Below are 1,153,433 nucleotides of genomic sequence, written 5' to 3'. Positions count from 1 at the left end.
CTAGCCGAGATGAACTGGAAATGGGGGGATGTGCACGCCATTTCATCTGTGGAGCGAAGTTCATGCTCACAGGTCCTACAGAAATTTGAGTCACTATTTCAACCTGGTGTCGGGACTTTCAAAGGTACCAAAGTAGTGATACGCATCACCCCAGACGCCAGATCAGTGCACCATAAAGCCAGAGCTGTGCCGTATGTGATGCGGGAGAAAATTGAGAGTGAGTTGGACAGATTGCTAAGAGAAAGCATAATTTCGCCCGTTGAATTCAGCGACTGGGCACGCCCCATCGTCCCTGTCCTAAAAACGGATGGCTCGGTCAGGATCTGTGGCGACTACAAGGCAACTATCAACCAAGTGTCACTACAAGACCAATACCTGCTTCCGAGAGTGGAGGATCTTTTTGCCACACTGGCAGGCGGCAAGCTGTTCACCAAGTTGGACCTCACTTCAGCCTACATGATCCAGGAACTGGCTGAAGAATCCAAGCTACTGACCACCATCACCACGCACAAGGGGCTGTTTGTCTACAACAAGTGTCCATTTGGCATTCGATCAGCGGCCGCTATCTTTCAAAGAAACTTGGAAAGCCTGCTCAAATCCATCCCTGGAACAATTGTATTTCAGGACGACACTCTTATCATAGGTCGGGACACCGAGGAACACCTCCACAACCTGGAGGAGGTGCTCCGCCGACTGGACCGGGTAGGTTTGCGACTAAAGAAGTCCAAGTGTGTGTTTTTGGCCCCAGAGGTCGAGTTTTTGGGCAGGAGGGTTGCCACAGATGGGATCCGGCCTACGGAATCCAGAACGGAGGCGATTCATCGTGCGTCCAGGCCTGGCAACACATCGGAGTTGTGTTCATTTCTGGGACTCTTGAACTATTTCGGGAACTTTCTGCCGAACTTAAGCACATTGTTGGGGCTGCTATACGTGCTCCTGCGTAAGAGTTGCGATTGGTTTTGGGGGGACTGTCAGGAACGGGCTTTCAATTGGGTGCGGAACCTGCTTTGTTCTAATAAGCTGTTGACTCTGTACAACCCCTGTAAGAAATTGGTTTTGATATGGGATGCATCATCCTATGGGGTTGGGTGCGTGTTGCAGCAGAGTAATGATGAGGGCTAAATCCAACCTGTGGCTTATGCCTCCAGGTCGCTCTCCCAAGCAGAACGGGAATATGGGATTGAAAATGAAGCACTCACATGTGTCTACGGGGTGAAAAAGATGCGGCAGTACCTTTTTGGCAGAAGGTTCGAGTTAGAGACGGACCACAAGCCGTTAACATCCCTGTTGTCAGACAGCAAAGCTGTCAATGCCAATGCATCAGCTCGCATACAGCGATGGGTTCTCACGCTGGCTGCGCATGACTACACCATACGGCACCGGCCAGGCATCGAAAATTGCGCTGACGCGCTCAGTAGGCTTCCACTGGCCACCACTGAGGGGGCAGCGGAGCAAAGCGCTGAGATGGTCATGGCCGTTGAAGCCTTTGACAGTGCTGGCTCCCCCATCACAGCCCGCCAGATCAAAATCTAGATCAACAGAGATCCCCTCCTATCCTTGATTAAGAAATGTGTCCTGACTGGGGATTGGGTGCCCGCACACGGAACATGCCTCGAGGAGGTCAGACTGTTTTACAGACGGATGGATGAGCTCTCTATCCAAGTCGACTGCCTACTATGGGGCAGCCAGGTAGTCATGCCCCAGAAGTGAAGGGAAGCATTCATAAGGGAACTCCACAGCGAGCACCCAGGCACCGTGCAAATGAAGGCCATTGCCCTGTCACATGTATGGTGGCCGGGAATTGACTCAGACCTGGAACACTGTGTTCGCAGGTGCACAACGTGTGCCCGGCTGGACAATGCCCCCAGGGAGGCCCCACTCATCCCGTAGACTACGCGGGCCTGTTCATGGGAAAAATGTTCCTCATTGTTGTTGATGTGTACTCGAAATGGATCGAGTGCATCATATTGAATTCGTGCACGACATCCACCACAGTGGAGAGTCTGTGTGCGGTCTTTGCGACCCACGGCTTGCCGGACGTACTGGTTCGTGACAACGACCCGCGCTTCACTAGCTATGGATTTCAGGAGTTCATGTCGGGTAATGGCATTCACCATGTCAGGACGGCACCGTTCAAGCCGGCTTCCAATGACCAGGCAGAACGTGCGGTCCAAATCATAAAACAGGGCATGCTCCGGATTCAAGGACCCTCCCTTCAATGCCGCCTATCGCGCCTCCTGCTGGCCTATAGGTCCAGACCGCATTCACTCACGGGAGTCCCGCCCACGGAGCTACTCATGAAACGTACATTTAAACTCGGCTGTCCCTCATTCATCCTGTCCTGTCAGACATTATTGAGGGCATGCGCCAGTTCCAAAATGAGTGCCATGCCCGTAACTCAAAGGGGAGATGAATAGAAATCGATGACCCTGTATTTGTTCTTAATCACGCTTTGGGGCCCAAGTGGCTTGAGGGTGCTGTAATTGGCAAAGAGGGGAATAGGGTCATAGTGGTCAGACTTAACAATGGACAGATATGCCGCAAGCATCTGGACCAAGTAAAAAAAAGTTTCAGCATGGACACTGAGGAACCTGAGGAAGATCATGAGATGTTGCTCACACCACTGCCAGTGAACGAACAACAAGAACATTCAGCAGCATGCACAGTCCCTGCGGCCATCCCGGACAAGCCGGAATCACCACAGGTGACAGAGACGCATGCCAAGGCTCAACAACCAGAGCCCCAACTGCGGCGCTCCACGAGAGAGCGTCGACCACCTGAAAGACTTAATCTTTGACCCGATAAGATGTTGGGGGGCAGGTTATGTCATGTATGTAACCTTCATGTAACTGTAACCTTCATAACAACACTGCATACTGTATACACCTAAGAAATGCACACCTTGACCACAGGGGGTGAACTTGTGGGAGACACTTCTCGCCTGGTCATCCAGGTATATAAAGGGAAGTCCCACACAGGGTCATGACTGCTTGGTCCTGTGAATAAAGGTTCAGGGTCACAGAGTGACCTTGTCTGCAGAATGTGCCTCGTGTGAATTTATAGTAGTGTGTAAGGACATTACAAAAACTATATGCAGTACTCCAGGTGCGGCCTCACCAATACCATGTACAGTTGTAGCAGGACTTCTCTGCTTTTATACTCTATCCCTCTTGCAATAAAGGCCAACATTCCATTTGCTTCCTGATTACTTGCTGTACCTGCATACTAACTTTTTGTGTTTCATGCACAAGGACCCCCAGGTCCCTCTGTACTGCAGCACTTTGCAATTTTTCTACATTTAAATTATAATTTGCTTTTCTATTATTTCTGCAAAAGTGGATAACCTTATTTAGTATCTCCTAATACCAAGACAATCCTTGACAATCTTTTGTGCCTTAAAATTACATTGTCTAAATATGAGGGCACGTAGACTTAATATTTTTATTTGAAAAGCCTTTGTCCACTGTTTCAATGTGGATGGTAACCCAATTATTTTATGTGGATTGATGCCCTCTTAAAATAGTTTACAAATGAATCTCAAAGATGTTAAGCTTCCTGTACCAATATGCTCAAACTGAAATTTCAAAGCTCTAATAAATATACAATTTTTGACTTATAATTCTCCTGTGAAGTGCCTTGGGACATCTTACTACGTTAAAGGCGCTATATGCTGTTGTTGTTGTATATAGTTTTGTATCTATTACTGCTTAATTTTAAATTCAACATTCAATTTCCTCTCAAAAAATAGACTTTTGATGTTCAGTTTAGATATCAATATATTATTAAGGAGAGAGTAAAATGGAGGGCTGGGTAGCAGACGGGAAGTGAGGGGAAAGGGACGAGGGATTGAGGGGGGAGATGGGAGAGGGGAAAGGAGAATCATAGAATCATAGAAAATTATGGCACGGAAGGACATTTAGCCCATCGTGTTCTTGCCAACCTAATCCCACTTTCCAGCTCTTGCTCCATAGCCTTGTAGGCCACGACACTTCAAGTGCACAACCAGAGATGAGGAAAAGGGAGGGGGGGGGAGAGAGAGAGATAATGGGAGAGAGAGAGATAATAGGAGAGGGAGAGAATGAGAGAGAGCGAATGGGAGAGAGAAAGAGAATGGGAGAGAGAATGGGAGAGAGCGAGATAATGGGAGAGAGAGATAATGGGAGAGAGCGAGAGAATGGGAGAGAGAATGAGAGAGAGAGAGAATAGGAGAGAGAGAATGGGAGAGAGAGAGAGAATGGGAAAGAGAATGGGAGACAGATAATGGGAGAGAGAGAATGGGAGAGAGAGAGAGAGAGAGTGAGAATGGCAGAGAGAGAAAGGGCAAGAATAGGAGAGAGAGAGATAATGGGAGAGAGAGAGAATGGGAGAGAGAGAAGGGAGAGAGAGAGAATGGGAGAGAGAGAGAATGTGAGAGAGAGAAAAAAAGAGTATAAGAGAGAGTGGGAGAGAGAGAGAGAGAGAGAGAGAGAGAGAGTGAGAATGGGAGAGTGGAGAGAGTGGGAAAGAGAGAGTGGGAGAATGTGAGAATGGGGAGAGTGGGAGATTGTAGGAGAGAATGAGGTAATGCAAGAATGGGAGCGAGAGAGTGGGAGAATGTGAAAATGGGGGAGAGTGGGGAGAGTGGGAGAGAGAGAGAGAATGCAAGAATGGAAGCGAGAGAGTGGGAGAATGTGAGAATGGGGGAGAGTGGGGAGAGTGGGAGAGAGAGAGAGAATGCAAGAATGGGAGCAAGAGAGTGGGAGAATGTGAAAATGGGGGAGAGTGGGGAGAGTGGGAGAGAGAGAGAATGCAAGAATGGAAGCGAGAGAGTGGGAGAATGTGAGAATGGGGGAGAGTGGGGAGAGTGGGAAAGAGAGAGAGAATGCAAGAATGGGAGCAAGAGAGTGGGAGAATGTGAAAATGGGGGAGAGTGGGGGAGAGTGGGAGATAGAGAGAGTGTGAAAATGGGGGAGTGGCGGAGAGTGGGAGAGAGAGAGTGGGAGAATGTGAGAATGGGGGAGAGTGGGGGAGAGTGGGAGAGAGAGAGAGTGTGAAAATGGGGGAGTGGGGGAGAGTGGGAGAGAGAGAGGGAATGCAAGAATGGAAGCGAGAGAGTGGGAGAATGTGAGAATGGGAGAGAGTGGGGGAGAGTGAGAGAGAGAGTGCGAGAATGTGAGAACCTGGCAGTGGGGGACAGTGAGAGAGAGAGAGAGAGTGCGAGAATTTTAGAATGGGTGAGTGGAGAGAATGGGAGAGTGAGAGAGAGTGCGAGAATGTGAGAATGGGGGAGAGTGGGGGAGAGTGAGAGAGAGAGTGCGAGAATGTGAGAACCTGGCAGTGGGGGACAGTGAGAGAGAGAGAGAGAGAGAGTACGAGAATTTTAGAAAGGGTGAGTGGAGAGAATGGGAGAGTGAGAGAGAGTGGGAGAATGTGAGAGTGGGTGAGTGGAGAGAATGGGAGAGTGAGAGAGAGTGGGAGAATGTGAGAGTGGGTGAGTGGAGAGAATGGGAGAGTGAGAGAGAGTGGGAGAATGTGAGAGTGGGGGAGAGTGGGGAGAGTGAGAGAGAGAGAGAGAATGCAACAATGGAAGTGAGAGAGTGAGAGAATGTGAGAGTGGGTGAGTGGAGAGAATGGGAGAGTGAGAGAGAGTGCGAGAATGTGAGAGTGGGGGATTGCGGCAGAGTGAGAGAGAGAGACATGCATACTTCCAGGAGCCAGCCACAAAACACCAAGGGCTGGATTTTCGGTTGTCTATATCCTCAGTTACTGGCTAGAGGGGGCGTTAATGCTTAGCGACCAGGTGCCTTGATGGAAAATTTATTAGAGGCTCACCAGTGGCACAAACCGTTAGCACCTGGCTGCTGGTGATCACTCCGATCATGACGTATTCCTGGTGAAATGCTCACACTTGTGCCCTGGTCGCTCAATTCAGTGCGTGCTCCACATTGAGCACCCGCCAATAACAACGTCTGGAAAAACAGTCGGTACAGGCTTGCAGAGTTGTTAACTGGTGGCTACTTTAAGGAATGAGGGAGCGCTTCTCTCGGAGATCACAGTCAGTGCAATGTATACACACAGCATGGTGTGTGAGCCTCTGAGTTTGCAGTGGCAGACAGATCTAACAGCACAGGTTAAAAACAAGGGATTTTGAAAATTTTAATGGGTGCATTACTATGCCGTACCTTTAAAAAAGGAGGTAGACAGAAAGCAGGAAACTATAGACCAGTTAGCCTAACATCTGTCGTTGGGAAAATGCTGGAGTCCATTATTAAGGAGGCAGTAACAGGACATTTGAAAAAGCGTAATTCAATCAAGCAGAGTCAACATGGTTTTATGAAAGGGAAATCATGTTTGAAAAATTTGCTGGAGTTCTTTGAGGAATTTTATACTCTATCCCCCTTGCAATAAAGACCAACATTCCATTTGCTTCCTGGTTACTTGCTGTACCTGCATACTAACTTTTTGTGTTTCATGCATAAGGACCCCCAGGTCTCTCTGTACTGCAGCACTTTGCAATTTTTCTACATTTAAATTATAATTTGCTTTTCTATTATTTCTGCCAAAATGGATAACCTTATTTAGTATCTCCTAATACCAAGACAATCCTTGACAATCTTTTGTGCCTTAAAATTACATTGTCTAAATATGAGGGCACGTAGACTTAACATTTTTATTTGAAAAGCCTTTGTCCACTGTTTCAATGTGGATGGTAACCCAATTATTTTATGTGGATTGATGCCCTCTTAAAATAGTTTACAAATGAATCTCAAAGATGTTAAGCTTCCTGTACCAATATGCTCAAACTGAAATTTCAAAGCTCTAATAAATATATAATTTTTGACTTATAATTCTCCTGTGAAGTGCCTTGGGACATCTTACTACATTAAAGGCGCTATATGCTGTTGTTGTTGTATATAGTTTTGTATCTATTACTGCTTAATTTTAAATTCAACATTCAATTTCCTCTTAAAAAATAGACTTTTGATGTTCAGTTTAGATATCAATATATTATTAAGGAGAGAGTAAAGTGGAGGGCTGGGTAGCAGACGGGAAGTGAGGGGAAAGGGACGAGGGATTGAGGGGGGAGATGGGAGAGGGGAAAGGAGAATCATAGAATCATAGAAAATTATGGCACGGAAGGACATTTAGCCCATCGTGTTCTTGCCAACCTAATCCCACTTTTCAGCTCTTGCTCCATAGCCTTGTAGGCCACGACACTTCAAGTGCACAACCAGAGATGAGGAAGAGGGAGGGGGGGGGGTGAGAGAGAGATAATGGGAGAGAGAGAGATAATGGGAGAGAGAGAGAATGAGAGAGAGAGAGAGAATGGGAGAGAGAAAGAGAATGGGAGAGAGAATGGGAGAGAGCGAGATAATGGGAGAGAGAGATAATGGGAGAGAGAGAGAATAGGAGAGAGAGAATGGGAGAGAGAGAGAGAGAGAGTGAGAATGGGAGAGAGAGAAAGGGCAAGAATGGGAGAGAGAGAGATAATGGGAGAGAGAGAGAGAGAGAATGGGAAAGAGAGAAGAGAGAGAGAGAGAGAATGGGAGAGAGAAAAAAAAAAGAATAGAAGAGAGAGTGGGAGAGAGAGAGAGAGAATGTGAGAATGGGAGAGTGGAGAGAGTGAGAAAGAGAGAGTGGGAGAATGTGAGAATGCGGAGAGTGGGGGAGAGTAGGGGAGAGAGAGGGAATGCAAGAATGGGAGCAAGAGAGTGGGAGAATGTGAAAATGGGGGAGAGTGGGGAGAGTGGGAGAGAGAGAGAGTTTGAAAATGGGGGAGTGGGGGAGAGTGGGAGAGAGAGAGTGCGAGAATGTGAGAATGGGGGAGAGTGGGGAGAGTGAGAGAGAGAGAGAGAATGCAACAATGGAAGTGAGAGAGTGGGAGAATGTGAGAATGGTGGAGAGTGGGGGAGAGTGAGAGAGAGAGTGCGACAATGTGAGAACGGGGCAGTGGGGGACAGTGAGAGAGAGAGAGAGAGAGAGAGAGTACGAGAATTTTAGAATGGGTGAGTGGAGAGAATGGGAGAGTGAGAGAGAGTGCGAGAATGTGAGAGTGGGGGAGAGTGGGGGAGAGTGAGAGAGAGAGTGCGAGAATGTGAGAGTGGGGGAGAGTGGGGGAGAGTGAGAGAGAGAGTGCGAGAATGTGAGAGTGGGGGAGAGTGGGGGAGAGTGAGAGAGGGAGTGCAAGAATGTGAGAACCTGGCAGTGGGGGACAGTGAGAGAGAGAGAGAGAGAGAGAGTACGAGAATTTTAGAAAGGGTGAGTGGAGAGAATGGGAGAGTGAGAGAGAGTGGGAGAATGTGAGAGTGGGTGAGTGTGGAGAGTGAGAGAGAGAGAGAGAATGCAACAATGGAAGTGAGAGAGTGGGAGAATGTGAGAGTGGGGGATTGCGGCAGAGTGAGAGAGAGAGACATGCATACTTCCAGGAGCCAGCCACAAAACACCAAGGGCTGGATTTTCGGTTGTCTATATCCTCAGTTACTGGCTAGAGGGGGCGTTAATGCTTAGCGGCCAGGTGCCTTGATGGAAAATTTATTAGAGGCTCACCAGTGGCACAAACCGTTAGCACCTGGCTGCTGGTGATCACTCCGATCATGACGTATTCCTGGTGAAATGCTCACACTTGTGCCCTGGTCGCTCAATTCAGTGCGTGCTCCACATTGAGCACCCGCCAATAACAACGTCTGGAAAAACAGTCGGTACAGGCTTGCAGAGTTGTAAACTGGTGGCTACTTTAAGGAATGAGGGAGCGCTTCTCTCGGAGATCACAGTCAGTGCAATGTATACACACAGCATGGTGTGTGAGCCTCTGAGTTTGTAGTGGCAGACAGATCTAACAGCACAGATTAAAAACAAGGGATTTTGAAAATTTTAATGGGTGCATTACTATGCCGTGCCTTTAAAAAAGGAGGTAGACAGAAAGCAGGAAACTATAGACCAGTTAGCCTAACATCTGTCGTTGGGAAAATGCTGGAGTCCATTATTAAGGAGGCAATAGCAGGACATTTGAAAAAGCGTAATTCAATCAAGCAGAGTCAACATGGTTTTAAAATCATTGCAATGCACAATGTGGTGATGGTCATGAAATGTGATGTCTGCAATGATTTTGAGAGCGGTGGTGCTTTTGTCATGCATATGTTGTGTGTTGCACTGGACTCACCTTGTCACCCTAGTACCCCCTTCTCCTCTAATAAACTCATTTGTGTCTTGCAGCTCAGCCAGCAGCGTGGCCCTAAACCAGGCCACGGAGGCCAGAAGGTGGGGGCGCAGGGCAGGAGTTGACGGACGATACTACTACATCTGGTGCTGAGGAGCTCCGATTGTCGCCCCTCAATCCGCTGGGTCTGTTCTCAACGGATGAGAGCGCGGACTTCGAAGAACCTGCATCTCCACGCTCCAGAAGCCATTCCACCCCAAGGCCATCGAGTGGTCCTCCGGTCATTCCCGCCTCCACTCTGAAGATGTCGGCCCTAAGCACCTCTCCACAGGGCACCCCATTTGTCCCCAGGACGGCGCCGACCCTGTGGAGGCCTCGTGGACGCAGCAGGTCTGTTCCACGAGCATGACATGACAGCGGAGAGATGGTACAGTTGTCCAGGAGGACTGTAGACATTGGTGACCAGCTCATCAAGGCATTGTGGGGCATATCCAGACACCTGGCCACCATGACCGAGTACATTCCACTCATGGTGGCGTCCCTGGATGCGATAGCAAGTAACACTGCTGCCACAGGCCTCCCAGTGGTCCCCGAGCGTGGCACTCCACTCCTAGGTTCCGCCCCACCACTGCGAATGACAGATGAGAGCTTCTGCATCAGAGAATGTTGCCCCCTTGGCACACCCTGCTCCCATACCCATGCAACCACCGCATCTGCCTTCATCCCCCCAATGAGGCACTGCCTGAGGAGCTCCTTGGCCAGCCGCCGTGGAGTGAGGAGAGGAAGGGGTAGAGGTCGGGAGAAGAAGGAGAGGGGGGAAGGAAAGTGAGATGCATGTGCGCAGGTGATGGCTGTGTGATATCTCCATCTGGGTATATGCAATTTGTTGCAATGTATGGGGGCTGTATTCTGTGTTGCTGGACATGTTGAACATATGATTTATGTCAATGGTGAAAAAAGTTGGGTGTGGGCAGGGTTGGGTGTTATTGGCTGTGATACTTATGATTCCAGACCAATGTTGCTATTAAACATTTGTTATTGAACATAACCTTGTTGCGCATTGTCTTAGATAGCTGGACCATTACACACTGGTGATTCCTTATCATGAGAGCTTTAAATACAACTTAACATCAATCAACGTAAACTTTAACTGGCACCAAGGTGATGGGCACCATTGATGTCTGAGCTGCACACACACAGCAGTGTGTCAGCATTGTCACTCACCTCAGTGCTCTTTCAGGCAAATCTTTCCGATATCAGCTCCTCAACAGAGTGGGATTTAACAAGTGCCAGCCACACTGCTGGCGTTCGTCCCAGTTAGTTCGTGTGCGGTTTTTTGAGCGGGCGATATTCTGGGTGATATGTGTGCGAGGTGGTGAAATTGATGGTAGGCAATATCCATGGCCACTAGTTTGGGTATGTCATGTATATATGCTTGGGTTTACTAGCCACCAGGTGGCGTCACTGTTGGAGGTCATTGGGCTATGCGCACATGTGTGCGGCCCAGGTATAAAAGGCCAGCCGTCTTATAATGTAAACACTTTAAGCCCGAATAAAGTAGAGTTAGGTTTGTACCTGTTCGGAGTTTACAGTATCCAGTCTATTGAGTTATTGCATACACAACATTTGGCGACGAGGTAACAAGAACCTTCACATGCAAAAATGAGCACAATTGGAATTTTAGAGCGATTTGTGGAGGGAGAAGATTGGGCAGACTTTGTAGCCCACTTGAACCAGTATTTCGTGGCCAACAAAATGGAGAAAGATGAAGACGCAGTTCGGCGTCGGGCAGTCCTCCTCACGGTTTGCGGTCTGAAAATCTATGTACTCATAAAGAATCTCCTCTCGCCCTTAAGTCCAACGGACAAGGACTATGAAACATTATGTGCTCTGGTACGTGACCATCTCAAATTAGATGAAGGCATCATCATCTCAAGATATCGATTCTATACGCACGTTCATTCTGAGGGCCAGGAGGTATCGGAATTCGTTGCCGACCCAAGACGTCTAGCTGGACCGTGTAAGTTCGAAACTGTGTTGGCAGACATTGCTGCGGGACTTCTTTGTAATCGGCATCAACCACGAGGTGATCCTGCGTAAGCTATTGGCGGCGGAGACGCTGGATTTGAACAAGGCCATCAAGATTGCCCAATCATGCATGATGACAGACAAAAGATTAAAGCAGATATCATTGAAAAATCCGAACTCAGCAAGTACTGTAAACAAGATAGTATCGTCATTTGGCAGAGCTGCATATGGCAGGGCCTACCCGACTGCGTACGCGAAACCTGTGGCTGCTCAAAGTCTGCCAACGTGAATGAATCCGATATCACCGTGTTGGCATTGTGGGGGAAATCATCGGCATCATCAGTGTCAGTTTAAACAGTACATTTGTAAAGGCTGTTCGAGAGTGGGGCATCTCCAGCGCATGTGTCTGCAACTGAGCAAACGTGCTGTGACACACCATGTGGAGGATGATGACCAGTCTAGCATGGATCCGGATATGCAATATGAGATACCAGAGGAGGAAATGTATGGACTGTATTCGTTCCTAACAAAGAGCCAACCGATAATGATTAACGTAAAATTTACTGGTGTGCCGCTATCGATGGAATTGGACACGGGTGCAAGTCAATCAATAATGAGCCCGAGGACATTCGACAGGCTGTGGGATACTAAGGCTGTGAGGCCTAAGCTTGAGTCCAGTCAATGCCAAGTTGCATACGTACACTAAAGAACTCATAATGGTGATTGGCAGTGCAGTAATCAAGGTGTCATATGATGGTGTGGTTCATGACTTACCATTATGGATTGTTCCAGGCAATGGTCCAATGCTGTTCGGGAGGAACTGGTTAGAAAAGATCAAATGGAACTGGAACGAGATCAAAGCATTGTCGTCGGAGGAGGATACTCCATGTGCTCAAGTGCTGAGCAAGTTCCCCTTGCTGTTTGAACCAGGCATCGGCAATTTCACGGGAGCCAAGGTGCCGATCCACGTGAACTCGGATGCAAGTCCCGTCCATCATAAAACTCAGGCTTGGTTCCATACATGATGAGGGAGAAGGTCAAAATCAAACTGGACAGACTCCAGCGTGAAGGGATCATATCACTGGTCGAATTTAACGAATGGGCCAGTCCCGTGTTGAAAAGTGATGGCAGTTTCAGGATTTGTGGAAACTACAGGGTTGCGATCAACCAAGTTTTGAAACAGGATCAATACCCGTTAGCAAAGGCTGATGACCTGTTTGCAACGCTAGCCGGGGGAAGTCATTCAAAAAACTGGATCTGACGTCGGCCTACATGACACAGGAGCTGGTCGACATGTCGCAGAAACTTACATGCATCAACACTCATAAAGGACTGTTTATCTACAACAGGTGCCCTTTTGGAATTCGCTCGGCTGCAGCCATATTTCAGAGGAACATGGAGCGTCTACTGAAGTCCGTCCCCAGAACCGTCATGTTCCAAGATGACATACTGGTCACAGGTTGTGACTCTGACGAACATCTGAACAACCTGGAAGAGGTTCTACATCGTCTGGACAAAGTGGGACTCAGACTGAAACGCTTGAAGTGTGTCTTCATGACACCGGAAGTAGAATTCCTGGGGAGGAAAATTGCTGCTGACGGTAACAGGCCTATGGATTCGAAAACCAAGGCCATCAAAAATGCACCCAAGCCTCAGAATGTGATGGAACTGCGTTCGTTCCTTGGTCTACTCAACTACTTCGGTAATTTCTTACCTAGATTGAGCACCTTATTAGCGCCACTGCACATGCTGCTAAAAAAAGGCGACAACTGGGTTTGGGGTGCGTCTCAATTTAGAGCTTTTGAAAAAGCTACTAATCTGCTTTGCTCTAACAAGCTGCTGGTACATTATGATCCGTGTAAGCGTCTAGTATTGGCCTGTGATGCTTCGTCATGTGCAGTTGGTTGCGTGCTCCAACAAGCTAATGAGTCGGGCAAATTACAACCTGTTGCTTATGCATTAAAAATTTGTCAAAGGGAGAAAGAGCCTACAGCATGGTAGAGAAAGAAGCACTAGCCTGTGTGTATGGGGTTAAAAAGATGCATCAGTACCTGTTTGGTCTTCGGTTCGAACTGGAAACAGATCACAAGGCACTCATTTCATTGTTTTCGGAAAACAAAGGTATCAATACCAATGCATCTTCCCGCATCCAGAGGTGGGTGCTGACATTATCTACCTATGATTATATCATTCACCATAAACCTGGCACTGAGAATTGTGCTGATGCATTGAGCCGTCTGCCGTTGCCCACACTGGAGGTGGAAACGCCACAACCGGCAGACCTACTGTTAGTCATGGATGCTTTTGAAAGTGAAGGAACCCCTGTCACGGCCCAATAAGTTAAGACCTGGATCAGCCAGGACCCGATATTCTCGGTTGTGAAACGTTGTATCCTTAGTGGTGATTGGTCTGCCATACCCAAGCAAATGTGTGATGAGACTAAATCTTACATCTGTCGCAAAGACGAACTATCTGTTCAATCAGATTGTATACTGTGGGTTAATCGTGTTGTTACGCCTAAGAAACGCAGAGAGAAATTTGTACGTGAGCTACATAGCACTCATCCCGGTATTGTCATGATGAAAGCCATTGCCAGATCTCATGTATGGTGGCCTAGAATTGACTCTGATCTGGAATCGTGTGTGCATCAGTGTAACACTTGCATGCAGCTAAGTAAAGCACCAGCGGAATCGCCGCTGAGTCTGTGGTCGCGGCCATCTAAACCACATTCCATGATCCACATCGACTTTGCAGGTCCCTTCCTGGGAAAGATGTTTTTAGTTGTGGTGGATGCATATTCCAAATGCATAGAGTGTATAATCATGTCATCCAGCAAATCCACAGCTACCATTGAGAGCCTTTGTGTTATGTTTGCTATGCATGGTCTGTCTGACATCGTTATAAACGACAACGGATTTTGCTTCACCAGTATGGAGTTTCAAGAGTTCATGAAATTCAATGGTATCAAACATATGAGGCCAGCGCCATTCAACCCTGTAGAGCATGCGGTCCAAACCATCAAGCAGAGTATGAAACGTGTAACTCAAGGTTCATTGCAAACTCGCTTTTCACGCATATTGCTTAGTTACAGGCCAAGACCCCATATGCTCACCGGGGTCTCCCCTGCTGAACTATTGATGAAGAGAGGTCTCAAGACCAGGCTCTCTCTTGTCCACCCTGACTTGAATAACCATGTCGAATACAGACATCAAAGTCAGCAAGGGTATCATGATTGCGCTACTGTGTCACGCAACATTTCTATCAATGATCCTGTGTATGTACTGAATTATGGTCAAGGTCCCAAATGGATCGCCGGTACTGTTACGGCCAAGGAGGGTAACAGAATGTTTATCGTTAAGCTCAAGAATGGGCAGACATGCAGGAAACATATTGATCAGATAAAGCTGTGGCACACGGATGAACCGGAACAGTCTGAGGAAGACACAATCAGTGACCAACCAACCTACCCTCAGTCATCAGAGGACTCCTCTGTCATCAATGAATCTGGACTTTCAACCACTGACATGGTCAATGAATCTGGACTTTCAATCCCTGACATGGTCATTGCCACTCCCATCAGATCGACTACCCAGCCCCCAGTCATAACAGACTCAGAACGCTCGCCCAAGGCTGGAGTTGAACCGAGGCATTGAACTTGGGAGCGGAAAGCCCCGGACCGTCTCAATTTGTAAAAAGACCGTTACTAACATCTTAAAGTGGGAGATTGTCATGTATATACGCTTGGGTTTACTCGCTACCAGGTGGCACCACTGTCGGAGGTCATTGGGCTATGAGCACATGTGTATGGCCCAGGTATAAAACGGCAGCCATCTTGTAATGTAATCACTTTGGGCCCTAATAAAGTAGAGCCAGGTTTTTACCTGTCGGAGTTTACAATATTCAGTCTATTGAGTTGTTGCATGCACAACAGGGTAAATATGCTCTTCACAACAAAAAACAGTCGACCGGCGTTAATATTGAATCTCGGCGTTAATTCCGTGCAGAAAGTAACACCGGGCGATATTATGGGCGTTGAAAGCGCCCATTCTGCTGATTCTGCCCCAAAAAAGTGAGCGGGCGGTAATATTTTTTCTTGCCGTTAAGCGCATTGGGAAAATAACACTCGCCGATAAGTCACCTAAAAAAGCCCGTCAGTTTCCAGTTTGTGTCAAAATGGGTGATATATGGGCGTTATACATCATTTCAGCGGTAAAATGGGTGTTAAGTGGGCGTTAAGCATGCAAAAAAAGTGGAGGTTCTAGCCCATAGACAGGCTAAGTAAATGGGCAAAAATTTGGCAGATGGAGTACAATGTGGAAAAATGTGAGGTTATCCACTTTGGCAGTAAAAATAGAAAAGCAAATTATAATTTAAATGGAGAAAAATTGCAAAGTGCTGCAGTACAGAGGAACCTGGGGGTCCTTGTGCATGAAACACAAAAAATTAGTATGCAGGTACAGCAATTAATCAGGAAGGCAAATGGAATATTGGCCTTTATTGCTAGGGGGATAAGAGTATAAAAGCAGAGAAGTCCTGCTACAACTGTACAGGGTATTGGTGAGGCCACATCTCGAGTGCTGTGTACAGTTTTGGTCTCTGTATTTAAGGAAGGATATATTTGCTTTGGAGGCTGTTCAGAGAAGGTTCACTAGGTTGATTCCAGAGATGAGGGGGTTGACTTATGAAGATAGGTTGAGTACGTTGGGCCGATACTGTCATGTATTCAACCAGCATTGTAATCCATGTATAATCTGACCTAAATTGTACACTGTGAGAACAATGACCACTAAGTGGGAGACACTCCTAACCTGGACCTTCAGGTATAAAAGGGAAAGCTCCACCCACCTTCATCACTTGAGTGCTAAGGAATAAAGGACAGGTCACAGACTGACCTTCTCTCAAGCATGGGCCTCGTGTGCATTTATACTGTATAGTAAGGACGTATCAATGGCGACGAGAAACTGGGATTTAAACCACGCGAGCATGGCCACTAGCAGAACAGACGAGAGGTACTGTGTTAAGGATTGGTTGGGACAGAGATTCAACATTGTTAAAGCAGCACACAGTTCTCCAGGCAGACAAGGGCAGTCGGGCATGCCCCAACATGTAGTCGAACCCAGAGGGGGAGTTCGACAGAGACAATGACAAGTTGAACGGCGATTCATGCTATCGCAAGGGACAATGCGGCCAGTAATGGGGCCATCAACACCTGTTAATGGCGCACTCAAGGACAGTCACAGGGGCAGTCAGGGACGATCGACTGGCAAGGGACCTTTTGTTTCCAACAGCAGCTCATGTTGGAGGCGTGGAGGCACACACTCAGCCGGAGTTTGCAAAGATGAGCAAAATACCTGCAGAAATTGCACAAATGAACGCTGGGGGAAATCGCTGGAAGCTGAAGTTCAGCGAGTTCATGTGGAGCACGTATACAGCTCATACACCAGGACGCCACCTATAATGATGAAAGTGCTCCTCAATGGCATCCCAGTATCAATGGAGCTAGATACGGGGGCCAGCCAGTCCCTGTTGGGTATCAAACAGTTCGAAAAGTTGTGGGCGTCCAAGGCCAGGAGGCCAAAATTATTGCCGATTGACGCACAGCTATGGACTTACACAAAGCAGATCATTCCGGTGCTAGGCAGGGCCACTGTAGTCGTGACCCACAAAGATTCGGAGAACAGGTTGCCACTCTGGATTGTCCCGGGGGATGGTCCTGCACTGCTGGGGAGGAGTTGGCTTGCTGTCATGAACTGGAACTGGGGCGATGTCAATGCAATTTCTTCTGTGGAGCGAGTATCATGCTCACAGATCCCGGACAAATTTGACTCATTATTTCAACCCGGCATCGGCACTTTCATGGGGGCCAAGGTAGTGATTCACATAAACCCGGATGCCAGGCCAGTACACCACAAGGCCAGAGTGATGCCGTACATGATGCGGGAAAAAATAGAAGGCGAATTGGACCGCCTGCTGAGGGAATGCATCATCTCGCCAGTCGAATTCAGTGACTGGGCGAGCCTGATCGTGCCGGTGCTCAAGGCGGATGGGTCGGTCAGGATATGTGGTAATTACAAGGCCACCATCAATCGGGTGTCACTCCAAGACCAGTACCCGCTACCGAGAGCGGAGGACCTCTTTGCGACGCTATCCGGTGGCAAACTTTTTTCAAAATTGGACTTGACCTCAGCTTACATGACCCAGGAGCTGGCGAGTGAGTCGAAGAAGCTGACCTCCATCACGACACACAAGGGGTTGTTTGAGTACAACAGATGTCCGTTCGGGATTTGCTCGGCCGCCTCAATCTTCCAACGAAATATGGAAAGCCTCCTCAAGTCGATTCCAGGGATGGTGGTTTTTCAGGACGACATCCTCATCACGGGTTACGATACTGAAGAACACCTCCACAACCTGGAGGAGGTGCTACGCAGACTGGACCGGGTAGGGCTGCGACTGAAAAAGGCGAAGTGCATCTTCCTAGCTCCAGAGGTAGAATTCCTGGGGATGAGGGTAGCAGCAGACGGGATCAGCCCTACTGCGTCCAAGACGGAAGCGATCCAGAGAGCACCCAGACCCCGTAACACGATGGAGCTGCGTTCATTCCTGGGGCTCCTGAACTAGTTTGGTAACTTTCTTTCCAAATTAAGCACGCTGCTAGAGCCGCTACACGTGCTCCTACGCAAAGGTCGCGAATGGGTCTGGGGGGTCAGCCAGGAAAGGGCTTTTGATAGAGCATGCAATTTGTTATGTTCCAACACTCTGTTAACACTATACGACCCATGTAAGAAACTTGTGTTAACGTGCAATGCGTCGTCCTATGGTGTCAGGTGTGTGTTGCAGCATGTCAATGTCAAGGGTCAGTTACAGCCAGTAGCTTATGCCTCCAGGAGTCTGTCCCAGGCAGAAAGGGGTTACGGGATGGTAGAAAAGGAGGCGCTCGTATGTGTATATGCGGTAAAGAAAATGCACCAGTACCTGTTTGGCAGGAAATTTGAGCTGGAGACAGATCACAAACCCTAACGTCCCTTTTGGCTGACAACAAGGCCATAAATGCAAACGCATCGGCCCGCATACAGAGGTGGGCACTCACGTTAGCTGCCTATGACTATATAATTCGGCTCAGACCGGGCACTGAAAACTGCGCCAATGCACTCAGCAGGCTCCCATTAGCCACCACTGAGGGGGCTACCGAGCATGCTGCTGAGATGGTCATGGCTGTTGAAGCTTTCGGAAGCGAAGACTCACCCGTGACAACCCTTCAGATTAAAGTCTGAACAAATAGAGACCCTCTATTGTCTCTAGTCAAGAAATGTGTCCTGAATGGGGACTGGGCAGCCACATACAGGGCATGCCCTGAGGAATTTAAACCATTTCAAAGGCGCAGGGATGAACTCTCGATTCAGGCCGATTGCCTACTGTGGGGAAACTGCGTAGTCATGCCCCAGCTGGGCAGAGAGGTGTTCATCAGAGAACTCCACAATGAGCACCCGGGCATTGTCATGATGAAGGCAATTGCCAGGTCACACGTTTGGTGGCCAGGGATAGACGCAGATCTGGAACTTTGTGTTCGCAGGTGCAACACGTGTGCCCAGCTGGGCATAGCGCCCAGGGAAGCCCCCCTTAGCCCCTGGCCATGGCCCGCCAAGCCTTGGTCACGCATCCATGTGGACTACGCAGGTCCTTTCATGGGAAAAATGTTTTTGGTTGTAGTAGACGCCTACTCCAAATGGATCGAGTGTGACATTTTAAATTCAAGCACATCCTCTGCCACGGTAGAAAGTCTACGGGCAATGTTCGCCGCCCATGGTCTACCGGATGTCTTGGTCAGCGACAATGGCCCGTGCTTCACAAGCACTGAATTCCAAGACTTCATGGCAGGCAATGGAATTAACCATGTTAGAACGGCACCATTCAAGCCGGCCTCAAATGGCCAGGCAGAACGAGCAGTGCAGATAATCAAACAGGGAATGCTCAGAATCCAAGGGGGTTCCCTACAAAGGCGCTTATCACGCCTCCTGTTGGCCTATAGATCCCGACCACACTCGCTCACAGGGATTCCACCCGCAGAGCTGCTAATTAAAAGGACGCTCAAAACCCAGCTATCCCTTATACACCCCACCATGAAAGAAATTGTCAAGAGCAGGCGCCAGCCACAATATGACTACCATGACAGGAATGCGAGGGCGCGATGTATTGATGTAAATGATCCTGTTTTTGTCCTCAACTACGCTGCAGGGCCCAAATGGCTCGCAGGCACTGTGATTGCCAAAGAGGGAAATAGGATTCTGGTAGTTAAACTTACCAATGGACAAATCTGCCGCAAACACGTGGATCAAACAAAAAGGAGGTTCAGCAACCCCATAGAAGAAACAGAGGAAGAACACGATGTAGAGTTCACTCCACCACTGGTGACCGCACACCGGAACCAAAGGGAGGAGAGCCCAATCACTGTGGGCAGTCTGGATAGGCCTGAGGCACCGCAAACAGCAGACACTCAGGCCAGTGCCCAACAACCAGAGCCCCAACTCAGGCGCTCTACAAGAGAGACTCAACCTGTGATCCCAATAAGACTTTGAGGGGGAGGTGATGTCATGTATTCAACCAGCATTGTAACCCATGTATAATCTGACCTAAGTTGTACACTGTGAGAACAATGACCACTAAGTGGGAGACACTCCTAACCTGGACCTTCAGGTATAAAAGGGAGAGCTCCACCCACCTTCATCACTTGAGTGCTAAGGAATAAAGGACAGGTCACAGACTGACCTTCTCTCAAGCATGGGCCTCGTGTGCATTTATACTGTATAGTAAGGACATATGATGTATGCATTGGAGTTCAGAAGAATGAGAGGTGATCTTATCGAAACATATAAGATAATGAGGGGGCTCGACAAGGTGGATGCAGATATGATATTTCCACTCATAGGGGAATCTAAAACTAGGGGACATAGGGCTAGAACCTCCACTTTTTTTGCATGCTTAATGCCCATTTTACGCTGAAATGACGTATAACGCCCAGATATCACCCATTTTGGCACAAAATGGAAACTGACGGGCATTTTTCGGAAACCTATCGGCGAGCGTTATTTTCCCCATGTGCTTAATGCCGAGAAAAAATATTACCGCCCGCATATTTTTGGGAGGCGGAATCAGCAGAATGGGTGAATTCAATGCAAATATCGCTCAACGTTTCTTTCCGCACGGAATTAATGCCGAGATTCAATATTAATGCCCGTGACTGTTTTTTGTTGTAAAGAGCATATTTACCCAAACCAGCGGCCTTGGAGATCGCCCATCGTAAATTTTACCATCTCGCACACATATCGCCCACAATATCGCTCGCTCAAAAAAACACCCACAAAAAATGGAACTAACCGGAACAAATCACAACGTTATGGACGCCATGTTGTAGATCACATGTCCCATCCCTTAAAAGGCTGCTGTGCTTCAACCTCGGCAGAGTTCGGATGTACTCTGCCGGTCATTGGAGTTGATGTGAACATCTCCAAAAACATCTTGACCATACTGTGACCGATTGGAATTGAAGAGCTGTGTTCGTCGGGACATTCCTTGCTTGTGTGTAATTGGTGGAAAACAGAGAGCTACTGCAATGGGAGCTGTCCGTTCTCACCTTCTCTTGGTGACCAAATTCCTACAGCAGACTTGAGATCGTCGAAGGAGCGCTGCACCGCATTATGTGCCCAATGTACGAAGTGACAGACAGATGAGGAAGACCAGACGTTACACCCCCCGCAAGTACAAGGAGAAGCGTTCTTACTTCGACTTGCCCGACACCACCTGCCTTTGGAGACTGCGCTTCCACAAAGAGGTTGTCACTGAGGTATGCCAGCTGATAAGGCAGATCTGCAGCCTTCCAGAACCATCAGAACTGCATTGTCCGTCAAGGTCAAAGTCACCACGATACTGTCGTTCTACGCCTCGGGTTCTTTTCAGGCCTCAGCTGCCGACATTTGCGGACTTTCTCAGCATGTCACGCATTGCTGCATTGGACAGGTCACTGAAGCCCTGTACACATGTAGGAGGGACTTGATCAGCTTTCCTATGATCAGGGAGGCACAGAGTGAGAGGGCTCTAGGATTCTCCAGAATTGAAAACTTCCCCAAGGTGCAGGGAGCAATAGACTGTACGCACATCACGATGCGGGCACCTTTTCAGGATGCTGAGGTTTTCAGGAACCGCAAGGGAATCCACTCCCTGAATGTCCAACTTGTTGTCGACCACCAGCAAATTATACTGGCAGTGAATGCTCAATTTCCGGGCAGCATCCACGATGCGCACATCGTGTGTGAGAGCACTGTATCTGACTTGTTTAACAATGAGCCACAAGGTCAATGCTGGATGCTTGGGGACAAAGAATATGGCCTCGCCACCTGGCTGATCACCCCCCCCCTGCGTGACACCCACACCGAGGCCAAGAGCCGATACAACGAGAGCCACAGAGCAACTCACAATATCGCGGAGAAAACCATTGGAGTGCTGAAGCATCGCTTCAGATGTCTGAACCACTCAGGAGGTGAGCTCAATACCACCCTGATCAGGTAGCTCAATTCGTGGTGGTGTGCTCCATGCTACACAATTTGGCTATCAGGAGCGTACAAGAATTGCCTGATGAGTCTGACAGTCCACCTCACCAGAGAGAGGAAGAGGAGGACGAGGAGGTGGATGCTGACATTGGGCCAGACAATCAGGCTGACTCTGAAGCCATGCCCCCATACCCCTGTAGATTGCATGAAAGGGCCCATGGTGGCATGATAGCTGCAGGAGCTCATCAGTGATCGCTTTGCCTGAAAGAGCGTTGGTGTTATTTACAAGGCTGACACATTGCTGAGTGTGCCCATCAATGGTGGGCATCACCTTGGTGACAGTTAAAGTTTAAGTTGATTGAAGTTAAGTGTGATTATACCCTTTGATGTTAATGAATCACCAGCGTGTAATGGTGCAACTATATGAGCCAATGTGCTGCAAAGTTTTGTTAAATAAAAAACATTTAAGCCGAACATTAGTCTGAAATCATAAGTATTTCTGTACAAACCAACCCTTCCCCCACCCCCCCTCACCCCCCGCTTCTCCTCCCCACCTCTACCCCTTCCCCTTTCCCTCCTGACTCCAAGCCGCCTGGCCGAGGAGGTCCTCAGGCAATGCTTCATTGGGCGGGGGGGCGGGAGGGTGATGGCCTTAGCGCTGCTTGGGCAGATATGGGAGAGGATGGTCCCGAGGTGGGAACATGCTCCAAACCAGAAGCAAAATATTGCTGCTGGCTCTCATGTGTGGTTGGCAATGGGGGTGCATCACCTTGGGGTGCAGTGCCGCGCTCCGGGACCACTGGGAGCCCTCTGCCACCAGTGTTCCTGGCTAGCAGCTCCAGGGCCTCCTCCATCCCTTCCATGTTATATATTATTTGTTGGACAAAAACTCGGTGCCAACTATGTTCTTGGTGCTTAGTAGGCTTTTTGCTGCTGGTGAATCTCTGTCTTTCCTCCCACAACAGCCAAACAAGCATACACCATAGCCACAGACGCTTTCAGTGCCTCTGAGCTCCCTCTCTCTCTGTCTCCTCTTCTGCGCATGTCATGATGACCCTTGACCTCCTGAATCATGGGAATCGAGCATTGCCATGCCGTTGCTAAGGACAGCCACACTTTACGGCAGAAGGTCAGAAAAATGTAATGCTATCGCCCATTTGATATCGCTCGCGGCAATGCCCATTTTCAAAAATGTAAACTAGGAGTTTTGAGAATGGGCGAGAAGCCGGCGATCTGAAAACCACTTTTTAACGCCCACGGCGGAAATAACGCCCATTTTTGAGCGATAAACTCAAAAGTGGAGGTTCTAGTCCCAAGTCTCAGAATAAGGGGCTGCCCATTTAAAACTGAGATGAGGAGGAATTTCTTCTCTCAGAGGGTTGTAAATCTATGGAATTCTCTGTCCCAGAGAACTGTGGAGGCTGAGTCATTGAATATATTTAAGGCAGAGATAGACAGATTTTTGAGAGATAAGGGAATAAAGGGTTATGGGGAGCGGGCAGTGAAGTGGAGCAATGATCAGATCAGCCATGATCTTATTAAATGGCGGAGCAGGCTCGAGGGGCCTAATGGCCTACTCCTGCTCCTATTGCTGATGTTCTCATGTTCTTTAAGGCTTGGTTTTTCCCGGGATCTGGTACAGAGTTTCGCGCATGCACAATGAGCCGACCAAACTTTCATTATCGCCCCCCCGCCCCCACCCCCCCCCCCCCTCCCACCGCCTCCCCCCAGCTCTGGTGTGCAATGGCTCATTTAGTGCCCATGTCAGCTCTTCAACCGATTCTGATGAATTTCTGGGCGGGAGGTGCAAACTTTTTCAAGGCGCTAAAAGTACCGCTCCGCCTGGATTAACAGAAGCACGACCACATTTTTCCCCCCAAATGTCTCAGAAAATGACATACCAGTGCTCCAGACCTGGGACATCCCAGTTCCCCAGTGCTGTCAGGCCAGGCCCTACCTTTCCTCATTGTTGACAGATACCAAAAATCCACCAGTGAGCGAAACTCCAAATTCTATTCTATAATTCTATGGGAGCCCAGCTTTTCTCTCCCAATACTGCAAAACGCCAGCAGCCTCACTGCAGCATGGTCAAACCCCCAGACACCCACCCGAGTTCTGCCAAAGCCCAGGGCTCTCTCCAGTACCATCAAAGCACAATACCATTGCCAGTATCACTAAATACCAGATATATATCTCCAATTAATGCATCTTACACATCATCCTGCAGCAGTCTTGGCATTAAAGCAAATAATGATAAATAATTAAATATATAGGGAAAGGAAATTATGTAACATAAAGGCTAGTCATTTACAATTTTCACAGAATAAATACAAAATCATGAAATTCAATCCCCAAAGTACCAATAAAAATCCCAGTGTGCAATTTAGCAGAAACTAGTAGAATAGCCCCTATATATCCTCCAACTTACTCTGAGCAACACCGTGGAATATTGACTTGTTTTAGAAATCTTCATAAAAAACTTATGATTCACATGGAAAAACTAGAAATATTTCCCAGGCAGCAAGATTGAGATTTGTGCTTTACCCCTGATCTCTATTTTCTAGAGGTAAGACCTGGTGGGAAATGCTTCCAAACCGAGAGTGTTACTGTCAAATATGAATAAATGGCTAGCTGCTGGACCTCCTTACATCCATCAACTGCAGATGGTTGTAACTGCGAGTCATTGCTTCAGTGCAGCCTACTGTTTCTAACATAATGTGAGGGCTTTCAGAGTTGACCACAACAACTTGCATTTATATAGCCCCTTTAATGTAGGAAAATGTCTTAAGGAGCTTCACAGAGATGTAATTAAAAAGAAAGAACGCTGAGCCATAGAAGGAAATATTAGAAAGGGCGACCAAAAGCTTGGTCAAAGAGTTAGGTTTTAAGGAAGATATGAAAGGAGGGCATGAGGTGGAACGTAGAAGGGGCCTTGGGAGGGAAATGCAGAATATGGGGCCCAAGCAGCTGAAGGCACAGCCTCCAATGGGGGGAGAACAGAGTGAGGGATGCACAAGATGCCTGAATCAGAGGAACGTAGATTTCAAAGGGCGGGTTATGGGGCTCGAGGGTGTTACAAGGATAGGGTGAGGCAAGCCATGAAAGGATTTAAGCACAAGGATGAGAATTTTACATTTGAGGTGTCGGGGGACTGGGAGCTCAGCGAGTGCAGGCGTGATGGGTGAACGGGACCTGGTATGGGATAGGACACAAGCAGCAGAGTCTTGGATGAGCTTACAAAGGGTGAAAGATGGGAGGCTAGCTAGGAGATCATTAGAATAGTCAAGTCTGGAGATGATGGCAGGCGATGCTATGGAAGTGCAGGCTTTATGGTGGAGAGGATATGGGGTCAGAAACTCAGTTCAGGGTTGAATGCTGAGGTGGGGAAAAGTCTGGTTCAGCCTGAGTCATGGAGGGGACAGGCAGGGAGTTTTTCACTCTTATCAATGCATAGCTGGAGTGAATTGCAGCTAATTCTAGAGTGGATGTTGAAAAACAGTGTGACAACACAGAGGCAGTGGAGGGGTCAACAGAGGTGGTGGAGAGGTAGTGCTGAGTGTCATCAGCCTAAGTGTGGAAGCTGTCCACATGTTTGCTGATAACGTCACCAATGGACAGCAAATAGAGGAGAAAGAGGAGAGGGCCAAAGACAGATCCGTGGGCAACACCAAACGTAATGGGGGCAGGAAGAGGCACCATTCCTGGAGTTGCTCTGAGTATGATTGGATAGATAAGAGTGGATCCAAGTAAGGGCAGTCCCACTGAGATGAACAATGAAGGAGAAGTGTAGGATGACAATAGTGTGGTTAATCATGTCAAAGGCTGCAGAGAGGTTGAAGAGAATAAGGAGGGATAATGCACCACATTCACAGTCACAGTGGATGTCATTTGTGACTTTGGTTAGGGCTGTTTCAGTGCTGCAACGACTCTGTAAATGAGAGGATAGCTAATATTGTCAGATGTAATCTTCATAATCCATTTGAAGATGGAATAAAAAATTCACCTATGTCCTGAAATAGCTGCTAGCTTATGTATTGGTATAATTAGTGACAAATTAACTGGCATAAAAGTGGCTACACTTCAACAGTAGACGTAAAGCGCTTTGGGACGTCCTGAGGTCATGAAAGGTCCTATATAAATGCAAGACTTTTTTCTTTCCAATACTTAATCTCAAATTAGATTTAGAGATTAAAATTTAAAAGCTATCAAGTTAACATTAGAGAAAGCCACCAAGAAAAACCAAATATTTCTGCGCAGAAAGGATAAGGAAGCTGGAGGGTGTTAATGCCTAGTTCTTGTCGCACATCTCCTGAAAGTTAGTTGTAGGTGCCCCTGGGAGCATTGCAGGGCATGGAGAGGAGTAAAGACAGGAGAGTGGAATTGTTCAAATCGACACCACATTGGTTTCATGCAACGATAACTATGAGGTCATCAATTCAACATTATATAATCAGTTTCACATATGTTGCACACACAATATAAAATCTTGATTTAAAATGATTTCTAATATATCTCCCACCCTCCGCAGATTAATATCGAGTAAATCTTGGCTTTAATCTAAATAAAACTTTGTCTCTGAATCATTGATTTGCAATAGCTTATTATCTACCTATAATAAATAATTTCTTGAGAACATTTCCAATTTTAAAGAACAGAAAATCAATAAGATTTGGCATTAAATTAAATGTTCAAAATACAAAAAATAATGAAATATCAGTGGCCACTTCACATCTTATGCATATGTATCCGGGTAGTCATTCTGTACTTTGACCTTAAAATGATGATTTTATTCTATAAGAACTATATTTGATGCTAGATCTAACACACTGAGAACACTTAAGCATGTTTTGACCAGTAGATTTTGAATAAAACATTGCCTGCACTTGTGTGGTTCTCTTCTTTTAAAGTACACGTGCCTGAATTATAAAACATCTTCAATTATACAAGGCCACTTTCAAAGAAAAAGACTTTCAGAATTTTTCTTTCCTGCAAACAGGTCTTTGATTGCTCTTGCTACTTTGTAAACCTTTTTTCCAGAACAGTAGGAGATTCCTGATCCAGTAGAGCTTTGCAGATTTTTCCAGAGGGCTATGACAAATTGGTTCCAAAATTTAACCTCACACGAAGTGATCAAAAACAGAATCAGCTTTTTTGACATGAACCAGATTTTTCAACTTTTCTCCTCTCAGCTTTCAGCAGAATGGCTACCAGGATATGCATGAGATGCAATGCAGCCACTGATATTTCATTATTTCTTACATTTTAATGTCAACTCTTACTGACTTCCTGTTCTTTAAGATTGGAAATGGTCTCAAGAAATTATTTTGTATCCTATGAAAGTTCCTGTCTGCAGGTTTTTGAGGGGAAGGAAGGATTCTGTAGTCTCTCCTTGATGCTGTTGTGACATGTACATGATGCTGTTGTGACACGTGCACCACCTCATAACAAGCAAAAATCTTCAATGAGGCTACATAGGAACAGGTGTAGGCCACTCAGCAACTCGAGCCTGTTCCACCATTCTATTAGACATGACTGATCTGTATCTTAACTCCATCTAGCCACCTTGGTTCTGTAACCCATAAATACCTTTTTGCCAAACAAAAATCTATCAAACTCAGTTTTGAAATTTTCAATTAACCTCGCCTCAACTGATCTTTTTGTGGAGAGAGTTCCAGATTTCCACTACCCTTTGTGTGAAGAAGTACTTCCCGACAGCACCCCTGAACAGCCTAGTTTTAGGCAGCCCCCTCCAATCTCCTCATCCCCCAATCCCCCCACCCCCCACCCCGCACCCACCCCCCAGTTCTGGATTCCCCTACCAGGTTAGATATAGTGTAAAATGCATCTCCTGTACATGGCTTTCTGGTCGTTTTAGAAAATGGACACTTCACTGAATATTAGTAAAACTCTTTGTACCAACACAGGTGCTTGCTGTACACTAAATACATAGAAACATAGAAACATAGAAAATAGGTGCAGGAGTAGACCATTCGGCCCTTCGAGCCTGCACCGCCATTCAACAAGATCATGGTTGATCACCCACCCCAGCACCTCCCACCCACGTCCCCTCCACACCCCCCGCCGACCCCCCCCAGCCACAAGGACCACATCCAACTCCCTCCCGAACACATCCAATGAACTGGCATCAACAACCCCCCAATGGCAGAGAACACCACAGGCCAACAACACCGAGTGAAGAAGTCTCTCCCAATCCCAGCCCCAAACAGCCCACCCCCCATCCCAAGAGCGTGCCCCTCCCCGGCACCGGACCCACCCAACACCGGGAACACTGCCCCCACACCCAACCCGTCCCGTCCCGTCAGAATCCTTCCCAAATGCCGAACACCCCCGGATGTCGAGCCCCCAGCCCCGGCCACCCCGGAGCCACGCCCCCGCGATGCCAACCACACCACGTCCACCGACCACCATCTGCACAGTCAACCCATCCACCCCACTCTGAACACTCCCCGCACCGAGGCACAGAGTCCCCAGGCCCGCCCCTCCAACACACTTCGCCCCCCCAGACCTCCGCTGCAATGTGGCCCCTCCTGTCCCCCACCCTGGGTTTCTCCGCCCCCCACCTCCACCACTCTCTCCTCCATTCCCCGCCCCCGTCTCCCCTCAACTTCCCCCTGCCTCCCCCGCACAGGCTCCCATCTTGGGGGCAGTAACTTTCTGGGGCAGGGAATTTTAGCCCCCAGCGTGGAAGTTCTGCTCCCGCCGCAGAATTGGCCTTACCACCCCTCAATGGAAGCGGAGTGCAATTTCCCACACTCCACTTCCTTTGGGGGCAGTTACCGGGGCACGACTAGATGCTCCTGTGACAGTTGGAACTGGTGCTCTCCACTCTCCCGTCCTGTGACAGTTGGAACTGGTGCTCTCCACTCTCCCGTCCTGCGACAGTTTGAACTGGTGCGCTCCACACATGGGCTGTGATTAGTCTCAGATCTGAGAAAAACATGTAATTTGATTAGATTTTTTAAAATCAGATATGCGAGAATTGTGTTAATTGCCTTGAGTTGTTTTGTGAGGGGATGAAAACTATTAGGCCTTTGTTTTATCGGCCTGAAAGATTGACTAAGGAAATGAGCGCATTCTGCCCATTTGTCAGCTGCAAAAGTAGGTTCTGCTGTTCCCTTTCTGAAGTTTTCAAAAAGAAATTGCACCGACTGCACATTGTTACTGTAACAAAGGCTGATCCCAACAGATGGCCAGCCATCTGGGTGGATGATTCTGGTGCTACCTGCAGCTTATTGAATGAATGCCATTTTTTAATTCAAAGACAGTTTTTAGCAAGAAGATATTATGCGCCAAATTACACTTAGAGGAATCTAGGAATTCCTCAGATTAAATTTACCCCCCCCCCCCCCCTCAGTTTTAGTAGTTGGGTGGGTCATCAAGATTCTTTATTTATTGATGCATGGTATAATCAAATAATATCATAAAAGACAGAATATAACTCAATAAAGCCCTGATAATGCAACCTATCTTATCGCAGAGTCCTATAGAGGATAAACATGATGGGTGGGAATTTCATGGAAACTTACGCCATTGGAGTGGAGTACCTACATCGTAGGGCCATTTTCCAGCACAAAGGCCCAAATGATAGCATAAATGAGTTATGCCAGTTTTTACACTCTGCCGCAATTTGCTGGGTCTTTTGCTTCGTTCTGGCAAAACCCACGTCCAAAATACTCATGAACATAGCTCCACCCCCATCACTGATCCCTCTAAGCTGTGTGTGTGTGCGGGCACGCTGCAATCTTGAAGGTACCACTGAGGCCGCTCACAAACCACGTGTGCACAGCCGTGCAGAAAAGTTTACGGTATTGTTATTGTGCATTGGAAAAACTGGGCATGCACAACAACAACATTTTAGAGGGAACATTGCCCCCCCCCCCCCATTCAATACAGTGGCGATTGTATATTTCCTGTATTTATGCTAGTTTTATCAGCGCATACAATCACTCATCCATGGCTCTTAGTCTGACGTGATTTATAGCTCTCACTTGATTCTCAGACCGGAAGGACTGTTAAGGTTTTGCAACCCCTTATCTGCAGCCTAGAATTCATCTTGCAGATTTCTTTCCTGGTCCTCTGTTACTGAGATCTTCAGTTCAGCTATCCAGAGTCCTATGAGTGTCTAAAGACAAAGTTTTCAGGACACCTACCCCTCTCAATTAATTCAGAAGGCCAAAGGAATTGCATCGGTCCTGCCACTGGGCATTCCCCTATTCTGCATTATTATGGACAAGAAGGAGCAGCAGAGGCAGAAGGTGAGACACCATGGCAAAGGATCACATCAAACCCTCTACTTCCCCTAGCCTAGAAAGCGTACAGGGAACAACTGTCATACCAGGAGATGTCGGAAGAGCTGTGTGTGTGCAAGACTACACTTCACTGGAGAAGTCATTGGCTACCTTTGTGCAATGCTGCAGGAAGAACCAAAGCCGTGGTCTGCTTCCCACAGGGCGTTATTAGTCGAAATGAAGCTAACCACAGTCCTCAATTTCTATGGCTCTGGTTCCATCCACAGGAGATCAAGCAAGGAAGCGGATGCATTCTGTGGGTGCTAAAACCATGGCTTATGATACGGTTCTGCGTCACCAACAGTGCAGCACAGGAAAGCTAGAGCCGTGCACACGTGGATGGGGAGGGGTCCAGGGGGTGCTGAAAGCTCACTTCAGTGCAGAACATTGACTGGCAGGCGAGGTTGCAGGAGTCAGGGTGCCAGCTTGCTTGGGGATTCTGCTTCTCGATTGCCGGTTTTGGAGGGAACTTTGCGGATATATAAGTGCGTCCTTGAGCCGGAATATTTCCCTTGGAGCCTGCTGGGGACTGAGTGACTGACTTGTGGCCCACTGTCTCGGTGAGCAACAGGAATTGAAACACATTTGCAATTTTACAACAGGAACATTGGCCTGCATACCGGCGTAAATTACGGCAGAAATTCTCGATCACACTATTCCAAGAGGTCTCCAGCATATGTATAATTTTAAAATGAAAACTTTAGAGCAGGTTATTAACACTTCAAATAGAACAGTTACTAATACAAGATCCTGCTCAATGGGTAGTTCCTTTGTTCAGCATCTCAGTACCTTGAATGAGGAAGAAAGGAACTAATTTATTTTCTAATATGAAGAATAAACACCCATTATAATCAATCTTGTGATGGGCCTATTGACTCATACTGGTTTTAATAGTGCAGTATACGATTACCTGACAAGAACATATCTTAAAAGAAAATCATGGTCTAATATTTTATGCATTATCAATTTATGATGGGATAAAATTGATTAATACAGATCACAATAATGGCAGTTTGCATCAAATGTGTAATGAGTTCTCCCATTGTATGATTATCTGCTCTATATCTCTGATAATACTGATGTCTGCTTTTCCCGGAATGATCTGCAGTATGTGAAGATGGATAGCATATGTGCAGTAAAGATCGTTGTGTGCCTGCAAGGGAGGCAATGGCTTATCTGGCTAAACAGATGTACCCTGTAACCCTTCAGTTCTTGACATATTCAAAGGCCCGGAATTGGCAGTTGTAAGTGTGGCGATACAGTGAGCGTTCGCCATCATTATAACTGTGAAACTGATAGCAACTTCTGGATTGCACACATGCGCAGTTAAACATGGAAATCCAGAGACCCCTGCTCCTCCACACAGCCAGAAATCAATGAAATCATTGAACTGACGGGAACTTAAGCTTTTATGCTGGAATATTGCTCTTAAAAAAAAAAGTTAAGCCTTGTTGAATGAGATGTAACTGGATTTTTTAATGGTGTATTAGTCATAATTACTGAACAACCATTCTGGCCCATAAAAACAAATTTTATATTTGTGGGATGTAAAATGTTTCCATTATGATAACAACTCCATGTTTTGTTAATCATTTTTTGTTAAAGTTTGTTAATGATTTTCAGCTTCTACCATAATCCCATGTGTATGTCCCAATGTTTATTTCGCTTGCTGTAAAATTATTAAAATGTTAAGGTTAAAATTTGCTTTTTACTTCCTGGTTTGCCGTATGTGAGAATTTTTCTATGTGGTTGGCTACTTAGTCAACGTGATGACATCACTGTTGCTGGACGCTGGAGATCCCCTCGACTTGGTGTCCAATTCAAATTAATGTTGGAAGAGGTGAAATTGACGCTACAGAGATCTTTGTGGGCAGCTTTCTTCCAGGTCAGCAGCGAATGCCATCACTTCACCGCTGACCACAAAATCTAGGCCATTGTATTGTTTCAAGGTTAAAGTGTCATCAATTTTAGGTATTTTGAATGTCTTATAATCCGAGTAGGATTGCTCAATTCGGAAATTAATTTCAAATTGTCAATCTTAGAATCAGTTTAAGAAAGAGTTGAGCACTTTTATTTAATCCATGTCTGCAGTGCTTCTGGTTTGTTACACTATTCTTAGTAACAATTTCAGGGACCTTCCAAGAATGGTATGAATATACATATATCATTTATTCATTTATATAAATTAATTATATGAATTAACTTATTTATAGATCAGATTATGGAAGCACCATCTGGAGAATCAATTTATATAATACATTCACTATCAGCTATCCAAAGGGCTATCTTCAGTTGCGACACAAGTGTATTTATACAAGTTCTTTGCTTCCTACTTTTTAAATGCCTCTGGAAATATATGAGAAATTATACCACTATCCTGTGCGCCCAGCAGGTTGTTGCACTAACAGGGAGTGAATATTGATTCTCCACTTCAAAGGCAACTCCATACTGTGAGTATGGAATCATGGATTCTTCCTATAATATGCTGGCCTTTCAACTTGAATCTTTGATATGTGAAAGGCTTCTTTCTTGACATAAAAATAGGAAAGAAACTACCAGCATATATTTTGCAGATGTCTAATCTGCTCAAATTTCAATAGGTACATAAACTACTGCAGGGCGTGGTATGTGAGGTCAAGTTCACCTCTGAACTTCTGAGCAGTTCAAATCGCTCCCACTCCCTGGGTTCTAGACTTTGGATTTATTTGGGGGATGTGACAAAGTGCAAGAGACAACTGGTTCAGTGCAAAGAACTTCGATTTTATTAAGGACAAGAAAATACAATGTCAAACTTGTAATCATTCAAATAAAGAACAATATATCACACATTCAAAGGGGTTACAGAAATAATATACCTCCCACCTCCCAATGCCTTACTCTGACTAGGTTAAACTCCAGGGCAAACAGGGACTATGCTCACCAGTCCTTTATTGTCAGTTGGCAGTGGTTGGCGATTTCGGGGTTCGCTGGACTCTGTAGGTTCTGCTTGCCGTACCCTGAACATCGTAGAGGACTTCTCATTGCGTAGTCTTCAGTTGGGTGGTGTCCGCTGATGCAGTAGGGCGCGTATTGGACTTATGGGGTAAGTACCCACTTTCTTTCGTTAGAAATAGGTTTCAAAAGTCTCTTTAGTTAATGCTTCACCTGTTGGTAGTCAGGACTAGATTGTAGAGTGGAAACTTTCGAATCTTCGGTTTCTTCTTTGAAGAGCTTTGTTTCGGAGTTGGTCGACCGCGGTGTTTTCGATGGTACCACGTTGGCTGTGGTCGGTTGCTGCCGCGATGGCAAGGTCCGGAGTTACTGGGGCTGCTTTCTCTGCCGTGGTGATGTTCTTCCTTCTTCTTCGATAGCAGGGCAGCGTGGCCCCGGGAGTGTCGTCAAGGCTGGAGGGGCTTGTTAAAACTGATGTGGTGGTCTCTCTCCTTTCTCCCTCTGATGCATTGCCATACATTCATTAAAACAGGGCCCCAGTTATACCTTGGGAGCTGCTCTAATCTTTGTGCCAAATCAGCCCTGATCCTTTGTTTAATTTTTGGCGGGCTTGATATCACTTTGTCATATTTTGGCGGGCCCATTAATGTTAATCTGTATCGGATGTGTCGATCTTTTAAATTTGTTTCTTGATGGGGAAAAATTAGCTTTGGTATTTGCAATGTCTACCTAGGCCTAGGTTTTCCATGTGGGCTGGATGTGCCATTGTCATTATGTATATGCTGGATTGGTTTCTTGCTCACGGTGATGGCTGGCTATCTCTGGATTGATTGTTGCTATGTTAATGTCTCCTGGGGAGAAGGGTTTTTGAGTTTACATAATTCCCCAGACAATTTGTTTTAGCTTCAATACCCCAGATAGTTTCAATACTCAAAACTGGTTTCTTTTGAAGGATAGTTATCCTTTAGTTCTTAGCCCTTCCCACACGGACATAATCTGCCTTGTAAAATCCCAAATTTGATTAAAACTCGTAGTTTCTTCCATGTGCACTTCAGGATCTCAAAGTTCCAAATTAAATTTCCTTTCCAATGAGTCCAAACACTGTGGGGGCGGGGGGGGGGGGGGCGCGAGGGGGCAGAGGGGTGGTTTCCCACAAATTTTGCAACCCTACACTACAATCTTTTATTTGATAGCTGGGTCAGAAACCAGATCGCAGTGAACACGGAAATCTATCTCTTCATAATATTATGTACCCAGAAGACAATACGATGGCCAAAGCAAAATATAGGTTAGGTAGAAGAATGAGTCCATTGGGATGGTAAATTACTAGTTTTCATCGCCCTTTGCACTTCTTCATAATCTCAAGAGATAAGGACATCAACTCCAGTGACAATGGAACGAGGTTGCAGAGCATGTGAACGCCAGTAGCTTACCATCCAGGTCAGGGCTGCAATTATGGAAAAATTCAATGACCTCACTAGCATCGTCAAGGTAACAATATGGCTCCCTTACTCTCTGCTCACACCTCCACAGCAACAGCCTTACTCCTCATAATACACCCCTCCCCTTCACTCTCCGACAATCACTGTCCCATACTTCACCTCTGACACACAGTATACTAGCTATTCCACAATGACAGGCACATTCTCTAAACACCTCACATGGCCCACTGACACATTCCTTTCTTTCTTGCGCAAGAAGGTGGCTTTCAACCTGTGCTAGGGAGTCACCAGCAGAGGAAGAATAGCCCATCAGCGCACCCTCCCACCTTGAATATTACATGCTGGCCAACATGGGCAGGGGGATAGTCATGGTCATGACTGGCTACACTAGGCAATGCTACCAAGGTCCATTATTGTCCATCCTTAGCTACCTAGAGAAAGCACTGCTGAGCCTTCTCTTAGGACCAACATGATCCTTTAGCTGATGGGTGCTCCCATGGTGGTATTATGACACACTGATGATGAAGCAAGAAAGACTTACATTTATATAGTGCCTTTCATGACCACCAGACGTCTCAAAGCACTTTACAGTTAATGAAGTACTTCTGGAGTCACTGTTGTAATATGAGAAACGCGGTAGCCAATTTGCGCGAAGCAAACTCCCATCGACAGCAATGTGATAATGACCAGATAAACTGTTCTTGTTATGTTAATTGAGGGATAAATAGTGGCCAGGACACCAGGGATAACTCCCCTGCTCTTCTTCGAAATAGTGCCATGGAATCTTTTATGTCCACCTGGGAGAACAGACGGGGCCTCGGTTTAACATCACATCTGAAAGAAGGCATCTCCAATAGTGCAGCACTCCCTCAGCAGTGCACTGGAGTGTCAGTCTAGATTATATGCTCAAGTCCCTGGAGTGGGACTTGAACCTACAACCTTCTGACTCAGAGGTGAGTGTGCTAGCCACTGAGCCAAAGCCGACACAAATGGAATAATATATGTCCAAGGAAGGATGCTGTGTGACTTGGAGGAAAACTTGGAGGTGATGGTGTTTCCCAAATCCTTCTGGGTGGTCGAAGTCACAGGGCTCAGAGATGTTAGTGAAGTAATCTTTGTGAGTTGCTGTAGATAAATTGGGCTGAATTTTTGACTTTGCTGATTTCGGGGCAGTAATGGCGGCGAGAAAGTTTGCACCTCAGTCATCAAAATTGGGCAGCTGGGCCCTGAGTGTGGGGCGGAGTGCCAAGGTGTTGTATACCTCTCTGAGGGTGCTGGGCAAGCTGAGCATGGGAAAATCCTAAGCTAAAGAGCCGGCCGGGGAGCACTCTAAGAGAGGCCTGGAGAGAAAAAAAAACTTGAAAAGAACCCCACCAAAAATACTCCCAATTCATAGCCCACCATAACATAAAGCGCAAAAAAGAAGAAAAAACAAACACACTTACCTTAGATGGAAATTACTTACCTCACTGCAGCCGGTATAGGTCGGAATGCCTGTTTTTTCAAGCGGCCCCAGCAGGGCGAGCTGCGGGGCATATGGGTCGGGCGGGAGTCCAAAAGCGAGCCAGCTTAACTCCTCTGGGCAGTACTGCTCTGCGGCCCCGCAAAACCAGACCCAAAACCCTGCGGGGAGCTGGAAGCTGACTGCCCGCCCAAAAGAGCTCACCTCTGGGGTGAAAACAGAGGCAGACATCACCGGAAAATCCAGCCCTATCTCCTGCAGCCTCAGTATGCTAGTGGTGATGGTGGTGGTGGGGATGGATATTGAATCCAGCGGTAGGGGTACTGATCAAGTGAATGGTTTTAACCATGTCGGCTCCAGGGTGTTATGATCCCCATTTTATTGGATACGTGCTACTGGATTAGTACTCATGTCACAGATAATATCAGCCACATCAGGCATTTTCAGAATGTGGTAATATTTTTAACCTTATTTTAAACTAAAAGACAGACGATAAACAAACACAAGAAACATGAACAAAATTCCATTTTTGTCAGATATATAAAACGGAAAAGAGTGACTAAAGTAAATGTTGGTCCCTTAGAAGATGAGAAGGGGGATTTAATAATGGGAAATGTGGAAATGGCTGAGACTTTAAACAATTATTTTGCTTCGGTCTTCACAGTGGAAGACACAAAAACCATGCCAAAAATTGCTGGTCACGGGAATGTGGGAAGGGAGGACCTGAGACAATCACTATCACTAGGGGGGTAGTGCTGGACAGGCTAATGGGACTCAAGGTAGATAAGTCCCCTGGTCCTGATTAAATGCATCCCAGAGTATTAAAAGAGATGGCGGAAGTTATAGCAGATGCATTCGTTATAATCTACCAAAATTCTTTGGACTCTGGGGAGGTACCAGCGGATTGGAAAGCAGCTAATGTAATGCCTCTGTTTAAAAAAGGGGGCAGACAAAAGGCAGGTAACTATAGGCTGGTTAGTTTAACATCTGTAGTGGGGAAAATGCTTGAAACTATCATTAAGGAAGAAATAGCGGGACATCTAGATAGGAATAGTGCAATCAAGCAGACGCAGCATGGATTCATGAAGGGGAAATCATGTTTAACTAATTTACTGGAATTCTTTGAGGATATAACGAGCATGGTGGATAGAGGTGTACCGATGGATGTGGTGTATTTAGATTTCCAAAAGGCATTCGATAAGGTGCCACACAAAAGGTTACTGCAGAAGATAAAGGTACATGGAGTCAGAGGAAATGTATTAGCATGGATAGAGAATTGGCTGGCTAACAGAAAGCAGAGAGTCGGGATAAATGGGTCCTTTTCGGGTTGGAAATCGGTGGTTAGTAGTGTGCCACAGGGATCGGTGCTGGGACCACAACTGTTTACAATATACATAGATGATCTGGAAGAGGGGACAGAGTGTAGTGTAACAAAATTTGCAGATGACACAAAGATTAGTGGGAAAGCGGGTTGTGTAGAGGACACAGAGAGGCTGCAAAGAGATTTAGATAGGTTAAGCGAATGGGCTAAGGTTTGGCAGATGGAATACAATGTCGGAAAGTGTGAGGTCATCCACCTTGGGAAAAAAAACAGTAAAAGGGAATATTATTTGAATGGGGAGAAATTACAACATGCTGAGGTGCAGAGGGACCTGGGGGTCCTTGTGCATGAATCCCAAAAAGTTAGTTTGCAGGTGCAGCAGTTAATCAGGAAGGCGAATGGAATGTTGGCCTTCATTGCGAGAGGGATGGAGTACAAAAGCAGGGAGGTCCTGCTGCAACTGTATAGGGTATTGGTAAGGCCGCACCTGGAGTACTGCGTGCAGTTTTGGTCACCTTACCTAAGGAAGGATATACTGGCTTTGGAGGGGGTACAGAGACGATTCATTAGGTTGATTCCGGAGATGAGGGGGTTACCTTATGATGATAGATTGAGTAGACTGGGTCTTTACTCGTTGGAGTTCAGAAGGATGAGGGGTAATCTTATAGAAACATTTAAAATAATGAAAGGGATAGACAAGATAGAGGCAGAGAGGTTGTTTCCACTGGTCGGGGAGACTAGAACTAGGGGGCACAGCCTCAAAATACGGGGGAGCCAATTTAAAACCAAGTTGAGAAGAAATTTCTTCTCCCAGAGGGTTGCTAATCTGTGGAATTCTCTGCCCAGGGAAGCAGTTGAGGCTAGCTCATTGAATGTATTCAAGTCACAGATAGATAGATTTTTAACCAATAAGGGAATTAAGGGTTACGGAGAGCGGGCAGGTAAGTGGAGCTGAGTCCACGGCCAGATCAGCCATGATATTATTGAATGGCAGAGCAAGCTCGAGGGGCTAGATGGCCTACTCCTGTTCCTAATTCTTATGTTCTTATGTTCTTATGTCACAGTGGTAATTGATATTTAGGATTAATTTCATGATCACCAGCAGCCGACAGTAGCCTGCCCAAGCAGCCATCCTTCATCTGTGAGCACATACAGTCAGTGTCAGAAGGCCATTTGATCATAGTGCACCATCACTGCCAAGCCCAACCTCGTCCACATCTGCTGGTTTATTTGGCTCAACGTATCCTCGGTGTGAATATCAAATTTTATTTGCTTGCTGCAAATATCATTGACTGTTACTTAAGATGGTTCAGGCCTTGCAGAACCCCTCAAGCCCTGGACCAACTTACGTATCAGCCAAATACATACACTTCCAAGTAGAATTACTGGATAGTGATCAGAAGAGGAATTTTTGGCCGATTTCCCTCTTGCCATCTCTATTCGCGGCCTCACCACTGGTTGACTGAGATCAGCTCAGCATAGAACAGGGATTGGCACTGGGACCTTCCTGATCTGTGTGGTTTAGTGCCACATAACAGTGATTTTGTCCACTAAACCATTGATAATTTTTTTTAAAATCTATTAATAATAAGAGGTTGAAAATTCATTTTTGCCACCCTTCTTTCTCATCATCATCACAGGCAGTCCCTCGAAATCAAAGAAGACTTGCTTCCACTCCAAAAAGAAGTTCTCAGGTAACTGAACAGTCCAATTCAGGAATTACAGTCTCTGTCGCAGGTGGGACAGACAGTCATTGGAGGAAATGGTGGATGGGGAGTCTGGTTTGCCGTACACTCCTTCCGTTGCCTGCACTTGTTTTCTGCATGCTCTCGGCGACGAGAATCGAGGTGCTCAGCGCCCTCCTGGATACTCTTCCTCCACTTAGGGCGGTCTTTGGCCAGGGACTCCCAGGTGTCAGTGAGGATATTGCACTTTATCAAAGAGGCTTTGATGGTATCCTTGAAATGTTTCCTCTGCCCACCTGGGGCTCGCTTGCCGTGTAGGAGTTCCGATTGGAGCGCTTGCTTTGGGAGTCTTGTGTCTGGTATGCGGACAATGTGGCCCGGCCAACGGAGCTGGTCGAGTGTGGTCAGTGCTTCGATGCTGGGGATGTTGGCCTGATCGAGAACACTGATGGTGGTGCGTCTGAGCTCCCAGGGGATTTGCAGGATCTTGCGGAGGCATCGTTGGTGGTATTTCTCCAGCGACTTGAGGTGTCTACTGTATATGGTCCATGTCTCTGAGCCATACAGGAGGGCCACACTCAACAAGCTCCCCACTGGAGTGGAATTAAACTATAGAACCAGTGGGAACCTGTTCAACCTTCATTGCCTCCAGGACAGATCCGAGACTGTCCCATCCTCTGTCGTCGAACTACAGTACGTGGACGATGCTTGCATCTGCGCACATTCAGAGGCTGAACTTCAAGTCATCGTCAACATCTTCACCGATGATGGGCCTTACACTAAACATCCTTAAGACCCCCCAGTCGTCAAGATCTACGGCGCGGCCCTGGACAATGTGGACCACTTTCCATACCTCGGGAGGCGATTATCAGCAAGGGCAGACATCAACAACGAGGTTCAACACCGCCACCAGTACACCATTGCAGCATTCAGCTGCCTGAGGGAGATCAGACCATCAAATCTGGCACCAAGCTTATTACCTACAGGACTGTAGTGATACCTTCTTTCTAAACCTCTGAAGGACAACTGTCACAGAATCCATTCAACAACACAGCTATTGTAAAACTTGTTCATTTTTAGGTTGTTAAAGAGTAACATTAGCATCAAAAGTAAAATTGCTTTGTGCCCCAGGATTGACAGGAGAAGTTTCAGCAATGCCAAGAAAAGTCCATTAGCTTTCCCCGTTACTGTATTAACTTAGTTATTGTAGCAATAGTCATTAAGTTAATGATGAAACAAACGTCAGACAAAACCTAAAATAATTAACAGATATGCAGTCTTAAAGATTGCTATCAGTGTTCTGCAAGGCTTGGAGTGACTAAAGTAAGAGCCTTTCTGGTTCATTACACTCACACTCAGGATCAATCACACAAAATAAACTAAAAGGTGAATACATTTGTTGATCAGCTTCAGTAAAATAAATTAACAAAACTCACAACAGAGATGCTCATAAACAGTCAAACATTCTATTAATATGCAGATATCAGTACAAAGAACGGAGTCCAATAGAGTATTTTTGAATAAAATGGCCATCAAATGTTGGAACTTTCTTTATCATTCAGATTAAAATTACAATCATAACCTTTATAATGTAATAAAATATTGGAATATATATTTTATAGTGCTTTTCAGTGAATATTACAAAATACAGTTCTAAAATGCAGTTTCTGAGACATTATAAATTCTGATACTTCTTCTCTCAACTTTATTTACTTCTATTACAGTAATCTATAGATTGGTTCAAAAACCAATTTAATTACACAAAAATAAAAGGCCTGATTAATTTTGTCATGTATTGATGCTTGGGGTCACTAGACACCAGGGGGCGCCACTGTCGGAGGTCATCGGGCTGTACGCGCGTGTGCGCGGGCCCTGGTATATAAATGCTGGTACCATGTCTTGTAGTCTCTTTGGGCATGATTAAAGTGGACCAGGTTTACACCTGAGTGAGTTTACAGTAACAAGTCTTTTGAGTCATTATATACTTAACATTTGGCGACGAGGTAACTTAAGAAACTTCGCATGCACAATGGACACTATTGGAATTCTGGAGAGATTCGTGGATGGCAAGGATTGGGTGGATTTTATTGATTGCCTGGATCATTATTTTGTGGCCAACAACATGACGGGAGACGATGACGCAGTTAGGCACCAGGTGGTTTTCCTCATTATTTGTGGTTCAAGAATATATGGCCTCATGAAGAATCTGCTCTTGTCTGCACGTCCAACGGACAAAGAATACAAGGATTTGTGTGCTTTGGTATGTGACCACTTCAAGCCAAACGAGGGGATCATCATATCACGCTATCGCTTCTACATACATGTTCATGCTGAGGGCCAGGATGTGTCGGGATTAGTTACTGACCTGCGACGTCTTGCTGAACCGTGTAAGTTCGGGACCGTGTCGGAAGACATGCTGCGAGATTTCTTCGTGATAGCATCAACCATGATGTGATTCTCCGGAAATTATTGGCTGCAGAGACGCTGGATTTGAGCAAGGCCATCGCAACTGCCCAGGCATGCATGACGACTGATGATAAATTGAGGCAGATATCATCGAAAAGTCGGAGCTCCACGGCAAGTATTGTAAACAAGATTGTGTCATCATCTGGCAGAGCTGCTTATGGCAGGGCCCACTCGACTGCTTACCTGAAACTTGTAGCTGCTCAAAGTTCGCCAACTAGTACGAATCTTATTTCACCCTATTGGCGTTGTGGGGGCAATCATCGGCCTCATCAGTGTCGGTTTAGGCTGTACATCTGTAACTGCTGTTCCAAAGTGGGGCATCTTCAGAGAATGTACCACAACTGAGAAAAAGCACTGCCGCTCATCACATTAGTGATGATGACCAGTCTAGTGCTGGCCCAGATGCACAACCCAAGGAGGAAGTGTATGGGCTGTATTCGTTATTGGGAAAAAGCCAGCCAATAATGGTTAATGTGAAACTGAATGGCGTGCCGGTATCGATGGAGCTGGACAGGATGCGAGTCAGTCGATAATGAGCCAAAGGACATTCGACAAGTTGTGGGACACTGAGGCGGTAAAGCCTAAACTGAGTCCAGTCAATGCCAAGTTGCCTATTTACACTAAGGAACTCATACCGGTGATTGGCAGTGGAGTCGTCAAGGTGTCATATGATGGCGTGGTTTATGTTGTTTTGATATGGATCGTCCCAGACAATGGTCCAACGCTGTTCGGCAGGAATTGGCTCGAGAAAATCAAGTGGAATTGGAACGATATCAAAGTGTTGTCATTGGTGGATGACACTTCGAGAGCTCAAGTGTTGAAGAAGTTTCATTTTTTGTTTGAACCGGGCATTGGAAATTTTACGAGAGCTCAGGTGCAGATTACTCTGGATTCTGATGCAAGGCCTGTCTAGCATAAAGCTCGGTCTGTTCCCTATATGATGAGGGTGAAGGTTGAAATTGAACTTGACAGACTCCAACGTGAAAGGGTCATATCACAGGTCGAGTTTAACGAGTGGGCCAGTCCAATTGTTCCTGTGTTGAAGAGTGATGGCACTGCCAGGATTTGTGGAGACTACAAGGTTATGATTAACCAATTTTCGAAACAGAATCAGTATCCGTTACCGAGAGCTGATGACCTGTTCGCCATGCTAGCTAGTGGAAAGTCATTCACTAAACTGGATCTGACGTCGGCCTATATGACCCAGGAGCTTGTCGACACTTCGAAGAAACTTACCTGCATCAACACCTATAAAGGACTGTTCGTCTACAACAGGTGTCCTTTTGGAATTCGTTTGACTGCAGCCATATTTCAGAGGAATATGAAAAGTCTACTAAAGTCCGTCCCCAGAACTGTCGTGTTTCAAGATGACATTCTGGTCACAGGTTGCGACACTGCTGAACATCTGAACAACCTTGAGGAAGTTCTACATCGACTGAGCAAAGTGAGACTCAGACTTTTAAAAAATGAGGGAGAGAGAAAACAGGGAATTATAGACCGGTCAGCCTGACATCACTAGTGGGTAAAATGATGGAATCAATTATTAAGGATGTCATATCAACGCATTTGGAAAGAGGTGACATGATAGGTCCAAGTCAGCATGGATTTGTGAAAGGGAAATCATGCTTGACAAATCTTCTGGAATTTTTTGAGGATGTTTCCAGTAGAGTGGACAAGGGGAAACCAGTTGATGTGATATATTTGGACTTTCAGAAGGCTTTCGACAAAGTCCCACACAAGAGATTAATGTGCAAAGTTAAAGCACATGGGATTGGGGGTCGTGTGCTGACGTGGATTGGGAACTGGTTGGCAGACAGGAAGCAAAGAGTAGGAGTAAATGGGTACTTTTCAGAATGGCAGGCAGTGACTAGTGGGGTACCGCAAGGTTCTGTGCTGGGGCCCCAGCTGTTTACATTGTACATTAATGATTTAGACGAGGGGATTAAATGTAGTATCTCCAAATTTGCGGATGACACTAAGTTGGGTGGCAGTGTGAGCTGCGAGGAGGATGCTATGAGGCTGCAGAGTAACTTGGATAGGTTAGGTGAGTGGGCAAATGCATGGCAGATGAAGTATAATGTGGATAAGTGTGAGGTTATCCACTTTGATGGTAAAAACAGAGAGACAGACTATTATCTGAATGGTGACAGATTAGGAAAAGGGGAGGTGCAACGAGACCTGGGTGTCATGGTACATCAGTCATTGAAGGTTGGCATGCAGGTACAACAGGTGGTTAAGAAAGCAAATGGCATGTTGGCCTTCATAGCGAGGGTATTTGAGTACAGGGGCAGGGAGGTGTTACTACAGTTGTACAGGGCCTTGGTGAGGCCACACTTGGAGTATTGTGTACAGTTTTGGTCTCCTAACTTGAGGAAGGACATTCTTGCTATTGAGGGAGTGCAGCAAAGGTTCACCAGATTGATTCCCGGGATGGCGAGACTGACATATCAAGAAAGACTGGATCAACTGGGCTTGTATTCACTGGAGTTCAGAAGAATGAGAGGGGATCTCATAGAAACGTTTAGAATTCTGATGGGTTTAGACAGGTTAGATGCAGGAAGAATGTTCCCAATGTTGGGGAAGTCCAGAACCAGGGGTCACAGTCTAAGGATAAGGGGTAAGCCATTTAGGACCGAGATGAGGAGAAACCTCTTCACCCAGAGAGTGGTGAACCTGTGGAATTCTCTACCACAGAAAGTTGTTGAGGCCAATTCACTAAATATATTCAAAAAGGAGTTAGATGAAGTCCTTACTACTAGGGGGATCAAGGGGTATGGCGAGAAAGCAGGAATGGGGTACTGAAGTTGCATGTTCAGCCATGAACTCATTGAATGGTGGTGCAGGCTCGAAGGGCCGAATGGCCTACTCCTGCACCTATTTTCTGTGTTTCTATGTTTCTATGAAACGTTCAAGGTGTGTTTTCAGGGCACCTGAAGTTGAATTCCTGTGGAGTAAGATTGCTGCTGATGGCATCAGGCCTACGGATTCGAAAACCAAGGCCATCCCAAGATCATGCACCCAGGCCTCAGAATGTGAAGGAGCTACGTTCATTCCTTGGGCTACTCAATTACTTCGGTAATTTTTTACCCGATTGAGCACTTTACTAGAGCTATTGCACATGCTGCTCAGAAAAGGAGACAACTGGGTCTGGAGTGTATCTCAAGATAGAGCGTTTGAGAAAGCTAAGAATCTGCTCTGTTCAAACAAGCTGCTGGTTCACTATGATCCGTGTAAGCATTTTGTATTGGCCTGTGATGCTTCATCATAAGGGGTTGGCTGCATACTCGAACAAGCAAATAAGTCGGGTGAACTACAACCTGTTGCGTATGCTTCGAGAAGTTTGTCAAAAACGGAAAGAGTTTACAACATGGTAGAAAAAGAAGCTTTGGCCTGTGTGTAAGGGGTAAAAAAGTGCATCAGTAACTGTTTGGTCTTCGCTTTGAACTTGAAACGGATCACAAGCCACTCATTTCATTGTTTTCGGAAAACAAAGGTATTAATACCAATGCATCGTCCCGCATTCAGAGGTGGGCGTTGACGCTGTCTGCCTATGATTATGTTATTCATCACAGATCGGGCACTGAGAATTGTGCCAATGCACTGAGTCATCTGCCTGTGCCCACACTAGATATGGAGACGCCTCAACCTGCAGATCTACTGTTATTAATGGAGGCTTTTGAGAGTGAAGGCATCCCTGTCACTGCTCAACAAGTTAGGATCGGGACCAGCCATGACCCTATTTTATCGGTTATAAAACTTTGTGTCCTCAGTAGTGATTGGTCTGCAATTCCCATGGAGATGTGTGATGAGACCAAACCTTACAACCGTCGCAAAGATAAACTGTTCATTCAGTCAGATTGTCGACTGTAGGGCAATCGTGTTGTCATGCCCAAGAAAGGCAGAGAAAAATTTATATGTGAACTACATAGCACTCATCCTGGCATTGTCATGATGAAAGCCATTGCCAGGGCTCATGTTTGGTAGCCTGGAATTGACTCTGATCTGGAATCATGTGTGCATCAGTACAATACTTGCATGCAGCTAAGTAAAATACCAGCGGAATCTCCGCTGAGTCTTTGGTCGTGGCCATCTAAACCATGGTCGAGGATACACGTCGATTTTGCGGGCCCTTTCCTGGGAAAGATGTTTTTTGTTGTGGTGGATGCATATTCAAAGTGGATAGAGTGTATTATTATGTCATCCAGTACGTCCACAGCTACCATTGAGAGCTTTGGTGTCATGTTTGCTACTCACGGTTTGCCTGACATTGTTGTGAGCGACAACAGATCTTGCTTCACAAGTCGAGAGTTTCAAGAGTTCATGAAACTCAGTGGTATAAACATGTGAGGTCAGCCCCATTCAAACCTGCTTCTAATGGTCAAGCAGAGCATGCTGTTCAAATGATCAAGCAGAGCATGAAACGTGTAACTCAGGGTTCACTGTCAACTCGTTTGACATGCATTTTGTTTAGTTACAGGACAAGACCTCACACGCTTACTGGGGTCTTCCCTGCTGAACTACTGATGAAGAGAAGTCTCAAGACCAAGCTCTCTCTTGTTCATCTCGATTTAAATGATCGTGTTGAAAACAGACGTCAAAGTCAGCAATTATATCATGATCGTGCTGCTGTGTCACGTGATATTTCTGTCAAAGATCCAGTTTATGTATTGAACTATGGTCAAGGTCCAAAGTGGATCGCCGATACTGTCACAGCCAAGGAGGGTAACAGAGTGTTTATTGTTGTGCTCATGAATGGGCAAACATGCAGGATGAACTGGAACCACTTGAGGAAAATGCCGTCAGTGACCAACCAACCAATGGTCATTCATCAGAGAGCTTTGCTGTCATTACCAAACCTGGACTTTCAGTCTCTGACATGGTCATTACCATTCCCATCAGATCGGCTACTCAGCATCCAGTCATAACGGGTTCAGAACGCTCGCCCAGAACTGGAGTTGAACTGAGACAATCAACTCGTGAGCGAAAAGCCCCAGAACATCTTAATTTGTAAAGGGACTGATACTAAGAGCTTGAAGGGGGATGTTGTTATGTATTGATATTAGGGGTCACTAGTCACCAGGGGGTGCCACTGTTGGAGGTCATTGGGCTGTACGCACATGTCTGCGGGCCCTGGTATATAAGTGCTGGTACCATGTCTTGTAGTCACTTTGGGCGCGAATAAATTGGACCAGGTTTACACCTGAGTAAGTTTATAGTAACAGGTCTTTTGAGTCATTATATACTTAACAAATTTGGAATTTGGAAAATTCATGAGTCAAACTAAGTAAAAGCATGTGAATGCAAACTGAGCTTTAACTCTACACGAACAAAATCTATACGAGAGTTTAATGGATGGAAAGGAGTTTATAAAAGTCAGAATATGCCAAGACAATTTATGAATGCAATGTCCACTAAGCTGATGCAGCATCTGCTCTGCAGCTACAGGTCTCATGTTGCAGCTTCAGTACTGGCTCCAGCCATGTGCTACCTCATTTACACTGGCTGGCTGCAACACCAATTCTTCTCCTGAGGAGAGAACTCCACGTGTGGTTATAAATATGTACTGAGCTCCTCTTCCAGCAGTTAAATTTCAAATGATTAAACAATGTCTGTGTGTGCAACAGCATTAAATAAAATTGACAACCTGGGCACTATTCAAACCTGGTTTGACAGCACACTGGCTGGCTGCAGGCGGGAATCAGAGGCCTCACATGCAAATCAAGCCCTGCCATAAAGTCTCGGAGGCCCTCCGCCCCCAACTCACCTCCCTGGAGAAAATTTCAGCCATAGTTTAACTTCAGAGTCAGAGCAAAGCCCAACTACAGATTTACATTTAGGAACCCAAAATCTACAGCCCATCCAGCACTGCTCCCACTGTTTCCATGGTAGGGGTGTGCTAAGAGTGCTGTAAATTATGCTGGGATTTGGTTTTACCAGGCCCAGAGCTTTCCCCGGGTATTTCCTGAATGGCCATTAGTGCAAGAAGGGGTGGTGGTGGATGTGGGAGTTGCCACGTCTCCAGTCCTTAGAGAAATTCGTTGTAGTGAGACCAGGCACACCAACCAGCCAAAGGGTGAAAATGGGCCCTTCTTGGTGATCCAGATTGGCATTGTGGCCTAGAGCCCTGAAGCAAAAATAGATTTTTTTTTAAATATTTGAATGCAGTCCACTTCCCAAAAGGGACACTTTTAAGTTGTTTCAGGAGTAATCCCCCTGGAATCAACAAGTTGTGCCAGACTTTCTAGTTTCTCTAAAATGGTGGGCGCTCTATATACACCCCAATAGTGTGGGCACCCATCATTTACTTGGTAATGAAAGGTCCTTCCCATGATCCTGCCCACTTTGGTAGGGTCAATGGTGGAGGCTCTGGGCGGACACATCCCGGCACTTACATTGGGATGTACCCCCACAGATCTCAGTTCCTACAACTTTAATGTCAGTGTGATGTGGAAACTGCTTTAAAAGTTGTAGTAAAAACGTACCTTTTGTAACAAAAATTCTTAAGTGCCCATTTCCAAATCTCATTATATTCCAGTATGGTCTAAAAAGTGAAATTAAGCTATAATCTTAAACCTGACTGCCCAAACCACTGAAATGAAAATGTTAACATCATCTAAAAGCTGTAACTTGCAATACAACACCTATCTTTTTTCCTTCTGTGCTATAAGATTCTAAGGTCGGAATTTTCCCCTTAAAAAAAACAGGAGGGTTTGGAGCGCGGGGGAGCAATTATAGTGTTCAAAATGGGATTCCCAACTTGATCCCGCCTCCAACTCACCCAGTTCCAGTTTTATTGGAGGCGGGATGGGGGGCAGGAGACTAACCCACTCCCAGGGGGCATTACTTCAAGTTAAATATTGTAATGAGGCTAGAAACCTCATTTTTCCTCTTCATTTTGTGTTTAACTCAATTCGTGAAACTCAGCAGTTAAACAGAGGCGGGGACTGCTGTATCCAGGAGGTAAGTGGCTTAATACCTACCTCCTAGATCCATGGCCCCGACCACACCAACCTCCTGTGATCGGAGACCCTCCCATGAGACCTCCAATCACCTTCTTAGACCTCGCCCGCTCCCCCCAACGATAATGAGGAGGCCGACCACAATTCTCCTGTGGTCGGCCCCGATCCTCTCCCTCCCTGTCAATCCCCAGCGCAGCCCCCAACCTCGATCTCTGGCCAACGCCCCACCACACCCAGATCCCTAGACGATGCACCGCCTTGCCCACCCCCTCCGATCTCCAACCCCTGCCAATGCTCTCTCTCCCCTTCCTATCCCTGACCCCTGCTAATGCTCTCTCCCCCGTCCCTATCCCCGATCCCTGTCGATGCTCTCTCCCCCATCCTTAACCCCGACCCCGGCCAACGCTCTCTCTCCCCTCCCGATCCCCAACCCGTCGATGCTCTCTTCCCCCTCCCTATCCCTGACCCCTGCCAATGCTCTCTCTCCCCTCCTGTTATGTCCTTACACACTACTATAAATTCACACGAGGCACATTCTGCAGACAAGGTCACTCTGTGACCTGAACCTTTATTCACAGGACCAAGAAATGATGACACGACATGGGACCTCCCTTTACATACCTGGATCACCAGATGAGGAGTGTCTCCCACAAGTTCACCCTCTGTGGTCAAGGTGTGCATTTCTTAGGTGTATACAGTATGCAGTGTTGTTACATAAAGGTTACAGTTACATGAAGGTTACATACATGACATAACCTCCCCCCACCCCCCCCAAAGTCTTATGGGGTCAAAGATTAAGTCTTTCAGGTGGTCGACGCTCCCTCGTGGAGCGCCGCAGTTGGGGCTCTGGTTGTTGAGCCTTGCTATCCGTCCCTGTCACCTGTGGTGATTCCAGCTTGTCCGGACTGGCCGCAGGGACTGTGCATGCTGCTGAATGTTCTTGTTGCTCGTTCACTGGCAGTGGTGTGGGCAACATCTCATGATCTTCCTCAGGTTCTTCAGTGTTCTTGCTGAAACTTTTTTTTACTTGGTCCAGATGCTTGCGGCATATCTGTCCATTGTTAAGTCTGACCACTATAACCCTATTCCCCTCTTTGCCAATTACAGTACCCTCAAGCCACTTGGGCCCCAAAGCGTGATTAAGAACAAATACAGGGTCATCGCTTTCTATACATCTCCCCTTTGAGTTACGGTCATGGCACTCATTTTGGGACTGACGCTTCCCTCAACAATGTCTGACAGGACTGGATGAATGAGGGACAGCGGAGTTTTAAGTGTAAGTTTCATGAGTAGTTCCGCGGGCCGGGCTCCCGTGAGCAAATGCGGTCGGGACCTATAGGCCAGCAGGAGGCACGGTAGGCGGCATTGAAGGGAGGGTCCTTGAATCCGGAGCATGCCTTGTTTTATGATTTGGACCATACGTTCCACCTGGCCATTGGAAGCCGGCTTGAACGGTGCTGTCCTGACATGTTTGATGCCATTACCCGACTTGAACTCCCGAAATTCATAGCTAGTGAAACACGGGCCGTTGTCGCTAACCAGGATGTCCGGCAAGCCGTGGATTGCATAGACCGCATGCAGACTCTCCACAGTGGTGGATGTCGTGCACGAATTCAATATGATGCACTCGATCCATTTCAAGTATGCATCAACAACAATGAGGAACATTTTTCCCATGAATGAGCCCACGTGGTCTATGTGAGTACGTGACCATGGCCTGGTGGGCCAGGGCAACGGGCTGAGTGGGGCCTCCCTGGGGGCATTGCCCAGCTGGGCCCACATCGTGCACCTGCGAACACAGTGTTCCAGGTCTGAGTCAATTCCCAGCCACCATACATGTGACTGGGCAATGGCCTTCATTAGCACGATGCCTGGGTGCTCGCTGTGGAGTTCCCAGATGAATGCTTCCCTGCCCCTCTGGGGCATGACTAACTGGCTGCCCCATAGTAGGCAGTCGGCTTGGATGGAGAGCTCATTCATTCGTCTGTGAAACTGTCATGTATCTCACATTACTGTATATAACTGTATCTTACCATGCTATACATGACTGTAACTGGATATGGCCTGTAACAATAAGAATACTTTACCACCAGGGGTGCACTTGCAGGAGGCACTCCATACCTGTCCCACTGAGGTATATAAAGGGAGGTCTCAGGCAAGTGCAGCACTGGAGAGCTGGAATTAAAAGTGCAGGTCCTGATTGACCTTGACTTCAGCATGTGTCTTGTGTAAGTCAGTACATTAGAGTCAGGACTTAACAGTGGCGACGAGTTACAGGATCACAGAATCCACAGAATGGTTACCAACAGCTCAGATGAGAAATACAATGCTGGAGACAATTGGGATGACTTTATAGAAAGGCTCCAGCAAAGCTTTGTGACCAAAGACTGGCTGGGCGACAATAAGGCAGACAAGAGAAGAGCCCATTTCTTGACCAGCTGTGGCTCGAAAACATACGCTTTAATGAAAGACCTGCTGGCACCCGAGAAATCAGCAAGTATGTCGTTTGAGGAGTTGAGCACACTGGTGAGAGACCACTTGAAGCCAGCGAGCAGCCTACACATGGCCAGACACAGGTTCTACAACTACAGACGCTGTGTGGGCCAAAGCATACCCGACTTTGTGGCGGAACTTCGGTGGCTGGCTAGTTCATGTGAGTTCCCCGATGAACTAAGGAGAGAAGTACTGAGAGACTTTTTTATTGAAGGAATATGCCATGCAGGCATATTCTGAAAGCTTATAGAGACTAAGAACTTGACTCGAGAGGCAGCAGCACTGGTCGCACAGACGTTCTTGGCAGGCGAAGATGAAACGAGGCTGATCTATATTTCGGGTACGACAACCAACGAGGCATCGGAACAAGGGGTTCACATTGTGAAACAAAATGCTACCCCCAAACACAGACAAAGGCAGGAGAGCAGGTCCTCAACAGCAGACAGTGGCGCCAGAAGCCATCAAAATCAAGGGCCACATGAACGGCCGATCATACCTCATCAACCCACAATGCGAGCAATCAACAACAGATTGAGAAAAGCTCAAGGGAGATCAGCCAGGCGCAGCTCATCCTTCGGAAACAATGGAAATGGTCTGTGTTGGAGATGTGGGGGAAGGCACTCAACCAGGGTGTGTCGATTTCAGCATGCCGTTTGCAGAAACTGCAACTACACAGGGCATCTGGCTCGCATGTGCAGAAAAACAGCAGCTCGGCTGGTATACGAATCGGAAGGGTCGGAAAGCGGACCAGAAGATGGTTGGAACAGTGCACGGGACGCCGAGGTACAGTGGGTTAACATGATCAATGTCCACTGTTCTTACACCAAGACGCCTCCAATTATGATGAGGGTTCTACTCAACGGGATACCCGTCAACATGGAACTGGACATGGGGGCCAGTCAATTCCTCATGAGCGTTCAACAATTTGAACAGCTGTGGCCGCACAAAAGCAATAGACCAAAACTCACAAAGATCGACACCAAACTAAGGACCTATACTAAAGAAATCGTCCCAGTCCTTGGCAGCGCCATGCTCTCAGTCACACACAAAGGGATGGTGCACCGACTTTCCCTGTGGATTGTCCCCGGGGATCTCCCAGCCCTGTTGGGGAGAAGCTGGCTAGCAGAACTTAATTGGAAATGGGATGATGTTCACGCCTTGTCGTCAAAGGAACGGACCTCCTGCTCAACAGTTCGAAGCCGTTTTGAACATCTCTTTCAGCCAGGTGTGTCGCACCTTCAAAGGGGCTAAAGTTAGAATCTACATCACACAGATTGCCAGACCGGTCCATCACAAGGCTAAAGCTGTGCCTTATGTGATGAGGGAAAAGATTGAAAGCGAACTGGACCGGCTTCTGCAGGAAGGCATAATTTCTCCCATGGAATTCAGCGACTGGGCAAGCCCCATCGTCCCCGTCATGAAGCCTGATGGATCCGTGCGAATCTGTGGGGATTACAAGTCTACCATAAACAGAGTCTCCCTACAGGACCAATACCTGCTGCCCAGAGCGGAGGATCTATTTGCCACGTTGGCTGGAGGAAAACTTTCCTCGAAACTTGACCTTACATCTGCGTATATGACGCAAGAACTGACCGAAGAATCTAAGCTGCTCACCACCATCAACACACATCGAGGCCTTTTTGTGTACAGTCGATGCCCATTCGGCATCAGGTCGGCAGCTGCTATATTCCAGCGCAACATCGAAAGTCTGCTCAAGTCCATCCCGGGGACGGTTGTGTTTCAAGATGACATACTCATCATGGGCAGGGACACCGATTCTCATCTCTGCAATCTTGAAGAAGTACTAAGTCGATTGGATCGGGTAGGCCTAAGAGTTAAGAAATCCAAATGTCTATTTCTCGCGCCTGAGGTTGAATTTTTGGGCAGAAGGATTGCCGCTGATGGAATCCGCCTAACCGAATCCAAAACCAAAGCGATTCGCCTGGCACCCAGGCCCCGGAATGTCTCGGAACTGCACGCCTTTCTCGGGCTACTCAATTACTTTGGGAACTTTATGCAGAACTTGAGCACGCTGCTGGAGCCTCTCCATGTGCTACTCAGAAAGGGGTGCGATTGATTTTGGGGGGATGCCCAAGAACGCGCCTTCAATAAGGCACGTAACCTTCTATGTTCCAACAGTGTTTTAGCCTTTTTTGACCCAGGTAAGAAGTTAGTCCTTACGTGTGATGCGTCAGCGTACGGGGTCGGGTGCATTTTACAGCACGTTAATGATGCGGGTAAATTGCAGCCCGTTGCTTATGCCTCCAGGTCACATTCGCGGGCGGAGCGCGGGTACGGTATGGTTGAGAAAGAGGCACTCGCGTGCGTGTACGGTGTCAAAAAGATGCACCAATACCTTTTCGGGGCCAAGTTTGCGTTAGAAACCAACCACAAACCCCTCACGGCCCTACTATCCGAATGCAAAGCAATCAACACCAACGTCTCGGTGTGCATTCAGCAGTGGGCACTCATGCTGGGGCTTACGACTAAACGATAAGGCACAGACCAGGCACAGACAACTGTGCCGACGCGCTTAGCAGGCTACCCCTGATGACCACAGAAGGGTCCGATGAACAGGACTGTGAGATGGTCATGGCAATCAATGCCTTTGAATCCACAGGTTCACCCATGATGACTCGCCAAATCAGAGCCTGGACGACCAGCGACCCCACGTTATCTCGAGTTAAAAGATGCATTTTAACCGGTGACTGGGCAGAGGCTCGCGATGTCTGCCCCGAGGAGGTCAAACCCTTCCATAGGCGCATGTATAAACTCTCACTACAGGCAAACTGCCTGATGTGGGGCAGCCGAGTAGTTATGCCTTTACGAGGCAGGGAGGCGTTTGTCTGGGAGCTCCATCGCGAGCACCCGGGGATCGTCCTTATGAAGGCCATCGCCAGATCTCGTCTGGTGGCCTAGCATTGACACGGACTTGGAGCTCTGCGTCTGGCGGTGCACCATTTGTGCCCAACTCAGTAATGCCCCCAGGGAAGCCCCCCTAAGCCCCTGACCCTGGCCCACCAAACTGTGGTCGCGGGTGCATGTAGACTATGCGGGCCCATTCATGGGCAAAATGTTCCTCATAGTCGTTGATGCATTTTCAAAGTGGAACGAGTGCACCATTTTAAACTCGAGCACCACCTTCACCATTGTGGAGAGTCTTAGAACCATGTTTGCAATGCACAGCATTGCTGACATATTGGTCAGTGATAATGGACCATGCTTCACCAGCGCAGAATTTCACGATTTTATAGTTGACCACGGTATAAATCACATTAAGACGGCACCTTTCAAGCCGGCCTCCAATGTCCAGGCGGAGCGAGCAGTGCAGATCATTAAACAAGGCATGCTCAGAATCCAAGGTCCCATGCAGCAGAGCCGCCTGTCATGACTGCTGCTGGCATACAGATTTCATCCGCATTCGTTGATTAGGGTTTCCCCAGCGCAACTATTGATGAAACAAACTTTAAAGACCAGGCTCTCGTAAATCCTCCCAGACATGCATGAAATTGTTGAGGCTAAGCGTCAAAAGCTAACTGAGTACCATGACCGAAATTCGAGGGGGAGGTGGAATGAGATAGGGGACAAAGTGTTTGTGCTAAACTATGGCCGGAGTCCCAAATGGCTTGCAGGGACAATAACAGACTAAGAGGGAAACATGCGATTGGTTGCACAAATGGACAATGGCCAAACCTGCCGGAGGCATGTAGACCAAGTAAAAAGTAGAATCACTGATAACACTGAAGAACCAGAGGCAGACTACAATGTGGAACTCACACCACACCTGGTGGACTGACAGGTGGAACAACCTGAGGAAAGGGCAGTCTCAACAGACAGCCCAGGTGAGATACCAGCAATCACAACGAACGAAACAGACAGCCCAGGTGAGATACCAGCAATCACATCGAACGAAAAACAGGCACCAAGGCAAACAACTGAACCACAACTAAGATGCTCCACGCGAGAGCGCAGACCACCTGAGAGACTGAATCTAAAAAGGCAATAAGACCTTGGGGGAGGGTGATGTCATGTATCTCACATTACTGTATATAACTGTATCTTACCATGCTATACATGACTGTAACTGGCAATGACCTGTAACAATAAGCATACCTTACCACCAGGGGTGCACTTGCAGGAGACATTCCATACCTGTCCCTCTGAGGTATATAAAAGGAGGTCTTTTTCCAACAGTTATTTTCCAACATTCCACAGACTCTGGATCAGTTCCTATGGAGTGGAGGGTAGCCAATGTAACCCCACGTTTTATAAAAGGAGGGAGAGAGAAAACAGGGAATTATAGACCGGTCAGCCTGACATCACTAGTGGGTAAAATGATGGAATCAATTATTAAGGATGTCATATCAGTGCATTTGGAAAGAGGTGACATGATAGGTCCAAGTCAGCATGGATTTGTGAAAGGGAAATCATGCTTGACAAATCTTCTGGAATTTTTTGAGGATGTTTCCAGTAGAGTGGACAAGGCAGAACCAGTTGATGTGATGTATTTGGACTTTCAGAAGGCTTTCGACAGGGTCCCACACAAGAGATTAATGTGCAAAGTTAAAGCACATGGGATTGGGGGTCGTGTGCTGACGTGGATTGAGAACTGGTTGGCAGAAAGGAAGCAAAGAGTAGGAGTAAATGGGTACTTTTCAGAATGGTAGGCAGTGACTAGTGGGGTACCGCAAGGTTCTGTGCTGGGGCCCCAGCTGTTTACATTGTACATTAATGATTTAGACGAGGGGATTAAATGTAGTATCTCCAAATTTGCAGATGACACTAAGTTGGGTGGCAGTGTGAGCTGCGAGGAGGATGCTATGAGGCTGCAGAGTGACTTGGATAGGTTAGGTGAGTGGGCAAATGCATGGCAGATGAAGTATAATGTGGATAAATGCGAGGTTATCCACTTTAGTGGTAAAAACAGAGAGACAGACTATTATCTGAATGGTGACAGATTAGGAAAAGGGGAGGTGCAACGAGACCTGGGTGTCATGGTACATCAATCATTGAAGGTTGGCATGCAGGTACAGCAGGCGGTTAAGAAAGCAAATGGCATGTTGGCCTTCATAGCGCGGGGATTTGAGTACAGGGGCAGGGAGGTGTTACTACAGTTGTAAAGGGCCTTGGTGAGGCCACACCTGGAGTATTGTGTACAGTTTTGGTCTCCTAACTTGAGGAAGGACATTCTTGCTATTGTGGGAGTGCAGCGAAGGTTCACCAGACTGATTCCCGGGATGGCAGGACTGACATATCAAGAAAGACTGGATCAACTGGGCTTGTATTCACTGGAGTTCAGAAGAATGAGAGGGGATCTCATAGAAACGTTTAAAATTCTGATGGGTTTAGACAGGTTAGATGCAGGAAGAATGTTCCCAATGTTGGGCAAGTCCAGGACCAGGGGTCACATTCTAAGGATAAGAAGTAAGCCATTTTGGACCGAGATGACCAAGATGAGGAGAAGCTGACGCAGCATGGATTCATGAAGGGGAAATCATGTTTAACTAATTTACTGGAATTCTTTGAGGATATAACGAGCATGGTGGATAGAGGTGTACCGATGGATGTGGTGTATTTAGATTTCCAAAAGGCATTCGATAAGGTGCCACACAAAAGGTTACTGCAGAAGATAGAACTACGCGGAGTCAGAGGAAATGTATTAGCATGGATCGAGAATTGGCTGGCGAACAGAAAGCAAAGAGTCCTGATAAGTGGGTCCTTTTTGGGTTGGAAATCAGTGGTTAGTGGTGTGCCACAGGGATCGGTGCTGGGACCACAACTGTTTACAATATACATAGATGACCTGGAAGAGGGGACAGAGTGTAGTGTAACAAAATTTGCAGATGACACAAAGATTAGTGGGAAAGCGGGTTGTGTAGAGGACATAGAGAGGCTGCAAAGAGATTTGGATAGGTTAAGCGAATGGGCTAAGGTTTGGCAGATGGATTACAATGTCGGAAAGTGTGAGGTCATCCACCTTGGGAAAAAAAACAGTAAAAGGGAATATTATTTGAATGGGGAGAAATTACAACATGCTGAGGTACAGAAGGACCTGGGGGTCATTGTGCATGAATCCCAAAAGGTTAGTTTGCAGGTGCAGCAGGTAATCAGGAAGGCGAATGGAATGTTGGCCTTCATTGCGAGAGGGATGGAGTACAAAAGCATGGAGGTCCTGCTGCAACTGTATAGGGTATTGGTAAGGCCGCACCTGGAGTACTGCATGCAGTTTTGGTCACCTTACTTAAGGAAGGATATACTGGCTTTGGAGGGGGTACAGAGACGATTCGCTAGGCTGATTCCAGAGATGAGAGGGTTACCTTATGATGATAGATTGTGTAGACTGGGTCTTTACTCGTTGGAGTTCAGAAGGATGAGGGGTGATCTTATAGAAACATTTAAAATAATGAAAGGGATAGACAAGATAGAGGCGGAGAGGTTGTTTCCACTGGAACTAGGAGGCACAGCCTCAAAATACGGGGGAGCCAATTTAAAACCGAATTGAGAAGAAATTTCTTCTCCCAGAGGGTTGCGAATCTGTGGAATTCTCTGCCCAAGGAAGCAGTTGAAGCTAGCTCATTGAATGTATTCAAGTCACAGATAGATAGATTTTTAACCAATAAGGGAATTAAGGGTTACGGGGAGCGGGCGGGTAAGTGGATCTGAGTCCACGGCCAGATCAGCCATGATATTATTGAATGGCGGAGCAGGCTCGAGGGGCTAGATGGCCTACTCCCGTTCCTAATTCTTATGTTCTTATGTTCTTATGTTCTTATGTAAACTTCTTCACCCAGAGAGTGGTGAACCTGTGGAATTCTCTACCACAGAAAGTTGTTGAGGCCAATTCACTAAATATATTCAAAAAGGAGTTAGATGTAGTCCTTACTACTAGAGGGATCAAGGGGTATGGCGAGAAAGCAAGAATGGGGCACTGAAGTTGCATGTTCAGCCATGAACTCATTGAATGGCGGTGCAGACTCGAAGGGCCGAATGGCCTACTCCTGCACCTATTTTCTATGTTTCTATGTTTCAGGCAAGTGCAGTACTGGAGAGCTGGAATTAAATATGCAGGTCCTGAGTGACCTTGACTTCAGCATGTGTCTCGTGTAAGTCAGTACATTAGAGTCAGGACTTAACAGAAATGGTCTGACCTCCTCGAGGCATGCTCCGTGTGCGGGCGCCCAATCCCCAGTCAGGACACATTTCTTAATCAAGGATAGGAGGGGATCTCTGTTGGTCCAGATTTTGATCTGGCGGGCTGTGATGGGGGAGCCTGCGCTGCCAAAGGCATCGACAGCCATGACCATCTCAGCGCTTTGCTCCACTGCCCCCTCAGTGGTGGCCAGTGGAAGCCTGCTGAGCGCGTCAGCGCAATTTTCGGTGCCTTGCCAGTGTCGTATGGTGTAGTCATACGCAGCCAGCGTGAGAGCCCATAGCTGAATGTGAGCTGACGCATTGGCATTGACAGCTTTGCTGTCTGACAACAGGGATGTTAACGGCTCGTGGTCCGTTTCTAATTCGAATCTTCTGCCAGAAAGGTACCATTGCATCTTTTTCACCCCGTAGACACATGCGAGTGCTTCCTTTTCAACCATCCCATATCCCTGTTCTGCTTGGGAGAGCGACCTGGAGGTATAAGCCATAGGTTGGAGCTGGCCCTCATCATTACTCTGCTGCAACATGCACCCAACGCCATAGGATGATGCATCACATGTCAAAACCGATTTCTTACAGGGGTTTACAGGGTCAACAGCTTATTAGAACAAAGCAAGTTCCGCGCCCGATTGAAAGCCCGTTCTTGACAGTCCACCCAAAACCAATCGCAACCCTTACGCAAGAGCACATGTAGCAGCTCCAACAATGTGCTTAAGTTCGGCAGACAGTTCCCGAAATAGTTTAAGAGTCCCAGAAATGAAAGCAACTCCGATGTGTTGCCGGGCCTCGGCGCACGACGAATCGCCTCCGTTTTGGATTCGGTAGGCCGGATCCCATCTGTGGCAACCCTCCTGCCCAAAAACTCGACCTCTGGGGCCAAAAACACATACTTGGACTTCTTTAGTCGCAGGCGTACCCAGTCCAGTCGGCGTAGCACCTCCTCCAGGTTGTGGAGATGTTCCTCGGTGTCTCGACCCGTGATAAGGATGTCGTCCTGAAATACGATTGTTCCAGGGATGAATTTGAGCAGGCTTTCCATGTTCCTTTGAAAGATAGCGGCCGCTGATCGAATGCCAAACGGACAGCTGTTGTAGACAAACAGCCCCTTGTGCGTGGTGATGGTGGTCAGTAGCTTGGATTCTTCGGCCAGTTCCTGGGTCATGTAGGCTGAAGTGAGGTCCAATTTGGTGAACAGCTTGCTGCCTGCCAGCGTGGCAAAAAGATCCTCCACTCTCAGAACCGGGTATTGGTCTTGTAGTGACACTTGGTTGATAGTGGCCTTGTAGTCACCACAGATCCTGACCGAGCCATCCGTTTTTAGGATAGGGACGATGGGGCGTGCCCAGTCGCTGAATTCAACGGGCGAAATTATGCTTTCTCTTAGCAATCTGTCCAACTCACTCTCAATTTTCTCCCGCATCACATACGGCACAGCTCTGGCTTTATGGTGCACTGATCTGGCGTCTGGGGTGATGCATATCACTACTTTGGTACCTTTGAAAGTCCCGACACCAGGTTGAAATAGTAACTCGAATTTCTGTAGGACCTGTGAGCATGAACTTCGCTCCACAGATGAAATGCCGTGCACATCCCCCCATTTCCAGTTCATCTCGGCTAGCCAGCTCCTCCCCAAAAGCGCGGGACCATTTCCCAGGACAATCCAGAGTGGCAGCCGGTTCTCTGACCCATTATGTGTGACCACCAACATTGCACTGCCTAGCACTGGGATGATCTCTTTGGTGTACGTCCGTAATTGCGTGTCAATGCGTTCTAGTTTGGGTCTGCTAGCTCTGAGTGGCCATAGTTTCTCGAATTGTTGGACACTCATAAGTGACTGGCTGGCCCCGTATCCAGCTCCATGCGTACCGGGATGCCGTTTAATAGGACTTTCATCATCATCGGTGGCATTTTGGTGTATGAGCTGTGGATGTTTGCCACATGAACCCGCTGAACTTCAGCGTCTATTGCTTTGTCCCAAGCATCAATCTGCCTTGCAGACCCCTCTTCTGGTTCATCTGCCTCGTAAATTAGCCTCGCTGCGGGCTTCCTGCACATTCTGGCTAAATGTCCACTGAAGTTACAATTTCTGCACATAAATTGTTGAAACCTACAGGTTTTTGCAGCATGTCTGTCCCCGCACCTCCAGCATGAGCTGAGATTGTTGTGAACAAAAGGGCTGTTACCAGGCATTCCTCTCTGATTGTCTCTTTGATTACTCTTGAGCACTCTGTTAGTGGGTATCAATGGCCCCATCCCGGGACGCATTGTCCACCGTGATGGCGTAAATGTCCGTTCAACCTGCCATTATCTCTGTTGAGGACCCACTCTAGAGTCTGTTGCTGCCTGGGTGGTGTCGAATTGCCCTTGCCTGCCTGCGGGGTTCTGAGTCGCGTTGACAATGTTAACTCCCTGATCCATCGCCACATTGGAAGTAGAGTTGTGCGAGTATATTGTCTTGGTTTACTCCTCCCCCGCCACGAAGGTCTGAGCCATCAAGTCCTTGGTCTCAATTAGCTTTCTGAAAATCCCGGCATGACCAATGCCCTCAATAAAGAAATCCCTTAACATCTCCCCCCTGCAGGCGTCTGTGAGCTTACAGAGGCTGGCCAAGCGCCGAAGGTCCGCAACGAAGTCCGGTATGCTCTGTCCTTCCCGACGTCGGTGTGTATAGAATCGGTGTCAGGCCATGTGTATACTGCTTGCCAGTTTGAGGTGCTCACCGATCAGTTTGCTGAACTCTTCAAAGGTTTTGTCCGCCGGCTTCTCGGGTGCGAGCAGGTCTTTCATCAGCGCGTACGTCTTAGGTCCACAGCTGGTCAGTAGATGCGCCCTTCGCTTGTCAGCCGCTGCATCTCCCAACCAATCCTTCGTGACAAAGCTCTGCTGGAGCCTCTCAATGAAATCGTCCCAGTCCTCACCAACACAGTACCGTTCCTCTGTGCTACCGGTAGCCATTCTCGTGAGTCGTTAATTCCCGTTTCTCATCACCAAATGTAATGTCCTTACACACTACTATAAATTCACACGAGGCACATTCTGCAGACAAGGTTACTCTGTGACCTGAACCTTTATTCACAGGACCAAGAAGTGATAACCCTGCGTGAGACCTCCCTTTATATACCTGGATGACCAGATGAGGAGTGTCTCCCACAAGTTCACCTCCTGTGGTCAAGGAGTGCATTTCTTAGGTGTATACAGTATGCAGTGTTGTTACATGAAGGTTACAGTTACATGAAGGTTACATACATGACACCTCCCAATCCCTGACCCCTGCCAACGCTCTTTCTCCCCTCTCAATTCCCGACCTCTGCCGATCCTCCTCCCACGATCCCTCCCCTGGATTAGTGCCTCACTTCTGAGGCATAGCCGCCCGCAGCCAGCCAGCCTCTCAAGCTGGCTGGCTGCGGACAGGAATCCGAGGCCTCACCTTCAAATCAGGCCCTACCGTTAAAGTCAGCAGGGCCTGCAGGAAATTTCCCGCTCGCCTCGCAGATCCCCCGCCCCCAACCCGCCGACCTGGAGAAAATTCCGGCCTATGATTCTAAAGCAGGGGAGTGGGACTAATCCGATAGCTCTTTCAAAGAGCCAGCAAAGGCAGAATGCGCTGATTGGCCTTCTTCTGTGTTGTAACATTCTATCCCATCTTGTGACTCAAGTAGCCCTTCATGTATTCTAGATTGTTCCAGGCCATTACTGTCCATTTGGTCATTTTAAGATACTTACAGTGTGCTCATTTTTTAGCGTGTTTTTCTCTGGTCAGAGCAGGTCCTGACTACTTGCTCCTTTTTTACCTGTTACCAAACATCACTGGAGTACTGCTTTTACCATAGTTAGGTCAAACCTAACTAAGCTAATGGAATTCTTTGACCAATTATTGGAGTGCTGGATAGTAGAGGGTTGATGCACATCACACACATGTTGATTCAGAACCGATTTGATAAGTCACTACACAAGAGATTGTGAGCTACAACTGAGTTGTCATTGCTACCAAAATGGCAGAGCATATAAGATGGGCTAAATGAATACCCATGCCTGTTCCAATGACTGAGTAAAACAGATGCTGTATATTAATACACATGGAGGGGAGGAGAAAGGTTTCTCAACTTTTAAAAGTGCAACATTTCTCAACCCTTGATAAGTGCTACATAAATTGGCAACTTACAAAAACATTAACGTTATGTTAATTTCCTTAAAACAGAGCCCCTCCCACTAATAACTTAAGCGACAAGGAGAAAGTTGTGAACATACATGTCTAACATTGACAACATTATTAATTATCGAAAATTATGTTAAATTGAACATTCCCCCAATTGCAACAATTTCAGAATCTATATTTTGGTCAGTCACACACTATTCACGTGATTTCCCAACAAATCATGCACTCTGGAAGCAATATTCTTTCATTACTATCAGTGAGGCATCTCCTGGAAACTGAAACAGTGTAAGAGACAAGGTTTAGACAGGAAAGCAATCTGTTTGAAGGTGTAGCACTTAAGCTATTGATCTTTAGATGTTGATATAATGCAGTTTAATGCAGTACACTCAGCATTGGCAAAATCAATGAGCTGCTGCAGCACTTTTAGAAGGTCTTTATGTTGTATATAAACTTCTCTCAAGGACACTGAGCTACACTTGTCACTTAGTGCTCTCCTATCATAAGGTTACAAGACACCTAGTGGTCTTCAATCTGAGAAGAAAAAAGCCATTTTTGTTCTGATGACATTCAACCACTATTGACTACAAGCATGCTACATGTCAGCGGGAACAGTAGAATATTTTTCTAGCGCTATGCTGCTTATCATAACATTTTGCTTTATGATGATAGATTCAGAACTAGCAGCTCAAAACTGGGCTTCCATGAGGCACTGTGGGCCATCAGCAGCAGCAGAGTTGTATTCCACCACAATCTGTAAACTCATGGCCCGGTATATCCCTCACTCTACCATTACTATCAAGCCAGTAACCCTGGTTCAATGAGGAGTGTAGGAGACCATGCCAGGAGCAGCACCAAGCATACCTGGGGAAGCTACAACACAGCACAATATGCATGCTAAACAGAGAAAGCAGCATTATATAGACAGAGCTAAGCAATCCCACAACCAATGGATCAGATCAAAGCTCTGCAGTCCTGTCACATCCAGTCATGAATGGTGGTGGACAATTAAACAACGGGGGTGGGGGGGGGAGGGGGAGGATCCATGAACATCCCCATCCACGTTGATGGCGGAGGCCAGCACATAAGTGCACAAGACAAGACTGAAGCGTTTGCAACCATCTTCAGTCAGAAGTGCCAAGTGAATGATCCATCTCAGCCTCCTCCTGAGGTCCCCACCATCACGGAAGCCAGTCTTCAGCCAATTTGATTCGCTTCATGTGATATCAAGAGACTGCTGAGTGTACTAGATACAGCAAAGGCTATGGGCTCCAACAATATCCTGTCTTTAGTGCTGAAGACTTGCACTCTAGGACTAGCCATGACTCTAGCCAAGCTGTTCAGAACAGCTACAACACTGACATCTACCCGACAAAGAGGAACATTGCCCAGTATGTCCTGCCCACAAAAAGCAGGACAAATCCAATCTAGTCAATTACGGCCCCATCAATCTACTTTCAATCATCAGCAAAGTGATGAAAGGTGTTGTTGGCAGTGCTTTCAAGCGGCACTTACTCACCAATAACCTGCTCACTGATGCTCAGTTTGGGTTCCGCCAGGACCTCTCGGCTCAGACCTCATTACAGCCTTGGTGAAAACATGGGCAAAAGAGCTGAATTCCGGAGGTGAGGTGAGAGTGACAGCCCTTGATATCAAGGCAGCATTTGACCGAGTGTGGCATCAACGAGCCCGAGTAAAATGAAGTCAACGGGGATCAGGGGGAAAACTCTCCACTGACTGGAGTCATACCTAACACACAAAAAGATGGTTGTGGTTGTTGGAGGCCAATCATCTCAGCCCAATGACATTGTTACAGCAGTTTCTCAGGGCAGTATCCCAAGCCCAGCCATCTTCATCTGCTTCATCATAAGGTCAAAAGTGGGCATGTTTGCAGAAGATTGCACAGTGTTCAGTTCCATTCACAACTCCTCAGATAATGAAGCAATCCATGATCACATACAGCAAGACCTGGACAACATTCAAGCTTGGGCTGATAAGTGGCAAGTAATATTCGCGCCATATAAATGGCAGGCAATGACCATCTCCAACAAGCTAGAATCTAAAAATCTCCCCTTGACATTCAACGGCATTACCACTGTTGAATCCCCACCATCAAAATCCTGGGGTCACCATTGAGCAGAAACCTAACTGGACCAGCCATATAAATACCGTGGCAACAAGAACAGGTCAGAGGCTGGGTATTCTGCGGCGAATGTCTCACCTCCTGACTCCTCAAAGCCTTTCCATCTGCAAAGCACAAATCAGGAGTGTGATGGAATATTCTCCACGTGCCTGGATAAGTGCAGCTCCAACAATACTCAAGAAGGTCAGCACCATCCAGGACAAAGCAGCCTGCTTTATTGGCACCCCATACACCACCTTCAACATTCACTTCCTCCACCATTGGCACACCATGGTTAGAGTGTGTACCATCTACAAGATGCATTGCAGGAACTCACTAAGGCTTCTTCGACAGCACCTCCAAGATTGCGACCGGTACCACCTAGAAGGAAAAGGGTTGCACGCACATGGGAACATCACCACCTCCACATTCCCTTCCTAGTCATACACCATCCTGACATGGAAATATATGGCCGTTCCTTCATCGTCGTCGGTCAAAATCCTGGAACTCCCTCCATAACAGCACTGTGGGAGTATGTTCACCACACGGGCTGCAGCGGTTCAAGAAAGGCAGCTCGCCACCTGAAGCAGGAATTAAAGAGTTAAACATGTTTTAGATTAGGAAGGCAAAAACACAATTTGCTGATGTGGCGAAATTAGCAGGTGCAACTATAGGACAATGGTGCAATTCCTGTTATTCAGTGCTCATGTCATAGGCCTAGGAAGTGGCTTCCTGTTGTTATTCAGAACTAAGAAATAGATTCCTGTTCGTGGCAGGAGGCAGGATACAGGATACATTTGTTCATACCCAAGGAGAATGTGAAACAATTAGCAAAGTTAAAATTGAACAATCTGTAACAAAGCGAAAAAAATTGTCACGCGGTAGAAAGACTGACCAATGATAAGGTAAATGATGACTTTACAAAGAATTCTGTGTAAAAGAAGCAGCTCCCAAAGTGTTAGATGAGAACGGTGTGAAGGCATCCAGTTAAGGAATTGGTGTAGGCCGTGTCTTCCTTGATCAAGCAATTAAATAATTATTTTCTGCACAACAGGCCTGTGTTGAGTGTCTTTGTCATACTCCACATCAAGTGGCGTAGTCGGCAGGACGCACCCAGGCGAAAGACAAATGGACGTTTGCAGACCATCACGAGTGAGTATATATTTTAAATACCACTCATAAATCCGATGTAATCTGCCGCGAAACATGTCAGTTGCCTGGGGGTGTCCGAACTTACGTGAAAGGTCTGTAATGGTGTAAAAGACTTGAGGGTAGTTAAGAGGTCACAATAGTAATTATCAAAGTAGGATCAGCTTCGTAGGTTTGTAATTGCAGACCTTAGGTTCAAGGAAATCAGGTTAAAGGGGACAACGAACCGATAGAGGGGTAGACATACCAAACCTAGATGGCGTGCAAAGATATGCTAGATTAGGGGCTGGAAGGTTCACTGAGTAGGTATTTTGCTGACCACCATAGAAAATTAATAGTTACTATGCTAAGTGACGGATGGGATCCCAAAGAAGACCCCGCAAAACAAAAATTATGGTGGGAGAAAGGCAAATAAACAGATGGCCAAAACAGGTTTGATGGTGGTTAATCAATGTTTGTAATATAAGGCCATGGCCAGGTCTCAATTAGAGGAATTGTGCAAATTAAGAGTGGGAGATAGAGTGGGTAGATCTAAGAAAAATATAACATTGACACAGAAGCTTCAGCCTTTGTGCCAAGGAAGAGAAAGATAAGCTTTGTTGAATGAAAGTCTTCTTGACTGTAGAATATTTGAGGTGGGAGTTAATGAATTTTTCATTTGCCTAAAAGCCAGTCTTTTAAAAGAGAAATGGTGTATCTGTATGTTTGTTTTAGCTCCACCCAGCTTTTTTGGACAGAGAACTGAAAGTTTTTAACCTTTGTAGTGTTGTCCTAGATGTAGGACGTTTAAGAAAATGTGAAAAAGTTGAATTGGGTACCTAGAATTGAATGACACTTTAATTTAGAAACACAGATGTGGATTTATTTTGATGATAAGTTACGGAGCTAGGAAATGCACAAAGGATAGGTTTGTTTAACAAAAGATAAAACTTCAATTAAAAATATGTGGCTCATTTTAAATCAATTAGAATTGTAAATAAAGTATTGTCTTTTCAAATTAGTTATTGCAGGCCGAGACACCCAATTACTTGTGTAAAAAAACGCGTAATCATTGATTACATTAGGCTGAAAGATAATAAATTTAGTCTATGAGTGAGATAAAGAAAGGAGAAGGGAGAGTGTAAAGTTTTTTTTAAAAAGCCCGCGCGGGTTTCTTGAGGCTACAGGCTGGGGAAGCTCCACCCTCGTTTCCTTTCTGTAGGATCGTATTATAAATGACGTGTAAGCTTCTAGTTTAGTAAAAGAAATTTAAATAAAAAGATTTGCAGTACAGTATTTGAATTGGGATTTTGAGATATTCTTCTTGATAAACATTTTGGTTGTATTGGAAAATCTTGGGTGTGGAAACCTTTGTAAAAGAAATAATACTAAACAATTTAGGAAAGAAAATACTAAAAGTTTGGAAACAATCTAAAAATGCCATTTTCTCTGATGAGAGACAGAAATGCATGGGGACAGAATGAGATCCATAGCTTACTATTCAGCCCAACAATCACCAGTAGCCACAGGCTTGTCCAGATGTGTGGCTGCAGTAGACTACGCCACGTGGGTAGTCAAGGTCAGCGAACCTGTAATGATGACAGGCGAAATTGTCCTACACACCAAACACACTCTGGTAGAAATGTTGAATATTGGAAAGTTCCGGGCCGTCTCCGATGTCCGCCGAGCGAAGTGGGAAGTCATTTTACTACCCCACGATGAATGAGTAAAGATAGTCAGAGATACCGGGGAAAACCTGGCAGAAGGAATCCTCACTAGGGGGGAGCCCCATGATTGTAACACATTAGAATGGGAAGATTCCCCAGGGAATGTAAGTGAGGTAGCTCTTGAAAACCCAGACCTCACATTGTATGTGGACGGATCCCGGCGGTATGTCGACGGCCACCCACGTACGGGATGGGTGGTATTAAACCATCATCTCGAGGTAATGATGCAGGGAGCGCTGGACGGAGGCCTTTCGGCCCAAGTAGCAGAATTAACCGCACTAGCAGAAGCCTTATTACCGGCAGAAGGAAAGACAGTGAATATATACACAGATAGCAGGTATGCCTTTGGGTAGTACATGACTACATGGTAACATGGGGAAGGAGAGGGTTTGTTACCTCTGGCGGCGAGGCCATTAAACAGGATGAACATATAAAATTACTATTAGAAGTAGCCAGCAAACCAGCTAAAGCAGCAGTGATAAAGGTAAAGGCCCATCAATGAGTAGTGGATGAAACACAGCGTGGAAGTGAGGCTGCGGACAATGCCACTCGAGAAGCGGCCACATCCGCAGACATAAAGATCGAGTCAGTCTGTAGCATTACCACAGAGGAGGACATAAACATAGTTAAACTGCACGCAGATACGAACGAGGAAGAACAAGCAGAATGGGAGAGGAGGAGAGGATCACCTGGTATAGACTCCGTGTGGAGAAAGGACAGAAAGGTGTTGGTCCCTTCCTACATTCGGCAAATGATCATGGAGTTACACCACGGCATTAACCATGCCGGGCGTAATGCCATGATATCCAATATCTCACGGGATTGGTGGCGGCCGGGAATGGGGCGCGACGTTGCTAAACATTGTCAGCACTGTGTTACGTGCGCCCAACATAATCCAGGAAAAGCGATAAAAATAAGGATGGCGCACCAACCCTGCCCACGGGGTCCATGGGAAAACATACAGATTTATTTTACTGGGCCCCAAATAAACTCCAGGGGAAGGAAGTACTGCTTGGTGATTATTGATCAGTTTACAAGGTGGGTGGAAGCATTCGCCACCCGCAATTGCACCGCAACCACAATAGCCCGTATATTAACGGAAGAGGTAATTCCTAGATGGGGGATTCCCATTCAGATAAATTCAGACCAAGGGACTCATTTCACAGGAAAGGTAATGAAGTTAAATACTGAACATTTAGCAGAAATTCCAGAGTTCGGGAATGGTACAAAGAATGAATAGAACCCTCAAAACCTCCCTGAGTAAAGCAATCCAGGGAACCGGACAGGCATGGCTGGAACTTTTGGTCACCATATTGACGAGACTGCGTGCTACACCAAACTGCACAACAGGACTCACCCCTTATGAACTAATGACTGGACGAGCAATGAAACTCTCTGAGGGAATAGTTACAGCAGGAGTAGAATTAGGACCTTTACGCGATAGAATTAAGAACTATGTGATGGAACTGAGTAGGCAGTTGAAAGGTATGTGACAGGAAGTGCGAGATAAGCTGTAAGAGGAAGATGAGGATAAAGGAACAAAACCCCTGGTGGTAGTACCCGAGGTGGGGGCAACGGTAATAGTTGGGGTATTACCAGAACAATCTGGGTTCGCCCCTCGACAGAGCAGACCCTATGAGGTACTGCTTAGCGGAGACATGTGTGCATGCGTAAATATGAAAGGTGGGGGCCGATGGAAACATTGGGCCCAGCTGAAAGAATATAAGGAGTGGAGGGATGCATTGATAGATGGACTTTTCGGGGGACTAGGAATAATATTTGCAATACTAGGGGTACTTGCCATAATAAAATGGACCTAGGAAAGGTCACATGCCTGGAGAAATGGTGCAAACAATGCAGTAGAAGTAAAAATGGTAAGAATCTAACTAAAAGCCTGGAATATCCAGGATGTGTTTTATCAACAGAATGCATATAAATGTGATCACCACCACCCTTATAATTCTACAAGGACAAGGAAGAAACTAATAGCCCATCACCCACCCCAGAGGGAAGTACAAACTGTGACAATCATACAGGAGGGGGAACGATGTTCCTGTGTATGAGGAGAACTCCAAGGTGCCCTAATATAACAAAGGGGGCCAAAGGAGGGTTAGTAATAAAATACACGAAGAAAAAAATACACTTTGGAATATGCCAGAAGATAATCACGATATTTCTAAATCTGACTGATCTAACGATCTCCAGTTCCTGCAGGTCAAAAACAGTAAGCATGTCTAAATATCTGACACTGTCGGCCTTAGATGGACCCGTCTAAGACCCTAAGGTTTATCACATTAAAAGGGACGGTTAGACGAAAAAGGAGGACATTTGAAATGATGGGGGTGGGATATGCGACGGGCGTAGCCACAGTAAACACTATAGATCTCCAGATGGTAGAAGAGCTGGTTGACACACTCACCCAAATCCTAAGAGGGTTACTGGAAAGGGGAAATGATAATAAGAAAATGCAGGCCCAATTGGGTGATGGGTCCGAACGAGAATTGTTACAAGTGGCCCATACACTAAGGGATCATGCCAAGACAATTAACTTAATAAACGCGAACCAAAAGTACAATAGCGAAAGCGGACGAAACGCCTCGCTATGCGCAGGGTATGGAGCATGGATGATAAGTACAGTAGAACATAACTTAGAACAGCTACAAAATGGGGAGGTACCAGATTGGATAACCAATGATGTATTCAGGGAATGGACCTTGAGAAAAAGGGAAACAGACGCCTGTGAAATCAGGCGAAACAGCCATGCATGGGTTCCTAAAACTAAATGTGTAACTGGTCATCAGAATATAATCGGATTTGTACTGTCAATACCACAGTATGGTGTGATCAAGGGAAACCTCCTGTATAAAGTTGACAATATAGGAGAAATAAGAAACCAAACACGGGTCAGATACCACAAACTGAACCAATATGTTATTAAAAAGGGAGATGATACCAAGGGTGGGTGCATTAAAGATTATTATAACAATAGCCAGGTTGTTTTGTGCCGAGAACATCCCAAATTTGATCAAGATGTCTGTGGATACAGCTGCACAGAAGGATGCGTTCTGAGCATAACCCCGCTGATGCTGGATTTCAAGACAACAGCAGCACCATGAAGTAACAGGCAATGGTGTGTCAGCACCACAGCCACGAACATGACTGTGGGAGGAGTAACGCACTGCCCCATCACTAACACCGACTTTTTCTTTACGACCAGAGAAGAGGTTAACATTCAGGGACATATTATATACCCAAAATTAAAAGAAGAAACTATCAGTGGACTGGCGGTGGACACTATAAAGGCAGGATACGAGGGCTTCGAAGAGCCTCATGAAAAACCCAATCCCAAACTAAGTGAGGAACAGACAGCGTTGGAGAAGAGTGTCCGTGAGCAATGACAAAAATACATCATCCTGATGAAAGAGATTGCTGAGCTGCAAAAGGACACAAAGAAAGTGCTGGCCAATCAAACCTGGTATACACGACTATGGGATTTTGGACTTAATGTTCATGTACACCCTTGGATAAGAATTATATCACATGTATTAGTGATAGTGCAGATGTTGGTTATACTTATGTTACTGTTTGAATGGTGCTTAGATGTAGGAGGAGAAGGATGAAAGCGCTGGTAAAAGCCACTCAGAAATACAAAACGAAGCCTTTGCTGAAAGTAAGTAACAGGGGAGACGAACCAAACCAACACAAATACCTGATACGAGTTGTGAGTGTCCCAATCCTATCGCCTAATCAACGAAATCGGGGCAGGAGACACACAAGTCTAGTAAGGTAAAAGAATTGGTCACGGTGGGTTAATAGAATAACCATGTGACCACAGTGGGGATTGAAGCAGGAATTAAAGAGTTTAGATTAGGAAGGCAAAAACACAATTTGCTGATGTGGCGAAATTAGCAGGTGCAACTGTAGGACAATGGCGCAGTTCCTGTTATTCAGAGCTAATGTCATAGGCCTAGGAAGTGGCTTCCTGTTGTTATTCAGAACTAAGAAATAGATTCCTGTTGTTATTCAGAACTAAGAAATAGATTCCTGTTAGTGGCAGGATGCAGGATACAGGATACATATGTTCATACCCAAGGAGGATGTGAAACAATTAGCAAAGTTAAAATTGAACAATCTGTAACAAAGCGAAAAAAATTGTCACGCAGTAGAAAGACTGACCAATGATAATGTAAATGATGACTTTGTAAAGAATTCTATATAAAAGAAGCAGCTCCTGAAGTGTTAGACGAGAACGGTGTGAAGGCATCCAGTTAAAGAACTCGTGTCTCCCTTGATCAAGCAATTAAACAATTCTTTTCTCTACAACAGGCCTGTGTGTTGAGTGTCTTTGTCATACTCCACATCACCACCACCTTCTCAAGGGCAATTAGAGATGGGCAATAAATGCTGGCCTTGCCAGAGATGGTCACATCCTGTGAATGAATAAAAATAAATTGACTGAGTGTCATAATCTAAAATTTATGAAATGAAGAACAGGTTGGATAGCTAAGGGTGGGTTTTGCTCAACCTTGTTGCTTTTTAACCTTGATACCAGGATTGGTTTAAGGATTCTATAATGCAGAGATCATGTCATATTCCCTGTTTTGTTCAGCCTGATGTGAAACTGACTGGGTACTTCATGGAGTTCACTGGTTTTCAAATTAGGGTCATTAGTCCCTAGGGATAATTGCAAGGTCACCCATTTTGGGTCAGCATAGCTCCCAAGAGGCTACTCCTGTTCCGACAATAGCGTTAAGAATTCCAGGATATTGACCGAGTGATCATGATGGAACGGCGATAGATGCCCAAGCCGAGATTATATCTGGCTTGGAAGATAATGGAGGTGATGGTGACCCTACACCATTGTTGCTCTTATCCTTCTCAGTGGTAGAGGCCACAGGGCAAGGAGGTGCTGCTGAAGTAAACTGGGTGAGCTGCTGCAGTATGTCCTGTAGATAGTACATACTATAGCTATAAAACATCGCTGCAGGAGATGAGGGGGTGGATATTGAGTCCAGTGCCAGGGGTACCAATCAAGTGAATTACTCTATCCTGAGTGGTGTTGAGCTCCTTGAACAACAACAACTTATATTTATATAGCGCCTTGGGACGATTTGCTACGTTAAATGCGCTATATAGTTGTTAGATGCTGTTGTGGCTGCACCCATCCAAACAAATGATGAGAATTCCATCACACTCTTAAATTGAGCCTTACAATATGGTGACGAGCCTTTGCGGGGGCCAAGAGATGATTCACTTGTCACTGAACTTCCAGCCTCTGCCCTGCAATGTTTCCAATAAGGTGCGAGGGCACTCAGCCATGCATCAATTGGGAGGCTCCGCTCAGGCTGCCCACAAGCTGCTGCTGCTGGAACATACCACATAGTAAATTTAAAGGGTATGCACACAAAAGAAAATGAGAGTGAACATTGCTGCCCTGCCCCGCTTTTGCAACTACAACATTGGTATGACTGATCCAGTTAAGTTTCTAGTCAGTCGTGAGCCCCAAGTTGTTGATTGTCGGGCACCTGGTAAAGGTAGCACCGTTAAACGTCAGAGGGAGCTTTCTCTTGCTGGAGATGGTCATAACCTGACAGTTTCGTGGTACGAACATTACCTCCCACTTGACAGCTCAGGCCTGGATGTTGTCCGAGACCTGATGTATGTATAATCAGTATTCTGTGGCACTGCCCTGGCTGTATACATTAGAATCCTAAATCTAGAAAACAGCATCAAATACTGCGTTAATTATACTTTAAGATGCAGTGGCTCCTTGGGTAACTAAAATGTCTGGGAAAACCCAATGGCTACTACTGTATATATATATGAAGGTAGAAAATGGAGATCATGGCCAAGTGATGGAGCGGAGTAACAATTTGACCCCCTGTTTGTTTGCTGGCAATCTGAACATGATGCAGAATGAGGTGATAGTGAGGAGCATGACCTTGCTCACCACTCTATGGTACCAACCCGCAGGACAGTGTTATGTCTGTGATGTACCTATGAATGATTCCACAAGGCAATGTGTTGTACTCAAACTGTAGTGACCTTGGTCCTTTATTCATAACTCCAGAGTGAGGCACAAGCATGGTGTGCAGCCCTTTATATGGGCCCTGCACACCTATGCAGGTGACCCACAGGTCTCCCACCACAGTGCCCTCTGGGGGACAGCCTCTGCCACAGGGGCAGGAAACCCCAGTCTCCATGAGTTGCAACCTCTAGTGGTACCAACATAGAATATACACAGTGTAAACCTTATTGATAGTACATCAGGTAACATAGAAACATAGAAAATAGGTGCAGGAGTAGGACATTCGGCCCTTCGAGCCTGCACCGCCATTCAATGAGTTCATGGCTGAACATGCAACTTCAGTACCCCATTCCTGCTTTCTCGCTATACCCCTTGATCCCCCTAGTAGTAAGGACTACATCTAACTCCTTTTTGAATATATTTAGTGAATTGGCCTCAACAACTTTCTGTGGTAGAGAATTCCACAGGTTCACCACTCTCTGGGTGAAGAAGTTTCTCCTCATCTCAGTACTAAATGGCTTACCCCTTAATATTTGACTGTGACCCCTGGTTCTGGACTTCCCTAACATTGGGATCATTCTTCCTGCATCTAACCTGTCTAAACCCATCAGAATTTTAAACGTTTCTATGAGATCCCCTCTCATTCTTTTGAACTCCAGTGAATACGAGCCCAGTTCATCCAATCTTTCTTGATATGTCAGTCCCGCCATCCCGGAAATCAGTCTGGTGAACCTTCGCTGCACTCCCTCAATAGCAAGAATGTCCTTCCTCAAGTTAGGAGACCAAAACTGTACACAATACTCCAGGTGTGGCCTCACCAAGGCCCTGTACAACTGTAGTAACACCTCCCTGCCCCTGTACTCAAATCCCCTCGCTGTGAAGGCCAACATGCCATTTGCTTTCTTAACCGCCTGCTGTACCTGCATGCCAACCTTCAATGACCGATGTACCATGACACCCAGGTCTTGTTGCACCTCCCCTTTTCCTAATCTGTCACCATTCAGATAATAGTCTGTCTCTCTGTTTTTACCACCAAAGTGGATAACCTCACATTTATCCACATTATACTTCATCTGCCATGCATTTGCCCACTCACCTAACCTATCCAAGTCACTCTGCAGCCTCATAGCCTCCTCCTCGCAGCTCACACTGCCACCCAACTTAGTGTCATCCGCAAATTTGGAGATACTACATTTAATCCCCTCGTCTAAATCATTAATGTACAATGTAAACAGCTGGGGCCCCAGCACAGAACCTTGCGGTACCCCACTAGTCACTGCCTACCATTCTGAAAAGTAGCCATTTACTCCTACTCTTTGCTTCCTGTCTGCCAACCAGTTCTCAATCCACGTCAGCACACTACCCTCAATCCCATGTGCTTTAACTTTGCACATTAATCTCTTGTGTGGGATCTTGTCGAAAGCCTTCTGAAAGTCCAAATACATCACATCATCTGGTTCTCCCTTGTCCACTCTACTGGAAACATCCTCAAAAAATTCCAGAGGATTTGTCAAGCATGATTTCCCTTTCACAAATCCATGCTGACTTGAACCTATCATGTCACCTCTTTCCAAATGCGTTGATATGTCATCCTTAATAATTGATTCCATCATTTTACCCACTAGTGATGTCAGGCTGACCGGTCTATAATTCCCTGTTTTCTCTCTCCCTCCTTTTTTAAAACATGGGGTTACATTGGCTACCCTCCACTCCATAGGAACTGATCCAGAGTCTATGGAATGTTGGAAAATGACTGTCAATGCATCCACTATTTCCAAGACCACCTCCTTAAGTACTCTGGGATGCAGTCCATCAGGCCCTGGGAATTATCGGCCTTCAATCCCATCAATTTCCCCAACACAATTTCCCGACTATTAAGGATTTCCCTCAGTTCCTCCTTCTTACTAGACTCTCTGACCCCTTTTATATCCGGAAGGTTGTTTGTGTCCTCCTTAGTGAATACCGAACCAAAGTACTTGTTCAATTGGTCTGCCATTTCTTTGTTCCCCGTTATGATTTCCCCTGATTCTGACTGCAGGGGACCTACGTTTATCTTTACTAACCTTTTTCTCTTTACATATCTATAGAAACTTTTGCAGTCTGTCTTAATGTTCCCTGCAAGCTTCCTCTCGTACTCTATTTTCCCTGCCCTAATCAACCCTTTGTCCTCCTCTGCTGAGTTCTAAATTTCTCCCAGTCCCCGGGTTCACTGCTATTTCTGGCCAATTTGTATGCCACTTCCTTGGCTTTAATACTATCCCTGATTTCCCTTGATAGCCACGGTTGAGCCACCTTCCCTTTTTTATTTTTACGCCAGACAGGGTTGTACAATTGTTGTAGTTCATCCATGCGGTCTCTAAATGTCTGCCATTGCCCATCCACAGTCAACCCCTTAAGTATCATTCGCCAATCCATCCTAGCCAATTCACGCCTCATACCTTCAAAGTTAGCCTTCTTTAAGTTCTGGACCATGGTCTCTGAATTAACTGTTTCATTCTCCATCCCAATGCAGAATTCCACCATATTATGGTCACTCTTCCCCAAGGGGCCTCGCACAACGAGATTGCTAATTAATCCTCTCTCATTACACAACACCCAGTCTAAGATGGCCTCCCCCCTAGTTGGTTTCACGACATATTGGTCTAGAAAACCATCCTTTATGCACTCCAGGAAATCCTCCTCCACCGTATTGCTTCCAATTTGGTTAGCCCAATCTATATGCATATTAAAGTCACCCATGATAACTGCTGCACCTTTATTGCATGCACCCCTAATTTCCTGTTTGATGCTCTCCGCAACATCACTACTACTGTTTGGAGGTCTGTACACAACTCCCACTAACGTTTTTTGCCCTTTGGTGTTCTGCAGCTCTACCCATATAGATTCCACATCATCCAAGCTCATGTCCTTCCTAACTATTGCATTAATCTCCTCTTTAACCAGCAATGCTACCCCATCTCCTTTTCCTTTTATTCTATCCTTCCTGAATGTTGAATACCCATGGATGTTGAGTTCCCAGCCCTGATCATCCTGGAGCCACGTCTCTGTAATCCCAATCACATCATATCTGTTAACATCTATTTGCACAGTTAATTCATCCACCTTATTACGGATACTCCTTGCATTAAGACACAAAGCCTTCAGGCTTGTTTTTTTAACACCCTTTGTCCTTTTAGAATTATGATGTAGTGTGGCCCTTTTTGTTTCTTGCCTTTGTTTACTCGGCCTTCCACTATTTCTTTTTACCTTTCTACCATCTGTTTCTGACTCCATATTACTTGGCCCTATCTCACTGCATAGGTTCCCATCCCCCTGCCACATTAGTTTAAACACTCCCGAACTGCATTAGCAAATGTTACCCCTAGGATATCAGTTCCAGTCCTGCCCAAGTGCACACCGTCCTTTTTGTACAGGTCCCACTTCCCCCAGAACTGGTTCCAATGTCCCAGGAATTTGAATCCCTCCCTCTTGCACCACTGCTCAAGCCACGTATTTATTCTAACTACCCTGATCCCTCTACTCTGATTAGCACATGGCACTGGTAGCAATTCAGAGATTACTACCTTTGAGGTCCTACTTTTTCATTTAACTCATAGCTCCCTAAATTCAGCTTGTAGAACCTCTTCCCGCTTCTTACCTATATCGTTGGTACCTACATGTACCACGACAACTGCTGTTCACCCTCCCTCTCCAGAATGCTCTGCAGCCGCTCCGAGACATCCTTGACCCTTGCACCAGGGAGGCAACATACCATCCTGGAGTCTCGGTTGCGGCCGCAGAAACTCCTATCTATTCCCCTTACAATAGAGTCCCCTATCACTATAGCTCTCCCACTCTTTTTCCCGTCCTTCTGTGCAGCAGAGCCACCCACGGTGCCATGAACCTGGCTGCTGGTGCCTTCCCCTGGTAAGTCATCTCCCCCAAAAGTATCCAAAACGGTATATCTGTTTTGGAGGGAGATGATCGCAGGGGACTCCTGCACTACCTTCCTGCTCTTGCCTTGTCTCTTGGTCACCCATTCACTATCTGTCCTAACCTTTACCTGCGGTGTGGCCAACTCACTAAATGTGCTATCCACAACATTCTCAGCATCGCGCATGCTCCAGAGTGAGTCCATCTGCAGCTCCAGTGCCGTCATGCGGTCTGTCAGGAGCTGCAGCTGGACATACTTCCCGCACACATAGTAGTCAGGGATACTGGAAGTGGCCCTGACTTCCCACATAGCATAGGAGGAGCATGACACGGGTCCGAGCTCTCCTGCCATGACTTAACCGTTAAATTAATTTACTTACTAAAATGTACTTAAACACCAAACAGCTACTTAGTAGTTTGCTTCCAATTAAACCAATCTAAAAGTCAGTCTAGAAGAGAGTTTTACTTGCTAGTCGAACAGCCAACCACTTACCAGCTTGGCTGTGACGTCACCTCTCGATTTTGCACCCCCCTATCTTTGTCTGCAACTGGTTGGGCTGGTCTCTGGGCCTCCATCTCCTACTCTCACACTCTTTATCAGCTGCTCTAGTGTCAGCACTGGTAGGAAAAACAAGACAAAACAGCACCTGCCACCCCCACTTACCAAACTCACAAATGCCACTTTATGCTGCTGCACTCTGTGCTCTACATGAGCTGCCTCTTTTTAACTGTATCTAGGTCAGATGACTCACTACTGGTCAGTCGTTTACAGAACTGATTTTAACTAGCTGCTAATTGCCTCCTATTGGAGAGTTGCCTTGTTTTTCTCTTCATAAACCTGAAAGATTCCCAACTATTTAATTTTTCCCCTTTAAATTAAACTGCTACTTACTTACAAGCTTCTGGCATTTGCCACTAACAATTTACTTCAGCCTCCAAAGGGTTTAAAGAGAATAACCCTTAAAACTCACCCATTTACCAAACTCACAAATGCCACTCTATGCTGCTGCACTCCGTGCTCTGCACGAGCTTCCTCTTTTTAAACTCTTAATATAATTAACTGCAAACTGTCAGGTCATTTTAGCACCAGTTCCAAACCCAACTGGAAAATTAGAAGGGACGCCATGGAAATTTAGGACAATGGATCTCAGTCCATTTTGCAGAAGAGTTACCCTGTGAGTGTGTACATGCACCTGTAGATGCATGTTTAAAAAACAGTTAAGGCGGCTTCGCAAAAGAAAGCCTGATTTTAAAATTCTCATCATTGTTTTCAAATTCCTCCATGGCCTCGCCCCTCCTTATCTCTGTAACCTCCTCCAGCCCTACAACCCCCGAGATCTCTGCGCTCCTCCAGTTCTGGCCTCTTGCACATCTCCGATTTTCAGCGTTCCACCATTGGCAGCCATGCCTTCAGTTGTCTAGGTCCCAAGCTCTGGAATTCCCTCCCTAAACCTCCCTGCCTCTCTACCTCTTTATCCTCCTTTAAGATGCTCCTTAATGTCTATCTCTTTGACCAAGGGCCCAAAATTTCACAAGGACTTTTTTTGGTGCAGTTATAGAGGTATGAATGATTTTTTAGTGCCCCGACTGCACCAAAAAAAAGTTCCAAGTTTCGCCGGCATAACCTTTCATTTTGAAGCAGTGCAGATGCCTTTAAGCTCTGTGGGTGGAGCTTAAGGTCGGCGCCAAAAAACTGAGGTTGCCAAGGTAAACGAGGGACACTCTGAAGGGCTGAGGCACAAATAAAGCATTTCCCCTTTGTAAACAAGATCACTAAGTGACAATTGGGACAACAGACTGAAATCTCAATATCTGTAACAATATGAAATTCCTTTATTCATTTTTAGCATTTATAGATTTTTTTTCACCTCCACAGTGGCCAGTGCCGCTGCAATCCTGGGCCCCCCACTGCCCCGCCACCCTCCAACCACCACCCCGATTCTATCCTGGGCCGAAAGGATCCCACACTGACCCGCACTGCAGGGGGTGGTGTGTGGGGTCAGGTTCACCTCCGACCTTCTGAGTGGTTCGAATCGCTCCCACTCCCTGGGTTCTAGACTTTGGATTTATTTGGGGGATGTAACAAAGTGCAAGAGACAACTGGTTTTTGTGCAAAGAACTTCGATTTTATTACAGACAAGGAAAGTATAATGTCAAGCTTGAAATGACTAGAATAAAGAACACTTCATCACACATTCAAAAGGGGTTGCAGAAATAATACACCTCCCACCTCCCAATGCCTAACTCTGACTAGGTTAAATTCAAGGGCAAACAAGCTTTATGCTCACCAATCCTTTATTAGCCGTTGGCGGTAGTTCACGATTTCGGGGTTCGCTGGACTCTGTAGGTTCTGCTTACCATACCCCGAACGTCGTAGAGGACTTCTGACTGCATAGTCTTTCGTTGGCTGATATCCGCTGATGCGGTAGGGTGCATATTGAACTTATGGGGTGAGTACCCACTTTCTTCCGTCAGAAATGGGTTTTAAAGTCTCTTTAGGTAATGTTTCACCTGTTGATAGCTAGGATTGTAGAGTGGAAACTTTCGAACCTTTGGTTTCTTCTTGAGGAGTTTTGGTTTTGGAATTGGTCGATCGCGGTGCTTTCGATGTTACCACGTTGGCTGTGGTCAGTTGTTGCCGCGATGGTGATGTCCGAAGTTATTGGGGCAGCTTTCTGCCGTGATGATGTTCTTCCTTCTTCTTTTCGGTAGCAGGGCAGTGTGGGCCCAGAGTGTCGTCGAAGTTGGAGATGTTGGTGCTCAGATGAGCTGCATAAACTGTTGCAGTGGTCTTTCTCCCTCCTTCCCCTCTTCAAATAGATGAATGCCTGCTCGCTCTCTTGCTTCCTTATCCGTTAAAAAACAGGCCCAGTTATACTTTTGGAGCCGTTCTAATCTACACATCAAATCAGCTCTAATTCTTTGCTTTAATTTTGGCGGGCTCGATACCTCTTTGTCATATTTTGGTGGGCCCATTAAGGGTAACCTGGCTCGGATGTGCTGATCGTTTTGAATTTGTTTCTCGATCGGGAAAAATTAGCTTTGGTATTTGCAATGTTTGCCGAGGCCTGGGTTTCCATGCAGGCTGGATGGGTCATTATCATTATGTATCCGCAGGATGGATTTCCTGCTCAGAGTGATGGCTGGCTATTTCTGGGTTGATTGTTGCTGTGTTAATGTCTCCCGGGGAGAAGGGTTTTCGAGTTTACACAATTCCCCAGACGATTTGTTTAGCTTCAATACCCCAGGCAACTTCAATACCCAAACTGGTTTCTTTTGAAGGATAGTTATTCTTTAGTTTTCAGCCCTTTCCACATGGACCCAATCTGCCTTGTAAAATCCCAAATTCGATTAAAACTCGTAGTTTCTACCAGGTGCACTTTAGGATCCCAAACTTTCTGGTTGACAGTTCCAAATTAAATTTCCTTTCGAATGAGTCCAAACACTGGGTGGGGGGGGAGGTTCCCAACAAATTCTACAATCCTACAGTCCCCCTCTACAAGCTCGAGTGTCATGCTAGGTGAGCAAAATTCCTGACTCACGAGAGTCAACCTTCGCCTGTATTTACCTAACTAAACTTAAACGTGCATACCCCCTTTGGAATGCAATGCAGAGAAATACAGTCATTCCAATTATGTTACAGCATAGAGGGGTCTGACGCCCCTCCATTACTCCGATTTACTGAAAATAAAGGTACATAGTCAAACACATTTTTAAGTAACATTCTTACAACATTCGACCTCTGCGTTTTTACAGCAGGTGAAAATTAAAACAAATCAATCGTGGTAATATGGTGCTACCCCTCCCTGTGCGATTCCCAAGTTTGGCCAGGGAGCGTACAGCACCGTTTGGTACCTGACCTGACGGCCTCTGTGTTTCACTCGACAAGTAAGACACCATAAGTAAAGAATAAGCGTGAGTTGACAGATAACCAAAACGTGGGAAGCTATTCTGATCCCGGCAGGAACTTCTATATTCCTGAAAATGTCCCACCAAGGTGGAATTGTGATCTCTAGAATTTTTCTCCCTATCTCAATTGTTTTCTGTTCTAGAGTATAGAAATGTTTTTGTGAGATTACGACAGCTTCTAGTACAGCGATAAGATGTTCGGGTAGAGGGGGAATTGCATAGCCAAAATGTGCAACATAATCCTGCAGGTTGGTGATGTTTTCTCTCACAGTGAGGTGGACAGTGGAGGGTTCAGAAATGGGGACAATCCGTTCCTGGGCCACTTGAACTTCTGCCTTGGGTTTAAAACAAAAACTGCTGTCACTGACCAGACACCAGAAGTGTTGCCCATGCTGGTAGTGGGGTGCACTGGTGGTGACGCAGTATGTCCCACCCCCTATGTATGTTACCTGTGGGGGAACATGGTCTTGTGTCATTACCTCCATGGTACAGTTGATAGGCTGTGCACCAGCAGCTTTAAACCCACACTGTGGTTTAGAATAGGCATTCAAGTGCTGGGGACACAGTATTATGTGTGCACCCCAGCTCCGGCACCCGGAGAGGTCAGTACCCGTCATAGCGTGCTTCCACTTTATGACATACAGTGGGACCGCTGTGAAACAAACGTGTGCACCTCCTTGAATGACTCCAATGTTCTCCACCCTGTATACCGGCGCGGGTCGGGCTGTCCCACCCATGACCGGCATCCTTAGTACTATCCCCATGATGGTGTGGTTAGAACGCCTGCAATCTACTAGGACAGGGTAGGCTTCAAAAGCTAGATGGAGCTGACACGGGCTTAGTGAATTACGATATGGGTGGAGGGCTGCGAAGTGCTTGTTGCTGATCCAGGAGGGGAATAACCCTTGTTTTAAATCCTCCAGGTTGTTGCGGCCCTCGCCCAACAACCATGCCCCATACAGCACACACACCTCGTTCTGTGCAGCCTGGTCTGAAGCATTCCTATCCTCCCGTATGAATACATTCACTGTCTGTGCATGTTTTTCCAGCTCAGCCACGATTTCTTTTAAATGGACTGTCATAGCCTGGTCCTCATGTAGCTCTGAGCCTACTACTGTGTTTTCCTCTTTTAGGATCTTTCTCAGTTGATTCTTTAGACCATTTATCTGCGTTTGCAGTTCTATATCATCTAGGCTATTTATCACAGAGGATCCTGTATTATATGCAGTAAAAATGTCGTTCAAGGTTCCCCTTCTAGGTCTCCCCATGCCCATGGTGTCCCTAGCGTATAGGGTTTGTCTACATTGCCAAAGTCTAACTCGTAAATTTTCTTGAACATTTCTCTGAGTAGGGCCTGGTATAGCTGTTCTGTTTCCTTCGGGCACCATGCAGGTAAGTGCACTTCAGTAAGGTTTAAAATAGCTGAAGCTACTGCACAGTGTACCTCCTGGTATAATACCTTTTCGGTCGGTACCAATACTAATCCGTTCCCTGGTCGCTTGGTGGTGGTAGGACACCTCTCTATAATTGTTTGCATTGGCGGAGTCATGGGCAGGGGTTTCTTAATGCGTGCTATAAGTTCGGTGGCGTTAATTGGGAGTGGGGAGTGTGGGACCACACACCCGTGTAGGCTGGAATCCCACCCCATCCCTTCCCCGTCATCTTGCCATTGCCTGGCAAAGGCGAGTGATATGCCTGCAGGGTAGATCTCCTCTGACCCCCACATGCAGATGTAAATTCCATGTTCAGACTCCCACCATTTGTTCCAACACACCTTCACTCCTCCCCGTGTCCATGTGATGGTACGGTACGTGTCATTACCGCGTCTTTCCCAGTCAGATTCCTGGTCCCCCGTGTCCTTGCTCAGCTTCTGAGCCACCACCATCTATCCAGGGGAATTTGCCCTTTACAAGTCAAACATACGCATTTTGCGTCCGTAACACTGACCCGCGCAGCAACGACCCGTATCTGGGGCATGGAACGGAAGCTTCCCATAGGTAAACCCCTCCTGGCTAGAGTAGCGAGTGGAATTAGACCCCAGCCACCCTGGCCATCTCCCTTCGTGGGCATAAACGGCGAGCTCTCCCAAACCCGGTGTGCCACCCCCTGCAGTCACGATCGGTGCTTTCTCTCCCGAGCACCCATAGATGAGGGATTCTTCCATGTCTCCTCGGCCGCCGCTGCTCATCCTTATCAAGGTGAGCAGGAACATGATCCTTTTCATGTTGTTCTCCTTCCTGTAGGGGCACATAAAACAGATTGTCCAGCTCTGAGAAAAGCTCTCTGGCTTGACACAAGGTGATCGAGTTCCAATTTGGGCTCATTTCTTCTCGGAAAACACAATAAAGTCTTTAATCAACTGGCTGTCTTTTTCAGTTCCCGTAGGAACTGATGTCAGTATTCAACTTTTGTCTCATCTTACTCTTATCGTTCTTGTAGTGCCTCTTTTACTGACTACAAGGTGGTGTCTTTTCCTTTCCCCAAGAAACTATTACCGGTTCCTCCTTTAATAGCTGTACTGGTGGATTCTTCATACTCTCGGATGCTACCCGGGCTGTGCCTCTTCTAATAGTTGCACAAGTGGACTCTTTTCCTACCCCCACTTGGGCTCTTGCACGTCTTCCCCCAAATACTACCAGGCCTATGTCATTAATTGGGCACCGGCTGTCATCCAGAGCTCTTCCATTACATATTTATACCATTGCTTTTAACCTATTTTACTTGTTTCATTACTTCCATACGCGTGGTTTCTTTCGGTCGTGGTGACACTAACAAAAAAACCTTAATCCTATGCTACACTCGATTCTTATCATCCTAATTATGTACATCTGCCACCCGTCTCCAGGTGGCCAGGTTAACTCCTATTCTTCTCCATTCTTCTCTGGCGTCTGGGTTTCCAGCGGGGCCAGTAGTAGGTCGGCCTGTACCGCAGGATCCGGAGTGTCCTGACCGGAGGTGGGTCTGAGTCCCACACTATTGGGGTAATGTCCCCTCCAGTGCTACAGCACACTGTCCCTTTGGGGGTGGTGGCAAGGTTCATTTCGTTACCCAAGGGTTCGACACAGTCGAGGGCTGTGGGTTGGGGACTTCCAATTGATGGCTGGTCCACCACTATCTTTTCCGGGGGTCCCTCGTCGCCCAAGGCTACTGGCTGGGTGTCCCTGTTTGCAGGCTGGTCCCTGATCTTAGGCACCCCTTTGTGGCTGGTCCCTCTCCCGGGGCTGAACCACTTAAGTTGGGGTGCTGGTGACCACGGTGTCTTAAGCAGTGACGTGCGGAGAGTCCTTCTCAGGTTTCTGACTACTGGGGGTGCATCCGAATCCCAAATGATTGGGGGAATAGCTCCTCCAGTAACACAGTCCACCGCCCCTTTAAGTACAGTCTATGGGTCTGCTACATCCCCTGTGGGATTTCCACAGTCAGGGGCTGCTGGCTGAGGGTCCCTGCCTTTAGCACGGTTCACTTTTCCTGGCTGTCACTCACGCTTGGCTGCTATTCCGGGTTGAAAAGTTTGCACTGGTTTATGTGGAACCACTTTGTACGGCGGGGCATCTTTACAGCATAGACCATGGGGCTTGCCTTGTCGACATTGTGGTATGGCCCCATGTACAGTGCTTCAAAAACCCCTACTCGAGTGTAATTCCTTACCATGACCTGGTCCCCTACCTCCCATTCGTGCTGGTTGCTGGGTTCCAGCAGCATTTGGTTGCTCCGATGCTGTTTTCCCATGTTGTTAGTAGCCTGCCAGTGAATCTGGTTAAGGTGTTCAAACAGATTCCTGACAAAGCTGTCCCGGTTCGCTTCCTTGAGCTGACCTTCCGTGAGTACTGGGGCTAGTACATAGGTGGGGGTGCGCATGGCTCTGCCGGTCATCAGCTCATACGGAGAGTACCCCGTGCTCTTTAACTGGCTGGCCCGGATCCCCATAAGGACCAGTAATAGGACTTCTACCCACTTCTTGGGTGAGTCCCCAGTCTCCTTACGTAATCTTTCTTTAATAGTGCGGTTTAAACGCTCCACAGGCCCGGATGACTGGGTTGTGGGCGACATGCCATTTCCCCTCGATGCCAAGCACCTTAAGGGTCTCCTGCATCACCTGCCAGGTGAAGTGACTCCCTTGGTCGGACTCCACGTACTGGAGTAGTCCCCATCGGGAGAACACCTCCCTGACCAGGATCCTAGCTGTCCCTAATGCAGTGGCTGTTCGGCATGGAAAGGCTTCCTTCCATTTGGTGAACACATCCACCAGCACTAGGCAGTACTTGTAGCCTCCCTGGGCAGTGGGTAGGGGCCTAATGTAATCAACCTGGATCAATTGCCAGGGTCCCTCTACCCTCCTGATATGTTCCAAAGACACCTTCCTTTTCTGGAGGTCAGGGTTGTTGGCAGCACACACCAGACAGCTGGCACAGAACTCGTGGACATCTTCCCTGAGTCCCGGTCACCACCCTGCCTGTTCCACCCATTGCCAAGTGGTCTCAGATCCAGGGTGTCCTGCTCCTGGACCTTCATGGGCCAGCTAGAGGAATTCTCTCCGGTGTTGTTGTGGTACCACCCATTGCTCCCCACTGAACAGCATGCCTTCTCTAATGACAATCGCTGTGGTGCCGTACGGGCCGTCTACATTTTCCCGTTTAGCTAGCATGTTCAGGACAATTTTGAGGACGGGGTCTTGGGTCTGAACCATTTTCAGATCCGGGAGCAATGTTACCCCTGCCGTCCCTGCCGTCCTAATCCTGCCTCTGACTGCTGCGATGGGGCCTGGGTTGTACGGATCCCAGAGCTTGCCCGTGCAAGCACCTTGCTTGACCAACATGTCAGCCTGCTGGTTTCCCTCACTACGGGGTTCAGTGCCTTTACTTTGTGTATATAGACATTCCCTTCCTTCCCCATGGCTGTCATGATCTTTTCCAGTGATTGCCAGGGGTCTCCCGTCAGCAGATGTGTATCCGCGATGGGAACAGATAGCCAGGTATTCCGTACACGAATTGCACGTGAACATACTGTCCGAGCAAATCTTGTATGGGGTCTGGAATTCTTCGGGGTGTGTGACCACGTGCACCATCGCTGACAGTTCAGCATGCTAGATGCTCATAGTACTGGGGAGTTTAATTGTGAGGACAATGCATGTCTCTGGATCATACAGTCCGCAGCCTGTGAGTCGTTCACCCGCAGAAAACGTACTTGAACCGTCTACTTAGATTTCCCAACCTGTGGGGTGTAACCTGACCCGAAAGCCTATGTTAACTTCCCATACCCCTTCTACAGAACACCGGTGGGCTGTCCCTGGCTAGATCATGTTGGCTGCGAGCCTTGGCTCGCAGAGACCCTTTACCCTTAGGTCCATCTGAGAGAGGAGTAGGGTCCAACGAGCAATACGGGCACTGCTCACTGTCCCGTCCTTGATTCTCCCATCCAGGAGCATTTGGGTGGGTAAGGAGTGTGATAGGGGACCCCCCTGTGAAGATCAGTGATCTTTTCACAGCCCAGTGAGTAGCTAGGAGGTGCCTCTCACAGTTAGAGTATCCCTTTTCCACATCCGTGAGTATCCTGGAGGAGTAGACCACTGGCCTCAGCCGGCAATGCCGCTCCTGGGGCAGTACTGCGCTCAGACTGTCCCCGCTAGCTGCTACCTCCAGGAAGAACTCTTTTCCCCCATCAATAGCCCCTAGAGCTGGTGCAGTCTGCAGATTTTTCTTGAGTTGGATAAATACTGCCTCACAACCTTCGTTCCAATCCCACTCCACTCCCTTGTGTAGGAGTCGGTGCAGAGGGGCTGCTGTGGCTGCATAATCCTCAATGAAATCTCTGCAGTACCCGGTTAACCATAGAAATGATCTTACTCCTGTTACTGTGTTGGGGGCTGGTAGCTTCTGCACTGCTTCCCTTCTGGCTTTGTCAATGGCCCTTTCCCCAGCGCGCACAGCCAGTCCCAGGTACTTTACTTCCTTCTGGCCAATCTGTGCCTTCTTGGGATTCACTTTAAACCCCTCTTCCTTCAGTAGCTCCAGCAGCTCAGCCAGCAGTGGGCTATGCTCCTCCTCCTCATCGGTGAATAGGAGCAGGTCTTCCACATACCGTACAAACTGCTGGAGTCTACTGAAGCTCTTTAAACAGTTGGCCATACATTGATGGAAAATACTGGGGCTGTTGTGGAAGCCCTGAGGGAGACAGTTCCAAATGTATTGCTGGCCTTTAAAGGTAAAAGCAAACTTGTACTGGTCTTCTCTTCGTACAGGGATGGACCAAAACCCATTGGAAATATCCAGCACCGTGAAGGTGGTCGCCGAGGCTGGAATACTTCCAATGAGGTTGGCAACGGCGGCAACCCTGGGTGCACAGGCGGGGATGTTACAGTTGAGTACTCAATAGTCCACTGTGGCTCTCCAGGAGTTGTCCGGTTTCTTAACTGGCCACAAGGGAGAGTTCACATGGGTAACACAATACCCTCTGTTTAACCAAGGAACCCAAGGCTGTTTCCATGTCCCCCTCCGCCTCCCTGGGGAAGTTATACTGTTTCTGCGGTCGGATCATGGGGTCCCCATCTATGTTAACCTTGACCCTGTTTATTCTCCCACAGTCGTGTTTGTGAGTGGCAAAAGCTGCAAGGTGTGCCCTCACATACTCTTGGTACTCCATCGGAATGTTACTGACCAGTGATTCAAGGGCGTAACCCTCCTTTGGCTTCATGGTACACACCGTTCCTTTTCCCCGTTTTTCTGGGATAACCACCACCTCACTCTCTAGTCCCGTACATACTGCCCCCCCAAAGATAGTGATTTCTTAAATTCACTTGGATCCCGTGGCCTAGAATGAAGTCAGCCCCCAGGATCCCCTTCCCTTCCTGTTCCCACTTCATCAGGACACAAGTCCACTTGGTGTGGAGTGTTCCCAAACGAATAGAGAGCGGAACGGAGAATGAGCCAACCTGCTCGGCGCCTGTGAAACCCACCAAGCTGTAGGGGACCCTGCTGGACAGAGGTGAAGCGGCGGGGTTAGCTGCATAGACAAGGGTGCTTGATGCACCAGTATCCAGCAGATAAGTCCCTTTCACCTTTTCCACTTCCATCTGAACGGTCGGTCTCCCCCACGATTTGTACTCGAGGGCACACAGGTGAACAGGCTGTGCCTGTCCTAGTCACTGTTTTGGATGGGATGGGGCAGATGGGATTTCAGTACCGGTGGTGGTGGCTACCCTCCCAGGGCCATCTAGCATTGTTCGGAGCGCAGTCATGAATGTGTCAAACGTGTGGGGAGCGACTGGTTTCTCGGTCTCAGTCCTTTTGGCAGGGGCTGGAGAATTCTTCCCTGCGTTACTCTTCCATGGATTCCTACAATCCTTTCTCCAGTGCCCACTCTTTCCACACCCAAAACAGGTACGTTTTGTATCGGAGGGGTTACCCCCCTCCTGGCACCATTCCCTCTTATCCTGACTAGGTCTGATCTCATGGACCCTTCCCTTGGGTGGGTCCTCTTCCGTCCCCCTGCCATTCCGGTAGGCTAGGGTCAGTTGCCTGACCACTCCCTGCTCGGTGGCTTGGGGATTTCTCAGGTCAAACCAGGCCTCAGCCTTTGTTCTGATCCGTGGTGAACTGTTTGCCACCAGGCTTCGGAGCCAGCGGCTCTCTTGTCCCGGGTTAGGTGATCCCGATCGAGGTCCCCACCACAGGCACTCTGGTACACAGGCCACAGTCTGTCTGCAAAAGCCTACGGGGTTTCCCCTGTGAGCTGCACTGTCTTCTCCACTCTGGAGAAGGGACTCCCGTCATTACAGCCCATGGCTTCTAGAATGCCTTCTTGGATGGCGGCACAGGTGCTCTGTCCCCTTCAGCTCTCGGCAGAGAGGGACTGGTACAGCTTGCCACCAGTGAGAGGAGGAGCATTTTTGCTATCTCGGCATCATCGCTCCCGTTGATATCCCCTGCCTGTTCTACTTCCATAAAGTGGACCGAGGGGTCTCCCTTTGGAGTGAGCTTTCCCAGGTGACTTATCATAGCCCTAAGCTGTTGGGTAGTGTGGGGAACCACAAATTGACTTTCCAGGGGCCACTGACCCCCAGCGCCGTTGGGCGGGCCAAACTTCTGTTGCCGGACCGGGCACATTGGCCCCGGCTCTGGCTCTTCCTACTCTGGCTCGCCCACCTCTCCCTGCTGCCAAACCAAGCTGAACCTTGGCGCCACAGATGGTGGTGGTCCGTTATCTCTACCTGCCCCGCAACCTGTCCACCCCTCCTGCCACCGAATTGGTAGTCACCGGCGCCACAGGTGGTGGTTGAACAGTTTCCTCCTTCTCTTCCAGGTTTACCCGGGCCGTACCCGGATTTATTAGGCATACCATGCCTTTGACCTTGGACAGAGCAAAGGTTAAACTCTTGATTTGTTGCTGGCAGGGACCGTGGTCTCTTGACTCATACCCATTAGTGCTGGTTACTTTATAAGCTGCCTGTACGTCTCTTAAATTCTCCTTCAGCTCTTTTACTTGAAGGGTAAGGCGAGTGTTTTCCTCCCGCAGTATTGTTTCATTATTCTTAGCCTCGGTAATCTGACACTGAAAATAGTCCTGGCTGTTTTTGAACCTCTCCATTAGCTGCGCCTTTCCATGCTTCAGCTTACGGAGTTCTCCCCATAACCTTTCTCCTGCCATAGCCCTTTCATGTGATGTTTCTGCACATTCCCACAGTTCTTACTGCAGTGACTTGATGTTCTTGTCTAAGAGTTGGATCTGTCACTGTAGACAGGCCAACCAAATTGCCTTTACTACCGATTCTTTATAGTCCTTGCTTGCTCTCCACTGAGCCGCAGCATCTCCCGGACGCTTAGCGTGCAACATACCAAGCACCCATTCTTCAGTGACATTCACTTCCTTGCACACATAGGAGGAAATCCTCTCTTCATCTTAGTTCTCTCCTCCAACACAGCACTCTCTGCATCACATCCCTTGGTCACCATTCTGTAGGGGGTGGTGTGTGGGGTCAGGTTCACCTCTGACCTTCTGAGTGGTTCGAATCACTCCCACTCCCTGGGTTCTAGACTTTGGATTTATTTGGGGGATGTGACAAAGTGCAAGAGACAACTGGTTTTGGTGCAAAGAACTTCGATTTTATTACAGACAAGGAAAGTACAATGTCAAGCTTGAAATGACTAGAATAAAGAATACCTCATCACACATTCAAAAGGGGTTACAGAAATTATACACCTCCCATTTCCCAATGCCTAACTCTGACTAGGTTAAACTCCAGGGCAATCAAGATTTATGCTCACCAATACTTTATTAGCCATTGGCAGTAGTTCGCGATTTCAGGGTTCGCTGGACTCTGTAGGTTCTGCTTGTCGTACCCTGAACATCGTAGAGGACTTCTGACTGCATAGTCTTTAGTTGGGTGGTGTCCGCTGATGCGGTAGGGTGCGTATTGGACTTATGGGGTGAGTACCCACTTTCTTCCATCAGAAATAGGTTTTAAAGTCTCTTTAGGTAATGTTTCACCTGTTGATAGCTAGGACTAGATTGTAGAGTGGAAACTTTAGAAGTTTCGGTTTCTTCTTGAGGAGTTTTGGTTTTGGAATTGGTCGATCGCGGTGCTTTCGATGTTACCACGTTGGCTGTGGTCAGTTGTTGCCGCGATGGCGATTTCCTAAGTTATTGGGGCTGCTTTCTGCCGTGGTGATGTTCTTCCTTCTTCTTTCTGGTAGCAGGGCAGTGTGGGCCCAGAGTGTCGTCGAGGTTGGAGATGTTGGTGCTCAGATGAGCTGCATAAACTGTTGCGGTGGTCTTTCTCCGTCCTTCCCCTCTGCAAATAGATGAATGCCTGCTCGCTCTCTCGCTTCCTTATCCGTTAAAAACCGGGCCCCAGTTATATTTTTGGAGCCATTCTAATCTACACACCAAATCAGCCCTGATTCTTTGTTTTAATTTTGGCGGGCTCGATATCTCTTTGTCATATTTTGGCGGGCCCATTAAGGGTAACCTGTCTCGGATGTGCTGATTGTTTTTGAATTTGTTTCTTGATTGGGAAAAATTAGCTTTGGTATTTGCAATGTCTGCCGAGGCCTGGGTTTCCATGCAGGCTGGATGGGCCGTTATCATTATGTATGCGCTGGATGGGTTTCCTGCTCAGAGTGATGGCTGGCTATTTCTGGGTTGATTGTTGCTATGTTAATGTCTCCCGGGGAGAAGGGTTTTCGAGTTTACACAATTCCCCAGATGATTTGTTTAGCTTCAATACCCCAGGCAACTTCAATACCCAAACTGGTTTCTTTTGAAGGATAATTATCCTTTAGTTTTCAGCCCTTTCCACATGGACCCAATCTGCCTTGTAAAATCCCAAATTCGATTAAAACTCGTAGTTTCTACCAGGTGCACTTTAGGATCCCAAACTTTCTGGTTGACAGTTCCAAATTAAGTTCCCTTTCCAATGAGTCCAAACACTGGGGGGGTTTTCCCACGAATTTTGCAATCCTACAGCACCTATCCCGGGCCGAAAGGAACCCGTGCCGGCCCGCAACTATCCCGTGCCAAAAGGACCCCGCACCGGCCCGCACCTAACCTGGGCGGATAGGACCCCGCAGCAGCCCGCACCGAACCTGGGCCGATAGGACCGCCCCCCCCGCCCATGTCATCAGCTCCGCTAAAACAATGGCGTCTTCTCTCCACCGATTTTCTCTTCTCTGTGCCGATTTGCTTAAGTGTAAGCACGGTTTTTCAGAAGGGTGCAGTGCACCATTTTAGAAAAAAAAATCATACGTGGCCAAACTCGCTTAAATGGCCAGAAATGGCACACCCGGCTGGTTACTTTAGCATTATTGTTGTCAAACTAAGTTAATCTAGGGGTTAAGTCATGGCAGGAGAGCTCGGACACTTGTTATGCTCCTCCTGTACTATGTAGGAAGTCAGGGACGCTTCCAGATTCCCTGACGACTACATATGCAGGAAATGTATCCGGCTGCAGCTCCTGACAGATCGCATTGCGGCATTGGAGCTGCGGGTGGATTCACTCTGGAGCATGCGCGATGCTGAAGATTTCGTGACTAGCACGTTTAGTGAGTTGGTCTTACTGCAGGTAAAGGTTACACAGCCAGATAGGGGATGGGTGACCAACAGGAACAGCAGTGGAAGGAAGGTAGTGCAGGGGTCCCCTGCAGTCATCCCCCTGCAAAACAGATACACCACTTTGGGTACTGTTGAGGGGGATGACTAATCAGGGGTGGGCAGCAGCAACCAAGTCCATGGCTCCATGGAGAGTGACACAATTAATTCAGAGACTAGGGTCCTGAACTTAAGGAAAGGTAACTTTGATGGTATGAGACATGAATTGGATAGAGTAGACTGGCAAATGGGTTGATGGTGGATAGGCAATGGCAAACATTTAAAGATCACATGGATAATTGTACATCCCTGTCTGGAGTAAAAATAAAATGGGGAAGGTGGCTCAACCGTGGCTAACAAGGGAAATTAAGGATAGTGTTAAATCCAAGGAAGAGGCATATAAATTGGCCAGAAAAAGCAGCAAACCTGAGGATTGAGAGAATTCTGTTACACAGCAGAGGAGGACACAGGGTTTAATTAGGAGGGGGAAAATAGAGTATGAGAGGAAGCTTGCTGAGAACATAAAAACTGACTGCAAAAGCTTCTATAGATATGTGAAGGGAAAAAGATTAGTGAAGACAAACGTAGGTCCCTTGCAGTCAGATTCAGGTGAATCTATAATGGGGAACAAAGAAATGGTGGACCAGTTAAACAAATACTTTGGTTCTGTTTTCACGAAAGAAGATACAAATAATCTTACGGAAATACTAGGGGACCGAGGGGAAGAAGGAGGAACAAAGGACATCCTTATAAAGCGAGAAATAGTGTTAGGGAAATTGATGGGATTGAAGCCCATAAATCCTGGGGGTCTGATAGTCTGCATCCCAGAGTACTTAAGGAAGTGGCCATAGAAATAGTGGATGCATTGGTGATCATTTTCCAACAGTCTATCGACTCTGGATCAGTTCCTATGAACTGGAGGGTAGCTAATGTAACACCACTGTTCAAAAAAGGAGGGAAGAGAGAAAACGGGTAATTATAGATCGGTTAGCCTGACATCAGTAGTGGGGAAAATGTTGGAATTAATTATTAAAGATGAAATAGCAGCGCATTTGGAAAGCAGTGACAGGATCAGTCCAAGTCAGCATGGATTTATGAAAGGGAAATCATGCTTGACAAATTTTCTGGAATTTTTTGAGGATGTAACTAGTAGAATGGACAAGGGAGAACCAGTGGATGTGGTGTATTTGGACTTTCAAAAGGATTTTGGCAAGGTTCCACACAAGAGATTGGTGTGCAAAATCAAAGCGCATGGTATTGGGGGTAATGTACTGATGTGGATAGAGAACTGGTTGGCAGACAGGAAGCAGAGAGTCAGGATAAACGGGTCCTTTTCAGAATGGCAGGCAGTGACTAGTGGGGTGCCGCAGGGCTCAGTGCTGGGACCCCAGCTATTTACAATATACATTAATGATTTAGATGAAGGAATTGAGTGTAATATCTCCAAGTTTGCAGATGACACTAAACTGGGTGGCAGTGTGAGCTGTGAGGAGGACACTAAAAGGCTGCAGGGTAATTCGGACAGGTTAGGTGATTGGGCAAATGCATGGCAGATGCAGTATAATGTGGATAAATGTGAGGTTATCCACTTTGGGGGCAAAAGCACGAAGACAGAATATTATCTGAATGGCGGCAGATTAGGAAAAGGGGAGGTGCAATGCGACCTGGGTGTCATGGTTCATCAGTCATTGAAAGTTGGCATGCAGGTACAGCAGGCGGTGAATAAGGCAAATGGTATGTTGGCCTTCATAGCTAGGGGATTTGAGTATAGGAGCAGGGAGGTCTTACTGCAGTTGTTCAGGGCCTTGGTGAGGCCTCACCTGGAATATTATGATGGTGTGTCTCAAGATAGAGCTTTTGAGAAAGCTACTAATCTGCTTTGCTCTAACAAGCTGCTGGTACATTATGATCCGTGTAAGCGTCTAGTATTGACTTGTGATGCTTTGTCATATGGAGTTGGTTGCATGCTCCAACAAGCTAATGAGGGGGGTAAACTACAACCTGTTGCGTATGCTTTCAAAAGTTTGTCAAAGGCGGAAAGAGCCTACAGCATGGTAGAGAAAGAAGCACCAGCGTATGTGTATGGAGTTAAAAAGATGCATCAGTACCTTTTGGTCCGGTTTGAACTGGAAACAGATCACAAGCCACTCATTTCATTGTTTTCGGAAAACAAAGGTATCAATACCAATGCATCGTCCCGCATCCAGAGGTGGGTGCTGACATTAACTGCCTATTATTATATCATTCGCCATAGACCTGGCACCGAGAATTGTGCCGATGCACTGAGCCGTCTGCCGTTGCCCACACTGGAGGTGGAGACGCCACAACCTGCAGATCTACTGTTAGTGATGGATGCTTTTGAAAGTGAAGGAACTCCTGTCACGGCTCAACAAGTTGAGACCTGGACCAACCAGGACCCGATATTATCGGTTGTGAAACGTTGTGCCCTTAGTGGTAATTGGTCTGCCATACCCAACCAAATGGGTGATGAAACTAAACCTTACAACCGTTACAAAGACAAACTATCTATTCAGTCAGATTATTTTCTGTAGGGTAATTGTGTTGTTGTGCCTAAGAAAGGCAGAGAGAAATTTGTACGTGAGCTACATAGCACTCATCCCGGTATTGTCATGATGAAAGCCATTGCCAGGGCTCATGTTTGGTGGCCTGGAATTGACTCTGATCTGGAATCATGTGTGCATCAGTGCAACACTTGCATGCAGCTAAGTAAAGCACCAGCGGATCGCCGCTGAGTCTGTGGTCATGGCCATCTAAACCATGCTCCAGGATCCACATCGACTTTGCAGGTCCCTTCCTGGGAAAGATGTTTTTAGTTGTGGTGGATGCATATTCCAAGTGGATAAAGTGTATAATCATATCATCCAGTGCATCCACAGCACCATTGAGAGCCTTTGTGTCATGTTTGCCACTCATGGTCTGCCCGACATCGTTGTTAGTGACAATGGGCCTTGCTTCACTAGTCTGGAGTTTCAAGAGTTCATGAAACTCAATGGTATCAAACATGTGAGGTCAGCACCATTCAAACCCACATCTAATGATCAAGCAGAGCGTACTGTCCAAACCATCAAGCAGAGTACGAAACATGTAACTCAAGGTTCACTACACACTCGCTTGTCATGCATATTGCTTAGTTACAGGACAAGACCACACACGCTTACCGGGGTCCCCCCTGCTGAACTATTGATGAAGAGAGATCTCAAGACCAAGCTCTCTCTTGTCCACCCTGACTTGAACGATCACGTTGAATACAGACGTCAAAGTCAGCAGTGGTATCATGATCGCACTGCTGTGTCATGTAATATTTCTGTTAACGATCCTGTGTATGTACTAAATTATGGTTAAGATCCCAAGTGGATCGCCGGTACTGTTACGGCCAAGGAGGGTAACAGAGTGTTTATCGTCAAGCTCAAGAATGGGCAAACATGCAGGAAACATGTTGATCAGATAAAGCTGCGGCACACGGATGAACCAGAACAGTCTGAGGAAGACACCATCAGTGACCAACCAACCTACCCTCAGTCATCAGAGGACTCCGCTGTCATCAATGAATCTGGACTTTCAATCCCTGACATGGTCATTGTCACTCCCATCAGATCGGCTACCCAGCCCCCAGTCATAACAGTCTCCGAACGCTCGACCAAGGCTGGAATTGAACTGAGATGATCAACTTGGGAGCGGAAAGCCCCGGACCGTCTCAATTTGTAAAGACTGTTATTAATATCTTAAAGGGGGCTATTGTCATGTATGTAGGCTTGGGGTTACTAGCCACCAGGTGGCGCCACTGTCGGAGGTCATTGGGCTGTACGCTTGTGCGTGCAGTGCAGGTATAAAAGATAAGCCATCATGTAATGTAATCACTTTGGGCCCTAATAAAGCAGAGCCAGGTTTGTAGCTGTGTTAGTTTACAGTATTCAGTCTATTGAGTTATTACATACATAACAGGAAGTGTGGACTTATCTTGGTTATTTACATTACTGTCGGGGAGTAGTGGCAGAGCACCACAAATGCATACTGTATAAAGTACAACGTATTGCATTCCTGTACTGCTAGTAAATCTGCTGATTAAAGAACTGATGGAATAGTCAGCTCTTTTTTTAAATTAGAAACAGCACTAGCCTCCTGTGCCACATTTTTCTAAAAGATTAATTAAAGGTAGCCTTTTAACTAAATCTGAACTCACTCTCCGTGAATACTGCTGAAGGTATCACTTTCTCAGGAAACAACATTACTTCTTGTTTCACAAGACTTTCAAAATCAGCTTTTAAATTATGATTTAATCTAAAAAGAACTGACTGCAAAATGTTACTTGACAGAAAATCTGTATAAAATTAAGTGTAATGCAATAGTTTGGTCCCACTTGGAAAGACCTATGCGCAGGTCTCCGATTCTTATAAATCTCTGGGGATAAGAAATTGGCCCTTAATTTTGAAACAGTCTCACTCTCTCTCTCTCTATATATATATATATATATATATTTATTTATACAGGTACAACGTCTAAAATCCGGCAACCTCGGGACCGAGATCCTGCCGGTTTTGAGATTTTTCCGGATTTCTCACCTCGCTGTTGCCGCTCCTCGCCGCCTGCCGATCCTCCGATCCTCGCCACCCGCTAATTCCCGCCGCTCCGCCACTCCTCAGTGGCCGCCAATTCCTGCCGATTCTCGCCGCCCGCGCCCCCCCCCCCACCCCACCCCACCCCCCCCACCCCACACCGTGCTGCGTTTTTTACCGGTTTCGACTGGTTTCCTCGTCCCTCGCCACCCGATGTCGCCATCTTGGCCGCCTCAAAAATGTCCATTTTTCAGACAATTCCGGTTTTCCGACAGCCGGATTCGAGACGTTGTACCTGTATAAATATATCCACTTGCCTGCAAAGCTGACTGTTCTGGCAGAAGATTAAAATAAATGTTTATTACAGGCCCATCTCCTGGAAGGCTGCTGATTGCCCTCTTCTGAATATCCCAACTCGGGAATCTGCCCTGGAATGCTGTTTTGGTCCCACTGCAGGTATTGCATGACTGGATCTTGCCGGTGTTCAGCGTCATCATCATAGGCAGTCCCTCGGAATCAAGGAAGACTTGCTCCACTCTAAAAATGAGTCCTTAGGTGGCTGAACAGTCCAATACGAGGACCACATTCCCTGTCACGGGTGGGACAGTTAGTCGTTGAGGGAAGGGGTGGGTGGGATTGGTTTGCCGCACGCACTTTCCGCTGCCTGCGCTTCATTTGTGCATGCTCTCGGCGATGAGACCCGAGGTGCTCAGCACCCTCCCAGATGCACTTCATCCACTTCAGGCGGTCTTTGGTCAGGGACTCCCAGGTGTCGGTGGGGATGTTGCACTTTATCAGGGAGGCTTTGAGGGTGTCCTTGTAGCATTTCCTCTGCCCACCTTTGGCTCTTTTGCCGTGAAGGAGTTCCAAGCAGAGTGCTTGCTTTGGAAGTCTTGTGTCTGGCATGCGAACAATGTGGCCTGCCCAGCGGAGCTGATCATGTGTGGTCAGTGCTCCAATGCTCGGGATGTTGGCCTGGTTGAGGACACTAATATTGGTGCGTCTGTCCTCCCAGGGGATTTGCAGGATCTTGCAGAGGCATCGTTGGTGGTATTTCTCCAGTATTGGAGCACTGGTGGCGGGACTGGCAAAAATTCCATTGGATGATGCCATGCCGTTGGTCCTGCCTTCGTTTACTATGCCAAACTGCAAGGGAGTGGCACAACTATAACTTGCCTTTGCCCCCACAGGAAATCACAGCATCAAATGCTTCAATATGAGTTCCACCTTATTTTCCCTCGCCCACCCTAATCAGCTGTCCAATCCCCATCACTGAAAAAAATCCAAGGCCCTTATTGGGTTTTAGAATCCAGATCCTGGTTTAAATGTTGAATTTAACTGCAGCTTACTATTAGCTAAAAAAAGATTGATAGCTGAGTGAATAATAGCATCTAAAACAAAAAGCAGTCCTACTTATTGCTTTTCAAGATGGACTGTGAATCACTGGAAGGCTTTCCCTCACTGCAGTCAATGCCTCATCTGATCTGTTTGATTTCTATTGGGTTTTGGCAGCTCATTCTACTATTGTTATCTCATCTGGTGGTGATCTGTACAACTGGATTTTGGTCCATGTGGAAACCCAGACAACTATATACACAGCACACTTCTAATCCGCCTTGGGGAAGGAAATCAGCTGTTGAAGTGTAAGCTCATGTTGTAACAGGTGATTAGCCACCGAAGGAATCTGGATGGGAGATTGCTGCAGTTGCTTCACTCCAGAAGCAGACCCTCTGATGGACATTGTACGTGGCAGCACCTCCCAAACCCACGACCTCTACCACCTAGGGCAGCAGGTGCTTGGGAACACCACCACCCGCAAGTTCCCTTCCAAGTCACACACCATCCTGACATGGAAATATATCGCTGTGCCTTCATCGTCATTCAGTCAAAATCCTGGAACTCCGTTGTAACAGCACTGTGGGAGTACCTTCACCTTCTTCTTAAGCGTTCCTCGTATCGAGAGGATGACTTGCTTCCACACCAAAAAGGGATGAGTTCACAGGTGTTTCAATGAAGGACCTAATATTCCAGATCCCGAACTACATGTTGAAGGGTGGAAGATGCCTGAGCGTGGATTTTTTGAACATGTGATGGCCGTTGCACACCAGCCACCACACGGGCTTGACAGAGCTAGGTCTTGGTCCAGTGGCAACGATTAACCAAGACAACTGGAGACCAGCTCTGCTGCATGGACCTAGTGCACACACATATATGTACCTTCACCACAAGAAAGTGGCAGCTGTTCAAGAAAGCGGCTCACCACCACCATCTCAATTTTTTGGGATGGGCAATAAATGCTGACATTACCAGTGATGCCCACATCCCAGGAATAAATTTTTTAAAAGCTGCTGGTCTCACAATAGTTTTTGTCAGATGACGAATTCCCACATGAAACACCATGTTTGCTTCCAGAGTAAAACAAAGGCGTTTATGTAGGAGCTGTAGCCAGGACCAGTAGAGTTAATATTTTTTCTTTCAGGTTGTTGTCAAAGCTTTTTAACCAGTCGATTTATATTTCAAATTGAGGACTTACATAGGCCAATGATATTTCATTCTACACCACCTCCACTATCAGGCATTAAATGGTTTCAGACTTTCTTACAATTGTGTCCTCTACAATGCTATACTTTTCTTTGTGCATTATCAAGTACCTGTTTGATCTTCTGCTTTACTTTTTCTGTTCCAGCAAGCTGCCTACTTGCCTATCCTATCCCCTGCCCTGGCTCCTGCACACGAGTGCTGGGTGCACCTCCACATGCAGACTACTCTAGCCTACCCTCTGAACTACCTGGGGTGTCAGCAAGTGTAAGGTCGAGTGAGGCTTTCTGTTCTGCAGTGCTGCTCTCTTTTGTTGCTGCTCCTGAAGGGCTGCATGGAGCTTTTGGGACCTAAAATTGAAGAAAAGTACAACGGTTCAATGGCATGATAAATAGAGACAAATAAGTGGCTTCTGAAAGCAGCAGCAATTTTCATGCATGCTGTATAAGGATGAGATTTAAGTGAGAAGGGAACAAAGGGATGGGATAAAACCCTGTGGCATTGCTCCTCAAGCCTTTCCAGATGCCACGGTCCTGACGTACCCTCTGCCCATGATGTTCATCGTTTGTTCTTCCAGTGGAGACAGCACATGGATGCACGGTGGCCCTTCTCCTGTTTCCTGCCATTGTGTGAGAGATTGGCCTGCAATAAAAATGTGCCAGTCTTAGAGTAGTTATATGGTTTGAGGATGTGTATGTCAGGGTAAAATATTGTTGCTGGTGTGTGAAACATGTCAGAGGTTTGAGAAGGTTAAGCAAGTACTAATGAGAAGAGCAGCAGGTACAGAATGCTGCAGTAGGAGCAGAAGGAATTGGAGTGAAGTGTGTTGTAGTGATTGAAGGGGAGTGCTGAAAATCGGGGGAGTGAAAGGTTGCTGGGGCAACAGGTAGTGCAAGGCTAAGCAGAGATTAATGAAAGATATGGGGCTGGATTTTCGGCACATTTACGCCTTGGTTAGCGCCCCAGTGGGGCATTAAATGCTGTTTTTGGGCATAATGCCGGGCATCCAGGATTTAGTGCCCAGCCGGTAGATTCGGCTACTCGTTAGCATCGGCGCAAAATCTTACCGCCCCGCCGTCCATTTTTAGTGTAATGATGACGTCAATCATTGTGCAATGCTGCTATCGGCCTTAATGCTTCATTTAACGCCTGCCCTGGGAAACGCCTGAAGAAAATAGGCAGTCCCAGGGTGCAGCAGGCACTATTGGCAGTTTATTTAAATGGAGGCTGAAGGATCTTATATTGTCAATGACTGCTACGGTTGCGCGCAGCACGCTGCGTCAGGCTTCAAGTTGCAAACGGCACTTTTATGTGCCATGACAGTTTGCTTACAAGGTCAGTGGGAGATTTCAATGGGGGCAATACTAGTTCACCAGTGTACCATGCTGGTTGCTATTGGCAGGCGGCTTCAAGCTGGAAGAAGGGTTCTAGGCCATGTTGGATCACGAATTCGAAGAGGTCGCAGACATATGGGGTGAAGGTCTTACCCTCCAAGAGTTTACAAGGAACATCGCTCATACCTCCACATCTGAGGCGCAGTGCGTTAGAAGGCTGTGCTTCCAAAAAGAAGTACTGACAGAGATATGCTAGCTCTTGCAAGCAAACCTGCAGTCCACCAGCGTCAAGCGGACTGCGCTGCCCATCGAGGTGACGGTGACTGTGGTGCTGGCCTTCTATGCCTCTGGCTCCTTCCAGGCGGCAGCAGGGGACATTTCTCAACATGCTGCATGTAGCTGCATTCGCCAGGTTACAAGGGCACTGTATGCCTGCAGAATGGATTTCATAAAGTTCCCAATGAGCAGGGACAGCTAGAATGAGAGGGCTTTAGGGTTTGTAAGAAATGTAGACTTCCCGAAGGTTTAAGGAGTCACTGACTGCACACATGTTGCCTTGCGAGCACCATCACACAACTTGGAGGCATTCAGAAACCGAAAGGCATAACATTCCCTAAACGTACAGCTGATCTGCAGGACTTCCTCATAGTGAATGCCTGCTATCCAGGGAACGCACATGATGCTTTCATCTTGCGTGACAGCACTGTCTCATGAATGTTTCAGCAACAAAGACAAGGGCAGGGCTGGTTGATCGGGGACAAAGCTTATGGCTTGGCCACCTGGCTCATGGACCCCTTCCGGAACCCCGCCACAAAAGCCGAGCAGCGCTACAATGACAGACATGCAGCCACCCACAACATCATCGAACAGACAATTGGCATGCTCAAGCAGAGCTTCCGATGCCTGAACTGCTCTGGAGGCAGCCTTCAATATTCCCCTCAACACGTCTCCGAGTTCATTGTGGTGTGCTGCATGCTATACAACTTGGCCATCGTGAGGGGCCAGGCATTGCCAGTGGGGATTACAGGCCCACCTCAGGAGGAGGAGGACAAGGAAGGTGAACCTGGCGAGGAACCTATTGCAGAGCCACCACATCCACAGGGCAGGCAGCGTGGAGATGCAACCGCAGCAAGAGCCTTACGTCACCAGCTCATCATTGACCAGTTTGCTTGAATGGGGAAGGTGGGGATGCAGCTTTGACTGCGACTATGTGCCACCATAAAGGCTCATCTACACTGAATTCTGCAATGAAACACAAGACACCAATGGCAAAGGTCAAAGAAACATTGTTATTAAGATTAATAATAAACAATGCCCCCCCAACAACCCCAAATGATACAATGATGAAACAAAACCTAACTAAACACAAAACTGTTTCCTGCAGCAAGTCAATCCAAAATAAGTCATTTGTTCACATACAACTATTTACACTTTTATTCATTCAACAGAAATGCATCAGAACAACCTTGTGCCGCCCCTTAATGGCTGTTAGCCACACTTTACCCCCACCTTCTCTTCAACCCTCTCCTCGCCTGCTTCCCCTGCTATAAGTCCTCAGTACCTACAGCAAGGCTTCTAGAGGACTGCTGTACTAGGGGATCAGACAGCACAGATGGCATCTGAGGAAGCCCTGGACCAGCTCTTGGCCTGGAAGTCCCGGCCGCGTACTGCTGTGCCTCATCATCGGCGGGAGCAGTCACCGGTGGCTGGGATGTGAACCGTGTATGGTGCATGGTTGGCGGGTCAGTGGTGGGAGCCGGATTGCTGTCATCCAGAGGAAGGACAGCTCCTTCCATTTCCTGGGAGCCACTGACACTCCAATGGGGCTGAGCCTCAGCATCCAGAGCATGATGTGTCTCCACAACTTGCTGATCTGCTTCGGCACTGTTGGACAGTAGAGAACGTAGAGAGGATGGCAGCAGTCATGGACCACATCACAGCTGCAGCGAGGCTTGTGCCTGCGATGCACCCGAGGCTGCGACATTATCAAGGGCACGCACCACACGCTCTGGAACGCCACTGTTGCTGTTGTAGGCCACCAACCTCTGTGTGTGGGCAATGATGGACTTGCTGGAGTCCTGAGGCGCACTGACAATCTGTGATGCTGCCTCCGCAACAGTTGTAGAAAGCTTGACAATGCTCTCTGGGATCTGTCCCAATGCATCCATAAGCTCACGGTGCATTCGTGTGTTTTCCCTGGACATTTCCACCAAGTTCAGTTGCATGTCTGCCTGTTGTTGAGCACGAGACCGACTTTGCCAACTCACCCTCCGGAGAGCTGGCCTGCGAGATGCCCCTCTCGCACTGCGCTGCTATAGGCGACTGGGGCTAGGAGCCTCCGAAGACTCAAACCCCACAAAATTATTTTCATCGCCAGATATGGTCTCATGAGTCTGGGACACTGGTGGGCTCTGCAGCACAGTCATCTGTGTTGTTTCTGCAGCCTCGTCATCACCACCATGGCCAGAGTTGAGGCATCGCGGGAAGGCTGGCGTGATTGTGGTTGTTCTGCAAGCACAAAAACCATACGTGTGGTTAGCAGCAGGGGAGGAGGGGGCAGGGTGATAGGAGGAAAAGTGACATTTGAAGGCCCGCTGCCACTTCATTATATGTCTCAAGGCAGTCTCTTCAGTCGCCTTATCCATTTACATACCCTCACTTCCCGAAGGGGGCTCGGCATCGCCCCTGGCAACTGCCCAAGCTGGTACTCCAATGAGTGCGGAAACCTGTTCCTTGACATCAGTCAGCTGTAATAGTTGAGGCGGACCCCCGCCTGTGCGCAGCTGCTCACTCCTGTTGTGAGAGTGCTTCAACTGCAAAGAGAACAATAGGAAGGTTTCAGAATGGGTTTATTTCCTGTCGTGCCGCATATGCCTACCATACTATAATAGGTGAGATGGTGTGGATGTTCTAATGACTTCTATTCAATCCGTGTGGATGTTGGATGAGCTTTGTGAGTGATTGTTAGGAGGTGAGAAGGAAGTATCATAGGGGCTGCAGGTGATCTTTCATCATCATCATAGGTGGTCCCTCATATCGAGGATGACTTGCTTCCACACCAAAAAGTGATAAGGGGAGCAGGTGATCTTTATGAAACCTATAACAACAGTGGGAGTGTATTGCAAGGAAGGATCTAAATGATTGAGATTATGTACATCAATCATTCAGGGGCAATGGGTAGAGAAGTCATCCTTCATCTTTCTTATGCATTGTGAAAGTAACCCCACAGACAGCACGAGTTTTGAGAGGGACCACATGCAGGAAAGAATTCACATAGTGTCTGAGATTCATGTTAGAAGGATAGGAGGCATACATAAATGTGAATGGTACTCACTCTGACGGATCTGGTAAGGTCATTGAACGTTTTTCTACATTGTATCTCAATTCTTGGCACAGTGTCTGCAGCAGAGACCTCCTGTGCAATCTCCCTCCACAGCCTTTTGAATATTGGTGGCAGCAGTCTGGCTCCCCCAGCAAGATGGAGTGAGGAGCACCTCCTCTCCACTTCGTGGAGGAAGGTCTCACTCATCTCATTCGAGAAGCACCTGGCTCGCTGCCTTCCCTTGTGCTCCTCCATCTCTGCAGAAGTGGCTGAAGTCGAGCATTTTAGATAAGCTGCTGCGCCCTGAATTAGCGTTTGCGCCCGGGATTTTTTTTACTGCGCATGCGCCAAATGGCCGCCTCTTTCTTTTGGCTCAGTGTGCACATGGTCCGCTGTGCAACGCCTGAGTTAACGCCAACGCTCCTCCAACTTACATTTTTGCCAAAACTTATAATCGAAGGCGCTAACTATTTTCAAACCCACAATCTTCAGTTACATTTGCCTGCAGCCAAAGTGCACCTCCCCTTTAAGAGATGCACGCTGCCTTTAAATAGTGTCAACAACACGTGATATTGATGGCCCCCCATTAGGTGAGTTGCCAATGAACAGAACACCTACGCCTGGAAAACTGCCTTTTTTATTTGAATGAATCAGGGAGACCGATTTGGTGCCTTAGTTGCATCAATGTGATTAGACACACACTCCCTCCGAGTGTTGTGCCCATTCTGTGCCTGAAAATGGACTTAAACCACTTTCTAGCCCTAATTAACAAATGTCAAATTAAAAATAGTACAGCTCAGTGTCAAAATTTATTATCTATGCACTTGTATTCATAAAAAACATGGATACTTTTAGTGGAGGATCTTTTCAGTTGCACTCTTTTTTAAAAAATCCGCACTGAAACCTCCTCGTGCAACCCACACATACAGATCCAGAGTTAAAACCCAGGAAGTACTGACATGTAGAACAATGCTGCTGTCATTGACTTACCTCAACAGCACTGCTCTGGAATAATCTTTCATCGTAATTTTGTATTTCATTCCGTCTCTCAGTCATTCTTTCCTTTGCCAACTTCACCACGTGAGGATAAGTAAAATAGAGATAAGAGAAACAAAGAAAGGTGTACAGTCGATAGCAGCAATAGGAGTCAAACAGGGGGTTTAAAGCTGTTTACAAAGTAGGTTGGGCAATAAAGGACCGAGCTGTCATACCAGAGATGAGTTCTGATGAAGGGTAACATTTGAAATCTTTCTTGTCCAGCTACTAAATAGCCAGCTTTTCCTTGAGGGACATGTTGGGCAGACATAATATCTTCATTTTAAAGTAGACAGACAGTAGCTACCCACTTATCCCTATAACTTGCTGTGATTTATTTATGCAACTGTGGTACTTATTTATCCATCTACCTGCAGTGCGCCAGATAAAGTAATATTAATTTTCCAGGAAACAATCAAGAAACACTATGAGCTAGATTTTCTATTATTTTTGCAAGCATAACACCCACTTAACGTCCATTTTACCACTGAAACGAGGTATAATGCCCAGATATCGCCCATTTAGCCACAAAATGGAAATGGATGCCCATTTTTCGGATACTTATCGGCGAGCGTTACTTTCGCCATGTACGTAACACCGGGGAAAAATAATACCGCCCGCCCACTTTTTTTGGGCGGAATCATCAGAATGGGTGAAACCAACGCCCATAATATCACCCAGCGTTACTTTCTGCACGTAATTAACAGTGAGATTCAATAATACCGACGGCCCACTTTTTTTTGTCGTAAAGATCACATTTGTCGAAACTAACGCCCAGGAGATCGCCCAGCGTCACTTTCACCACCTCGCACACATCTCGCCCACAATATCGCTCGCCCAAAACACTCTGAAAAAGGGGAACTGTTCTGAACTAATCGCAGCTGTGTGGGCGCCATTTTTCAAATCGCAGGTCGCTTCATTGACAAGGCTGCTTCAACTTCGAGGGAGTTTGGATTAACTCCAGAGTTCTTCTCAGGTGAAGTGACCATCTCAACACACATCATTTCAAACTCTGGACGATTAGGTTTTACTGTAGATGTCTTTTAGTGTGGAAATTATTGCTTCTGATCAATCGCTCTAATACTTTCATTGGAATGGGGCAAGCCATTTCTCAGCCTGCATCGATTAATACGCAGATGCTGCAGAGTGCAAATGGCACAACGTCTAATGCTCATCATTATGTGCCCAATCTAAGACGTGCCAGACTGAGGAAGAAGTTCAGACCATACACACCCCGCACTTACAGGGAGAAGAGGTCTTACCTCGACGTGTCCGAGCGCACCCGCCTTCGGAGACTGCGCTTCCACAAGGTGGTGATCACTGAAATTTGCGAACTCATCAGGCCAGATATGCAGCCTGCCATCAGGACATCACTGTCGGTTGAGATCAAGGTCACCGCAGCACTGTCTTTCTACACGTCCAGTTCCTTTCGGGCCTCCGCGGTCGAGGTTTCCCCTCTGTCTCATCATGCCACACATCGCTGCATTACACGGGTCACGGAGGCCCTGTACGCGCGTAGGATGGACTTTATCAGCTTCCCCGTGACCACGGAGGCTCAGACTGACAGGGCTGGAGTATTCTACCGCATTGCTAAGTTCCCCAGAGTGCAGGGAGCAATACAGTGCACTCACATCGCCATGTGGCCACCTTCTCAGGACCCAGAGCTTTTTCATAACAGAAAAGGATTTCACTCCCTGAAGATCCAACTAGTTGTCGACCATAACCAGATATTAATGGCAGTGAATGGCAAATGTCCGGGCAGCTCCGATGAGGCTCACACCCTGCGTGAGAGCGCTGTCTCTGACAAGTTTAAGAGTCAGCTACAAGGACAATGCTGGATGCTTGGTGACAACTGATATGGCCTCGCCACCTGGCTGATGACCCCGCTTCGTGACACCCACACCGAGGCCAAGAAGTGATACAACCAGAGCCACAGAGACACACGCAATGTGGTCCAGAAAATAATAACTGTGTTGAAGCAGCATTTTAGATGCCTGGAACACTCAGGGGAGGAGCTACAATACAACTCTGAGCAAGTAGCTAAATTCGTGGTGGTGTTCTCCATGTACCACAACCTGGCTAGCAGGAGGGGCCAAGAATTGCCAGAAGGGACTGATGCTCCACCTCAGGAGAGAGAGGAAGAGGAGGACGAGGAGCTGGATGCTGAGCTAGCGCCAGACAATCAGGCTGACTATGTAACCATGCCCATGCACCCCTTTAGATCGCAGTAATGGGCCCGTGGTGGCTACATAGCTGCAAGACTCTTACGTCAGGAGCTCATAAATGAGCGATTTGCCTGAAAGAACGGTGCTGTGATTGATAACGCTGCCACACTGCTGTGTGTGTGTGTGTGTGCAGCTCAGACATCAATGGTGGGCATCACCTTGGTGCCAGATAAGTTTAAGTTGATTCAAGTTAAGTTTTATTGAAACTCTTTCATGTTAAGGAATCACCAGTGTGTAACGGACCAGCTATCTGAGACAATGCGGCAACAAGATTATGTTGAATAAGAAACATTTTATACGACCATTGGTCTGAAATCAGAAGTATCACGGGCAGAAACAACCGACCCCTACCCCACTTTTTCGACCATTGACATCAATCACATGGTCAACATGTCCAGCAACACAGAATACAGATGCAAAGCAGGAGGGTGGCCCCCTCCCCCCATACATTACAACAATTGCACACACCGATCTGGAGATAAAACACGGCCATCACATGCAGACATGCACTTCACTTTCCTTCCCCTCTCCCCTTCTTCTCCCCACCTCTGCCCCTTCCCCTCCTCGCTCCATGCCGCCTGGCCAAAGAGCTCCTCAGGTGGTGCCTCATTGGGGGGGATGAAAGCAGAGGCGGTGGTTGCACGGGTACGGGAGTGGGGGGTGCCGAGGGGGGGCAACATTCTCGGATCCAGAAGCAGGATCTTGGTCCTGCCTCTCATCTGGCATTGGCACTGGTGGTGCGGAACCTAGGGATGGAGTGCCGCGCTCTGGGACCATTGGGAGGTCTGTGCCAGCAATGTTCCTGGCTATCGCCTCCAGGGCCTCCGCCATCCGCGGAACGTACTTAGTCATGGTGGCCAGCTGTCGGGATATGCCCCCCAATGCATCGAGGATCTGGGCACCAATGTCTACAGTCCTCCTGGACAACTGTACCATCTCTCCGCTCTCATGTGGCACTCGTAGACCAGACCTGCTGTGTCCATGAAACCCCCGCGGGGTCGGCGCCGTCCTGGGGACAAATGGGGTGCCCTGTGGTGAGGTGCTTGGGGCCAGTACCTCCAGAGTGGAGGTGGGAATGACCGGAGAAGCACTAGATGGCCTTGGGGTGGAATGCCTTCTAGAGCCTGGCGATGCAGGTTCCTCGAAGTCTGTGCTCTCATCCATAGAGAACAGACCTAGCGGATTGACGGGCGAGAATCGGAGCTCCTCGGCACCAGATATAGTAGGATCGTCCGACGAGTCCGGCCCCGTGCCCCCACCTTCTGGCCTCTGTGGTCTTGCCTGGGGCTGCACTGCTGGCTAAACTGCAAAACACAAATGAGGTTATTAGAGGAGAAGGGAGTGCTAGGGTCACAAAGTGAGTCTAGCGCTCCACACAGCATATGGACGACAAAAGCACCACCACTATAAAAATCATCACAGACATCACATTTCATGACCATCAACACATTGTGCATTGCAATGATTTTGATTAGGCCAGCATTGTTTATAGGGCAATTTTAGAAATCATCTATCATATATTATTGTTCGGATATGAGTGGGTGTGGCATCTATTGACTTTACATCCCTTAATGATGTATACTTTACTCACGTGGCATCACTTCAGGGTCTGCAGCTGCCTGCGCGTCCATCCGGAGGTGCTTTCCCATGAATGCGAGCACCCGATCCTCCATGTCAGTGATGTCACTGGTGATTGGTGACCCCCCAACCATTTGCCTCTGCACGGACCTCATCATCGATAGCTTCTTCTGTAAAAGGTAACAGGACGACATGGCATAAGATCATTGTGTGATATCATTGCTAGGTACTGTCACAGAGACTGATACAACACATAACCGACAGATGTAATCATGATTATTATGATAATTATCATTCTTTACCTAAAGACGTACACCGTGACCGCAGGCTTTGCGTACAACATTCCTGGTAAAAGTGAAAGACCTCACATCTGATGATAGTCACTCATGATTCTTACAAATCAAATTATATAAATACATAAGTACATATAAATAAATGTAATACTTACTCTTGCGGATCTGACAAGGTCGTTCCATTCTTTGTGGCATTGGTTGCCCTCACACTCCTCGTTGGTCGCCGACGAGACCACCTCTGCTATCTTGGCCCGTATCTTCTGGTAGGCCTTTGGGATGGGCTTCCCACACCCTCACTGGGTCAAATCACCCCAACGTAACTCGACCTCCTGCAGGAGCGAGGCATTTGCCTCGTCCGAGAAACTCCTGGCTCTTTTGCGCTCTCCAATGTGCTCCTCTCCCACCTCACTGCTCTCTCCAGCATCAGTCTCCACAGCGTGCAGTGTCACCTCCTCCTCTCCCTCCATTATAGGCACCAAATTCGGGCAAATATCTGGCTGATAACAGCTATTTTTTTTCCCAATTTGCTCGAAAGCTCTAAACTCTCCCTCCTTTCTCACAAAAGTATTTGTAATAAGGTGGATGAATTAATGCACAGGCAGCAATTAATGAATATGATATAATTGGCATCATGGAGACATGGCTCCAGGGTGACCAAGGCTGGGAACTCAACATCCAGGGGTATTCAACATTCAGGAAGGATAGACAGAAAAGAAAAGGAGATGGGGTAGTGTTGCTGGTTAAAGAGGAAATTAATGCAATAGTAAGGAAGGACATTAGCTTGGATGATGTGGAATCTGTATGGGTGGAGCTGCGGAATACCAAAGGGCAGAAACCGTGAGTGGGAGTTGTTTACAGACCACCAAACAGTAGTAGTGAGGTAGGGGACAGCATCAAACAAGCAATTAGGGATGCGTGCAATAAAGGTACAGCAGGTATCATGGGCGACTTTAATCTACATATAGATTGGGGTAACCAAACTGGTAGCAATACGATGGAGGAGGATTTCCTGGAATGTATTAGGGATGGTTTTCTGGACTAATATGTCGAGGAACCAACTAGAGGGCTGGCCATCCTAGACTGGGTGATGTGTAATGAGAAAGAACTAATTAGCAATCTTGTTGTGCGAGGCCCCTTGGGGAAGCGTGACCATACTATGGTAGAATTCCTTATTAAGATGGAGAGTGACACAGTTAATTCAGAGACTAGGGTCCTGAACTTAAGGAAAGGTAACTTCGATGATATGAGACGTGAATTGGCAAGAATAGACTGGCAAATGATACTTAGAGGGTTGATGGTGGATAGGCAATGGCAAACATTTAAAGATCACATGGATGAACTTCAACAATTGTACATCCCTGTCTGGAGTAAAAATAAAACGGGGAAGGTGGCTCAACCGTGGCTAACAAGAGAAATTAAGGATAATGTTAAATCCAAGGAAGAAGCATATAAATCGGCCAGAAAAAGCAGCAAACCTGAGGACTGGGAGAAATTTAGAATTCAGCAGAGGAGGACAAAGGGTTTAATTAGGAGGGGGAAAATAAAATATGAGAGGAAGCTTGCCGGGAACATAAAAACTGACTGCAAAAGCTTCTATAGGTACGTGAAGAGAAAAAGATTATTGAAGACAAACATAGGTCCCTTGCAGTCAGATTCAGGTGAATTTATAATGGGGAACAAAGAAATGGCAGACCAGTTGAACAAATACTTTGGTTCTGTCTTCACGAAGGAAGACACAAATATCATTCCGGAAGTACTAGGGGACCTTTGGTCTAGTTAGAAGGAGGAACTGAAGGATATCCTTATTAGGTAGGAAATTGTGTTAGGGAAATTGATGGGATTGAAGGCTGATAAATCCCCAGGGCCTGATAGTCTGCACCCCAGAGTACATAAGGAAGTGGCCCTAGAAATAGTGGATGCATTGGTGATCATTTTCCAACGATCTATCGACTCTGGATCAGTTCCTATGAACTGGAGGGTAGCTAATGTAACACCACTGTTTAAAAAAGGAGGGAAGAGAGAAAACGGGTAATTATAGACTGGTTAGCCTGACATCAGTAGTGGGGAAAATGTTGGAATCAATTATTAAAGATGAAATAACAGCGCATTTGGAAAGCAGTGACAGGATCGGTCCAAGTCAACATGGATTTATGAAAGGGAAATCATGCTTGACAAATCTTCTGGAATTCTTTGAGAATGTAACTAGTAGAGTGGACAAGGGAGAACCAGTGGATGTGGTGTATTTGGACTTTCAAAAGACTTTTGACAAGGTTCAGCACAAGAGATTGGTGTGCAAAATAAAAGCGCATGGTATTGGGGGTAATGTACTGACGTGGATAGAGAACTGGTTGGCAGACAGGAAACAGAGAGTCAGGATAAACGGGTCCTTTTCAGAATGGCAAGCAGTGACTAGTGAAGTGCTGCAGGGCTCAGTGCTGGGACCCCAGCTCTGTACAATATACATTAACGATTTAGATGAAGGTATTGAGTGCAATATCTCCAAGTTTGCAGGTGACACTACACTGGGTGGCGGTGTGAGCTGTGAAGAGGACGCCGGGTGACTTGGACAGGTTAGGTGAGTGGGCAAATGCATGGCAGATGCAGTACATTGTGGATAAAGGTGAGGTTATCCACTTTGGTGGCAAAAACACGAAGGCAGAATATTATCTGAATGGCGGCAGATTAGGAAAAGGGGAGGTGCAACGAGACCTGGGTGTCATGGTACATCAGTCATTGAAAGTTGGCATGCAGATACAGCAGGCAGTGAAGAAGGCAAATGGTATGTTTGGTATGTTGGCCTTCATAGCTAGGGGTTTTGGGTATAGGAGCAGGGAGGTCTTACTGCAGTTGTACAGGGCCTTGGTGAGGCCTCACCTGGAATATTGCATTCAGTTTTGGTCTCCTAATCTGAGGAAGGACGTTCTTGCTATTGAGGGAGTGCAGCGAAGTTTCACTAGACTGATTCCCGGGATGGCTGGACTGACATATGAGGAGAGACTGGATCGACTGGGCCTTTATTCACTGGAGTTTAGAAGGATGAGAGAGGATCTCATAGAAACATATAAAATTCTGACGGGACTGGACAGGTTAGATGCAGGAAGAATGTTCCCGATGTTGGGGGAATTCAGAACTAGGGGACACAGTCTAAGGATAAGGGGTAAGCCATTTATTACTGACATAAGGAGAAACTTCTTCACTCAGAGAGTTGTTAACCTGTGGAATTCCCTACCGCAGAGAGTTGTTGATGCCAGTTCGTTAGATATATTCAAGAGGGTGTTAGATGTGGCCTTTACGGCTAAAGGGATCAAGGGGTATGGAGAGAAAGCAGGAAAGGGGTACTGAGGTGAATGATCAGCCATGATCTTATTGAATGGTGGTGCAGGCTCGAAGGGCCAAATGGCCTACTTCTGCACCTATTTGATATGTTTCTATGTTTCTATGTTTCAAAGCAGCCACACCACACCCACAGACACCTTCACTCCCTCAGCTCCCTCTCTCTCTGACTCCTCTTATGCACGTCTTGATGACCCTTGACCTCCTGAATTGTTGGAATCGAGCATTGCCATCCCGTTGCTCAGGACGGCGACACTTTACGGCAGAAGATTAGAGCGATTTAACGCTACCGCCCATTTCATATCACTCGCGGTAACGCCCAATTTCAAAAATGGAGACTAGGGGCTTTGAGAATGGGCGACAAGCCAGCGAACTAAGAACCCATTTTTACCGCCCACGCCAGAAATAATGCCCCTTCTCATCTATGGGAAGATCTGTAAACTTCTTTCCAGATTCTTTCACTGGAGATGTACACGTTCCCCCAATTTTAGAATCCTCCTCCTCGCACAATATTGAAAACTCTGACTCATCATCTATAATGGTATGTGTGTGTCCATGTGTGATATAGATAAAGACCTTGGGGTGGAAATTTGGTCACACCTCATTTGGGGCGGTAACCCAGGCGAAGTAGTAATTTTATCGCCTTGAACAGATTTGCGCCCTCTGCCCAGAAATTTGTCAGAATCAGGCGATGAGCTGACAGGGGCACTAAATCAGTCATTACACACCAGAGCTGTGTGTTACACACCAGAGGGGAGGCCATATCAAAAGTTTGGTCGGTAAATATTGCAAACCCATTGTGCATGGGCGAAACTCCGAGTCAGACCCTGGGAACAGCCGAGTCTTAAAGGCACGACAACTGAATTTCACGCATGTGCAGTTGAAGATCCACAGGGTCTTCAGAGTGTGAAAATGGAGGAGCAAGGAGCATGCTAGCTTTCTACCCTCTTTTTAATCACCGCCCTTTATCTGTGAAGGAATGCCATCTTAAGCTCTACATGGCTGTCTGAGATCTCCCAAATAAATAGAGTTAAGTTGAACTAAGAGTGTTCAAGAGACATGGTGTCAGAAGCGGACACTTCCGATCTTTCGTCAAACGCAGCTACGATCAAAATATTGGAACTGTAAGACTTTTTCGAGCCGATTGAAATCGATATTATGCAGTGCAGTGCAGAGCGTGCTTCCTACACATCGCGCGTGGATCGTGAAGGCGATAAATAGTCATAAGCTTGTAAAATAATCTAGAGGCCTTAGTAAAGTAAACTTAGTGGCATAAGCTATTGTAGAGCCTCGATTGAAAAAGTATTTCTACCAATACATGGCCACCATATTTTACTATTAGACTTGTTCTAATCCTCTGGGTATTTGAACTGTATACATGTATGTGACAAACTCAAAGTCCTAAACTGTAGCGAGCTATCATGACCACCACAGTGCCAACTCCCGCATACATTCCTTTCCCACCTCCATTGCAGGTGACTGGCGATTTTAAAGTCAACTGGAAAAATTCAAACAGCTGTGGGACAGCTTAGAAATTTTCATGAATATTGTGGAAAAAACAGATAGAGTTAGGGTTGCAGCGATGCGCTAGATATTCACAATAATCTTCTCTACAAATCAGAGGAAGACAAGCAGGAAACTGAGATTATTTTGAAGCTCTGGGAAGAGCACTGTAAAGATAATACCAACATCATCTATGAACGGTACCAGTTTAACAACTGTGTACAAGGGGACAAGCAGATTGACAGATCTTGTAAAAGTGTGAGAGCGAGCAGCGTCATGTGATTTCAGCAATTTGAGGGATGATTTCATCAGAGATCGCATAGTCTGCGGAATATCTGATAACACCCTGTGTAAGAGGCTGTTGCAAGAATCAAGTCTAACACTCGATAAATGTGTGATGCTCTGTAAAGCTACAGAGGCCACAGTTGTACAAATGAAATCCATGAAGCTCACTAAAACAGACTCTGAAGATATCAAAGCTGTCAGACAAAAAACCCCGACCCACAAAAAAAGAATTCATAGACCCTCTCTCTCAATACAGCTCCCGATACCTCCTAGCTAGAGGACGCTATACATTATCTCACTACACACCCCAGCTTTCTACCCTCTTCTCAATCACCGCCCTTGATGCCTTGTTGGAGGTGATGGAGAGTCGCTGGAATGCACTCCAGCCTCGAGGGGGACAAATACCAGTGCCTCGGGATTGCAGAAAACTCTTGAGGGAGTTTGCTGAGCACGTTACAGCCCAGAGCACGGTGCCAACAACAGCGACCTACTGTTGCAATACTTTCAATGGCCTTACTATGGTCGTGGGTGAGTACCATTTCCATTCACTTTGCAATGCTCTCATGTGAGCCTCAGTGTCGCACACAATGTAAAGATTTTCCACTGCCTACCCCTTTCTCTATGTGTATCAGGTCATGCTCCTCATTGCTGAAGCCATTGACCTCTCCATCACCTTACCAGACATGCCCTGCCCATCCAAGCATTTCTCATCTTCTAGCCAGAAGAGCGCCAGTCTGCTCATCAACCTACGTCTTCAGACGACGGGGAAGATGAGGAGGAGGTGGAGAGCAGTGTGCTGGGACAGGGCGAGACATCCATATTTGGATCGAGTGGGGAAAGCACTTTGGTCAAAGAGGCCGTCTTCCCGGGGTTGGCTAAAGCTGAGGTTCCTGGCCCCAGTGGCCTGCAGCAACACCGAGCGCGAGGGGAAGCTCGGGGGCCAGCTCTCCAGTGGGTAAGTCGGCCCACGAGTGGTGCTCACAGACAGACAGATGAGCACCTGGACTGGGAGGCTATGTCCAGGGAGTCAATGCAGATGCACCACAAGCTCATCGGTGAATTGGCGAGGATCCCACCAAGCGTCGATGCACTTGCGTAGAGTGTGGTGGAGGCCGCCTCAACCTTGGCATTTGCGGGTTGGGAGCCCGTCGAGCCTATCCTTGGTTGATTGCAATGCATGCTCAATGCCACAATTGACCATGGGGTCCCAGACATGATGGCATGGGCTATTGCTGACATGACTGTAGCCATTGAACGGCAGGCCGAGACCATGTAATAGCTGCACTCTGCCATATCGTCAGTGAGTGCTAACATCAATGTACCACCATCGAAAGGCCACGTTAGTGAATTGAAGAGGATTTACTGTTATTGAAAGGCTGCATCAGAGGGAGCAGCATGCGGCGGTGCGGTCCCGGCCTGCAAGACTATCAGCAGGCCGGGGCCATCAGAGGGAGCAGCGTGCGGCGGCATACCACTGCAGGAGGGCGACGGCTGCAAAGTCAGGTCGCTGATTGAAGTGCGGGCAGGCACAGCAGGAGGGACGAAGGAGCGGCAAGAGTTTGTAGAAGGAAGTGACCGGGCCCAGGAGAGGCGTGAATCTGGGCCCCAGAAGAGGCGAGGGCCCAGGGGCAGCATGGGCCAGCCCACACTGCTATATATGTGCGCACTCGGTCTGTGCAGCAGTGCTGGTCTCCAGTTGTCTTCGGTAATCCTTGCCACTGGACCAAGACCTAGCTTTGTCAAGCCCGTGTGGTGGCTGGTGTGCAACGGCCACCACACCTTAAAAAAATCTAAGCACAGGCATCTTCCACCCTCCAAGATGTAGTTCGGGATCTGGAATATTAGGTCCTTCATTGAAACACCTGTGAACTCATCTCTTTTTGGCGTGGAAGCAAGTCATTCTCGCTTCGAGGGACTGCCTATGACGACAATGCATTGTCTGCTCTGATGCAGGGTCAAATTGATGCCACACAAGCACTGACTGCTGCCATCATGTCTTGGGTTCAGCAGTCCAGCGGGAAAGTAAAGATGCCAAAGTAGGCCAGCAATCTGCACTCCACCAGATTGCTCCAGATGCTGAGGCTCTGCACCGGGTGAGTGGCAGGTTGTAGGTCCAGATGGAATGTGATGTCCTCTCTCAGGAGGACATCATTCGATCTCCCGACACTGCCATTTCGCCTTTGCACCAGCCACGGTCTGCACCCCAGCCATCTCACACTGCTGCTACCCATTCTTAGGCGGGACTGTCAGCAGCCAGGCCATCCAGGCCCAGAACTGGTCCTGGGCGTCATGCTAGGCCATCTGTCGTGTCTCCCTCAGACACACAGCAGGCCTCAAGTGACCTTGCTGCAGGCACTGAGGACCCATTGAGGAAGAGCAGTAGGCGAGGGAGAGCGATGAGGCATAGGGACGGGAAATGTCTACGCAAGACCCACTGATCAAAGATGTGGCCAACAAAGGTGTCAACCTATGTTGAGAAGGTCTAAATCTTATTCATCTGTTGTATTTGAAGGGACGAGTGCCTCATTTAGTTTTGTTTGAGGGGGTTGGGGTTTTTGGGTTGCTTGAGGGATGTGTTTGCAATAAAATTTAACGTTGAACGTTTCCTTCAGCCTCTGGTGTATGACTGTTAACTTGTAATGGAGAGGTGGCATTATTGTGCTTCAATACACGTTCATTATTAGCTGCATTCCTCAGCACACTCACAGCGTTCCACTATGAACTGACGCCGAATAGCCATGGCATCATCAACATTGGCACGTGACCTCCTCCGTGGCTACTGGTGGTCGTCGCCACCTTGTGGTATCAGCAGGCTCCTGTTCCTCCTCCTTCTCCTCCTCCTCCCCCTCGTACTCTTGAGATGGCCCTGCGATCCCCACTGGCAAGGCCTGGGCCCTCATGATGGCCAAGTTATGCAGCATGCAGCATACCACAATGAATAGTGAGACCTGTTGAGGGGAGTACTGAAGGCTGCCTGCAGAACAGTCCAGGCATCGGAATCGCTGCTTCAGCAGCCCTATTGTCTGCTCTATAACGCTGCAGGTGGTGGCATGGCTCTCATTGTAGCGTTCCTCCAGCTCTGTGGCGGGGTTGCGTAGGGTGCTCATTACACAGGTGTCCAGGCCGTTTCCCTTGACCCAGAGCAGCCAGCCTCAACCTTGCCATGGTGGCTGAAACAGTTAAGGCACAGTGCTCTCCCGCAGGATAAAGGCATCATGTGCGCTTCCAGAATAGCGAGCATTGACTGCGAGGATGCGCTGCGTGTGTCGCATACCAGTTGCACATTTAGGGAGTGTTATCCCTTTCTGTTTCTGAATACCTTTGCATCTGGAATGGTGCTCGTAAGGCCACGTGTGTGCAGTCAATTACTCCTTGCACCCTCGGGAATCCTGCTATCCTGGCAAACCCACATGCCCGCTCATCCTGTTTCTCCCTGCTCATTGGGAAGGTAATGAAGTCCATTTGACATGTGTAGAGAGCCTGTGTGATGTCGCGGATGCAGCAATGTGCAGCGAATTGTGAGATGCAGCATATATCCTCTGATGCAGCCTGGAAGGAGCTGGAGGCATAGAAGGTGAGTGCCACCGTGACCTTCACTGTGGCAGGCAGCGCAGTCCTGGTGCCGATGTGACGCTGCAGGTCTTCCTGCAGGAGATGGTATATCTCTGTAACGATCTCCTTTCAGAAGCGCAGCCTTCTGACACACTGCTCCTCGGACAGGTCCAGGTATGAGCGTTGTCACCGGTGCAGCCATGGGGGGTAATGCCTCCAGCCTCGATGTCTAGGGGCTCTCCTCCTTCGGCCTCGACATGGCCAACAGCCCTTCTCTCTTCATGACGTCTTGCTAGAGCATGTAGAATGTGACACTGGTGAACAAGTAATGTCCCCATTAAAGTTTTAGGAATAAGTTTCTCTCAAGCTCAACGGTTAGGTCTGTCTGCCGCTGCAAACTCAGAGGCTCACGCACCGTGCTGTGTGTAAACGTTGCACTGACTGTGATCTCCGAGGGAAGCGCTTCCTCATCCCTTAAAGTAGCCACCAGTTAATGACTCTGCAAGCCTGTACCAACTGTTTTTCCAGAGTTTATTCTTGGCAGCCGTTAAATGATGCAGCCACACCTAATTTTCTAACCAGGGTGCAAGAGTGCACGCTGCATCAGGAATACGTCATGATCAGAGTGATCTTCAGCAGCTGGGTACTATTGGTTTGCGCCCCCGGTGAGCCTCGAATGAATTTTTGGTCGGGGCGCTAAACGCTGCACTCCTGGTCAGTAACTTCTTCTGCTCCCATTAACGCCCCCTCTGGCCACTAACTGAGGAGTTAGGCAACCAAAAATCCAGCCCTTAGAATTTCCTCCAAACTTTCACCGAATCAATGGCATAATGCCAATTTTCTGCACGAAAGATTGAGGAAATTGACGCATTAGTGATTTACACTATGCCTAAGTTTCCTCAGCCTTTTACACCAATTCAACAAAACCTCTGACTAAACCCTCTGCTGCTCATTAACATAGCGCTTCACCCCACTTATGCAAAAGACCAGATAACACAAGTTCCCTGCATGTATGCCAGTTCTGAAGGGGCTGTAAATTTAAACCCAAATTTTTAGGTGCAGTAGGACCGAAAGTCATATTTCTGGTTTATTATGTTGATTTTTTTTAAGCTATTTTTAAAATTTCTCCTCACTGAGATCTGCACTGTGGTTTATTTTTCTTTGAATATATTTTATGGCATCATAAGAACCTAAGAAATAGGAGCAGGAGTAGGCCACACAGCCCCTCGAGCCTGCTCCACCATTCAATAAGATCATGGCTGATCTTCTACCTCAGCTCCACTTTCCTGGCCGAACCCCATATCCTTTGATTTCCTTAATGTCCAAAAATCTATTGATCTCCGTTTTGAATATACTCAGTATCAGAATGAATCAGATTAAAAGTGATAAAGCCTCCACGATTACACTTTCTTGAATATGTTGTGCCTGATGTGCATAAAGGTTGGTTTTAAGGCTTTAAACTTTAAAGAGGGGCTTAAAGAAGGAATATGGCGCGCTTATCTCAGATCCCATTTGCTTACGCCTTTTTTTTACATTCCAGAATATGCTAATGAGATGTTCAGACAATTATGAGATAAGTACCGGTCAGCAAAATCGGAGTAGAAACCAGCGTAAATTTTGGCGTAACTTGCCGCTTATGACTTTTTGGGAAATTCCAGATCGTATCCTGTGATTGAAAATAAAAGCTTAAAGCACTGGGAGGGGAAGTCTGAAGCAATTGAACATCAAGTGTATTCATAATTCAATATTGTATAGAATATTTGAACAAAAACATACTATTTGCATAATGAAGGTAGTGATGCGAGTCTAATAGGTTGAAATTTTCACTTTATCACCTTCACGGAGCTCAGGAATAAATTTTTATTAAGACATTTCCTTTTGTGGAACTTATCTCTTGTGGTTCTTTTCCCTCAGAAGAATCCATCAAGGTGCAAATTAGACATTATTTCTTGAAACAAGTAGAGTCAATAGGCCAAATAGACTTTTATATTTTTAAAATATGAATATATATGTGCACAAGCCAGTTCAAGTGTTAAAATAAAATTCTTGTAATCCTTTCCTACCATTTTGCAGGAGCTGCTCAATGAATGGAAAAGGTTGCAGTAATGATGTTTATATTGAAACATTAGTAAATAATTTTAATTTGCTTTAGTTTATTGGCTTGGATTTGGCCTACATTAACCTGTCAGCCTATTACTGTTCACTGCCAGTCAACATCATAAAATGTGCCCTGACAAACAAAACTTGCCATTGCTCTTTCAAGGGATGATTCTGCCACTCAGAGCTGTCAGCCCAAATGCAAATAGAAAGGAAGCATTTTGACTGTTTGGTGATTTATTGCATATATCAAACATAATAAAAGGAAAGGACCAGCATTTTATGTACAGGGTTTCATCAAGCGCTGTCAAATGCTAGGTCCTGACTTAATCCTTATTTAAAAACGTCCACATTTTCCATTCAACAGAAATGTGTGTTTTGTCAGGAAAGCATAAACCTGTTTGCCCATCAACTCTCTGAGGCTTGCTGCCATTGTAGTGCTGGAATACATGTGAGAAAAATTACCTTTGCTCAAGGTAATTATTTCTGAAAGAAAAAAAAGAGAGCTCCTTAAAGCACAGAAGGTGCAAACAATTTCCATTATATTAAAACGGTTAAATAGGTCAAAATATTTTTCAATAAAGTGAATAAGGCTCAGAGTGCGTAACAAATTTTAAATGTAACAATTGAATAAAACCTCAGCAAACCACAGTTATAGTTTTCACAATATTGAATTGACATTTAGTATTTAAATAATAACCTTAGACCCAAAGAGGGTAATTTTAACCTAACCACCAGCTGGGAAACAAATGGGATCAGATCTGCTGCTCAGTTTACACCCCCATCCGATTTTACTTTCCATTGAAGTCTAGGCCAGGAAAAGGCTCATGAATATTTAACTGAATCAATCCACTATTTTCTGCAGAGCTCTAGCTTAATCTTCTCAATGTAACATGGAATTGCAATAGCCTGTAATTTTTCTTTTGCTTTGATGTGGGTGCGAACAATTATGCTCAAAGCTCAAAATCCTACAGGCTACAAAATATGTGCTCTTTAAGAAAATGACAAATATGCATAATCAATTCATAACATTGGATAAGGATCATTATAGCCAGATTTGATCCATTTCCATCATAAATTTCTTATTTTTTTGTATCGGTGGATTGGTAAAAAGTAATTTTATCCCAACCTTTGACCTCCTTCCTCCCAGTTCATCATGCTGAAAATCATGTCCCAAGTTGTGGGTACGTTATGGTAATGCGAGGCATATGATGACATTACCATCCCGACATACGCACATCTCGGAATCTGATTTTCAGCTCCAAATTCTATCAATGGAGAACTTGGAGATCTGTCTTGATGTGAGATCCCCCTTAACAATGTCCACTGGTTTATAAAAAAACATTTTAGAATTGAAAAATTGAAAAGCTATTATAGGTTGAACCACCCTTCTCCAGAACCCTCGGGACACGGCCGGTTCTGGATAAGGGATTTTTCTGGACGAGGGGTAGTCACATTAAATTGGATGGTACAGGTCATCATCATACCACTTTGGTGGTAAAAACAGAGAGACAGACTATTATCTGAATGGTGACAGATTAGGAAAAGGGAAGGTGCAACGAGACCTGGGTGTCATGGTACATCAGTCATTGAAGGTTAGCATGCAGGTACAGCAGGCGGTTAAGAAAGCAAATGGCATGTTGGCCTTCATAGCGAGGGGATTTGAATACAGGGGCAGGGAGGTGTTGCTACAGTTGTACAGGGCCTTGGTGAGGCCACACCTGGAGTATTGTGTACAGTTTTGGTCTCCTAACTTGAGGAAGGACATTCTTGCTATTGAGGGAGTGCAGCGAAGATTCACCAGACTGATTCCCGGGATGGCGGGACTGACCTATCAAGAAAGACTGGATCAACTGGGCTTGTATTCACTGGAGTTCAGAAGAATGAGAGGGGACCTCATAGAAACGTTTAAAATTCTGACGGGTTTAGACAGGTTAGATGCAGGAAGAATGTTCCCAATGTTGGGGAAGTCCAGAACCAGGGGTCACAGTCTGAGGATAAGGGGTAAGCCATTTAGGACCGAGATGAGGAGAAACTTCTTCACCCAGAGAGTGGTGAACCTGTGGAATTCTCTACCACAGAAAGTAGTTGAAGCCAATTCACTAAATATATTCAAAAGGGAGTTAGATGAAGTCCTTACTACTCGGGGGATCAAGGGTTATGGCGAGAAAGCAGGAAGTGGGTACTGAAGTTTCATGTTCAGCCATGAACTCATTGAATGGCGGTGCAGGCTAGAAGGGCTGAATGGCCTGCTCCTGCACCTATTTTCTATGTTTCTATGTTTCTATAGGCAGTCCCTCGAAATCAAGGAAGACTTGCTTCCACTCTAAAAGTGAGTTCTTAGGTGACAGAACAGTCCAATATGGGAATTACAATCTCTGTCACAGGTGATACTGAGCAAGGGGATATCAGGGCTGGCTGGCTTGGGGCTGGAAGTGTGGCAGAGAGATCATGGGGGGTGGATCTCGGGGTCAGGCCAGCGATTGCGGAAGTAGACAGCGAGGAAGGACTTCAATTTTTTCACGTCGGAGCTTTGCGCATGTGCCAGCCAGTGGCCAGGAATGGTTCTGGACGAGGGGTGGTTCCAGATAAGGGAGTTCTGGGTAAGGGAGGTTCAACCTGTACTTTGTCTTGTCCTGAATCTGCTGTGCTACCAAGTCCTAACTATGCTTTACCTCAGACTTGTGTTCTTGTTATGGTTTCCCTGTGTTATGTGTCACTTCTAGAACTATTTTGGATTACTGCAACACAACCTTTAACTCCATTTAGATAAGTACATAGTTCTATTGCACCTTGTCAATGATATATAAAAGGCATAAATGACACCATCTGTCGTACAGTATCTCATGTAAGCAGTTCCACCTAAAATTATAAGGAGCCAAGCTTCTACCTCACTTTAAGAGGAGCTTCAATAAATGCAATTATTTTTTTCTGAGGATTTAAATCACGGTACTCTGACTGACAATCCTCAGAGATTCCTTACTTGGTGACAGATTCGTTTGCAATTGCATTGTTGCTTCTGATGTACGACAGTGAAGGAGTTTGAAGTGTGGAGTTACATTGCAAAAATAATTTTGTAGTGCTTTCTGACTACCAGGAACATTAAAACCTATAAAAGTGACCTGTGAACTGTGTAAATAATTGTGGGTCATCATTTAACGTAACCATTTTTTTTCAGTCCCTTGTATGTTTTCTTGGCATGGATTTTGCAATTGTAATAACAGTGAAACTGTCAGCACTCGCCGTCGTTACTCTGTAAAACTGACAGCAACTTCTGGCATTCACACATGCGCAGTTAAATGCTCAAATCCAGAAGTTGCTGTCAGTGATAACCTGTTCCTCCACAGGGTGCGTTGTTGTAGTCCTCGCAGATGCAATCAAAACAGAATCAGTTATTTGACGCAAACTTCAACTTTTTGTGCTCTATTCACGCAGTAAAACCATTGAAAAAGTTAAGCCTTGTTTAATGAGGTGTAACTGATTTTTAATGGCGTACTAAGTCATAGTTACTGCTGAACAACCTGACCCTGAGAAACTAATTTTATATGTGGAGTCTCATTTCCTAAATTACATGATAAAAATTCCATGATTTTTTAAATAATAAAAATTATTTGTTATTGTTTATGATATTTCAGCTTCTACCTTAATCCTATGTGCATGTTCCAATCTTTATTTCAGTTTCTGTAAAAGTATTAAAAACTGAATGATAAAACTAACTTTTTACTTCCTGGTTTGCTGTCTGTGAGAATTCTTCAAAGTGATTAGCTGCTTAGCCTGCTTGATGACATCACTGCTGCTGGATGCTGGAGATCCCCTTTGGTGAAGCCAGAATGAAATTAACATCGAGAAAGGTGCAATCCACAGAGATTGCTAGATCTTTGTGGGCACCTTCCTTTGAGGTCAGTGGCGAGCACCGTCACTTTGCTGGTGACCGCAAAATCTGGGCCCTCGAGCTCCAGCCGATATTCCAAATCAAAATAGATTTTACCCATGTTCTTTGAATTTACCTGGGTTCCAATCTTTTCTGTGAGTTTCTCCTTATTATTGATACTTAAAAATTGAACCTAAAAAAGCTCAGGTTTTAAAATGGGCAATAAAAACCACTGCTGATCATGAGAATGACTATTATGCTTTGGTTAAATTTTCTTGTCCCTGGTATGCATAGACTAAGGCCAATTGTAATACTTCCTGCTGCTGATCCAACTGAGATCAATTAACTCAGCACAGACCCAGTATCAACCATGGCACCTCCTAGGTCTGAATGGTTTAGCAAGACACAAGGCTGTGGATTTCCTCAGTGCAGAAGATTTATTTTCTAGCAAAGCTTACTTCACCCATGAGAGAGCTGCTGCAGAAGATTAGTGGGTTAGGTAGTAGATTAAGACAGTGACCGACACAACATATTTTACCTCCCGAGACTACTGTTCAATTCTGTTCTGCAGACAGATAGTGAAGACAATGTAAATAATGATTCTTCCTTCGAGCACAAGAAAATCATTCCAGCTTTCAAGATGTCTATAATAGCTGGAAGAATTAAGTTTTGAAAAAGTATGTTGAAGAGTAGAAGAAATGAGTCATCCTATTTTCTTTTAACCTGGAAGCACGACACACAAGTGCTCTGAAACACTCTGCCACAAAGCGATAGAGCAATTATTCACACGGCATGCTCCTGATTTCAGGCATACCAGTGCAAGCTATTTAATTCCCTCAGGGGAGGAGGGCAGATCAGCAACAGCAGAGTAATTCTGGGCCACTCTCACAAACCTGCTGGCAACTGACTCGAGCAGTTGTAACAGAAGCCTGGAAGCAAGTATCTTTATCTGTCTAATCAAGATCAGCATATAGATATGATGAAGAAGGTCACTTAGCACATCCTAGCTCATCTGTCCAGAAATAACCAACCATTGCTCCGCCCCCCCCCCACCCCACACAAATCACAGGATCCAACTGTTTCTTCTAGGGTTTTAGCCTCCAGTCCCATATGCTAAAGTCCATTCCATGAATTGATCATTCGTCATGTGAAGAACCTAATGACATCAGTCTAATTTTGCCTTTCACCATTTTAACTGTCCCTCCTTGTACCTCATAAAAAAAACCTAACCAAACAAGAATGTTGTTTCCTCTTTGCCTCCATGTTTTATTCAATAGAATTCTGTCAATAATATCCATGAACTGTTGAGCAAACATTACAGGACTACCAAATTCATGATCTCCATTTCTTAAAATGACTTAGCTTAATTGACCAGACTCCACAATTATTTCCCGCCCCTCAATCAGCTTACGGCCCCGATTTTAAAGGGTGGGGGGGGGGGGTGGCGGCAGGAATAGTGCGTGTGAGCCCCAAAGTGGGCTATGCACCCGATCTTAACAGCCTGGCCACATTTGCATGTATTGTCCCAGATTCCCAGCCTAAGCCCGGCCAGCCCCGGGAACAAAAATTCAACAGCAGGAGGCCACAGCTGGAGACCCATGGGAATCGTACCTGGTAGACATTTGAGGATGGGAGGGGAGGGCGAGGGGCACTGGAGGCGAATTGGTGGGAGGCTTTCTGTGATCTGGGATAGGGTGGGGCAGAGCTCGGGGCAAGGGAGGCCCAAGGCTTCCTCATGAGGTTCGGCAGAGCACTGCTGCTCCTACTGGACTAAACTAAAATTAAATTTAAATCTTACCAGTATGGTCCTCTTCTAGCTCCCAATCTCCCTCCCGAAAGGTTTGCCAAATCTGTAATTGCTCTCCCGCGCAGGTCTCCAACTAAAATTCCAGATCAGGTCCCGATGACATCATTGGTGTTAGATCTCTTAATTTCCAATGAAATACGAACTCCGGTTGTAGTTTTAATATAATTTTATTCTGGCAGCAGCAACAAGCTTCTGGCTTTAAGCCAGGCCTTTGTCCTTCTGAGACCACATGGCCAAAATGGCTGTACTTATACCTGACTCAATTTACAGAAAAGAACGCGCATTCTTTGACCTTATTGGCTCAATTGATAGTCTGTTAACCTTTAATTGGCTCACTACCAAAGGTCCTAAAATGTCAAGTTGATTGATGACTTAATGCAATGTGGTCTGTGTTTTCTCAAAATTGCAGCCAGGCTGCAGAGCTTGAGTTCTCTATCAATCCCCCTTTGATTCTTTCACAAACTGAATCATAAAACATCAGGTATCACTGGTTAAACATTCTGCAAAATAATTTCATACATGTTAATAGAGTTTCCTTCTAAAATTTGTTGATGTGTTTCGCCACATGTCCGGACTAGTAGCTTCCACATAAATTTACACCAACCCAAATTCCATCATGGCCACAATGGGAGTCTGGTTTTCGTAAGTTAATTAACCTTATTCCAATTTAATCCAAATCAATATCTTAATTCAACCAACAAACAACCTTCCCTTAAGCATAAACAAACAATATAAAAGTAAAATAATTACAACAAATAGAATTAAACCTTCCACCAATGAAGTTCCTATTGAACCTAGCCATTCAGTGACTCCGCTCTACAAAGTAAATGATGGGAGTTGCTTAAGTTTTTCTACCTCCTTTTGGATATGCTCCGCTAACTGGGTAATTTCTTCGGAGCTATCTGGTATATATGTGCAACACTCAGTTCCGAGTAGGGCGCAAGTACCTCCCTTTTCAGCCAGGATATAGTGAAGGGCCAGTCTATTCTGTAGAGCTACTGTGCGGATTGCTACCATTTCTGCATTGATTTTAACTAGGGCCTCTGAGGTATCATTGGCTACCCGTTCCACAACGGATGCCATGTTAAGGATTCCCTTGCCAGTCTGGCAGTCCCATACCTGGAGATCAGAATGGCAAAGAACCTCTTTGTTTCTGTGATAGCTCTCTTAGAATGGTTTAAATGTTCTCACAGTGACTCTATATGATATATATATGGCACAATGTAGGCTAAATAGCAGGATCCCGTCTAATTCTGGGGCAGCCAAAGGAAGGCCTTGTGGCCACACACCCAATAGGTGCCATTATAGGCAATGAAGGTTAGCTGTTTCTCTGTCAGCAACACTCCGGGGCCTGTCCAGGTTTTTCCATCTGTTTTATTCAGAATCCCCATTACATTAAGAATTCCCACATCTGCCCAGTTTGGACGGTTCCGTGGCTTGATTATATTATAATTCCGGGAGCAGTTGCTATACCCCATATTTTGGCCTCCTTTGATGTTTCTAATCAGACAGGCCGATTCCCCCGGTCTTCCTATTCCCGTTGTATTAGTGATAACAAAAAATGGGGGCCGTTTGGAATTATTGTAGCACGGTTGGTATCCCCCTTCAAAGATAGTCAGATTGTAACCTGCTGACTTCCATTTACATGCCCAGTTTTCCGTATCCTGAAACGCATTGCCTGTTTTGTTTTGATTAATTATCCACTCAACCATTTCCGAGATATTCAAGGGAATTGGCCTCAAGGGAATCCCTCCCTTTGAGTGAATAGGAATATGCGCACACACCCAACAACTAGAAATGTTACCTTGTTTGGCATAAATGTATGACATATATAAAAAGGTATTTACATATAATTCCCTTGGTACTTTACTATTTCCCTTTGGTGCAGAGGGTTGGCTAGTAAGAAGTAGGCCTATGCCTAGAATACCTACAATCAGTAATACAGTAAATTTATACATTTTGGCAAAAAGTAATTGTCCTTATTAGATGTCAGCTTCAGTTACGGGTGCCCGTTTAACATGTGAGGCGTGGATCCAGGCTTTCTTTCCTTGGACTTTAACAGCTGCCTGGGTGGTCAATAGCACTTGATAAGGTCCCTCCCACTTGGCACCCAAAGGTTCTTTATGCAACTTTTTCACATACACCCAGACTCCCGGGATGATGTTGTGTTCTCCTTCGGGTGGATTACCCCAAGCTGCCGATACTTGTCGGGAAACAGAACTAATAGCATTGGTTAGGTTCTGACAGTATGATAACCAAAGTGTCACTCATTAAGTGAACATCAGCTTTCCGTAAATCGATAGTTCCTGGCAGCGACATGGGTCTTCCTGTTATAATTTCAAATGGGCTTAGACCTGTAGTTTTGTTTGGGGTTGCCCTAATACTACATAGCACTATTGGTAGTACCTGGGGCCATGGTGTTCCTTCTTGGTGATATTTGGCAAGCTGTTGTTTCAGAGTTCGATTTATTCGCTCTACTTGTCCTGATGACAGTGGATGATAAGGACACTGTAAATCCCACATAATGTTCAGTAACCTACAGACTTCTTGGCAGACAGCACCTGTGAAGTGTGTTCCCTGATCTGAGTCAATGCTACTCGGGACACAAGACCTTTGCAGTGTGATTGGCTGTGGCTTTTTTAGTTGGGACAGCTTCTACCCATCTAGAGAATCTGTCGACCATGACAAGAATGTTAGTGTATCCTTGGCATGAAGGAAGAGATATATAATCAACCTGCAGATGCTGGAATGGTCCGACAGGGGCAGGGGGCCTCAGTTGGGGCATTACCGTGATGGTTCCAGAATTATTTTTCTGGCAGACCACACAGCGGTCTGCTACCAGCTGGGCATGTTTTTTAAATCCCCGACCCCACCAGCTTTTCTGGAACCGTGCTCTCATCTGTTGTGAGGCCAAGTGTCCCCACGAGTGGATCTGTTGGGCTAAAAAAGGCATAAACGCTTGTGGCGCAACTGGCTTGTCCGTAACTCTTTGTCTCCAGACACCATCTTCGCATAGCTTAATTCCTGCCTCAATCCATGTCTATTTTTCCTCTCGGGAGCACTCGCCTTGCGTTGTTTGAAGGTCTTGTGTCAGAGTCCTGAGTGCTTTCAATCTGCACATCTGTGTTGGTTCTTCTGGGAGAATGCCCTGTGAGGCGGCATCTTTAGCTACCTGGTCGGCTAGGGCATTTCTCTGTGCTTCCGTGGTATTTTCCTTAGTATGGGCCTTACACTTCGGGATGGACACTTCCTGAGGTAATTGTATGGCCTCTAGTAAGTCTCGAACTTCTTTTCCATTTCGGATAGGTGTACCAGCAGCAGTGAGGAATCCTCTTTTCCGCCATAACAGACCAAAGTCGTGAGCGACTCCAAAAGCATAACACGAATCTGTGTAGACATTAGCTGTCTGTCCTTCTGCAATTCAACATGCATCTGACAGGGCCCATAACTCGGCCTGTTGTGCTGACGTTCCTGAGGGTAAACATCCTTTTGCCACTACCTCATATAAGTTTGTAACTGCCCATCCTGCTTTTCTGGTACCATTGTCAACAAAGGAGGAACCATCTGTAAACAGGATGAGGTCTGGGTTGTGCAGAGGCTCCTCTGCTGCTAAGGCTGCTTCTTCTGTTTCTTTTAAAATCTCCACGCAGTCATGCTCTTCACATTCTCCCCCCTCTTGCTCCCTCGATTCTGACATCGGGAGCATAGTTGCGGGATTAACCGGGCTGGCCCGGACGATATGGAGTTTAGGAGCTTCCGAAACTGCTGTCCAGCGGGTCCATCTAGCTGCCGTCACCTGAGACATTCTATTCATAGACAGCAAAGCGTGTACGGTGTGGGGACACTTGACAATCAGCTTTTGGTCGAGGACTAGATCCACAGTGGTAATTACCACTCGACATGTAGCTTCCATGGCCCTTAGGCAACTTCCCCATCCGAAGGCTACCGCATCCAGTTTTGCCAAATAATAGCCAATAGGTCTTTGCCGATCCCCATGTTCTTGTGTCAGTATAGCTGTCATATATCCTTCTTTCTCATGGACAAACAGGGTATATGGCTTACCACTGTCGGGGATTCCAAGAGCAGGTGCCGAACACAAAGCCTTTTTCAAACTAAGGAAGGCCTCTTACTGTTCCTTAGTGAGGGTGATGGCTTCTTTAGAGGCACATTTCCCTTTTAAGATATCATTCAGTGGCTGAGCAAGCTGTGTGAAGGAGTCAATCCAATTTCTGTTAAAGTTACACAATCCCAAAAAAGACCTTAGTTCCTGAATAGTGGTGGGTTTTTTAGCAGCCCGAATGGCTGCAGTTCTATCCTGGGTAAATTCTCTCTTTCCTTGTGAAATCTTTTGTCCCAGGTATACAACCTCTTCTTGGGATATTTGTGCTTTGTCAATGCTGGCTTTATGTCCTTTCAGCCAAAGGTGGTCCAGCAAAGCTCGTAAATCTTGTTCATGTTGTTCTTTCGTGTTTGAAGCTAGCGGGATATCGTCTACATATTGGATGACTGTGGATGACAGGGGAGGTAATTCTCGCAAATGGCTTTGTAAAACCATGTGGAATACCGTAGGGCTGTTGTGGAAACCCTGCGGTAACCAGGTCCAAGTATACTGTTGTCCTTGGACTGTGAAAGTAAACCACTGTCGAACCTCCGGTGCCAGAGGCACCGACCAAAATCAGTTGGCCATATCTATAACCGAGAAATATTAATGTTCCGGTTTGAAGGCATTAAAAATGGTGGAGGGATCTGCGACCAAAGGAGCTTTTTGATCAATACACTGGTTAGCTTTCCTATAATCAACAGTCAAACGCCAAGTCTCATTAGATTTCTGTACCGGCCACACGGGGCTATTGGAGGAGCTATGCATTTTAATAAGTACCCCTTGTTTCTCCAATTGCTGAATAACCGGTAAGATTCCCGTGATGGCAGTTGGACTGATGGGATACTGTTTAATGCATGGAGCCTTGGTCCCGGTAAATGACGCAGTCTCCATCAGGAGTAGGCCACAATCGTTCTTATCTTTAGCCCATATCGGGTGTTCCTTCAATTCTTCTTTCTTCAAAGTTCTAATTGACCATGTGACCCGACCATCCTCGAAATGCAACGATGAATCTACTTGGATTAGAACGTCCATTCCCAAAAGGGGTTGATCTACTGAGCCTATCCAGACCGGCGTGGTTAGTTCATGTGGACCCAGCCCTATAAGTACCGGTGTTGTCCTTTTAATTTCCATTTTATGGCCCCCAACTCCATAGGCTGTACGTGTCCTCCCATCCAATGGCAAAAAGTCTCCATATTGTAGGGGTAAGCATGTTAATTCCGCCCCTGTGTCTAAAAGACAGTCCACATCCTTATCGCCCACCCTCACAGTTATATATAGCCCATCTCCCCTTTGTTGTATTAGTGCAAGGAGGGGGGCCAGGGTGGGCTCTAATCGTTTTTTGCTATCCCAAGTAACTCCTTCTGTTGTTGTATTGTCAGTCGCTTAAATGCTTCTATGAGGTCATTATCTTGTGACAAGCCTGGCTTGTTGGCTGAATTGTATCCCTGGCTGCGTCCTCTTCCCCGGCCGTGACCTTGCTGTTTTGCCCTACACGTCTTGGCCCAGTGACCTTCTTTCCCACAATAATGACATTTTCCGGGTAATTTTCTTAATAACTGTTTATCGGAATCCTGGGATTTCCATCCCACAGACTGCAGGGCACGGACTTTAGCTCCCATATCCCGATCTAATTGGTTACATCGATCCACCAATGCTGCAAAGGTAGTTCCTCTACCTTCCCAGTCCGGTAACACTACCTTAAGCATTTTGGACAGTTCTGGCTTTAGACCTGCCATGAAAGCTGCTTTCAGGGATCCAAACACTTGTTCATCCACTTCCTCATCCGTATTATTCATACCCGAATGGTCTAGCCACGTGCATCTAAACCGCTCGTCATACTCCAGGACCTCCTCTGTTCCTTTCTGTTGACAGGCTGCAATTTTTCCCCAGTCTGTCTTAGCTGGACTGAAGGCTTGCAGCCAGTGTTTAATCGCCTCCCATCCTGCGTCTAATTCTTACTCATCCTGTCCCAAAGCTTCTTCTGCCTTGTCGTGCAATTTTCTTCCTTGTGTTTTTGGCACCATTATGGTCAAAATTTGCACTCCATCCCAGGGATGAAGTTGATATATATTTCTTAAGCGGTCCAATTGGTCCCACGTTTTCACTCCCCCTTTCTTTGGATTGGGCAATTCCTTGGACCATTTATCAATTTTCTCTGAGTCTGCCGGATCATGAAATAAGTATTCTGCATACATCCTTTTCCTCGTTTTTTTTGGTTCCGCCCTCATCCGCAGTCTCTTCTGATTTGACTACAACTCGTCTTTTTTTAAACGGGGCAAAGCGCATCCCTAATTCTTCATCCTCCGACCCTGTATCGTCAGAGGATTCAGAATCCGCATCTATTCCTCGGTCGTGTCCTCGGGTTTGCGCTTTTAATTTATCCAAACATGGGTACCCTGGGAATTGACCGATACATTTTCCTTTTCCTATTACTGTCTCTTGACCTAATGATTTTTTCCATTCTTTAATTTCACCTTTAAGATCTTTAACTGCCGCTTCCGACTTTTCAAGTGCAAGTCTTTTCTGTCGCAGCTGTGCACAAACAGTTTGCAATTGGTCCTTTGTACTGGTCAGGTCTCTATCATGTTCGGAACGCGTTATAATTTCATTCCACTGTCGGATCTGTCCCATAATGGTTAGGGACCATCGTATTTGCTCTTTATTTTTCATATGGGTCGTTTATCCCCAGACCCTTTTAATCTTGTCCAAGGACCATTGTCCTTTGGAGGTTTCGTACTTTTGTTCGATCTTAATACAGGTTTTAGATAAGTCAAATTGTTGGTCTATGTATTCTTTCAACTGTTCGAGGATTTCATCTATCGAAACCTCAGGTGGTGCCTGCCCACCTTTAACAGTTGTAGGCAATTCTTTGCTCTTATCTCCTGCTGCCATAATACTTATTTCTTTACTGGGGTCTCGAGTCGTAGGCTTTCCAGCCGATCAGTGGGTCAGTGATTAATTAACTAACACACCGCCAAAGTTAGACATCTATGGGCCCTCGAGGAGGGTTCGCAAACTGGAGGCTTTCGGAATCGCGTAGAAGGAGAGGCAAATTTAGACTTTTGACCGAGGACTTTTATAAAGAGGAGTCCTTACCTCAGTATGTAGGTCCGATGTCCAAAATTCAGTTTCTTTCCTCAGCGATCCTGTTCGTGATGCCAAAATTGTTAGATCTCTTAATTTCCAATGAAATACGAACTCCGGTTGTAGTTTTAATGTAATTTTATTCTGGCAGTAGCAACAAGCTTCTGGCTTTAAGCCAGGCCTTTGTCCTTCTGAGACCACATGGCCAAAATGGCAGTACTTATACCTGACTCAATTTATAGAAAAGAACGCGCCGCCTTTGACCTTATTGGCTCAATTGATAGTCTGTTAACCTTTAATTGGTTCGCTACCAAAGGTCCTAGAATGTCAAGTTGATTGATGACTTAATGCAATGTGATCTATGTTTTCTCAAAACTGCAGCCAGGCTGCAGAGCTTGAGTTCTCTATCAATCAGATTCGATCTGCATATTTAAAGAAGGACCCAACTTCCTTCCTGTGGGGTGTCATGCTCACCTGCTCAAAGGTGCAGGTTTAGATCTGGACACGGTTGGAAGGCAGGGGGTTAAGGAATATAGGAACAGGAGTAGACCATTCAGCCCCAAGAGCCTGTTCTGCCATTCAATTAGATCATGGCTTCCCTGTATCTTAACTCCATTTATGTAATCAATGCCACAATGCTGTTTTTACTGGAACTCAGGATGAGGCCTGCCTGGTGGCAAACCTGCCAGAGAAACCTGATGGGAGGTAACAGATTGACCAGAAGAGGCCACTGAAAGATTTTTGGAAGGATTCTTTGCGGGCCGGGAAAGGCAGGCGTGCTGTTCCGGGGCCCCGCAAGTAATCCTTAGGCCTCCTTTTCTAACCCTCCCCCAACCAGCCTCGTTTCTAAAAAAATCCCCTCTCCAGCTTATCTTATTGTGGGGACATTCCCCGAGTCCCTACTGGTGTCAGGCTCCTGCCCCAATTCCAGCTACCACCCCACCCCACCTCTGCTGGCCTTGACCTCATTCCCGCCTACTTTGTGTGGGAGACAGATGTCCAACATTAAAATAAGGTCTGGCGGTTAAAATTGGCCAGGCCTCGCGTCAGGTGTGCAATCTACCTTAGGCACCCCCTGAACAGATCCCGGCCGCATTAAAATGAACCCTCGTGTGTTAGTAACAAATACAAAATAATGCAGAAATTTAATGAGATGGGCATAATTCTGATGATCTCGGACTCCCAGTATTTCCTCATGGGCCCCAGTTTTGGTATAGATAATACTCCTGCTATTAATTACAGCAATGTTTTATGATGGTATGTTTTGGCTGATATTTGCCAGTTATTTCATTTCTCTAGTTTTTGCTTATGTAGTTTTGTTCCCATAATGGTAAACCCACATTTGCCACAGGTCCTTATAAAAGTCAAAATTAAACATTTGTGTTGCTAGGCCATTTGGTGCTATAGATAAAACATTGGATCATCACCCAAGCCTACTTCACAATAACATTCAACACAGTCAGTTCTACTCAAACCTCAGTCCACTAAGTCAGGAACCATATAAGCATGCAGCCATAACTGATCATTAGAAGCCTACTTTGAGGAACATAAGGATGCTGGTAGTCCAATTTAGTTGATCATTTCAGTAGTCTGAGATTCTTGATAAGCTATTGACTGGTATATGTTTGCGATCTAACTGTAACAATTATCAGATTGTACAGTGGAAACATAGATTAAAAAGTGACCTGGTGCACACGAAGAATAGATTTGTACTATATTTGGTTCCCAGAATTTCCATACATTAGAGGTTAATTGAATTGAAGACCAGGTTGCCACATTTACAACAACAACAGCAACTTGCATTTATATAGCACCTTTAATCTAGTAAAACGTACCAAGTTGCTTCACAGGAGCTTTATAAAACACAATTTGACACCAAGCCACCTAAGGAGATATTCGGACAAATGACTAAAAGCTTGGTCAAAGAGGTAGGTTTTAAGGAGCATCTCAAAGGAGGAAAGAAAGGTAGAGAGGCGGAGAGGTTCAGGGAGGGAATTCCAGAGTTTAGGGCCTCAGCAGCTGAAGGCATGGCTGCCAGTTGTGGAGCGATGAAAACCGGAAATGTGCAAGAGGCCAGAATTGGAGGAGTGCAAATATTTAAGGATTGCATAAGAAATAGGAGCAGGAATAGGCAATACGGCCCCTCGAGCCTGCCCCGCCAATTAATATGATCATGGCTGATCTGATCATGGACTCAGGTCCACTTCCCTGCCTATTCCCCATAAAAGCGGGATCACCACAGAGAAATTCAGCATTGTGGTACTGTTCAGATAATGAGCCAGCTGCTCCCTGGCCTTCATAAAGGCCAGAGTTTGCAGCTGGGTCCTGAGGAGGGAAAGAGTTGAGTTGTATGATGGCTGGTGCTGGTGGACCGAGGAGGGCAAGCAGATTTACTGACGTAGAGCTAGAGACCCTCATGCAGGCTGTCGAGGGCAGGAGGAGACTGATTTATCTGGATGTGGGGAGACCCACTCGTGAGATGTTAACCAATACATGGCGGGAGATTGCAGGGGATGGTATCAGGGAGCTCCATTCTTAACCGGACTCTGACACAGTGCAGAAAACGTTTGAATGATATCATCCGTCTTATGGAAGTGAGTACCTGTTCCACCAACTGCTGACCTTCATCTGCGAGCGTCTCATTCAACAATCTCTTATTTCCCATTCTCACTGTTTAGTCACTGAAGCAGCATTTCATTGTTGACAACTTTCTCTATATATATATATAATATATATATGTATGTGTGTGTTCTCGCAAGGAGGCTCCCTTTCATCTCACAGTTACAGCTGCATATCAGGGACAGACACTTGTGCACTCATTTCTAATGCATCATCACAGTGGTACTCACCAACCATTCTTTGTTTTGCAGGCCAAACTGGCTCACAATAGAATGGAGCAAAGGAGGACTGGTGGTGGCGAGTCCGAGCTCCAAATCCTCACACACTTGGAGGAGAGGGTTGAGGCGGACATGGTGCCTTCCCTGTGGGCCAGGGTACTGTTGACGCCGATGTGGGCAAGTGAAGGCCCTCCTTTATCGCGCTCTCTCCTTGAATGCGCTAACGCCTACTGTGCCTTTCCTTCTGGAAATCTGCTATTTGCAGGCTGCATGTGTCAATCCCCCACCTCCCCCTCATGGCAGCCCTTCTCCCATTTATGCTTGCAGATGACAGACCGAGTGGCAGCACACCCAGCACAGTGGAGAGTGAGGGAAGACCTTGCACACCAGCTGGAGGCCTGGATGAGATCCTTCACAACATCACACCAGACATGTCAGATCAGAGCAGTGACGACATTGAGGGGTCAAGCTCTGGTGACAGTGTGGAGCGCACACCATCGTTTGGGGATGTGACCGATGAGGAAGAGGAAGAGGAGGACACTGATGGCACCAATACGCCATTGTTTCCACCCACATGCGTTAGCTCAGATACTAGGAGTGCGCAGTTTGATATAGTTGACATAGTACAGGGGTCTGCACTGGGTGTTGCACCGGGGCCTAGCGGGCTACAGCATGGTGATGGGGCTAGGCAACCTCAGGTGCTATGTCTCTGGGGGATATGTCCGCACCGGAGTTCTGCCGAAGAGGACTCAGACAATGCCATCGATGTTGAGGCTTACAAAAGAAAGGTGGAGGCCATGCATTTGCAGGAATTAGGGGCACTGACAAGGTGCCTGAGAGGCCGTCGGAAGTGCTCATGGGTGTGGACGAATCCGCCTCCCACATAGTCGATAGCTCTGCGCACGTCATGGAGCCCATCATTGTCAGTATGCAGGCGATGGTGGACTCCCAGAGAGACCGTGCGGATCCAGCTGTGATGCCGCAACCTGTAGGTGATGTGGCAGCTGCTATTTCAGCATAGGTGCGAAGGAACAAGGATCTGGATTGGAGAGGATGGCCGCGGCCCTGGAAGTACAGGATGCTCTTATGCACTCTTGCAACAGGCCACGGAGCGTCTTACTGCTGCCATGGAGCGTCAAACTGCTGCCGTCTCTGGCGGATTTGATACTCTGGCTGCTCTCATGCAGTCTCAGCTCGATGCCACCCGATACCTCAGTGTTGCGTTCGCGACTGGGTCCAACACGGGCCACAGAGGACCTTCCAGTGTCGCGCCACTGACCTGACCTCCCTCAGCTTGGTGGTGGTGGTGGTAATGTGCCATCCCCGGTGAGTGACTCAGGCTCCTTGGACCAGGATCCTGATGATGTGCTCTCTCAGGATCACAGCATTCCTGGCCCCAGACCTCCCACTCTGCCAGTGCCTCCACGCATGAGCACCCAAGATGGTGCTGCTCAGTCTGCACCCGGCACTTCCAGGCTCAAAGTGGTCGAGGGTGTCCGAGAAAGACATCTGTAGCTCTGACACAAGAACCACAGCAGCCTTCCCAGACCCATGATGCAGCCACATGGGAGATACTTAGGCATAGTAGTAGGATAGGCACGCATAAGAGGTGTTATAAAGAGATGCACAACTGTGAGAAATGATGTTTTTGTGTTAGTTTCTTGTACTGTTTTTTGTTCTGTTGTCTTTTTGCACTGACTTGCGTCATGTCATAAATTTTTATTTTCTGCACATGTACCTGGGCAGGTGTTTCATTTGGGAGTGGGCAATTTTGTGTGAAGGCACTCATTGGGATGGCCATGGAATAAAGGAGCTTAAGGGTCATGTGGGGATGAGATTATGTGAATCGAGCAGCAATCAGACATATCTGCACCTCCCTTACAGAGTTGCGATGACGACAACACCTCCTGGCTGGGTGGTGACGGAGATCCTCCTCCTCCTCCTGCAGCTCCTCCTTCTCAGGTAGTACTGCTGGCTCGACCACCAGCTGCTGGCCCCTGATGAGGGCCAGGTTGTGGAGCATGCAGCAGACCACAATGAATATGGAGATCCATTCAGGAGAGTACTGCAAGGTGCCAGCAGACCGGTCCAGCAATGGATCCTCTGCGAGAGGATCCCAATGCAGTGCTTGATGATGCACCTGGTGCTAGTATGAGCGTCGTTGTATGCAAGCTCGGCCGCTGTCCTGGGGTTCCGCACTGGAGTCAGCAGCCAAGTGGACAGGGGATAGCCCTTGTTGCCAAGCAGCCAGCCGCAAGGGACTTGAAAGAAGGGACTGTGTGTAATGTAGCTAAGTTTGCTGACGATACAAAGATGGGAGGAAAAGCAATGTGTGAGGAGGACACAAAAAATCTGCAAAAGGACATAGACAGGCTAAGTGAGTGGGCAAAAATTTGGCAGATGGAGTATAATGTTGGAAAGTGTGAGGTCATGCACTTTGGCAGAAAAAAAAACTAAGAGCAAGTTATTATTTAAATGGAGAAAGATTGCAAAGTGCTACAGTACCAAGGGGTACTTGTGCATGAAACACAAAAGGATAGTATGCAGGTACAGCAAGTGATCAGGAAGGCCAATGGAATCTTGGTCTTTATTGCAAAGGGGATGGAGTGTAAAAGCAGGGAAGTCTTGCTACAGTTGTACAGGGTATTGGTGAGGCCACACCTGGAATACTGCGTGCAGTTTTGGTTTCCATATTCACGAAAGTATATACTTGCTTTCGAGGCAGTTCAGAGAAGGTTCACAAGGTTGATTCCGAGGATGAGTGGGTTGACTTATGAGGAAAGGTTGAGTAGGTTGGGCCTGTACTCATTGGAATTCAGAAGAATGAGAGGTGGTCTTATCGAAACGTATAAGATTATGAGTGGGCTTGACAAGGTGGATGCAGAGAGGAAGTTTCCACTGATGGGGGAACTAGAGGGCTTGATCTTAGAATCAGGGGCCGCTCATTTAAAACTGAGATGAGGAGAAATTTCTTCTCTGAGGGTCGTAAATCTGTGGAATACACTGCCTCAGAGAGCTGTGGAAGCTGGGACATTGAATAAATTTAAGACAGAAATGGACAGTTTCTTAAACCAGGTGGCTCAACCGTGGCTAACAAGGGAAATTAAGGATAGTGTTCAATCCAAGGAAGAGGCATATAAATTGGCCAGAAAAAGCAGCAAACCTGAGAACTGGGAGAATTTTGTAATATAGCAGAGGATGACAAAGGGTTTAATTAGGAGGGGGAAAATAGAGTTTGAGAGGAAGCTTGCTGGGAACATAAAAACTGATTGCAAAAGCTTTTATAGATACGTGAAGAGAAAAAGATTAGTGAAAACAAACGTAGGTCCTTTGAAGTCAGATTCAGGTGAATTTATAATGGGGAACAAAGAAATGGCGGACCAGTTAAACAAATACTTTAGTTCTGTTTTCACGAAGGAAGACACAAATAACCTTCCGGAAATACTAGGGTCTAGTGAGAAGGATGAATTGAAGGATATCCTGATAAAGTGGGAAATTGTGTTAAGGAAATTGATGGGATTGAAGGTCGATAAATCCCCCAGGGCCTGATAGTCTGCATCCCAGAGTATTAAGGAAGTGGCCCTAGAAATAGTGGATGCATTAGTGATCATTTTCCAACAGTCTATCAACTCTGGATCAGTTCCTAGGGACTGGAGGGTAGCTAATGTAACACCACTGTTTAAAAAAGGAGGGAGAGAAAAAAACGGGTAATTATAGACCGGTTAGCCTGTCATCAGTAGTGGGGAAAATGTTGGAATCAATTATTAAAGATGAAATAGCAGCGCATTTGGAAAGCAGTGACAGGATCGGTCCAGCATGGATTTATGAAAGGGAAATCATGCTTGATAAATCTTCTGGAATTTTTTGAGGATGTAACTAATCGAGTGGACAAGGGAGAACCAGTGGATGTGGTGTATTTGGACATTCAAAAGGCTTTTGACAAGGTCCCACACAAAAGATTGTTGTGCAAAATCAAAGCACATGGTATTGGGGGTAATGTACTGACGTGGATAGAGAACTGGTTGGCAGACAGGAAGCAGAGAGTCGGGATAAACGGGTCCTTTTCAGAATGGCAGGCAGTGACTAGTAGAGTCATTTCTCATTACACATCACCCAGTCTAGGATGGCCAGCCCTCTAGTTGGTTCCTCGAAATATTGGTCTAGAAAACCATCCCTAATACACTCCAGGAAATCCTCCTCCATCGTATTGCTACCAGTTTGGTTAGCCCAATCAATATGTAGATTAAAATCACCCATGATAACTGCTGTACCTTTATTGCATGCACCACTAATTTCTTGTTTGATGCTGTCTTGGATCCCTTTGCCATTGGACCAAGACATTGCTTTGTCATGTTCATGTGGTAGCTGGTGTGCAACGGCCACCCTACATTAAAATATTTCACGTAGAGGCATCTTCTAACCTTTAAAATGAGTTCGGGACCTGGCATCAGTCACATTAGAACTCATTTTAGTGTGGAAGCAAGTCATCCTCGACTCCAGTGGACTGCCTAAAAAGAAGAAAGGTTAGACAACACTTGAAGTACTGTACACAGTTCTGGTCTCCATACTATAAATAGGATATAGAGGCAGTGGAGAAGGTTCAAAAAAGGTTTACATGGATGATACCAGAACAGAGAGGTTATACCTATCAGGAAAGATTGAATGGGCTGGGGCTGTTTTCTCTAGAAAAGAGAAGGCTGAGGAGTCATCTGATAGAGGTCTTTAAGATTATGAAAGATTTTGATCGGGTAGATGTTGAGAAGATGTTTCCACTTGTGGGGAAGACCAAAACTAGGAACCATAAATATAAGACAGTCACTAATAAATCCAATAGTAAATTCAGGAGAAACTTCTTTACACAGAGAGTGGTTATAATGTGGAACTCATTACCACAAGGAGCAGTTGAGGTGAATAGCATAGACACATTTAAGGGAAAGCTTGATAAACATATGAGGGAGAAAGGATTAGAAGGATATTTTGATATGATGAGATGAAGTCGGGCAGGAGGTGTATCACGTGGAGCATAAACACCGGCATAGACTGGTTGGGCCAAATGTCCTGTTTCTGTGCTGTACATTCTATGTATTTCTATCTAAGAAGTCAGCCCTTGATTCCCAAGCTTGCATTAGATCTGTAGAGTTCTGCTCTTAAAGGGAAGGATTCTAATACAGTCAGGAATTTTGTAACATAAGGACTACACTCACATGGAGGCACTAAGTACCATGTTGGAGGACCCGAGAGAGAGATCACACGTATTATGTTCCGAACACAGATGAGGCTGCACACAGGGAGGTTAAAGTAACAATGACCTCAGTCTTTAATAAGACACTCCAGAGTGAGGAACAGGCCTGAGGGGCCGGCTTATATACAGTGCTCCCAAGGGATGCTGGGATCCCTTGGGACTTCAGGGGATGAGCTCCCTGGTGACGGAACAGGGGAGTGCATGCTTTACAGATACACAACAACAGGGGTAATGGTGAAGTCACATGACATTTTCCATGTCAATAGCCAAAAAAGATTCAACACAATGCCACACAGCTAAAGCAAGTGGTGGCATCATGCATATTTGCATTGTTCCCCTCGAACAGACAAGGAGATACACCAATCGGTGCCTCTCAGGTGAATGCTTTGACCACTGGTCTTCAGGGCTTGGCATACAATTTGGAGAGAAGGATGAAAAGTGGCTTCACGGAACTTCGGGATGACATCACTCAGGGTCTGCAGGACCTGTGATAAGAACAGATCTAACCGTGGACACTCAGATTCAGCACTCAGCCACCCAGCACGGCTAACTTCCATCCTCTGCTAGCCTTATTTTATATTTCCACTTAACCCTATTAGTCTCTCTTGCACCTCCCCATGTTTTCTTTAATATTGTCAGCCCTAATGTTATCATATGCATCCCTTTTAAATTTCAGTTTAGTTTTAATCTCTCGTTCTCACTGCTGATCCATCAACCTGTTTATTATCTTTTTTCCCATTGTAATTTGGGACATATGAGTCCCTCCATATGGTTGTGGAGGGTGAGAGAGCATGCAGGGAGGGTCCTCGTCCCTTTAGATGGGCAGAAGAGACTTCTCCAGCAGACCATAGGAGCCTGCTTGGAGATTGCAGAGGAGGTCAACAGCAGGGATATTGTAAGGAGGACCTGGTGAAGTGCCAGAAATGCTTCAATTATCTCATCAGATCAGGAAAGGTGAGTGCAAAGCCACACTCAACTTCATCCTAATGCAATCGTACCAACCGACAACACACAAGGAGGCCATTTGGCATTGGCATGACACTCCCCCATAGTCACCCTCTACAGATGTTACCCATCCATTCCTTACACTCATTCCATCACTCTCACTCAGCCTTCTCTTCTTCCCTCCTTGCACAAGAAGAGAGTCTACAATAAAAGGGTGAGGGAGAGAACCGGAAGTGGCCCTCCATCATTAGCCATCTTAACTGCAGGAGGTCACCCTGGAAGTTTCAGGATGGAGCAGCTGGAAGTGGGAGACAGGGTGAGGGGGACATCTCAGCAACCTGATGACAGAATTACATCTCATACAGCCACATGACATGCAGGAATCACTCATATGGGGACTGATGTCAGCAGTCGGTGAATATTTATCATGTGCATGATAGTATCGTTACCCATTCTGGATAAGACATTTCTAAATCATCTCTTTACTCTCCCACAGGTCCAGGAGGAAGAGGAAGATAACTCCTCAGAGGAGCCTCCAGCCTCTTCGCCGGAGGGTGCAGGACGCTCTCAGCTCTGCTCAGCTGCATGCAGACACTGAGCCTCAGAGGCCACCCAGAAAGTGGGCATTCCTGGAGGTGCAAGGAGAAGTGCAGGGGGCTCTGACAGGTTTTGCGACCACAATGTCTGCAAATGGGCAGAGAATGGAGGAGTCCATCTCCAACATGAGCACCACTGTGTCTCAGGCAATGGTGACTGTAGGTGACATGGAAAGGATGGCCACCTGCAAGGAGCAGCTAATTCGCCACTCACATGAGCATATGGAATCTATGGAGAACAGATGGCTATCATAGACCTCTTTTCTAGGAGGGATGTAAGCATAGTCCTGGGTCCTCATGGCCCCACTGCTGTGCAGCAAGGTGCTCTCCAGTTCCTATTTCCCATCCTATTTCTTAACTTTACCCATATGAATTTTGTCTTAATGCAACTGTCCAGGACAGCCTTATGTTCTGGTTGTGATAAAAATCCTTCATTAACACTGCCAGCACCACACCCGCCTATTCCACCCCTTCCCTCTCCCCACCTCACCATTTTCTCTTCTCATGTCTCCTCAAAATGTTATAACCCAACAGCACTTTTATATTATAATGTGAGTCATTGGGGCCAAGTTTCGGCCTGAGTTGCTCCTGTTGTTTTGGAGCAACTGGTTTAGAATGTAGTATCTTAGAAATTTGAATTCTCGGCATTTAGTTTGCTCCAGTTCTAGTCAGTTGAACAGTTTCACTTTGGAACAGAATTTTTTTTCAAATGGGGGTGTGTCCGGCCACTTACGCCTGTTTTCAAAGTTTAGGCAGTGAAAACTTACTCCAAACTAACTTAGAATGGAGTAAGTGAAGATTTTTGTATATTCGAAAAAACCTTGTCTACACTTTAGAAAATCAGGCGTAGGTTACAAATCAGGCGTAGGGAATGGGGGGGGGGGGGGTTTAAAGGGAAGTTTACAAACATTAAACACTTCAGTTTTACAAATAAAGAGCCATCATCAATAATAAATGATAAATACATCAATAAATCAACCAAAAAATCAATCCAAAAAAATTAATAAAAAATAAAAAAAATGTAAAAAATCAATAAATAAAACATTTTCTACTTACCGACTGCAGCACCGGGAGTCCTCCAACAGCGTGCTGGGATGGCTCCCCCAGTGTGTCTCTGTCAGTGTCTCTATCTCTCTGTCTGTCTGTGTGTGTGTCTCTCACTCTCTGTCTGTCAGTGACTGTGTTTCTGACAGCGAGGGGAGGGGGAGAAGGGAGGTGGGAGGGGGAGAGGGAGAAGGGGGGTGGGAGGGGGAGAAGGGGGGTGGGAGGGGGAGTGGTAGAGGATGGGGAGAAGGGGGGGAGGAGGGGGAGAAGGGGGGGTGGAGAGGGAGAAGGGGGGGAGAAGGGGGGAGGAGGGGGGGTGGGGGGGAGGAGGGGGAGAAGGGGGGAGGAGGGTGGAGCAGGGGGTTGGGGGAGAGAAGGGGGAGGGGGGGAGGAGGAGGGGGGTGGGAGGAGGAGATGAGGGGTGAGAGGAGGAGAGGAGAGGAGAAGGGGGAGGGGGGAGGGGGGAGAAGGGGAGAGGGGGAGGAGAGGGGGAGGAGAACATAAGAACATAAGAACATAAGAATTAGGAACAGGAGTGGGCCATCTAGCCCCTCGGGCCTGCTCCGCCATTCAACAAGATCATGGCTGATCTGGCCGTGGACTCAGCTCCACTTACCCGCCCGCTCCCCATAACCCGTAATTCCCTTATTGGTTAAAAATCTATCTATCTGTGTCTTGAATACATTCAATGAGCTAGCCTCAACTATGTCTTTGGGCAGAGAATTCCACAGATTCACAACCCTCTGGGAGAAGAAATTCCTTCTCAACTCAGTTTTAAATTGGCTCCCCCATAATTTGAGGCTGTGCCCCCTAGTTCTAGTCTCCCCGACCAGTGGAAACAACCTCTCTGCCTCTATCTTGTCTATCCCTTTCATTATTTTAAATGTTTCTATCAGATCACCCCTCATCCTTCTGAACTCCAACGAGTAAAGACCCAGTCTACTCAATCTATCATCATAAGGTAACCCCTTCATCTCCAGAATCAGCCTAGTGAATCGTCTCTGTACCCCCTCCAAAGCCAGTATATCCTTCCTTAAGTAAGGCGACCAAAACTGCACGCAGTACTCCAGGTGCTGCCTCACCAATACCCTATACAGTTGCAGAAGGACCACCCTGCTTTTGTACTCCATCCCTCTCGCAATGAAGGCCAACATTCCATTCGCCTTCATGATTACCTGCTGCACCTGCAAACTAACTTTTTGGGATTCATGCACAAGGACCCCCAGGTCCCTCTGCACCGCAGCATGTTGTAATTTCTCCCCATTCAAATAGTATTCCCTTTTTTTGTTTTTTTTCCCAAGGTGGATGACCTCACACTTTTCGACATTGTATTCCATCTGCCAAACCTTAGCCCATTCGCTTAACCTATCTAAATCTCTTTGCAGCCTCTCTGTGTCCTCTACACAACCTGCTTTCCCACTAATCTTTGTGTCATCTGTAAATTTTGTTACACTACACTCTGTCCCCTCTTCCAGGTCATCTATGTATATTGTAAACAGTTGTGGTCCCAGCACCAATCCCTGTGGCACACCACTAACCACCGATTTCCAACCCGAAAAGGACCCATTTATCCCGACTCTCTGCTTTCTGTTAGCCAGCCAATTCTCTATCCATGCTAATACATTTCCACTGACCCCGCGTACCTTTATCTTCTGCATTAACCTTTTGTGTGGCACCTTATCGAATGCCTTTTGGAAATCTAAATACACCACATCCATTGGTACACCTCTATCCACCATGCTCGTTATATCCTCAAAGAATTCCAGTAAATTAGTTAAACATGATTTCCCCTTCATGAATCCATGCTGCGTCTGCTTGATTGCACTATTCCTATCTAGATGTCCCGTTATTTCTTCCTTAATGATAGTTTCAAGCATTTTCCCCACTAACCGGCCTATAGTTACCTGCCTTTTGTCTGCCCCCTTTTTTAAACAGAGGCGTTACATTAGCTGCTTTCCAATCCGCTGGTACCTCCCCAGAGTCCAGAGAATTTTGGTAGATTATAACGAATAAGGGGGAGAGAGGGGGATGAGGTAGGGGGAGAGAGGGGGAGAAGGGAGAGAGGATTGAGGGAGGGAAGGAGAGAGGAGGGAGGGAAGGAGAGAGGAGGGAGGGAGGGAAGGAGAGAGGAGGGAGGGAGAGGAGGGAAGGAGGGAGGGAGGGAAGGAGAGAGGAGGGAGGGAGGGAAGGAGAGAGGAGGGAGGGAGGGAAGGAGAGAGGAGAGAGGGTGAGGGAGGGAAGGAGAGAGGAGGGAAGGAGAGGGGAGGGAGGGAGGGAGGGAGAGGGGAGGGAGGGAGAGAGGAGGGAGGGAGAGAGGGAGGGGGAGTGGGAGGGAGGGGGAGAAGGAGGCTGGACGGCCGGGCCCAAGACTTCGGGCTAGATTTACAGGTAGGTGGCGTCGGGTCTTGGGGGGGGGGGGGGGTCGCGGAGGTCCGGGGCTGGGGGGGCGGGGGGGGAAGTGTTGCGGAGGTCCGGGGGGGGGGTTCGGAGGTCGGGGGGAGGGGAGAGTCGCGGAGGTCCGGGGCGGAAGAGTCGCGGTGGTCGGGGGAGGGGTGGGGGGGGGAAGAGAGAGTCACGGAGGTCCGGGGGGGGAGTGCGGAGGTCCGGGGGGGGCGTGGAGGTCCGGGCGGGGGGGGGCGCAGAGGTCGGGTCGGGGGGGGGTGGGGCGCAGAGGTCGAGTCGCCGGGGTTGGGGGGGGGAGAGAGCGGGGATCGGGTCCGGTCCGGTCGGGTGGGAGGAGCCTTATCCACGCAGCCCCAGTGAGGCCATTCGGCCAGGGCTAGGGGCTGCGTGCTTCGGGCCCCTCCCACAGTTTTGGACGCCTGGAGCTGCTGCACATGCTGTTGCGCGCATGTGCAGAGGTCCCAGCACTGTTTTCAGCGCAGGGACCTGGCTCCGCCCCCTACAGCTCGTGCTACGCCGCGCCCAGCTCCAGAGGGCCTGCAGGGAGCCGGAGAATAGGTACGTTTTTTTTCGGCGCACTTTGTGGCGTGAAAAGCGGGCGTCCAGGTCCGGGCTGCGCCATTTTAGGCGCGGCCCGAAACTTGGGCCCATTGTTTCAAGTTAAAATGTAACCTTGTATGAAAGTGAATCCCTTCACAGATCAGGTTGCCCACAAATTACATTTTAATTCAGCTTTGGAATGGATGCATTATGTAGGTCTAATTGAATTGCATTTTAATATTATAGAACATTTACTTTTGTTTTAAAAACCACAAGAGATATATTGATTGTCTACACACTGAAAAAAAATCAGCTCGTTTGTATGCAAATTCAGAAAAACAATATCACAAAAAAACAAACCTTTTACAGTTTCACCCACCTAGTTTGAATATTTTCACATTAATTTCAGCAATATAAATAGCACAAATAATTTTTAAGCTCAGTCTTACTCCTTGGCAGAAGAACACAGGCAAATCAATAACGAAGCGAGAAATGTAGCAGGAAACTAATCACATAACTTTTCCATTTCTATCAGGTTAGTCTTTAGCATTATATGAGGACATTTATTAATGTAATACAAACCCTGGGTGACAGATTTTACAGTGTAATGGGCAACATTTTGTGTCGCAAACGCCACATTTTTCAACACCTCATAAGTTTTTATCGCAATGGGATGGTTCTATGTTTAGCCTTACTGCGGGCCACAGTGTGCTGTAGCTTATGTTGTTAAGCTTGGAATGTATAAAATAAATTCTGGTTTTACAGAAAGAGAATTGTTTTTCATTTCAGACTTACAGCCCCCACTGAATCTATCTGTAGCCCCGAGGTTCTACTGCAACATCTGAATACAGACCAGGTACTACACATGTTATCAAGTCTCACCAGATGAGAATATTTCCAAATTCTAAATGTAACTAATGATGGAGGTACATTATTTGGGAGTGGCCTTTTAGATATTATGGTCCTTTCAAATCAGAATCTAAATTTGATCTTGACACAAATCAAACACTGACTGGAAAACTGCAAAACAGGCTTTTTATTCCATAAGTGAATTATCAATCAGAACTGAGCAGTTTGAAAGGAAAAATATACATAACTTGTAGTTTTACTGCATTATTTCAAGTACTTTGAACAAAATGGAGCACTTTCCAACATTTATTGCATCAGACAATATCCATGATGTAGCCAGAGTTGGACCCAGCATATCAGTTTCATATCTGCAGGAAGGTTAGGGTCTGTTTTCTGACTATGGATCTGAGTTACTTTCAAAAGATCTGAAGGGAGACTTCACTCGTACTCAGGACCAGAGGTTCTCCAATCGTGCTGACAAGAGTAACCGTCATCAGTAGGGAGCTGAAGGTTATTGGACTGCAGCTGTGTAGGTTTTTTTAGGCTGAAGGTGCCTGACTTAATTGCAAAATGTTATCAGCTTTTAGGCTTATTTTTGAACTGTGGCTAATTGTACATCCAGTAAATTTTCAGATTTGAGCAAAATCATTAGTTTTCATGGTTAAGATTGTAATTGAGATTATTAAATTGTAATAAAACCTATTTAGCAATACTATTACTGGATAGTTAAAGCTAAATCACTTATATCTAAATGTTTTTAAAAGGGTCGTTTTTGATGTGGTGATCCTTAATGGTAATTAGAGACCACTAGATAGCCAATTAGCCAAATTAGCCAAATGTAGTTGCTACATTTCATTCAACTACAGACTAATGAGTAGTGAAACTTTTATAGCATGTCTACTCGATCGGAAAACTAACCTTTTTCAAATTCAGCTGAGTGTGTGCAGAAATCTAGTTTATATACAAACATAGGCTATTTATCAAGACAGGATTTATGTCCGACTGAAAATTCACTATCTACCTGCGAGAAAAAATAAACAACATCTCCAATAATCTGCACTCTAACAAGAAAAAATCTGGGGGAATGGATCATTCAGTAAATGTTAAATAACTTGGCTAAAATGAAAAGAAATATGGGATACTGCAAATGATTAAAGGCATATTTCTTAATGCCATCAGCTAATACGTTAGAGTTTCTGCTCAAAGCTTGGCTTGATTAAAAATATTACGTCCTACAAATCTTCTTTTATTGCCGTGTTCTGTATCTAAGGCTCTGTTCGACTAGGAAAAAACTATCTGCTTCCTACAGAGATATGAGGCAGTTTTCCTCACACCGGGACATGCTGAATCAGTTGCTACACATTTTATCACATAGCAGCTAAACATTTTGTTTTACTAATAAAGAGATCATCTGTTGTCTTGCATGCACATTATAATTAAGGTTACTTAATATATAAAACTGCAGGAGGCTAACAGCTTTGAACCTATTGAAAAATTACTTGTATTTCTATTAGCATTATCTTGAGTATATGAAGTCGTCTGCTCTGTGCCTGTGTCTAATTTGATTCTTCCAAATTCTTTATTTGAGTGGATTCAGTAAATTGAAAACCAGGGTGGCGAGCAGGGCAGATGCGGGTCATATGTTCATCATGATCATATAGGCCTGTACTCGTGTGCAGTCCAGCCATCTTCCCCAGCAAACATTTAACTCTGCTCACAGTAAAATTCAATCTGGAAATATGCTGAACAATTCTTTTCAAATAGAACGGGAAACTTCCTATCAGACCAGAGTGAATATCAAACTAAATTTAGTCACGCTTAGTACAGGCCTACTATGAGCGAAGCTTTTTTTCTTTGGAAATTATATTGCAATTGCAGCTGGAACATCCCACCATTCAGTTGGAACACTTGTATTGCTGCTCGGACAACATATATTTTTGAAGCTGCACAGAGCACTACAAAATGTGGGTCAGGCAAGTTAACAAAAATGAAGGTGGCACTTCAATACAGCAGCCTTTTGCAAATTGTATTTACTGGTTCGAAGCGGGAAAACAAAAAAAGCAAGATTACAGAACAGAGAAAGTGAAATCACCACCGACTGACAGGAAATCTCTGCCACCATGCGCACTGACCATGAACAAAATTCATTAGCTAGTTATTTGACTCGGTAAGTCCCACCCCCTTCCATGCTTGCAATATCTTTCAAAAGTCCAAGCCTCTTACATTGTATTTTTTTAAACTGTTGGACAGAAATGTTTTGACATTTTGTATTCTTCTCTTACCTGCCTCTACAATTTTCTCAACTGCACCAAATACTAATCACTTTATTTAAGTCAATAGAAGAGAAATAGCTCTGAAATATTGGGTCCAAGTTTCCGATACCCGGTAGAACAGCGCACCTCAGAGAGGCCCGCCTATTTTCTAGAACTCAAAAAGCGGCTAAAACTTGCCTCGCGATTTTCCGATATCTGTTGGCCCGTTTCCAGCTCAGCGCGGCGCAGCAGGAGCTGCTGGGGGCGGAGCAATCACTGTTCTGAGCAAGCACTGCCGGCATGGGGCAGGGTTAGGGTCCAGCATTATTTTGAGTGCCGGCAGCGTTGCGCATGTGCGTTGGAGCGTGCGCGCTTACGCAATGGCACACAAACATTGGCAATTGGCCATCTTTAAAGGGACATGCAGAAAATTGATTTTTCGGTGTGTAGAGCTGTGCAAAGCCTTCTGATTGATTATTTTGTGCCTGAAGGAATGCTGTTAGCAGTACTGTGGAAGAAATCAGCTGTTGGAATCAGTGAATGCTGTTTGTTGATGCTAAACTTCCAGAAGGAATGTTGCATAGATGCATGCAAAATAAGGACTATGTGTTTTGAAAAATCACTGTGTCAATTCAATACAGCAATGGAACAACGCCCATCAAGAATGAAGAATTTTTTGCATGAGGAAGTGGGGACACTAGTTAATGTGATTGAGCAGAGATGGCAGGAGCTGGATACCAGCAACAGAGGTCACACAATAGTGCCACCCAAAAAAATGAAGAAACGCTGGAACCTAGTTGCAGAAGATTACTGCGCTGTAGTGCATACCAGGAGATCTGGAAGCCAGTGTAAAAAGAAATGGCACGACCTTGGTCAAGTAGTTAGTGTAAGTAATATTTTCATTTTTCAATGGAATCTCAATTGTAAATGTGACCATCTGTATATGTCCCACCCTGCAGAAAGACTCAATCTGTAAAAAGTTATATTTTAATCTTTACAGAAGAAATTGGCTCACAACAAAAGGGAAAGAACTCGAACAGGAGGAGGCATGCCAAATCTGCATCCACTGACACCCTTGGAACAGAGGGTCGCTGCTTTGATGAGTCGTACTTGAAGAAAAGCAATCAGTACAGCACAAGCTGGGCCCACACGCAAGGGAGAGGGTAAGTCCTGAAAATGCATCGTGGCCCTTTAAATCAACCTGCTGCCTGGCCTGCTATGTGTGAGACTACTCATGCCACCCATCCTGCCCCCTCCTGTGCAGCTAACCAGTTGACTGTTCTGTTATATTTTGCAGAAGATGATGCCAATCCTGAAGATCCTGAAGATACAGAAGAAGAACCAGAAGATGTGGACGATCCAGACCAAGGGTGGGTGCAGGGGTTGACTGAAATGTCTTCAGGGGAGACTTTTGAACTTAATATGTATCAGTCCACATTAACGGACATCAGTTTTTCAAACACTTGCAGAGGTTCTGGTCCGACATTCGATGGTTTCACAGATTCCGAGGTTGCGGGGCCCAGTGGTGCTGGTGATGGTTGTGGTGTAATGCAACATTTTACACCCAGGGCCCCACCGTCCCAGAGTGCGCCTCCCACTGGAGAGATGCCGCCTGCAACACCCAGGGCCCCACCGTCCCAGAGTGTGCCTCCCACTGGAGAGATGCCGCCTGCAACACCCAGGGCCCCACCGTCCCAGAGTGCGCCTCCCATTGGAGGGGTGCTGCCTGCAACACCCAGGGCCCCACCGTCCCAGAGTGCGCCTCCCACTGGAGAGATGCCGCCTGCAACACCCAGGGCCCCACCGTCCCAGCCTGCGCCTCCCATTGGAGTGGTGCCGCGAGGCAGACCCAGGCAGAGGAGAAGGAGATTCGAAACACGCTCTCCTGAGATGCAGCGTGCAACAGATGTGGCTCAGGTTGTGGCATTGGGCGTGGAGAGCAATGACCTTACCCGATCACTCGTGGGCAGTGTCAGTGCGGTGGGTGAAGAGGTAACGATACTGACGGGAGAAATAGCAATAATGACTTGGGAAACGAGGGAGGGAATGTCAGAGGGAGTGCAAGTGACGGCACAGGCCGTCAGGGAGGGGATGCAAGTGATGGCACAGGTGAGGTAGCTGCTGCAATAAGGGCACACATCCTGGCCAATCAAATTACACCCCCATGAAGAAGTGAACATTCACTGAGATGTGGATGAGAGATGGTTGCAGCCTTTCTTTGCTGCTTTTGTTCTTGTTCTTGATGTAACTGTAGTAACTTTTTTCAAATTGAAATTGTTTTGTAAGTTTTGTAACTTTATAAGTTTATAAGTGATCTTAAAGTTTTTAAGTGATCTTAAAGAGTCATATTAAAGTAAAGTTTAATACAACAAATATTTTATTACACTAACGTGCAGTACATTGTAAATATGTTTTAGTGAAAAGTTCACATTAAAACTGAATCATGTTCCATTAACACAACACAACATAGGAACAACTCCAAAAAATAAACATGTCCATGTGCAACAGTTGTCGCAGAGCCCTCAGGCATCAGTAATTGAAGCGTTCACGGATGAGCTGCTGGCGCAGGGCTCGAGCAATCATTAAAGGAGCACGATGGACCGCCCTCCTCCGACCTCGTGCGCCGGCATCAAGTACTTGCATGCTTTCCTGATTGTCGTCATCATCCTCATCCTGCTCTTCTAAATTACTATCATCAGGCACTCTCCCCTCATCTGGGTCTTCTGGTTCCACTACCAGCTCCTGCTGCCTCATGATGGCTAAGTTATGCAGCATGCAGCACACAACAGTGAACTGACCGACAATCTCAGAGGAGTATTGCAAGTGGCCTCCGGAATGGTCCAGGCATCGGAAACGCTGTTTCAAGACACCAATGTTCCTCTCTATGATGCTGCGCGTCACAATGTGCGACATGTTGTATTGATGGTCAGCTTCCGTCCATGTTACGCATGGGGGCATCATGAGCCAGGTGGCGAGTTCGTACCCTTTGTCTCCCAGTAGCCAGCTCTGCCCTTCTGGCTGCTCCTCAAAAATCTCAGATATAATGCTGTCGCGTAGGATGAATGCATCATGGGTGCTGCCAGGGTATTTTGCATCGACTGACATGATGCGCTGCTTGTCGTCACACACGAGCTGCACATTGATGGAGTGGAAACCTTTTCTATTCCTGAACTGCTCAGCATCCTCCACAAGTGCTTGCAAGGCGATGTGGGTACAATCAATGCAGCCATGTACCTTTGGGAAGCCAGCAATCTTTGAGAACTCCAAAGCCCTTTCATGCATTGCTTAGCCAGTCATTGGGAACTTGATGAAGTCATTCCTCCGCGCATACAGTGCAGCAGACATGTATTGCACGTTGAGAGATGGCGCACACATCTCCAGTTGTAGCTTGAAATAATCCCGAGGCATAGAAGGAAAGTGCAGCTGTAACCTTCACTTCAACAGAAAAGGCAGTCGATGTTTTGCTTCTGGGCTGTAAATCTGCTCTTAGCATATCACAGATCTCAATAACAACTTCTCTGCAGAAACGCAGCCTTTTGACACAATCAGCCTCACTCATGTCCAGGTACGAACGCCTGACTCGATATTGCTGAGGTGAGTAAGGCCTCCTGCCCATCAGCCTACAGGCTATGAGGTTCCTGTTGCGGCGAGCTCTAACCAATTCTCTCCTACGTAGCAAATTGATGGAGAACCATTGCATAATCCACAGTGTTGATAATGCAGCACCCGTACTTGAAGTAAAACTTAAACTTTCAAAGGTGCGTGCTGGTTGACTGTCTGGCTCTCCCTCCCGGTGTTTTCCAGGCCGCCCCTATCCCCTGGCTGAAAAATCGCAGCTCGATGCCTGCTGCCGCTGCTTCAATGGAGGTGGGAAAATGTATTATTTTATTTATTGATTTATTTATCATTTATTATTGATGATGGCTCTATTGGTAAAAGTGAAGTGTTTAATGCTTTGTAAAATCCTCGAACTTCCCTTCCCTCCCCATCTCTCGCTACCTGCGCTTAATTTCTAAAGTGCAGGCAAGGTTTTTCTGAGCGTACAAAAATCGACACTTACTCTGTTCTAAGTTGGTTTGGAATAACTTCTCACTGCCTAAACTTGCAAAACAGGCGTAAGTGGCTGGTAATGCCCCCTTTTGAAAAAGAAAACTGAACTAAAATTAAACTAAACTAGCTCCCTAGAACTGGAACAAACTAAATGCCGAGAATTGTGATTTCTAAGATACTCCAAACTAAACTAGTTGTTCCAAAAAAATAGGAGCAACTCCACCCGAAACTTGGGCCCATTGATTCTATCTCAACTGCCGATAAGTGTAAATAGTCTGGAAGTTGGAAATTTACCAGTGCATTCACTAACGCTCAAATTCTTACCCCATCATTTTTTTCATAAATATTCAATCATAATACAGCCCTGTGTATAATATTCCCAGCCAAACTTTCAAACTGTTATTCAACCATGTGACCTTGCAAGAGCAGCAGAGAAACCTTCAAGAGTTGATGTACTGAAGTGTATTTCAGTGGAGCCGGCAGGGACTGAAGCAAACGTGCAACTTTGGGGAGGTTAAAAAAACTGAAAAGCATTCTGCCAAACAAAAGGCTGAGCACAGAAGTCAGTAACTTTTTGGAAAGAGTTCCTGGCACTTGTTGTCTGCCCAGGAAGGGCATGTCCATTGTGTCTACTAGAGACCAACCACCTTGGGACGTAAGTGAAGTCTTTTGGTGAATCATGGCAGCTCCATGATGGCAGGTCTGGTAATGGGAGACTGGAAGAGCATCAAACCTCTATGACATACATGATAATCCGATATTTAAGCCAGGGATCTCGGCAGTCCGCCAGGCCACTGTTGATCACTGACCAGCCAGATTGACTTAATTAATTGAACTTGAAAGGATAGAGTTGTCACTGGGGGCTGGGTGGGATTCTTCCCACTTTGCTCTAAATAACCCCACAAGCCAATGCCCAAACAGGTACAGTCATTCTGGCTGGATAAGCAGCAGGAAACTAACTTGTGCTCGATATTATTAAGCTGTATTTTTTGAGTTGATTAACCTCCAGCATAACCTTGTACACAAGAGCCTTGACTCCGACAACTGGTGATTAACAAAATAAAAAATACCTTTTCTGGAGTTGAAACGATTTTTATTTTAGTATCCACATAAAAAGCCTTCTTCCTGCACACATGTTTTTCAACTATTTTGGGGAGAAAAACAGGTGGGTGTTTTACGTGAACATTTATAGCGATGTAAATTAACAGAACACAAGTAAGTGTGGGACACTGATTCCAACTTTACTACACAAGTGTTGAGACACTTTGGATGTTATACACCAGGACTCAAATTCTTATTCTGGTGTTTGAATGCATTTTCCTAAAAACCTGCACAAAGCACTTGAGGCAAGACTGCTGTTAGGATTATTGGAAACCTCGAAGAACTGTACATTTACAATTCTCTATAAATCTAACACAAAAGCAAAATACTGCGGCTGCTGGAATCTGAAATAAAAACAAAGAATGCTGGAAATCTCAGCGGGTCAAGCAGCATCTGTGGAGAGAAAAACAGAGTTAACATTTCGGGTCTGTGACCCTTCGTCAGAACTGGGGAATGTTTGAAAAGAACACATTCTTATGCATTGAAAGGGGGAGGGGAAGAAAGAACAAAAAGAGAAGGTCTGTGATAGTCGTCGACCCAAAAGTTAACTCTGTTTTTCCCTCCACAGAAGCTGCCTGACCCATTGAGATTTCCATCATATTCTATAAATCTAATGTTTGTCCTTCAGTAGAAGGCACTGAGGCAAATGAAATTTAGCAGCCTGCAATGTTATATTGCCCAATTTTGCACCTTTGTTATGATTATAATTATTTCAGTCTTAACTTTCAGGCCTGGCTCCATTTTCAGTCACACTTATCTGTACAAATTGCATTGGCCCAGAGGTCCCCAGATACAATATCCCTAAATGGACCCTGGGACAACGATGAACCATTTTGGTCTTTAATGTATCATGGTCTGGACCTTTTTGTTTTGTCACAGTACAAGTTAAAAACTCGATGCAGTCACAGATAATGGCCAGCTTGTTTTTAAACTTGCCAGACGTCCGAGGAGCTAAATTATTCAATTCAAACACAAGTATCTTCTTAAAGGTCAAGGTATTGTTCTAGTTCTCCTTTGAAGTATGATTTCTTATTAATTTCCCCAGACTCTTCTCTTAGCTCCAACGTGTCTTGTATATTATTGCGTTTACATTGAGTCTACAACCCAGAAACAGGCCATTCGACCCAACTGGTTATGCCGCTGTTTATGCTCCACCACCACTTCACCTGATCCTATCAGCAGACCCTTTTATTCCTTTCTTCCTAATAAGAACAGAAGAAATAGTTGGAATAGGCCACTCTACCCTTTGAGCCTGCTCTACCATTCAATAAGATCATGGCTAATTTTCTATCTCAACTCCATCTTCCCGTGCTATCCCCATATCCCTTGATTCACTTTGAGCTGGAATTTCGGTTCCGCTCATTTTGGGGCAGTAATGGCGGTGTGGCGGTAAAGTTTGCACCCAGGAACAGTTTGCGTCTCAGTCAGCAAAATTCATCAGCTGGGCCCGGAGTGTGGGGCAGGGCGCTCTGGGAGGCGTTACATACATCTTTTAGGATGCAAGGCCGGCTGAGCAAGTGAAAATCCTGTACTAAACAGCCGGCCTCGGAGCGCTCCGAGAGGAGCCTGGGGAGAAAAAAAAAACTTGAAAAAAAATACAACGAAAACATTCCCAATAAATAACTCACGCCACCACAACATAAACCGCAGAAAAAATAAAATAAAAAACAATCACACTTACCTGAGGTCGACATTACTGAGGCCGCTAAAGCTCGGCCCACAAGCTTTCACAGGCGGTCCCAGCATGGCACTCTGCGGATCAGGCGGCAGCCAAAAATCGAACTGATGTCGCAACCAGGGGGGTTGCACACTGGCTCGCCTCTTCCGGGTGGTAATGCTCCGCACCCTGACAAAACGAGCACCAAATGTTCCAGCGGGGCACTGGAAGCTGGCTGCCCACCCGGAAGTGTTTACCACTGCCATTGCTGCCCCTCTGAGGCACCAACAGGGGCAGCACAAGACTGAAAATCCAGCCTTTAGTACCCAAAAATCTATCGATCTCTATCTTGAATATATTTACGACTGAGCATCCACAGCTCTCTGGGGTAGAGAATTCCAAAGATTCACAACCCTTTGAGTGAAGAAACTTCTTCTCTCAGTCCTAAATGACAAACCCCTTATTCTGAGCTTATCTAGCTTCTCCTTAAATGCATCTATGTTTTTTGCCTCAATTACTTCTTGTGGTAAAGCATTCCACATTATTACCTCTCTTTGGATAAAGAAGTTTCTCCTGAATTACCGATTGGATTTATCAGTGACTGTCTTATATTTATGGTTCCTAGTTTTGGTCTCGCCCCCAAGTGGCAACATTTTCTCCACATCTAACCTATCAAACAATTTCATTATCTTAAAGACCTCCATCACTTCTCAGACTTCTCTTTTCTGGAGAAATGAGCCCCAGCCGGTTTAATCTTTCCTGATCATCATCATCATAGGAAGTCCCTCAAAATTGAGGAAAACTTGCTTCCACTCAAAGTGAGTTCTCAGATAACTGTACAGTCCAATACGGGAATTACAGTCTCTGTCATAGGTGGGACAGTCAGTCATTGAAGGAAAGGGTGGGTGGGGAATCTGGTTTGCCACACACTCCTTCCGTTGTCTGCGTTTGTTTTCTGCATGCTCTCGTCAACGAGACTCGAGGTGCTCAGCGCCCTCCCGTATGCTCTTCCTCCACTTAGGGCGGTCTTGGCCAGGGTTTCCCAGGCACCGGTGGGGTTGTTGCACTTTATCAAGGAGGCTTTGAGGGTGTCCTTGAAATATTTCCTCTGCCCAACTGGGACTCATTTGTCATGCAGGAGTTCCGAGTAGAGCGCTTGCTTAGGGAGAACATAAGAACATAAGAACATAAGAATTAGGAACAGGAGTAGGCCATCTAGCCCCTCGAGCCTGCTCCGCCATTCCACAAGATCATGGCTGATCTGGCCGTGGACTCAGCTCCACTTACCCACTCGCTCCCCATAACCCTTAATTCCCTTATTAGTTAAAAATCTATCTATCTGTGACTTGAATACATTCAATGAGCTAGCCTCAACTGCTTCCTTGGGCAGAGAATTCCACAGATTCACAACCCTCTGGGAGAAGAAATTCCTTCTCAACTCGGTTTTAAATTGGCTCCCCCGTATTTTGAGGCTGTGTCCCCTAGTTCTAGTCTCCCCGACCAATGGAAACAACCACTCTGCCTCTATCTTGTCTATCCCTTTCATTATTTTAAATGTTTCTATAAGATCACCCCTCATCCTTCTGAACTCCAACGAGTAAAGACCCAGTCTACTCAATCTATCATCATAAGGTAACCCCCTCATCTCCGGAATCAGCCTAGTGAATCGTCTCTGTACTCCCTCCAAAGCTAGTATATCCTTCCTTAAGTAAGGCGACCAAAACTGCACGCAGTACTCCAGGTGCGGCCTCACCAATACCCTATACAGTTGCAGAAGGACCTCCCTGCTTTTGTACTCCATCCCTCTCGCAATGAAGGCCAACATTCCATTTGCCTTCCTGATTACCTGCTGCACCTGCAAACTAACTTTTTGGGATTCATGCACAAGGACCCCCAGGTCCCTCTGCACCGCAGCATGTTGTAATTTCTCCCCATACAAATAGTATTCCCTTTTTTTGTTTTTTTTCCCGAGGTGGATGACCTCACACTTTCCGACATTGTATTCCATCTGCCAAACCTTAGCCCATTCGCTTAACCTATCTAAATCTCTTTGCAGCCTCTCTGTGTCCTCTACACAACTCGCTTTCCCACTAATCTTTGTGTCATCTGCAAATTTTGTTACACTACACTCTGTCCCCTCTTCCAGGTCATCTATGTATATTGTAAATAGTTGTGGTCCCAGCACCAATCCCTGTGGCACACCACTAACCACCGATTTCCAACCCGAAAAGGACCCATTTATCCCAACTCTCTGCTTTCTGTTAGCCAGCCAATTCTCTATCCATGCTAATACATTTCCACTGACCCCGCGTACCTTTATCTTCTGCGCTAACCTTTTGTGTGGCACCTTATCGAATGCCTTTTGGAAATCTAAATACACCACATCCATTGGTACACCTCTATCCACCATGCTCGTTATATCCTCAAAGAATTCCAGTAAATTAGTTAAACATGATTTCCCCTTCATGAATCCATGCTGCGTCAGCTTGATTGCACTATTCCTATCTAGATGTCCCGCTATTTCTTCCTTAATGATAGTTTCAAGCATTTTCCCCACTACAGATGTTAAACTAACCGGCCTATAGTTACCTGCCTTTTGTCTGCCCCCTTTTTTAAACAGAGGCGTTACATTAGCTGCTTTCCAATCCGCTGGTACCTCCCCAGAGTCCAGAGAATTTTGGTAGATTATAACAAATGCATCTGCTATAACTTCCGCCATCTCTTTTAATACCCTGGGATGCATTTCATCAGGACCAGGGGACTTGTCTACCTTGAGTCCCATTAGCCTGTCCAGCACTACCCCCCTAGTGATAGTGATTGTCTCCAGGTCCTCCCTTCCCACATTCCTGTGACCAGCAATTTCTGGCATGGTTTCTGTGTCTTCCACTGTGAAGACCGAAGCAAAATAATTGTTTAAGGTCTCAGCCATTTCCACCTTTCCCATTATTAAATCCCCCTTCTCATCTTCTAAAGGACCAACATTTACTTTAGTCACTCTTTTCCATTTTATATATCTGTAAAAGCTTTTACTATCCGTTTTTATGTTTTGCGCAAGTTTACCTTCGTAATCTATCTTTCCTTTCTTTATTGCTTTCTTAGTCATTCTTTGCTGTCGTTTAAAATGTTCCCAATCTTCTATTTTCCCACTAACCTTGGCCACCTTATACGCATTGGTTTTTAATTTGATACTCTCCTTAATTTCCCTGGTTATCCACGGCTGGTTATCCCTTCTCTTACCGCCCTTCTTTTTCATTGGAATATATTTTTGTTGAGCACTATGAAAGAGCTCCTTAAAAGTCCTCCACTGTTCCTCAATTGTGCCTGGGGTCTGGTGTCGGGCATGTGGACGATGTGGCCTGCCCAACGGAGCTGGTCGAGTATGGTCATTGCTTCGATGCTGGGGATATTGGCCTGATCGAGAATACCAACATTGGTGCATTAAACCTCCCAGTAGATTTACAGGATCTTGCGTAGGCAGCGCTGGTGGTATTTCTCCAGCGTTTTGAGGTGTCTACTGAGCCATATAGGAGGGCGGGTATCACTACTGCCCTATAGATGATAAGCTTGGTGCCAGATTTGAGGTCCTGATCTTCAAACACTCTCTTCCTCAGGCGACCGAAGACTGCGTTGGCACACTGGAGGCGGTGTTGGACCTCGTCGTCGATGTCTGCCCTTGCTGATAGTAGACTCCCGAGTTATAGAAAATAATCCACGTTGTCCAAGGCCGCGCCGTGGATTTTGCTGACTGGGGGACAATGCGGTCTGTCAGGGTCAGATTGGTGGAGGAACTTTGTCTTGCGGATGTTTAGCGCAAGGCCCATGTTTTTGTACGTCTCGATGAAGATGTTAATGATGGCTTGGAGTTCAGTCTCTAAATGTGCGTCGTCCACGTACTGTATTTCGATGACAGAGGATGGGACGACCTTGGATCTAGCCTGGAGGTGACGAAGGTTGAACAGGTTCCCTTTGTTCTATAGTTTAGTTCCACTCCAGCGGGGAGCTTGTTGAGAATGAGATGGAGCATTGCAGCAAGGAAGATCGAGAAGAGCATTGGCGCGATGACGCAGCCCTGCTTAACCCCGGTCCGGACATGGATTGGGTCTGTGGTGGATATGTTGGTCAGGATCACGGCTTGATTGTCATCGTGGAGCAGGCGGAGGATGGTAACAAACTTTTGGAGACAGCCGAAACGGAGGAGGACGCTCCATAGTCCCTCACAGTTGACATTGTCAAAGGCCTTTGTGAGGTCAAAGAAGGCCATGCACAAGGGTTGGTGCTGTTCCCCGACTTCTCAGCCTGGTATCATCCTTGTGAATCATTTTTGCACCTTCTCCAATGCCTCTGTATATCTTTTATAATTATAAATACCAGAACTGTGCACAGTACTTCAAGTGCAGTCTAACAGCAACTTGTATTTATATAGCACCTTTAACGTAGTAAAATGACACAAAGTGCTTCATAGGAGTATTATAAAACAAAATTTGACACTGAGCCACATAAGGAGATATTAGGTCAGATGGCCAAAAGTGTTATGTCTTGAATAAAGAGTCAAACTAGATACTGCAAGCTCAAAGTAAGTGTGACCCCGTTGTCCTTTATTACAGATCTCAGAGTGCCTCTCCAGCCTGTGAGGCCTCCTTATACACAGATGCTCCCAAGGGATTCTGGGATCCCTTGGGACTCCAGGGGATAAGCCCTGTGATGGTTATACATGGTAATTACAGGTTTACATACATAACAAAAAGCTTGGCAAAAGAGGAAGGTTTTAAGGACTGTCTTAAAGGAGGAAAGAGGTAGAGAGGCAGAGAGGTTGAGGGAGGGAATGCCTGGTTCTACACAAGTTTAACCTGACTTCCCTGCTTTTCAATACTAACCATCTAAAGATGAACCCTTGGTTTACTTTTTATTATGGCCTTATTAATCTGAGTCACTACTCTTAGTGATTTGTGTATCTGTATCTGTAGATCCCTTTGCTCCTCTATAGTGTCAGCTATGGCTCAGTTGGTAGCACCCTTGTCTCTGGAGACTTAAGCACAAAAACCTAGGCTGACACTCCAGTGCAGTACTAAGGAAGCACTGTACCGTCGGAAGTGCCATCTTTCGGATGAGAAGTTAAACGGAGGCCCCGTCTGCTTTCTCAGGTGGATGTAAAAGATCCCATGGCACTATTTTGAAGAAGAGCAGGGGAGCTATCACTGGTGTCCCAGCAAATATTTATCCCTCAATCACTAAAAAACATATTACCTTGTCATTATCACATTGCTGTTTGTGGGAGTTTGCTGTACATAAAATTAGCTGCCGCGTTTCCTACATTACAATAGTGACTACGCTTCAAATATTGCTTCATTGGTTGTATATCTCTTTGGGACATCCGGTGGTTGTGAAAGGTGCTATATAAATACTTCTTTTTTTTTACCTCATTTAGACTCTTATTATCCAAGAAGCATATAGCCTCCTTATTCGTCCTACCAAAATGTACCACCTCACACTTGTCTATATTGAAACTCATTTATTTTAGCCTTAGCTTTGGCAACAATATCAAATCTAACAACACAATGATCACTATATCTCAGATGCTCAGCAATCTCTATGCTACTAACTAGCTAGAGGTGGATTGCTGAACACCAAACCCCAACACAGCTTCTGCTCTAAGCCTCATATTTTGTGTAAGGAACCAATCTTTGACTGCCTCAGTGAACTTGTTTGTTGTTTCACCCTGCCCTTCTGGTTGCCCTTATAGATCCATCTGAGGAAGTTCAATTAAAGGTAAGGAATGGCATTTTACCACTGTTTTAATATGCTTTCATAAAATAAATTCCACTGAGAAGAACTATAGCATCCATTATGCTTTACAATGGTATTGACACTGTGGGCTGGCAAAAATATCCAGTAAACAAACATTGTGTAGTACCCATCACATCTGAAAATGCAATAGTTTTGAAATTTCAGTTAATATTATTGCAGTTGTTCCATCATACAAATTTGAAAGGGAGTTCTGAATTGTATGATAAAAGTTAAGTGTAATTCAGCTTTAAGTTAAATACTGTACCGTGACGTGTTACATCAAGGTTAGTCATTGTAATAACACTGGAACATTATAAGTATGTGTATTTCTCAGTCTCGGAACTACTGCCATTTTATCTAGTGGATTTGGGGTCAATTGAAATACATTTAATTCATTGAAATGAAATGAAACCACTGACATGTGACTGGGTTGTTCAATTCTATCTATTTTATGCTTATACATCACATACTTCTCATCAATTTATCAATGATGCAGTATAAGGCCTCCTTAATTAGTCACAGCATCAGTTGTCATATTTTCAGTCAGTTTCAGTATTTTTTATTCCAAATTTGTATTACACTGGGAAGAGATATTTTGTCTTTGGGGTAAAATTGGTCTTGGCAGGTAGCAGAAAACAGGCGATAGTAAATCGGCAGCCCTTATTACATTCTGCCCGATTTTCTTTTCCATTGATGTCCAGGTAAGGCTGTATAATAGGCTACCCATTCATTATTGCCCATTTTCCACTAATACCCAAGACCAATTGCACCTCTATTTCCTGGGGCCAAATTTGGCCAGGAGTTCCTCCGTTTTTTTTGGACCAACTTGATTTTTCTGGAGTATCTTAAAAATCCCCATTCTGCACATTTAATTTGCGCCAGTGTAAGTGAGTTAGTTAGGAGTTTTTTTTGTTTTGTTTTTTTTCCAAAAGGGGGCGTTATCAACCACCTACGCCTGTTTTGGCCATTTAAGCCAATTTGGACAGTTAATAGTTGCTCCAAACTAACTTAGGCCAGCGTATGTGGCCATTTGTGGCCCATACAGAAAACCCTTGCAGAGAATTAAGAAATCAGCACAGGTAAGTACATTCTAAAGCACCAAGCACTAAACAAGGCACAAAAATAAGCATTCAATAACAAATAAAAAATACAAGGAAGCTGGGAGGACCTGCCCTGTAGAGCATGCAGCGTATTTTGGCCAGCAGGAAATTGCGTACAAAAACCTATCGAAAGTCTATGGGCACGTGCAAGTCTAACAGCAAAATCCGTCCCACTGCCTTATTTTAACTCCAATTCCAATATAAGCTAATTAATTATGTAAGTAGTTGAAGATATGTATAAAGTAAAAAAGTAAAAAAACAATTGACAAATTTCACTGCGGTCTTTTATCGTGGTGTCATGACACCCTTAAATCAAATTGAATTGTTCATTAGGAGTTGCTGCCAGATAAAGTGCAATGTCTCACACCTGTCTACAGATACGATATACCAATTTACTCTCATAAAAGGTAGCTCCTGTGCCCTGAACCCAGCCCTCTTTCCCCCCACTGCATGCCCACCCCCTCCTATTACTCTCTTTGAGGGAATCAAATCACCCAACCCCTCATCAGGATAGCCATGTTCAATCTTGCAAGGGAAATGGGGAAAAGATCAACCTTTCAGGAAGATATTCTACCTCCCTATCCCTGTAACTTCGTCCAGTCCTACAAGCCTACGAGATCTCTGCGCTCCTCCAATTCTGGCCTCTTGCACAACCTTGAATTTCATCATTCCATCATTGCCTTCAGCTGTCCAGGCCTACAGCTCTGGAATTCCCTCCATAAACCTCTGTCTCTCTCGCTCTCTCCCCTCCTTTAAGATGCTCCTTAAAACTTACCTACCATCGACCTGAAACGTTAACTCTGTTTCTCTCTCCACAGATGCTGCCTGAGCATTTCCAGCATTTTTTGTTTTTATTCCTTAAAACCTACCTCTCTGCCCAAAATTTTGGTTACCTGTCCTAATATTTGCTTGTGTAACTCAGTGTCAAATTTTGTTTCCCTATTGCCCGGTGAAGCAGCTTGGGATGTATTACTATGTTAAAGCCTTTATAGAAATGCAAGTTGCTGTTGTTGTCAGAGTAACTTTTAGCTTCTGCCCATTGAATTCCAGCCCCCCTTGAAATAAAGGCCAACATTCAAACAGCCTTTTTAATTAAGACACGACTGCTTCCCAAGAACCGGAAGCTGTGTAGAAGAGCTTCCGGCCCATTACAGGAGCGGGCTGGTTAAAAAAAAATGTAATTTAAAAATAATTTTTCTTCACCTTTGTTTCCTGGACTGGTGATATCGCAGCACTACGGGCTTCCTCTCATGGAAAATCTCTTGCAAATCCTCATCCACGCACTACTGAGAAATTCCCCATCTTGAGATGGTGTTATAGTTCCAGAGTTAAAGCACTGGGTTCCCAATGAATCTTGATTAATTTTAAAATTGGTTTGCCTTCCCAAATGCCAGGTTTAGCCGGTCGGGAGGTCGTTGCGGAATTTGAGTGGGGAGAGGGACAGTACCAGTTTTTTTTCTATGAAAGGGATGATGTGGGCTGTGGGGAAAATTGCCACGGAGGGAACGGGCGCCAGGAAGAAATGCCGGGGAGGGAGCAGGCTCTGGGGAGAAATGACGGGGAGGGAGTGGGCTCTTTGTAAAAAAAAACAGAGCATCATGCTCCCGGTTCCAGATTAATGAGCAGTATGCTTCTGTGCAGCTACCGGTCATTGGCAGCAGTCACTCTGTCTTAATTATCTTTTAGCAATTTCTGTACTTGGACCCCTAAGTCTCTCTGATCCTTCAGAGTTCTAACTTTTCACCATTTAGAAAATATTCGGATCTATCTTTCATAGGTCCGAGTGGATGACCTCACATTTCTCTACATTGAACTCCATCTGCCAGTTTGTCCACTTATTTAGTCTATCAATGTCCCTTTGCAACGGTCTGCTCCCACCTAGCTTGGTGTTGTCAGTTATCTTGGATAAATGGCTCCATTCCTTCATCTAAGTCCTTAGATATAGTGAAAAGCTGAGGCCCCAGTACAGAACCCTGGGGGGGCACTACTAGTCAGATTCTACGAATTAAAGTACATACCTATTATCCCTACTCGCTATCTCCTACCTCCTAACCAATTCCCTACCCATATCAATAGATTGCCTCCAATTCCATGTGCCCTCATTTTTGTTAGTAATCTCTTAGAGAATCCATAGAAATTTACAGCATGGATAGAGGTCATTTTGGCCCATCGTGGAAACTTGTTGAATGCCTTCTGGAAGTCCATGTACATAACATTTTTAGACACTCCCTTATCAACCACATTAGTTACCTCCTCCTCAAAAAATTCAACTAGGTTGGTTAGACGTGACTTACCCTTTACAAATCCATGCTGGCTCTCTCTGATCAGTTCATGTTTGTCCAAGTGTCAGTCTCTCTGTTTCTATTTGCCACTGCATTGCAGGAAAGAATTGGTATGTGGCAACATACTATTGAAAACAATGCACTGTGATAAAACACAAAAATAATTACAAAAGCACTTATAAATTTGATAAGCCTTGCTTTTAAATCAAACTTTGAAATCAAAATATAGTTGGACATCTCTGTTGTTAGTACCATCAAAAGCATTCAGTTTGTTTGAATATTCTGATTAAAGGTATGCCATAGTTCGACTATAAAAGGTCAGCAGCGTTAAATCAGATTTTTTCCGAACTAATTGATTATTTATGCAAATAGATCAAAATGAATTGACATTCTTTTCTGTCCAACATGAAAACTGGGCAAATAATTATTCACAAATGTTAATTAATCATTAAAAAATTAGGCAGCATCAATAGATTAAGCAGCTGTTGTGATTAAACGTCAAGAGTGGAAGTTTTCTTAAACTGAAATCAGTCATTGACAGGACTTAATTTCACTAATTAACTGATATTTATGGCAACCATCACTAGGTTTGACACCAAAAATTATGAACCTGTTAATGAATATTTCTAAAGTTCTTTTCTTCTTAGGCAGTCCCTCGGAGTCGAGGATGACTTGCTTCCACACTAATATATACGAGTTCTTAGGTGCCTGATGAGTCCAATACGGGACCTACAGTCGCTGTCACAGGTAGGGCAGATGTTGGTTGAAGGGACGGGTGGGTGGGGTGCTTGGGTTGTTGTGCGCTCCTTCTGCTTGGCGTGTGCGTGCTTCCGGCAAAGAGACTCGAGGTGTTCGGCGCCTTGCCAGATGCTTCTCCACTTTGGCAGTCTTGAGCCAGGGATTCCCAGGTGTCGGTGGCACTTCAAGGAGGCTTTAAAAGGTGTCCTTGAAGCATTTCCTCTGCCCACCTGGGACTCGCTTGTAGTGTTAGAGCTCTGAGTAGATTGCTTGTTTTGGGAGTCTAGTATCAGGCGTGCAGGCGATGTGGCCTGTCCATCGGAGCTGATCGAGTGTGGTCAAAGTTACTGCTTTGTTCTTAGAAAGTTAAAATACCACGACTGTAGGCTCCATTTGAACTTCAACAGATATATTATTCCAATCCCAGAACCACACGGTATACATGACATGATCCCGAATCTGCACCAGAACAATAGAGAGCCATTAAGCCCAGACTGTCTGGAAGCGAAAACCCATCACTGGACTCAAACACAGAAAGCCTCGAAAACAAGGAACTTTATTGGGTAAAAGCAGAAGACATACCCACAGAAAACCTTGAAACAAAGGCCAAAGGAAGACACACCCACAGGAAGCCTCAATAGCTATAACTAATAAAGGCAAACAGACTTGGATATAAAAGGTGGCCGTGTGGCCATCTCTCTCTTGCCTCGCTGCTTCGCCCCTATAGGAATCCAACCCTCTGTATTGTGATGGAGAGAAGAAACCAGAAGAGACACCTTTTCATCGGAAGAAACAGCGAGTAAGCCAGTGAAATCGGTGAGCATTTCTACATACACATCTTTTAAGATCACAGCCACGGTGTGAGGGGGTATCGTGCGTTCTCCCAACCAAATTCTTTGGGGTTTACAGGGGAGGTGTTTTAGACATTGGGGTACTTTGCGTTAGGGGCCTGTTAGACAGGCCACACTGTGTATTGTACTGTATTTGTTTGTTTCACACACACTAGGGTGTGTGTGGTTTTACTGGGTGCAGGTGTGTGTTTAGCTTTAATAAAGCATTGCCGGTTGAGACCAAGGTATTTGTCCGTGACTCATTCATCTGTTCAGTACAGTAATCACTCCCAGGTCTAGAACTAGTGTAACGTGGGGATGCGTCGAAAACACATAAGGGAAACCACTTACAGTATCACTCTTGGTTACTATAAAATGGAGCTCTGCTGATAGCTTCAATAATAATAGACATTCTTTTCAAGGATAATTCATTCCAGTTAGTATGGTTAAGTTAAAAAATATATTATTTGATATTTCCATTGGGTTATAATTCAAAAAACATTTACGACTAGACTTTCCCCAAAGCCCCTCACTGCCCGATTGCTGCCCAGAAACACCGCTAACGTTCTGCAACTAACGCTGGTGAAAATTTCCATAATAAAAGGTCAAAAATATCGCCCGGTGAGAAAATGGATCTTGCACCAAGATTCTCGGCGGTTAAAGGCAAAACGGCGATTCTTACCGGAATGGATGGTAAGTACTTAAAATTTAGTCCGAGGATGCGGTTTGGCCTAGGGAGGGAGGAAAACTCAAAAAACATTTTTTCACTTAAACAAAAAATAAAAAGTTATAAAACATTCTCAAGACACTTAACGTAATTGCTGTTTTAGAATTTGAAAAATAATAATAAAAAACCTTGAACTTACCTTTCTTTGCAGGGTACTCACCTACCACCCTGTTTCTGGCAGCTTCTCGTGGCCGGTTTCCTCGGCAGTGTGTATGGGTCCCCACTGAGGCAAAACTTTAGATCCTGGCGGTTTTCACGGTGGTGCACACAGATGCATGTGGGCAGTTTGCTCCCCGGCGGTCTTTTCAAAATGTGGGCGGAACGCTTTAAAAAATAAAGAGGAAATTGTTGCCGGGCGGTTTCTCATCAAAAAACAGCTGTACCGGCGAGAAAACCATCGAAAATGAAGGCGAAAGTCTAGCCGGTAGAAAGAGCAAATACTTCACCTAGGGCTGTGACAATTATGACTGGACAAATTAAGTTAATTATTAACAGTTTGAAACTATGGTTACAAATGTTTTAAACGTAGCGGCAAGGTTTAATACAAAACTTTAAACATATCAGAGGAGCTGCACTTTAGTCCCGTCTGAATCACAGCCAAGTAAAGGAGTGCAGAATGACATTGCTCGAATCTGTACAAGGGCCATGTAGCTGTAATTTCTGACAGTAGCACTGTTGTTCATTTGGCTGTGAATGACAACTAATTATAACAGATTGATTTTTATCTTTGTGACATGTAGACATTCCCTATACAATTACAGTATAGACAACTCTGGAGCCTGTGTTACCACTATTGTAACTGCTTTGTACATGTGAAGCTAGACATTGTCGTACACATTTTGTTGCAATACTTCTATGAGACATTTAGCCATTGCTACCATCAGCCAGGTAACCACCAGCGTCTTTATACATTACGATGCCTTCATGCTGGTGAGTCTGTGCTTATTTGATAGCTTTTCTTTTTTTTAAATACAAAAATCGAAACTGGCAGCATCTAATTTTAGTTATAAGAATGAAGAATACAGATCGACAGTTGTACTTGTCCAGAACTGATGTTAGAAGTCACTGTTGAACATAATAGGTAAACTTTGAAATACAGAAAAAAATTAAGCTATAAATGTATTTGTTTCTTCAAAATGGAGGAGATAAGAACATAAGAAATAGGAACAGGAGTAGGCCATACGGCCCCTCAAGCCTGCTCCGCCATTCAATAAGATCATGGCTGATCTGATCATGGACTCAGCTCCACTTCCCCGCCCGCTCCCCATAACCCCTTATCATTTAAGAAACTGTCTATTTCTGTCTTAAATTTATTCAATGTCCCAGCTTCCACAGCTCTGAGGCAGCGAATTCCACAGATTTACAACCCTCAGAGAAGAAATTTCTCCTCATCTCAGTTTTAAATGGGCGGCCCCTTATTCTAAGATCTAGTCTCTCGCATCAGTGGAAACATCCTCTCTGCATCCACCTTGTCAAGCCCCCTCATAATCTTACACATTTCGATAAGATCATTCTTCTGAATTCTCATAAGTCAACCCCCCTCATCTCCGGAATCAACCTTATGAACCTTCTCTGAACTGCCTCCAAAGCAAGTATATCCTTTTGTAAATATGGAAACCAAAAACTGCACACAGTATTCCAGGTGTGGTTTCACCAAAACCCTGTATAGCTGTAGCAAAACTTCCCTGCTTTTATACTCCATCCCCTTTGCAATAAAGGCCAAGATTCCTGATCACTAGCTGTACCTGCATACTATCCTTTTGTGTTTCATGCACAAGTATCCCCAGGTCCCGCTGTACTGCAACATTTTGCAATCTTTCTCCATTTAAATAATAACTTGCTCTTTGATTTTTTTTCTGCCAAAGTGCATGACCTCACACTTTCCAACATTATACTCCATCTGCCAAATTTTTGCCCACTCACTTAGCCTGTCTATGTCCTTTTGAAAATGTTTTATGTCCTCCTCACACATTGCTTTTCCTCCCATCTTTGTATCGTCAGCAAATTTGGCTACATTACATTCAGTCCCTTCTTCCAAGTCATTAATATAGATTGTGTTATGTCTTCAGATGTTCTAATAATGATTCCATGATTCAATGTGTTGTGCTTGAATTGTAGTGACCTTAGTCCATTTTATGGGCCCAAGTTTCCACACGCGCCTAGAACGGCGCAGTCCCGACCTGGGCGCCCGTTTTTCGCGCCACAAAGTGCACCTAAAAAATTCCTCGGTATTCTCCACCTCCCTGCAGGTCCTCTGGCTCTCGGCGCAGCCAGCACGAGCTGTGGGGGGGCGGAGCCAGTCCCTGCGCTGAAAACAGTGCCGGGACCTCTGCACATGCGCGCTACAGTGGGCACGCAAGTGCAGTAGCTCCAGGCGCCGAACTGTGTGGGAGGGGCCCGAAGCACGCAGCCCCGAGCCCTGGCCGAATGGCCTCACTGGGGCTGCGTGAATAAGGCTCCCCCCCCGACCAGACCCGACACCCGCCCCCCCCTCTCTGCCTCTGGACCAGACCCGACACCCGCTCCCCCCCCCCCGCCTCCAGACCAGACCCGACACCCGCTACCCCCCTCGCCACCCGACTGACCCGACCCGCGCTCCTGATCCCGCTCCCCGCCTCCCCGATTGGACCCGAACCGCGCTCCTGTTCCCGCTCCCCGCCCCCCCCCGACTGGACCAGACCCGACCAGCCCTGCGCTCCTGTTCCCGCTCCCCGCCTCCCCGACTGGACCCGACCCGACCCGCGCTCCCGCCCCCCGACCCGACCCGACCCCCCCCCCACTGGACTTGACCCGACCCGACTCCCGCTCCCGGACTGGATCCGACCTGACCTCCACCCCTCTCTCCCCCCCTCTCTCTCTTCCCCCCCCTCTCTCTCCCTCCCTCCCTCTCTCTCTCCCTCCCTCCCTCTCTCTCTCTCTCTCTCTCTCTTCCTCCCTCTCTCTCTCTCTCTTCCTCCCTCTCTCTCTCTCTCACCCTCCCTCTCTCTCTCTCTCCCTTCCCCCCCCGACCCGAACCGAACCGAACCGAAGCTCGCCGACCCGACCCGACCCGACCCAACGCAACGCCACCTACCTGTAAATCTGGTGCTGGGGACGGGCCCTGCCCGAAGTCTCAGGCCGGCCCGTTCAGCCTTCGGTCCCGAAAGGCCTGCCTGAAGCACTTTCACACAGGTAGGAAGATGGTTTATTTAATCTTTTCTTTGCTCATAAATGTTTATTCAGGTTGGATTTATTTGTATAATATTTGTATAAGTATAAATAAGAATTTATTATAGAATTTAATGACTTCCCTCCCCCCCCCACCTCGTTCTGGATGCCTAATTTGTAACCTGCGCCTGATTTTTTTATGTGTAGAACAGGTTTTTTCAGTTCTACAAAAATCTTCACTTGCTCCATTCTACTTTAGTTTGGAGTACGTTTTCACTGTGGAAACTTTCAAATCAGGCGTCAGTGGCCGGACACGCCCCCTTTTGAAGAAAAAATTCTGTTCCAAAGTAGAACTGTTCTACCTCACTAGAACTGCAGAAAAAAAATGTGGAGAATTGCGATTTCTAAGATAGTCCGTTCTCCACCAGTTGCTCCTAAAAATCAGGCGCAAATCATGTGGAAACTTGGGCCCTATGAAACTCCAGAGTGAGGATCACACATGGTGGCCTGCCTTTTATACTAGGCCTGGCACACCTGTCCAGGTAACCTACAAGTCTCCCACTGCAGTGCCCTCTGGTGGCACACCTTGTAATCGTACAAGCAGTAACCATGTAGGATACATGACAGATTGTAAATAGTTGGGGTCCCAACATTGATCCCTGCAGCACCCCACTAGTTACTGGTTGCCAACCTGAGAATTAACCATTTATCCCTACTCTCTGTTTTCTGTTGTTAGCCAATCCACTATCCATGCTAATATATTATCCCCTATATTATCCCCTATATTATTCACTAGAACTGTAGGCATGCAACACTTGAAATGATCAATCCATGTTTAATCTACCAGCTGTAAAGCATTTTAGAATATGATAAATCATTATGTTAATGCAAGTTGATTCCTTTATTTAAATTTACAAAAATTGGTACTATGACTACTTATTGATCATTTCAATTAGAAATTAACTTGAGCACAAAGAGATAATTTATGTTGATTTTGAATTTGATTTTTAACTTTGTGACTTTGTACCTGAAATTGAGAACTATCTGTGCAGAGGCATATTAGCTCAGTAGAATGATCCGCCGGCACAGGTTTAGAGCTGGCACGTGAGATTCAGTACAATAGTCACCATACAAAATGGTAAATATGGCAACTGATATAATACTAATGCCACTGAAAGAGAGAGGGTTGAAGAGTTGATTGAGATGCCTCCTATTTGTGCACACTTTGAGATGCATTAGAAATTCTTTATTGTGCTGAATATAAAGATGATAGCTAGTATCCTGTGGGAACAAGAAGCTACTACACTCACCATAAGCTTAAGGCCAACAAAGAAAAGGCAACTAATGGAGCTACTAAAATATGCACACTAACTTCCAATAAGACTTCATCCAAATTAACAGTGTGATTGATAATTGATAGTGGCAGCAAGCTCTCTGGCTAACTTTCTACAGCTCAACAGTGGCAAGACCATCTGTTTGGAAAGTTTTGTGTACAGTTTGCAAATCCGATGCTTTATCAATTACAAATGTAACTGCTTGAAAAAAAATTCAATGTATCACCTATCTGAATTTGTAATTATTTGTGGTAGGTTGGAATACACAGTTCCTGTCACAAGGAAGCAATGGTACTATCAGAGCAGAAAATAAAATCCTTCATAGCAATAAAAGACTTCAGATGAGCCCTTTAAATTAACTTGCCTAGTTAAGGTGGTTGTCCACTCTTTCTTAAATGGAATTAGTGATTTATTGTCCATGGCCATCTTGAAATAATCATTTTAAAATCTGCATAGAACATACTTTGCTTCAGTAACCAGCTCTGTATCGGGTAATTGTGTTAGATCTATCTTACGCCTATTTTAAAACCAGCAGTATTCACACAACTTGTGAATTATCATTCTGTTACATGCCAAAGGCAGTGATGTATAGAGATGAATGGGTAGGTTCTGATGCCACCAAACTGTGAGACCAAAGCTTGATAAGTTTATCTGTCATTTCAAACACCAAATTGCATTATAGACTTTAACTCCCTTGAAGCTATTATCTAACTTGTATAATAAATTTGTACGAAAATTGAACTGACATAGCTGCCTTGCATTCTCGTACTGTATGGCCCACAAGCTTTTGTGATGAAAGTAAATCTATGATGCATCACATGTGATCCATTAAAGATAGTTATATTGTTCAATTTATCTGTTCGTTAAATATGCAAGGGAATCGGCTAAAAATGATAGAATCCGAATAATACAGCACAGGTCATTCACCCCATCGAGTCTGCGCTGGTTCTTTCGAAGAGCAATCCAGTTAGTCCCAATCCCCCCTTTTTCACCATATCCCTGCAATTTTTTCTCCTTCAAGTATTTAGCAAATTCCCTTTTGAAGGTTATTATTGAATCTGTATCCACCACCCTATCAGGCGGTGTATTCCAAATATGGAATAATGTTTCTCCTGCTACCACCTCTGGTTCTTTTGCCAATCACCTTAAATCTGTGCCGCCTGGTTATCGACCATTCAGCCATTGGAAACAGTTTCTCTTCATTTACCCTTCATAATTTTAATCACCACCATCTGCAAGTGCCCCTCCAAGTCACACACCATCCTGATTTGGAAGTATATCGCCGTTCCTTCATTGTCCCTGGGTCAAAATCCTGGAACTCCCTGCCTAATAGCACTGTGGGAGTACCTTAACCACATGGACTACAGGCGTTCAAGAAGGTGGCTCACCACCACCTTCTCAAGGGCAATTAGGGATGGGCAATAAATGCTGGCCTTGCCAGCGACACCCACATCCCATGAATGAATGAAAAACCCCACCTCTATCAAATCTCCTCTTAGCCTTCTCTACTCTAAAGAGAATAACCCTAGCTTCTCCAGTCTATTCACATAACTGTATTCCCACATCCCTAGAACCATTCTCGTAAATCTCTTCTGTAACCTCTCCAAAGCCTTCATGTCCTTCCTAAAAAGTGTGATGTCCAGAATTGGAGGCAATACTCCAGCTGGTGCTAAGCTTGTGTTTTATATAGGTTTAGCATAACTTCCTCGCTTTCCTATAAAGCCCAGGATCCCATATGCTTGATTAACTGCTTTTTTAACCTGTCCTGCCACCTTCAAAGATTTGTGCACACGCACCCCAGGTCTCTTGCTTCTTCAATCCCTTTGGAATTGTACCATTTATCATGTATTGTATTTCCTCATTCTTTCCACCAAAATTTATCACCTCCCAATTTCCTGCGTTGAATTTCGTCTGCCATGTCTCCGCCCGCCCATTCCACCACCCTGTCTATGTCCTCTTGAAGTTTATTACTTTCTTCCTCACTGATTACTACATTCCAAATTTCATGTCATCTTGAAATTTCAAAATTGTGCCCTGTACCCACCAAGTCCAAGTCATTATTGTAAATCAAAAACAGCAGTGGTCCTAGTACTGAACCGTGGGGAACACGGGTGCCTCCCTCCAGTCTGAGAAGCAGCCATTCACCACAACTTTTTGTTTTCTATTCTTTATCCAATTTAGTATCCATGCTGCTGCCACCCCTTTTATCTCATGGACTTCAATTTTGATAACAAATGTAATGGGGCTGAATTTGCAGCTCCTACAGGTGCATACGAGGCCCCGCAAGCTCTGGGTTTAGGCATGCGCTGCAACCGGGAACTTGTAATCTGTCAAGAATCCTCCTGACAGATCATACGGATCTGAAAGAAAAGGTCATTCGGTGGCAGAGAGTTGGGCTATTTGCCCAACGAATGCCTTTCAACTTCTTACATAAGGCCTGCTTTTACCAGCATAAGAGTTTAAAAAAAATAGAAATATAAAATGTTATTACTCATTAAAAACCCTTTCCAATAAGGTAGGTTTATTTTTAGCCCTGTTAAAACATATATATATATATATAAAAAAATGTAATTACATTTTTGTTGAAAATATTTAATTAAATAGCATTTTAATTAATTTTAAATATGTAATGTTTTTTTATTTCATGTGTTTTAATATTTAATAGTTTATGGGAGTTCCATATAAACGGAACCACCATCATTATGAATGGGGATCCTCTTCCTTTATTGGTTGGGCCAGCCCTCGTGATCCCAGGGGCGCTTGCGAACCGCATGCTCCCCTGGAATACGTGGGCCTGTGCCCACGGGTATCCAGAGGGGTCCAGGAGTGTGAATCTATGAACCTCCCGGACCATGGTAAATTTGTAGATTTTTTGCAGATCGGAGGCATCTGTCCATGGGAAGCCTCCGATCACAATTTCTACCCCAATATGTGGTTATTTATCAAATGCCTTTTGAAAGTCTATATAAACAACATCAACTACACTGTCCTCATCCACCCTCTCTGTTCATCAAAAAAATCTCAATCAAGTTAGTCAAACATAATGTGCCCTTAACAAATCCGTGCCAGTTCTCCTTTATTACTCCATGCTTGTCAAAGTGGCTGATAACTTCCTGCTGGATCATTGGCCGGGATTTTTACCCGAGAGGCGAGTCAGGTGCCTGATGCCGTGTGGTGGGTCAGCCTCATGCAGCACTCGGCAGTCCGCTATCCACTTTGTCCTTAACTCAGATCAATTGAGTAGGCCTGCGGGTTTCCCAGCCAATTAAATGGAGCGGGTCTGCTGATCTCATTGATGATTCGCCTTGAGCTCAGATCTTAAAGGGTCCTTCCACACATCACACTTGAAGATTGTTGGAGGAGAATCACAGCTCTTTAGGAGAGGTGTGGTTGTTGAGAACTAAAGATTTTCGATCTGAGGCTTGACTGAAGCATGAGGTCCTAAGAGCAGAAGGCAGTGCCCAGATTCTCCGACACCTCCTTGGAAGTCCTGCTCCAGGAAGTTTGAGTGTGCAGGGACATCCTTTTACCTGGGGATGAGTGCAATAGACCTTCCAGTGAGATCAAGAGGGCATGGTTGGAGATGGCAGAGGAGGTCAGCAGCAGGGGCATAGTCAGGTGGTCCATTGCTGCAAAAGATTTAACGATCTCATGAGGTCAGGAAAGGTGTGAGCAATGCCACATTCAACTACATCGTGATGTGCATGTCACCCCAACCCCATCACTCTGCCTTCCCAAGCCTAGTCCTGCACGCCAATCCTCACACCAATCTACCTTGCAATCCCTCTCTGTCTATGCACCTACTCACATCCCCATCTGACTAACCACCACTGACACGCACCCTCATCTTAATGTAATCATAGGAAATAACGCCACAGAAGGAGACCATTTGGCAATGCAAGGCTACTCCCTCTACAGATATAGGCCATCCATTCATTCCATCACTCTCATTCAAAGTTCTCTTCTTTCCTTCTTTGCAGGAGAAAAGAACCCAGAACATCTGGGAGAGGCAGCGAACCGGAGGTGGCCCTCTAACTTACACCAACTTGACTAGCAGAGGAGAAGATGCTGCAAATCAATAGAGTTGCAGAACTGCTGGTGGTGGAAGACGGGGAGAGAGGGACCTCCCAGCAGATCGGTAACAGAATTAAGTATCTTACAGTCACATGGGTAACCAAGGCTGGAAACTCAACATCCAGGGATATTCAACATTCAGGAAGGATAGACAGAAAGGAAAAGGAGCCGGGGTGGCATTGCTGGTTAAAGAGGAAATTAATGCAATAGGAAGGAAGGACATTAGCTTGGATGATGTGGAATCGGTATGGGTGGAGCTACGGAATACCAAAGGGCAGAAAATGTTAGTGGGAGTTGTGTACAGATCACCATACAGTTGTAGTGAGGTTGGGGATGGCATCAAACAAGAAATTAGGGATGCGTGCAATAAAGGTACAGCAGTTATCATGGGCGACTTTAATCGACATATTGATTGGGCTAACCAAGCTGGTAGCAATGCAGTGGAGGAGGACCTCCTGGAGTGTATTAGGGATGGTTTTCTTGACCAATATGTCGAGGAACCAACAAGAGAGCTGGCCATCCTCGACTGGGTGATGTGTAATGAGAAAGGACTAATTAGCAATCTTGTTGTGCGAGGCCCCTTGGGGAAGAGTGACCATAATATGGTCGAATTCTTTATTAAGATGGAGAGCGACACAGTTAATTCAGAAACTAGGGTCCTGAACTTAAGGAAAGGTAACTTCGATGGTATGAGGTATGAATTGGCTAGAATTGACTGGCAAATGATACTTAGAGGGTTGACGGTGGATAGGCAATGGCAAACATTTAAAGATCACATGGATGAACTTCAACAATTGTACATCCCTGTCTGGTGTAAAAATAAAACGGGGAAGGTGGCTCAACTGTGGCTAACAAGGGAAATTAAGGATAGTGTTAAATCCAAGGAAGAGGCATATAAATTGGCCAGAAAAAGCAGTAAACCTGAGGACTGGGAGAAATTTAGAATTTATTCAGCAGGCTTTAATTAAGAGGGGGAAAATAGAGTACGAGAGGAACCTTGCCGGGAACATAAAAACTGACTGCAAAAGCTTTTATAGATATATGAAGAGAAAAAGATTAGTGAAGACAAACACAGGTCCCTTGCAGTCGGAGTCTGGTGAATTTATAATGGGGAACAAAGAAATGGCAGACCAATTGAACTAATACTTTGGTTCTGTCTTCACGAAGGAAGACACAAATAACCTTTCGGAAATACTAGGGGACCGAGGGTCTAGTGAGAAGGAGGAACTGAAGGATATCCTTATTAGGCGGGAAATTGTGTTGGGGATATTGATTGGATTGAAGGCCTATGAATCCCCAAGACCTGATAGTCTGCATCCCAGAGTACTTAAGGAAGTGGCCCTAGAAATAGTGGATGCATTGGTGATCATTTTCCAACAGTCTATCGACTCTGGATCAGTTCCTATGGACTGGAGGGTAGCTAATGCAATACCACTTTTTAAAAAGGGAGGGAGAGAGAAAATGGGTAATTATAGACCAGTTAGCCTGACATCAGTAGTGGTGAAAATGTTGGAATCAATTATTAAAGATGAAATAGCAGCGCATTTGGAAAGCAGTGACAGGATCGGTCCAAGTCAGCATAGATTTATGAAGGGAAATTATGTTTGAAAATCTTCTGGAATTTTTTGAGGATGTAACTAGGAGAGTGTACAAGGGAGAACCAGTGGATGTGGTATATTTGGACTTTCAAAATGCTTTTGACAAGGTCCCACATAAGAGATTGGTGTGCAAAATCAAAGCACATGGTATTGGGGGTAATGTATTGACATGGATAGAGAACTAGTTGGCAGACAGGAAGCAGAGAGTCGGGATAAACGGGTCCTTTTCAGAATGGCAGACAGTGACTGGTTGAGTGCCGCAGGGCTCAGTGCTGGGACCCCAGCTATTTACAATATACATTAATGATTTAGATGAAGGAATTGAGTGTAATATCTCCAAGTTTGCAGATGACACTAAACTGGGCGGCAGTGTGAGCTGTGAGGAGGACGCTAAGATGCTGCAGGGTGACTTGGACAGGTTAGGTGAGTGGGCAAGTGCATGGCAGATGCAGTATAATGTGGATAGATGTGAGGTTATCCACTTTGGGGACAAAAACACGAAGGCAGAATATTATCTGAATGGCGGCAGATTAGGAAAAGGGGAGGTGCAAAGAGACCTGGGTGTCACGGTTCATCAGTCATTGAAAGTTGGCATGCAGGTACAGCAGGCGGTGAAGAAGGCAAATGATATGTTGGCCTTCATAGCTAGGGGATTTGAGTATAGGAGCAGGGAGGTCTTACTGCAGTTGTACAGGGCCTTGGTGAGGCCTCACCTGGAATATTGTGTTCAGTTTTGGTTTCCTAATCTGAGGAAGCTATTGAAGGAGTACAGCGAAGGTTCACCAGACTGATTCCCGGGATGGCTGGACTGACATATGAGGAGAGACTGGAAGAATGTTCCCGATATTGCAGAAGTCCAGAACCAGGGGAGACAGTCTTACGATAAGGGGTAGGCCATTTAGGACTGAGATGAAGAGAAACTTCTTCATTCAGAGTTGTTAACCTGTGGAATTTCCTGCCGCAGAGAGTTGTTGATGCCAGTTCATTGGATATATTCAAGAGGGAGTTAGATATGGCCCTTATGGCTAGGGGGATCAAGGGGTATGGAGAGAAAGCAGGAAAGGGGTACTGAGGGAATGATCAGCCATTATCTATGGAATGGTGGTGCAGGCTTGAAGGGCCAAATGGCCTACTCCTGCACCTATTTTCTATGTTTCTATGTTTCTAACACTCACTCATGGAGACTTGATTTCAGCAGCCAATGAAATGTCATCGTGTACATAATGTTAATGTTACACATTCTTATCACAAGATTTCTAATTCATGTATTTACTCTCCTACAGGTCCATCGAGTAACCCCTCCACCCCACCTGTCCAGCAGGAGGAGGAAGATGACTTCTCAGAGGAAGCTCCATTCTCTGAGGATGCCCCGTCACCAGACCCATGCGCAACCAGCACCAATGCAGATACGTGCACGTTGGTGGGTCTAGTGAGACATAGAATATTGCTGTCGCCTGGTTTCTCAGATCACAAGTGAGCAAGAGCAGATGGGGGAGACAGTGTAGGGGGTGGTGTGTGGGGTCAGGTTCACCTCTGACCTTCTGAGCGGTTCGAATCGCTCCCACTCCCTGGGTTCTAGACTCTGGAATTATTAGGGGGATGTGACAAAGTGCAAGAGACAACTGGTTTGGTGCAAAAGAACTTCGATTTTATTAAAGGCAAGAAAATACAATGTCAAACTTATAATCACTCAAGTAAAGAACAGTACATCACACATTCAAAGGGGTTACAGTAAATAATACACCTCCCACCTCCCAATGCCTAACACTGACTAGGTTACACTCCAGGGCAAACAGGGACTATGCTCACCAATCCTTTACTGGTAGTTGCCGGTGGTTCACAATTTCAGGGTTCGCTGGATTCTGTAAGTTCTGCTTGCCGTACCCCGAACGTCGTAGAAGGCTTCTTACTGCGCAATCTTCACTTGGGTGGTGTCCGCTGATGCGGTAGGGCGCGTTTTGGACTTATGGGGTAAGTACCCACTTTCTTTCGTTAGAAATAGGTTTCAAAGTCTTTTTAGATAATGTTTTCACCTCTTGGTAGTCAGGCTTAGGTTGTAGAGTAGAAACTTTCGATTCTTCAGTTACTTCCTTGTGAAGTTTTGTTTTAAACTTGTTCGATCACGGTGCTTCTGGTGGTACCACGTTGGCTGTGGTTGGTTGCTGCTGTGATGGTGATGGTCTGCCTTCCTTTTCGATTTCAGACGTTGAGGCTGGAGAAGCTATTTAAAACTGCTGTGGTGGTCTTTCTCCCTTCTTGATGCTCTATGATGCTATGCTGCTGTGTGCATACCTTCTGCTAAGCGTCCCTAGCAGTGTCACCTGAGGCAGTAGCATGCATAAGGCATACCCTTTGTTAAAGCAGGGCCCAGTTATACCTTTGGAGCTGTTCTAATCTTCATGCCAAATCAGCCCTGATTCTTTGTTTAATTTTGGCGGGCTTGATATTTCTTTGTCATATTTTGGCGGGCTCATTAAATGTTAACCGGTCTCAGATGTGTTGATCTTCTAAATCTGTTTCTTGATGGAAATATTAGCTTTGGTATTTGCAATGTCTGTCTGTGCTTGGGTATTTCATGCGGGCCGGATGTGCCATTGTTATTATGTATGCGCTGGAATGGTTTTCCAGATCGGGATGATGGTTAGCTATCTCTGGGTCAATTGTTGCTATGTTAATGTCTCCTGGGTAGAAGGGTATTCGAGTATCCACAATTCTCCAGACAACTCGCTTTAGTTTCAATACCCCAGACAGCTTCAATACTCAAAACTGGCTTCTTTGCAGGATAGTTATTCTTTAATTCTTTAGCCCTGCCCACACAGACCCAATCTGCCTAGTAAAATCCCAAAATTCGATTAAGGTTCGTAGTTTCTTCCATGTGCACTTTAGGATTTCAAACTTTCAGGTAGATGGCACCTTATCGAATGCATTTTGGAAATCTAAATACACCACATCCATCGGTACACCTCTATCCACCATGCTCATTATATCCTCAAAGAATTCCAGTAAATTAGTTAAACATGATTTCCCCTTCATGAATCCATGCTGCATCTGCTGGATTGCACTATTCCTATCTAGATGTCCCGCTATTTCTTCCTTAATGATAGTTTCAAGCATTTTCCCCACTACAGATGTTAAACTAACCAGCCTATAGTTACCTGCCTTTTGTCTGCCCCCTTTTTTAAACAGAGACGTTACATTAGCTGCTTTCCAATCCGCTGGTACCTCCCCAGAGTCCAGAGAATTTTGGTAGATTATAACAAATGCATCTGCTATAACTTCTGCCATCTCTTAATACCCTGGGATGCATTTCATCAGGACCAGGGGACTTGTCTACCTTGAGTCCCATTAGCCTGTCCAGCACTACCCCGCTAGTGATAGTGATTGTCTCAAGGTCCTCCCTTCCCACATTCCTGTGTGACCAGCAATTTTTTGCATGGTTTTTGTGTCTTCCACTGTGAAGACCAAAGCAAAATTATTGTTTAAGGTCCCAGCCATTTCCATATTTCCCATTATTAAATCCCGCTTCTCATCTTCTAAGGGACCAACATTTACTTTAGTCACTCTTTTCCATTTTATGTATCTGTAAAAGCTTTTACTATCTGTTATGTTTTGCGCAAGTTTACCTTCATAATCTATTTTTCCTTTCTTTATTGCTTTCTTAGTCATTCTTTGCTGTTGTTTAAAATGTTCCCAATCTTCTATTTTCCCACTAACCTTGGCCACCTTATACACATTGGTTTTTAATTTGATACTCTCCTTTATTTCCTTGGTTATCCATGGCGGGTTATCCCTTCTCTTACCGCCCTTCTTTTTCACTGGAATATATTTTTGTTGAGCACTATGAAAGAGCTCCTTAAAAGTCCTCCACTGTTCCTCAATTGTGCCACCGTTTAGTCTGTGTTTCCAGTCTACTTCAGCCAACTCTGCCCTCATCCCACTGTAGTCCCCTTTGTTTAAGCATAGTACGCTCATTTGAGACACTACTTCCTCACCCTCAATCTGTATTACAAATTCAACCATACTGTGATCACTCATTCCGAGGGGATCTTTTACTCAGAGATCGTTTATTATTCCTGTCTCATTACACAGGACCAGATCTAAGATAGCTTGCTCTCTTGTAGGTTCTGTAACATACTGTTCTAAGAAACAATCCCATATGCATTCTATGAATTCCTCCTCCAGGCTACCCCATGCGATTTGATTTGACCAATTGATATGTAGGTTAAAATCGCCCATGATTACTGCCGTTCCTTTTTCACATGCCTCCATTATTCCCTTGATTATTGCTCGCCCCACCGTGAAGTTATTATTTGGGGGCCTATAAACTACACCCACCAGTGACTTTTTCCCCTTATTATCTCTAATCTCCACCCACAATGATTCAACATTTTGTTCATTAGAGTCAATATCGTCTCTCACAACTGCCCTGATATCATCCTTTATTAACAGAGCTACCCCACCTCCTTTCCCTTCTTGTCTATCTTTCCGAATCTTCAGATACCCCTGTATGTTTAATTCCCAGTCTTGGCCACCCTGCAACCATGTTTCTGTAATGGCCACCAAATGGCGATTCGCTTTAAAACTATCTTGGGAATGTTTTGTAACTTTTTGTTTTTAAGTGAAAAAATATTTAAGTTTTCCCCCCTCCCTAGGCCCAACTGCAGCCTCGGACTAAATTTTAAAACTTACCGTCCATTCAGGTAAGAACTGCCCGGTTTCCCTAGTTTCAGGTTTAAATGCCCAGAAACCGTCGAAAATCTTGGTGCAAGAACCATTTTCTCACTGGGCCATATTACTTACCTCATTAATGGAATGTTTCACCGGCATTAATTGTTGAAACTCAGCATTTTTTTTCTGGGCAGCAATCGAACAGTGAGGGCTTTGGGGGGGGAAAGTCTAGACCTAAAACTCTGCACTAAATGGTGTCAGCAAGAACCTTTCCCTTAGGTAAGGAAGCAGGAGAAATGTGTGAGTATTTATATGCTCTTTCTAGCTGTCACTTAATGAAGTAGCACAATGGCCTAGAAATTGGATATAGCCAAGCAATGGACAGTGTTAAGACTAAATGAAGTTAAGCTGCACCAGCTGAAAATCGTCTAGGTAGCACATAGAATTCGTGCTCACACTTCATTAGCATGATTGTAGTCATGATTTGAGTAGTAAAACAGATTGGCTTAACACTCAGCAGGTGGACCAATATCTAATTCATGCTTGCCACTGGCTTCTTCCACACTTAAAGGGGAGATGCACTACTGAAGCAGTATTTCATTGTTATGGTGGTTGGGTATTTAGCTGCCCCAGCAACAAACTGACATGGCTAAGGATAAGCAAGAGATATTTCAAAATCATCATGGCAGATCCTAGTCTGAGGGAGAGAGCCTTGAGATCTCGGATGAAGCTCTACAGGCATTGGTATTCACAGTGGAGAGAAGGTGGGAAGTCCTTTAACCTCAAACTGGCAGGAGGTCCTTGCCACACACATCCATGTGGTGTGCGATTGTAGACACAGCCAGCATTGTTGTGCGCAGAACCCATGCCCAGTGCAGGAAGAAGGTTAATGACCTCACACGGGTGGTCAAGTTGAATAAAGGCTTCAGAAAATACCACATACCACCATCTGTCCCACAAGCTTCACTTATTGCACCACACTCCCAGCACTCACAAAGCAACAGCCTCTACCTATCACCACTCATTCCTTACAATCATAGCCTCACTTCACCTTCACAACCTTACCACTACTGCAACACTCACACCCACATCTCACACCTTGCACACACTAACAGGTATGGAAGGAGCATCACCCGACATCATACTAACTCACACCACAGGCCAAGGTCACACGTAATCATCACAAGCAGGAGCAGACAGGCGAGAGCCCAGTGGACATTCAGCAACAAAGCCGTTTCGAGGAGCGAGTGCTACAAGATCACTGGGTGCCACGTCGTCAATGCTGTGACAAGCGGTGAGGTTGAACCCTTTGGGGACAACAACAGCATAGTCATTCCTAATCTTTCTTCTCACATCCCACTGCCCCCTCAGCCCACAATCTTTTCTCACTTTCAAGCTACTCGTGCTTTGTGCATGTATTTCTGGGTTTCCCCCCTGTTCCTCCCACTCCACCTTGTCGCTGCCTGTTAGCCGGCCAGCCCAGACTGATGCCACCCATGCTGAGGTGGTGCAGTGCACAGCCAGGTATTCTGGGTCCAGAGCTGCTCGGAGTCATCCTGCCAGGCCATCTGAAGTCTCCCGCATGGAAACAAAGCAGCCTTCCACCAGCCATGCCACAGCCACTGGGGAAGCACTAGGTTAGGTAAGCCCATACGAAAGAAAAACACTAAAGGATTGCACAAGGGTGATAAGTTAATAGTATTATTGTAAATACTTGTGATGTGATTATAAATAAATTTGACAATTTTTGTTTTGAATCTTTTGTGGTGGCCCTTGTTTCAGCTTTGTGCCCAGAAGAACACCGTGATATTTCATGAGGTCGGGATGGTATGAAGGGGATGTGGTGTGTAACGGGAATCTGGGGTTTCCTTCATCGGAATCGGTGTTTAATGAGCCGTTCATGGACAGCCCGTCTGGGTGGACAATTGACTGCCGCTCTCCCTCCCTCCTCATCATCTTGCTCCTCGTCCTCCTCCTCCTCTTCATCCTCCTCTGGAGGTGGTGGCACAGTCCCTGCTGGCAAGGCCTCATGATGGCCAATTTGTGCAGCAGACCACCACGAAATGGGACACCCACATCGCCGAGAATTGGAGGGCTCCTCCCGAGTGGTTAGGAGAGTGAAACCAGTGCTTCAGTAGCCCGATGGTCTGCTCAATGATGTTCCTGGTGGAGGCATGGCTCTCATTAAATGAGTGCTGGGCAGGAGTGGTGGGGTTGCGGAGGGGAGTCATGAGCCAGGTGGAGAGCGGATAGCACCTGTTTCTGAGCAGCCACCCTCAAGTATGCTGTGATGACTGAAGTATTGCTGGCACGCTGGATTGGCACAGGATGAATGCGTCATGGTTGCTGCCAGGATAGAGAGCATTGACATTGAGGATTTGCTGTCTGTGGCCACACACCAACTGCACATTAAGTGAGTGGTAGCCTTTGCGGTTACAGAAGATCTCAGGATTGTTATGTGGCGCCCATTAAGCCACGTGTGTACAGTCGATGGCACCCTACACTACGGGGAAGCCCGCTATCCTGGTAAAGCCACATGTGCGCATGTCCTGCTTCCCTCTGCTGAGAGAGAAGCCAACATAATCCCTTCCCCTGGCGTAGAGCGCCTCAGTGTCCTCTTGGAAAAAACTGAGATGTTAGCTATGTCTTCTGCTGTAGACTGGAAGGATCCGCTGGCAAAGAAATTGAGGGTCATGGTGACCTTGACTGCCACTGGGAGAGCCGTGGTGATCCTACTCTGAGGCCAGAGGTCTGGTTGCAGGAGGTGGCAAATTTGTGGCCACCTCGTTGGTGAAGCGGGGCCAATTATGACACTGCTCCTTTGTAAGAAATTGTAGATTGGAAGAAATAACTTGAGACCAAAAAGCCTCTTCAGGCTGGTGTTAGAATTGAAGGAATCACTCCTTGGTACAATAGCTAAAGCGACTTGAGCAGCGTGAACATAAATAACTGATAACAGTCAGCTCCAAACATCTGAAGATCAAAAATGGCATGTCTGACTCCAACCTTAGGAGGATGTGAAGAGGAGGGTTTCACCCAAGAGTTGAGACAAAGAACCCGACATATCATAGGTTAAATAGACCTGCCAATATCCTACTCTAGGCCCACCCCTAAAAAGAGAATAAAAGAAAGACCCAGATGATGAAGAGAAGAACTGTTCGTGGCACTAACCATCTGTCCGATCGGGACTGATAACAGCTCCTTGTCATGGTCGTATGTCTACTATGTCTATATTGATTGTGTGTTGTGCTTGACTATATTTGAACTATCGCTCCCTTAATAAATGCTTTATAATTTCTAAGACCCTTTGGGTATCTGTGTGTGACCTGTGATCCTAAATCTTACACCTTGTTTAATTAGGAGTAGGAGAAATGCTGTCGGAAGTCCTTAGATGGGTAAGGCCTCCCGTTGAGAACCCTCGGGGCTCTCCTCCTCCTCCCTCTGCGCACATGTTCCCGTCTTCCTCGCTGCTTCCTCTCGCTCAGATCCTGGAGGGCAAGGTCGACTGCCAGTACAGCCCCATGACACTGAGCAAGTGGTCTGAGTAGAAGCCTTTAAAAAATAATGAGGGTGTTCTCCACTTGCAACAACATTCCCTGTTCCCAAAGAACCTTGAAATAAGTAAAGAAAGCTGTTGTTGCAGAAAGTAGCACAGAGCCACTCAAACTGCAGAACCATGTTAGGTGCAATTGATTGCTGATGATTCTTTTAAATATCTGCTGTAGCCTCCTTCCTGCTGTTGGATGCCTGCCCTTCCTGTCGTTGACAAACGCTACAGATCGGGTGTCAAGTGAGCGTTGCACACTCGCTGACATCATAATCTCATTCATTTAAATTCCTCCATCATTCGCGTTTACTGACTCTTGCAGAGTGCCGGCTACCATTTTATCAGCATTTCATGGCATTAATAGGTGGTTCAAACCACTCTAATTCTTATCCCATTGAGGTTTGCAGCTATACTTGAAGCCTGGCACCATCCATTCAATTGATATCTGGTACAACTACAGAAAGGCAGAATAAATAGACAGAAGACCTGTGATGAATTAAAAATTAATATATGGAACAAAGAAAGTGGACTTCATTATATACACATTCAGACGTCCCTGATTATATTTACTTTACCAAACTACACAACCTGTCAATAGCTTTATGGTCAGTTATATTGCTTCTACCAATCTGACACCAGAAATATCAAGAGTGGGTAGCAATAAGATCCACTGTATGGCTGAGGCAAAGCAATGCTCTTTAGATACATGCACAGCATTCTACTCACTGGTCTTCCACTATGGGGAAATTAGCTATTGGGAGAGAATGTTTGGCCCCAAGTTTCGCCATGATTTGCTCCTGATTTTTAGGAGCAACTGGTGTAGAACGGAGTATCTTAGAAATCGGAATTCTCGCCATTTAGTTTGCTCCAGTTCTAGTCAGTTAGAACAGTTTCACTTTGGAACAGAATTTTTTTTTCAAAAGGGGGCGTGTCTGGCCACTTACGCCTGTTTTCAAAGTTTCGTGAGTGAAAACTTACTCCAAACTAACTTAGAATGGAGTAAGTGAAGATTTTTGTACGCTCGAAGAAACCTTGTCTACACTTTAGAAAATCAGGCGTAGGTTACAAATCAGGCGTAGGTAATGGTGGGGTGGGGGGGTTTAAAGGGAAGTTTACAAACATTAAACACTTCAGTTTTACAAATAAAGAGCCATCATCAATAATGTAGCGCGCATGTGCAGAGGTCCCGGCACTGTTTTCAGTGCAGGGACCTGGCTCCGCCCCCAATAGCTCGTGCTGCGCTGCGCCGAGCCGCAAACGACGTGCAGGGAGCTGGAGAATCTGGAAGTTTTTTTTAGGCGCATTTTGTGGCGCGAAAAACGGGCATCCAGGTCGGGGCTGCGCCGTTCTAGGCGCGGCTCGAAACTTGGGCCCTTTGAGTGTAATTAGTTGGTCTCTCATTGATTGCAATTCAACTAGTACAAAACCAAAGTGGTGTGTTTATGGGTAGTTCACATTGTTTCAGTATAATATCAAAGACAGTATAAATCCAGGGCAATGTCAAATCTGGTTTACCAGATTCTCAGGGGTTCACGGAAGACTACAGAATTCTGGAATATTAGCTTCTCTTAAACTCACGTAACCTCAGTTCAGATGTTTAGAGAGCAGAGATTCTCTCCTCCCCTTATTTTTTTGAAACATTTACATTTCAATTGTTGATGAGAACTCTACCGGTATCAAGGCATATGCACAGCTCCCTTTCTCAAAACCATTGAAGTTCCAGTCAGGCAGGAGCCAGACAATGTAAATGTGCTTCTGCTGCCTGGATGCTGGACTGCAGCTCTTGGTCCGAGGCTGCTGGCTGCCATGTAAACGCTCTCTTAGACTTGCTTCTCTAACCAGCTTCAAAGACACTGTTACATTAATGGAATAATTATATTTTTTTAAATTCTGGAGATTTATTTAATTAGCTTAATTTTTACAAAGAATATATTGCAAATGCCATTAGATGTAATGTTAATGCTGTCAGGCGGGAGAATGGATGCTACTTTCTAACTAAAATGCGAGCCTAAGAAACTGTTGTGCCCGGCTTCTGTTCACAAAAATGACTCTCAAATTATATTTTTGAGTATCATAAAAGTACAATTTGAGAAAATTCAGGTCTGCCAGTATGTGAAAAGAAAGGCGCAAGTCATTAGCTAAAATGCAAACTTGTCTTTTCTCTTGCCAGATGTTGATTGAGTTGCTGTGTTTCCAGCATTTTCTTGGGAAAAAATATAGATTTGTCTGGGAATCTTATAAAATGAAGTTCTGCACTTGAAGCATAGAACTGTGTCCCCTGAAATTAATGCTTACATCTAGTTTTCAAGCAAGTACCTTGTATTAATATTGATGCCTGGATTGATTGGGCCCAAGTTTTGGGACGGGCCTAAAATGGCACAGCCTGGACCTGGACGCCAGTTTTTCGCGCCAGAAAGTGCGCCTAAAAAAAAATTCCCTATTCTCCGGCTCCCTGCAGGTCTTCTGCAGCCGGGCGCAGCGCAGCACGAGCTGTTGGGGGCGGAGCCAGGTCCCTGCGCCGAAAACAGTGCCAGGACCTCTGCACGTGCGCTACAGTGTGCATGTGCAGTAGCTCCAGACGCCCAAAACTGTGTGGGAGGGGCCCGAAGCATGCAGCCACTAGCCCTGACCGAATGGCCTCACTGGGGCTGCGTGAATAAGGCTCCTCCCACGCCCAGCTCCTGCTTCCTCCCAACCCGACTCGACTCCCGCTCCCCCCCACCCCCGGCGACTCTCTCTCCCCCACCACCCCCGGACCTCCGCGATTCTCCCCCCCACCACCCCCCCCCCGCCCCCCGGACCTCCGCAACTCTCTCTTTTTTATTTTTTATTAATTTTTTTTGATTGATTTATTGGTTGATTTATTGATGTATTTATCATTTATTATTGATGATGGCTCTTTATTTGTAAACTGAAGTGTTTAATGTTTGTAAACTTCCCTTTAAACACCCCCCCCCCACATTCCCTACGCCTAATTTGTATCCTATGCCTGATTTTCTAAAGTGTAGACAAGGTTTTTTCGAACGTACAAAAATCTTTACTTACTCCATTCTAAGTTAGTATGGAGTAAGTTTTCACTGCTGAAACTTTGAAAACAGGCGTAAGTGGCCGGACACGCCAACTTTTGAAAAAAAAATTCTGTTCCAAAGTGAAACTGTTCTAACTGACTAGAATTGGAGCAAACTAAATGCCGAGAATTTGAATTTCTAAGATACTCCGTTCTACACCAGTTGCTCCAAAAAATCAGGAGCAACTGAGGCCAAAACTTGGGCCCTTTATGCTGTTAAGTTGTTTATCTCAGATTTCTAACCCTGTGCTTTTATCAGCACTGTTCATTTCCAAGTTGAAATACTACAGGTGCAAGGAACGTATGCCGCTCATTACACTTGCTCATTCCAGTTCATAGAACAATCTGTATTCTAAAAGCGTGAGCTATACTCAGATCCCACAGGAATTCTAAAATAGGAGCAGTCTGTTACGGAACAAACCACAGGCAGAGTAATTATTATTGAAATGTTGAAGGATTGTATTCAGGAGGTGTGCAACAGAAGAAGCAGATCTGCACTGCACAGTTAAAATAAACAGAATAATTTTATTGTATAACTACTAGGTCAAATCCAAAGTGATTTCAATCTCAAGACTCCCAGCCATTCCAAGTGCCAATCCCCCTCCCTCCCCCACAGCTGATTACACTAAGTTTGACAAGGACACAGGTACAGATTTTCTAACACTAACATAGGACTGGAGGCTTTGCTGGCAGACGTTCACCAGTATTTAGACACATAAATATTCTGAATAAGGAAACTATTAACTATAGCCTGAAAGTATAAATCCAATAACTAAACGGGCAGTTTTATAACACCGGTTAATAAGAGATTACTAATATTCATCCCCAGTTACAGTGAACAATGATACATTAATAGGATCATTATTGAAAGACATACATTTATATAGCGCCTTTCATGACCACCGGACGTCTCAAAGCACTTTACAGCCAATGAAGTACTTCTGGAGTGCAGTCACTGTTGTAATGTGGGAAACGGGGCAGCCAATTTGCGCACAGCAAGCTCCTACAAACAGCAATGTGATAATGGCCAGATAATCTGTTTTTGTTATGTTGCTTGAGGGATAAATATTGGCCAGGACACTGGGGAGAACTCCCCTGCTCTTCTTCAAAATAGTGTCATGGGATCTTTTACATCCACCGGTTTAACATCTCATCCAAAAGCCGGCATCTCCAACAATGCAGCATTCCCTCAGTACTGCACTGAAGTGTCAGCCTAGATTATGTGCCCACAACCTTCTGACTTAGAGGCGAGTGTGTTACCAACTGAGCCACAGCTGACTGACATATTTTAAAGAATTCTGGAGATATATTTCCAGCTCATTTTTTTTACCAGTATTATGCTGTACAGACCATTAGATATAATGTTAATGTTTACCTGTGAAACTTACAGGCTTGTTAACTGAGTTAGCCTTAACAAGGAGTAATGTATTTTTTAAGAACAGAACCTATTCCCACAGACAAGTGGTTTGGGGTGCAAATCACAAGTGCCATGATCAGAGAGGAGTGAGGTTTCCTCCAGCTTAACCAGGTTACTTCTATTCATATTATTTTACTTTCAAATCATTATTTATTCAATGGGTAATGATATTTTCAATGCTTCAAATAGGATTTATTTAATATGAATTATGACATACTTGTCTGTACATGCACCAAATTTAGAGTAGTTTCATCACTTTGATCAGCACATTGAAAGATAGATTAACAGAATAAAATGTTTGGTAGAGGAGGCTGTGGGATAAACAAAAATAATCAAGCTGATCTCATCAGGTAAACATAATGCATGAGTCTAGAGAATAAGTGGGTTAAATAACTGCTGCTATAACATGTTAAATTATTTAAGATGTTTCAGACTGCTTGTGTGTGAAGAAAGAAAGTTTACTTCAACAGCACGACCTTCCCCTGCCTTCTACCACTGAGAAGTACACGAGCAGCAATGTCTTGGGAACACGATCACCTCCAAGCTCCCCTTCAATTCATATACCGTCATGACTTGGGCATATATAAATGTTCCTTCATTGTCATTGCGTCAATATCCTGCAATTCCCTACCTGACACCATTGTGGGAGCACCATCGCCACAAGAACTATAATAGTTCAAGGAGAAGGCTCATCGCCACGCTCTCGGTAACTTGAGATGGACAATAAATATAGCCTTGCCAGCATTTCCCACTTTCTGAGCACAAAAATAAATTGCATTTGTATCCTTAGGATGTCCCAAAGCACTTTACAGCCAATCAATTACATGGAGTCCAGCCATTGTTACTGTCTGCAAATGTAGCAGCTGATCTGAATGCAGCGAGGTCCAACAAACAGCAATGGGGCAAATCTCAAGTTAATCTGTTTTTGATGGTAATTGGTGAGAAATAAACATTCATGCTTCCTTCAGATAGTGCCATAACATCTTTTATGACCATCTGAACAGGCAGATGGGGCAACATTGAAAATCAGTATTTCTGACAATACAGAACATTGCAGTGTTTCACTGACATCCTAGATTATATGTTTAAATTCTGAAGTAGGCTTTACATTGCATATTAACAATATACAAGAATTCAAATTATTTTAAATCAATACATTTTGGTGACTGATAATCTTATAATGTCATCGCTATTGCTTCAATGACTCAGGTTACATCACTGGGGGAGATGCCTATGTGAATAATATGTAATATCACACTATTGACATCACAATGTCATTTTCCTTTTCCTGCTAAGAAGTAATCTTTTTTTCATTTTTGAATTTGTGTTTTTTAGACTCCTGACTAGCCCTGGGGCTTGGATATTATGACCTTAGGGTTGGGAGCAAAGCGCTAAAGTTAGTGGACCCTGTAATGTGAAGTCACCTTCATAACTCACATACAGCCAACAGTGCTTGTGATTGTAGTGTTTTATTGCATTCCTGCAAAGAAAACCGTGCATTGGTCCCAGTGACAAAGTGCTTTAAATTACCTCAGACACCTCTATTAGGACACTTCAGGTACAAGTGCAAAAGCTTTAAAAAAAATGTATGGTTTAAGGACCTGAATATTTCAAAATAGTAGGGATGTTTTTAAATTTACTTTTTGAAAAAAGGGAAGTAAGGCATTACAAAATGGATTTCTAATGGCTGAATTAACAGGTATTTATAAAAAGCAACACATGGATATATCCAAATAAATTCTGTTCCACTCCAGAGTCTTCTTTCTCCTCCATTGCTATGATGTCGGAATAAGTTACAATGGGGAGGAGCCATAATTGGAGGCCTGATACAGTTTAACTGGCAACTCTGAAGTAATTAGACTGAAGGTTTTAGTTCTTGTTTAGCTTCGCTCCCTTTCTCTAGCTGTTAACAGGTGCCAGTATAATGTGAGGTAAAAGGTAGATTTTCAAAGCAGAAGATGTAGAGCATTACCCCATTGAGTGTTTTGTAGGTTTAAGTATTCTGTCTACCAGTGAGTTACAATGTCATTGTGTGCACAACAAAAGTAATTAATTGAAGTTGTCTTGCTGAGCTGTAAGCAGAGTGGAGCTTGTGGCAACTTCATGTGTACTGTTGAGATTAGTTCCAGATTGTACAAATTCTGGCTGTACTGATTGATAAACCCAGAGAATATCTTAATTACATAAAGATCTTCTATGGAGCATATTTGTGTCAATGGCATTCTGCCACTGAGTTGTATTGGCAGGAGAATGTTAGCCTTACCATACATTAACACTTCTATCTTTTATAGGTCTCAGTGTTTGTGGGTCTGGCAGCTATACAAGTCTGGACAGCAAAGGCTGGGAAAAGTAATATGACTACTGCTGGGAATTAAAGTAGAAACAAACTGGCATCATCACTGTGCAACACCAGGCTTGTAACCTACAAAGATAACTAATAATATTCTAAGCGGTGTGGGCTGCTAGCCACAACAGATTTATTCAAAGTAAAGAATTCGTAGCAGAGCTAATTCAAAAGCAAAAGTCACATGGAGAAAGTGAACCTTAGATTCCTTAGAAACAGTGACTCCATGATGGCATTAGTGGGAAGTCAATTAAGACGTGTAGAAAGAAATAAAAGACAGAATTCGGATTTATCTGATGCCTTTTATATCTACAGGACATTGCAAAGCACTGCAGACATTGGATTATTTTTTGAAGTGTAGCCACTTGTTATGTAGGCAAACATTGTTATGTAGGCAAACATAAACAACTTGCACACAAAAAGGTCCCACAAACAGCAAATGAATGAAAGATTGGATATTGTGTTTGATTGTGTTGACTGAAGAAGGAATATTGATCAGGACACCAGGAGAACCCCCTACTCTTCTTTGAATAGTACCATAACAACTGGGGAACATAAGAACTAGGAGCAGGAGTAGGCCATTTGGCCCCTCGAGCCTGCTCCGCCATTTAATAAGATCATGGCTGATCTGATCTTGGGCTCAGTTCCACTTCCCTGCCCGCTCCCCATAACCCTTTACTCCCTTATCACTCAAAAATCTGTTTATCTTCGCCTTAAATATATTCAATGACCCAGCCTCCACAGCTCTCTGGGCCAGAGAATTCTACAGATTCACGACTCTCTGAGAGAAGAAATTCCTTCTCATCTCAGTTCTAAATGGGCGACCTCTTATTCTTAAACTATGCCCCCTAGTTCTGGATTCCCCCACGAGTGGAAACATCCTCTCTGCATCTACCTTGTCGAGCCCCCTCAGTATCTTATATGTTTCAATAAGATCACGTAAACACCAATGAGTATAAGCCCAACCTGCTCAACCTTTCTTCATAAGTCAACCCCCTCATCTCCGGAATCAACCTAGTGAACCTTCTCTGAACTGCCTCCAATGAAAGTGTATCCTTCCTTAAATAAGGAGACCAAAACATTACGCAGTACTCTAGGTGTGGCCTCATCAATACCCTGTACAGTTGTAGCAGTTCTACCCTGCTTTTATACTCTATCCCCCTTGCAATAAAGGCCAACATTCCATTTGCCTTCCTGATTACTTGCTGTACCTGCATACTAACTTCTTGTGTTTCATGCACAAGGACCCCAGGTGCCTCTGTACTGCAGCATGTTGTAGTTTCTCTCCATTTAAATAATAATTTGCTTTTTTATTTTTCCTGCCAAAATGGATAACCTCACACTTTCCCACATTATACTCCATCTGCCCACTCAGCTAGCCTGTCTATATCCCTTTGCAGATTTTTTCTCACAAGTTCCTCACAATTTGCTTTCCCACCCATCTTTGTATCATCAGCAAACTTGGCTACAGTACACTCGGTCCCTTCATCCAAGTCATTAATAATAATCATAACAATAACTTTTATTTATATATCGTCTTTAACATAGTAAAACGTCCCAAGGCGTGTCACAACAGTGTTACAGACAAACAGATAAATTTGACACCGAGCCACAGAAGAAATTAAGGCAGTTGATCAAAAGCTTGTTTAAAGAGGTAGATTTTAACAAGCGTCTTAAAGAAGGAAAGAGACATAGGGCCCATATTTGCCCCCAGGGTTAGAACGGCGCATCTCCATGTGGTGCACCAACTTTTTAGAACAGAAACGGCGCCTATTATTTACCTTGGTATTCTCCCCTCCGTCTGGTCAATCCAGGCCCTTGGTGCAGCGCAGCAGAACGTGCGGAGGGTGGAGCCAGGTCCCGGCCTGAAAACAGTGCCGGGACCTCTGCACATGCAGGCTAGAGTGTGCGTACATGTGCAGTAGCTCCAGGCCCCCGAGGCTGTGTGGGAGGGGCCCGATGCACGCCCCCCCTACCCTGGCCGAATGGGCTGCCAGAGCGAAAATCAGACTCGGGCCTCCTTCCCGCTTAGTTCCCGCTCACCCCTCTTCCCTCCCTCTCTCCCGTTTAGCTCCCGCTCCCCCGCCCTCCTCTCACCCCCCTCCACGTCGGCGGTGATGGGACCCGCCCACCCGCCCGCCTGGTATCTTGCTAGGGGCGGGCCCTGCCCGAAGTCTTCGGCGCAGCCCGTTCAGCCTCCCTCTCCCCCCTCTCCTCTTCCCCCTCTCCTCTTCCCCTCTTCTCCCTCCCCCCTCCTCTCCCCGCTTCTCTCCCTCCCTCCCTCCCCCTCCTCTCACCTCCCTCCCTCGTCTCCCACCTTCCATCCCTTCCCCTCCTTTGCCCCCCTCCCTCCCCTCCCTCTCCTCTCCCCCCTCTCCCCCTCCTCTCCTCCTCCTCCCACCACTTCTCTCTCTCCCTTCCTCCCCCTCTCTCCCTCCATGCCCGTCTCTCCCTTCCTCCCCCCTCCTCTTCCTCCCTCTCCCTCCCCACTCTTCTCCCGCTCCCTCCTCTCCCTCCCTCCTCCTCCTCTCCCTCCCCCTCCTCTCCCACCTCCTCCTCTCTCCCTCCTCCTCCCACGCCCTCCCTCCCCCTCCTCTGCCCCCTCATCTCTCCCCCCTCCCTCCCCTCTCTCCCTCCTCTTCTCCCTCTCTCCCTCCCCCCTCTTTTCACCCCCTCCTCCTTTCTCTCCCATCCCCCTACTCGCCCCGCTCCCTCCCCCCTCCCACTCCCTCCATCCCCCTCGCTGTCAGAAACACAGAGAGACACTGACAGAGAGAGAGAGACACTGACAGAGAGAGAGAGAGACACCGACAGACAGAGAGAGAGAGAGAGATACTGACAGAGAGAGAGAGAGAGAGAGAGAGAGAGAGAAAGAGACACTGACACAGAGAGAGAGACAGAGAGAGAGGGACACTGGGGGGGGGGGGGGGGCGGGGGCGGGGGGCTGTCCCAGCATGCTTTTGGAGGGTTCCCGGTACTGCAGTCGGTGAGTAGAAACTTAATTTTTTATTTATTGATTGATTTTTTATTATTTTTTTTTTTGGTGATTTTATTGGTTGATTTATTGATTTATTTATCATTTATTATTGATGATGGCTCTTTATTTGTAAAAGTGATGTATTTAATGTTTGTAAACCCCCCTTCCCCCCCCATCTCTCGTTCTCTACGCCTGATTTATAAGTGTTGGCAAGGTTTTTCTAAGCGTACAAAAATCAACACTTACTCCATTCTAAGTTAGGTTGGAGTAAGTTTTTGCTGCCTAAACTTGCAAAACAGGCGTAAGTGGCTGGACGTGCCCCCTTTTGAAAATAAAATCTGTTCTGCAATGAAACTATTCTAACTTACTAGAACTGGAGCAAACTAAATGCCGAGAATTGCAATTTCTAAGATGCTCCATTCTAAACTAGTTGCTCCAAAAAATAGGAGCAACTTAGGCCAAAACTTGAGCCCATTGAGAGGCGTAGAGGTTTAGGGAGGGAGTTCCAGAGCTTAGGGCCCAGGCAGCTGAAGGCACATCCACTGATGGTTGAGCAGTTATAATGAGCGTTGTTCAAGAGGCCAGAATTTGAGGAGCGCAGACATCGTGTGGCATTGTGAGGCTGAAAAAGATTACAGAGGTAGGGAGGGGTTAGTCCATGGAGTGATTTGTAAACAAGGATGAGAATTTTGAAATTGAGGCGTTGTTTAACTAGGAGTCAATGTAGGTCAGAAAGCACAGGGGTGATGGGTGATCTTGACTTGGTGCGGGTTAGTACATGAGTTGCTAGTTTTGGATGACTTCAAGATTATGTAGTGTGGAATGTGGAAGGCTGGTCAAGTATGAGTTGGAGTAGTCACGTCTAGAGGTAACAAAGGCATGAATGAGGGTTTCAGCAGCAGAAGAGCTGAGGCAAGGGTGGAGATGGGCAATGTTATGGATGTGGAAATAGGCGGTTTTAGTTATGCCGTGGATATTTGGCTGGAAACTAATTTCAGGGTCAAATATGACACCTAGGTTGCAAACAGTCTTGTTCACCCTCAGATTGATGCTAGGGAGAGGGATGGAGTCAGTGGTTAGGGAATGCAGTTTGTGGCGAGGCCCAAAGATAATGGCTTTGGTCTTCCCAATATTTAATTGGAGAACATTTCTGCTCAGCCAGTACTGGATACCAAGCAGGAGTTGACAGAAGTGGTGGAGAGGTAGAACATAAGAATTTTTAACTTTGGCACATTTACAAAATAAATATTTGAAACTTTTAAAAACAATACCCCAAAGCCATTTAATACAATCATGGCTGATCCGATCATGGACTCAGGTCAACTTCACTGCCTGCTCCCAATAACCTCTTATCCCCTTATCGTTTAAGAAACAGTCTATTTCTGTCTTAAATTTATTTAATGTCCCACCTTCCACAGCTCTTTGAGGCAGCGAATTCCACAGATCCACCACCCTCTGAGAGAAGAAATTTCTCCTCATCTCTGTTTTAAATGAGCGGCCCCTTATTCTAAGATTATGCCCTCTAGTTCTAGTCTCCCCAATCAGCGGAAACATCCTCTCTGCATCCACCGTGTCAAGCCCCCTCATAATCTTATACGTTTCGATAAGATCACGTCTCATTCTTCTGAATTCCAATGAGTAGAGGCCCAACCTACTCAACCTTTCCTCATAAGTCAACCCTCTCATCTCCGGAATCAACCTCGTGAACCTTCTCTGTACTGCCTCCAAAGCAAATATATCCTTTCGTAAATATGGAAACCAAAACTGCACGCAGTATTCCAGGTGTGGCCTCGCCAATACCCTGTACAACTGTAGCAAGACTTCCCTGCTTTTATACTCCATCCCCTTTGCAATAAAGGCCAAGATTCCATTGGCCTTCCTGATCACTTGCTGTACCTGCATACTATCCTTTTGTGTTTCATGCACAAGTACCCCCAGGTCCTGCTGTACTGCAGTACTTTGCAATCTTTCTCCATTTAAATAATAACTTGCTCTTTAACTTTTTCTGCCAAAGTGCATGATCTCACACTTTCCAACATTATGCCAAATTTTTGCCCAGTCACTTAGTCTGTCTATGTCCTTTTGCAGATTTTGTGTGTCCTCCTCACACATTGCTTTTCCTCCCATCTTTGTATCATCGGCAAACTTGGTTACGTTACACACAGTCCCTTCCTCCAAGTCATTAATATAGATTGTAAATAGTTGGGGTCCCAGCACTGATCCCTGCGGCACCCCACTGGTTACTGATTGCCAACCCGAGAATGAACCATTTATCCCTACTCTCTGTTTTCTGTTCATTAGCCAATCCTCCATCTATGCTAATATATTACCCCCAACCCCGTGATCTTTTATCTTGTGCAGTAACCTTTTATGTGGCACCTTGTCAAATGCCTTCTGGAAGTCCAAATACACCACATCCACTGGTTCCCCTTAATCCACCCTGTTCGTTACATCCTCAACGAATTCTAGCAAATTTGTCAAACATGACTTCCCCTTCATAAATCCATGCTGACTCTGCCTGGCCGAATTTTGCTTTACCAAATGTCCTGCTACTGCTTCTTTAATAATGGACTCCAACATTTTCCCAATCATAGATATTAGGCTAATTGGTCTATAATTTCCTGCTTTTTGTCTGCCTCCTTTTTAAATAGGGGCGTTACATTTGCAGTTTTCCAATCTGCTGGGATCTCCCCAGAATCCAGGGAATGTTGGTAACTTACAACCAATGCATCCACTATCCCTCCCGCTACATCTCTTAAGACCCTAGGATGCAAGCCATCGGGTCCAGGGGATTTATCTGCCTTTAGTCCCATTATCTTACTGAGTGCCACCTCCTTAGTGATTGTGATTGTGTTAATTTCCTCCCCCCCTATAGCCCCTTGACTATCCACTGCTGGAATATTATTAGTGTCCTCTGGGTGTCGTCTGCGTACATGTGGAAACTGACTCCATGTTTTCGGATGATATCGCCAAGGGGCAGCATATAGATGAGAAATAAGAGGGTACCAAGGACAGATCCTTGGGAGACACCAGAGGTACCGATGCGGGCGCAGGAAGAGAAGCAATTGCTGTTGATTTTCTGGCTGCGATTAGATAGATAAGAACGGAACCAGGCGAGATTTAGATTGTATATTAATATAGATTGCAAATAGCTGAGGCCCCAACACCGATGCCTGTGGCATCCCACTAGTTACCATTTGCCAACCAGAAAATTACCCATTTATCCCCACTCTCTGTTTTCTGTTAGTTAGCCAATCCGCTATCCATGCTAATATATTACCTCCAACCCCATGAGATCTTATCTTGTGCAGTAACCTTTTATGTGGCACCTTATCGAATGCCTTCTGGAAATCCAAATACACCACATCCACTGGTTCCCCCTTATCCACCCTGCTCGTTACATCCTCAAAGAACTCCAGCAAATTTGTCAAACATGATTTCCCTTTCATAAAACCATGCTGACTCTGTTTGACTGTATTATGCTTTTCCAAATGTTCAGCTACTGTTTCCTTAATAATGGATTTCAATATTTTCCCAATGATAGATGTTAGATTAACTGGTCAATAGTTTCCTGCTTTCTGTCTTCCTCCTTTTTTAAATAGGGACGTTACACTTGTGATTTTCCAATCCGCTGGGACCGCTCCAGAATCCAGGGAATTTTGGTAGATTACAACCAAGGCATTCACAATCTCTGCAGTCACTTCTTTTAAGACCCCTAGGATGCAGGCCATCAGGTCCAGGACACTTGTCCATCTTTAGTCCCATTATTTTACCGAGTACTTTTTCTTTAGAAACATAGAAATTTACAGTGCAGAAGGAGGCCATTCCGGCCCATCGTGTCTGCGATGGCCGACAAAGAGCCACACTGCCCTTGGTCAGCAGCCCTAAAGGTTACATATAAACCTATGAACAATGACGGAAAGGCAAAGAGCACCCAACCCAACCAATCCGCATCACCACAACTGCGAGACCCCTTATACTAAAACATTCTACACTCCACCCCAACCGGAGCCATGTGATCTCCTGGGAGAGGCAAAAACCAGATAAAAACCCAGGCCAATTTCGGGAGAAAGAAATGAGGGAAAATTCCTCTCTGACCCATCCAGGCGATCGAAACTAATCCAGGAGATCACCCTGGCCATATTCTATTCCCTGCAGTAGTTACCATTATATCTGCTCCGTCCAACAAAAGGTCATCCAGTCTAATCCCAATTACCAGCTCTAGGTCCATAACCCTGCAGGTTACTGCACTTTAAGTGCCCATCTAACCATCTCTCAAAAGTGGTGGGGGTTTCTGCATCCACCACTCTTCCAGGCAGCGAGTTCCAGATCCCCACAACCCTCTGCGTAAAGAAGCCCCCCCTCAATTCCCCTCTAAACCTTCCACCAACCACGTTAAAACTATGCCCCCTCATAATAGACCCCTCCACCAATGGAAATAGACCCTTACTATCCACTATGTCCAGGCCCCTCAATATTTTGTACACCTCAATGAGGTCTCCTCTCAACTTCCTCTGTTCCAATGAGAACAAACCCAGCCTATCCAATCTGTCCTCATAACTAAGATTCTCCATTCCAGGCAGCAATACCTAGTAAATCTCCTCTGCGCCCTCTCTAGTGCAATCACGTCCTTCCTATAATACGGCGACCAGAACTGCACGCAATACTCCAGCTGTGGCCTAATCAAAGTATTATACAATTTAAGCATAACCTCCCTGCTCTTACATTTTATGCCTCGGCCAATAAAGGCAAGCTGACTCCAAATGTTCAGCTACTGCTTCCTTAATAATGGATTCCAATATTTTCCCAATGACAGGTGTTAGGTTAACTGGTCAATAGTTTCCTGCTTTCTATCTTCCTCCTTTTTAGTGATTGTTTTAAGTTCCTTCCTCCCAATAGACCCTTGATTATCTATTATTGGGATGTTTTTTGTGTCTTCCACCGTGAAGACCGATACAAAATATTTGTTCAAATTTTCCGCCATTTCCCTGTTCCCCATTATTAATTCCCCAGTATCATGCTCGAAGGGACCAATGATTACTTGAGCTACTCTCTTCCTTTTTATATAACTGTACTCTTACGATCTGTTTTTATATTTCTTGCTAGTTTACTCTCATACTCTATCTTCCCTCTATAATTGTTTTAGTCATCCTTTTCTGATTTTCAAATATTTCCCAATCATCTGGCCTCCCACTAATCTTGGCAACTTTGTATGCTTTTTTAAAAAATTTGATACCATCCTTTACCTCCTTAGTTAACCACAGATGGTTCTCCCTTCTCTTAAAGTCTTTCCTTCTCACTGGAATATATTTTTGTTGAGACTTATGAAATATCTCCTTAAATGTCTGCCACTGTTTATCAACCATTTTACACTCTAATCTATTTTCCCAGTCCACTTTAGCCAACTCTGCCTTCATACCTTTTTAATTGCCTTTATTTAAGATCAGGACTCTGGTTTGAGATCTAACTTTGTCACCATCCAACTAACTTTGAAATTTAACCATGCTATGGTTACTCTTTCCTAGAGGATCCTTTACTGTGAGATCATTTATTAATCCATGAGATATTATACCATGAGATCTTTTACATGGACCTGAAAAATGAGAAAGGGCTCCGCTTAATGCGTCAACTAAAAGACGACACCTCTGACAATACAACATTCCTCAGTACTGCACTGAATTGTCAGTCTAGATTAAATCCTCAAAATCTTGGAGTATGACTCAACCCATATTCTGACTCCAAGGTGAGCAGAGTTTTTGCTTGGCTTTCTATATAATGTAACCTGAGCAGACAGATGAGCTTTCATTTAATGTCATCTCTAAGATGGCACCTCCTCAGTACTGCACAACTCAAAAGTGAGTTTAGATTAAATCCTGAAATCATGGAATGGGTTTAAATCCAATAATTTCTGATACAAATGTGAGATTGATACCAACTGAGCCAAGTTGATACTTTGAGTTGTAAAATGAAAGAAACCAGACAAAGGCCAGGGACAGTGCTCTTATGAAACAGTACAAATATACTAAAGTTTTAAACAAGTCTATTCCATATATTGGCCTGGAGTTTCTGCTAGGCACAATCGGTAAAATGCACCCAGAATGCTCTGAACATTGTGCCGGTTTTGCCGAGTTGGAGTTACAGCCAAGTTTCCATACAAACTCATTAACGTAAGCCCGAACGTAAAATCTCCCATGAATCAGCGCAATCAAGTAGCATTATTGATCATAATTGATCATTGACTGGAACATGGCCAATGGGGCCTCAAGATGACTGAATTTAAACTATTTTAAACTGATAATTTGTTGAAGTAATTGCTGCAGATGAAAAAACAGGTCAATCACTGGTTTCAATTGACTGCTGGTCACAGTTCTTATGTACCAAGGGCAGATCAATGGACTGAATTTGAACTAATTGAAACTGAATTTAAAGTAATTGTAGCATCAGTATGGGCCAAGGGTGCCATCAGCCAGTCCAGGCAGCGGGCGGTCGAGGGGGTCGTTCAACCTGACTGCCTGCCTCTCTTCCGCACGTACATCCGCGCCAGGGTATCCTTGGAGATGGAGCACGCGGTGTCCACCGGTACGCTCGCAGCCTTCCGCGAGAGGTGGGCGCCGGAAGGACTGGAGTGCATCGTTACCCCCGGCAACCAAATTTTAATTTGATTTTATATGTTTTAAAGTTTAATTTGTTTTAATTGCCGGGTTTTAGTGTCCCTCTCCCCTGTTATAGGGGGCACTTGTAAAATTTATCATTTTGAAGCCCAAAAAAAAACATTAAAAAAACAAAACAAAAAAAACAAAACAAATAAAACAAAAAAAGGGCATTTCAAAAGTGTCTGGAGTGTCCCCAGATTGGGGGGGCACTTGATCTAACTGTCTATTTTGTCCCCCCCCCCCAAAAAGAGTTGTAGCATCAGTATGAGAAACAGACCTGGGTGAGGCTTCAATTGACTTTGGTCACTGCAGCTGATGGTTTAATGTGACCATGGGTGGCTGTGTACCCGATATCCTGGCCGCAATGGTATGAACACCCCCGAATGGCCATCATTGATGGAAACTCTCCTTTCCAACCTGGGAGCCTGACCAGTTTTGTGGCAAAGGGACATTTGAAAGTGTGAAAAGATCGTGGAAACTCCAGCATAAAGTCTGCAATCTTTTGCTCTATTTCATTTCATTCCGATCAGATTCCACTGAAATCACATGGAAAATCCAGGCCAATATGTTCAAGATATGTCAATTTTATTCTTCTGAGGATATTTAGTCGCCAATGAGGAACAAAACCCTCAATTTCCTATGTTCCATTAAGAACTCGAGGGAATGGACAACTATATGCTTTTCTCTAATCCCCTTTTTGATCCAAAGCCAAGAGGTACCTGACTGTCACCCAATAATGAGAGTGCCATTCTTTTTGCCTTCCTTAAAGCAGGGAAACAATGGGCCGAAAATTGCGGCCTTGCTGGGTGTGTATGCACCCAGCGAGGCCTCGCAAAAGTCGGTTCTAATTTCTTTAGACAGATTCTATGCATCCCCGCAAGAAGGACATCTGCGTGGCAGAGATTAAACTATTTGCACAACACTTGCCCAGCGAATAACCTTCAAACTTTTATGCCTGGTAAAAGCAGGCGTATTGCTTATTTTTACCAGTGTAATGCTTCTAAAACATAGAAAAATTACATTTAATCATTCATTCTTACATTAAAAACCCTGTCCATTAAGTTATAGAAACATAGAAACATAGAAAATAGGTGCAGGAGTAGGCCATTCGGCCCTTCTAGCCTGCACCGCCATTCAATGAGTTCATGGCTGAACATTCAACTTCAGTACCCCATTCCTGCTTTCTCGCCATAACCCTTGATCCCCCTAGTAGTAAGGACCTCATCTAACTCCTTTTTGAATATATTTAGTGAATTGGCCTCAACAACTTTCTGTGGTAGAGAATTCCACAGGTTCACCACTCTCTGGGTGAAGAAGTTCCTCCGCATCTCGGTCCTAAATGGCTTACCCCTTATCCTTAGACTGTGACCTCTGGTTCTGAACTTCCCCAACATTGGGAACATTCTTCCTGCATCTAACCTGTCTAACCCCGTCAGAATTTTAAATGTTTCTATGAGGTCCCCTCTCATTCTTCTGAACTCCAGTGAATACAAGCCCAGTTGATCCAGTCTTTCTTGATAGGTCAGTCCCGCCATCCCGGGAATCAGTCTGGTGAACCTTCGCTGCACTCCCTCAATAGCAAGAATATCCTTCCTCAGGTTAGGAGACCAAAACTGTACACAATACTCCAGGTGTGGCCTCACCAATGCCCTGTACAACTGTAGCAACACCTCCCTGCCCCTGTACTCAAATCCCCTTGCTATGAAGGCCAACATGCCATTTGCTTTCTTAACCGCCTGCTGCACCTGCATGCCAACCTTCAATGACTGATGTACCATGACACCCAGGTCTCTTTGCACCTCCCCTTTTCCTAATCTGTCACCATTCAGATAATAGTCTGTCTCTCTGTTTTTACCACCAAAGTGGATAACCTCGCATTTATCCACATTATACTTCATCTGCCATGCATTTGCCCACTCACCTAACCTATCCAAGTCGCTCTGCAGCCTCACAGCATCCTCCTCGCAGCTCACACTGCCACCCAACTTAGTGTCATCCGCAAAGTTGGAGATACTACATTTAATCCCCTCATCTAAATCATTAATGTACAGTGTAAACAGCTGGGGCCCCAGCACAGAATCTTGCGGTACCCCACTAGTCACTGCCTGCCATTCTGAAAAGTACCCATTTACTCCTACTCTTTGCTTCCTGTCTGACAACCAGTTCTCAATCCATGTCAGTACACTACCCCCAATCCCATGTGCTCTAACTTTGCACATCAATCTCTTGTGTGGGACCTTGTCGAACGCCTTCTGAAAGTCCAAATATACCACATCAACTGGTTCTCCCTTGTCCACTCTACTGGAAACATCCTCAAAAAATTCCAGAAGATTTGTCAAGCATGATTTCCCTTTCACAAATCCATGCTGACTTGGACCTATCATGTCACCTCTTTCCAAATGCACTGCTATGACATCCTTAATAATTGATTCCATCATTTTACCCACTACCGATGTCAGGCTGACCGGTCTATAATTCCCTGTTTTCTCTCTCCCTCCTTTTTTAAAAAGTGGGGTTACATTGGCTACCCTCCACTCTATAGGAACTGATCCAGAGTCAATGGAATGTTGGAAAATGACTGTCAACGCATCCACTATTTCCAAGGCCACCTCCTTAAGTACTCTGGGATGCAGTCCATCAGGCCCTGGGGATTTATCGGCCTTCAATTCCATCAATTTCCCCAACACAATTTCCTGACTAATAAGGATTTCCCTCAGTTCCTCCTCCTTACTAGACCCCCCGACCCCTTTTATAACCGGAAGGTTGTTCGTGTCCTCCTTCGTGAATACCGAAACAAAGTACTTGTTCAATTGGTCCGCCATTTCTTTGTTCCCCGTTATGACTTCCCCTGATTCTGACTGCAGGGGACCTACGTTTGTCTTTACTAACCTTTTTCTCTTTACATATCTATAGAAACTTTTGCAATCCGTCTTAATGTTCCCTGCAAGCTTCTTCTCATACTCCATTTTCCCTGCCCTAATCAAACCCTTTGTCCTCCTCTGCTGAGTTCTAAATTTCTCCCAGTCCCCAGGTTCGCTGCTATTTCTGGCCAATTTGTATGCCACTTCCTTGGCTTTAATACTATCCCTGATTTCCCTTGATAGCCACGGTTGAGCCACCTTCCCTTTTTTATTTTTATGCCAGACAGGAATGTACAATTGTTGTAGTTCATCCATGCGGTCTCTAAATGTCTGCCATTGCCCATCCACAGTCAACCCCTTAAGTATCATTCGCCAATCCATCCCAGCCAATTCACGCCTCATACCTTCAAAGTTAGCCTTCTTTAAGTTCTGGACCATGGTCTCTGAATTAACTGTTTCATTCTCCATCCCAATGCAGAATTCCACCATATTATGGTCACTCTTCCCCAAGGGGCCTCGCACAACGAGATTGCTAATTAATCCTCTCTCATTACATAACACCCAGTCTAAGATGGCCTCCCCCCTAGTTGGTTCCTCGACATATTGGTCTAAAAAAACATCCCTTATGCACTCCACAGGAAATCCTCCTCCACCGTATTGCTTCCAGTTTGGTTAGCCCAATCTATGTGCATATTAAAGTCACCCATTATAACTGCTGCACCTTTATTGCACGCACCCCTAATTTCATGTTTGATGCCCTCCCCAACATCACTACTACTGTTTGGAGGTCTGTACACAACTCCCACTAACGTTTTTTGCCCTTTGGTGTTCTGCAGCTCTACCCATATAGATTCCACATCATCCAAGCTAATGTCCTTCCTAACTATTGCCTTAATCTCCTCCTTAACCAGCAATGCTACCCCACCTCCTTTTCCTTTTATTCTATCCTTCCTGAATGTTGAATACCCCTGGATGTTGAGTTCCCAGCCCTGATCATCCTGGAGCCACGTCTCCGTAATCGCAATCACATCATATTTAACCCTATTAAAACACATTAAAAAAAATTCCAACAAGTATTTTTTTCTCTAAAACACTTAATTACATTTAATTTTAAATATGTGAGTTTCAAAAAAAATTATTGTGCTGTGTTTCTTGTTTTAGGAGGGTATGCTCATTGATAGTAATGGGAGACCGTACAAACAGAGCCCCCATTATTACCACGAGAATACTCAATAGTGATTGGTGGTCCAGGCCCACTTGATTTCAGCATATGCATCCATACGTGGAAAACATCTTCCCATGAGCTGTGCAGCGAATGAAGGCCTCCCACCAGAATCCTACGTTCCTCCGGGACCAACAGGTATTTTCATAATCTTTTTTCAGATCAGAGGCGTTCGTACAAAGGAAACTTCCGACCGCAATTTTCATTCCATTATTTCTTAAAATTGGCACCTACCCATATAAAACCGAGATTGGAAACTGACTAACAGGAGCAGCGAAAACCAAATCTGCATCCTCCCACTTTACAACTCTGCACTAACACTCCCATTCACACAAAATTATACATTTACCATGTCATGTGAGCACTTTACAATGACATTTCTTAGTGATACTTAGCCTGGCTGACTTGGAGTATGTATTTTATGGACAATTAAATGTGGCAATAACTTTGAATCTGTGGAGTAAGTGGCAATTTTATGACTTTACACGGGCCACTTCTTTCAGCTGACATATGCATGCTGTCTAAGTGGTTCCGATATAGGCTAAAGTTGTCTGGTGCATGTAAACATACTAACAGTTACAAGCCGATGGGTCAAACTAGGCTCAATATCCATGTAGGATATAAAAACAGATAGAAGCAAAGAAAATGCTATTTCACACAAGCTGTGAAAACTGCCCATATGCTTCCAACAGTGACAGCATTTTAAAGAGCCTTCAGTACATGTCACTCACTCTTATTTTTCAAAGCAGTACCAGTATCACATATTTTTTAAATGACTCCTATTGTTAATAAGGTACTATCGTGGCAAAGAAATTTATGATAGAATATTAAAAAACAGTTTCATTAATTTTCAGAAGGATATCTCCATTCCTTTTAGTCTGTAAAACATGAATGTGCAATGCCCTGGAGCTGTTTCAGTTGCTCAGCTATCAATAGTACTAAACACACAGTCGATAGGAAGAACGTGTCCTAAATTGGTTATGTTCTGTTCTCCCCGGTGTTATCCCCGTGTACTGGTCAATATTTATCCCTCAATCAACGTAACAAATACAGATTATCGAGTCATTATCATATTGCTGTTTGTGGGAGCTTGCTGTGCACAAATTGGCTGCCACGTTTCCCACATTACAACAGTGACGACACTCCAAATGTACTTAATTCACTGTAAAGCGCTTTGAAACATCTGGTGGTTGTGCAGGGCGCTAATTAAAATGCAAATCTTTCTTTTCTTTTTCTCCCCACCAAAAAGTAAACAATTACTTCTCATTTACACAAGCTGACAGATCAGCTGGATTTGAGGCAAGAATGTTTTGCTTCCTAATGCATTTATAATGGTTAGAATCTATTAGCAATTGGCATCAGTATGTTCCTTAAACTTGAAAACATGTTATTACATACGTCAGAAGGCCGGTTAATGCACCATCAAAGCATCTGTGATGTCAAACTGCACAGCAAGCCAGGCTTAATTTCCTTTGAGATGAGCATAACCACATAACCTAGGAGCCTAATGACACAAAATAAAAGAATAACCAGGAGGACAATTACTTAATGAAATATATGATCTAGTTTCCTTCAGTATTATTCCTTTACTGTTGCATGGGCAAATAACCCTCAGCATGCATGCCCTGCAGCTAAACCATAAAGTTCCAGAGGAAGGATAAAAAAGCCTCATTACTTATGAGGGAACCAACCTGAGGCTAAGGGGAGTCTCAATACCTCCAAAATATAGGGGGGTGGGGGCGGGCAGGAAATCACGACCATCTATGTAATGTTAGCTTTTACACAGGGTGCACTGTTTGACCTGAAAATGGTACACATATTGGATGGGAACTATATATTTGATATAATTTGTCTGGTAAATGTAACTGTCTATTCAAATGTTGTATCTATGTGAGATACGAGACAAATGAGTATCAGCTACTCTATTGCCAGCACAGTATGCCGTGCTGTCATACATCTGCTCCTCTGTTACTGTGACCAAACAGCTTACTCAGTTTACACTATAGCTGTGCAGGAGTGGGAAATAACACAAAGTATCAGATGGGAATGAGTTAATAGCTTTTAACCATTGCAATATAGTATCTATTGCTTGAATGAGATTCTTCTCCTACTGGTAGATAAACATATTTTTGTCCAAACAAAAGAAAATTTAAAGTTATTTTCATAGCCTACATATATAAATTCTTCGAGTCAATTAAAATTGGCTGTGTTCACACGCAGGCACTAATTCCCAGTGTTGTCTTCCATTCTAATAATATAACATTAATTTCAATGGGGTTATTTGCAAGGATATGATGAAATATGCCATAAATAAAAAATATCATCATTTTAACAAGATTACACAGAATACTAAGGTAAATTGGGGAAAAAAACTTTTCACCAGTTAATGAATCAGTAACTGGAGGATATAAATTTAAGATTAGCGCTTGACGAACAGAGAGGGTAGGATAACTTTTTTATGCAAGAGGTTGTTAGGGCAGTGAATGTCTCACCACAGGTAGTGGTGGAAGCAGAAGTTTTCAAAAGCAAAGGAGATAAATATTTGAAAAAGATCAAATTAAAAGAATATAGGATAGATCTTTCAGAGAGAAGGCACAGTTGCTGAAAGGCTTCTTCCTGTGCTGAAAAATCTATGACTCTGAGTGCCTTGGCTGCCAGGTCAGAGAATTAAAAAGGATTTTATTTTGTACATTTTGACAATGTTTCACTAGTGTGAGGAAAATTTCTCGGTTGCTCAGCTGTGCCCATTGCTGTTTTTGAAAACAATACAACGTGTTGGCAACATAACTCCCATACTGAGCATCTCAGTACTGCAGCAAATCATTTATGTCTTCACTGATGATTTTGAAAAAGCACAAGTATTAGAAATGTGCACCTGGGTGGATTTTGGGTCCGTTGCCGCTTCTGTTTTTGTCCCGGAGGGGCGGTAATGGCAGCGGAAAGCATTTCATGGCGGACGGCCAGCTTCCAGCGCTCCGCCGGGACATTCGGTGCCGAGTTTGCGGGGGCATCGAGCAGTACCGTCCGGGAGAAGTGAGCCAATGTGCAATGCCCCTGGTTGCGAAACCGGCTCAAAATTTGAAAGTCGCCCGATCCATAGCGCCCTGAAGCGCGCCCTAGTGGGACCGCCTGTGGTAGCTGGCAATTCCAGCTGTAGTGGCTGCAGTGAGGCAAGGAATGTCTATCTACCCAAGGTAAATGTGATTGTTTTTTTATTTATGCGATTCATGTGAATGTGGCATCAGTAAAATATTGGGAATGCTTTTTGTGGGGTTTTTTCAGATTTTTTTTTCACGGAAGCCTCTGGGTGCTCTGGGGCCGGCTGTTTACCTCAGGATTTTCATTTGCTCAGCCGGCCTAGCGCCCTAAAAGAGATGTGGAACGCCTTCCTAAGCGCTCCGCTCCACACTCAGGGCCCAGCTGGTGAATGTTGTGGCTGGAGACGCAAACCCTTTCCCGGCACAAAATATACCGCTCCGCCTGGATTAACGCCGCAACAGAGGCGCAACCAAATTTCCGCCCCAATATGTTTTTGATGGACCACCTTTCTTTAATAAAACCTATGTTTTTGTCCGAGAAGACAAGTGTCTCTTTAGTGAGGCCTGAATAGCTGTCAAACTAATGGGGTCATACTACAGATTTTCCTAACCATATACCTCATAGGAAATTATATTTTTCCACATGAAAATGAAATAAAAATCATATTATAAAATGTGTAAGAAAACTATTCTAATTGTTAACATAAATTTACACTTAAAATTATTTTAGATTGCACACCACTAGACGCCATTAATCTAGTCGCAGTAGTCCATCTGAGAATGATAACTGTTCCAAATACCGTATATACTCGCGTATCATGCGACTTTTGAAGACCTAAATTGTAACCTAAATTTGGGGGGTCGCATGATACACGAGATACAAAATTTGCGGGTGTGAAGTGCTGGCCAAGATTAGGCTGTTAGGCTGTTAAGCAGACCGTATCCACGCTGAATCTCGGCAGGTATCTCCTGGGCTGGATTGCAGCCTCTATTGTCGCTTGTACTGTATCGGGGGGGATGAGAGTCGCGGAGGGGGGGAGAGAGAGTCGCGGAGGTCGGGGGGGGGGGGAGAGAGAGTCGCGGAGGTCGGGGGGGGGTGGGGGAGGAAAGAGACCGGACCGGATCCGACCTGACCCCCGATCTCCCTACCCCGGCGACCCGACCTCCGCTCCCCCAACTCCCCCCCCACCCGGCAACCCGACCTCCGCTTCCCCCCGGTGACCCAACCCGACCTCCTCTTCAACCCCCCCCCACCCCCCCCGGCGACCCGACCTCCGCCACCCACAACTCCCTCTGAAGTTTGCTGCATTATTAGAGGCTCCATCTATCTCAGCCCATGCTTCTTTTACCCGCAAACACAGTAGAGGCTGTGGCTGAACGACGCTAGTCAAGCCAGCTGGAACGATTGCTGTATCGGTGTTCGATTCGCGAACAGCTTTCACAGCAGAATCCACTCGATGTTTCATGTTAAGGTCTGTACTCGATCTCAAAAAAGTGACTCGCATGATACATGCGATATATGGTAAAATCATGTTTCGGGGACGAAAATTTAGGGGTCGCATGATACGCGAGATCGCAGGATACGCGAGTATATACGGTACATGAAATAACAGATGGACTTAGAATTTATTAATGAGTTCTTTCAGGCCTGTCTAATAAAAACATCAAAATGGTAGCACCCTGAATAATACAATAAAAGGTTGTTATGAATAGAAAATGCAAAGTACTGTAACCTACTGAATTAAACATCAACCTAATAGAAAGAAGCTCACAGGAAAATAATAAATAACTAGTACCTGATGAAAGCCTCTACAATCAGGGGATTGCAACTGCTGGTGTGCACGCATTGTGACAATAATGATCATATACCTCATACATTACAGGAGAAAATTCCTTTTCAAATAAGGAGCTTTGTTGGAAGTCTATAAACCACACAGGAGTCTGAGAACTCTCAAGTTAATACATTTTCTATTCAGTCAAATAGTAGGTGTACATCACTTGTTACATTGTGAAATTTATCTTATTTGAGTTAGGTTGATGGAAGCAGAAGGGGCCCTTGACTTGTAAAACTATACATGTACTCAAGAAATGCATCAACACTATGCAATTTGTGAAGCTTCAAAGAAGTTGCGATGAGCATGGTAACAATTAAAGATCCAGTATGTAAACGCTGGAGTAGAAGAGAAAAAGCTGATTAAAGAATGGGACATAGCCAAGTGCTTTTATCAGTGCAAGATTCCATATTCAAGCTTAAACGCTCACCCCAACCTGCACATAGGCCAACGACAAGCATGAACATGACAGGCAGTTTAAGAATTTATGCCGTACTACTTTTCATCTGCTAAACCAATTCTGTAAATTCCATTTATTAATGTCACTCTCGAAGTCAAATGGATCACTCCTTATAATAATTCACCTATAAACTCAACCTTAATAAATAGTATTCTCGAATTAGAAATTTCTATTAAAATGAGATCCGTAAACTGGGAGCAAATGGATGCTATTTAGTGTTGCATGTAAGAATTAAGTGCAGGGACAATTTATATTCAGTTTGGAAATAAAGAATTAAAGCAGAATATAAATGTTACTAAATGACAATTTCAAAACAAATTTAAAAGCACAAATATGGTTAGTATTACATTGCATTTACAGCACAGAAACGGGCTATTCAGCCTAACAGGTCCATGCCAGAGTTTATACTCCACACGAGCTCCTCCCATCTTCCTTCATCTACCTCCATTAACATATCTATTTCTTTCTCCATCATGTGCTTATCTAACTTCCCCTTAAATCTTCTTCTTAGGCAGTCCCTCGGAGTCGAGGATGACTTGCTTCCACACTAAGAATGACTCCTCAGGTGACTGAAGAGTCCATTGCGGGACCTACAGTCTCTGTCACAGGTGGGGGAACGGGTGGAGGAATGGGTGGATGGGGTGTCTGGGTTGCTGCGCGCTCCTTCCACTGTTGACGCTTGGCTTCAGCTTGCTCCTGGCGAAGAGACTCGAGGTGTTCAGCGCCTTCCCGGATGCTTTCTTGAACGGTCTTGGGCCAGAGATTTCCAGGTGGCTTCGAAGGTGTCCTTGAAGTGTTTCCTCTGCCCACCTGGGGCTCGCTTACCGTGTCGGAGCTCTGAGTAGAGCGCTTGTTTTGAGAGTCTCGCGTCAGGCATACCGACGGTGTGACCCGTCCAGCGGAGCTCATCGAGCGTGGTCAATGCTTCGATTCTGGCCTGAGCGAGAACACTGACGTTGGTGCACCTATCCTTCCAATGGATTTGCAGGATCTTGTACAGGCAACGTTGGTGGTAATTCTCCATTGTTTTGAGGTGCCTGCTATACATAGTCCATGTCCCTGAGCCATATAGGAGGGCGGATATCACTACTGCTCTGTAGACCATGAGCTTGGTGCTGGGTTTGAGGTCCTGGTCTTCAAACACTCTCTTCCTGAGGCGACCGAAGGCTGCACTGGCACACTGAAGGCAGTGTTGGACCTTGTCGTCGATGTCTGCCTTTGTTGATAATAGGCTCCCGAGATATGGAAAATGGTCCACGTTGTCCAAGGCCTCGTGGTGAATTTTGATAACCTGGGGGCAGTGCTGTATGGCAGGAACAGATGGGTAGAGGACTTTTATCTTACGAATGTTTGGTGTAAGGCCCATGCTCTCATACGCCTCGATGAGGGTGTTGATGATGGCTTGGAGTTCAGCCTGTGAGTGTGCACAGATGCAAGCATTGTCTGCGGACTGTAATTCGATGATGGAGGATGGGACGACCTTGGATCTGGCCTGAACAGATTCCCGTTTGTCCTGTAATTTGGCTCCACTCCAGTGGGGTGAGATGGAGCATTACAGCAAGGAAGATCGAGAAGAGCGTTGGTGCAATGACACAGCCTTGCTTGACCCTGGTCCGAATGTGGAATGGGTCTGTGGTGGATCCGTTGGTCGGGATCACAGCTTGCATGTCATCGTGGAGCAGGCGGAGGATGGTGACAAACTTTTGAGGGCAGCCGAATCCGAGGAGGACGCTCCATAATCCCTCATGGTTGACAGTGTCGAAGGCCTTTGTGAGGTCAAAGAAGGCCATGTACAAGGGTTGCTGCTGTTCCCTGCATTTATCTTGTATCTGTCACGCGGTGAAGATCATGTCCGTTATGCATCTATACTAACACAAAGGCAAAATACTGCGGATGCTGGAATCTGGAATAAAAACAGAAAATGCTGGAAATTTCAGCAGGTCAGCAAGCATTTGTGGAGAGAAAGCAGAATTAACGTTTCGGGTTGATGACCCTTCATCAGAACTGGAGAGTGTTCGGAAAGAACAGAGTCTTAAGGGGCGCTGAAAGGGGGAGGGGCAGAAAGAACAAAAGGGAAGGTCTGTGATAGGATGGAAGACAGGAGAGATTAGGAAGACAAAAGGGATGATGGGCCAAATTGAAATGGTAATACTAGGAGTTAGAAAAACATTTGGTCGAGATAGGGTATGAATGGCAGGATAATGATCAATTGCCATAAGAGACAAGGAGAAAAACAGAAAGAAACAGGATGCGGTGGTGGAAGGGAGCCAAAGATTGGCAGAGGTTACACTCTGAAATTGTTGAACTCGATGTTGAGTCCAGAAGGCTGTAAAGCGCCTAAACGGAAAGATGAGGTGCTCTTCCTCGAGCTTGCGTTGAGCTTCATTGGAACAGTGTAGGAAACAGAGGTCAGAGTGGGAATGGAGTGGAGAATTAAAGTGATAGGCGACCGGAAGCTCAGGGTTACTCTTGCAGACTGAACGGAGGTGCTCCGCAAAGTGGTCACGCAATCTACGCTTGGTCTCCCCAATGTAGAGGAGACCACATCGTGAGCAGCGAATACAGTATGCTAAATTGAAAGAAGTACAAATAAATCACTGTTTCACCTGGAACAAGTATTTGGGGTCCTGGACAGTGGGAAGGGATGAGGTAAAAGGGCAGGTGTTGCATCTCTTGCGCTTGCACGGAAAGGTGCTGTGGGAAGGGAAGGTGTTGCTGGGGGTGACTGTGGAATGGACCAGGGTGTTGCGGAGGGAGTGGTCCCTTTGGAATGCTGAGAGAAGGGGAGGAGAAGATGTGATTGGTGGTGGGATCACACTGGAGGTGGCGAAAATGGTGGAGGATGATCCGTTGAATGTGGAGGCTGGTGGGGTGAAAGGTGAAGACAAGGGGAACCCTGTCATGGTTCTGAGGGAGGGAAAGGGATGAGAGCAGAGGTGCAGGAAATAGAACGGACACAGTCGAGGGTCATATTAACTACGGTGAAGGAAAAAGGAAGACATATCAGAGGCACTCGTGTGAAAGGTGGCATTGTCAGAGCACATGCGACGGAGACAGAGAAACTGGGAGAATGGAATGGAGTCCTTACAGGATGCGAATTGGGAGGAAGTGTAGTCCAGGTAGCTGTGGGAGTCAATGGACTTATAGTGGATACTGGTCGAAAGCCTAGCCCCAGAGATGGAGACGGTGAAGTCAAGGAAGGGAAGAGTCGGAGATCGACCATGTGATGGCTTTCTAGACCAATATGTCGAGGAACCAACTAGAGAGCTGGCCATCCTAGACAGGATGTTGTGTAATGAGAGAGGACTAATTAGCAATCTTGTTGTGCGAGACCCCCTGGGGAAGAGTGACCATAATATGGTAGAATTCTTTATTAAGATGGAGAGTGACAATGTTAATTCAGAGACTAGGGTCCTGAACTTAAGGAAAGGTAACTTTGATGGTATGAGACGTGAATTGGTTAGGATAGATGGGCAAATTATACTTAAAGGGTTGACAGTAGATAGGCAATGGCAGACATTTATAGATTACATGGATGAACTTCAACAATTGTACATCCCTGTCTGGAGTAAAAATAAAATGGGGAAGGTAGCTCAACTGTGGCTAACAAAGGAAATTAGTGTTAAATCCAAGGAAAAGGCATATAAATTGGCCAGAAAAAGCAGCAAACCTGAGGACTGGGAGAAATGTAGAATTCAGTAGAGGAGGACAAAGGGTCTAATTAGGAGGGGGAAAATAGAGTATGAGAGGAAGCTTGCAGGGAACATAAAAACTGACTGCAAAACCTTCTATAGATATGTGAAGGGAAAAAGATTAGTGAAGACCAATGTCGATCCCTTGCAGTCAGAATCAGGTGAATTTATAATGAGGAACAAAGAAATGGCAGACCAACTGAACAAATACTTTGGATCTGTCTTCACTAAGGAAGAGACAAAAATCCTTCCAGAAATACTAGGGGTTCAAGGGTCTAGCAAAAAGGAGGAACTGAAGGAAATCCTTATTAGTCAGGAAATTGTGTTAGGGAAATTGATGGTTTTGAGGGCCGATAAATCCCCAGGGCCTGATAGGCTGCATCCCAGAGTACATAAGGAAGTGGCCCTAGAAATAGTGGATGCATTGGTGATCATTTTCCAATATTCTATTGACTCTGGATCAGTTCCTATGGACTGGAGGGTAGCTAATGTACCACCACTTTTTAAAAAAGGAGGGAGAGAGAAAACAGGGAATTATAGGTCGGTTAGCCTGACATCGGTGGTGGGGAAAATGTTGGAATCAATTATTAAAGATGAAATAGCAGTGCATTTGGAAAGCAGTGTCAGGATCAGTCCAAGTCAGCATGGATTTATGAAAGGGAAATCATGCTTGACAAACCTTATAGATTTTTTGAGGATGTAACTAGTAGAGTGGACAAGGGAGAACCAGTGGATGTGGTGTATCTGGACTCTCAAAAGGCTTTTGACAAGGTCCCACACAAGAGATTAGTGTGCAACATTAAAGCGCATGGTATTGGGCATAATGTATTGACGTGGATAGAGAACTGGTTGGTAGACAGGAAGCCGAGAGTCAGAATAAACGGGTCCTTTTCAGAATGGCAGGCAGTGACCAGTGGGGTGCCGCAGGGCTCAGTGCTGAGACCCCAGCTATTTGCAATATACATCAATGATTTAGATGAAGGTATTGAATGTAATATCTCCAAGTTTGTAGATGACACTAAGCTGGGTGGTGGTGTGAGCTGTGAGGAGGACGCTAAGAGGCTGCAAGGTGACTTGGACAGGTTAGGTGAATGGGCAAATGCATGGCAGATGCTGTATAATGTGGATAAATGTGAGGTTATCCACTTTTGTGGCAAAAACAGAAAGACAGAATATTATCTGAATGATGATAGATTAGGAACGAGACCTGGGTGTCATGGTACATCAGTCCTTAAAGGTTGGCATGCAGGTACAGCAGGCGGTGAAGAAGGCAAATGGCTTGTTGGCCTTCATAGCTAGAGGATTTGAGTTAAGGAGCAAGGAGGTCTTACTGCAGTTGTACAGAGCCTTGGTGAGGCCACACCTGGAATATTGTGTTCAGTTTTGGTCTCCTAATCTGAGGAAGGACTTTCTTGCTATTGAGGGAGTACAGCGAAGGTTCACCAGACTGATTCTTGGAATGGCAGGACTGACATATGAGGAGAGACTGGATCCACTGGGCTTGTATTCACTGGAGTTTAGAAGAATGAGAGGGGATCTCATAGAAACATATAAAATTCTGATGGGATTGGACAGGTTAGAGGCAGGAAGAATGTTCCCATTGCTGGGGAGTTCCAGAACCAGGGGTCACAGTCTAAGAATAAGGAGTAAGCCAGTTAGGACTGAAATGAGGAGAAACTTCTTCACTCAGAGAGTGGTTAACCTGTGGAATTCCCTACCGCAGAGAGTTGTCGAGGCCAGTTCATTAGATATATTCAAAAGGGAGTTAGATATGGCCCTTACGGCCAAAGGGTTCAAGGGGTATGGAGTGAAAGCAGGAAAGGGATACTGAGGTTGAATGATCAGCCATGATCTTATTGAATGGGGTGCAGGCTTGAAGGGCGAATGGCCTGCTCCTGCACCTAATTTCTATGTTTCTATGTTTCTAAAGTGAGGGAAGGGTGGAAATTATATGCAAAGTGAATGAAATTTTCAAGTTCAGGGCGAGAGCAGGAATTGGCAACGATACAGTCATCAATGTATTGGAAAAAGAGGTGAGGGAGGGGACCTGAGTAGGACTGGAATAAAGAATGTTCCACTTATCCCACGAAAAGGCAGGCATAGCTAGGACCCATGCTGGTTCCCATAGCAACACCTTTAATTTGGAGGAAGTGATTGGAGTTAAAGGAGTCAATGTGAGAACAAGTTCAGCCAGGTGGAGGAGGGGGGTGGTGGATGGGGACTGGTTGGGCCTCTGCTCGAGGAAGAAGCGGAGCGCCCTCAGGCCATCCTAGTGGGGGATGGAGGTGCCGAGGGATTTGACGTCCATGGTGAAAAGGAGATGGTTGGGGCCGGGAAACTGGAAACTGTTAAAGTGACGGAGGGAGTCGGGGGAGTCGTGGATGTAGGTGGGAAGAGAGTGGACAAGGGGAGAAAAAATAGAGTCGAGATAGGAAGAAATAAGTTCTGTGGAGCAAGAACAGGCTAAAACGATGGGTCTACTGGGGCAGTCCTGTTGTGGATCTTGGGAAGGAGGTAGAAGCGGGCTGTGCGGGGTTGGGGAACTATGAGGTTGGTGGCTGTGGAGGGAAGATCTCCAGAGGAGGTAAGGTCAGTGACAGTCTGGGAAATTATGGCTTGATATTCAGTACTGGGGTCATGGTCCAGGGGCAGATAGGAGGAGGTGTCAGAGAGTTGGCGATCAGCCTCTGCAAGGTAGAAGTCGATTCGCCAAACAACAGCGCCACCCTTGTCAGCAGGTTTGATGACAAAGTTGGGGTTGGATCTGAGGAACGGAGTGCTGCAAGTTCAGAGGGAGGTAGGTTGGAATGAGTGAGGGGAGCAGAGAAATTGAGATGGCCAATGTCCCGTCGGTAGTTTGAAATAAAGAGGTCTAGAGAGGGTAAGTTTTCTATATCCCACCATTCATACCCTATCTTGACTAATGTTTTTCTAACTCCTTCCATTACCATTTCAATTTGGCCCATTATCCCTTTGTCTCTCTAATCTCTCCTGTCTTCCACCCTATCACAGACCTTCCCTTGTGTTCTTTCTTCCTCTCCCCCGAAATATTAATTCTGCTTTCTCTCCACAAATGCTGCCTGACCGCTGAAATTTCCATCATTTTCTGTTTTTATTATGCATCGATACTAATTGCTTCAATTTCTACTTGTGGTAGCAATTCCACATTCTAACTATTCTCTAGGTAATGAAGTTTCTCCTGAATTTCCTACTGGATTTATTAGCAACTATCTTATAGTTATGGCCTCAGTTCTGGTTTCCCCACAAGTGGAAACATCTACGTCTACCCTATCAAACCCTTTCATAATCTGATAGACCTCGATCAGATCACTCTTCAGTCTTCTCTTTTTGAGAGAAAAGAGCCCCAGCCTGTTCAATTTTTTCTGGTAGGTATAACCTCTCAGTTCAGTATCATTTTAGTAAAACATTTTTGCACCTTCTCCGGTACCTCCATATCCTTTTTTATAATATGGAGACCAGAACTGTTCACAGTACTACTCCAAGTGTGGTCTGACCAAGGTTCTATACAAGTTTAACGTAACTTCTCTGCTCTTCAATTCGATCCCACTAAAAATTAACCCCAGTGTTTTGTTTAGTATTTTTATGGCCTTTTTAACCTTTAGTGATTGGTGTATCTGTACCCCCAGATTTCTGCTCCTCTACCTCTGTTAGACATGTATTTTCCAAGGAGTATGTGGCCTCGTTATTCTTCCTACCAAAATGTACCACCTCACACTTGTCTATATTTAATTCATTTGCCAATTACACTTCCGTTCTGCAAATTTATTAATGTCTTCTTGTATTTTGTCGCAGTCTTCCTCTACTCCACAATTTGGTGTCATCCGCATATTTTGAAATTGCATTTCCGATTCCTGAGTCCCAAAGATTTATGTAAATCGTGAATAACAGTGGTCTCAGCACCGATCCTTGTGGACCACCGACTCCCACCCTTTGCCAATTTGAGTAATGACCTTTAACTCCTACACTCAATTTTCTGATAATAGTAGTCATGCGTCTACTATTATCGAAGGCCATTGGTAAATCCAAATATATAACATCAACTACATTATCCTTATCTACCCTTTCTGTCGCTTCTTCATGAATTCAATAATGTTGGTCAAGCATGACCTTCCCTTTTGAAATGTGTACTGACTGCTTTTTATTATATTTTCAGTTTCTAGATCTTTGAGCAAGTATTCCATTATCTTTCCCATACCAATGTTAAGCTAATTGGTCTATAGATCCCTGGACTTGTTCTATCTCCCTTTTTAAATATAGGAATCAAATTAGCTGTCCACCAGTCCTCTGTCACTATTTTCTTTTCCAATGAATTTTATATACATGTAATACTGTCTCTGCTATCGCTTCCCTAACTTTTTAAAAAATATGCGTGGAATATATTAGATATATTAATTTCACCAAAATGTTGCTGGGAAAGTTAATTATATTGGTAAATTGTTACCTTATTATTCCTGTCCTTGCTGTCCTACATTGGTTCCTGGTCCCCCAATGCCTCAATTTAAAATTCTCTTGCTCATCTTTAAAACCCTTTATGGCCTCATCCCTCCCTATCTCTGTATCATGCTCCAGCTCTACAACCCCTCCCCCTTTGTTCTTCTGACTTTGGCCCTTTGTGCATCCCCCTCCTTTCCTCCCATTATTGGCAGCCATGTCTTCAGTCATCTGGGCTCATCATTCTGGAATTCCCTCCCTTTATAAACCCTTCTGCCTATCTTCCTCCCACTCTTTTAAGAGCCTTCTCAAAACCCATCTCCCCATCTAATACTCCTCCTTTGGCTTGGCGTACATTTTTGTCTAATTACATTTCTACAAAGCGTCTTGGGTCGCTTTTTCTACACATTATTAAAAGCATGTTGTTGTGATAAATATATTTAACTGCTGTTCCCTTTAATAATATAAACAAATAATGGTTTAAATTGTTTTGGATTATGCCTAGCAGCAGAAATTGTAGTGATAAATATAATTAATGAATTTATTCTGTTTAAATTGTGAGATAAATGCAATTCTATTTGCAAATTATGAAAATGTACATTTAAGCATGAAGTGTTTTATGTCGATAACAATCAAATGCATTGCATTGTATATTATTTCGTGCTTGATTCAGATTATGTCCTTCAAACTCCACAATAGGACTCCAAATAGGACTCTCGTCCCTGGGTAGTTAATTAATTTGATTAATCTTTTACTTCCTGATACAATTGCAGACCTGGTTGGTAATCCTACCATTTTATTTCCTCATACTCAAGTTATCTAAATACTACACCCATTGTGGAATACAAGTGCTATGAAATTCTCAATTCAATTTTTTCTCATCAATCAAAGTGACTACATCCTTCTGTTGGGTAGTGTTGGAAATCTGTTATCCCCTATGTAAACTGGATAATGAATTAAGGGTACGAGTACTCCATGGACTAGAGTGAAAACTGCAGATTAGTTCCTGATGAAAGCCCATGTGTTATACCAGCACTACATCTCATGAGCAGTGATCCAATAACTTTTGCCTATTGCCACAGTGCAGTGATGACTGATGCACTCATCATGTTTCTGAATATTCAAAAATGTCACCAGTTGATCATCTTTATTTTCAACTCACTTATAGCACAAATGATGTAAAATTTGTAAAACCAGTTGTCATCCACACCATAACTATTAAAATGAATCACTATTTTAATTAGAATTCTTAGCAAAAAGCTCTTCACCATAACTCACAATGGTTGTGAGAAGAGTTTTGAAAGAATTATCTCACATACAAGTTGGTCAAACTACATTACTTCTATAATTCTGGAAAACAAAATATTGAAAATTCCTTACTTGAAAACATTAGCTAATAGTTAAAGAGCAGCAACACTCATGTTAATATGAAAATGAAATTATATTTTTCTTCCACTCAAAGAATCAGTTTTTTAATAAGCAATCAGATTTTACATTAAAGTATAGTTAACCTAACTGAACCAGCCACATAAATACTGTGGCAACAAGAGCAGGTCAGAGGCTGGATATTCTGTGGCGAGTGTCTCACCTCCTGGCTCCCCAAAGCCTTTCCGCCATCTATAAAGGCACAAGTCAGGAGTGTATGGAAAACTCTCCACTTGCCTCGATGAGTGCAGCTCCAAAAACACTCAAGAAGCTCAACACCATCCAGGACAAAGCAGCCCGTTTGATTGGCACCCCATCCACCACCGTAAACATTCACTCCCTCCATTATCGACGTACTGTGGCTGCAGTGTGTACCATCTACAAGATGCACTGCAGTAACTCACCAAGGCTTCTTCGGCAGCACCTTCCAAACCCACAACCTCTACTACCTAGAGGGACAAGGGCAGCAGGTACATGGGAACACCACCCCCTCCACGTTCCCCTCCAAGTAACACACCATCCTGACTTGAAAGTTGTAATATATGCAGGCACCTTTACTAATGACTCCATGAGGCAGGGTATGGTGCTTAAACTCTGCAGACTTGCAGTCCTTTATTACAGCTCCTGAGTGCCAATAACAAGCTGTGTGTTCCTTTTTATACTGGGTTACCTGCCATGTGCAGGCAACCCTCTAGTGTACCGGTAAGGTGAGTACAGTACAAGGGTACATTCAATGTTGCATACAGTGTTACAGACATCACATAGTAAACAGGCATGCATACACAACAATACTCCCCCCTGAGCATTTTTCATATCCTAGTTGTCATGGCCAGGAGAGGTGATCAGTGGTGGGCTATGGGAGGTTGTGGTGAGGGTTGTGTGGTTGCCAGGTGTGACCTCTGTGCTTGAGGCTGGCCTCGTACGTTCCCCCTCCCTCACACACAGACCAAGTGGGTGTCACTGTTGTGGGATCCCTCGGGGAGGTAGCCACGGCAGCAGTGGGTGGTGTGTATACACTGTGATGTGGGTAGTTGTGGGGTGGTGGGCAGGGCCACAAGACTGGGTGGGCTCCTTGTCCACCAATGGGGATGAAGGTCAGGTCATCCCGGGGTTTGCCAGGGAAGCTGGAGGGTATTGGCCTCATGCTTCTGGTGTTGGCCCTGGTGGCCAGGGGCTGTAGGGCTGGTCTGGTGCCGGTTGTCATTGGTGGTGGCTGGGCTGCCCATTAACCACTGTCCCTGTAGTGGGTCTGCTCCCACTACCTGTGTGTGTGTCCTGCAAGGGGCATCACATTCGTTCTAAAGGTCCAGGCTACATGGTCAGGTAGCCTGCTGGACCTGGGGGTCTCCCACAGGGGGATTTCATTGGCATTAGCATGGTCCCTGTCGGACCCAATGTCCTTTGGCTGTGTCCTACCAGTATACATGACAACTTGGCTCTGATCACACACAGTCTCGCACTTACATCACTTTTGAGTGTCCTGGTTTCAACAGTCATGGTTACATTAGGCATTTCACAATCTCTATCATTATTGTTAAGCTTGTTCTTAACCTTATTGACACCTGCATTCATCTCATTAGTCACATTAGTTAAACCAGCATCACAATTCATGGTTACATTGCATACATTTTCATACTTGCACCCTTTAATTGCATCTTTAGCTTTAAAGTCCTTGTACTCAAATAGTTGGAACTTCCCCTTTAAATATCCTTTAAGGGAACTTTCAAATCCGATTCGCTGCTCAATGTCACATGATGCTCTTCCATGTTGACTCGCATTTTGAATGCAGGTCTGCTGCTCACCAAGCAGCAGCCATTTTGTGGTGCTCCTTTCTTCCACGTTCTTGTGGTGCTGCAGTCATTCTGTGGTCTTGCTGCAGGCAGGCTGTGGTGGTCTTTTCTTCCACAGCACCATGTCGCTTGATGTGGACCCGGTTCATCCAATTCCTGCCCAGCAGCTTGGGACTGTTGCCAGCTACAATCCACAGGGGGAGTTTGTGCAACACGCTGCCCTGGGAGACCTGGATGTCTACATGGCCAACGATTTGGATTTTACCTTTGGTGTAGGTGAGCAGCTTTGCCTGGACAGGAAACAGTTTTGGTCGAGTGGCAGGATTCCTCCAAATTTTTTCAAAGGTCTTTTGGCTCATCACAGACTAGCTCGCCCCTGTGTCGATCTCCATGGAGACTGGGACCCCGTCGATGTCCACTTCCATCATCCACGGAGAACTTCCGGTGGAGCAGGTAAAGATTCCATACCCCTCTCCCAGGGTTAGAGCAGCTACATCTTCATCTGTGTTGGAGCCCCGGTGATTAGCCAACTCATCAGAGACACCGTGAGTACAGCCTTTTCTGCACATTATCTGAAGGTGCCCTTTTTCTTTGCAGCCTTTGCATGCATAGTCTTTGTAGCGGCACTGGTGGGCCCTGTGGTTTCCTCCACAGTGCCAGCACGGGGCCATCCGGTTTGCCCCATGTGGCGGACTCAGGGTTGCGGGACTCGGGGCAGCATTTCTGCTTTTAGAAGTGTTCATGCGGTGCACTGCGCTCGCCGGTTTAGAGTCCTGGGTCAGTATTCACCTGGAGTCGCTGGCCGAAACCATGTAGGCCTGGCTCACTTGAATTGCTTTCTGCAGGGTGACCGTAGTGTCAACCGAGAGCAATTTGTGTAGGAGGCCTTCGTGGCCGATTCCGATGACAAATATGTCCCTTAGTGCTTCATTAAGGTGGTCGCCAAACTCACACGGTGCAGCTAGTCTTCTTAAGTGTGCAGCATACTTGGCAATTTCTTGGCCCTCAGGTCGCCAGTAAGTGTAGAACCGGTGCCTGGCTGTGAGGATGCTTTCTTTCGGTTTTAGTTGTTCCTGTATGATTGTTACAAGTTGCTCATAGCTCTTGGTGGTTGTCTTCTCCAGGGCTAGTAAGTCCCTGACGAGATCGTAGATGGTGGGCCCACAACTGCTGAGCAGCATAGCACTGCGTTTGTTCGGTAGTGTGACCGGTGTGTCGCCATCCAGGTCATTGGCTATGAAGAAGTGTTCCAATCTTTCCACAAAAGCGTCCCAATCCTCCCCCTCCATAAATTGCTGAAAGTTGCTGAGGTTAGACATGTTGAGCGTGTAGTTTGTGATCCCGTATTCCCATCGCCAGTTGTGGTATATGCAGGCACCTTTAGTAATGACTCCATGAGGCAGGGTATGGTGCTTAAACTCTGCAGACTTGCAGTCCTTTATTACAACTCCTGAGTGCCAACAACAAACTGTGTGTTCCTTTTTATACTGGGTTACCTGCCGTGTGCAGGCAACCCCTGGGTCTCCAGCAACAGCACCCTCTAGTATGCCGGTAAGTACAAGGGTACATTCAATGTTGCATACAGTGTTACAGACATCACACAGTAAACAGGCATGCATACACAACAGAAGTATATCGCCGTTCCTTCAAAATCCTGGAACTTCCTCCCTAACAGCACTGTGGGAGTACCTTCACCATACAAATTGCAGCGGTTCAAGGCGGTGACTCACCACCATCTTCTCGAGGGCAATTATGGATGGGAAATAAATGCTGACCTTACCAGCGACTATCCCATGAACAAATAAAGAAAAGAATACAGTCTTAATATCTCTTAGTCAGAACATCCGACATTATTCTCAAAAACCCACTAGCAGTATTTCATTTTGGTTTTGTGCGGTACACTTTTATTTTTTCTTTCTCTACATTTTCCTTCCCTAACTATTCACAAAATAATGAAGCTTATTTTTTTTTTTAAAGAGGGTGGGAGAACAGGGCTGGGGGATTATGACTTTTTTGTGATGTTGAAAGCCCTCGAGATATGTATTTGTGTGGCGGGTTAGAGTTGTAACATACAATGGCAATGAGTCTTGGAATGACTGGCCTGTGCCCAAAATTCCCAATAATAGTTTTTGATATTATTATTCCACAAATGGCAAAATGGCAAGTGGAAGTCTGGCACTTTCCCACAAGGAGTATGGAAAGGAGAGAAAGCTAGCACCAGCTGATGTCTGGTCATGGAGCAGCATTGGCAGACACCTGGGGCAGGACACTCAGACAAGTGAAACCTTGAAAGAGGAAATGGGAGAAGATTGTAATCATTTAAAAAAATATAAATTAAAAAGTGGCAGCTGGTAACGAAAGTGATTTATCACTACCAGAATCAAGATCAACACAGGAGTAGCAATGAAACATAGAAACATAGAAAATAGGTGCAGGAGTAGGCCATTCGGCCCTTCAAGCCTGCACTGCCATTCAATGAGTTCATGGCTGAACATGCAACTTCAGTACCCCATTCCTGCTTTCTCGCCATACCCCTTGATCCCCCGAGTAGTAAGGACTACATCTAACTCCTTTTTCAATATATTTAGTGAATTGGCCTCAACAACTTTCTGTGGTAGAGAATTCCACAGGTTCACCACTCTCTGGGTGAAGAAGTTTCTCCTCATCTCGGTCCTAAATGGCTTACCCCTTATCCTTAGACTGTGACCCCTGGTTCTGGACTTCCCCAACATTGGGAACATTCTTCCTGCATCTAACCTGTCTAAACCCGTCAGAATTTTAAACGTTTCTATGAGATCCCCTCTCATTCTTTTGAACTCCAGTGAATATAAGCCCAGTTGATCCAGTCTTCCTTGATATGTCGGCCCCGCCATCCCGGGAATCAGTCTGGTGAACCTTTGCTGTACTCCCCCAATAACAAGAATGTCCTTCCTCAAGTTAGGAGACCAAAACTGTACACAATACTCCAGGTGTGGCCTCACCAAGGCCCTGTACAACTGTAGTAACACCTCCCTGCCCCTGTACTCAAATGCCCTTGCTATGAAGGCCAACATGCCATTTGCTTTCTTAACCCCCTGCTGTACCTGCATGCCAACCTTCAATGACTGATGTACCATGACACCCAGATCTCGTTGTACCTCCCCTTTTCCTAATCTGTCACCATTCAGATAATAGTCTGTCTTTCTGATTTTACCACCAAAGTGGATACCTCACATTTATCCACATTATACTTCATCTGTCATGCATTTGCCCACTCACCTAACCTATCCAAGTCACTCTGCAGCCTCATAGCATCCTCCTCGCAGCTCACACTGCCACCCAACTTAGTGTCATCCGCAAATTTGGAGATACTACATTTAATCCCCTTGTCTAAATCATTAATGTACAATGTAAACAGCTGGGGCCCCAGCACAGAACCTTGCGGTACCCCACTAGTCACTGCCTGCCATTCTGAAAAGTACCTATTTACTCCTACTCTTTGCTTCCTGTCTGCCAACCAGTTCTCAATCCACATCAGCACATTATCCCCAATCCCATGTGCTTTAGCTTTGCACATTAATCTCTTATATAGGCAGAGAGCCAAAAATTTATTGCAAGCAAGAATAGAAGTAGGGTCATCGAAAAAAACGTGGTCTACGAAAGGCACTCAAAGCAGAATCTACAGTATGTACTAATGTATACATGCAAACATGTTGGGGTGATACTTCCTGTGTATTTGTGCCCAGACTCATAGTCGGAATGTAAAGCAACACCCTGCATAATAGATCGAGCAAAATTGGGCACAAGAATGTCATGCACTTAATTATGCTAGGCCTGAATTTCCCCAATCTGTCTATGAATCCTTGCACCCGACACAACTCGGCTCATTAGAATGGTTCTACCTTCAGGCGAAAAAGCTGCACATGCGAATTTCCTGCATTTATGCTGGTGCAAAAAGGGTGTAAAATTAAGCCCATAATTTTAGGCACAGCAGGAAGGAATTGTCTGGTGTTTTCTTTTGTGATTTTTAAGCAATTTTCTTTTATCATCACTGAGATTGGATTGTATTTTCTGATTCTTTCAATGCAATTTTAGGGCATCAGTATAAGTCACATTAAACATTGAAAAGCTTCCATGAAATTCCATACTGTGCCTAATGTGCATAAATGATGGTTAGATGGCTTGAAACTTTAATTTCCATACCCAAAGAAGGATTATATGGTGTGAGTTCCACTCTTTTCCTTAGGTACCAATTGTTTACGTGGATTTCCGCTTGTTTAAGCCTATTTTTACATTTTTCTGTATGTTAAAGAAATTAGCTGGAAACTAGGCACACAAATAGGCGCAATTTCAAGTGTAACTTCCCAGTTTCCCAGAGGAAATGCCACCTGTTCTGATATGTTAGACTGTTTATAACAGAATTGTCCTGGGATGTGAAACCCTCACATTGTATAATTATCTAAATTAGCAAAAAAAAATAATTATTTGTGACAAAGTTCACTACATGAAATGTTATCAAGAAAATGGAACCTCAATGACTCACTTCCCATCCCAATCTTTGATATATTACTTAGAAACTATATTTAAATACTAAGCTGACAATACATGCAAAATTCACATTTCTGCAGAACTGATTATTTTAAGTAGATAAAATAATTCAACTCATTGCTGTTACAAAAGTTGTTCTCTGTACTAATAATACTTATACTTACTCTGCCTTTAGAATCACTATCACTTATAAGGCTGCAGCTGCCCAAAGCCACTGACTCGTGTGTTCTGCATCTACTTGCAATAAACAGATGTGAACCAATGAATCTGCAGAATACTAAACTGAAATGGCTATATACTGAACAAGTCACAGGCAGTGAAAATAACCATTAAAAGACAATGTGACACTTTGCTACTTTCTTGAGCAATTGAGAAAATGATTCAAAATAGATCCACGAACTCAGATCACTTTACAACATAATTTATAATAATTACTCTCTTTCAAATAAATACTCTAGAATTATTTCTGAACAACCAACAAGCAACTGATCAGAGCAGTTCATTAGTGAACCACTTGAGAGTCACTTCCTTTGGTATCTCAGAGTACCGTCATCAGGTTCAATTTTTTCATTGCCTTCTCTCTGGATGTTTCCTGCACTCAGCAGCACTTTTAAATATGCCAGCATGATTAGATTCTTTCTTTAGCACATAAGTGCTAATGACTGCCAAGCTGTAACCACATCTTCCAGTTCTGAAAATCGCACCTCTTGCACTTCTGAACAGGCTACAGGAAAAAGTTTGTTGTCCAATAGGTGAACCACCTCTTACCTCCAACCTCTTTCTCCACTGTCAGAAATCATTGCTTTTCTCTATAAAATAGATACTAATGTGGTCGGGGCTCAGGTGAAATTTACTCCCTAGTTTCTTCTAAGCTCTCTTTAAAACATGCTTCATGCTGTTCCTGCTCCTTATGTTGCCAGTATGTTGAAGTTAAGAGTGATTGCACCATCACACATGATATTTACAGATGAGGAAGGCAATTCAGGCCATCTTAATTCATCCATCCAGAACAACCCTACATTATTTCTTAAATAATTCCAGGATTCTTGCATGCACCACTCTGACTGGAAGTCCACTCCAAGAGCCTGCTGATATCAGGCCGACATTAATTTATCCAAGTTTGAACCTTTTTTCTTATGCGCTCCTGGGATGTGGGCGTTGCTGGCAAGGCCAGCATTTATTGCCCAACCCTAACTGTCCTTGAGAAGGTGGTGGTGAGCAACGTTCTTGAACCGCTGCAGTCCTTGTGGTGAAGGTACTCCCACAGTGTTGTTAGGTCAGGAGTTCCAGGATTTTGTCCTAGATGGTGTGTAACTTGGAGGGGAACTTGCAGGTGATGGTGTTCCCGTGCACCTGCTGCCCTCGTCCTTGTAGGTAGTAGAGGTCGCGAGTTTTGGAGGCGCTGTCGAAGAAGGTTTGACGTGTTGCTGCAGTTCATTTTGTAGATGGTACACACTGCAGCCACGGTGTGCCAGTGGTGGAGGGAGTGAATGTTTAAGGTGGTGGATGGGGCGCCGATCAAGTGGGCTGCTTTGTCCTGGATGGTGCCAAGCTTCTGCAGTTTGTTGGAGCTGCACTCATCCAGGCAAGTGGAGAGTATTCCATCACACTCCTGACTTGTGCCTTGTAGATGGTGGAAAGGCTTTGGGGAGTCAGGAGGTGAGACTCTCACCGCAGAATACCCAGCCTCTGACTGTCTCTTGTAGCCACAGTATTTATGTGGCGGGTCCATTAATTTTCTAGTCAATGGTGACACCCAGGATTTTGATGGTGGGGAATTCGGCGATGGTAATACCGTTGAATGTCAAGGGGCGGTGGTTGGACTCTCGCTTGTTGGAGATAGTCATTGCCTGGCGCTTGTGTGGCGTGAATGTTACTTGCCACTTATCAGCCCAAGCCTGATATTGTCCAGGTCTTCCTGCATGCGGGCATGGACTGCTTCATTATCTGGAGAGTTGTGAATGGAACTGAACACTGTGCAATCAGCAGCAAACATCACCATTCTGACCTGATGATGGAGGGAAGGTCATTGATGAAGCAGCTGAAGATGGCTGCCCTGAGGAACTCCTGCAGCGATATCCTAGGGCGGAGATAATTGACCTCTAACAACCATAACCATCTTCCTTTGTGCTAGGTATGATTCCAGCCAGTGAAGAGTTTCCCCTCTGATTCCCATTGACTTCAGTTTTACTGGGGCTCCTTGATACCACACTCGGTCAAAAGTTGCCTTGATGTCAAGGGCAGTCACTCTCAGCTCACCTCTGGAATTCAGCTCTTTTGTCCATGTTTGGACCAAGGCTGTAATGACATCTGAAGCCAAATGGTCCTAGCAGAACCCAACCTCAGGATTGATGAGCAGGTTAATGGTGAGTAAGTGTCACTTGATAGCACTGTTGATGACACCTTCCATCACTTTGTTGATAATTAAGAGTAGTCTGATGGCCAGATTGCATTTGTCCTGCTTTTTGTGGACAGAACATAACCGGGCAGTTTTTCTTATTATCACGTGGATGCTAGTGTTGTAGCTGTACTGGAAAAGCTTGGGTAGAGGCACGGCTAGTTCTGGAGCACAAGTCTTCAGCACAACAGCCGGTATGTTGCTGGGGCCCACGGCCTTTACTTTATCCAGTGCGCTCACCCGTTTCTTGATAACACGGGGAGTGAATTGAATTGGCTGAAGACTGGCTTCTGTGATGGTGGGGACCTCAGGAGGAGGCCAATATGGATCATCCATTCGGCATTTCCGGCTGAAAATGATTGCAGATGCTTTAGCCTTGTTTTTTACACTCGCGTGCTGGGCTCCGCCAACATTGAGGATAGGGATATTCATGGAGTCTCCTCCTCCCATTAGTTGTTTAATTGCCCACCATCATTCCTGACTGGATGTAGCAATTGATTGTGGGATTGCTTATTCCTGTCTAGAGCATGCTGATTACACAGCTTAGCATGCATGTCGTCCTGCGTTGCAGCTTCCCCAGGTTGGCATCTCATTTTTAGGTACACCTGATGCTGCTCTTGGCATACTTCACCTTCCAACACCGCCTTCAGTGTGCCAGTACAGCCTTTGGTCGCCTGAGGAAAAGTGTGTTTGAAGACCAGGACCTCAAACCCGGCACCAAGCTCACGGTCTACAGAGCAGTAGTGATACCCGCCCTCCTATACGGCTCAGAGACATGGACTATGTACAGTGGGCACCTCAAAACACTGGAGAAGTACCACCAATGTTGCATCCGCAAGATCCTGCAAATCCATTGGCAGGATAGGCGCACCAACGTCAGTGTTCCCGCTCAGGCCAAAATCCCCAGCATCGAAGCACTGACCATGCTCGATCAGCTTCATTGGATGGGCCACATCGTCCACATGCCTAACATGAGACTCTGAAAAACAAGTGCTCTACCCGGAGCAGGTAGAACGGGTGGACAGAGGAAATGCTTCAAGGACACCCTCAAAGCCTCCTTGAAAAATTGCAACATCCCCATTGACACTTGGGAATCCTTGGCCCAAGAACGCTCAAAGTGGAGGAAAAGTATCCGGGAAGGCGTTGAACACCTCGAGTCTCTTCACCGGGAGCAAGCTGAAGCCAAGCGTAGAGAGCGGAAGGTGTGCACGGCAAACCAGGCACCCCACCCACCAGTTCCTTCAACTACCATCTGCCCCACTTGTGACAGAGACTGCAGGTCCCGCATTGGGCTCATGTTTAATATGGAAGCAAGTTATCCTCGACTCCAAGGAACTGCCTAAGAAAAAGAGAAGACGACTCTTCTGCACTCCTCATTGAATCAGCATTGGCCCCCTGGCTTGACACCTCAAATCGCTGGAGAAATAGCACCAACGATGTCTCCGCAATATCCTGCAAATCCCCTGGGAGGATAAACGCGCACCAACGTCAGTGTTCTCGATCAGGCCTACATCCCAAGCATCGAAGCACTGACCACACTCAACAAGGACACCCTCAAAGCCTCCTTGATCAAGTGCAACATCCCCACCAACACCTGGGAATCCCTGGCCAAAGACTGCCATAAGTGGAGGAAGTGCATCCGGGAGGACATCTCGATTCTCGTCACCGAGAGCATGCAGAAATCAAGCACGGGCAGCGGTAGAAGCGTGCGGCAAACCAAACTCCCCACCCACCCATTCCTTCAACAATTGTCTGTCCCACCTGTGACAGAGATTGTAATTCCCGTCTTTGACTATACAGTCACCGATTTTGAGCGACTGTTTATGATGATGAATGGTAGAGTGAGTGATTTGCCGGGCCATGAGGTTACAGATTGTGGTGGAATACAATTCTGCTGCTGATGGCCCACAGCGTCTCATGAATGTCCAGTTTTAAGCTGCTAGATCTGTTCTGAATCTACCCCATTTAACATGGTGGTAGTGCCACACAACACGATGGAGGGTGTCCTCAGTGAGAAGATAGGACTTCAGCTCCACATGATTGTGTGGTGATCACTGCAACCAATGCTGTTATGGACAGATGCGTGTGCAACTAGTAGATTGGTGAGGACGAGCTCAAGTCGGTTTTTGCCTCGTGTTGGGTCTTTCACCACTTGGCCGCGGTCCAGTCTGGCAGCTATGCCTTCAGGATTCAGCCATCTCAGTCAGTAGTGGTGCTACTGAGCCATTCTTGGCGATGGATATTGAGGTCCCTACCCAGAGTACATTGTGTGTCCTTGCTACCCTCCATGCTTCTTCCAAACGGTGTTCAACATGGAGGACTACTGATTCATCAGCTGAGGGAGGGCAGTATGTGGTAATCAGCAGGAGGTTTCTTTGCCCATGTTTTTCCTGAAGCCGTGAGACTTCATGGAGTCCGGAGTCAATGTTGAGTGTTATGTATGTAAACTTTACTAGTGTGTAAGACTTGCCACCAGGGGGTGCACCCCGGGCAAGCAGGTATAAAAGACAGTCAACCATGCTGCTTCCTCACTCTGGAGTTACATTAGAGACCAAAATCACAACAGTTTGAGCTTACGATACACAGTCTTGTGGAGATATTGTGAACATAACAATTGGCAATGAGTAACAGATCTCGAACTTTCACGTGGTTATGGCTGCCATTGGTATTCTTGAGAGATTTGTTGAGGGTGATGATTGGGAAGCCTACGTTGAGCGTATTGACCAGTACTTTGTGGCCAACTAGTTGGATACGGAAGAGACCTCGTTCAAGCGCAGGGCGATTCTCCTCGCCGTTTGTGGGTCCACAATATATGGCCTCATCAAAAATCTGCTAGCACCAACGAAACCAATGGAGAAGACAAATGCAGAGTTGTGCACGCTGCTTTGGGAACACCTCAAGCTGAAGGAGAGCATCTTAATGGCCAGGTATTGCTTTTACACACACCATCGCTCCGAGGGCCAGAACGTGGTGAGCTATGTTGCTGACCTAAGACGCCTTGCGGGACCGTGCGTATTTGCTGGATTTTTGGGGGAAATGTTGCGGGACTTTTTCGTGCTTGGAATCGGCCATGAGGTCGCAAACTGCTCTCTGCCAAATCCCTAGATCTGAGCAAGGTCATCAGGATAGCCCAGGCTTTCAAGTCCACGAACGATAACACCAAACAGATATCTTTGCAGCATCGAAGCTCACAGACAAATACTGTGCATAAAATAACGCCGTCAGCAGGCAGAACTGTACATGGCAGGGCCTACACGCCTGCAGAGGCCAGACCTAGGATGACTCAGTCCGCCGTGGGGCGTGAATGCAAATCCATTAACACCATGTTGGCGCTGTGGGGGTAATCATCGGGCTCATCAGTGTCGATTCAAGCACTACGTGTGCAAAGGCTGCGGAACAATGGGGCACCTCCAGTGAATGTGCAAACGTGCTGCAACTCACCACGTGGCAGAGTCGGCAGAAGATGACCGATCCGGCGTGGATCACGCTGAACGAGTAAGAGAGGCAACTCAACCCGAGGCTGAAGAGGAAGTGTATGGGGTACACATCTTCACCACCAAAAGCTCAATAATGTTGAAAGTCATTCAATTATGAGCCAGGAGGCTTTGAGAAACTGTGAGGTAACAAGGCACAAAGGCCAAAACTAAGCCCGATTCACACCAAGCTGTGCACTTACACCAAAGAGCTCATACCAGTCATTGGCAGTGCGGCAGTGAAGGTATCATACGATGGAACTGTGCATGATTTATCACTATGGATTGTACCAGGTGATGGCCCAATGCTGTTCGGCAGAAGCTGGCTAGCAAAGATCCGATGGAACTGGGACGACATCAAAGCACTATCTTCGGTGGATGATGCCTCATGCGCCCAAGTGCTAAACAAATTCCCATCGGTATTTGAGCCAGGCATCGGCAACTTCACAGGCACCAAAGTGCAGATCCATCTAGTCCCTGATGCACAACCCGTTCATCACAAGGCCCGAGCGGTTCGAGAGAAAGTCGAGATTGAGCTGGACAGACTTCAACAAGAGGGGATCATATAGCCAGTCGAGTTCAATGAGTGGGTCAGTCCAATTGTTCTGGTGTTGAAAAGCGATGGGACGGTCAGAATCTGTGGGGACGACAAGGTAACAATCAACCGAGTCTCGTTACAGGACCAGTACCCACTACCCAAAGCGGATGACCTGTTTGCAATGCTAGCAGGGGGGGAAGTCGTTCACCAAGCTGGATCTAACCTCTGCTTACATGACACAGGAGCTGGCTGAACCTTCGAAAAAATTGACGTACATCAACTCACACAAAGGACTGTTCATATATCACAGATGCCCTTTTGGGATTCGCTCGGCTGCGGCCATCTTCCAGATGAACTTGGAGAGTCTGCTGAAATCGGTTCCGCGCATCGTGGTGTTTCAAGACAACATCTTGATCACTGGCCTCAACACCACCGAACACTTGCACAACCTAGAAGAGGTTCTAAAGCAACTGGACAGAGTGGGACTCAGGCTGAAACGCTCCAAGTGTGTTTTCCTGGTGACAGAGGTCAAATTTCTGGGGAGAAAGATTGCGGCGGATGGCATCAGACCTACGGACTCCAAGACAGAGGCCATCAAGAATGCACCCAGACCACAGAATATGACGGAGCTGCGTTCGTTCCTGGGACTCCTCAACTATTTTGGTAACTTTCTACTGGGGTTGAGCACTTTGCTGGAACCTTTGCATTTATTGCTACGCAAGGGTGACGACTGGATTTGGGGTAAATCTCAAGAGACAGTCTTTAATAAGGCAAGAAACCTGTTATGTTCTAACAAGTTACTTGTATTGTATGACCCATGTGAACGTTTAGTATTAGCTTGTGATGCATCTTCGTACGGGGTCGGTTGTGTGTTACAGCAAGCCAATGTGTCAGGCGAACTGCAACCGGTTGCATATGCATCCAGAAGTTTATCTAAGGCTGAAAGAGCCTACAGCATGGTTGAGAATGAAGCATTAGCATGCGTATACTGGGTTAAGAAAATGCACCAATACCTATTTGGACTCCGGTTCAAGCTTGAATACGACCACAAATCGCTCATTTTGCTGTTTTCAGAAAGCAAAGGTATTAGCACCAATGCTTCGTCCCGCATCCAAAGATGGGCATATGACTATGTAATCCGCCACAGACCAGGCACTCAGAACTGTGCTGATGCCCTCAGTCGGCTACCATTGCCCAGCACCGGGGTGGAAATGGCGCAACCCGCAGACTTGCTTCTTGTAGTGGATGCTTTTGAGAGCAAGGGGTCACCCGTCAACTCGTCAGATCAGGACCTGGACTAGCCAGGACCCTGTGCTATCACTAGTAAAAAGCTGCAACCTTAATGGGAGCTGGTTGATGATTCCCGGGGAAATGCAAAACGAAATTAAGCCGTTTTACCGAAGCAAGGATTAAATGTCCATCCATTTGGATTGTCTCCAATGGGGGAATCGCGTAGTTTTGCCAAAAAAAGGCAGGGAAATGTTTATAAGCAACCTACACAGTACCCACCCAGGCATAGTCATGATGAAGGCTATCGCCAGATCGCACGTTTGGTGGCCCGGCATTGACTCGGATTTGGAGTCATGCATACACCAATGTAACACTTGCTCACAGTTGAGCAAAGCACCAAGGGAGGCACCACTGAGTCTGTGGTCATGGCCCTTCAAACAGTTGTCCAGGGTCCACACAGATTTCGCTGGCCCCTTTCTGGGAAAGATGTTCCTAGTAGCAGTGGACGCTTACTCTAAATGGATTGAACGTATAATAATGTCGTCGTGTACGTCCACTGCCACCATTGAAAGCCACCGGGCCGTGTTCGTCACCCATGGTTTGCCCGATATCCTTGTTAGTGACAATGGACCATGTTTCACCAGCTCGGAATTCAACGAGTTCATGACCCGCAATGGCATCAAGCATGTCAGGTCTGCCCCATTTAAGCCCGCATCCAATGGGCAAGCGGAACGGGCAGTCCAAACTATCAAGCAGAGCTTGAAATGTGTGATGGACGGTTCCCTGCAGTCCTGGTTATCTCGGATTCTACTCAGCTACCGGACGCGACCCCACTCGCTTACTGGTGTTCCCCCTGCTGAATTGTTAATGAAGAGAGCACTCAAAACCAGGCTTTCCTTAGTCCACCCGGATTTCAATGATCATGTAAAAACCCAGCATCACCGGCATAACGTGTACCACGATTGCAGGGCTGTAACACATGACATTGAGGTTAATGACCCTGTGTTTATTCTTAATTATGGTCATGGTCCCAAATGGGTTGCTGGCACTGTTTTAGCCAAGGAGGGGAATAGAGTGTTTGTTGTCAAACTTTTGAATGGACAAACATGCAGAAAGCATTTGAATCAGACCAAACTGCGATTCACTGACAAGCAAGAACAGTTTGAAGAGGACATTACCATCATTGATCCACCAACACACACCCAACCAGCAATCAACTTCGCGGTCAACCACGAGGACGAACCCACCATGCCCAACAGTCCGATCAGACCAGCCGTGTTGCAGTGCAGCAATGATCTAACCAACTCGCCCATGCCAGGACTTCAACTCAGGCGATCAACCCGGGAACGTAGAGCCCTGGATCGCCTCAACTTGTAAATAACTTGTATCTAAGACTTTGAGGGGGTGGGAGGGGGGAGTGATGTTATGTATGTAAACTTTACTAGTGTGTAAGACTTGCCACCAGGGGCACACCTGTGGGAGACTCGAGGGTCACCTGCACACCTCGGGCAAGCAGGTATAAAAAGCAGTCTACCATGCTGCTTCCTCACTCTGGAGTTACATTGCCTTGTCCTCTTCTGCTGCTGCTTCTTCTCTTTGCAAGCGGATGTTGGAAGTCTGAAATAAAAGCAGAAAATGCTGGAAATACTCAGCAGGTCAGGCATCATCTAGACCTGAGACATGAACTGTTTCTCTCTCCATGGATGCTGCCTTCTCAGAGGCCTTCCTTTACTATCCAAAGCCTTCCAAGCATCCAGCACCCTTCCCTGCACACTTTAAAAACTTTTAACATCTATTGCACCAAGCCACTCCTTCAATAAAATATTTTAAAAAGTCCAGAAACTTAAATCCAAACTTACCTGAAAGACATGTGTGTCTCTTTAAGAAGCGCTGACAGCGTCTCTGTAGGTCTGCTGCAGCCATGGAAACAGTTTCTCTTTATTTACTCTATCTAACTCCTTCATGATTTTAAGCACCTCTATCAAAGCGCGTAATGCACACTTCCTGTAAGGGCCACACTTACTTCCTGTAATCCTTTCCTCGCCACACTTTGTCGATAGCACCCTGTTACAAAACCTTGTATTCTCCGACCCACTGTGAGCAGCATCACTGGCAATCTGCTAGTGTACAGTCAAACCTTTGAGCTGTATTGAAAATGTCGCAGTTTGTATAGGATTACTTACAGGCTGTTGTTTTCCTTATTGGACCCCTTAACATTGTGGGCCACCCCGACCTGCGAGAGAACATCCCCACAGGTCAAAACGAGCTGGAGTGGCATGCCACTACCACTTCCAGCGCGAGCTGGTCCAGGTGTGCGATGGCTTCGAGGTGGACGACTGGGTGATGTCATCAGGACCCAGGTTGCTGTTTGGAGCATGGGCAGGAACATAAGCGGGGCGCTGGTACAGCAGAGAAACGGGAAGGTCGTGCCGGAGGTGCAGCGAGTGATCGAGGCGGAGGAGCATTGAGGGATCGTGGCTGAGATTTGGTGGGTGATTGTGGCGGAGTTCGGTGAATGTTTGGTGCGGAGGTGCGGTGGGAGATCGTGGCGGAGGTGCGGTGAGTGTTTTTGTGGTGGAGGAGCGGTGAGGGATTGTGGCGGAGGTGCACCATCTGCAGTCACCCCCACTGAAAATCAGCAACCTTCCACCAGCCATGCTGCAGCCACTGGGCTAGCACAGCATGACATCAGTAGGATAGGCAAAGGCTCACAAGACAGTCATTAACGGAATGCACAAGGCTGATTAGTTGATTTCTTGATGTCATGTTGGATAGATGTATAAATTTGGATTGGACAGTTTGCTTTGTGCTGGTTTTTATTTCAGCATTGTGGCCAAGAGGACGCTGTGATGGTCAATAACAGAGGGAAAGAAATGTGTGAGACGGCTGCCATTTTTCTTTCCCGAAATGGGCCTTAACAGTAAGACTGCATAATTTATAAAAAGAAAGACTTGCATTTCTATATTGCCTTTCACAACCAGGGGACATTCCAAAGTGCTTTACAGCCAATTAAGAACATTTGGAGTGTAGTCACTGTTGTAATGTGGGAAATGCGGCAGCCAATTCACGTACAGCAAGCTCCCACAAACAGCAATGTGATAATGACCAGATAATCGGTTTTGTTATGTTGATTGAGGGATAAATATTGGCCAGGACACCGGGGATAACTACCCTGCTCTTCTTCTTCAAAATAGTGTCATTGGATCTTTTACGTCCGCCTGAGAGAGCAGACGGGGCAGGGCCTAAGGCTTAACGTCTCATCCATAAGCCTAAGTCTCTCCAGCAATGTTCCCTTTAAGCTGCGCAGCTGAGCACAGCACTCCAGGGGTTGTGTGTGGCCGGCTCGCCTGCTTTTCAATGGAAAAACCGCGCATACGCAGTATTTTGAATGGGCTGCACAGCCCGTTAATGTGGCCGCTTGGGCCCCCCCGCCCTCAAAGATTACAGGGAACATTGCTCTCCAGTCGTTCATGATAACTCAGAACTTTTACACTGGGGATCCACCCTTGTGGCTCTTCCCTGCACTTGAATGCCTCGTTTTTTATTTGGCAACCAGAACTGGACACAGGTGCTCAAGGTTCCGTCTGATCAGAGTATATTGGCCCAGAAATCTCGGCCTCCCTGGGTCCGGACGGAGTGTGTACGGACCCGGGAAGGCATCGCAAAAGTCGGTTTTCAGCGTACAATGCGCACGCGCTGAAAATCGGCTTTTCCGATCTGTCAAGCTCCAGCTTGACAGATCCTCTGCATCTCGGCAGCCAGGACATTTGCATGGGCAAGATTGCAGTATTTATCCATATCTTGCCCAGCGGATGTCCTGCAAACTCTTGCGCCTGATAAAAGCAGGCGCATAGCCTAAAACACAAAAACATAAAAATAAAATTTAAAAAACATATTTTGTTAAAAACCCTGCCCACTATGGTAAGTTTATTTTAAACCATAATTTAAAAAACTTAGAAAAAAATTGCATTTTTTTTTCTAAGACATTTATTAACTTTAATTTCAATAGTGTGAGGTGTGCTTTTTATTTTTAATTATGGTGTTAGTGCGTTTTTTTTTCTCACTAATAGCAATGAGAACTGGTAGATATGGAGTTCTGATTGCTATTAATGAGAAAGCTGTGGAATACTGTACCTGATTGGCTGAGCAGTCACACATCAGAACCTGGAGGACGGGAAGAGAAGGCCTCCCCACCGGAATCTCACGCTCCTCCGGGACCACCAGCTACTTTCGTAAAAATTGTCCGGTCAGAGGCGTTCATCCGAACGAAGCCTCTGTCCGGAATTTCAGGGCCATAATAGATGGTTTATTACTTGTCTGACTTGTGGTTAAACATTTTGTTGGCTTTGTTGATTGCTTCTCTGCATTGGCTGCATTTGATGAACAAGTCCTAGGTTTTTTTCATCTCCTACGATAATTCTTTCTCTGGATCTCAGAACACTGGAATACCTAGCTTTCCTTTAGACTTTGTTTCCTTATATAATCTGTAGGTTTTTAATACCTATTCTTAGTGTCACTTAATAACTATTTTATGATTTATTAATAACTTACATTTTATTATTCTCATCCTTCGGTGCGAGCTGCACTATGATCTACCATCATTTCTGAAAAAAAGTAAATAAATTCTAGCATGAGTTCAGTTCTTGCAGAACTTGTGCTAACCAACACAGACTGATTTGTAAATATAGCCTGAACATGTCCTATCAGTGCTTCTATCAATATGTCAAAGATATGACAGCATCTGCAGAGAGAGAAACAAAGTTAACCTTTCAGATTGAACTGAAACGTTAACTCTGTTTCTCTCTTCACGGATGCTGCCTGACCTGCTGATATTCCAGCATTTTGTTTTTATTTCAGATTCCAGCATCTGCAGTATTTTGCTTTTGCCGAAGATATGAGATTTGTGAAGTTGAATTAAAGACGTTTCAATATATGGGGAAAGAAAGGGCAGTTTTTCAACATTAATTCTTGGGATGTGGGCATCGCTACTAAGGCCAGCATTTATTGCCCATCCCTAGTTGCCCTTGAGAAGGTGGTGGTGAGCCACCTTTTTGAACCGCTACTGTCTGTCTGATGAAGGTACACCTACAGTGCTGTTAGGTAGGGACTTTCAGGTGATATATGTCCAAGTCTGGATGGTGTGTGACTTGAAGGGGAACTTTGAAGTGATGATGTTCCTATGTGCCTGCTACCCTTGACCCACAGTCCCACAGCATCTCAAATTTAAAATGGCCATCCTTGTGTTTAAATCCATCCATGGCATCATTCCTCCCTATTTTTATATCCTCTTTCATCGCCTCGCTCCTGCATCCCCTCCTCCATTTACCTCAACTATTGGTGGCCATGCTTTCAGCTGCCTTGGTCCTATATTCTGGAATTCCTTCTTTAAACACCTCTGCCTCTCCAGCTTTCTCTCCTCCTTTAAGATCTTTGTTAAAACCCACTTTTTGTTTAAGCTTTTGACTACTCCTAATGGCCCGAATTTTACAAGGCCTATGATGGTGTACACACAACCTACGGCATCCTAAGTGTCCTGCAAGTTCCGGGTTTCCACATACGATGCACATGCGCGAAAACCCAGAACTTGCAATTTGTCAAGTTCCTACTTGACAGATCGTACGCACCTGTTGGAAATGTACATTTGCCTGGTAAAAGCAGGCATCAGTGCTTCTTTTACCAGCATAAGGTTTTAAATAAATGTTAAAATGATTTTTTTTGAATCATGTAAACATTTCCTTGCATTTAAAATGAGTTTAGGTCATTTTTGCTCTGTTTAAAAATGTTTACTGTTATATATGTAAACTTGTATATATTTTGTACAGCTACCAGAGGGCTCATCCCCTGGAGTCCCAAGGGATCCCATAATCCCTTGGGAGCACAGGTACTTAAGGCGGCCTCACAGGCTGGAGAGACACTCTGGAGACCTGCAATAAAAGACTACGGTCACACTTTACTTTGATCTCACAGTATCCAGTCAGACTCTTTCTTCATACATAACAACTGGCGACGAGATACAGATAATGAACGATGCAGAGAACAGTGGGCATCCTGGAGAAATTCTCAGAGGAAGATGATTGGGAAACCTTTGTGGACTAACTCGACCAATATTTCGTGGCCTGGAAGGAGAAGTGAATGCTGCCAAATGAAGGGCAATTCTCCTCACGGTCTGCGGGGCACCAATGTATGGCCTCATGAAAAATCTGCTTGCTCCAGCGAAACCCACAGAGAGATCGTACGATGATTTGTGCACACTGGTCCGGGTGCACTTGAACCTGAAGGAAAGCGTTCTGATGGCGAGGTACCGGTTCTACACCTACAAAAGGTCTGAAGGCCAGGAAGTGGCGAGTTATGTCGCTGAGCTAAGACGCTTTGCAGGACATTGCGAATTTGAAGGATATTTGGAGCACATGCTCAGAGACTTTTTCATTCTTGGCATTGGCCATGAAATGATACTTCGCAAACTTTTGACTGTAGAGACCCCAACCTTGAGTAAGGCCATAGCGATAGCCCAGGTGTTCATTGCCACCAGTGACAATACTAAGCAGATGCATTCTTTATAATCTACAAAAATTCTCTGGACTCTGGGGAAGTACCAGCGGATTGGAAAGCAGCTAATGTAACGACTCTGTTTAAAAAAGGGGGCAGACAAAAGGCAGGTAACTATAGGCCGGTTAGTTTAACAACTGTAGTGGGGAAAATGCTTGAAGCTATCATTAAGGAAGAAATAGCGGGACATCTAGATAGGAATAGTGCAATCAAGCAGACGCAACATGGATTCATGAAGGGGAAATCATGTTTAACTAATTTACTGGAATTCTTTGAGGATATAATGAGCATGGTGGATAGGGGTGTACCGATGGATGTGGTGTATTTAGATTTCCAAAAGGCATTCGATAAGGTGCCACACAAAAGGTTACTGCAGAAGATAAAGGTATGCGGAGTCAGTGGAAATGTATTAGCATGGATCGAGAATTGGCTGGCTAACAGAAAGCAGAGAGTGGGTATAAATGGGTCCTTTTCGGGTTGGAAATCGGTGGTTAGTGAAGTGCCGCAGGGATCAGTGCTGGGACCACAACTGTTTACAATATACATAGATGACCTGGAAGAGGGGACAGAGTGTAGTGTAACAAAATTTGCAGATGACACAAAGATTAGTGGGAAAGCGGGTTGTGTAGAGGACACAGAGAGGCTGCAAAGAGATTTGGATAGGTTGAGCGAATGGGCTATGGTTTGGCAGATGGAATACAATGTCGGAAAATGTGAGGTCATCCACCTTGGAAAAAAAAAAACAGTAAAAGGGAATATTATTTGAATGGGGAGAAATTACAACATGCTGCGGTGCAGAGGGACCTGGAGGTCATTGTGCATGAAACACAAAAAGTTAGTTTGCAGGTGCAGCAGGTAATCAGGAAGGCGAATGGAATGTTGGCCTTCATTGCAAGAGGGATGGAGTACAAAAGCAGGAAGGTCCTGCTGCAACTGTACAGGTGAGGCCACACCTGGAGTACTGCATGCAGTTTTGGTCACCTTACTTAAGGAAGGATATACTAGCTTTGGAGGGGGTACAGAGATGATTCACTAGGCTGATTCTGGAGATGAGGGGGTTACCTTATGATGATAGATTGAGTAGACTGGGTCTTTACTCGTTGGAGTTCAGAAGGATGAGGGGTGATCTTATAGAAACATTTAAAATAATGAAAGGGATAGACAAGATAGAGGCAGAGAGGTTGTTTCCACTGGTCGGGGAGACTAGAACTAGGGGGCACAGCCTCAAGATACGGGGGAGCCAATTTAAAACCGAGTTGAGAAGGAATTTCTTCTCCCAGAGGGTTGTGAATCTGTGGAATTCTCTGCCCAAGGAAGCAGTTGAGGCTAGCTCATTGAATGTATTCAAATCACAGATAGATAGATTTTTAACCAATAAGAGAATTAAGGGTTATGGGGAGCGGGCGGGTAAGTGGAGCTGAGTCCACGGCCAGATCAGCCATGATCTTGTTGAGTGGCGGAGCAGGCTCGAGGGGCTAGATGGCCTACTCCTGTTCCTAATTCTTATGTTCTTATGTAAATCTCTCAGCACACGAGTGTTGTTACAAGTACTGTGAACAAAGTGATGTTGTTTTCAAATTGCAATGTACAGGAAAGACCCCACATGCCTGCAGTTGCACGTCCGCAGATGTCCCAGAGTCCACCATCAAGGATGATGAATGCAAGGCCATTAACACCTTGTTGGCGCTGCAGGGGTGATCATCGTTTCCATTCATGCCATTTCAAAGGATACGTTTGCAAGGGCTGTGGAACAATGGGACACCTCCAACATATGTGCAGGCGAGCTGCAAATCCTGTTAATCCTGCAAACCACCATGTTGCAGAGGAGGACAGATCCACGGAGGATCACTATGAACCAGAGCCTCAGACCGAGGAGGCAGAGGTATATGGGGTGCACACATTCACCACAAAATGTCCCCCGATAATGCTGAAGGTTGAACTAAATGGACTCCCGGTGTCAATGGAGCTGGACATGGGCGCGAGCCAGTCCATTATGAGCAAAAAGACTTTCGATAAATTGTGGTACAGCAAGGCCTCAAGGCCAGGCTTGACTCCAATTCACATAAAACTGAGAACTTACACAAAGGAACTGATTCCCGTAATCAGCAGTGCTATTGTAAAAGTCTACGATGGAGCAGTGCACAAGCTACCACTCTGGGTGATACCAGGCGATGGTCCCACGCTGCTCGGCAGGAGCTGGCTGGGAAAGATACGCTGGAACTGAGACGACGTCCGAGCGCTCTCATCCGTTGATGATACTTCATGTGACTAGGTCTTAAATAAGTTCCTTTCACTGTTCGAACCAGGCATCGGGAAGTTCCAAGGAGCAAAAGTCAGATCCACCTAATTCCGGGGGCACAACCCATCCATCACAAGGCGAGAGCAGTACCGTACATGATGAGAGAAAGAGTAGAGGTCGAGCTAGACAGCACCATCAGAATCTGTGTACAAAGTAACTATTAATCATTTCTCCCTGCAGGAACAATACCCACTACCAAAGCCCGACGACCTTTTTGCTACGCTGGCGGGAGGAAAGACGTTCACAAAGCTGGATCTGACTTCAGCCTACATGACGCAGGAGCTGGAGGAATCATCGAAGGCCCTCACCTGCATCAACACGCACAAAAGTCTCTTCATTTATAACAGATGCCCGTTTGGAATTCGATCAGCGGTGGCGATATTCCAGAGAAACATGCAAAGCTTACTGAAGTCGGTCCCGCGCACGGTGGTCTTCCAGGACAACATTTTGGTTACAGGTCGGGACACAAATGAGCATCTGCAGAACCTGGAGGAGGTTCTTAGTCGACTCAACTGTGTGGGGCTCAGGTTAAAATGCTCGAAGTGCATTTTCCTGACGCCTGAATTGGAGTTCCTGGGGAGAAGAATCACGGCGGACGGCATCAGGCCCATCAATTCGAAGATGGAGGCAATCGAGAACGCATCAAGGCCACAGAACGTGACGGAGCTGCGGTCATTTTTAGGACTCCTGAACTATTTTGGTGACTTCTTACTGGGTCTCAGCACACTGTTAGAACCGTTGCACACCTTACTGCGTAAAGGAGACAAATGGGTTTGGGGCAAAAGCCAAGAAAATGCCTTTGTAAAAGCTAGAAAATTGTTATGCTCAAACAAATTGCTTGTGTTGTATGATTCATGTAAGCGTTTGGTACTAGCATGTGATGCGTCGTCATATGGCGTTGGGTGTATTGCAACAAGCTAATGATTTTCAGAAATTGCAACCATTGCTTATGCATCCAGAAGTCTGTCCAAGGCTGAGAGCGCCTACAGCATGATTGAAAAAGAAGCATTAGCGTGCATCTATGGGGTGAAGAAAATGCATCAATATCTGTTTGGGCTAAAATTTGAATTGGAAACTGACCATAAGCCACTGATATCCCTGTTTTCTGAAAGTAAGGGAATAAATACTAATGCATCGGCCCACATCCAGAGATGGGCGCTCACGTTGTCCACATACAACTATGCCATCCACCACAGGCCAGGCACAGATGCTCTCAGTAGGCTGCCATTGCCCACCACAGGGGTGGAAATGGCGCAGCCCGCAGATATAGTCATGGGTATGGAAGCATTTGAGAGTGAGCAATCACCCATCACAGCCCGACAGATTAGAACCTGGATGAACCAGGACCCCTTACTGTCCCTAGTTTAAAAACTGTGTGCTTCACGGGAGCTGGTCCAGTGTCCCTGTGGAAATGCAGGAAAAGATAAAGATAAAGCCATTCCAGCGGCGCAAAGATGAAATGTCTATACAGGCAGATTGCCTTCTGTGGGGAAATCGGGTAGTGGTTCCCAAGAAGGGCAGAGATGCCTTCATCAGTGACCTCCACAGTACCCACCCAGGCATCGTAATGATGAAAGCGATAGCCAGATCCCACGTGTGGTGGCCCGGTATCGATGTGGACTTACGAGTCCTGCATGCACAGATATAACACATGCTCAGTTATGTAATACACCCAGGGAGGCGCCGCTAAGTTTATGGTCTTGGCCCGCCAAACTGTGGTCTAGGGTCCATGTCGCCTATGCAGGCCCGTTCTTGGGTAAAATGTTCCTTGTGGTTGTAGATGCGTACTCTAAATGGATTGAATGTGAGATAATGTCGGCAAGCACGTCCGCTGCCACCACTGAAAGTCTGCGGGCTATGTTTGCCACGCACGGACTACCCGATGTTCTTGTGAGCAACAACGGGCCATGTTTTACCAGTTCTGAGTTCAAAGAATTCATGACGCGCAAGGGGATCAAACATATCACATCTGCCCCGTTCAAACCAGCATCCAATGGTCAGGCAGAAAGAGCAGTGCAAACTATCAAGCAGGGCTTGAAGAGGGTAACTGAAGGCTCACTGCAGACTCGCCTATCCCGAGTCCTACTTAGTTACCGCACGAGACCCCACTCGCTCACTGGGATTCCACCTGCTGAACTGCTCATGAAAAGGGCACTCAAGACAAGCCTCTTGTTAGTTCACTCTGATCTACATGAACAGGTAGAGAGCAGGCGGCTTCAACAAAGTACATGTCATGATAGCGCAAATGTGTCACGCGAAATTGAAATCAATGATCCTGTATTTGTATTGAATTATGGACAAGGTCCCAAGTGGCTTCCTGGCACTGTTGTGGCCAAAGAGGGGAGCAGGATGTTTCGGGTCAAACTTTCAAATGGACTCATTCACCGGAAACACTTGGACCAAATCAAACTTCAATTCATGGACTATCCTGAACAAGCCACTTTGGACCCCAGCTTCTTTGACCCCCCCAACATACACACCAATTGCATCTGACACCATGGTTGGCCACGAAACAGAACCTATCATCCGCAGCAGCCCAGCAGGACTCCCCACACCAGGCAGCCCAACAAGGCCAGCTGCACAGCAGCCCAGCAAGGGCCCAACAGACGGTTCACCAATACCAGCATCTGCACCGAGATGATCAACCAAGGAAAGAAAGGCTCCAGATCGTCTCACCTTGTAAATAGTTACACGGTTGACTGGGGGGGGGGGGGGTTTGTTATATATGTAAACTTGTAAAAGTTTGTACAGCCACCAGTGGGCTCATCCCCTGGAGTCCCAAGGGATCCCATAATCCCTTGGGAGCACAGGTACTTAAGGAGGCCTCACAGGCTGGAGAGGCACTCTGGAGACCTGTAATAAAAGACTAAGGTCACACTTTACTTTGAGCTCACAGTATCCAGACTCTTTCTTCATACATAACATTTGCATTTATTTTTCAAAAGATCAAATTTTTATTTTAAATGCTTAATTACAGTATTTTAATTAATTTTGAACCTGTGAGCATTTATTTTTATTTCTGTATTGTGAAAATATATTTTTTAGGTGATTTCTATTATGCTTCCGGGAATCCGTATTTAACTGGAATCCCCATAAGCATAATGGGAATTCACCTTTGTCATTGTGATCCGCTCAAGATCCAGAGTAATTAAGTAGGGGCGGAATTTTCTTGCGTTTTGGAGGGGTTCTCCACGGCAAGCCTCCGACCACAATTCCCACTCCAATATCTCCTTCTTTGGCTCAGCGTTCATTTTCTCCTTATGCTTTAAGCACCATGGGAAAATTTTCTATATTAAAGGGGCTATATAGATGCAAGTTATTAATATTGTTGTTGTGAGCTTGCTCAAAATCACATCCTTCAGTTTCTCCACACTTCTGGAGCAAAAGGACAAATTTAACATCTTGCTGTTTGTCATTGTCCCAAAGGAGTTCTGGGTTGCTGAAAACAGGTTTCCAACTCCTCATAAGTTGAAGGGGATTTTGAGCTGTACAACCACTCAAAAAAAAAACATTGAAATTAACTGTCAGTGTGCAGCTCACCTTGCAAGACTTGATTAATTAGTGTCCGAGTTATTTGCCTTACTGCACCTTGGGAGAGAAAGGAATCCAATATCAATTTCTCTCTCTCCCTCAGGTTAAGGTGAAGCATATTACATGTCCCCTGAGAACGATCCGAGTTGTTTTTCCACAACAGAATCAAAAATACACTATATCTGTGTGAACACTATGAATCAATAACTTTCTCTCCTTGGAGAAATCCTATGAACCTTTGATCTTGAATCAAGGATGTGCTGAATCTCCATCTTTTAAAAAATGGGCCTTCAGAGACAATTGCAGAAATAAAATTGCTCCACCAGCATGATCTGAAACAACTATCTCATCTACTTAAGTATCTAAAATGATTTATGCTATATTTCTTGAGATTAAAAAGTAATTGCTGTGGGAATAGGGCCTAATTATTCGGACTATTTCAAGCCAATATCGAGATTATTATTAACTTGAGCTGTATGAATAATCCTACCCAAGATCATACTTCAAATTGGATTCACCGAAGAGTGTTTATGATGGGAGCATAAATGTATAAAAAAGCACTGAACCATAATGTAAATTTACATCAAATATTTTCTATTAATCTGTCTTTCGAATGAGATATCAGCCCTCGCATGTGGATGTAAAAGATTCCATGGCTCATTTCAAAGAGCAAGATGTCCTGCCCATCATTTATCCCTCAACCAACATCACTAAAACAGATGATCTGGTTATTTACCTCATTGCTGTTCGTGATACCTTGAGCAAGCTCATATTGCCTGCCATGTTTCCTATAATACAACAGTCACTACACTTCAAAAATACTTAATTGGTTGTGAAGCACTTTGGGATGTCCAGAGATCACGGGAAGTGCTATATAAATGTAAGTTCTTTCTATTCTTTCTTTCTTGCATGGCATATCATATTTCAGCTCAAAATATAATTTTATGTTTACAAAAATGTATTACATAAAAGTATTTTGGAACTTAAAAGAAAATGACAGATGGAACTTGGACTGAGCCTAGTATCTCTGAAGGAAAATAATTTCTATTTTTAGCTGGACAAAGAAACTTAAATGGTATTCTACTATATCTTTCAGTTCTGTAAACCCAGATAATTGTGTGTCAAATTACAAAGTACCAAATCACATCTGTGTCAGGTAGAGGTTTGTAAACCACTGGAAGGGTTGTCCCTTGCCCACCTGTTGATCAATTTTGCTGGAGATTGTTGGTGTAATACTCAGTCGAATGCTACCTTGATGCAGTTACTCTCACCTCGCCTCTGTAATTCAGCTCTTGTCCCTCTTACATTAAGGGTGTGATGTGACATGATCTGGAGCTAAGTGTTTCTGGTGGAACCCAAACTGAGTTATTGGTGAGCAGATTATTGGTGAGTGGATGTCCCTTGATGGTATTTTTGATGATTGGAAGGAGGCTGATAGGGTAGTAATTTACACAGTTCAATTTTTCCTGCTTTTTATGGCGAGGATGTACCTTGGCAATGAAACTGGTCATGTCCTGGGGAACATTTTTAAGAATTCAATGGAAATTAGAATAGTACCAAAGGTTTAGAGCAGGCCAAATATTATGCCAATTTGTAAAAAAAAAGGGGCATAAAGATAATCCTGGATTAGAATAGGCACAAGCTTGATATATGTAGCCAGTAAACATTAGAGGGCATCCAGAAAAAGGAAAGAATGATGTTGAGAAGTGAGGATTATTGATAGGGAGTCAGCATGGTTTTATGGGGAGGTTCTGTCCTACAAATCTATTGGACTTCTTCAAGGAGATAATGAACCTAATGGTAAAGGAAATGCAGTATATGTTGTATAGTTAGACTTTAGCAAAAAACTTTCAAGACAATGTCCTACAGGAGATTGCTTCACAAGGTCACGAGAATGTGGGAACCTATTGGAGTGGATTAATTTGGTTCAATCAGGGGCAGTAAAGAGTTATTTCACATACAGCTGCATCGGAATGGAAGTGGTTATAAGCAGATTGCCTCAGGGGTCAATACCAGGGCCATTCTTATTTACATTGTCCACACATACATAAATTAAAGATGACCACAGTAATGAAGCCATCCCAAATGGCAGACAATGAAAAGTGGCCAAGATGGAGCTGCAAAGAACAAGTGGACCAAATAAAGAGAGATGTGGATCGATTAGAGATTGAGTTGACAAATGGCAGCTGTTTAATATGAACAAATGTAAGTTGATGAGACTGGACAAGGTAGAATAAAGTGGAAATATATGATCAACAGTAATAGACAACACATGAAATGGATCTGGTGGATAGCTTGTTAAAACCATCAGTGCAGTGTACAACAACATTAAAAGTGACCAACATAATCATGGAGAGCTCAGCCAGAAGGATTGGACATTGGTCCCAAGGGTAATGGTAAGCTGGGATAGAGCACCAGCGTGAATAACATGCACAATTCTAGTCTCATTCATACCTTTATCACCTCCAGACTTGACTATTCCAATGCTCTCCTGGGCGACCACTCATCCTGCACCCTCCATAAACTGCTGTTCATCCAAGACTCTGCTGCCCATATGCTATCCTGCACCACCTGGGCAGAGGAAATGCTTCAAAGACACCCTCAAAGCCTCCTTGAAAAAGTGCAACATCCCCACCAACACCTGGGAATCTCTGGCCCAAGACTGCTCAAAATGGAGAAACATCTGGGAAGGGGCCAAACACCTCGAGTCTCTTCGCCGGGAGCACGCTGAAGCTAAGCGCAAACAATGGAAGGAGCGCATGACAATCCAGGCACCCCACCCACCCGTTCTTCCAATCGTCGTCTGTCCCACCTGTGACAGAGACTGGAGGTCTCGCATTGGACTCATCAGTCACCTGAGAACTCATATTAGTGTGGAAGCAAGTCATCCTCGACTCCGAGGGACTGCATAAGATGATCTCCCACTCACCCATCACATCACTTCTGACTTTGCTGACCTACATTGGCTGCCAGTCCCCCAACATCTCCAATTCTCATCCATGTTTAAATCGCCTTGTTGCCTTGCCCAACCCTATCTGTAATTTTCTCCAGCCGGAAACCCCCAGACCTCTCCATTCCTTGGACTCTGGCCTCTTGTGCATTCATTCTTCCCTTCGGAGCCGGGCCTTCAGCCAAATTGCCTCCCTAAACTCCTCCGCCTCTCCACCTCTGTTTCCTTCTTTAAGACCCTCCTTAAATCCCACCTCTTTCACTAAGCTTTGAGAATACGCCATCATACCGACCACAAGTTCTGCAAGTTGTTGGTGTTAAAAAGCAGGCCTGGAGATGTGTGAAGAACAAGCACTGACAAAATGCTCATGACACGTACTGCTGCTAACTGACAAAATCATATTGTACGTGGCAGGCAATTAGCTAGGGTTGGGACAAAGGCATTTAATCCAACCTTCAAATAATCTTTGGCAAGCATTCCACAATCATTCACCTGTTTTGGTGATTTCCTTTCCTTGGCAGTTTTGACACACACAATTAAACACTGACCCAAACATTACAAGATGTGGGCAGAAAGCAGCGGACAGCAACATTTAATGACATCACCATGAAAGATCAATAAACTTCAGGAAATGTCTTTGAAGCCAGTATCTTTGAATGACATATCAAGTACTTTAGCACCAGCAGCTTTCAGTTCATTTCAGATTTTCTCAGAGCATCCGCTGATGCGATAAATGTATTCCTAATGGAAATTCCAGTTAGGACTTTGGAACATAGAAAGCTTGAGATATTAAAAAAAATAGGCTGGGCAGTCCATCCAGCCTGATATATTCACAGACCCTTTCACGAATTGTACCACAGCTATTTGATTTTTCTGGAGGATGTAAATAATCCTTGATTCATAAAGATAATAATTAAGCTAAACTACTGAATATCTAGCCATTGCCACATCCCTAACATTGGCTCGGTGCCCTCATCAGGCAACAGCACCTCTCCCACACCACCAGCAAAGGACCATTTTACCCTCAGAGTATTTTGTCATCTCAAGCTACATTTATCCCTATAACTTTCAACTCCATTTGAATCAGTTATTTGTCCAGCTCTTTTTGAAAGGAGTTAATTGGCAGGGAGTCTTAGACAAATCTCCAGGCCTGATGATTTCCAGCCCAGGGTAGTAAAAGAAATAGGGAAAGAGATTGCAAATGTGTAATAATTCTCCAAAACTCTCTAGATTAAGAAATTTTGGTTTTGGATTGGAAAATTACAAATGTCACTCCATTATTTAAGAAGGGAGGAAGGGAGAAACCAGAAAACTACAGACCTGTCAGTTTAATGTCAGTTGTGGGGAAGGTACTGAAATCTATAATCAGGGATAGAGTGACTGAGCACTTGAACAAGTATTACCTGATCAAAAAAAGTCAGCATGGATCTGTGAAGGGTAGGTCAGCTAATCTAGTTGAATTTTTTTGAGGACTGGCATAGTGGACAGGGGTCTATGGATGTTGTTTATATGGACTTTTAGAAGGCATTTATAAGGTTCCAGACAAGAGATAACCTTGCAAAGTAGGTTGGGAGGTAGGAGACAAAGAGTACGATCAACAGAACTGAACAAGTGGTGTGCCCCAGGGATCTGTACCGGGGCCTCAGCTTTTTACCATATATATTAATGATTTGGATGAAGGAATAGAGTTGTATATTGAAGGCTGCAGATGACACTACATTAGGAGCTATAGTGAGCTATGTAGATGGGAGCAGGAAGATACAAAGGGACACAGACAGGCTAAGTGAATGAGCAAAACTATGGCAAGTGGATTTTAATGTGGGGAAGTATGAGGCCATCCACTTTGGTTCTACGAATGACAAATCAGAATATTTTCATAATGACAAGAGACTAGGAGCTGTGGACGAGCAAATGCATCTATGAATCCATGTATATAAATCACTAAAAGCTTGTGCACAGATACAGAAAGCAATCATAAAGGCTAATGGAATGTTGACCTTTATCTTAAGGGAGTTGGAATTCAAAATCCCATCTTAAGTACTACGTTCAGTTTTGGGCACCCACTTCAGGAAGGATATACCAAAGCAAAATACTGCGGATGTTGGAAATCTGAAATAAAACTGGAAAATGCCAGAAATATTCAGCAGGTCAGACAGCATTGGGGAACGAGAAACAGAGTTAACATTTCAGGTTGATGATCTTTCGTCAGAACTCGGAAGGATATATTGGCCTTGGAGGGACAGTGCAGATTCACCAGAATAATACCGGGGCTTAAAGGGCAGGTTGCATTAATGTGGCTCGTGTTCCCCTGAGTTTATAATCTGTAGGGTTAATCTAATCGAGGTGATTAAAATGATAATTACATTCTATAGGGTATATGTAGAGAAATTAATTCCTCTGGTAGAGAAATCCTGAATAAGGGGGCATAATCTTAAGAGCTAGACCAGTTAGGATTTTTCACACAAAGGGTAGTGGAAATCTGGAACTCTCTCCCCCAAAAGGCTGTGGTTCATATCATAGAATCATAGAAATTTATGGCACAGAAGGGGGCTATTCGGCCTAATCCCACTTTCCAGCTCTTGGTCCATAGCTTGTAGGTTACAGCACTTCAAGTGCATATCCAAATACTTTTAAAAATGTGGTGAGGGTTTCTGCCTCTACCATCCTTTCAGGCAGTGTGTTCCAGATCCCCATCACCCTCTGAGTGAAAAAAGTTCTCAATTCCTCTCTAATCCTTTTATCAATTACTTTAAATCTATCCTCCCTGGTTATTGATCTCTCGGCTGAGAGAGATAGGTCCGTCATATCCACTCTATCTAGGCCCCTCACAATGTTATACACCTCAATTAAGTCTCCCCTCAGCCTCCTCTGCTCCAAAGAAAATAACTCCAGCCTATCCCATCCTTCCTCATAGCTAACATTCTCCAGTCCAGACAAAATCCTTGTAAATCTCCTCTATATCCTCTCTAGTGCAATCACATCTTCCTTGTAATGTGATGACCAGAACTGTAAGCAGTACTCTAGCTGTGGCCTAACTAATGTTTTATACAGTTCAAGGATAACCTCCCTGCTCTTATATTGATATGGCAATTGACATTTTTAAGACTGATAGTGATAGATTGTGTGTTAAGTAAAGTATCAAGGGCTATGGAGGGAAGGTAGGTAAATGGGGTTGAGATGATCAAATAAAATGGTGGGACAGACTTGAGGGGCTGAATGACCGACTCCTGTTTGTAGAATACATTGTGATATGTTCCTACTGTATTTGAGCTTCACTAAGAACACTGTAGTTTGTTTCTGTTTTAAATAATCACATACTAAAGATTAATACAATTTTGATTAATATGATCAACTCTGGGCTAAAATATGTTTTTATCAGTTGGAAGATTTCAGAGCCAATACTGAAATGAAATTATACAAAAATAGATCATGCTGTACATTTGAGTTGATGAATTTATAATGCTTACCTGTACACAGTCACAGATATTTTTCATCAAATTGCTATTTGCACGGTTAAGGTACCTAAAGCAGAATGTTGCACAGCAATGAAACACCATTTTGTTTTCATATTTTTATTTACTGTTTCATACAGTCTTCAAAAACTGTAATTCGTTTCAATAGTTCTTTTTAACTAAAGCCAAACAACTCTTGCATATCCTGTGAAGCTCACTTTTTATGTTGGTCATTACGTCAATGTATGTGTGCTTAAAAATAAGATTAGGAGACTTACACATTGCTGATGAACTCGTAGCTCAGCGGTAGACCACTGAATAGATAAAAGGAGTGCCTATTATTTCAAAGGTACTATTGTCAAAGTATTGAAAATATCAATGGCACAACTGCAGAACTGCCTACCTCAGACTGACGGTAATAAAGATATGGGTGCATGCACCCATTGGCCCATGCAAGTTCTGGGTTTAGGTATGCGAAGTGCATGCGTCTAAATCCAGAACTTGAGATCTCTCAAGAATTGTCTTGACAGATTGCATGGATCCGGAGGAAAAGGGCCTCCACGGGTGGGAGAGTTGGGCTACTTTCCCAACTTCTGTCCAGTGAATGCCCTTGAAATTCTTATGCCTGGTTAAAAAAAATAGAAAAATAAATTATCACTCATTTGTTAATTTTTTAATCTCATAATACTCCTGTGAAGCGCCTTGGGACGTTTCACTACATTAAAGGCGCTATATAAATACAAGTTGTTGTTGCTATTGTTGTTATTTATATATTAAAAACCCTGTCCATTAAGGTAAGTTTATTTTTAGCCCTGTTTAAAAAAAAAAGTTCAAAAAAATAAACTTTTGGATAAAATATTTAATTAAATTGCATTTTAATTAATTGTAAATATGTAATGTGATTTTAAAATTTTATTTAATGTGTTTGTGTGTTTTGGGGAGTATTCCCATTCATCATCATCATCATCATCATCATCATCATCATCATAGGCAGTCCCTCGGAATCGAGGAAGACTTGCTTCCACTCCAAAATTGAGTTCTCTGGTGGCTGAACAGTCCAATATGAGAGCCACAGACCCTGTCACAGATGGGACAGACATTCGTCGAGGGAAGGGGTCGGTGGGGCTGGTTTGCCGCGCGCTCCTTCCACTGTCTGCGCTTGACCTCTTCACACTCTTTGCGTTGAGACTCGAAGAACTCAACGCTCTCCCGGATGCACTTTCTCCACCTCGGGCGGTCTTCGGCCAGGGTCTCCCAGGTGTCAGTGGTGATGTCGCACTTTACCAGGGAGGGTGTCCTTGTAACGCTTCCGCTGTCCACCGTTGGCTCGTTTACCATGAAGGAGCTCCGCACAAAGCATTTACTTAGGGAGTCTCGTATCTGGCATGCATACTATGTGGCCTGCCCAGCGAAGCTGATCGAGTGTAGTCAGTGCTTCAATATTGGGGATGTTAACCTGGACGAGGACATTGATGTTGGTGTGCCTGTCCTCCCAGGATTTGCAGGATCTTGTGGAGATATCGTTGGTGATATATCGTTGGTGATATATCTCCAGCGACTTGAGGTGCCTTCTATACATCGTCCATGCCTCAGATCTATAGAGGAGGGCGGGTATTACTACAGTCCTGCAGACCATGAGCTTGGTGGTAGATTTGAGGGCCAGGTCTTCAAACACTCTTTTCCTCAGATGGCCGAAGGCTGCACTGGCACACTGGAGGCGATGTTGAATCTCTGCATCAATGCCTGCCTTTGTTGATAAGAGGCTCCCGAGATATGGGAAATGGTCCACGTTGTCAAGGGCCGCGCCGTGAATCTTGATGATTGGAGGGCAATGTTGTGCGGCGGGGACAGGCTGGTGGAGGACCTTTGTCTTACGGATGTTAAGCATGAGGCGTTCATATGTCGCAGTGAATACATTGACTATATCCTGAAGGTCAGCCTCAGAATGTGCACAGACGCATGCATCATCCATGTACTGCAGCTCATTGACAGATGTTGGGGTGATCTTGGACCTGGCCTGGAGGCGACGTTGGTTAAACAGCTTCCCACTGGTTCTGTAGTTTAATTCCACTCCAGTGGGGAACTTGTTGATTGTGAGGTGGAGCATGGCAGCAAGGAAGATTGAGAAGAGGGTTGGAGCGATGACGCAGCCCTGTTTGACCCCGATCCAGACGTGAATTGGGCCTGTAATGGATCCGTTGGCCAGGATCACGGCCTGCATGTTGTCGTGAAGCAGGCAAAGGATGTTGACAAACTTTTGGGGGCATCCGAAATGGAGGAGGACGCTCCATAGACCCTCACGGTTGACAGTGTAAAAGGCCTTTGTAAGATTAAAGAAGGCCATATATAAGGGCTGGCGCTGCTCCCTACATTTTTCCTGCAGCTGTCGCACTACAAAGATCATGTCCGTTGTTCCCCGTAGGGGTCGAAATCCGAACTGTGATTCAGGGAGGAACTCCTCGGCCGCAGGGAGAAGACGGTTGAGGAGAACTCTACCGACAACCTTCCCAGTGGCTGATAGCAGGGCGATTCCCCTGTAGTTGCTGCAGTCGGACTTGTCGCCTTTTTAAAAAAATGGTCACAATCACTACATCTTTGAGATCTCCCAATGCTGACAGCTCCGAAGAAAATGGGAATACCCTCATTTTGATTGGTTGGGCTGGCCCATGTGATCCCAGGGACGCGTATGAAATACCTACGCTCCTGGGATACATGGGCCTCTACGCAGGCCTATGCGTAGAGGCCCAGGACCACAAGTCTCTGAATGTCCGAGTCCACCAGGTACTTTTGTTCGCAGAAAGCCTCTGACCACAAATTCTGGACCAATATTATTCTGTATCAGCTTCACGGTACAGAGCGCTTTAGGGTCAGTCAGGGTGGCAATGTCTTTAACAGCTCTAGACAAAGTAAAAGCAAACTTCATGTTTTATTCAAGATCAATACTTTGTACAGACACACTCTTATTTGTTCTCATCTTCCAATGCTGCTACTTCTCACTTTAACAATTCTATTCAATAGAATATATACTTTGCATATTAGGGACTTATTAATCTGTACTTGTAACATTTATATTGCTAATAATTTTTTAACTTTTGAAAGGACCTTAGTTATTTTTAACTCTAGTTTATGCTCCCACATTAATTCAATACTGCTGCTTGAGTTGGGTGGCCATGCTATAAACTTGTCCATGATTGGCCTACAGGAGGTGCACTTCTCCAGCGAGGAGCGAATTGGTGCTGCTGCTGCATGTCCTTCTCATCTTCAATGAGCAGCTCAGCCCAAAAAGTAGCAAAAAAGATGTTCGAATAAGTTGAGTAGGGAAATTCAACATATGTACCGTCAAACCACTTGAAGGACTTTTAAAGTTTCTAGAAAGAATGCAATGTCAAGTACAACGTATATATAATTAAAATAACAGGTTTTAAAGTTTGAATACATACTTTATATCAAATAAATAGCCTACATTGGTGTGTCCCAGACCAATTATTTTAAATATAATTACCAGCATTGTCCTTGTCTTTCTTATAAAAAAAAGATTTGGCGCAACTTCCATGTATATGCCATTTTTTGTTCGAAACATGACAGCACAAAAGAACATTTATACTACCATCATAACTCCTATGGTTCAGTTGCTACCTAATGAGAAAATAACATTTAAGGAATTCTCCGGGATAAGGCTTTGTTAACGGTTTGCCACAGAGTTTACTTCTTAAATCCAATTCCTATTAAAAAAAATTAAAACGCATTTAAAACAGTTACTTAGCTAAAAAAGCACCTTCTTGATTGGAGCCTACAGCTCACATGTTAGCATGAAGCACATGGGGTACTACCATAGCCAGGTTTGATTGTGTTATCATCCAACATGCACACTTCCAGCAGGGATTGCTGGACAACAGTCTGACAAAGGAATCCTGATTGCTATTTTCCTTTCCCGAATGATGTTGAGATCAATTCTGCACAGCTGTTGCCAGCTGAGATCACAGGGATCAAGCCTGGAATCTTTCCAGTCTGTATGAAGTACTGCCATGGCAAGTGATGGATTTATATATTGACCCACTAGGAAGGGGTGGTGGGGGTTGCACTGAGTTTTGAATGAAAATAGAAATACATATTAATAAATTGCATTCACACCACCTACAATACAGATATTGCTAACTCAACAAGCCTTCAACTTATATAAATATTGACTCTGGCCAAGGTCCAGACTAAATACAATCAAGACTTGGGAGCCTGCAAGTCCTCTTACATGCTATTGACATTCAGAAGCTGCTAGATTAGGGAAGTGTTGTTGTTTGAAGAATTATGCTTCTGTGAATCGCCTGTGGCGCACTTAATCGTTGTGATTATTTTGAAGTAAAAATTAAAAGGGCTCATTCTGATTTATTTGTCTTTTTGAGTCAAGTATATCAAATACTGCCCTTTAGGGCCATTAAATTCTACGCTGGTGAGAAACAGAAATATATGCATTTTCCTTGAAGTGAAGTAGTTGTCTAAAATATTAGAACAAAAAGTATTGCAGTGGAGTCTAGTTATTATCTGCTCTGACGTGACAAAACCTCTTACCGCCCTTCTTTTTCACTGGAATATATTTTTGTTGAGCACTATGAAAGAGCTCCTTAAAAGTCCTCCACTGTTCCTCAATTGTGCCACTGATTTTTAACATTTATACCTTTAGTGGATTTTCTGCCCAAATATAGAGTGTCAGTGTTGGAGAATGGATGATTTATTCCCTTTTGTTACCCAATGTCAATATTAAGTACTACCAAGTCATGTTTAGAATGCATAGAATGCATACTGAATTGTTTCTTTGAACAGTATGTTACAGAACCTACAAGGGAGCAAGCTATCTTAGATCTGGTCCTGTGTAATGAGACAGGAATAATAAACGATCTCCTAGTAAAAGATCCTCTCGGAATGAGTGAACACAGTATGGTTGAATTTGTAATACAGATTGAGGGTGAGGAAGTAGTGTCTCAAACGAGCGTACTATACTTAAACAAAGGGGACTACAGTGGGATGAGGGCAGAGTTAGCTGAAATAGACTGGGAACACAGACTAAACGGTGGCACAATTGAGGAACAGTGGAGGACTTTTAAGGAGCTCTTTCATAGTGCTCAACAAAAATATATTCCAGTAAAAAAGAAGGGCGGTAAGAGAAGGGATAACCAGCTGTGGATAACCAAGGAAATAAAGGAGAGTATCAAATTAAAAACCAATGCGTATAAGGTGGCCAAGGTTATTGGGAAACTAGAAGATTGGGAAAATTTTAAACGACAGCAAAGAATGACTAAGAAAGCAATAAAGAAAGGAAAGATAGATTACGAAAGTAAACTTGCGCAAAACATAAAAACAGATAGTAAAAGCTTTTACCGATATATAAAACGGAAGAGAGTGACTAAAGTAAATGTTAGTCCCTTAGAAGATGAGAAGGGGGATTTAATAATGGAAAATGTGGAAATGGCTGAGACCTTAAACAATTATTTTGCATCGGTCTTCACAGTGGAAGACATAGAAACCATGCCAAAAATTGCTGGTCACAGGAATGTGGGAAGGGATGACCTTGAGATAATCACTGTCACTATCACTAGGGAGGTAGTGCTGGACAGGCTAATGGGACTCAAGATAGACAAGTCTCCTGGTCCTGATGAAATGCATCCCAGGGTATTAAAAGAGATGGCGGAAGTTATAGCAGATGCATTCGTTATAATCTACCAAAATTCTCTGGACTCTGGGGAGGTACCAGTGGATTGGAAAGCAGCTAATGTAACGCCTCTGTTTAAAAAAGGGGGCAGACAAAAGGCAGGTAACTATAGGCCGGTTAGTTTAACAACTGTAATGGGGAAAATGCTTGAAGCTATCATTAAGGAAGAAATAGTGGGACATCTAGATAGGAAATAGTGCAATCAAGCAGACGCAACATTGATTCATGAAGGGGAAATCATGTTTAACTAATTTACTGGAATTCTTTGAGGATATAACGAGCATGGTGGATAGAGGTGTACCGATGAATGTGGTGTATTTAGATTTCCAAAAGGCATTCGATAAGGTGCCACACAAAAGGTTACTGCAGAAGATAAAGGTACGTGGAGTCAGAGGAAATGTATTAGCATGGATCGAGAATTGGCTGGCTAACAGAAAGCAGAGAGTGGGGATAAATGGGTTCTTTTCGGGTTGGAAGTCGGTGGTTAGTGGTGTGCCACAGGGATTGGTGCCGGGACCACAACTGTTTACAATATACATAGATGACCTGGAAGAGGGGACAGAGTGTAGTGTAACAAAACTTGCAGATGACAGAAAGATTAGTGGGAAAGCTGGTTGTGTAGAGGACACAGAGAGGCTGCAAAGAGATTTAGATAGGTTAAGCGAATGGGCTAAGGTTTGGCAGATGGAATACAATGTCGGAAAATGTGAGGTCATCCACCTTGGAAAAAAAACAGTAAAAGGGAATATTATTTGAATTGGGAGAAATTTCAACATGCTGCGGTGGAGAGGGACCTGGGGGTCCTTGTGCATGAATCCCAAAAAGTTAGTTTGCAGGTAATCAGGAAGGCGAATGGAATGTTGGCCTTCATTGCGAGAGGGATGGAGTACAAAAGCAGGGAGGTCCTGCTGCAACTGTACAGGGTATTGGTGAGGCCGCACCTGGAGTACTGTGTGCAGTTTTGGTCACCTTACTTAAGGAAGGATATACTAGCCTTGGAGGGGGTACAGAGACGATTCACGAGGCTGATTCCGGAGATGAGGGGGTTACCTCATGATGATAGATTGAGTAGACTGGGTCTTTACTCGTTGGAGTTCAGAAGGATGAGGGGGTGATCTTATAGAAACATTTAAAATAATGAAAGGGATAGACAAGATAGAGGCAGAGAGATTGTTTCCACTGGTCGGGGAGACTAGAACTAGGGGGCACAGCCTCAAAATACGGGGGAGCCAATTTAAAACCGAGTTGAGAAGGAATTTCTTCTCCCAGAGGGTTGTGAATCTGTGGAATTCTCTGCCCAAGGAAGTAGTTGAGGCTAGCTGATTGAATGTATTCAAATCACAGATAGATAGATTTTTAACCAATAAGGGAATTAAGGGTTATGGAGAGAGGGCGGGTAAGTGGAGCTGAGTCCACGGCCAGATTAGCCATGATCTTTTTGAATGGTGGAGCAGGCTCGAGGGGCTAGATGGCCTACTCCTATTCCTCATTCTTATGTTCTTGGCATGTTTCATAGAAGGTAAAACTCCTTCAATTCTGTTCCAACAACATTAATCTCAAAAGACAGTGTTCATGCATCTACTTCCCACACTTGCCTATCTTGTCTCTTTATAAGATGTCAACATTTGTGCAAATTTAATGTGAACAACAGGCAGCTGTGAACTGTGAACCTACAGCCATGAAGTACTGGATTGAAACTGTAAAAAAATGGATCTTTACAGGCAGCAGAGAGAGGAGATATTCATTCTATGAATTATAGGTTGGATTTAGACCTAGGCCACAGAAATGGAAGGACCTTGTATTTACAACTGGCTTCAACCAAATCCATCCAAAAAAACCCAGGCCCTGAAATTCCTGGGACTGGAGAGGAACAACATTTTATTGTATTCCCAGGATGGGGGGTAGGCAGAATTTGGATCTGATCCTGATGTGGCTGGGATTGATACACATATAGACTGGACCTTCCATTCAGGGAGGGCCATGGGCATATCTTAAATCCACTTCCTTTACATCAGGGGGTTGTGTCATGGGAACTCTTGCCAATTGAGACTTGGGGTGAATGCCTTCGAGGTCTTCTGAAGGACCCAAACCTGGAGAGTATCGATTACTTTTTCTAGTCACAGTGGTTCCAGTGGGAGCAGATGAGTTAAAAAATATATATTTTGGCTTATTTGGGTCTCTGGAGGACCGTGTTCTTTCAAGGTGGGGGGCGGGGGGTGGACTCAGGCCGCCCCAGCTATGCAAATGACCCTGCCCCCAGGTCTCTGGGTTTGGGTGAGGAAGGGTGGGAATGGTAATCTTCTGCTGGTGAAGTGTGCCTCAGGAATTTCCAGGCCCTAATCTATTAGTTCCAGACTTACATCATCTCAATAACATCAAATGTCTATTAATGGTTTATTTGGAAAAATGGAATTGGTGTCTTTGGGAGGTCACTGGAATTAACTCTTTCATTGACACTTCCTCCTAAATTCTGCCTCAATAAACAGTGAAATCATGGGAAAAAAAATGCAACAAAAACAGGGGAAACAATGGCAAGCATTAGATAAACCTGGTCTCTGTGTGATAGTAAGCTTTACACTATAGAAGAGAAGTAGTCCATGGCTTTGGCAAATCCCAGTGTCTGAAATGTACAATGTTACGGAACATTACAATGCATTTTTCCTATGAGATCAGCTGCTGGGTGAACGCAGCTTCGTGCTGGATTCTTTTTTTCTTCAGAAACTTGCTAAATTGATGATTCATCCACAGGCTCATCATCGTTCTCAGACATCAAAGGCCTTCGCTTCTCAGGGAGGTCTGTTTGTAACTTCATCCAACGATTGGGGGGCCAGATAATGTGTGAAGCACGGGCATGAACCAGTCCAAGGGAAACCTGGAAAACATGCAACATAACCTTTGAATAGTAATGTTATCACACATTTTGTTTTCCTCTTTGCTCTTTTAGATCTCTCTGCACCAGCTGCAAGGCTGCACAGGTGACCTGCTCCCCAGCCTGTGCTGCTGCTGTAACTGGCTGCTAGGAGGTGTGACAAGGCAGCATCAGAGAATGTGCCCTTACATTTTCCCTTTCCTTTCCTCTATCCTGGCCTCTGTTTCTCTTTGTTGGCATGTTCGAGATGGGAAGCTCGCCTAGTGCGAAAACATTGAAACATCTGCCGTTTTAGCTCTCTAATGACAGTAAGTTCCAGTGTAAAATCATATCAAAAGTCTGTGGGCAATTGCAAGTGTAATGAATGGCTGGTGCCGTTCATTCACAGCTGAGAGCAAAATCCAGCCCATTGTGTTACATTTAGATTAAATTCTAATGCTCAGCGTTTAATAGAAATTTTAATGCAATACTCAGTTTGAAAATTTCTTCAATTACACATTAATCATATTTATATATTCAAAATAATTAATTTCCAATAAATAGCCAATTTCAGATTAGCTACTCTACTTATAGCTGCCAAGTAACCAGTGTATAAAATGGCAATAGTATGATCCCCAACCATCTGCCTTAAGATAATCAGTACCTCAACCTCCGACAGAGCACATTGGTAACCTGAACAAAAATGAAACCATTTTTTAAAGCTTTGGGCTAAAAGTTCAGGAGCTTTACACCACCCGTACCGTGAAACAGTAGCGAAAAGAGGGCAGCCGCCGCTCATTCGGTAGCTGGTGGCGGGTCCCGCAGCATCCGCCATTTTCAGAGGCCCGGCAGCGCTGCCGGTAAGAGCGTGACCCTGAAAATTTGAATCAGGGAGAGGTCATGCCAGTTGGCGTGCAACGCCGTCTTAATGTCACCTCGTCGAATTTGGATCTTAGTGCTAAGCCCTAAGCTCACCATGAAAACACAGCATTCAGCAGACTCACAGAGGCACTGTCAGCACCTCTTAAAGGGACACACACATCTTTCAGGTAAGTTTGCATTTAAGCTTTTGGACTGAATTGTTAAAATTTTATTGAAGTAGTGGCTTGCTGCAATACATGTTAAAAGTTTTGTAAGTGTATAGGGAGTGCTGCTGGATGCTTGCAAGGCTTCAGATGGTAAAGGAAGGCCTCTGAGAAGACAGAAAATGCTGCAATAGTCCGCAGGTCAGGACACCCCTTTCTGTCTGGGATATCTGGGATGGAATCATCCGTCTGCAGTACCAGTGACCTTACTTTCTGTCACAGCATCCTCTTGGCCACAATGCTGAAATAAACGCCACCACAAAACAAACTTTTCGATCCAACTTTATACATTAATCTATCCAATATGACGTCAAGAAATCAACTCATCACTCTTATGCAATCCCTTACTGACTATCTTGTGTGTGTCTTTGCCTATCCTACTGATGTCATGCAGTGCTACCCCAGTGGTTGCAGCATGGCTGGTGGAAGGCTGCTGACCTTGAGGAGCTGGTGGCTGGGATTGTGAAATCGGGTGACTGTGTTTCTTCTTCACTCTCCTCTCCCTCTTCTTGGTCAACTACTGGCTGGGCAGGCAGTGTGTGAAATGAGGAAGTCACGAGGGTGGAGTTGTGGTGAGGGAAGGACGTGAAAACAAAAGGTGCATGCAAGAAGGAGGATACATATGAGGAGACCGTATTATTTCTGCCCCGCAGCTGGCCAAGAACTCAGCCATGCCCCTGACAAGAATGGCCTGCTCCGTCTCCTCCAAGGGGGCGAGATGAGGCTAGGAATAGGAGGTGTGCCTCGAGATTGGTACAGATTGATTGGGGTGGCCGGGGGGGGGCGGTGGAAGTTATGCATTGAGAAGTGTGCAAGGCGAGTGATTCAGTTGGTAGGAGACAGCTTTTGAAGATGCATTCACTGATCTTGACCAGTGGTCTGAGGTCATGAAGCTTCTTTGAGCACTGGAACCAGGTGGTGGTGGGGGGAGTGCCACTGCTGGCAGTGATGGCCTCGGTGATGTGGTCTCATATCATTCTTTCTGGAGGGTCTCCTGCCCCTGTGTGAAGAGGACCTCTCTTGCTGTATTGATCCCTTGCACATAGCTGGATTGCTGCGTGTGAGACCCTGGGTGCCCCTTCCCTGGTTCGCTGAGCCATTTGTATTAGTGCCGAAGCACATTTCCCATTTGTTAAGGTGCGGAGAGAATTCCGCTTTGAGAGCTGAAGACTCCTATTTTGGATTTCTTTTTAATGTTTTTTTTATTAAAAGACAGTAATAGCTAAAAGCTTCATTTTTATTTTTATCAGTTCAAAAGGCCCTTTTAATGCATGGCCCTTTTAATGTCCCACATGCTTAGCAAACTCATTGCCTCGCTTCTAGAGGCTTTTGGAAGATGGAACACTGCTTCTGGACGGCAACTTCGCTACCGATTCCTGCATTATCGGCACCAGGAGGGCATTACATGGTGAGTTAGCCTTGGGCTAAAAATCTTTAGTCCCCAGTGCAAATTTTTCTCTTGTACCGCCGCGACCATTTTCAACGGCCATTAACGCGAGGCCGCAGTGACACTGGCAACTTTCGTGGCAGCCACAAATTTCTCGACCCAAATTTATAGCAGCACCATTGCTATAACATCATTTTTTGTGTGGTTCTTAAATCAGCCTTATAAATGAAGTTTTATTGAGCATCATAAATGAAAATTGTTAATTGGGGACCACATTTGAGGTCTTTCCAAGTCTTGTGGCTTGGTATTCACAAAGAAGTAGATGAAAATCAATTCTGAGGTGAGGTGATTATACACATCTCACCTTCTACATTCACCCATTAAGTATTACAAGACTACCTACTAACCTTTATATATATCACCAGCAACAGTGGATGCACACAGACCCTAGAGAACGAGGGATGAAAGAGTCCCATATGTTTTTCCCCGACTGAATAGTGACTGAAATTGGTTCCAAATATAGGATGTCAGTATTAAGGAGTGGAACATTGTTCTACTTTAATACTTGGTGTCAGTATCAAATCTTCTCAATTTTGGAATGCCCTTCAAATTTATTTCAACCTAAAGCTACTATATTACTGGATGTTTTCATTTTCTTTCAACTTTCATCCTTAGAGAGTCTTGAATTCTTTGCCAAATTAAAGGATGTTTTGTAATATGGATTTAGAAGCTGGATTAAGGCTGCCCGTAGCCATTTCACTTAAGACCTTTACTGACACCTAAAAGAGGACATTTTGTATTCGATAAATCTGGCAGGACACAAACCTAGAAGCAAAGAAGCATTAGGTGAGTGAGGGAGGAGGGTAGTGGAATTTCACTATTTTATGTTTGAGATTACCTTTTCACTAAAATTAGCAAAGACAGGAATGCTAGTCCATGGTATTGAAGCACTTAATCTAAAGTGTTATTAAAACTTATTTTTGAAAATCCACAAAATTTGGTGCTGTGATCAGCTATCAACTACCATAACTTGAGTGATATGAACTTAAGAAATAGGAGTAGGTGTAGGCCATACGGCCTCTTGAGCCTGCTCCACCATTCATGAAGATTATGGATGATCATCGACCTCAACTCCACTTTCCCGCCCGATCTCCATATCCCTTGATTCTCCAAGAGTCCAAAAATCTATCTATTTCAGCCTTGAATATACTCAAAACTCAGCATCCACAGTCCTCTGGGGCAGAGAATTCCAAAGATTCACAACCCTCTGAGTGAAGAAATTCCTCCTCATCTCAGTCTTAAGTGGCATACACCTTATCCTGAGACTATGCCCCCGAGTTCTAGAAACTCCAGCCAGGTGAAACAACCCTGCATCTACCCTGTCAATCCCCTTCAGAATCTTGTATGTTTCAATTATATTACCTTTCATCTAAACTCCAGAGTACAGGCCCATTTTACACAATCTCTCATCATAGGACAGTCCTCTAATCCCAGGAATCAATCTTTGTTGTACAGCCTCCAAGGCAAGTATATCCTTTTTTAGATAAGGAGACAGTACTCCAGGTGTGGTCTCACCAAAGCCCTGTACAATTGTAGCAAGACTTCCTTACTCTTATACTCCAACCCCCTTGCAACAAAGGCCAACATGCCATTTTGCCTTCCTTATTGCTTGCCGTACCTGCATGCCAGCTTTCTGTGTTTCTTGCACGAGGACATCTAAATCTCTCTAAACGCCAACATTTAAAAGTTTCTCACCATTTAAAAAAGATTCTGTTTTTCTATTCTTCCTACCAAAGTGAATAACCTCACATTTCCCTACATTATACTCCATCCCTTTGCAGATTCTTTGTGTTCTCCTCACAGCTTACTGTCCCACCTAATTTTGTATCACCAGCAAACCTGGATTTATTACACTCAGTCCCTTCAGCTAGGTCATTAATACAGATTGTAAATAGCTGAGCCCCAGCACTGATCTTTGCCACATCCCACTAGAACAACTTGCCAACCTGAAAAAGACCCGTTTATCCCTACTCTTTTCTGACCGTGACCCAATCCTCTATCCATGCTTCTATATTACCCCCAACCCCATGAGCCCTTATCTTGTGTTATAGCCTTTTATGTGGTACCTTATTGAATGCCTTTTGAAAATTCAAATGTACTATACTCACTGGTATCCCTTTATCTACCCTGCTAGTTACATCCTCAAAAACCTCTAATAAATTTGTCAAACATGATTTTCCTTTCATAAACCCATGTTGACTCTGCCTAATCATGTTATGATTTTCAAAGTGCTCTGATACCACTTCCTTAACAATGGATTCCAGCTTTTCCCCGATGACTGATGTCAGGCTAACTGGCCTGTAGTTCTCTATTTTATCTCTCCCTCCTTTTGTGAATAGCGGTGTTACATTTGCTACCTTCCAATCCGCTGGGACCATTCTAGAATCTAGGGAATTTTGGAAGATCAAAACCAATGCGTCCACTATCTCTGCAGCCACCTCATTTAGAACCCTCAGATGTAGGCCGTCAGATTCCGGGGATTTGTCAGCTTTTAGTCCCATTAGTTTCTCTAGTACTTTTTCTCTACTTATATTAATTATGTTAAGTTTCTCACCCTCATTAGACCCTTGGTTCCCCACCATTTTTGGTATAATTTTTGTGTCTTCTACTGTGAATACAGATGCAAAATATTTGTTTCACCTTTCTGCCACTTCCATATTCCCTTTATAATTTCACCTGTCTCAGCCTCTAAGGGAACAACATTTACTTTGGCTACTCTCTTCCTTTTTACATACTGTAGAAGCTCTTATAATCCGTTTTTATATTTCTGGATAGTTTTCTCTCATATTCTATTTTTTCTCTTTTTATCAATTTTTTGGTCATCCTTTGCTGGTTTCTGAAACTCTCCCAATTCTCAGGCTTACTACTATTCTTCAACATTATAAGCTTCTTCTTTCAATCTAATACAATCCTTAACTTCTTTAGTTAGCCACAGATGGATCACGTTTCCTGTGGAGTTTTTGTTTCTCAATGGAATGTTTTTTGTTGAGAATTATGAAATATTTCTTTAGATGCTAGCCACGGCTTATCTACTGCCATACCTTTTAATCTATTTTTCCAATCTACCTTAGCCAACTTGCCTCTCAAACTTAAATAGGTATAAGACTCGAGTTTTGGACTTAGGCAAGTCACTCTCAAACATAATGTGAAATTCTATCATATTATGATCACTCTGCCCAAGAGTTGTAAGAATATGAGACTTGTAAGAATAAAAGTATTTATTAATGATTAAAATTGATTTTGTGTATGTATAAATGTTAAAAATGTAGATTATACAGAAAGGCCTGTTTGTATTGAAACAAAATGAAAGCCCACAGGTTGCCAGCATGGGCTGAGTTTTGAAAAAAACAAAATGGAAGCCCACGGAGCTGCCGCATGGCTTTTGTGTATTGGAAAGCCATTTAAATTAATCAAGAGATGGCTGAGCCAGGCCAGACAGCCACATGTGTGAGGAGAGCCAATAAGGAACTGTCCTGGAACCAAGGTCCAATCCTGAGGCTTTCTGAGGGACAATGGTTTTGTGAGGTATAAAGAACTCAGCCAAAGATCTTTGTCTGTCTCTGTTGGACACGCGGCACAAGACCTCCTGTTGAAGACCAGCCAAAACAGCAAGCCGTGTGTTCAAATCAGCCAGCCAAAGGGAAGTAACGTATATCGCTTGTTATTATAACCTCATTGTATCTGTTGTAACTAAGTAACTGACGACTGCTGATGTGCATGTGTGTGTGTTTTTAATAAACTGTTCCAATTGTTTTAAAAGGAATCGTCTCACTGTCGAACTTAAATGCAGAGATTTAGAAATCTTACAGATTGCTAATTAACACTGTCTGATTACACAATACAAGATATAAAATAGCCTGTTCCCTTGTTGGTTCCATGATATGAAAAATGATACTGCACAGAGAAAATGTGCTCTCTGAACTGCATTTATCTGACATGCACCTCTGAATCTTAAATCATCTGAACTTGAGCTAATCGAAAGTATTCACAAATAAGTTCAAAATGACAATATTTGAATCAGCAGATTTAATTTATTGTTTGACTATTCTGTTAATCCAGTTCAGTAATCTCGTTCTAGTGCAGCATATTTAGTTAAAATTATAATTATTGTATAACTGTGATTGTTTCAACATTTTCATTTTTACTTTAGTGATTATTTTATAACATATAATTTCTATGTAAGTAGCAAATTATTACTCATTATGCCTGCAGTTAACACGTTACAATTCTTCAGCAAGGTCATAAGAATGGAGAGTCCTGGCTCAGCAGTGCCTGATACCAAGCAGAGACATTAAAACGCCACCTCCACAGAGGTTATATTTAAAAAAGCAGGTTTGTGTGTTAGGCTGCAGTTATACTGCAGGTACCCATCTCAGATCTGGGAAGTGTGATGCACAGCCACCAGACTGTATTTATAATGCTAGCTGAGCATCCATCCAGTAAAATCAGCCTCAATAAACTTGCAAATGTTTGGACAAGAGTGTGTAAGTGGGCTCACAACACTAAAATAAATCCATACACAGTGTTTAAAAGTTCCCAAGTTATATTACAGTGGTTTGATCTCAATTAGATGTGAGAAAGTTCCTGTGCAGGCGTTTCACACTGCTTGGCTATAGAGTGCTTGCTCATCACACTGGGATCTTGTATCGAAATTATGCTGCCATTTTCACCTCAAAACGCATCCAAAATAGCTTTATATTGACACAGAAATGCCGCTGTAACTGCAGATTTCACCTCATCTTATGATTCAGATGTCGGTTGTAAAATGAAGTTTCGTTCTTGAATTTTATTATCATCTAAGATATCTTGATGAGGTTATTGCCTGGTAATAATGCCTGGGTATCCATTATTCCCTGCAGAATTTGATGAAATACTGATTGATATAAAACAACAAAAACAAAACAGATTATGTTTCGTACTTCCTTCCTCCCATTCAGTAGACTGTTGAAATCTAATTAGAATGTTTATCCCACTAAAAACAACTGAATGCCATATCAATACCATCGTTTTTTTGGAGAGTTTTAGAACAGCAAATTCTCTACTGCAATTTGCCCATGTTTTGTTGATAGGCTTTAGATTCAAATGGAACTGAAATACTGGCAATGGGAAAGTAATAGAACTCTGGCTAATCATTATTGTTTCATTAGATGTTCGGCTTGAGATACAGTATTACCGTGATAGTGTGTGTGCTGGAGCTAAAATACTTAATGCAATGCCATGGTACACATCAAAAATAGAATGTTTACATCACAAAATTGCATCTGCAGACCCCGAAAGAATAGCATTTGAAGAATTTAGCTAATCCACTCTGAACATTCTTTTACAAAGTAAACTACAGAACATAAACACGACTGTATTTAAATTCAGCCTCAAGGACATTTCTAATTAGTAATGTTCCCAATTACACTTTTAATCTGATGTCATTTTAGAGTAATGACAATTCAGATTACCTTTTGTAGTGTAAACATATTAATGCAAAGGAGATTAGGTTTGCATTACTCCAACATGCAGCATGACATTGAAGTGACTTTCAAACATATCCTTTCAGCAAAATTTATAAAGGAAACTATGAATAACATGAATTAGCTTTTGCTATCTTGGTCAAACTTCTGGAAAATGGATAAGATTATATTGTATTCAAAATAAAAATAGCAGTTCACAGTTTATCCACAGAATACTGAAAAATAAGATACTCTTTATGGTTCCTTGTGTATTAATAATTCTAAGGCATATTTATTCAACTTTAAAATGGAAAGAATATCAATTCCACAGATGTTATGTGATTGAAAGAACATTTTTCAAATGTTACCAAGGAAATTCAATAATTCTGAATTTAACCTTTTTTCTCCAAATATGATGTAACTACAGCTTGGACAAAAGTTAGGTTTATAAATTATTTTTTCTGTAATCTGTGTGCACCTTGAAAAATTGTTTTAGACTAAACCCTTGAGTATTGTCACAAGTAGGCTTAAGCTCTGATTTTAACCCTGCTCGCTGGGCAGGAATGGTGTGAACGAGTTGCAAAATGGTGGCCGGATGCAAGCCGTGCATTCCCGCCCCCGCCATGTTAACTGCCAGAATTCCTGCAGCATAGAGGCTGCTCATGACAGACAGGCCTGTTAATTAAAATGTGAAAGTCATAGTTTAATGACATCACCAGTGCTGTGACGCAATTTTAACCTGAAATTGCGCGAGGCCCAAATCGTATCAAACGCGCCAGTGAAACCTAGTGGCAGGGAGTGAGAGCGGCCAGAAGAGGCCATGGTAAGTGTCACTCAAAAAAATGTTTGGGAGTATTTCTTGTGAGATAACACGAGCATGTGTACTCCCCTGGGCTCTGCAAGGAATCATTAAGCCTCCCCAGCCTCGCCTGCTTTCTCTCTCCTATCACCGGCAGATCTTTTGATAAACCCCCACTCACATTATGTCCAGGATCGTTCCATTGGGACCCAGGGGGGTTCCCCTTCAGCCAGATTTCTCCACTCCCACCCGCTGGCTCCTACATCACTCACTCCTAGCTTTGGGCAGGAGACAGTGCAGACAAATTTAAATGAGCTGCGGAAGTTCAAATGGTCTGGTCCTCACACCAAGAATCAAGGGGAGGGACAGGACACCTGCCCCCCCAAGTTAAAAGCAGGACTTTACTGTTTCCTAGACATGCTCAGACCTCTTGCAACCTACTTGCAATATTATAACAACAATGTTTAACTCTCTCCACATAGTCTGGATGCATCCACATCCAACAAACCAAGAATTGGAATCAGAAAAATTTCAACAGCACGGTTAGGAAAATAACATTGTGGGTATTACACTTGTTTTTTCATTTTTCTAATAAGTGGGGGGGGGGCAGGGGGAGGATTCAAGTGAGCGGAAATTAAAAAAGTCAACGGATAAGGTGAAGGCAAGCGAGCAGGGTGGCACTGGGGGAAATGAAACGAGAGTATGCCAGGAAGAGACAGAATGTATAAACATAATCAGAAAGTGGGGTCAAAGCAGGAAAAAATGGTTAAAAAAAACAAATTTAAAAGCTCTTTATTTGAATGCATGTAGCATTAGTAACAAAATAGATGAATTAACGGCACAAATAGATACAAATGGGTATGATCTGATAGCCATTACAGAGACGTGGTTGCAAGGTGACCAGGACTGGGAATTAAATATTCAGGGGCATTTGACAATTCAGAAGGACAGACTGAAAGGAAAAGGAGGTGAGGTAGCACTGCTAATAAAGAATGAGATTAGTGCTTTAGTGAGAAACGATATTGGCTCTGAAGATCAAAATGTTGAATCAGTGTGGGTGGAAATAATAAGGAAAAAAAGTCGCTGATGGATGTAGTCGATAGGCCCCCTAACATTTGCTACACTGTTGGACGGAGTATAAATCAAGAAATAATGGAGGCTTGTAATAAAGGAATGGCAATAATCATGGGTGATTTTAACCTTCATATTGATTGGACAAAGAAAGCTGGCCAGGGTAGCCTTAAGGAAGAGTTCATAGAGTGTATCTGGGATAGTTTCCTTGAACAGTACACTGCGAATCAACAAGGGAGTAAGCTATCCTAGATCTAGTACTGTGTAATGAGACAGGATTAATAAATGATCTCATAGTAAAGGATCCTCTAGGAATGAGTGACCATAACATGGTTGAATTTCAAATTCAGTTGGAGGGTGAGAAAGTTGGATCTCAAAGCAGTGTCCTAAGCTTAAATAAAGGGGACTACCAAGGTATGAGGGCAGAGTTGGCTAAAGTGGACTGTGAAAATAGATTAAAGTATGGGACGGTTGATGAACAGTGGCAGACATTTAAGGAGATATTTTATAACTCGCAATAAAACTATATCCCAATGAAAAGGAAAGACTGTAGGAGAAGGGATAATCATACATGGCTAACTAAGGAAATAAGGGATGGTATCAAATTGAAAACAAGGACATACAATGTGGCCAAGACCAGTGGGAGGCCAGAGGAATTGGGAAACTTTTAAAAGCCAGCAAAGAACGACTAAAAAAATGATAAAGGGAAGGAAGATAGATTATGAAAGTAAACTAGCATGAAATATAAAAATAGATAGCAAGAGCTTCTACAGGTACATAAAAAGGAAAAGAGTGACTAAAGTAAATGTTGGTCCCCTAGAGGTTGAGACTGGGGAATTAATAAAGGAGAACAGGGAAATGGCAGAGATGTTGAACAAATATTTTGAATCGGTCTTCATGGTAGTCGACACTAAAAACATCCCAATAGTGGATAATCAAGGGGCTATAGGGAGGGAGGAACTTAATACAATCACTATCACTAATGAAGTAGTACTCGGTAAAATAATGGGATTAAAGGCGCATAAGTCCCCTGGACCTGTTGGCTTACATCCTTGGGTCTTAAAAGAAGTGGCTGCAGAGATAGTGGATGCATTGGTTGTAATCTACCAAAATTCCCTGGATTCTGGGGCGGGCCCAGCAGATTAGAAAACTGCAAATGTAACGCCCCTATTTAAAAAAGGAGATAGACAAAAAGCAGGAATCTATAGACCAGTTAGCCTCACATCTGTCGTTGGGAAAATGTTGGAGTCCATTATTAAGGAAGCAGTAGTGGGACATTTGGAAAAACATAATTCAATCAAGCAAAGTCAGCATGGTTTTATGAAAAGGAAATCACGTTTGACAAATTTGCTGGAGTTCTTTGAGGATGTAATGAGCAGGGTGGATAAGGGGAAACCAGTGGATGTGGTGTATTTGGATTTCCTGAAGGCATTCGATAAGGTGCCACATAAAAGGTTACTGTACAAGATAAAAGCTCATGGGGTTGGGGGTAATATATCAGCATGGATAGAGGATTGGTTAACTAACAGAAGAGAGAGAGTAGGGATAAATGGGTCATTTTCCGGTTGGCAAACAGTAACTAGTGAGGTGCCACAGGGATCGGTGCTGGGGCCTCAACTATTTACAATCTATATTAATGACTTGGATGAAGGGACCGAGTGTAATGTAGCCAAGTTTGCTGATGATACAAAGATGGATGGGAAAACAAATTGTGAGGACACAAAAAATCTGCACAGGTTAAGTGAGTGGACAAAAATTTGGCAGATGGAGTATAATGTGGGAAAATGTGAGGTTATCCACTTTGACAGAAAAAAATAGAAAAGCAAATTATAATTTAAATGGAGAAAAATTGCAAAATACTGCAGTACAGAAAGACCTGGGGTCCTTGTGCACAAAACACAAAAAGTTAGTATGCAGGTACAGCAAGTAATCAGGAAAACAAATAGAATGTTGGCCTTTATTGCAAAGGGGGATAGAGTATAAAAGCAGAGAAGTCCTGCTACAGCTGTACAGGATATTGGTGAGACCACACCTAGAGCACTGCATACAGTTTTGGTCTCCATATTTAAGGAAGGATATACTTGCACTGGAGGCTGTTCAGAGAAGGTTCACTCGGTTGGAGATGAGGGGGTTGACTTATAAAGATAGGTTGAGTAAGTTGGGCCGATACACATTGGAGTTCAGAAAAATGAGAGGTGATCTTATCGAAACCTAGAAGATAATGAGGGGGCTCAATAAGGTGGATACAGAGAGCATATTTCTACTCATAGGGGAAACTAAAACTAGGGGACATAGTCTCAGAATAAGGGGCGGTCCATTTAAAACTGAGATGAGGAGGAATTTATTCTCTCAGAGGATTGTAAGTCTATGGAATTCTCTGCACCAAAGAGCGGTGGAGACTGCGTCATTGAATATATTTAAGGCGGAGATAGACAGATTCTTGAGCGATAAGGGAATAAAGGATTATGGGAAGCGGGCAGGGAAGTGGAGCTGAGTCCATGATCAGATCAGCCATGATCTTATTGAATGGTGGAGCAGGCTCGAGGGGTCAGGTGGCCGACTCCTGCTCCTATTCCTTATGTTCTGATGTAAACATTTCCAGGTGCTATCTTAAGGTGGTTGCATTGAACAGAATTAATAAGAAGTGGTAATGTTGCTGGGATATTCATCTATTAAATACATAATAGCCCATTCCTGGGGAAATAGGGGATATATCGGTTTACCTCCCAAAATCTATCCAACTGACACGCTATACTAAAGACAGTGTTTTAAATATATTAAGTTAACTTTGTGTGATTTGGTTACCTTTTTAAATAGTCCTTCCCCTGTAACTGGAAATACAAAAACAACCTGCATTCATATAATGCCTTTACCATCACTGAATCAACATCCTGGGGGTCATCATTGACCAGAAACTTAACTGGACCATCCACATAAGTACTGTGGCTACAAAAGCAGGTCAAAGGCTTTGTATTCTGCAGCTCGTGACTCATCTCCTGAATCCCCAAAGCCTTTCTGCCATCTAAAAGGTATAAGTCAAGAGTGTGATAGAATGCTCCTCACTTGCCTGGACGAGTGCAGCTCCAACAACACTCAGTAGCTCGACACCATCCAAAACAAAGCTGCCTGCTTGATTGGCACCCCATCCACTCTTAAATATTCACTCCCTCCACCACCGGCTCACCGTGTCTGCAGTGTGTACCATCTGCAAGATGCATTGCAGCAACTTCTTCAGCAATTCCCAAACGCACGGCCTCTACCACTGAGAAGGACAAGGGCAGCAGGGCGCATGGCAACACCACCAATTCCGAGTTCCCCTCCAAGTTATACACCATCCTGACTTGGAAATATATCGCCGTTCCTTCATCGCCGCTGGGTCAAGATCCTGGAACTCCCTCCCTAACAGCACTGTGGAAGTACCTTCACCACATGGACTGCAGCGGATCAAGAAGCAGCTCACCACCACCACCTTCTCATGGGCAATTAGGGATCAGCAATAAATGTTAGCCTTGCCAGCAACACCCACATTATATGAATGAAGAAATTTTAAAAAAGAGGCAGAGAAATTTAATAAGAGATTTCCAAAGCTGAGGGCTGAGATGGCTGAAGGCATGGCCTCCAATAGGAGGACAAAGGGAATGGTGGATGCATAAGATGCCAAAGTTGGAGGAACACAGAGTTCTTGGAAGGGTGTAAGGCTGGAAGAAGTTACAGAGATAGGGAGGGGCGAGGCCACGAAGAGATTTGAACATGAGGATGAGATTTTTAAACTTGAGATGTTGGGGAACAAAGAGTCAATGTTGATCAGTGAGCACAGGAGTGATGTCATGGATGAACAGAACTTGGTGCGGATTAAAAAACATGAAGCAGATTTGGAGAAGCTGAAGATATAGAGGGTGGAGGATAGGAGCCTGACAGGAGAGCATTAGAATAGTCAAGTCTGGAGATGACAAATGCATGAAGGTTTTGGCAGCAGGATAAGCTGACGCAGTAGTGGAGACGACCGATGTTACGGAGGTAGAAGTAAGTGGTCTTTGTGACGGAGAGGATTATAAGGTTGGAAGTTCAACTCGGAGTCAAATACGATGCCGAGGTTCTGAACAGTCGGTTTCAACCTGAGACAGCAACCGGGAAGGGGGGTGGAATTGGAGGTGAGAGTGCGTAGTTTGAGTTGCGGGCCAAAGACGATGGCTTTGGTAGTCCCAATGTTTAACTACAGAAAATTATAGATCATCAAGATGTTGGACAAGTAGGCTGACAACACAAGGGCAATGGAGGGGTCAAGAAGTAGAGCTGGGTGAAATCAGTGTACATGTGGAAACTGACCTCATACATTCCAATGACTTTGTTGAGGGGCAGCATGTGGATGAGGAATAGGAGGAAGCCAAGAATAAACCCTTGGAGGACTCCAGAGGTAATGGTGCAGGAGTGGGAATAGAAGCCACTGCTGGCGAAGCTCTGGCTACCATTGGATAAGTTAGAGGGGAACCATACGATGGTACTACCACTCAGCTGAACAATGAATGGTGTGGTCGATTGTGTCAAAGGCTGCAGAGAGGTTGAGAAGCATGAGGAGAGATAACGAATCATGGTCACAGTCACAGAAAATGACATTTGTGACTTTGGGGCTGTCTTAGTGCTGTGGTACAGGCTGAAATCTGATTGGAAAGATGCAAATGTGGAGTTGTGGGAAAGATGGGTATCAATTTGGGAGGTTAAAAGAAAGTTCAAGGACCTAGGAGGAGAAAGAGAGGTTGGAAATGGGGTAATAATTTGTAATGACAAGGGGTTCAAAGGTGCTTTTTTGATGAGTGGGGTGATTATGGCAGTTTTGAAAGGGAGGGGGACAGTAACTGAGGACAGGGAACCATTTACAATGTTAGCTAGTAAGGGGGGCGGGGGGGGAATTGAAGGGAAGTTGGATTGTCCAGCAGTTTAGCGAGAATATGGAGTTAAGTGAGCACAAGCTGAGTCTCACGGACAAGATGAGCTCAGAGAGGGCATGAGGGGAGATACAATAGAAACTGGAGAAATATGTAGTTTCAGGGCTAGGACAGGGGACAAGTTTAACTTGTGGGCAAGGAGAAAGGTGAGGGGGGGATGCAGTAGAGGCAGCTGAATGAATGGTCTCAATCTCGGTCTCAAGCAAATATGCCCATAAGCTCCTCAGACGTTGGTGGAGTTGAGGGTGGAGGGGACAGGAAGAAGGGTTCAAGGAAATGGTTGGTAGTGGAGGAAAGAAGCCGGAGATTATCTTTGCATTCTAGGAAATCTGTAAATGCTTGTGTAACATAGGCACATTTCTGTAACAACCCTGCATTTATATTTCATTTTGTTGCTGTAATGTCATGCACTTTTTCATTGCTCATTATATTAATGTTTAATTGAAATATAATTTATGAAAAATTAGCCTGGTGCCACGTTAATTTAGTTTCAATTCCATCTGCATAATTTAGCTCTAGAAATTTGATAATGCAAAATTGCAAAATAGATTTCAACATGCACGATCAGTGAAATAGCATAAAATAATGCAGTGGAGTAATAGTCTCCAGAAAATTTAATTTTTAAACATGTTCTATATTCAAACATTAATTTTTATATGGTTAATTGGTTGAAACCTAACATCTTATGTTAGGTTTCAACCAATTTTATTTCTAAAATTATATTGTGCTGATGAACAGAAGAAATATGCAGATTATAATTAAACAGAGATAACGATTACAGCAAAATGACTCAAATTCAGATGCTGTTTTATATTTACACTTTTCCCCTTTTTCTTCATATTTGTTTACACTATGTACATTAAAAAAACTCCTCTGTTTTCTACTAATTTCATCCCATCCCCTTCTCCTAAAGCTGATAGCTACTTGCGACGGTACAGTTGAACAAACGCTCGACACCTTCTGGTAATTCGCCTAAGTCACCATTCTTCATGTGTGACAGCAAGCGATCGAATGGAGGTGGCAGTGGAAGGAGACATCAAATACAAGGCAAATTCTGTCCTCACTCAGAATTCACATGCATGCATTTTCCAGCAGGGTTCTTGGATAGCAAGCAGGACTGAGAGCCTTGAGATATTTTCCTGTCCTTAGCCCAAGGGCATTGAGCCCAATCATATTCTACTTAATCACTGTGCAACCTGAGATCAGCAAATAGGAACATTTACCTGCCTTTGCTCCATATCCCTTGATGGCCTTACCTAACAAAACTCTATCGATTTCAGTCTTGAAAATTTCAACCGACTCAGCTACCACAGCTTTTTGGTTCCAGATTGTCACTACCCTTTGTGTGAAAAATTGCTTCCTAATTAGCCTAAATGGCCTAGTTTTCATTTTAAGATTATGCCCTCTTGTTCTGGATAACCCCACCAGAAGGTAATTATGTTTGGCATTGAATTAATCACCATTATCATATTTGGCACTTTGGTCTGCACTGGGGTTTTATCATAGCTTCTGAGACGGCATTGTTCAAATCTCATTAATACAGAAGTTTGCTTCTTTCTCCCTTTTTTTTTTGCCTTATTTACCTTCTCCAGGCAATCCAAACAGCATAATGGCACACAGATCCTGTGGTCCAATTAATTGCAGGTGAGCAACCCTTTAAACACTGCTTCAGTGGCTTCGAAAGACCAGTCCCACTAGTTTTTACTGACAGGTTGGGCGCTGGGCAAGATTTCTGTGATTTTGCATTAAAACAGCATCAGAGTCCTAACTGCATCACAGGACTCTAATTTGCATGTGTTCACAAGGCCTCTACCTTCCACTGGTGGGCATCTTGGCCAACTAAAAATAGTGTGCAGTTAAAATGATGGCCGCAATTTTAACCACTTGCCCTGCCTGGTGTGCAGGGTTAAAATGGCCTCTTAGAACTACCAAAAAACCCCAGAAAATACTTGCAATACAAAGCAGGGGAGTTAGCTTGTAAAAGGGAAAGGCAGCCTAATGTTTGACTGTGAGCCCTCTTCAGAAGATGTGGTAACGCTGGAACGATTAAACTTTCTTTCACCTTTAGACATTTATATCAGTATTTATCTGAGGTTTTGGTTAACAGTAGTTCTAAAAAGCCTGGGCTAAAGTACTACTCATGGTTCTCAGACTGGTCCAAATGGTATGTGAAAATGCATAAGCTTGAAAATAATGTATTTTTTCTATTTTATAATGTGAGGGAACCTTCTGCAAAATTTCTCACTAATTTCCAAGGTAGTAACACAAATCTCCACAGTATCTACTGATTTCTATGATTTAGCTCAGTTGCATGTTTACCACTTTTGTCATGTTAGCACAAGCTCATGAAATAAAACAATGGCCCAGAATTTACGATAAAAATAACAGTGAGACTAACAGCACTCATCGTTATTTATGCGCAAATTGAACAGCAATTTCAGGCAATTGCAGGTAAGTGCAAAAATCCAGAAGTTGTTGCCTGAGATGCGCCGTTCCTCCATAAGGTGCGTGTAAACATCATCTCGCCGGCCAGCTCCTCGTTCAAATGTACTGACGCCGTCAAGTTCCTGCACTGACATCGTAGACACTCGTAAACTCGCCACAGAAAGATAGAGCTTGTCTTTTAACAGTGTGGCAAGTCTTAAATCTTCAAATACTCTTTTCCTCAGGTGGCCGAAGGCTGCACTGGCGCACTGGAGGCAGTGTTGGATCTCATCATCAATGCCTGCTCTTGTTGATAGCAGGCTCCCGAGATATGGGAAGTGGTCCACGTTGTCCAGGGCCACGCCGTGGATCTTAATGTTTGGGGGGCAGTGCTATGCAGCGAGGACAGGCTGGTGTAGGACCTTTGTCTGACTAATGTTTAGTGTAAGGCCCATGCTTTCATACGCCTCGGTAAATACGTCAACTATGTCCTGGAGTTCAGCCTCTGTGTGTGCACAGACGCAGGCATCGTCCACGTACTGTAGCTCGACGACAGAGGTTGGCGTGGTCTTGGACCTGGCCTGGAGACAGCGAAGGTTGAATAGCTTCCCACTGGTTCTGTAGTTTAGCTCCACTCCAGCGGGGAGCTTATCAACTGTGAGGTGAAGCATGGCAGCGAGGAAGATTAAGAGGGTTGGGGCGATGACGCAGCCCTGCTTGACCCCGGTCCAGACATGAATTGAGTCTGTGATGGATCCGTTGGTAAGGATCACAGCTTACATGTCACCTCAAAACTGTCACCCAACTCATGGTCTACAGGGCCGTAGTAATACCCGCCCTCCTGTATGGCTCAGAGATGTGGACCATGTACAGTAGGCACCTCAAGTCGCTGGAGAAATACCATCAGTGATGTCTCCGCAAGATACTGCAAATCCCCTGGGAGGACAGACGCACAAACATTAGCGCCCTCGTCCAGGCCAACATCCCCAGCATTAAAGCACTGACCACACTTGATCAGCTCCACTGGGCAGGCCACATAGTTCGCATGCCAGACACGAGACTCCCAAAACAAGCGCTCTAATCGGAACTCGTCCACGGCAAACGAGCCAAAGGCAGGCAGAGGAAACGTTACAAGGACACCCTCAAAGCCTCCCTGATAAAGTGCGATATCCCCACTGACACCTGGGAGTCCCCGGCCATAGACCGTCCTGAGTGGAGGAAGTGCATCTGGGAGGGCGCTGAGCTCCTCGAGTATCGTCGTCGAGAGCATGCAGAAATCAAGCGCAGGCAGCGGAAGGAGCGTGCGGCAAACCAGGCTCCCTGCCCACCCTTTCCCTCAACGACTATCTGTCCCACCTGTGACAGAGACTGTAGTTCTCGTATTGGACTGTACAGCCACCTAAGAACTCATGCTAAGAGTGGAAGCAAGTCTTCCTCGATCCCGAGGGACTGCCTATGATGATGATGATGATGATGAAGTCTTAATTACTGCCAAACAATCTCTGGCACTAAAAATTAACTTTTACTAGTGCAGAGTCTAATTCCTTCAGATTTTAATTGTTGTTGGAGATTTTTTTTTAAATATATACTTTTTACTTTTTCTTTGTCTCTTTTATCTCTCTCCGTTAATCCAATCTTTCGTTCCCTCTCTTTATTTTGTTTTCTATACCTGATTTGACATTGAATTCACATTTTCCAACTTAAACATCCTGGTTCAGACTCTGCACTGTTCATTAACATAGAAACATAGAAAATAGGAGCAGTAGTAGGCCATTTGGCCCCTCGAGTCCGCACCGTCATTCAATATGATCATGGCTGATCCTCTATCTCAACACCATATTCCCGCTTTCTCCCCATAACCCTTGATGCCTTTTGTTTCTAGAAATCTATCTATCTCCCTCTTAAATATATTCAGTGACTTGGCCTCCACAAGCTTCTGTGATAGAGAATTCCACAGGTTTACCACCCTCTGAGTGAAAAAATTTCTCCTCATCTAGGTCCTAAATTTCCTACCCCATATCCTGAGGCTGTGACCCCTTGTTCTCGACTTCTCAGCCAGGGGAAACAGCCTCCCCGCATCCAGTCTATCCAACCCAGTCAGAATTTTATATGTTTCAATGAGATCCCCTCTCATTCTTCTAAATTCTAGTGAATACAGGCCTAGTCGACCCAATCTCTCCTCATACGACAGTCCTGCCATCCCAGGAATCAGTCTGGTGAACCTTCACTGCACTCCCTGTATGGCAAGTATATCCTTTCTTAGGTAAGGAGACCAAAACTGCACACAATATTCCAGGTGCGGTCTCACCAAGGCCCTGTATAACTGTAGCAAGATATCCTTGCTCCTGTACTCAAATCCTCTTGCAATGAAGACCAACGTACCATTTTTGCCTTCCTAACTGCTCGAGGGGCCATATGGCCTTCTCCTGCTCCTATTTCTTATGTTCTTATGTTCTTATCCATGTAGGTGAAAACCAGCTCTTTTTGGGTTCTTTGTCTTGTCCTTCTTTTACTACCAGTTTTATCCCCTTGCTTTGCCCTCAAAGTGATGTTGACTCCTTTCTCAGGTACAGATGATTTGTCAGTTATGAGCCTAAACTGCGAGTATCAGCGGGCTATTTAACTGTGTAGAGCATCACAGCCAAATCTGATTCCACCCATCACCCGATATGCACTTCTCAGGATTGGTCGTAACACAGTGATCAGGGCCAGGAGGTCATGGTGATCTTTGCTCTCCTTAGCACAGGTATAATGACTTTTTTTGTCACATCACCTGAGATCAGCTAAATCAACACAGGCCAGGGATTAAATCTGGTCTGTATGGCTCCGCTGACTCACTGATTTAAACCATTGAGCCATTGGGGCAACCACTGTTGTTCGGTTTAATTAGTAATACTGAGAGATGTGTATGAACATTATTAGTGAGTCCTTTTAGAACTACAAGGTCAGTAGTTGAACAAGAGTTGAGTGCAACTTATCTTCCAGCTGTAAAACTGACACTTGTTTTGCACTGAAGTGCCAGCAAAGGCCGAGCAGCTCTGGGAACTGCTGCTGGTAAACCCATAACCTTTATTTGTATGTGTGTGTGAAGAGATGTCACTCTCATTTAGTTAAAGTCAAAAAAATGGTTTTAATCAAATCATTTTCTGGAGTCCAAAAAGCACTACTGATATGTTTATACAAAGTATTATTATGGGCCCAAGTTTCCACATGATTTGCGCCTGATTTTTAGGAGCAACTGGTGGAGAACGGACTATCTTAGAAATCGCAATTCTCCACATTTTTTTTTCTGCAGTTCTAGTCAGGTAGAACAGTTCTACTTTGGAACAGAATTTTTTCTTCAAAAGGGGGCGTGTCCAGCCACTGACGCCTGATTTGAAAGTTTCCACAGTGAAAACGTACTCCAAACTAAAGTAGAATGGAGCAAGTGAAGATTTTTGTAGAACTGAAAAAACCTGTTCTACACATTAAAAAATCAGGCGCAGGTTACAAATTAGGCGTCCAGAACGAGGTGAGGGGGGGGGGAAGGGAAGTCATTAAATTCTATAATAAATCCTTATTTATACTTATACAAATAAATCCAACCTGAATAAACATTTATAAGCAAAGAAAATATTAAATAAACCATCTTCCTACCTGTGTGAAAGTGCTTCAGGCAGGCCTTTCGGGACCGAAGGCTGAACGGGCCGGCCCGAGACTTCGGGCAGGGCCCGTCCCCAGCACCAGATTTACAGGTAGGTGGCGTTGGGTTGAGTCGGGTCGGGGAGGGGAGGTTCGGTTCGGGTCAGGGGGGGAGAGAGGGGGAGAGAGAAGGGGGGGAGAGAGAGGGGGGAGAGAGAGGGGGGAGAGAGAAGGGGGGGAGAGAGAAGGGGGGGGAGAGAGAGGGGGGGAGAGAGAGGGAGGGAGGGAGGGAGGGGGGCGGAGGGAGAGAGGGAGGGGGGGTCGGAGAGAGAGAGAGGGGGGGGGGCGGAGAGAGAGAGAGGGAGGCGGGGGCGGAGAGAGAGAGAGGGAGGGGGGGGCGGAGAGAGAGAGAGAGAGGGAGGGAGGGGAGGTCAGGTCAGGTCGGATCCAGTCCGGGAGCGGGAGTCGGGTCGGGTCCAGTTGGGGAGCGGGAACAGGAGCACGGGTCGGGTCGGGTCCAGTCGGGGAGTCGGGGAGCGGGAACAGGAGCACGGGTCGGGTCGGGTCCAGTCGGGGAGTCAGGGAGCGGGAACAGGAGCGCGGGTCAGTCGGGGGGGGGGAGGGGCACGGGTGTCGGGTCTGGTCCGGAGGCAGGGGGGGGGCGGGGAGCGGGTGTCGGGTCTGGTCCGGAGGCAGGGGGGGGCGGGGAGCGGGTGTCGGGTCTGGTCGGGGTGGGGGGGGGGAGGGGGGGAGCATGAGCTGGCCGTGGGAGGAGCCTTATTCACGCAGCCCCAGTGAGGTTATTCAGCCAGGGCTAGGGGTTGCGTGCTTCGGGCCCCTCCCACACAATTCGGCGCCTGGAGCTACTGCACTTGCGTGCCGACTGTAGCGTGCATGTGCAGAGGTCCCGGCACTGTTTTCAGCGCAGGGACCTGGCTCCGCCCCCCCACAGCTCGTGCTGCTGCGCCGAGGGCCAGAGGACCTGCAAGTCGGTGGAGAATACCGAGGATTTTTTAGGCGCACTTTGTGGCGCGAAAAACGGGCGTCCAGGTCGGGACTGCGCCGTTCTAGGCGCGTGTGGAAACTTGGGCCCAAAGTGTCTACAGCACAGAAACAGGCTATTCGCTGTATTTATGCTCCACATGAGCCTCCTCCCACCCTTCTTCATCTCATCCGATCAACATATCCTTCTATTCCTCTCTCCCCCATGTGCTTATCTAGCTTCCCCTTAAATGAATCTCTGTTATTCACCATATGGTAGGCAGGTAGGTAGCGTGTTCCACAGTCTAACAACTCCGGGTAAAGAAGTTTCTCCTGAATTCCCTATTGGATAAACATTTACAAACTAAATTTGAGCAATGCTTATTTCCAAATTCTGTTCTTTGGGGGAAGGGAAGTGGGTATTTGTGGGCACCCATATTAATCGCACTGGGCCTCTACTATTATGCAAAACTTTAAAAAAAGGAGGATCAGGTGAGCAGTGAGTAACCACTGCACATTGCTAATAAATGGAAACGCCACCACTTTCAAAAATGTTCTGATTTCGTTTTTTTTCTTTTTTTTGAACAAGCTGTTGAAGAAGCAAAAGAAATCATACACATCACTTTCACATAAGCTGCCATGCGTAAAGTAGGTTGCAAGATTTTCCGTACGCTTTAGTAATTCTGAATGTTCAAATGTCATGGAACTAATAGGGAAAAATAAAAACTGCATAATTTGTCAATGGATTATCTATTTTTAATTCCTTTCCCTCAAGTCAGTAAATGTTCTTGCCTTTGATCATATTTTTCTTATGACTATGGTGAGCATCAGTGTGGTGATGAATCTTTCTGGGTAATTTATGATACTATGAGAAATCATAAATCATGCATGTTCAATGTGAACAAATTATCAGTTGTAGGTCATTACCACTTATTTCAATCCTATTACTATAGGTACAAATTGTATAGTATGTTCGTTTTACTAGTTTCCAAAAGTACTAAAAATATTGTTTTTGGGGAGGGCCAGGTGCTAGAGTGGGGTATCATTCGATCCACAAAAAGCAGGATAAATCCAACCTAGCCAATTAATGCTCCATCAGCCTACTTTGAATCATCTGCAAAGTGATGAAAGTGACGCAACAGTGCTACCAAGCGGCACTTACTCACTAATAACCTGCTCACCGATGCCCAGTTTGGGTTCCACCAGGACCACTCGGCTCCAGACCTCATTACGGCCTTGGTCCAAAAATGGACACAAGAGCTGAATTCCAGAGGTGAGGTCAGAGTGACTGCCTTTGACATCAAGACAGCAATTGACCGAGTGCGGCACCAAGGAATCCTCGTAAAATTCAAGTCAAGGGGAATCGGGGAAAACCTTTTCACTGGCCGGAGTCACACCTGGCACAAAAGAAGATGGTTATAGGTATTGGAGGCCAATCATCTCAGTCACAGGATATCACTGCAGGAGTCCCTCAGGGCAGCATTCTAGGCTCAACTATTTTTAGATGCTTCATCAATAACCTACATTCTATCATAAGTTCAGAAGTGGGGCCATTCAATGGTGATTTCACAGTGGTTATCTCCATTTGCAAATCCCCAGATAATGAAGTAGTTCATGCCCACATGCAGCAAGACCTGGACAAAATCCAGGCTTAAGCTGATAAGCGGTAAGTAACATTCACACTACCCAAGTGCCGGACAATGAACATCTCCAACAGGAAAAAGCCCAACCACATCTCTGAGCTTTGGTATCATTATCATCGCTGTCCCCCCCCTAATCACCACCCATTGGTATTCAATGGCGATACCATCACTAAATCCTCACTCTCAACCAAAACAAAACTGGATCAGACACATAAATGCCGTGGCCACTACAGGAGATCAGAGGATAGGCATTCTGCAATGAGTGGCTCACCTCCTGACTCTCCAAAGCCTTTCCACCACCAACAAGGCACTTCAGAATGTAATGGAATAGTCTTTACTTGCCTGGATGGGTGCAGCTGCTCGACACCATCCAGGACAAAGCAGTCCACTGCATCAGCACTCCTCTCACCAGCTTAAACATCTACTTCCTCAACCACAGGTGCTCCGTGGCTGTTCTATGTACTATGTACAGGATATACTGTGGCATGTCAGCAAGACTTCTTCAGCAGCACCTCCCAAACCCATGACCTCCATGAGACAAGGGCAGCAGATGCATAGGAACACCATCACCTCCAATTCCCCTCCAAGTCATACTCCATCTTGCTTGGACATATATTGCCGTTCCTTGTCGACGCTGGGTTAAAATCCTGTTACTCCCTTCACCACATGGACTTAAGCAGTTCAAGAAGAAAACCCAGCACCACCTTCTCAATTAGGCAATTAGGGATGGGCAATAAATTCTAGTCTTGCAAGCAACACTCATAGCCCGAGTATGAATAAACTGCCTTTTTACCATCGGATCCTAGCTTGAACAGAGCCCTGCTGACTCTGCCAGCTGCAAGGGCAATTTTGACTCAGTGCTTAGTGAGATTGGCCCACCCACAAAAGTGGTAATCTCACTTAAAATCCATAAGATCAGTAGGTGTGGGAAATGGAAAGATTCACATTGTTGGTGTAGGGTCAGAGGTTTGGGCTGGGTGTACTGTTGGTGCAACATATAGAAGCTTTCCTCTGCAATGGACCATACCATACATGACAGAGGAGTATTTAATGCTGGCACTTGGAGCCTAAAGTGACAAAAGGTGTCCTATTTCCTACATCTACACGCATACAAAAATTCACCTAAATTATGAATTAAAAAACATTTTCTGCACACACAGACGTGACTTGAAAAATTATGAAGTGATTGAAAATGCTGACGCACTTGAAGGCATCAAAAACGAGGGTAACAGGGGAGCAGGAAATCAGTGACCACGACAGCTCAGGGCCCCAGCCACGTCAGAAATCTAAAAGGTCTTTCAGTTTTTAAAAGGAGAGTCAATACAGTCTATTTAAATGTCATTCAAAAAGGCCAGTCATATCTATGACCTCTATTTTACCAAGGTCTAATACCTAGACTCTATTGCTGTGTGTACCGTGCAGAGATAAATGGTAGAAACATCCACTGAATCATAACATTATTCAGTAGCCTTTTTGCTAGTGTCAAATGAAGCATTTTAAGAACATAAGAAATAGGAGCAAGAGTAGGCCATCCGCTCCTTTGAGCCTGATCTGCCACTCAATAAGATTGTGTCTGATCTTTTACCTCAACTCGACCTTCCCGCACTATCCCCATATCCCTTAGTATCCTACTTCTTTCTGTTGTCGCCCCTGGAAAAAAAACCTCTCTCCCGACTCTCTTACAACTTATCAACTCCACACTGTCCAGTCTTTGGCCTTCCATTCACCATGACATTTCTGCAGCCACCGATTTGTTCAACCACTCCCTCACCATCACCTTTGATGCCCTAGTCCCTATTAAAACCTTCACTCTCTCACCCTGGCTGTTCCCCCTGGTACGGTCGTTATCTCCGCTCCCTGAAGTCCAAGGGACACAGACTTGAATGGATATGCCGGACAACTAGTTTAGCCATTCACCGCCAGATCTAGCTGGACCACATAAAGCACTATCGGGTCCTATTCTGTCTCTGGCTGAACCAGGCTGTTTGCAACCTAGGTGTCAGATTTGACCCTGAAATAAGCTTCTGGCCACATATCCGTGGCATAACTAAAACCGCCTATTTCCACCGACATAACATTGTCTGTCTCCGCCCCTGCCTCAGCTCATCTGCTGCTGAAACGCTCATCCATGCCTTTGTTACCTCCAGACTTGACTACTCCAATGCACTCCTGGCTGGTCTCCCACATTCTAACCTATTTTAACTTGAGGTCATCCAAAATTCGGCAGCCCGTGTCCTAACTCGCAGCAAGTCCCGCTCACCCATCACCCCTGTGCTCGCTGACCTACACCAGCTCCTGGTTAAGCAATGCTACGATTTCAAAATTCTCATCCTTGTTTACAAATCCCTCCACAGCCTCGCCCCTCCCTATCTCAGTATCTCAGCCTCACAACCCCCGGAGATGTCTGCGCTCCTCAAATTGCGCCCTCTTGAGCATCCCTGATTATAACTGCTCAACCATTGGTGGCTGTGCCTTCAGCTGTCTAGACCCCAAGTTCTGGAACTCCCTCCATAAACCTCTCTATCTCTCTTTCCTTCTTTAAGACGCTCCTTAAAACCTACGTCTTTGACCAAGCTTTTGGTCATCTGCCATAATTTCTTCTTATGTGGCTCGTTTTCAAATGTATTTGTTTTATCTTAAAACATTCCTGTGAAGCGCCTTGGAGAGTTTTACTATATTGAAGGCGCTATATAAATACAAGTTGTTGTTGTCTCCAAAAATCTAGCGATCTCTGTCTTAAATATACTCAATGACTGAGCATCCAAAGCTTTCTGGGCCAGAGAATTCCAAAGATTCACGATCCTTTAAGTGAACAAATTTCTTCTCATCTCAATCCTAAATGGCCGACCCCTTATTCTGAGACTGTGACCCCTAGACTCGCCAGCCAAGGGAAACATCCTCCCAGCATTCAGCCTGTCAAGTCTTTTAATAATGTTATATGTTTCAATGAGATCACCTCTCATTCTTATAACCTCCAGGGAATATAGGCCGTGTATATTCAATCTCTGCTTCCAGGAATCAGTCTGGTGAACCTTGATTGCACTCCCTCTAAGACAAGTATATCCTTCACTGCATTTATAGGCTCTGTCTAAAGTGTTTCTTGAACAATCCTAAAGTATTCGAGCAGTCTTGTTTCAATTCTATGAACCAGAGGAGTTTACATATTGATTTGTTTTCCGATGTCGTCATTCAGTTATTTTTTTTTGGTATTCGTTCATGGGATGGGGCACTGTAATGTATGCACCTGTGCGTATGCTCACAGGTTTGTAGTGGTGAGTGGCTTAGCCAGTCACGTAATGTTCACAAGACTCAATAAAACCCCAGTCAGTTGGGTCTAGGTCATCCACGATGATGTATGCAGTTTGAGCCTAGTGGATGAACTGGTAATGTGTAGTGTGATTGTTAAACCTTTGTTAATAAACCAACAAGTTCTTAATAGCAATGTGTTGCTATGAATTCTTAAGCAAAGAACCCATGAAGCAAATACATTATAGGCATCACTGGCATGGCCAGCATTTATTGCCTATCCCTAATTGCCCTTGAGAAGATGGTGGTGAGCCGCTTTCTTGAACTGTTGCAGTCCGTATGGTGAAGATACTCCAATAGTGCTGTTAGGGAGGGAGTTCCAGGATTTTGACCCAGTGACTATGAAGGAATGGTGCTATCTTTCCAATTCAGGATGGTGTGTGACTTGGAGGGGAACGTGCAGCTGGTGGTGTTCCCATGCGCCTGCTGCCCTTCTCCTACAAGGTGGTAGAGGTCGCGGGTTTGGGAGGTGCTGCTGAAGAAGCCTTGGTGAGCTGCTGCAGTGCATCTTGTAGATCGTACACACTGCAGCCACGGTATACCAATGATGGAGGGGGTGAATGTTGAAGATGGTGGATGGGATGCCAATCAAACAGGCTGCTTTGTCCTGGATGGTGTCAAGCTTCTTGTGTGTTGTTGGAGCTGCACTCATCCAGGGAAGTGGAGAGTATTCCACCACACTCCTGACTTGTGCCTTGGAGCTGGTGGAAAGGCTTTGGGATGTCAGGTGAGACACTCGCCACATAATACATAAGAACATAAGAAATAGGAACAGGAGTAGGCCATACGGCCCCTCGAGCCTGCTCCACCATTCAATAAGATCATAGAAACATAGAAACATAGAAAATAGGTGCAGGAGTAGGCCATTCGGCCCTTCTAGCCTGCACCGCCATTCAATGAGTTCATGGCTGAACATTCAACTTCAGTACCCCATTCCTGCTTTCTCGCCATACCCCTTGATCCCCCTAGCAGTAAGGACCTCATCTAACTCCTTTTTGAATATATTTAGTGAATTGGCCTCAACAACTTTCTGTGGTAGAGAATTCCACAGGTTCACCACTCTCTGGGTGAAGAAGTTCCTCCGCATCTCGGTCCTAAATGGCTTACCCCTTATCCTTAGACTGTGACCCCTGGTTCTGGACTTCCCCAACATTGGGAACATTCTTCCTGCATCTAACCTGTCTAACCCCGTCAGAATTTTATATGTTTCTATGAGGTCCCCTCTCATTCTTCTGAACTCCAGTGAATACAAGCCCAGTTGATCCAGTCTTTCTTGATAGGTCAGTCCCGCCATCCCGGGAATCAGTCTGGTGAACCTTCGCTGCACTCCCTCAATAGCAAGAATGTCCTTCCTCAGGTTAGGAGACCAAAACTGTACACAATACTCCAGGTGTGGCCTCACCAATGCCCTGTACAACTGTAGCAACACCTCCCTGCCCCTGTACTCAAATCCCCTTGCTATGAAGGCCAACATGCCATTTGCTTTCTTAACCGCCTGCTGCACCTGCATGCCAACCTTCAATGACTGATGTACCATGACACCAAGGTCTCTTTGCACCTCCCCTTTTCCTAATCTGTCACCATTCAGATAATAGTCTGTCTCTCTGTTTTTACCACCAAAGTGGATAACCTCACATTTATCCACATTATACTTCATCTGCCATGCATTTGCCCACTCACCTAACCTATCCAAGTCGCTCTGCAGCCTCACAGCATCCTCCTCGCAGCTCACACTGCCACCCAACTTAGTGTCATCCGCAAATTTGGAGATACTACATTTAATCCCCTCATCTAAATCATTAATGTACAGTGTAAACAGCTGGGGCCCCAGCACAGAACCTTGCGGTACCCCACTAGTCACTGCCTGCCATTCTGAAAAGTACCCATTTACTCCTACTCTTTGCTTCCTGTCTGACAACCAGTTCTCAATCCATGTCAGTACACTACCCCCAATCCCATGTGCTCTAACTTTGCACATCAATCTCTTGTGTGGGACCTTGTCGAACGCCTTCTGAAAGTCCAAATATACCACATCAACTGGTTCTCCCTTATCCACTCTACTGGAAACATCCTCAAAAAATTCCAGAAGATTTGTCAAGCATGATTTCCCTTTCACAAATCCATGCTGACTTGGACCTATCATGTCACCTCTTTCCAAATGCACTGCTATGACATCCTTAATAATTGATTCCATCATTTTACCCACTACCGATGTCAGGCTGACCGGTCTATAATTCCCTGTTTTCTCTCTCCCTCCTTTTTTAAAAAGTGGGGTTACATTGGCTACCCTCCACTCCATAGGAACTGATCCAGAGTCAATGGAATGTTGGAAAATGACTGTCAACGCATCCACTATTTCCAAGGCCACCTCCTTAAGTACTCTGGGATGCAGTCCATCAGGCCCTGGGGATTTATCGGCCTTCAATCCCATCAATTTCCCCAACACAATTTCCCGGCTAATAAGGATTTCCCTCAGTTCCTCCTCCTTACTAGACCCCCCGACCCCTTTTATAACCGGAAGGTTGTTCGTGTCCTCCTTCGTGAATACCGAACCAAAGTACTTGTTCAATTGGTCCGCCATTTCTTTGTTCCCCGTTATGACTTCCCCTGATTCTGACTGCAGGGGACCTACATTTGTCTTTACTAACCTTTTTCTCTTTACATATCTATAGAAACTTTTGCAATCCGTCTTAATGTTCCCTGCAAGCTTCTTCTCATACTCCATTTTCCCTGCCCTAATCAAACCCTTTGTCCTCCTCTGCTGAGTTCTAAATTTTTCCCAGTCCCCAGGTTCGCTGCTATTTCTGGCCAATTTGTATGCCACTTCCTTGGCTTTAATACTATCCCTGATTTCCCTTGATAGCCACGGTTGAGCCACCTTCCCTTTTTTATTTCTATGCCAGACAGGAATGTACAATTGTTGTAGTTCATCCATGCGGTCTCTAAATGTCTGCCATTGCCCATCCACAGTCAACCCCTTAAGTATCATTCGCCAATCCATCTCAGCCAATTCACGCCTCATACCTTCAAAGTTAGCCTTCTTTAAGTTCTGGACCATGGTCTCTGAATTAACTGTTTCATTCTCCATCCTAATGCAGAATTCCACCATATTATGGTCACTCTTCCCCAAGGGGCCTCGCACAACGAGATTGCTAATTAATCCTTTCTCATTACATAACACCCAGTCTAAGATGGCCTCCCCCCTAGTTGGTTCCTCGACATATTGGTCTAAAAAACCATCCCTTATGCACTCCAGAAAATCCTCCTCCACTGTATTGCTTCCAGTTTGGTTAGCCCAATCTATGTGCATATTAAAGTCACCCATTATAACTGCTGCACCTTTATTGCACGCACCCCTAATTTCCTGTTTGATGCCCTCCCCAACATCACTACTACTGTTTGGAGGTCTGTACACAACTCCCACTAACGTTTTTTGCCCTTTGGTGTTCTGCAGCTCTACCCATATAGATTCCACATCATCCAAGCTAATGTCCTTCCTAACTATTGCCTTAATCTCCTCCTTAACCAGCAATGCTACCCCACCTCCTTTTCCTTTTATTCTATCCTTCCTGAATGTTGAATACCCCTGGATGTTGAGTTCCCAGCCCTGCTCATCCTGGAGCCACGTCTCCGTAATCCCAATCACATCATATTTGTTAACATCTATTTGCACAGTTAATTCATCCAGCTTATTGCGGATACTCCTTGCATTAAGACACAAAGCCTTTAGGCTTGTTTTTTTAACACCCTCTGTCCTTTTAGAATTTTGCTGTACAATGGCCCTTTTTGTTCTTTGCCTTGGGTTTCTCTGCCCTCCACTTTTCCTCATCTCCTTTCTGTCTTTTGTTTTTGCCTCCTTTTTGTTTCCCTCTATCTCCCTGCATTGGTTCCCATCCCCCTGCCATATTAGTTTAACTCCTCCCCAACAGCACTAGCAAACACTCCCCCGAGGACATTGGTTCCGATTCTGCCCAGGTGCAGACCGTCCGGATTGTACTGGTCCCACCTCCCCCAGAACCGGTTCCAATGCCCCAGGAATTTGAATCCCTCCCTGCTGCACCATTGCTCAAGCCACGTATTCATCTGAGCTATCCTGCGATTCCTACTCTGACTAGCACGTGGCACTGGTAGCAATCCCGAGATTACTACTTTTGAGGTCCTACTTTTTAATTTAGCTCCTAGCTCCTTAAATTCATTTCGTAGGAACTCATCCCTTTTTTTACCTATGTCATTGGTACCAACAAGAGAAGGTCAGAGTTTGGAGGAAAAGCAATGTGTGAGGAGGACACAAAAAATCTGCAAAAGGACATAGACAGGCTAAGTGAGTGGGCAAAAATTTGGCAGATGCAGTATAATGTTGGAAAGTGTGAGGTCATGCACTTTGGCAGAAAAAAATCAAAGAGCAACTTATTATTTAAATGGAGAAAGATTGCAAAGTGCCGCAATACAGCAGGACCTGGGGATACTTCTGCATGAAACACAAAAGGATAGTATGCAGGTATCATAAGTGATCAGGAAGGCCAATAGTATCTTGGCCTTTATTGCAAAGGGGATGGAGTATAAAAGCATGGCTGATCTGATCATGGACTCAGCTCCACTTCCCCGCCCACTCCCCATAACCCCTTATCGTTTAAGAATCTATCTATTTCTGTCTTAAATTTATTCAATGTCCCAGCTTACACAGCTCTCCGAGGCTGCGAATTCCATAAATTTACAACCCTTTGAGAGAAGAAATTTCTCCTCAGCTCAGTTTTAAATAGGCGGCCCCTTATTCTAAGATCATGCCCTCTAGTTCTAGTCTCTCGCATCAGTGGAAACATCCTTGCTGCATCCACCTTGTCAAGCTCCCTCATAATCTTATACGTTTCGATAAGATCATCTCTCATTCTTCTGAATTCCAATGAGTAGAGGCCCAACCTACTCAATCTTTCCTCATAAGTCAACCCTCTCTTTCCCGGAATCAATCTAGTGAACCTTCTCTGAATTGCCTCCAAAGCAAGTATATCCTTTCGTAGATATGGAAACCAAAACTGCACGCAGTATTCCAAGTGTGACCTCACCAATACCTTATATAGCTGTAGCAAGACTTCCCTGCTTTTATACTCCATCCCCTTTGCAATAAAGGCCAAGATACTATTGGCCTTCCTGATCACTTATGATACCTGCATACTATCCTTTTGTGTTTCATGCAGAAGTATCCCCAGGTCCTGCTGTATTGCGGCACTTTGCAATCTTTCTCCATTTAAATAATAAGTTGCTCTTTGATTTTTTTCTGCCAAAGTGCATGACCTCACACTTTCCAACATTATACTGCATCTGCCAAATTTTTGCCCACTCACTTAGCCTGTCTATGTCCTTTTGCAGATTTTTTGTGTCCTCCTCACACATTGCTTTTCCTCCAAACTCTGACCTTCTCTTGTTGCCACAGTATTTATGTAGCTGGTCTAGTTAAGTTTCTGGTCAATGGCAACCCCCAGGATGTTGATGGTGGGGGATTCGGCGATGGTTATGCCATTGAATGTCAAGGGGCGATGGTTGGACTCTTGCTTGTTGGAGATAGTCATTGCCTGGCACTTGTGTGGCGTGAATATTACTTGCCATTTATCAGCCCAAGCCTGAATGTCATCCAGATCTTGTTGCATGTGGGCATGGACTGCTCCATTATCTGAGGAGTTGCAAATGGCACTGAACACTGTGCAATCATCAGCGAACATCCCTACTTCTGACCTTATGATGGAGGGAAGTTCATTGATGAAACAGCTGAAGATGGTTGGGGCAAGAACACTGCCCTGAGGAACTCCTGCAGTGATGTCCTGTGGTTGTGATGATTGACCTCCAATCACCACAACCATCTTCCTTTGTGCTAGGTATGACTCCAGCCAGTGGAGAGTTTTCCCTCTGATTCCCATTGACTTCAGTTTTACTGGGGCTCCTTGATGCCACAATCGGTCAAATGCTGCCTTGATGTCAAGGGCAGTCACTCTCAGCTCACCTCTGGAATTCAGCTCTTTTGTCCATATTTGTACCAAGCCTGTAATGAGGTCTGGAGCTGAGTGGTCCTGGCGGAAGCCAAACTGGGCATCGGAGGCCAGTTATTGGTGAGTGTCCACTTGATAGCATTGTCAACGACACCTTCCATCACTTTGCTGATGATTGAGAGTAGATTGATGGGGCAGCAATAGGCCAGATTGGATTAGTCCTGCTCTTTGTGGACAGGACACACCTGGGCAGTTTTACACATTGACGGATAGATGCCAGTGTTGTAGTTGTAATGGAACAACTTGGCTAAAGGCGCAGCTAGTTCTAGAGCGCAAGCCTTCAGCACGACAGCTGGGATGTTGTCAGGGCCCATAGACTTAGCTGTATCCAGTGCGCTCAGCCATTTCTTGATGTCATGTGGAGTGAATCGAATTGCCTGAACACTGGCTTCTGTGATGGTAGGGGCCACTGAAGAAGGCCGATATGGATCATCCACTTTGGGCTGAAGATGGTTGCAAATATTTCAACCTTGTCTTTTGCTCTTACGTGCTGGGCTCTGCCATCATTGAGGATAGGGCTAGTCATGGAGCCTCATTCTCCCATTAGTTGTTTAATGGTCCACCACCATTCACGACGAGATGTGGCAGGACTGCAGAACTTTGGGCCCTGAACTTGGTGGAAGCTGAGATCCTGATGGTACTCTGGGCGGAAGTTTCGTGAAAAAGTCCTGGAAAGCCCGGCAGCAAAAAAGCGACATTCGCGCTGATTATGGGTGGCAGCGGATGGGAGTTCCCAATCTCGGCGGAAAATGCAATCCTCAGCAAAGTACCGCCGAGGACTGAGTCAGGCCCAGGGAAATGGAAACAGATAAAATTTTAAATTTCCAGAAAATAAGAAAAAAAACACTGGAAAACCACTTGAATCGCTGGAAAAAAATAAAGAAAAGAAGTTTACTAATCTTTTTTTTGCAGGTCTTCATACTTACCGTTGAGGTTAGACCTGCCTCCACACGGCGGTCCTTTCCCTTGCTGCAGCAGACTCCCACCCGGACCAAACTGGCAGCTCGGCGGGCAGGAGGACACTTACGCGCATTGCACGCCAGCGGACATCAGCGGGCGGACCCCAGCAGTCTTTCCTCCCTGCTGGCGGATGGCCTCCACCAAACTCACTAGGAGGAGAGACGGCCAGAAAACTCAGCGCCAGTGGGTGGCAAGTCCACCAAGTTCGGCCCCTTTGAACTGATCCGTTAAATGTGGGATCGCTTAGCCCTGTCTATGGCATGCTGATTCAGCTTTTTAACATGCATGTAGTCCTGAGTTGCAGCTTCCCCAGTTTGGCACTTCATTTTTAGGTACACCTGGTGCTGCTTCTGGCATGCTCTTCTACACTCCTCATTGAACCAGGGTTGGTCCCCTGGCTTGATGGTAATGGTAGAGTGAGAGATATGCCGGGCCATGAGGATACAGATTGTGGTAGAATACAATTCTGCTGCTGCTAATGGCCCACAGCGCCTCATGGATGCCCAGTTTTGAGCTGCGAGATCTGTTCTGAATCTATCCCATTTAGCACAGTGATAGTGCCAAACAACACGATAGATGGTGTCCTCAGTATGAAGACGGGGCTTCATCTCCACAATGACTATGCGGTGGTCACTGCTACCAATGCTGTCGTGGACAAGTGCATCTGCGACAGGTAGATTGGTGAGGACGAGGTCAAGTAGGTTTTTCTTTCGTGTTGGTTCTCTCAGCAACAGGCCCATTCTGGTAGCTATGTCCTTCAGGACTTGGCCAGCTCGGTCAGTAGTGGTGCTACCAAGCCATTGAAGTCCCCCAGAGTACATTCTGTGCCCTTGCTACTCTCAGTGCTTCTTCCAAGTAGTGTTCAACATGGAGGAGTACTGATTGATCAGTTAAAGGAGGGTGGTAGGTGGTAATCAGCAGGAGGTTTCCTTGCGCACTCTTGACCTGAAGCCACGAGACTTCATGGGGCCCGGAATCAATGTTGAGGACTCCCAGGATCACTCTCTCCCAACTGTGTACCACCCGGTGGGTCTGTCCTGCTGTTGGGACAGGGCATACCCAGGGATGGTGATGAAGAAGCCTGGGGCATTGGCTAAAAGGTTTGATTTTGTGAATATGACTATGTCAGGCTGTTGCTTAACTAGTCTGTGGGACAGCTCTCCCAATTTTAGCACAAGTCCCCAGATGTTGGTGAGGAGGACGTTGCAGGGTCGACAGGGCTGCGTGTGCCATTGTCGTGTTCATAACCATTGCCGAGGTCAATGACTGGTGGTCCATCTGGTTTTATTATTTTTGTTTCTCATAGTGGTTTTGTTACAACTGAGTGGCTTGCTAGGCCATTTCAGAGGGCAGTCAAGAGTCAACCAAATTGCTGTGGGTCTGGAGTCACATGTAAGCCAAACCAGGTGAGGGACGGCAGATTTCCTTCCCTAAAGGACATTAGTGAACGAGATTGTTTTTTTATGACAATCCGATAGTTTTATGCTCACCATAAGTGAAACGAGCTTTTTATTCCAGATTTATTTAATTAACTGAATTTAAATTCCCTAGCTGGCATTTGAACACATGTCTCTTGATCAGAAGTCCAGGCCTCTGGATTACTAGTCCAGTAACATTACCATTATGCTACTATTCCCAACAGTTGGCTTAGCCAGTAACTTCTACAAATTTAACATTTGAAACTGAGATTCTTTATTCAATTCTGCTTTTGATGTCCCTGTCTCACTGTTGTAATGAGACATGGATAAAGCATTATATCTATGCTAGATCAAACTAAACTATATTTTCCCCCACTAGAACCATCAATCGATTGAGATCACAATCGCGCACGCACACACACACTCTGTTTTGTTAAAACATAAATCTTATTTGTAGAAAGCTTTTGAAATTTGTCATCTTTGTTCTTCAAAATTATTTGAAGAAAATCTACAGGACAGAAAGTATCAGGAGGTGAAGATGATGCTCCACAGCAGAGTTGACTGAATGGTACGGAATAGTAAAATTACATTTGTTCAGAGGCTTATTTTAGACATTAGAAATTTCAGTTCATGAGAAAAAAGTGGCACATGACAATAATTTGCAGAATGCATTTTGAGCAATTTGCAGAAACCTAGTAGCTAACTTGTGCAGTCCGTGATGAGTTTACATGGGAAAAATATTAAACATGTGGATATGAGAATTTACAATGGGAAAAAGTTTACACTAAAATTATAACATAAGGAAGTTAAGTTGTGCAGATAGTAAGTGCCCACAGATACAAGATTTTTTAATATATTATAGATGAAAATAAAAGGAGGCTCCAGGATGTCCATACATCATCACACAGTCCAGTTCATTTCATTGAGAATCTAGCACTAATTATATCATGTTAATTTGTGAATTGAAACTACAGACACGTTTAATAATCTCAACAAGCAGTGCATTCTACATCAACAAGACAAAACTGGTTCATTATCACATGTGCCTCTGTTTCAGGCCCTAAGAGAGCCCAGCGACAGGTGGGGGTTTATCTAGATTACCGATATGGCAATTTAATTATTTTAAACAAACAATTTTGTACAAGTAGCCACTGATAAAGAAAAAAATACTTGGATTTCTATAGCGGCTTTCATGACCACCGGACGTCTCAAAGCACTTTACAGCCAATTAAGTACTTTTGGAGTGTAGGCACTGTTGTAATGTTGTAATGGGACAAGAGTGAATGTCATCTAAAAAAAACCTTAGAACTGAATTCAGATGAAGGATGAAACTGAAAAATGAACATGTATTTTCCTCTTTCAGATGCTTATCGAAATTACGATGCAGTTCAAACACTTTTGCAGTGAAATTGGCCTTCGGTCTTACACCCTGATTGGCCTGATTTTCATTTCCACTGAAGTCAACTGGGCAATGTGCATGCAGTCAATGGCACCCTGCACCATGGGGAAGCCTGCAATGCTTGCAAACCCTCGTGCTCGCTCCACCTGCTTCTCTCTGGCAAGACGGAATGAGATGAAGCTGTCTCTCTTTGCATTGAGAGCCTTCGTGACCTCCCTTATGCAGCAGTGCACTGCAAACTGCGAGATGTTGCTAATATCTCCAGCAGCAGCTTGGAGGGAGCCAGACACATAAAAGTTCATCGCCACGGTCACCTAGACAGACACTGGCAATGCGGTCCTTGCCTTGCTCTGAGGTTGGAGTTGTGGCTGCAGCTGTGGGCAGATTTCAGTGATGACTTCCTTAGTGAAGCATAGACATTCAAACATTGGTCGTCACTGGGATTCAGTTACAAGAATTGCTCCCTAAACACCTCCTGCAGATATTGCCTCCTGCTGAGAGCCCTTCTCCCCCTCTCTCTTCTAGCAACTTGTCCTGCTCTGCATGGCCTCTGCTCATTCTCTCAGTTATGCTCAATGCTAAGAGGAAGGCCTACTACTCCACCCATGTGTGGAACCAACTGGTTTGTGCAGAAGCCTTGAAGTCAGTAGAAAAGTACTTCAGCACCTGTCAGACCACACCCTGTAACCTTCTGAAACTTCAAACAACAGTAGAAAGCACCCAAAATGTGTAGAATTGCAGCAACAGCAGCTCAAGGGCGACTGCTGCATCAGAGTGACGCAGATGCGTTGGGTGTCCTGTGCACCGATTTCAGTTTATTAAAATATTAGAAGGCTCATTAGCTAATATTTGTAAATTACCCTCATGAGGACAGAGCTGGGTCCACTCATTCATTCCAACGAATTGGGAACAATTAACTATCAATGGTCCCATCTAATGCATCGGACACAGAGGGCAGGGGTGAGGTTCTGCTGAGCAGCAATGACCCTCCGGCACTGCTGGTTTTTGAATTCTAGATAAGATATCAGTCCTGCACCCCTTTAAGTAAAGTTTTGTGCCTGTGCCTGCATTGTAATGGGTTAATGACCAACAAAAATATCTGGTTACAGGAAATGGCAGCTCTTTCCCTTGCTGATTTGGTGGCTCTTAAAAGATCCATTGTTGTACTTGCTGCTGAGGCTGGGTGTGGGTGCTCTGTCTGTGGATGAGGTGGGCCAGCTGGATGTCTCTGGCCATGATTTTGACTTGCTTGGCGATAACAGGTAGGATTTTCAAAAAATAAATTGTGATGCCTTCTCAGATGCAGTAATATCGTTTTTATAAAAGGCTCTGACCTGTTATGAGAGTAAATTAAGCCTGTAAGCCAAAAAATACCAACTCATGATTTTGTACCAAATCTCCTGAGTTGTTAAGAATTTGTCTCATGATTTATGAGCCCATGGGTTGGCATTACTGACATTCTAATGCTTGCAACTCAGAGTTGAGAGATGAGTGTAACACTGCCTCGCTTCAGAATCAGCTTGGATCCTGATTCTAGATTTACGATACAGCTTTTGCATTGGTTCAAAGCAATACCACTTCACCTGAAGCTACTGTTGCAATATAAATGTATCCTCAGTGCCCTAACCCAAGAATGTCCACAACAAATGCATTTCCCCCAAAGTTGAGAGCAGCTAAAATCAAAAGCAGAGATTTAATATGATCCTGTTCTACAATCTTCTAAAATAAAGATGCTTTAACACAATAAAGAGTGACTTTAAATAGAGTATTGAAACTCCTTCTTAAAGAAAACAAGCCAATTTCAGTAAACAGCTGCATAGCATAAAAGCAGTAGAAAAAAGTTCTTTGCCTCATTCTTTAGATTGCATCTAAAACCTTGACATGTAAATCAATCACTTCCATTGCCGACATACTCCAATTTTTGCCTCAGCAGGGCAGAGATGACTCGTCAGGAGAGGCAAGTGAGGTACTGCCACGCTTGGAATTTTGTGTACGGGCGAGCAGGGAGTTGGTGTTGCTGTCAGCAGTAGCCTGAGCCCACGGTGAGCAGGATAGAGCTGGGCTGTTAGTCCGTGCTCAAAATCCTGATGGTGGGATTCCACAAGCAGGACTACCAGGTCAGTGGTGAGTTGGCTCGGAGCCAGAGAGAGGTCTGTGCTGTGAGATTAGAGGGAGGGATTGAGGTTTATGATGTGCATATCGGGAAGAACGATTAAGAAAAGGAGCTGTCTTTGCCAAAGTGATTGCTGGCTTTCACTCCTGCCATCTGCTCACTGGTTTCCCTCTTGCTGTATTCTTTGACCTTGCTTTCAACTTATAATGAAAGATATCTTTAGACCAGAAAGTATAATGCATTACACATGTGGGAAGGTCCCATTGTCATGGTAACACACTGGCTTGGTTAGGCATGTATAGCTGTGCCTCACTTGTCACAAAGGTCACCAGCCACTACTGCCACAGGGGAACGATGGTGAAGCGCACTTTCCTTTTACCTCGGGGATCTGGTTTGAATCCAATTCAGACCGATGGAAAGAAAATATCCCCTCTCCACCAAGAAAGTGCCTTTATATAGTGCCTTTCATGACCTCAGGTCATCCCAAAGCATATTACAGCCAATGAAGTATTTTTGAAGTGTAGTCACTGAAACGCGGCAGCCAATTTGTGCACAGCAAGCTCTCACAAACAGCAATTTGATAATGACCAGATCATCTGTTTTTCGCTGTTGGTTGAGAGATAAATAGTGGCCAGGACACCAGGAGAACTTTGAATAGTGCCTTGGGATCTTTTACATCCACCTGAGAGGGTAGACATTGGTTTAATGTCTCATCTGAAAGACAGTACCTCTGACAGTGCAGCACTACCTCAGTACTGCACGGGAGTGTCAGCCTAGATTATGCGCTCAAGTCTCTGGAGTGTAACTTGAATCCACAACTTTCTGACTCAGAGGTCAGAGTGCTACCTACTGAGCCACAGCTGACACAATGTCAAAGTGAAATGAGCTTGGGTAGTTTCAACTCAGGTCTTAGAGTACATCATCCACAGCATAAAACTACTGACAGTTCAGCAAAATGGTGACTAAACCACCAGCAGTACTGCAAGATCACAATGCAGACTAATGGAAGAAAAGGAAAAATCAGACTGGACCAAGTAATGGTCACGGTATGTTATTAGAGTATTTAAATGGCAGCTTCAACTGGCATTTAACTCACACTGTGGTTTACCGACAAGTGCTTAATGTGGACCCTGTGCAAAAATTGAAAATGATTTTCCTTACTCAGATTGAAATCTTTGACCTTAATCAGCATTAAAATCACCCCAAAACATTAAAATTACATCAGTCCATTTCTTCATTGCCACCAGTAGTAGTTATATAATCAATCATTTGAATGAGTGCTCTGATATAACAAACACTTTGCACAGCCCACTAAACACACATTATTAGCTGTAATACTGACAATAAACAGCTTCTTGTTTTATTTTTTCCTGGTTATTTGAGTACAGTTTCCTTTTGAAATAACTGAAATTTTACTGTGGCATTCTGCTTACTTTAATCCTTGAATTACGCCACCTAACACAAGGACTGCCTGGTTCATTCTGTAACCTTGAATTGCAAATCAAACTGAAAAAAAGTGCTGGCAAAGGGATAGTTAACATAAGAGCAGTAACATTTGCTGCTCAAAGAAGGGACTGTGAACATGGCCAATGTAAATCCTCACAGCAATTTCAAAATGAGGTTTACATTTATACATAATTGTGCACTGAAAGACAACGTCTGGTCAACCATTGCACACAATGAAGCCTTGGGTGAAAATTACCACACTGCATTAGCAAATTACCCAATCTGACACATTAAGGTAATTTAAAACATCAGTAATATCTGTAGGGGGTAAATTGTCCTTGAAACAAGTATGGAGAAACATAGAATGTATCATCCATCTCCTGGGTCTGACAGCATTAATTTGCGTGACAATCATCCTTGAGCCTCTGAGTTTAATACATCCCTGAGTGCATTCTAATTAGGCTGCCGATCCAAGATGGCATAAATAAAAATACAAAGATATCACAAATATCTCAGTTTATACCTGTGAATTATGTTGCATAAGTAGTAACAAAAAATGTTGTTAATGGCTTGTATTTTTGTGCGAAGATAAATGTCAGTCAGTGTGTAGAGTTAAAAATCTACCACATTAGAAATTCAGAATTGGAAACAATGAATTTACTGCGTATTGAACTGGTAATCCTTTCTATCTTAAAGACATAGGGGTGAAAATGTATCGGTACCCACTATCGGGCTTGAAGGCAGTGATTCGGCCCCATCCTGTGCCCAAACCAGGTGGCCTCAAGGTAGGACCGAAATGAGATCTCAGGCCTCAACTCAATAATCTGTCTGTCGTGCCACTAGAGGCAGCTCGCTCGACTGGTGATTCGAATTTCGGGGCCGTCTGGATTGCTCCTTCTGGCTTCACATGAAAGTCAATACTTACCGTGCCGGTGGCAGCTGGGGTTAAGGTCGCATTTCACGCCAGGTGAAGCTGAGCAAAACAGGCTCGGCATCGCTGCTTGGGACTCCCATTTTCTGAGGGGGCCTAACACAGACGTTAAGCTTTTCCTTTACATATACAAGGGGCCTAATATCTGTCTTTGGGTTGGATGCCTGTCAGGTGTCCCGGGGACACAAGATGTTGGTCCCCGAAGTTGGTCAGCGTTGCACCCATTTTATTGCTGTAAAACAGGCACAATAAGGTTCAATTTCTAGATATTCTTTCCAGATTTTTATAATTATTCTTCTGATTCATTCCAAGTAAATTAACATATCAGCACATATTATTTGCTATTTAAATTGTTAGTATATAATTGCCAGCAAATACATCTACTTTCCAATGGTATCCATATGCCCAACATTGATTGTCGACTAAACGATTCAGGGATGCTATACCATATTACATTGATACAGCCCACTGAACAGATGGAGAGTCCTTATCAGAAACCTGAAACATTGTCTTGGGATTGCTTACTCAAACACCTGCAAGCATAGATTATTTAAGCGTGTCTTTGTAAGTGCACATTTAGCTACGTATTGCAATTCAAGAGACCTTGCATCAATGCCTTTGCATGCAATGGGCAACATTTAGTCAGTTTTCCCGACATGGATTCCTGCACTGGCAGAAGTAGGCTGAAATTGGGTTCACAGCTTGCAGGAGAAATTGGTCCCCGTCATGCCCATTTTTTGGACAAAGATTTTGAGTTGAATGGACCAATTTTCAGACGCAATCTTATAAGAACATAAGAAAATAAGAGCAGGAGTCGGCCATTTGACCCCTCAAGCCTGCTCCACCATTTAATAAGATCATGGCTGATCTGATCATGGACTCAGCTCCATTTCCCTGCCCCCTCCCCATAACCCTTTCGTCCCCTATCACTCAAAAATCTATCTATCTCCGCCTTAAATATATTCAATGACCCGGCCTCCACAGCTCTCTGGAGCAGAGAATTCCACAGATTTACAACCCTCTGAGAGAAGAAATTCCTCCTCATCTCAGTTTTAAATGGGTAGCCCCTTATTCTGAGACTATGCCCTTTGGTTTTAGTTTCCCCTATGAGTGGAAATATCCTCTCTGCATCCACCTTGTCGAGCCCCCTCATTATCTTATAAGTTTCGATAAGATTACCTCTCATTCTTCTGAACTCCAATTGAATATAGGCCCAACTTACTCAACGTATCTTCATAAATCAACCGTACCGATCTCTCATAGAAGTGTGCTGGCTACTAATTTAGAAGCTGGTAACTTCCAGGTATCCGGGGCACTCGCCTAAAACGGGCGCAATGCCCTTTTAATATGTTAACCTGGGGACAATGGCCAGTTTTAGCACCTCGGTGCCAAATACGGCATAGACTGGGTAAAGCTTGCACTATGCAGTTTTTCCAGGTTACAGCAACCTAACCAGGGGTCCTTACAGAGTTTGCCAGAGACACCAACAGAAAGATGAGTAAACCTTTTCTTTACGAATGTTAATGTGGAGTCAAAGAGGAGTTGGAATGCTCCTCCTGACTCCACAGCAGAACTGCGGGACCCCGCCGGCCTGGTCTGTACCCCCTTCCATTGCCTACCCCTGCACAAACAACCTGCAGGTTGGCTCTGCGTGGAGCTGGATGATTTTTCCAGGACGCTGATTGGCGAGTTGCATTGGCACACCCAGCTTGCTGGTTTTATGTAGTTGATGCCCAAGGCCCAACTTGGAGTGAACTTTAGTCCGATGTCTTCGGGCACATGTTCCAAGTGTGCTGCCCACTTTGCGCCGTTTTCTGCCGCAAAAAAAAGTCCCTCAGCCCTTGTATCCAGAAAAACAAAGCATCAAACTGTAACACCAAGTGTAAATTGAATCTGAAACACTGTCAAGTTAGTCAATGCATATTTGTGCTGATGCAGAAATTGAACTGGACTGAAGCATGTTCAAAGAAATGCTGCCATGTACAATATGAGCCAAAGTGTGGAGATACTGCAGCAGATTATAAAATGCCTTTGCCAAGCAGTAATCATAAAACCATGTTGACTCTACTTGACTATTATTGTTTTCTAAATGTCCTGCTACTACTTCCTTAATAATGGACTCCAGCATTTTCCCAATAACAAATGTTAGGCTAACTGGTCTATAGTTTCCTGCTTTCTGTCTCCCTCCTTTCTTAAATAGGGGCGTTACATTTGCGGTTTTCCAATCCGCTGGGATTGCCCTTGGGAAGGTGGTGTTGAGCCACCTTCTTGACAACTGACTGGCTTGCTCGGCCATTTCAGAGGGGCAGTTAAGAGTCAACCATATTGCTGTGGATCTGGAGTCACATAGGCCAGACTGGGTAAGGATGACAGATTTCCTTCCCTAAAGCACATTAGAATGGACGGTTAGTATTGAAATTGTGGGAAAAATCAAGTCAATCTACATAGTCACAAGAAAAAGTGGCTTTGAACCTGCATGCTGGTCCTGAACAAATAAGTCACTATGATTCCCTGCTTTTATGTTGATTCTATTATTGCTTCTCTGCTGTAGAGTGATTAATGAGCTGGATTGTCCAGTTTTGGTCTGAGCATGGGTCTCATATATATATATATATATATATTTTTTTTTAGCCGGTGTGCTGTACATGGTGCTGGAAGAACTTGAAGTGGGGAAGGGAAAATTGTTGACTTACTATCAAAAATGAAACCCCAAATTATTTTCTTTCCACGGAGAGCCCATACTGCTGTCCCAGATAATATCAGTGGCAGTGTTCTGACGGGATCCCTCCAGCACCATCGGAACTCTGACCTAATTTCCTGGGCTGGGGGATCATTTGGTTTGCTGGGCAGGCTGCGAGCAGGATCACTGCCATCAAGGGGCATCTCACCCCGCAGAAGAGGGAAATTCTGCCAGTGCTGCAGTGCGACCAGAAGAGCTGGGAGCACCCATAAAGGGGCAGAAGCACCCCAAATAACAAAAAATATATGCCGCTAAAGGACTTGGAGAAGACTGTGGTTTTTTGCAGGTAAATTCTAGGGGTGAAATAGAGTGAAAGAAAGCTGCCAAAAGGCCCTCTCCCTCCTTGAGCCATTACCACTGCTTTCAAGTGTCCTATATCCACCTTCCCAATGGCAGCCTTGAGAAGCAGCAGTAACACAGGGGCCCAGGTCCCACCCATACAGTTTGTATGCAGCAGGCAGGGAAGCAGCAGTCTCAGCAGGAGCAGAGGAAAGGAAATGCAGGTCAAACGTTGAGGTGGCAGTAGCCCTCACTGCCCCAATATCGCTTCATTTCCCGCTGCTGTCTCACCGAATTTTAAGTGGGACCATGGAGGAGAATGCAAGCTTGGAAATGAAACATAGAATCTTCCTGTTCTAGATAATTTAAGTACCACTGGGCAGGTGGAAGGGGTATCAGTGGGAGAGCACTTGGGTGCCAGTGACCATAATTCAGTCAGATTCAAGGTAGTCATGGATAAGGAAAAGAATAGACCAGGAATAAAAGTTCCAAATTGGGGAAAAGCTAACTTTGCTAAGTTGAGAAGTGATTTGGCCACAGTGGACTGGAAACAGCTACTTGAAGGTAAATCAGTGTCGGAACAGTGGGAGACATTCAAGGAGGAGATCCGGAGGGCTCAGGCCAAACATGTGCCCTTAAAGAAAAAGGGTGGGAATAACAATTCTAGAGCCCTCTGGATGTCTAGGGACTTACAGGGAGGATAAAGAAAAAAAGGGAAGCTTATGTCATATACCAACAGCTAAATACTATAGAATCTCTGGAGGAATATAGGAAGTTCAGAGATGAAATTAAAAAGAATATTAGGTATGCTAAGACAGAGCATGAAAAATTTTTGGCAAGTAAACTCAAAGATGTTCTATAAATATATTAAGAGCAAGAGGATAACTAAATAAAGGGTAGGATCTATTAGAGACCACCAAACAGTAGTAATGAGGATGAGGACAGCATCAAACAAGAAATTAGGGATGCGTGCAATAAAGGTACGGCAGTTATCATGGGCGACTTTAATCTACATATTGACTGGGCTAACCAAACTAGGTGGAGGAGAATTTTCTGGAGTGTATTAGGGATGGTTTTCTAGCCCAATATGTCGAGGAACCAACCAGAGCGCTTGGCCATCCTAGACTGGGTGATGTGTAATGAGAAAGGACTAATTAACAATCTTGTTGTGCGAGGCCTCTTGGGGAAGAGTGACCATAATATGGTAGTATTTTTTATTAAGATGGAGAGTGACACAGTTAATTCAGAGACTAGGATCCTGAACTTGGGGAAAGGTAACTTCGATGGTATGAGACGTGAATTGGCTAGAATAGACTGGCGAGTGACACTTAAAGGGTTGACAGTGGATAGGCAATGGCAAACATTTAAAGATCACATGGATGAACTTCAACAATTGTACATCCCTGTCTGAAGTAAAAATAAAACGGGGAAGGTGGCTCAACCGTGGCTAACAAGGGAAATTAAGGATAGTGTTAAATTCAAGGAAGAGGCATAAAATTGGCCAGAAAAAGCAGCAAACCTGAGGACTGGGAGAATTTTGTAATACAGCAGAGGGAGGACAAAGGGTATAATTAGGAGGGGGAAAATAGAGTATGAGAGGAAGCTTGCTGGGAACATAAATAGTGACTGCAAAAGCTTCAATAGATATGTGAAGAGAAAAAGATTTGTGAAAACAAACGTAGGTACCTTGCAGTCAGATTCAGGTGAATTTATAATGTGGAACAAAGAAATAGCGGACCAGTTAAACAAATACTTTGGTTCTGTTTTCACGAAGGAAGACACAAATAACCTTCCAGAAATACTAGGGGACCGAGGGTCGAGTGAGAAGGAGGAACTGAAGGATATCCTTATAAAGCGAGAAATTGTGTTAGGGTAATTGATGGGATTGAAGGCCGATAAATCCCCGTCTGCATCCCAGAGTACTTAAGGAAGTGGCCATAGAAATAGTGGATGCATTGGTGATCATTTTCCAACAGTCTATTGACTCTGGATCAGTTCCTATGGACTGGAGGGTAGCTAATGTAATACCACTGTTTGAAAAAGAAGGGAGAAAGAAAACGGGTAATTATAGAATGGTTAGCCTGACATCAGTAGTGGGGAAAATGTTGGAATCAATTATTAAAGATGAAATAGCAGCGCATTTGGAAAGCAGTGATAGGATCGGTCCAAGTCAGCATGAAAGGGAAATCATGCTTGACAAATCTTCTGGAATTTTTAGAGGATGTAACTAGTAGAATGGACAAGGGAGAACCAGTGGATGTGGTGTATTTGGATGTTCAAAAGGCTTTTGACAAGGTCCCACACAAGAGATTGGTGTGCAAAATCAAAGCACATGGTATTGGGGGTAATGTACTGACGTGGATAGAGAACTGGTTGGCAGACAGGAAGCAGAGAGTCGGGATAAACGGGTCCTTTTCAGAATGGCAGGCAGTGACTAGTGGAGTGCCGCAGAGCTCAGTGCTGGGACCCCAGCTATTTACAATATACATTAATGATTTAGATGAAGGAATTGAGTGTAATAGCTCCAAGTTTGCAGATGACACTAAACTGGGTGGCGGTGTGAGCTGTGAGGAGGACGCTAAAAGGCTGCAGGGTGACTTGGACAGGTTAGGCGAGTGGGCAAATGCATGGCAGATGCAGTATTATGTGGATAAATGTGAGATTATCCACTTTGAGGGCAAAAACACAAAGTTGGAATATTATCTGAATGGTGGCAGATTTGGAAAGGGGAAGGTGCAACGAGACCTGGGTGTCATGGTTCATCAGTCATTGAAAGTTGGCATGCAGGTACAGCAGGCGGTGAAGAAGGCAAATGGTATGATGGCCTTCATAGCTAGGGGATTTGAGTATAGGAGCAGGGAGGTCTTACTGCAGTTGTACAGGGCCTTGGTGAGGTCTCATCTGGAATATTGTGTTCAGTTTTGGTCTCGTAATCTGAGGAAGGATGTTCTTGCTATTGAGGGAGTGCAGCGAAGGTTCACCAGACTGATTCCCGGGATGGCGGGACTGACATATGAGGAGAGACTAGATCAACTGGGCCTTTATACACTGGAGTTTAGAAAGATGAGAGGGGATCTCATAGAAACTTACAAGATTCTGACGGGATTGGACAAGTTAGATGTGGGAAGAATGTTCTCGATGATGGGGAAGTCCAGAACCAGGGGACACAATCTTAGGATAAGGGGTAGGCCATTTAGGACTGAGATGAGGAGAAACTTCTTCACTCAGAGAGTTGTTAACCTGTGGAATTCCCTACCGCAGGGAGTTGTTGATGCCAGTTCATTGGATATATTCAAGGGGGAGTTAGATATGGCCCTTACCGCTAAAGGGATCAAGGGGTATGGAGAGAAAGCAGGAAAGGGGTAATGACGGAATGCTCAGCCATGATCTTATTGAATGGTGGTGCAGGCTCAAAGGGCTGAATGGCCTACTCCTGCACCTATTTTCTATGTTTCTATGAGGGGAATCTATGTTTGGAGGCGGAAGATGTGGGTATGCTTCTTAATCAATACTTTGCTTCTGTTTTCACAAAGGAAAGGGGCAATGTAGATATAGCTATCGAGGAGGTGTGTGAAATTCTGGACGAAATAGACATAGTGAGAGAGGTGGTATTGGGGGGTTTGGTAGCTTTGAAAGTGGATAAGTCCCCAGGCCCGGATGAAATGCATCCAGGCTGTTGAGCGAAGCAAAAGAGGAAATAGCAGAAGCTTTGACCATCATTTTCCAGTCCTCTTTGGATTCAGGCATGCTGCCGGAGGACTGGAGGGCTGCTAATGTGGTACCCTTGTTTATGTTGCAAAACAGATTATCTGGTCATTATCACATTGCTGTTTGTGGGAGCTTGCTGTACACAAATTGGCTGCCGTGTTTCCCACATTATGACAGTGACTACATTCCAAAAGTACTTCATTGGCTGTAAAGATATCCAGTGGAAGTGAAAGGCAATATATAAATGCAAGTCTTTCTTTAGACTAGGCTTGTTGTAGGACCCCTTTCTGATATAGGACTTCTCCAATGCCTGACTTGCCCAGCAACTTGTGGAGCTAACAGGCAGGAAGGAACCTTCAGCAGTACTATTTAAAGCGCTAAGTGTGGGCAGGTACAGCAGGGTGGCGAGGTCGGGGTGAAGGAGTGGCGAGAAAATGTAGAGGAATGTGATTGGGACCCAGGAGAGGCGTGAGTTCCGGGCCAGAAGTGGTGAGGGCCCAGGGGCAGCACAGGCCAGCCCACACTGTGATATGTGTGCGCACTAGGTCCGTGCAGCTGAGCAGGTCTCCAGTTGTCTTGGGTAATCCTTGCTACTGGACCAAGACCTAGCTCTGTCAAGCCCGTGTGGTGGCTGGTGTGTAATGGCCACCATACGTTAAAAAAATCCACGCACAGGCATCTTCCATCCTTCAAGATGTAGTTCGGGATCTGGAATATTAGGTCCTTCATTGAAGCACCTGTGAACTCATCCCTTTTTGGCGTGGAAGCAAGTCATCCTCGTTTCAAGTAACTGCCTATGATGATGATGATGATGATGAAAAATACACCTCTTCATTAAGTTCGATATCCATTAAAACTGGAATGCAAAATTGACATCTTGATGTATTCCACCACAAATGATGCAATGCACAAAGTTGGCTTCCAGCAAGAACACCATAGAAACAGGATTAGGCCATTTAGCCCCTCAAGCCTGCTCTACCATTCAATTAAATCATGGCTGATCTGTACCTCAACTCCATTTACCGACCTTAGCTCCACATCCCTTGATACCCTTACTTAACAAAAACACCAGCTGCAATAGGCTGGATCTAACTGGATGTGATTTGATTGAACCTCTATCTCTGCTCTAGAATGGAAAGATAAAAGTATCCATGAAGCAAATATTGCCCAACAATTTAAAAGATCAGTCGGACATGTGTTTAGGTTGAATAGCAGTCAGAAAAATACTCAGAATAGACTTTCATGGATTTTTTAATATTAATAGTGATGCACCTTTCTTGTGGCCACACCACAGAATGTATTCTCATCACCTAAGGACCTGAAAACTGAGCAAGGCAACTGCAAAGAGTTCAACAGCATTCACCATCATGTCTTAGAATCTAAGCTTGGAAGGTCGATGATGCATGGCAAAAAGTGGCCCAGGCTGTACTGCTGCTGTGAGAATGCAGTTTTAAATAAGAGATATTCCTTTCTACAGTCACCAATTTAGATGGCACAGATGACAGACTTAGAAGTAATTGAAGATCACAGCTGTCAGTATGGTTAGAAGCCTCTTCTGAGTACTGCAGTTCCCATTTAATTAGTTTAAGTTACCAGCAGAAGCAGGAGGCCCAAATGAAAGAATTTGTTTACACTATTATGCAATTAAATTGTTAATTATCATTATGGCTTTCTGTGCATTCTAAAACTCAAAGCATAAAAATGCCAAAAATTGAACAGATGCGCCATATTTTCTCATAAACAAGGGAATAATAAATCAAGTCTCGATGGTACTGAAATTCATTGTCTTTGCTAATTTTAGCAAAAAGTAGACATGAGCAAAAAGTGATATTTCATCACTTGCTTCTTCCATCTACTTTTTGTTAAAATTGGCAATAATAGGAATTTCAGCTCCTGTAATACCACCTATCATTCAAAGGGAAACCAGCAGTTAATGTACTTCATGTTTCAGCTGCTCTTTCCAAAGATTGTGCTCTCAAGTTTCTGACTAAAAATAAGCTACACTGAAACTTGAATATGCCCTGTGCAACACAAAATCTGCAGCTATTATTTGAGAAAACTGAAAAATAATATATGGGATTCTGAAATGAAAAAGTATGATTTCAGTGACTATAGGGGCCAAACTTGGTCAAGGCCTCTGCCCGCCCAAGTGTCGCCGAGGTAAAGGATGGTACTTTTGGTGGGGTTTTCATCGCCGAGGTCCCTCGAAGGTCGGCAGGTGGCAAATCAACGACGTACACCACCAATCTGGGCGGGCGGGAGGTCTCATTCTCGGCGGCAGAGGCACTTGCCGCCCAAGTGCTGCCGAGGATGGAGTCGGGCCCACGGAGGGTTGAAGAGGTAAAAATAAAAATCATCACCAACAAAAAAAAATATCTGAGGACCTTCAGGGGATCCCATCCAGGTAAGTACCTGTAAAGAAATAATTTAAAAACATTCCATTTACCTTTTTTTTTACAGGATCTTGACACTCACCATTCAGGACAGAGTAGCTTCCATGCACCAATCTGGCATCTCGGCGGGCGGGAGTGTACTTACGTGCATCGGCCGTCCACTGACATCGGCGGGCACTTCCTGATGGCTCTCCCCTCCAGGCCACTTCGAAAGTGGCACTGGGCGGTTCGAGCAGCGGAATGTCGGCGGTAAGTTCATCAATTTCAGCTCCTATAACATATCTAAAATAGGGAGCTGAGGCCAGCTGGAGCTTTCCTGAAGTTTACATGCTGTAAACAACAGTCATATCATAAAGAGTGCTGCTGGTAAATAGCAATACTTAACTCTCCACAGGCTCAGCTATTGTTTTGTAGATGTTCAATTTCCGGGAAGCTATTCAATTTGTTTCTGAAATGATTTTTAAAAAGAAAATGTTGCTAACTGCACTCCTTCAGTTTCACACGCACTGATATTCAGTCCATGACAGGGAAAATACTTTTAACCCTTCACATGGTGAATATCCTTTGATGTTTGTAAAATGTAGTCAATTCTAGACTTTAAAAAAGAAAAATCAACAATGGTCAAGAAATGACTGAAAAGTTGCAGATTTGATTTACTTAATGGGCTGCCATCACCCCAATCCCCAGCAACACAGCACACCTATTTCACAAGGGTGTCCTTTAGAAATTATGTCCCGAATGAGCTCCTACTCATTTTTGAAATGGACATTTCTGATGGCCCCTGCCCTAGGAAAAATTAAATCAGTGCAAAGTGGGCAGAATTATAGCTTAAAAGAACTCCCATCCAATTTCTGTTTCCAGTTGCTCAATTTATGCTGGTAGAATGGGTGGAAGTTGAAATTCCAGGGTTCTGAATATACATTTATTTAAATATTTCCTTTTTATATTTAAATACCAGCCTTTGTAATTAGTTGCGTTCTGTTTACCTACAGTATATTGGTATCACTTCTAGTTAAGTAGACCTTGTCCTGCCCCTGGCGACTTGGACAAGTGCCCTTCATGGTTGACCACCCAACTCGCAAATGTCATTGGTTTTAATAACTAAAGAACCGATAGGGCTGGAAATTGCCCTTTGCCGCAATAGGGGGCAGTAATCTTCTGGGGCCGGGACTTCCTGCGCCCGGCCCGGAGGTCCCGCCTCCGACACAGTATTGAACCGTGCGCCTCTCAAATGAAGCAGAGCACTGCCTCTGGTGCTCTGCTTCCTTGAAGGGGCGCTCCCGGGGCGGCAGTGTGGCACGAGCTTTGCTCATGTGTGCCAGTATATTCCGATATCAGTTAAGACTTTGCCCTTGAACTCATGCAGACTGATGTATGAAACCCCTGACAAATTCCAGACACTGAGAAGGGGAGGGCCGCTAGGCACTCTGCAGCCCCTTTGGTGGCAGCCACTGGCCGGCAACGGAGGCGATCAACCGGGCCAGCGTGGGGCGGAGTGCCGGGCTGCACGATGGCGGCCCGGTCGACGTGAGGACCGCCATTGTCAGGCCGACGCAAGAGTCAGCCAACAAATAAAAATGGCGGCCCGGGGCGCTAAAGGCCTCCCTTTTAAGGCACGTCCCGACCTCAGATGTCTGCCAGCTTTGCGACCCGCGAAGCTGCCGTTGACATCCGCCCGCGCCAGCCTCGCTGCCCCAGGGGCAATTTTCCCCGCGGTGCGCAAAGGGGTCGGGACAGGGCCGGCGAGCACGGCGATTATGTCATCGTAGTTGAGCGCTGGCCTGGGATACTAATCATCATGCACGGCGCTGCCGAGATGGTGCCTCCCAAACCGCCGGGGCAATTCCCTCGGAGATGCCTCCCCTGGGCGAAAACGCCATTGTACCCAGTTAGCGCCCCGTTAGGAGAATGGGAGGAAGATGATATGAAAACCAGAAAGAATCCCCGGTATGAGGCAGGGAAAGCTGAACTAGGATGAGGATGGATTTACAAAGTTGAATTTTGATCTTCACAACCTAGCAGAATGAATGAATGTTTACTAATGAACCACGGGAAGCTCATGTAAAACAAATCAATGTTTTTTTGCTTGTCAATGTCAATAATACATCTTAGAAACATGGAACTCTGAATACCCATGGCAAATTGTCTAATGAGAATTGGCAGTTCCCACATCTCTCCAAGGTAGTATTTTGAAATCAGGGCCTTCAGGCATGTGATGCTGATTAGCCAGACCAGAGATTCTGTTCATTACATGACAAGCTTTGCTCATGTGTGCCAGTATATTCCGATATCAGCTAAGACTTTGCCCTTGAACTCATGCAGACTGATGTATGAAACCCCTGACAAATTCCAGACACTGAGAACAGGATAAAAGCTGGTGACTGGCCTCTACAAATGTCAGACATAACAATGCCAGTGTGCACATTATTTGTGTGCAAGATATTGAATTCGACATTTGCATGTCACTGGTGTTAGAAATTAGGGATACTTAAAAATATATGGTTATGTGGATGAAGCCAAGTTCATGGCACCGTTGGTGGCTCTGCTGCACAGGAGGGCAGGAAAAATAGTGGGAGAGCTATAGTGATAGGGGATTCGATAGATAGGCGTTTCTGCGGCCGCAACCAAGACTCCAGAATGGTATGTTGCCTCCCTGGTGCAAGGGTCAAAGATGTCTCGGAGCGGGTGCAGGACATTCTGAAAAGGGAGGGTGAACAGCCAGTTGTCGTGGTGCATATAGGTACCAACGATATAGGTAAAAACGGGATGAGGTCCTACGAGACGAATTTAGGGAGCTAGGAGCTAAATTAAAAAGTAGGACCTCAAAGGTCTTAGGATTGCTACCAGTGCCACGTGCTAGTCAGAGTAGGAATCGCAGGATAGCTCAGATGAATATGTGGCTTGAGGGAGGGATTCAAATTCCTGGGACATTGGAACCGGTTCTGGGGGAGGTGGGACCAGTGCAAACCAGACGGTCTGCACCTGGGCAGGACCGGAACCAATGTCTAAGAGGGAGTGTTTGCAAGTGCTCTTGAGGACGGGTTAAACTAACATGGCAGGGGGATGGGAACCTATGCAGGGAGACAGAGGGAAATAAAATGGAGGCAGAAGCAAAAGATAGAAAGAAGAAAAGTAAAAGTGGAGGGCAGAGAAACCCAAGGCAAAAAACAAAAAAGGCCACATTACAGAAAAATTCTAAAGGGGCAAAGTGTGTTAAAAAGACAAGCATGAAGGCTCTGTGCCTCAATGCGAGGAGTATTCAGAATAAGGTGGACGAATTAACTACGCAGACAGCAGTTAACGGATATGATGTAATTGGCATCACGGAGACATGGCTCCAGGGTGACCAAGGCTGGGAACTCAACATCCAAGGGTATTCAACATTTAGGAAGGATAGGCAGAGAGGAAAAGGAGGCAGGGTGGCATTGCTGGTTAAAGAGGAAATTAATGCAATAGTAAGGAGGGGCATTAACCTGGATGATGTGGAATCGGTATGGGTGGAGCTGCGGAATTCCAAAGGGCAGAAAACGTTAATGGGTGTTGTGTACAGACCACCAAACAGTAGTAGTGAGGTTGGGGACAGCATCAAACAAGAAATAAGGGATGTGTGCAATAAAGATACAGCAGTTATCATGGGTGACTTTAATCTACATATTGATTGGGCTAACTGTCAGCAATGCAGTGAAGGAGGATTTCCTGGAGTTTATTAGGGATGGTTTCTAGACTAATATGTCGAGGAACAAACTAGAGAGCTGGCCATCCTAGACTGGATGATGTGTAATGAGAAGGGACTAATTAGCAATCTTGTTGTGCGAGGCCCCTTGGGGAAGAGTGACCATAATATGGTAGAATTCTTTATTAAGAAGGAGAGTGACACAGTTAATTCGGAAACTAGGGTCCTGAACTTAAGGAAAGGTAACTTCAACGATATGAGGTGTGAATTGGCTAGAATAGACTGCAAAGGATACTTAAAGGATTGACGGTGGATAAGCAATGGCAAACATTTAAAGATCACATGGATGAACTTCAACAATTGTACATCCCTGTCTGGAGTAAAAATAAAACGGGGAAAGTGGCTCAACCATGGCTAGCAAGGGAAATTAAGGATAGTGTTAAAGCCAAGGAAGAGACATATAAATTGGCTAGAAAAAGCAACAAACCGGAGGACTGGGAGAAATTTAGAATTCAACAGAGGAGGACTAAGGGTTTAATTAAGAGGGGGAAAATAAAGTACGAGAGGAAGCTTGCAGGCAACATAAGAACTGACTGCAAAAAAAGCTTCTATAAATATGTGAAGATAAAAAGATTAGTGAAGACAAACGTAGGTCCTTTGCAGTCGGATTCAGGTGAATTTATAATGGGGAACAATGAAGTGGCAGACCAATTGCACAAATACTTTGGTTCTGTCTTCACGAAGGAAGACACAAATAACCTTCCGAATGTACTAGGGGACAGTGGGTATAGTGAGGAGGAGGAATTGAAGGATATCCTTATTAGGCAGGAAATTGTGTTTGGGAAATTGATGTGATTGAAGGCCGATAAATCCCCGGGGCCTGATAGTCTGCATCCCAGAGTACTTAAGGAACTGGCCCCAGAAATAGTGGATGCATTGGTGATCATTTTCCAACAGTCTATCGACTCTGGATCAGTTCCTATGGACTGGAGGGTAGCTAATGTAACACCACTGCTTAAAAAAGGAAGGAGAGAAAACGGGTAAGAAAAGACCGGTTAGCCTGACATCAGTAGTGGGGAAAATGTTGGAATCAATCATTAAAGATGAAATAGCAGCGCATTTGGAAAGCAGTGACAGGATCAGACCAAGTCAGCATGGATTTATGAAAGGGAAATCATGCTTGACGAATCTTCTGTAATTTTTTGAGGATGTAACTAGCAGAGTGGACAAGGGAGAAGCAGTGGATATGGTGCATTTGGACTTTTAAAAGGCTTTTGACAAGGGCCCGCACAAGAGATTGCTGTGAAAAATCAAAGCGCATGGTATTGGGGGTAATGTACTGACATGGATGGAGAACTGGTTGGCAGACAGGAAGCAGAAAGTCAGGATAAACGAGTCCTTTTCAGAATGGCAGGCAGTGACTAGTGGAGTGCCGCAGGGCTGTGCTGGGACCTCAGCTCTTTACAATATACATTAACAATTTAGATGAAGGAATTGAGTGTAATATCTCCAAGTTTGCGGATGACACTAAACTGGGTGGCGGTGTGAGCTGTGAGGAGGATGCTATGAGGCTGCAAGGTGACTTGGACAGATTAGGTGAGTGGGCAAATGCATGGCAGATTCAGTATAATGTGGATAAATGTGAGGTTATCCATTTTGGGGGCAAAAACATGAAGGCAGAATATTATCTGAATGGTGGCAGATTAGGAAAAGGGGAGGTGCAACGAGGCCTGGGTGTCATGGTTCATCAGTCATTGAAAGTGGGCATGCAGGTTCAGCAGGAGGTGAAGAAGGCAAATGGTATGTTGGCCTTCATAGCTGGGGAATTTGAGTATAGGAGCAGGGAGGTCTTACTGCAGTTGTACAGGGCCTTAGTGAGGCCTCATCTGGAGTATTGTGTTCAGTTTTGGTCTCCTAATCTGAGGAAGGACATTCTTGCGATTGAGGGAGTGCAGCGAAGGTTCACCAGACTGATTTCCAGGGATGGCCGGACTGTCATATGAGGAGAGACTGGATCAACTGGGCCTTTATTCACTGGAGTTTAGAAGGATGAGAGGGGATCTCATAGAAATGTATAAGATTCTGACGGGACTGGACAGGTTAGATGCGGGAAGAATGTTCCCGATGTTGGGGAAGTCCAGAACCAGGGGACATAGGCTTAGGATAAGGGGTAGGCCATTTAGGACTGAGATGAGGAGAAACTTCTTCACTCAGAGAGTTGTTAACCTATGGAATTCTCTGCCGCAGAGAGTTGTTGATGCCAGTTCATTGGATATATTCAAGAGGGAGTTAGATATGGCCCTTACGGCTAAGGGGTTCAAGGGGTATAGAGAGAAAGCAGGAAAGGGCTACTGAGGGAATGATCAGCCATGATCTTATTGAATGGTGGTGCATGCTCAAAGGGCCAAATGGCCTATTCCTGCACCTATGTTCTATGTTTCTATGAATATGTTTCTCTGTTTCTGTGCCATATATCCTATGTAAGAAGGAGAACGAATCAGAAGAGTTGTTTGCATATGCCAGCCGTCTGTCCGATTGGGTTCGGTACCAGCTACTTGTCACAGTCGTATGTTTTTGTTGTATAACTAGTATTATGTCTTGAATAAAGAGTCAGACTAGATACTGCAAGCTCAAAGTAAGTGTGACCGTAGTCCTTTATTACAGATCTCAGAGTGCCTCTCCAGCCTGTAAGGCCTCCTTATATATAGGTGCTCCCAAGGGATTGTGGGATCCCTTGGGACTCCAGGGGATAAGCCCTCTGGTAGTTAGACATGGTAATTACAGGTTTACATACATAACAACACTCCCCCTCAAAGTCAAGAGTGTAACTATTTACAATGTGAGTCGATCTGGGGCCTTCCTTTCCCTGGTTGATCATCTAGGTGCAAATGCTGGTGCTGGTGAGTCATTTGTTGGGCCTTCGCTGGGCTGCTGCGCAGCTGGCCTTGCTGGACTGCTGGGGGTGATGGGTTCTGCTTCGTGGTCAACCGCTGGGTCAGTTGCCACTTGTGTGTGTATTGGAGGGTCGGAAAAGGTAGAGTCTATTGTGGATTGTTCTGGATAGTCCGTAAATGTGAGTTTGGTTTGGTCCAAGTGTATTCTGTAGGTGAGTCCATTTGCGAGTTTGACCACAAACACTCTACTCCCCTCTTTGGCCAAAACAGTGCCAGCAATCCACTTGGGACCTTGTCCATAGTTCAACACAAATACAGGATTCATTTACTTCAATTTCTCGTGACACATTTGCGCGATCATGATATGTATTCTGTTGAAGCCGCCTGCTTTCTACCTGTTCATGTAGATCAGGGTGGACTGATGAGAGACTTGTCTTAAGTGCCCTTTTCAGGAGCAGTTCAGCTGGAGGGACCCCGATGAGCGAGCGGGGTCCTGTGCGGTAACTAAGCAGGACTCTGGATAAGCGAGTCTGCAATGAGCCTTCAGTTACCCTTTTTGATTGTTTGAACTGCTCGTTCTGCCTGACCGTTGGACGCTGGCTTAAACGGGGCAGACGTGATATGTTTGACCCGATTGCGGGTTATGAATTCCTTGAATTCGGCACTGGTAAAGCATGGCCCATTGTCACTTACAAGGACATCAGGCAGGCCATGCGTGGCAAACATGGCCCGTAGGCTTTCAATGGTGGCAGCGGACGTGCTTGCCGACATTCAATCCACTTGGAGTACGCATCTACAACCACTAAAAACATTTTTCCCAAGAATGGGCCTGCATGGTCGACGTGAACCCTAGACCACGGTTTGAAGGGCCAAGACCATAAACTTAGTGGCGCCTCCCTGGGTGCATTGCTTAACTGGGAACATGTATTACATTTGTGCCTGCAGGACTCTAAGTCTGCATCGATACCGGGCCACCACACGCGGGATCTGGCTATAGCTTTCATCATTACAATGCCTGGGTGGGTACTGTGGAGATCACTAATGAAAGTGTCCCTGCCCTTTTTTGGCACAACTACCCGATTACCCCATAGGAGGCAGTCTGCCTGTATAGACATTTCATCTTTGCGCCGCCGGTACAGCTTCATTTCTTCCTGCATCTCTAACGGGACACTAGACCAACTCCCATGGAGCACACAGTTTTGTTATTAAGGACTGTAAGGGGTCCTGGCTTGTCCAGGTTCTAATCTGTCGGGCGGTAACAGGTGATTGCTCACTCTCAAATGCTTCCATTACCATAACTGAATCTGCAGGCTGTGCCATCTCTACCCCGGTGGTGGGCAATGGCAGCCTACTGAGAGCATCGGCACAGTTTTCTCTGCCTGGCCTGTGACGGATAGCATAGTTGTATGCAGACAACGTGAGCGCCCATCTCTGGATGTGGGCCGATGCATTCGTATTTACCCCCTTATTTTCAGAAAACAGGGATATAAGCAGCTTATGATCGGTTTCCAATTCAAATTTGAGCCCGAACAGATATTGATGCATTTTCTTTACCCTGTAAACACACGCTAACGCTTCTTTTTCGATCATACTGTAGAGGCCCTCTCGGCCTTAGACAGACTTCTGGATGCATAAGCAACTAGTTGCAATTTCCCAAATTCATTAGCTTGTTGCATCACATGCTAGTACCAAACGTTTACATGGACCGTACAACACAAGCAATTGGTTTGAACATAACAGCTTCCTAGCTTTCTCAAAGGCATTTTTTTGGTTTTTAACCCATACCCATTCATCTCCTTTACACAGTAAAGAGTACAGGGATTCTAACAATGTGCTAAGACCCGGTAAGAAGTTACCAAAGTAGTTCAGGAGTCCTAGAAACGACCGCAGCTCCGTCACGTACTGTGGTCTTGCTGCGTTTTTGATTGCCTCCGTCTTCGAATCAGTGGGCCTGATGCTGTCCGCCGCAATTCTGCTCCCCATGAACTCCATTTCAGGTGCCAGGAAAACGCACTTCGAGCGTTTTAGCCTGAGCCCCATACAATTAAGCCGACTAAGAACTTCCTCCAGGTTCTGCAGGTGCTCGACGGTGTTCCGACCTGTAACCAAGATGTCGTCCTGAAAGACAACGGCGCGGGGACCGACTTCAGCAAGCTTTCCATGTTCCTCTGGAATATCGCCGCGGCTGATCGAATCCCAAACGGGCATCTGTTGTAAATGAAAAGACCTTTGTGCGTGTTGGTGTAGGTGAGACCTTTCGAAGATTCCTCCAGCTCCTGCGTCATGTAGGCCGAGGTCAAGTCCAGCTTCGTGAACATCTTCCCTCCCGCCAGCGTCGCAAATAGGTCGTCTGCCTTTGGTAGCGGGTATTGATCCTGCAGTGAGAAATGATTGATAGTTACTTTGTAATTACAACAGATTCTTATGGTGCCGTCTCCCTTGAGGACTGGAACAATCGGACAAGCCCACTCATCAAATTCGATCGGCGAAATGATGCTCTCTCATTGCAGCCTGTCCAGCTCGATCTCCACACCCTCTCTCATCATGTAAGGTACCGCGCTTGCCTTGTGATGGATGGGTCACATCCCCGGAATCAAATGAATCTGCACTTTTGCTCCTTGGAACTTCCTGATGCCTGGTTCGAACAGCGCAGGGAACTTGCTTAGGACCTGGGCACATAAGGTGTCGCCAACGGACGAAAACGCTCAGATATCGTCCCAGTTCCAGCGTCTCTTTCCCAGCCAACTCCTGCCGAACAGCGTGGGGCCATTGCCCGGTACCACCTAGAGTGGTAAATCGTGCACCACTCCATTGTAGGAGACCATTACGGTAGCACTACCAATTACAGGAATCAGTTCCTTTGTGTACGTTCTAAATTTGGTATGAATGGGAGTCAGGACTGGCCCTTGAAGCCTTGTTGCACCACAATTGATCAAAAGTCTTTTTACTCATTATGGACTGGCTTGTGCCCGTGTCCAGCTCCATGGACACCGGGAGTCCATTGAATTCAACTTTCAGCATTATTGGGGGACACTTTGTGGTAAACGTGTGCACCCCATATACCTCTGCCTCCTCAGTCTGAGGCTCTGGTTCGTCATGATCCACTGTGGATCTGTCCTCCTCTGTAACATAGTGGTTTGCAGGATTAGCAGGGTTTGCAGCTCGCCTGCACATACGTTGGAGGTGTCCCATTGTTCCACGACCCTTGCAAACGTATCCTTTGAAGCGGCATGAATGGAATCGATGATCACCCTCGCAGCGCCAACAAGGTGTTAATTGCCTTGTATTCATCACCCTTGATGGCGGACTCTGAGTCATCTGCGGAAGTGCAGCTACAGGCGTGTAAGTCCTGCCAGGTGCATTTCAATTCGAAAACAATGTTACTTTGTTCACAGTATTTGCAGCAGCACTATTGTGCTGGGAAATTTGTTTGGCATCGTCACTGGTGGAGATAAACGCCTGGGCTATCGCTATGGCTTTACTCAAGGTTGGGGTCTCTACAGTCAAAAGTTTGCGAAATATTACTTCATGGCCAATGTCAAGTACAAAGAAGTCCCTGAGCATAAGCTCCAAGTGCTCTTCAAATTTGCAATATCCTGCAAAGCGCCTTAGCTCAGCAACATAGCTCGCCACTTCCTGGCCTTCAGACATCTTGTACGTGCAGAACCGATACCTCGCCATCAGAACGTTTTCCTTCGGGTTTAAATGCTCCCAGACCAGTGTGCACAACTCATTGTACGACTTGTCTGTAGATTTTGCTGGAGCGAGCAGATTTTTCATGAGGCCATACGTTGGTGCCCCGCAAACGGTGAGGAAGATCGGCCTTTGTTTAGCAGCGTTCCCTTCTCCTTCCAGCTCGTTGGCCACGAAGTATTGATCAAGTCGCTCCACGAAAGTTTCCCAATCATCTCCCTCCGAAAATTTCTCCAGGATGCCCACAGTTCTCTGCATTTTTGCATTGGGTTCGTAATCTGTATCTCATCGGCAGTTGTTATGTCTTGAATAAAGAGTCAGACTAGAGACTGCAAGCTCAAAGTAAGTGTGACCGTAGTCCTTTATTACAGATCTCAGAGCGCCTCTGCAGCTTGTGAGGCCTCCTGATATACAGGGGCTCCCAAGGGATTGTGGGATCCCTTGGGACTCCAGCGGATAAGCCCTCTGGTGGTTAGACATGGTAATTACAGGTTTACATACATAACAACTAGTGTGTTATATTCCATCTTAAACTCCAATTAAATACAATATACCCATCTTATTGGTTTGCACTTGAACTTGATTATTTGAAAGACTAGATCTAAGCAAATCTCAACACTGGTCAAGTGTTGCTTGCAGTGCTGCAGGCAAGAAGTCCAAATTAAACATAATCCATGAAACAAAAAAGATGCTATACATCAGCATGCAAAATTCCCTTACTTTGCATTTTCTCTCAAAATATAGTCAATAAAAGTTCTTAAACCCCTAAAGCACTTATTACAAACCAGAGCCTGGATTTTCTTGTACTATTTCACTCCAAATTCAGCAGGATAACCATGGAAATAGTGGAAAGATCAGACAGAAGGCTTACTGCCACCTCCCCACCCGATCTATATCTTTCTCCCACCACCCCAGCAGAGAAGGTTACTGGCCACCCCTTCACCATCCCATTGCAGGTAAATGACAGCAGGTAAGTGGGGTCGAGCAACCTAGCCATTTCCCCTGACTGAAGATCACTGGTCCTTGTGATAACATGAGGTGGGTAGCAGTGGACTAGGGGGCAACAGTGGAAGGCCTGCTGGAGTCCCCTTTGAAGAGACAGGGGCCCATTCACTGAATCAAGGTCTCAGTTTGTGACCCAAACAAAAATTTAACACTGATAGTCGATGCTTTTCTGCCCCCTCGTCCTCCTCGTCAGGTGCTGCAACACCATTGGTATTTTACTCCCTTGGCAATGATGGACTTGGCTCTTAGCTGTGGGAATTCTGTTGGACCCCTTCCTTGGCAACAAAACATTTCCATTCCAGAACAATGGGTCAGGGTCACGGTTGCAGTGGGTGGAAGTCCAGCCCTAACCTGCCTGAGGTGGCTTGAGGAATATCCAAGCTTATGTGTTGGACATCTGGTACAAGTAGAGATAGCAGCTTGTAAATGACTTTTACTGAGCGCTCTGGGAAAATATGAGTTATTTGACAGAATCCAGTGTTTCTTCTTCTCTTCAATATGCCAGCATCAGAATCTAGCTGCTATATGAGTTTCCTTTTGCCTGGAAACATCATGTATTATTGTGTTATCTGCAGGTCAATTAATTGCTTTTATATTGCCTTGCAAGTAGCATGATAATGATAGTTGGAGTTATTTTCCTCAAAGGAGACTGGGATTTGTAAAGATCATAAAATCTACTCTATAAATCATAGCAATATACAATTTTCACTTAGCTCCCATTCTGTGGTTTCTATATTAAAAAATCCAGATTTAAAACACCAGTACTCTTTATATTATGAACTCTATTCTACTGTTTGCTGCACTGTGTCTTTGAAAAAGATGTTCAAGGTTCGAGTGCAGACTTCTTTTTGCTGTGTCGGTTCTTCTTCCAGTCATTCTTCCTACTGCTGTGACTCCTGCATTCTGATCTTTATCACCAGATTGCATGTGATTTTGAAAGGAGCTGAAGAGACATATTATAGCCAGCAAGGTTTTACAGGGCTGTTACTTCATAAGCATATTTCCATGACCTGTAATTTTGCAGGAATGTTACGAGTAAACAAAAGAAGCTCAGCAAGCAATTAGTGAACCTCCTTTGTGCGTGCATTAACAGTATTGCTGCCTGTCTGTCCCTCTCCGCGACACCCCCCACCCTCCCCGCTCTAGATTTCACTTACAACCATCAGTAATTTTCCAATTAGATTCTCTCAAGCAAGTGCAAATAAAACCAATGTCAACCACACGCACGCAGACAAAAATAAAGTGACAAAGCTACCAATCTCAGAAATGCACGTGTAATGCAGAAATCAAAGTTGAATGCACTATAAACTGCCAGCATACCTCAGCTGTGGCTGAGTTGGTAGCACCCTCACCTCTGAGTTAGAAGGTTGTGGGTTCAAGTCCCACTCCAGAGACTTGAGCACAAAAGTCTAGGCTGACACTCCAGTGTAGTGCTGAGGGAGTGCTGGACTGTCGGAGGTGCCATCTTTCAGATAAGATATTAAACCGAGGCCCTGTCTGCTCTCAGGTGGATGTAAAAGATCCCATAGCACTATTTTGAAGAAGAGCAGGGGAGTTATCCCCAGTGTTCTGGTCAATATTGATCCCTCAATCAACATCACTAAAACAGATGATCTGGTCATTATCACATTACTGTTTGTGGGAGCTTGCTGTGCGCAAATTGGATGCCACGTTTCCCACATTACAACAGTGACTACACTTCAAAATTACTTCGATGGTTGCAAAGCACTTTGGGTCATCCCAAGGTTGTGAAAGGCGCCATATAAATCCAAATCTTTCTTTCTATCTATCTCATTAAGTTTTAAAAAAGAACTGCATTCTAATCAATGGCAGGAAATTTGCTGGCCCATAGCGCCATAGTTATGGTGAAATAATGGCAAACGCCATGACTATCGGCGCTAAAGTTACAGCATTGCTGAGACTTTAACGCCACTCTGCCGGAACCATGACTGAAACCGGGAAAATATCATTACCCAAACTCCGATCCCACATTGAAAACATTGATAGTCAATTTGCTGCATTAAGCCCAGTTTTACTGCTGCTTGTGGGAACATTATTTCAGAAAGCACTGGAAAATCGGGCTCAACAAATCTGCTTCTATTGGGTTATGACGTACTGATGGTTGTGGTTCAAATATCCAGGTAATAAATCAGATGTAAAAATCATTTATAACATAGATTCTCATATCATAAAAAGTTTGGATAACGGAACAACACTGCTCTTCAAATGATAAATTTGATTTATAGACAACTGATAAAACTGTTTAAACATACATTTTCCATTTTATTGGTAGGGCCTGTGCATGGCATTGGTCTGAGATCACATTCACATGCCCCACTTCCAGTTCAACCCTGGTGTCTCTTCCGCTGACACTGAATCCTGGGTGACAGGCACCTGTGTTCAACTTTTCTGCATGTCTAATGGGGGCAAAGGCTGGGGGGTTTGTGCTGCCAGAACCAGCCAATGGAATGCAGCAGGGTGGTGGGGATACAGCTATACACATCCCGAGCTGCCTTTCCACCTTCTCCTGCCCCAGATCCTCTGATAAATTGGTTGGAGAAAATGGAAAGCCAAGCCTTTTCAGTATGAAAATTACTGTACACACCTGGTACACAATTAGTTCGATGAAATTTCTGATTGCAAGCCTATAATGCCCCTATTTAAAACAAAGTTATGGGCTGTAATTTTTGGCCTGTACGGGCACGTATGAGATGCGCAAAAACCCGGAACTTAGATCTGTCAAGAATTTTCTTGACAGATCCAATGCATCCCCAGGAAAAGGGCATTGATGGGCGGAGAGTTGGGCTATTTGGGCTATTTTTCTTACGTCTGGTAAAGGCAGGCATAAGATTAAGAGATTTAAAAAACATAAAAATAAAATGTTATAAATCATTTATACATTAAAAACCCTGTGCAATAAGGCTGGTTTATTTTTGACCTGTTAAAACATGTAAATTTATTTTTCAGTAATTACATTTTTGTTTAAAATATTTAATTTTAAATAATTAATTCATACCACTGTCATTAATTTTAATGATGTAACTTATTTGAAGTGTAGGTGTATTTTTTGGGCTGTTCCCATTCATGTTTATGGGGTTTCCGTACATATGGAATCCCCATAAGCATGAATGCGGATTCCCTTCTTTCATTCATTGGCTTGGCCCACGTGATCCCAAGGGCGCTTGCAAACCGCATGCACCCGAGATCGGCCCAGGACCTCCCGGGCCACCAGGTACACAGGCATTTTATTTGCGGATTGGAGGCATTTTCCCGCGGGAAGCCTCCAACTGCAAATTCAGGGTCGATATGCTGTCGGTCTGCCAGATATTTAACAAGGATTTTGTCTGTTCGAAGGCAGCTGTCCAAAGAGTATATTTAATATAATCTCATTTCATACAGGTAGAAAATAGGCTTTTTATGTATTATAGTATATATATTTCCCAAAGCTACTCTATATTCTCTGTTCAAATATAACATAATATTAATCTAGTAATTAACAACTTATACATATAAATTAGGTTAAATTAGACCAATTCATTAATAAACCACCTCAACGACAGAATAGTTATATACTCCCAAGTTTTATAAAGAGGAGACAGGCTTTTTTTGTACTTCAGCTGTGTAGGATAAGGTTTATTTTTTATGAATAATTTGCAAAAATGAATTAAATACGATAGAATTAACTGTTAAATCAAAATACTCTACTCTCCCAATTTGTTTTGTTGAGTTATACTTGATAGTCTAAGGGTTCAAATTTGGCCCACCCGGTTTTCCGGCGCACTCACGTGAGATGCACTGACTTCCTACGATCCAAACGGCGCCAAAAAGATGTCCCCGGATTGCGGCCCCTCTGCTGACTCTCCCTGGGCTAGGCGTGGTGTGGTGAGTCCACTGGGGGGGGGGGGGGGGGCGGAGCTAGGGCCCTGCACCTAGAAGAGTGGCGGCAGCTGTCCGCATGAGCAGTAGAACATTCTCGCATGCGCAGTAGCTCTTCCCATGATTGTGATGATGCGTACCTGCAGCGTGGGACCCAACGCGACCCGCCCCTATCCTGGGCCGAGTGGCCTGCCGCACAGGCCGGCCGCTGCCTTCCCGCGCTGAGGGCTACAAGAAACAGGTTGGTGTGGGGAGACTTTTGATCGGGGGGGGGGGAAGAGTTTTGATCGGGGTGGGGGGGGGCGGGAAGGAGTGTTTTGATCCGGGGGGGAGGAGAGAGGAGAGCTTTGATGGTGGGGGGGGGGGGGGAGGAGAAGAGAGTTTTGACAGGGGGCGGGGGGAAGAGAGGAGAGTTTTGATTGGGGGGGAAGGGGGGGGCAGTGTGATAACTGTGTAGCCAGTAATTGTAATGAGCTTACTCAAGACTTTCCTTAACCCTGTTGATGAAAATACTTTCCTACGAACAGGAGGTACTTCTATTTTTTATTTGGATATTTTGAAAAAATTATGTAAATATGTTTTGTCTCTACTTCTTTTATTTTTGTAGTTTAAGCTTCCATGAATGCTTCTGTTGTAAAGTAAATTAACTTTGCAAAGTTTGTCAGTCCTGTATAGCTGTTTGATCCTGTTCACATTCTTTAGTCAAGTCATTAGTACCTACCTGCACTGATTTCTTAACTCTCCACAAGGGTTTTCTGTGCGACCACAAGTGGCCACATACGCTGGCCTAAGTTAGTTTGGAGCAACTATTAGCTGTCCAAACTGGCTTAAATGGCCAAAACAGCTGTAGGTGGCTGGTAACGCCCCTTTTGAAAAAAAATCCTAACTAACTCACTTACACTGGCGTAAATTAAATGTGCAGAATGGAGATTTTTATGATACTCCAGAAAAATCAAGTTGCTCCAAAAAAAACGGAGCAACTCCTGGGCAAATTTGGGCCCTATGTTTCAACCTAATGTTTATATGCAAATTGGCAGCAAAAGTATAAATCATTAACCTATTTTTCCCAATAGCAAAATGATTATGATTAATTTTAAAACAATGGTGCAAGCAGCCAGATCTTTGCCTTTTCCAATATACTTTGCTCTGATGCACAGAGAAAGTAAAAATTATACATTTCAATAATTTTATCCTGGACGAATTCCAATTCCACTTTCAGCAGCAGCTAGCACTAGATTTATTGTGATCCAGAACAAAACAAGCATTCCATTCAATAGCACTATATGGTATATTGTAATGTGCTTTGCTTATATAAACCATTTTGCTCACAGCACTGCTGCATCTACTGCAGTGCACAGACCTGGGAAGGAATGAGTGCACATATCGCAAATAGAAGGATCATCTGCCTTCTCTGGACAAACTGAGATGGGGATCGTAGATCTTGTTATGTTGGGGAAATGGTGCTTGGACACCACTGCTGTGTCAGTGTCAACATGATCATCGTACTAAACAAAAATAAAGATGCTGAAAACACACAGCAAGTCAGTCAGCACTTGTAAAGAGAAAAGATAGATTCTATGGGCTCAAATTTGGCCCTCCGGTTTTTTCGGCGCACTTACCTGAGATGCGGCGACTTTCTGCTCTCAAAATGGCGCCGAAAATATATCGCCGAATTCTCCCCGCTCTGTGGATTGTCCTAGTGCTTGGCGTGGTGTGGCAATCACAGTGGGGGGGGGGGGGGTGGAGCTAGGGCTGTGCGGCTGAAAGAGTGCTGGCAGGGGAGCGCATGCGCATTGGAGCGTTCGTGCATGCGCCGGGAGTCTCACCCACCGCACCTATCCCCGGCTGAATGGCCTTTTGCACCATGGCCACATACGCTGGCCTAAGTTAGTTTGGTGCAACTATCAGCTGTACAAACTGGCCTAAATGGCCAAAACAGGCGTAGATGGCTGGTAACGCCCCCTTTTGAACAAAACTAAACTAAACTAAAAAATATCCTCACGAACTCACTTACACTGGCGCAAATTAAATGTGCAGAATGGGGATTTTTAAGATACTCCAGAAAAATCAAGTTGCTCCAAAAAAAAAACGGAGCAACTCCTGGGCAAATTTGGGCCCATGGTTTGGGTATAATCCTTCATGAGAATGAAGAATTCTACCAGAAGGATTAACCTGTTCTTTCCTCTTTTACAGATGCTAACGTGCAGTGGAATTCCAGCATTTTCTGTTTTTGTTTCAGATTTCCAGCCTACACAGATTTCCTTTCCCCTTTTTCTCGGTCATAGTGCTATTTACGGCACCAATGGTCAAGCAATGGCAAAATTGGAATGGAACGTTATTACCGATGTACGTTTCCTTCTCTTTGCCACCTCCCCAATATCTACGCACTGAAACCACACATCTCCGCCAAGGTTTGAGGTGAGGCAGCAGGATATAATTTTGGTTATTTCTGCAGTACTGCCAGAATTTCTTATGTTGATCACTGTTGTGCCAAATTTGTTTAGCAACACTTCAATAGAATGTTATCCACATCTCACTGTTGTATGTTCTGCACCATATGAAATTGATGCCGATTGTAACATCGCACCTTGTCTCAGCACCAGCAGGATTTAAATGTTATTTTCTTAACTAGGAAACATGTGTTATTGGGTGTAACTATCACTGCTGAGAGATCTATTAAATAGCAAAAACACATTGAGGCATGTTGCGAGTTTCAAGCCAATTAAGCAACGTGTGCAGTTCAGGCAGATTTTAGAGTCTTCACACATTTCTATTGCTCAAAGCAATACTTAACAACATACATCATATAAGTAGGTTGATTTTCTTTTAGTGCCACCCACATCACTACATCCATCAGACTGTAAATTCTGTCTAAAATGTTTTACCTCAGATTAGTTCCACTGTTGGCTGTGTACACATGTACATTAAGCTAACCAGCTGCCACAAAAGTAAATGTACCAATATTATGTTCAGACACTACCTTTATCTATGTACGTAGTCTGCTTGTTCTTTTTAATTTTTTTCTGACTTTTCTATTGTCTTTTTTTCTCTCTCTCTTTATGCACTCTCTTGATTTCCCCCTCCATTCCTCTTTCTGTCCCAATATTTCATCTGATTTAAATTCACCCCATTTCCTTCTCCGTCTTGCACTCCGTTTCTTTCTCTATCCTTTTCTTTCATTGCTCAAGGAGATAGACCATTGGGCATGACAGTCACGAGGTCCCAGATGCAACTTTGACATCACTGTGCTATTTGATCAATGTTCCAGCAAATTGTGGCGCAAATATAGTGTAATGTCAATGGTGAGCATAAAATCCCAATTAACCTCCTTCATCGCCAGACCTGCCATTGCAGCAATTTCTGGCCCATCCATCAAAACTGGTTCTAGTGAAGGATCTACACCTGAAACATTAAAATATATAGGGCTGAAATTGCCCCTTTCTATCAGAGCCGTAACCGCCTTAAAGAGATGGCAATGGGTCGGTAAGGATTCACTGCTCGGTTGGCGTGGAGCGGCCACCATTTTGAAAATTGCCCTCCTTTATTTTTGGAACAGTGTACGGGACCACCCCGGTCATCTTCCCGCCCCGTAGGATGCGTGCCGACCCCTTACCGACCGGCGGTGATCCTCTTTCCACCCCACGGGAAATTGCCCGGCAGGAGCGGATCGGCCATCGCTCGGTGCCCTCGACAGTTTTCCCCGGCGGGAAGCTGCCTGTGGCTGGGCGGCGCGTCCGCCCTTAAAGTGGAAGGCGCACTGCCAGTTTGGCCCGACAATGGTGGCCATGGGTTCGGCTGGGCCGCCAACAGGTAGCCCAGCACCCCCTCTTGGGTACCGGATCGCTGGCAAGGCCGAAACCTTCCCTGGTGGCCCAGTGTTTGCCACTAAAGTGGCTGCAAAGTTTGCAGCGGCCTTCCCCTTTAACTGACCCACCCGCATTTCCGCCCTGCTGATGACACCACATCTGTAAAAAAAAATAAAGAGCTGAATTTCGCCGGATTCTCCACCCCATGCATTTGCGTTTTAAAAAAATGGTAAGTGCGTTCCATTTGGGGCGAAGGGCAATTTCGGCCTCCTATTCACTCCACAGATGCTGACTGAGCTGCTGAGCATTTCTATACTTTTCTGCTTTTGCTTCAGATTTCCAGCATCTGCAGTCTTTTGCTTTTGGTTTGGCGTCATTCCTTGGTTCCCCATTTGGAAACAGGAATATTCACCTAGCGGAACCAAGCAAAGCATGCGAGCTTAAAGACTGAAAGACAAAACCTTATACTGAGTTGCAGTTTTCAATTCTGACGGCTTCTTCAGAAAATACTTGCAAGATTGGTGCCTTCTGTGAGGGATGAGAACAACTCAGCTTACATGTCCCTGAATGACTACGAGACAGCAAGCCAGTAGCGTGATTACAAATCACTTTCACCCAAGGACAGTGTGGGATCAGTGTGAGATTGATCAGAGCAATGTCATCATGATGCCCAAGGACATCATAAGAAGGATGTACGATACACATGTGGCTGAGGACAACATGTCCATTAATTCCAGATGTCAATTCGGTGCCAAACTTCTCATGCCTCAGCATCTGGAGTGACAGTATGTGAATGGCATTTGCGATTGATATGACTTTCTTGACCCCTAATATCAAGTGGCGTAGTCCCTTTACATTTACATGCCACCTTCATCTTATCTGCCTGCCCCCTCCCCTGCTGCTAACTACACATCTGTTGTTTTGTGCTTACAGATGACTAGCTAGAAGTGCATCAGCCTTCCCATGAGCCATCGGGCCATGGGGGAGATGATGAGGGAGGGGAGGACAGTCTACGTCAGACCCTATCAGTTCCACCGTGTGGGGACACAACATTGGGGGAGGACGGTGACTTTGAGGGGTTTGAGGACACTGAGGCTCCTGGTCACAGTAGCCTACAGCACGCCCAGTGGAAGGGGAAGCTCAGAGGCCAGCTCCCCGTAGGGTGAGTCAACACAGTACTCCTGCTCAGAGATAGGCAGACGTGGACCTGGAATTAGTGGCTATATCCAGGGAGAACACGGAAATGCATCGTGAGCTCATGGGTGCATTGGATAGGGTCCCACAGAGCATAAACGTACTTGCCGTGGGTGTGGCAGCGGCCGTCTCATGCATTGTCCGTGTATCTGAAGACTCCATCAAGCCCATCCTTGCCCTCTCACAGAGGCAGATGGGTTCCAGCAGCGACAGTGGAGTTCCAGAGTGCGTGGCACATGCCATGGGTAATGTTGCAGCAGCTACGATCCAGCTTGGTGATGTCATGCAGTCTCTGACTGTTGCCATCCTCTCTGTGTTCCCCACTGTCCAACAGGCAAGTGACGGTGCTGAAGCAGGCCAGCAAGTTGTGGTCAAACATCGTGCTCCGGATGCTGAGGCCCAGTCCCGTGTGAGTGACAGTGGTCCCCAGGAAATGGAAGGTGCTATCCTTCCTCAAGATGACAGCATTCTGGCTCCCACCACTGACTCTCCGATCATGCACCTAACGCGGTCCACTCCCGATCCAGCAGAGACTGCTACCGCCGATGGTGAGGTGCAGCAGTCTGCAGCAGCCAGGCTTTCCAGGCCCAGACCTGGTCTAGGGCGTCGTCCTAGGCCATGTGCATTTTCTGGCCCACCAACACAGCAGCCCTCAAGCAGCCTTGTTGTAGGCAATGAGGCGTCGTTGAGGAGGAGCAGTAGGCCTGGGAAGTAGGTAAAGGGTAGGGGTGGCAAAGCTCAAGGCAAGTCCAAATAGTGTGCAGGACTAGGTTGTGGAGATTCTCTGACTTTTTATTTCATCTGTAAATAGTTACGTTGATTGTTGGTCTGTGCCTTGCAACAGAACGTTGTATAATGTATGGTTTTCTTTCGGTGGGGGGAACGTTTGTTACTTTGTTGCAGTAAAATGTCACTTTGATCTTTTGCCATTGGTGTCGTGTGCATCATTCCAACATTCACCGGAGATATGCCTTTATGGGGGCACATAGCGTAGCCAGTATTAGCTCCATCCCTCAGCTTCCTCCATTCAGGAGAAGCAGTCCATTATAAGCTGGTGACATGCGGCTCTTGGTCCGGCAGTATCTCCATGCTGCCTCCACCGTGGATGGTGTGGCTGTCCAATGGGAGCCTCGCCAGGCTCCTCTTCGTCCTCCCCCTCCTGAGCTGAGCCTGCAATCCCCACTGGCAATGCCTGGCCTCTCATGATGGCCAAGCTGTGCAGCATGCAGCACACCATAAAAATTCGGATACCCGTTGAGGGGAGTATTGAAGGCTGCCTCCAGAACAGTCCAAGCAGCGTCTGCCTGTAGAAGATGGCATATTTCTGTCAACATTTCCTTTTGGAAGCTCAGCCTTCTCACACACTGCTCCTCAGAGAGCTGGAGGTAGGAGCGCTGGTGTCTGTAAACCTGTGGGGGAGTAAGCCCTCCTCCCCAGATGTCTTCGGCCTCTCCTCAGCCGTGAGCCCTTCTATCCTGACGCCGCCTAGCAATAGCATGGAGGATGATATGCTGGTGAATTAGTAATGCCCCCATTAAATTCTTTCATTGAAGTTGTAAGGACACTTAATGGCAGATAAAAGTACCACATTCAAGTCAGAGCTTCAAGCAGCGTGCTGTGTGTAAAACGTTGCAGTCAATGTGACCTGCGATGTAGGAACCTCTTCCCTCAAATACCGCTTACTGGAACGTGGGACCGCCTGGTTTTTCAGGCGTCTCTTGGGGCGGGAGTATAATGCGGCGTTACAGCCTAATTTTGCAGCCGGGGCACTAGCGGAGCGTTGCACGATAATTGACGTCATGATCTCATTGAAACTAGAGGGCGGACGCTAAGTTTCTGCGCCGCCACAAACCCGGAGTCAAATTTGCCGACCGGGTGGTAAAAGCTGGCCACCCACCGTTACGCCTTAAAACACCTTTTACCGCCCCTCTGGGGTGCTACCAGAGGTACAAGGCAGTCGAATATCCAGCCCTGAGTATTTTAAAAATAAATCATTGTTTATTTTGTATTAATGTTTATCTTCAATTAGAATAGTTATAACTAATGACTTTAATATTTGGAAAAAGGCCAATGCAAATGCATTATTCAAATATGCACCCTTAGTATAACTGCAACTAATGAAGTGGCTGACACATGCCCTTTCTTAATTGTTCAGCCAGTGGTCAGATAAGTATCATCACTACTTTAATCACACTGCAGTCAAAGCATGTTTTATTAGGATGTAATTAGCATAACTGGATTATCTTTGGACACTCATTGCCATCAACCTGTGAGCAGCTGATATTAAGCCCATAAAAGATTGAAGTCAATGAAATGATGTGGATATGTTAATGGAAATCTCTCAGAAAGTCTCACCCCACTGTACTTCTAACCTCCTCCAGCCCGTCACAGCTGAAGCCTTGGTCTGCGGACCCTGGCTTCCTAGGCATCTCTCTTCCACTGCTCCACCATCAGTAGCATAGCCTTGAGTCATTTTGATCCTAATCTCTGGATCTCTCTTCCCTAACTCTCTATCTTGCCACCTCCAATTAACCTGATGGCTTGCATCCTGGGGTCTTAAGAGAAGTAGTGGCAGGGATAGTGGATGCATTGGTGGTAATTCCCTGGATTCTGGAGAGGTCGCAGCAGATTGGAAAACTGCAAATGTAACGCCCCTATTTAAAAAAGGAGGCAGACAAAAAGCAGGAAACTATAGACCAGTTAGCCTAACATCTGTGGTTGGGAAGATGTTGGAGTCCATTATTAAAGAAGCAGTAGTAGGACATTTGGAAAAGCAAAATTCGGTCAAGCAGAGTCAGCATGGATTTATGAAAGGGAAGTCATGTTTGACAAATTTGCTAGAATTCTTTGAGGATGTAACGAACAGGGTGGATAAAGGGGAACCAGTGGATGTGGTGTATTTGGAATTCCAGAAGGCATTTGACAAGGTGCCACATAAAAAGTTACTGCACAAGATAAAAGTCCATGGGGTTGGGGGTAATATATTAGCATGGACAGAGTATTGGCTAACGAACAGAAAACAAAGAGTAGGGATAAATGGTTCATTCTCTGGTTGGCAATCAGTAACTAGTGGGGTGCCGCAGGGATCAATGCTGGGACCCCAACTATTTATAATCTATATTAACGATTTGGAGGAAGGGACTGAGTGTAACATAGCCAAGTTTGCCGACGATACAAAGATGGAAGGAAAAGCAATGTGTGAGGAGGACACACAAAATCTGCAAAAGGACATAGACAGGCTAAGTGAGTGGGCAAAAATTTGGCAGATGGAGTATAATGTTGGAAAGTGTGAGATCATGCGCTTTAGCAGAAAAAAATCGAAGAGCAAATTATTATTTAAATGGAGAAAGATTGCAAAGTGCTGCAGTACAGCGGGACCTGGGGGTACTTGTGCACGAAACACAAAAGGTTACAGCAAGTGATCAGGAAGGCCAATGGAATCTTGGCCTTTATTGCAAATGGGATGGAGTATAAAAGCAGGGAAGTCTTGCGACAGTTGTACAGAGTATTGGTGAGGCCACACCTGGAATACTGCGTGCAGTTTTGGTTTCCATATTTACAAAAGGATATACTTGCTTTGGAGGCAGTTCAGAGAAGGTTCACTAGGTTGATTCCAGAGATGAGAGGGTTGACTTATGAGGAAAATTTGAGTAGGTTGGGCCTCTACTTATTGGAATTCAGAAGAATGAGAGGTGATGTTATCGAAACGTATAAGATTATGAGGGGGCTTGACAAGGTGGATGCAGAGAGGATGTTTCCACTGATGGGGGAGACTAGAACTAGAGGGCATGATCTTAGAATAAGGGGCCACCCATTTAAAACTGAGATGAGGAGAAATTTCTTCTCTGAGGGTTGTGGATCTGTGGAATTCGCTGCCTCAGAGAGCTGTGGAAGCTGGGACATTGAATAAATTTAAGACAGAAATAGACAGTTTCTTAAACAATAAGGGAATAAGGGGTTATGGGGAGCGGGCGGGGAAGTGGACCTGAGTCCATGATCAGATCAGCCATGATCGTATTAAATGCCGGAGCAGGCTCGAGGGGCTGTATGGCCTTCTCCTGCTCCTATTTCTTATGTTCTTATGTTCACATCCTCCTCAAAACCTATCTGCTAGACCATGCTTTCAGTTGTTCCCCAAACCCGATTAGTGCTTGGCATCAGCTTTTCCTTTGTGAAGTACCTATGTTAAGGCCGCTATATAAATGCAAGTTGTTGTTTCTTGTAAAATGCTTAGTCAGGAGAAATTGCTGATGAGCAGAGAAACTTGTCCCAATCAAACAAACAATTCCACCAACTCTTCTCAAGTGGGTTCAAAGTAACATAACTGCATTGAAAGAAAAGCAAAATACTGCAGGTGCTGGAAATCTGAAATAAAAACAGAAAATGTTGGAAATACTCAGCAGGCCAAGCAGCAGCTGAGGAGAGAGAAACAGAGTTAACGTGTCAGGTCGAATTCGTACAAAGGTCCCCTCCCTCCCCTTTTTTTTCAGTATATTGATGACTATCAGCGGAGCTTCCTGCTCTCGCCCTGAACTGGAAAATGTCATTAACTTTGCTTCCAATTTCAACCCCTCCCTCCCCTTCAGATGTTCCATCTCCAAGTCTTGGCTTCCCTTCCTCAACTCCTCTATTTCCATTTCTGGGGATAGGCGGTCAACCAATATCTACTAGAAGCCTACTGACTCTATCAGCTACCTTGATTACATCTCCTGTAAGGACTCTATCCCATTCTCCGTTGCATCTGTTATGACAATACCACCTTTCACACCACTGCTTCCAATACGTCTTCCTTTTTCCCCAACCAATGATTCCCCTCCACCACTGTTGACCATATCTGTTCCCTTTTCCCACACTTCTGCTGTTACTCGTTCCCCTTCCTCCCATAACAATGATCGAGTTCCCCTTGTCCTCACCTTCCACCACCAGCCTCCACACTGAACAAATTATCTGCCATTTCTGCCACCTCCAGCGTGATGCCACCACTAACACATCTACCCCTTCCTTCCCAGCATCCCAAAGGAACGTTGATAAGGTAGTTAAAAAGGCATATGGGTTACTTGGCTTTATAAATAAAGAAATAGAATATTAAAGGAAAGAGGTCACAATAGAGCTTGAAAATCACTGGTTAGGCCTCAGCTAGGGAATTCTGGGCACCACATTTCAGGAAAGGTGTAAAGGCCTTTGAAAGGGGGCAGAGGAGGTTTATCAGGATGTTACCAGGGATGAGGGATTTCAGTTATGAGGAGAGATTGTAAAAGTTGGGACGGTTCTCCTGGAACAGAGAAGGCTAAGAGATGACCTAATAGAAGTTTTCAAGATGATGAGAGGTTTTGATAGGGTAGATAGAACAAAAAACTATTCCCTCTGGCAAGTGGATCAATAACCAGAGATCATAGATTCAAAATCACTGGCAAAAGATCTAGAGGGGCGATGAGGAGAATTTTTTTCACGTAGAGAGTTGGCAGGATCTGGAACACTCGAGCTAAAAAGGTGGAGGAAGCTGATTCCATAAATAATTGCAAAAAGGAGTTGGACAGGTACATCAGGATGAGGAACTTACAGGGCTTCCGACAAAAAGTGGCAAAGTCAGACTAAGTACAACTGCTCTTTCTAACAGCCAACAGAGACATGACAGGCCAAATGGCCTTCTTCTGTGCTGTAACTTTCCATGATTCGATCCCAATTGTACCCAATGTGAAGCACTCACCACTACAAACTTAACCACGCACCTATCTAAATTCCCTGGAGTTTTTTTAATGAAAAATATAAAGCAAGTTCAGATTTTTGCCAATTACCGTTGTATTTTTATCCCCTGTGCATCTGTTAACATCCCATGTGTCCTTAATAAAGGGTCTCTGCGGTGAGATTCAAAGCTATTGTCTTTTGAAAGTACTGAAGTAAACTCACAAAACGTTATTGTCCATTTTAAAATACTCTTCTTTCTCCTTGAAGGTTATACTGTGCCATATACCATTCCCAACTGTGTGGGCTGGTGACTGACCTGTTCCTAGCCTTTTGGAACCAGCTGCTATACTTGCCCTCTATTCTTTCCCTCCCTGCCTGTAGGGGAAGTATTCTGACACAACTTCACTCTCACAACCTGCGGTCTGGCTTATTAAGACTGAGAATGTGCCTTGTTGGCAAATTAAAGTTAAAAATCTGTTCCCTTTCATTCTGTGACATAATACTTTCAGCAAGAAAAAGTGCAGCTTTACAACTACACTGCAGCAGTTGTGACTTTAGACACATTTTGTAAGTTGGTGTAATTCAACTGTCAAAGCCTGCCTTTGCATCGAATATCTGCTGAGCTATATAGGTATATGGCCTGAGCGCAATTTATACTGCAATATGACTTAAATTCGTAAAAGAGAATTTACTTTTACAAGCACTTTTTTGAAATTAGAAAATCAATTTAATGTTGAGAAGAATTGACTGTACAAGGAAGCTGGTAACAGACAAAAGGGGTGTAATTCGATAGCGCATCATTCAGAAAGGACAGGTAGCACATTAATTTAGTGCTGCCTATTAATTAACACTATGGGCCCAAGTTACAGCCTCAGTTGCTCCTGATTTTTTGGAGCAACTGGTGTAGAACGGAGTGTCTTAGAAATTCAAATTCTCGGCATTTAGTTTGCTCCAGTTCTAGTCAGTTAGAACAGTTTCACTTTGGAACAGAATTTTTTTTTCAAAAGGGGGCGTGTCCGGCCACTTACGCCTGTTTTCAAAGTTTCGGCAGTGAAAACTTACTCCAAACTAACTTAGAATGGAGTAAGTGAAGATTTTTGTACGCTAGAAAAAACCTTGTCTACATTTTAGGAAATCAGGCGTAGGTTACAAATCAGGCGTAGGGAATGGCGGGGGGGTTTAAAGGGAAGTTTACAAACATTAAACACTTCAGTTTTACAAATAAAGAGCCATCATCAATAATAAATGATAAAAACATAAATAAATCAACCAATGAATCAATCAAAAAAATTAATAAGAAATAATTTTTTTCAAAATCAAATAAAACATTTTCTACTTACCGACTGCAGCACCGGGAGCCCTCCAACAGCATGCTGGGATGCCCCCCACCCCCGCCGCCCCCAGTGTGTCTCGGTCAGTGTCTCTATCTCTGTCTGTGTGTCTCTCACTCTCTGTCTGTCAGTGTCTGTGTTTCTGACAGCGAGGGGAGGGGGAGGAGGGGGGTAGAGGGAGAGAGGGGGGGAACGGGGAGGGATGGGAAGGAGGAGAGGGAAGGGGGAGAAGGGGGAGGGAAGGGAGGGAAGGGGGAGAAGGGGGAGAGAAGGGGGGGAGAGGAGAAGGGGAAGGGGGAGAGGAGAAGGGGAAAGGGGGGGAGAGGAGAAGGGGAAAGAGAGGGGAAGGGGAAGGAGAAGGGGGGAAAGGAGAGGGGCGGGGAAGGAGAAGGGGGGAAAAGAGAAGGGGGGGAAAAGAGAAGGGGGGGAAGGAGAAGGGGGGGAAAGGAGAAGGGGGGGAAAGGAGAAGGGGGGAAAGGAGAAGGTGGGGGAGGCTGAATGGGCCGGGCCCAAGACTTCGGGCAGGACCCATCCCCAGCACCAGATTTACAGGTAGGTGGCGTTGGGTCGGGACGGGTCCGGGGTCGGGAGCGCGGGTCGGGTCGGGGGGGCGGAGGGAGGTCGATTCGGTTCGGGTCGGAGGGAGGGAGGGAGAGGGAGGTCAGGTCGGGTGGGCGGGAGGGAGGAGCGTGGGTCGGGTCCAGTCCGGGGGCGGGGGGGGAAGCGGGAGTCGGGTCGGGTCGGGAGGAAGCAGGAGCTGGGCGTGGGAGGCAGCCTTATGCACGCAGCCCCAGTGAGGCCATTCGGCCAGGCTAGGGGCTGCATGCTTCGTGCCCCTCCCACACATTTATGGGCGCCTGGAGCTACTGCACATGCGCGCCCATTGTAGCGCGCATGTGCAGAGGTCCCGGCACTGTTTTCAGCGCAGGGACCTAGCTCCGCCCCCAACTGCTCGTGCTGCGCCGCGCCTGACTCAAGTAGACCAGCAGGGAGCCGGAGAATCTGTAATTTTATTTAGGCGCATTTTGTGGCGCGAAAAACGGGCGTCCAGGTCGGGGCTGCGCCGTTCTAGGCGCGGCCCGAAACTTGGGCCCAATAAGAGCACACACCTAGCGTGGAATATGCTGCTGACAGGCTGTGTGCTCACAGGGGGCCGAATTTCACGTCACTGGAGCAAGGCTAGCGACACTTAAAGCTAGCCTGCGCTTCTTCAAGGCAGACTGCAGCTCTTAAAGCTGAACTGCCTTCTATTGTGTTCTTAACACAGATGAGGCTGCACACAGGGAGGTTAAAGTGACACTGACCTCAGTCTTTAATGAGAGACTCCAGAGTGAAGAACAGTGCTCCCAAGGGATGCTGGGATCCCTTGGAACTTCAGGGGATGAGCTCCCTGGTGGCAGAACATGGGAGTGCATGCTTTACAGATACACAACATCACTCCCCCCCCAAAATCAAAGTGAAAACTATTTGCAAGGTGAGGCGGTCGGGAGCCTTGCTTTCCCTGGTAGACCGCCTCGGTACAAATGTCTGTTCTGCTGCGTTGGCTGTGCCCTCGCTGGGCTGGCGTGTTGTTGGCCCTGCAGGGCTGCTAGGTGAGCCTGGCCTTGCTGGGCTGTTGGGCGTGATGGGTTCGATTTCCTGGTCCGGCGTGGTGTCGTTGATCCTTTGGGTGTGTGTTGTGGGCTCGAAAAAGGTGGTGTCTGCTGTGGGTTGTTCAGGGCAGTCTGTGAACCACAGCCTCATTTGGTCCAGGTGCTTTCTGCAAATGTGTCCATTGTCTCGTTTGACTACAAACACTCTATTCCCTTCTTTAGCTATCACCGTGCCCGCGATCCACTTGGGACCATGTCCATAATTTAGCACATACACAGGGTCATTCAGATTAATTTCCCGTGACACAGTGGCGCGACCATCGTTTACATTTTGTTGCTGCCGCCTGCTCTCTACCTGATCATGCAGGTTGGGTTGAACCAACGAGAGTCTGGTTTTAAGTGTCCTTTTCATGAGTAGCTCAGCCGGGGGCACCCCTGTGAGCGAGTGGGGTCTCGTGCGGTAGCTGAGCAGTACTCGGGACAAGCGGGTTTGGAGTGAGCCTTCTGTGACTCGTTTAAGGATCTGTTTGATGGTTTGTACTGCCCGCTCTGCCTGCCCATTGGAGGCTGGTTTAAACGGGGCCGAGGTGACATATTTGATCCCATTGCGGGTCATGAATTCTTTAAATTCGGCACTGGTGAAACATGGCCCGTTGTCACTGACCAGTATGTCAGGCAGGCCGTGGGTGGCAAACATGGCCCTCAGGCTTTCAATGGTGGCGGTGGCGGTGCTTCCTGACATTATTTCACATTCAATCCATTTTGAAAAAGCATCCACCACCACCAGGAACATTTTACCGAGAAACCGGCCCACATTGTCGACATAGATCCTCGACCATGGACTGGAGGGCCAGGACCACAAACTTAGTGGTGCCTCTCTGGGCACGTTGCTCAACTGAGCACACACGCTGCATTGCCATATACAGGACTCCAAGTCAGAGCCCACAACACACACCCAAAGGATCAACGACACCACGCCGGACCAGGAAATCGAACCCATCACGCCCAACAGCCCAGCAAGGCCAGGCTCACCTAGCAGCCCTGCAGGGCCAACAACACGCCAGCCCAGCGAGGGCACAGCCAACACACCAGAACAGACATTTGTACCTAGGCGCGGTCCACCAGGGAAAGAAAGGCTCCCGACCGTCTCACCGAGCCACCACACGTGGGATCTGGCTATCGCTTTCATCATTACTATACCCGGGTGTGTGCTGTGGAGATCTGAGATGAATGTCTCCCTGCCCTTTTTTGGTAGCACTACGCAGTTACCCCACAACAGGCAGTCTGCCTGAATGAACAGCTCGTCCTTTCGCCGCGGGAACGGCTTGATTGGCTCTTGCATTTCAACGGGGATGCTGCCCATGCAGTACACAGTTTTTTACTCGGGACAGCAGAGGATCTTGGCTGGTCCAAGTCCTAAACTGCCGGGCCGTGACAGGTGACTTATCATTTTCAAATGCTTCCATGACCATCAACAAGTCTGCGGGCTGCGCCACCATCAACAAGTTTGCAGGCTGGGCCATTTCCACCCCCGTGGTGGGCAATGGTAGCCGACTGAGAGCATCCGCACAGTTCTCGGTGCCTGGCCTGTGGCGGATGGTATAGTTATACACTGATAGCGCGAGTGCCCACCTTTGTATGCGGGCTGAGGCATTAGTATTTATCCCCTTGTTTTCAGCGAACAGGGATGTGAGGGGCTTGTGATCGGTTTCCAGCTCAAATTTGAGGCCAAACAGGTACTGATGCATTTTCTTTACCCCGAACACACACGCTAATGCCTCTTTATCAATCATGCTGTAGGCCCTCTCGGCCTTCGACAAGCTCCTGGAAGCATAGGCGACAGGTTGCAACTTCCCCGCAACGTTAGCTTGTTGTAATACACACCCGACTCCGTACGACGACGCGTCACATGCTCGCACAAGTCTTTTACACGGGTTATACAATACAAGCAGCTTGTTGGTGCATAAAATGTTTCTGGCTTTCTCAAAAGCAATTACTTGTTTTTTTCCCCATACCCAGTTCTCACCTTTGCGCAATAACACATGTAGGGGCTCTAAAAGGGTGCTTAACCCCGGTAGGAAGTTACCAAAATAGTTGAGGAGTCCCAGGAACGACCGCAGCTCCATGACATTCTGTGGCCTGGGCGCATTCCTGATAGCCTCTGTCTTGGTGTCTGTGGGCTTAATGCCGTCCACCGCGATTTTCTCTCCAAAAACTCCACTTCTTTTGCCATGAAGACGCATTTCAACCTCTTCAGCCACAGCCCTACGCGATCCAGTCGCTGGAGGACCTCCTCCAGGTTTTGTAGTTGCTCGGCGGTGTCCTGACCCGTGACCAATATGTCGTCCTGAAAGACCACCGTGTGTGGGACCGACTTGAGTAGGCTCTCCATGTTTCTCTGGAAGATCGCTGCAGCCGACCGAATTCCAAACGGGCATCTGTGTAGATGAACAGTCCCTCGTGTGTGTTGATGCAGGTGAGGCCCTTCGAAGACTCCTCCAGCTCCTGCGTCATGTCGGCCGAAGTCAGGTCGAGCTTGGTGAACGTCGTGCCTCCTCCAGCGTCGCAAATAGGTCGTCTGCCTTAGGTAGCGGGAATTGGTCCTGTAGCGAGAAACGATTAATAGTTACTTTATAATCGCCGCAAATCCTGACCGTGCCATCACTTTTGAGTATTGGAACAATCGGGCTGGCCCACTCGCTGAATTCCACTGGGGAGATGATGCCCGTGCGTTGCAGCCTGTCCAGCTCGATTTCCACTCTCTCCCTCATCATGTGAGGTACCGCTCGCGCCTTGTGGTGAATGGGTCGTGCGTCTGGGACCAAGTGGATCCGCACCTTCGCCCCGGAAAAGTTTCCAATGTCTGGCTCAAAAAGGGAAGGAAATTTGTTAAGAACCTGTGTACATGAGGCCTCATCGACATGTGATGGCACTCGGATGTCATTCCAGTTCCAGTGGATGTTGCCCAGCCAGTTCCTTCCAAGCAGTGTGGGGCCATCGCCCGGGACAATCCAGAGTGGCAGTTCATGCACCGTGTCCTCGTAGGTGACCTTGACCATGGCACTGCCCAGGAAAGTGATAAGCTCTTTGGTGTATGCTCTCAGTTTCGTGTGGATGGGGCTCAGGGCTGGTCTGAATGCCTTGTTGCACCACAGTCTCTCAAACATCTTTTTACTCATGATGGATTGGCTAGCGCCAGTGTCCAGTTCCATGGATACGGGTAAGCCATTCAATTTTACGTTTAGCATTATAGGTAGACTTTGACAAAAATGTGTGCACCCCGTGTACTTCAGCATCTGCCTCCTCTCTCTGAGGCTCGAAATTGCTTTGATCCACCATGGACCGATCTTCCTCTGCCATGTGGTGGTTAGCAGGTTTTGCAGAGCTTACAGCTCGTTGGAGCTGCCCAATTGTTCCACAGCTCTTACAAACATTTGAAGTGGCATGAATAGGCTGAATGGAAGTCTCCATAACGCCAACAAGGTGTGAATTGCCTTGCATTCATCCATTGTTGGGGACTCTGAGTCATCTGGGTCACCTGAGGCCTGCTGGCAGTTGCAGACTCGTGGGTTCTGCCCTGTACATTTCTGCTCGCAAACACAGTTCCAGTTAATTTATGAACATTGCTCGCACTTGTGTGCTGAGAGATTTGTTTGGTGTTATCACTTGTGGACATAAACGTCTGTGCTATTGCAATGGCCTTACTGAGGGTCGGTGTCTCTACAGTCAAAAGTTTTCGTAGGATGGTCTCGTGACCAATGCCCAGTGCAAAAAAGTCTCTGAGCATTTGCTCCAGGTAGCCATCAAACTCACATTGTCGTGCAAGTTGCCTTAGCTCGGCAACGTAGCTCGCCACTTCCTGACCTTCAGATCGCTGGCACGTGTCGAACCGATACCTCGCCATCAGCACGCTCTCCCTCGGGTTAAGATGCTCCCGAACCAGTGTACACAGCTCCTCACACGTCTTATCTGTGGGTTTCACCGGAGCCTGAAGATTCTTCATGAGGCTGTAGGTCGGTGCCCCGCAGACTGTGAGGAGGACCGCTCTGCTTTTTGCAGCGCTTCCTTCTCCATCCAGCTCGTTGGCTACAAAGTACTGGTGTAGCCGTTCGACATAGGCTTCCCAGTCCTCACCCTCCGAGAACTTCTCCAGGATGCCCACAGTTTGCTGCATCTTTGCATTGGATTCGTATTCTCGTCGCCAGTTATTGTGTTCCTAACACAGATGAGGCTGCACACAGGGAGGTTAAAGTAATAGTGACCTCAGTCTTTAATAAGACACTCTAGAGTGAGGAACAGGCCTTAGGGGCCGGCTTATATACAGTGCTCCCAAGGGATGCTGGGATCCCTTGGGACTTCAGGGGATGAGCTCCCTGGTGGCGGAACATGGGAGTGTATGCTTTACAGATACACAATACCTTCTGTACATAAAAAGTGCTAAAAGTAGCCCTCTAGAAAGAAGGAGGGAGGACCCGATGGCCAAATCCATCACTGCCGGCAGAGTTATCCCCAGAACCTGGCTCCAGTGCCCAAGGAAGTTTCATGACCTCAGACGAGTTGTCAAGCTCAGTGAATGCATCTTCAAAAGCCATCGCCTACCACCTGCACCACTAGGCTCTCACACTATTCAATGCACAACCGCCCTCTCCCCATCGCTCACTAACTAGCAATCTCTAACAAACCTCAAGCACACCGCAGATTCCTTGCTTCACCTCACCCCCTTGGAGGAGACGGTGCTAATCATTCTTAGCAGGGGCATGGCTGAGCCCTTGGCCAATGGCAGGGCTGAAAGAATACATGATGCTGGTATCCTCATATGTTATTCTCCTTCTCACATCCCACTTCCCCCTCAACCCACATTCTCTTCTGATTTATTAGTTACACATGGTGAAAGCATGCAGCTCTTGCTTTACCCCCTCCCCTCACCACAACCCTACTCTTTAGACCTCCTCATTTCACACCCCCTCAAGAAATGCAACCTGCCCAGCCAGTGGTTGACCAAGAAGAGGGAGAAAAGAGTGAAGAAGAAGCAGAAACAACATCACTCAATTTCACACTCCCAGCCACCAACTCCTCCAGGTCATCCTGCAAGGCAATCTGCAGTATCCCCCAATGAAAGTCAGCAGCCTTCCACCAGCCAGATTGCAGCCACTGGGGTAGCACTGGGGGACATCTCTAGGATAGACAAAGGCACACGCAAGACAGTCACTAAGGGAATGCACAAGGGTGATTAGTTGATTTTATGATGTACTATTGGATGCATATATGGATAAAGTTGGGTTGGAAGGAGTGCTTTGTGGTGGCTTTTATTTCAGCATTGTAGCCAAGAGGACGCTGTGATGGTCAGTAACAGAGGGAAGGTAAGGTAGGGTGTGGGACAAATGTTGAAAGGGGAATTGGAGTTGGGTTCACTGATATCACTGGCGGATTCGATCCTGGATATCCCAACCAGAAAGGGGCTGTCTCGGTTGCCTCCTTCCTTCCCCTTTTTCCTCTTCTGCTTCCTCCTCACTCCTGCTGCCTCTGCTCCATCTCCATATGATGCTGCAGCCCAAGGGGGACTGCAACTAAAGCCCCCAGGACTGGGAGAAAGTAGTCTTCCTTTAACTCTAAGACCTTCCTTTAACAGCCAAAGCCTTGCAAACATCCAGCAGCACTCCCTGCACATTTTAACAACTTTTTAAATGTATTGCACTAAGCCACTACTCCAATAAAATGTACAAATGCCAGTCCAAAAGCAAAAATCTAAACTTGCCTGAAAGTTGAGTGTGTCCCTTTAAGAATTGCTGGCAGTGTCTCTGTTGTACTGCATCATGCGTGTTCTTATGTACATGGTTTGGAGAGGGCGGTATTAAGAGCAGCAGCAGAATCAACAATGGTCTCGAGAGGGCGACAAAACCAAAGTCTGCGACAAAATTAGACGCCATCAGAATGCAGGTAGATGATTGGTGACATATCTTGGAGCGGCGTGGAGCAGAGGTCGGGACCGGCGAGGTCCGGAGAGGAGAGGACAGACGAGGCATGGAGGAGCGGAGAGGTCGGAGCCCAGAGGTGGAGCAGCCTGGACAAGACCAAGGGAAGGCGCAGCACAGGCCAATAGCAAGGCTGTGAGGTCGTGAGGCTCACATTGCGTGAGAGGTCCTGTGGGAAGGAGGACAGTAGGAGTACGTTTGAGTTTGTGTGTATGTATTGGCACATGCGACGGACCCTGGTCTCCAGTCGTTTTGGATCCCCTTGCCATTGGACCAAGACCTTGCACTGTCAAGCCCGTGTGGTGGCTGGTATGCAACGGCCACCCCACGTTAAAAGAATTCATGCACAGGCATCGTCCTCGGTTTAAAATCAGTTTATCAATCACCTGAGTACTCATTTTTAGTGTGAAAGCAAGTCATCCTCGACCCCGAGGGACTGCCTATGATGATTAAGAGCAGCGATGTTGAAAATCACAGATCGTGCATCAATTCAGGCACTGCACGCTGACTGACGTCACGATCTACAACATTTACATATGGGCGGTGAGTGACATCAATGGCAGCACTGATGACCTGCCCAAAATGGTGACCACCACGTTCCTCACGGAAGTGAGTAGAAGCAAGGTAGCCGCCATTTTGTCTGCACAACCGGCCTTAATGGCCGGTGCTAAAAGTTCCAATTTCATGTCCAGAATCTGTTATTCAGGTTACAATGCTAACTTTTTAACGTGGCTGTTTATAAAATTAGGGCAGCAGAAAAGGGCTATTACATTTGTAGTCTAAAATAATTAGATATCAAAGAAATCAGAAAATTATAAGGCATTTTTACTTCATTTTTAAATGACAAAATCACATACTTGGAAAGCCATAGGCTGAACTGGTACAGCAGTTTGTTTCCTGGTCATGCTTTAAAATATCTTCTTTTCATATTTTGTGCTTATTTAAGAGATATGAATTTAAACTCTTACACATATAAAGAAAATCTTTTGGCAATGCTAGATCACATGCCAGAATGAGATCAACATGACATCAACTGTATATAGAATGTGTCAAGTCAATAAATTGAAAACAACCTCAATTTGATGTATGTCACTTCAAGTTACTCAACCAGCTTAGACCTCTACCTCACCTGCTATTCTATCCCCTCACCACCTGCCCATGACCCCTACAACCCCTACATCACCCTAATCTTTGCAATGTCTGTTGCCAAAGCATCAGTATCTATTTACTGGATCAATTCCTCAATCATTTGAAAGAAATGTCATCTTTTATTTAGATCATAATTCTTTTAATTAAACTAAAGTAACATTGTCAAAGAATCTCTTGGTCCTGTATCCGTCATTTTATGCTTTTTTTTTACATAGAATGCTTGCCAAGTACTTCACAGAAAAAGAAATGTTTCTCAAAATACTGTCTTACACAAGATTTTATTAACTTGGGAATTTACATCGTAACACTTGACCACTGAACCTCTTAGCAGTATCCATTATCAGTCATAACCAATAATATGAACACTTGGTAACACAAGTCAACAGACTACCCCAAATATAACATACAAATATATGCATTGCAATTGAAAGTTGTACTGCTCAACTACAGACCACTGACCCTAGATTTTCCTGAGATTGTCAGTAGATGAGGCAAGGGGGCGGGGGTGGGGTGGCTGTGGCACTTTCGGAGGTGCTGTCTTTTGGATGCAATGTTAAACCGAAGCCCTGTCTGCCCTATCAGGTAGACGTGAAAGATACCATGGCACTGTTTAAAGTAGTGCCGGGGAGTTCCCCCAATTTAATTGCAAATATTTATCCCTAAATATCCCTAGTGTTGGGACCACTACTTTTTTAAATTTACATCAGTGACTCGGACTCAGAAACTCAATGCAAGTTGGTCAAATTTGCAGATGATACCAAAGTAAGAAGAATCAGAGGTAGCAGCTCAGGAATTACAGAATGAGTTGGACAAGATATACAAGTAGGGAAAAGAACAGATGATGAAAAGTGACACAAATAAATGTGAAGAATTGCACAAAGTAAGGGAAAATGGGGAACACACAGTGCATGGAGTTGAAAAAGCTAAGGATGAAACTGAAAAAGATCCAAGAGTCTGAGCTGACTTGTCACTCAACACACTCAACCAATGTCGAGCAGCAATGTATGAAGCCAAAAGAATATTGATCTACATATCCAAAACAGTCGAATACAAGCCAGTCAAAGTCATGATCAAACTGCACAGTGATCTGCTCAGCCCACATTGAGTACTGCATCAAGTTCTCATCAAAGACACAAAGGGAGACAGTCAATTCCCAGAGTCAGTGCAGAAAAGAAGAAACATGATGATCCCTAGTTTTAGAGGTCGAACTTTGAGGAAAAACTGGAGAAACTTGAGCCTAGAAATTTGATAAAGTCCTATTGGAGGGCAAGGCTTGTTCGTGCCTGTAAAAAGATCACAGGCAGCACCGGAACCCATTATCATCAGTTGAATGCCCAGCAAGGACTGTGAGGTGGGGCCAAGATTGGGAGGGAGGTCATGGCCATGACTGGGTGGGAGGGGGCAAAGAGATCCAGGCCAGGATCGGGAGGGAGGTCATGGCCAGGATGGAGGCGGTGAGTTTGTGGCCAGGGTTGATGGGCCAGGGGGGATGGGGATGGGGGTCAGGGCTCAGGGCCCAGGGCCAGCATCGTAGAGAACTGGAGGTCAGAGCCAGGATCAGAGGGAGATCGTAGAGGTCCTGGAGGTCAGAGTTGGGAGTGAGGATAATGGTAAGTACTTAGCTTTTTCCCCATTCGGCGCTGTTTAACATTTATTTTCCTGAGAGTAAAACATCGGCGGCGCTGACTGATCAGACGCAGGCCAAATTTGCATTAGGGAGCAGAAGCAGGCATTATTCCCCTTACTTGAATATATTAATCATCTAATGCCTGCTTCAGACGAAGCTAAACAGCAGCTCCTTTATTGGCCTCACCAATATGGCTTGCACCAGAAGCAAGGTGGACACCATTCTTTCCACAAAACTGACCTTAACAGCCACACTAGACTCCCGAATTTCTAGGCCTTGGTTATTTAAAGCTTTGAAAGCTGATCTTATAGAGGTATACAAGATTGTAAATGGTAAGGGAAAGGTAAAACTGGATAATTACTTTAAACTGTGAGAGGAGGAAAAGATTTTATTAGTTCAAACTAATAAAAGATAGGACTGCTATCACAAAGTTTCACTTCACACTAAGAATGATCAACATACGGACTAGACGCCTGGATAGAGGATTGAAAGCAAAAAGCCTGGAATAATTTCAGAAGCAATTGGATGCTGCAATGGTATGCTTTAGGGTCATTGTGGATGGATGAACTAAGATGGGCCAAATGGCCTCCTGCATCCGTAATGATTTTATAACTGCCATATGACTGAGTCCCAGAATAGCAACTCTGTATTCACACAGCTGCAGCAGTTTTTCATGATAGTAAGCATCATAGAATAAAGATACCTTGTCATTTCAATCTTTTAAAGAAAAAATGAAAATATGGAGTAATATTTTCAAAATGGACTATTCCCTATAGCTGTGTGGTGTGAAAAAAACCTACTTCATGTTGTTAGATTATCGGTTACTTTTTGTCTCCTGTTGAGAACTGGCAATTGAGATTTCCCCTGTCAGTAGGAAGTTAGCTATGGACATGTCATTAAATAGCTCCATAGGAAATAATCCCACCAATTTTCTTCCCCTGGTTCAGGTTGCACTGTGCCAGGAAGGTTCAGCACTGAGTGGGTACTGCTGTGTAGTTGCCATCCACTGAGCAGCTCGCTGCAGGGAGGGAGGACCTAAAACAGAACGAAAAACAACAAAATGTCTAAAGTATGAGGTAATGCAATTTTTTTTTAGTAACGGTTTCATATTATAGAGGGAAATAATTTATACAGAAGGCTTTACCTCCACAATGTATCTCATTTAAATAAACTAAAAAAAATAGTCAATGTGTAGTACTATAAAGAAAAGGCACAGCAGGGCTTGGGGGTCTATCCAAAAATAGACCACCAGGGACTCAGATCTGCATAACTCACTTGCCTTTTCTGTTCGAGAGTTCAAGTGCCAACATCACTCAATGGTTTGTTCTTCAGTAAATCGCTGAGCCTCATCTATTTAATCCTTCCTTTCTGAATGAATGAGGACATTTTTTTTTATTGAGGGTGAGGAAACACATACATTCGTACAAATCATTTACAAGGATGCAACTGTGATGGAAACTTTGGGGAGGGGGGGAGGAATAAGAACATAAGAAATAGGAGCAGGGGTAGGCCATTCGGCCCCTCAAATCTGCTCCGCCATTCAATGAGATCATGGCTGATCTTCTACCTCAACTCCACTTTCCTGCACTATCCCCATATCCTTTGATTCCCTTAATATCCAAAAATCTATCAATCTCTGTCTTGAATATACTGAACCACTGAGCCTCCACAGACCTCTGGGGTAGAGAATTACAAAGATTCACCACCCTCTGAGTGAAGAGGTTTCTCCTCATCTCAGTCCTAAATGGCCAACTCCTTACTCTGAGACTGTGACCCCTGGTTCTAGACTCCTCAGCCAGAGGAAACATCCTCCTTGCATCTACCATGTAAAATTTTGTATGTTTCAATTAGATCACCTCTCATCCTTCTAAATTCTAGAGAATATCGGCCTAGTCTACGCAATCTCACCTCATAGGTCAATCCCCCCATCCCAGGAATCAGTCTGGTGAACCTTCGTTGCTCTCCCTCAATGGCAAGTATATCCTTCCTTAGGTAAGGAGACCAAAACTGTACTCAATACTCAAGGTGTGGTTTCACCAGGGCCCTATATAATTGCAGTAAGACATATTTAATCTTATACTCAAATCCTTTTGTAATAAAGGCCAACATACCATTTGCTTTCTTAATTGCTTGCTGTACCTGCATGTTAACTTTCAGTGATTTGTGTACAAGGACACCCAGGTCCCTCTGAACATCAACATTTCCCAATCTTTCACCATTTAAAAAATACTCTGCTTTTCTATTTTTCCTATCAAAGTGGATAACTTCACATTTCTCCACATTATATTCCATTTGCCATGTTCTTGCCCACTCACTTAGCCTGTCTATATCCCTTGAAGTTTCTTTGCATCCTACCTAGCTTTGTATCATCAGAAAACTTGAATATATTACATTTGGTCCCCTTATCCAAATCATTGATATAGATTCTGAATAGCTGAGGCCTAGGCACTGTTCCTTGCAATACCCCACTAGTTACAACCTGGCAACCTGAAAATGACCCGATTATTTCTACTCTCTGTTTTCTGTTCTTTAACCAATCCTCAATCCATGCTAGTATATTACCCCCAATCCCATGAGCCCTAATTTTGTTCAATAACCTCCTGTGTGGCACCTTATCGAATGCCTTCTGAAAATCCAAATAAACCACATCCACTGGTCCCCCTTATCTAGTCTGCTAATTACAACCTCAAAAAACTCTAACAGATTTGTCAAACATGATTTTCCTTTCATAAATCCATGTTGACTCTGCCCAATCATATTATTTGTTCCAAGTGCCCTGTTACCACATCCTTAATAATAGATTCTAGTATTTTCCCTACTACTGATGTCAGGCTAACTGGTCCATCATTCCCCGTTTTCTCTCTCCCTCCTTTCTTAACTAGCGGGGTTACATTAGCTACCTTTCAATCTGCGGGAACCATTCTAGAACCTATGGAATTTTGGAAGCTGACAACCAATGCATCCACTATCTCCAAAGTCACCTCTTTCAAAACCCTAGGATGTAGGCCATCAGGTCCAAGGGATTTATTGGATTTCAGTCCCATTAATTTCTCCTGTACGATGTTTTTACTAATACTAATTTCTTTCAGTTACTCAGTTAGAATAACCTTACTAATATACACAAGAACATAATAAGAACATAAGAATTAGGAGCAGGAGTAGGCCATATGGCTCTTCGAGCCTGCTCCGCCAGTCAATAAGATCATGGCTGAACTTCGACCTCAAATTTACTTTCCCACCCGAACCTCATATCTCTCGATTCCCCTTGAGTCGAAAAAGCGATCTATCTCAGCCTTGAATATACTCAACGACTTTGCACCCACAGCCTTTTGGGGTAGAGAATTCCAAAGATTCACAACCCTCTAAGTGAAGAAATTTCTCCTCATCTCAGTCTTAAATGGAACAAGAGAGATGATCTTCATGGCAGAGAATGGGGATTAGATGTTGGTGAAATATCTAATTTGTTGTTTCATGGAAGGGGGAAATAAAGCTTGCTGTAAAGGTTAGGAATTTCCTTGGGTGGTAGCGTAAAACAGGTTGCTGATTTCCTGCGGCTCATTCTGCACTCCCGCCCAAGATGCTTTGTACCCAAAGTTTCACGGAGAATGTAGGCTGTAATGCAGCAGATAATGTGTTATGCTTAAGGTTTTTATGAAAGTGAACTGTAGAGGCTTTGTGACCTTGACTATAGACAGCTCTCAGAGTTAAACGTTATTCATTCAATCATAAAGGTAGGAGCCACGAGAACCAGTGTGTTAAGGGAATTAGAAGGTCTAAGACATTCAGGGCATTGGTATCTTAAACAAAAGCAAAGTTGAATATATCTAAAAAGGGTATATTTTGGGTGATTTGAAGTGATCTTCAAGGTCAATAAAGGTCACTCATCAAAGTAAAGTCAAGGTTTATATTAACTGTGCTTCCACTTTAAATGTTATTTGTCATGCCAATAATCAGAACTACCAGGCCTCTCATGTTCAGACATCAGTTCACATCAAGTCCAAACACGTACATATTTGTTGTGCAGGCAAGATATCCAGAAATCTATTCTTTAGCAAACACTTGCCATCTCAGAAGGGGTCCCATAAAAGCAAGCTCCCTGTAGGGACAATTGCAACCCATTATATTTTCCATCAAGATTGATTTTCAGTGGTAAGTATGTTTTTGGCTATTGCAGCATTTTAATGTTTCCATTTTTGGTTTGCTCTGCTTTCAGTATTTTCCTCTTTTGCCTAAGCTTATAAATGATTAGAAAAGAATAAAAAATGCTGTGCAAATCTTTTTGAAACAAAACCTGAAAAAAATGTATTAGAGTGTCAAAGAGTTCAATTATATCATCATATTCAAAATATTAACACCCAAACAGCATTCAAATTCAGAATATTGAATTTAGTATAAACTTGTACTTACAATGTTTCTCCTCACTGTTCAAGTACATTCTACTTTATTGTATTTGGACAGGACTCACGAATAAGTGAATTATGCATTTAAACTAATTGGTACTTAGTTAAATGAAGAAGGAGATGCACATTAGCATTCTGTTATACTGATGCTGGACTTTCTAATGGAGGTAGTTAGATCTATATGCCATAAAATATGAAATATCAATAAAAACTTAAAATGTTATTTAATTTACTTTCATTTACTCTTAATTATCTTTTAACCTTTTCTTAATTTCATTTGGGAGGTCTAAATGCCTTGACCATCATCTTCCCACATCCATTATCCAGCTGACTGCAGACAGGGATCAGGTTGGGCTAAACAGACTCCATTCCATCCCCTTTTTGCCTTTTCCCTGATACTAGGAGCTTTTCTAAGATATTGATAATTGACAGAATACACCTTCTTGATTCCCAATTTGTTAACAGATATCCCGATGTACTTTTGACGTAGCCCTTTCTGGCTTTATTTTTCTTTCCATTAAGAAGTCTAACATCAGCATTGCCGAATGCTATTGTACATCCCCTTCCTAATTTAGTTAATACCCATTAGCTTTCTTTATTTCTCATTCTATTTCTCTTTCTTTTCCCTTCAACTTTTAAGTTATCTGAACAAAACTGATTTGTTTCTAAAAAATAGGCCGTACGGGATGAAAAAGTTAAATTTTTTTTAAGAACTTGTAATACAAATATAAATTAAGCCAATGTACCATGACATAGAATTACATATTCAGATGATTCATTTGCAATCTGGGGGGATTGTGCATTATCTCTCCTTCTGTACATCCAAGTAAAACAGAAATATAATATCATTGGTACCATAAAGGGAAATGTGTACCTTTCCTGAGAATACCTACTACACAATCGTTCAGCTTTTCAGCTACCTTAGTGTCAGCTGTGGCTCAGTAGGTAGCACTTTCGCCTCTGAGTCAGAAGATTGTGAGATCAATTCTCACTCCAGAGACTTGAGCACAAAAATCTAGGCTGACGCACTCCAGTACAGTACTGCACTATCAGAGGTGCCATCTTTCAGACAAGACATTAAACTCTCTCAGGTGGGCGTGAAAGATCCCATGGCACCATTTTGAAGAAGAGCAGGGGAATTATCCCCAGTACCCTGGCCAATATTTATCCCTCAATCAATATAACAAAAATAGGTTATCTGGTCATTATCCCATTGCTGTTCATGGGAGCTTGCTGCGCGCATATTGACTGTCACGTTAAAAGTACTTCATTGGGACATTCTGTGGTCCGGAAAGATGCTATATAAATGCAAGTCTTTCTTTTTTGTTTCATAGCTTGAGATCAAGATGGCCAAATTTCCTGATTTAACTGATTTACTCTGGCTTTATGCCAAAACTTTGCTATGTGCGAATTTCATCGATCATGTGCACTGTTCCTGTGGTACGTCCACTGAAACCATATTTGCTTATTATTATAGCACCGACTCCATACAAAAGACTCAGGGAATGCATGTTTCCTGCATTTACGTCCATTCTGAACGGGCATAAATTTACATCTATAATTTTAGGATAGCAAAATGCAAAATCACTATTTATGGTGTTTTATAGCAATTTTATTTTATTTCTTCTTACTGAGACCTGCAATGTATTTTCTACATCTTTGAATGCGTTTTTTTAAAGGCATCAGAATCTGTTATATTAAAAAGAGAAAAGCTTCCATAATTGAATTTACATGCTGTGTTGACACCACGCACAACGAAGACGGACAAATCACCATTCCCCGGATACTAAACAAGCCTGTTTTATAAGGGGGCAGGAGGATTTGGCCTTTGTCAATTCGATTTAAGCAACCGGGACTCCTGAAACCGCGTGACTGGCCAGCACGTTGAGGCAGGGAGTACCGGGCCGTGCACAAAATCTAATAAAGGTCGAATGGTCGGTTAAAAGGGGACTAGGACTAGTCCCTTTACCGAAAGGGGGAGTTGTTGTAGGAGGTAGGCACCTTTAGAACATACCAGAATACTAGGCATTAGGCACCTGCTAGATATATCTAAACGCATATAAGTTTAAAGTGGACACACACATAAAATGGCTGCCCAGGCATGATGGGAAATCAGGTAGTCAAGCTGTGAACTGTTAAACATTCAATGACCAAGCAATAACCCTGTGAGGCCCACTGTAGGAATGCCTGGGATGCGGGAAGACAGAGATAAGAAGGAAACCATCTCCTGTGAACAAGGTCATAAACCAATTAATTCCCCAGGAAGAAAGATAAGAGGGAAACCATCTCCTGTAAACAAGGTTATAAACCAATTATTTCTCCCAGATGAAAGAACTAGGGAGAGAACCTATAAAGTCATCGATCAGCCCAAGCTGACAATAACCGAACATATGGTTCCCGGGATAATAGGGGAATTCTATTGGGTTAAAAGAACCTATATGTAATCTATAATCGTTGTGATTGGCTTGTGTCCAGCCGTGATGGGCTGTGTAGCTGTAGTAAACTGTTTTGTAACTGTTGTGAAACATATAAAAGGTGCATGTAACCCTTTGTTCTGTGGAGAGAAACCTGGATACGGTCCTGAGTTTTTCCTCCCCGCTGAGCGTAATAAAAGCTGCATCAGCATTGGAACCGACTCTGAGTGTTGAGTGATTCTTCTAAGAAAACACTAACGCTAACAAATAGCAACATAAGAAATAGGAGCAGGAGTAGGCCAGAGATCCCCTCAAGCCTGCTCTCTTTCATTCAATAAGATCATGGCTAAACTTCTACATCAAACTACACTTTCTGGTCTGATCCCTATATCCCTCGATTCCTTTAGTGCCCAAAAATCTATCAAGAATTTCAAATATTCACAACCCTCTGAGTGAAGAAATTTCTCCTCATCTCAGTCCTAAATGGCGGACCCCTTATCCTGAGACTATGATCGCTCGTTCTAGACTCTCCAGCCAGGGGAAACAACCTCTCAGTATCTACCTTGTCAAGCCCTCTAAGAATTTTCTATTTTTCAAAGAGATCACCTCTCATTCTTCTAGAATCCAAAGAATATTTGTAATCAATCTCTCCTCACAGGGCAGCCCTCTCGTCCTAGAATTCAATCTAAGGCAAGTTTATCCTTCCTTAGGTATGGGGACCAAAACTGTACACAGTATTCCAGGTGTGGTCTCACCAAAGCCCTATATAGTTGCAGTAAGACTTCCTTACCCTTGTACTCTAATGCCTTTGCAATAAAGGTTAACATACCATTTGCCTTCCTAAGTGTTTGCTGTACCTTGCTGTGCTTAATGTGCATAAATGATGGTTTGATGCCTTCAAAAGTTAATTTTCATAACATAAACAAGACAAAAAGGGACTTAAAGAATGAGGATGGTGTATGTTCCACTCTTTGCTCGGGTCCCAATTGTTTGTATTGAATTGCACTTATTTTATGCTGATTTTTACGGCGATTGCTAACGCGATTCTCAGATAATTTGTGCCTGTGTTTACGTTGGCAAGATTGATGTAGAAACTGGCGTAAATATCAGTGTAATTTCTGCGTAAATGCAGTCCAGGAAATTCCATACCTATATATTTATTTATATTAATAATCACTCTTACAAATGACTTTCTTGCAAAGTTATCTCCTAGATCTCACTTGACCAAACCTGGATGCCTGTGTCTAGTGAAACCTTCTCAATATCCTGATCAAGGTAGCCACCCTACAATTACTATAGCTCCGTGAATTTTTTTTCTAAACTACCAACATAATCAAATTAAAATGTTTTAAAGTAGCAGTTCAGTGTGTTGCACCAGGAGTTAGTGCAAGTGAATCCACATATAGAATCATACAGCACAAAAGGAACTCATTGTGCCTGTGCCAGCTCTTTGAAAGAGCTAACCAATTAGTCCCACTGCCTTACTCTTTCCCCATAGCCCTGTACATATTTCCTATTCAAGTACATATCCAATTCTCTTATGAAAGTTACTATTGATTCTGCTTCCCCCACCCTGTCAGGCAGTGAATTATTACTAACAGCTGCATCGTAACAGTGCTTTATCATATTGAAATGTCTCAAAGTGCTTCATACTATGAACTAGTTTTCAAGTGCTTTGACTAATGTTATATACCAGCAATGTCTCATGAACAACAATGCCCAATCGGTTTGAGGGAGGAATGTTGGTCATGACACTAGATACACTCCCTACTGTCCCCCGGTCATCAAAATCCACAATGTTGCCTTGGACAACGTGGACCACTTTTCATACCTTGGGAGCCTACTATCAGCAAGGGCAGACATCGACGACGAGGTCCAACACCACCTCCAGTGCGCCAGTGCAGCCTTCGGTCGCCTGAGGAAGAGAGTGTTCGAAGTCCTCAAATCTGGCATCAAGCTTATGGTCTACAGGGCTATAGTGATACCCGTCCTCCTGTATGGCTCAGAGACGTGGACCAAATACAGCAGACACCTCAAATCGCTGGAGAAATACCACTAACGTTGTCTCCACAAGATCCAGCAAATCCCTGGGAGGATAGGTACACCAACATCAGTGTTCCCAATCAGACCAACATCCCCAGCATCGAAGCACTGACCACACTCGACCAGCTCCGTTGGGCGGGCCACAATGTCCACATGCCCGACACAAGACTCCCAAAGCAAGTGCTCTACTCAGAACTCCTGCACGGCAAGCGAGCCCCAGGTGGGCAGAGGACACCCTCAAAGCCTCCTTGATAAAATGCAACAACCGCACCGACACCTGGAAATCCCTGGCCAAAGACCGCCCTAAGTGGAGGAAGAGCATCCGGGACGGCGTTGAGCACCTCAAGTCTCGTCGCCGAGTGCATGCAGAAAACAAGCGCAGGCAGCGAAGGAGGCAAACCAGACTCCCCACCCATCCTTTCCTTCAACGACTGTCTGTTCCACCTGTGACAGAGACTGTAATTCCCGTATTGGACTGTACAGTCATCTGAGAACTCACTTTTAGAGTGGAAGCAATCTTCCTCGATTTTTGAGGGACTGCCTATGATGATGTTCTTTGAATAATGCCCTAGAATCTCTAACGTCCAGGTAAACTATCAAAACACACATACCTGGTTTAACATTTCGTCCAAAGGACGATACCTGAGATAGTACAGCACTCCCTCAGTACTGTATAGGCTGTCAGCCTATGTATTGAGATCAGAGACTGGAATGGAACTTAATCCACAACCTTCTGATCCCAGAGTTAAGAGTCCTATCAGTTCAGCCAGTTTGGCACACAAATCATAACCTCGCCATTGGGAATTAAGTTCAGACATTCTGTTGTCTGCCTATGAAAATATAATTTATGGTGCTTAAACAGCACATTCTCAAAGGTATTTTTAATACTAAAGCGTGTAAAGATCATCTCTATAAATGTATGTTACCATAACGGTGATTTTGGATGGTTGAATTTTTAATATTTCACATTTGGTCAGGATCATCTTTCTTCAAAAAAATATAAACTGATATAGCTAAATTCAATTTAATATTTTTTAAATGGACTAGGAAGATTTAGTTATGGTTTAAAATGATAATTTGTGGTGAGTTACATAAAAGAATGGTGCATATTTTCAGTTCTGATCAGTAGTGTTCACCTTTCAGTCTACCCATTACAGAGCAGCATCCTCTGTGGAACCCGGCAGCAGTGCGCTGCTTTGTTAGTTTTCTGCAGCACCATGAATCATGTGCTCACGGGGTTACTGGCAAACTCATTTTACATGAGCCATCTGTCTATTCCCAAGAAACAAAGTCCTTTGGTGCTTCTCTCAGCAAATGGAAAGAAATCCACACCTCTATCCTCCCAGAAAATAGACTGTCACTCAATCAATCCTTCTGGGACTTTTTTCCCTGAATGTGTAAACTGCAGAAAAAAATAGTTGAACAGAGGGAAAAGAATCAACATATCTGTAGGATATTTTGCTTCAGACTCCTGTTCTCATAAGAGCAATCTTGAGGCAGTCATACTGAGCTCACAAGTCCTCCAACAGAACAAAAGAGCTGCCTTCTTGCAAATCAATGCATGAAGTTCCCATTTGTTGCAAGCTTCATATAATCCTGTGAAATGTTTTCCACCTAATCCCTGCCTGTAATTTATTTTGATAAGGTTCAGCTTTGAATTTTGTTTCAGGACCTTATTGAGCTGTGGTTTCAAGTTCTTTCAAGAGACTCTCCAAATGCTTTATCATTAACTCAGCAATTGCTTCTACTCACACAAACATTGCCCACTGCTCTCAGCCATCACTCTCTATTCTAGCTGCAATGCTACTAGCGAATTGCAGACCCTTTAATAAACATCTATTTTTTAAATCCTTTACTATACAAAAGAATTATTGAGATTCCACAAAATATATGCATTCCCAGTTTAGAATAATTTGGAAAATGCTGCTGAAACATCTGATGGTGACGGTGAGAGTGCCACGGCCAGAGATTTTGTAACCTGGCTGCCAGTTGATATCTGCTTATTACTTGTATGTAAGGTTCGCGGATATCTCACGATCTCATATCATACAGGTAAACATTGACCATGCTAAGCTATTTTAATTCATTATAAAATGCTATATGTTCTTAAATACGTGAAGCAATGCATAAAAACACTGAATTCATATCAAGATATACATAATTATGTGCAACACCACCCATAGCATCAATAATAGAAGCTTGATTTGCAACAGCTTAATGTGACAAACAGGGCAATCTGCAATTGAAAAATGAACAGCGAGTGAGATAGATATGATAAGTAGGCCTGATGATACAGGATGATACTTGCAATGCTATTTCTTTGGAAGTATCTTGGTTTCATATGAGTTTCTGATAAAGATCATCAACAAAGATTATTAAATTCAAGATTCTGTCCAGAAATATCAATACAGTTTTGGTTTGTTAATAGTCATAAATGGAAAATGTAGTGCATTGTATTACCAAAGATTGTTATTGCAAAATATTTATACTGTTTGCTTTAGAATTGAATCATAGAATGATACAGAACAACAATAACTTGTATTTACATAACGCCTTCAACGTAGTAAAACGTCCCAAGGCGCTTCACGGGAGTATTATAAGACAAAAAGTTTGACACATAAGGAGAAATTAAGACAGACGATCAAAAGTTTGGTCAAAGAGGTGCTTTTTAAGGAGCGTCTTAAAGGAGGAAAGAGTGGTAGAAAGGTGAAGAGGTTTAGGGAGAAAATTCCAAAGCTTAGGGCCCAGGCAACAAAAGGCACGGCCACCAATGGTTGAGCGATTATAATCAGGGATGCTCAAGGGGGCAGAATGAGGAGCGCAGACATCTCGGGGGGTTGTGGGGCTGAAGGAGATTACAGAGACAGGGAGGGATGAGGCCATGGAGGGATTTGAAAACAAGGATGACAATTTTGAAATTGAGGTGTTGTTTAACCGGGAGCCAATGAAAATCAGCGAGCACAGGTGTGATGGGAGAACGGGACTTGGTGCGAGTTAGGACACAGGCAGCCGAGTTTTGGATCACCTCTAGTTTACGTTAGGTAGAACGTAGGTGGTTAGCCAAATGTACTTTGGAATAGTCAAGTCTGGAGGTAACAAAGGCATGGACAAGGGTTTCAACAACAGATGAGCTGAGGCAGGGGCAGAGACGAGCGATGTTATGGAGGTGGAAATAGGCAGCCTTTATGCCATGGATATGTAATCGGAAGCTCATTTCCGGGTCAAATATGACACCAAGGTTGCGAACAGTGTGATTCAGTCTCAGACAGACGTTAGGGAGAGGGATGGAGTCAGTGGCGGGGACCAAAAACAATGGCTTCAGTCTTCCCAATATTCAATTGGAGAAAATTTCTGCTCATTCAGAACTGCATGTTGGACAAGCGGTCTGACAATTTAGAGGCCATTCAGCTCATCGTGCCTGTGCCGGTTCTTTGAAAGAGCTATCCAATTAGTTCCATTCCCCTGCCATATCCTCATATCCCAACCAAGTTTTCCCCTTTAAATATTTATCCAATTCCCTTTTGAAAGTTATTATTGAATCTCCTAGTATTTATACATCACCTGTAATGCAAAAAATGGGCATAACAAACTGTTCTGGTTGATTTCCATCACAGCTAAATTAGCAACCTTGGCCGTACTTTACATGTTAGGTGACTATTTAGCCACTTGAGTGGTACAAAATTATTATTATTAGGGGCAAATCTGATTGACCATATTTCTGGTGCTGAGGATAACTGAATTCCACTGAAGGAACTCAGCCAGCGGAGAGTGGATGTCAACAGCATTTCAAGTGGTCACTGTTAAAATTTGAAAAAATTAACACCCTGCCCGCTGCCCTCAGCATTTTAAACGGGAAAACATCTCAAATTTTAACTTTAGCATTACGTAAACTATCTGTACTTGATTTGCACTGTGAAATTATGTTACAACAGCTATATAAGATATAAGGTATTAGAAATAAAATCCAGAGCTTCCTACAGGTTTTTGAAATATATGGAGCCAATAGGGATGACATGATCAGCAATCCAATAAAAATCAGTTTGTGTATTTGCTAGCATTCTGAACAGGGAAATGTAACATTTTAAATGCAATGTATATTAAGCCAATAAACTAATATTTTCTAATAATAGCCCGAAAATTGCAGCCTCTCCAGGTGCGTACGATGTGCGCATGCACGCGAAGAGGCCTCGCAAATGCCGGTTCTCGGTGCGTGATGTGCATGCGCCGACAACCGGCTTTTGCAATCTGTCAAAATGTCTTTCGACAGATCGCATGCATCCTCGGGAGAAGGACACTTGCGGGCGGAGATTTGGGCTATTTGCCCATCTCTCGCCCAGCAAATGTCCTTCAAACTCTTATGCCTGGTAAAAGCAGGCGTATAGCCTACCTTTACCAGCGTAAGAGTTTTAAAACATAGAAACATTAAATGTTATTATTTATTTTTGCATTAAAAACCCTGTCTATAAAGATAAGTTTATTTTCAACACTATTAAAACATTTTTTTTTAAATTTCAAAAAAATAAATTTTTCTCGAAAACATTTAATTTAATGTAATTGCTATAAATTTTTTTTAAAGTGAAGTGTTTTTTTAAATTTATGTTGGTGTTTTATTTGATTTTAGGGGTATTTTCATTGATAGTAATGGGAGCATGGTGCTCCCATTGCTATGAATGAGAATACTACATTGTGTTTAGTGGTCCAGGCCCATGTGATCCCAGGTTACGTATATGCTCCTGGAAGAAATGGGCCCGTAAGCTGGACTGCGCAATGAGGCCCCGGAGCGGAATTCTGTGTTTCTCCGGGACCACCAGATATTATCGTTAATAAAAAATTTGGCTGGAGGCATCCGTCCGCAGGAAGCCTCCGACCGCAGTTTTCGGGCCAATATTGATTTGCTTATGAGAGGTATTTTAAAAAGTGGCAAGATGCACATTGGTTCTGCAAAAAAGTATTGTGCTGATGGGCTGCTCAGATTTTGAGACACTTAGTTAATAGGGCTTTACCATCTTATATAAAATTTATATTTCACTGAGCCAATTCGAGTGTATCCAATATAACAGCGGTTATACTGAATCTAGCATCATTTTCAAACAAACGTTTTGAAATTGCTTCAGAGATGTGTTAACATCACATATCACATTTATGTTTCAAGGGACAATAAACCCTCTGACATCCTGGATTAAACAGTGATAACTCCATAATGGCAAATTTCAGGGAAAGTGAGTTAGAAACACTCATCATATTTCATATTTAGAAGTAGTTTACAGCTGATTATAATATTCTTCTTCTAATTCTTAAAAATACATTGTCCTAAATGATATATAAGCAAACCGATTAATAAAGAAGCTGCATCACATCAGTGAACGTGTCCAAAAGTATAATTATTGTGGAAATGATGTCAATTCTGTGAGCAGTGCTACGTTGGATGCCCTTGATTTGGCTCTGCAGGTAGTTTTTATATTGCTAGATTATTTTAAACAGTATAAATACAGCTCCTTTCAAGCCAAGTGATGCAGCATCACCACATACGGGCCTGTGGGAAACACTTCATCTGGAAACTCATTTTATGGAATCATTTTGTTTACCTAATGACACAAGACAAGATTACCTGTGGAATCCAACATGGAGAAAGGAAGGGTTTAAGAGTCTCTGAAGAGGTAACTCAAAAATGAAAGTGTCATTAAAATGAAAACTGTTTATTAGGCTGCTGCTGCTGGGAATTCTGTCAGCTGCTCCTGCCAATAGGAATCAGGGACTCTGGCAAATACTGCAAACAAACTCGCTTTCAAGATAGATGGGCAGATATACATGTTCTATATTTGCTGTTCTTTCTGCATATGCAAGCTCACTGCTCCTCTCTACCAATTTGCAACTGTAGGACTAGGGCTGTGGATTTTCCAGCTCTGCCTTTTCATTTTCCTTTCTTCTTGTAACTCCCCGGTGCTTTCATGGCCATTCAATCCCAGGCTATGCTCCTTGCTTTTATTTGTGTATTAGTACAACCCCTGTGCAGTTGTTGATGGAGAGTTCAGGCACCTGAAGTGCAATTGCTGACGTTTGCCGCAGTGCCCTTACAGTCTACACACAATAGCGTTTCGTCCAACACTGTAATGCAGCAAAATTACTGAAGCAATCTATCATGACTGGCTCAAGGCCAAAAACAAATTATGCACCTTTCTGATACTGAACGATACACACCGACACATGCTTTTGTATTACTTAAGATACAAGTAAACTTTGTTACAATTTTCCCCAAATCTCTTGCTGCCAATTATTTACATAATAACTTTTTAAACTCTATCTCACAAAGTAATTTGCAATATTTTCCCTTCATTCTCAAAATGTTCATCCTTTTTCTATTATTTAGCTGATTATAAAGATTCCCGCTCCCGCACCCCCTCCCCCACCCTGGCCACCTCGCCAATCACTTTTCACAGTGGACTTGCCCCCATGCCCTGCCAATCACTCAATCACTTTTCAGAGTAGACTAGATCTTGCTGAAGCTCTCATTGATTTAACACTGACCAGCGAGGTTTTGACCCACTGTCTCCAATGTGTAGCACCTAAGCAGATGTCTATCCACAACGGTTTGGCTGACTGATGACTCCAGATGCAGCTTCTGAGGTCAGAATAAACTGTATAAAAATGATGGAAAAAATTTATTATTTTTTGGGATGTTTTTCCCTCCACTACTCCTCACAATTGGTTCTGCCTGATTCATAACTTCTGCCATGTATATCTCTCTCACACATAATTTCTTCAAAGCAGCTGGAATTCTGTAGCCTTCAGATTCAAGGGGGAAACTCCAACTCAAACAGGAACTTAACTCAGTAAATCATTAATTTAATGGCTACTTTTAGTTTTCTTTTCTTAATTCTGCAATTTGTGTATTTATTATGCTATATGTGTTATTTTATTTCCTTTTATTATTATTTATTATTTTATTATGTTATGTTATTTTTCATTGAAAACACTGATCTAAGCAAGAAACAAAATAGTGTCTGAAAATAAATCATTTAAGCAACTTGATTGATTGGTTTTGTGAACTTGCTGTTTCTTGACTGGCAGCCTTAAAACACAATTGAGTTTTCTGCTGGCTATAATTTCATTTGTCACTGTTCTGCCTACTTATATATTTTGTCCAACTCATTTTATAGTTCCCAAGCTGCTTCCTCTGATTCCATTGTCCCTTAGTTTCCAAATCTGCCTGACTGGAGTTTCTGAATCCAAGTTGCTAATGTAAATTAGGAACAGAAGAGATCCCAGCACCAATTCCTGGGAAACCCACTTAGCATTTCCCTCCTAACACAACAAAGCACACGCCAGCTCATTTCTTATCCACTCCCAAAGATGAATCCCCACTATTTTCAGCTTAACTAGTAGCCTTTCATGTAGAGTGTTGTCAAATGATTTTTGAAAGTCGAGGAATATCGCTTCGTACGGCTTTCTACAGTCCAGTTGGGATAACAAGGTTAGTCATGTAGGATCTTCTGCTTCTCAAAGCATGTCCACTGTCTATTAGGCTATTATTCAGGCAATCTTCAAGTTTACTCCTGATAATTCATTCCATTATATTTTCCTGTATTGAAAAAATTAGTGGGCTGTAGCCATTTGCGTCTGCTTTGTCACCCCCTATTTATGCCCAATCTATTAGTACATCCCTGTGTTAATTAGCGCCCTCATAATGACAATCAATGGCTCATTGCTCTACCATAAATACCATTTAGCCCAAAAGATTTATTTGTTTTTTAGCCATTCTTCCTCTTCATTGAGATAAGTATTTACAGCTTGAAATAATATTTATTAAATAACACATAACAAAAATTATAATTAAAGTTATCCATAAAATTGGTTAAGCAGCAGTTGAAATGGTTGCAATAGGCCTGCCCTTCATTATGGAGCCTGGGGTTTGAATTGGAAATTCACTTGGGCCTGTGAGCTGGAGTTTCCAACTGCTATGGACAAATTTTGCACTTGTTTCACAAAATCTTTGTCAAGATGCAACACCGTAGTATACTTAATAACACTGATGCCTGTGTGATTAGCAGGCAGTTCTGGGTTGGATTCTCGTAGACAGGAAGTTGTTATTCATTTTATGGATCTGTGTGGGGACAGGGTGTGTGGGGACAGGTTACTGTGTGGGGACAGGTTACTAGTGGAGAGGTGCATCATCAAGCACAGAGAGGCAATCAGTGCCCGCTGGAAGGAACACTTCGAGGATCTCCTTAACCGAGACTCTGTCTTCGACATGAGTGTCCTCAACTCCATCCCGTAGCATGCCACCCGTCACCATCTCAGCACAAACCCAGCCCGGCAAGAGGTTGAATAGGCCATCAACTGAAGAACAAGACATCAGGAGCAGATGGAATCCCCGCCGAAGCACTAAAACATGGCGGAGAAGCACTACTGGTGCAGATTCATGACCTCGTCTCTCTTATCTGGAAGGAGATCATCATGCCAGGAGATCTCAGAGATGCTGTAATCGTGACCACCTTCAAGAAAGGTGAAAAGTCCGATTGCGGTAACTACAGAGGAGTTTCCCTGCTGTCAACCACTAGGAAAGTCATCACAAGAATCCCCTCAATCACCTTCTCCCTGTGGCTGAAGAGCTACTCCCAAAGTTGCAATGTGGATCCCGCTCACTAAGGGGCATAATGGACATGATCTCCACTGCGTAGCAGATACCAGAGAAAGGCAGGGAACAGCACCAACCCCTGCACATGGCCTTCTTTGACCTCACAAAAGACTTCAACACTGTCAACCGTGAGGGATTATGGAGCGTCCTCCTCAGATTCGGCTGCCCTCAAAAATTTGTCACCATTCTCCGCCTGCTCCACGATGACATGCAAGCCGTGATCCTGACCAATGGATCCACCACAGACCCATTCCACGTTCAGACCGGGGTCAAGCAAGGCTGCATCATCGCACCAACACTCTTCTCGATCTTCCTTGCGGTAATGCTCCATCTCACCCTCAGCAAGCTCCCCGCTGGAGTGGAGCTAAATTACAGGACAAACAGGAATCTCCGCTGCCTCCAGGCCAGATCCAAGGTCGTCCCATCCTCCATCATCAAATTACAGTATGCAGATGACGCTTGTGTCTGCGCACACTCGGAGGTCGAAATCCAAGCCATCATCAACACCTTCACCGAGGCGTCCGAGAGCATGGGACTTATACTAAACATCTGTAAGACAAAGGTCCTCTACCAACCTGTCCCTGCCACACAGCACTGCCCCCCCCCCCACCCCCGCCCCCCGCCGGTCATCAAAATCCATGATGAGGCAACGAGGACCATTTTCCATACCTTGGGAGCCTACTGTCAACAAGGGCAGACATCGAAGACGAGATCCAACATTGCCTTCAGTGTGCCAGTGCAGCCTTCGGTCGCCTGAAGAAGAGTGTTTGAAGACCAGGACCTCAAACCCAGAACCAAGCTCATGGTCTACAGAGCAGTAGTGATACCTGCCCTCCTGTATGGCTCAGAGAAATGGACTATTTTAAGCAGGCACCTAAAAACACTGGAGAAGTACCACCAACGCAGCCTCCGCAAGATCCTGCAAAACAATTGGCAGGATAGGCGCACCAACGTCAGTATTCTCGCCCAGGCCAACATCCCCAGCATCAAAGCATTGACCATGCTCGATCAGCTCCTCTGGACAGGCCACATCGTCCGCATGCCTGACACGAGACTCCCAAAACAACAAGCGCTCTACTCGGAGCTCTGACACGGCAAGCAAGCCCCAAGTGGGCAGAGGAAATGCTTCAAGGACACCCTCAAAGTCTCCTTAAAAAAGTGCAACATCCACATCAACACCACAGACCCATTGGGAATCCTGGGCCCAAGATCACCCAAAGTGGAGGAAAAGCATCCAGGAAGGCACTGATCACCTCGAGTCTCTTCTCCAAGAGCAAGTTGAAGCCAAGCGTTGACAGTGGAAGGAGCGCACGGCAACCCAGGCACCCCAACCTCCCATTCCTCCTGTGACAGAGACTGTAGGTCACGCATCGGACACTTCAGTCACCCGAGGACTCATTTTTAGTGTGGAAGCAAGTCATCCCTGACTCCGAGCGACTGCCTAAGAAGAAGAGAAGGAGTCTGGCAGGGATTAGTTTTTGGGCTGTTGCTTTACAATATTCAAAATGACCAATTGGGTATCTTATTATGATGACACCCAATGAAAGTTACATTATCTGCTCTACAGGATTAGGAAATGGGCAGCAGAGTTTTGGATGTGCTGAAGTTTAAAGGAGGGTGAAGAATAGGAGGCGGGCCCGAACAGCATTGGAATAGTCAGATCTGAAGGTAACAAAGGTATGGATGAGGGTTCCAGTGGCACATGGGCTGAGGCAGAAGAGGAAACGGGTGATGTTACAGAGATAGAAGTGCTGTTCATTGTGATGGAGAAAATATGTGGTTGGAAGCTCCGCCAGGGTCAAATGAGACATCGAGGGTGCGAACAGTGGGCTGGGAAGAGGGATGGAATTGATGGCGAAAGTACGGAGATTATGGTGAGGCCAGAGATGATGGCTTCAGCCTGCCCAATGTTTAACTATGGAAATTGTGGTTCATCCAGGACTGGATATTAGATAAGGACAAAAGCAAAATACTGCAGACGCAGGAATCTGAAATAAAAACAGAAAATGCTGGAAATCTCAGCGGGTCAGGCAGCATCTGTGCAGAGAGAAACAGAGTTAAAGTTTCAGGTCGATGACCCTTCGTCATATATTAGATAAGGAATCTGACAACAGAGTCAATGGAGGGGTCAAGAAAGATGGTGGAGAGGAAGAGCTGAGCGCCATAAGCATATATGTGGAACTTGATACTACATCTTCAGATGATGTCGCTGAGGGGCAGCATGGAGATGAGGAAGAGGAAGGGGTCAAGAATAAATCTTTGAGGGAGTCCAGAGGTAACGATGTGGGAACAGAAATAAGCGCCATTGCTGGCTACAACTAGATAGGTAAGGATGGAACCACACGACAGCAGACCCACTGAGCTGGACGATGAAGGAGAGGCATTGGACAACGAAGATGAGGATAAAGGTTACAGGGGGGGCAAGGTGGATGAGTCTGAGAGAGCAGCATTGTCACTGTCATAGAGGATGTTATTTGTAAGTTGAATTCGGGCCATTTCAGTGCTGGAGCAGGGGAGGAAACCAGATCAAAGCGCTTCAAACACGGGAAAGCTGAATCCAGGAAGTGACGATAAAGTTCAAGGACTTTGGAGAGTAAAGGGTGATTGTAGATGTGGTGGTGGGTTGCAAGGACAGAGGGGTCAAAGAATAGTCAATAAGTTAAAAAAAAGATTACCATTAATTAAAATGTTTATCGTGAGTCCTGAAAACCTGACTGGATTATTCATTATGAAAGCAGATAATTTCCTAACACAGGAACTTTTACTGAATGTGATGCAATGCACAACTATAACAGTACATTGTGCCACTGCACTGCCAATACACATCTAAAAACATTTTTGCTAACACTACAGCTTCTAGACTGTGTTTCGTAGTCCAACTTTCAGTAAAAGTGCTTAATGTTAGCAAATTAGGTAATTTCCCAATCAATACTCCAGTCAGCGTTTGGGGACTTGGGATAAAAGATTTTAATTAGTGATAACGTTTGCTTTTTAACTTAATGGCCCTGAAATACGGAATACGTATGGACCTGGTGACGACTCACAAAATAAATTTTTTGGCGCGCAATGCGCATGCGCCGAAAACCAGCCTTTCCGATCTGTTAAGATATCTCTTGACAGATCGTCAGCATATCCGGGAGAAGGACATTAGTGCCCATCTCTTGCCCAGCGAATGTCCTTCAAACTTTTACACCTGGTGAAAGCAGCCACATAGCCTACTTTTACCAGCGTAAGAGTTTTAAAACATATAATAATAAAATTTAAATACACATTTTTATAGTTAAAAACCCTGTCCACTAAGGTAAATTTATTTTAAACCCTATTAAAACACATTAAAAAAAAAAAAATTTTTCTAAAACATTTAATTAACGTTAATTTCAATTAATTTTAAATATTTGTAGTGCTTTTTTTTTTTAAATGTTGTGTTTGGGTGTTTTAGGGGGTTATTTTCATTGATAGTAATGGGAACTCATAAAATTGGAGTTCCTATTACTATCAATGAGAATACTTCACAGTGATTGGTGGTCCAGGCCCATGTGACTCCAGCTTCTCTGTCCGTATCTAGAAGACGTGGAAGCGCTGCGAAGCGTGTGGAAAGAAGGTCTCCAACCAGAATCCAAGGCACCTCCGGGACCACTAGGTACATTCGTAGAGAAATTTCGGGTCGGAGGCGTTCGTCCGAAGGAAGCCTCTGACCAGAATTTCAGGGCCATTGACCTGCTTTAGTTCTGTACAACCATTAGAAATTCACAATAAACTGTGGCTTTCAGAAATATTCAATTGCTATTGATCGACAAAAGAGTCAGGTATGGGGTTTTGAAAATTACCTGAGAAAGGTCCCAGGAAAGTGAAAGTGCAACATGATGTTATTATGTTCATAAAAATCTTATTTTGTTTGGATCACTCATATTAGTGCAGCAAAAAATATATGAGAAATCCACTGTTGCACCTGTATAGAGTAACATGGACTAAGATACTCCACAAAGTCAGTTTTCTTGAGCATTCAGTTTCAAAGAACCCTAATGTGGACATTCATAAAGCCACTCCATCCCCATTTGAGTTGCATTACTTGGATCAAACAGATGCACCACTACTACAAGGCCTAATATCTTCCTACTAATAAGAAGCTCGACACCATCCAGGACAGGGCAGTCTGCTTGATTGGCACCCATCCACCACCTTAAACATTCACTCCCTCCACCACCGGCGCACCGTGGCTGTAGTATGTACCACCTCCAAGATACACTGCAGCAACTCGCCAAGGCTTCTTCGGCAGCACCTCCCAAACATACAACCTCTACCAGCTAGAAGGACAAGGGCAGCAGGTGGATGGGAACACCACCACCTCCACAATCCCCTTCCAAGTCACACACCATCCTGACTTGGAAATGTATCGCCATTCCTTCATCGTCGCTCGGTCAAAATCCCAGAACTCCCTCCCTAACAGCACTATGGGAGTACATTCAACACACCGGCTGCAGCGGTTCAAAATGGCGGCTCACAACCACCTTATCAAGGGCAATTAGGGATGGGCAATAAATGCTGGCCTTGCCAGTGACACCCACATTCCATGAACAAATTTTTTTAAAGCGCAGAATTGTGCACAATACTCCAGCTGAAACCTAACTAGTGATTTGTAAAGGGTTAGCATGACTTCCTTATTTTTTTATTCAATACTCCTATTTTCAAAGCCCAGTATCCCATATGCTTTCTTGACTGCCTTATCAACTTGCCCTGCCACCGTCAATGATTTGTGAATATGCACCCCTAGGTCCCTCTGCTCTTGTACACCCCTCAAAATACAGGCTGAGCATCCGAAATCTGGAATTCCGAAATTCGGAATGTTCCGGAATCCAGACATTGGGCTGATCTGTGGCGGGGTCATCCGCAATCCGGAAAATGTTCCGAAATCCAGATCTGTAGTGCAGAGGGACCTGGGGTGCATATTTGAAACCAATTACCGCTGAGAGTTGGGCCGAGAGAGGGGGAAAAACACCAACCAAAAAATTCAAAAAACAAAAAATAAAAATTCACAAAACATTCACAAAACCCTTATCTCCTAAATCGCTGAAAAAGAATTAAAAAAATAAAAATCTTAACTTATCTTTTTTGTAGGTCTTCAACGCAGGTTTTTCCTGGTCGCCGCCGACCCCTGACCTGGAACCGCTGACCCCCCACCCCGCTCCGCCGCCGGACTCACTCACCCCGCTCCGCCGCCGGACTCACTCACCCCGCTCCGCCGCTGGACTCACTCACCCCGCTCCGCCGCCACCCGCACCCCCCCACTTTACCTCGGCCCAGGCATTTACGAATTCGGGATGTCAGAAAGACGTTCTATAATCCGGAAGTACACAAAATCCGGAACGGCCTCGGTCCTGAGGTTTCCGATTTCGGACGCTCCAGCCGTAGTACCATTTAGATTATACTGCCTCTTAATGCAGTTCCTCCAAAAGTGCATCACTTCACACTTATCTGCATTAAATTGCATCTGCCATGTGTCTGCCCATATCACCTGTCTCTGTCCACCTGATAAAATGCTGAAACTCAGGATTGAATCAGGGACCTTTCAATCTTCAGTCAGTGCTCTCCCAACTGCCCCAAAGAATTTAACTATTGAATGGCTGTCCTATAGTGTAGGAAGGAAGCCCGCTCCAGTTTGAGGGCCGGACCTTGTTACCATGACACGGTGACCGCCAAATGGCACCCCACTGCTCTGGCTGCAGCAATATCGGGAAGCCCAGAGGCTAACCTGGTCATTACTCCTTTATTTATAGTTGTGTATAATTTGTTTTTACATTGTTATATTACTTTCAAATTCATTTTGTTGATATTATTCATTTACAGTGACCATTGTAATAATTTAGCAAAAGGTGACAGTGAATGAAAACACTTGAAACATTTAAAAATGAATCATCCCAATGAAGAAAATAATTTAAAGGGGTTCTACTGTAATAATTAAGTAAAAATGGTACCAATCACTTCAAGCTGCAAGCTTCCTTCAGGAAAGAAATTCCAAGGAGCATAAAGTTTTGGTTTGATCCATCGTATATAATGGATATGATGCTATTTCTTGTGTTGTCACTGAATATAAAGAAAGATTGAAACAAATGTTCAAAACTTTGTAACCAGCTTGACTGCTTCCCCTCCCTTCAGAAGTTTAGAGGATGACAGAAACTTCTTCCTCAACCCAGGTGTCTGGTTATTCTGGCCCCAACTACACGGTCTCCAGATCACACTGCAGACCGCCCTCCACATTCCAGATGCTACTATGGTTTCTGAATATATTTCTTTGATGTGAGTAACTTCAAATAGAAAATAAATGGGGTTAATTACAGCCGAATATAAATGCACATTGTTCAAGCCTGGAAAATTATTGGGAAGAGCTTTAACACCTCAACAACATATCTAAACTTGGACACCATAGAACAGGAAGTATCTGTGTGAAAAATCATAAGCATAAGTGCAAATCATTCACAGAATAGCAAAATATGAAAAAACTATAACAGCTCTGATCATCCCCTCGTGAATAATTTGGCGAGAGCTAAATTTGCTTCTTTTATGAAAATCATCACAAGTGACAAATAACACTGCGTGCCAAAATTTCCCACTTTATTGTACATCTGTCTTTCATATTTGAGAAAACTAGCTCGAAATGCCTACGAAGGAAGCAGTGCCATCTGTACATTTAATTTAGCAAAACTGTTAAAATTTCACATAGTCTTGTGGGGCCTCTGTGTGAAGACTTCTCACAGATGAGAATGCAGTGAGATAAGCTGTTCAAATTTCTTGTGAAAAATAGGAATCTCTCAGTAAAAATAAATCATTCTAACAGAGAGTAGAGTTGAAACATTTTTTTTAACAGAATCGATAATTTGCAATATAAATTGCTCCCACGGATAATTGTAGATTATTGCTGGACATGAAAGTGACATTTTATTTAAATTGAGCAACGTAGGTGGAGGATCAAGGCTCTTAATGCAGGATATCCTTCAGGTCAAACAAACAGGAGAGAAGACGAGGCAAATCAGGAAAGCAATGATTGAGCGATACAAAATTTGCATTTTAAAAGCATGTAAATTGTAAGATGAGGGCAAGATTGGTGCATGCAAAGAGTTCCACGGTTGTGAGGTTTTAGAAATGAATAAATTGGAGTAGGAGACTTCCACTCTAACTTTGGCGAGGCAGGAAGGGGTAAAACTATCATCAGAGTGGCTGCCTGCTGTACATCCTGCCCAATCTTCCTTTCCATTAATTTCAAGGAGAATTGGACATGGTGTCGAATGACCAGTGATCCGATAGCGCCAGCTTTCCATGCCTGCCAAAGATGAGAGTTACCATGCTTCCCTGCGTTCTCAGTCTGGGAAAAGTACAACAGTTATCGGATTATAAGCAAAACAGTTATTAATGTACAGCTTTTTCTTACCAAGGCTCTTATTTTCCACTTGCTGGATTTTTGGCACTCACACATGTTAACGAATGATTTTTTTTGTGTACGTTTGTGCCAGGAAAAAAAAAAATCGGGACTTTTGCCAAATAAATATTTGAATTTGGTGCAATGCTCTCCGAAGTTAGTCTGGCGGGGTGGAGCTTCAAGTCTGCGCTAAAAACTCTCTGGGCACGCGTGAAAAGCTGAAGTTGCCAGGACAACCAGAGACGTTGAAGCAAGCTGAAGCCTGCTTCCCCGAAAGGACTGCTACCCCACCGCTGCCGAAAGGGCAACAAAGGACCTCCTCCCCAGCTGGACCCGTGGCCACCGCTCCCCCCGGATGGACCCGCTGCCACTTGTACCCCCCCCACCCCGGCTGGACCCGCTGCCACCACTCCTCCTGGCTGGTCCCGCTGCCACCACTCCTCCTGGCTGGACCCGCTGCCACCACTCCTCCTGGCTGGACCCGCTGCCACCATTCCTCCTGGCTGGACCCGCTGCCACCACTCTTCCTGGCTGGATCCGCTGCCACCACTCCTCCTGGCTGGTCCAATGCCACCACTCCTCCTGGCTGGACCCGCTGCCACCACTCCTTCTGGCTGGACCCGCTGCCACCACTCCTCCTGGCTGGACCCGCTGCCACCACTCCTCCTGGCTGGACCCGCTGCCGCCACTCCTCCTGGCTGGTCCAATGCCACCACTCCTCCTGGCTGGACCCGCTGCCGCCACTCCTCCTGGCTGGTCCAATGCCACCACTCCTCCTGGCTGGACCCGCTGCCACCACTCCTCCTGGCTGGACCCGCTGCCGCCACTCCTCCTGGCTGGTCCAATGCCACCACTCCTCCTGGCTGGACCCGCTGCCACCACTCCTCCTGGCTGGACCCGCTGCCACCACTCCTCCTGGCTGGACCCGCTGCCACCACTCCTCCTGGCTGGTCCAATGCCACCACTCCTCCTGGCTGGTCCAATGCCACCACTCCTCCTGGCTGGACCCGCTGCCACCACTCCTCCTGGCTGGACCCGCTGCCACCACTCCTCCTGGCTGGACCCGCTGCCACCACTCCTCCTGGCTGGACCCGCTGCCACCACTCCTCCTGGCTGGACCCGCTGCCACCACTCCTCCTGGCTGGACCCGCTGCCACCACTCCTCCTGGCTGGTCCCGCTGCCGCCACTCCTCCTGGCTGGACCCGCTGCCGCCACTCCTCCTGGCTGGTCCAATGCCACCACTCCTCCTGGCTGGACCCGCTGCAATCCCGGGCGAAATGGCCCTCCCGCTCCAGATCTTCAACTCGCGGAGGGGGGGGGCCATTCGGCTCGGGATTGCAGTGGGAGGAGCAGTCCTTTCGACCCGGAAATCTTCTTCCCTTGTTCCAGAGTTTCCTGTGAAAAAAAATATTTTATTTTGTGTTCTTATTGCCTCGCTCCTGTCCTCTTGTGTGCCGTGCCGATTCCTTAACTTAACAGATGTGGGATTTTTGTGGTGCTTATGGCCAGTGTGCGCCGCGCTGAAAAAAATCGCGGATGGCCAAAATTGGTTAAAGGGCCAAAAACGGCACAGAAATCAGTTTTCAACCAGACCTGCGCCAAAAAATCTTGCATACAAAAAACTGACAGTCGCCGCTGGCGTACACACTTTGAGCAAAATTGCAAAATCATAATTGCTCAAAAAAAATCAGCAGATGCCAAAAAGAATGGTGCCCAATGGTGGCGAAAATAGAGCCCAAAGTATTTATGCACAGAAACCGGCCATTTGACCCAACAGGTCCATGCCGGTGTTTATGCTCCACACGAGTCTCCTCCCACACCTAGTTAGCTAATCCCATCAACATTTCCTTCCATTCCTTGTTCCTTCATGTGCACATCTAGCTTCCCCTTGAATGCATCTATCCTATTCACCTCAACTACTCCTCATGGTTCCACAATCTAACCACCCTCTAGGTAAAGAAGTTCCTCCTGAAATCGCTACTGGATTTATTAGTAATGGCCTTATATTTATGGCCCCTAGTTCTGTTCTCCCCACAAGTGGAAACATCTTCTCCACTTATACCCTATCAAACCCTTTCATAATCTTAGACCTCCATCAGGTCACCTCTCGCCTTCTCTTTTCTCTGGAAAAGATCAAGGGCCTGTTCAATCTTCTCAGCTCTGGTATCATTCTAATAAGTATTATTTGCACCTTCTCCAGTGCCACTATATCCTCTTCAAGCTTGTTCAAGGAAACAGTATTACTTAGCCAACATGCCAGCTGACTATCTAATACCGTACTTCTGCAAACAATCTCACAATTAAAAAGTCCCTCCAACATTTGTCTGTGACAGTTGATTTTTTGGGAGAGAATTAGACCTTGTTGCAGAATGAGGGACAAAGGCCAGCTCGAAAATTGCAGTGCCATTTTAAGTGTATGTGGCCATGGCAGTCCCTCGGAATCGAGGAAGATTTGCTTCCACTCTTTACGAGTTCTTAGGTGGCTGTACAGTCCAATACGAGAACCACAGTCTCTGTCACAGGTGGGATAGATAGTTGTTAAGGGAAGGGGTGGGTGGGACAGGTTTGCCGCATGCTCTTTCCGTTGCCTGCGTTTGATTTCTGCATGCTCTCGGCGATGAGACTTGAGGTGCTCAGCGCCCTCCCGGATGCATTTCCTCCACTTAGGGCGTTCTTGGGCCAGGGACTCCCAGGTGTCAGTGGGGATGTTGCATTTTTGAGGGTGTCCTTGCAACGTTTCCGCTGCCCATCTTTGGCTCGTTTGCCGTGAAGGAGTTCTGAGTAGAGCGCTTGCTTTGGGAGTCTCGTGTCTGGCATGTGAACTATGTGGCCTGCCCAGCGGAGCTGACCAAGTGTGGTCAGTGCTTCAATGCTGGGGATGTTGGCCTGATCGAGGACGCTAATGTTGGTGCGTCTGTCCTCCCAGGGGATTTGTAGGATCTTGCGGAGATATCATTGGTGGTATTTCTCCAGCGACTTGAGGTGTCTACTGTACATGGTCCATGTTTCTGAGCCATACAGAAAGGCGGGTATTATTACAGCCCTGAAGACCATGAGCTTGGTGGCAGTTTTGAGGGCCTGGTCTTCAAACATTCTTTTCCTCAGGCGGCCAAAGGCTGCACTGGCACACTGGAGGCAGTGTTGGATCTCATCGTCAATGCCTGCACTTGTTGATAGGAGGCTCCTGAGATAAGGGAAGTGGTCCACGGTGTTCAGGGCTGCACTGTGGATCTTGATGACTGGGGGGCAGTGCTGTGCAGCGAGGACAGGCTGGTGGAGGACCTTTGTCTTACTGATGTTTAGCGTAAGGCCCATGCTTTCGTATGCCTCGGTAAATACGTCAACTATGTCCTGGAGTTCAGCCTCTGTATGTGCGCAGTCACAGGCGTCATCCGCGTACTGTAGCTCGATGACAGAGAGGTTGTGGTGGTCTTGGATCTGGCCTGGAGATGGCGAAGGTTGAACAGGTTCCCACTGGTTCTGTAGTTTAGTTCCACTCCAGCGGGGAGCTTGTCTTGTCGACTGTGAGGTGGAGTATGGCAGCAAGGAAGATTGAGAAGAGGGTTGGGGCGATGACGCAGCCCTGCTTGACCCAGTCCAGACATGGATTGGGTCTTTGATGGATCCGTTGATAAGGATCACAGCCTGCATGTCATCGTGGAGCAGGCGAAGGATGGTGATGTACTTTTGGGGGCATCCGAAACGCAGGAGGACGTTCCATAGACCCTTGCGGTTGACAGTGTCAAAGGCCTTTGGAAGGTCGAAGAAGGCCATGTATAAGGGCTGGCGCTGTTCCCTGCATTTTTCCTGCAGCTGTCGCGCTGCAAAAATCATGTCCGTTGTGCCCCGTAGGGGACGAAATCCGCACTGTGACTCCAGGAGGAGCTCCTCGGCCACAGGGAGAAGTCGGTTGAGGACGACCCTAGCGACGACTTTCCCAGTGGCTGATAGCAGGGAGATTCCTCTGTAGTTGCCGCAGTCGGGCTTGTTCCCGTTTTTAAAGATGGTCACGATCACTGCATCCCTGAGATCTCCTGGCATGTTGTCCTCCCTCCAGATGAGAGAGGTGAGATCATGTATTTGCGCCAACAATGCCTCTCCTCCATACTTCAGTGCCTCAGCAGGGATTCCATCCGCTCCCGTAGCCTTGTTGTTTTTAAGCTGTCTTATGGCAGTATCAAGGACAGCGAGGCAGTCAGGGTCCGCTGGAAGGAGCACTTCGAAGGTCTCCTCAATCGAGACTCTGCCTTTGACTTGAGTGTTCTCGACTCCATCCCGCAGCATGCTACCCGCCACTACCTCAGTAAGACCCCAACACTGCACGAGGTTGAGAGAGGCGGGAGTCGGCGAGAGGCAGCGGCCTATAAAGGCTCAGCAGTCGGGCAGTCCGGGGAGAGAGGCGGGAGTCGGTGAGAGGCAGCGGCCTATAAAGGCTCAGCAGTCGGGCAGTCCGGGGAGCGGCGAGAGAGGCGGGAGTCGGTGAGAGGCAGCGGCCTATAAAGGCTCAGCAGTCGGGCAGTCCGGGGAGCGGCGAGAGAGGCGGGAGTCGGTGAGAGGCAGCGGCCTATAAAGGCTCAGCAGTCGGGCAGTCCGGGGAGAGAGGAGGGAGTCGGTGAGAGGCAGCGGCCTATAAAGGCTCAGCAGTCGGGCAGTCCGGGGAGCGGCGAGAGAGGCAGGAGTCGGCGAGAGGCAGCGGCCTACAAAGGCTCAGCAGTCGGGCAGTCCGGGGAGAGAGGCGGGAGTCGGTGAGAGGCAGCGGCCTATAAAGGCTCAGCAGTCGGGCAGTCCGGGGAGAGAGGCGGAGCTTGTACAGCTCCAGCTGGGAGAGAAAGCAAAAAGAAGTAGAAAGAAATCAAAAGGCGACGTCACAGCCAAGGGGGTAAGTGATTGGCGAGTAGTTTTTCTTTTTCTTTTTTATATCAGTCAGTAACTTTTAACATTTTTGTTGCCAATTTAAGGGTATTTAAGGGTTAAGTCATGGCAGGAGAGCTCGGTCACGTGATATGCTCCTCCTGTACCATGTGGGAACTCAGGGACGACACCAGTGTCCCTGACGACTACATCTGCGGGAAGTGTATCCGCCTCCAGCTCCTGACGGACCGCATTGCGGAGTTGGAGCTGAGGGTGGATTCACTCTGAAGCATCCACGATGCTGAGAATGACGTGAGTAGCACGTGTAGCGAGTTGGTCTTATCGCAGTTTGAAGGGTCCACAGCCAGATAGGGAATGGAAGACCAGCAGGAAGAGCAGTGCAAGGAAGGTAGTGCAGGGGTCCCCTGCGGTCATCCCCCTGCAAAACAGATACACCGTTTAGATTACTGTTGAGGGGGATGACTCATCAGGGGAGGGCAGCAGCAGCCAAGTTCATGGCACCGTGACTGGCTCTGTTGCACAGGAGGGCAGGAAAAAGAGTGGGAGAGCGATAGTGATAGGGTATTCAATTGTGAGGGGAATAGATAGGCGTTTCTGCGGCCGCAACCGAGACTCCAGGATGGTATGTTGCCTCCCTGGTGCAAGGGTCAAAGATGTCTCGGAGCGGGTGCAGGACATTCTAAAAAGGGAGGGAGAACAGCCAGTTGTCGTGGTGCACATTGGTACCAACGACATAGATAAAAAAAGGGATGAGGTCCGACAAAACAAATTTAAGGAGCTAGGAGCTAAATTAAAAAGTAGGACCTCAAAAGTAGTAATCTCGGGATTGCTACCAGTGCCACGTGCTAGTCAGAGTAGGAATCGCAGGATAGCGCAGATGAATACGTGGCTTGAGCAGTGGTGCAGCAGGGAGGGATTCAAATTCCTGGGGCATTGGAACCGGTTCTGGGGGAGGTGGGACCAGTACAAACCAGACGGTCTGCACCTGGGCAGGACCGGAACCAATGTCCTAGGGGGAGTGTTTGCTAGTGCTGTTGGGGAGGAGTTAAACTAATATGGCAGGGGGATGGGAACCAATGCAGGGAGACAGAGGGAAACAAAAAGGAGACAAAAGCAAAAGACAGAAAGGAGATGAGGAAAAGTGGAGGGCAGAGAAACCCAAGGCAAAGAACAAAAAGGGCCATCGTACAGCAAAATTCTGAAAGGACGAAGGGTGTTTAAAAAAACAAGCCTGAAGGCTTTGTGTCTTAATGCAAGGAGTATCTGTAATAAGGTGGATGAATTAACTGTGCAAATAGATGTTAACAAATATGATGTGATCGGGATTACGGAGACGTGGCTCCAGGATGATCAGGGCTGGGAACTCAACATCCAGGGGTATTCAACATTCAGAAAGGATAGAATAAAAGGAAAAGGAGGTGGGGTAGCATTGCTGGTAAAAGAGGAGATTAATGCAATAGTTAGGAAGGACATTAGCTTGGATGATGTGGAATCTATATGGGTAGAGCTACAGAACACCAAAGGGCAAAAAACAGGAAATTAGGGGTGCATGCAATAAAGGTGCAGCAGTTATAATGGGTGACTTTAATATGCACATAGATTGGGCTAGCCAAACTGGAAGCAATACGGTCGAGGAGGATTTCCTGGAGTGCATAAGGGATGGTTTTCTCGACCAATATGTCGAGGAACCAACTAGGGGGGAGGCCATCTTAGACTGGGTGTTGTGTAATGAGAGAGGATTAATTAGCAATCTCGTTGTGCGAGGCCCCTTGGGGAAGAGTGACCATAATATGGTGGAATTCTGCATTGGGATGGAGAATGAAACAGTTAATTCAGAGACCATGGTCCAGAACTTAAAGAAGGGTAACTTTGAAGGTATGAGGCGTGAATTGGCTAGGATTGATTGGCGAATGATACTTAAGGGGTTGACTGTGGATGGGCAATGGCAGACATTTAGAGACCGCATGGATGAACTACAACAATTGTACATCCCTGTCTGGCGTAAAAATAAAAAAGGGAAGGTGGCTCAACTGTGGCTATCAAGGGGAATCAGGGATAGTATTAAAGCCAAGGAAGTGGCATACAAATTGGCCAGAAATAGCAGCGAACCCAGGGACTGGGAGAAATTTAGAACTCAGCAGAGGAGGACAAAGGGTTTGATTAGGGCAGGGAAAATGGAGTATGAGAAGAAGCTTGCAGGGAACATTAAGACGGATTGCAAAAGTTTCTATAGATATGTAAAGAGAAAAAGGTTAGTAAAGACAAACGTAGGTCCCCTGCAGTCAGAATCAGGGGAAGTCATAACGGGGAACAAAGAAATGGCAGACCAATTGAACAAGTACTTTGGTTCGGTATTCACTGAGGAGGACGCAAACAACCTTCCGGATATAAAAGGGGTCAGAGGGTCTAGTAAGGAGGAGGAACTGAGGGGAATCCTTATTAGTCGGAAAATGGTGTTGGGGAAATTGATGGGATTGAAGGCCGATAAATCCCCAGGGCCTGATGGACTGCATCCCAGAGTACTTAAGGAGGTGGCCTTGGAAATAGTGGATGATTTGACAGTCATTTTCCAACATTCCATTGATTCTGGATCAGTTCCTATCGAGTGGAGGGTTGCCAATGTAACCCCACTTTTTAAAAAAGGAGGGAGAGAGAAAACAGGGAATTATAGACCAGTCAGCCTGACCTCAGTAGTGGGTAAAATGATGGAATCAATTATTAAGGATGTCATAGCAGCGCATTTGGAAAGAGGTGACATGATAGGTCCAAGTCAGCATGGATTTGTGAAAGGGAAATCATGCTTGACAAATCTTCTGGAATTTTTTGAGGATGTTTCCAGTAGAGTGGACAAGGGAGAACCAGTTGATGTGGTATATTTGGACTTTCAGAAGGCTTTCGACAAGGTCCCACACAAGAGATTAATGTGCAAAGTTAAAGCACATGGGATTGGGGGTAGTGTGCTGACATGGATTGAGAACTGGTTGTCAGACAGGAAGCAAAGAGTAGGAGTAAATGGGTACTTTTCAGAATGGCAGGCAGTGACTAGTGGAGTACCGCAGGGTTCTGTGCTGGGGCCCCAGCTGTTTACACTGTACATTAATGATTTAGATGAGGGGATTAAATGTAGTATCTCCAAATTTGCGGATGACACTAAGTTGGGTGGCAGTGTGAGTTGCGAGGAGGATGCTATGAGGCTGCAGAGTGACTTGGATAGGTTAGGTGAGTGGGCAAATGCATGACAGATGAAGTATAATGTGGATAAATGTGAGGTTATCCACTTTGGTGGTAAAAACAGAGAGACAGACTATTATCTGAATGGTGACAGATTAGGAAAAGGAGAGGTGCAACGAGACCTGGGTGTCATGGTACATCAGTCATTGAAGGTTGGCATGCAGGTACAGCAGGCGGTTAAGAAAGCAAATGGCATGTTGGCCTTCATAGCGAGGGGATTTGAGTACAGGGGCAGGGAGGTGTTGCTAGAGTTGTACAGGGCCTTGGTGAGGCCACACCTGGAGTATTGTGTACAGTTTTGGTCTCCTAACTTGAGGAAGGACATTCTTGCTATTGAGGGAGTGCAGCGAAGGTTCACCAGACTGATTCCCGGGATGGTGGGACTGACCTATCAAGAAAGACTGGATCAACTGGGCTTGTATTCACTGGAGTTCAGAAGAATGAGAGGCGACCTCATAGAAACGTTTAAAATTCTGACGGGTTTCGACAGGTTGGATGCAGGAAGAATGTTCCCAATGTTGGGGAAGTCCAGAACCAAGGGTCACAGTCTAAGGATAAGGGATAAGCCATTTAGGACCGAGATGAGGAGAAACTTCTTCACCCAGAGAGTGGTGAACCTGTGGAATTCTCTACCACAGAAAGTAGTTGAGGCCAATTCACTAAATATATTCAAAAGGGAGTTAGATGAAGTCTTTACTACTCGGGGGATCAAGGGGTATGGCGAGAAAGCAGGAATGGGGTACTGAAGTTGCATGTTCAGCCATGAACTCATTGAATGGCGGTGCAGGCTAGAAGGGCCGAATGGCCTACTCCTGCACCTAGTTTCTATGTTTCTATGTATAAAAAGCCTGGGTAGTAAACAGCAGCTGACACGATCTTCCCAACTCCAGCTTGACCCTGTTTTCCTATGCAGCACGTAAGGCAATAAAAGATGGCACAAGTTCTCAATTACATGAGAACATAAGTATATTGTTAAATGTCATTCCGCTCAAACTTATTTGTTTCATATTCATTTCAACACAATGATACTTGGATTGTCGATGCATATTACACACACAATTTTACAAGATACAAAAAGTGACCTTCGTCAGCTAAAGGTGCCTGTTAAAATGCAAATAAAATTGGCCTTGGAATAAAATGCCCTGATTTCAGCTGTCGTTAATTTTTTCATTTTTAGCAAATTTATGTTGAAGAGAACAAATTGAAGACAGGGATAAATATGACTAACAAGGCAAATTTGCTATGAAGTCACAAGAGGGACTTGGTTAAAACTGTTAAATATCAAATCTTTATATATGATCAATCTATAGACAAAGTAGGCTGAGCGCACAATGGCTAATATCACAAATTAGTTTACAATGTTGCTTATTTAGATTCTGAAATCTAAATTTGCAATTGTTCTTGCAGTAATAGCTGCTATGGCCCCTGTGTACATGGAGAGAATTTTGAACTAGGTATCAATTTTTAAATGTTATAAAAGTCGGATTCCGACTTCTCACGAAGTAGATAGAGCTCAATGTACAGATAACACTTAGGGCTCAATTTTCCCCAGTTATCTGCGCCATTTTTTTGGCGTGCGCTACTTTTTTTGGCCAGCTTAATTCAGTTAGCTACGATTTTTTTAGGTTAGTATTTTTTTGCGTCATAAGGGGTGTAACCTGCCACCCGCGCCAATTCTGGCCATTTAAGCAAGTTTGGCCAGCTCCGATTTACTCCAATCTTTCTTAGAACAGCCGTATGTGACCACTCTGGGAAAATCTTTTGGGCAGTTAACAAAATCGGCGCAGGTAAGAGAATCAGCACAGCAGCTGCAGAGAGTGGGGGAGAGGGAGCGAGGGGGGGGAAGAAGAGGTGAGGGGAAAGAGAGGGGGGAGAGAGGAGGTGGGGGGGGGTGGGGGAGGCCTTACGGCCAGGGTTAGGAGTGGTAACCGGCACCGGCAGGGGAGGGAAGCCTTTCGGCCAGAGTTAGGAGCGGCACCAGACACCGGGAGGAGGGTGGCCCTTCTGCCAGGGCTAGCAGCGGCAACCGGCACTGGTACCAGGAGGCCTTTTGGCCAGGGTTAGGAGCGGTATTGAGGGGGGGGGGGGGCAGGGGGGTACAGACTTTTGGCATAAACACTTTAATAATTTAATGATGGAATGCTGCTGCACTGTGCAAGGTGCTTATGCAGGTTGCTGTGAGCTGGCCAGAATGTGTTGTATGTTTCACTTTCCAGCCACAGCCCGCAGTGTGTCCTTTGTTACCCTGGCAACCCGATCTTTTTGGCGCAGATCTTAGGCTCCACCACAAAAACTAAAGGACAGGCTCGGCAGCGCCAAAATCAACAATTCAAACGGGGAAAGTTGGATTTTTTTTTGCCGTAGTTGGGCCCCCAAAAAACGGGCGTAACTCTTCAAATACGCCAAAAAACGGCTTTGGGAAAAATTGAGCCCATAGTATTTACTGTGCAGGTAACATTTAGGATTCACTGTGCAGGTAACATTTTGCACTTACTGTACAGCTTGCTAGAGGATCATCCCTTCACTGGGTCTAAATCCAAGCATTTCAGACAAGAATTGACACACTACTGACAATATCGTACAATACAATAAAAGTGCCACTGTTTCATTGACATGATAGCTTGAACAGCACAACATGCAAGAGAGCTGCTATAATGTATGCAGAATGCATTTCTAACTGGTGGCACGTTACGTGAACTTTTGCCCTGCTGGAAATAACAAGAAAAAAAACTAATAGCTTTCTGCTGGACACGGTAGGGTCCTGATGGATTAATTTCACAAGTCTGAAGTCATTACGGGATTCATAGAACTGAAATCATTAAACATCACATAACATATTTGAAAATAATACCGGAAAACAAATTTCAAATTTATGATATTCTGATATCTGGTTTATCATCTAGTTAGTGTCAATTCCTTTTAGAGAGTTGCTTTCAATTTTACCATAATCTCAACGGAGTACTCAAACCATCTTCGGTAATAGATGTGTAACAATAATAGAAAGAGGCTGGAGGGGATGTGGTTTTCTGGGAAATGTATTTCATCATGTGGCACACAGCCACCCAAGGAATAAATTTGTTAACTTGACAGTTCAAGAATGCACACATCATTTCAAAGGCGACCTCATACAAATCTTCGTTAGGAAACATCAATATCACTAAAAAGAGTGGACTTTGCCTCCCTACTTTCTTCAGCACATATTCATACGATGTTATTTGCCATTGAAATCATGTATGTATTAAAATAATGCTCTGTGGGGACACATGCTTTATAGGTGTTTATCTGCAGTCTGCAGCCATCCAGTTAATTTAAGGCCATGCAGAAAACCATCATTTCCTTAGACTGATAGGTGCAGCTGCTGGAAACAAAAAGACTGGAAGCTTGGTTACAAGTCAGATATGCGGCATGTTTACAAATCAAATAATGACAGGTAAACACACATCAAAACCAAAAGCTGCTGCTAATCTTTGAATAAAGATGTATTTATTGTGATGTTTTTCAGGGTTAGATTCTGGGAGGTAGGTGTCTGTACTGCTGAATCCAGCTCCCTTGTACCTCCAACAGAATCATAAACAGTTATATGTTCCGTGCTATCCAATGCTGCCAACTCCCAATGCATGGGTCTCTTGCAGAACCTTGTAAAAAAAAGTCTCCTTGACCATTGGCCTGAGTAAATTCAGCAAGTTTACTGTGGTGTTGCCAGATCTGCATGAGACCAGCATGCTGGGATCCAGCACCAACTCAAACCGAAGGATCGCCAATAAGCGAAGCCTTGCCAGTAATCCCACCGCAAAGAACAAATTAAAAAAAGACCCAGTATTCATGGGTTCTTGATTTTGCCACTAGGATAAGGGAGCTGGATGTTGCAGCATCAGTGACAGTGTAAATTTCTGTGTAGTAAACCTAGTATATGTTTCCATAAATCTATTTTCGCTGTCCACATGAAGAATTAAGTTTATTTTATTGTTGCTGTGATGTTTAATGATTTAGTTCTGCAGGTTGACGGAGTAAAAATCCAAAGTCTGCAGTGCAAGAGGAGTTTAATTCACTACAAAGACAGCATGTTCTACACAGGTATGGGCATAGGTACCTCACCCACGAAGAGCATTTCCTTTGGTCAGGTGGCTTCACACCAAGTTAAATTTGGGCCTATGTCAGCTTTTTATTTTCATTAATGCAGATAGGTCTTTTATACTATAAATCAACATATCCACTGCATGTAAGCAAATTGACTTTGCCATGCAGTATAAGAAAAACAAGTTTACAGTGCATTAATAATATAGTACACATTTAATTTTGTCTACATAATGGACTCTGCACTTTAAAATTAATTCATTGATGAAGCACTTTAAGATTTTTCGACATACTATGCAAATGTAATTCTCATCCAACAAGTAGCTCGTTAAGCTTTGGCAATGAAAAGAATTCCCAGATTCAATCCATTCCTGATCTGTGCTGGGCTGGCTATAGATTGGTCCAGCGCCTTTGCAGGAAGCATGTAGGGTGTGGACCTCAGATGCTGCCTGGATTAGACTCGGCTGTGAAGTCCTGCAGTCAAACAGGCTGCCAATACTCTCTGTCAAGGGTTAAATATGAATAATGCCACTTGAGTGAGGTATCAAAGAGCAACCAGTGCTCAGGACACTGTGCCCCAGTTAGGAGTCAATGGGGTAGAAATTGCCACCCCCCCTGCCCGAAACAGAGTGCTCCCACCCCCTTTCAATGTTTTTTTTACTACAACTGCAGTCAAATCGCCTCTTGCACGACATTTGGCATCTATGTATTTTTTTGTTTTGATCCGGAAGCCAGTCATAAAGGGGAGAGCCTCTGCGCTTTTAAAACTTCAGCCCATTGGGTTTTGGCCGGGCCAGTGGCCTGGCACCCAAGAGGGGGTGCCGGGGTGCCAGGCTGCCTGCTGGTGGCCCAGCCGAACCCGGGGGCATATTTGTCGGACGGCCAAAAAAAACATGGCGGCAGTGGCAGTGCATCCTCCCCTTTAAGGGAAGCCGCACCGCCATTTTAGAAGGCCACAGCCTCACTGGAACACCGGGGAAAAGCTTGTTTTAGCACCGCTGGGCGGGCTGAAGATTTCTCGAGGGGAATGTCACCATCGGGGGGTTTAGATCATCAGCAGCGGAACGGTAAGGGGGGGGTGGGGAAACGGGGCACCGCCGGGAAAACTCGGGAAGGCAATTGGGCTAGCAGCAACCATTCCACCAAAGGTCGGTGGCCACTCCACTCCGCAGTGTGGCCGCCAATTTGCAGTGCTCACGGTCCTTAAGGAAAGGGGCCATTTCTGCCCCAATGCCTTCAAGAGGGAAAGGACAGAAAATTGGCAAGAAAAAAAAGTACATGTGGAAAATGATATTCAATACCATTGAGATGTTCATTCTTTTACTCTAAATACCAAATAAAATATCAGAGGCAATGAAAACTTTAATTAATGATTTTTGCAGCATCTGTTATGATTCTTTTCATATATAATTAAAACTGACTTTATGAGGCATCTCAAATTATAGGGATCTACCTAACTTGGTTTACTGCTCTTCTTTCCTCAAAACACAAACACAAATTATGTTAAATTACATCAAAGATATTATCCATCATCATTAGGAGATGTATAAAGCACATTTCTCAAACATTCGCATTTTATTCTCAGCATGAAGCACAGAAAACTCAAAGCTATTACAATTGTTGTACTGTGACAGAACAGTACAGTCCCTGATAAGTGACTATTTGTTTGGTTGTTGCTGGTTTTGCTTCGTAGGACAGCTCGGCCATCAACCATTATACTCACAGATTAGTGTTTGCACTCGGGGTTAGCCTGAAAGGAAGTGCGTCAGAAAACAAATTCATTGCACAATAGCAGCTGAAAGAGACTAGCAAATTCCAGCTGAATTCACTGTGACCTTGATAACATGTTTTCATATCATAGTTACTCATAGCAGTATTTAACCGTGCCATGGTAACCTTTAGTGAACAAGATCTAACAATATGGTGACATTCCAAACCAGAACCTCTTCATCTACTGACACTTAATTTAACTTTTCACTGAGAATCAATTGCACCTTTTTATATTGTGGAGGAATACAGATACCAATAATTAACTGAGCAATTAAATTGAAACGGAAAAATAACCAAAGGATCCAAGGAGACCTATCAGAAAAAGGAAGGATTACTGTCCTGTGTGCATTACAATGTACATGCCTCCAATCTATTTGAATGAGGAGACAGTTGGCAGATCTTAACTGGATCTGCAGATGGGTTTTAATTGTTTCCCTTTATTGACGGGTCTTTAGAGAGACTAGTATGAAGTCCTGGTAAAAAACAGTAACAACCTGAGATTCATGCAGTGTCTAAGTAAAGCAAGTACTGGAGCTGTTTGCCATTTTAACTGTACGGAGTTCTTTATCTTTGTAATTTTATTCACTGAGGCTGATCGTAGTGCATTCAAAATGATTCTTTACCTGGGTGAAGTAACTGACACAGTTTATGAATGCTGCACATCCCAATCTACACAAGTCAGGTTCCAATTTATTTGAATGGGCAAAGAATCTGTGGGCCTTTAGTGACTTTAGGGCATGCTGATGGGACAGTGTATTTCTGCCTCATTAGATAAGCCTTTGGAAGTATGTCAATGATTTGTTTATGGAGCAACATTGGAACATATGGGTACAAAGGCTGTTGAATGTTGTACTGTTGCACTGAGTCTAAACAATTTTAGCAGCCATAAATAGTGTTCATACACAGATGGATAAATTTAATTACACTTTAGTCAAGGCAAGAATATGCTTGTGTTGATGGTTAGAGCACCAATGATACCTTCAAGTGCTGGAGTGCAAGTTTGCGACACACTAGTGAGTTGCTAATATTGGCCATGATGCTGTGTTGTGGAGCTGATTCAGGCTTGTTGGAGGGAGAGTGGGCTGATAAGGCATCACCAGACAGTTCTAAATGTAAAGGCAAGATAAGGGAATTCCTAGTTATGTCAAAAGACAGTCCAGCTGGGATGCAAATTACACGTTGTATCCTTTTTGTTACTGTGCATCTATTCTGTGGCATGTCCAAGGGGTGGGGTCTGACTGAATCTGGCACCCAAGTAAAACCCAATCTATTTAATTTGAACAGGTGGTGCCTACTACAGGATACTTATCCCTTCTGAAGTACAATGGCATATGAAGAAAATTACATTTACAATAAATGTGTTAAATACACTATTTTTGAAGAAATTATTCCAAAAATCTTTAAAATTTGTTGATCTAAGGAGGAAAAGTCTGGACTTTGTGTGCTACATAAGTTATTTTTTCTGCAGGATCTCTTTGGCACATAACATTATACTGAAAGGCCAGGAAAGTTGGAGTTGAATGGCTAAAAATAGACCTTTGATACATTGAGGCACAGTGATCCAGCTCTTCAAAAATATTCTACCCATAACTTGACTTTTTGTTTTAAGATGCTGCTTTACATAATAAAATGTATTATGTTTGTACTGTACCTATGAATGACTCCACGAGGCAATGTGTTGTACTCAAACTGTAGTGACCTTGGTCCTTTATTCCTAACTGCAGAGTGAGGCAGCCGCATGGTGGCTCCCCTTTTATACAGCCCCTGCCATCAGGGCAGGACAGGAAACCCCGGTCTCCACCAGTTGCACTCTCTAGTGGTGCCAGCATGTATATACAGTGTAAACCTTATTGATATTACATCAGGTAAACAAGTCTCCATCTTATGCAACTATACAGTGACTACACAGAGAATATATCGATAGTCTGCATATATAACAAAATGCTCAATAATAAACCATGTAACATATTGTCAGACAATATACTCCCTTCCTTATGTACAGAATAATGGGTGATCAAGAGTGAATAACAAAAATGTGCTAGATGCCATTCTGAAACTGAATTTTGGCTCGCAGATGCACGTTCAATCCCGAAACCAATAGAATATTTTGTACGCACTCCATCCATAAACAATTCATTGTTTTGTTTCATGTATACAAAGTACTTCCCCCCCAAATTCTGTTGGTATAAAATAGCTGCTGATGCATCTGGGCACAGTGAACAAGTCAAAGTTAATGAAGTGGAATGGGTGTACAATGTCACAGTTGCACAAAAGCACATTTACAGAGCAATAATTTCCACATTTTGACAGTTGAACACAATGACACTTAGCAGAGAATACAGGGAGTACCATGTATAACCCAACATTATTTGCTTATGAGAAAAAAATACAGCAGACTATTAATTTAAAAGCAAATACTTAACCAAATTAATATTTATTGGATAGCCCTTTCAATGTGTACTGGAGTAATTTATTATTTACTATATAGTACTGCACAACAGCACATTGAAATCTCATATTCGACAGCTCAGCTGCATTTTTGTGTTGTTTTAAACATTGAAACAAGCTTCACAACTGAACAGAATGTTGTTATATATAGAACTGAGAAGTGATAAAGCTGTATTTCAAACAGTACTGTCCAGCAGGTGCTTCACCTCAAATTTGACATCCTTAGAAAATTCAGTCTCAACACAAAACGAGAGCAATTCTAATATCAACAAAAAAATCAACATAGTGGTGTGGAGTTTCCACTTTGTGTGCAAATTTCGTCCAAAATTGCACCCATTTTGAGTGATTTCCCCACCCGAGTTTCTGCTCAAATTCATTCGCATGTCGCCGAATGCAAAATCTGCCATTTTTTTTTAAAATGTTGCTTTATTCCTTGATGTATTTAAGTGGTAACTTGGTAAAGTTTGATTAACACAGCTGAAAATGGGTTTATCACAAAATATAAGCATTTTTAATCACCTGTGAGTAACCCAATTTAAAATGACTGAAAATTACTTTAAAAAAAAATACAAAACAAATTTCTAGTTAGATTAGGGTACAGTAGTTAGTTCCTTAGTAATTGTTTTAAAAATAATTCATTCAAAAGCCAGTTTCAATTGGAATTAGTCAAAATGGTGCTGGTGTTTTCCATGTTCATGACATAAGGGAAGCTCTCAGTGAGGTTTGAGAAGTTTCACATCTAGATTAGCCAGTGGTTTATTCAAAAATATGGAATTGTAGAGGCTAAACTACTTTCATACAAATTTCACCTCTGCTTATTGCAAGTTAATGTTGCATACAAGCACGAGTGTATGTTTCTCATCATCATCGTCATAGGCAGTCCCTCGGAATCGAGGAAGACTTGCTTCCACTCTCAAAATTAATCCTTAAGTGGCTGAACAGTCCAATACGAGAGCCACAGTCCATGTCACAGGTGGAACAGATAGTTGCTGAGGGTAAGGGAGGGTGGGACAGGTTTGCCGCACGCTCTTTCCGCTGCCTGCGTTTGATTTCTGCATACTCTCGGCGATGAGACTCGAGGTGCTCAGCGCCCTCCCGGATGCACTTCCACCATGGTATATGGTATGTTTCTACCATGTGCAGAACAATCATATAACTTGTAGAAGACAAATACTTTGGTTGAATCAACTAACTGATCAATTCCACTTCTATTATTTTGGCAAGTTAATGCTGTAGACAAGCATGCATGTAACAAGCCTGCCATGTATCTAAGCAGCTAATCTTGCTTTTAAACTAATTTATTAAGAGATAGAACCGCATAACAGTTTGGGTTACAAGCTCAAAATCCAGCTCTTCAGATGATTCTTCACCCTGCCATCTCTAAAAGTGAATGGCTAGTCACCCTATCATATTTCCCTTCCCTTGAGCTGAAGAAACAAACTTATCCCAACTGGGCGTAAGGGTAGACGGCATTGTATCGGATGGCCAACAACGAAGTTATTCTGCCCCTATAGGAGTTTGCTTTATTAATTATTGTGCCTATAACAAATTGATTTTCTCACAATTCTGTCACTAGAAGGTTTTACTTTAGACTTTAATGCTTCTGCTGTTCTTACCGATGGAACAACACAATCGCACAGAAAAAGTATTCAATGATGAGAATAATATCTCAGGGAGAGGGTGCTCAACTAGGAGGCAACAACTGAAACAGGAGGATCTTCAGTCTCAGCTCCACTGACTGGTGACAGCAGCTCAGTTGTAGGCTGCAAATCCTGATCCAACTCACCCTCCTTTGAACTTCGAAATAACTGTTTTATCGTTATTTGATCACTAAGTTCCAGGTCTGGGAGTACTCCAACTAAAGGTTGCTGATCCAATGGATCCTCTTCATTTTTTGTCAGCTTGCTTGATCACTTTTTTGCTTATCCATTTTGATTTCTTTTCCACTGTATCAATGGTAGATCATCTAGTCATTACAATGTATCCACCCAAGACTGCACTGTGATCTAATAAGACCACGAAGAATTCCTCTTAGTTCGGAATTCTTTCTGCAATTTGTACTGACCTATCATCCTGCTCATTAGCTAATGAGGTAATAGTATGCACAAGTCATAGAATGCCCAAGTTCAACAACCATAAAACGTCTCATTATTGGCTACAATTTCTTCAGAATATTCCAAGTGTACATATTTTTAAAGTATTCAATAATAAAGTAGCATGTTATACCTGACAATAAGCAAATTCAAGAAATTTGGAATAATAGAGCTCACACAAGCCAGCTGCAATCTTGTGCAACAGTCATTATGCTAAGTGTATTATCGAAGATTATATCCTAAAAGTCATCCATTACTAAAAATATATAGTATTTTGTATAGTATTATATATAGCATCTCCATTCCTCGAGCATACCTTGACTATACCAAAGACAACCTTCCTCATTATGCTTGACACCATTTTGCAGTTTTCTTTCTGCCATTGTTGTCTCTCTTATAGATGCAATTCTTTTCCCATAAAACTGGCTTGCTGACTGCAACTACTTCAAATAGGCTCATATCCCATTATCAGTTCTACTATCTCGAGTAAGATTTCTGAATAGTGTAAGTCATCCTCACAGCCAGTCCCTCGAAACGAGAATGACTTGCATCCACGCCAAAAAAAAAGGATGAGTTCACAGGTGTTTCAAAAGAAGAACCCGAACTACATCCTCAAGGGTGGAAGATGCCTGTACGTGGATTTTTTTAACGTGTGGTGGCTGTTGCACACCAGCCACCACACGGGCTTGACAGAGCTCGGTCTTGGTCCAGTGGCAAGGATTACCCAAGAAAACTGGAGACCTGCTCTGCTGCACGGACCCAGTGCGCCCACATATCATAGTGTGGGCTGGCCCGTGCTGCCCCTGGGCCCCTGGCCCCAGACTCATGCCTCCCCTGGCCCCGATCACATCCCTCCACGGTCTCTCACAGCTCCTTCGCCCGATCTCATCGCTCCTGCTGCATCTGCCCACGCGCCAATCACCGACCTGGACCTTGCTGACGTCACTCTTCGCTGCCATTGCCCTCCTGCACCAGCTCACGCTGTACCTTGTAGTGGCATGCCTCCACGCTGCTCCCAGGCCGCCGCTCGCCGCTCTTTTTATGGCCCGACCTGCCGCTGATGGTCTCTTACAGGTCGAGGCCTCCACGCTGCTCCCAGTATCGGCTATGCCTCTCACAAGCCTACACGCGTCGAACACATTCTTTCTTGATTTGAGTGTATCTTCTTTCCATTTCCATCAAAACGCAACAGTGCACCTCCCAAGCCGCAAGTGTGTGCCTCTGCACTCATAAGTAAGCTAGCTTATATCACATTATCCTTCGCAATTGGCTATTCCAATTCAAGATTCCAAATATTTCCCAAATAGACTTCGGGCTAGAATTTCAAAATAATCCACCAACGCCAGATTGTCGCCCAAAATACCGCTAAGATGTTAAAATTACCGCTGGCAAAAGATTCCACATAAAAAGGAAAAAATTCTGCTCGGCGAAAAAAAATGGACCTTACACCCCGATTCTCAGTGGAAAATGCAATCTTGGGCCAATTGGCCCATCTTAAACAAAATGGGCGGTAATTACTAAAAGTTAGTCTGAGGCTGCGGGTTGGGCCTAGGAGGGGCGAAAACACAAAAAATATTTTTTCCAAAAGACATAAAATAAAAAAATCAGAAAACATTCTCAGGACCCTTTTCAACTTAATCACTGTAAGAGAATTTTAAAATAATAATTAAAAACCCATTAACTTACCTTTTTTTTGCAGGGTTACTTACCTACTGTCCAGCTCCCACTGCTTCTCGTGGGCGTTTTTTTTCTACTTACCTACGGGTCACCGCTGAGTCAAAACTTGGGTGAAAGCGGTCGTTGGACGGTGTACGCTGGCGGTCTGCTCCCCAGCGGTATTTCAAAACCGTCAGCGGAACTCTTAATGGAAATTTTCGCCGACCCAGTTTTCGCCCAAAGCGACCAATACCGCCGGGAAACTGAGCGGAGATGCAGTGCAAATTCTAGCCCTTAAACTTTACCGGGCTCTGGTTTAATACACTTCTACTGATGAGTCATCCAAAATACCATGTTACCGAGCTGGTATTAACTGTTCAATTTCAATCCTGACTCCAATACAATGGTCAATACTGTCTCCAGACATGTATTGGTGAATGCAACTGATTTTCCAACACAAGATCATCATAATTACATCTTCCAATTCTTTCAGAAATCAGTTATTTTGCAGTTAAGATATTTCTGGCATGGACATAATTCCAAATGGCACTCGACGGAGGCACAACCTACCAAATGAACTAATACAAACTATAAGCAAGAGTATGGAAAGAGTAACATCTGCAAAAATCCCATTGGTGAAGAACATCAAACAAAACTTGATATCTGAGAGAGGTCTCAAAAATCTACCAATCAAATGAAAAGACTGAAACAATAACATTTTGTAGCACTTTTCAAAATTCTTTCAGCTATGAATCACAACTCAGCAAATATGAAGACTTAAGAAAATCCACCAATTTAAAATACAATGTCCAGAATCAAAAAAATAGACTCAAAATCTTGTATAAATTTTTCAACCATCATTTTCCTTCTCATAAACTGAAACCTACAAATTTGAAATAAGTTGTCTAACAATGATAAAATTACAAAGTTACATTTTTTAATTTGTTCGAAGTCCATAGTTTGCAGTCTAGTGGGGGGCGGGGGGGGGGGGGCGGGGGAGGGGGAATTGCAGCCAAAAATATTTGGAGTAATTTGATTAGATCCCCTTCTCCTTGCTAACAAATTTGCATATGAGCAAGTCAAAATTTAGACATTTGCAGATCAGCTGAAAAAAATTGCTTCAGCTAAAATAAATTTGCATCAATGGCAAGAAATCTGCATATAATAAATGTGCATATAGTTAGTTGATACAAAGTGTGACTAGCAAAATGCAACAGAAGAAAGTGTGATGCCTGCAGTGTGAAAGACAGAAAGTGCTCACAGACGTATGTTTTTTACAATATTATACATAGATACAATTTTATCTTTAACATTCTGCAACCTACCTGGCAAGGAAATACTAATGACCCTGCTTCCTTTCATAAAACACAAGTTACAGTGTCTGAAACCAACTCTCAAGAGTATTTTTATGAACACAAAAGCTAATGATAATTTAACTACATGTTGGGACTACCTGTGACACACAATTAATTACTGAATTGATGCATCGTTGAAAGGCCTCAGTGTTTTGTTATTCGATGTGCTTTGCACTCCAGGAGGCATTTATGTCCTAGCTATTAATTTTAAAGTTAATTTCTGATATTTTGTACCATAGTGATAGGTTTCTCCCCATTACAGCTTGTATGGTTTCTTCATGCTGGAGTCACCATAACCACTTTTATCAACCAAAACAGATCAAGACCAAAATAGTTCTCATCTGAAAATTAAGTGTGAATAAGCTGCTCTATTTTCAATCAATTCAGCAAAGCCACCACTAAAAACCTTTACAAATTTGAAAACTGCATTGACAAGCCTAATTAACAAATATATGTTCTATACTTAGACTTGTAAATTGGATCCAAATTAAATACAATCACACTAGCAAATAGTTACTGAATATAGTAAGTGTATCATATACGACTAAAAGTAATGCTGTAGGGTCATATTTTATTTGCTACTTCACACTTATTGACATTCATTCATATAATTTTTGCAAGCACACAGCAGACAGAGAGTTCAGATGGAGCATGATTGACTGTGTACAGCAGCTTTGTTCAGCTAGCAGCTGTGAATTAATAGTATCCTTGAACAGACAGGCTCTAAAATGCTGGTAAATGGGACAGTGACAGTGGATGAGTGGCTTATTACATACTGGAGACATGAAGCGCACGAGAACAATAACAGGAGCTGAACCGTGAACTTTGGAAAGTAGGCACATAACCTTCTGGGTTACTTTATTTGGAAAAGATAAGCTGGAACCTGCCATATAGAGCGTTTCATCGTAACTAGTAACACAGGCTTAAGAATTTATAGTTAATAATTAAAATTATAAATTAAGAGTTTGGGAACTGAAAGATTATTAATAAAGATTCAGGATCGACAGAACATAAATTGGAAACCAACCTCAGCATGCCTGTGGTCAAGTGTCTTGGATCTTGATTAGGATGTAAACTGAGAAAGGAGATTAGGATATAGAACATAGGAACAGGAATAGACCATCCATCCCATCGAACCTGTTCCGGCATTCAATGAGATCATGGCTGATCTGTATCCATCCACCTTGGCTCCATATCCCTAATACGCTGGGCGAGCAAAAATCTAGCCATCTCAGATTTAAAATGATTAATTAGCATGTATTGCTTTTTACGGGAGAGAGTTCTACACTTCTATCACCCTTTGCGTGAAGAAGTGTTTCCTGAATGGCCTGGCTCTGATTTAAAGGTTATGTCCCGATGTCCTAGACTCCCCAAACAGCGGAAAAAGTTTTATCTCTATCCCTCTGTGTCAGCTGTGGCTCAGCGGGTAGCACCCTTGCCTCTGAGTCAGAAGATTGTGGGTTCAAGTCCCACTCCAGAGATTTGAGCACAAAAAATCTAGGCTCACAGTGCAGTGCTGAGGGAGGTGCCGTCTTTTGGATGAGACATTAAACCGAGGCAATGTCTGCTCTCGTAAGTAGACGTAAAAGATCCCATGCAACTATTTCGAAGAAGAGCAGGGGAGTTATCCCCAGTGTCCTGGCCAATAGTTAAACTCTGCGTTAGGATTCTTCAATCTGCTTGAAGAGGCATGCTTTTGCTTGGCCTGTTCACACAGGTCCCAGATCCGCTGTAGAGGGCACGTGCTGAAATGGCTCTCTAATTACCGTAAGTTGCGGCGCAAAATCCCACGAAAAGTCTGTGGGCAGCTTTTTGCCTCTGAGTCAGAAGGTTGTGGGTTCAAGTCCCACTCCAGGGAGTACTGCACTGTCAGAGGTGCCATCTTTCGGATGAGATATTAAACCGAGGCCCCGTCTTCCCTCTCAAGTGGACATAAAAGATCCCATGGCACTATTTCGAAGAAGAGCAGGGGAGTTATCCCTGGTATCCTGGCCAATATTTATCTCTCAATCAATGTAACAGAAAAAACAGATTATCTGGTGATTACCATATTGCTATTGTGGGAGTTTGCTTGTGCGCAAATTGGCTGCCGCGTTTCCTACATTTCAATAGTGACTACATTCCAAAAGTACTTCATTGGCTGTAAAACACTTTGAGACGTCTGGTGGTCATGAAAGGCACTATTTAAATCCAAGTCTTTCTTTCTTTCTATCAATTTCTTTCAAATTCCTAAAAAAACACAATCAAATCACCCCTTAACTTTTTATATTTCAAGGAACACAAGCCTAGTTTATGTAATCTCTCTTCATAATCTAACCCTTGGAGCCCTGGTAACTTCTGGTGAATCTACACTGCATTTCTTCTAAGGCCGTTATAACCTTTCTAAGGTGCACTGTCCAAAACCGTACACAGTACTCCAGATGTGGTCTAACCAGGGCTTTGTATAGCTGTAACAAAACTTCCTCCTTTTATATTCTAGCTCTCCAGTAATGAAGGTTAACATGCTACAGTTATTAGCCTTTTTGATTTTTGTTGTTCCTGTTTACCACATTTTAGTGTACATGGAACCCTAAATCTCTTTGGACCTCCACTATTTTAGCTTTTCACCATTCAAATAATATTCAGATCTATCTTTTTTTGTTCCAAAATGATCTCCCAGCCACTTGCGTTGAAATTCATCTGCCACAGTTTTGTCCACTCACTTAATCTATCAATGTCTCTTTGTAACTTTAGTGAGTTCCAATCCTTGACTCTTTATTAATTTCCTTGGAATGTCAGGTATATTATTCTCTTCCTCTGCATCTATACTATTTACCATGTCACCAATCTATACGACATCAGCAAACCTGAACATATGGCAATCTATTGCGTTATTTAAGTCATTAATAAATATAGTGAACAGTTGAGGCCCTAGCACAGATCCTTGTGGGATAACACAGGTCACTTCCTTCCAATTCGAGCACCTAGCTATTATCCCTACTCTCTGTCTTCTACTGCTTAACCAATCTCATTACCAGGTCAATAATTTGCTTTCAATTCCATGAGTTTTAATTTTAGCTAAGCGTCTCTTATGTGGAACCTTATCAAATACCTTGTGGAAGTCCATTTAAATTACCTCTATAGACGTTCTCATGTCTACTACTTCAGTTACTTCTTTAAAAAATTCAATTAGGTTTGTTAGGTATGACCTACCCTTCTCTAAATGCTCAGTCACTTTGTTCTTACTTATAGATTCCAATAACTTTCCCACAACAGATGTTAGACTAACAGGTCTAAAATTTATTGGTTTCTCTCTCTCTCTCTCTCTCACCTTTCTTAAATAATGGCGTTATATTTGGAATTTTCCAATCCAAAGGGACAATTCCTGACTCAAGGGAACTTTGGAAGATTATGGCTAAAGCATCTGCAATTACTTCACCTACTTCCTTTAAAACCCTGGGGTGGCAACCATCTGGTCCTGGGGATTTGTCGGTCTTTAGTGCCAGTATTTTTTATAAAAATGTTTTCTTGATTATGTTAACTTTAGTGAGTTCCAGTTCTTCGGTCATTATTAATTTCCCTGGAATGTCTGGTATGTTATCCTCTTCCTCTACTGTGAAGACTGACACAAAGTAATTATTCAACAAGTCTGCCATTTCCTTATATCCATTTGCAATATTACCTATATCTATTTTTAAAGGGCTCACATTACCCTTGACTGCCCTTAATCTTCTAATATAATTGTAAAAATGTTTTATGTTAATCTCGATATCGTATTTCCTTTTTAAAGCTCTTTCTGTCTTTTCTTGCTGTTCTTTATATCTCTCCCTGTCACCTAGATCTACAGTACTCTTTGACTTTTGTATGCTCTTTCCCTTAGTTTTATGTTATCTCTCATCTCTTTTGTCGACCACGGCTGTTTTATTTGTGAAGTAGAGCTCTTCCCCTTTAGTGGTATATACTGTTCCTGTATTAAGCTAAATTATTTTTGAACACCTTCCACAGGTCATCTATAGTTTTATCCAATAACAGTTTTGATCAGTTTGCTGTCATCAGTCTCTGTCTCATCCTGTTAATGTTAGCCTTCCCAAAATCTAGAATCTTAATAACCATTTTAAGTTTCTCTTTTCCAAAGTGGTTTTATAAACATAAATAGTTATTGGGTAGTCAAAAAAAAGGGTGGGTCTGATTAGGGACCAAAAAAGAAATCTGCTTGGAAGTAGAGGGCATTGCTAAGGTACAAATGAGGAGGTAGTAGAGAAATTGGATAGGATAAAATAGATAAAGAGCAAGTACTTAAAAGTTTGGCAGTGCTCAAAGTAGCAAATTTACATGGTCTGCATGGGATGCTGAGGGAAGTAAGGATGGAAATTGCGGAAGCTCTGGCCACAATCTTCCAATCCACTTTAGATATGGGAGTGGTGCCAGAGGACTGGAGGTTTGCAAATGTTACACCCCTGTTCAAATAAGGGGAGAGAGATAAACCGGCAATTATAGGCCAATCAGCCTAACGTTTCTGTTAGGGAAACTTTTAGAGACATTAATCTGGGACAAAATTCATTAGCACTTGAAAAAAATGGGTTAATAAATGAAAGCCAGCACTGATTTGTTAAAGGCAAATCGTGTTTGACTAACTTGATTGAATTTTTTGATGAAGTAAAGGTTGATGAGGGTAGGGCAGTTGATGTATATATGGACTTTCAAAGGGCGTTTGACAAAGTACCACATAAAAGACGTTAGCAAAACTGATGCCATGGGAATGGCTAGCACTCTTGCCTCTGAGTCAGAAGGTTGTGGGTTCAAGTCTCATTCCAGGGACTTGAGCACAAAAAAAAAATCTAGGCTGCCATTCCGGATGAGACATTAAATTGAGGCCCCGTCTGCTCTCTCAAGTGGACGTAAAAAAATCCCATGACACTATTTCAAAGAGCAGGGGAGCTATACCCAGTGTCCTGGCCAATATTTATCCCTCAATCAACATAACAAAAAAAACGATTATCTGGTCATAATCAAATTGCTGTTTGTGTGAACTTGCTTGTGCGCAAATTGGCTGCTGCGTTTCATAGAAACATAGAAAATAGGAGCAGTAGTAGGCCATTCGGCTCTTTGCGTCTGCACCACCATTCAATATGATCATGGCTGATCCTCTATCTCAACACCTTTTTCCCCATACCCCTGATGTCTTTTGTTTCTAGAAATCTATCTTCCTCTTAAATATATTCAGACTCGGCCTCCACAGCCTTCTGAGATACAGAATTCCACAGGTTCACCACCCTCTGAGTGAAGACATTTCTCCTCATCTCGGTCCTAAATTTCCTACCCCATATCCTGAGACTGTGACCCCTTGTTCTCGACTTCCCAGCCAGGGGAAACATCCTCCCCGCATCCAGTCTATCCCAACCCAGTCCTATATTACAACAGTGACTACACTCCAAAAGTACTTAATTGGCTGTAAAGCGCTTTGAGACGTCCAGTGGTCGTGAAAGGCACTATATATATATTATTTTAAATCCCAAATCCAATACTGTGACTGCATGGGACCACTGATTTTTTTGATATATGTTAATGACCTGGAATTAGGTAGACAGGGCATAATTACAATGTTTGCAGATGACAGGAAATTCAGAAATGTAGTAAATAGCAAGGAGGACAGTAACAGACTTCTGGAGGACTTTGACAGACTGGGGAAATGGACAGACACTTAGCAGATACATTTAACGCAGTGAAGTGTGAAGTGATGCATTTTGGCAGGAAGAGACAATATAAATTAAATATAAACTAGGAACAGAGAGACCTGGGGGTGTACACACACAAGTCCTTGAACGTAGCAGAACAAGTTATGAAGGCTATTAAAAAGGCACACAAGATCCTTGGCTTTATAAATAGAGGCACAGGGTACTAAGGCAAGGAAGTCATGCTAAATCTTTATAAATCACTGATTAGGCCTCAGCTGCAATATTGTGTACAAGTCTGGGCACCACACTTTAGTCACAATGTCAAGGCCTTAGAGAGGGTGCAGAAAAAGATTTACTAGACTGGCACCAAGGATAAAGACTTCAGTTACGTGGAGACACTCGAGAAACTGGGGTTGTTCTCTTTAGAGCAGAGAAGCTTAAGGGGATAGAGGTATTCAAAATTTTGAAGGGTTTTGTTAGAGTAAATGAGGAGAACCTGTTTGTAGTGGCAGAAGGGTCGATAACCAGAGCACACAGATTTAAGATAATTGCCAAAAGAACGAGAGGTGAGACAAGGAGAATAATTTTTTACACAGCAAATTGTTATGATAATGGGCTCAATTTTCCTCAATGATGTGCGCCGTTTTTTTGGAGAAGGCTGCTTTTTTTGGCCTAAGAAATCACAGTTTCCCAATCAATTTGCACCAGTGTAACTCAGTTAGTTACGATTTTTTTAGGTACGTTTTTTTCAGCCAAAGGGGGCGTAACATAGAAAATAGGTGCAGGTGTAGGCCATTCGGCCCTTCGAGCCGGCACCGCCATTCAACAAGATCATGGCTGATCACCCACCCCAGCACCTCCCCCCCCCAATTCCCCACCACACCCCCCCCGACCCCCCCCCAGCCGCAAGGACCACATCCAACTCTCTCCCGAACACATCCAATGAACTGGCATCAACAACTCTCCGTGGCAGGGAACCCCACAGGCCAACAACTCTCCGAGTGAAGAAGTCTCCCCCAATCCCAGCCCCAAACAGCCCACCCCCCATCCCAAGAGCGTGCCCCCCCCCCCCCGGCTCCGGACCCACCCAACACCAGGAACATTGCCCCCGCACCCAACCCACCCCGTCCCGTCAGAATCCTTCCCAAATGCCGAATACCCCCGGATGTCGAGCCCCCAGCCCCCCTGGAGCCACGTCCCCGCGCTGCCAACCACACCACATCCACCAACCACCATCTGCACAGTCAACCCGTCCACCCCACTCTGAACACTCCCCGCACCGAGGCACAGAGCCCCCAGGCCCGCCCCTCCAACACACTTCGCCCCCCCCCCAGACCTTCGCTGCAATGTGGCCCCTCCTGTCCCCCACCCTGGGTTTCTCCGCCCCCCATCTCCACCACTCTCCCCTCCAACAAACCTGCCACCCGCACCAATTCTGGCCAGTTAGGGAAGTTTGGCCAGCTGACAGTTACTCCAGTTCTTCTTAGGCCAGCGTATGTGGCCGCTGCAGAAAAACCTTCTGGAGAGTTAAAGAAATCAGCGCAGGAAATCGGCGCAGATATGTGCAGAAGATGCCCGGACAGCAGCAGCAGCAGGAAAGGTAAGAGAGAGGGGGAGAGGGGGCAAGAGAGAGATAGGGGGGAGGGGGCAGGGGAGAGACAGGAGGGAGAGAGAGGGAGGGAGAGAGAAAGAGGGAGGGAAGAGAGAGGGGGGAGGGGGAAAGAGAGAGGGGGGAGGGGGGAGAGAGAGGGGGGAGGGGGGGAGAGAGAGGGGGGGGGAGAGAGAGATGGGGGGAGGGGGGAGAGAGAGATGGGGGAGAGAGATGGGGGGAGGGGGGAGAGAGATGGGGGAGAGAGAGAGATGGGGAGAGAGAGAGATGGGGGGAGAGAGATGGGGGAGAGAGAGAGATGGGGAGAGAGAGAGATGGGGGGAGAGAGGGGATGGGAGGAGAGAGAGTGGGTGGGGAGAGAGGAGGGGGGGTTGGGTTGGGGGAAGCCTTTCGGGTGTAGTTAGGTGCGGGGACCGGGAGGGAGGATGCCATTCGGCCTGGGATAGGATCGGGGGAGTGGACCGGGAGGCCACTCAGCCTGGGATAGCGGCGGAAGAGTTGGATCGGCACCGGCACGGGGCTCAGGGCTAGTGGGGGAGCGGAACCGGCAAAGCACTCAGGGATGGGTGGGGGGGGAGAGTGGGACCTGCAAGGCACTTGGGGCTGGGGGGGGGGGGGGGAGGGAGCGGGTCCGGCAAAGCACTCGGGGATGGGGTGTAAGAATAAAAGTGTTCAGTAATAAAATTGATTCTCTGAATGTATAAATGTTGAAAGTGTAGACTATACAAAAAGACAGTTTTGAAAGATTCAAAATGGAAGCTCACAGGCCTCCAGCATGGTGTTTATATATTGTGTTAATTGGAAAGCCATTAAACCTAATCAAGGGATGGCTGGGGCAGTCCAGCAGTCACATGAGTGAGGGGAGCCAATAAGGAACTGCCCTCGAACCAAGGTCCAATCCTGAGGCTTTCGGAGGAACAATGGACTTAAGGGATTTAAAAACTCAAGCCACAGTTTTGCTCGGCCCTTGTTTTTCTTAAGCACACAGCAAAGCAGACCTTCCTCTACCGACCAAGAAGCAGGTCGTGTGCTGTACCAGAGAGAAGTAAAGTATAGCGTTTTTATTATAACCTCACTGTATCTCTGTTGTAACTAGGCAGATCTGTAGGCTAACTGACGATTGTTGATAAATGTGCATGTGTGTGTTTTTAATAAACTGTTCCAAATTGTTTTAAAAGAATTGTCTCGCTGTCAATTTAATGCCAGAGATTTAGAAATCTTCCGGGGGGGGAGGGGGGGCGCGGGAGAGCGGGACCGGCAAAGCACTCGGGGATGGGGGAGCTGGACCAGTACTGGCAAGGGGCTCGGGGTGGGCTAGGGAACCAGACCGGCAAGCCCTACAGCCAGGGCTAGGGGCAGGGGAGCTGGACCACCAAGGCACTCGCGGCTAGGGTCGGGCGAGGGAAGCAGACCGGGAGGCCCTTTGACCTGGAATAGGGTCAGGGATCAGCACCAGTATCGGGAGGTAAGTTGCTGGAATATATTTTAACGTGTTTTTAAGTTGATGCAATGTATTTTAATGTGTTTTTAAGTTGATGCAAAGTATTTTAATGTGTTGCGAGCTGGCTGTATGTTTCACTTTCCAGCTGCAGCTCTCATCGTGTCCCTAGTTACCGTGGCAACCCGATCTTTTTGGCGCAGATCAAGGCTCCAGCCCCAAAACTAAAGGACAGGTTAGGCTGTGCCAAAATGAAGAAATCCAACAGGGAAACTTAGAACATTTTTTTTTGGCATACTTGGGCCCCAACAAAAACGGGCGGAACTCTTCAAGTACGCCAAAAAAAAGCTTTGGGGAAAATTGAGCCCATAGAATGTATTGCCTGAAAGGGTGGTGGAAGCAGATTCAATAATAACTTTCAGAATTGGATAATTACTTGAAAAGGAAAAATCTGATGGGCTATGGGGAAAGAGGAGAGTGGGACTAATTGGATAGCTCTTTCAAAGAGCTGGCACAGGCACGATGGGCCGAATGGCCTCCTTCTGTTCTCTGTGATTCTAGGATTCTAACATTGAATTCAATCATATTATGAGCTCTGTTAGATAAAGATTCCTTTACTGTTAGATTATTAACTAAGTCTGGCTCATGACTAAATCTGGTATGGCCTGCCCTCTTGTTGGTTCTAGAATGTATTTCTCCAGAAAACTCTTGAACGCACTCAAGAAATTCACGACCTTTCTGACTTGACCTCTTTCCAATCTGTATGAAAATTAAAGTCGTCCATTAAAACAACTTTGCATTTGCTATAAGCCTCTCTAATCTTTGAATTAATACATTCTGCCACTTTATTGCTGCTATCAGGAAGCCTGGAGACAACTCCAATTACAGTTTTAACTCCTCTCTTATTGCTCAATTCCAAACATAAAGTCTCCACTGATCGCTCTTTCTTACCTATAATCCTCTCTTACTAGTGTTGTAATGATATCTTTAATCAAGAATGCTACCCCTCCTCCTCTTCCAATTTCCCAATTCTTTCTAAAGACCTTATAACCTGTAATATTTAACTATTCTTTTATTAATTCCAGGATGTGGGTGTTGCTGGCAAGGCCTGCATTTATTGCCCATCCCTAATTGAGAAGGTACTCCCATGGTGCTGTTGGGGAGGGATTTCCAGGATTTTGACCCAGCGACGATGAAGGAACGGCAATATATTTCCAAGTCAGATAGTGTGTAACTTGGGGGGGAACTTGCAGGTGGTAGTGTTCCATACGCCTGCTGCCCTTTTCCTTCTAGGTGGTAGAGGTCGCGGGTTTGGGAGGTGCTGCCAAAGAAGTCTTGAAGATTTGCTGTAGATGGTACACACTGCAACCACAGCGCACTGGTGGTGGAGGGTGTGTATGTTTAAGGTGGTGGATGGAACGTCAATCAAGTGGGCTGCTTTATCCTGGATGGTGTCAAGCTTCTGGAGTGTTGTTGGACCTGCACCCATCCAGGCAAGTGGAGAGCATTTCATCACACACCTGACTTGTGCCTTGTAGATGGTGGAAAGGGAGTCAGGAGGTGAGACACTCGCCGCAGAATACCCAGCCTCTGACCTGCTGTTGTTGCCACAGTATCTATATCACTGGTTCAATTAAATTTTGGAATGAATGGTGACCCCCCCAGGATGTTGATTGTGAGGGATTCGATGATGATAATGCCACTGAATGTCAAGGGCTAGTGGTTAGCTTCTCGTTTGTTGGAGATAGTCATTGCCTGGCACTTGTGTGGCGCGAATGTTGCTTGCTACTTATCAGCCCGAGCCTTAGTGTCGTTCAGGTTTTGCTGCATGCAGGCATGGATGGCTTCATTATCTGGGAAGTTGTGAATGGCACTGAACACTGTGCAATCATCAGCGAACATTCCCACTTCTGACCTTATGATGGAGGGAGGGTCATTGATGAAGCAGCTGAAGATGGTTGGGCTGAGGACACTGTCCTGAGGAACACCTGCAGTGATGTCCTGGGGCTAAGATGATTGACCTCCAAAAACCACACGTCTTTTTCTTTTGTGCTAGGTATGACTCCAGCCAGTAGAGAGTTTCCCCCCAGATTCCCATTGACTTCAGTTTTACTAGGGCTCCTTGATGCCACACTCAGTCAAATGCTCCCTTGATGTCAAAGTCAGTCACTCTCACCTCACCTCTGAAATTCATCTCTTTTGTCCATGATTGGACCAGGACTGAATTGAGGTCTGGAGCCGAGTGGTTCTGGCTTATCGAGCTTCTGCTAAAATGCATCTATGCTATTTGCCTCAACAATCCTTGTGGTAGCACATTCCACATTCTTACCACTGTTCAGATAAAGAAGTTTCTCCTGAATTCCCTATTGGATTTATTAGTGACTATCTTATATTTATGGTTTCTAGTTTTGGTCTCCACCATAAGTCAAAATATTTTCAGTACAGTACCAGTTGCTATTCAGTAACAAAAACAATGATGCTCCATTAGAGGTAAAGGAAGAAAGGGTTAAGGTCCTACTTTAATCTAAATTAAATAGATTCTAGTTTAGATTACAACCTGCAGTACAATATGAATCAAACTGTTTAATGCCAATTGGATATCTGATTTTTACATCCCAATAATCAATAATCTATAGAATTTTTACATTTCTTTAACTTATCCTGTCATCTTGACATTTTTTAACCTCTCCTGCCATTTTGACATGGATAGACAGAACCACAAACTTATATCTCTTCCTATTCTCAAGGTTAATTTACACACTTTTTCCAGTGAGATCTGTACAACTCTATTTGTGTTCTACTCTTTTTCTCAACTCTCTGGCACTACCAAAACATCTCGATTGCCTGAAACGTCTTAATGTTCACTTTATACTGGATACAATTATCTTACAGTTAGTACAAAATCAAAGAGGAGATTTGTTCACGTTTGTTAGAATTTCATGCACCACCATCATGGCATCCTCATTCTTTTATTATGCTGCAAGTTTTATACTGATACATCAAAATTGCATTATATTATCACAAACATTGCAGCTTAACCTGAGCATCTTTGCTGCCACAGACACAGTCAGAATTGCAGTTTAATCTAACTAAACTGAATACTAAAACTCCAAGCTAGTCTTTAGGTAAACTGTGCATTTTACTCCTTCTCACAGAATCTGCCCAGGCAGAAGGGGTTTCCTTAGACATTCATTGATCATTCAAAAAGAAAACATGAGTATACAGTGACATCCACTCCATAAATTAACCAGATCTCATTAGATTCAACTCCAAACCTCAGCTGACTTGTCTTGCTTCCTGCTGGAGGTATTCCACTCTGTTAGAATTTGCCACGATATGCAAACACCTTACCCTTTGAGCTTCACTCAGTACAACAATCATCTGGATTTTGAAGTACTTCTCCTTGCGCTACTACAAATTTTTTCACAGTAATAATTATAATAGTTTGTTCATTATTAATCTAAGGCTAAAAATTAAATTACCTACAGTCTAAAGATGACAACTTTCAATCAACTCGGAAGTGAGCATTTGAAAAAATTATTTTTCTTTCATTTCACATAGGTTTTTTAAATCTTTCTCTTTCATTCTATTTTGAAATGTATTTGAATCCTATTTCATTTTTCATAAGAACATAGGAAATGCTGGATGAAAAAAGACCAAGATCCATCAAGTTTGCCTTCTACTATTCTGGTAGTCACATGATACAATGATAATGGAGTTATTGACGGATCAAAGCAATCAATCTCTATCAATTAGTCTGCAAAAGATTCAGAGATGAGCGGGAAAAATTCCCAGTGATAGAAATCTTTTAGAACCACAGGTCCAAAGTCACTTGTTCCTCCCAAGCATGTTACACTTACAAAAATGTCATGTCACAAATGATTCATTACTCTATCCCTAAATGTTAGTTTCTGCAAGAAATCTATCTAATTCCCCTTCAAGGACAGGCTGTGTCCTCTGGTTCTACAATGCTGGACAAGGTGAGAAACGTTCTCTTTTTCAGTGAAAACATGCCCAATTTACATAATCACTCCTCATAATATAATTCCTCCATTGTCTGAATCATTCTGGTTGCTCTTTACTGTATCCTTTCAATAACTGCAATATACTTTTTGTGGTAACTAGAATTGTACATAGTATTCCAAGTTAAATTGCACTGGTGATTTATAAAGTGCAAGATTACCTCACTATTTTGGCTCAATACCCAATACAACAACTTTTTAAATAATTTCTGGAATCCTCACTATTCTTTGTTCAGTACAATCTCTTTCGTTCCTATAAAAATGTCAGTTGTATATCGCAAATCTTTATTCCCCATTGTTTTCTACTTGCAATTTTTCATCAGCTTCAAATGGCAACCCCAAAGATGTTGCTAGTGAGGGACTCGGCAAGGGGAGTGTCGTTGAAGGTCAGGGTTAGGGGGTGATGGTCAGGGGGTTTTCTCTTTCTCTTTGCATGGGAAATTGAGAAAAATATCATACTGGTGCAAAACCTGACCACCTGGTCCCAGTATCAACATCAAGTAGAAGTGTGATTTTATTCTACGCCGTGGGACGTTTTACTGCATTAAAAGCACTTTAAAATTCCAAGTTGCAATTGTTGTTGACATTGGGGGATAGAATCTGTCAAATGTCCCATTCCCCAGCACCAATCTTGCTCATGTGTACAAAAGTTCAGCAGAAATAAGGAAACGAATTTCAAAGTAATAGCGATAAAAACTACTGGGAGTTCTCTTTAGCCTGGAACATCTGTCTGGCTGCAGGTGTCTAACTGTCTTGCTGTGAGTATAAAAGGATATGTCTGGGATCATGGAGAATCAAAAGTCCTTTAACAAGCATTTACTGCTAGAATTTTTTAGGCGTGTGCATATGAATTCAGAAGAACTATTATTACTATAATTATGTAGTTATCAGAGACAATAAGACCCACTAATAAAGCAATAAAGTTTGATTCATGAAGGCCTCTCTGGTCCTGGCAACTCTGTAATCAAGGGCCCAAGTTTCGAGCCGCGCCTAGAACGGTGCAGTCCCGACCTGGATGCCCGTTTTTCGCGCCACAAAGTGCGCCTAAAAAAAACTTCCAGATTCTCCAGCTCCCTGCAGGTCGTTTGCAGCTCGGCGCAGCACAGCACGAGCAGTAGGGGGCGGAGCCAGGTCCCTGCGCTGAAAACAGTGCCGGGACCTCTGCACATGCGCGCTACAGTGGGCACGCATGTGCAGTAGCTCCAGGCGCCCAAAACTGTGTGGGAGGGGCCGAAGCACGCAGCCCTTAGCCCTGGCCGAATGGCCTCACTGGGGCTGCTCCCACGCCCAACTCCTGCTTCCTCCCGACCCGACTTGACTCCCACTTCCCGCCCTCAGACTGGACCCGACCCGACTCCCGCTTCCCCGCCCCTGGACCGGACCCGACCCCACTCCCACTTCCCCCCCCCCAGGACTGGACCCGACACCGACCCAACTCCCACTTCCCCCCCCCCCCCCTCCCGCCCCGACCCGAACCCCCGGACTGGACTGGACTGGACCCGACCCCCCCGGACTGGACCCGACTCCCGCTCCCCCCCCGACCCGACCCCCTGGACTGGACCCGACCCAACTCCCGCTCCGCCCCCCCCCCCCCGACCGGACCCGACACTGACACCGACCCGACCCCCGCTTCCCCCCACCCCCGCTTCCGGACTGGACCCGACCTGACCTCCCTCCCCCCGACCTGACCTCCCTCTCCCTCCCTCCCCCCGACCCGAACCGACCTCCCTCCCACCACCCCCCGACCCGCGCTCCCCCCAACCCGACCCGTGATCCCGACCTGACCCAACGCCACCTACCTGTAAATCTGTTGCTGGGGACGGGCCCTGCCCGAAGTCTCGGGCCCAGCCCGTTCAGCCTCCCTCCCCCTTCTCCTTTCCCCCCCCCATCTCCTTTCCCCCCCTTTTCCTTTCCCACCTCCCTTTTCCTCCCCCCACCCTTCTCCCCCCCCTTCTCCCCCATCCCTCCCTCTGCTGCCCCCCTCTCTCCCTCTACCCCCCTCCTCCTCCTCCCCCTCCCCTCGCTGTCAGAAACACAGACATTGACAGACAGAGAACGAGAGACACACACAGACAGACAGAGAGATAGAGACACTGACAGAGACACACTGGGGTCGGGGGGCATCCCAGCACGCTGTTGGAGGGCTCCCGATGCTGCAGTCGGTAAGTAGAAAATGTTTTATTTATTGATTTTTTTTGATTGATTTATTGGTTGATTTATTGATGTTTTTATCATTTATTATTGATGATGGCTCTTTATTTGTAAAACTGAAGTGATTAATGTTTGTAAACTTCCCTTTAAACCGCCCCCCCCCCCCATTCCCTACGCCTGATTTGTAACCTACGCCTGATTTTCTGAAGTGTAGACAAGGTTTTTTTGAGCGTACAAAAATCTTCACTTACTCCATTCTAAGTTAGTTTGGAGTAAGTTTTCACTGACGAAACTTTGAAAACAGGCGTAAGTGGCAGGACACGCCCCATTTTGAAAAAAAAATTCTGTTCCAAAGTGAAACTGTTCTAGAACTGGAGCAAACTAAATGGCGAGAATTCCGATTTCTAAGATACTCCGTTCTACACCAGTTGCTCCTAAAAATCAGGAACAAATCTTGGCGAAACTTGGGGCCCAACTTTCTACTTCTACAAAAGCAAAATACAGCGGATGCTGGAATCTGAAATAAAAACAGAAAATGCTGGAAATCTCAGCGGGTCAGGCAGCATCTATGGAGAGAGAAACAAAGTTAACATTTCGGGTCAACAACCCTTCATCAGAACTGGCAAATTTTCGAAAAGAACAGATTCTTAAGAAGTACTGAAAGCGGAGGGGAAGAAAGAACAAAAGGGAAGTTCTGTGATAGGGTGGAAGGCAGGAGAGATTAGAGAGACATTACCATTTAAATTTGGCCCATCATCCCTTTTGTTCTTTCTTCCCATCCCCCTCGCCCTTTCAGTGCTTCTTAAGAATGTGCTCTTTTCAAACATTCACCAGTTCTGACAAAGGGCCGTTGACCCAAAACGTTAACTATGTTTTTCTCTCCACAGATGCTGCCTGACCTGCTGAAATTTCCAGCATTTTCTGTTTTTATTTCTTCTACTTCTCCCAACTCTGCAGGCAATGCCTTCCCCCCACCCAATCTCCTGAATCTGCAGCCATCCACTCAGCAAGCATTCCCACTTACAGCTGGTTTGCATGTAGCCTCCCCACTTCCTGCTTGCTGGCTGACTGGCACCCCACCATAACACATGTAAAATTAAACCTCTAGCTCAGCTTGCAGCCCCAGATCGCAGGTCATTTTACAGAACTTCCCTACTGCCCCCTCGTGGTCCAACTGTGTCAACCACACCACGTCATGACCCGACACATAGGTTCACACTGGACCTCACCCAGACATGCATCATCCTCTGCCTTGACTTCCTTTCTCCAAACTGACCCACCATTCCAACCTCCGACTTTGAGAAGATCCACGTAGCTAAACAAACCCTGTCAGAGAAAACTCAAGTGACGATTACAACTTTTATATTTAATATTCAAAAAAGCAGGCTGCAAATCCACAAAGATTTTGTTTTGCAACATGTTCTATTTAATAACTGATACCGCTATTTGTTCAGGTACAATTCATTAGCTAAACATAATCCTTGAAAGTACTCATTTGCCTCTTTTGTATTCATTGAAATATTGAACATAGTACTTATAATTTCATAACATAATCAGATGTAATTATCTCTAATATATTTATATGTACGCCATATCAGATATTTGATGCATTCAAATATACATTGTAGTTGAATGTACTTTTATACAATGCACCCTTTCCGGTGGGGGAGGGGTTGCCATGGATGCGATCCCCACCCCATTGTCACTTTTTGTAATGTGCTTCCTGACCTGATGTATGCTGGCACTTATGTTGGGATCCGCGCATTTTTGAGGCCAACATGTCATCAAGGGAACCCTACTATTTTCTTTCTGGGGAACAAGCAGCTACGGTAAGATCAGTATTATTTACTCTATTGTAAAATGTTGTTTAAGTTGATTATAATCAGCAGAAATGTAAGCACAAAACCAACTGTGCTTACTTAACATAGATTATCTTTATCCTCGAACCTGACCCGTGTGGCCATTTCCAGAAAATTCCACACACTGTAACAATTTAAAAGACGGGCTTATTTCTGAAATCTTTTAAATTGAGTAGTTCTATTTTGTCATGCTGGCATCAATATGATCTATTTGAGAGTAAATGACACTAATTGCTACCACGACAAATTAAAATTAAAAAGCTACCAGGGGACACTCTGTGCAGAAACTCTTATACTTGCCATCAGTCAAGTGTGCATTTATAACATTAGTAATTATACAATCACACATGGAAAATTATTAACACAATAGGTGTACAACTACTTTCAGAGTTTAAAAAATAATAACGATCGCCCTATTGATTGGATTTTTATTGGAAGATGTGACTTCTGCAGGAAACATTAAATGTTGAACATCATCTACTTTTAAAGTGGTGCGACAAATATTTCAACTAGCCATACATCTCAGGTAAACTAAAAGTAAAATTGTCCACCACCTTCATCATTCTTCGACTGGAGGCATCTCTCACATACTACAGGAATCTGTTCAATCCTGACTGGCGCTGGGAATTGCCTTTTTTTGGCCCGATGTCATTGGAACTGTGCCCATGTGACCCCCCTCCCCCACCCCCTTACTTCTTATGCCTTACACTGTAGTGATTGTGATCATCTTTAAAAAATGGGACGTCTGACTGCAGCATCTACAGGGGAATCTCCCTGCTGTCATCCACTGGGAAAGTTGTTGCTAGAGTCCTCCTCAACCGTCTTCTCCCTGTGGCCGAGGAGCTCCTCCCGGAGTCACAGTGCGGATTTCGTCCCCTACGGGGCACAACGGACATGATTTTTGCAACGCAACAGCTGCAGGAAAAATGCAGGGAACAGCGCCAGCCCTTATACATGGCCTTCTTCGACCTTACAAAGGCCTTTGACACTGTCAACCGCAAGGGTCTATGGAGCGTCCTCCTCCGTTTCAAATGCCCCCAAAAGTTCGTCAACATCCTCCGCCTGCTCCACGACGACATGCAAGCTGTGATCCTTACCAAAGGATCGATTACAGACCCAATCCACGTCCGGACTGGGGTAAAACAGGGCTGCGTCATCGCCCCAACCCTCTTCTCAATCTTCCTTGCTGCCATGCTCCACCTCACAGTCAACAAGCTCCCCGCTGGAGTGGAACTAAACTACAGAACCAGTGGGAAGCTTCGCCGTCTCCAGACCAGGTCCAAGACCACTCCAACCTCTGTTGTCGAGTACGTGGACGCCGCCTGCGTCTGCGAACATACAGAGGCTGAACTCCAGGATATAGTCGATGTATTTACTGAGGCATACGAAAGCATGGGCCTTACGCTAAAAATCCTAAGTCAAAGGTCTCCACCAGCCTGACCACAGCACACAGCACTGCCCCCCAGTCATCAAGATCCACGGCGCGGCCCTGGACAACGTGGACCATTTCCCATACCTCGGGAGTGATACGTCCTTACTATACAGTATAAATGCACACGAGGCCAATGCTTGAGAGAAGGTCAGTCTGTGACCTGTCCTTTATTTCATAGCACTCAAGTGATGGAAGTGGGTGGAGCTTCCCCTTTTATATCTGAAGGTCTAGGTCAGGAGTGTCTCCCACAAGTTCACCACCTAGTGGTCAGTGTTCTCACAGTGTACAACTTAGGTCAGATTATACATGGGTTACAATGCTGGTTGAATACATGACAGGGAGCCTCTTATCAACAAGAGCAGACATTGATGACGAGATTCAATACCACCTCCAGTGCGCCAGTGCAGCCTTCGGCCGCCTGAGGAAAAGAGTGTTCGAAGACCAGGCCCTCAAATCTACCACCAAGCTCATGGTCTACAGGGCTGTAGTAATACCCGCCCTCCTGTATGGCTCAGAGACATGGACCATGTATAGTAGAGACCTCAAGTCGCTGGAGAAAGACCACCAACGATGTCTCCGCAAGATCCTACAAATCCCCCCGGGAGGACAGACGCACCAGGCCAACATCCCCATCATTGAAGCACTGACCACACTTAATCAGCTCCGCTGGGGGGGTCACATTGTCTGCATGCCAGGCACGAGACTCCCAAAACAAGCGCTCTACTGGGAACTCCTTCACGGCAAACGAGCCAAAGGTGTGCAGAGGAAACGTTACAAGGACACCTTCAAAGCCTCCCTGATAAAGTACAACATCCCCACCAACACCTGGGAGTCCATGGCCAAAGACCGCCCTAAGTGGATAAAGTGCATCCAGGAGGGCGCGGAGCATCTCGAGTCTCATCGCCGAGAGCATGCAGAAATCAAGCGCAGGCTGCGAAAAGAGCTTGCGGCAAATCTGTCCCACCCTCCCTTACATAAGAACATAAGAATTAGGAACAGGAGTAGGCCATCTAGCCCCTCAACAAGATCATTACCCACAACGACTATCTGTCCCACCTGTGACAGAGATTGTGGCTCTTGTATTGGACTGTTCAGCCACCTAAGGACTCATCCTAAGAGTGGAAGAAAGTCTTCCTCGATTCCGAGGGACTGCCTATGATGATGTTTTAGTGCCTTACCTAATCCCACCTGCACTAAAATATCATCCAAATTTAATTCACCTCAGTGCTTAATTTCTCCATGCGCTCCCTAGCAACCTTGATGCTGTATAAAGGATCAGAACTGGTGCAATAGTTCAGCTCTTTTTCGTAAGAACATACAAAATAGGAACAGAGTAGGTCATACGGAACCTCGAGCTTGCTCCGCCATTCAATAAGATCATGGTTGATCTGATCATGGACTCAGCTCCACTTCCCCGCCCGCTCTCCATAACCCCTTATAGTTTAAGAAACTGTCTATTTCTGTCTTAAATTTATTTAATGTCCCAGCTTCCACAGCTCCCTGAGGCAGCGAATTCCACAGATTTACAACCCTCTGAGAGAAGAAATTTCTCCTCATCTCTGTTTTAAATGGGCGGCTCCTTATTCTAAGATCGTGCCCTCTAGTTCTAGTCTCCCCCATCAGTAGAACCATCCTCTCTGCATCCATCTTGTCAAGCCCCCTTATAATCTTATTTATTTCGATAAGATCACCTCTCATTCTTCTGAGGAGTCAGTAGAGGCCCAACCTACTCAACCTTTTCTCATAAATCAAACCCTCATCCCTGGAATCAACCTAGTGAACCTTCTCTGAACTACCTCCCAAAGCAAGTATATCCTTTTGTAAATATGGAAACCAAAACTGCATGCAGTATTCCAGGTGTGGCCTCACCAATACCTTATATAGCTGTAGTTATAAGGCTGTGACTTTCTTGATCACTTGCTGTACCTGCATACTATCCTTTTGTGTTTCATGCACAAGTACCCCCAGGTCCTGCTGTACTGTGGCACTTTGCAATCTTTCTCCATTTAAATAGTAACTTGCTCTTTGATTTTTTTCTGCCAAAGTGCATGACCTCACACTTTCCAACATTATACTCCATCTGCCAAATTTTTGCCCACTCACTTAGCCTGTCTGTGTCCTTTTGCATATTTTTGTGTCCTCCTCACACATTGCTTTTCTTCCCATCTTTGTATCATCAGCAAACTTGGCTGCGTTACACTCAGTCCCTTCCTCCAAGTCGTTAATATAGATTGTAAATAGTTGGTGTCCCAGCACTGATCCCTGCGGCACCCCACTAGTTACTGTTTGCCAACCAGAGAATGAACCATTTATCCTGACTCTCTGTTCTCTGTTAGTCAGCCAATCCTCTATCCATGCTAATATATTACCCCCAACCCCGTGAACTTTTATCTTGTGCAGTAACCTTTTATGTGGCACCTTGTCAAATGCCTTCTGGAAGTCCAAATACACCACATCCAATGGTTCCCCTTTATCCACCCTGTTCGTTACACCCTCAAAGAACTCCAGAAAATTTGTCAAACATGACTTCCCCTTCATAAACCCATGTTGACTCTGCCTGACTGAATTATGTTTTTCCAAATGTCCTGCAACTGCTTCTTTAATAATGGACTCCAACATTTTCCCAACCACAGATGTTAGGCTAACTGGTCTAGTTTCCTGCTTTTTGTCTGCCTCCTTTTTTAAATAGGGGCGTTACATTTGCAGTTTTCCAATCTGTTGGGATCTCCCCAGAATCCAGGCAATTTTGGTAAATTACATCCACAATCCCTGCCGCTACTTCTCTCAAGACCCTAGGATGCAAGCCATCAGGTCCAGGGGATTTATCTGCCTTCAGCCCCATCATCTTACTGAGTACCACCTCCTTAGTGATTGTGATTATGTTAAGTTCCTTCCCCCCTATAGCCCCTAGACTATCCACTGTTGGAATATTGTTAGTGTCCTCTACCGTAAAGACTGATACAAAATATTTGTTCTGCCATCTCCATGTTCCCCATTACTAATTCTCCATCTCATCCTTTAAGGGACCAACATTTATTTTAGCCACCCTTTTCCTTTTTATATACCAAAAGAAACTCTTGGTATCTGGTTTTATATTTTGCGCTAGTTTACTTTCATAGTCTATCTTCCCTTTCTTAATCATTTTTTTTGTCGTTCTTTGCTGGCTTTTGAAAGCTTCCCAGTCTTCTGTCCTCCCACTAGTTTTGGCCACTTTGTATGCCCTTTGACCCTTTGATCTACACCATCCATTATTCAAAATCCTCTGCAATAAGATATCAGGGCTTACACTCTAGTCTTTTCACGGCACTACTTCATCACTGAGTTATCTAAACTTTGCATATGACAGAATAACTGCTGGGATTTCCTAAAAGTCTTGGTTTTAGTAAACATTTTTTTTAAAAAGCATTCGGTTTACATCTACACAGGGAACCCTGCAGTGGTAACGAGGGTTCACACTACTGCATTACCTCTGCTGGGTTGTCTGTGGGACCAGCAGATAATGGCTTGAACTTCCGATCCTGAGGCCTTCACTCACTGTGCATTGGAGCGCGTGCACGTTGGGAGGTCCGCATGCTGGAGCTGGAGTCACATGGCTCTGGGCAGCCAATCAGGGTGCAGTATTTTCTCATTCATAATAATGGGTACTCCGTAAGTTGGAGTTCCCATTATGAATGAGAAACCCCCTCCCAAACACACAAAACACAAAAAAAATAGAAAAATACACTACATGTTTAAGATTCATTTAAATTAAAGTTCTTATAAAAAAATATATTTTCCCGACTTTTTCAAAAAGTTTTTAAAATTATGCCTTAAAATAAACGTACCAGAGTGGGGAGGGTTTTTAACAATAAAATATGTTTTCATATGTGTCTATTTAATTTAATTTTAATGTTTATGTATGCTTTTAAACACTTGAGCCTGTAAAAGTAGGCTATATGCCTGCTTTTTCAGGCGCAAGATTTTTGAGGACATTTGCTGGGCAAGATATGCGTAAATATCACAACTCTTGCCCTGCAAGTGTCCTTGCTCCCGATATGCGCGAGGTCTGTCAAGCCAGAAACTTCACAGATCGGAAAAAATGGTTTTCAGCGCATGCGCATTGCGCGCTGAAAACCAGCTTTTCCGATGCTTTACCGGGTCCATAGAAACTTCGTACGGACCCGGGACATCGGAATTTCAGGCTATCACGGCTAAAGGGATCAAGGGGTGTGGAGAGAAAGCAGGAATGGGGTACTGAAATGCATGATCAGCCATGATCATATTGAATGGTAGTGCAGGCTCGAAGGGCCAAATGGCCTACTCCTACACCTATTTTCTATGTTTCTATCTGTGTTAAAACAGCTTTCTGCTGTGTTGTAATTTGTGTAAACAGGCCTAAAAGCAAGGGTATGTGCATAGCAAAGTAAAATAGTAGAATGTATAAGAGTCATTCAGCCATATTATAATAAGAACATGAGAAATAGGAGCAGGAGTAGGCTATTTAGCCCCTCAAGCCTGCTCCGCCATTCAATAAATCATGGCTGATCTGATCATGGACTCGGCTCCACTTCCCTGCCCGCTCCCCTGAACTCTTTACTCTCTTATCGCTCAAAAATCTGTCTATCTCCACCTTGAATATATTCAATGACCTAGCCATCACAGCTCTCTGGGGCAGAGAATTCCACAGATTTACAACCCTGAGAGAAGAAATTCCTCCTCATCTCAGTCTTAAATGGGTGACCCCCCTTATTCTGAAACTATGCTCCCTAGTTCTAGATTCCCCATGAGTGGAAACATCCTCTCTGCATCTACCTTGTCGAGACCCCTCATTATCTTTTATGTTTCAATAATTAGCTCTCATTCTTCTAAACTTCAATGAGTATAGGCCCAACCTGCTCAACCTTTCTTCATAAGTCAAACCCTTCATCTCAGGAATCAACCTCATGAACCTTCTCTGAACTGCCTCAAATGCAAGTATATCCTTCCTTAAATACGGAGACCAAAACTGCACGCAGTACTCTAGGTGTGGCCTCACCAATACCCTGTACAGTTGTAGCAGGACTTCTCTGCTTTTATATTCCATCCCCCTTGCGATAAAGGCCAACATTCCATTTGTCTTCCTGATTACTTGCTGTACCTGCATACTAACTTCTTGTGTAATGGTCTGGTACATGTCAGCTTGGTCACTTATGTTTAGGGGAATGTGAAGAGTTTATGATGGCAATTAGATCACTTGTGTTTATGGAAGTGCATGTTTGTTTAGTTCATGTTGTTATTGTGTTGGCATTTTTATGCATCTTTAATATACTATGATGTATTGGTAGTATGCATGGAATGTGGTGATCAAAAGTAAAGAATGGTATAGGATTGCGAATGAGTTTTTGTTTTAGCAGCTCGCTCTCATATTAGAATGGTGTAGAATGCAAATACCTAAGCTCTCATACCAGTTTTGTGAAGTATTAAAAGACCTGTGAGCTCACACTGGAATTATGGATAGTGTGATGTCTCACAGAGCCCAAAGTGGATAGTATGAGATTTCAATAAAATCCTGATCCTACATTGCTATGACAGAGTGTGTGTAATCTGGCATTTAAAGTAACAAGATGAAAAAGTACAAGAAAACAGTCCAACACCAAGATCTTCATTCGACTAATGAGCAAGTGGATAAAAAAGGAGTACAACAGTTTCCTGACTTCATTTGAAATTGTGAGATCACTTTAGCGTGAAGCGAGACACAATTTGATGAGAACTCATGTGAAACAGATGCAAATAGTTCAATAACAACCACAACTTGTATTTATATCGCGCTTTTAACATAGTGAAACATCCCAAAGCACTTCACAAGACTATTATGAGACAAAAAAATTGACATCAAGCCACATAAGGAGAAATTAGGGCAGGTGACCAAAAACTTACTCAAAAAGGTAGGTTTTAAGGAGCGTCTTGAAGGAGGAAAGAGAGGTAGAGAGGCGGAGAGGTTTACGCTGGGAATTTCAGAGCTTAGGGCTTAGGCAACAGAAGGCTCAGCCACTAATGGTTGAGTGATTATAATCAGGGATGCTCAGGAGGGCAGAATTAGAGGAGCACAGACATCTCGGGGGATTGTGGGGCTGGAGGAGATTACAGCGATAGGGAGGGGCGAGGCCATGGAGGGATTTGAAAACAAGGATGAGAATTTTTGAAATCGAGGCGTTGCTTAACCGGGAGCCAATATAGGTCAGTGAACACAGGGGTGATGGGTGAGTGGGACTTGGTGTGAGTTAGGACACGGGTAGCCGAGTTTTGGATCACCTCTAGTTTACGTAGGGTAGAATGTGGGAGGCCAGCCAGGAGTGCATTGTAATAGTCAAGTCTAGGTGTAACAAATGCATGGATGAGGGCTTAAGCAGCGGATGAACTGAGGCAAAGGCAGAGACAGGCGATGTTACGGAGGTGGAAATAAGTGTTCTTCGTTATGCTGTGGATATGTGGTTGAAAGCTCATTTAAGGGTCAAATATGACACCAAGGTTGCAAAAAGTCTGGTTCAGCCTCAGACAGAAGTTGAGGAGAGGGTTGGTGTCTGTGGTTAGGGAACGGTATTTGTAGTGGGGAGTGAAAATAATGGCTTCGGTCCTCCCAATGTTCAACTGGAGACCATTTCTGCTCATCCAGAACTGGATGTCGGGCAAGCAGTCTGACAATTTAGAGACCGAGAAGGGATCAAAAGAACTGGCAGTGAGGGTGTCATCAGCATCCATGTGGAAACTGACTCTGTGTTTTTGGATGATGTCGCCAAGGGGCAACATGTAGATGAGAAATAGGAGGGGGCCAAAGATAGATCCTTGGGGGACACCTGAGGTAATGATGCGGGAGTAGGAAGAAAAGCCGTTGCAGGTGATTCTCTTGCTACAATTAGATAGATAAGGATGGAACCAGGCGAGTGCAGTGCCACCCAGCTGGACGACAGAGGAGAGGCGTTGGAGAAGGATAGAGTGGTCAACCATGTCAAAGGTTGCAGACATCAAGAAGGACAAGGAGGGATAGTTTGCCTTTGTCACAGTCACAAAGGATGTTATTTGTGACTTTGATGAGAGCTGTTTCGGTACTGTGGCAGGTGCAGAAACTGGATTGGAGGGATTCAAACATGGAGTTGTGGGAAAGATGGGCATATATTTGGGAGGTGACAACACATTCAAGAACTTTGGAGAGGAAAGGGAGGTGGGGCAGTAGCTTGCAAGGACGGAGGGGTCGAGGGTTGGTTTTTTGAGGAGAGGGGTAATGACGGCAGATTTGAGGGAGAGGGGAACAGTACCCGAGGAGAGCGAACCATTAACAATGTCAGCTAACATGGGAGCCAGAAAAGGAAGTTGAGTGGTCAGCAGTTTGGTGGGAATAGGGTCAAGGGAGCAAGAAGTGGATCTCATGGACAGGATGAGCTCGGAAAGGTCATGAGGGGAGATCGGAGAGAAACTGGAGAAAGATGTGAGGTCAGGGCTAGGGCAGGGGGGATCGTAAGAGGATGTTTGGCCTGGTGGGCTCAAGGAAGGAAGGAAAGTGGTAGAGGTGGCCAAACGGATGGTCTCAATCTTAGGACAAAGAAGTCCATGAGCTCCTCACACTTATTGTCACAGGTGAGGGTGGAAACTGGGGAGAGGGGTTTAAAAAGACGGGCAACAGTAGAGAATAGAAGCTGAGGTTTATCTTTATGTTTCAAATGATTCTGGAATACTGAGCAATTTTGGCAGACAAGAGCAGGACCCGATAATGAAAGTTGATGAAAGGCTACGATGGCCACAGTTAATCGAGAATATAACAAACATCGTATGTGGCCAGGAGAACAGATCTAGCCACACACCATTCTACAAATTTCCACCACTTAACATGTTAAATCCAGTTTTTCTGGAATTTAGTAAGATCTCAATCTTGGATCTTGAGAGCAGAACTTGATCGGGACGTCAACACCATTGAAGAACTTTGCTGTCAATCAAAGTTATTCCTGCTCTATATACAGAATCTAATCCCCATTGTGACACAGCTCCCAACTGTGGGGTAGAGGAATGCTGCAATGCTCATTGCCAAGATTAACAAGAAGCAAAGGTGACAGAGCCAGCAGTGATGAGAATGAGTTTCATCTGGTCTATCTGAAAACACTGGGAAAGGAGGGGGGGCAATGGAGGACACTAAGAACACGGGTGATAGCAGTGTGGAATTTAACTCAGGACATGATAGGATACAAGTAGCATGATAGGGAAAGCATGGGCGAAATCAAGCACTGAGGTGAATAACATTTGGATTCGGGTTCTAGTGCAAGTGGGATTCGGTAAGGGCAGAGGTGGACAATGTTGCAGAGATTGAAATAGGCAGTCTTAGTAGTGGAATAGATGTGGAGTTTAAAACTTGGCTTAGGGTTGAGCAGGACACAGAGGGTTGTACACCATCAGGTTCAGCTTGACCTAGCAACAAGAAAGTGGAATAAATTAGTGCCAGAGATGAAGTTTCTTGCAGGAGACAAATAGATTGTCTGAAATAAAAACAGAAAATACTGGAAACACTCAGCAGGTCAGGAAGCATCTGTGGAGAAAAGGTGGTAGAGTTAACGTTTCAGGTCTGTGACCCTTCATCAGAACCGTGCATGTGAACTGTTAACCCTACCTTCCTTTCTCCATAGCTGCTGCATGACCTGCTTTCAGCATTTTCTGGTTTCATTTCAGATTACCAGCATTTTCAGTATACCACTTTTTGACAAATAGTCTACCATTTTGTAGATACTGGGATGGTGGAAATTTTGGCTCATTTAAGACGATATCTGACAGAAAATATAGTGGTAGTTGTGGAAATGTAAAGTTTATTAGCATGGATACTGAAGCAAAGCCTGCATTTAAGGATGATGTTGCTGAAAGTAAAGCAGGGAGGGGTCGAGGATGTAGCCCTGGGGACATTAGAAATTATTGTGAGCATGGGAGGGGAATCAATTAGACAAGCTGTGACAGCTACATTAGGACAGGTAGGAATGGAACTGAGAAGGGGTAGTGAAATTACATTAGAAGCATTTGGATGATGATATACAGTACAAGTGATATTTGAGTGGTTTACACTGTCTTTCAGACCAGAGTGTCTCACAGTCTTGAACACACTGTCAAACAACTTATTTTATAAAATATACTTCAACAAGTGTTATGTACGTTTTCTAAGCTTTCCTGTTGGAATGATACAGAACTTGTACATTCTGCTACTGCCACAATTATAATTGCAGAGCTTTTTTTGTCCCCATGTGACCTTATACCACTTGATAAGAAAATAACAATGACATAGGCTAGACTGAAGTGTAATGAGGTCAGTTGACAGGAAGAAGAGGTGAAAAATGTAATAATACATAATCTTTTATGACAACTGTTACTCTTATATACAAGGTAATTTAAGCTCAGGTTTCTTTCAAACTGGTTTTCTGGTATTGGAACCTTAAGTACGATAAATGCAAATTTAATTGAATGCAGTATTCTGTCAACCTCTCTTTCCAGTAGCATTGATTCAATGTACATTGTAGCTGATGTGACCATCAGTTTTACTTCATTCTTTGGGCTCAATTTTCCCCAGTGATTTGCACCGTTTTTTTGGCGTAAGTTTAAAAACTTAAAGTTTCCCCAAGGAATGTGCGCCAGCGTAACTCAGTTAGTTACGATTTTGTTAGATTCGGGTTTTTTTGCGTCATAGGGGGCGTAACCTGATGTCTGTGCCAGTTTTTGTCAATTATGGAAGTTTGCCCCCCAAAAAATGTCTCCTAGGTCAGCGTATGTGACCACTCCCGAAAAACCTTCTGGTGAGTTAAGAAAAAGCAGTGCACATTGAAAAATCGGCACAGAAAAACGCCACTGCTTTTCAGCGAAGTTTTGGAGGGAGTCAAGAACACTTAAATATGTATAATAAAGATGAAATGTTTTACCTTATAATGCAGTAAATGGAAATTTGAAGGAATTCTGTAAGTTATAATTTTTTTCAAATGGACATATCACCACCGAACATTTGCAAACAGGGCTCGAGGGTTGGAGCGTCGTTCGGCAGAATCGGTCCAGCGTCTGGACATGGGCTCAGCTGCAAAAGAAACCGGGGTGGGGGGGGGGGGTGCTGTGGAAGGCATACAGAAGACATCAGAAGCCTGAACTACCCATCAAACCAAGCCTGGGTGGGTGGGAGGCTGTGGAAGGCATACGGAAGGCATTAAAAGCCTGCACTATGCATCAAACATAGCCCGTGGGGTTGGGGGGGTTCCTGATCACTGTTCCTGCTCAGACCTGGGTGTGGTCCATACAGACCTTGTAGGGAGAGAGAACAAAGAACCTTGTCCTGTTTGCCTGCCGTTTTGAGCTTCTTGCAAAGGTAAAATTTAAGCATGGGGGCAATACTGACAATGCCATACCTTGTGCAAACTTTATGCATGATGGTGCTGCGGAGGAGACAATTGATTTGACGTCATCGCATGAGGAACCTCAGAGCACGTAGGATGATGGGCAGAAGGTCTTACCCACCTCGGGTATATCGAGACAGGCATTCGTACCTGCACCCTAGTAATGCAGACTGTGTCAGCAGGCTGTGTTTCCGCAAAGAAGTTGTAATTGAGACCTGTGAGTTGGTGAAAGCAGATCTGCAACCTAGAAGCATCAGGAGGACTGCTTTGTCAGTTGAAGTGAAGGTTCCAGCTGCACTTTCATTCTATGCCTCCGGATCGTTTCAAGCTACAACTGGGGATGTGTGCACCATTTCTCAACATGCAACACATGTCTGCATTTGGCAGGTGACTGCTGCACTATATGCCCGGAGGAATGACTACATAAAGTTCCCCATGACCGCCCAGGCAATGCATGACAGGGTTGTCGGCTTCTCGAGGATTGCTGGCTTCCCAAAGGTACAGGACTGCATTGATTGTATCCACGTCGCCTTGCGAGCAGCTTTGGATGATTCCAAGATGTACAGGAACAGAAAAAGCTTCCACTCCATTAATGTACAGCTTGTGTGTGACGACATGCATCGCATCATGTCAGTTGATGCAAGATACCCTGGCAGCACCCATCAAGCGTTCATCCTACGTGAGAGCGTTATATCTGTCATGCTTCAGCAGCCAGAAGGGCAGAGCTGGCTACTGGGAGACAAAGGGCACGGCCTCCCTCATGATGCCCCTATGTGTAATCCGGATGGAAGCTGACCGGGAATACAACATGTCGCACATTGCGATGCGCAGCATAATAGAGAGGACCATTGGCAGCTTGAAACAGCATTTCCGATGCCTGGACCATCCTGGAGGCCACTTACAATACTCCTCTGAAATTGTCAGTCAGTTCACTGTTGTATGCTGCATGCTGCATCACTTAGCCATCAGGAAGCAGCAACAGCTGGTAGTAGGTGAAAGTGGCTGATGATAATGATTAGGAAGATGCAGATGACGAGAAGGAGGAGGAGAATGAGGAAGCCATGCAACTACATGAACCCGAAGCATGACGGCAGAGGAGGGTGGGCCATCGTGCCCCTTTAATGATTGCCCGAACCTTGTGCGAGCAGCTAATCCGTGAACATTTTTCTGCCTGGAGGCTCAGCGGCAACTATTCCACATGGACTATGTTTACTGTTTGGACCTGTTCCGTAATGTTGTGTTGCGTTAATGGAACAAATGATGGAAATTATTCTCGTTTATTTCAAAATGTTGTGTTAATAATGAAATAAATAATGTAAATAATTCAGTTATAATTTAAAATATATTTTATTCAAAAGTTTAACAAACATTTGTTTGTACTTAACTTTAATGAACATATTCTTGTATCAAACTTTAAGGTTTTCAGTTAAGATCACTTACAAACTTTCAGATCACTAACTTTTAAACTTGTAAATTTACATAACATCCCAAATTAAAAGTTTTTTGTAACAGTAACAACAATAACAACAACAGCAGCAAAGAAAGGCTGCACCCATCTCTCCTCCACCTTATTCAAAGACTGCCCGCTGTGCGTGGTCTTGGTGACTCCACCACCCCTGTCCACAGGCGATGACACAGTGTTTCTTGGGTTGGTACCAAGATTATTCTTCCAAACATCTCAGGTAATACACACTTCTTGATTGGGGGCAGGCGGTAATGTAGAGGGTCCGGCTTGCGTCTCGCCAGAGGCTGGTGTGGGGATTGGATTGAGTGTGGCAGTTGGTTCTGTCAATGGGCGCGGGGTCTGGACGTGTTCCCTTATTGCAGTAGCTAACTCCAACATTCCCTCTCTCATGTGTCCTAACAGTGTCTCAACTACCTCCAACATTCCTTCCCTCATGTTCGCCGACAGTGTCTCACCTACCTGTGACCTGCCCTCCCTCATGTTGAGCAAAAGTGTGTCAACTACCTGCAACGTTCCCTCCCTCATGTTCAGTTACAGTGTTTGAACTTCTTTCAACATTCCCTCCCGCATGTTCACTGACAGCACATCAGCTACCTGCGACATTCCCTCCCTCATGTGCACCTACATTGTTTCTGCTGAGTGAGATATTCCCTCCCTCATGTTCCCGGACAGCGGTCCCATTTCTCGTGAGAGTGTTGTTACTTCTCCCGACAGTCCTGATACCTCATCACCCACCCCACTGATAGTATCCAGGAGTGATTGTGTAAGGCCAATGCTCTCTGCACTCATTGCCATCATGTGAACCACATCTGTTAGATCCTGCACCTCAGGAGAGCGCGGTCGAGCTCCCACCAACACAAACCACTATTCAGGGAAGGGGTTAGCACCTCAATGGGCAGCACCTGCACCTCCTCCAAAGTGAGTATAACAGTGGGAACTTCATCCATCTCCTCTCCCTTCCCCTCACCCCCATGCTCTTGGTCTGGAAGGTGGGATTGGAAGATGTTCTCCTCTTAAGGCTCGTCCTCGTCTGAATCTCCTTCTGCATCGCCAGGGTTGACCTCAAGTTCTGCAAAATATAACAGAACAGACAAATGGTTAGCAGCAGATGAGGGGGCAGGGTGTGTGGCATGAGTAGGTACATACAACACAGGCAGCAGGCTGATTTGAAGGACCACGATGAATGATAGCACATTGCATCAACCGAAGCGTAGCTGAGGGAAACATCCCCATGAACCGAAGCCTGACTAGTCCCACATAAGAGGTTAGTGTGCACAATTAAAGCACATAGGATCGGGGGTAATGTATTGGCCTGGATTGAAAATTGGTTAACTGACAGGAAACAGAGAGTAGGAGGAAACGGGTCTTTTTCGGGGTGGCGGGCCGTGACTAGTGGGGTACCACAGGGATCAGTGCTTGGGCCCCAGCTATTCACAATATATATAAATGATTTGGATGAGGGAACCAAAAGTAATATTTCCAAGTTTGCTGACGACACAAAACTAGGTGGGTTTGTGAGTTGTGAGGAGGATGCAAAGATGCTGCAAGGCGATTTAGGTTGAGTGAGTGGGCAAACACATGGCAGATGTAGTATAACGTGGATAAATGTGAAGTTATCTACTTTGGTAGAAAAACATAAGGACAAAGTATTATTTAAATGGTGATGGCTTGGGAAATGTCGATGTACAGAGGGACCTGGGTGTCGTTGTACACCAGTCATTGAAAGCAAACATGCAGGTGCAGCAAGCAGTTAGGAAGGCAAATGGTATGTTGGCCTTCATTGCAAGAGGATTTGAGTACAGGAGCAAGGATGTCTTACTACAGTTATACAGGGCCTTGGTGAGACTGCACCTGGAGTATTGTATGCAGTTTTGGTCTCCTTACCTAAGAAAGGATATACTTGCCATAGAGAGAGTACAGCGAAGGTTCACCAGACTGATTCCTGGGATGGCGGGACTGTCGTATGAGGAGAGATTGGGTCGAATAGGCCTGTATTCACTAGAGTTTAGAAGAATGAGAGGGGATCTCATTGAAATGTATAAAATGCTGACTGGATTAGATAGACTGGATGCAGGGAGGATGTTTCTCCTGGCTGGGAAGTCTAGAACAAGGGGTCACAGTCTCAGGATACAGGGTAGGAAATTTAGGACCGAGATGAGGAAAAAAATTTTCACTCAGAGGGTGGTGAACCTGTGGAATTCTCTACCACAGAAGGCTGTGGAGGCCAAGTCATTGAATATATTTAAGAGGGAAATAGATAGATTTCTAGAAACAAAAGGCATCGTGGAGTATGGGGGAAAAAGCGGAAATATGGGCCCCAAGTTTCCACATGATAAAAAACGGGCGCCCCTCCGAGCTGGGCGCCCGTTTTTCGCGCCGAAAAAAAACCGCGCGATTCTGGAGCGCACTGCAGCTCCATGTCTGCTTGGCGCGGCGCCCAGGGGTGCGGAGCCTACCACTTACGCCGATTTTGTAAGTGGGAGGGGGCGGGTACCCTTTAAATTAGTTTTTTTCCTGCCGGCAACCCTGCGCGTGTGCGTTGGAGCGTTCGCGCACGCGCAGTGTGAAGGAAACATTGGCACTCGGCCATTTTTGTAGTTCTTTGTAGCTGTTTAATTTTTGAACATTTTTTAATAAAAGCACATTGCCATCAGCACATCAGCACTGAGGCTTCTTGCAGCAGTGAGAAGGCTGCAGGAAGCCTCAGAAAGTTGAGGCAGCCGTTTCCCGATGGCCTCTCCCGCCCCTGCCGTCGGGAAATGACTGCTGAACTTGAGGCTTCCTGCAGCCTTCTCACTGTCTCCTTCCCCACCCGCCCGCCGTCGGGAACGGCTTCATCCCCCGCCCCCCGCGGGAAGGAACAACTGCCTCCTTCCCCCCCCCCCCGCGGGAACGAACGACTGCCTCCTTTCCCCCCCCCACCCACGGGAACAAACAACTGCCTCAACTTGTGAGGCTTCCTGCAGTATTCTCCCTGGCTGAAGCACTTTCACACAGGTAGAAAGATGGTTTATTTAATCTTTTCTTTGCTTATAAATTTTTATTCAGGTTGGATTTATTTGTATAATATTTGTATAAGTATAAATAAGGATTTATTATTGAATTTAATGACTTCCTTTCTCCCCCTCCCCCTCGTTCTGGACGCCTAATTTGTAACCTGCGCCTGATTTTTTAATGTGTAGAACAGTTCTACAAAAATCTTCACTTGCTCCATTCTAAGTTAGTTTGGAGTACGTTTTCACTGTGGTAACTTTGAAATCAGGCGTCAGTGGCCGGACACGTCCCCTTTTGAAGAAAAAATTCTGTTCCAAAGTGAAACTGTTCTAACTGACTAGAACTGCAGAAAAAAAAATGTGGAGAATTGCGATTTCTAAGATAGTCCGTTCTCCACCAGTTGCTCCTAAAAATCAGGCGCAAATCATGTGGAAACTTGGGCCCATGGTGTTGAGATAGAGGATCAGCCATGATCATATTGAATGGTGGTGCAGACTCGAAGGGCCGAATGGCCTACGACTGCTCCTATTTTCTGTTTCTATGTTCACTTAACATTTAGGAAAGTCAAACTGTGGAATTTGCAGGACTTATCCTCTCCCTCGAGTGTGGGCCCAGCAGTGGTGATTGCTTTTCTCCAGACAGGACCCATCAAAGCAGCGACCCTCTCTTCCAAGGGTGTCAGTGGGTGCAGATTTGCCGGGCCTCCTCCTGTTCGGGTTCTTTCTTGTTTGTTGTGTGCCACCTTCCTCTGCAAAGATGAAAACATAACTTTTTAGAGAGGGTGTCTTTCTGCTGGGTGGGACATATGCAGATGGTCACATTTACAATTCCATTGAAAAATGAAAATATTACTTACACTAATTACTTGACCAAGGTCCTGCCACTTCTTTTTGCACTGGCCTCCACACCTCAAAGTGCTCACCATTGCACAGTAATCTTCTGCAAGCTGGCTCCAGCATTTCTTTGGGTGGAACTTTAATGTGACCTCTGCTGGTGTCTAGCTCCTGCCATCTGGTCTCAATCACAGTAACTAGTGCCTCCACTTCATCCTGGAAGAAATTCTTGGTCCTGGCGCCGCATTGCATCTTGTATTGAGGCTCCGATTTTTCCAATGATAATTAAAGTTCTCACACACACACAACTGGATCTTTAAAAATGGCCGATTGGTGACCGGGAGCTGTACTGCGCATACGTGCCCATAGGAATCACATCAAAAACGTCCTTTTTTGCGCGCGTGTGCAGAAGGGGCAGCATCATTTTTTTCGGTGCAGGCATTAGGCTCCACCCCGAGGCCACAGGACACATTGCACGCCGCCAATTTTAAAAAACAAAGCGGGGAAACTTGGCACATTTATTGTTGGAGCAGTTGTGGCCTAGAAAAACGGGCATAACTCTGGCAATACGCCAAAAAACGGCTTTGTGCAAAATTGAGCCCTTTATCTTATTTGCTGCTGTAACAAATTATTCTCTCAGGAAGCAAGGACAGAAACTTAAGCAACGGAATGAGAGCTAATTCCCTGTTCCCTTCATTCCTTCACTTTCTCACCCCATTTTTGTCCAGGTGCGTATTTGCTGGCTTTTTACTGTTTCATCTTATCTTTCGCCACATTCACCTTCATGCTTCTTGGACCAAGACTCTCTGCTTCCCTGTGATTCTAATCTCTTCTACTGCTTCTAACCATGTTTCTCTCCAATCCCTCTTTTAATCCTCTTCTCTGAACCTTTTATTGATAATTACCATCATTATATTAGCATTTTAGTTTCTCTATTCTCCTTTATTCATCTAATCTATCTGTCTCAGAACTTCCAGCTCTACTTTCTCTTGGTTCCAACCCTATCAATAAAACTTAACAAAGGTAGCATTGTTGTTGTGCAGCACAAATATCTCTAATTCACTCAAGGCAAACATCAACTGTGAGTCGTATTCCAACTTTTCCCATAACCCTCTATTTAACACCAAGCCATGTCTGATTTATCTTTGAGAGATTTTCAACTGCCTTCTATCTAATTGTTCTGTAATCCAACAATGCCTGTTTCCATTTACTTCCCAAACAGGACTGTCCAAACTGTTTCAGATCACTATTATCCTACCAAATATATCTCCATTCTTTCTGCTCTTGTCTAGCCTTTACCCACTGGCGTCCATTGCTTTCCTGCTCTTGTCCATCACTTTGATAATTTCAGGCTCTCTAGCCCTAACGTCTATTCTTCATTATGAACATCCAGTCCTCAACATCTTCCCTTACCAAGATAGCCGTCAGATCCTCTGCTGCCTCCTTGAATAGCAGCCTAGCAAGTTTCCATCTGCCACCATTTGGCTGAACCTGTTCTCACCTTTCACTTTTTCAAGGTTAACAGTGTTGGTTCATGTCCCAACTATGCTTGCTTTTTGTGAGATATGCAACGTAATGTTTGCCTTTTTAGAGGTTAATGGTCCTGCTCTGTTTTTTCTACATTTTATGCTTTTACAATGTGTCTTTCTATTTCTATTTATTTGTATTAAAGGTGATAACTATATACGCTGATGAACAAAAAAATTAAATTCAGCCTTCAATTGAATTGGCCTCAACAACTTTCTGTGGTAGAGAATTCCACAGGTTCACCACTCTCTGGGTGAAGAAGTTTCTCCTCATCTTGGTCCTAAATGGCTTACCCCTTATCCTTAGACTGTGATCTCTGGTTCTGGACTTCCCCAACATTGGGAACATTCTTCCTGCATCTAACCTGTCTAAACCCATCAGAATTTTAAATGTTTCTATGAGATCCCCTCTCATTCTTCTGAACTCCAGTGAATACAAGCCCAGTTAATCCAGTCTTTCTTGATATGTCAGTCCCACCATCCCAGGAATCAGTCTGGTGAACCTTCACTGCACTCCCTCAATAGCAAGAATGTCCTTCCTCAAGTTAGGAGACCAAAACTGTACACAATACTCCAGGTGTGGCCTCACCAAGGCCCTGTACAACTGTAACAACACCTCCCTGCCCCTGTACTCAAATCCCCTCACTATGAAGGCCAACATGCCATTTGCTTTCTTAACCGCCTGCTGTACCTGCATGCCAACCTTCAATGACTGATGTACCATAACACCCAGGTCTCGTTGCACCTCCCCTTTTCCTAATCTGTCACCATTCAGATAATAGTCTGTCTCTCTGTTTTTACCACCAAAGTGGATAACCTCACATTTATCCACATTATACTTCATCTGCCATGCATTTTCCCACTCACCTAACCGATCCAAGTCACTCTGCAGCCTCATAGCATCCTCCTCGCAGCTCACACTGCCACCCAACTTAGTGTCATCTGCAAATTTGGAGATACTACATTTAACCCCCTCGTCTAAATCATTAATGTACAATGTAAACAGCTGGGGCCCCAGCACAGAACCTTGCGGTACCCGACTAGTCACTGCCTGCCATTCTGAAAAGTCCCCATTTGCTCCTACTCTTTGCTTCCTGTCTGCCAACCACTTCTCAATCCACGTCAGCACACTACCCCCAATCCCATGTGCTTTAACTTTGCACATTACTCTCTTGTGTGGGACCTCGTCAAAAGCCTTCTGAAAGTCCAAATACACCATATCAACTGCTTCTCCCTTGTCCACTCTACTGGAAACATGCGTAAAAAATTCCAGAAGATATGTTAAGCATGATTTCCCTTTCACAAATCCATGCTGACTTGGACCTATCATGTCACCTCTTTCCAAATGCGCTGCTATGACATCCTTAATAATTGATTCCATCATTTTACCCACTATCGATGTCAGGCTGACCAGTCTATAATTCCCTGTTTTCTCTCTTCCTCCTTTTTTAAAATACTCAAATAAATTCAGCAAACATTTTCATTTGTTTGGGCTAAACTTTATAAATGATATAGGTTTTTGGTAATTTATGCCTCGACTCTTGGTTTTGCAGCTAAAAATTTAATCATTGAGGATTAAAGACATGAGACTTTAATGTGTTACTTATGCATAAACTGAAAAAAATCATTTTTGCAAATGTTCTTTGGCTAGATAAATAAATATGTGTCTATAGAAGTGTGCCTTGTAGTTATGGCTGAACGATTGAAAGTTCCATACCTATTCAGCATATGTACACCAAGTCATCATCATCATAAGCAGTCCCTCGGAATCGAGGAAGACTTGCTTCCGCTTTGATGGCTGAACAGTCCAATACGAGAGCCACAGACCGTGTCATAGGTGGGACAGATAGTTGTTGAGGAAGGGGTGGGACTGGTTTGTCACACGCTCTTTCCGCTGCCTGCGCTTGATTTCTGCATGCTCTCGGCGTTGAGACTTGAATTGCTCAGCGCCCTCTCGGATGCACTTCCTCCACTTAGGACAGTCTTGGGCCAGGGACTCCCAGGTGTCAGTGGGGATGTCGCACTTTATCAGGGAGGCTTTGAGGGTGCCTTGTAACGTTTCCGCTGCCCACCTTTGGCTCGTTTGCTGTGAAGGAGCTCCGGGTAGAGCACTTGCTTTGGGAGTCTCGTGTCTGGCATGCGAACTATGTGACCTGCCCAGCGGAGCTGATCGAGTGTGGTCAGTGCTTCAATGCTGGGGATGTTGGCCTGGACGAGAACGTTGGTGCGCCTGTCCTCCCAGGGGATTTGTAGGATCTTGCGGAGACATCGTTGGTGATATTTCTCCAGCAACTTGAGGTGTCTGCTGTACATGGTCCATGTCTCTGAGCCATACAGGAGGGCGGGTATTACTACTGCCCTGTAGACCATGAGCTTGGTGGCAGTTTTGAGGACTTGGTCTTCAAACACTCTTTTCCTCAGTCGGCCGATGGTGCACTGGTGCACTGGAGGCGGTGTTGGATCTCGTCGTCGATGCCTGCTCTTGTTGATAGGAGGCTCCGGAGATATGGGAAATGGTCCACGGTGTCCAGGGCCACGCCGTGGATCTTGATGACTGAGGGGCAGTGCTGTGCGATGAGGACAGGCTGGTGGAGGACCTTTGTCTTACGGATGTACACCAAGTACACTGGCTCTGTATCTACAAGCAACCTACTAGAATGTTTTTGCAAAGTCCCTTTCATTACCAATATCTAAATTAAACACAAAAAGAATATTCCTCATTACAAAATGGTTATGGAATAAATATAACTTACATGGCTGGTGCTCATTTTCATCTGAAGTTCGCCTTAGATTAGTGCAGTAACGCTTTGCTTATTCTATTTTAAAACATATTCTATTTTAATGCAGTATTCAGCTTTACAACAACATGTTTAAGCAGTGTTTGTTGAACAATAACTGTCGGTCTTCTATATTGAACAATGTACAATGTTTTTTTCATTAAGATGTGCTAAAAAGGTACGTAAACTGGAATTCTTATTCGCAATTTACCGAAGATAATATAAGATTTCATATAAAGCACTACTGGGTCCTGTAGTCCTTCAATAAAACTGCCCACTATTCTAAGATCATCCAGGATGGCAAAAATAACACCAGGCTACTCTTCTCCACCAGCCACCCTCCCCCTGCCTCCTGCTCTCTACTGCCAACAATAAACGTCAGGAGCTCATGGACTTCCTTGTTAATAAGATCGACAACATCCATTCAACTACTTCTGTTTTTAAATTCCTCCCTTCCACTTGCCCACCGGACCTTACTTCCTCTCCGTCTGTCCCCTGCCTTAATCCTAAATTTGCATATTTCTCTCCTATCTCCCCTCTTACCCTTTCAAAACTTACCCCGATCCCATTCCTACTAAATTATTGACAACCCAACTTTCCTTCCTGGCTCCCATGTTGGTGGATATTGTTAATGGTTCTCTCTCCTCTGGTATTGTTTCCCTTTCCTTCAAATCTGCCGCCATCATCTCCCTTCTAAAAAAAAAACTCTTGACCTCTCCGTCCTTGCAAACTATCGCCCCATCTGACTGTGACAAAGGTAATCTATCCCTTCTTGTCCTTCTGGACCTTGACACGGTTGACTACAAAATTCTGCTCCAATGCCTCTCCACCGTCATCCAGCTGGATGGGACTGCACTCGCCTGGTTTCATTCCTATCTTTCCAACTGTAACCATAGAATCACCTGCAATGGCTTCGCTTCCCGATCCTGCACTGTCAGCTCTGGTGCCCCCTCCTATTTCTCAACTACATGCTGGCCCTCGATGACTTTATCTGGCAACACAATGTGAGTTTTCACAGGTACCCAGCTCTATCTCTCTTCCACCTATGTGGAACCCTCCACCATCTCTATGCTGCTTGTCCGCCATCCAGCACTGGATGACTAGAAATTTCCTCCAATTAAATATCGGGATGACCGAAGCCATTGTCTTTGGTTCACGTCACAAACTCCATTCTCTTTCCACTGATTCGATCTCTCTCCCTGGCAGCTGTTTAAGGCTGACCAAGTCTGGTCGCAACCTCAGTGTCATATTTGATCACAAATTGAGTTTCTTATCTCATATCTGTTCTTTCACTAAGACTGCCCATTTCCACTTTCGTATATCGCCCTTACCTCAACTTAACTGCTGCCAAAACCCTCATCCATGCCTTTATCACCTCTAGACTTGACTATACCAATGCACTCCTGGCCGGTCTCCCAAGTTCTACCCTCATAAACTTAGAAACATAGAAAATAGGTGCAGGAGTAGGCCATCCAGCCCTTCGAGCCTGCACCACCATTCAATAAGATCATGGCTGATCATTCCTTCAGTACCCTGTTCCTGCTTTCTCTCCATACCCCTTGATCCCTTTAGCCGCAAGGGCCATATCTAACACCCTCTTGAATATATCCAATGAACTCTCTGCGGTAGGGAGTGCCACAGGTTAACAACTCTGAGTGAAGAAGTTCCTCCTCCTCTCAGTCCTAAATGGCTTACCCCTTATCCTAAGACTATGTCCCTGGTTCTGGACTTCCCCAACATCGGGAACATTCTTCCTGCATCTAACCTGTCCAGTCCCGTCAAAATTTTATATGTTTCTATGAGATCCCCTCTCATCCTTCTAAACTCCAGTGAATACAGGCCCAGTCGATCCAGTCTCTCCTCATATGTCAGTCCTGCCATCCCAGGAATCAGTCTGGTGAATCTCCGCTGCACTCCCTCAATAGCAAGAACGTCCTTCCTCAGATTAACCAAAACTCTGCCGGCCGTGTGCTAACTCAAACCAAGTCCCACTCACCCATCTCCCCTGTGCGCGCTGACCTACATTGCCTCCCAATTAAGCAACGACTCAATTTTAAAATTCTCATCCTTGTTTTCAAATCCCTCCATGGCCTCGCCCCTCCGTATCTCTGTAACCTCCTCCAGCCCCATAACCCCCCCCTAGACCTCCGCGTTCTACCTATTTTGGCTTTGTGAACATCCCCAATTTGAAATGCTCCAACATTGGTGGCCGTGCCTTCAGGTGTCTAGGTCCTAAGCTCTGGAATTCCCTGCCTATATCTCGCCGCCTCTCCACTTCTTTCCTCCTTCAAGATGTTCCTTAAAACCTGCCTCTTAAACTCAGTTTTTGGTCATCTGCCCTAACATCTCCTTATATGGCTCAGTGTCAAAAACATTTTTGCTAACACTCCTGTGAAGCACCTGGGATGTTTTATTATGTTAAAGGCTCTATATAAATATCAGTTGTTGTTGTTATTGTTTCCAATCTAGCTTTGACTTTTCATGTCGAGCTGAATCTCTGACCGTCTATCACCTCCATCACAAAGACTATCTACAGCGCCCTCTCCGATATTGCCAGTCTTCACCCCTGCCTCAGCCCATCTGCTGATGAAACCCTTGTCCATTCTTTTGTCATTTCCAGACCTGACTATTTCAATGCACTCCTGGCCGGCCTCCCAATCATCTCCCTCCATAAACTTCAGCTCATCCAAAACTCTATTGCCCATACCTGATCGAGCAACAAGTCCCGCTCATCCATTACTGTCCATACTGACCTACATTGGCTCACATTCCTCCAAAGACTCTAAGTTAAAATTATCATCCTGATATTCAACTCCCTTCTTGGTCTCATCCCTCCATATCTCTGTAGCTTCCGCTAGACTTACAATCCTCTGAGAACTTTGCGTTCCTCCAACTCTGGCTTATTACGCATCCCCACCAACCTCCACCATGGGCGGCCGTGCCATCAACCGTCCAGGCCCCAAGTTCTAGAATTTCCTCCGTAAACCTTTGCACCTCGCCACCTTGCTCTCATCCTTAATACAGACCGCTTTGATCAAGCTCTTCATCACCATTTCTGTGAAATGCCTTTGGATATTTTGCTCTAAATGTGCCTTTTGTTGAGGTACAAAATCTATTCATTTGGAATCAATAGCGATAAAAATTCTTTGAACTATAAACTCTGTATATACTTCTCATCACATTCCAGAAAATGAGCAGCATTTACAGGACCACATAGCCAAATTATTTTAACAATTTTTTTTTTCGAGCCAAAATATTGGGGTTCTCTGTATTGTGTTATTCACAAATATCATGTAAAACATAGAAAAGTTGAAAATATGAACCACATTAAAAATGTTCCTTTTACTATCACATAATTCTCTCAAGAATTCAGCTGGTGCTTTAAGATTCATGGGAAATTCAGTTTACGTAATCTGACAACGAACCCTCACTACCAGATCTAACAATTGGCATCCCTTTGTCAGTCGCAGAGAGTGACCTTGATTTCTCACAGAAGATAAAGTAAATTTGAAGGTAACAAAGTCAAAGATGAAGCCCAGCTTTCAAACTAGTCTTCCCCAGAGAAATTATATTTTGTACATGTCATATCAATCAGTATCTAAATAATAATCCAGGCATGCTATGCATTGGGGTTTTGAAACATATATTGAAATGCAAAATAACAGGTACAACAAAAATCAAGCATCAACTAACTTTTAGGAATAATCAAATGCCCTTTACAAATGCTACAATAATCAGTTTCCCCTTTAAGTATTGTTGAATTGTGAGATGGTCAGATTTTAAAGTGAAACATTTTTCTTTCTATTTTTTGTTACAGAATTATTACAATGAGTGTAGCTAGGTCAGAGGTGATCCTGGCTTTCAACTGTATTGCCCAACAATGCATCTCAAGGAAGTGGCTGAGTGCTGCAGAATGAAACTTTTATTTTATTTGCACAGGAAATTCTTTAATTACTTAAAAAAGGTTCAAACAAATGAAGCCCCAAATGGAACAAGTAGAGCAAATTAACACACATACATTCCAGCTATTGCTACAGTCCTGTTGCTGCTGCTAAGAATTTAATTTAATTATATCTGGGAGATCCTGATGATCAGAATCACAGACAATTCCATTCAACTCCAGCCAAATTTGAGAGAAAAATTTAGAAGACATTGGCCTGGATTTTGGAGTACGAATAATGATGAGGCTATCAGCACTCATTGTTATACACAGTAAATCAGACAGCAACTTCCAGTGTCCGCACATGTGCATTTAAATGCGCAAATCATTAAGTTGCTGTCAGAGTTGCCCTGCTCCTCCACAAGCTTCGCTACATTGAGCGATTCGGCATTAAAACACATGAAGGGCGTGAAGTTGTGGTCCTTACCCAATGGTTACACACTTAGCACGCCAGAAAAAGTTAGGGTTTGTCCATTAAATGTAAGTGAATTTTTAATGGCATGATAAGTCTTAAATACTACCAAACCACCTCTCTGGCTCTGAAAATTTACTTTTACAAGTGTGAAGTCTCATTCCTTCAGATTTTAATTATTGTTGGATATTTTAAAACATTTAAATTAAAATAATTATTTTTCCTTCTGTCTCTTTTATCTCTCTCTCTTAATACCTTCCTTCCTTTCTTTCCTCTCTTTATATTGCTTTCTGTACATGATTTTAACGTACATTTCCAGGGTTAGACTCTGCGGGGCCAACCCCAATAAGGCCCGTTACCGCCCGTTTGTGGTGACCATCCGGCGGAGTCGAGCGGCTGCCGATTTCTGGTCGAATGGCCGCCGCAAGCTAAATTCAGCAGGGGGGGTTTTCTGGCGGACCCCACTTCCGCCCCGCCACCGCCCACTGGCTGTGCATGCATCATCGGCACCCCCCACCTCCTGTGAAATTTAGCCATAAAAATCTTACTGCCGCCGAGTGGTGCCCCTGACAGCTTTTTTTGTCAGTGCACCTTTGATTCCCTCCGTAAATCATGGCTGTGCGGCAGCCATTAAAGGCAAGGGCCCAATGCCGCGGCCGTCATTTTGTTTTTTTGCCGGCCAACTTCCATGTCGGCCAAGCTATTGTGCCCCCTGGTTTGGCTGGGCCGCCAACAGGCAGCCTGTCACCCCCTCTTGGGTGCCAGGCCGCTGGCTCAGCCAAAACCTTCCCTGGTGGTCCAGTGTCCGACTGCGACTGATGGCCGATTCTCTCCCCTTTAACGGAGGCAAACTACATGGTGACGTAGACGCGCAATGACATCACCACCACTCCGCTGCTGACTGACAGCGGCGGAGAATCCATCCTGCCTCCACTTCCGCCCCTCACCAGCACTTACCGCCGTACTTCTGCTCCCGTTATGGCCGACTTCCGGTCCGCTCCAAAAACATTGCCAAAGAGCTGAAAATGGATCAAGAGTCCGCCTCGTCTGACCTAATGGTAAAAACACCTAGAAAACGGTTTCCGGGGGGGGTGAATTTCTACCCCTGCGCGTCTCCGTAATAATTCTTCATATAATGGTTGCTTGCTCTGTTCACACGGGTCCCAGACCCCTGTAGAGGGCGCCGTGCTGAAATGGCTCTTTAATTATCATAAGTTGCCGCACAAAAGCCTACGAAAAGTCTGTGAGCAGCTGTAAGCGGAATGAACGGTAGCGACATTCCCGTGACCACATAATCTGGGCCAATGTTAATTTTACAAGTAACTGATGTTTTCACGTAGAAATTATTTAATCAAGGTACAAATCACTACATTACAGATTCTACCAGTACCAAGTTTATTTAAGTTACGATGTAAGTCTGAAGTACAAGCAGCAGTTTACTTTTCTTTAATTTGAAACAAAAATTTGATAAGCTTGAAACCTTCAAATCATTCCATTATTTTTCATTAAAAAAGTAATACTCTAAAAGATTAGAATCATTTAATGTAAATGTTCTTGTTAAAGCAATAGAGATCTCCTGGCAAGTAATGAGCTAAAATGCTACAGTAATAAAAAGAAGTTACCCTAAATGGTAGTTAATGTTGAACATGATAGTCATTTTCCTTCAGGAAATTATCATACAGCCTCATAACTCTAATCTTTTGCATGGACCAAGCTAAAGTACATGCTCTACACTGAACATTTCTGTTACAGCTATCAAACTGTTATTCTAAATGAAGCATAAACAGGTTGTGATATGTTGTTTTATGTTGTATGCTGCAAATCCAATGGGACTTTGTGGTTGAAAACACTCGTGTTACATAGTTCATTTTGTTTTACTAAAATGGCATAGTAGGCAGTACTCATCAAGCAGTTCATTGAGTTACAAAGAGCAAACATTTGTTTGCATTTGGAAAATAAGGTCAGCCAGAAGACAAAATGTCACAACATACATTATCCAAATTGTGAAGTGACAGAATTATTATTTTGAATTCAATTAATCTTGAAATGTTATTGTTTGAAGGAGGTAGACAAGTTAAAGGTTGGCTCTTGAAAAGACTAATAACAGTGGTTTAGAATTGGCAAGGACCTGAGGAAAAGGAACCAGTAACAATGTCAGCAAACAAGGAAAGGTAATTGAGTGGTCAGAAGTTGGTGGGGAAGGGATCGCAGGAGCAAGAGCTGGATCTCACTGGATCCATTGGAAAAGATAAGATTGGCAAGGGTAATGGGAGAGCTGGAAGACTGAGTGACAGATGACTGGGGTAGAGTGATTGAAGGGCAGGAAGATGGTCATGAGTCAACAGAACACGAGACAGCTGGCAATAGAGGTAGCTGCACAGAGACTCAAACTTACGGATGAAGAAATCCATGAACTCCTCACATTTATTGTTGGAGGTGAGGATAGAGGGTACAGGAAAGGGGTTTGAGAAGGCAGTTCATCATGTAAAAATATTATGGGATTTTCATACTCCTGAAATTCAACTCTTTCACTGCTATCATCAGACACCCCTTGGGTGTGATACTGTAAATTTCAAGCATTCAAAGAAAAGTTACGATTTTTCTTCAATTGGCCTAATATTTTTACCTCCATCGAGTTCTAGATGCTCATGGAGGGAAAAGGTCTCCGTGCATTATATTTATCCCACCGGCAAACTCATGTAGCCAAGATTGGGAAGAGATAATAGAGGCACTAATCATAATTTTCCCCCAAATTCTTTGGAAACTGAAATACCATCTAAGGACTGCAGTGTGGCAAATTCTTGTTCAAGAAATGGAAAAAGGATAAGCCAGGAAACTATAGTGCAATTAGTGTCATTTATGTGGTGGGTAAACTTCAAAAATCCATAATATGGGATAAAATTAGTGAACACTTAATAGAGACACGGGAATATCAGTAATTGTCAGCATATATTTTAAAGGGGAGATTATGCTTCACTAATTGAATTTTTAAGGAAATCACAAAATTATTCCATGATAAATGTAACACACAGAGATATTTTCATCTCAAAGTGTGCCTCTCCAGTGTATATGCCTTAATACTCAATTTGTTTGTGTAATTATTGGGAAGTGTCTGCTTTAGGAAATAAGCATCTTATTAAACTACATTTATTTGTTTTACAATTTCCATAATAACGTTTCATGTTTTACAGAAATCTATTAAGTAGTCAAATGGAAATGCACATAACATAATCACATCATAATTCCATGCCTATTAAAAGATACCCAGTTTTGAATTACATGTACAATTTTATGAGAAAGTAAGTTGCATAATTTGCAGAATCTATTTGAATTACTGCTTCCTTTATTTAATAATCTTGATTGCTGCAAGTACAACATTAGTTTAACAGGCTGAACGAAGGAAAGGGGAAAGAGAAAAAGAATAAACTTACGGGTCCAAAAGCATTGCTGTCAAAGCTGTGGCCATGGTGATCCCCTTCAATCCATAAGTGTCCATTGGGAATCTTTATGTATCTGTTCCTGTATCCCATAGTTCTGTAAAACATAAAATGGAACAAAAATTGGTATTCTTCAAAGATAGTATATTTTAAATACTGCAGTGCTTCATTTCTGTAATGAGCATAATTGTAGGTTGTTCATGACTCACATCAATAAAATATATCACTGTTCTATAAGAACAAACAACGCTTTAATCACCATATTGGCCCAGATATTAAAGTCTGTTGGAAAATTAAATTTACCACATTTAACTTTCTTCTATTTCATATAATGTAACTGTAAATCTTGTGTGCATTTCCTGCGACACATCTCCATCATATTACAAATTTGTGTCACACTTAAAAGTATAAAAAGATAAAGGGAGATTCTTGGAATGTATAAGGTCTTCCAGCAATTGAAATGAACTTAACACAGACGTCAGAATGTCTTTAACCCTGAGTGAGCTGATCAATTACAATACAAAACGAGGAAATCCAGGGTTCTGACCTTGCACTTTGAAGAGCAATAAACTCTGAACTCGCTCAATGTTTACTTAACAGCAATTAGACTTTGTGGCTTTAAAGAAAAGCAGATCCACTTTAGCAGCAGAATAATACTGCACTTGATATGGTATAACAGTCCGATCCATATAAAACAGTGTATCCTCTGACCTACCAAAGGAGATCCCCTTGTTTATCTAATTTTTCTAAAATCCCCATGAAACTCATTCTCAGAGTGGAATACAGATTTGACACTTTATTAAGCAAATTAATATCAGAGTGAATCCTTTTTAGCTATTCAGTTCCCAGCACTGAAGATAATCCATTATCCATTTAAATTTATATCTGCTTATAGTGATTCAACACTTGCTTATTTTTCAGAGGGGCGTTAACCAGTTTAAAGGGGTTTCATTGGCAAAAAAAAATTATGTTATTATTGTTTTTGATGATATCAGTACCCCACTGAAGAAAATGGGAAAATGATGGTGTCAAGCATATGTCCTTTAGGATCATGTAGGTGTTCAGATAACAAGACAAATATCAATTTATCATGACCTAGTGTTTCTGTCCTTTGAGAAGGTCAAATAGTTCACCAGATGTATCATCATAGACCAACTTCCCAAGGAAGCTGAGGAGTCATGCCCTGTCAAAGGATGCAAAAATATTGAGAATTATTGTTATACTCATTCCATGTCTATCATAAGTGAGCCAATTTGCTCTGAAGATCATTCTAACTGAGAGTCACCATGGTTACTGTGAGTTGGACAATAAGGATAGAAGCCTGCAACATGATTGGTTCTGGTGGATATGAATTGTATTGACTGCTTTCTATTCAGGTGGGAACAGATGATCCCGAAAAGCAGCTAGTTCCTCAGATAAAACTTTGAGAACCAAGCTGATTCATCCATCAGGACAGTAATGTTCTAGAATCGAGCTTTTGAAGTTTTAACTAATGTAGTTTATGAACGATGATGAAATCTTTGGTGCCTGACCTTGGATTCCAAATAACTTAAGGACATGTAAAATGTCACTCAAGCATTCTCAACAAGGAGAAAGTATAACTGAGTTCAAAACTGAAAGCAAATGTAATCATATTCAATTAGTCTGTGGAGCTGATCTCCTACTGGTACCTTCAGTAAGCTGATGATGAGATTTTTTCCAAAACATTTTGGTTTCCTGGCTAATAATGTGCCTGTTGAAATAGACTTATGAGGTAATGCCAAGATGTAGCTCTGTGAGTGAGATGTAGCACACTAATTGGGAATGCTGCTTCACCCCATTTACAACAACCTTCATTTACATAGCGCCTTTAACATAGCAAGACATTCCAAGGCATTTCACAGCAGCATGAACAAACAAAATTTGACACCAAGCCACATAAGGAGATATCAGGGCATGAGGGTCATAGAGATAGGTTTTAAGGCGCGTCTTAAAGGAGAAAAGAGAGACGGAGAGGTGGTGAGGTTTAAGGAGGGAATTCCTGAGCTCAGGGCCTTGGCAGCTGAAGGCACGGCCGCCAATGGTGGAGCGATTAAAATTAGGGATATCTCGGAGGGTTGTAGGACTAAAGCAGGGAGGAGCGAGGCCATGGAGGGATCTGAAAACTAGGATGAGAATTTTAAAATTGAGGCATTGCTTAACCAGGAGCCAATGTAGGTCAGCGGGCACAGAGATGGGTGAGTGAGAGTTGGTGCGAGTTAGGATACAGGCAGAAGAGTTTTGGATGACCTCACGTTTATGGAGGTGGAAGATAGGAGGCTGGCCAGATGTGTGTAAGAATAGAAATAAGCAGTCTTAGTGATGGTGCAGATATGCAGTCGGAAGCTCACTTCAGGGTCAAATACGACACCAAGGTTGCAAAAATTCTATTTCAGCATCAGCCCTGCGAGGGAGAGGAATGGAGTCGGCGACTGGGGAACAAAGTTTGTGGCTGGGACTGAAGATAACGGCTTCGGTGTTCCCAATATTTAGTTGGAGGAAATTTCTGCTCATCCAGTACTGGATGTCAGACAAGCAGTTAAACAATTTAGAGAGAGTGGAGAGGTTGAGCGAGGTGGTGATGAGGTAGAGCTGGGTGTCGCCAGCGTACATGTGGAAACTGACTCCGTGTTTTCGGATGATGTTGCCAACAAGATTAGAAATAGAAGGAGGCCAAGGATAGATCCTTGGGGGACACCAGAGGCAACGCTGCGAGAGTGGGAAGAGAAGCGATTGCAGGTGATTCTCTGACTACGACTGAATAGATAAGAAGGGAACCAGGAGTGCAGTTCCACCCAGCTGGACGATGGTGGAGAGGCATTGGAGGAGGATGGAGTGGTCAACTGTGTCAAAGGCTAATGACAGGTCAAGAAGGACGAGGAGGGATCGTTTACCGCTGTCACACAGTATGTCACTTGTGACCTTAAGAAGAGCCGTTTCGGTACTGTAGCAGGGGCAGAAACCTGATTGGAGGGATTCAAACATGGAGTTCCGGGAAAGATGGCCACGGATTTGGGAGGCGACAGCACATTTAAGGGCTTTGGTGAAGAATGGCAGGTTGGAGATGGACCAGTAGTTTGCAAGAACGGAGGGGGTCAAGAGATGTTTTTTTTTAAGGAGTCGGGTGATGACGGCAGATTTGAAGGAAAGGGGACAATACCTGAAGAGAGAGAACATTTAATAATATCAGCTAACATGGGAGCCAGAAAAGGAAGTTGGATGGTCATCAGTTTAGTGGGAATAGAGATGAGGGAGGAGTAAATGGGTCTCATGGACAAATGAGCTCTGAGAGGGCATGAGGGGAGATAGGAGAGAAACTAAAGAAAGATGCGAGTTCAGGGCTAGGGCAGGGAGGAACCTTAGAAAAAGTTAGGCTTGGTGGGCTAGAGGAAGGAACGGAAGCAGCAGAGACAGCTGAAGGATGGTCTTAATCTTAGTAACAAAGAAGTCTATGAGCTCCTCGCATTTGTTGTTGGAGGTGAAGGTGGAGGAGAATGGGAAAAGCGGTTTAAGAAGACAGTCTGTAGTAGAGAAAAGAAGCCCAGGGTTAACCTTGCATTCCAGAATTATCCTGGAATAGTGACTAGTTTTGGCAGACAAGAGTAGGACCCGTTAATACTTTATGTGGTCCAGACAGATTTGGCAATGAATGGCTCAGCCAGTTGCCTGCCATATACGTTTAAGTCTGTGTCCTTTGGACTTAAAGGAGTGGAGATGAGGGGGAACTACCAGGGTGAGAAAGATGAATTGTTTTAATGGGGACGAGAGCATCAAAGGTGGAAGTGAGGGTGTAGTTGAGCAGATCGATTGCTGCAGAAATGTCATGGTGAATGGAGGGCTGAAGGCTGGATAATTGGGAATTTGAAAGTCCAGTTATAAGTGAATTGGGCGAGTTTTCCCCCAGGGGCAAACACAGAAGGAAGCAGGATTGGGAGGGGGAAGGGGGATGTGGGTGGAGAGCAAGACTAGGAAGTGATCAGATAGGGGCTAATCTGTGATTGATGAGATCTGGATCTTTCGATTGGTAGGTAATTGGGAATGCATATTTCCCCTTATTTAGACCAAAATTACTGTGTCCCAAGCACCTACCAGATTGCACTTGATTAATGACCATCTGAAAGTACTTTTCAGAAGGTTAATCATTAATAAACTGAATAAAAGCACTACCATACATCTTTTCATCAAAAAGATGGAACTACTTAAATAACTTGAGACCAGTACTGCTGCTTCTTGGACTTAAGTAAAAAATCACTATTATAGTTGGTGATTTCAACTTATCACAATTATAATTGAAGTGTCAATGTCCTCCAGTTTTCAATGCCCTCTTCCAAAATGCAGCAGTAGAAGACAATCAGCTAAATCCTGGTACAATTAAACTTATGCTGAGGTTTCATAAGACACTAATATTCACACTAAAATTTTCTGCACATCAGTAGTTTGTTCAAATATATAGTATTAAATTTGTGTATGAAAATATCATTAGTGGAATTATTGAAACACAAGGAGGAGTAATCCTATTGCTACTATAAAGGTCTGGGTTAAAATTGGCACCTTTGATAACCAACATAAAATAAAATATTTATTTGGTACATCACAGCACAAACATTATAAGCCTTCAACAACCAACTATTTTTAGCTAGTTCTCTGCACTGTTAGCTTATGCAGATTAAATGAAACTTCTGAGTAGCTGTGCTGCATGTATATACATGAATAATAAAGCAGTCCATGCCCGCATGCAGCAAGACCTGGACGACATTCAGGCTGATAAGTGGCAAGTAACATTCATGCCACACAAGTGCCAGGCAATGACTATTTCCAACAAGAGAGAGTCTAACCACCTCCCCTTGACATTCAACTGCATTACCATCACCGAATCCCGCACCATCAACATTCTGGGGGTCACCATTGATCAGAAACTTAACTGGATCAGCTACATAAATTCTGTGGCAACAAGAGCAGATCAGAGGCTGGGTATCCTACAGCGAGTGCCTCATCTCCTGACTCCCCAAAGCCTTACCACCATCTACAAAGGCACAAGTCAGGAGGGTGATGGAATACTCTCCACTTGCCTGGATGATTGCAGCTCCAATAACACTCAAGAAACTCGACACCATCCAGGGCAAAGCAGCCCGCTTAATTGGCACCCCATCCACCACCTTAAACATTCACTCCCTCCACCACCAGAGTACCATAGCTGCAGTGTGCACCATCTACAAGATGCACTGCAGCAACTCCCTAAGGCTTCTTCGGCAGCACCTCCCCAACCAGCGATCTCTACCACCTAGAAGGCCAAAGGCTTCAACTCTACGTTCCCCTCCAAGTTACACACCATCCTGACTTGGTAGTATATCGCCATTCCTTCATCGTCGCGCGGTCAAAATCCCAGAACTCCCTCCCGAACAGCACTGTGGGAGTACCTTCACCACACGGACTGCAGCGGTTCAAGAAGGCAGCTCACCACCACCTTTTCAAGGGCAATTAGGGATGGGCAATAAATGCTGGCTTTGCCAGCGACGCCCACATCCCTTGAACAAATTTTTTAAAAATTGTTCCTGAAGACATGTAGTAGAGTTGTGTATGATGATGCAATATGTATTCTCTAGAAAATTGGGTAATATGCTTCACTATAGGGAGCTTTTTAATTGCCCCATACCAGGCGGAACGAGAGTTAGAATCTAGAGGCTCTTTTTCCCGCTCGGATACTGCAGCATGGTTGTTCCAGTTCCGAATGGTTGCAGTGTCCATCTAACTCGGTTGGACGTATGAGTAATCATAGAAGGTTACAACACAGAAAGAGGCCAGTTGACTCATCATCCTTGTGCCAATTCTTTAAAAGGGCTAAAGATACATCATCATCATCACAGGCAGTCCCTCGAAAGGAGGATGACTTGCCTCCACGCCAAAAAAAGGTGAATTCACAGGTGTTTCAATGAAGGACCTAATATTCCAGGTCCCGAACTACATCCTGAGGGGTGGAAGATACCTGTGTGTGAATTTTTTAACGTATGGTGGCCATTGCACACCAGCAACCACACGGGCTTGACCGAGCTAGGTCTTGGTCCAAGGGTTATCCAAGACAACTGGAGACCTGCTCTGCTGCACGTACCCAGTGCGTGCACACATCACAGTGTGGGCTGGCCCGTATACATACATACTCCCTGCTATAACACATCCTTGCTATTTCCCCATAGCCCAGTATTTTTTTTCGCTTCAAGTATTTATCCAATGCTATTTTGAAAGTTACTATTGAATTTGCTTCCACCACCCTTACAAGCAGTACATTTCATATCATAACAACTTGCTGTGTAAAAATATATTTCCTCACGTTGCCTTTGGTTCTTTTGCCAATCACCTTAAATCTGTGTCCGCTGGTAACTGACCCTTCTGCCACTGGAAACAATTTCTCATTCATTTTGAATACCTCTATCAAATCTCCGCTTAATCTTCTCTGTTCTAAGAACAAACCTAGCTTCTCTAGATAACTGAAGTCCCTCATCTCTGGGACTGTTCTGCACCCTCACCAAGGCCTTGACAACCTTCCTAAAATGTGGTGCCTATAACTGTAGACAATACTCCAGCTGAAGCCTAACCAATATTTGCCAATCGAGTCCTATTGCTCAGATGGTACCCTAAGGCAATTTTAACCACCTATTGTCTGAAGCAACCAACCTGGTCACTGTGACCAATTAACTTGCTGGAGGCCCCAAAAAGTAAATTCAAAGCTTTTCTTTGTGGGGCCAGGAGTGTCACTCGGAAAGTGGCTCCACATGGAAAGTCTGGACTCTGGCCACCTCAGGCTCCTCCTGAATCTACAAACGAAGCACCAGCTGACACTGGCAGGCCATCTGAATTTCGCCTGCCAACAGCCAGCTAGTTACCACTTACCCCCATTTTGGGTGGGTAGTTGGCTGTTGAAATGTTAATGACCGTAGAGCCTCCTGGATGGAAAGTTCAGCAGCTCTCCTGACTATCTGCCTGGAAGTTAAACTCCGCACTTACATATCTCTTTTCTGGACATGGATTTTTTAGGGGCTTGTAAGAATCGACATGTCAGTTCGAGCAAGAACCTATGAAGATATGATGTACATATAATTTAATTATACTGCTAGGCAATGAAACAGTTCATCTACAATACTGAAATGACCTGTGTTTATCGTAGCTACTCTAATCCAGGTAATGTCTTTAAGAGTATTTAGTAAGAATTCTTTGTTGAGAACAGCTGCCCATGGTCAGCCAGCTTTACAATCACTAAAACAAAAGCAAAATACTGCAGATCCTGGAACTCTGAAATAAAAACTGATGTGCTCATGAAGTCAGTCAGCATCTGTAGAGAGAAACAGAGTTAACGTTCCAGGTCGAAACTTTTTGTCAGAACTGGCAAAGGTTAGAGATGTAACAGGTTTTAAGCAAGTACAGAGGCAAGGAAAGAGGGGATAGGGGAGGAAAGATCAAGAGGGAAGGTCTGTGATAGGGTGGAAGGCGGGAGAGATTAAATGACAGAAGGGGTGATGGTGCGAAACAAAAGGGATGGTAATGGGACGAGTAAAGAAACAAAAGATCTAGAGGAAGTGTAAATGGCAACAGCATAACCATTACATGCTGTCTGAAAAAAATCAGAGCAGTGGATATGATCTAACATTGTGGAACTCAGTGAGTCTGGAGGGCTCTAAAGTGCCTAATCGAAAGATATGGTGCTGTTCCTCGAGCTTAATTAGAACAGTGTAGGGGACCAAAGACAGAGGTCAGAGTGGAAGTGGGGTGGAGAATTAAAATGAGGAGCGATCACAAGCTCAGTGTCACTGAATGCAGGTGTTCAGCAAAGCAGTTTGGTCTCCCCAATGTTGGGGAGACCACATTGTGAGCAGCGAATACAGTATGCTAAATTGAAAGAAGTACAAGTAAATCGCTGTTTCACCTGGAAGGAGTGTTTGGGGTCCTGGATAGTTGGAAGGAAGGTGAAGGAATAGGTGTTGGATCTCCTGCGCTTACACGGGAAGGTGCTGTGGGAGGGAATGGGTGTTGGGAGCGATTGAGGAGTGGATAAGGGTGTCATGGGGAGAACGGTCCCTTTGGACTGCTTAAAGGGGAGGGGACAGGCAGATGTGTTTGTGGTTGCATCGCACTGGAGGAAGCGGAATTGGCAGAGCATGATCTGTTGAATGTGGAACCTAGTGGGGTGGAAGATGAGGACAAGGGGGACCCTATCATTGTTCTGGAAGGGAGGGCAAGGAGTGAGTTCAGAAGTGTGGGAAATGTAACGATATATTACTATAAATTCACAGGAGGACGGTAGTGGATGAGGAATGATTGGGCCTCCATTCAAGGTGTAACATTGGCCACTCAATTTCTTTACCCCCTCACTCACCCTAACCTACCTGTGTGTGAACGTCCAGCACTCCGTTCCGGGTAATAGGGCTGGACTTATTACAGGCCGACATTGACACATATCAAAATAGCTTGCAGCTCGACTCATTTCTTCAGTGCAAAAGAGAAACCGGTTTCCGAACTATTATTCCAGAAACCAAAACATGGAAACAAAGGGCTCAATTTTCCCCGGACATTTACGCCGTTTTTTTGGTGTATTTATTTTGTTCAAAGTTTCCCCCCGCGATCTGCGCCGCCTAACTGACTTAGTGACGATTTTTCTCGGCCAGCTTTTTTTTATGTAACAGGAGGCTCCCTCATGTCTGTGCCGGTTTTTTATAATTTTTCGCACTTTTGCCAACATTTTTTCCTCCTAAGTCGGTGTATCTGGCCACTCCCGAAAAACCTTCTGGACACATAAGAAAACCAGCGCACATTGAGAAATCGGTGCTGAAAAACGCCATTGTTTTTAATCGAAGATTTTGGAGGGTGCCAAAAACATTGTCAAAATCAATAATAAAGTTCAACTTTTTTTAACCCGTCAACGTAGTAAATGGAAGTTTGTTGAATTTCAGAAGTTTTCTCTTTTTTTTTACTCACTCACACACCACCACCGAATGTTTTGAAGCAGAGCTGGAGGGTTGTAGCTTTGGCCGGCAGAATCGGCCCACGCCTGGACACAGGGGCTCGGGTGGAAAACAAGCCACGGGGTGGGGACGTGGAGTGGGGGGGGGGAAAGAGAGAGGTGCCGATCGTAAGGCTTCTGAAGACTGCAGTGAGGGGGTGGGGGGAGAGAAGAAGTCACAAGACCTTGGGTGTGATCCATCCATACAGACCCTGGGGAGGGAGAGCTGTGAACCTGTCCTGCCTGCATTCCTGCCGTTTTGAGCTTCTTTCAATGGTAAAATTTAAGTATGGGGGCAATACTGACAATGCCATACCTTGTGCGAGCCTTTTGCATCATGGTGCTACGTAAGAGACAATTGATTCAATATTATTGCATCAGGAACATCAGAGCCCATAGGGTGCTGGGCAGGAGGCTTTACCCACATCGGGTATATCGAGACAGGCAGACTGTGTCGGAAGGCTGCGTTTCCGCAAAGAAGTTGTAAGTGAAATCTGTGAGTTAGTAAAAGCAGACCTACAACCTCAAAGCATCAGCAGGACTGCTTTGTCAGTTGAAGTGAAGGTTACAGCTGCTCATTCATTCTATGCCTCCAGATCGTTTCAAGCTACAACTGGGGATGTGTGCGCCATCTCTCAACATGCAACACATGTCTGCATTCGGTAGGTCACGGCTGCACTGTATGCGTGGAGGAATTACCTCATAAAGTTCTGCATGGCCGTCCAAGCAATCCATGACAGGGCTGTGGGCTTCTCCAGGATTGCTGGCTTCCCAAAGGTACAGGGCTACATTGATTGTACCCATATCGTCTTGCAAGCACCTTTGGAGGATTCCGAAATGTACAGTAACAGAAAAGGCTTCCACTCCATTAATGTATAGCTCGTGTGTGATGACATGCATCGTATCATGTCAGTCGATGCAAGATAACCTAGGAGCACCCATGATACGTTCATACTACGCGACAACATTATATCTGCCATGTTTCAGCAGCAGCCAGAAGGGTACAGCCTAGCCATCTGGCTCATGACGCCCCTACGCGTAACCTGGACGGAAGTTGACCGTCAATACAACATGTCGCACATTGCGATGTGCAGCATCATAGAGAGTACCATTGGAATCTTGAAACAGTGTTTCCGATGCCTGGACTATTCTGGAGGCTACTTGCTATACTCCCCTGAGATTGTCATTCAGTTCACTGTTGTGTGCTGCATGCTGCATAACTTGGTCATCATGAGGTAGCAGCACCTGGTAGTGGAAGACCCACCTGCGGTGAGAGTGGCTGATGATAATGATGTGGAAGATGCAGATGATGAGGAGGATGACGAGGATGAGGAAGCCATGCAAATGCCTGAGCCTGGAGCATGACGGCGGAGGAGGGCGGACCATCGTGCCCCTTTAACGATTGCTTGAGCCTTGCGCCAGCAGCTTATCCGTGTATGGTTTATTGATGCCTGAGGGCTCAGCAACAACTATTCCACATGGACCATGTTTACTGTTTGGAGCTGTTCTGTAATGCTGTGTTGTGTTAATGGAACAAATGATGGAAATGATTCTTGTTCACTTCAAAAGTTGTTTTAATAATCGAACAAATAATGGAAATGCTTCTTCTTGAGTACTAAATTTGTGTTAAGAATGGAACAAATAATGGAAATGATTCCGTTTTAATGTAAAATATATTTTATTCAAAAGTTTAACAAAAAGTTCTTTTGTACTTAACTTTAATAAAATTATTCTTGTATCAAACTTTACTTTAAGATCACTCAAAAACTTTAAGATCACTTACAAACTTTTAAACTTGCAAATTTACATAACTTACAAAAAATATTTAATTTGAGAGCAGTTACAACAGTAACAACAATAATAACAACAACAGCAAAGAAAGGCTGCACGCATCTCTCCTCCACCTTATTGTAAGACCACCCACTGCGCTTGGCCTTGGACACTCCACCACCCCTGCCTGCAGACTGCGGCGCAGTGTTTCTGGGCTTAGTACCAAGCTTATTCTTTCCAAGATCTCAGGTGCTGAGCACCTCTTGTGGGGGGGGGGGCGTCGGTGGCAGGTGACAAATTGGAGGGCCCGGCTTTGGGCTCTTCAGAGGCTGGTGTGGGGATTGGAATTGGAATGGGAGTGGCAGTTGATTCTGTCAATGGGCACGGGGTCTGGACGTGTTCCCTTATTGCAGCAGCTAACTAAGACATGCCATCCCTCATGCACCCTGACAGTGTCTCAACGACCTGCAACATTCCCTCCCTCATGGTCGGTGACAGTGTCTCTGACATTCCCTTCCTGATGGTCACTAACAGCGCATCAGCTACCTCTGCCATTCCCTCCCTCTTGGTAACTATTCCCTCACTGATGGTCCATGACATCGTTCCCATTTCTCATGTCATTGATGTTACTTCTCCAGACAGTCCCGCAACCTCATCACTCACCCCACTGATGGCAGCCAGGAGTGATCGGGTAAGGTCAATGCTCTCTGCACTCAATGACATAATCTGAACCACATTTGTTAGATCCTGCACCTCAGGAGAGCGCGGTTGAGTTCTCCTTCCCCTCCTCCCCAGGGGTTTGCCTCGCTGCACCCAACCACTGGGACCCACAGCCTGGGACAGTGGGGCCCTGGGTGCACTTTGCTGCATCCCACCACTGGAACCTGCAACCTCTGAAGGTGGTGCCCTGGGTGTGCCTCACTGCACCCCACCACTGGGACCCACACCTCAGAAGGTGGGAAACCATGGAATGTCCCACCAGCACTCAAATCACTAGAGACGGAAGGGGCTGTCACCGCAATGAGCGTCATCTCCTCCAAAGTCAGTAAAACTGCAGGGCTTCATCCAGCGCCATCCCCTCCCCCTCACCCCCATGTTCTTGGTCTGGAGGGTTGGATTCGAAGATGTTATCCTGTCCTCGTCTGAATTTTCTTCTACATCGTCAGGGTCAGCTTCAAGTTCTGCAAAATATAACGGAACACAGACAAATGGTTAGCAGCAGAGGAGGGGCAGGGTGGGTGGCATGAGTAGGTTCACATAGCGCAGGCAGCAGGCTGATTTGAAGGACCACGATGAGTGATAGCACATTGCATCAACCGAAGCGTAGCTGACAGAGCCATCCCCAGGAACCGAAGCATCACTAGCCCACGCAGTACTTAACATTTAGCAAAGCCAGACTGTGGAATTTTCAGGACTTACCCTCTCCCAACTTGTGCAGTGGTGGTTGCTTTTCTCCAGGCAGAACCCATCAAAGCAGCAACCCTCTTTTCCAAGGGTGTCAGTGGGTGCAGATTTACCGGGCCTCCTCCTGTTCAAGTTCTTTCCCTTTTATTATGTACCACCTTCCTCTGCAAAGATGAAAACTTTTTTTTAAAGAGAGGGTGTCTTTCTGCTGGGTGAGACATACAGATGGTCATATTTACAATTGAAATTGTATTGAATAAATGAAAATATTACTTACAGTAACTACTTGACCAAGGTCCTGTCATTTCTTTTTACACTGGCCTCCAGATCTCGTGGTGCTCACCATTGCGCAGTGATCTTCTGCAACGTGGTTGCAGTGTATCTTCATTTCTTTGGGTTGAACTTTTATGTGACCTCTGCTGGTGTCCGGCTCCTGTCATCTGTTCTCAATCACAGTAACTAGTGCCTCCACGTCTTCCTGTAAGAAATTTTTGGTCTTGCACCGTGTTGCATCTTGTACTGCTGTAACTCCGATTTTTCCAATGCTCTCACACAGCACTCCTTCTCACACACGCAACTGGCTCTTTAAAAATGGCCGATTGCCAACTCGGAGGTGTTCTGCATATGCGTGTCCATTGTAACGATGTCAGAAACGTAATTTTTTTTTTTACGCTCTTGCGCAGAAGGTGCAGCATCATTTTTCGGCGCAGACAGCAGGCTCCACCTCCCGAGGTGACTGGATATGCTACGCGGCGCCAAATTCGAATTATAGATTGGGGAAACTTCGGCAAATTATTTCCGGCGCATTTCTGGCCTAGAAAAATGGGCGTAACTCTGGCAATACGCCAGAAAATGGGCTTGGGCAAAATTGAGCCCAAAGAGAGGTCAGCCTTGAATTAGGTACAATACTCAAATTGTGCAGGATACAGACATTCCCATCGAAGAATGGCCATGATGCAGTGAATAAAGAGGTATGGAGGACAGTCACAGCAGCTCCGACGATACTCGACCGATGATGGTGATTACAGCTCAATAATTACTTCACCCTTACTGCTTTTTTAAAAATTATTACATTTCTACTACAATAACTTATTTGATGATTCTCATTTTAAATCCAAATCCAAGGTTTACCTTTCTACTGTAAAGTCATAGCTCAAGTTATCCCTAAAATAGCAACAATGCTAATCTATTTATTCTAAATACAGGAACAAGACACTAGTAATAACCTGTTAAGCCCACCATCATAGCTAATGATAGAATAATTGCCTGACTGGAAGATTTGCAAGAAATGAAAAATAGAGAGGCCTCATTCCTTGAGGTACCTTTGCTGAAGACATGAAAAGTCTGCATATAAATTGCACACAGACAATTGTTAAAATGATAAATGATTCACAAAATGCAAGTGACCATATATGTCTACGGGCTATTTGCTAGCAACATACCATAGCAAGCAGCAAGCATCAGATATCGCTCTGCAAAAGCAAAGTCCTATACTAGCCTTCAATTTAAAGCATAATTCACTAAAGCAAATGGCTTTCAAATGGTGAAAGCAGGATATTGCCCTTCCTCGTGACTACAGAATTTATACTTGGCATAAATGTTAAGGATTTTCAGATTTTGGTTTTACTTTAGGAGCCTGTATGATTTAGCTATGATTGGAGCTGAATTATGGAGCTTACAATTTTGCCAGCAAGGATTTCCCTGGATCATCAGAAGCATTGTCCACTATACAAATGAGAACAATGGACGCATACTGACCTCTTCATTACCAATCAGATGTAGTCATTGGGCGAGTTACTCGGTCATGACTGGGAGTTAAAAAGATAGGTGCTCTGTGACGAGACTGAGTCTTTTCCATTGGACATTCAAAAAAATGCAAAAGCAACATTCTAAGAACACTCAACTTTTTTTTTTAAAGAATTGTGGTTTCAAACACAGATGACAGCGGCTGGATTAGAAAGAAAGATTGCAATTATATAGCGCCTTTCACAACCTCATAACATCTCAAAGCGCTTTACAGCCAATTACGTACTTTTAAAGTGTAGTCATTGTTGCAATGTTGGAAGCAACGACTATCAATCCCACCTGTGACAGGGACTGCGGTTCTCTTTTGGACTGCTCAGCCACCTAAGAACTCGTTTTTAGAGTGGAAGCAAGCCTTCCTCGATTCCGAGGGACTGCCTATGATGATGATGATGATGATGTTTGGAAATTCAACAGCCAATTTATGCACAGAAAGGTTCCACAACAGCAATTAAATCATGACTGGATAATCTGATTTAGTGATGTTTGTTGAGGAATAAACAGTGGCCAGGACACTAGAGAGAACTCCCCTACTATTCTTCAAATTAGCGACATGGGGTTTTTTATGTCCACCTGAGGGGGCAGTTTAATGTCTCATCTGAAAAACGGCACCTCCAACAGTGCAGCACTCCCTGGAGTGTCAGCCCAGATAAAGTGTTCACATCTCTGGAGTTAAATCCATGACCTGATTCAGAGGCGAAAGTGCTACCACTGAGTTACAACTGACTGTCCTGTATAAAGTACTGTGATCAAGTATTGAAAATGGCAAATGCATGTCCATAGAGAAAAGTTTCTTTTTGTGTATTCGTGCCTTTTTAAAATGGATAGACTAGCCCAAATAATCTGAATTGGCAAAATACATCAGCTGAAAATGACCTAAACTGGATTTAATTATATAAATGTGGCACTGCATTAGCCATGGAATCCTTTAAGAATGGACACAGCCTTGAAAATACCAAATGGTCAGCAGTAAAATAAGTACTTTTTGACTTTTATGTGAAATACCTAGAACTCTGAAATAACAGAACTTTCCCTTCCTTTTGGCAAACTTCACATATCAATTCTAGTCAAAGGATCTTCTCTATTGCCTCTGTTGGCAGTCATATTTCCACATGCTGCTTCTTGCAAAGATACATGGAAACTCAAAGGATTTGTTTTCATCAACCATGCATGGTCAAATTAAAATATGCAAATAGATCAGTTTTGTGTATCTGGAATCTTGTTCCCTAACCAAGAAATAAAGCTCAAGCAATTCAATTTTTTTTTGTCATACTGCCATTTGTATTAAAGGTACAGTTGACAAACATCAAGAAGTTGCATAAACACAGAAAATGCTGGAAATACTCAGCAGGTCAGACAGCAACTGGGGAGAGAGAAACAGAGTTAACGTTTCAGGTCAATGACCTTTCGTCAGAACTAGAAAAAGTTAGAGATGTAACAGATTTTAAACAAGTGCAGGGGGCAGGGAAAGGGGGGAGGGGAGGAAAGAACAAAAGGAAAGGTCTGTGATTGGGTGGAAGGCAGAACATAAGAAATAGGAACATGAGTAGGTCATACAGCCCCTCGAGCCTGCTCCGCCATTTAATATGATCATGCTGATCCGATCATGGACTCAGGTCCACTTCCCTGCCTGCTCTCCATAACCCCTTATTCCCTTATCGGTAAAGAAACTGTCTATCGCTGTCTTAAATTTATTCAATGATCCAGCTTCCACAGTTCTCTGAGGCAGCGAATTCCACAGATTTACAACCCTCTGCGAGAAGAAATTCCTCCTCATCTTAGTTTTAAATGGGCGGCCCCTTATTCTAAGATTATGCCCCGTACTTCTAGTCTCCCCCATCAGCGGAAACAACCTCTCTGCATCCACCCCATCAAGCCCCCTCATAATCTTATACGTTTCGATAAGATAACCTCTCATTCTTCTGAATTCCAATGAGTAGAGGCCCAACCTACTCAACCTTCCCTCATAAGTCAACCCCCTCATCTCCGGAATCAACTGAGTGAACCTTCTCTGAACAGCCTCCAAAGCAAATATGAGAAACCAAAACTGCACACAGTATTCCAGGTGTGGCCTCACCAATACCCTGTATAACTGTAGCAAGACTGCCCTGCTTTTATACTCCATCCCCTTTGCAATAAAGGCCAAGATTCCATTGGCCTTCCTGATCACTTTTGTGTTTCATGCACAGGTACCTCCAGGTCCTGCTGTACTGCAGCACTTTGAAATTTTTCTCCATTTAAATAATGGAGTAAAAATTCCGATATCCCGGGTCCATATGAAGTCTCTACGGACACGGGAAGGCATCGGAAAAGTCGTTTTTCAGCTCGCAAGATCGGGAGCGAGGACATTAGTACGGGCAAGATTGCGGGATTTACGCATATCTTGCCCGGCAAATGTCCTCAAAAATCTTGCACCTGAAAAAACTAGCGCATAGCCTACTTTTACAGGCGCAAGTGTTTTAAAACACACATAAACACAATAAAATAAAATAAACACATTGTATTGTTAAAAACTCTGCCCACTAAGGTAAGGTTATTTTTAACCCGAATTACAAAACTTTTAAAAAATCGGAAATATATTGTTTTTTTCTAAGGCATTTATTAACTTTAATTTCAATTAATTTTAATTATGTGAGGTCTGTTTTTTATTTTTTATTAGTGTGTGTTTGTTTTTTTTCCCCATTAATAGCACTGAGAACTGGTAGTTACGCGAGTCTCAGTGATATTAAGGGGAACCTGTGAACTACCTACCTGATTGGCTGAGCGTGACTGCATCTTCTGTGTCGGAACCCTCTGGGCGGGAGCACGCTTTGCAGCGTGGGAGGAGAAGGCCTCTCCAACGGTGCCTCCTAGACCACTAGGTAAATTCGTAAAAAATCTCCAGCAAGGAGGCAATTGCCCATGCGAAGACCTCCAGAGGAATTTCTGCCCAATAACTTGCCCTTTGATTTTTTTTGTGCCAAAGTGCATGATCTCACACTTTCCAACATTATACTCCAGCTGCCAAATTTTTGCCCACTCACTTAGTCTGTCTATGTCCTTGTGCAGATTTTTTGTGTCCTCCTCACACATTGCTTTTCCTCCCATCTTTGTATCGTCAGCAAACTTGGCTACGTTATACTCGGTCCCTTCTTCCAAATCATTAATGTAGATTGTAAATAGTTGGGGTCCCAGCACTGATCCCTGCGTCACCCCACTAGTTACTGATTGCCAACCCGAGAATGAACCATTTATCCCGACTCTCTGGAGGGATTAAATGACAAAGCAAAAGGAGATGGCAATGAGACAGGTAAAGAAACAAAAGATGAGTCTTGAAGAGGAGTAATTGGGAATGGCAGAATCATCAACAGCTGCCATCTGAAAAAATAGGGGGAAAGATTATGGTCTGAAATTGTTGAACTGGCTGTTGAGTCCAGAAGGCTATAAAGCGCCTAATCGAAAGATGAGGTGCTGTTCCTCGAGCTTACGTGGAGCGGAGAATTAACGTGACAGGCGATTGGAAGCTCGGAGTCACACTTACGGCCTGAACGGAGGTGCTCCGCAAAGCGATTAGGTGACCGCTTTGCGGAAAAACTCCATTCAGTCCACAAGCGTGACCCCGAGCGTCCGGTCATCTGTCATTTATATTAGCTGCTCCACTCCCACTCTGACCTCTCTGTCCTTGGCCTCTTACACAGTCTCCAACAATGTCTCCGCAAGATCCTGCAAATCCCCTGGGAGGACAGGCGCACTAACATCAGTGTCCTCGTCCAGGCTAACACCTCCAGCATTGAAGCACTGACCACACACGATCAGCTTCGCTGGGTAGGCCACATAGTTCGCATGCCAGACACGAGACTCACTAAGCAAATGCTCTATGCAGAGCTCCTTCACGGCAAACGAGCCAAAGGTGGGCAGTGGAGATGTTACAAGGACACCCTCAAAGCCTCCCTGATAAAGTGCAACATCACCACTGACACCTGGGAGTCCTTGGCCGAAGACCGCCCGAGGTGGAGAAAGTGCATTAGGGAGGGCGTTCAGCTCTTCAAATCTCAACGCCGAGAGCGTGAAGAGGTCAGGCGCAGGCAGTGGAAGGAGCGTGCGGCAAACCAGTCCCACACACCCCTTCCCTTGGCGAGTATCTGTCTCACCTGTGACAGAGTCTGTGGCTCTCGTAATGGATTGTTCAGTCACCAAAGAACTCACTTCAGGAGTGGAAGCAAGTCTTCCTCGATTCCGAGGGACTGCCTATGATGATGATGATGATGATGACACTGCACAATCATACATTTTGTCATTTAATCTCTCCACCCTATCACCCCTTTTGTTCTTTCCTCCCTCCCCCTGTCCCTGCACTTGCTTAAAACCTGCTACATCTCGAACTTTTTCCAGTTCTGACGAAAAGTCATCGACCTGAAACATTAACACTGTTTCTCTCTCCACAGATGGTGCCTGACTTGCGGAGTATTTCCAGCATTTTCTGTTTTTATTTTAGATTGCCAGCATTCGCAGTATATTGCTTTTGTGTTTGAAGAAGCTAATCTACTGTATGTTATTACTGTTTATATAACCATTGATATTAAATTAGAAAGGAATTAGGTAAGGTTGTGGAACTGTGAGTGCAATTAATGATTTTTTGAAGACTAGGGTTTATGCTGTAAGGTTTTGGAAACATTAGCAGAGTATAAGCCTTGAATAATCATATGGCATGCTGCACTTTTATTAAACTGTGCATCTGCATCCAATCTGATGCTGGTATGTGTCACATGAGCACAAGAGTTTGAGCGATGCTTATAATTCAATCTCAGCATTGTTCATTGCACATTTTAAACCTTTAAAATTGAGATATAAGCACGTGATGTGAAGCTGCGGAGAGCCCATACGCCTTATGCTAAAATGCCCTGGAACTTAGGGCTCAATTTTGCCCAAGCCTGTTTTCTGGCGTATTACTAGGTTTACACCCGTTTTTCTAGACCAGAAATGCACTGGAAATATTTTGCTAAAGTTTCCCTGATCTATAATTTGAATTTGGCACCATGCAGTGTGTCCCGTCGCATCGGGAGGTGGAGCCTGCTGTCGGCACCGAAAAAACAATGCTGCACCCTCTGCGCATGCGTGACAAAAAAAATGACGTTTTTGACGTTGTAGCAATGGACATGCATGCTCAGTACAGCTCAGAGTTGGCAATCGGCTATTTTTAAAGAGCCAGTTGTGTGTGTGCAGAGTGCTGTGTGAGAGCATTGGAAAATTCGCAGCTGCAGCAATACAAGATGGAACGCAGAGCAAGGACCAAGAATTTATTGCAGGATGAAGTGGAGGCACTGTGATTGAGAACAGACGGCAAGAGCTGGACACCAGCAGAGGTCACATAAAAGTTCCACCCAAAGAAATGAAGAAATGCTGGAACCAAGTTGCAGAAGATTACTGTGCAGTGGTGAGCACCATGAGATCTGGAGGCCAGTGTAAAAAGAAGTGGCAGGACCTTGGTCAAGTAGTTAGTGTAAGTAATATTTTAATTTATTCAATACAATTTCAATTGTAAATGTGACCAGCAGTATATGTCCCACCCAACAGAAAGACACCCTCTCTAAAAGGTTATGTTTTCATCTTTGCAGAGGAAAGTGGCACACAACAAACGAGAAAGAACCCAAACAGGAAGAGGCCTGACAAATCTGCACCCACTGACACCCTTGGAAGAGAGGGTCGTTGCTTTGATGGGTCTTGCCTGGAGAAAAGCAACCACGACTGCACAAGCTGGGCCCACACTCGAGGGAGAGGGCAAGTCCTGCAAATTCCACAGTTTGACTTTGCCAAATGTTAAGTACTGCGTGGGCTAGCTATGCTTCGGTACCTGGGGATGTATCCATCAGCTATGCTTCAGTTAATGCAATGTGCTATCATTCATTGTGGCCCTTCAAATCAGCCTGCTGCCTGCGCTGTGTGAGCCTACTCATGCCACCCACCCGGCCCCCTCCTCTGCTGCTAACCATTTGTCTATGTTCCGTTATATTTTGCAGGACTTGAGGCCGACCCCGACGATGTAGAAGAAAATTCAGACTAGGACCAGCCTGAACAGGATAACATCTTCGAATCCAACCCTCCAGACCAAGAACATGGGGGTGAGGGGGAGGGGATGGCGCTGGATGAAGCCCCCGCTGTTTTACTGACTTTGGAGGAGATGCGCTCATTGTGGTGACAGCCCCTTACGTGACGAGTGGTTTGAGTGCTGGTGGGACATTCCATGGTTTCCCACCTGCCGAGGTTGCGGTCCCAGTGGTGCGGAGCAGTGGGGCACATCCAGGGCCCCACCCTCCCAGGCTGTGGGTCCCAGTGGTGCGGTGCGAGCCACACCCGTGGGGAGGAGGGAAGGAGAGCTCGACCGCGCTCTCCTGAGATGCAGGGTCTAACAGATGTGGTTCAGATGATGGCATCAAGTGCGGAGAGCATTCCTAGATCTGGTCCTGTGTAATAAGACAGGAATAGTAAACGATCTCCTAGTAAAAGATCCTCTCGGAATGAGTGATCACAGTATGGTTGAATTTGTAATACAGATTGAGGGTGAGGAAGTAGTGTCTCAAACGAGCGTACTATGCTTAAACAAAGGGGACTACAGTGGGATGAGGGCAAAGTTGGCTAAAGTAGACTGGGAACACAGACTAAACAGTGGCACAAGTGAGTAACAGTGGAGGACTTTTAAGGAGCTCTTTCATAGTGCTCAAAAAAAATATATTCCAGTGAAAAAAAAGGGCGGTAAGAGAAGGGATAACCAGCCGTGGATAACCAAGTAAATAAGGGAGAGTATCAAATTAAAAACCAATGCGTATAAGGTGGCCAAGGTTAGTGGGAAATTAGAAAATTGGGAAAATTTTAAACGACAGCAAAGAATGACTAAGAAAGCAATAAAGAAAGGAAAGATAGATTACGAAAGTAAACTTGCGCAAAACATAAAAACAGATAGTAAAAGCTTTTACCGATATATAAAACGGAAGAGAGTGACTAAAGTAAATGTTGGTCCCTTAGAAGATGAGAAGGGGGATTTAATAATGGGAAATGTGGAAATGGCTGAGACCTTAAACAATTATTTTGCTTCGATCTTCACAGTGGAAGACACAAAAACCATGCCAAAAATTGCTGGTCACGGGAATGTGGGAAGGGAGGACCTTGAGATAATCACTATCACTAGAGGGGTAGTGCTGGACAGGCTAATGGGACTCAAGGTAGACAAGTCCCCTGGTCCTGATGAAATGCATCCCAGGGTATTAAAAGAGATGGCGGAAGTTATAGCAGATGCATTTGTTATAATCTACCAAAATTCTCTGGACTCTGGGGAGGTACCATCGGATTGGAAAGCAGCTAATGTAACGCCTCTGTTTAAAAAAGGGGGCAGACAAAAGGCAGGTAATTATAGGCCGATTAGTTTAACATCTGTCGTGGGGAAAATGCTTGAAGCTATCATTAAGGAAGAAATAGCGGGACATCTAGATAGGAATAGTGCAATCAAGCAGACGCAACATGGATTCATGAAGGGGAAATCATGTTTAACTAATTTACTGGAATTCTTTGAGGATATAACGAGCATGGTGGATAGAGGTGTACCGATGGATGTGGTGTATTTAGATTTCCAAAAGGCATTCGATAAGGTGCCACACAAAAGGTTACTGCAGAAGATAAAGGTATGCGGAGTCAGAGGAAATGTATTAGCATGGATAGAGAATTGGCTGGCTAACAGAAAGCAGAGAGTCGGGATAAATGGGTCCTTTTCAGGTTGGAAATCGATGGTTAGTGGTGTGCCACAGGGATCAGTGCTGGGACCACAACTGTTTACAATATACATAGATGACCTGGAAGAGGGGACAGAGTGTAGTGTAACAAAATTTGCAGATGATAGAAAGATTAGTGGGAAAGCGGGTTGTGTAGAGGACACAGAGAGGCTGCAAAGAGATTTAGATAGGTTAAGCGAATGGGCTAAGGTTTGGCAGATTGAATACAATGTCGGAAAATGTGAGGTTATCCACCTTGGAAAAAAAAACAGTAAAAGGGAATATAATTTGAATGGGGAGAAATTACAACATGCTGCGGTGCAGAGGAACCCGGGGGTCCTTGTGCATGAATCCCAAAAAGTGAGTTTGCAGGTGCAGCAGGTAATCAGGAAGGCGAATGGAATGTTGGCCTTCATTGCGAGAGGGATGGAGTACAAAAGCAGGGAGGTCCTGCTGCAACTGTACAGGGTATTGGTGAGGCCACACCTGGAGTACTGCGTGCAGTTTTGGTCACCTTACTTAAGGAAGGATATACTAGCTTTGGAGGGGGTACAGAGACGATTCACGAGGCTGATTCCGGAGATGAGGGGGTTATCTTATGATGATAGATTGAGTAGACTGAGTCTTTACTCGTTGGAGTTCAGAAGGATGAGGGGTGATCTTATAGAAACATTTAAAATAATGAAAGGGATAGACAAGATAGAGGCAGAGAGGTTGTTTCCACTGGTTGGGGAGACTAGAACTAGGGGGCACAGCCTCAAAATACGGGGGAGCCAATTTAAAACCGAGTTGAGAAGGAATTTCTTCTCCCAGAGGGTTGTGAATCTGTGGAATTCTTTGCCCAGGGAAGCAGTTGAGGCTAGCTCATTGAATGTATAGATAGATAGATAGATTTTTAACCAATAAGGGAATTAAGGGTTATGGGGAGTGGGCGGTTAAGTGGAGCTGAGTTCACGGCCAGGTCAGCCATGATCTTGTTGAGTGGCGGAGCAGGCTCGAGGGGCTAGATGGCCTACTTCTGTTCCTAATTCTTATGTTCTTTGACCTTACATGATCACTCCTGGACACCATCAGTGGGGTGAATGACGAGGTAGCAGGACTATTAGGAGAAGTAACAGCAATCTCACGAGAAATGGGAGCGGTGTCAGTGACCATGAGGGAGGGAATTTCAACAGGTAGGTAATGTGCTGTCAGTGAACATCAGGGAGGGAACGTCAGAGATGGTGCAAATACTATCACCGAACATGAAGAAGGGAATTTCACAGGTTGTTGAGACAGTTTTGCTCAACATGAGGGAGGGAATGTTGCAGGTCATTGAGGCACTGTCAGGGCTCATGAGGGAGGGCATGTTGGAGTTAGCTGCTGCAATAAGGGAACATACCCAGACCCCTCGCCCATTGACAGAATCAACTGCCACTCCCAATCCAATCCGCACACCAGCCTCTGAAGAGCCCCAAACCGGGCCCTCCATATTGCCCCTCCCCCCGCCCCCCCAGTCAAGAGGTGCGTAGTAGCCAAGATGTTAGAAAGAATAAGATTGGTACCAACCCCAGAAATGCTGCGCCACCGCCTGCGGGCTTGTGCTCCAAATGTCCTTCAAATTCGCAATGTCCTGCGACGCATCTTAGCTTGGCGACATAGCTCACCACTTCCTGGCCTTCAGACCTCTTGTATGTGTAGAACCGGTACTTCGCCATCAGAACGCTTTCCTTCGGGTCCTGGACCAGTGTGCACAAATCATCATATGACTTCTCTGTGGGTTTCGCTGGAGCAAGCAGATTTTTCATGAGGCCGTACGTTGGTGACCCGCAAATGGTGAGGAGGATCGCCCTTCGTTTGGCAGCGTTCGCTTTTCCTTCCAGCTCGTTGGCCACGAAGTATTGGTCGAGTCGCTCCACGAAGATTTCCCAATCATCTCCCTCTGAAAATTTCTCCAGGATGCCCACTATTTTCTGCATCATTGCGGTGGGGTTCGTCATCTGTATCTCGTCGCCAGTTGTTATGTATTGAATAAAGAATCTGACCAGATACTGTGAGCTCAAAGTAAAGAGTGACCATAGTCCTTTATTACAGGTCTCCAGAGTGCCTCTCCAGCCTGTGAGGCCTCCTTATGTACAGGTGCTCCCAAGGAATTGTGAGATCCCTTGGGACTCCAGGGGATGAGCCCTTTGGTGGTTAAACAAGGTATTTACAGGTTTACATATATAACACTTTTTTTAAAATCGCTTTCTCAACCTGCCCTGCTACCTTCAACGATGTATGCACATATACCCCCAGGTCTCTGTTCATGTTCCCCTCTTTAGAATTGTACCCTTTAGTTTATGTTGCCTCGCCTCGCCCTTCCTACCAAAATGTATCACTTTGCAGGTTTTTGCGTTAAATTTGCCACGTGTCCACCCATTCCATAAGCCTGTCTATGTCCGCCCATTCCACAAGCAGCGTGCGGTGGCATACCACTGCAGGGAGCAATGCGTGCTGCTGCAGGAGGGCGACGGCTGACTGCAGTGCGTGCAGGTACAGCAGGAGCGGCGAGGTCAGGTCGAAGGAGCGGCAAGAGTTCGTAGAGAGATGTGACCGGGGCCCAGGCGAGTCGAGAGTTCGGGACCCAGAAGAGGCGAGGGCCCAGGGGCAGCACGGGCCAGCCCAAACTGCGATATGTGCGCACACTAGGTCTGTGCAGCACAACTGGTCTCCAGTCGTCTTGGTTAATCCTTGCCACTGGACCAAGACCTAGCGCGGTCAAGCCTGTGTGGTGGCTGGGGTGCAACGGCCACCACACGTTAAAAATTCCACGCACAGGCATCTTCCACCCTTCAGGATGTAGTTCAGGACCTGGAATATTAGATCCTTCATTGAAACACCTGTGAATTCATCCCTTTTCGGCGTGGAAGCAAGTCATCCTCATTTTGAGGGACTGCCTCTGATGATTATGTCTTCTTGAAATCTATCACTATCCTCCTTGCTGTTCACTATACTTCCAAACTTTGTGTCATCTGTAAATTTTGAAATTGTGCCCTGTACACCCAAGTCCAAGTCAATAATATATATCAAGAAAAGCAGTGGCCCTCGGGGAACACTACTGTGGACCTTCCTCCAATCCGATAAACATCCATTCATCAATACTCTCTGTTTCCTGTTTAGTAAAAGAGGTAATTAGCATAACTGTGGGGAATTTGAATTTCCCACATAGACATTGGCCCCAAATTTCCCCAGCCACTTAGAGCGGCATGTCTCGGTGTGGTGCACCGACTTCCTGGAGGAGAAAAAGCGCCAAAAATCTACCTTGTAATTTGGTCGCTCCCTCGTCGTCCGGATCCATCGGCGTCGCGCAGCAGAGTGTGGGCGGGGGGGCGGAGCTGCCGTGCAGTGCCGGCAGGGGCACGCATGACTGTTTCAGTGTGCGCGCATATGCAATGGGCGCTTCAGTCTGCGCGCATACACAGTGTAACAGGAAGCTTGGCAATCGGCCAATTAAAGGGAGAGCGTCCTCAGAATAAGTGGCTGTGGAGCATATATAAAGGTGAGGTCTGAATATTGATTTTTGTGTGGCTTAGGGAGTGGAAAGGTGTAAGAAAGGTTTGAGTCCAATAGACGAATGGCGCAAGAGCGTGCAAGGAAAACCAAGAATTTCCTCCATGAGGAAGTGGAGAAATTAGTAACGGTTATTGAGGAGAAATGGCTGGAGCTGGATATCAGCAAGAGTGGTCCGTCAAAGGTCTCCCCCAAGGAAATGACAAAAAGGTGGAACCTTGTTGCCGAAGAATTCTCCGCTGGGGTCAACACTGCAAGCCAGTGCAAGAAGAAATGGCAGGACGTTGGTCAAGTAGTGAGTGTAAGTAATATCTTCATCTTTAAATTGAATTGCAGTGGAAAATGTGAGCATATGTGTCCCACCCATCAGAAGCGCACCATGTCTGACAATTTACATTTTCATCTTTGCAGAAGAAATTGGCCCACAACAAGAGGGAGAGAACTAGAACAGGAGGAGGTCCGCCAAATCTGCACCAACTGTCACCCCTGGAACAGAGAGTTGTTGCCTTGCTGACTCGCACTGGCAGAAAAAGAATAAGCTCTGCACAAGCTGGACCCACGTGCAAGGGTGAGGGTGAGTCATTAAAATGCATAGTGGCTCTTCAAATCAACCTGCTGACTGGCCTGCGACACGTGAGACTACTCATGCCACCCATCCTGCCCCCTCCTGTGCTGCTTAGCATTTGACTGTTGTGTTGTCTTTTGCAGAAGGCGACACTCCTCAAGATCCTGAGGATCCAGATGCGTGCGCTTCAGACCAAGGCGGGTGGGGGGTGGAGGGGTCCATGGAAATGTGTGCTCAGGAGAATGCTGACCGCGATATGGATCAGGACATATCACAGGGCATCACACTGCCAGAACCCTCCATTAGCTCCTCGGCAACCTTCCATGGGTTCACACCTTCCGAGGTCGCGGGTCCAAGTGGCAGTCGGGAAATGCATCTTGGGACACCCAGTGCCCCACCATCCCAGCCTGCGGCTCGCACTGGAGGGGTGCCACTAGGTAGACCAACGGCAAGGGAACGGAGAAGCCGACCAGTCTCTCCTGAGAGGCAGCCCTCAGCAGAAGTAAATCAGGTTCTTTTATTGGGTGAGGAGACCAATGCCCTCACAAGATCACTCGTGGCAGCAGTCACTGGGGTGCGTGGTGAGGTTGCCACACTATCGGGTAAAATCTCTGCACTAAGACAGGAAGTCAGGGAGGGCATTGCAAAGGGTATGCAGATGATGGCAGAGGCCATGAGGGAGCTGGCTTCTGCAATAAGGGCACAAAGGCCGGAGACTCAAATTTCACTCCATGCACCAGCCACTGGTCAGACCCAAGCCAGGCCCCTAACCGCCACCCCACCTCCCCCCCTCCGCCCCACTGCCCCCCCATCACCAACCTAGAAGGAAGTGCACTTTCCCCGAGATGTGGGTGAGGGATGGGTGCAGACTTTCTTTCCTGCTGTGGATGTTGTTGTTTATATTGTTGAAGTGCACTGTAAAATTCACAATAAAAGATATTTTGCAGCAAAACTAAATCATCCTCCATTAGGACCACGCAACATTTAGGGTCAACTGTAAAAAGTAAAAATCCCTCACCCCTACAGTCATGCGTGCCTGCCGCCCCTAGCCCTGGCGGGAGGGCTAGCCCGTGCGTTCTGCAGTCGGCAAGATAGGACTGCTCTATTTTCTGTAGCTGATTTATCTTTCATTTATTTGTGGTGATGTTGTGCAGCTGTTGGGCTGAAGATGTTGTAATGTTGTGCTGATGTTGTGAAGGTCTTTAGAGCTTTGGAATCCTCTAACTCACCTTCCTCCCACTATCTCTGGCTACCTGCGCTGATTTCTTAAATGTAGGTAAGGTTTTTCTGTGCCTACAAAAGTGGCCACATGCACTGGCCTAAGTTAGTTTGGAGTAACTTTCAGCTGGCCAAATTTGCTTCTATGGCCAAAACAGGTGTAAGTGGCTGGTCACGCCCCCTTTTGGAGAAAAAAAACTAAACTAAAAAAAAAACCTAACTAACTGACTTACATTGGAGCAAGTTAAATGGGGAAATATGTGATTTTTAAGTTACTCCAAAAAAAAGCTACTGGCTCCAAAAAAAAGCAGGGCAACTCCTGGGGAAATTTGAGCCCATTAGTAGCAGGAAACTTGAAAAGGAAAGATGAAAGCATAATTTCATAAGGTAATATGTGACTGCTCGCTAACACAGCATGTGGTGTGTGGTTTGTGGTATTGTGACAAATGTTGGACTTCATATTTAACAAAAATAATTGGTAACCAGGAAATGACTGAACAGGAGGAGGTTTGTTGTTTACAGCTTGGGCATTAAATATCACCTAGAAGAGTGCAGAAAGAAAAATCTGGCCCGGAGGATTACACATACAGTAATAGAACCTGCCATATTTTCCTTTATGGGAGGAAAACCAATAGGTCCTGTTCTCAGCAAGCGATCCTCCCTGCAGACTTTCCTTTCTTCGCTCTGTTCAGGCAATGTACAACTCCCAGGCGGTAATGATGAAAATCTGCTGCTGAGTTTCGAGTGCACTCTGTTTATTAAGATTTGATTGTTTAAGAAAGGCCAAGGACAAAAATAATTCGGATCTGTAAGACTCTGAAAGAGCATACCTGAAGGTTATGGAAAGAGTTCCAGGGAGGATTAAGTAGAAAGAGGAACTAGAAAATAACAGAGTGCAAGAAAAAAATTAAATATTTCATTTTAAGGGCTATGGAAAGGAAAATGAGACATCATTTGAACTAAATGCAGAATGAACTTAAAGAATCTCAATTTACATAAACATTGAGGACTTTATACATGTAACCCAAACAATTAACACCACAGGCATCTTTGGTCACAGCTGTTTCTAATATTGTCTTGCATTGTCTACAACTCTACAAATATGAATACCGATGCATCAAAACATTGCCTGAACTGAATTCTTAATAATCTCTACACTGAGGATAACAGACTGTACAATGCATGCCACAGCTACAAAAGTCCGAATCACATAATCATAGAAAAATGATGACACAGGAGGAGGCCATTCAGCCCATCATGTCCATGCCAGTCAAAAAAGTGCTAATTCCACCTTCAAGCACTAGGTCTGTAGCCCTGTCAGTCATGGTTCTTTCAGTGCACATCCAAGTACTTTTAAAATGTGATGAGAGTTTCTGCCATCCTTTCAGGCAGTGAGTTCCAGACTCCCACCACCCTCTGGGTGATGAAATGTTTCCTTATCTCCCCATTAATCCTTCTACCAACTACTTTAAATCTATGTCCCCTGGTAATTAACCCCTCTGCTAAGGGAAATAGGTCCTTCCTATCCACACTATCTAGGCCCCGCATAATTTTATACACCTCAATTAAATCTCCCATCAGCCTCCTCTGTTCAAAGGAAAACAGCCCCAGCCTATCCAATCTTTCCTCATAGCTAAAGTTTTCCAGTCCTGGAAACATCCTCGTAAATCTCCTCTGCACCGTTTCTAGTGCAATCACATCCTTCCTGTAATATGGTGACCAGAACTGCACTCAGTACTCAAACTGTGGCCTAACAAGTGTTATGTACAGTTATAGCGTAACTTCCCTGCTCTTGTATTCTATGTCTTGGCTAATAAAGGAAAGCATTCCATATGCCTTTTTAACTACCTTATTGACCTGTCCTACTATCTTTAAGGATCTGTGCACATATGTTCCTCCACACCTCTCAATATCCTCCCATTTATCGTGTATTTCCTTGCCTTGTTGCCCCTCCCCAAATGCATTACCTCACACTTTTCCAGATTGAATTCCATTTGCCACTTTTCTGCCCAACTGACCAATTCATCGATATCTTCCTGCAGTCTAAAGCTTTCCTTCCCACTGTCAACCACACGGCCAATTTTTGTATGTACTGAGCCCTGTGGAACCCCACTGGAAACAGCCTTCCAGTCACAAAAACTTCCCTCAACCATTACCCTTTGCTTCCTGGCACTGAGCCAATTTTGGATCCAAATTGCCACTCTCCCTTGGATCCCAGGGCTTTTACTTTTTTGATCAGCTTACCACATGGGATGTTGTCAAAAGCCTTGCCCACATCGACCTTCCTTGTTACCTTCTCAAAGAACTCAATCAAGTTGGTCAGACACGACCTTCCCTTAATAAATCTATGTTGACTGTCTTTGATTAATCTGTGTCTTTCTAAATGATGGTTTATACTGTCCCTCAGAATTGATTCCAGTAATTTGCCCACCACCGATGTTAAACTAACTGGCCTGCAATTGCTCAGTTTATCCCTTTTTGAACAATAGTACAACGGTAGCAGTTCTTCAATCCTCTGGCACAACTCCTGTAGCCAGGGAGGATTGAAAAATGATGGTCAGAGCCTCTGCAATTTCCTCCCTTGCTTCTTTTAATAACCTCGGATATATTTTATCCGGTCCTGGCGATTTATCTACTTTCAAGGAGGGGGAGGGATGGGGGAGAAGGGGGAGGGATGGGGGAGAAGGGGGAGGGATGGGGGAGAAGGGGGAGGAATGGGGAGAAGGGGGAAGGGGGGGAGAAGGGGGGAGAAAGGAGATGGGGGGAAAGGAGATTGGGGGAAAGGAGATTGGGGGGGAAAGGAGATTGGGGGGGAAAGGAGATTGGGGGGGGGAAGGAGATTGGGGGGGGAAGGAGATGGGGGAGAAAAGGAGATGGGGGGGAAGGGGAAGGGGATTGGGGGGGGAGGAGATTGGGAGGGGGAGGAGATTGGGGGGGGAAGGAGATTGGGGGGGGAAGGAGATTGGGGGGGGGAAGGAGATTCGGGGAGGGGAAGGAGATTCGGGGGGGGGAAGGAGATTGGGGGGGGGGAAGGAGATTGGTGGGGGGGGGGGAAGGAGAGGCTGAACGGGCCGGGCCCGAGACTTCGGGCAGGGCCCGTCCCCAGCACCAGATTTACAGGTAGGGTCGGGTCGGGGGGGTGGTGGGAAGGAGGTCGGTTCGGTTCGGGTCGGGGGGAGGGAGGGAGGGAGGGAGGGAGGAAGAGGGAGGTCAGGTAGGATCCAGTCCGGAGGCGGGGGGGGGGAGCGGGTGTCGGGTACGATCCGAGGGCGGGGGGGGGGAGCTGGTGTCGGGTCCGGTGCGGGGGCGGGGGGCGGGAAGCGGGAGTCGAGTCGGGTCGGGAGGAAGCAGGAGCTGGGCATGGGAGGCAGCCTTATTCACGCAGCCCAAGTGAGGCCATTCGGCCAGGGCTAGGGGCTACGTGCTTCGGGCCCCTCCCACACAGTTTCGGGCGCCTGGAGCTACTGCACTTGCGTGCCCAATGTAGCGCGCATGTGCAGAGGTCCCGGCACTGTTTTCAGCGCAGGGACCTGGCTCCGCCCCCTACAGCTCCTGCTGCACTGCGCCAAGGGCCAGAGGACCTGCAGGGAGGTGGAGAATACGGAGGTGTTTTTTAGGCACACTTTGTGGCGCGAAAAACGGGCATCCAGGTCGGGACTGCGCCGTTCTAGGCGCGGCTCGAAACTTGGGCCCATAATCACTACCATAAAAATGCTCTCTCACTGATACTCCTTTCATCTGCCCAGCTTCAGTCCCTAACACAACCAGAACTGCCCACTCTTGTTGGGCCCACTATGTATTGGCTAAAAAAAAATATTCAAAATGCAATTTAGGAATTCTGTGCCCTCTGTATTTTTTACACTGATTGTATACCAGTTAATATTAGGGTAATTGAAATCCCCCATTATTACTGCCCTATTGTTTCTGCACTTGTCTGTAATTTGCCTACAAATTTGCTCTTGTATCTCCCTTGGATTGTTTGGGGGTCTATTGTACACTCCCCCAGCAGTGCGATTGCCCTATTTTGCTCATTACTTCAACCCATATGGCCTCATTTGATGATCCTTCTAACATATCATCCCTCCTCACAGCCGTAATTGTTTCTTTGAACAATACTGCGACCCCCCCACCTTTTCATTTTTAACCCCTTCTCTATCTCGCCTGAAAAATCTGTAACCAGGAATGTTGAATTGCCATTCCTGCCCTTCTTTCAGACATATCTCAGTAATGGCTATAATATCATAACTTCACATGTCTATCTGTGTCCTTAGCTCATCTGCCTTATTTCCTCGACTCCTTGCATTAAAGTATATACCATTTACATTGCCAAACTGCTTTGTTGTCCTTTTTCTAGCATTTGTTTCCTCTGTCTTCCAAACTTGCTTATTCATTTTCTGCCTTCTATTTCCTAATATCTAATATCATAAGTGGGTACGTAATCATTGAGAATCAAAGGCTAGACAGAAGAAATAAACTGCATGAGTATTACAATAAACATTCTATTGGTTGAGAACAGAGAGTCGGGATAAATGGTTCATTGTCTTGTTGGCAACCAGTAACTAATGGGGTGCCGCAGGAATCAGTGCTGGGACCCCAACTATTTACAATCTATATTAATGACTTGGAAGAAGGGACTGAGTGTAACGTAGTCAAGTTTGCTGACAATACAAAGGTGGGAGGAAAAGCAGTGTGTGAGGAGGACACAAAAAATCTGCAAAAGGACAGAGACAGACTAAGTGAGTGGGCAAAAATTTGGTAAATGGAGTATAATGTTGGAAAGTGTGAGGTCATGCACATTGGCAGAAAAAAAATCAAAGGGCAAGTTATTATTTAAATGGAGAAATATTGCAAAGTGCCGCAGTACAGCGGAACCTGGGGGTACTTGTGCATGAAACATAAATGGATAGTATGCAGGTACAGCAAGTGATCAGGAAAGTCAATTGTATCTTGGCCTTTATTGCAAAGAGGATGGAGTATAAAAGCAGGGAAGTCTTGCTACAGCGATACAAGGTATTGGTGAGGCCACACCTGGAATACTGTGTGCAGTTTTGGTTTCCATATTTACAAAAGGATATACTTGCTTTGGAAGCAGTTCAGAGAAGGTTCACTAGGTTGATTCCAGGGATGAGGGGGTTGACTTGTGAGAAACGGTTGAGTAGGTTGGGCCTCTACTCATTGGAATTCAGAAGAATGAGAGGTGATCTTATCGAAACGTATAAGATTATGAGGGGGCTTGACAAGGTGGATGCAGAGAGGATGTTTCCACTGATGGGGGAGACTAGAACTAGAGGGCATGATCTTAGAATAAGAGGCCGCCCATTTAAAACAGAGATGAGGAAGAATTTCTTCTCTCAGATGGTTGTAAATCTGTGGAATTCTCTGCCTCAGAGAGCTGTGGAAGCTGGGACATTGAATAAATCTAAGACAGAAATAGACAGTTTCTGAAACGATAAGGGGATAAGGGGATATGGGGAGCCGGCGAGGAAGTGGAGCTGAGTCCATGATCAGATCAGCCATGATTTTATTGAATGGCGGAGCAGGCTCGAGGGACTGTGTGGCCTACTCCTGTTCCTATTTCTTATGTTCTTATAAATGCTTGTTTTATCAACTGGAAAGCAAATCACCAATGGGCAAAGCTGCAAAAGCGCTCGTTTCGCCCTTTCATATCAGTTTGCCTTCTTTGTTACATTACATTTGCTCAGAAATGACTAGATCTTACTAGTTTTCTGCACTTCATTCAGCTATGTAGTCTGCCTTCCAAGTTCAGTTTGTATTGCTATCTTTGTACTTGCACTGTTTCACGAGGTTAGGAAAAGTCACACAGTAACCATTTCAAATAGCAAAGGCAATATTTAGAGAGTACTGATTGCAGATTGATTCTAATTTTGCTAATCAACAAGCTCATCAATAATACATTGTTCCCATTTTTCAACACAGCAGTGACATTGAATATTTCTTAAATTTACAGAATATACAGGGAATGTGAATTATTTACATTGTTTATACAATTCTAATATAATATATTAATCTGCCTAATAAAACAGAAAAGAAGGTGCAAACAAATGATTAAGATCATAGTCACAAGATACATGATCATGTACATGTTTCCAACACCCAAAAAGGTGCAGGTAAGCCCAGTGTAATATATTATTTCTGAGCAATACAGATGTAACACCGATAAATGCCATGTGATGCATTGATGGTTATGAGTCGGGTTCACTTGACCTCCAGGAACCAGTTTGCACTCTACTGTCCTTATCTTGTCTGCCCTTCCTGAATTCTGGAAAACAGATTTACAGGATGAGATTCACCCTATGTCAAATTTACACTTATTGTAGGGAAAAATGTTCACTTGCGTGAGATGTGCTTGAGGTCACATAGCAGGTCCATAGTGAAATGAAAGATCCCTTTACGGTTGTCACAATTTTCTGCTTTTTACTCTCAATACTCACTTGGGTTCAGTGCTGACTGTCATTCCCATTAGCAGAACTCACATGCGCTACAATCAAGAGTCAGCTGTGGCTCAATGTAGCACTCTTGCCTCTGAGTCAGAAGGTTGTGGGTTCAAGTCCCAGGTGGACGTAAGAGATCCCGTTGGCATTATTTCAAAGAATAGCAGGGGAGCTCGTCCCAGTGTCCTAGCCAACATCACTACAACAGATTAACTCATCATGAGCAAATTGCTGTTTGTGAGATCTTGCTGTGCACACATTAGCTGCCACGTTTCCTATATTACAAAAGTACGTTGTTGGCGGTAAGGTTGTGAAAGGTGCAATATAAATACAAAGTATTTTTTTCTTTCTTCTTTCCCTCTGTCGAATATATAGTTAAACATGTGAATTCTATTGACCCAGAATTTGTGGTTGGGACGATGGCGAACTGGTAGGGTTCGCTGTCATTCCGCCTTTGAAACTGACCGCAAGGGAGTTGGCACAAGCAGGCGCATTTGGAAATCCCAAAGTTGTGGTCTGTCAATGACAGCTCCAAAACTGGCTGCACTGTACACACCCCACATAGCTGGCAATCAGTGAAATCTCGTAAATCATTGAAACTGACGAAAACTTCGGCTCTTGCTACATTACAACAGTGACTACACTTCAAAAATACTTAATTGGCTGTAAAGCGCTTTGGGATGTTCGATGGTCGTGAAAGGCGCTATAGAAATGCAAATCTTTCTTTTTTTTCCCCCCACAGTATGTACGCTGTTAAATTCCGCACTAAAAGTTAGACTCTTTTGGATTAGGTGTAACTGGGGTTTTAACAGCATGTGACTGCTACACAAATGTTAAGGGCCTGGAAAACTGATTTTAATTTTGTGCAGTGTGAAATTTGTCCATTTTAATAAAGATTAAAATTTAAGAATTTCCTTTTAACATTCTCTTTTAAGTTTGTCCATCATTATTTCAGGTTTTCCTTTTCCCCATGTGAAAACTCCAATGTTTCTTTTGCTCTCTCTAAATATTTTAAAAGTTAGAATTTTAAGGGTTACTCACTTCCTGGTTTGCTGCCTGTAGGAATTCTACCTTTTGATCGGCTGCTTAGACAGCCTGTTGACGTCACAGCAGTTTGAACAAGGGGATCCTCATTAAGTTGAAATGTAGGTCAGAAAACCCAAAGTTATCGACGCAGGGATTGCGAGATTCTTGAGCAGACTGTACTTCAAGGCCAGCAGCAAATGCATTCGCTTCACTGCTGACCGCGAATTCCAGGCCATTATCTTTACAAACGGAGGACTGAAAAGGCCATCAAGACAAGACACAGCTTCAAGATATCAGTGGGTGTATTTTATGAAAAATACATGAATGAACAGGACATAGCTTTCACAGAAATCAGAATCAGACCAGTTAAACAAATACTTTGGTTCCGTCTTCACGAAGGAAGACACAAATAACCTTCTGGAAATACTAGGGGATCGAGGGTCTAGTGAGAAGGAGGAACTGAAGGAAATCCTTATTAGGCGAAAAATTGTGTTAGGGAAATTGATGGGATTGAAGGCCAATAAATCCCCGGGGCCTGATTGTCTGCATCCCAGAGTACTTAAGGAAGTAGCCCGAGAAATAGTAGATGCAGTGGTGATCATTTTCCAATAGTCTATCGACTCTGGATCGGTTCCTATGGACTGGGGGGTAGCTAATGTAACACCACTTTTTAAAAAAGGAGGGAGAGAGAAAACGGGTAATTATAGACCGGTTAGCCTGACATTAGTGGGGAAAATGTTGGAATCAATTATTAAAGATGAAATAGCAGCACATTTGGAAAGCAGTGACAGGATCGGTCCAAGTCAGCATGGATTTATGAAAGGGAAATCATGCTTGACAGATCTTCTAGAATTTCTTGAGGATATAACTAGTAGAGTGGACAAGGGAGAACCAGTGGATGTGGTGTATTTGGACTTTCAAAAGGCTTTTGACAAGGTCCCACACAAGAGATTGGTCTGCAAAATCAAAGCACATGGTATTGGGGGTAATGTACTGACGTGGATAGAGAACTGGTTGGCAGACAGGAAGCAGAGAGTCAGGATTAACAGGTCCTTTTCAGAATGGCAGGCAGTGACTAGTGGTGTGCCGCATGGCTCAGTGCTGGGACCCCAGCTATTTACAATATACATTAATGATTTGGATGAGGGAATTGAGTGTAATATTTCCGAATTTGCAGATGACACTTGGCTGGGTGGCGGTATGAGCTGTGAGGAGGACGCTAAAAGGCTGCAGGGTGACTTGGACAGGTTAGGTGAGTGGGCAAACACATGGCAGATGCAGTATAATGTGGATAAATTTGAGGTTATCCACTTTGGTGGCAAAAACACGAAGGCAGAATATTATCTGAATGGCGGCAGATTAGGAAAGGGGGGGGGGTGCAACGAGACCTGGGTGTCATGGTACATCAGTCATTGAAAATTGGTATGCAGGTACAGCAGGCAGTGAAGAAGGCAAGTGGTATGTTGGCCTTCATAGCTAGGGGATTTGAGTATAGGAGCAGGGAGGTGTTACTGCAGTTGTACAGGGCCTTAGTGAGGTCTCACCTGTAATATTGTGTTCAGTTTTGGTCTCCTAATCTGAGGAAGGGCATTCTTGCTATTGAAGGAGTGCAGCGAAGGTTCACCAGACTGATTCCCGGGACGGCAGGACTGACATATGAGGAGAGACTGGATCGACTGGGCCTGTATTCACTGGAGTTTAGAAGGATGAGAGGGGATCTCATAGAAACATATAAAATTCTGACGGGACTGGACAGGTTAGATGCAGGAAGAATGTTCCCGATGTGGGGGAAGTCCAGAACCAGGGGACATAGTCTAAGGATAAGGGGTAAGCCATTTAGGACTGAGTTGAGGAGAAACTTCTTCACTCAGAGTTGTTAATCTGTGGAATTCCCTACCGCAGAGAGTTGTTGATGCCAGTTCGTTGGATATATTCAAAAGCGAGTTAGATGTGGCCCTTACGGCTAAAGGGATCAAGGGGTATGGAGAGAAGGCAGGAAAGGGGTACTGAGGTGAATGATCAGCCATGATCTTATTGAATGGTAGTGCAGGCTTGAAGGGCCGAATGACCTACTCCTGCACCTATTTTCTATGTTTTTATGTTTCTAATTAGGCACTTTACAGCCTTCTGGACTCAACAGCACATTCAACAATTTCAGATCATAACCTCTGCTCCTAGTTTTGCAGATGGCAGCTCTTGTTGATACTGCTATGCCCACTTGCACCTCTTCCAGATCTATCTTTTGTTTCTTTACTTGTCCCATTTCACTCTCCTTTTGCTTTGTACAATCATGCTGTTTGACATTTAATCACTCCTGCCCTCCACCCTATCACAGGGCTTCCCTTTTGTTCTTTCCTTCCCTCCCCACTTTCCCTACTCCTGCACTTGCTTAAAATCTGTTACATCTCTAACTTTTTCCAGTTCTGACGAAAGGTCATTGACCTGAAACGTTAACTCTGTTTCTCTCTCCATAGATGCTGCCTGACCTGCTGAGTATTTCCAGCATTTTCTGTTTCTTTCCAGACTTCTGGCATCTGTAGTATTTTGCTTTTCTATTAGGGAGGACTGTATAGTTATTCTGGATGGATGAATTAAAAGCGCTGAATGGTCTTCCTCATCTGTGATTATCTTGTGATTACAAGATGTTATAAAAGTGAGCTCAGGCAAGCAGAGCAAAATCAAATGTGCCACAACAGTCAAATAGGGCTTGATGGCCTAGAAATTGGTCTGCAGCCATTTTTAGTCACTAATCGGACTAAGGCCCCAATATGGCGGGTAGAAAGCGTGTGCACATTTCTATCCAGAAGTGCACCGTTCAATATTTTGGGTAAGGACAAACAAGAGGCATCCTTTACCCACACTTGACACAGGCCCTTTGCATATCCTGTTTGAGGTCCCCTATCCAAGACTAGTTTGCCCAGAGGCAGCCAGCGCCATAGCGTGCTGCACTCATGTAAAACAGCCTGAGGGATTGCCTGCAACAAAGGAGGGAAATAGTTTAACTGAACTAATATAAACACCTACTCCTCCTGACCCTAAATTTAACACCCTTCCCAATCACTGTGGCTCCCAACACCCGATCATCCCACCCCAGCTTCTTCCCCGATCCCAGACTCCTGGTTATTCTTTCCCAAATCTCGATCCTGGACTCGATCCTGAATCAACACCCTGCCCCGACAGCAGTGACCTGAAGGCCACTACAACATTAGCAGTAGCCCCAGCGATAGCCTGGAAACAACGCAATATGTAATAACTAAAGTCCAGACTGATTTTGGCAGCCAGTGGCATTGTTGCATAGGTGTTACATGTCGTGCACAGGTCTGATTTTGGGGGATGGCACAGCTCTGTCACAGCCCTGTTATAGGCACATTTCTATTGTGTACCAGGTAGCAGTGCCTGGTATGGGAAGCCCGTTTGTGTAGCAGAGCGGCAGGACTCAGAGGTATATCATGTGTGCCACCTCACTCATCTCTTGTACATTCATGAAAATACTTGCTTTCTGAGGCCAGCAACAAACTGGTTTGGTAGCATGGCTGAGCGATCTAAGGTGCTGGATTAAAGCACAAGTCACTTGGGGGTGTGAGTTTGAATCCTACTGCTGCCAGGAATTGTGGCACTCCTTATTTGGCTTATGTGGAGCATAAACCTGTTGGTTCGAATGGTCCATTTTTGTGCTGTAAATAACTCTATTTCTCTATCCTTCCGCTGCAATCTTTCTTGTCTCTGTTTTATCAATATACTAATGTCAGTGTTATGTATGCAACACTATGTAACCAGCATTCTACCGCCACGAGAGGGCATATCTGTTGGAGTCCCAAGGGATCCCAGCATCCCTTAGGAACACTGTATATAAGCAGATCTCCAATGCTGCACTAACACTCTGGAGTTAAAATAAAGAAACTAAGGTCACACTTATTTGCATCTACAATACTCAATCACATTACTTTATTCTGGACATAACAACTGGCGACGAGATAACGAATCATCATGCGAAAATGCAAACAACTGTTGGTATCCTGGGGAAATTCTCGGAAGGGGACGATTGGGAAGCCTTCGTGGAGCGACTCGACCAATACTTCGTGGCCAACGAGCTGAACAAGTGTGAACACTGCCAAACGAAGGGCGATCCTCCTCACCATCTGTGGGGCAACAATCTATGGCCTCATGAAGAATCTTCTTGCTCCGGTGAAACCAACAACCAAATCGTATGAAGAACTGTGTACGCTGGTCCGGGAGCACCTAAATCCGAAGGAGAGCATTCTGATGGCAAGGTGTCGATTTTACACATGTCAACGGTCTGAAGGCCAGGAAGTGGTGAGCTACGTCACCGAGCAAAGGCGCCTTGCAGGACAGTGCGAATTTGATGGATTCCTGGAGCAAATGCTAAGAGACTTTTTTGTGCTTGCCATTGGCCATGAGGTTATCCTTCGCAAACTGTTGACTGTTGAAACACCGAACCTGAGCAAAGCCATAACGATAGCCCAGGCATTTATGTCCACCAGCGATAACACCAAACAAATTTCGCAGCATAAAGATGTTTCGGCAAGTACTGTACATAAAGTACCGTCGTTTTCAGGCAGGAATGCATATGGCAGAACATACACGCCTGCAGCTGCATGACCTCAGATGCCTCAGAGTCCGCCATCAAGCATTAATGCGAGGCAATTAACACCTTGTTGGCGCTGCGGAGGTGATCATCGGGCCTATCAATGCCGCTTCAAACACTATGCGTGCAAAGGCTGTGGAACAATGGGACACCTCCAGCAAATGTGCAAATGAGCTGCAAACCCTGCAAACCACCACGTTGCAGAGGAAGATCGATCCATGGTAGATCAAACTGAACGAGAGACTCAAACCGAGGAGGCAGAAGTGTATGAGGTATAAACCTTCACCACAAAATGTCCACCGATCATGTTAAAAGTTGAACTGATCGGAATTCCAGTAGCCATGGAATTGGACATGGGTGCAACAAGGCACACAGGCCCAAGCTGAGCCCTATTCATACCAAGTTGAGAACTTACACTAAAGAGCCAATCCCTGTAATTAGCAGCGCAGCAGTAAAAGTCTCCTATGATGGAGCAATGCACAAACTACCACTATGAATAGCACCAGGAGATGGCCCCACACTGTTCGGCAGAAGCTGGCTGCGAAAAATCCGCTGGAACTGGGACGACATCCGAGTGCTTTCGTCTGTTGATGACGCCTCATGTGCCCAGGTTCTGAGCAAGTTTCCATCGTTGTTTGAGCCAAGCATTGTAAGTTTCTCGGGGGCGAAGGTGCAGATTCCCGGTGCACGACCCATCCACCACAAGGCACGGGCGGTGCCATATACGATGCGAGAGAAAGTGGAGTTTGAGCTAGACAGGCTGCAATGAGAGGACATCATCGCGCCGGTGGAGTTCAACGAGTGGGCCAGTCCGATTGTTCCGATTCTCAAGAGTGATGGCACGGTCAGAATTTGCGAGGACTATGAAGTAACAATTAACCATTTTTCGCTGCAGGACCAGTACCCGCTACCCAAGGCAGACGACCTATTTGCGACGCTGGCAGGAAGAAAGACATTCACCAAGTTGGACCTGACCTCGGCCGACATGACGCAGGAGCTGGCGGAATCTTCGAAAGGCCTCACCTGAAGCAACACGCACAAAGGTCTCTTCATCTACAATAGATGCCCATCTGGAATTCGATCGGCCGCGGCTATTTTTCAAAGGAACATGGAGAGTCTGCTAAAGTCGGTTCCGCGCACCGTGGTTTTCCAGGACAACATACTGGTCACAGGTCGGGACACCATCGAACATTTCCAGAATCTAGAAGAGGTTCTAAGTCGGCTAGATCGTGTGGGACTCAGGTTGAAACACTCAAAATGTGTTTTCTTGGCGCCAGAGGTCGAGTTCTTAGGGAGAAGAATCGCGGCAGACAGCATCAGAACAACGACGCCAAGACGGAGGCCATCAAGAACGCGCCGAGACCACAGGACGTGATGGAGCTGCGGTCGTTCCTGGGACTCCTCAATTATTTTGGTAATTTCCTACCTGGGTTAAGCACCTTGCTAGAACCTCTACACATGTTGCTACGCAAGGGAGATAATTGGGTATAAGGAAAATCACAACAGACAGCTTTTGAGAAAGCCCGAAATTTGTTATGTTCCAACAAACTGCTTGTCCTGTATGATCCTTGTAAACGTTTAGTGCTAGCTTGCGATGCGTCTTCGTACGGGATCGTGTGTGTGTTACAACAACAAACGAATCGGGAACATTGCAACCGGTCGCTTATGCGTCCAGGAGTTTGTCCAAGGCCGAAAGGGCCTACAGCATGATTGAAAAAGAAGCTCAGGCATGCGTTTACAGGGTTAAAAAAAAATGTATCAGTATCTGTTTGGGCTTAAGTTCGAGTTAGAAACTGACCATAAGCCGCTCATATCGCTATTCTCAGAAGCAAACGTATCAATAACAATGTGTCTACTCGCATCCAAAGATGGGCGCTCACACTGCCTGCATATAACTATGTAAGTCGCCACAGGCCAGGCACAGAGAACTGCGCTGATGCCCTCAATCAGCTACCATTGCCCACCACTGGGGTGGAAATGGAACAGCCTGCAGACTTGCATCGAAAATAGGTGCAGGAGTATGCCATTTGGCGCTTCGAGCCTGACTACCATTCAATAAGATCATGGCTGATTATTCACCTGTACCCCTTTCCTGCTTTCTCTCCATACCCTTTGATCCCTTTAGCCGTAAGGGCCTTATCTAACTCCCTCTTGAATATATCCAATGAACTGGCATCAACAGCTCACTGTGGTAGAGAATTCCACAGGTTAACAATTCTCTGAGTGAAGAAGTTTCTCCTCATCTCAGTCCTAAATGGCTTACCCCTTATCCTTAGACTGTGTCCCCTGGTTCTGGACTTCCCCAACATCGGGAACATTCTTCCTGCATGTCCAGTCCCGTCAGAATTTTATATGTTTCTATGAGATCCCCTCTCATCCTTCTAAACTCCAGTGAATACAGGCCCAGTCGATCCAGTCTCTCCTCATATGTCAGTCCTGGCATCCTGGGATTCAGTCTGGGAACCTTCGCTGCACTCCCCCAATAGCTAGAACATCCTTCCTCAGATTAGGAGACCAAAACTGAACACAATATTCCAGGTGAGGCCTCACCAAGACCCTGTACAACTGTAGTAAGACCTCCCTGTTCCTAAACTCAAATCCCCTAGCTATGAAGGCAAATATACCATTTGCCTTCTTCACTGCCTGCTGTACCTGCATGCCAACTTTCAATGACTGATGTACCATGACACCCAGGTCTCATTGCACCTCCTCTTTTCCTAATCTGCCACCATTCAGATAATATTCTGCCTTCGTGTTTTTGCCACCAAAGTGGATAACCTCACATTTATCCACATTATACTGCATCTGCCAAGCTTTTGCCCACTCACCTAACCTGTCCAAGTCACCCTGCAGCCTTTTAGCGTCCTCCTCACAACGCCACCCAGCTTAATATCTGCAAACTTGGGAGATATTACACTCAATTCCTTCATCTAAATCATTAATGTATATTGTAAATAGCTGGGGTCCCAGCACTGAGCCCTGCGGCACCCCACTAGTCACTGCCTGCCATTCTGAAAAGGACCCATTTATCCCGACTCTCTGCTTCCGGTCTGCCAACCAGTTCTCTATCCACATCAGCACATTACCCCCAATACCATGTGCTTTAATTTTGCACACCAATCTCTTGTGTGAGACTTTGTCAAAAGCCTTTTGAAAGTCCAAATACACCACATCCACTGGTTCTCCCTTGTCCACTCTATTAGTTACATCCTCAAAAAATTCCAGAAGATTTGTCAAGAATGATTTCCCTTTCATAAATCCATGCTGACTTAGACCAATCCTGTCACTGCTTTCCAAATGCGCTGCGATTTCATCTTTAATAATTGATTCCAACATTTTCCCTACTACTGATGTCAGGGTAACAGGTCTATAACTCCCCGTTTTCTCTCCCTCCTTTTTTAAAAAGTGGGGTTACATTAGCTACCCTCCAGTCCATAGGAACTGATCCAGAGTCGATAGACTGTTGGAAAATGATCACCAATGCATCCACTATTTCTAGGGCCACTTCCTTAAGTACTCTGGGTTGCAGACTATCAGGCCCCGGGAATTTATCAGCCTTCAATCACATCATTTTCCCTAACACAATTTCCCGCCTAATAAGGATTTCCTTCAGTTCCTCCTTCTCACTAGACCCTCGGTCCCCTTGTATTCCCGGAAGGTTCTATGTGTCTTCCTTCGTGAAGACAGAACCAAAGTATTTGTTCAACTGGTCTGCCATTTCTTTGTTCCCCATTATAAATTCACCTGAATCTGACTGCAAGGGACCTACGTTTGTCTTCATTAATTTTTTTCTCTTCACATATCTGTGGAAGCTTTTGCAAGCAGTTTTTACGTTCCCAGCAAGCTTCCTCTCATACTCTATTTCCCCCCTCATAATTAAACCCTTTGTCCTCCTCTGCTGAATTCTAATTTTCTCCCAATCCTCAGGTTTGCTGCTTTTTCTGGCCAATTTATATGCCTCTTCCTTGGATTTAACACTATCCTTAATTTCTCTTGTTGGCCACGGTTGAGCCACCTTCCCCGTTTTTATTTTTACTCCAGACAGGGATGTACAATTGTTGAAGTTCATCCATGTGATCTTTAAATGTTTGCCATTGCCTATCCACCATCAACCCTTTAAGTATCATTCGCCAATCTATTCGAGCCAATTCATGTTTCATACCATCGAAGTTACCTTTCCTTAAGTTCAGGACTCTAGTCTCTGAATTAACTGTGTCAATCACCATCTTAATAAAGAATTCTACTACATTATGGTCACTCTTCCTCAAGGGGCCTTGCACAACAAGATTGCTAATTAGCCCTTTCCCATTACACATCACCCAGTCTAGGATGGCCAACCCTCTAGTTGGTTCCTCGACATATTGGTCACGAAAACCATCCCTAATACACTCCAGGAAATCCTCCTCCACAGTATTGCTACCATTTTGGTTAGCCCAATCAATATATAGATTAAAGTCGCCCTTGATACCTGCTGTACCTTAATTGCACGCATCCCTAATTTCTTGTTTGATGTTGTCCCCAACTTCACTACTTCTGTTTGGTGGTCTTCACACAACTCCCACTAGCGTTTTCTGCCCTTTGGTATTCTGCAGCTTCACCCATACAGATTCCACATCATCCAAGCTAATGTCCTTCCTTACTATTGCATTAATTTCCTCTTTAACCAGCAACGCTACCCCACCTCCTTTTCCTTTCTGTCTATCCTTCCTGAATGTTGAATACACCTAGATGTTGAGTTCCCAGTCTTGATCCACCCTGGAGCCATGTCTGCGTGATGCCAATTATATCATATTCGTTAATAGCTGCCTATGCAGTTAATTCATCAACCTTATTCTGAATACTCCTCGCATTGAGGCACAGAGCCTTCGGGCTTGTCTTTTTAAACACACTTTGCCCCTTTCGAATTTTGCTGTAATGTGGCCCTTTTTGATTTTTACCTTGGGTTTCTCTGCTCTCCGCTTTTACTTTTCTTCTTTCTATCTTTTGCTTCTGTCCCTATTCTACTTCCCTCTGTCTTCCTGCATAGGTTCCCATCCCCCTGCCATATTAGTTTAACCCCTCCCCAACAGCAAACACTCCTCCTAGGACATTGGTTCCGGTCCTGCCCAGGTGCAGACCGGCAGGTTTGTACAGGTCCCACCTCCCCCAGAACTGGTTCCAATGTCCCAGGAATTTGAATCCCTCCCTTCTGCACCACTCCCCAAGCCACATATTCATCTGAGCTACCCTGCAATTCCTACTCTGACGAACACGTGGCACTGGTAGCAATCCTGAGATTACTACCTTTGATGTCCTACTTTTAAATTTAATTCTTAGCTCCCTAAATTCAGATTGTAGGACCTCATCCCGTTTTTTACCTTATCGTTGGTACCTAAATGCACCACGACAACTGGCTGTTCACCCTCCCCCTCCAAAATGTCCTGCAGCCGTTTGGAGACATCCTTGACCCTTGCACCAGGGAGGCAACATACCATCCTGGAGTCTCGATTGCGGCCGCAGAAACGTCTATCAATTTCCCTTACAATAGAATCCCTTACCACTATAGCTCTCCCACTTTTTTTCCAGCCCTCCTGTGCAGCAGAGCCACCTACGGTGCCATGAATTTGGCTGCTGCTGCCGTCTCCTGATGAGTCATCCCCCCCCCAACAGTACCCAAAATGGTGTATCTGTTTTGGAGGGGGATAACCGCAGGGGACCCCTGCACTACCTTCCTTCCACTGCTCTTCCTGCTGGTCATCCATTCCCTATATACCTGTGTAACCTTTACCTGCGGTATGACCAACTCACTAAACGTGCTATTCACAGCATCGCGGATGCTCCAGAGTGAACCACCCGCAGCTCCAGTGCCGAAATGCGGTCTGTCAGGAGCTGCAGCAGGATACACTTCCCGAACATGTAGTCGTCAGGGACACTGGAAGCGTCCGAGTCCCCACATAGCGCAGGAGGAGCATGACACGTGTCCGAGCTCTCCTGCCATGACTTAACCCCTAGATTAACTTGCTCTTGGTGATGGATTCATTTGAAAACAAAAAGTCACCCGTTACGGCCCGCCAGATCAGGACCTTATAAAAAACTGTGTCCTCCATGGGAGCTGGTCCAGCGTCGCAGCAGAGATGCATGAAGAGATCAAGCCGTTCCAGTGGCATAAAGACAAAATGTCCATCCAGGCAGAGTGTCTTTTGTGAGGTAATCGCGTGGTTTTGCCCAAGAAAGATAGGGAAATGTTCATATGCGAACTACACAGTCCTCACCCAGGCATAGTAATGATGAAAGCTATAGCCAGATCCCATGTGTGGTGGCCCGGCATCGACTCAGATTTGGAGTCTTGCGTGTGCCAATGCAACACTTGCTTTCAACTGAGCAATGCACCCAGGGAGGCACTGCTAAGTTTGTGGTCATGGCCCTCCAAACTGTAGTCTAGGATCCACATTGACTTCGCTGGCACGTATCTAGGCAAAATTGTGTTATTGTGGATGCTTATTCTAAGTGGATTGAGCGTGTAATAATATCTGTAAGCACATGCACTGCTACCATAGAAAACCACGAGCCATGTTTGCCACGCATGGTCTGCCTGATGTCCTCGTCAGCGACAATGGGCCGTGCTTCACCAGAGCTTAATTCAAGGAATTCATGACCCGCAATGGGATCAAGCACGTCCCATCTGCCCCATTCAAGCCCGCATCCAACGGCCAGGAAGAACGGGCGGTCCAAACCATCAAGCAAAGCTTGAAACGCATGTCGGAAGGCTCCCTGCAGACCTGCCTGTCCCGAGTCCCGCTCAGCTATCGCACCAGACCCCACTCGCTCACCGGGGTTCCCCCAGCCGAGCCGCTCATGAAAAAGGTGCTCAAAACAAGGCTTTCTCGCATCCTCCCTGATCTCCATGATCACATCGAGGGCAGGCGGCATCAACAAAGCATGTACCATGATCGCGCAAGTTTGTCACGTGATACTGAAATCAATGACTCTGTATTTGTACTCAACTATGGACATGGTCCCAAAGAAGGGAGTAGGGTGTTTCAGGCCAAACTCGCCAATGGACTAACTTGCAGAAAGCATTTGGACCAAACCAAACTGTGATTCACAGACACCACGAGCAACCTGAAGAGGACACCACCAACTTTGACCCTCCGACACACATCACGGTTGACCATGAAGCTGAACTCACCATCCCCAGCAGCCTAGCAAGGCCAGCTGCGCAGCAGCCCAGCGAAGAACCAACCAACTCACCTGTACCTGCATTTGTCCTGAGACGATCGACTAGGGAGCGAAAAGCCTCAGATCGTCTCGCCCTGCAAATAAGTGTACTATTGACTTTGGGAGGGAGCAATGTTATGTATGCAACTCTATGTAACCAGCATTCTACCGCCACCAGAGGGCGTATCTGTTGGAGACCCAAGGGATCCCAGCATCCCTTGGGAGCACTGTATATAAGCAGGCCTCCCATGTTGTACCAACACTCTGGAGTTAGAATAAGAGACTTAGGTCACATTTACTTGCGTCGACAATACTCAATCACATTACTTTATTCTGGACATAACAGTCAGCACCTCTTGAACATCTCTACTTTAGTTCTTTGTAAGTTGTAAATATGCCATTCGACAAGCGCTTTTTCCTCGCTGCACTTTCCACATGTTGAAATCAAGATGCATCACACAAACTTATTCTTCGGAATAAATGGAACCATGGAACTCCTTACCTTGTTCCTTGCAGAACCTTCTCTAGCCTGAATGTCTTCAATGAATCAATGATGGCAATCTTCTGTTTAAATTGATACTATCAGTGAAGCTTCGAGCATTTCACTGATCTGTGAAAATGACTGCCAGTGCTATATTCACAGGCAAGGGACAGTGCACAAAAATATGGTGCTTACCCAGTGTAAAACTGACAAAGATTTAACGTATTCAAAATATAATGCATGTTTCTGAAGTTACCGTCCTGCATGGCCTTCTCCACAAAGCGCACAAAGGATTGGGAGAGAGAAGAGCACTAAAGCAAGAAATAGCAAGGTATTAGGTGGGGTCAGACTAAGAGAGAGCACACGATGGTCTAAGATAGGTTTACAGTGTATAAATGTGAATGCACAAAGCATAGTAAACAAGATTGGTAAGATGTAGGCGTAAATAGCAACATGGGAATATGATGTCGTGGCAATAACGGAGACCTGCTCACAAAAGGGCAGGATTGGGCATTCAATATTCCTGGATATAAGCTGTTCAGGGAAGATAGGGAAGAAAAGATAGGAGGTAGTGTGGCAGTATTGGTTAAGAAGAATGTTACAGTGCTGGAGAAAGAGGATGTCCTGGAGGGGTCAAGGACAGAAGCTATATAGCTAGAGTCAAAAAATAATAGAGGTGCGATTAAACTACTAGGTATATTCTTTCAGCCACCAACTAGTGGGAAAAATATGGAGGAGAAATTACAGAGAGATGCAAGAACTATAGAGTAATGATAATGGGGGACTTCAACTATCCTAATATAGACCGGGATAATAGCGTAAAGAGCAGAGAGGAGGAAGAATTTCTGAAGTGTATTCAGGAGAACTTTCTTGATCAGCATGTTTCCAGCCCGATGAGGAAGGAGGCATTGCTGGATCTGGTTCTGGGAAATGAGGTAGGTCAAGTGGAGCAAGTGTCAGTGGGTGAACATTTAGGGAACAGTGATCAGAGGATTATAAGGTTTAGATTAGCTATGGAAAAGGACAGGGAGCAATCTAGAGTAAAAATACTTAATTGTCAGAAGGCAAATTTCAGTGAAATGAGAACAAATAAGGCCCGGGTAAATTGGAATCAAATGTTGGGAGGCAAAACTGTAGTGGAACAATGGGCTGCCTTTAAAGAGGAAATAATTTGGGTACAGTTGAGGTACATTCCCATTAGGGGGAAAGGTAGGGCAACTAAAATTCCTGGATGACAAAAGAGGTAGAGAGTAAGGTGAAGCAGAAAAAGAGCGCGTATGATAGATGTTAGGCCGAGAATACATCTGAGAATCAGGCTAAATATAGAAAGTTCAGCATGAAATGAAAAAGAAAATAAGAAGGGATGAGAATAGAATGACAGCTAACATAAAAAGTAATCCAAAAATCTCCTATAGGCATATAAATAGTAAACGGATAGCAAGAGGAGGGGTGGTACCGATTAGGGACCAAAAAGGAAAGCTACACATGGTGGCAGAGGGGATAGCTGAGGTACTAAATGAGGTACTGGGCTTGTATTCACTGGAGTTCAGAAGAATGAGAGGGGACCTCATAGAAACGTTTAAAATTCTGATGGGTTTAGACAGGTTAGATGCAGGAAGAATGTTCCCAATGTTGGGGAAGTCCAGAACCAGGGGTCGCAGTCGAAGGATAAGGCGTAAGCCATTTAGGACCGAGATGAGGAGGAACTTCTTCACCCAGAGAGTGGTGAACCTGTGGAATTCTCAACCACAGAAAGTTGTTGAGGCCAATTCACTAAATATATTCAAAAATGAGTTAGATGTAGTCCTTACTACTAAGGGGATCAAGGGGTATGGTGAGAAAGCAGGAATGGGGTACTGAAGTTGCATGTTCAGCCATGAACTCATTGAATGGCGGTGCAGGCTAGAAGGGCCGAATGGCCTACTCCTGCACCTATTTTCTATGTTTCTAGTACTTTTCATCTGTCTTCACTTAGGAAGAAGATGCTGCCATAGACATAGTGAAGGAGGAGGTAGAGGAGATACTGGATGGGATAAGAATGGACAAAGACGAGGTACTGGAAAGGCTGGCTGTACTTAAAGTAGATAAGTCACCAGGTCTGGATGGGATGCATCCTAGGATGCTGAGGGAAATGAAGGAAGAAATCACGGAGGTACTGGCCATAATATTCCAATCCTCCTTAGAAACGAGGATGGTGCCAGAGAACTAGAGAATTGCAACTGTTACACCCTTGTTCAAAAAAGTGTATAAAGATAAGCCCAGCAACTATAGGCCGGTCAGTTTAACCTGGGTAGTGGGGAAGCATTTAAAAACAATAATCAGGGACAAAATTAACAGTCACTTGGACAAGTGTGGATTAATTAAGGCAAGCCAGCACAGATTTGTTAAAGGCAAATCATGTTTAACCAACTTGATTGAGTTTTTGATGATGATGGCCTTTATTGCAAAAGGGCTGGAGTATAAAAGCAGGGAAGTCTTGCTACAGCTATATAAGGTATTGGTGAGGCCACACCTGGAATACTGCGTGCAGTTTTGGTTTCCATATTTACGAAAGTATATACTTGCTTTGGAGGCAGTTCAGAGAAGGTTCACAAGGTTGATTCGGAGGATGAGTGGGTTGACTTATGAGGAAAGGTTGAGTAGGTTGGGCCTCTACTCATTGGAATTCAGAAGAATGAGAGGTGGTCTTATCGAAACGTATAAGATTATGAGGGGGCTTGACAAGGTAGATGCAGAAAGGATGCTTCCACTGATGGGGGAGACTAGAACTAGAGGGCATGATCTTAGAATAAGGGGCCGCCCATTTAAGACAGAGATGAGGAGGAATTTCTTCTCTCAGAGAGTTGTAAATCTGTGGAATTCGCTGCCTCAGAGAGTTGTGGAAGCTGGGACATTGAATAAATTTAAGACAGAAATAGACAGTTTCTTAAACGATAAGATGATAAGGTGTTATGGGGAGCGGGCGGGGAAATGGCGCTGAGTCCATGATCAGATCAGCCATGATCTTAATGAATGGCAGAACAGACTCGAGGGGCCGTATAGGCTACTCCTGTTCCTATTTCTTCTGTTCTTATGTTCTTATGTAACAGAGAGAGTTGATGAAGGCAATGCGATTGATGTGGTCTACATGGGTTCCCAAACGGCGTTCGACAAAGTGCCACATAAAAGGCTTGCCAGAAAAATTGGAGCCCATGGAATAAAAGGGACAGTGGTAGCATGGCTACGAAATTGGCTAAGTGACAAGAAACAGAGAGTAGTGGTGAATGGTTGTTTTTCAGACAGGAGGAAGGTATACAGTGGTGTTCCCCAGAGATCGGTTCTAGGACCACTGCTTTTCTTGGTATATATTAATGACTTGGATGTGGGTGTACAGGGTAAAATGTCAACATTTGCAGATGACACAAAACTTGGAAGTATGGTGAACAGAGAGGTGGATTAGTGATAGACCTCGAGAGGCCATGGGCAGGCTGGTGGAATGGGCGGATACATGGCAGATGAAATTTAACGCAGAACAGTGTGAAGTAGACATTTTGGTAGAAAGAATAAGGAGAGGAAATATAAACTAAAGGGAACAATCCTAAAGTGGGTGCATGAACAGACCAAGGAGAATATGTGCACAAATTGTTGAAGGTGGCAGAGCAGGTTGAGAAAGCAGTTAAAAAAGTTTATGGGATCCTGGGCTTCATGAATAAAGGTATAGAGTACAAAAGTGTAGAAATTATGATGAACCTATATAAAACACTGGTTCGGTCTCAACTGAAGCATTGTGTCCAATTCTGGGCACCACACTTTAGGAAGGATGTGAAGGTCTTAGAGAGCGTGCAGAAAAGATTTACAAGAATGATTCCAGGGAGGGGGGATTTCAGTGACATGGATAGACTGGAGAAGCTGCAGTTGTTCTCCTTGGAGCAGAGAAGATTGAGGGGAGATTTGTTAGAAGTGTTCAAAATCATGAGGGGTCTGGACAGGATATAGAGAAAAACTGTTCCCATTGGCGGAAGGGTCGAGAACCAGAGGACACAGATTTAAGGTGATTGGCAAAAGAACCAAAGGCAACATAAGAAAAAACTTTTATACGCAGCGAGTGGTTAAGATCTAGAATGCACGGCCTGAAAGGGTGGTGGAGGCAGACTCAATCATGGCTTTCAAAAGTGAGTTGGATAATTATCTGAAAGAAAAACATTTGCAGGGCTATGGGGAAAGGGCAGGGGAGTGGGGCCAGCTGAGGTGCTCTTGCCAGAGAGTCAGCACGGGCTCAATGGGCCGAATGGCCTTCTTCCGTGCTGTAACCATTCTATGAGTCAGGCGAACCATTTTCAGATACAATCATTTACTCAAGTGAAATGAATGAACTTACTACCAGAGAATCAGCGGAAACTATAATAAGAACATAAGAACTTAAGAAATAGGAGCAGGAGTAGGCCATATGGCCCCTTGCGCCTGCTCCGCCATTCAATAAGATCATGGCTGATGATTGACCTCAACTCCACTTTCCTGCCCGATCAACATATCCCTTGATTCCCTTAGACTCCAAAAAAATCTATCTCAGCCTTGAATATATTCAGAGACTCAGCATCCAAAGATTCACAACTCTCTGAGTGAAGAAATTCCTCCTCATCTCTGTCTTAAATGGCCTACTCCTTATCCTGAGACTGTGCCCCCTAGTTCTAGATACTCCAGCCAGGGAAAACAACCTCTCAGCATCTACCATGTCAATCCCCTTCAGAATCTTGTATGTTTCAATGAGATCACCTAAACTCTAGAGAGTATAGGCCCATTTTACACAATCTCTCATCATAAGACAGCCCTCACATCCCAGGAATTAATCTAGTGAACCTTCATTACATCACCTCCTTCCTTAGATAAGGAGACCAAAATTGTGCACAGTACTCCTGGTGTAGTCTCACCATGGCCCTGTACAATTGTAGCAAGACTTCCTTACTCCAACCCCCTTGCAATAAAGGACAACATGCCATTTGCCTTCCTTATTGCTTGCTATACCTGCATTCTAGCTTTCTGTGTCTCTTGTACAAGGACACCCAAATCTCTCTGAATACCAACATTTAAAAGTTTCTCACCATTTAGAAAATATTCTATTTTTCGAATGTTTTATCGAATCGCAGCACTTGTGTGGTCACCTTGCATGTGTATAAAATTCAGAATTGGAAGTTTATAATAAATGTCTCCAGTGTAGTTATTCTTTGAAAGTACCCATTGTGTTTGGGATGAGACAGGCAGAGCTCCACCTGTCACTGGCAGAATGGACAATTTCCCTACTCCCACCCTGGCATCTTTTACGAGAGAATTTACTTTTCATGGTTTGATAGATATTGATTAATTGAAAGGATAAATGTAAAGCATGAGAGACTATTGTACTGTGCTTGAAAAAGGTAAGTAGCATTTTGAATTCAGTTGTCCGCAACTGTGTACAGCTGTTAAATGTAATCATTTCAGCTATCAACACACTGAGAGGTCAGTGGACAGTTTTTGAAGTCTTTTTCTTGTCTTCCTCTAAATTCTGCAAAACAAAATGGAAGTAGGTTTTCTGCCCCTCCTGATTGCGGTATTAGTGACAGCTCCAACAATCTATCTGCATATAGAAATAGATACAAGTAAAGTTACCAGTGCTGCTTCTTAAGCTAGAACCCACTTCTCTCAGGTGTGTACTATGACCCATCATTTGCAGGCTCTTGCCTTCGGTTTGTTCAAGGACTGCCAAGTCTCATCAGTTCAGAATCTATAAAAATACTATCAATGTGTACACGGGTGCAATCTTGCAGTTAGGTCAGATTGCTGAGCTAGAGATTGCACTTGAGATATGCTTTGTCTCTTTCTTGATTGAATTTAAATTGTGGTATGTATAACTAGCATTAAGTCATTGGAGCTCATTCAAAAAAAATGGTGTACCCATTTTGTTTTTGTTCTGGGGTGCCACATCAATAGTAGGCAATGGTTTGAATACTGCTTCTTCTTGCTCCTGTCTGAATATTGTTATTAACCCCCAGCTTATGGATGTTATCCCATATCTTTTAATACTTGTAAAGATATAAAAACGATAGCCAATTTCGGGACCCTCATAACTTAAGGGCATGCTGCCACCATCACAGGCCATCATAGTACGATACCGCCGCAGAATTTTCTCGTCATGCTGGAACTACAAGTTGGGTCTGCGTTGGTCTGACAATAAGACTCAGGAGAGAATAGAGGCTGAACTATTACTGTCCCTTCTATGGAGAAAGGAAAAGTTTCATCTGAACTTTACTTGCTCAGGTAAAAGGTCAGCATCTGTGTGTGGGTGGTGACAGTTGTAGCACACTCACTGGTTTGATGGCAGTGGGGTCAAGCATTTCACTGACTGCAAGAGCAGATTCAGCCATTTAGTTGCCGGGAGCATCATGCCTTGTCTGGATTTTCTTTGCAATATCTTCAAGAGAATTTGATTTTTATTTTACAGTGTCATTTATCATTTGCTAATATTTCTGATGACGTGTTCACCAGATCCAGGGTTGGTGGAGCTGGAAACATCAACCGTTTGTCATCCGAAAGCACTGATGAAGGCAACTTAGAATTTATAAGATGCCTAGATCCTAAGCTCTGGAGTTCCCTCCCTAAACTTCTCTGCCTCACCACCTGTCTTTCCTCCTTTAAGATGCTCCTTAAAATCTATCTCATCTGCCCTGATATCTCCTTTGTGCCTCGGTATCAGATTTTGATTAATAATGCTCTTGTGAAGTGCCTTGGGTCGTTTTGCTACATTAAAGATGCTATATAAATGCAAATGTTTGTTATTTCTAAAAATAAATATAGATTTTTCCTCTCAAGTTGCTTTCATGCCTGTAGTGTTCTGCTGCTCGCATTTACTGCTCTATTAAAAGGATAGGTTCACACGGTGTAGCTAAGTAATGGCAGGCACAACTCTGACACCCATCTTTCACTGCAGTATGGAGGGAAATAAACTCAGTAAATTCAGGATGCGGAGGGTTATCAAAAGTACATTTCTTGATGATATGTGAAACCTCAGACTTACATAATATTACCCCAAATACTTCACTTCATTTAGGCTCTTTGGGGCCCAAAATTGAAGAATTTACCGCCCACGTTCCTCTTGTCGAACCACCCAGTGCCACGTGGCCTGGAGCGGGCAGGAGGGGAGAGCCACCGGGGAAGCGCCCGCCAACATCAGCGGATGGCCGAGTCGCGTAACTGACCTCCTGCCCGCCGAGCTGCGACATTGATGCGGGTGGGAATCGGCGGTAGAACGGGGGTGGATCGCAGGCTGGAGGCTGGTCTGTCCCTGACGGTAGGTAGGAAGATGGGGAAAAAAAGGTGAGTACACTTTTTAAAAAAATTTTCTTTACAGGGACTTACCTGGATGAGGTCGCCTGAAGGTCTTCAGGTGGTTTTTCAATTTTTTTTCAATGCTTTTGTTTTTCAGTTCTTTGATCCTCCGTAGGCCCGACTCCATCGTCGGTGTCACTTGGGAGCCTTTGCCGCCGAGAATGAGAGCTCCTGCCGGCTGCCGTCCAGATTGGCGGCGTAAATCGCTTATTTGCTGCCTGCTGAACTTCAAGGGACCTCTCCGCCGATGAAAACCCCGCCCAAAGCATAGTCAGGTACCTCGGCGGCCATCTGCGGTCCTTTGGGCAGGCGGAGGCCTTCATCAAATTCAGGCCCAAAATCCTTAAACATTTTTAAAATAGCTTTGTGCTTCCAGATATGTATCAACAATGTGGTTTATTATTCTGCACTCCAGTAGCAAGTCACATTGTTTTTCACTTCCCTGATGTGCAGCCTTGCCTTCTTTTGGAAACATATCAATTTTTAATTATTTCATTTCAATTGTCAGACACAATTGTGTCAAATTTCAATATTTCCTGATTGAACATTAACCATCCAATACAGGTTATTCCAGATTCACCTTTAAAAAAGATACGTTGAAAATAACTGAAAACAACATCCATAGCACAATAGTCAAGCTTCATCATTTGCTGAGTTTAGGAACTAGCAACTTTGCAATTTTTTCAATGTCTTTACGACACAAATCTCATAAGTAGCAACTTTTAGGAAATGTACAATGTTTACAAAATAGAGGCCAATTTCCCAGCAGAAGCTGGACGATAGTTTATCTTGAATACTGCAGGCAGCTTTTCTTCATCTGCTTATTGGTAACCAAGTTCTCAAACTTCTTTGTCCGAGATCTTACCATGGGTCTTTTAGTATGGCACCCTATCCACGTGTCTACATAATTAGTGTGGCTGTAATTGAATGCTAACTGCCAGATCTTACCTGCATGGAGGAAATTTAGTTGGGTATTAGGTTGTCGCAAAGAGCACACTGAGATTAGTTTACTTCATTTGAACATCAGGAACCATTAAAAATATGGTTGTATAAAAACACACAAATGGCTACTGGGCACAGTTTAAGTACACAGATCATAGAACATGCACAGTACTTTTCTTTGTATAACATGTACATGTAGGGATGTCATACAGGTCTTACTGAGGTATGGTTCTAGCCCAGTTTTCTAACTGCAGCACAATTAAAGGTTATTGGGGTACACTTTCGCCTTCATTATCAGCGGTTTTCTCTGTGGTACAGCTGTTTTTTGATGAGAAACCGCCCAGCGAAAGTTTCCCCCTTATTTTTTTTTTTAAAAAGAGTTCCGTCCACATTTCGAAAAGACCGCCGGGGAGCAAACTGCCCACATGCATCTGCGTTCACTGCCGAGAAAACCACCAGGATCTAAGTTTGGCTTCAACAGGGACCCATACACACTGCCGAGGAAACCACCCACGAGAAGCTGCCTAAAACAGGGCCGTAGGTGAGTACCCTGCAAAGAAAGGTAAGTTAAAGGTTTTTTATTATTATTTTTTTAATTCTAAAACGGCGATTAGCTTAAAAACTGTCTTGCTAACTTTCTTTTAAGTGAAAAAATATTTTTGCGTTTTCCCCCCTCACTAGGCCCAATCGCAGCCTCGAACTAAATTTTAAATACTTACCGTCCATTCCGGTAAGAACCACCCGTTTTCCCTAGTTTCAGCTTTAACCGCTGAGAAGCCGCCGAGAATCTTGGTGCAAGATCCATCTCGCCAGGCGGTATTTCTTACCTTTATTATGGAAATTTTTGCCGACGTTAGTTGCAGAACCTTAGCGGTGTTTCTGGGCGGCAATCGGGTGGTGAGGAGCTTTGGGGAAAGTCTAGCCCATGGTCTTTTCCATTTTGGTTTTCAAATATATCATACAGCAAGCTACTGCTAATCACAGTTTATGATGTGCCATTAAGAACAGCTTGGTGACCTCTTTTCATGATGCAAATGTAACCTATAGCAGCACTGAGCAAGGAGACCATCAAAGGTGATACAGTGAAAGATGAAAAGATTAAATTAGATGTGCCCTTTCTTTGAAGTCTTGCACATCAAAGCTAACCTTCTATCAGCTTTCAAGTACCTTGTCAACATGAAAGGCCAGTCAGCTTTATTTTTAAGAGCAAAGTCTTGCTGCATTAAGAGAATTATACAATCTGTAAAGCCATAATTAGTGTAAAGCACCAACAAAAAGAAATGCGTGGCACCACATAAAATTTCCCCGAAATTTAGTCCGAGGCTGCGATTGGGCCTAGGGAGGGGGGGAAACTCAAAAATATTTTTTCACTTAAAAGAAAGTTAGCAAGACAGTTTTTAGAGATGCCAATGTCCCCCATTTTAAAATTCTATTTTTATGGAGTTTCTTGGAAACAAATTATTCTGTACCTTGGAATTCAGTAATCAGCTAAACAAAGATTTTTAAGCATGTTTACAATTCAAAAGCAATAAGGCTGAACAATCATATAGCTTGGTTCAATCAAAGGTCGAAGAGCCAATATGAAGGGGCACATGCACATCACACCAAAGCCAAGTGCATACGGAATACTCAATCCCTCCCACACCATCCATGCTCCAGGTGCAGTGTGATCTCCCAGTTGCTCCATCCCCCAGTCACACTTCTTGTCCCGGGAAGAACACCAAAAAAAAGAAATCAAGAGAAAAGAAAGTGACAGAGCAAGAGAGTAACAGAGATGGAAAGGGAGAGTAGCAGAATCACTGGGACTTATTCATAGGGAAATAATGACAGAAAGGGGGAAAAACACAGTAAGAGCAACAGAGCAAACATGAAAGAGTAGAAGAAGCGCAGAGAGTTAAGTACAGAGAAAAAGGACGGGTAGGCCAGATTAAAACAGATAGGGGAAAAGCACAGAGCAGCTCATCCAGGGAGTTCTCAAATTTCTTGGCCCTACGAACCAAGCATTTCCAGGAGAGAGAGAGACACCAGTCACAGTGAAGGCAATGCCTCCCTCAACCCCCCGAAGGCATAGAGTGCTCTCATTTCACAGGCAGTATAACATTAAATGACTGATCTAATTGTCCAACTCTTGTTCATTTAGAGGGAGGTAGGAGATCCCTGTTAAAGGTTTGTTGGACAAACTATTATATCTTAAATGCTAGATTTAGTGGGGTAGACTTCTACTTAGTGCACAATTGTGGCACAGATTGCGCCCAAAATTGTGCCCATTTTGAAAAGTGTTTTTTTATCCTGAGTTTCTGCTCAAACACATTTGCACACTGTCAAACACAAAATCTTGCATGATCCAGTGCAATCCGGCAGCATTTTAAAATGTAATTGTTTTTTTAAAAACAAATTTTGCTTAAAAAATGTTCTTTCATATATTTAAAAGTAGTAACTTGATGAAGTTTGATTAAAACAGCTGAAAATAGGTTTTTCACAAAAAATAAGCATTTTAATTCACAGTTACAGTGTGAATAACCCAATTTTAAATCACTGAAATTCACTTATAAAAAATATATTAAACTATTTTTTTCGTTATATTGGGGTACATTAGTGAGTTTCTTCATTAATTAGAATATAAATCACAAAAACATACCTTTTAGTGTCCTTGTGCCCAAAAGCCTCCCTGAAGACCTGTGAATGAGCGTAATTAGTGGAAACTCCCAATAGTGATTATTTCACCGTGAGGGTGTGACCAGTTCGGTTTTTAAAACTAGCACAATAGATTGCGGAAACTCGAGTTGCACCAAACGCAAATTGCGCTTAAAATTCTGCAACCTTTTGCGCCGATTTCAGCCGAATTGTGCCAAAAAAAACAGCACAAACAAGCACAAGCCCCAGCCCGTGAGTTAAAGGTACATTTAAAATCAACAAAAGCAGCATATTCTGCTCCTTTAGCACAAGTCCACAAATTGGAAGGGAAGGGTTCAGAAATTGGTGAACATCTGGAAACCATATGCCATACACATGAATAGCACACTGGCTACATAGAAATATAAAAACATTGCCTGCTAATGTATAAAACTACAGCAGCTAGGAGCAGTAAAAACAGTAGTATTTAAAGCAAGCTTAAATGGACAGGAGTTAAATGACTTTCTAGCTATTTTGAAATGATTCTGAATGAAGAAAACTAACATTTGCAACAAGATGACATTGAAAACAATAAAATCAAATAAAACATCCAATGATGTATTTTCACCCCATTGAAACACTTACTTCAATATAGTACCACACAAAAGTAATAGTCAAAACATGCAAGTACTACTCGTCTTTGTTGAAAACACCAGCTGCCCTCTGATTGTATATTCTTTCTTGTGTCCTGACCATACATTCAGAATCAATACCTGAGGAATATTGCTTTCGGTATAATTATTTTTTTATTTATTGCTTCATTTATAACCTCTTCTCCTCCACCTCAAATAAAGCTAGACTTCCTATGATAGACCTCTGCCACTTGGCCTGATGGGAAAATTACTCCATGACGATGTCAATGGTGATATGGGGTAACCAACTGAATGTGAGACTGTAATACTGAGTCCGATGTATCTAGTTCCCGATACAATGGTGCATTACATCTTGCAGATTTTTCTGAATTAGTTTATTGGGCAATTTCTGTATTAAATTGTTCTTTAAAAATGCAAAATTACAACACTTTTTATTACATGTTGAGCATAAAATAGTCCATAATTTAGAATTTTAAAAAAATGCACCAATAAGGAAGGACATGTTTATTTGTACTGCCAAAATGGCCAACATGCTCCACCCTTTGTTTCTGATTGGTCCCCTTGGAGGATAAGCCACACCTTAAAGTTTCACAGGAATGTGTCACTGGAACTGCCCATCCCAAGGTCTCACTAACTTTGTAAATTGTAACTCGATCCACTTTGACTTCCTGAAGAAAGAGAGGACAGAGCTCCCCAGAAGACAGCAAGGGCCAGCCAAAGTGCCTTACCCCAGTCCAAGTGCATGCCTCCCCCAGCCAAAGTGCCTTACCCCAGTCCAAGTGCATGCCTCCCCCAGCCAAAGTGCCTTACCCCAGCGCAAGTGCATCCTTCCCCACCCCGCCCCATAGATGGTGCATTGTGTACGGATTGTTATCAGATTTATTGGGTATTAAGTGAATAGTGGCAGTGTTGTGACTTCTGGATATCATCCACTCCAACGATGTCCCTTGTACGGGGTTGGAAGAATGTGATCCATCTTCCGAGTTCCCTCTCTCCCCTCCGATCCCCCACCCCTTCCCCAGCCTCTCACTCCCCACCCACCCCCAGCCTCTCTCTCTCTTCCCCCCTCCCCCGAGCCTCTCTCTCTTTCACTCCCTCCCGCGCCGCTGCCGCTCGGGACTTGCGGCACACGGGAGGCTCGGGGCCCGGTCAGAGGCTTGGGGCTCGCAGCTCCGCAGCTCAGCGGCAGGCTCGCGGAGCAGCAGCAGCTCGGTCGAAGAACCCGTGGAGCAACAACGTGGTCAGACTGATCGCATGATCCCACTCTCTCTCTCTCGCCATTGCGCCCCCTCCCGCCGCCATCTGGCGCAGGCTAGCCGGGAGGAACAGAGTCAGAGCCTCAGATCTTGTTTCTGGCACCATGTGGATGGAATGATGCGGGGGCGGGGAGCTTGACAGAGGGCGGGGCTTGTCGCCTGTCAGTCAAAAAATGCAGTACAAATAGTTAGTCCTAATAAGGAATAGCAATCATGTTCCTTTAAGTTCTCAAGCATCTGCATGGGAGGAACGTCCTCGACAGTCAATACCACCCAGCTAGCTGAAAGACTCAAATCATTATTTTTCTTAAGAGCACTGTTCTCTATTTTGCAGTAAAAATCAATTACGCCCAATGCCTACAAAATAGAAACTATATAAAAGTCAATAATGGGAGAATAATAGCAAAGCTTGTAATTAATTCCAAACGTCTATATTGTAAGTAGAGTTCAGACTATAGAGATCGTGGCAGCAGTTATATTCCATTTTCAGCCTTTTTTCTGATTGTCATGGTGGACACTGACAACCAAGGTACTCCTTATAATCAAATGTTAAGAGACACCCCATGAATGGTATCATTGCAACTTTATTGACTAATAATCAAGGGCTAATTATCTGGTAATACAAGCAACATATTTATATTGTGTTTGCGATCGATTTTTGACTCTCTCGGGACCCTGATTCTGCGCCCAGAATACCGACAGGGTCAAACCTGCGTTGCAGCCCTGCCAGAAGCAGTATGTATGCAGACCTGCAAAAAAGGTAAGTTAAAGTTGTTATTTTTTTAATTCTTATTCAGTGATTTATTCGGTAAGGGTTTTGTGAATGTTTGTGTTTTTGCAATTTTTGTTGTTGTTTTTTTCCCCTCTTCCAAGGTCTCTCTCGCATCGCTATCAGCCCTGGAGTAAAGTTGCCAAAATTCACGGTTTGCGCCGCAAATCCTCGTGCAACGCCGATTTTTATAGATGCAATTAAAGGCTGAGAAGCGGGCCTAAAAACAGTAGCGCAGCGAAAACGGTAATTTGGGCATAAAACTACCGTTTAAAACCAAAATTCTAGCCCTCAGAGTACTTCTATTATGCTAAGTGTGTAAACTGTGCTTATCATTAAATTGTTGGTCAAAAACTAATTATTTTATAATGTATAGCATGATTTTTGACAGTGAACAATTGGAGCGTCCTTGAGCAATATCTTCTCCATCTAACATTCGATTGGAGTCCTTACAACTCTGCAATCAAAAGCCATTTTCCAGCTGAGAAGATAATGTGGTCTGCCTGATTACAGTAGACAACTCATTTTCCTATGAACCTCCAATCATTTCACCAGGGGGAATAGGAGTTTCTATCACAACATTTCTTTTTTATAGCAATTAAATATAGTTGAAAAAGAATAAAACATTTTCAATGTGCTCCAAAAATATTAACTGTTTTGGGGTTTTACTAATAAAATCATCATCATAGGCAGTCCCTCGGAATCGAGGAAGACTTGCTTCCACTCTAAAAATGAGTCCTTAGGTGGCTGAACAGTCCAATACGAGAACCACAGTCCCTGTCGCAGGTGGGACAGATAATCGTTGAGGGAAAGGGTGAGTGGAACAGATTTGCCGCATGCCCATTCCGCTGCCTGCGCTTGATTTCTGCATGCTCTCGGCGATGAGACTCGAGGTGCTCAGCGACTTCCCAGATGCAATTCTTCCACTCAGCGGGGTCTTTGGCCAGGGACTCCCAGGTGTTAATGGGGATGTTGCACTTTATCAGGGAGGCTTTGAGGGTGTCCTTGTAACGTTTCCTCTGCCCACCTTTGGCTTCAATGCTGGGAATGTTGGCCTGGTTAAGGACGTTAACGTAGGCACGTCTGTCCTCCCAGGGGATTTGCAGGATCTTGCGGAGGCATCATTGGTGGTATTTCTCCAGTGACTTGAGGTGTCTACTGTACATGGTCCATGTCTCTGAGCCATACAGGAGGACGGGTATTACTACAGCCCTGCAGACCATGAGCTTGGTGGCAGATTTGAGGGCCTGGTCTTCAAACACTCTTTTCCTCAGGTTTTTGGTTTTTTTTGGGTTTTACTAACAGAATATATCAACCAACGTAAAGTCAATTTTTCTATTATTGTGTTGGTGCTGACGCTAATATGATTTAATGTGATAATTTTCCTTTTTTTTTAATAGGTGCAATGTGGCGTCGACAATAGTGAACGAACATAAACATTGCCATTGACATGAGTGCCGGGGGAGTTCAAGGAGAAGTGGCCAAACACCAGTCGAGTGAACAGCCCCTCCCAATCCCATAATGGCCAAACTTTGCAAAAGAAAATTGCAAATGTAACGCAGCACTCACTTCGCCTGTCACTTTAATTCTCCGCTCCACTTCCACTCTGACCTCGGACTCCTACACTGATCCAACAAAGCTCACGTAAGCTCGAGGAACAGCACCTCATCTTTCGATTAGGCACTTTACAGCCTTCTGGACTCAACATCGAGTTCAACAATTTCAGATCATAACCTCTGCCGTCATTTTTTTCAGTTGGCAGCTGTTGCTGATAATTCTACTATTGCCATTCATACCTCTTCTAGACCCATCTTTTGTTTCTTCACTTGTCCCATTACCACCCACTCTGCCTTGCATCATCCCTTTTGTCATTTAATCGCTCCTGCCATCCACCCTATCACAGGCCGCCCTCCTGTTGTTCTTTCCCCTACCCCTTTCCCTGCCTCTGTACTTCTGAAAACCTGTTACATCTCTAACATTTTCCAGATCTGACAAAAAGCCATCGACTTGAAATGTTTCCCTCTCCACAGATGCTGTCTGACCTGCTCAGTATTCCCAGCATTTTCAGTTTTTATTGCAGCACTCACTTCTACTGGGTATAATGGATCTTTGTTATGTTGCACATTAAATTACCATACAGGATTTAGGAAATATTGTTTCACATTTTGCTATCCTTTATGGCACCACTGAAGCGCTCTTATTAATTCTGTTAGGATGAATGCCATGTGACACTGAATATTTGGAACAATACTCCATTGGCAGTGTTTGACTTGTTAATTTCCTTGGCTCCCCCTGCCCCACTAAAATCCTGCACTGGCACTGCCTGATAATGGGTATCAGACATTCTACTAGTGTGTCTATTTAGCAGTGCCACAACATAACAGAATCTTACAGGCATTTTATGTTTCATACAGATGCTACCTCTGACTTGCATTTTTTTAAATTATAGTTATAGATTGAGGTTAGCACTGTGCACAGCTGTTCTATGTTAACTTTTGCAGATAAATTGAAAGGACATTTAAAATTTTTGATTCTTTAATGAAGTCAAGCACACTAAAAGCTGGATATTATAACATCCATCTTTCTCTCTATTGGTACTAATATAGATTTTGTCCCCTAATGTTAGCTGGAAATTCAAAATGTAATACCATATAATTCACAAAATGAACAATGTGCTTACACAAAATGCTGCAGTAACAGAGCGTAATGAAACATTCCTGGATCAAAATATTCACCAACAATTAATCAATTTTTAGTATCGTATTAGGCAGCCCCTCCTATTGAGGATAATTTGCTTCCACATCAAAAAGGGATGAGTTCACAGGTGTTTTAATGAGGGACCTAATCAATTCGGGCACATGGCTCATGCTCACATTATTGATTTGTATGGATAGTGAGCTGCCAGCATCATAGAACTCACTGTCGAGCACTGAACACAATGTGATCCATACATTTTAAACAGCAGCAACTATTTTGCAATAGCAAATCATTTCAGGCATTTAAGATCAGAAGGTTTTCAGTGCCAGAGGGAACAGACTCTTGACTATTCTTGTAGATCCTATAATGTTAACGCATTTATTTGATGTGAACAAGCAGCAATAACTGGGACAGGGTGAAGCTACAAGCCTAAAAACTGTGAAGGGCAGAAAATAATATGCACAGTGCTATTTCAGACATCAGTATTATCACTTGTGCTGCCATCATTTAAGGTTCAGCAAATACAATGCTCATACCCTGCCTTCCCTTTGCTTACCCTAAAGTCAACAACAATTCCCATATGTGCAGTGCCTTTAATGTAATAAAACATCCCAAAGTGCTTCAGGTAGGAGAGAAATTAACTGAAGGGCAGTAGAAGAGTTGATCGAATGGATGTTTGAAAAGATTGGAGGTGGTTTCTAAGAGCAAGGAGTGAAGTAGCATGGGAATGAGCTTTAGGGAGGTGATTTCAGAGGGTCAGACCAAGATGACTGTAAACCTTACCACTGAACAACTGCTAGGAGAGGGGATTCACAGAAGGCCAGAATCCAAGGACAGGTGGGGTGACATGAAAAGATTTGTAAATGAGGACAAAGATTTTGAATTCAGAGTGCTGAAGGACAATGGAAGGTATCAAGGTTAGGATTGATTGTCTCCTACATCTAGTCAAAAACCGATTTGTAACCCTCATAACAGATTAAAATAAACGAGCTGGATTTACGTTTTGATTGCGCCTCTGTTAGTGCCCCTAGAAATGGATACCGCCCAGGCAGCCAGCTTCCAGCACCCCGCCGAGACATTTAGTGCCGCTTTTGTGGCAGCGCTGAGCAGTACCGCCCAGGAGCATGGCGCTGGTGTGCAACGCCACCGGTTTCGACAGCACTGGGAAATTTGGTTGGAGCGGTACCCACAGTGCCCCCTAGTGGGACCTGAGAAGCAGTCAGATCTAGTTGAGTTCTAGCTGAGCGCAGAGTTGTGCTCGGTCAGTTTCTGCCCGATAGCTGGGTTGGGTCGAGAACAGATATTAAACACATATTAAATGCAACTTAGTCAGTTTTGAGACTCAGTTCTATTTGAATGCACTGCATGATTTGCATGCAAAGCAGTCCCCTATTTACAGCCCCCAAACAATAATTTAAATATCTCAACTTATACTCAAGCATACAGAAGATATGTTCTAAAACAAACATATGCTTTCAATCCTTCCTGGGTTCCTCTGGAAGCAAGGATGCTTGGTATCCTAATTTATCAAACATTTTTCAATACAGCAATTCTGACTGATCTAGTCATTGGAGTAGTCTAGTTATGAAAGTCCATTACAAATCTTTATGTCATTTGATAGCTATGTCCACGTCCATGTTGATAGAATCCACACATGCCCACACTCCAATCATTTTCTATTTTGTCGTGCTGGTTGGTTGAAATGTGTGAGGAAATACATGATACCTGGCAGTGTTGAGATGTTTGTCTTCTGTTACCACCACCAACAACTTGTATTTATATAACACGTTTAACATACAAAATGCCCAAGGCCTGTTATAGGGAAATAATTAAAGCAACAGAATGCGAGCCAGGGGAGAACGTTGACGGGATGAGGGTAAAGATAAGCTTTGAGAAGGTTTTTAATGGAGGAGACAGACATAGAGGCAAAGGGGTTGAGAGGAGAAGTTCCAGACAGCATAATCCAGGTGTTTGAAGGCTCTGTCATCAATGGGGAAGGGCAGAAGGGGAAGGCTGCCCAAAAGGACAGAGTCAAAAGACCAAATGGGCAAATGGGGTAGCTGCAGAGGCGGTGAGGATTTTAAATGTAATGCTATAAGGGTCAGAGAGCCAATGTAGGTACCTCCATCAATGCTCCGACCTTGGAGGACATTACAGGGTGTTGCTAGCATTGGTTCACCATTCAAAAAGTGATTGCAAATGGTAATTGTGTACTATGTGCGTCATGCTACAGTGTTGAGTGAAGGCCACAACCTCAAAATATACTGGGTCATTCAGAGGTTTCATCACAGCTGTAAAGTCAATCATTGTATCGGTATTAAGCAGATATTGATAAACTGTCCACTGTATAGACAAATCCATGCTTGGCTTCAAAACTAAAGGGCATCTTTAATATGGATGATAGTTGTAAGAGTTCAATGCTCCCAGAGCTGACTGAAGTCCTGCTGGTTCAAATTGAACTTCTGTATCATAAACGGAATCCTTCTTCACATCTGTGAAACCCAAAGCTATTCGCTAAAGAAAACGAAATCTGGCTCTGAAGTTCACTAACAGCTATTTCAAAACAAAGAGCTGCATTAGCACTGGTCTATAGTGGGGTCTTCTTTGTGGTTCCTAGGGCTAGGTTTTCCTCAGTGGCCGAAACATGAAAAACAGGGTGGTGACCTACCACTGTCTTGCCACCCTGCCCGGGATTTTCTACCTCTCCGCCATGCTTCCCCACTCACTGTATAAATACTGCAGGCTTTTCCTTCTGTCGACCCTCTGACTGATGCTCACCTGGAGAAAGGTGGTGTTAAACTTGAAGCAGTGACAACAATGGCCCCAAAATCTCCATGGAGAATGAGCATCATAGGCGGTCCCTCGAAACAAGGATGACTTGCTTCCACGCCAAAAAAAGGACGAGTTCACAGGTGTTTCAATGAAGGACCGGAACTACATCCTGAAGGGTGGAAGATGGGTGGCCGTTGCACACCAGCCACCACACGGGCTTGACAGAGCTAGGTCTTGGTCCAGTGGCAAGGATTACCCAAGCCAACTCGAAACCAGCTCTGCTGCACGGACCTAGTGCTCACACATATCACAGTGTGGGCTGGCCCGTGCTGCCCCTGGGCCCCTGGCCCCGAACTCGCCCCTCCCCTGGGCCCCGATCACGTCCCTCCACAATCTCTCGCTGTTCCTTCGCCCCAACCTCGCCACTCCTGCTGTATCTGCCCACGCTCCAATCACCGACCTGGGGCTTATTGACGTCACTCTTCACAGCCGTCGCCCTCCTGTACCAGCTCGCACTGTACCTTGTAGTGGCATGCCTCCACGCTGCCCATGGTCGCCACTTGCCGCTCCTTTTACGGCCCCAATCTGCCGCTGATGTTCCCTTGCAGGTCAGGGCCTCCATGCTGCCCATAGCCGCAGCTCACCGATCCTTTTATGGCGAATGGGGATGATAGCCTAGTTGAGGCCACTTCTTCATCCAATCTATCCCCCAGCCTACAAAGCTGGTAGGTTTAGGGCTTTTTTGCCCCTTTAAGGTTCCTTACCGCCTCTTCTGCTGCTGCATTTTCCTCATCACAAGTGGCGCGCTCACCTGTGGCGGAGGAATCGTTTTGATATTTTTGAATAAATAATTACATAATTTCAATAAATTTTACCCAAAGTCAATTTTGTCCCTGAAGAAATAACATGGGAACAATTGTAGATATTTATAAATTATATTATTAACGTTATCTTGGCATCCAATTCAAAAAGATAATGGGCTAGAATTTCCTACAGCTTACCGCCCTGTTTCTGGGCGGTATTGGCCATTGTGAGCGCTAATCAGGTAAGCGCAAAACTCCCTACCTGAGTTACAACAGTGGTTTCGACATACCGCTGGGGAGCAAACCACCAGCGTGCACCGTCCTGAGATCGCCCTGGTGCGATATTTGAATCAGCGGTGACCCGAAGGTGAGCATGAAAAAAAAACGCACACGAGGATCAGCGGAGCTGGGCGGTAGGTGAGTAGCTCTTCAAAAAAAGGTTAGTAATTGCTTTTTTACTAATTATTTTAAAAATCTGTTATGGTTATTTAGTTTAAAAGGGGCTTGGGAATGTTTTTTGATTTTTTTAGGTGATTTTTTTGAAAAATTATGTTTATTGTTTTTCTGCTGCTAGGCCCAACCTGCAGCCTCGGGGTAAATTTTTATTGATTTTTAGAATTTATCGCTCATTTTGTTTCAGAATCGCCCAATCGACCCTAAATTTCACTTTTTCACCCAGAATGGGGGTGCAAGGCCCATGTTTTTAGCTTGCCGGATTTTTTTATTTTTGGGGGGGATGTTTTTGTCGGCGATAATCTTCCCAGTCTTAGTGGTCTTTTGGCAATCGGGCGCTGGCGGGCTGATAGGAAATTCTAGCTCATTGAATTTTGGAGCACATATCCTGGTATATTTCTCTTTAATTAATATTTTAAGACCTGATTTCTAATTTGATGCATAAAGCTGAGCAGTCCATACTATACTGAAAATGTCATGTACCAAAACCATAATCTTAGCAAAAGTCTATCAATAACATCTTAAACCAATTAACCAGTTTGTGAATGATGGTTTTAATATCATTCTCTGAAAACTATTTTTTTTACCAGTTACAGTAGTCTATAACCTTAGCGCGAGAAGTATTTATACGAATGTAAAAATAAAAGGTTTTTATAAATCACAAGTAAAGCACAAGATTCAAACATTTTGATACAGTAGTAGTTTAGTTAACATCACTGCTTGAGCATGTGGTAGAAAACTAAACATTATTTCTGCTGTGAAATGTCAAAGGTAGAAATGATGAAAATAGCATTCATTATATATAATTAACTTAAGTGCTGAAATACTTTGGAGCATTTTGTCCTAGGCATGTGTAAATACATAAACTAGACTTAGAACATGATATACTGCAAAACACCAATTTAACAGCTGATGCTTACTGCACATGTCTAAGGTTGTGGTTTGAATCTAAGCCACAGATATTTTTATTGGACTCCTGTGTAGTTTTATTAGTTTTTAGGTGGAATGGAAAAGAAGTATCCACACAAGAAAAATGGGCACACCACCTACTGTGGTCCATGAAAGCGCACAGTCACTTGGTTCAACAGTGAGGTGAAATTGATATTGAAAATGTGCAGGTATCTTTCCAGATAGGAAAAGGTGCATAAGAACATAAGAACATAAGAAATAGGAGCAGGAGTAGGCCATTTAGCCCCTCAAACCTGCTCCGCCATTCAATAAGATCATGGCTGATCTGATCATGGACTCAGCTCCACTTCCCCGCCCGCTCCCCATAAGCCTTTATTCCCTTATTGCTCAAAAATCTGTCTATCTCCGCCTCAAATATATTCAATGACCCAGCTTCCACAGCTCTCTGGGGCAGAGAATTCCACAGATTTACAACCCTCTGAGATGAAAGGATAATTGGGAGAGAACACAAGGAGAAAGAGCTAACTATTTCAAACTTTGTAAGCTTGTAGAAACATGGAGATTGCAGCTTCACAATCAAACAACCCGAGCTGGGAGCTCAGCTTGTTGATCACTTGCAGAGTGACAAAGGAAGATCCATCCTCCACTGTAATGAGCAATAAAGTAATCATTTTATAAGCAATGGTGAACATTTTATTCCTTCTTGGCTTGATCTGAAGTTGGTTGGAGGCGATAAGATTATAATTTCTTAAACTAAGTGGGCGTAATGAGCAATAAATTAATCATTTTATAACCATGTGGTGAACATTTTATTTCTCCTTCAATTGATGTGAAGTTGATTGGAGGTGAGGCGTAAAAAATATTCAGTCAGCTGATCTTCAGAACTCTTTTGTCCCATTAACTGGGTTCCTCTCTTCTAAATTCTTGTGGCTGGCAGTGGCAGGCTCCTTCTTGGTGGTGGAGAACTCTGCATGAGTACTGATTTCTTTAAAGTATGGGGGTCAACAGGCGTTGGTGGGAAGTTATGGAATAGTTGTACAGGGTCTATTGACTGGGTAGGGGAGGATCCAGTTGCCGTGGTCCACGTAGGAACCAATGACATAGGTCAAAGTAGGAATGAGGTTCTGCTGAGAGAGTTTGAGGAGTTGGGGTCCAAATTAAAAAGCAGAACCTCAAAGGTAATAATCATCTCTGGATTGTTACCTGAGCCATGCGCCAATTGGCATAGGGATAAGCAAATTAGAAGCTTAACTGTATGGCTCAAAGAGTGGTGTGGGAGGCAGGGGTTTTACTTCATGGGGCATTGGCAGCAGTACTGGGGAAAGAGGGAGTTGTTCCGTTGGGATGGGCAACACTTAAACCGAGCTGGAAACTTTGTCCTGGTAAACAGAATAACTAGGGCAGTAGACAAAGCTTTAAACTAATGAAGGGGGGGTGGGAGGATTCAAGAAAGAGAAAACTAATGTCAAGGCTCTAGACCAGAGCAGAGTTTGGGGTAATGGCCCAGCCTCCACAGCTCTCTGAGGCAGAGAATTCCATCGAGTTACAACCCTCTGAGAGAAGAAATTCCTCCTCATCTCAGTTTTAAATGGACGGCCCCTTATTCTGAGACTCTGTCCCCTAGTTTTAGTTTCCCCTTTGAGTGGAAATATCCTCTCTGCATCTACCTTGTCGTGCCCCCTCATTATCTTATATGTTTCGATAAGATCACCTCTCATTCTTCTGAACTCCAATGAGTATAGGCCCAACCTACTCAACCTATCTTCATAAGTCAGCCACCTCATCTCCACAATCAACCTGGTGAACCTTCTCTGAACATCCTCCAATGCAAGTATACCCTTCCTTAAATACGGAGACCAAAACTGTACGCAGTACTCTAGGTGTGGCCTTACCAATACCCTGTACAGTTGCAGCAGGACTTCTCTGTTTTTATATTCTATCCCCCTTGCAACAAAAGGCCAACATTCCATTTGCCGTCCTGATTACTTGCTGTACCTGCATACTAACTTTTTGTGTTTCATGCACAAGGACCCCCAGGTCCCTCTGTACTGCAGCAATTTGCAATTTTTCTCCATTTGAATTATAATTTGCTTTTCTATTTTTTCTGCCAAAGTGGATAACCTCACATTTTCCCACAGTATACCCCATCTGCCAAATTTTTGCCCACTTACTTAGCCTTTTAATATCCCTTTGCAGATTGTTTGTGTCCTCCTCACAATTTCCTTTTCCACCCATCTTTATATAATCAGCAAACTTGGCTACATTACACTCGGTCCCGTCATCCAAGTCATTAATATAGATTGTAAATAGTTGAGGCCCCATCACCAGTCCCTGTGGCACCCCACTAGTTACTGTTTGCCAACCGGAAAATGACCCATTTATCCCAACGCTCTGTTTTCTGTTAGTTAGCCAATCCTCTATCCATGCTAATATATTATCCCCAAACCCGTGAACTTTTATTGTGTGCAGTAATCTTTTATGAGGCACCTTATCAAATGCCTTCTGGAAATCCAAATACACCACATCCACTGGTTCCCCCTTATCCACCCTGCTCATTACATCTTCAAAGAACTCCAGCAAATTTGTCAAACATGATTTCCCTTTCATAACACCATGCTGACTCTGCTTGATTGAATTATGCTTTTCCAAATGTCCTGCTACTGCTTCCTTAATAATGGACTCCAGCGTTTTCCCAACAACAGATGTTAGCTAACTGGCCTATTGTTTCCTGCTTTTTGTCTGCCTACTTTTTTAAATAGCGGCGTTACATTTGCAGTTTTCCAATCTGCTAGGACCTCCCCAGAATCCAGGGAATTTTGTTAGATTACAACCAATGCATCCACTATCTCTGCAGCCACTTCTTTTAAGACTCTAGGATGTAAGCTATCAGGTCCAGGGGAATTGTCCGCCTTTAGTCTCATTATTTTACCAAGTTTTACTTCTTTAGTGATAGTGATTGTATTAAGTTCCTCCCTCCCTATAGCCCCTTGATTATCTACTATTGGGATGTTTTTAGTGTCTTCTACCGTGAAGACCGACACAAAATATTTGTTCAACATCTCTGCCATTTCCCTGTTCCCCATTATTAATTCCCCAGTCTCATCCTTTAGGGGACCAACATTTACTTTAGTCACTCTTTTCCTTTTTATGTACCTGTAGAAACTCTTAGTATCTGTTTTTATATTTTGTGCTAGTTTACTTTTATAATCTATCTTCCCTTTATCATTTTTTTTTTAGTCGTTCTTTGCTGGCTTTTAAAAGTTTCTCAATCTGGCCTCCCACTAGTCTTGGCTACATTGTATGCCCTTGTTTTCAATTTGATACCATCCCTTATTTCCTTAGTTAGCCACTGATAGTTATCCCCTCTCTTACAGTCTTTCCTTTTCATTGCGATATATTTTTGTTGCGAGTTATGAAATATCTCCTGAAATGTCTGCCACTGTTCATCAACCGTCCCACACTTTAGTCTATTTTCCCAGTCCACTTTAGCCAACTCTGCCTTCATACCTTTGTAGTCCCCTTTATTTAAGCTTCGGACATTGGTTTTGAGATCCAACTTTCTCACCCTCCAACTGAATTTGAAATTCAACCATGTTATGGTCACTCATTCCTAAAGGATCCTTTATTAATCCTGTCTCATTACACAGTACCAGATCTAAGATAGCCTGCTCCCTGGTTGGTTCTGCAATGTACTGTTCAAGGAAACTATCCCGGATACACTCTATGAACTCTTCCTCGAGGCTACTCTGGCCAATTTGCTTTGTCCAATCAATATGAAGGTTAAAATCGCCCATCAATATTGCCATTCCTTTTTTACAAGCCTCCATTATTTCTTGATTTATATTCCATCCAACAGTGTAGCTATTGTTAGGGGGTCTATAGACTACGCCCACCAGCAACTTTTTCCCCTTATTATTCCTTATCTCCACCCGAACTGACTCAACATCTAGATCTTCTGAGCTAATATCGTTTCTCACTAACGCACTGATCTCATCCTTTATTAACAGTGCTACTCCACCTCCTTTTCCTTACTATCTGTCCTTCCAAATTGTCAAATACCCCTGACTATTTAGTTCCCAGTCCTGGTCACCTTGCAACCATGTCTCTGTAATGGCTATCAGATCACACCCATTTGTGCCATCAACTCATCTATTTTGTTATGAATGCTGCTTGCATTCAGATAGAGTTTTAAAAAAAATTTATTACCATTTTTTCTTGCTTTGACCCCACGTTCTGATTCACCTTTATGTTTATATATTCTGTCCCTTCCTGACACGCTCTGGTTTTCATTTCCCCCAGTGCTACCCTGCGCTATTGCCTTTTCCTTATTCTTTGAATTATTACATTTTTGCTCACCTGAATCCTCCCCCCCACTAATTAGTTTAAAGCCCTTTCTACAGCCCTAATTATTTGATTCGCCAGGACCCTAGTCCCAGCACGGTCTAAGGATCTTAGCTCCGAAAATCAAGAAGTAGAATCAATTAAGAAACAGTAAGGAGCAGAAAACATTGGTGGGTGTTGTTTATAGGCCCCTAGTTGTAATGCAGTTGTAATGTAGGACAGAGTATAAATCAGGAAATTAGAGGGGCATGTAACAAGGGTAATACGGTAATCATGGGAGACTTTAATCTACATATAGACTGGGCAAACCAAATTTACAGTAATAATGTGGAGGACGAATTTATGGAATATATAAAGATAGTTTTCTAATATGTTGAGGAACCAACTAGGGAGCAGGCTATTTTAGATCTAGTATTGTGCAATGAGAAAGGGTTAATTAATAACCTTTTAGTGAATGCACCCTTAGGGAAGATTGAACATAATATGATAGAATTTTATATTTACGTTTCAAAATTATTTAATGAAATCCGAAATTAAGGTCTTAAATCTAAACAAAGCAAACTACGTAGGTATGAGGCGCGAGTTGGCTAAGATAGATTGGGAAACTACATTAAAATGTATGCCAATAGACGAGCAATGGCTAGCATTTAATGAATTAATACATAATTAACAACAAATATGCATTCCTTTAAGGCACAAAACTCCACAGGAAAAGTAGTCCAACCGGAGCTAACAAGAGAAGTTAAAGATAGTATTAGATCAAAGGAAGAGGCTTATAATGTTGCCAAAAAGAGCAGTAAGCCTGAGGATTGGGAGGATTTTAGAATTCAGCAAAGGAGGACCAAGAAATTGATAAAGAAAGGAATATGAGAGTAAACTGGTGAGAGACATAAAAACAGACTGTAAAAGCTTCTATAGGTATGTACAAAGGAAAAGATTAGCAAAATTAAATGTGGGTTCCTTACAGGCTGAGACAGGAGAATTTATAATGGGGAATAAGGAAATGGCAGAGAAATTAAACAAATACGATGTTTCAGTCTTCACGGAAGAAGACACAAAAAACCTGTCAGAAATAGTTGAGAATCAAGGGTCTAGCGAGAATGAGGAACTGAAAGTAATTAGTATTAGTAAAAAATAGTACTGGAGAAATTAATGGGACTGAAAGCCGATAAATCCCCTGAACTTAATGGCCTACATCGCAGGGTTTTGAAAGAGGTGACTATAGAGATAGTGGATGCATTGGTTGTCATCTTCCAAAATTCCATCGATTCTAGAAAGGTTCCCGCAAATTGGAAAGTAGCAAATGTAACCCTGCTATTAAGGAAAGGAGGGAAAGAGAAAATGGGGAACTACAGACCAGTTAGCCTGACATCAGTAGTATGGAAAATGCTAGAATCTATTATGAAGAACGTAGTAACAGGGCACTTAAAAAATAATAGGATTAGGCGGAGTCAACATGGATTTATGAAAAGGAAATCATGTTTGATGAATCTGTTAAGAGTTTTTTGAGGTTGTAACTAGCAAAATAGATAAGGGGGAACCAGTGGATGTGGTGTATCTGGATTTTCACAAGGCATTCGATAAGGTGCCACACAATTAAACAAAATTAGGGTTCATGGGATTGGGGATAATATACTAGCATGGATTGAGGATTGGTTAACGGATGGAAAACAGAGAGTAGGAATAAACGGGTCATTTTCGGGTTGGCAGACTGTAACTAGTGAGGTGCCGCAAGAATCAGTGCTTGGGCCCCAGCTATTCACGATCTATATCAATGATTTGGATGAGGGGACCAAATGTAACATATCCAAGTTTGCTGATGATACAAAACTGGGTGGGAATGTCAGATGAAGGGGATACAGACAGGCTAAGTGAGAACATGGCAAATGGAAGAGAACATGGAGAAATGTGAAGTTAGCCACTTTGGTAGGAAAAATAGAAAAACAGAGTATTTTTTAAACAGTGAGAGATTGGGAAATGTTGGTGTTCAGAGGAACCTGTGTGTCCTTATACATGAACCACAGAAAGTTAACATTCAGGTACAGTAAGAAATTAAGAAAGCAAGTGGTATGTTGGCCTTTATTACAAGAATTTGAGTATAAGGGTAAAGGGGGTCGAAATTGCCCCTCTCCTTAAGGCCTGTTATCACAGCAAATCGGCAGCCATGCTGCAGAGTGGAGTGGCCGCCGGTTTTTCGTGGAATGGCCGCTGATAGCCTAATTGCCCCTCTGAGGTTTCCTGGCTGTGCCCCGATCCCCCCCACAACTCCGCTGTTACTGATCTGTCTTAAGTACATCATCACTGTGCACACCGCCGATCTAACCCCCTCGACGGCGACATTCCCCTCTGAAAATCTTTGGCCCACCCGGCGGTGCCAAAACCTGTTTTTTCCCAGTGGTCCACTGAGGCTGTGACCTTCTGCAATGGCGGTATGGCTTTCCTTAAAGGGGAGGACTCACTGCCGCTGCCACCATGTTTTTTTTGGTCGGCCGACTGCCATGTCGGCCTGACAATTATGCCCACGGGTTCAGCCGGGCCGCCAACAGGCAGCCTGGCACCCCCTCTTGGGTGCCAGGCTGCTGGCCTGGCCAAAACCCTCCCTGATGGCTCAGTGGGCCGGTTTCAAAAGTGATGGGGTGAGCCGTGGTGACGAAGCGCCGTGATGACATCATCGCGGCGGTGAATACACACCGCCCACAACTTCCACCCCTCAGATGTTGCCACCGCCCCATATCCGCCCCTCTCGTGTAGTCACTGCCCCCAATAAAAGCGACTTTCAGATCCGAATAAAAAAAATCAACAAAGAGCGCATTTCGCTCAAGAGGCGACCTCAACCACAACTGCGATAAAAAACCATTGAAACGGGGTGCGTGTGCCCCGTTTCGGGCGGGGGGCCATTTCTACCCCAAGATGTATTACTGGAATTATATAGGGCCCTGGTGAGACCACACCTGGAGTATAGTGTATAATTTTGGTTTCCTTACCTAAGGGAAAATATAGAGGGTGTGGAATGAAAGTTCACCAGACTGATTCCTGGAATGGGGGGGGGGATTGTCCTATGAGGAGAGAGTGAGTAGACTAGGCCTATATTCTCTGGAGTTGAGAAGAATGAGAGGTGATATCATTGAAACATACAACATTTTTACAGGGCTTGACAGGGTAGATGCTGAGAGGATGTTTTCCCTGGCTTAGGAATCTAGAACCAGGGGTCACAGTCTCAGAATAAGGGGTCGGACATTTAGGACTGAGATGAGAAAAAATAAATGAGCAAGTTATTATTTAAATGGAGAAAGATTGCAAAGTGCCGCAGTACAGCGGGACCTGGGGGTACTTGTGCATGAAACATAAAAGGTTAGTATGCAGATATAGCAAGTGATCAGGACGGTCAATGGAATCTTGGCCTTTATTGCAAAGGGGATAAAAGCGGGGAAGTCTTGCTACAGTTGTATAGGTTATTGGTGAGGCCACACCTGGAATATTGCGTGCAGTTTTGGTTTCCATATTTACGCAAGGATATACTCACTTTGGAGGCAGTTCAGAGAAGGTTCACAAGATTAATTCTGGAGATGAGGGGGTTGACTTATGTGGAAAGGCTGAGTAGGTTGGGCCTCTACTCATTGGAATTCAGAAGAATGAGAGGTGATCTTATCGAAATGTATAAGATTATGAGGGGGCTTGACAAGGTGGGTGCAGAGAGGATGTTTCTACTTATAGGGGAGACTAGAACTAGAGGCCATAATCTTAGAATAAGGGACCGCCCATTTAAAACTGAGATGAGGAGAAATTTCTTTTCTCAGAGGGTTGTGGATCTGTGGAATTCGCTGCCTCAGCGAGCCCGTGGAAGCTGGGACAGTGAATAAATTTAAGACAGACATAGACATTTTCTTAAACGATAAGGAAATAAGGGGTTATGGAGAGCGGGCAGGGAAGTGGATCTGAGTCCATGATTGGATCAGCCATGATCGTATTAAATGGCGGAGCAGGCCCGAGGGGCCATATAGCCTACTCCTGCTCTTATTTCTTATGTTCGTATGAGGAGAAATTTCTTTACTCAGATGGTGGTGAATCTTTGGAATTCTCTACCCCAGAGGGCTGTGGAGGCTCAGTCGTTGAGTATATTTAAGACAGAGATCAATGGATTTTTGAATATTAAGAGGATCAAGGGATATGGGGATAGTGCAGGAAAGTGGAGTTGAGATGGAAGATCAGCCATGATCTTATTGAATGGCGGAGCAGGCTCGAGGGGCCGAATGGCCTACTCCTGCTCTTAATTCTTATGTTCGTATGTTCTTATGTCTCTAGATGAAAAGGGCATGATGAGCCAAATTACATTTTCTCATTTAAACTTTCTTGAGCCCTTATGTCCAGTACACGAGCATACCAACCCATTAGGGAGTCACTTGGTATGGGAATAGATAATAGTGGAGGCTGCAGGTACATTTCCTTTTGTACACTGTCTTGATTTATCCACTGCTGGCAGCCTATCAAGGAAATTAGATCAATTTTCATTAGCTAATGCCAAGGCAACAGTGTTATCAGTCACTGTGTTAGTTGACTGAGCTGCACAGATCTCATGAAGGTCCATTATCTGGCACCACACAGTTACTATGAGAATCAGTCACTTTCGCAGGCAGATTTGAACCAAGGTTCAGTCACTCATTATGGATTTTGTATCAGATGGCTGTCAATTTGTCCGATGGGAGGAAAACACACTTTAAAACTTTGCTCACACGGTGACCACATCTTAGAGGGACAGCAACTGGAATTTCTCCAGATTTCCTTACAGTGTTACTTCTGCAAAAATTTGTTGGCCTGAGCGAGAACACTGACGTTGGTGCTCCTCTCCTCCCAGTGGATTTGCAGGATCTTGTGGAGGCAGCGTTGGTGGTAGTTCTCCAGCGCTTTGAGATGTCTGCTGTATATGGTCCAAGACTCTGAGCCATATAGGAGGGTGGGTATCACTACTGCCCTGTAAGCTTGGTGCCAGAGTTGAGGTCCTGGTCTTCAAACACTCTCTTCCTCAGGCGACCGAAGGCTGCGCTGGCACACGGTGTTGGAAGCACATCATCGATGTCTGCTCTTGCAGATATTATGGAAAATGGTCCATGTTGTCCAAGGCCTCGTCGTGGATTTTGATGACTGGGGGGGGCTAGTGCTGTGTGGCGGGGTCAGGTTGGTGGAGGACCTTTGTTTTACGGATATTTAGCGTAAGGCCCATGCTTTCGTATGCCTTGGTGAAGGTGAACGGTTTCTACACCGAGTTGGTCGATGGGAATTTACCGCCAAATTTCCTGTGGAGCTCATTTGCCGAAGCGGAACGCAAAAACCAGCTGAAAACAAGCACTAAGGCAGCACCACCAATAGGGGTAATAGCAAATGGTTTGCTGCCTTTTGCCGTTGCACATCACTCTGAGACTCTTGCCTTTGCTGCTGCTCGTCCTCTGGGAAGGCCACTTCAGTTGCTCAGTCCTCCTGTATACGTGGGGGAGTGCAGGGATCTGAAACATTTCGGATGCAGTGAGACTGACAGCACTTTGGCTAATACAGTGCAGGTCTCAGTGCAAAATATTCCAAACAAAATTGTGAAAGAAGTCACCATCCTGCGCTGATATCAAGTGACTTTGGGCTGTCTTGCACCTAGATTTTTGGGCCTAAATCTATGCCTCTTCATGAGTAGTTTACATGCAGAAAACTTGCATGAGCTGAACTACTACACAGGGACGGAGCTATGTCCATGAGCAGCAGAGGGTTTAGGTAGACATAGGATTCTGGAAGCGATGCAAACGATTGAGAAAATTGAAGGACTGTACTCACCTTTGCTGCTCTCGTTAGGTCATTAAACACAGGTCCTGGAGGTCATGCTACTGGCACTGGCCGTCTCAGCCACCTCTTTCCAGGCCTACTGGATATTTATCCAGGGGATGCTCCTGCGGATGCTGGGGAACAGTACGTCTCCCTCCTTTCCCTGACTCCTCTACCAGGATCTCCAGGGAAGCATCAAAAAAGCTAGCCGTAGCCCTGTGACACATTCCTCTACTTGATTTTTCTTGTAGCAGTGTAACAAACAAATCAGGCAGAAGGGAACGCAGCCTCCCTTTAAATAGGCCTCGGGGGACCTGTCGGAAATTGTACCACAAAAATGGGCAGGCTGCCAGTTTCCTGACACAATCAGGTTGGCAGTCCGTCACTCATATTAAAATGCGGCCCGGGAGATAAAATTCCCCAGGTCTCATAATAATGCGTCGGGGGAGGGGGGCGGGGTGTTGCTGCTCACCCCGCCTCCCCCATCCCACCCGTTTCCTGCTCAGAGTTAAAATCGGGGCTGAAGTGTGCGAGGGAAAAACAGAGAGAGATAGAATTAGAACGGGAGACAAGTGAAAAATTACATCAGGTGAGACACAGTCCATTGTTTATAAACCATTTTGTCCTTGAATAATGCCACAGAAAATCAACCAGTGCTTATAATATTTTGATGTTTTTCTACATTATACTACATTATTTCACACACCACATACATGTTTTAGAGCTTTATGGAAACAGTACAAATTGATTCAATTGTCAGATTGTCTTTTCACCTTACACTAACTGCATATTATTTGTTCTTTTATGCCTCTCCATTTCACTGACAATCTTTTATATAATCGAACAGTGTTTTGATTAAGGAGTTTACAGATCACTCAACCCATTGGCATATCTGTTCATTTTCTTCTTCTCCTCCGAATATTTTTTTACAACCTTACTAAAATGCCTGTTTATCTTTCACTCTTCAGCTCTGATGAAGGATGGTATACCTGAAACATCGATAGCTTATCCTTTCTTTTTATAGATGCTGGTTGATCTGCAATTAATTTTCAGCCTTTTTTGGTTTTATTTCCAAAGTTTGATTCATCCATCACTTTTGTCAATAGAACTGGTAACCTATCATATGCCATTTCGGGATCTATTTATTACAGGTAGGTAGATCTTTGCATAATGTCCTCACTGTGTCAGATACACTACAAAACATCACATAAACAGCTCAAAGATTGCTCACTAAGACAACTCCAAAGAAACAGGCTGCTCAATAACACATTCTTCAGAACTTCATTATATGTTTTAACAATGTAAAACTTTGCAAGAAAATTTAATACAAGACCTGGCATTACATCCTAACCACTTACCACCTACCATGTTAAAAAAAATGCTATTTTATCAGTGAATTTACTGCACTCTGACCTAGTGTCAAAATAGCCAACAAAAGAATAAAAGAATAATGAAAAAGATAAGAGCCATTTTCAGTCCATTTCTCATTTAAATCTCATAAACACCGGAGTGATCAATTTCAAAACCCTATTAGTTCTGCTACTGCCAACCATTTGGATTCTCATTTCAAGATCACCTTGCAATGCAAAACTGCAGAGACACACCATTTTAATGTAAGATTTATGATAAATGCCATTGTGAGAGCATATTTACCTAGCATGCAAAACCAACGACTAAATGGGCAAGTAATACATTTTCACTGCCAGAGGGAATTCTGTTAAATATTTAGAGTTTTAATAATATCTTGGAAATAGATTCACAACATTGAATTTACAAGTCAGAACATGAAAAAGCAGCATTTTTTTCAAAAGCAGCACAACAATATGGCCTTTCTAATGTGTCGCCATGACAATCACAAGAATTCGGAATGGACATTCAGCTGAGATCTTACACTTGATTAACTATCATAAATCACTGAAATCTTAAGAACCGAGTCATTACAGCGCAAAATACTTACCTGATGATATCTCCTTCAAGGGCAATCACTCGCTTGATTATTTTCTGTTCTGGGTTTTTGGGTGACCTGAAATAAAAGGACAAGGTTATACAATCTGTAATGTCCTCTAACAATCTATTGGTTTAAGGAAACTCATTGAAATTTCAAAACAGAAATAGAGACCATTAAAGCCATACGGGAGCTGCTGTGCTCCTTGACATGGTATATCAATCACAGTTAAGATCCACTGTGAAGTTATATCTTTTGAGAATCCAACTCCATCATCTGAAAGTAATACATAAAAGACTTTGAGTAGCTGTGAGGCTTTTGAAATAGCTTCTTCAGAGTCTTGTGACAAAGTAAATCAAGAAATCATTTATAGTTGTGAGATATGGAAAATTTACTTAAAGCCAAAGGAAATGATATGTCTGTCACAGAATTCCTCCATGTAAATACTTCATTATTTTAAAACATTCACACCCTTATGAACCGTGAATTAATACACTCATAGATATTCAATTAACTGAAGAATATTTGTTCAATGTAAAATTCAGTAACATTTTTCAAGAAGAATGTAGAAATGTGAAAGTCTTTGCTGCCTTGTATAAAACATGCACGCTGTAGCGATCATACTTGAAGTGATCCCTCCAACACAAAGCGCATAGTTTCAATAATATTTCTGTGACTTCATTTATGAAAAGCAAATAATGGTTTCATACTGGGCAACAATCATGGCATCTAAAAATAAAATCTTTAATGCAGGTTGTGTAGAGGAACAATCTGTCACTGTAAAATTGAACTCAACTGCAACGTAAAAGCAACTGCCAATCCATTTTACACAAAATTTGTGTGCCTGCTTGTATCCTCCCTCAGGAACAGCAATCAGACCTTGGATAAGTAAAATTTAATTGCAATTGCAGGTAGATTTAAATAATGCTCATGCAACTCATTATATGGGCATTCATTAAGTCAAACATACGCAGATTCTGTAAGAAATGGCTTCTGATACTTAATACAGTCATTGTACAATAGTTTTTCAGGACATCCAATGACGTCTGCCGTTAGATCGACTTCCCCTTGAATGTTTTTAAATGCTACACAATCAAGTCCTCTGGTATACCATTAACTATATATGAAAAACAGAACTTCAGCAGGCAACTTAAAGTTCAAACACATATTGTGCAAAATGTTTGGACCGTAACAGATTTTGAACAGACTTGAGCTGAGCTGTTGTGTCATATACAGTTGAAAGCCTGCTGATGTTTACTGTCTCGGCCCATACATGAAGAATGGCCACTCAGGCAGGGTCCGGAGAGCTGCCAATGTCTGAAACCATATCCCAGCATTAACCGGCACCTTCAGGGGAGAAGGGGAGAAAATGTGGAAAAAATTAAAACCTAGACTTTATTTTTTTGGGGGTGGGAGGGGGGGGCAGGGTTTGATATAAAGCTTTGAGTAAGAAAAAATGCACCAACGCTCCTAACCTCGTTATTTCCTAAATAAAATTACTTTCTTCTTGAACTGCTTTCACTATAGAATGATATTGGAGTTAGTGCTGTATAAATGTGAAGTTTTCAAATCACAACATTCTGCACTTAATTTAGAGTTAAGCAGAATAAGTGGGGATAACTTTCAACTTTCGTGAGGGTGTGAAACTGGTAGCTTCCTCCAATGCGCACGTACAACATTGTGACTGTTGATCAGTGACTCTCTTAACTAATAATATGTAAATGAGTTCTAACATAATACAAATGTGTAATACACAATACATAGAAAAGCCAAGTGCAAACCAAAGTTGAATGGTGCTCCAAAATGAGCAAGACAGGATGAAGAGCTCTCTATACCAGAAGTGATGCAATGAAAAATCCTTCCATACCAGGAAATTGCCAACTCCAATATAGACATTGAAGACTGGAAGAGAGGGAAGATGAGGAGATGTTTTTCTCGGCTCCAGAGATAGAAAAACAACTGCTGTCATATTCGCTCATTAAAGGCCAGATACAAAAAGACGTTAATTTTATACCAGTGGGATAGAAAATTTCCTAGAATCCCATCTCATTTTTAAGCAAACACAGCACATTTGGAAAAAGACAATATGCCCCAAGCGGGAAAAGGGAGCAAGATTATTAATTTTCTTACACAAGCTGTAAAATACTTGTTTCAAACCTGTACCTCAGGTTGTAGAAAAAATGCCAATAAATTGATTGCTAATACTATTTATTTATTGTATTTATTGAGCTCTACTTTCTAGTGGTCCATCATGTGTCCATGCCTTGCACAAGGTTACTAAACATAGGAAATATAACCAATATTTTCCCCAAATAAACTCAGTCTTTCCAAAACATATCTGAAGTCTTCTCTTTAAAAACTGTATGATTGCTATATATTGTTAGCCTAACTATAATCATCAGTACAACTTTGTTCTGCTTACATTACTAAATGTTGGATTTTAATCATCTTTTCCTTATCTCAACAATAGATTATGGAATTTGAAGATCAAAGAAACGAGCAGATCTTAACTTGAGGTAGCTTTAACAGAGCACTATACCATAATTTGGACTTTTTTTTTTATCTTGCTGATTTTTATCAGCGACTGCCTGTTTTCTCTAAACTTCCATGTCCTTTTGTTGCTGTATTTTTCATGCTCCCAAGAGATATTCAGTAGGAGATAGTGCTTCAGGAGGAACATACTGTCAAAGGAGACAACAAGGATTTCAGATGAAGATGAATAAGAATGGGAAGAGAGGACAGATTCAACTGTGGGACAGTAAGAGGAAGCGAACAAATCAAAAGAACAGCTGTGATGTAACATGGAGTTGGAATCAAAGAAAATAAATCACTTTATAATGAAAGGAAAGTAATGAATCAAAAACTAACAGAGAGAAAATCTACACAGATTCAGTAAAAAAAAAGTTTAAAAAAGGTGTAGCTATGGAGAAAATACAAGCAAGCATGTATCCTCCATTATCAGACAAATCCCAACTTCGGACCAGTTCCTACAGATTATCCATCATAACAAAGGATCAGCAGAAACAATTCTTAATAAAGTTTTGATTTTTATAATGAGGTTTTTACAGTAAGTCTTCCATTTTATGTACCTGAATATGTCAATAAGTGGAGAATAATACTTGAAGTAAAACTCTTGTCCTCTCCATCCATAAATAATAACCAAACTCTGTCTCACCAATTTCAAGACCCAGAAAGTCTCCTTTAGTGCTTTGCATGGCAGTGATCTTAAGAATAGCTGGTGGGTAGAGAAAGCACAGGAGATCCAACAGCTGGCCGACAACCATGATTTGCGAGGTCAAGTCCATCTACGGCCCAAGCACCCAAGGCCCCAGCCCACTGCTGGCCAAGAATGGAGAGGCACTCATTTAGGACACCGAGGCAGTCAGCGCCAGCTGGAAGGAGCACTTTGAAGATCTCCTTAACCGAGACTCTGTCTTCGACGTGTGTCGTCGACTCCATTCCGCAGCATGCTACCCAACACCATCTCAGCAAAACCTCAGCCCTGCACAAGGTAGAAAAGGCCATCCGTCAGCTCAAGAACAACAAGGCCTCAGGAGCAGATGGAATCCCCGCCGAGGCACTAAAGTATGGTGGAGTAGCACTATTGGCACAAATGCATGACCTTATCTCTCTTATCTGGAAAGAGGAGAGCATGTCAGAGATCGCAGAGATGCTGTAATTGTGACCATCTTCAAAAAAAGAGACACGTCCGACTGCACTGTAAGAGGAAAAATAGATCTGGCATTAGGGGTATAGACGAAACAAATGTTTTAAGTGCAGACTTCGAAACCGACCCGGTTAGTTAGCCAGAAAAGTGTATAGATGACCCCACACATTCCAGTGCAGAGGACAAAGGGCAATCTGTGAGGACAAGGAGAAAAGGCATGTATAATAAACATTTGACTCAATTAAACTCGAGGCAGACCTGATAACATTGATGCATAACCAGCCTGAGCCGAAGGCCGCCAGGGTACATTCTGGGGGGGAAGGAATACAAGATAAGACACTGTGAAGGAGACTTTAGATACACACTGAAGAACTACACATGGACACATAGGCGCCATGGTCAGCACATTCTAACAAGATGAAGTCACCCTAGATAAGGCCTGAAACTGCCTTAAGACACTGGTGTCAATCCAAGATATTACTGATAGAGAAGAGGGTTGGAGCGATGACGCAGCCCTGTTTGACCCTGATCCGGACGTGGATTGGGTCTGTAATGGATCCGTTGGTAAGGATCATGACCTGCATGTCATCGTGAAGCAGGCGAAGGATGTTGACAAACTTTTGGGGGCATCCGAAACGGAGGAGGATGCTCCAAAGACCCTCACGGTTGACAGTGTCAAAGGCCTTTGTAAGATCGAAAAAGGCCATGTATAAGGGCTGGTGCTGCTCCCTGCATTTTTCCTGCAGCTGTCGCGCTGCAAAGATCATGTCTGTTGTGCCCCGTAGGGGATGAAATCCACACTGTGACTCCGGGAGGAGCTCCTCGGCCACAGGGAGAAGATGGTTGAGGAGAACTCTAGCGACAACTTTCCAAGTGGCTGATAGCAGGGAGATTCCCCTATAATTGCCACAGTCGGACTTGTCCCCTTTTTAAAAAATGGTCACAATCACTGCATCTTTGAGATCTCCCGGCATGCTCTCCTTCCTCCAGATGAGAGAGATGAGGTCATGTATCCGCACCAACAGTGCCTCTCCACCATACTTTAGCACCTCAGCAGGGATTCCATCCGCACCCGTAGCCTTGTTATTCTTGAGCTGTTTTATGGCTTTGCCTACCTTGTGCAACGTTGGAGTTTCACTGAGTTGGTGGCGGGTCGCGTGCTGCAGGATGGAGTCGAGAACACTCGAGTCAAAGGCCATTTTTAAAAAAGGGGACGAGTCCGACTGCGGCAACTACAGGGGAATCTCCCTGCTATCAGCCACTGGGAAAGTTGTCGCTAGAGTTCTCCTTAATCGTCTTCTCCCTGTGGCCGAGGAGCTCCTCCCGGAGTCACAGTGCGGATTTCGTCCCCGACGGGGCACAACAGACATGATCTTTGCACTCGGGTCAAACAGGGCTGCGTCATCGCTCCAACCCTCTTCTCAATCTTCCTCGCTTCCATGCTCCACCTCACAATCAACAAGCTCCCCGCTGGAGTGGAACTAAACTACAGAACCAGTGGGAAGCTGTTTCACCTATGCCGTCTCCAGGCCAGGTCCAAAATCACCCCACCTCTGTCGTTGAGCTGCAGTATGCAGACGACGCCTGCGTCTGCACACATTCAGAGGCTGAACTCCAGGATATAGTCAATGTATTCACTGAGTCTTATGAAAGCATGGGCCTTACGCTTAACATCCGTAAGACAAAGGTCCTCCACCAGCCTGTCACTGCCACTCAGCAATGCCCTCCAATCATCAAGATCCACGGCGCGGCCCTGAACAAGGTGGACCATTTCCCATATTTCGGGAGCCGCTTATCAACAAAGGCAGACATTGATGCGGAGATTCAGCATCGTCTCCAGTACGCCAGTGCAGCCTTCGGCCGTCTGAGGAAAAGAGTGCTTGAAGACCAGGTCCTCAAATCTACCACCAAGCTCATGGTCTACAGAGCTGTAGTAATACCCGCCCCCCTGTTTGGATCAGAGGCATGGATAATGTATAGAAGGCACCTCAAGTCGCTGGAGATATATCACCAACGATGTCTCCGCAAGACCCTGCAAATCCCCTGGGAGGACAGGCGCACCAACATCAGTGTCCTCGACCAGACTAATATCCCCAGTATTGAAGCACTGACCACACTTGATCAGCTTCACTGGGCAGACCACATAGTTCGCATGCCAGATACAAGTCTCCCTCAGCAAATGCTTTATGCGGAGCTCCTTCACGGTAAACGAGCCAAAGGAGGACAGCGGAAACATTACAAGGACACCCTCAAAGCCTCCCTGGTAAAGTGCGACATCACCACTGACACCTGGGAGACCCTGGCCGAAGACCGCCCGAGGTGAAGAAAGTACATCCCGGGAGGGCGTCGAGATCTTCGAGTCCCAACGCAAAGAGCATGAAGAGGCCAAGTGCAGGCAGCGGAAGGAGCGTGCGGCAAACCAGCCCCACCGACCCCTTCCCTCGACGAATGTCTGTCCCACTTGTAACAGAGTCTGTGGCTCTCGTATCGGACTGTTCAGTCATCAAAGCACTCACTTTGGGAGTGGAAGCAAGTTTTCCTCGATTCCAAGGGACTGCCTATGATTGAATGATAAGATAACCCAATCAGGAGTCGTGGGAGGTTGTATTGGGGAAGCAAAGAGGTCTTTGAATATTGTATAAAAGATGTATGATTTTGCTGTTCGGAGAGCATTTCCACTCACAGGCGGCTGTGTTGAGAAATTGCTCCTGGACCGTTTGTGATTAAAGATCATTAAAACTTGCCTTCCGTCTCCGTCTACTAACTTTGAGGGTTGCTACACAGGTTGGGACGACCCTTTATATCGGGGGGGCGCTCGTGGAAAGAGAAGCCTTTTGCTATGCCCTTTACAGCAGTAACTACAGAGGAACCTCCCTGCTGTCGGCCACTGGGAAAGCCATTGCAAAAATCCTCCTCCATTATTTTCTCCCCTTGGCTGAAGAGCTCCACCCAGAGTTGCAATGCGGATTCTGTCCACGAAGCGGTACAACGGACATGATCTTCACCGTGCGTCAACTACAAGAGAAATGTAGGGAACAGCGTCAACCCTGATGAGAAGGATAAGCAGGGATCTCAGAAACATATAAGATTCTGATGGGACAGGTTAGATGCGGGTAGAATGTTCCCAATGTTGGGGAAGTCCAGAACGAGGGGACACAGTCTTAGGATAAGGGATAAGCCATTTAGGACTGAGATGAGGAGAAACTTCTTCACTTAGAGAGTTGTTAACCTGTGGAATTCTCTGCCGCAGGAAGTTGTTGATGCCAGTTCATTGGATATATTCAAGAGGGAGTTAGATATGGCCCTTACGGCTAAGGGGATCAAGGGGTATAGAGAGAAAGCAGGAAAGGGGTACTGAGGGAATGATCAGCCATGATCTCATTGAATGGTGGCGCAGGCTCGAATGGCCTATTCCTGCACCTATTTTCTATGTTTCTATGTATATGGCCTTCTTTGACCTCACAAAGACCTCTGACATTATGCGAGCGACTATAGAGCGTTCTCCTCCGTTTCAGCTGCCCCCAAAAGTTTGTCACCATCCTCCATCTGCTCCACGATGACATGCAAGCCGTGATCCTGACCAACGGATCCACCTCAGATCCAATCCACGTCCGGACCGGGGTCAAGCAGGGCTGCGTCATCTCACTCTCAACAAGCTCCCTGCTGGAGTGGAACTAAACTATAGAACCAATGGGAACCTGTTCAACCTTCGTCGTCTCCAAGCTAGATCTAAGGTTGTCCCATCCTCTGTCATCGAACTACAGTACGCGGACGACGCTTGCGTCACTGCACATTCAGAGGCTGAACTCCAAGCCATCGTCAACACCTTCACCGAGGTGTACGAAAGCATAGGCCTTACGCTAAACATCCATAAGACAAAGGTCCTCCACCAACTTGACCCTGCCACACAGCACTGCCCCCCAGTCATCAAAATCCACGGCGTGGCCTTGGACAACGTGGACCATTTTCCATTCCTTGGGAGCCTATCAGCAAGGGCAGACATCGATGACAAGGTCCAACACCGCTTCCAGTGTGCCAGCGCAGCCTTCGGTCGCCTGAGGAAGAGAGTGTTTGAATACCAGGATCTCAAATCTAGCACCAAGCTCATGGTCGACAGGACAGTCGTGATACCCACCCTCCTATATGGTTCAGAGACATGGACCATATACAGCAGACATCTCAAAGCTCTGGAGAAGTACCACCAACGCTGCCTCCACAAGATCCTGCAAATCCACTGGGAGGATAGGCGCACCAACGTCAGTGTTCTCGCTCAGGCCAACATCCTCAGCATCGAAACACTGACCACGCTCGACCAGCTCCATTGGGCGGGTCACATTGTCCGCATGCCCGATACGAGACTTCCTAAGTAAGCGCTCTACTCGGAACTCCTACATGGCAAGCTAGCCCCAGGTGGGCAGAAGAAACGTTTGAAGGACACCCTCAAAGCCTCTTTAATAAAGTGCAACATCCCCAATAGTACCTGGGAATCCCTGGCCCAAGACCACCAAAATGGAGGAAGAGCTTCCGGGAGGGCGCTGAGGACCTCAAGTCTCGTTGCCAAGAGCATGCAGAAAACAAGCGCAGGCAGTGGAAGGAGTGTGCGGCAAACCAGACTCCCCACCCACCCTTTCCTTCAACCATTGTCCGCCCCATCTGTGACAGAGACTGTAATTCCCACATTGGGAACAGCCACCTGAGAAGTCACTTTTAGAGTGGAAGCAAGTCTTCCTTGATTCCGAGGGACTGCCTATGATATGCTGAATCTTACCCTATAGTGAATAATGTAAGATGGATTGCAAGCTGGGTCCGACAAGAATCGGTGCTGGGACCACTATTGTTCACTATTTATATCAATGATTTAGACTTTGGAATGATAAACACTATTTTTAAATTTGCGGACAACACCAAATTGGGGGAGAAAGTCAATACTGAAGAGGACTCTAACAAATTACAAGAAGACATTAATAAACTTGCAGAATGAGCATATAATTGGCAAATGAAAGCAGAGAGTAGGGGTAAAGGAAAGCTATTCAGAATGGTAAAAGGTGGGAAATGGGGTCCGACAAGAATCGGTGCTGGGACCACTATTGTTCACTATTTATATCAATGATTTAGACTTTGGAATGATAAACACTATTTTTAAATTTGCGGACAACACCAAATTGGGGGAGAAAGTCAATACTGAAGAGGACTCTAACAAATTACAAGAAGACATTAATAAACTTGCAGAATGAGCATATAATTGGCAAATGAATTTCAACTTAGATAAGTATGAGGTTCTACATTTTGGCAAGAAAAAATGAAAAGGTCACATAATCCTTGGAAAATAATTATCTAAATGGGGTAGAGGAGCAGAGGGATCTGGGAGTACAAATACACAAATCACTAAAAGTAGCGACAGAGGTTAATAAAGTCATTAAAAAGCAAGTTTATATCTAGAGGGATAGAACTGAAAAGTAGAGAAGTTATGCTAAACTTGTATCGAACCTTGGTCAGACCACACTTGAAGTACAGTTCTGGTTGCCATATTATAAAAAGGATATCGAGGCATTGAAGAGGGTGCAAAAAAGATTTACAAGGATGATACCAGAACTGCTAGGTTATACCTATCAGGATAAGATGAACAGGCTGGATCTCTTTTCTCTTGAAAAGAGAAGGCTGAGGAGTGACCTAATAGAGGTCTTTAAAATTCTGAAAGGTTTTGACAGAGTAGACACAGAGGCCGGAATTTTGCCGATGCTCAGAGGACAGGATTGGTGGCGGGTCAGTTCGTAAATTTAAAATTATTGACAGTGGGTCGGGACAGCGCCACCACGCTACTTTGCCAGATGGTGGGTCTATCAACACTGAACAACCCCAACACGCAGCAGCAGAGGAGGCAATTTAACTCATTAAGACCTTGTTAAGAGTCCATTAAAATTAATTTTGAGCTAAACTTACCATTTTGTCCGCAAAGCTCACGCTGCGTGGGGATCACGTCAGTAAGGACATCGGGGATTGTGTGACCAATAATTTATTTCTTTACTTGACAGCTGCAAATGTGCTGTAAAATCTCCTGTCTCACTGCTGTTCACTTTCCACGATCAGAAGCTCTTGCTTACTGTATTAGGAAGGCCCATTGAGCTTTATGCAGGTTGCAAATCTTTGGAGCAATCTCTATTCATTGGAACAACCTCTCACACCATTGACAGATCGCTTCTGTCATCTCAAGTTCACCTGCCATCTATCACATTCGCATCGGTGCCCTTGAAACTATTTCATCTTGGTCCTCAGAATCCCACCATGATCAGCCCCAAAACCAGCATCACCAGGCACATCAGCAGCACCAACCTTCTCCGCAATCAACTGATGCTGCACAGGACAGAGGGCATCAGCACCCGACCACATTGCTGCCTGGGATGCCAGGGATGGCCTCACCATGGCCAGATTTACTTCACTTGATGATGTACACCCTGGTTGCCACATGATGTGCCAGGTTGGCACCACCCCATACCAACCCCATAAAGCATCCCTACAATGCCCAAGCCATTCCTTTCACACTCATCGCCATTACAGGGGATACTGTTATGTCTCACCATTCACTTTCACTCACTAAGCCACTTCCAAAGTTGCACACAAAGTGTTGAAAATAAAGGTTTCAATGTTTGACACCACGTTAACAGAAACCTTACATGAACATTGGCTAAAACACCCAAGTGCCTACTCTTGTGTGGTGTTAGTTGGTATGATTGGACAATGATGAGGGTATGAGTGAGGGATGGCTGGTGAGATGGGGAAATGATAATTTACAAAAAGGGGGATGGGTGGAGGTGCAAGGTAAGCTGGTGTGAGTAAAGATGAGCAGGAGTAGCGTAGGGAAGGCAGAATGATGGGGATGTGATGAGTGGCACAGCAGGATGAGGTTGAGTGTGGCTTTGCAGTAACATTTTGTGATCCACTGAGATCATTGAAAGGTTTGCACTACTGCAGCCTGGTCCTCCTGACAACATCCCTGCTTGTGTCCTCTTGTGCAATGTGCAACCAGGCTGCGTTGATCTCCTAGAGAGATCTCTTTCGCTCTTTGGAAGGGAAGAGAACCTCCCTGCGTGCTGTGACTCCCTCCATATATGGAGGGCGTTATGGGAGAGCCTGGGTGCAGCCATGCATCTCTGTGCAGTAATTGTCTGTGTTTGCAGCACCTCAATGCTGTAAGACACTGACAGCACTATTGTCAAAATCAAGTTGTGCATGGTCCCTTTAAGGAAACCGGCTGATAACGTGTCATCAAATGACGCCATTAGACCCGCTTCCTTCAATTGGCTGGTAAAGGCGCTGCACGGGCTTAACAAGCTGAATCAACAAAAATCATTTCTACACATGACCCGCCGAGGTAGGCAAAATCGTGGCCAGAGAGAGTGATTTACTTTGGGGAAGAGCAAAACTAGAGGCCATCAATATATGATAGTGACCAATAAATCAAATAGGGAATTCAGAAGAAACCTCTTTACCCAGATGGTGGTGAGAATGTGGAACTCGTTACCACATGGAGTAGTTGAGGCAAACAGCACAGATGCATTTCAGGAGAAGCTAGATAAAGCATAAGAGGGAAAAGGAAATAGAGGGTTACGCTGATAAAGTTAGATGCGGAAGGATGGGAGGAGGCTCGAGTGGAGCATAAACACAGACATGGACTGGTTGGGCCGAATGGCCGAATGGTTGTATATTCTATGTAATAAACAGTGATTCAGGTGTTGTACTAAACTCTTGCATACATCCTGCAGCCAGACATCCTGCTGTGTGTTGGGGAGAGGAATATGTTTCTGTTGAGGAGATTGGCTCTCCTTGACAGGTGGATTTAGTTTATTTGGCCTTTGCCTCTGGCTTTCCATCTTGCAAATCATGTTTAGGGCACTCTCTGTTTTCACAATAGTAACTTCATATTTACATTTTTTCTTCATACTTTAATATGTTCCTTTTTTACAGGTGTAACTTCTTACGGTTTACTCCTCTAGATGTTTCCCTGACTGATGGGATTAGCTGCTATGTGGGACTGAGAGAGCACTTCTGCATTCTCATGCCACTGCCTCGCATCTTCACCTCAGCTAGATTATTGGCCCAGATTTTGTGCAGTAATAACATTGAAACTGTCAGCGTCGTGGTCATTACACCTCTGAAACTGACTGTAACTTCAGGATTTAGCACAAGTTCAGTTAAACGCGGAAACCCTGAAGTTGCGGTCAGTCATTCCCTGCTCCGCCACAGGTTGCACTGTGGAACTCCCCAGAGCCGGCAATCAGTGAAATCAGTTCAACTGATGAAAATGTCCCCTTTTCTGCCCTAATATTGCTGTTAAAAACTCCTTAAACAGTTAAGCTTTGTTCAATGAGGCTTTTAATGGTGTTCTGAACAATAATTACTACTGGCCTGGAAAAATTCATTTTTATATTTGTGGAATGTCAATTTCATTATGATACAAATTACTAGATTTTTTAAAATCATAAAAAATATATTTTTTTACTTAAGTTTATTTACGATATTTCAACTTCAATCTTAACTGCATGTGTATATCCCAATCTTTATTTCACTCGCAGTAAAAAAAATTTTAAAAGTGAATGATGAAAGCTTCTTTTTATTTTCTGGTTTGCTGTCTGTGAGAATTCTTCAATGTGATTGGCTGCCTAGCCAGCTTGACGATATGACGGCTACTGTATTCTGGAGATCCACTATTGAGAGCTCTACAATTAAATTAATATTGAGAAAGCTATAGTTTTAGCCACGGAGATCACAAGATCTTTGAAGGCAGCTTTCTTTGAGGTCAGCGGCAATCGCCATCACTTTGCCGCTGACCACAAATTTCGGGTCATTGTGTCCAATTGTAGGCACCACACAGTAGACAGGATATCAAGACCTTCGGGAGGGTGCAGAGAAGATATACTAAAATTACATCAGGGATGAGGAACTTCAATTCTGTGGAGAGACTGGGGAAGTTGGAGATGTTCTCCTTAGAGCAGTGAAGGTCAAGGGGAGATTTAATAGAGGGGTTCAAAGTTATGAGGGGTTTTGATAGAGTAAATAAGGAGCAACTGTGTCTAATGGTAGCTGGGTTTGTAACCAGAAGGTACAGATTGGCAAAATAACCAGAGGAGAGATGAGAAGAGATTATTTCATGCAGCGATTTGTTATGATCTGCAATGCACTGCCTGCAAGGGCGGTGGAAGTAGATTTAATAGTAACTTTCAAAAAGGAATTGGATATTTACTTGAAATGGAAAAAATTGAAAGGCTTTTGGGAAAGAGCAGGAGACTGAGACTAATTGGATAGCTGTTTCAAAGAGCTGGCGTAGGCATGATGGGCTCGATGTGCTGTAAAATTCGATGATTCATAGCTCCATTTTTATCTCCATGTCAATTAAACTTAGATTGGGAAGAGAGGGTGGGGATTTTTCTTTGTAAGCAACAAAAACACCCACAATATGATGTTTTATATTGATGTAGTTCAATTCAAAATCCGGTTTTCCAATCAATTTTTCAGCTCTGATTTGTAAGCAGTAATTTTTTTTTTTTAAATGTCCAATTTCTTTCCAGATCAACTCTAACGCCAAAGATCACTTTGCGCCAATATATTTGATCTTAGGCCAAAAGGCCGAGAGGCGAAGTTGCACCGTTCCTGGAAATATTGCAATACCAGGTCGGTGCATGGAGTGGACGGGGCAAGCCCCTGATCCAGCTCCCTGTCCAAAAAACAATTTAATATCAGGTCCCCATAGGGGATATTAAACTGATAAGAACAGATAATGTACAGCGACAGTTTGTCTGGCTCAATACTTCCCACATCTTACGAGCCTTCCGACATTATTAAATCTTATTCTTGTCCTCCTCGCCCTACTATCACATTGACATGCGTAAAACCATTACCAGAATAAGTAAGATAGCCGAGGGTAAAATTGCCACTGAACCAATCTGAAACTGTAGCCAAACCACAGTTTTCAACAATTTTCATAGCAAAAAACACATTTAACATAATTATGCAAATTGTGCAGAACTGCAATTACACACAATAGGAATGACAGTATCCACTTCTGACTATGTTATGACATTTTATAAAACTAGCACAATCTAACTGTATTGGGAATATTTCAAAGCAGAAGTACAATGAACATGGTGATGCTTTGAAATACATTGCAGTTGTATCAATTTGATAGGAATTCTTGTTTAAAACTGATTTTATATATAATATTTATCACTTCCATATGGTTTTCAAATAAATTCTCCACAAGATTAATAGTTTAATCTTTTAGGTGGCTAATGGATAATTACTTAATTTGAAACATTACCTGATTTGGTCATCTTGTGAGTACTAGAATAATTAACCTCATACACTGCCTAATATTGTAAGTTACAATAATTATAATGGTGCTGAGACAAGCTTATAAGAACATAAGAAATAGGAGCAGGAGTAAGCCATTTGGCCCCTCGACCCTGCTCCGCCATTCAATAAGATCATGGCTGATCTTCTACCTCAACTCCACTACACCCATATCCTTTGATTCCCTTAATATTCAAAAATATAGTAATCACTGGCTTGAATATACTCAACAGCTGAGCATCCACAGCCCTCTGGGATAGAGAATTCCAAAGATTCACCACCTTCAGTGAAGAAATTTCCCCTCATCTCAGTCTTAAATGGCCGACCCCTTATTCTGAGACTGTGACCCTTGGTTCTAGAGTCCCCAGCCAGGGGAAACATCCTCCCTTCATCTACCCTGTCAAGCCATGTAAGAATTTTGTATGTTTCAATGAGATCACATCTCATTTTTCTAAACTCTAGAGAATATAGGCCTAGTCTCCTCACAGGACAATCCCCCCATCCCAGGAATCAGTCTGGTGAACCTTCATTGCACTCCTTCTATGGCAAGTATATCCTTCCTTAGGTAAGGAGACCACAACTGTACACAGGTGTGGTCTCACCAGGGCCCTATATAATTGCAGTAAGACATCTTTACTCTTATACGCAAATCCTCTTGTAATAAAAGCCAATATACAATTTGCTTTCTTAATTGCTTGCTGTACCTGCATGTTAACTTTCAGTGATTCGTGTACAAGGACACCCAGGTCCTTCTGAACACCAACATTTCCCAATCTCTCACCATTTAAAAATACTGTTTTTTTATTTTTCCTACCAAAGTGCATAACTTCACATTTCTTCGCATTATATTCTATTTGCCATGTTCTTGCCCTCTCACTTAGTCTGTCCATATCCCCTTCAAGTCTCATTACATCCTCCTCACAACTTGCAATATACAGCTTAACTGATTACAATGTTATAGGCCAAGAATGATTTTTTGAATTTCATCACAAACAAACTTTGATGAAGAAATCGAGCCTGTGAAAATAATCATTATATTTGAAGTGAAAGCACATTTTTGGAATAGCAATATTTTTATACTGTTGATAGTCCAAATCTCATTTATTGTTCCAACTTTAGTTTTGAAATTGTTCCATGACCAAATGTTCTGACCAACTGCTGTACTATAAATTCTAAATTCTCAAGGGTAAGTTTTACATTATTCGTTTCTTTAAACTTGGTACATTTGTTAAATCCCTTGGACCAAAAATTCATCTATTCATAAAACTGAACTGAAGTTGTCCGAATCTGAATATTCATTAATAAATTGGTAATGTCTCAATGTCTCAGATTGGAATTCAGTTTAGCATTCAGCTCTAGGTGTCACTATGGTTTCATGCTTTGCTTATCCTTATGACCTCTGAATGATGTCGTCCAAAATAGCACATCATTATATTAGTTTCAGTGAAATGTGTCCACTAGGAAGTGGAAAATACCATGCCTATTTTACTTTGCAAAATTATAGATATGGGAAAGATCGGGCTTTTATCTGTAAATCTAGGCTGGGAGTGAACCTCATTCTAGAGAGAATGAGGATATCATTCACATATCCTCACAGGAGAGATCACAGGCCACACCCGCATTTTAGTCAAAGAGCAGCACAGTTCATTGGAGAAGTAATCCACGGTGCCACCAGGTCACTGAAAGGTTCTGCTGTTCTAAATTTATGATATTTATTTTCTTATTCAAAAGCTTTTACAATAAAATCATTAAAACGATGCTTTACAAAATGCAAAAAAGTAAATTGATTGTATCGTCATTTAAATATCAATTTAGTATCATACAATAACTGAGATAGTATATCGAAGTGATAACAAAAACACTTAACTTTTTAATGCAAGGACAAAAAGCTCCACCTAGTCAAACACGTGCTGTAATCAGCTATCTTGTCTGTTATTAACGGTTCTTAAGGTGATGCCTTGCCCTTCATAACAACGGGTGAAGATGTTCGCACAGATTGATTTCACTGCATTGATTGCTCATCAAAAATTAATATTGCCAATGTTTTTCTACATAGGTAGGATGACGCATCTTAAATCTGTGATCATCCCATTGCAGTTGCATGATTTTAATCCAACTGTATTTATACAGTACCACATGAAACCGGAAATTCTAAAGTAATAAATTCGGCAATGTGTAGTTCAAACACATGAATCTTTTTAGCAATCCAGAAAATGTGCTCACTATCAGATTTATATTTAAATATTTTCACACTCAAAAGAATGAAGATTGAAACTGCTAGCAATTTGTTTTTTTGTCCCTTCACTGCATCAAAGGCAGGATTATTAATTTTGGTAAGGTGTAGCCGAGCTATATATTTGACACAGCCACAATGACAGAGCTTCCAAATCACCCCTAGAATAATCACTTGTTGCAGTTATTGATAGCTTCCATCTCCCTCAAAACACCTGGCCTCTTGCAACAAGTACCAAGAGGCAAACATTTACATACGGTGGACTCACATTCTCATCTATTATTCATTTGGTTAAAAAAAAAACTTTCTTCAAGCCGAGATTAAAATTTGAGGCAGATATGAATTGTGAATTCATTTCTGCTCAGGGACATGATAGTTTTTATACTGTACAGGGTATCACAAAAATTGAGATTTGAAGTTAAGCTTTAGGTTGGTTTTGAAGGTTATTCTTACTTGTATCCGAAGTGTTTTTTGTCAGTCAGTGAAGCAGATAAGAAATGTAGTCTTTGCTTTGAAAGCAATTGTTCCCCTTCCCACTTTGACTTCGTAGCCTATTCAAGAGGATAGCTTGTCACACCATGTCAATGCTGTATATTACTGAATCCGAGAGTAACTCACCCACACCTTTTCCCTATCTCCCTGTGGAGAAGCGCCAGCCCTCGAAATCACACTTGTCCTCCCACTGGCATGGCCAAGGTGGTGAACTTACATGGGGAAATCACAAGCATGAATTTACTTTCTAGAACTCCTCAATACCATGCCATTGCAACAGCTCTGCAAATTAAGGGGGTGAAATTGGAAACGGGCAGAGACGCAAAACAGGTAGTATTGCATCAACCGCCTGTTACACGCTCTGTCCTATTTTTAGTCCCACTGACTGCAACAGAACTGAATAGCGGGCATGTGGTATAATGGAATATGCGATTCCGCCCATTTCATATCCCGCCCATGTCCAATTTCACCCCCGAAATCTTGAGTGGTATGATGATCATTTTTCAATCAAAATAATTTAGAAAACTTTTTCCCAAGAGGTTCAAGCACAGTTAACAACAATACCAAGTAGCAATAGATTAAGAATGTGAAGAAAGGAAATATGCTCATAGTGCAGGGATGAATTCCCAAGGTCACTACAAAGGTGCGTCAATGCAGTAATGCAAGCACACCCAGTGTTTCCCTAGTCCACAGCCTACCTGTCCTGAAAAAGCTGGTTAAATAATTACATAATTAAAAATAACACAATTCTATGCATCTTCAATATTCATTAAATATGAAACTAGCAGAATTTTCAGAATACTTTAGACAAGAAATCCAATTTCAACTTTCTTCGAATCATTTTAATTCAGGTACAGCATAAATAGACCTTAATCATTGCTCATTTTTTTTAAATTTAAAAGCTCAATATATCAGATGATGTAAATCAACGTTACGAGACCATGAGGTAATTGCAATAAAACCTCAATCAATTTTCTAGTTGCAGCAAACATTTATGTTACTAATTGCATAAAACAAGAGGACAGAAATTTTGCAATAGCAGACTTTTTTTTGATAAACTGAAAGGTCACAACCCAAATCAATGAGCTTCAGTCAAGTTGAATTATTTATCAAAACTCTGACATTTGTGGTATGATCAGAACAATCTCAAAGCACATGCTGACAACAACGTGACAGCAAGACATTGGTCCAGAATGTGCAGAACGCGGCTTCCCACAGGCAGATGCCTCTGACCACAAATATTTCTCTGAAAGTACCTGGTGGTCCCGGATGTTCGGAGACTTGCGATCCTGGGCCTCTATGCGAAGGTCTGTGTAGAGGCCCTCGTATCCCAGGAGCGTATGGGTACGCATCCCTGGAATGACAGTCGGCCCAACCTATCAGAGTAAGGGTATTCCCATTCATACTTATGGTGGTTCTGGAAAACACACAAACATAGAAATCGACAGTGCCCATCGTGTCCGCGCCGGCCGACAAAGAGCCACACGGCCCTCGGTCAGCAGCCCTGAAGGTTACATATAAACCTATGAACAATGAACAATCGCAGAAAGGTGAAGAGCATGCGGCCCAATCAGTCCGCCCCACACAACTGCGATACCCCATGCATCATAACATTTTACACTCCACCCCAACCGGAGCCATGCGATCTCCTGGGAGAGGAAAAAACAACCCAGCCAATTGGGGAAAAAAATCTGGGAAAATTCCTCTCTGACCCATCCAGGCGATCAAAACTAGTCCAGGATATCACTCTGGCCGTATTCGATTCCCTAAAGTACTTACCATCGTATCTGAGCCAGCCAACAAGACGTTATCCAGTCTAATCTCACTTACCAGCTCTAGGTCCGTAACCCTGCAGGTTACAGCACTTCAAGTGCCCATCCTAGCACCTTTCAAATGTGGTGAGGGTTTCTGCCTCTATCATCCTTTCAGGCAGTGAAGTCCAGACCCCCACAACCCTCTGCGTAAAGAAGCTTCCCCTCAAATCCCCGCTGAACCTTCCACCAACCACTTTAAAACTATGCTCCCTCGTAATTGACCCTTCCACCAAGGGAAATAGGCCCTTGCTATCCACCATATCCAGGCACCTCAAAATTTTATACACCTCAATGAGATCTCCTCTCAGCCTCCTCTGTTCCGAGGAGAACAAACCCAGCCTATCCAATCTGTCCTCATAGCTAAGATTCTCCATTCCAGGCAGCATCCTAGTAAATCTCCTCTGCATACTCTCCAGTGCAATCACGTCCTTCCTATAATACGATGACCAGAACTGCACTCATGTATTCCAGCTGTGGCCTAACCAGAGTATTATACAATTTAAGCATAACCTCCCTGCTCTTGTATTCTATGCCTCGGCCAATAAAGGCAAGTATTCCGTATGCCTTCTTAGCCACCTTATCCACTTGGCCTGCTACTTTCAGGGATCTGTGGATAAGCACTCCAAGGTCCCTTTGTTCATCTATGTCATGTATCTTACATTATTATATATAACTGTATCCTAACATGCTACACATGACTGTAATAAGAGATGACCTGTAACCACCAGAATACCTTACCACCAGGTGTGCACTTGCAAGAGACAGGTATATAAGGACAGGTCTCAGGCAAGTGCAGCATTCCAGAGCTGTGAAATAAAGGTGCAGGTCCAGAATGACCTTGACTTCACTACATGCCTCGTGTGAATCTGTACTGAGGGGACAGGACTTTACAGTGGCAACAAGTTACGGGATTACAGAATCCACAGAATGGCGAACAACGGAGCAGATGAAAAGTACAATGCGGGAGACAATTGGGAGGACTTTATAGAAAGGCTCCAGCAAAGCTTTGTAACCAAAGACTGGTTGGGCGATGATAAGGCAGACAAGAGAAGAGCCCATCTCTTGACCAGCTGTGGCTCGAAAACATACGCTTTAATGAAAGATCTGTTGGCACCCGAGAAACCAGCAAGCAAGTCGTTTGAAGAATTGAGCACACTGGTACGAGACCACCTGAAGCCAGCGAGCAGCCTACACATGGCCAGACACAGGTTCTACAACTACAGACGTTGTGTGGGCCAGAGCATACCTGACTTCGTGGCGGAACTTCGGAGGTTGGCTTGTTTATGTGAGTTCGCCGATGAACTGAGGAGAGAAATGCTGCGAGACTTTTTCATTGAAGGAATAGGCCACGCAGGCATATTCCGAAAGCTCATAGAGACCAAGAACCTGACCTTAGAGGCAGCAGCACTGGTTGCACAGACATTCTTGGTAGGGGAAGAAGAAACGAGGTTGATTTACAATGCAGGTACAACAACTAACGAAATATCAGAACAAGAAGTTCACAGCACTAAACAAGCTGCTACCCCCACACACAGACAAAACCGGGAGAACAGGCTCTCAACAGCAGGCAGAAGCCATCAAGGGCCACAGGAACAGCCGTTCACACCTCATCAACCCACAATGCGAGCAATCAACTACAAACTGAGAGAAGCTCAAGAGAGATCAGCCAGACGCAGCTCATTTTTTGGGAACACTTTGAACAATGGAACAGGTCTGTGCTGGAGGTGTGGGGGTGGGCACTCGTCAAGGAGATGTCGATTTCAGCAGGCTGTTTGCAGAAATTGTGAATATACAGGGCATTTGGCCCGCATGTGCAAAAAAACGGCAGCTCGGCTGGTATACGAATCGGATGGGTCGGAAAGCGGACCAGAAGATGGTGGGGACAGTACCTGGGACACCGATGTACAGCGGGTCAACACGATCAATGGCTGCTGCTCCTACAACAGGACACCTCCTATAATGATGAGGGTCCTACTCAACGGGATATCTGTCAACATGGAGCTGGATACGGGAGCGAGTCAATCTCTCATGGGCGCTCAACAATTTGAACAACTGTGGCCGCATAAAAGAGACAGACCAAAACTCACAAGGATCGACACCATACTAAGGACCTATACCAAAGAAATCGTACCAGTCCTCGGCAGCGCCATGCTCTCTGTCACACACAAAGGGACAGTGAACCGACCTCCCCTGTGGATTGTCCCCGGAGACCCCCCAGCACTGCTGGGGAGAAGCTGGCTGGCAAAACTAAACTGGAAATGGGATGATGTCCATGCCATGTCATTAGAGGAACGGACCTCCTGCCCAACAGTTATAAAGCGATTTGAACATCTCTTTCAGCCAGGTGTGGGCACTTTCAAAGGGGCCAAAGTCAAAATCTACATCACACAGGATGCTAGCCATTTAGGACCGAGATGAGGAGAAACTTCTTCACCCAGAGAGTGGTGAACCTGTAGAATTCTCTACCACAGAAAGTAGTTGAGGCCAATTCACTAAATATATTCAAAAGGGAGTTAGATGAAGTCCTTACTACTCGGGGGATCAAGGGGTACGGCGAGAAAGCAGGAAGGGGGTACTGAATTTGCATGTTCAGCCATGAACTCATTGAATGGCGGTGCAGGCTAGAAGGGCCGAATGGCCTACTCCTGCACCTATTTTCTATGTTTCTTCTATGTTTAGACCGGTCCATCACAAGGCCAGAGCTGTACCCTATGTGATGAGGGAAAAGATTGAACACGAACTAGATAGGCTTCTGCGGGAAGGCATTATATCACCTGTGGAATTTAGCGACTGGGCAAGTCCCATCGTCCCAGTCATGAAGCCTGATGGATCCGTACGAATCTGTGGGGAGTACAAATCTACCATAAACAGAGTCTCCCTACGGGACCAGTACCCGCTGCCTAGAGCGGACGACTTATTTGCCACATTGGCTGGAGGTAAACTTTTCTCAAAATTAGACCTCACATCTGCGTATATGACGCAAGAATTGACCGAGGAATCCAAGCTACTCACCACCATCAACACACATCGAGGCCTTTTCATGTACAATCGATGCCCATTCGGCATCAGGTCGGCAGCTGCTATATTCCAGCGCAACATGGAGAGTCTGCTCAAGTCCATCCCGGGGACAGTTGTATTTCAAGACGACATACTTATCACGGGCAGGGACACCGACTCCCATCTCCGTAATTTGGAGGAAGTACTAAAGCGGTTGGATCAGGTAGGCCTACGAGTCAAGAAATCCAAGTGCCTGTTTCTCACACCCGAGGTTGAATTTTTGGGCAGAAGGATTTCCGCAGATGGAATCCGCCCAACAGAGTCCAAAACAGAAGCAATTCGCCTGGCACCCAGGCCCTGGAATGTCTCAGAACTGCGCGCCTTTCTCGGGCTGCTCAATTACTTTGGGAACTTTATGCAGAACTTAAGCACGTTGCTGGAGCCTCTCCACTTGCTACTCAGGAAGGGGTGCGATTGGTTTTGGGGGGACGCCCAGGAACGCGACTTCAATAAGGCACGCAACCTTCTGTGTTCCAACAGTGTTTTGACTTTCTTTGACTCAGGTAAAAAGCTAGTTCTCACATGCGATGCGTCAGCGCATGGGGTCGGGTGCGTTTTGCAACATGTGAATAGTGCGGACAAATTACAACCCATAGCCTATGCCTCCAGGTCCCTTTCGCGGGCGGAGCGCGGGTACAGAATGGTAGAGAAGGCGGCGCTCGCGTGCGTGTACGGTGTCAAAAGGATGCACCAATACCTTTTCGGGGCCAAGTTCGCGTTAGAAACCGACCACAAGCCCCTCACGTCCCTCCTATCTGAGAGCAAGGCAATAAGCGCCAACGCCTTGGCGCGAATTCAACAGTGGGCACTCATGCTGACGTCCTACGACTATACCATAAGGCACAGACAAATGTGCCGACGCACTCAGCAGGCTACCCCTGGCGACCACGGAAGGGTCTGACGAACAGGACTGTGAGATAGTCATGGCAATCAATGCCTTTGAGTCCACAGGTTCGCCCATGATGGCTCGCCAAATCAGAGCCTGGACGGCCAGCGATCCCATGCTATCCTTAGTAAAAAGATGTGTCCTAACCGGTGACTGGGCAGAGGCTCGCGATGCCTGCCCCGAGGAATTAAAACCCTTTAACAAGCGCATGCATGAGCTATCACTACAAGCAGACTGCCTGATGTGGGGCAGCCGAGTAGTCATGCCTCTGCGAGGCAGAGAGGCATTTGTCCGGGAGCTCCACCGCGAGCACCCGGGGATCGTTCTCATGAAGGCCATAGCCAGAACCCATGTCTGGTGGCCTGGTATTGACGCGGACTTGGAGCTCTGCGTCCGAAGGTGCACCATTTGTGCCCAACTCATCAACGCCCCCAGGGAGGCTCCACTGAGCCCCTGGCCCTGGCCTACCAAACCGTGGTCACGGGTGCACGTAGACTATGCGGGCTGTGGAAATGTATTTTTATCTAAGCTGATACCACACGGTATTTTTGTGCCCTTTGCAATATATAACAAAATGGAGTCCTGGTCCTTCCAGAAATTTCTGCATAAAGCAGTCGGCTTGCATAAACAGCTAAACCTGGCTTGAAATGGCTGATAGCCACCAGACAGCTAGGAGATAAGTCCTGCTGAAGGCAAGTACCACCCATGGTGCTCTCCTATTGTCTATACGACATCAGTTCCACTCCACCCCACCCTTTTCAAAGTACTCAAACCACCAGCCATTATCTCTTGTAGAGACCTCATCCATTTGATGCAAAAGATAACTGACCACGAAACTGGACCATCCTGACACAATGCAAGGCAGGTAATAGCTCATTACCACACTCTCATCTTAGTAGGCTGGCCAACTAATAACCCTGACAAAAGGAAATATCTGGAAACCATGTCAGGACAAGGATGTAGTAATTAACTCTTTATCTGTATTCACTGACTGCGAGACAGAGCCAATACACAGGGAGAGGCTATAACTTGGGTTTTACTGTATAAATATCTTGTGAAATTGTACCATTGCGGAGATGTTCACTTAGCCATTGACTGAGTGTGACCTTTCCCTTGCTAGCAAGTAAATTAAAGAAACTTCTGCCGGAGCTGAAGGTGTCTGAGTCGTTTATCGGGAGTCGAGATTTTGACAGGGCCCATTCATGGACAAAATGTTCCTCGTAGTGTTGTAGATGCATTTTCAAAGTGGATCGAATGCACCATTTTAAACTCGAGCACAACCTCCACCACTGTGGAGAGCCTCGCAACCATGTTTGCAACGCACGGAATCCCTGACATATTGGTCAGTGACAATGGTCCATGCTTCACCCGCGCAGAATTCCAAGACTTTATAATTGACCACAGTATAAATCACGTCAAGATGGCACCGTTCAAGCCGGCCTCCAACGGTCAGGCGGAGAGAGCAGTGCAAATCATTAAACAAGGCATGCTCAAAATCCAAGGTCCCACGCTGCAGGGTCGCCTGTTGCGACTGCTGCTGGCATACAGATCTCGTCCGCACTCACTGACTGGGATTCCCCCCCCCGCTGCGCAACTGTTGATGAAAAAGACTTTAAAAACAAGGCTCTCATTAATCCTCCCAGACATGCACGAAATCGTTGAAGCAAAGCGCCGTAAGCTGACTGAGAAATTCGAGGGGGAGATGGAATGAGATAGGGGACAAAGTGTTTGTACTAAACTATGGCAGGGGTCCCAAATGGCTTGCAGGGACAGTAACAGGCAAGGAAGGAAACAGGCTACTGGTAGTACAAATGGACAATGGCAAAACCTGCTGGAGGCATGTAGACCAAGTCAAAAGCAGATTTACCAACAACACTGCGGAACCAGAGGCAGACGACAATGTGGAACTCGCACCACACCTGGTGGACAGACAGAGGGACCAACCTGAGGAAAGGGCAATCCCAACAGACAGCCCAGGCGAGTCAATAACAATCACACCAATCGAAACAGACAGCCCAGGCGAGATACCAGCAACCACACCCAAAGAAAAACAGACACCAAGGCAAACAACTGAACCACAACTCAAGACGCTCCACGCGAGAGCGTAGACCACCTGAGGGACTGAACCTATAAAGGCAATAAGACCTTGGGGGAGGGTGATGTCATGTATCTTACATTATTATATATAACTGTATCCTAACATGCTATACATGACTGTAATAAGATATGACCTGTAACCACCAGCATACCTTACCACCAGGGGTGCACTTGCAAGAGACAGGTATATAAGGACAGGTCTCAGGCAAGTGCAGCATTCAAGAAGTAAAGGTGCAGGTCCAGAGTGAACTTGACCTCACTACATGCCTCGTGTGAATCTGTACTGAGGGGACAGGACTTTATAATCTACACTTCTAAGTGGCCTATCGTTTAATGTGTATATCCTTTCCTTATTAACCCTCCCCAAGTGCAATACCTCACATTCTCCGAATTAAATTCCATTTGCCACTGTTCTGCCCACCTGACCAGTAGATTGATGATCTCCTGCAGTCCATGACTTTCCTCTTCAGTATCAACCATACAGCCAATTTTAGTGTTATCTTTAAACTTCTTAATCATACCCCCTATATTCAAATCTCATCAGTCCCTCAAAGCGAGGATGACTTGCTTCCACGCCAAAAAGGGATGAGTTCACAGGTGTTTCAATGAAGGACCTAATATTCCAGATCCCGAACTACATCTTGAAGGGTGGAAATTGCCTGTGCTTGGATTTTTTTAACGTATGGTGGCTGTTGCACACCAGCCACTACACGGGCTTGACAGAACTAGGTCTTTGTCCAGTGGCAAGGATTACCCAAGACGACTGGAGACCTGCTCTGCTGCACGGGCCTAGTGTGCACAGATTTCGCAGTGTGGGCTGGCCCGTGCTGCCCCTGGGCCCCGAACTCAGGCCTCTCCCCAGTCCCGAGCACATCCCTCTACATTCTCTTGCCGCTCCTTCGCCCCGACCTCGCCGCTCCTGGTGTACCTGCCCACACTCCAATCACCGACCTGGACCTTGATGACATCCCTCTTCGCTGCCGTCGCCCTCCTGCACCAGCTCGCGCTGTACCTTGAAGTGATACGCTGCCACACTGTCCAGTGGCCGCCGCTCCTTTTATGGCCCCGACCTGCCGCTGATGGTCTCTCGCAGGTCAGGGCCACCACACTGTCTTTACATACCGGGTAAAATACTTCTTTTTGTGATTAATTTGTCGATGAACCTTTCAGAGACTGACGTTGGACAAACATCAGCACTACTTTCTTTGCTTGGTCAAATGCAGTATCCTCCCCTGGAGGCGAGTTGCTTGTGTATGGCCCACATCTCAGCACAGGACAATGGCACTCTTCGCCGCTCGCGCCATTGCCACAGCCGCGCTTCCTCCGACGTCACTTCCTGGGGCTAGATCATTGATGTATACCACAAAAAGCAAGGGACCCAGTAGTGAGCACTGCGGAACCCCACTGGAAACATCTTTACAGTTGCAAAAATCCGTCAACCATTACCCTTTGCTTCCTACCTCTAAGCCAATTTTGGATCCAACTTGCCACTTTGCCCTGGATCCCCTGGGTTTTTACCTTCATGACCAGTCTGCCATGTGGGACCTTATCAAAAGCTTTGCAAAAGTCCATACACACTACATCGTACGCACTACCCTCATCGACCCTCCTAGTTACCTCCTCGAAAAATTCAATTAGGTTAGATAAACACGATCTTCCCTGAACAAATCCATGCTGAATGTCCCTGATTAATCCTTGCCTTTCTAAATGTAGATTTATCCTGTCCTTCAGGATTTTTTCCAATAATTTTTCCACCACTGAGGTTAGGCTGACAGGCCTGTAATTACTCGACCTATCTCTTTCTCCCTTCTAAACAAGGATACCACATTAGCAGTCCTCCGGCACCATGCCTGAATCCAAAGAGGACTGGAAAATGATGGTCAAGGCCTCTGCTATTTCCAGTTTTGCTTCACTCAACAGCCTGGGATGCATTTCATCTGGGCCTGGGCACTTATCCACTTTCAAAGCTGCTAAACCCCTGAATACCTCCTCTCTCACTCACTGTTTATTTCATTCAGAATTTCACATGCCTCCTCAATAGCAGTATCTGCATTGCCCTTTCCTTTGTGAAAACAGACGCAAAGTGTTCATTAAGAACCCTCCCAACATCTTCCGCCTCCACAGAGATTACCCTCATGAGGCTCAATTTTGGCCGACCCCATTTTTTGGCGCAGTTACCGGAGTTGCACCACTTATGTAGGTTCCGAGATGCGCCAGAAAAAATGTTGCAACTTTGGCCGCTGTCTGGCCTCTTCACTGCAGTCACACAGCGTGGCCAGTCGTTCTGTGCTGGAAAACTGCGCTTAAAAAAAACCTCCCATATTCTCGAGCTCCTTGGAGCTCAATGTCTGCTTGGCGTGGCGTGCTCTTCGCAGCAGGGGGCGGAGCCTAACACTCACGGCAATTTTCTAAGTAGCAGGGGGCGGGTACAATTTAAATTAGCCTTCGTGGTGCCGGCAACCCTGCGTGTGCGCGTTGGAGCGTGCGCGCATGCGCAGTCTCACACAAACATTGGCACTCGGCCATTTTTAAAAGGACTGCAGAAAAAGTGAAGATTTGTTTCTTGGACCCCTGCAAAGGCTTGTAATTTAATTTTTTTGATGTTTCTGTGTGTGAGGGAGTGCTTTTAGCAGCACTGCTGAATAAATCACCTGCTGAAATTAGTGAGTTCAGCTTTTCACTGCTAAACTTGCAGAACCGGTGCTGCATTGGTGCATGCAAATTAAGTACGTGGTGTTGACAATGCAGCACCCATTCTGCAAATTTAAATATAAAACTGTCGACGTGGCTGCCTCTCCCTGTCCAAATGGCCTCAGTCCCCCTCACAGCTCGAAGGCTGCTGCTGTATCTTCGGCTGCCGTCGAGCCACTGACGCTGCCCCTAAAGCGTGGCCGAATGGCCTCAAGCACCATAAAGAGCTGCGTGTGTCAGGTGTTGATTCTTCGGCTGCCGGCCAGCCACTGACGCCGCTGATATCCTATGGCCGAATGGCCTCACGTCCGTCCACTGCTAATTTTTTGGCAGCCGGCCAGCCACTGACGCCGGCCCTAAAGCGTGGCCGAATGGCCTCAAGAACCTTAATGAGCTGCGTGTGTCCTGGATTGATTCTTCGGCTGCCGGCCAGTCACTGACGCCGCTGCTATCTCATGGCCGAATGGCCTCACGTCGGTCCGCTGCTGATTCTTCGGCTGCTGGCCAGCCACTGACATCTCATGGCCGAATGGCCTCGGGTCCGTCCGGTGTTGCTTCTTCGCGGCCAGCCACGAAGAGAATGAAGGCCTGCCTCAAGCACTGCAGCTCAGCTCAAAGCTTGCTGCCGCTGCCGTCGAGACACTGATGCCACACCCCTGCCTGTCTCCAACATGAAAGGCCTGCCTGAAGCACAGCAACTCGAAGGCTGATGCTATTTCACACAGGTAGGAACATGGTTTATTTAATCTTTTCTTTGCTTCTAAATTTTTATTCAGGTTGGATTTATTTGTATAATATTTGTATAAGTATAACTAAGGATTGATTGTAGAATTTAATGACTTCCCTTCCCCCCCCCCCCCCCCCCACCTCGTTCCCTAAGCCTAATTTGTAACCTACGCCTGATTTTCTAAAGTGTAGACAAGGTTTTTTCGAGCGTACAAAAATCTTCACTTACTCCATTCTAAGTTAGTTTGGAGTAAGTTTTCACTCACGAAACTTTGAAAACAGGCGTAAGTGGCCCTTTTGAAAAAAAGATTCTGTTCCAAAGTGAAACTTCTAACTGACTAGAACTGGAGCAAACTAAATGGCGAGAATTCCGATTTCTAAGATACTCCGTTCTACACCAGTTGCTCTGAAAAATCAGGAGCAAATCATGTCGAAACTTGGGGCCTATATTTGTCCCGATCAATATTAGGATAGTTGAAATCCCCGACTATTAATGCCCTATGGTTTTTGGACTTCACAGAACTTGCCTACATATTTGCTCTTCTAGCTCTCTCCCACTGTTTGGGGGCCTATAATATATGCCCAACAGTGTGATCGCCCTTTTTTAGTTTGAAAATAAATTTTTAAAATCACATTTTCAAATTAATCAAAATGGAATTTAATTAATTACTTAAAACAAAAATGTAATATTCTGAAAAATAAATGTACATACTTTAAAGGGTCTAAAAATAAACTTACCTTATTTAGCAGGATATTAAATGTTTAAATTATTTTTTTTATATGTGTTTTCTGTATTTTAAACATCTTGCGCTGATAAAAGCAGGCCTGCTTTTATCAGTTGTAAGAATTTGAAGTGCATTCGCTGGGCAGGTGTTGGGCAAATAGCCCTTTATCTTTGAATGTGATGGATTTGTCAAGAGGCTTCTTGACAGATCGCAGGTTTCGAGTTTAGGTGCATGCGCTTCGCATACCTAAAGCCGGAACTTCTGGGGCCCCTATGGATGCGAGCGCACTTTGTACGCCCCCCCGGAGGGGCTGCAAATTCAGGCCCAATGTAACATTTAAATAAAAACTGTTATATATTAGAATGGAAAGCAAAGTAACTCTAAAACATGCAAATGCATAGTGAACCAAAATATCCGGAAGGGCTAATTTATCAGTTCCATATAATCTGCATTACAATAACCACTTGAAGCATATAAACGACAATGCAAGTAAATAAGGTTCATATTTATTGAACATGACTTACATTATGCTAGAAATTTCTCCCGTCTGTCTTTCTTCGTTTTCCAGTGATGGAAAATTTTGTCACGGTTGACATCTCCGTTTGCTGCGAGGTAGGATTTTATCCTCATAAGATGGTCCAGATGGGTAACTTCCAGTCTGTTGCAAAACATGGTTTTGATCTGATTCATTAAACTGAAGCCACGCTTGCAATCAGCACTGGAGGCTTGAAAGGTGCCACATCTATCAACCAACCCAGCCAAGTCGGTAAACTGCTCTTCTTTCAAGGTGTAAGCTACCATGTCTGTAAATGTACTAATTGCATTTGTTTTTTTTCCACAAAGCTAATTTTTTAGTCTCTGTACTGCTTGCATATGAAATCAGTTATTGATCCATTGGTTTGCACTGATAGATTCAAGACTACTTGGTACTTGTGAATGAGTTACTTCAATTTTCTGTGCTGTAATCAAATTAGGCAGAAACCAGTGCTTTGATATCGAATACAGAGCACTCTTGCAGCTCATTCTCTGGAAATTAAGCACCTAAATGTTCACATAGTTTTGTAATGAAACAGAGAATACCTGTTGTAACGACAGTTTTGGCGAGAGATGCTATTTGTTGTTTCACCATCACTCCAATGAGATTTCTTTCTGAAGCACCGGGTACGCATTTTTTCAATTTTGGCCTTTGGATAACAACAGGCTTCAATGACACTGAGTTCAGGCAAATCCCCCAAATCATCATCTCGCAGTCAGTGCAATACCATACTGCGGACTTGTAAGCTTTTTGAGACAGTGGGACTAAAATTCAGGCCTCGCTGGGTTTGTACAGAATATGCATTCGCCGAAAACCGGCTTTTCCGATCTGTCAAGATTGTCTTGACAGATCCTCCGCATCCCCGCAGGAAGGACATTCGCGCAGGCGGGATTGGGCGATTTGCCCAACTCTTGCCCAGCGAATGTCCTTAAAACTCTTACGCCTGGTAAAAGCAGGCGCATAGCCTACTTTTACCAGCATAAGAGTTTTAAAATACTTAAAAATAAAATTTAAACACACATTTTTAGAGTGGGGGCTCTGTCCATTAAGTTAAGTTTTTTTTGGACCCTATTAAAAGACATAAAAATGACATCCAAAAAATATGCATTTTTTAATAAAATATTTGATTAATTTTAACTTCAATTGGTTTTGGAATTGTGAGGTGGTTTTTTTGTTCGTTGTGTTGTATTTGGGTGTTTTGTTTTTTTTCCTCATTGATAGTAATGAGAACTCGGAGTTACGGAGTTCCCATTGCTATCAATGAGAATACTGTATCGTGATTGGTTGTTGAGGCCCACTGACTCCAGTTTCTCCATGCGTACCTGGAAGACATGGATGCGCTCCGATGCGCGGGAAGGGAAGGCCTCCCACCGCAATCTAAGGCGTCTCCAGGACCACCAGGTACTGTCGCAAAAAATTCTCGGGTCAGAGGCGTTCGTCCGACCGGAATACTTTGCTGCAAGATTATCATTGGCTTCAACCCTGCAGGAGTCTACTAATGTCTGTACATTGTACTTTCTCAGAAGGGCATTTACAGCAAATTTACGTGATAATCAGTGCACTTCATTCAAAGGCCTGAATAATAATGCATCAACTTCCAAAACACTGGAAAACTCCTCAAACATAGCTTTCTTAATAGATGATCTGCTAAATATTGCATAAACAGCTCATACTTGTGTTTCCAATTCTTTCCTTATTGGTATATGTTTCTAAGCATCATCAATTCGCAGATCTTCTTTATGGGCACCACAGCGTTGTTCGAGTAAGTGCAGTACGCACGCTCTAAGCTGGGCAGCTACACCATCATACCTACCTAGCATGACAGATGCGCCATCTGAAGTCAGCATCACCATGCTCTGTAGATCCAGATTGTGATCCATGTAGAACTGCTTGATAGCATCTGTAATATTCAGAGCATTACATGCAATTAACTGGATAATGCCAGCAAACACAGTCTTGTGGCTGACATCTTTCTACTCTTGAAACATAGGCCCCAAGTTTCCACACGCGGCAAAACAGGCGCCCCTCCGAGCTGGGCGCCCGTTTTTCGCGCCGAAAACGGCGCCTGAAAAAAACCGCACTATTCTCGAGCGCTTTGCAGCTCGATGTCTGCTTGGTGCGGCGCCCAGGGGGCGGAGCCTACCACTCGCGCCGATTTTGTAAGTAGGAGGGGGCGGGTACAATTTAAATGAGTTTTTTTCGTGCCGGCAACCCTGCGCGTGCGCGTTGGAGCGTTCGCGCACGCGCAGTCTGAAGGAAACATTGGCACTCGCCCATTTTAAAAAGTGCTGCAGAAAAAGTGAAAATTTGTTTATTGAATCCTTGCAAAGGCTTGTATTTTAATTTTCTTGATATTTCTGTGTGTGAGGGTGAGGGAGTGCATTCTGTAATTAAAGATTGACTGTGATAAACGGGACTGATGCACTTGTTTGAGACTATTCAAATTCTTTGTAGCTGTTCAATTTTTAACATTTTTTAATAAAACCACATTGCCCTTCCATGATCAGCACTGAGGCTTCTTGCAGCTTTCTCCCCCTGCCGTCGGTCGGGCCTGACGGCAAACGGCTGCCTCAAGTAATGAGGCTTCCTGCAGCCTTCTCCCTGCCTCCCCCTGCTGTCGGTCAGTCCCGACGGCAAACCGCTGCCTGAAAGGCCTGCCTGAAGCACTTTCACACAGGTAGGAACATGGTTTATTTAATCTTTTCTTTGCTTAGAAATTTTTATTCAGGTTGGATTTATTTGTATAATATTTGTATAAGTATAACTAAGGATTTATTGTCGAATGTAATGACTTCCCTTTCCCCCCCCCCCCCTCGTACCGGACGCCTAATTTGTAACCTGCGCCTGATTTTTTAATGTGTAGACAAGGTTTTTTCAAGCCTACAAAAATCTTCACTTGCTCCATTCTAAGTTAGTTTGGCGTACGTTTTCACTGTGGAAACTTTCAAATCAGGCATCAGTGGCCGGACACGCCCCCTTTTGAAAAAAAATTCTGTTCAGAAGTGAAACTGTTCTACCTGACTAGAACTGCAGAAAACTTAAATGTGGAGAATTGCGATTTCTAAGATACTCCATTCTCCACCAGTTGCTCCTAAAAATCAGGAGCAAATCATGTGGAAACTTGGGGCCATAATGTGCAGAATTAACATTTTATGCACAACAATGTCGGTGCTCTCATCAACTATCAGCGTATGAACTCGGGAATTGCGTGCAGCTGCCATTACCTCGTTTTGGGTTACAGCTTTAATAGACTGTACAAATTCAAGGGGATAGCTCTTGCTTCTCCACCTTGAGAACATCTTTTGCTACTTGATCGTTAATTTGCTGCACTAACAACATGGATACATTTTTTTTATAGAAAGAAGCACATTGTCAATCAGAATTTTTATTTCGTCCAGATTTGTTCGCTGACGTTCTCGCATTTCGATGCGCTTTTGTCGGTTTTCAGCAGAATCGGAAAATATATGCTGAATTCCAATGCCATGTTTCTGGTTGCGTAAAGTTTTAGCTGCATCAACATGAGTCTTTTGAACTAAGCGGCCTTTCAGATGGACCAGTTTCCATTCAGTCCATTTTTTACCACTTGTAAATTTTCCATTAACTTTGGCTTCAGAATATAACTTACACACAACACTGACACTCACAGAATACTGATAAATTTCTCCTCGTTTCAAAAGGCCCCAACTAGAGACATCGGTTGTTTCGGTTTCCACAATTTCAAAAAAAACAATCCTCTTTAAATGTTGAACAGCATTTTTTCTGAGGCACTGTTAGTGCCTGGGCTGCTCCCTTTCACTTGGACATGGTATTAAACGAGAATGCCAACACAGTTATCAACTGACGAAGTTGTGAGCAGCCTGTTTATTTCAAGGCGTGGTACACTGCAGATTGCGGCCACAGCCATGTATCTTAGCGGGAACATTGGACAACACCCAGGTTTTCCTCTCCATCATTTCCTTCGACCTGTGTCTTGTCAGACTGCTCGACCGACGTCCAGTCGTGGTGAACCACAACTTCCACCAGTTAAAAAAGACAACAAAGGAAGACTTTCCTTTATACTGCACTTTTCACGATGACTTCAGTACACCCTAAAGCGTTTTACAGCCAATGAAGAACTTTTTTGACATGTAGTCATCGTTGTAATGTAGGAAACATGGCAGCTGATTTGTACACAGCAAACAGCAGTGTGATAATGGCCAATTAATCTGTTTATTTATTGATGTTGGTCGAGGGATAAATATTGGCCAGGACACTAGAGAGAACTCCCCTGCTCTTCTTCAAATAGCACCATGGGATCTTTTATATCCACCTGAGAATAGACGGGATCTCGGTTTAATGTCTCATACGAAAGACAGCACCTCCAACAGTGCAACACTCCCTCAGTGACACTGGAACATTAGCCTAGATTTTATGCTTAAGTCTCTGGAGTAGGACTTGAACCCACAACCTTCTGACTCAGAGGCGAGAGTGCTACCCACTGAGTCATGGCTTATATCACATTGAATTACATATGTCTTAGTTTGCTGTAAATTTTGGCATAGCTTGCAATTGTGTCTCTTGGTTGCACACCAAAGCAAAAACAAATTTATCCACTTCTACTCTAGTGATTCCTTTCACAATGTTAAATCCTATATAATATCCTCCTCCCCATCATTTTTTCCCAATGACGTTAGCTCATTTATCCTCACTTCATCTCTCATTAAATTAGCTTATTACTATCCTCATTGTCCTTCATTGAACTGTTACAGTTTCCTGGCTTCTTCACTAATTCTGTTAAATCTTCAAGTATTCCAATAGAGGTGTTCGGCATGACCTGTCTTCTGTGAATCTATGTTGGCTTGGAATGATTGCTTTAACCTCTCTGGATGCTCTTGAAATGTTTCCTTTATAATAGACTCAAGTATTTTCTCACAACAGAGGTCAGGTTAACAGGCCTGTAATTCCCCAGATCCAACTTCTGACTTTTTATAGATTAGAATTACATTAGCTACCTTCTACTTCTCTCGCAACATGCTTGTATTCAATGAGCTTAGCAAAATTTCTGTCACTGCATCCCTATCCTCATTCATTTTAGTGCTCTCCAATGGATTCCATATGGGCTGGTGCTTTATTAACCTCCAAGCATTCCAGTTTAATGTCCATTTAATTGCTGACCACTAATGTCTCCATAAACTTAGATCCATGCTGCACCAATTTAGTGGTATGTTGGGAATAGTGCTGGCAGAAAAAATAAACTGCTGTAAAAAATCATCTGCCTCATTAATTGCTTCCTTCACCTTTAAAGGTACCCATTTGTTATTTAACATTATTGATCCAAACACCATCTTTTTATTTATTTTGTATAAATTGCATACTATAAAAATGTTCTCATTTCATCACAATCGTCAGTTTAGCATCTTACTTTGGTATTCTATTTTTTGCAATTTTCTTCTTCTCTACAAGATCATGACAAACATTTGATTGTTCCTTCATGTTGACTCCAGCTCCATATTTAATAGCACCATTCGTGATATTATTGTTCTTCATTAATGTGATTATAGAATAATGTTTCAATTATAGAATAATGTTTCAATTCGTGTTTTCCATGACTAGTATTCAGTATGAATTCAGTTCTGACGAAGGGTCACAGACCCGAAATGTTAACTCCGTTTCTCTCTCCACAGATGCTGCCTGACCCGCTGAGATTTCCAGCATTTTCTGTTTTTAATTCAGTAGTTTTGATGCATTCAGAGACATTAAGAATTCTTATAATGTAATAAGTTGAGCTGTAGCTATTAAAAATATAAGTATTCAGTATAGAAATTTAGCTTTCTGAAACCAATAGATACATCTTAAAGTGATGTGAAGGTATAATTAAAGTAAGATAATATTGACAACAGTCGGTCTCTTGTGGAATTGCTCACATGTTGTCTAAAGCACAATTGTAATTTCTGGCTAAGATGGATTCCTCTGCTTAATGACTCTGTCCCCTTTAAGGTCACTGATCAAGTAGTCCCTCTGACAAAGTAATCTAAATAGACCAGAGGTTCCTAAACAGGGGGTGCAACAAGGTTATCAGGGGGTGTAAGGAGAATGCCAGCAGTAACTCACTGACAGGTAATGAACTGATATATATATATATATATATTGTCCCGGAATTTGGGGTCAGCAATTGCCGCTTGCTTCGCTGCTGAGCTCAAACAAAGCTGCCCACAAAGATCTTCCGGTTTGTTCAATGTGGAAAAGGTGAAGGCCACAGCCCAAAGACTGAAAAAAAAGTGAGAGAGAAAGTAATGTAAACCAGGAAGTAAGTGGGTTCAGAGGTAATTTGGTGCATTTCTGGAGAGACATGGGATTAAGAGGTATGGTGAGAAGCCGGAAAGGTGGGGTTGATCTGTCAAAAAAGGATGGATTTGTTGGGCATTTTCCTGTTCCAAAATGTCTCATGGTGCAACAAAATGGGAACAAAAAATATTGGAAATCCTTACTCTATTCTACATGAAGTCTGAGGAGGGATATTCCCAAGTGAAGTAGCAGGAAACATTACTGGAAATCTCTGAACTTATAATTATTGCGAGTATAAAATTATAGCTATAAAATAAAGATACTTTGTTTAAAGCCATTTAATTTAGACCTGCTTCTTCTTTTATGGACCTTCCAAATGTTTCCGCATGGAATGACACATGTATCACTCATTATCTTTGATTGCTTTTTAATAATTTCAGAAACCACCAGCATTTTTTAACTTGGGCGTTTAAATCCTCCTTTAGCACTTTAACAGTGAGTTAAGTCATAATTAATTTGCTAGTGTGTTAAACCCTGTTAAAACAATCGCTGTTGAGTTCATTATTGCCACTCAATTACAGCTATTTATCACACTTTATGTGTACCATTATCAATGGAGATGGAATTCATATCTTCACTGGTATTACACAATAATCCTTTCAAAATTTCACTCGGTACTTTAAAAGGACACTTGTTATGACATTTTTTTATTGGGAGACGAATGAAGAATCAGGTACTATGTATCAAGTCATATGATGTGACATTTTGATGTGATTTACATCACTGCATCACATATTTGTGAGAAAATATTACAAAAGCTTGCCAAATTCATAATGAAAAAGAAAAAGGTTCTGTTCCTTTCTCCTAGCACTGCTCTTTTCAATACTACATCTTTGAGAACAAAATTAATTGTGCTTTTCATCCCCATCCATCACTTAAAGGAGTGCACCACACATGTGGCCATTTCTTTATGGGTGAACCTAAATTGTGAACGTTGGATGGCCATTCAACTACAGAGGTATCACTATTTAACACTGATTTTGGCCGCTCACATGCAACGTCCAGAAGGTATGTGGGGCGGGGAAGTTCCAACCATGCCCGATTTTTCCTGTTCCCAACACAGTGACACCTAAACCAATTATGGAAGCCCCGCAGTTACTCCAGGGGCTTTCTTGTATTAAACCCTATATACAAACACGAGTATCATGTCAACAATTATACTCACGTATCGCTTAATTCTTGATCTGATCTATTGGATATCTGAGTTACAATTAACAAAATGAACACACCATTCAGAACACCAGGCTTTTACATACGGGAGAGTGGCGTCAGTGTAACTGATGCTGAAAGTGGGAGAAACACAATTGGGGAGAGCAGTTGTAGGGTGCTCTTCTAAGGAATGTTCAAAATAGATCACAGGGTTCTTGGAAAACATCCCTCAAACTTTCCAGCTTGATTAGCTCTCCTATCTGCGATATGGCATGTGGCCTACAAGCAACAAAGCAAGTCTTACAGTTTGTCTAGTTAATACTGTTTCTTGCAAGGAAATTTTCTCCCCTTCTCTTAAAAAAAAAGGATCGATGCTTTTCGGAAAGTGTGTGGTTCCACAGATGCTGAATAACCTGTGGTACCTCACCCCCGAGGTCCTTCTTCATATGTGAACCTTGAGAGTCAGTATCGGACTATTCGATTCCCTGGATTTTGAGGCTGTCTCAGCAGATTGGAAAACCGCAAATGTAACGCCCCATTTAAAAAATGAGGCAGACAAAATGCAGGAAACTATAGACCAGTTAGCCTAACATCTGTCATTGGGAAAATTCTGGAATCCATTATTAAGGAATGCAGTAGCGGGACATTTGGAAAAGCATGATTCAATCAAGCAGAGTCAGCATGGTTTTATGAAAGGGAAATCATGTTTGACAAATTTGTTGGAGTTCTTTGAGGATGTAACGAGCAGGGTGGATAAGGGGAACCAGTGGATGTGGTGAATTTGGATTTCGAGAAGGCATTCGATAAGGTGCCACATAAAAGGTTACTACACAAGATAAAAGCTCACGGGTTGGGGGTAATAAGTTTCCCCAGGAGTTGCTCCTTTTTTTTTGGAACAACTTGATTTTTCTGGACTATCTTTTTAGTTGCAATTCTGGTCATTTAATTTGCGCCAGTGTAAGTGAGTTAGTTAGGTTTTTTTTTTTAATTCATTTTTATTTTCAAAAGGGGGCGTTCCCAGCCACTTACCCCTGTTTTAGCCGTTTGGTCAACAAATACTTGCTCCAAACTAACTTAGGTCAGCGTATGTTGCCACTTCTGTCCGCACAGAAAAACCTTACCGAGAGTTAAGGAATCGGCGCAAGTAACTACATTTAAAGCACCACCAAAAACCAAACAAAGCACAAAAAGTAGTAAGCAATTAATTATCAAGTAAAATAGAAGGAACCCTGAACCTAAAGCACCAAGACCAAAGTAATAAGCAATCAATAAATAATAAATAGCAAATAAAAAATAGAAGTATCCTTGCACCTAAAGCACCAAAATCAATCAGTAAATAACAAATAAAAAAATAGAAGTCCTACCTTAGGGAACGCAGCGGGCCGCCGATGAGGGAGCCCATTCGGCCAGGGCGAGGAACGGCATGCTTCGTGCCCCTCCCACACAGCTGCAGCGCGCGTTTGCAGAAACGACCTGCCAGAAGCTACTGCACATGCGCATGTGCAGAGGTCCCAGCACGGTTTTCAGCGCCGGGACCTGGCTCCGCTCCCAATCCATTGGGCCATGCTGCACCATGACAGAGGAGAGGCTGGGGAGCGGCCAGAATACCGATGTCTTTTTTTGGCGCGTTTGGAGGCGGACAAAAGCGGCGCACCTCGGGTGAGGGCGCCAGAAAAACAGGTTAGGGAAACTAGCCCATGATATTAGCATGGATAGAGGATTGGCTAACGAACAGAAAACAGAGAGTTGGGATAAATGGGTCATTTTCCGGTTGGCAAACAGTGACCAGTGGGGTGCCGCAGGGATCGGTGCTGGGTCAACTATTTACAACCTATATTAATGACTTGGATGAAGGGACCTAGTGTAATGTAACCAAGTTTGCTGATGATACAAAGATGGGTGGGAAAGGAAATTGTGAGGAGGACACAAACAATCTGCAAAGAGATAGGGACAGGCTAGTGAGTGGGCAAACATTTGGCAGATGGACATTAATGTGAGAAAATGTGAGGTTATCCAATTTTGCAGAAATAATAGAAAAGCAGGTTATAATTTAAATGGAGAAAAATTGCAAAGTGCTGCAGTACAGAGGAACCTGGTGGTCCTTGTGCATGAAACACAAAAAGTTGGTATGCAGATACAGCAAGTAATCAGGGAGGCAAATGGAATGTTGGCCTTTATTGCAAGGAGGATAGAATATAAAAGCAGAGAAATCCTGCTACAACTGTACAGGATATTGGTGAGGCCACACCTGTACTGCGTACAGTTTTGGTCTCCGTATTTAAGGAAGGATATACTTGCACTAGAGGCTGTTCAGAGAAGGTTCACTAGGTTGATTGTGGAGATGAGGTGGTTAACTTATGAGGATAGGTTGAGTAGGTTGGGCCTATACTCACTAGAGTTCAGAAGAATGAGAGGTGATCTTATTGAAACATATAAGATAATGAGGGAGCTCGATAGGTGGATGCAGAGAGAATATTTCCACTCAAAGGGGAAACTAAGACTAGGGGACATAGTCTTAGAATAAGGAGTCGCCCATTTAAAACTGAGATGAGGAGAAATTTCTTCTCTCAGAGGGTTGGAAATCTGTGGAATTCCCTGCCCGAGAGAGCTATGGAGGCTAGGTCATTGAATATATTTAAGGTGGAAATAGACAGATATTTGAGCGATAAGGGAGGAAAGGGTTATGGGGAGGGGGCAGGGAAGTGGAGCTGAGTCCAAGATCAGATCAGCCATGATCTTATTGAATGGCGGAGCAGGCTCGAGGGGCAATATGGCGTACTCCTGCTCCTATTTCTTATGTTCTTAGATTGCAGAAGGTGTCATAGTTAAGTCAAATCCTGCCCTTACCTGATGCACATATGCACACTTCCAGCATGAGACCCAGGATAGGAATCAGGAGCAAGAACCATGGATAATTTACCAATCCTTAACCCAGAAGTAGTACAGTCAATTGTAGATGCCTGACGCTAACTTGACTGAGATCAGATAACTCAATACAGACTAGATATTAAACCGGAATCGCCCTATCTTTGGCTTAGCTCCTCACTGGATAAACTCAGAGATGTCAAAGAATCCTAAATAAGTTATTAATATATTTTTTCTTTTCCTGTTCAGTGAAATTTCTTATTTTTTTCCTCCATTAAGAAATTGAATTTCTACCAGCCCCACATTCAAAATGTAACAAAAAAGACTTGCATTTATATAACACCTTTCATGACCACAAGATGGTCCAAAGCACTTTACAGCCAATGAAGTACTTTTGGAGTGTAGGCACTTTGCAATGTAGGAAACGCAGCAGACAATTTGCACGCAGCGAGCTCCCACAAACAGCAACGTGATAATAACCAGATAAGCTGTATGGCCAGAACACCAGGGCTAACTCCCCTGCTCGTCTTCGAAATAGTCTCTGGAGTGGGACTTGAACCCACAACCTTCTGACTCAGGCGAGGGTGCTACCAACTGAGACATGGCTGACACCTGACAAAAATAAAGAAATGCCACTGAGTTTAGTACTAGACCTAAGCAGCAGCTGTGATTAGTCATTACCAGCTCTTTTTTCCAGTCAAAATCAAGAATAAATTGAGTTTCCTAAAGTTAATTTAAAATAACTTGAGATCGTTATCCATAAAGAATGCATTCTATTCCCCTGTAATAAAGCCCAGTACCACCGCATTTTAAAATCACACGGCTCTTCAATTCAATCTCAGGAGCTCACTGTCTGCCAGGACACCTCCCTCCATCAGCAGCTGCAACTTCCTGCTTGAAAAAAAGAATTGCCATGAACTCCACTTGTAGGCATGTTGTATATAATATAATGCAGGCTGCGAGACATTTCAAGGACACAATAATTCTCGAAGCTCGGTTTGCTAAACTGCAAAGGAATGCTCTGCTAGTTTACAATATTGCCTCAACCACTTGGATGTGACAAGACAGCTTATGTTGTGATCCTGTATAAAACTCTGTCAGTGCAAACACCTGAACTTTAAATTAGGCAGATGGAACCATAACTTGCGATAAATAAATATCAAGTTTGGCTCCAACAGCAACTCGTCAGCTAATCTGGAATTGGTGATAATTATTGTTTGAAGTAAAAAATGATTCCTTTTGTTGATTTGTCCTTTCACGACAGTGAACATTTATAATCTATCTGACATCGTGGCACTACATGTGCCACCAATCACAACCAAGGATGGGGAGAGGTGTCAAGGAGACAGCATAAGCATACCAATTGGCTTAATCTCTACAATGTAGTGGAGCTTGGTTCCAGTGATTACATGTTCTTGCCTAGTGGCCAATCCATGCCTGGGGAGAGAAAGAAAAAAATCTGGAGTTAAAATCACCAAGGGTCGCAGTTTCTCTAATGGTGGGGTTACTGAAGGCTTTGAACAGGAATTGCTAGCAATGAGTTGTCAAGTGCCAATTCATTTTTTTCTTAATTGCATACAGTATTTCATTCTGCCTACTGGCAAAGAGGACAGCTGCTCAACTAACTGGCATAATAACTTACTGACTGATTTAACATAACAATTTCTGCACTGCTTCACATAATGTTTGGGAAAAAAAATTCTGATGAGTTTTATACACTGTGGATTGAGCTGGAAAAGATAAAATCAACCAATCCAAAACACTACTTAAACTTGCCGAATCATAACACAATGACTCTGAAATGATATAATAAAAGTTGACCAATAACCTTTCTGCAACTAAAAAACTTAATCAAAAATAATCCCTTTCTTTTCAGCAGACTGGTTCTATTATCAATAGACTATAAAGAAGTGCGCAGTGCTATTGTAACGATCAAATCATCTTGAAATAGTTTATTCACAAGGACCTCTAACTTTACAGATTTCCAACAGCATTGCACAAGGATCCAGGTAGATTCACTTTTACTCAGCATTGCTCCCATCAAAGAGTCATATCACGTTTTGGCAATTTGTTTGCTCTTGCTGCTCTTACAGTTCTTATAAGAGCAGTTAATATAAAATCCTTGTTGAAACCTTGCATCATTGGCTTCTTATGCACGCACTGAAATTCAATATCTATTACTTTTTGTACTTAAAAAAAAAATGCCACGCAAAATAGCCGACGAAATCACATCAGACATGATGGAGGATATATCATAAACAGAACACGCATCATATCTCGAGCAGTCTCAAAAGACAATCGGATACAGAAAATATTAGAAATACACAACAGGGCCGTGTTAGCATCTGATAAGACAAAAGATAAGTTAACATTTCAGGTAGAGAATCTTTGTTAAGTTCTGATGAAAGACCTACATCTTAACCTAATTCTTCTCTTTTCCAAAGCTGACAGACCTTCTGTGTATTTCCGGCATCTTCTGTTTGTGTCTCAGATTTCCAGCATTTGCAATGTTTTAAAACTCTACAATGTGGGACAGTTGACTAACACAGGCATTTATTGTTTTTAAATACTGACACATAGGAAGAAATCATCAGAAATTACTGGCCACTAAACCAGTACCTTGAATAATGGTTAAAAAAAATCATCAAATCAGTTGAAAAAATAAGTATTTAAATACACTTTAAAATAAATAGTGATACAATTTTTAACCAGACTCAAATGTGTTCTCAGGGTAATCATCTATCCTGGAATTACTGGATTTGTTCCATTTTCAGTTCTGAAAAATAGGCTAATGTTGCAGATAGAAGGCCTTCATCAGAACTTGACAAAAATATTCTCTACCTGAAACATTAACATACCTTTTCTCTTTTCAGATGTGAATGTATTTTCTCAGTGACTGACAGAACTGGGCATTACAGTTAAACACTTGTCAGTTAGGGATGCTCAGGCAGTGGTGTAAGATCTTTGTTCCCAGAAATGGGTTTTCCCTTCACTTGAGCTTCCCTAAACTATGTACTCAAAATGAAGTGCAGAGTTTCTTCTACTTATGCACATTAAAGAAAAAGAGACATGGGGGGAATTTTTCGGGGGGGGGGTCAGTGGGGTTCGGTGGCGGGTCGGGTGGAAAACGTATTTTTTGACAGCATGTCGGGACCCCGCGGTCAACCCTTCGCCATGCGCCTTTCCCAGAAGCTGAACAGACCGGACACGCAGCAGTGGGGGAGGGAATTTAGGTCATTATCACCTTGTTAACAGCCCATTAAGAAGTATTTTGAGCTCACCTTTACATTTTATGAGTTCGCCTACGGGATCCACGCTGCTTGGGGATCAAGTCAGGTGAGCCGGTCGGGAGTTGTATGACCATGAAATCATCTCATTTCTTGACAGCTTAAAATGTGCTATAAAAGCTCCCATCTCACAGCTGTCCACTTTCAAAGTTCAGAAACTGTTGCTTATTGCACTTTGAAGACAGATGAAGCTTTATGCAGGTTGCAAGTGTTTGGAGTAAACTCTCTATCCAGTATCACCTCATTAGAACAAACTCTCACACCATTGACAGATCGCTACTGTCATCTCAAGTTCACTGGCCATTTATTACATCAGCATCGGTGCCCTTGAAAATACCACCACGATCAGCCCCACCAACAGCAGCACCAGGCAAACCAGCAGCACCAACACCAACCTTCTCCACAGTCAACTGATGCTGCACAGGACAGAGGGCATCAGCACCCGAGCACATTACTGCCTGGGACGCCAGGGATGGCCTCACCATGGCCAGATTTACTTCACTTGACGCTGTACACCCTGGCTGCAACATGATGTGAAAGGTTGGCATCATCCCACACCAACACCATAAACCATCCCTACAATGCCCAAACCATTCTTTTCAAACTCATCACCATTGCGGGGGGTACCATTATATCTCAGCATTCGCAGCAACTCACTAGGTCACTTTCAAAGGTGCAGACAGATCTGTCCAAGAATGCAAAGTGTTCAAAATAAAGGCCTCAATGTTGAACAGCACATTAACAAAAACTTTACATGAACATTGCATATAATATCCAAGTGCCTACCCATGTGTGTTGTTAGTTGGTATGACTGGACTCGGATGAGGGTGAGTGTGAGGGATGAGGGTGAGTGTGAGGGGTGGCTACTGAGATGGGGAAGTAATAATGTAGATTCAGAGGGATGAGTGGAGGTGCAAGGTATGTTGGTTAAAGTAAGGATGTGCAGGAGTAGGGTAGGGAAGGCAGAGTGATTGGGATATAATGAGTGGCACAGCAGGATGAGGTTGAGTGTGGCTTTGCAGTGACGTTTTGTGACGTACTGAGATCATTGAAAGGTTTGCGCCACTGCAGCCAGGTCCTCCTGTGCAATGTGCAACCAGGCTGCATTGGTCTCCTGCAGAGGTCTCTTCCGTCTATTGGAAGGGAAGAGAACCTCCCTGCATGCTGTGACTCCCTCCATAAGCATATGGAGGGAGTCATGGGGTGCCTGGGTGCAACCGTGCACCTCTGTGCAGTGCATGTCAGTGTTTGAATGCTATGGAACACTGACAGCACAACTGTCAAAATAAATTTGGGTATGGTCCCTTTAAGGAAATTGGCTGATGACCCGCTTCCTTCAATTGGCCGACAAATGCGCTGGACGGGCTGAAGCCCAATCAGGGGGAAATAATTTCTACACAGCGGGCTAGAGCCAGCAGCATGGCCAGGACGTCGCCCGCCACGGACCTGTTGAAGTTGGGGAAATCGCGGACTTAAAGACTGGTAATTATAACATTTTTCCAAATAACATCTATATTTATTAATTAATACAGATGGACAGTGATGAATAATGATTTTAATGAAGAACAACTGCTGGCTTATGATGAATGATTTTAGTGCAACATATCCTGACCAGATACAGGATTAAATTTAGTCTGGTGATGTACCTTCTAGTCTCTGTTACCTTTGGAAACTAATTTTTGATGACCTTCAAGGGTTGGAAAGGAACTAGCCAGAATTCTTTTCTCCCTGAATTGGCCGGGAATTTTTAAAAAATCTGGATTTTTGCCTCTCCCCAGATATTAGATAGTTGCTGGTGGGTTGAGAGCATTGAGTGTCAAGTTGCTTAGTTGACAAACATGACTGAATAGGACAGACACGATGGACCAGCTGGTCTTTTTCTGCCTGTCTTTTTTTCATGTTTGTCTTTAAAAATAGGTTAGATAGGTGGTTGAAGAAAAGGGGAATAAAGGGACATGGGAACAGTGGGGTGCGGGGGGGGCACACGGCTCACATGGAGAATTAACACCAACATGGAGTGGGTGGGTGGCTGCTTCCACATTGCGATTCAGGTGTAATTCACTGTTACAGAGACTGGAGCAAACTAGGTTACAACACTCACATTTCGCTCTGGTGGAAAACAGCTGAGCAAACACAATAACATGTTCATTTGTGTGGCAGCTATTTGGGTTATTCAGAGAATTTAGTACAGTCTCACTGGTCATATGCAAAAGCTGTCATTACTATTATAAACAAATGGCATAGAAACACTGAGCAGATAAATTAAAACATAGAGGATGCTCTTCAACAGATGAATGGCAGCTTTAAAGTGAAGTAGTTTGATTACCGTAACAGACTGTGGATTATTTCATACTGTCAATGGTAGAAAAATGGAAAATGTTCCATTTCTTGCTAAGGGTGAATATGCATTTATCCTGGAAGAAATGAAAACCAATCCCCAATTAAGCACATTTCTCCAAAGGTGTGCTGAAGTGCCATAAAGGACATTTCATATTCTAATCAATTGTCTTCTGCTGTTTTTATCAGTAAGTGACAGTCTGTATTCAAGCATTTTAAATACCCAGATGAGAGCTGCTGCAGACGACTGTTAAAATTTATTTTTAACTTTATGGAGGTCAGATAACCAGCAAGCACAGTGACCAAAATGATTGAATCATTGCATTTCTTGCATGGCATTTTACTCTCAAGTCCCTTGGGTTAACTCAGCTGGCTTCCGAGCTTAAATGGTTCCCAAAAACTCCTTACATTTGTGAATATTTAACGCATCGTATGGAAATGTAAAGTGGCAGTTAGTAATGAGTAGCTTTGTAGTTACCAACTCTTCGACCTAACCTTGTAGCAATCTATAAATCACAGCGACTTTGCAGACACCCTGTTTTCTGTCATATGAAAATGTAATCGCTGACTGGAATCTCTGGATGCCTTCAGAGTTGGTCAACATCTTTTTAAAAAAACAGCCTCAGGGCCACTAAATAGCCAGCAAGGCCAGTCAAATTCCCAGCCATCAATTTTTTATGTAACACTTGACTCGCATTTCGAATTCAACAAGAGGATCAATCAGTAACCTACTTAGGGAACAGCATTTATTATTAAATACAGTATTTCACCATTGGGAGATCTTCCCATTTAACCGAACACAGCTCATAGACGGCTTAGGTTTCTAAAGGAATATTGAGAAATGAGACTCCTACATATCAGATTACAGTATACATTTAGTTACTAATCATTGCAGCATCATTTTCCAGTGTAAAATGTATGTGTTGTGTAGTAGTGATTTGACTTGGAATCAGCAGTCTACGAATAGCCCATCATTGATCAGAAAAATTAAAACAATCTATAATTTATTGAGATTACAATACATTGCTTTACTAACTGATTGTTGTTCTCACCATTCCCATGAGGAGTCAGAGTTACCATAGTTATAATGAACATTCCAACCTGCTGAAACCAGTGGCAGAAAGCTGATTAAAGAACAAGGCATATTCAACATGTCAAGACTTTACTTCGCAGATAGTATAGTTTTGGAGTTTACCCTTAGAAGCGGTACTCCGATAAAAAAATAATCAGGCATGGTACCACTGCAGAGTGCAATCTGTAATATCTCCTCTCTCATCCAATCTAACTTTATGCTTAGAGCTGGATAGATGGTGCATGGAGGATTGGCTAAGCATTAAAAAAAAAGCCTGGGTCGAGTGCTGGCTCAGTGTATTTATCCAATGAGTAGCTGAGCCATAAGACTAGGAAAATCCAAGATTTGATCTGATCAAGATTAGCTAGACTTCAGCTAAGATGGCAGTATGGATGATGCAAATGGCTTCAATCCCCTAGATTAGGGAGGGGAAACCATCCAGGGCTCCTGCCTCGAATCACTACCCACAACCTCTGCTGGGGATGCACAACTGTGGATTTTGGATGAGGACAGGAACAGGCTCCCCGGTTACGCTCTTCCGCCACTCACTCCGAAGGCTCTGGCAAGAATAATGGCAACATGGATGAGGTAGCGGCAAACAAGCAGCCCTGGAATTATGGGCCCAAATTTGGCCCTCTGGTTTTTTCGGCGCACCTCCGAGCCCCCCGCCGACATTTTACCTCAGAAGCCGCACCAAAAAGAATCCTTCTGATCATGGCCGATTCTCGGGCCATCTGTGGAGCTGGCGTGGCGCAGAAGATAGAAAGGGGGGTGGAGCTAGGTCCCGGCACTGAAAACAGTGCCAGGACCTCTGCACATGCGCGCTAGAGTCTGCGCGCATGTGCAGTAGCTCCTGGCAGGCCGTTTCGGCAAACGCGCGCTGCAGGCTGTGTGGGAGGGGCCGAAGCACGCCGTCCCTGTCCCGGGCCGAGTGGCCTGCCGCACACTCTGATATTGAAGGATCGCAGACTGGTGCGAGCACAGAGCCAGGATGGCAAGGAGAATTCACAGGACACCGAAGAGGAGAGCATTGACAGCCAAAAGTGCCCAGTGTGTGAAGTCGTCTTCCCGCTCAACCTGGAGGACTTTGATTTCAAGCAGCACGTTGTGAAACATAGAAAATAGGTGCAGGAGTAGGCCATTCAGCCCTTCGAGCTGCACCGCCATTCAATAAGATCATGGCTGATCATTCCTTCAGTACCCCTTTCTTGCTTTCTCTCTATACCCCGTGATCCCCTTAACTGTAAGGGCCATATCTAACTCCCTCTTGAATATATCCAATGAGCTGGCATCAACAACTTTCTGCGGCAGGGAATTCCACAGGTTAACAACTCTCTGAGTGAAGAAGTTTCTCCTCATCTCAGTCCTAAATGGCCTACCCCTTATCCTAAGACTGTGTCCCCTAGTTCTGGACTTCCCCAACATCGAGAACATTCTTCCCGCATCTAACCTGTCCAGTCCCGTCAGGATCTTATATGTTTCTTTATTTACTTTATTTGTAAATAATGAAGTACTTTATTTACGAGTCTCCAGTGTGCCAAAGGACCTTTCCAGAGAACAGACAAGCTGCCTATGAAGATCACGTGCAGTCCTATTTTATGGAGGCCAACTGAGGAGCAAACAACAAACCAGTTTGAGTTCTACTTTATAAAGACGCCACCGAGCCCAGCTTTTCTCTCCCTCCCCCGATGACGCCGAGCCCAGCCTTTCCTCTTCCTCCCTTATCAGCGGCCCGCTGCGTTCCCTAAGGTAGGAGTTCTATTTTTTATTTGTTATTTACTGATTGATTTTGGTACTTTAGGTGCAAGGATACTTATATTTTTTTATTTGTTATTTATTGATTGCTTATTACTTTGGTCTTGGTGCTTTAGGTGCAGGGTTCTGTCTATTTTATTTGTTAATTAATTGCTTATTATTTTTAGTGCTTTGTGTTTGGTGCTTGGTGGTGCTTTAAATGTAGTTACTTGTGCCGATTCCTTAAATGTAAGTAAGGTCTTTCTGTGCAGACAAAAGTGGGCACATACGCTGCCCTAAGTTAGTTTAGTACAACTTTTTTCTGGCCAAATTGGCATAAATGGTGTAAGTGGCTGGGAACGGCTCCTTTTGAAAAAAAAACTGACCTAACAAAAAACCTAACTAACTCACTTACACTGGCGCAAATTAAATAGCCATATTTGCAACTAAAAAGATACACCAGAAAAATCAAGTTACACCAAAACAAACGGTGCAACTCATGGGGAAATTTGGGCCCTATATCCCAGGAAGGAGTCAACACCTTCGCAGGGGAGAAAAATAAAGGGAAAAGTAGATAAAATGACAAAAATGGATAGAATGGAAGATGAGCAGGTCCTGAACATGAACATGATGATGGGCGAGTTACACGGGTTGAATGGCTTTTTTTTTGCTCTTTCTTTCTGTTCAGTCCAATTACTTTTGATTGATTTATCTACATATACAAAGATGATACCAAATGTTTAACCATGAAATACCATTTCTATTAAATGACTGAGAAGGACCCAATAACTCTCAAGTAATTTACGTGGGGACTCTTCAATCATTGAATGAGAATCCTATTTCATGGTTGAACATTCCACATTGCTTGTATGATGAGTGACATTTCAAAAATTGCATGAAATATTAAATACTTTGAAAACCACATTTACCAGATGAACATTTACAGACTGCACAGTCTTTCTGATTATGTCAGCATGACACGTGAGGATTCTAATCACTGAACGGCATCATTACTTAGGAGAAACATTTTAAATGTGCATGTGGAGACCCCAGCTACATTACTGAGGAGAACATAGCTCCATTCTTCATAATATTTCATGGATGAGGACTTCAACCATGAAATAACTTTTGGGGGCTTTTTTTTAGGCCATTTTCTCACAAATGGTACAATGAATAATATATTATATAGTCATAATGGGTTGCTCATGTTTTCATGCAGAGTTGGACACTGGAAAGAAAGATACTGCACTAACATTTTAATTTCATTATAGGATTGCACAGTCACATTTGTTAGTCTAATCAACTTACTGTATACTATGTAAAGCTTTTGGGTTACATAACCAGGCAAACATGTAGGCCAGTACAAGCACCCTGAGATTATATTATGTTGGCATTGTGAGGCTTTTCGTGAATATACCTTGTTAGATTTGCACGTACAACAGGCTAAAGAGCAAACTCTTTCATAATAAATAAATAATACACAAAGGTATTTGGCTGCCTGGATCTAAAAGCTCAGTAGTTTCTCCTCAGTGAACCCTCTTTTGAAATAACAGGGTACAAATGTATTTTTACAATCATTATGCTTACTTGATTTTTAATTAAAAGAGCAAAGTTCTACAATTTTATAATTTGGGAATACAGTGCCTGGCTAATTTCACATATTTCTAGCTCCATCTATTTCCTTGTTGTCACTCACCTTACGACTATGAGGTAATTGAACTGTTTCCATTCAGTTCCAACTCACCTGCAGTATGTTCGATGGGGATTGAACAAAGGATAAGTTGGAGCACTTAATTAAAATAGACACAAGATTACCCAACAGATGGCAAGAACTACTGTTTAGTACATAACATTACAAATGTGGAGTTGGTTTGTCTGCTTTTACTGAGTTCTCACTTTCTATAGCTTATGGCATTTTATCTCATTGTAACATCAACTCCACAATTATTCAAAACTAAGTGCTGCTCATTGAAATGATTTCAATCATGCTTTTGTTAATTGGCAAATGTTACACGAAATGCCTAAATATTTAATATTGCCAGTTGAAGCATTTGAACAAAACCAAGTTCTTTGTTTCGTGTTAAGTCAAACTGATAGAAAGCATCAATAAAACATAAGTTTATGACCATAGTTTTGTGCTTTATTTGTTAAAAGAAACACTATATTTGATTTTGTTTTCCATCATTACATGAAAGGAACATGATCTTATTAAATGGCGGAGCAGGCTCAAGCGGCCAAATGGCCTATTCCTGCTCCTATTTCTTATGTCCTTATGCCATAGTTTTGCCCACTCTCTTAGGGTTGGACAGGAAGCCGTGACCTTCTGACTCAGGTGAGAGTGCTATCAATGTGCCAAGGCCACTTCTTATATCAACACCTTTCATAGCTTCCAATTATTTACATTTGTCGCTGTTGTTGTATAGGCAAAAGGAGCAGCCAATTACCAGACAGCAAGATCCCATAAACAGGAAGTGGGATAAATAACCAGATTCTTCTTCTTAGGCAGTCTCTCGGAGTTGAGGATGACTTGCTTCCACACTAAAAATGAGTTCTCAGGTGACTGAAGAGTCCAATGCGGGACCTACAATCTCTGTCACAGATGGGACAGACGGTGGTTGAAGGAACGGGTGGGTGGGTTGCCTGGGTTGCCAGGTGCTGCTTTCGCTGCCTGTGCATGGCTTCAGCTTGCTCCCGGCAAAGAGACTCGAGATGTTTAGCGCCTTCCCGGATGCTTTTCCTCAACTTTGAGCAGTCTTGGGCCAGGGATTCCCAGGTGTCGGTGGGGATGTTGCACTTTTTCAAGGAGGCTTTGAGGGTGTCCTTGAAGCATTTCCTCTGCCCACCTGGGGCTCGCTTGCCTTGTTGAAGCTCCGAGTAGAGCGCTTATTTTGGGAGTCTCATGTCAGGCATGCGGACGATGTGGCCCATCTAACGGAGCTGATCGAGTGTGGTCAGTGCTTCAATGTTGGGGATGTTGGCCTGAGCAAGAACAATGATGTTGGTATGCCTATCCTGCCAATGGATTTGCAGGATCTTGCGGAGGCAGCGTTGGTGGTACATCTCTAGTGTTTTGAAGTGCCTGCTGTACATAGTCCATGTCTCTGAACCTTATAGGAGACCATGAGCTTGGTGCTGGGTTTGAGATCCTGGTCTTCAAACACTCTCTTCCTCGACCGAAGGCTGCACTGGCGCACTGAAGGCGTTGTTGGACGTCGTGGTCAAGCCCTTGTTAACAGTAGGCTCCCGAGATATAGAAAATGGTCCACGTTGTCCAAAGCCTCGTCGTGGATTTTGATAATCGGGGGGCAGTGCTGTGTTGGTAGAGGACCTTTGTCTTACGGATGTTTAGTGTAAGGCCCATGCTCTCATATGCTTCTGTAAAGGTGTTGACAAGCATCGTCTGCGTACAGTGATGGGATGACGGAGGATGGGACGACCTTGGATCTGGCCTGGAGAAGGTGGAGGCTGAACAGATTCCCGTTTGTCCTGTAATTTAGCTCCATTCCAGCGGGGAGCTTGCTGAGGGTGAGATGGAGCATTGCAGCAAGGAAGATTGAGAAGAGCGTTGGTACGATGACACAGCCTTGCTTAACCCCGGTCTGAACGTGGATTGGGTCTGTGGTGGATCCATTGGTCAGGATCACGGCTTGCATGTCATTGCGAAGCAGGCGGAGGATGGTGACAAACTTTTGAGGGCAGCCGAATCTGAGGAGGACGCTCCATAATCCCTCACGGTTGACAGTGTCGAAGACCTTTGTGAGGTCAAAGAAGACCATGTACAAGGGTTGATGCTGTTCCCTGCATTTCTCTTGTGTTTGCCGTGCAGTAAAAATCATGTCCATTGTGCTCTTTAGTGGGCGGAATCCGCATTGCGACTCTGGGAGGAACTCTTCAGTCACCGGGAGAAGGCGACTGAGGAGGATACTTGCGATGACTTTCCCTGTGGCCGATAGCAAGGAAACTCCTCTGTCGTTACCACAGTCGGACTTGTCACCTTTCTTGAAGATGGCCACGATCACGGTGTCTCTGAAATATCCTGGCATGCTCTCCTCCTTCCAGATAAGAAAAATTAGATCATGTATTCACGCCAATAGTGCTTCTCCGCCATGTTTTAGTGCTTTGGCGGAGATTCCATCTGCTCCTGATGCCTTGTTGTTCTTCAGTTGTTGGATGGCCCTTTCTACCTCATGCTGGGCTGGGGTTATGCTGAGATGGTGGCGGGTGGCATGCTGCAGGATGGAGTCGAGGATGCTCACATCGAAGACAGAGTCTCGGTTAAGAAGATCTTTGAAGAGCTCCTTCCAATGGGCACTGACTGCCTCTCTGTCCTTGATGAGTACCTCTCCGTTCTTGGCCAGCAGTGAGGTAGAGCCTTGGGTGCTTGGGTCGTAGGTGGTCTAGACTCCGCTAAATAATCCTCGCACGTCGCGGTTGTCGGATAACTGCTGGATCTCCTGTACTTTCTCCACCCACTATCTGTTCTTTAGGTCGCGGGTTTTTTGTTGGACCTCGGCCTTCAGATGTCTGCAGAGCTGCTTTCTTGCTCTCGAGTTGTGATGCTGTTTCCAGTTCAAGAATACCTTGCGCTTGCAGCTTATTAGCTCCTGGATCTCCTAGTCATTCTCGTCGAACCAGTTTGGTGTTTCCTGGTCGAGTGACTGAGCGTCTCTTCACAGGTGCTAATTATGGAAGCCTTGAGGGCAGACCAGGCTCAGTGGATACTCTGCGTCTTTGGGTCACCGGGAGTCGTCAGGTTGGCAGTGAGGCGCTGGCTGAATAGGGCTTTCTTAGCAGGATCTTTGAGTGCTCCAGCCTTGATTTTCCTGTGGCATTGTTTCTGTTGCCGTTGCTGTTTTGGAGCTACATTGATGGTGATGACAGAGCGGATTATGCGGTTGTGCACTCCTCCTTTTACCTCCGCTCCACTCCTGCTCCTGCGGTTTCCACCCAACTCGTGTCTACCAGATAAACTGTTTTTGGTAGCATTAGTTGCTCACCAAGACACCAGAAGAACGAAAAATAAAAATAGAAAATGCTGGAAATGACAAAAGATCAGTTCCAACAAAGCTCAACAAACAGCACCTCATCTTTCTATTGGCAGCTGTTGATTCTGCTATACCCATTTACACCTCTTCTGGACCCATCTTTTGTTTCTTACTTGTTCCATTACCATCTCCTTTTGCTTTGTACAATCACACTTTTTGTAATTTAATCATTCCTGCCTTCCACCCTATCACAGTCCTTCTCTTTTGGTCTTTGCTACTCTCCCCTCCCCTCTTTCTCAGCCTCTGCACTTGCTTAAAATCTGTTACGTATTTAACTTTTTCCAGTTCTGACGAAAGGCCATCGATCAGAAATGTTAACGCTGTTTCTCTCTCTCTCCACAGTTGCTGCCTGACCTGCTGGTGTGTTGCTTGGATGAGTGCAGCTTGAACAACACTCAAGAAGTTCAACACCATCCAGGACAAAGCAGCCTGCTTGATTGGCATCCCATCCAACACCTTAAACATTCATCCCTCCATCACTGGTGCACCGTGTCTGCAGTGTGCATCATCTACAAGATGCATTGCAGCAACTCTCCAAGGCTTCCTCGACAGCACCTCCCAAATCTTTAAAAATAAATGTTATTCGTTCCAGGATGTGGGTGTTGCTGGCAAGGACAGCATTTATTGCCCATTCCTAATTACCCTTGAGAATATGGTGGTGAGCCTTCTTGAACCGCTGCAGTCCGTGTGGTGAAAGAACTCCCACAGTGGTGTTAGGGATGGAGTTCCAAGATTTTGACCCAGCGACGATGAAGGAATGGCGATATATTTCCAAGTCAGTATGCGTGTGTAACTTGGAGGAGAAATTGTAGGTGATGGTGTTCCCATGCACCTACTGCCCTTGTCCTTCTAGGTGGTAGCGGTCGCAGTTTGGGAGGTGCTGCCGAAGAAGCCTTGGCGAGTTGCTACAGTGCATCTTGTAGATGGTACACACTGCAGCCACGGTGCACCGATGGTGGAGGGAATGAATGTTGAAGGTGGTGGATGATGTGCCAATCAAGCGGGCTGCTTTGTCTGGATGGTGTCAAGCTTCTTGAGTGTTGCTGGAACTTTACTCATCCAGGCAAGTAGAGAATATTCCATCACATACCTGACTTGTGCCTTGTAGATGGTGGAAAGGCTTCTGGATGTCAGGAGGTGAGACACTCGCCACAGAATACCTAGCGCCTCTGACCTGCTCTTGTTGCCACAGTATTTATGTGGCTGGTCCAGTTAATTTTCTGGTCAATGGTGACCCGCAGGATGTTGATGGTGGGGGATTCGGTGATAGTAATGCCGTTGAATATCAAGAGGCAGTGGTTAGACTCTCAGTTGTTGGAGATAGTCATTGCCTGGCACTTGTGTGGTGCGAATGTTACTTGCCACTTATCACCCCAAGCCTGAATGTCATCCAGGTCTTGCTGCATGCGGACTTGGAAGGCTTCATTTTTTGAGGAGTTATGAATGGAACTGAACACTGTGCAATCATCTACAAACATCCCCACTTCTGACCTTATGATGGGGGGGAAGGTCATTGATGATAGATGGTTGACGTAGATGGTTGAGCCTAGGTCACTGCCCTGAGGAACTCCTGCAGTGATGTCCTGGGGCTGGGTGATTGACCTCCAACAACCATAACCATCTTTGTGCTAGGTATGACTCCAGCCAGTGGAGAATTTTCCCCCGATTCATAAGAACATAAAAAATAGGAACAGGAGTAGGCCATACAGCCCCTCGAGCCTGCTCCGCCATTCAATATCATGACTGATCTGATCATGGACTCAGCTCCACTTCCCTGCCCGCTCTCCATAACCCTTTACTTCCTTATCATTTAAGAAACTGTCTATTTCTGTCTTAACTTTATTCCCATAAGTCCCATTTATTTTAGTTTTACTAGGGCTCCTTGATGCCACACTCACGTCAAATGCTGCCTTGATGTCAAAGGCAGTCACTCTCACCTCACCCCTGGAATTCAGCTCCTTTATCTATGTTGGACCAAGGCTGTAATGAAGTCTGGTGAAACCCAAACTGTGAGCAGAATATTGATAAGTGCCGCTTGATAGCACTGTCAACGACACCTTCCATCACTTTGCTGATGATTGCGAGTAGACTGATGGGGCGGTAATCGGCCGGATTGGATTTGTTCCGCTTTTTGTGGACAGGGCATACCTGGGCAGTTTTCCACATTGTTGAGTAGATGCCAGTGTTGTAGCTGTACTGGAAAACTGGATGCTGAGCACCTTGAGTCTCGTTGTCGAGAGCATGCAGAAACCAAACGCAGACAGCGGAAGGCACATGTGGAAAACCAGACTACCCACCTACCCCAACTGTGTCAGAGACTGTAATTCCCATATTGGACTGTACAGTCATCTGAGAACACACTTTTAGAGTGGAAGCAAGTCTTCCTCAATTTCGAGGGACTGCCTATGATGATGATGATGATGACGACTGGAACAGCTTGGCTAAAGGCACGACTAGTTCTGGAGCACAATTCTTCAGCACAACAGCCGGATGTTATTGGGACCGATAGCCTTTCCTGTATCCAGTGTGCTCAGCCGCTTCTTGATATCACGTGGAGTGAATCGAATTGGCTGAAGACTGGCTTCTGTAAGGGTGGGGACTTCAGGAGGATATGGATCTTCCAGGCAGAAGATGGTTGCAAACATTTCAGACTTGCCTTTTACATTTGTGTGCTGGGCTCCGCCATCATTGAGGATGGGGATATTCATGGAACCTCCTCCTCCCGTTAGTTGTTTAATTGTCCACCACCATTCACAACTGGATGTGGCAGGACTGCAGAGCTTTGATCTGATCCATTGATTGTGGAATCACTTAGCTCTGTTTATAGCATGCTGCTTCCGCTGCTTAGCATGCATGTAATTCTGTACTGCAGCTTCCCTAGGTTCGTACCTCATTTTTAGGTATGGCTGGTGCTGCTCCCGGCATGCTCTTCTGCACTCCTCATTTGAAGAAATGCAAAATTCACAAGAAACCCCCCATGTTTGGGCTCATTTGAAAGTCCCAAATTAAATTTCCTATCTACCGAAAGTTTGGAACTCTAAAGTGCTTATGGAAGAAACTACGAACTTTAATAGAATTATGAACTTTTACAAGACAAATTCAAGCCTGTGGGCGGACCTAGGGAACAAAAGAAGCCCACTTGATTATTGGAACTGTCTGGGTGTGAGGACTGAGTTAACCTGTCTGGAAGAATGAGTATTTGAAAATCCTTCTCCACAAGATACATTACCATCACAAAATTATCCAGAGGTAGCTCCCCATCCTGAAGACTTTGTGTCTTAATGCAAGGAGTATCCGCAATAAAGTGGATGAATTAACTGTGCAAATAGATGTTAACAAATATGATGTGATTGGGATTACGGAGACGTGGCTCCAGGATGATCAGGGCTGGGAACTCAACATCCAGGGGTATTCAACATTCAGGAAAGATAGAATAAAAGGAAAAGGAGGTGGGGTAGCATTGCTGGTTAAGGAGCAAATTAAGGCAATAGTTCGGAAGGACATTAGCTTGGATGATGTGGAATCTATATGGGTAGAGCTGCAGAATACCAAAGGACAAAAAACGTTAGTGGGAGTTGTGTACAGACCTCTAAACAGTAGTAGTGATGTTGGGGAGGGCATCAAACATGAAATTAGGGGTGCGTGCAATAAAGGTGCAGCAGTTATAATGGGTGACTTTAATATGCACATAGATTGGGTTAACCAAACTGGAAGCAATACGGTAGAGGAGGATTTCCTGGAGTGCATAAGGGATGGTTTTTTAGACCAATATGTCGAGGAACCAACTAGGGGGGAGGCCATCTTAGACTGGGTGTTGTGTAATGAGAGAGGATTAATTAGCAATCTCGTTGTGCGAGGCCCCTTGGGGAAGAGTGACCATAATATGGTGGAATTCTGCATTAGGATGGAGAATGAAACAGTTAATTCAGAGACCATGGTCCAGAACTTAAAGAAGGGTAACTTTGAAGGTATGAGGCGTGAATTGGCTAGGATAGATTGGCGAATGATACTGAAGGGGTTGACTGTGGATGGGCAATGGCAGACATTTAGAGACCGCATGGATGAACTACAACAATTGTACATTCCTGTCTGTCGTAAAAATAAAAAAGGGAAGGTGGCTCAACCGTGGCTATCAAGGGAAATCAGGGATAGCATTAAAGCCAAGGAAGTGGCATACAAATTGGCCAGAAATAGCAGAGAACCCGGGGACTGGGAGAAATTTAGAACTCAGCAGAGGAGGACAAAGGGTTTGATTAGGGCAGGGAAAATGGAGTACGAGAAGAAGCTTGCAGGGAACATTAAGACGGATTGCAAAAGTTTCTATAGATATGTAAAGAGAAAAAGGTTAGTAAAGACAAACGTAGGTCCCCTGCAGTCAGAATCAGGGGAAGTCATAACGGGGAACAAAGAAATGGCGGACCAATTGAACAAGTACTTTGGTTCGGTATTCACTGAGGAGGACACAAACAACCTTCCGGATATAAAAGGGGTCGGAGGGTCTAGTAAGGAGGAGGAACTGAGGGAAATCCTTATTAGTCGGGAAATTGTGTTGGGGAAATTGATGGGATTGAAGGCCGATAAATCCCCAGGGCCTGATGGACTGCATCCCAGAGTACTTAAGGAGGTGGCCTTGGAAATAGTGGATGCATTGACAGTCATTTTCCAACATTCCATTGACTCTAGATCAATTCCTATGGAGTGGAGGGCAGCCAATGTAACCCCACTTTTTAAAAAAGGAGGGAGAGAAAACAGGGAATTACAGACCGGTCAGCCTGACATCGGTAGTGGGTAAAATGATGGAATCAATTATTAAGGATGTCATCGCAGTGCATTTGGAAAGAGGTAATATGATAGGTCCAAGTCAGCATGGATTTGTGAAAGGGAAATCATGCTTGACAAATCTTCTGGAATTTTTTGAGGATGTTTCCAGTAGAGTGGACAAGGGAGAACCAGTCGATGTGGTATATTTGGACTTTCAGAAGGCTTTCGACAAGGTCCCACACAAGAGATTAATGTGCAAAGTTAAAGCACATGGGATTGGGGGTAGTGTGCTGACATGGATTGAGAACTGGTTGTCAGACAGGAAGCAAAGAGTAGGAGTAAATGGGGACTTTTCAGAATGGCAGGCAGTGACTAGTGGGGTACCGCAAGGTTCTGTGCTGGGGCCCCAGCTGTTTACACTGTACATTAATGATTTAGACGAGGGGATTAAATGTAGTATCTCCAAATTTGCGGATGACACTAAGTTGGGTGGCAGTGTGAGCTGCAAGGAGGATTCTATGAGGCTGCAGAGCGACTTGGATAGGTTAGGTGAGTGGGCAAATGCATGGCAGATGAAGTATAATGTGGATAAATGTGAGGTTATCCACTTTGGTGGTAAAAACAGAGAGACAGACTATTATCTGAATGGTGACAGATTAGGAAAAGGAGAGGTGCAACGAGACCTGGGTGTCATGGTACATCAGTCATTGAAGGTTGGCATGCAGGTACAGCAGGCGGTTAAGAAAGCAAATGGCATGTTGGACTTCATAGCGAGGGGATTTGAGTACAAGGGCAGGGAGGTGTTGCTACAATTGTACAGGGCCTTGGTGAGGCCACACCTGGAGTATTGTGTACAGTTTTGGTCTCCTAACCTGAGGAAGGACATTCTTGCTATTGAGGGAGTGCAGCGAAGGTTCACCAGACTGATTCCCGGGATGGCGGGACTGACCTATCAAGAAAGACTGGATCAACTGGGCTTGTATTCACTGGAGTTCAGAAGAATGAGAGGGGACCTCATAGAAACGTTTAAAATTCTGACGGGGTTAGACAGGTTAGATGCAGGAAGAATGTTCCCAATGTTGGGGAAGTCCAGAACCAGGGGACACAGTCTAAGGATAAGGGGGAAGCCATTTAGGACTGAGATGAGGAGGAATTTCTTCACCCAGAGAGTGGTGAACCTGTGGAATTCTCTACCACAGAAAGTTGTTGAGGCCAATTCACTAAATATATTCAAAAAGGAGTTAGATGAAGTCCTTACTACTAGGGGAATCAAGGGGTATGGTGAGAAAGCAGGAATGGGGTACTGAAGTTGCATGTTCAGCCATGAACTCATTGAATGGCGGTGCAGGCTAGAAGGGCCGAATGGCCTACTCCTGCACCTATTTTCTATGTTTCTATGTTTCTAACATGGGTCTGGACAAACCATTTCAGCATATACATCACACAGAGGCCCAATCCAGCCTGTACGCGAAAGACTAAGCACAAAAGGACATTGCAATTACCAAACTAATATTTCCATCAGGAAGCAGTTTTCGAACATCAACCCACCCAAGACATATCAACTTTAACGAGCCCGACAAAATATTACAAAGAACCACCAAGCCCGCCAAAATTATACAAAGGATTGTGAACTGATTGGGCAACAAGATTAGAACCACTGAAATCGTATAACTGGCCACTATTTTCAACAGAGGTTGGGGAGAGAGGTGGTTGCTACTACCTCATCAAGACAAGGAGAGAAACCAACGCGACAGTTGTAAACTAACTTCTCCAGCCTCGAAGTCTTGAAGTCCTAAAGGAAGGAAGAACATCATCATCTACCATTAACTATCAAAAGGATTGGTAAGCATAAGTCCCTGCCTTGCCTGGCGTCTAACCTAGCTAGAATTAGGTATTGGGAGGTATAATTTTACTGCACCCCCTTTGAATGTGTAGTGTATGGTACTTTATTTGTGTGATTATAAGTTTGACCTTGTACCTTTCCTTGCGTTATTCTTTATTAGAGTGATTGTAAGTTTGGCCTTGTATTTTCTTACTAGAGTAGTAAGCCTGTATTACATTGACTGTAATAAAAACAAAGTTCTTTGCATCAAACCAGTGTCCTTTGCACTTTTGTCACACCCCCCAAATAAGTCCAGAGTACAGAACCTAAGGGAGTGTGGAGCGATTCAGTACCGCTCAAGTTGTCAGAAAGGAACCTGAATCCCTCATAGAGACCACACAACCCCCGCACCTTACACATTGAACCTGCGACCTCTACCACCTAGAAGGACAAGGGCAGCAGGCACATGGGAACTCCAATACCTGCAAGTTCCCATCCAAGTCACACACCATCGTGACTTGTAAGTTTATCGCCGTTCCATCATCGTCACTGGGTCAAATCCTGGTCCTTCCTCCCTAACAGTACTGTGGGAGTACCTTCACGAACTGCAGTGGTTCAAGAAGGCGACTCACCACTACCTTCTCAAGGGAAATTAGGGATGTGTAATAAATGCTGGCCTTGCCAGCGATGCCCACATCACATGAATGAATAAAAAAAAATTCTCTCAGAATTAGTTAAGTACCTTCAGGAAAAGCAAGGAGGTACAATTAAGAGGGTAGGTGAACTATGTATCTTGGCATTGTCATCCAGATCGCTGTTAATCTTTTTGTTTATGTATGATGAGAATTTGAAACAATAAATATCCAAACTTGGTTTTACATTTCACTGCATGTTCACTGAACACTGTGAAGATGTTGAACATTGTCTGTGTATTTATACTCTTTGGTACTGTGGCTGCTTTCTGTCATTTTTTTCTGAAGGGAGAAGGGTAGAAATAATGATGTACAGCTTCTTAACTGATACACATTCAATGCAGAAATGTCTAAAAATACTTCACCTTCAAATCAAGAAAGGTAACTATCAGACAAATGTACAACATGTTAATCTGCAATACTTTGACCAATCTCTAATGGTACTCTTCTTGACCCGATACTGACTATTTCACTTTCCTAGCCAATTTCACCTCACCCACTCAGAGATATTTCAGATAATTATTCTTCCTGCCTCTCAGTCCCCCAAACTAGCTTGCCATTGACAACTGAATCGCCAGGTTTTTTTCCACCTTCACATCAGCACTTTTACCCAAAACGCCCACTCCTTTCAATTGATTCTTCAATGTCTTAATTGCACTCAGGCTGCAATTGCCAATTTGTGTGCTTTTTTTTTTACACACATTAGTGAGTATCAAACAGAAAATTCTTGTGGCGCACAAGAGGCAAAAAGAACTGAAACTTTAGTGTACAATACTTTGACTCATTTTGATGTCTCACTTGTTTAACCTATTTGATATGCACATCAGAGAAATATGTATATTCAGTGATTCTTCAAAACACAAAATGAAACTGCAAATGCTGTAAAGGCACAGAAGGCTGGACAGCCTCTCAAGAACAAAGAGACCAGCTTTGCATTTCTTCACGATTCCAGCATTGCCAATCTTTCTATCTATTCTTTTCAACCTTATTATAGTATACACTTGTTAAATGTGCATTAAATACTGTAAATAGAATGTTTGTTTTGTACAATTAAAGCTTCATCAAGCTGAAATACAGAAAGCAATTAAATGTACTTATGTTTTTAACTTGTCTCACTGGAATCAGTGTGGCAGGGGTTATTTCCCAAGGCTATTTCTTTTAATGGAAAGCCAACTAGACTATTTCTCTACGAAAGTTTCCTCAATTTTCAAGTTTGCTTTGGTGAACCCAATAGTGGTTTATAATATTAGTCAATCATCCAAGGGGTCCAAAACATTTTATGATATTGTTCGAGATAGCCCCATTGCCCTTTGGAAGAACCATTGTGGCATCTGGCTGCTTAAGACATCATTCTATCCAATTCGCACAGTGTAGATTGCAGCCAGGCAGATACCTGGAAGCCCCTTGGTCCTACAAAGAACAGTTGCTCAGCCCAGCGGTACTGATCTTGATTGATATCTAGATCTGAGTACTTTTTAAAAAAAAAGGACAGGTTCTTTGCTTCGATAGAGGGCTGAGTATTTGGCAGCTTAGTAGGCAGAGGCTTTTTCCAACGAATTTACTTTGGCAGTTCTCATTCAAAGAGCAGGACATGGTCAGTGTGTTTGTAACCCATTATAGCACTGAGTGGTTAACATTCTGTAGCAGCCCGATAACCAAAATCAGGCTAGTCTGAGGTTATAGTAAATAAACATATGGTTAACAACGTCTTTGTTGTTTTCCATATTGCATGTAGGGAAAATAAAACTCACTAAATCTGTACTTTCTATCATCTATGTCATGTAAGTAAATCTCTTGGTTAGTTTGAAGCTGATATCTTGTTTTGGTAAGAGTGCTTATCCAATTGAGCATCTGTAAAGAGAGGAGAATTCACTTGGCGGCACAGGATTTTCCAGTAGGTACCGTAGAGTAAGGAATTTTTGATAAAGGGAAATAGTGTTTTACAAATTTATACAAGTTTTTTGAGGATGTAACTAGAAGGGTAAATAAAAGGGAACCAGTAAATGTAAACTAAAATGTAGACTAATTTTGCCCCTCGAGCCTGCTCCGCCATTCAATAAGATCATGGCTGATCTGATCCTGGCCTCAACTCCACTTCCCCGCCTGTTCCCCATAACCCTTGACTCCCTTATCTTTTAAAAATCTGTCTATTTCCATCTTAAATAAATTCAATGACCCAGCCTCCAGAGTTCTCTGAGGTAGAGAATTCCAATGATTCACGACCTTCTGAGAGGAGAAATTCCTCCTCATTTGTGTTTTAAATGGGCCCTATTCTGAAACTATGCCCCCTAGTTCGAGATTCCCCCATGAGGGAAAACACCTTCACTGCATCTACCCTGTCAAGCCCTCTCAGAATCTTATACATTTCAATAAGATCACCTCTAAGTCTTCTAATAATTAGTTTTTTAAATTTTTTCTACCAAAGTGAATGACCTCACATTTTCCCACATTATACTCCATCTGCCCAATGTTTGCCCACTCACTTAGCCTATCTATATCCCTATGTAGATTCTTTGCATCCTCCTCACAACTGGCTTTCCCACCTATCTTTGTATCATCAGCAAATTTGACTTTATTACACTCGGTCCCTTCATCCAAGTCATTAATATAAATTGTAAATAGTTGAGGCCCCAGCACTGATCCCTGTGGCACCCCACTAGTTACAGTTTGCCAACCTGAAAATGCCCATTTATCCCGACTCTCTGCTTTCTGTTAGTTAGCCAATCCTCTATCCACGCTAATATATTACCCCCAACCAACTCTCATCTTCTGCAGAAACCTTGTATGTGGCACCTTATCAAATGCTTTCTGGAAATCTAAATACACAACATCTACTGGTTCCCCTTTATCCATCCTGCTCGTTACATCCTCAAAGAACTCGAGCAAATTTGTCAAACATGATTTCCCTTTCATAAAACCATGCTAACTCTGCTTGACTGCATTATGTCCTGCTACTACTTCCTTAATGATGGACTCCAGCATTTTCCCAATGACAGATGTTAGGCTAACTGGTCTATAGTTTCCTGCTTTCCTTTTCCTTTCTTTCTTAAATAGGGCGTTACATTTGCGGTTTTGTAGTCCGCTGGGACCGCTCCAGAATCCAGGGAATTTTGGTGGATTACAACCAATGCATCCACTATCTCTGCAGCCACCTCTTTTAAAGACCCTAGCATGCAGGTCATCAGGTCCAGGGGATTTGTCCACCTTTAATCCCATTAATTTGTGTAGTACTTTGTAGTGAACCAAGGGCAAGACCCATAAGGCTGGACTAACGGGGAAATTGGATGCTGTTATGATGAACCTTTATAAAACACTGGTTTGGCCTCAACATGAGTATTCTGTGCAATTTTAGGCACCACACTTTAGGATGGATGTGAATGCCTTAGAGTGGCTCCAGGAAAGATTTATAAGGATGATTCCAGGGAAGAGGGACTTCAGAAGCTGGGGTTGTTCTCCTTAGAGCAGAGAAGGTTGAGGGGAGATTTGACCAAGGTGTTTAAGAATCATGAGGGGTCTGAACAGAATGGATAGAGAGAAACTCTTCCCATTGGCAGAAGGGTTGAGAACCAGAGGACACAGATTTAAGGTGATTGCCAAAAGAACCAAAGGCGACATGAGGAAAAGCTTTTTTACACATCGAATGATTAGGATCAGGAACACACTGCCTGAAAGGGTGGTGGAGGCAGACTCGATCGTGGCTTTCAAAAGGGAATTGGATAAGTACCTGAAGGAAAAAAAATTGCAGGGCTACGAGAAAAGAGTGGAGTTGTTGGACTAACTCAAGTGCTCTTGCAGAGAACTGGCATAGTCTCGATGGGCTGAATGGCTTCCTTCTGTGCTGTAACCATTCTATGATTCTAGTAAGAACATTGGTGCTAAAGATTGAGAGATTGTTGGTCTGTTGGAGATGGGAGGGATGGTTCACCTGAGGAGCTCTGGCAGCTAGAGGCACTGGTGGTTGATGATGCTCTGCTCGCACTCCTCCTGTAGTTTTTGCTGCCTATCTGGTGTTAAGATCTGGTCCATCATTATGGCAAAGTTGTGCAGCAGTAGATGACCACAAATCTGGATGCGCGTCAGGTAGGTACTGCAAATCTCCTCCCAAAACAGTCCAAGCAGTGGAAGCATTGCTTGACTATATTTCTGGTGGCGACATGGCTCTCGTTGTACACTAACTCTGCAGCTGTTCATGGGCTCCCGACAGGAATCATGAGCCACGTCTGATGGGGATACCCCTTCTCGCCCAGTAACCTGTCTGTGACCTGATAGGCTGGATGGAGTAAAGGTGGCAGAGCACTGCCACAGGATGAATGAATCATGACTGCTGCCACAAAACCAGCACAGACCTGCAGGATGCACTGCCTGTGGTTGCAAACAAGTTGGACGTTGAAGGATTATATTCCCTTTTTATTCTGAAAGATGCCAGGCTGGTGATGGGAAGCAGGTAATGCAATGTGGGTGGAGTCTATGGCACTTAGCACTCAGGAGAAGCCTGAAATCTGAGTAAAGCCGAGTGATCTCTCATCCTGCTTCGCTCTGTCCATTGGGAAGGAAATGTAGGCGTTCCTCCTGGCACTGAGAACCTCGGTGACCTTCCTAATACAAGAGTAAAGAGCGAACTGGGAAATGTTGCTGATGTCACTGTTGTGTATCTGTAAAGCATGCACTCCCATGTTCCGCCACCAGGGAGCTCATCCCCTAAAGTCCCAAGGGATCCCAGCATCCCTTGGGAGCACTGTATATAAGCCGGCTCCCTAAGGCCTATTCCTCACTCTGGAGTGTCTTATTAAAGACTGAGGTCACTGTTACTTTAACCTCCCTGTGTGCAGCCTCATCCGTGTTAGGAACACAGGGCCCAAGTTTCCACATGATTTGCGCCTGATTTTTAGAAGCAACTAGTGGAGAACGGACTATCTTAGAAATCGCAATTCTCCACATTTTTTTTCTGCAGTTCTAGTCAGGTAGAACAGTTCTACTTTGGAACAGAATTTTTTCTTCAAAATGGGGCATGTCCGGCCACTGACGCCTGATTTCAAAGTTTCCACAGTGAAAACGTACTCCAAACTAACTTAGAATGGAGCAAGTGAAGATTTTTGTAGAACTGAGAAAACCTGTTCTACACGTTAAAAAAAATCAGGCGCAAGTTACAAATTAGGCGGAGGGAACGAGGGGGGAGGGGGGAAGGGAAGTCATTAAATTCTACAATAAATCTTTAATTATACTTATACAAATATTATACAAATAAATCCAACCTGAATAAACATTTATAAGCAAAGAAAAGATTAAATAAACCATGTTCCTACCTGTGTGAAAGTTCTTCAGGCAGGCCTTTAGGAAGCGGTTTGCCGTCGGGACCGAAGGCTGAACGGGCTGGGCCCGAGATTTCGGGCAGGGCCCATCCCCAGCACCAGAGGTAGGTGGCGTTGGGTCGGGTCGTGGAGAGAGGTTCAGTTCGGGTCGGCGGGGGAGGGTGGGAGGGAGGGAGGGAGGGAGGTCAGGTCGGGGAGAGGGAGGTCAGGTCGGGGAGAGGGAGGTCAGGTCGGGGAGGGGGAGGTCAGGTTGGGGAGGGAGAGGTCAGGTCGGATCCAGTCCGGGGGCGAGAGTAGAGTCGGGTGGGAGCGGGAGACGGGTCGAGTCCGGTCGGGGGGGGGGGGGGGCGGAAGCAGGAGCGGCAGCGACAGGCTGGTCGAGTCGAGTCCGGTCGGGGGGGCAGAAGCAGGAGCGGCGGGGAAGCAGGAGCGGCCGTGGGAGGAGCCTTATTCACGCAGCCCCAGTGAGGCCATTCGGCCAGGGCTAGGGGCTGCGTGCTAGGGGCTGCGTGCTTCGGGCCCCTCCCACACAGTTTCGGGCGCCTGGAGCTACTGCACTTGCGTGCCCACTGTAGCGCGCATGTGCAGAGCTCCCGGCACTGTTTTCGGCACAGGGTCCTAGCTCCGCCCCCTACAGCTTCTGCTGCGCCGCGCCGAGGGCCAGAGGACCTGCAGGGAGGTGGAGAATACGGAGGTTTTTTTTAGGCGCACTTTGTGGCGCGAAAAACGGGCGCCCAGCTCGGAGGGGGGCCCGTTTTTTATCGTGTGGAAACTTGGGCCCACAATAACTGGCGATGTAGCTCGCCACTTCCTGACCTTCAGATCGCTGGCACGTGTAGAACCGATATCTCATCATCAGCACGCTCTCCCTCGGGCTAAGATGCTGCCGAACCAATGTACACAGCTCTTCATACGACTTATCTGTGGGTTTCACCGGAGCCAGAAGATTCTTCATGAGGCTGTAGGTCGGTGCCCCGCAGACTGTGAGGAGGACCGCTCTCCTTTTTGCAGCGCTTCCTTCTCCGGCCAGCTCATTGGCTACAAAGTACTGGTCTAGCCATTCGACATAGGCTTCCCAGTCCTCACGGGAGTGATGTTGTGTATCTGTAAAGCATGCACTCACATGTACTTCAGCATCTGCCTCTTCTCCCTGAGGCTCGAAATTGCTTTGATCCACCATTGACCGATCTTCCTCTGCCACATGATGATTAGCAGGTTTGGCAGAGCTTGCAGCTCATTGGAGGTGCCCCATTGTTCCACAGCTCTTGCAAACATACCCTTTGAAGCAGCATGAATAGGCTGAATGGAAGCCTCCACAACGCCAACAAGGTGTGAATTGCCTTGCATTCATCCTTTATTGGGGACTCTGAGTCATCTGAGGCCTGCTGGCAGTTGCAGACTCGTGGGTTCTGCCCTGTACATTTCTGCTCGCAAACACAGTTCCAGTTAATTTAGGAACATTGCTAGCACTTGTGTGCTGAGAGATTTGTTTGGTGTTATCACTGGTGGATATAAACGCCTGTGCTATCGCAATGGCCTTACTGAGGGTCGGTGTCTCTACAGTCAAAAGTTTTCGTAGGATGGTCTCGTGGCCAATGCCCAGTAGAAAAAAGTCTCTGAGCATTTGCTCCAGGTAGCCATCAAACTCACATTGTCCTGCAAGTCGCCTTAGCTCGGTGACGTAGCTTGCCACTTCCTGACCTTCAGATCGCTGGCACGTGTAGAACCGATACCTCGTCATCAGCATGCTCTCCCTCGGGTTAAGATGCTCCCGAACCAGTGTACACAGCTCCTCATATCTGTGGGTTTCACCAGAGCCAGAAGATTTTTCATGAGGCTGTAGGTCGGTGCCCTGCAGACTGTGAGGAGGACCGCTCTCCTTTTTGCAGCATTTTCTTCTCCGTCCAGCTCGTTGGCTACAAAGTACTGGTCTAGCCATTCGTCATGGGCTTCCCAGTCCTCACCCTCCAAGAACTTCTCCAGGATGCCCACAGTTTGCTGCATCTTTGCGTTGGATTCGTATTCTCGTCGCTAATTATTGTGTTCCTAACACAGGGAGGTTAAAGTAACAGTGACCTCAGTCTTTAATAAGACACTCCAGAGTGAGGAACAGGCCTTAGGAGCCGGCTTATATACAATGCTCCCAAGGGATGCTGGGATCCCTTGGGACTTCAGAGGATGAGCTCCTTGGTGGCAGAACATGGGAGTGCATGCTTTACAGATACACAACAGTCACCAATGGAGTTTTTTGAGGATGTTTCCAGTAGAGTGGACAAGGGAGAACCAGTTGATGTGGTATATTTGGACTTTCAGAAGGCTTTCGACAAGGTCCCACACAAGAGATTAATGTGCAAAGTTAAAGCACATGGGATTGGGGGTAGTGTGCTGACATGGATTGAGAACTGGTTGGCAGACAGGAAGCAAAGAGCAAATGGGTACTTTTCAGAATGGCAGGCAGTGACTAGTGGGGTACCGCAAGGTTCTGTGCTGGGGCTTCAGTTGTTTACACTGTACATTAATGATTTAGACGAGGGGATTAAATGTAGTATCTCCAAATTTGCGGATGACACTAAGTTGGGTGGCAGTGTGAGCTGCGAGGAGGATGCTATGAGGCTGCAGAGCGACTTGGATAGGTTAGGTGAGTGGGCAAATGCATGGCAGATGAAGTATAATGTGGATAAATGTGAGGTTATCCACTTTGGTGGTAAAAACAGAGAGACAGACTATTATCTGAATGGTGACAGATTAGGAAAAGGGAAGGTGCAACGAGACCTTGGTGTCATGGTACATCAGTCATTGAAGGTTGGCATGCAGGTACAGCAGGCGGTTAAGAAGGCAAATGGCATGTTGGCCTTCATAGCGAGGGGATTTGAGTACAGGGGCAGGGAGGTGTTGCTACAGTTGTACAGGGCCTTGGTGAGGAGTATTGTGTACATCTTTGGTCTCCTAACCTGAGAAAGGACATTCTTGCTATTGAGGGAATGCAGCGAAGGTTCACCAGACTGATTCCCGGGATGGCGGGACTGACCTATCAAGAAAGACTGGATCAACTGGGCTTGTATTCACTGGAGTTCAGAAGAATGAGAGGGGACCTCATCGAAACGTTTAAAATTCTGATGGGTTTAGACAGGTTAGATGCAGGAAGAATGTTCCCAATGTTGGGTAAGTCCAGAACCAGGGGTCACAGTCTAAGGATAAGGGGTAAGCCATTTAGGACCGAGATGAGGAGAAACTTCTTCACCCAGAGAGTGGTGAACCTGTGGAATTCTCTACCACAGAAAGTTGTTGAGGCCAATTCACTAAATATATTCAAAAAGAAGTTAGATGAAATCCTTACTACTAGGGGCATCAAGGGGTATGGCGAGAAAGCAGGAATGAGGTACTGAAGTTGCATGTTCAGCCATAAACTCATTGAATGGTGGTGCAGGCTAGAACAGCCGAATGGCCTACTCCTGCACCTATTTTCTATGTTTCTATCTGCTGCAGCCTGGATGGAGCCTGGTGTACAACAGTCAAGGGCCACGGTGACCTTGACAGCTGCAGGCAGTGCTGTTCATGCTCTGGTTCGAGGCTCGAGTTGTGGCTGCAGTAGGTGACATAGCTTGGTGATAACCTCTTGATGAAGTGAAGGCGCCTGACACATTGCTCCTCAGTGAAGTTAAAGTTGGAGAAGTGCTCCTTGAAGACCCAGAGTGGGTATGCCCTCCTCCTCTCTTCTTTGCTGCTCTCCCATGTCCTCCAGCCCCAAAGGCAGCTCTACCAGACCACCCATAACTGCAGTGAAACTGTGTTGAAGACAAACAAAAGCAGTCCAGTACCAGTATAAATTTGTTACGAAAAGTTAGAAATCCGTTGTAAAAAATAGCCAAGTAAATACCCAGAAGTTAACCAGCAGCCTTAACGGACAAACCAGCAAGTAACCTGTATGCAGCGGCTAAGCCCTTTAAATAACACTGTTGAAGTGTCCTTATTGTCTGTTAGCTCAACGAGTAGCTGAGTGAGTTTATCATGTGGCGAGTCAGGCACTGGGGCAGGCCAACTTCCTAACAGAGTCCTACAACTAGCGTTGGACCTTTATTTAATTAGTGTCTTTAATACTTCGGCCACGCGTCCTCGAAATCTATGAAAGAGCCCAATCCAACATTGCAGGTGTTGCACTTCCAGCAACGAATGAGCATGTGTACGCCATAATGGACCCTTGGGCGCTGGCTGCACGCCGGTAAAACGGGCGAAGAGCAATCCAATTTCCAGGCCTTGGTTGTCTTAGTGCTTGAAACATATATTGAGTTGTATACAGGATCAAAACACTAAGAAATCTCATTATATTGTAAATGCATAGGAAATTTACTCCAGGATTTGTTTATCTGTCTAGACCATAGTATTTATCCTACTGGAAGACTATTCATTCTTAGCAGAGCATTACTAACTTGTTTTGCGAAACAGAAGCAATAAACTTTGGAAAACACTGTAAATTTTAATGAAGAAATGTTTGATTATTAAATTTTCTGATATCATAGGATCTAACAGAAATCTAAACGGTAATTCCAAAATCCTTTAGAATTTTAACATAGAAACATAGAAAATAGGTGCAGGAGTAGGCCATTCGGCCCTTCTAGCCTGCACCGCCATTCAATGAGTTCATGGCTGAACATTCAACTTCAGTACCCCATTCCTGCTTTCTCGCCATACCCCTTGATCCCCCTAGTAGTAAGGACCTCATCTAACAGAAGTGGCCCAGTGAAAAGTCTTAATTTGGCAGCACAGATTCCTATTTTTAATCAAGACATAACATCAAGAGGTTCAGATGTAGCTAACTGCAAGAGAAAAGGTCAAATAGTTTATCAATGTCAACTGAACCCTAAGGTGTGCTTTGTGCTTATAACTTTATTATTCATTGTTATTCTACTCCTTTATACAGACGGAGCTCACCAGGTGGTTTTATTCAAACTTGTGTCTCTTTTAATGCCAGCATTATCAAAAGCACATTCTAAATAATTTAACTTCAAATAACAAGCTAAATTAAGTTGTGAAGATGAAACAGCTCTAAATTCAAACTGCAATGGAACCAGATTATATAAATCAGGCTTATTGTATACATGTGATAGGTTGTGGGATGACTTTTGTCTGTTGCTTTTTTCTAGATATTGGTTTTAATATCCTATTTCCAACTGACAGTGAAGAGAGTTTTTGAAAGGATTTAGACAGTGAGGATTTTGCATTTGCAAAAAAACTCCGACTCAGCTAATTGTTGTCTAACAACTTCTACTGTAGTTAAAGGAGTATGAGTTATGCTGGCATTTAAGGAAAGAGCATAATTATTTGACAGAGCAGAACAAAATAAAGTTGGCCAAGTGCAGGATTGATGTAACTTTTCTTCCATTGTATTATGTATATTTAATTTGATTGCTACGCCCAATCTATCGTGGTTGGTGTTGACATAGAAATATGTAAAATAAAATAATACAGCAGCGCAAAAGTACTTTTTTGATATTGTTAAATAATGCAATTGTATTTTGACTCACAAGCTCAGCTGATGGAACTACACTAGCTTTCTAGACTCTAAAATAGCTTAAACTGCCAATCTGCACAGTAAGCTATGTTTCCACATAGTTTAATTCCTTGCCCTTATCACTTTCCTCTTTTAATCAAACTGTCTGGCTCCACTACACATTTTGATCTGTAAGTATTTGTATTTATTCTTCCCCATAGACATTCATTAGGGAAAGTGCATTCAAACAAAACATTATACTGGTAACGATCTTATCAGCAGCAGATAACTATATTTTCTGTGACATTTACAAAATCATAATGGCCTACTGAAGAGAAGAAAATACATTTGCCAATGCTTTTTTTAACCTGCCAAGGACTTCAGTAGCTGCTGGCAAAATTGAAAAAGTAATATAATATCAGGGTCTTCAAAATGTACAGTGTTACACGTACAGACATGTTTCATTTGTCTGTGTCTTACTGCTCTGTCGCAATTCAATATTACGACCCGTGATTCCAACACGGTTGATTCTTAAAACTAAGTCAAAAATAGTGTTGTTTTCATGAGTTAATATTGGAGTGTAAGATCCATTTATCTCTTTTTGGAGGTCACATATATTAACCTTTTGAGCACTGAATGCCCTTTGCAGCTTTTCCAACACATATATTTTCTCTCATGTCACTACTGCAAGGATATCCTCCATCTCCCTGCAGGTGAGTGCGAGAGATTTTGGGAGACCTTGAATCATTTTAGTTCTGCTGATGCTTGTTTCAAGTTTGCAGCCTGAGCTGACAATTTGAAAAAAATAGTTGGTCCAGGGAAGTATGAATTTTCTGGGACCGTCACTGGTTTATGGGTTAATGGCTAAAAACAAAAGAGAACAAAAACATGGCAGCAAGCTAAAGCAGCAATTCAAAGCAACTTTGATAATAAATATAAGCATTCACTGCTACACAAGATAAGAATCAAACATTGCTGGAAGAAGTGCAAGGTGACAGCTGAATAGAGACATTCTGAGAGTGCTGAAAACAACCCAGCTTATACTCTTTGATGTTATTAGAAACCCTCAAATCAATGAATGCTTTACATTCCAATGGTAACAATTTACATGCATTCAGCCAGATCTTAATCCACTTAATTCTTTAACACTGACTGCTCTGAGCATTGAGTGCAAGTTGTGTATTAAGACAAGTAGCAGGTAACATCTGTTATGCCAAAATATGCTAGTACATGTTTCCTAAATACCAAACTAATTACTTTGGGGTATAAACCAAACTAATTACTTTGGGAATTGGGGGGAGATTTTAACTAAAAATCACTTGCTTAACATGTGAATTGTTTATAACACCTTTAACCTCTTGGTCATGAAAGTATGTGATTGTGATGTTAATTATAGCAATTTCTTTCTTGAAGTTTAACTTCGATTAATGGTATTTACCTTCTATTTGAAAGGGTACTTTCAGAATGAACTAATCTGGTTGCACAAATCAGGTGAGTGTCTAATCTAAGCCACAAAACCAACCATGATTTTAAATGGTAATCACAGCTGTGCTTTACAGAGGTTGCTTAATCCAGATACAGGTTGGGTTTATTTATAATTGCTAATCGATCATTTGTACTAGTACCTCTGGCCACACGGGCAGCTTACTCCAAATTAGAAACAAATTCATTCTGTTCCTACAGATTGCTCTTTAATCATGGTGATGAGAAAACTACGTTCAACAGAGCATGAAACAGGTAATTTTCAAAAGGGCTAGCTTCAACCAAATACAAATGAATTCACACTCTACAGGCAGAATTTAAACAATCATTGGCAAATCTCTGGAAGTAAGACAACAATAACAACTTACATTTATATAGCGCCTTTAAAATAGTAAAACATCCCAAGGCGCTTCACAGGAGCGCTATCAAAAACAAAATTTGACACCAAGCCATATAAGGAGATGTTAGGGCAGATGACTAAAAGCTTGTTCAAAGAGTAGATGTGAAAGGAGGAAAAAGAGGTAGAGAGATTTAGGAAGGGAATTAGGACCTAGGCAGCTGAAGGCATGGCCGCCAATGGTAGAGCGATTAAAATAGGGGATGTGCAAGAGCCCAGAAATGGCAGAATACAGAGATCTCAGAGAATTGTAGGGCTGGAGGAGATTACAGAGATGAGGGTTTCAGCACAATGAAGGTTTCAGCAGCAGATAAGCTGAGGCAAGGGCAGAGACGGGCGATGTTTCAGAGGTGAAAATGGGCGATCTTACTGACGGCGTGGATATGTCGTAGGAAACTCAACTCATGATCAAATATGACACCAAGATTGCAAACAGACTGGGTCAGCCTCTGACAGTTGACAAGGAGGATAGAACCTGGAGCAAGGAAATGGAGTTTGTGGTGTGGACCGAAGACAATGGCTTCGGTCTTCTCGATATTTAACTGGAAGAAATTTCTGCTCATCCAGTGCTGGATGTCAGACAAGCAGTGCGACAGTATGGAGATAGTGGAGCATTCGAGAGAGGTGGAGGAGAGATAGAGCTGGGTATCAGCAGCGTACATGTGAAGACATGTGTTGTCAGATGATGTCACCGAAGAGCAGCATGCAGATGAGAACCGGATCATGAAAAACGAGTCCACCAATTCTCTGTCATTGAAGAGTTTTCATTACTACAAACTTATGAATAAATACTATGATTTTTCATTTAGTGATATCAAGAATCCTTCTAAAGTACAGGTGCAGCGCCTAAAATCCGGAACCCGCGGGACCGAGGCCGTTCTGGATTTTTCCGGACTTTTGATTTGCTTTGTGACATCATGAATCCGGAAAAACCCGAGCCCAGGTTCAGGTATTTCCAGATTTCGGAACGTCAGAAAGAGCGGGGGAGAGTGGATGGGGAGATTCCCGCTGATGAACTTAACTGTTTGGGCCATCTGGTCCCGCCAAGGAGGTTGTTGTCGGGCAGGCCCCAATGAGGCTGTTGTCAGACGGGCCGGATCGCCGAGGATGTCGTCGGGCAGGGCCTGCTGAGGAGGTGTTTGAGCAGGCCCCGCCAAGGAGGTGTTCGGGCGGGCCCCGCTGAAGAGGTGTTCGGGAGGACCCCATTGAGGAGGCCCCGAGGTAAGGGCAGCGGCGGTGAGGCAAGCGGGGGCGAGGCGAGGCCCGCAGTCGGGCAGCGGCGGGGCCCCCCAAGGTTGGAAAGGTCGTCGGGTCCGGATCCTGGAACATTTTACGGATTCCGAACGACCCTGCCACTGATCGGTCTGGAGTCCGGGTCATTCCGGATTCTCGACGCTGCACCTGTATTAACAAATTTACCAAGAAACATTACAACTGGATCAGAACTTTTGTATGATGGTAAATATGCATTGGAATCCTATAATACGATCAGGTAAGCAGTTATTCAGATTTCACTAACAGCTATACACTTGTACCCTTTATTACAAAAGTTATATCAGAAAGCCTAAAAGATTACAATAATCAGAATGTTATTACCACACTATGATGACAAATTGATGCCATGGCAACGGAAAACAAATCAAATCATGTCGCAGAGGAGAAATCTTTTCAGAATTTCACTTCAAAATGAAGGAAAGATTCATTAGTCGTAGATTATTTTCATAGCTTCAATTTCAAATGCACCATTCTATTTGAAGCAAATTTGCCGTAACAAAGAAATGTGGGTTTAAAGTTATCATTCTTGATGTAAGAATGACAAATATATTTGTAACACTACCCCTGTATAATTTGTTATTTTTCAACACATTCCTGCTCAGTGACAATTTAAACTGGGAGCATTTGTAATTTAAAAAAAAATAGAGCCACCTCATAGTTACTCTGAAGCAACACGCCAATTGATTTTTTTTATACATGCCCGAACAGAAACAGTGGTTAATACGGAGTCCAAAGTAGCTTTTTAAATGGACATGGAAATGGAAATAAATGAAAAAAAAACACAAATTAAGAAAGTATGGCAAATGGGCAGGGGAATGGATTAACTGGATACATTTTTCAGAGAATGATGGGCTGAATGGTCTCATTCTGTGCTATAAAATCCTATGATTTCATGATGTGTAATTTGTAGGTTTGGTCCATGGAATCAGTCTGATATATGGTGTATGAAGTTTATCATCTTGGTAAGGGACAGACAATTTTTTTCAAAGTGAAGTAGGTAAGAATCAGGTTATCTCTAACCTTCCATGCCAATGTTACTTTCATAGAAACATAGAAAATAGGTGCAGAAGTAGGCCATTCGGCCCTTCGAGCCTGCACCACCATTCAATAAGATCATGGCTGATCATTCCTTTCCTGCTTTCTCTCCGTACCCCTTGATCCCTTTAGCCATAAGGGCCATATCTAACTCCCTCTTGAATATATCCAATGAACTGGCATCAACAACTCTCTGCGGTAGGGAATTCCACAAGTTAACAACTCTCTGAGTGAAGAAGTTTCTCCTCATCTCAGTCCTAAATGGCTTACCCCTTATCCTTAGACTATGTCCCCTGGTTCTGGACTTCCTCAAATCGGGAACACTCTTCCTGCATCTAACCTGTCCAGTCCCATCAGAATTTTATATGTTTCTATGAGATCCCCTCTCATCCTTCTAAACTCCAGTGAATACAGGCCCAGTCAATCCAGTCTCTCCTCATATGTCAGTCCTACCATCCCGGGAATCAGTCTGGTGAACCTTCGCTGCACTCCCTCAATAGCAAGAACGTCCTTCCTCAGGTTAGGAGACCAAAACTGAACACAATATTCCAGGTGAGGCCTCACTAAGGCCCTGTACAACAGCAGTAAGACCTCCCTGCTCCTATACTCAAATCCCCTAGCTATGAAGGCTAACATACTATTTGCCTTCTTCACCGCCTGCTGTACCTGCATGCCAACTTTCAATGACTGATGTACCATGACACCCAGGTCTCATTGCACCTCCCCTTTTCCTAATCTGCCGCCATTCAGATAATATTCTGCCTTCGTGTTTTTGCCCCCAAAGTGGATAACCTCACATTTATCCACATTATACTGCATCTGCCATGCATTTGCGCCCACTCACCTAACCTGTCTAAGTCACCCTGCAGCCTTTTAGCGTCCTCCTCATAGCTCACACCGCCCCCCAGTTTAGTGTCATCTGCAAACTTGGAGATATTACACTCAATTCCTTCATCTAAATCATTAATGTATATTGTAAATAGCTGGGGTCTCAGCACTGAGCCCTGCGGCATGTGGATCAGGCGGTTGGAGTTTTTCACCTTCCATGGTCATGGTACGGATGTATTCTTTGTTTAGTTCAAAGCGAAGCCCGTTCTTGATGGTGAGATCTTGATGGTGAGATGATGCAGCACATTGCAGACTGTAGTCATTTTGCACACTGAGGCTGACTCATACTGCAAAACCCCTCCCCCACATGCAGCATAAGCACTGGAATCACATATCACTGCTTAAGGACACCAATGGTTAGCTCTATGTTGGAAAACACAGTTTTGTACATCCAAATATTCTGTGTTCTCCTGGCTTATATGAATTCTGCTGCAGAGTTATGAGCCATTTTTTCAGGCCTGAGCCTAAATCTCTCAGGCATCTGGTTCCAGTTGGTCGTCCAAGCATTGCAGCCAGAGAAAGACACATGGCTGAGGATGGAGGAGTCATATGTTGATCCTGGGTATTGTGCATTCAAATGTAAGAGCCTTTGTTGTGAAAAGATCATCTGCACACAGATGAAATGGAAACCCTTATATTCAGGGTAAACCAGCAGGCACCCTTATCTCTATACCAGTGCATTTCAGGACAGCCAAAATCTTGGAGAGCAAACGAAATAAAAATATAAAAAGAATGCAATTTAGCAGACTGTAACCCTGCAAACACATACCACAACAATCACATAATTTGAATTTAGCCCATATTTCCAAAATATCCCAATTGTGGCCCATTTAAGACCACTTCAAATTTTTGAGGCTAGTACTGATAAAGCTGTATAGCCCATATTTATTTTAATTTCACTCAGTGCTTGCAATCTGATGCCGAACTGAAACTGCTGCAATGAATCAATGTGCAATTGAATCATCTTGGTTAACTTATAAAAATATAATAGCCATGTTACTCAACAAAATGTGACACTAATTAAAAGATCATTTTCAGATTTTCCCCAGCGGCCCAGCAAGTTTATCCACTGAGTAGCCAAGACCAGACAAAGATCATGCCTGATTCAAAAACAGAGCATTTGGGAAATACACAGCAGACGGCATGTGCATGTATAGAGAGAAAAAAACCATATCAGGTCAAACCCTTCTTCAGAACTGAAAACTGAAAGATAAACAAGTAGAATTAGAAAAAAATGGGAAGGAAAATATGCCAATCACAGGGAGGAAGTTAATGGACTGAAATATCTGAAACCGGCAGTGGATTATTAGATAATATGTGAAAAAAACACATCAATGAAGCAATGTAAAGACATTAAAAAAAAGCAAAAGATGGCCTTTGTCAATATAAAAACATAAGAACATAAGAAATAGGAGCAGGAGTAGGCCACGCGGCCCCTCGAGCCTGATCCGCCATTTAATAAGATCATGGCTGATCCGATCATGGACTCAGGTCCACTTCCCTGCCCACTCCCCATAACCCCTTATTCCCTTATCAGTTAAGAAACTGTCTATCTCTGTCTTAAATTTATTCAATGTCCCAGCTTCCACAGTTCTCTGAGGCAGCAAATTCCACAGATTTACAACCCTCTGAGAGAAGAAATTTCTCCTCATCTTAGTTTTAAATGGGTGGCCCTTTATTCTAAGATCATGCCCCCTAGTTCTAGTCTCCCCTATCAGTGGAAACATTCTCTCTGCATCCACCTTGTCAAGCCCCCTCATAATCTTATACGTTTCGGTAAGATCACCTCTCATTCTTCTGAATTCCAATGATTAGAGGCTCAACCTTCTCAATCTTTCCTCATAAGTCAACCCCCTCATCTCTGGAATCAACCGAGTGAACCTTCTCTGAACTGCCTCCAAAGCAAGTATATTATATCCTTTCTTAAATATGGAAACCAAAACTGCATGCAGTATTCCAGGTATTTAAGACAGAGATAGACAGTTTCATCAATACCCTGTATAACTGTAGCAAGACTTCCCTGCTTTTATACTCCATCCCCTTCGCAATAAAGGCCAAGATTCCATTGGCTTTCCTGATCACTTGCTGTACCTGTGTACTAACCTTTTGTGTTTCCTGCACCAGGACCCCCAGGTCCTGCTGAACTGCAGCACTTAGCAATTTTTCTCCATTTAAATTAGAACTTGCTCTTTGATTTTTTTCTGCCAAAGTGCATAACCTCACATTTTCCAACATTATAATCCATCTGCCAAATTTTTGCCCACTCACTTAGCCTATGTCCTTTTGCAGGTTTTGTGTGTCTTCCTCACACATTGCTTTTCCTCCTATCAGCAAACTTGGCTACGTTACACTCGGTCCCTTTATCCAAGTTGCCCTACATCTACTTGTACTGTAGCATAAATCCAGGGTGTAACAAGAGTATCCCTTTATGATTTGAAACATATATTTGTGTCTTTTACATGTGTAAAACCGAGCAAACAGACCAAATACAAGTCATTAAACTGCTTTGTTTCACAGTAAGGTGAACATACAGAACCCAGGTTAAGATCTGACTTACCAAATTCAATCCGTACAATTTATCTTTGTATAATAATACAAAATAAAGATTATATCATACTACATTACTTGACTTAAACAAGATAACTATCCTCCAGCATTTCTACTGCTACTAGTCGGTCCCTCACATTTCTAACCTCTTCGACTCAGCAATAGCCCTCAAATCTTTTGCTGTAACAAACCTGACTGCTTTCTCAATCTTCCTGATTCAATAATCCACCTTGCCTGTGCTTGCTTCTGTATTTTATCTCTTGCTGCTCACAGCCAGACAGCCAAGGCCTGCTGGACATCCCTACTGAGCATCAATGTACCAGTGACTTTTGAACAAAATGGCCCGGATTTTGCGGTAAAAATAACAGCGAGGCTATCAGCTATCACAGTTATTAAAGTGTAAATTGGAAAGCAACTTCTGCCGACTGCACATGTGCAGTTAAATGCGGAAATCAGGAAGTTACTGTCAGAGTTGTCCTGCTCCTCCACCAGCATCGCTATATGGGTATCTCAACCAGACACTTGCCACAAACACACTGAACACATGAAGTTGCTCTACTTACCGACTAGATACGCTGGAAAAAGTTGGATTTTTAATGGCATGATAAGTCTTAATTACTGCCAAACAATCTCTCTGGAACTGAAAATTAATGTTTACAAGTGTGGAGTTTCATTCCTTCAGATTTTAATTATTGGAGATTTAAAAAAATAAAATTAAAACTTCTTGAAACTTTTTTTGTCTCTTTTACACCTCAATCCCATTTTTCTTTTCCTCCCTTTATTTCACTTTTTGTACCTGATTTGATATTGAATATTTGATATTCTAATTTACACTTCCTGGTTCAGATTCTACACGACTCACTAACGATTCCTCAATTTGATTGGTTAAGGAGATCCACTGTTTCTTGCTTTTTTCACATAGGTCTCAGATCCCCTGTAGAGGGCGCCATGTTGAACTAGCTCTCTAATCACCACAAGTTCCAGTGAAAAATCCCAGAGAAAGTCCGTGGGCAAGTGTAAGTCTAATCATTAGCTGGTGTCGTTCATTCGCCACTAACTGCACAATCAGGGCCTGTGGGAGTCCTTTATTGATTACCAAGATAATCTAATGAACTGTTCATTATCAATAATGGAATATAAAAGCAGGGAAGTCTTGCTACAGCTATACAGGGTAGTGGTGAGACCACATCTGGAATACTGCGTGAAGTTTTGGTTTCCATATTTACGAAAGGATATACTTGCTTTGGAAGTAGTTCAGAGAAGGTTCACTAGGTTGATTCCAGAGATGAGGGGGTTGAGTTATGAAGAAAGGTTGAGTAGGTTGGGCCTCTACTCATTGGAATTCAGAAGAATGAGAGGTGATCTTATTGAAATGTGTAAGATTATGAGGGGGCTTGACAAGGTGGATGCAGAGAGAATGTTTCCACTGATTGGAGAGACTAGAACTAGAGAGCATGATCTTAGAACCATTTAAAACTGAGATGAGGAGACATTTCTTCTCTGAGGGTTGTAAATCTGTGGAATTCGCTGCCTCAGAGAGCTGTGGAAGCTGGGACATTGAATAAATTTAAGACAGAAATAGACAGTTTCTTAAATGATAAAAGGATAAGGGGTTATGGGGATTGGGCAGGGAGGTGGAGCTAAGTCCATGATCAGATCAGCCATGATCTTATTGAATGGCAGAGCAGGCTTGCGGGGCCGTATGGCCTACTCCTGTTCCCATTTCTTGGGCCCAAGTTTCCACATGATTTGCGCCTGATTTTTAGGAGCAACTGGTGGAGAATGTACTATCTTAGAAATCGCAATTCTCCACATTTTTTTTCTGCAGTTCTAGTCAGGTAGAACAGTTCTACGTTGGAACAGATTTTTTCTTTAAAAGGGGGCGTGTCCGGCCACTGACGCCTGATTTCAAAGTTTCCACAGTGATAACGTACTCCAAACTAACTTAGAATGGAGCAAGTGAAGATTTTTGTAGAACTGAGAAAACCTGTTCTACACATTAAAAAAATCAGGCGCAGGTTACAAATTAGGCGTCCAGAACGAGGTGGGGGGGAGGGGGGGGAAGGGAAGTCATTAAATTCTACAATAAATCCTTATTTATACTTATACAAACATTATACAAATAAATCCAACCTGAATAAACATTTATAAGCAAAGAAAAGATTAAATAAACCATCTTCCTACCTGTGTGAAAGTGCTTCAGCCAGCCTCACAAGTTCGTTCGTTCGTTCCCGACGGCGGGGGGGGGGGGGGGGGGGGCGAGGAAGACGTTCCCGACGGCGGGAGGGAGGGGAGTGCGGGCCCGCCCGCCCGAACGCAGCGGGGGGGGGGCGGGGAGGAAGACGTTCCAGACGGCGGGCGAGAAGGAGACAGTGAGAAGGCTGCAGGAAGCCTCAGTGCTGATGGCAATGTGCTTTTATTAAAAAATGTTCAAAAATTAAACAGCTACAAAGAACTACAAAAATGGCCGAGTGCCAATGTTTTCCTTCACACTGCGCGTGCGCGAACACTCCAACGCGCACGCGCAGGGTTGCCGGCAGGAAAAAAACTAATTTAAATAGTACCCGCCCCCTCCCACTTACAAAATCGGCGCGAGTGTAAGCTCCGCCCCCCTGGGAGCCACGCCAAACAGACAAGGAGCTGCAGGGCTCTCCAGAATCGCGAGTTTTTTTTCCGGCGCCATTTTCGGCGTGAAAAACAGGCGCCCAGCTCGGAGGAGCGCCCGTTTTTTATCGTGTGGAAACTTGGGCCCCTTATGTTTCTTATGTAATAGTTCCTAGGAAAACAATATAAAGCTAACTCATTAGCATCTTAACATCTAATAGTCATTTTAAAACTTGTATGAATACAATATGCTTCAGAATGGATAGCAAGCTGGCTATAAAACAGAAAACAAAGAGTAAGGGTTAAAGGTAGTTACTCAGACTGGCAAAAGGTAGGAAGTGGTGTTCAACAAGGATAGATGTTGGGATTATGTTGTCCACCATTTACATAAGCGATTTGGACTCGGTATTATTTCAAAATTTGCCGATGACATCAAATTGTAGTTAATGCAGAGGACTATTACAAAATACAGGAAGACATTAATAAATTTGTAGAATGGGCATGTAATTGGAAAATTAACTTCAATATAGTTAAGGTGGTACATTTTGGTTGATAGAATAAGGAGGCCACATACTCCTTTGAAAATAAAGGCTAAATATTTGATAAGGCCCAAAATTGGGCTTGGGAATTGCGATGCACGATCTACCCGCGCCCATTGAAAGTAATGCAGGTAGCAAGTAACATTCATGCTGTCTGCTAATGAACATGATTGATGCGTTCAGTCCAGCGCTGAGACTGCTGCTGAGTGACTGAGCGCTCAGAAGGGGCCGAAGTTCAATTTAAATCTAGCCTCCAGTTTGAAATGCAGTCTGCATTTCTTAAAGGGGTGGTGCTTTCTGAATTCAGCACCTCACTGTAATTGTTGTCAGGGCAATTGTAAAGTAGCTATGGCTCAACAGGGCAGAGAAAGGGGACCTAGGGACTCAGATGCAGCACTAGAGGTCTCGATGCAGGGGGTGAATGGCGGAGACAGTCCTCTATCTGCAGGGGGCCAGGAGGCCCTCCAGACTCACAATAAGGTGGCAGTGGGAAGCGGTCATGGCCACAATCTTTCCCTGAGGAACTGGATCCAGTGCCGAAAGAAGTTTAATGACCTCACACGAGTGGTCAAGGTCAGTGACTGCATCTTCAAATGTCATATACCACCAACTGCACCACTAGCCTCACACACTGCTCAATGCACCACACCCCAACTCACTCAGCTACCAGTAATCGCTATCAATCACGACATATCTCACAATCATAACTTCACCTCAACCTCACACATGTAACACTGCTGCAAGCCTCACACCTTGCACACACTGCCAACTATTCAACCATAAAAGGGACATCACCCAAACACATTGCACCATGCGCACTGACAAACTACCCTTTCTCTTGCAGGCCAAGGTGGCGCATAACAGGAGAGCAGCAGCAGCTAACCGACAGGGGACAGCACGGCTGCATATCCTAACCCAGTTAGGGGAGACTGTGCTGGACATCATTGGAGGGGCTGCCACTGAGGCTGTGGCGATCGGTGAGGCTGAAACCACTGATGATGATCGTATGCTCATACCTAATCCTCCTTCTCACATCCCACTTAACCCTCATCCCACAATCTCTTCTCACTTACAAGCTGCTGATGGTGTAAGCATGCACATCTTGCTTTCCTCCCCTCCCCTCACTACAACTTTACTCTTGTGCCTTTCTCCTTTCAGATACACAAGAACTTAAAGCTCCCCAGCTAGTGCAGGATGAGAGTGATGGAGTAGAGGAAATACCGTCATTCAATCTGACACTCGCAGACACCAGGTCAGAAACTGGCACTGCGCGTACTTTAGAGGGTAATATAGAGGCGGGATCGGCAGGTGGTGAGTCACCAGTGGCCTACAGCCAGGGCAGGGGGAAAGGGTAGCACAGGTGCCAGCTTCTCTGAGAGTGAGGTCACACATAAGTTCTGCTGCAGGAGACTCAGAAGAAGACTTCGATGGGACAGCCTTCAGAAACAGGCTGATGGGCATGCACACAGAAATGCTCGGTGCATTGGCAGGCCTGCCGGAGAGCCTGTTGTCACTGTCAAGGAGCATGGGGGAGTCCGGCACCAACTTTGCACATGACTTTGCGCAGAGCTTGGAACCCATGATTTCCAGGATAGAAGTGATGGGCAACTCCATTAGAGCACTTGTGGACCCAATGATGTAGGATCTTGCAGCTTCCATTGCAGCACAAGCAGAGGCGACCCAACGTCCGAGTGCTGCAGTGGAAGCTCAGACTTCTGTTGTGCAAGTTCAACTTGCTGCCACTCAAGCTCAGACTGCTGCCATCGTGGCTGCATTTGGGGCTTGCAGGGTGTCACAACAGTCCAGCAATCTATCCTCCAACAGATTACTAGAATTGCTGAGGCGCCATCCTAGGGGAGCAGCTGTGGCTCCGTGGGGCACGAACCAGCTGTCTTTTCTGAGAGCATTCGTCCTTCCACCACTGCCACTCCACCACTGCCCTTGCAGTTGCCCTTCAGCCAGCCAGCCCAGACTGCTGCCGCCCATGGTGAGGTGGTACAGTCTCCAGCTGGGCCTTCTAGGCCCAGAGCTGCTCGAATTCATCCTGCTAGGCCATCTCCAGTCTCCCCCACTGAAAGTCAGCAGCCTTCCACCAACAAGGGGCCTGAGTGTCCTGGTACACAAATCACTGAAAGTTAACATGCAGGTACAGCAAGCAATTAAGAAAGCAAATGGTATATTGGACTGCATTACAAAAGGATTTGAGTATCAGAGTAAAGATGTCTTACTGCAATTATATAAGGCCCTGGTGAGACCACACCTGCAGTATTATGTACAGTTTGGTCTCCTTACCTGAGGAAGGATGTACTTGCCATAGAGGGAGTGCAGCGAAGGTTCACCAGATTTATGCCTGGGATGGAGGGATTGTCCTATGAGGTGAGAATGAGTAGTCGAGGCCAATATTCTCCAGAGTTTAGAAGAATGAGAGATGATCTCATTGAAACATACAACATTCTTACAGAGCTTGACAGGGTAGATGCAGGGAGGATTTTCCCCCAGGCTGCAGGGTCTAGATCCAGGGGTCACAGTCTCAGAATAAGGGGTCGGCCATTTAGAACTGAGATGGAGAGAAATTTCTTTGGAATTTTCTACCTCAGAGGGCTGTGGATGCTCAGTCGTTGAATATATTCAAGACAGAGATCGATAGATTTTTGAATATTAAGGGAATCAAGGGATATGGGGATAGTGCAGGAAAATGGAGTTGAAATAGAAGATCAGCCATGATTTTATTGAATGGAGCAGGCTCGAAGGGCCTACTCCTGCTCCTAATTCTTATGTTCTTATGTTGCAGCCACCAGGGTAGCACTTCTTAGGAGCACTAGGATAGGCAAAAACACATGGCAGACTTTGTTATGTGTATTGAATTTAATGATTTATAAATTCGGTTGGAATGTTTGGTTTGTGGCAAGCTTTCATTTCAGTATTGTGGCCAAAAGGATGCTGTGATGTTCCGTGACTGAGGGATTGTAAGGTGGAGAAGTGATGAGTAACAGGGATCTAGGGTTCGATTCTGTAATGACTCAAGAGTCTTGTTACTGTAACCGGCCTCAGGTGTAAACCTGATCCAACTTTATTCGCGCCCAAAGTACCCACGTGACACGGTACCCGCCTTTATATACCAGTGACTGCGCACACATGCGTACAGCCCGATGACTTCTGACAGTGGCGCCTCCTGATGTCTGGTGACCCCAAGCATCAATACATAACAACATCCCTTTTCAAGATCTTAAGATCAGTCACTTTACAAATTAAGATGGTCTGGGACTTTCCTCTCACGAGTTAATCGTTTCAGTTCAACTTCACTTCTAGGCAAGCATTCTGAGTCAGTTGCGACTAAGAGCTGAGTAACCGATCTGATGGGAGTGGTAATGACCACATCAGAGGCTGAAGGTCCAGGTTCAGTAATGACAGCAAAGTCCTCTCTGATGAATGAACATTGGTTGGTTGGTCACTGACTGCATCTTCCTCAAACAGTTCCAGTTCATCCGTGTGCCGCAGTTTTATCTGATCAACATATTTCCTGCATGTTTGCCCATTCTTGAGCACTACAATAAACACTCTGTTACCCTCCTTGGCTGTAACAGTACCGGTGATCCACTTTGGACCTTGACCATCGTTCAGTACATAAACTGGATCGTTGACAGAGATGTCACGTGACACAGCAGCACGATCATGATACCATCGCTGACTTTGATGTCTGTTTTCAACACGATCATTCAGATCAGGATGAACAAGAGAAAGCTTGGTCTTGAGATTTCTCTTCATCAGTCATCATCATAAGCAGTCCCTCGGAATCCGAGGAAGACTTGCTTCCACTCCTGAACTGAGTTCTTTGGTGGTTGAACAGTCCAATACGAGAGCCACAGACTCTGTCTCAGGTGGGACAGATGGTCGTTGAGGGAAGGAGTGGGTGGGGTTGGTTCATCACATGCTCTCTCCGCTGTCGGTGCTTGATTTCTGCATGCTCTCAGCGTTGAGACTCGAGGTGCTCAACGCCCTCTCGGATGCACATCCTCCACTTAGGGCGGTCTTGGGCCAGGGACTCCCCGGTGTCTGTGGAGATGTTGTCAGGGAGGCTTTGACGGTGTCCTTGTAGCGTTTCCGCTGCCCACCTTTGGCTCGTTTGCCATGAAGGAGCTCCGAGTAGAACACTTGCTTTGGGAGTCTCGTGTCTGGCATGCGGACTATGTGGCCTGCCCAGTGGAGCTGATTGAGTCCGGTCAGTGCTTCAATGCTGGGGATGTTAGCCAGAATGAAGACGCTGATGTTGATGCGCCTGTCCTCCCAGGGGATTTGTAGGATCGTGCAGAGACATCATTGGTGATATTTCTCCAGCAACTTGGTGTCTACTGTACATGGTCCATGTCTCTGAGCCATACAGGAGGGCAGGCATTACTACAGCCCTGTAGACCATGAGCTTGGTGGCAGTTTTGAGGACCTGGTCTTCAAATACTCTTTTCCTCAGGTGGCTGAAGGCTGCACTGGCGCACTGGAGGCGGTGTTGGAGCTTGTCGTCGATGCCTGCTCTTGTTGATAGGAGGCTCCTGATATGGGAAGTGGTCCACGGTGTCCAGGGCCGCGCCGTGGATCTTGATGAGGGGGGACAGTGCTGGGCGGTGAGGACCTTTGTCTTACGGATGTTTAGCGTAAGGCTCATGCTTTCGTATGCCTCAGTAAATACATCGAATATGTCCTGGATTGCAGCCTCTGTATGTGCGCAGACGCTCTGTATGTCCGCATACTGTAGCTCGACGACAGAGGTTGGGGTGGTCTTGGATCTGGCCTGAAGACGGCGAAGGTTGAACAGGTTCCCACTGGTTCTGTAGTTTAATTCCACTCCAGCGGGGAGCTTGTCAACTGTGAAGTGGAACATGGCAGTGAGAAAGATTGAGAAGAGGGTCGGAGCGATGACGCAAGCCCTGTTTGACCCCGGTCCGGACGTGGATTGGGTCTATGGTGGATCCGTTGGTAAGGATCACGGCCTGCATGTCGCCGTGGAGCAGGCGGAGGATGGTGACGAACTTTTGGGGGCATCCAAAACGGAGGAGGACGCTCCATAGACCTCCGCGCTTGACAGTGTCAAAGGCCTTTGTATGGTCGAAGAAGGCCATGTATAAGGGCTGGCGCTGTTCCCTGCATTTTTCCTGTAGCTGTCGGGCTGCAAAAATCATGTCCGTTGTGCTCCATAGGGGATGAAATCCACACTGTGATTCTGGGAGGAGCTCCTCGGCCACGGGAAGAAGACGGTTGAGGAGGACTCTAGCGACGACTTTCCCAGTGGCTCATAGCAGGGAGATTCCTCTGTAGTTGCCGCAGTCAGACTTGTCCCCTTTTTTAAAGATGGTCACGATTACTGCATCTCTGAGATCCCCCGGCATGTCTCCTCCCTCCAGATGAAAGAGATGAGGTTGTGTATTTGCGCCAGCAGTGCCTCTCCGCCATACTTCAATGCCTTCATCAGTAGATCAGCAGGGGAAACCCCAGTAAGCTTATGAGGTCTTGTCCTGTAACTGAGCAATATACATGACAAACGAGTCTGCAGTGAACCCTGAGTTACACGTTTCATGCTCTGCTTGACCATTAGAAGCAGGTTTGAATGGAGCTGACCTCACATGTTTAGTACCATTGAGTTTCATGAAACTCAAGACTTGTGAAGCAGGATCCGTGTCACTCACAACAATGTCAGGCAAACCATGAGTAGCAAACATGACACGAAGGCTCTCAATAGTAGCTGTAGACGTACTGGATACCATAATAATACACTCTATCCACTTTGAATGTGTACCAACCACAACAAAAAAATCTTTCCCATGAAAGGGCCCGCAAAATCGATGTGGATCCTTGACCATGGTTGAGATGGCCACGACCAAAGACTCAGCGGAGATTCCGCTGGTGCTTTACTTAGCTGCATGCAAGTGTTGTACTGATGCACACATGATTCCAAATCAGAGTCAATTCCAGGCCACCATACATGAGACCTAGCAATGGCTTTCATCATGACAATACCGAGATGAGTGCTGTGTTGCTCACGTACAAATTTTTCTCTACCTTTCTGAGGCATAATGACACGATTACCCCTCAGTAAACAATCTGACTTAATGGACAACTCATCTTTGTGACGGTTGTAAGGTTTGGTCTCATCTCACATCTCCATAGGCATTGTAGAACAATCACCACTGAGGACACAACGTTTCATAACCGATAAAATAGGGTTATGGCTGGTCCAGATCCTAACTTGTTGAGCAGCGACAGGAGTTCCTTCACTCGCAAAAGCATCCATTACTAACAGTAGATCTGCAGGTTGAGGCGTCTCCATATCAGGTGTGGGCAAAGGCAGACGACTCAGTGCATCGGCACACATCTCAGTGCCCGGTCTATGACGAATAACATAATCATAGGCAGACAATATCAGCACCCACCTCTGGATATGGGACGAGGCATTGGTATTAATTTCTGAAAACAATGAAATGAGTGGTTTGTGATCCGTTTCGAGCTCAAAACGAAGACCAAACAGGTACTGATGCATCTTTTTGACCCCATACACACAGGCCAAAGCTTCTTTTTCTTCCATGCTGTACGCTCTTTCCGCCTTTGACAAACTTCTCGAAGCATACGGAACAGGTTGTAGCTTACCCGACTCATTTGCTTGTTGGAGTACATATCCAACCCCATATGAAGCAGCATCATAGCCAATACAAGATGCTTACACGGATCATAATGAACAAGCATCTTGTTTGAACAGAGCAGATTCTTAGCTTTCTCAAAGGCTCTATCTCGAGACACACCCCAGACCCAGTTGTCGCCTTTTCTGAGTAGCATGTGCAGTGGCTCTAATAAAGTGCTCAATTTGGGTAAGAAATTACCGAAGTAGTTGAGTAGTTCATGGAATGAACGCAGCTCCATCACATTCTGAGGCTTGCATTTTTGATGGCCTTAGTTTTTGAATCAGTAGGCCTGATGCCATCAGCAGCAATCTTCCTTCCCAGGAATTCAACTTCAGGTGCCATGAAGGCACACTTCGAACGTTTCAGCCCGAGTCCCACTTTGTTCAGATGATGTAGCACTTCTTCAAGATTGTTCAGATGTTCAGCAGTGTCGCAACCTGTGACCAGAATGTCATCTTGAAACACAACAGTTCTAGGATCAGACTTCAGTGGACTCTCCATAGTCCCCTGAAATATGGCTGCAGCCGAATGAAATCCAAAAGGACATCTGTTGTAGACAAACAGTCCTTTATAGGTGTTGATGCAGGTGAGTTTCTTCGAAGTGCCGACAAGCTCCTGTGTCATATAGGCCGATGTCAGATCTAGTTTAGTGAACGACATTCCACAAGCTAGCATGGCGAACAGGTCATCAGCCTTCAGTAATGGATACTGATCCTGTTTCGAAAATCAGTAATCGTAACCTTGTAGTCTCCACAAATTCTGACAGTGCCATCACTCTTCAACACAGGAACAATAGGACTGGCCCACTCGTTCAAGTCGATCGGTGATATGACCCCTTCACGTTGGAGTCTGTCAAGCTCAATTCCAACCTTCTCCCTCATCATGTAAGGAACAGACTGAGCTTTATGATAGACAGACTTTGCATCAAAATCCAGGTGAATCTGCACCTTGGCTCCAGTAAAATTACCAATGCCCGGTTCAAACAAAGAAGGAAACTTTTTCAACACTTGAGCACACGAAGTGTTATCCACCGAGGACAATGCTTTGACATCATTCCAGTTCCACTTGATTTTCTCGAGCCAATTCCTGCCGAACAGCATTGGACCATTACCTGGGACGATCCATAATAGTAGATCATGAACCACCTTGACTACTGAACTGCCAATCACCGGTATGAGTTCCTTATTGTAAGTATGCAACTTGGCATTGACTGGACTCAGCTTAGGCTTCACAGCCTCAGTGTCCCACAGCTTGTCGAATTACCCTTGGCTCATTATCGACTGACTCGCACCCGTGTCCAGCTCCATTGATACAGGCACACCATTCAGCTTCACATTAACAATTATCGGCTGGCTCTTTCCCAAGAACGAATACAGACCACACACTTCCTCCCCGGGTTGTGTATCCGGGCCAGCAGTGGACTGATCATCATCAACAATGTGATGAGTGGCAGCATGCTTGCTCAGTTGTGGGTACATTCTCTGAAGATGCCCCATTTTCTTTCTGTTTAAAAAGATGACAATTAAGCCCCCTCTCCTAGAGTAGAGGGAGCCTATGTGATTTTCCGGATGCAGCGATGGATGGCGCACTGCGGAATGTTTGCTATGTCGAGGCCACTGGCAGAGCCATCGTCGCCCTGCTCTGAGGCTGCAGGTCTGGTTCTAAGAGGTCGCAGAGTTCTGTGACCAGCTGTTGGTGAAGTGGAGCCACTGAACATACTGCTACTGGCCGAGGCGCAGGTAGGAGAAGAGCACCCTGAAGAGCCGAGGTGGGTAAGGCCTCTTCCTCCCTCTGCGTGCAGCTTGTCTTCTTTGCTGCCTTTGCTCCACCTCCCCGTCATGCTGCAACTAGAGCCCCCACGACTGGGAGTAAGTGATGTACTCAGAGGCCTTCCCAACGTCCAGCAGCACTCCTTGCACACTAACAACTTTTGAAATGTCTTCCAGCAACTCAGTACTCATACAAACTCTGCAAGAGCCAGTACAAGAGCAATAATCAACTTAACTGCACTGGTGGGCAGGGGTCCCTTATTCAGCTGAACGCACGTGCATGTTTAGGAGAGAGTATTGAATGGAGCGGTGAGGTTGAAAATGGCAGGTCATGTTTCAAATCAGCATAGATGCTGACCAACATCACGATCTACCTACTCTCCATACTGCCGGCACACCCACGTACCACCCGCCGTAAGTGGGTGGAAGCAAGGAGGACGACATTTTTATTTTTTAAAACGGCCATAACTACCAGCACTAAGATGCCGAATTTCGCAGCCTAAGTGTCTAAATAGGGTCGAGGAGCAAAGGATCTGGGGGTTCAGATAGGCAAAGCACTAAATGTAGCAATATAGACTAATAAGGCCATAAATAAGCAAACAAAGCACTGGTGGTTCATTTATCGAGGGGATAGATTTGAAAAGCAGACAGGTTATGTTAAACTTGTATCGAACCCTTGGTTAGACTACACTCGGAGAACTGTCTCCATATTATAAAAAGGATATAGAGGCACTGGAGAAAATGCAGAAAAGATTAGAAATTTACTAGAAATGAGCAGTTATACCCATCAGGAATGATTGAACAGGCTACGGCTATTTTCCTTCGAAAGGAGAAGATTGAGGGGTGACCTGGATCAAGTTCTTGAAGATCATGAAAGGGTTTGGTAGGGTAGATGTAGAGAAGATGGGGCCAAGTTTCGGCCTGAGTTGCTCCTGTTTTTTTGGAGCAACTGGTTTAGAATGGAGTATCTTAGAAATTTGAATTCTCGGCATTTAGTTTGCTCCAGGTCTAGTCAGTTAGAACAGTTTCACTTTGGAACAGAATTTTTTTTTCAAAAGGGGGCGTGTCCGGCCACTTATGCCTGTTTTCAAAGTTTAGGCAGTGAAAACTTACTCCAAACTAACTTAGAATGGAGTAAGTGAAGATTTTTGTACGTTCGAAAAAACCTTGCCTACACTTTAGAAAATCAGGCGTAGGTTACAAATCAGGCGTAGGGAATGGTGGGGGGGGGGGGGGGTTTAAAGGGAAGTTTACAAACATTAAACACTTCAGTTTTACAAATAAAGAGCCATCATCAATAATAAATGATAAATACATCAATAAATCAACCAATAAATCAATTTAAAAAAATTAATAAAAAATAATTTAAAAAAAAAATCAATAAAACAAAACATTTTCTACTTACCGACTGCAGCACTGGGAGTCCTCCAACAGCGTGCTGGGATGCCCCCCTCAGTGTGTCTCTGTCAGTGTCTCTATCTCTCTGTGTGTGTGTGTCTCTCACTCTCTGTCTGTCAGTGTCTGTGTTTCTGACAGCGAGGGGAGGGGGAGGAGGAGGAGGAGGGGGGTGGGGGGGAGGAGGGGGGTGCGTGGGGAGGAGGAGGAGGTGGGTGGGGGGGGGAGGAGAAGGAGGAGGGAGTGGGGGGAGGAGGAGGGAGTGGGGGGGAGGAGGGGGGTGCGGGGGGAGAAGGAGGAGGGAGTGGGGGGGGAGGAGGAGGGAGTGGGAGGGGAGGAGGGGGGTGCGGGGGGAGAAGGAGGAGGGAGTGGGGGGGAGGAGGGGGGGTGGGAGGAGGAGGAGGGGTAGGGGGGGTGGGAGGAGGAGGAGGGGTGTGGCGGGGTGGGAGGAGGGGAGGAGAGGGGTGGCGGGGTGGGAGGAGGGGAGGAGGGGGGTGGCGGGGTGGGAGGAGGGGAGGAGGGGGGTGGCGGGGTGGGAGGAGGGGAGGAGGGGGGTGGCGGGGTGGGAGGAGGGGAGGAGGGAGGAGGAAAGGCGGGGGGAGGAGAAGGGGGGGAAGAGGGGGAGAAGGGAGAGAGGATGGAGAGAGGAGGGAGGGAGGGAAGGAGAGAGAAGAGAGAGGAGGGAGAGAGGGAAGGAGAGAGGATGGAGAGAGGGAAGGAGAGAGGATGGAGGGAGGGAAGGAGAGAGGAGGGAGGGAGGGAAGGAGAGAGGAGGGAAGGAGAGAGGAGGGAAGGAGAGAGGAGGGAGGGAAGGAGAGAGAAAGGGAAGGAGAGAGGGGGAGGGAGGGAAGGAAGGAGGGAGGGAAGGAAGGAGGGAGGGAAGGAAGGAGGGAGGGAAGGAAGGAGGGAGGGAAGGAGGGAAGGAAGGAGGGAGGGAAGGAGAGAGGAGGGAGGGAGGGAAGGAGAGAGGAGGGAGGGAGGGAGGGAAGGAGAGAGGAGGGAGGGAGGGAGGGAAGGAGAGAGGAGGGAGGGAGGGAAGGAGAGAGGAGGGAGGGAGGGAGGGAGGGAGGGAAGGAGAGAGGAGGGAGGGAGGGAAGGAGAGAGGAAGGAGGGAGAAGGGAGAGAAGGAGGCTGAACGGCCAGGCCCAAGACTTCGGGCTGGATTTACAGGTAGGTGGCGTCGGGTCTCGGGGAGGGGTCGCGGAGGTCGGGGGGGGAAAGAGAGTCGCGGAGGTCCGGGGGGGAGTCGCGGAGGGGGGGGGTGAGAGTCGTGGAGGTATGGTCGAGTCTGGGGGTGGGGGAAGAGAGAGTCGCGGAGGTTGGGTCGGGTCGGGGGGGGGGGAAAGCGCGGAGATCGGGTTGCCGGGGGGGGGGGGGGAAATCAGAGATCGGGTCGGGTGGGAGGAGCCTTATACACGCAGCCCCAGTGAGGCCATTCGGCCAGGGCTAGGGGCTGCGTGCTTCAGGCCCCTCCCACAGTTTTGGGCGCCTGGAGCTACTGCACATGCGCGCCCAATGTAGCGTGCATGTGCAGAGGTCCCGGCACTGTTTTCAGCGCAGGGACCTTGCTCCGCCCCCTACAGCTCGTGCTGCGCCGCGCCCAGCTCCATAGGACCTGCAGGGAGCCAGAGAATAGGTAAGTTTTTTTTAGGCGCACTTTGTGGCGCGAAAAACGGGCATCCAGGTCCGGGTTGCGCCGTTTTAGGCGCGGCCCGAAACTTGGGCCCAATATTTCCACTAGCAGGGGAGACCAGAACTAGGGGCCATAAATACAAGCTAACCACTAATAAATCCAATCGGGAATTCAGAAGAAACTTCTTTACCCAGAAAGTGGTTGGAATGTGGTACTTGGTGTAGTTAAGGCGACTAGCATAGCATAAGGGAAGGTTAGATAAACACATGAAGGAGAACAGAACAGAAGGATACGTTAAGGGAGTTAGATGAGTTGGAGTGCAAGGCGGTTCATGTGGAGTATTATCCTGCTGGGCTGAATGGCCTATTTCTGTGCTGTAAATACTATGTAAAACACATTTAATTGCACCTCTTTCCCCAAATCCTTAATGTGGACAATAGAAACAAGATCTTGAAATGTGGCAGGTATTTATCCTTCAGCTTTCTGTTCTGAAAGAGGATCTTTCCCAAAACATTAAGGGCCTGAAATTGGTAAAAGCTAAGTTCCGCCCAAGTACCGTCCAAAGGGCCGCTGAGATCCTGACAATACTTTGGGTGGAAGTTTCATGGAAAAATCTGAGAAAGACCGCCCGGCGGCAAAAATGGGACTTACACGCCGATTCTGGGCGGCAGGGCACTAGCTCCCATTCTCGGTGGCAAATGCAATCCTCGGCAAAGTATCGCCGAGGATTGAGTCGGGCCCAGGGAGAAGGGAACGGATGAAATAAAACATTTTCAAAACATTAAAAAAAACACTCGAAATCCTTCAGGGGACCCCCTCCACCTGAATCCCTGAAAAAAAAGAAAGAAAAGTGGATCAACCTTTTTTTTCAGATTAGACCTGCCTCCACGCAGCAGTCTTTTCCCCTGCTGGAGTAGAGGACCGCCCGGACCAAGCTGGAAGCTCAGCGGGAGGACTCTTCTGGGCAGTGCACGCCAGCGGACAGTACCCAATGGTCTTCTCCCCCTGCCGGCGGGAGGCCGAGACCAAACTCGCTCGGAGGGGAGACCGCCCAGAAAGCCCGACGGCAGCGGACGGTAAGTCCACCAATTTCGAGCCCTAACTTTTTTCTCTTCACAGATGCTGACTAATCTGCAGTCTGCATCTGAAATAAAAACAGAAAATGCTGCAAATACTCAACCTTTTGTACTGTGTATTTCTAGTGGTTTCTGTTTTTGTTTCAGCATTCCAGCACGAGACTGGAGAGTAGACAATGTACAAAAGCAAAACAAATGGTTCTGACGAAAGGTAATTGATCTGAAACGTTAACTCTGTTTCTCTCTCCACAGATGCTGCCTGACCTGCTGAATATTTCCAGCGTTTTCTGTTTTTTATATTAGAAGACAATGTAAAAGCTTTGGAAAAAAAATAAATTGAAGGATAAACCTGGAAATAATTGACCAATCTAACATCAGTTGTGGGCAAACTGCTAGTGAGGATGAGTGTGTGGCAATCTAGGTTGGGAGACAACACAAGTAATGGGAGTGTACACTTAATGGAAAGACACTGAAGAGTGTGGCTGAACAGAGTTTCGAACAGGCATCCATTTCCTCCAAATCATCTGGGACCAGATGCATTTCCTCATATTAGCCATCCTAGATGAGCAGAGAACTCTAGCAAGTACTTACTTCTTGACCACCAAGAAAAATGATTATATATTTACTAAGGTAAAACATTGCTTAAAATGGTATCAGTGCATAATCCACAAATAGATCTAATAGACTGCCAGACAGCCGATAGCTATGACCTCCTACCACACTTGACTCAATTCTAGCAGTCACACACTGACTCCGCCCCACAGCTGAAAACCACACTATACTGCACAAGAACTGTTGTGTCTCTCAAACTAAATTGCAGCAGCTCATTATGAGATTTCAGTGAAGTAAACCCTTTCCCTGCAATTAGCAGGAGAGAGAGAGAGAGAGAGAGAGAAGCAGGATCACACCTCTCATTTGGGCCAGATGGCAGAAAAAAAATTGTTTAAAAGCACACCGATAAAATCATCAAAAGAACTCTGCAATGTCACAGGGTTTCACTAGAAATTTAATAATAACCTACATATTATCAGAAGAGAAACAAATGTAATACACAGAACTGCTTTTCAATCAAAATGGTTAAAATTGGACCAAATTCAGTCACCTTTCTATTCACCCTTTGGAAGGTTGACTCCAGAATCCTTAGCATGAGTTCTGGTGCAGCAGTGTATCCGCCCCCAATTTGATTAGTCGAATCACAGGTAATGATGGTGCGACAGCAATGTGGTGCAAACCTTTCCGAACCAAATTGTAATGTATGTACCTGTGAGCATGCTCATGGTCTGTAGAGCTGTTGCATTGTGAGTGGCTTAACCAGTCATGTGATGTTCACAAGACTCAATAAAACCCCAATCAGTTGGGTCGAGGTCATCCACAATGAGGTATGCACTGGTAATGTGTAGTGTGATTGTTAAATCTTTGTTAATAAACCAACTAGTTCTTACTAGCAATGTGTTGCTATGAATTCTTAAGCAAAGAATCCATGAAGCAAATACATTATACATCTGAGCAGACAATCAGCAGCAGACCGAGAACCGAGCAAATAATCCCGACAGAATTTTCAATAACATGTCATATTCTATATTTTATCGTAGCACCATATCAGATGTGCTATAGCTTTGAGAAGAAATGATATCAATTAAATAAGTGCAATGCAGTACAGTATACTATTACAACATTGCTTATTAAGTTCTCGGTAACAGGAGTATAAAATTACAGTTTATGTTAAAATCTCAAAAGGAAAACTCTGATATGCAAAGTACTTAATCTGTCTAATCTACAAGGAGGAAAGACTGACAATGAAAACTGATAGTTAAGTTTTTGTCAATTTACATTGGGTTTACAATCAAATGTTATATATGAATAAATTACTTGGCTAGTAACTGAGGAATAAATCTGTAACATTTCAACAGGTTGCAGGAGCAGATCGCACCTGTTGCACAGAGAATATTGTAAGGGATGTCCATGTAATCTGGTTTTATATTTCACTGTTGATAATCCCAGAACTCCCAAATTAAGTTTAAGTCACGTGAGTCAGCTCTCCATCTTTATTACATAGACATCCTATACAAGCTTATCACAGTAACATTTTGAGTGTTTTTTTTAAATACGGTCACACAAATGCCACTTATTCAGTCCAGATGTACTGCATGTGGCTTCTTTTGGGGAAATCAGAAGTCAAAATGGTGCACTAGGGAAACACGTGGTGAGTTGCACCAATTGTTCTGGAGTGGCAAAATTTTTTTAACCCAACACCATTCGAGAGGTGCCAGCTGAATTCTCATTTCACTGCTCTGAGATTTGAGTGGAGCCATGAACCCTCACAGCACTGGATCAGTGCAGGCTATTCTCACAGTGAAAGTGTCGTTGGCGAAGCCCACTGACCCTATGCAGGGATTGGTGCACAAACATGTCGCTGGGGAATTGTGATCAAATAAAAAATTAACCACAAAATAAAGCAACGTGTGTTTAGTGAACTGTACAAAACTAAAAATGTAAATATACACAAAGTTCTTGAAATACATTTTAAACAGATTGTAATCTTGACAGTTATTGTGCCTGTAGCACTCTAGTAATGACTCCATGAGGTAAGGTATTGCACTTGAACTGTTGTGCCCTTAGTCCATTTATTGCAACTCCTGAATGAGGGTACAGTAAGGTGAGCTCCCTTTTATACTTGGTTACCTGCAGTGTGCAGGTGACCCCCAGGTCTCCACTAGTTGCACCCTCTGGTGGTACAGGCATAGTGTATACAGTGTGAAGGTACATTCAGTAGTCTTATGTAAGTGTACATTGAGTGTACAGGGTATATACATATATTATACATACACATCATTCCCCCCTAAGTCTTGTGCCACTGGCCTTTGCACTGTCTGCTCTGGCCCTCGACTTGAGTGCCCAAAGCCCTTGCACCTTGTCTGTGCTTGGGAATAGTTCTCTCCCTGTAGACCCCCAAGTCCTTATTGCCACGACATTGGGAAATGGTCAGCAGTGGACGGTTGGAGGTTGCAGTGGGGGTTGAGTGGGTTCTGGGTGTGATCCATGTATGTCAATGGCTGCATACATCCATCCCCCCCCCCATCCCCCTATACATAGACCATGTGTGTGGCTCGACATCTGCATTTGCATACACGTACAGAGAAAAAAAAAATAGGGTGAGTTACAACACTGTTTGGGTTTAGCAGTAGTGGAACAAGTACATATTACAGGTAAGGTACATACGTGGTATTACAGTCTTGCCCCTGGGGTACAGGTGCAGGTGGGTGAGGACACTAGTTCCAGAGTAACTGGACTGTGTCCAGATTGTCTGATGGTGGCGCTGTGCCCCCTGCCAGCTGGGTGGGCTCGGATCGCTCAACTGTCTGGGGCTCAGGGCCTTTGCCGTTGCCTAGTGGTGGGCAGAGCCACAGCAATGTGTGCCCTCCCTGTCCTACTTTGAAGGCTGCAGGGTCTCCCTGCTGCCATTCAGCGGTAGTTGGAGCCTGGTCATCTCAGGTCCCGTTGGGAGAGCTGGAGGGTGCTAGCCTCTTGTTCCTGGAATTGGCCCTGGTGGCCAGCGAGATAGGGCCGATCTGGGGCAGGGTGCCAGTAATAGTGCCTGTGCCGTCCGCTGATCGCTGGCTCTGCAGTGGGTATGCTCCCTCTGTGTGTGGTCACAATCCCTGGGGCATCACATTGGTCCCGGAGGCACAGGCTACATGATCGGGTAGCTCGCTGGACCTGGGTGCTTCCAATGGGAGGTTGCCCTTGGTTTTGTCGGCGTACATGTAGAGCCTGGCATCGCACATCATTTCTTCACTTACAGTCATGATACATTGGCTCCGACCGCAATCACCCGACTCGACATTGTTAGTTGTCTTTACATATTCGCATTTGTCAATTACGTCTTTGCATTTGTCAATTACATCTTTTCCATGTATACTACCGGCATCGCTGTTCAAAGTTACATTTAGAAACTTGCATTTGTTAATTACATCTTTTCCATGTATCCTACCGGCATCACTGTCCAAAGGTACATTTAGATACTTGCATGTGTTAATTACATCTTTTACATGTGTATCACCGGCATCGCTGTACAAGGAGTGGAACTGTCCCTTTAATTGTGCTGCGTTGCCAGTCTCCTTTAAAAAGGTCTTGCAATCTTTACCCCAATCCGGTTCGCTGCTCGGCATCACATGTTGCTCTCTCAACGCTGCCCCTCGTGGTCTGGTCGTGGCCATCTTGATTTCAGGTGCTTCACCTCATGGTGCGGGCGCCATCTTCTTTCTCTCCACGAGGTAGGCTGCAGTGATCCTTTTCTCCCCAGGTTCTGCCATGGAAGTCGGGAAGTTACCTTCTGCACCGATCTTCTTCCTCTGGAATCCTGTCACTGGAGCCCTGAAGGTGAGATCTGGATGTTTGGGTTGGATCATCTCACCGTTGGGTTGTGCGGTCTGTGTCGTCGCCTCGCAGTCGAGTTGGACGGTAGGATCTTCAGGTGCTGTGATGGATCCAAATTTGGGGCCGCATAGGACGTCGAGCGCCGGGCCTGGAGGCTTTCCCAGCTGCAACAGATTTGGATTTGTTTCATCCATCTTCTTTCCAGCAGCGTTGGACCATCACCAGCAACGATCCACAAAGGTAGCTTGTGCATCACGCCGCCGTAGAACACCTGGACATCCACGTTGCCAACGACTGGGATGGTATCGTTTGTGTAGGTGAGCAGCTTCACCTGAATCGAGAGCATTTTAGGTAATTTGACTGGATTGTCCCAGAGTTTCTCAAAGGCCGCCTGATTCATCAGCGATTGGCTCGCCCCTGTGTCGACCTCCATCGAGACTGGAACAACGTTGATTTCAACTTCCATTTTCAACGGAGAGCTCTCGGTGGAGCAGGTAAACACTCCGTACACCTCTTCCTGGGGCTGAGCTGCCTCCTGGACTCTCTCTTCCTCTTCATCAGCGCTGGAGCCCGGGTGATCAGCCAACTCTTCAGCGACTCGGTGAGTAAAATTTCTTTTACACATTTGCTGGAGATGGCCTTTCGTGTTATAGTCTTTGTAGCAGCACTGGTGGGCCCTGTGATTTCCTCTACAGCGCCAGCATGGGGTTGGCCGGTTGGCCCCATGTGGCGGATTCAGTGTTGCGGGATTCGGGGTAGCAGTCTTGCCTCTAAAGGGCGCCATCGGTTCACGGTATTTGCCGGGGCTAGAGTCCTGGGGGTGAGTCATAGAAACATAGAAAATAGGTGCAGGAGTAGGCCATTCGGCCCTTCGAGCCTGCACCGACATTCAATGAGTTCATGGCTGAACATGAAACTTCAGTACCCCATTCCTGCTTTCTTGCCATACCCCTTGATTCCCCGAGTAGTAAGGACTACATCTAACTCTTTTTTGAATATATTTAGTGAATTGGCCTCAACAACTTTCTGTGGTAGAGAATTCCACAAGTTCACCACTCTCTGGGTGAAGAAGTTTCTCATCTCGGTCCTAAATGGCTTACCCCTTATCCTTAGACTGTGACCCCTGGTTTTGGACTTCCCCAACATTGGGAACATTCTTCCTGCATCTAACCTGTCCAAACCCATCAGAATTTTAAATGTTTCTATGAGATCCCCTCTCATTCTTCTGAACTCCAGTGAATACAAGCCCAGTTGATCCAGTTCTTCTTGATATGTCAGTCCCGCCATCCCGGGAATCAGTCTGGTGAACCTTTGCTGCACTCTCTCAATAGCAAGAATGTCCTTCCTCAAGTTAGGAGACCAAAACTGTACACAATACTCCAGGTTGGCCTCACCAAGGCCCTGTACAACTGTAGTAACACCTCCCTGCCCCTGTACTCAAATCCCCTCGCTATGAAGGCCAACATGCCATTTGCCTTCTTAACCGCCTGCTGTACCTGCATGCCAACCTTCAATGACTGATGTACCATGACACCCAGGTCTCGTTGCACCTCCCCTTTTCCTAATCTGTCACCATTCAGATAATAATCTGTCTCTCTGTTTTTACCACCAAAGTGGATAACCTCACTTTTATCCACATTATACTTCATCTGCCATGCATTTCCCCACTCACCTAACCTGTCCAAGTCATCTGCAGCCTCATAGCATCCTCCTCGCAGCTCACACTGCCACCCAACTTAGTGTCATCGGCAAATTTGGAGATACTACATTTAATCCCCTCGTCTAAATCATTAATGTACAATGTAAACAGCTGAGGCCCCAGCACAGAACCTTGCTGTACCCCATCATCTTCTTGAAATCGCAGGCCGAGGCCATGAATGCCTGGCTGACGTTAATTGCCTTCTGCAGGGTGACCGTGGTATCCGCAGAGAGCAGTCTGTGAAGGAGGCCCTCATGGCCGATTCCAATAACAAATATGTCCCTCAGTGCTTCGGTGAGGTAGTCGCCAAAATCACAAGGTGCAGCCATTCGTCTCAGGTCTGCAGCATATTTTGAGATTTCTTGGCCTTCGGGCCGTCGGTGTGTGTAGAAGCGGTGTCTGGCTATGAGGATGCTCTCTTTAGATTTGAGCTGTTCCTCTATCATCCTTACGAGCTCCGCGTACATTTTGGTTGTCGTCTTCTCTGGGGCTAGCAAGTCCCTGACAAGGCCATAGACGGTGGGTCCACAACTGCTGAGCAGGATAGCTCTGTGCTTATCAGCCAGCGAGGTCGGTGTGTCTCCAGCCAGGTCGTTCACGATGAAATAGTGTTCGAGCTTTTCCACAAAGGCATCCCAATCTTCCTCATCGACAAATTGTTGAGAGTTGCCAAGGTTAGCCTTTATTGCGTGGAAATTTGTCATCTTGTCGCTAGTTATTGTGTCTGTAAGCACGCTAGTAATGACTCCATGAGGTAAAGTATTGCACTTGAACTGTTGTGACCTTAGTCCATTTATTGCAGCTCCTGAATGAGGGTACAGTGAGGTGAGCTCCCTTTTATACCTGGTTACCTGCAGTGTGCAGGTGACCCCTAGGTCTCTACCAGTTGCACCCTCTGGTGGTACAGGCATAGTGTATACAGTGTGAATATACATTCAGTGGTCTTATGTAACTGTACATTGAGTGTACAGGGTATATTATCCATACACAACAACAGTTTTGCCACTGGTGGAAAAATATTGCTGAAACAAGGAAGGTATTCTAGTCGATAATGGTAAACACCGCACAAGTGAGTTCAATGGAGCGAAAAAAAGTGCTCATTACACAGTGCTGCTCAGTGGGTTGAAGAATTAAAATAAACTTAATTAACTCATAGCACTTAACTATCGCAATGAGACATTTTGTTTATCAAAAATCATTTCACTCCAGTGGAAGGTTGTGTTTTATCCTTAATTACTACCACTCTGTGGAGTTCCTTCCAACCACAGCTTTCTACATCATCATCTGTCCAGCACACAAAAAGCATTTGACAGTACATTTGTGTTTCCTGTTGAAAGCAAAGCAATTTTAGAATCGTATGTAAATACTAAATGAATTTGTTCAAAAATGACGGGTCAAATTTGATCGAAGAGACCAAAGTGAAATTTGCTTTGACAATTTTGGCATGAGACTTGGAACATGTTTTAGTGTACTGCATCCCCGTCAATATTAATAAGGGCAATTGGAAAGAAGACACAAGTATATTTATATCAAGAATATTTTGTCAAGAATCAATGAAAACTGCACAGCAATGTTTCAGAATTAGGATAATTTAAGGCTTGTTTTGCACATCTCTGACAAATGTTTTTCGAAAGTTTAGACTATCTGATAACTTTTTCCGTGATGTCAGTTCTGTGCCCTCCAACAGAACTGTCACCATTAACATTGCATGAGCAGGCATGCCATGGTTTAAAAGATCAGATAATCGAGTAATAGTGTACCAATATGCCAAGTGTTTCAGATGAATGAAGGGTGAGACCACATCAACTGGCCAATCATCAATGGTCCACTAGGTTGTTTAAAATGTTCCCACTAGCTTTTCAGATTATAAGCTATGCTATAATATTGACACTGAGTGAATGAAGCAATAATGGCCAGATTTTGCTCTCAGTGGCGAAGAAAGGACTTTCGCCGTTCATCTCACATACAGTTGTCCACAGACTTTTTGCGGGCTTGTCAGTGGAGACTACCAGTCATCCAGCATCTGTTTTAGCGCAGCGCTCTCAGCAGGGTATCTGTGGCGTCTGTGAACAGCGAGGCTCTTCAACCAATCAGATTGAAGTATCCTCATTGAGCCACGCATTCCAAACCAGGAAGTAAACAACAGGAAATATAAATTACATTTAAGTCGTGTACAGAAAGTGAAATAAAGATTGGGAAATATGGAATTGAGAGAGAAATAAAAAAGACAAATAGAAAAGGAAAAAGAAATTTTAAAATAAATCTGTGACATTTAATTTTCTTCTGAGGGAATGGGACTCACACTTGTAAAATTATTTTTTTTAGGGCCAGAGAGGTTGTTCAACAGTAATTATCACTTCTTACGCCATTAAAAACTCACTTACTCCTAAATGTACCAGCTCTCACTTTTTCAGCCATTTTAAAAATGGAAATAGTTGGCGAGTACAGCAAGTTCACACCATTACAGTGATTTCAATGCTGAGGCTTTCGGCGAGAACTGTAACATTGCACCCTGTGTCGTACCAGGGTATCTCTGACAGCAACTTCTGGATTTTCATGTCTCACTGCGCATGTGCGGATGCCAGAAGTTGCAGTCCGATTTACGCCGATAGCCTTACCATTATTTTTACAGCGAAATCTGGGCCATTAAAAATAGCGTTGTTTCACTCACACCTGGTGCATTATGTGCTTCATGCATTTTGAGTTTTGTCCTAGTTTTAGAAGAAATTGGAGCACTCAATGTGCACGGCTTGCTTCCTCCAGCTACTCACACATCAATCTGATTACCAGCGCCGAACTACCAGTCATGGGAAAGGTTGAATTCACACCACTGACAAGGATTTACTGGACTCCATTTATATTGAGAGACATCGGCTGTTATACTAGAGCCAGCACAGTGTGAACATCTACTCAAAAGTTTCCATTTTAAAGTTTGCAGGAGGAAGTGAAATAGAGCCAATGATTATAACAACTTGTATTTGTATAACACCTTTCACATAGTGAACCGTCCCAAGGCGCTTCACAGGAGCATTATAAAACAAAATTTGACACTAAGCTACATAAGGAGAAATTGAGTTAAGTTTTAAAGAACATCTTGAAGGAGGAAAGAGAGGTAGAGAGGAGGAGAGGTATAGGGAGGGAATTCCAGAGCTCAGGGCCTTTGCAGCTGAAGGCACGGCCACCAACGGTTGAGCAATTAAAATCAGGGACGCTCGAGGACAGAATTAGAGGAGCACAGCTATCTCGGGGGATTGTGAGGCTGGAGGTGATTACAGAAATAGTGTGGGGGGTGGGGAGGGAGGGGGGGATTTGGAAAAAGGGATGGGAATTTTAAATTCGAGGCATTGCTTAACTGGGAGCCAATGTAGGTCAGTGAGCACAGGGGTGATGGGTGAATGGGACTTGATGCGAGTTAGGACACGGGCAGCAGATGGCCTCAAGCTTACATAGGGTATAACATGGGAGGCCAGCCAGGAGTACGTTGGAATAGTCAAGTCTAAAGATAACAAAGGCATGGATGAGGATTTCAGTGGCAGATGAACTAAGGCAGGGACAGAATCAGGTGATGTTCCGGAAGTGGAAATAGGTGGTCTTCGTTATGGTGTTGATGTGGTCGGAAGCTCAATTATGGGTCAATTATGACACCAAGGTTGCAAACAGTTTGGTTCAGCCTCAGACAGATGATAGGGAGAGGAATGGAGTTGGTGGCTAGGGAACAGAGTTTGTGGCAGGGACTTAATACAGTGGCTTCAGTCTTCCCAATATTTAATTGGAATAGAGAAGTCAGGGCACTCTGTGGTTGTATTACAAACCTGATGCCAAATTTACACCAAGTAGCTGGTATAAGAACAAAAATATATTGAGACCATGCAAGATATACTCTCTCTTCTCATATTCTTGAGCACCTAATGATGTTTTCATTAGAGGAGTCAGTTGAATAATCAAAAATCCGCATGTGGTGAAAATGATCTTATTAGTGGCTAAAGGAAGCTTTACCCGTGATTTTTAAATACCTTTTTAATGACAATTATCTTCACTTTATATTAAAAGTATAACAGTTAATTCATTTGCAGTTCAGTAACAAATTACTTAAAAATCATTTCAAAATTAGCTATTTTAGGTCGGTCCATTGACCGGGAATCGATTGAAGCCTATTTTAACTCAAGAGATTCAATTAAAAAACAGACGTGATTCATTTATTTAAATAATGAATAATTCAAAACTTCTGATAATTGACAATGGTTCTTTTGTATTTTTTTCTGGAAATTTGTTGGTCCATCGATTACCATACTAATTCAAGAGAATCTGCGATATGCCTGGATTATCAAGACAGCACTGTTGAGACTATGCCTCAGTTAAACACAGGTAATTCCAATTGCCTCATTTAGACATTCTTGTCTCTGAATTATTATTGTGATATCCTGTTTTGATTGCTGCTGGGTGCTGCAGGATAACTAAATTAAATAAGGTATTTATAAGAACATAAGAAATAGGAGCAGGAGGAAGCCATTCGGCCCCTTGAGCCTGCTCCGCCATTTAATAAGATCATGGCTGATCTGATCACGGGCTCAGCTCCACTTCCTTGCCCTTCCTTGCCCTGTCACTCACAAATATGTCTATCTGCGTCTTAAATATATTCAATGACCCAGCCTCCACCGTTCTCTGGGGCAGAGAATTCCACAGATTTACATCCCTCTGAGAGAAGAAATTCCTCCTCATCTCAGTTTTAAATGGACGACCCCTTATTCTGAAACTATGCCCCCTAGTTCTAGATACCCCCACGAGTGGAAACATCCTCTCTGCACCAACCTTGTCGAGCCTCCTCATTATCTGATATGTTTCAATAAGATCACCTCTCATTCTTCTGAACTCCAATAAGTACAGGCCCAACCTGCTCAATCTTTCCTCATGTCAACACCTTCATCTCAGGAATCAACCTAGTGAACCTTCTCTGAACAACCTCCAATGATAGAATATCCCTCCTTAAATAAGGAGACCAAAACTGTACACAGTACTCTAGGTGTGCCTCACCAATATCCTGTACAATTGTAGCAGGACTTCTCTGCTTTTATACTCTATCCCCCTTGCAATAAAAGCCAACATTCCATGTGCCTTCCTGATTACTTGCTGTATCTGCATACTAACTTTTTGAGTTTCATGCACATGGACCCCCTGTACTGCAGCACTTTGTAATTTTTCTCCATTTAAATAATAATAATTTTCTTTTTTATTTTGTCTGCCAAAGTGGATAACCTCACACTTTCCCACATTATACTCCATCTGCCAAATTTTTGCCCACTCACTTAGCCTGTCTATAACCGTTTGCAGATATTTGTGTCCTCACAACTTGCTTTCCCACCCATCTTTTTTGTATCATCAGCAAACTTGGCTACATTACACACAGTCCCTTTATCTTAAAATTACTCTCACTTTAGAGAGGAGAGTCCCTAACATATTTATTAAAGATAAAAAAAACGACACTGGCCATTGAGGCAGGTATTAATCCATTTCCTAACTGCGAAGAGATATAACTATTTGTTCTCAGTATTCACGAATTGCCAGCTGAGGTGACATAGGTGGCGCTTCATCTCAGGATGGTGGGTTTGTCGACTGCAGCCAAGTCAACCATTGTTCCTCTTTGAATGCTCTCCATTTCTAACTCAAAGTCGGAGGTGGGGGGAATGTGAATTGCTCAACCAGCCATACAGGTGCAAAACAGGAAGATGTTTTGAGGGACAGGCTGATTCTTGTTCATTTGTTGTGAGTCCTTGCTGTGTTCTGATGCCCCTGTACAAGTGTGCATATTTGTTAGAAATAAAACAGCCACATGGTCTGCCAGAAACACCTTGCCTGCTCATTGACAGTGCGTCATGGGATGCTCAGTGCCAATCATTCTTTTCCTTATCGAGACCTGCAGTTGTAAAATATTACCAGGAATGTAACAATTGTGCACTGTGCAAGTAAAAAGAAAAATCTGTATGGGAAAGGGCATAAGTAATATTGCTAAGCTTGTTAATGCCTCCTATTTCTGTTGAATTACAATTTCAATAGGACATCTTAAAAGTTTCCCAACTTACACTCATGTCAGTTCCCTAAATTCCAGCCTGATTGAAATTCTATTTGAATAATTTTCAATCTTTTGAAAAATTCACAAGAGCATTCCTTTGAAAAGGGATTTTCTTGACACCTACAAAAATTTGAATAAAAAAAAAATTCTGGGGGAAAAAGCCAGTAACTGAACAGTTATTAATGAAGCTTCCAGTGATGGGGCTGGAGTCGAACATTGATGTTCACCTTCTGGGGCAAGGATTTAAACCGATTACAGCCTGATGGGGTAAACATCGCCTCTGTCTGTAATGGACAAGGGTCCAAGCACAAATGGACTACAATTTAGCACAAGTGGCACTGACCTGGTAATCGGACTCAGTGTGACTATAAGGACTGCAGGTGGGAATTATAGAAAATTCAGATGGAGCAGTAGAACTGCCTACTTTTACCGATAAGGTGTTAAATATCACGATTGGGATTTTGCTCAAATGACAATTAAGTAAAACCAAGTGCATTATTCTTCTGTATGCACATTCTCCCTATTAAATCGATGCTATTACAATCCTAATCGGGTAACACTCCCCTCTTTCGTTAAAAATGAAAAAAAGAACAAAATAGTAATAATGCTCCCTTCGAGTTTGAAACCCTCAAGTTGTTGCACAGAAAATAATCAATTCGGGAAGAGTGTTACAAAACAGTAACACACATCAGGGGTTCCGATTGCCTCAAACTGCATCTGATCCCAACTGGTTTACAAAAGCATTCACACACTTTGCCCTCACTGACATTTACAGTGCAATGTCATTTATCTCTCCGGTGTTATCCTCATTTAAATTCAAGAGTTCACATCCGACGCTACTACTCCGTTATAGTTACTAAGTTTCTTAGTGAGAATATATGCTCCATAACAGGAAGAGAGAGGCTTGACAGCCGTATAACTCTAATCCAGAATTCCATTAAGTTAGTCAACAGGAAAAGAAAATGTTATTGAGAAATAATAAATTAACAATGCTCTTGAATATATTTAGCCTTGCAACTGCAGAGACTACATGGCAAGATCACAAATGTTACAAACACAGCTCAAGCTACATGTACAGAAAACTATCAGACACTTTTAAAATACTGCGAGAAACAGTTTTTTTTAAAAGGCTATGAACAGGATACAACTACTGTCCAGCAAAAACACAGAAATAGTTTGCTCTTGGAGTCCGTACAACAAGCAGTGTAACGGTGTTGAGCACCTGCCTATGGTAGATATAGAGAGGGAGATGTGGAATAGCTCCAGTCTCTATCTCGCCACATATGTGTGGAGTGCTTTCCTGTGAGGAGCTAATCGCATCTATAATGTTAAAACCAATGCTGTATAAAGCCATATTCTCACAGCATTCTAAGAGTTAAAACTAAGTTCGTATCAGCGTTGATTAAAATCAAAAGCACCGACGGCTGTGCTAAATGCAGACAGCAGCAATGTTAGCAAGATGTGTCGCCGTGATGTTCCTGAATCGGAGCAGAGCAGCCAGTAAGGATACAAAGGAAAATCTAAACACTTGCTCCTTTTATCCACTCTGCAGCACTACGACCATATGACGGACAAGTTATTTCAACCAACCAGACTCAAGCAGTTGCAAAGGACACACCTTGGCTCCAGGAAATCATTGGCTCCTCTCTGGGGAGCGGAGGGTGTTCAGTTATTAATGACCGCTGAGCAGGCAGCCCGATGTCAATGTGACAACTGATAGTGTGAATCATGCACCACTAAGGACTCTGGAATCGAGGGGAAATATAAAGGAGCTTAGCAGCATTTTCATCCACTGGATTGTCAGTCTCGGCGAGACACCAGAGCTATTGCAAACAACGCAAACAGATGCTTATTGTTAGGGCACAGCTCAAGTATTGCTGCACATCAGAGAGCAGGATACATGCTTATGAACACCAAGAAACAAACCCTTCGTCAATAGCTCCAAGGTAGCCAGGTGAATTGAGATAGATGCATTAGAATATTAAGGTAAGCTCATTTTTTTTACTTTGATGCTTCATGCCGAATTCTGCTGCGTGCCTAATTTCAGATATTACTAAAACATGTGTACAGTAGATGTGTGTCACATTAGTGGTTCTTCAATTAAACTGAACTGTTATTCCAGCTCCCTCTCCCAACCAAGAGTATTGTGAATATTTAATATAGGTAAAGTTCTGATACATGTACTTTAATTGCAAAATCCCCCCGCCCCCCAATCAGAAAATACAGAACTGAAGTTAAAATAAGAATTGAAAAAGATTGTCAGCATATGTATAGGACACATCCTCTGTGTTTCAAACCAGTAGACATGCTCAGGCAGAATATTGCAGTGCAAGAAAGCTATAGCAAGAATACCCAGCGAACTGTCCTGTGTAACCAGTAATCAACATGGGTCAGCATTTTTAAAAAGGTGAATTCGGGTTAAAGCCTCTGATCCTGCCCTAGGTCATAGCCAAAAACCACCATGGCACAAAGACAAGATGAGCATATTACAAAAGCTTATTGATCTTCTGTTGGACTATGTCTGCAGGTTGGTGGTTAATGATCATCTTTAAAACAGCCTATTGAAAATAGGGCAGTTATAAAATCTGGTTACCAACACATTCAGCAGTGGTACAAGATAGTTATGAATAAAATCGCATCACATTCCATACTTCTGAACTCTAGCGATAATTAGCAAGATCACAGCAGGGATGCTTTCAAATACATTCTTTATTTCACAATATTTCTCAAAGCATTTGGCATTTTCTATTTATCTGTATTCTGTCAGGCTGTCCAAAACTGATACTGTGATGCATTGTTACGTACAAACAAAAATATTTTTGCTTTCTAGTAAGTCAAGGATTTTAAAAAAACAAAATAACCCAATTTGGCACCATAAACCTGTCCTTTTTTTTTTTAAAAAGCTGGTAATCGAACCGCATGAATGCTGAGAAGTCAATTAAATCAGATGACCTTACTAAATGATGGTAATAAAGCCGCTTCTACAATATGTTGCAACATTGCTTTTTCTCCACAACTGAATAATTAAAGTCAAGGCGGTTGTGGTTGAATGGGTCTCTGATACTGTTGGAGGCATGGTCTTTGTACAGATAGTTCTGATGCACACTGCACAGGATCAGTCCTTCATCGAAATATCTAACTCCTGTATGCTATAGGGCAGCCTCACTGACAAGAAAATTTATAAAGTGCAAAACAACAACATTTTCAACATCATTGTGGTGGGTGGGGAGGAGGAGAAACGATGTTCGTTGTCTCTTTAACTTTAATGAAGCATGACCACTTCCATTTTCTATCAGGTTGTCAACAAGGCCTCACTTTCATTCAAACCATTTTTTGTGAACATTTTAAATGCTAACTGAATGCAAGTAAGCAGGACAACTGGGATGGTTCTGTAATTGCTATCCTTGAGTGTATATACATGAACAGTCATGGGTGGTATACACATGGTAATAAGTAAGTGCCTTCCCCCATTATGCCGTAATGACCGTAAGACAAGAGCCTGTATGCTGACAGCTGAAAAACGATTCTGTATAAATTGTTCAATGGGAAACTGCTTTCAGACTAGAGGAAATCTGTGGTCCTGCAAAATGTCACTATGCATACACAATATGAATTCCATTACCAAATCCAACTAACCCAGACAGGGAGACTGGAAATTATGATGCTAAATTAGTAGAATAATGTGAAAATTATTGGATTTGTACACAAGGATGTACAGAAAAAGCTAAGAAAAAGGACCATGGTTAATGTATGCAAAACATTACCAGTATTCAAACAACAAAGGAAGTGTAGACAACTGTAGGTCAAAGTGCCTTTGTCACCAAACAATGCATAAAAATTCATCCACTATAGAGAATGCCAAAGCGTTTTAAGAGACATAAAAAGTAAGGCGAAATACAATAAAGTTGTAAATTTTAGCTTCTTTATGCTCACAATCTGTAACCTCCATTTAGTTCAACTCAAAAAGGTCTTGTAGGATTTATAATGATTTGAGACAAAGTTGTTCAGACAAAATCATCGAAGATGGTGTTCACGTTGTTTTTACCATGGTTACACAGATTTAGTCATCTCCAGCATGCTCATCTGTTATAGTATTAATACAAGAACATTATTTTCAGAATATATTACCCGTCTGTTCTTGACTGGTGATAGAATTTCTTGGCTGCTCAACCAGATTTGAAATTAACATTCGAACACCAGTACGCCTGTAGAGCAATAAAAAATGTGAAAGGGATAGACAATTAGTACTGGCAGGGAAAAGGGACAGGGACAAACTCAATTTGTGCTACTGCTCTCGTGCTCCTTTACTGGACTCGGCAAGTTCTCGACAACAAGCACAAGATTAACATTATGGGCGGGGAACATTCCTGTTTACATCTCAAAGCCTGCAATAATATGGACTTTCATTTGAACGGAATACAGGCTAATTGGCACAAGTAGGTACAGTAAGCTAAATGTGGAAATAGGTAGAAAAGGTTTAAAATCTGATTCAGGTGGTATGCTTTGATAAGATATATAGAAATAAGTGCAAACTGAAAATGTTCAGTTTTAAGTCACAACTAGTTTTGATAAACCTACTGGCAAGGGGTGCTTTTTAAAATGCAAGTACTGTACAAAGAAAATATAACAATTAAAAAAACAAGCCGACTTTGACAGAAAAGAATAAAGGTTCATTAAAAGATTAAAACTCTGACTGCTGGCACCAGCCTCAACATGCTATGTGATACAGTGGTAGGAGGCAGGATTTTCAGAATAATTTCAGACGAAACTTTCCCATAAGGTTTGAAGGGGAAAATCAGAGAAGGAATCACTTTGGGTCACCCTTGGGCATATCCTTATATGTGGCTTAAGAGAATCATGGTAGAAGCATGGGAATGGGTTACCTGCTCAGCCTGAGGGCTGGTACATGTCCTGGAGAGACCCCAGAAGAACTTAAGAGAAAGAAAATTTAACAATGTCTATATTTCCACATAGCATTATCCACAGAGATAATTATATATGTTATGTGATTCAACTGTGTTAAAATTAGTTACTAGCAAACTGCACTCTTTCATGGAATAAAGCATACTGTAAGCATTCCCAGGACACAGATCCATATAAGCATTCTGTATTTTACTCGGTACTTATACCAAATATAGATACGGGGAGGGATTCCTAAAACCTATCATTTTGGCAGTGTTTGTAAATGAACTTATTTAAAATGCCAGCAACTGGCAATCACTGGTATTTGTCCCTAAATTAACATTCTTACATAAGAACATAGAACATAATAAATAGGAGCAGAAATAGGCCATTTGGCCCCTCGAGCCTGCTCCACCATTCAATAAAATCATGGCTGATCTGCCTGATACATTGTTTGGTAAAGCCACCAGAAATGAATCCCATACACATAAACAAAAATTCTATATAACTAGCACATTTTGCATCAAACAGCATGGAGGTTATCGTGTTTATGCATCATACGGTGTGCAGGCCTGGCTGCCATCAGTGAGGGTTAAGGGAGGGATAGAGAAGTAGAAAAGGGAGGAATGAGGAATAAGTGAGAAATCTGAACAATAAATCAGAGTGTGAGAATGAAAGAAAAGAAAAACAAGGAGAAATAAAATAGGGAAAACGTGGAAGAAAAGCAACAAAAAGGGACATGAAGGGGTTACAGGTTAAAAAATACAAAATAATGTTAAACTTGCATCAATAGGTGTCCTTCATACCCATAAGATCATAATGATGTTGTTGTGGGAACAGATAAATTGTTTTCATACTTTTTCCTGCCGTGTTTTTACCCATGCACAGGAAAATATAGAGGGAAGTCAGGATGAAAATACTTGGGGACTGGTGGGGGAATGATAATAATGGAACAATAGCTATAAATTAAAGAAAATGCTGTAAACCTGAAATAAAAGCAGACAACATTGTAATACACAGCAGGTCTAACATCTGACCTTCATATCAATGCACTGTATTCACCAATTTGCCTGAAGATTCAATTACTGTCTCTTCCGCACAATGAGACACGTAAATCTTCGATTTAAAAATTTTTTACAGTCTTCATACTTGAAGCATTAACCTTTATGCTGAACAGCAGTGCTAATAGTTACTATAATTAATGTGGTTTTCTCATCAATTAGCTGTGTTAGACCTAAGGTAACATGTCTCCGTTTTAGTAAGTGACTCATTCTTCCATTGCTGCCATTTAAACTTACCATGCAAATTACAACACCAGAGAAAGAGATTTGTGTTCTGCCGTTTTACTACTACAAATTTCAGGATGTTCAGCACCAGCTTTTTGGCATTTATAGCACATCTGGATAGCCAATTTGCTGTAATCATCATCATCATCATAGGCAGTCCCTCAGAATTGAGGAAGACTTGTTTTCACTCCTGATGTAAGTTCTTTGGTGGCTGAACAGTCCAATACGAGAGCCACAGTCTCTGTCACAGATAGTCGTTGAGGGAAGGGGTGGGTGGGACTGCTTTGCCGCATGCTCTTTCCGCTGTCTGCACTTGATTTCTGCACGCTCTCGGCTTTGAGACTCGAAGTGCTCAGTGCCCTCCTGGATGTACTTTCTCCACTTAGGGCGGTCTTTGGTCAGGGACTCCCAGGTGTCAGTGGGGATGTCGCACTTTATCAGGGAGGCTTTGAGGGTGTCCTTGTAAGGTTTCCACTGCCCACTTTTGTTCGTTTGCCGTGAAGGAGCTCCACATAAAGTACTTGCTTTGGGAGTCTCGTGTCTGGCATGCGAACTATATGGCCTGCCCTGTGGAGCTGATCGAGTGTGGTCAGTGCTTCACTGCTGGGGATGTTAGCCTGGACCAGGACGCTGATGTTGGAGCACCTGTCCTCCCAGGGGATTTGTAGGATCTTGCGGAGGCATCATAAGAATATAAGAAATAGGAGCAGGAGTAGGCCATACGGCCCCTCGAGCCTGCTCCGCCATTTAATAAGATCATGGCTGATCTGATCATGGACTCAGCTCCACTTCCCCGCCCGCTCTCCATAACCCCTTATCGTTTAAGAAACTGTCTATTTCTGTCTTAAATTTATTCAATGTCCCAGCTTCCACAGCTCTCTGAGGCAGCAAATTCCACAGATTAACAACCCTCAGAGAAGAAATTTCTCCTCATCTCTGTTTTAAATGGGCGGCCCCTTATTCTAAGATCATGCCCTCTAGTTCTAGTCTCCCCCATCAGTGGAAACATCCTCTCTGCATCCACCTTGTCAAGCCCCCTCATAATCTTACACATTTCGATAAGATCACCTCTCATTCTTCTGAATTCCAATGAGTAGAGGCCCAACCTACTCAACCTTTCCTCATAAGTCAACCCCCTCATCCCCGGAATCAACCTAGTGAACCTTCTCTGAACTGCCTACAAAGCAAGTATATCCTTTCGTAAATATGGAAACCAAAACTGCACACAGTATTCCAGGTGTGGCCTCACCAATACCTTATATAGCTGTAGCAAGACTTCCCTGCTTTTATACTCCATCCCCTTTGCAATAAAGGCCAAGATACCATTGGCCTTCCTGATCATTGGCTGTACCTGCATACTATCCTTTTGTGTTTCATACACAAGTACCCCCAGGTTCCGCTGTACTGTGGCACTTTGCAATCTTTCTCCATTTAAATAATAACTTGTTCTTTGATTTTTTTTTCTGCCAAAGTGCACGACCTCACACTTTCCAACATTATACTCCATCTGCCAAATTGTTGCCCACTCTCTTAGCCTGTCTATGTCCTTTTGCAGATTTTTTGTGTCCTCCTCACACATTGCTTTTCCTCCCATCTTTGTATCATCAGCAAACTTGACTATGTTACACTCAATCCCTTCTTCCAAGTCGTTAATATAGATTGTAAATAGTTGGGAACCCAGCACTGATCCCTGCGGTATCTCACTAGTTACTGGTTGCCAACCAGAGAATGAACCATTTATCCTGCCTCTCTGTTCTGTTAGTTAGCCAATTCTCTATCCATGCGAATATATTATCCCCAACCCCGTGAACTTTTATCTTGTGCAGTAACCTTTTATGTGGCACCTTGTCAAATGCCTTCTGGAAGTCCAAATACACCACATTCACTGGTTCCCCTTTATCCACCCTGTTTGTTACATCTTCAAAGAACTCCATCAAATTTGTCAAACATGACTTCCCCTTCATAAATCCATGCTGACTCTGCCTGACTGAATTTTGCTTTTCCAAATGTCCTGCTACTGCTTCTTTAATAATGGACTCCAACATTTTCCCAACCACAGATGTTAGGCAAACTGGTCTAGAGTTTCCTGCTTTTTGTCTACCTCCTTTTTTAAATAGGGGTGTTACATTTGCAGTTTTCCAATCTGCTGAACCTCCTCAGAATCCAGGGAATTTTGGTAAATTACAACCAATGCATCCACAATCCCTGCCGCTACTTCTCTTAAGACCCCAGGATGCAATCCATCGGGTCCAGGGAATTTATCTGCCTTTAGCCCCATCATCTTACTGAGTACCACCTCCTTAGTAATTGTGATTGTGTTAAGTTCCTCCCCCCGATAGCCCTTCGACTATCCGCAATATTGTTAGTGTCCTCTACCTTAAAGACTGATACAAAATATTTGTTCAGTGTTTCTGCCATCTCCATGTTCCCCATTACTAATTCCCCGGTCTTGTCCTCTAAGGGACCAACATTTACTTTAGCCACTCTTTTCCTTTTTATATACCTATAGAAACTTTTGCTATCTGTTTTTATATTTTGTGCTAGTTTACTTTCATAGTCTATCTTCCCTTTCTTAATCATTTTTTTAGTTGTTGTTTGCTGGCTTTTAAAAGCTTCCCAGTCTTCTTTGGTGATATATCTCCTGCGACTTGAGGTGTCTACTCTACATGGTCCATCCCTCTGAGTCATACAGGAGGGCGGGTATTACTACAGCCCTGTCGACCATGAGCTTGGTGGTAGATTTGAGGGCTGGTCTTCGAACACTCTTTTCCTCAGGTGGCCGAAGACTGCACTGGCGCACTGGAGGTGGTGTTGAATCTCCTCATCAATGTCTGCTTTTGTTCCCGAGGTAAGGGAAATGGTCCACATTGTCGAGGGCCGTGTCGTGGATCTTGATGACTGGGGGGCAGTGCTGTGTGGCGAGGACAGGCTGATGGAGGACCTTTGTCTTACAAATGTTTAGCGTAAGGCCCATGCTTTCTTATGCCTCAGTAAATACATTGACTATATCCTGGAGTTCAGCCTCAGAATGTGCGCAGATGCAGGCGTCGTCCGTGTACTGTAGCTCAACGACAGAGGTTGGGGTGATCTTGGACCTGGCCTGGGTGCGGTGAAGGTTAAACAGCTTCCCACTGGTTCTGTAGTTTAGTTGCACTCCAACAGGGAGCTTGTTGACATGTTTGTTAACATTCTTCATCGCAGTCAATGCCACTGCCGGTCCAAACTCCCAAGGCCCCATCCCACTGTTGGCCAAGAACGGGGAAACACTCATCAAGGACACAGAGGCAGTCAGGGAAGGAGCACTTTGAAGGTCTCCACAACCAAGACTCTGCCTTTGACTCGAGTGTTCTCGACTCCATCCCGCAGCATGCGACCCGCCACCACCTCAGTGAAACCCCAATGTTGCACGAGGTAGGAAAAGACAAAAGACAGCTCAAGAACAACAAGGCTACCGGAGCAGATGGAATGAATCCCTGCTGAGGCGCTACAGTATGGCGGAGAGGCGCTGATACATGACCTCCTCTCTCATCTAGAGGGAGGAGAGCATGCCAGGAGATCTCAGAAATGCAGTGATCGTGACCATCTTTAACAAAGGGGACAAGTCCGACTGCGGCAATTACAGGGGAATCTCCCTGCTATCAGCCACTGGGAAAGTTGTCACGAGAGTCCTCCTCAACCGTCTTCTCCCTGTGGCGAGGAGCTCCTCCTGGAGTCACAGTGCGGATTTCGTCCCCTACGGGGCACAATGGACATGATCTTTGCAGCGCGACAACTGCAGGAAAAATGCAGGGAGCAGCGCCAGCCCTTATACATGGTCTTTTCGACCTTACAAAGGCCTTTGACACTGTTAAGCGCGAGGGTCTATGGAGCGTCGTCCTCCATTTCGGATGCCTCCAAAAGTTTGTCAACATCCTTCGCCTGCTCCACGACGTCATGCAGGCCGTGATCCTTATCAGCGGATCCATTACAGACCCAATCCACTTCCGGACCAGGGTCAAACAGGGCCGCGTCATCGCTCGAACCCTATTCTCAATTTTCCTCACTGCCATGCTCCACCTCTCAGTCAACAAGCTCCCTGCTGGAGTGGAACTAAACTACAAAACCAGTAGGAAGCTGTTTAACTTTCCCTGCCAATTTGCTGTAGCTCCAAAGTCAGTATCAAAGCAGAAATATAAATGAGATGGTTCTGGTATCGTGAGAAGCAGAATGTATCATACTTTATTTTAATCCTATGCCTCCAATAAAGGTTATGAATCTTGATATTTGACAATTGGTGAAGTGAAGCACTCAAGCCCACACTATTCAGGAACAACTTATTTTTATTTACAATAACAACTTGCACCTTTAATATCCTAAGGTGCTTCACAGGAGCATTATAAAACAAATTTTGACACTAAGCCACATATTAGAGCAGATAAAGAGGGAGGTTTTAAGGAACATCTTAAAGGAGGAAAGAGAGGTGAAGAGGTTTAGGGAGTGAATTCCAGAGATTAGGGGCTTGGCAGCTGAAGGCACAGCCAACAATGGTGGGGCGATTAAAATTGGGGGTGCTCAAAAGGTCAGAATTGGAGAAGCGCAGATATCTCGGGGGGGGTTGTGCGGTTGGAAGAGTTATAGAGATAGGGAGGGGCGAGGCCATGGAGGGATTTGAAAACAAGAATGAGAATTTTTAAATTGAGGCGTTGTTTAACCAGGAGCCAATGTAGGTTAACGGCCACAGGGATAATGGGTGCATGGAACTTGGTACAAGTTAGGACACGGCAGCCGAGTTTTGGATGACCTCAAGTTTACAGAGGGTAAAATGTGGGAGGCCAGCCAGGTGTGCATTGAAATAGTCAAATCTAGAGATAACAAAGGCATGGAAGGGGGTTTCAGCAGCAGATGAGCTGAGGCAAGGGTGGAGTTGGCCGATGTTTAGCAGGTGGAAATAGGTGGTCTGAGTGATGGTGTGGATATGTGGTCGGAAGCTCATCTTGGGGTCAAATATGGCACCAAGGTTGCAAACAGTCTAGTTCATCCTCAAACAGTTGCCAGGGAGAGGGATGGAGTCGGTTGCTAGGAAACAGAGTTTGTGGTGGGGGCTTTGTTTTTCCTAACATTTAATTGAAAGAAATTTCTGCTCATCCAGCACTGGATGTCGGACAAGCAGTCCGACAATTTGGATACAGTGGAGAGGATGAGAGAGGTGATGATGAGAGAAGCTGGGTGTTGTCAATATACATGTGGAAACTGACACTGTTTTCGGATGATGTCGCCGAGAGGCAGCATATAAATGGGAAATAGTAGGGGGCCAAGGATAGATGCCTGGAGCACAGCAGAGGTAATGGTGCGGGAGCGAGAAGTGAAGCCATTGCAGGTAATTCTCTGGCTACAATTAGACAGATAAGAATAGAACCAGGTGAGTTCAGCCGCACCCAGCTGGACGATGGTGGAGAGGCATTGGAAGAGGATGGTGCGGTCAACTGTGTCAAAGGCTGCAGTCAGGTTGAGAAGGACGAGGTGGGATGGTTTACCTTAGTCACAGTCACATAGCTCTTAACATAATAAAACACCCAAGGCACTTCACAACTTCACAGAGGAGGAATGGATGCCAAGTAATAAGACTTGGGAGAGGTGACCAAAAGCATGGTTGAAAAGACAGGTTTTGATGAGATTTTCAAAGGTCGAGATAGAAGTAGCAAGGCCTTCAAGAGAGAATTGCAGAGAGTGGGACTGACAGCAGTGGCAGAGCAAGTAGAGGGTGGGACGCATAGACCAGAGACTAACTACTGAGGTATGGAGGGAAGCAGGGCTGCAGGGGTTTGCAGAGATGAGGATAGCGGGTGGGACCACAAAGGGATCTATAACAAGGACAAGGAATTTGGTGCTTTGGGAAGCAGCGAAGACAGCGAAGAGGCTGTTGGAGAAATCGAGACAGTACAAGTAAGAGATAGGCAATGCTGCAGCTGTGGAAGTAGGCACTCAATAATGGATAAAACATGGGTTTTGAAGTTCAGCTTACAGTCGAGTAAGACACCAAGGTTGTGAACCAACTGGGTGGGCGTTTTAAGAAAGAGTAATGATGGCACTTTTGAAGAGTAGAGGAACAAAAGTTCTACTGAATCCCATATACGAGTTGCTGGAGCGTGCACATGTGTAGAATACTCTGACACACCTTAGAGCCATCACCTGTAAAAGACTGATACAACTCCTCAGGACAATGGCCCAGCGGAGGAAATAATGGTCTTTCTTTGTAAGACTATACTAACTTCTTGTTTCCTACTTCTTACACAAGGTGACAGAAGGAATGTGCTACAAGAAATGACAAATATCATCCAGGGGTCCAGAAACAGCAATGTACTAAAGACAAAACCAATGAGGAATACATAGGATAGGAAGAAAATATGGAAAACAGAATCCACAACTGAGAGATAGGATTGCCAGCTATAGCCACAGCTACATTGGGAACGGCACATCCAAAACAAAACCAGATCATAAGCATGCTTGGGAGGAACAGCAACTTGCATCAGTACAGCGCCTTTTAACAAAGTAAAAACCTTCCCAAGGCTTCACAGGATCATTATCAGACAACATTTTGAGCAGGTGACTTTAGACCTATGGGTCCTAAAGCTTTCCGCCATCAAGGGTAAATTTTGTCAAGCAATTGTGCCCATTTCATGGAAATAGGCAAAAATTAAAGGATTGAGCTTTAATTCTCTGTTTTCCACTGTTTCCAAACATACCATAATTCAGTCAATGCATTCCTTGTGAAACGAACCGACAGATAACATACATTTTCTGTGTCATAGGTAGCCTGTGGAAAAATGCCATTAATATGGTCACATTCTTTATAGGCTACCTTTGAACATTTACAAATGAAAATGAGGAGAATGAGAAAGACAACATTGACCTATATATATTCTAGGCTAGGCTATTTGCTGTTGATGGTCTTGTTCCATGAAGATTACAGTCACCAGTGTAATCTTGGTTTTATAAAACTCTTCCTATGCAATTTTTATGATTTACAAATTAATAGTACATAAGCCTTTCAGATGTCTCCTGTTGAGTTGAACTATTTAATGAAGTAAGTCTTTGAACAATTTATTTCCATAAACACAGTGATTCCACTTCTCTGAAGCAGCAATGCACTGTGGTTCCTGAGGGAAATGAGCAGTGACAGTTTGAAATCCTTGTTTATCTTCACTGAGACGGTGGTTTATAAATTTACAACATGAATGTTCGGTAAATAACTTGAGTTACGCTTCTACTTTTTCTAATTAATCACACATGCAAATTGACTTTTAGATGAATGTATTAATAGGTCAATAACCCTTAACTTCCAAATGTCTGGATATTGATTTCCGGTGGGTCTACAAGGACCTGGAATCATAATGCTTGAGCTTTGCACATACAGAGATCCTTACTTTGTATGAAAATCCTAAAATATGTAAACCTGCAGGCAAATAATCTATTTTGTTTTTAAATGACTAGACTTTCACTAGAAAACTTTAGCTGTACTATTAGAGTGATGGATCCCATGACCACTTTATAGAGGCTCTCAGACTGCATTAGAAATACAGCTTGTGCACATGTGCGTACACGTTTGTGCAGAGTGCAATAAAATAGCTATAATTATGAATGATAATAGCTATAGTATTTCACATGGAAAATGTGATGAATTGTTAAGACAAAGAGCCAAGTTTAATCTTCAATTGATCAAAATACAATTTGGACATTTTTCGTACTTACAAACCTATTTATTTCACTATGAGCACCGAAGCAGGTGCTGCTAATCAAGAGTTAGCACTATGATGACATCATGATTTTAACAGAAAAGAATAATCTACTGCAGCACCAGCTGATCAATTGTAAAGATTAATAGCACCATTTAACCAGTGAGCTTGTCATCTAACTTGAAAAATGAAATTTAAAGGCTTTGTGAACAGTTACCTTGAAATCTCTTAGATCAAGAAATGCATTACAATTTTTCCTTTGGGTAATTAACCGACCAAAACCCGTTTTTATTAATCAGTTGTACAAACCCCATCACATGATTTCTCAGATATGTCAGGAGGCTGACTCAGAGCTGATAAAGCTGCACAGGTGCAAATAATTACATAACTTATTAACTTTTTAGGGCATTGACTTGGCAAACACAAAACTATAGTATTGCCATAATGTATGTTACTGTGGTCACAATTACCATCATTGCACCCAACGGTAATTAGTTTGTCCCTGATCTGTTTTCCATTTGAAGAATAAAACTCAAGTGAAGTTATTTTTTTCATAGTATTCATTTGCTTTTTATTTAATTACTTGTGATGTTTACTCTCTGGGTTTCTTTAATCCATGTTATGGTCAGAGGGACCTTTAAATTCAGGCCTTCTGGGTTCTTATCGCACCTTCTTGCTACTGGTAAGAAAAAATGAAAGAAATAGGCGTTATGATAGCCTAATGCACTCATAGTTCTTAACAAAAGCGGAACCCAGGAGGCCTAAGTAAGTACATTTTTCTCAACACCTGAACAAGAAACAGTAGAGAGGGATCACAGTAATTAATCAAATGACATACAAGTAACAAAAACTGTAACTCTGCAAATTAGCTCCTTTTTAAAGGTCTCTGCGAATGAATGTTTTTTTCTATGGAACTACATTATAAAATGACTGTACTTAATACTGTGTCATCAAATTGGACCGATGAATCCCAACACAGAAAACTCCTAATTTTCACCTTGCTGCTAAGTTGAAGAACGAAGTCAAAGATAGATGCTTCTGTGTAACAAGGGAGAGATTTTTTTGATGAAATATCCCAAACCACTTTCACACTCCTGCAAGTACTTGGCTCAAGAGCTGCAGAAGCTGATAAGGTCACTTGAGTACACCTCCAGATTGTGCATAATGTAATTCAATTTTTAATCCTCAAGGGTATGGTTGGTACTGGGGTTTGAAAGAGCTTCCTCTGCAGGCTGCCATGTTTTTTAAACTAGGAACTAATATGTCCTTACTGTACAGTATAAATGCACACGAGGCCCATACTTGAGAGAAGGTCACTCTGTGACCAGTTACCTTTATTAGTCAGCACTGATGTGATGAAGGTGGGTGGAGCTTCCCCTTTTATACCTGAAAGTCCAGGTTAGGAGTGTCTCCCACAAGTTCACCACCTCATGGTCATGGTGTACAACTTAGGTCAGTTTATACATGGGTTACAATGACAGTTAAATACATGACAGGAACAATAACCAAGGTTATAAAGATTCATTTCTCCAAGGCAACAATGCCTAAAAGTTGAAAATTTTAGCTGCAATACACCATAAATAGAAATATTTTCTGTCTGTTAACCATCGGACCTTAAATTGGATAGATGAATCAATGTGTCAGCACATCACATATACTGCACCTTCATTTAAAACTAAAATGATTCATACATTAAACACAGCAGTGTATAGTGTAAGATCGACAGTAAACAACACCAATTGTTGTTTACTGTCTCTTTTTAAGGGTGAGGAATTGTTGGTTATTTTGAGTATCTGTGGAGTTCTGTGATTTTAGCAGGACCACAGTTCAGAACAATAAGTCGAGGTAATGTGAGAGACGTGATTTGTTTTCTTCAAAAATCCTAATGAAACGTGACTGGAAAAAGAAGAGATGACCCATCCCGTATGAAGGCTCAGGGAAATAGCCTTAGTCAAGTAGGTGTTGCAAGATAAATGTGCCACTCTGCTAAATTGAGGTTTTAGCAATTTAGCCTGATAAATCATCTGTCATACTTTGGGCTCAATTTTCCCGGGTCATTTGCGCCGCTTTTTTGTCGCGCGCCTTTTTTTTCTGGCATAAATATTTAATTCAAAATTTCCGCTTGGAATCAGCGCCGGCGTAATGGCTTTAGTTACAATTTTTCTAGGTTAGTTTTTTTTGACGTTCCCTCATGTCTGCACCAGTTTTCAGCATTTTCCGCCGTTAGCCCCCAAAATTTTAATCCTAGATCAGCGTATCTGGCCATTCCCGAAAAACCTTCTGGTGAGTTAACAGAAAGCAGTGCACACTGAAAAATCGGCACTAAAAGACACCATTGTTTTTCATCTAAGTTTTTGGAGGGAGTCTCGAACACTTTAAATATCCACAATAAAGTTCAACATGTTTTTACCTTTCTGCAGAGTACATGGAAGTTTCTTGTATTTCTGAAGTTTTCATTATTTTTACTTACACATCACCACCGAACATCTTCAAGCAGGGCTGGAGGGGGGTCGTAGTGTCAGCCGTGAGAATCGGCCCCGCGCCCAGACACAGGGACTCGGCTGGAAAACAAGCCCGGAGGTGGGGGTGGGGGGGGGGGGGCGAGGGGAGGTAGTGATCAGAAGGCTGCTGCACTGAACCCGGGGAGGGAGGTGGCGATCGGAAGGCTGCTGCACAAGATTACAATGAGTTTGGGGGAGATGGAGAGAAAAGGAGAAGTCACAAGGCGCAATAAGTTTGGGTGGGGGGGTGGGGGGGAGAAGTCACAGGACTGCAATGGAGGGGTGGGGGGGGGGGGAGAAGTCACAAAATCTGGGTGTGATCCATCCATACAGACCTTGGGGAGAGAGAACAAAGAACCTGTCCTGCCTGCTTTCCTGCCGTTTTGAGCTTCTTGCAAAGGTAAAAATTTAACTATGGGGGCAATACTGACAATGCCATACCTTGTGCTAGCCTTCTGCATCGTGGTGCTACGTAGGAGACAATTGATTCAACGTCATCGTGTCAGAAACATCAGAGCCCGTAGGGTGCCTTACCCACCTCGGGTATATCAAGACAGGCGTTCGTACCTGCACTTGAGTGATGCAGACGATGTCAAAAGGCTGTGTTTCTGCAAAGAAGTTGTAACTGAGATCTGTGAGTTGGTGAAAGCAGACCTGCAACCTAGAAGCGTCAGGAGGACTGCTTTGTCAGTTGAAGTGAAGGTTACAGCTGCACTTTAATTCTATGCCTCCGGATCGTTTCAAGCTACAACTGTGCACCATTTCACAACGTGCAATACATGTCTGCATTCGGCAGTTGACAGCTGCACTATATGCCCGGAGGAATGACTACATAGAGTTCCCCTGACCGCCCAGGCAATGCATGACAGGGCTTCTCCAGGATTGCTGGATTCCCAAAGGCTGATGTGGGAATTGGAGTGGGAGTGGCAGTTGATTCTGTCAATGGGCACGGGGTCTGGGCGTGTTCCCTTATTGCAGCAGCTAACTCCAACATGCTGTCCCTCATGCACCCTGACAGTGTCTCAACGGCCTGCAACATTCCCTCCTTCATGTTGAGCAAAACTGTCTCAACTACCTGTGACATTCCCTCCTTCATGTTTAGTGATAGTGTTTGCACCATCTTGGACATTCCCTCCCTGATGTTCACTGACAGCGCATCAGCTACCTGTGACATTCCCTCCCTCATCATCTTCTGCATCGTCAGGGTTGGTCTCAAGTGCTGCAAAATATAACAGAACAGACAAATGGTTAGCAACAGAGGAGGGGATAGAGTGGGTGACATGAGTAGGCGCACACAGTGCAGGCAGCAGGCTGATTTTAAGGACCACGATGAATGATAACACATTGCATCAACAAAAGCGTAGCAGATGGAGACATCCCCATGAACCGAAGTATGGCTAGTCCACGCAGTACTTAACATTTAGCAAAGTCAGACTGTGGAATTTGCAGGACTTACCCTCTCCCTCGAGTGTGGGCCCAGTTTGTGCAGTTGTGGTTGCTTTTCTCCAGGCAGGACCCATCAAAGCAGCAACCCTCTCTTCCAAGGGTGTCAGTGACTGCAGATTTGCCGGACCTCCTCCTGTTTGAGTTCTTTCCCTTTTATTATGTGCCACCTTCCTCTGCAAAGATGAAAATGCAACTTTTTAGAGAGGGTGTCTTTATGCTGGGTGGGACATATACAGCTGGTCACATTTACAATTGCAATTCCATTGAATAAATGAAAATATTACTTACACTAACTACTTGACCAAGGTCCTGCCACTTCTTTTTACACTGGCCTCCAGATCGCGTGGTAGTCACCACTGCGCAGTAACCTTCTGCAACTTGGTTCCAGCATTTCTTCATTTCTTTGGGTGGAACTTTTATGTGACCTCTGCTGGTGTCCAGCTCCAGTGAGATGGGTGGGACCGACCATGTGTAGAGCCTCGTGCTCCCATCCCTATGTCGGGTGGGCTTCCCCATCGGCCCGTGTCGCCGGGGGAAGCAGGGGACCCCCAAACGCCAACATTAGATCCCGAGACACTCTGGGACTGGTTACGGTCTGGTTGCTGAAACATCTGTCAACTCATCTCTTTTGGTGTGGAATCAAGTCATCCTTGTTCGTTGTATGGAGAGAAAGCAGGAAAGGGGTACTGAGGGAATGATCAGCCATGATCTTATCGAATGGTGGTGCAGGCTTGAAGGGCCGAATGGCATACTCCTGCACCTATTTTCTATGTTTCCATGTTTCCTGCCATTTGGTCTCAATTACAGTAATTAGTGCCTCCACTTCATCCTGTAAGAAATTCTTGGTCCTTGCACCACGTTGCATCTTGTATTGCTGCAGCTCTGATTTTTCCAATGCTCTCACACAGTACTCAACGTTGTCACACACACAACTGGCTCTTTAAAAATGGCCGATTGCCAACCCAGAGCTGTACTGCGCATGCACGTCCATTGAAATAACATCAAAAACTTAACTTTTTTTTCCGTGCATGCGCAGAAGGTGCGGCATTGTTTTATCGGTGCAGACAGCAGGCTCCACCCCCTGAGGCGACTGGACACGCTGCGCAGGGCCAAATTTGAATTATACATCGGGGAAATTTTGGCAAAACATTTCTGCCGCATTTCTGGTCTAGAAAAACAGATGTAACTCTGGCAAAATGCCTGAAAACGGGCTTGGGCAAAATTGAGCCCTTTATATTGAGCTTTCACCGGCATATACATAAATATATAGTGTCGGTGTTTACACTGTCTGATTTTTATGGAATCTACAACCAAAAAGTTGCAACATGAATTAGATTAATTTAAAAACATCTTACATTGTACATTTGTAGTACAAAAAGTGAAAAAAAAAGCTGATAGTGACTTGTTGAGTAGCATGTGGTTTGGTGGTGGAGTGTGCAGCTAGACTAATACACTTTACTGCCAAATAGTAAAATATAGATTTACTCCCCTGATTCCCCATAAGGTGACATTTTGTGAATTCCTGATCTCAGCTAGGTGGACTAAAGAAGACAGTTTCCCAGAGGGAGAGAGAAACAAATTGTTTGGTAAGTCAACCTGTTTTGTTCTCACACATATCCTCGTGATACAAGAGAGATATTGGAAGACTCCAAGGAATGCTGCAAGAAATTAGGGGAAGAGAACACTTAGAGAGGGAGAAAACATCGAAAAAAAAAGTCAATCACAATTTGCTGTATTTGATCGGAGTGTTTTTCGGATTAGATACACTCTAATGGTCCACATTAATACACACAGAGCTGCTATTTTGTACTGTACTTAGCAAAACATTTCAGCTAATTTTCATCTTCCATGGTTCGGTTAACCAAACATTCATCTAATTGTTTGAATTTTAGGATGAGCAGAAAACTCTGTAAAATATGCTCCTTACTGACCTGTCAATATCTGTTCCATGTAAGAAGTGAGCTACCATATCGCTTCCAGAGACTGTAGGCTTATAACTACAGGGAAAAACTGAAGCACAGTGCCTTCCTCAGGAAGGTCTCAAACTCCACCCCTTTCCAATTAGAAGGAAAGCAGGTTGCGAAACATGGTGTTCTGTTGAGCTCTTGCCTTGGTGGAGAAAAATGTCTGTTCATAATTTAAAAATCTGATTATGGTATTCTCTTTGCACAACAGTAAGTTCAATGCTTTCTCTATCTAATTTGCACAGTCTTATATACTCCCTTTTTATCATCCAAGAAAGAAAAAATCTGTTTATAAGTTGATCATCATTATGCTGCATTGAATGTGCCAAACACTCTATGGGCTGAAATTTGCAATGGCTTACTGACCAGTTTCTGGGCAGTATTGGCCATTGTGGGCGCTAATCAAGTGAACGAGAAATTCCCTACCTGAGTTACGCCGGCGGTTTCGAGGTACCGCTGGGGAGCGGACCACTGCCGTGAACCGTCCTGAGATTGCCCTGGTGCGATATTTGGGTCAGCAGTGACCCATAGCTGAGTTTCTTAAAAAACACCCACGAGGATCAGCGGAGCTGGGCGGTAAATGAGTAGCTCGCCAAGAAAAAGGTTAGTGATTGGTTTTTTACTAATTATTTTAAAAATTTGTTGTGGTTATTTAGTTTTAAAGTGTCTTGGGAATGTTTTTTTTATTTTTTTAGGTGATGTTTTTTGAAAAATGATTTTTCTGCTGTTCGGCCCAACCCGCAGCCTCGGGGTAAATTTTTATTGATTTTTTTTATTTATCGCTCATTTTACTCCACCCAATGGACCCTAAATTGCACTTTTTTGCCCAGAGTGGGGATGCAAGGCCCATGTTTTTCGCTCAATGGATTTTTTTATTTTTGGGGGGGGTGGAAGTTTTCGCCGGTGATAATCTTCCCAGACTTTACGGTCTTTTGGGCGGCAATCGGGCGCTGACGGGCTGGTAGGAAATTCTAGCCCTCTATAGCTACAGCTTGATGTCCATTGACGAGTGCTTGCAAAATCATGGGCATTCCACTCATTCCAGTTTTCAGACAAGCCTTCTAAGCTCAGGCAGCAGTGAAAACAGTTGAGCATTAACATTAACAGAGTGCGAGGGGGAAATCAGAGCTGAAGTGTTGTAATACCGTATCCGTTCTTTATTGCCAAGAGTAGAGTGACCTGTACATCCGAGTGCAATATACAGTGTGGAGCAAAGTAACACCGTCATCTTAAAAAAAAGGAATGCATTTCAATTTCCATTTGATCTCAGAAAAGGTGAGCAACAGCAGTCGAGCACAATGCTGTATGACGAACAAAATAAGGAGTGGCTGTGCTTGCAAACATATTCGTTTGATTATAGGACACTTCTTGGATATAATTACTGGAATGATTAATTGCATACCTGAATTCATCAAATGGTGTAACTTGTATTTAAATGGACAGTTATTGCTTTGAATGTAATATTTAATTTTATCTTCTTAGAGTTCTAAACCAAAATGCGCAGTGTGACAACATCAAAGATAAAAGCTCATTTAATGATAATAATCACTTCTGTAGAACAGGATATAGACAGACAAAAATGTCAACTTAATCATTCAGTATTGTTGTTCAATCAACAACAACAACTTGTGTTTATATAGTGCCTTAAACATAGTGAAACATCGAAGGCGCTTCACAGGAGTATTATGAGATACAAATTTTCACACCGAGCCTCATAAGGAGAAATTAGGGCAGGTAACCAAAAGCTTGGTCAAAGAGGTAGGTTTTAAGTAGTGTGTTGAAGGAGGAAAGAGTGGTAGAGAGGTGGAGAGGTTTCAGCAGGGAATTCCAGAGCTAGGGCCAATGCAACAGAAGGCTCCAATTAGAGGAGCGCAGACATCTCGGGGTGGGGGGGGGGCGGTTGTGAGACTGAAGGAGATTACAGAGATAGGGAGGGGCAAGGCCACGGAGGGATTCGAAAAGAAGCATGAGAATTTTGAAATCGAGGCGTTGTTTAACCGGAAGCCAATGTAGGTCAGCGAACACAGGCGGGGGGGTTGAGTGAGCGGGACTTGGTGCGACTTAGGACTCGGGCAGCCGCGTTTTGGATCACCTCTAGTTACATAGGGTAGAATGTGGGAGGCCAACTAGGAGTGCGTTGGAATAGTCAAGTCTACAGGTAACAAAGGCATGGATGAGGACTTCAGCAGAAGATGAACAGAGGCAAGCGTGAAGTTGGGTGATGTTACAGAGGTAGAAATAGATGGACTTAGTTATGCTGCAGATATGTGGTCGAAAGCTCATTTCAGGGTCAAATATGACACCAAGGTTGCGAACAGTTTGGTTCAGCCTCAGACAGAAGTGTCAAAGGCTGCAGACAAGTCAAGAAGGATGAGGAGGGACAGTTTGTCATTGTCGGTCACAAAGAATGTTATTTGTGACTTTGATGAGAGTTGTTTCGGTACTGTGGCAGGCGCGGAAATCGGATTGGAGAGATTCAAACTTGGAATTGGGGGAAAGATGAACACGGATTTGGGAGGCCACAACACGTTCAAGGACTTTAGAGAGTAAGGGGAGGTTGGAGATGAGGCGGTCGTTTCCAAGGACTGAAGGATCGAGGGTTGTTTTTTTGAGGAGTGGTGATGACGGCAGATTTGAGGGCGGGGGGACAGTACCTGAGGAGAGAGAACCGTTAACAATTTGAGCTAACATGGGAGCCAGAAAAGGAAGTTGGGTGATCAGCAGTTTGGTGGGAATAGGGTCAAGGGAGCAGGAGGTGGGTCTCATGGACAGGATGAGCTTGGAAAGGTCAAGAGGGGAGATCAGAGAGAAACTGGAGAAAGATGTGAGGTAAGGGCTACAGCAGGAGGGATCCTTAGGGGATGTTTGGCCTGGTGGGCTAGGGGAAGGAAGGGAAGAGGCAGAGGCGGCCGAACGGATGGTCTCACTCTTAGAGACAAAGAAGTCCATGAGCTTCTCACACTTATTGTCGGAGATGAGGGTGGAGACTGGGGAGAGGGGTTTAAAAAGACGGGTAGCAGTGGAGAATAGAAGCCGGGGTTTATCTTTACATTCCAGGATGATTTTGGCAGATGCGAGCAGGACCCGATAGTGCTTTATGTGGTCCAGCCAGAGCTGGTGGTGAATGGCTAAACCAGTTGTCCGCCATATCCATTCAAGTCTCCGTCCCTTGGACTTAAGGGAGCGAAGATCAGAGCTGTACCGGGGGAACGGCCAGGGTTATAGTGAGAGTAATGCTTTTAGCAGGGACTAGGGCATCAAAGGTGGTGATGAGGGTGTGATTGAGCAGATCGGTAGCTGCAGAAATGTCATGGTGAATGGAGGGCCAAAGGCTGGACAGTTGGGAGTTGATAAGTGCAGCTGTAAGAGAATCGGGAGAGTTTTTTTTCCAGGGGCGGACACAGAAGGAGGTAGGGTTGTGGGGGGGGGGGGGGGGGTGGGGGGGTTGGAAGGGGGATGTGGGTGAAGAGTGATACGAGGAAGAGATCAGAGATAGCCTTACCTGCGATTGACACGATGGGCGTAGCAAGGCCACGAGAGATGGCAAGGTCGAGCGAGTGGCCATGAATATGGGTTGTGGAGCTTACATGGAGGGAGAGATGGAGGGAGAGATTAAGGGAGGATAGGAGGAGAGAGGGGCACGTGTTCAAAAAGGAGACTCTGCTTGGAGCCCAAGGCAGATAGTATCACAGATCTGCCAAACTGCAAATCTTCGGAACCAGATTCAAATAACAATGTTTGGCAGAAATCTGTATAATACTCCATGCAACTACTTTAGATTTAATCTAATTGTACATGTGTGAAACTTGCCTACCTGAGGGTAACTATATTTGTAACAAAAACCTCTAATGTTCTCAGCGATCTCCCTGTCAATTGCACAAAGTATTTACTAATCAAAAAGCAATCAATTGTAAGTGATCTGTTGCAAGAAATCTGTCAGAATACATATCCCAATATACCATTTTTTCTCATTCTCTTATTCTCCAATTCACTGTAACAGCAGCAGTTTATCTGCAGATAGCTTTGTCCTATCGAGACCATAATATGGTCTAGGGTTTGAAATTCCTCATCTATACCAAGAGTATGGCAGATGCAGTATAATGTGGATAAATGTGAGGTTATCCACTTTGGTGGCAAAAACACAAAGGCAGAATATTATCTGAATGGCGGCAGATTAGGAAAAGGAGAGGTGCAATGAGACCTGGGTGTCATGGTTCATCAGTCATTGAAAGCTGGCATGCAGGTACAGCAGGCGGCGAAGAAGGCAAATGGCATGTTGGCCTTCATAGCTAGGGGATTTGTGTATAGGAGCAGAGAGGTCTTACTGCAATTGTACAGGGCCTTGGTGAGGCCTCACCTGCAATATTGTGTTCAGTTTTGGTCTCCTAATCTGAGGAAGGACGTTCTTGCTATTGAGGGAGTACAGCGAAGATTCACCAGACTGATTCCAGGGATGGCTGGACTGACATATGAGGAGAGACTGGATCAACTAGGACTTTATACACTGGAGTTTAGAAGGATGAGAGGGGATCTCATAGAAACATATAAGATTCTGACGGGACGGGACGGGACGGGACAGGTTAGATGCGGGAAGAATGTTCCCGATGTTGGGGAAGTCCAGAACCAGGGGACACAGTCTTAGGATACGGGGTAGGCCATTTAGGACTGAGATGAGGAGAAACTTCTTCACTCAGAGAGTTGTTAACCTGTGGAATTCCCTGCCGCAGACAGTTGTTGATGCCAGTTCATTGGATATATTCAAGAGGGAGTTAGATATGGCCCTTACGGCTAAAAGGATCAAGGGGTATGGAGAGAAAGCAGGAAATGGGTACTGAGGTGAATGATCAGCCATGATCTTATTGAATGGTGGTGCTGGCTCGAAAGGCCAAATGGCCTACTCCTGCACCTATTTTCTATGTTTCTATAATCTGAAAATCAACATGGGAAATTACTAAAGTGCTCTATTCCATTTGTAATTCTCCCCCTCCCCCAACCATAGGATATTAGTACCATATAATAAGCAGACATTCAAAGCACACATCCATATTTAAACAAAATTATTTCAATAAAATGTTTAACCAATGTTTGGAACTCTTGAGGAAATGGGGAAGGGTAGACAACTGTATCCTAAAGAATTGAAACAAGAAATTGCTTCCAACATAACGCAGAGTCCAAACTGGGGAAATCAGCTAAAATTAGAAGAACGTGGTCTGGCGGGAAGGATTTTGTTATATTTAGTATGTGAAAACAAATTAATTTGAAGAACAAAGAAAAACCTAAAAGTAAGCAATCTGCCTTTTTTGATCATTCATGTCACTCGTCATTCTCTCATGAAGGCACATGCTCAAAAAGCAGAATCTGTCTGCTTGGAGCTCAAGGTAGATAGTATTACAGATCTGCCAAACTGCATCTCTTTGGAACCTGATTCAAATAACAATGTTTGGCAGAGATGTGTATAATACTCCATGTACTTTAGATTTAATCTAATTGTACATGTGTGAAACTTGCTACCTGGGAATAATTATACATGGTATTTGTAAAAAGAAAACCTCCAATCTTCTCACAGGAGATCTCCCTGTCAGTTGCACAAAGTATTTACTAATCAAAAAGCAATCCATTTGTTCTGTGACAGTCATATCCAAAGCTTTATTTCCAACAGTTGAGTGGCAGAATACAAGAGATCCGCCCAACAGCCATACAATGGTGTCTATATTTCATCTTATCAAGTAGAAATAAAAATCTGAGAATTGATTGAGCTGGATGAAACTTATTCACTATCTTGGCTTCATTTGCAAATCTCAAGTCCACATTGGATGCATGACAGACTATGTCTAATTGTAGCCTGGCTGACTGCTTGACATTCAAAATAAAAATTAATGATGTGTTTCATGTTGGGACATGCAGAGTTCCCTCACTACATTTCTTGGTCCATCAAGTGATGCACAAAATTAGCCCAGTATAAGTCAATACTGCCTGCTGAGTACCTTCAAGTTAAACACTGCCCTGAGTATTTAAAAGCACGTGAACTCCCTATCTAGGAAAATTGAATTTTCAAACACATTTTTGAAAGATTTGCCAATTGTTATTTGGATTTGAATGAACATTTGGATTTTAAACTGGAGAATACTGCAATCACTATGGCTGTCCCCAAGGCTTTTGTAGTTATCAAGCTATGGCTCTTGTGCCCAGCAAATGGGAACTTGAAAGCTTAATAGCACAGGCCAGAAATGCTTTAACAATGGAAAGATAACTATCTGGAGTTCTTCTGATACAGTCAGTTGCAAGATCTGCTAATTCCTGGCATTAGGACTGGTTGCATAACTGTCTGACCAGCCTCTATATGATCAGGGCCCAGGAGAGGCGTGAGTTTGGGAGCCCAGAAGAGGCAAGGGCCTAGAGGCAGCACGGGCCAGCCCACACTGTTATGTGTGCGCACTAGGTCCGTGCAGCAGAGCTGGTCTCCAGTCGTCTTGGGTAATCCTTGCCACTGGACTAAGACCTAGCTCTGTCAAGCCTGTGTGGTGGCTGGTGTGCAACGGCCAACACACGTTAAAAAAATCCATGCATAGGCTTCTTCCATCCTTCAACATGTAGTTTGGAATCTGGAATATTAGTTCCTTCATTGAAACACCTGTGAACTTTTTGACGTGGAAGCAAGTCATCCCCGATTTGAGGGACTGCCTATGATGATGATAACTTAGACAACCTAATCTGTTAGAATAAGCTTCCTTCATGCACTTAGATTTGCGGATTTGTCTATTTGATGCAATCTTTAAATTCAAGAGTGAACATTGATGTGAATGTAGATCTGTCACTGAGGAAAAGGATTTGGCATAATTTTTCAAACTAATACTTTCGAAGTTTTTAACCTGCTGAGAGTGGATAGGAACATGCTCAAGAAGCTTACCACAAAGGGAGCTAAATGTTTCAGCATTTCTAGATTTATCAATTCGCCAAGCCACTCAAGACTTTTGTTCCTTTGATTGTCCAACAATGGAAGGTACAGAAAATAACTATTGGTTACAAGTAAAGACTTCCTGCAATTGATGCAAATACTGAAAGGCGACTAGCACTTTTTTATATAAATCAAATACAGGAGTTCAAATGTCAGGTTTGAATTCTGAAACTTATGGAACAAAATCTTTCTAAGACCAAATGAAGGTAACACTAGCAGATTTCCTGTGATAATGCTCACTGTAAGTTGAAGGATACACTCTTTTAATTAAGGGAGGGGATGCACAGAAGACCGGAGGCAGATGAACAAAGCATTTGGAAGCAGGTTCAGAGCTGGAGGACATTGCAGAGATCGAGATGGGTGGCCATGGAGGGAGTTTTAGATGAGGACAAGGAATTTAAATGTAATGCGCTGGGGGGATTAGGAGCCAGTACAGATCAATAAGGACATGGACAATGGGTGAACAGGACTTAGTGGAGAACAGGACACACATGGCAGAGTTTTGCACAAGTGGGTACTTTATTGAGGGTGGAGAATGACAAACCAGCACGGACAGCATTAGAGTAGTAGAGTCAGAGGTTAACAAAGAAGTATATAATTAAGTTCACTGATGTACAATTTTGTGTTGTTGCATTTCTTTGATACCTGACAGCCAATTTAGACAACAATGTGTTAGTCATAATATATATATATCAGAATATTTATTAACTGCATTTTTTTATACATTCTTTAAAAATGAACAGAATCAAAGGATCTGATACCAAAAACACCCGTATAAATCTTGTGGCTGAGGTTAGGGGTAGAGCCAGGAGATATTGCTAAGGTTGAAGTAAGCAGTCTGAGTGATGGATTAGATGCAAGGTTTACAGCTCATCTCAGCGTTGAACAGGTAACAGAGATTATGGATGGTCTTGTTTAGCCTGATCTGGCTGTGGAGGAATAGGTGTTTTATCACAGTTTTACTGGTGTTTTTTGGTATCAAATACCTCAATTCTGTTTTTCGGTTGAAAAATAAATTGTAATTTAGGCCTTAATTATACTTTTCTTCATGTGTACCTAATTTTTATTTGAAGTAGTCGGCAAGGTTGGAGATAGGTACCTAGCATTAAGCAGCATGGTGGAGAAGGGGCGTCAGGGGGAGAATTGAGTCATCAATAGCTGGAGAGTGGTTCATGAGTTTGGCAGCATTGCCAGGGTGTGGGAATCCTATGTTTTTCAGCACAGCAAGTATTGGGGGGGGGTTATCGGATTTGGAAATACTGGACAGAAGTCCGCTGGAATTTGGTCTAACTGTTAACTGCAGTTCTGCAGCATAGTGTCAGGCTTTTCAGCATCGAGAGGGTGGCCCTTGGCGTATATTTGCATTTTGTTTTTGAATTTATGTTTCACTAAAAATTCTTGGCATGTTGTTGTGTATTTCGGATCAGATAATTGTTTAACTCAAGGAAAATATCGTTAAAAATATTATAGCATTTTTCTAATCTACCTTTTTTTTTAAGCTGAGAATACAATGTGCTGTAACAAATAGATTTAAAGAATGCATAAAAAACATGTCAATAAATATATACATTGTTCTGATTTAACACAGTGTTGCTGATATTGAGTCAGATAGCAAAGAAATACAACTACATAAATTAAACCATACAAACTGGGGACAAGTTATAAAGCAAATTAAATGAGGTAATCAAAGTTAAAACAGTTTACCAAACTGTAAGAAACACAATTTTATGAGTGGTTGACATGAATCAGAAGCAAAAGATTAATTTTCAACTGGGTTACAGATTTTTTTTAAATCAATGTAAGCTTGTAAACACAGAACTTTGCTTGTATTCTCAGAAAACAAATTCTGTAATTAAGAAATTGCAATCAATTTAAGATTAATCGTCTGTGTAACAAAAAGGACTTTATTTCAAATTATTCACTGCGTGTGAAGCTCTTACAATGTCCTGAGAAATGTGATGAGGCACTATATAAATGCAAATTCTTTCTTTCTAAAATGTCAAACATTTTGAGAGATCACACACTAATATCTGTTAATAGATGTTTTTTGTCATATCTCAGAGTGTAAATCCTTAATAGTGTCCTGTTGGCTGAATATAAAATTCATTGCACATGTAGTTAAAGGTACTGCAGGTCTTATCTGGCAAAGCTATTAGAGTACCAAAGGTACAGGTTCTTCCCGAGAGTGGGATAGAGTGGGAGTGGATTAATTAAAACACTTGTTGGCCCCAAGTTTCGTGCCGCTGCGAAAACGGCGCACCTCCGAGCTGGGCGCCTGTTTTTCGCGCCGAAAACTGCGCCTAAAAAAAAGTCCGATATTCTCGAGCTCCTTGGAGCTCGATGTCTGCTTGGCGCGGCGCGCTCTTCGCAGCAGGGGGCGGAGCCTAACACTCACGCCGATTTTCTAAGTAGCAGGGGGCGGGTACAATTAAAATTAGCCTTCGTGGTGCCGGCAACCCTGCGTGTGCGCGTTGGAGCGTGCGCGCAAGCACAGTCTCACACAAACATTGGCACTCGGCCATTTTTAAAAATACTGCAGAAAAAGTGAAGATTTGTTTCTTGGACCCCTGCAAAGGCTTGTAATTTAATTTTTTTTGATATTTCTGTGTGTGAGGGAGTGCTTTTAGCAGCACTGCTGAATAAATCACCTGCTGAAATCAGTGAGTTCAGCTTTTCACTGCTAAACTTGCAGAACCGGTGCTGCATTGGTGCATGCAAATTAAGGACTGTGTGTTTGGAGAAATAAGAGTGCCAATTCAACTTTGCAATAATACGTGGTGTTGACAATGCAGCACCCATTCTGCAAATTTAAATATAAAACTGTTGATGTGGCTGCCTCTCCCTGTCCAAATGGCCTCAGTCCCCCTCACAGCTCGAAGGCTGCTGCTGTATCTTCGGCTGCCGGCCAGCCACTGACGCCGCTGATATCCTATGGCCGAATGGCCTCACGTCCATCAGCTGCTGATTCTTTGGCTGCCGGCCAGCCACTGACGCCGCCCCTAAAGCGTGGCCGAATGGCCTCAAGAACCTTAATGAGCTGCGTGTGTCCTGCGTTGATTCTTCGGCTGCCGGCCAGCCACTGACGCCGCTGATATCTCATGGCCGAATGGCCTCGGGTCCGTCCGGTGCTGCTTCTTCGCGGCCAGCCACGAAGAGAATGAAGGCCTGCCTCAAGCACTGCAGCTCAGCTCGAAACTTGCTGCCGCTGCCGTCGAGACACTGACGCCACACCCCTGCCTGTCTCCAACATGAAAGGCCTGCCTGAAGCACTTTCACACAGGTAGGAACATGGTTTATTTAATCTTTTCTTTGCTTATAAATTTTTATTCAGGTTGGATTTATTTGTATAATATTTGTATAAGTATAACTAAGGATTGATTGTAGAATTTAATAACTTCCCTTTCCCCCCCCACCTCGTTCCCTAAGCCTAATTTGTAACCTACGCCTGATTTTCTAAAGTGCAGACAAGGTTTTTTCGAGCGTACAAAAATCTTCACTTACTACATTCTAAGTTAGTTTGGAGTAAGTTTTCACTCACGAAACTTTGAAATCAGGCGTAAGTGGCCGGACACGCCCCATTTTGAAAAAAAAATTCTGTTCCAAAGTGAAACTGTTCTAACTGACTAGAACTGGAGCAAACTAAATGTGGAGAATTGCGATTTCTAAGATACTCCGTTCTACACCAGTTGCTCCTAAAAATCAGGAGCAAATCATGTGGAAACTTGGGGCCGTTATTACTAACTAGCTCAGAACTTTTTTGTATTCTGTTAACCATGACCATAATACATATTGGAAAAGTAAAGCAAAATGAAATCTAATCTTTTAGCACCAGAGGTTCTGAACTGAGGCAAACCTCGGTGACAAGGTAAGTAAATGGTTAAAAATGTAGGAGACCTATGGACAGCATTACTTGCATGAGCTTCCAATCTCACAAAAAATACCTCATTTGCCCCAGTTAATTTTACAGATGGTTAGCTGAACATGGGATTACAGAAATTTAATTTTTTCCCTACATGCTTAAGTGAACACATGAATAATGTTTGCATTTTGAAGCTAACATATTATAAAATGCAACAAAAAGATTACGAGATTTCAGTTTTTATCAGCTGATTATGTCAGCACATGCCAAAATTATACTTTCACACAACATTTAGTAGTGCTACTTGTCTAGTTGCGTGAAACCAAAAGCACACGCAGTAAATTGCATTTTAGAGCTATGACAAGACTACAACAGTGACAAACGTACAATTCAATTGAAACATCTGACACAAAGTAATTGGAAAAAAAGTTGTCACTTCTATTCAAGCCTAACAATTCTTTTCAAATGGTGTGGATTGTAGTCGAGTGTTTACACTACATAACATACAAAAATGCACAAGAATTTTCCCAAAGAATGCTTTGCATAAAGGTTCTGGTCTACAATGGACCAATTTATGTCTTAAAAGTAACATTAAGAAATATATATCTTCCATCAATCTTTGCGCAGGAAGAAAACATCAAGGATAGATGATTAACTTTTGGCTGATCATTTATGGCACCAAAAATCTCCTTCCAACATAGGAAGAAGAAATTACCTTTAACTTCTATATCATCACTTTATAATTTAAATATTTATGCCTTTAGAGAATGCTTTGAAGGGGTAATAAGAATTCATTAATTCTAGGCATCTGAAATCTGTGGAAAGTTCCTTCTTATAGCACAAGTTAGAAAAACAATTGAGGCCATGTGAAGTGCATTGACTTTACGCCAAATTGTTTTCATTCATTCATTCTCGGGATGTGGGTGTCACTGGCAAAGCTGCCATTTTTTTGCCCATCCCAAGTTACTCATCAGATGGTGCTGGGTTGACTTTTTATATCGCTGCAGTCCGTGTGTTGAAGATTTTGAGTAGTCACGAAAGTAAAAGTCCAAGGCAAAGTGGCAAGTGGGATCCAAATTTGGCTCAGAGGCAGGAAGCAAAGGGTAATGGTCGATGGGTGTTTTTGTGACTGGAAGGCTGTTTCCAGTGGAGTTCCACAGGGCTCAGTACTGGGTCCCTTGCTTTTTGTGGTATATATCAATGATTTGGACTTGAATGTAGGGGGCATGATTAAGAAGTTTGCAGGAGATACAAAAACTGGCCGTGTGGTTGATAATGAAGAAGAAAGCTATAGACTGCAGTACGATATCAATGGACTGGTCAGGTGGGAAGAACAGTGGCAAATGGAATTCAATCCGGAGAAGTGTGAGGTAATGCATTTGGGGAGGACTAACAAGGCGAGGGAATACACAATAAATAGTACGACACTGAGAAGTGTAGAGGAACAGATGACCTTGGAGTACATGTCCACAGATCCCTGAAAGTAGCAGGTGGATAAGGTGATTAAGAAGGCGCATAAGGGATACTTGCCTCAATTAGCCAAGACATAGAATACAAGAACAGAGAGATTATGTTTGAACTGTATAAAACACTAGTTAGGCCACAGCTCGAGTACTGCGTGCAGTTCTAGTCACCACATTCCAGGAAAGATGTGATTGCACTAGAGAGGGTACAGAGGAGATTTACGAGAATGTTACCTGGACTGGAGAATTTTAGCTATGAAGAAAGATTGGATAGGCTGGGGTTGTTTTCTTTGGAACAGAGGAGGCTACAGGGAGACCAAATTGAGGTGTATAAATTTATGAGAGCCTAGATACAGTGGATAGGACGGACTTATTTCCCTTAGCAGAGAGTTTAATAACCAGGGGGCATAGATTTAAAGTAAGTGGTAGGAGGTTTAGAGGGGATTTGAGGAGAAATGTTTTCAGCTGGAGGATGGTAGGGATCTGGAACTCAGTGCTTGAAAGGGTGGTAGAGGCAGAAACCCTCATAGCATTTAAAAAGTACTTGGATAGGCACTTGAAGCGCTGTAACCTACAAGGCTACGGACCAAGAGCTGGAAAGTGGGATTAGGCTGGATAGCTCTTTGTCGGCCGGCATGACATGATGGGCCGAATGGCATTCTTCGGTGCTGTAAATTTCTATAGTCTGCACGTTATCAATATCAAACGATCACCCAGATCACATTCGCATGTCTTCCAGGTAACCTGGGATCGCATGGGTCTTGGTCACCAATGGACAGCTAGTATTCTCATTGATAATAATGGGAGCTCTGTTTGTATGAGCTCCCATTATTATCAATGAGAATGCTCACCCCCCGCAAAGCAAGAAACACAACACAATAAATAAAAAAAACACCTCACATATTTAAAGTTAAATTGAAATTGAATGTAATTAAATATTTTAGAAAAAAAATGTTTTGAATTTTTTTTTAATGTGTTTTAATAGGGTTAAAAATAAACTCACCTGAATGGACAGGGTTTTTAATGTAAAAATGAGTGATTGAATTTAATTTTTTAATGTTTTAAAACTCTTATGCTGGTAAAAGTAGCCCAAATAGCCCAATCTCCGCCCCACAGATGTCCTTCCTGCGGGGATACATTGGATCTGTCAAAAGAAATTTTGACAGATTACAAAAGCTGGTTTTCGGCACATGCACATCATGCTCCGAGAACCAGCATTTGCGAGGCCTCTTCGGGTGCGTGCATACATCGTACGCACCCGACAAGGCTGCAATTTTGAGCCCATCAAGTATCTGTGAATTGTTTGAATGGCCTTAAATAACACACAACAGCTTGTGATGTGGTACAAAAGTAAATTAGCAGCAGCTGTATAAATGGTTCTGAACTGTATGACGAAAAGATCAGAAATGGGGGTTTAATATCAGACTACATAATTCATGAGCTGAATGCCTAGTGAAATCGTTAAATAGTCTACCACTACTTTTTAAAAGTAAATTATCACTGCACTCATTGGACTCAATTTTCGCCCGTTTTCTGGCGTATTGCCCAGAGTTGCGTCGCTTATTTAGGTCAAGAAATGCACTAGAAAAACTTGTCCGAAGTTTCCCCGATGTTTGTGCTGTAATCTGGAGCCGCGCAGCTTGGCCAGTCGCCTCGGGGGGGAGGAGCCTGCGGTCTGCGCTGGAAAAAGGAGCCGGGCCTTCTGCGCATGCGCGGGGGAAAAAACTGACGTTCTTGATGTTGCTGAAATGGCCGCGCATGCGCAGTAGTGACCTCTCTCTCCCTCCCCCCCTCCCCTTCCCCGGGCATCAAGTCTTCAGATCGGCTGTCTGCGACCCTCTCTGGTCCCCGAGTGAGGTGCCTTCCTGGTCCGCTGTGGTGAGTACCTTTCTGGTCCGTTGTGGCCCCCGAGTGAGTGCCGGTCAGTGCGCTCCCTCCCCCTCCGACCCGCTCCGGTCCCCGAGTGAGTGCCGGTCCCGGTCCGCTGTGGCACCGAGTGCATGCCTTCCTGGTCTGTGGCCCCTGAGTGCGTGCCTTTCCGGGTCTGTGGCCCCTGAGTGCGTGCCTTTCCGGGTCTGTGGCACCGAGTGCATGCCTTTCCGGGTCTGTGGCCCCTGAGTGAGTGCCTTCCCGGTCTGTGGCCCCAAGTGAGTGCTGGTCAGTTTGCTCCCTCCCCCGCCAAGCCCCTTCGGTCCCGAGCGAGTGCTGGTCCAGGTCCGCTCCACTTCCCGCCCCTAACCAGGCCGAATGGCCTCCGATTTACTTACCTGCGCCGATTTCTTTAACTCTCCGCAAGGGTTTTCTCGAGAGGCTACATATGCTGGCCTAAATAGAAATGCAGTAACTATCAGCTGGCCAAAGTTCCCTAAATGGCCAGAATTGGCGAAGGTGGCTGGTTACGCCCCCTTTTGAGGGAAAAAAAAACGTACCTAAAAAAAAAGTAACTGTATGAGTTACGATGGTGCAAATTGATTGGGAAACTGGGGATTTTTAAGTTGGGCCAGAAAAAGCAGCCTGTTCCAAAAAAAACGGCGCAAATACTGGGGAAAATTGAGCCATTTGTGCCTATAAGATTGTTTGATGAAATTGGTAAAATATAAATGCTTCTGTAATTTTAAACAACATTTCTCTGCAATGTATTTTAGACTGAGCATTGGGTTGAGAGATGTACAATACTGTCTTCAATGCAAGGTCTAGATTCTGCCTGAATATTTGAGAACAGAAATAGGTGGAGGAGAAATGGGTAGCTTGGAAGGAAATTGGCACAGAGAAAACTATGAGGAGGCAGAGATTGAAATCAATATTAAGGAATTTTCAGCGACAGGGAAAACATACAAAAACGGCCTGAAGATCAAGGTAAAGGCAGAGACAGAAATGAAATAGACAAAAAAGAAGAGACGAGTAGTAAGGAAATAGGGAATAAGAGGTCTGCGAAATGATAGTATCATGCAGTGGGAGAATTCCACAGTGACAATTACAACAAACCCAATGGAGAAATTAGCCACATGTGGTATAAATATCACTTGAAAATAGCAGTCAGAACATGATAGGATCAGTCTAATTTTACCCTCATCTATTTAACATAATAGGAAAACTAAAAAAACTACTACTTCATTCAATCCCAAAGAATAATTTATCTGTTTTTCACATTTCAGGATCTTTTGAACATTTTTCCCACAAAGGATTTGGAAAAAGTTACTTTTAATGTGTTACAGAAGCAAAATGTTTTGTCTGTAGGGACCGATCATTGTAGTGAAACAAAGGCGGGGTCTGAAGACCTAATGCAAAGTACACAACCTTGACCTTGTTTCCTCATAGACTAAGTAATCAGTTCAGTGGCTTGTCTCCGTAGCTGATGGACATCTCATGCCCATTGTGATGGAAAGTTTTTGATTTCTTTCTGACTGTGAAAAGTCAGGAAATGAACCACAATTGGACACCTAAAAAGTAGACTTGTTTTTGCAGCTGAGGCAGAGACAATAGAAAATGCAGGCTAAAGAAAGTCAGGTGCATTCAAGAAAGTGTGCCATTCCTTTTAATACTTAGTGCAAATAACATGGGTAATATTCCTTCTGAGGTGAAACAATGAAATCAAATATATTCTCTTCACTATTAAACGATTGGAAACATTTCCACCAGTTGTTCTTCTACTTTTGTTTGTTGTACTTTTCATTGTACTGGATATAAACTATAGGATTGTCAGGTTTATGTGCTGTAAAACCGAAGGTAAAAGGTAGAGGTTCAGGGTGTGAAAAATTACAGAACCTGCATGTTTCTGAACTGTACAGGAAACCTAAATACTTTCATGACTACTGTTGCCAAAATCAGATTTTGAAACATAAAAAATCCCTTTGAGTTCCAGATTTTTTTAAATTATGAAGCAATTGTAAAGCACTGCAGCTTCAACTATTATGAACTGCAGGAAGTCATATTCATCATGTAACTAAAGTCCCAACCAATTTGATACAGTTTTAACCATGTTAAATATACTTAATGCAGACCAACTGTCCACATCCCCAGAGCACATTTATGTTGTACAATATAAAGTGGAATTATGAACGTAAAAAGGAAATTCTGTTTTTTTGTGTTAATTTCAATAGCGTTGGAACGAAGTAGTACAGCTATTAGATAGTCACAATCTGCAATTTTTGTACATCTTGGTCCCAGTTAGCTAATCAGCAGTTCAGTTCACACATCAGTCACTCTAAATTACAGACTAATTTGACAATAAAACCCATTACTGCACAAAACACGTCCATTTTGATAATGCATGAAGATCTTTAGACAGGCAGTCCTGAAACAAGCCATTACTGACTATAGAGGACAATCATTTGACAGTGCAAGCCATTGTTCCTATATTATAACGTGAGCTCATATTGTATTTACTAGAATATCCGATTGCCATTTAAAATTAAAACCTTAAGTTATTGACTTTCTGTAACTTCTCAGAAAAAATAGGTGCATTACTCAGTTAGCGTTCTGAGTTAGTTGCTTTGCTTCAGAATTATTCTGTATAATAATGTTTTTTTAAAGTACATTGCAAATCGGTATTATAGTGAATCAGAATTTATATATATTTACAACAATATTGTTCTCTTGAAGAGCGTGTATATTACTAATTGTGTAACACATGCCTCTTCCTCAGTGGATAATAGAAATTGGTTATTCCAGGTTCTATTGGAATGAGGAGTACATTAATCAACTGTTGAGAGCAGCGAAAGAGGAACACAATGAATAGAGTAGATTCATACAGCTCTCGGAACAGGTTTCTTTTCAAATCGTTTTTCAGCTTGAATAATTTAATAAAATATTTTAAAAGAAACAAAACATTAGGGGAGCCATAAAGAGGATGTTCACTCTTAATAGCCAAGCTAAATAGGTCCACAGATCACCCAATGACTGCAATGTTTCTTGCAGATAAACTAGATAGTAGATATTGAGAGAGTGGATATCATGATTGTTAACCTATTCTTCATAGTTACCCACTCCATTTCTGGTTAGATACAGAGCTTTTCATTTGACTATTACAACTAAAAGCCATCCCAGCAGATTTGATGTGTATGATTTCATCTCTCTCTGGCAATAGCACCTTTAACAAATGAATCCATGCCAGGAACAGATCAAATACTACAAAATTAACCCTGAAGGATTATTTAGCAATATTCTTCTTCTTCAGCAATGCTTGGAGTGATTTCAGGCTTAGCTTAAAATAGTAAATCAATGTAACTGGTTAAGTGCAATACAGTATGCTGTTCTACAGCAACAAAATAACAATGCCATCACCTCAAGTTCTTCACTGTCATTTTGGTCTTAAATATTTTAAAATGCATTTACTATCACATCACATGATCTTTTCATCTTGGCAAATCAGCCTGTATATATATAGGCATTTTGAAAAGTATTTTTTTTAAAGTGATAACTGTTTTAAAAAGGAAAGCAAAGTGCATTATTTGGTCATACACCCAAATCAGTAGATGGGATATTGTAATAAAAAATAATCACTTGTTCCATTCTTTACTACGAATGTCATTATTTACCCATCAAACTCCAGTATATCCATTTCATTTCTGAAAGAAACAATAGACTAGATTTCCAAAGTGCAATATATGGTCATATTTCTCAGCTAACCACATTTCAGAAAGCCAACATGGTATTAAATCATTATTTCTTCTCCCTTTCTGCAGATGGGTTTACAATGCTGTGGAAGTGAGACTGTTAAAATGGCTGCAAAGGCAGAGATTGCAAAGTCGTTTCTTTTTTGCATTGTATTTGAAAAAAAGACTATTGTGGGCAACAGCTGTGCTTTGAAAGTGATAACAGCCTATAAAATGGTGTGGTAAAGTGAGTTGTTTGCCTTACTGGCAGCAGGGCAACAGATGATATAACTGCTGCATTTTTACTTTTTAATCACCATCTCTCTAACCGTTGAAGTGGAAACAGAACAAGTGCCAAGACCCAACACACTTTTCTTCTCTCCCTTCCTGCTTGCCTTACTTTATTTCTCTGTTGCTCTGGTGACAAGTAACGACGCTTGGCTTATCCTAGCTGAGAATGCCTTTCCATCAGGAACAATGTACCCTCTCCTTGTGAATTGATGCATGAAATATACAGACTGACAGCATGTGAAACAAACCTAATTATCAGATTCCAATCATACTCCATCCCCGTGATACTATCATTAATCTGTCCAGAATCGCATCATTTATTATAAAGGGATCTTTTCAAAATTAAAAGTAAATTCGCAAATTATCATGGCAAACATTTTATGAGGCCACTATTCTCTTTTTACCAATAGTGCAGAATTCTAAAGGAATTGTTGCTTAGTATATTTTTTGAATATAAAGAAAACCATGTAAGTTACAGATTTATCTCAATAACCATGCTATCCATAACCGATTTATGATCGAGTGTTGAAGCTAGTGAGGAACCAACAGTACATGATGCATTAAATAAGCAAACAGCAAGCTGGCATTTAGCAAGAACAGGTTTTGTGAAGATTGTTCTGGGATGTTAACCTTACCAAAAGGAGTCTCTTGTTCTAGATTGACAGTGTTAAGCATTAAGTGCAGATGTTAAAGAATGCAGATTTCATCATTCCATCGCAGGATATTAGACTTTTTGAAAATTATAAAGGTCATCAACTCACTACTTTTTCCCCAATATGCCAATTCTGTAGTAAATAGTTAATGAGTAATTAAGCAACTTTTTTCAAACTTTTTTTTCCTTGAGGGTATATTCCTGGGTTAGCTCCCTACACCAGAATACCATCACCCCATATTTCTTCCTCCACCTTGCTAGACGTTGCGGCTGAAAGTACAGATGCACAGCCTGCTCTCGGGCTGCTGCCCAACCACCCCAGCAACTGGCGGCTTGGAAGCATCATTGCAAGTGTCATTCACCACTTTGACTTTTTCTTCCCCCTGCTGAGAAATGCTGCAATCTCTGCCTGACACAACTGGATCAGAATACCTGACCAGATCGTGAGCCTGCGCCCATCCCTGTGGTATGCTGCTCATCATAAACTAAACGATTACACTTAAATATATCTCTGCAACCCTTACACTTGAGAGCTTTCAAATTGTGCATTTGAGACCATCTAAATAGACTGCAATAGTATTTTCTCTTCCTGTACATATACATTCCTCTATTTCATGAGGGTGAAATCATTCTTTTTAGATCAGAAAATATATACTGACATTTCTAATGATGCACTGGTAGACTGCTGATTCTTATATAGCTCTTAAAAGACTTCAGTTTTGTTGTTAGTAATTCTTGGAAGAGAAATTGAGTAGATATAATATAGAAGAAAAATCACAATTATTACAGCTGACTAAAAGTGATATTTTGTGATTTAGCAAAGTAATATATCTTGGCAATGTCAATAATGGTTTGTATCTACAATTATAAGAAAAACTTGCTTGTTTCGAGTATCATTTCTTCATGGGCCCCTGCCAATGTGGATCCACCTCAAACATTAGGATGGTACAGAAAGGGCCATGGACTACAATGACTGCTGCCAGTGCGGTTGCTTGGACTGTATAGCAGCACGTCTGATTATGTGGGGGTGGAGAGAAGGGAGAACAATGGCCTTTTTCTCACTCCCTCCACCCAAGATGGAAAACTTTCAACATGCCCTCAAAGCAGAAGGCCCAACTGAAATGTCACCAAACGAAGTTAAAAGCCATCAAGCTTGTGCGATGAACTGCACGGTGGACATTCTGTTAAGAATTAAATCACTTCAGCTATTGCATTACACCTCATTCATAAAGCGAAAGTAGCATCCTCATATGACATTTGGATTTTTAAAGTAACGTATTTTTTTCCTAATTATTATGTCCCTAAATAGACCACTCATTGCTACATTTCCTCTTTTAACCAGGAAGACAACAATAATTCATTGCACAATTCACAACAGACAGTAACAGTGGGGATCAGAGATTGCTTCAGAGAAGCAGTACATTTCTGTGGGATACCAAATATCAACCTGCTGGTTGCATTCTGTTCACTCATCGCCTCAAGGGGGAACTTTCTGCTGTTGCGCACAATTTTCATCTTAATGTTCCTGCTAAGAACCGATGTAACGTACTAACAGCAAGTTTGGGTAGTGAAGGCTGGTATTTTATTCACCACTTTTTTCTTTGGATGTTAGCCAGAGCTGATGAGCTACAGTTCATCTCAAAAAATGAAATCTTTCATTTTATCAGTTTTCATGGCTTCTGTATAATTTAGCAGTCCTGAAATGGGAACTACTTCCTGTATGTCCAGAACGTTGCCATAGTTACACTGTTGGCTGCTCACAGCTGATACATTCATACATGCCAACCATCACAGACAGCATTTCAACCAAAGTGTGAACTTGTCAGCATTTCACAAGAAAAATCTTTTTGTAATCTGGGATTGGTGGCGTGAACCAATCAGATAAGTTAGATGACAGGTCTGGCAGCCATCAGAACTGGTCAGGGTGATTGTTTATTTTAAATAGGTTTCTAACTGTTTAAATAGCAGAAATTTAACACAACAGTACTTTCTGCCTTCATATTTTAAGGGTTTAATGAATGAAACATTATGGAAACGCACTACAGATTGGTCAACAACTAAAAGAGGAAAAGGCAGGTTAACGTTTCACTCTGACTTTTAATCAGAACTCAATTGCAAGGTTTGGTTTAAATGGTATCAACTCAGCCTTAATCCTCCTGAAGTTACATAAAATGAAAAATAGTTGTTTACAGTAATTAAATCAGAATTTCCTCCATTTAGTAACCCCTCACCTGGCTCTGGCCTGCCAGCAGGTCCAGGAGACGGACTGATGGGACAGTGAGATTCACAACCCTCAATGAAGACATTTTTCCTCATCTCAATCCTAAATGGCTGACCCCTTATCCTGCGACTATGCCTCCTAGTTCTAGACTCTCATATATGCATTGACTGAGATATCAATACCTAGATAATCAATATAAAATTATGTGAAACTTGTAATGATACTTTGAACCTAGCGTTATATCTGTTCTTAAATATAGCATAGTAATTAAAACTGTATCTCATGCTAAAAACCAAAAAGGAATGTATTGTTCTCAGAATATGGTGGAGATGGGGGGGGGGGGGTTGCGAATTAAAAGTCTATTAGACTAGCAGCACATTGCTGTATTGAATACCGTCAGGAAATGTTATTTGCCAAATTATCTGGGCCAGGTATCCTCCTTGGTGAAGGGGCCAGAAGGAGGAGGATAGGGATCCACTATACTAAGCCATTCTCTTCCATCCTAAGCAATACCATACAAGACACTTTAACAGCAGCCACGCAACAGGTCATCTACCCAACATCTAGGATGGGAAATGATGCATAGAATGTGGTGGAAAAAGTTTATGAGGATAACTTCCAAAAAGTAAGGAATAGATTTTTAAATAATACAAGATCTGCCAAAGAACATGATTCTTTTTGTGTGCATTTGGGAGAGGAAGATATATTTGTTGCAGCTTCAGTTTCCTGTGTTTTTCTATGCCAATTAGAGAGACCAATCTAAAGGCAGAAAAAAACTGGGCTGCTTTGAGAACAATTATTTCCATATAGCTCCTTGCCATAGAGCATTTCCATACTCACTCAAAATGTGTTACAAAAGGTTTTTTACATAAATAATCTGCATTTTTATAGCAGTCTGAGTGTGGAAGAATATTGCAGAATACTAGGACAAAATATTCTAGCTTCCTACACTACGACAGTGACTACACTTCAAAAGTACTTCATTGGCTGTAAAGCGCTTTGGAACATCTGATTGTCGTGAAAGATAATATATAAATGCAAGACTTTCTTTTCTTTCTTCTATTTTACTTATCTCTCTTCTTTTCCCCCAGTGTACCAGCATTGAATGACAATTATAAATTACTGCTTCCAGAAGTTCGACTGTGGTAGTAATAGAAAATATGTTCAGGGCATTACCCATTCATTTACACTGTGCATATAATTCCACTAGGATCTAGATGTTCCATGGTCTGCACAAGTATACCAAAACATACCTTATGTTCATAGAAAAAAAGCTTGTGTGACCCTGGAATATTAAAGCAAAGATTGATCTGTTACTTTTGTTTTAAAACATCTGCTAAAAGTCTTTTAAAAGAGCTCATAGCGTTAATGGAAATCAAAGTATATTGGTTCATCAAGTATATTATTTTAAAGCACTTACACAGCTATATTCGTGCACTGAACCACTGTAGAATAACAGAAATTTGAGAGTTTTGCAATATGTCACTTTGAACATTTAAACAATTACAATTCTCCACAACAAAAAGAAGAAAGGTATGCGCGTCAAAAAAAATCTTAAATTACAAGTTACAAGGACATCTCCTTGATCAAAAGGCGAAGAGCTTTATGACCATTCTAGCAGTAATTAATAACAATGCTAAAGAGGACAGTATAAAAATATAAGAATATTCTGTGTCATCTTTTCTTCATATCCTTTTGAAATAAACAAAACCTCCAAACGGTATAACAGGGAATTCAAAGCTGTTCTGTGAACTTGATGCTTTATGTTTATTGTGGAGAACAGTTGATAACATCTGTTGTCTTCTAAGATACCTGGAGTCTGGATCCATACTATATTAGCAGATACTTTCTACCTCTATTACATTAGATTCATATAGTTTCCATAAACTATATGATCCCTGGGTACCTTAGATATTTTTGAATAGATACTGGATAGAAAAGGGCCCACCTCAGATCACAGGGGCACGGAGCCCACTTTTATGAGTGACCAGTGATACTGGCCGCAAGAGAATATTTAGCACAAAATTGTATTTTTAAATCGCAAGCCCCATGGAGAGCATGTGGGGATGGTTGCAGTACAGCACAATATAAATATATTTAGAAGAACATACTATCGAAAGTAAATAATTCCTCTTTCTGCATTCTGTGCACCAGAGGAGCGTATCAAAGTACCCTGTAGTAAAGTTCAGGAGGAAGGCCCCTATAAAAGGGGTTGAGCACCAAACCAACAGAACAGATCTGTCAGAGGTGAGATCTTGAGCAACTGCCAAATTCAATGCTTTGTGAATAAGTGATTTTTCCATACAAGTTCAATGGGCACAGCATTGAGCGAAACCCCTAACATGGGCATTGACTGTGTAGGCTAAGCCTTCACACTACCCTTGAGCTCACTATCCATTAGGCTACTGCAGTGAAGAATACTTTTCACTATCCATTTAGTTACATGCTGTTTGCTTATCAATAGGTTTTGCACCAGAGGAAACAAATACTTTGCATAATTTACAAAATGATTCAGTATATTGGTGATGTAAACCTGTGGAATTCTTTGCTTATCTAGGAAATTAGGTTGGAGGAGGAGGGCGATAATTTCCTGCCCTAGATAGAAGAGGGAAACAATTTAGGAAAAAACAGTGAGTTTTTAAACTACCCAATCAGGGAACCAGAGCATTTATTGATTATCTATAATCAAGGTTTGTAATTCACTAACCCTGCAAACAGCAGCTAATAGACAGCAAAGCAATTTGCCAAGAAAGAAATAGATTTCAAAGGTAAATTCATCAGTTTTTGCAGTACATAATTAAGGTCCTAATTTGGGGCCATAATTTCCAAGAAGCCTCCTGTCATGGTTCAGAATTATTTTGACTATATTTCCATAGTAAAGATTTGAAAATACAAGTTATTTGTTAATTTTTTTTAAGCAAAGTGCATTCTCCTGAGTTTAAAAAAGGTGAAAGATGATTAATATGCTAAATGGAAGTTGTCCCAGAAAGAAAGCATTTGTCAGATAATCAGGCTCATTAAAAAATGACTAGGCATTGAAAAGTCCTTTGATCTCTGACTGTCTGTGAAGAAGGAAGTAAAGAAAGGGACAGCACCAGAAGCAAGATTTTATTGGAAGGGTAATCAGGTTTTTAAACAACAAAAACAACAACTTGCATTTATAAAGCACCCTTAATGTAGTAATACATCTCAAGGCGCTTCACAGGAGCGTTATCAAACAAAATTTGACACCGAGCCACATAAGGAGATATGAGAACAGGTGACGGAAAGCTAAGCTTGGTCAAAGAGATATGTTTTAGGGAACACCTTAAAGGAGGAGAAAGAGGTAGAGAGGGGGAGAGGGGGAGGATCAGTTGGAAGACAAAGATCAGATGCACTGATTGAACTAAGTGAATCTGATCAAAAGTGTTGCTCTGTATGGTCACTTGCTGCGAATAAAGCAGCACAATGATTCATATCAAGCCTTGTCTCAAGTGATTGTTCTATCTATGTGAAGGCAAACCGAGCAAACATTTATGTAAAATACATGAATATTCAGTTGAGGTCAAAACATGATACTATTGGGTCATCCAATCGCACAAGCAGATATAGGGCAGTTTGAGTCAACTCCCGCAATTGTACTTACTGCAGTTGTACAGAGCCTTGGTGAGGCCTCACCTGGAATATTATGTTCAGTTTTGGTCTCCTAATCTGAGGAAAGATGTTCTTGCTATTGAGGGAGTGCAGCGAAGGTTCACCAGACTGATTCCCGGGATGGTAGGACTGACATATGAGGAGAGACTGGATCGACTGGGCCTGTATTCACTGGAGTTTAGAAGGATGAGAGGGGATCTCATAGAAACATATAAAATTCTGACGGGACTGGACAGGTTAGATGCAGGAAGAATGTTCCCGATGTTGGGGAAGTCCAGAACCAGTGGACACAGTCGAAGGATAAGAGATAAGCCATTTAGGACCGAGATGAGGAGAAACTCCTTCACTCAGAGAGTTGTTAACCTGTGGAATTCCCTACCGCAGAGAATTGTTGATGCCAGTTCATTGGATATATTCAAGAGGAAGTTAGATATAGCCCTTACGGCTAAAGGGATCAAGGGGTATGGAGAGAAAGCAGAAAAGGGGTACTGAGATGAATGATCAGCCATGGTCTTATTGAATGGTGATGCAGGCTTGAAGGGCCAAATGGTCTACTCCTGCACCTATTTTCTATGTTTCTATGTTTATACTCACAGTGTAACTTCTGCACACTATGACCACCATGGAATCTTCTGGGAGGGGCAAAAAAAACCTTTGGCCAATTTAGGAAAAACAATGACACCAATAATTGAATGCCTAATGATGTACAGGAAACAGTTTTTCAAAAGCCAAGATGGCAGAAATAAAAATTTTAAAATTACTTGGTGTAACTGAAAATTTAAATAAATGTAAAAAGTTTAGAATCACAATATTATGAGATTTGTACATACATCAAAATTGATCATTTTTATAAGCACACTGACTGTTGTCAGGTTCTATAGTCGAAACTATGTGAGACCATCGTGCTGTCGATTTATTGTTTCAGAAAAGCTTTGTTGCATTATCAAATAACCAGTGGAGTGACACCAAATTCAGATATCTTTCTTGTTGAACAGTCCGAAGGATTTTTATGTGAGGGACATGTTCTGTTGCCTATGAAAATGAGAATATAATTTCTAAAGCAAAAGAGCAGAAGTTGGTCGTTTCAAGTGAGGCAAAGAGATTTTGTTCAAGGAAACACTACTTTTTGAATGTTTGTTGGGTTAGTCCTGAATAGACTTTCCATTAAAGAGGACACACAGTGATGCAACTTAATGTCCTACTGCAAATTCCCTCCAAGTGATGGGCAGAAAGAATAATGTTCTAACACATGCATTAATGAATAAGGTGGACCGTATGTAGGCACGTTTGAAATTAGGTTTTTCCTTGCTTACTCAAATAGCGGGCTTCTGTTGTGTTACATGTCCAAACAAGCAAACCCCAAATTGGAGTCGGAAGAATTACCTGGTCACACTGATTTGAGTGCCATCTGATTTTTAACTAGTCCTGTTATGCACGCCCTAAGCCTAATTGTGTTAAGAGGTGGGCTCCTCAAGCATCCAATGATGTACATTGGAAGGCAGGAGAATTTAAAAGGACCCCCTCCCTGATACTGTCTGGAATGACCTATGCATCTACAACTCATGCCTGATTAATACTCATCAGAAAGGTAATTGTTGTCCATGAAAAGGTTGCAAAGCTATGAGATTGAGTTAAAGTGCTTTCATAAACATCAATGGATGGTGGCAACAAAAATAGTTGTTATTAATCCTAGAATGTGAAGATATAGGGATATTGAAAATATGAATTGCTTGTGTAGAATAAAAGAACTGACTTTAAATCCATTTTACCAAATACAATTTAGTTGCAGAGCTAAAAGTTTTTGGTAATACACTGTCTCAGCATTGGAACTGTAACAGCCAATGTCCTTTGACCAAAATTCTGTCTCGGGCACAATTTTCATTATAATAACCAACTTTAAATAGAGAAGGCTGTTTCCTATGATTAAATGGAGCAATAAAAGCATTGTAAGTGCTTACAAAAAGTCCCCACTGAAACACAGTGAAAAATATTTTAAAATATTTTTTGAGAAAAAAGGAAAGATATAGAAATTCCTCTGTAGAGTAATTGTAAGAAATTAATTGAAGCAAACATTTTAAAAACTGTTAAAATAGCAAGTAGAAACATTTTATCCAGGTGCATTGGTCAATTAATTAAAATAATCTAGAGAGGAGCTTTTGCTCCTAAATGCATTAATGTAACTTCATTTACATTCTCTATGCACAATTTTGCCACTGTCCTATTGTCTAGAGGAATCATATGATTAGCTTGGAAACCTTAATGTCATGAAGTTGTCAATACATAATTTAACTGTTCACATCCTGTATATAAAAGGCAGTTAGTGTACCTGATATCTCATTTGTACCAGCTCCAGAACTGTATCCTTATATTACTTGATGTTTTTTAAATTTATTTGTTCCTGGGATGCAGGTGTCAGTGGCGAGGCCAGCATTTATTGCCCATCCCTAATTGCCATAAACATTACCTCATAAAATTACTGGATCTGACTCTAGACATAGAATCCTTTAAAAAAAATTCTCTCAGTTAGCCACTATTGCTCTTTTCAGAACGAAAAGAATGAAAATATCCACAGAATATGGTTACTGTGCTTACGTTAAAAATAAAGGTCAATATGTTTAACATAGTCACAAATTTTACAATAGGAGGGCCTTAAACTTAGAAGAGGGAGGGTGAAAAGATGGTTTTGATTTAATGACTTCACACAGGCTGGTGAATATATGGAACCGATGCTAAGGGAGGCAGTGGGACATTATAGTATCTGCAGTTTCCAGGGAGATTTGGATCAGTACGAAATTGGATCAATTTCAGTAGTTGGATAATTAGCAAAAAATCTGATGGAGGGAAATGAGGGGTATTATGAGATTTGACATTTCTGAGATATTGAGCCGGGGCAGATAGAACACAATGGTTTTCTCCAATCCTGTTCATTCCAAGGTGAAGATTATAATAGATAAACTAAGAATTATGGTTTCACTTCTCCATTTCAAGTTGGTCACAATATTGAAAATTGTGCCCAAGATGGATTTTTGTCTAAAAGTTGCTGCATTCCCAAAGCTACATGTTTTATTGCTAGACAGTGAGCAGACACTCTAGATATTGAGGAGTTGATTGTTCCCTTAAAATTAAGCGACATCAGTCCCATTGAAAAGCAGAAATCCTTTATTTTTCTGACATAATTTGTGCAGTAAAAAAAATCACTAAATTGCCTTTGCAGCTGTCATGTGACAAAAGTAATATAAGGCTCTACAAGCTGCCTGGTTTTCCCTAAACAGCAACATACTCATTTTAAACAGTATATTAATAGGAAGGTTTGTATGTTTATTTTTCCTGCTTGATGTGATGATTGTATTTCCTTTTAACTTTCATATCTGACATGCAGCAGCATACCCATTAGGAGGCAGACTGCAGTTAGCTGGGAGTGTATTTATCTTTTTAACCATCTTCTAATTTCCCTTCCTAACACCTCAGACCACTTGAGGCAACTGTTGAGCCCCCACAGCTATCCTGGTATATCAGCACAGATCAGAGATAGAATTTGGGATTCTCCCTGTCTGTATGGTTCACTACCAAAGCATATGATTAATTTATGCACAAAGCCATCAGGAAAGATGCAGACTACAAGTTTGCATGGCAAATTTTCTATTTAAGGTATTGTTTCTGATTTTTTTCCCTCTAAAAATACAGATTGTACTTGTAATCAGCAACACTAGAAATAGAAATTGTAGTCTGGGAGAGAAACATCTGTGTGGTTGAGCATGTACGGAACATGTCATTTTTTTCATTTTCCCTTTCATTAAATTTTAAAAATTTGTCTTTCAAAGAAAAATTCCAATGGGTATTTTATTTTCCTCTTTTATTTGCTTATTGTTCTAAATGTTCTTGATTTTTTGCCTTCCAATGTTCGATTCACAGTAGATTTATAAATCTGCTTTGTGACAGTAGTGTCCCAGCTAACGTGGTGAAGAATTTATCAATATTTTGCTTTCGTAATCCTGACATGATTGGATCTTATTTCTACTATATAACAGGCATTAATGGATATCAATATCGTTAAGACTAAGGGCCCAAGTTTCCACATGATTTGCGCCTGATTTTTAGGAGCAACTGGTGGAGAACGGACTATCTTAGAAATCGCAATTCTCCACATTTTTTTTTCTGCAGTTCTAGTCAGGTAGAACAGTTCTACTTTGGAACTGAATTTTTTCTTCAAAAGGGGGCGTGTCCGGCCACTGACGCCTGATTTCAAAGTTTCCACAGTGAAAACGTACTCCAAACTAAAGTAGAATGGAGCAAGTGAAGATTTTTGTAGAACTGAAAAAACCTGTTCTACACATTAAAAAATCAGGCGCAGGTTACAAATTAGGCGTCCAGAACGAGGTGGGGGGGGAGGGGGGGGGAGAAGGGAAGTCATTAAATTCTACAATCAATCCTTATTTATACTTATACAAATATTATACAAATAAATCCAACCTGAATAAACATTTATAAGCAAAGAAAAGATTAAATAAACCATCTTCCTACCTGTGTGAAAGTGCTTCAGCCATCGTTCGTTGCCGCGGGGGGTGGGGAAGGAAACCGCCGTTTGCCGCCGCGGAGGGGAGGGAGGGGAAGGAGACAGCGGTTTGTTGCCGCGGAGCGGAGGGAGGGGAAGGAGACAGCGGTTTGTTGCCGCGGAGGGGAGGGAGGGGAAGGAGACAGCGGTTTGTTGCCGCGGAGGGGAGGGAGGGGAAGGAAACAGCGGTTTGTTGCCGTGGAGGGGAGGGAGGGGAAGGAGGCAGTGAGAAGGCTGCAAGTGCTGATGGCAATGTGCTTTTATTAAAAAAATGTTCAAAAATTAAACAGCTACAAAGAACTACAAAAATGGCCGAGTGCCAATGTTTTTTTCACACTGAGCATGCGCGAACGCTCCAATGCGCACGCGCAGCATTGCCGGCAGGAAAAAAGCTAATTTAAATAGTACCCGCCCCCTCCCACTTACAAAATCAGCGCGAGTGTAGGCTCCGCCCCCCCGGGCACCACGCCAAACAGACAAGGAGCTGCAAAGCGCTCGAGAATAGCGCGTTTTTTTTCTGCCGCCGTTTTAGGTGCGAAAAACGGGTGCCCAGCTCGGGGGGGCGCCCGTTTTTTATCCTGTGGAAACTTGGGCCCTATATGTGGATCCGTGAAGATGTTTAGCAGAGATGTTCTTATGTTAAAGTCAGTATTTACTTTGACTATCCCAATCTTTAACTACAATGGTTGAGCTCGGACTCATATGACAAGCAGCATCAGCAAATCACATTTTTACCTTATTGGCACGTGTCTCGATTTTTTACAGATTTTTAGCTGGAATATTGTGCATCTGACTCCGATGACAGACATTGCAAAATAACACCATTTTTATATTATTAGCACCTGTGAAGACATTACCACAAGTTGCTTGGTTGTTGCATAGCAACCACAACACAGTGCTGATAATGTGCACTGAGAGCTAGTGATCATGCTGGGTGACTGCTCAGCCTACGAAAGAGCATACTATTAGATTCTCACCTGGTGAAAGTAAGTAGTCAAAACGTTTATTACAGAATTTACAACAATATTTAAGACATTAAAATTGCTTTAGACAAAACAACTCAAAAGTAAGTTCAACAGGAGGTCCTATGACATCAATTTAGCAACAGAAAGTGAGTTATTACAGGATAGTTAGCTCAACAAATCAAGATTGCACGATAGTTTGACTTGGATGTCACCAAGGAGACTTTCTTCTACCTTTCCAACATTCCCCTTGTCACCTCCAGACAACATTCTTCTTCTTGCTGACCTTCTGTTACCTACCCTCTATAAACTCCATTATCCAACCGCAACTGCCCTCATTCTGTTCCATACTAAGTTACCACAGTACCCCTGACTTCACCAATCTACAAAAAATTCCTTGTTCCCCAAACCACTTTAAAATCTTTATCCTCGTCTGAAAATCCCACCAAGGCTGCGCATCTCCCTACCTCTGCAACTTCTTCCAATTCTCCAACTCCAGCCTCCGCTCCCGCTCCCTTCACCTGATCATCAAATTCAAAGTTTTCAGTCATCTTAGCCCTACTCTCTGGATCTCGCTTCTTAAAAACCTTTCCCTCTCTACTCTGTCCTCCTCAAAATCCATCTTATTGACCTAACCTTCATTCATCATGGCTGTGTCCCTGCCTATTTATTTCTCTGTAAAATGCCTTGAGAAATGTTGTACCTTAAAAGTGCTTTATAAATACAAGTTTCTGTTGTTGAATTTTCTGGAGTTAGAAGACAATAGATTCAAAAATAACAAGTCTCAAGAGGAGATTGGATATTTTTTTCTCCACAATGCAGTTGTTATGTTTACAGACTCAGAAAAACAGCAAGTGCTGCAGACTCCTTTTGCTGGTCACCCCACTTCCTGGGATATACCATTAAACTGGCTCCTTTACAAAGAGAAACCCTCATTTCACTATATCAATGATAGTTAGACGATATGTTGGAGCTCCGTCCATTTATATAATGCCTTTAGTGTCGTAAGTCGTCCCATTGTGCCTCAGAACATCGTTATTATCAGACAAAATATGACACTAGGACAGGTGACCAAAAGCTTGGTCAAAAGAGGTACATTTTAAGGAGTGTCTTAATGAAGGAGAGAGCAGCGGATAGGCAGAGGTTTAAGGAGGGAATTCCAGAGCTTTAGGCCTAGACAACTGAAAGCACGGCCGGCAATGGTGGGGTAAAGGAAATGAAGGATGGACAAGAGGCCAGAGTTGGAGGAACGCAGAGTTCTCGGAGGGTTTTGGGGCTAGAGGAGGTTACAGAAATGGGGCGGGCTGGGATTTGAACACAAGGATGAGAATTTTAATATGGTGGTCTCGGGGACCAGAAGCAACTTTAGATCAGCGAGGGTTGATGGCTGTACAGGACGGTATGAGTTAGGATATGGGCAGCAGAATATTGAATGAGCTTAAGTTAAGGCTACAAAGTCTAATTTTTAAGCAAACAAAGGCTTAGGTCATTCACTGTTTAATTGTTGCTTGATATGGAAAAATTGTAAATTGGTATACAGAGTCTCACATCATTCAGAGTCTAATTTGTTTATTAGTCAAAGAAGTTTGCAAATTATAATGTTGTTCTTAGCTTCAGAATCTAGCTAAGAAGCACGCAGCATTTTAAAATTGTTTGCATCTGTTCACGCTGATGTAATCATCTTCAATACATTAACAACAAATCATCCACGGCACTGCTCAAAGTAAGGTGGATTGTGTGCTATTTTATAAGGAAAGCAACATTATACAGTGCATAACACAATGGGGGGGGCATTTCCCCTTCATTGCTCGGACAGTAAACCAATGTAACAAATCAGCCGCCTGATTTAGAACTCGTCCCATTTTCATTTTCTATTAGTGAACAAAAACAATGTGCAAATAGCCAAGATGGCAAAAAGGTTCACTGCATAAGGAGAAAAAGCACCAAAAATACCTCCCCCCCCCGCCCCCCTCCCCCTTTATTATATCATCTAACAGTTTTGTGTGTTTGCAGGCCATTCCATCCATTAACTTGCTCTGTGATGCTGTCTGTTGTTCATTTCCCCTAACCCCTAACTTGTCTTTCAGTTTGCAGTCCTGATTAAGAGCTTACACCTGAACTATGATTCTGTCTTTCTCTTTACAGATGTTGACATAGGGACTTGGGTCTGAAGTATAATACGGAAGGCATCCTCATTATAGCTGTGCATTTCTAGTTTTTGTTTAATAGATGAAATTGTACAGATATAATGAGGATGCTTTCCGTAATATACTTCAGACCCAAGTCCCTATATTTTATTGAAATTATTTTAAAAGGTGAACTCTGTTTTGTCAAATGTCAGTAGTTCACAGAAACACAAAGTCCTGTGCCAAATGTTCTGATGCCTAATTGTGTACAGTACAGAAAGTCAGCTAGTAACATTACACTTTTAACCCAATTGGGAAGGGTGACATCATTGTGGTTAGTTTGTCCTCTGTGACAGAACTTTTGGTTCGTAACTATTTGCTTTGTGCTCCAGAATTCTGATGAAAGTGCAGCTATTCAACAATATTGGCTACCTTAATGTCATCCTTCCCAGTATATACTGCAAAAATGGATCAACAATGGACTCCGAACTGGTTATAAAATACTGAAAAAGTTGGTAAAAACTGCATTTCTCGACAACACTATAGTGTGTAGTCTTGAACATTTGAAATTGTGTTTGCTTAACATTGAAGTCTGTAAACTTTGAAAAATGCTAATTGAGTAGAGGTTAATTGGACAATTTTTTGCTCATCTGGGTTTACTTTAGATTACCATTTTGAAACTTCATATTCTGGCCTTATTTTAAAATGTATGGCATAAATTTACTGCATGTGTTTACTCAGCACAAATGAGCCTTGTGGTGCCTTTGTAAATGTATGGACACATGACTATACCTTGTCTGATAACAATTTCTTTTTTTTGTAGGTGTTTCCGTGTTAGCTTTCATGCCTATTTAAAAAGATGTTCAGAAAACTTGGACAGAGCACAGAAGAATAAATGAAGTGTATAATCTCCCACAAAAGTCTATAAATACAATGTCATCCGAGTTTATCAATTTCATTGCATCAAGGGTAGATTAGCTTTCACATGCTGAGTGTGCATGGCATCTTTGGACAGGGTTATTGAAAGCTTACTCCTTCCTTTCAAGGTCACAAATCTGCCATTTACATGGAGCATATGAGACAGTAAACGTCAGTGCTTGGTAACAAATGATCTGGTGATTAAAGTTCACAGCAGTAATTACAGAATCTTTAGCACCTATTATTGGGCAGAGGAACCAATCCACGATGAAGGACACATCACTCAATGCCTGTTTTCTGGTTGGGCTGGCAGTCACTGCAATAGTGCAAACGGTAGGAAGAAATATGGACTGTCCGAAGTCATGCATTTGTGAAATCAGACCATGGTTCACACCAAGATCCATTTATATGGAAGCCCCGACAACAGAATGCAATGATTTAAACCTGGCTTCACTTCCACAGAAATTACCAGCTGAGACACAGGTTTTGCTACTGCAGAGCAACAACATTTCAAAAATCGAGAACAAAATAGACTATTTGCTCAACCTTACAGAGATAGACTTATCTCAGAACAATTTTTTAGCAATCTGTGACATCAATCTAGGAAAGATGCTTCAGTTAATGTCGTTGCACCTGGAGGAAAACAAGCTCATTGAGTTGCCTGACAGCTGTTTGCTTGGGCTCAGCAACCTGCAAGAACTCTATGTTAATCATAATCAGATTTCCAGCATTGCAATTGGAGCATTTATAGGTCTTGATAATCTTCTCAGACTCCATCTCAATTCTAACGAATTAACAACGATTAAAAGCAACTGGTTTGAGGCTATCCCGAGCTTGGAGATTCTAACAATCGGAGAAAATCCCATCACTAAAATTCAAGATATGAGCTTCAAACCGCTTATCAATCTGCGAAGCCTGGTCTTAGCCGGAATGAAGCTCTCGGAATTGGGGGACAATACTTTGGTTGGACTAAACAGCTTAGAAAGCATCTCTTTTTATGACAACAGACTTATCAGTGTGCCTCATGCAGCTCTTCAGAAAGTCCCCAATCTCAAATTCTTGGATTTGAATAAAAATCCTATTCAGAGAATACAGCAAGGAGATTTCAGAAATATGTTGCACTTGAAAGAGCTGGGCATTAATAATATGGCAGAACTGGTTTCAATTGATTGTCTTGCTCTTGATAATTTGCCTGAACTAACAAAAATTGAAGCCACAAACAACCCAAAGCTATCATATATCCATCCAAATGCATTCTACAGAGCTCCCCAACTTGAAACACTGATGCTCAACAGCAATGCATTAAGTGCCCTCTACAGGGGCACAGTGGAATCTTTGCCTAAACTGCAGGAAGTCAGCATACATAGTAATCCAATCAGATGCGACTGTGTCATTCGCTGGATTAACATGAATAAAACACACATTCGATTTATGGAGCCACAGTCTTTGTTTTGTTTTGACCCACCTGAATTTAAAGGTCAGCATGTCCGAGAGATTCCTTTCCGAGAAATGACAGATATGTGCCTTCCATTAATAGCCTCTGAAAGTTTCCCTTCTGATCTAAATTTAAACAGTGGAAGCTCAGCATCTCTTCACTGTCGAGCTACAGGGCAACCAGAGCCTGAAATCTACTGGGTTACACCATCTGGCGATAAACTTCTACCTAACACTGCAACTGATAAATACAACATACACCTTGAAGGAACACTGGATTTATTTAACATGAGCAACGAGGAAGCAGGCTTGTATACTTGTGTGGCCCACAATCTGGTTGGAGCAGATTTGAGAACGGTTATCATTACAGTGAATGGATCGTTTCCACAATCCATAAATGGATCGCTGCATATCAGGATAAAAGAAGTAGCATCACATTCTATCCTGGTGTCCTGGAAGGCTGTTTCAAACAGTGTGTCATCAAATATTAAATGGTCTGCCAAAATGAATTCTGACAACCTTCAAATTACTTATACAGCCAGAGTTCCAACAGACATACGCATATATAACCTAACCCATCTGAATCCATCAACTGAGTATGAGGTATGTGTTCACATAGCTAACATTCATCAACAAACTGAAAAAAAATGCGTCAATGTCACAACAAAAGGATTAGACCTCACAGTAAAATCAAACGGACAAACTACAACCTCAGCACTTGTGGCTGCCCTTGGTGCAATCTTTGGCGTCATTAGCATGACATGTCTCTACTCTTGTGTGACTTGGAAGATGAAGTACAATTCTGGCCAAAGCTGTTTAGAAAAGTACATGCAGAATAAAACAACATTTCCCTCGAACAAATTTTACCCTCCTCTTATCAATCTTTGGGACACAGGAAGAGAGAAGAATGGGCCACTGGAAGTTAAAGCCACTGTAATAGATGTATCAGCAAGCTGTTCGTAAAACTTTTTGTAAAACAAAATGTAAAAAAGCCAGTTACAACTGGACTCCTTTTAAATGTTGGCTACAAAGGATGAAGAAAAAAGCACAGGGCCTGCTCACAGTGCTAACACATAGGAAATGGAAGGAAACCCCTCTCCTATCTAGTGCATTTGCCGTATGATGGACAGATATGCACCAACACTAATAATGACAATTCAAAATTGTAGCTTGGTGAGGGTGTACCTTAAAGAATGCAACTTCAAAAAGAAACAATCACCAGCCAATTTGAGTTGTAACAACCTAACATCTACTCTGTTAATGTGAAACTGTTCACTTCAGTCAAAAGAAACGGTACAATGGCACACTGATGCTAGGTAACAGTTGAGAGCATTTTTCCTGTATTTAACTATGTAATGTGTAACAGTAGTGGACTGTAATAGTGGTTTCCGAGCAATACCTCCTGTCCTGTTTTACACAGTACTTTAGCTGGCAGTTGTTTAGAAGCTGGGCGGTTAAAAATAGAATGCCACATGTGGTGTCATTGAATGGATGCAATCCGTTAGACTAGATCGCACAGTAAGTAAAATAAGTATGTGAAATGGATTTTTTTTGGAAACAAAATTAACATTTTTGAATAAACTCACAATTATGTCTGGTTCTCTTTTAAATCAAAGTGTTACAAATATTATTTTTCTGAACTGGATGTGTGTGTATTGCCAGTAAGCTACGAGAAGACTATTTTTTTAAATACATACAAAAGAGATAAACATGAATTTCACTTTCACCTGATTGGCATATAGCTTTGCACTCGTGTCTGATTTGTGCATGTTTCTATTTATTGTTCCGGTGACATGAAGCATATCATTTTTTCATTAACTGAGGTTCAACCACATTCCACACCAATTTCAGCTTTATTCATTTTACTGTACATAAACTCAAACTGCAGAACTATCATATCTCTGTTAATCATCTCTATTTCAAAAGCACAAAGATTTCTTGCCTTGCATTTTCAGCACTTGACATTCCATTTTTGTCTTATTTTTCTAGTCAGGGATTTTTTTTTTCATTTGGCGTACTGGTGCATTTTTGGAGACATGAAGACTTGAGCAATATGGGGAAGCAGCTCCCAAAATATGCAGTAGTACTGGAGATTTGTACCTTTACAATGATAATGTGGTTCTCGCACCAAAAAAAAATCACAAAATTGATAAATCACCGTCACACACAGTGTGACATTAAAATTTATCAGGTAGACTTGCTCATGCATCACCACAGATTTCAGCACCTTGGACAAAGCTTTCAGAGCTCGGCGATTTGTCAAAAGCGTAAGATTTGAAATACAACCTATTACAATGCAGGTACTGAACAGGTCAGCAGGAACTTGCTCATGTATCTTACATTTTCCTCTCTCTTACTTATGTTTAGTAGCCATTAATGACAGAGTTCAAAAGCTACAAAATGTCATCTGTTGGATGCATCACTTTTGAGTGAAACAGGATAAGGCAGTAAAAATATTCCATGACAATCACATCAAATTATCAAAAATTTATATTCCCAATAAAATATAATTCACAAAAATATTAATTATACATTTGTTTTACAAAACTGAAATGCACAAAGCTCATGCACATTTTATTTGTAATTTTGATATGTAAAGAGAAAAAGGTTAGTAAAGACAAACGTAGGTCCCCTGCAGTCAGAATCAGGAGAAGTCATAACGGGGAACAAAGAAATGGCGGACCAATTGAACAAGTACTTTGGTTCGGTATTCACGAAGGAGGACACGAACAACCTTCCGGTTATAAAAGGGGTCGGGGGGTCTAGTAAGGAGGAGGAACTGAGGGAAATCCTTATTAGCCGGGAAATTGTGTTGGGGAAATTGATGGGATTGAAGGCCGATAAATCCCCAGGGCCTGATGGACTGCATCCCAGAGTACTTAAGGAGGTGGCCTTGGAAATAGTGGATGCGTTGACAGTCATTTTCCAACATTCCATTGACTCTGGATCAGTTCCTATGGAGTGGAGGGTAGCCAATGTAACCCCACTTTTTAAAAAAGGAGGGAGAGAGAAAACAGGGAATTATAGACCGGTCAGCCTGACATCGGTAGTGGGTAAAATGATGGAATCAATTATTAAGGATGTCATAGCAGTGCATTTGGAAAGAGGTGACATGATAGGTCCAAGTCAGCATGGATTTGTGAAAGGGAAATCATGCTTGACAAATCTTCTGGAATTTTTTGAGGATGTTTCCAGTAGAGTGGATAAGGGAGAACCAGTTGATGTGGTATATTTGGACTTTCAGAAGGCGTTCGACAAGGTCCCACACAAGAGATTGATGTGCAAAGTTAGAGCACATGGGATTGGGGGTAGTGTACTGACATGGATTGAGAACTGGTTGTCAGACAGGAAGCAAAGAGTAGGAGTAAATGGGTACTTTTCAGAATGGCAGGCAGTGACTAGTGGGGTACCGCAAGGTTCTGTGCTGGGGCCCCAGCTGTTTACACTGTACATTAATGATTTAGATGAGGGGATTAAATGTAGTATCTCCAAATTTGCGGATGACACTAAGTTGGGTGGCAGTGTGAGCTGCGAGGAGGATGCTGTGAGGCTGCAGAGCGACTTGGATAGGTTAGGTGAGTGGGCAAATGCATGGCAGATGAAGTATAATGTGGATAAATGTGAGGTTATCCACTTTGGTGGTAAAAACAGAGAGACTGACTATTATCTGAATGGTGACAGATTAGGAAAAGGGAAGGTGCAACGAGACCTGGGTGTCATGGTACATCAGTCATTGAAGGTTGGCATGCAGGTGCAGCAGGCGGTTAAGAAAGCAAATGGCATGTTGGCCTTCATAGCAAGGGGATTTGAGTACAGGGGCAGGGAGGTGTTGCTACAGTTGTACAGGGCATTGGTGAGGCCACACCTGGAGTATTGTGTACAGTTTTGGTCTCCTAACCTGAGGAAGGACATTCTTGCTATTGAGGGAGTGCAGCGAAGGTTCACCAGACTGATTCCCGGGATGGCGGGACTGACCTATCAAGAAAGACTGGATCAACTGGGCTTGTATTCACTGGAGTTCAGAAGAATGAGAGGGGACCTCATAGAAACATATAAAATTCTGACGGGGTTAGACAGGTTAGATGCAGGAAGAATGTTCCCAATGTTGGGGAAGTCCAGAACCAGGGGTCACAGTCTAAGGATAAGGGGTAAGCCATTTAGGACCGAGATGCGGAGGAACTTCTTCACCCAGAGAGTGGTGAACCTGTGGAATTCTCTACCACAGAAAGTAGTTGAGGCCAATTCACTGAATATATTCAAAAAGGAGTTAGATGAAGTCCTTACTGCTAGGGGGATCAAGGGGTATGGTGAGAAAGCAGGAATGGGGTACTGAAGTTTCATGTTCAGCCATGAACTCATTGAATGGCGGTGCAGGCTAGAAGGGCCGAATGGCCTACTCCTGCACCTATTTTCTATGTTTCTATGTTAATTTACTGCCTTTTATGACAATATTTTGCAACAAAACTCCTTAGTTCAATAATAATAAGCACTAAATTTAAAGGGTCTAAAATCACAATAATTAAATGGCCATTTACAATATCAAATGACAAATCATAAATTCAGTATAATGTGTTTTTCGCACCAAAAAAACTCACAAAATTGATAAATCACCCTTACACACAGCGTAGTAAAGTTGAATACACTTGGTGTTCAACACTTTTTTTTTGTTCTTCGGATGTGGGCAACACTAGCAGGGTAGTATTTATTGCCCATCCCGAGTTACCCTGAGGGACCAAGGTAGTATTTATTGCCCATCCCTAGTTACCCTGAGGGACCAAGGTAGTATTTATTGCCCATCCCTAGTTACCCTGAGGGACCACGGTAGTATTTATTGCCCATCCCTAGTTATCCTGAGGGCATGAAGAGTTAGAAAGAAGAAAGAAAGACTTACATTTACAGTTAACCACATTATGTGGGACTGAAGTCATATGTAGGCCAGACCAAATAGGCTGAAGCACTTCCTCTCCCAAAGTTTGGTTCCTTGCCCGATGCATTATATACCCCCAAAATAATATTTATAACAACACTAAATAAGTCAATAATTATGAAAATAAATTACAAAATGTACCATCAAACTCGCTCAATCCATCTTGCAGTATATCCAATAAATTTTGCCTTCACAGGTCTCGCCTGTCTCACAGGCCTCAAGCTTGCTTTATTCTCCATTTCTTAAACTTGCATCCTTCAAGCTGAGACGTGGATCCTAATACTTTTTTGAGGCTATGCATACATGCCAACTGAGAACAGTATCTTTTGCTCATGTCCTAGCTTGATATGCTTAAAAGCCTGTCAGGTGAAAGCAGGACATAGACTTGTAACTTAAGCTGTAGGTACACCAAGCATTCCTTCCTTTTAAGTACATAAAAGCTTGACAAGCAATACAAGTTTTATAGTTACCAGATTTATTTTTTAACTAGGGGAGTCCTCGGTGCATTCCACCCTCCCCAGAAAATATAGATTTTTTGGTATTTATGTTACATGTCTTATATGAGGTGATCTCCACCCCAGCCAGAAACAGGTCCAACTCTCTTTTGAAGGAAAACAGCCAATCAGCATTCACTGCACATGCTGCAACCTTTTCCACAGGTCCACTATTCTATGGGTCACGAAGAATTGCCTAACATCCAGCCTAGTTCTGCCTTTTCATAAATTGTAAGTGTGACCCTTGCTCCTCCCTAATCCATTCAGTTGAAACACAATCTAGTACCTTCATTATGTTATACACTTCGATTGCATCACCCCGAAGTCTACAATTCTTGTTGAGTCTATCTGGGTAACTAAAGTGTTATTAACTGGTAATTAACCTTGTAGCCCTCCTCTGCACCCTTAGCAAAGCCTCAATATCTGCCACTATGTGAGGAGACCAAAACTGGGCATATTGGGCCAGAAACTGCGGTCGGAGACTTCCCGCGGGCGGATGCCTCCGACCAAATTTTTTTTTTTTTACAAAAGTACCTGGTGGTCCCGATGGAACAAACACTTCTGCTCTGAGGCCTAGATGCGCAGCCCAGCGCAGAGGCCCACGAATCCCAGGAACATAAGCACAACCTGGGATCACGTGGGCCTGGACCACCAGTGAACATGGAGTATTCTCATTGATAGTAATGATGAGTTCTGTTTGTATGGAGCTCTGATTACTATCAATGGGAATACCCTCAAAAACACAGAATCACAATACAGAAATAAAAAAAACACCTCACATATTTAAAATGAATTGAAATTGAATTAAATTAAATGTTTTAGAAAAAAATATTTAAAAAAATTTTTTAATAGGGTTAAAAATACACTTACCTTAATGGACAGGGTTTTTAATATAAAAATTAGTGATAACATTTAATTTTTCTATGTTTTAAATCTCTTACGCTATTTACCAGGCATAAGAGTTTTAAGGACTTCGCTGGGCAGGAGTTGGGCAAATAGCTCAAATCTCCGCCCGTGAAGGCCCTTCTCCCGGGGTTGCGGCGATCTTTTGACAGATCGCAAGTGTTGGATTTAGGCGCGTGCGCTTCGCGAGCCTAAACGCGGAACCTGTGAGGCCTCTTCGGGCACATGCGCACATCGTACACACCCGGAGAGGCCACAGTTTATGGCCCAATATTCTAACTGAACCTGACCAAGGTCTTCTACAATGACAAAAGAGGTATGCTTTTTGTTTTATTTAGTAAATTATCCCATGATATCCTAGAGCCCTGTTTGCTTTACGGCATTTGCTATGAACCTTCAGAGATTAATGGATTGAAATATCCAGATGTCTTTCTTTTAACACTGGCTTTAATTCTTTTTCCTGTAGGGGGTATGTATGTTTAGCATTTGTCCTGCCCACATGCATAACACTACACTTTTCTAAGTTAAACGTAATTTGCCAAACACAGGCTCAATCCCCAGTACATATAGTCGCCAGCTTGTAATCGTTGAGCATCCTTTACAGTCCTAACTCTCGCACATAAATTAGTATCATCAAATTTGCGGATCATTCACCTATTACCTAGATCTAGATCATTAATGAAATAATAAATAGCAAAGGTCCCAACATTGATCTCTTGGGGACACCATTGGTAATCGGTCCCCAAGCAGATCCAAATCCATTGACAACCAACAGCCATTCAAACAATTCTCAATCCACCGCAGCAGATTACCATGAATTCCATACAATTCTCTTGAGTGGAGAAGCCTTTTATGCAGTAGATTATCAAAATCTTTCTTAAAGTCCAGGTACAGATAGTCACTGTCTACCAGGTTACCCTCATCCACTAACTTCTTGAATAAAGTCAATCAAATTGTTAAGATGTGTCATTCTTATATGGGTGTCCCTGATATGGCTTTCTCTGTCTAAGTGGTCATACAGTGCATCCACAACGATTTTGGGAGAGTATTTTGTTAAATATACTTTTCCTAACTTTCTCCTATTCTCATCTAGTGTTGGTTCTTTCTGGGTTATAGTTCCACAGATGCCAATGTGTTAGATCACTCACACATATTAGGGTAGCTCCCAGATGGGCACAAAAAACAAAAAGAGTTGGAGACAAACAGAGATGACAGCAAGAACAGAAAGTCTATGAAAACTATAAAGAGAGAAAGAAAGAGCAGAGACAAACATAAAGGACCTGAAATTGCGGTCAGAGGCTTCCCACAGGCAAATGCCTCCAATCCGCAAGAAAAGTACGCACCTGTCTGGTGCCTCTATATCTTCGGACTCTTGCAGTCTTGGGCCTGCAGGCGTATGACAGTGTAAAGGCCCACATATCCCAGGATGCCGCAGACTTCAGAAATGGTGGCCCGGGAGGTTCGGAGACTTGTGGTGTTGGGCCTCTATGCGAAGGCCTGCATAGAGGCTTACATATCCCAGCAGAGTATGGGTTTCGTACACATCACTGGGATTATGTGAGCCGGCCCAACCTATCCGAGCGGACATCCCCATTTATACTTAATGGTGAGTTCCGGTATACGGAATCACCATAAGTATGAATGGGTATATCCTGAAAAACACAGAAATACTGAAAATAACTTAAAAAAACCCACATCACATATTACAAATTAATAAAAATGGAATTTAATTATTAAAACAAAAATGTTATTTTTTGAAAAATAAATTTACTTATTTTAAAGAGTCTAAAAATAAACTTACCTTATTTAACAGGATTTTAAATGTTTAAATTATTTTTTTAATGTATTTTTCTGTACTTCAAAAATCTTACGACGATAAAAGCAGGCCTTATCAGTCATAAGAATTTGAAGGACATTCACTGGGCAGGAGTTGGGCAAATAGCCCAGTTCTCCGCCCGCAGAGGCCCTTTACTTTCGGATGTGGTGGATCTGTCATGAGGATTCATGACAGATCGCAAGTTCTGGGTTTAGGCGCTCGCACTTCGCATACCTAAACCCGGAACTTGTGGGGCCCCATACAGGCATGTACGCACTTCGTACGCACCCGTAGGGGCCGTGAATTCAGGGCCAGTGTGTTCAAAGTAGCAACACATCTCAGGTTGGTAAACCAATATCAAACTCAGTCCAGACATTGCATAAGTCCTGTAATATGCTGACATCTCACAGAATCATAGAATGGTTACAGCACAGAAGGAGGTCATTCAGCCCGTCGAACCTGTGCTGGCTCGCTGCAGGAACACGTCAGCTAGTCCCACTCCTCCACCCTTTTCCTGTAGCTCTGCATTTTTTTTTTCCTTCAGGTACCTATCCCATTCCTTTTTGAAAGCCACATTTGAATCTGCCTCCATCGCCATTCCAGGCAGTGCATTCCAGATCCTAACCACTTGCTGCGTAAAAAAGTTTTTCCTCATGTCGCCTTTCTTCTTCTGCTAATCACCTTAAATCTGTGTCCTCTGGTTCTCGACCTTTCTGGCAATGGGAACAGTTTCTCTCCATCTATTCTGACCAGACCCCTCATGATTTTGAACACCTCTATCAAATCTCCTCTCAACCTTCTCTGCTCTAAGGAGAACAACCCCAGCTTCTCCAGTCTATCCACGGAACTGAAATCCCTCATCCCTGGAACCATTCTTGTAAATCTTTTCTGCACCCTCTCTAAGGCCTTCACATCCTTCCTAAAGTGCGGTGCTCTGAATTGGACACAATACTTCAGTTGAGGCCGAACCAGTGTTTTATAAAGGTTTATCATAACTCCCTTACTTTTGTACTCTATGCCTCTATTTATGAAGCCCATGGAACGATAATCCAGCAAGAGCCAACACCAGAAAAAAAGAAATAAAGAACTATAATAAAATCATGAAAATTAATTTGGCTATCCCTACTTCGATGGAGGCCAATATTCTCGTCCAGCATCAGATCAGAACGTTACCATGGAATTTGACTTGGTTCCTAATGTACATAATGAGTGGTGTTTGTTGGATTCAGGGCCGTTAGGATGATATAAACCAAGGTTACTCAATGCCTTCGCAAAATGATATTTACTTACACAAATAACTGCTCTGAATAATTCACTAGGAACAAAGCCATGAGTGAGTTTCAATCAACTACATGAATCAAACAAAATATGTAATTTACAGGGAAGGGCTTGATTTAAAAAAATTATACTTGACTTTCGAATATGAATTTCTGAGAGTCTTGTGTTTATATCTTTAAAACATGCATAACCATTCCAAACCAGTGACTGATGTCATAATGTCACCATGAGGAAACAACTGGAGGAAATATGGAAAATATTTTGCTTACCAATGCAATCATTTTTGTCAAAGGTGTTTATTAATTCACTGGTTAACACAAAAATGATGAGAACTAGAGTCACAAGTTCCTCATTGCGCATCAGCTTAGTAATATTTCTTATTGTTTTAGCAATTATCTGCAGTAGAAGTTGTACTTAAAATTCTTTGACCCTGAAATTCCGATGTCCCGGGTCCGTTTGAAGTTTCTACGGACCCGGGAAGGCATCGGAAAAGCCGGTTTTCAGCGCACAATGCACATGTGCTGAAAACCGGCTTTTCCGATCTGTCAAGTTTCTGACTTGACAGATCCAACGCACATTGGGAGCGAGGACACTTGCAGGGCAAGATTTCCGATATTTATGAATATCTTGCCCAGCAAATGTCCTTTAAAATCTTGCGCCTGAAAAAGCAGACGTATAGCCTACTTTTACAGGCGCAAGTGTTTAAATATACACAAAAACATTTTAAAATAGTTATAAAAACACATTTTATTGTTAAAAACCCTCCCCACTACGGTAGGTTTGTATTAAGGCGTAATTTAAAAAAAAATTTTAAAGTCGGGTAAAGATTTTTTTTTATAACAACTTTAATTTAAATGATTATAAAATATGTAGTTTATTTTCTATTTTTTATTGTGTTTTGGGTGTTTTGGGGGGAGGGGGGAATTTCTCATTCATAATAATAGTACTTCCGGACTTACGGAACTCCTATTACTATGAATGAGAATCTATACACCACCTTTTTGGCTTCTGTCTCCAGCTCCCGTCCTGCGCACGTCCCCACGTGAACGCGCTGCGACGCACAGTCACAGGAGGCCTCAGGCTCGGAAGTTCCAATGGGCGCAGCAGCAACAGGTAAGTACACATCTTTTTACTCTTTTTCTGTCGTTTGCCTGCGGGAAGAGCTCGACTGGAATTTCAGGGCCAATATTCCAGAAATCAAATAACTGCTTGTTCGTAAAAATGCAGGTTGCAAATTAAAAGATTGAGGAATTATAACAGCAGATTGATAAGGTTGAACAATTATGGTATCTTAATTGGTCTGCCATGAATTTGAGATTATTTGCAATTGTAAAGTACTACTCCATAATATTCAAATGTTATAGTATTTCGTTCATACAATAAGATCTCAAGTAGCAGACATTTATTACATAAACATTTTGCTTCTATCTACCGACCGAATAGACTTGATTTTGAAATCTGCAGCCAGCACCTATTGGGCACAAATTTGCCCAGGAGTTGCTCCGTTTTTTTTGGAGCAACTTGATTTTTCTGGAGTATTTTAAAAATCCCCATTCTGCACACTTAATTAAGTGAGTTTGTTAGGATTTTTTTTCGTTCAGTTTTTTTTTTCAAAAGGGGGCGTTACCAGCCATCTATGCCTGTTTTGGCCATTTAAGTAAGTTTGGACAGCTAATAGTTGCCCCAAACTAACATAGGCCAGCGTACGTGGCCGCACAGAAAACCCTTGCAGAGAGTTAAGAAATCAGCGCTGGTAGCCAGAGGTGGGGGGGCGGGGAGGAGGGAAGTGGAGAGGACCTTGCAAAGCACTAAACACCTTCACAACAACATGCAAGAAGCATAAAAACCATCAATAATAAATAAAAAAATAAAACTGAAGTCCTACTTTCATAACTCAGCCCAGGAAGTCAGCGGGCCTGCCGGTGCGAGAGGCCACTTGGCCGGGGATAAGTGCGGGTGGGTGATACACCCGGGCGGGAGAGAGAGCGCAGGGAACTGGCCACACACAACACACAGCAGGCTGGGCTCGCAGAACACAGAGGCTGCAGGAGTCAACTCCAAGGACTGCTGACTGCTCTCTCTGAGGGACTGCTGACTTCTCCTCCGAGGGACTGGTGGATTTTTTTCTGAGGGACTGGTGGACTTCTCCCCCGAGGGACTGCTGACTGCTTCTCCGAGGGACTGATGGACTTCTCTGAGGGGCTGATGAACTTCTCCTCAGAGGACTGTTGACTTCTCTTGTGACACCACTCAGCCTGGGATAAGGACGGGACATCGGGTCCCAAGTTGCAAAGGAGCTACTGCGCATGCGCAAATCCTCCAGTGTGTATGCACTGAGCTGCCGGCACTCTTTGGAGCACAGGGCCCTCCCCCTAATTGAATTGCCACGCTGTGCCAAGCCATGGGAGAGGCCACAGAGTGGCCAGAATGCGCGGACAATTTTTTGGTGCCGTTTTTATCCTAGGAAATTGGCGCATCTCACGTGAGTGCACCGAAAAAACGGGTGGGCCAAATTTGGGCCCTAAATTCCTTCCATGCAGAGGAATGTCCTGCTTGCCTCTCAGCACCTGAAATATGCAATGCTGGATCTTATTTAAATATCTCAACTTGTGTAGAATCATAATGTGGAAAGGGATCCTGTTTGCCCAGCAGAGTGACGAATAAGCTGTACCACAAAATGGTAGGATGTCTATTTGCACCAAGTTCTTAATCTTCGCCAAGTCACTGAAGGAGGTGGCAAGCAATAGCAGGATGTTTTCCCACAAATAGCAATGTAAAAATCAAATGACAGAACATCTTGGGTGACCCTTAGCCAAAAGTAATGAGTATTTTTCAGCTGTGAATGGTACATAAAAAAGGAAAATTCTTCCTAGCACGGATGAGTTATTGAACAAGAATGTGACTTTTTTGTTTCAATGTGCAATGTTCACATTTTCTGAACTGTTTTTAGGAATATTTCCAAAGAACTCAGTGCTATTGAATAAAGTCGGCCTGGATTTACATTCTATAGATCCTTAACACAATTCTATACATCCTTAATTGCAATGTGATTTCATCAATAGATTTTTTAATTTTAAGGAGCATGTTCATATTTTCTTCTACTCTTCAGGTTCTTAAATACAATGCTCAGATAAAAGGATGTGCAAATTATTCTGTCAATGCCCCTCCACAAACAATGACTGAGAGGTGCACTAGAGCAGCCCAATGTAGCTTAAACATTTCTTTTCCTGATGGGTAAGCACCTAATCTCCGAGGAGAAAAAAGGCTGCCTCTGAAACATGATATATACTCATGATGTATTCTTTTGAGGAATTTCTGAAAATTGGGTTCTATGGTTCAGAAATATAATTCTATAATATAGCACTGAATTCTCCAGAAAAATCTAGAACAGCTTTAATATGTGAATACTAAAAACTTAGTAAAATATTTCAATACTTCTGCAGTTACCACAAGACTCACTCTAAAGGGGTTAATTTTCATCACCTAAGCCAGGAAGGAATGAGGCAGTAACACAATGAAAATAGCAGCACAGCACCTACTACCCCATTCCCATCAACATCTGGGTCTCTGCAACTTTGGTGGGGGCATGAAATGGGCAGTCCAGATGCCTGCATGAAACAGGCAGGAACGGCATTATCCCATTCAAATGGGGGTGGATCCCACGACATCAATGGGGCCCTTTGGCAATTTTGAGGTAATGATGAGCGGATTAAGTGATGATGGGCAGATCATGTGCCGAGCTTGGCGACAAGTGGCCGAACTGCAGGCAGCCCCAAATGTTTAAGGTTTATAAATCGTTTTTGTGGGATCAGGAGAAGTATTAATGGCCGATCCTCCGCTACTCCTCAACTTACTTGCACCTGGCTGAGCTGCACAGGAGGCCACCGGATTTCCGGCCCACTCCGAAACGTGACTTGCTCCAAATGAACGACTGGCTCGCCAACAAAATGCAAACGAGGACCAACTATGAAAATGGGTCAGGCCCATACTGCTTCCATCAGGTGGACCCACTGCCCGCCTCCTGCTCGATGGAAGCGGACGCACAGAAATCTAAAATGTGCACAAAAAGATAGTTTGCAATAACAGTGAAACGGCCAGGCTGGCTGTAATCTAATTTAGCACTCGTAGACTGAGTAACTCAGTTTCGGCTCCTAACTGCTGAGTAGCTGGAAAGTATGCATTAAAGCGGTTTCCAGCCAATTCACAGAAACCGTCAACTCATCAGATGCACATGTACTTTACAGCATAGCTACTTTATTTTCAAACCTATACTTTTCTTTCCATAGATCATACAAAGGTACATGTTGGGGGCGGGGGGAACAAGTTGTGTAAATATTTTTAATAAATTTAACACAACAGTAAAAAGTAATCTACATATTTTTAAGAAACAGGTATATTGATCAATCCTGTTAGATTAAAAATAGTCATCCTATTCCACTGGAAGAATAGGACAAAGCAGGATGATAACCAGATATCTCACTTTCTGCTGTTTATCTGCATTATAAATGCAGCATGAAAATGTACGGAAACGACAAAACTATTTTGCCACTTTTTTTTTCCCCTTGCGATCTCACACAAAGGACTATTTAATCCAAGCTTTTATATATATATTATTTTCTCAGTCTCATTTCTTCAGACAAATGTTTTTCTTTTCTAACCCTGGTTATCATTTGATTTCGGAATTTCTTTCAATCTAACCTACCCTTCCTTTCGATCTTGCCTTTCTCTCATTCATTCATCTTGCTGTTATTTTGCTCTCTCAACAATCCTCCATTCATCACCTTTTTCTCACCCCCCAAGATTTCAGCACCCCAGGCCTTGCGATAAACATTACATTCATTTGTGCAGTTCCCCGTGGGCTATAAATTGGGTAATCTTGGGGATTCCTTGTTCAAATTCCTTTTGGACCAAGCATTGGATGAAAGGACGGGCATCACAAATGGACTACATTTTCCTCTTTTAATTATAACCACAAATAAGCAATATTCTGACTCTTTAGGTCAATAGTAATATACAAGGTCTGATTTACAGAACTATAATAATTAAATATTGCAACGCTCTCCAGATAGCTGCTGGTGGCAAGTCATAAAACTCAACATTCACACTAGGTTGAAACCGGCCCTCGATTTAAAATTTCTTGTAAGGTATCTCACATGTGACGATGGCCAGCATTGTGATCTGCAAGCTCGGTAATTTAAAAACTGCATTTTATTGATTTTTAGATCAATTTTTAAAAAAAAATTATTTTTGGATCATTCTGTGTGTTCATTAAATTGAGGGATGGTATGCTGGGATATTGATTTCCTTCTCCACTGTCAGCACCTAACATCGGCTTTGAGGATTCCCAGCTCAGGCACAGCAATGGCCTGCTGTAGATTGAAACTCTCCTTTATTCCGCCCTAACAATCTTAACCATAATCTCTGAAGCGATACCTGCACTATATCAATTTGAGTATCTCTACTTCCCATGCCAGCTACCTCCATGGCTTCTCTGAATGAAATGTGAAGAATTTTGTGCTGGAGGCCTGAAATCACAGAGGAAGTGGGTTGTAACTGCCCACACTCATTTAATACAAGATCCTGACAGCAAACAGAGTGACAAGACTTTCATCCTATTGGGCTGGGATGGATGTGAACCTAAAGGATTGTGTGCTAATTATTCGATCTCTTATTTTCATTTCAGATAGAATTATCACCATATCCATTATATAAATGGAAGACAATAGCAACATGATACTCCAATAACCTTTGAAATAACTAGTATATTGTAGGTGTGTAGAATAGAACCTAGGTGGTGAAGGATAGAGTACTGGAGCCCAGCCTTTACTTGCTTTTATCTGTTGATTTCAGTGATTGATGGCTGGTGTCATCATCAACAATTAAAAAACGGAATCAAGTGCTCTATTTTGAAGGGGCACAACCAATAAACCATAAATTAAATCAAATTTAAATGAATTTTAACAAATCAAATCAGAATTTTGTTTCCAGGAGTGATGAAACATTCCAGTCCCTCCGGTGCCCACCGGTCGCGGAAGGCCTCAAGCATACCGGCGGATACCACATGCTCGATCTCCAGGGACACCTGTGTGTGAATAGCATTTATTCACGGAGACACACATTACTTCCTGTGCATCCCCAAGATAAGCTGACAACACTTCCCCAGCCTACTCCCATATATATGAGAGCAAGACAGTCCCAAATTAATTCCCACCACCTGCATACAATTAACATTCAATTGCTATACACCACTTAAGTACAATTAACATAGAAAGCCTTCATTTTTCGACTCTGATGAGTGGATACTGCCAGAAGTCAGTTTGCTCACAAATTAGCTTTGATAAACAGGTTTGGAAAGACAGCTCTTTATCTATTTTTCTGACGTAAACGGTGCTAAAACCCAGAACTTGCAATCTGTCAAGAATCGCAAGCTTCCCCGGGGAAAGGGCATCCACGGGTGGAGAGTTGGTCTTGTTGCCCAACGTCTGCCCAGCGAATGCCCGTGAAATTCTTATGCCAAATTCAGATGCTTATGCTCCTTCAAAAAATGCAGTGCTGAGAGAAGAGGGGATGAGACATAAAATGCCCTTCATACATGTACAATGAATTCTCCAAATTATTGACATCTTTTCCTTAAGGGAAAATTGTATTTTTTAAAGAGGTGGTAATTTCTACAACTTTGTGTTTTATTTTCATTTTTTGTGGTGCTTCAACATCAGGCCACTTAGCATCTAATCAGGTGGAAGGAGGTATCCTTCAAGGGTGGTTAAGAAGGCATACGGGATAATTGCCTTTATTGGCCGAGGCATAAAATATAGGAGCAGCGAGGTTATGCTTGAACTTTATAAAACACTAGTTAGGCCACAGCTAGAGTACTGCGTGCAGTTCTGGTCACCACATTCCAGGAAAGATGTGATTGCACTAGAGAGGGTACAGAGGAGATTTACGAGGATATTGCCTGGACTGAAGAATTTTAGCTACGAGGAAAGATTCGATAGGTTGGGGTTGTTTTCTTTGGAACAGAGGAAGCTATGGGGAGACCAAATTGAGGTGTACAGATAGAGAGGATAGGAAGAACCTATTTCCCTTAGCAGAGGGGTTAATAACCAGGGGGCATAGATTTAAAGTAAGTGGAAGGAGGTTTAGAGGGGATTTGAGGAGAAATTTTTTCAGCCGGAGTGTGGTGGGGGAACTCAGTGCTTGAAAGGACGATAGAGACAGAAACCTTCATAGCATTTAAAATATATTTGGATATGCACTTGAAGTGCCGTAATCTACAAGGCTACGGACCAAGAGCTGGAAAGTGGTATTAGGCTGGATAGCTCTTTGTTTGCCGGTATGACATGATGGGCCGAATGGCATCCTTCTGTGCTGTAAATTTTTATGATTCTATAATCATCAGCAGAAGTGTTGGAAGCTGTAATCAAGGGCCATGAGGCAGATCTTTTTGGGAGACGTTAACTTTTGGTTGTAGGATGGATTGTCAAAGTTCTGGGTTCAGATCAGCGATTCAATAAGGACATTCATAATTTGTAGCAGAAGTAAAAGTAAGATGGTGATAACCTAAGTATTGTTGCAACACTGAGTAAAATAAATTCAAATCAGATTAAACTGAATCACATTTCACTGTTATATGGAAGTTCAGTAGATCTTCTCTATAAGATTGTTTTTGGAAACAAATAGGAAACACAGTAAAAGACGCAATTAAAAATACAGGTGCAACATCGAGAATCCGGAGTTCCAGAATCCGGAATGTTCCGGAATTCGGGACGATCGATGGCAGGGTCGACTGGAATCCGTAAAATGTTCCGGAATCGGGAACAGACGACCCTGCCGACCTCGGGGCCCTGCCGCTGCCCAACCTCGAGCCTCACCTGCCTCAGCGCCGCTGCCCTTACCTCGGGGCCTCCTCGCCAGCCCTGCCCAACGACTACCTCCTCAGCGGGCCCGGCCCGCCCGACAATATCCTCGGCAGGGTTCCGCCCGACTACCTTCTCGGTGGGGCCCCCGCCCGACGCGAACACCTTCTTGACAGACCCCGGCCGGCCCGACGACCTCCTCGGCGGGTACCCACCCATGCCCCCACCCCCACCCCCCCTCCCTTTCTGACGTTCCAAAATCCAGAAATACCCGAACCTGAGCTCTGGTTTTTCTGTATTTGTGACATCAGAAAGCAAATCGAAAGTCCGGAAAAGCCCGGAATGCGAACGGCCTCAGTCCCGAGGATTCCGGATTTTACAATAAAATAAAGCTATTAACAGTACTCACACCGTGCAGTCACGAATGTGCGGCTTTACACAATGGCTTTCACAGACAAATCTATGCTGTACTGTTACAATACCACTTCATTCTAGAATTTACGGGCTTCTTTTATGTAAACATTATGTAACGAATTATACGTTGGCAACAACATAGAAAATTTGTAAGAAACAGTCATGTCGCAATAATAGATTCCTATATTCAGCCACATCTGATACCTTGTACTGTTTGCTGATTCCTCAATAACAGAGAAACCATAAAATGCACTCTCTCAAATGCATTAAAAATGAAACGATCCTAAACAAGATTAATTTTAACAGAATATGATATTCAGGTAACTTAGTTCATAAATAAATTCTAGTTTCAGAAATTATTCAGCACTGCAAACTGAATAAAGAATTATTTTCACAAAAAACCTCCTTTATTATGCCATTTATTTAAATCACTGAGGACAGCATTATATAAAGGGTACATTGTACCTCGGTTCACACATTATACTATCAAACATTTATTTGAACTGAAGGCATTAAAAAGGTTGCCTCCAGTCCATAAAAAAAATTGCACAAGTGGGAATCGTTAATCTGTGTGCTCTACATCTGTGCGCTCCATATCTGTGCTTCAGCAGAATAGGTTGAAACTTTGCAATCTGTTTTATGGAAGATGAAACAGGAAACCTTGGGATGCTATATTCTAATGAAGTTTAAAGATGTGAGAGGCAAATCAATGTCTAAAGTGATGCAACACTGGGTGAAGCCTAATCAGAAAAGCAGACAAAGTCAAAAGGGAAATAAAAGTTTGTGAGGCAAAGAAATAGTTACTTTTACAGCCGAAGCAGGAAGAAAATTAGATCATAAAATGTGTTTCATGCAGTGATGCTTTGTGCAGCTCACAGTTTAAGTAAAAGCCTAATGGATTTGCTGTATTAGCGTAAACTGGTTGTGACATCTGTCACTCACTGATGGTTAACCACATCACCCAAATCAAACTTAACAAAGTTAAATGGCCCTTTCCCTCGCAGCTGTAACTGTTTGGTTTCAAAGAATAATCTTCTGGAAGAGGGCCACTCCATTACCCACTCTGCTGCTGGGCTGAGTCTTCAGCATTTGCACGGGATATGTCAAGCACAACTAATGTATACTTACTTTCACCAGCCTCTGACAAGAAACATCCATGATTGACCATTAATTCTACTAACTACTACTTCAGGCATTCAGACTTCCAAAGTGTTTTCCACAGCAGTCTTTGGGTCAACCAACCACTTTTAAAATTTGCTAATATATTCTTTGTAACATCATAGAATGTGTTGGAGTGATAAATACACATTTGGGGCCATTTGCTAAAGAATATGTTTATTTATAAAAGTTCTGATTTAAAGTAACATTAGTCAGCCTGCATTCATTCAATAAACACGCATACTCAATAATAAAAAATGAAAACAATAAAGTACAAAAAATTCAAACAAATCAGTACATAAAGGCATTGATCATGAAAAGGCGGCAAGACCATTTAGTATGAAATGACCCACGACCACAACAAATGAGAAATGTTAATATTTTTGCTGTATGCAATTTAAAAAAAATTACATGTGAATAAAATTTGTGATGTACTGATCTTTCAGAGATACTATCAGGAGTTCTTATAGTCGCTGCAGTCTGGTAATGTGGACGGGCATGTTATTATTCAATGTCAGGTGACAACTGTCATAGTAACCTTCCGGCCATTAGCCATTACAACCTGCATTCTCAAATTCTCTTCCTCAACTTCTTTGCCTTTCTACCTGTCTACTTATCCTTAAAACCTGCCTCTTCAACCACACCTTCTAATTTCTGCTTATTGTCTCTCCCCCTGTTGTCAAGCACTTTGGGAGTTTCATGATATTAAAGGTGCTATAAGTGCAAGTTATTGCATAATGTGCTGTGAAATATATGAATCAGTTATGAAAGGTAACCTCATTTTTTTCAATAAAATGCAGTGGGCTTTTAGCCACACGTACGACATTTTTACCTTATGCAATAATTCAGCCAATTATTATTTTACTGATGTTCTGGCACTTCTGAATTGATAAGAAATATACATGCATGTAAGAGAGATTAGCATTCAGGATGTGCACTAAAATTAGACCAAGAATTATACAAAAATGTTGATTGAGATGCATAAAATGCTATGCAACTTACTATTTCACATGTATGTGTGTCACAACTCGTCATCTGTGCAACAGGACTACTTTTAATAATCATCACAATTCTTTTTTAAACTGAAGCAATCCTTTCAGTCATGAAGGCACACAATAAATGGGGTAACAGTTCTCAGCAGTATAGGATAGACCATAAAGCTAAAGAGAATGGGGAATGAAGGAATGCAGACATCTACTACTATTTGATTCACCTACCATCTGCTGGTTCTTTTCTAGTTTGTTGACTTCATGTTTATTTATATTTATATCCGATTTCAAGGGAGATTTGGTATTTTGCATTTGCATTGATTCGTAATATTTTCATTGATATTTTCCCTTTTTTTGTGCTGAAATAAAGAAGACCCATACTAATACTGAATAATTGTGTCTTTAAACACAATTATGTGGATACTCCAAAATGGCAGCGTAATAGGCACCCATACTGGGACAATGTGCAATTGCCATCTGATGGTCTTCAATGTCGCCGTGACAATAGAATTATGATGATTTTACTGTACTAAAAAAATGAGAATTCCCTGCGGTGAAACCACTCAGTATGCAATACCATGACTAGGAAAACTTGTCTGGGAGTAAATATCTGCAATCATACACAAAAAAACCCCGTCCCTGATTTCCACAAACATAATTTTCTGATAGCACTGTAAACAAAACTAGTTTAAAAAAACACAAATGCCCCACAGCTTTTTGTCCGGAAATACATTGGTCTATGGAATGAATATAATTAATAGCGAAAAGGTAGAGAACTACACCGCTCTTACAAAAAGCCCTTGTAATTCATCCATAACTTTGTCAGCTGTCGGCGATTTCATATTCATAGAACACAAATCTTCTTTCAGATAGTGTGCATGTTATAAAAAGGTTAATCCACTATTTCTTGCAATCTCTGAATTCTGATATGTACGCTTGCAAGATTAAACTTTTCGGCTAAATCACAGAACTGTTATCCAATCTGTTAGCTGATCATCATCATCATAGGCAGTCCCTCGAATCGAGGATGACTTGCTTCCACGTCAAAAACTTTGCAGGTGTTTCAATGAAGGACCTAAAATTCTAGGTCCCAAACTAAATCTTGAAGGGTGGAAGATGCCTGTGCGTGGATTTTTTTAATGTGTGGTGGCTGTTGCACACCAGCCACCACATGGACTTGACAGAGCTCGGTCTTGGTGCAGTGGCAAGGATTAATCAAGATGACCAGAGACCAGCTCTGCTGCACGGACCTAGTGCGCACACATATCGCAGTGTGGGCTGGCCCGTGCTGCCCCTGGGACCAGCAACGGCAGTGTTGGCTGATGTCAGACCAGTGAATCACTGAAAAAGGAGCACCATCCAGTTTTAGGATGAGAATGGACACACCAATGTTACATTTGCCAGGTTTATATGGTAGATATTCCCTAAGGTTCACATTACTAATCTCTCCCCTTGTCCCTTACAATCAAGAATGTACCTTTTTCGGTCCTGCATAAATGGATCCAGTGAAAGGCATCATGTGTCAGCCAGTCTAACGTCAGTGGTGGGAAAACTACTAAAGACTATTAATTGGGACAAAATTAATTCTCACTAAGAGAATTAACTGCTCAGATAGCTGTTAACGGATATGATGTAATTGGGATTACAGAGACATGGCTCCAGGGTGACCAAGGCTGGGAACTCAACATCCAAGGGTATTCAATATTCAGGAAAGATAGACTGAAAGGGAAAGGAGGTGGGGTAGCGTTGCTGGTTAAAGAGGAGATAACGCAATAGTAAGGAAGGACATTAGTGTGGATGAGGTGGAATCTGTATGGGTAGAGCTGCGGAACACCAAAGGGCAGAAAACACAAGTGGGAGTTGTGTACAGACCACCAAACGGTCATAGTGAGGTTGGGGATGGCATCAAACAGGAAATTAGGGATGCGTGCAATAAAGGTACAGCAGTTATCATGGGTGACTTTAATCTACATATAGATTGGGCTAAACAAACTGGTAGCAATATGGTGGAGGAGGATTTGCTGGAGTGTATAAGGTATGGTTTTCTAGACCAATATGTCGAGGAACCAACTAGAGAGCTGGTCATTCTAGACTGGGTGTTGTGTATTGAGAGAGGATTAATTAGCAATCTTGTTGTGCGAGGCCCCTTGGGGAAGAGTGACCATAATATGGTAGAATTCTTCATCAAGATGGAGAGTGACACAGTTAATTCAGAGACTAGAGTCCTGAACTTAAAGAAAGGTAACTTCGACGGTATGAGATGTGAATTGGCGAGGATAGACTGACGAATTATATTTAAAGGGTTGACAGTGGATAGGCAATGGAAGACATTTAAAGATCACATGGATGAACTTCAACAATTGTACATCCCTGTCTGGCGTAAAAATAAAACGGGGAAGATGGCTCAACCATGGCTTACAAGGGAAATTAGGGATAGTGTTAAATCCAAGGAAGAGGCATATAAAGTGTCCAAAAAAAGCAGCAAATCTGAGGACTGGGAGAAATTTAGAATTCAGCAGAGGAGGACAAAGGGTTTAATTAGGAGGGAGAAAATAGAATATGACAGTAAGCTTTCAGGGAACATAAAAACTGACTGCAAAAGCTTCTACAGATATGTGAAGAGAAAAAGATTAGTGAAGACAAATTTGGGTCCCTTATAGTCAGAATCAGGTGAATTTATAATGGGGAACAAAGAAATAGCAGACCAATTGAACAAATACTTGGATTCTGTCTTCACTAAGGTAGACACAAATAACCTTCTGGAAATACTAGGGTTCGAGGATCTAGTAAGATGGAGGAACTAAAGGAAATCCTTATTAGTGAGCAAATTGTGTTAGGAAAATTGATGGAATTGAAGGCCGATAAATCCCCAGGGCCTGATAGTCTGCATCCCAGCTTAAGGAAGTGGCCCTAGAAATAGTGGATGCATAGGTGGTCATTTTCCAACATTCTATAGAGTCTGGATCAGTTCCTTTGGACTTGAGGGTAGCTAATGTAACCCCACTTTTTAAAAAAGGAGGGAGAGAGAAAACAGGGAATTATAGACCGGTCAGCCTGACATCAGTAGTGGGTAAAATGATAGAATCAATTATTAAGGATGTCATATCAACGCATTTGGAAAGCAGTGATAGGATTGATCCAAGTCAGCATGGATTTATGAAAGGGAAATGATGCTTGACAAATCTTCTAGAATTTTTTGAGGATGTAACTAGTAGAGTAGTGTATTTCAAAAGGCTTTTGACAAAGTCCCACACAAGAGATTGTTAAAGCACATGGTACTGGGGGTAATGTACTGACGTGGATAGAGAACTGGTTGGCAGACAGGAAGCAAAGAGTAGGGATAAATGGGTCCTTTTCAGAATGGCAGGCAGTGACTAGTGGGGTACCGCAAGATTCAGTGCTGGGATCCCAGCTATTTACAATATGCATTAATGATTTAGACAAAGGAATTGAACGTAATATCTCCAAGATTGCAGATGACACTAAGCTGGGTGAGTGTGAGGAGGATGCTAAGAGGCTGCAGGGTGACTTGGACAGGTTAGGTGAGTGGGCAAATACATGGCAGATGCAGTATAATGTGGATAAATGTGAGGTTATCCACTTTGGTGGTAAAAACAGGAAGGCAGATTATTATCTGAATGGTGACAGATTAGTAAAAGGGGAGTTGCAACGAAACCTGGGTGTCATGGTACATCAGTCATTGAAAGTTGGCATACAGGTACAGCAGGCGGTGAAGAAGGTAAATGGCATGTTGGCCTTCATGGCGAGAGGATTTGAGTATAGGAGCAGGGAGGTCTTACAACAGTTGTGCAGGGTCTTGGTGAGACCACACCTTGAATATTGTGTACAGTTTTGGTCTCCTAATCTGAGGAAGGATATTCTTCCTATTGAGGGAGTGCAGCGAAGGTTCACCAGACTGATTCCCGGGACGACAGGACTGACATATGAAGAAAGACTGGATCGACTTGGCTTATATTCAATGGAATTTAGAAGAATGAGAGGGGATCTCAGAAGCATATAAAATTCTGACGGGATTGGACAGTTTAGATGCAGGAAGAATGTTCCCGATGTTGGGAAAGTCCTGAACCAGGGGTCACAATCTAAGGGTAAGGGGTAAATCATTTAGGACCGAGATGAGGAGAAACTTCTTCACTCAGAGAGTTGTGAGCATGTGGAATTCTCTACCAGAGAAAGTTGTTGAGGCCAGTTCATTAGATGTATTCAAAAGAGAGTTAGATGTGGCCCTTACGGCTAAAGGGATCAAGGGGTATGGAGAGAAAGCAGGAATGGGTTACTGAAGTGCATGATCAGCCATGATCTTTTTGAATGGTGGTGCAGGCTCGAAGGGCCGAATGGCCTAATCCTGCACCTATTTTCTATGTTTCTATGTTTAATAAGGGACAGTCAGCATGGAGTTGTTAAAGGCAAATTATATCTGACTAACCTGATTGAATTCTTTAATGAAGTAACAGAGGATTGATGAAGTTAGTGCAGCAGATGTTGTAAATATGGATTTTCAAAAGTCATTTGATAAAGTGACTTATTCAGAAAATAGAAACACATGGGGCTAGATTTTCCATTTTTTGTGTATATCGCCCAAAAATGGGCGTTATTTGTGGCATGGGCGGTAAAAATGGATTTTCAGCTCGCCAGCTTCTCGCCTATTCTCAAAGCGGCGCGTCTCCATTTTTGAAATTGGGCATTACCGCGAGCGATATGAAATGGGCAATAGCATTAAATCTCGCTGACCTTCTGCTGTAACGTGTCGCCGTCCTTAGCAATGGCATGGCAATGCTCGATTCCCGCGATTCAGGAGGTCAAGGGTCATCATGACATGCACAGAAGAGGAAACAGAGAGAGCGGGAGCCGAGGGGGACTGAAAGCATGTGTGGCTGTGGTGTGTGCTTGTTTGGCTATTGTGTGAGGCACGAGGGAGATTCACCAGCAGCGAAAAGCCGACTAAGCACCAAAAACATAGTTGGCACCGAGTTTTTGTCCAACAAAGAAGATGTAACATGGAAGGGATGGTGGAGGCCCTGGAGCTGGTAGCCAGGAACATTGGTGGCAGAGGGCTCCCAGTGGTCCCAAAGCGCGGCACTGCACCCCAAAGTGCCGCACCCCCATTGCCAACCACACGATAGCCAGCAGCAACATCTTGCTTCTGGCTCGGAGCACGTTCCCACCTCAGGACCGTCCTCTCCCGTATCTGTCTAAGCAGCAGTTCGGCCGTCAACCCCCACCCCCCCAATGAAGCATAGATTGAGGAGCTCCTCGGCCAGGCGGCTTGAAGTCAGGAGGGTAAGGGTAAGGGGTAGAGGTGGGGGAGGGGGGAGAAGCGGGGGCGGGGGAGGGTTGGTTTTTACAGAAATACTTATGATTTCAGACAAATGTTCGGTTTAAATGTTTTTTATTTAACAAAACCTTGTTGCACATTGGCTCAGATAGCTGCACCGTTACACGCCGGTGATTCCTTATCAAAGGGTATAATGACACTTAACTTAAACTTTAACCTTCACCAAGGTGATGCGCACCATTGATGTATGACCTGCACACCCAGCAGTGTGCCAGCCTTGTAAATAACACCAACATTCTTACAGACAAAGTGATCATTGATGAGCACCCTGACGTAAGGCTCTTACAGCTATCATGCCACCATGGGCCTTTTCATGCGGTCTACAGGGGGGCGGGGGCATGGCTTCAGCGTCAGCCTGATTGTCTGGCCCGATATCAGCATCCGCCTCCTCGTCCTCTTCTTCCTCTCTCTGGTGAGGTGGACTTTCAGACTCATCAGGCAATTCTTGTCCCCTCCTGATAGCCAAGTTGTGCAGCATGGAGCACACCACCACGGATTAAGCTACCTGCTCAGGGTGATATTGGAGGTCGCCTCCTGAGTGGTCCAGGCATCTAAAGCGCTGCTTAAACACGCCAATGGTTTTCTCCACGATATTGCGAGTTGCTCTGTGGGTCTCGTTGAATCACCTCTCGGCTTCAGTGTGGGTGTCACGCAGGTGGGTCATCAGTCAGGTGGCGAGGCCATATCCTTTGTCACCAAGCATCCAGCATTGACCTTCTGATTATTAAACAAGTCAGATACAGTGCTCTCACGCAGGATGCTGCCCGGAAATTGAGCATTCACTGCCAGTATAATTTGCTGGTGGTCGATAACGAGTTGGACATTCAGGGAGTGGAATCCCTTGCAGTTCCTGAAAACCTCTGCATCCTGAAAAGTTGCCGCATCGTGATGTGCGTACAGTGTATTGCTCTCTGCACCTAAGGGAAGTTTACAATTCTGGATAATCCTAGAGCCCTCTCACTCTGTGCCTCCCTGGTCATAGGGAAGCTGATCAAGTCCCTCCTGCGTGCGTACAGGGCTTCAGTGACCTGTCTAATGCAGCAATGTGTGGCATGCTGAGAAAGTCTGCAAATGTTGCCAGCTCTGGCCTGAAAAGAACCCGACGCGTAGAATGACAGTACCACGGTGACTTTGACCTCGACGGACAGTGCAGTACTGATGGTGCTGGCAGGCTGCAGATCTCCCCTTATGAGCTGGCATATCTCAGTGATAATCTCTTTGTGGAAGTGCAGTCTCCGAAGGCAGGTGGTGTCGGGCAAGTCGAGGTGAGACTGCTTCTCCCTGCTCTTGCGGGGGGTGTAACATCTGGTCCTCCTCATCAGTCTGGCACGTCTTACATTGGGCACATAATGCTGTTATCTCGAGTCTGCTGCATGTAATTGGTCAAGAGAGGGTGAGAAAGGACAGGCCTCATTGCAGTAGCTCTCTGTTTTCCACCGATTGGTCACAAACAATAAATGTCCCGACGAAGACACCTATTCAATTCCAATCGGTCACAGTATGGTCAAGATGTTTGTACAGATCTTCACATCAACTCCGAACTCTGCCGAAGTTGAAGCACAGCAGCCTTTTAAAGGATGCGACATGTGATGTAGGACCATGGCATCCATAACACTGTGATTAGTTTCGGTTAGTTCCACTTTTTCTGGGCGGTTTTTGGGGAGAGCGATATTGTGGGTGATATGGATGCGAGGTGGTGAAAGTGATGCTGGGCGATCTCATGGCCGCTAGTTTTGGTAAATATGCTCTTTACTTCAAAAAAAAAGTGGGCGGGCGGTATTATTGAATCAGTACAGAAATTAATGCTGGGTGATATTATTGGCGTTGATTTCGCCCCTTCTGATGATTCCCCCCAAAATAAGTGGACGGGCGTTATTATTTTTTCCCAGCGTTAAGCACATGGGGAAGTTAACGCTCGGTGATAAGTTTCTGAAAAATGGCCGTCAGTTTCCATTTTGTGGCTAAATGGGCGATATATGGGCATTATACGTCATTTCAGCGGTAAAATGGGCGTTAAGCATGCAAAAAACGTGGAAAATCTAGACCATAGTGTTAAATAGACTGTTGTAACTTGGGTACGTAATTGGCTAAGGGATAGAAGGCAAAGAGTGGCGGTGAACGGATGTTTTTCTGAATGGAGGGAAGTATGCAGTGGGGTTCCCCAGGGGTTGGTCTGCAGAGCAGTAGTGATAGCCGCCCTCCTATATGCTTCAGAGACATGAACTATGTACAGCAGGCGCCTCAAAGCACTGGAGAAGTACCACAAACGCTGCCTCCACAAGATCCTGCAAATCCATTGGCAGGATAGGCACACCAATGTCCGTGTTCTCGCTCAGACCAACATCCGCAGCATCGAAGCATTGACCTCGCTCGATCAGCTCCAATGGATGGGCCACATCATCCACATGCCCAATACTAGACTCCCAAAGCAAGCGCTCTACTCAGAGTTCTGACACGGCAAGCGAGTCCCAGGTAAGAAGAGGAAATGCTTCAAGGACACCCTTGAAAAAGCGCAACATCCCCACCAATACCTGGGAATTGCTGGCCAAGACCGCTCAAAGTGGAGAAGCATCCGGGAAGGCGCCGAACACCTCGAGTCTCTTCACCGAGAGCACACGGAAGCCAAGCGCAAACAGCAGAAGGAATGCACAACAACCCAAGCACCCCACCCACCCGTCCCTTCAACCACCTTTTGCCCCACCTGTGACAGAGAAGGTAGATCCCACATTGGACTCATCAGTCACCTAAGAACTCATATTAGTGTGGATGCAAGTTATCCTCGACTCCGAGGGACTGCCTAAGAAGAAGGTGGTATTCGGACTATTGCTTTTCTTGTTAAATATAAATTACCTGGGCTTGGGTATCGGAGTACAATTTCAAAGTTTGAAGATGATACAAAACTTGGCAACATAGTAAATAGTGAGAAGGATAGTAGCAGATATCAGGAGGACATAACCTGATAAAATGGGCAGACGCATGGCAGATGCAAGTTAATGCGGATAAGTGTGAGGTGATGCACTTTGGGAGGAACAACATGAAGAGGCCATATAATCTAAATACTACTATTTGGAGAGATCAGGGGTGCATATTCATAATTCTTTGAAGGTGGCAGGGAAACTTGATAAGACAAGTTAAAAAAGTATATGGAAAAATTGACTTTGTAAATAGGGGTATTTGAATACAAAGATAAGGAAGTCATGCTAAACCTTTACAAATCACTGGTTAGACCTCGGCTGGAGTACAGTGTACAATTCTTGGCACCACATTTTAGCAAGGATGTCAAGGCCTTGGAGTGGGTAGAGGAGATTTAACATGATGATACCAGGGATGAGGGACTTCAGTTATGTGGAGAGATTGGAGAAGCTGGGATTGTTCTCCAATAGAGCAGACAAGGTTAAGGGAAGACCTAATCGAGATATTCAATATAATGAGGGATTTTGATGGGGAGAAAGTGTTTTCTTTGGTAAGTGGGTCGGTAACCAGAGGTCATTGATTTAAAATGATTTGCAAAACAACTAGAGGGGAAGAGAGTTTTTTTTCACGTGGAGGGTCGTTAACATCTGGAACCCACTACCTGAAAGGGTGATGTAAGCAAATTCCATAGGAACTTTCAAACGGCAATTGGACATGTACTTGAAGAGTACTAATTTGCAGGGTTATGGGGAAAAGCTGGAGTGTGGGCCTAAATTGGACAGTTCTTTCAAAGAGCTGGCACAGGTGATGGGCTGAATGGCTTCCTTCCGTGCTGAAAGATTCTATAATTTTAGTGATCCATTAACTGCTTACTGCCCCCATATTCACCAGTCCACCACAATTACTTTTTCTCCAAATCCCTGTAAATACTGACCAAATTGGACCTACCCCAAACTACTTTGCTCCCTCAAACCTCACTTTCATACTCCCAGTGATCACTGCCCCTCCAAATTCTCACTACTTCCCTCCCTCAACTATTCACTATCCCTCACAACTACTCACTACCCCAGCCGACTCAATTCCTCTGGCGTCCTGACAAGCTCAACATCCCTCAAACAACTAGCCACTCACCTACCGTGAATATTGCCAAAGATCTACTCCCTCATAAAACACTTGGGGATGAATTTCCGCAGGGGATCTCACGAGTCACAGAAACTCAGGAAAAACAGAGTAAACTGGCTTTATGCCATTTCACAGGTTTATGACTCTTCTGCTGACGTTATGGCAGATAATCAGAAGATTATCACGATGGAAAACCATCTCTATGTTTTCCACTTTCGCTGGAATAATCACAGGAGATGAACTGTTATTAAAATGGTACATCCAGGGAGCAGTATCATTACGCTTCCTGTGTCACACTTTAGCTGTAAATTGGCCTCACAGTTTCTTACATACGAATTTCTTACTGTCGTTGCAAATTTCCTATATCCAGTTGATTGGCTGATATACAAATGTATTAATGTGGAACACTTCTAATTGCTTCTACCTGATTATCTGATGGGCAAATGCAATAATTGCGATTTGAATTACTAATTGCAATTCAGTCAAATACATGCTGATTATAGAACAAGATGTTTTTTGTTTATAATGCAATACAATGCTATTCACTGCATTTGATCTACAAATATACTGATTATTGCCACTGTGAATGTGATCTGTATATTTTGTACTCATTGGCCGCAGGAATATGGATAGCAACAGTGAAGAAGTTAAGCCAGGTTAATGCTATTGTGGTTTAATGATTTATTCCTTTGTGTATGCTTACTTTATGCGGAACAAGCATTCAAGCATACAAAACCCTAGATGCTTGTTCCACACAAGATAAGCACGTATTCTTTGCACACAAGCAGAGCACAGCAATAAAAAAACGTTGATTTTATTGTGTGGATGTTCAGCCTTATACAATCACAGCTCTGTCCTTCCCACTGTTGGTTTCAGACTCCAATTATCTCCTGATGGTGTACACTGAATTCTGTGAATCTCCATGGATCTGAATAAATGTTCACCACTTTCCATGTTCAATTTATTTGGGAAGTCTTGGGTTGACATTACCACAAGGTGCTACAGGAGAGAGAGAGATAAATAGATAAATGTATATAACATAAAATAGACACACACTATTATAGGGCACAGAAATTCAGCAAATGGAAGGACTTCTATTTACAGACAGTGAGGATAAATAATTTTCCTTGCATATGGTTATTTTTGGATTGAGGAATCCTTTGTGTTTGGTAGTGTGAATCCCCTGTTGTTGTAAATCACTCTTTCAGAATGACACTGGGGCTTGGAGAGATATGAGGACAAGTTGCATAAACTTCGCTTCTATTCCCTTGAGTTTAGAAGATTGACCCGCGATCAGATAGAGGTTGTTTAAATTGTTAAATGAATTTGATAGGGTCGATACAGAGAAACTATATTCTCTGGTAGGAAAATCAAGAACAAGGAGGCATCATCTTAGAATTTGAGCTTAGCCATTCAGAAGGGAAATCAGGAAGCACGTTTTCACACCCATCCATCATCTTAAACATTAACTTCCTCCACCACCGGCGCACCGTGGCTGCAGCGTGTTCCACTTACAAGCTGCACTGCAGCAACTCGCCAAGACTTTTTTGGCAGCACCTCCCAAGCCCGCGACCTCTACCAGCTAGAAGGACAAGGGCAGCAGGCACATGGGAGCACCGTTACCTGCAAGTTCCGCTCCAAGTTCTGCACCATCCTGACTTGGAAATATATCGCCGTTCCCTCATTGTCGCTGGGTCAAAGTCCTGGTACTTCCTCCTGAACAGCACTATGGGAGTATATTCACCACACGGACTGCAGTGGTTCAAGAAGATGGCTCACCACCTTCGCAAGGCCTCTTAGAGATGAGCAATAAATGCTGGTCTTGCCAGTGATGCTCACATCCCAGGAACGAATTTTAAAAAAACACGAAGGCTGATAGAAATTTGGAACTCTCTCCATCAGAAGACTGTGGATACTGGGTCAATTGAAGCATTCAAGACTACAATTGATAGATTTTTGTTAGTTAAGGATAAGGAGCAAATGTGGGTAAATGGCATTGAGGTGCAGATAACCATGATCGCATTGAATGGCAGAGCAAGCCCGATAGGCTGAACGGTCTACTCCTGTTCCTATGCACCTAAAATAATAAGCAGCAAATGGTGTATTCACCATGTACACTCGCATACCTTTCACTCGATTAGTAAATTAAATATTGAGATCTAATATATGCAGGCCTAGTAAGCAATAACTGCATAACAAATTTATGACCATTACTCATAAATATAAAACTCCAGTATGATTAAAAGTATTCATATTCATAAAGGCATTCTAAACTTTAATCTCCAAGAGCTACTATATCAAAAGTAGTCATCACCATGCTATTTTCAACAAAACTGAATCTTACAATGAATCAAAACCATGAGATCAAAGTAGTTTGAATCAAGTCTTCAACCTAAAACCCCATGACGTACAGAATGTAACTGGAAGGTAAATGAAGGCCCTGAATAATTTCCATAACTTGCTTTAAGGCAATTATATAAGTTGAATGTGAGGAGTAATATATAAATAATCTATAGAAATAATATAAATTCTCAATGATTAACAATATAATGCCATATTCATCAAACCCACAGGCCACATTTTCCCAGTACTGGGTCGCACTCCTCTTAACAAAAGAAACATATCCTATGAGATCACAGCCATGATTATTGAATTTTCAATAACATAATGCACGACCTAGAAACATTTAAACATCTAATTAAAGTCACAGTCCCAGGAGTCATCATTCCCACTTTTACTGTAACATTTCTATATATATATATATATCAGATACATTGCGAGTCCACTAATAGAACGAGACGAATCACTCGGCTGCAAACTAGGCATCAAATCGGGACATGAGAAGAGCACACCCAGCTCAGTCTACCCTGCAAAGGCCTCCTCACTAACCTGATGAAAAAGTCAGGGCAGGTGTCCCACAAACTAGTCAAACAATAGCCTGACATAGTCATACTCAAAGAATCGTATCTGTCAGCAAACATCCACAACTTCTCCCTCACTGGGCATGTCCTGTTTAACAGCAAGACCATCCCACCAGTGATAGACAGACAAGCGAGAGTGGTCCGGGTGTCTTCAAAATTGAATCATTAAAGTCTCATGGCACAAGGTCAAAAAAACCTCCTGTTGCTTACCACCTATCACCCTCTCAGCAGATGAATCAGTACTCGTTAATATTAAACATCATTTGGAGGAAGCACTGAGGGTAGCAAGGTCACACCAATGTATTCTGGGTGGAGGACTATAATATCCATCACCAAGAGTAGCTTGACATAGCTGGCCGAATCCTAAAGGCCAGTTGCTAGACTGAGCTTGTGGTAGGTGGTGAAGTAACACATGAGAGAATAACCTACTTAGCCTCATCCTCACCAATCTACTTGCTGTGGATGCGGCAGTTCATGATGGCATTTGTCGGAGTGACTACTGCACAGTCTTTGGGGAGATCAAGCCCCATCTTGTCATGTGGTACTGACACCATGCTAACTGGGATCTATTAAAAACAGATCGACTAACTCAAAACTAAGCATCCATGAGATACTGTCGGCCATTAGCAGCAGCAGAATTGTATACCACTACAATCTGTAGCCTCATGTGTAAGCATATCACTTACTCCTCCATTACAATCAAGCCAGATGACCAATCCTGGTTCAATGAGGAGTGTAGAAGAGCGTGCCGAGAGCAGCACCAAGCGTACCTGAAAATGAGGTGCCAACCTAGTGAAGCTACAAAACAGGACCACATGTATGCTATAGACAAAGCTAAGCAATCCCACAACCAACAGATCAAGTCAAATCCCACAGCCAATGAATCAGGTCAAATCCCTGTCACATTCAGCTGCAAATGGCGGTGGACAATGAAGCAACTAACGGGAGGAGGAGGATCCGTGCATCCCCATCTTGAAACTTGTGAAAACAAAAGACAAGGCTGAAGCATTTACAACCATTTTCAGTCAGAAATGTTGAGTGGATAATCCTCCTCGGCCTCCTCCTGAGGACCCCACTATTACAGATGCCAGTCTTTAGCCAATTCTGTTCACTCTACGGGTAATCAAGAAGCAGCTGACTGCAATGAACACAGCAAACACTAAAGGCCCCAACAAAATCCCAGCTGAAGATCTGTGCTGCAGCGCCCGAAGACAAGCTGTTCCAGTACACCTACAACACTGGCATCCACCCAACAATATGGAAAATTGCCCAGGTATTTCCTATCCACAAAAAGGAGGACAAATCCATTCTGGTCAATTGCCATCTTATCAATCTACACCCAATCATCAGCAAATTTATGGGAGAAGTTGTAGACAAGGCCATTCAGTGGCACTAACTCACCAATAACCTGCCCACACTGTGAAAAGTGGCATACAAAGGCCTTTGTACTATCTACTGGATACACTGCAACAACTCGTCAAGGCTTCTTTGGCAGTACCTCCCAAATCCAGAACCTCCACCACCTAGAATGATAACATTAGCAGGTGCATAGAAACACCATCACCTCCACGCTCCTCCTCCAAATGACACACCATCCTGACTTGGACATATAGCACCATTCCTTTATCATTGCTCAGTCAAAATCCTGGAACTTCCGATCAAATAGCATTGTTGGAGCACCTTCACCACATACAGCAGTTCAAGAAAAAGACCCAATATCACCACCTCAAGGCAATGAGAGATGGAAATGAATGCTGTCCTTGTCAGTGACACCCACAGCCCAAGAATAAATACTTCTTCAAATCTGTACTACCACTTTATTTATATTTTTTAATATTTCATATGTAATTTTACTGCAAACATATAAAAATCCTTTTCTACTATATATTGTTAGATTTTTAACAGTGTAAAAATGTGTTGCTCATTTGATACTTTTCTTTTACCCATTTATAAATGAAGCCTTAAAATGTCCAACCACACAATGGCCCCAAGTTTCCACATGATTTGCGCCTGATTTTTAGGAGCAACTGGTGGAGAACGGACTATCTTAGAAATTGCAATTCTCCACATTTTTTTTTCTGCAGTTCTAGTCAGTTAGAACAGTTTCACTTTGGAACAGAATTATTTCTTCAAAAAGGGGCGTGTCCGGCCACTGACGCCTGATTTCAAAGTTTCCACAGTGAAAACGTACTCCAAACTAACTTAGAATGGAGCAAGTGAAGATTTTTGTAGAACTGAAAAAACCTTGTCTACCCATTAAAAAATCAGGCGCAGGTTATAAATTAGGTCTCCAGAACGAGGTGGGGGGAAGGGAAGTCATTAAATTCTACAAATATTATACAAATAAATCCAACCCGAATAAACATTTATAAGCAAAGAAAAGATTAAATAAACCATCTTCCTACCTGTGTGAAAGTGCTTCAGCCAGGGAGAATGCTGCAGGAAGCCTCACAAGTTGAGGCAGCCGTTCGTTCCCGACGGCGGGGGGGAGGAGGCAGCCGTTCCCGACGGCGGGGAGGGAGGGAGGGAGTGCGGGCCCGACCGACCGACCGCAGCGGGGGGGGGCAGCCGTTCCTGACGGCGGGCGGGGGGGGGGAGGGAGGGAGGGAGTGCGGGCCCGACCGACCGACCGCAGCGGGGGGGGGCAGCCGTTCCTGACGGCGGGCGGGGGGGGGGAGGGAGGGAGGGAGTGCGGGCCCGACCGACCGACCGCAGCGGGGGGGGGCAGCCGTTCCCGACGGCGGGCGGGGGGGGGGGGGAGGGAGGGAGTGCGGGCCCGACCGATCGACCGCAGTGAGGGGGGAGGAAGCCGTTCCAGACGGCGGGCGGGGGGGAGGGAGGGAGGGAGGGAGGGAGTACGGGTCCGACCGACCGACCGCAGCGGGGGGGGGCAGCCGTTCCTGACGGCGGGCGGGGCGGGAATGGCTGCTCAACTTGTGAGGCTTCCTGCAGCCTTCTCACTGCTGCAAGAAGCCTCAGTGCTGATGTGCTGATGGCAATGTGCTTTTATTAAAAAATGTTCAAAAATTAAACAGCTACAAAGAACTACAAAATTGGCCGAGTGCCAATGTTTCCTTCACACTGCGCGTGCGCGAATGCTCCAATGCGCACGCGCAGGGTTGCCGGCAGGAAAAAAACTAATTTAAATGGTACCCGCCCCCTCCCACTTACAAAATCGGCGCGAATGGTAGGCTCCACCCCCTGGGCACCGCGCCAAACTGCCATGGAACTGCAGGGCGCTCCAGAATCGCGTGTTTTTTTTACGGCGCCGTTTTCGGGGCGAAAAACGGGCGCCCAGCTCGGAGGGGCGCCCGTTTTGTAGCGTGTGGAAACTTGAGGCCAAAGATTCCCACGATGATTGACTGTAAACAAAAGAAACTTGAGGAAGGTTTGTTTTAAAGATATTCTATCTGAAAAAGAATCGGTTCCTCAAACTTTCTTGGGAAATGGGATGAGCCACTGTATTTGGTTGAAATTGATGGACCACTTACAACATTATGGGAATACACACAACTGAAATGTGTGACAAAGAAAATTCAGCCAATCATAACACCTGCAATAATGTTCCACATTAACATTTCTCAAGCAGCTACTGAGCCAGCCAACCAATATATATGTGGAAAAGTTCATTCATCCATTTGGACTGCTCATCTGTCCTCAAGAATGTTTCAAGGGCAAGCGAGAATCCTTTTGTTGTGTTGTGCAAGTCCTTGTGGATTGAGTAATGGAACATCACAATGCTCTTTTTGGCCTCTGAATATACATCGGAGACGCTGAGTGAATGGCAAAGAGGACATGGATGGAAGAAAGTATAAAGTTCTTCAACTTAAAGAAGAACACAATAGTAAGGCATGTACTAGTTATTTACAAAGGGATACTTTAGTTCTTACAGTTGCAATCTTTTATTATTTTGTCCATTTAAATAATTAGATCAGAGGTCTTCTCGTGCAAGTATATAATTGCATTATTTATAGATTATTTTCTTCTTCATTGCTTGTTTCATAAATTTGCTTCATATTTTAAACTTAAAACCAGGTCCGTTGTGATGTTTTACTGCTCTCAACAACTCAAATGAGATCCGAAGAAGAATTAGGATAAATTTCAATTGTAAAAATAATTATCTTACATGGTTTTCTGGCCATGTTCCAGGCAAATTGCCTGTAGCTTTTTTACTCTTGGGCTAAAAGGAAACCTGTTTTACCTTAAATTTTAGGAATTGCTTTTTCAAACACAGCGAAGGAACAGATTGCTGTTTGCTTTGTGAAGTTGAAAGAACTCAGTTCAGATCAGAGAATTTTGCATGTCAAGTTAAACCTAGATTTTAAGGCAAGGATAGACACACTCAAAGATATGGGTGTTGGGCTTTATCCACAAGAGTGGTCAAAGATGCAAACACTGAAATAATTCATACAGAAGGAAACAAACCAACGACCCGGATTTTGCTGAGTGCGGCAAAGGACCGGTTTCACCGTTCACCTCGCATACAGTTGTCTTCAGACTTTTAGCGGGTTTGTCAGCGGAGATTTCCACTCTTGCGGCGTCTGATTGAATTCGGCACCTTCTACAGAGGATCTGTGGCATCTGGGAGACAAGCAGCAGGGAGGTTGTTCAATCAATCAGATTGAAGAATCTTCACTGAAACATGCAAACAGCAAAGCAGGAAGTAATAAACAGGATACAAAATTCCATTTAAATCATTGCTCAGGAAGCAAAATAAAGATTGGGGCATAAATATGGGATTAAGGGTGAAAAATTAAATAGAACAGAAAAACCTTTAAAAAAAATTTATTTTAATTTTTGTAAAAATCTACAACATTAATTTTCTTCTGTGGGAATGAGACTCCTAAAAGGTTTAGGGCCAGAGAGATTATTCAGCAGCATATATCACTTATTACACTCTGTCTTTAAGAGCGTGAATAGTAGGCAATTAGCCCACGTTCACAGCATAACATTGATTTCAGTGCAGATTCCATCGGCGAAGACTGTAACAGCACAGCCTGTGAAGGAGCAGGGTATCACTGACAGCAACTTCCGGATTTCCACATTTAACTGCGCATGTGCAGGTGCCAGAAGTTGCTGTCAGTTTTACCGAGTAATAACAGCGAGCACTGACAGCATCACCGCTTTAGTACAGCAAAATCCAGGCCAAAGTGTCTGAGAGAAACAGAACATTGTGGAGAGATGGAAATTGATCACTGCAGAGGAGGATTCAACACATGACTACTTCTGGAGCGCAGTTTGTATGCCATTCTACAAGTACCACAGACTTAAACAGAAAACCTGCGACATGATATTTTTATACAGCTATACAAATTGCAAAGATTACCTGCAGTGTAGTACTCAAAACAGAATGCTGAACTGAGACATTGTTAATTTGAACCTAGTTAAGGCTGTACTACTGTAGTGCTGAAATGAGTTTGTCTTTATATAAAACACAGCTGTGTTTGAACAAATGATTGTGACATGTGATTATCACATTGATAATTATGTTGGCCCTGCATTTGCAGTTGGAGGCTTCCTAGGGGGAAATGCCTCTGACCTGCAAATAAAATGCCCACGTACCTGGTGGTCCGGGAGGTATAGAGGCTCACGGTCCTGGGCCTCTCCGAGTACCCGTGGATAGAGGCCCACGTAATTCGAGGGGGCACGTGATTTGCAAGCGACCTGGGATCACGTAGGCTGGCCCAACAAATGAAAGAAGGGGATCCCTATTCATGCTTATGGGGATTCCGTATGTACGGAACCCTCATAAGTATGAATGGGAACACCCAAAAAAAATACATCTAGACGTCAAATAAATTTTTTAAAAATCACATTTAAAAATAATTAAAATGGCATTTAATTAAATAGTTAAAACAAAAAATAAATGTACGTGTTTTAAAGAGGCTAAAAATAAACTTACCTTATTTCCCAAGTTTTTAAATGTATAAATTATTGATGAAATGTTATTTTTCTGTTTGTTACAACTTTTACCAGGTGTAAGAATTTCATGGGCAAATAGCTCAACACTCCGCTCACAAATGCCCTTTTCCTGGGGATGTGGTGGATCTGTCAAGAGAATTCCTGGCAGATTGCAAGTTCCAGGTTTTCGCGCATGCGCAGCACATGCCTAACCCCAGAACTTGTGCGGGCCCGTACTCACCCGTAGGGGCCGCAAATTACGGCCCGTAGTCTTTTGCATGTGCAGTGTACTGAATAAATAATGTTAAAGATACATCTCTGTCAGCTTTACATTTTAGATCTCTATGATGAGCCAAGAGTTAACAAAAATTAAAATACCTGGAAACACTCAGCAGGTAAGGCAACATGTGTGGAGAGAGGAAGGTAGGGTTAATGCTTCAGGGTGATGACCTTTCGCTATGTGTGTCCATGCAATAATAGGAGGGTGAGTGACAATGTCTTCACACATCTCGGGTAAGATCAAACAAATTATGCCTCTGAGGATTTCTTGGTAGCTTGGTTTGTCACTTCTTAAACATTCATGTGTGTCAAGAAATCACCATTGACCAGAAACTTAATCGGAACAACCACATAAATACTGCAGCTACAAGGGGTCAGCAGCTGTGTATTCTGCAGCAAGTGACTTAAGTCCTGACTCCCCAAAGCCTTTCCACCATCGACAAGGCACAAGTCAGGAGTGTGATAACATAGTCTCCAATTGCTCCAACAACACTCAAGAAGCTCGACACCATCCAGAACAAAGCAGCCTGCTTGAATGGCATCCCATCCACCACCAGCATGCCATGGCTGCAGTTTGCCCCATCTACAAGATGCACTGCAGAAACTTCCCAATGCTTCTTTGACAGCCCGCGACCTCTTATCACCTGGAAGGACGGGGCAGCAGTGGCATGGGAACACACCACCACCTCCAAGTTGTGCTCCAAGTCACACACCATCCTGACTGGGACATATATCGCCGTTCCTTCATCATCATTGAATCAAAATCCTGGAACTCCCTCCCTAACAGCACTGTGGGAGTACCTTCACCACATGGACTGCAGCGGTTCAAGGCGGCGGCTCATCACCACCTTCAGGGGAATTTGGGATAGGCAATAAATGCTGGTCTTGCCTGTGACGCCCACATCCCATGAATGAATAAAAAAATAAAGTCTGTTCTTCTTGCATGTAATAGCATGCATTTCACTGCAAAAAGTAACCATGTAAAGCAAACAGCAGTCAAGTGATAGTAAATATGGTTTTTACAAATTGATAGTTTGAAGCATTATAGAAACATAGAAAATAGGTGCAGGAGTAGGCCATTCGGCTCTTCGAGCCTACCGCCATTCAATGAGTTCATGGCTGAACATGCAACTTCAGTACCCCATTCCTGCTTTCTCGCCATACCCCTTGATGCCCTTAGTAGTAAGGACGACATCTAACTCCTTTTTGAATATATTTAGTGAATTGGCCTCAACAACTTTCTGTGGTAGAGAATTCCACAGGTTCACCACTCTCTGGGTGAAGAAGTATCTCCTCATCTCGGTTCTAAATGGCTTACCCCTTATCCTTAGACTGTGACCCCTGGTTCTGGACTTCCCCAACATTGGGAACATTCTTCCTGCATCTAACCTGTCTAAACCCGTCAGAATTTTAAAAGTTTCTATGAGATCCCCTCTCATTCTTCTGAACTCCAGTGAATACAAGCCCAGTTGATCCAGTCTTTGGAGTTAGCAACAGCTCAGAATGGCTGATGAGACACTAAACCTGTCTAATGCTGGAAGATGCACCAAATAAAATGTCAGCAATCAAAATGTACTAGGACGGGGAGAAACAAGCTTCCCAAGAAATAGATTTTGCACCTTTTAGCATCTCTGTACTCTTCAATAATGCTGGTTGTTTGCTTTTAAATGAGAATAGAACACTTAACAAAAGCAAAATACTGCGGATACTGGATATCTGAAATAAAAACAGAAAATACTGGAAATACTCAGCAGGTACGACAGCATCTGTGGATTGAGAAACAGGGTTAACGTTTCAGGTTGATGACCTTTCATCAGAACGCTTATCAATTTGGTACTAGCATGACCAACATTTCACATTACCTTCTTTTCCCCTCGTTATGCTCCGTGGCCAGTCTCTAAACAGATCTCGACTGTTCCGAGGCTTCTGCCTACGCCTTTGGTGATACTTTGAAATTGTGTCATTTGTTAAGCTGATACCAAGTCTGAAAAGCAGTAATATACTTTTACAGTTGACTGTGCAACTGTGGGTTGCTACACGATTCCTCATTAATGAGCTTACCAAAATCTTAAGAAGCAGAAATCAGCATTTTAGTGACCTTTCATTTATATTTAAAGCTGTAGTGTTGGTCAGAACATTACTGAGCATGGCTTTCTACCTCCATTTCACCCAATTAATTAAAATTAACAAATTAAGGCCCCAGCATTGCTATTAAACTTTAAGTGCAGTCTTAATATTTATATAAACAAGATTTAAATCATGCCTGCAGAATTCTTCCTGAAACATTCATTGATTCTGTTATGGAGTTCTGCATTAAGAATACAGCATTAAGATATTGGATGCAGTACAGATTTTCATATTGCCCATAGTGTCAGCAAAGTTACTGAGATGCACCCAACTCTGAAGAATTAATTCTCCAAAGAAAAATACAAGATTTCAAAGGAAGAGTGGGTTGAAAAGAACTCTCTTGCATTTTTTGGCAAACTGACAGTATAGGATTGGACAATTGGAGTACATTAAAAAAGCTAAAATTGCAAATGAGAAAAAAAACAAGAAGTTCAGAGCATTTTTGCAGAGTGAATAATTCCATGGTTGATGCTCATTAATCCTTGCACTTCAATGTAAATAATGGATTTATGTAAGCCAACTAATTGGTCAAGATTCTTGCCAAGATTTAAGGAGGCATGTTTGTTGTCTCAATTTTAAACATTAATATGCAATTACAGAAACTGGTTTGTTGTCAATATTAAATACTTTGCTTGTTCCTGATTTTGTCAAGAATTGGATAAGCTTATAAAGTGTTGACAGAATAAACAGAACCTGAAGTAATCGATCATAATCACTGCCATTAGGCCCTGGGACAATATTAAAGTACGAAACTGGTGCACAAAAGCATTACTTTATGTTGTTCAGCTTTCCAGTGAAATTCAGCATGAGCAGGTTTCTCTCCTGTTGTGAAAAGCTTTACCAACCATAGATTTGATCGTATTAGAACACATGAAAGAACACCATCAAAAATATGGCAGAGAGTACTAAATCTGAAATTATGTTAGCAGAACACGAGGGCACTATGTATTGACATCATTCAGTTTAGTCCATCATTTATGACCTGATTGTGCCTCAGTAGGTTCATCTCGTGCCCGTCTAAATTTTCATCTGAAGCTGCAGTTTAATATTTGCTGGGGGGAAATGTGGTTTTGTTGATCCTGGTGACATGAGCTACCTACCCCCATTATTTCTGCGAGGTAGCACATGCTGTTTCTGTTATTTTCTAATCAATATGCATTCCACGCATGCGATCCACATCAAGGACTACATTTTCCCCTTGGTAATGGCCAGCATTCAGAACATTGTTGTTAAAATTAAAATATTTATTTTGATAGGTACTATTTGTCTTGTTTCCCAGCCTTTTAATTACATGGTAAACATCACTGGTTATTTTATTGTTTAGTTTTCTAATGCTGCTATTAAATTTTCACAGTGACTATCTTGTGCATTAAAATCAGATGTCTGACCAAACATCACAGCAAACTTAGTCTCCAGATCTACTGCAGCATTTTGAAATTTGGCCTGGAAAGAATTTTGATTTAATTTAAATAATGGTGTGAGAATGAAATCAGATCCAGTTCACAAAGGGTCAACTCCCAGAAAGGCACAAACTACATAAAGCATTAAAACAGAAAATGCTAGAAATACTCAGCAGGTCAGCAGCATCTGTGGAGAGAGGAACAATGTTAACGTTTCAGGTCGATGACCTTTCATCAGCACTCCGATGAAACTTTGGCCTAGAAATTGCATACCTCCCCGTTTGGGGCGCTAATTTTTGAGGGAGCGCAAAGTATCTCCGTGCGAAAAGGATTTGCAGCTGACGGGAACTTCCACTTTAGCGCTCAAGAGGAAAGTGGAGCAGTAAATCAAGTGCTATCACTTTCCTCAGAACTCCAAAGAACATAAGAAATAGGAGCACGAGGAGGCCATAAGGCCCCTCGTGCCTGCTCCACCATTTAATAAGATCATGGCTAATCTGATCATGGACTGAGCTCCACTTCCCTGCCCGGTCCCCATAACCCTTTATTCCCTTATCGGTCAAAAATCTGTCTATCTCTGCCTTAAATATATTCAATCACCCAGCCTCCACAGCTCTCTGGGGAGGAGAATTCCATGGATTTACAAACCTCTGAGACACGAAATTCCTCCTCATCTCAGTTTTAAATAGGTGTCCCCTTATTCTGAGACAATGTCCGCTAGTTTTAGTTTCAGCTATGAGTGGAAATATCCTCTCTGCATCCACCTTGTCGAGCCCCCACATTATCTTACATGTTTCGATAAGATCACCTCTCATTCTTCTGAACTCCAATGAGTATAGGCCCAAACTACTCAACCTATCTTCATAAGTCAACCCCCTCATCTCCGGAATCAATCTAGTGAACCATCTCTGAACAGCCTCCAATGCCTTAAATACAGAGACCAAAATTGCACACAGTACTCTAGGTGTGGCCTCACCAATACCCTGTACAGTTGTAGCAGGACTTCTCTGCTTTTATACTCTATCCCCTTTGCAATAAAGGCGAACATTCCATTTGCCTTCCTGATTACTTGCTGTACCTGCGTACTAACTTTTTGTGATTCATGCACAAGGATCCCCAGGTCCCTCTGTACTGCAGCACTTTACAATTTTTCTCCATTTAAATTATAATTTGCTTTTCTATTTTTACTGCCACAGTGGATAACCTCACATTTTCCCACATTATACTCCATCTGCCAATTTTTTGCCCACTCACTTAGGCTGTCTCTATCCCTTTGCAGATTTTTTGTGTCCTCCTCACAATTTGCTTTCCCACCCATCTTTGTATCATTAGCAAACTTGGCTACATTACACTCGGTCCTGTCATCCAAGTCATTAATATAGATTGTAAATAGTTAAGGTCCCAGCACCGATCCCTGCGGCACCCCACTGGTCACTGTTTGCCAATCGGAAAATGACCCATTTATCCCGACTCTCTGTTTTCTGTTAGTCAGCCAATCCTCTATCCATGCTAATATATTATCCCCAACCCTGTGAACTTTTACCTTGTGCAGTAACCTTTTATGTGGCACCTTATTGAATGCCTTTTGGAAATCCAAATACACCACATCCACTGGCTCCCCCTTATCCACCCTGCTCGTTACATCTTCAAAGAACTCCAGCAAATTTGTCAAACATGATTTCCCTTTCATAAAACCATGCTGACTCTGCTTGATTGAATTATGCTTTTCCAAATGTCCCACTACTGCTTCCTTAATAATGGACTCCAGCATTTTCCCAGCGACAGATGTTAGGCTAACTGGTCTATAGTTTCCTGTTTTTTGTCTGCCTCCTTTTTTGAATAGGGGCGTTACATTTGCAGGGAGTGAGAGGGGCAGTATTGGCAGAGCGCTGAGTAAAGCTCAATGCACCGCTGCCGCCTGTACAGGCTGCTTCTCTCCCTTAAAGGGAAGGGCCAATGCTGGGGTGAATGTTTTTTCATGCTGTCTGTGTTTGGCCTTGGAACCTGCGCTACGTGTACAGCAGCCCCAAGCACTGAGTGCAGGGCTGAACAATCGCGGGGGCTAAGGAAATCAGGAGGCACCAGAATGGGGAGATAAATAAATTTTGGCCTACCTGACCACCACTGCCTTTAATTAGTGCTCGCCAAACAGCCAGCCGAGGTGGCAACACCTCCTCTCCCTGCCATTGTTGACACCTGACGATGTTGCAGGAGGTGGGAATGAATATTGCATCCAAGGCAGTAAAGGGGCGCTGACGATATCCGGGGCGCAAAAGATCGAGGCTATAAAGTGTTAGCACCACGCAAAACTGCCAGGGAAGTTCGCGGGTGTCGGTGATTTTGTGGCTCCCGGTCGGTAACCCCTTAGCAGCCTATTACCGCCCCCCGCAGGCGCTAATGGAAGACGCAAACCAGGCTAATTTCTGGCCCTTTGTTTCTCTTTCCAATGATGCTTTCTGACCTGCTAAGTATTTCCAGACTTTTCTGTTTTGATTTCAGATTTCCAGCATCCATGGTATTTTGTTTTTGTATAAGCTACCTGTGCCTAGAATATCACTTCGGACAAATTAGTCGGAATACCAGAGGAGTCATCCATCCTAGAATTGTGTATTCTCACCATATCAGTGTGAGGCAATGGGAAGACACCAAGCTCTTTGGATGTTGGATGATTTTCTTTTTATTTGCTCTTGGGATGTGGGTAACACTGGCAAAGTCGTATTTATTGCCCATCCCGGGTCGCCCTGACTGCTTACTCAAAACTGCAGAGTCTGACGAGGCAAGCAAATACAAATTTGGAAATTGGACTGCTCATAAGTTGGGGAGATACAATTCTCATGTCCATGAACTATCACATTTGTTGCACTGTTTTACACCTTTCAAATCATAGTTTGCAGTGATGTCTCCTGACCTCAAAATCTTGAGCCAGGTATGAGCACTCCTTCCAATGGATCCAAGTGGGTGATTTTAATGCCAAATCAGGTACAGAAAGAGAAATAGAGAGAGAGAGAAATAAATATTGGATTAAGAGAGAACGAAAGAGACAGAAAGGAAAAGTGAAAATTTTTTAAAAAATCTACATTTTTTTAAATCTCCAACAATTAAAACCTGAAGCAAGGAGACTCCAGAAATAATTAATTTTCAGTGCAAGAGTGGTTGACTGACAGTAATTAACACATCATGTTGTTAAAGTGGTACTTAGACTGAAATGGACAAGACTCAACTTTCTGTGACGGGTTTAGTTCATATCTACCATGCAAATACAGCGACTTCACGCCATTCATTGCATGTAGATGGTGAGCCAAATAGCAAGATGATGTTTCTGCAAAGCTAACGGTGGGGCAGCGCAACTTGGACAGCAACTTTTCGATTTTTGAAAATAACCACGCAGCTGCCCCTTGCCTGAAGTTGCTGTACCATTTACACACCAATTACAGTAACGCCATTTGCCTCCCTGTTATTTTGACAGCAAGTTATGGTTCGTTGCTTCCACTGCCTGTGACTGTACCCATATCGTTAACTTCCTGACAAGCTATCCCATTGGATAAGCCATCCGCTTTGTTATGTCCTAGGATGCTCTGATAATGACTCCACGAGGCAATGTGTTGTACTTGAACTGTAGTGACCTTAGTCCTTTATTGATAACTCCAGAGTGAGAATCACACCTGGTGGCCTGCCTTTTATACTAGGCAAGGCACACCTGTACAGGTAACCTGCAAGTCTCCCACTGCTGTACCCTCTGGTGGCACACCTTGTGATAGTAGAAATAGTAGCCATGTAGGATACATGACACATTTAACCATATACCGTACCATGAGGATATGGCCCTATATTTAGAAGGACAATTTACAACATAACTGAAAAGCAACACTAATCTGTTCTCCACAGTATAAATTGACATTTGAATTGGTGATGATTATGGAGGTATAAATCCCTGCCTTAAACCCTAACCTTGTGAGTCCCAAAATCCAGGCCTACCTCAGGCTTCGCCCCAAACCACCCATCGGCAACTCGGATGTCCTTGCCTCCTGCAGCATCGACCTGGACCTTTCCCCACCCTCGACAACCTCCTCCTCCTCCGTCGACGTCATTCCAACTGCTCCACCTGATCCCCGATGGCGCCCGGCAACCTAGACATCAGGCGACTCGACGCCACTTGAGCCTCCTGGCTGGGTCTCCCGTGGCGACTCACCACGGCTGGACCTCCTGCAGCGATTGGGCAGTTGGGCCATGATTGGGACACCTCCAACGGCAGCAGATGGGCCTCTCCTCCACAATAGATGGCTGGACCTCCTGTGGCGACAGGCGATCTCCTCCTCAACAGCGACCGGGTCGGCTGGCCTCCCCGCCTCTTGTTCAACGACAACTGGACCTCTCCTTCCCCACTGATTACCTGGCCTCCTCTCCTCCTCCAGCACATGGTAACTTGGCTGTGACCCCCCTGCCCTCCCACTCTGAAACACAGTGGGCCACTAACCCTCCCAATGCCTGCCCCCAACCAAGCCTTGGACCACCGACCATCAAAGACGCTACCCAGCGCCGAGGTTGCGGCCAACATCTTGCCGTAGGCAACCAGGCCCATACAGCAGTGCCTGGTCTCCAGTCGTCTTGGACCCCCTTGCCACTCGACCAAGACCTTGTTCAGCTTAGCCCGTGTGGTAGCTGGTGTACAACGACCACCCCATGTTAAAAGAACTCACGCACGGGCATCTTCCACTCCCCTAACATGAAGTTCGGGACCTGGAACATCAGGACCCTCATGGACAACCCCAACAGCGACAGGCCGGAGCACCGTACCGCCATAGTTGCCCGGGAACTTAGACATTTATTATCGACATCGCCGCCCTAAGCAAGACCCAGCGGGCAGGGGAAGATCAGCTCAAGGTGAAGGTTAAACCTCTTCTGGAAAGGGAAACCAGAGGAAGAATGCCGCCTCCACGGAGTTGGCTTCGCCATCAAAAATGAGCTGGTTGACCTTATCAAAGACTCCCCCTGCGGGGCTAACGAACGCCTCATGACTCTTCGACTCACCCTATCCCAGAACCAGTGCGCCACAGTCATCAGTGCTTACGCCCCTACACTCGATGCAACGGATGAGGCCAAAGAGGGTTTTACTCCAACCTCGAAAAATCCCTGTCCTGCGTCCCCGTGGACGACAAACTGATCATCCTCGGTGACTTCAACGCCAGGGTTGGCAAGGACACAGACCTCTGTGGAGGCGTAATTGGCAGAGAGGGGGTAGGGAAAGCCAACTCCAGTGGTACCCTACTCCTAACAAAATGTCTATCGAGCATGAACTTGTCATCACCAACACCTTGTTCCGCCAGAGGAACAAATACAAGGCATCGTGGCAACACCCTCACTCCAAGCACTGGCACCTGCTCGACGATGTCATCGTCTGAGCCAGGGATCGCAAGGATGTGTGCATCACCCGTGCCATGACAGGAGCTGACAACTGCTGGACGGACCACCGCCTAATCCGATCCATCATTGACATCAACATAGCCCCAAAGCGGAGGGAGCAGCAAAAGCAGTGCTGCAAAAAAGTCAATGCTGGGGCACTTAAGGATCCAGCTAAGGGAGCCCTATATAGTCAGCGTCTCACAGCTAACCTGGCGTGCCTTGATGACCCCGAAACGCAGAATGCCCATAACCTGTGCCTGCAAAGAGACGCTCGGTCACTCAATCAGGAAACACCAGGACTGGTTTGATGAGAATGATCAGGAAATTCAAGAGCTAATAGATCGCAAGTGCAGGGCATTTCTGAGCCTTAAACAACAACCCAACTCGGGAACAGCAAAGCAGCATTACAGACAACTCAAGGCTAAGGTCCAACAAAAAACCCAGAACCTAAAGAACATGTGGAGGATGGAGAAAGCAGAGGAGATACAGCAGCTGGCCGACAGCCATGATGTGCGAGGATTCTTCATCGCAGCCAAGGCCACTGAAGGCTCAAACACCCAAGGCCCCACCCCACTGCTGAGCAAGAACGGGGAAACACTCATCAAGGACACCGAGGCAGTCAGGACCTGCTGGAAGGAGCACTTTGAAGATCTCCTCAATCAAGCCTTTGACTTGAGTGTTCTCGGTTCCATTCCGCAGCATGCTACCCACCACCACCTCAGTGAGACCCCAACACTGCACGAGGTAGAAAAAGCCATAAGACAGCTAAAAAAAACAAGGCTACGGGAGCGGATGGAATCCCTGCTGAGGCACTGAAGTATGGCGGAGAGGCACTGCTGGCGTGAATACATGATCTCATCTCCCTCATGCTGGGAGATCTTAGAGATGCAGTGATCGTGACCAGCTTTAAAAAAAGGGGACAAGTCCGACTGTGGCAACTACAGAGGAATCTCCCTGCTATCAGCCATTGGGAAAATCATAGCTAGAATCCTCCTCAACCATCTTCTCACCGGTGGCCGAGGAGCTCCTCCCGGAGTTGCAGTGTGGATTTCGTCCCCTACGGGGCACAACGGACATGATTTTTGCAACGCAACAGCTGCAGGAAAAATGCAGGGAACAGCGCCAGCCTTTATACATGGCCTTCTTCGACCTTTCAAAGGCCTTTGACACTGTCAACCGCAAGGGTCTATGGAGCGTCCTCCTCCGTTTCAGATACCCAAAAAGTACGTCACCATCCTCCGCCTGCTCCACGACGACATGCAGGCCATGATCCTTACCAATGGATCCATCACAGACCCTATCCATGTCTGGACTGGGGTCAAGCAGGGCTGCGTCATCGGCTCAACCCGCTTCTCAATCTTCCTCGCTGCCATGCTCCACCTCACAAAAGCATGGGCCTTACGCTAAACATCAGTAAGACAAAGGTCCTCCACCAGCCTGTCCTCGCCGTACAGCACTGCCCCTCAGTCATCAAGATCTATGGCTCGGCCCTGGACAAAGTGGACCACTTCCCTTATTTCGGAAGCCTCCCATCAACAAGAGCGGGCATTGACGATGAGATCCAACACCGCCTTCAGTGCACCAGTGCAGCCTTCGGCCACCTGAGGAAAAGAGTGTTTGAAACCAGATGCTCAAAACTGTCACCAAGTTCATGGGCTACAGGGCTGTAATAATACCAGCCCTCCTGTATGGCTCAGAAATATTAACCATGTACAGCAAACACCTCAAGTCGTTGGTGAAATACCACCAACGATGTCTACGCAAGATCCGACAAATCCCCTGGGAGGGCAGACGTACCAACGTTAGCGTCCTCGTCCACGCCACATCCCCAGCATTGAAGCACTGACCACACTTGATCAGCTCAAGTGGGCAGGCCACATCGTTCGCATGCCAGACACGAGACTCCCAAAGCAAGCGCTCTACTCGGATCTCCTTCACGGCAAACGAGCCAAAGGTGGGCAGCGGAAACGTTACAAGGACACCCTCAAAGCCTCCCTGATAAAGTGTGGCATCCCCACTGATACCTGGGAGTCCCTGGCCAAAGACCGCCCCAAGTGGAGGAAGTACATCTGGGAGGGTGCTGAACTCCTCAAGTCTCATCGCCGAGAGCATGCAGAAATCAAGCGCAGACAGCGGAAAGAGCGTGCGGCAAACCAGTCCCACCCACCCCTTCCCTAAACGACTATTTGTCCCACCTGTGACAGAGACTGTGGTTCTCGTATTGGATTGTACAGCCACGTAAGAACTCATGTTAAGAGTGGAAGCAAGTCTTCCTCAATTCCGAGGGACTGCCTATGATGATGATGATGATGATGTTATGTAGGCAGCTTTTGTCAAAATCTGACAAATCCACATAATGGAAAACATTACAGAAAGATGTTTGAATTGTTTCTAGCAGTACTGCAATTTTGTATCCATTATTGTCTTTGGGCTAGACTTTCCCTTGAGCCCCTCAACACCCGATTGCCGCCCAAAAAAAATCGCTAACGTTTTGCAACTAACGCTGGCGAGAACTTCCATAAATAAGGTAAAAATAATCGCCCGGCGAGAAAATGGATCTCGCACCAGTATTCTCAGCAGTTAAAGGCGAAACCAGGTGAAACGGGCGATTCATAAAAACATTTTTTAAATTTACTCCAAGGCTGCGGTTGGGCCTAGGGAGGAGGGGAAACTTCAAAAAAAAAAATGTTCACAAAAAAAAGTTAAAAAATGTTCCCAAGATAGTTTTACAGTTAATTGCCGTTTTACAATAAAAAAAATAAAGAACCTTTAACTTACCTTTCTTTGCAGAGTACTCACCTACCGCCCTGTTTAAGCAACTTTTACAGAACAGTTCCCCCAGCGATCTGGACGGGCTTCCGCTGAGGCCAAACTTATGCCCTGGCGATTTTCTCGTTGGCGGTTTGCTCCCGGCGGGCGTTTTGAGATGTGGGCGGTACCATTCAAAAAGTGAGGGGGAAATGTTCGGCAGGCGGTTTCTCCCCCAAAAACAGCTGTACCGCTGAGACAACCGCCGAAAATGAAGGCGAAAGTCTCGCTCTTTATGTTATACAAAAGCACAATGCAAAATGTGAGTCACATCATTAAGGGTTGACAATCAGGTTATGAAATGCTTAATGTTGACTTGGACCAATAAGCACCAAGGCCATTTTAGTAAAAGAAAGCAGCCTGAGGCCAACAGTTTAACTTTAAGAAAGCTGACCCATACAGCTATTCAAAAAACACTATTACAATGTCTAATTTGAAGAAATGTATGTTAAAATATTATAATCAAGATTTGAAAAATTGTTTCCTGGAGTTTGATATTACAACCTTACTGAGGAAGTATTCATGAGCTTTGCCAACATCAACATCCACTCTCACACCCATATCAAAAAGCTATCATCCTTTTATGTGTTATTACAATGCTAAATTTGTAACTCATAATCGAAAGTCATGCCAATTTTGTAGGACATAAAGCTGACATCATCTGGGCCTCCTACTGTGTAGTCAGACTTAAATTCTCCATATCATGGTAAGCTCATCTAGATTCCTCATCAATGGTTGCTTTACTGCAGTCCATCTACTCTCACTGGGGTTGAAGAGTCCCATTAAGACTTTGTTGTCCAATATGTTAGCCACTAGCCATAGGCGGTTAATTGGGAATCCAGAAGTGACGAACTGCGTTTTTGATTAGTAAATATAAAATGAGTATGAGACACGGTTGTTGAGTATGTGATCTCAATACTCATATTTGCATGGTGTATACGTGTGTACTTTAACCTTTTTGTCCGTTTGTTGGCAAAACAGTGTACAAGTGTTTTTTGATTGTTTACTTCCTTTGTTACTGCTTAGAAACATAGAAAATAGGTGCAGGAGTAGGCCCTTTGAGCCTGCACCACTATTCAATAAGATCATGGCTGATCATTCACATCAGTAACCCTTTCCTGCTTTCTCTCCATACCCCTTGATCCCTTTAGCCGTAAGGGCCATATCTAACTTCCTCTTGAATATATCCAATGAACTGGCATCAACAACTCTCTGCGGTAGGGAACTCCACAGGTTAACAACTCTCTCAGTGAAGAAGTTTCTCCTCATCTCAGTCCGAAATGACTTACCCCTTATCCTTCGACTGTGTCCTCTGGTTCTGGACTTCCCCAACATTGGGAACATTCTTCCTGCATCTAATCTGTCCAGTCCCGTCAGAATGTTATATGTTTCGATGAGATGCCCTCTCATCCTTCTAAACTCCAGTGAATACAAGCCCAGTCGATCCAGTCTCTCCTCATATGTCAGTCCTGCCATCCCGGGAATCAGTCTGGTGAACCTTCGCTGCACTCCCTCAATAGCAAGAATGTCCTTACTCAGATTAGGAGACCAAAACTGAACACAATATTCAAGGAGTGGCCTCACTAAGACCCTGTACAACTGCAGTAAGACCTCCCTGCTCCTATACTCAAAACCCCTAGCTATGAAGGCCAACATACCATTTGCCTTCTTCACCGCCTGCTGTACCTACATGCCAACTTTCAATGACTGATGTACCATGACACCCAGGTCTCGTTGCAACTCCCCTTTTCCTAATCTGCCACCATTCAGATAATATTCTGCCTTCGTGTTTTTGTCCCCAAAGTGGATAACCTCACATTTATCCACATTATACTGCATCTGCCATGCATTTGCCCACTCACCTAGCCTGTCCAAGTCATCCTGCAGCCTCTTAGTGTCCTTCTCATAGCTCACACCACCACCCAGCTTAGTGTCATCTGCCAACTTGGCGATATTACACTCAATTTCTTCATCCAAATCATTAATTTATATTGTAAATAGCTGGGATCCCAGCACTGAGCCCTGCAGCACCCCACTGGTCACTGCCTGCCATTCTGAAAAGGACCCATTTATCCCAACTCTCTGCTTCCTTGTCTGCCAATTAGTTCTCTATCCACGTCAGTACATTACCCCCAATACCATGTGCTTTAATTTTGCACACCAATCTCTTGTGTGGGACCTTGTCAAAAGCCTTTTGAAAATCCAAATACACTACATCCACTGGTTCTCCCCTGTCCACTCTACTAGTTACATCCTCAAAAAATCCATGCTGACTTGGACCGATCCTGTCACTGCTTTCCAAATGCGCTGCTATTTCATCTTTAATAATTGATTCCAACATTTTCCCCACTACTGATGTCAGGCTAACCGGTCTATAATTCCCTGTTTTCTTTCTCCCTCCTTTTTTAAAAAGTGGGGTTACATTAGCTACCCTCCAGTCCATAGGAACTGATCCAGAGTCGATAAGACTGTTGGAAAATGATCACCAATGCATCCACTATTTCTAGGGCTACTTCCTTAAGTACTCTGGGATGCAGACTATCAGGCCCCGGGGATTTATCGGCCTTCAATCCCATCAATTCCCCGAACACAATTTCCCGCCTTATAAGGATTTCCTTCAGTTCCTCCTTGTCACTAGACCCTCGGTCCCCTAGTATTTCCGGAAGGTTATTTGTGTCTTCCTTCGTGAAGACTGAACCAAAGTATTGGTTATATGCTAAAATGGTGGGTAACACAGGTGAAAATGCTGGACTTGAGCACCATGGAAACACCAGCAACATTGTGTGAAGAAGCGAGTTGTCTTTGTGGTCAGCTCAACCAATCGGAACAACTGTTCCAGGCCAGCAGAAGAAAGCAACCCCAACCAATAATGAGCAGCTGCAATGATCATTCTGATGAAGTCAAAATACTGCTCGCAACTGCTGGACTAAAACCTAGAAGCTGTATATAAATATGGGATGTTAAATTAAGTGCATTTGGCTAAAATGGTGTTGCTGTAGCCACACCTGTGGCTATCAGTGCTTTCTATTGAACAACACTGCAATAATAAGACTGCCCTTATGTAAGGTGTACTGTAAACTCACTTATCACTCCTGGAATCTTTAATTTGCCCTGAAATAAATCACTCTGCTAGTACCATCCATTTCAACGTTCTTAACCATCTGGAGTCCCAAATGTGTGGAAATAGTTGGCATGATGTCCTTAATACAATAAAGGAAAAGCACAAGGGAGGAAAAGCATGCCAACTGGATAAGGAAAGCTGTTATCTATTCCTCTGTATTCTGGTGCTTCCTAGCTGCAGGAACTGTTCCTGCTGTGAGGGTAAATCTTCAAAAATCTGGCTAATTCATAAAGGTAATTACTCATAACACAAAGTTCTGTTCGTGATGGTTTATTCATTTTTAGCAACGCTGTACCTGTAGCAAAGAGAGTCCATCAGGTAATTTCTCAATACACAACCTCTACAATCCAACCAAGACCTGACATATTAGCATACAACTATTTTCATTCTTTAAACCATCTAAAGGCAGCACAATTTAATTCAAATCATTAATGTATATTAGTTGTGTTTGAGTATTCACATAGTGGAACAAAACACATTTTGGACTTGCAGAAATGGGCATAGATGACAATTTTACTCTTTACTCTAAATCACCATATTGGTTACATGTCGAATGAATCCCAGACCAACCTCAAATTTCATAGAGTGAAGAGGGCTTTGGTGAAACTGAGATAAATCTGAAATTTTCCAATCTCAGTAAAGTGTATTCACTCACCTACTGCAGGCAGGAAATTGAACATTTGAAAACTGATTTATTGTTAACTGTCGCAACTTTCAGACTTGATCTTTCTGTTAGATGAAAACAAAACACAACTGTTCAAAAAGTTCCATTTGCTCTTCTGCAATGCCTGGACTCGTGAGTTTTAATGGCTTTGTGAATGGAAAATGGAAGCACTTACCTGGATGTTTGACAGCAATCTTGGCTGTGGTGACAAACATCCAGGTGACTGCACTGGCTGAGATTTATTTTTCCAATATGCATTGTCTGATAGCTGCCAGATTGAATCTGCTGCTTTTCAAAGAGTGAATAGACAAGTTTTCTTCACTAGGATTTTTAACAGGTTGACAGAAAGAGTACCACTGAGGTTCAGTTTCTTATTAGGTGATGATTTTTCATTTTTAAGTCAGAATACGCACGCTGTTTAATACAAAAATAACTGTCTGCCTTTATCTAATTCTCTTCAGACCAACACCATTCAAAACCAAGATGACAGGCTAACGAACTATCTGAGTCTAGGCTTTCGTCAATGTCAATCTAATGCTGGCTAGCAGTGAGGAGGTGCTTGAGAATAAAGCAGTCGAGGCTAGCATGCCCAGGCTTAGCAATTCCTTAGAGTAACAGAATGCACAATTTCAGTAATTATGAAATACATTTTTTCCTTTGAATTCATTTGGGCCGCAACCGGGCAGTGAGTGAGGTACCTGCTCTACTTGCCCGATGACGTTGGCAGGATGCCCATATCATTTCTATGAGCGGTGAGCTGCCAATGCTAATCGTTCCACTGATAGACAGCTTGCCATTGGGGAGCGGAGGAAATCCAGTGCCCTGCCGCTTAAAACCAGCCCGCAGTCAACCATGGAGCACTTGATCAATTCAATGGACGCTTTTTGCGGGGCCTTCCTTGCTGACTCTGTGGCATTAGTAACAATATTTCTGCCCCAGCAGTTGCTGAGACACAATCATTTCAAGAATCTTCATCTGAGCCACTGGAGTGTTCCACCTCCCTTGCTGAGCTACAAACCACTATGATACAGGGCACTCTCTCTCTCTGACCTGTATTTGAGGAAGCCACTAGACATGTCCAGGCAGCAGAATCGAGAGTACTCCAATGGGGGGTCTGTTCAGTGAAGGTTCTAGTTGACACGTGGATCTGGTTGTAGCCAGCAAGTGTGGGTTTCAAAGAGGAGAAACAATTAATTTTACTTAGGATTACATAGGATATTAAGCACAGAAACAGGCCATTTGGCTCAACCAGTCCGAGGGCTTTATATGTAGGAAATAGCCCTTGCAATTTCTCTCTGCTGGGGGTGGGGAGGGGCGAAGGATTGACGAAAGATAGAGAGAAGTCATGGTAGTTGCTAGGAAAATGGGCAAAGACCTGCCTGATGCACTGCTGGTGATCACACACCAATTGCACATTGATGGAGCAGGAATCCATGAAAACAGTGGACTCATTAGCTTGCATGATGATGTGTATGCAGTCATTGCTTTGGAAGACATGTAATCTGCACACACTCATTCTACTATTTTCAGATGGCCATGGCGAACATGAAGAAGCCATTTGCTATAGCAAACATGACATCAATCACCTGGTTAAGTCAAGCATGAACTGCAGATTGACTGATTATGCTGATATCCCATGTTGCAACCTGGAAGGAACCGGAGGGAAAGAAGTTGACTGCAACAAGCAATGACTGAGAAGTGCAGGTATATAACTCTGGGTCCATGTGCCCAATTGGGAGGGAGGAGATGTCTGCAAGCTCTCCTCCTCTGTGGTTTCCCTGCAGCTCCAAGTGATCCTTCGACTTGTTGCTGCTGTTCCTTTTCCTCTGGCCAGAATGGAATGGCCAGAAAGGTTCCCATTTCCAGAAAAAAAGCATTGCAGATACACCCTTAAGCTTCCTGAAGGTTGTTTAACCACTCTACGCAAAACAAAACAGCGATTCTGCATGCAAAGATTATAGTGGCTGAATGCACCTTTATATAGTGCTGGAACTGGCTATTTCAAATGATTTGTGGGCAGGTTTAGGATATAGCAGTGCTGACTCTCACGAAAATAGTGTCTGGGTCCTAATCGCCTCATAGGACCCTCATTGCAATATATTTATTCGGCTGTTTCTGGCAGGAGCGCTAGCTGCCTAAATTGAGGCATGACTAAAAATCACAACAGACTGGATTCCAGCAGAAACTCTGCCATTTATTTTGTTATTTCTGTCCTGCTCTCACCCCATTTATGCTGAAAAATGGAATGCTGAATAGGTGAAAATCAGCCTCCATGTGTTTTCTACTAAGTGGAAGAACATGAATTATTCTAACTGTATCTGATTTATGCATTTAAATTGCAAAATAGAACCCTGCCAGTAACTCAAAACTATATCTCACCTTTATGTAAGCAATAAGTGATAATAAGCAATAATTATGCAATAATGTACCAACATGTGTCAATCAGATCTAATTTGTACATTATGAATTAAAATGGGCTTTTCTCTGAAAGTGAAATCCCATAAATGCCAGTCACACAGGCACTGTTTCACAATATCATTGTTGTGAATATCAATATATTTAAAGATCCAAAGTGGTTAAAATCATATTCTTTTAACAAACTGGAAATAGTTTTAATTAAAAGTTCTATTAATTTTGAATCAATGAACAGTGCAACTACTTGATAACTATTACAAAGGCAAAATACTGCGGATGCTGGAATCTGAAATACTTGATAACTATTATTGATAACAATTATTTCCAATGAGTGAGTCGCAGCTCCTAGTGTGAATGCTGTTTGTCATAGGAAATTTAGCCATTGAATTAGAAATGCACCAATGAAGTTTCAGACACAAGAGTCACAACAATTTTTTTAAAATAGCTTTAATTGCCATGCATAAACTTGCAGCCTAATACAAATGGCTATATACGGTATAACAACTGGTGCACAACTGAATGGACAGATTTTTGAACCTCTTTTGTGCAGTCGTAAAATTGTTTAAACCAAAATACTGGAAATCTGAATTATAAACAGAAAATGCTGGAAAGACTCAGCAAGTCAACTGTGGAGCAAGAAACCTAGGGTTAACATTTCAGGTCGATAACTTTCCCTCCAATGAAAAGTCATTGACCTGAAACGTTAACTCTGTTTTTCTCTCCACAGATGCTGCCTGACCTGCAGAGTGTTTCCAGCAGTTTCTGTTAAAAATTGTTTAGTTTTGTTCCAGAGCTCGCTCTCTCTCAACTCTTAATTCAAATTCACAGCAAATTTCAGTTTCTATAAGCAGACCCATGTCATGATCTTAGTGCATGTCAATATAGAAGTAGAATTGCACAAGACCCTTCTTACTGAGATATTTGTATTAGAAATTGGATGGGCTTCCCATCATGCACTTCCTCCTCTCTCTGAGAGGCAGTAAAACACCACACTGTCAGACTGTATTGTTCAGACGACAACTACAGGTCAATTTATTGATAGGAATTGGATTACATGTAAACAAAATAAAACAGTAAGATACTGATAGTAAGAATTCCTGTAAGACAAAAGTGATTGAATCCATTCACCAGAGTTTAAACAGGGCTCAAATCCAACTCTAAAACTTCAGCACATTTCAGGGATTGATGCATTGTCAGAGATACCATCCTTCGATTGAGGTCTCGCCTGTTTGTTCATGTGGATTTTGAAAATGAATAAATTGCAGTAAAAGCTACAATTTTTGTAATTCTCCTGCCAGAAAAGCAGTAGAATCCAGCTCACTTATTTCTGTTTGATTGGTGGCAATGTGTGATTGGGCAACAAGAAGGGCTGCAACAGCTGGAGTGGGATCTGACAGGGACCTGTAGAGAGAGAACAGCAGTTTTCCTCTATGCTAAGCTGAAAAATACTGCCCTCGGGGAAGAATTTACTTAACACTCTAGCTCCGAGCTGAGGGATGCCAGTGTAGCTTTACTGAAGTTTGTGCCAAATAACAGGGACTCAAATCCCCAATCACCCTTTAGGTAATGAATGTAAGAAGTTAGCACTCCACACCGTATCTTGAGTTGTGAAAAATCAAAATAAAACATCCTAAAGCTTCAATATATGGCTCTATTGATTATTTTCACACACAAACATACAATTTATGTATTTCCCCCTCTTTATGTCTCCTTGTACCACTTCTGTCTGAGAAGATGGAGGGGGGGGGAGGGGAAAGGGGGGTTGCGACACGTGCTTCTCGGCATCAATCTTTTGCCAAGTGCATGAGGCGTGCCATATATTTGCCTGTACTTTTAGTTTTCCTCCTTCGTCTTCATCTAACATATAGTATTGTAATAAAACACCATAATGCCTATGAAACTCATCGCCAATCCTACTTTAATGTGTAAACATTGCAGCAAAATGGTTGCCATCATTTGTTTCTGATCGAGAAATCCTCTTTACATAATCTGACAGCAAAACTCCCAAATAGCTCTGGATTGTACAACAACAAAATAAATTCACTTCAAAACAAAGATGACTATGACACACAAGCATAAAAAGGGTCGCAGCCAGTACTGTCAGCAGGAAGTGGCTCGATACACTAGCATGAAAAGCACATTGGCAGCATGCATTACATGTCCATTTGCTGACTGTTGCTGTACTGAATAAAACAATGGGCCGAAAAGTGCGTGTGCATACGATGTGTGACACGCATGCGCCGAGAACCGGCTTTTCCGATCTGTCAAAATCTGGCAGAGAATGGGTTATTTGCCCAACTCTTGCCTGGCGAATGTCCTTCAAACTCTTACGCCTGGTAAAAGCAGGCGCATAGCCTACTTTTACCAGCCTAAGAGTTTTTAAACATTAAAAAATTAAAGTTAATTATTCATTTTTATATTAAAAACCCTGTCCTTTAAGGTAAGTTTATGTTTAACTGCATTCAAACATATTTAAAAAAAATTCGAAAAAATATATTTTTTTCTAAAAACATTCAATTTCAATTAATTTTAAATAAGTGAGGTGTTATTTTATTTATTGTGCTGTAGGGGGGGTTTTAGGGGGGGTATTCTCATTGATAGTACTGGAAGCTCATCAAGACAAAGTTCCATTATTATCAATGAGATTACTACCTAGTGATTGGTGGTCCAGGCCCACGTGATTCCAGGTTACGGATACATACCTGGAGGGCATGTTCCTGCACACTGCACAGCGAATTGAAGCCTCCAACCAGAATCCTACGCTCCTCCGGGACCACTAGGAATTTTCGTAAAATTTTTTTGGATCGGAGGCATTCGTCCGAAGGAAGTCCGCGACCTCAATTTCCCCCCCCAGCCTTCATTAAACTTCTGAATATAGGAACAGAAGTAAGCCTGTCTTGGTTTGTCTGTGGCTCTTTGTAACATTTTTCTCCCATCTACACTCCTATGCCTCCTCAAGAAAGAAGAACTTGCATTTATATGGTGCCTTTCATTACCTCAGGACTTCCCAAAGCGCTTTCCAGCCAACGAAGTACTTTTTTTGAAGTGTAGTCACTGTTGTAATGTCGGAACTTTTAGTGCCATCTGCAAACTTGGATTTATAATACTCTATTCCTTCAACCAAGTCTTTACTATAAATGGCAAGACCGGCTGTTCTAAGGAAATGTAAAACATCATGGATGACTGATAATTATGGGGGTCTTTTGTGCCAACTTAATTTTCTTGAACAAGTTATTTTGCCAGACGCTAAAGCAAGAAACTGTAAATGTAACATTAAAACGTTCTTTGTAGAAACAGCAAAAGAAAAATAAATTGACGAACAATCAGTTGCAATATCAGTTGGTACAAATGTAGTCATTAAACAATTACATTAATGAAATTCTAACTAAAAAGTACTGAATCACAATGTAATTCTGAAAACACATACTGTGTGATGCTACTAACTATGGAATACAGTTTCACATTTATAACTCGCCTCTTCCAAATGCTCGAGAAAATCTCACAAAATGGTACTGGTGTCCTCTACTGTTTTGTAAGGCATCATATCAGAATATATATCTCAATCAATTTTGCTCGGTTGAAAATTTGGAGATATATTTGGGGGTGTATTTTGTTTTCTAATATTCTCGAAGAGCTTTTGTTTATTTTTGTACCTTGTCCTTATTTCTCATTTTCAGACCATAACTTCTTTAATCTATTAATCCTTTTCGTTGAGTTTAGATCACCACTGAATTGAAACGAAAAATTTACAGATGGAAATAGCATAGTTATTGTGCCTCAGTACTGTCAAAATGTATTACAAACTCTAAATTCTGTGCACTTAGAGAATTGCTCATCTGCAACAAAACAAGCAAACAGTACAACCAGAAGTTCACAGAATAATTTGGATTAATATGACTTCGTAATCATTATTTTTCTCTGCAACTTGAAGTCAGAGTATGTTTCCTTTGCGGGCAAATACATTACTAAGTAAAAGTCTTTTGATTAATAGGAATCATTTAGATATAGTTTCAAGATATGAATGGTATGCACAGAATCTAAATCAGTGTCTAATCTAGTGAAAATTACAATCATTGTGTTGTCCCAATAACTGTCCTGCCATTACAGCAGCTTCCTTATGATTTTCTTTTTGTTCAGCCAGATGTCTAAGTCACAAGGAAATCCATCACGTTCAGGTCTCCCAGTGCTCTCGGACAATGCAGATGCTGAAGCTGGAATACTGTCTGAGCCGTGGGGACTGTAGGTTCTGACACTCCATCTAGTGGTAGAGCTGGAGCTGATGTGCCCTCTTCTCCTGAGCTCTGGTGTTTAAATTCATGTTCTTAAAAATATTGCCTCGTACCGTGTTAATTCCTCCATCATTTCTAAGGTGTATCTCTCACGGTCCAGGCCCCTTCTTAATAGTTCATTCTTGGGTTTCTTCATAACACTATGTCCCAGACTTCTCCATCCCTGGGTAGGTCCTGTCCCACCGGTAGGACAGACCCATCCAAGTGGTGACACAGTGGTATACAGTCGGGAGGGACTGGCTCTGGGAGTCCTCAGCATTGCCTCTAGACCCCATTAAGTCTCAGGGCTTCAGGTCAAGCATGGGCAAGGAAATCTGATGATTATCACCTACCCCCTCCCTCAGCTGATGAATCAGTACTGCTTCATGTTGAACACCACTTGGAAGAAGCACTAAGGTTAGCAAAGGTACAGAATGTACTCTGGATGGGGACGTCAAAGTCCATTACGAAGCACAGCTCAGTAGCACCACTACTGACTGAACTGGCCGAGTCCTGAGGACACAGTAACCAGACTGGGCCTGCAGCAGGTGTTGAGAGAACCAATATGAGTGAAAAACCTACTTGATCTTGTCCTCACCAATCTACCTGTCGCAGACACATCTGTTCATGGCAGCATTGCTAGTCGTGACCACCACACAGTCCTTGTGGAGACAAAGTCCCATCTTCACACTGAGGACACCCTCCATCGTGTTGTGGCACTATCACCATGATAAATGGGATAGATTCAGAACAGATCTACCAGCTCAAAACTGGGTATCCATGAGGCGCTGTGAGCCATCAGCAGCAACAACAACAACTTTTATTTATAAAGCACCTTTAGCGTAGTAAAATGTCCCAAGGCGCTTCACAGCAGAATAAAACGACAAAACAAATAGATGATCAAAGGCTTGGTCAAAGAGGTAGGTTTTAAGGAGCGTCTAAGGGAGGAAAGAATTCTATGCCACTACAATCTGTAACCTCATGGTCCGGTATATTCCTCACTCTACCATTACCATCAAGACAGGGGACCAACCCTGGTTCAATAAGGAGTGTAGAAGAATATCGCAGGAGCAGCGCCAGGCTTACCTAAAAATGAGGTGCCAACCAGGGGAAGCTGCAACACAGAACTATATGCATGCTAAATAGCAGAAGCAGCATGCTATACTCAGAGCTAAGCGATCCCACAATAAACGGATCAGATCAAAGCTCTGCAATGCTACCACATCCAGTCATGAATGGTTCTGGATAATTAAACAACTAACGGGAGGAGGAGGCTCCATGAATATCTCCGTCCTCAATGATGGCGGAGCCCAGCACGCGTGCATAAGACAAGGCTGAAGCGTTTGCAACCATCTTTAGCCAGAAGTGCCGAGTGGAAGATCCATATTGGCCTCCTCCTGAGGTCCCCACCATCACAGAAGCCAGTCTTTAGCCAGTTCGATTCACTCCACGTGATATCAAGAAACGGTTGAGCACACTGGATACAGCAAAGGCTATGGGTCCCGACAACATCCTGGCTGTCATGCTGAAGACTTGCACTCCAGAACTAGCTGCACCTCTAGCCAAGCTGCTCCAGTACAGCTACAACATTGGCATCCACACAACAATGTGGAAAACTGTCCAGATATGTCCTACCCATAAAAAGCATGACAAATGCAATCCGGCCAATTACTGCCTCATCAGTCTACTCTCAATCATCAACAAAGTGATGAAAGGTGTTGTTGACAGTGCTATCAAGCAGCACTTACTCACCAACAACCTGCTCACTGATGCTCAGTTTGGGTTCCGCCAGGACCTCTCGGCTCCAGACTTACACCTTAGGAAAAAAACAGTAAAAGGGAATATTATTTGAATGGGGAAAAATTACAACATGCTGCGGTGCAGAGGGAGCTGGAGGTCCTTGTGCATGAATCCCAAAAAGATAGTTTGCAGGTGCAGCAGGTAATCAGGAAGGCGAATGGAATGTTGGCCTTCATTGCGAGAGGGATGGAGTACAAAAGCAGGGAGGTCCTGCTGCAACTGTACAGGGTATTGGTGAGGCCGCACCTGGAGTACTGCGTGCAGTTTTGGTCACCTTACTTTAGGAAGAATAATACTAGCTTTGGAGGGGGTACAGAGACGATTCACTAGGCTGATTCCGGAGATGAAGGGGTTACCTTATGATGATAGATTGAGTAGACTGGGTCTTTACTCGTTGGAGTTCAGAAGGATGAGGGGTGATCTTATAGAAGCATTTAAAATAATGAAAGGGATAGACAAGATTGAGGCAGAGAGGTTGTTTCCACTGGTCGGGGAGATTAGAACTAGGGGGCACAGCCTCAAAATACGGGGGAGCCAATTTAAAACCGAGTTGAGAAGGAATTTCTTCTCCCAGAGGGTTGTGAATCTGTGGAATTCTCTGCCCAAGGAAGCAGTTGAGGCTAGCTCATTGAATGTATTCAAATCACAGATAGATAGATTTTTAACCAATAAGGGAATTAAGGGTTATGGGGAGCGGGCGGGTAAGTGGAGCTGAGTCCACGGCCAGATCAGCCATGATCTTGTTGAATGGCGGAGCAGGCTCGAGGGGCTAGATGGCCTACTCCTGTTCCTAATTCTTATGTAAACATGGACAAAAGAGCTAAATTCCAGAAATGATGAGAGAGTGACTGCCCTTGACATCAAGGCAGCATTTGACCGAGTGTGGCATCAAAGACCCCAGTAATGGGAATCAGGGGGATAAACTCTCCACTGGCTGGAGTCATACCTAGCACAAAGGAAGATGGTTGTGGTTGTTGAAGGTCAAACATCTCAACCCCAGGACATCGCTGGAGAAGTTCCTCAGGGCAGTGTCCTAGGCCCAACCATCTTCAGCTGCTTCATCAATGACCTTCCCTCCATCATTAGGTCTGAAGTGGGGATATTTGCTGATGATTGCACAGTGTTCAGTTCCATTCACAACGCCTCAGAAAATGAAGCAGTCCATGCCCGCATGCAGCAAGACCTGGACGACATTCAGGTTTTGGTGGCAAGTAACATTTGCGCCACACAAGTGCCAGGCAATGATTATCTCCAACAAGCGAGAGTGTAACCACCTCCCCTTGACATTCAACTGTATTACCATCACCGAATCTCCCACCATCAACATCCTGGGGGTCACCATTGACCAGAAACTTAACTGGACCAGCTGCATAAATATTGTGGCAACAAGAGCCATATTCTGTGGCGAGTGTCTCACCTTCTGACTCCCCAAAGCCTTGCCATCATCTACAAGGCACATGTCAGGAATGTAATGGAATACTCTCCACTTACCTGGATGATTGCAGCTCCAACAACACTCAAGAAGCTTGACACCATCCAGGACAAAGCAGACCATGTGATTGGCTCCCCATCCACCACCTTAAACATTCACTCCCTCCACCACCGGCGCACAGTGGCTGCAGTGTGTACCATCTACAAGATGCACTGCAGCAACTTGCCAAGGCTTCTTCGGCAGCAGCTCCCAAACTCGTGACCTCTACCACCTAGAGGGACAAGGGTAGCAGGTGCACTGGAACACCATCACCTGCAAGTTCCCCTCTAAGTTACAGACCATCCTGACATGGAAATATATCGCCGTTTCTTCACGTCACTGGGTCAAAATCCTGGAACTCCTTCCCTAACGGCACTGTAGGAATACCTTCACCACAAGGACTGCAGCGGTTCAAGAAAGTGGCTTACCACCAGGTGGATAATTAGGGATGGACAATAAATGCTGGCCTGGTCAGCGATGCCCATATCCCAGAACCAATAAAAAAAAACTATCTTTATTGACCTAGATAAGCACTGATTACTGAACCAGTCTAACTGGATTGAGGATTTATTTGCAAAGATAATTTAAAATGCCATGCCCCAATTCCATGTCATACTTCTGTCAATGCATTACTGAATAAGCTTTTCTGATCTTCAATTGCATTGCTTCTTTCATACATAGATTAAAAGGAAAATCTTAACTCATCGTCCTTATCTTCTATTATCCTTCTGAATACTCCTTGCTTTAAATACATAGAGATATATATATATGCAAGCTTTGGCAATGAACTAATTCAAAGCACCATCTCAATTGATATATCACAGTCACAGAGACTGTGCAATACATTATCACAATGGGCATCTAGTACCATTGGGCTCGTGTGGTGTGTTTGTTCAGTTTCCAGCCGAATCACTCAACAGACAATCTCTTAATCTTTCTCCAACAAGATAAGTGCAGTTAATATTTTATTTAAGTTTGCATTTACTTTTTATACACATTAAAATAAGGGGATGTGGACTGTGGATAATCTCCCAAGATGCCCAAGTATTCTTTTCTGAGTTGAAAAGCGAGCACAACTTTCCTCAAGCTATTATCTTTTTTTATTTTCAGAAATGATTTTAGAACAAGTTGAAGCATGAAATTCTGAATCTTTTTGAAGTAAGGTATCACAGGAAAACTCTTTCCATACAATTTACAGCACAGAAACGGGCCATTCAGATTTTTAACTGCTTTTTTCAAAGGCTTCGAAGAGTAAGTTTGACTAGTACAAAATCTATGCTCCATTTATACTCAAAATGTGAAAACATTTGATTGCTTATATAAAGGATTGACGTTGAAGCTTGCCTTTTGTCAGCCTATTAGATTATTTTAGATGCATTTGAGTTTCCGAATGATTTGAAAACTAGCTGATATTTATTTTGTTAGCTGTATTGAGGTAAAAGTTTCACAGGAATAACATGGTTACACTCTTATTTTTCTACTTCAGAGGAAGAAGCCAGCTCAAATAGAGACAGAGAAGGTGATGAAAGCACCTTGCTTTATTTTTATTTTATAATTTGAAACTTAGATTGTTTCCATAAAGATCTATTTCTGAATCTTTTTTTATATTCAGCTGCAATGGGGAAGCTTTTCCAGGAACCAATCAAAAACATGCATCACTGTCTCTGGGCAGAAGTCTTAGAAACGCCACTCTCTTGGAACAGTATAATGCCAGCCTCATAAGCAAAGCCACGGGAAATTTGCAAGTTTTTTTAGTCTTCTGCAACTTCTTAGTCTTTAGGTTAGTTAAGCAGATACTTTTCAGCACAGTAGAAAGCCCGTCAGCCTTTCTCTACTTTGTGCAATTCTTGAGCTGCTGGGTTTTTTCCACATTATTTAAAGTTGTCATTAAACATTTTCCATTTTTGTTCTTGATGTCCACTTCTCTGCAAATCCCTTGTAAAGCCCATCTGGAACCTGGAATTTAGCTCTGTAGGCTAGGGATGAAATGAAGGAACATCTTATATATGCAGACCATAGATATACCCTCTGTGTAGTCACTGTATAGTTGCATAAGATGGAGACTTGTTTACCTGATGTACTATCAATAAGGTTTACACTGTGTATATACATGCTGGCACCACTAGACGGTGCAACTGGTGGAGACCGGGGTTTTATGCCCTGGTGACAGGGACAGTATAAAAGGGGAGCCACCATACGGCTGCCTCACTCTGGAGTTTGGAATAAAGGACCATGGTCACTACAGTTTGAGTACAACACATTGCCTCGTGGAGTCATTCACAGGTACACTACAGACATAATAGAGCAGGAAAGAAGTTTGGGCTGCTGTATGCGTTCCCAATTTGGAACCTTTCTCATCTGTGGAAGCATGGCATGGCTACAACAGCCCCCAGTACCCATTGTTTCGGCTCACACTTTAGATAGTGGAAGGACACTACTTCCCATAAAACAGTGCCCCAGAATAGGTCATGCCTTCAGAGGGAAAAAATAAATAATCTAAGTGCAATTGGAGGAAAAGAATGCTTGTCAAAAGCAAACACATTCCATTATGTCAGCGAATCAATCTGCATCAACTGTCTGCCCTTTATCTTCATTGGGCTAGCTTTCAACAGACAGTCAGAACACATATACAAAAAAAATTGTAAGTTTTCAAACAGCCAATGAAAAAGAATTACGATCAAATTCAATATCCTTTTTTCTGCTTCTATTTTTTGCTTAAACACTGTGTGCTATTGGCACGAGCGAGAGACTTTGAGCCCAAGAGTATGATCAAACTGATGTGATAAATAGACAATTGAAGCTGCAACACCGTGGGTTAATTATGTTATTTACTGATGCTCACTCAGTTCCTTCACACTGTCAGGATCAGTAGATACTCCAAGCCAATACCCAATTTAAAAAAAAAAACAGCAGAGTTAATCAGAATCTGATTGTTAGAAAGGGATCCTGGCAGTGAGATGACTTCCTCAGTATTTTCACTTTCTTAAATCTAGAGTTATATAATAGCAGTTGACAAGATTATCGTGATTTGTGGAACACTCTTACAGCTCATTTACATTTCCAGGTTTCTATCAGCAGAAAACCAGTAATGTAAATAAAGAGGTGCACACCATCACAGTAAATGGTTTTGGCCCGGACTTCTGACTCAACAGCTGGAAAGATTCATTGTGGTTTGCCATTGAAGGCCAAGATTCTTTGCCTCTTTATAGGTTGGCATAATGGTTTTGTTGCCACTTCTCCAACTGTTGCAGATAACAGTGGCTCCTGAGAAATGGCCCATTTGTAACTTTTTAAAAAACTGTGCAGGCAGAGCTTGTGCACACATTATTTTTTAATATGGATCAAACTGCTGTCAAAACTGTTCTGGAATAGAAACAGGACAGTTTGTACAGCAATCAAAGTTGCAGCCAGTATTGTGAAACTATTTCAATGGGCCCAAGTTTCCACAGGATAAAAAACGGGCGCCCCTCCGAGCTGGGCGCCCGTTTTTCGCGCCTAAAACGGCGCCAGAAAAAAAACGCACTATTCTCGAGGGCTTTGCAGCTCCTTGTCTGTTTGGCGCGGCGCCCAGGGGGGCGGAGCCTACACTCGCGCCGATTTTGTAAGTGGGAGGAGGCGGGTACTATTTAAATTAGTTTTTTTCCTGCCGGCAACGCTGCGCGTGCGCGAATGGCATTCGCCCATTTTTGTAGTTCTTTGTAGCTGTTTAATTTTTGAACATTTTTTAATAAAAGCACATTGCCATCAGCACATCAGCACTGAGGCTTCTTGCAGCCTTCTCACTGTCTCCTTCCACTCTCCACCCTCCACGACAACAAATGGCGGTTTCCTCCCCCTCCCTCCCCTCTACGGCGGCAACAAACCGCTGTCTCATCCCCTCCCTCCCCTCCGCGGCAACAAACGGTGGTTTCCTTCCTCACCCCCCGCGGCAACGAACGATGGCTGAAGCACTTTCACACAGGTAGGAAGATGGTTTATTTAATCTTTTCTTTGCTTATAAATGTTTATTCAGGTTGGATTTATTTGTATAATATTTGTAGAAGTATAAATAAGGATTGATTGTAGAATTTAATGACTTCCCTTCCCCCCCACCTCGTTCTGGACGCCAAATTTGTAACCTGCGCCTGATCTTTTAATGTGTAGAACAGGTTTTTTCAGTTCTACAAAAATCTTCACTTGCTCCATTCTACTTTAGTTTGGAGTGCGTTTTCACTGTGGAAACTTTGAAATCAGGCGTCAGTGGCCGGACACACCCCCTTTTGAAAAAAAAATTCTGTTCCAAAGTAGAACTGTTCTACCTCACTAGAACTGCAGAAAAAAAAATGTGGAGAATTGCGATTTCTAAGATAGTCCGTTCTCCACCAGTTGCTCCTAAAAATCAGGCGCAAATCATGTGGAAACTTGGGCCCAATAAGTGGATCTCCAATACCAGTACAATGATAGTCTAACGCGATGTGTGCTCACATGACGTCTACACATATTATTGCATTTACCTTAAAGATTGGGTCCTCTATAGTTGAGAATCTTTGCTGGTGTTTTCATGCCGGCAGCTGTTGCATGAGAAGTTCCAAGATCCAGGAGGCCGGGGAAGAAGGGAAACAAAAGGTGGGGGAGTGGATCGCAGAGGTGAACCCAGAGGTGGAAGAAAGGTTGATACTTCACTGAACTTCCATTAATAATGAAGAGTAATACTGGTAACACCAGATTCCCCACATAACCAACAGTAATATTGGCCCCAAGTTTCCACATGATTTGCTCCTGATTTTTAGGAGCAACTGGTGTAGGACGGAGTATCTTAGAAATCAGAATTATCCACATTTAGTTTTCTGCAGTTCTAGTCAGGTAGAACAGTTTCACTTTGGAACAGAATTTTTTTTTCCAAAAGGGGGCGTGTCCGGCCACTGACGCCTGATTTGAAAGTTTCCAGTGAAAACGTACTCCAAACTAACTTAGAATGGAGCAAGTGAAGATTTTTGTAGGCTTGAAAAAACCTTGTCTACACATTAAAAAATCAGGCGCAGGTTACAAATTAGGCGTCCAGAACGAGGGGGGGTGGGGGGGGAGGAAGTCATTACATTCTACAATAAATCCTTAGTTATACTTATACAAATATTATACAAATAAATCTAACCTGAATAAAAATTTATAAGTAAAGAAAAGATTAAATAAACCATGTTCCTACCTGTGTGAAAGTGCTTCAGGCAGGACTTTCAGGCAGGGAGAAGGCTGCAGGAAGCCTCACAAGTTGAGGCAGCCGTTCCCGACGGCAGGGGGGGGAGGCAGTGAGGGCCTGACCGATGGCAGCGGGGGGGGGGGGGGGGGGGGGGGAGGCAGGGAGGAGGCACCCATTGCCGACGGCAGCAGGGTGGGGAGGCAGGGAGGAGGCAGCCGTTCCCGACGGCAGTGGGGGGGGGGGGAGGCAGTGAGGGCCCGACCGACGGCAGCGGATGGGGAGGCAGGGAGGAGGCAGCCGTTCCCGACGGCAGTGGGGGGGGGGGGGGGGGGGAAGGCAGTGAGGGCCCGACCGACGGCAGCGGGGGGGGGGAGGCAGGGAGGAGGCAGCCGTTCCCAACGGCAGGGGGAGAAAGCTGCAAGAAGCCTCAGTGCTGATGTGCTGATGGCAATGTGGTTTTATTAAAAAATGTTAAAAATTGAACAGCTACAAAGAACTACAAAAATGGCCGAGTGCCAATGTTTCCTTCACACTGCGCGTGCGCGAACGCTCCAACGCGCACGCGCAGGGTTGCCGGCATGAAAAAAACTCATTTAAACGGTACCCGCCCCCTCCTACTTACAAAATCGACGCGAGTGGTAGGCTCCGCCCCCTGGGCGCCGCGCCAAGAGCTGCAAAGCGCTCGAGAATAGCGCGGTTTTTTCAGGCGCCGAAGGGGCGCCTGTTTTGCCACGCGTGGAAACTTGGGGCCATAATAACTCAGTGAGTCTATACATAACTGGCAGTAATAGGTGAAGTGCCCAGATATCTGACCTGTAACTAGTTGTAATCTTATAACCCGCTGATATTCCCCCTGAAACGACATCCAGAATCCCCTTGCACTACACAAGGTGCAGTCAGGTTCCCCAATGACAATTTCTCACCCTAGCCCCTCAGAGTCTGGTTGTGTGTGAAGCTGGAAGCCTCAGTGAAAGCCAGCAAAAACTGACCTGAACCAAATAGAGTGATCACACAAAGGAAAGTGGGGTCAGTGTTTAGGGCATTTCTCACTGGGCACACCGTCCTAATTTAGCTCAGCACCAACATTTCTAAACAACTCCCTGGGCTGGGACTCAATATAGAAGAGTTTTCATAGAATGATGAAATAACAGCACAGAAAGAGGTCATTTGGCCCCCAAGTGCCTGTGTCAGAGCTGGCGTTCTCTCCTGTAAAGCCATTTCTCCCAGAACCTTTTATATTTCCCCGTTTCAAATCTTTATTGCATTCCCTGATGTTTTAGCCTACCTCAACAGCCACTTGTGGTGAAGTATCCCATGGTCTCATAGCCCTTAGTTCAGGAATTTTCCTTTTCCCTTCCCCCTTTGGTTCTCAGCAGGAATCCATGGTCTGCAGCCTCTCTTCCCCCATTCACCTACCAGAAACAATATCCACAGTAAAGTCCCCATGCTAACCCCATTCTCCAGTTTCCACCTGTCCCCGACTCCCATTCCCTAGTTTCCCTCTCTCCCCGACCGCCACTTTCTAGTTTCCCTCTCTCCTGACCCATAAGAACATAAGAAATAGGAGCAGGAGTAGGCCATTTAATAAGATCATGGCTGATCTGATCTTGGCCGATCTGATCTTGGCCACAACTCCACTTCCTGCCCGCTCCCCATAACCCTGGACTCCCCTATCGTTCAAAAATCTGTCTATCTCCACCTTAAATATATTCAATAACCCAGCCTCCACAGCTCTCTGGGGTAGAGAATTCCAAAGATTCACGACCCTCTGAGAGCAGAAATTCCTCATCTCCTACGAGGGGAATCATCTTCTCTGCATCTACCCTGTCAAGCTCTCTCATAATCTTATACGTTTCAATAAGATCACCTCTCATTCTTCTAAACTCCAATGAGTATCAACCAACCTGATCAACCTTTCTTCATAAGACAACCCCTTCAACTCAGGAATCAACCTCATGAACCTTCTCTGAACTGCATCCAATGCAAGCATATCCCTCCTTAAATAAGACCAAAACTGTACGCAGTACTCCAGGTGTGGTCTCACCAACGCACTGTACAGTTGTAGCAGGACTTCCCTACTTTTATATTCCATCCCCCTTGCAATAAAGGCCAACATTCCATTTGCCTTCCTGATTACTTGATGTACCTGCATGCTAACTTTTTGTGTTTCATGTACAAGAACCCCCAGATCCCTCTGTGCCGCAGCATTTTGTTGTCTCTCTCCATTTAAATAATAATTTGCTTTTTTAATGTTCCTACCAATGTGGATAACCTCACATTTTCCCACATTATACACCATCTGCCAAATTTTTGCCCACTCATCAACCTATCTATATCCCTTTACAGATTCTTTGCATCCTCTTCACAACTTGCTTTCCCACCCATCTTTGTATCATCAGCAAACTTGGCTACGTTACACTAGGTCCCTTTATCCAATCATTAATATAGATTGTAAATAGTTGAGGCCCCAGCACTGATCCCTGTGGCACCCTACTAGTTACAGTTTGCCAACCTGAAAATTACCCATTTATCCAGACTCTCTGTTTTCTGTTAGTTAGCCAATCCTCTATCCATGCTATTATATTACCCCCAACCCCGTGGGCTCTTATCTTGTGCAGTAACCTTTGATGTGGCACCTTATCGAATGCCTTCTGGAAATCCAAATATACTATACATCTACCAGTTCCCCTGGTGGGGAGCGGGCAGGGAAATGGAGCTGAGTCCATGATCAGATCAGCCATGATCTTATTGAATGGCGGAGTAGGCTCGAGGGGCCGGATAGCTTGCTCCTGTTCCTATTTCTTGTGTTCTTGTCTTGTGTTTATCCACCCTGCTCGTCACATCCTCAAAGAACTCCAGCAAATTTGTCAAACATGATTTTCCCATTGTATTATGATTTTCTAAATGTCCTGTTACTTCTTCCTCAATAATGGACTCCAGCATTTTCCAAATGACAGATGTTAGGCTAACTGATCTATAGTTTCCTGCTTTCTTGAATAAGGGCGTTACATTTGTGGTTTTACAATCTGCTGGGACCTCTCCAGAATCCAGGGAATTTTGGTAGATTACAACCAATGCATCCACTATCTCTGCAGCCATTCTTCCTTTAAGACCCTAGGATGCAGGCCATCAGGTCCAGGGTACTTGTCCACCTTTAGTCCCATTAGTGCATTTTCTCTAGTGATAGTGATTGTTTTAAGTTCACCCCTCCCTATAGCCCCTTGCTTATCTATTGTTATTGGGATGCTTTTAGTGTCTTCTACCGTGAAGACCAATATAAAATATTTGTTCAAAGTCCCTGCCATTTCCCATTATTAATTCCCCAGGCTCAAACTCTAAGGTAAGAATGTTTACTTTAGCTACTCGCTTCCTTTTTATATCCCCTTAGAAGCTCTTACTGTCTATTTTTATATTTCATTCTAGTTCACTCTCATAATCGATCTTCTCTCTATTATGTTTTTAGTCGTCCTTTGCTGGTTCCTAAAACTTTCCCAATCCTCTGGCCTACCGCTAATCTTCATAACATTGTATGTCTTTGTTTTCAATTTGATGCCATCCTTAACTTCCTTAGCTAGCCACGGATGGTTCATCCTTCTCTGAGCATCTTTCGCTCACTGGAATACATCTTTGTTGAGAGTTATGAAATATCTCCTTAAATGTCTGCCACTGCTTATCTACTGTCTTACCCTTTAATCTATTTTCCCAGTCCACTTTAGCCAACTCTGTATTCATAACTTTGTAATTGCTTTATTTAAGTTTAGGACACTAGTTTGAGACCCAAGTTTATTACCCTGAAACTGAATTTGAAATTCTAACATGCTATGATCACACTTTCCTCGAGGATTCTTTACTATGAGATTAATTAATCCTATCTCATTACACATTACCAGATGTAAAATAGCCTGTCCACAATGTATTGTTCAAGGAAACCATCCCAGATACACTCTATGAACTCATCCTCAAGGCTACCTTTGCCATTTGATTTGTCCAATCTATGTGAAGATTAAAATCGGCCATGACTATTGCTGTATCTTTCTTATAATCCTCCATTATTTTTTAATTTATACTCTGTTCGACAGTGTAGCTACTGTTAGGGGGCCTATAGTCTACTCCCATCAGTGACTTCTTTCCCTTATTATTTTTTATCTCCACCCAAACTGATTCCACATTTTGATCTTCTGAGCCAATATCATTTATCACTACTGCACTGATCTCATCCTTTATTAACAGAGGTACCCCACCTCCTTTTCCTCTCTGCCTATCCTTCCCTCGACCCTCATTTTCCAGTCACCTTTTCTTCGCGACCTCCATTTCCCAGTCACACCTATACCCTGATCCCCCTTCCCAGCCTCCCTCAACCCCCATTCCCTAAAATCCCACTCTCCACGATCCACATTCTCCATTCCCTCTGCCCCATTCTAGGAAACTCGTGAGCAATGTGGGAGGATTGGCAACCCGACCAGGAACAAGTTGGTCTCATTCAAAAAAGCCATCAGGATGGCTGGTGTAAGAAATTGAAATACTTCACTGGTGCAGTTGAGGGAGAAAGATAGCAGTGAAAGCATTTTGTTAAGTAAAAAGAAAGTCCTACCCTACATTTGATCAATGGGAAAATGTTTTATTTTTTTACACAAATAACTCATATCTTATTTACATCAATTCTATCCTGCCATTTTTTTTTTAAATTTGCATCTCCTAGATATTTAAAAAGTCTTTCAGGCTTCAGCTGGAACACCTGTCTATGTGGATAGCAATCCCTGAGCAGATGTATAAGGTACCAACAGCAGTTTTGTAGCACCAAGACCATTTATCATATTTACTACCCAACCTATTCAATCTGACAGGCATCAAGTACGACAAGTGTACTCTTTCATACTGGGTAACCTGCATATTCAGAGCATGAAAGGTCATGTTATGCTTCCTCCAGGGCATATCACAAACCAGAAAAAGTAGTGACCCTTCTCCCATGACTGTTGAAGGTAAAATTCTGAATGTATGAGAGAATAATAAAGGATCATGTACACACATGCAAGTTGATTTTCCCTGTGATTTTGGGTGGCTACCCAACAGAACGTGCCCGCCAGCCAGTCCCGGAATTTCATACTGCTGACTGGCTGTGGGCAGAAAATGATGCCCTAGAACAATATTGGGCAGCCCAATCAGCCTCTGGATCTGGAAAGAGATCCAGGACAGGGGGTGGGTTCCATTCTTTTGGGGGGGGGGGGGGGGGGGGGGGAGGAGGGCGGGGCGGTGGTGTAGAGGAACCTCGTGCATAGAGCACACTTCACTCAGTTGAGTCCTGCAACAGTAACTGGACCAGAATTTGCCTAATAAAAGGACTTACTGCTTGGCTCAGCATACGTCCAGCTCTTTGACCAAGCTTTTTTTCATCTGGGCATTCATTGTTGACGACATGACCAGTTTCCTTTACGGTTCAAACTACCATGGGTCATCAGGGTCTGCATCTGGGGCTTCACCGGGCAGCTACTTCTCAAGGCTGGAGGTCAGTGCGGTCCCCATTCTGGGGGCCAGTGTGGTAGGCCACCGCTGGGTTGTCCTTATGGAGGCCCACAAACAAGTGCACCTTATGGAACATGAGCAGCAGGTGGACAATATGGAAACCAAGCAGCAGGTGCATCATATGGAGCTCCTGCACAAGGTCAGTGTGGACCTTCAGCTCCACAGGTCCCGTACTGAAGTGCATCTTCAGCAGGATATTATGGAGGGCCAGCACCAGGAGGTCCATTTGGAGGACAGCCATATGGAATTCCACAGCAAGGGCTATATGGATCAGGCGCTCCTTCAGCTGGTGGTGTTCCAGCAGGCGTATATCCCAAAGCCTATACTTGGTTCCTGTCAGTGGATGCAGATCATAGTGGCTACATCTCGATGAAGGAACTCGAGCAGGCACTTTTCAACAGCAACTGGTCAACGTTTAATGATGACACCTGCTACATGTTGCTCAAGATGTTTGATAAAAGCAAAATTGGCAAGATCGATCTGTGTGGATTTTCAGCACTGTGGAGATTTCTTCAGCAGTGGCGCTCTATGTTCCAGCAGTTTGACCGGGATCGATCAGGAGCCATAAACCCCCAGGAGCTACAACAAGCTCTCTCATGTGGGTTACAACTTAAGCCCACGGTTTGTTCAGTTACTTACAACTCGGTATGCACAAACATCTTCATTTTTGCTGCGTCACACATGCTATGATCTGTTGTGATATCAGAGAGCTAGGTTGAGTGTCCGTTCACCTACTGTGGTCAGCTAAAAGATTAAACATAGGGCAGATTTTCTTTTACAATTCTAAGATTATCTTGTGCAGCTCGGTGCCACATTTTGTTTGATAACGCTTCTGTGAAGCGCATTGGGACATTTTTCTATGTTAAAGGCCCTGTATAAATACAAGTTGTGTTGTTGTGAATGGGTCTGAGGCATGGACGATGTACAGAAGGCACCTCAAGTCGCTGGAGATATATCACCAACGATGTCTCCGCAAGATCCTGCAAATCCCCTGGGAGGACAGGCGCACCAACATCAGTGTCCTCGTCCAGGCTAACATCCCCAGCATTGAAGCACTGACCACACTCGATCAGCTTCGCTGGGCAGGCCACCTAGTACGCATGCCAGATACGAGACTCCCTAAACAAATGCTTTATGCGGAGCTCCTTCATGGTAAACGAGCCAAAGGAGGACAGCGGAAACGTTATAAGGACACCCTCAAAGCCTCCCTGGTAAAGTGCAACATCACCACTGACACCTGGGAGACCCTGGTCGCAGACCCCCCGAGGTGGAGAAAGTCTATCCGGGAGGGCGTTGAGCTCTTTGAGTCTCAACGCAAGGAGCATGAAGAGGCCAGGCGCAGGCAGCGGAAGGAGCACGCGGCAAATCAGCCCTACTGACCCCTTCCCCCGACGAATGTCTGTCCCACCTGTAACAGGGTCTGTGGCTCTCGTATCAGACTGTTCAGCCATCAAAGAACTCACTTTGGGAGTGGAAGCAAGTCCTCCTCGATTCCGAGGGACTGCCTGTGATGATGTTGTGTAGAAATTCCGAGGTAAATACTCGGGATAAGTAAATGAGGCTTGTTTCAGGAGTTTGATTTCCTTTGAAAATGTTTAGAATTTTTATAAGGCACTTAGACTAAATGCCTGTTTTCTTAATGTATAACTAACATGTCTATATTAGCAAATTTGATGGTAGTTACCTTGGACCTAAAGCATTTTTAATGAGCGGTTCTGCAGTCTTCATTATGAGTTTCATCAATGAATATCATAAGAATGATTTTGAAGCCTCGCGCATGGTGGGTATAGGGCAATAGCACCTCGAAAATGGTGGGGTATAACCTTCCCGATCCTATATTTTAAGGAGCGTCTTAAAGGAGGAAGGAGAGATAGTGAAGCAGAGAGGTTTAGGGAGGGAATTCCAGAGCTTAGTGCCGGGGATGCGCAAGACACCAGAATTGGAGGAGCCCAGATATCTCGGAGGGTTGTACGGCTGAAAAAGTTACATAGGTAGGGAGAGGAGAGTCCATGGACGGATTTGAAAACAAGGATGAGAATTCTTAAATAGAGGTGTTGCTCAGCTGGGAGCGAATGCACATCAGCCAGCATAGGGGTGATGGGTGACTGGGACTTGGTGCAAGTTAGGATACGGGCAGCAGAGTTTTGGATGAGCTTAAACTTGTGGAGGATGGTAGATGGAAGGCCAGCAAAGAGTTCATTGGAATAGTCAAGTCTGGAGGTAACAAAGGCATGGATGAAGGTTTCAGCAGAAGATGAGCTGAGGCAAGGGCGGAGACGGGCGATGTTACAGAGGTGGAGGTAGGAGGTCTTGGTGGCGCAGATATGTGGTTGGAAGCTCATCTCCGTGTCAAATACAACATCAAGGTTGTGAACAATCTTGTCCAGCCTCAGACAGTAGCCAGGGAGAGGGATGGGGTCGATGGCTGGGGAACGGAGCTTGTGGCAGGGACCGAAGACAATGGTCATGGTCTTTCCAATATTTTGTTGGAGGAAATATCTGCTCATCCAATACTGGATGTCAGAGAGTTAGAGCTGGGTGTCGTCAGCATACATGTGGAACACGACATTGTATTTTCTGACAAGGGGCAGCATGTAGATGAGAAGTAGCAGTGGGCCAAGGATAGATCCTTGGAGGACTCCAGAGGTAACAGTGTGGGAGCGGGATGAGAAGCCATTGCAGGTGATTTTCTGGCTATGACTGGATAGATAAGAATGGAACCGGGGAGTGCAGTCTTACCTAGCTAGATGATAGAGGCGAGACATTGGAGGAAGATGGTGTGGTCAACCAATCAAAAGCTGCAGACAGGTTGAGAAGGACGAGCAGGGACAGTTTACCACGGTCACAGTCATATAGGATGTCATATGTGACTTTGATAAAGAGTTGTTTCAGTATTGTGGCAGGGGAGGTGCCTGTTCAGATCCAGATTTGAGTTTGGAGAAAACACAACTGATTTCTATGATAATTTCCTGCGCTACTGTGAAGTTCAGTTCAAGCTAATACAGTTAAAAACAAAATGCTCCAATTCCATAAGCACCAGCTATCATTATTCAACTAAAATTTAAAGTGGATTATATTTGCATCTCATTAAAATTTGAGCTTCTCCCAGAACAGTAATAAATGGCACAGTTCCATATTTGGGGATAGATTTGCATATCTGAATTGTCTCACAAGCACATCTAACAATAGATTAAGACCTTGGCTACCCTAAAACTGTACATAAATCCATCACTCATACTCAACATTCCAAACCGTTTTTCTATAACAGACTAATAATGCCTGTGGGTGGATATATGAATGAGTGAGAGACGGATTCAGCTGCAAGTAGGCAAAAGGGGAGAATGCAACTCGAGAGTCACTGTATGCCAGTCACAACACACAAGTACAATGTATGTGTACAGTGTGGCTTCACCTGTGCTGAGGGGTGCGGTCAAGCAGTATAATTTTGATTGAATCAGTTGGACAAGAATATATAAAAGTAAACATAAGCAATTAAGCAATTCAGTAAGATTTCAGGCATAAAAGTAGTGAATTGTGAGCAGAGACTCTTCAATTAGTAAGGTAGGCACTGTCATCTGTCAAACATTTTTGACCATTTTTCCACATAATGGTTTTGGAAAATGAGTTTCTCCTGAATAGTGTTTTAAAGTATTTACAATTGGCAAAATTAACTGCATCTAATAGATGCATCACAGCAAATTGAGCACTATTTAACAAAAATGTAGTACAAGATCTCTGAAAGATTTCTTTTTCTTTACTGCTTTTAGTCAGTTCAAAACAGATTTTCCTTCCAAGCTTGAGTTTATTGCACAATAAAGACAATGGCCCCGCACTTGGTGGAAGCCAAGTTCCGCCCAGGTGCCACCAAGATCCTGACGGTATTTTGGGCGGAATGAAAAAGTCGTGGAAAGACTGCCCGACAGCAAAAAAAAGACTGAGGCCCTGATTATGGGCGGCAACGGGCGGGAGCTCCCAATCTCGGTGGTGAATGCAATCCTTAGCAAAGTACAGGCCAAGGATTGAGTCGGGCCCAGGGATGGGAGGGGAGCCAATAAAAATAAACATTTCCAAAAAAATAAAAAACACAGGAAAACCTTTAGGGGACCCCATCCACCTGACTCGCTGGAAAAAAATAAAGAAAATAAGTTTACTAACCTTTTTTTGCAGGTCTTCATACTTACCGTTAAGGTTAGACCTGCCTCCACACGGTGGTACTTACCCCTGCTGCAGCGGACTCCTGCCTGGACCAAACTGGCAGCTCTGGCGGGAGGACACTTGCGCACATTGCACACCAGCGGACGGTTCCGAGCGGTCTTCCCTCCCCGCCAGCGGGAGGCCTCCACCAGACTCGCTCGGAGTGGAGACCGCCAGAAAACTCAGCGGCAGCAGGCACCAGCGGGCGGTATGTCCACCAAGTTCAGCCCCAATGTATACACATCCATCACCACTTTCTTTAGACATGTGCACTCTGTTAGAAGTCAGTTTTGATGTTCCTAAATTGAGAAATGCACTTATAACTGTACTACTGGATATGCACTACAATAACCTATGCAAATCCTGAGCAATTATCTAAGGAAAACACCCTCAATATTTCTGAAGCATTTTTAAACATTTAACTTTTCATAAAGAGCAGCTCATTTAAATCTCATAGCCTATATAATTATTAAATGAAAACACATTTGAACTCTCTTGATATTCTTCTGAACCCGAAAAGTAACTTATATCAAAAATAGAATAAGCTTTAAGAACCACATTGAGAATCACAGTGAGATTTGACATGAGAAGATCTGTATCATCCATTCTTGCCAATTAAATTTTGATTGCTTACATACCCTTTGGCATCATAACCCAGAAACAATGCAAACTGAACCATTCAGGATTGAATGAAATTCAGATGAGCCACTAGCTCAGACTAGCAATTTACTGTGCAATAAATTTGTTCCACATATAAAATATTGCTCTGTGTGCAGTATTTATTTTGCTATAATAGTGTAATTTATTGTTCTGGCTTATTTCAAATACCTCCACCAATAGGAACTGCTCAGTTCAAGTGCAGTACTGTTAATGTTCCTCTTTGTTTGGTGAATGGTTTAGGCAGACTATCAAAATTCAGATTTGTGGTGTTCTGATGACGATAGCTGTCACATGCAATTATTATCGATAATGACTGACTATGATTCATCTCCAATTAATACAGGTTGTGAGTTCTCATATAATTGTAAAGTCCAATATTCACGAGGAATGTTTTCCCACACACAGGACATCGGATGTCAGATTGACCCGAGGGCTTATCTTTCCTTGATTTCCTTTGGGTTCTCTTTCCTTTGGCTAGCTAGATACAAATTGCTTCAAACTTTGTTGTGTCATCGTGAATCATCTTTTGATGCTTTTTTCCTATCACAGGCATCATGGTCCCATGTTTCAGTTGAGATGCCACATTTCTTTTTAGATTTTTCTTTGGGCAATGTATATAGCTTTTGGATTGAACACCACAAGAGCGTTTACCAAGATTCAGCTCACCGTACAATACCTTATTTGGTAGTCTAGTACCAAGCTTTCGGACTAAACAAGCAGCCCACTTTACCCTGCGCCTTTACTAATGTTGCTTCTACACCGGGCATATTTGCTCTTCTGAAGACCAATGTCGAGAATCTTGGGTCACCATTGAATTTTCATAGATTTTCTGAGGCAACCTAGATGGAAACAAGGTCGAGCTACAACACAACCCTGTTTGACTCCATTGGAGATAGGGAAGGAGTTGGAAATATCACTGTCTTCCAGGAGTCTGGCCATTGTGTCACTGTGGAACTTTTCGGGACAGCCTCCTTTGGCATTTAGTTTCCAGGGGCCCTCTCTGCTGACTGTATTGAAGATCTTTGCGAGACAAATACACAGTACAAGTTCAAGTTTTGATCTCAACACTTTTCCTGAAGTTCTTTGGCAGTAAAGACCCTATCAGTAGTATCTCTGCCTTTTCTGAATCCACACCAGCCATCAGTCAAGAATTTCTCAGCTATATGCTCGATGTAATAATTTAAGATACATCTAGCAAGGATTTCCCTGCGACGACAAATAGGGAAATTCCTCAATGCCTGTCATATACATAGCTACGGCCCTTGTGTTTGAATAGATACATAATGGATACATCTCTATATTCTTGCAGGATTTCTTTTCGCCAGAGATTGAGCTAGTTGCTGCTCTCCAGCTTGATATATCTCAACAAATGTAGTATTTGAACCTGATGCCTTGCCACTGGAAAGAGATTTGATAGCCTTAATGGTCTCGGGCAATGATAATCAGACTATGAAGTAGTTGATCCATGACCTCATTTTCCATGCTGAAATTCTGGATTGGATTCTTAAAACGGCTAGCCTATCTGTCCAGGATTTGTGTCTTGTCAATCAACAAGGTGGACCAAACAACACTCATTAGGGGAGTGATGCTTCCAGACAGGGGACTATGGATGGTTTGTACTGTGCAGCATTAACAGTAGCACCTTTAATTAGGAGTCAGCCTCCTCCCCTTGAATGGACATCCATCTCTGGTCTCCAATGCTGCACACAACTGTCAGCTTTCGCTCCTAGTAGCCACAGTAACAGTCAATTCCTGGACAGTTGAGTTCTTAATATAAAATTAAGAGAATAAATACTGTACCAGGAAGAACTGATTCTGATTCCCCATGATAACATCTATTTTGTTTCCAGCTATCCGGAGGTGGTCTTTGAGGCATGTTGATAATATAACACCAAGTAATCCATCACAAAAAAAATCAGAAATGCTTGGGAACTTGAGGTCATATGAATCTGACTAACATCTGGATCAAAAAACACATTCAAAAACAGCGGCTGTCAACAAATACATTAAGCCTTTGACACTCAACCCTTTCTTTAGAGTTCTCTGTGAGTAAAATAATGTATCCAAACTGTGTAGATTATTTTTATAACAGATACACAAAAATATTGCAACTTTTATTAGTAGAATATTGAAATAACAGCCAGACATTTTGGATTTTAAACTCATCTTCAACAAACACTTGGACTTCTACTGCTGTGGCCTCTATGGGCAGGTCCTTGGGAGGACCAGTAGATACAGCCACTTGGATGGCAAGTAGTAAAATTATCTCGGGACCTTACCGGGTCCAGAAGGTGTGCATCTGATCATCCAGCACTGTGTGGCACACAGTCTGTGGAGTGGCCAGAGCTGATACTATCTCCCGTTCCTCGGCAAAAGATGCTGTATTAAAAATGGAGTAGATAGATTTTCTGCAATGGTTACAGAATGGAGTGGAGCAGAGCAGGTCTTGCGCTTGCTGGAATGCAGAATGCCTGGAGTCAGGTTTAACTATTATAATGAGCTCCTAACCCAAAATGGGAGCTCACCAAAGGGGCAGGACATTGCATGTTAGCAGTACTTTATGGTAAAATTTAAAGGACTACAGCCACTTAAAGGTAATATATTACAATTGATGTTTTTGTTTACCTTTACCATCTTAAAACAGGGCCACCCAAAATAAACATGAAGGCAGGCAAAGGAGTTTGTAAGCAAGCGATTGAGTAGTGACAACATCAGATACCCTGTTTGTTTGCGAGCAAAGTAGAGGTGCTGCTGCATGCATTGGGTGCAAGGTGAGTTGCCGTTTGCCACTCCAGTGCATTCTCCAAGACAGCAATGCAGTAAACCCGGCAGGAGGTTCAATGGTTTGCACAATCCACAAGACATGGGAACAGACACAGAAGATAGCACACCTGAAAAAAGCTTCCACGATAAACTGTCGAACAGTACCAACAACGGTACGTGGCACAAGTATGCATGCCAGAAAATGCTGCCTGATGGGTGTAAGTTGCACATATTTCTGTGACTGCAGATGTGTTCCTTCAACTTACAACATCTGAAGATCAATTCAATGGCTGCATGACTAGATAGCACAGAATAGAAAAGGGCATATCCAAACGAGAGACATGCTCAATAATTATAAGCCTTACATTCCTTTGGAGCAATCTAAACATTAAGCTCAATTAATAAATTGTGGCCAGTGGGATTTCAGCAGGATTTGGGTGGGCTCATGCACCACCAAATTTCCTCATGTCCATTGCATGAATCGCATAAGCAGGAGTGATCCCACTGTCCAGAACATTTTGCAAAGAAGGAGGGTACAGAGAAGAAAAATGGCAGACAAAATTACAAAACTAGTTAAAGAGATATGAGTGTCTGCTTTTCTAATTTGTCGGAAATTTTTTGTGGCTCTTTAGGTTAGTTGCAAATGTTGAAAGAAAAGTTGCTCTTTTGTCAAGACTGGTACTTGACTGAAATGTGAATGCTTAGATGTAGTGAGACTACAAGCGTTTGTAATTGAATACCAAGAAAGTATATTACCCTGGGGATTTTTGAAGATGTTACAGTAGAAATGAACAAATGATTCTGTCACTATACCCCATTACTCAAGACAGCATTAGATTCATACTTGCAAACTCAATGTACAAGTCACACCAGAATATAATTCACACCATTCTTTCGAAGTATGAGATATAAACCATGCTAGTCTAATGTACACTTACATATGTCACTCCTATACACTTACAAATCATAAAACAGGCAAATGTTTCAGATGAATTTCTCTTCCTCCCAGGTTTTGGTATTTTAAGCTCTGAAATACTTACATTCATCAAGTAGATGCTGATGTACAAGTCAACAAGATTCTCTTCTTCAAAAGCAAAATACATCGACTTGAAACGTTAACTCTGTTTCTCTCTCTGCAAATGCTGCTTGACTTGAGTATTTCAAGCATTTTGTGTTTTTATTTAAGATTCTCTTCCTCCTTCTTCCACTAGAAATTGAGTGTTTACCAGCAACTCCACCAACACAAAAACGATTAAGAGAGATAACCGAAATGCTGAAAATATACAACAGGTCAGTCAGCATCCCAAGAGAGTAAAGATGGGTTGCCAATGTGAACTTTGCGCAGGAATAGGTTTAACTGAGACCAGTGGGCTGCAGACACCTACTGGACATGTCCACGCAGCTCACCATTGAAGGGGATTTCCATTTCGGACCTGCTAAGGTGTCGGCAGCGGTCTTCAAGTAGGGGGCCGAGCAGGAGTTGGCAAGTCTTCAGCACTGCGGCAGAGCCAGGAAGAGCACTCCTGCACCTCTGGCCTCCACATTCAGGGAAGAAATTTTTTTTTAAACTTATCTTTTTGGTGGCAGCTCCACTGGTCCCTTTAAGGACCGTTAGTTGGGTCGCATGTAAACCACGGTGTCGTGTCCTGCATTCAGGGCTGCTCAAGTTCCATTCCCTAGTTCTGTTCACTTTCACTGTCTCTTACTGCTCCGTATTTTTCTCTGACTTGTATTTGACTGTTTGGCTATATAATTCAACATTCGATTGGTTTTATCGATTGCTGCCCTGACTCCTGTCTGCTAAGGTTTCTTTAGAATTCATCCTGAGCTATTACAAAACCAGAGTACATGTGACGCTTAGAGATATTTCGCAACTCTCAAGAAAAATATATTCCAGTGAGGAGGAAAGGGTGCAAGAGAAAAGAAAGCCATCCATGGCTAATTAAAGAAATAAAGGACGGCATCCGATTAAAAACAAGGGCGTACAAAGTGCCCAAAACTAGTGGGAGGACAGAAGATTGGGAAGCTTTTAAAAGCCAGCAAAGAATGACTAAAAAAATGATTAAGAAAGGGAAGATAGACTATGAAAGTAAACTAGCACAAAATATACAAACAGATAGCAAGAGTTTCCATCAGTAGATAAAAAGGAAAAGGGTGGCTCAAGTAAATGTTGGTCTCTTAGAGGACGAGACCGGAGAATTAGTAATGGGGAACATGGAGATGGCAAAAACATTAAACAAGCATTTTGTATCAGTTTTTACGGTAGAGGACACTAACAATATTCCAACAGGGGATAGTCAAGGGGCTATAGGGGGGGGAGGAACTTAACACAATCACAATCACTAAGAAGGCAGTGCTCAGTAAGATAATGGGACTAAAGGCAGATAAATCCCCTGGACCTGATGGCTTGCATCCTAGGGTCTTAAGAGAAGTAGCGGCAAGGATTGTGGATGCATTGGTTGTAATTTACCTAAATTCCCTGGATTCTGGGGAGGTCCCAGCAGATTGGAAAACTGCAAATGTAACGCCCCTATTCAAAAAAGGGGACAGACAAAAAGCAGGAAACTATAGACCAGTTAGCCTAACATCTGTGGTTGGGAAAATGTTGGAGTCCATTATTAACGAAGCAGTTACAGGACATTTGGAAAAGCAAAATTTGGTCAGGCAAAATCAGCATGGATTTATGAAGGGGAAGTCATGTTTGACAAATTTGCTGGAATTCTTTGAGGATGTAACGAACAGGGAGGATAAAGGGGAACCAGTGGATGTGGTGTATTTGGACTTCCAGAAGGCATTTGACAAGGTGCCACACAAAAGGTTACTGCACAAGATAAAAATTCACGGGGTTGGGGGTAATATATTAACAATGGATAGAAGATTGGCTGACAAACAGAAAACAGAGAGTCGGGATAATGATTTTTCATTCTCTGGTTGGCAATCAGTAACGAGTGGGGTGCCGCAGGAATCAGTACTGGGACCCCAACTATTTACAATCTATATTAACGACTTGGAAGAGGGGACTGAGTGCAATGTAGCCAAGTTTGCTGACGATACAAAGATGGGAGGAAGGGTAATGTGTGAGGAGGACATAAAGAGGCTGCAGGAGGACATAGACAGGCTAAGTGAGTGGGCAAGAATTTGGCAGATGGAAGATAATATTGGAAAGTGTGAGGTCATGCACTTTGGCAGAAAAAAAATCAAAGAGTAAATTATTATTTAAATGGAAAAAGATTGCAAAGTGCTGCAGTGCAGCGGGACCTGGGGGTACTTGTACATGAAACACAAAAGGATAGTATGCAGGTACAACAAGTGATCAGGAAGGCCAATGGTATCTTGGCCTTTATTGCAAATAAATATAAAAGCAGGGTATTGGTGAGGCCACACCTGGAATACTGCGTGTAGTTTTGGTTTCCATATTTACGAAAGAGTATACTTGCTGTGGAGGCAGTTCAGAGAAGGTTCACTAGGTTGATCCCGGGATGAATGGGTTGGCTTATGAGGAAAGGTTGAATAGGTTGGGTCTCTACTCATTGGAATTCAGAAGAATGAGAGGTGATCTTATAGAAACGTATAAGATTATGAGGGGGTTTGACAAAATGGATGCAGAGAGGATGTTTCCACTGGTGGGGAGACTAGAACTAGAGGGCATGATCTTAGAATAAGGGGCTAGCCCATTTAGAACTGATATGAGGAGAAATTTCTTCTCTCTGAGGGTTGTGAATCTGTGGCATTTGCTGCCTCAGAGAGCTGTGGAAGCTGTGGAAATTTAAGACAGAAATAGACAGTTTCTTAAACGATAAGGGGATAAGGGGTTATGGGGAGCGGGCAGGGAAGTGGAGCTGAGTCCATGATCAGATCAACCATGATCTTATTGAATGGCGGAGCAGGCTCGAGAGGCCTTATGGCCTACTCCTGCTCCTATTTCTTCTGTTCTTATTAATTGCCCTTCCTACTTGCAGTACCTTGCATCTGTCTGCATTAATTTTCATCTGCCATTAATCTGTCAATTCTCTTTATGGACAAATCAACTGCCCCATGCCTCCCTCCCACTACCCACCCCCCCCTCCTCCCCCGCGCCAGCCACTGGCCCTGCACCTCCAATTCTATATCTACTGAACTTTGTTTTTTTACATATTTATTGAAATACCCACTTACTGTGATTAAAAATTACCACGGTATTTTCATTGTCTTCCATGTTGTTGATTCTTTTTTTCCCCATCTACGACGAATCTCCAAAATAAACAAATTCACTGTTTCTTTTTGGCCTTACAGCCAAGAAGGTATCTTTGAAGCGTAGTCATTGTTGGAATGTAGGAAACACGACAGCCAATTTTGAGCATAGCAGAGTCCCACAAACAGCAATGTGATAATGACCAGATAATCTATTGTTTTGGTGTCAGTTGAGGAAATATTGGCCAGGACACCGGGGGAGAACTTCCCTGCTCTTTTTCAAAATAGTACGACAAGATCTTTTCCATCCAGCTGAGAGGGCAGACAGAGCCTCAGTTTAACATCTCATCTGAAGGACAGCACCTCCAACAGCGCAGCACTCCCTCAGTACCGCACTGAGTGTCAGCCTAGATTTTGTGCTCAAGTCCCTGGACTGCGGCTTGAACCCACAACCTTCTGATTCAGAAGCGAGTGTGCTACCAACTGAGCCATAGCAGACATCTTATGCTGCATCCTGTGATTTAAAATTGCCTTTGTATCAGGGGAATTAAATTATATAAATAATTATTTTGTCCTGGTGTGAAATGTAGCAGCGTAACAGGATCCTGTCGCATCCCAAGAATAAAGAGATGACAATAATAGCTCATAGGTCAGTGTAAACAGCAGTCAGTATATAAAAAAGGGGAAAAAAAGAGATACACAAGGAAAAAAAAACAGATGTGGCCAAAAGGCTCAAGCGATTAAACCTGATAAATACTACTGCTACAAAACTGACATTGCAATTGAAAGGTTACCAGCTGTGATGCAATGTCAGCACTGATGTCAGATACGATGTATTAAACTGTAGCACCTTTTTGGTAACCATTCAATAGTGAATTTAACATGCAATTTCTACAACTGTTACAGCTACTATAAAGTAAAGCTTAAGTATTACGAAAAGAATTAAAATTAACAGCAAAGGATAAATTAATGCTTCTTTTAAAGTGTATTCTTTAGTTTTTCAAAAAACAGTTTGATTCTATAAACTATTCCACGTAAATGTAGGTAAAACCTCACCTCGAATTGAAACATAGTGGGGTGTCAGAACAAATCAAACATGATCTATAGCTGTGAAGTTAGATGAATGTTGTCAGTTCTATCAAAGTCACCTGGCCAGAAAACTGTATTAGATTCCACATTGTGGAAGAGAGTATCCAATATTGTCCATAAATCCCAGCCCCGACTGGCCTATACCTGAGGCTTTAAACATCCTGCCCTACTAGTTGAGGGTACGATCATCAAAATCCACGGCGCGGCCTTGGTCAACGTGGACCATTTTTCATACCCCGGGAGCTTATTATCAGCAAGGGCAGACATTGATGACGAGGTCCAACACCGTTTCCAGTGTGCCAGCACAGCCTTCAGTCACCTGAGGAAGAGAGTATTTGAAGACCAGGACCTCAAATCTGGCACCAAGCATATGGTCTACAAAGCAGTAGTGATACCCGCCTTCTATATGGCTCAGAGATGTGAACTATATACAACAGACATCTCAAAGCGCTGGAGAAGTACCACCAGCGCTGCCTCCGCAAGATCCTGCAAATTCACTTGGAGGAGAGACGCACCAACGTCAGTGTTCTCGCTCAGGCCAATATCCCCAGCATTGAAGCACTGGCCACGCTCAACCAGCTCCGTTGGGCAGGCCACATCGTCCGCATGCCCGACACGAGACTCCCAAAGCAAGCGCTCTACTTGGAGCTCCGACAGGGCAAGCAAGCCCCAGGTGGGCAGAGGAAACGTTTCAAGGACACCCTCAAAGCCTCCTTGATAAAGTGCAACATCCCCACTGGCAGCTGGGAATCCTTGGCCCAAGACCGCCCAAAGTGGAGAAGAGCATCCGGGAGGGCGCTGAGCACCTCGAGTCGTGTCACCAAGAGCATGCGGAAATCAAGCACAGACAGTGGAAGGAGCGTGCGGCAAACCAGTCCCATCCACCCTTTCCTTCACCACTGTCTGTCCCACCTGTGACAGAGACTGTAATTCCCGTATTGGACCGTAAAATCACCTGAGAGCTCACTTTTAGAGTGGAAACAAGACTGCCTATGATGATGAGGCATCCACTGGTCTTCAGCTTGCAAGAGTCAAAATCAAAGCAGAAACTCAAAAAGTGGCACAAGCAGCACATTTTTCTACTGCAGGTTGAACCTCCTTTATGCGGCATCCTCGGGACCTGGCCTTTGCTGGATAAGGGATTTTGCCAGATGAGGAGGGATAAACGGCCTGAGGTCCGGTGGGGGCTGGGGGGAAAAGAGAGGTGGTCGGCGCCCCGGGCAGGCCCGATGCGTCGGCAGGCCGAGTGTCGGAGCAGCCCCAGCAGACTCAGTGTTGGAGCGGCCCCAGCGGGCTGAGTGTCGGAGCGGCCCCAATTTCGGGGTGGAGGTCGGGCGTGTTCTGCGCATGCGCCCCCTGCCGCCGGAACTATGCCGGACAAGGAAGATCCAACCTGTACAAGTTTCTGAAATCAAGTTTTCAATTATATTATCTATACTACCATACATAAAGAGCCAATATTCTGTAATATTGTTTGTTTGACTCACACAGTTTATGGGAAGTTCTCTTGTACTAAAGGCAACTATCACTGCTGAAAACATTTTCAAATTGTGGCTAGTTGCTGGAGACACGGTCAGGGCTATGCAGTGGAATTAAAATCTACCAGTCAGGATTTACAGTTAAGGATAGAGTTCAGTTTACAGGCCCACAGGATACCAGCTACATCATCTTCACAATATTAACAAATGAAAGTCAAATTAGATATTGCTTCCATTCCTGCTTCATCGATATACAAACTGTGGCCATGTATCTGTTCATTCAAATAGACAGTGGCAAATCTGCAGTAAGAAATTAAGTTTCCATCTTTTACTGTGAAGCAACGTAGTAATGCAAGGTATGTTTTCCCAGCTCCGACCAGGACTCATTTATCATTGTAAACTAGGGACCAGGCCACAGGTTTCTGGAGGGATGATTAACTGGGGACAAGATGCTACTTTGGGGAGTATCCTGAGAGTTGTGGGATCAGCACATATGTCTGATACATTCAGTGCTTTTCTTCATATAATTTGACAAAGACAATGGTCTAAAGCCATTGCTCATGAATCAAGTTCAAAATAGATATATTGGACAACACAACTGTGGGCCATTTTAAAGTGATATTCCAAAGTAAGTTTGCAAAGTAAATATTGGCATGTTGAAAACTACCAACACTTTGTGATATTAATATCGAGGTCATGGAGCAGTAAGAACAAGGTGGTGAACAATCAAAGCATTGCATTGCAGTAGAATCATGTAAAAAAGCATGTGTTACTAACAGAACCAATAAAATTCTTTGTAATTATTGAACAAAAATTACAGGCTGGATTTTCCAGTCCTTTTCGCCCCAGAGTGGTATGAAAGGCGGCGTATTTTCTATGTTTCTATGTTCAGGTCTCCTGCGCCCATCACGATTCTCCAGTCTATTTTTGCGGTGGCGCTGAGCAGAACCGCCGGGAAGAGCTGCGCCGGGTGTGCAACCCCTCTGGTTGCGACACCGGCAGTACTTTGCCCTTTTGCCCGATCCGTCCATCCAGAAGTGTGCCCACAATGACCGCCTGGGAAATCAGTGGGATCCAGCATAGCCGGCAGCGCAGAGGAAGGTAATGTGCTCCGAAGCCAAGTGCGAGTGTTTGGTCTTTTAATTTTTTTAGCGATTTGTGTTGTGGTGGCATGGGCAATGTTTTGGGAATGTTTTTATGCCGTTTTTTTCAAGGTCCCCCCGTCCCGTCCCGCCGGCCTCTCTCAGAGTGCACACGGCCCGGCAGTTTAGTTCGCGAGTTTCCCATTTTTGCACCACCAACGCCTCCCTTCACACTACGCCCCCGATGCAGGGCCCAGGTGCCGAAACTTCCTTACCAACATCCCCACTGACACCTGGAAGCCCCTGGCCAAAGACTGCCCTAAGTGGAGGAAGTGCATCCGGGAGGGCGCTGAGCACCTCGAGTCTCATCGCCGAGAGAATGCAGAAATCAAGCGCAGGCTGCGGAAAAAGCATGCGGCAAACCAGTGCCACCCACCTTTTCCCTCAACGACTATCTGTCCCACCTGCGACAGGGACTGTGGTTCTCGTATTGGGACTGTTCAGCCACCTAAGGGTTGATATTAAGAGTGGAAGCAAGTATTCCTCCATTCCGAGGGACTGCTTATGATGATGACCAAAGGAATTTTCCACCCCATCTCTGTTTTCACCCCAAAAACAGAAAAGCCTAAAATCCAGCCCATTGTATCTTCCCACATGGTGCACTGAGTAAGAGTGATGGGTAAATAGGTGCATGGGTTATTTTCAGATTGTTGGATGGCCCCGAGAAGACTAGGGCCAAATGTTACCATGACAAGATCGACTAGTTACAGGACAAATTGTTAAAGATATCGGGCACAATTTCAGTCTAAGAATCACTGACTAAAAATTGCACTCTGAAGTGAAACAAAATATTTAATTACAAAATAGACTTTCTGTATTCTTCTTAAATCATTGATTGTATGAAGAGAGTAATAACATTTATCACAAAAAAATGTTCTGCATCTAAGGCAAACTGAAATACTGCGGCTTCCTTGCTGCTCACATTCGCCCTCCACCACCAAAGGCAGCCCTACGAGACCATCCACGTCTGCCGCCAGACTAATTCACAGGCAAAGAGCAACACCAGTGTAAGACCAGTAAAAGCTCTCTCTGTGCAGGCAAAGTGAACTTTTCTGAGTTATACAATACATCAAAGAATGCCTAGAAGTCAAGCAGCAGAAATAATAAACCAGCAACAAACCTGTAAGTACTACCACCTTTTGGTTACATTTGGCTTCAGCACCACATGCTGACAACATGCTTATATAATTTTTCAGCAATGTATGCAGTATGCCATCTTTTTTGATAATGTGACGATCAAAATATATTATTCAATACTTTTGCGTCATTAAATCAATGTCCACAGCTTTCCACAAAGCAAGTTCATCACAATCAGGACAAAGTTAATTTGAAGCTGGTTTCAGAACCGATCAATATTTCTCCGAATAAAGTTCTTCATCATTAATTCAACCTGTACATGTGTCGGCAATTGCAAAGTTACTTGTGCCAAATGTGCCCCAAGAAGTTGTTCAACATGCTGGAAATTTACTTTTCCAAAGGTGAAATATGGTCAGCCTCATCAATGGAATAAATGTGGGCTACATATTCTGTTTATGCAACACATCTTGCATATTAAAATATAAAAAATGAAATAATTCATAAATTATGCAAATGAAGAAATATTTTATTACATATATTTATCACATATGCCCACGTGTCATATCAACGGGGTATTCCAGTTCTCCCATGCATGCCCTGCATCAATTACTGTATTAATATGCCACAAACACAGCAGTGAATTGAAAACTAGTACCCTGTGGAATGTAATGTTACTGGAAAAAAATCTTCTTGTGTTTATGCTAATGTTCAGCTTACAAGTGCCTACACAAAGTCCACCACTTACCATTCAATGACATGTGACAGTGGTTTCTATGACATTCATATTTCAAAAGATACTACCATTTCCTTCAACATGTCCTCATCCATCCCCGAGTATTATTAATGTCACCAAGAGCAGAAACTAATTTTAAACAAGAGCACTGTGGGCATAGCAAAAAGGTCCAATATTTTGCAGATTGCATTAATATAGCACTCCAGGATACTACACAGATTTTCTACTTTGAAACTGGGGTCGAAAAGTTTAAATGCACTGCAACATTGCCAGCTAGAAGAAAGAATTTGTATTTATATCATGCCTTTCATGACATTGGAATGTCCCAAATGCTTCACAGCCAATTTTGTATTGTGAAGTGTAATTACTGTTGGAATGTCAGGAAACATGGCAGCCACTTTGCACACAGCAAGGTCCCACAAACAGCAATGAGATAAATGATTCAATAACCTGTTGTAGTGATGTTGATTGAGGGATAACCGTTGGCGAGGACACCGGGTATTTGGTGTGTGCTACAGGATGGTCTGTAAAGTCCAATCTAAACTAAACTTTCAACTTTTGCAAAACTCCCGATGACTGATGAAGAAGAATTCTTCAGAAGCACGGGAACAGGTTGTGCTGCTAACCCTTTTGTTTGTCTAGCGGTGCCCAACAAAGTCTGAAAGATTCTCGTGGAACAGATTGTACATGCTCCACGGGGATTTCACCATGGTGATGTAATAATCAATGTTTGTGCAGTGTTCCATGCTTTAGTTTGTCACTCTACTTCAACTCCATCACTACACTATCACAGGTAGCACCACATTCTGCAATGTCAAACTAAAGTATTGGTTAGTACCGTTAATGCCAAACGCCAGAAAATAAAACACACTCTTATCGCACTAAGAGAAGCGGAAGGCAAGAACTTGCTCCGCAAGGAATTGAGTAAATGAATGGTTGCCTTAAAACTAAATTCTCTACTCTGTTTTCATAACCCTCAGTGGCTGCCTCTAAAGTTGTGTCTTCTAATCTAAAAATTGTATTAGGCAGTCACTTCATTAAAATATCTTTATGTATACAGTTGTATCAAGAAAATTATATATTACTCAATGTAGCGCAGAGAAGCTGTGATTAGTGTATTGGGGATTACAATAAAAATAAAAACTTGTATGTAGATTTTGAACAATAGGCAGATGCCAGAAAGGAAATATTACTCCACTGAAAAGTGTATTCCCAGCCTGAATTACAAAAGCTTGCTTCAGACAGAGTGACATTAGATCTGTAGTCAATTAGTAGACATATAGGCTCACACCTGTAGTCTGTCATGTTATGAACCCTGTTGGAAGATCAAAAAAAAACCCTGTTGGAAGTGATTTCGTCATGGCAAATGAGACTGCAAAAAGCTCCCCACTGCAAAATTCTGCATTGTTCTGATACAATGATTAAAAGGAAGAGTGGTACTTAAAGTAACACAACTGTTAAACTATTTCATTTTGCAGACAGTTCCATTTCCTGCGAACAGCTCGTTGCAGCAGGCAGGCCTGTATAACTGCTGCATCACCAGAACCCACAGCCATCATAATTTGATTTATGATAGTGGTGCATTCAATTATATTTCGTAAAAAAAAATCTCCTTGGAGCAAATGAATCTGACGCTGTCAACTCAATTTAAAAAGAAAGGTGGTGGTCTGAGAAATTCAATTTTGTCTGATCACCCAAATTCATCTAATTAGGTTTATTATAATTCCTTTACAAAATTTACACCAGATTGCTATAAATCGAAGATATAGTCAGAGAGGTGTGTACGCTGATAATTATGGGACGCCGCGTGTTAAAACATTTTTTAATAGAGTACAAAGCTCAACAAAATTAACATTTGTAAGAAACTTATATTTTCCAAATAAGTTTTTGTATTCAATTGAACAAATTATTTTGGACATCTTTTAATACATGTTTAGCATTAAATATTAAACCTGTATTAAAAGGTTGAAGTGCATTAAGCTAAATCATCATATGCACAATATTGATTTATCGAAGAAAACCTTTTACATAGACAAACCTCAACAATCTCATCCCCCAAATGTACCCATGGTGCAATGAAATGTAAGAACAACTGTTGGCTGTATGACTTATTGAAGGATAGAATCGCTAATGATAAAAACTTATTGCAATAAAACATGGATCAAAGTGCGTAGCATCATTTTGTATCTCCTCCTAAAATGAGGGAGGAAACAACACAAGCGCTGCAGTAAATACAAGCGCTAAGGTATAAATTGCCAAAGCTATTTTATCATCATTTTATGCACTTAACAGTATACTTGAATCTGTATATTATATACAGCAATACAAAATTTAATTCGCAACAACACTGTTTTATATTTGCAATAGGATGGTTTAGGACTGCTTGAACAGCTGATGGTGTAAGTTCAGATTCAGACATACTCCAATGAACAAATAACAATGAACATGTTCGCACTTAAATGGTGAAAATTAAAAATGGTATACTTAACAGAATATCACCATTATTGTTTATGGATTCAATGCTTCACAAAATATACAGGTAACAGATTTCATGTCTTTCTTTGGTTAGTTTTGCCTTATCTTTTAGCTCTCGACCATTTGAGTTTTCTCACCTCTCTCACTCCCTTCTGCATTCCAGTCTGTGCATTTGACGCCCAGCCATATCACTCACTTTACAATATATCTTCTTATCCAGGTTTAAACTGAGGTCCTGTCATTGTTCCAGTGGCTCAGGGGAACACTCAAAATCCTACAGCACTGTTCAAAGGAGAATAGGGTGTTCTGTGGTGTCTTGGCCAATAATTCGCCCACAACCAATACCACAAACAATAGACTAACTTGCTATTCATTTTATTGATGTTTGTGAAAAATGACTGCCACATTTATGTACATAACAGTCACTTCACTTTGGGTTAATTCAATGTACGTGACGCTATTTCTGAGTGATGTGATAAGGTGATCAATAAATGCAAGTCTTTCTACAGCCAACCAGTTTTTCTGGAACCCTGCACATTTTGCTGTTAATAGAAGAGGTTTCTATGGCCTGGAGACTGCATCTTTAGCAAAAACCTGGTCCCTCTGTAAGTTCTTTTTCTCATGAAGACTCTCTTTCACAATCCACTTTTAAGATCAGTCAGGTTTCACATGATAATTATGGATGAGGAAGACTATTTGAAAATCATCCATCCAGAAGTGCCATACAGTTACCCTCCCACCCCACATTACGGCATCTAACTGTTTCTTAAATGCATCCAGGGTTTTTGGCTCCACCACTCTACCTAGAAATCCATTTCACACTCTGAAGAACAACTTCTTGATGTCATCCTAAAGTTATCATTTACTAGTATGAACCTTTGTCCTACTTCTATGAATTTAAGGTAGTATACTGGATTAACCTTTTCCATACCATTCACTATTTTCTATACCCCTATAAAGTAATCTCTTAAATGCTTCTTATCCATCACACTAAGGATCAGTCTCATGGCTTTGTTCTGTACTGCCTTGTGCACATGAATGTCTCCCTTGTTTCTTGATGACTAGACTGGGCGCAGTGCACCACATGTGATGTGACCAGGGCACGAGACAGGTTTGATCACCACTTCCCCTGAGTTGCATTCTACATAGTTCAACATTCTTTTGGTTATATTGATTCCTGCTCTTCATTGGCTGGATATGCTTGACATAGTCTTTCAGGCCCATGGGGCAGTAAGACCTTGCCACCAGGGGGCAGGTGGCGGGGCCGACCCATCCGCAATTGCCCTTGAGCCTGCGGGAACATGTTTCCGCCCCGTCCAGCACGCTGACCCCTTACTGTCTGCCGGCGATCCCTTTCTGCCCCACGGGGAAAATTGCCCCATTGGGGTGCGGGGGCTAATCCCCCGACTGCTTAGTGCGGCGGGAAGCTGCCCGTGGCTGTGCAGTGCAGCGCCCCTAAAAGAGAGGGAGCACTGCAACGGCCGCCATTTTTTTCAATTATCGGCCTGACATCGGCGGCCACTAGTTCAGCCGGGCCGCAAACAGGCAACCCGGCACCCTCTCTTGGATGTTGGGCCGCTGTCCCGGCCGAACCCTTCCATTGTGGCCCAGTAGGATCCACGTAGGTCTCGCAGCGTCCCTCCCCTTTAAGTGAAGGGGAGGGACGTTACAACGCATCAGCGCAATGCAGCACATCCATGTCAGCACGCCGATGATGGGCACCGTCCTGCCCCCAACCTGATCCTGCCCCTACACCGCCTCAGACAGTGCCCCAAAGCGCAAGGAGGCGGTGTCAGAGTTAAAAAGCCAAATTTTCTGACTCTCCCTTTGACTTCCGCTGGGTGGTAAATTTTCAGCGGTAAACACACCCAGTTCTCCAAGCATGTTGCGATAACTAATGTCTTTCAAATGAGGTATCATTCTAGTGGCTCTCCTGAAGCTTTTCCAGGGCTTCTTTATCACCCATGTGAGAATACCAAAACTGGACACATGGACTCAAAATGAAGCTTAACATTATAGTGCTCTTTGTTTTAGAACATAAGAACATAAGAATTAGGAACAGGAGTAGGCCATCTAGCCCCTCGAGCCTGCTCCGCCACTCAACAAGATCATGGCTGATCTGGCCTTGGACTCAGCTCCACTTACCCTCCCGCTCCCCATAACCCTTAATTCCCTTATTGGTTAAAAATCTATCTATCTGTGATTTGAATACATTCAATGAGCTAGCCTCAACTGCTTCCTTGGGCAGAGAATTCCACAGATTCACAACCCTCTGGGAGAAGAAATTCCTTCTCAACTCGGTTTTAAATTGGCTCCCCCGTATTTTGAGGCTGTGCCCCCTAGTTCTAGTCTCTCCGACCAGTGGAAACAACCTCTCTGCCTCTATCTTGTCTATCCCTTTCATTATTTTAAATGTTTCTATAAGATCACCCCTCATCCTTCTGAACTCCAACGAGTAAAGACACAGTCTACTCAATCTATCATCATAAGGTAACCCCCTCATCTCCGGAATCAGCCTAGTGAATCGTCTCTGTACCCCCTCCAAAGCTAGTATATCCTTCCTTAAGTAAGGTGACCAAAACTGCACACAGTACTCCAGGTGCGGCCTCACCAATACCTTATACAGTTGCAGCAAGACCTCCCTGCTTTTGTACTCCATCCCTCTCGCAATGAAGGCCAACATTCCATTCGCCTTCCTGATTACCTGCTGCACCTGCAAACTAACTTTTTGGGATTCATGCACAAGGACCCCCAGGTCCCTCTGCACCGCAGCATGTTGTAATTTCTCCCCATTCAAATAATATTCCCTTTTACTGTTTTTTTTTCCCAAGGTGGATGACCTCACATTTTCCGACATTGTATTCCATCTGCCAAACCTTAGCCCATTCGCTTAACCTATCTAAATCTCTCTGCAGCCTCTCTATGTCCTCTATACAACCCGCTTTCCCACTAATCTTTGTGTCATCTGCAAATTTTGTTACACTACACTCTGTCCCCTCTTCCAGGTCATCTATGTATATTGTAAACAGTTGTGGTCCCAGCACCGATCCCTGCGGCACACCACTAACCACCGACTCATTTATCCCAACTCTCTGCTTTCTCTGCCAGCCAGCCAATTCTCTATCCATGCTAATATATTTCCTCTGACTCCGCGTACCTTTATCTTCTGCAAGTCCTCCACTGTTCCTCAATTGTGCCACCGTTTAATCTGTGTTTCCAGTCTATTTTAGCCAATTCTGCCCTCATCCCACTGTAGTCCCCTTTGTTTAAGCATAGTACGCTCGTTTGAGACACTACTTCCTCACCCTCAATCTGTATTACAAATTCAACCATACTGTGATCACTCATTCCGAGAGCATCTTTTACCAGGAGATCGTTTATTATTCCTGTCTCATTACACAGGACCAGATCTAAGATAGCTTGCTCCTTTGTAGGTTCTTTAACATACTGTTCTAAGAAACAATCCCGTATGCATTCTATGAATTCCTCCTCCAGGCTACCCCGTGCAATTTGATTTGACCAATCGATATGTAGGTTAAAATCCCCCATGATTACTGCCGTTCCTTTTTCACATGCCTCCATTATTCCCTTGATTATTGTCCGCCCCACCGTGAAGTTATTTTTTGGGGGCCTATAAACTACGCCCACCAGTGACTTTTTCCTCTTACTATCTCTAATCTTCACCCACAATGATTCAACATTTTGTTCATTAGAGCCAATATCGTCTCTCACAACTGCCCTGATATCATCCTTCATTAACAGAGCTACCCCACCTCCTTTCCCTTCTTGTCTATCTTTCCAAATTGTCAGATACCCCTGTATGTTTAATTCCCAGTCTTGGCCACCCTGCAACCACGTTTCAGTAATGGCCACCAAATCATACCCATTTGTAATGATTTGTGCCGTCAACTCATTTACTTTGTTTCGAATGCTGCGTGCGTTTAGGTAAAGTGTTTTAATACTAGTTTTTAAACCATGATTTTTAGTTTTGACCCCTCCTGCAGCCCCTTTATATTCATACATATTGTCCCTTCCTATTACCTTGTGGTTTACACTTACCCCAGTGCTATTCTGCTCTGTTGCCTCCTGCCTTTTGCATTCTTTCTTGGGGTTCTGTTCATCTGAGCTCTCACCCACCCTAACTCGCTCAGAGCCCTCTCCTGGATTCGCATCCCCCTGCCAAGCTAGTTTAAAGCCCTCCCAACCGTACTATCAAAACCACCCGCGAGAACATTAGTCCCATCTCTGTTGAAGTGTAACCTGTCCGACTTGTACAAGTCCCATCTACCCCAGAACCGGTCCCAATTGTTCAGGAAACTAAAGCCCTCCCTCCTACACCAACGGGAGAGTGGAGAGCACCAGTTCCAACTGTCACAGGACGGGAGAGTGGAGAGCACCAGTTCCAACTGTCACAGGACGGGAGAGTGGAGAGCACCAATTCCAACTATCACAGGACAGAGAGTGGAGAGCACCAGTTCCAACTGTCACAGGATGGGAGAGTGGAGAGCACCAGTTCCAACTGTCACAGGAGAGAGAGTGGAGAGCACCAGTTCCAACTCATACCACCAATTTTATATTGGATTGTCCTGGCAATATATCCCAATGCTCTATTAGCCATTGCTATCGCCTCATGGCACTGATCATAAACCTTTAGAAACTCAAACACTGCTTGGTCTCTTACCTGCTCAAAAGATTTTACTACAGACGCTTGCATGGTATATAAGTGCTTGGTTTTGTCTGTTAGAAATTAGGATACACAAAAATATATGGTTATGCGAATGAAATTGTAAATAATACTGTATTTAAATGATTGTATTAGAGCTCAAGACAAGGAAGGGGTTAAGGTATAATGGGTTTGCTTAAGTTTTGTTTTCCTGGAAAATGATGATTAGGTTAAGAGTCTTGGGAGGACAGGCCCGGATGTTTTGCAGGGAGGACAGCCCTCAAACGGCTGTAAGGCCTTGATTGGTTAGTATAGAACCCATGTGTAATCGTTGTGGAATGACCCCTGACAGGTAGGAGAAAACAGGAAGGTTGGCCTTTTTCCATGCTTAAACAAAGAATTTGACACGCCATTGGTCACCTTGTTTTAAGGGGAAACTCTATACGTTAAATGGTCCTATCCAAATTCTACCCCAGGCCCAATCCTAAAAAGAGAATAAAAGCAAGATCCGAAAAACCCTTAGCGCAGACAATGAAGTATGGATGGATACCATGCTGACTTCAGTAACACTCTTGGGTAGTTCAGGAAGAGAGAGGAATAAGAGTTGTTCATGCTCGCCAACCAAGTATCTGATCAGGTCCGGTACCAGCTACTTGTCACGGTCATATGTTTTTGCTGTATAACTAGTGTATTATATTCCATCCAACTCGATCCTGATTATTTGAAAGACCAGAGATAAGTTAATCTCAACATGATCATGCATGTCACTACATTTATCATCTGCCAGATACAGGTCCATTCCCCCATCGCATCTAGATCTGACCGTAATCTTTTTTTTAAATCATCCAAGGTTTTAACACCACTAATCAGCAACTCTAGCAAACTGTGAAATATATAAGCAAGAGGCTCACTTAACACAACTTCAATACTTTAAGCACCATAAGGTGAATGATAGGACCAGCAGGGATAGGACCAGCAGCCCCATCTGGTTTAAGATCCCTTATTCTTTCTATAATTATCTGCATCCACCTTGACATTTGCAACTTTAGTGCCACCTGTACAATGCATTAATGGCAACTGAGCAAGGCCTACTGGAGAGAAGATTGATGAAAAGTAGCCATTAATGGACATGGAAATTTATAATGGAAACACAACAATAAGGACAGAGTGATTGATTTTAGAATTCAGGCTAAATTATGCCTGCAGGCCCTGATCCAATTATACCCACCTTCTATCTCTGCTCCACTTGAAAACTATCATTCGTCTTAAGGCAACACAAGATCAATTAGTTAATATATTAAAAATCTTCCATCTGCACATACTTCATATCAACTGATCCATTATAAATTCCTATGTCCACATTTATTATGTAAACTTGTTACATTGCAATCACACCCTGCTGCAGTAGCATCTCAGTTTTGCCTCTCGTGGCTCCTGTGTGTACTGCCGAGAAACTCCTACGCTCAAACTCTACTTCCCAAATTATATTAAGTATTGCTATTTAACTATAGATAATAATATAAAATCACAGCATTATATAGAATAAGGACAGAATGTACAACTTTAAAATGGTAACTGGATTACATCTACACGCTCAGGTCCTCACCCTCCAACTCTGCTTCACCTGAAGACTACAGTTGCTATTGACTACCCATGTGCAATGCCATGGGAAATCGACTAGTATATATCAAATATGTTCAAATCCTTGCATACAGCACGCACTTCTACACTTACATCTTGTAACACTTCCTTCATCATACTTTACTGATATCACTACTGTTATAAAATAACATGCTCTGACTCGCTGAGAGCAAGACCACAGGAGATCTGTTAATAAGTATAGTGAACTATAATTTGAATTTTGGTCAGACAAATATTACTGAAAATTTCTCTCCTAATGGAGGAGGCATTGTCTACAGACAGATTAAGATCCAAGAATAGTTTCCTCAGTGTTCAGAAGCCATTAGCATAAAGTCAGAACATACCATCAGCTGCAATTCAAACTTTCGACAGATTTAGACAAGTGAAATGAATATTCGCCCCAATTGAAAAGACCGCTCAGGGTAGAGGTGATCACATCACTGCACACACAACTCAATTTACTCTTTTAAGTGGCACTTTAGTGAATAATTCAGTATATCTGTATGCCATTCTTAAAATGATTCTGTACGACAAAATACAATTATGGGATATGAACAAATTTATAAAATCATTAATTCATAGTCATGAGCACCATTCAAAGACAGAATGCAGTTCCATCATAAAGCATATGTGTAATTTGTAATGGTTAAGAGTAAAATCTATGCCAAACATATTATGCACATAAATTTTAGGTAGTACTGCCAAAATGATAATAAGCTGGTATTTTTTAAACACTGACAAAGCTTGTTAAACAAGGATTTTACTCAGGAATGTCTAAGTTGTTATAACAGCAAACTCTTCAAATCCTTTTTTTTGAATGATTTGTGTTCTACTAATATAATTCCTTGTACGTGTAAATCTGCCGAGCAATTTCAAGTCTGTTAATACTACACATTTTTAACCAATTCGAAGAGGTTTTAAATCAATCGTGCATATTCTTTTTTGTAGCTGGGTGAGACTTCCCATTCTTATCTATTCAGTCATAGTCTGAGAACTACCTCTATTGGCTTGTCTTCCTGCTCCTGCACCATTACCTCTGGAGTCCCCCAAAGATTTATCCTTGACCCTCTCCTATTTCTCATCTACATGTTTGTCCCTCAGTGACAGCATCCGAAAACACATGTATGCTGGCGACACCCAGCTCTACTTCATCACCAGCTCTCTCTATCCCTTCATGGTCTCTAAATTGTCACACTGCTTGTCTGACATCCATTACTGAATGAGCAGAAATTTCTAAATATTGGGAAGACTGAAACCCATTTTCTTCATTTCTCAACACAAGCTCCATTCCCCAGCACCGACTCCATCCCTCTCCATGGCACTGTCTGAGGCTGAACCAGACCATTCGCAACCATGGTGTCGTATTTGACCCTGAGATGAGCTTCCGATAACATATCCACTCCATCGCCAAGACCACCCACTTCCACGCCCGTAACATCGCCCGTCTCCATCCTTGCCTCAGCTCATCTACTGATACCGTCATCCATACCTGGCTACCTCTAGACTTACAGTTCCAATCATCTCCTGGCCAGCCTCATATCTTCCACCCTCCATAAACTTAAGCTCATCCAAAACTTGGCTGCCCATCTCCTAACTCACATCAAATCCCATTCCTTTCTGTGCCCACTGGCCTATATTGGTTCCCCATCTAGCTACAGTTCTATTTTAGAATTCTCATCCTTGTTTTCAAATCTCTCCATGGACTTGCCCCATCTTATCTCTGTAACCTCCTCCAGCCCTACAACCCTCCGAGATCTCTGTGCTCCTCCAATTCTGGCCTCTTGCGCATCCAGAGTTCTAATAGCTCCACCTTTGCTGCCCCTGCTTTCAACTGCGTACGCCCTAAGCTCTGGTATTCCCTTCTTAAACCTTTCTGCCTCTCCATTTTCTCCTCCTTCAAGATGCTCCTTAAAACCTACCCATTTGACCAAGCTTTTGGGCATCTGGTCTGTTATCTTCTTTCTGTGGCTCACTGTCAAAATGTGTTTGATAATACTCCTGCAAAGTGCCTTTGGACATTTTACTACATTAAAGGTGCTATATAAATGCAAGTTGTTGTAGTAAGTTTATATGATGAGCTACATGGGCCACATAGCCTATCTGTATTTTTCTTTCCGATCTCAGCTAAAGTGCAGTAGGGGCGTCTCAATTGATCTCAGCATCCATGGGTTAGAGAGTGAAAGAATTAAGAAAAATATCAGTCAGGGTTTCTGTTCCTGGTCACTATCTAGAGATCGCTGCTAGATCTAAGCATGTGGGCCTCAAGTGAGTGTACAATCAGGCATGGCTGTGATGCCCCCACAAATAGCCTGCTGATTAACTTATCTAGGCTCACACATGAAGATTGGTGAGTCGGACACAGTCCTGGAGACCGCCTGCCACTTGTAGTGCAATACTCCAACAACAGTCAGCTCCTTCAACAGAGGAGCAATTAATTTGCAGAGAAAAAAGCAGTTACGAATTACTCTGCAATAAATGCATATTAAAAGCTATGACGGATCTAACAAGCAAGCTTCATCAAACAAAAAAGCAGGTAAGATTCTAATTATGAGGAAACAAATGCATCTGTAATCACAATTAATAATACTTGTGACACTGTAGGCAACACAAAGAGTGGTATACGCATGATATTTATCTCTTAGAGCAACTGTGGCTGAGATCTGTGCAAGCAATCGCCCCTGTGGAATATAGGACTAAAAGTACAAAAAAGCTAAAAAGGTGGATATTGGTCTGAGCTTAAAATCTACAGACAATGAAAAAAAGGCCTATGGCAAAATATTCAGAAACAATAACACAGTTTGATAGAAATTATATACATTATACAATACAGAAGCCAGGGAATGTTAACATTTGCTAGCTTGTGTTATGATTTATAGCTCAGCACAGAACACAAACAAGCAAATTTGTCAAATATTAATAAATACAAACATGGTTTTGAATTTTAAAAGCAAAATATCTCATTTTACTTTCAATTAAGAATAGAAGTACTGATTGTATGACTTTATAATTGAAACATTATATATCGTGCTCATGATCAATTGTTGATTATTTCTCTATAAAACTTGCAGTGATTGTATAAGAATTGTTCAACAATTGCTGATCTCTGCAGACTGTTGATTTGCTTCATAACAATAACACTTAAAACATATGGAACATGAAAAATGTCTCTAGGCGCTTCATAGGAGTGTTATCAAACAAAATTTGACACAGAGCCATATAAGGAGATATTAGGACAGGTGACCAAAAGTTTGGTCAAAGAGGTCAATCCTTTAATGGGCATTATGCAACAACATGGAGCACACTACAGAACAGTAGTGACTTTAAAATGGGAATTAACTTCTATTGACAGAGGTTTTAGACTCGATATTATCTGGCAAAGCAATGAAATGCTATTGTTGCTGGTTTTGCTGCACCATGTATTACCTCTGTTGAAGTTGCACTCAGCCAGCACAAACAAAATGATTACAAAATTATTTTTGATTTAATTATGTTATTTGCACTCACAACAGAGACATACATGAACTAAAGTCAGACATAAAAAAAAGTAATAAGATAAATTTGGAATGTTACACAGACCTATTAGCCTGGACTTTGTCGTCAGTCGTGAAGGAATGGTTCTTGCCATTGGCCTTGAAGAAAGCTGCCCATAAAGCTGGAGCGGGCTCCAGCGTGTAGACTTCCTCTATTCCAATGTCAGTTTGAATTTGGCGGCTGCTACAGGGGATCTGTGGCGTCCAGCAACTGGGCTGGCAGCAGGCAGGCTGATCAGCCAATCAGATTGAAGAATTCTCACAGACGGCAAAGCAGGAAGTAAAAAGCATGGAATATAAAGCTCATTTAAATCAGTATACAGAAATAAAGATTAGGACATACACATGGAATTAAGGGAGAAACTTAAATATCAAAACACAAACTGCAATTTTTAATTTTTCTTCTGAGGGATTGAGACTCCACTTATAAAATTAGTTTTTCAGGGCCAGAGAGGTTGTTCAGCATTAATTTATGACTTATCACACCATTAAAAACTCAGTTACTCCTGATTGAACAAGGCTTAACTTTTTCATCGGTCTTTACAGCGAGAATAGTGGGTAATTAGTTTAAGGGCACAATAACTATCAATGATTTCTTTGTTGATTCCAGCTGCAAAGACTGCAACAGCGCACCCTGTGGAGGAGCAGGGTATCTCTGACAGCAACTTCCAGATTTGCGCATGTGCAGACACCAGAAGTTGCAGTCAGTTTTAACGAGTAATAACTGCAAGTACTGACAGCTTCGCCATTTTTAACCGCAAATTCCGGGCCATTATTTTTAATGTGATAGTGCTGAACAGCTCAGGTAGGATCAAAGGGTACTAGGTTCAAATTCTCAACCTTTCATCCTTCCAAAATGCATAAATGAGTAGCACAGATTAGGACATGAAGGAATAACAGGAGATTGCAAGGGCTGTTCATAGTGTTCACCACACTCTCACAAGTACGAGTGGCTACCAGTAATAACAACTTGTATTTATATCGCGCCTTTAACATAGTGAAACGTCCCAAAGTGCTTCACAGGAGTATCATGAGACAAAAAAACTGACGCCGAGCCACAAAGGAAAAGTTAGGTCAGGTGACCTAAAGCTTGGTCAAAGCGTTAGGTTTTGAGAAGCGTCTTGAAGGAAGAAAGAGAGGTAGAGAGGTGGAGGGGTGTAGGCAGGGAATTCCAGAGCTCAGGGCCGAGGCAACAGAGGCATGGCCGTCAATGGTTGAGCGATTATAATCAGGGATGCTCAAGAGGGCAGAATAAAAATAGCTATCACCAAGTCTCTTCATCTCTCGATTTGGTGGCTTCTAAACAATGAACTGAAGACTGCATTGTTGGTTGCCAAAAAGACATGCAAATTCCTTTTAACTTTATATGATTTCTGTGGTACCACAAGCCCAACTTTGCAATAACTAATATTCTTCAAATAAAAAAGGCTACACATGTTCACACATGAAATTGTAGATAAAACTCATTTTTTGTGAATACAGTCGGAAGCAGATGCTTGCTGCTTCGGGTATAAAGGTAATGAAAGGGCCGCAATGGTGCAGCATTCATGCTGTTAATTAGGAAGCATCTGTTCCATAGTTTCAGTGGCAGGTCTATTTATAAGTCTCACCTGAGTAAAACTATAATCACTGTAGAAAGAGTGAAAATACGTGCTACATTTCATCAGATACAGTGTTTGTGAGATTTATTAATTGGCTTTTCATAGAACATTGGGTTAACATGACAAAATTCAGGTATCAGTCTTCAAATAGATTTACTTCATCACGAGGTATTGGCGTATTAGTCTTAGACTGTTCATCAACATAAACCTGCTCTGAACAGTATTATTCGCTATTTTCATTTATATAGTTGTGAGCTCAAGCCCCATTCCAGGCCGAGAGCATAAAATCTGGGCTGACATTTCAGTGCAGTACTGAGGCACTGCTGTATTCTCGGAGGTGCCGTCTTTGAAATGAGACATTAAACTGAGGTTTCGTCTACTTGTTTAGTTAGACATAAAAGGCAGTATTTCAAAGAAAAGCAGGGAGCTCTCCCAGTGCCCTGACCAATATTCCTTCCTCAAACAACGCCATCAAAAACAAAGTAACAAGTCATTCATTTTATTTGCTGTCAATAGGACCTTATTGTGTGCAAATTGGCTGCCATGTTTTGCTATAAAACAGTGGCTGCAGTGTATTTATAAAGTACAATACTATGAGAAGTTCCCACTAACTTGTTTCCTTTCAGAAACTAAATAACTTGTATTTATAAACGTCTTTCACGTACTCAGCACATCTCAAAGCATTTCACAGCCAATTATTTTTGAAGCACAGTTACTATTATTTTATTGGAAAATGTGGAAACTAACTTGTGCACAGCAAGGTCCCACAAGCAGCAATAAGATATATGTCCAGTTAATCTGTTTTGCTGAAGTTGATTGAGGAATAAATGTTGGCAAGGATACTGGGATTTACCTTGCCCTTCTTTGAATAGCGCTATGGGATTTTTACATAAAAATACAGCACCGCACTCCCTACGCAGCGCATTGAAGTATCAGTCTAGATTATGTGCTTAAGTCTTGGGGGGGGGCTTGAAATAATGACCTCCTGACTCCGAGGCGAGAACGCTAGCAATGAGCCAAGCTGACAAAGGCTGAAGAATCAGTGACTGCCATTTACCATACCATTTTTACGCAGGTAATGCTCTATTTTTCCTGATAATAAATTCCATTATTTTGACTATTATTGATGCAAGACTACTACGTACTACTTTCATGTGACGAGAAAAGCTTATAATGGGATGTCGAGTTTGGCTACCCATTCAACGGCCTCCTGAGATACCAAGTGGAGAAATGAGGTGCCTCCCGCAACAGATCTTAGTGGGCAGGTTGATGTGATGTGTTTCATGGTCTGGGACTTGGAGCCACAGTCACGCTTCGGGCCTTGCCTCATCTTTCACTGTGAAGCAATTAGCCGCATCGTCCATGCCCTGTGGATTCGGTGAAGTGCTGTCCACTGATTTCGAGGGAGGTCAAAGCCAGGGACCTCTGTTGTTGGGTCAGTGATAAGGTGTCAGAATCCCACGATTCTGTCCATCTGGATGGTGGGTTGATACCAGCCACATGAATATTGGTTGCTGTTTCCCAGAATAACTGGTGCAATTTTAAGTGCTTTTCAAGTCTTCGTGAATGGGACGGTCGATGTTGCTTATGATTTTTTCCATCTCACAGAGCACGGTGGTGTTAGTGAATAGCAGGTGGGGTAATGTGGGACAGCACCGGGAGCCACTCAGCTGGAGTGGACTTAAACGTCACTGATACCATCCTCATTGCGGCAATTAGCTTCACATCTACGGTTGTGTGGCAGCTGCAGGACCATGAGGCAGAGCAGTATTCTGCAGTAGAATAGACAAGGGCCACTGTTGTGGTACAAAGTGTTCTGGCTGTGCTCTCCCATAAAGTTCCAGTGAGTTTCTGGACCAGGTTCACCCTGGTTTTTACATTTTGGCCAGTGTTGGTGAGATGAGGCAAATAGGTGAGAGTCCTGTCCAGAGTGACGCCCAGATATTTTGGGTGGGGTTAATGGATAAGTCGCCTTCCACAGCAGGAAACATTGAGTTCTTTCCCAGCGGCATTTTTGTTCAGTTGGAACACCAATACAACTGTCTTCTCTGGATTGGGGCTTGGCACCAGGCCCGGAAGTAGCACTCCAGTAGGTCCAGGTCGCTTGTGAGCGCCCTACTTGCTTCCTCTCACGTTGATGTCTGCATCAGCAGTGCGATGTCATTGGCAATGTTTCCTCAAATCTGTGGTGATTCATTGTGACTGTGAGGTCCCGCGCAGGTCGCTCACCGGCTTTTGCAATGTAAAAACCGCGATGCGCAAAATTTGAATGGACCACACAGCAATTTAAAGGGACTGCGCACGAAAAAAAATTGAGAGGGAACATTGGTTATTGGCATAGACGAACTGCTGGGATTTGGTACAGGGCATGTCCGCTGTATAGATGTTGAAAGAGGCTAGTGGGAGCACCAACCCTTGAGGCACTCCGTGTTTGGCTGGTCTTGTCACCAAGGTAGACACGGAACTTACGGTTGCTCATTAGGGTGTTGATAAGCCTGAGCATCTTGAGGCTTTGGATTATTATTGAAAGCTTCAGCAGCAGGCCTTCGCGTCAGACAGTGTCGTATGCCGATGACAAGTCTATGAAGGCAGCTCCAATCTTCAGCCGCCTCTGGAACCCTGCCTCAATGTTGATAGTGAGTGCAAGGACCTGGTCGGAGCAGCTTCTTCCAATAAGAAAGTTACTCAGATGCCTTTTGTGAAGATTATGCATGTTTTGAATCCAGTCGGATCTCCCATGCTCATGATGGACCATCCTGTGATGACGATTAGCACGTTCCAGATTTCAGTTTAAATCTCATTTCGTATACCTTCTGCCCCAGGGTTTATTTGCTTTGGGATCCTTAAGCTTATCAGTAACCTCCATCCCAGTGATATTGAAATAATTAAAATCACCTTGTAGAACCTCCTATGATGGGTTGCATGTTACAAGCATCTTCTCTAGTGAATACTTGTTGGAAGAAATCATATATTTTCAACCTTATTTGATCCTTAAGAAACCTCAATTCTTCTTTGGTATTCCTTTTACTATTATAATGCCACTGTATTTTGTATCTACAACTAAGCTCATTTCTAATTCCCTCTTTGCTCCTCTGACCACGATTAAAAAAAAGTTCTGCCCTGAACCATCCAAGATCATACACAAATGAAATAAAATCCTGTTTTAACAGTGAAAGTTCTAGGGAGAATTTGACGCAAGAGCAATAGAGGGTGCAGCATATTGCAGAGCAGAACTCAATGATGACATCTTTCTCAGAAAAGACTGAATGAAGGAGAATTAAATGCATCTCCACAGTGGTGGGAAAGTAGTAATGTGACAGATAATGCTTGTTCACAGCACAAGACATCACATGTTTCAGAATACTTGGCAAAGGACTATGCACACAAATAAAAGAGTGACAGTTAAAATTATTTTATGGAATAGACCTTTGTGCATGTCAAATATCTGCAATCATTGGTCTCGAGCTTATAATGAGTATAAAAACAGTTTTAAGAGGGTGAAGGGATCTCACTTAAACAACAAACATATTGAAACTTTACAGTTGAAAACTAAGTAATTACATAATAACACACTTCATAAATATGTGTACCTATTACATGCAAAGATAAATACATACAAACATTCTGTAATACACTAACATTTGCATATATTAACCTATGTGCAAATACACAGCACTTGCTGTAAACAGATGTTCAGTTTAGAAAAACAACACTGCAAGGCAAGGTCATATTGCAGCAGTTTGGCAAAACTCAAAGTTTATTACTTTCAGCTAAATGGCATTGTCTTCATAACTTATATTATATGTTCACCTAAATATGTTTACAAATAATGAGCAGCTTAGTGTTAATTATGTATCTAGTTTCCAAAATATTATTTGGGCTCAGACTCGTCAAATCAGGCACGATTACAAAAATGAGTATATAAAAATCAATTTAATGTTTATTTGTGACAAGCTTCAAGTATTCCAGCAAAATAGAAACATTGTCCAGCACAGTTCACAGGGCTCAAATTTCCCCAGGAGTTGCCTCGCTTTTTTTGGAGCATGTAGCTTTTTTTGAAGTCAATTAAAAATCTCAAATTTCCCCATTTAACTTGCTCCAGTGTAAGTCAGTTAGTTAGGTTTTTTCAAGTTCAGTTTTTTTTTCCTAAAGGGGTGTAACCAGCCACTTACGCCTCTTTTGGCCATAGAAGCAAATTTTGCCAGCTAAAAGTTACTCTAAACTAACTTAAGCCAGTGTATGTGGCCACTTTTGTAGGCACAGAAAAACCTTACCTACATTTAAGAAATCAGTGTAGGTAGCCAGAGATGGGGGGGAAGGTGAGTTTGAGGATTCTAAAGCATTAACCACCTTCGCAGCATCAGCACAACATCAAAACAACTTTAGCACAACATCTTCACAACATCATCAAAAATAAATGAAAGATAAATCAGCTACTGAAAATAGAGCAGTCCTGCCTTGTCGACTGCAGAACGCACCACAGCTTCGGCCAGGGCTAGGGGCGACAGGCACACATGACTGTAGGGGTGAGGAATGTTTTTTTTTTAAAACAGTTGTTCCTGAATGTTGTGTGGTGATAATGGAACATGATTCAGTTTTAATGCAAAAAATCTTTTATTGGAAAGTTTACAATGCACTTCCACAACAACAAGAACAACAGCAAAGAAAGGCTGCACCCATCTCTCACCTACATCTCGGGGAAAGTGCACTTCCTCATAGGGTCGGTGATGGTGGTGGGGGAGGTTGGGGGCCCGGCTTGGGTCTCACCGGTGGCTGGTGCGTGGAATGAAGTGGGAATGGCATTTGAGTATCCGGCCTTTGTGCCCTTATTGTAGCAGCGAGCTCCCTCATGGCATCTGCCATCGGTTGCACACCCTCTGAAATGCCCGCCCTCACTTCACATCTCAGTGCTGATATTTTTCCCGACAGTGTCGCCTCATCACGCACCCCACTGATGGTCGCCACGAGTGATCTTGTAAGGACATTGGTCTCCTCACCCAATGACACAACCTGATTAACATCTGATGAAAGTTGCATCTCAGGAGAGACTGGTCGGCTTCTCTTTCCCCTCGCCGTGGGTCTGCCTAGTGGCACCCCTCCAGTGTGAGGCGCAGGCTGGGACGGTGGGGGACTGGGTGTCCAAAGATGCATTTCACCACCGCCATTGGGACCCACAACCTCGAAAGATGTGAAACCATGGAATGTCACTGCGGAGCTCTTGGAGGTTTCTGGCAGTGTGATGCCCTGTACTATGGACTGATCCATATCACGATCAGCATTCTCCCATGATCACATTTCCATGGACCCCCCATCTGCCTTGGTCTGGAGCACACACATTTGGATTTTCTGGTGGATCAGGATTGGCTTCTTCTTCTGCAAAATACAACAGAACAGTCAAATGGTTAGCAGCACAGGAGGGGGCAGGGTGAGTGGCATGAGTAGTCTGACGCGTAGCAGACCAGTCAGCAGGTTGATTAGAAGGGTGACGATGCATTTTAATGACTCACCCTCACCCTCACCCTCGCGTGTGGGTCCAGCTTATGCAAAACTGATTCTTTTTCTGCCGGTGCGACTCAGCAAGGCAGCAACCCTCTGTTCCAGGGATGATAGTTGGTGCAGATTTGGCAGCCCTCCTCCTATTCTAAGTCTTTCCCTTTTGTTGTGGGCCAATTTCTTCTGCAAAGATGAAAATATAACTTTTCACACATGGTACACTTCTGATGGGTGGGACATATACAGATGGTCGTAAAAATAAAAAAGGGAAGGTGGCTCAACCGTGGCTATCAAGGGAAATCAGGGATAGTATTAAAGCCAAGGAAGTGGCATACAAATTGGCCAGAAATAGCAGCGAACCCGGGGACTGGGAGAAATTTAGAACTCAGCAGCGGAGGACAAAGGGTTTGATTAGGGCAGGGAAAATGGAGTACGAGAAGAAGCTTGCAGGGAACATTAAGGCGGATTGCAAAAGTTTCTATCGGTATGTAAAGAGAAAAAGGTTAGTAAAGACAAACGTAGGTCCCCTGCAGTCAGAATCAGGGGAAGTCATAACGGGGAACAAAGAAATGGCAGACCAATTGAACAAGTACTTTGGTTCGGTATTCACTAAGGAGGACACAAACAACCTTTCGGATATAAAAGGGGTCAGAGGGTCTAGTAAGGAGGAGGAACTGAGGGAAATCTTTATTAGTCGGGAAATTGTGTTGGGGAAATTGATGGGATTGAAGGCCGATAAATCCCCAGGGCCTGATGGACTGCATCCCAGAGTACTTAAGGAGGTGGCCTTGGAAATAGCGGATGCATTGACAGTCATTTTCCAACATTCCATTGACTCTGGATCAGTTCCTATCGAGTGGAGGATAGCCAATGTAACCCCACTTTTAAAAAAAGGAGGGAGAGAGAAAACAGGGAATTATTGACAGGTCAGCCTGACCTCAGTAGTGGGTAAAATGATGGAATCAATTATTAAGGATGTCATAGCAGCGCATTTGGAAAATGGTGACATGATAGGTCCAAGTCAGCATGGATTTGTGAAAGGGAAATCATGCTTGACAAATCTTCTGGAATTTTTTGAGGATGTTTCCAGTAAAGTAGACAAAGGAGAACCAGTTGATGTGGTATATTTGGACTTTCAGAAGGCTTTCGACAAGGTCCCACACAAGAGATTAATGTGCAAAGTTAAAGCACATGGGATTGGGGGTAGTGTGCTGACGTGGATTGAGAACTGGTTGTCAGACAGGAAGCAAAGAGTAGGAGTAAATGGGTACTTTTCAGAATGGCAGGTAGTGACTAGTGGGGTACCGCAAGGTTCTGTGCTGGGGCCCCAGCTGTTTACATTGTACATTAATGATTTAGACGAGGGGATTAAATGTAGTATCTCCAAATTTGCGGATGACACTAAGTTGGGTGGCAGTGTGAGCTGCGAGGAGGATGCTATTAGGCTGCAGAGTGACTTGGATAGGTTAGGTGAGTGGGCAAATGCATGGCAGATGAAGTATAATGTGGATAAATGTGAGGTTATCCACTTTGGTGGTAAAAACAGAGAGACAGACTATTATCTGAATGGTGACAGATTAGGAAAAGGGAAGGTGCAACGAGACCTGGGTGTCATGGTACATCAGTCATTGAAGGTTGGCATGCAGGTACAGCAGGCGGTTAAGAAAGCAAATGGCATGTTAGCCTTCATAGCGAGGGGATTTGAGTACAGGGGCAGGGAGGTGTTGTTACAGTTGTACAGGGCCTTGGTGAGGCCACACCTGGAGTATTGTGTACAGTTTTGGTCTCCTAACTTGAGGAAGGACATTCTTGCTATTGAGGGAGTGCAGCGAAGATTCACCAGACTGATTCCCGGGATGGTGGGACTGACCTATCAAGAAAGACTGGATCAACTGGGCTTGTATTCACTGGAGTTCAGAAGAATGAGAGGGGACCTCATAGAAACGTTTAAAATTCTGATGGGTTCAGACAGGTTAGATGCAGGAAGAATGTTCCCAATGTTGGGGAAGTCCAGAACCAGGGGTCACAGTCTAAGGATAAGGGGTAAGCCATTTAGGACCGAGATGAGGAGAAACTTCTTCACCCAGAGAGTGGTGAACCTGTGGAATTCTCTACCACAGAAAGTAATTGAGGCCAATTCACTAAATATATTCAAAAGGGAGTTAGATGAAGTCCTTACTACTTGGGGGATCAAGGGGTATGGCGAGAAAGCAGGAATGGGGTACTGAAGTTTCATGTTCAGCCATGAACTCATTGAATGGCGGTGCAGGCTAGAAGGGCTGAATGGCCTGCTCCTGCACCTATTTTTCTATGTATTTACAATTGCAATTCCATTTAAAGATGAAGATATTACTTACACTCACTATTTGACCAACGTCCTGCCATTTCTTTTTGCACTGGCTTCCAGATCTTGCGGTAGTTACCCCTGCGGAGTATTCTTCTGCAACTAGGTTCCATCGTCTTCTCATTTCTTTGGGTGGAACTTTTGTGGGACCACTCTTACTGATATCCAGCTCCAGCCATTTGTCCTCAATGACAGTGACTAGTTTCTCCACTTCCTCATGGAGGAAATTCTTTGTTCTTGTTGTACGCTCTTGCATCATAGATGTATTGGACTTATACTCAGGTATTCTTGAAAAATAACAGTTCTCACCTTTCTTCCACCTATGCAGCACTCCTTTCCATTCCCTCAGCCACCCAAAAATCACTATTCACACCATACCTTTATATATGGTCCATTGCCAATAATACTGAGGACGCTTTACCTTGAATTGGCCGATTGCCAGGCTTCCTGTTCCATTCTGAAAGGCACATTGCGCATGCGCTGAAATGGAAATGCATCCCCTGCCAGCACTCGAGGAGACGCTGGGCCCAAGCCCCGCCGCCCTGCCTATTTAAAAAAGCAAAGCTCCTGCAACGCCATGCCACGGGAACAGAATGAAGAAGGAGCGGCCAAAGTAGGAAATAAATTTTCGGCACGTTTTTTGCCCCACAGAGTCGGCATACCACGGCTAACGACGCCGCTCTAGGCCCACTGTGCTTATCTCTGTCCTGGGAACCTCACTAGCCAAGGCTTCTTTCTCCGTGGAAGATTCACAGTGGCTCTCAGTCTCGGTGCAGATCCCCCCACTTTCATAGAATCATAGAAATTTACAGCACAGCCATCGTGTCCATACCGGCCGACAAAGAGCTATGCAGCTTAATTCCACTTTCCAGCTCTTGGTTCATAGTCTTGTAGTTTACGCTACCTCAAGTGCATATACAAGTACTTTTTAAATGCTATGAGGGTTTCTGCCTCTACCACCCTTTCAGGCAGTGAGTTCCAGACCCCCACCTCCCTCTGGGTGAAAGAAATTCTCCTCAAATCCCCTCTAAACCTCCTACCACTTGCTTTAAATCTATGCCCCCTGGTTATTAACTTTATACCCTTTCTTATCACAGTTACTTGCCAGTTAACATCCTGTTCCAGTAGCAAATTCCTTTGTTTTCCAGGCTTTACATAAGCTTTATTACAAGAAATAACAGCATCACGTATGGCCAAATGGTTCTCTCTTGCTGAATTAACATTCTTGTATGCTTGCAAATCATATCAGTAAGTACCAGTTACCTTATCACACAGCATAACCTACTATTTTCAAAGGATCAGGCATTCAAAAGGGTGCCTCACAATAGGCTTGATAGAAAAATTCAGGCAGATGATATATGTAGCAGTGCAGATAACACGTTGTTTGATGAATAGGCGATCAGTTAGAGTAAAAGGTTACTGCTCAGGCTTCAAAATGGTTGGAAGTGGTATATACCAGGAGCCAATAATAAGTCCACTTTTGTTCTCAGTAATAAATAAATGATTTGGACTTGGGCACAAGGAAAACAATCCAAAATCTGCTGATGACACAAAAGGAGGAGGTTTGGCAAATAGCGAGATCTGTAAAAGACTTCAGGAAGACAAAGACAGATCAATGGACAGACGGGTGGTAGCCACAACGTAATGTAGATAGTTCATGCATGTTGGGGAAATAACAAAGAATGGGTGTATACACTGAACAGAAATTTGATGAAAGGTCTAGATGAACAGAGAGAATTGGCTTCAAAAACATCCTTCGCTGAAAGTGAGTGTACGGGTAGATAAAGCCATTAAAAGGTTAATAGAATGTTGGGGTATAGAGTATAAGCGGAAAGAAGTCACTAAGGGCCCAAGTTTACCCCCTCTGCTAGAACGGCACACCTCCATGAGGCGCGGAGTTTGTAGTACAGAAACGGCGCCGATTTCCTACCTCCGTATTCTCCCCGTTGGTTCCAGGCCTATGGCCTGTGGTGCAGCGCATCGGAACGCGTGGTGGGCGGAGCTACAGTCCAGCGCCGAAAAGAGTGCCGATAGCTGCGCGCGTGCGCAGTAGCTCCTGGCCCTTCCAGCGCGTCGTGTCTCCGGGCGACCGTATCCCTGGACGAAGGGATGATGCGATGTTCGCAGCCCCTATCCCGGACCAAGTGGCCTGCCACATAGGTCAGCCGCTGCCTTCCCACGCTCCCTGAACAGTTCCCATGGTAATACGGCAGTATGGAGCGTGTACACAGGGAGATTTAGGCCACTTTGTTTGCAGTGTTAAGGAAATAATGTTGGCAGTCTATATAATATATTCCAGTACATAAACTTAATTACTTTGAGCATGCATATATGACATATTTACCTAGCACTCTTTTCAGGAAGCAGGACCCTTTGTTCTTGGATTAGCAGCCCTGTCAGAACTTACCCCTTTGATGTCTATGTATCTCAAATAGTATCAGCATTTTACATGACGACCAAGTATGCTGCAGTAGGTGAGGTAGGAACTTTTAATTTTTTATTTATTGATTGATTGATTGATCGATCATTTATTATTGATGATGGTTCTTTATTTTTAAAAGTGAAGTGTTTAATGCTTTGGAAAATCCTCTAACTTCCCTTCCCCCCCCTATGTCTGGCTACCTGTGCCTGATTTCTAAAGTATCCACAAGGTTTTTCAGAACATACAAAAGTGGACACTTACTCTGGCCTAAGTTAGTTTGGAGCAACTATTTGCTGACCAAACTCGCTTAAATGGCCAAATCAGGCGTAAGTGGCTGGGATCGCGCCCTTTTGAAAAAAAAAACAAACTAAAAAAAACCGAACTAACTCACTTACACTGGCGCAAATTAAATGGCCAGAATTGCAACTAAAAATCCAGAAAAATCAAGTTGCTCCAAAAAAAACGAAGCAACTCCTGAAGAAATTTGGGCCCAATGAATTTATACAAAGCATTGATTAGGCCTCGGTTAGAGTACTGTATGCAGCTTTGGGCACCCTATTATAGAAAGGACCTTATAGACACAATGATGAATATCAAGATGAAGATGGAAAACTGTAGTAATGAGGAAAGACTTGAGATACTGAGATTATTTTCACAAGAGCATAAAGAAGGCTATGAGGAGATTTAATAGAGGTCATTAAAATTATGAAAGGTTTGGATAGGATGAATAGAGAAAGACAATTTCTTATAGTTGGGAGTCAGGGGCCAATTTTAAATTGCCACTGAGAAAGTGAGGAGCGAGGTCAGGAAAAATGTCAGTCTACAAAGGATTGTTGGATCACTGAATGCACTGCCACAGAATATGGTTGAGGCAGTGAGAATTGCATCTTTCAAGGGGAAATTGGATAAATATTTGAAGCAGTGGAGAATACTAGGAAATGGGGAGAGAATAAGGCAATGGGATTAGCTTTGGATTGATAGCCATGGACTGAAAGGCCTCTTTCTGTGCTATCAATTTATATGGTTCTAACCTTTCCCTTAATGAAGCTTGTTTCAGCAGGCCAGGTCATGGAACAAAGATAGGTTAGTGCAGTCTTCTTCAAAAATGCAAAATACCCTTTTCATGATAGTTGCATATGGTGGTAACATGATTTCAGCAAGGTCCCATTGTTTGTCCCTAAATAGCCCATCAGAAAATTGGGAGTTCTGCAAATTAGTCATGCATTGGAGGGTCCAATTTTCCAACCCAGATCCTCTGCCTGAAGGGCCTCACATAACTGGAGCTGGCGTTCAATCCCTGTGCACTCCCATTTGTCCATTTAAAAAAAAACTCATTTTTAGAGAGTTCTATTCCTCAGAAATATATCCTATATTATGTAGCACAAGCAGACCAAATAGCACATTCAACTAATGTATTTGCAAATAAAACAAAACACACTAAACAACACAAAAACACTTCCAATCTATTTTGATGTCAAAGAAATGTCAATTAAGTTTTAAAAGGAATATCTAAAAGTCCAAGAAGGCATCCTATAACAAGGTAATGTTAGCTGATTCTTTTTGTCACTCAATATTGTTAACCACATGCTCCCCCAATGTTCAACTGATAAAAACACTAGCTTACGCAAAACTGAGCCAGATGATCTGGGAAGGTCATGGATTAATTTTCCGTTCTCTGTTAAGTTAGTTGAGCTCAACTAGACAACAGCAAGAGCATGACAAATGGCAGAGAAACCACTGAGCTATAGAGAGGGAAGAAAATATAAAACAACCCAATTGAAAAATTGTAAATCCAAATGCTAATGTAAATCTGATTCTAACAGCAAAATTCCAGTGACTCTGTGTAAGTTCTAGAAAGGCAGAACATTGCAACCATTTTTGGCAAACCAGCTCTCATTATGCATCATTTACCTGTTAACTGTTCATCTTATTTTGCTGGGGTTGGGGATGCAATGAAAGAAAAAACGAATAAAAAAAAACTGCCAATTAATCACAGTGCTGTATAAATAATGATTTGCAATTCTATTATCTAGCTAATGAATATTTATCGGCACTGAATGTGCAAGTTTTATGGGAACACAATATTTCCTTCTGTCATCATTAGTTATTTACAGCATTGTCAATTACAATAAAGCAGTATCTATCATTTGTTGCATGCCAATATTTCCCCAGGCTCCTCATCTTTTGCCAACTTTTTCTCCACTGACTTTAGCTATTTTTCTATAAACTTCCAAATCATTTACTTGTTCCGAATGTTGCCTAAGGGAGTAATAAAAACATGTTCAAACTGCTTTGAATTTACAGGAGAAGCTCTGTGCAGCTCCTCGGCAACAGTGACAAATAAATGGAGAAAAGCTTCTTCTAAACTCCAAAATATCTCTAACTATTTCAAATCAGTTCAAGAAGAAATCTTCTTCACGGCACCATGTTATGTTTGAACACCAATTGGAATTTAAGTGCAATGACAAAACGAAATAGCCCTATAGTTTCCTCTGCAAACCAGGATCCCACAGCAGGCGTTGATACGCTCAATTTTGCTGACTATCAAACTGCTGCATCATTAACGTACACAGTGATTTATGGAATTAAGCAGCAGATCCCACCTGTGAATAATCCAATAAAGATGATCATTTGTCAAATCCTGGTGTGACTGTCATTTGTTTTTGTTTTGGGAAAAGTACAGGAAAAAATAAAACAAAACACTTGACTGGTTTTCTGATGGTGCCCCCTTGGTATTTTGCATACAAGATTGCTGCTTTTAATCACTGAAACTATATTTGTCTCAAGTAGCAAAGGCACAACACCCATTAATTATAGAAGAATGCAAAACCGCTATGGCTTATCATTCATCATTATAAATAATTAACAGAAATGTGTATGCATAAGACAAAAGCAGCATAGGAAACCTGTACGACATTCAACTAATAAGCAATGCAATCCAACAGGTTTCTTTGGAAAATATATTACCCTTCTCCAATAACATACTTAGATGTCCACTTTCAATCATTTGCAGCACAGAGATAGATCGGCAGGAGGATGGTGTGGTCCACCTTGTCACAAAGGCTGCAGAGGTTGAGGAGGAGGAGGAGAGATAATGCACCATGGTTCCAGTTACAGAGTATGTCATTTGTGCCTTACATTAAGGCTGTTTCACGTTGAGGGTGGGTTATTTGAGAAGGAGGTTAATGAAAGCAGTTTTGACAGGGAATGGGAAAAGGGAGGTAGATAGGGAAGCGAAGAAGAAACCGTTTACAATTTCAGCGAGCATAGGGGCCAGGAAGGGATGTAGGGTGGTTAGCAGCTTTGTGACAATAGGGTCAAGAGAACAGAAAGTGGGTCCTATAAAGATGAGCTATGAGAGCATGAGGACAGGAGCGAAACTAAAGGGCAGGGCAGGGCAGTGCCTGGGGAAAAGGCAGCAGAGTCAGCTTAACAGATGCTCTCAATATTAGTGACAAAGAAGTCAAAGAGCTCCTCACGCTTGTTTTTTTGAGGTGAGGGTGGAGGAAGCAGGGGAAGGATGTTTAAAAAGACACTTGGTATTGGAGACAAGAAGTCAAGGGTTTATCCTTGTGATCCAGGATGATCCTGATGTAATGGATAGTCTTGGCAGAGAAGAATGTGCCTGACAGCTGTTGATGTGGTCCAGCCAGATCTGGTGATGGATCGTTAAACCAGTTGTGCACCCGTTAGGCTCAAATCTGCACTACTTGGGAGCAAAGTTGAAGGCCATCACAAGGGAATGACCAGGATGGGAGAGAGTAAAGGTTTTACTGGAGAAAGCAGCATCAAACGTGAAGATAAAGGAACAGTTGGGAAGATTGACAGCTGCAGAAGTATTACAGCGAATGGAAGGCTAAATGCTTGGAAGATTACTTTTAAGTGACGGGATGAGTTTGTTTAAGGGGCGGATATCGAAGGAAATGGAGTCAGAAGGGGTAGAGGATCTGGGTGGTGAGAAATACAAGGAAGTGGTGAGAGATACAAGGCAGTGGTTGGAGATGGCTTTGTCTGTGATCAAGAAGCTGTGATTAGCGAGGCTCCTTAAGATGGCAAGTTCAAGGGGTGAGCCATGAATATAGAAGGGGAAGTTTATATGAAGTGAGAGGTTTAGGGAGGACAGGAGGCCAGTAAAATCAGAGAAGAGAGGGCAAGGTGAGTAGAGATGGAGATTGAAATCACTGAGGATAAGTAGTCACCTAAGTTCAAAGGTTATGGGAGAAAAAAACGAGGATTTTAAAGGAGAGGCATGGAGCTCTCAGTAAATAGCAAGGGGAAGCTACAAGTGCACTAGGTTTCAGTAAAAGTTGAGATACCAACGCAAAAGTCCACAATAAGGTTGTGGATGCCATGGGCCTTGTTTGTAAGTGAACAGATATTCTGGAGGGAAATGCGAAGAGGTACGGTGATTTTTGATCTGCTAGCAAAGTCCAGGGGGGCAGTGGTGGTTGGATGAGCAGAAGGGGGTTAGTAAGATTCGTTCCAAAAATAAAGGGGAGATTAGAAAGAAATTCTTTACAAAAATGGTCATTAGAAAGTGGAATTCCCCAACACATTCACTCCCTCTATCACCGCATGTGGCCGCAGTGTGTACCATCTACAAGATGCACTGCAGCAACTCACCTATGGCTTCTTCGGCAGCACCTTCCAAAACCGCGACCTCTACCACCTAGAAGGACAAGAGCAGCAAGCACATGGGAACACCACCACCTCCACGTTCCTCTCCAAGTCACACACCATTCTGACTTGAAAGTATATCGCCGTTCCCTCAAAATCCTGGAACTCCCTCCCTAACAGCACTGTGGCAGTACCTTCAGAACACAGACTGCAGCGGTTCAAGGTGGCAGCTCACCATCACCTTCTCGTAATAAATGGTAATAAATGCAGGCAAGTTTTACTGTAATTTTGAGAGGCAGGGAGGAGCTGGAGTGTTATTACTGGCCCGGCAAAACTCAGCTGCTGCCACTCCGGATACCCCCCAAAAGCTTTTTCTTTTTTCCCCTTCCCCCTTTGTCTTGTTTTCAGTGTTAGTCGTGGCTCAGTTCATAGCACTCTCGCCTCGGAGTCAGATGGTTTTGCGTTCAAGCTCCACTCCAAGCCCATAATCTAGGCCGACACTGCCTGTGCAGTACTGAGGAAGGACTGCATTGTCAGAGGTGTCAGCTTTCGGATGAGATATTAAACCGAGGCCCCGTTTGCCCTCTCAGGTGTACGTAAAAGATCCCATGGCACTATTTCAAAGAAGAGCAGGGGCGTTCTCCCCAGTGTCCTGGCTAATATGTATCCCTATCAACATAACAAAAACAGATTATCTGGTCATTATTACATTGCTGTTTGTGGGAGCTTGCTTTGCATAACTTGGCAGCTGCGTTTCCCACATTACAACAGTGACTACACTCCAAAAGTACTTCATTAGCTGTAAAGTGCTTTGAGACGCCCGGTGGTCGTGAAAGGCGCTATATAAATCCAAGTCTTTCTTCTCTTTCTTTCTCAAACAACACTTGAAACAGATTACTTGATCATTCTCACACTGCTGTTCATGGGACCTTCTAAAGTACTTCATTGGCTGTAAAGCACTTTGAGATGTCCTGAGATTGTAATAGGAGCTCTGTAAATGCAAGTTCTTTCTTTCTTTTTAAATGCTGTCCATCTGTAATTTCTTCCTGTGCTGAGGAAGGGTCTGCTTTTCGATTTCCAGTATGTGCAGTATTTTGTTTTTCATTCTGCTGTTCAATTGTTATTTTTTCCAAATAATTGACTGCTCACAATCTCGACTAACCAAAGACTGAAGAAGTACTGGGTTCCTTACTCTAACCCATTTTTTTGCCAGCAAAATTTTTTAAGCCTTTTAACAAGCAAGGCAAGTATGACAGGATAGCCTTGTTGTTTGGCATCCTCTTTCCAAATGACATTCTGGCAATGCGAACAAGGGACTAAGTAAATGAAATTGATTTATTTTTCCAGGGCAGAAAACAAGTCAAACATAGATTTTCACACAGGGTTTGGACAGTAAAATTCTAGTTATTGATTACGGCTTTTGCCTTCAAATACATAAAAACTTTACAACTTCGTTAATTTTTTTCCAACTTATATGAAATCTATACCTCTATCCAACTAGAAGATTTTATTACACAATACATGATGGTCTGGGCAGTAAAGATTATTTCTCCCATCAGCTTTTGCAAGAACTCTCAGCTTGTTTCAATAAAATGTGCAAAACAAACTTGATAAATGACTTGTGAGCCCATAGGTTACCTGAAAAATAAAGCACTCTTTGACATTGGGACTGTATTACCCATAAGCCTCCTATCGACAAGAGCAGGCATTGACGACAAGATACAACACCGCCTCCAGTGCGCCAGTGCAGCCTTCGGCCGCCTGAGGAAAAGAGTGTTTGAAGACCAGACCCTCAAAACTGTCACCAAGCTCATGGTCTACAGGGCTGTAGTAATACCCACCCTCCTGTATGGCTCAGAAACATGGACCATGTACGGTAGACATCTTAAGTCGCTGGAGAAATACCACCAACGATGTCTCCACAAGATCCTACAAATGCCCTGGGAGGACAGATGCACCAACGTTGGCGTCCTCGACCAGACCAACATCCCCAGCATTGAAGCACTGACCACACCTGATCAACTCCGCTGGGCAGGTCATATAGTTCGCATACCAAACACGAGACTCCCAAAGCAAGCGCTCTACTCGGAACTCCTTCACGGAAAACGAGCCAAAGGTGGGCAGCGGAAACATTACAAGGGCACCCTCAAAGCCTCCCTGATAAAGTGCAACATCCCCACTGACCAAAGACCGCCCTCAGTGGAGGAAGTGCATCCGAGGGGGGCGCTGAGCTCTGAGTTTCGTCGCCGAGAGCATGCAGAAATTAAGCACAGGCAGCAGAAAGAGCGTGCGGCAAACTAGTCCTACCCACCCCTTCCCTCAACGACTATCTGTCCCACCTGTGACAGAGACTGGTTCCCGTATTGGACTGTACAGCCACCCAAGAACTCATGTTAAGAGTGGAAGCAAGTCTTCCTCGATTCCGCCTATGATGATGATGATGATGGGTATTACCCATTTTCCCTTTACCATGAATTATGTAGCCTTTTGACAGATCGGCTGCAACCCTGGGAGAAGGGCCTTCGCGGGCAGAGATTACAGTTTTAATAGATAGAAAAATTAAATTTTATCACAAATTTTTTATTAAAAATCCTGTCCATTAAGGTAAGCTTATTTTTAACCCAATTAAATGATTCTTTTTAAATTTAAAAAAAAATTCTCTCTAAATCATTTAATTTAATTCAATTTCAATTAATTTTAAATATGTGAGATGTTTTTTTAATTTATATATTGTGTTTCTAGGGGTATTCTCATTGATAATAATGGCAGCTCTGTACAAACGGAACTCAATGAGAATATTCCAGGCTAGAATTTTGGTTTTCAGCGAAAATGGTAGTTTTACTCCAAAACACTGTTTTTAGGCCTGCTTTTCGGCCTTTAATTTGCACATTGATAAAAATCAGCATTGCACGAGGATTCGCGGTGCAAACTTTTGGCAACTTTAGTCCGGAGCCGATAGCGCTGCGAGAGGGGCCTTGGGAGGAGGGAAACAAAAACATTGCAAAAAATAAAACAACAACAACATTGACAAAACCCTTACTTGCTAAATCACGGAAAAAGAATTAAAAAATAAAAACTTGAACTTACCTTTTTTGCAGGTCTTCATACTTACTGCTGCTGGCAGAGCTGCACCGCAGGTTTTACCCTGTCGGTATTCTGAGCACAAACGCTATTTGCGGTGTTGCAGATCAGCGTCCTCTCCCCGACGGTACGTGGAAGCGCCGCCGCAAAAATCCCTGAAGATCCCGCCAACCGGATTTTCGCCACGGACGGTCAAATCGCTGCGAAAACCAGGTCGCAAAGTTGGCAAAATTCTAGCCCTCCATGTTCATTGGTGGTCCAGGCCCACGTGATCTCAGGATGCACATTCACTCCTGGGATAGGTGGGCCTCTGCGCTGGGCTTCACATCTAGGCCTCGGAGCCGAAGTGTTTGTTCCTCCGGGACCATCAAGTACTTTCTTAAAAATAAATTTGTCGGAGGCATCCGCCCCGCGCAAAGTCTCCAGCGCAATTTCTGGCCCATTATTAAACCAACCCAGAGCTCCAGAGATGCCACAGAATTATGCATTATTATACATTAATACTTAAATCAACGCAGCTTCTGGTCGTTGGCAACAGTTCATTGGCAGCAGTTACTCTGATTGTAAAATCACTTGTGACCAAGTCGTTTCTCTGGGGAAATTGCCAAAGAACTCCAGACTATGACACTGCACATTTGCTGTCAATGTTAATCTTACTATCTCCTGAATTACTACTGCATTTATCACTCTCTCTCTCTTCTCTTCGGTAGTCCCTCGGAGTCGAGGATGACTTGCTTCCACACTAATATGAGTTCTCAGGTGACTGATGAGTCCAATGCGGGATCGACCGTCTCTGTCACAGGTGCAGCAGGTGGTGGTTGAAGGGACGGGTAGGTGGGGTGCTTGGGTTGTCGTGCGCTCCTTCCGCTGTTTGCGCTTGGCTTCCCGTGTGCTCTCAGCGAAGAGACTCGAGGAGTTCAGCGCCTTCCCGGATGCTTCTCCACCACTTTGAGCGGTCTTGGACCAGGGATTCCCAGGTGTCGGTGGGGATGTTGCACTTTTTCAAGGAGGCTTTGAGGGTGTCCTTAAAGCTTTTCCTCTGCCCACCTGGGGCTCGTTTGCTGTGTCGGAGCTCTGAGTAGAGCGCTTGTTTTGGGAGTTTAGTGTCGGTCATGCGGACGATGTGGCCCGTCCAGCGGAGCTGATCGAGCGTGGTCAATGCTTCGATTCTGGGGATGTTGGCCTGAGAGAACACAGACATTGGTGCACCTATCCTGCCAATGGATTTACAGGATCTTGCGGAGGCAGCATTGGTGGTACTTTTCCAGCGCTTTTAGGTGCCTGCTGTACCTATTCCATGTCTCTGAGCCATATAGGAGGGTGGGTATCACTACTGCTCTGTAAACCATGTGCTTGGTGCCGGGTTTGAGGTCCTCTTCTTCAGGCAACTGAAGGCTGCACTGGCACACTGAAGGCGGTGTTGGACTTTGTCATCAACGTCTGCCCTTGTTGACAGTAGGACCACGAGGTATGGAAAATGGTCCACGTTGTCCAAGGTCTCGTCATGGATCTTGATAATTGGGGGGCAGTACTGTGTGGTGGGGGCAGATTGGTGGAAGACCCTTGTCTTACAAATGTTTAGTGTAAGGCCCCTGGTTCTCGACTCCCCAGCCAGGGGAAACATTCTCCCAACATCTACAATGCTTTAAAATTAGATAAATTGCAACCTCCATTTTAGCTTTTTGTAAGTGATAAAAAAAAATGAAACTGGCCATTTATAAGAAATGTCGATTGTCCTTATCCCCAAAATAAAATATGCCCAAAGGATCATAGATAAAATGCAGAATGTAAGGCCTGGTTGCAGTTTTTAAAAATAGATCTACAGTATACATGTTGTGTTATTCTGTTTCTTCTCCCTCCCCATACCAAGCAATGAACGCAGACAGCACGAAAATCTCAATTGCTTGTTACAGCAGATGAGCTGAGGCAGGGGCGGAGATGGACAATGTTACTAAATCTGCTGCTGAAACCCTCTCCCATGCCTTTGTTACCTCTAGACTCGATTATGACAATGCTCTTCTGATCAGCCTCCCACCTTGCGACCTCCATAAACTTGAGCTCATCCAAAACTCTTCTCCCTGCATCCCAACTCACACCAAGTCATATTCACCCATAATCCCTGTACTCGCTGACGTACATTGTTCAACGCCTCAATTTCAAAATTCACTTCCGTGTTTTCAAATTTCTCCATGGCCTCACCACTTCCCATCCTACAGCCCACCAGCATTTCAGCGCTCCTCCAATTCTGTCCTCTTGCACATCCCCAATTTTCTTTGCTGCGCTATTGGCAGCTTTACCTTCAGCTCTTAAATTCCCTCCCTAAACCTCTCCGCGTCTCTCTCCTCCTTTAAGACACTCCTTAAAACCTACCACTTTTACCAAGCTTTTGGTCACCTGTTCGAATATCTCCTTATGTAGCTCGTTGTCAAATTATGTTTGATAATCGCTCCTGTAAAGCGCCTGGGGACGTTAAAGGCACTATATAAATGCAAGTAGTAGTTATTATGGAGATGGAAGTCTTGGTGATGGAGCGGATATGGGGTTGGAAGCTCAGTTCAGGCTCCAATAGGACAGCAAAATTGCAAAATGTCTGCTTCAGACTAAGACAGTGGCCAGGGAATGGCATTTGCAGCGGTGACCGAAGATGACTTCTGTCTTCCCAATATTTACTTGAAGGAAATTTTTGTTCATCTAATACTGGATGTCAAACATGCCATATTAGATTTTCATGAAATTGCAGAGAGTTCAACAATTCTTTGAAAAAATATAAAAACAATAGCCTCAATTTTCCCCAATGCCGTTTTTTTGTGTATTTTAAGAGTATCTTAAGAGTTAAGAATTTATTTTGGCCCCGACTACTCAAAAAAAAAATTTGAAAGTTTCCCCATTCTAATTTTTTTAATTGGCACCGCGCACCCTGTCCTTTAGCTTCGGGGGGTGGAACCAAATGTATTTTACGTGACTGCTAAACCTCCCAGTCTGCATTCGGCCATTTTTAAAGAGCCAATTGTGTGTGACAACTGTGTAAGAACTTTAGTTCTCAATGTAAAAAAATCGGAGCTGCAATAAGCAACGCAGCACAAGGACCAAGAATTTTCTCACAAGAGGAAGTGGAGGCACTAGTTACTGTAATTGAGGCCAGATGGCACGAGTTGAACACCAGCAGAGGTCACATGAAAGTTTTACCAAAAGAAAAGAAGAAACGCTGGAACCAACTTGCAGAAGATTACTGTGCAATGACCACCCCGAGGTCAGGAGGCCAGTGCAAAAAGTGGCAGGACTTTTGTCTAGTAATTAGTGCAAGTAATATTTTCATTTATGTGACCATCTGTATGTCCCACTGAGTAGAAAGGCACCCTCTCTAAAAAGTTATATTTTCATCTTTGCAGAGGAAGGTGGCACACAACAAATGAGAAAGAACTCGAACAGGAGGAGGCCCGGCAAATCTGCACCCACCGTCATCCTTGAAAGAGCTGCTTTGATGGATCCTGCCTGGAGAAAGGCAACTACCACTGCCCATACTCGAGGGAGAGGGCAAGTCCTGCAAATTCCACATTCTGGCTTTGCTAAAAGTTAAGTACTGCGCGGGCTAGCTATGTTTCAGTTCATGGGGATGTCTCTGTCAGCTACGTTTTGGTTGATACAATGTGCTCATTCATCGTGGTCCTTCAAATGAGCCTGCTGCCTTAGCTGTGTGAGCCTACTCATGCCACCCTGCCCCCTCCTCTGCTGCAAACATTTGTCTATTCTGTTACATTTTGCAGAACTTGAGGCCAACCCTGACAAGGCTGAAGCCGATGCAGAAGAAGATTCAGTCGCAGACGAACAGGAGAACATCTTCCAATCCTATCTTCCAGACCAAGAGCATGGGGGTGAGGGAGGGGGGGCAGAATGAAGCCCCCACTGTTGTACTCACAGTGGAGGAGGTGCTGGTGCCACCCATTGAGGTGCCAGCCCCTTTCCTGAATGGTACGTCTGTTGAGACATTCCATGGTTTCACATAGTCCGAAGCTGCGGGTTCCAGTGAGGTGCAGCGAGCCACACCCAGGGTGAGGAGGGGAAGGAAAGCTCGACAGCGCACTCCTGAGGTGCAGGATCTAACAGATGTGGTTCACATGATGGCAATGAGTGCGGAGAGCACTGACCTTACACGATCACTCCTGGACACCATCAGTGGGGTGGGTGATGAGGTATCGGGACTGTCGGGAGAAGTAACAACAAGCTCACAAAGAAATGAAAACACTGTCCGGGAACATGAGGGAGGGAAATGTTGCCAGTAGCTGAGACGCTGTCGGTGCACATGAGGGAGGGAATGTCGGTGGTAGCTGCTGCAACAAGGGAACACGCTCAGACCCCGCGCCCATTGACAGAATCAACTACTACTCCCACTCCAATCCCCAGACCAGCCTCTAAAGAGGCCCAAGCCAGGCCCTTCACATTACCACCTGCCCACGCCACCTTTCAAGAAGTGCGCATTACCCGAGATGCTTGAAAGAATAAGCTTGATACCAACCCGTGAAACGTTGCGCAACCGCCTGCAGGCAGAGGTGGAGTCACCAAGTCCAAGCGCGGTGGGAGGTCTTAGAATAAGGTGGAGGAGAAATGGGTGCAGCCTTTCTTTGCTGCTGTTGTTGTTATTATTGTTGTTACTCTTGTAACTGTTCTCAAATTTAAAAACATTTGTAAGTGATGTAAATTTACAAGTTTGTAACTGATCTTAAAGTTTGTAAGTGATCTTCACTGAAAACTTTAAAGTTTGATGCAAGAATATTTTTACTACAGTTAAGCACAAACAAGTTTTAAACTTTTGTATAAAATATATTTTAAATTATAACTGAATCATTTACATTATTTGTTCCATTAACACAACACAACATTACGGAACAGGTCCAAACAGTAAACATGGTCCATTTGGAATAGTTGCCACTGAGCCTTCAGGCAGCAAAGTATTCATGGATGAGCTGCTGGCGCAAGGTTTGAGCAGTCATTAAAGGGGCATGATGACCCGCCCTCATGCTCCGGGTTCAGGTAGGTGCATGGCTTCCTCTGCATCTTTCTCATCATCAGCCACTCTCACCTCAGGTGGGTCTTCTATTACCAGCTGCTGCTGCCTCATGATGGCTAAGTTGTGCAGCATGCAACACACAACAGTGAACGGACCGACAATCTCAGGAAAGTATTGTAAGTAGCCTCCGGAATGGTCCAGGCATCGGAAACACTGCTTCAAGATGCCAATGGTCCTCTCTATTATGCTGCGTGTCGCAATGTGCGACATGTTGTATTCCCGGTCAGCTTCTGTCCGGGTCACGCGTAGGGATGTCATGAGCCAGATGGCGAGGCCGTACCCTTTGTCTCCCAGCAGCCAGCTCTGCACATCTGGCTGCTGCTGAAACATGGCAGATATAGCGTTCTTGCATCGGATGAACGCATCATGGGTGCTCCCAGGTTATCTCGCATTAACTACTATGATGTGATGCATGTCATCACAGACGAGCTGCACATTCACGGAGTGGAAGCCTTTTCTGTTCCTGTACATCTCGGAATCCTCCAAAGGTGCTCACATGGTGATGTGGGTACAATCAATGCAGCCCTGTACCTTTGGGAAGCTAGTAATCCTGGAAAAGCCCACAGCCCTTTCGCGCATTGCCTGGGCGGTCATGGGGAACTTTATGTAGTCATTCCTCTGGGCATATAGTGCAGCTATCACTTGCTGAATGCAAATATGTGTTGCATGTTGAGAAATGGTGCACACATCCCCAGTTGTGGCCTGGTATGATCCAGATGCATAAAATGAAAGTGCAGCTGTAACTTTTACTTCAACTGACAAAGCAGTCCTCCTGACGCTTCAAGATTGCAGGTCTGCTTTTATTAACTCACAGATCTCGGTTACAACTTCTTTGCGGAAATGCAGCCTTCTCACACGGAGTCTGCATCACTCAGGTGCAGCTATGAACGCCTGTCTCGATATACCCGATGTGGGTAAGGCCTCCTGCCCATCATCCTATGTGCTCTGAGGTTCCTCACGTGATGATGTCTAATCAATCTTCTCCTCTGCAGCACAATCATGCAGAAGCCTTGCACGAGGTATGCCATTGTCAATATTGCCCCCATAATTTAATTGTAGCTTTGCAAGAAGCTCAAAACAGGAACAGCACTCAGACCTTACTTCCTCTCTCTCTCCCCAAGGTCGAGGCCCTAGTATGGACCACACCCTGGTCTGCGCATGCGCAATAGGCTTGCTTAGCACGGGAAGCTAGGCATTCAATAAAGAAACAAAGCAAAATGCAATTCTTTGCTTTTTTTTCCCCCAAAGTACCACCGCACCACTGAACGTCTCCGCACCGGGCTCGAAGGTCAGCCGGTAAAATCGCTCCCTCGCCTGGACACATGGGCTCAGCGTCCACCACCCCCCCCCCCCCACCCCACCGCCCTCACCTCGGGCTTCTTTTGAAGCTGCTGTATAGCCTAAGGGTTCTCATCCCTCCAGTTCGTCTTCCACCCCACCCTGCGCCCCGGGCTTCCTTTGAAGCTGAGCCTTGAGCCCATGTCCGGGCGAGGGAGCGATTCTGCCAGCTGACCCTTGAGCCCAATGAGGGGACATTCGGTGGTGGGGTGGTACTTTGAAAAAAAATCAAAAAATTGCATTAGACTTCCATTTTCTCCCTTTTGACTTTGAAGACAACTAAGCTTCATGAGGCATATTCTTTGCCTTCTTGAATCCCTCCAAAACTTAGCCTAAAAACAATGGCGTCTTTCTCCGCCAATCTTTTAATGTGTGCTGGTTTTTCTTAAGTGCCCAGTAGGTTTTTTCAGAGTGGTCACATACGCCATCCTCGGAAAATGTAAGTTGGCCAAACTTGCTTAAATGTGAAAAACTGGTGCAGCCATCAGGTTACGCAAAAAAAACAAACCTAAAAAATCATAACAAACTGAGTGACGCTGGCGCAGAAACTTTGGGGAAACCGGGAGATTTTAATTTACACAAAAAAGAGGCGCACGCCAAAATAACGACGCAGATAACTGGGGAAAATTGAGCCCAATATTACATAAAGATGCCGGATAGAAAAGTTTTGCAATTTTTTTTAAAAAGCTGAAGCGATCTTGCAGTAATCACAAATATTCAAATAAACTCAACTTTTCACTTTAATACAACTCAACTTTTCCCTTAAATCCCCCTGTAATTGAGCTGATGTGATCAGAAGAAACACAACGTCACAATGTCCTGACATATGCAAATTGTTAAAAATCCTGAAGTTATGCACCACTATTCATGGACAGAATACTGGTAGCATGTTATACACAAGCCTTATTAAACTTTTTTGTATATTTCCAAACCTGTTGCAAACAGTATGAAGGAGGACATAGTCGACTAAATAAAGTTAAAAATTAAAGTTTTTGCTGAAGCTACCTATTTTTGACCATTGTAAATTTGAACACCATAAATTACAGGATCACACAGCATAAAGCAATAGAAGTGATTATTAGATTTATCTAAAAAGGTTCTAACTGAAGGAACTGTTGTTGTCTGAGCTGCTTATAACTAATCAGTTAATAGGTGGCATATTATGGATTTAGATCCAAGATGGTTACATAAATTCTCCTGAATAGCAACATCAGCAAATGTTTGCCTTTCCTTCAACATTCCCTATGTAGTAAGCTTTCAACTCTTGTCTGTGCAGGAAGCAATTCTATAATCCTATCCACTGTAAGTGACATATTGTACACCCTTTAATAAATTAGCCTTATTGTTGCCAGCTTAAAAAAGGTGGAGGAGGGGAGTAATCTTGGTTAAATAATTAATAGGCATTTTCACATGAGTTGCTATTTCAATTCAAATACCAAGCACATCCACTCATTTAACCTTTCCTGTCAGAATAATCAATTAGAAAAACAAATATTCGTATGCATTTGACAGGGGACTAAAGAATATCATAAGGTCAAGAGAATGAGCTGAGGTAAGCTGCTTTCTGGGAGAAACACCTCACTAAAATGCTCGGCTTCAAACTGTAGATCTGAGGGCAACTCTTATCAATCACACTGCTGTCAAGTTTAGCAAAATGGAGACAGTATGTATTTAAATATATCTACAGTTTTGGTTCTGCAGCATTCAAAGAACAATGGAGCATCAACATTTTATTTTGACTTCTACATCAAGTTATTTTGCATTCAGATCATTCAATATGGTTCTTTCATTCACAAAGACTGTCTATTCCCAAAGAATAAACACCATTTGTTACTTGAACAGTGGTAGAACAGAGTTAAAAGACAAGTGTTTCTTGGAGGCAGAACCCCCTACCTCCTGGAAAACTGTCCAACATTAATTATCTAGTCAAAAAACAGTTTATTTAAAAAATGAGCATCCGGTACAAGTGAGAATGAATTACATGTGGATGTACCGCTTGCTGAGTTGTCATTTGATCTCATGTAATGTGATTGGCACAATAGTGGCGCATATATAAAACCATTAACAAAATTAATATGTAAATTACCACTATATCGAAATGAAATACCATTACATTTACTGGTTTAATTGTGTGAATTACAATTGCAACAATTTCACAGATACCCGTCCATGGAGAGAAGGAATTTACTTTGCATTTGTATTTCCCCTGAGAAAAATAAAATTGCAAAAATCTTTGGAGACGCTTCAGAATTTAAAAATGCAATGTGCGCACAAGGATTGATACAACTCTTTAGCACTGTCTGCTACAAGTAATTAGATACAAAGCTTTATTTAACATGCGAAGCTTAAGTTATTGCATATGATATTTCTGAGTAAAGAAGAACATGTAGCTCACGAGTTCGAGAGGCCTAATACATGAATGCAGTAAAACATACCCAATATAGTACTCTTTTTACATGACAGACCTTGTTCATGTTCATTTGTTAATTTGTTAATATTCATTTTAGTAATGGAGTTTTGATCTATCTGTTGTGCATGACCATAATACCATGAAGTAATACCCTGAAATGTGTGGCATCGTGGGTTGGTGAGTCTTCATGAAAGAGGATGACAATAAAGAGTCTGTGTCTGCAGGCTGATTACTATGTTGTGGCGGGGAAGCCTAAAATAGCAGATTTATTTCAGCAGTTGTTTAACTAAATTACAAATTAAAGAGGAATAGTCTAATAGGTTACATAACTATTAATTCAAATACCTCCATAAATATTAATCTGATTGGGTGAGCACTTTCTTAATGAGTAGTAATGCTAATGTGTGTGCAGTGATAATAATGATTGTACGAGCAAACGCAATTGGTTGCCATGGGGACAGAGAGGATGATCACGGACACTGAATGCCACTGGAAGGGCATTTGATTGTTGATCTGTGTCAGCTATCTACTGCACAAAATGCTTTCTTTCTGGCACCAATGAACAGAAAGCTCAGTAGCAATAATTATGGGACAAGTAGACATAGTTGCAGCTGATGCTACCAGGAGGCAACAGCAAGCAACGGTTTCTTTTTTTGAAAACTGCACGTGGGTTGTAGCAATGTAGTCCCACTCTGGTTATTATCTTATGGTTGTTGAGTAAATTCTGTATCCAACACATGCAAGGTTAACACTTATTCATTAGACAGTATTATTGGTCACATGCAGTGTGTAAATTAATGCCAGAAAAATAATATGCAAATAAAAACACTGCAATTTTCAATTGTTAAACAGAATACTTGAATTAAAAATGACCAAAAGTATCATACGTTCCACTTGAAAGCTTGTTAAAAGAACCATTTTATTGGAAGAACTCCACTGAATCAGGTCAACAAGGTTATTATTCTCAACAATTTCCGAAGAAATTCTTTTCAAATAAGATATTACTAAAAAATACTTATTTTTGGAGACTATTTTTAATTAAACAAGCAACACAATATACGATATCAACCAAACTGAGGAACTGAAAAAAGTAATAAGAAGCACAGTGTAAGTTGGTTAGCTTTATGGGAAGAATTAGTAGAATTCTGGGGGATGCCCAGCCAAAGTCTTGAGCAAAAGAAATGAAAGACTTGCATTTATATAGCGCCTTTTACGACCATTGGACGTCTCAAAGTGCTTTACAGACAATTAAGTACTTTCTGAAGTGTAGTCACTGTTGTAATGTAGGAAACAACAGTAACTACACTTCAAAAAGTACTTCATTGGCTGTGAAGCGCTTTGGGATCTCCAGTGATCATAAAAGGCACTATATAAATGCAAGTCTTTCTTTCTTTTTCTTTTACTCAAGACTTTGTCTGGGCATCTCCTAGAATTCTACTAGCTCTTCTCGTAAAGCTAACAAATTTATGCTGCACTTCTTATTACTAGCAGCAAGAGATCAGTGGAGCGCAAAGATCCAGCAGTGTGTGCAGCTTAGTCTCAATGTGTGGTAAATCTGAAATTATATTGGAGGAGTTAAGTCATTAAGTTGTACTGTTTGATTTTATGAGCTTCATGCTACTGAGATTGAGAAGCAGCTGGGAACACATCACCACAGGATACTTCGGTGGTGGTCAGCCCACAGACGTAACAAATTAGTGAGGAAGAGAAACAGGAGGAGGATATAGCAGGCAGGGCAGGGACCCCTGTGTGAGTTGAATTGACAAACAGGTACTGAGCAATGAATAGCTGTGACAATAACAAGTTTGATGATGGCAACCACAAGTAAAACAATGGCATAGTGGAGCAAGCGGTTGCCAAACAGGGAGAATGAAGTGCAGAAAAAAAAAGTAATAATGGGGGAATTCCATAACGAAGTGATTTTTTTACTTTTGCATCGAGAGTCGCAAATGATGTGTTGCCTTCCAGGTACCAGGGCATGGGATATCAGGGATAAGTGCAAAAGATGTTTGGGGGGAAAAAAAAGAGGAACAGCGAGCAGTCATGGTTCATGTTGGAACTTATCATATAGGAAGGAATAAATATTAAATAAAATATTTTGCATCAATTTTTGCAAACAGTGGTGGAAGTGAGATTGTAGATGTAGTAGAGGAAGATATGAAACAATTGTTAGACAGAACTGTAGAAAAAGGAACTTGTTCTGAAAGAATTGAGAACTCTAGGTTTATAAGTCATCCAAAGCTGGTAAAATAGTCAGGAAACAGCAGAAGCTCTGACCACAATCTTTCAATACTTATAGGTTGCTAATATAATACCACTGTTCATGAAGGTGGAGCATAAAGTGACTTCAAAATATAATAATCATAGGTCAGTTAGTCTGTGACTTGTGGACACACTCTTAGGGCTATAAATTCAGCTATTTTGTGACTGGGTTTTTGGTGCTTTTTCATCCTTTTTGGCGAAAACCCAGTCGGCGGGAAATTCAATGACCTTTGTGTGACGGCGCTTTCCACGTACCGCTGGGAGAGGAGCGCTGTCGTGCAACAGTCGAAATAGCGTTTTCTCCAAAAATTTGGCTCTCTCCGCACCTGTATTCTGCACTCTGAATACCGACAGGAAAAAAGCTGTCGTAGCAGGCGTGCCAACAGCGGTAAGTATGAAGGCCTGCAAAAAGGCAAGTTAATGTTTTTATTGTTTTAATTCTTTTGCAGCGATTCGATAGATAAGTGTCTTTTAAATGTTTTGTGAATTTTTTTTTCCCAATTTATTTTTTGGTGTTTCTCCGCCTCCCCCCCAGGCCTCTCTCGCAGCGGTATCAGCCTCGGACTAAAGTTGCCGAAATTCACGGTTTACGCCGCGAATCCTCGTGCAATGCCGATTTTTACCATTGCGCAAATTAAAAGGTTGCATTTATGGCTTGATAGCGATAGCGAAGCGAAAACGGTAACTTTGGCAAAAAAAAATACTGTTTTCATGAAAACCGAATTTCTAGCCCTAAGAATCTATAATTCAAGATGAAATAAATGAGCATTTAGAGATGAATGGGACAATTCAGAAGAGCCAGCACAAGTCTGTTAAATGACAAGTCATTATGACAAATTTAACATTGACTGGACAGCGAATGCAATAGATGTAGTGTAAATGGATTTTCAAAAGGGTAGTGGAAATCTGGAACTCTCCCCACCAAAAGGCTATGGATATTGGGTTATTTGAAGTTTTCAAGAACGCGACTGGTAAGATTCATGTTGGGTAAGAGTATCACGGTATATGGAACAAAGGCAGGTAAATTAACTTGAGGTGTCAATCAGCTATGATCTAATTGAATGGCAGGTTCAAGGGGCGGAGTGGCCTACTTTTGTTCTGACGTTCCTGTTTTTTTCAATAATGTGCGTCACAGGAAGCTTGTTATAAAAATTCAGGCACACAGTATAAGATGCAGCATGGCTGCAAAGTTGGATGACGGACAGGAAACAAAGTAGAAGGGTTAAAAGGTGTCACTCAGATTGGAAAGGGTCTTAATAACTGTCCACTTTTATTGTCAATATAAATAGATGATTTGATCACTTGGGTGCAGGGAGCATAATATCAACATTTGCCAATGGCCCAAAAAATAGAGGGTTTGATCAACAGTGGGGAAGACTGTAAAATACTTCAGAAGGACAAAGACAGATTAGTGGAATGGCAGACGCAATTGAATGTTCATAATGAGGTAATATATTTTGGGAGAAAATAAAAACAAGGTACTGGAGTATAAACTAATGATGTGAAGAAAGAGAGAGATCAAGTGGTTCAAATACATAATTTCTTCCGTGCAGGCAGATAAGATCATTCAAAATGACAACAACATTTTACATTCCATAAAGGCAATGAGTACAAGTGAAGAGGTATTTTGAGCATCTACTTATAGAAAGTTCATTAAAGGCAAAAAGAGAGTACAGCATAGATTCACCAGGATGATACCAGGCGTCAGAAACAATAGTTATGAGGAGAGACTTGAGACACTGAGATTATTTGAACTGGAGCAGAGGACTGAGGGGAGATTTTAAAGACAGTTTTAAGATCGTGAACAGTTTGATAGGGTAATCGGGGAAGGCTATTTCTTGTTTTTATAGAGTCAATGATGAAGGGCCATCAATTTAATTGTTTTTCCTCATAAAATACATTACTTCAAACTTCTTCACATTAATTTACATCTGCCATCTGACTGCTCATTCCACGAGCCCATATTTGTTCTCAAGTCTTTTATGGTCCCCTTTGCCTTTTGCACTGAGAATGAGGAGATGGATTAGGAGAAATACCTTTACTTAGAATTGTTAAAGCGTAGAATACTCTGCCGCAGGGAGCAGTTGAGGCAGAGGCAACTGCATCTTTTAAAGAAAGAGAAGATAAACAGTTGAAGTAGAGGAAGATACCGAGCTTTGGGGAGAGCACAGGGCAGTGGGAATAGCTTTGGATTGCTGTAGAAAGATTTCACAAAGACTTGAAGGATCAAATGGTCACCATCTGTGCTGTAAATTTCCATGGCTCTTGTTGTAAATGTATAAGTTTACTCCCTGTACACTCAATGTACAGTTACATAAGACTACTGAATGTACCTTCACAATGTATACACTATGCCTGTACCACCAGAGGGTGCAACTGGCAGACCTAGGGGTCACCTGTACACGACAGGTAACCAGGTATAAAAGGGAGCTCACCTTACTGTACCCTCACTCAGGAGCTGCAATAAATGGACTAAGGTCACCACAGTTCAAGTACGATACCTTGCCTCATGGAGTCATTGCTAGAGTGCTCACAGACACAATAGTTCAAAGTTGGGACAAGAGAAAAAGCCACTAGTCTGGGAGTAGCTAAATGGATGAAAGTAGAACACATTCTTACAGCAAAAGTACTATTTCCATAGATATTGCAGGCCTAAAATAAGGCTTTGGCTTTTGCTGTACCACATGCAAGTCTCAATTCTTTTCTTTAAGGGGGTGGTATGACTTCAAAATTATCAAATCTTGACACCAAGTAAAGCAGCTATCCAAAAGTAGTCAATTAACTAGAGTGGGCCGCTGCACACGGAAATGCCTCTAATTTTCTATACAAAGGATTCCACATTCTTTAAAAAGATAATGTATGACTTCATTGATAATCTACCACTAAAAGTTGGTATAGTCACCGTACATTGAAAATTTTAGCTGTGTCTATTATAGTTTTAACTGATTACATTGTCTGAAACAGATGAAATATCATGCACATGATATATTGATTTAACAAAATACTTCTGACAGGATCTGCAGACAGCTGTGTACAATGCTGCCAAATTTCATGGCAAAACATGATAAAAGGGCATGTGCAAATAAAAAAATATTTAATATTAGGCCAGGAGGGCCTTGAGGTTATTGAGAAACAAGTTTCCCTGGATATTGCTCATAGTTCAGTCAAAGTTCTATATTCTCAGACATTATGTAATGTTTGCAATCTGTCAAAAATGGGATGTAACAGACAACTTACAAAGTTCCTTTAAAATACTTGTAATCCCAATGCAGATGAAGTAGATTGATTGCACATGTCTATCTGTTCTCCTGTGCACAACCAAAAGTATTTTAATTTTCTTTTGGGGGGGGGGGCGATGGTAGGGGTCACAAGAAATTTGAGCTGCTCAAGATGAGAGAAAGCCAGTTTCAGCATCAAGCCCCATATCAAAACTGCATTCTCCACTACAACAATGTGACAATTTTTCATTTTCTACACTAAATATCTTTTGGGCTTCCCAACTGAGGTTCAGTAGTTGATATTTGGGAGGATGTAAAACAGCAGCCCACCCACTGCTGCCCATTTCCTACCTGACGGGAACAGTTTATGCCTGACTCCTTAGTTAACATGTAATGCTTAAGCCACTATGCCATCCAATAACTTGCTGTGGTCATTTATAATTGGATACAACTCTCCTTTGTTGTTAAGGTATTTTGTCCATTAACGTTTGTGGTAAAAGTCTTGTTCACAATTTAGGATACATTCACACTCCATCATAGACCTCAAAGAAAATCGCTCCCAAGCTCGCTTCAGGTTTAAAGCCCACAGTCACTCAGGAACCACATAAACCCAACTGTGTGGTGATCCTTTTTAGTTAATTTTTGCGCTTGAGATCAAAATTAAGCCCTAGAAGCAACAATCAAATGGGGAATTATTTTTTATTAATTTATTCTTCTCAGCCCCATAAACTTTAGCCTTTTGGACCAAAATTGTCAAAAAACATATTTATACTGCAGTCTGTGATGTGCAGTTCAGGTCTGAAACCACTCGTCGTTGGACTTAGATCTACTGCAACATCAACAACGCATTTATACAGGGCCTTCAACATTGAAAAAACGTTCCACGTTGTTTCACAGAAGCATAATCAAACAAAAACACTGAGCCAAAGGAGATATTGGAGTGTGTGACTAAAAGCTTCATCAAAGGGTCTTAAAGGAGGAAGGGGAAGACAGAGCTTTATGGATGGAATTCCAGAGCTTAGGGGCTAGCTGGCTGAAGATACACAAGAGACCAAATTTAGAGCTGTCGGAAGAAGAGCTAGGGAGGGGCGAGACTATGAAAGGATTTTAAGCACGAGAATTAAAATTTAAAATTTGAGGCATTGTAGGACCGGATGGCAATGTAGGTCAGTGAGCACAGTGGTACTTGCTGAATGGGACTTGATGTGGGATAGAATACGGGCAGCAGAGTTTTGGATGAGCTTATATTTAAGGAGGATGGGAGGCCGGCCTGGAGAGCACTGGTGGTGACAAAGTTATCGATTAGAGTTTCAGCAGTTAATAGGCTGAGTCGTGGGCAGAGACGGATGACGTTACGGAGGTGGAAGCAGGCTACAGATCCAGTCAATCTGCCACTCTCCCTATTTACATGGAATTTTAGTGGCGCAGTGAAGTGGGAACTTATTTGCAGGAATGCTAAAGATGGTGTGTGAATGCACCCTTAGACGAATGCAGATTATTTTGCATTTGTATTTGTACAATTTCTAAGAAATACTAAACAGCAAGATGCAGGGGGGGCGGAGGGTGTCAGAAAGTCTTGGAGTTATGTATCCTTTGTTTAAAACTAAAAGCTCCATTATGATTTAATTTGCTCTCCATAGTGATAGAATTACGTATGTAGCAACAGCTAGCTGTTAAATTGGTTCAATAAATGTTTGCATACTGAGTAGTAAATATGAATTTCCCTCTAGCAAAACAAATACATTTGCTAAAATTGTCTGTAAATAGCCTTGGCTTTTGATTTCTCAGATGGGTAAAACAATAAATCATTCTCTGAGGCATTGCCTCCACCATTTCACAACTCTACAACCTGTACTGATTAAATAAGCACAGGAATACGGAGAAAGACTTGAGGGATCTGAAAGATCACAACCTCAATCTATCACATATCCCAACTAACACAATATAAAGTACACAGTACCTGTATAATCATAAAACACTATAGATTAGGTAGTATCTGTGGTAACTACAGTAATAAGTAGTATATAACTAAGATATATTGTGTAGTCTTGATAATCTTGCTGTCTTATATTTTTTTCCTGTCCCATTTATGGCAGCATTATAATTCCACTGAGGTGACAGCAGAGTAGCCTTTGATTGGCTTTAATCAGTGTAGTTCTGGCACTATTTTCACATATTATTAGTATGGTTTTCATTTTATTGAAACCGTCAAATAAATTTTAAAAATTAATGCATACTAGAAGAAGTAAAGGCTGTAATTTAATCTCATGGTTCAAATGATATCCATAAAACACTCATGTTTTGCTCTCGATTAAATGACACTCTTATTAGTTACTCACAAGTACCCATAATGTTACATTATTCATATGATCCAAATAAAATTTTATTTTGAAAATGTTGATTTTGGATGCAATAGTGTTCATTATGGTAATACGTATTATATAACACTACAACTAATGCATGCAATACAGCGGAGGAGAAAGTAACAATAAATGATAGTCATACTTTCAAGATACTTTCCCGCTAAGACCCACATAACCTGTTAACATTTCCTTAAAGAGCATCCTTTTTAGCTTTCTCAAACTTCAAAGACATCTTAGTAATTTGATTGCAAGTGCTCATTTTCTTGATATTTCAGAATGGGAGAAGGACTGCTGCAATATACTATGCTGGAAGTGGGGAATCAGAGGGCAGAATAGCACAATAGTTTGAACATTGTCCTTCCACCTCTCAAACCTGAATTCAAATGTGCACGAGACTGATGGAATGGAAGTCTGCCCCTCAGATGTGAAGGTCCTAAATTATAAGATGTTCCAAGTGGCACAAGTCCACAGCAAAATTGCCTGAAAATCAACAGCAATGACACTGAGTTACATACAGAAAGACTTAGAAATAGCAGTTGTAGGAAATAGAAAGACAATCACTCTGATCCTGCGGGTCTGCTGGAATGAATAAAAATTGTTGGGGCAGAACTTAGGGGTCAAGTTTCGGGCCGCGCCTAGAATGGCACAGCCCTGCGAGCCACGCCTGATTTCAGCGCTCAAAACCGCGCCGAAAACTTACCTCGGTATTCTCCACTCCCTCAGGTCGATCCAGGCCCTCGACACAGCGCAGCACAAGCAGTCGGGGGCGGAGCCAGGTCCCGGCACTGAAAACAGGGACCTCTGCACATGCACGCTACAGTGGGCGCGTATGTGCAGTAGCTCCAGGCGCCCGAAACTGTGTGTGAGGGGCCCGAAGCACGCCGCCCCTAACCCTGGCTGAGTGGGTTCACTGGAGCGGCGAAGATCGGACTGCACCTCCCTCCTCCAGCTCCTGCTCTGGCTGTGGCTCCCCACCTCGATCGGCTCACGCTCCCTCTGGCTCTCTCCTGTCGCCACCCCTCCCCCCCCACCGACCCCAGCTCCCGCTCCGCTGCCTGCTGCTGCTCCCCCCCACCCCGACCCCACCTCTCGCTCCGCTGCCTGCCCCGCGCCCACCACCCACCCCCCACAGCTCCCACTCCGCTCCCTCTTCACGCCTTCGGCAGGGCCCGCCCAGCTTCGGCCCGGCTTCTTCTCGTTGGCCAGGCCCGTTCAGCCTCCCCCCTCTCCTCCCTCTCCCTCTCCTCCCTCTCCTCCCTCTCCTCCCCCCTCCCTCTCCTCCCCCCCTCCCTCTACTCTCTCTCCCCCCTCCCTCTACTTCTCCTCGCCCCCACTCCCTCCCTCTCCCCCCTCCCTCCCTCTCTCCTCTTCCCCCCCCTGTCAGAAACACATAGACACTGACAGACAGAGAGAGACACACTGACACAGACCAAGAGAGAGAGACACACACACACTGGGGGGGGGGGGGGGGCCCTGTCCCAGCACGCTGTTGGAGGGCTCCCGGTGCTGCAGTCGGTGAGTAGAAACTTAATTTTTAATTTATTGATTTTTAATTTTTTTATTTTTTTGATTGATTTATTGGTTGATTTATTTATCATTTATTATTGATGATGGCTCTTTATTTGTAAAAGTGATATGTTTCATGTTTGTAAACGTCCCTTGCTCGCCGCCACCCCCATCTCTCTTCCTTACGCCTGATTTTCTAAGTGTAGGCAAGGTTTTTCTGAGCGTACAAAAATCTATACTTACTCCATTCTAAGTTAGTTTGGAGTAAGTTTTCACTGCCTAAACTTTCAAAACAGATGTAAGTGGCCGGTTTGAAAAAAAAATCTGTTCCAAAATGAAACTGTTCTAACTGACTAGAACTGGAGCAAACTAAATGCCGAGAATTGCAATTTCTAAGATACTCCATTCTAAGCCAGTTGCTCCAAAATAATAGGAGCAACTCAGGCCGAAACTTGACCCCATAAAAACTAACACTCTGTATCCAGTCATGATATTTGTGACTTTCTAGTTTTCAGTACAAACAATAGCCAAGCTTTCGGTGCAACCGGCGATCCGGGCACAAATTACGCTATTTTTAAGGTTTTTTTGCTTAAGTTTCCGCTCAAACTCACTTGCATATCTCCCAAAAGTAACATTTCTGCAACTTTAGTCCGAGGCCGGTGGTACTGCGAGAGAGGCCTTAGGGGGCAGGGGAGAGGGGAGAAATTTCAAAATACATTCACAAAACTCTTACCTATTAAATCACGGAAAAAGAATTAAAAAATAAAAACTTTAACTTAACTTTTTTGCAGGTCTTCATACTTACCGCTGCTGGCAGGGCTGCACCGACAGGTTTGCCCGTCAGTATTCTGGACGCGGCGGAGAGTGCCGAAAGTACGACGGTAACGCAATCCGCGGCGTTGCACATCGATTCACGTCAACGCACCTCTCCCCGGCAGTATGTAGAAGCATGGATTACCACATTAGGCTGCGCATGCACTAAATCCTGAAGTTGGGGTCAGTTTCAAAGGCAAAATGACGGCGAACTGGCAGCTTTCGCTGTCATCGGGACCGCAAATACCAGGCCAATGTGCCTACGGTTTTTACAGTAGAAAATAAAGTTTCATTGTAAAACTATGGACTTAACTTTCCTTCCCACTATGAAGTTTTACAGCACTGATATTCAGATTAAGTTTATAATGTTAACCCAATGAAAATACGGCAGATGCAAAGAACATATGAACTTAAATAGAAGCCAAAAATCCCTAGAGAAAGTTTTAAAAAGCAATAAAGAGCCAAGATTGAAAAGTAATTGGTATATTATTTAAAGTTGACTGCAGTAATATAAGTGGTCAGTGGAATTAATATATCATCCAAAAAGCTTGGTATCATTTAATAATATTAACAAACGTAAACTTTAAGAATATGCGTAGGTGTGAAACCTCAATTTATAATGACTATTGCATTACTTTCTAACCCTTCGGACCATCCATCACCACCAACATATCATTATACCAGACAGTGCTTTCACCCCCTTAGGGGATATATATTTATTACAAGGTTACTTTCAAATGTAACTTACAATGTGTCATATTGTGTAGATGATTAATTACCATTGTCAGTTAATCATCATCCTAACATGTTTCTGGAAAAACACATAGAATTCAAAAAATTCAAACGTGACATAGGTCAATCTAGTAAACTGTTCAAGTACACACAAGTACATCAAAACAGCAATTAATCATGCGTGTTATCTTTAATTGTAACAATTTGATAGTTTCAGTGAAATTAGATTATTTTAGACTATCCTCTCTCTTAGGGATGTGCTAATAAAATCATTTTTAAGCCAAATTGAAAGCAATCATATTAACGACAGAAAAACAAAGTTACCGAAGCTCAGTGATAAATCTATTCATTTACAAGATCAAGTAATGTGCACCACACTTCTCCTTCAAAGTCTGTCAGGCTGACAAAGGCATGCCAAAAACATTTTTTTGCAAAGTAAACTTTTTGTCTTTTCAGTGTTTCTTCTTATAACTTCAATAAAAGTAAATGGTCCGAATACATTGTCAACATCCAGATCTGTGGCTTGCGCTCATAGTTTACAATCCCTACATGCAACATTGGAATTTTACTGTGTTCGACCAGCTATCAGGCAAAGACACACATGGATACCAAATACGTCAGAAATGCTCACATAATTATTAAATGCAACCCAAAAAGGATTCCTGACATAACCTCACAACCAAATCACACTGCTATGCTGTGCTGCACAGCCTGATCCTCTAAGTTCCTGCCTTAAATTGACGCTTAAGAAAAACTGCAGATCCACATCACATGATTTACAGTAATATCACTTCACAGAATTGTAAATATACCTGAAAGTAATATTTTTAAATCGCGTGTCATACAGGTGCTGTATAAAAGGAATATATGTTGAAGAGTAGCAGTGTATGGAAAATAAACCACTTGTTAAAGTACTCATGAGCTCCATAGCTGATATCACTCACTAACGACTTTCTATAAACCACCAGCATGAGGCTTCACCCCGCTACAACTACTGAGCATTCTGCAAATCTGTATGCCTGTAAGCGATGGAAATATTCAAAGCTTTGAAATAAAATTGAATTTATGCATAATATAACACAAACCTTAAATACTGCAGAATGAAACTCTGCTAATGAGACTGTTTATTGGATTCAAATGCTATGGTAGTTATTAACACAACAGCATCTTGTTGCCAGTTTCTCATGAAACTTTCAAACACTTCAATCTAAGCTCATTTTTTATTTATTTTAAATACCTTGCAACTTTAAGTTTTCTGATTTAAAAAATGGACTTAAATTATATACACTGCATTTTATAAATCCATAAAGAGGTTGAGATGCAATTAGTTTCTCAAAGAACATTATTTTCAACAAATGTTATTTATCAAAATAAGAAAGGTTACAGGTTCCTGTCAATATGTTGTATAAAATATTAAATTAAGTCTGAAAATTCATGGAAGCTGTTTAATATTTATGATATATACTCAAAAATTTGATGCATGTTATACTATTTACATGTTGATAAAGATTATACAAAACAGGAAGGCAGTAACAGATGCAAATAGAATGGCAACATTCATAAAAATATGTATATATGGCTCTTAAGAGTATTTGTTAGTTTGATATGTTTTGATAGGTTGGGTTTTTTTTGAACAAAAATGACTTTTAAAAGAAAAATAAACCCAAGCTTGTTAATATAAATACTACAATTAAGCCATTTAAAAAAGTTACTTTCCCTTCATTATTAAAAATGTTTAAAAAAAACACTTGAATCCTCTCAGAATTTTACAGCACAGGAGGCCATCATTTGGCAAAGGTGCCAGTTCTCTGAAAGAGTGATTCAATTTAGGCCTATTCACTTGACCCTTTTAAATGATTATTTTCAAATATTTATCCACTTCCCATCTAAAAGCTATTATGGATTCTGCTTTCCCCATTGGTAAGACACCCCATGTCCTCTGTGGTAAAAGAACAATCTCCTAACCTTTCCCTTCATTCTTTTCCTGATGGTTTTAAATATATGATTTCTGGCTACCGACTCATCAACCAACGGAAATAGTTTTTCTATTTAACTCATCAAAATATCATAATTTAAAAAACCTTTATCAAATTTCCCCATGAAAACAGCCAGGGTTGCTTTAGTCTCTCCTCATAACTGAAGTCTTACGTCATTGGAATCATTTGCAATATATTAAAAATCTATTGGTGCTGGAATTCCGATGTCCCGGGTCTGTACGAAGTTTCTACGGACCCGGGAAGGCATCGGAAAAGCCGGTTTTCTGCGCGCAATGCGCATGCGCTGAAAACCGCCTTTTCCGATCTGTCTTGACAGATCAGCCACAGATCGGGAGTGAGGACATTTGCAGGGCAAGTTTTCCAATATTTACGGATATCTTGCCCAGCAAACGTCCTCAAAAATCTTGCCCCTGAAAAAGCAGGTGTATAGCCTACTTTTACAGGCGCAAGTGTTTAAAAAGACAAAAACATTTTAATATAAAGTTATAAAAACACATTTTATTCTTAAAAACCCTCCCCACTACGGTAAGTGTTTTTAACCATAATTTAAAAAAATATATTTTTATAAGACATAATAACTTTAATTTCAATTAGTTTTAAATATGTGTAGTCTGTTTTTTATTTATTATTATTTTGTGTGATTGCTTTTGTTCCCATTAATAGCACTGAGAACGCGTAGTTACGCGAGTCTCAATGCTATTAATGGGAACCTGTGAAATACTTACCTGATTGGCTGAGCAGTCACACATGACTGCTTTACAGCATGAGAAAGCTTGCATCCCACAAGCGGGGGCGCGCTTCGCAGCGCGGGAGGAGAATCAGAAATAAGCGGCGCCTCCTAGACCACCAGGTAAATTCGTAAAAAATCTCCAGCGAGGAGGCAATTGCCCGCGGGAAGACCCCAGAGGAATTTCTGGGCCATTATGTACAAAGCTTGACTTCCAGTTGTCAACTTTATGCATTATAAATTCCCATGTCCACATTTAAAATGGAAACTGCCTGTGTGAACTTGCCATGCTGGAATTATATTCTTCCACCAGTGGTGGTACTGAAACACTTCAGTTTGGCATCTCTCAGCTTTTCAGCCTGTACCACGGAGAAATGTCCGTGTTTCAAACTCTACTTCCCAAATCGCCATCAATTTTGCTACTTATCTATAAATATAAAATTAACGTATCAAATAATATTAAAGTGTATGATTTAAAAAGAGGACTGAATCATGCCTGGTCCAATTAATCCCATTTCAAGCTTGATCTCGATTCTCCCTGTGGGCAATACCATGGAAGAACAATTAGTCTCAACTAATGGCCTTGATAACCTTTCCAAAATAGGGTACCCAGAATTGGACACAATATTCCAACTGCAGCTGAACCAATGATTTGTATCGGTTTTGCATTACCCCATTGCCCAAAACCAGTACTGTTCAAAATATGCTTTGGAGAACTGACTACAGACGCCTATTTGAGGATGGGTATACTGCATCATTTAATTTGGCATACTCACTGCATCCAATTCCAAAGACATATGTGGCTGGAGTCCAAATTTAACATTAAGGATTTCACAAAAACTCAAAGAACAATTTTGTAACACTCCACTTCAGCAGCTGATCCATTCATTCCATTGTGATTATTGCTGGTAGTACTTCTTATGCCGATCAGTCCAATCTCATGCTCAATACGATAATTCCAGAGCTTTCCTGGTGTTCAAATAGGCAAAGTCACTGGGGGGTGCAGCTTAAAGCACACACATCATATTGTCCTAGGTTTGATTTCCCCTGTGCTGACCTCAGTCTGGGAAGTGATAGGCAACTATAACTGCTGTCAACATCCCTGCACCAGGGAGGGGAGAAAATAATCGATCAGGTTCCAGTTCCTCATTGCTATCCAATGTCAATATTAGTAAGCCATGTGTGGACGTCGGAAGAGAACAAGAATGGGACAACTGCAATACGCTCCACAATTGAATAGTCTGCAATAATGTGAAAGTGTTCACTCACTTAGCCTGGAAATTGTACAAGACCTAAAAGATTTAAAGGGCAGAGAGCAACAATAAATAAAAGATTCCTGACAAAGTAGCATAAAAATGAAATTAAGTTAATAAATTAACCATTTTTTTTGCCTCAGGAGCCTTGGGTTGAGTCTATTCAGGCTTGTGGGATGCAAGCTTTCTCATGCTGCAAAGTGTAACCGTCCTAATTGAAGTGACTTGAGGCCAATCCAACCCTAATGGGCATGAAACCAGAGCACAACACGGTCTGAGACTCAGCATCAGCAGCAAAACAACAATTTCTCTCAAAGGCAATAAGGAGACTAATGAAAAAATGGAACCATCACACTAATGTAGTCATGTTCTTTGGAGCTTGAAGCGAAAATACATTGTTGGGACAAAGAAGGAACTTTGCTCTACATCTAGCCATGTTTACTTCAGTAGTAGTAGTAGTATTAGGCAGTCCCTTGTGTCGAGCATGACCCACTTCCATACCAAAAAGGGATGAGTTCACAAGTGTATCCCGAACTACATCCTGTAGGGTGGAAGATGCCTGTTTGTGAATTCTTTTAACGTGGAGTGGCTGTTGCACACCAGCCACCACACAGGCCTGACAGAGCAAGGTCTTGGTCCAGTGGCAAGGGTTAACTAATACGATTGGAGACCAAGCTCTGTTGCACGGACCTAGTGCGCACACATACTCCGACTGTTCATAGTTCAGTGTGGGCTGGCCCGTGCTGCACCTTCCCTGGGCCCCGATCCCGCTGTTGTTATATGCTGCGCCGTCCCTAGGCCTCTGCCTCACTGCTGGACTCCTTGACTCCGTTGCACCTGAGCCGCAACCCCACCGTTCCTCGACTCAGTAAGGGGTGATTGATGGTGACAGCAAATGCCAAATTAAGACATGTACTGTTCTCCAACAGTGGAATTCTTCAACTAAAATTAAATCAAAACAGAAACAATTGGATGCTCCTCTAGCCAAGCTGGTCCAGTACAGCTACAATACTTGCATCTACCCAACAAAGTGGGAAATTGCCCAGGTATGTCCTGTCCCCAAAAAGCAGGACAAATCCAATCCGGCCAATTATCACCCCATCAGTCTACTCTCAACCATCAGCAAAGTGATGAAAGGTGAAGTCAACAATGCTATCAAGTGACACTTACCAATAACCTGCTCACTGATGCTCAGTTTGGGTTCCCCCAGGACCATTTGGCTCCAGGCCTCATTACAACCTTGGTCCAAACATAGACAAAATAGCTGAATTCCAGAGTTGAGGTGAGAGTGACTGCCCTTGACATCAAGGCAGCATTTGACCGAGTGTGGCATCAAGGAGCCCTAGTTAAATTGAAGTTAATGGGAATCGGGGGGATAACTTTCCCCTGGCTAGAGTCATACCCAGCACAAAGGAAGATGGCTGTGGGTGTTGGAGGCCAATCATCACAGCCCCAGGACATCACTGCAGGAGTTCCTCAGGGTACAGTCCTAGGTTCAACCATTTTCATCAATGACCTTTTCCTTCATCAAAAATTCACTGATGACTGCACAGTAATCAGTTCCATTCGCAACTCCACAGATTATGGGCCCAAGTTTCGGGCCACGCCGACCTGGACGCCCGTTTTTCGCGCCACAAAGTGCGCCTAAAAAAAAACTTCCAGATTCTCCGGCTCCTTGCTGGTCCTCTTGAGTTGGGCGCGGCAAAGCACAAGCTGTAGGGGGTGGAGCCAGGTCCCTGCGGTGAAAACAGTGCCGGGACCTCTGCACGTGCGCGCTACAGTGGGCGTGCATGTGCAGTAGCTCCAGGCGCCCGAAACTGTGTGGGAGGGGCCGAAGCACGCAGCCCCTAGCCCTGGCCAAATGGCCTCACTGGGGCTGCGTGCATAAGGTTGCCTCCCACGCCCAGCTCCTGCTTCCTCCCGACCCGACTTGACTCCCGCTTCCCCCTCCCCCCGCCCCCAACCCCGACCCGCTCCCCGCTCCCCCCCGCCCGACCCCGACAGCGACCCGACTCCTGCTCCACCCCCCCCCCCCCCCCCCCCCACCTACGGACCGGACCCGACCCGCGCTCACACGCTTCCCCCCCCCCCCCCCCCGCCAGACCTCCCTCCCCCACCCCTCAACCAGAACTGAACCGACCTCCTTGCCACCACCCCCCCCGACCCGCGCTCCCGACTCCCCTCCCACCACCCGGACCCGACCTGACCCAACCTGACCTCCCTCCCCCCGCCCCCGACACGAACTGAACCGACCTCCCTCCGCCGACCCCGACCCGACCCAACACCACCTACCTGTAAATCTGGTGCTGGGGACGGGCCCTGCCCGAAGTCTTGGGCTCGGCCCGTTCAGCCTCCCCCCTCCCCCGTTCTCCTTTCCCCCCGCCGTTCTCCTTCTCTCCCCACCCTTCTCCTTCCCCCCCCTTCTCCTTCCCCCCCACTTCCCTCTCCCCCTTCCCCCTTCTCATCCCCACTCTCCTCCCCCCCTTCCCCCGGGCCCTGCCCGAAGTCTTGGGCCCGGCCCGTTCAGCCTCCCCCACTTCACCTTCCCCCCTTCTCCCCTCCCTTCTCCTCTCCCCCTTTCCTCTCCCCCCCTTCCCCTTCTCCTCCAACCCCCCTTCTCCTCCTCCCCCCCTTCCCCTTCTCCTCCTCCCCCCCTTCCCCTTCTCCTCCTCCCCCCCTTCCCCTTCTCCTCCTCCCCCCCCCTTCTCCTCCTCCCCCCCTTCCCCTTCCCCCCTTCCCCTTCCCTCCGCCCCCCCCCCCCTCTCCCTCTACCCACCTTCTCCCCCTCCCCTCGCTATCAGAAACACAGACACTGACAGACAGTGAGAGACACAGGGAGATAGAGACACTGACAGAGACACACTGGGGGGGGAGGGGGGGGGCATTCCAGCACGCTGTTGGAGGGCTCCCGGTGCTGCAGTCGGTAAGCAGAAAATGTTTTATTTATTGATTTTTTTAAAAATTATTTCTTACTAATTTTTTATGATTGATTTATTGGTTGATTTATTGATGTTTTTATCATTTATTATTGATGATGGCTCTTTATTGTAAAACTGAAGTGTTTAATGTTTGTAAATTCCCCTTTAAACCCCCCCCCCCCATTCCCTACGCCTGATTTGTAACCTACGCCTGATTTTCTAAAGTGTCGACAAGGTTTTTTCGAGCGTACAAAAATCTTCACTTACTCCATTCTAAGTTAGTTTGGAGTAAGTTTTCACTGCCGAAACTTTGAAAACAGGCGTAAGTGGCCGGACACACCCACTTTTGAAAAAAAATTCTGTTCCAAAGTGAAACTGTTCTAACTGACTAGAACTGGAGCAAACTAAATGCCGATAATTTGAATTTCTAAGATACTCCGTTCTACACCAGTTGCTCCAAAAAATCAGGAGCAACTGAGGCCAAAACTTGGGCCCAATGAAGCAGTCAGTGCCCAGACTTGGGCTGATAAGTGACAAGTAATATTCGTGCCACACAAGTGCTCAGCAATGACTATCTCCAACAAGAAAGAAAGACATCATTAATTGTGTGCAACGAGAAAGAAAGAAATACTTGCATTTATATAGCATCTTTCATGACCACCAAACATCCCAAAGTGCTTTACACAGCCAATGAAGTACTTTTGGAGTGTAGTCACTTTTGTAATGTGAGAATCACGGCAGCCAATTTGCGCACAAGCAAGCTCTCACAAACAGCAATGTGATAATGACCAGATAGTCTGTTTTTGTTATGTTGATTGAGGGATAAATATTGGCCAGGACACGAGGGATAACTCCCCTGCTCTTCCTTGAAATAATGCCATGGGATCTTTTACGTTCACTTTGTTTAATGTCTCACACCTCCAGCAATGCAGCGCTCCCTCAGCAGTGCACTGGAGTGTCAGCCTAGATTTTTGTGCTCAAGTCCCTGGAGTGGGACTTGAGCACACAACCTTCTAACTCAGAGGTGAATGTACTACCCACAGAGCCACAGCTGACACAGAGAGAGTCTAACCACCTCCCCTTGACAGTCAATGGCATTACTATCATCGAATCCCCATCATCAACATCCTGGAGGTCACCATTGACTAAGAGCTAAACTGGACCAGCCACATAAACACTGTGGCCACAAGAGCAGGTCAGCGGCTGGGGATTCAGTGGCAGATGATTCACCTCCTGACTCCCCAGAGCCTTTCCACCACCAAGGCATAATTCAAGAGTGTGGCAGAATACTCTCCACTTGCGTGGGTGAGTGCAGCTCCAACAACACTCAAGGAGCTTGATACCATTCAGGACAAAATAGGTCCACTTGATCGGCACCCCATCCACCACCTCAAGCCTTCATTCCCTCCACCGCAAGCCCATCTTGGCTGCAATGTGTACCATCCACAAATGCACTGCAGCAACCTCCCAAACCCAGGAGCTCCACCACCTAGAAGGACAGGGCAGCAGGAGCATGGGAACACCACCACCTCCAAGTTCCCCTCCCAAGTCACACTCCATCACTACGGAAGTACCTTCAGCACACTAACTGCAGCTGTTCAAGAAGGCAGCTCACCGCCAACTTGTCAAGGGCAACTAAAGATGGATAATAAACACTGGCCTTGCCAGCAAAGCCCACACCCCGTGAATTTAATTTTTTTTTAAGAAAGTTGAAGTTAAATATGGAAGCAGCATTCTCAGAAATAATGAACAGTACACACTATACCTTTTACAACTCGTGCTTAATTTTATTTGATATTAACACGAGTTACAAATCCGGGTCTGCCGTAGACACCTTCATGGGTTTAATAGAATTAGTTATTCTTGTAAAGGGTCTAAGAGTCTTACTTTAGCTCATTCATATTGCCCACCTCTAATTATGCAACAGCATAACATAGGAGATAGGAGGTGGGTGGGGTGGCTTGACCCATCCACCTCCACGGAGGTGTGTGGGGGGCCTGACCCATCCACCTCCATGGCACGAACCTGGTATTGCAGTACTTCCAGGAACGGTGCAGTGGCTCTCGGCCTTTTGGCTAAGAGCATTGGCGCAGAGTGATCCTTGATGTGTGCAAGGTGACCTCTGGCGTTTGTGATTTGACAAAGAATTGGAAAGATTGGCAACGAAAAATTTTTTAAAAATATAAAAAAAACAGCATAACATAGGAGTGTAACAATAAAACCCATTGAAATCTGAGCCGGATATTCAGGTCTTTCACAGGTATGCTTCTTCAATTGTTAAATGCAGACCAAGAAAACACTTGGTGAAATTTGGCTAAATATGAATAGTCAAGCTTTTTTATTTCACACACAGATCATACAATCATAGAAACTTACAGCACGGAAGGAGGCCATTTCGGCCCGTCGTGTCCGTGCCAGCCGATAAAGTGCTATCCAGCCTAATCTCACTTTACAGCTCTTGATCCATAGCCTTGTAGATTACGGCACTTCAAGTGCATATCCAAGTACTTTTTAATTGTGGCAAGGATTTCTGCCTCTACAACCCTTTCAGGCACAACCCGTCCACCACCCTCTGGGTGAAAACATTTTCCCTCAAATCCTCTCTAAACCTCCTACCAATTACTTTCAATCTATGCCCCCTGGTTATTGACCCCCTCTGCTAAGTGAAACAGGTCCTTCCTATCCACTCTATCTAGGCCCCTCATAATTTTACACACCTCAATAAGGTCTCCCCCTCAGCCAAAGAAAACAACCCCAGCATATTCAATCTTGTTCCAAGATGAATGAGCAAAATAACTGTTCTGATCAGACTCATTGTACAATTTACCTTCATGCAATAATACAAATTGAAGAAAATTTCACACTACCCCACAACAGTGGGTCAGCTGAATCAACTTAAACAAGATGGGGGGGGGGGCAAAATTCGGGTCGTTTACGCCTCTTGTTGGCGCTAACGGGGCACAAACGACTTTTCGCCCGGGTGCGGCACCGCCAGTAGCGCCCTGCTCCTACCGGTAGTGCCCCGGGCAACTGCGCCAACGATGACATCGTCATCACTGTGCACAACGACCCGTTTCCACCCCAGAGCGAAAATTAAGTAGCGCCCCATGAAGCGGGCAATGCTGTAGGCCGCTCGCGGGACGAAAATTAAAGTGGAGGTGCAGCAGTAAAAAATCTAAAAATGGCCGACTTGATTGTAGATTGCGAGTTCGTGCCGCGATCTTGCAACTTGGCACTCCACTTTTGTGTCGGGCTGTTGCCACGGCACCCGCTCTCTGGTAGTCCAGCAATGGCCCCGTTTCCCACAAGCGGAGTTAGCAACTTGGCTCTCCTCTTTAATGGAAGGGGAGGGCCCTGTCTTCCTGCCAGTACTACGCGTTCTACCTCGTAGCGCTGGAAACTTCGCATCCCGGTCCCGCTCTCGACCTGAACTGCAGCGCTGCAGTTCCTGTCGGGGACGGTAAGCCCAATATAGCTCGTGGGGTAGGACTTCCACGATTGGCACAGGAACTCACGCCTCGCGGTTGTTACCGCCCCCAAGCGGGACGGTGTCGAATTTTCGGCACGATGTCTTCTAACTATCCCTAGCATTCCTAACTTCATCAACGAAACTCCTCACAATGCCATTTTTAACAAACCTGACTGCCAGTGCAGCCTTCCCATTTCAAAATGTCTCCCTGCTTATGTCTGTCTCTGTACTCTAACTCTTGCTGTTCACAGCCAGAAAAACTGGATCAAGGCTTTCCAATTCAGAGGGTATGAGGTGTATTTTGATTGCCCCAAGGGTGGCTAACAAATTGATTATTTACACTCTGTGGAGAAACAAACCATTGGCAGCTTAATGGTCAGTCATTGCAGAACCCCCGTCTCCCTACCCGCCACCTTTCTTGAAATTTGCATCAATTTAATTATGCATTGAAGAACATTAAAAGCAACTCTTTCTCCAAATCCTTTCCGTAGAAAAAAAAATCCTGAAACAGGACACCACTGTTTAATTCCATGCCAATTGATCTTGCATATCACCTTATGTGCAATGTACCTGGTCCAATACATTTCCAGAAGATCCTTCATTCCCGTCAGGGTTTTTGCCCAAACTGTTTTAAATTAAGCAGCTCCTCCTCATTAATTAAGATACTCGTCGTTATAACCTTCGACTGAAACAAATACAGTTCATCAGAGAAATCTCAGTCAAATACAAATGATGTGCCATAAACTGAAAAGGAGTAACTCAGAAACAAATTGCATCCACTCGTTAGCTTTTGTGTACTAAATCCATCCTTGCATTGAAAGCTATACTCAAGTAATTGAATGTCAACATCTTTGCTTCCAAGTGTCAAGAGCAGCAATATTGCGGGGAAATATTGTGCACTCAATCACAGCAGCAATACCCGCGAATAATTTGCTACAAATTAAAAGTGTCAGGTCAGTTATGAATAGAAGTACTAATTCACTATCAATATATACATAATCATACATATAAACTCCAGTATCTGGTGCACAATTGATGGAATAAGTCTTCACCAAACCATATTCAAATACATTAAGTAATGATAAAATGGAACAGCTCCCATATTAAATCAATTTTCAGTATCTTTTAGTGCAATGTGTTTGCATTGTTTTGAATGAACTCCAGCCCAGTCTGATTAAATTTTTCAGACAATAAATATCTCAACTCCAGTCAATAAATAAAGACTAAAACAAAATCCCAATATTTCATTTTTTTTTAATAAAATGATTCCACCTATCGTCCAGATCACATAACCTTGTCAATGTAAATCCCTAGTCCCATTCCAGGTATTGCGTTGGGAGGTATTTTGCATTTTTTTCTCTGTGACAAAATAGCAGCGATTAAAGGTTTCCTGATGAGACAATGTCTATTCTGAGTTCACCTTCAGCAGGGAGACCTCATAGATCAACAAGCACAAGCTCTTATCCAACCTGTCCATGCACCATGGCTTTGACCTGCACTTGGAAATAGATCTCCACATCCTGAGCTACAAGCTCAATTAATTAATCAGTACCCTGCTTCACCAACCCAGATAGCTATCAAGTTTTCAGACAAATGTTGCTAATTTACCCCGATTCTCTACCTCTCATTCTCAGTGTTCTTTGCTCAACAAGTGATGAGGCATGTACTGTTCCAACATTTTGTGGATAGTACAGTCTACTATATGAGGTTTCAGTGACACAAGTACTGGTTAATACCATCAAATTCATGAGACATATTAAAGAAAAACATGCTTGCAAGGCAGAAGTTGTCAGGGACCACCCTAACTTGGCAAGATCTGGAGTATGGCCATGGCACTGCACCATTATTAAAGTTGGGACCTGTGTGTTCAAGGCCATGAGGCAGAATAAAGTTTCCAGTAGAATTGAATTAAGCAGAAATAAAGCCATGCATTAGAACCAGGAAAGGGAAAAATATACTACAGGTATCATGCAACAATTACTGTCAAGAACATTTCATCAGTTTGCTTTCCGGGACACAGGTCTAATTTTCAGAATGAAAGTGTAAGACTCTATTATGTTATAGTTGGAGTATTACTGTAATGACTCCTCTTAGTTTACTATTTAGTGAGTCTTAATTCCTGGACAGGATTCTGAAAATAGAAAATCTTTTGGGAAAAATGTGAATTTATACCAAAAACATGGTCACGCTTTTTCTCCATTCATCATCATCATCATCATCATCAGTAGTGCAAGGATAAAAACAGAGAACGTAACTATAATGGGAACTATCTCAATAAATCAAATACTTTAGGCCCAAAATTTCACATGGACTTTTTTGGCGCAGTTGTAGAGATACATCCGATTTTTAGTGGCCCGACTGCGCCAAACATAAAAGTTCCAAGTTTCGCCAGCATAACCTTTCATTTTGGAGCGCGCAGATATCCTTAAGCTCTGTGGGTGAAGCTTAAAGTCTGCGTCGAAAAACTGAGGTTGTCAAGGTAACGAGGGATGCTGAATTTATTCTGTAATGTCATTGCTGATTATTCTCTCCCCAAGAACTTCTATTTTCATAACAGGTGCAAGCATTCCAAGAGCCTAATTTTAAAAAGTTGTTTTGTCTCTTTGTAAACTCAACCATGACCCCGTGATGCCCACCCCCACAACCCGGTGCCTGCTGCTTCGATCCCGGGCTGAAAGGACCCCGCACTGGCCCACACCTATCCCGGGCCGAAAGGACCCCGCACTGGCCCGCACCTATCCCGGGCCGAAAGGACCCCGCACCTATCCCGTGCCGTGTCTTCTGCTCTGCTCACACAATGGCGTCTTCTCTCTGCCAATTTTCTCTTTTCTGTGCCGATTTCCTGAAGTGTGGGTAAGGTTTTGGAAAAAAAATCGTATGTGGCCAAACTCGCTTAAATGGCTAGAAATGGCGCATCTGGCAGGTTCCGCCCCCAGTGACGTCAAAAAATCAAGAACTAAAACAATCGGACGTACCTTCTTTAGAATAGCGCAGAAACTTTGGCAAATCTTAAATGATAAGGGCTTATGGGGAGCGGGCGGGAAAGTGGAGCTGAGTCCGTGATCAGATCAGCCATGATCTTATTGAATGGTGGAGCAGGCTCGAGGAGCCTTATGGCCTACTCGTGCTCCTATTTCTTATGTTCTTATTTTAGTCTGCTCCAAAAATAACAGCATAGGCCAAATAAACGGTGCAGAATGGTGGCGAAAATTCAGCCCCTAAACTTTCGATTCCAACATCTTGTGTCATGAAGAGATGGGGAAGAGACAGCTGTTTCAAAATTGTGACTGCAGTAGCAATGAGCCGTATTCTTGGCAATACCCTTGTATTGCTTAGAATGACTTTGTTTAGAAACTAAATACATCTGATTTATCAATTTTATTCATCTGCGTAGTGAAAGGTTTTGCGTTCAGTGTATGGCAATAGTGTTACCTGTTACATTCTCTTACGAGCCTGAGTTTGAATTTTGCTTCTTTCTAAGAGCTTACTTGCACAGCTGGACCTTCCCTCTTGGCAATTTCTGGGTCACCGCAGTCGCACAAGCTCACTTCTCCCCTCGCTTCCCTTAAGAGACACCGGGGCTGAAATTGCCGTGTTTTGCAACTGCCGAATTCAGCTGTACACCATCACTTACCACCTGGCGATGTTAGCGACAGCTTCAGCTGTCGAGTTGCAGTCGGGAGTCGGCTGGAGCAGCGCTATTGAAAAGGCGCCACCTTGAAAAAAAATTCTGTCAGCCATTACTTTTTTCAGCTTTCTAACACATAGGCAGAGAGGCTGGTGGACAGATCACAGCGATTTTTACGTCAAGGACAGTTCTGCCTCCTATCTATTCTCCTGCATCACTCAGGGCACAACATTTCTCTCGCTTCACGGGGGTTGTGTTGGCACTCGACCTCCTGCTGCGACGTCACCGTCGGACGATGCTTAGACGAAGACAAAGACAGAGACAATTGCAGAGAGAAAGGCTTCAGAAAAGTCAGTGCGAAGGGCATGGGGTAAGACAGGGAGCAGCACAGGGAGAGGCACACCTAGAGTATTGCGTACAATTTTGGTCGTCTTATTTACGGAGAGATATACTTGCAGTGGAGGCAGTTCAGAGAAGATTCACGAGGTTGATTCCTGGGATGAAGAGGATGTTTTATGAGGAAAGGTTGAGCAGGTTGGGCCTATACTCATTGGAGTTTAGAAGAATGAGAGGCGATCTTATTGAACCATATAAGATTCTGAGGGGGCTTGACTGGGTAAATGCAGAGAGGATGTTTCCCCTCGTGGGGGAATCTAGAACTAGGGGCCATAGTTTCAGAATAAGCGATCGTCCATTTAAGACGGAGATGAGGAGGAATTTCTTCTCTCAGAAGGTCGTGAATCTTTGGAATTTTCTCCCCCGGAGAGCTGTGGAAGCTGAGTTATTGAATATATTCAATGCTGAGAGAGACAGTTATTGAACTATAGGGGAGAAAAGGGTTATGGGGAACAGGCAGGAAAATGAGCTGAGGCCAAGATCAGATCAGCCATGATCTTATTGAACAGCAGAGCAGGCTCGAAAGGCCATATGGCCTACTCCTGCTCCTATTTCTTATGTTCTGATAGGGACAGGGAGAGGGACAGGGAAAAAGGCAGCAAAATGTGGCCAGAGGGAGAAGGCCCCACAGTACTTACCATCCCAGGGTATTCCGGCAGCAGTTCTACATCAATTTCACTGAGGAACAGTGTGTTCGAAGGCTGCGCTTCAGCAGGGATGTGGTCACAGAGCTCTGCCATCTGCTGCAACCAGACCTCGAGCCTCATACCAGAGTAAGGACAGCTCTCTCAGTGACAAATAAGGTCACCATCGCGCTCAATTTCTACGCCAATGGTCCAGGGAGTGATAGGAGACATCTCCATCTCCCAGTTTGGTACCCATTGTTCCATCCGCGAGGCCACAGAAGCGCTGTACAGAAGGAGGAGGGACTATGGAGGGACCGGGGGGGATCCTTATGCATGAAATACAAAAAGTTAGTGTGCAGGTACAGCAAATAATCAGGAAGGCAAATGGAATGTTGGCCTTTATTGCAAGGGGGATAGAGTATAAAAGCAGAGAAGTCCTGCTACAACTGTACAGGGTATTGGTAAGGCCACACCTGGAGTACTGCGTACAGTTTTCATCTCCGTATTTAAGGAAGGATATTCTTGCATTGGATCTGTTCAGAGAAGGTTCACTAGGTTGATTCCAGAGGTGAGGGAGTTGACTTATGAGGATAGGTTGAGTAGGTTGGGCCTATACACATTGGAGTTCAGAAGAATGAGAGGTGATCTTATTGAAACTTACAAGATAATGAGGGGGCTTGACAAGGTGGATGCAGCGAGGATATTTCCACTCATAGGGGAAACTAAAACTAGGGGACATAGTCTCAGATTAAGGGGCTACCTATTTAAAACTGAGATGAGGAGAAATTTCTTCTCTCAGAGGGTTGTAAATCTATGGAATTCTCTGCCCCAGAGAGCTGTGGAAGCTGGGTCATTGAATATATTTAAGGCGGAGATAGACAGATTTTTGAGCGCTAAGGGAGGAAAGGGTTATGGGAAGCGGGCAGGGAAGTGGAGCTGAGTCCATGATCAGATCAGCCATGATCTTATTAAATGGCAGAACTGGCTCGAGGGGCCAAATGGCCTACTCCTGCTCCTATTTCTTATGTCCTTATCTCCTTCCCCATGACCAGGGAGAATCAGCACAAGCGTGCATGTGGCTTTGGCAGGATAGGAGGATAGCGGGCTTCCCCATGGTGCAGGGTGACATTGATTGCATGCACGTCGCTTTGCAGGCACCACATAACAATCCTGAGATCTTCCGTAACTGCTTACACTCACTAAATCTGTGAGCTGATCTGTGACCAGAATCCTCACCGTCAATGCCCACTATCCTGGCAGCAGCCACGATACCTTCAAACTGCACCAGCTCTGTTCCAGCCACTAAATCAAGCTCGTGGCTGGCTGCTCAGAGACAAGGTCTATTTGCTATCCACCTGGCACATGAATCCCCTCCGCAACCCCACCACTCCTGCCCAGCACTCATACAATGAGAGCCTCGACGCCACCAGGAACATCACTGAGCAGACCACTGAGCTGAAGCAACGGTTCTGCTGCCTTAACCGCTCGGGAGGAGTCCTCCAGTACTCGCCTGGGTGGGTGTCCCTATTCGTCATTGTCGGCTTCATGCTGCACAACCTGAGGGCACAGCCATTGCCACCAGGCATAGCTGCACCACCTGAGGAGGAGGAGGAGAAGGAGCAGCAACATCAGCGACTTGTGCAAGGGAGGTGTATGACCGTCTCATCAGAGTTCAGTTCCAGTGAATTCTATGCCACTTCCTGGTTTTTCTGGACAACCCCATCACCACATTCATTTTCCCTTTCATTCCAAAGCCCCAAAACTGAAATGAAAGTCAACAGCAAAGATTAAACATTCCAATCAACATTTTTATATCAGAAAAACAAAGACTTACATAATTTATTTACAAAAGGGGATTTCCTTATATCCCCTCTTTGGTCTAACTAATCGAGTGCTCCTCCGCAGTGTGTCCCCTATGGCTGTAGCATGGCTGGTGGAAGGCTGCTGTGTGTCAAGGCCAGAGGCCACATATGGCCTTGTAGGATGCCCTCGACCAGCTCTTGGCCTGAGAGGCCCGGCTGTAGACTGCAACACCTCAGGCTGGGTGGCGGCAGTCTGGGTGACAGGCAGCGACGAGTGCAATGGCGGAGTTGCAGTGGTGGGATCAGGAATGCTGCTATCCTGAGAGAGGACAGCAGGTTCCTGCTCCACTGACCTACTGCCACTCCCCCAGGGCAGCACCTCAGCATCTCCACCATGAGGAGGAGGAGAAGGAGCAGTTTGATGGCCTGCTGCAACACAGAGATCCCGGGTGGTGGAACCAGCGACGATGGCAGCAGTCAGAACACGTGTGGCATCAAGAAGAGACTGTGTGAGAGCTGTCTGAGACTCTATGTCACCAACCATTGTCTGCAGTACATCAGTAAGACGTTGCGTTGCTTCTGCCTGTGCTGCAATAGAAGCTGCCACGTCGGCCATGACACGCATCATGAGGTCTGGATCTGCACGGTCTCTCTGGGAGTCCACCATCATCTGCAGACTGGCAATAATAGGCCCCATGGTTTGCACAGAACTCTGTGCAATGCTGGAGGCAGACTCCTCCACGCTCCGTACCACTGCCGAGAGGCTCTTGGGCACCCTTGCCATTGTACCAATGATGTCAGAGTGCATGACCATCACCCCCTGTGTGAATGCCTCCCTATTGAGATCCTCATCAGAGTACTGTTGCATGCGAACTCGCCCTCCGGGGAAATGGCTCCCAAGGTTCCCTTTCCCCTTGACCTTGCTGCAGCCCGCTAGGCCCCGATGCATCACCCAGTACAGACCCCTCTACTAAGCTAACCTCTAATAAACACACAGTGCGAGTCTCTGAGCTGATGCCTGCGGGTGACAGATGTAATGACGCGGTGCTCGGTTCCTCTTCCTCCTCCTCAATGTTTTGGGGAGCCTCAGGTGCAGGATGGACAGCTTCTGCCTGGTTCTCTGCAAGCATAAATGGCACAAGACTCGCATTAAGGTGAGGGCAGTGGACAGGAATGGAGCAAGGAATGCAGATAGTATCAGGAGCTGGAAAGTGATAAAGCATTCTGGGGAGTGGGGGAAAGAAGTGGTATGAGAGAAGGAGAGGGGATTGGAAAGTGATAAAGCATGCTGCTGTGGATGGGGGGGGGGGGGGGGCGGGGGGATGTGGTACGAGAGAAGGAGAGGGGATAAAGATACCACTGTTGTCCCCAGTGGCGTCGACATCTCCGACGGCCATGGCGCCCACCATCTGTGGGCCCATGAGCCACAGCACTCGCTCAAGGTCAGAGAGGGGTCGAGAGTCAGGTTCCCCTCCTCCAGTCCTCTGCTGCTCCCATCTGTTATGTGCCATATTGGCCTGCAAAAGAAAGAACTTGTCTGAGTAAGAGTCTAGCAATGTATGTGGATGATATGCCTGCCATGAATAACCGTGAATGTAGGCAAGGCGTGAGTGTGAGTATCTACAGATGCTTTGTGGTTGAGTCGTGTGGAAGTGCTGATTTGCACAGTGTGCGCAGACAGAGGTTGTGAGGCTGGTATGGAGGAGGTGTGGAAGCTTGTACTCACTTTCATTACCCGACATAGGCCATTGAATTTCTTGTGGCACTGTGTGAGGCTTCTCTGTACCTCAGTGCTGGCCGACACCTCCTGGGCCACCTCTTGCCACATGCTGCGGAAAACCTGGCAAATGCCCTCCTTCCCAATGCAGGGAACAGGGAGTCGCTCCTAGTCTCCAGTGCCCCCACTAATACCTCCAGCGCTAAGGCCCTTTCCCTTGAAGGGGGGTTTCCAGAAGCCATTTCAGTACCTTCCTGAGTTCCAGAGATGAGTGAATGACTTCAGCAATGCTGAAAATGAGCATCAACTGGTTCAAATGGCTCCCTTTAAGAGCCAGATGGAGCTGGAATTGAGGATTGAAGGCTGATTGATGAATGGAACTCAGTTGAAATTGAGTAAGTGGCTTTGAGAAGCACTCCTGCAGTGCCCAGCTGTGTAAGCAGTATTAATCCTAGCCCCATTGCTCGACGGACGGTTCAAATTGCCCCCACCGTACAAAAGTTCTAGACCCAGGAATTATTATTCAGAGTGTAAATGAAATGAGTCACGGACAGGAATGCTTTGGTGAAAAATCGTACTTATATTTATTTGGTCTAACGTACACTGGCTAAAACATGCACTACTAAACGAAATCACTGTCTCTGTGGAGAATAAAATTCAGGTTACAAACATACATACAGTACAGAAATGAGACCTAGTAATATGCAGTAATTCCCTGGTGGATTCTAACTTCACCCCTCCCAATGAATTACGCAGTCGAAGCTCCCTCCCCAGAATAGCCCTGAAAAGCTTCAATTATGAGAAAACGCTGAGCCCTTAGTCTCACCCAGCTTAGGACACTCGCGATCGTGCTCACCACTACACACATAGTTGGTTCCCTCGCTCAGCTCAGCCGTGGGAAGTCACTGACTGGGTTTCGGTCTCGGCGGCTTCCTCCTGGTACATGGATCTTGGTGTAGCGAGAGCGAGAGGGAGAGAGGGCTCTCTCTAGATACAAGCTGCAAGCTCCAAGCTTCTCCTCCACCTTCAAGCTACAAGCTTCAAGCTAAAAATAAAGTGGAAGCGGCCCTGTCTTTATGGGAGTTTTGCAATCCCCATCTTTCCCGCCAATCTTTAAACCTTTGTTTCTAAGCACGGGTACTTATCAGTGATGGGCCATCCAACCCATATGCATTGGGCTGATGGCCCTTAATTCTGGGCATCTCTCTGAGTCTTTGTGTTGGAAAAGACCCAGCTCCTATATGGCTGGCCAGGCTAGTGGATTCATTGTCCTGTTTTTCCTTCTGGGATGGAGGTGAGAAGTGCTTTTGCATATTACAGTGGCTTTGTCAATGGCCCCCCCTTCCTGGCCGACAGCTCTTTTGTCAATATTCGTGGCCCCCTTTCCTTTAGCTGTGACTGGTGGTCAAACCCGTTCTGGATGACTGACAGTTCTTTTGTCACAGCTAACTGCCATGTGGTCTCTGGAGTTTTAACAAAACCAGCTTTTTCACATATCTGCACAGGGTGATCCCATCCCAGGGAAAATACCCTCAGAAAAACCTATAAAGTCCATGAAATATTCTCAACTGAGTCCATTCTTCAAACAGAAACTTTGCGATCTCTTCAGCTGAGGCCATTGGCGCCACATTTACTGCCGCCCCACCCCTCACGCTTGGGGCGAAAATGCCCAATTTGCCACAATTTGGCAACCCATCTTGCCGAGTGCTAAATTTTTCTCAAACTAAAAAAATTACCTCCCCAGATGGGACGCTACTAAATTTCGCCCCCATTGTATTTACACTTTAATTGAGCTTACTTCACTCCAACACTTCTGGGCCAATCCATTGCCTCATCAACTGTGATTTATCTGCACCATTTCTGTTCCACTCCTCAACACCTCTCAGTTGTTTCCTGCTGCTACTTAACTTGTTCTCTGCCAATAATGCTCCTCTGGCACAGCACCTCTACTCTGCTTTATTCCTAACCACAGACTGCACTTGAGACCATGACCTACCCCTACTGCTTCCAGTCCCATACCACTACTGAGCTCTAGCTCCCCTCAGCACTTCCAGTTGCCATTTGCTCCTTTAGTGCTCCCACTATCCACTCGTTCCCTGATCTTCACCATCCTAACTACCTCCAGACCATCTACTCCCGACCCTCTCACAGTGCTTCCTGACTCGAAGACCCTTACACTTTCCTGCAACCCCAGCCGCTCCCCGACTATAAGCCAGAACCCTCCCTCCTCCAGGTCTTTTCGTCTTCCTGTATCCTCCCAGTTTCCAGATCTCTCCTTGAGTACAATCAATCAATCATAGGCAGTTCCTCGTATCGAGGATGACTTGCTTCCATACCAAAAAGAGGCGAGTTCACAGGTGTTTCCATGAAGGACCTAATAGTCCAGATCCCGAACTACATCGTGAAGGGTGGAAGATGCCTGTGCTTGGATTTTTTTAACGTGTGGTAGCCGTTGCACACCAGTCACCACACGGGCTTGACAGAGCTAGGTCTTGGTCCAGTGGCAAGGATTACCCAAGACTAACTCGAGACCAGCTCTGTTGCACAGACCTAGCGCGCACACATATAGCAGTGTGGGCTGGCCCGTGCTGCCCCTGGGCCCTCGCCTCTCCTGGGCCCCAGTCACTTCCCTCTACAGACTCTTGCCGCTCCTTCACCCCTCCTGCTGTGCCTGGCCGCACTGCTCCCTGTAGTGGTATGCCGCCGCACACTGCTCCCTCCAATGGCCCCGGCCTGCTGATGGTCTTGCAGGCCGAGACCATGCCGATTTCCGGGCCGGGCTGCCACACGCTGCTCCCTCCAATGGCCCCGGCCTGCTTGAGTACACCAACCCCCTTCAAAGCGCTCCAAGGAATCAGCCACCTCACTCCGTTCTGCTCCCCCTCCTCAGTTGCCCCAACCCCACCCTCTCACTCACCCATTGGACAGGTGCTCCCTGGCCTCTGACAGCAAGCCCTTCAAGAGAATTATTTCATTTTCATTAAGTATGATTTACAAACAGAACTCTGAACATTTTGGAATAATAACGGTCATCCAATTTATGGGTGCAGATAACAAGATTAAGATTTTGTTTGTGTCATTCAAACCAGAAAATTAAGAAAATCACTAAATATTTTGTTGCAGTGTTGTCTACATCTGAAGTATCTTTTTTTAACCTCTACATGACTTACAATGTTCTTGACCTGATCCCTCCACATTTCCAGAAAAAGGAATTCCTACCATTGTGCTGTTTCATTGCACCTTATAATACAAGTATTTTCCCAAAACAACAATTTATAAAACTGCAAAACAAGGGGAATGTTGAAGATAAGTGTTCCAGTGAAGAAGGCAGGCTGTGTCTTTAATATGCAGCTTTATTTTCTGGGCTTTTTATTTCAATACATAAATCACTTAAACATAAAACAATATTTCTGGCAATGAAAAATAAAAATAAAATGTTTTTATATTGAAGGCTATGAGAAGCTATTGTGATATCTCTTCAGAATAAAATTGACATGATTTACTGCAGGTACAAACTAATCATTTTAATGTTTGAAGGCATAAATGTAAAGAAGATCCTGGCATACTTTATAATATTCATAACAGTCTGTCATTAAACAATGTACAATATGATGTAAATTTTAGACATTAATTTACACAGACAGCTGAAGCTTCAACACACGACAGCAACAAAACCTATTTTGTATTCCTTCTTTCAACATATTTTATTGATACAGGTTGAACCTCCCATAGCCGGAACCTTCGGGACCTGGCCTGTGTTGGATACGGGATTTTTCTGGATGATGGGTGGTCACGTTAAATTGGATGGTACAGGTACTGAGCAAGGGGCTGGGAGTGGAGCAGAGAGATCATGGATCATGGGTGGGGGGGTGCGGTGGATCGCGAGGTCAGGTCAGCGATTGCGGGAGTCGGCAGCGAGGAAGGACTTCAATTTGTTCATGTCGGAGTTCTGCGCATGCGCCTCCTGGTAGCCAGGAATGGTTCTGGACAAGGGGTGGTTCCGGATAAGAGAGTTGTGGATATGGGAGGTTCAACCTGTACTAGTTACACCATTTGTAAAGAAAGAGATGGCTTATATTAATATCGTGCCGTTTACATCCTTAGGATATCCCAAAGAGCTTCATAGTCAATGAATTACTTTTAAAGTGTAGTCGCTGTTATTTTGTCGGCAAATACAGCAGCCAATTTTCACACAGCAAGGTCCCACAAACAGCAATGAGGTGATGACCAGAACATCTGTTTTTGCAGGTACTGATTGTAGGACAAATTTTTAGCCAGGACTGAGGGAGAACTCTCTTGCTCTTCAAGTAGTGTCATGGGATCTTTTACATCCACCTGAGAAGGAAGACAGGGCTTCATCCAAAGTACAGCACTCTATCAGTACAAAAGCAACAACTTGCATTTATATAGTACCTTTAACATAGTAACGCATTCCAAAAAGCTTCACAGGAGCGTAACCAGAAAAAAAATTGACACCTGCACTGAAGTTTTAGCCGAGATTATGTGCTTTTTCTACCGCTGCTATACCCGTCTGATACGTTAGACAAACAGACTTCCATCACAGATACAGCTTGTGCAGAATTTCTATAGTGTGCATGCACCTTATCCACTTTCAAGTGTCTGGGTAGATAAGCTATACAGCACCAGATACAATAGAACTGTTATCTTTAATGCAATAGGCATGCATATATCTTGGTTTTCATTATGCTAAATGCCTGCAACTAAAACAGTTATTTCATTCCGTTCTATTGTAACGCTAACATTGCAAAGCACTTTCCGCTTGCCAAAGTTTACGTCGTCATTGAAACACTGAAGTATATTCTTTGGTTCAGCGACCAACAGCTGCTTTATTATCCCTAAACATGAAGCAACATTAAATTTTACGGGATATTTATTCCTAATGGACAAATTGAATGTGTTTGATGGCTGTCTCTGACAGTAACTATCCTTATAAAGAGGTGATTTCATGACCACACCAAATTTGTCAAATGCAAATCCTTCTGTATTAACAGTAGTCATAGGGTGAAATACTGTGGGATCCAACTGCTCTACTGCAATGCTGAGCAAAGAAACAAAAACTCCACAAGACAAACAATAGACCCAAACATAATCTCTGCACTGTATGTTCAAAATAGTGGTGTAACATGGTGACCAGCCAGACAGCACGAATGCTGAGCAAGGCCAGGTTAGATTGTGGATCAAATAACAAACAGTACGACAGACATAAACATGGTCAGTATATTTACACAAAATGAACTGATACCCTCTTGAATACTCCGCAATGATTATTATAATTAAAGCTGTCAGATCCACCTGACCCAGCACAGCTATGCTGAAATCAGACAGTAACTAAACAAGGGAGAGGGGAAGAAAGATTTTGCATCTATTGCTATAATTGGGAGGTAGTGTTATATCCATTTTATAGCGCACCTTCTTTCTTTCCAGGGATCATCTGATTTGAAATGTGGGACTGTGTTGTTGTTTTTTCCAATTTCTTGGATCAGGTTTACTGAATCAATTTACTTCGTGCGAGTTTTGCAAAAAGTAATGGCTACAATTGCCTCATCCCATTGACATCTCATGTGTCTCACAAATGGCCCATTCAATGTTGTCCCACAATGTTGATTCATCCAAGATCGCTCCATTCTGTCAGACTCCAATTTAAACTATTTGTCAGGGAGTGGCTTACCGGGAAGCCCCGGGAGCATCCAAACACAGGACAAGACTAGCAGGTGCACGTTAATCAAAACCGACGGACGCATCCTGAACATCCTTGTTCCTTTTCTTTAAGAGGCAGCACTTGTCTCGTTACTGCACTAAATCTCTCTCCTCACAATGAAGCAAAATGCTTCTGAATGTCCAGCTAATACGACAAAGTGGCAGCCTTTGAAAACACTTGATCGGTTTCCCCAGATCATTCAAAAGTAGACTGCAGCTGTGTTTTTTTTTAAATGTTTACTTTAAACAGAAAAAGCTATCATGGATCTAAATGGGCACACAGATTTTCATGTTTTCACACAGCTTCCACTTGCACAAAACTGCTCTGAGATTACAGGAAGCCACTCACAGGAATTCCACAGAAACGTTGCGATGGTTATTGACGTTTTTAAGCTGTGCTAAAGGAATGATTAAGCATATTTCTAATCCGCTGCTCCATTTTATTTCATCATCCAGACTTTATGAATTGTTCGTTGACAAAATTAACTGCAAACAAGTCAGACTCAGAACCTCAACTTGCCACCGGTGGTAACACAACTTGTAAGCATACAGTGTCAGCTAAACAGTACAGGGTTTCCCGTCTCCTGTCCATAAATCATTCAGCATCATATACATTGAGTTCCATCACCTTTTAATGATGTACCAAGTATTCACACCAATTTTAATATCTGGTACTGACATTTTTCAATAAAAGTACTTTTACTAATTCTTGGTCAACCTATTCAACTTCAAGATACAACTAGTATCTAATCATTAATTATATATTCATTAATCTTATTAACTTCCCTGATTGCAAAAATTAACATATCGTTATTACTTGAGGGTAATGCCACTGTGCCAACATCCATTTCCATTCCTGCTTGGAATCATAAGCACATTTGTGGTTCTATTGAATGTTAGAAATAATGAAGAAAACAAATCAGAGCATCACCATACCTAGTTAGCTGTGGCTCAATGGGTAACACCCTCGCCTCTGAGTCAGAAGGTTGTGGGTTCAAGTCCCATTCCACATAAATCTAGGCTGACACTCCAATTCCACATAAATCTAGGCTGACACTCCATTGCAGTGCTGGGGGAGTGCTGCACTGTTGGAGGTGCCATCTTTCGGATGAGATGTTAAACCGAGGCCGTGTCTGCTCTCGCAGGTGGATGTAAAAGATCCCAGTGCACCATTTCAAAGAAGAGCAGAGGAGTTATCCTTCCTCGTTGTCTTGGCCAATATCCCCTGTGCTTGATGACCTATATTGGCTCCCGGTTAAGCAACGCCTCAATTTCAAAATTTTCAACCTTGTTTACAAATCCTTCCATGTCCTCCATCCCTTATCCCTGTATTCTCCTTCTGCCTCACAACCCCGTGATGTCTGTGCTCCTCTAATTTTGCCTTCTTAAGCATCCCTGATTATAATCACTCCACCATTGGTGGCCTGTGTCTTCAGCTGCCAAGGTCCCAAGTTCTGGAAATTCCCTCCCTAAACCTCTCGGCCTCTCTACCTCTCTTTCCTCCTTTAACACGTTCCTTAAAACCTACTTCTTTGACCAAGCTCTGCTGCAATTTCTCCTTATGTGGCTCGGTGTCAAATTTATTTGTTTTGTCTTATAACACTGCTGTGAGGCGCCATGGGACGTTTTACTACGTTAAAGGCACTATATAAATATAAATGGTTATTGTTGTTGTTGTAGTATTTATCCCTCAATGAACATCACAAAAACAGATGATCTGGCCATTTAAACATTGCAAACTGGCTGCCGCGTTTCCCACATTACAACAATGACTACACTGCAACAGTACTTCATTAGCTGTAAAGCGCTTTGAGACGTTGGGTGGTCGTGAAAGGTGCTATAAAAAGGCAAGTATTTCTTTCTTTCTCGTTGCACACAGTTAATGATGTTCTTCTATTGTTCGTATCATTATGAGAGGCAATCTGGGACTTTTGAGTAAATTGCTGTAAACAACCAAAAAGGCAACAGAATTTCCTGGAGATATGTGCCCTTGTAATGGAGGGCCTATTTACAGTGCAAAAGTTCCAGGAAATGTTGGTGTAAGTAACTCGAACCATTACTTTGTAATATCCTGAGACTTCTGTGCCGCTGCGCACTTCTCTTGCCGAAACTGTTGAACAGCTAATTATCATATCTCCGCCCACATTCAAGTCAATGGCAAGATCGAGTTTAACGAATTAAAGCCAACGAGATCGCCAAAGCCACTGGTGGGCTGACTGTACAGGATTCATAACAGGAATATTGTTTGAGCATTATAATACAGGTGCTATCTCAATTCTAAATGTTCTTATTAAATTGCTCAAAGTAGAGTCCATATGAAGGCTTAAAGTAATGCAAACAGGAATGTTATTTATACGTATTTCTTTCGCTGCTAAATACTGTAATTGAAAATAATAGGACAATTCTTGAAACACTGTGAAATTGCCTCATGGGGTGACTTGTTTTCTCCATTGCTTCCGAAATAGCTTTCTGATGTCAATCATGGGTAAAATACACCCCGCTTCTTAAAATCAAAGGTCCCAGCCATAGCCATGTGATACAGCATGAGAATTACAGAAGAACTGTTTGTTCTTGTGGCGATACTCATTCAATATTTTTTCCTATTTAAAGCTATTTGTAATCTTCTGCCGAATATAAGCAAATAAATAAGGTTGAAATTCCAGCAGAAATCACCAGTCGAAAGGAATTCTTAACTGCCATAGGGCACGCTGCTCCCGATTGCCGCTACGCTCGCTGGGGAGTATTCTAATTATTGTTCCAGCAAATTGTCCCGTAAATTCACCACTGGAGGATTGGGGAGCAGAACAACTACAACTTGCATTTATATAGCAGCTTTAACATAGTAAAAACAACCCACACGCTTCACAGAAGCATTCAGATAAAATTTGATACCAAGCCAAATAAAGAGATACTGGGACAGGTGACATACATTGTTCCCTACAAGTTGCGCTTTGTCCTGCATGGCCTGTTTCCTTCAATGTGCGGTCCCTTTAAATTTCTGTGTATTTACAATGTAAAACGGGGAGCAACCTGTGCAGGACCTTACAGATTACTGCGCGCGCACGATATGGGAAATATTGGTGACATACCAATATACAAAATTGAGGAGTGGGAAAAGATCAGCTGGTCCATCAAGCCTGTCCCACACCATGATTGAATCATCATGACTAAATACTTCCTCCCATCCATCCCCCACCTTCCACCCATCCCCGCAGCCATCAATCTCCTGGGAGAGGCAAGAAAGAGAGAAAAAAAATCAGGGCCAATAAGGAAAATAATACTCTGGAAAATTCCTCTCCAATCCCCTCAGGCTGTCAGAGAGTCAGCACCCACCACACCAGGTGACAATGTATTCCACAGACTCACAAAGAAGAACTGCCTTCTATCCAGTCTATTCCTATTCTTACATAGTTTAAACTCACGTCCCCTGGCCCTCCCCAATCTGTTAAACGGAATAATTTATCAATAGTGAAGCTATCTAGCCTTTTCATTATTTTATAACCCTCTATCAGGTCATCTCTAAGTCTACACTGCTGTAAAGTAAATAGAACAAGCTCTGTAAGCCTATCCGAGAACGAGGTTCTTTAAGCTAGGAATCATTCTTGTAGCTCTCATCTGGATCTTTCCAAGGCCACTGTATCACCCACCATGTGGAGGGACCAAAACTGGATACAGTACTATAGATGCAGTCTGACAAACGATCTGTATAATGTCAAAATGGTGTCCTTTGATTTATACTGAATAGTTCTATTAATACAACCCAATACCTTGTTAGCTTTAGCTCACTACATTGGTCACGAACCTTCAGTGATCTGTGCACAATAACACCAAGATCATTTTCTCTCTCAACCTCTTTCAGTATTGTTCCCTGCAAATGATGTGTGTACTCTGTGTTGGACTGACCAACATGCAATAACACTGTATGTGTCGAAATTAAACATCACTGGCCCACTCCCCTAGCACATCTAAATCATTTTGGATTTGATTGCACTCCTCTATTGTCCTAATCTTTACACAGATTTTGGTGTCATTTGAAAGATTACTAACACCAACACCAAGTCCAGGTCAGTAATAAAGACCATGAAGAGTAGCGGGCCCAGGACCGATCGCTAGTAACATGTCTCAAAGCTGAACCACGTCCGTTAATTAGAACTATTTTGCTGTGGGATTGGAGTTGTTGTGTATCTGTAAAGCATGCACTCCCATGTTCCGCCACCAGGGAGCGCATCCCCTGAAGTCCCAAGGGATCCCAGCATCCCTTGGGAGCACTGTATATAAGCCGGCCCCTAAGGCCTGTTCCTTACTCTGGAGTGTCTTAATAAAGACTGAGGTCACTGTTACTTTAACCTCCCTATGTACCGTCTTCATCTGTGTCATTTTCCTAATTTAGCATTTCAGATTTCTACTGATGCCACAAGATTCCATCTTGTGAGGTAATCTAGTACAATATGAGGCACCTTATCAAAGGCTTTCTGAAAGTCCAACTAGACAATGTCTACCAGTATTCCCTCATCCACTACCTTAATGACTTCTTCAAAATACTCTATCAAATTTGTTAGACACAACCTTTTTATTTCAGAAGTCGTGTTGTGAATTATTAATGGCCGTTTCCCAGTTATCATAAAGGGCACCTCTTCCTATCATTTCGAGCATCTTCCCAATAATCGATGACAGGTTGATAGGCCGGTAGTTCCCTGGCTTTGATTTGTCCCCTTTTCTGAAAATAGGAACTACATGAGGTAACTTCCAGTCGAAGGGAACTATCCCTGACTCTAATCGAACTATTGGCGATACAGGCAAGAGGCTCACTGAGCACCTGTTCCATCTCTTTAGAATCATGGAAAAATTACGACACAGCAGGAGGCCATTCCATTCAGCCCCCCATCGTGTCTGTGTCAGTCAAAAAAGAGCTAGCCAGCCTAATACCACCTTCCAGCACTAGGTCCATAACCCTGTAGATTACGGCTCTTTAATTGCCCTTGGATGGATATTGTCCGGACCTGGAGCCCTATCAATTTTGTGTTTTCCTAATCTATCCATGATGACATGACTATCTATTTTAATAATAATGCTATTCAATACTGAGCACCCCTCATCTGGAACATAAGCATCATCTACAGGAGTATAGACTGATGCAAAATAGTCATTTAGCAGCTTTGCTATTACCGGAGAATAAATTTGAATCTGCCCTACAGTAGTCTTTAGTGGCCCAAACAGTCCTTAATTGTCTTCTGATTTTTGACATAACTGAAAAAGCTATTACCATTACTGCCCAATTACACACCATCTTCTTTTCCAGAGATTTTGTGGCTAATTTAAGGCTGATTTTGTCCTCCTTAATTTCATGCGATTGCATGTGACCAAAAGCTTGGTCAAAGAGGTAGCTTTTAAGGAGTGATTTAAAGGAGGAGAGATGGAGAAGATTAGAGAGGGAATTCCAGAGCTTAGGGCCTAGGGAATGGTCTGACTTTCCTCGCCAATATCTCCTTTGCAGGCTAATGCCTTAAGCTGAAAGTGTTGGAGCTGGAGTTTGCTGTTAAATTAGGTCAGGGTTGAGATTTTTTCAACAAAATAATAAAACATTTGCTGAGCTCACTTCCTTTCTCAAGTGTCTTCGTATTAAGCCAAACAATTCTGGCGTCATCATACTGACTGTGAAAGTTCTCTATCTGCACAATATTTCAATATTTTTTTTGATTTGTAAATTGATCACTATCGTTCCAAGAGAGGAGACCAAGAATTTCAAATAAGATCCCCGCCCCAAGATATACAAAACTGCAATAAAACTGAATAATGAAAGTAGCCTGAAGTTTAAAATAATAAATCATGAATCTAACCCTCAATGGAATTATCTATCATTTTCTATGCCTGCACAAACCCAATCTCCACAGTTCCGTCAAAGGTTCTCTCCATTCAGTACTTTAACTTGTCTTTTCTGATTGATAAATCTGCTGTGTATCTGGAGAATTTTCTGTTTCAATTCTATTCCACCTCTCTCTGAATATCCTCTCACCTTCCCAATGTGCCAAGTCCAGAATAATCCTTAGCTGTTAATTTTTTTTTTGAAAGCAGTCAGCGATAACAAAATGATCCTTCTTCGAACAGAGTATTAAAATATCTTATTTTCTTTTTCACTCCTCCACAAAATGATTTCACTTTCCTTGCAGCATAATTAAAAACCATCTCACCAAATCTCCATGAAATGTGGAGGCACCAGCAAGAATTTGGAACAAATCCACCTCAGACAGAGAACTTTTCTAAGTTTTTTTCATAAAACACAACAGACCTAAAACAGCTCAAATAAACCAAGTTTTTTCATATAAATGCTGATTCAAGGAAATATACTTCTAACTTGCAATTCAAAAAAGCAGATGTGCTTTAAAGGTCCAAGAAACAGGAGCAATAAAGAAATGATTAACTGTGACACCAACCACTTGGTTGAGGCATGTCAATTTTGCAGCCAAAATGAGACCATTTCTCACATGTATTTGTGGTGCCAGAGGTTGCAGTCCCTGTTCCATTACTTAAAAAGGCTTTTTCTTAAGCTCTGATGCATCTCTCAGTCACCCTGATTATTTTCAATCACCTGATGTGCAGACTGAATAAGTTGGAAGATCTCCTGGTGGGTCCATAAGTCAGCTATTCACAACTTCAGTATGCGCAAGATCATCATACTTTGAGCTTCAGTTCTCACCCGTCTGACCATGAAATATGACCACGTGGTTTCCATTAGTTTCCACAATCGTTGGGCATTGCACACGATGGACTGCATTATTAATCTGAATTATTTAATAATGATTTACTTTGAGGAAGCTGCTATTTCCATTTATTAGTGATACCATCTTTCAGGGGGTGCCTGTGTATGTTCTGGTGGGATCTGAAGTGTACACAATAGAATGCTGAATATCATCATCATAGGCAGTCCCTCAAAATCGAGGAAGACTTGCTTCCACTCTAAAAGTGAGTTCTCAGGTGGCTGTACAGTCCAATGTAGGAATTACAGTCTCTGTCACAGGTGGGGCAGACAGGAAAGGGTGGGTGGGGAGTCTGGTTTGCCGCACGCTACTTCCGCTGTCTGCGGTTGATTTCTGCATGCTCTCAGTAACGAAACTCGAGGTCCTCAGCACCCTCCCGGATGCTCTTCCTCCATTTTGGGCAGTCTTGGGCCAGGGATTCCCAGGTGTCGGTGGGAATGTTGCACTTTATCAAGGAGGCTTTGAGGGTGTCCTTGAAGCGTTTCCTCTGCCCACCTGGGGATCACTTGCCGTGCAGGAGTTCCGAGTAGAGCACTTGCTTAGGGAGTCTTGTGTCGGCATGCGGACGATGTGGCCCGCCCAACGGAGCTGGTCGAGCGTGGATGTTGGCCTGAACAAGAACACTGACGTTGGTGCGTTTATCCTCCCAGCGGATTTGCAGGATCTTGCGGAGGCGGCGTTGGTGATACTTCTCCAGCACTTTGAGATGTTTGCTGTCTCTGAGCCATAGGAGGGCAGGTAGCACTACTACCCTGTAAACCATAAGCTGGGTGCCAATTTGAGGTTCAGGTCTTCAAACACTCTTTTTTTCGGGTCAAGGTTACACTGACAGATAGGGAATGGATGACCAATAGGAAGAGCAGTGGAAGGAAGGTAGTGCAGAGGTCCCCTGCGGTCATCCCCCTCCAAAACAGATACACCGCTTTGGGTATTCTTGGGCGGGGGATGATTCATCAGGGCAGGGCAGCAGCAGCAGCCAAGTCCATGGCATCGTGGATGGCTCTGCTGCACAGGAGGGCAGGAAAAAGAGTGGGAGAGCTATAGTGGTCAGGGATTATATTGTAAGGGGAATAGATAGACGTTTCTGCGGCCACAATCGAGACTCCAGGATGGTATGTTCCCTCCCTGGTGAAAGGGTCAAGGATGTCTCGGAGCAGTTGCAGGACATTTTGAAGGGGGAGGGTGAACAGCCAGTTGTCGTGGCGCATCTAGGTACTAACGATATGGGTAAAAAATGGGATGAAGTCTTACAAGTTGAATTTAGGGAGCTAGGAGTTAAATTAAAATGTAGGACCTCAAAGGTAGTAATCTCAGATTTGCTACCAGTGCCACCTGCTAGTCAGTGTAGCAATCGCAGGATAGCTCAGATGAATAAGTGGCTTGAGGAGTGGTGCAGAAGGGAGGGATTCAAATTCCTGGGACATTGGAACCGGTTCTGGGGGAGGTGGGACCAGTACAAACCGGACGGTCTGCACCTGGGCAGGACCGGAACCAATGTCCTAGGGGGAGTGTTTTGCTATTGCTGTTGGGGAGGGGTTAAACTAATATGGCAGGGGGATGGGATCCTATGCAGGGAGACAGAGGGAAATAGAATGGGGGCAGAAGCAAAAGATAGAAAGAAGAAAAGTAAAAGTGGAGGGCAGAGAAACCCAAGGCAAAAATCAAAAAGGGCCACATTGCAGCAAAATTCTAAAAGGGCAAAGTGTGTTAAAAAGACAAGCCTGAAGGCTCTGTGCCTCAATGCAAGGAGTATTCGTAATAAGGTGGACGAATTAATTGCTGCCTGTGCAATTAATAAATGATATAATTGGCATCACGGAGATATGGCTCCAGGGTGACTAAGACTGGGAACTCAACATCCAGGGGTATTCAACATTCAGGAAGGATAGACAGAAAGGAAAAGGAGGTGGGGTAGCGTTGCTAGTTAAAGAGGAAAGTAACACAATAGTAAGGAAGGACATTAGCTTAGATGATGTGGAATCTGTATGGGTGGAGCTGCGGAATACCAAAGGGCAGAAAACGCTAGTGGGTGTTGTGTACAGACCACCAAACAAATTAGTGAGGTTGGGGACAGCATCAAACAAGAAATTAGGGATGCATGCAATAAAGGTACAGCAGTTATCATGGGCGACATTAATCTACATATAGATTGGGCTAACCAAACTGGTAGCAATATGGTGGAGGAGGATGTCCTGGAGTGTATTAGGGATGGTTTTCTGGACCAATATATCGAGGAACCAACTAGAGGGCCGGCCATCTTAGACTGGATGATGTGTAATGAGAAAGGACTAATTAGCAATCTTGTTGTGCGAGGCCCCTTGGGGAAGAGTGACCATAATATGGTAGAATTCTTTATTGAGGTGGAGAGTGCCACAGTTAATTCAGAGAACTTAACTTCTCTGGAACAGGAACAGAGGTCCTGAACTTAAGGAAAGGTAACTTCGATGGTATGAGACGTGAATTGGCTAGAATAGGCTGGGAAATGATACTGAAAGGGTTGACGGTGGTGGATAGGCAATGGCAAACATTTAAAGATCACATGGATGAACTTCAACAATTGTACATCCCTGTCTGGAGTAAAAATTAAACGGGGAAGGTGGCTCAACCGTGGCTAACAAGGGAAATTAAGGATAGTGTTAAATCCAAGGAAGAGGCATATAAATTGGCCAGAAAAAGCAGCAAAGCTGAAGACTGGGAGAAATTTAGAATTCAGCAGAGGACAAAGGGTTTAATTATGAGGGGGGAAATAGAGTATGAGAGAAAGCTTGCTGGGAGCATAAAAACTGACTGCAAAAGCTTCTACAGATATGTGAAGAGAAAAAGATTAGTCAAGACAAACGTAGGTCCCTTGCAGTCAGATTCAGGTGAAATTATAATGGGGAACAAAGAAATGGCAGACCAATTGAACAAATACTTTGGTTCTGTCTTCACGAAGGAAGACGTAAATAACCTTCCGGAAGTACTAGGGGACCGAGGGTCTAGTGAGAAGGAGGAACTGAAGGATATCCTTATTAGGCGGAAAATTGTGTTAGGGAAATTGATGAGATTGAAGGCCGATAAACCCCCGGGGCCTGATAGTCTGCATCCCAGAGTACTTAAGGAAGTGGCCCTAGAAATAGTGGATGCATTGGTGATAATTTTCCAACAGTCTATCGACTCTGGATCAGTTCCTATGGACTGGAGGATAGCTAATGTAACACCACTTTTTAAAAAAGGAGGGAGAGAGCAAACGGGTAATTATAGACCGGTTAGCCTGACATCAGTAGTGGGGAAAATGTTGGAATCAATTATTAAAGATGAAATAACAGCACATTTGGAAAGCAGTGACAGGATCGGTCCAAGTCAACATGGATTTATAAAAGGGAAATCATGCTCGACAAATCTTCTGGAATTTTTTGAGGATGTAACTAGTAGAGTGGACAAGGGAGAACCAGTGGATGTGGTGTATTTGGACTTTCAAAAGGCTTTTGACAAGGTCCCACACAAGAGATTGGTGTGCAAAATTAAAGCACATGGTATTGGGGTAATGGACTGACGTGGATAGAGAACTGGTTGGCAGACAGGAAGCAGAGAGTCGGGATAAACGGGTCCTTTTCAGAATGGCAGGCAGTGACTAGTGGAGTGCCGTAAGGCTCAGTGCTGGGACCCCAGCTATTTACAATATACATTACTGACTTGGATGAAGGAATTGAGTGTAATATCTCCAAGTTTGCAGATGACACTAAGCTGGGTGGCGGTGTGAGCTGTGAGGAGGATGCTAAGAGGCTGCAGGGTGACAGGTTAGGTGAGTGGGCAAATGCATGGCAGATGCAGTACAATGTGGATAAATGTGAGGTTATCCACTTTGGTAGCAAAAACATGAAGGCAGAATATTATCTGAATGGCGGCAGATTAGGAAAACGGGAGGTGCAACGAGACCTGGGTGTCACGGTATATCAGTCATCGAAAGCTGGCATGCAGGTACAGCAGGCGGTGAAGGCAGTAAATGGTATGTTGGCCTTCATAGCTAGGGGTTTTGAGTATAGGAGCAGGGAGGTCTTACTGCAGTTGTTCAGGGCCTTGGTGAGGCCTCACCTGGAATATTGTGTTCAGTTTTGGTCTCCTAATCTGAGGAAGGACGTTCTTGCTATTGAGGGAGTGCAACGAAGGTTCACTAGACTGATTCCCGGGATGGCTGGACTGACATATGAGGAGAGACTGGATCGACTGGGTCTTTATTCACTGGAGTTTAGAAGGATGAGAGGAGATCTCATAGAAAGATATAAAATTCTGACGGGACTGAACAGGTTAGATGCAGGAAGAATGTTCCCGATGTTGGGGAAGTCCAGAACCAGAGGACACAGTCTGAGGATAAGGGGTAGGCCATTTAGGACCGAGATGAGGAGAAACTTCTTCACTCAGAGTTGTTAACCTGTGGAATTCCCTACCGCAGAGATTTGTTGATGCCAGTTCATTGGCTATATTCAAGAGGGAGTTAGGTATGGCCTTCATGGCTAAAGGGATCAAGGGGTATGGAGAGAAAAGCAGGAGAGGGGTACTGAGATGAATGATCAGCCATGATCTTATTGAATGGTGGTGCAGACTCGAAGGGCCGAATGGTCTACTCCTGCACCTATTTTTTATGTTTCTGGCGACCAAAGGTTGCGCTGGCACACTCGAGGCGGTGTTGGATCTCGTCTTCGATGTCTGCCCTTGCTGATAGTAGGCTCCTGAGGTATGGAAAATGGTCCACGTTGTCCATGGCCGCGCCATGGATTTTGATGAACGGGGGGTGGGGGGCAGTGCTGTGTGGTGGGGTCAGGCTGGTGGAGGACTTTTGTCTCACCGATGTTTAGCGTAAAGTCCATGCTTTCGTACGCCTCAGTGAAGGTGTTGACGATGGCTTGGAGTTCGGCCTCTGAGTGTGCGCAGACATAAGCGTCATCCGCGTACTGTAGGTCGATGACCTTGGATCTAGCCTGGAGGCGGCAAAAGTTGAACAGGTTCCCATTTGTTCTAAAGTTTAGATCCACACCTACGGGGAGCTTGTTGAGAGTGAGATGGAGCATTGCAGCAAGGGAGATCGAGAAAAGCAGCCCTGCTTGACCCCAGTCCGGGCGTGGATCAGGTCTATGGTGGATCCGTTGGTCAGGATCACGGCTTGCATGTTATCATGGAGCAGGCGGAGGGTGATGACAAACTTTTGGGGGCAGCTGAAACGGAGGACGCTCCATAGTCCCTCACGGTTGACAGTGTCAAAAGCCTTTGTGAGGTCAAAGAAGGCCATGTACAAGTGTTGTTGCTGTTCCCTGCATTTCTCTTGTAGTTGTCACATGGTGAAGATCATGTCCGTTGTACACCTTAGTGGACAGAATCTGCACTGCGACTCCGGAAGGAGCTCTTCAGCCATGGGGAGACGACGACTGAGGAGGATTCTAGCGATGACTTGCCCAGTGGTCGACAGCAGGGAGATTCCTCTGTAGTTACCGCAGTCGGACTTGTCCATTCATGTCCGGACCGGGGTCAAGCAGGGCTGCGTCATTGCCCCAACCCTCTTCTCAATCTTCCTCACTGCCATGCTCCACCTCACAGTTGATAAGCTCCCCTCTGGAGTGGAGCTAAACTACAGAACCAGTGGGAAGCTGTTGAACTTTCGCCATCTCCAGGCCAGGTCCAAAACCACTGCATCTGTGCACACACAGAGGCTGAACTCCAGGACATAATCAACGTATTCACTGAGGCGTATGAAAGCATGGGCCTTACGCTAAACATTAGTAAGACAAAGGTCCTACACCAGCTAGTCCTCCCTGCACAGCACTGCCCCCCAAACATCAAGATCCACAATGTGGTCCTGGACAATGTGGACCACTTCCTCTATCTCGGGAGCCTCCTATCAACAAGAGTAGGCATTGATGATGAGATCCAACACCGCCTCCAGTGCGCCAGTGCAGTCTTCGGTCGCCTGAGGAAAAGAGTGTTTGAAGATCAGTCCCTCAAAACTGTCACCAAGCTCATGGTCTACAGGGCCGTAGTAATACCTGCCCTCCTGTATGGCTCAGAGATGTGGACCATGTACAGTAGACACCTCAAGTCGCTGGAGAAATACCACCAGCGATGTCTCCTCAAGATCCTGCAAATCCCCTGGGAGGACAGACGCACAAACATTAGCATCCTCGTCCAGGCCAACATCCCCAGCATTGAAGCACTGACCACACTTGATCAGCTCCGCTGGGCAGGCCACATTGTTCGCATGCCAGACACGAGACTCCCAAAGCAAGCGCTCTACTCGGAACTCGTCCACAGCAAACGAGCCAAAGGCAGGCAGAGGAAACGTTTCAAGGACACCCTCAAAGCCTCCCTGATAAAGTGCGACATTCCCACTGACACCTGAGAGTCATTGGCCATAGACCGCCCTATGTGGAGGAAGTGCATCCGGGAGGGCGCTGAACTCCTCGAGTATCGTCGCCGAGAGCATGCAGAAATCAAGCGCATGCGGCAAACCAGGCTCCCTGCCCACCCTTTCCCTCAACGACTATCTGTCCCACCTGTGACAGAAACTGTGGTTCTCGTATTGGACTGTACAGTCACCTAAGAACTCATGCTAAGAGTGGGAGCAAGTCTTCTTCGATTCCGAGAGACTGCCTACGAGGTCCCCTTTTTTGAAGATGGTCACGATTACGGCATCTCTGATATCTCCAGGCATGCTCTCCTCCTTCCAGATAAGATGCTGAATAGTAACTATAGAGAAGACTTAGGCTTTCAGTTGGAAGCCATTTGGTTGGACTATACAAAAATGCCATGTATACATTTACTTGTTGACTATCATTTAAAAGCAGTTGAGATGGGTAGCAAAATAAAAATCAATTAGATGCTTATGTTGTAAAAGCTGTAGCCTCATTTCAACATTTTGTACCTCCCTAATTATCACTGGGTAGAATTAGGATTTGTTTGCCACATTGGACAATTCTTGGCTCATCTACAGTTCAGTACAAGTATAATTCACAACAATTAACAAAACTCACACTTGTTTATGAATTTGAAGGTTACAGCTTCCTGAATTTTTTTTGTTGAAAACGTTTCCTTCTCTTGTTGACCTTTCATGTCACATGGTGGAATGCGTCTAGGTTAACCCCACAATACGTGGGAGGCTGCCTTATCTCAAGATTGGCCGGATTCAGAGGCTAAGATGGAGATTTTTTTTTTTTTAATACAGGTTTCGTCTGGCTGGGTGGTAGCATCCTGAAAACTGCAGGGAAAAGTGTACCACCTTGTTCCTGCTCCCAATCTCACCAACACCATTCTGAAAGTTGCCAACCGCTAAGCGGCTGCTTTGTCCACTTGCTTCAGGCGGCAGGCCCTTTTAATATGTAAATCAGGGTCCTATGATGCATGTAGGCCCTTAACTGCCATTTTTGGAAACAGCTGAGCAGAGTGTGCCCCCCCATGCATGCGGCAACCAGTTTTGCCCAGCAGTACAGCAAAGGCGGCCAAAAACATTACGCTTAAAATTGTTTTTGTGGGGCCACGAGAAGCGGGATTGCTCCTCTACTCCAGAAGAATAATGTGGGTTGCTGCTGCCCGCAACTGCTTCCCCGACTCCCCAGACCTACCTTCTTGCCGGCCTCCAGAACTTCCGTTACTGTGTCGGCCCGGAACCGGCAAACTGCATTGGGACACCTACTTGGCACTTGCAGCCCATTTGCAGCTCACGGTCAAATTGGACCCCAAGGTTGCAAACAGTTTCAGAAACCTATTGTTCCACCAGGAGAAATTTGGATGTTGATGAGGTTAGGGAGCACAGTGCAGAGAGAGAGGTAACCTGTAGATAAATAACATAGCTTATTTCAAAAGAAAAATGAATAGAAATAAATTACTATGGATGTATATAAACTACTGCTTATCTTTTCTTGATGAGGTGGAGACTTAGGGCCCAAGTTTCGGCTGTCCCGCAGAACAGCGCACCTCCGAGAGGCCCGTCTATTTTGTAGAATTAAAAGCGCGCCTAAAACTTACCTCAGAATTCTCCGCGTTCAGCAGGCCTGTTTAGCAGTCAGCGCGGCGCAGCTGGAGGCGGAGCTACAACCCTGCACTGAAAAGAGTGCCGGCAGCTGCATGCGTGCGCAGTAGCTCCTGGCCCTCCCAGCACGTCCTGTCTCCGGGCAACCCTATCTCTGGCCGAAGGGGCGTCGCGATGGTCGCCGCCCCTATCTCGGGACGAGTGGCCTGCCTGCCTCACCATCCCTCGCCTCGCCTCGTCGCCACTGCCCTTACCTCGAGGCCTCCTCGCCAGTCCGCCCAAACACCTCCTCCGCGATGGGGCAGCTCAACCAGCTCTTCGGCAAGCCCTGCCCGAACACCTCCTCGGTGGCGGGGCCTGCCCGACCAGCAGCTCTTCGACGGCAGGCCCCGCCCAAACTCCTCCCCGGTTGTGGGCCCCACCCGTGCACCTCCTCGACGGCGGGGCCCACCCAACCAGCGGCTCTTCGGCGACGGAGCCCGCCTGAACTCCTCCCCGGTGGCAGGCCCCTCCCGAACTCCTCCCCGGTGGCGGTGCCCACCCGACCAGCAGCTCTTCGGCTGGCCCCACCCAACCACCGCCTCGGTGAAGAGGCCCGCCCGACCAGCTCTTTGGTGGCAGGGCCCACCCGATCACCTCCTCAGCAGGCAGGGCTGCGTGTGCTGTTGGAGGGTTCCCGGTGCTCCCGAACGGATAGGTGCTGCAGTAGGTGAGTAGAAACTTTACATTTTTTATTTATTGATTTATTGATTGATTTTTTAATGTTTTATGATTGATTGATTGATTGATTTATCATTTATTATTGATGATGGCTCTTTATTGCTAAAAGTGAAGCATTTAATGTTTTTGAAAATCCCCTAACTTCCCTTCCATCCCTGCCCCCCCCATCTCTGACTACCTGCGCCTAATTTCTAAAGTGTACACAAGGTTTTTCTAAGCAGACAAAAGTCGACACCTACTCCATTTTAAGTTAGTTTGGAGTAACTTTTCGCTGACTAAACTTGTAAAACAGGCGTAAGTGGCTGGTAACGCCGTCTTTTGGAAAAAAAAAACTGAACTAAAATGAAACTAAACTAACTCACTAGAACTGGAGCAAACTAAATGCCGAGAATTACAATTGCTAAGATACTCCAAACTAAACTAGTTGCTCCACAAAAATAGGAGCAACTCCAGCCGAAACTTGGGCCCTAGTTACTCGTCTAACGCTGAGGTAGGTATTCAAGTGTCTCGTCTTGCTGTAGCATCAGTATTTTTCCAAAGCCCATCAATAAGATAAGAATTCAGCACCAACCAATTAAAATGATGTACTCAGTCAGTACTAGGTCTGGCAGGGTGCGAGAAGGGAAATAAATAAAACAGGATTCTGCAATAGAGAGACTATTTCCATGTTTTCCTCCCAACATTCAATAAAGAAGTACTTCATATGGAAATCTGCTGAGAATAATGTTCTCTTTCAAGATTTAGTTCACAGTTTGGTAACACAGCCACTTTTGAGTCAGGTGACTGTGGGTTCAAGCATTGTTCCAGAATTTAAGCACGGAATCCAGCTTGACTTTCAAGTGCAGTGTGTTGTCAGAGGTGCTGTCCTTTGAATAATTCATTTATCTGCCAGTTAAGATGGACGTTCAAAATCCTTTTGCTCTATTTAATAAAGAACAGGGAGGTCTACTGGCCAACATTTTTCCCTCAAACTACTACCAAAGAGAGAAAGACTCATTGATCATTTAATTCATTCCTGTTTGTGGAATCTTGCTGTATGCAAAATGGTGTCCTAATTTACTACATAGCAGTCATTGTACTTGAAAATGTATTCACTGTATGTGAAGCAGCTTGAGACATTTGAAAGATATGGTAATACACGACACAAACATATGTTTTTCTTCCAAAATCTCCATTTTTTAATTGTTGCACAAATTACAAGGGCAATAAAATTAGAAAATGCAAGTGTAATATGAGGTTTTAACTTCCCAGTTAAAAGTTCCAGTTATGGTCCATTTAGTATTGCAGATAGGTGAAAATGCGTAGATATTTTAAACAATTTTTCCTTAAACAACATGTTAGAGACAAAACTTGGGGAAATCGGGTACTTGACCATGTTTTTAGTAGTTACTGGTGTGGTAACAGACCTCTATATGGGAAAATACCTGGGCAACAGAGACCATAATATTTTTAGGTTTAACATGATCAGCCAATCCAATACTGCTGAAAATTTATTACTGGTACCATATGAGAAGGTGGTGGCAGACAACCTGAGCAACATTGGTTGGGTAGTCCCATCAGGCAGGGATCATGGTAACATCAAAGAAAAATGGAAGACTTTTCAAATCATCCTAAAGACGGTGGATACGTTTTGTAGTAATACCAACTTCTTTTTCAGCTGTGTTAGGAGTAAGTGAGTTATTAAGAACTGTATAGGCCACTAAAGAGCAGATTCTGCTGGTGTCTCAAGAAGTGACTCAGGCTTCAAATGGCTATATTACATCAGTCTTCACTACTGAAGATGATGCTGAATTATCAAAAATACAACATAGGGTTAATGCTACAACTGAATACGTCAAAGTAGATGCGGATAAAGTCCTAACGAGAACTAATGTTCGCAAAATGGATCAGGCTGCTGGTCCTGTTGGTATTCACCCTACGACCTATTTGCCCATATATTTAATAGTTCACTGGCGACTGGGATTGTTCCCAAGGACTGGAGAGAGGCACAAGTTGTGCCAATATTTAAAATGACAATAAGTCAGCATTAGACAACTATAGGCCCATTCATTTAACGTTGGTCAAAGGAGGAGTTGTGAGGGAATTTCAGCATGGCTTCTGGAAAAGAAGCTTCTGTCTCACCAACTTGGTTGATTTTACTTTGAGGAAGTTACAATGTTAGTGGATAATGGAAGCCATTAGTACCTCAAATTGAAAGAGATCTTTGACAGAAGTGCTGCACAAAGGTTACTAAGCAAGTATGATCTTGTGGAATTGGCAGGTATATTTTTGGGTTGGATAGGAAACTGGTGGAACTTCTAATTAATGCTATTGATGAAGGTTTTATATGGGAGCCAGTCACGAGTGGAGTCTCGCAGGGATCGATGTTAGGGCTATTTGATGGTGTGCAGAAGTTACACCATGCCAGGTTGGGACAGGCTTAAAGGGCCCAAGTTTGCCCAGGAGTTGCTCCGTTTTTTTTGGAGCAACTAGATTTTTTTGGAATATCTTAAAAATCCCAATTCTGCCCATTTAATTTGCTCCAGTGTAAGTGAGTTAGTTAGGTTTTTTTTTTAAGTTTAGTTTTTTTTCCAAAAGGGGGTGTTACCAGCCATTTGGCCATTTAAGCAAGTTTAGACAGCTAAAATTTACTCCAAACTAACTTAGGCCAGCGTATGTGGTGACTTGTGGCCGCACAGAAAAACCTTGTGGTGAGTTAAGAAATCAGCACAGGTAGTCAGAGATAGTGGGGGGGGGGGGGAATTAGAGGACGTTGCAAAGCACTAAACACCTGCACAACAACATTAAAGAAGTATAAGCACATTTAAAGCACCAAGCACTAAACAAAGCAGTACATTTAAAGTACCAAGCACAAAACAAAGCACAAAAATAAGCATTCAATAACAAATAACAATACAAGGAAGCTGAGAGGACCTGCCCCTAGCACCAAGACTTACAAAGCACTAAATAACTAGATTAAAAATAGATTGGTAAACTAGCAAATACATTATAGCAAGTCCTGTAAATAAGAGTTTCAGCCAAACTATTTTGCAGAATTCCTTTTGAAAGCAGATGAAGAGTAAACTTGAATGTAAATCAAACAAGAATTTAGGACCACATAATCAATCAATAAATAAACAAATAAAAAACAGAAGCATAGCTTTACTGCAGAAAAACACTAACAGCTGGGTACTGTCGCACAGAGTCGATAGCAAGCTCTGCACACTCTGGCCACCGATGAGGGAGCCCATTCGGCCAGGACGAGGGGCGGCGTGCTTCGGGCCCCTCCCACACAGCCTACAGAGCACACGCAGAGCTTCTTGAGCTACTGCACTTGCGCGCACACTTTAGTGCGCATGTGCAGAGGTCCCGGCACTGTTTTCAGCGCCGGGACCTGGCTCCGCCCCCCACTGCTTGTGCTGCGCCATGCTAAGGCCTACGATCTTCCAAGGAGTGGGGAGAATACCGAGGTAGGTTTTCGGCGCTGTTTTCCGTGTACAAAGTCGGCGGACCTCAGGTAGGTGCACCATTTTAACCGGAGGAGCAAACTTGGGCCCAATGGACCAGCTGGTCTTTACCTGTCTTTTTTAGTACGTTTGGATATTTGTAAGAATGTGTATTTCAACACGTCAACAGGAGCAGATTTCTTATTGGCAAATTGTAAACTTTTTTGTAGTTTTTTTTTTAAAGTTTGATGCAACAATACCATTGCATCAGAGAAATTTGCAGCACAGAAGGAGGCCATTCAGCCCATCGTATCTGTGCTGGCTGAAAAAGTGCATATCCAAGTACTTTTTAAATGTGATTAGGGTTTCTGCCTCTACCACCCTTTCAGGCAGAGTTCCAGACCCCCACGTGAAAAAAGTTCTCAACTCCCCTCTAATCCTTCTGCCAATCACTTTAAATCTATGCCCCCTGGTTGCTGACCTCTCTGCTTCTGCTAAGGGAAACAGGTCCTTCCTATCCACTCTATCTCGGCCCCTCATAATTTTATATACCTCAATTAAGTCTCCCCTTCTCCCCTCAGCCTCCTCTGCTCCAAAGAAACAACCCCAGCCTATCCAATCTTTCCTCATAGCTAAAATTCTCCAGCCCTGGCAATATCCTTGTAAATCTTTTCTGTACCCTCTCTAATGCAATCACATCTTTCCTGTAATGTGATGACCAGAACTGTACACAGTACCCTAGCTGTGGCCTAACTAGTGTTTTATTCAGTTCAAACATAACCTCCCTGGTCTTATATTCTATACCTCAGCTAATAAAGGAAAGTATCCGTATGACTTCTTAATCACCTTATCTACCTATCCTACTACCTTCAGGGATCTGTGGACATGCACGCCAAGGTCTCTCTGTTCCTCTACACTTCTCAGTATTCTCAGTCATACACAAATGGCGGACATAAGTTAAACAAATAAATAATTTCAAATAAAGCTAGTTATAAATGCAATAGTGTAAATTACATTCAGAATAATACATATCATAAAGTGAGTTACAAGGCAAGAATTCAATTAGAGTTAAGAATGATACCTGAATCATGAGAATAAAGCTTCAGCAGTTTATGAATGTTGTCTGAACCCAAAGATAGAATTCCTATCTATAAATTACTTCCTGGAAATTGTCAGTCAGTTTAACCTCGGCAGTGGGGAAGCTTTTCGAAACAATAATCAGGGACAAAATTAATAGTCACTTGGACAAATATGGATAAATTAAGGAAAGCCAGCACAGATTTGGTAAAGGCAAATTGTATTTAACTAACTAGATTGAGTTTTTTGATGAGGTAACAGAGAGGGTTAATGAGATGTAGATGGACTTCCAAAAGTCGTTTGATAAAGTACCACATAATAGGCTCGCCAGTAAAGTTGAAGCCTATGGAATAAAAGGGACAGTGACAGCAGGATATGAAATTGGCAAAGTGAAAGGAAACAGAGAGTCGTGGTTTTCCGGACTGGAGGGAGGCATACAGTGGTGATCCCCACAGGTCAGTACGAGGACCACTGCTTTTCTTGATGTATATTAATGACTTTAGATTTGGGTGTACAGGGCACAATTTCAAAATCTGCAGATGACACAAAACGTGGAATTATAGTGAACAGTGAGGAGGATACTGATTGACTTCAAGAAGAAATAGACAGGCTGGTGGAAAGGGCAGACACGTGGCAAAATAAATTTAACGCAGAAAAGTGCAAAGTGATACATTTTGTTAGGAAGAATGAGGAGAGGTAATATAAACAAAAGGGTACAATTTTAAAGGGGCTGCAGGAAGAGAGATACCTGGGGTAAGTGTGCACAAATTGTTGAAGGTGGCAGGGCAAGTTGAGAAAGCGATTATAAAAGCATGCGGGATCCTGGGTTTTATACATAGAGGCATAGAGTACAAAAGTAATGAAGTTATAATGAACCTTGAAAAAACACTAGTTCGGCCTCAACTGGAGTATTGTGTCCAAATCTGAACACCGCACTTTAGGAAGGCTGTGAAGGCCTTAGAGAGGGTGCAGAAAAGATTTACAAGAATGGTTCCAGGAATGAGGGACTTCAGTAACGTGGATAGAATGAAGATGTTTGGGCTGTTCTCCTTGGAGCAGAGAAGCTTGAGAAGAGATTTGATAGAGGTGTTCAAAATCATAAGGGATCTAGACAGAGTAGATAGAGAGAAACTGTTCCCCTTGGCAGAAGGGAACAGATACACCGTTTTGGGTGCTGCAGAGGGGAGGGCAGCAGCAGCCAAGTACATGGCACCGTGGGTGGCTCTGCTGCACAGGAGGGCAGGAAAAAGAGTCGGAGAGCTATAGTGGTAAGGGATTCTATTGTAGGGGCCTAATAGTCTGCATCCCAGAGTACTTAAGGTAGTGACCTGAGAAATAGTGGATGCATTGGTGGTCATTTTCCAACAGTCTATCGACTCTGGATCAGTTCCTGTGGACTGGAGGGTAGCTAATGTAACACCACTTTTTAAAAAAGGAGGGAGAGAGAAAACAGGTAATTATAGACCGGTTAGCCTGACATCAGTAGCGGGGAAAATGTTGGAATCAATTATTAAAGATGAAATAACAGCGTATTTGGAAAGCAGTGACAGGATCGGTCCAAGTCAACACGGATTTATAAAAGGGAAATCATGCTTGACAAATCTTCTGGAATTTTTTGAGGATGTAACTAGCAGAGTGGACAAGGGAGAACCAGTGGATGTGGTGTATTTGGACTTTCAAAAGGCTTTTGACAAGGTCTCACACAAGAGATTGGTGTGCAAAATTAAAGCACATGGTATTGGGGGTAATGTACTGACGTGGATAGAGAACTGGTTGGCAGACAGGAAGCAGAGAGTCAGGATGAACGAGTCCTTTTTAGAATGGCAGGCAGTGACTAGTGGGGTGACGCAGGGCTCAGTGCTGGGACCCCAGCTTTTTACAATATACATTAATGATTTAGATGAAGGAATTGAGTGTAATATCTCCAAGTTTGCAGATGACACTAAACTGTGTGGCAGTGTGAACTGTGAGGAGGACGCTAAAAGATTGCAGGGTGACTTGGACAGGTTAGATGAGTGGGCAAATGTATGGCAGATGCAGTATAATGTGGATAAATGTGAGGTTATCCCCTTTGGGGGCAAAATCATGGAGGCAGAATATTATCTGAAGGGCGGTAGATTAGGAAAAGGGGAGGTGCAATGAGACCTGGGCGTCATGGTACATCAGTCATTGAAAGTTGCCATTCAGGTACAGCAGGCGGTGAAGAAGGCAAATGGTATATTGGGCCTTCATAGCTCGGGGATTAGAGTATAGGAGCAGGGAGGTCTTACTGCAGTTGTACACGGCCTTGGTGAGGCCTGGAATATTGTGTTCAGTTTTGGTCTCCTAATCTGAGGAAGGACGTTCTTGCTATTGAGGGAGTGCAGCGAAGGTTCACCAGACTGATTCCCGGGATGGCAGGACTGACATATGAGGAGAGACTGGATCGACTGGGCCTTTATTCATTGGAGTTTAGAAAGAGGAGAGGGGATCTCATAGAAACACATAAAATTCTGATGGGACTGGACGGGTTAGATGCAAGAAGAATGTTCCCGATATTGGGGAAGTCCAGAACCAGGGGACACAGTCTAAGGATAAGGGGTAAGCCATTTAGGTCTGAGATGAGGAGAAACTTCTTCACTCAGAGTTGTTAACTTGTGGACTTCCCTACTGCAGTGAGCTGTTGATGCCAGTTTGTTGGATATATTCAAAAGGGAGTTAGATGTGGCCCTTAGGGCTATAGGGATCAAGGGGTATGGAGAGAAAGCAGGAAAGGGGTACTGAGGTGAATAATCAGCCATGATATTGAATGGTGGTGCAGGCTCGAAGGGCCGAATGGCCTACTCCTGCACCTATTTTCTATGTTTCTACGTTTCTAAGGGGAATAGATAGACGTTTCTACGGCCGCAATCGAATCCAGTTTGGTATGTTGCCTCCCTGGTGCAAGGGTCAAGGATGTCTCGGAACGGTTGCAGGACATTTTGGAGGGGGAGGGTGAACAGCCAGTTGTCGTGGTACATATAGGTACCAACGATATAGGTAAAAAAAAACGGGATGAGATCCTACAAGGTGAATATAGAGAGCTAGGAGTTAAATTAAAAATTAGGACCTCAAAGGTAGTAATCTCAGGATTGCTACCAGTGCCACGTGCTAGTCAGAGTAGGAATCGCAGGACAGCTCAGATGAATATGTGGCTTGAGGAGTGGTGCAGAAGGGAGGGATTCAAATTCCTGAGACATTGGAATCGGTTCTGGGGGAGGTAGGACCAGTACAAACCGGACGGTCTGCACCTGGGCAGGACCGGAACCAATGTCCAAGGGGGAGTGTTTGCTAGTGCTGTTAGGGAGGGGTTAAACTAATATAGCAGGGAGATGGGAACCTATGCAAGGAGACAGAGTGAAGTAGAATGGGGGCAGAAGCAAAAGATAGAAAGAAGAAAAATAAAAGTGGAGGGCAGAGAAGCACAAGACAAAAATCAAAACGGGCCACATTACAGCAAAATTCTAAAGGGGCAAAGTGTGTTAAAAAGATAAGCCTGAAGGCTGTGTGCCTCAATGCGAGGAGTATTCGTAACAAGGTGGACAAATTAACTGCACAGCCAGCAATTAATGAATATGATATAATTGGCATCACGGAGACATGGCTCCAGGGTGACCAAGGCTGGGAACTCAACATCCAGGGGTATTCAGCATTCAGGAAGGATAGACAGAAAGGAAAAGGAGGTGGTTGCTGGTTAAAGAGGAAATTAACGCAATAGTAAGGAAGGACATTAGCCTGGATGATGTGGAATCTGAATAGGTAGAGCTGTGGAATACCAAAGGGCAGAAATGAAAGTGGGAGCTGTGTACAGACCATCAAACGGTAGCAGTGGGGACAGCATCAAACAAAAAATTAGGGATGCGTGCAATAAAGGTACAGCAGTTGTCATGGGCGACTTTAATCTACATATTGATTGGGCTAATCAAACTGGTAGCAATACGGTGGAGGAGGATTTCCTGGAGTGCATTAGGGTTGGTTTTCTAGACCAATATGTCGAGGAACCAACTCGAGGGCTGGCAATCCTAGACTGGGTGATGTGTAATGAGAAAGGATTAATTGGCAATTCTGTTGTGCGAGGCCCCTTGGGGAAGAGTGGCCATAATATGGTAGAATTCTTTATTAAGATGGAGAGTGACACAGTTAATTCAGAGACTAGGGTCCTGAACTTAAGGAAAGATAACTTCGATGGTATGAGACGTGAATTGGCTAGTATAGACTGGCGAATGATACTTAAAGGGTTGACGGTGGATAGGCAATAGCAAACATTTAAAGATCACATGGATTAACTTCAATAATTGTACATCCCTGTCTGGAGTAAAAATAAAACGGGAAGGCGGCTCAACCGTGGCTAACAAGGGAAATTAAGGATAGTGTTAAATCCAAGGAAGAGGCATATACATTGGCCAGAAAAAGCAGCAAACCTGAGGACTGGGAGAAATTTAGAATTCAGCAGAGGAGGACAAAGGGTTTAAGTAGGAAGGGGAAAATAGAGTATGAGAGGAAGCTTGCTAGGAACATAAAAACTGACTGCAAAAACTTCTACAGATAAGTGAAGAGAAAAAGATTAGTGAAGACAAACGTAGGTCCCTTGCAGTCAGATTCAGGTGAATTTATAATGGGGAACAAAGAAATGGCAGACCAGTTAAACGAATACTTTAGTTCTGTCTTCACGAAGGAAGACACAAATGACCTTCCGGAAATACTAGGGGACCGAGGGTCTAATGAGAAGGAGGAACTGAAGGAAATCCTTATTAGGCGGGAAATTGTGTTAGGGAAATTGATGGGATTGAAGCCCATAAATCCATGGGGCCTGATAGTCTGCATCCCAGAGTACTTAAGGAAGTGGCCCTAGAAATAGTGGATGCATTGGTGATCATTTTCCAACAGTCTATCAACTCTGGATCAGTTCCTATGGACTGGAGGGTAGCTAATGTAACTCCACTTTTTAAAAAAAGAGGGAGAGAAAACAGGTAATTATACACCGGTTAGCCTGACATTAGTAGTGGGGAAAATGTTGGAATCAATTATTAATGATGAAAGAGCAGAGCATTTGGAAAGCAGTGACAGGATCGGTCCAAGTCAGCATGGATTTATGAAAGGGAAATCATGCTTGACAAATCTTCTGGAATTTTTTGAGGATGTAACTAGTAAAGTGGACAAGGGAGAACCAGTGGATGTGGTGTATTTGGACTTTCAAAATGCTTTTGACAAGGTCCCACACAAGAGATTGGTGTGCAAAATTAAAGCATATGGTATTGGGGGTAATCTACTGACGTAGATGGAGAACTTGTTGGCAGACAGGAAGAAGAGAGTCGGGATAAACGGGTCCTTTTCAGAATGGCAGGTGGTGACTAGTGGAGTGCCGTAAGGCTCAGTGCTGGGACCCCAGCTATTTACAATATACATTACTGACTTGGATGAAGGAATTGAGTGTAATATCTCCAAGTTTGCAGATGGCACTAAGCTGGGTGACGGTGTGAGCTGTGAGGAGTACGCTAAGAGGCTGCAGGGTGACTTGGACAGGTTAGGTGAGTGGGCAAATGCATGGCAGATGCAGTTAAAGTGGATAAATGAGAGGGTATTCACTTTTGGGGCAAAAACACGAAGGAAGAATATTTTCTGAATGGCGGCAGATTAGGAAAAGGGGAGGTGCAACGAGACCTGGGTGTCATGGTACATTAGTCATTGAAAGTTGGCATGCAGATACAGCAGGCGGTGAAGGCGGCAAATGGTATGTTGGCCTTCATAGCTAGGGGATTTGAGTATAAGAGCAGGGACGTCTTACTGCAGTTGTACAGGGCCTTGGTGAGGCCTCACCTAGAATATTGTGTTCCGTTTTGGTCTCCTAATCTGAGGAAGGATGTTATTGCTATTGAGGGAGTGCAGCGAAGGTTCACCAGACAGATTCCCGGGTTGGCAGGACTGACATAGGAGGAGACTGGATCGTCTGGGCTTATATTCACTGGAGTTTAGAAGGATGAGAGGGGATCTCATAGAAACATATAAAATTCTGATGGGTCTGGACAGGTTAGATGCAGGAAGAATATTCCCGATGTTGGGGGAAGTCCAGAAACAGAGGACACAGTCCAAGGATAAGGGGTAAGCCATTTAGAACTGCGATGAGGAGAATCTTCTTCACTCAGAGAGTTGTTAACTTGTGGAATTCCCTACAGCAGAGAGCTGTTGATGCCAGTTCTTTGCATATATTCAAGAGGGAATTAGATGTGGCCCTTATGGCTAAAGGGATCAAGGGGTATGGAGAGAAAGCAGGAAAGGGGTACTGAGGTGAATGATCAGCCATAATCTTATTGAATGGTGGTGCAGGCTCGCAGGGCCGAATGGCCTACTCCTGCACCTATTTTCTATGTTTCTAAGGTTCGAGAACCAGTGGACACAGATTTAAAATAATTGGCATAAGAACCAAAAGCAAGACGAGGGAAATCATTTTTAAGCAGAGAGTGGTTAGGATCTCGAATTCACTGCCTGAAAGGGTGGAGGAGGCAGATTCAATTGTGGCTTTCAAAGGGGAATTGGATAAGTAGAAGGAGGATTAACAAAAATTCGGGGCTACGGGAAAAGGGCGAGGTGGGGGGGGGCGCGGTGTGGGACTAGCTTAAGTGCTCTTGCAGTGCGCCGGCACAGGCTCAACATACCGAATGGGATCCTTCTGTGCAGTAACCATTCTATGATTTGTGTGCCAAGTAGAAGGATTTCTGTTAATTGCCATATCTGTAGATCAATATGCAATTGCATATAATGGAGAAATGGATTTTACTGTTTGGAAAGGAAGCCAAAATTGTTCCTCAGCAACCATACTGTTAACAATTGTTAGTACCATGGGATCTGTGTTTTGTTTCCATTAGCACTACGTATTTCATGGTGGTAGTGGAAGAATATTTCTGGTATGCTACATTTTTGGACATCTACGATAGCTTGCGCCGACATGCTAATGCCACTTGCAGCATCAGAAAGGCGTGTACTCTGCAGACCTGACTCAACTATTGATGGATTATCTGAATATCACTACGTGACAATTATTCTACAATTTTTCTGGTGCATAAACAAAGCCTGCATTCACTTGTTATTTTAAAGCACTATATTACAATAAGTGTACATTAATCACCATGATATGTTAAAAGATCAGAGTTTTTTTTTACTTCAAGATATTAAAATAACTAAATTGTACTTCCTGCAAATTGTGTGTGTATTACAAGGATGCGATACTGTAAAGTAAATACATACAAATATGAAGCCATCGGTTAGACCTCTCCTGCTGGCTAGGTACAAGTAGCAGATTAGCTCGATACAAGAAAGTGCTGGATTTTGAAGTCTGACACCACTATTTATACTCAGTGCCATTAACACCACGAAGCCACACTCAGATATCAGTTGAGCAGGTCTTTTACGAGTTTTCAATCTATGGCATGTGTCTAGATTATATGTAAGACTTCACCTGTTACTTAGAAGAGATTTTCTTTTGGGAGGGGGGTGGGGGGGAAAAAATCACTGAAAAAAAAGTAAAATAAAAACAGTAAATGCTGGAAACACACAACAGTTCAGACAGCATATGTGAAAATGGGTCTTATTTCAGCTTTCCAGCATCTGCAGTATTTTGCTTACTAAAAGAGCATTTTGTATTTACAGTTTACATTGCTTCACACTGATGGAGAGATTCTCTAGTGGGATAATGATCAAACCGTCACCCAGTTCTCTATAGCATCATATGTTTTCATTATCTGTGATATGCCACACTCAAGTGTGCACAATTTAACCAGAATAGACAACTATAAATGTTATTTATACAATTCACCTTAAAATGCCATGCTCATTGCACATTCTGGTGAAAAAGTTGGTGTGTTAAAAATCACTAAGACTGACTATGTGTACAGTACAAGACACGTGTTCAGAGTATAGCCAGATTACTCAACAGTAATTACTCGAGAAATGTATTATGCATGAAGGACATTGAAAGCAGACGCATTTCCTGCACATATTGCTGTGTTATAATTGCACTGAATGTCAGTTAATTGGAACGTGTGTGATGGAGACGATCATTTACAGAGTGCACTTTCTTCGGCACCAATTGATTCCCAATGTATTTAAATCAGTACCAATGAGTTTTGCTTAATGGAAGCAAACTGATGAATAGAATAATTTCATTTCTGCCTGGCTGTCCCAATTAACAGGTGCCAGTTATACTTGATACTAAAACGCTAATAAAATAGCGAGTACTTGTCCAGCAACTGATTAAAAAGAATAATTAACATATCAGCATTAAATTCCAGATTCAGCATGATTAATTAATGCAAATGCCTTTCTGTGATTAGAAAAAGGCAGCAGCCCTTTGCATTTGCACACCAGATTTATACCCTGAGGAAGCTTGCTTATGAACAAAGTCACAATATGTGTCACATGGCCTCCTGCATAGTGACAATTCACCAAATTAGAATTCATAACTGATTGCAAAACTAAGTCATCCATGTCAGGGTAAAGTGACCATTAATGTTCTTAAAGGTACTAATCCATGTTGCCTCAAACCATGTCTAATTGCTCGTGTAAAAAAAAAGTGTCTTCCTCTCAGTTACAATTTATGTTTTTCATTCTATGTTGTAGCATGTTTTCATCAGAGCACCTTGTCCTCTACAATCTGGGACTACAGGTACAGCGTCGAGAATCCGGAAGCCTCGGGACTGAGGCCACTCCGGATTCTGTGTACTTCCGGACTTCGGAACATCTTTATGACGTCCCGAATCCGGAAATACCCGAGCCCAGGTTCTTGTATTTCCGGACTTCAGAACGTCTTTCCGACATCCCGAAACGCTTGGGCCAAGCAGCGGATCAGCCCAGTTACCTCCAGCGTCAATGGTGAAAGCAGCACAAGCAGAATGCTCCAATACTTTAAAAAATACATCGAAACACAGAAAGTAAAGCAGACGGAGAACGGATGCATACTCACAATACCTAGGTCGTAGAGGGGTCGCGGGAGGTCAGCCCGAGGTGGGGGTGAGGTAGGCGGCGGCCCGAAGCCGGGGGGGGGGGGGGGGGGGAGAAAGAGAGGTTGGGACGGCCCGAGGTGGGGGGAGGGGGGCGAGGTCGGCGGGGGCGAGGGCGAGGTCGGCGGCAGCCCAAGGCGGGGGGGTGAGGTCTGTGGTGGCCCGAGGCCAGGACGGCCCGAGGCGGGGGAGAGGTCGTCGGGGGCGCCTTGGGGGAGGGGGGGGGCGCGCGCGCGAGGTCGGCGAGGTCCCGAGGCGGTGGAGAGGTCGTCGGGGGTGAGGTTGTGAGGTCGGCGGCAGCCCAAGGCGGTGGAGAGGTCGTCGCGGGGGCGAGGTCGGCGAGGGAGGGGTCGTCGGGGGCCCGAGGCGATGGAGAGGTCGTCGGGGGCCCGAGGCGTGGGAGAGGTCGGCAGCGCCCTGAGGCGGGGGTGACGTCGGCGGGGGTGAGGTCGGTGTGGGCGAGGTCTGCGGCGGCCCGAGGCGGCGGAGAGGTCAGCAGTGGCCTGAGGCGGTGGTCCAGATTCTGGAACATTTTCCGGATTCTGGACAATCCCGCCACGGACCGTTCCAGTGTCCGGATTCCGGAACAGTACGGATTCCTGAACTCCGGATTCTCGATGCTGTATACCTTTTCATATTGTACCTTTTGCAGATGTGTATACCAAAGGATTAACAATTAGTCAATTCTCAGTGATCTGTTTACTGGATTTACATTGTCTCACAATATGCTACCAAACCTCTTTAAAATAGTAGCGATTAAACACAAACTAATATCAATTTACAATGAAATAGAATTATAAAATGCAACAATCTGAAGATACTAAAAGTTTGCTGTAAACATTCAATGAGAAAAGTCTGCAATGGGTGAATTATACTTTTTAAGAAATTCTTCAAATGGAACACCAAAGTTTAGTTTGAATGGAAAGATAGTCGTGGTTATATACATAATAAATTGAATTAGTTTCATATTCGTTTCAAGGCTCAGTTGTCACCCCAATCTAAAGCAATGCAATATTCAACATTCTGTGAAACAAAGCTCTTCTCTCTGAACACACAACTAGAATCTTGCAAAACCTTCTTTTGATTGATTATCAAAATCTCAAAGATTGTCTTTGCCAGGTCCATCGAATAATCTTTCATGCAACTTTTGATTCATGTAGGTCATTGCTTACAGGTCAATAAACAAACAATACTTCCAACATACATTTAATTAAACACAGCAGACTAATTGTATACTTTTACATAGTGCAATAATATAACATAATATAATACAATACATTACGCAAGCGTGGAACAAGGCAGAATTCAAAGAATTGTACAAACCTGTCTGTGGAAATACAATCTCAAATCACGTGACTATCAATAAAAAAACCAAATCGTTTTGAGAGGAAATATTGTCCACTCTTTAATTAACTAAGACAAGCAAATCAAACTTTACAACACTTAGCACAGAATTGAATTAAAATTTAATTCAGCCAGCTTTCATATCAAATGTTTCAAAATGTTGCACTTAATATGCAACCAAGATTTCTCTGCATAACCTCTACTATTCTTGCATACTGATACAGCATCACAGGTGTCAAACCTACTGATGCAGCTTTTTAAGCAGAGAATTAAATTAATTAAGGTAATTAAAATCCATGTCTCGATGACTTACTGCAAGTCCTTAGCTTAGCCCAAAAGAAGGCATGCCATTTTGATGAATTTCAAAGCTGGCCCTTAAGAGCTATCTTGAAATAATGGAAACTCTTTCTAGAACAATTAATAATAGAACACACTTGCTCTTTAAGTAGATGTCCGCCCATCTAAAGCCATAGGGTCAACAGTTTCACACCCTTGAAAACTCTTTAACATAATCTGCCACTTAAATGAAATAATCCATTGATTCACTTGTGGAAAATTAGATTACAGATAACCGATAGCAATAAAAGTGAATGGACTGCTGTGTTGTGTTTTAGAAAAAGAAGAAATGAAATTGCATCCCATATCCTGCAACTGTATGGGCAGTCCAATCTTCATCACACCAGTGACTCTGGTAAGATTTGACCCATTTCAACTGCTCCCACCACTGATCTGTACATTTCCCTTCGACTAATGCAGCTTTGAGAATGTAGTCTGCACAGACATATTTGCCCGATATTACTGTTTAACAGTCAGCTAAAACAGCATAAGGTAATCAAGAAATCAAGGAAGAGGGAGAAAACCTGTAGTTCTAACATTTTTTCATTATCATGAATATTTTATCCATTTCAATAAAACGTTTTGCATGCTCCTCATGGCTCAGGAAGTAACTGCACCATCCAAGGGGGATAAAAATTGGACCCACTGCAACGGTTTTTCCGGCGCAAAACCATAAGGGTAGGTAAAATTTTCTTTTTATGGGTGATGTGGAGACAGGAGCAACAGGAGTGATCGTCCTGGCTCCACAGCATTCAGAGTGCCACCATCAACCTGCGAACGGCCCTCTTCCCATTGTCCTCTCTCCGCCCATCCCTTTCCAAGACATGACCGAGGTGAGCTGCCTCTAAAGGCGCGACAGGCGCCAGCACATCACCTGTTGAAATTTTGCCCAATTCCTAGCTGGCCTTTGGCCTCCCAGTTGGAGCACGTGCTGCGTGCGCACCATCGGTTATGGACTCAAATGCACACCATAACCAATTTCCACCAAAATGTGTGATTGAGCTACACAGGTCAAAGGTTGTCTTCAATTAATTTTTTGGGCTGTAGTGTCGGTGGGGCACCTGGTCGATTTGGTTTCCCAGGGAAAGGGGTGAATTTTTTGCTCCTAATCATCATCCAGTGACCCCTACTGGAAAGTGCACTTATCATCATTATCATAGGCAATCCCTCGAAATCGAGGAAGACTTGCTTCCACTCTAAAAGTGAGTTCTCAGGTGACTGTACAGTCCGATAAGGGAATTACAGTCTCTGTCACAGATGGGACAGACAGTGGTTGAAGGGAAGGGTGGGTGGGAGTCTGGTTTGCCGCACGCTCCTTCCACTGTCTGCGCTTGCTTTCTGCATGCTCTCGGCGACGAGACTCGAGGTGCTCAGTGCCCTCACGGATGCTCTTCCTTTACTTTGGGCGGTCCTGGGCCAGGGATTCCCAGGTGCCATTGGGTTACACTTTATCAAGGCTTTGAGGGTGTCCTTGAAACGTTTCCTCTGCCCACCTGGGGCTCGCCTACCGTGTAGGAGTTCCGAGTAGAGTGCTTGCTTTGGGAGTCTTGTGTCATGAGACTCCCAAAGCAAGTGCACTTATAGGCATTGAGTGAGGTCAGGATTGTGCTTGAATATGAGGCCTTTGCTCAAACAAATTGTTTTCAAGCGCATACATGAAGATCAGTTACTGGGGCGAATCCCTTACTGTTAGTCTTGGTGTCTTTAATAAAAGCAGTTAGAAATATTAGCCCAGATTTTTCTGCAATGGTGAGATTGGCGACATACACCGTAAATCTTGCCGATCTCACCGTTGATAACGTGCTCTACGTTTTGCTGGTTTTATGTTACTATAATTTCCACCCAAACCCTGTCCGCCACCGTTACGAATTTAAAGTCCTTTCTACAGTCCTATTTAATATTTCCGCTTGGGCCTTAGTCCTATTTCTTGCTGAATATTCCAAGGCGACAAACCGCCTAACTTCCTCCCAAACTCCAGCTACTTAAGCCCAAAGCCTCACACACACCAATCCTACAAACCCTGTTTTCTCCCAGCCCATGTCTTCCCATTGTCTTTCAGCCTTATTCCCCAGGCCCCATTTTCTTTCATTTTATGTGTTCCAGTACATAGATGCTTACAGCACAGAAGGAGACCATTCAACTCATTGGATAGGATTTTAACGGAGGCAGATAGGGAGCGGGAGACCTGGAACTTGGGAGGAATGGGTTCCTTGAAGTTAATGGCAAGGCCTGATTAACATTTTGTTTCTTTGTTTTCCAACCGCAGCCAGCCAAATTGAGTGTCTCGCTGGCTGTCAAGTGGGTAGCAGAGAGCAGGAAGGGAGGGTTCGGCGATTGGGAGGGGGAAGGGGCAGGAAGGCTGGGTATCAGAGCAGGCCGGGGAGTTGGGGGCCAACATTTGGAAGGCGGAGTGGGGTCGGGGGCCAACTGTCGTGGATTGGATTGGAGAACAGGAACTGGGGTTGGGGCTGAAGGTCGGAAGGCCAGAAGGGGGAAATCAGAGACCTCATGGGAGGAGGTCGGGGGCGATCAAAAGGGACAGAGGGTGTCCAGTAGCGGGAAGGCTGGATCCAGCAGGTAAGTGGAAAGGCACATCATCTGGATTCAGCAGTCCACACCTTCCCTGTATCTGCCAGGTTCCCCAACGCACAGGAAACCCAGCCACCCAGAGTTAAAATTTAAAACGGTGCTTCAAAATGAGGCATGCAGCCTCATTATAATATTTAAAATGCCAACCCACCTCCTGGGAGCAGGTTGGCTGCCCGCCCCCCCCGTCCCACCTTCATTAAAACCAGTAGTTGGGATTCAGATTTTTAACACTTTAACCTCCCACGCGACCCCAATCCACCCATTTATTGCGGCTAAAATTCCCCCATCTGTGCCAGTCTTTCGAAAGAGATCCAAAACTAATCTCAGTGCCCTGGTCCCTCCCCATATTTGTGTACTTTCCTCTTCTTGGGCAGCCTCTCCTTGCCTGATACTGGTAGCTACCTCCAACCTGGTGGATGTTTCTTGCCATAAGCTGCATATGTCAGTAAAGAAAATGTGAACGCTATTCCGACAGTTTTGGAGAGGTAAAGATAAAGGAGACAGCAAGAAGTTAGAGAGTTAACAAATGGAGAAGAAGAATCATAAATAGATGAATAAGACATCATAATGAGCAAAGTGTCTGAGAGCCAGATAAATAGTGATGGTGAAAAGAGAGTGAGATAAAACAGAAATACACAGAGAACGATACAACGAACAGGAGAGGGTGAAGTCCAGCGAGAGAGAGACACATCGGCACAAGAGATTGGTTGTATTATATGGTGCATTGCCTGGTAAACAGCCTATCTTCCAACTCACCAGGAGCAGCACCACAGCAGACCTATTAGCTTTTAAAACATAATTTTTATACATTCTACGACTCATGAAAAAGATCATAGTCAATGGAAATCTTTCATTTGTAATAATTCCACATCAGCCACAATTTTAGTGAGGGCCAAAGCCCTTTTGAGGTTCAGTGAAAAAAATCATTAAAACTATTTTAAGTTGAATACCTCAACTTCCAGAAAAAGGTGAACTTTTTCTTTCTCTTCCACTCATGTACTGTTGTATAACTCAAGCAAGTTTATTGTGGGGATAATGCATTCTTAACATCAAGCATGAATCTCTTTCTCACCCTCAGAACAGAAAAAGTATGGGGTGATGTAGACTGAATACATTCTGATTGATAATAACCAAGGCTCTGGGAATACCGAACAGCCAGAAATTCTTCATTTGTAGGCCATCTGATAAAGCTTTCAGTCAATTTAAAGTGATCAAACTTTATCAGTGGAAAAGAACAACATTAAGTTTAAGGTAGAATGAAGGATATCTTCAACCTCAAATGATCCAGCAAAGCTTATGAACTGGTGAATTCTCTTTCAAATATTGTTAAACTTTTCTTCCAAATGTAATTCTCCCTCAAAGCTTTCAGCAATTACATCCAGGCTCCACTGAGCAAAACAACAGTGGACCCCATTTATTGCCAACTCTCTTACACGGACACGGCACATCCACTCTACTGCTCTATTTTTTGAAGTTGCAAATCTTTTCATTGCAGCCCCATTCATCTTTGATTCCATATCAACCATTTTTCAAACTCCACTGTTTGTCAGCTTAACCCAAAACTTTAAGCACATCTGCACCTTTATATGCAAGACCATAAAAATAATGAGGTAATTCCAGCTTGGATTCATTTTAGGTACACCTCTGCAGGAAGCCTCTTTTACCGGCATACTTTGGCCACTCAATCAGATGCTTCTCTTGCTACCTCAAGCAGTTTACAACCACACCCCACCCGAACACCATCCACTACATTTAAGTTTGAGACTTATCCACAATAACCCCTTGATTTCTGATCAAAAGAATGCACCATGTTCTATTAAATACTTACTTCCTCTTTTAGTTCCTTGCTCCCAAAATAATGCTTTTACACTTTACATCGAATTATGCAAGAGGGAAAGAGGCCATTCAGCCCAACCAGTTCACGTTGGCGTTTATCCACCACATGAGCATTATGAGTCTTGCCTTCTATTTTGGTATCATCTGAAAACTTTTTGCTTGTGATCACCCTAATTGAGATAATTAATAAGTATTTTAAAAAGCAGGAAAGTTACTCCAATGGCTCATCGAATTATTCTGAGAGTAGCTGAGCTATACAGACTGGAAAGGTCTTAGTCTGAATTATTATTCTGTGCTGGGTTATCTAATCTCAGTCTGGGCTATGGCAAGGTTCTACAATTGACCTCTGGCCTCCTGTTTGGGAAGAGAAGGGGAAAGAAAGTTAGCTAGCACTCCCACACCTGATTATTATCCAGTGAATCCTGCTGGAAGTGTGTCTGTCAGGTGGCGACAGAATTCGGCTCAACTGCAAAGCTCCCATGAACAAATGGCCTGCCAACACTTACATGAACATTGGTCATTTGTGTGAGGTATTGGAAAGTGTGCAGAACTCTAATCCAGCAAGAGTAAATTTCTTCAGGAGAAGAGAACATTTTCAAACAATAATAATAAATGGCCTATAAACTCATGAAAAGTTTCCTTTTATAGCTAACAAAGGAAATGGTTTTGTTTATATGATGACATACTTTCATTCCTACTGTGACTTCTTACCTAAGCATTAATTTAAAAGCTTTCTGAAAATCCAAGTCTATATCATCAGCTCCATTCTTCTGTTACATGTAATATATTTTTTTTAACTCCACCAATGACCTTGCCTATCCTGAATCTAATGCAAATAAACTTAACTGGATGAAGGCAAAGTATACAGAAAATTATAAAATAAATTTCAAACAGAACAAACTTCAGCAAGTAGTTGAGTGTGCTTTGTCCTGCAATCGTTACTGATTCCATTTATCTATCTACAGATTCAATTAAGCTTTGAATACCAATACACCCAAATATATTACTTTATACTGAGGTTATCCCTTACAAAAATGACTTGACAACCTGTTAAGAGAGAATAGAGTACATAGGCCATATTCTACAGGTATAATAATTACTAAAACTGTACATTAGTAGAGATTTAGTAATTATTCTATCTGTAGAGTAATTATTATGCCTTGTGGAGACCAAGTCCCATCTTCCTCCATCGTGTTGTGTGGTACGACCAGCTTGTTAAATGGGATAGACTCGGAACAGATCGAACAGCTCAAAACTGGCCATCCATGAGGCACTGTGGGCCATCAGCAGCAGCAGCATTGTATTCCACCACAATCTATAACCTCATGGCCTGACATATCCATCACTCTGCCATTACCATCAAGCCAGGGGACCAATCCTGGTTAAATAAGGAGCGTAGAAGAGCATGCCAGGAGCAGCACTAGGCGTACCTAAAAATGAGGTGCCAACCTGGGGAAGCTGCAACACAGGGCTACATGCATGTTAAAAGCAGAAGCAGCATGCTATAAACAGAACTAAATGAGTGGTCAAGAATATGGCAAATGGAATACAATGTGGAGAAATGTGAAGTTATGCACTTTGGTAGGAAAAATAGAAATGCAGGGCTAGAAATTAGCCAGCGTAACGCACGTTTTAATGTGATTTTTTTCATGTTAAAACTGCTGTTTTGTTCTTAAAATAAAGTGCACAAAAGTCCCCAAAGTTTAAGAATGGTGTGTTCAAAATATCGCCATTTTCCGGATCCCCATACCGTAAAAATCGCACGGCCTAAATTTTGCCATTCGGTGAACACGTACTCAGGTCAAAAAACAATGCATGGGAAAAGCAGGCATTGCAGCCTAAGAAATGTCGGTAAGTAAGAAGATCTATAGAAAAGGTAAGTTCAAGTTTAAAAAAAAATTTCAGCAATTCATTTCTTACGGCTTCTGTGAATCTTTTCTCATTTTTTATATTAGCAAAATATTTTTGAGTGTTTTCTCCCCTGTATTTTTGCCGATATCAGCCTCACTGTAAAGTTAGAGAGGACGGCGATATTAAACACAATTCCTCCCACAATGCCGGTTTTTGACAGGGGTATTTTTTGGCCAAACTTACCCCCTTAAACCATGGCGACATTTTTCTTATTATTTCTTCACAAAAATGACATTATTTATCAAATGACGACAGGCTGGAGAATTTCTAGCCTGCAGAGTATTTTTTAAATGTTGAGAGATTGGGAAATGTTGGTGTTCAGAAGGACCTGGGTGTCCTTGTACATGAATCACTGCAAGTTAACATGCAGGTACAGCAAGCAATTAAGAAAGCAAATGGTATGTTGGCCTTTATTACAAGAGGATTTGAGTATAAGAGTATAGATGTCTTACTGCAATTATATAGGGCCCTGGTGAGACCACACCTGGAGTATTGTGTACAGTTTTGGTCTCCTTACCTAAAGAAGGATATACTTGACATAGGGGGAGTGCAACAAAGGTTCACCAGATTGATTCCTGGGATGGGGGGCCTTATAGGAGAGATTGAGTAGACTAGGCCTATATTCTCTCGAGTTTAGAAGAGTGAGAGGTGATCTCGTTGAAACATTCAAAAGTCTTACAGGGCTTGACAGGGTGGGGATCCTAGAACCAGGGATCACAGTCTCAGAATAAGGGGTCGGCCATTTAGGACTGAGATGAGGAGAAATTTCTTCACTCAGAGGGTGGTGAATCTTTGAAATTCTCTACCCCAGAGGGCTGTGGAGACTCAGTTGTTGAGTATATTCAAGACAGAGATCGATAGATTTTTGAATATTAAGGGCATCAAGGGATAGTGCAGGAAAGTGGAGTTGTTGTAGATGATCAGCTATGATCTTATTGAATAGCAGAACAGGCTGGAGGAGCCGAATGCTCGACTCCTGCTATTTCTTATGCTCTTATGTTCTAATAACCTGCTCACTGATGCTCAGTTCAGTTCCAGATCTCATTACAGTTGGTCCAAACATGGACAAAAGAGCTCAATTCCAGGTGAGGTGAGAGTGACTACCCTTGACATCAAGGCAGCATTTGACCAAGTGTGGCATCAAGGAGCCCGAGTAAAACTGAAGTCAATGAGAATCAAGACAAAAACTCTCCACTGGCTGGAGTCATACCTAGCACAAAGGAAGATGGTTGTGGTGGTTGGAGGTCAATCATCACAGCCCCAGGGCTTCACTGCAGGAGTTCCTCAGGGCAGAGTCCTAGGCCCAACCATCCTCAGTTGCTTCATCAATGACTTTTCCTCCATCATAAGGTCAGAAGTAGGGATGTTCTCTGATGACTGCACAGTGTTCAGTGCGATTTGCAAATCCTCAGATAATGGAGCAGTCCATGCCCTCATGCAGCAAGACCTGGATGACATTCAGGCTTGGGCTGATAAATGGCAAGTAACATTTGCGTCACACAAGTGCCAGGAAATGCCTATCTCCAACAAGCGAGCGTCTAACCACCACCTCTTGACATTCAACAGCGTTACCATCGCCGAATCTCACACCATCAACCACCTCTTTGCAGCTCCAACAACATTCAAGAAGCTCGATGCCATCCAGGACAAAGCAGCCCGCTTGATTGGCACCCCATCCACCACATTCAATATTCACTCCCTCCACCACCGGCGCACCGTGGCTGCTGTGTGTACCACCTACAAGATGCACTGCAGCAACTTGCCAAGGCTTCTTCGGCAGCACCTTCCAAACCGCGACCTCTAGCATAGAAACATAGAAAATAGGTGCAGGAGTAGGCCATTCGGCCCTTCGAGCCTGCACCACCATTCAATATCATGGCTGATCATTCACCTCAGTACCCATTTCCTGCTTTCTCTCCATACCCCTTGATCCCTTTAGCCATAAGGGCCATATCTAACTCCCTCTTGAATATATCCAATGAACTGGCATCAACAACTCTCTGCGGTAGGGAATTTCACAGGTTAACAACTCTCTCGGTGAAGAGGTTTCTCCTCATCTCAGTTCTAAATGACTTACCCCTTATCCTTAGACTATGTCCCTGGTTCTGGACTTCCCCAACATCGGGAACATTCTTCCTGCATCTAACCTGTCCAGTCCCGTCAGAATTTTCTATGTTTCTATGAGATCCCCTCTCATTCTTCTAAACTCCAGTGAATATAAGCCCAGTCGATCCAGTCTCTCCTCATATGACAGTCCTGCCATCCTGGGAATCAGTCTGGTGAACCTTCGCTGCACTCCCTCAATAGCAAGAATGTCTTTACTCAGATTAGGAGACCAAAACTGAACACAATATTCCAGGTGAGGCCTCACCAAGGCCATGTACAACTGCAGTAACACTTCCCTGCTCCTATACTCAAATCCCCTAGCTATGAAGGCCAACATACCATTTGCCTTCTTCATCGCCTGCTGTACCTGCATGCCAACTTTCAATGACTGATGTACCATGACACCCAGGTCTCGTTGCACCTCCCCTTTTCCTAATCTGCTGCCATTCAGATAATATTCTGTCTTCGTGTTTTTGCCACCAAAGTGGATAACCTCACATTTATCCATATTATACTGCATCTGCCATGCATTTGCCCACTCACCTAACCTGTCCAAGTCACCCTGCAGCCTCTTAGCGTCCTCCTCACAGCTCACACCACCACCCAGCTTAGTGTCATCTGCCAACTTGGAGATATTACACTCAATTCCTTCATCTAAATCATTAATGTATATTGTAAATAGCTGGGATCCCAGCACTGAGCCCTGCAGCACCCCACTGGTCACTGCCTGCCATTCTGAAAAGGACCCGTTTATCCCAACTCTCTGCTTCCTGTCTGCTAACCAGTTCTCTATCCACATCAGTACATTACCCCCAATACCATGTGCTTTAATTTTGCACACCAATCTCTTGTGTGGGACCTTGTCAAAAGCCTTTTGAAAGTCCAAATACACATCCACCGGTTCTCACTTGTCCACTCTACTAGTTACATCCTCAAAAAATTCTAGAAGATTTGTCAAGCAGGATTTCCCTTTCATAAATCCATGCTGACTTGGACCGATCCCATCACTGCTTTCCAAATGTGTTGCAATTTCATCTTTAATAATTGATTCCAATATTTTCCCCACTACTGATGTCAGGCTAACCGGTCTCTAATTAACCGCCTTCTCTCTCCCTCCCTTCTTAAAAAGTGGTGTTACATTAGCTACCCTCCAATCTATTGGAACCGATCCAGAGTCGATAGTGTGTTGGAAAATGATCACCAATGCATCCACTATTTCTAGAGCCACTTCCTTCAGTACTCTGGGATGCAGACCATCAGACCCCGGGGATTTATCAGCCTTCAATCCCATCAATTTCCCTAACACAATTTTCTGTCTAATAAGGATTTCCTTCAGTTCCTCCTTCTCACTAGACCCTCGGTCCCTTAATATTTCCGGAAGGTTATTTGTGTCTTCCTTCGTGAAGACAAAACCAAAGTATTTGCTTAACTGGTCCGCCATGTCTTTGTTCCCCATTATAAATTCACCTGAATCTGACTGCATGGGACCTACGTTTGTCTTCACTAATCTTTTTCTCTTCATTTATCTATAGAAGCTTTTTCAGTCAGTTTTTATGTTCCCAGCAAGCTTCCTCTCATACTCTATTTTCCCCCTCCTAATTAAACCCTTTGCCCTCCTCTGCTGTATTATAAAATTCTCCCAGTCCTCAGGTTTGCTGCTTTTTCTGGCCAATTTATATGCCTCTTCCTTGGATTTAACACTATCCTTAATTTCCCTTGTTAGCCACAGTTGAGCCACCTTCCCCGTTTTAATTTTACTCCAGACAGGGATGTACAATTATTGAAGTTCATCCATGTGATCTTTAAATGTTTGCTATTGCCTATCCACCGTCAACCCTTTAAGTGTCACTCGCCAGTCTATTCTAGCCAATTCACGTCTACCACCTAGAAGAATAAGGGCAGCAGGCGCATGGGAGCACCATCATCTGAAAGTTCTCCTCCAAGTTACACACCAAGTTAACTTGGATGTATATCACCGTTCATTCATAGTTGTTGTGTCAAAATTCTACAACTCCCTCTCTAACAACACTGTGGGAGTACCTTCACCATAAGGGCTGCAGCGGTTCAAGGCGGCGGCTCATCACCACCTTCTCAAGGGCAATTAGGGATGGGCAATAAATGCTGGCCTGGCCAGCAACGCCCACATCTCATGAACGAATAATTTAAAAAAATAATTTCCAGACTGGTTCAATGATCAGATCACCATGCAATAAAAGTTTTTTTCACTACTACAAATACTTTGAAAAGAAAATGTACAATGACGGAAAGTATTAATGAAAGCAATCTAAAAACTTTTGTCTAATTTACATGTCAGCTTGACTCAGTTGGTACCTCTGAATTAGAAGGTTGTTGGTTCAAGCCCAACTCAGGGACTGGAGAACAATATCTACACTGATACCAGAGAGTGGTTAGAATGTGGAACTCCCTACCACAAGGAGTAGTTGAGTAGAATAGCATAGATGCATTTAAGGGGAAGCTAGATAAAGACATGAGGGAGAAGGGAATACGTGGTGATAAGTTAGATGAAAAGGGGTGGGCGGAGGCTCATGTGGAGCATAAACACCGGTATGCACCAGTTGGGCCGAATGACCCGTTTCTGTGTTGTACATTCTATATAAATATATGTAATGCCACTTCAGTGAAATAGTGAGGGAGTGCCACATTGCCAGAGGCACTATCTTTTGGATGAGACATTAAACTAAGGCCCCGAGTATCTGTTCAGGTAGGTGTCAATTATATCAGGATACCTTTTTGAAGAAGAGCAGGAATTCTCTGGGTGTTTTGGCCAGCAATTCTTTGCTCAACCAACATCACTAAACAAAAAATAGATCAACTGAACTCATGGGATCTAGGAGTGCACAAAATGGCATCTGTTTTTATGTACGTATGTCAAAAAGTAATTCAGTGGTGCTTGTTTACACTGTACTCTTGGAGAATAGTGTGAAGTAGTGTAAAGCTTCGCAGGCTGACAGGCTGCAATGCATACACTCCTTCCATGGCATAGTCATCTTTATACCAGCCGATAGGATGGTTAGTCCTACATGATGGGAGGATTTTAAGGGCTACCACAACCCATATGATGCGAGCTGTCACCTACCTGATGCGAATATCCCACTGGATCTCAACCAAGAGTTCGAAGCTGCTCTCTAGTCACCACTTACAAGGACTGTTTGAAATGGGGTTCGAAACTTGTATCTTCTGACTCAGGGGTAGGAATGCTACCAATGTCTCACTCCCATTCAGTGCTTGTGAAGTGCTTTGAACATCCTGAGTATGATAATGTGCTAGAAATGTAAGTTTTAATAAATTAGGATTCAGAGCAGCTGAACCGCAGCTACTCTGTACCTACATTTATCACATGGTTTGAATGTTGGAGTATTACTATTAAAATTCAGAATCAAAATATTGGGTCGAAAATTCCGGCCTCACCAGGTTCATCTGAAGTGTGCACGGAGCTGGTGAGGCCTCGCAAAAGCTGGGTTTCGAGGCGCGCTGCGCACACGCCAAAAACTAGCTTTTCCGATCTGTTAAGATTTCTCTCGACAGATCCTCCGTATCCTCGGGAGAAGGACATCCGCGCGGGAGGGATTGGGCTATTTGTCCAACTCATGCCTAGCGAAAGTCCTTCAAACCTTTACGCCTGGTAAAAGCAGGCGCATAGCTTACTTGAACTAGCATAACACTTTTAAAACATATAAACATTAAATTTAAACACTCATTTTTATATTAAAAACCCTGTCCATTAAGGCAAATTTATTTGTAATCCCATTAAAACACAAAAAAAAAATTCCAAAAAATAATTTTTTTCTCTAAGATATTTAATTACATTTAATTTCAATTAATTTTAAATATGAGGTGTTTTATTTATTTATTATGCTGTGTTTCGGTGTTTCAGGGTTTTTTCTCATTGATAGCAATGGGAACTCGTACAAATGGAGTTCCCATTTTTATCAATGAGAATACGGCATAGTGATTGGTGGTCCAGGCCCACGTGACTCCAGCAAGTACGTACGTACCTGAAAGACATCTTCCTATGCTCTGCGCAGCAAATCTCGGCCTCCAACCAGGGTCCTACATTCCTCTGAGACCATCAGGTACTTTTGTAGAATTTTTTTAGGGTCGGAAGCATTCGTACGATTGTTTTTAATGGTGAAAACTTCACATGAATTCAACATTATTTCCTGCATATATGCAGCAATACAAAGTGTTTTTTCTACGGTGATGTGGCTCTTCCACTGAACAGATACTTGAGACTAAAAACATTGAACAGGATCTAAATATCAGAAAGGTTACACCAGAGTCACTGGAACATTGGCCACAAAATTCACTGTCCCGGGAAGGACCGTTACTGTCCTTTTGCGGCGGCCATTTGTCAAAATTGAATGGCTGCCGCTTTTGACTCAACTGGTTGCCCCGAAATAGATTAGAGGGAGGGAGGGAGGGAGAAGAGGAGAGGAGGGAGAGGAGGAAGAGCGGAGGAATAGCGGAGGGAGCGGAGGAGGGAGGGGGGAAGAGAGAGGAGGGATGTGGGAAGAGAGAGGAGGGATGTGGGAAGAGAGAGGAGGGATGTGGGAAGAGAGAGGAGGGATGGGGGAAGAGAGAGGAGGGATGGGGGAAGAGAGAGGAGGGATGAGGGAAGAGAGAGGAGGGATGGGGGAAAGAGAGAGGAGGGATGGGGGAAGAGAGAGGAGGGATGGGGGAAGAGAGAGGAGGGATGGGGGAAGAGAGAGGAGGGGATGGGGGAGGAGAGAGGAGGGATGGGGGAAGAGAGAGGAGGGATGGGGGAAGAGAGAGGAGGGAGGGGAGAAGAGGGTGAGGAGAATGGAGGGGAAAAGAAGAAAAGATGAAGAGGGATGTGCAGGGGAAGAAGTTAGGAGAGAGAAGAAAGGAGGAGAGAAAAGGAGAAAGGCTTGGGGAAGAAATCAGAGAGGCAGGGAAATGAGGAGGGGATGGGGAGGAGGTCAAAAGAAGGCAAATGAGGGAAGGGATGGGGGAAAAAGGAGGGAAGAGGTTAGTGAGGAACGTAAGGGGAAGGGGAATGGTGAAGAGAGGAGGAGGAAGAGGCAAGGAAGAGGCCGAAGACCAGGAGGAAAGTAGAGGGGAAAGGGAAATAAATAACCTTTGTGGAATGGCGGGCTACAAATGCTCTCAGTGGGGAGGGTTCAAAGGGCCTGAAATACTGTCAGCTGGCTGAGGACAGAAGTGCTCAAATACTTTCAACAAGAGGGAGACAAGTTCCTCAACTACTCAGTTGGGGATGTTGTTCGGGTCCTGCAATACTCCAAGCATTGGGCGAAGAAACAGTCTGAATGGGGTTGGTCCTGAGGCCATAAATGCTCTCAGTATTTATGGCTTGAGCATGGGGTCCAAATGCAATCAGTGGAGGACATAAATGCAATTAAAAGATGGGGGAGAGCAAGGTCTTTAAACTCTCTCTTTAGGGAAGTGAAGGACTTTAACGATGAGGTGGTGTAGTGTTGGAATAGCGAGGATGGAAAGGGGAAGAAGAGAGATGGGGAGGGGAAAGATTGTGAGGATAAGAAAAAAGGAAGAAGTGGCTTGGGATATTTTATTACGTTAAAGGTACTATATAAATTGTTGTTGTTGTTGTTGTAGCAGCGCAGCCGTTAAGGCCAATTTTGTTGAAAAAATGGTGGCCACCTCGCTTTCGGCAAGGGCCACAGCACTGGCCTCTTAAATGTAAATTCGCAGATAGTGACGTCAATCGGCGTGCAACGCGTGACTTGACACCATGACTGCTAATTTGGATGTTCTCGCTCTCCTTCACACTGTGTTCTAACCATGCACAGAAAAGCGTGCGTGAAGCAGCCCTGGAGAGATTGTTAGCACTTCTTAAAGGGACACACACATCTTTCAAATAAGTTTGGATTTAAGCTTTTGGACGGTTTGTTAAAATATTTTATCAAAATAGTGGTTTAGTGCAATAGATTTTAAAAGTTTTTAAAGTGTGCAAGGAGAGCTGCTAAACACTTACAAGGCTTTGGATGGTAAAGAAAGGCCTCTGATAAGATAGACAATGTTCTGCTGAGTATTTCCAGCATTTTCTACTTTAATTTCAGATTTCCAGCATCAACTCACAGAGGGAAGAGGAAGAAGCGGAATGAAGGATGCAACCCAGACCCTTTCTGGCCAGGATATCCGGGATGGAATCATCTGCCTGCGCCCACAACTCCAATTCCCCTTTCAACAGTTGTCCCATTCCTTACCTTCCCTCCCCTCCCCTCCCTCCGTCCGTTACTGACCATCACAGCATCTTTTCGGCCACAATGCTAAAATAAATGCCACCACAAAACAAACTTTCCAATCCAATTTTATCCATATATGTATCCAATATGACATTAGGAAATCAACTAATCACCCTTGCGCATTCCCTTAGTGGCTGTCTTCTGTGTGCCTTTGGCCATCTTAGTGATGTCACGCAGTGGCTGCAGCATGGCTGGTGGAGGGCTGCTGACTTTCAGTGGGGACACTGCAGGACAACTTCAAGGAGCTGGTGGCTGGGTCGACTGGATTTCGTGGGAGTCTAAAATAAGGAAGGCACAATGGTAGAGTTGTGGTGGGGGGGGGGTTAGAGAGGAAAACAAGAGCTGCATACTTACACCATGCGCACCTTGTAAATAGGAAGAGATTGTGGAATGAGGGGGAAGTAGGATGTGAGAAGGAGGATAACGTATGAGGACACTTGCATCTTGCATCTTTTTAGCCCCGCTGCTGGCCAAAGGCTCTGCCATGTCCCTGTCAAGAATGGCTTTGTCTCTTCCAAGGGGGTGAGGTGAAGCTAGGAATGGTGTGTCTCATGTCTGGTACAAATTGTTGGTAGGTGAGGGGTGGGGGATCATGCAATGAGTAATGTGTGAGGCTAGTGGTGCAGTTGGTAGGTGATGGCTTTTGAAGATGCATTCACTGACCTTGTCCACTGGTCGGAGGTCATAAAACTACTTATGGCACTGGTGGTAATGGAGATCATGGGAGTAACGCTGCTGGCAGTGACGGCCTTGGTGATCTGGTCCCACATCGTTTTTTCTGGAGGGCCTAGCTCCCTCTGGGTAGAGAATCTCTCTTGCAGTGTTGACCCCCTACACGAAGTCGGAGTGCCCTTTCCCTGGCTTGTTGAACCATGTGTGTTCGTACTGAAGCATTTTTACCATGTTTTTACGTGCGGAAGATAGTTCAGCTTTAAGTGCTGAAAACTGCGATTTTGGAAATATTTTTATTTTTTTCAGAAGGCAGCTGAGCTGGGAGGGCTAAAGACTGTCTTTTTTTTAAATGATTTTATTTTTTTCATTTTAAGGAATCAACACTGCTTTCTAAAATGACAGGTTAGGTTTAAGACAAGCCTGCGTCTTTTTGCAGGCGGCCGTTAACTTCGGCCCATGGGGAGAGCGGCCGTTTCCCGGTGTAATCGAATTTCTAGGCCAGAGTAACAGTTATAACAAAATGTCACTTACTCCAAACTTTGTTTCATCCTCATCAGGGCTGAATTAAGGCTGTGAGGGGCCTACGGCTAATAGGAGAGAAGGGCCTATATATGTACTATATATTGTATGCAATTCATAAAATCAAACAAATATAATTGTTTATTTATCCAAATTTAACTAACAAAAATCAAAGCTATGTACATTAAAAAACAGCATACAATTCAAACAGAGAATGGTTTCTTCCCAGCTTTAAACTGTGATAACAAAAAATTCTCTGAATACATATTTTCAAACAAAGACTGGTAAGTTTCTGGCCATGACTGTGGGACAAATTACAAAAATCAAAGCTATGTGCATTAAAAAGCAGCATACAGTTCAAGCAGAGAATGCTTTCTTCCTTGCTTAAACTGCGCTATCAAACACAAAATTCTCTGAATACATCTCTTCAAACAAAGACTGGTTTCTTCCTGGCCTTAGCGGTGGCAAAGTCGTGAATATCATCAAAATGTAATGACATTAAAAAAAACTATTAAAAATAGTTTGTTTGGCACATGTATATGAATAACCTAGCAGTAAATAATGTGTTGTCATTCTGATGACGTTATGAGGACAAATACTAACAAGTTGATAAAGTGAGGGGATGGCAAAGCCTAATCCTTACATAGTTACATGAACTGCAAAATTTTAAATTTAGAAAGCCAGGCTAGAAAGTATTTTAGTGAATCAGTTTTTCCCAAAGAAGGCAGTATTGAAATGACTATCTTGACTCAAAAACTACTTGACTTGAGAACACAGGTCAGAATAACATAATATAGGAAAGAGAGAGCAGCTAAGGGTCACAAGGGCTTATCGAAACATAGAAAATAGGTGCAGGAGTAGGCCATTCGGCCCTTCGGCCTGCAATGCCATTCAATGAGTTCATGACTGAACATGCAACTTCAGTACCCCATTCCTGCTTGCTCGCCATACCCCTTGATCCCCCTAGTAGTAAGGACTACATCTAACTCCTTTTTGAATATATTTAGTGAATTGGCCTCAACTACTTTCTGTGGTAGAGAATTCCACAGGTTCACCACTCTCTGGGTGAAGAAGTTTCTCCTCATCTCGGTCCTTATCCTTAGACTGTGACCCCTGGTTCTGGACTTCCCCAACATTGGGAACATTCTTCCTGCATCTAACCTGTCTAAACCCATCAGAATTTTAAATGTTTCTATGAGATCCCCTCTCATTCTTCTGAACTCCAGTGAATACAAGCCCGGTTGATCCAGTCTCCCGCCATCCCGGGAATCAGTCTGGTGAACCTTCGCTGCACTCCCTCAATAGCAAGAATGTCCTTCCTCAAGTTAGGAGACCAAAACTGTACACAATACTCCAGGTGTGGCCTCACCAAGGCCCTGTACAACTGTAGCAACACCTCCCTGCCCCTGTACTCAAATCCCCTCGCTATGAAGGCCAACATGCCATTTGCCTTCTTAACCGCCTGCTGTACCTGCATGCCAACCTTCAATGACTGATGTACCATGACACCCAGGTTGCCCTCCCCCAAAAAACAAATGTATAATTCCAATATAGTCTTTCAGACTTAATTTGGAATATTCCTGTTTATCCTTAGTAGTTTCTAGTAGGGTATCTCGGGGTATCTATGAGGGATATCTCGGGATATCTATGAGGGATATTCTAGGGGTATCTATGAGGGATATCTAGGGGTATCAATGAGGGATATCTAGGGGTATCAATGAGGGATATCTAGGGGTACCGATGAGGACATACATACTCTACCTTTTGCCATTTGACTTTGACATCTACATTTCCACTTTCAAAAGATAAATGAAAATTCTTCATCCTTTCGTAAGCATTTACAATTATCAAACCTGATATCATTTATATATTTATCCTATGAATAGTGTACATAACACTCCAGGTGAATTTTGGGGGGATATCTGTACATGTTTCAAGATTGTCACAGAATTTTATACACTTTGAGCCATAAGGACGCAATATTTTGCACCTCTGAAGATATAATTATGCAGTTATATATGATATTGCTTAACCAACCTTGTGACAAAGATTTAAGGTTAATGATATAAATGTTAGAGTCTAAAGTCGAGGACCTAAAAAATATGAGTGCCTAAAGCCCAAGCCCTATTAGCCAATGGGTTAATCCAGCCTTGCTCCACATAAACAAGAACAAATGATAAAGCATACAGTCCTGTTCTAGTCAGTGCTGGCACAACCATTAGGCAAACGAGGCAGTCGCCTAGGGCGCCAAAATTTGGGGGGGGGACGCCAAAAAATTGAATTAAACGAATCTCTCCAAGGGACGCGCTGGAAAATGGGTTCAAATTCAGCGGGAATTCTCCTAACTAGAGCCCTTAATAATGAACCTGCCTTGAGCATTTTGTAACTAGGGCATGAATGGCGGTGCATTTAGTGTTATATAGAACACTGAGATCCCGCAGAACTAAAAGGGAGCAGTTTGGAGGGAGGGGCGAGGGAGGAAATAAAAGTACCCAAGTGATATCGCCCTCTTTCTTCCTGGCTCGTTAATCTGATGCTGCCCTGCGCTGTTCTTTCATTTAAACACCTCGACATGTTTGAAGAACAGGGCAAAGTGGGAAGATTTGGAACCAGAAAAAAGATGTAGCCAGACACTGCTGGTTGCTGTGCAACGGGAGAGCATCAAAGATGGCAGTGGGTTCCCAGCTTTCCTTTTTATGTAATTTTCATTTGAGTTTCTTCACTTGTGGAGAGTGGGGTTTTGTTTTACTGTTCACACGGCGCACCATGTGGAGCCGCCGAACTGTCTGTTTACCGCCCCCAGCGCCCGGTGTAGCCCAGACGGCCTCCTAGAGACAGGGAGTGAAATGATCCCGGTGAAACTGACAGTGGGAGGCGGCAGACACATCCCATGCAGATCAGCGCAGCTCAGCTCAGATCAGATTAGATGAGACAATACGGGGGAGCCAATTTAAAACCGAGTTGAGAAGGAATTTCTTCTCCCAGAGGGTTGTGAATCTGTGGAATTCTCTGCCCAGGGAAGCAGTTGAGGCTAGCTCATTGAATGTATTTAAATCACAGACAGATAGATTTTTAACCAATAAGGGAATTAAGGGTTATGGGGAGCGGGCGGGTAAGTGGAGCTGAGTCCACGGCCAGATCAGCCATGATCTTGTTGAATGGCGGAGCAGGCTCGTGGGGCTAGATGGCCTACTCCTGTTCCTAATTCTTATGTTCTTATGTTCTTATGTTCTTATGTAACCATCCAGCCCCACGCATTAAAAGGACAGGCACGGTATGAACAGTGGGTGAAAACATCCTTTAAATGGAGACAGCTCTGTCGCACAGAGTTTGACCGCTGCCTCTGATTTATCCTTTTAAGATCCTTTTTGTCTTCCGAATGATTCCCTATTACAGATACTAATCTTGAAAATGTCCTACTCTCTCCCATCTTTATCACACTTTCCCCAGTAAATCATCAACTCTCTGGTAACTGTAGTGCAGTATTTTTTTTAGCGTCGCTGGCCCAAAAAAATGAATGAAGTGCCATTTTATATAATCTACTTTAAAATACAACAGTATTGTCCTCTGCAGAGTGAAACATATCTGGGTCATGATACATGGATGGTCACAGGATACACGCCAGCACAAATTGTGTTGCATATACTAGTGTATAGTACTACTGGTGTATGGTATCACAGTTAACATACACAGAGGTATACTTATAAAACTTATAATATACCAATGTATATTATATGTGCACTGCAAGTATTATTAGACAACCTGATTATGCAACAAGTTGAATATATTTTATCACAATAGTGCCTATTGCAGCTTTTGATCGCAGGGTTTTACTAGGTTAGCAGCGATCAGCTATCGTCCTTTCTCCGGTGTTTGGAGCTTTCAAGGAAAATTAATCAGTCATATACTTACAATATAACCCAGCATGCTGTGAGCACACAAAATAATGACTCTTATTTCAATTTTCCCAATTTACGACCAAACATTGTGCAGCAGGCTTGGGTGTTTCCTGTCTCACACAATCTTCACCATGGCGAAGACTTCGCAAGAAACAGATGGAAAAAATGAAACATTTCACCCAATTTTTGGAACATCTGCTGGACAGTGTTTGGTCATAAATTGTGAAAATTGAAATTAGTTGTGATCATTAATAATTTAACTTTGGATATGATAATAAACCAGTACATGTAAGACATCTTGCATTGTTTTTTTTCCTTCATATTGGAATTGGTTGAGGTGGAGGGGATTGGTGAAGTGCCTGGTGAACAGTTTGCCTAGGACGCCAATTACCCTTGCGCCGACCCGGGTTCTAGTTATTAGTCTAAATACACTTATTTTTCGTCCATTTCATCGGACCAAAGCATATGCAAGGCCTGGTCTACTCACAATTTAAGGTAACCTACCTGGACCTAAAGGCCTCCCTCTCAGCAGACCTCCAACTGACCTCTCAACATATGGGGCTTTTTTTTTTCTTTCCTGCGCAAAGAACTTGGGGCTCAAGTCCCCTGAATCTTTTTCCTGTCCAGAGGTTGTCCATTAGAGTTCATATTCAAGCCTGGTACTGTGCCCCTCTCTTAGAAACTAGCTTTGTTCAAAGCTCAACACAAAGGAATATTCAAACTTCCTATGGTATGAATTTTGCTTGAAGCACCTGAGATGAGATAACAAGTCTCCTATTGTTCCTGATAATCATAGGTAACAGTCTTTAGGCATGGCTCATTAACTTAACACCCTCTGTCCCAGTAGCTCCATGCTGGAGGAGGTTTCCTAACCTTGATGAACACCCTGTTAAACACAACATCGTCATACTAGTCCTTTCCAAGAAGGAAAAAAAAGATCTACAATCCCAAAACATGACAGTGCCAAATGAGACCGCCACATAATAAAGTGAAAAGAAATATGACAGACATTGTATGAATAAGTGGCCAATGTTATACAAGCAAACGGACAGCAGTAAATTTGGAGAAAATAGTTTCAAAAGTCACAAAGGAATAAATTAGATTGTCCTAAAAAGCTATGAAATTACTTCCTCCGAACAGTATTACCAGAGCTTTACTATACCATGCGCAGTTAATTAAAACATGCTGGGTTGGAAATTCACCAACCTTGCGCCAGGTTTTTTGGCGATATTTCACCGTATTTGGCGGAAAATGGTGCGGCGGGAAATTCGCTGAAGTCTTGCACCGGCGGTTTTTAAATACACGTCTGCGTGCAAGACTGGAAAAAGTATTTTCGCCAAGTATTTGGCTCTCAGCGTACCCATAGTTAGGACGAAAAAAAATGCCTGGGAAAAACCTGCATTGCAGCCCTTGGATTGGCGGTAGGTATGAAGACCTACAAAAAAGGTAAGCTGAAGTTTTTATTTTTTAATTTTGTTGCAGCGATTCGATAGAAAAGGGTCTTGTGAATGTTGTGAGATTTTTTATTTTATGGATTTTTTTGTGGTGTTTTCACCCTTCCCGAGGCCCTACCCGCTGTGGTACTGGCCTCGGAGAAAAGTTGCGGAAAACTTGTGGTTTGCACCATGAATCCTCGTGCAATGCTGATTTTTACACCGAATGTTAGGCCTCGGAATCATTGCGGAGACATGGCGGTATTTTTGGCAGCAAAATACCATTATGACCAAAAATTGAATTTCTAGGCTGCTAAGTTTTAATGGAACTATATCTGGTTTCAGATATTGTACTACAAATGCTTAAATCAAATGGCAGTACATGAATAGAAAACATTTTTTTTTTAAAAAACAACTTTATTACATTAGAGCAAAATTAATTTTAAAGACTCCATGCACAAGAGTAAACATAAATTATTAGACTGGGCTTTCTTCATGTGATCAAAAATATTCTACAACAGCCATAAATTTAATACAATGCATCATCACGGTTTTAAAAATATGAAAATGTGCTTGTTGATGCAGTTATTCCATCGTAATGAGATCTATGTCTGCAGTCCAGTACAGTTAACAAGATGACAAAAATAAAATTACTTCATCAAGATAAAACAGCAAGAATGGTCACAGATAAGAACATAAGGATTAGGAGCAGGAATAGGCCATTCGGCCCCTCGAGCCTGCTCCACCATTCAATATCATGGCTGATCATCTACTTCAACTCCACCTTCCTGCACTATCCCCATAATCCCTTGATTCCCTTAATATTCAAAAATCTATCGATCTCTGTATTGAATATACTCAACGACTGAGCCTCCACAGTCCTCTGGGGTAGAAAATTCCAAAGATTCACACACTTACAATGTACCCGTAAAGGTAGTCATAACTGGTTTAGTTTGTATCTCTCTCATGAAAAATGTTGAAAAAAATCTTAACTAAAAATATTTAAATTTAATCAAGCTTTCAACTGTAGTTCAATTGTACATTCCTGTCTGGCATAAAAATAAAAAAGGGAAGGTGGCTCAACCGTGGCTATCAAGGGAAATCAGGGATAGTATTAAAGCCAAGGAAGTGGCATACAAATTGACCAGAAATAGCAGCGAACCTGGGGACTGGGAGAAATTTAGAACTCAGCAGAGGAGGACAAAGGGTTTGATTAGGGCAGGGAAAATGGAGTATGAGAAAAAGCTTGCAGGGAACATTAAGACGGATTGCAAAAGTTTCTATAGATATGTAAAGAGAAAAAGGTTAGTAAAGACAAATGTAGGTCCCCTGCAGTCAGAATCAGGGGAAGTCATAACGGGGAACAAAGAAATGGCGGACCAATTGAACAAGTACTTTGGTTCGGTATTCACGAAGGAGGACACGAACAACCTTCCGGTTATAAAAGGGGTCGGGGGGTCTAGTAAGGAGGAGGAACTGAGGGAAATCCTTATTAGTCAGGAAATTGTGTTGGGGAAATTGATGGAATTGAAGGCCGATAAATCCCCAGGGCCTGATGGACTGCATCCCAGAGTACTTAAGGAGGTGGCCTTGGAAATAGTGGATGCGTTGACAGTCATTTTCCAACATTCCATTGACTCTGGATCAGTTCCTATGGAGTGGAGGGTAGCCAATGTAACCCCACTTTTTAAAAAAGGAGGGAGAGAGAAAACAGGGAATTATAGACCGGTCAGCCTGACATCGGTAGTGGGTAAAATGATGGAATCAATTATTAAGGATGTCATAGCAGTGCATTTGGAAAGAGGTGACATGATAGGTCCAAGTCAGCATGGATTTGTGAAAGGGAAATCATGCTTGACAAATCTTCTGGAATTTTTTGAGGATGTTTCCAGTAGAGTGGATAAGGGAGAACCAGTTGATGTGGTATATTTGGACTTTCAGAAGGCGTTCGACAAGGTCCCACACAAGAGATTGATGTGCAAAGTTAGAGCACATGGGATTGGGGGTAGTGTACTGACATGGATTGAGAACTGGTTGTCAGACAGGAAGCAAAGAGTAGGAGTAAATGGGTACTTTTCAGAATGGCAGGCAGTGACTAGTGGGGTACCGCAAGGTTCTGTGCTGGGGCCCCAGCTGTTTACACTGTACATTAATGATTTAGATGAGGGGATTAAATGTAGTATCTCCAAATTTGCGGATGACACTAAGTTGGGTGGCAGTGTGAGCTGCGAGGAGGATGCTGTGAGGCTGCAGAGCGACTTGGATAGGTTAGGTGAGTGGGCAAATGCATGGCAGATGAAGTATAATGTGGATAAATGTGAGGTTATCCACTTTGGTGGTAAAAACAGAGAGACAGACTATTATCTGAATGGTGACAGATTAGGAAAAGGGGAGGTGCAAAGAGACCTGGGTGTCATGGTACATCAGTCATTGAAGGTTGGCATGCAGGTGCAGCAGGCGGTTAAGAAAGCAAATGGCATGTTGGCCTTCATAGCAAGGGGATTTGAGTACAGGGGCAGGGAGGTGTTGCTACAGTTGTACAGGGCATTGGTGAGGCCACACCTGGAGTATTGTGTACAGTTTTGGTCTCCTAACCTGAGGAAGGACATTCTTGCTATTGAGGGAGTGCAGCGAAGGTTCACCAGACTGATTCCCGGGATGGCGGGACTGACCTATCAAGAAAGACTGGATCAACTGGGCTTGTATTCACTGGAGTTCAGAAGAATGAGAGGGGACCTCATAGAAACATATAAAATTCTGACGGGGTTAGACAGGTTAGATGCAGGAAGAATGTTCCCAATGTTGGGGAAGTCCAGAACCAGGGGTCACAGTCTAAGGATAAGGGGTAAGCCATTTAGGACCGAGATGCGGAGGAACTTCTTCACCCAGAGAGTGGTGAACCTGTGGAATTCTCTACCACAGAAAGTTGTTGAGGCCAATTCACTAAATATATTCAAAAAGGAGTTAGATGAGGTCCTTACTGCTAGGGGGATCAAGGGGTATGGCGAGAAAGCAGGAATGGGGTACTGAAGTTGAATGTTCAGCCATGAACTCATTGAATGGCGGTGCAGGCTAGAAGGGCCGAATGGCCTACTCCTGCACCTATTTTCTATGTTTCTATGTTTCCAGCATAAACCCTCTACCTGAAAAGCAATACATCAAAGCTAAATTTATGACCCAGTGTAGATACCAACTCACAGCCAGAAATGTTCAGCTCTGTATAACTAGGTGCATTAAAGAGTCCTCCAGGGTAACACATAACTAGATGCAAGACTCATAATTTTGCATGCAAAACTGATATTAGACAGGGCTTTCTTACTGTTTTTCACCAAACCGGTTTCAAATCAGGTGGGCATGATGTCAAAATAATAAATGGTGGCACAGCATTCTCGTAAATTTAAAATGTCCTGCAGGGTTTCTTTACCTTCACGTTAAACCACAATGTCATCATGCCTTCGTACTATCTCCTCAAATATTACAGTGCATCATACATCCCCTTTAAGTTACAGCTCTGCTAATAGCACCACAGACTTGAACAAGTCGTGTGATCTAAGGGGGTGCTGGTACTGGCAGTGTCAATCACCATTTCTTTCTAACCACAAATAAGCTCAGCACTCAGGCTGCCGCACAAGCTAGTATTGCAGATTTCAACTTTCTGGCAGTACGCACTCTTCTTCACCAATCAAGGAAAGTCTGCAGGCAAAAATGAATTTGTAATTTTCAAATAACTGCAACTGCAAATTTGCAGCAGGTGCTCCAGATATTAGTGAACCATTTCTACCAGAAGAGTGTATTCAATATAAAGGGCATGTAAAAGCTCATGGGTTTCAATGGCATTTCTTTGAAATTTAGTACAGTAATTATGCTAAATTCTATGCCGCCTTTCCTTTCCCATTAAAAGGCCTCACTATTTACAAACCTAAATATAATCAGTAGGTTTTCCAGTAATGTTAATTGTATTCATGTGATATTATGTACTCGCAATAAAAAAGCATAATCAGCGATGAAAGCTCTAAAACCAAAAGAGAAAGAAAATGACTAAATCAGAAGTGGTTTCATCTAATTGATTTCATTTTTGCAAATTAAAAATGCCAGGATCTACTGATCTACGAGGTGTTTAACTGGTTTGTGTAGTGTATGTGTTTAAAGACACAAAATTAGCAAATGGCATTGTCAACAAATAACTATGCAAATGAAAATCAATAGCATGTGAACAGGAAATCATTATCTATCCTATTAAACTACATATGCTGTTGTAAAGGTCACACTTTGACTGCATTAACACTGGTGACTAATTTCTGCGCTGTGTGATACATAAACAAAGAAAATTTTCAACTGCTTCTGCAGTCAAAATCTGTGATTAAAAATGACATGGTAATGACAGAGTTAATCTTCCTTTATTACGCATAGAATTCAATGTTAGAAGTAAAGTGTACAGAAAACAATGCACAAAATATTGCAGCACCTTTTCTCTCTATTGGGACACAGTAGCACTGCCATTCATTTACCAATTGCAGACACTTCAGTACTATCCATCTTTAAGATGTTTAGAAGGTATCACCTAGGACAACTTCTGTAAAACCACAAGCAACTAATTACATCTAGTCAGTGATGTGTATAAACAAACAGAAAACACTTATTCATGTTGCTTTAATGCACTTCATACATTTTTAGCATTGCTGAAACAATATTATTGCTTAAATCAAATTACTGAGAAATGGTATGAAGCATGCTTTTTGCTGACTGTGATGACTTGAAGGGCAGTAATAGTATGTGTAAATTTAAATGCATTCAATCATTATGATGTCAGCATCTTTAATACAGCAGTTCATTCATTAATCTGTGACCTTTTTTCCTCAGGCAGTTCATCAATTTAATAGCCTCTTTTAACTTAAACCACAGGAAAAATGAGGGATGCCTAAACTACTTCCCTGATGCATAGGTTACATTTAAAACCACTCCTGACGATGGTCAATATGTTGTTGAATAAACATTCTGCTTCGGCTTGTAAATGTTCACATTTTATTACTTTGTTTACCAAGTAATGTTCAATTTCCCATCATTTATCAAATACTTTGCCTTTCTATTCACTCTTCTGGAGAATGTTTTTAAACCACGATAATCATAACTAGCTTTAATGGCAGATGTTGACCCCAATCTCTATTCCCAAGAGATGGTACATAATACAATCAAAATATTGCAGGAAAAATAGTTTCTATGACGGAAAAGGAGTGACAGGTGGGGTGAGGGAGAGAGACACTCAATACAGGGAAGCAGAACGAAGGAGGATTCAATTATAAGCTACTATTCAATTATGTACCAACATGCTGCAGCAGACGGTTAGGGTACGATATGTGCTTACGATTTCACACCTCTCAAACATGTGAAATTAAGTAAAAAGGGATGGACAGGCAATGGAAAAAAATGAAAGCACTGTCTCAATCCAAGATGTTCTCATGTATGTTCTTGAGACTAGTTCCAGAGCAACATTGAAATGAGTTGGAAGAAGACTGCCTTGCAACACTCATGGTCACAAAATAGCTCAAGGTCTATTGCCTTAGCTTTCTATTTGTTTGGTTCCCTTGACAAAAAAAAATCAATATGAAGTACTGAGGTGCAAAAGGAAGGGACAAAAGTTACAAATAATTGCTGGTGTTTTGATACTTTCAGTACTTGAATTGTTTTTGCTGCAAAAATATCACTGTAGTTACTTAAGGGAAATTTTGCTTTGTTATTATGGGCCCAAATTTCCCCAACCCCTTTTTCCGGTGCACTAACCAGAGATGCAGCGACTTTGTGCGCTCAAAACGGCGCTAAAAAACGTACTCATGATTCTGGCCGCTCTGCTGTGTGTCCCGGGTCCTGGCGTGGCGTATATAGTGCAGTGGGGGGGCTGAGCTACAGCCCTGCGCCGAAAACAGTGCCGGCAGCTTTCCGCATGCGTGGTGGAGCCTGCGCCTATGCATAGTAGCTCCTTGCCCTCCCAGCGCATCCTGCAGGCTGTGAGCAGGACCCGATGCTCGCCGCCCCTATCCCTGGCCGAAAGGATGACTCGATGTTCGCCGCCCCTATCTCTGGCCGAGTGGCCTGCCGCACAGGTCGGCCGCTGCCTTCCCACACTGAGAGCTACAAGAAAAAGCAGGGAGACTTTTGATCGGGGGGGGGGGTTGGGGAAGAGTTTTAATCGGGAATCGGGGGGAGGAGGAGAGTTTCTTTAAATGATTTAGAAAAAGTCTCTGTCAATGGCACAATGCAACTGGCTGTTAAGAGGTGAGAATGACCAGAGAAAACTTTCCGGAGGTTTGGTCTCTCAGTACCAGCAAATATTTGTTTTGGTAGTAATCATGACTTAGGTCAATTTTTTAAAAATCCCACCAATTCTTAGTGAACAACTGCATGGATACTTGTAGATACCCTGTTGGGAATATTCCATCAGCACCCACGGGTGCTTTATTGGGGAATAACTGCATGGGAACCCTCAGGTACCTTGCACAAGTGACCATCGCTCATAGCTCTGCGAGCAAAATATTTGATTCATAAATGGTTTTATGAAACCATTTGTCTTCTGATATAAATGATATTAAAAAGTGCATATTTTATGAAGCTTTATGTAATGGAATATGTAAATTATGCAAAAGTTACAGTACAAGATCTGTATTAGTTGTTGTGAAGGTGTTTAGTGCTTTGCAAGGTCCTCTGTGCTCCCCTTTCCCACCCCCCCACCAACAATCTCTGGCTACCTACGCTGATTTCTTAACTCTCCGCAATGGTTTTCTGTGCGGCCACATACGCTGGCCTAAGTTAGTTTGGAGCAACTATTAGCTGTCCAAACTGGCTTAAAAAACAGCTGGTAACGCCCCCTTTTGAAAATAAAAACGAAACAAAAAAAAATCACTAACTCACTTACACTGGCGCAAATTAAATGTGCAGAATGGGGATTTTTAAGATACTCCAGAAAAATCAAGTTGCTCTAAAAAAAATGGAGTAAGTCCTGGGCAAATTTGGGCCCTATATTAGGATTAATACCATAGTTATTAAACATGATACGATAGTCTTTGTAGTTCATTGTAGTTTTTCAACCTGGTTTCTTCATGATGTCCATTTGATTTCAAAAATTGTATATTCAAATCCAATTTTATGTTTTTATTAAATACCATTACAGATTACAGTCATTCAATAGGACTACAGAGTTCTATCTTCTAAGTCATCACAAAGAGAATTTGTGAGTAAAAGCTTAGTTCTGTTATAGAAAAAAATGTTTCAACATTCTACGGAGCAGTAGAAAAATTGGGCTAGACTTTCCCCAAAGCCCCTCACTGCCCAATTGCCGCCCAGAAACACCGCTAAGATTCTGCTGGCGAAAATTTCCATGAGTAAGGTAAGAAATACCGCCCGGCGAAAAAATTAATCTTGCACCAAGATTCTTGGCGGTTAAAACTGAAACTAAGGAAAACAGGCGGTTCTTACCTGAATGGACGGTATTTAAAATTTAGGCCGAGGCTGCAGTTGGGCCTAGGGAGGGGGGAAAACTCAAAAAATATTTTTTCACTTAAAAAAAAATTGAAGTTATTCAACTATTCTCAAGATAGTTTTAAAGGTAATCGCCATTTTAAAATTTTAAAAGTAATAATAAAAAACCTTTAACTTACCTTTCTTTGCAGGGTACTCATCTACCACCCTGTTTCATGCAGCTTCTCGTGGGTGTTTTCCCCGGCGATCTGTACGAGCCTCTGTTGAGGCCCAACTTTGATCTGGCGCTTTTCTCGGTGGTGCACGCAGATGCACGTGGGCGGTTTGCTCCCCGGAGGTCTTTTCGAAATGTGGGCGGTTCTATTTAAAAAGTAAGGGGGAAACTTTTGCCAGGCGGTTTCTCTTCCAAAAACAGCTGAAAATGACGGCAAAAGTCTCCCCCAACATTGAACATTACAGTATACAACGCACCACTGCAATTGCTGCAATCTAGGCATACACTCATCTTCAGAGAGCAGAATTGTGCTGACATGTCTATGGTGGTTGTATATTTCTCTAATGTGCATAAACCAATTTCACGCTATAAAGGCCTATGGATGTGTTCCCATTACAGTTCTTGTACCCAGAATGAGGTCAGACATTACAGCTATGAATTCAGATAATCTCACAATGCAGAGTTGTGTGGATGTTGCCCTGTTTATATGATAAATGGATACTGGACTCACGTACTAACTTTGATGAATCGAATGTCTGGAATAGTTACGTTTTCAAATACTCCAAGCTCCTGAATGCTAAATTTCTGGTCGCTGAAGAGGGTATGGAGGCTCTGCTCTCAATATTGCCACCAGCTTCTTCTAATGGCCCGACTCTACCATAGCTGGCTTGCATGTCAACACAGCAGTTTTTATGCTACTTGCCTTGTCCACTGTCTACACAAATACAATTTTTGAAAAACCTGTTGCTGTATTGGCATTGCACAAAATGAGTTTGGGAGTTGTCCTGGGAGGTTGTTGCTCACAGCACAAAGCAAACTGTAAATGAAAATTATTTGGCAATCTCAGCATATAAAGATAACAAGAATGCAAATTGCAAAAATTCACACTGGTAAAGTAGCAGCACTCCTTCTGAAGCTAGGATTAAAACATTGTTCAGATAAGAGTAGAAGAATCTTCACACTGCATCTGGCTGTACTACATCTAATCTAGGTGTACATGATACTCACCTGGGTGACAAATAGATGGGAATATTCCATTTCCCAAAATTGATATTTCATACCTTCATCAGAACAGAAATTACAGAAAAATACTATAATGAACACACCCTCTTGAAAAAAAAAAAGAGAACAAAATCAGCCACCCTGGGCATAGTGAATAAGGTCGGTCGGAGACATTCTGTAGCACAAAGATTCTAGCTAGCTTTGGGAGGGCAGGACAAGTTGGGGGACATATCAGCACGTTTTCGATCATCAACATAAAATTTGAATGCTGGTGGAAAATATACCGTTTTGATTGTCTATTAATTGAGACTTTGTCAGTAATGAGTCACGATTGGCCTATATGACTGGGTGCAATTTATTAACAGATGTTGGGTGTCGCGAAGTGAAAGGAAAGCTCCTCAGGGGCAGGTTCAATCAGATAGAAGCCTGTCGAAAGATCCACTGAACCACAGATAGCAACATTGCAGAATCCCTTGACTATGTGCATTCCACAACAGACAGAGGAAGTACAATATAAGGTAACCGCCAATTATTTAGGAACATAACTTTACCAAGGATGTTGAAAAAAAATTTGAATTAATTGTCAAATAGGCCTCTGGCAATGTGTTGGAAAAAATGCTTTGCTGCGAATGAATTATATACTTTGCTTTCTAACAAACGAGTATGGACTGATAGAATTACAATGACATACGGGACACTGTTCCCATTGCCTTAACTCAGCGTTGCAGGCCACTGTCAAAAAGGCAATCATGTTGTGAAGATGGTACCCAATGCTATTACTAATCCAGCTCGGGCACATGGACATTTATGTCTTTACTGCTGTAAAAGATTGAATGGGATGACATTAAAGACAAATATCTGATGCCTCGAGAGAGTGACTCTTTAGATTTTCTGTTAAAAGGCAAATACATCAGCACACTGGTCCTAGCTTCTGGATTCTGGTAAATGGTTGTACATCATGACAGGCATTTCACTCCAGTTCAAGGTACTACCATTTCAGCTATGCAATGTTCCTGCTATGTTTCAGCACCTATGAATAATATGCTGGTCTGATTTACAACTGTTGAGTGTATCTCCACAACATTGTTGCGCAACCATTCTTTTTTTTTTAATTCATTCATGGGTTGTGGGCGTCCCTGGCAAGGCCAGCATTTATTGCCCATCCCCAATTGCCCTTGAGAAGGTGGTAGTGAGCCACCTTCTTGAACTGCTGCAGTTTGTGTGGTGAAGGCACTCCCCCAGTGACTTTGCCGTAGCAGTTTGGTACAACTGAGTGGCTTGCTAAGCCATTTCAGAGGGCAGTTAAGAGTCAACCATATTGCTGTGGGTCCAAAGTCACATATAAACCAGACCAGGCAAGGATAGCAGATTTCTTGAATGGCGGAGCAGGCTCGAGGGGCCAAATGGCCTACTCCTGCTCCTATTTTTTATGTTATTTCCTTCCCTGAAGGACATTAGTGAACCAGATAGATTTTTTTCGACAAAAATCTGTGGCAACCATTCGCCCGACTCCAGAAAGCGGAACTGACTGTATCACAATAACAATCAACTTTTTGAGAAAATAAATGTTTAGGACATGATGTTTCTGTTCCAAGGCATTAAGCCAGATTCTGGAAAGATAACAGCTGTAAGTACATTTCTACCAACTATGATGATATTTAATGTCAGACAATTTCTTGAAATGGCAGGATTGTACAGAAAAATTATTAGAGACTACACCATTAACACAGATCCACTAATTGCACTGACTCAAAGGGAAAGCCCATATGCATGGTTTATAAAGGCCCAAAAGGCCATTGTGATAGTGAAGAAGAATCTAAGCTTTCCTAATTGCACATTACAGTTTGAAGTATATACTGATCTTTTTGAATGGAGCCATGATTTTTTTGAATGGCGGAGCAGGCTCGAGGGGCTAGATGGCCTACTCCTGTTCCTAATTCTTATGTTCTTATCTTCTGATGCATCAGATTTGGATCTGAGACCAGCTCTGATTCAACAACACATCAAGAAAGAATTGGTGGTAGTATTTGAAAGCTGGACTTGTCAAAATATTCTGCGACTAAAGTGTGTCTGATGGTTATTTGGATAGTAGAACATTTTAGGACTTGGCTTACTGGAAATAATTTCCAGTTGTTATGAATCTCAGTGTTCTGGAATGGCTATGCGTATCTCCATTTGTAGCCCCCATTTTCCAGTCACAATTAGTTACAAAACAGTATCTCTGTCAAATATTTTATTTTTCTGTAATTTTAATATTTTTTTTAGCAGTGTTTAAATTAGCTCTGTGAGCACTTCATATTACGTGTGACACAATGCTTGGTTATTGAAATGTATTGAAAATCAGATTGATTTAAAAGACAAATTGGGTAAAGCTGATGATCCCACATATTGGAGAGATGATTTTGTCAGTAATTGAGACTGGAAATTGAAAAATGGAAGCGGCGAAGTGAAATTTATTTATTCAGATCTGGTTCTGAAGAGTTATTAATGTAAAAACATAAATGGTTTTAGGCAGAATGAAAAAAATTACACTCTACAGCCCACCTCTCTTTCAGAGATCAACTTCACCTACCGACCATCTCACCATGTCTTTCAATTTGTCTCTTTGTAAGTGCATCTAATTATCTTGAACTTATTTATGCTACCTACTTTAAAAGATTTCTCTGGCCCCATAAGCCTGTTTTTGGATGTATGAACGGTATTGCCTGTGTATACTGTGATGCAAGCTTGGGGCTGCATGTCAGCATATAGCTAGATTCTGATCTTAGTTCGGCCATTGGGAAGCACTGACAGTTGGGTAGATGCTCTCTCACACATAGATGGAGAGAAACATCAGACGACGAGTCATGACTCTCCCACACCTTATATTGCTTGCTCTCACGACAGGTAAAATAGAAGAACTACTCAAGAAGAGCAAAAGTAAAACAGATTAGCAATGAAAAAATACAAATGTTGTCTAATTTATTTTGTTGAAATTACTAAATATAAGAGAGTCTGTCCAGAAGGTAGTCTTAAGAAACCATGAATAGTGTTAGTGAGTGTTACACCTTGCTATTTAACAAGAAAACTATAAATTGTGTTACATCAAAAGTTCAAGCAATAATGAGTGTAATAGTCAAGCTTGAGCAAAAATAATTTAGACATACTCTCCAAAAAATCATTAAATCCAACATTAAGACTGAATAAATCAATCGCTAAGCTTTTCCCTCGGTCATTCTTAGATGATCACCAATTGTAATTAATCAACTATGTGCACAGATTAAGTCGCATGCTTCACGTACAAATATGTTCAATCCCATTGCTGTTTCTTTATAACTGAAGTTAAATGCTTAACATTATTGCAAAAATGAGGAGGAAGCCATTTAATGCTGATGGACATATTGTGCAATTTCATTTAAGTACGTATTAAACATAAAAGTATCAACTATTTAAAATTAAAAATTGCTGGCACCCGGAACTCATTTGATTTCCCTTCAGGTTCTGCAATTACACTCCAATTGAAAGCATCTCAAGCATACATTGGAATATTTTTTCAACAATAGCATCATTGGTTGGAAGGCCTCTAGCTGCAACATCCGGCAATTAATATTTATGATGTTGGCTGAAGGAAAGTCTTTGATAATAAACCAAAAATATTCGGTCATTCATATTTAAAAAATAATTTGGTTCTGTATGTATTGAAACAATGTACTTTGTTATCCAAATTGTTGCTACAACACTAAAGTTAAAGTTATTGAGCATGTCTAGACTTTGAGTTGGTGGTTTAACAACCCAAAACAGCAAAATGTACAAACTTCATCTATGCTGCATTATATAAGACAAATTCCAATGTGCACATTTAAATATAGGTTAAAATAGATTTCTCGTCATGGTACTTTGATTTGAATGTTTTGAGAGCATCTTTTGATTAATCCAGTATTACGATTCATAAGATCAATGCTCCTCAATATAGTGCATTCATGCATGAGTGTGCTTTTGTAATGTGTATTACACAACTGTGACACATACTGTATTATGTCTCTATAAATTGCCACAGAGCTTTCAAGAAAGGGAACTGTAAAAGACTGAGCCCTATGATGTAGTGTACCTTGACTTCCAAAATGTATTTGACAAAGCTCCACACAGAAGATTATTTCAGCTTTAAAACAGAGGCTATTCAAGCTAATACTTGGGAATAGATAACCAAGTGGCTGAAGGGTATAAGTGGCTGATATCTGACAGAAGGATTCTGTTGTGGGACGGGTGGGTGGGGGGGAAATAGTACTCCAGGACTGGTGTTAGGATCCATACTGTTTCTAATCAGAAGCTCAAAACAAACTGGTCAAATTAGCAGAGATCACAAACAAGGAGGGGAGGATAAATCTAAGATGGCAGCTTAGCAGCTACAAAATGAGTTAGATGAAATAGGCAAGTGAGCAGAACAGTTTCAGATGAAATTGAATTTGGACAACTAAAAAATACTGCATTTAGGAAGAAGAAATGGGCAGTGCAAGTGCTCTACGCATGGTGTCAAAATAGCCAAAGATTTAGTTGAGCGAGATCTGGGGTAGACTCAACACTCCACATCCAACCAATTCGGAGCATCAATCAAAGCAAGTAGAATGCTGAACTACATAACCAAAGCAGTAGAGTACAAATCAGAGGAAGTCAGAATGTGTTCTTTCCAAACACTCTCCAGTTCTGACGAAGGGTCGTCGACCCAAAATGTTAACTCTGCTTTCTCTTCACAAATGCTGCCTGAACCGCTGATATTTCCAGCATTTTATGTTTATATTCCAGATTCCAGCATCCACAGGGTTTTGCTTTTGTATTAGTGTTTAATTCACTGCCACTTCTCTTCTAGAAATGCCCACCTTGAAGTTCTGCTCTTCCCTCAGACGGGAATTCCGTTTGTCTCTTTTACCTTGTTCTTCATCTTTACTTTGTTGCCCTTCTCGTGTTTGATCAAGTATCTGCCAAGACTCGCTTTCACAGCCACATCTCTTTCCTCAGTAACTGCTTCCGCCTCAGACTTAATCCACGTGGATTCCAACTGAAATTCCACCCTTCATGTTTTGGATCCACCCAGGATTACAGATATCTCCGAGATATTCAATGTTCCTCCAACCACTGCTCTCGCCGCATCCTGGGATCCACACTCAACGCTATGCACCGCCGCATGCACACTCTCGACCTCTCTCTTCAGCAGCACCGACTCACTCTATCTCTAAGCTGTCCTGGTCCGCAGTTCCATTTCATCCTTCGCCTCATCAAGCACTTCAACCAAAAACTTTTTTCCTTCCTTTCAGGTGTTAAGGATCGTAAACTTCAACAACTCTGGGATACCAATGCCCCTCCGGAACCTTCTTCCCTCACACTACCCTCTGATCTCATCCCTTCTTCAAATTTCACCCCCTGCTGTGTTTTCACCATGTCTTGTGACCCCGAACGATCAGTCCTCAGCAAATACCTGAGCTTCATCCCCTTCTGCCCCTATCTCAATGAATTTCGAGCTCGGCACGATGCTGAGCTATTTTTCCGGCACCTTTGCCTCCATGCCCACTTCTTCGAACAGGAGTCTTCCCCTTGCACAGCTGACCCTTTCTCCTGTTTTCAGAATTCTCGCTCTACCTGGACCCCTCCCTCTGGCCGCTTACCCTCTCTAGACCCCTTCATTGCAAACTGCCGACGGGACATCAGCCGTCTCAATTTCTTTGCTCCCCTCACTCACTCCAATCTACCTCCCTCTGAACTTGCAGCACTCCGCTTGCTCAGGTCCAACCCCAATCTTGTTATCAAGCCTGCTGACAAGGGTGGCAATGTTGTTGTTTGGCGAACTGACCTCTACCTTGCAGAGACTGATCGACAACTCTCTGACACCTCCTCCTACCTCCCCCTGGACCATGACCCCACTACTGAACATCAAGCCATAATTTCCCAGACCGTCACGGACCTCATCTGGAGAACTTCCCTCCACAGCCTCCAACCTCATGGTCCCCCAGCCCCGCATAGCCCGCTTCTACCTCCTTCCCAAGATCCACAAACAGGACTGTCCCGGTAGACCCATCGTTTCAGCCTGTTCTTGACCCACAGAAATTATTTTTTCCTATCTCGACTCTATTTTCCATTCTCTTCCCACCTACATCTGTGACTCCTCCGACGCTCTCTGTCACTGTTTCCAGGCCCCAACCGTCTCCTTTTCGCCATTGACGTCCAATCCCTCTACACTTCCATCCCCCACCAGGATGGTCTTGGGGCGCTCCACTTCTTCTTCGAGCAGAGGCCCAACCAGTCCCGATCCACCACCACCCTCCTCCTCCACCTGGCTGAACTTGTTCTCATATTGAACAACTTCTCCTTCAACTTCACTCACTTCCTCCAAATTAAAGATGTTGCTATAGGAACCCGCATGGGTCCCAGCTATGCCTGCCTTTTCATGGGATATGTGGAACATTCTTTGTTCCAGTCTTACTCGGGTCCCCTCCCTCACCTCTTTTTCCGATACGTTGATGACTGTATCGTTGCCGATTCCTGCTCTCGCCCTGAACTAGAAAATTTCATTCACTTTGCATCCAATTTCTTCACCTTCTCTCACCTTCACATGGTCCATCTCCGACTATTCCCTTCCCCTCCTCGACTTCTGTGTCTCCATCTCAGGGCATAAGCTTTCGATCAGAATCCACTATAAGCCCAGGCTCCCACAGCTACCTGGACTACACTTCCTCCCACCCCACATCCTGTAAGGACTCCATTCCATTCTCCCAGTTTCTCCATTTCCGTCGCATGTGCTCTGACGACGCCACCTTTCACACTAGTGCCTCTGACGTGTCTTCCTTTTTCCTCAACAGAGGATTTCCCTCGGCTGTGGTTAACATGGCCCTCGATCGTGTCCGTTCTATTTCCCGCACCTCTGCTCTCACCTCTTCATCTCCCTCTCAGAGCCATGACAGGGTTCCACTGGTCCTCACCCTTCACCCCACCAGCCTCCACGTTCAACGAATCATCCTCCACCATCTCCAGCGTGATCCCACCACACATCACATCTTCCTTTCCCCTCCGCTCTCAGCGTTCCAAAGGGACCGCTCCCTCCGCGACACCCTGGCCCATTCCACAGTCACCCCCAGCACCCACTCCCCTTCCCACGGCACCTTTCGGTGCAAGCGCAGGAGATGCAGCACCTACCCTTGTATCTCCTCCCTTCCCACTATCCAGGGTCCCAAATACTCCTTCCAGGTGAAACAGTGATTTATTTGTAATTCTTTCAATCTAGTATACTGAATTCACTGCTCACGATGTGGTCTCCTCTACATTGGGGAGACCAAGCGTAGATTGGGTGACCGCTTTGCGGAGCACCTCCGTTCAGTCCGCAAGTGTGACCCTGAGCTTCCGATCGCCTGTCACTTTAATTCTCCACTCCACTCCCACTCTGACCTCTGCGTCCTCGGCCTCCTACACTGTTCCAATAAAGCTCAATGTAAGCTCGAGGAACAGCACCTCATCTTTCATTTCGACACTTGACAGTCTTCTGGACTCAACAGCGAGTTCAACAATTTCAGAACGTAACCGCTGCCAAGCTTTGGCTCCCTTCCCCCCACCCCCCATAAAAAATGTTTGGCTCAGAGGCGTTCGTCCGAAGGAAGCTTCCAACTGGAATTTTAGGCCCAATAATATTGGAAAAACCGCTATGTCTATTCTTAAAAACAGCTGATTAAGATGTGTAGTAGGGAGGGCTTTAGAGTCCTACAGCATTGGGGCAGGAATAACATGCACAGATGGGATTGGTTTCACTTAAAACAAACTAGTACCCAAAGAGGTCAACAGGGAAGTGAGGGAGTATATAGAATTTTAAGTAACTATAGGAACATCAGACAGCAGTGGGATTAATATACTATCACTGCAATGGCAAGGAGGGATTTAAATGAATGTAATTAACAAATAGAAGCACTTCATGCAGAATAGGGAGGAGCAAAATGTACTAATAATAATAAGGTTTTAACTTGCTTGCAGCTTGGAAGTAAAATGACAGCACTTGTTGGAAATGCAACATAATTACTGAGTGTATTGAAGAAAGTTTCTTGAAGCAGCATGTCTTCATCACAACAAGGGAGCAGGTGGTACTTAATACAGTAACAAGCCAGAAATATTTAGCAATCATAGCAGGAGAGCATCTGCATGGAGGGACTGAATATGAATAATATGACTGAATTCGATATTAGGCTTGAGTTTTGAAGTGTTTACAAAATGCTAATAACCAAGGCTGCTTATTTGCAGTTTGCATGGAATAAATGGCAGAATTGCAAAATGTGATTCCAAAACATTAGTAATAATTGTGGGATTTTATGCAATTAGAAAGGAATGTTGGCTGAATCACCATAATAATCAAACCTTCAAAGAGGCTGGCCAAATTATTTTGGAACACAGAGTTTCTGTAATCTTTTATATTTTGTCTTAAGATCCAAGAACATTGGTGATTGTATTTCACAGGCAAACTTAATTGATAAAAATTACATATCGGAACAACTTAGTCATCTCAAAATTTCTTTTACAATTATATAAATGTATCGTTCAGATTTGGCTGATTACCAAGCTATTTTAAAGGCTAATCAAGACTAAAGGTATGGCTATTATACAGTCATTTAAATTTTGTTTCTCTTGGTTATTAGCTATCTTGATTACTTCATGTTTCACATAGTACTGTGACCCCAAACAGATGCAAAGTTTGATTCATTATCCTCAGCAAGAAGATGCAAGCCCAAAGTGGAAAAATGAGAAGTTACTTAGTGCAATGAGGCAATCTATTGGCACTGTCTTGGATTTCCAAGTAGATTAATGGGCCCAAGTTTTGGCTTTCCCTTAGAAAGACGCACCCCCCGAGAGGCGCGCCTATTTCGTAGAACAAAAACTGCACCTAATACCTACCTCTGTATTCTGCGATATTTTTCGGGCCTGTTCCAGGTCGGCACGGCGCAACAGGAGCTGCTGGGGGCAGGGCCAAGGCGTCGCGCCAAAGAACTGCAGGCAGGGGGGCGGGGCTAGCTCACAGCATCAAATTTAATGCCGGCAGCCCTGCGCATGCGCGCTGGAGCGTGCACGCATGTGCAGTGGGACACAAATTTCATTTCTTTTCCAGCTTTCTCATCTTGGGAGAGCTATTTTGTATTCCTTCAAAAAGAAAAATTTGAGTCGCACTGGTGAGCTGCCACTGAAATCCATTAATGGTGATAAAATTATACTACATCCCTCTTATGATTTGTACCTTCAATTTTCCAGACATTTATAAACTTTTTAATCTCCATACTCGTGTCTCAGAAAATAATATAACCATAATAATTCATAGCAATTTCATAGTCTGGCTGGCTGTCCCTCCCAGTGCTTTGCACGCCGCCACATCCCCTGGCCGAACGGCCGAACTCATCTCCGCAGCTCAGAACCCATTGCTGCCAGGCTGTACTGCTCTCGCCTCACACCGCCCCTATCCTCTGGCCGAGCGGCCGAACTCATCTCCGCAGCTCAGAGCCTGCTGCTGCCAGGCTGTACTGCTCTCACCTCACGCCACCCCTATCCTCTGGCCGAACAGCCGAACTCGTCTCCACAGCTCAGAGTCTGCTGCTGCTGGGCTGTACTGCTCGCGCCACCCCTATCCCCTGGCCAAACGGCCGACAACTCAGCTCGGTGCCTACTGCTCTGCTGCTTCAGACAGGTAGGAAAATGTAATTAATTTTTTATTTGATTAATTTATCATTTATTATTCATGATGGCTCTTTATTTGTAGAAGTGAAGTGTTAAATGCTTGTAAAATTCACTAACTTCACTAACTTCCCTCCCCCCCGCCGCCCCCACTCCCCCATCTCTCATTCCCTGCAGCTAATTTATAAAGTGCAGGCAAGGTTTTTCTGAGCGTACAAAAATCTACACTTATTCCATTCTAAGTTAGTTTGGAGTAAGTTTTCGCTGCCTAAACTTGCAAAACATGTATAATTGGCTGGACACACCCCCTTTTAAAAAGAAAAACTGTTCTAAAATGAAAATATTCTAACTCAATAGAATTGGAGCAAACTAAATGCCGAGAATTGCAATTTCTAAGATGCTCCATTCTAAACTAGTTGCTCCAAAAAAATAGGAGCAACTCGAGCCGAAACTTGAGCCCGATATAACTGATCATGACTAAACACTGAACAAGTAACACCTGAGTTAAGAAATCCACATTTTAAACTGATCAGAGCTGCAAAATATGGTTACCAATAAAAATGGTAAGTATCACTAATTGTCCCATATTTAAATGTGCTCCATGAAGACTTTACTTGTTTTGGTTTCAAGAATTCTCAATAAATGCACATGAAATAGAAAAAGGCAATCATTTTTTTTCCCATGTGCGCCCAACGATTAACATTGATGCCAAGGCCATTGGAAAGAAAATTGCCATTTTCAGCACTACAGAACATTGCAATAAAGCAACAAATGTCTAATACAAAAACAAAATACTGCGGATTCTGGAAATCTGAAATAAAAACAGAAAATGTTGGAAATACTCAGCAGGTCAGGCAGCATCTGTGGAGATAGAAACAGAGTTAACGTTTCAGGTCGATGACCTTTCATCAGAACCTTTCATCTGATGAAAGATCATCAACCTGAAACGCAAACTCTGTTTCTCTCTCCACAGATGCTGCCTGGCCTGCTGAGTAGTTCCAGTATTTTCTGTTTTTACAGTAAGACTTCTAATGTTTCTCTTAGCTGGAAAAACTGTATCTCTTTTTAAAATGTAAACACGTCCAATGGTATTTAATTTGCTTGTTACAATTAAGTTAATTTATAGATAGCCCAAATTTAGCACTGTACTCAAATTAAATTTAAGAAGTCAAATTCTATTCTGCAGTCAACAAAGTGCATATCATACAAATCTGCCATAGCAAATTTTTACAAACCTCTATTAAAGGGGTTTCAAAGTACTTAAATGGGAAGGAAAGTCCAAGGAGAATTTATAGAAAGTATGAATTTTCTAGCTGACATGAAGCCCAGAGCAGAGTCTCTCCCCTTGCTAGAGCACTCTGGCAATATCAGTTTCAGTGGTGTCCTGGAGCAGCTCCTTTGCAAATAGCAACAGATATGACTTCAAACTGATCTAAAAGGATTCCAGAGTCACTCAAACTATGCTGTAGGCTGGTGGTGCAAACTGTTCAACTGCAGCATAGTCTTGTGGGATTGGATGACTTCAGGACAGCCCTCACGCCAATCTGAAGTCACAATGCTGCTGTTTACAAATGGCAAATAATTTTGAGATCATCCTATTATTTTCTCTTACAAAAAGGTGCGAGGGAGAGAGTAATTTTTTGTTCAAAATATTCCGCATCGGACTTTCCTTTCCCCTTTTATATATCTGTATAGATGAACTGCCTTTCCAATAAAGATTTTAGCATACACCACATCATCTCCTGAGCACAGAGGAAGTTGTGTCATTGCTGTCAACTTGGCAACAGTGTTAATGTAATGCTCAAATGTTTGTGAATGTCAATTTAAAGAAAGAATGGGAAATAAATAGTTATAAATTAGCTTTAATTACAAGCACTCAACAGTCCCTTACAGTAAATCTTCAAAGGGGTTTACAATTTTCAAACTGGACTTCAGTCAAACATTGGAGTGAAGGATAAGAATATGGGTTCTGGGAAAATAACTAAATCTTATCAGCATAGACAGACATGAAGAAAATGAATAGACGTTAACATGAATTTCCCTCCTTTCCCCACACTTCACACAGATGGAGTGGGAGACGATTAAAACAGCATTTTAATTTACATAGCAAACACATTTAAAGTCCAGGCAGTATTGTTTGCTCATCCCTTTTCATAGCAAGGTGCAAGCTTTGCATTATTCAGAAATGATTTAAACTCCTTCAGTCTTTACACACTGTGCAAACTAAGATGAGTAAGCTAATGGTGAATGGAGAGTGAAAGACTATGGTACAAAATTGCAAACTGTGCCAATAAAACGAAGCTTCATTCCTCCATTATGAATAAAATTTGAATCTCCTGTCCCACAATATCATGGCTAGTATGCTGGAAAAACACAAACTTATCGTTTTGGGGTAGGGTGGGTAAATGTCAGAAAAGATGCAATACACGCTAGTGCCAGTTACATATTGCTATTTCTCAATTTATCCAATCAAAAATAGATTACTGTTCCCAATTATCTGCTACTGTGTGCCCAGGGGCAGCACGGGCCAGCCCACACTGCGATACGTGTGTGCACTAGGTCCGTGCAGCAGAGCTGGTCTCTAGTCGTCTTGGTTAATCCTTGCCACTGGAACGAGACCTAGCTCTGTCAAACCCGTGTGGTGACTGATGTGCAAAGGCCACCACATGGTAAAAAAATCCACGCACAAGCATCTTCCACCTTTCAATATGTAGTTTGGGATCTGGAATGTCAGGTCCTTCACTGAAACACCTGTGAACTCATCTCTTTTTGGTGTGGAAGCAAGTCATCCTCGATATGAGGGACCGCCCAAGAAGTTGTTATTACTGTGGGGAGGGGAGTATAAATGTATAACAGCTTGAAAGAGTTCTGAAAGCTAGACTGAAATAATACAATCCAAATCTGCTGCAATTTGGGTGAAAATTGGAGAAAGGGCCAATGAATATTAAGTTGAGACATAGGATATGAAAGCGAGACATACATGCAATAAAGATTCATTAAAATTAGTGTGGTAATTTGACAAAGATCAGGTTGAATCAAAGCAAAGATCTTGTAAAGATGAAATTAAGTATTGGCCCAGAAATTCCGACCTCCCCGGGTCCATACGGACTGTGTACGGACCCGGGAAGGCATCGCAAAAGCCGGTTTTCAGCGCACAATGCGCTTGCACTGAAAACTGTTTTTTCCGATCTGTCAAGCTCCAGCTTGACAAATCCTCTGTATCTCGGGAGGGAGGGCATTTGCAAGGGTAAGATTACGGTATTTACCCATTTCTTGCACAGCAAGTGTCCTGAATACTCTTGTGTTTGATAAAAGCAGGCGCATAGCCTACTTTTACAGATGTAAGAAGTTTTAAAATACACAAAAACATAATAAAATTAAATTTTAAAAACACATTTTGTTAAGAAACGTTCCCCACTACGGTAAGTTTATTTTAAACCATAATTTAAAAAATCTTTTTTAAAAATCAGGAAAATATATTTTTTTTATAATACATAAATAACTAATTTAAATTAATAAAAATGTGGTGTATTTTTTAATTTGTGTTTTGGGTGTATGGGGGGGGTTTCTCAATCGTAATAATGGGAACTCCTACTTACGGAGTTCCCATTATGAAGAATGAGTATATACTTTACCTTGATTGGCTGCTCAGCGCCACCGCACGTCCTGACACGCACGCGCTCCGACGCACAGTAAGTGGAGGCCTCAGGACCGGGATCTCTCGTGGGCGCAGCAGGTTCAGGCAAGTGTGCATCTTTGTTAACTTTTTTATCCGATCGCCTGCGGGAAGCAGCCGACCGGGATTTCTAGGCCATTATATTTTTGAAAATTCAATTATTGCACTACAAAAGGTTTCTTTAATGAATAGACTGCTGGATAAAAAGGACTTGTAAAATATATACATAAGATCCAGGTCAAGTCTCATGCAGTAGAATCAGGTAACTGGTTTAGTTTTACATTTACACAAACTATCTATAGTGGTTGTTCTTTTCCCCATTTCCCATGTAAATACATTTTTCTTCCCCTCACACTGTACCCCAGATAAGGTGGTGTGTAGATTTGCTTTCATTGTTATGCTTACAGACACCACTTACTGCTGTTCTACTTGTTATGTCTTGAATAAAGAGTCAGACTAGATACTGCAAGCTCAAAGTAAGGTGTGACTGTAGTCCTTTATTACAGATCTCAGAGTGCCTCTCCAGCCTGTGAGGCCTCCTGATATACAGGTGCTCCCAAGAGATTGTGGGATCCCTTGGTACTCCAGGGGATAAGCCCTCTAGTGGTTAGATATGGTATTTACAGATTTACGTACATAAACTCCCCCGCAAAGTTAATAGTGTAACTATTTACAATGTGAGTGGATCTGGGGCCTTCCTTTCCCTGATTGATCGTCTCGGTGCAAATGCTGGTTTTGGTGAGTCGTTTGTTGGGCCTTCGCTGGGCTGCTGCGCAGCTGTCCTTGCTGGACTGCTGGGGGTGGTGAGCCTTGCTGGGCTGCTGCGGGTGACAGGTTCTGCTTCATGGTCAACTGCTGGGTCGGTTGCCACATGTGTGTGTGTTGGAGGGTCGAAAAAGGTAGAGTCTATTGTGGGTTGTTCTGGATAGTCCGTAAATCGGAGTTTGGTTTGGTCCAAGTGTTTCCTGTAGGTGAGTCGATTTGAGAGTTTGACCACAAGCACCCTATTCCCCTCTTTGGCCAAAACAGTGCCAGGAAGCCACTTGGGACCTTGTCCATAGTTCAACACAAATACTGGAGCATTTATCTCAATTCCGCGTGGCACATTAGCGCGATCACATGTATTCTGTTGAAGCTGCCTACTCTCTACCTCTTCATGTAGATAAGGGTGGACTAACGAGTGCCTTGCCTTAAGTGCCCTTTTCATGAGCAGTTCAGCGGGAGGAACCCCAGTGAGAGAGTGGGGTCTTGTGCGGTAAATAAGCAGCACTTGGGATAAGCGAGTCTGCAGTGAGCCCTCAGTTACCCTTTTCAAGCTCTGCTTGATTGTTTGAACCGCTCGTTCTGCCTGACCGTTGGGACGCTAGTTTAAACAGGGCAGAAGTGACATGTTTGACCCCATTGCAGGTCATGAACTCCTTGAATTTGGCACTGGTAAAACACGGCCCACTGTCACTTACAAGGACACCAGGCAGGCCATGCATGGCAAACATGGCCCTTAGACTTTTAATGGTGGCAGCGGACGTGCTTGCCGACATTATCACACATTCAATCCATTTGTGTACGCATCTACAACCACTAAAAACATTTTTCCCAAGAATGGGCCTGCATAGTCGACATGGACCCTGGACCACGGTTTGGAGGGCCAGGACCATAAACTTAGTGGTGCCTCCCTGGGTGCATTGCTTAACTGGGAACATGTATTACATTTGTGCACGCAGGACTCTAAGTCTGCATCGATACCGGGCCACCGCGCATGGGATCTGGCTACCACTTTCATCGTTACGATGCCTGGGTGGGTGCTGTGGAGATCCTTAATGAAGATGTCCCTGCCCTTTTTTGGCATCACTACCCGATTACCCCATAGGAGGCAGTCTGCCTGTATAGACATTTCATCTTTGCGCTGCTGGTACGGTTCTATTTCTTCCTGCATCTCTAACGGGACACTAGACCAACTCCCGTGGAGTACACAGTTTTTTTTACTAAGGACAGTAAGGGGTCCTGGCTCATCCAGGTTCTAATCTGTCGGACGGTAACAGGTGATTGCTCACTCTTGAATGCTTCCATTACCATAACTAAATCTGCGGGCTGTGCCATCTCCACCCCTGTGGTGGACAATGGCAGCCTGCTGAGAGCATCGGCAGAGTTTCCTGTGCCTGGCCTGTGGCGGATGGCGTAGTTGTATGCGGACAACATGAGCGCCCATCTCTGGATGCGGGCTGATGCATTCGTATTTATCCCCTTACTTTCAGAAAAGAGGGATATAAGCGGCCTATGGTCAGTTTCCAAATCAAATTTGAGCCCGAACAGATATTGATGCATTTTCTTTACCCCGTAAACACAGGCTAACGTTTCTTTTTCGATCATACTGTAGGCCCTCTTAGACAGACTTCTGGATGTATAAGCAATCGGTTGCGATTTTCCAAATTCATTAGCTTGTTGCAATACACACCCGACCCCGTATGACAACGCATCACATGCGAGTACCAAACGTTTACATGGATTGTACAACACAAGCAATTTGTTTGAACATAACAGCTTCCTAGCTTTCTCAAAGGCATTTTTTTGGCTTTTACCCCATACCTATTCATCTCCTTTACGCAGTAAAGAGTGCAGGGATTCTAACAATGTGCTAAGACTCGGTAAGAAGTTACCATAGTTGTTCAAGAGTCCTAGAAACGACCGCAGCTCCGTCACGCTCTGTGGTCTCGGTGCGTTCTCGATTGCCTCTGCCTTCGAATCGGTGGGCCTGATGCTGTCCACCACGATTCTTCTCCCCAGGAACTCCACTTCAGGCACCAGGAAAACACACTTCGAGCGTTTTAGCCTGAGCCCCACACGATTAAGCCGACTAAGAACCTTCTCCAGGTTCTGCAGGTGCTCGACGGTGTCCCGACCTGTGACCAAGATGTCGTCCTGGAAGACCACGGTGCGCGGGACCGACTTCAAGCTTTCCATGTTCCTCTGAAATAACTCCGCGGCCGATCGAATCCCAAACGGGCATCTGTTGTAAATGAAGAGACCTTTGTGCGTGTTGATGCAGGTGAGGTCTTTTGATGATTCCTCCAGCTGCTGCGTCATGTAGGCCGAGGTCAAGTCCAGCTTCGTGAACGTTTCCCCTCCAGTCAGCGTCGCAAATAGGTCATCTGCCTTTGGTAGTGGGTATTGATCCTGCAGTGAGAAATGATTGATAGTTACTTTGTAATCACCACAGATTCTGACGGTGCCATCTCCCTTGAGGACTGGAACAATCGGACTGGCCCACTCATTGAATTCGATCGGCGAAATGATGCCCTCTCGTTGCAGCCTGTCCAGCTCGATCTCCACCCTCTCTCTCATCATGTAAGGTACCACGCTCGCTTTGTGATGGATGGGTCGCACCCCCGGAATCAAATGGATCTGCACTTTTGTTCCTTGGAACTTACCGATGCCTGGCTCGAACAGCGAGGGGAACTTGTTTAGGACCTGGGCACGAGGTGTCGTCGACGGACAAAAGCGCTCGGACATTCCAGTTCCAGCATATTTTTCCCAGCCAGCTCCTGCCAAACAGCGTGGGGCCATCGCCCGGTATCACCCAGAGTGGTAATTCATGCACCGCTCCATCGTAGGAGACCTTTACGGTATCACTGCCAATTACGGGAATCAGTTCCTTTGTGTATGTTCTCAGTTTCGTGCGAATGGGAGTCAGGACTGGCCTTGAAGACTTGCTGCACCACAATTTATCGAAAGTCTTTTTGCTCATTATGTACTGGCTTGCGCCCGTGTCCAGCTCCATGGACACCAGGAGTCCATTTAATTCAACCTTCAGCATTATCGGGGGACACTTTGTGGTAAATGTGTGCACCCCATATACCTCTGCCTCCTCGGTCTAAGGCTCTGGCTCGTCGGGATCCACCGTGGATCTGTCCTCCTCTGCAACATGGTGGTTTGCAGGATTAGCAGGGTTTGCAGCTCGCCTGCACATGCGTTGGAGGCCCATCGTTCCACAGTCCTTGCAGACGTATCCTTTGAAGTGGCATGAATGGAAACGATGATTGCCCCGTCACACCAACAAGGTGTTAATGGCCTTGCATTCACCACCTTTGATGGTGGACTCCGAGTCATCTGCGGACGTGCAGCTGCAGGCGTGCAAGTCCTGCCATGTATATTTCGATTCGAAACAACGTTACTTTTTTCACAGTACATGCAGCAGCACTAGTGTGCTGAGAGATTTGTTTGGTATTGTCACTGGTGGCAATGAATGCCTGGCGCTATGGCTTTACTCAAGGTTGGTGTCTCTACAGTCAAAAGTTTGCGAAGTATTACTTCATGGCCAATGCCAAGTACAAAGAAGTCCCTGAGCATGTGCTCCAAGTGCCCTTCAAATTCGCAATGACCTGCAAGGTGCCTTAGCTCGGCGACGTAGCTCGCCACTTCCTGGCCTTCAGACCTCTTGTACATGTAGAACCGATACCTCGCCATCAGAACGCTTTCCTTCGGGTTTAGATGCTCCCGGACCTGTGTGCACAATTCATCGTACAACTTTTCTGTGGGTTTCGCTGGAGCGAGCAGATTTTTCATGAGGTCATACGTTGGTGCACCGCAAACGGTGAGGAGAATTGCCCTTCATTTGGCAGTGTTCGTTTCTCCTTCCAGTTCGTTGGCTATGAAGTATTAGTCGAGTCGCTCTATGAAGATTTCCCAATCATCTCCCTCCAAAAAGTTCTCTTTTCTCTGCATTGTTGTGCTGGGGTTCGTCATCTGTATCTCGTCGCCAGTTGTTATGTCTTGAATAAAGAGTCAGACTAGATACTCATGCTCAAAGTAAGGTGTGACCGTAGTCCTTTATTACAGATCTCACAGTGCCTCTCCAGCCTGTGAGGCCTCCTGATATACAGGTGCTCCCAAGAGATTGTGGGATCCCTTGGGACTCCAGGGGATAAGCCCTCTGGTGGTTCGACATGGTATTTACAGGTTTACGTACATAACACTGACCACTAAGAATTGTTGTGCATGGTATGAGCTGACATTCTAATTTTTCCTCCTTCGCTGTAGAAAAGCAACTTGACTCCATGCAGAGATTCCAAAACATTATCGCTGAGATCAGAAATTATGAAAGGAATGAAAGGCACAAATACGCATCCTGTTTCCTGCATTTCAGCATCAAAAGTAATCACTGTATCAAAACTTTCTCTACTTACTTCAATACAAGTCTATCAAGATCAAGGAAAATAAATGCATTTATTTGCACTGCTAAAATGGCCAACATGCTCCACCCTATGGCCCCAAGTTTCCACATGATTTGCTCCTGATTTTTAGGAGCAACTGGTGGAGAACGGAGTATCTTAGAAATCGCAATTCTCCACATTTAAGTTTTCTGCAGTTCTAGTCAGGTAGAACAGTTTCACTTTTGAACAGAATTTTTTTTTCAAAAGGGGGCGTGTCCGGCCACTGACGCCTGATTTGAAAGTTTCCACAGTGAAAACGTACTCCAAACTAACTTAGAATGGAGCAAGAGAAGATTTATGTAGGGCCTGAAAAAACCTTGTCTACACTTTAAAAAATCAGGCGCAGGTTACAAATTAGGCGTCCGGAACGAGGTGGGGGGGGCGGGGGGGGGGGGAAGGGAAGTCATTACATTCTACAATAAATCCTTAGTTATACTTATACAAATATTATACAAATAATTCCAACCTGAATAAAAATTTATAAGCAAAGAAAAGCAAAAAAACCCCCCAAAAAAACCATGTTCCTACTTGTGTGAAAGTGCTTCAGGCAGGGAGAAGGCTGCAGGAAGCCTCACAAGTTGAGGCAGCCGTTCCCGACGTCAGGGGCCGGTGAGGAGGCAGTGAGGGCCCGACCGACGGCAGCGGGGGGGAGGCAGCCGTTCCCGACGGCAGGGGCCGGTGAGGAGGCAGTGAGGGCCCGACCGACGGCAGCGGGGGGGAGGCAGGGAGGAGGCAGCCGTTCCCGACGGCGGGGGGGGGGGGGGAGGAGGCAGTGAGGGCCCGACCGACGGCAGCGGGGGGAGGCAGTGAGAAGGCTGCAGGAAGCCTCAGAAGTTGAGGCAGCCATTCCCGACAGTAGGGGAGGCCCCCCTGCCGTCGGTCGGGTCCGTCGGGAAACGGCTGCCTCAACTCCTGAGGCTTCCTGCAGCCTTCTCACTGCTGCAAGAAGCCTCAGTGCTGATCATGGAAGGGCAATGTGGTTTTATTAAAAAATTTTAAAAATTGAACAGCTACAAAGAACTACAAAAATGGTCGAGTGCCAATGTTTCCTTCACACTGCGGGTGCGCGAACGCTCCAACGCGCACGCGCAGGGTTGCCGGCACGAAAAAAACTAATTTAAATGGCACCCGCCCCCTCCTACTTACAAAACGGCGCGAGTGGTAGGCTCCGCCCCCTGGGCGCCGCGCCAAGCTGACATCGAGCTGCAAAGCGCTCGAGAATAGCGCGTTTTTTTTCAGGCGCCGTTTTCGGCGCGAAAAACGGGCGCCCAGCTCGGAGGGGCGCCTGTTTTGCCGCGTGTGGAAACTTGGGGCCTTTGTTTCTGATTGGTCACCTTGGAGGATAAGCCACACCCTGAAGTTTAACAGGAATGTGTAACTGGAACCACCCATCTCAAGGACTCACTGACTTTGCAAATTGTAACTCAATCCACTTTGACTTCCTGAAGCGACAGAGGACAGAACTCCCCAGAAGACAGCAAAGGCCAGCCACAGTGCATTACCCCAGTCCAAGTGCATGCACCCCCCAACCGAAGTGCCTTACTCCAGTCCAAGTGCATCCTCCTACCCGCCCCCTCCCTCCCCCCCAATCCCCCCACCATAGATGGGGCATTGTGTACAGATTGTTAACAGGTTTATTGAGTATGAAATGAATCGTGACAGTGTCGTGACTTCTGGACATCACCTACTCCAACAATATCCCTTGTAGGAGATTGGAAGAATGTGATCGTCTTCCCTGAGTTCTCCGCCCCCCCCACCCGTGTCTCTCTCTCTCTCTCTCTCTCTCTCTCTCCCCCGCCCCTCTCTCTCTCTCTCTCTCTCTCTCAGACTCTCTCTCTCGCTCTCTCCCCAAGACAAATATCACTGGCTGGAATCGGCTCCACACATTGCCTCCGATCCATTAGCCAGGATCAGTTCGAGCGGCAGTTTGAATGAAGAGAGCGGCCCAGCGGGAAGGGAGAGAGCAGCCCAGCGGGGAGAGCGAGAGCGAGGAACGGGGAGAGCGAGAGCGAGGAACGGGGAGAGCGAGAGCGAGGAACGGGGAGAGCGAGAGCGAGGAACGGGGAGAGCGAGAGCGAGGAACGGGGAGAGCGAGGAGAACGAGTGCGGCCCGGCGGGGACTCGCCTGAGCCAAGGCCGACTGAATGCACAGGGGAGGGTGCTGATTAGTCTGCAGCCACAGGGGAGACACATCGGTGTAGCTCCAGAATAGCCTTGCGTAAGAGGGGTTATAAAGAGATGCACAAGGGTGAGAAATGATTACATGTATGTTTTTTGCAACTTTATTTGTGTAATAAATCTTTATTTTGTGTTCCCATATCTGTGCAGGCCCCTCTTTTCACTGTGGGATTGATGTGTGAAAGGGCTCATTGGGATGGCCATGGAGATGCAAAGATGAAGGGTGAAGTGGGCATGAACTCATTGGAAATGAGCAGCAATGAGACGGTTCTGTACTTCCCTCGCAGGGTTTGGATGGTGACACCGCCCCCTGCATGCCTCACTGCCAGCACTGAGCCCATTGCCTCCGCAAGCACAACCTCCACAATGAGTCCTCTGTGTTGTGCAGATCGAAAATCCGAGCCCATTAGCACTCAATTCTGCTCTGAAAAGGGCAAGTGACAAACTTGTGGGAAGTCCGAAAAATAATCGGCCAAAGAAATGCAGATGCACGCAACATGCCTTTTAAGGTCCACTGGCAGTCTTGAGCTGGCACTGTGCACCGACCCAAAAAACTGCCAGGGGCACCGACAACCAGCTGCAAGATGTTTTGATCTGAGTTTTCCTTCTGGGGCGGAGCTGCTACGGTGCGCCCTCTGATGACATCGTTAAGGATGTATCTGCAGGAGCGTAGCGGGAGTGGGGCGGATCCTCATACCGCAGCAAAAAGCCCCGAGGTGAATTCCGCGAATGTTGGCCAGTCCACCGCAAGTCGGCGGCCATTCCATGGCGCCCCGTGGCCATCACTTTCAGGTGGCCAGAGGCCTTATCGTGAGGCCGAAATTCGGCCCCTAAAATAGAAAATTTAATTCAATGTAAAATCATATACAGAGAGCGAAATAGGAGAGGGAAAGAAAGATGGGATTAAGAGTGATAAAAGAGACAAACAATTTTTTTGGGTTGTTATTTAATTTTTTTGAATCACCAACAATAATTCTGAAGGAATGAGACTTCACACTTGTAAAAGTTAATTTTCAGTGCCAGAATGTTTGTTTGGTAGTAATTAAGGCTCATCACGTCATTAAAAATTCACTTACACATGAATGGACAAACCCCAACTTTTTCTGCTGTGTTTGGTGGGTATCTGGTGACTAAGTACTGCAACTTCACGCCCTGTGTGTGTTTGAATGCAGAGACTCTTGGCAAGATACTGTTGAGAGCGAAGCTTGTGGAGCAGCAGGGGGAAATTGCATAACAACTTTCTAATTTCCACGTTCAACTGCGCATGTGTGGATGCCAGGTGGTGCTGTCCGATTTTCTCCTTAATAATTATGAGCACTGATAGCCTCACCGCAAAATTCTGGCCATTATATACTTGTAGAGTTATACTAATTAATTTTCCGTGATGCTGAACACAGCAAGCAATTAGAAAAGCAAATGGTATGTTGGCCTTTATTACAAGAGGATTTGAATACAAGAGTAATTGCCCTAATGCAATTATATAGGGGTCTGGTGAGACCACACCTGGAGTACCGAGTAGTTTTGGTCTCCTTATCTAAGGAAGGACATACTTGCAATAAGGGGAGTGCAACGAAAGTTCACCAGACTGATTCCTGGGATGGGGAGATTGTCCTATGAGGAGACATTGAGTAGACTAGGCCTATATTCTCTAGAGTTTAGAAGAATGAGAGGTGATCTCATTGAAACATACACAATTCTTACAGGGCTTGACAGGGTCAATGCAGGGAAGATGTTCCCCCTGGCTGGGGAGTCCAGAAACAGGGGTCACAGTCTCTGAATAAGGAGTCGGTCTTTTAGGATTGAGATGAGGAGAAACTTCTTCACTCAGAGGATGGTGAATCTTTGGAACTGTCTACCCCAAAAGGCTGTGGAGGCTGTCGTTGACCCCTACCTTGACCCTCAACCTTGCCATTTTTCGTGGCCTCGCTACTCCCATTGTATCAATTACAGATAAGGCCATCTCTGACCACTTCCTCGTATTGCTCTCCACCCACATTCCCCTTACACCCTTCCCCAACTCTACCTCCTGACTCTCTTACAACTACACTTATCAATCCCAACTGTCCAGCCTTTGGCCCTCCATTCACCATGACATTTCTGCAGCTACCGATCTGCTCAACCACACCCTCACCACCACCTTTGATGCCCTAATCCCTGTTAAAACAATTACTCTCTCTCACCCTGGCCATTCCCCCTGGTACAGCCTTCATCTTCGCTCCCTTAAATCCAAAGGATGCAGACTTGAATGGATATGGCAGACAACTGGTTTAGCCATTCACTGCCAGATCTGGCTGGACCACAAAAAGCACCATCGGGTCCTGCTCCGGTCTGCCAAAATCGCTCACTGTTCCAGAATCATTCTGGAATGTAAAGATAAAACCCCGGCTTCTATTCTCCGCTGCTAAACATCTTTTTAAACCCCTCTCCCCAGTCTCCGCTCGGCCGCTTCTGCCTTTTCCCTTCCTTACCGTGGCCACCAGGTCAAACATCCTCTAAGGAAGCCCCCTGCCCTAGGCCTGACCTCACATCTTTATCCAGTTTCTCTCCTATCTCCCCTCATGACCTTTCTGAGCTCATCCTGTCCATGAGACCCACTTTCTGCTCCCTTGACCCTATTCTCACCAAAATGCTGACCACCCAACTTCCTTTTCTGGCTCCCATGTTAGCTGACATTGTTAATGGTTCGCTCTCCTCGGGTATTGTCCCTCGCTCCCTCAAATCTGCCGTCATTACCCCTCTCCTCAAAAAAACCCTCAATCTCTCTGTCCTTGCAAACTACAGCCATCTCCAACCTCCCTTTCCTCTCCAAAGTCCTTTAATGTGTTGTCGTCTCCCAAATCCCATCTTTCTTGAAATTCCATGTTTGAATCTCTCCAATCCGGTTTCTACACCTGTCACAGTACTGAAACGGCTCTCATCAATGTCACAAATTACATCCTTTGTGACTGTGACAAAGGCAAACTATCCCTCCTCATCTTTCTTGACTTGTCTGCAGCCTTTGACACGGTTGACCACTCTATCCTTCTCCAACGCCTCTCCACCATTGTCCAGCTGGGTGGGACTACACTCGCCTGGTTCCATTCTTATCTATCTAGTCGTAGCCAGAAAATCACCCGCAACAGCTTCTCTTCCTGACCTTACATCGTTACCTCTGGTGTCCTCCAAGGATCTATCCTTGACCCCCTCCTATTTCTCATCTACTTGTTGCCCCTCTGACATCATCCGGAAACACAGCATCAGTTTCCAGATGTACGCTGATGACACCCAGTTCGACCTCACTACCACTTCTCTCGCCCCCTCCACAGTCTCTAAATTGTCAATTGCTTGTCAGAGCAGAAATTTTCTCCAACTGAATATTGAGAAGACCAAAGCCATTGTTTTCGGTCCCCACCACAAACTCCGATCCCCAGCACTTGACTCCATCCCTCTTCGCAGCATCTGTCTGAGGCTGAACCACAATGTTGTCATTTTGACCCTAAAATGAGCTTTCGACCACATATCCGCAGCATAACTAAGACCGCCTATCTCCACCTCTATAACATCACCCATCTCCGCCCTTGCCTCAGTTCATCTGCTGCTGAAGCCCTCATCCATGCCTTTGTTACCTCTAGACTTGACTATTCCAATGCACTCCTGGCTGACCTCCCATATTCTACCCTACGTAAACTGGAGGTGATCCAAAACTCGGCTGCCCGTGTCCTAACTTGCACCAAATCCCGCTGATCGACACTGGCTCCCGGTTAAACAACACCTCGATTTCAAAATTCTCATCCTTATTTTCAAATCCCTCCATGGCCTCGCCCCTCCCTATCTCTATAATCTCCTCCTCTTTATAATTTAAATGGAGAAAAACTGCAAAGTACTGCAGTACAGAGACACCTGGAGGTTCTTGTGCATGAAACACAAAAAGTTAGTACAGGTTGAGCGTCCGAAATCCGGAGTTCCAAAATTTGGAATGTTCTGGAATCCGGACACCGGGCCGATCTGTGGCGGGGTCGTCCGGAAACCAGAAAATGTTCCGAAATCCGCACTCCCCCCGCCTCAGCGGCCCGACCTCACCCTTTACCTCGGCGGCCCAACCTCGCCCTGGCTCCCCCCCCTTACCTCGGCGGCCCGACCTCGCCCCGGTCCCAGCCCCCCTCACCTCGGTGGCCCGATCTCACTCAGGCCCGACCTTGCCCTGGCCCTCGGTGGCCCGACTTCAGCCCAGCACCCCCTTCCCCTCCCCCCTTATCTCGGCGGGCTGACCTCACCCCGTTATCTTGGCTGCCCAACCCCACCTACCTCGGCCCAGGCAAAGACGTTCCAAAATCTAGAACAGCCTTGGTACCGAGGTTTCCGGATTTCGGACGCTCAACCTGTACGCAGATTCAGCAAGTAAACAGGAAGGCAAATGGAAAGTTGGCCTTTATTGCAAGGGGGATAAGAGTATAAAAGCAGAGAAGTCCTGCTACAACTGCACAGGATAGTGGTGAGACCACACCTGGAGTACTGAGTACAGTTTTGGTCTCCGTATTTAAGGAAGGATATTCTTGCATTGGAGGCTGTTCAGAGAAGGTTCACTAGGTTGATTCCAGTAATGAGAGGGTTGACTTATGAGGATAGGTTGAGTCGGTTGGGCCTATACACATTGGAGATCAGAAGAATGAGGTGTGATCTTATTGCAACTTATAAGATAATGAGGGGGTTCGACAAGGTGAATGCAGAGAGGATATTTCCACTCATAGGGGAAACTAAAACTAGGGGACATAGTCTTAGAATAAGGGGCCGCCCATTTAAAACTGAGATGAGGAGAAATTTCTTTTCTCAGCGGGTTGTAAATCTATGGAATTCTCTGCCCCAGAGCTGTGGAGGCTGGGTCATTGAATATATTTAAGGTGGAGACAGGTTTTTGAGCGATAAGGGAGTAAAGGGTTATGGGGAGCGGACAGGGAAGTGGAGCTGAGTCCATTATCAGATCAGCCATGATCTTATTGAACGGCGGAGCAGGCTCGAGGGGTCAAATGGCTTACCCCTGCTCCTATTATGTTCTTAAGAGGGAATGGTGTCAAAATTTGCAATTTACTATGTACTACTTTGAGCCAATCAAAAAAGTGTGACAACAAGATGTTGACATATTATAAGTGTTATTGCTTTATTGTGACTAAAATCATGACACAAGAAGTAAGGTTAATGTATACAGGACGTGTACACTATCGGCAAGATATCTGGTATATTAATAGATATTTTTGGGTGGAAGCGGTAGTGAAAGATCATATGAACTGCAAGAAATGCCTAGTGAAAACAGTATTATGACAGTGGGCCACCCCGACCTGTGAGAGGACACCACTGCAGGTTGGGAGTACAAGAGCTGGAACGCCGGGCTCCAGCAACATCATGGGCCACCCCGACCTGTGAGAGGACACCACCGCAAGTCGGGAGTATAAGAGCTGGAGCGAGCCACTGCAGCGTCCAGCACGAGCCGACACAAATGTGCGACAGCTTTGAGGTGGGCGACTGGGTGACGTCATCAGGACCCAGGTCGCCATTTAGAGCGTGGGCAGAAGCATCGGTGGGGCCCTGGTACAGCGAAGGAGCGGGAAGGTCATGGCAAACTTGCGGCGAGTGATCGGGGCAAAGGAGTGATGAGGGATCGTGGCTGAGATTTGGTGGGTGATCATGACGGAGAGTCTGTGGCGGAGGAGCGGCGAATGAGGGTACGGGGCCCAGGGGCACATGGGCCAGCCCACACTACGATGTGTGTGTGCACTCGGTCCGTGCAACAGAGCAGGTCTCCAGTCGTCCTGGTTAACTCTTGCCACTGAACAAAGGCCAGCTCTGTCAAGCCCGTGTGGTGGCTGATATGCAACGGTCACCACACGTTAAAAAAATCCGCGCACTGGCATCTTCCACCCTTCAATTGCAGTTCAGGACTGGAACATCGGTTCCTTCATTGAAACATCAGTGAACTTATGTGGAAGCAAGACATCCTTGCTTGAGGGACTGCCCATGATGATGATGACAGTATAAATAGTGAATGAAGATTGGGTGACAGATCATGAAAATCTAATTCTGTCTCATCTCAAATATTTCATTATAAATGTCAACATACTGCAGATATAAGACTGAATGGGAGATAATTAAAAGCTCAAATCTAGAAATACCACTAAACAGTATTTCTAACAAATACTTTAAAGTAAAATGTCCTGCTGATAAATGTAACTATAAATATAGACAATTATACCATTAACACAGATAATGTGAGTCAAATATTTTTTGAAGCCTAAAAACAGCAATTATTTACATAATCAACCAGTAGAATAAAAAATAATTACAAAAGCAAGTTTAAGTCATTGTGTCTTGTGCCTTCCAGAATTAAATTATGTTCCACTTACTGGAGATCTAGGCACATTTTATTTTTAACTGACCTAATAATAGCCTAAGTTGTTCAATCGACTTAATTTCAGTTCACAGACTCTGTACCAGACAATACCAGTCCTTAGATTTAATATCTCTTGTTTAAAACTACACAAACTTCATTCTTTGCCTGGTTTAAACCATAGAATGTAATCAGCTACACAGTGCCATCCTGTGGATTAATACAGACCTTCAGCCTTACATGATAAAAAAAAAATCACACAAATGCAAACTAACTATACAGAAACGATGCTCTCACTTGACTCCAAAAAAGGGGGAAATTAAGAAGATATTTGCACTAAAATTACAGAGTTACATAAGAACATAAGAAATAGGAACAGGAGTAGGCCATACGGCCCCTCGAGCCTGCTCCACCATTCAATAAGATCATGGCTGATCTGATCATGGACTCAGTTCCACTTCCCCGCCCGCTCCCCATAACCCCTTATCGTTTAAGAAACTGTCTATTTCTGCCTTAAATTTATTCAATGTCCCAGCTTCCACAGCTCTCTGAGGCAGCAAATTCCACAGATTTACAACCCTCTGAGAGAAGAAATTTCTCCTCATTTCTGTTTTAAATGGGTGGCCCCTTATTCTAAGATCATGTCCTCTAGTTCTAGTCTCCCCCATCAGTGGAAACATCCTCTCTGCATCCACCTTATCAAGCCCCCTCATAATCTTATACATTTCAATAAGATCACCTCTCATTCTTCTGAATTCCAATGAGTAGAGGCCCAACCTTTCCTCATAAGTCAACCCCCTCATCCCCGGAATCAACCTAGTGAACCTTCTCTGAACTGCCTCCAAAGCAAGCATATCCTTTCATAAATATGGAAACCAAAACTGCATGCAGTATTCCAGGTGTGGCCTCACCAATACCTGATATAGCTGTAGCAAGACTTCCCTGCTTTTATACTCCATCCCCTTTGCAATAAAGGCCAAGATACCATTGGCCTTCCTGATCATTTGCTGTACCTGCATACTATCCTTTTATGATTCATGCACAAATACCCCCAGGTCCTGCTGTACTGGGGCACTTTGCAATCTTTCTCCATTTAAATAATAACTTGCTCTTTGATTTTTTTTCTGCCAAAATGCATGACCTCACACTTTCCAACATTATATTCCATCTGCCAAATTTTTGCCCACTCACTTAGCCTGTCTATGTCCTTTTGCAGATTTTGTGTCGTCCTCACACGTTGCTTTTCCTCCCATCTTTGTATCGTCAGCAAACTTAGCTACGTTACACACAGTCCCTTCTTCCAAGTCGTTAATATAGACTGTAAATAGCTGGGGTCCCAGCACTGATCCCTGCGGCACCCCACTAGTTACTGGTTGCCAACCAGAGAATGAACCATTTATCCCGACTCTCTGTTCTCTGTTAGTTAGCCAATCCTCTATCCATGCGAATATATTACCCCCAACCCCGTGAACTTTTATCTTGTGCAGTAACCATTTATGTGGCAACTTGTCAAATGCCTTCTGGAAGTCCAAATACACCACATCCACTGGTTCCCCTTTATCCACCCTGTTCGTTACATCCTCAAAGAATTCCAGCAAATTTGTCAAACATGACTTCCCCTTCATAAATCCATGCTGACTCTGCCTGGCCGAATTTTGCTTTTCCAAATGTCCTGCTACTGCTTCTTTAATAATGGACTCCAACATTTTCCCAACCACAGATGTTAGGCTAACTGGTCTATAGTTTCCGGCTTTTTGTCTGCCTCCTTTTTTTTAATAGGGGCATTACATTTGCAGTTTTCCAATCTGCTGGGACATCCACAAAATCCAGGGAATTTAGGTAAATTACAACCAATGCATTCACAATCCCTGCCGCTACTTCTCTTAAGACCCTAGGATGCAAGCTATCAGGTCCAGGGGATATATCTGCCTTTAGTCCCATTATCTTACTGAGTACCACCTCCTTAGTAATTGTGATTGTGTTAAGTTCCTCCCCCACTATAGCCCCTAGACTATCCACTGTCGGAATATTGTTAGTGTCCTCTACCATAAAGACTGATAAAAAATATTTGTTCAGAGTTTCTGCCATCTCCATGTTCCCCATTACTAATTCCCCGGTCTCGTCCTCTAAGGGACCAACATTTACTTTAGCCACTCTTTTCCTTTTTATATACTGATGGAAACTCTTGCTATCTGTTTGTATATTTTATGCTAGTTTACTTTCATAGTCTATCTTCTCTCTCAATCATTTTTTTAGTCATTCTTTGCTGGCTTTTAAAAGCTTCCCAGTCTTTTGTCCTCCCACTAGTTTTGGCCACTTTGTATGCCCTTGTTTTTAATTGGATACCGTCCTTTATTTCTTTAGTTAGCCACGGATGGCTATCTTTTCTCTTACACCCTTTCCTCCTCACTGGAATATATTTTTCTTGAGAGTTGTGAAATATCTCCTTAAATGTACACCACTGTTCATCAACCGTCCTACACTTTAATCTATTTGCCCAGTCCACTTTACCTAACTCTGCCCTCATACCTTCTTAGTCTCCTTTATTTAAGCTTAGATGCTGGTTAGAGATCCAACTTTCTCACCCTCCATCTGAATTTGAAATTCAATCATGCTATGATCACTCATTCCGAGGAGATCCTTTACGAGGAGATTGTTTATTAATCCTGTCTCATTAGACAGGACCAGATCTAAGATAGCCTGCCCCCTGGTTGGTTTCGTTATATACTGCTCAAGGAACCCATCCCTTATGCACTCTATGAACTCCTCAAGGCTACCCTGACCAATTTGATTTGTCCAAACAATATGGAGGTTAAAATCACCCATAATTGTTGCTGTTCCCTTTTTACAAGCCCCTACTATTTCCTGGTTTATGCTCCGACCAACAGAGTTGCTACTGTTTGGGGGCCGATAGACTACGCCCAACAGTGACTTTTTTCCCTTATTGTTCTTTATTTCCACCCAAACTATTTCAACATCCTGATCATTTCTCACTATTGCAGTGATTCCATCCTTTATCAATAGAGCTACCCCACCTCCTTTTCCTTCCTGTCTGTCCTTCCGGATTGTCAAGTACCCCTGAATATTTAATTCCCAGTCCTGGTCACCTTGCAACCATGTCTCTATAATGGCTATCAGATCATACCCATTTGTCTCAATTTGTGCCGTCAACTCATCTATTTTGTTACAAATGCTACGTGCATTTAGACAAAGTGCCATTAAGTTTGTTTTGATTTCCCTTTTTTCCTGCTTGTTTCCTCTCTCCCTCAAACTCACTTTCTTTATTTTTGCCTTCTAATTCCAGCTTTACTCCCCTCCCGATTGAATCTATTTTCAGGTTCCCATCCCCCTGCCAAGCTAGTTTAAACCCTCCCCAACAGCACAAGCAAACCCCGCCCCCGGGAGGATATTGATCCCGGCTCTGTTGAGGTGCAACCCATCCGGCTTGTACAGGTCCCACCTCCCCCAGAAGCGGTCCCAATGCCTCAGGAAACTAAAACCCTCCCATCTTCACCATCTCTACAGCCACGTATCATCTGCTCTATCCTCCTATTTCTGTACTTACTAGCTCGTGGCACCGGGAGTAATCCGGAGATTACTACCTTTGAGGTCCTGCTTTTTAATCTCACTCCTAGCTCCTTAAACTCTGCCTGCAGGACCTCATCCCTCTTCCTACATATGTCATTGGTACCGATGTGGGCCACGACCTCTGGCTGTTCACCCTCTCCTCCCAGAATGCCCTGCAGCCATTCAGTGACATCCTTGACCCTGGCACCAGGGAGGCAACATACTATCCTGGAGTCAGGTCTGCGGCCGCAGAAACACCTGTCTGGTCCCCTAACTATTGAATCCCCTACCACTATAGCTCTTCCATTCTTCTTCCTTCCACCGTTATATATGTAAACTTGTATTTACTCTGTACAGCCACCAGAGGACTCATTCCCCGGAGTCCCAAGGGATCCCATAATCCCTTGGGAACACAGGTATTTAAAGGAGGCTTCACAGGTTGGAGAGGGACTCTGGAGACCTACAATAAAAGACTACGGTCACACTTTACTTTAAGCTCACAGTGTTCAGTCTGACTCTTATTCCATACACAACACCGCCCCCCCTGTGCAGCTGAGCCATACGTGGTGCCGTGGACTTGGCTCTGACTGCACTCCCCAGAGCCACTATTGCCGCCACCGGTAGTCAGAACAGAGTACTGGTTGGAGAGTGAGGTGGACTCAGGGGACTCCTGCACTACCTGCCTAGTCCTCCTCTTCTGTCTGGCGGTCACCCACTTCCTCTCAGCCTGCACACTCTTAAGCTGCGGGGTGACCGCCTCTAGAAACGTGGTATCCATGTTGCTCTCAGTCTCACGGATGCACCGCAGTGACCCCAGCTGTCGCTCAAGCTCCAAAACATGGAGTTCGAGTTGGTGCAGCTGGAGACAACTCTTGCACACGTGGTCGTCCTGGCTGCGCGAAGCATCCGGGACTTCCCACATGCCACAGGATGTGCAATCCACGGGACTGAGCTACCCTGCCATCCTTCTAGTTACACTCGCAACTATCAAGTAGAACTAAATTCTAAACCTTAGCACAACACATGCAGCCACTACTCAGCAAACATACGATTTAATTATCTAGCTCTCCTTAGATAATAAAGATCACATAAATTTACTTGCAGTTCCTACTTACAGCAATGCCAAAGGTTTCCTACTGAAAAGAAAAAGAAAAATACTCACCAATCCACCAGCCAATCATTTACCTTTGGCTGTGACGTTACACTTCGATTTCAAGTTTTTTTTAAAACTTTTTGTCCCTGCACCAGATGGCTCCTCCGAATCTCGGGGCCCCTTTATCTGGGCCTGGAACTCCCGCTCCCGCTGCAGTGGTTCCTCCGACTTTCGGGCCCCTTTATCTGGGCCTGGAACTCCCGCTCCCGTGGCTCCTCCCGATTCTCGGGCCCTTTTATTTGGGCCTAGAACTCCCGCTTCCATGGCTCCTCCCGACTCTTGGGCCCCTTATCTGGGCTTGGAACTCCCACTCCTGCTCCTGTTGCTCGGTAGATATATAGAACTAAATAATCATTGCAAAGTTGAAGTGGAACACACCCAAATTCTTAAAACAAAATTACCTTTAGTCCAAAGTGGAAAAGGAAACGGTCACCTTTTCCAAATTGGGTTTGTGTGAGATTTATTTCTTATCACAAGGCCCCATTCTGTGTATGAGGAAACACAACTACAGGTCAAATGGAAAACTGTCTTCAGAAACCAATTAATAGTTTTTCACAGAGACACAGATCCACAAAAAAGATCTCCCAGCATGTTGCAGATGAATTAATTTAATGTAAGTGTTCCAATATTTGTACTTTAGCAAAACAAAGAACAGAAATGGGAGATAAAATTCAATTTTGCTGTAGATAATAAAAATGAATACTGCAGTTATGCGCTTAGGAGTCACCATTTGAACACAACTATTGCCGTCAATCACTGATCCCTTTTGGCTTTTTCTCAGGTATTTATGTTTTCTGAGCTGACTTATTTTTTTCACTGTGAAAGTAGAAATATTTTTGCTTACTTTTAAACCATTTAGCACTGCATCATCTAGCAACATTTGCATTCTAAGACACAGTGTGGGTCACTTATATCACTGGTAAAATCCAGATTTTCTTTTACAGCTTTTTACAAGCCAAAATCAAAATGGTGAACCTGATGCAAATGCCGTCAATGGCAGCCCCTTACTTTTGAAGACAACCCGTCCCTGAGTATGCCGCATCATTTACACCACACGGTTACCTGCAAAGTAACTGGGTGTTAATTGAGCTAGACATCTGCCTCCGCCCACTTGCATTTATATAGCACCTCTTATGCCAAAACATCTCAAAGCTCTACACAAAATTATTTTTTTTTGAGATGCAGTCAGTTGGGTAAACAATGAGATGGATCAATAAACTTTTTTGGTGCAATTGGTTAAGATCGGAATGTTGGCCAGAACACTCAAAGAATTTCCTATTCTTCAAATCGGCTTGTAAACATCACCTGAACCACCAAAACATCTCACCTGAAAGACAGCAGCTCTAACAACACAATTTTCCCTCAGTACCTCACTAGAAATCAGCCCAGGTTATGCACACAAGCCCTGAACTGGGGCCCAAACACACATTTTGCATGCGAGCAAAAGGTTTTCCAACCGAGGCAAATGGACACTCACTAGATGGTTTAGACACAGAAATGTCAGCACAACTATTTTTTAGTAGTTTGCAATATGAGCCTGGTCAGCCATCAAGAACAGAACAACTTCAATATATTTTGTAACTACAAATCTTGTGTCATTAAAAAAAGATGCACCTAGGAAGAAGCTTATTTCATGGGCAGTAAAATATAATCAATGGTAGAAATTACACAGGGCAGAACTCAAGTAAAGCAAACGAGAAAGAAAGAGTTTACGTGTTTTCAATTCTACTTTTCTGATGACAAATTGGCTTCTGACTAATTGCTAAAGTCTAGTCACAAACACGTTGGTTGCTCAGCAAATAAATGTTTCCCAGATTTTGACTCTGTATCTCAATTAAGTGTACAGCACAGAAAGCAACAGATCAGGTCAATTCTTTGTGACAAGAACATTAAACTCAGTCAGTGAAGTACTGCCTAATTAAATAGAAGGGAGAAGTTTTATTTGAATTAACATACTGGCATGTTTAATTTTTGTATCAACCAAAACATATAAATCAACTTCAGTCCTTAACACCACGAGCAATATCTCCACACGTCAGCCCTCCCTTGAACACTAGTGCACAATGGTTCATCTCATTTATTCATTGACTGATTCAGGATCACTTAAATGGCTGTGCCATCAGGAACTTAACATCCATATTCTAAGATGCTGACGGCACCACCTTTACTGCTTACACTGCATGGTTGGTAATATAAAGGTTAGGGACACAAAGTGCAATTTCTGCACAATTTCCACAAATATAGGTCAGTTTTAAGTTACAATTTGCATTTATACAATGCCCTTAACATAGGAAAACAGCCCGATGTGCTTGATCGAAACGTAACCCAGCAGTAAGAATTTGTGGGGTAGAAATTGCCCTTCACCGGAAACAGGTCCTGGACACCGCTCCACTGCTGAAGAAGGTCAATTTCTAAAATGGCGGCCCCTCCACGGAGCGTCGTCGGCCATTCTGCATCACCCCGTGGCCATCGCTTTCTGGCGGTCAGAGGCCTTATCGAAAGGGGCAATTTCGGTTCTATATGTTTTCAGGTAATAAGGCGAAGGGAGTAAACTGAGGGAAAATTGACAAGGAAGGGAAAAAAAAGTCTTCTTTTCCCATCCAACAGAAGAAGACATTCTTAAGTAGCTCAATTTAATCACACTGCACAATACAATTCATGTTTAAGTGTCAATCCACAAGCAAATTACACAAGCACTACATTGAAGTTTAAAGCTATAAGCAAAGCCCATATTTGTCCAGAGCCAAGGGTATAAGCACAGTACAAACTTGGCCCTTCACAGCCCAATATATTTAGCAAAAACTCTCATTATGACACAATATGACAATATTTGGTTTGACTGCATTATCGTAATTTTTTTTAAATGAACAATCTAATTTGGTAGTCACTTTCTAGTTAGATAGTTGCGGATTATCTGACACCCAAGCCCACAAAAAAACGATTGTTTGTTATTTTTTAATCTTATATCAACATAATTAGGACAGGAAACACTGACAGTATCTACTTCATCCAGTTACAATGTGTTCTGCAAGCGAATCAAATGATGTAGTTCCTAGAGGTAATGGCGAAGTTTGCATCATGTTCTATCCCACCCTCTGAGGTGAGACACCACAAAAGGAGAAGGTGAAAGACAGGTGGATTTAAAAATAAAAATAATTCCATGCACTTTCTTTCTGCTTTATAACTGTTCCATTCATGAAATGCCACATGGCCAAGAAAATCTACTGAGTGCACAAAAACAAAATCTATTAGTGCACAGCTAAACATGGATTTATGTGCTGCTTTGTGCAATCTATTATTTTCACAATTGGGTGACATTTTATAATGAATCACAAGAATCAGACCCAGTGCAGTAAACAAAAATTAACTAACCACAAAAAAAATCAAAATGGTTCTTTAAAAGAATTAATTAAAAACTTCAATGTCAATTGCAAGATTGTACTCCAAGGAGAGCTTTATAACAAACACTGCAGACCAATAATGCAATTAATGCACATTTTCAAAATTGTCAAGTGGTTAAGAAAAACATACAACTCACTGAAACCAAATAGATGTGTTACTTACACCAGAGATACAATGTCTCCACGCTGCACTTCATAATTCCTAACGCTCCATCGGTTTAAAAGCACTACATCACACGAGGTTCCTCCTGGAGGGTTTAATGATGGCTGAGAAATCAGAAGATAGAAGTGTCAAAAACTGGAAGTGTAACTTCTGTACATATTACACAATAAATAATAAATGTAAAACAATCACAAAGTAGGAAATACATTCACTTTAATCATTAAGGGAACCCGGAAGAAAAAACTTGGCATTCTTGAAGATGCAAAGATTTACTGAGCTGCGAGGATAAGGATAAATATATAATTAATCATTTCTCATGTCTTACACTGATCTATTAAGTCGAGTCAAGGCAGGGCACCTCAGTTCCATGGAATGCACATCTTGTGCCATGTGGGAACCCCAGAACGCTTCGTGTTTTGGAGCTTGAGCAGAAGCTGCCATTACTGAGGTCCATTCGTGAGGCTTTGAACTATGTGGATAGCGCGTTTCAGGATGTGGTCACCCCACAGTGTAAGGATGTGCAGGCAAAGAGCAAATGAGCGACCACCAAATAGACAAGGACGACCAGGCAGGTAGTGCAGGAGTCCCCCGAGTGCTTCTCGCTCTCCAACCAGTATTCAGTAACATCATCCGAAAATACATCAGGTTCCACATGTACCCTGACGACACCCAGCTCTACCCCTCTCGACCCCTCCACTCTACAATTTGTCACACTGCTTGCTTGACATCCAGTACTGGATGAGCAGAAATGTCCTCCAATTAAATATTGGGAAGACCGAAGCAAGGGTTTTCAGTCCTCGCCACAAATTCTGGTCCACAGCTACCGACTCCTTCCCTTTCCCTGCAATTTTCTGAGGCTGAACCACACCGTTCGCAACTATGGTGTCGTATTGGTCCTCGAGATGTGCTTCTGAATGCATATCTGCTCCACCTCGATCATCCAACTACACCCCTGCTTCAACTCATCTGCTGCTGAAATCCTCATCCATGCCTTTGTTACCGCTAGACTTGACTATTCCAATGTTCTCCTGGCCAGCTTCCCATCTTCCACATTCCATAAACCTGAGCTCATCCAAAACCCGGCTGCCTGTATCCTAACTCACACCAAGTCCCGTTCATCCATCACCCCTGTGCTCGCTGGCCTACACTGGCTCTCAGTCCGGCAACGCCTCAATTTTAAAAGTCTCATCCTTATTCTCAAATGGCCTCGCCCCTCCATATATACTCCTATAAACTCCTCCAGCCCTATAACCCTCAGAGATCTCTGCGCTCCTTCAATTCTGGCCTTATGCGCATAACCAATTTTAATCGCTCCACTATTAATGGTCGTGCCTTTAGCTGCCTAAGCCCCAAGCTCTGCATTGCCCTCCGTAAACCTCTTCACCTTTAAGATGATCCTTAAAACCTACCTCTTTGATTAAACTTTTGGCCAATGTTAACAGTCAACCTCCTTCTTTCTCTGGTTCACAGCAAGGTTTGAAAATGCACAAGATTATTAGAAATTAGGAATACCTAACAACATATGGTTATGCGAATGAAACTGTGATGCGAATAATACTGTGTAAGTTTGGTTTTCCTAGGAAAACTTGCATTAGGATTTGAGACAGTGTTTTTAATGAGTTAGAGGATACATAACATTCCACATGGGGGCCCACAGCATGATCTGGCCTTGTCAGGCTGGGCTGTCTGTCATCTGTAATTTTAGTAATAATGCAAAAAACATATGTTGGGCTTTCATTGGCCAAATTACAGTGATACCTTTTGGTGGGAAGAACGAGCAGAGGCAATATAAACTAATGGGTACAATTCTAAAGTGGGTACATGAACAGAGAAACCTGGGGGTATATGTGCACAAATCATTGAAGGTGGCAGGGCAGATTAAAAAAGCATACGGGATCCTGGGCTACATAAATAGAGGCATATTATAGGGCCGGATTTTTGAGAAGTTTGCGACCGGGTTTTCGCCACGATTTGGCCCTCCGTGGCAGAAACCTGGTCACAAAGCCCAGGCGGGATCCTCGGCTCGTTTGCGGCAGCGATGGGACTTTCCGCCGGGGAGAGGAGCACCGGCATGCAATGCCGTAGATTGCATTAATGTCGGACTTTTGGCTCTCTCCCGGCCCATACGCCACGCCCAGAATAGCATCAGATCAAACCTGTCGGCGCAGCCCTGCCAGCAGCAGTATGTATGAAAAACTGCAAAAAAAGTAAGTTCAAGTTTTTAATGTTTTTTTTCAGGAATTCGATAGATAAGTGTCTGTAAATGTCTTTTGAATGTTTTTTTGAATTTTTTTCTCCCCCTCCCAAGACCTCTCTCGCAGCGCTTCCGGCCCCGGACTAAATTTGGCAAAACTCATGTTTTTGCGCCGCGAATCCTCGTGCAACTCGCCCGAAAGCTTAGCCTAAAAACAATAGTGCAGAGAAAATGGTAAGTTTCACGTATCGCTACCATTTTTGCCAAAAAAACCCAAAAGCTGATAATCCGGCCCAAAGAGTACAAAAGCAAGGAAGGTTATGATGAACCTTTATAAAACACTGGTTTGGCCTCAACTGGAGTACTGTGTCCAATTCTGGACACCACAGAAGTGGCAAAGAAGTGAATAGGTTTCTAGGTGAATAGAAGTGAATGTGTCCAGGATGTTTTCTCGATCATTATGTTTTTAGTCCAAGGAAAGAGGCAATGCTGGATCAAGGTCTAGGAAATGAAGGGGGACCAAGTACCTAATATGCAAGGGCAGTGAAACATTTAGGAAACAATGACCATAATTAGTTTTGATATAAAAGTTGAAAAGGAGGTAACAGTGAAAGGTAAAGGTATTTGACTAGAAAGACAATTTCAATGAGATAAAAAGAGAAGTAGTCCAGACCATTTGGAAAATAATAATTAGTAGATAAACCAGCAGCCAAATAATTAGAAATGTTTAACAGGCTGATTTAGGGTACAAGCTGGACATATTCCCACAGGCAAAAAAGGTGCAGCAATAGCTAAAGATCCTTGGATGTGCAGAGAAAGTGAAATTAAATTATGACCTAAAAAAAGTCATTGACAAATCTAGAGCTAAAAACACAAAAGATAATTAAATATAAAAAAAGAGGGGAAGCAACAAAAAAATAACAGAGGGTATGAAGAAAGACAAAGGAAAATACTAAATTATTTAATAAATGCATAAAAAGTAAAATAATAAAGATACAGCCAATAGGAGATGAAAAGCTCTTCTCATGGAGAATGAAGAAATAGTGAAAGTATTAAATGACTGCTTTGCTTCAGCTTTCATTGAAGAGCAGAAAAGAGGGTACAAAGAGGTAGAGCTATTGGTGGACAAGAAAGCAGTATTTAGCTAAGATTTACAAAACTTATTTAAAGAAAACATTGGCACAGAAATTTGTGAAGGCTGGAAACCTGCCGGTGCTACCATGGGCCAAAATTAACGGACGTCCGAAATAAGACCACAGTATTGTGATGCTGCCAGCTAATTTAAATTAGCGCAGCACAAAACCTACCGTGCAAGACTAGTTTTCCGGCAATACTCTCAGCAGGCGGCCCGATGTAGTATGGCCGTAGCATCCTTGGAGCAAGTGCAGCGTTGTCTTAAAGCAAGGCTGTTATTTTAGAAAGCAGCACCAGTTCCTTAAAGGGGAACTGCCTTCTAAAATGAAAAAAATCATTTAAAAATAAGCAGTCATTAGCCGTTAGAGCTCAACTGGAAAAAGAATTAAAATAATTCCCAAATAGCAGTCTGCAGCTCTTAAAGCTGAACGACCTTCCAGATCTAACAAAATGGTAAAAAAGCTTCAGCACGAACACAAATGGCTCAACAAGCCAGGGAAGGAGCACCCTGGGTCTCACACGCAGCACTGCAGCTTTGTGCAGAGGATCAATATTGCAAGAGAGGTCCTCTACCCACACGGGCCAGGAAACACTCCAGAAAGAACAAGGTGGGACCAGATCACCGAGGCAGTCACCGCAAGCAGTGTCGCCTCCACGACCTAGCTCCAGTGCCCAGAGTAGGTTCATAACCTCAAACCAGTGGTCAAGGTCAGGGAATGCATCTTCAAAAGCCGTCTCTTACCAACTGCGGCACTAGCCTCACACCTGCTTATTGGGGGTGGTGGTGTGGGGTGGTGCAATCACTCACCTACCAACAATCTGTACCAAACACAAAGCACACCTCCCTTCCTAGCTTCACCTCACCCCCTTGGAGGAGGTGGTGCTGGCCATTCTTGGCCAAGGCATGGCCAAGCAATTGGTCAACGGCCGGGCTGAAACGATACAAGATCCTCATATGTCATCTTCCTTCTCACATCCCACATCTTCTTCATCCCACAATATCTTTTGATTTACAAGGTGCACCTGGCATAATAAGCATGCCGTTCTTGCTTTCCTGCCCTCCCCTAACTGCAAATCTACCCTTGTGCCTTCCTCATTTCACACACCCAAGAAATCCAGCCTGCCCAGCCGGTGGGTCAACAAGAGGGAGAGGAAAGTGGAGAAGAAGAAATACCATCACTCGATTTGACACTCCCAGCCACTAGCTCCTCAAGGTTGTCCTGCAAGACCATCTGCAGTGTCCCCCACTGAAAGTCAGCAGCCTTCCAATGCCATGTTGCAGCCACTGGGGTAGCACTGCATGACATCAGCAGGACAGGCAAAGGCAATCACAGGACAATCACGAAGGGAATGCATAAGGGTAATTAGTTTATTTCTTGATGTCATATTAGATGGATAGATGGATACCCTCTCAGGGGCAATTGGGGATGGGCAACAAATGCTAACCTTGCAAGTGACCCCCACATCCCAGGAACGAATGAAAACAAATGTTGGATTGGAAAGTATGCTTTGTGGTGGCATTTATTTTAGCATTGGGGCCAAGAGGACACTGTGATGGTCAGTAACAAAGGGAAGGTAAGGTATGGGACAAATGTTAAAATCTGTATTGGGGTTGTGATCACTGGTACCGCATGTGGATGATTCCATCTCGCATATCCGGGACAGAAAGTGGCTGTCTGGATTGCATCCTTCCTTCTGCTTCTTCCTCTTCCCCTTCCCTCTGCAAGTGGATGCTGTAAATCTTAAATAAAAGCATAAAATGCTGGAAATACTCCGCAGGTTAGGAGCATCTCAACCTGAGACATGAATTGTTTCTCTCTTCACGGATGTTGCCTGACCTGCTGAGTATTTCCAGCATTTTCAGTCTTCTCAAAGGCCTTCCTTTACCATGTGAAGCCTTGCAAGCATTCAGCAGCACTTGCTGCATAATTTTAAAACTTTCAACATCTATTGCACAAAGTTCCTACTTCAATAAAATATTTTTTAAAAACAGTCCAAAAGCTTAAAAACAAAATTACTTAAAGATGTGTGTGGCCCTTTAAGAAGCATTCATAATTTCTCTGCAGGTCTGCTTCACACAGGCTTTTTTGAGTGTACTTAGGACCCGGCATTAAAAATAGCAAAAAGGGCGAAGTTTGCAGACATGGCACACATCACGCTCTTCTCATTTACATTTCAGGAGCCAGTGCTTCAACGGCAACGCGATGGCCCTTACTAAAATGGCGGTCGCCATGTCCCATGCCAGAGGACCAGTGGGGATGTGGTGGATTTAGATTTTCAGAAGGCATTTGATAAAGTGCCACATAAGAGGTTATTGAACAAAATTAGGGCTCATGAGGTTGGGGGTAATATACTAGCATGGATTGAGGATTGGTTAACAGACAAAAAACAGGGAGCAGGAATAAACTGGTCATTTTCGGGTTGGCAGACTGTAACTAGTGAGGTACCGCAAGGATCAGTGCTTGGGCCTCCGCTATGCACAATCTATATCAATGATTTGGATGAGGAGACCAAATGTAACATATCCAAGTTTGATGATGATACAAAGCTAGGTGGGGATGTAAGTTGTGAGGAGGATGCAAAGAGACTTCAAGGCAATATAGACCGGCTAAGTGAGTGGGCAAGAATATGGCAAATGGAATATAATGTAGAGAATTGTTAAGTAATCCAATTTGGTAGGAAATATAGGAAAAAAAATAGTATTTTTTAAACGGTGAGAGATTGGGAAATGTTGGTGTTCAGAGGGACCTGGGTGTCCTTGTACACGAACTACTAAAAGTTAACATGCAAGTACAGCAAGCAATTAAGCAAATGGTATGTTGGCCTTTATTACAAGAGGATTTGAATATAATGGTAAAGATGTCTTACTGCAATTATATAGGGCCCTGGTAAGACCACACCTGGAGTATGGTGTACAGCTTTGATCTCCTTACCTAAGGAAGGATATACTTGCCATAGAGGGAGTGCAACAAATGCTCACCAGACTGATGCCTGGGATGGGGGATTACCCTATGAGGTGTGATTGACTAGGTCTATATTCTCTACAGTTTAGAGGAATGAGAGGTGATCTCATTGAAACATTCAAAATTCTTACAGAGCTTGACAGTGTAGGTGCAGGGAGCATGTTTCCCCTGGCTGGGAAGTCACAGAATAAGGGGTCGGCCATTTAGGACTGAGATGAGGACAAACTTCTTGACTCTGAGGGTGGTGAATCTTCAGTCGTTGAGTATATTCAAGGCAAAGATCAATAGATTTTTGAATATTAAGGGAATAAAGGGATATGGGGATAGTGCAGGAAAGTGGAGTTGAGGTAGATCAGCCATGACCTCATTGAATAGTGGAGCAGGTTTGAGGGGCCAAATGGCCTACTCCTGCTGCTAATTCTTATGTTCTTATGAAAAATGGGAGATCAGCATGAAGTGTTGGTAATAAGCAAGAGTGTAGGTGCAACCACAATGAAATGCTCTGCTAACTGCAAAGCTGTTTCCACTTCCTCCATGAAGGCAGCTGCTAGGGTGTTAAAGCTGCAGGGAAGGTAAAAGATTAATGAATGACAAACAGCCACAATTCAGTGCAGAAACAGCAAGGCAGGAAGAATAAACCTTGTATCTTGTTAGGTGGTAGTTTTAATAGCCACCTGAGTGCGAAATTGAATACTAACGTGTGTAAAAAAATTAAAGACACATCTCGGCAGATTTAATTAGAAATCAAACTGCAGGATCACATCAGGTCTGGTTGAGAAAACATCAACAATTCTTCTGCCCATGTGATCGTATGCGAGCTATACATGAAGGAATTCCTGCTGTTTGAGCTGTTCCTCTCATTAATATCTCATTCTTTTAAGATGTAGAATACATCAATGTCATCTGCTGGCATTACAAATTGTTTTCTGGTAAATCACTTTAGTATTCATTTGCTTTTCAAAATGCACAGAAATATACATCTTTCAAAATTCAACTACGAAAGCAGGTGATCAGTAGAGAGATAAAACACAATCCTATAATTGCATCTTCAAATCAAAGCGATGATTAGGGATATAAAAAATTATTTATTGATGCCAGCTAACAACACAAACTACTGAATAATGTTTGAGTTATTTAATTACAATTGAACTCCAAGAAATCATAATCCAGAAAGTTATTTGAAATTACTGCAGCTGGCCTGTGATACTTAAAAAGAAACTGTAAGTTTCCACAAATATATACATATTAATGTAGTTTATGGGTTTAAAGTTTCCGCAGATTTATAAACATTCAAAAAAGGGGCAGGAGGTGGAGAGCAATCTCTTCTTCTGATGGCCAAGACTGGGTGTGACTGGGCCAGTCACTGGGTCTTCCTTACTTGAGGAACAAAGTTCATATGCAACTAGTCTCCATTGCATTTATTTGGTGTAAATAGAATTCTGCATGAACTCAAGAGTTTCAGCACCCTTAGTTTATAAAATGGACTGTGGCTACTTGAACATACAATTGCTTGGTGTGATCGTTTGGGACCTAAAACTGTCCAATCCTTAGTATAATCCAACTGACTACAATACCTATTGACAAATATCTGAATTGTATACCAGCATTCTTACTTATGACTTTTGACAATTCTATATCTTAGGAATGCATATTATCTCAGAACATTCATCATGAACATATTTTGTTCAAATTCATGTTGCTATAAAATGGACCAAATGTTGTAATCTCAAATACTTCACCATCATATATCCTCACATAAAATATCTTTACTGGGCAGCTTTGTGCAAGAGCCAACACACATTATTTTCAAAGCTGTCAAGATTATGCAGTACACAAAGGATTAATCACTGTAACTGCTTTCAGGCCATTTTTCTCACAAACAACCAATGCTGGTACCCCAGGCGGAATGTAGGTTAGTGATATCTGACCTGTCATTTGATGCTAGATAATAGAATGCCCTACCGCTGGGGATAACATTAAGTATTCCTGGTCAGTTATAGCACAAATCAGCAAAAATTGCTGAACCATCTTTATTTTGCCCAACTGATACAGCCTCGACAACAGGATGAAAATAATCCAATACATCCTTCAAAGCTTTTTAAGTTATTTAAGTGAAAAATTACAGAAAATCTTTCTCAAAAAGGTATTGCAAGGGCTTCAAAAATTACACAAAGATTCACTGATTTTCAAAACTACTAGGTGTATGTTGTAGGGCACTTTCAAAGGCGAAGGCACCTGCAGAATGTATGTCGATATATGTGTAAAATGGCTGCCAGACATAAGATGGCTGCCAGGGATTCCGCAAAGCATTAGGGGTATTCAGCTAACCAAGTTGGCTAACTTTCTGGATAGCTGATAACACTGCAGTTTAGCAGAATGTCTTTAAATCAACAAACCCAGACAGGATGTCCTAGCAGAACAGTGAACAAAGGAATTCCTGAAACTATGTTAAGTTAAGATAAGGCACAGGCAGAACCCAAGGACAGCAGAGATAAGGGGGGTCTGGAAAAATATCACAAGGACATAAATCAGCTCCAGCTAAACATAAGCTGACCATGCAGCCCTTTATGCTTGAGGGTTAATTCTATTGGCCTAAAGAAACCTGTATGTAATCTATAATCGTTACGATTGGATTGTGTCCAGCCGACATAGGTTGAGTAATTATAGTGAACTGTTGTAAAACATTTAAATATCATTGAACTTCTTTGTTCGATGGAGAGAAATGCCTGGATGAACCAGAATAAACCGTTTTGATGTATGGAACCGACCCAGAGTGACGAGTGATTCTTCCAGAAAACATTCGCGTTTACAGTGTAAAACCTCATATTCAAATACAGTAAATTCCTCATGCAATATGTGGTGAGTTATACACAAAGGTCAGAACTGCAGCTTTTATGCTAGGAAGCCACATGGAAAAAAAATGAGGCCTATAAAGTGCAATTGCAGGTTTGAAGGTTACGAAAACCTACCTCAAGGTGAGACCTATAACAGTAACTCTTAAAATAATTCAAATAGAATTGGGGCAAAGAGTGAGGAAAGAGGACAGCATTGGGTCCTATTTGACCTTGAGCCGAGCTTCCGACCCCATATGCACTCCATCACCAAGACGGCCGACTTCCATCTCCGTAACATCACCCATCTCCATCCCCGCCTCAGCTCATCTGCTGCTAAAACCATCAGCCATGCCTTTGTAGACTTGACTATTCCAATGCTCTCCTGTCCGGCCTGTCACCTTGTGCCCTCTGCAAACTTGAGCTCATCCAAAACTCTGCTGCCTGCATCCTAACTCACACCAAATCCTGTTCACCCATCACCCCTGTGCTCGGAGACTCCTGGCTCCTAGTCCAACATAATAAACCGTTTTGATGTATGGAACCAGAGTGACGAATGACGAGTGATTCTTCCAGAAAACATTCGCGCTTACAGTGTAAAACCTCATATTCAAATGCAGTAAAATCCTCACGCTTCGACTTTAATATTCTCATCCATGGCCTCGCCCTTCCCTATCTCTGTAACCTCCTCCAACTCTACAACCCTCCGAGATCTCTGCACTTCTTCAATTTTGGTCTAAGCGCTTTGAGACAGAAGGTGGTTGTGAAAGGTGCTATATAAATGCAAGTCATTCTTTCTTTCTCGGGCATCCCTATTTTAATTGCTACACCATTGGTGGCCGTGCTTTCAACTGTCCAGGCCCGAAGCTCTGGAATTCCCTCCATAAACCTCTCTGCTTATCTCTCCTCCTTTAAGAGGTTCCTTAAAATCTACTTCTTTGACAAAGCTTTTGGTCACCAGTGCTAATATCTCCTTATGTGGCTCAATGTCAAATTTTGTTTTAAAAAAAATCACTCCTGTGAAGTGCCTTGGGATGTTTTACTACGTTAAAAGGTGCTATATAAATGCAAGTTGTTGTTGTTACACAATGAAATGGAAGTCTTTTCACCTCTTGGTCCTGAATTTCAATCCAGTTTAAAACAAAGACGTGAATTGTCTCTCTGTAACGAGTTTAGATAGTCTCAATAAAGTTGGGCCAGTACACAACATAAAACTGCCCATACGTCTGCATTAATTACAGTTTCTGTCATCGAAGCCATGAGGGGTAACTGGTGGTCACAAAGACCTTGGGGGAAAAATTAGATCTCGCCCGCAAAGCAGAAATTAGATCTCGCCAACTGCCGTTAACGGCCGCCATCGCTAACTGAGGTAAATTGGTGTGGGGGAGCATGGTAGTAGGTGGCACAGCGCTAACCTTAGGTGCAACGCCATCTTGGTGGTGTTGCATGAGGGATCTGTGGTGTATGAAATGATACAATGAACTCCATACTGTGAGCCAGTGACTAGGTGTAACCTGGTCAGTTAATGGCTTCCAGAAGTCTAGGTACAAAGGTGAAGTTCAGGTTATATACCGGGCCCTGTATGAGTGTACCTATGACCCTAGGACCTCCAACGGTAGCGCCCCCTGATGGTGGGCCGACCTTATGTACATACATTACAGGATCCAGGATCAATTTGTTGTGCTGGTGCGGTGTTGCTGCTTCCCCAAGCGTCTGTGAGGCTGTGAAACTCGCAATGCATTGTGGGCAGCGAGCATCTCTGACATTTAAAGGGCCATGCACATTGAAGCAAAGGAAATCAAATGCACTGATTCAATACATTTTTTAGCCCTTTCTGTCTTTTAACAAATAACTAATATTTAAAATAAGTTCCAAATGTCAATATTCAGCACTTAAAGCTGAATGACCTTCCTAAACACAGCAAATGGGAAAACTGTCTCGGCACTACCACAAATGGCTCAGTAAACCAAGGAAGGGACACAGTCTCGCACGCAGCACCCCAGCTTTGTGCAGGGGGGCAATACTGCAAGACTGGCCCTCTACCCACAGGGGCCAGGAAACCCTCCAGAAAGAACAATGTGGAAGTGCATTAGCAAGGCCATCACTGCCAGCAGTGTCACCCTCAGCTCCAGTGCCCAAAGATGATTCATGACCTCAGACCACTGGTCAAGATCAGTTGAATGCATCTTCAAACGATGTCACCTACCAACTGAGTCACTTGCCTCACACACTGCTCAATGCAGGACCCCCAATCACTCACCTACCAACAATCTACACCAATGACGAGGCACATCTCCCATTTCTAGCATCACCTCACTCCCCTGGAGGAGACAGTGCAGGCCATTCTTGGTAGGGTCATGGCTAAACCCTTGGCCAGCGGCGGGACTGAAAGGATACAAGATGCTGGTATCCTTGTGCATTATTACAACTGTGACTACACTTCAAAAGTACTTAATTGCGACGTCCGGTGGCGTGAGAGGTGCTATATAAATGCAAGCCTTTCTTTTCTTTCTTTTTCTGGCATGCACCTCTAGACTTTCCGACCCTCCCGTCAACACAACTCCACCCTTGTGCCTTCCTCATTTCACACATCCAAGAAATGCATCCTGCCCAGCCAGTGGGACCGCAGGTGGATGATTCCATCCCGGATATGCCAGCCACAAAGGGGCTGTCTGGGATGCACTCTTCCACCTCTTCTACGTCTTCCCTCTGTAAGCGGATGCTATAAAAATGAAAGGACAGCATAAAATATTGCAAATACTCAGTTGGTCAGGCAGCATGTCGACCTGAGATGTGAACTCTACGGATGTTGCGTGACTTGCTGAGTATTTACAACATGTCTGTCTTCTCTAGGCGTTCACTTACCATCCGAGCCCTTGCAAGTTTCCAGCACTCCAAAAACACCTAAAAAAAACTTTGTACATCTATTGCAGCAACTCACAACTTCAATAAAATCCAAAAAACCAAAAAATCAAACCCTTCCATTTAAACTTACCCGATTGATGTGTGTACCCCTTTAACAGCTGCAGATATCGGCCCCATCAGCGTCTGTCAGCTTGTTTGCACACCCGGTTAACCTGGCGTGCTTAGGACCCAGCAATGACTTGAGGGCTGGAGTCGAAGTTCGTGTAGGTGACATTAAATCAGCGATGCACGTCGACTGATGTCACCACGCTGCCATTTTTTTTTCAAGGCACTGCCGGTAAAAAGGGGCTGACCAATATGGCCACCGCCGCCACCAGCTCACGCAAGAGTGGCAGCCGCCATTTTTTCATGCATCGCTGGGCTACCAGGTAGCGATAAGGACATCAGTTTCTTGCCCCTTGTCTTCTACATTTGAGATCAACAGATATTGTTCAAGAAAAGTGGAGAATGATTTGTACTGCACCTAACTTGACCTCTAATACAAGATGAAGCCTTCCTGTGTGAATGGGTAGACCATTAATTCTCCTGGACCTTAATTCTTCACTTTAATTAGGATAATTTTAATTCTTTCCAACTGCTTTATGTAGGTTGTAATTTGTTTTCATTATTAAATCAAGGAAAAGCCAATATGGTTGGGTTTTAATCTACTTAAAGAGGCACTCTTTTATTTCGAGTCATAGTAGGCATCCTAATGAGCTTTTTAAAAAAAATTGAAATGCCAAGGCAAAGAGCCAAAGTCTAGAATGCAGGAAATGACCAACGTTGAAAACAATAAATAAAATGTGAAACATTCGGTGATGCCAAGCTTGAGTTCTAAAGTCTGAAAAGTTAGAGTAGCAGATTGTGCAATGAGTTTTGATTTTACCAGTGAGGATATAGGGTGAGGAGCACCAACCATATGATGGTAAGTAGAACTGAGTGACAATGGGTGAGAGAGAGCGAAAAAAAAACATAACATTGGTCTGTCCTATCAGGAGCCCGACAACGAAAGTTCTTGGTTTGGCATTTTCCTGTGATTGACAGTTACATTTACGTTTGAACAATATTTATTGATCTTTATCCCAGTTTAGTCTTCAAAGAGTGGGTATAAATGGGTTCACCAGGCAGTTGAGCAATCTGAGGTTACTGGAAATACTGTGATTAACTGACTTCACATTTAAGCTTTTCATCACAGATGTGTGCTTGAAGTTTAGCACGAATTTATAGCCTGAAATAGACAGTCTGTCAGAATGTTCTTTGTCCAGTCAGTGAGACCACGAAAGTGCAAGTGAACTTATTAAGATCATCCCAAGTTTATGGTTAGAATCTATTAGCTACTCTTTTCTCAAACCCATTCTTTGCCCGTATATCCTTTTTCAATTTCCGCCTGCACGCTCTGTATTCTGCCTGGTTTTCTATTGTATTATGTACCGAACATTTCTCATACACCTCCTTTTCCTGTTTTATTTTAACCTCGGTTTCCTTTATCATCCTGAGAGCTCTACCTTTGGGTGCCCCTTCCTTCCTCCTTATGGGAATATGCTTGGTTTGTACCCGAAGTATCTCCACCTTGAAAGCCTGCCATTTGCTTAATAACCGATCTCCCAGCCAACCTTTGTTTCCAGTCCACCTGTGCTAGATTCCTTTTCAAATCATTTAAATTGGCTCTCTTCCAGTTGATTATTTTCATTGTTGATTTTTCTTTGTCCCTTTCCTTAACTACTTTAAACCTGATTATATTATGATCACTATTACCCAGATGTTCTCCCACTGTAACACACTCCACTTGCCCTACTTCATTCCGCAGAACTACATCCAGCACTGCTTCCTTCCTCGTTGGGCTAGAAAGATACTGATTAAGGAAGTTCTCCTGCACACATTTTAGGAATTTTTCTCCCTCCTTGCTCTTTATTTGTTTTTTTCCCCCAGTCTATATTAGGGTAATTTCTGCATTCCAACATCGTGCTAGTCAGCTTTGTTTTTTTTCTCCATCTAATTCCTGCTCTTTCTACGCTATTATTTTTTCCACTGCTGTTTCTCCCTCCTGGTTTTCTATGTACCTTGTCTCTCCTCCCTTCTACTGGTGTACCCCCACCCACCCCCGCTAAATTAGTTTAAACCCTCCCCCACAGCATTAGTTAACCTCCCCGCGAAGACATTGGTCCCAGCCCTATTCAGATGCAAACCGTCTCAATGCCCCAGAAATCTGAAGCCCACCCTCCTGCACCATCTACCTGTTTGTGTACTCACTAGCAGGTGACACTCAGCCACAGCACACAGCAATATCAGGTATTTGGTACATTAAGTTTATCTGCTCAGAGCCAGGTTGTGTGATCAAATTTACACCATATAGTACTGTTTACTTATCCTAAGGTGCAGAAAAACAGAACTGATCAGGACAAAGTTCCAATGACTTTAAAAGGAGTAAGGGCTTGTGGAAACACTGGGCAGAAGAAAATATATCTAATGAGAGCCTAAATCCCAACAAAGGCTTCACAGCACCAACAGTGATAAAACATGTTACATGTTTACACTATTACACTATTACATTAGAAAAAACATTAATAAATGGGTGGGGCACAAAGAGAGGATACATGGAATATTGTGATTAATTAAAGAGTAACTCAGCAACTATCCTCCATTTATATACGTTCATTTTGCAAACTAAACATTTTTTGTCATATTTCCACAAATGAAGACATAACTAAGCAATAGGGAATACATTCCTATTGGTGTCTCGGTTCCCACAACTGAAACTCAAGTGCTCCTAGATGGAAGAAAAAATTCTTATTCATTCCTGCGATGTGGGCATCGCTAGCAAGGCCAGCATTTATTGCCCATCGCTACTGCCCTGAGAAGGTGGTCGTGAGCCATCTCTTGAACTGCTGCAGTCCGTGTGACAAAGGTGCTCCCATAGTGCTATTAGGGAGGAAGTTTCAGGATTTTAACCCAGTGATGATGAAGGAACGGCGATATATTTCCAAGTCAGAATCATGTGTAACTTGCAGGGGAAGTTACAGGTGATGGTGTTCCCATGGACGTTCTGTCCTTGTCCTTTTCGGTGGTAGATATGGCGAGTTTGGGAGGTGCTGCCGAAGAAGCATTGGCGAGTTGCTGCAGTGCATCTTGTAAATGGTGCGCCGGTGATGGAGGGAGTGAATGTTTCAGGTGGTGGATGGGTTGCCAATCAAGCGAGGTACTTTGTCCTGGGTGGTGTTGCGCTTCTCGAGTGTTGTTAGACTGTTTCATTAACTGAGGAGTTGCGAATGGAACTGAACACTGCAATCATCAGTGAACATCCCCACTTCTGACCTTATGATGGAGGGAAGGTCACTGATGAAGCAGCTGAAGATGGTTGGGCCCAGGACACTGCCCTAAGGGACTTCTGCAGCAATGTCCTGCGGCTGAGATGATTGACCTCCAACAACCACAACCATCTTCCTTTGTGCTAGGTATGACCCCAGCCAGTGGAGTGTTTTCCCCCTGATTCCCATTGACTTCAGTTTTACTAGGGCTCCTTGATGCCACACTCGGAAAAATGCTGTCTTGATGTCAAGGGAAGTCACTCTCACCTCGCCTCTGGAATTCAACTCTTTTGTCCATTTTTGGACCAAGGCTGTAATGAGGTCTGCAGCCACGTGGTCCTGGCGGAACCAAACTGGCCATCAGTGAGCAGGTTATTGATGAGTAAGTGCCACTTGACAGCATTGTCAACGACACCTTCCATCACTTTGCTGATGATTGAGAGTAGACTGACGGGGCAGTAATTGGCCGGATTGGATTTGTCCTGCTTTTTGTTTTCCACATTCTCGGGTAGATGCCAGAGTTGTAGCTGTACTGGAATAGCTTGGCTAGAGGCACGGATAATTCTGGAGCACAAGTCTTCAGTGCGACAGCCAGGATGTTGTCAGGGCCCATAGCCTTTGCTGTATTGAGTGTGCTCACCCGTTTCTTAATATCAAGTGAAGTGAATCGAAATGGCTGAAAACTGGCTTGTGTGATGGTGGGGGCCTCAGGAGAAGGCCCATATGGATCATCCATTCGGCACACCTGGCTGAAGATGGTTGCAAAAGCTTCAGCCTTGTCTTTTGCACTCACGTGTTGGGCTCCGCCATCATTGAGGATGGGGATATTCATTAAGCCTCGTCCTTCCGTTAGTTATTTAACTGTCCAACACCATCCACGACTGGATGTGGCAGGACTGCAGAGCTTTGATCTGATCCGTTGACTGTGGGATCACTTAGCTCTGTCTATAGCATGCTGCTTCCACGGTTTCCATTTCACCGCCTATTTCCACCTGTAACATTGCCAACTTCCGTTCCTGCCTCAGCTCTTTTACTGCTGAAACCGTGATCTATAATCTTTGTTACCTCTAGACTTGACTACTCTAATGCATTCCTGCCTGGCCTTCCACATTTAAACTTTGGATGACCACTACGTAAACTTGAGGTCATCCAAAACTCGGCAGCCCACGTCCTAACTCGCACCAAGTGCCGATCACCCATCGCCCCTGTGCTTGCTGACCTACATTGGCTCTTGGTTAAGCAACACCTCGATTTCAAAATTCTCATCCTTGTTTGCAAATCCCTCCATGGCCTCGCCCCTCCCTATGTCTGTAATCTCTTTCAGCCTCACAAACCCACGAGATGTCTGCGCTCCTTAAATTCTGCCCTCGAGCATCCCTGATTATAACTGCTCAACCATCGGTGGCCGTACCTTCAGCTGCTTGGGCCCTAAGCTCTGGAACTCCCTCCCTAAATCTCTCGGCCTCTCTTTCCTCCTTTTAGATGCTCCTTAAAACCTACCTCTTTAACCAAGCTTTATTTTCTTTTTATGTGGTTCGGTGTCAAATTTATCTGTTTTGTGTTATAGCACTGCTGTGAAGTGCCTTGGGGCATTTTATTACATTAAAGGCGCTATATAAATAAAAGTTGTTGCTGTTGTTGTTTAGCATACATGTAGTCCTGTGTTGCAGCTTTCCCAGGTGGGTGCCTCATTTTTAGGTACGCCTGCTGCTGGCATGCTCTTCTACACTCTTCATTGAACCAGGGTTGGTCAGCTGGCTTGATGGTAATGGTACAGTGAGGGATATACTAGGCCATGAGCTCAGAGATGGTGGTGGAATGCAATTCTGTTGCTGCTGATGGCACCCAGCGTCTCATAGATGCCCAGTTTTGTGCTACTAGATCTGTTCTGAATCTATCCTATTTAGCACAGTAACACGATGGATGGTGTCCTCAGCGTGAAGAGGGAGTTCATCTCCACAAGCACTGTGCGGAGGTCACTGCTACCAATGCTGTCATGGACAGGTGCATCAGCAAACAGATAGATTGACGAGGATGAGGTCAAATAGGTTTTCCCCCTCGTGCTGGTTCTCTCACTACCTGCTGCAGGCCGAGTCTGACAGCAAAGTCCTTCAGGACTCGGCCAGCTCGGACAGTAGTGGTGCTACCGAGCCACTCTTGGTGATGGATATTCAAGTCTCCCACCCAGTGTACATTCTGTGCCCGTGCTACCCTCAGTGTTTCTTCCAAGTGGTGATCAACATGGTGGAGTACTGACTCATCAGCTGAGGGAGGGCAGTAAATGGCTATCAGCACGAGGTTTCCTTGCCTATGCTTGACCTGAAGCCATGATACTTCAAGTGGTCACTCCCAACTATATACCACCGTGCCGTCACCTCAGGGATGGTAATGGTGGTATCTGGGACATTGGCTGAATGGTATGATTATGTCAGGCTTGACTAGTCTGTGGCGCAGCTCTCAAATTTTGGCACACATCCCCAGATGTTAGCAAGGAGGACATTGCAGGGTTGACTGGGTTGGGTGTACCATAAGAAACATAGAAAATAGGTACAGGAGTAGGCCATTCGGCCCTTCGAGCCTGCACCGCCATTCAATGAGTTCATGGCTGAACATGCAACTTCAGTACCCCATTCCTGCTTTCTCACCATACCCCTTGATCCCCCTAGTAGTAAGGACCACATCTAACTCCTTTTTGAATATATTTAGTGAATTGGCCTCAACAACTTCCTGTGGTAGAGAATTCCACAGGTTCACCACTCTCTGGGTGATGAAGTTTCTCCTCATCTCAGTCCTAAATGGCTTACCCCTTATCCTTAGACTGTGACCCCTGGTTCTGGACTTCCCAAACATTGGGAACATTCTTCCTGCATCTAACCTATCTAAACCCGTCAGAATTTTAAACGTTTCTATGAGATCCCCTCTCATTCTTCTGAACTCCAGTGAATACAAGCCCAGTTGATCCAGTCTTTCTTGATATGTCAGTCCCGCCATCCTGGGAATCAGTCTGGTGACCTTCGCTGCACTCCCTCATTGTCGTGTCAAGGTCGATGCCGGGTGGTTCATCCAGTTTTATTCTTATTGCTTTTCGTCGTGGTTTGTTACAACTGAGTGGCTTGCTAGGCCATTTCAGAGGGCAGTTAAGAGTCAACCACAGTGCTGTGGGTCTAGAGTCACATATAGGCCAGACCAGATAAGGACAGCAGATTTCCTTCCCTAAAGGACATTAGTTTTTACGACAATCCATTACTGATACTAACTTTTTATTCCAGATTTATTTAATTAAATGAATTTAAATTCCCCAGCTGCCATGATGGGATTTGAATTCATGTTTCTGGATCATTAGTCCAGGCCACTGGATTACTAGTCCAATAACATAACCAGTATGCTACCGTTCCCTTCAGTTTGCAGTCGTCAGTTTCCAAAAGTGATAGAAGTTATGTTACAGCACACCCTTTGCTTTCAAGCATTGAACTTTTGCACATGCAGCACACGGAGAATGCGATCCACGTCAAACAGCTTCATCTTATCAGAATGGCAGTGAAATGATCAGTAGTTATACAGAAGCAAATATGCTAAATGTCATTGTTTAGTCACAGCTTGCCTGTTCTTGTTGCATAACAAAATTTGTGTACTGTACCTGCATTGAAGCACCCTCCACTCTTGCAATGTATGCCACACGATCCAGAAATGTCACAGTAACTGGAACAGCGACAAAGAAACCACTAACAAAGGCCTTGAGGTACCGCTTGCCAAAACTACTTGCACGTGCCATTATCTGACAAAACAAAATTACAATGCAAGTTGTCAGTAAAGTCACATGAAACTTCTGCTCAGTGCTAGTCATGACAGTGATGCAACAATCTGCATTACATTTTTTTTTATTTGTTCTTGAAATGTGGGCGTGGCTGGCAAGGCCAACATTTATTGCCCATTCCTAATTGCCTTTGAGAAGGTGGTGGTGACCTGCCTCCTTGAGCCGCTGCAGTCCATGTGGTGACAATACAAGCAGTCTTATATTATAACGGTGTGGAGAAATAGGAGTGGAAGTGAAGGCGCGACATGACAAAGTAAAAAGCACCATAAGCATTTGAAATAATTTATTGCCACTCCCAGGTTATGACAGTGAACACTAAGTGTTGTTCTCAGTATGAAAAATCACATTTCTTCCTAGCCACAAACCCCCTCACCCACCCCCGCCATGATCCCAGGCGAGCGCCGCTCCCATGCTTCCACACCCCAGACACCCTCCCACCATGTCTAACACACCACTCCCAGTACACACAACTTCCTTCCTGGACACCCAACAGCCCCTCCCATCCGCTCCCCCATCAGTATTCTGAAACCACTGGATCGCCCTTGCAACATTACTAAAACCACATTATCCCCTGCCTCATCAGCATTTCTACCTGAAACCTGGAGTATCTTCCTTGCTATCGTTGAGACTTTAAAAAAGTGATTGGGCCTGAATTTGCGGTCGGAGGCTTCCCGCGGGCGAACACCTCCAAACCGCAAGAAAAGTACGAACCTACCTGATGGTCCCAGAGGTTCGTAGACTCAAACTCCTGGGCCTCTACATATACGCATACGTATCCTGGAGCGCATGCGGTTCAGAAGCACATCCTGGATCACATGGGCCAGGCCAACCAATGAAAAAGGGGGTCCCCAATATGCTTATGGGGATTCCATTTACGTACGGAATCTCCATAAGCATGAATAGGAATCCCCTAAAAAACACAATTACACACCAGTTAAATAATAATAAATTATATATTCAAAATTAATTAAACTACAATTAAATTAACGTTTTATGTTTAAATAATTTTTCTTTTAATTTAATATTTATTTAAACTCTTACGCTGGTAAACAAAGGCCCTACGCCTGCTTTTACCGGCTGTAAGAGTTTTACAGCATTTTCTGGGCAAACAATCCAACTCTATGCCAGCGAATGTCCATTTCCTGGGGATGCGGTGCATTGGTCAAGCTAAAACTTGACAGATCACAAGTTCCGGGTTTTCGTGCATGCAGAAACCTGAAACCTGCGGGGCAGTTATGGTCGCGTACTCACCACATATGCGGTCCTCGGCCCCGGAAAATCCAGGCCTTAAAAAAAATGATTTATATTTTATATATATTTTATATATATATATACATACATATATATATTTATATATATTATATATATAATATATATGTATATAATATATACAGAAAATAAAAGCAACCCCAAAAGGGGTACTGTGGAACAGCAGTCACTATATTTTGCCAGTCTGAGAACTTTTCCTTGCTCCTTCAAGCTTCATCCCATCCAATGAGCAAAAGGTTCCTTTGCTTTCTACCCTACAACAACCTCTTTATTAGGTTACATTCCCCTTCATGCTGTCTTCAATTATCTTTGTCTGCGATACCTTATCACTTTTATAATCTGCAGGCACTGCATTTCCTTTATCTATCCTATAATCACATAATTTTACAGCACAGGCAGCCATTTGGCCCAGTTTGCCTACCCCAGCTCGTTGAATTAACTATTATCCCAATTTGCCTCATTTTATTGCTTTTTCTCATAATCTTTTAAATCTTTCTCTTTAAAATATTTATACACTTTCCTTTTTAAAAGCTATTTAAGGTTTTGTTTCTGGGAAATTATTTTGTGTCCAGCTCCCTTATTGCATCGGACCATCCGAGTTACCTCCCTGACTGCTAGAAAACAGACCTTCCCCATTACTCACAAGTCCCAGGACTTCTTCTCTGGTGCTGCCTTCTCCTAATTGCAAAACCCCAGACGGCACCCATCTCCCACGCTACAACGCTATGACTTTCTCTACTCCCATAATCCTAAACAGCTGGGACCTACCTTCAACCAAATGCATCTTGACTACCATTTTGTTTGTATCCTGTGCTACAAAAGACAATAATGGGCTGGAAATTGATCAAAAACTGCCACCACCGGTTTGCTGCCCAAAAAACCACTATGACTCCGCTATTAAGAACGGCAGAAAATTCATGAAAAAAATGGGAAAAAAATCCGCCCGCCGGGAAAAACTGCCGTCGTACGAGGATTTGCTGCAGAAAACGCGATCCTCGTCAACTTTAGTCCGAGGTCAATTACTGCTGCGAGTTGGGCCTAGGTAGGGGGGCAAAACACAAAAAATACTTTTCCAAAAAACAAAAAATAAAACAAAATTGCAAAACATTTATAAGACTCTCTTCTACTGAATCATTGCAAAAGAATTTTTTTCAAACTTTAACTTAGCTTTTTTGCAGGGTTTCATACCTACCACCATTCCAAGGGCTGCTCCAACTGGTTTTTCCACCAGCGTTTTTTTTCCCATCTACGGGTCACCGCTGTGACTAAACTCGGGCGGAAGCAGTTTTTTGTGTGTTGCATGCCGGCGGTCCGCTGTCCAGCGGTATTTCAAAACCGCCGGTGGAACACTTCCATGAATTTCCCACCGGGCGGTTTTCCACCCAAAAGAAGAAATACCACCGGAAAACGTGGCGGAAGGCTGATGAAATTCCAGCCCTTAAGTACATATTTAAAGAACTATATGTTCCAGCATAAAGCAAGCAACTTAGACAGGTAACTAGTTATATGCAAAGGTCTGTCAGACTTCAAATGTCAGACTGTTATACCTACAAACTCCTACCAACATTCTTTAAAAAGAATTTTGAAAAATTAGTTATTTTGTGTTGATTTTATCCAACTTTGCAGAATAGCCAAGAATTTACAAGCACCTGCCAGGTTACAGAAAAACTTACCTTGGAGTAGAAAATATCCTCTAACTAGGGCTGACAACTCTGCCTGGATGTATGAAGGTTTTATTACATGACCTCACTCCTCCAACTGTCCCACCCAAACAGCCTTACTTTCCATCTCCAATATTTTTATTTCCTTTGGGATTTATGTTTCAATCTAATTTAAATAGATGCCAACTGTAAAATTTTGAGATTAAATGAGATTGGTCTTTCTTAACCCAGCTCTCCATGGGTGTATATATACACACAATACAAGCTTGCCCAAAATTGAGTACATGAATGCTTAATGCAGTTACCAACTCTGGTTGTATGTATTTCTGAAGAGTTCATCGCATGACCTCCAACCACCCTGCCCAATCAAACAGCCTTTTATTCCTCATCTCCAATATTTTTAGAACTAATAAACAAAAAGACTCATCAGGGGAGAGCAGCAGCAGCCAAGTTCATGGCACCGTGGCTGGCTCTGCTGCACAGGAGGGCAGGAAAAAGAGTGGGAGAGCTATACTGATAGGGGGTTCAATTGTAAGGTCAACAGATAGGCGTTTCTGCGGCCGCAACCGAGACTCCAGGATGGCATGTTGCCTCCCTGGTGCAAGGGTCAAGGATGTCTCGGAGCGAGTGCAGGACATTCTGAAAAGGGAGGGTGAACAGCCAGTTGTGGTGCATATAGGTACCAACGATATAGGTAAAAAAAACAGGATGAGGTCCTACGAGACGAATTTAGGGAGCGAGGAGTTAAATTGAAAAGTAGGACCTCAAAAGTAGTAATCTCAGGATTGCTATCAGTGCCACGTGCTAGTCAGAGTAGGAATTGCAAGATAGCTCAGATGAATGTGTGGCTTGAGCAGTGGTGCAGAAGGGAGGGATTCAAATTCCTGGGGCATTGGAACCGGTTCTGGGGGAGGTGGGACCAGTACAAACCAGATGGTCTGCACCTGGGCAGGACCGGAACAAATGTCCTAGGGGGGGGGAGTGTTTGCTAGTGCTGTTGGGGAGGAGTTAAACTAATATGGCAGGGGGATGGAAACCTATGCAGGGAGACAGAGGGAAATAAAATGGAGTCAGAGGCAAAAGATAGAAAGGAGAATAGTCAAAGTGGAGTGCAGAGAAACCCAAGGCAAAAAACAAAAAGGGCCACATTACAACAAAATTCTAAAGGGGCAGAGTGTGTTAAAAAGACAAGCCTGAAGGCTCTGTGCCTCAATGCGAGGAGTATTCGGAATAAGGTGGACGAATTAACTGCGCAGATAGCGGGTATGATGTAATTGGCATCACGGAGACATGGCTCCAGGGTGACCAAGGCTGAGAACTCAACATCCAGGGGTATTCAGCATTTAGAAAGGATAGACAGAAAGGAAAAGGAGGCGGGGTGGCGTTGCTGGTTAAAGAGGAAATTAATGCAATAGTAAGGAGGGACATTAGCCTGGATGATATGGAATCGGTATGGGTGGAACTGCGGAATTCCAAAGGGCAGAAAACGCTAGTGGAAGTTGTGTACAGACCACCAAACAGTAATAGTGAGGTTGGGGACAGCATCGAACAAGAAATAAGGGATGTGTGCAATAAAGGTACAGCAGTTATCATGGGCGACTTTAACCTACATATTGATTGGGCGAACCAAACTGGTAGCAATGCGGTGGAGGAGGATTTCCTGGAGTGGACTAGGGATGGTTTTCTAGATCAATATGTCGAGGAACCAACGAGAGAGCTGGCCATCCTAGACTGGGTGATGTGTAATGAGAAAGGACTAATTAGCAATCTTGTTGTGCGAGGCCGCTTGGGGGAAGAGTGACCATAATATGGTAGAATTCTTTATTAAGATGGAGAGTGACACAGTTAATTCGGAAACTAGGGTCCTGAACTTAAGGAAAGGTAACTTCGACGGTATGAGGCGTGAACTGGCTAGAATAGACTGGCAAAGACGGTGGATAAGCAATGGCAAACATTTAAAGATCACATGGATGAACTTCAGCAATTGTACATCCCTGTCTGGAGTAAAAAATAAAACGGGGAAGGTGCTTCAACCATGGCTAACAAGGGAAATTAAGGATAGTGTTAAAGCCAAGGAAGAGGCATATAATTTGGCTAGAAAAAGCAACAAACCTGAGGACTGGGAGAAATTTAGAATTCAAGAGAGGAAGACTAAGGGTTTAATTAAGAGGGGGAAAATAGAGTACGAGAGAAAGTTTGCAGGGAACATTAAAAACTGACTGCAAAAGTTTCCATAAATATGTGAAGACAAACGTAGGTCTCTTGCAGTCGGATTCAGGTGAATTTATAATGGGGAACAAAGAAAAGGCAGACCAATTGAACAAATACTCCGGTTCTGTCTTCACGAAGGAAGACACAAATAACCTTCCAAATGTACTAGGGGACAGTAGGTCGAGTGAGAAAGAGGAACTGAAGGATATCCTTATTAGGCGGGAAATTGTGTTAGGGAAATTGATGAGATTGAAGGCCGATAAATCCCCGGGGCCTGATAGTCTGCATCCCAGAGTATTTAAGGAAGTGGCCCTAGAAATAGTGGATGCATTGGTGATCATTTTCCAACAGTCTATCGACTCTGGATCAGTTCCTATGGACTGGAGGGTAGCTAATGTAACACCACTTTTTAAAAAAGGAGGGAGAGAGAAAACGGGTAATTATAGATCGGTTAGCCTGACATCAGTAGTGGGGAAAATGTTGGAATCAATCATTAAGGATGAAATAGCAGCGCATTTGGAAAGCAGTGACAGGATCGGACCAAGTCAGCATGGATTTATGAAAGGGAAATCATGCTTGACGAATCTTCTGGAATTTTTTGAGGATGTAACTAGCAGAGTGGACAAGGGAGAACCAGTGGATGTGGTGTATTTGGACTTTCAAAAGGCTTTTGACAAGGTCCCGCACAAGAGATTGGTGTGCAAAATCAAAGTGCATGGTATTGGGGGTAATGTACTGGCGTGGATAGAGAACTGGTTGGCAGACAGGAAGCAGAGAGTCGGGATAAACGGGTCCTTTTCAGAATGGCAGGCAGTGACTAGTGGAGTGCCGCATGGCTCAGTGCTGGGACCCCAGTTCTTTACAATATACATTAACGATTTAGATGAAGGAATTGAGTGCAATATCTCCAAGTTTGCGGATGACACAAAACTGGGTGGCGGTGTGAGCTGTGAGGAGGATGCTAAGAGGCTGCAGGATGACTTGGACAGGTTAGGTGAGTGGGCAAATGCATGGCAGATGCAGTATAATGTGGATAAATGTGAGGTTATCCACTGTGGGGGCAAAAACACGAAGGCAGAATATTATCTGAATGGCGGCAGATTAGGAAAAGGGGAGGTGCAACAAGACCTAGGTGTCATGGTACATCAGTCATTGAAAGTTGGCATGCAGGTACAGCAGGAGGTGAAGAAGCCATATGGTATGATGGCCTTCATAGCTAGGGGATTTGAGTATAGGAGCAGGGAGGTCTTACTGCAGTTGTACAGGGCCTTAGTGAGGCCTCAGCTGGAATACTGTGTTCAGTTTTGGTCTCCTAATCTGAGGAAGGACGTTCTTGCTATTGAGGGAGTGCAGCGAAGGTTCACCAGACTGATTCCAGGGATGGCTGGACTGTCATATGAGGAGAGACTGGATCAACTGGGCCTTTATTCACTGGAGTTTAGAAGGATGAGAGGGGATCTCATAGAAGCGTATAAGATTCTGACGGGACGGAACAGGTTAGATGCGGGAAGAATGTTCCCGATGTTGGGGAAGTCCAGAACCAGGGGACATAGTCTTAGAATAAGGGGTAGGCCATTTAGGACTGAGATGAGGAGAAACTTCTTCACTCAGAGAGTTGTTAACCTGTGGAATTCCCTGCCGCAGAGTTGTTGATGCCAGTTCATTGGATATATTCAAGAGGGAGTTAGATATGGCCCTTATGGCTAAGGGGATCAAGGGGTATGGAAAGAAAGCAGGAAAGCGGTACTGAGGGATTGATCAGCCATGATCTTATTAAATGGCGGTGCAGGCTCAAAGGGCAGAATGGCCTACTCCTGCACCTATTTTCTATGTTTCTATATTTCGAAGTGTTTAAAAAGAAAACATGCTTTTAACATTGCTGGACTATAGAGAATTTTCCCCAACATAGTTCTGGCCCATGGTCAGAATCATAGTCACATTTGAGTTTTGAGCAATTCCACAGCTGATCTAGTCCTGCCACTAATCCGCCCACAATATAGATGAAAGCATGTTTGGCATAACAAGAACAGGATAATATTGCTGAACTGCTTTAATTGGAAGCAGAAAATAAATGAGGTATTAGATAAAGAAAAACAGACTTGCATTCTTCTTTCGTATGCTAGTAGCAAATCAAATCAAATGTCAATATCTAAGTCAGATATCCAGGCCAAAGCTTGCGGTGTAATAGCATGGATACCTTGTAGGCTACCTGCAAATTTCCTTAGAGGGCAGTGCTCAATGATGTGCTCCAGGGTCTGATTAGGAGCTCCACAGTGGCATGATGGGACTGCTGCATTTAAATAGCACCTTTGGCAACCTCAGGACATCCCAAAATGCTTTACAACCGATTAAGTACTTTTGAACTGCAGTCACTGTTGTAATGTAGAAAACACAGCAGCCAAATTGCATACAGCTCGGTCCTACAACTATTTAAAGTAAAACTATAAATCAAGTGCCCCCCTTAAAAGGGGCACTAGAACTGACAAATTAACAATTAAACGTTGGACATTAAATGAATCAAATTAAAATTTGGTTGCCGGGGATGATGATGCACTCTAGTTCCTCCGGTGCCCACCTCTCGCGGAAGGCCGCGAGCGTACCGGTGGACACCGCGTGCTCCATCTCCAGGGACACCCTGGCGTAAACGTAACTGCGGAAGAGAGGCAGGCAGTCGTGCTGAACGACGCCCTCGACCGCCCGCTACCTGGACCGGCTGATGGCACCCTTGGCCGTGCCCAGGACCAATCCTACGAGGAGGCCCTCCGATCTGCCCGCTCCCCTCCCCTCCGCACAGGGTGCCCAAAGATCAGGAGCGTGGGACTGAAGTGCAACCAGAATTTGAGGAGCAGCCCCTTCAAATAATGGAATAGGGGCTGCAACCTCGCACATTCCATAAAAACGTGGACCACGGACTCTTCCAGACCGCAGAAATTACAAGCAGCCTGGGAATCCACGAAGCTACTTAAAAACCTATTGCATGGGACTGCCCCGTGCAACACCCTCCAGGCCAAGTCCCCAATAAATAAAGGGAGGACTCCCACGTAGAAAGCACTCCATTGGGGACTCCAGCCTCCTCCGGACAGCAAAATGATGCGCCATGGCGTGTCCGGACAGCAGATGAGGATGGCAAAGTGGAGAGTGTGCAAGAGCAGCCCGTACAGGAATCCCCTCCGTGCAGAACTGAAAGGCACGGAGGAGATTTCCCAATGGAGGATCAAGTTGTGAGGCACCGGCTCCCGAGAGGGGTTTCAGGACTTGGCGCCTATGAGGAATTCCGTCAGACGGGGGTCAGTTCAGAAGCAAGGTACTTACAAACAGCAATGTGATAATGACCAGATATTCTGTTTCAGGTATTGGTTGAGGGATAAATATTGGCCAGGACACCAGGGAGAACTCCCGTGCTCTTCTTCGAATAGTGCCATGGGATCTTTTACATCTGCCCTCTGGACTTTGGTTTAACGCCTCATCCAAAAGACAGCACCGCCGACAGTGCAGCACACCCTCAGTACTGGATTTTGTGTACCAGTCTCCAGAATAGGATATGAGCCCACAACCTTGTGACTCAGAGGCAAGGGTGCTACCACAGCTGCAGCTGACACAATGATGAAATAGAGAAACCAAGTGTAGGAAACAAGAATTTCACAAGCAGGTGTGCTTTGTCACAAAAAGGGAATATGAACTACAAAAAGGGAGTCTGAAAAGAAACTTGCAAAGGATATTAAAAATCAACACAAACATTTTTTACAAGTATATTCGGAAAAAAGAGCAATGTTGGACCCTTGAAAACTGGTATCGGTGATATAGTCAGTGATAATAAGGAAATGGCAGACATCTTGAATAATTACTTTGCGTCAGTATTTACAGCAGAGGAAATCCCAAGGAAACTATCACAGAATCAGGGACAGGGACTCAAAAAATCAGCATAAGCAAAATAATAGTGATAAAGAACATAATAGCACTAAAGAGTGATAAATCCCAGGACTAGGTGGTTTCCATCCCAGAGTTTTAAAGGAAGTAGGTGAGCACATTGCAGATGCTCTAACTATAATCTTCCAAAATTCTCTTGATTCAGGAACCATTCCTTGAGATTGGAAAATTGCATATGTCACTCTGCTGTTTAAGAAATGCTGAGGGAAACAGGGAATTATAGACCAGTTAGCTTAACATGTATCGTCAGGAAATTACTAGAGTCTATAATTAAGTAGAGGGCGACTGAATACCTTGAAAATTTTCAGTTGATCAGAGAGTCAGCTTGGATTTGTAAATTGTAGGTCATACCTGACAAATCTGATTGAATTTTTTGAAGAGGTGACAAAAATATTAGACAAGGGAATATCTATCAGTTGGTATTTATATGGACTTCCAGAAGGATAAAGTCCTTCAAAAGAGACTGTTAACTAAGGTTGAAGCCCATGGAATTGAAGGCAAATTATTGACCTGGTCAGAAAATTGGCTGAACAGCAGGAGACAGAATGGGCAGCTACTTTAATTGTCAGGATGTGACTGGTGGTGTCCTGCAGGGATCTGTGTTAGGGCCTCAACTATTCACCTTATTTATGGATAATGATGGGATTGAAAGCCACATATCCAAATTTGTTAATGACACAAAGATAGGCGACATGGTCAGCAGTGTAAATGAAAACATAAAATTACAAAGCGATATCGCTAGATTAAGTAAATGGGCAAAACTAGGGCAAATGGATTTCAGTTGTCGGGAAAATACCGGAATCCATTATTAAAGAAGTGGTAACAGGACACTTCGAAAATCATAATATGATTAGGCAGAGTTAACATGGTTTTATGAAAGGGAAATCATATTGAACAAGTTTGAGAGTTTTTTGAGGATGTAACTAGCTGGGTAGATAAAGGGGAACCAGTGGATGTAGTATATTTGAATTGCCAAAAGGCATTCAATAAGGTGCCACACAAAAGTTTTTTTTTTTATTGTGATTGAAAGGCTGCATTAGAGGAAGCAGCGTGTGGACCATCGGCAGGCCGGGGCCATCAGAGGGAGCACCGTGCGGCAGCATACCACTGCAGAAGGGAGACGGCTGTAAGTCAGGTCGCTGATTGCAGTGCGGGCAGGCACAGCAGGAGGAGTGAAAGAGCGGCAAGAGTTTGTAGAAGGAAGTGACCGGGCCCAGGGGAGGCGCGAGTCTGGGGCCCAGAAGGGGCAAGGGCCCAGGGGCAGCATGGACCAGCCCACACTGCTATATGTATGCGCACTCGGTCCGTGAAGCAGTGCTGGTCTCCAGTTGTCTGGTGTAATCCTTGCCACTGGACCAAGACCTAGCTCTGTCAAGCCAGTGTGATGGCTGATGTGCAACAGCCACCACACGTTAAAAAAATTCAACCACAGGCATCTTCCACCCTCCAAGATGTAGTTCAGGATCTGGAATATTAGGTCCTTCATTGAAACACCTGTGAACTCATCCCTTTTTGGTGTGGAAGCAAGTCATCCTCACTTCGAGGGACTGCCTATGATGATGATGATGATGACAACACAAAAGGTTGTTACGCAAGATAAAGCCTCATGGGGTTGGGGTAATACATTAGTATGGAGAGGATTGGTTAACAGACAGAAAACAGAGAGTATGGATAAACGGGTCATTTTCCAGTTGGCAGGCTGCAACTAGTGGGATGCCACAAGTCAGTGCTTGGGCCTCAGCTATTTACAATCTATGTTAATAATTTAAATGAAGGGACAGAGTGCAATGTAACCACGTTTGCTGATGATACAAAGCTCGGTGGGAAAGTAAGCTGTGAGGAGGACACAAAAGAGCCTGCAAAGGGATATAGACAGGTAAAATGAACGGGCAATAAGATGGTAGATGGAGTATCTCATGTGGGGAAATGTGAGGTTATTCACTTTGGTAGGAGAAACAGAAAAACAGAATTTTTTTAAATGGTGAGAAACTATTAAATGTTTTTATAGATAGATTTAGGTGTACTCGTACAGGATTTACAGAAAGTTAGCATGCAGTACAGCAAGTAATTAGGAAGGCAAATGACATGTTAGTCCTTATTGCAAGGGGGTTGGAGTACAAGAGTAAGGAAGTCTGACTACAATTGACAAGGCTTTGGTGAGACCACACCTGGAGTACTGTGCAGTTTTGGTCTGAGAAAGAACATACATGGCTTAACAAGGATTCACTAGATTGATTCCTGGGATGAGAGGGTTGTCCTATGAGAAGAGATTGGGTAGATTGGACCTATACTCTCTGGAGTTTAGAAGAATGAGAGGTGATCTTGTTGAAACATACAGATACAGAGGGGGATTGACAGGGTAGATGCCGAGAGGTTGTTTCCCCTGACTGAAGAGTTTAGAACGAGGGGGTCTAGTCTCAGGAAATGGGGTCAGCCATTTAAGATTGAGATGAGGAGGCATTTCTTTACTCAGAGGGTTGTGAATCTTTGGAATTCTCTACCCCAAAGGGTTGTGGATGCTGAGTCATTGAGTATATTCAAGGCTGAGATAGATAGATTTTTGGGCTCTAGGAGAATCAAGGGTATGGGGATCGGGCGAGAAAGTGGAATGGAGGGCGAAGATCAGCCATGATGTTATTGAATGGCAGAGCGGGCTCGAAGGGCCATATGGCCTACTCCTGCTCCTAATTCTTATGTGATTATGTAATGTAGGGAAATGTGAGGTCATTCACTTTGGACCTAAAAAGGATAGAACAGGGTACTTTCTAAATGGTGAAAAGCTAAAAATAGTGGAGGTGCAAAGAAACTTGGGGATCCAGGTACATAGATCATTAAAATAATCAAAAAGGCTAATGGAATGTTGGCCTTTACATCTAAAAGGACTTGAATACAAGGGGGTAGAAGTTATGTTGCAGCTATACAAAGCCCTGGTTAGACCATACATGGAGTGTAGTGTAGGTTTACCAGAATGACACCCAGACTCCAAGGGTTAAAGTATGAGGAGAGATTGCACAAATTAGGGTTGTATTCCTTAGAATTTAGAGGGTTAAGGGGTGATTTGATCAAAGTTTTCAAGATATTAAAAAGAAGAGAAACTGCTGATTGGGGAGTCTAGGACTAGGGGGCATAGTCTTAAAATTAAAGCCAGACCAAGCAGGAGTGAAATTAGGAAACACTTCTACACACTATAAGGATGGTAGAAGTTTGGAACTGTTTTCCACAAAAGGCAATTGATGCTAGATCAATTGTTAATTTTAAATCTGTGATTGATAAGAGTTTCGTTAAATAAAGGTATTAAGGGATATGGGGTAAAGGGTATATGGAGCTAGGCCACAGATCAGCCATGATCACATTGAATGGCAGAACAGGCTCGAGGGGCTAAATGGCTTACTCCTGTTCCTATGTACAATTAAATTTGAACATGTTGCATTGAGTGGAGCAAGTTTTACTCTGCATCTGGACACTATAGGCGGGCTGGGAGTGCTCAATAGTAACACTGACTCCAACTGGGTGATGACTATAAAAAAATTGCCAAAAATATAACATTTAAACAGCTAAAAGGTGTGAATGAATAGCAGGCTCTGGAAAAGTAATGTTGTGGAGCACGAGTTACTGGATAGTGTACAGTAATCACCGCTTTTCCATAATATGAAAAGATGGTGCTATGTACAAATGAAGTTCTAAGATCTCAGAAATAACAGGCTGTGTAAATTGATGATGTCCACAGTAACACTGCACTATTAAAAGTTTAAAGTTGTTACTGTAAATTGGGTTTTATTTAAATAGACAAGATTAACATTGATTCAGTAAACCTTTCAAGTTAGCCCTTGGAACAGATTTCCCTCTAAGTGGCACTGTTTGTAACTGACAAGTTGGTTCCCCATACAGGATGTACTGTGGAATATAGGACAGGTCAGTGAGTTACAGCCTTTGTACATATGGTTGGGTATTTGCCATCTGTGATACATCTGGAGAACAATGTACAATTAAAACAAAAACTACTCAAATCTTCAAGTTTTTTTTTTACAGAAAAATGGCCACCTGCCTTTCATTACCACTCTGTCATTGTTTTAACAAGTTTCTGTAACACTTACTCAACTTCTGAACTTCTTTATAATCAGAGGCAACCTCAGCTCTTTGGGGCCAAGTTTTGGCCTGAGTTGCTCCTTTTTTTTTGGAGCAACTGGTTGAGAACGGAGTATCTTAGAAATTTGAATTCTCGGCATTTAGTTTGCTCCAGTTCTAGTCAGTTAGAACAGTTTCACTTTGGAACAGAATTTTTTTTTCCAAAAGGGGGCGTGTCCAGCCACTTACACCTGTTTTCAAAGTTTAGGCAGTGAAAACTTACTCCAAACTAACTTAGAATGGAGTAAGTGAAGATTTTTGTACGTTCGAAAAAACCTTGTCTACACTTTAGAAAATCAGGCGTAGGTTACAAATTAGGCATTGGGAACAAGGGGGGGGGGGGGGGCGGTGGGAAGGGAAGTCATTAAATTCTACAATCAATCCTTAGTTATACTTATACAAATATTATACAAATAAATCCAGCCTGAATAAAAATTTGTAAGCAAAGAAAAGATTAAATAAACCATGTTCCTACCTGTGTGAAACAGCAGCAGCCTTCGAGCTGCTGTGCTGCAGGCAGGCCTTTCATGTTGGAGACAGGCAGGGGTGTGGCGTCAGTGTCTCGACGGCAGCCCCAACAGCGGCAGCAAGCAGCCTTCGAGCTGAGCTGCGGTGCTTCAGGCAGGCCTTCATTCTGTTAGTGGCTGACCCGCAGCCGAAGAATCAACACAGGACGCACGCAGCGCTTTAAGGTGCTTGAGGCCATTTGGCCATGGCATAGCAGCGGCGTCAGTGGCTGGCCAGCAGCCAAAGAATCAACACCGGACGCACGCAGCGTTTAAAGGTGTTTGAGGCCATTCGGCCACGCTTTAGGGGCGGCGTCAGTGGCTCGATGGCAGCCGAAGCTACAGCAGCAGCCTTCGAGCTGTGAGGGGGACTGAGGCCATTTGGACAGGGAGAGGCAGCCACATCGACAGTTTTATACTTAAATTTGCAGAATGGGTGCTGCATTGTCAACACCACATATTATGCAATGGTTCGCCATCAATTCACTGCAGAGGAGAATTGATTAGAGCTCACCACACCTGGAACGTCGTAGCCCGTAGGTTGATGGGCAGGAGACCTTACCCACATCGACAGTATCGAACCAGGCGCTCGTACCTGGACATGAGCGAGGCTGATTGTGTGAAAAGGCTGCGTTTTCGCAGAGACGTTGTCACTGAGATCTGTGGCATGGTGAGAGCAGATTTGCAGCCCAGAAGCAGAACGCCAACTGCCCTGTCTGTTGCATTGAAGGTAATAGCTGCACTTTTTTTCTATGCCTCGGGATCGTTTCAGGCTACAACTGGAGATGTGTGTGCCATCTCTCAACATGCAATACATGCCTGCATTTATCAGATCATGGCTGCACTGTATGCGCGAAGGAATGACTTCATCAATTTCCCAATGACCGCACAAGCGATCCATGAGAGGGCTGTGGGCTTCTTCAGGATTGCCGGCTTCCCAAAGGTACAGGGCTGCATTGATTGTACCCACATAGCCTTGCGAGCACCTGTGGAGGATTCTGAGCAGTACCGAAATAGGAAAGGTTTCCACACTATCAATGTGCAGCTTGTGTGTGACGACAAGCAGCGCATCATGTCAGTCGATGCGAGATACCCTGGCAGCACCCACGATGCGTTCATCCTACGCGACAGCGTTATATCTGACATGTTTCAGCAGCAGCCAGAAGGGCAGAGCTGGCTACTGGGAGACAAAGGGTACGGCCTGACCACCTGGCTCATGACACCCCTACGCATGACATGAACAGAAGCTGACCGTCAATACAACATGGCGCACATTGCGACACGCAGCATCATTGAGAGGACCATTGGCATATTGAAACAGCGATTCCGATGCCTGGACCATTCCGGAGGACAGTTGCTATACTCTCCTCAGATTGTCGGTCACTTCACTGTTGTGTGCTGCATGCTTCATAACTTAGCCATCATGAGGCAGCAGGAGCTGGTAGTGAAACCAGAAGACCTACGTGAGTGTCCAGTGCATGATGATAGTATTATGGAAGGGCAGGATGTGGATGATAACGACGATCAGGAAAGCATGCAAGTGCCTGATGCCGGAGCACGAGGTCGGAGGAGGTCGTGCCCCTTTAACGATTGCTCGAGCCTTACGCCAGCAGCTCATCCGTGAACGCTTCAACTACTGATGCCCGAGGGCTCTGCGACCACTTTTGCGCATGGACATGTTTATTCTTTGCAGTTGTTCCTACGTTGTGTTGTGTTAATGGAACATGAAACAGTTTTAATGAAAAAATATTTTATTGAAAAGTTAACGTCACTGTAATAAAATTTGTTGTATCAAACTATACTTTTTAATATGACTCGAAGATCACTTATAAACTTGTAAAGTTACAAAAGTTACAAAACAACATCTATGTGAAAAATTTTACACTCTAACATCACTTACACTTCAAGATCACTTTTTAGATGCAAAATTAAATAAGTTACAGAATGAGAGAGCATTTACACTATAAGATCACTTGAAAACCCGGAGATCACATATGTTATAAAGTTACAAAACAGTTTCAATGTGAAAAATCTTACACTCTGAAGAACACTTAAACTTCAGGATCACTTTTTAGGTGCAAAATTAAATAAGATACAAAAAAGAGAGCATTTACACTACAAGATCACTTAAAAACCATAAGATCCCTTATAAGTTGTAAAGTTACAAAACTTACAAAACAATTTCAATTTGAAAAACGCTACTACAGCTACATCAAGAACAAGAACAAAAGCAGCAAAGAAAGGCTGCAACCATGTCTCATCCATATCTCAGTGAATGTTCACTTCCTCATGGGGATGTCATTTGATTGGCTGGACTGTGTTTCCTTATTGCAGCAGCTACCTCAACCAGGCCCTCCCTGAAGGCCTGTGCCGACACTTGCATGCCCTCCCTGACGGCCTGTGCCGTCGATTGTACTCCCTCGGACATTCCCTCCCTAAGTTCCCGTGTCATTACTGCTATTTCTCCCGTCAGGACTGTCAACTCTTCACCCACTGCACTGACGCCACCGATGAGTGATCGGGTAAGCTCATTGGTCTCCATACCCAATGCCACAACCCGAGTTGCATCTGTTGCACGCTGCATCTCAGGAGAGCGTGTCTCCAATCTCCTCCTCCTCTGCCTGGGTCTGCCTCGTGGCACCACTACACTGGGAGGCGCGGGCACGGACGGTGGGACGCTCGGTGTTGCAAGCGGCACCACTACACAGGGGGGCGTGGGCTGGGACTATGGGACGCTCTGTGTTCCAGACGGCAGAACTGGAGGGAGAGGCTCGGGCTGGAGTGGTGGGATGCTCTGTGTTGCAGACCGCAGAACTAGAGGGAGAGGCTCGGGCTGGAAAGGTAGGATGCTCTGTGTTGCAGACGGCAGTACTAGAGAGAGGGGCTCGGGCTGGGATGGTGGGGCGCTCGGTGTTCCAGGCGACAGCACTCGAATGCGAGCCGTGGGCTGGGATGTTGGACGAATGGGTGTAAACTGCTCCATGATATCAGCAGCAGCACTGGGATCCACAGCATTGGAATCAAAACCATAGTAGGTGGAACCAGAACCTATGCGAGAGGGAGGCGCAGGCTGGGACGGGAGTGCACTGACTGTAGAATGCTGCATTATACCAGCAGCACCACTGGGACCCACAACATCGGAAGCGAAAGCATGGAAGGTGGAACCAAGACCTATGCTAGGGGTTGAAACTCTGATGCCCCTTGATGGCGGCTCATAAACATTAAATTGGAAGCTCTCCCCTGCCATCATCCAGTCTGGTTCGTCCACAGCTGGTTGTACTGGTTCTTGTTCTGTACCCTCAGGATCGGCAGCAGCAGCATCGTCATCATTATCATCATGTTCTGCAAAATACATCAGAACAGTCAAATGTTTAACAGCAAGGGAGGGGGCTGGGTGGGTGGCATGAGTACTCTCACACATAGCAGGCCAGGCAGCAGGTTGATTTAAAGGGCCATGATGCATTTTCAGGACTTACCCTCTTCCTCGCGTGCGGGCCCAGCTTGTGCTGTACTGATTGCTTTTCTCCATGTACGATTCATCATAGCAGCTACCCTTTGTTCCAAGGATGTCAGTGGGCGTGCCTCCTCCTGTCCGAGTTGCCTCCCTTTTGTTGTGAGCCAATTTCTTCTGCAAAGAGTAAAATATAACTTTTTACAGAGTGTGTCAGTTTGCAAGGTGGGACATACAGATAGCCAGGTTACAATTACGATTAAATTAAAAATGGGAAATATTACTTACACTAACTACTTGACCAAGGTCATGCCATTTCTTTTTACACTGGCTTCCAGATCTCATGGTGTGCACCACTGCGCAGTAATCTTCTGCAACTTGGTTCCAGCGTTTCTTCATTTCTTTTGGGGGCACTTTTATGCGACCTCTGTTGCTGGTATCTAGCTCCTGCCATCTCTGCTCAATTACGTTGACTAATATCTCTACTTCCTCATGCAAGAAATTCTTTGTTCTTGGTGGACGTTGATCCATTGCAAAGTTGAATTAGCACTCTTATTTCTCAAAACACACAGTCCTTAATTTGCATGCACCAATGCAGCACCGGTTCTGTGAAAAGCTGAACTCACTGATTTCAGCAGGTGATTTATTCAACAGTGCTGCTAAAAGCACTCACTCACACACAAAAATATCACAAAAATTAAATTACAAGCCTTTCCGGGAGTCCAAGTGACAAATCTTCACTTTTTCTCCAGTCCCTTTAAAAATGGGCGAGTGCCAATGTTTGTTGACACTGCGCGTGCGCACACACTCCAACTCGCATGCGCAGGGTTGCCAGCATGACGTTGGCTCATTTAAATGAGACCCGCCCCCCACTGCTGACAGAATCCGCGCGAGTGTTTGGCTCCGCCCCCTGCTGTGAAGAGCGCGCCGCGCCAAGCAGAGATCGAGCTCCGAGGAGCCGGAGAATGTCGCAGTTTATTTCATGCGCACTATTAGGCACGAAGAACGGGCGTGCAGCTCGGGGCTGCGCCGTTTTCGGCGCGGCCGGAAACTTGGGGCCAATAGTTCAAGTTATTGCATCTGTAACTGGCCAGAGAAAATCAGCCCTATTTGCAAGTAGTATGCAGAGTTTCATTCAATTTCTCAGGAAGTCCAGCTACTTGTACTCCAACCAGTCAACTTCACACCCATGTAGGTTATAGTATCCAATTCTAAATGGTTTTGTACTTTTTGTCATTAGAAATGGCTTTATTCTTTACTTTCCATTTCCTCCACAGGTTTGACTGCAGAATTGAATCCTGGACTGTATGTTTAAAGATGAACTGACTAAATTTGTGAAGCAAACAACTGGCACATTTCAAAAGATACCACTGTGATTTTCATCTACATACAATTATAGACCTTTGCTGATATGATTTCATGCATGAAATGGTGATCAGTTGTTGGATTTTACATAAGAACATAAGAAATAGGAACAGGAGTAGGCCATACAGCCCCTCGAGCCTACTCCACCATTCAATAAGATCATGGCTGATCTAATCATGGACTCAGCTCCACTTCCCCGCCCGCTCCCCATAACCCCTTGACCCTTATCGTTTAAGAAACTGTCTATTTCTGTCTTAAATTTATTCAATATCCCAGCCTCCACAGCTCTCTGAGGCAGCGAATTCCACAGATTTACAACCCTAAGGAGAAGAAATTTTCTCCTCATCTCGGTTTTAAATGGGTGGCCCCTTATTCTAAGATCATGCCCTCTAGTTCTAGTCTCCCCCATCAGTGGAAACAGCCTCTCTGCATCCACCTTGTCTAGCCCCCTCATAATCTTATACGTTTCGATAAGATCACTGCCCTGAAATTCCGGCCTCCCCGGGTCCGGACGGAGTTCCTACAGACTCGGGAAGGCATCGGAAATGCCGGTATTCAGCGTGCAGTGCGCATGCGCTGGAAACCAGCATTTCCGATCTGTCAAGTTTCTGGCTTGACAGATGGCCGCATCTCGGGAGCGAGGACACTTGCAAGTGGAAATTTCCAATATTTACGCTTACAAATGTCCTCAAAAATCTTGCGTCTGAAAAAACAGGCGCATAGTCTACTTTTACAGGCGCAAGTGTTTTAAAAAAGCACAAAAACATAAAAAAAGTTTTTAAAACATTTTATTAAAAACCCTCTCCACAACGGTAAGTTTATTTTAAAAAACTTTTTTTTTTAAATCAGGAATTTATTTTTTGAAAGACATTAATAACTTTAATTTAAATGAATGTAGTGTAATTATTTTCTATTTTTTTTTATTATTAGTGTTTTGGGTGTGTGGGGCTCCATCACAATCATAGTAATAGGAGTTCAGGATCCTGCAGAACACCTATTACTATGATACCTTACCTGATTGGCTGCCCAGAGCCATGTGAGTCCAGCTCGAGGCCTGCGCACGTGTCAACGTGCACGCGCTGCGAATTGCAGTCGAAGGAGGCCACAGCATCGGAAAGTTCAACGTGGGCACCAGCTTAAGGTAGGTGCATATTTTTTCTCTAAAATGCCCACGGGAACGCCAAACCGGAATTTCAGGGCCCACCTCTCATTCTTCTGAATTCCAATGAGTAGAGGCCCAACCTACTCACTCAACCTTTCCTCATAAGTCAACCTCCTCATCCCCGGAATCAACCGAGTGAACCTTCTCTGAACTGCCTCCAAAGCAAATATATCCTTTTGTAAATATGGAAACCAAAACGGCACGCAGTATCCCAGGTGTGGCCTCACCAATACCTTATATAGCTGTAGCAAGACTTCCCTGCTTTTATACTCCATCCCCTTTGCAATAAAGGCCAAGATACCATTGGTCTTCCTGATCACTTGCTGTACCTGCATACTATCCTTTTGTGTTTCATGCACAAGTATCCCCAGGTCCCACTGTACTGCAGCACTTTGCAATCTTTCTCCATTTAAATAATAACTTGCTCTTTGATTTTTTCTGCCAAAATGCATGACCTCACACTTTCCAACATTATGCTCCATCTGCCAAATTTTTGCCCACTCAGTTAGCCTGTCTATGTCCTTTTGCAGATTTTGTGTGTCGTCCTCACACGTTGCTTTTCTTCCCACCTTTGTATCGTCAGCAAACTTAGCTACGTTACACTCAGTCCCTTCTTCCAAGTCGTTAATATAGATTGTAAATAGTTAGGGTCCCAGCACTGACCCCTGCAGCACCCCACTAGTTACTGGTTGCCAACCAGAGAATGAACCATTTATTCCGACTATTCTCTGTTCGTTAGCCAATCCTCTATCCATGCTAATATATTACCCCCAACCCCGTGAACTTTTATCTTGTGCAGTAACCTTTTATGTGGCACCTTGTCAAATGCCTTCTGGAAGTCCAAATACACCACATCCACTGGTTCCCCTTTATCCACACTGTTCGTTACATCCTTAAAGAACTCCAGCAAACTTGTCAAACATGACTTCCCCTTCATAAATCCATGCTGACTCTGCCTGGCCGAATTTTGCTTTTCCAAATATCCTGCTACTGCTTTTTTAATAATGGACTCCAACATTTTCCCAACCACAGATGTTAGGCTAACTGGTCTAGTTACCTGCTTTTTGTCTGCCTCCTTTTTTAAATAGGGGCGTTACATTTGCAGTTTTCCAATCTGTGGGACCTCCCCAGAAACCAGGGAATTTTGCTAAATTACAACCAATGCATCCACAATCCCTGCCGCTACTTCTCTTAAGACCCTAGGGTGCAAGCCATCAGGTCCTTTAGCCCCATTATCTTACTGAGTACCACCTCCTTAGTGATTGTGATTGTGTGAAGTTCCTTCCCCCCATAGCCCCTGGACTATCCACTGTCGGAATATTGTTAGTGTCCTCTACCGTAAAGACTGATACAAAATATTTGTTCAGAGTTTCTGCCATCTCCATGTTCCCCATTACTAATTCTCCGGTCCCATCCTCTAAAGGACCAACATTTACTTTAGCCAAATTGTAAGAGTTTCTATAGGTATATTTCCTTTTTATATACCTACAGAAACTCTTGCTATCTATTTTTTATATTTTGTGCTAGTTTACTTTCATAGTCTATCTTCCCCTTCTTAATCATTTTTTTAGTCGTTCTTTGCTGGCTTTTAAAAGCTTCCCAGTCTTCCATCCTTCCACTAGTTTTGGCCACTTTGTATGCCCTTGTTTTTTAATTGAATACCGTTCCTTATTTCTTTAGTTAGCCACGGATGGCTATCTTTTCTCTTACACCCTTTCCTCCTCACCTGAATATATTTTTCTTGAGTTGTGAAATATCTCCTTAAATGTACATCACTGTTCTTCAACCGTCCTACACTTTAATCTATTTTCCCAGTCCACTTTACCCAACTCGTACCTTCATAGTTTTCTTTATTTAAGCTTAGTACACTGGTTAGAGATCCAACTTTCTCGCTCTCCATCTAAATTTGAAATTCAGTCATGCTATGATCACTCATTCCGAGGGGATCCTTTACTAGGAGATTGTTTATTAATCCTGTCTCATTACACAGGACCAGATCTAAGATAGCCTGCCCCCTGGTTAGTTCCATTACATACTGCTCAAGAAACCTGTCCCTTACGCACTCTATGAACTCCTCCTCAAGGCTACCCTGACCAATTTGATTTGTCTAATTAATATGGAGTTTAAAATCACCCATGATTATTGCTGTTCCCTTTTTACAAGCCCCCACTATTTCCTGGTTTATGCTCCGACCAACAGAGTGCTACTGTTAGGGGGCCTATCTACTACGCCCACCAGTGACTTTTTCCCCTTATTGTTCCTTATCCCCACCCAAAAAACTGTTTCAACATCCTTATCATTTGAGCCAATATCATTTCTTACTATTGCAGTGATTCCATCCTTTATCAATACAGCTACCCCACCTCCTTTTCCTTTCTATCTGTCCTTCTGGATTGTCAAATACCCCTGAATATTTAATTCCCAATCCTGGTCACCTTGCAACCACGTCTCTGTAATGGCTATCAGATCATACCCATTTGTCTCAATTTGTGCCGTCAACTCATCTATTTCGTTACAAATGTTACGTGTATTTAGACAAAGTGCCTTTAAGTTTGTTTTTTTACCCTTTTTTCCTATTTGTTTCCTCTCTCCTTCAAACTCGCTTTCCTTATTTTTGTTTTCTAATTCCAGCTTTACTTCCCTTCCTACTGAATCTATTTTCAGGTTCCCATCCCTCTGACAAGCTAGTTTAAACCCTCCCCAAAAGCACGAGCAAACCCCCTCCCCCCCCCGGTGAGAATATTGGTCCCGGCTCTGTTGCGGTGCAACCTGTCCGGCTTGTACAGGTCCCACCTCCCCCAGAAGCGGTACCAATGCTTCATGAAACTAAAGCCGGAGCCGCCTGTACCATCTCTCCAGCCACGTATTCATCTGCTCTATCCTCGTGGCGCTGGGAGTAATCCGGCATGTTTACTCATATCTTTAATTCCATCACATCAATGTTGTAGGATTCACTGGATTACACAGTGGTCTCGCACCATTTATGCAATTACTGTAATATCCACATAAACCTACAAGGCTGCACTGAATGTTTCTATCTCAGACGGTCAAACTGTGCTCCCATATAGATGACCCAAATTCAGGAACTAGAATAGGTGGAGTTTGTTTAAAATTGAATGCACTTGCAATTATTTAGCACCAGTCACATCTGTCCCAAAAAGCTTCGCAGTCAATGAAGTGTAGTCCCTGTTGTTATATAGGCAAATGCAGCAGCCAATTTTCATACAACAGGTCCCACAAACAGTAATATGATAAATAACCAGCTAGTCTATTTTAAATGGAGTTAAATTCTGATCTGGATATCAGGAAAATTATCCTGCTCTTTTTCAAATAGTGTAATGGGATATTTTACATCCACCCCAACAGGCACAGTTTGGTTTAAAAACTTCCAATAATGCAGCACTCCCTCAGGACTGCACTAAAGTGTTTTTTCTCCTGTGTTGCGCACAGCATTGTCCAGGAAATTAATCTTGAATTCCTAAAGATTCCAGGACAATCCTGGAGGGTTGACACCAGTGGTGCAGCAAAACTCTCTCACCGGTGAATTGAGAATGGATTTCTGAGGTTAATGATTTTCCTGTTCAACCCTGAGCTGCGTTTTTAATCCCTCATCCTCTCCATGACAAAGTTTCTACTTCCACCTCTCTTCATCCATGTTTTTTTCCCCCCACCAGAATCAACTGTTCCAAAACTCTTCCTGGTGGCCTCAATGAAATTTAGTTCATTCAGAACTTGCTGTCCGTATTCTATCCACACCAAGACCCATTCTCCCATCACCCCAGTCTTCACTAACCAAATTGCTTCCCAGTGCTGCAACAGCTCAATTTTAACATTCTAATTGTGTTGTTTAAATTGCTCCGTGATCTTGTCTCTCCCCATCTCAAACTTGTTCAACCCTATAACCACCCGCATCTTCCTCCTGCCCCCAACCCCGTCCCAAATTCCCCATTCAGATTCCAGCTTGCATCACCCTTGGTAATTAGCAGCCATGCCTTCGACCACATAGGCCCACTCTACAAATTCCCTCCTCCTTAAGGCCCTCCTGAACACTCAGCTTTTTGCCCACCCCTCCTAATCTCCTCTTCTTTGGCTCAACATCCATTTTTTCCTTAAGCCTCTATGAAGCAGCTTGGGACTTTTTAATTTTTTTTTTAAGTTGTACATATTTCAGATTCTACCTTATCCCCATGTGAGAGCCCCAATCTTTATCCTGCTCTCTAACATTTTTAAAAGGTCTGGATAAAAGCAGCTTCTCATTTCTTGGCTTCCTGTCTGTGAGAATTCTACAATTTGATTAGCTGCTTAGACAGCTTGTTGACGTCACAGCAACATCGCACGAGGGAATTCCCACTACACTACGTCGAAATCACAAACGTCGAAAAAAGCACACGAGATCGCTATGGGCTGCTTTCTTCAGGGCCAGCGATGCATGCCTTAGCTTCGCCATTGACCGCAAATTCCAGGCCAGTATGATGCACTAAATTCCAATGAAAATCACAACTTTGCAACGCACACTACAATAGAGCTATCAACTACCAGCAAAAGCCTTGGGATGGTAGACAGATACAAGATGCAGATGGTCAAGTTATACCTACATAGGAACAGAAGTTGGCCATTTAGCCTCTCGAGCTTATTCCACCATTCAATGAGATCATTGTTGATCGGTGACCTAACTCCAAATACCCGCCTTTGCCTCATATTCCTTAATACTTCTGGTTAACAAAAATTTGTCAATCACAGATTTAAAATTAACAATCGATCCAGCATAAATTGCCATTTGTGGAAGACAGTTCCAAACTATCACTCTTTGTGTGTAGAAGTGTTTCCTAACTTCACACCCGAATGATCTGGCACTAATTTTTAGACTATGCTCCCTAGTCCTAAATTCCCCAACCAGCAGAAACAATTTCTCTCTATCTACCCTATCTGTTTCCCTTAATATCTTGAAAACTTTTTCAAATCACCCCTTACCCTTCTAAATTCTAGGAAATACAACCCTAATTTGTGCAATCTCTCCTTGTAATATAATCCGTGGAGTCCAGGTATCATTCTGGTAAATCTACGCTGCACTCCCTCAAAGACCAATATATCCTTCCTGAGGTGTGGTGCCCAGAACTGCTCACAGTACTCCAGGCTTTGTGTAACTGCAACATAACTGCTACCTCCTTGTATTCAAGTCCTCTAGATATAAAGGCCAGCATTCATTAGCCTTTGTGACTATATTTTGTAACTGTCCATGACATTGTAATTTTCTATGTATATGGACACCCGAGTCTCTTCCACCTCTTCTAACTTTTCACCATTTAGAAAGTACTCTGATCTATCCTTTTTAGATCCAAAGTGGATGACCTCACATTTGCCTACATTGAAATCCATTTGCCACAGATTTGCCCATTTTCTTAATCTATTAATTTTTTTTGTAATGTTATACTTCCATCTACACTGCTTATAATGGCACCGACCTTTGGAAAACATGGATATGTGGCTTCCTATCCCAGCATCTGAGTTGTTAATAAATGTGGTAAATAGTTGAGGCCCCAACGCAGATCCTTGCAGGACACCACTAGTCACATCCTGCCAATTAGAGTACCTTCCCATTATTTCGACTCCTGCCACTCAGCCAGTTTCCTAACTAGGTGAATAATTTGCCTTCAATTCCATGAGCTTCAACTTTAGCTAACAGCCTCTTATGAAGGACTTTATCAACTGCCTTCTGACAGTCCAGATAAATAACATATATATCATCATAGGCAGTCCCTCGGAATCGAGGAAGACTTGCTTCCACTCCTGAAGTGAGTTCTTTGGTGGCTGAACAGTCCAATACGAGAGCCACAGACTGTCACAGGTGGGACAGATAGTCGTTGAGGGAAGGGGTGGGTGGGACTGGTTCGCCGCACGCTCTTTCCGCTGTCTGCGCTTGATTTCTGCACGCTCTCGCCGTTGAGACTCGAGGTGCTCAGCGCCCTCTTGGATGCATTTCCTCCATTTAGGGCGGTCTTGGGCCAGGGACTCCCCGGTGTCAGAGGGGATGTTGCACTTTATCAGGGAGGCTTTGAGGGTGTCCTTGTAGCGTTTCCGCTGCCCACCTTTGGCTCGTTTGCCATGAAGGAGTTCCGAGGAGAGCACTTGCTTTGGGAGTCTCGTGCCTGGCATGCGGACTATGTGGCCTGCCCAGCGGAGCTGATTGAGTGTGGTCAGTGCTTCAATGCTGGGGATGTTAGCCTGAATGAGGACGCCGACGTTGGTGCGCCTGTGCTTCCAGGGAACTTGTAGGATCTTGCGGAGACATATATAGCATGTATAACATATCTAGACAGTTCCCTGTCCACTACTTTAGTCACCTCTGCATAACATTCAATCAACTCCGTCAGGCATGACCTAACCTTTACAAATCCATGCTAGCTCTCTCCAACCAGCTGAAAATTTAAAAGGTGTTCTTAATTAGAGACTCCAGTAATCTCCAGACAAGAGATATTAGGCTGACTGGTCAATAGATTACTGCAGCACAGTGGTCACTCAGGACTCATTAATGCTGCACAGTAGCAATCTATGTTTTGAATAAAGATAAAGCACCTATGATGTTAAGTACTGTACAACCTATCTAGAAAAAGACAATGCTTTTTAAGTGCCTTATTCTTGCATGGGCATTAACGTAACAAGCATGTTACCCAGAACTTAGCCTAACCTGCACTTGCTTCATGCTGAAATAGATTTTGGCTACTCCAGTGGAAAGTATGCCACCTCGTTTCAATTGCAAAGCTATCCCTTCAAACAGTGCTCCTGTTAATAACAGTACTGCAATACAAATCAACTATTCCAATAAAGTTAGAGAGCAGAAGATGCAAGAACTACCCATTAATAGTGTGGGATATAACTAATTCAGTTTAGGAACTTCATGAAGTGGAGCAAAGGACCTTTTAATCAATGTCACTCAACCCAACAGTGTTTGAGTATCGTGTATAATTGATCAATTTTGGACAACTTGGTGAAACACAAACTTGCAATTCAGATTTTTTTTTTATAAACTGATGCTTGCTGGCTGCAGAAAAGGCTGCGAGAGTCGGTGTTGGGTTAAAAAAAAAGGAGCAATACAGCATCTTTCCCGAAGCAGAAGCCAGCTTCAAAAGATGAAAGACAATGGCGAAAAATCAGGGCGACTCATGAGATTGCTGCAATTATCGCTAAAGAAAATTTTTGGGAAGGATAATCAGGCAAATACTCAAATACGAGGTGGCACCCAGAAAATAGTAAAAGTTAGGGCGAGGGGGTCAGGCAGAGGGCGAAGGGGGTCGGAAGGGGGGGGGGAAAGAGAGCGGGCGGGGTCAGGAAGGGGGGGGGGGAAAGAGAGCGAGAGCGGGCGGAGGGGGGGGGAGAGAGCGGGCGGAGGGGGGGAGAGAGCGGGCGGGCGGAGGGGGGGAGAGAGCGGGCGGAGGGGGGGGGGGAGAGAGCCAGAGGGGGAGGGCGGGAGCAGAGCAGAGGGGGAGGGGAGGACAGCAGGAGGGACGGAGAGGGAAATAAGGTAGAGCGATGGAGGTGGGGGAAGGGGATCGGGAGAGCTTGGAGAAGTGGGGAAGGGGAGAGGTTGGAGAAGGGGATAGCGGGCGTTCGCGGGGTGGGTAATAGGAAACGGATGCGCCTCTCGAGGCCGGTTTTACAGAAAGGAAAGCCGAGTATCTGCGATGAGAAGCGGCCGCCTCCATTACCCGGGCTGTGCAGACACTGAATGGTGCGGTGAGCCCTGGTGGACAGGAAACCATGTTAGAAACCGAGCCCGCCCGTGGCGCGGTGCGGCGGGTGGCGACCCGGCCCGCGGGCACCGGGCCCCTCACCATCAGCCCGGACTGGGAGCCGGGAGCCGCCCCCAACCACACGACTCGGGGAGAAAGAAAACCATTAGAAAACGAAACGTTTGCGGAGCCGTGGCCCCGAGAAGCGCCAGTTACCGTGGAACCGATCCGGGCCCTATTCTCTCAGTGCCGACACTTCAAATAACCCCTCCTCCCTCACCCCGGAAACCCGTGCAGCAGCCTGTCCGTCACTTCCTGCCTCCCCCTGCACTCACCCAGTTGTTCCTGGCGCCGCCCGTGCTGCCACTGCAAGGCCCAGCCTTCACCCGGCATCCTGCTTACCCGCTCACACCCACCATCTCGCAGCAAATTTCCGGTGCAATTTATTTCATTACTTCGTAAAAAAAAATACACACACACACACACACACAAGAATAACCTTTTGACCTGTTTCACTTTTAAATGACTAACCTCCTTGATTTTATTTCAGAAATTGATATCCCAATCTGATAATCAATTTCTGGCCTGGACTAGCTAGACTTCCAAAAAATGTTTTACTTCTGTTCCACACCAAAGGGGAATACACAAACTTGAAACACTGGAAATCCAAGGTAAAATTTGTTTTTGTTTTACATGTTTGAAAGGCAGTGGTGTACAGTTTTCCCCTGTATGGTTTTCAAGCAACCAGCCAGTGGCGTGTGCACCCAATAATACGAAGAGGAGGTTCAGCCCATTTTGAGCCAATATTTTTCGCAGTATCATATTGAAATGTTCGCCTAGATTATGTGCTCAAATCTCTGGAATGATGCTTGAATCCAGAACCTTCTGACCTGGAGGCAAGAGTGCTACCGCTGGGCTAAGCCTGACCCCTGGCAGCAAATGTTTCGACATTTAGTTGATTTCAGCGTTTTTGTAGTGGAAATTTCCCAGTGAGATATAAGAACATAAAAAATAGAAGCAGGAGTAGGCCATAACGGCCCCTCGAGCCTGCTCTGCCATTTAATACAATCGTGGCTGATCTGATCATGGACTCAGGTCCACTTCCCTGCCTGTGTGTACACCTGGCAGGTGTCTTTGTAAGAAACTGGGTTAAACAGCAAAAACGCAACATTCATCCCAATGTGGGAAAGTAAAATTGGATAGGCACAGTGGCCCTGAACTCCAGGCCTAGTTGAGATTGTGGTGTCATGCAAATGATTCCCTGGAGTTGAGCTGTCCAATACTAGTATCTGAGATTGGGAAGTGTTATGAATACCTTTGATATTCTCATGGTACAGTGGTGTTGCACTGTTTTAACATCCTACACGTTGGGATGTGCCTTTACTGTCCAATACATAACTCTATGGTGATTTATACGAAGGATGCCCTCCTGATCTTAACCATATATCATGTTTTCTGCGTTCGTCCTCATGTGCGACTCTCCTATCTTTTTCAAAGGTGGACCGAGAAAACACTTGGTAAGGCAAATTCAGATAGTCACTTGTAATTTGCGGTCAGCGGCGAAGCAATGGTGCTCGCTGCAGGCCACGAAGAAAGTTACACAGAGATCTCACAAGGGAATTCCCACTGCAGAGCGCTGAGATCAACTAAATGTCGAAAAAGGCAAGCTTCTCACCACAGAGATCTCTGTTTACCTTTTTTGACATTTAGTTGATTTCACCGCTCTGCAGTGGGAAGTACCTAGTGCGATGCTGCTGTGATGTCAACAAGCTGTCTAAGCAGCCAATCATATTGTAGAATTCTCAGGCGGAACCAGGCAATGAGAAGCTGCTTTTATCCTGACTTTTAAAAAAATGTTAGAGAGCAAAATAAAGATTGGTACTCTCACATGGGGGGGATAAGATAGAAACTTATATCATCAACAAACTTTAGGGATTTTTTTTTTAAAGAGTTTTAAAATTGTAATTTTTATCATAATGGAGCAATTTGACACTCCACAAATATAAAAATTAATTTTTCAGGGCCAGAATGGATATTTACCAGTCAATACGCTGTTAAAATCCCAGTTACACCTATTCCAACAAGGCTAACATTTAATGGGGTATTTAACAGTGCTATTACTGTGGAAAAGTCCATGTTTTCATCAGTTTCACTGATTAATCTGATTGCCGACTGGGAGCGGGGTGGGGTTTGGCGCACCCAGTGTCGGAGCAGTGAATGACCGCAACTTCAGGATTTCCCATTGCAAATTCTGGGCCACTACTTTTCAGAAAACAAATGAACAACGCAACAGTTATCATCAGATTAATCTGACTCTGGAGACAGGTCTTTGGATACTGATTCTTCTCCGGGACCCAAGAAATGACTCTGCCAGTGTCAATCCCCCCTCCCACAGCAGCAGCGCTCGAGGTGCCCTGCTGCAAGATGTCTTGGAGTAAATGCGGGTAGAACCAGGGGCAGGGGCAACCGGAGGGTGAAAGGGTGTGTAAAGGTTGGGGTGGAGGGTAGAGGCAGAGGGAATGGTGGCCGCAGGTAGAAATTTTGTTCGGTTGGGGGGCGGGGGTGGGGGTTATCATTATGTATATTGCTATTCAAAAATTGTTGACTGTTGGGGGTATGGGTGTTTCTAATTTGTTTAAATGTTTTCAATGTTTGTCTCTGTTAATTGGTAGTTTATTTAAAATGATGTTGCTTTTTTTCTTCAACAATTATGTAATTATATATTTCTAAAAAAAGTTTTTTACAATTTTGTTAAATTATAAAGAATTTTATTACACTTAGAATTTTTGTGTAGTGTCTCACTCACTTTTACAAACAGAAGGTTAACAATCAATGCAAAGGTTGCAAACAATGGCCAGGCAAGGATGAAACATAATGTAACTGGCTCCGTTCAGGCAAAGCGTCCATTTATGAGCTGCTGATGCAACAGTTTTGCAGTTACAAAACTACCACGGGGCTTCTCCTGTGGTGTGGGGGTGGGGGTGGCATGGGTTCATCACTAGGCTTATTGTCCTCCTCAAGTTCCTCTTCCTCTTCCTCCTCTTCAGCCTCCCCTCTATCCCGAGATGCACCGGCAGTCCGCAGTGGCAATTCCTGTCCCCTTTTGATGGCTGAGTTGTGCAACATGCAGCACACCACAATGAACTCAGCGACCTGCTCAGGGTGGTATTGTAGGCTGCCTCCAGAGTGGTCCAGGCATCTGAAGCGCTGCTTCAGTACTCCAATTGTCTTTTCGACGATATTGCATGTGGCTATATGGCTTTGATTGTAGTGATGCTCGGCATCTGTCTAAGGCTTATGGAGGGGATACAAGAGCCAGGTGGTAAGGCTATATCCTTTGTCACCCAGCATCTAGCATTGACCTTGTGGCTGACTCTTAAAAATGTCGGAGACAGTGCTCTCAAGCAAGATGTGCGCATCATGAATGCTCCCTGGAAAATTGGCATTTACTGCCATGATTATTTGCTTGTGGTCAACAACGAGCTGCACTTTCAGGGAGTGGAATCCCTTTCAGTTACGGTAAACCTCTGACTCCTCTAAAAGTGCCCGCAAGGCGATGTGCACACAGTCTATTGTGCCCTGAACCTTGGGGAAGTTTGTTATTCTCGAGAAATCCAAAACCCTCTCACTGTACTTCCCTGGTCATAGGGAAGCTTATAAAGTACATCCTGTGTGCGTAAAGGGCTTCAGTCACCTGGTGAACGCAGCAATGTGTGGTGTGCTGAGTGATGCAGCAAATGTCGCCAGCTGAGGCCTGAAAGGAGCCCGATGCATAAAAGGAAAGTGCCGCAGTAACCTTAACCTCAATGGGCAGTGCGGTCCTGATGGTGCTGGTAGGCTGCAGGTCTGCCTTAATGAGCTGGCATATCTCACTGATGACCTCTTTTCGGAAGCGCAACCTTCTAACACACGTTGTATTGGACAGGTGCAGGCATGAACACTGCTCCCTGTAAATACATTGGGAGTAAGGCCACCTCCTCCTCCTCCTCAACAGTCTGCCACCTCTTTGGGCACATAATGCTCTTCAATTAACCTTCTTCCATCTCTATTCTGCAGCATGTGAGTAGTCTGCAATATTGGCTGAGAAATTACAGGCCCAATTCCTTTAAATGCCCTAATCGGTCTTCAAAATTCTTGAATTGTCCTTAAACAACCACAAATGTACTCTAAATTGACCACACTATGCTCAGATAATGTTCAAGATTTTCAAACACCCTTAAAATCACGCATGAATTACTTTAATGCTCCCATCAACTTTTCTTCAACGTCATCCAATTTAAAACATGGCATCCATAGCGCTGGGTAAGGTCAGGTGAGTGCAGCTTTTTCTGAACATATTTTTGGGCGGGCGGTAATTTGGGCAAATTGCCGAATTTAGCGCTTGGCGGTAATTTGAGCGGTAGTTTCCATTATAAGCTCTTTTGGGCGGTACACGAGCAATGACGTCAAATTTTAGGGAAAAAAATGGGTGGGCGGTTTCGCTCATCGCCGGCGGTAATTGACTGCCCAATTTACCGCCGGCAGTATATGGGCAGTAAATGGGCGGTAGTTTCCATTTAAACACCATTTTGGGTGGTAAAATGCTTCTCAGCGGTAAAATGGGTAGTAAAGTAGGCAGTAAATGGGCGGAATGATGCCGAAAGTCTAGCCCCTAATCTTTTCATATTGTTCAACACAGGGATCTTTAAATACAGTTCAAATTCAGCAGAATAGATTTGTTTGATCCAACAATTGGAATCTAATCTTTATTATGAAAAAGAGTAGGACCTTGTCTTGGATATACAACCAAGTATAGTGTGCATTTTAATATGTTTAAAGTAAGTAACAATCTGTACTGTGCCAAGTGTGATGGAAAATAGTAGTTATGTCAATTTGCAAATGCCCCACTCTATAGTTTTGCTTCCTCAGAGTATAGTGAAAAGCCATAGTATTTGTTCCGATGTCAATATATTGCCAAAAGTATCCACTATGCAATTTACACATTTGTTTTAATGCATCGACACTGACTCAAGAAATTTCTCAAAGGAATGCTTCAGTATAAAGCTCCAAAATGGTCTACTACAAGAATTACAATAATGTCAATATAGCTCCAAATTTAATGTTATAACAAGTCTTTTTCAACAAAACATTTTACAACTTGGAGCTCCCCCAGTGGCCATTTGTGTAACTACATGAACTGACATGGTACTGAGCTGCACAAAACAAGGTGGTCCCAGGTTTGTCCCGATCTGTATTAACTTAGCTGATCATCACTGAGGCAGCAATTGAGGTGCTATAATTAATCTTCGTGCCTTTATGCCAAAATTTCTTTTTAAATCTACCAAGATTCCCACGCTTTATTGTTCATCTAGCAACTTCTGATAGGAACAGCAGTAGGACAACCATCCCCTTGAGTTTATTTCCCAGTCAGTTCGATCATGGCTGATCTGTACCCCGACTGCATTTACCCACCTTGATTCCATATCCCCTGATGCCCTTAGCTAACAAAAATCGATCAATCTCAGTTTTGAAATATTCAATAGACCCAGCCTGAACAGCCTTTTTTTTTTGGGTGGGTGGCAGAGTTCTAGTTTTCCACTAACCTTTGCTTGAAGAAATACTTATTGACATCACCCCTGAACAGCCTAGCTCTAATTTTAAGGTTATGACGCCTTGTTCTGACTCCCTTAGCAAAGAAAATAGTATCTCTTCATCTACAATATTTGTTGTGGAGTATTAAAAAGATAACACTCGACACGAAAGGTCCATATATAGAGAAAATAATTGTTTATTAAAACCTGATTAATCAAGGGAGAGCCGGTTGCCACAGTGTGCCCACTGGTTGCTCTCCTCGCCGGTCTCACAGGACAGGCTGTGCAATTACAGTTTATAGAGTCGAAATACAGCAAACTAGGCAGGGAAGTGTTCCATTGGTTATTTGCCACCAGTCCTCGCCCACCTACTACTCTCATACATTGGTTACTACAGTTACATTAATTTTATTGGTTACAGCAATTTCTAATGATTCCATTGATACATTCAGTTCTGATGACTGTTGCTAGGGAATAGCCCCCTACAGATTATGTGTTACATTTCTGGAACGTCTTCCCAGGGTAATTCTCAGACTAATGTCTTTGGCAGACATATGGCTACCCTCTGCTAAAAAAAGGCTTTGCTCCTGTTATCTCATGTGGCTGGAGCATAATGGCCTCCTCTCGTTATTTCTGTGAGCTGTCTGAATAAATCTTGTGGGTGTTCTTATCTCAGAGAATTTCTCTGACCTTGTGTGTTTCAGCCTAATTGCTGGCATGTGGGATTCAGCTATTCTACCATGAACGCATTTAAACCTTTCTCTCAGCCTTTCTTGCTTTATATTTTAATTACACCGAATTACTTTACCCCTGATTAAGATTTTTCGGTCCTACACTATCATATCTATTAATCATCTTAAACAGCTCAATGTCGGAAAGTGTGAGGTCATCCACCTTGGAAAAAAAAAACAGTAAAAGGGAATATTATTTGAATGGGGAGAAATTATAACATGCTGCGGTGCAGAGGGACCTGGGGGTCCTTGTGCATGAAACTCTTTTGAGTTTATCTGTAAAATAAAAAAAACATTAAACCGTGCCACCCGCCCTGGATGACACAGCAGACATTTACAAGGCCCTTTTTTTTCCTTTTTTGATTTTTTTTTGTGTTTTTCTTTTTTTGGTTTTTTTTTGGGCACTAAAATCACAATTTTTCCCCAGTGCCCCCTATAAAAGGGAAGGGGGACACTAAAAGCACCGGCAATTAAAACAAATTAAACTTTAAAACGTAAAATCAAATTAAAATGTGGTTGCCGGGCGTGATGATGCACTCCAGTCCCTCCGGTGCCCACCTCTCGCGGAAGGCCGCGAGCGTACCGGTGGACACCGCGTGCTCCATCTCCAAGGACACCCTGGACCGGATGTAAGAGCGGAAGAGAGGCAGGCAGTCAGGTTGAACGACCCCCTCGACCGCCCGCTGCCTGGACCGGCTGATGGCACCCTTGGCCGTGCCGGACAGCAGGCGAGGATGGCAAAGTTGAGAGTGTGCAGGAGCAGCCCGTACAGGAAACCCCTCCGCGCGGAAAGGCACGGAGGGGATTTCCCCGAGGCGGTTCAAGTTGTGAGGCGCCGGCCCCCGAGGGAGGTTCCGGGGTTTGGCGCCGATGAGGAATTCCGTCCGGACGGGGGTCAGTTCGGACGGGATCTCCCCACGTGCTTGAGCCTCCTCGATGCACCTAACGGAGTCAGGCCCAGAGCTGTTTGTAGCGACTCGATGGCATCGGCCGCGTGGCGGACGTTGGCAGAATTTAGGCGCCGCGCCAGCGTGTCTGGCGCCATCCAGCCCGCTCCTCCGCCATCGAGCAGGTCCCTGACCCTGGTCACCTCACCAGCCACAGCCCTCTCTTCCGACCGCCACATAAAACCTCGGTCGTGGAGGTACGGATTCCCGAGCAGCGGCTCCTGCAGGACGGCCGCCACTCCAGCCGGCGGAGAGCTGCGCTTGGTGGAAACTTTGTTCCAGACCCTGATGAGTTCCCTGTAAAAGACAGGCAGCTCCTGGAGGGCGGTCCTGACACCCCCCAAGTTCACAAACAGGAGCTGCGTGTCGTAATTGAGGTCGCGCTGCTGGCGGAAGAAATACGTCGCCAGAGCACACCACCTAGGAGGGGGCTCGACATAAAGGTATCTCTGCAGGGTCTGAAGACGGAAAGTCGCGAGCTGGGCACTGACGCACATCAACGACTGACCGCCCTCCTCAAGCGGGAGACTCAAGACCGCAGCAGAGACCCAGTGCTTCCTGTTGTTCCAGAAGAAGTCCACCAGCTTCTTCTGTATCTTGGCGACAAACGCAGGGGGAGGGGTCAAAGTGACCAGCCGGTACCACAACATTGCGGCCACCAGCTGGTTTATGACTAGCGCTCGACCCCTGTAGGACAGCACTCGGAGCAGTCCTGTCCAGTGCCCTAGGCGAGCGGCGACCTTGGCCTCCAGCTCCTGCCAGTTCGCTGGCCAGGCTCCCTCGTCGGGGCTAAGGTAGACTCCCAGATAGAGGAGATGGGTCGTGCTCCAGGCAAAAGGCCTGAGCTCCTCCGGCAGGGAGTCCACCCGCCACTGACCCTCCAGGAGTCCGGAACATTTCTCCCAGTTGATCCTGGCGGAGGACGCGGCCGAGTAAATCTCCTGGCACTCACGCATCCTCCGCAGGTCAGCGGGATCCTCTACCGCGAGGAGCATGTCATCGGCGTAAGCCGAGAGGATGACCCCCACGCCCGGCCCTTGCAGAGCCAGTCCCGTCAACCTCGTCCGCAAGAGGCGCAGGAAAGGCTCCATGCAAACGGCGTATAACTGGCCGGACAAGGGGCATCCCTGGCGCACCCCTCTCCTAAAGCGAAGGGTCGCCGTCAAGGACCCGTTAACCTTAATCAGACACTCCGCGGCGGCGTACAAAAGTCGGATCCGGGCGACGAAATGCGTCCCGAACCCGAAAGCGCGCAGAGTTCCGAGCAGATAGTCGTGATCCACCCTGTCGAACGTCTTCTCTTGGTCGAGGGATAGGAAGGCGACCGACAGACCAGCCTCCTGGGAACAATGGATGAGGTTCCGGACCAGGTGGATGTTATCGTGGATTGGCCGGCCCGGGACCGTGTAGGACTGGTCGGGGTGGATCATGTGGTCCAGCACGGCACCAAGGCGAGCAGACATCGCCCTGGTGAAGATTTTGTAGTCCGTGCTGAGGAGGGAGACCGGGCGCCAGTTCTTAAGGAGGCGGAGATCGCCCTTCTTAGGCAGCAGGACGATGACTGCCCTGCGCCAAGAGAGGGGCATCTCCCCGGTCGCCAGACTTTCCCCCAGGACCCGCGCGTAGTCGCTCCCCAGGACGTCCCAGAACGCCCTGTGGAACTCCACGGTCAGCCCGTCCAGCCCCGGGGATTTTCCCCTCGAGAGCCGGTCGAGGGCACCGGTCAGCTCCGCCAGGCTTAGCGGAGCTTCCAGATTTTCGGCGCCCTCCGGGCTGACTTTCGGCAGGTCCTCCCACAAAACTCTACGCGCTTCCTCGCTGGACGGATCCGGAGAGAACAGAGCCCCGTAATATTCACGGGCCCTGTTGTTGACGCCCTCCGGATCCGAGACGAGAGAGCCGTCGTCAGCCAGCAGCGTCAAGAGCTGCTTACGGACACTCTGCCTTTTTTCCAGCGAGTAGAAGAAGTGGGAGCCGCGGTCCAGATCCCGCAGGAACCGGATTCGCGACCTCACGAACGCGCCTCGGGACCCGACGAGCTGCAGGTCCTTCAGCGCGGCCTTCTTCGCTTCGTACACCGTCCGCAGGGCCGGGTCCTGGACGACTTGACCGAGACGGGCTTCCAGGTCGAGCACCTCTTTTTCTAGGCGCCCGACTCTGGCTGCCCGCCTCTTGGTCGACCCCCTCGCGTACTCTTGACAGAAGACGCAGACGTGAGCCTTGCCCACGTCCCACCATAGCCTCAAGGAGGGGAAGCCCCCCTGCTTCGTTCTCCAGTCGGACCAGAATCGACGGAACGAGTCCTGGAACCACACGTCCTCCAGCAGCCGGTTGTTAAAATGCCAGTACGCGGACCCCGTCCTCGCGCGGAGTGAAGCAAGCTCCGCCCACACCAGGTGGTGGTCCGAACATGGCACCGGCCGCATGGAGGCCGCCGGGACGCAGGAAACGTACGCCCGAGACACGTAAAGGCGGTCGACTCTAGACCATCCTACTCCAGGCCTCACCCAAGTAAAGGCGCTGGAGTCCGGGTGGAGATTTCGCCAGACGTCCACCAAGTCGAAGGACCCGACCAGGTCCCTCAACTTCTCCATCGCCGTCATGCACTGCGGGGCACCGGAGCGGTCCCTCGCCTCGAGGGTGCAGTTAAAATCTCCCCCGAGGACAATGCAGTCGCCGACGTCGACGGAGCCAAGAAGAGCGGACACTTCTTCGAAGAAGCGCGTTTGCTGCGGGCCGGGCTGAAGGGCGTACACATTCACGAGATGGAGCGGCACGTCCCCCAGGCGAACCATTACGTGCAGCAAGCGGCCTGGCACGGGCTCCTCGACCCCCAAGATCTCCGGCTGAAAATGCGGGCCCAGCAAGATGGCCACCCCACTAGAAGTAGCGGTGAAGTGGCTCAAGCGGACCTCTCCTTGCCATTCCAGGAGCCACGTGGCTTCGTCTCCCGGAACGGTGTGGGTTTCTTGCAGGAAGCACACCGCATATTTCCCCTCCCGCAGGAGCGAAAAATTGTTAAATCTACGGCGTGCCTCTCTGCTGCCGTTGATGTTGAGGCTGGCTATGGTTATCTTCATGACTAGAGCATAGTGCAACCTCTACCTAACCTATTGTGGGGTGGGAGTGGAGTCGTTTGTTGACCTCCACTCCTTCAGCAGCCCAGCGAGGAACCTTTTGAGCCGGCGCAGCTCAAGGCCTTGAGCCTTTGATAAGGGCCCGCCCGCGGCCATGGTTTTAGCGGCGGCGCGGACGGACACGATGAGCAGCCCCGGCTCGGACCATCTTTCCAGGGCCAGACGGGCTTGGTCGCGGCGACCCCGGCACTGGACCAAAAAGTCCCGGAGTTCCTCTGCGGGAATGAGGAGGGTCTCAGTGGCGGCCGCGAGCAGATCCACCGCCTCACTGGCGATGGACTCAAGATCTTCACCCGCGTCCTCCACCGAGTCCCCGTCCCCCTCCGGGAGGTCGCCGCTAGCAGCCGGACCGTCGACCGCACGAGGTACGGCAAACGGCCCGGCCGCTCCATCTGGCCCTGGCTCTGCCCCGATCCCACCCCCAGGATCGTCGGCAGAGGAGTCCCCACTGGGCTCTTTTAAAATTGGTGCTGGGTCGGGAAGCGACAGCGGAAGGGGTTCCTCCTCCGCCCCAGGAGCCGGGGAACACGGAGAGACCTGGTTTAGGAAGTTCTCCAGGTCCACCAAGTCCCTCAGCTCCAAAGTAGGGGGCGAGGGTTGTTGTTCTTCCCCCTCCCCGCCGCCACCCCCGGCCCAGCGTGTGGATGTATATTAAAATTGGCATTTTCAGTTTCTGCTGAGTCGAGCAAATCCCGGGGGAAGTTGGGTATTGGCTGGGCGGGCTCAGGTTCGGCCTTTTCGGCCCCGCCCGCCTCAGTACCCGGGACGCTCGACCCGGCGGCTACGCATTCTTCCGCTGGCCCCACGCCCCCCACGACAGGCAGATCTTCCACGCCCTCCCCAGGAGGCAGCGGCTGGGCAGCCTCGACTGCCTCACCCTCCCCGGGGACAGATTCCTCGCGCCTACAGCGCAATTTTGGAGGGACGCGGGACACGCGGCGGGCACCGCCTCCTCCGTGGAGGGATGTTGTTCCCCCTCCACCTCATTGGGGCGGTGCCTCCTTTTGTTCCTGGGGGTGCGCGGAGGCAGGGAGACCTCCATGTCTGCCGAGGCCTCCCGCTCCGCCCCCCACTTTTCCTTATCTTGCCCTCGCCCGAGCCCCTCTGCGGTATTGGTCAAGGGCTCAGGCACGGGCTCAGGGCACCCCGTGCTCGCCGGTGACTGGGTTGGGCTGAGCGCGGTGGTCAAACTTTCCGGCGCACTGAGGGGACCCGCCTCTAGATGTCTCGTCTTCTTCCGCGCCTTCTTTTCGATCGGACGCTCTCCCTCCCCCCCGCCGGAGGCCGTGAAAACAAAGGCCCCCGACGATGCCCGCGCACCTACGGCTCCCGGCACGCGGACGCAACTAGGGGGAGGGGTGGCGGCGGCGCCAGCCTTGGCCGCCCTCGGTGGTTTGGCGGCCTTGGAGGCGGGGCAGTTCTTACGAACATGCCCCACCTCCCTACAGGCATGGCACCGCACGCCGTCCGACGTCCAGAAGACGCGGTAGGCAGTCCCCTCGTGCACCACATTGAAACTTCCCTCCGTCGTCTCCTCCCGCGCCAGCCGGACAAAGAGCTGGCGGCGGAAGGAGAACACGTGGCGCAGGCTGTTCTCCCTGAGGCCAAGCGGTATGGGGTTGATCCCCGACCTTACCTCCTCCAGTTGGTGTAGGTGAGGGAGGAGGAGCTCAGCGGGAACAAAGGGCGGGACGTTTGAAATGATAACCCTCTGCACGGTGGCCTCGAGAGGGTCCACCGGCAGGAACATCCCGCCCACCGTGAGCCCCTTTTCAAGGGCCAGGGACACCGCCCGCTCCGACCCCAGGAAGAACACGGCCTTCCCAGACATCTTGGAGGCTGCGACAATGGCCGAGGGGCCGACTACCCCAGTCATCGCCCGCACGCACTCCTCGATGCTCATTGTGGGGTGAGTGTAGCTCTTGACCCCGTGTTTTTTTGTAATTAATCTGAATGGTGGCAGGGCAGCGGGTGGCGCAGGAGGTGCCGTGGAAGCGGTTGCCACCTGCGCATATGTCTTCACTGGCCCTGCCACCGGCGTGGATGGGGTCGCCATCACGGGGTCCCTTTAAGGGCTACACCCACCCCAAAGTCACAGGCCTTAATGGTCTTAATTGGCCTCTTATAGTAAGACTGAGCAGAGGAGCTCTTAACGAGGCACACCTCTCCCCTAGTTGGCAATTGGGGAGGGGCCTTGCTCCCTCTGCTCAGTTGTCTCAATTGTTTTTTCTCAATTAATTTGGGAGAAAAAGGGCTCTCAGAGAGAGAGGGGAGAAACAGAGAGTAACAGAGAAAGAGAGAGGGGGGTGGGAAGAGGGGGGTGGGAACTGCGAGGGCAGGTCTCCCCTCGCAGCTGTGGGTGGGTGCAATCCCCAGATGGCAAAACACAAAATAGTCTTTGGGGTGGTCTTCGGGTGAGGGGAGAAGATGTCTTCACCTGGGGCAGCTAGAGCCACCAGGCACACACTCCTAACGATGTTTAAAGAGGTGGTAAATAAAATCTTCAGCCTGGTAGCTCCAGCTATCCCAGGCTAGGCAATTGGGGGGGGGGGTTCAATTGTGTGTGGGGCCTAGTTGTAAGCAAGGCTCCCACACACACTCACCCCCCGCGATGTGCCGGCCCTCAGTGGTCTTCTTTCCTCCCCCCACCGATACAGCAAAGTCTTTACGGGGAAATGCACCAACACCCACCTGTGGAATTTTGTAGACTCTCCCTCCTTCCACACAGGTTGTTGTTTTTTCCCCCTCTCTCCAATTCTCTGTAGTTGTAATAAATGTTAAATTGTTTCTGTGCTCCTCCTCTCCCTCCGGATGTTGAATGGGTAGCAAGCTAGCCCTTTCCTCCTCTTCCTGGGCTGGTCTCAGGGCTCTCTCCAGGCCTTCCAGGCAAGAGCAAAAGTTGATAGCTGCTCTCCTCACTGCAGCTCAGCTCCAACTGAGCATGACACGCCTCCACTGCTCCACAATTGGCCCTTGTGCATGAAACTCTTTTAGAGTTTATCTGTAAAACAAAACATTAAACCGTGCCACCCAAACTGGGTGACACACCAGACATTTACAAGGCCCTTTTTTTCCTTTTTTTTTGTGTTTTTCTTTTTTTTGGTTTTTTTTTGGGCACTAAAATCACAATTTTTCCTCAGTGCCCCCTATAAAGGGAAGGGGGACACTAAAAGCACCGGCAATTAAAACAAATTAAACTTTAAAACGTAAAATCAAATTAAAATTTGGTTGCCGGGCGTGATGATGCACTCCAGTCCCTCCGGTGCCCACCTCTCGCGGAAGGCCGCGAGCGTACCGGTGGACACCGCGTGCTCCATCTCCAAGGACACCCTGGACTGGATGTAAGAGCGGAAGAGAGGCAGGCAGTCAGGTTGAACGACCCCCTCGACCGCCCGCTGCCTGGACCGGCTGATGGCACCCTTGGCCGTGCCAGGAGCAGTCCTACGAGGAGGCCTTCGGACCTACCCGCTCCCCTCCGCACAGGGTGCCCAAAGATCAGGAGAGTGGGACTGAAGTGCAGCCAGAATTTCAGGAGCAGCCCCTTCAAATAATAAAACAGGGGCTGCAACCTTGTGCATTCCATAAAAACATGGAACACGGACTCTTCCAGACCGCAGAAATTGCAGGCGGCCTGGGAGTCCGTGAACCGGCTTAAAAATTTGTTGCACGGCACTGCTCCGTGCACCACCCTCCAGGCCAAGTCCCCGATGAATAGTGGGAGGACCCCTGCGTAGAGTGCCCTCCATCAGGGACCCCCGCCTCCTCCGGACGGCAAGATGGTACGCCATGGCGTGTCCGGACGGCCGGCGAGGATGGCAAAGTTGAGAGTGTGCAGGAGCAGCCCGTACAGGAAACCCCTCCGCGCGGAACTGAAAGGCACGGAGGGGATTTCCCCGAGGCGGCTCAAGTTGTGAGGCGCCGGCCCCCAAGGGAGGTTCCGGGGTTTGGCGCCGATGAGGAATTCCGTCCGGACGGGGGTCAGTTCGGCCGGGATCTCCCCACGTGCTTGAGCCTCCTCGATGCACCTAACGGAGTCAGGGCCCAGAGCTGTTTTTAGCGACTCGATGGCATCGGCCGCGTGGCGGACGTTGGCAGAATTTAGGCGCCGCGCCAGCGTGTCTGGCGCCATCCAGCCCGCTCCTCCGCCATCGAGCAGGTCCCTGACCCTGGTCACCTCACCAGCCACAGCCCTCTCTTCCGACCGCCACATAAAACCTCGGTCGTGGAGGTACGGATTCCCGAGCAGCGGCTCCTGCAGGACGGCCGCCACTCCAGCCGGCGGAGAGCTGCGCTTGGTGGAGACTTTGTTCCAGACCCTGATGAGTTCCTTGTAAAAGACAGGCAGCTCCCGGAGGGCGGTCCTGACACCCCCCAAGTTCACAAACAGGAGCTGCGTGTCGTAATTGAGGTCGCGCTGCTGGCAGAAGAAATACGTCGCCAGAGCACACCACCTAGGAGGGGGCTCGACGTAAAGGTATCTCTGCAGGGTCTGAAGACGGAAAGTCGCAAGCTGGGCGCTGACGCACACCAACGACTGACCGCCCTCCTCAAGCGGGAGACTCAAGACCGCAGCAGAGACCCAGTGCTTCCTGTTGTTCCAGAAGAAGTCCACCAGCTTCTTCTGTATCTTGGCGACAAACGCAGGGGGAGGGGTCAAAGTGACCAGCTGGTACCACAACATTGCGGCCACCAGCTGGTTTATGACTAGCGCTCGACCCCTGTAGGACAGCACTCGGAGCAGTCCTGTCCAGCGCCCTAGGCGAGCGGCGACCTTGGCCTCCAGCTCCTGCCAGTTCGCCGGCCAGGCTCCCTCGTAGGGGCTAAGGTAGACTCCCAGATAGAGGAGATGGGTCGTGCTCCAGGCAAAAGGCCTGAGCTCCTCCAGCAGGGAGTCCACCCGCCACTGACCCACCAGGAGTCCGGAACATTTCTCCCAGTTGATCCTGGCGGAGGACGCGGCCGAGTAAATCTCCTGGCACTCACACATCCTCCCCAGGTCAGCGGGATCCTCTACCGCGAGGAGCACGTCATCGGCGTAAGTCGAGAGGACGACCCCCACGCCCGGCCCTTGCAGAGCCAGTCCCATCAACCTCGTCCGCAAGAGGCGCAGGAAAGGCTCCACGCAAACAGCGTATAACTGGCCGGACATGGGGCATCCCTGGCGCACCCCTCTCCTAAAGCGAAGGGGCGCCGTCAAGGACCCGTTAACCTTAATCAGACACTCCGCGGTGGCGTACAAAAGTCGGATCCGGGCGACGAAATGCGTCCCGAACCCGAAAGCGCGCAGAGTTCCGAGCAGATAGTCGTGATCCACCCTGTCGAACGCCTTCTCTTGGTCGAGGGATAGGAAGGCGACCGACAGACCAGCCTCCTGGGAACAATGGATGAGGTCCCGGACCAGATGGATGTTATCGTGGATTGTCCGGCCCGGGACCGTGTAGGACTGGTCGGGGTGGATCATGTGGTCCAGCACGGCACCAAGGCAAGCAGACATCGCCCTGGCGAAGATTTTGTAGTCCGTGCTGAGGAGGGAGACCGGGCGCCAGTTCTTAAGGAGGCGGAGATCGCCCTTCTTAGGCAGCAGGACGATGACTGCCCTGCGCCAAGAGAGGGGCATCTCCCCGGTCGCCAGACTTTCCCCCAGGACCCGCGCGTAGTCGCCCCCCAGGACGTCCCAGAATGCCCTGTGGAACTCCACGGTCAGCCCGTCCAGCCCCGGGGATTTTCCTCTCGAGAGCCGGTCGAGGGCACCGGTCAGCTCCGCCAGGCTTAGCGGAGCTTCCAAATTTCCGGCGCCCTCCGGGCTGACCTTCGGCAGGTCCTCCCACAAAACTATACGCGCTTCCTCGCTGGACGGATCCGGAGAGAACAGAGCCCCGTAATATTCACGGGCCCTGTTGTTGACGCCCTCCGGATCCGAGACGAGAGAGCCGTCGTCGGCCAGCAGCGTCAAGAGCTGCTTACGGACACTCTGCCTTTTTTCCAGCGAGTAGAAGAAGGGGGAGCCGCGGTCCAGATCCCGCAGGAACCGGATCCGCGACCTCACGAACGCGCCTCGGGACCCGACGAGCTGCAGGTCCTTCAGCGCGGCCTTCTTCGCTTCATACACCGTCCGCAGGGCCGGGTCCTGGACGACTTGACCGAGACGGGCTTTCAGGTCGAGCACCTCTTTTTCTAGGCGCCCGACTCTGGCTGCCCGCCTCTTGGTCGACCCCCTCGCGTACTCTTGACAGAAGACGCGGACGTGAGCCTTGCCCACGTCCCACCATAGCCTCAAGGAGGGGAAGCCCCCCTGCTTCCTTCTCCAGTCGGACCAGAATCGACGGAACGAGTCCTGGAACCGCACGTCCTCCCGCAGCCGGTTGTTAAAGTGCCAGTACGCGGACCCCGTCCTCGCGCGGAGCGAAGCGAGCTCCGCCCACACCAGGTGGTGGTCCGAACACGGCACCGGCCGCATGGAGGCCGCCGGGACGCAGGAAACGTACGCCCGAGACACGTAAAGGCGGTCGACTCTAGACCATCCTACTCCAGGCCTCACCCAAGTAAAGGCGCTGGTGTCGGGGTGGAGATTTCGCCAGACGTCCACCAAGTCGAAGGACCCGACCAGGTCCCTCAACTTCTCCATCGCGGTCATGCACTGCGGGGCATCGGAGCGGTCCCTCGCCTCGAGGGTGCAGTTAAAATCCCCCCCGAGGACAATGCAGTCGCCGACGTCGACGGAGCCAAGAAGAGCGGGCACCTCTTCAAAGAAGCGCGTTTGCTGCGGGCCGGGCTGAGGGGCGTACACGCTCACGAGATGGAGTGGCACGTCCCCCAGGCGAACCGTTACGTGCAGCAAGCGGCCTGGCACGGGCTCCTCGACCCCCAAGATCTCCGGCTGAAAATGCGGGCCCAGCAAGATGGCCACCCCACTAGAAATGGCGGTGAGGTGGCTCAAGCGGACCTCTCCTTGCCATTCCAGGAGCCACGTGGCTTCGTCTCCCGGAACGGTGTGGGTTTCTTGCAGGAAGCACACCGCATATTTCCCCTCCCGCAGGAGCGAAAAATTGTCAAATCTACGGCGTGCCCCTCTGCCGCCTTTGATGTTGAGGCTGGCTATGGTTATCTTCATGGCAAAAGCATAGTGCAACCTCTACCTTAACCTATTGTGGGGGAGGGAGCGGAGTCTTTTGTTGAACTCCACTCCCTCCGCAGCCCAGCGAGGAGTCCCTCGAGCTCGCGCAGCTCAAGGTGTTGCGCCTTTGTCAAGGGCCCGCCCGCGGCCAAGGTTTTAGCGGCGGCGCGGACGGACCCCTTGATCAGCTCTGGCTCAGACCATTTTTCCAGGGCCAGTTGGGCTTGGTTGCAGCGACCCCGGCTCTGGGCCAAAAAGTCCCGGAGTTCCTTTGCAGGAATGAGGATGGCCATCGGCGGCGGCCGCGAGCAGATCCACCGCCTCGCTGGCGGTGGTCTCTAGATTTTCTCCCGCGTCCCCCACCGAGTCCCCGTCCTCCTCCGGGAGGTGGCCGCCAGCAGCCGGCCCATCGACCGCACAAGGTACGGCAAATGAACCGGCCGCTCCAACCGGCCCTGGCTCTGCCCCGATCCCACCCCCAGGATCGTCGGCAGAGGAGTCCCCACTGGGCTCTTTTAAAAATGGTGCTGGGTCGGGAAATGACAGCGGAAGGGGTTCCCCCTCCGCCCCAGGAACCGGGGAACAAGGAGAGACCCGGCCATAGGAAATCCCCAGGCTCCCCAAGTGCTCCAGCTCCAAAGTAAGGGGCGAGGGTGGGTGTTCCTCCCCCTCCCCGCTGCCACCCCCCGGCCCAGCATGTACAGTTTCATTAAATTTGTTCATTTGTGTTTCTGCCGGGTCGAGCAAACCCCGGGGGAAGTTGGATATTGGCTGGGCGGGCTCAGGTTCGGCCTTTTCGGCCCCGCCCGCCTCAGTCCCCGGAACTCCCGGCCCGGCGGCAATGCTTTCCCCCGCGATCCCCACGCCCCCCACGACAGACAGATCTTCCACGCCCTCCCCAGGAGGCAGCGGCTGGGCAGCCTCGATTGTCTCACCCTCCCCGGGGACAGACTCCTCCCGCCTACGGCGCTGCTTGGGGGCGCTGGTGGGGGACGCGGGACACGCGGCGGGCACCGCCTCTTCCGCGGAGGGATGTTGTTCCCCCTCCGCCTCAACGGAACGGCGCCTCCTTTTGTTGCTAAAGGTGCGCTGAGGCAGGGAGACCTCCATGTCTGCCGAGGCCTCCCGCTCCGCCCCCCACTTTTCCTTATCTTGCCCTCGCCCGAGCCCCTCTGCTGTATTGGTCAAGGGCTCGGGCACGGGCTCAGGGCACCCCGCGCTCGCCGGTGACTGGGTTGGGCTGAGCGCGGTGGTCAAACTTTCCGGCGCACTGAGGAGACCCGCCTCTAGATGTCTCGTCTTCTTCCGCGCCTTCTTTTCAATCGGACGCTCTCCCTCCCCCCCGCCAGAGGTCGTGAAAACAAAGGCCCCCGACGATGCCCGCGCACCTACGGCTCCCGGCACGCTGACGCAACTCGGGGGAGGGGTGGCGGCGGCGCCAGCCTTGGCCGCCCTCGGTGGTTTGGCGGCCTTGGAGGCGGGGCAGTTCTTACGAACATGCCCCACCTCCCTACAGGCATGGCACCGCACGCCGTCCGACGTCCAGAAGACGCGGTAGGCAGTCCCCTCGTGCACCACATTGAAACTTCCCTCCGTCGTCTCCTCCCGCGCCAGCCGGACAAAGAGCTGGCGGCGGAAGGAGAACACGTGGCGCAGGCTGCTCTCCCTGAGGCCAAGCGGTATGGGGTTGATCCCCGACCTTACCTCCTCCAGTTGGTGTAGGTGAGGGAGGAGGAGCTCAGCGGGAACAAAGGGCGGGACGTTTGAAATGATGACCCTCTGCGCGGTGGCCTCGAGAGGGTCCACCGGCAGGAACGTCCCGCCCACTGTGAGCCCCTTTTCAAGGGCCAGGGACACCGCCCGCTCCGACCCCAGGAAGAACACGGCCTTCCCAGACATCTTGGAGGCTGCGACAATGGCCGAGGGGCCGACTACCCCAGCCATCGCCCGCACGCACTCCTCGATGCTCATTGTGGGGTGAGTGTAGCTCTTGACCCCGTGTTTTTTTGTAATAAGTCTGAATGGTGGCAGGGCAGCGGGTGGCGCAGGAGGTGCCGTGGAAGCGGTTGCCACCTGCGTATATGTCTTCGCTGGCCCTGCCACCGGCGTGGATGGGGTCGCCATCACGGGGTCCCTTTAAGGGCTACACCCACCCCAAAGTCACAGGCCTTAATGGTCTTAATTGGCCTCTTATAGTAAGACTGAGCAGAGGAGCTCTTAACGAGGCACACCTCTCCCCTAGTTGGCAATTGGGGAGGGGCCTTGCTCCCTCTGCTCAGTTGTCTCAATTGTTTTTTCTCAATTAATTTGGGAGAAAAAGGGCTCTCAGAGAGAGAGGGGAGAAACAGAGAGTAACAGAGAAAGAGAGAGGGGGGTAGGAGGGGGGTGGGAAGGGGGGGGAACTGCGAGGGCAGGTCTCTCCTCGCAGCTGTGGGTGGGTGCAATCCCCAGATGGCAAAACACAAAATAGTCTTTGGGGTGGTCTTCGGGTGAGGGGAGAAGATGTCTTCACCTGGGGCAGCTAGAGCCACCAGGCACACACTCCTAACGATGTTTAAAGAGGTGGTAAATAAAATCTTCAGCCTGGTAGCTCCAGCTATCCCAGGCTAGGCAATTGGGGGGGGGGGGGGTTCAATTGTGTGTGGGGCCTCGTTGTAAGCAAGGCCCCCACATACACTTCCACACACACACACCCCCCACGATGTTCTGGCCCTAAGTGGTCTTCTTTCCTCCCCCCACCGATACAGCAAAGTCTTTACGGGGAAATGCACCAACACCCATCTGTAGAATGTTGTAGACTCTCCCTCCTTCCACACAGGTTGTTGTTTTTTCCCCCTCTCTCCAACTCTCTGTAGTTGTAATAAATGTTAAATTGTTTCTGTGCTCCTCCTCTCCCTCCGGATGTTGAATGGGTAGCAAGCTAGCCCTTTCCTCCTCTTCCTGGGCTGGTCTCAGGGCTCTCTCCAGGCCATCCAGGCAAGAGCAAAAGTTGATAGCTGCTCTCCTCACTGCAGCTCAGCTCCAACTGAGCAGGACACGCCTCCACTGCTCCACAATTGGTCCTTGTGCATGAAACTCTTTTGAGTTTACCTGAAAAACATAAACATTAAACCGTGCCACCCGCCTGGGTGACACAGCAGACATTTTCAAGGCCCCTTTTTTTTCCTTTTTTTGTGTAAGTTAGTTTGCAGGTGCAGCAGGTAATCAGGAAGGCGAATGGAATGTTGGCCTTCATTGCGAGAGGGATAGAGTACAAAAGCAGGGAGGTCCTTCTGCAACTGTATTGGGTATTGGTGAGGCCACACCTGGAGTACTATGTGCAGTTTTGGTCACCTTACTTAGGGAAGGATATACTCGCTTTGGAGGGGGTACAGAGACGATTCACGAGGCTGATTCTGGAGATGAGGGGGTTACCTTATGATGATAGATTGAGTAGACTGGGTCTTTACTCATTGGAGTTCAGAAGGATGAGGGGTGATCTGATAGAAACATTTAAAATAATGAAAGGGATATTCAAGATAGAGGCAGAGAGGTTGTTTCCACTGGTCGGGGAGACTAGAACTAGGGGGCACAGCCTCAAAATACGGGGGAGCCAATTTAAAACCGAGTTGAGAAGGAATTTCTTCTCCCAGAGGGTTGTGAATCTGTGCAATTCTCTGCCCAAGGAAACAGTTGAGGCTAGCTCATTGAATGTATTCAAGTCACAGATAGATAGATTTTTAACCAATAAAGGAATTAAGGGTTACGTGGAGCGGGTGGGTAAGTGGAGCTGAGTCCACGGCCAGATCAGCCATGATCTTGTTAAATGGCGGAGCAGGCTCGAGGGGCTAGATGGCCTACTCCTGTTCCTAATTCTTATGTTCTTATGTTCTTATTACCTCATAATCTTAGATACTCGAGGGAAATACAAGTCTAGTCTATGCAACCTGTCATCATAATTTAACCCTTTAAACCCTGGTATCATTCTGATGAATCTGTGCTGCACCCATTCCAATGCCAAAATATCCTTCCTGAGGTCTGGTCCCCAGAACTCCAGATGCAGTCTAACCAAAGCTCTATACAACTGTATCATAACTTTCAATCCCTTTGCAATCGAGCCCCCTTCATATGAAGGCTAACATTCCAATAGACTTTTAAATTATTTTTGTATCTGTTCGCTTGGTTTTAGAGATTTCTGTACATGGACCAATAAATCTCTCCACTCTACCACAGCTCCTAGCTTCTCACCATTTAGAAAATACTCTGATCTATCTTTCTTAGGTCCAAAGTCGATGACCTCGCATTTCCACATATTGAACTCCATCTGCCAGAGTTTTTTTGCCCACTTAATTTATCATCCCTTTGCATCTTTCTACTCCCATCTACACTATTTACTATGGCACCTGCCTTGGTGTCGCCAGAAAACATGGATGTTCGGTTCTCTATTCCTTTGTCTAAGTCAATGATAAATATAGTGAGGCCCCAGGACAGATCCCTTGGGGATACCACTAGTCACATCCTGTCAATTGGAGTACATGCCTGCTATCCGTACTCTGTGGGTGAAATTGCCCTGTGCCCCGATTGGCGTTGGTAACCATCTGGGACAGGGACTTTCTGTGCCCAGTGCAGAGGTCACGCCCCGCCGCTGAATTGCCCTTACCAGCCCTCAAAGAAGCAGAGCACAATCACGCACACCCCACTTCCTTTGGGGGCGGTTACAGGGGAGCTGAGGGAAGCGCTACGCGGATGCTACACATAGCGCTGACATGCTTCAATGTCCCTCCCCTTTGCTTAAAGGGGAGGGCTGCTGTGCACTCTGCAAGGCCTCTGATGGTCTCCATTAGGTCACCAGGGCAGCATGCGATCGGGCCAGCAGCTCGGCACCCAACACGGAGTGCTGGCCTGCTCGATGGCGGCCTGGACCACGCTAGACCAGACAGTCGGCAGGCAAAAAACGATGGTGGGCCAGGCCGCTGGCGCCCTCCCCTTTAAGGAGCTCCCAGAGAGCGGATGTCGCCAGCCTCACGGCCCATGGGGCAATTTCCCCCATGGGACGTTAAGGGCTCGGCGCGGCGTCGCCGCACACGGCGATGATGTCATCGGCGGTTGCGCGGCGGCCCGGGGCATTAACCACGGGTCACGTCACTACCATGGCAGCACCTCCCAAACTCCCGGGCAATTTCCCATGAGCCAGGAGTCGGTAGCGCCATCCCGCCTCCCGCAGCGCATCCCTCCCCCAGGCAAACAGTCCCTTCCAGAGACGCTAACAGGGCGATAAAAAGGGGCAATTTCACCCCCTCTGTCTCCTACTTTCTAACCAATTTCCTGCCCATGTCAAAAGGTTGCCTCTAATTCCATGCAATTTCATTTTTGCTAAAAATCTCTTGTGTAATGTATACGTTGGCACAAGATCAGGCGTGCTTATGATTATCCTCGCCATCCAGACTCTCACAAGAAGAATTGCACTTGGATGAGGTACCAGAGGGGAACAACTTGAACTTCTGTTTACAAATTGAGTTGTTGAAAAAAAGCATGTTCAGCTCTCAACAGTATAATAACTGATGTTGTCAACATTTATTTTAATTAACATATAATAACTTGCATTTACATGGGTGAGCAAAACCTGATGGCAAGCCAAAAAGATTAGGAGAAGCAACCAAAAGTCTATTCAAAGGGTTTTTAAGGAGGGTCTTAAAGGATAAGAGGGAGGTGAAGAGATGCAGGGATTTCCAGTGAGTGTGACCAAAGGGATTGAAGGCATATTGCAAAGGCATATCAGGAATGCACAACAAGGTGAGAGCCAGAGGAATGGAGAGGTTGGGAGATTGTAGGGTTGGAAGGGGTTTCCGAGATGAGAAGGAAATGCCAAGGAGACATTTAAAGACAGGGGCAAGAATTTTAAATTTGAGCTGTTGGGGACCAGGACCAATGTAGGCCAGTGAGGACAGGGGTGATAAGTGAATGGAACTTACTGCAGTATAGGATACAAGCAACTGAGTATTGAACACACTGGAGTTAATGGACAGTGAAGGATGGGAGGTTTCAAGAAGGACATTGAAGTAATGGAGTCTGGAGGTGACAAAGACATGATCGAGGGTTTCAGAGGTAAAGGGACTAAGGTAAGGGTGGAGGCAGGTGATGTAATGGAGACAGGAGTCGATGGTCTCTGTGCAGGAGTGGATATGGCCTAGAAATTGGAGGGGTCATCACTGGCTGTTAAGGTCCGTTTTGGTAAAAATAATGGTGGCTGCCTCACTTTTCGCGGGTCCCTCGGCCACCACCATTTTTGGCTGGGCGGCTGTGCTGCCAATGTCCAAGCTTGCTAGGGATATGTAGATTATGCAGACCATGACGTCACTGAGTGTGCAATGCTCACTTGAGGCCCAATCTGACATTTTCATGTTCGCCACTCCACTTACCAGCCTGTGTTAATTATGATCAGCTGACTAAACGTTCTCAGCAGGAGGAGCCTCCAGTAGTGCTGTTTAAAGGGATCATCAACAATAACATGCAACTGACGTGCTTTTTCAGTTTGACAGGCTCGGTGTAATTTTCTGCAACTCTTGCAGCTTTCTAAACTTGTTTCAAGTTCCTAAAGTGTGTTCGAAATTAGGGTTACCTGGAAATGATACTGTTGTGCAGCTGTAAAGCATGCACTCCCATGTTCCGCCACCAGGGAGCTCATCCCCTGAAGTCCCAAGAGAACCCAGCATCCCTTGGGAGCACTATATATAAGCCGGCCCCAAAGGCCTGTTCCTCACTCTGGAGTGTCTTAATAAAGACTGAGGTTACTGTTACTTTAACCTCCCTGTGTGCAGCCTCATCTGTGCTAGGAATACAATTACTGGCGACGAAAATACGAATCCAACACAAAGATGCAGCAAACTGTGGGCACCCTGGAGAAGTTCTCGGAGGGTGAGGACTGGGAGGCCTATGTCAAATGGCTAGACCAGTACTTTGTAGCCAACGAGCTGGATGGAGAAGGAAGCGCTGCAAAAATGAGAGCGGTCCTCCTCACAGTCTGCGGGGCACCGACCTACAGCCTCATGAAGATTCTTCTGGCTCTGGTGAAACCCACAGATAAGTCATATGAGGAGCTGTGTACACTGGTTCGGGAGCATCTTAACCCAAGGGAGAGCATGCTGATGGTGAGGTATCGGTTCTACATGTGCCAGCGATCTGAAGGTCAGGAAGTGGCGAGCTACATCACCGAGCTAAGGTGACTTGCAGGACAATGTGAGATTGATGGCTACCTGAAGCAAATGCTCAGAGGCTTTTTTCTACTGGGCATTGGCCACGAGACTATCCTACGAAAACTTTTGACTGTAGAGACACCAACCCTCAGTAAGGCCATTGCGATAGCACAGGCGTTTATATGCACCAGTGAGAACACCAAACAAATCTCTCAGCACACAAGTGCTAGCAGTGTTCATAAATTAACTGGAACTGTGTTTGCGAGCAGAAATGTACAGGGCAGAACCCACGAGTCTGCAACTGCCAGCAATGCAAGACAATTCACACCTTGTTGACGTTGTGGAGGCTTCCATTCAGCCGATTCATGCTGCTTCAAAGGGTATGTTTGCAAGAGCTGTGGAACAATGGGGCACCTCCAACGAGCTTGCAAACGAGCTGCAAGCTCTGCAAAACCTGCAAACCACCACGTGGCAGAGGAAGATCAGTCCATGGTGGATCAAAGCAATTGCGAGCCTCAGAGAGAGGAGGCAGATGCTGAAGTACACGGGGTGCACACATTTTCGACGAAATGTTCACCTATAATGTAAAATTAAATGGCTTACCCGTAGCCATGGAACTGGACACTGGCGCTAGCCAATCCATCTTGAATAAAAAGATGTTTCAGAGACTGTGGTGCAACAAGGCATTCAGACCAGCCCTGAGCCCCATCCACACGGAACTGAGAATGTACACCAAAGAGCTTATCACTGTACTGGGCAGCGCCATGGTCAAGGTCACCAACGAGGGCACGGTGCACGAACTGCAACTCTGGATTGTCCCGGGCGATGGCCCCACACTGCTTGGAAGGAGCTGGCTGGGCAAAATCCGCTGGAACTGGGATGACAACTGAGCGCTATCACATGTCGATGAGGCCTCATGTACCCAGGTTCTTAACAAATTTCCTTCCATTTTTGAGCAAGGCATTGGAAACTTTTCCAGGGCGAAGGTGCGGATCCACTTGGTCCCAGAGGCACGACCCATTCACCACAAGGTGCAAGCGGTACCTCACATGATGAGGGAGAGAGTGGAAATCGAGCTGGACAGGCTGCAACGTGAGGGCATCATCTCCCCAGTGAATTTAATGAATGGGCCAGCCCGATTGTTCCAGTACTCAAAAGTGATGGCACGGTCAGGATTTGCGGTGATTATAAAGTAACTATTAATCGTTTATCACTACAGGACCAATACCCGCTACCTAAGGCAGACGACCTATTTGCGAAGCTGGCAGGAGGCAAGACGTTCACCAAGCTCAACCTGACTTCGGCCTACATGACGCAGGAGCTGGAGGAGTCTTCGATGGGCCTCACCTGCATCAACACGCACAAGGGACTGTTCATCTACAACAGATGCCCGTTTGGAATTCGGTCGGCTGCAACGATCTTCCAGAGAACCATGGAGAGCCTACTCAAGTCGGTACCACACAGGGTGGTCTTTCAGGACGACATATTGGTCACAGGTCGGGACACTGCTGAGCACCTACAAAGCCTGGAGAAGGTCCTCTAGCGACTGGATCACGTAGAGCTGCGGCTGAAGAGGTCGAAATGAGTCTTCATGGCGACAGAAGTGGAGTTTTTGGGGAGAAAGATCACGGCAGACGGCATTCGGCCCACAGACGCCAAGACAGAGGCTATCAGGAATGCGCCCAGGCCACAGAATGTCACGGAGCTGCGGTCATTCGGGGGACTCCTCAACTATTTTGGTAACTTCCTACCAGGGTTAAGCACCCTTTTAGAGCCCCTACATGTGTTATTGCGTAAAGGTATGTGGAAAAAACCAAGTAATTACTTTTGAGAAAGCCAGAAACATTTTATGCTCCAACAAGCTGCTTGTATTGTATAACCTGTGTAAAAGACTTGTGCTAGCATGTGACGTATCGTTGTATGGAGTCGGATGTGTATTACAACAAGCTAACATTGCGGGGAAGTTGCAACCTGTCGCCTATGCCTCCAGGAGCTTGTCTAAGGCCGAGAGGGCTACAGCATGATTGAGAAAGGCATTAGCGTGTGTGTTCGGGGTAAAGAAAATGCATCAGTACATGTTTGGCCTCAAATTTGAGCTGGAAACCTATCACAAGCCCCTTACATCCCTGTTCGCTGAAAACAAGGGGATAAATACTAATGCCTCAGCCTGCATATAAAGGTGGGCACTCGCACTATCAGCGTATAACTATACCATCTGCCACAGGCCAGGCATCGAGAACTGTGCGGATGCTCTCAGTTGGCTACCATTGCCCACCACGGGGGCAGAAATGGCGTAGCCTGCAAACTTGTTGATGGTGGCGCAGCCCACAGACTTGTTCATGGTCATGGAAGCGTTTGAAAATGATAAATCACCCGTCATGGCCTGCCAGATTAGGACTTGGACCAGCCAAGATCCTCTGCTGTCCCTAGTAAAAAAACTGTGCACTGCATGGGAGCTGGGCCAGCATCCCCGTTGAAATGCAAGAGCCAATCAAGCCGTTCCAGCGGCGAAAGGACAAGCTGTCCGTTCAGGCAGACTGCCTGTTGTGGGATAACCGCATAGTGCTACCAAAAAAGGGCAGGGAGATGTTCATCTCGGATCTCCACAGCACACACCCGGATATAGTAATAATGAAAGCAATAGCCAGATCCCACTTGTGGTGGCCCGGTATTGACTCTGACTTTAGAGTTCTGTGTACGGCAATGCAGCGTATGTGCTCAGTTGAGAAACGCGCCCAGAGAGGCTCCACTAAGTTTGTGGCCTTGGCCCTCCAGACCATGGTCGAGGATCCATGTCGACTATGCGGGCCCGTTTCTCGGTAAAATGTTCCTGGTGGTGGTGGATGCTTTTTCAAAATGGATTGAATGTGAAATAATGTCGGGAAGCACCGCCACCGCCATCATTGAAAGCCTGAGGGCCATGTTTGCCACCCACGGCCTGCCTGACATACTGGTCAGTGACACCAGTGCCGAATTTAAAGAATTCATGACCCGCAATGGGATCAAACATGTCACCTCGGCCCCGTTTAAACCAGCCTCCAATGGGCAGGCAGAGCGGGCAGTACAAACCATCAAACAGAGCCTTAAACGTGTCCCAGAAGGCTCACTCCAAACCCGCCTGTCCCGAGTACTGCTCAGCTATCGCACGAGACCCACTCGCTCACAGGGGTGCCCCTGGCTGAGCTACTCATGAAAAGGACACTTAAAACCAGACTCTCACTGGTTCACCCCAACCTAAAAGATCAGGTAGAGAGCAGGCGGCAGAAACAAAATGTAAGTAATGGTCGCGCCACTGTGTCACGGGAAATTGATCTGAATGACCCTGTGTATGTGCTAAACTATGGACATGGTCCCAAGTGGATCGCGGGCATGGTGATAGCTAAAGAAGGGAATAGGGTGTTTGTAGTCAAACTAGACAATGGACAAAATTGAAAAAAGCACTTGGACCAAACGAGGCTGCGGTTCACTGACTGCCCTGAACAACCCATAGCAGACACCACCTTTTTCGAGCCCACAACACACGCTCAAAGGATCAACGACACCACACCGGACCAGGAAATTGGACTCATCATGCCCAACAGCCCAGCAAGGCCAGGCTCACCTTGCAACCCTGCAGGGTCAACAACACGCCAGCCCAGCGAGGGCACAGCCAACACACCAGAACAGACATTTGTACCGAGGCGGTCCACCAGGGAAAGAAAGGCTCCCGACCGCCTCACCTTGCAAATAGTTTTCACTTTGACTTGGGGGGCGGGCGGGCGGTGGGGGGGAGTGATGTTGTGCATCTGTAAAGCATGCACTCCCATGTTCCGCCACCAGGGAGCTCATCCCCTGAAGTCCCAAGGGATCCCAGCATCCCTTGGGAGCACTCTATATAAGCCGGCCCCTAAGGCCTGTTCCTCACTCTGGAGTGTCTTAATAAAGACTGAGGCCACTGTTACTTTAACCTCCCTGTATGCAGCCTCATCTATGCTAGGAACACAATAGATACTGTGTTTGTTGATTGAATGGTTCTGCTCAAGTAAAGGGTTAACATATAAGCTATGTTTTACCTGAGAATGTTAGGTTTTGCTTTCCTGAGCCAGTGTTTTTAATTCGTTAGATTAGAGAATGCATAACATTTTGACTTCGTCATTAATTTGCCCAGAAGAGCCGAGGGCCTAGGGGCAGCATGGGCCTGCCCACACTACGATATGTGTGCGCATTAAGTCCATGCAGCAGAGCAGGTCTACAGTCATCCTGGTTCAACCCTTGCCACTGGATAAAGGCCTAACTCTGTCAAGCCCATGTGGTGGCTGATGTGCAACGGTCACCACACGTTGTTAAAATTTACGCACAGGCATCTTCCATCCCCTCAATTGGAGTTCAGGACTGGAACATCGGGTCTTTCATTGAAACATCTGTGAACTATTGGGGATGCAAGTCATCCTCGTTCGAGGGACCGCCTATGATGATGATAATTTGGCTAATGAAGGCCCAACCTATGTTTCTTTAATTATAATGCTAAGGTAGAATTTGGAGTTGATTTAACAGAACTGCTTGAGACATTAGCAGTTAATTGGCACAAAAGACATAGAATAGAAGGATTGGGGGTTAGGGTATCTGTTACACTCATAATAAGTGGTCAGACTGAGTACTGTGTGTAATGAGCATAGAAACATAGAAAATAGGTGCAAGAGTAGGCCATTCGGCCCTTCGAGTCTGCACCACCATTCAATAAGATCATGGCTGATCATTCACCTCAGTACCCCTTTCCTGCTTTCTCTCCATATCCCTTGATCCCTTTAGCCATAAGGGCCATATCTAACTCCCTCTTGAATATATCTAATGAACTGGCATCAACAACTCTCTGCAGTAGAAAATTCCACAGGTTCACAATTCTCTGAGTGAAGAAGTTTCTCCTCATCTCGGTCCTAAATGGCTTACCCCTTATCCTTAGACTGTGACCCCTGGTTCTGGACTTCCCCAACATCGGGAACATTCTTCCTGCATCTAACCTGTCCAGTCCTGTCAGAATTTTATATGCGTCTATGAGATCCCCTCTCATCCTTCTAAACTCCAGTGAATACAGGCCCAGTCGATCCAGTCTCTCCTCATATGTCAGTTCGGCCATCCCGGGAATCTGTCTGGTGAACCTTCGCTGCACTCCCTCAATAGCAAGCACGTCCTTCCTCAGATTAGGAGACTAAAACTGAAAACAATATTCCAGGTGAGGCCTCACCAAGGCCCTGTACAACTGCAGTAAGACCTCCCTGCTCCTATACTCCCTGCCCCTCGCTATGAAGGCCAACATGCCATTTGCCTTCTTCACCGCCTGCTGTACCTGCATGCCAACTTTCAATGACTGATGTAGCATGACACCCAGGTCTCGTTGCACCTCCCCTTTTCCTAATCTGTCGCCATTCAGACAACATTCTGCCTTCATGTTTTTGCCACCAAAGTGGATAACCTCACATTTATCCACATTATACTGCATCTGCCATGCATTTGCCCACTCACCTAACGTGTCCAAGTCACCCTGCAGCCTCTTAGCATCCTCCTCACAACTCACACCGCCACCCAGCTTAGTGTCATCTGCAAACTTGGAGATATTACACTCAATTCTTTCATCTAAACCATTAATGTATATTGTAAATAGCTGGGGTCCCAGCACTGAGCCCTGCGCACCCCACTAGTCACTACCTGCCATTCTGAAAAGGACCTGTTTATCCCGACTCTCTGCTTCCTATCTGCCAACCAGTTCTTTATCCATGTCAATACATTAGCCCCAATACCATGTGCTTTAATTTTGCACAACAATCTCTTGTGCGGGACCTTGTCAAAAGCTTTTTGAAAGTCCAAATACACCACATCCATTGGTTCTCCCTTGTCTACTCTACTAGTTACAGCCTCAAAATATTCTAGAAGATTTGTCAAGCATGAATTCCCTTTCATATAAATCCATGCTGACTTGGACCAATCCTGTCACTGCTTTTCAAATGCGCTGCTATTTCATCTTTAATACAGGTAACTCTCGATTATCTGGGTCCCTCGGGGATTGGGCTACGCCGGGTAAATGATTTCTCCGTTAGAGCGAGTTGACATTACAGTTAATGCTTACAGTACTGCAGGTGTGCTCTAACCAATAGCTGTAGCGTATCTTCTAATCGTTTAATTCTAGTCCTCTAGATCTAAAGACCATTAGGCTTGTTGGTTACTTCCTGTAACTGTTCATGGCATTTCAATGAATTATGGGAGGCAGTGGCCCTGTGTGCGAGCAGTAGCAGGAGCTGAGGCAAGGCAGAGCGCTTAAAAGCAAGGCTCAACAGGCAACATTCAAAAGGAACACAAGAGTTTCACAGTGACGTCACATACACGGAATTTTAAATGCCATAACAACGGTTTCCCGTTGCATACGTGTGCGGATAATCGAGAGTTGCCTGTAATTGATTCCAACATTTTCCCCACATGTCAGACGAACCGGTCTATAATTCCCCATTTTCTCTCCCTCCCTTTTTTAAAAAGTGGTGTTACATCAGCTACCCTCCAGTCCATAGGAACTGATCCAGAGTCGATAGACTGTTGGAAAATGATCACCAGTGTATCTACTATTTCTAGGGCTACTTCCTTAAGTACTCTGGGATGCAGACTATCAGGCCCCGGGGATTTATTGGCCTTCAATCCCATCAATTTCCCTAACACAATTTCCTGACTAATAAGGATTTCCTTCAGATCCTCCTTCTCGCTAGATCCTTTGTCGCCTAGTCTTTCCAGAAGGTTATTCGTGTCTTCCTTCGTGAAGACAGAAGCAAAGTATTTGTTCAATTGGTCTGCCATTTCTCTGTTCCCCATTACAAATTCACCTGTTTCTGACTGCATGGGACCTACGTTTGTCTTCACTAATCTCTTTCTTTTCACATATCTATAGAAGCTTTTGCAGTCAGTTTTTATGTTCCCAGCAAGCTTCCTCTCATACTCTATTTTCCTCCTCCTAATTAAACCCTTTGTCCTCCTCGAAACTGGATTCTAAATTTCTCCCAGTCCTCAGGTTTTCTGCTTTTTCTGGCCAATTTATATGCCTCTTTCTTGGATTTAACACTATCCTTAATTTCCCTTGTTAGCCATGGTGGAGCCACCTTCCCCATTTTATTTTTATTCCAGACAGGAATGAACAATTGTTGAAGTTCATCCATGTGATATTTAAATGTCTGTCATTGCCTATCCAATGTCAACCCTTTAAGTATCATTCGCCAGTCTATTCTAGCCAATTCATGTCGCAAACCATCAAAGTGACCTTTCCTTAAGTTCAGGACCCTAGTTTCTGAATTAACTGTGCCACTCTCCATTTTAATAAAGAATTCTACCATATTATGGTCACTCTTCCCCAAGGGGCCTTGCACAAGATTGCTAATTAGTCCTTTCTCATTATACATCACCCAGTCTAGGATGGCCAGCCCTCTAGTTGGTTCCTCGACATATTGGTCGAGAAAACCATCCCTAATACACTACAAGAAATCCTCCTCTACCGTATTGCTACCAGTTTGGTTAGCCCAATCAATTTGTAGATTAAAGTCGCCCATGATAACTGCTGTATCTTTATTGCACACATCCCTAATTTCTTGTTTGATGCTGTCCCCAACCTCACTACTATTGTTTGGTGGTCTGTACACAACTCCCACTATCGTTTTCTGCCCTTTGGTATTCCGCAGTTCTACCCATACAGATTCCACATCATCCAAGCTAATGTCCTTCCTTACCATTGCATTAATTTCCTCTTTAACCAGCAATGCTATCCCACCTCCTTTTCCTTTCGGTCTATCCTTCCTGAATGTTGAATACCTCTGGATGTTGAGTTCCCAGCCTTGGTCACCCTGGAGCCATGTCTCCGTAATCCCAATTATATCATAATAGCTGCCTGCGCAGTTAATTCGTCCACCTTATTACGAATACTCCTTTCATTGAGGCACAGAACCGTCAGGCTTGTCTTGTTAACACACTTTGTCCCTTTCGCAAGTGTGACCTTAGCTCCTTTATTAAGGTTCCAGAGTGCAGGTACCTCGTGAGCAGCCTACTTATATACTGTGCTCCCAAGGGATGCTGGGATACCTTGGGACTCCCAACAGATAGGCCCTCTGGTGGTCAGGTGTGATGCAGGTAACAAGGGGTTAAATACATAACATCACTCCCCCGTGCAGTCAACAGTACACTTATTTACAATGTGAGACAATCTGGGGCTTTGCGCTCTCTTGTCAATCGTCTCAGTACAAATGCTGGTGTGGGTGGGTTGGTCAGTTCTTCATTGGGCTGTTGGTTCCCCGGCTTTGCTGGGCTGCTGGGCATGTTGAGTTTGGTTTCAGGGTCAACTGTGATGTCAGTTGTCACTTTGTGTGTTGGAAGGTCAAAGTTGGTGGTGTCCTCTTCAGGTTGTTCGTAGCTGTTGGTGAACCGCAATTTGATTTGGTCCAAGTGTTTTCTGTATGTTTGTCCATTGGTCAGTTTGACCTGAAATACTCTACTCCCCTCTTTGGCTGTGACCGTGCCAGTGAGCCATTTGGGACCATGTCCATAATTGAGGATAAACACAGGATCATTGATCTCAATATCGCGTGACAAATTTGCGTGGTCATGGTACACACTTTGTTGATGCCGCTTGTCCTCCACGTGATCATGTAGAACAGGGTGGACCAGAGAGAGCCTTGTTTTAAGCGCCCTTTTCATGAGCAGCTCAACTGGGAGAATCCTGGTGAGTGAGTGGGGTCTGGTGCAGTAGCTGAGCAGTACTCAGGACATCCGGGTCGGCAGGGAGCCTTCCGACACGCATTTCAAGCTTTGCTTGGTGGTCTGAACTACCCGTTCTGCCTGACCGGTGGATGCAGGCTTGAACGGGGCAAATGTGACATGTTTGATCCCGTTGTGGGTCATGAATTCTTTGAATTCAGCACTAGTGAAGCACGGCCCATTGTCGTTGACTAGGACATCAGGCAAGCCGTGCATGGCAAACATAGCTTGTAGACTTTCAATGGTGGCCGTGGATATGTTTACAGACATTATTGCACATTCAATCCACTTTGAGTAAGCGTCCACGACAACCAAAAGCATTTTGCCTAGGAATGGGCCCGCATAGTCTGCATGGATCCTCGACCATGGTTTGGATGGCCAGGACCACAAACTTAGCGGTGCCTCTCTGGGTGCATTGCTCAACTGAGAGCAAGTGTTGCACTGGCGCACACATGACTAAATCTGAGTCAATGCCAGGCCACCACATTACGATGCCTGGGTGGGTGTTGTGCAGTTCGCAAATAAATATGTCTCTGCCTTTCTTGAGTAAGACTAGGCGATTGCCCCACAAAAGACAGTCCGTCTGCAGGTACAGCTCAACTTTGCATCTGTGGAATGGCATAATTGCTTCCTGCATCTCCACTGAGACACTGGACGAGCTCCCATGGAGGACACAGTTTTTTTTTAACCAGGGACAGTAAAGGATCCTGGCTGGGCCGTAATGGGGGATTTCTCATTTTCAAATGCCTCCATGACCATGAGCAAGTCCACTGGCTGTGCCATTTCCACCCCGGTGGTGGGCAATTGTAGCTGGCTGACAGCATCTGCGCAGTTCTCTGTGCCTGGTCTGTGGCGGATTACATAGTTGTATGCCGACAGTGTGAGCGCCCATCTTTGGACGCGGGCAGAGGCATTGGTATTGATCCCTTTGCTCGCCGAGAATAGCAATATGAGCGGCTTGTGGTCAGTTTCAAGCTCGAACTTAAGGCCAAATAAGTACTGGTGCATTTTGTTCTACCCTGTAAACGCACGCCAGAGCCTCTTTCTCAAACATGCTGTAGGCCTTTTCAGCCTTGGACAAACTCCTGGATGCATACGCAACTGGTTGCAAAATTCCCGATTCATTAGCCTGTTATAACACACACCCAACCCCATATGACGACGCATCGCAAGCTAACACCATTCGTTTACATGGGTTATACAGGACAAGCAGTTTGTTAGAACATAATAAGTTTCTGGCTTTCTTAAATGCAGCCTCTTGTGAATTCCCCCATACCCAGTCGTCTCATGTAGCGCATGTTGGGGTTCTAGCAGGGTGCTTAACGCAGGTAGAAATTACCGAAATAGTTAAGGAGTCCCAGGAACAACCGCAGCTCCGTCACGTTCTGTGGTCGCGGTGCGTTCTTGATGGCTCCGTCTTGGTGTCGGTAGGTCTGATGCCATCTGTTGCGATTCTCCTTCCTAAGAATTCAACTTCCTGTGCCAGGAAAACACACTTCGAGTGTTTCAACCTGAGCCCCACGCGATCCAACCGACTAAGAACCTCTTCCAGATTCTTCAAGTGCTCCATGGTGTCCCAATCTGTAACCAATATGTCGTTCTGGAAGACCACTGTGCAAGGAACCGACTTTAGCAGGCTCTCCACGTTCCGCTGGAAGATCGCTGCGGCCGACCGAATCCCGAACGGGCACCGGTTGTAGATAATCAGACCTTTGTGCATGTTGATGCAGGTGAGGCCTTTCGAAGACTCCTCCAGCTCCTGCTTCGTGTAGGCTGAGGTCAGGTCCAGCTTGGTGAACGTCTTCCCTCCAGCCAGAGTCGCGAATAGGTCGTCTGCTTTCAGTAGCAAGTACAGGCCCTGCAGCGAAAAGCAGTTAATCGTTACTTTATAGTCCCCGCAAATTCTAACCGTACCGTCCTCCTTGAGTACTGGAACAATCGGACTGGCCCAGTCATTGAATTCTATCAGAGCGATGATGCCTTCTCGCTGCAGCCTGTCCAGCTCAATTTCCACTTTTTCATGCATCATGTATGGTACCGCCCGTGCCTTGTGGTGGAAGGGTCGCGTACCGGGAACCAAATGGATCTGCACTTTTCCCGAGAAGCTTCCAATGCCTGGCTTGAATAATGAAGGGAATTTGCTTAGAACCTGGATACATACGGTGTCGTCGACGGACGGAAGCGCTCAGATGTCGTCCCAGTTCCAGCGGATTTTCCCCAGCCAGCTTCTGCCAAACGATGTGGGGCCATCCCCTGGCACAATCCACAGCGGGAGTTCGTGTACTGCTCCATCATAGAACACTTTGACTTCAGCACTGCCAATTACAGGGATTAGTTCCTTTTGTGTAAGTCCTTAGATTGGTGTGCATGGGGCTGAACTTGGGCCTGTGTGCCTGTGTGCCTTCTTTCCCGTCGAAGGCCGTTTTACTCATTATGGACTGACTTGCCCCCGTGTCCAGCTTCATAGACATTGGAATACCGTTCAGTTCAACCTTCAACATTATTGGTGGGCATTTCATCGTGAACATGTGTACCCCGTACACCTCTGCCACCTCCGTACGAATTTCCAATTCCGCCTGATCCACTGTGGATCAATCTTCCTCTGCAACATGGTGGTTTGCAGGGTTTGGAGCTCGCCTGCACATTCGTTGGAGGTGTCCCATTGTTATGCAGCCATTGCATACATAATGCTTAAAGCGGCATTGATGGGGCCGATGATCACCTTCGCAGCGCCAACATCTTGTTAACTGCCTCGCATTAACAGATGATGGCGGACTCTGGGTCAATTGAGGTCGGGCCACAGCAGCCGACGTGTACGTTCTGCCCTGTACATTTCTGCTCAAAACCGACATTATTTTATGGCTGAAACTTCTTTGTTCTGCGAAATCTGCTTGGTATTGTCGCTGGTGGATATAAACGCCTGGGCTATCGTTACGGCTTTACTCAGATTCGGTGTTTCTACAGTCAACAGTTTGCGAAGGATTGTCTCATGTCTGATGCCCAGTACAAAAAAGTCTCTGAGCTTGTTGTTCGTTACCTCGTCGCCAATTGTTACACTCATAATAAATGGTCAGACTGAGTACTGTGTGTAATGAGCAAGTGTGACCTAGCTCCTTTATTAAGGTTCCAGAGTGCAGGTATCTCGTGGGTAGGCTGCTTATATACTGTGCTCCCAAGGGATGCTGGGATCCCTTGGGACTCCAACAGGTAGGCCCTCTGGTGGTCAGGTGTGATGCAGGTTACAAGGGGTTAAATACATAACAGTATTCATGATGACTGGCTGAAATAAGATAGTTCTAGCCTGGGGCCACTGATTTAATGTCCTAAGGTTGCCCTGAGACATGCACCAGTTGGAACAAGGAGGTCAAGGCAGGACGCGATAAGATATTATAGCTATGAAGGAACTGGGCTTGACAGATAAGAGGGGTCCAGATAGATGGATTTTCCTTTAAAATCATAAACTAAAAATATGCATAATGGTTGTAAAGATTCCTCCTTCGGGGTGGGTCTTCATCGACAAGAACTAAAAGTACTATTGGGTAATAAGTTTATAAGAGAGCCTCCATAGGTCGAATAGCCTTTCAATAATTCAATCCCAGGCCCAGCCCTAAAAAGAGGATAAAAGAAACACCACGAAGGTTCATTCAGATAGATTAGAAAGGGAGAACCACACAACGTTGAGCTGGTTGAACACTATTTCGAGACCCCGTTCATTGAAGTCAATTAGTCTTGGGGTTCTAGACAAAAGGAAGAGATGATAGAAGCCGAATAACTGCTTGTCACGGTGGTATGCTTTTGCTGTATAACTTGTGTGCTATATTCTGTCCTAAACTCTGAATAAACACAATATATCCATCATATTGGTTTGCACTCGAACCTGATTAAGATAACCAGAGATAGCCTGAAAAAGCGCTTTCAAACAGTGTAGGTGACAGGGAGTGTTGGTGCAAGTAGAGAACGTCTTCATTCTTATTTAAAGGCTACTTCTCACACCTATTGCTCATAGGCCTGGAGGCTTTACTTGCAGTCTCCTTTGCTCGGGTATCTTTGGGAGAGGGAGCAGAGGCAGTGAAAAAGAGAAGATATTCACAGAGGGAGGAGGAGGAGGGCTCTCAATAGGAGGTCTTACACATCTAGGGTCTTCTGAGTGCACTTCACTCAAGCGAGGGGCAGTGCATTGGAAGTTGGTAACGGAACTCTGCCACCTCCTGCAACCAGACATGCAGCCTGAGAGCAGGACAACCATAGCTCTCCCAGTGGCCCTCAAGGTCACTGTGGCCCTCAATTTCTTCACCAGTGGATCCTTCCAGTCTGCAGCAGGAGACATAGCTAACACCTCCCAGTTCACTGTCCATTGCTGCCTCCAGGAGGTCACAGAGACTCTACACCAGGAGAAGGGGGCGATGCGATATTCTCCCTGAATAGAGCGAAGCAGGAGGAGCACACACGTGGCTTTGCCAAGATAGCGGGCTTCTCCATGGTGCAGGGCGCCATCGACTGTACCCACATCGCTTTGCGGGCACCATATACCAATACCGAGATCTTCCGTAACCACAAAGGCTACCACTCACTTAGTGTGCAATTGTGCGACCATGCCCAACGCATGCTCACTATCCAGGCAGCAATCATGATGCCTTCATCCTGCGCCAGTCCGGTGTGACAGCAATCTTCCAGCCACCATGTCAAACCCGAGGATGGCTGTTCAGAGACAAGGGGGCTGAAATTGCCCCCATCTTTAAGGCCCATTACCGCCTCTAAGAGGCGATAATGGGGCGGATAGGCCTCACTGACCGGGGGCAGACAGATGGGCCAACCTGTCCTAAATTGCCTCTGGGTTGGGAGCGGCAGGAACGGGTTTCCTCCCCGCCCATGCTGCCGCCCGTCGGGCACACGCCGACCCCCTTTCAACCAGTGACGACCTCCTTTCCGCCCCGTGGGAAATTGCCCCGCGTGAAATTGCCCTGTGGGAACACTGCCGGTCTGTGCTATGTCCGCCCTTAAAGGGGAGGGCACGCTGCCGCCGCCTCCATTTTATTTTAATTGTCGGCCGACTCAGAGGTTAGCCCGCCGATGGGGGCCATGGGCTCGGTCGGGCCGCCAACAGGCAACCCGCCCCCACCCACCCACCCCTTCGGTACTAGGCCATTGGCTCTGCCGAAACCCTCCCTTCCGTGGCCCAATGGGCATAACGAAACTAAATGCAGAGTTCGCAGCTGCTCTCCCCTTTAACTGAAGGGGAGGGACATTGTGATATCATCAATGCGGCGCTTATGACTCGTAGCATCAGCCTCCCTGTTCCAACGGCATTTCCACCCTCAACACCGCCCCGACCGGAAATAGAAAAGAAAGAGATGAATATTGGTTCAATCTCCACCCCATGGATTGGGGCGGAGAAAAACCTAACGAATTGGGGAGTGCGCCTAGTTTTGGTTGGGAGGCAATTTCGGCCCCAAGGGCTATACACTCTGCGTCTAGCTCATGACTCTCCTCCGGAACAAGACCATTCCTGCCCAGCACTCATAATGAGAGCCAAGCTTCCACCAGGAACATCAAGCTGCTGAAGCAATTGTTCTGCTGTCTTAACCATTTGGGAGGAGCCCTCCAGTACTTACTAGAGCGGGTGTCCCATTTCATGGCAGTCTGCTGCATGCTTCACAACTTGGCCATCATGAGGGCACAGCCCTTGCCAGCAGGGATTGCAGGATCACATCAGGAACAGAATGATGAGGTGGAGGAAGAGGAGGTGGAAAAGGAGCAAGAGGACGAGAAGGAAGGGAGGAGGCATGCAGCAAATCCCCCTTCCGGATGGGCTGTCCGTGAACGCCTTGTGAGACTCCAATTTGAGTGAATCGCTGTTGCTCACCACATCCCTATCAAACCATTCCTCTGTCATGGAAAATCACAGCGTTCTTCTGGCACAAAGCTAAATGAGAGCCACCACAAAACAAACATCCCAAATAAATGAGTAAATTTTGCTCCTCAACACTGTTAAGAGGCTCTCTGGCAGCCTTACTGTTGCACCTAGGATTTCCACGTGTGTGCCCATCATCCTTCTTCTGATGTCATCACCTGAGTCGTCTGCAGCAGAACTCATGCACAAAATTGCCCTCCGGGGAGCTGGCCCCCAAGCCACCCGTTCCCCCTGACCTTGCTGTAGCCGACTCATGCCCGATGTTTCACCATGTGCAAATCCCGCATTTATACTACCCTCTACATTCTGCGCAGTGTCCGTTTCTGAGCTGGTGTGTATGTCAGATGCAGTGACGGTGTTGTTTCTTCATCTTTGTTCTCCTCCATGACCTCGGGGACAGGCTGGCCTGCTGGCAGTTCTTGGTTTACTGAAAGCTGAAAGGCACAAAAGTCAGGTTGTGGTGAGTGGAGGAGGTCGGGGGGAAAAGAGAGCAGAATATCCATGCATACACCATCAGCAGCTTGTCAGTGAGAAGAGATTGTGGGATGAGGGGGAAATGGGATGAGAGAGGAAGGCTTAGGAATGGCAATACCATTGTTGTCTTCAAGGGCTTCAACTTCGCCCATTTCCACGGCCTCTGACTTCCCGCCTGTTATGCTCATAATAAAGTGATGCCACTGAGTACTGTAGACAATGAGTAAGTGTGACCTTAGCTCCTTTATTTAAACTCCAGAGTGTTAATAGAGCTTGTGAGGCCTGCTTATATACAGTGCTCCCAAGGGATGTTTATGTGACACCTCGGCCTGCAAGAGAAAGGGAAGTGTGTCAGTGAGTGTGGTGTAGTGTGTTTGGGTGATGTGCCTGCCATAGTTGAATAGCTGTCAGTGTGTGCAAGGTGAGAGTGTTGCAGCAGTAGGTAAGGTTGCGAGGGTGAAGTGAAGGTATGATTGTGAGGTATGAGTGGTGATAGGTAGAGATGGTTGGTAGGTGAATGATGGGGGTGTGGTGCATTGAGCAGTGTATGAGGTTAGTGTTGCAGATGGTGGAATATGGCATTTGCTGCAGCCTTCAATCACCTTGAACCACCGTGTGAGGTCATTAAACTTCTTTCGGCACTGTATCCAGGTCTGCGGCACAACACTGTTGGCCGTGAGGTACACAGCTATCTCTTGCCAAGCCTTCTCAAAGTGTGCTTTGATGGCTTCCTGCCACCCTAGGGGAACAGGACACTCCGCACCCTCCCACCCCCCCCCCTCCACAATCACGACCAATGCCTCGCGAGCCGCATCAGAGAACCTTCTGCTCGTTCTGCGTTGCTGAGCCATGTCTTCAAACTCCAATAACAATGAGGTGATGCTGCTTCAAGGACCTCCACTTTAGGCAGTGGAGAGAGACTAGGTCAAACATTACTGGCCATTACCCTGGATATTTGCCCACCTGTTGAGCACTAAGCCAATCAGCACTGTATTTGGCAGAGAGATCAGCACTCCAATCATATAAATGAGCAGGCAGCACAAATTTTGTGTGCTGCATGCACCACTTCGAACAGACACAGCCAAATAGTGCTGGCCACGACACTGCCGTTTTCAGGCCAGATGCAATTTCTTGGCGGATGTCAGAAATTCAGTTCAGGATTGATGAGGACACTGAGGTTGCAAACAGTCTGGTTCAACCTGAGCCAGTGGTTGGGGAGTGGAATGGAGTTAATGCTGAAGCAGAAGAGTTTGTAGTTGGGACCAAAGATGTTAGCTTTAGACTTTCCATGTGTTTAGCTGTCCAACAGCAGAGAGGCATTGGAGAGTTGACAAGCGTGGTAGAGCCGAGTATTCTAGGCCTACACGTGGAAGCTGACCCCATACCATTTCCGTTGTGCACCGTAGGGGACGAAATCCGCACTATGACTCCAGGAGGACGTCCTCGGCCACAGGGAGAAAACGGTTCAGGAAGACTCTAGCGACGACTTTCCCAGTGGCTAATAGCAGGGAGATTCCTCTGCAGTTGCCTCAGTCGGACTTGTCCTCTTTTTTAAAGATGGTCACGATCACTGCATCTCTGAGATCTGCCGGCATGCTCTCCTCCCTCCAGATGAGAGAGATGAGGTTATGTATTCGTGTCAACAGTGCCTCAGCATCTGCCCCCTTAGCCTTGTTGTTCTTAAGCTGTCTTATGGCTTTTTTTATCTTGTGCTGTGATGGGGTTTTACTGAGGTGGTGGCGGGTTGCATGCTGCGGGATGGAGTTGAGAACACTCGAGTCAAAGGCAGAGTATCAATTGAGGAGATCTTCGAAGTGCTCCTTCCAGTGGGCCCTGACTGCCTCAATGTCCTTGATGAGTGTTTCCCCGTACTTGGCCAACAGTGGGGTGGAGTCTTGGGTGTTTGGACCATAGGTGGCTTTGCCTGCAATGAAGAATCCTCGCACATCATGGCTGTCGGCCAGCTGCTGTATCTCCTGTGCTTTCTCCATCCACCACCTGTTCTTTAGGCCCCGGGTTTTTTGTTGGATCTCAGCCTTGAGCCATCTGTAAATGCTGCTTTGCTGCTCCCGAGTTGGGTTGTTGTTCAAGGAGGTGGTACTCAGTAAGATAATGGGACTAAAGGCATATAAATCCCCTGGACCTGATGGCTTGCATCCTAGGGTCTTGAGGGAAGTAGCGGCAGGAATTGTGGATGCATTGGTTGTAATTTTACCAAAATTCCCTGGATTCTGGGGAGGTCCCAAAAAATTGTTAAACTGCAAATCTAACGCATCTTTTTAAAAAAGGAGGCAGACAAAAAGCAGGAAACTATAGACCAGTTAGCCTAACATCTGTAGTTGGGAAAATGTTGGAGTCCATTATTAAAGAAGCAGTAGCAGGACATTTGGAAAAGCAAAATTCGGTCAGGCAGAGTCAGTATGGATTTATGAAGAGGAAGTCATGTTTGACAAATTTGCTGGAGTTCTTTGAGGATGTAACGAACAATGTGGATAAAGGGGAACCAGTGGATATGGTGTATTTGGACTTCCAGAAGGCATTTGATAAGGTGCCACATAAAAGGTTACTGCACAAGATAAAAGTTCACGGGGTTGGGGGTAATATATTAGCGTGGATAGAGGATTGGCGAACTAACAGAGAACAGAGTGTTGGGATAAATGATTCATTCTCTGGTTGGCAACCAGTAACTAGTGGGGTGCCACAGGGATCAGTGCTGGGACCCCAACTATTTACAATCTATATAAATGACTTGGAAGAAGGGACTGAGTGTAACGTAGCCAAGTTTACTGACGATACAATGATGGGAGGAAAAGCAATGTCTGAGGAGGACACAAAAAATCTGCAAAAGGACATAGATAGGCTCAGTGAGTGGTCAAAAATTTGGTAGATGGAGTATAATGTTGGAAAGTGTGAGGTCATGCACTTTGGCAGAAAAAAATCAAAGAGCAAGTTATTATTTAAATGGAGAAAGATTGCAAAGTGCTGCCGCACAGCGGGACCTGAGGGTACTTATGCATGAAACACAAAAGGATAGTATGCAGGTACAGCAAGTGATCAGGAAGGCCAATGGTATCTTGGCCTTTATTGCAAATGGGATGGAGTATAAAAGCAGGGAAGTCTTGCTACAGTTATTTAAGGTATTGGTGGGGCCACACCTGGAATACTGCATGCAGCTCGACAGCTGCAGGAAAAATGCAGGGAACAGCGCCAGCCCTTATACATGGCCTTCTTCGACCTTACAAAGGCTTTTGACACGGTCAACCGTGAGGGTTTATGGAGCGTCCTCCTCCGTTTTGGATGCCCCCAAAAGTTCGTCACCATCCTCCACCTGCTCCACGATAACATGCAGGCCGTGATCCTTACCAACGGATCCATTACAGACCCAATCCACATCCGGACCAGGGTAAAACAGGGCTGTGTCATTGCCCCAACCCTCTTCTCAATCTTCCTCGCTGCCATGCTCCACCTCACAGTCAACAAGCTTTCCGCTGGAGTGGAACTAAGCTACAGAACCAGTGGAAACTTGTTCAACCTTCACCGTCTCCAGGCCAGCTCCAAGACCACCCCAACCGCTGCCGTCGAGCTACAGTACACGGACGACGCCTGCGTCTGCGCACATAGAGGCTGAACTTCATGACATAGTCGATATATTTACTGAGGCGTACGAAAGCATGGGCCTTACACTAAACATCTGTAAGACAAAGGTTCTCCAGCAGCCTGTCCTCGCCGCACAACACTGCCCCCCCACCCCCCCCCAGTCATCAAGATCCATGGCGTGGCCCTGGACAATGTGGACCATTTCCCATACCTCTGGAGCCTCTTAACAAGAGCAGACATTGACGACGAGATTCAACATCGCTTCCAGTGTGTTTGTGCAGCCTTTGGCCGCCTGAGGAAAAGTATGTTTGAAGACCAGGCCCTCAAAACTGCCACCCAGCTCATGGTCTACAGGGTTGTAGTAATACCTGCCCTCCTGTGTGGCTCAGAGACATGGACCATGTATAGTAGACACCTCAAGTCGCTGGAGATATATCACCAACGATGTCTCTGCAAGATCCTGCAAATCCCCTGGGAGGACAGGCGCACCAACATTAGCGTCATCGACCAGGCCAACATCCCCAGCATTGAAGCACTGACCACACTTGATCAGCTCCACTGGGCGGGCCACATTGTCTGCATGCCAGACACGAGACTCGCAAAGCAAGCGCTCTACTCGGAAGTCCTTCATGGCAAAAGAGCCAAAGGTCGGCAGAGGAAACGTTACAAGGACACCCTCAATGCCTCCCTGATAAAGTGCAACATCCCCATTGACACCTGGAAGTCCCTGGCCAAAGACTGTCCGAAGTGGAGGAAGTGCATCTGGGAGGGCGCTGAGCACCTCGAGTATCGTCGCCGAGAGCATGCAGAAATCAAGCGCAGGCAGCGGAAAGAGCATCCAGAAAACCTGTCCCACCCAGCCCTTCCCTCAACGACTATCTGTCCCACCTGTGACAGGGACTGTGGTTCTAGTATTGGACTGTTCAGCTAGCTAAGAACTCATGTTAAGAGTGGAAGCAAGTCTTCCTCGATTACAAGGGACAGCCTATGATGATGATGTACCTTCTTCATCCTCTTTGAGCAAAAGTGAGGTGCAGCCACCAGAACAGCCACAGAGCAAGTTTGTGAACAGGGTTAAGACCAAAATAGGAGCAAAGGATTTGCACCTATTTTCTTCTGCATTGTATCTATTTCACAGGTACTATTTGAGAACAGGAGAGGGGAAAGTAAATTGGACCTCGTATATGCTGTTGGTAAATTACCATCTTGGGCTGCATTTTGACCATTACTATATGCACACAGACCAAACAGAATCTGAATTCCTCCCAACTTCTTTAAAAGGGAGTAGTTAGGCAATTAAAGCATATGGTATTGGGAGTAACGTATTGAAGTGGAGAGAGAATTGGTTGGCATACAGGAAGCAAAGAGTAGGAATAAATGGGTCCTTTTCGGAATGGCAGGTACTGCAAGATTCAACGCTGGGACCCCAGCTATTTACAATATACATTAATGATTTTGACAAAAAAATTGAATGTAATATCTCCAAGTTTGCAGATGACACTAAGCTGGGTGGCAGTGTGAGCTGTGAGGAGGATGCTAAGAGGCTGCAGGGTGACTTGGACAGGTTAGGTGAGTGGGCAAATGCATGGCAGATGCAGTATAATGTAGATAAATGTGAGGTTATCACTTTGGTGGCAAAAACAGCAAGGCAGAATATTATCTGAATGGTTACAGATTAGGAAAAGGGGAGGTGCAACAAGACCTAGGTGTTATGGTGCATCAGTCATTGAAAGTTGGCATGCAGGTACAGCAGGCAGTGAAGGCGGCAAATGGCATGTTGGCCTTCATAGCAAGAGGATTTGAGTATAGGAGCAGAGAGGTCTTACTGCAGTTGTACAGGGCCTTGGTGAGGCTACACCTTGAATATTGTGTGCAGTTTTGGTCTCTTAATCTGAGGAAGGACATTCTTGCTATTGAGGGAGTGCAGCGAAGATTCACCAGACTGATTCCCGGGATGGCAGGACTGACATATGAAGAAAGACTAGATCGATTAGGCTTATATTCACTGGAATTTAGAAGAATGAGAGGGAATCTCATAGAAACATATAAAATTCTGACGGGATTGGACAGGTTAGATGCAGGAAGAATGTTCCCGATGTTGGGGAAGTCCAGAACCAGATGTCACAGTCTAAGGATAAGGGGTAAGCCATTTAGGACCGAGATGAGGAGAAACTTCTTCACTCAGAGAATTGTGAACCTGTGGAATTCTCTACCACAGAAAGTTGTTGAGGCCAGTTCGTTAGATATATTCAAAAGGGAGATCGATATGGCCCTAACGGCTAAAGGGATCAAGTGGTATGGAAAGAAAACAGGAATGGGGTACTGAAGTTGCATGATTAGCCATGATCATATTGAATAGTGGTGCAGGCTTGAAGAGCTGAATGGCCTACTCCTGCACCTATTTTCTATGTTTCTAGGTTTCTAATACCCTTATTTTGTTGGTTCAGATTTTATATTCTTACTTGTGTGAAAATTAATTGTGGCAAAACAGCAAACCCTCTAGCCCCGACTTGATTCGGACCGGCTCAGCAGGAGCAGAGTGATTTCAAGACAGTTGCCCATTTTATACTTGCCTGATTTTACTCTCCATTGAAGACGAGAGAGAGTAAAACAGCCAGGGTGTAAAATGGGTGTCAGACCCGAACCTGTCGGACACGTTAAGTTTAAAATTGAAGCTTCTGTTTAAAGGGATGAAAACACATGCTTACTTCTACCAATGTCTTGTTGCCTTGTCACAGTTAATATTTCAAATACATGCATTCAAACCTTGTTTTAAAAACTAAAGGAAACTTTAAAACACAGCACAGCTATTTAAAAAATGAAATTACACTGAAACAATTATCTATAAGTACAAGTTGTTGAAAGAATCGGCAGCAATGTCACATGGACTTTAAAAGCCAACTGCATAAATCATGAGACAAATTGGAGATAAAATGCTTTATTTTCATTCGTGAACATTCTAGCATAGTCACTGTGTGCTATCAGTTATTGAAAACATTGCAAAACCTCCTCTATAAAAGGAGGTCATATCTGGCAGCTTTGTATACAACATTCAGAAAGTATGGAATCAGTAGATGGTTACCAATGAAACACTGCATGTGGTACTTTAAGTCGTAAGAAAACACTGACTTACAGCAGGTGAAATTCATATATACAAAAATATTATACAAGACAATACTGTAAGCAAGTTTGATACAGTCTGGATATTTTGATACCTTATCAAGATTTAGGAAGCAAAATTAATTGTACAAACATAATTTTTTAATAAAATACAGTCATTTAGGCTTTCATGTGCTTTGACCACAAGTTACATTACTGATAAGTGATAAAACTCAGCTTGTTGCAAAAGGAATCAGAGTTAAAGAGAAATCCAATACTAGCATTTTAATAAATGCTCAATAAAATTAACATGTTCCTATGAGCTTACATATCATCACTAAACAGCATATAAATACTAAACATATATTAGGAATTTGTTCTTCCAACATTCAATGTTGTAAGTTAATATGGCTGAATTCTTATAAAAACACGTATGTACAATCTTAATAGATAAACATTTGGCAACGCAACAACATTCGCACTGTATAGTTTGCTCTTGTTTGAATATTAAAAAGGTCAATTTGTGAAAATCCTACAGAAATTTTAATTATATTAAAAACTTATTGTTCACTACTCTGTTGTTTTCTTCAATTCACCCAAGTTTTTATTTTATTTAAAAATGTCTCCATACTATTTCTTTTGATGTCTTGTAGTACAAAGTCATTGCATTGAAACTAAGCATAGGAATAAAGAGGTGCTGCATTTGCATTTGTGTTATATATTGGAAATGATTTTAACTGATTATTAGGACAGCCCATTGTTCTAATGAGCAGTTGGATACAGCATGCACAAAGGCAATCTAGAGCAACTGGAATTTCCCAAAATAAACTGTTCCAAGAGTTAGATTTCAGTAAATGCACTACCTTCCCAGGCCAGACTATCTTGAAAACATGCATGATTATCAGAAAAAAGTAAAGCATATTTTGTTATTATCAAAAGGAACAATTAACTTAGCTCCATGGGTCTGGGGTATGGTCGCAGAGATAAGTGGCGTGCATGGGCAGCAGAGTAAACAGATGTTAAAATATTCTGAGCCTCTGAAGGTAATTGCATTAATGTCCTCTAAAGAAAACTGGCTTGATACAGTTTTCGTTGTTTACTGCTGATCCTGTATTGATTTTCCCATAGATTTTTTTTTAAACTAGTGCTGCTACACAAAATTGCACTGAACATCTAATACATACCAAAGCTTGTATCCATATGCTTTTTTACAGCAGCCATGAAAAGGGAGTTAGTAGAACAGTAACATTACAGTTATTGTATTTTACATCTACAAATAACAAATGTAGTTAATCCTAATTAACACGAGAAATCCTGAACTTCTATACAATTACAATATTGTGTTCCTTTTGACTGACGTCGCTCTTACATCAATCATCTGCATTATTAGCTTCTTCAGAGATTGAGATCTCAAAATTAGTTGCTTTTCCAAGATAAGTTCAGCACCAAAAGGGGCCTGGGTTTGAATCTGAGCCTTTTGAACTTCATAATCATCACTGGGAGAGTTAAGATAATTTTTTGGCAGGTACCTGGATGAAGCAGAGATTCAGCGCAAAATAGCAAATATTCCGCATGAATATTTCCTCAAAGTACTCACAAGGGAAGATATGAGTAACATGCCCTTCCCAAATAGGTAACCTATTTAAAAACAATGGGGGTAAAATTTGTCATGGGCAATAGTGCAAAGCAGGGTAACAGCAACCCTGCAGCCTGTTTTACACTCTGCCCGTTTTTTTTTCCATGGAAAAGATGATTGGGTGGAATGTAAAATAGGCGGCTGATTCGTTATCGTCCGTTCTGAGCTACTGTCTGTGATGAATTTCACCCAAAATGACTTCAATATGAATGGGATGGCAGTTCTAGAAAGGCTAACTGGGCTCAAAGCAAAGAGAGCTGCAGGGATAGATGGTATTTATCACAGAGGCTGCAAGAGATGCAGGAGGGGATTTGTGAGGCACTGACAATCATTGTGAGGAGGTTATTGGATACCGGTAAGTACCAGTGGATTGGAAATGGGCTAATGTGGTACAGTACTAATATTCAAAAGTGGGACAAAACAGACATGGGCAATTACAGACCCATTCGTCTTACTTTCATTCCATGTAAAATTAGGGAATTGTTATCAGCAGTAAATTTGAAGATTAACTGCACAATAAGTGATACTGCCGGACAAACTTCCTGAACTTTGAGGAAATGACAGCCCACGTGGACTATGGATAGCCCAATGACATAGTGTACCTGGACTTCCAAATGGTTTTTGAAAAAGTTCCACATGAAATGCTATTATTCAAACTCAAAGCTGTGGCAACTCAGGTGAAACCCTGGAAATGGATAAGAAATCGGCTGAAAGGTAGAAGACAATTAGTATTCTTCAGGTGAGATACTAACTGGGATATCACAGGGCTTTGTGCTGGGATCACCACTATTTCTAATTTACAGAAATGTCACTGGAAGCAAAGGAGGTAGTTCAGAGGTAGCTCAGGAACAACAGAATGAGTTAAACATATTTAGTAGGTAGAACAATAGCAGATGGAATTTAATGCCAACAAGTGTAAAGTATTGCACATAAGTAGGAAAAGTAAGCAATGCACACACTCTATCAATGGTGTTGAAATAGCTACAGATAAAGCTGAGAGTGCGCCTCAGAATCTAGTAGATTCAGCACACAAGGTCAACCAATACCAAGCAGCAACCAATAAAGCCAACAGAATATTGAGCTAGTCAAAACAGTTGGTTATACGTCAGAGGAAGTTATGGTCGAGCTGTACAGTGCTGAGGTCAGACTGCATCTTTCGTGAGTAATGCATCCATTCTGGTTTCGCCAAGAAACAAGGTGTCAGCTTTGCCTCGGAGTAAGTTCAAGTCCCACTTCAGGACTTGAAGACATAATCTAGGCTGGCACTTCAGTGTAGTACTGAGGGACTACATTGTTGAAGGTGCTGTCTTTTGGATGGGACGTTAAACTGAGGTCCCATCTACCTTCTCAGGTGGACATTAAAGATCCCATGGAACTTAATTGAAGAAGATCAGGGGATTTCTCTCAGTATCCTGCTAATATTTATCATTCAATCAACATGGCTAAAACAGTTTAATGTGTCTTTTATCGCCTTGCTGCTTGTGTGACCTTGCCTTGTGCAAATTGGCTGCCGTGTTTCCATACATTAAAAATTGACTGTACTTCGAAAGTAATTCGTTGTGAAAGGTGCTATATAAATGCAAGTTCTTTCTTTCAAGCACTGGAGGCAGTCCAGAGTAGAGCCATGAGTTTCATACCTAGTGACAAAGCTTTCCATTATGGGAAAAGAAACAAGAAATTGTGCTTTTCAGTCTGGAAAGAAGACGTCTGAGAAGAGATGTTATCGAGGTATACAAGATAATTACAGGAATGAAAAACATAAATTTGGAACATTAGTTTAAATTAAATTGTGAGAGTAGGCCAGGTTCAAACTAGAAAAAGGTAAATTTATGACTGCTTTCACGAAATTCTCCATACAAAGGGATGATCAATGTATGGAATAACTTTTCAGGTGGAGTAGTAGAGGTGAAAACCCTGGAATCCAAGAAGCAATTTGGATGTTGAAATAGGGGGAACTTTAGGATTTTTCTGGATGGGTGAAATAAGAAGCAGTATCACTGGCAAAGGTGGCATTTATTGACCATCGAAGGGCCTTCTTAAACCACTCTTGCGGTTTGATACAACTGAGTGCTTGCTAGGCCATTTCAGAAGGCAGCTAAGAGTCAACCTTGTTGGTGTGGGAATGGAGTCACAGATAGGTCAGACCGGGTAAGGACGGCAGATTTCCTTCCCTAAAGGACATGACTGAACCAGTTGGGTTTTTACAACAATCCAACAGCTTCAAGGTCACAAAACAGGGGCTATTCATAACCACCCGAGACAAACATAAATTTGCGAATGGTAATTGAACTGTTGTGACTTGCAACAGGATCTCTTTTTTTTAAAAAAAGCAAAAGAAAATAGCAAATAGAATTGTTTTGGTATTGAAAACAAGCTCACAAAACTTCTTAATTTATACTGCCTTCTGATGCATCCCAAGCAAATCTGTTTTCACCCCAATTTTGTCTAAAGTGGATTGTACAGAAACCAATGATTGTTGGGCTGCAGACACGGACTAATTAAGAACCCAATCAGAAGCTCAACCGTCAGTAATTGGAACTGCTCAGGAGGTGACAGTAAATAAAATGTGGGAAGAGAGATACTACATGCAATATTGTTTCCTGCCGGTATCCTAGGTGATGGGAGGGCACCCCTGGTACCTTTACTTTGTGAATCGAGACAGTGTTGGCGGGGTATTCAACCTTGGGAGAGTCACATACAAGCCCAGTGCTTTCTTTACCCAACATCCACACGCAGGGGCTGCTGGATAATGATGAGCAGGACCTTAGTTTATCTATGGCAGGGATGTTGAAACCAATGATGGCGTTCCTATTGCCTTCCCAATTGAGATCTAATCAGCACAAACCGGGAACTAAAAGTACAACTTTCTGGCCATTACAGCTCAGCTACGTGCTGACTAAACCAACGAAGCAATTGGAGGAGTGCATCAAGCAATTGATTGTCAAAGCAAAGTGCTGTCAGGCTTTGAACTGATTGCTGCACTTGTCATGGGAGATGTAACGTACCAATTGTACAAAAGTCACATTGGCTTGACTGCACCTTTTGCAAGATTTCTAAATGGGTTATCTTCTGCTTTCCTGAACCAGTGAGCAGGCTGTCGCAGAACATATAAATGTACAATTTAGAATGGATAATACAAAAGCATACGACAGAGGAGATGTTCAGGATTCCAGGATAAGAAGAATAAACTACAACTATTTATGGATCTCAGTCTCTGAGGATTGTTCTGAATATCTGGTCAGGAAAACAAAAACACATTTATGGCAATATCATTTTTTTTTTACAGAAAATGTAGCTGTGTTGCAGAATATTTCAGCTGAAAGTTTTTGAAATTTCACAAATAGCCGTTATTCTGAAGTGCTCATTTATATAAAAGTGGATTTTGTATGGTCTAATATCTCCTTCATATAACAGTAATATAACTGTTTAAAGTTATACCTGTTAGTGAAGCATATTGAAAAAATTATCTTCATAACCCCAACCTTGCTATACACACACTTTGCTTGAGTTCCAGAGACAGTGTTACATAGAATTGTACTGTACTTCCGCTGTATCCTGTTTGAACACATTGCTTCAACATTAATTTCAGTCAGTAACCTTTCCAAGAAATATTTCTTTTGGACATAAACATTCACTTCCCTTTTACACATGACTAGGTGCAGTGTTACTCTTACTCTTACATACTTTTTGTGCTTTTTAAAATGATTGTTCAAATTAGCCCTTTTGTCATTTTTGCAATTTATTGTTAGAAATTTAATATAATTGATAAAAGATTTGTCCTCTCCATTAATAATGACATTTTGAAATACTGAAAAGAAATTCCAGGTTCTCATTTTGGCGACTCCTCTTTGAGCTTTGCTTCATAGACAATATTTTGAAATACACTTTACTATAATCAAATGAACAAATAAACTGTTAACTGTATGAGTTGATAAAGGCTTCTGACACCAGAATAAGTAATCCCTCTGTAAATGTAGTCAATCACCAGACCAGAACTTCGCTATACCCCGTGCAACCTAAAAGTATTCAGGCAGGCACTTGAATGACAGAAAGCAAATGAATGTAAACAGATTTTTTTTAACTAAGGATGATAAGCTCTTGTTTTAATTACAAGGTCAAAGACAGTTAGTGACTAATCTTATTTGATGTTAAGGGAAGACAGACAGGATGTTTAATGCACTTTTAACAAATCACATAAATGGCTGAGCTACAAAAATAAGCCTCGGTCTGCAGTGTCAATCACATGACGACATTTCGGGCATCTGCTTTAGGTTGTGGAATTGCTCTGTTGCCTCAACGTAGACCACTTTCCCACAAACTTGATCCTCCCAAGCTAAATCCCATTCAGTAAAATTCAGAATTAAAAATGCAGCCATAACTTTTACACTGATAGACCTGCAAAATCTTGTATAAAGTTACAATTTACGTAACAGATTTTACAGTACATGGAAATTGATGGAAAACAGTTACCTATACTCAATTTGTACCTGATTTAGGGCACCAGTATTTACCTACGTGCAACATGAGCACTGTTTACATCACCATCTAGATACACGAGGGAATAAGAAATAGAAGGATATGTGACAGGGTGAGATGAAATAAAGTGGGAGGCATCTCATGTGGAACATAAACACCAGCATAGACATGTTGGGCTGAATGACTTGTTTCTGTGCTGTAATTCTATGTAAAGGTTTTTGGGACAAGTCACAAATAGAGAGTTTGTGGAAGCTAAGTATTTTTTGCTTTCCTGCAATACTGAGCAATTAGCCAAAAGCTCTGCTGATTGAAAGTAGCAGGGTGGTGGGGATGTTCCAAGTCTAGAATCTTGTCATTAGATATTCTTTTGGAATATATTGATCCTAGTCACCAATATTCCCTCAAAGTATATTTTTTTTGGGTGTGTGGCCCTTTCACAGTTTCGCGCATGCGTGAAACTTTACATCGAGAAAGCCGGTCCCGGGCTGCGTGGGACTGACAGAGCGGTGCGCACCTTATAGGGAACATTGCTAGTCGCTCCTGTAAATATTCTGAACATCTTGGGCTAAAAATTCGGGTGCGCTCCGTTTGGGGCGGTAACACTCGCGAGGCGCGAGACTTTGCGCCAGGCGCAGAAGTCTCACCTCTCTTGAGAAATTGGGGTTACTGCCCCCGAAAGGAAATGGAACACTAAATAAAGCACTACACTTCCTTTCTGGGGTGGTAGCAGGGCTGAATCCTCGGACACAGCTTGGCAGCGCTACACACTGGGCCGTGTAGCACTGGTGCGTAGGAGGAACTCTTCCCTGAATTCAAGGGAAGGGTTCAAGCTGCATGGTCTGCATTAATGAAAGCGTTCTACCTGGGAGTGGGGGTGCTGCACGATCGGGGCACGGACCTCGCATCCAAAATGCTCAAGAAAACCGGCCATTTTTCCCCCCCCCCAAACAGCAGCCCACCTCCCCTTTAACTTTTTCCCTGTTCACAGCCAGCCGCCCAGTACGCATCCCCTGAAGCTGTCGCTGTCATTGGCCGCCGCAGTTTCAGGGAGCGATACCCAATTTAGCATCTGGGGCTCTAATGGGGCACTGCGCACGGTGTTGACATTGGCATCACTGGTACAGAGGAGCAGAGTGCTACATGTTACTACCGCCGCTAAACTCCTGCCAAATTTAGCGGGAGTCGTTAGCGGTGCCGAACCCGGTCACAAAATCGTTTGTGCCCCGTTAGTGCTCCCATTAGCGCAAATGATCTGAATTTCTCCCCTCTTATGTTTAGGGGTGTGCCCATACTGCCCAATATATAATTATCTGCTAGCATAGCCCAGGAATGCAACAATAGTGCCTTTTGTTATCTTAATAGTCAATCATGTCTTTCGCATGTGACCCCACATGCCTCTCCCATCTATTCGAAGGCAGACTGACAAAACACCTAGTGAAATGAGGCCTGGTACAAATCATTAATCAGCTTTATTTACCAACAAGTAAATGTATAGAGCGATAGTTATAATCGGTCTCATTGAATTCAATTAGTACAACCTACCTTTGCTTAATAATACAAAAATAATGAACACGCTATGCTTTCCCACATCAATGGGTTGCCTCGCTTGAATGAAACACAATAGCCTTTCATTATTCTCCTGCATTAGAATCATAGAAATTTACAGCATGGAAGGAGGCCATTTCGACCCATCGTGTCTGCACCGGCCGACGAAGAGCTATCCAGCCGAATCCCACTTTCCAGCTCTTGGTCCATAGGTTATGACACTTCATGTGTACATCCAAGTACTTTTTAAATGTGGTGAAGTTTTCTGCCTCGGCCACCCTTTCAGGCAGTGAGTTCCAGACTCCCACCACTCTCTGGGTAAAAATATTTGCCCTCAAATCCCCTCTCAACCTCCTACCAATTACTTTAAATCGATATCCCTTGGTTGTTGACCACTCTGCTAAGGGAAATAGGTCCTTCCTATCCACTCTATCTAGGCCCTTCATAATTCTATACACCTCAATATGGTCTCCTCTCAGCCTCCTCTGTTCCAAAGAAAACAAACCCATCCTATCCAATCTTTCCTCATAGCTAAAATTCTCCAGTCCAGACAACATCCTCGTAAATCTCCTCTGTATTCTCTCTAGTGCAGTCACATCTTTCCTACAATGTGGTGACCAGAACTGCACGCAGTACTCTAGCTGTGGCCGAGCTAGTGTTTTATACAGTTCAAGCATAACCTCCCTGCATTCTTATTCTAAGCCTGACCAAAGCTTGCCCTTGCAGCTTTCGGTTTTAAAACCTTACCTGTGCCTGCACCTGCAGTTTTATGACCATATTCCCAGTCAGAGAAGACCTGCCAGACAACCTCTGCTCAGAGCCCATAGACTTTCCATTACAATGGGTGTGAGGTGTTATTCGATTATGGAGACGAGCTAATGAATTGCTTATTGATAATGTGTCTTTGGGGTAAATTGGTATTTTAACCACTTTTTGTCTCTGTTTTTTCCCCCCCTAACATGTGCGAATATACTTTGTTTTAAAATGCAACCCTTAAATAAAACTTTTTTCCTTCCAAATCTTCTCTGTGGAAAAATGATCTCCGGGATCTCAAAATATTAGGTTTTTTTTTGCTCTTCTATCCTAATTTTTCTCATATTTTTCTGGAAAATGCAATGCAAATATTAAAGCATTATGTGCTGAAAAATAAAATGAGAGAGAGAGAGAGAGATAGATAGAGTTAGATAGAAAAAAAGAAATATCTCCTTCCTAATTATTTCTGGGAGGAGAGCTAGCTCTCATTCAAAAAACATCATTACGGAAGGATGAACTATGTGTATCCAATCCTATATGTGCAAACATCAAAATGGTAACCGAAGTCGAACGGAGGCTCTGCTTTTGTATCAACTAATGTGCTTGTTCATAAATCCGTGGCTAGTGGAGATTCCAAATAAAAAGCAGTTGTGTCAATAGCACTAATGCAAATTGGGGAAAATTTAACTCCTCGTCATTACTGGATAGCCATTCTGGTTACGTGCAAGTTTAACTTTTTTCTCCCTCCTGACCTATTGCATAATACAGTGTTCCATTATATAGTTGTAGAATCACTGTAATTAATGGGTACATACATGTGGTCAAAATGTTTTAAGTTTAAGGTGCCCACCTGGATTCTTTTGGTCAAATTAGCATTTAGGTTGAACAGAACACACACCTCTACAAGTGTTGCGATGGTTTTCTTCAGCTTCTCTATAGTTGGGATACTTTTCGAGGCTGAGATCTAGGTCTGACAAGGATTTCATCCATTCTGTTTTCACCTTCTGACCTATGTACACGCAATACATGGGGCTTAGGAGGGAGAGCTGGTGGCTCAGCACTGGCAGGAACAGACAGGCTATGAGGTAGAGGAGCTCGACGTCTTGATGTTCCAGTGCCATGTTCAGCTATGTTGTAGCGTGGTGGCATACAAGCAAAGGTTCCATTCTCCCTTTTAATTAATTCTTCAGAGCCAATCAAGGTACATGTAATTGTTCCGTCGGTCAGGGTTGTCTCAGTCACACTTCCCCTGCTCAGGGAGGAGATACCACTGCTACTACTTCCAGACAGCACGGGCGAGTTGTAAACTGGCCCCAAGGATTGATAATCAGTGGGGGAAGGTGTCAACGATTGAACAGAACCCTGTTGGAGAAGAGGAGAAAATACAATAATAAATTACAATATCACAAGGCAGATAGATTTCAGAGAATACAAACTACTATGCACTAAAACTAAATGAATTCTCGAAATCTAAAATAATGTAGAAAAACTAAAAATTACACAGCAGATATAAAAAGCAAAGACAGGTTGAAATTTTGGGTATGAACCCTATGTCAGAATATTCAAAACTGTTAACCTATATTCTCTTTACTGATGCTGATGTACTTGCTCTGTATTTCCAACATTTGCTTTCTTATAATTATTTGCTTTCATCGATGTTGCTTTTGTATTATTTTTAAGCTAAAAAATGTACCGCTAGAAATGTGAAGAGCAATCTCATGCCATTTTTCCACTCCGCTAACCAGATGTCGATCATGATTTGAGACGGACGATCACACATTACTCACCTCAATAGGGACTATAAGGCCCCTCACTTACTCGGATATACATTTTTGGATAAACATAGAAACAATGAACAGCTGACATCAGAAACACCAGACACCCAAACACCATGGCCTCATTTATGCTGCATGATTACAGCGGCACTGGGACCCAAGCTGCCACTTTGCTTCCTGAAATGTATTTTTCCTAAAATATTTTTCTATTTAAAAGACAATAAATAAATAAACTCTTGTCCTAAAAAAGCATCGAATTTAATAATTTTATATATATATTTATATATATGACAGAGAGAGAGAGAGAGAGAGAGAGAGAGAGGGGATCTCAAAGAAACATATAAAATTCTGACGGGACTGGACAGGTTAGATGCAGGAAGAATGTTCCCGATGTTGGGGAAGTCCAGAACCAGGGGACACAGTCTAAGGATAAGGGGTAAGCCATTTAGGAGTGAGATCAGGAGAAACTTCTTCAATCAGAGAGTTGTTAACTTGTGGAATTCTCTACCGCAGAGAGTTGTTGATGCCAGTTCATTGGATATATTCAAGAGGGAGTTAGATATGGCCCTTACGGCTAAAGGGATGAAGGGATATGGAGAGAAAGCAGGAAAGGGGTACTGAGGTGAATGATCAGCCATGATCTTATTGAATGGTGGTGCAGCTCGAAGGGCCGAATGACCTACTCCTGCACCTATTTTCTATATTTCTATGAGAGAGAGAGAGCGTTAATACTCTGGCTATTGCCAACCTTGACAATACAGATAGCTGCATGTGCATAGCACATGAACCACTGACTAAACATTTCCTCTTTCTGCACAAAAACAAGATTTGACTGATTTAGATAGTACAATAGTAGGAATATTTTACACCCTCTTTTACGACCATATCAATCTGCTTTTCTGTCTCTTATTTTTCAGTTTTGAAGAACACTGAAGATATCAACTATTTTCTCCACAGATATTAACTATTTTCTCCACAGTTATTAATTGACCTGATATGCATTTCCAGCTCTTCTGGTTTCTGTTTCAGAAACAGAAAATTGCTGGAAACACTCAGCAGGCCAGGCAGCATCTGTGGCGAGGAAGCAGAGTTAATGTTTCGGGTCGATGGCCCTTCCAGCATTTTGTTTTTATAATAATTAACATTTTGGGGGCAAACCCTTTGTCAAAACTGAACAGTCTTGGCAAAGGGATGGACCCTAAATGTTAATTCCTGTGTTCTCTCCACAGATGCTGCCTGACTTGCTGACTGTTTGTGTTTCAGATTTCAAGGAACGGCAGTTCTTTTGCTTTTATAAGAGTGCCAAATATTTTCATAGAGGCAGTTAATGGGTTACTATCACACATAAGTAATTTTAAAAAAAGAGATGAAGTGTTGTATACAATGCAAAGATCAGCTAACAGGCATGAAAGCCATAATAGTGGTGGAAAGACGAGATGTTTCAATGTGACCAAAAGATACACTAGCACATCACCAGTTAGAAATCAATAGCTGCCTTAAATGGAAGAGCCATTTACAGTGTAGTACTCTGCCCTCTACCATCTTGTTTTACCATTACACGTCAGAACAACCATATTACTCAAAAATGATTTGAAACCAAAACCTACTGAAGGAATCAGATAAGGTGGATGTTAGGTATTTTGTATAAAGTCAAGAGACATGATACTGACTCAGACGATGAATTCAAATTTGGATGGACAGTTAAACAGACGTTAGCAAGATACAGACTACAGGGAATGTATCATACATTCGCATGAATAAAGCCGCAGGTTGGGGGATAAAAGGAGCTAGCCTCTGCAGGTTGCAGCACGAGCTGTCCCAAGAGGGCGACGGATCTGAGGTAGGCGACTGGTTTGACGTCATCAAAATCCAGGTCGCCGATTGGACCATGGGCAGGACCACCGGCGGAGCCCAGGTACAGCAGAGGGATGGGGTGGAGGAGCGGCGAGAGATCGTGGCGGAGGTGCAGTGAATGATCGTGGCGGAGGAGCGTTGAGAGATCAGGACCCAGGAGCGTCGTGGTCAGGACCTAGAACAGGCGAGGGCCCAGGGGCAGCACTTTGCCAGCCCACACTGCGATCTATGGACAGTAGGAGTATGTGCGCGCACTAGGTCCGTGCAGCAGAGCTTGGTCTCCAGTCGTCTTGGTTAACCCTTGCCACTCGACCAAGACCTTGCTCTGTCAAGCCCGTGTGGTGGCTGGTGTGCAACGGCTACCCTACGTTAAAAGAATCCATGCATAGGCATCTTCCATCCTTCAATATGTAGTTCGGGACCTGGAATGTCAGGTCCCTCACTGAACACCTGTGAACTCATCCCTTTTTGGTGTGGAAGCGGGTCATCCTCGACGCAAGGGGCTGCCTAATACTACTATTACAAGGAATGAAGGTCTAATCATTACGATCCTGAAGGAAGTTTAAGACAACAGTTTGAGTTCACTGACTTCTTATTCCTGCAGTTCTATTCTGCTTTTATACTTTATTTTGGTTTTAGTGTCATTTCCTTGGTATCCCATGGTGACAAGCTGCTGCACATGCAAGATCCATGAATTCTCAGCAGGCCTGCTGTCAAAAGTGTAATGGTGCTTTTACACTCTACTTTTTGGAATGAGTGCAGCATGCTCTTGAACACTTGTTTGGTATCAAACAGCATTATTAAATAGGCAAATATACATCAGTGTGCTAAGAACCAGTCTTCTACTAGCAACAATGTACATCAGCTGCATTAAAAAAGCAGGCAGTGTGAAGTCTACCAAAAAAGTTCAGTTTAGAAATTTCAGACATCTAGTCCAATGAGCAATGCTTTATGCCTTCACTGGAGCACACCTGCATGGAGTTCCATTTTCCCCAACTTTACAGTAATGTGGGGGGCAATGTAAATGATACTCCCCACTCATACTACTAATAAATAGAGTCAGTACGGCATGTTTGATGCAGTATAAAAGGGGCATTACATTTAATTACAAATATAAAAACATGAATATTCATATGCAGACACATGTTATTTTCTCTGGTCTCTCTTGGAAATTCTTCCTTATATTAAAAGCTTGCAACATACTGACATGATGTATGTGTAGGTTAAAATTTCAGTTATCGGTAATTTGTATATCAGATATTAGATTAAAGGTGTTCAAACAATAATCAATATGTTGGATACAGACCCTGAGCCCTGGCAACCCATAGGAACATAAGAACACAAGAACATAATAGAAGCAGGAGTAGGCCATTTGGCCCCTTGAGCCTGCTCTGCCATTCAATAAGATCATGGCTGATCTGATCTTGGCCTCAAATCCACTTCCCTGCCTGCTCCCCATAACCCTTGATTGCCTTAGCATTCAAAATCCAGCCCACAAAGCACAGGCAAATCGGTCCTGTGTGTGTTTGTATTTCTCAGTCATTGGTTTATCCTGTTTGAATTGTCTAAGCATGGACATTAGGGAAGGATTGTTCTTAGTATTGTTGTCTTAATGGTGAATAAATCCTACAGCAAAACAAGATGATCCATTTGTATCAATATCCTGAGATATAGTGAAAACTGTTGGGAACATAGATTTAAACTTTATATTTGGCCCACAAGGATTCATGGTACAGATCTATGCAGCCCACAAAGCTAAAATTACTTGAACACTGCTGCATTAGATTGCATTTATTTTGTGATTAACATCCATACCTTATGAGGAGATCTGGGAAGTGCAGGTGGAGTATCAAACGCTTGTGGAGAAAAGGACCTGTATGTCTTTGCAGGTGAACCTGTACCATTAAATAAAAAAGTAAAAATGCTGATATGTCACAGAGCTGAAATGATTCCGAGAAAATAAAGTACTATTTATGACAATAAAATGGAATTAGAGTAATTCACAGTTCAAAACAAAGCCAGAGCTGTCAACATTGCACAAATTCTAGGGGTAAAACTTTTAGTCACATGCCATATAACCAAAGTGTCCACTTGTGCAAAACCACACACACAGCAAAAAGTGGCAAGTTGCTCTTTCTTACCCCCACCCCACCCCCCCACGCCCCCCTCTTTTTGAATTGATGACTATTTATCTTTTTCACACTTTCTTCGTGGTCAGCCTGCCTACTCTGGAACAAGAACATGAGCGACAACTACAGAGACATGGTTATTCCTTGGTCACAGGCTAGTGGTAGATGTTTGTTAAGCAAATATCCACATCATCATAGGTGGTCCCTCGTATTGAGGATGACTTGAATATCCACATGAAGTACATTTAGTTGTATTGTGGGGAAGGCACTTTCTACTAAAATTCTACTAAGATGTGGCTAGACGGTGTCGCCGTAGCCACACCTGCAGCTAGTCAGCAATTTCTGTTGGACAACACTCATACAGACTTCCTGTGTCAGTCCCACCAAATTCTCAAATTTGTTAGCCCAAAAATCCTAAATTATCACTGGCATTGAGATAAACACAGTCCATACAAATGTCCAAGAGTTCAATCAGGATCCCAATAATCTTTTTACACATTTGGATTTTTAATTTTGCTGTTACAAGTAATAACTTAAAGGGTACTGAATATTTGAAAAACCGTCTGAAAGTGATTCACAGTGACATCTTATGCATGCCTGACTTCACTGATTGCTATTCAGCCAACAAATACTGTCTGGGTAAAAATTTTAGTCCCTCTCAGAAAAGAGCTGGATCCTAAAAAAAAACTTACCAGCTGCGGAGGAACAAACACATGATGTAATTTGTTATTGCTATACTGTCACCATTGAAATTCATAGATGCCGATGCGTAACAACAATGAAACTTTCACTTATATAGTGCCTTTAGCAGAGAAAAATATTCCAAAATGCTTCACAGAGACATAAGGGAAAGAATGGACACCAAGTCAAAGGAGTTAATAGGCATGACAAAAGTTCGGTCAGAGAGCTGAAGATGCGAAGGGGTTTAGGAAGCAATTACAGAGCATAGAGCCAAGGCAGCTGAATGTACGGCTGTCAATGGTGGGGTGAAGGAAGAATGCCCAAGAAGGCAGAGACAGAGGAATGGAATGTTGGAGGAGCCAGAGGAGATTATATAGATAGGGAGGGGCAAGGCCATGGAGGGCATTTCAATACGAGGATAAGAATTCTAAATTTGAGGTATTCGGGGGACAGCAACCCAATGGAAGTCAGTGAGGACTGGGACGATGAGCCAGTGAGATTGGTGCAGGAAACGATACAGGCAGCAGAGTTTCGGCCCAGCTGAATTTTCCGAAGACAGAGGATGGCAGATCGGCTACGAGAGAATTGGAATGGTCGATTATTGAGGTGACAAAGGCGTGGCTGAGGGCTTCAGTAGCAGATAACCTGAAGTAGGGACGAAGTTAGACAATATTATGGAAGTGGAATTTGCCAGCCTTTTTGATGGAGGATATGGGGTCAGCAACACAGCTTGGGTTGAATAGGACATCAAGGTTGCAAACAGTCTGGTTCACTGTGTATGTATAAAAGATCAAAATTGGTTAAAAATATGCAACTTAAGTGAATTTGACCTGGTACTTTTTAAATCACCGATTTTTAATATGTATAGGTGAGAATAATATTTCTCCACTTACACTCATTCAAAGACATCACAAATTCACCAAAAAAGAACTACTTCATAAAGATCTTGAATACTTACCAAAACTATTGATGTAACTGAATGCAAATGAGAATAGAATGTTTAAGAAAAGTTGCTTTTGCGAGGCTAACTGGAAGAGCAGTCATTCTGATGACCTCTGCTGGTGATCTTGCTATAAAATCCATTACTAGTGGTTTTATCCAGATATCATGGTCTGGTGCATTGCATAATTTGGAGTCACACTACATCTCATTTTACCTGTATGTGTTGGCCTGGGTGGGACAGGAGGAGACACCAGCCTTGCATTGTCTGATACACAGGTTCGAGCTTCCTTACCACTGTCTAGACTCCAACTACTAGGAGTTGGGTTCATTACTGTGAAGGAATAATACATGCACTGTTTAGTGTACTGAAAAGAGTCCCTAATTAATATATTTCATTCTTTTACATTTACTACCATTTGTTTCAGCGGATTGGCTTGTGCTCACTGACCGACATTAGCTCCCAGTCCCAGTCCACCCCACCCCCACTTCTCCAATTCAAAATGATCATCCTCATGTTCAAATCCCTTTAGGATCTCACCCCTCTCTATCTCTGTAACCTTCGCCAGTCCTAAAATGTTCCGTCAACACTGTATTCCTCCAAATCTGGCCTCTTGTGCATCCTTCACTCCTTTCATCCCCCCCCCCCCACCGCCCCACCACTGGTGGCTGTGACTTCAGTCGTCCAGGCCCCAAGCTCTAGAATTCCCTCCCGAATGACCTTTCTGCTCTCCACCTCCCACTCCTCCTTCAAGACTCATCTCTTTGACTAAACCTTTGGTCACCCCTCCTAAAATCTCTTTCTTTGGCTCGGTGTCCATTTTTGTCAGATTACGCTTCTGTGAAGAGACTCGAGACTTTTTTTTTTAGGTTTAAAGGCGATATATAAATTATTGTTGTTGTAATTAGGCATACATTTCAACAGATACAAATCTAATAATCTGTCACAATTGTAAGTTTACCAGTAATATATTCTCAAAATATTCATACAAACATCTTGTGCAATAAAACTTGTTAAATACAATGTAATGATGGCACTTTGGTACAATGGTCCCATTAGTAGCTTAGGACCTTGGGTGGGGGTGGGGGGGAGTGGCAGGGGGAGCTGTTTTACAGTTCGGAAAACTGGAAGAACGGGTTTCCCAATTTGTCAAGACCTAATTAATATTTTTTTGTCTCCGTTTCCCAGCCACAGCCAGTCAGATTGAGAAGCTAGCTGGCTGTTGGACAGGTAATCCTACAGGCCATAGCCAGGGAGGGAGGGAGGGATTGGAAAGGTCAGGGAGGTGGGGAGGGGGGGGGGGGAAGAAGAGATTGGAGGCCTCGGAGAAGGGGGGAGGGCAGATCGGAAAGACCCAGGGGGTGGGGTGGGAGGGAGAGGGTGGAAGCAGGCAAGCTGGATCCAGCTGTCCTTGCATCCCGTTAGCTGCCGGGTTTCCCGAGGCCCAGAAAACCCAGTCAGCCATGGTTAAATTTAAAATGGAGATTAAATCTGAGGTATGCAGCTTTATTATAATATTCACATGACCAACCCGCCTCCTGGGAATGGGTTGGTCGCCCGACACTGTTAAAACAGGAAGTAGGCGGGTTGGGGTCGGGTTTGTGATTTAAAAAATTTGATCATCCCAGCCAACCAAAACTCATCTATTTTTGGGGTTAAAATATCCCTCAATGTGTGGAAAAATGATTCATGTGCACGAATTACTTGGTAAATTGCTGTAACAATCAGGCACCTCTGTAAATCAGAGGACATTCTGCTTTCCAGACATCCCAATCTATTTTTCTAATCTTATTTGCAAGTTACTTTAATATAACACTCATAATACTCTATTGTCACAGTGGCAGAGTGAATAGCACATTTAATTTTTGCTTAATTCAAAAATGTAGATGGTATATTAAATACATCATAAAGAGCATAAACACAAGTACAGTTGAGAGAAGCCATCTAGGTCCATCCAGCTCATTCTTCCAGAATTCCTCTCACTCCATGATCATTGCATTCAACTGCCTCTTTAATGCCACCACTAACCTGCTCAAAAACCATTCAAGATATTAATCACTGTGTGAAGAAATGCTCCTTGATATTGGTCCTGCACTTAGCGTTTGGAATTTTGTACATATGTCTCCTTATCCTGTAGCTGTGGTCTAACTTGAAACATCACTTTGGATTAACCTTTTCTATTTCACTTCTACTCCTGAATGCACCTTATTTCAAGCTTGAAGTGCACACAATTTTCTAAACGTTCCTTATAACTCACTCCTCCAGTGGTCGCGATCAGCAGTTTTTTTTCCTTCTCTGCATCACTTCCAGAGTTTGGATGTTTACTTTGTTGAGCAGAACTGAATGCAGTCAGGAGCGAGTTTAGCAACGCAATTCAATTTCTATACCTGTTCTCATAAGTTATGATATAATTGGATCTGTATGATTGAATTACAGCTGTATAATTCACCCACATGACTAATCATATTATATCATATCCTTGTATACTGTATAATACATTTCCAAATACATTTATTGGAATACTAAATATTGTACATAGAAATATTGATGAACTGCCATTTTAAAAGATAAAATTCCAATCAAAATAAGTTAAACAAAATATGTATGTGGACAGAACAATAGCACATGAAATTTAACAGACATGCAAAGTTCTGCACAAAGGAAGGGAAAATGGGTGACATCTGTACTTTGTGAATGGTGTTGAAATGGCTAAGAATGAAGTTCAGACACCTCGGAATCTTAGTAGACTATACATGTTCAACCAATGCAAAGTAGCAATCAAAAAAGCCAATAGAATGTTGAACTACAGAAGCAAAACTGTAGAATATGAATCCACGGCAGTTGTAATCCAAGTATGCAGTGTGCTGGTCAGGCCACCTTAAGTACTGTGGTCAGTTCTGATCCCCGGGAACCAAGAGAGAAATTGGAGACAGTACAGTGATGAGCCATCAGGTTCATCCCTAGTGTCCAAGGTCTGAATTATAAGGAAAGACTGGAGAAACCTGGGCCTTTTAGTCTGCACAGGAGGCACCAGAAATATAATCTTATTGAGGTATACAGATAGTTAAAATAGAGAAGTCAGCCATGGCTCAATTGGTAGCACTCTTGTTTTTGAGTCAGAAGGTTGTGGGTTCAAGCCCCACTCCAGAGACTTGAGCACAAAAATCTAGGCTAATGCTCCAGTACAGTACTGAGGGGAGTGCTGAACTGATGGAGATACCATCTTTCAGATGAGACGTTAAACCGAAACCCCATCTCCCTCTCAGGTGGACGTAAATTATCCCATGGCACTTTTCTGAAGAAAAGCAGGGAAATTCTCCCCGGTGTCTGGCCAATCCCTCAATCAACATCATTAAAAAACAGATTATCTGATTGTAGAAGTTTGCTATGCACAAATTGGCTGCCATGTTTCGTACATTTACAACAGCAACTACACTTCAAAAGTACTTCATTGGCTGTAAAATGCTTTTGGACATCCCAAGGTTGTGAAAGACGCTACATAAATCTAAGTCTCTGGGGGAGAAATTCGGTGGTACCCCGTTGGCGCTAAATTTTCAAAATTTAAAAAGTCAGATGCAAAGGATTCTGAAGTTCTTCTTAATTGGGCTTTAGCACCCCAGGAAGGCAAGGAATGCTAAATCAAGCGCTAATGACCTCAGTGGGGCACTACAGGGGTACTACCACCAGAGCGCTGCCAAATTTCAGGTGACTTGCAGTCAGCAATCATCCTTCAATCCTTCACACTGGCTAATTCCAGCTCTTAAAGGGGAGGTTGTATCAATGTGCAGCTGCTCATTTTCATCATTCCTGGTACTGATGTCGACCTGAGAGCAAGTGAAACACGTCATGGCTATGGCTGTTCCCAATCCAAATCCAAGGGAGAGAGCTCATCGGTTCACTGACGTCGCATTGGAGGCATTGGTGGGGGCAGTGGAACAAAAGAGGGAAGTGCTGTTCCCGACAGGTGGAAAGAGGCCGTTGCTCCAGGTCTTCCAGCAATGTGGAGGAAAGTGGCACAGGAGATCTTGGCCAGTAGAGTCATGGAACGTAGCCTGACACAGTGTTGTAAAAAATTAAACGACCTCAGTCGAGTGGTCAAGGTGAGTACATGCTTCAACAGGTCCTACATACCAGCATCTGAACCTCTGTCTGTGCCCACTGCGCAAAGCACCACTCCCCCACCAAACATTTGCACCTTTGCAAACTCACATCCTCAGCTCAGACCTTGCTTACATGCACAGCTATTCAACAACAGCAGGCATATCTCCCAGACACACAGCTGGACTCTGATTCACACACACTCTTTTATTTTTCCAGGCCAAGATGGCACACAATAGGAGGGAGCAGCAGAGGACAGGCGGGGGTGAACCTCAGCTGCAGAAGCTCTCAGTCCTGGAGGAGCGAGTGTTGCGACTCATGGTGGGCGTGTGGCCATCGGTGATGTGGACCCCACTAGGGGCAACAACGATATTTCCATTCCCTCTCCTTTTCTCATCCCACTCTCCCCTCACACCATAAGGCTTTAGCATTTTCCAGCTCCTGACACTGTCTGCATTCCTTGCTCCATTCCTGCCCCCCTGCCCTCACCGTAACACGAGTCTTGTGTCTTTATGCTTTCAGATAATCAGCCAGCAGATGGCCAGCCTGTCTCTGAATCCCCCCGCCCCCACCGAGAGTGAGGAAGAAGAAAATGACCAGAGCACTGCACCACCGCATCTCTCACCCGCAGGCACCACCTCAGAGACTGGCACTACACGATCATTAGCGGCATACTTAGTAGAGGGGTCTGCGCTGGGTGATGCACCGGGGACTAGGGGGAAAGGGTATCTCGGGGGCCAGCACACTGGAGGGGGAGTTCGCGCGCGAGTTATGCAAAGAAAGGACTCAGATGAGGACCTCGATGGGGAATAAGGTTAGAGATCCACTCTACGACTGACTAGCTACCTGTCAAAGCTGTTGAAAGATAATTGACTTAAAATTGGAACTGCTGGAGGATGGAGCTTAAAGTCAATTGGCCGTGGAGTGCGGTGGGAAGGTGGCCTGGAAAAGTCTAGAGAAGGTGATAGAGAAAAGATCCTAGCGGCAGGAAAGATCCCAAAGAAATTACATTGAACAAAGATGTAAACAGAAAAGACCGATCAACCAGACACTGTGTATGCTGATGACTTTAATTGTTATGCTCATAATAAAGTAATGCAACTGAGTACTGTAGACAGTGAGTAAGTCTCATCTTAGCTCCTTTATTTAAACTCCAGAGTGCTCGTACAGCATGGGAGGCCTGCTTATACACAGTGTTCCCAAGGAATGCTAGGATCCCTTGGGACTCCAACAGGTAGGCCCTCTGATGACGGTATGATACAGGTTGCCTAGGGTTATATACATAACATCACTCCTCCCCAAAGTCAATAGTACACTTATTTACAGGGTGAGATGATCTGGGGCTTTTCGCTCCCTTGTCGATCGTCTCGGTACAAATGCAGGTGTGGGTGAGTTGGTTGGTTCTTCGCTGGGCTGCTGGGCTGCTGGGCAGCTGGCTTTGCTGGGCTGCGGGGGATGGCGAGTTCAGCTTTGTGGTCAACCGTGCTGTCGGTTGCCACTTGTGTGTGTATCGGAGGGTCGAAGTTGGTGGTGTCCTCTACAGGTTGCTCGTGGCTGTCTGTGAATTGCAATTTTGGTTTGGTCCAAATGCTTTCTGCAAGTTAATCCATTGGCAAGTTTGACCTTAAACACCCTACTTTGGCTATGATAGTGCCAGCAAACCATTTGTGACCATGTCCATAGTTGATTACAAATACAGGGTCATTGACTTCAATATCGCGTGACAAGTTTGCGCGATCATAGTACATGCTTTGTTGACGCCGCCTGCCCTCGATATGATCATGGAGATCAGGGTGGACAAGCGAGAGTCCTATTTTGAGTGCCCTTTTCACGAGCAGCTCAGCTAGGGGAACCCCGGTGAGCAAGTGGGGTCTGGTGCGGTCGCTGAGCAGGACTTGGGACAGGCGAGTCTGCAAGGAGCCTTCCGACACACGTTTCAAGCTTTGCTTGATGGTTTGGACTGTCCGTTCTGCCTGGCCATTGGATTCGGGCTTGAACGGGGCAGATGTGACGTGCTTGATCCCATTGCGGGTCATGAATTCCTTGAATTCAGCACTGGTGAAGCACCGCCCATTGTCGCTGACGACATCAGGCAGGCCGTGCCTGGTGAACATGGCTCGTAGGCTTTCGATGGTGGCAGTGGACGTGCTTACAGACATTATTACACATTCAATCCATTTTGAATAAGCATCCACAACACCCAAAGACATTTTGCCTAGAAACGGGCCCGCAAAGTCAACGTGGATCCTAGACCACAGTTTGGAGGGCCATGACCACAAACTTAGCGGTGCCTCCCTGAGTGCATTGCTCAGTTGAGAGCAAGTGTTGCACTGGCGCACGCATGACTCTAAATCGATGCCAGGCCACCACACATGGGATTTGGCTCTGCTTTCATCATTACTATGCCTGGGTGGGTACTGTATAGGTCGCATATGAACGTTTCCCTGCCTTTCTTAGGCAAAACCACGTGATTACTCCACAAAAGACAGTCCGCCTATATGGACATTTCGTCTTTGCGCCGCTGGAATGGTTTGATCTCTTCATGCATCTCCGCTGGGAAGCTGGACCAGCTCCCATAGAGGACACAGTTTTTTTTTTAAACCAGGGACAGTAAAGGATCCTGGCTGGTCCAGGTCCTAATCTGGCAGGCCGTAATAGGTGACACTTCGTTTTCGAATGCATCCATCACCAAGAGCAAGTCTGCAGGCTGTGCCATTTCCACCCCAGTGGTGGGCAATGGTAGCCGACTGAGAGCATCAGTGCAGTTCTCTGTGCCTGGTCTGTGGTGGATTATATAGTTGTATGCAGACAGCGTGAGCACCCATCTTTGGATGCGGGCAGAGGCATTGGTGTTAATCCCTTTGCTCTGAGAGAATAGCGATATGAGCGGCTTATGGTCAGTTTCTAGCACAAACTTGAGACCAAACAGATACTGGTGCATTTTTTTCACCCCGTAAATGCATGCCAGAGCTTCTTTTCCAATCATGCTGTAAGCCCTTTCGGGCTTGGACAAACTCCTGGACTCATAGGCGACCGGTTGCAATGTTCCCGATTCATTAGCTTGTTATAACACACACCCGGCCCCGTATGAAGACGCATCGCAAGCTAGCATTAATCGTTTACATGGGTTATACAGAACAAGCAGTTTGTTGGAACATAACATTTCTGGCTTTCTCAAAAGCAGCCTCTTGTGATTTCCCCCATACCCAGTCATCTCCCTTGCATAGTAGCACACGTATGGGTTCTAGTACGGTGCTCAACCCGGGTAGGAAATTACCAAAATAGTTGAGGAGTGCCAGGAACGACCGCAGCTCCATCACGTTCTGTGGGCTCGGCGCAAAAGCAAAAGACAGAAAGGAGATGAGGAAAAGTGGAGGGCAGAGAAACCCAAGGCAAAGAACAAAAAGGGCCACTGTACAGCAAAATTCTAAAAGGACAAAGGGTGTTAAAAAAAAACCTGAAGGCTTTGTGTCTTAATGCAAGGAGTATCCGCAATAAGGTGGATGAATTAACTGTGCAAATAGATGTTAACAAATATGATGTGATTGGGATTACAGAAACGTGGCTCCAGGATGATCAGGGCTGGGAACTCAACATCCAGGGGTATTCAACATTCAGGAAAGATAGAATAAAAGGAAAAGGAGGTGGGGTAGCATTGCTGGTTAAGGAGGAAATTAAGGCAATAGTTCGGAAGGACATTAGCTTGGACGATGTGGAATCTATATGGGTAGAGCTGCAGAATACCAAAGGGCAAAAAACGTTAGTGGGAGTTGTGTACAGACCTCCAAACAGTAGTAGTGATGTTTGGGAGGGCATCAAACATGAAATTAGGGGTGCGTGCAATAAAGGTGCAGTTATAATGGGTGACTTTAATATGCACATAGAGTGGGTTAACCAAACTGGAAGCAATACGGTGGAGGAGGATTTCCTGGAGTGCATAAGGGATGGTTTTTTAGACCAATATGTCGAGGAACCAACTAGGGGGGAGGCCATCTTAGACTGGGTGTTGTGTAATGAGAGAGGATTAATTAGCAATCTCGTTGTGCGAGGCCCCTTGGGGAAGAGTGACCATAATATGGTGGAATTCTGCATTAGGATGGAGAATGAAACAGTTAATTCAGTGACCATGGTCCAGAACTTAAAGAAGGGTAACTTTGAAGGTATGAGGCGTGAATTGGCTAGGATAGATTGGCGAATGATACTGAAGGGGTTGACTGTGGATGGGCAATGGCAGACATTTAGAGACCGCATGGATGAACTACAACAATTGTACATTCCTGCCTGGCGTAAAAATAAAAAAGGGAAGGTGGCTCAACCGTGGCTATCAAGGGAAATCAGGGATAGTATTAAAGCCAAGGAAGTGGCATACAAATTGGCCAGAAATAGCAGCGAACCCGGGGACTGGGAGAAATTTAGAACTCAGCAGAGGAGGACAAAGGGTTTGATTAGGGCAGGGAAAATGGAGTACGAGAAGAAGCTTGCAGGGAACATTAAGACGGATTGCAAAAGTTTCTACAGATATGTAAAGAGAAAAAGGTTAGTAAAGACAAACATAGGTCCTCTGCAGTCAGAATCAGGGGAAGTCATAACGGGGAACAAAGAAATGGCGGACCAATTGAACAAGTACTTTTGTTCGGTATTTACTGAGGACACAAACAACCTTCCGGATATAAAAGGGGTCGGGGGGTCTAGTAAGGAGGAGGAACTGAGGGAAATCCTTATTAGTCGGGAAATTGTGTTGGGGAAACTGATGGGATTGAAGGCCGATAAATCCCCAGGGCCTGATGGACTGCATCCCAGAGTACTTAAGGTAGTGGCCTTGGAAATAGTGGATGCATTGACAGTCATTTTCCAACATTCCATTGACTCTGGATCAGTTCCTATCGAGTGGAGGGTAGCCAATGTAACCCCACTTTTTATAAAAGGAGGGAGAGAGAAAACAGGGAATTATAGACCGGTCAGCCTGACATCGGTAGTGGGTAAAATGATGGAATCAATTATTAAGGATGTCATAGCAGTGCATTTGGAAAGAGGTGATATGATAGGTCCAATTCAGCATGGATTTGTGAAAGGGAAATCATGCTTGACAAATCTTCTGGAATTTGTTGAGGATGTTTCCAGTAGAGTGGACAAGGGAGAACCAGTTGATGTGGTATATTTGGACTTTCAGAAGGCTTTCGACAAGGTCCCACACAAGAGATTAATGTGCAAAGTTAAAGCACATGGGATTGGGGGTAGTGTGCTGACATGGATTGAGAGTAGGCAAAGAGTAGGAGTAAATGGGGACTTTTCAGAATGGCAGGCAGTGACTAGTGGGGTACCGCAAGGTTCTGTGCTGGGGCCCCAGCTGTTTACACTGTACATTAATGATTTAGACGAGGGGATTAAATGTAGTATCTCCAAATTTGCGGATGACACTAAGTTGGGTGGCAGTGTGAGCTGCGAGGAGGATGCTATGAGGCTGCAGAGCGACTTGGATAGGTTAGGTGAGTGGGCAAATGCATGACAGATGAAGTATAATGTGGATAAATGTGAGGTTATCCACTTTGGTGGTAAAAACAGAGAAACAGACTATTATCTGAATGGTGACAGATTAGGAAAAGGGGAGGTGCAAAGAGACCTGGGTGTCATGGTACATCAGTCATTGAAGGTTGGCATGCAGGTACAGCAGGCGGTTAAGAAAGCAAATGGCATGTTGGCCTTCATAGCGAGGGGATTTGAGTACGGGGCAGGGAGGTGTTGCTACAGTTGTACAGGGCCTTGGTGAGGCCACACCTGGAGTATTGTGTACAGTTTTGGTCTCCTAACCTGAGGAAGGACATTCTTGCTATCGAGGGAGTGCAGCGAAGGTTCACCAGACTGATTCCCGGGATGGCGGGACTGACCTATCAAGAAAGACTGGATCAACTGGGCTTGTATTCACTGGAGTTCAGAAGAATGAGAGGGGACCTCATAGAAACGTTTAAAATTCTGACGGGGTTAGACAGGTTAGATGCAGGAAGAATGTTCCCAATGTTGGGGAAGTCCAGAACCAGGGGACACAGTCTAAGGATAAGGGGTAAGCCATTTAGGACCGAGATGAGGAGGAATTTCTTCACCCAGAGAGTGGTGAACCTGTGGAATTCTCTACCACAGAAGGTTGTTGAGGCCAGTTCACTGAATATATTCAAAAAGGAGTTAGATGAAGTCCTTACTACTAGGGGAATCAAGGGGTATGGTGAGAAAGCAGGAATGGGGTACTGAAGTTGCATGTTCAGCCATGAACTCATTGAATGGCGGTGCAGGCTAGAAGGGCCGAATGGCCTACTCCTGCACCTATTTTCTATGTTTCTATGTTTCTGTTTTCTGGATGGCCTCCGTCTTGGGTTCGGTTGGTCTGATGCCGTCTGCCGCGATTCTTCTCCCTAAGAACTCGATCTCTGGCGCCAGGAAAACACACTTCGAGCATTTCAACCTGAGTCCCACGCGATCTAGCCGACTTAGAACCTCTTCCAGGTTCTGCAAGTGTTCAACGGTGTCCCGACCTGTGACCAGTATGTCGTCCTGGAAAACCACGGTGCGCGGAACCGACTTTAGCAGGCTCTCCATGTTCCTTTGGAAAATTGCCGCGACTGATCGAATCGCAAACGGGCATCTATTGTAGACGAACAGACCTTTGTGCATGTTGGATGCCGGTGAGGCCTTTCGACGATCCCTCTAGCTCCTGCGTCATGTAGGCTGAGGTCAGGTCCAACTTGGTGAACGTCTTTCCTCCAGCCAGGGTCGCAAATAGGTCATCTGCCTTGGGTAGCAGGTACTGGTCCTGCAGCGAAAAACAGTTAATTGTTACTTTATAGTCCCCACAAATTCTGACCGTGCCGTCACCTTTGAGAACCAGAACAATCGGACTGGACCACTCATTGAACCCCACCAGCGCGATGATGCTTTCTCGCTGCAGTCTGTCCAGCTCAATTTCCACCTTCTCTCACATCATGTATGGCACCGCCCGTGCCTTGTGGTGGATGGGTCGTGTACCAGGAACCAAGTGGATCTGCATCTTCACCCCCAAGAAACTTCCAATGCCTCGCTCAAACAACGACGGGAACTTGCTCAGAACCTGGGCACGAAGCATCTTCGACGGACGAGAGCGTTCGGATGTCGTCCCAGTTCCAACTGATTTTTCCCAGCCAGCTTCTGCCGAACAGTGTGGGGCCATCTCCTGGTACAATACATAGTGGGAGTTCGTGCACTGCTCCATCATAAGAGACTTTTACTTCTGCGCTGCCAACAACAGGAATTAGCTCTTTGGTGTAAGTTCTTAGCTTGGTATGAATGGGGCTAAGCTTGGGCCTGTGTGCCTTGTTGCACTACAGCCTGTTGAAGGCCTTTTTGCTCATGATAGACTGACTCGCTCCAGTGTCCAGTTTCATGGATACTGGAATTCCGTCCAGTGGTGAAGGTTGTGTAGCCCGTACACTTCTGCGTCCTCGGTTTGAGCCTCTAGTTCAGCCTGATCCACCATGGATCAATCTTCCTCTGCAACGTGGTGGTTTTCAGGGTTTGCAGCTCATCTGCACATTCGCTGGAGGTGTCCCATTGTTCCGCAGCCTTTGCACGCATAGTGTTTGAAGCAGCATTGATGGGCTCGATGATCACCTCCGCAGCGCCAACAAGGTGTTAATTGCCTCGCATTAACGATTGATGGCAGACTCTGAGTCATCTGAGGTCGTGCAGCTGCCGGCGTGTACCTTCTGCCATATGCATTCCTGCCTGAAAACGACGTTACTTTGTGTACAATACTAGCCGAAACCTCTATGTTGCAAAGTTTGTTTGGTGTTATCGCTGGTGGACATAAATGCCTGGGCTATCGTTATGGCTTTACTCAGATTCGGTGTTTCAACAGTCCATAGTTTGCAAAGGATAACCTCATGGCCAATGCCAAGCACAAAAAAGTCTCTTAGCATTTGCTCCAGGAATCCATCGAATTCACAATGTCCTGCAAGGCACCTCAGTTTGGCAACGTAGCTCGCCACTTCCTGGCCTTCAAACCGTTGACACGTGTAGAATCGATATCTTGCCATCAAAACGCTTTCTTTTGGATTTAGGTGCTCCGGGACCAGTGTACACAGTTCTTCACAGAATTTGGTTGTTGGTTTCAGCGGAGCTAGAAGATTCTTCATGTGGCCATAGGTTGTTGCCCCGCAGACGGTAAGGAGGATCGCCCTTCGTTTGGCAGCGTTCTCGTCCCCTTCCAGCTCATTGGCCACGAAGTATTGGTCGAGTCGCTCCACGAAGGCCTCCTAATCATCCCCTTCTGAGAATTTCTCCAGGATACCAAAAGTTCTTTGCATTTTCGCATGGTTGTTCGTTATCTCGTTGCCAATTGTTATGCTCATAATAAAGTAATGCAACGGAGTACTGTATACAGTGAGTAAGTCTCACCTTAGCTCCTTTATTTAAACTCCAGAGTGCTTGTACAGCATGGGAGGCCTGCTTATAGACAGTGCGCCCAAGGGATGCTGGGATCCCTTGGGACTCCAAAAGGTAGGCCCTCTGGTGGCGGTACGATACAGCTTGCCTAGGGTTACATACATAACATTAACGATGACAACTCGCTGTTTCACTTTTTATATTAAGTTAGTTTCAGAATTTGAAATCATGTATTCCTGTATGCAATCAGCTGCTTTCAAAACTGCATTCTCAACAAGGGTGATGGCCATGCACTCCGAGATGACAGGTCCAATGGCAAAGGTGCCGGAGAGCCTCTCAGCAATGGTAAGGAACATGGAGGAGTCCTCCTTCAACATTGCACAGAGCTCAGTGCACACCATGGAGCCCATCATTGCCAGACTGCAGACAATGGTAGACTCCCAGAGAGACTGTGGGGATCCAGACTTCATGATGCGTGTGATGGGCTATGTGGCAGCTTCCATTGCATCACAGGCGGAAGCAACGCAACATCTTAGTGCTGTAATGCAAAGAATGGTTGGTGGCATCGAGTCTCAGACTGCTCTCATGCAGTCTCAGCAGGATGCCACGCAAGCTCTGACTGCTGCCAACATTGCTGGGTCCACCACTGTTGACTGGGGATCTCATGATGTTGCAGCAGGCAAGCAATCTGTGCAGATAGGTAGGGATGCTGAAGTATTGCCCTGGATGAGTGGCAGTGGGTCAGTGGAGCGGGCACCTGCTGTCCTCTCAGGATGACAGCATTTCTGATTCCACCACTGCCATTCTGCCATTGCACTTTTCGCTACCTGTCATCCAGCAAGCCCCCAGCCTGAGGTGGTAGTCGACAGCTGGGCCTTCTGTGGTCTCTGGTCCTGACACTCAGCAGCCTTCCACCAGCCGTGCTGCAGCCAGAGGGGACACACTACGTAGGAGTAGAAGAATAGGTAAAGGCAGTGTTAAGAGGGGATATAAGGTTTTGCACAAGGGTGAATAGTAAATTTAATTGTTGTTTACATATGTGGTTAATGTTTTTGAATAAAAATTTTAATTGGAATATTGTATATTTGGTGCTGTCTCTCATTTCAGTTTTGGGGCTGTGGTATGGAATAAGAAATTGATGTAATGAAGGGTACGTGCAGAGCAACTGGGAAGCGGCCTGGAATTCATTGGAACTGAAGTGTGACGAGACGGTCGCGGACCGCCCTTGCACAATGGCGATCGAGTGCCTGGCCCCCTCCATTGCTGCTGTTGTTGCTCCTGTTCCTCCTCCTCCTCCTTCCGACATGGTGGAGCTATGCCTGCGCTCCCATGATGGCCAAGTTGTGTAGCCGGCAGCAGACGATGACGAAAAGGGACACCCGCTCAGCCGAGTACTGGATCACTCCTCCCGAGCGATCAAGGCAGCGGAACCATTGCTTGAGCACTCCGATGGTCTGCTCGATGATGTTCCTGGTAGCAACATGGCTCTCATTATATGAGTGTTGGGCAGGAGTGTTGGGGTTGCGGAGGGGAGTCATGAGCCAGGTGGAGCGTGGGTAGCCCTAGTCTCCAACCAGCCAGTCGCGAGCTTGATGTGGTGGCTGGAAGAGAGCTGACACACCAGTCTGGCACAGGATGAATGCATCGTGGCTGCTGCCAGGATAGTGAGCATTGACGGTAAGGATTTGCTGTGTGTGGTCACCAACTGCATAGTTAGTGAATGGTAGCCTTTGCTGTTACTGAATACCTCAGGATTATTCTGTGGTGCCCTCAAAGCGGTGTGGGCGCCGTGCACCATGGGGAAGCCTATTATCCTGGTAAAGGCACATGCACGCTCGTGCTGCTTCTGCCTGGTGATGGGGAAGGAAATGTAATCCCTTCTCCTTCTGTAGAGAGCATCTGGGACCTCGCAGATGCAGCAATGGACGGCAAATTGGGAGATGTTGGAGATGTCTCATGTTGCACACTGGAAGGATCCGCTGGCATAGAAATTGAGCGCGATGGTGACCTTGAGAGAGCTGTCCTCACCCTGGTCTGAGGTTCAAGGTCTGGTTGCAGGAGATGGCAGAGCTCGGTGACCACTTCCTTGCTGAGGCACAGCCTTCGAACACACTGTTCCTCAGTGAGATTGATGTAGGAGAATTGTTGCTGGTTTACCCTGGGTGGGTAAGGCCTCCTGTTGAAAGTCCTGTTGGCCCTCCTCCCTCTGGCCACATTTTGCTGTCTTTCTCTCTGCCTCAGTTGTCTTCGACAGTGACGCTGGAGCACAAGGTCCAGTGCCAGCACAGCCCCCATGAAACAATAAAAATGTTGGACTTTAAATCTACCCTCAATGAAAGACACGAATCTTTATGAGCCAGAACATTCCTTCAACTGCAAATCGCTTAAGTCGCTCAAAACGCCTGATTGCCTTTGCGCAACTAAGAAGGAACCATTATTGGCCGACTAAAAGTAAACCAGATGCTGGTGCCTTTAAATAGCGCTCCTCCAGCCGACATCTGACTGAAACCCAACCGCTGAAGCGGTCGTTGTCGTTGTCAGCGTCAGGCGTAAAACCAGGGGGCAAGGGCCAATTTTTGTTCCAGGTCGCTGCGCACGATGATGACGTCAGTATAGCCAGGCGCAGCGGGGCGCTACGTGCTACTGCCGCCGCAAAACCCCCACCGAATTTAGAGGGAGGTGCTGTTCTCGCCATGCCTGGTCGCAAACTCATTTGTGCCTTATTAGTGCCCCCGGCACAAATGGAAGGTGCAAAGCAGCCCGATTCCTCCCCCTTACTTTTTAAGAGAATGGAAAAAGTAAATCCAGAATACTACTTTAGAAGAGAAAGTATGACAAAGCTACAGGTTCAAACTGGGAAAAAGTAAATTTAAGATTAGTATCAGGAAGCTACTCTCCACACAAAAAGTGATCAACACATGGAATGCACTAATGCACTCTCAGACAGAGCAGTGGAGGTGAAAACCCTGGAATAATTCAAGAACCATTCGGATGCTGAAATGGGAAGACTAGAGGGTCATTCTGGATGAATGGATTAATGTGGCCTGAATTGCCCTCCTCATCTGTAATTATATTCTGATCCAGTGGTCTTGATTTTCAGATTGACCAACCTAAACTTGATTGTCCAGTGTAGTATAACAGCAATAATGAATTACTTAAGAAAAGATATACGTAGAAAGGGAATTGTAGCATACACCGACCTTTTTCAGGTGCAGATAAATTGGGATCACTTCTGGGCATGCAGGAATCACCGATCTGTTGGGTAAGTGTCTGCTGGTAAAAAAAGGGTTTATTGCAACAATGAGAAGTACCAACTCATCAAATATGACAAAAGATGCAATGCCTCTACACTACTAAATGAAGCACCTACTGGAAAGAAACACCTACACCATCGCTGGAAGAGAATATCTGACAAAAACATGACCTGTTAAAATGCCACAACAATTCAGGTTTGTTCATAGTTAAAAAGGGATATTTTTGAACAACTGAAAATTTATCATAAAGGTACTCTGAGGGTAAAACCTAGTCAAGGCTTTATTTATTTTGCAATACCAGTCTATTCAAAATGAAGACAGTAGCTTTGTAAAAAGATTTTCACTATTTTAAAACCACTGTTGTAAGCAAAGTTTAGTTTAGTACATTGTGCAACATCATCAATTGTAGCACTAATGGGAACGTCATCTGTCACCAAAGAAGGTTGCTTCACCTCAGTATACAGTGACGAACACAAAATCAGCATTGTAACCTCCTGAGATTAAAAACAAGTGAGAAAAATGCATAAGCCCAGTTTTATGATTAAAAAAGCAGATTAACATCCTGACTATATTTTAGCCTCTTAGTTGTGTGTAAAACTAAGAAACAAATCTAAAGCAGCCTTTATTTCTTCCAATTTTAAGAAGTTGACGACCTTACTATCCAGTACTTATGTCGACTGACACACAATCTGCCTAGTTTACGGTTATTTAGGCCTATGTTCAGGATCAGCAGCTCATTTTCACCTCTGTCCTGTCCTGCTGCCATGTCCATATCCTCTATTTCCTGTTCAGAGCAGAACAAAAAAGTCTTTGGTCAAGATAGTTTAACCCTAACTGATTGTATTTGACCTTTCCATGCTCCCAAGAGTCATTGTTTCCATAGAGTATTTAATCATCTACCCGCCAACTTCTCTTCAAGCTTGTTTTGAACCAGAGCTCTGTCCAACTTTTATTTGCCATCAAGTTAATCTACAAAGCCTAAACTGCTTTTTCTGAGAGGAATTGATCCATTTTATTTTGAATGCTGCAATCAAGTCCACAGGCTTATTTGAGAGAAATACTGACACTGACCTTTCTTCGTGGTGTGCTTACCTGTGCAGGTTCCATGGATATTGGATAAATGGCACTACAAGGCCGTTCTCTGGGAGACAAGCATGTATTTTCTCTTGAATGTTTGTGCTTATCAGATAGCAGTGGGGAACCTAAAATATACAGTAAGCAAACAATTTCTTTTAAACTATTTGACCATTATAGTCACACAAAAATATTCATACTTTCAAACATTTGATATCCTTTGACAATCAGTTTGCTCTTTAACTTTAAAAAGGAGCAGTTAATTGGATTGAGCAGACCTACCTCTGGCACTGGATGGAGCTGAACTAGTAACATTTGGAGAGGCTGAATGTGTGGAGCTTAAGCTCGAGGTAGATGGACTTGCCTACAAAGAATATACAATGAGTTTATTATTAAAGACATACTTTACTTTCGAACAACAATAAGTTATTTCCAAATAGGCTAGAATAACATTATTTTGAAACCTATTAACGGGATACAAACTGCTGCTGTCTCCTTTCAAACCATCAGGGGCCCACCTCACCATGTGTTACTGCTCATCAACTATACTGTCCTCATTTATGGAATTTACTCATGCCAATAGAAGCAACAAACCTACTACTTTGGCCAGTCCAAGGGGACAGATGCACCAACATCAGTGTCCTCGCCCAGGCTAACATCCCCAGCATTGAAGCACGAACCACACTCGATCAGCTTTGTTGGGCAGGCCACTTAGTTCAAATGCCAGACAAGAGACTCCCTAAGCAATTGCTCTACGCGAAGCTCCTTCATAGCAAACGAGCCAAAGGTGGGTAGCGGAAACATTATAAGGATACCCTCAAAGCCTCCCTGGTGAAGTGCGACATCACCACGAACACCTGGGAGACCCTGGCCAAAGACCGCCCTAGGTGGAGAAAGTGCATCCGGGAGGGCATTGAGCTCTTCGAATCTCAGCGCTGTGAGTGTGAAGAGATCAGGCGCAGGCAGCGGAAGGAGCGTGTGGTAAATCAGTGCCACTCGCCCCCCACCCCCCCCACCGACGAATGTCTGTCCCACCTGTGACAGGGTCTGTGGCTCTCGTGTTGGACTGTTCAGCCACCAAAGAACTCACTTTAGGAGTGGAAGCAAATCTTCCTCGATTCCGAGGGACTGCCTCTGATGATTTGGTCAGTTCAAAGTACCTGTTTAAATCGAACAGGATATATTTAATACAATATCGTGATTTTCATTTATAGAAGACATAATATACCTGCATATGAAAGACTTCATCAGAGCTTTCAGACTGCCCAGTGATGTTGCTAACTTCAGCTGATGCTTGTGATGACAAGGATGAAGAAGAATACCTGTTGAATGCTGGGTAACTTAATGGGCTGCAAGAAAGAGCAGAACATATATCAGCATGAACACCAACATTTTTCTTCTCTCTGGCGGCAATGGCAGACATGATTATATTGAAAGAAATGTAATCTACTGAGTGGCTAATTATTTTTTTAAACTGACAGCTAGTTTACCATTTTTCTTTTCAATCCTCGGCACAATGCTGGTTTGTGAGCACTCTCAATGCACAGCGATACAGAAATAAGCTACTCTCTGTGGTCAAGTGACAGGCTGCTGATTTATTGAGAATGTGGTTGGTATTTGAAGACAGCCAGTTACTTCCAGCTTTACAGTGTGAATTCTCATCTGAGTTCACATCTTGGTCTCAGTTGATATACGCACTCTGGAATTTTCAGGAGTTAGGTTTGCCAGTGACTGCCGAGTTGTCGAAGAGTAGGAAGTTTAATGTGAGGGATGTCTTGGAGGGGAGGGACCACCACCTTCAAACTAAAGTGAATTTCTTGACATGTCAATGAAAAAGCACTTGCTCCAAAGTGGAACATTCCAAGTGTAGACATTTTAAAGTCCTTACTCGACAGTATGAAACCACACGAGGCACATTCTGGGGATAAGGTCACCCTGTGATCTGAACTCTTTATTCACAGGGCTCCAAAGACAGTGACCCTGCATAGGACCTCCCTTTTTATACCTGAGTGATCAGGTAAGGAGTGTCTCCCACAAGTTCACCCCTTGTGGTCAAGGTGTGCATCTAAGTTGAGTGTATACAGTAATGCAGTGGTGTTACATTGTGGTTACATACATGACATCACTTCACCCCACAAAGTCTTATTGGAATCATAGGTTTAGTCTTTCAGGTGGTCTACGCTCCCTCGTGGAGCGCTGCAGTTGGGGCTCTGGTTGTTGGACACTGACATGAGTGTCTGTCACCTGTGGTGATTCTGGCCTGTCCGGACTGACCTCAGGGGCTGTGCATTCTTCTGATTGCTCTTGTTGCTCGTTCACTGGCGGTGTGGTGAGCTCCATCTCATGGTCTTCTTCAGGTACCTCCGTGTCGATGCTGAACCTTTTTTTTTTTAAACTTGGTCCAGATGCTTACGGCATATCTGACCATTGTTGAGTTTTACCACGATGACCCTATTCCCCTCTTTGTCAATTACAGTGCCCTCAAGCCATTTGGGCCCCATGGCGTGATTGAGGACGAATACAGGATCATTTATTTCTATACATTTCCCCCTCGCATTACGGTCGTGGTACTCGTTTTGTGACTTGCGCTTGCCCTCAACTATGTCGGCCAGGACTGGGTGAATGAGGGATAACCGAGTTTTGAGTGTCCGTTTCATTAATAGCTCTACGGGCGGGACCCCCGTGAGCGCGTGCGGTCGGGAGGCGCGATAGGCAGCATTGTAGGGAGGGCCCTTGAATCCTGAGCATACCTTGCTTTATGATTTGGACCGCACATTCCACCTGACCATTGGAGGCCGGCTTGAATGGCGCAGTCCTGACGTGGTTGATGCCATTGCCCGATATAAACTCTCGGAATTCGTAGCTTGTGAAACATGGGCAATTATCACGAACCAGGATGTCTGGCAAGCCATGGGTTGCAAAGATCGCATGTAGGCTTTCCACGGTGGTGGATGACGTGCATGAATTCAGAATGATGAACTCGATCCATTTCGAGTACGCATTTACCACAATAAGGAACATCTTACCCATGAACGGGCCCGCGTAGTCAACATGAATGTGTGACCATGGCCTGGTGGGCCAGGGCCATGGGCTGAGTGGGGCCTCCCTGGGGGCATTACCCAGCTGGGCACACGTCGTGCACCTGCAAACACAATGTTCCAGGTCTGAATCAATTCCAGGCCACCAAACGTTTGACCGGGCAATGGCCTTCATCAGCACAATGCATGGGTGCTCGCTGTGGAGTTCCCTGATGAATGCCTCCCTGCCCTTCTGGGACATAACTACCCGGCTGCCCCATAGTAGGCAGTCGGCTTGGATGGAGAGCTCATCCATCCGCCTGTGGAACGGTCTGACCTCCTCAGGGCATGCTCCGTATGCGGGTGCCCAATCCCCAGTCAGGACACATTTCTTAATCAGAGATAGGAGGGGATCTGTGTTTGTCCAGATTTTGATCTGGCGGGCTGTGATGGGGGAGCCTGCGACAGCCATGACCATCTCGGCGCTTTGCTCCGCTGCCCCCTCAGTGGTGGCCAGTGAAAGCCTGCTGAGCGTGTCAGCGCAATTTTCAGTGCCGGGCCGATGCCGGATGGAGTAGTCATAAGCAGCCAGTGTGAGAGCCCATCGCTGTATGCGAGCTGATGCGTTGGCATCGACAGCCTTGCTGTCTGATAACAGGGATGTTAATGGCTTGTGGTCCGTCTCTAATTCAAACTTCCTACCAAATAGGTACTGATGCATTTTTTTTTTACACCATAGACACATTCAAGTGCTTCCTTCTCGACCATCCCGTATCCCCGTTCTGCTTGAGCGCGCGACCTGGAGGCATAAGCCACAGGTTGTAGTTGACCCTCAGCATTGCCCTGCTGCAACACGCACCCAACCCCATAGGACGATGCATCACATGTCAGAACCAATTTTTTTTTTTTTAAAAACAGGGGTTGCACAGGGTCAACAACTTGTTTGAACAAAGTAGGTTTTGCGCCCGATCAAAAGCCCGTTCCTGACAGTCCCCCCAAAACCAATCGCAACTCTTACGCAGGAGCACATGTAGCGGCTCCAACAACGTGCTCAAGTTCAGCAGGAAGTTCCCGAAATAGTTTAACAGTCCCAGGAATGAACGCAACTCCAATGTGTTGCAGGGCCTGGGTGCTTGTCGAATAGCCTCTGTTTTGGATTCGGTGGGCCGAATCCCGTCTGCAGCAACCCTCCTGCCCAGAAACTCAACCTCGGGAGCTAAGAACACACATTTAGACTTTTTGAGTTGCAGGCCTACCCGGTCCAGTCGGCGTAGCACCTCCTCCAGGTTGCGGAGGTGTTCCTCGGTGTCTCGACCCGTGATGAGGATGTTGTCCTGGAATACGATTGTTCCAGGAATGGATTGAAGCAGGCTTTCCACGTTTTGTTGAAAAATCGCAGCCGCTGATCGAATGCCAAACGGGCACCTGTTATAAACTAATAGTCCCTTGTGCGTCGTGATGGTGGTCAGCAGTTTAGATTCGGCGGCCAGTTCCTGGGTCATATCGGCTAAAGTGAGGTCCAACTTGGTGAACAGCTTGCCGCCTGCCAGTGTGGCGATAAGGTCCTCCGCTCTCGGGAGCGGGTACTGATCTCGTAGGGACACCTGATTGATGATGGCGTTGTAGTCGCCACAGATCCCGACGGAGCCATCCGCTTTTAGTACAGGAACGATGGGGCTCGCCCAGTCGCTGAATTCGCCAGGCGAGGTGATGCCCTCTCTCGACAGCCGGTCCATTTCACTCTTGATCTTTTCCCGCATCACATACAGCACCGTTCTGGCTTTGTGGTGCACTAGCCTGGCACCCGGGGTGATGTGTATCACTACTTTAGTGCCTTTGAAAGTCCCGACGCCAGGTTGGAATAGTGAATCGAATTGTTGTAGGACTTGAGCACGAACTTCACTCCACAGATGACATTGCGTGAACATCCCCCCATTTCCAGTTCATCTCGGCTAACCAGCTCCTCCCCAACAGTGCGGGACCGTTGCCCGGGACAATCCAAAGTGGTAGCTGATTCACTAGCCCATTGTGTGTGACAGCCAACATTGCACTGCCTAGCACCGGAATGATTTATTTCGTTTAAGTCCATAATTGTGTGTCAACACAGGCTAATTTGGGTCGACTGGCTTTAAGTGGCCATAGCTTCTCAAATTGCTGAACGCCCATGAGTGACTGGCTGGCCCCAGTGTCCAGCTCCATGTGTACAGGGATACCGTTTAATAAAACCCTCATCATCATTGGTGGTGTTTGGTGTATGAACTGTGAATATTCGCCACATGGACCCGCTGCACCTCGGCGTCCATCGATTTGCCCCAAAAGTCATCCTGCCTCAAAGAACACTCTTCTGGTCCATCCGCCTCATATTAATCTGGTTGCAGGCTTCCTGCACATTCGAGCTAGGTGGCCACTGAGATTGCAGTTCCTGCAGACAAACTGTTGAAATCTGCAAGATCTAGCTGAGTGTTTTCCCCCACACCTCCAGCATGAGTTAAAGTTTCCATTGTTGGGAACAAAAGGGCTATGGCCAGGCATTCTGCACTGGCTGTCCCTTTGACTGCTCTTCAGTACCCTATTAGTGGGTGTCAATGGCCCCATCCCGGGCTGCATTGTCCACTGTGATGGCGTGAATGTCCGTTCAGCCTGCCATTGTCTCGATTGAAGTCCTGCTCTATTGCTTCGGACTGCCCCTGCCTGCCTGCAGGGCTCTGAGTCACATTGATGATGTTAACTCCCCGATCCATCGACGCGTTAGAGGCAGAATTGCGCGCGTATATTATTTTCGACTCTTCCTCCCCTGCCATGAAAGTCTGAGCCATCAACGCCGCCACTTCCAAGGTCAAATCCTTGACCTCAATTAATTTGAGGAAAATTCCCGCATGACCGATGCCCTTGAAAAAGAAGTCCCTCAGCATCTCCCCCCTGCAGGCGTCTGTGAACTTAGAGGCTGGCCAAACGCCGGAGGTCCGCTACGAAGTCCGGTATGCTCTGTCCTTCTTGACGTCGGTGGATGTAGAATCTGTGTCGGGCCATATGTAAGCTATTCGCCGGTTTAAGGTGCTCCCCAATCAATTTGTTAAGTTCTTCAAAGGTTTTGTCCGCCGGCTTTGCAGGTGCTAGTAAGTCCTTCATGAGCGTGTAAGGCTTTGGTCTGCAGCTGGTCAAGAGATGAGCCCTTCGCTTGTTGGCCGCTGCATCCCCCAGCCATTCTTTCATAACGAAGCTTTGCTGAAGCCTCTCGACAAAATCGTCCCAGTCTTCCCCAACACAGTACCGTTCCTCTGTGCTACCAGTGGCCATTCTCGTGGGTCGTGAATTTCCGTTTCTCGTCGCCAATGTAAAGTCCTTACTCTACAGTATGAAACCACATGAGGCACATTCTGGGGATAAGGTCACTCTGTGACCTGAACTCTTTATTCACAGGACTCCAAAGACAGTGACCCTGCATGGGACCTCCCTTTTTATACCTGAGTGATCAGGTAAGGAGTGTCTCCCACAAGTTCACCCCTTGTGGTCAAGGTGTGCATCTAGGTTGAGTGTATACAGTAATACAGTGGTGTTACATTGTGGTTACATACATGACAGACATGGGGATCAGTGCCGGTCTGGATAGGGGTCGGGGAGGACAGAAGATGGCAAGATGGAAGAATGGGAATCTGGAAATATTGAGACATTAATGATCATGGGTGTAAGTCTGCATGGAACTCATTCAGGATGGAAACAAGTTAACAGAGATAAGTCTTTCAACAACCAGATCCTTTGGTTTGAAATTTTAAGCATATCTCAGAAAAGTATTTCAATACACAGAATATAGCAGTTTATTTTAAAGCAGTCACATTTTCATTCCAAGTAAAAAAGATAACAACCTTCAATCAGATCTGAGGATGCATGACTGTTTTATTTAAACAATGGAAGAAACTCATCCATGTAACCAACACTTAAAAGATTTTGTGCCTCCATAAGGCAATTTTAAAATATCAGGTGGCCACCTGCATGCCCTGAATTGGCGCCCCATTGCAGCTCGGGCCCATCAGGTGCCCTGAGGCTGATCAAGCCTGCAAGGTAGATTCGAAAGGGGGGGTAGGGGAAAGCGCTATCATGGAGGGAGGGTTGCTAGGATGGCGGCTGCCCATATTATTTTTCTGGAGGCCATAGGAGCTTCTCCTGGCCCCACAAAAATGATTTAGTCTTACCATTTTGGGGCTTCTTGTTTTTGACCACTGAGTTTTATTGAGCAGAGCTCCTGTGGCACACACTCCTTCCAGTAGGCCCTCTAAATTACTTTGGGGTTCGATGTGTGTCATAGAACCCTGATTTGCATAGATTAATGAGCTTCCCTCAGGTGGGCACTTAGGGCACCCATCAGAAGGCCGGAGTTAAAATGCCGGCATAACGGGATTAGGACAACCACGTCATTTTAAATTCCACTACCGCCCCATTTCTAAAGGGTGGAGGGAATTAAAATGGCCCCTCATAGGTTTGATTTTCCCTGCAGGGAGGTGGAGGCTTGTGTGATGCAAAGACACAATGTTATCTTCTGAACTGTGCTGCAAGTGTTTAAATTCAAAACAGATGTTAACCATGTATCATCATTTTCACCAACAATCAAGATGCGTTTTGACCGTGCATAGCTCATTATAATAGGACATGTGTTTTTCAACATACATAAACAAATGAAATTGTTTACACAGAAACATAGAAAATAGGTGCAGGAGTAGGCCATTCGGCCCTTCGAGCCTGCACCGCCATTCAATAAGATCACGGCTGATCATTCACCTCAGTACCCTTTCCTGCTTTCTCTCCATACCCCTTGATCCCTTTAGCCGTAAGCGCCATATCTAACTCCCTCTTGAATATATCCAATGAACTGGCATCAACAACTCTCTGATCAAGAGCTGCAGGATTAATAACAGAACATTAGAATTAAATCGTTACTTTTTTTTAAATCAGGAAGACTAATTGCTCCAAAATTATATAGTGCTGTTCTTTCAACTGACTGTTCTCCTGGGTAATTAGAAAGATGGGTAGGACATAGCATTTCTTACTTCAGTGCTCTCTGAATAAAAATGAAAAAGAGATTTTTTACAGATCATCTTACCTGCGTCTGTTGACAACTCTGGCTCCATCTGGGCTTATGGCACCCAGTGCAGGATTCCTACAAGTGCGTGGGCTACCATTGGTTAGGTGTATCGGACTCACACGGGCATATCCGGGAAAGTCCTGTAAATATAGGAAATATATTATAGTATATAACGGCAAAATAACACTGTCTACACTTCGTATTCCCATGCAAAAAATGATGGAAATGAACTTCAGTTTGGAGGCAGCAGTCATCAAATGGAGCCGGAACTTCTGCAGATTAAATTTGATTTGACGCAACAATCATATCTGTCCTGAAACCAAAAAACGCCTCCACACTTTCCTGACTCTAAAAGAAGCAAAATTACTTGCTTGTGGTTTTTGTAACTATTTTGAGCTTAACTTTGTTTTTATAAGAATTACTCAGGGATATGTCCATAATCCATAATACATTAAGTCCCTCGATTAATTCCCTGTCTAAAGCATTGTAGTTATCAAGATAGGCTAAAAGAGTTGAGACTCTGCACTTCAGAGAAGCGAAGACTTAGAGGTGATCTGATTGAGGTTTATAAGATAATGAAAGGAATAGATTGTGTTCCAGTTGACAGTTTGTTCCAATTAAATAGGTTAAGGAAGACCAGCGGTCACAAATTTAAGTTGGATAGGGCTAGATCTAGGTTAGATGTCAGGAGGTGCTTCTTTTCCCAGAGAATACTGAACCTCTGGAATAGCCTGCCGTCTCGAGTGGTGGGTGCTGCTTTGCTGAATTCCTTCCAAGAGATGGACCTGTTTCTGGCTGGGGCAGAGATCATATCTTACACAAGGTAGGTACTGCAGGGAACTTAAGGCCAGAGTGATCTCCTAGACTATTTTCAATTGCCTAGATGGGTCGGAGAGGAATTTCCCAGATTTCTTCCACCAAATTGGCCTGGGATTTAATCATTATTTTGCCCCTCCAAGGAGATCACATGGTTTCGGGTGGGGTGGAGCATATATATTGTGATACACAAGGTATTGCAATTGTGTGGGACAGGTTTAATGGACCAGAGGGTCTTTACCTGTCCATGCATATTCATATACTCAGGGCACAGAGTATGGAGATTTGCAAACTGAGTGAGTCGCAAGCAGACGAGGAATTTTGTGAGTGCAGGAATTGGTGGAGAAGAGAAATTCACTGGTAGGTATAAGGCAAGTTATATAAGTATGCATCACATTGGAATTTGGCTTTGTCTTGTCACATAAAAGAAACTGCATGATCAGTGGCAGTTAGCAGTTAACAGCTATCAGCTGTAAGTGGTTGCTTGAGTGGGTGGTAAAAGCTGAGTTAGAAGCTGATTAACAATTGTAGATTGTTTGACTCTCCAAAGGTATATATTAGGCATCCTCACCGACACCTGGCAGTCCCTGGCCCAAAACCACCCGAAGTGGAAGAAGAGCATCCGGGAGGGCGCTGAACATCTCGGGTTTCATCGCTGAGGGCATGCAGAAACCAAGTGGAAGGAGCGTGCGGCAAATCAGGCTCCCCACCAATCCTTTCCTTCAACCACTGTCTGTCTCACCTGTGACAGAGACTGTAATTCCTGTATTGGACTGTACAGCCACCTGAGAACTCACTTTTAGAGTGGAAGCAAGTCTTCCTCGGTTTCAAGGGACTGCCTATGATGATGAGGCACTAGTTTGCAAAAGCACAGAGCTTGGAGAAAGAGCTAGTAAAATGCAAACTTGGTGAAGCACAAACCGAGTGAGCGCAGGAATTGGTGGAGAGCAGCAAGGCAGTGGAGACGTCTGGCTGAAAAGGAGGAGTGCAGCCACAGAACCCACTGGGGGAAAAAATGCGTCATTTGCGCCTCCCGGCGGGGGGGCGCTAACTACTTCTTGCCCGGGAAGCGGGGCCACTACCGCCTCCCGCAGAAGTTAGCGGAGGCGCAAACTGGTAGTGCCCCAGGCGGCAGCACTGACGATGACAATGATATCACCGTGTGCAGTGACCCGCTTTTGCCTCGGAGCGAAACTTTGGTAGTGCCCCCGTGAGGCCACAAGGACATGGGTCACGAACCAGACCGCACTCTGCTCACGGGGCAAAAATTAAAGGGGAGGTGCGGCACATCACGGCAGAGATAGTGGATGTATTGGTTATAATCGACCAAAATTCCCTGGATTCTGGGGAGGTCCCAGCGGATTGGAAAACTGCAAATGTAACGCCTCTATTTAAAAAAAGGAGGCAGACAGAAAGCAGGAAACTATAGACCAATTGGCCTAACATCTGTCATTGGGAAAATGCTGGAGTATATTATTAAGGAAGCTCTTATGTATGCAACACCTTGTAACCAGCATTCTACCACCACCAGGAGGTGCATCTGTTGGAGTCCCAAGGGATCCCAGCATCCCTTGGGAGCACTTCATATAAGCAGGACTCCCATGCTGTGCGAGCACTCTGGAGTCAGAATAAAGAGACGAAGGTCACACTTACTCAAGTTTACAGTACTCTGTCACATTGCTTTATTTGAGACATAACAACTGGCGACGAGTAATAGATAACGAACCATCACTTGAAAATGCAGCGAACTGTTGATATCCTGGAGAAATTCTCAGAGGGTGATGATTGGGAAGCCTTCATGGAGCGACTGGACCAATACTTCATGGCCAACGAGCTGGAAGGGAAAGAGAACGCTGCCAAACGAAGGGCGATCTTCCTCACCATCTGCAGGGCAACAACCTATTGCCTCATGAAGAATCTTCTTACTCCGGTGAAACCAACAACCAAATCATATGAAGAACTGTGTACGCTGGTCTGGGAGCACCTAAATCCAAAGGAGAGCATTCTAATGGCAAGGTATCGATTTCACACATGTCAACGGTCTGAAGGCCAGGAAGTGGCGAGCTACGTTGCCTGACTAAGACACCTTGCAGGACATTGCAAATTCGGTGGATTCCTTGAGCAAATGCTAAGAGACTGTTTTGTGCTTGGCATTGGCCATGAGGTTATCCTTCGCAAACTATTGATTGTTGAAACACCGAACCTGAGCAAAGCCATAACGATAGCCCAGGCATTTATGTCCACCAGCGATAACACCAAACAAATTTCACAGCATAAAGTACTGTACACAAAGTAACGTCATTTTCAGGCAAGAATGCAAATGGCAGAACATATATGCCTGCAGCTGCACGACCTCAGATGACTGAGTCCGCCATCCAGTGTGAATGCGAGGCAATTAACACCTTGTTGGCGCTGCGGAGGTGATCATCGAACCCATCAATGCAGCTTCAAACACTATGCATGCAAAAGCTGTGGAACAATGGGACACCTCCAGCGAATGTGCAGACGAGTTGCAAACCCTAAAAACCACCACGTTGCAGAGGAGGATCAATCCATGGTGGATCAGGCTGAACTAGAGACTCGAACCGAAGAGGGAGAAGTATATGGAGTACACACCTTCACCAATGAAATGTTCACCGATCATGTATTAGCATGGATAGAGAATTGGCTGGCTAACAGAAAGCAGAGAGTCGGGATAAATGGATGGTGTGCCACAGGGATCGGTGCTGGGACCACAATTGTTTACAATATACATAGATGACCTGGAAGAGGGGACAGAGTGTAGTGTAACAAAATTTGCAGATGACACAAAGATTAGTGGGAAAGCGGGTTGTGTCGAGGACACAGAGAGGCTGCAAAGAGATTTAGATAGGTTAAGCAAATGGGCTAAGGTTTGGCAGATGGAATACAATGTCGGAAAGTGTGAGGTCATCCACCTTGGGGGAAAAAGAAACAGTAAAAGGGAATATTATTTGAATGGGGAGAAATTACAACATGTTGCGGTGCAGAGGGACCTGGGGGTCCTTGTGCATGAATCCCAAAAAGTTAGTTTGCAGGTGCAGCAGGTAATCAGGAAGGCGAATGGGATGTTGGCCTTCATTGCGAGAGGGATGGAGTATAAAAGCAGGGAGGTCCTGTTGCAACTGTATAGGGTATTGGTGAGGCTGCACCTGGAGTACTGCGTGCAGTTTTGGTCACCTTACTTAAGGAAGGATATACTGGCTTTGGAGGGGGTACAGAGACGATTCACGAGGCTGATTCCGGAGATGAGGGGGTTACCTTATGATGATAGATTGAGTAGACTGGGTCTTTACTTGTTGGAGTTCAGAAGGACGAGGGGTGATCTTATAGAAACAATTAAAATAATGAAAGGGATAGACAAGATAGAGGCAGAGAGGTTGTTTCCACTGGTCGGGGAGACTAGAACTAGGGGGCACACCCTCAAAATACGGGGGAGCCAATTTAAAACCGAGTTGAGAAGGAATTTCTTCTCCCAGAGGGTTGTGAATATGTGGAACTCTCTGCCCAAAGAAGCAGTTGAGGCTAGCTCATTGAATGTATTCAAGTCACAGATAGATAGATTTTTAACCAATAAGGGAATTAAGGGTTATGGGGAGTGGGCGGGTAAGTGGAGCTGAGTCCACGGCCAGATCAGCCATGACATTGTTGAATGGCGGAGCAGGCTTGAGGGGCTAGATGGCCTACTCCTGTTCCTAATTCTTATGTTCTTATGTTCTCATGTTAAAAGTTGAACTGAACGGAATTCCAGTATCCATGGAATTGGACACTGGTGCGAGTCAGTCTATCATGAGCAAAAAGGGCTTCGAGAGGCTGTAGTGCAACAAGGCACAAAGGCCCAAGCTGAGAACTTACACTAAATAGCTGATCTCTGTAATTGGCAGTGCAGCAGTAAAAGTCTTCCATGATGGAGCAGTGCATGAACTACCACGATGGATTATACCAGGAGATGGCCCCACACTGTTCGGCAGAAGCTGGCTGGGAAAAATCCACTGAAACTGAGACGACATTCGAGCACTTTCATCCGTCGACGAAGCTTCATGTGCCCAGGATTTGAGCAAGTTGTTTGAGCCAGGCATCGGAAATTTCTCTGGGGCGAAGCTGCAGATCCACTTTGTTCCCAGTACACGACCAATCCACCACAAGGCACGTGCGGTGCCATACATGATGAGAGAGAAAGTGGAGATCGAGCTGGACAGGCTGCAATGAGAAAGCATCATTGTGCCGGTTGAGTTCAATGAGTGGGCCAGTCTGAATGTTCCAGTTCTCAAGGGCGATGGCACGGTCAGAATTTGTGGGGACTATAAAGTAACGATTAACTGTTTTCCGCTGCAGGACCAGTACCCGTTACCCAAGGCAGACGACCTATTTGCGATGCTGGCAGGAGGGGAAAACATTCACCAAGTTGGACCTGACCTCGGCCTACATGACGCAGGAACTGGCAGAATCTTCGAAAGGCCTCACCTGCATCAACACGCACAAAGGTCTGTTCATCTACAATAGATGCCCGTTCGGGATTTGATCGGCCACGGTTATTCTTCAAAGGAACATGGAGAGTCTGCTAAAGTCGGTTCCACGCACCGTGGTTTTCCAGGACGACCTATTGATCACCGGTCGGGACACCATCGGACACTTGCAGAACCTGGAAGAGGTTCTAAGTCGGCTAGATCATGTGGGACTCTGGTTGAAATGCTCAGTGTGTTTTCCTGGCACCAGAGGTCAAGTTCTTAGGGAGAAGAACAGCGGCAGACGGCATCAGACCCACCGACGCCAAGACAGAGGCCATCAAGAATGCGCCGAGACCACAGAACGTGATGGAGCTGCGGTCGTTCCTGAGTTTCCAATTATTTTGGTAATTTCCTACCCGGGTTAGGCACCTTGCGAGAACCTCTACATGTGTTGCTACGCAAGGGAGATGACTGGGTATGGGGGAAATCACAAGAGACTGCTTTTGAGAGAGCCAGAAATCTGTTATGTTCCAACAAACTGCTTGTTCTGTATGACTCCTGTAAACATTCAGTGCTGGTTTGCGATGCGTCTTCGTACGGGGTCAGGTGTATGTTACAAGAAGCAAACTAATCGGGAACATTGCAACCTTGCTCGTCTAGGAGCTTGCCCAAGGCTGAAAGGCCCTACAGCATGATTGAAAAATAAGCTGTGGCATATGTTTACGGGGCGAAAAAAATGCATCAGTAACTGTTTAGGCTTAAGCTTGAATTTGAAACTGACCATAAGCCACTCATAATGTTGTTTTCAGAGAGCGAAGGTATTAATACCAATGCCTCTGCTCACAGCCAAAGATGGGTGCTCACGCTATCCGCATATGACCATGTAAGTCGCCACAGGCCAGGCACAGAGAACTGCGCTGATGCTCTGTCAGCTACCAATGCCCACCACCGGGGTGGAAATGGCACAGCCTGCAGACTTGTTCTTGGTGATGGATGCATTTGAAAACGAAAAGTCACCCATTACGGCCTGCCAGATCAGGACCTGGACCAGCCAGGATCCTTTACTGTCTCTTGTGAAAAACTGTGTCCTCCAGGGGTGCTGGTCCAGCGTCCCAGCAGAGATGAATGAAGAGATCAAGCCGTTCCAGCAGCGCAAAGATGAAATGTCCATACAGGCAGACGGTCTTTTGTGGGGTAATCGCATGGTTTTGCCTAAAAAAGGCAGGGAAACGTTTATACGCGACCAACACTGTACCCACCCAGGCATAGTAATGATGAAAGCTGCAGCCAGATCCCATGTGTGGTGGCCTGGCATCGACTCAGATTTAGAGTCTTGCGTGTGCCAATGCAATACTTGCTCTCAACTGAGCAATGCACCCAGGGAGGCATCGCTAAGTTTGTGGTAATGGCCCTCCAAACCGTTGTCTAGGATCCACGTTGACCTCACTGGCCCGTTTCTAGGCAAAATGTTTTTGGTTGTTGTGGATGCTTATTCAAACTGGATTGAGTGTGTAATAATGTCTGTAAGCACGTCCACTGCCATCATCGAAAGCCTACGATGCCACGCACGGCCTGCCTGATGTCCTCGTCAGCGACAATGGGCCGTGCTTCACCAGCGCTGAATTCAAGGAATTCATGACCAGCAATGGGATCAAGCACTTCACATCTGCCCCGTTCAAGCCCGCATCTAACGGCCAGGCAGAACGGACAGTCCAAACCATCAAGCAAAGCTTGAAGCGCATGTCAGAAGGCTCCCTGCAGACCCGAGTCCTGCTCAACTACCGCACAAGACCCCACTCGCTCACCGGGGTTTCCCCTGCCGAACTGCTTATGAAAAGGGCACTCAAAACAAGGCTCTCTCTAGTCCATCCTGATCTCCATGATCATGTCAAGGGTAGGTGGCATCAACAAAGCTTGTACCATGATCGCGCAAATTAGTCACGTGATATTGAAGTCAATTACACTGTATTTGTACTCAACTATGGACATGGTCCCAAATGGCTTGCTGGCACTGTCATAGCCAAAGAAGGGAGGAGGGTGTTGCGAGGTCAAACTTGCAAATGGACTAACTTGCAGAAAGCATTCGGACCAAACCAAACAGCGATTCACAGACAGCCACGAGCAACCTGAAGAGGACACCACCAACTTCGACCCTCCAATATGCACACACAAGTGGCAACCGACATCACGGTTGACCACGAAGCTGAACTCATCATCCGCAGCAGGCCAGCTGCACAGCAGCCCAGCGAAGGCCCAATCAACTCACCTGCCCGTGTTTGTATTGAGACGATCGACTAGGGAGCGGAAAGCCCCAGATCGTCTCATCCTGTAAATAAGTGTACTATTGACTTTTTTTTTGGGGGGGGGGAAGAGAGAAGGAGGGAGTGATGTTATGTATGCAACACCTTGTAATTAGAATTCTACTGCCACCAGAGGGCACATCTGTTGGAGTCCCAAGGGATCCCAGCATCCCTTGGGAGCACTGTATTTCAGCAGGCCTCCCGTGCTGTGCGAGCACTCTGGAGTCAGAATAAAGAGACTAAGATCACACTTACTCAAGTCTACAGTACTCAGTCACATTGCTTTATTTGAGACATAACAGAAGCAGTATCAGGACATTTGGAAAAGCATGATTCAATTGCTAGGCAGAGTCAGCAAGGTTTTATGAAAGGGAAATCATGTTTGACAAATTTGCTGGAGTTCTTTAAGGATGTAATAAGCAGGGTGGATAAGGGGGAACCAGTGGATGTGGTGTATTTGGATTTCCAGAAGGCATTCGATAAGGTGCTACCTAAAAGGTTACTGCACAAGATAAAAGTTTACGGGGTTGGGGGTAATATATTAGCATAGATTGGGGATTGGCTAACTAACAGAAAACAGAGAGTTGGGATAAATGGGTCATTTTCCAGTTGGTAAACAGTAACTAGTGGGGTGCCGTTGGGATCAGTGCTGGGGCTTCAACTATTTACAATCTATATGAATGACTTGGATGAAGGGACCGAGTGTAATGTAGCCAAGTTTGCTACATTATGGGTGGGAAAGCAAATTGTTAGGAGGACACACAAAATCTGCAAAAGAACATAGACAGGCTAAGTGAGTCGGCAATAATTTGGCAGATGGAGTATAATGTAGGAAAATGTGTGAATTTCCACTTTGGCAGAAAAAATAGAAAAGCAAATCATCATTTAAATGGAGAAAAATGCAGTACAGAGGGACCTGGGGGTCCTTGTGCATGAAGCATAAAAAGTTAGTGTGCAGGTACAGCAAGTAGTCAGGAAGGCAAATGGAATGTTGGCCTTTGCTTTTATGCTCTATCCCCCTTGCAACAGAGAAGTCTTGCTACAACTGTACAGATTATTGGTGAGGCCACACCTGGAGTACTGCATGCAGTTTTGGTCTCCGTATTTAAGGAAGGATATAATTGCATTGGAGGCTGTTCACCAGGTTGATTCCGGAGATGAGGGCATTGACTTATGAAGAAAGGTTGAGTAGGTTGGGACTGTACTCATTGGAATTGAGAAGAATGAGAGATGATCTTATCAAAACATATAAGATAATGAGGGGGCTCAACAAGTTGGATGCAGAGATGATATTTCCACTCACATGGGAACCTAAAACTAGGGGGCATAGTCTCAGAATAAGGTACCACCCATTTAAAACTGAGATGAGGAATTTCTTCTCAGAGGATTGTAAATCTATGGAATTCTCTGCCCCAGAGAGCTGTGGAAGCTGGGTCATTGAATATATTTAAGGCGGAGATAGACAGATTTTTGAGCGATAAGGGAATAAAGGGTTATGGGGAGCCGGTGGGGAAGTGGAGCTGAGTCCATGATCAGATCAGCCATGATCTTATTGAATGGCGGAGCAGGCTCAAGGGGCCAAATGGCTGACTCCTGCTCCTATTGTGTGCCTGTGCATCTTTTTTGAAACAAATGGGCGAGATACCAGTCGCCGCCCTACCTTGCGGAAATTACGGGGTCCGTGCCGCGCTGTTGCAGCCCAGCACTCTGCTTCTGTGCTGGTGGTGAGGTGACGGCCCCTCGCCCCATTGCAGAGAATCCAGTAACGGAAGGGGAGGGCGCTGTGCTCCTGCCAGCTCTCCGCAGTGCTCCGTGTAGTGCTGGAAACTTCCCGCATTTGGCCCCCTGATCCCGCCGCCGAGAGGAAGTGGAGCGTGCAAGTTTACTCCACTTCCCCTTGGGGGCATTAACGTTAATTTCATTGCTGGGGCGGGTCTTCCATGCTAGGCGCAGGAAATTCCGCCTCGACATGGTTCTGGGGCAGTACCGAATTTCGGTCCCAAAGTCTGTAAATTAATAGACACGAGAGCAGATCTGCTGGACAGCGAATGGAGTGGCCGCAGATAAAGGTAGGCCCAAGAGCCCGGAGACAACGCGCTGGTCAGGGAGCAAGGTAAAGTGAAGTCAGCGCAAGGGAAGGAGCTGGTTGGTGAGCATTGGTGATTGTTTTTTTTTCAGTCTCAACTTATTTCTGTTAAGTTACTTAATAGTCGATTAAGTAGAGGCATAGCAGAGCTCCTCGGTCCCATAGAATGCACACCTTGTGCCATATGGGAACTCAAGGTTGCTTCCCATGTCCAGGACAACCACATGTGCAGGTAAGCATTGTCAGTTGGAGGAGCTCAAGCTCCAGATTTCGGAGCTTGAGCAGCAGCTGCCTTCACTGCGGTGCATCCACAAGGCTGAGAGCTACGTGGATGGCATGCTTCAGGAGGTAGTCACCCCTCAGCGCAAGAGTATGCAGGCAGAGAGGGAATGGGTGATCGTCGGATCAGGCAGGTAGTGCAGGAGTCCAGAGTGCACCGTGCTCTCCAACCAGTGTACTGGTGAGGGCAATGGTTCTTCTGGGGAGTATAGCCAAAGCCAAGTCCCTGGCACCATGAGAGTTCAGCTGTACAGGAGGGGAGGAGGAAGATTGGGAAAGCAATAGGGACAGGAGATTCGATAGTTAGGGGAACAGACAGGTGTTTCTGCAGCTGCAGACATGATTCCAAGATGGTATGTTGCCTCTCTGGTGCCAGGGTCAAGGATGTCACTGAGTGGCTGCAGAACATTCTGAGGGGGGGATGGTGAACAGCCAGAGATCTTGGTCCATATCGGTACCAGTGACCTGCAGGCAGATCTTAGGGCGCTTGGAAAGTGATTAAAAAGCAGGACCATCTCTGGATTACTCCCAGTGTCACGAGCTAGTGACTATAGAAATAGGAGGATAGAGCAAATGAATGCGTGGCTGAAGGGATGGTGCCGGAGGGAGGGCTTTAGATTTGTGGGACATTGGGACCAGTCCTGGGTGGGACCTGTACCGGGTGGGATGGGTTACACCTCAACAGAGCTGGGACCAATATCCTCAAGGGGAGATTTGCTAGTGCTATTGGGGAAGGTTTAAATAATTTGGCAGAGGAATGGGCACCTGGCTGTAGCATTAGAAAGGAGAAACATGGTGCACAAAGAATTCGGAAAGACAGGTAGCACTGGAGCAAGAAATAATACGGTATTAGGTGGGGATCAGACTAAGACAGAATACAAGGAGGCCCAAGATAGGTTTGCAATGCATGTGTGTGAATGCACAAAGTGTGGTAAATAAGGTTGGTGAGCTGCAGGCACAATAGCCACATCGGAATATGATGTTGTGGTGATAACGGAGATCTGGCTCAAAAAAAGGGCAGAATTGGGCACTAAATATTCCACGATATATAGTGTTCAGGAAAGATAGGGAAGGAAAGAAAGGAGGTAGTGTGGCAGTATTGCTTAAGGAGAATATTACAGTGCTGGAGAAGGAGGTCGTCCTGGAGGGGTCAAGGACAGAATCTATTTGGTTAGAGTTGAGAAACAATAGAGGTGCCATGACACTACTAGGCATATTCTAATAGGCTGGCAACTAGTGGGAAAGAAGTAGAGGAGTAAATTTTGCAGGGAAATTAGAGAGGTGCAAGAACTATAGAGTAGTGATAATGGGGGATGTCAACTATCCTAGTACAGACTGGGATAGTAATAGTGTAAAGGGCAGAGAGAGGGAAGAATGCCTGAAGTGTGTTCAGGAGAACATTCTTGATCAGATGTTGCCGTCCCAACGAGTAGTGAGTCATTGCTGGATCTGGTTCAGAGGAATGAGATGGGTCAGGTGGGTCAAGCAGAGCAAGTGTCGGTCGGGGAACATTTAGGGAACAATGATAGCCAGTCTAAATGTTATGATACTCTATGAAAAAATACAGGGTGCAATCTAGAGGAAAAATACTTGATTAGAGAAAAGCTAATTTCAGTGAGTTGAGAGTGGATCTGGTCTGGGTAAATTGGAATCAAGGATTAGCAGGTAAAACTGTAATCGAACAACAGGCTTCCTTTTAAAGAGGAGATGGTTCAGGTACAGTCGAGGAACATTCGGGGGAAAGGTAGGGTAACCAAAGCCAGAGCTCCCTGGATGACGAAGGAGATAGAGAGCAAGATGAAGCAGAAAAAAGGGGGCGTATGATAGATGTTAGTTTGAGAATACAATATAAAAAGTTCAGAGAGGAAATGAAAAAAGAAATGAGGAGCAAAGAGAGAGTATGCAAACTGATTGGCAGCTGACATAAAAGGGAACTCAAAAGTCTTCTATAGGCATATAAATAGTTTGTGGGTAGTAAGAGGAGGAGTGGGGCTGATTGATGACCAAAATGAAGACCTACACATGAAGGCAGAGGGCATAGCTGAGGTACTAAATGAGTATTTTGCAACACAAAAGCAGAATACTGCAGATGCTGGAATCTGAAATAAAAACAGAAAATGCTGGAAATCTCAGCAAGTCAGGCAGTGTCTGTGGAGAGAAACAGAGCTAACGTTTCAGGTCGATGACCCTTCGTCAGAACTGGCGAATGTTCGAAATGAACAGATTTTTAAGCAGCACTGAAAGGGAAAGGCGAGGAAAGAACAAAAGGGAAGGTCTGTAGAGAGAGGAGAGAGTACTTTGCATCTGTCTTTACCAAGGAAGATGCTGCTAAAGTCATAGTGAAAGAGGAGGTAGTTGAGATATTGGAAGGGATAAACATCGATAAGGAGGTACGAGAAAGGCTGGCTGTACTTAAAGTAGATAAGTCACCAGGACTAGATAGGATGCATCCTAAGATGCTGAGGGAAGTAAAGGTGGAAATTGTGAAGGTACTGGCCATAATCTTCCAATCCTCCTTGGATGCGGGGCTGGTGCCAGACGATGTATAGAAGGCACCTCAAGTCGCTGGAGATATATCACCAACGATGTCTTCGCAAGATCCTGCAAATCCCCTGGGAGGACAGGCGGACCAACATCAGTGTCCTCGACCAGGCTAATATCCCCAGTATTGAAGCACTGGCCACACTCAATCAGCTTCGCTGGGCAGGCCATATAGTTCACATGTCAGATACGAGACGCCCTAAGCAAATGCTTTATGCGGAGCTCCTTCTTTGTAAACGAGCCAAAGGAGGACAGCGGAAATGTTATAAGGACACCCTCAAAGCCTCCCTGGTAAAGTGCAGCATCACCACTGACACCTGGGAGACCCTGGCTGAAGACCACCCGAGGTGGAGAAAGTGCATCCGGGAGGGTGTTGAGCTCTTTGATTCTCAACTCAGAGAGTGTGAAGAGGCCAAGCGCAGACAGCGGAAGGAGCGCGCGGCAAACCAGCCCCACCGATCCCTTCCCTTGACGAATGTCTGTCCCACCTGTAATAGGGTCTGTGGCTCTCGTATCAGACTGTTCAGCCATCAAAGAACTCACTGAGGGAATGGAAGCAATTCTTCCTCGATTCCGAGGGACTGCCTGTGATGATGGTGCCAGAGGACCGGAGAAATGTAAACGTTACACCCTTGTTCAAAAAAGGGTGTAAGGATAAACCCAGCAACTGCAGGCCAATCAGTTTAACCTCGGTAGTGAGGAAGCTTTTAGATATGATATTCAGAGACAAAATTAAGAGTCACTTTGACAAGTATGGACTAATTAAGGAAAGCCAGCATGGATGTGTTAAAGGCAATTTATATTGAACTAATTTGATTGAGTTTTTTGATGAGGTAACAGAGGGGGGGTTGATGAGGGGCAATGCGGTTGATGTGGTGCACTTGGACTTCCAAAAGGCATTGATAAAGTGCAATATAATAGGCTCGCCAGCAAAGTTGAAAACCATGGAATAAAAGGGACAGTGTCAGCATGGATATGAAATTGGCTAAGTGACAGGAAACAGTAGTGGTGAACGGTTGTTTTCGGACTGGAGGAAGATGGTGTTCCCCAGGGCTCCGAAATAGAACCACTGCTTTTCTTGATGTATATTAATGACTTTGACTTGGATATACAAGGCACAATTTCAAAATTTGCAGATTAGACAAAACTTGTTATGGTGAACTTTTATAAAACACTGGTTCAGCCTCAACTTAAATATTGTGTCCAATTCTGGGCACCGCACTTTAGGAAGGATGTGATGGCCTGAGAGAGGTGCAGAAAAGATTTACAAGACTGGTTCCAGGGATGAGGGACTTCAGTTACGTGGATAGACTGGAGAAGCTGGGATTGTTCTCCTTAAAGCAGAGAAGATTGAGGGGAGATTTGATAGAGGTGTTCAAAATCATAAGGGGTCCAGACAGAGTAGATGGAGAGGAACTGTTCGCATTGGCAGAAGGGTCGAGAACCAGAGGACGCAGATTTAAGGTGATTGGCAGAAGAACCAAAGGCGACATGAGGGAGAACATTTTTAACACAGCGAGTGGCCAGGGATCTGGAATTCACTGCCTGACAGGATGGTGAAGACAGATTCAATTGTGGCTTTCAAAGGGAATTGGATAAATACCTGAAGGAAAAAAATCTGCAGGGCTATGGGGAAAAGGCGGGAGAGTGGGACTAGCTGAAGTGCTCTCGCAGAGAGCTGGCAGAGGCTCAATGGCTTCCTTCTGTGCTGTAACCATTCTTTAATTCCCCAACCCCCTTGCAATAAAGACTAACCTATGCCTTCCTAATTCATCTGCACGTTAACTGTGTGATGTGTGTGCAAGGACACCAACATCTCTCTGACTATCAACATTTACTAGATTTTCACCTTTTTAAAAAATATTCTTTCATTCTTCCTGTCAAAGTGGATAATTTCACACTTTCCCACATTATAACTCCATCTGCCAACTTCTTGCACAATCCCTTTCAAGCCTCTTTGCATCCTCCTCACAGCTTATTTTCCCACTTCACTTTGTATTGTCAGCAAACTTGGATATATTACACTCTGACCCCTCATCGAAGTCATTGATCGACATTTTGACAAAGTCCGTGCTTGAACTTAGTGGGCCAAAAATTATGGTAGCTGCCGAACTAACGCCATTCGTTAGACTTGCCCTTGCCCATTTAATTTGCAAGAGGCATAGCACTGGATGTTGCTGTAAGCGGGAGATGGAAATGGCACAGTGCCCTCTGCAGGGACCTTTGTGAACAGGGCAAGCAACTGTATAGCTCCTTAATCAATCAGATTGAAGTATTGTCTGAACCAGGAAGTGGAAGTTAGAATGATGACTTCAATGTCAATTCAGCTGCAGAAAGCTAAAGAGAGGGAAAGAAAAAGTAAAAAGATATAATTTATTTTTAAATCTCTAATAATTCAAAGCTGAAGGAAGGAGTCTCCACACTTGTAAGAGATAATTTTCAGTGCCAGCAAGGTTGTTTGGCAGTAATTAAGACATATCACACAGTTAAATGGAAAAGCCCCAACTTTCTGTGAATTTAATTCATATATACCATCTAAGTACAGGAACTTCACACCATTCAATGCATTTGAATGACAGTGAGATGTCGTTTTCGCGAAGCGGCACACTTCGGACAGCAATTTCTGGCTTTTTGTGTTTAACCGTACATCTGCCCTCACCTGAAGTTGCTGAGCGATTTGCGTATAAATAATTGTGAGCGCTGTCATTAGTTTGACAATTATTTCAGGCCCATTATTTTTTACCCAGATCTGTGGCTGTTAGCGAAAACCATATCCAATGTTTTGAGCATGTGCAACATGCATAATTTTCCAGGTGGTATCATTTGTACTTGGTTAGTCCAACTCATCGTCATAGGCAATCCCTCGGAATCAAGGAAGACTTACTTCCACTCTTAAAATGAGTTCTTAGGTGGCTGAACAGTCCAATACGATAGCCACAGTCCCTGTCACAGGTGGGACAGATAGTCGTTGAGGGAAAGGGTGGATGGGACAGGTTTGCCGCACGCTTGTTCCGCTGCCTGCGCTTGTTTTCTGTATGCTCTCGGCGATGAGACTCGAGGTGCTCAGCACCTTCCCGGATGCACTTCCTCCACTTAAGGCAGTCTTTGGCCAGGGACTCCCAGGTGTCAGTGGGTTAGTCCAACTATCTGGGGTACAGTAGCATAGCGGTTATGTGACTGGACGAGTAACTCAGAGGCCTGCACTAATGATCCAGTGACAGGAGTTAAAATCCCATCACAGCAGTGGGGGAGTCCTCAACATTGACTCCGGACCCCACGAAGTCTCATGGCATCAGGTCAAACATGGACAAGGAAACCTCCTGCTGATTACCACCTACCACCCTCCCAAGTGTAATATATCCAAGAAGCACAGAGGATAGAAAGGGTACATCCCAATACAACAATAGTACTGCAATTCTCCACCATCCTTACTACCGTAATGTCTGCAAGCTTGTAATGTTTGTAGCTCCACACTGTGGATGTGGACGTGTTGTGTACTGCAACTACAGAGTTAATAATAAACAGAACCAGGGGGCTCCGGAGACTTCTGAAAGAGCTGCCTGCCATGTTAGAAAGCTGTGTGTGCTTGTGCTCTGTGAATATATCACAATCCGACTGCATTCCTTCAGTCCAGCCTTTATGGGTCTTGCCCACACTTCACTACAAAATTACCAATACCAAATCCAGAAAAAAATATTCTAACAACTGTATTCCATCTGTCTAATATTTAACAGGAATAATTGATAATCACCCTTGTGCAACCCCTTAGTACTTGTCTTGTGAACTCATTTATCTATCCTAGTGCTCTTAATGAGGTGTTTCCCCAGTATCTACATCTTGGGAGGTAGAAGACTGCTGAGCTTCCATTAAGGACACTTCAGTTGGCCATGGTGGGCCTCAAACAGGGCTGGGCCTTCAGAGCCTGGCTGCAGACTGCAGCATCTCAGTGTGGCCGGAATAGTCTGGCCTAACTGGCTGTGTGGCATGAACAAGAGCACTGGCGGAGTGGGTGGCGGGGGAGCAGGTATGTTGTCTTCGAGGAAGGACAGTAGAGACCTCTCCTGTTGGGCCAAGGCTACTCTCCTGTGACTGCACCTCAGCAATCCGACAGGCTTTCTGAAAAAACTGGAGTACTGTGTGCAGTTCTGGTCCACATTACAGGAAAGATGTGATCCCACTGGAAAGGGTGCAGAGGAGATTTACAAGAATGTTGCATGGACTGGAGAATTTTGGCTATAAGGAAAGATTGGAGATGCTGGGTATGTTTTCTTTGGAACAGAGGAGGCTGAGGGGAGATCTAATTGAGGTGTAAACAATTATGAGGGGCCTGGAATAGAATGGATAGGAAGGATCTGTTTCCCTTGCAGAGAGGTCAACAACAATAGATTTAAAGTAATTGGGGGAGGGGTTTAAGAGGAGATATGAGGGGAAATTTATTTACCCAGAGGGTAGTGGGGGTCTGGAACTCACTACCTGAAAGGGTGGAAGAGGCAGAAAGCCTCACCACATTTAAAAAATACTTGGATGTGCACTTAAAGTGCAATAGCCTACAGGGCTACGGACCAAGAACTGGAACGTGGGATTAGGTTGGATAGCTCTTGGTCAGCCGGCGCAGACATGCTGGGCCGAAATTGCCTCCTTCCGTGCTGTAAATTTCTATGGTTCTATGAAAACAGAGTGCAGAAGCGATCTCACACTGTGAAAGCCTCGGTCAACACTGGAATCAGAACCAAGGTGGCAGCAGGCTGATCTTGTGTGTGAGCAGTGTGTGCAGCAATCTGCAAGGTCCCACGCAGGCCACTCACTGACTTTTCCCTTTTAAATACTGCGCAGGCGCAGAGATTTAGAGGGTCTGCGCGTTAAAAGCAATGGGCCATGCAGAACAAAGCACAGCTTACAGGAACATTGAGTGTGAGCTGTCAACAGAGACTCCATCATGGTGGGCACCATCGTCATGTTCATGGAGCTGATCACTCATTTCATGTTGGACAGAATGGTCTTCATGTTCTGCGCGAAGCCCCAACACAAGTTGGAGTTGGATTCTTCCAAGCTCTAAGCCGTGTGTGCAAACTCGCTGGCATGCTGCCCAGTGCACATAGCATTTCCTGGCTTATACCCATCAGCCTTCTTCGGTAGACTGGGCCCTCAAACTCAGCATCTGATTTATGTGCAGGAAAGCTAGTATGTGGTCTCGCTCTCACGAGAGCTGGTACCTGTGGCTTCCTATCGCGTCCCCCCCAACCCCCCGAAAGCTCCTGCACACCAGTGACTCGCTGCATGAAAATCCCTTCTCTAACCTACTCTCTAAAGTACACATGCTGCCAGTATCTGAGTAATGCTGTATCTTTTGGAAGGCTGCCCTCCTCATCCTACAGTGATACAGGGGCCTCAGCATTTTAGTTTAGTGTGAAGGGAGAGTGGAGAGAGAAATGGCTGCTGAAAGTAGCTGCAGTTTGACTTAAAAAATATGTAGTATGAGATAGAAGTAAGAAAGCTAAGAGAGATTTGGAGAAACCCTGTGCGATCTGTACTCCAGCATTGCCACTCGCATTGGCCATGACTCTCCCCCTTGCCCACGATGGCCAGCACATGTCTTCTTCTAGAGAGAGAAAAGGGTGTGCAAGCAGATGCCTCTGCCTCCTCCATTTTTTTTTTCTTTTCATTCGTTCCTGGGATGTGGGCATTGCTGGCAAGCCCAGCATTTATTGCGCATCCCTATTTGCCGTTGAGATGATGGGGGTGAGCAGCCCTTTTGAACTGCTGCAGTCCGTGTGGTAAAGGTACTCCCACAGTGTTGGAGTTCCAGGATTTTGACCCAGCGACGATGAAGGAACGGTGATATACTTCCAAGTCAGGATGGTGTGTGACTTGGAAGGGAACGTGGAGGTGGTGGTGTTCCCATGCTCCTGCTGTCCTTGTCCTTCTAGATGGTAGAAGCCTTGGTGAGTTGCTGCAGTGCATCTTGTAGATGGTACACACTGCAGCCACTGTATGATGGAGGGAATGAATGTTTAAGGTGGTGGATGGGGTGCCAATCAAGCGGGCTGCTTTGTCCTGGATAGTGTCAAGATTCTTGAGTATTGTTGCAGCCGCACTCATCCAGGCAAGTGGAGAGTATTCCATCACCCTCCTGACTTGTGCCTTGCAGATGGTGGAAAGGCATTGGGGAGTCAGGAGGTGAGACACTCGCCGCAGAATACCCAGCCTCTCACCTGCTCTTGTTGCCTCAGTATTTATGTGGCTGGTCCAGTTCAGTTTCTGGTCAATGGTGACCCCCAGGTAGATGATGGTGGGGGATTCAGCGATGGTAATGCCGTTGAATTTCAAGGGGTGGTGGCTAAACTCTCGCTTGTTGGAAATAATCATTGCCTGGCACTTGTGTTGTGCAAATGTTACTTGCCACTTATCAGCCTGAATGTTGTCCAGGTCTTGCTGCATGCGGGCATGGACTGCTTCATTATCTGAGGAGTTGCGAATGGCACTGAACACTGTGCAATCATCAACGAACATCCCCACTTCTGACCTTATGATGGAGGGAATGTCATTGATGAAGCAGTTGAAGATGGTTGAGCCTAGGACACTGCCCTGAGGAACTCCTGCAGTGATGTCCTGGGGCTGTGATGATTGACCTCCAACCACGATAACCATCTTCTAGGTATGGCTCCAGCCAGTGGAGAGTTTTCTCCCAATTCCCATTGACTTCAGTTTTACTTGGGATCCTTGGTGACACACACTGTGAAATGCTGCCTTGATTTCAAGGGTAGTCACTCTCACCTCACCTTTGGAATTCAGCTCTTTTAGGACCAAGGCTGTAATGAGGTCTGGAGCTGACTGGTCCTGGCAGAACCCAAACTGGGCATTGGTGAGCAGGTTTAGTAACTGTTGACGCCACCTTCTATCACTTTGCTGATGATTGAGTGTAGACTGATAGAACAAATCCAATCCATCCAATTACCGTCCCGCTTCTTGGGCAGTTTTCCACATTGTCAGTTAGATGCCACAGTTGGAGCTTTACTGGAACAGTTTGGCCAGAGGCATGGCTAGTTCTGGAGCACAAGTTTTCAGCACAACAGCTGGGATGTTGTCGGGGCCCATAGCCTTTGCTGTATCGAGTGCGCTCAGCCTTTTCTTGATATCACATGGAGTGAATCGAATTGGCTGAAGACTGGCTTCTGTGATGGTGGGAACCTTCGGAGGAGGCAATATGGATCATCCACTCAGCACTTCAGACTGACGAAGATTGTAAACGCTTCAGCGTTGTCTTTTTCACTCATGTGCTGGGCTCTGCCATCATTGAGGATAGAGATATTCATGAAGCCTCCTCCTTCAGTTAGCTGTTTAATGGTCCACCACCATTCACCACCGGATGTGGCAGGACTGCTCTGGTCCGTTGGTTGTGGGATCGCTTAGCCTTGTCTAACGCATGCTGCTTCTGCTTTTTAACATGCATGTATTCCTGTGTTGCAGCTTGATGATGGACATCGGTCAGTAGTGGTGCTACTGAGCTAGTCTTGATGATGGACATTGAAGTCTGCCATCCAGAGTACATTCTGTGCCCTTGCTACTCTCAGTGCTTCTTGCAAGTGGTACTTGCAAATGAAACATGGAGGAGTACTGATTCATCAGCTGAGGGAGGGCTGTAGGTGGTAATCAGCAGGAGGTTTCCTTGCCCATGCTTGACCTTAAGCCATGAGACTTCATGGGGTCCAGAGTCAATGTTGAAGACTCGCCAAGGCCACTCCCTCCCAACTGTATATTGCTCTGCCGCCACCCCTAGTGGGTCTGTCCTGCCAGTGGGACAGGACATACCCAGAGATGGCGATGGAGGAGTCTGGGACATTGGCTGAAAGGTATGATTCTGTCAGTATGACTGTCAGGCTGTTGCTTGAATAGTCTGTGGGACAGCTCTTCCAATTTTGGCACAATTCCCCAAATGTTGGTGAGAAGGACTTTGCCGGGTCAACTGGGCTGGATGTGCCGCGTTGTCATGTCCGTAACCTGTGCCATGGTCAATGCTGGGTGGTCTGTCGGGTTTTATTATTCTTGTTTTTCGTAGCGGTTGTGTACAACTGAATGGCTTGCTAGGGCAGTTAAGATTCAACCATATTGCTGTGGGTCTGGAGTCACATATAGCCCAGAACAGGTCACGATGGCAGATTTCCTTCCCTAAAGGACATTAGTGAACCAGATGGGTTTTTACGACAATCCGATAGTTGCATGGTCACCATTACTGATACCAGCTTTTTATTCCAGATTTATTTAATTAACTGAATTTAGATTCCCCAGCTGCCGCGTTTTGCCTGATGATGTGCGCAAACTTCTCCTACAACAAAGAAGGCAGTTCGTTAGTGATAGTCTGGAAGTATTTGGAGAATGTGCTGACATGGTAAAATAATTTGTATGTTAAGTGGAAGATAGGACTTACAGGGATGTGAGGGTTGTAATGGTGATAAGCAAAGTGTGAGAGTAGGAGGTGGAGTGAATTGTGGGGCAGTGATAGTAGTGATGAGAGTGAAAGGAAGTGGGAGAGGGTTGTGAGTAGTGTGGCTGCGGGTCAAAAGAGAGAGTAATTGATGAGAGTTAATATTCTTACCTTGCCAACTCTGGTGAGGTCACTGAACGTATTCAAGCATTGCATCTGGGAGATAAGCCCCAGCCATTGACCTTTGACCTCATGGTGTCAGCCATGGCTCAGTTGGTAGCACTCCCGCCTCTGAATCAGAAGGTCGTCGGTTCAAGTCCCACTTCAGAGACTCGATCGCATAATCTAGGCCGACACTTCAGTGCAGTACTGAGGGAGTGCTGCACTATCGGAGGTGCTGTCTGTCTCTCCCCCTACTCCTCCAGCACTTTCTCCTCCCTTGAGCATCTCACCTTATTCCACCCCTCTCAACTCTCATTTAAAATTCTCATTCTCTACCGCTCACCCAAGTACCATAAAATATTACCGATAATTCTTAACTGCTTTCCTCTCTCAGCCTCTGCACCAAACGACTTCTCATCCTCAGTGATTTCAACCTCCATCTCAATTAATCATGCTCTCTCTCCTCTGAGTTCATCTTTCACCAGTTTCTCTCCGATCTCCCCTCATGACCTTTACGAGCTCATCCTGACCATGAGACCAACTTCCTGCACCCTTGGTCCTATTTCCACCAAACTGTTTACCACCCAACTTTCTTTTCCGGCTCCCATGTTAGCTGACATTGTTAATGGTTCTCTCTCCTCAGGTACTGTCCCCCTCTCCCTCAAATCATAGAATCATAGAAATTTACTGCACAGAAGGAGGCCATTTGGCCCATCATGTCCCCGTCAGCCAAAATAGAGCTATTTAGTCAAATCCCACTTTCCAGCTCTTGATCTGTAGCCTTGTAGGTTACGGCACTTCAAGTGCATATCCAAGTACTTTTTAAATGTGGTGAGTGTTTCTGCCTTTGCCACCCTTTCAGGCACTGAGTTTCAGACCCCCTCTACCCTCTGGGTGAAAAAGATATGCCCTCAAAACTGCCTAACAATTACTTTAAATCTATGCCCCCGAGCTGTTGACCCCTCTGCTGAGGGAAATAGGTCCGTCCAATCCACAAAGTCAGACGTGATGAATGTCCTTGATTAATGTGTGTCTTTCTAAGTATGATCTCCCATTTTTTATTCTTCAATTTAACCCATATGGCTTCATTTGATGATCCTTCTACCATATCATCCCTCCTCACAGCTATAATTGTTTCTTTAATCAATACTATGAATCCCCTCTTTTTCTATCCCCCTTTCTATCCCGTCTGAAACCCTGTAAACAGGAATGTTGAGCTGCCATATCTGCCCTTCTTTCAACCATGTCTCAGTAATAGTTATAACATACTCCCACATGTCTATCTGTGCCCTCAGCTCATCTGCCTTATTCCCTCGGCTCCTTGCATTGAAGTATATACTATTAAGCACTGCCAAACTCCCTTGTTGTCTATTTTCTAGCCTATGTTTCTCTCTGCCTTCCAAACCAGCTGACTAATTTTCTGCCCTCCAATTCCAGCTTTGCTTCTCTCCCTTCTGAAACCACTCTCTGGTTCCCATCCCCCTGCCAAGCTAGTTTAAATCCTCCCCAACAGCACTAGCAACCTCCCCCCACAAGGATATTGGTCTCGGCTCTGTTGAGGTGCAACCCGTTCGGCTTGTACTGGTCCCACCTCCCCCAGAAACAGTCCCAATGCCTCAGGAATCTGAAGACCTCCCTCCTGCACCATCTCTCCAGCTATGCATTCATCTACTCTATCCTCCTATTTCTGTAGTCACTAGCATGAGGCACCGGGAGTAATGCGAAGATTGCTACCTTTGAGGTCCTTGGCCGCCGCCTATTTCTCATCTACATGTTGCCCCTTGGCGACATCATCCGAAAGCACAGTGTCAGTTTCCACATGTCCGCTGATGACACCCACCTCACTACCACTTCTCTCGACCCCTCGACAGTCTCTGAATTGTCAGACTGCTTGTCCGACATCCAGTTCTGGATGAGCAGAAATTTTGTCGAATTAAATATTGGGAAGACGGAAGCCATTGTTTTCGGTCCCCGCCAGAAACTCCATTCCCTACCTACTGACACCATCCCTCTCTTCAACTTCTGTCCGAGGCTGAACCACAGTGTTCGCAACCTTGGTGTCATATTTGACCCTAAAATGAGCTTTGGACCACATATCAGCAGCATAACTAAGACAATCTATTTCCATCTTTGTTAACGTCACTCGACTCCACCTTGCCTCAGCTCATCCTCTGCTGAAGCCCTCATCCATGCCTGTGTTACCACTAGACTTGACTACTCCAATGCACTCCTGGCTGGCCTCCCACATTCTACCCTAAGTAAACTTGAGGTGATCCGAAACTCGGCTGCCCGCATCCTAACTCGCAACAAGCCCTGCTCACCCATCACCCCTGTGTTCGCTGATCTGCATTGGCTCCCCGTTAAGCAAAGCTTCGATTTCAAAATTTTCATCCTGGTTTTCAAATCCCTCCATGGCCTCGCCCCTCCCGATCTCTAATCTCCTTCAGCCCCACAACCTCCCCCCCACCCAGAGATATCTGCACACTCTAATTCTGCCCTCTTGAACATCCCTGATTATAATCGCTGAACCATTGGTGCCCGTGCCTTCTGTTGCTTGGGCCCGAAGCTCTGGATTTTCCTGCCTAAACCTCTCCGCCTCTTTTCTCCTTTAAGATGCTCCTCAAAACTACCTCTTCGACCAAACTTTTGGTCACCCGCCGTAATTTCTCATGTGGCTCAGTGTAAAATTTTGTGTCTCCTAATACTCCTGTGAAGTATTTACAGGTGCTATATAAATACAAGTTGTTATTGAATCAGAAGGCTATGGGTTCAAGTCCCACTACAGAGACTTGATAGCATAATCTAGGCCGACACTTCAGTGCAGGACTGAGTGAGTGCTGCACTATCGGAGATTCCAGCTTTCGGATGAGTGGTTAAATTGAGGCCCCGTCTGCCCACTCAGGTGGATGTAAAAGATTCCATGGCACTATTTCGAAGAGCAATAGGGGAGTTATCCCCAATGTCCTGGCCAATATTTATCCCTTAATCAACATCACAAAAACAGATTATCTGGTCATTCTCATATTGCTGTTTGTGGGAGCTTGCTGTGTGCAAATTAGCTGTTGCATTTCCTACATTGCAAAGGTGACCACACTTCTAAAAGTATTTCATTGTCTGTAAAATGCTTTGGGGTGTCCTCAGGTCTTTGGGAAGTCTTTCTCTTTCGTTCTTTTCTTCCCACTGTCTGTTGCCAGCTTTCTGGGGAACAAGATCTCTCCTGTCTGGAACCTGGACCAGAGCCTCCAACACTACATCGGAGAACCTGGGGGTCCGTTCTACAGGTATTGCAGCCTGAGCGTTCAGAAGCATTCCCTGCTGTCTGCAGCCAGAGTGCACCTCACCTTTAATAAGTGCTGGCTACCTTTTAATGTACACCTGACTCCCTGCACAAATTTCACTTTGCCCTTGAACACTCATTAAAAAGCCACATGCAGCCTGTTTTCAGGTGTGATCAATTTTCCAGGCTTATGAATTAAGTTTATTAAGAAATTAGGTTAACAGAAGCAAGAAGGAAAGATAACAGCAGATTGACTAGTTTACAATACTTCACCTAACTTAGTGTCTCGAAGAACTGTAAACGATATCTTTGGCAGTTCTCAGCAGCAACATTAGGTTGGGTTGGGATTTGAAGCTCAGTGTTCTGAAGAAATTCTGTTTTTTTGTTTGAGAGGATGTTGGCAAGTTAATTTGCAAGGGGAGATAAAGTTCCTTCTATGCCACCTTAAACAGATCTCTTCTGAGAAATCTCTGAGTGGCTGGCATGGTCTGTAGTCTATGGTGCAAGAGTGCTCCCTAGTTGTTGGTCTTCTCCTTTAGTGAGGCCCTATGCTGCACAGCTGTCATTTCCCCTTGCTCCTATTCCATTTGTATAATAAAGATGTATATGGGAATCCCATTGTGAACCCCATGGTAAGGGCTCCATGACAGAAGAGCGGAAAATAAAGATTTCCTGGCCTGAAACTGCTGAAAGGCAGCATGCACAATCCTTTCTGAGAAGCAGATCGGAGAATAGATTTTTGGAATGGCTTCAGTCAAAGCTGATATTTTGGACAAAGTTTGTAGATATTCAAGGCCTATGAACTCAACCACTACCTAATTTGACACGTCATGTAGGCAACTTGCCCTTCTTTTCTACAAGATTAACTTACGTCAGGTGCAGTCCTCGTGTACATATATGTAATTCCAAAGTATCTGATTTATGCCCTGAATTCCATTGTTCTACACCAGAACTACACCACTTTTGCCTTATTTTAAAAAAGCCCAATTTCAAGCCCTACAGCCCAATATATATATATATTTTTAATACAATATTTGACCCATATCAGTGGCACAGTATTACTAAATCTGAGTTATTGAAAGTGAGTATAATTAGTATTTAAAGCACAGTTTTGCTAGGATTCATGAGTTAATCAATACCTTCACTTTCTTATTTTAACAAGTTTCCAACATGAAATAAATGATGTCTCATGGAGAAAAAAAAGTTCAAATGTAATTGATTCCATATCAACCAACAGTGTCTTTGTTTTATTTGAAATACAGAGCATCTCTTTGACTAAGGTGTGAGGTAATTTTATAATAAATGTGTGAAAGAGACTTTCAAAGGACATATTCAGCATGGTAAATGCATGAAATCAGACAATCAGGACTTGATTTTAAACTGCCTTTCATCAATTGCCAAGCAACACAGGAAATCTCAGAGTAGGTTGTTTCCATAAAACTACAGCCATTAACCATCATGCTGTTAGATTAATAGTGTCAAACTGAAAATTGTAAATTTAAATTGAAGCTTGAACAATGTACAGTCTAAACTTAGGAACAGGTTTGAGGAAGCACAACCCCGATGCTTTAGATAAATCATTATAACCGTGTTCCCAGAGAGTCTAGGGAGGGGATTTTGTCGGATGGAGAAATGGAATGTGATATGCAGATGGACAGAAAATAGAAATATTTTTCTGCACATAGGTCATTCCTTTGAATTCACTTAAAAATGTAGCCACCAGATTTCCCAGATACAATACATAATTGGTTCATGAGGTTTGTCAGACACTTTTGGCAGGTATTTTTTGAAGATAATTAAAACGCCATTCCAGACCTTTCTCCAACTGGCAGCTGAGCCAGTGATCCCCGCAGATACAGCAGTCTAGATCTTTGGCTGGGATCTGCCTAACTTTTGGACTGCAATCAGTAAAGATCTGTTATGCTGGATATCAGCCCACTTCAGTGCCTGCCTGATTTTCCACTATTGTTTCCAAAAAAGAGTAGGTGTGTGTTAATGAGGCCGTAATGATGTGATATTAGCATATGCCTCATTTTCTAAGATTTCCAGATTATTTACTATGAACGTTAATCATAGCAGCTTAAAACAGGCATCCAAGATTGGGAGGTATCCTGAAGATGAAACTAAGTTTAAAGAGACAGGATTATTCAGTTACTTTAGTTGTTAAAACCTGCTGCTTGTTGTTTTTGTTGGGTTTTTTTTGCTGTTGCTGTCTATATTTCCATTTGTCACTGTGTAAATTTCTTTGGGGCTAGCAATTACCATTACCATGCTTCCCCATTCCAGATAGCATGTAATGGATTATCATTGGGGATTCCCTCTGTCTTCTTGAAAGAAATGGAAGTAGACCAGCCTGGTGAAGTGCACTGCAAGCACAGGGCATTCACTCACTGATATCCCCACAACAGAAATTACAGGCAGTGAAGGCCCTTTCAGTATTTGTTCAAGAAGCATTGCCTCTCAATTTAAGTTTCAAAAAGTTCAACGTTTCCTTTTGCTCAATCCCAGCACCTTTTTCCTTTTTTAAATTTAACTTTAATTTGATTTGATTTTGACTATATCTATCTGGTATGCAATCTTCTAGCTGTTAAATATTTAAATAAAAAAAATAAAAATGATGTAATTACTCAGTTTTGTGCACCCCCAGATTCCACCATCCATTTGGAGGTGGAACCCACAATCAAAATAATTGTCTACCAAATAACTGAAAACTTGCTGAAGATTGGTGTCACGGCAAAAGGGATTCTACACAAAATGACTGCTCCCAGGCAGCTTGGAAAATCATAAATCATAAACTAGAAGGAAGCGAGAGGACCGAGAGGCATCATTAAATGCACTTTATAATATTAAGAATTATATTATGCAGCAATCGAGCAGAATATATTTCAATTTGTATGCAAATTAAATTATATAACTCTTCATTACGTATAAATTTATAGTGCCACAGAAGACAGAGGTCAAGATGAAATAGACAAACTCGGAATATCAATGAAAAAAGGAACCAAAGTGATGGAACTTTGCATCAACACTTCAATTTTTCTAATGGCTTCTGACTTGTCTGTATGTTAAGAACTACACAGGGGAGGCACCACGGGAACAAATAAAGGGCAATACTGTTATGAAGGAGAAGTCTGCTCATCACCAGAAAGTTGTGCATAACAATCCAATACAACTTGAATAAATAACATTTACAATACTATTGTTACTATTGCTTTCCTTTAGAGCAGATCAACCAAGTAATTCTGCAACTTGTTGGTATTTTACTAATACAAGTCTTGAGCCGATAATATGTTGAAACATTGATGTAGCAGGGTTAATCAAAATTTTCAATATTTAATAACATAAGTCAAACTTTAAGATTCTACTGATATCTACCATAACATTCAAAAGGCACATGGGTAGTTAGATATGCGAGTATTGATGATGGAATTCACTTGATCAGCTTCTTGCTGTGAGTTCATACCTGTATCCCCAACCTGGACTTCATCACATAGAACTGGTCCACCAATTTCTTGTGCAATGGCCTCATGTCCTGGGGCACAAATTTTTCATGCACAGCCAAGCCATACTCTAGAATATGTGCCTTTAATACAGAGAAGCACAAGTGAGATTCGAAGTTACCCATTTTTTTTTAAGAATTGCAATTTTCTACATTTCTCTAGCTAAAATAATTTATATTTTTACGGTTACTTTCTTAAAACTTGGCTTCTTTCTTTCTTGTGCGTGTGTGAATATATTGGTCTAGAAATTGGATCACGCCCGAATCGGGATGTGATGCAGGAACAACACATGCTGCACACGCCTTTATGAGGCTGGCAGCAGGGCCACGACTAATTGGTTGCCTCATTAGTTCAATACTGGTGAGCTGTAGAAGCCAGTTGCAACCCCATACACCTCGCAGGTTGTGGGCAGGGCAGCAAGATTGACCAACTGAGGGCCTATAGTGAGTCTGGGGGCTGGGGGGAGTGGAAACGGGGTGCAGTGATCGGCAGTGGCCAACAGTTTTAATGTGGAGCCAGGAGAAGCAATCCTGTTAGATTTTTATTTCACATCTTTATATATTTTGCAGGATCTCTCATATGTAGTGTTTAAAATATGCTGATGTTTTCAGGAATGAATGAAGAGCTGAAGAGAAATCTGAAAGAATTGAGATGGTTTTAATCCACTTTGTAAAGAAGAGCACAACTGGAGCAGCATATTAAAATTGCACAGACTTTCCCCAGTTTAAATTCATTTGTTGAAATTTGCTTTCATCTCACAATATAAAGAAAATATATTATGCGGCACCTCTGAGTGACAGTGACTGCAACAAATTTCATGGTATTGATACTGCATATAGATAGACATGGAGAACCAGCCTTGTGTGTAAATATATGAATTTATTGCGCTTTGTATAGTTTAAAGAATCAAGACCAATATGTCGAGGAACCAACTAGGGGGGAGGCCATCTTAGACTGGGTGTTGTGTAATGAGAGAGGATTAATTAGCAATCTCGTTGTGCGAGGCCCCTTGGGGAAGAGTGACCAAAATATGGTGGAATTCTACATTAGGATGGAGAATGAAAGAGTTAATTCAGAGACCATGCTCCAGAACTTAAAGAAGGCTAACTTTGAAGGTATGAGGCGTGAATTGGCTAGGATGGATTGGCGAATGATGCTTAAGGGGTTGACAGTGGATGGGCAATGGCAGACATTTAGAGACCGCATGGATGAACTACAACAATTGTACATCCCTGTCTGGCGGAAAAATAAAAAAGGGAAGGTGGCTCAACCGTGGCTATCAAGGGAAATCAGGGTTAGTATTAAAGCCAAGGAAGTGGCATACAAATTGGCCAGAAATAGCAGCGAACCCAGGGACTGGGAGAAATTTAGAACTCAGCAGAGGAGGACGAAAGGTTTGATTAGGGCAGAGTACAAGAGGAAGCTTGCAGGGAACGTTAAAATGGACTGCAAAAGCTTCTATTGATATGTAAAGAGAAAAAGGTTAGTAACGACAAACGTAGGTCCCCTGCAGTCAGAATCAGGGGAAGTCATAACTGGGAACAAAGAAATGGCAGACCAACTGAACAAGTACTTTGGTTCGGTATTCACTAAGGAGGACGCAAACAACCTTCCGGATATAAAAGGGGTCAGAGAGTCTAGTAAGAAGGAGGAACTGAGGGAAATCTTTATTAGTCAGGAAATTGTGTTGGGGAAATTGATGGGGCTGAAGGCCGATAAATCCCCAGGGCCTGATGGTCTGCATCCCAGGGTACTTAAGGAGGTGGCCTTGGAAATAGCGGATGCATTGACAGTCATTTTCCAACATTCCATGGACTCTGGATCAGTTCCTATCGAGTGGAGGGTAGCCAATGTAACCCCACTTTTTAAAAAAGGAGGGAGAGAAAACAGGGAATTATAGACCGGTCAGCCTGACATCGGTAGTGAGTAAAATGATGGAATCAATTATTAAGGATGTCAAAGCAGCGCATTTGGAAAGAGGTGACATGATAGGTCCAAGTCAGCATGGATTTGTGAAAGGGAAATCATGCTTGACAAATCTTCTGGAATTTTTTGAGGATGTTTCCAGTAGAGTGGTCAAGGGAGAACCAGTTGATGTGGTGTATCTGGACTTTCAGAAGGCTTTCGACAAGGTCCCACACAAGAGATTGATGTGCAAAGTTAAAGCACATGGGATTGGGGGTAGTGTGCTGACATGGATTGAGAACTGGTTGGCAGACAGGAAGCAAAGAGTAGGAGTAAATGGGTACTTTTCAGAATGGCAGGCAGTGACTAGTGGGGTACCACAAGGTTCTGTGCTGGGGCCCCAACTGTTTACATTGTACATTAATGATTTAGACGAGGGGATTAAATGTAGTATCTCCAAATTTGCGGATGACACTAAGTTGGGTGGTAGTGTGAGCTGTGAGGAGGATGCTATGAGGCTGCAGAGTGACTTGGATAGGTTAGTGAGTGGGCAAATGCATGGCAGATGAAGTATAATGTGGATAAATGTGAGGTTATCCACTTTGGTGGTAAAAACAGAGAGACAGACTATTATCTGAATGGTGACAGATTAGATAAAGGGGAGGTGCAATGAGACTTGGGTGTCATGGTACATCAGTCATTGAAGGTTGGCATGCAGGTACAGCAGGCTGTTAAGAAAGCAATTGGCCTTCATTGCGAGGGGATTTGAGTAAAGGGGCAGGGAGGTGTCACTACAGTTGTACACGGCCTTGGTGAGGCCACACCTGGAGTATTGTGTACAGTTTTGGTCTCCTAACTTGAGGAAGGACATTCTTGCTATTGAGGGAGTGCAGCGAAGGTTCACCAGACTGATTCCCAGGATGCGGGACTGACATATCAAGAAAGATTGGATCAACTGGGCTTGTATTCACTGGACTTCAGACGAATGAGGGGGGATCTCATAGAAACGTTTAAAATTCTGATGGGTTTAGACAGGGTAGATGCAGGAAGAATGTTCACAATGTTGGGGAAGTCCAGAACCAGGGGTCACAGTCTAAGGATAAGGGGTAAGCCATTTAGGACCGAGATGAGGAGAAACTTCTTCACTCAGAGAGTGGTGAAACTGTGCAATTCTCTATCACAGAAAGTTGTTGAGGCCAATTCACTAAATATATTCAAAAAGGAGTTTGATGTAGTCCTTACTACTAGGGGGATCAAGGGGTATGGCGAGAAAGCAGGAATGGGGTACTGAAGTTGCATGTTCAGTCATGAACTCATTAAATGGCGGTGCAGGATCGAAGGGCCGAATGGCCTACTCCTGCACCTATTTTCTATGTTTCTATGGCCACTAGTCTGGTTTCTTTAGTGGCTTTTGTTTAAGAATTCAATTTATTGTTGAATTTTGTTTAAGAATTGAAGTATGAAATCAACTGACAAGCTCTTGTTTGAGCAGTGCATTGATTCATATTGCAGCTGGGTCTGTCAGAGAAAGCATTAAAAGCCAATATGAATTTTTCTCATATCCATCCAGTTTGCCATGGAACCAAAAGTGAGTGCTGGGACATACTACATAATATTGTTGAAGAGAACAATTACATGAACTGCTGACTGGGGCAGATGTGTACTTTTAGAAGATGAAGCTATTTACTTTTGTTGTTGTTAATGCTCCCATGAAGCGCCTTGGGATCTTTTTACTGCACTAAAAGCGCTATGCAACTGCAAGTTGTTGTTGTAGGTAAGCTTGTGCCGTTCTGTGCATCTTGTTTCATTTTGAAAAATAAATCCAGTTAGGCACATGAGGTCTCTGCAGCAGTAGCAAACTACAGGGCTGTGGCTTCTTGTCCATTTATGGAAAGTGTGGTAAGATTGAAAGAGTGAATGGCTCATTAAAATACCCGTCACTGACCCCGGGGACTTTCCTTGGCTAATGAGCATAACAGCAAAAAAGCATTACAGACGGCTCAAGGCTCAGGTCCAACAAAAAACCAGGGACCTAAAGTGTCATGTATTCAACTATCATTGTAACCCATGTATAAGCTGACCTAAGTTGTACACCTTGAGAACATTGACCACAAGGGATGAACTTGTGGGAGACACTTCTAACCTGGACTTTCAGGTATAAAAGGGGAAGCTCCGCCCACCTTCATCACTTGAGGTCTTGGTAATAAAGGTAACTGGTCAGAGTGGCCTTCTCTCAAGTATGGGCCTCGTGTGCATTTATACTGTATAGTAAGGACATATCATTGGCGACGAAAAACTGGGATTTAAACCACGCGAGCATGGCCACTAGCAGCACAGAAGATAGGTACTGTGTTGGTGATGATTGGGACGACTTTATTGAGAGACTACAGCAAAGTTTTGTCACGAAGGGAGTGCAGCGAAGGTTCACCAGACTGATTCCCGGGATGGTGGGACTGACCTATCAAGAAAGACTGGATCAACTGGGCTTGTATTCACTGGAGTTCAGAAGAATGAGAGGGGACCTCATAGAAACGTTTAAAATTCTGATGGGTTCAGACAGGTTAGATGCAGGAAGAATGTTCCCAATGTTGGGGAAGTCCAGAACCAGGGGTCACAGTCTAAGGATAAGGGGTAAGCCATTTAGGACTGAGATGAGGAGAAACTTCTTCACCCAGAGAGTGGTGAAACTGTGGAATTCTCTACCACAGAAAGTTGTTGAGGCCAATTCACTAAATATATTCAAAAAGGAGTTAGATGAAGCCCTTACTACTAGGGGGATCAAGGGGTACGGCGAGAAAGCAGAAATGGGGTACTGAAGTTGCATGTTCAGCCATGAACTCATTGAATGGCAGTGCAGGCTAGAAGGGCCGAATGGCCTACTCCTGCACCTATTTTCTATGTTTCTCTGTTTCTAAGGAATGGTTGGGACAGGATTCGGCCGACAAACGCAGGGCTCATCTCCTGACGGTTTGTGGATCCAGAACGTATTCCCTGATGAAGGGCCTTCTAGCACCAGAGAAGCCGGCGGACAAGACGTTCGAAGAGCTCAGTAAGTTGATCGGGGAACACCTTAAACCGGCAAGCAGCATGCACATTGGCGAGACACCGGTTTTACACGCACCGGCGGTGAGAAGGGCAAAGCGTTCCAGACTTCGTGGTAGATGTCCGGCGACTGGCGAGCCTATGTAAGTTCCCATATGCATGCAGAGCGGAGATGTTGCGAGACTTTTTTTTATTGAGGGCATCGGGCACACTGGGGTTTTCAGGAAACTGATTGAGACCAAAGACTTTTGACCTTGGAAGCGGCGGCTCTGATAGCCAGACATTTATCTCAGGGGAGGAAGAGATCAGAATGATGTATGACAAAAATCTTGGCTCAAATGCAGCAAACGACCAGGGAGTCAACATTGTTAACGCGGCACACAGTTCTCTAGGCAGACAAGGGCAATTGGACATGCCCCAGCATGCAGTCGAACCCAAAGGGGGAATTCAACAGAGAAAATGGCTCGCTGAACGGCGATTCATGCCATCGCAAGGGACAATGCGGCCAGTAATGGGGCCATCAACACCTGTTAATGGTGCGCTTAAGGACAGTTACAGAGACAGCCAGGAAAGGGCTTTTGATAGAGCACGCAATTTGTTCTGCTCCAACAAACGGTTAACGTTATATGACCCATGTAAGAAACTTGTTTTAACGTGCGATGCGTTGTCCTATGGGGTCGGGTGTGTGTTGCAGCATGTGAATGCCAATGGTCAGTTACAGCCGGTAGCTTATGCCTCCAGAAGTCTGTCCCAGGCAGAAAGGGGCTACGGGATGGTAGAAAAGGAAGCGCTAGCATGTGTATATGCAGTAAAAAAAAAATGCACCAGTAACTGTTTGGCAGGAAATTTGAGCTGGAGACAGATCACAAACCCCTAACGTCCATTTTGGCCAACAACAAGGCCATAAATGCGAATGCATCGGCCCGCACACAGAGGTGGACACTTACGTTAGCCGCCTATAACTACACAATTCGGCACAGACCGGGCACTGAAAACTGCGTCGATATACTCAGCAGGCTCCCACTAGCCACCACTGAGGGGGCAACTGAGCATGATGCTGAGATGGTCATGGCTGTTGAAGCTTTTGAAAGCGAAGGCTCACCTGTGACAGCCCGTCAGATTAAAGTCTGGACAAATAAAGACCCACTACTGTCTTTAGTTAAGAAATGTGTCCTGAATGGGGACTGGGCAGCCACATACGGGGCATGCCCTGAGGAATTTAAACCGTTTCATAGGTGCATGGATGAACTCTCGATTCAGGCCGATTGCCTACTGTGGGGAAACCAAGTAGTCATGCCCCAGAAATGCAGAGAGATGTTTATCAGAGAACTTCACAATGAGCACCCGGGCATTGTCATGATGAAGGCAATTGCCAGGTCACACGTTTGGTGGCCAGGGATAGATGCAGACCTGAAACTTTGTGTTCGCAGGTGCAACACGTGTGTTCAGCTGGACAATGCACCCAAGGAAGCCCTCCTTAGACCCTGTCCTAGCCCGCCAAGCCATGGTCATGCAGCCATGTGGACTCCGCAGGTCCTTTCATGGGAAAAATGTTTTTGGTTGTAGTCGACGCCTACTCCAAATGGATTGAGTGTGCCATTTTAAATTCAAGCACATCCTCTGCCACAGTAGAAAATCTACGGGCAATGTTCGCCGCCCATGGTCTACCGGATGTCTTGGTCAGTGACAATGAACCATGCTTCACAAGCATTGAATTCCAGGACTTCATGGCAGGTAATGGAATCAACCATCAAAACGGCATCATTCAAGCCGGCCTCAAACGGCCAGGCAGAACGAGCAGTGCAGATAATCAAACAGGGGAGGCTCAGAATCCAAGGGGGTTCCCTGCAAAGATGCTTATCACACCTCCTGTTAGCCAATAGATCCCGACCACACTCGCTCACAGGGATTCCACCCGCAGAGCTGCTAATGAAAAGGACACTTAAAACCAGGTTATCCCTTATACACCCGACTATAAAAGAAATTGTTGAGAGCAGGCGTCCGTCACAATGGGACTACCATGACAGGAATGCGAGGGCGCGATGTATTGATGTCAATGACCCTGTTTTTGTCCTTAATTATACTGCAGGGCCCAAAGGCTTACAAGCACTGTGATTGCCAAAGAGGGGAATAGGGTTTTGGTAGTTAAACTTACCAATGGACAAATCTGCCGTAAACACGTGGATCAAACAAAAAGGAGGTTCAGCAACCCCATAGAAGAAGCAGAGGAAGAACACGACGGAAAGTTTATTCCACCACAGGTGACCGAACACCGGAACCAAGTGGAGGAGAGCCCAGTCACTGTGGGCAGTCCGGACAGGCCTGAGGCACCGCAAACAGCAGACACTCAGGCCAGCGCCCAACAACCGGAGCCCCAACTCAGGCGCTCTACAAGAGAGCGTAAACCACCAGAGAGACTTAACCTGTGATCCCAATAAGACTTTGGGGGGGGGGGAGGTGATGTCATGTATTCAACTATCATTGTAACCCATGTATAAGCTGACCCAAGTTGGACACCTTGAGAACATTGACCACAAGGGGTGAACTTGTGGGAGACACTCCTAACCTGGACTTTCAGGGATAAAAGGGGAAGCTCCACCCACCTTCAATCACTTGAGGTCTTGGTAATAAAGGTAACAGTTCACAGAGTGACCTTCTCTCAAGTATGGGCCTCGTGTGCATTTATACAGTATAGTAAGGACATATCATAAAGAAGAGGTGGTGGATGAAGAAAGCACAGGAGATACAGCAGCTGGCCGACAACCATGATGTGCGAGGATTCTTCACCGCAGTCAAGGCCACCTACGAGCCAAACACCCAAGGCCCCAACCCCACTGCTGGCTAAGAACGGGGAAACGCTCATCAAGGACACCGAGGCAGTCAGGGCCCGCTGGAAGGAGCATTTGAAGATCTCCTCAATCGAGACTCTGCCTTTGACTCGAGTGTTCTTGACTCCATCCCGCAGCATGCTACCTGCCACCACCCTCAGTGAGACCCCAACACTGCACGAGGTAGAAAAAGCCATAAGACAGCTCAAAAACAACAAGGCTACGGGTGCGGACGGAATCCCTGCTGAGGCATTGAAGTATGGCGGAGAAGGACTGGCACGAGTACACGACCTCATCTCTATCATCTGTAGGGAGGAGAGCATGCCGGGGGAACTCTGAGAAGCAGTAATCGTGACCATCTTTAAAAAAGAGAAGTCTGACTGCGGAAATGACAGTGGAATCTCCCTGCTATCAGCCACTGGGAAAGTCGTCGCTAGAATCCTCCTCAACTGTCTTCTCCCCGTGGCCGAGGAGCTCCTCCCAGAGTCACAGTGAGAATTCATCCCCAACGGGGCACAAGGGACATGATTTTTGCAGCGCGACAGCTGCAGGAAAAATAGAGAGAACAGCGCCAGCCCTTATACATGGCCTTCTTCGAACTCAAAAAGACCTATGACACTATCAACCGCGAGGGTCTATGGAGTGTCCTTCTCCGTTTCGGATGCCCCCAAAAGTTCGTCACCATCCTACACCTGCAGGCCGTGATCCTTACCAACGGATCCATCACAGACCCAATTCAAGTCCGGACCGGGGTTAAACATGGCTGCGTCATCGCCCCAACCCTCTTCTCATTCTTTCTTGCCGCCATGCTCCACCTCACAGTCAACAAGATCCCCGCTGGAGTGGAACTAAACTACAGAACCAGTGGGAACCTGTTCAACCTGCGCCGTCTTCAGGCCAGATCCAAGATCACCCCAACCTCTGTCGTCGAGCTACAGTACGCGGACGACGCCTGCGTCTGCGCACATACAGAGGCTGCAATCCAGGACATAGTTGACGTATTTACGAAAGCATGGGCCTTAGACTAAACATCTGTAAAACAAAGGTCCTCCACCAGCTTGTCCTCACCACACAGCACTGCCCCTCAGTCATCAAGATCCATGGCACGGCCCTGGACACTGTGGACCATTTCCCATATCTCGGGGGCCTCCTAACAAGAGCAGGCATCGACGACGAGATCCAACACCACCTCCAGTGCGCCAGTGCAGCCTTCAGTCGCCTGAGGAAAAGAGTGTTTGAAGACCAGACCCTCCAAGCTGCCACCAAGCTCATGGTCTACAGGACTGTAGTAATACCTGCCCTCCTGTATGGCTCAGAGACATGGACCATGTACAGTAGACACCTCAAGTTGCTGGAGAAATATCACGAAAGATGTCTCAAGTCTCAACGCCGAGACATGCAGAAGACAAGCGCAGACGCGGAAAGAGCGTGCGGCGAAGCAGTCCCACCCACCCCTTCCCTCAACGACTATCTGTCCCACTTGTGAGAATCTGTGGCTCTCGTATTGGACTGTTCAGCCACCAAAGATCCTACAAATCCCCTGGGAGGACAGGCGCACCAACATCAGCGTCCTCGCTCAGGCTAACATCCCCAGCATTGAAGCACTGACCACACTCGATCAGCTCCGCTGAGCAGGCCACGTAGTCCGCATGCCAGACACGAGACTCACAATGCAAGTGTTCTACTCGGAGCTCCTTCATGGCAAACAAGCCAAAGGTGGGCAGCGGAAAGGCGACAAGGACACCCTCAAAGCCTCCCTGATAAAGTGCAACATTCCCACTGACACCTGGGAGTCACTGGCCCAAGACCGCCCTTAGTGGAGGAAGTGCATTCGAGAGGGTGCTGAGCACCTCAAGTCTCAACGCCGAGAGCATGCAGAAGACAAGCGCAGACGTGGAAAGAGTGTGCGGCGAACCAGTCCCACCCACCCCTTCCCTCAACGACTATCTGTCCCACCTGTGAGAGTCTGTGGCTCTCGTATTGGACTGTTCATAGAAACATAGAAACATAGAAAATAGGTGCAGGAGTAGGCCATTCGGCCCTTCTAGCCTGCACCGCCATTCAATGAGTTCATGGCTGAACATGCAACTTCAGTACCCCATTCCTGCTTTCTCACCATACCCCTTGATTCCCCTAGTAGTAAGGACTTCATCTAACTCCTTTTTGAATATATTTAGTGAATTGGCCTCAACAACTTTCTGTGGTAGAGAATTCCACAGGTTCACCACTCTCGGTGAAGAAATTCCTCCTCATCTCGGTCCTAAATGGCTTCCCCCTTATCCTTAGACTGTGTCCCCTGGTTCTGGACTTCCCCAACATTGGGAACATTCTTCCTGCATCTAACCTGTCTAACCCCGTCAGAATTTTAAACGTTTCTATGAGGTCCCCTCTCATTCTTCTGAACTCCAGTGAATACAAGCCCAGTTGATCCAGTCTTTCTTGATAGCCACCAACGATTCCGAGAGACTGCCTATGACTATGACTGATGACTCTGTCCTTTGCTCACCCATAGTGGGTACCGCATTAAGTCCAGGTGGGGGGTGGGATGGGGGATGAGTGAGTGATCTTCTTCAAGAGTCCAGGCCACCATCCCAGCCTGGACCCCCAGGTGTTCCCACACTTCCACCATTTGGCAGGTAGACACATCTGGTCTAACAAGGTGTACTTCTGTCAACTGTATGTTAGGTTTCATTAAGTGTTAGGAATGTAGGAATTCTCAACATAAGAGGTTCCCAACCCCATCCTTCCCACATTGATGGTCTTATTTGGAGCTTGCAGATGGTATGTTCCTGTAAGACCATCTCAGATATTCAGATCTGAAGTAACTAGGTCCTGGCCTAATTTGTGGTCCTTCTGGCATAGCCCCACTTTGTTACTTCAGGCGTACACTGGAAGGGTGCAGGTTTTTAGGGCCAATAGGTACTAGTGAAGAAAAGGTGGCTCGCAGATGATATTATTGAGGCCAAAATTTTAAAAGGGAATATAAAAATAACATTCCCGAGTGATGTTCAATTTTAACACAAGTTCTAACTGAAAGGGACATGGATTCAAGCATAGATGAGAAAAGATAAATACACAGTTCAGATATAATTGCATCATGCAGAGAGTGGGGAATATATGGAATAGCCTATTCTGGGAGGCAGTGCAAGTGCAGCACATTTTAAATTTGAAGAGGGTGATGCATAGTGTTTTGGCAAACTATGCTATTGGAGGGGATCAGGGGTTATGTGGGGTTGAGGTATGTGATCTTTGGGACCTGATTGATGGAAATGGTCTGTGCTACTCCTATCATATGTCTTTAAGAATACTGGGATATAAGAGGGGTAAGAGTTGTTAAATTATTATATCTAGTGATGCATCACAGGTCTCTCACAGCTTTCTTGATTGTACAACAGTAACTATACTTCAAAAAGTACTTAATTGGCTGTAAAGTGTTTTGAGACTTCCAGAGTCTTGAAAAGCGCTATATAAATATGTCATTTTTAGAGAGAGTCAGGAAGTAAATTCCCAGATTCTCCCCCCCTCCCCCCCCCCCCCCCCCCGCTTTCAGGTGCTTTTGTCTCCCTCAGGAAGTAGCATTACTAATGATTAGGGAGGATGGTGATTGACGTTGCAACATTTAACAAATAGGGTGAGAGCATTATTGAATCTGATAGTCTTTTCTCACTCTTCTTTTTGTTTGTTTGTATCCAAGATATTAAATGCTAAAAGATCAATCTGCAGCACTACTTTAAGAGGTGCCAAGATACTGGAACAAGGGGCATAGGTTAAAACTGGTAAAAGGACAATTTAGGACAGTTATAAAGAAAAACATCTTCATGCACGGGGTGATCAACATTGGGAACAATCTTCCAGCTGGAAGTGGAGGCAAAATCCTTACAATCATCCAAGGGACAGTTATAATGCAAAGGGGAAACAAATGTGAAGAATGAGCCAAGCTGGTCGAATAGCTTCCCTCATCTATCTTGTGATCTGTTTCTTGTTAATATGTAGGTCACTTGTATTCTCCCTTGGTCTAAATATAAATCTATTATCTGCTGCGAATGAATGTTATGTATTTCGGGAATGTGCATGTATATTACCTGTTCAAACATAAGTTCCCTCAGACGAGAGATTTTCTCTCCATCCTCAGGGTGGTTGAGAATGTAATCCTTCACAAAGAATGCCTGCAAGAAAAAAAGTGTCATATTTCTTCAAGCTGTTTTCTTGCAGTTTATCCAGCTCTTCTCAATCCTCTCCCTTGACTTGCAAACTACCCTGGAATACGTTTGCAGCCTTGCAATATTAAACACAATTGTCAAGTTATCAAGAAACTGGTCAGAATCATGTATAAAATAGTTTAAAATGCAAAGATTTCAGTTAAAGCATTCGAAGAAACACAACAAAACAAATTATGCAAATGAGTTACAATTAGGTACTGAAGGCTGCTTGCGAATTTAACAGCCTGTAATTATGGGCAGGCAGTGGGGTTAGAAGGTCAAATTTGTCTCTAACTATCTGAATTTTTTTTTAAAAAGCACTTGGTATTTTTAATCAAATCGTCAACTATTTTCTCCCCTCATGAATTGCTAAGATATGATTTAACTTACTTCTCCAAGCACCCATTCTTCATGTATGAGCCTAGACGGAGTTTGCTTGTCATGGTATTTGACTGTAAGGACTTCACATCAGAATCTGATTCTGTCCTTATCTTGTACTTCTCAGCACGAGTCACGGGATAATGATCAGGAGTGGAGAAGGCCGACTATGACACCTCAACTGTCGCCCTAGCTGAGCTGAGCCAATTCAAAACCAACTGAACCAATTTTCTGCCCTTGAGTTTCCCCTCAATGTCACGCAGCACTTCTGGATTGAGAGGACATGGAACAACTTGCTTCCAGATCTTTACCACAGCTATTGCATGCTATACAGATACATAATATTAGTGAGGATGTCAAGCTCTCTAAGTTTTCCTTCCTTTCACTGGTGATGAGCCTATTACCCAGACATTTCCTCTCCTAACACTAGCATGTACAGAACTGCAATCTGAACTTGTGCCCTTAACGTTATGAACAGTAGTGCACTGTACCACTCGGCCTCAAACCATAAACTATTCTAATTATATTCAAATTACGAACCAAAACTTGACAGATTGGAAAAGGCGTTTTTTGGCGCATGCGCATTGCGCGCTGAAAACCGATTTGCGGGGCCTCGTCGGGTTTGTACATATTCCGTACGGACCCGGCGAGGCTGGAATTTTAGCCCCATTATAAAGATTAGTCACACGGATTTCAAAAGGGAAGATCAAGCTTGACCAACCTTATTGAATTCTTTGAAGTAACAGAAAAGGTAGACAAGGGTAATGCAGCAGATGTAAAATGTTTGGATTTTCAAAAGGCCTTCGATAAGGTTCTGCATAGTAGACGCATGACTAAGGCCAGAACATGTGGAGTCAGGATCATTGCAGGGAGCACTGTTGTTAACCATTTACATAAACGAATTGGCCTCAGGAATCAGAAGTACAATTTCAAAATTTGTGGACGACACCAAATTGTCCAATAGGAGGCCATTTATTCCTTGGAAAATAAGAGTGTAAATGGGGTAAAGGAGCAGAGGGATCTGGGGGTACAGATACACAAATCACTAAATGAAGTGACGCAAGCTGATAAGGCTATTTTAAAAAGCAAGCAAAGCATTGGGGTTCATTTCTAGAATGTAGAATTGAAAAGCAGAAAAGTTATGTTAAACTTGTATAGAACCTTGGTTCGACCATACTTGGGAATATTGTAAACAATTCTGGTCTCCATATTATAAGAAGGACATAGAGGCACTAGATAAGGCGCAAAAATGATTTACTAGGATGATACCAGAACTGAGAGATTATACCTATCAGGAAAGATTGAACAGGCTGGGGCTCTGTTCTCTAGAAAAGAGAAAACTGAGGGATGACCTGATAGACCTCTAAGAATAGGAGAGGGTTTGATAGGGAAGACATAGAGATAATCTGTCCACTTGCAGGGGGAGGGGGGGGAGGGCAGAACTAGGGGACATAAATATAAGACAGTCTCCAATAAATCCAACAGGGAATTCAGGAAAAACCTCTATCTCAGGAGTGATTAGAATGTGAAACTCGCTACCATAAGGAGTAGTTGAGGTGAAGAGCATAAATGCATTTAAGGGGAAGCAAGATAAACACATGAGGGAGAAAGGAAGAGAAGGATACATTGATGAGGTTAGCTAAAGAAGGGTGGGAGGAGACTCATGAACAAACACTGGCATGGACAAGTATGGCTGACTGGCCTGTTTCTGTGCTGTAAATACTATGTAATACCAATTACCCCAGTGCTCGTTGACAGACATTGACTCCTGCTCTGCCAACACTTGGATTTTAAAATTATATTTGTTTTCAAATCCCTCCATGGCCTTGCCTCTCCAAAGCTCTCTAATCTCCTCCAACCTTACAATCCTCCAAGATCTCTGCGCTCCTCCAATTCTGGCCTCTTCTCCATCCACGATCTTCTTCACTGCACTATTGGCGGCTGTGCCTTCAGCTGCCTAGGCCTAAGCTCTGGGATTGCATGCCTAAACCTCTCCGCCTCTACACCTCCTTTAAGATGCTCCTTAAAACCTGCCTCTTTGATCAAACTTTTGACCATCTTGCCTAATATCTCCTCATATAGCTTGGTGTCAGATAATGTTTGACAATCACTCCTGTGAAGCACCTTGGGATGTTTACGACGTTAAAGATGCATTACAAATGCAAGTTGTGGTTGCTGTTGTAATAACCGTGAGCATGACAGTATTAGTAAATTTACCAGTTGACATTTTGTTTTCAATTTCAAGGAACACTCAGATAATGCCCTTGTGCAAAACATGTACAGCTGCAGTCAATTTGCAGTGAATGTTCATAATTAATACTTTGAGGACTCATTTGCAATCCATCAAGGAGGAATGGTACCCAAATGTAATAAACAAAGTCTAAAATACTTAGACTATGAATAATTGCTACCATCTACTCCATTAGCTTTAGTACATTCCATGTTTAGTGATAAATGCAAAAGGGAGGACCACAGAGATGATGATGAACTAGTAGCACAATGCTGATAAAATTGTAGAATGACCAGAATGCACAATGTAGTTTACCATTTTAAATAGGAGAATTGTTCTTTATTTAACACAATTGGTTTCACAGGAAACACACAATCGTTGGAACATGAAAAAGAACCTTCTGCTCAGCAAGTCTTGAAGGCCTTCACTGGCAAATTATTTCATGTTTATATTTTTCACTGTTTGACTTTGCTATTTACCCCCAATTTTCTACATTTAAATGGTCACCTAGTTTTCTTTGGACTGCTCATTAATCTCCTTGCCATGTTGGGGATTTTTGACCATTTTGCCACATAAGAGTTCTTGGTATAATGTCAGGGGACAAGTAGCAGAATGGATAGCTAACTGAATGCAAGACAGAAAGCAGAGAGTAAGAGTAAATGGTAGCTATTCATAGGATTACATTACATAAGATATATAATACAGAAATAGGCTATTTGGCCCAACTAGTCCATGCTACACTCAAACCTCCCTCCCTTTCCTCATCTAAAATCTGTCCGCATAACCTTCTGTTCCCTTCTCCCTCATATGCTTGCCTAGCTTCGCCTTAAGTGCATCTATACCATTCGCTTCAACCACTCCCTATGGCAGCGAGTCCCACATTCTCACCACTCATAAGAACAAAAGAACATAAGAAATAGGAGCAGGAGTAGGCCACCTGGTCCCTTGAGCCTGCTCCGCCATTTAATAAGATCATGGCTGATCTGATCCTGGACTCCGGTCCACTTCCCTGCCTGCTCCCCATAACCCTTTATTCTCTTATCGCTGAAAAATCTGACTAACTCCGCCTTAAATATATTCAATGGCCCAGCCTCCACAGCTCTCTGGGGCAGAGAATTCCATAGATTTACAACCCGCTAAGAGAAGAAATTCCTCCTTATCTCAAGTTTTAAATGGGCAGCCCCTGATTCTGAGACTATATCCCCGAGTTCGAGTTTCTCTGGGCTCAAATTTCGGACCCCCACTGGAATGGAGAGACCCGCCTAATTTGTAGAACAGAAATTACGCCGAATACTTACCTCGCGATTCTCCAATATCTGTAGGCCTGTTTCCAGCTCGGCGCGGCGCAGCAGGAGCTGCTGGGGGCGGAGCTACATCCATGCACCAAAAACAGTGCTGACAGCTGCATAAGTAGCTCCTGGCCCTCCCAGTGTGTCCTGTCGCCGGGCGACGACCCTATCCCTGGCCGAAGGGATGTCACCCCTATCCGGGGCCGAGTGGCCTGACAGCCCTTACCTCTTCCGCGCGGACCGCCCGGCATCTCGCTGGGGGCGGGCCCCCTCTGAAGTCCTCAGCGTCGGCAGGGCCTGCCCGAAGTCCTGGGCAGCGAGCGTTGCTGGGGGCAGGCCCCGTCTGAAGTGGTGTCCTCGTCATCGGCGGGGCCCGCACAAAGTCCTGGGTGGCGAGCATCTGCTGGGGGTGGGCCCCGCCCGAAGTCCTTGGCGGCGGTTCGGTATCTCCTGGGGGCGGGCCCCGCCCGAAGCCCTCGGCGTCCGCCCGCCCGGCATCTTCTGGGGGGGAGGGCCCATCACAGCAGGCTGTTGGAGGGCTCCGAATGCAGTAGGTGAGTAGAAACTTTCTATTTTTTATTTATTGATTGATTTTTTATTATTTTTTTATTTATGTTTAAAAATGTTTTTTAATAAGAACATAAGAACATAAGAATTAGGAACAGGAGTAGGCCATCGAGCCCCTTGAGCCTGCTCCGCCATTCAATAAGATCATAGCTGATCTGGCCGTGGACTCAGCTCCACTTACCCGCCCACTCCCCATAACCCTTAATTCCCTTATTGGTTAAAAATCTATCTATCTGTGACTTGAATACATTCAATGAGCTAGCCTCAACTGCTTCCTTGGGCAGAGAATTCCACAAATTCACAACCCTCTGGGAGAAGAAATTCCTTCTCAATTCGGTTTTAAATTGGCTCCCCCGTATTTTGAGGTTGTGCCCCCTAGTTCTAGTCTCCCCGACCAGTGGAAACAACCTCTCTGCCTCTATCCTGTCTATCCCTTTCATTATTTTAAATGTTTCTATAAGATCCCCCCTCATCCTTCTGAACTCCAACGAGTAAAGACCCATTCTACTCAATCTATCATCATAAGGTAACCCCCTTATCTCCGGAATCAGCCTCGTGAATAGTCTCTGTACCCCCTCCAAAGCTAGTATATCCTTCCTTAAATAAGGTGACCAAAATTGCACGCAGTACTCCAGGTGCAGCCTCACCAATACCCTATACAGTTGCAGAAGGACCTCCCTGCTTTTGTACTCCATCCCTTTCGCAATGAAGGCCAACATTCCACTCGCCTTCCTGATTACCTGCTGCACCTGCAAACTAACTTTTTGGGATTCATGCACAAGGACCCCCAGGTCCCTCTGCACCGCAGCATGTTGTAATTTCTCCCCATTCAAATAATATTCCCTTTTACTGTTTTTTTTCCCCAAGGTGGATGACCTCACACTTTCCGACATTGTATTCCATCTGCCAAACCTTAGCCCATTCGCTTAACCTATCTAAATCTCTTTGCAGCCTCTGTGTCCTCTACACAACCCGCTTTCCCACTAATCTTTGTGTCATCTGTAAATTTTGTTACACTACACTCTATCCCCTCTTCCAGGTCATCTATGTATATTGTAAACAGTTGTGGTCCCAGCACCAATCCCTGTGGCACACCACTAACCACCGATTTCCAACCTGAAAAGGACCCATTTATCCGACTCTCTGCTTTCTGTTCGCCAGCCAATTCTCGATCCATGCTAATACATTTCCTCTGACTCTGCGTACCCTTATCTTCTGCAGTAACCTTTTGTGTGGCACCTTATCGAATGCCTTTTGAAAATCTAAATACACCACATTCATCGGTACACCTCTATCCACCATGCTCGTTATATCCTCAAAGAATTCCAGTAAATTAGTTAAACATGATTTCCCCTTCATGAATCCATGCTGCATCTGCTTGATTGCACTATTCCTATCTAGATGTCCCGCTATTTCTTCCTTAATGATAGTTTCAAGCATTTTCCCCACTACAGATGTTAAACTAACCGGCCAATAGTTACCTGCCTTTTGTCTGCCCCCTTTTTTAAACAGAGGCGTTACATTAGCTGCTTTCCAATCCGCTGGTACCTCCCCAGAGTCCAGAGACTTTTGGTAGATTATAACGAATGCATCTGCTATAATTTCCGCCATCTCTTTTAATACCCTGGGATGCATTTCATCAGGACCAGGGGACTTGTCTATCTTGAGTCCCATTAGCCTGTCCAGCACTACCCCGCTAGTGATAGTGATTGTCTCAAGGTCCTCCCTTCCCACATTCCTGTGACCAGCAATTTTTGGCATGGTTTTTGTGTCTTCCACTGTGAAGACCGAAGCAAAATAATTGTTTAAGGTCTCAGCCATTTCCACATTTCCCATTATTAAATCCCCTTTCTCATCTTCTAAGGGACCAACATTTACTTTAGTCACTCTTTTCCGTTTTATATATCTGTAAAAGCTTTTACTATCCGTTTTTATGTTTTGCGCAAGTTTACCTTCGTAATCTATCTTTCCTTTCTTTATTGCTTTCTTAGTCATTCTTTGCTGTCGTTTAAAATTTTCCCAATCTTCTAGTTTCCCACTAACCTTGGCCATCTTATACGCATTGGTTTTTAATTTGATACTCTCCTTTATTTCCTTGGTTATCCACGGCTGGTTATCCCTTCTCTTATCGCCCTTCTTTTTCACTGGAATATATTTTTGTTGAGCACTATGAAAGAGCTCCTTAAAAGTCCTCCACTGTTCCTCAATTGTGCCACCGTTTAGTCTGTGTTTCCAGTCTACTTTAGCCAATTCTGTCCTCATCCCACTGTAGTCCCCTTTGTTTAAGCATAGTACGCTCGTTTGAGACACTACTTCCTCATCCTCAATCTGTATTACAAATTCAACCATACTGTGATCACTCATTCCGAGAGAATCTTTTACCAGGAGATCGTTTATTATTCCTGTTTCATTACACAGGACCAGATCTAAGATAGCTTGCTCTCTTGTAGGTTCTGTAACATACTGTTCTGAGAAACAATCCTGTATGCATTCTATGAATTCCTCCTCCAGGCTACCCCGTGCGATTTGATTTGACCAATTGATATGTAGGTTAAAATCCCCCATGATTACTGCCGTTCCTTTTTCACATGCCTCCATTATTCCCTTGATTATTGTCCGCCCCACCGTGAAGTTATTATTTGGGGGCCTATAAACTACGCCCACCAGTGACTTTTTCCCCTTACTATCTCTAATCTCCACCCACAATGATTTAACATTTTGTTCATTAGAGCCAATATCGTCTCTCACAACTGCCCTGATATCATCCTTTATTAACAGAGCTACCTCACTTCCTTTCCCTTCTTGTCTATCTTTCCGAATCATCAGATACCCCTGTATGTTTAATTCCCAGTCTTGGCCACCCTGCAACCACGTTTCTGTAATGGCCACCAAATCATACCCATTTGTAATGATTTGTGCCATCAATTCATTTACTTTATTTCGAATGTTGCGTGTGTTTAGGTAGAGTGTTTTAATATTACTTTTTAAACCATGATTTTTAGTTTTGACCCCTCCTGCAGCCCCTTTATATTCAGTGGCCCTTTTTGTTTTTTGCCTTGGGTTTCTCTGCCCTCCACTTTTACTCATCTCCTTTCTGTCTTTTGCTTTTGTCTCCTTTTTGTTTCCCTTTGTCTCCCTGCATTGGTTCCCATCCCCCTGCCATATTAGTTTAACTCCTCCCCAACAGCACTAGCAAACACTCCCCCTAGGACATTGGTTCCGGTCCTGCCCAGGTGCAGACCGTCCAGTTTGTACTGGTCCCACCTCCCCCAGCACCGGTTCCAATGCCCCAGAAATTTGAATCCCTCCCTGCTGCACCACTGCTCAAGCCACGTATTCATCTGAGCTATCCTCGATTCCTACTCTGACTAGCACGTGGCACTGGTAGCAATCCTGAGATTGCTACTTTTGAGGTCCTATGTTTTAATTTAGCTCCTAGCTCCTTAAATTCGTTTTGTAGGACTTCATCCCTTTTTTTACCTATATCGTTGGTACCAATGTGCACCACAATGTGCAATGGCTTGAATTATTGGTTGATTTATTAATTTATTGATTAATTTATAATTTATTATTGATGATGGCTCTTTATTTGTGAAAGTGAAGTGTTTAATGCTTTGTAAAATCCCCTAACTTCACTCTAACTTCCCTTCCCCTCACATCTCTCATTCCCTGCGCCTAATTTATAAAGTGTCGGCAAGGTTTTTCTGAGTGTACAAAAATCTACACTTACTCCATTCTAAGTTAGTTTGGAGTAAGTTTTCGCTGCCCAAACTTGCAAAACAGGTGTAAGTGGCTGGTAATGTCCCCTTTTGAAAAACAAAACTGTTCTAAAACAAAATTATTCTAACTCACTAGAATTGGAGCAAACTATATGCCGAGAATTGCAATTTCTAAGATACTCCACTCTAAACTAGTTGCTCTAAAAAAAAAAGGAGCAACTCGAGACCTCTGAGTGGAAATATCCTCTCTGCATCCACCTTGTTGAGCCCCCTCAATGGGCTCAATTTTCCCCAATATTTGCGCCGTTTTTGTTTGAGCAGGCAGCATTTTCTGGCCAAACTTAAAAATCCCCAGTTTCCCCAATCAAATTTGCACCAGCCTAACTCAGTTAGTTACGAATTTTTTAAGTCAGTTTTTTTTCAGCCACCCCACCTATGCCACTTCTTGCCATTCAGGGACGTTTGGCCAGCTGAGAGTTACTCCAATTCTGATTAGGCCAGCATACGTGGCCTGTCCTGAAAAACCTTCCCTAGAGTTTAAAAAAATAGGCGCAGCAGATGCCCGGACACACTGAAAGAATTGAAAAACACATCGCAGCAACTTACCTCCAATCCTGCCTGAAGGCTGTCCGGTCCCATTCTCGGGCCCCGGTCCCCACACACAGTCCGGTCCCATTCTCGGTCCACACACACAGTCCGAGAGAAAGAGAAGAGAAAAGAGAAAAGAGAGAGAGAGAGAGAGAGAAATAGAGAGAGAGAGAGAGAGAGGAGAGCCTTCGGGAGGGGTTGGTGTGGCTGTATGCTTCACTTTGCAGCCTCAGCTTGCATTATGTCCCTGGTTACCATGGCAGCCCGATCTTTTTGGTGCAGATCAAGGCTCCACCCCCAAAACTAAAGGTCGGGTTAGGCCAGGCCAAAATGATGAGATCCAACGGGGAAACTTACACCACTTTTTTTTTTGGCGTACTTGGGCCCCAAAAAATCGGGCGTAACTCTTCAAGTCTGCCCAAAAAATGCTTTGGGGAAAATTGAGTCCATTATCTCATATGTTTCGATAAGATCACCTCTCATTTTTCTGAACTCCAATGTGTATAGGTCCAACATACTAAACCTATCTTCATAAGTCAACCCCCTCATCTCTGGAATCAACCTAGTGAACCTTCTCTGAACAGCCTCCATGCAAGTATCCTTCCTTAAATACGAAGACCAAAACTGTATGCAATACTCGAGGTGTGGTCTCACCAATATCCTGTACAGTTGTAGCAGGCCTTCCCTGCTTTCATACTCTATCCCCCTTGCAATAAAGGCCAACATTCCATTTGCCTTCCTGATCACTTGCTGTACCTGCATACTCACTTTTTATGTTTCATGCACAAGGACCCCCAGGTCCTTTTGTACTGCAGCTCTTTGCAATTTTTCTCCATTTAAATTATAATTTGTTTTTCTATTATTTCTACCAAAGTGGATAACCTCACATTTTCCCACATTATACGCAATCTGCCTAATTTTTGCACACTTAGCCTGTCTATATCCCTTTGCAGATTTTGTGTGTCCTCCTCATAATTTGGTTTCCCACCATCTTTGTATCATCAGCAAACTTGGCTACAGTACACTCGGTCCCTTCATCCAAGTCATTAATATAGATTGTAAATAGCTGAGGACCCAGCACCGATCCCTGCAGCACCCCACTAGTCACTGTTTGCCAACCGGAAAATTACCCATTTATCCAGACTCTCTGTTTTCTGTTAGTTATCCAATCCTCGATCATTGCTAATATACTACCCCCAACCCAGTGAACTTTTATCTTGTGCAGCAACCTTTTATGTGGCACCTTATTGAATGCCTTCTGGAAATCCAAATACACCACATCCACTGGTTTCCCCTTATCCACCCTACTCATTACATCCTCAAAGAACTCCAGCAAATTTGTCAAACATGATTTCCCTTTCATAAAACCGTGCTGACTCTGCTTGATTGAATTATGCTTTTCCAAATGTCCCGCTACTGCTTCCTTAATAATGGACTCCAGCATTTTCCCAGCGACAGATGCTAGGCTAACTGGTCTATAGTTTCCTGCTTTTTGGGTAAACAATTTTCTTCTGAATTCCCTATTGGATTTTTTTGGTGATTATCTTATATTGATGGCCTCTCATTATGCATTTTCTTCTCTATCCACTCTATCAAAAACTTTTCAGAATTTTAAAGACCTCTATTAGGTCACCCCTCAGCCTTCTTTACCCCCACCCCCCCCCAACACAAGAGAAAAAAAAAAGAGACCCAGCCTGTTCATCCTTTCTTGATACCTATATCCTTGCATTTCTGGTATCATCCTTGTAAATCTTCTCTGCACCCTCTCCAGTGCCTCTATATGCTTTTTATAATATGGCGACCAGAACTGTACCTCTAGAAATAAACCCTTGTGCTTGGTTTGCTTTTTTAAGGCCTTGCTAACCTGTGTCACAACATTTAGCGATTTGTACTCTGAGATCCCTTTGTTCCTCTACCCCACCTAGACTCTCACCCTCCAAGTAATAAGTGACCTCCCTATTTTTTCTACCAAAATGTAGTACCTCACATTTATCTGTGTTAAACTTAATTTGCCAATTATATGCTCATTCTGCAAGTTTATTAATGTCCTCCTGTAATTTTGTTGCAGTCCTCCTCAGTATTGACTACCGTCCCCCCGCAATTTGGTGTCATCCGCAAATTTAGAAATTGTGTTTTTGATTCTAAATTGTTAATATAAATTGTGAACAACAATGGTCCCAGCACTGATCTTTGTGGAACACCACTACCCACCACCTGCCACTGTGAATAGCTATCTTTTACCCCTACTCTCTGCTTTCTGCCTTGAAGCCAGCTAGCGATCCATTCTGCTACTTGTCCCTTGACTCCGCATTCTCTGACCCTATTCATCAGTCTATTTTGGGGTACCTTATCGAAGGCCTTTTGAAAATTGAGATAAATGACATCTACTGCATTACCATTGTCTACTCTCACTGTTAGCTCTTCAAAAAATTCAATGAGGTTGGTCAAGCAAGACTTTCTCTTTTGAAATCCAGCTGACTATTCATTAATATATTTTGGGTTTCTCGATGTTCTATTTTCTCCTTTCGTAGAGATTGCATTATTTTTCCTACCACCAATGTTATACTGACTGGTCTATAATTCCCTGGACATGTTCTATCCCCCTTCTTAAATATGGGTAATATGTTAGTTATCTGCTAGTCCTCTGGCGCTACACCTTTTTCCAACTAATTATTAAATATGTGTAGTAATGCCTCTGCTATCCCTTCCCTAGATTCTTTTAAAATGCGTGGATGCAATCCATCGGGACCAGGGGTTTTATTCTCCTTGAGTTTGATTAATTTATTTAATATATCCGCTCTTTTTATTTTAAATGTACTTATCTCATTACTAATCTCATCATCCAATGTCATGTCCACCTGTTCTATCTTCCTGGTAAATGCTGAAGCAAAATAATTATTTAATATTTCTGCCATCTCTCTATTCAGAGTGGCAGAAAGTGGAAAGTGGGGTCCCAAAAGGATCACTGCTGGGACCACTGTTGCTCACAATTTATATTAACAATTTAGACTTTGGAATCAAACACAATTTCTAAATTTGCAGATGATACCACATTTAATCGAGGGGCGGGGAGAGAGAGTCAAGACTGAGGAGGACGACAACAAATTACAAGAAGTAATTAATAAACTTGCAGAATGTGCATACAATTAGCAAATGAATTTCAGCACGTAACTGGGAGGTATTACATTTTGGTAAGAAAAATAAAGAGGTCGTGTATTACTTGGAAAATAAGGATCTAAATGGGTGAGAGGAGCAAAGGGATCTGGGAGTACAAAAACACAAATCACCACTTTACCCAAACTTCTTCACCCAAAGAGTGGTGAGAATGTGGAACAGTAGTAGTGATGTTGGGGAGGGCATCAAACATGAAATTAGGGGTGCGTGCAATAAAGGTGCAGCAGTTATAATGGGTGACTTTAATATGCACATAGATTGGGCTAACCAAACTGGAAGCAATACGGTGGAGGAGGATTTTCTGGAGTGCATAAGGGATGGTTTTTTAGACCAATATGTCGAGGAACCAACTAGGGGGGAGGCCATCTTAGACTGGGTGTTGTGTAATGAGAGAGGATTAATTAGCAATCTCGTTGTGCGAGGCCCCTTGGGGAAGAGTGACCATAATATGGTGGAATTCTGCATTGGGATGGAGAATGAAACAGTTAATTCAGAGACCATGGTCCAGAACTTAAAGAAGGCTAACTTTGAAGGTATGAGGCGTGAATTGGCTGGGATGGATTGGCGAATGATACTTAAGGGGTTGACTGTGGATGGGCAATGGCAGACATTTAGAGACCGCATGGATGAACTACAACAATTGTACATTCCTGTCTGGCATAAAAATAAAAAAGGTAAGGTGGCTCAACCGTGGCTATCAAGGGAAATCAGGGATAGTATTAAAGCCAAGGAAGTGGCATACAAATTGGCCAGAAATAGCAGCGAACCTGGGGACTGGGAGAAATTTAGAACTCAGCAGAGGAGGACAAAGGGTTTGATTAGGGCAGGGAAAATGGAGTACGAGAAGAAGCTTGCAGGGAACATTAAGACGGATTGCAAAAGTTTCTATAGATATGTAAAGAGAAAAAGGTTAGTAAAGACAAACGTAGGTCCGCTGCAGTCAGAATCAGGGGAAGTCATAACGGGGAACAAAGAAATGGCGGACCAATTGAACAAGTACTTTGGTTCGGTATTCACGAAGGAGGACACGAACAACCTTCCGGTTATAAAAGGGGTCGGGGGGTCTAGTAAGGAGGAGGAACTGAGGGAAATCCTTATTAGCCAGGAAATTGTGTTGGGGAAATTGATGGGATTGAAGGCCGATAAATCCCCAGGGCCTGATGGATTGCATCCCAGAGTACTTAAGGAGGTGGCCTTGGAAATAGTGGATGCGTTGACAGTCATTTTCCAACATTCCATTGACTCTGGATCAGTTCCTATGGAGTGGAGGGTAGCCAATGTAACCCCACTTTTTAAAAAAGGAGGGAAAGAGAAAACAGGGAATTATAGACCGGTCAGCCTGACATCGGTAGTGGGTAAAATGATGGAATCAATTATTAAGGATGTCATAGCAGTGCATTTGGAAAGAGGTGACATGATAGGTCCAAGTCAGCATGGATTTGTGAAAGGGAAATCATGCTTGACAAATCTTCTGGAATTTTTTGAGGATGTTTCCAGTCGAGTGGATAAGGGAGAACCAGTTGATGTGGTATATTTGGACTTTCAGAAGGCGTTCGACAAGGTCCCACACAAGAGATTGATGTGCAAAGTTAGAGCACATTGGATTGGGGGTAGTGTACTGACATGGATTGAGAACTGGTTGTCAGACAGGAAGCAAAGAGTAGGAGTAAATGGGTACTTTTCAGAATGGCAGGCAGTGACTAGTGGGGTACCGCAAGGTTCTGTGCTGGGGCCCCAGCTGTTTACACTGTACATTAATGATTTAGATGAGGGGATTAAATGTAGTATCTCCAAATTTGCGGATGACACTAAGTTGGGTGGCAGTGTGAGCTGCGAGGAGGATGCTGTGAGGCTGCAGAGCGACTTGGATAGGTTAGGTGAGTGGGCAAATGCATGGCAGATGAAGTATAATGTGGATAAATGTGAGGTTATCCACTTTGGTGGTAAAAACAGAGAGACAGACTATTATCTGAATGGTGACAGATTAGGAAAAGGGGAGGTGCAAAGAGACCTGGGTGTCATGGTACATCAGTCATTGAAGGTTGGCATGCAGGTGCAGCAGGCGGTTAAGAAAGCAAATGGCATGTTGGCCTTCATAGCAAGGGGATTTGAGTACAGGGGCAGGGAGGTGTTGCTACAGTTGTACAGGGCATTGGTGAGGCCACACCTGGAGTATTGTGTACAGTTTTGGTCTCCTAACCTGAGGAAGGACATTCTTGCTATTGAGGGAGTGCAGCGAAGGTTCACCAGACTGATTCCCGGGATGGCGGGACTGACCTATCAAGAAAGACTGGATCAACTGGGCTTGTATTCACTGGAGTTCAGAAGAATGAGAGGGGACCTCATAGAAACATTTAAAATTCTGACGGGGTTAGACAGGTTAGATGCAGGAAGAATGTTCCCAATGTTGGGGAAGTCCAGAACCAGAGGTCACAGTCTAAGGATAAGGGGTAAGCCATTTAGGACCGAGATGCGGAGGAACTTCTTCACCCAGAGAGTGGTGAACCTGTGGAATTCTCTACCACAGAAAGTTGTTGAGGCCAATTCACTAAATATATTCAAAAAGGAGTTCGATGAGGTCCTTACTACTTGGGGGATCAAGGGGTATGGCGAGAAAGCAGGAATGGGGTACTGAAGTTGAATGTTCAGCCATGAACTCATTGAATGGCGGTGCAGGCTAGAAGGGCCGAATGGCCTACTCCTGCACCTATTTTCTATGTTTCTATGTTGCCACATTTAAGGGGAGGCTGGACAAGCATATGAGGGAGAAGGAAATAGAGGGTTACGCTGATAAATTTAAACGAGGACAGACAGGAGGAGGCTCGAGTGGAGCATAAATGGCAGCATGGACTGGTTGAACCAAATGGCCTGTTTCTGTGCCGTATATCCTATGTAAAAGTCGTGACACAGGTTAATAAGGCCATAAAAAAAAGCAAACCAAGGGTTTATTTCTAGAGGGATAGAATTGAAAAGTAGTGAAGTTATGTTAAACTCGTATGGAACCTTGGTTAAACTACACTTGGAGTACTGTGTACAGTTCTGGTCGCCATATTATAAAAAGGATATAAAGACACTGGAGAGGGTGCAAAAAAGATTATACCAAAAATGCGATGTTATACCTATTAGGTAAGGATGAAGAGAAGACTGATGGGTGACCTCATCGAGGTCTTTAAAATTATGAAAGGTGTTTTGATAGAGTAGACACAGAAAGAGTGTTTCAACTTGTGGGGAAGAGCAAAACTAAAAGCCATCAATATAAGATAGTCACCAAGAGACCAAATAGGGAATTCAGAACAAAACTTATTTACCAGAGAGTGGTAAGAAGTTTAAGGGGAGGCTAGATAAGCATATGAGGGAGAAGGGGACAGAGAGTGATGCTGATAGTTAGATGAGGAAGGATGGGAGGAAACTCGAGTGGAGCATAATTGCGGCACGTACTGGCTGGGCCGAATGGCCTGTTTCTGTGCTGTATATTCTATGTAATTATATGTATGTAATATTTAACTATTTAAAAAAAAAAGTTAACTGTTGCTCTCAAGTGGGTTAGATTCACAGGACACAGAGCTGGAGCTGTTGAGACAGCAAGGGGATTGGTTTATAAATAAGTTCTCCTGAAAGTTAATGAGCCAATCACTGAAATGGTTCTCTTTAACAATCTGGTTTATCATCATGTCCAGTATTTGACCTCGGATAGATTTTTGCTTCAAGTTGTAGGTTTCGGATATGAACTCAGGCTCAGGACTTTGAGTTAATTCACAGAGATGGAAACTCCTCCTAGCTGCTTTTAACATTGGGAAATGCTTGGGTGGGTGGAACAGAGATGTGATTGATATATTAATAAGATAGACATTAAAACAGTTGTCCAGAATAACCTTAACTATTTCCTCGAACCCTTTAAGTCTCTTGCCCATTCCCACACCCCTCTAGTTTACCTCTTGGTATCGGGCAAGCCCTCCGTTAACTGCTGCATCAATGACACCGTTGAGACACATGGTCAGGGGATTTATGTTCTGCATCTGTCTTGACTGACACTGGGTGATTAGAGTTCGCAGTTGTTGGTTCTTGTTCTCCAGCACCTCAATTGCATTTTCAAGTGGACTCATTTCAACCTAGAAACAGATTCCCGATGAAAATTAGAATGTTTTTAAATAAAAAATTAAAATATCAAAATATTTGTGGGAACCTTCTGGTAACTTTTGTTTCTGCCCATTTTGTTATCATTTTATTTTGAAAAAGGCCATAGTCTGAACTTAGCACAACAATGATACATACACCTGTCATCTGTTATAATACAGTATTTTTGCAGTCGAAAAATTTACAATAGGCTGCTTGAACTCACCACTTCCCGTCTATCCACTTCAAACCAGCGGGAGATACCTGGTAAACTTTGAACCAATGTCAAAGTAGTCCGCTCAACCCACAGGCTCTGACAAAAATGAGGAGAGAGGGGGAGAAAATTAAATGTTTTGAAATCAATGTTAAAACCTTAATATCAACAACTTTTACATGTTTCAGTCTTATCATTTTCATGCCTGATGGACTGAATATACAATGAAGCAATTAAGCCCTGGATTTAAGCTCCGATCTCAGTGGTAACAGATCACCCAGCCTCATCAAGTTGGACTTATTTTCAAATGTTAACATTGGATGTACTCACATACAAGAAAAGCGCATACCTTGAACTCGTTTTCTTTGTCTTTGATTCCTTTGTGGAATGGTCTATCATATCTGAACCTCCAGATATTGTTGACCCTATAAAAACTCTTAATATGGTCGGGTATAGCTTCTTTCTGAAGTATCTCATGATTCTCAGGGATGGGAATTACTGCATAAATCTGCAGATCTGTAGGTTAGCAGTTAAGGAAATGACCAGAAGCCTAATAATTGATTACCAGTGCAGGATATGAAACATTAAAAACAAAGCTTGAGATCACGAACAAACCCTTCAGAAGTTAAATACAGAAACGAAACATTACACTTGAAATTAAATGCTGGAAATATGCAGCTTGTCCATCTGTATCTGGAAGTTGTTGCACTTTTGGCAGAACTGTAAAGTAGGAAACATTACAGTTGAAATCATGTTCCAGTGTTTGTTAAATATGCACCTTTAAAGCAAATCCTGAAAGGAGAACAGACTCAACAAACTGTGCTATAAAAAGGCCGTGATGACTTATTTACTGAGGGGATACTGTTCAACAACGAGAAATTATTACATTAATTGCCATGCAGAGGTGGAGAAATGCATCGAAAAAGAAATGGCCGAAAAGATGAGCACAATTGTCACAGTCCAAAGGGATAAAGAGGAGTGTCAGAAACAGTTAAATATCAACAAGTAGAATAGGAACACCTGGCCACCAGAGCACGATAGTATTGGCATAGCATTGTAAAACTGAAAGACACAATGCTCCACTTTGTGTGGATGGGTCCTGGGTGAAAAAGTGCCCGAATTATATGTAAGTTTAAAAAAAAATCTCTGAAAGGGACTTCACACCCACTGGATAATAGATTGAGTTTTAGTTTGGATATCAGACATCCTTAAACATATCATGTAAGCAAACTGCTATCGTATGGATATTTAATGGCTCATACCACTAATGCTTATAAACTTTGTTTTGACTTTGGATAGAAATAAGATGAACGCAACATTTTCTATTTGATTACAACAACCAAAACAAATCTTCACTTCCGATAGACAGTTCAGTCATATAGTTTATCACTTCCACTTTGTTAAATTAAAAAATTGTCTGTTTCCTCTGCATTTCAGAGACCTACCCAACTGAGCCAGGTGCCTTCTGCAGACTTCTCAAGTTTCACTCATGAGAGCGATATATAATAGATTTTGGTTTTAAAATGTAGCCGAGTTCGATACTTGCCATTCTTTAAAACAATCATAGCTCATAATCATAGTTCTTAAAATGGGTTTGCAATTTGTCTCATTTTGTGACTGTAAAGTTTTACTCTTAACAATTACCTCTCCACAGCTCAGTGATGGCACTCGCCTCGGAGTAAAAAGGTCGTGGGTTCAGGTCCCACTCCAGGTACTTGGATCGTTTAATCTAGGCCGACACTGCAGTTCAGTACTGAGAGAGTACTGCAGTGTCGGAGGTGCCGTCTTTCAGATGAGATGTTAGACCGAGGCCCCGAATGCCCTCTCAGGTAGGCGTAAAAGATCCCATGGCACTATTTCGACGAAGAGCAGGGGAGATCTCCCCAGTGTCCTGGTAAATATTTATCCCTCAACCAATCTCACTAACATGAATGATCTGGTCATTATCACATGGCTGTTTGTGGGACTTTGCTGTGCGCAATTTGTCTGCCACGTTTTCTACAACAGTGACTACACTTCAAAAAGTACTTAATTGGCTGTCAAGTGCTTTGGGACATCTTGAGGTCCTGAACGGAGCTATATAAATGCATTTTTTTTTCTCTATCTGACATTCTCCTTCTATGGTGAGCACTACAAGTTTATCAAAGTACGGTAGTGTAAAATATCAAAGAACCGTGAAACAGGAAATCTCCAAAACAGTCTAACATCAAGACAATACTACATTTAATTTGGTGAAGCTGTTAAATTCCTACGACTACTATTACAATTTTTATATAGTGCCTTTAAATGCAGGGAACATCCCAAGGCACTACATGGATAAGGATAAGGAAAATGGATGCTAAGCCAGAAGGAAAGATTAGGAAAGGTGATTGAAAGCTTGGTTGAAGAGATGAGTTTTGAGGAAGGTTTTATAGGTGGAGAGAGAAATAGAGAGGTTTAAGAAGGGAGTTCCAAAGAATACAATGGAAAGCTCTGCCACCAATGTTGGAATGAAGGGAAGGGTTGGACAGAAGTCAGAGGAATGTAGAAGATTCTACAGTTAGGGTGGAACAAGGCCATGGAGGGATTTATAGATTACGAAATGGATCTTAAATGTGGTGTTTTGGGTCCCAGGAACCAGTGTTCAGAAAAGGCATCGGACAAAATAGATATGGCAGAATTTGGACAAGTTGGAGTTTACAAAGTGTGTTTAGAATGAAAATTCCTCAGTTTCTGACCACTGGATTGAATTTTGTGGAAGCTTTCTCTAATTTAAACACACTCAATTCAGCAAAATGCAGCCAGAGTGAGTTACCAATAGTTTGTTGTTTTTGTCGACTCGTGCCACACATCCTTTGCCCATCTCAAAGGTAAAATTGTCCTGAAGAATTCAGGAAACTTTGGGACACTGGACTGGGCTAACCAGTATGGTCAGGTTCCAGTGCTGGCTGCTATCTCCAGCAAGTAGCTAACAAGTGCTACCAGCTTAAGATTTTCTACTACGATTGGTCAACAAGACCAACTCTAAATTTAATGAGAGAATTGGGAAAAATTGGTAGACAGTGAACGTCAGACTCAAGAAACTACTCTCCTCCTCCATTTCCCAAATAAGGAATATTTAAATATGGAAAAATCAGCCGATTTTAAGATAAAATGTAAAATATTTATTTGTATTCGAGTCCTTTTGGATTCTGATTTGACTCAACTTTGAATTTAGATTTGACATTCTTAGAGTTGCAAGCTTTTTCAAAGGACATATTATATAAATTTTGCATTCTAACAAGATTAAAAGTATTCAAGTAAAATGTCCTAAAACCCATTTAGCCATTAATCCTTGATGACAGTATCAAAAGTAATTTTGAAAACATGCTGTTTTCTGTCTCTGGTAGCAGAAGCTTGAAGCATGACAATGTACTTGAAGATTCAGCTCGATGTGTCTGTCAACCTGCTTTTTAAACAGGAACTTGGTTTATTACAAAGATTAGCAGTGGAAAATTAGGAGGAAAATACTTAGTGCAGCATATTCCTTCATATTAATCGTCGTAAACCCACTTGCCTGACAAAACAAGCTATTACATGAAAACTCATTGCAGCATGAACCATGATGCCATGATTAGTGACAAAAAATGTCTGTCATCACAAATAGCATTTGTGCACTTTGAATAGGGTACATCAGTACAGTGAAAATTGCATTTATGGGTTAGGTTCAATAAAATTCTGAAATATACTAGAAACAGAAAATATGGATGTAACAAAAAAAAGGTATTTTTTCATTCCCAGTGCTAGCACTCAATTGGAGAAATAGCGTGGGTGTAATTTACATTTTTATGACTCATAAGAAACAAAGCCATTTTATATATTCACTAATTAAAAATGTGTTGTACTGTATTATTTTACCATGTTTCACAGAAGGGTAGGGGGCTGGGGTGGGGTGGGGGGGGGGGGGGGAACCACACATTAAAATAAATCACCAATAATCTTATCTGCCGAGAGATGTCATTTCAAGATGTGTAGTTCCAACAGGAAGTGCCTGCCATCTGTTTTATATTATTTTTACTGTAGGGATGGTGTTCTATCTTTAATCATTGCACTACTTAATGACACACAGTTCAAAAACTGATCTAATCCACACTTTGCCACATCATAATTATTTGCTACTTTTCAGAAAATAGCACAGAACTCAGCATTTGTGGTTAAATTAGAAAACACCTTTTCTGCCTTGGACATTCAACTGATGAAATACATTGTGCAGAACATGTTTTCTGTTAAAATTCTACATATACTTGTCAAATATTATATAATTATAAACTAACTTATGATCCTTTTCAATTTGAAGTAGTACAGATGAATTGCAGTTTTAGATACTCTGGTAAATTGTATATTGTTCATATACTTACCTAAATTGATAGGCAAAAATTGTCCAGTTCACACAGTCCTAACAGTTATGTATATTACAACGGTTTCTGTTGATACTTTGGGCTGGAAATTCATCATATTACCGTCCAGAAATGCGAATTTGATCAAAAATAAATAAATTACTGCCCACTTACTGCCTACAGCCTCAAAAACGCAAATTTGATCACCAAGGTCCATTTACTGCCCACCCTAAATACCGTCCTGAAAAGTAAGGTCTTACCTGATCTTAGCCAATCTTAAGCGGATGATACAGGCGCCATTTTGAAAATGGGAGTATTTGATGAAAGGCTGCTGAGAGCTTAACAGTGGGATTTATAGGGAATTGGAAGGGAATTTTACAATTTCAGCCCAGTCCAAGTACATCCTTCCCCCAGCCAAAGTGCCTTACCCCAGTCCAAGTATAAAAGTAAAATATTGCAGATGCTGGAATCTGGAATAAAAACAGAAAATGCTGGAAATCTCAGCATGTCAGGCAGCATCTGTGGAGAGGGAGCAGAGTTAATGTTTCGAATCGATGACCCTTCGTCAGAACTGGAGTGTGTTCGGAAAGAACAGATTTTTAAGCACTGAAAGGAGGACGGGAAGAACAAAAGGGAAGGTCTGTGATAGGGTGGAAGACAGGAGAGATTAGAGAGACAAAAGGGATGACGGCCCAAATTCAAATGGTAATGCCAGGAGTTGGAAAAACGTTAGTCAAGATAGGGTGTGAATGGCGGGATAATGATCAACTGCCATTAGAGATAGGGGGAAAAAAAGAAACAGGCTCTTGGGGGGGGAGGGGGAAGAGAAGGTGTATGGGGGCAAGGGAGCCAAAGACTGGCAGCAGTTACGCTCTGAAATTTTTGAACTTGATGTTGAGTCTAGATGCTGTAAAGCGCCTGAACGAAAGATGAGATGCTGTTCCTCGAGCTTGCATTGAGCTTCGTTAGAACAGTGTAGGAGACCGAGGACGGAGAGGTCAGAGTGGGAATGGAATGGAGCATTAACGTGATAGGCGACCGGAAGCTCGGGGTCACACTTGCGGACTGAACGGCGGTGCTCCGCAAAGCGGTCACAAATCTACGTTTCTTCTCCCCAAGTACATCCCTCCCCGGCCAAAGTGCCTTATCCCATTCCAAGTGCATCCCTCCCTCAGCCAAAGTCCTTCCTTACACCAGCGCAAGTGCATAACCTTATCCCCCATGCCCCAATGGGGCATTGTGTACAGATTGTTAACAGGTTTATTGAGTATGAAGTGAATAGTGACAGTGTTGTGATTTCTGAATTTCATCCACTCCAATGTAAGAACGTTATCCGTCTTCCCAGAGTTCTCTCTCTCTCCCCTCCTTCCCCCCCCCACCTCTCTCTCTCTCTCCCCCCCACCCCAAGTCTGGCTCTCCTCCCCCCCACCCAGTCTCTCTCTCTTCCCCTCCACCCCACCCCCAACCCTCAGGTTCTCGCTCTCTCTCTCTCTCTCTCCTCCTCCTCCCCCCCACCCCCCGCCCCGCCCCCTCGCCGGCTGCTTTTCAGCTCCCTCACCCGCCGAGCTTGGGCCAGAGTGGGGGAGAGACAGGTTGGCAGCTTGGCAGATACACGCGCAGAAATCGGCCTCTGAACTTTGCGGAGTCTCATGGCCTGCACCGCATGAAATTCGCGCTGGAGGATCTCAGTGGCAGCGGTCTGTAAAAAATGAAGGACCGTCCGAATACCGCCGAGAAACGGGCAGCAGCGGGACAGCATCAATTTTGGGCCCTATAACACCATTATAATTGCGTGCTTTTCTATTAAAACATAAAACCCATCAGATTCTTTTATGCTTGAACAAGAACCTTGAATTTATTGAAGCATGAGGCACAGCTTGTGCTTCAACAAGCTTAACATGCCACATTTTGGCAGAATCCAAACTCAGCAGTTAGGACAATGCTGTAATCACTGTAGTTTAACAAATGACATTGTCTCGCTTTTATAAATTGCTCAGTTCAGTTTAAGAATGTGGGCTTTTTTAAAGCAAATTATTGGCTAATGTAACGATCTGCTAATAAATATGTTTCTTCGGATAGAATATCCCTCCGGAGACCAGACTGTGGAGCATGTGGAAACTTTCTGATAACTCAAAAACACCTGCTAATAAAGTGGGTTTAATAAAGTAAGGCTATTGACACCATCACTGGAGATGTCTGCAAGATGGATTATGCCAGCTGCACAAAACTGCAGGGGTGATGAAAAGTAGCGAAACTGAAATATAGTTTTTTTTTTAAAGAATTTTCTTTCATATACTGGAAAGACACTCCATTTTTAGAGACCCATAACTTTAGTATGATATCTATTGATTCAATGTGATGCAACAGTGCTGGACTGTCAACTAAGAGATGTGAAGAGGCTATGTGGGTATTTATTAAGTCACTTTGAGGAGCAACTGATCAGCGGGCCTTTCCACATTGTTCATACACCCAAATATACACCTGCTGGTCGCGGAATCAAACACTCAAACTATCTGCATCTTGGAAAACAGGTTTGGGGGAAGGGGATTAATTTTTGTTTGGGGGAATGGGGGGGAATTGGAGGAGAACAACATTAAAAATACAAAGAAAATAACACATAGGTTGCAGTGTGTTACAAAGCAGGAAGATGACAAAGATGTTGAGATGACGACAGAAATCTCCTGAACAAAGTTTAAGTGGTTTATCAACTTCATCATGACCCTTTTTGTTGCTCAGAATGGCTGAGTTGACAGGCTTCTGCAAACAAATCAAAATTCTAACATGACATGCAATTTGAATTGCAGCAATATCGAGTTTTATTTCTTATTTAAAGTTACGAGCATCCTCCATATTTAATGCAGCAACAAAAACAATTCTACAATTAAAAATATTCCATTAATAAGATAAATCCTATAATAAACTATATATATTAGATATATTTTCTGATTCCCTTTCATCGATATAGACTTTACTGTAATGACTGAGATTAAATCTGTCTCCTTTCCACACAATAGTTAGCAAGGTTTAAGAAGACAACCAGTCAGCGCAGAACCCCTGCAGGTTCACTTATGACCCATTCCAGTCTGGTAGCAGTTCTGAGGATACACTGTGCATCAGCCTGGAAAATGGTTTCTTCGGGCTGGTTGGCATGCTGCATAGCAATTGCATGTGGGAACTCATTCAACATTCGCTGTTGGAAGGCCTCCAATCGCTCGTAATCATGTCCTCGACAGACAAATTCCTTGTTCTGTTGGGGGTGAAGATGAGGAAGCGGTTATCTGACAGGCACTTAACACAGTACGACACAATCTAAGTGATGCACACATTCTGTCAGTGATGTGTGGTGACAGGCAGCAAGGCCTGTGCTAAATAATACAGGAACTTATGAAAAAAAGAGGTGTTGCGGGGTGGGGGGGAAATTGCCTCTATATGAGTGAAAACTGCATATACAATTGTAGAACTATTTAAGAATCATATTTAGCAACACACAGCACCAATATATATCTGCAGGAAAAGAAGGAAACTCTCTGAAATATTTGCTAGACTTCTGTTGTACCAAGTGATGGAGTGCTGCTTATACCTGCAGCTTAAGTAACAACAAAATAACAAGCTTGTGCTCCATTGAATTTCAGTTCAACTTCATGGGGCCGAAATTCAGGGTCTGATGACCATTTGCGGCGGCCATTCCTAAAAATCCTAAGAATGGCCGCCGCTCTGGGGTCAACAGACCGGCCCGACCTCAATTCAGGTCGGGGATTTTTCGGCCTGGACCGCCCAAGTAGATGCACCTGCAAATTAAAATAAAAGACTACCTACCCATTTTCAGCTCGATCCGTCGATCCCCCGACGCACGGTGCCCCCGGCAGGTTTTTCTGCCAGTGCACCCTCTGAAGACTGTGCAGTCGGCTGTGCGGCTGTCCTTAAAGGGGAGGGCCCACTGCCGCGGCTGCAATGCAAACATTTTTGCCGGCCGACTTGCCGGCAAAATATTGGCCCCGGGTGTGGCAGGGTCGCCAACAGGCAGCCTGGCACCCCCTCTTGGGTGCCAAGCTGCTGGCCCAGCCAAAACCCTCCCTGGTGGCCCAGTGGCCAAAGTTAAAAAATTATTGAAACTCTCCCCTTTAACAGAGGGAGAGAGCATGGTGACACACACACACGCTATGACGCCACCACGTTGATTGACAGCGGCGGACAGCCCCACCAACCCATTTTCAGCCAGTCAGCCTGGCTAAGTCTAAGGCCCGCTCCATTATAATCCATTTCTTGTAGGACTTTGCAAAAAGGTCAAAGTCCTGAAAATGGATCCACTCACCGCACCAAGAGTTCCAGCAGTGAGTACTGTTATATATGTAAACCTATAAATACCTTATTTAACCACCAGAGGGCTCATCCCCTGGAGTCTCAAGGGATCCCACAATCCCTTGGGAGCACCTGTACATAAGGAGGCCTCACAGGCTGGAGAGGCATTTGGGAGACTGATAATAAAGGACTGTGGTCACACCTTACTTTAAGCTCACAGTATCTGGTCAGATTCTTTATTCAATACATAACAAGTACCAATAGAAAAACTCAGGTGCGCCTGAATTTCAGCCCCCATGTCTTTATTCAGGGCTATTTTCGAGCTTTTCTGAAGCAGTGTTAGCTTTTGCTCGTTTTCCAGGCTAGTATTTATGGTTGGAAACTGCAAAATCATACATTCTGTAGATCAATGCAGCACATGACACATTTGCCAGCTTAGAAAACTGGATAGCCTTCAGAAGTTACGGAAGATTGAGCTCAATAAAAACAAATCCAAATTAAGCTAAAATAAAAGAGAGCAGAGGGTAGGGTGGGATTGGTGCAGGGAGGTGGAAAAGCATATGTGCTGATACCCTGAGAGAGGGCATGCCATGTGGTTTCCATTATGCCACTGCCAATCCCATGGGCACTCATCTGCAGGAGTGAAAACTGCAGGAGGTGAGTGACACCTTGAAAGTCCCTACATGTTCCACCATAGAAAATAGGTGCAGGAGTAGGCCATTCGGCCCTTCGAGCCTGCACCACCATTCAATATGATCATGGCTGATCATTCACCTCAGTACCCCTTTCCCACTTTCTCTCCATACCCCTTGATCCCTTTAGCCGTAAGGGCCACATCTAACTCCCTCTTGAATATATCCAATGAATTGGCATCAACGACTCTCGGCGACAGGGAATTCCACAGGTTAACAACTCTCTGAGTGAAGAAGTTTCTCCTCATCTCAGTCCTAAATGGCCTACCCCTTATCCGAAGACTGTGTCCCCTGGTTCTGGACTTCCCCAACATCGGGAACATTCTTCCCGCATCGAGCCTGTCCCGTCCCATCAGAACGTTTCTATGAGATCCCCTCTCATCCTTCGAAACTCCAGTGTATAAAGGCCCAGTTGATCCAGTCTCTCCTCATATATCAGTCCAGCCATCCCTGGAATCAGTCTGGTGAACCTTAGCTGCACTCCCTCAATAGCAAGAACATCGTTCCTCAGATTAGGAGACCAAAACTGAACGCAACATTCCAGTTGAGGCCTCACCAAGGCCCTGTACAATTGCAGTAATACCTCCCTGCTCCTATACTCAAATCCCCAAGCTATGAAGGCCAACATGCCATTTGCCTTCTTCACCGCCAGCTGTAACTGCATGCCAACTTTCAATGACTGATGAACCATGACACCCAGGTCTCGTTGCACCTCCCCTTTTCCTAATTTGCCACCATTCAGATAATATTCTGCCTTCGTGTTTTTGCCACAAAAGTGGATAACCTCACATTTATCCACATTATACTGCATCTGCCATGCAATTTGCCCACTCACCTAACCTGTCCATATTACCCTGCAGCCTCTTAGCATCCTCCTCACAGCTCACACCGCCACCCAGTTTAGTGTCATCTGCAAACTTGGAGATATTACCCTCAATTCCTTCATCCAAATCATTCATGTATATTGTGAAGAGCTGGGGTCCCAGCACTGAGCCCTGCGGTACTCCACTAGTTAATGCCTCCCATTCCGAAAAGGACCCGTTTATCCCGACTCTCTGCTTCCTGTCTGCCAACCAGTTCTCTATCCACGTCAGTACATTACCCCAATACCATGTGCCTTGATCTTTTACACCAATCTCTTATGTGGTACCTTGTCAAAGGCCTTTTAAAAGTCCAAATACACCACATCCACTGGTTCTCTCTTGTCCACTCTACTAGTTACATCCTCAAAAAATTCCAGAAGATTGGTCAAGCATGATTTCCCTTTCATAAATCCATGCTGACTTGGACCGATCCTGTCACCGCTTTTCAAATGCGCTGCTATTTCATCCTTAATAATAGATTCCAACATTTTCCCCACTACTGATGTCAGGCTAACCGGTCTATAATTACCCGTTTTCTCTCTTCCTCCTTTTTTAAAAAGTGGTGTTACATTAGCTACCCTCCAGTCCATAGGAACTGATCCAGCATCGATAGACTGTTGGAAAATGATTATCAATGCATCCACTATTTCTAGGGCCACCTCCTGAAGTACTCTGGGATGCAGACAATCAGGCCCTGGGGATTTATCGGCCTTCAATCCCATCAATTTCCCCAATACAATTTCCCGCCGAATAAGGATATCCTTCAGATCCTCCTTCTCACTAGACCCTTGGTCCCCTAGTACATCCAGAAGGTCATTTGTGTCTTCCTTCGTGAAGACAGAACCAAAGTATTTGTTCAATTGGTCTGCCATTTCTTTGTTCCCCATTATTAATTCACCTGAGTCCGACTGCAAGGGACCTATGTTTGTTTTCACCAATCTTTTTCTCTTCACATATCTATAGAAGCTTTTGCAGTCAGTTTTTATGTTCCTGGCAAGCTTCCTCTCATACTCTATTTTCCCCCTCCTAATTAAATCCTTTGTCCTCCTCTGCTGAATTCTAAATTTATCCCAGTCCTCAGGTTTGCTACTTTTTCTGGCCAATTTATATGCCTCTTCCTGGGATCTAACACTATCCTTAATTTCCCTTGTTAGCCACGGTTGAGCCACCTTCCCTGTTTTATTTTTACTCCAGACAGGGATGTACAACTGTTGAAGTTCATCCATGTGACCTTTAAATGTTTGCCGTTGCCTATCCACCATCAACCCTTCAAGTATCATTTGCCAGTCTATTCTAGCCAATTCATAGAAACATAGAAAATAGGTGCAGGAGCAAGCCATTCAACCCCTCCAGCCTGCACCGCCATTCAATGAGTTCATGGCTGAACATGAAACTTCAGTACCCCCTTCCTGCTTTCTCGCCATACCCCTTGATCCCCCGAGTAGTAAGGACTTCATCCAACTCCCTTTTGAATATATTTAGTGAATTGGCCTCAACTACTTTCTGTGGTAGAGAATTCCACAGGTTCACCACTCTCTGGGTGAAGAAGTTTCTCCTCATCTCAGTCCTAAATGGCTTACCCCTTATCCTTAGACTGTGACCCCTGGTTCTGGACTTCCCCAACATTGGGAACATTCTTCCTGCATCTACCCTGTCTAAACCCGTCAGAATTTTAAACATTTCTATGAGATCCCCTCTCATTCTTCTGAACTCCAGTGAATACAAGCCCAGTTGATCCAATCTTTCTTGATATGTCAGTCCTGCATCCTGGGAATCAGTCTGGTGAACCTTCGCTGCACTCCCTCAATAGCAAGAATGTCCTTCCTCAAGTGAGGAGACCAAAACTGTACACAATACTCCAGGTGTGGCCTCACCAAGGCCCTGTACAACTGTAGTAACACCTCCCTGCCCCTGTACTCAAATCCCCTCGCAATGAAGGCCATTTGCTTTCTTAACCGCCTGCTATACCTGCATGCCAACCTTCAATGACTGATGTACCATGACACCCAGGTCTCGTTGCACCTTCCCTTTTCCAAATCTGTCACCATTCAGATAATAATCTGTCTCTCTGTTTTTACCACCAAAGTGGATAACCTCACATTTATCCACATTATACTTCATCTGCCATGCATTTGCCCACTCACCTAACCTATCCAAGTCACTCTGCAGCCTCATAGCATCCTCCTCGCAGCTCACACTGCCACCCAACTTAGTGTCATCCGCAAATTTGGAGATACTACATTTAATCCCCTTGTCTAAATCATTAATGTACAATGTAAACAGCTGGGGCCCCAGCACAGAACCTTGCGGTACCCCACTAGTCACTGCCTGCCATTCTGAAAAGTACCCATTTACTCCTACTCTTTGCTTCCTGTCTGACAACCAGTTCTCAATCCACGTCAGCACACTATCCCCAATCCCATGTGCTTTAACTTTGCACATTAATCTCTTGTGTGGGACCTTGTCGAAAGCCTTCTGAAAGTCCAAATATACCACATCAACTGGTTCTCCTTTGTCCACTTTACTGGAAACATCCTCAAAAAATTCCAGAAGATTTGTCAAGCATGATTTCCCTTTCACAAATCCATGCTGACTTGGACCTATCATGTCACCATTTTCCAAATGCGCTGCTATGACATCCTTAATAATTGATTCCATCATTTTACCCACTACTGAGGTCAGGCTGACCGGTCTATAATTCCCTGTTTTCTCTCTCCCTCCTTTTTTAAAAAGTGGGGTTACATTGGCTACCCTCCACTCGATAGGAAGTGATCCAGAGTCAATGGAATGTTGGAAAATGACCGTCAATGCATCCGCTATTTCCAAGGCCACCTCCTTAAGTACTCTGGGATGCAGTCCATCAGGCCCTGGGGATTTATCGGCCTTCAATCCCATCAATTTCCCGACTAATAAGGATTTCCCTCAGTTCCTCCTCCTTACTAGACCCTCTGACCCCTTTTATATCTGGAAGGTTGTTTGTATCCTCCTTAGTGAATACTGAACCAAAGTACTTGTTCAATTGGTCTGCCATTTCTTTGTTCCCCGTTATGACTTCCCCTGATTCTGACTGCAGGGGACCTACGTTTGTCTTTACTAACCTTTTTCTCTTTACATACCTATAGAAACTTTTGCAATCCGCCTTAATGTTCCCTGCAAGCTTCTTCTCGTACTCCATTTTCCCTGCCCTAATCAAACCCTTTGTCCTCCTCTGCTGAGTTCTAAATTTCTCCCAGTCCCCAGGTTCGCTGCTATTTCTGGCCAATTTGTATGCCACTTCCTTGGCTTTAATACTATCCCTGATTTCCCTTGATAGCCACGGTTGAGCCACCTTCCCTTTTTTATTTTTACGCCAGACAGGAATGTACAATTGTTGTAATTCATCCATGCGGTCTCTAAATGTCTGCCATTGCCCATCCACAGTCAACCTCTTAAGTATCATTCGCCAATCTATCCTAGCCAATTCACGCATCATACCTTCAAAGTTACCCTTCTTTAAGTTCTGGACCATGGTCTCTGAATTAACTGTGTCACTCTCAATCTTAATAAAGAATTCCACCATATTATGGTCACTCTTCCCCAAGGGGCCTCGCACAATGAGATTGCTATAGTCCTCTCTCATTACACAACACCCAGTCTAAGATGGCCTCCCCCCTAGTTGGTTCCTCGACATATTGGTCTAGAAAACAATCCTTTATGCACTCCAGGAAATCCTCCTCCACCATATTGCTTCCAGTTTGGCTAGCCCAATCTATATGTAAATTAATGTCGCCCATGATAACTGCTGTACCTTTATTGTACACATCCCTTATTTTTGTTTTATGCTTTCCCCAACATCACTACTACTGTTTGGAGGTCTGTACACAACTCCCACTAACGTTTTTTGCCCTTTGGTATTCCGCAGCTCCACCCATACCGATTCCACATCATCCAAGCCAATGTTCTTCCTTACTATTGCATTAATTTCTTCTTGGACCAGCAACGCCACCCCGCCTCCTTTTTCTCTCTGTCTATCCTTCCTAAATGCTGAATACCACTGGATGCTGAGTTCCCAGCCTTGGTCACCCTTGAGCCATGTCTCTGTGATGCCAATTACATCATATCCATCAACTGCTATCTGCGCAGTTAATTCGTCCACCAATCATCTGTGGCTCCATGGTGGAGCATGGGTTTGAGCCCAGAGTCTGTGAGGCAGCTGTTTGAGCAGTTGTGAGGGCTTGGCTCCAGTGTCCCTGGAGGTGGTCACACTCTCCAAGATAAACTGCAGAATGCTGATGCTCTGGAAGATAACAGTGCACAGGCTCGAGTAGATTCCTTTGCACTTTCATCCTTGGCAGGCCTTCCAGTACCCGATATAACTGCTTGTGTAAAGCAAGTAGTTTTCCTCTCATTTCTGGGCCCCTGAAGTCTTCACCTCTGTCCTCCTGAGCAGAGCTGTGAAAGGATCTCCCACGAGGTGTCCCTTCTACTGCTCTATAGTGCTGGGTGTTTCACCATGTGCCAATCCCTCCACCTCACGCTCCAACCCAGTCAGGGTGGCAATCTCGATTTTGGTGTTTTGGAGTGATGGACTGCGTGACAATGCCTCCTCATAAGGAATCTACTCCTCTGAGGGGTCTTCTTCGGGGGCTGTGGTTGTTAAGAAGGACCTAGAGGAAAGAATAAGAGTTAGGCTGGGATTGACACGTGTCACAATTCAGCTTGATTGTATATTTTCTCAGAGGTTCATGAAGGGATTTTAATGATAGTTGGAGACTGTATTGACAGAAAACCCCAGCCTTGAAATCTCCTGTCCTGACAGCTCTTGCAGGGCCACTGATGAGTGGTTTCTCCCAATCTTAGACCGCTCCCTGTTGATATATGCTGCCTTGTGCTGCAGAGAGAGAGGGTGAGAGTTAGTTAGTGTCATGTACAAAACCAGCACAGGCACCATGGGTTTAATGGCCTCCTTCTGTGCTGTATCATTTCTATGAAAGGAGTGTAAAAATGTGTTGGGCACTCGTTTGCTCTGCAGAAGCTGAGGGAGGAGAAGCGAGAGGCAATTAGGATAGGGAGATGTTTAAGTGAAAGCAGGTGTGTGGAGTGTGGTGCCATAAGAGAAGTTGGTGATTGTGTAAAGGCTTTTGAGTGATAAGAGAATGGTGCTAGTGGGTTCTGTGAAAGGAGCAAGATACAGGTGTCAGAGTGTTTGTAATGGGAATGAGAAGTGGTATATTATGGACTTGTGATTGACTGTTGAAGGATTTGATGGAAGGAGGGAATTGGTGGGAGGACTGTTGCCTTGTCGAGAGCTGGAGAACTAAAGAACTGTACTCACCCTTGCTATTTTTGTGAGGTAACTGAAGTGCTTTCTGCACTGTATCCAGGTCTTGGGGGTGATGCTCCTGACAAACTCAACAGTCTTTCACCATGCCTGATGGACTTGGTTTTTCAGGATACTCCTGGTACTGGCTGGAGAACTTCTCTCCTCAACCTGTCCTCTTCAAGGTGGACCTCCAAGTAGACCTCAGAGAAGCTGGGGCTTACCTGTGATTCAACTTTCAGCAATTTCTTCCTCCATCACTCCAATAGCGAAGTCTTGTAGAAGGGAATGCAACCTTGCTTTAAGAGATGCATTCCCACTTTTAAGTAGGCCTCTATGACTTGCACTCCTAAAGTTGCTGGGTTCCTTAGCAAGTCAATGAGTCGAGTGAGAAATCCATCAGTGAGGTTATAATGAGGCCTGGGTGTTAAAAAGTACCTCAGGCCTATTTTTGGCTGCAGCAGGTGAGTTTTGAACTGACACCAAAACCAACCTGCTGAAAACTGGCTTGTCTAGGGCCTATGAGTCTAATGGTTGAGTGCAGCCACTACTGTAAAATTCATGCTTCAGTTTTCTATATATGTGGATAAGTACACCGCTTTGTAGAAAATACTTCCTGAAGCACTAAGTGATATTTAGGTACAAGCTAATATTGCAGGATAGTGACTTCATTAGGATCACACTGGTTATTTATAAATGGATTAACAAAGATCATCTGGAGAAAGGTTTGAATAAT

At 44.5% G+C, this 1,153,433-nt stretch overlaps 3 protein-coding genes and 2 pseudogenes across 9 annotated transcripts in view; 2 read left to right on the top strand and 3 right to left on the bottom strand.

Annotated features, from left to right (window-relative positions):
* Positions 1–258,666: 258,666 nt before the first annotated feature.
* immp2l (inner mitochondrial membrane peptidase subunit 2) lies at positions 258,667–994,276 on the bottom strand. Of its 7 annotated transcripts, none has more exons than XM_070900391.1 (6): positions 994,203–994,276; positions 966,287–966,424; positions 947,319–947,422; positions 522,688–522,753; positions 442,578–442,680; positions 258,667–262,611 (listed from the first exon to the last, which is right to left on the bottom strand). In XM_070900391.1, the coding sequence occupies exons 2-6, from the start codon at positions 966,419–966,421 to the stop codon at positions 262,465–262,467; spliced, it is 555 nt and encodes a 184-aa protein (XP_070756492.1). In that variant the 5' UTR covers positions 966,422–966,424; positions 994,203–994,276; the 3' UTR covers positions 258,667–262,464. The 7 variants fall into 7 exon arrangements, with proteins under 7 accessions (XP_070756492.1, XP_070756491.1, XP_070756493.1 ...); XM_070900390.1 differs by lacking the exon at positions 994,203–994,276 and adding an exon at positions 994,084–994,148; XM_070900393.1 differs by lacking the exons at positions 258,667–262,611; positions 994,203–994,276 and adding exons at positions 269,942–269,992; positions 994,084–994,148.
* Positions 535,972–536,133, bottom strand: LOC139225985 (U2 spliceosomal RNA; annotated as a pseudogene).
* LOC139280731 (leucine-rich repeat neuronal protein 3-like) lies at positions 682,541–684,810 on the top strand. Its single transcript, XM_070900389.1, has one exon. The coding sequence runs from the start codon at positions 682,580–682,582 to the stop codon at positions 684,707–684,709; it is 2,130 nt and encodes a 709-aa protein (XP_070756490.1). The 5' UTR covers positions 682,541–682,579; the 3' UTR covers positions 684,710–684,810.
* LOC139281333 (peflin-like) lies at positions 738,954–758,937 on the top strand (annotated as a pseudogene).
* A 55,056-nt stretch (positions 994,277–1,049,332) lies between the features above and the next one.
* LOC139280730 (dedicator of cytokinesis protein 4-like) overlaps positions 1,049,333–1,153,433 on the bottom strand; it is a 511,619-nt gene continuing 407,518 nt past the window's right edge. The window contains exons 39-52 of the mRNA XM_070900388.1: positions 1,144,650–1,144,791; positions 1,137,539–1,137,705; positions 1,137,202–1,137,288; positions 1,136,795–1,136,971; positions 1,120,801–1,120,884; positions 1,108,907–1,109,026; positions 1,081,113–1,081,234; positions 1,074,229–1,074,349; positions 1,073,283–1,073,364; positions 1,073,019–1,073,128; positions 1,071,873–1,071,942; positions 1,056,382–1,056,498; positions 1,054,231–1,054,310; positions 1,049,333–1,050,148 (exon numbers count right to left, since the gene is read on the bottom strand). Coding sequence (XP_070756489.1) covers positions 1,049,720–1,050,148; positions 1,054,231–1,054,310; positions 1,056,382–1,056,498; positions 1,071,873–1,071,942; positions 1,073,019–1,073,128; positions 1,073,283–1,073,364; positions 1,074,229–1,074,349; positions 1,081,113–1,081,234; positions 1,108,907–1,109,026; positions 1,120,801–1,120,884; positions 1,136,795–1,136,971; positions 1,137,202–1,137,288; positions 1,137,539–1,137,705; positions 1,144,650–1,144,791 — 1,908 coding nt within the window. The 3' untranslated portion in view covers positions 1,049,333–1,049,719. The remainder of the gene's footprint in view (positions 1,050,149–1,054,230; positions 1,054,311–1,056,381; positions 1,056,499–1,071,872; positions 1,071,943–1,073,018; positions 1,073,129–1,073,282; positions 1,073,365–1,074,228; positions 1,074,350–1,081,112; positions 1,081,235–1,108,906; positions 1,109,027–1,120,800; positions 1,120,885–1,136,794; positions 1,136,972–1,137,201; positions 1,137,289–1,137,538; positions 1,137,706–1,144,649; positions 1,144,792–1,153,433) is intronic.

The sequence above is a fragment of the Pristiophorus japonicus genome, chromosome 15 (genome assembly GCF_044704955.1).
Source record: "Pristiophorus japonicus isolate sPriJap1 chromosome 15, sPriJap1.hap1, whole genome shotgun sequence".
In the NCBI taxonomy this organism is placed as follows: Eukaryota; Metazoa; Chordata; class Chondrichthyes; family Pristiophoridae; genus Pristiophorus; species Pristiophorus japonicus.
The sequence above is the reverse complement of the archived record's forward strand: the minus strand, read 5'-3'. Positions and strand labels throughout refer to the sequence as shown.

Bases quoted from the DNA above. Each gene is read 5' to 3' on its own strand.
- LOC139280731 (XM_070900389.1), top strand. From the start codon at position 682,580: ATGAAGGACACATCACTCAATGCCTGTTTTCTGGTTGGGCTGGCAGTC.
- immp2l (XM_070900391.1), bottom strand. From the start codon at position 966,421: ATGGCACGTGCAAGTAGTTTTGGCAAGCGGTACCTCAAGGCCTTTGTT. The intron at 947,423-966,286 runs GTACAGTACACA...CTGATTTCTCAG, and splicing joins TGGAGGGTGCTTCAATGCAG to CCATCATTAAACCCTCCAGG. The intron at 442,681-522,687 runs GTAAGTATTTTG...TATGTTTTACAG, and splicing joins CTTGAAGGAGATATCATCAG to AACTATGGGATACAGGAACA.